Source organism: Anabrus simplex, chromosome 1 (assembly GCF_040414725.1).
Source record: "Anabrus simplex isolate iqAnaSimp1 chromosome 1, ASM4041472v1, whole genome shotgun sequence".
In the NCBI taxonomy this organism is placed as follows: domain Eukaryota; kingdom Metazoa; phylum Arthropoda; class Insecta; order Orthoptera; family Tettigoniidae; genus Anabrus; species Anabrus simplex.
Window position 1 is genome coordinate 1,176,781,738 of NC_090265.1, and position 955,293 is coordinate 1,177,737,030.

General features: G+C 39.0%; 1 protein-coding gene across 2 annotated transcripts; it reads left to right on the forward strand.

Moving 5' to 3' along the window:
- The first annotated feature begins 98,753 nt into the window (after window positions 1-98,753).
- Window positions 98,754-807,908, forward strand: LOC136858164 (hemicentin-1). 2 transcript variants are annotated; one of them, XM_067137503.2, is made up of 45 exons: window positions 98,754-98,880; window positions 166,602-166,793; window positions 194,727-194,956; window positions 202,002-202,124; window positions 208,996-209,383; window positions 228,040-228,224; window positions 247,336-247,408; window positions 257,220-257,364; window positions 260,846-260,967; window positions 264,920-265,045; window positions 274,811-274,927; window positions 279,130-279,299; window positions 289,572-289,689; window positions 298,565-298,743; window positions 304,335-304,479; window positions 320,694-320,846; window positions 334,057-334,152; window positions 337,459-337,737; window positions 352,019-352,166; window positions 367,072-367,199; window positions 377,776-377,947; window positions 396,300-396,394; window positions 410,563-410,710; window positions 426,368-426,474; window positions 447,407-447,550; window positions 448,057-448,173; window positions 480,754-480,875; window positions 512,638-512,910; window positions 564,642-564,822; window positions 581,173-581,358; window positions 600,768-600,948; window positions 624,760-624,917; window positions 646,791-646,930; window positions 658,395-658,568; window positions 672,372-672,510; window positions 685,700-685,831; window positions 695,028-695,154; window positions 706,745-706,905; window positions 710,055-710,186; window positions 726,530-726,646; window positions 737,098-737,190; window positions 737,355-737,481; window positions 763,555-763,754; window positions 781,474-781,555; window positions 807,220-807,908. In XM_067137503.2, exons 1-45 carry the CDS (start codon window positions 98,820-98,822, stop codon window positions 807,302-807,304), a joined length of 6,771 nt encoding a protein of 2,256 aa, XP_066993604.2. In that variant the 5' UTR covers window positions 98,754-98,819; the 3' UTR covers window positions 807,305-807,908. The 2 variants fall into 2 exon arrangements, with proteins under 2 accessions (XP_066993604.2, XP_066993605.2); XM_067137504.2 differs by lacking the exons at window positions 706,745-706,905; window positions 726,530-726,646; window positions 737,098-737,190; ... (2 more) ...; window positions 781,474-781,555; window positions 807,220-807,908.
- The last annotated feature ends 147,385 nt before the right edge of the window (window positions 807,909-955,293 follow it).

A 955,293-nucleotide genomic window follows, 5' to 3' on the forward strand; every position in this document is an offset into this window, starting at 1 on the left:
TAATGATATAGGTGTTTATTGACACTATATTGATGACTATATCATCTGATGTTATTTTATTTTGATTTCATTTAAATGAACACCATACACTGTACCTGATGAGGGTCCTCTACCAGATTTTCTCAGGCTTCACAGCCATGATGTTCAGACTAGAAATGTGGATAGACAATTGTATGAGCCAATGAACATTGTTTTTACAATACTATAATTCATTCATTATAAATTCTCCTATCTGTCAATAATATTTGAGTAAGTTCTTTTAGTTTATACAGTACGGTAAGTACTTACACAGTTGATGGAGGCTATTGCATTTGATGTTTAATGCCAAATAAATTATTCAATTCAGGGAAAGCTGAATTATTACAATTCTAGACACTCTATCATTTAAAAAAAAATTAGTTTTTCAGTCAACAAAGATCTTTAGTTAATTCTTAAGTTTATTTTGTGTGGTAACTGATATAATTTGTGCAGGAAATTTAATGTGTAGATTTAACATGCCTACGTACATACCAGTACATCATCATTATAGAATGTTATGCCTTTCAGCGTTCAGTCTGCAAGCCTCTGTGAATTTACTAAACTCCACCACAATCCCCTATTTGTAACTAGTTCTGTGGCCTTGTTTAGTTCTATATCTCTTTAAATTGCTAGAAACTGAGTCTAACCACTGTCATCTTGGTCTCCCTCCACTCCTCTTACCCTCCATAGCAGAGTCTATTATTCTCCTTGGTAATCTATCCTCCTCCATTCACCTCACATGACCCCACCACCAAAGCTGGTTTATGTGTACAGCTTCATCCGTCCAGTTCATTCCTAACTTACCCTTTATCTTCTCGTTCCAAGTACCCTCCTGCCACTATTCCCATCTACTTTTACCAAAAATCATTCTCACTGCTTTTATGTTTGTTACTTCTAACTTATGAATAAGATATCCTGAGTCCATCCAGCTTTCACTCCCGTACAGCAAAGTTGGTCTGAAAACAGACCAATGTAAAGATAGTTTCATCCAGGAACTGACTTCCTTCTTACAGAATACTGTTTATTGCAACTGCAAGCTAACTGCATTAACTTTACTGTATTCTGATCAATCCCATTTACAGTATTACCATCCTGGGAGAACACACATCCTAAATACCGGTACTTGAAATTATCTACCTGTTCCAGTTTTGTATCCTTAATCTGATATTCAGTTCTCTTGGATTTCTTACCTACTGACATCAATTTAGTAGATTTAACATTTGTTTTTAATACCTCTTTCCATTTAATAGCAGTCCTTGACAAAGATTAATTTCCTTGTCATGCATAATAATATGATAAGAAGATCCAAATGGCATTCACATGATTCTGAGAAAAACTGAAAAACTTCGGCATGAGTATAAGTATGAGCTGGTTCAAATAAAAGCACTTGTTTTGATATGATAGATATAATAGCCATTCTAACAGGCTGAACTCATGGTTTTATAACTGACCCTACAGTTAAAACTGAGGCCTCTGAAATTCAACCAGCGGATGTTCATAAATAGAAATGTGATGCTTACAAACCCATAATTCCATTCTATAAAGCCAACTATAGTTAATATTTATAGAAGTAGTGGGTATTATTGTTGGAGCTAGAGGAACAGGAACATCCATATTTGCACAGTTCTGTAAGTTTTTCAGGCTGGACAATCAATTTATGAACCAGGTGGCCTTGGTGGCTATTTGAGGAATCATTTGTATAACTGTCATGACTGGCATATGGGAATCACATTTATCGTATGATAATAAAACATACTGTAAATCATGTTCAGAATGCTTTGTGTCTGAGCAGCCTCTATCTAGGGGAAGCTGAATAGCACATGCTGTTAAAAATATATATATATATATATATATTTACTTGCAGCACAAACACAGTGCATAGTTGTTAGTTGCAGAAGAATTAAGTTCCACTACAGAACTTGTGGAACACCTTTCTAATAGCTAACAATAATGTTTGATTTTAATTATTTTATTAATATGAAGGCAATACCAAAAATAAGGTCTCCTATTTTTTTAATAAATGCGTAGACCTGTTTATTTCTACAATTGTTTACATTATTTCAAAGCTTGAACATTTAGCTATTTTTCTATATAATCACCATTTTGGTCGATGCATTTTTGTAGATGCTGTGACAGTTTTTGTATGCCCATGTCATACCAGCTCACCGCCGTGCTATTCAGGAAGTTGTGAGCAGCGCTTCGGAACCGAAGTGCAGAGATCATCCAGGGTGATCTGCCAACCTTCACGCATGATTTGCTCAACCTTCACGACTGTCTTGACGGAAATTGACAGTCTCCCGCTCCTTTGTTCGTTCGTCGTGAATTTCAGTCCGACCGGCTGCAAACCACTTACGAACATTTTTGACATCCATGCACGACTCACCATACACTTCCGTCAATTGGCGATGGATTTCAATCGGTTCAGTACCTTTTGCGTTCAAAAACCGAATAACTTCACGCACTTTGCACTTGGCGGTAACATCCAAGGGGAGCTCCATTCTCAACGGCTGCCAAGCCAAGACTGAGTGCCTTAGCACAGCATGCGCATGTTTATGCATAGGCGTGGGAAACAATCTTCACAATATTGTGACCAACAGCCTAACGAACAGAGTTCTGTATTTGTAAAAAAATAGGAGTCTTTATTTTTGGGATAACCCTCATAATATATAAATTATACTGAACTTCAGTATTTCACGTTCATAAGTTTTTATGCAATACAGTAACATAAATTGTACAACATTTCTGATGAGATAATGTGCATTAAAATGTCTATATTTACCATTATTGTAAGAGTTACATACTGATTCTGTACTTCTATCAATGCAAAGAATAATACTGGCATGTGCTCGCTGGCATCACTCGTGTGGATTTTGTAATTTGAGGAAAGTAATCATTCCTCAGTACTGTACTAAGACATTATCTGGAAATCCCTGAAGTATAAAATCAATGAAAAATTGAGCTTCATTTACCCTGGAAAGTCTTTGTAAACCACATTCATGGTACTGCCTTTTGGGGCTAAGATGACCATGTGACATACGATTTTACAAGTGAAAAACAGTCTTCTCTCAAGTCGAAAACAAAAACAAAAATACATGTTACCTTATTTTTAAAGAAGATTCCAAATACATATTTCCAAGTCTGTAACATCTTCAATTTTTGAGATATAAGTCATCATCATCATCATCACCATCCTCATTTTCCCATTTCCAGGTAACACCGGGTGGGAGCAAATATGATTCCTCTCCACTTTGTTCTGTCATTCCACTCTCCTTCTTCTGACACGATGTTTCAATGTTAAACCATTTCCATGACGTTGTTTGGCGGTAGCTTGTCCGTGCCCGATCGAGTTATCAGTACACCTAGCGGCACTGCAACTTTTGACGTCAGCTATTGGTTGGAGTTTGGCTTTCTTGTTACCAGTAGTGCTTTGACGAGCTCTATATTCCCCCTGATTATCGCGAGTGTGAGCAGAGAGTTCCCCAGGTAGAGTGCCTCACAATCTGAGTTCCCCTTCTCCACCAGCATTTGTAACATTTTCTAAATTAGCATCTGGCCGCGTGCATAGAGCATGCAACAAGTTCTTCCCATTACACTTGCAATCACCATCATCTGTGAAATCAAAGGCTTTGTCATCCTCACTGTATTCCATCTTTACCCGAACATTGGGATTGCCCCTGTATTCAAGCAAAAGTTCACATATTTCAAGTGCCTCTTGGCAGGGAACCATTTATCAGTCCTGCCACCCCGACCTAAGTGGATTTTTTAAAAACAAAAAAACACATGCTTCTTTATTTTTAAAGGTTCCAAATACCGATTTCCACATCTGTAACGTCTTCAGTTTTTGAGATATAAGTATCCTCATACAAAATAATTTAACTCTTTTTTCACTTCTCTTCACCCCCTTTAATGCCTTTTCTGAAAGAACAAACAAAAAAAATACATGTTCCTGTATTTTTAGGAAAATCCAAATACCAAGTTTTTTGTCTGTAACATGTTAAGCTTTTGACATATACTGTAAATATACCAGTACTTATTTTAAAAATTCACCTGCTTTTTCAATTCTTTTCAGCCACTTAAGTGAACTCTCAAAACAAAAACAAAAAAAAAAGATATTTATTTCTGAAAGAGATTCCAAATACTAGTTTTCACATCTGTAACATCTTCGTTGTTTGAGATATAAGTATCCTCATAATTAGAATTCAATTTCTTCTTCACTTTTTTCCACCCGCCACACCCCTTAAGTGGACTTTCCAAAAACGATATATACATGTTTCTTTATTTTTAAAGGAGATTCAAAATACCAGCTTCCACGCCTGTAACATTTTCAGCTTTTGAGATATAAATATCCTTATAAACAGAATTCATCTCCTTCTTTACTCATTTTCACCTCCCCTCCTTAAATCGATTTTCCAAAAACAAAAAAATTGTGTTTCTTTATATTTAACCTGCGAGTTTTCACTAGCCATATCGCAGCATGAGTGGTCGCACGTGAGAATTTCTCTCACATTAAACTTCTTTTAAAATAAATACACCTTCCACAATTTTGCAGGGCGAAACAGTGAAATGAATTACCAAAATGAGACACAAAGTCTCCGTTATACATTTTATATTTTTTTAAAATATATTACAGAAACAAATTACAACTCAATGGAGACGAGTCATTAGTTCAGTCACATGTCAGTACATAATATTCACAAGAGTGCTGGGCTGAATGGTTCCGACGGTTAACGCGCTGCCCTCTGAACCCATTTGGCAGGTTTGATCGTGGCTCAGTCCATTGGTATTTGAAGGTGCTCAGATACGTCAGCCATACATTTACTGGCATCTAAAAGAACTCCTTGGGACAAAATTCTGGCACCTCGGTATCAGTAAAAACTGTAAAAAATAGTTATTGGGACGTAAAACCAATAACATTGTTATTAATATAGAACTTTCTGACAGTCGCAATACAAATGCAAGAATAAAACACAATAGGTCTTTTCTCTAACATTTGAGATAGCTGGAGTTTGTAGCCACGCCTATTACCCAGCATTTTTCCTCGACTCATAATTTTTGAAGACTCATTTATCAGTAACTACAAATGTAGAATGTTTTGTATGTGACTTAAATCAAATACTAACGCCTACAACAGGATAAAGTTTCCCTCTTGACTTCAAAGTAACACCAATGCCACTGGTCACACGATGAGAGAACCCCTCTCACAGGGTGCACAAACCCATATGAATCCTTGTTCCGACTAGAGGAGGGGATGCTTACCCTTCAAATGTGAATCGCCTTATTCACAGCAGTTATCAACTCAGCTAGAAGAGGGAACAGTCATGAGAGAAAATCTCATATAGTGACACTTTGGGGGCTTAAAGGAGATTCCAAATACCAATTTTTGCATCTGTAAAATCTTTAGTTTATTTTAGATATAAGTGTACTCATACAAATAATTCAACTAATCTTTCAACACCCCTTAAGTGGATTTTCCTAAAACAAAAGAATACATGTTCTTTATTTTAAAAGAAGATTCCAAATACCAATTTTCACGTCTGTAACATCTTTTGTTTTTGAGATATAAGTATCCTTAGACACATTATTCAACTAATTTTTCAATTCTTTCACCCCCAACTTATGTGGATTTTCCAAAAACAAAATAATATGCATTTATTTTCAAAGGAGAGATAAAATACCAATTTTCACATGTGTAACATCTTTATTTTGTTTTGTTTTAGATATAACTATCCTTGCACAAATAATTAAACTAATACTTGAATTCTTTCACCCCCTTAAGTGGATTTTCCAAAAACAAAAGAATATGTGTTTCTTTATTTTTAAAGGAGATTCCAAATACCAATGTTCATGTCTGAAACATATTTAGTTTTTGAGATACATGTATCCTCGGACAAAAATTTCAACTAATTTTTCAATATTTTCACCCCGCTCTTCCCCTTAAGTGGATATTCAGGAAAAAAAAGAAAATTATTTCTTTATTTTTAAAGGAGACTCCAAATACCAATTTTCACATCTTTAACATCTTCAGTTTTTGAGATATCAGTATCATAATAAAAATAATTCAAATAATTCAACCCCCTTTCCAGTCCTTTTTACTCCCCCCCCACTTAAGTGGTTTTTCCAAAAAAAATACATGTTTCTTTATTTTTTAAAGATTAAAATACCAAGTTTCACATCTGTAACATGTTACTTATATGCATTTTATTATGATAGGATTAACTATAATAAATGATAATATTTTGATGCATAGAATAAGTCAAGGACAGGAACTGATTAAGTGAAATAAGTGGACACCACTAACGCATTGGCACGTCTTGCTTCAAAGATTTCAAAGAAGATCGATTGTAGTATCAGCAGAGCTCAAGGAGAGTGCTGGAAACCCTGAGGACTCTGTGGTAGGTACAGAGCAGTAATGATTTATAGGAAACTATAAAATAAAGAAAAAACCAGAATAAACAGGCAAATTTCAACAACACATAGTACAACATGTATTTTTGATTTGAGAACTATAACAATTCTACTCAAACAAGAATCATGAAATTACAACAAGAGTCTGATAAGATACAAAGATAAAAGACCAAGGGAAATTGGCCACAATTCAATAAAAGAGATACTGATCCTAGGAAAACAAACTGGGAAGGAAAGGGAAAGGCCGGGAAAAGGAGGTTGAATTCTGCATCTGTATTTTATTGCTTTTCAAGTGGAAAGGAACCACGAGAACACTGTCCATAAAATTGAGTTAGGTGAATTTAAATGGAGCACAAGTTCTTGACCACACCTACACATAAAATAGTGTTTGACAAATAGAATAGACTAAGGTTAAGTTCTCACACTGAAAGAGTGAACACAAAGTATGATAAAAAAGAAGATATAGAGTTCTTACACGATGTCAACAGAGCCTTTGACTCTGTCTGGCATTCCGGTCTCCTCTATAAACTCCGCCATCTCCCCCTCCCACTTACTATTATCCGGTTCCTCCACAACTTCCTCAACTGTCGTACTGCTCGTATTCTTATACATGGCACTCCCTCCTACACTTTCCGTCTAACTGCGGGTGTCCCACAGGGCTCTCCGCTTTCCCCTCTTCTGTATCTCCTTTATACATACGACATTCCTCATCCTGAACCTCCGTTGCGGCTCTACCAATATGCAGACAATCTAGCCATTCTGGCACTCACGCCCACTATTACTACCCTCGAACGCAAACTTCAACAATATCTGCATATTTTAGAAACCTGGTTGAACATCTGGCATCTTTCAGTTAACCCCTCCAAAACCCAGTTCATAGTATTCCGTCCGAAATCCCGACTCTGCCGTCCTCGTCACCGTGTTTTCCTTTCCATGTATAACATTCGTCTCCCGGAAACCAACCTCCTCAAATATCTTGGCATCAAGTTTCAGAATAACTTACACTGGAAATATCATCTTCTTGACGTTTATCACCGCTCCCTTCAACGACTTCACGTCCTCCGTACCCTTACCGGACATACGTGGGGTCTTAAACCCTCTCACATTCTTCATCTATATAAATCGTTCATTTGCCCCATTATCATGTACGCTTCCTTGACTTGGATAACGGCCCTCCCCCAACAATATACTGGACTTTTAACTTTAGACCGACACGCTCTACGTATTGCCTATCATCTACCCTACGATTTACGCATCATCGATGTCAATTGCCATTACTCCTTTCCTACCCTTCTCCATCATCTTCATGACCTCCGTCTTCACTATCTTCAAACCAATATTCTCCATCACAATCCAATAGTAACCGAAGCACTTGCTCTGTCCCCACTCGCTACTGCCATCCTTCATAATACTCGTACTCCCGATACATTCTATCTTTTCCCTCCAGCTACTCAGTAGCTTCCTATACGTCCCACGGTCTCCCCCCTCCTCTTGCTTTTCTCCCTCTTCTCATGCTCTTGCTGGTGTCGTGTTTCAGGAGACCATGGTATTTTTCAACAGCTCTTAGCGATTATGGCACCGCAAGTGTCATTGCCAACTTTTCCTTGCTTCACATGCAGTACCTACCCTCACACTTCTTTTTCACGAGTGCTCTTTTTCCTCTGTTTTTGTAATATAGATGAGTTTTTTAACATGTGAATCAATGTACTACATAGTGGACTCCAAGGACTACTTTCAGTGCTTCCTTTATTTAGTGTTCATGTGTTTCGTGTTTTATTGATATCTTTCTCTTGCATAGTGACATTCTGGACTCTTAACACATTATGCGACACTTGTCCAATTATTGCCCATGGTTCTATTTTTGTTGTTTATATGTAAGCCACGTTGTTGTATTCTGTTTTTGTTCAATAAACGGGGGATAGTAGGGGCCTAACTATAGCAGGTGCGGTGCGGACTCGCTCTGGGGATCTTCCTTGTTGTTCGCGGTGACCTCTGCGCCAACCATCCACACTCTCCTATTATGTATGTACGACACATACTACGCTACCAGGCTCCTCTCCACGTGCCAAACTAATTCTCTCGGCCAAAGAACTACCCGTTTAGCTGACGGGTTATTTCATTCCCATCACCCTTCGTGGTGATGGGAATGAAATAACCGTGTGAAAGAGTTCTTACACACATCGGTAGATGCAGAGTGGGTTTCGTCCCTTAAGAGGCCACGGCTTGTCCGTGGTCCAACAGCTCTGAACTCTGACCGGCCAACCGAGCAGAGGAAAGGTGGCCACGGCTCTACCGTGGCTCTATGCCTCTGCACTCGGGAGACAGTACAGAATGGTTTTCCGTGTTTTTCCATTCTCCTGCACTAAGGCAAATGCCGGGACAGTTCATAGTATAGGCCACGGCCACCCACCCCCTCACGTTCTCCACACATCTCCTTCACCATAACAAATCTCCCGGCCTGAGAGGTGGCGTAACCATCTAAGAGGCCTGCCTCCCCCTTCAGGGGAGGAATGAAAAGGTTTAGTAGTAGTAGTAGTAGTAGTAGTAGTAGTAGTAGTAGTAGAGTTCTTACTGAAGCCTGAAGGGTGAAAGTGGAGTCAAACTCCCTGTATTCGAAGCACAAATGAAAATAAAGTTTTTAGCCCACCCAGTCCTCACACATGAATTTACAGATTGTCGGAAATAAAAGAGTACATGTAAAAACATGCACTTCAGATGGAGTCCCTCCACAACAGACCACAATTGAAGCTGGACTGATTTTAAGGGAATAGTCAACGCATTTTATAGGAGGACAAAAGGAATGTCCTCGAACAAGAAAGCATGGAGCACTTCGAGAAAGTTTGGTGACGTCACAAGTCTCGTGGCGAAGAAGCAGCTGGAAGCTCAGCATGCTTAGAATGTAGCAGAAAGGCGAAGATGATGGGTGCACAAGGCTGAGGAACTGGTACAGAAAAAATTCATCTTTTTTTCTTTGATTGGAGGAGGCCGTTACAATATAGTCTATTAAAAAATTCATTCCCTTTGTCACTCCTGTTCACTCCCCATTAATTGGATTTTCCAGAAACAAAAAATACATATTTCTTTATTTTTAAAGGTCCAAATACCAATTTTCATGTCTATAACATCTTCAGTGTTTGAGATATAAGTATCCTCATAAAAGGTATTCAACCCCTTTTCCAACTTTTTTCACTCCCCTTAATAAGATTTACCAAAAACAAAAGAAATATGTTTCTTTACTTTTAAAGGAGATTCCAAATACCAATTTTTACATCTGTAAATCTTTAAGTTATTGAGATATACATATACTCATTTAAACAATTCAACCTCCCCCCCACTTTTCACCCCGTTAGCGATGAAATATCCAAAAATCCTCGCTTAGTAAACACCTACACTCTAATATAAATGTATCCCCAAAATTTCATTTCTTTATGTCCAGTAGTTTTGGCTCGGTGATGGTGAGATAGTCAGTCAGTCAGTCAGGACATGTTATTTTAGTACCAGTATATAGACGATAAATGAGATTCCCATATGCCAGTCAGAAATGGTATTTAAGTGATAAAAAGTTTAAAATGATGTAAAAAATGGAAAAATATCTCTGAAAGTTAGAAATATTTCCATTTTGCTTCACATAGAGAGAAAGATGAATGATTGAAATTATCAACTTCATGTATTTACATGTTGCAACCTTGAACAAAGTGAACTAATACTCACATCACTGTAAGTTTATAGTCTGTGTAAATACATTTGTATAGTGCTGGGTATTTCTAACTGTAGAGGTGGGATTTTATGATTCCCAATAAACTATAGATTACATTAAGCACAATATCTTGTAACTTATTCCAGTTTTTATGGCAAACCAAACTTCTTCCAGAACTGTGTGATAAATGCTGGTACTGCACCATGTGCTCCAAGCTTCAGCTCAATCACTTTAATTTCATGTAGATGGTATTTATTTTTATAGAAGGCTTATTGCTTAAAGCTTGTGGCTTATCACATTCCTGTTGAAAATTCTTCGAAGTTACAGTGCAAAACAAATGTTTTCTCCAACTTGTCCATTGTAAATCTCTGTCAATCATCAGTCAATCAATCACCACTGGTCTGCATTTAAGGCGATCACCCAGGTGGCAGATTCCCTATCTGTTGTTTACCTAGTCTTTCCCGAAAAATTGTCACCATAAGACCTATCTGCGTTGGTGCAACATAAAGCAATTTGTAAAAAGAAAAATATTTTCTTAAATAATTGCATAGAATTAGGAAATTTATTGAACATCTCTCTTGGTAAATTAATCCAATCCCTAACTCCTCTTCCTATCAACAAATAACTGGTTAGTACCAGCCCAAATAAACCCCTGGCAGGGAGTGAAAATAATTTTGAAATTAAACCACGACTTTCTGGAGATGCAAACCTTTGAATCTTCTTTTACAGAGTGAGTGTTTTGACCATTAAACTATGAGAACACTGTTCTAAATGCTGGCTTATGTGGTGGGTTATAACTTATGTTCCAAAATTGAAATGCTAAAATCTTGAAAATGTGATTCATTCAAGAGAATTTCCACATAGGTATTGAATGCCTGTAGATTATCTTTGTGATCGCTCGACAAGATCAGTGTCTGCTACACTATAGGCTCGTCTTGTTAGCTATGTTGGTGATACAATCAGCTCAATTCAACTGATGCAAATATATCTTGATTCTTTACCCCAAAGGCTGATTCAACCCTCAACAGCTTCACCGTCAGCTGCCGTAGGTAGCTGAAATGTCACAGACAAATCTTACTTGTTGCTTTCTTCACAACTGGGTGAGTTGGCCATGTGGTTAGGGGCGCACAGCTGTGAGCTCGCATCCGGGAGATAGTGGGTTTGAACCCCACTGTCGGCAGCCCTGAAGATGGTTTTCCATGGTTTCCCATTTTCACACCAGGCACATACTGGGGCTGTACCTTAATTAAGGCCATGGCCACTTCCTTCCCATTCCTAGGCCTTTCCTATCCCACCGTTGCCATAAGACCTATCTGTGTCTGTGCGACATAAAGCAAATAGCTAGCTTTCTTCACAGAGCCAGAAAGTACTATTATGTATGTCTGTCAAGCCCACTGAAATTCATGTATTAACTGACCCGATGAGTGATACAAGCACACCATTCATAACATAGAGTGACTACATAAAGAATGGTGTTACTAGCATTGCTCATAACAAAGTCTCTTTCAAGGCAAAGAGCCTAGGCCTGTAATCAAAATATTACTATCATAACTGAGTTAGATGATGATTTTCATTATTTCGTACCTGTACCAATTCCTTGAGATTGTTGTATAAAGTTTCAACCACTTCAGGCACAATAACTGAAATTGCTTGTTTTGATACTCTAGACAAACAGATACTGTACCGGAACGTGAAGTGTAGGAGTTACCAGTTGCTAGAAATCTTAAAGTAATACCTAGCCTGTCATTATTGGGGGCAACTTTCTGATAATTGTATCATTTATTGCAATTTCAAGCCCAACTACTGTCAGTAAAAACTGAAAGTCAATGGGGGCAATCTCAAGAAAATTTTGAAAGCCTGCTGCATCATGAATTAAAAGTTCTGATATAAGAGTTCCCTCCAAATGAAATTCTAAACACCTTTCCAATATTTTTCTTTGCTGCACTTTGCGTCTGCACTCTTAGTCTAATTGTACTCACTAAAATAATGAAAGCTGCAGCTAAGTATTTTCTTCTTCCTGACCCTATCAATTGTAACCTCACAAAGAATTTTTTGTACGAGCAGAATGTTAAAAAAGTTTGTTAACAATAGTTTATTTACTATGTTGAGAAATGTTTCCATTAACATTGTTTATTAACTTTGTGTTTTAATATTGTTTATTAACTTGGGTGTGCACTAGGTTTTAGTGGTAACTCCATGATTACTTCCATATGGCCTCATCTACAACGTGCAGGTAATTTAATTTTATGCCATCTAGGATGCCTGTACATCAATTTTGACATTCCATTTAACTCTTAACACTAGAACCGCCGGAGCGGTCAAAATGACCACTAGACATTTTCCAAACTCAATTTTGTCTACAGTTTCTAATGTAGGATATTAAGCTGCAGTGACTTTTCCTGGTTAGTGGTCAGGAAATCCATATTAAATATAATTAATTTTGCATCAATGGAGGGGGGAATTAGTAACACGTATACCTACTACTGCCAGAGCAGTCATTTTGACCACTGTATTATCATAATATGTATTATAACACATCTCTCATTGAGATATAATCATCTACTTATAAATATCCTATCAACAATGGTAATGTTAAAAAACACAACAATGGAACTCGGTTATATTACGAATTGTATGAGCATTATTTCCGCTGCATCTCCGGTAGTGTTATCATTTGTCAGCCTGTCACACTACTGTAAACTAACACCTCCCCTAACCTCCATGGCACTACAGCCCTTGAAGGACTTTGGCCTACCAAGCGACCGCTGCTCAGCCTGAAGGCCTGCAGATTACAAACTGTCATGTGATCAGCACGATGAATCCTCTCAGCTGTTATTCTTGGCTTTCTAAACCGTTAGATAGCTCTTCATTTCTAATCACGTAGGCTGAGTGGACCTCGAACCAGCCCTCAGATGCAGGTAAAATTCCGTGACCTGGCCGAGAATCAAACCTGGGGTCTCTGCTACCCCTACACCACGGGGCCGGCAAAGTACTGTAAACATGTCTCATAAATCATCAGTTGCTGAGTATATTGCATGACATTCCTGAAGATATGTCTGATGTAGAATGTGGTACAGATATAAAGGACCTAAAAAGAGAAAATTGCATATGAAGATTACTACCATTCAAGTGATAACTCAAAAAGCAGTGATTCAGATCATGCTGAAAACCAGATTGATATTAGCATTATTACAACTAACAGCATAAAAAGTTTGGCAAAATTCGTTGATATATATTGTATTCAAATTATAATGATGCCTCGCATAGGCTGAGTACTGACGAGTTTTCAATTATTATATTACAGCCTTAGAAACAGTAACCCGTAAAGCATGGTATCATGGGAGATGCGACAACCAAGGTAAAAGCCTCCCATGGCCAGATAATGCACCATTAGGTACTGATGGCATCAGGTTGTGGACTGTAGGAGACTGGGAAGGTGACATCTGGTTGGATTGCTCGCCACACCCCCTTGAAAAAAAATCCAGGACTTACTCCATATTCAAAGCGGTATGTTTTTGTCAACAGTGTAACGAATGCGTGGCATCTTTTCATTGATAAACAAATATTGAAACTCATAAAGCAATGTACAGAACAGAGGCAAAATGATAATAATGAGTAACCATGCGTATCGAGGACGAACATATAATAATTTCAGTAGCGGTCAAAGTGACCGCATTGGCGGTTCCAGGTATATAATATATTCCGGCTGTTCTAGTGTTAACAGATGGCATATTAAACAGGATCTCTCTTGGGTGATCTATGGCTGAGTTTCAAATAACTTTGTTAGGTGAACACCAAAGTTGTCACCAGATACCGACATCGTATGAAATGGGGGAGTCGAATGGACTTTCTTCCACACTCCAAAATTCTGACTACTTCTGCCAGGTTTGAAGTTGCAGTTTTGGAGTCCAGAAGCCGACATTCTATCACCGATTCACAGAGGGAGCTATTCCATGACTGAACCAATTAATCGACCCTTGTTTGCTGCTACATCCTGGATTTCCGCTGCCAATTACAATTCATTAACACTGCATTTATAATTGCCCCAGGGTCTCGCGTTGATCTTGGTGTATTTATGAGTTGAACTAAGGGACATTTTTACCAAACACACTGTTGATTGACATAACTCAGTATTGGGAGAATGATCGTTCTAAATCTCATAAAGTCACTCTGGCATATTTCAGAAGAGTCGCTAAAACTCAGGTTTTGAATATCTACTTGCCGATCTTTGAAACTTGGGTAACTTCATTCATAACTTCAAACCCAATGTATTTTCCAAATACAAATGATAACTTATTTAAACTTTTGGCATAAAGGTTGAATAGGAATAGTGAAGGTATACAACCTGGCATACTCCTCTTTTGATACATATCACTAAAGTTCTTGTTTGTTCAGTCTTGAATGTGGCTCACTGGTTCCAGTTCCACAAGAAACTCAAATTATCCAATTTTTATAACTACTATCACAATAAATTCCAATGAAGCATCATTTTTTTGTCCAATACATTCCATGACCTATTTAACAGTATCAAAATTACCTGCATAGTTCATCAATGCAGAAAGTCAAGTTCCCCATTGAGTGACAGTGGAAGTTGTTGGAAATGGAATATTGGAGATGTAGTTCCTGAAGAGATCAATTTATGCTGAGATCTTGACAAACATTTTCTCTCCATTTGACTTTAATCTGTCCACATTAGTTATGATACAAAGATCAAACAGTTATCCATATTTTATGTACTGTAGTGCAGGCACAATATAAGTCATGTGCATCATTTTTGGATAGCTCACTCCAAAGCTTTCTTCATGTAAGATGCTGCATCGGTAATGGAAATAATCAAATGAGCGTATTTAACTCCATTTAATCACAAGACATATATACTTCCATTAACAACCTAACAAGAGTAATATCATTTCTTTGAAAACTAGCAAAAATGAACACTTAGAAACAAGTTCGTCATTTTTAAGTTGTCTAAAAATTACATTTTTCACTTTTATTCTTTTGGAGTCTGTAGCTTCATCAATGCACACCCATATTTTATCATTCCTCCGCTGTGAACCATGTGACCTTGCCTCGGTGGGGAGGCTTGCCTGTCCCAATGAAGCAGGCACCTGAGCTGTAGGTGCAACCATATTGGATAGGTATCTGTCGAGAGACAGAGCAAGATTTGTAACAGGGGATTTCAGGAGAAAGAGTAGTGTATCAGAAATGTTAAAGGAACTTGGGTGGGAAACTTTAAGTAAGAGAAGGGAGAAAACTAGACTTTTAGGATTATATAGAGCCTATACAGGAGAAGAAGCATGGGGAGATATCCGTGAGAGGCTTCAGTTGGAAAATAATTATATCGGCAGGACTGACCACAAATATAAAATTTGAAGGAATTTTAGCAGAAGCGATTGGGGTAAATTTTCATTCATTGGGAAGGGTGTGAAGGAGTGGAACAGTTTACCAGAGGTAGTGTTTGATCCTTTTCCAAAATCTGTACAGATATTCAAGAAGAGAATAAACAGCAACAGAGAAAATAAATGAAGTGTTAGAGGGCATTCGACCAGTGCAGGTTATTGTAAATAAAAAAAATGTGTGTGAACAAATTAATTCCATCCCCTGGTCTAAGGAGTTTGGACAGCCAAAGTAGGGGACTGCCTGTAGGGGTGAAGTACAGTGGGGACTTCGAGGGCCCTGGGACCGCTACGGTAGCTGTGAAGGCCCTTCAGGAACTCTGAAAAGTGGTGGCAAAAGGGGCTCTGGTTAAGACTCAGCAGGTCGTTATGCTACTTAGGATCCAGAATGGTTAAAAACTTTTTAAAAAATAGTAAATAAATAAATGCAATGTAAATATTAATCTTATACCAGTTGTATAGTATCATTTGAAGTAATTCCACATACTGTATATCAGTTGACTATATTTGTAAGTAGTACAGGAGATATTATAAGTAGAATTTTGTAAACAATATAAATTTATTAAGGATGAGCTGTGTGTTTAATAGAAAACATTGTTAGCGTAAATTGTATAATATTGTATTATAGGAAAATTTTCTTCTCTTGTTAATTTAATATTTAGTGCTTGGCAGTAATGTATTTTAGTGTACCATTTGCCACCGAGGTAGTCACCTCATTTGCAAATAAAGAGAATTTGATTTGAATTTGAGACCAGACTACCGAATGGTTCATCGAAAGGGGGGTAGCAGCCTTTCAGAAGTTGCAAGGGCCGCAGTTTAGATGATTGACTGATATGGTCTTCTAATAATACTTAACATGGCTTAGCTGTGTTGATACTGCTACATGGCTGAAATCAATGGGAAACTACAGCCGTAACTAACTCCCGAGGACATGCAGCTCTCTCTGTATGAATGATGTACCGATGATGGCTTCCTCCCGGGTAAAATATTCCGGAGGTAAAATAGTTCCCCATCCAGATCTCTGGGTGGGGACTACACGAGAGGGGGAAATCATCAGGAAGATGGATACTGACATTCTGCAAGTTGGAGCGTGGAATGTTAGAAGTTTGAATCGCTGTGGTAGGTTAGAGAATCTGAAAAGGGAGATGGATAGACTAAAGTTAGATGTAGTTCGTATACGTGAAGTATGTTGGCAGGAAGAGCAGGATTTCTGGTCAGGCGACTACAGAATTATCAACAAAAAATCAAACAGGGGGAAATGCAGGAGTAAGTGTAATGAATAGGGAAATAGAGCAGCAGGTAAGCTACTATGACCAGCATAGTGAAAGGATTATTGTGGTCAAGATGGACACCAAGGCAATGCCCACCACAATAGTGCAGGTCTATATGCCTACTAGTTCAGCAGATGTCTGCCTCCGTAGCATAACGGTTAGTGTTATTAGCTGTCATCTTTGGGGGTCCGGGTTCAATTCCCGGTACTGCAAGAAATTTAAGAATGGCAGTAGGGCTGGTATGTGGTTGAAATGGTACATGCAGCTCACCTCCATTGGGGGTGTGCCTGAAAACAGCTGCACCACCTTGGGATGAGGACACAAATTTACCTTTTTAATTCAGCAGATGATGAAGAAATCAAAAGAATATATGAAGATATAGAAGATTTAATACAGTATGTAAAAGGTGACGAGAATCTAATTGTGATGGGAGACTGGAATGCAGTGGTAGGCCAAGGAAGAGAAGGAGTATTCGCATTGGGAGAAAAGAATGAAAGAGGAAGCCGGCTGGTTGAATTCTGCACCGATCACAATTTAGTCCTGGCTAACACTTGGTTCAAATACCACAAACGATGGCTGTATACATGGATGAGACCTGGAGACACTGAAAGGTATCAAATAGACTTCATTATGATTAGGCAGAAATTTAGAAACCAGGTGTTGGATTGTAAGACTTTCCCAGGAGCAGACGTGGATTCTGACCACAATCTGTTTCATGAAATGCCATCTGAAGTTGAAGAAATTGAAAAAAGGAAGGAATGCATGGAGATGGGATCTAGACAAGTTGAAAGAAAGTGGTGTGAGGAATTGTTTCAAGGAACATGTAACAAAGGGAATAAATGAAAAGGCTGAAAGAAACACAGTAGAAGAAGAATGGACAGTCATGAAGAATGAGATCAGTAAAGCTGCTGATGAAACGTTAGGAAGAAAGGAAAGATCAACTAAGAAACAATGGATAACTCAAGAGATACTAGACCTGACTGACAAGCAACAAAAGTACAAGAATGCAAAAAATGAAGAGGGCAGAAAAGAATACAGGCAAATAAAGAATGAAGTAGATAGAAAGTACTGGACAGCTAATGAAGAATGGCTGAAAGAGAAGTGCAAGGATGTTGAAGGTTGTATGGCCCTAGGAAAGGTAGATGCATACAGAAAAATCAAGGAAAGCTTTGGAGAAAGGAAAACTAGGTGTATGAATATTAAAAGCTCAGATGCAAAACCACATCTAGGGAAAGAAGACAAGGCAGAAAGATGGCAGGAACATATCCAACAGTTGTATCAAGGTAAAGAAGTAGACGATAGTGTTCTGGAATAGAAGAGGCTGATGACATGGGAGACCCAATTTTGAGGTCAGAATTCAACAGAGCTTTGAGAGACCTAAGTAGGAACAAGGCACCAGGAATTGATGACATACCCTCAGAATTACTGACTGCCTTAGGAGAAACCAGCATGGAGAGGTTGTTCTGTTTAGTGTGTAAGATGTATGATACAGGAGAATTGCCATCTGATTTTCGGCAGAATGTTGTTATACCTAAGCCCAAGAAAGCCGGTGCTGTCAAGTGTGAAAACTACTGCACCATTAGTTTAGTATCTCATGCCTGCAAAATTTGAACACGTATTATTAACAGAAGAATGGAAAGACAAGGTGAAACTGAGTTGGGAGAAGACCAATTTTGCTTCAGAAGAAATGAGGTAACACGTGAAGCAATCCTGACTTAACGTCTGATCTTAGAGGACCGAATAAAGCCCATGTACATGGCGTTCATAGATCTAGAAAAAGCATTTGATAATGTTGATTGGACCAAGCTATTTGAGATTCTGAAGGTGATCAGGATCAGATACCGAGAAAGGAGAATTATCTACAATCTATACAAAAATCAATCTGCAGTGATACGAATTGAGGGCTTTGAAAAAGAGGCAGCAATCCAGAAAGGAGTAAGGCAAGACTGCAAATTTATCGTGTCTCCTTTTCAGTGTTTACATAGGACAGGCAATAAAGGAAATCAAAGACGAATTTGGAAAGGGTATCAGAGTTCAAGGAGAGGAAATCAAAACCCTGGGATTTGCTGATGATATTGTTATTTTATCTGACTGCAAAAGACCTGGAGAAATTGCTGAATGTTATGGACAGAGTCTTGGGGAAGGAATACAAGATGAAAATAAATGTCAAAACAAATGTAATGGAGTGTGGTCGAACAAAGTCAGGTGATGCAGGAAATATTAGATTAGGAAATGAAGTCTTAAATTAAGTAGAAGGCTATTGTTACTTGGGTAGAAAAGTAACTAATGATAGCAGAAGTAAGGAGGACATAAAATGCAGACTAGCACAAGCAAGGAAGGCCTTTCTTAAGAAAAGAAATTTGCTCACCTCAAACACTGATATAGGAATTAGAAAGATGTTTTTGAAGACTTTCTTCTGGAGCGTGGCATTTTATGGAAGTGAAACATGGATGATAACTAGCTCAGAAAGAAAGAGAATAGAAGCCTTTGAAATGTGGTGTTACAGAAGAATGAATGGTAGGGGTAGACCAAGGTACGAATATGACAAGCAGATCAGAGCAGATATAGGATGTAGTAGTTATGTAGAAATGAAAACGTTAGCACAGGATAGGGTGGCATAGAGAGCTGTATCAAACCAGTCTATGGACTGATGACTCAAACAACAACTTTCTCATTTTCACAAGCAGCTCTGATATTTTGTAATGTTACTTCATAGCACTTTGGAAGGTTATATTTCCTTAGAGTAGGATTAATGTTTGTGTGCTTCACAAGAAGATATAGTATTTAACTTCTGGAACAACAACTTATTCACCAAAATAAAAGTTCTGCATAAATATTAATATAATTCACAACATTGGAAAGGTCTCAAGTATGAATGGGTTCGAACCCCACTGTTGTCAGCCTTGAAGATTTTCTTCCATGGTTTCCCATTTTCACACCAGACAAATGCAGGGTCTGTATCTTAATTGAGGCCTCTATTGCTTTCTACCCAGTATTAGCCTTTTCTGTCTGATCATCAACTAAGAATTGTCTGTGGTGTTGGACTGTGTATGGGCAATAACGAAAACTTGCTGAGTAGCATGCTGAGTGAACAGATACCTACTTTCTCAGCAGTTTCACCACAATACCACCCTCAAAACTTTAGCACAAAAATGAATTTTTGTTAAAAAACTTATATTTATGTAACTTTAATTCATAGGTACTTCATTAGATCTGAATTAAACATTTAAAATAGTTTTCATGATTTCATTCCTTGATAAGCAAAGGATTAAGTAGGCCTACACATAAAACAAAAATGCAATAAACTTAAAAATCTAGCACTTCTCAAAAAACATAAGAAAATGAAATATGCTAATAACTGAAATATAATCATTTATGTATTTATAGGAAAATTATTTATATAAATTTTCATTGTTTAAAATATTTACCTACATATCCATTCCCTACTGATCAAACAAAATAAAAAGGAATTATGTTTTGTAATGTCACTGAACATCACTTAACCTCTGGTGGTTGCCATCTTCCATATGTAATTCACTACCTTCCATTGGAGTAAAAATAATGCAAAGTTCTCACTGGCATAAGAAAGTGCAGGATTGAAGCTTTTGTTTGACATATATGAACTTCTTTATAAATGGCACTTGGTTCAGTTTAGCCTAAAACCAGCCGCATACAATACAGCAGTGTTCCCAAACTTTTTTTTTCTGAAATAGGTACCACATCTCCTGTTCATACTTTTTAAAATCAACAATACAACTATTAAGACAATAAAGAAAAACTAATTTTAAAGACAGAGTCCTTTTCCAACATGTAATATATTATTTGTTAATGACTACATACATTATTAGCATCATTTCTAAAAGTGAATAGAATAGGCCTAAATATTACAATGAGAAATAATGAGAAATACGAATTAGATACTTGAGCTTACATAACTGTAACCAGTTATATCAGAGTGAATTTTGCTCAGTCTTAGCCTTAGGTCAGCCTTCACATAGGCCTACAGTCTCTTATGGTATTTTCCTTTGATGAACACAAATCTTGAAAAATCCTTGCTGACATAAGCTAAATATGCCATTGAAAAGGGCATCAAAAACTTGATTGCACAACCATTGTCGAATTGAGAAACAGAGAAAACAGACTGATACAATCATTAACAGCTATTTACACAGCTATCATAAGATGGTAGGTCTATAAATGCTCCAGGAAGTTCAAAACACAGAGCGGAGCAAAATACGGTACCGGTACTCATAGTTTGCTCACCTGCCAACATGAGGCAGATTTATGAAGAATTTCTCATTAGATATTGGAGGCCATGCAAAAGTTATGTGATCTAAAAAAGATCTTAACATTGTAAAATGTTATTCATGTTTTAAAAGTTTACCCAGCCACTTTGGTACATACAACCAGAAAAAATCTCAAATGCCACCAGTGGTATGCATACCTGCCATCAGTTGGAAAACTCTGCTCTAGTGTATTCCTTGAAGATATAATCGCTGCAGTCTTAATTCTTTCTTTAAAAGGAATTATTTACAAAATGTAAACATAGTGGCAGTGGTGTATTTGTGAAAACATGTGTGAGTTGTAGATATGTAATGTATTGATTGGTAAAGGTTCCTTTATAATTTAAAGAATGACCAGATGAGGAACAATCTGGAAGACCTTCCATGAGTATTACCCCAGAAAATACGGAATAAATTTAGGAACTTGTGCATGAGGATAGTCGAAGGATGAATGACGACATTTCAGACAAAGTCAAAATTAAACATGCGACATGTCACTTCCAAGATTGTTGACCCATGAGCAGAAGGAACATCGTTACACACTGTGCCAAGATTCCATGATTTCATGCCCAGGTTCATCACCAGTGATGAGTCTTGGATCTACGTGTATGACCCTGAGACAAAGCGGTAGTCGTCGTAGTAATGGATGAGCCCATGATCTCCACGATCAGTGAAGGCAAGAATTAGCTGCAGCTCAAAGAAGACCATACTTACCATGTTTTCCCACATTCAACATCATTGCAAAATCATCCCCCAATGCCAGATCATCAACAGAACATTCCACTGCAACATTCTGCAGCATTTGAGGGAGAACTTGTAGCAAAAGCAACCAGATCTGTGGCACGTGGAGAATTGGATTCTTAACAAAGACAATGCACCCTGTCACCGAGCACTCCTTGTTCATGAGTTTCTCGTCCAACAAAACGTTATAACTTTTGTCTCCTTGATGTTGACAACCGAACAATTCTTCCTATAAATACACAAGTACCTGTCCTACTGTCTGGATTTAGCTCCTGCTGATTTCTTCTTTTTCCCAAAGATGAACATTCACCTGAAAGGTCACCTTTAATACAACATTGTTGAGATCCAGTGTGAATCACAAAATATTCTGGACTCACTCACACAAAATGACTTCCAGGCCGCATTCCACTAGTAGCAGAAGCAGTATGACTGGAGTATTGCTGCGTAAGGTGACTATTTCAAAGGAGATGATGTTCAAACCTGGGTATGTTATGCACTTTATCAGGTAATTTGGGAATGTTATTATCTGATCTTATATGTAGAAAGAAAGGAACAAATAAAGAAACACATAATAGGGTAAACAAAATGACAGGTCAATGTGGGAAGAGGAAACAACAGAAATAGCAGGCAAGGTCGAGCATTCTTATTTCTCTTTCCTGTTCTTTCTCCCTATTAACTGATATTGGCACCATTATGAATTAAACCCAATTTTATGGTTAGATTCCCTTCCTGATGCCATACATAGATGGATGTATCCAATAATCACATGTTTCTGTATGGTTGGGAGTGTGGTACATTAAGACAAACACAAACACCCAGTCCCCGAACCAGAGGAATTAACAAAAAACAAAGAAATCACTGGCCTGGGTAGGAATTGAACCCAGAACCCACTGAACTGATGTCCAAGACAAATCAACATTACAGAATTGCATTTGAAAGCTTAAATAACTGCTCATTCTTTGATAACAAAAAGTCAGTCTGAGGCTGAAATTTGATTGTAAACCAACAGAAATTTCACAAAACAAATTTGGGTCATGGTGTGGGTTCTGTTGTCATGCCCTAGTTCATGAACATTGGGCAATGTCTGAGTGCCTAGTACCTTGAGAATCAGAGTACCAATTGCTATGGTATAGGAGTGGGCATCTCAGACAAATTCTGAGTCATGGACCTCCTTGTGCTCAAGTGGCTATGACTGTACAATCCACCAGAGATCCCTAATCCATTAGAGCAGAGATTCTCAATACGGCTATGTGCAAGTAGAGTAGCATCCTGCTTCACAAAATTTTTACTAAGCACGCTAAGAGCATTTTAAGCGAACCTCAGATCTATGAGAGTAACGGAGTCCCACTTCCATTTGACAGGTGAGGGACTCCTTCGAAACAACATGGCAAATGAAATGGAATTCAATGGAGAGCTTTCAGTATTAATGGAAGTTATGGAAGATGATGTGGTGGTGATTATTGTTTTAAGAGGAAGTACAACTAGGCAACCATCCTCTATATAACACTAATCAGAGGGAAAAATGGAAGGGATCCGACACTTCGAAAAATGAAGGTATCGGCCAAAGGAAGACAAGGGCCACGAAGGGCGTGAAAATGAAAGACTCCCTAGCCCTCGCAAACCTAATAGCGTCAGGGTCGGAAAAGAACAAGAAATGACCAAGGGAGGTCGGATAGGATAGATAAAAGTAAGGAGCCTGGCACAAGTAAGTGGAAGCAATGCCAGGACTCAGCTGAGGGCCCCGTGGTCGCCAACCCACGCTCCAAAGTTCAGAGCCCCTGAGGCCCCTTTTAGTCGCCTTTTACGACAGGCAGGGGATACCGTGGGTGTTATTCTACCGCCCCCACCCACAGGGGAAGTTATGGAAGAAAGAAAGTAGAACTCTCAGAGTCAGCAGAGAGAATGCGTCTGGATGTGCCAGGAGTTAATAACATTTGGGTAAGGGAAGATAAGGAACAGATAGGAGATTATAAAGTGTTCTTAACAGGTGTTAGAAAGGGAATGGTGGTGTGGGGTAGGACTGTTCATCTGTTAATAATACTTTTACACACAACACAAGTTAGGCACATAAATGAGCGAATGATGTTGGTAAGATTGGCAGTTGAAGGAATTTGGATGAAAATTGTCTCAGTCTATTCATTATGTAAGGGTTCAGATGAAGAGAAAGTAACAGTTTTATGAAGCACCGAGTGACATCATAGTCAGGGTCAACAGTAAGGACAGGATAGGACTAATGGCTGCATTCATTGCAAGAGTTGAAAATAGAACTGAATGATATGACAAGGTGATGGGTAAATGTGTGGAATATATGGAAGTCAATAGGAATAGGAAGTGTTTACTGGTTTTTTGTGTTAGTATGGTGTTAGGAGTTACAAATACACTTTTCAAGTATAAGGCTATTCACCACTATACATGGGAGGGTACAGTCACCACTATATCATAACCAACACTGAATTCAGCAAAGCTGATAGGAATGGGTGGGTATTCTGGGGATTTTTTGATGATACAGACCACTATCTGATCTCTAGTGTACTAAGTTTCTCTGGGCCTCAGATACAGGAAGTAAAATCTGTCTGCAGACTAATAAGGGTAGAAGATTTCCAGGATGAAGAAATTAGACAGAAGTACTATATGGATATTAGTGAAAAATTTCAAACAACAGACAGTTAACTAGGTTCAGGATACAGAAAGAGAATGGGTGGCAAACAGGGATGCTGTAGTAGAAACAATAAGGGAATGCCTAGGTACAACTGTATGTAAAGGTAGGAAAAGCAAACATCTTTGTGAAATGATGAAGTGAGGGCAGCATGTAAACATACAAGGAAGGCATATCAGAAATGGCTCCAAACAAGAAAGGCCTACAGTCAGTTCATGGACAAAGCCTTTAGTGCCCATCCTTGACACTGTAACGCAGCTCGGGTAATGCATAACACGAGACATCAATGAGTTTCGAATTGGAGGTCACAGTTGCACAGTTTTAATTTCAGAACCACTCTTCTAGTTTTGATTACTATATCTGGAGTCAGAAATTATTATTATTATTATTATTATTATTATTATTATTATTATTATTATTATTATTATTATTGTTGTTTTCTTTCGGCCAACTAAGGACCACGTCATTTCAACTGTTTCCCTTGAGCTTTAATGTTGGTCCAGTATTCCTTCATTTGTATACAGTGTTGCTCCTTTCGCTCTTCCGTCCATGCCTTTCCAGTTTTCATCTTTGGCTTTGGTAGGAAACTCTGATGTTCTTGGAGTTTTTTCTTAAGTGGGACACGCTCCTGGATATCTTCAAATGAGATCCCAATCTCCTGCAGATCTTTCTGTACCTCACTGAACCATGCCCCCTTTGTCTTTTTCTCTTGGAGGAAATTGAAAATGCGGGTGGTTAACCGTGTTGAATTCATTCGGGCCATGTTTCCATAAAAATAATCCTCCTTTTTCGCATCACATCGGTTATTTTCTCCACATGCGAGTACAACTCCTGGTTGTGCCGTCTCCTAAACTCGCCATTGTCTGTGACTGGACCTAAGATTTTTCTCAAAATCTTTCTTTCCTTGGCCTCCAATTTCTCCATCATGCCTTTTTTGTTCATAATATATAAGTAATAATAATAACAACGTAAACGTTTCCACCTTTTCAATACTAAAATATATTCACAAAATTATAAATTACACGGTACTAGTTTCGACCCATCTAGGGGTCATCATCAGCCGTATTGGAGCAAAGATCACTTTTGGCGAAATCCTAAGAAAATGTTATTTTAAAGAATAACAAGTGAAATGAGATGTTATTATGGTAATAGTTAATAATACAAGGAATATACATACTAAGAGGTTTTTAACAAAGAATAAAGTATAAATGGGGTGTTGTAAAAATTATAATCATGACAATCAGTAAGTTCTTGTATTGAAATGACATATATAAAATTATATATGGCTTAGGAAGAGGGCTTAAGGTGGGGCTGAAGGGTGCCGGAGAAAGTGTAATTGTCTTGGAAAAGTACCTTTGATTAAATTTAGGATTGAGTTTAGGTTGGCTGCATTATTGTTTCTGAGGAAAGTGATAAATAGATCGAAGAGTATGTTGGGTTTCTCTGAGATTTCATTGAGATTGTGACTGGCATTAAAGTATTGGTCTAGGTGTATGTAGTAATTTTACATTATGTTGAGTAAAGGGCCCTTGTTTGCTAATACGAGGATGTCCATGTCTTGTTCAATATTGGTGAAATTATGGTTATAATCTTGCATGTGTTGGCCGATGGCTGAAAACCTGTTGTATTTTATTGCGTTAGTGTGCTTGTGGTATCTGATAATGAAGTTTCTCCCGGTTTGCCCGATGTAGGTTTTTTTACAGGTGGTACATTTGATCCTATAAACTCCTGATTTTTTGTTCATGGCGAGACATTCCGCTGCATATAGAGCCTCTGGCCGGATAACAGTGCAATAGTGTTTGATTTTTTAATTCAGAAATATAGATCTTTTGTTATAGACATTTTTAGTCAGATGGTAAGCCATTTCCATTTTATTCACGTGTGAAGAAAAGGCTTCTTTTTCGGACAAGTTAGGTTCTATCCATTCACCAAGATACTTAAATTTTTCAACTCGCTTGACTTTTCCATGAGTCCCTTCTAGCTCACTTGGCGCCAGTTTGATGTTTGTAATGAATTTTGTTTTCTCAAAGCCTTTGCAGCTTGTGTTTGAAGCTGGTTGATCTGCTTTGTGGCCACATCCAAGGAATCAGCGAAAACCACAAGATCGTCTGCAAATGCTAGACAGTCAATTGAAAGGTTCTTGTTCTTGTGGCCTAGTCTGACTCCGCTTTCGACTCCTTCATAACTCATTTCTCTGCACCATTCACGGATCACTTTCTCAAGAACGCAGTTGAACAACAGAGGTGAGAGACCATCTCCTTGCCTAACTCCTGTCCATATTTCAAAGGCCTCTGAAATCTCTCCTCTAAACTTCACTTTTGAGATGGTGTTGGTGAGAGTCTGTTGGATGATCACTCTTGTTTTACCATCCAAGCCAAATTCCTTTAAGATCTGAAGTAGGGTAGTTCTATCAATTGAATCATAGGCCTTCTTAAAGTCAATGAATGTTACTACAAAAGGCTTGCTCCTTAGTTTAAGATATGAAAGGACAGATTTCAGATTCATAATCTGCTCCACACATGACCATCCTTTCCTGAAACCTTTCCTGGATCTAGCTGTTCTTCTGCCCTGATCTGAAGAGCTTTCGAGAGAATTTTGTAGGTTATAAGTAGGAGGGAGATGACGCGATAGTTGTTAACATCCGACTTGTCGCCTTTCTTATGAAGTGGGTGGATTAGGGCAGATGTCCAGTCACTTGGAAGTCTTTCAGTATTCCAGATTTCATGTATGATGTCCATTAATTTCTCCACTGCATTGTCACTAGCAAACTTCCACAATTCAGCTATTATCAAATCTTCACCTGGCACTTTATTATTCTTCAAGGATTGGATAATCTGTCTGACTTCCTCTTTCATAGGTGGAGCTGAATCTCAGTGGACTGTTGTTTTATCTTCAAATGTGAATCTGGACATTGGGGCCTCACAGTTAAGAAGGGATTTGAAGTATTTTGCAAGGATCTGGCAGTTTTCCTTGTCGTTATGGGCTAGGTTTCCATTGGAATCTCTGAACTGTAGGCTCGGTGGGTCGTATTTCCTCAAGTTGCTTTTAAATGTTTTATAAAAGTCACATGTATTGTTCTTGAAATCCTGCTCAATTTGAGCCAGCTGGTGTTTATCAAAAGCATGTTTAACGCTGCGGATGGTTTTTTCTGCACACTTTCTCTCATTCAGGAAGTTTGTCCAGTTGACTTGGTTCTTTAGCGAGTTCCATTTCTGCCAGGCGAACTGTCTTTGCCTTATCGCTGCATCGCATTCACTGTTCCACCAAGCATGCTTCCTGGGCTTAGTAAGCTGAACCGTCTCTTTAGCTGTTTTGACCAGGGCCTCGCGCAGTTGTTCCCAGTTCTCTGCATCCACTGATTGTAGTTTCTGAGTGAACTCATGGTTAGATCCTAGTTTTTCTCTATGAAATTTTTCAATCCTTTTGGCTCAAACTCTCCTTGTGTTTCTCGAGAGCAGTTTGATTTTTATCTTGGATAGATAGTGATCTGAGTCCAGTTTTGCTTGTCTTAGAACTTTAACATTCTGAATTTCTCTTTGAGCCTTCCATGCAAACGCGACATGATCAATCTGGAATTCACCAAGGTGGTGATTTGGGGATTTCCAAATCTTCTGTTTCTTGGGCAGGTGTTTAAAAGCAGTAGACTTCATTACGAGGTTAAATGCCTTACACAGCTCTATTAGCCTTTCTCCATTACGATTTGTTCTCTGGTGAGCAAGATAGTTTCCAACGATGTTTTGGAACTTTCTCTCTTTGCCTACCTGGGCATTGAAATCTCCAAGCACGATTATGGTATGTTTGTCTGGAATCTTGGATAAAATCTCCTCAAGTTCTTCCCAGAATCTATCAGTTCCCTCTGGGTCTCTCTTGTTGGCTTGCTTGATCAGCGCATGAACGTTCACAATAGTATACATTTTGTTTGTGCTTCGAAAGGACAGAGTTGAGACTCTGCTATTCACAGAGGTGAAATTTGTTACTGAGTTGATTTGTTGACTACAAATCCTGTGCCAAGGTGGGGGACAGTTTGTATGACACGTTTACCAGGTTTACCCTTGAAGATCCTGTAACCTTCAGATTCAAAGGCCTGCTCGTCTGTAAATCTCGTTTCCTGAATTGCTGCAATCAAAATTTGCTGTTCTGATAGGATATCTGTGAGTCTCCGATACCTCCGAGCATTACATGTAATAAATATCATTTTTGGTCCGTATTGATGATATTTGATTGAAATAATAACATTAAGTTATTTATTAGACCACCTAATCAATACAAAATCGTCTTGGATGATTTACATAAATTTGTTAGCTAAGAGTGGTACATGTTTCGCCTTCCCTGAAGGCATCATCAGCCATAGTCTTAACCTTAAATTAAAAATAAGCGTCTAAATAACATGTAGTAATGAAATGAATTTTAAAATCTTGAAGAGATTTGAAGTAAAATAACATTAAAAATAACAATGATGGTTTGAAAATACAATGTGATGAGATATAATAGTGGAAGTATTAACAAAATTAACATTAGAAGGCTGCTAAAATAAGTACAATGGATCAAACAACAGATTGTTATAAAACAAGTAGTAAGATTGCATAAAAGTAAAGTTGATAGTCTGGCGGTTATAATTAGACGATGGCGAAAAATGGTATATAATCAAAGTAAAGAAGAGAGAATAAAAGTCAAAGGTAGTCGAGAGATCCGAAGTTAATCATGATCTTGAAGATAAAAGACGAAAGTCAGATGCATATGGTGAAGTTGTAGAACACGTTGAGGATATTGATTTTTATCTTGGATAGATAATGATCTGAGTCCAGTTTTGCTTGTCTTAGAACTTTAACATTCTGAATTTCTCTTCTATTCACCAACTTCATATCCTCAACGTGTTCTACAACTTATGTAAATCATCCAAGACGATTTTGTATTGATTAGGTGGTCTAATAAATAACTTAATGTTATTATTTCAACCTCCGAGCATGTCGGTGCAGGCTCCCCAGAATCCGAAGGCCCGCTAACGTCATACAAGACGACGGTGGATTGGTTACCATTTCCATTACCATTTCCTCCATGCTTTTTTTCACAGTTGAAAACTGTAGACTGGATTCGGTGATATTTTGCACCGACCAAGGTACTACCAAGGTTGTGAGCCTTGGAGCCCCCAGCACTGATCGGTTCACCGACCCAGTTTCCCGCTGGGATTGGTTACCCAACCTTTCACTGGGTTGCTCGGCTTAACAGGGACACCTCTTGTAGGTTATGTGCTGGAGTTGGAGTGAAAGAGGCTAGTTGGATTCTCTTGCTGAATCCAATAGTTTATTGTTGCAGATGGTCGCAACGACACATTTCACTCCCATTTGCCAGGGCCGTTAAGACCCCTCCTAAGTTGACTCCTAGGACCCTATTTTATTATTATTATTATTATTATTATTATTATTATTATTACTATTATTATTATTATTATTATTATTATTATTATTATTATTATTATTATTATTATCATCATCATCATCATCTGTTTACCCTCCAGGTTCGGCTTTTCCCTCGGACTCGGCGAGGGATCCCACCTCTACCGCCTCAAGGGCAGTGTCCTGGAGCTTCAGACTCTTGGTCGGGGGATACAACTGGGGAGTATGACCAGTACCTCTACCCAGGCGGCCTCACCTGCTATGCTGAACAGGGGCCTTGTGGGGGGATGGGAAGTTTGGAAGGGATAGGCAAGGAAGAGGGAAGGAAGCGGCCGTGGCCTTAAGTTAGGTACCATCCCGGCATTCGCCTGGAGGAGAAGTGGGAAACCACGGAAAACCACTTCCAGGATGGCTGAGGTGGGAATCGAACCCACCTCTACTCAGTTGACCTCCCGAGGCTGAGTGGACCCCGTTCCAGCCCTCATACAACTTTTCAAATTTCGTGGCAGAGCCGGGAATCGAACCCGGGCCTCCGGGGGTGGCAGCTAATCACACTAACCACTACACCACAGAGGTGGATTATTATTATTATTATTATTATTATTATTATTATTATTATTATTATTATTATTATTATTATTATTATTATTATTATTATTATTATTATTATTATTATTATTATTATTATTCAAAATATTTCACAATATTACAATTGGTATTGCATATCACTTTAGGCACTGCGTATTATAAGTATTATATACTGTTATGCCTTTCACAATTCAGTCTGCAAGTCTCTGTGAATTTATTAAACACTGCCACAATGCTCTATTTGTAACTAGTTCTGTGGCCTCGTTTAGTTCTATAGTCTACCTCTTATCTTTAAATCATTAGAAACAGTCTAACCATCATCGTCTTGGTCTCCCTCTTCTTCTATTACCCACGATGACCGAGTCCATTATTCTCTAGACAGTAAGCAGGTTCAGGATATAGAAAGTGAGTGGGTGGCATACAGGGATGCTGTAGTAGAAACAGCAAGGGAATGCCTAGAAACAACTGTGTGTAAAGATGGGAAAAGGCGAACATCTTGGTGGAATGATGAAGTGAGAGCAGCCTGTAAACGTAAAAAGAAGGCTTATCAGAAATGGCTCCAAACAAGGGCCGAGGCAGACAGGGATTTGTATGTAGATGAAAGAAACAGAGCGAAACAAATACTTGTTGAATCCAAAAAGAAGCTGTCTACTGTTTGAAACTTCTCAGTAATCATATCCATGTACTTCTGTCTAATTTCCTCGTCCTGGAAATTTTCTACCCTTATTCGTTTGCAGACAGATTTCACTTTCTCTACCCTAGGCCTAGAGATACTTAGTTCACTACAGATCAGATAGTGGTCTGTATCATTGAAAAATCCCCGAAAAACTCATGAGCAGCAGGGAAAACTTTCTGGACAGTAATAAAGAATCTTAGGAAGGGAGGGAAAAAGGAAATGAACAGTATTTTGAGTAATTCAGGTGAACTCATAATAGATCCCAGGGAATCACTGGAGAGGTGGAGGGAATATTTTGAACATCTTCTCAATGTAAAAGGAAATCATCCTGGTGGTGTTGCAAACAGCCAAGCTCATGGGGAGGAGGAAAATGATGTTGGTGATATTATGCTTGAGGAAGTGGAAAGGATGGTAAATAAACTCCATTGTCATAAGGCAGCAGGAATAGATGAAATTAGACCTGAAATAGTGAAGTATAGTGGGAAAGCAGGGATGAAATGGCTTCATAGAGTAGTAAAATTAGCGTGGAGTGTTGGTAAGGTACCTTCAGATTGGACAGAAGCAGTAATTGCACCTATCTATAAACAAGGGAACAGGAAGGATTGCAACAACTATTGAGGTATCTCATTGATTAGTATACCAGGCAAAGTATTCACTGGCATCTTGGAAGGGAGGGTGCGATCAGTCGTTGAGAGGAAGTTGGATGAAAACCAGTGTGGTTTTAGACCACAGAGAGGCTGTCAGGATCAGATTTTCAGTATGTGCCAGGTAATTGAAAAATGCTACGAGAGGAATAGGCAATTGTGCTTATGTTTCGTAGATCTAGATAAAGCATATGACAAGGTACCGAGGGAAAGATGTTTACTATACTGGGGGACTATGGAATTAAAGGTAGATTATTAAAATCAATCAAAGGTATTTATGTTGACAATTGGGCTTCAGTGAGAATTGATGGTAGAATGAGTTCTTGGTTCAGGGTACTTACAGGGGTTAGACAAGGCTGTAATCTCTCACCTTTGCTGTTTGTAGTTTACATGGATCATCTGCTGAAAGGTATAAAATGGCAGGAAGGGATTCAGTTAGGTGGAAATGTAGTAAGCAGTTTGGCCTATGCTGACGACTTGGTCTTAATGGCAGACTGTGCTGAAAGCCTGCAGTCTAATATCATGGAACTTGAAAATAGGTGCAATGAGTATGGTATGAAAATTAGCCTTTCGAAGATTAAATTGATGTCAGTAGGTAAGAAATTCAACAGAACTGAATGTCAGATTGGTGATACAAAGCTAGAACAGGTCGATAATTTCAAGTATTTAGATTGTATGTTCTCCCAGGATGGTAATATAGTGAGATTGAATCATGGTGTAGTAAAGCTAATGCAGTGAGCTCGCAGTTGTGAGTATTCTGTAAGAAGGAAGTCAGCTCCCAGACAAAACTATCTTTACATCGGTTTGTTTTCAGCCCAACTTTGCTTTACGGGAGCAAAAGCTGGGTGGACTCAGGATATCTTATTCATAAGTTAGAAGTAACAGACATGAAAGTAGCAAGAATGATTGCTGGTACAAACCGGTGGGAACAATGGCAGGAGGGTACTCGGAATGAGGAGATAAAGGCTAATTTAGGAACGAACTCGATTGATAAAGCTGTACGCATAAACTGGCTTCGGTGGTGGGGTCATGTGAGGCGAATGGAGGAGGATAGGTTACCTAGGAGAATAATGGACTCTGCTATGGAGGGTAAGAGAAGTAGAGGGAGACCAAGACGACGATGGTTAGACTCGGTTTCTAACGATTTTAAGATGAGAGGTATGGAATTAAATGAGGCCACAACACAAATCGAGGATTGTGGCAGAGGCTTGCAGACTGAACGCTGAAAGGCATAACAGTCTATAATGATAATGTATGTATGTATGTTTTTTTTTGCAAGTTGCTTTACGTTGCACCAACACAGATAGGTCTTATGGTGACTATGGGACAGGAAAAGGCTAGAAGGTGGAAGGAAGCGACCGTGGCCTTATTTAAGGTAGGTAGCCTACAGTCCCAGCATTTGCCTGGTGTGAAAATGGAAAACCATCTTCAGGGCTGCCGACAGTGGGGTTCGAACCCACTATTTCAGAATACTGAATACTGGACGCACTTAAGCGACTGCAGCTATCGAGCTCGGTAGGCGAAATATTACAGTATTGTCTAACCCTAGTAAGGACCTTAATAATAAATAGAAACGTCTTCTTTTCCAGGTCTTTTCCTGGTTTCCTGGGGTTGCTCGTTGCATGGAATCATCTCAATTTTACGACCGGATGCTTTTCCTGACGTCAACCCTATATGGAGGAATGTATTCATTATTGCGTGTTTCTGTGGTGGTATTTAGTGTGATGTATTTTACGTATGTGAAGATATGTATTAAGACGAACACAAAACCCGCCCCCGGGCTAGAGGAATTAAGCAGACGCGGTTAAAATCCCCGGTCCAGCCACAAACCGAACCCGGAACTTACTGAACCGAAAGTCACTACGCTGATCATTCAGCCAAGGAACCGGACAACCAATATAAGTGGGTACAAATTCCCTGAAATAATTTGTGTTATATTGCTTCTTTTTCACGCACATTCGCTTTTCACCCTAACCACGACATTTTTGCTGCTATTCATGGGTCACTTTGGGTCAATACTCAATTTGCGACAAAAACACCATGACGCAATCTAGTCTAGAGACCATCTGGTGAATTACTTTTTAGTCAGCGCAAGAACAAGGAAAGTTGAACTTCCTTGTGTGTTCTAAGTACTAGTATTGAAAGACGAGGAAATCAGAACTCAATTGAAACGACAGTTTTACTGGCTACAGACTACATAACATCAGTAGCGGCTGCTCGCCATCAGACTGGGAGGGCTTCAAACCTGGTGACAGGCTTCGGGTGAGGTTTTGTAGGTACGAGGAGGCCTATGTGCGTTCTCAGAGGAAAAGAAAGAAGAAAAATGAAACATCACAAAAGTCTCTCCAAGGCCCATGTGGACTGACCGCCGCAGCATGACATTTATTATTGTTACGAATAAAACACTACCGAGCAAGTGGTTGCGCGGTTTAGGGCACGTAGCTGTCCGCTTGCATTCGGGAGATAGGGGGTTCAAACCTCATTGTCGGCAACTCTGAAGATGGTTTTTCTGTTGTTTCCCATTTTCACAGCAGTCAAATGATGGGGCCGTAGGTACCTTAATTAAGGCAATGGTCGCTTCCTTCCTCCTCCTAGTTATTTCCTATCCCATCGTCGGCACAAGACCTATCCGTGTCGGTGCCACGTATCACAAATTGTTATGAAAAACAACACTATTTTATTGAACTAATTTAATCAAGGATAACCTAATTAGTACATGCACAATTATACTGGGACAATGAATGACAATACTTTCGTTATTGTTGGCTTACAAAAGTATCTTGTCCTCACAGCGGGTCTTCGACTGACATTCATTACCTGGAATGGTGATCCTCTACAACAGGTTTCAAGTTTCATTTTCACTTCTCTTCGCACGCATCACAGTCACTTTACACAGCAGTTCCAAGTTCGAACACACGTCTGTTGGCTATCAGAACGCACGACGACTGTACACATGGCTCGATTCCAGACAAGACCAATAACTCACATATTCAATTCACGTGTTCGCTCCACACAGTGGAGCTCACGACTCGTAACTCACTACTCTGTTGTTCGTGGCGAGTCTCCTTTTACACTGACTGACAGAGCAAATGTAACACCAAGAAGGAGTGGTTCAAAAGGGATGAAAGTTGGGGAAAAAACAGAGACGGCACGGACGAATAATTGATGTTTATTTCAAACCGATATGCAGGTTACACAATGCGCACGGCATCGACTCAGTAGGATGTAGGACCACCGCGAGCGGCGATGCACGCAGAAATACGTCGAGGTACAGAGTCAATAAGAGTGCGGATGGTGTCCTGAGGGATGGTTCTCCATTCTCTGTCAACCATTTGCCACAGTTGGTCGTCCGTACGAGGCTGGGGCAGAGTTTGCAAACGGCGTCCAATGAGATCCCACACGTGTTCGATTGGTGAGAGATCCGGAGAGTACGCTGGCCACGGAAGCATCTGTACACCTCGTAGAGCCTGTTGGGAGATGCGAGCAGTTTGTGGGCGGGCATTATCCTGCTGAAACAGAGCATTGGGCAGCCCCTGAAGGTACGGGAGTGCCACCAGCAGCAGCACATGCTGCACGCAGCGGTGGGCATTTAACGTGCCTTGAATACGCACTAGAGGTGACGTAGAATCATACGCAATAGCGCCCCAAACCATGATGCCGCGTTGTCTAGCGGTAGGGCGCTCCACAGTTACTGCCGGATTTGACCTTTCTCCACGTCGACGCCACACTCGTCTGCGGTGACTATCACTGACAGAACAGAAGCGTGACTCATCGGAGAACACGACGTTCCGCCATTCCCTCATCCAAGTCGCTCTAGCCCGGCACCATGCCAGGCGTGCACGTCTATGCTGTGGAGTCAATGGTAGTCTTCTGAGCGGACGCCGGGAGTGCAGGCCTCCTTCAACCAAACGACGGGAAATTGTTCTGGTCGATATTGGAACAGCCAGGGTGTCTTGCACATGCTGAAGAATGGAAGAATGGCGGTTGACGTGGCGTGCGGGGCTGCCACCGCTTGGCGGCGGATGCGCCGATCCTCGCGTGCTGACGTCACTCGGGCTGCGCCTGGACCCCTCGCACGTGCCACATGTCCCTGCGCCAACCATCTTCGCCACAGGCGCTGCACCGTGGACACATCCCTATGGGTATCGGCTGCGATTTGACGAAGCGACCAACCTGCCCTTCTCAGCCCGATCACCATACCCCTCGTAAAGTCGTCTGTCTGCTGGAAATGCCTCCGTTGACGGCGGCCTGGCATTCTTAGCTATACACGTGTCCTGTGGCACACGACAACACGTTCTACAATGACTGTCGGCTGAGAAATCACGGTACGAAGTGGGCCATTCGCCAACGCCGTGTCCCATTTATCGTTCGCTACGTGCGCAGCACAGCGGCGCATTTCACATCATGAGCATACCTCAGTGACGTCAGTCTACCCTGCAATTGGCATAAAGTTCTGACCACTCCTTCTTGGTGTTGCATTTGCTCTGTCAGTCAGTGTATATACCTGGTGAAGAAGTTCTAATATCTTCGGGCTGCGGCCAGAATACGAGTGTTCCAGTTTCGCCTTCCAGAAAATTTGCGGAGACTCCAGACGAAATGGACTATATAAGCCGAAGTCGTCACGTGCCCGGAGGCCGGCCAATAGCTCTCCAGCCCGACTCTCACTCATCTCTTCTAGGAAATATCTAGAGGGCTTCAAGAGGACTGATGATCGCATTGCCACGTAATTTCTACAGGATGGTTATTTTTAACAAGTTCTCGCTTTGTTTTGACCAATAGTCAAATACCCATTTAGATTTGATATGGTAGAAATTTCTATTTACATTACCGGTATATATATTAGCAGAAAACGAAATCTTAACTCCAGGAAGGCATTAGTTAGAACAATGCAATTTAGGCTAAGCAGTTGATTAATGTTTCCAGGTCACGGGTTCAAGAATGCGCGAGAAGACACGTGACATGGTAGTACATTAATAACCGCTGTAGTCGCCAGGATTTTGAATGCAAGGAAGCAAATGTACATCCATTGTGTCGTACAGGTGCCGTAGGGGAGACTGATCTTAAATGACATATCTGGGAAAATGACATAGGCCTAGCAGTGGCGTGCGGTGGTTTTGAAAAGTGGGTATGCTGTCCAAGGTAGGACGTACTAATTACTGGGCGTAGGAAGTATAATTTAAAGTGCATCATTATATAAGGAATATAACCAAGCTGTAACCATATAGACTTACCTATGTGTAATCTCATGAAAATTGAAGAACTTCTAACCAGAGCGTACGGTATCATGTCAAATCCTTGGCTCTTCAGGAAACACAAAATAACTAGTGACATCACATCTATAGATTTAAAAAATCAATATAATTTTTAAAACTGCAATTAACTTATTGAGATGTATAGAAATAGTTTATTTATGGTCAATGACATTGCATAATCCGTTTAAAAAAAAGACAAACGTGTCATTCTTGCATTTTTGTATAAAAATTGTTATTTTATTCAGTTTCCTACATCAAAGTACATAGATTAGTAGAAATTGTTGTATGTCCGGCGCTCCCTTCTCGCTCCGCCAGCCAGCTGCACGCGCGCCTGTGTATCATTCTGCTAGCTTCGACGCGCAGCTCTCAGTGCGCGTGCCTGACCATCGAGTGTACTATAAATAGGAGCTCCCTGCCTGCTCACTTGCCCACTTGCCCCGGTGTCCAGCTCCAGAATACACCCTACGTCGAGCACGGAGGCTACTCCTCTTGAAAATGTGCTTCGACCAGGTGGACTGAATTTCTGGCAGTACGAGGTTTCACCTCTGGTCACCGCTCCCTTACCTGTTTCCGCTGCCTAAGTCCCGTAATTCTTTTACAAGCCATTTTCATTCCCTAACTTATGCAAGCTCCCTTAGTTTCGCTAGGTGGAATTTCTTCAATCAATTGAACTTGCTTTTTAGGAATTCAGGCACTTCAACAAACAAGGACTCTCATAGACATTTATGTTAGTGTGCCAGATAGTTCTCGACTATCAACGTGTCAATTCACAAAGACTATCTTTTCAAGATAGAAGTGTATATAAAGACTGCAAACCTGTACATATTGTATAAAGACAGACTTTTCTCAAGATTCAATATTCCTTTTTGCTTCAAAATAAATTTCAGTTATTTGTGTAAATATCATAAAGTGAAGCAAATAAAGTTGTGTTCTGTAAACTTCAACCTTGGTTACAACACAACTCTATGGCGACGAGGTAAAAAGCAACAAACTACAATTCTTCGGTCCCAGTTGCCAACTCTATAGCGACGAGATAACCGCGAAACCAACACTACAATTCAACGGGCCCAGTTGTCAATTCTACGGCGACGTGCTAAACAACAACGACACTCCAACCAGTTCTGACACACAGCTTACCTTACTCTTTCTTGCACGCATCTCGCAATGGCTACTGCGGAACAACTCGCTACGATCTTCCAAGCCTTACAGCAGCAACAACAACAGTTTATGCAACAACAACAGGCAGCATTAATTCAGGCTATTCAAGCTATTTCTGTCTCTACACAGCCATCAGCTATTCCTCCGTTCTCTGCTTTTGACCCGGCTAAGGAAGAATGGTCAGTTTATTTAGCCCGCTTGCAACAGCATTTCATCTGCCATTCTGTCACAGATGATCAACGCCGCCGCGCACTATTTCTTAGTTCGGTTGGCAATGCTACGTGTGAATTACTACATAAATTAAGTCCAGAAGAACACTTATCTGAGGTACCCTTCACGCAGCTCTTGGCCCGTCTCACGGAACACTATGCCAAAGCTCCTCACATAGTGGCTGCTCGCTATAAATTTTTTCAGAGCAGAAAGCAACCCCATCAGACACATACTGAATGGATAACTGAATTGCGTGGTCTAGCTAAACCCTGCCAGTTCATCTGCTCCAAGGACGGTTGTGGTTCATCCTACACTGATTCTCTCATTCGGGACATGATAATTTTACATACTCCTGAAGACAAAATACGTTTTGACGCTGTCAAGCAGAGTAACCCTTCTTTAGAAGACGTCCAGCGTATTGCTACGGTTTATGAGCTTACTACCAAGACTGCCGCAGCCATAGCTTCTCCACACGAAGTTGCACAAGTCTCGCCTCAGGCCCGCAAGTCCTCTGCTACAGTGAACCGTACGGATAAGGCGCTCTCCACCAAGCATTCTCGCCAGGTTCCCTCTCGTCATGCTACACGGAAGCCCAATTCTAAAAGCACCTCGAAACTCCTGCCTTCCTGCCGAGGTTGTTTCAAGCATCATGAACGTCGTGACTGTCGTTTTTTCAAAGCTACTTGTCAACGATGTAATAAACTTGGACACATTCAGACTGTCTGTCAAAGTTCGCTCCGCCCTGCTAAGACTACTGCAGTGCGCCGGAAGCATATACAGCCCCGCCAAGACATGGAAGTTGATCAGATCAATCTTATTCTTCCCACAAAGGATTCTCACAAAATCATCATTCCTCTCTCATTCTCTGATCGATCTGTCGATTTTCAATTAGACACTGGATCACCTGTCTCTATTATTAACCTGACTACCTACCACGACTTGGGTTCACCTTCATGCTCTCCAGCTGACATCCAGCTCGTGACATTTAACAAGAAGAAAATTGACATCAAAGGTCAACTTAAGCTTCAGGCTAGTTATAAAGGAATTCAGAAGGCCATTCCTCTTCTCGTAGTTAACAACTACACTGCATCAAACATTATGGGCATGGATCTATTTAACTTATTTGGTTTCCAGATACATGACAACATTAACGTCGTATCTACATTGCATCCTACTTCTGACGTTACCGCTCTCCTAGCGCAGTTTCCTGAAGTCTTCGACTCTCAGCTCGGAACAGCAAAAGACTATACAGCTCACATACAGCTGAAATCCGGAGCTAAGCCTCGCTTCCTCAAAACACGTCCAGTACCCCTAGCACTTCAAGACCAGGTCACGAAAGAATTAGAAAGATGGATACAAACTGGAATAGTAGTACCAGTTACTTCTAGTCAATGGGCTACTCCACTCGTGGTAATCAAGAAACCTGATGGTAATATTCGACTTTGTGGCGATTTTCGATCTACAGTCAACGCACAACTCGAAACCGATATCTTTCCTATTCCACGTCCAGAAGACTTATTCCGTCGTCTCTCTGGTGGACAATTCTTCTCTCGAGTTGATCTTAAAGAAGCATATCTCCAGCTACTTTTAGACGAAGAATCTAAGAAATTTCTCACACTCAACACTCCTCTAGGACTGCTCCAGCTCCAGCGGCTCCCATTCGGTGTTTCATCCTCAGCGGCTATTTTTCAGCGCTATTTGGCTCAACTCACCGCCTCAATTCCCGGTTGTGCTAACTACCTGGATGATATTATTGTTACTGGAAAAGATCATCAGCAGCTCCACCCCAGCATCGCAGTCGCCGCCAGCGCCGCCGCCGTTTCACGCCGTACCGGCGTATTTAGGAGGGGAGGGTGTTGTATGTCCGGCGCTCCCTTCTCGCTCCGCCAGCCAGCTGCACGCGCGCCTGTGTATCATTCTGCTAGCTTCGACGCGCAGCTCTCAGTGCGCGTGCCTGACCATCGAGTGTACTATAAATAGGAGCTCCCTGCCTGCTCACTTGCCCACTTGCCCCGGTGTCCAGCTCCAGAATACACCCTACGTCGAGCACGGAGGCTACTCCTCTTGAAAATGTGCTTCGACCAGGTGGACTGAATTTCTGGCAGTACGAGGTTTCACCTCTGGTCACCGCTCCCTTACCTGTTTCCGCTGCCTAAGTCCCGTAATTCTTTTACAAGCCATTTTCATTCCCTAACTTATGCAAGCTCCCTTAGTTTCGCTAGGTGGAATTTCTTCAATCAATTGAACTTGCTTTTTAGGAATTCAGGCACTTCAACAAACAAGGACTCTCATAGACATTTATGTTAGTGTGCCAGATAGTTCTCGACTATCAACGTGTCAATTCACAAAGACTATCTTTTCAAGATAGAAGTGTATATAAAGACTGCAAACCTGTACATATTGTATAAAGACAGACTTTTCTCAAGATTCAATATTCCTTTTTGCTTCAAAATAAATTTCAGTTATTTGTGTAAATATCATAAAGTGAAGCAAATAAAGTTGTGTTCTGTAAACTTCAACCTTGGTTACAACAGAAATCACGTCTATTTCATGTATCACCCCTCACTATTCAGTTAAAAAAACTCTTCGATCTCTTATGTATGTATCAGAAAACTCTCTGTCATGTTACACTTTTCACCCTTCAGCATAGAAGCCAACTTGAAATACCTCTGACACTAATGCTACAGCATCATGCATATTACATTGTACACATAGGCCTATCAAAAATTGATAGTAACTTATTTGCTACGTGTTTGTGAGACGTTCTTCTATTGTCCACTGTATGCTCTACTACTAACACAACTGTGCATTAAGTCCCTCCACAAGATTTTTGGTTGCTTTGAGTCTACTTGAAGGTGAAACCTAGTCGTCTCTCTTGTTTTGTGAATGTTGTGATGACATTATCATAAAATGTGTCTGTGCTTTTCAGTTGGTGCAGAACTTCCTTTTCTATGGACAGAACTGCTAAGCCTGATAGCCGCTCTTGACTCTGTGTTGACCTCTGATAAGTCTTAATCCTCCTGAGGGCTGAATACGATCTTTCAACTGACGCTGTTGTGCTTGGAACAGTTACTATAAGTACACCCAATTTGTACACTTCAGGCAGGGCTGTATCTAATTGTTTGCTTTTCAGGGAACACACTAACTGATGAGGGTGTTGACCATAAAATTCACCAAACGAATACAGCACGGTAAGTTCATTCTTCAATCGGACAAAATCAAACAAGTCTTTATAGGACAGTTTAAGACTTTCAAAAGCAGAATGAGGAAAAGTAGCTTTGTACGCTTCATACTTCAGAGGATACAACAAGGAAGTAAACTGTAATTGGTTTAATGACCCAAATCGTTCGTCTAATTGTACAATAATGTTGTCAAAAACAGAGCGGTAAAGGAATTTCCTTGACATTATTGGATCTTCTTCCCGACATTATTGTTTAGTTGGTAGAGAGTCTTCGACACCATGATAGACCAGAGTCTCGGCCCAAATTACGTCGCACATTTTCCTGAGGTTTAGAATCTCTCTTTACATTTCCTGAACTTTTTGGGAGCAATATAGGACGTCTAAATGCTTGGATTGAAGGATATTGAAAAGGATATCAGTGAAGGTGAAAATGTTGCTAAAAATCAGTAACAAAAAGGAAGTTTCAGTGCTGGTTAGAAATTTCATGAAACGTTATGCCGCTACAACTGTTTCACTGTCCCAGTTTGAGCTTTCATCTAAAACATTGCGAAAGAATTCAAGGAATGAATTGCGATGTCCTTTCACTGTGTGAACAAGACGAGATGAAAAATCCCACCGTGTTGAAGCATTTCTAGGCATCCTCTTTGCGGTAAATTCTTTCAGTTGATGAGATCGTTTAGAGGACTTGTGAAAAAATGATCCTAATTCCGTTAAGGTCTGAAAAAATATTCTACATTCCTTGATACAGGAAAATGACTGAGACAAAAACAGATTAAGCTTGTGAATAAATAAATATGGATAAATATGGCCTTCGGAGAGAGTTCTTGTACTTGTGTGGTCGGCCATCACAGCTGCTCCGTCGAACGTTTGTGCAACCAACATGTAGTTTAAGTCAAACTCAGTAACAATGTTTTTCACATGTACAAACAAACCACTGGCTGTTCGATCTGCGCTGACATCAGTGAGAGAAATGAACCTTTCGTGAACTTTGCCACTTTCAGAATCAGCGTATCTCAGAGTGGTTGATAGTTGAGACAAATTCATAATGTCTGAAGTCTCGTCAAGAAGAAGGGCAACGAAAATAGCGTGTTTTATTTCTGACTTCACTTTTCCAAAACTACATCACTGACTGCCCTTATTAAGTCATTTTGTATCCTGTTTGAATTCCCGCGGAACACGATGTTTCTAGGTGTGTACTTAACGTCGCATCGTAAGTGGCGAGTAAGTTCAATGCACCCAAATAAGCACCCCTGTTCAAAGAATCTTCACCCTCAGAATGTCCACGGAATGGTGATTCGTGAGTAGCTAAAAAACACACAACATCAATCAATCAATCAATCAATCAATCAATCAATCAATCAATCAATCAATCAATCAATCAATCAATCAATCAATCAATCAATCAATCAGTCAATCAGTCAATCAATCGCTTGAGCCCCTTCCTGTTTTTCCGAACGGTCTCATTATATTGTACAGTGCTTGCACGCAATTGAGCATCAAGCTGAATATCAATTCTAGATTTTCCAAGTGTAATAGTGCAGAAATGTGTGACTGCGATTTCTCATGCTTTTGAATGGCATTGTGCAAGTTACTCAGATTATCATAACCAGTGTCAGACCAAACAGTCCGGTCTCTTGCAAAGAGTAAACATGGCCAGCAAACAGTTTATTAAATTTGGAACTTCCAGCAATCCATTCTATTTTACTGTACTGTGAAGTTTGGAAATGACGAAGGTACTCTTGACTTTTGTTTTTATGCGTCCCTTTAATGTTGGGCATATCTGTAGAAGATTTTCCAGATTGAACAATTTCTAGTTTCTCACATGGCAAATATTACTATAGTTGAAACTAATAAGAAATTACCGTACCGTATATTTCACGTAAATACACAATTATGCTCTCACGACACAGCACTGTCCACGTTTCATGTTATTATTATGAAAATTATTAGAACGTACGCCCCTACAAACATGCCACATGGTCCACAACAACGCTGGTACCTACAATATAGTAGGCAAGTTTTTCTCACACTGTTACATTTAAGAAAAAATAATTTTCAATTCTAAAATGAACTGGGTATTCGTACTTTTAAAACGTTCTTCACTGCTGTCAGTTATCACTCGCAAGAGCTGTTTCAGCAATAAGCCAAATTACAATAAATAAACGTATCATAAACCAGCACAAAGTTGCTTCACACTGCTACACTATGCGATCAAGCCGGGCAGCGTTGAGCTGTCGGCTTACCAAGCTCGCTTACTGGCGCGCTTACTACGCATGTGTCACTTTGAACTCAACGCTGGGCGAGCCAAGCGGTAGGTGTGTCGCGTACCCCCGCTAATGCAGAAATTCGTACTGCAGAATACCTTCCTGCATACTGCAGAATACCATACTGCAGCAAATGCTCTTAGTTAAAAAAAATAGTATTGCCAACTGACAAGATAAAATTATTTGTTGCACTTACAGTTGCATTATTGCTTACTTTGCTTCTCAAGTCCAACGGGTAAGCCCGGCTTAGCCTGCATACCCACAATGCACGCCACTGAGGCCTAGGTAGTTATTTTGCCATATGTACTATTAGAATATTTTTGAATTTTGCACTTTTAGGTATGCCCTATTGGTACACAACTGTAGAGAACCAGACGTAGCGTATGGAAGCGGACTGGTGTTTATACGTTCAGAAATCTGTTTTGTAGCTTGCCTATTGTAATTAAATAGTAAAAATTTGTTATAATTTTCAGTTTACTAAGTGCCTTCTATTTAACAAAAGTAATAAATATCCAGTGATTGCCTTGAAGGTAAGCTACAACTTGCACTTATTACTTCTGTTGTCATACACTGTGCTTCGAGGCTATGAGTCGGAAAATAAATGCAGACAACTTCAGGCAGAATGGCACACTAACTAGGTATGCCATTTTGCCCCTAATATGTCATTTTGCCCGAATATATCAATTTTCTAATAATAATCTTCATTTCTTTCCAGAAAGTGGTTTGTATTATAGTAGAAAAACGACTAGGCAGTCTCGGACAGGGATAAATGTGATGAAAGCAACTGAAGCTGTAAAGATGAAAAAATGGATTGGCTAAAGGCGCCGCCGTCTCGATCCTCCTATACTGCCTGCTCTATGCGAGGTTTTTTACGACTAGGCTGCGACAAAATTTCTCCGCTAGATGGCAGGCATAGACGCAAAATGTTCCAAACTTATTCTAATGGCGACAGCCTACAAAATACTATGCATTATGGTCATATGTTCACTGAAGCTCGTAAAAGGCATCAGTAATATTAAATATTGGCAGTATTACTTGTTTGAAGTCGCAGTTGGCCTCTTCATGTCACAATTTAAAGATTTTCCTAGACGAAGGCTTGGAGTGGTACGGTACTTTTTGTGTTCTTGCCAACGCAATATCAGTTAATGGAAGTCTTAGGAACTTGGCTAGGATAATATCACTGACAGTTTGCTGATGTTCTTTGACCTCACACTGTAAAAAGTACATTCTGAAAGGGAAGACGTCGCAAGTCCTCGTATTACGTTCGTGCATTTGAAGGACTTCGACAATAGGGCACAGCAGCTTAACCGAACTCCTGCAACAAAACAAGATTTTTATGTATCGAACTCCTCCTCTGTCCTGATGCATAATCATTTCCATTTAGCGGTGTCGAAGCTCTAGGCAGTAAGATGTTGCTGACGCAAATGTCACACTCCATCCTCTGTTCAACAAGTACCCGCAAATTAGGATTTGATTTCCTGTTTCTAGTTTGATTGGGATATTATCGTCTGGATATTTGAGGTTGTCCAGAATGTCTAAACATGAAGACGTTTGTTTTGTGATTGTCTGTCACAATTCTTATCACAAGGAATCCACTATCCTCCACGGCTTTAATTACCTTCTGAAAAAAAATCCAGCAGCCTCTTTTCAGTCATTCGACCGGATCAGGAAAGGAATGAATGAAGCACCCATCTAGCGGCGAGGATAGAAATTGTGCCGGCTGCCGAAGCCTGTCGCACTCCTCCGGGACAATGATTAATGAATGACAGTTGAAATGAAATGATATTCGAGAGTGTTGCTGGAATAAAATATGACAGGGAAAACCGGAGTATCCGGAGAAAAACATGTCCCGCTCCGCTTTGTCCAGCACAAATCTCACATGGAGTGACCGGGATTTGAACCACAGAACCCAGCGGTGAGAGGCCGGCGTGCTGCCGTCTGAATTGCGGAGGCTCCATCACCTTCTGAAATAAGGTGTAAAGGCACAGATGCGAGAGTAATCTTAGGATATCCCATTACTTCCTTTATTAGGTCCTTGCCTAGATAAGCCGACAGCCTCTTTTCTCTTAATTCCCTTCTAGAAGGTCGTATCTTGTGTCTGCGAACCACCTTGCCCAGATTGGCAAAATGGTACACAACAGTTGAATATTTCGGGGAAAGAATCTGAAGTTTCACTTCCACAAAAAATATACCTTGCACAAACGGAAAGAAACAATTACGGCACCTACACCTTAAAATCACTTTTGAAATATCTGTAAGCATAACATGATTAATTGATTTCACAGTTCTATACAAAATATCTCTTGTACAAACGGAAGTGACCAGACACGTTTACTCATTGTACGAAATAACTCAGATTTTCACACACATTCATGCACCAATAACACAGTGCTACACCCACACTGACAGCGAAGATTGTGCGTCTACTGCCGCACTCTTACGGCGACTTGGAAAAATATTGGTAGTCGTGCCTTCCTGTGTAAACTAGTGGTATAGAGCAGGCAGTAGTATAAGAGGATCGAGACGGCGGTGGCTAAAGATTGCAAGAACATTTAACGTGCCACAAGTGTAAGACGTAGAGGTCAGCGGAAAATTAAAATTGCCAAAGATGGATCCAGAAAACTAGGCTGGTATGAATTTTCATTTTCTTCAGATGTGGAGAAAGCATTGGTAATCGACAACATATTTTGGACACGGACTCACGGACTTTTTTTAAACTAGCATATGATATGACATAGAAAATTGGTAACTCACATGTGTTTAATACAGCTAAGACACGTGTCCACACTTTTTTCAGCTGGGTGGCCCTCTTCTCTGCGCATACTCAGTCGGCCCATTCAGGATGTGGACACCACCCTCCCCGACCTGTTTATTCGCCGTGAAATCGGCCAGGTTGGTTACCCCATCTACGATGTTCAGCGGCTCCGGGACGACTTCACTGGTCACCTTTCGACGGAGGTTCTGGCCTTCTTCCTCCATTCAGACGCCCCAGCAGCCTGATCTCCAACGGCGCAACCAACAACGGCAGGCTCCATGGAGTGGTCTCTACTCCGAAGGAACTCATCGAGGCGCGGCGCCACCATCCTCATCCCATTTCCACTGTTCATGTCCGTCCGCCTCACACATCCCCACCATCTCCAGCACCCCCCTCCGTCATAACGACCACTCTCATCACTACTACTAGCCCTACCACTACCATCACCACCTCTGCCCTTACTACCCCGTCTACTTCTCTTCTTCATACAACTACTAGCCACCTCACTCCTATCATGTCCACTCCCACCACCTCCCTCTCTACCACACTATCCAGTCCACACACGCCTCCTGTCACCTACACGGATGCCGCCCTCACAGCTTAGCAAATCTCTGGCAGGCGTCCCCGCCCGTCGGGCGTTTCGTATTTTCAACGCCAACGGCCCGACCTTCATGGTGCGCATCCAACTCTCCTCTGCAGCCGACGTAGACCATCTACTCACCAACGGCGTCCGTTTTCGCGGGCGGACATACCGAGTGGAGCCCTCTCGCTCCCCACCCCGCCCCGACCGCTCCCCTCCTCTTACCCCTTCTCGTAGCCCGTCGCCCGCCCCGTCTCCCACCCCACCCTCGCAAGCTGTCCCCCTACCCGCTCCACAACCCAACTTACTCATATCGCCCTTCCAGACTCTGGACCTCCTTCGCCTACTAGCCACTTCCATTACCAACATAACCACGACCCTTTACTACCTTCTATCACAATCCTACCCTCCTCCTTATTCCAACTTTCCCCCATCACAATTTATGTAATTTAAGTACTTCTCTGTAAATACTGTCACTTTCTGTAACGCGCGCCCGAGATACTTCGGTATTAAATAAATAAATTGTCCCCTCTTTCCCTGGTGTTTGCGGGAGTTTGCCTATGCGGGGTGCTTTGTGGGTCTCCCCTGGGTCCCGGCTTCTTGTGACGGTGCCTTTACGTCAGATTCATTAACTATTTTCCCCCTCTGGTGTGTACAACACACACCCCCTACACATTCTCTCTTTTTCAGTAAATTCTTTCCTTTACACGGCCGAAGAGCTCCTTAGTTGAGCTGATGGCCCGCCCCTCCTCGTTTGAGGAGAGGGAGTGAAATTACTTGTTTTCGTTCGTTCGTACAGCTAAGAGGACGGCAGTTGGGATTGGATGATTGGATTCAGAAGGAAAAAATCCTTAAATCCTTAAATATCTTTCTTGCCAGCAGAGGCTAAAAGCAATTTGGCGCTTTGACAAGCACTGAAAGGGAGGGGGGGTGTGGAGGAGGTGTTGTGACAGCTCAGTTGGGCAGTATGTTCCACCAGCTCTCATATTCGTATTTCCCAGGAAATAATTGAATCCTGTGCTTTATTATGAAGCCCCGCCTGGAATTTTAAGTAAGGCTGTATCAAGAAATAGACTACTTGACAGGAGATTTATTTTCTCAGTGGATGAAACACGTTGTTTCATATGTCAAGCCAAGTATAAATTAAAAGGTCCCGTTGCTACTTGATAGGCATTAAAGCAGCCACAAATCTCTTGAGACTCTAGAGTATGTTAAACAGTATGGTGTAATAATGTTGTGCCTTCCACTTCACTGTACTCTTAGGTTTCAGCCTTTAGATGTGCCTTTCTTTGGACCTTGGGGACACCTTTTACAACAGGGAGGTGATGACAAGGTTGAAAAATCACCCATGGATGACTAACTTTATTACAAGTATGCAGATAATTTTGTGATTCCTATATGCAGGCTGCAAATGTAAGAAATGCTGTATCAGGATTCAACGGAAGTGGAATCAGTACACTAAATGCAGACATATTCCCGGATCACCTCTATCTGCCGAGTGCAACACTAGATGAAGCGATTGGAATACATGACACTCGCACAGACGCACCGGCAGGGACAGAGGGTGAAATTATTATGAGGAATGAAGGAGATCTACTTTATCCAGTCAACGTGAAATTACAAGAATTATTGAAGAAGTTTCACCAGTTCTTCACATCTCTGGCGAGTGGATCACAAAACGGAAACGAGTTGACACTTCTTCAAGAAGTTAGGCGTTAGCAAAGAGTCTGTATATAAAGTCACTAAAAGAAAAGGCTCTTGGAAAAGAAGAAAAACATAGTAGAAAGTCAGAAAGGGCAACCTCAAAGCGACACCTTCTCTTCGATGCCCCAGCTGAAGAGGAAGGACAGGAACATGACTCTTGTATGAGGAAGACGATGCTGCATGCATTTACTCTAATGATCTACTCATTAGGTCGTCGGTCGATGCAGAGTGGTATCGACCCTTAAGTGGTCAAGGGCTGGACCTCACGGCTGGCCCCAACCGTCGGCTGTCCTGAGAATGGTCTTCCGTGGTTTTCCATTCTCCTGCACTAAGACCAATGCCGGGACAGTTCCTAGTTTAGGCCACGGCTGCCAACAACTTCACCTTCTCCGAGCATCTCCTTCACCGTAACAAATCTCCCGGCCTTCCCTTCTCCCCTTCAGGGGAAGAATGAAAACATTTTAGCACCAGTAGTAGTTGTTGCACTTGACAATCAAATGTACAGTGTTTATACTCGTCCATCGAGGTCTGTCTTAGACGGTCTCCCTCTTCAGTGTAGGAATGAAAACATTTAAGTAGAAGTAGTAGTAGCAGTAGTAGTAGTCAGTAGGTCAGAATCAAGAGAGCATTAGTTGAAATGCATGCATTGTGGTAAATATGTCATTCTGAGTGTGCTGATGTTCCTCGTTTAGCCAAACGTTTTCTGTGTGAACATTCTTCTTCTTCTTCTTCCGCTTTTTCCACAGAGGTGGGTTCGCGGGTGCGAATTGTGTAGCACAAGTGGATTTGGCCCTGTTTTACGGCCAGATGGCCTCCCTGACGACAACCCTATATGAAGAAATGTAATCACTATTGCGAGTTTCTGAGGTAGTTGGTAGTGCGTTGTCTGAATATGAAGATGAAAGTGTTGGGACAAACACCCAGTCCCCGAGCCAGAAGAATTAATCCCACGCGATTAAAATCCCCGACCCAGCCGGGAGTCGAACGCCGGACCCTCCTAACCGAAGGCCGCAATGCTGACCATTCAGCCAGTGAGTCGGACTCTGTGTGAAGATTGTGCAGACTAAAATGTATTTATCGTACGGTATATTACTTTCCCTAACAAAATAACTTCATGTTGGCCTCCAGACAAACTATTGTTCTACTCAACATTGTTTTACTTTAATAACATAATATTATTGTTCTTCTGGAATTTTTGCAAATTGATTGATAAGGATGTGCTTTTCTATAGTGTAAGTTAATGTTTCTTTTTTATTTTTACACATTGCTTTACGTCGCACCGACACAGATAGGTCTTATGGCGACGATGGGAAGGAAGCGTTCGTGGCTTTAATTTAGGTTCAGCCCCAACATTTTCCGGGTGTGAAAAATGGAAAACCACGGAAAACCATCTTCAGGGCTGCCGACAATGGGATTCGAACCCACAATCTCCCGAATACTGGATACTGGCTACACTTAAGCGACTGCAGCTTTGAGCTCGGTGTGTAATTTTCAAAACGAAATGCAACCTTTTCTCGAAGTAGCAGGAGATACATCAAACTTATTGTTCATTGTGGGAAAAGTACATGTTCAGTTTTTAAAAGCAGGCCTGATTTTCAGATTACAAACTAATTTCAATCTAGGCATGTCCTTTTACACTGATACCATGCCTAAAATAACATAGCGTGAGCTTTTTGATTTCTGTTTGTTTTTTAAATAACTAACATGTGAAAAATACTCATTCCAACTATACTGTATGTTTATGATTACGTCAAATATTATGAGAAACATCCGCCTCTGTGGTGTAGTGGTTACTGTGATTAGCTGCCACGCCCGGAGGTCCGGGTTCGATCCCCGGCTCTGCCACGAAATTTGAAAAGTGGTACGAGGGCTGGAACCGGGTCCACTCAGCCTCGGGAGGTCAACTGAGTAGAGGTGGGTTCGTTTCCCACCGGGTTCGATTCCCACCTCAGCCATCCTGGAGTTGGTTTTCCGTGGTTTCCCATTTTCACACCAGGCAAATGCTGGGGCTGTACCTTAATTAAGGCCACGGCCGGCTTCCTTCCCACTCCTAGCCCTTTCCTGTTGCATCGTCGCTGTAAGACCTATCTCTGTCGGTGCGACGTAAAACAACTGGAAAAAAAAGACATTTTTGGGGGGGGGGGGGAATTTGAACTCTAGAATGCACTGCAAAGTATAAGCCGTGTAAATGTTTGTTTTACAGATTTTTTCGAAACATCATTCAAGTTTGTTCCACAAGGGACAGGTAATGCAGTGACTTTCTACTTTTCGTTGTGTTTGCTTAATATTAAAAGAAATCGGACATCCTGTTTGATTTTTGATGTTACACTTGTTGGTACTTAAGGCCCGTATTTTCCCCTAACCTCGGCGTGTGCAGGTTATATAAGTGGAGAACTTTAACAAATAGTGCCAACGTACAGAATGAGATGTAATCCACTGCATGAAACATCTGGATGTCTCTACTTCAATATTGGCAAGTTTCATGAACATTTGTTTAGTAGTTCTAACGTTCATGCAATGTAAACGTAATGACAAACATACAGAAAAAACTTTCAAAAAACTAAAAGAATTGTGACAAAAAACGAATGTGTGCTCAAACTTTGTCCCGTTTCTCTGTGGGCTCGGGTGTGAAGGGCGATGAATCTTCGTAGTGAGGTTTTACGACCGGATGTCCTTCCTGACGTTAACCTCATCAGAGAAGTTAATGACATGAAATTAATGACGTTATATATAATAGCAGGAAGGGAGAGGGGCAAAACCCGGCTCCGACACGTAGCCTTCTCCTATCGAATATACCTAAGGGGTCTGCTCAAGGCTTAAAGTCTCCATACGACGGAAGAATCATCATCAACAGCGGCCTACGCCCACAGTCCATGTAAACACTGCGGAGAGGCTTTGCATTGAATCCAGGCTTTTGGAACATAATCTAGTGATTAGAATTGTATAGCACCACCTCTCCTAACCTGCCTGCCAACATTCTGAACTTGAACCGGCTAACTGCGGTGCCTGTTCATACAGACTTGACGCCTTAACTCTTATGGTCACCAGGCGGATTACAAAAACTATTTTCTTATGACATTGATATCATGATCAAAGATTTAGTGATTGTTGAAATTTCAGCGTTGTAGTCAGGGGTTAGAATTACAGGACTACCATTCTAAAAAGTTGGTAAAACGACCTTGTCTTAGTTAAGTGATAGGAGAAAAGTTGGGGGAGGGAGAGGGGTGCGTGCCGAATCAGTATCTTAATAAACATTTTCGCATAATTAGGATAATAAAACATCCCTGTCATTGTCACTTCAAGGTTTCTTACCGTTCACTACCAGACTTGCAATGGCATCTTGATCTGTCGTTTATCGTATATACTTGACGTCTTAAGGGGAGGGGGAAGTAAATCTTTGCATTTACTGAAAAGGTGCCCTAATAGGGCACTTCAGGGAATATGCGTGTTTATTTCTAAGAACATCGTTGGAATGTCTTTTAAAGTACTGGAGAGGTAAGAATATACCTCATCCACAACTGGTGAAGCTATTGGTTCCGCTGTAATAGAACTGAAAAAATTACCTTCATCATTATTATTTTATACTAGCAATTGTACCCGTGCTTCGCTACGGTATTCCAGATTGTATACGGATATCGAAGTAAATTACTGTACATGAAGTTAATAATAATTTTTAAATTGCATGTAAATTGGCGTTATCCGAGAAAAAGCATAGGGAAGTCCGCAGACGATGTTTCCAATGTAAAGTGCGAGTTGTGGAGTTGTGATGATAACGACAGGTGCACTTGTCTACCACAATTCATTATGTTTTAGAAACGTTGAATAGGGTGAAATTTGTTTAAGATTTTCACACAGTACATTACTTTTCAGATACTTATGCTACAGCTTCAAACATAGAATTTGGCTCACACAGGGCTACTGGGTGGGCCAATATTCGTGTAGAATTTGATGATCCCATCTTTCCTATAAGTGAATCAAACCATCAATTGTACGTGTACAAAGTGCAAAATTTAGGTAAATCCAGAAATAGAGAAAATTTAATGTATAAGGGATAGAGATACGACAAAAGGTCATAGGACCGAAGTTGTAGATCACTCCAAATTGAACGGAGATTGTGCCATCCGTTTTGTGATACGACTTACCGTTTAGCCACGAAATACATAGAAAGGAAGGACTGCACCGTCATTAAAATTGCCTCCCTATTTCGATATTTTTCGGGGGTAAAAAATAAAAAAAAAAATAACATCTCGTAAATTTTCCGTAGGTTACATGCTAAAAGCTATAATTTTGCAAAATTTCAATTTTCTAACTCGTCTGGGAAATTGTGCTGCGATCTTGATATGGGGAAGTGGGTTAAAAATCAGGACTTTAAGGAAACTTTTAAGCCCATAAAACCTGTAGGTTCTGCATAAATATCACCGACTGTGTTCTTATGCAGGTTTGAAACTTCCAGCATGTACCCCTCAGGGAATTATGAGAATTTGAGATTTTTCTAGGGATCCTGAAATCATCAGGTTGTCTGGTACCAAGTTTTAAATTTCTAAGGCCCGATTTCATCAACACATGTTAGTACTTAACAAAGTGTTAAATCATTTTAACATACGATTTAAGAAAATTTGCGTTTCATCAACAACTGTTAACATTAACAAATGTTAAACTGCATATTAAAGTTAACATCAGCCATTTCCAATGTTAAATGGCTAACACTAGCATAGCAACCTGTTCCAAAATGGCTGCTGTGAATCTCGCTTTCGATGCGGAATTGCTCTATTTAGATCTTTTACAAAACAATCCTGATCGAAGAAGAGTTCAGCGACGTAATGACTTTTGAAAATTTGACGGATGCGGAATTTCTTCATAGATACAGGTTATCGAAAATAGTCGTTGCTAAGGTTGTTGACGAAATTCGAGTGAGGTTAGAATATCCTACGAAGAGAAACTTAACCTCTTTCTCCAATGTTGCAGGTACTGATAATATTACGATTTTTTGCTACTGGTTATGGCAGGTAGGCCTACTGATAATATTACGATTTTTTGCTACTGGTTATTTTCACATAATGGTCGGAGACAATGCTGGAATTTCTAAAGCCACTGTTAGTAGAGTTGTTTGACGAGTGTCTGCAGCAATAGCATCCATGAGGAGGAGGCATATAACATTACATTCCCTTCAGTAGAAGAGCGTCAGCAAATTATCCGCGATTTCTATGAAATAAGCCGTTTTCCTAGTGTTTGTTCTAAGTGCAATGGATTACACACATGAAAGAATCCAATCACCTGGAGGCAATTGGGCCGAAATATATCGCAATCGGAAGGGATATTTCTCTGTTAATGTTCAGGTGATTAATGAGCCTAACCTCCAAATCAGGGATATACTTGCTAGGTGGTCTGGTTCTGCACACGGCAATACAATATTTAATAACTCCCATATCGGAGCACAGTTTGAAGTTGGACAATTAACGAACTGATTTTGTTAGGTGACAGTGGATACCCGCTAAAAAAGTATCTGTTAACCCCATTGAAACCATCGCGGACTTTCTCCCACGCCTCGTCCTTTAGTTTTATCGTCAAGCCATCCGTGCGCTTGCACTCAATAACTTATATACATATACTAACTAATTCAATTAACAACTCTTTTTCGAAGGAGGAGAAATTAGAACTACGATTCCGTTTCACTTCTCGCGCCATATTTTACAGCTGTACGCAAACAAAAGCGCATCGGAGCGCGCTGTAAAACAGAATGTTCGTACCACTGCCTCCTTGATTCGCACCAGTTCGCAATATTGGAGAGTTAACAGTCGATTAGTTAACATTTCACAAGAAAAGTTTGATGAAACGCAAGAAACCTAGCAAGATGTTAAAATTTTAACTCCGTATTAATTAACTACTTGTTAGTATATATTTAACATGTGTTGATGAAACCGGGCCTAAGATGCCTAGAATGGCCTCACTAATTTACGTCTGTTTTCATTTTTATGCCTTAATTTATATATATAGCACAGTATATATAGATCGCGCCAAACAGACTTCCATTTATTAGTGTGGATAATATTTTACCCGTTTCCCTAGTGGTTCTAGGGGCGTCTTACTCCCACAGTACGTTTTCCAGACAGTAAGTCATACTTGAAATTCATACTGGAACATACACACGTCCATTATCTCGGTCATTTCTGACAATTTATTTTTTCACCCTTTCTCACCCCCTATGCCAAAGGGGGCTGAAGTTAGACTTTAAACATGCGGAATATTACTATTCATCTCAGCGACCCGGAAAATTATGGATTCGTCAGTATATTCGATTACTATTATATCTCACTCCCCCTTCCCCCACCCTAAAGGGGGCTAAACTTTGAGTTTAAAAAAATCGGAATGTTACTATTCATCCCAGCGACCCCGAAAAGTATGGATTCGACACTACTTTCGATGATTTGTATATCTCACTCCGCTTGCCCCCCCCCCCCCGCCCCTAAGGGTTCCTGGGGTGTTTAACCCCCATGTGGTTTGTCTCCTGATACTAAAAATTCGGAGTGTCACAATTCACCTCAGCGACTATGTATTCGACACTATTATTTCTATATATCATTATTATTTCTATATATCACTCTCCCATCGCCCCCCACCATCAAGGGGGCTGAAATTGGACTTTATAAACAATTCCGGAGTGTCGCTGTTCATCTCAGTGACCCCGAAAAGTATGGATTCGACACTATTTTCGATGATTTTTATATTTCAGCCCCCTCGCCCCCGCCTGCCCCTAAGGGTTCCTGGGCTGTCTTACCCCCACGTGGTTTGTCTCCTGATACTAAAAATCCGGAGTGTAAAATTCACCTCGGCGACCCCGAAAACTATGTATTCGACACTACTTTCGTTTAATTTTATATATCACTCCCCCTCGCCCCCACCCCAAAGGGGGTTGAACTTGAACTTTAAAAGAAATCCGGAGTGTCACTATTCATCTCAGCGACCCCAAAAAGTATGGATTCGACAGTATTTTCGTTAATTTGTTTATCTGACCCCCTCGCCCCCCTCCCCTAAGGGTTCTTGGGCTTTCTTACCCCCGCGTTGTTTGTCTCCTGATACTAAAAATCCAGAGTATACAATTCACTTCGGCGACCCCCGAAAACTATGTATTCGACATTATTTTCGTTTAATTTTATATATCACTCTCCCCTCGCCCCCCATGCGAAAGGGAGCTGAACTTCGACATTTGAAAAATGGGGAGTGTCACTGCTCATCTCAGCGACCCCGAAAACTGTGGATTCGGCACTTTTTCGATTATTTTTATACCTTGCCCCCCCTGACCCCCATCCCTAAGGGAGCTACGGATGGCTTACCCCCACAGTGCTCGTCTCCAGATAGTAAGTCATAAGTGTACCAAGTTTCGATGAAGTTGCTCCAGTAGTTTAGGAGGAGATGTGTCATTTACACACACACATACATGCATATATCCATTTTTATGTATAGTAAGAAGACGATTATTATTACATAGAGAAATTTTATTTTGAACACTGCAGAGATCTAAACTTAAACTGTATATCCGAAGAAATTATTCGAATCCGAGGAATGAATATTACTTCGCTCGCGGCATGCCCAATCATGAGAACGGCTTCAATAATATTAGTCATCAGTTTCGGAGTCGTGTTCATTGCAGAGGGCAGGATTCTTATTCTTAAGAAGGATAATTGGTGCCACAATCGTCCGCTCTAAGATGTTCGAGGGTACTCCAGGTGACTCCAAGTCTTTCGAAGCTCTGCCGTGTAGTCGATAGAATTGTAACTGTGTAGAACATCGGGTAATTCTTGTAAAAGTTGCTTGTTGCAAGAAATGAATGACATGATATATGATAGCAAGAATGAAGAGGATGAAACCCGGCGCCGGCACATATGCCACTCCTCTCGAATAACTCAAGACTTAACGTCCCGATCCGACGGACGAATCATCAACACTATGCCCTCACACCATATAAGACCAAAAACAGCTTCCTACGTCCTGGACGTAAAATGGCTCCTTGTATATTGTGTTCTCTACCTATCTCATGTACGTTGCCTAGCGACAGCGACTCTATGCATTTAATCTTGGTGACAGCACGTTGGATTGTCATATCACAATGCACGTTTTCCGATGGTTTTTCGTTCATAACTCACCAACGAAAGCGAAAATGAAAATTCCGGCTTCGAGGTGCATTCGGATCCCTTTCCATCTACCTATGTTCAAAATTTCAGATCTCTACGTGCTGTAGATTTTGCTGGGCATCGCGCACAGACAGACAGACAGACAAACACTTCCTTTTATAATATTATAGATTTCTGCTTCCGTGCAATGCATATAAATTACTAGAATGTAACGATTACAATTTTATTTGAAGAAGTAAATTATAAGTAATAATTACATTTTGTAAAATGTAGCGCTTACAAATAAAAATTACTAAGAATGTAATCATTACAATTAATTCAATTACTTTTACTCAATTACTTTCTAACTCTGCCTCCGTGGCTCAGACGGCAGCGCGTCGGCCTCTCACCGCTGGATACCGTGTTTTAAATCTCGGTCACTCCATGTGAGATTTGTGCTGGACAAAGCGGAGGCGGGACAGGTTTTTCTCCGGGTACTCCGGTTTTCCCTGTCATCTTTCATTCCAGCAGCACTCTCCATTGGCATTCCATAGCATCTATCAGTCATTAATAAATCACTTTGGGAGTGGCGACCCCATCGTACTGTACCTGTCCAAGGCTTCAGTACATAAACAAGTTACCGTGGTTCATGAATATGATATTAGAATGGAGCACCTCAGATGAGCTTCGAAATCAGCCCGGTTATCTAAGTCTCACCTTTCCCTACTAGAATGATTCGCTAGCTGAGTCGGTATAGCATTTCGGGTCTGACTGGAGCGTCCGATGGGGTGAGAATCTTCTAATAATCTCTATAGTGGGGAATATTAATTATGAGAGGAACACTAGTCCATTACTAATGAGAAGAGAAACAATATCTTGTATAGCAATTTTACTATACTAGTGAAACACATCTTATTAATATGGATATGCCATACAACGCACTTTACAAATATTATTTAGATTGATCTTGACGTCGTGAATGTTCGTTAGTCTCTCTCTACTGTAACTATTTTTGATGATAATAATAAATAAAATCATGAATAAAAATATATAAATAAAATTACTCAAAAACTTAATAAAATTAATAAGCATAATTAACCGAAATGTCCGTAGTATGGGCGCCAGAGTTCACCAGAATGGATCCCTCTAATTTAGATAAGAGCATGATAAACTTTATATCCCAGGGCGTGTACATAATGCTGCGTACTGGTACATCTGCTGCAGGCCTTACCTAACCTCCTGAAAACGACTAATTAGGTAGGAACTGCACCTAGGTTCATCAATAAGACTGATTCTAAATAGCTAACTATATTCTGAACAAATTCCGTGCATGAGCACCTCATCAACATACAACATTATACATATAATACACACACAAAATATTGCTGGAAGACTCCGTATTTACAACAACAATAATGAAAATCGTGGGAAAACGAAAGCGAGAACTAAGCTACCATCTGTAGATAGTCCGATGAACAATGTACATGTATGAAGATAAATACCCTTCACTGTCTCTATATCAATTCGACTTACCGATTCTCATAATCGGCAGTTATCACATCACACAGATACTGTACCTTGTACTACTGTGTTCACATATTTTAACACTTGTTGTAAAGATATTAGCTTTGTTCATAGTACAGTGAGAAACTGCTGCCAACTATCAGACGCATGCGCACATTCAAATTCGTGTTCGTAGTAGCGATCATCACAGTTGCTGACTACTGGTGTGTTGTTCGTACAAGCTTTTCAAACTGTTGGAGAGCACCAAGCAAACCGTTGGAACAGTTTCTGATCCTGGACGAAAACTCTTTCAGTCAGCGAGTCAGAATATGCGCGCGCATACCCCAGTGCCATCTGTTAGTTTCGTAACTTACCTGACTTACTTTACGGCCGTGATTAGATCAGCTGTGACGAATCCTGTGTGTCTGAAGTAGTTTAAGAGCACTATGTCTGATATCGAGTCCAGTGATTCAGATGAGGTTTTCAGTCAGTCAAGCTCAAGTGATGATGATTTAGAGCTGCTTTTGGAAGTAAGACGACAGCCCAAAACGAAGGATATTTTGAGTATACGATTCCACAGTATAATAATAAGGAGTTCGTTGAACATTTTCGAGTCAGCAGAGAAGTAGCAGAAAACATAGCAGAACGTTTCTCACTATCACCGTATTATCATCACCAAGTAGGTGAATTTGGAAAAATGTCCGCACTCAAGTTCGTTTTGGTGTTCCTATGGTTTGCTGGTCATGAATCTGCTGGATTTCGGGATGTTTCAGACCGATTCAATTTAACTATTAGTAGCCTACACAAGATTGTCCAAAGGATGACGTACTTTCTAAGTAATTTGTCTCGAGAAATAATCAGATGGCCTACAGCTCAAGAGAAACGTGAAATTCAGGCTTATTTCCAAGCAAATGGTTTTCCAGGCGTAATTGGGGTTATAGATGGAACGCATGTTAGAATTGATAAGCCAGCCACAGATCCGGATTCCTATTTCAACAGGAAACACTATTTCTCATTTCAGGTAACTTTCATGATACTTACTTAATGGTGATTTTTTGCAAAATAAAATGAGTTTTACTGCCTTGGGCCTGTTTCATGAAAGTTACAAATCACAATTTACAGACTACAAATGGATTAAATTGCTGTTTCATAAAACAAAAGTTGGCATAAAATAAAATAATCACAACATAATAGTTAAGATGACAATAGGCCTAAAGAACACAGAAGCACAAACAACAATCAGCTGTCTTGTTAAAAGTTATTTTATTGCTGGTGCTATTTTTTGTTGTTCAATTGTACACCAATAGGAGTGTGAATTCTACACCAGTGATACACCTACTCCAGTTGAGTATTAAATATGTAATCTTTTTTTTATCCATCTGTCTCAACCCTGGGCATTAATCATATGATAACGGAACAAGGTTCAACCCTTCGAAGCACGGGAGTACCGGCCAAAGAGAGGGGGGTAAAAATGTGACTCCCCAGGCCTCGCAAAGCTGATGCCTAATGCATGTTCATAACAGTATGTGCAGTAACGTAAAAGCCTATTTTACAACATCCCCTATGTGATATCTCCCACTCTCTGATGTGACCCCTAAATATCTAATTATTTTCAAGATTAATGTTTTCCCCTTCCATTACGTAAATGCTTACTATCCTCTATGTTTGGTCTGAAAAGCTAACTGCTCAACTCTTTTGATCATTGTCATCCCTTTACCTGAATCCAGATCTGTATTTTCTCCTGCAATATTTTACACTCATCTAGAGTGGTTTTTTTTCTGTACTTAGCTAAATCGTCTGCAGAAGTCTCATTTGTGAGGCCAATTCTTCTTGTATAGCCTATCCATTAAATAAATTTATATAGAGATACAGTGTACCACCTACTGGCACTTCCCTTCCCACTTTCTGAGGTTTACGTAATGACACCTTTTCCCTTACCCTCTGTTTCTTGTCCTTCAAGAAAGCTGTCACCCAGTTGACTACCCTTTCATCCAGGCCTGATTTTTCATTAATATTATGTTTTAGCCTGTCAGAGGCTTTAGACAAGTCCACTGTTGTACAGTTAGCTGTTGACTCTTGTCTAAAAACTTCAGATACATCCTGTCGGAAACCAGAGAGTTAGGCTTCGCAAGGGGACCCTGTCCTGAAACCAGGGCTGTAGTCAAGTGTATGCATGGGTATACGCTGTATACCCTCTGGTTAACTCCACTCATTAGAGTATGCCTTCTACTGTACTTTGGTTTTTTTAAATTTTGCCATTCTGTCGGTGAGTTTTAACCCTCCAGCTACGCCCGTAATCGTGAACATTGAAGGTTCAGCTTGATGAATAACATTATTATCAGCCATCGCTAATTTAAAATCACTACCGTTTGTTGCTTACGTTTCCGTCCTTATGTACATACATTAAAAGCTTTACCACTTGACCGATTTAAGCCTGAGAAATATATGAAGACGTGGCTGCAAAACCACTGTACTGGAACATATACCAATTTAAGAGTTTGTTCCAGTGAAGTGTGATCGCAAATGAAGAGTGGCACCTTTGATTGTTTTTTAATAAACAGCTGGAAGTAGGTCCAGTGGAAAACTGCTGTGTAATAAATTAAGATTTTCAAAATAGTGCAGTCAGATATGGATTTCTTCTTTGTCATCATCAATTTTCTACTACATGACTGATTTATACCAAATTCAGGGAGGTATGTTGTAACTAGCTGTAACCTACTGATTTTTTATGTCAGGATGGTCTTGCATCTGGGATTTGTCATTCCCTGTCTTAGAGTGTAAGTCTACACTGTAAGAATTTTGGGACTACAGCGCTGCCTGATACCAAACTACCAACTGTGTTCAACCAGCGTATTGGTTCTAAACGTTCTCTTATATGTTTGTGTACTGTGACTTCAGAAACCTTACATATAAGATTCATTGGACGGTAATTAATGCACAGTCTTCCCTTTGTACACTTGTACTACTGGAGCCTTTTCTCATTCTTTAGGTATGATCATATTATTTAGACAGAAATCAGACATAAAACTCAAATAAGGTATAGTTGCCCACCTCCATTTTTTTAAAACTGCTCTTGCTATCAACTTCTACACTTTTTTTTGCTCTCAATACATTTTATGGATATTATTCTTCAACTGCCCAAAATCATAGTTGATTTCTGTTGCTTATTTTATATCTTCCTTACCCTTGAATCTCTACTATTGCATTATACTGTTCAGTATTATCAGTAACATTCTCCTACCCCCTCTCACTCCATTTTAGATCTGGAATTTTATTTTGTATCCCAGCCTGTGCTAAAAGTTGATCATGTTTTTCAGGTTTTAAATATCCTTCCCATACTATTTTCAGCATATTTAGGTCACCACCAGTGAAAATGCTTTTACTACATTTCTTTGCTTTCATCTCATACTGTATTAAATCATTTTTCTTCCCACTCATTCCCTGTTCTATATGCCCCAAATATATCTACTTTCCTTCTCAGTTGATGAGAAGTCCAATTAATTGCATTTGAATACAGTATGTGGTGAAAATCCACAGCCTGTTTCCAGTTATTTGACCGGGTCAGGAATGGAATGAATGAGGCTCCCATCTAGCAGTGAGGGTAGGAATTGTGCCGGGTGCTGTAGCCTGTCACACTCCTCTGGGGCAATGATTAATGACTGACAGATGAAATGAAATGGTAATGGAGAGTGTTGCTGGTGACTTGTAAAATTATTTCAAACTGATATGAACATCCCACAATCCCCACTTACCTTGCCTCTTCTTCTTGAAAAAAGTTCATCTTCAGCAACCTTGGTATTTCTATTTCAATATAATACTGTATATTGTGACATGATGTTTAATATACAGTACCCTATGTTGCCCTATATATAAAAGCATTAAAAATCCAGTGTTGTATAAGATTCTAGATAACATAATATGCACCGATAATACCTGTGGCTCAAAAGGCCTTGGCTGTACAGATTTGTACAATTTGGTGTTTCTGAAGGAAGGTGGAAGGGATTTTAAATTAAACTGTATTGACAACAATGTCCTCGACATTGGCAGAAAGAAGAAACTAGGGCTTACACCCTCTGAATTCACTATGGAATGTGACCAGTAAGATAATATGGAAATAAATAATACTGATAATGTTCCAGTGGATGATATACATGATGAATAGTAATAGTAGAGGTACAGATATCACTGTGATATACCTACTGCTCAAGAAACTGAATAATTACTGTGATATTATTAAGAGTCCTACATGTCTGGTAATGTGACAACATTTATTTCTCAAGAGTGTTTGTAAATAAATTAACTAAATTGATTTAAAAGCAGTTTGCATGCTTATGTGTGCACTTTGAGAAAGGAAAGTACCTACTTCAGAGTTTTCTCTTCTGCTGCTAGGCCTACTCCATTAGTTGCCTCATCATTAGGTGGTGGGCCTTAGCAGCAACATCTTTGTCATACCTCTAGTTCCACCTCCCCAACAGATTCATACCCACCCCTCACCCCAGAGGACATCATTAGATTTTCACCTATCACTTCAGAATCTCTTTCCATACCACCACCATCTTGTCTCAACTCAAATTCAAGCCGCAGCCAATTAAGTGCTAAATCTTCACTTTCATACCACCCATACAGGACTCTTAGATGTATTTCCAATTTCAGCAACTCGATGCCCTAGTTTAAAATATCAGCTTCACTCATATGTACTAGATTCCTACTGTCAAAAAGTATTCATCCCTATGGTAATCAGGATGGTGATCCTCCCAGAAAGAAAAAGTCTTTTTAGTTCGTAAATATTTTGCCATTGCAGGTGTTATTGCGTGTTTAATTATATAGTTTTATAGTTTTTATGAGGAATGTGTATATGTGTTGGGGTTGTTTGTGTATTTGTTCAGTGTGGAAAACTCAGTAGAGGGCCTCTTGAAAAACCACATACCGGTATGTTTGTAAATATTTTTATTTTTTGGAGGGGAGATGGGTTCCACCACACAACTGATTTTCTGCACCAGCCGCCACTGCTCCCAACAAACCTTTGCACCGACCCGACCACCTTCCTCATTCCCAAACATCACCTAACCCACCAAAATCTCTTGGCTACAGAGAGGGCGTAACCCTCCAAGTGGCTCACCTCCTCCGCCCCCCCCCCCCCCAAGGGTAGTAGTACCATCCTCTGTGTTTCTTTATTATATTCCATTGTTGTACAACATTTAAAAATGTTAACAGCAAATTGTGGTTTCCCTTTAAGATAGTTAGGCCAAAAAAATTCTCTTTTAAAACACCCAAACCCCATTCTACTACCCTTCTTGTTTATTAACAACAGCTGGATCATTTAAACTAAGGAAAACTGCAGAAGTAAACCTTTCTTCAAGTGGATAAGCAAAATTACCTAGAATTATAGCATTGGGGAGATGCCTCCCTCCAACCTCCAATAAATCAGAAAGAGTGCTGTTTCTTAGAACCTTAACATCACTACCACTCCCTGGCCACTTAGCACTAACATAATGAAACATTAACTCAAGCCCAAATAAAACAATTTAAGTGAATGTTTTCAATGCTCAACAACACATCTTCATGGGAGACATCATCATTAGAGTACTGTCAACACAACCTGTGACATCTGGCATCGTTGAAAAATTAAAACGTTTTTTGACAATACTAAACATTTTTATATACTCCAGAATTTATGGAAATTTAATCTGTTTCTGTAACATGATGTTCAAATCAACATACATTTGCTGAATAAACACCTTGCATGTCATCAAATGTATGATATTATATGCCACTTCCAAAACAATAAAGGGCAATACATGTGTTCTGTGAAGGATAGGGCTCTGTTCCTTAGATGTGGTTTAATGTATTACTCTTTCTGAATTGTTGTATATGCAAAATATATTATGAAGTCCAAATTAATCCTGTCTTTGAAGATCCATTTCATTGCCCTCTGTCATTTATCTCACTTGGTGACTTGTGGAGAATTACATCTATTGCTAGTAACTTAAATCTGTAAAATATACTCTTTACTGATCAATATAAGTACACACAGATTGTGTTTAATGCAATCTAATGTGATATAGCTTCATACAGTTAAAATACTCATTTGTAACACTATTACAATCCTCTAAACATCCGTGGGAATTGTACTGAATTCACACGTAAGTACTGGTCGTTGTAAATTAAGTTTTATGAAATGAAACAGCAAAATCCTTAGCCTGTAAGTGGCATATTTGTAAAGTGTAAAGAAGAACTTGTGGGTTTTATGATAGACGGCCCTTGTCAGTTTGTCGAAATATGTTATTTGATACGCTGTAGTACAATTATTTATGACATTTATTTTTTAGGCACAGGTTGTTTGTGACCACCAGCGGAGGATTATAGACGTCTTCGTTGGATATCCTGGGTCAGTCCATGACAGTCGTGTATTTCGGGCATCGCCACTGAGTGGCACACTGGAAGAGAAATGTGGGAACAGCTACATTTTAGGTGACAGTGGCTATCCTTGTCTACGGCATTTGATGACACCTTTTCGTGATCGTGGACAACTGAGAAGAGAACAGATTAAATTACAATGTTACACTTGCTAGGAACCGATACATTATTGAACACTGTTTTGGGATTCTGAAACAAAAATTTCGCCAGCTGTATCACCTCAAATTAAGAAAAATTGCAGATATGGTTCATTTCTTTCGAGCATGTTGTGTGCTGCACAACTTAGCTTTAAATGATGATTTTCCAGTAGAAATGGATGACAACTATGAAAATGTGCTAGTTGCAAGGGCTATAGAAGATGATGGAGCAAATGATAGAGATGATAGGGACGGTATTGAGATGAGGAATCATGTTGTGAGAATTCTTGAGCATAACTGAATACTTCTGAAATTTGTGAACAGTCCAGAACTGTAAGAATCAATTTGACGTGCATTTAGGGCTGATGCCCACGTGGCACATTCCCTAACAGATGATTACCTATCCTTTTCTTTAACAAATTTAAAATTTCTGACATTGGAAATTTATCAAACATCTCCCTTGGTAAATGATTCCAATCCCTAACTCCTTTTCCAATAAAACAATTTTTCCTCTTGAATTCCAAATTCATCTTTGTACTATGATCATTTCTCCTTCTGAAGACACCACTCACCCGTATTCGTTTACAAATAATGTTATTCCATGCCATCTCTCCACTGACAGCTCAGAACATACCATTAGTTGAGCAACAAGTCTCGTTCCTTACACCCAAATCTTCCCAATCCAAAGTTTACAACATTTTCACAATACTACTCTTTTGTCGGAAATAACCCAAAACAAATCGCGGTGCCAATTTTTATAATTTTTCCAGTTCTCGAATCACATAGTTCTGGCGAGGGCCCCAAACACTAGAATCGTATTCACTAAGGACGTGTATTCCCTCTCCTTAACATCCCTACTACAAATCCTAAATACCCTCTCAATCATAATTTTGAGGCGGTCTCTGACCTTTATTTACAATCCCACTTATGTGATTACCCCAATGAAGATCTTTCCTAATATTAACACCTAGGTACTTACAGTGATCCCTATGAAGTACTTTCACCCCATCAACACAGTACTTAATGCTGAGAGGATTTTTACACTTGGTGACACTCACAACCTGACTTTTCACCCTCTTTACCGTCTGACCATTGTCTGCTGTCTATGTGGATACGAGAAATAAAGACCAATTGATAATAATACCAGTCAGAACAAAATACAAATTGAGGGAGCCGAGATGTCTTCCAATTCGTAAGTGTACAATCGCTCCCCAAAAAAGGAATGAGCGCATGGTACTATACAAGTTCCTCGCAGTCACAACTTTCTCAGAAACAAGTGAACCTATAGATATTAATTTTGTTGCAATTATCCAAACAATTTGTATGTATATGGAAGATGAGTTATATTTTGAAAATAATTGAAATGAAATTTGGTAGAATATTAAAAGGGAGGAACAAGCAATACCATACATTCATTTTTTGAGTGGATGTACATCTTGGTAATGACATGATTTTTCTTGATGTTTCCAATAAATGTTGATATCTTTTTTCAGTAATTTTTTCAAAGCACAGCCTTCGTTTCCCCTCTGTTTCATTATTGTAGCCTGAAATACTTACCAAAATTCTAAAAATTGTTGAAAATTTCTGTAGAATTTCTGAGAAAATGTTTGAAAAATTTTTGAATGAGATTTTTATACTGTATAAAGTTTAGCCTGGTAAGCCTACTTAAGTAGAGTAGCAGATTTCATTAGAAATAATAATAATCACCTCCATCAAAATGCACCCACATTTATGAATATATACAATATATGACTGTAAAAAGTAGTAAAATAAAAACATATAACAAAATAAACACATGTGTACACCATTTTATTTTATTAAGATGGGTCCTTTTGCACTTGCAAATTCTGTCTTAACACAACACTCATTTAGGCCTAAGCAAAATCTTGTCTGTACTGTCTTTCCATTTTCAGTATTTCATTTCTTTCTTGAATAAGTCTGTTCCTAGCCTTTCTTTCTTCCAAAATCCCTTTCTGCACTTCTAGTTTCTCTTCTTCTATTTTCAGTCTCTTGGCGTAATATTCTTTTCTATCATTTTTCATTTCTTGCAGAATGTCTCCTTTCAGCTTCCTTTTGGGGAGTTTCTTCAACACTGGGGCCATATCTCGTGCTGAAGAGGTGCCAGGTTCAATCAACTGGCTTTCCTCAGCTCTGCACTGCACATTTCCAGCTTCAGGTAGATGTGAAATGGTTTCAGCAGACAGAGTTATTTCGGGGTAAATGTTCCTCTTCCCTCCTAAAATATCGGACATTTCTTCCGCAAACTCGAAATCCTTGCGTCCTCGTCCCGTCTTTTTTGTGTTGTCGATGTACTTTTTAAAATTCCTTTCGAGTACCCTCCACCTGTTTTCGCAATTGGCAGCATTTACATTCATTTTGTATTTTACATTTAACTCTTCGGAAATAACTTCCCACATTTTCTTAAAATTTCTCATCTTAAGGCTTCCCACTTCTCTCTTATGTTTTTTGTATGAATCAAGCAATAACTTGGTGGTGTTATTGCTCCACTTCACACACTGTGAAACGTTTTCATCCTGATTTACCGGTATCTCATGTGCTTCTACAGACGGATTAACTGCAGGGCTCTCTGCTCCATGGAATACCAGGAAGTTGCTCAAGTAACCTACAAAATATGTAAAATTACATAAATATACGTCCACTTCTGTATTTATGTCAAAGCATTATATTTCAGACATTCAAACTAATACTATTTAGTCATTCACGTTATCTTACCGTGTTCATCCATTTCAAGGCTTGAAGTTGAGAATATAAAATCCGGTTCAGAGTACGTCACAACACCTAGGCAATACAACACGTGGATCAAAACAGTTGATGTCTCCAACCACCACTTCCGTTCGTAGAGGAAATCAGCTCGTCACGTTTCAAACGAGTTGCCAACCGCGCATGCGCATATGTTCGATAAGTCGAACTATCACGGATTCGCTCTGCGAACAAACCTATATACACACGTCTGTCGATCCTCAACATAAATTATGGAAAGTCTGAGATAGCTTTCACCAACATATAATGCTAGGCCGCCACAAGTGCTACAATACTTAATGCGCAAGCACTCTCCACAATCAGCCACTTTCCACGAACATAACTAGGCTACGCTCCACGAACGTTTGAAGTCCAGTCCATTGCTGCCGTGTCACTCCAGTACCGTGTATCAGCACCACTTCTTTCCCGTACAGTGCCTCAGTTGTAGTTGTAGTTGTAGTTATCTTCCTTCTCGTTCCTTTACAATCACCTCTACAATCACACTTACAATGTCTCCTGGTTGCCGCCGTATCATCAACCTTTATAGACATCAACATCCCCCTCCTCTCAGATGAGACATCTGGATTGGTGCTTGCCAGCCAATCATGGGTGGCCCTCTTCTCAAGCCCAAGCCCTGAACTACTTCTTCCTCCCAAGACAATAACAAACTCTGGGGAGTTTTACATGAATCATCAAATTTCCCTGGTACAACAACAAGCTCATCTCATCAGGCTGGGATATATACATGACTAATGGAATTTCCTGACACAAGTATATCACAACAAACACTGGGGTAGCCAGATGACTCATTCAAATTACCAGAGTTATTAAAGCAATGTTTTCCCACTCGTGCAAAACAAATTACTCATACCTACATATGTGGATATCTTCCAGCTTACCAATATAAATGGCAAAATATACAAATGAAATACTGATAATAATAATAATAATAATAAATCGAATACTGTCAATAATATCTCTAACTTCTACATATAATTCGGGGGTGTGATATATGTACTATCACACTACTCCTCATTCGACGTTAAATTATTTCAAATTCAAAGAGACCTTTCCTCTTGAATTATTTACGCTATTTCAAACTTAGAGAGGCGTTTCCTCTCGAATTATTTACACTTATCACTTTACGCACACATTTAATTAGTATGGACATACCCCGCTATAAGTCTGTTTACCTGTTGAGAATCAATACATTCAAATTATATCAAGTTACGATATCCTATGAACTGAAGTGAACGTATGTTTCTATGAATACATCTTTGAACCTTTGAAAGTCGTATCACAACACTTCCCTAAATTAATCATTGCTGAATATGCAATATAATACACACGCTCGTTTCATTAGGATTTTTATCAATACAAATACCACGACATTATTTATAAAATGTTGCTACCTGTGGACAATCATAAAGCAACTTAAATATCCAAACATCGTAAACAGAGTATCATAGCACTTCCTGCAAGAGATGGGCAAGAACAAATACATTTCAAACACATACGATGAATCACAGATGGTACAAGTCATCTGCTGCTGTTGACAGTGAGTAGAAGCTTTCACTTTCTCCTGGAATGAACTCAGGATCTTCTGAGACGGGGTATATTTAACCTGGAATTCCCTGCACGCTGTAAATAATTAAGGAAAGAAATTGGAGGGTTCCTTCCTGTAATGCACATTGGAATCTATGCGACGGTGGTAATATTTAAATTGACGCACGTAATCGCTGTGCCGAGAGGAATGAACCAACTACTTGTATTCTGTTCCCTTTCAATGGAGCAAACACTTTACTTCGTCCCTTTTGACGGGCTCGTAAATCACCCAGCTGTGAGTCGCCCACGACCCACTTCCCAATAGCGGGCCACTGGGTCCTCTCATAGTACATACATACATACATACATACATATCTTTATTGCCCACCCTAGTGTACACCATCGGCTTACAGGCAATAAAGACAGACAGAGCGAAACAAAGGAAAACAAGCAATAATAGCAACTGCATCTCTCTTAAAACTACTTAACTACATTTACTACCTCTACATCTACTCAGTATCATCCCACACGTACGCGGATAGCCACCCTGGCTGAAACCAGACCCAACAGGTGGCCTGCAAAACACTTCCGCTATGTACGTCACACATACTCTTGTCCATTGTCAGCACACTACCTTCCCTATCCTTTTCATTTCCGTGCAGACATGCTCAAGTCTAACTTCTTTGGAGTGGGGTCAAGTCCCCCACCCCTCCCTCTTCCCTTGATACGTCACCCTCACCTCTCACGCACTACTCCCGCTATCTACATCTCACCTTATAAAACTTAAGACTTAAACATCAGCTAACAACCATTTAAAATCCCTCATCAACGCACCTAAAACAATTAACACTTTTTTTTTACACAGACAAACTTTTTTCATTCGAAGTCCATTAGTTCACTCAGTCTTCTCCACCTACCGCACCACACTTCATATATCAAACCGACTCACCTTATTAAGCTTCAGACGTAAACATCAACTAACAATCATTTTATATCGCACTTAAAACAATTTGACTTTTTTTTACATTTCACTTACACACAAACAAACAGTTTCCATTCCAAATCCATTAGTTTACTCCGTCTTCTCAGTCTACAACACCTCAATTACATCAAACTGTTAGATCCCATTTCTTCCATCCTATTAAACTTAATACATAAACATCAAGAATCCCTCAATTTTACACCCCTCATCAAGGCATCTACACCATTTAATTTTTTTAAATTTTTTTATGACCTACTTTCATAATTTCCATACTGCCAACATTTTCTCCTTAACTACATTCCCACTTAATCTATCACAATTCTATCACATATACCTTCTTTATACTCCCTCCTCACACAAATACACTTAAACAATCCATTTTTTTTTCACTCCTCATTTACACATCAACAGACAGTACTCCATTCCAAGTCCATTCGTTCACTCAGTCAACTCGCTTTTTTTTTGTTTTATTTATTATTTGTTTATTTTTTTTACTTCCACCTAAGCTTTACACTACCCTCAAACCTACTCAACCTCCCCTTTTCTCAACGCTTACCTAATTTTCTCAGGCATTCCCTTTGCCCCAGGCGGATCACCTTTCCACAGGGCAAGGTGTTCTCCCCCATTTCCCCTAACACTACAGCCCCTTCTTCTGATATCATGATTACAATGATACCCTTCCCGCATTTGCTCAGGGCGGATATCCATTCCTCTGAGCAGAATGCCTTCCCCCTTTCTCCCTCAGCACGAACCACATTATCTGCACAACCCCTGTTACTCCCTCAATTTCTTTATAAATATATCTCTGGCCACATTTAAGAATTTCGCTATATTCGTTCCTTTCTCCCACTCTCTACATAACCAAGATGTTATCTTATAGCTTTCCTCTACCATATGCAGCTCCTTCTTACTTAGTAGTTTGATCTTTATCTCCGCCAAAGGTCGGCATTGATTAAAAATATGCAGGTCCTCCCACTTCTCTCCACATAACACACATCTATCCCTATTCTCACTACCTAACCACCCCCTATTTCTCGGTACACCCAATATCCACCAATACAAACCTCTCTTATCCCTTCTACCCTCAAACTCCGTTTTCGGGTTTATTACTTCCACCAATTTATTTAATACTGATAAAGAGACTCTCTCTCTACATTCCCCTATTAAGCTCTGTCTTTCAATACCTAGTAGTCTTCCCTTTATCCTTTCCCATACCCATTTATTCCTACCATCCCCCCAGACCTCTCCATATACCCCCAATCCAATCTTTTGTAACCATTTTTTGCACTTATTCACCCAGTAACCTTCATTCGTCATACCTTTCTGAAAATTAAACGTTTCTTGTACTAACCTTCCCTTCCTCCAATCTAATCCAGTACTTGAACACCCTCTTAGCTATTTCAACCTCTATCGATTCTTTACAGACTAATCTGGCCCCGGCATTGGCTGTACAATTCGGTAGGTCCATCATGATCTTGCTAAATTTCGCCACCACCGGGTTTAGTTCACTCCTGTCTTCCTCCATTCCCCATACTTCAACCCCAAATAGCATTTTGCCCATTACCAGTGATTTAAACACCGTTTTCTGAATTTTGTATTTAACGTCTGGAAATTTCTTTTCTAATACTCCTACTACCGCAAGCGCTCCTCTTCCTTTAAGTTTTGCCTTCTTACACTGATTTTTCCAAGAAGCATTCTTACTAATTATTACACCTAGGTACTCAATTTTTCCCCCTGGTTTAATTTCTTCCTGCTCCAGCCTCCAGACTTCCTTATTCTTTCTCCCACCCCTTTTCCTACACACCATTATCTGAGTCTTTCTTACATTTACTCTGAGAGACCATTTCCTAGTATATTCAACTACCTTGTCCAACCCTTTTTGCAACCCATTTGCCGTCAAAACCAAAATCAATAGGTCATCCACGAATAGCAACCCCGGAACCTCCATTTTCCCTACCCAAGGGCATTGCCATGCGTCTCCACCATGACCCTCTAAAATATGATTTATAAATAATATAAATAATATCGGGGATAGCTTACATCCCTGTCTCACCCCGCTTTTCGATTCAAAACACTTACTCAATCTTCCATCCTGCAATTTAATCATCACAAACACTTCCTCATAAATACTGTAGTTTCAATTGCCACCCTCATTTTTTTCGACATTCCAACCTCCCCTAATCTCAAAAATAGCGCCTCCCTACTGACCGTATCAAAGGCTTTTTCTAAGTCAATCGCTGCTATAAATAATTTACGCCCTGCTATCCTCACATACTTTGTAATCAAAGTGTCCAGAATCCAAACATTATCAACTGTATTACGTCCTTTCCTAAATCCATTTTGGAACTCAGATATCCTACCGTACTGTTCCGCCCAATTTGTTATCCTATTCGCCAAAACTCCTGTGTACACCTTTGACAGCGAGTCTAGGAGAGTAATTCCTCTATAGTTGTTTGGATCACTACTAGCTCCTTTAGTTTTATAAATAGGGCATAATACCCCCTTCCTCCATTCTCTAGGAAATTTCCCCGTTTCCAGCAACCTATTAAAGAATTTCACAATCCCTCTCAACATCGGTTCATTTGCCCCTACCTCTTTCCATACACTATTGGAAATACCATTCACACCTCCTGCAGCCTTGGGTCTAGCATTTTTTAATACTGTAATTACCTCCTGCCTTGTTATCTCCCCATCCAATATTGTAATGCCTACTTCCAGTTCCCTTCCAATTTGTGACTTGTCTATTTCTCTACCCAATTTCCTCTCCCTTTCTAAAAGCCTTTTAAAATGCCTAACCCACTCGTTTTCTCCTATTTTATCCCCCTTCCCCTCCGGTTTCGTTCTTCTGATCTTGTTTATTGGCTCCCAAATCCTCTCAAATTTCTTCTCTCTACAATATATATTTATTTTTTCAGCTTCCGCCTCCTTCCATCCTCTTTTCTTCTCATTCAATACCTCCTTATATTCCCTTCTCAATTTACAATATTCCTTCCTTTTTTCTTGCACACCCTCCTTCCTAAACTCCGCTAGGGCTCTCATTACAACCTCACGTTTTCTCCTACAGTCTTCATCAAACCATCCATTCATTTTATTCTTTTATCCCTCTACCCTTCTCCTCACTTTCTTCCCCACCCTCCATACAGGGAGTTCAATTAATTTGAGCACGTTATCCATGTCATTCCCTTCTACCGCCCTTTCAATTCCTACCCTTAATATATCTCCCTCCTCTTTCAAATGCCGTCTTAATTTCTCTTTGGTATTATCATCCCATACATACTTCCATCCTCCATTCCTATACTTCTTACTTTCCTCCATCTTTCCCTTCTCATCAGCGACCAACGTTCTCAATTTTATTTTGATAGGCATATGTTCTGTCAACCCATATTCTAACACCACAAAACTTATTATTCTCCTTAACGCTATCTCAGAGCTTATTCCTATGTCCACCACACTCCCTCCATTTGTTGTAATATACGTCAAATCTCCCACACTATCCCTCTTCATCCACCCATTTAAAATAAATAAATGTTCTAGAGCACATAACTCTAATAACCTTTCTCCATAACTATTTACAACATTATCCTTACTCTTCCTTTGCAGTACCCCGTCTACTTCTACTTCTTTCCCGTATACCGGTACTCTATTGCTCACTCTCGCATTCCAATCCCCCAATAAAATAATCCCATCTTCTACATACATTCCTTTAATTGTGTTTATTTCTTCAATCAGTTCGTCAAAAAAATGTTTATTTGCATACACTGAATCGCTCGGATGGTTATAAAGCAGTGCCAGACAAATTGCTCCCCCTGCCCCTTCCCCATTTTTACTCTAAACCACACTACCCCTTCTACCCTAGTCTGTAACGTCTCCACCCATTCAGCTATCTCATTTCTTATTAAAACTACTATGCCCCCTGGGTTTCGGCCCCTCTTCCCTATTTTTTCCTTAACACGTTAACTACTCTATAACCGTCCCATGTAATTTCAACCCCCTTCCCTAACCACGTCTCTACTAGAGCAATAATCTCAAAATCTTTCACTAAATCCACAATTTCCTTATTCCCTAACTTCCCCATCAACCCCTCAATATTCAGCATCCCTATCACCATATCTAGTTATTTATTTCCTCCCCCTCCCTCCCTATACTTCTGCATTTCACCACTTCCCCCCTTACTTCTCGTGATTCTTCCTTTTGGCTCCACCCCATCCCTCTCTTTCTTCTCACCCCCATCCTTCTTCTTTTCCGTGCCAGAGCCTTTTTTCCCACCCCATAGATCTTTTAAACTTAAGGATCTGGCCTTATTTAACGCCTGCTTTCTCTCCAGGTTTATTTCTGCATTATTCCTATTCGAGGAGGTTGAGTCACTACCCTGACTCCTTTCCCTTCCCGTCACCTCTTCACTACCTGTATCCACTTCACTCCGGTCTAGTGTCCTACTTGTTGATTCACTTCTTCCTGGGCTGTTCTGACTCACCAAGGACTCTGCTGTCTTCGCTACCTGCCCGCTGACACCGCAGTCCCCTCTTCTCTCTTCCTTCTCCGTACTGAGGTCGCCCTGCTCTCGATTTCTGCAACTCATTTCCTCCTCACATTTTTCCATCCTCAGCAGTTCCTCCTGTGTCCACGATCGCGACCAATTTCTGCCTGAAGTAACCAGACACCTCCCCACTATCTTGACTCGCAATCCCTGCGATCTAGCACGCCACATATGCCGCTTATAGACATCCGACCACATCCTGTCTTCTTTCTCTATCTCAGCCTTCAAATAAATGTTCGATCCTTTCAAATTTCCAGCATTCCTCAGAAGTATATCAGCCATCAGGGTTGATATTAATCTTAACTTCACCGGCCTATGCCCCTTGTTCCTTCCCACTCTATATATATCATCTATACCAACTTCAGAAAAGTTTATCTTCATTTTGTTCGAAACTATGTCCACCACTTTCAATACTAATTCCACTTTTGATTCTGTTCCTTCCTCAGGTACACCATACACAAACACATTTTTTCTTGCTGATTCGTTCCTCGCTAACCTCACTTCTCTCTTCATTGCTGTTAATTCCTCTTCCAGTACCACCACCTTCTTTTTCAAGCTCCCTACCTCATCTTCTATCTCCGCTAACTTGTCATTTACACCTCCAATTTCTTCTTTTATAAAACTTTTTAAGTCCTTCATCTCCTTCATTTGGGTTGCCTGGTGTTCCTGCATCATTTTCTTAATTTATTCTCCTTTGCTTGCTTCCTTCACCACTCTCTTGATCTCTTCAAGCTCCTCCCAGCCGAACGGTCCCTGGTTTGGACCCGGATTTTTTTCTATACCTCCTACCACCAGCAGCGTCGCAATAACCGTCGCACACAACATAATCTCCAACAGTCCTTTATAACCACTAATTTCTCTTCCTCTCTCAACTCCACCTTCCTTCCAACACTGCCTTGCACCATGCCATCTTCCAATTCTTAGCCTGTATTGCTGTATCGTTATTCCCATATTGCGCAGCTCAGCTCATTCACACGTCCGCACTTCCCGATGTCTCGCTCGTGACTGGGTCCTCTCATACAATTGCTTCACGGCAAATAATCTCACTTCTTTCTTTCCTGGCCACAACGGCAGCACATTAAATGTTGGCTCTAATCTGGCCGTAATCGTCATCTTCGTAGCACGGTATCCACTTCGCACTTATTAATAACAGATTCTAGGGGGAACTTTACATTTCTACTTCACAATATACATTAGGGCTACAGCCTGCCTAGCCAACCGTTCCTCCTCTCGGTACCTCGAATACAATGCTATTTAATGATGAACCCCTGCCACACGGGTCCAAATTACATCACGCACTCACGAGCTAAATAATTCAACAATATATACCCCAATGTCATGTCACCATCCGTTGTTTCAGCGGCCTTAATTACTAGTTAGGAGGACGCCCTACCAGGTGTGAAGTGCAAAAAAAAGTCAATTACTGATAGATCTTTGATGACTCATATTTGCTATAGAGAAGATGATAACTGGAGTCATTTTTACAGAATATTTAAGCCCTCTTTACTCGACAGCGCTTCACACTTAATTAATCTAAGGTCCTTAGAATTACGTCATGCATTACCAAAAACCCTTATAAAAACTGAAGTAAAATATAGTTGTTCCAAACTATGATGAATATATTCCATAAAAATCCCAAAATAAAATGAAATTATTATTACCCCTTTGAAATAGCATATTGGCGATCTACATTACATCTACATGCAAATTTACTCTATATTTACAATAGGAAACGACTTTCAAAGCTACAAATATTTGGAAATGTACTCATCCTTCCGGAAAAACCACGAACAGAGCATTACAGGAGGGCACGTCCATGTATTTACTCTGCCCTCATGATGCAATCAGCGATGTGAAGTCCTTTGATGACCAACTGGCAAGTTACGAACATGACGGCTTGATCTCGTGCGAAGTTCCAGACGATCTCTGCTACACCAGGCGAAATTCTGGCAGGCAGCTAGATATCTCGTTCACTCCGACGTTCTTGTAGACTCCTTATGTAAATGAGGGGAAGTTATCTCATGTGAATGCATTAGTTTATATTACACATCACAGATTTAATATATGGTTGGGTCTGCTTAATGACACAAGCATCCCAACCTAACGTCAGTTGTGTCCCTGAAGCCCGACATTATTCCCTTCTCATTCACCTATCCTTTTTATTGACAGTTACTCTGCCCTGAAGCTCCACTGGTTCACTTAGAAACGTCACTGGTTAGGCCACTAATGTGTTAGCACTCTCGTATTACACAACAATAATTCAGCCATACTCTACTGCAGTTAGTCATACGTAAGTCGAGCTCTCTACTGCGTTAGGGAACGATCTAACGTGGCACTGCCCTTAATCATGCCGACAATGAGCCGTTCATTCCCTTTCCTTATATTTCCCATTCATATCGAGTACACTCGCTCCACGCACTTAGTTAAATACGTGCCTATTTATGTTAATTGAGCCGTATTAGTTTAGGCATATATGAGGCTCGATGCACGACCTCTTAGACACACGGACAGCGATCATCACGGTTTCGTACCGTTCCTACTATATTTATTAGCGGCACACTGTACGCGCAAACAACGTACTCAGATTGCCGTTATTTCGACATACATTCACAAACTTTAATAAATCACTGCATTACACTGCTCACATTACAGAATGATTTCTTCATAAAGAACTCGCACGCAAATCACGACGAACTGGTAACGAACTGGTGTTGAACTGAAAATGAACTGGTGGTGTCCGTTTCTCAGCTCCTTGCTATATAGGCGAGATGCCGTGGTGCTAGCAGTGGGGGTAAAACACACCCCCTTCTCAAAATGTGCTCCGGTAATACGCAGTATAGAGTGACGAACAGGATATCAAATTATAGCTCCTGTATTCCCATTTTCACTGAGTGAATATTATCAAAATAGCTTCCTGGATTCTCAATCAATCTTAAAAGCGTCCTTTTGTCTCTGTCGGTGAATGATGACAAGCGCCAGGGGAATCCTTGAGATGGCTGCCACGGTTGGGACCCAACATCTGGTAACCATTAAGACGGGCCCTTGTTACGGCGTAGCTACCGTTCTTTCAATTATGTAGAGCACTTCTCGGTCTCATAATTATGTGTAAAATCCTTTTATTCAAATGAATGTTTGCACGTGACTCTCCGTTGAGTATTTCGCAATTTATAATAATAATAATCAGGGGGAAAACAATTGAACTCGATGAGTTGTCAATGGTGAATGAATGAGGGAAATAGGGTATAATGTTAGTGCTCACGTTGGATGTACTCCCTGAGCTCTGCTAGTGACCTAGATTCTCCGTCACGTGATAACGCGTCTCTTTCCGTCTCGCTCGTAGCTGGAGTGAGAAAACTTCGAGTACCAGCGCTCCTGCAATGCCTCGCTGCTAATTACTGACAACTAGAGTTGGGTCGCGCGAGCCGGCATACTGCAAATCGCATCCCGGAGCGGGTGGATAAATCCTAACTTGGGCAGTTTTTACCGCAGAATGACGCGGAAAACGGCATATTTCATCTCCTGGGTATCATGACATACTATATGTGACGTTGTGAACGGTCACAGTACTAATAGCCTGTATCTTCCTCATTCATTACATCCCTGACCCGGTCAATGACTGGAAAACAGGTTGTAGATTTTAATTTTCACTTCCCAACTCTGTTAAATTGTTAGAGTGATGAAGTTCCACTATTTGTAAGGGTAGGCTATGCACAGATCCATCTCTGGTGATTTGCAGTGTCCAAAATGTACTGTGTCTCCCCGTTTGGGCCAGGTCAAGTTTATCCTTGTCTTCGATGATATGGAGGTGAGTAAGGTATGAACGACGCTAGTAATATCGTCGTTGTACGGGCGATACCTGATATTCCAAAACGATCTTCATAGACATTATCCTCCTTAAGACCAAGGGCAATGAAATTTATTGTAGCTTACTGTAGGAATGGATGTTTACATGAAGTATCTACGCACTCCTACAGTATAATGCATTTAATATTCATTTTCCTCTACACGCTAGAGCAGGAAAATGAACACAACGAATGTTGTTAGTAGAAGGGCAAAGTATGTTCTAAAACAATGAGTGCTGTGACGATTTATAGCAACAACGTATGGGTTGCTTGCTTGCTTGCTGATGCTTATGGGCTGTGTCTACGACATTTCACCCAGTCAATACTCGCTTACTCATGTAAACACACTGGTATAAATGAAAACTTCAGTTCAATAATTGTTACTTGAGCTTGCAAGTAGAAAAACACAAAACACTGAACTTCACTATATCACATAACAACCCGATTTGGCGAGAGGAGACTGTTGTTATACGGGAAACTTCCAATCTTGCGATCACACTGCGTCTAAAGCTTCACCCACACGAAGAATCCAAAATAGCACTCACAAGTAATACACTGATGATATGAGGAATCACTCAAATAGAACCTTCTAAAGCATGAGCACTTCTCACCCTATATTATAGATAGAATTATAACACGATATTGGCCTCATCTAGAAACAAATTTAGCACCCGAATAATCTCGACTGTAGGATTACAGAGCAAACAAGAAACACTGGTAGGAAAAACCTGCTTGAGTCGCTTGAGGTTATTCAGAAGTTTTTTACGGGGGTTAGTATATAAAGAACATTCAAAGAAAATGTGATTGGGGTCGCCATTACGGATATCTGTACCACACAAACAGTTTGTATCCTGCGTTAAATGGAAACGTGATCGATATTGTGGTGTAAGGGCATGATTAAACCGTAACCTAATGATGTTAATAATATGTCGTCTAGTATAAGATCCTCGTATAAACCAAGGTTTAACTAAAAGCGTTGGTTGTAAATGATAATAGAAGTTACCTTTGACTTGTGCAGTCTGTCGAAAGAAATTCTGCCAGTCTTGGTGCCCCTCCTGTCGGATAACAACTACATAATCAGAAGCCGGAACAATATTGTTAGTATTCGGAACAGGAAGACGAGAAGCTTGTTTTGCAAAACAATCTGCTTTTTCATTACCGTCTATACCCACATGACCTGGTACCCATACTAAAGTTACGGAAATACCGACGTTGTCCAGCATATAAAGGAGACTCTTGACATTGTAAATATACCAATTATAAGATAACTCATACGAAACCAAAGATTGTAAGGCACTCAGCGAATCCGTATAGATTGTAGCTCGCGTATATCCCTGTCGCTGAACAAAAAGTAAAGCTTGCTGTATGGCGAATAGTTCCGCCGTAAAAATCGAACAGTCACGAGGCAAACCATATTGTTCTTTAACATTTAGAGAAGGTATATAATAAGCGGAACAACTCCATTAATGTTCTTTGCCCCATCTGTAAAAATGTTTATGCTTCGTGGAATATGAGAAAATTTCACTCTTTTAACAGGACATATCTCGTTCTCCTGCAGACAAGGAACATTAATAGAGCCATTACGCATAGGCCAAATTATTTGAGGCTTAAAATAAGAAACAGGATAGGGTAAGGTATAGGGTAGTAAAGTAACACTGTGTATTAAGGTACACTGTTTCGACTTCAATGTATTAAACGCATGAAACAATACAGGCAATCTGCGTAAACCCTGGCGCCGAACTGAATAATACTCCGAGAGTAACTGTAACTTCGGAATTAGAGGATGACTTGTGAAAGAAAACTTTTTAAGTAAATATTTCGTCGCAAGTATTTTTCTACGTACTTGTAAGGGAGCTTCGCAGGCTTCAACTAAAAGGGCATTGGTAGGTGTGGACTTTAAAGCTCCAATACAGGAGCGAATTGCTTTATATTGACACGTGTTAAGAATATTCAAGTTAGTAGAAGATGCTACGTCAAAAATATGTGATCCGTAGTCCAATATCGTCCTAATAGTGGTTTTGTACAAAGATAGCACCACAACGGGATCTGCCCCCCATTGCCTACGGGTTACGGCCTGTATGATCTGAATATACCGTTCACTCTTCGAACGCAAATATAAAAAATGATGTTTCCATGTAAGTTTTTGATCGATAAATAACCCAAGATATTTATGGTGACTAACCACTGGTATTTCATACTGATCAAAAGCAAGTGGCGATCGGTCATAGGTTCGGTGATGTGTAAATATCATTGCTCGACATTTCGCTATGGAAAGATTTAACCCATGGGCCTCTAACCATGTTCTAGCTTCATGAAGCGTGAAACTAATATGTTGTCTACAGAGCTGTAAATCTTCATGTGTACAATAAATCAAAAAATCATCAGCATACGCTTGTATTCGAGCATGACGTAAAATGACCGTTTCAAAATCTTTCATAAAAAGAGCGAAAAGAATACCACTCAGAATATCGCCCTGTGGCAACCCATTACTTACCTGCCGGGGCTGGAGTGTACAAGGTGTCGATTTAAATCGGAGTGTTCGATAAGTCAGAAGTTGTCGGAGAATGCTAATAAATCCCTCAGGAATCTTAAGAGTTGCAAGTTTTTCCCATAATATGTTCAAAGGTACGGAATCATAAGCCCGTTGAATATCAAGAAAAACCGCTATGGTACTATGTTTTCTATGACGAGCTAATAGTAAATCGATAACAAAACTATTAAATGCATCAGATGTACTGCGTCCTTTAAAAAAGGCATATTGATATCGAGGCGTCAAGTTATAGTATTCTAATGCCCAGAGGATTCTTCGAAGTAAGATCTTTAGAAAGACTTTACGGATGCACGAACCGAGGACTATACCGCGATAATTACTTACCTCAGTGGGTAACTGCTTATTTTTAAGAATGGGAATTAGGAAAAATTCATTCCAACTAACCGGTGTACTGTTATTGCGAAAAATATCATTATACGTATTTAGTAATACCTTCTTTGCTCTAATACGTAGTAATTGGAGCATTTGATAGGATACATTATCTGGACCTGTGGAAGAATTTGAGCATGAGTGGAGTACTGCCTCCAATTCCTGATAGTCGCAGGGTTGTAGCAATACGGAAAAACGTGCGTCTAGTGGGTCTTGGGAAGGAACATACTGTGGCACTACAAAATCTGGCGTCTCTCTAACAAGAAAATCTGATAATACTTGCCCTGGGATGGTCTTGGCAGGGGAGTGCTGCGTAACTCTTGTGATTGCCCTGATGGCATTCCACAAGTCTGCAATTGGAACCTGACGCGTGAAGGACGATATAAACTCCCTCCAAGCGACACGACGTTTTTGATGGAAAATTCGGCGGGTTTGTGCCATGTGACGTTTGAGCCGGAAGTAATTTTCAGGTGTTGCGTGCTGCCTATATTGTCGAAACAGTACTTTACGAGTTTGAATCAGCAAATGACATTCGTCATCCCACCACTTAACTTGCACAGGTTTCCTAGAAGATAAAGGAGGTGAAGCGCTGATGGGGTGGTGAAGGTTAATATAATCTGTTAAAATCTGCAGTAAAGTGTGATATGAAAAAGTATTTTCCGGTATTTTTTGTAACGCATCCTCAATGTAAGCGGTATATATTTGTGGTTTAAATCTCCTCAAAGATCGAATCATGTTATGTTGAAATGTGTGGTGCGGTGGAGAAAAGGGTCTGCCTACACCATAAGAAATAACAATAGGGAAATGATCACTGGAATAAATATCACTCAAAGTATGCCATGTAGCGATAGACACCATATTTCGCTTACACAATGTTAAATCTACTGCGCTAGGAGGGGCAGAAGGCGCAGTCAAACGCGTAGGAGAGCCATCATTCAAAATAGCAAAAGCATGGTTATTTACTTCATTAAGGAACTGTGTACCTTGAAGTGTATCCAAATGTCCTCCCCACAGTGTGTGATGAAGATTAAAGTCCCCAAAGATAAAAACATATGGTTCGGTAGTAAATTGTTGAAAGACTTGGTTCCATTGTCTCTCAGTAATGGAAAATTCAGGAGGACAGTAGATATTCACAAGTAAAAAATGCATATAATATAATCCTATAACATATGTATGGGGTATGGCCTGAATATTCGAATGGATGCGATATGTCACGGACGAGTGGACCAAAAAGGCAACCCCACCGTAACCGGGTCCATCATTACGTAAAACTTTGTAATTTGGATACTTAATGCGAGTCTCTAGATGAAACCAAGTTTCTTGTATAGCTAAAAAGTGAGGTACTGTTTCCTGTATTAATTTAAATAGCTCATGACGCTTGTTCATGAGACTTCTAGCATTCCATTGAGTGATTCTGATCATAGAATTGAATAAAACTACAAATCCTGTCCCTTAACTGGAATACATTATGAGCTAACGCGGGGTGATCACCCAATAATTGTACCAATTGCTGAATAGATTGATAAAGACCACTTTGAAGATGTTCTCTTTGCCTATGAAATGACGAAAGCGGTTGCGCCATGGCGGCGTTACTCGTGGCAACAGGTTCGTCCAAAGGTGCCTCCATCCGACGGCTTGCGCCGCCGTAAACAGGTGTAACTCTTGAAGCTGCCATCTCCATGCGGGGAATCTCTCGAACCAAATTTTGATAACCTTCCTTATCATATCCTGGGGCTGGTACTGGCCTCGGTGATTTTAAAATTACTTGTCTGAATTTTCTCTTACGGGGATTCGACTGTGTAGGAGTCTGCCCCTCCCCAGTTAAAGGGGGAAAATTTTGAGAAGTGTCCACTAGATTATATTCACTAGGTTGGACTTTTTGTACAGCGTCCTTGAAAGATAAGTTCTGATGGCTCATGATCTTTTTAATGTGGACTTGCTGTTGGTGAGTTGGACAGTCAACATTGCCAGTTGAATGGGAGCCGCGACAATGCACGCATTGCAAGAAAGTTTCCGTACAGTTCGCCGTAGTATGGTGCAATGCACATTTCCCAAACCTGGGACTTGTTGCTCTGCAATGCTTATCAACGTGACCGTACCGCTGGCATTTTTTACAGATGATGGGAGCAAAAACATATCGCTCCACCTCTAAATGCACCTGATATAATGACACGTACTGTGGAAGTTTCTGCGCACGAAAAACCACTTTGATAGATCCAGTAGGTACATACTGTGTGCCTTCTTCCTTAACAATTCGACGGTTCAAACGCTTTACAGATTTTATAGTAGCAGGAGACTTTAAGTGCTTTAATATAGCATCCTCAGTCAAGGTCTTCTCTACTTCCCTGATAACTCCTATCCGCAATACATTAGAGCTAGGTATATATGCCCGTAACTTAAGCTCCACTAATATAGGGTGTTTCAAAAATGAATTTGCCTGTACGGCATATACAAATTCTATTTGTACCCTATTTCGTCCCTTGCGGGCCACTGATTTTATGCCTGGAATATTTTTCTCATAGAAAATCCTACCCAGTGTCATAGGATGCATGTTACCGACATTGCCTGTTGCTGTGGACTCCACAAAAATAATGAAAGGTCCATAATGGGTACTAGGATAAAGTTCCTGCGACTCAGTCTTCGAAATCGAAGCATCAGTCTCTTTATGCACTACCTAATTGGGTGGAATCGATGTACTCACGGTACTACTATTCTCACTTAGACTATCATCCTCATCCTGGTCCATTTGAACTGTCTCTCCCGAGCAACTGGGAGGGTTGAAGGATCAGGAGACTCCTCACCACCACTTTGCTCCCCCATAACGTACTTATTACACTCGTAGAATCACTACTCTATACCGTCCACGCTACCTCCTCACGGCGACTGTCAACTCAACTACACACGAGCACTGTCAAGAGGGAACTCGAACGTATGGGTTGATTAAGATTCTCTGACAAGACGTTCAAGGAGAAAAGAGCTGGGACCAATTGGAGGTTAGTGGATGTAATAATAAGAAGAAAAAAGGTTAATCAAAACAGTATATTGTTTCTACAAGGAAATCAATTTTAAATTTTACAACTCAAAATTTTGTAATCTGACACACAAAAGAAAACACTCATCGTGAATGACGTACATTAGAATAGAATCCCTAGACCATTTACAAGTTATAATATGTGACTAATCAAATGAACATGGTAACCTATAAACCTCGGAGAATATGGACACAGATTTCCAAAAAGGTAAACAAAGGGAAAAGAAAGGCACGGGAAAGACCAAGGACGGGGATCACAATAATGGGAGTCGCCTGAGTATAAACATTGCCAAATGCAGGAACAGTTTTATGTGATAAGGCCACAAGTTCAATCACTCACTAACTCTTGAAATTGCCTATTACTCGATGTTCATTTGTTAAGGAAAAATATCACTCATATCAAGCTTAAAAGAAAACCGGCCACAGCAATGAAGATAACTCCAAAATCCATAGGAGAAGAATAATAATGGTAATTATAAAATAAATACTCTGTTGCTCACCCAATACAGCAAATAAAAGAAGTGGAGCTTCCCAGCAAATACTGGGAAGTCCTCAGACGACCTTCCAACCACACTCGGTATCAGTGCTGGACTGAAGACCGAGTATGTGGGGGAAGCCTTTATACCGCTGCAGAAAGTTCCGGAAAAAAGTACACAAAACGTCGAAAAATATCGGACACTGACGTAGCGGGTGACGTAACCCAGAGGAAACTCAGTGTGTAGTCAGCAGTTCACCAGGACGGATGCACGGCGAGGCAGCAGAGAAGGTCCAAGGCCGGTTAGATGAGTGAAGTAGCGGCGAGTATATGAACATAGATGGAGTTCCAGATGACGGTAGCCGAAAATAGGCGAGTGATCGTTACATATTCCCCCGCCGGCCAGGAATCCGAAGGTTTCCGGAAGTCAAGATGGACCCGACGAATGGCGACGGGCGAAGAGGAAGGAAGAAAAAGAGGAGCTGGAACAGAAGCAGACTCGGCAAGAAACAAAGTTTAAATAAACAAATAGTAAAGGCACAAGGAAGGGAGGGGGTTATCAAAAAATTACAATAAACAAACACAATATGGTCTGGGGTAATTTTTTTGCATACATAATATAAAAAATAAAACAAAAGAAGGGGAACATTCCCTAATGTTCACCAAGATGGGAGAGTCCAGTTGACCCGGGTGGGGTTGAAGGGTCACTGGGTAGAGCAAAAGAGAAAAGAAAAAGAAAGAAATTACTGAAAATACTGTTTCAACTGCGAAACATGGGCCTTTTTATCAATGGAAGGATCATTTGCATCCTGTAATAATACAGAATCCGGAGTAGAGAAGCGAATGATTGAAAAAGGGCCTGTCCAACGAGGGCAAAGTTTAGCAGATATATGATCACTCGCGGAACTTTGAGGATGGTTCTTTAACAGTACTTTATCTAAAAGTTTAAATTTTGATGGACGGTGAACACGGTCGTGAACCCGTCGATGGACCTCCCGTGCCTGGTGCAATTTAGTTAAGGCCATTTTCCACTCCGCTTTAGTGACTTGATTAGGGGGGCAAAGGAGCAAAGAAGGTAGATCCCATGTTAAATCTAAAGGAGTTTGCAAATCTCTACCCAAAAACAATTTCGCCGGGGAAAAAGGGGTGGAGTTATTGATGGCAGAATTAAGTGCTAGCACAAAGGCAGGTAATTCAGAATCCCAATGGCGTTGATCTTCGGAATGAAAAATAGACAATAGAACTTTCAAATTTCTATGATATCGTTCGACGAGATTGGCTTGAGGATGGTAGGGGGAGGTAAAGACCTTGTTAATACCATTCATAAAGCAAAAGTTGTAAAAGTATTGTGAGGTAAAAATGGTAGCGTTATCAGAAACTAGGTATTTCGGTAGACCAATAATAGGGAAAATTTGGTCATTCAAAAGCCGAATAATAGTCTGAGCAGAAAGCGTACGCAACGGACGCAAAATTAAAAATTTAGAGAAACCATCAAGCAGAGTAAAAATATATGCATTGCCGTGGGAAGATTTAGTGATAGGTCCGACAACATCAATATAATACCTCTCAGCAGGATAAGTAGAATGTGTGGCGGAATGAGAACCAAGGACAATGTGTTCTGGGGTTTGTGTTTTTGGCATAAAGTACAAGATTTAACCCAATTGAAGACATCCTTACGCATATTGGGCCAAAAGAATTGAGATGCCAACCGAGAATAAGTTTTAGCGCGCCCAAAGTGTCCCCCTGTAGGAGACCCATGATAATACTGAAACAGCATCGAACGTAAAGGGGAAGGAATGACTACTCTAGGGGTTGATTTAGGAGTTGGTTTAAAAACCAGCAATTCATTATGGATCCGAAAAATTCCATCATAGTTAGCAGCAGAAAGAGAAATCTTAATATCTTTACAATAATAATCGGTAGATTGATGCTGATGACAAGAGTCAAAAGATAATGGAAAATCAATAAGAGAAGAAATCGCATTGATTTCATAAGAAGCAAGTTGATCTAAAGTTGAAGAGGGCGATTGGTCAAAAAGGCGAGAAAGAGCATCAGCGACTGAATTTTGATAACCTGAAACGAATTTTACAGAAAACTTAAAACGAGAAAGGCGGAGTAGCCATCGACCGGTCCTGCCTATTTTAGGGGCATTGTTCGGTAGCCAGGATAAAGCCTGATTATCTGTTTGAACAAGAAATTGCCGATGGTCAAGGTATTCCGAAAAATGCTCAATAGTGAGGATTAACGTTAATGCTTCCCTTTCATAAACAGAATACCTACGTTCAGTAGGCGAAAGCAAGCGACTAAAATAAGCAATAGGAAGAAGTTTACCGTCTCGGTTTTGATTTAAGAGTCCTCCAACAGCAACGTCAGAGGCGTCCGTAAAAATTTCAAAGGGTAAATCAAAGTCAGGTATTTGAAGAACAAGGGCTTTGGTTAAGGCAGATTTGAGAGAAATAAATGCAGTTTGCTGCTGTTCTCCCCAGTGAAATTTCATGCCTTTTCGTTTAAGTAAGTTAAGTGGCTCAGATATGTGAGAACAGTGAGGGATAAATTTACTATAAAAACCAACCATACCTAAGAATGTTCGCAAGTGCTTCAAATTTTTAGGTGGAGGAATACGATCAACTACAGAAACCCGATTCGGATCAACAGAAATGCCATTATTGGACAGAATATGGCCCAAAAATTTAATGGAAGTCTGAGCTAAAATAATTTTAGAATGATTGGCGGTAAGATTAACAGAACGTAAACGAGAGAGTACTTCACGAAGATGTTTAATATGAGTATCAAAATCAGGACTATAAATCAAAAGATCATCCACATACGGAAATATATACTGATATTTTATATCAGAAAAAAGATTGTCAACAAATCTTTGCATGATTTGTGAGCCAAGGTTTAATCCGAAAAGTACTTTAGTGAATTGATACAGCCCGGTAGGAGTAATAAAAGCAGTATACTTGGAGCTACTATCATCTAAGGGTATCTGATTTTAGGCCGAATTGAAATCTAAAAGGGAAAAATACTGTGCATTGGAAAAATGTTGAAACGCAGTTTGAACTTTAGGCATGGGGTAAGCATCGTAGAGGATCTTAGAATTAATTTTACGATAATCAACTACAAAACGAAAGGACCCATCAGGTTTATCAACAATGAACGCGGGAGAGGCATAGTCCGAAGTGGAAGGTACGATGGTATTATCAACCAGCATTTTCTCTACAAGTTGATTAAGAATTTTCATTCTGGGCGGACTCAAATGATACGGGAGAGATCGAACAGGCGTGGTATCAGTGAGATCAATATGAGCTTGAAAATTGGAAACGGTTCCAAGTTTAGAGGTTACAACATCAGAAAACTCAACTAACAAATTATCAAGTTGGGCAGACTGAGAACGATTACAATACACATAGTCCTTACGAACCGAAGGAAGATGTGAAAGAGGGAAATCAGAACAATTCACTAATGGAATCCTAATATCCGAAAAGGTGAAACGAATAGAGGAAGAAAAGGAATCAAGTACCAAACTAGTATGACGAAAAAAATAATATCCTAGAATTAATGGATATGATAAATTTTCTACAACATTAAAAGAATAGGTCCACGAAAAATGTTGAATTTTTAAGTTGACCTTGACTTGGCCAAGGGTCTGAAGTAGATTATTTGATGCAGAAGTACAACGAAGGGAAGACTGAGAAAGTTGAAGATGAGAAAAAATAGTCTGAAGAGATTGGAAAAGTTCTAAACTAATTAAAGAAGTCGTTGAACCAGAATATAAAAGTGCAATAGTAGGAATATTGTGGAGCAAGACTACAATATGTGAAGTTCTGGGTAATGAGCAAAAAATGTGAGAATCATATTTTACGCTCGGTTTAGTGTAAGAAATAGTAGAAGATCGAAAAGGTTGCCGAGTGGTAAAGGTGTCGTGATGAAAAGCATGTATTTGATTAGGCAGATTTGCCCCTTGAACGCGTCCACTGCCTACGGACGGGGGTTGGGGGCGTTTCCCGAGATGGGGGAGGCACAAAATTTAGCTATATGTCCTGTACCTCTACAGCGGTAACAAATAATAGGTTTACTGACTGTAACAGAACGAGATATTGGTAATGATAATGACACCGGGGGAGAGGTAGTAGCAGAAGGTAAGACTGGTGGTGGTACACGAGCATAGTAGGAAATATCTGCATACGAGTAAGTCGTATGAGCTTGTGCTGCGGTATACAATTGTAGCAAAGAGGTAGGGGGAGAATGTGTCTGAAGAAGTTGTCGGAAAGAAGGCACAGCATAAAATGTAACAATTGAAATTAAGTCCGATGGATTATTAGCGATATTAAGAAAATCACTAAAAGTAAGAAGTGAGTCTAAATAATCGTGTACAGGTTCGTCAGAACGTTGATGACGGCGGACAAATTCCAAACTCAATGTATGACGTACCTCATAAGGTAGAAAGTAATTATGGAGACATGTGCGAAATTGAGCCCAATCCTGAAAATGTGCCATATTTTCAAGCCAAAAATTCGTTAAATGTCCAGTAGTTTTAGATGTTAATAAACTAATGAGTTGAGAAAATGGGGCAAGGTTAATTTTAAGAAATTTACGGACAAAAAATAGCCATATAGTTAAATTTCGAGGATTTGTATCAGTTAAAGGAGGCACTTGTGTTAATGACTGTTTAATAATCTCTAAATTTAATGTGGAAATGAGTGGATTTGGGGAAATAGGCGGTGAGGTGAGTGGCCTAGAAGATTCAGGATGTAAATGATGAGTGGTACTTGGAAGTTTAGGTTTTAGGTCTTGATCAAATAAGTCTGAAGTGTTAGAATGCGAAGACGAACAAATAGTGGATGAAGGTTCTGAGGGCGAAGTATCATCAAAAGTAATTAAATCCGCACAAGATGGATTAGGTAGAGACCGGGAAATCGGGGGTAAATATAAAGAATTATCAGAAGAATTTAATGGAAAATTATCGGAAAATGTTGCCATGTTGAAAAAGAGAGCACAATAACAAAGAGTAAAAAAAGAGAAAAATTGAAAATAGATAACAGTAAATAAATAGGGTGAGTTACTCTGCTACCATTTTGTGACGATTTATAGCAACAACGTATGGGTTGATTAAGATTCTTTGACAAGACGTTCAAGGAGAAAAGAGCTGGGACCAATTGGAGGTTAGTGGATGTAATAATAAGAAGAAAAAAGGTTAATCAAAACAGTATATTGTTTCTACAAGGAAATCAATTTTAAATTTTACAACTCAAAATTTTGTAATCTGACACACAAAAGAAAACACTCATCGTGAATGACGTACATTAGAATAGAATCCCTAGACCATTTACAAGTTATAATATGTGACTAATCAAATGAACATGGTAACCTATAAACCTCGGAGAATATGGACACAGATTTCCAAAAAGGTAAACAAAGGGAAAAGAAAGGCACGGGAAAGACCAAGGACGGGGATCACAATAATGGGAGTCGCCTGAGTATAAACATTGCCAAATGCAGGAACAGTTTTATGTGATAAGGCCACAAGTTCAATCACTCACTAACTCTTGAAATTGCCTATTACTCGATGTTCATTTGTTAAGGAAAAATATCACTCATATCAAGCTTAAAAGAAAACTGGCCACAGCAATGAAGATAACTCCAAAATCCATAGGAGAAGAATAATAATGGTAATTATAAAATAAATACTCTGTTGCTCACCCAATACAGCAAATAAAAGAAGTGGAGCTTCCCAGCAAATACTGGGAAGTCCTCAGACGAACCTCCAACCACACTCGGTATCAGTGCTGGACTGAAGACCGAGTATGTGGGGGAAGCCTTTATACCGCTGCAGAAAGTTCCGGAAAAAAGTACACAAAACGTCGAGAAATATCGGACACTGACGTAGCGGGTGACGTAACCCAGAGGAGACTCAGTGTGTAGTCAGCAGTTCACCAGGACGGATGCACGGCGAGGCAGCAGAGAAGGTCCAAGGCCGGTTAGATGAGTGAAGTAGCGGCGAGTATATGAACATAGATGGAGTTCCAGATGACGGTAGCCGAAAATAGGTGAGTGATCGTTACAGTGCTGAGTCAGCATTTCCCCACGTGGTCATTGACCCCTAGTACTGTACCTAAGGGTTTCTCGACCCCTAGTAGTGTACCTATGTAGGTTCTTACCCGGGCTCGATGACCTCTCGGTGGGGTTAAGACGCGGAATAACTGCATAACCTTGCGTACGGGAGCAAGCCGAACCCCACAGACTCCATTGGAGGGGCCTAATTGGTCAGGGAATGATGTGGGTGCTCTTCACACCTAGGTGAGGTTATGACATCATACCCCCTTTTATGTCTCTGGCGGGACCTAATAGTCATTTGTTTACAGTAACTCACGAAGTCGCGGCGAGAGTGCACTGTTATGTCTCTAGAGGGATCTGATAGTTTTTAATTGAATTAACTTACGAAGTTGCCGCGAGAACGCACTTATATGTCTCTAGCGGGATCTGATAGTCATTTTTCACGCTGTGACGTCACTACTCTGTCAGGAGAAGGCCTGAGCACGAGGTAAAGCCAGCCCTCCCTATGTTGATGTCAACAGCACTACATTTTAAACTCATTTTAACCAATTTTGACGACACACTTATGCGAAATTAAATTTAAATTTTAACACTGATGATGGACCTTAGTGTCCGAAAACCGGTTATATTTTAATAAAATGTGTGCTGATACGACTGTATATAATTAATGATAATAATAAAATTAACTACATCAGCACTGTTAATAAGAAATGGCTTTGATATTCTATAATGATTATAATTCGTTGCCAACGGCCGTAGCCGTGTTGAAACACCGGATCCCGTGAGATCTCCGAAATTAAGCAACATTGGGCGTGGTCAGGAGTTGGATGGGTTGCCACGCGCTGTTGGTTGGGGTTAAGTGAGGGTAAAGGAATGGAGGAGCGGGAAGGAACTGGCCACCCTACCGCACGTAAACTCCGGCTCAGGAACACCTCTGCGGAGGTTCGGACCTGCCTTTGGGCAGAATAACCCTTACCTTACCTTACTTTACCTATAATTCGTTAAAGATAAGTATTCATTTTTAAATCGTCCGCGCTAATTACGTCACAGCTTCGTCACTCCTCCAAGGGAAGATGGCAAAGAGCTTGTGTGAGGTTAGGTTACCGTTCGTGGCCAAGGTTAGGTTAACACACGTTTTAACCACATCTACAAGTCACCTCACTACTTCGGCTCCTCCAAGGGGAACCCATAAATAGCCTCTCTTAGGTTAGGATAGCGTTCCACGTAGCGAGGTTAGGTTAACACGTCATCATGGCGTCATAACCTCAACTACCAGTCACCTAACCGATTGAACTCCTCCAAGGGGAGCCGATAAAAAGCCTGTGTGAGGTTAGGTTAGTGTTCGTGCGCAAGATTAGGTTAATACGTCATAATGATGTCTTAACCTCAGTGCAGGTCACCTAACCGAGTTGCAGCTCCTCCATGGGCGCCCGATCGATTCGGCTCCTCCAAAGGGGTCCGTGACCTTTCCGACTCGGCTCCTGCTAGGGGACCGTCCTATTTGGCTCCTTCAAAGTGGCCCGTGAGGTTAGCATTGCCCTCGTACGTAAGGGTATGACGTCATAACCTCACCTAGCAGTCAAAAACACTCCAGGTTGACCAGTGTGGTTAGCATTGCCCTCGTACGTATGGGTATGACGTCATATCCTCACCTAGGGGTCAAGAGCACCCCAGATCATTCCCTGACCAACTAGGTCCCTCCAATGGAGCCTGTGAGGTTAGGTTTGCTCTCGTACGCAAGGTTATGACGTTGTCCCGCGTCTTAACCTCACTGAGAGGTCATTGAACTCGGTACGAACCTACATAGGTACACTGCTAGGTGTCAAGAACCCCATAGGTACACTACTAGGGGTCAATGACCTCGTGGGATAATGCTGACTCAGCACTCATTGGTTTAGAACATACTTTGCCTTTCTACTGTTGTTCTCATGGACTGCATAACCATGTGTGGCTGGGAAGCTTGACGACTCTTAAGGAAAATAATGGATAGGAAGAACATTGTGCGATACGAGGTTTTGCCCGTACAACGACGATATTATTCGTTATGCAGCCAGTCTCAGTTACGAATGGTGTGGAAGTGTTGCTCATAAGGTCGGTTAGAGTAGGCAGATTGATACGTGACAACACCTTCTGGATGAGTGAAGAAAACAACGAGACACTAGCTCACTACTCTTTTCACCTCTTCAGTGAAGCCTTGGCTACTATGACAGCTGATGGTGGACCTGTTGAGAATCTAACCAAGTCTTCGGGATGAGTAGCCAACATACACAGTACCTTGCGAGATTGCTTCTCCGCTCTACTACTGTACCTATTTGGTTGTTGTTGCTAAACGTATTTTTCTCCAGAGAGTGTTAATTACGTCCTTTGTTACTTAGAAACCGACCTTTTCTAAAATTGGGGGTCAGATTTTTCTTACTTTTTCTAGATCTTCATTATAGACGGTAATGCCTTTCGGCGGTCAAACTGCAAGCCTCTGTGAATGAAATAAACGTCTCCACAATCCTCAATTTGTAACTAGCCCTGTGGTCTCGTTTAGTTCCATACCGGCACCTCTTATCTTTAAATCATTGCTCTCCATCTACTTCTCTCAGCCTCCATGACCGAGTCAGTTATCCTGCTAGGTGACCTATCCTCCTCCATTCGCTCCACATGACCCCACCACCGCTTCATCCAACGAGATCATTCCTTAGTCTTCTACTCATTCCGAGTACCCTCCTACCATTGTTCACACCTGTTTATAGCAGCGATCATTCTGGCTACTTTCATGTCTGTTACTTCTGACTTATTAATAATATATCCTGAGTCCACCTCGCTCGCACTCTCGTACAGCAAATTCAGTCTAAAAACAGACCGGTGTGAAGATAGTTTCGTTCGGGAACTGACTTCTTCCTTACAGAAATCCGTTGATCGCAACTACGAGCTAACTGCATTAGCTTTGCTGAACCTTGATTAAATTTCATTTAGTATACTACCATCTTGGGAGAATACACTTCCTAAATACTTGAAATTATCAACCTGTTTCAGTTTTGTATTCCCGATCTGAGATTCACTTAAGTTTCATCCCTGCTGACAGAATTTTAATCTTGGAAATGCTAATTTTCATATCATACTTACTGTTCTTATTTTCAAGTACCAAGATATTAGATTTCAGCCCAGACCGTCATTAAGACCAAATCGTCGGCATAGACCAAACTGCTTACTACATTTTCACCTAAATGAATCCCTCCCTTTAACATAAGATAATCCATTGCAAACTATAGACAACAAAGGTGAAAGATTACAGCATTGTCTAACTCCTGTATCATTTGTCATTTAAGGCAATATAATTATGTATAGGCTACTTTTGTAATTTTGTTTGTTTACTGTCTGTTTAGAAATAATCAATTCAACTTTTCAAGAGCTTCGTCCACTGGCTGATATGTTTAAGTAGTGGCCTGTTATGCTTCATTTTGTCAAAAGTTTTTTGTTTTGCTAGTTGCTTTACGTTGCACAGACACAGATAGGTCTTATGGCGACGATGGGAGAGGAAAGGCCTAGGAATGGGAAGGAAGCGGCCGTGGCCTTAATTAAGGCACAGCCCCAGCATTTGCCTGGTGTGAAAACGGGAAACCTCGGAAAACCATCTTCAGGGCTGCCGACAGTGGGGTTCGAACCTACTATCTCCCGGATGCGAGCTCACAGCTGCACGCCAACTCGCCCGGTGTGTCAATAAAAGGATCTAATGTATGGTCGTCGGGTTTAAGAATAGATCTAGCCTAAATAACTCTTTTGGATAAATGATCTTGAATATTATAAACATTTTCAGTGACTAAAATACAATTATTCTAACTCATTTCGGGGGGGTGGGGCATACCTATTGGCTATTCCCCATCTGTGGCGAAGCATGAACTAAGTAGGGGGTAGACAGAGATTTTTCTATTTAAACTATTTTAATCATATTATATATGGAATTTTGTTCTTGAAGCATACAGATCTAAATTCAATATTCTATTAATGACTGAAACTAGGACAAATCCTATAACAACCTATAACCCTACGTGCACTTGTTTCATTTTTAAATAGACTAAATGGGCAGCGGGAGTTGTTAAATAACATCATTTTAGAATAAAAAATAGCAATATATTTCATTGCTGTGCAGATTTAATAAGAGAAATAAGAAATAAATAGATTTTCGTAAAAGTCACCTTAAACAATATTCTTGTAAATGAGTTCAATCCGCCTGTCCTTCATTTCAGCAAATATATCTGTTACTCTCGTCTTGAATTCAGGCGTCTTGCTAAAATGCCTCAGCAGTTTCTTCTCTATACATAGCTAGAGTTTCCAAGTTAGACAGTCTCTGGTTGTTCATCAAATTCCTTAAATAGGTTTTAATTCGTTTGAAGACGCTCATGGCGCGTTCACTAGAAACTGACGTTAACGGAATATACGACATCAATCGAAACAGACTTTCAACGTATTAGGTCGTGTTACGTACATGTAGTACGTGTTGAAGAGATGTTAAGTACAGAACAAAAATGGCCAGCCGGACACCAGTGGGATCCGAACCCACAACCTCCCGATTTCGCGTCGGTTGCTCTACCAATTGAGCTATGGTAGCCTAGGCCGTCTTTGTTCTGTTTGAAAGGATCTGAGCTACAGGTCTGGCACAGTTGCTAGCACACTGTAGAGTGCGTTTAAGTCGCCCGTTGTGGGGCATGTCAATGAATATTGAATTTTCACGACCGCATTGTAATCGAAACAGACTTTCAACGTATTAGGTCGTGTTACGTACATGTAGTACGTGTTGAAGAGATGTTAAGTACAGAACAAAAATGGCCAGCCGGACACCAGTGGGATCCGAACCCACAACCTCCCGATTTCGCGTCGGTTGCTCTACCAATTGAGCTATGGTAGCCTAGGCCTTCTTTGTTCTGTTTGAAAGGATCTGAGCTACAGGTCTGGCACTGCTGCTAGCACACTGTAGAGTGCGTTTAAGTCGCCCGTTGTGGGGCATGTCAATGAATATTGAATTTTCACGACCGCATTGTAATCGAAACAGACTTTCAACGTATTAGGTCGTGTTACGTACATGTAGTACGTGTTGAAGAGATGTTAAGTACAGAACAAAAATGGCCAGCCGGACACCAGTGGGATCCGAACCCACAACCTCCCGATTTCGCGTCGGTTGCTCTACCAATTGAGCTATGGTAGCCTAGGCCGTCTTTGTTCTGTTTGAAAGGATCTGAGCTACAGGTCTGGCACTGCTGCTAGCACACTGTAGAGTGCGTTTAAGTCGCCCGTTGTGGGGCATGTCAATAAATATTGAATTTTCACGACCGCATTGTAATCGAAACAGACTTTCAACGTATTAGGTCGTGTTACGTACATGTAGTATGTGTTGAAGAGATGTTAAGTACAGAACAAAAATGGCCAGCCGGACACCAGTGGGATCCGAACCCACAACCTCCCGATTTCGCGTCGTTTGCTCTACCAATTGAGCTATGGTGACCTAGGCCGTCTTTGTTCTGTTTGAAAGGATCTGAGCTACAGGTCTGGCACAGTTGCTAGAACACTGTAGAGTGCGTTTAAGTCGCCCGTTGTGGGGCATGTCAATGAATATTGAATTTTCACGACCGCATTGTAATCGAAACAGACTTTCAACGTATTAGGTCGTGTTACGTACATGTAGTACGTGTTGAAGAGATGTTAAGTACAGAACAAAAATGGCCAGCCGGACACCAGTGGGATCCGAACCCACAACCTCCCGATTTCGCGTCGGTTGCTCTACCAATTGAGCTATGGTAGCCTAGGCCGTCTTTGTTCTGTTCGAAAGGATCTGAGCTACAGGTCTGGCACTGCTGCTAGCACACTGTAAGCAATTTTGTTGTTGCCATATGCACACTCTGGGGTTCATTATTAAGAATGTAAGCGAATAGTAACCTGTTGGGGTTATAATGCCGTAACTAATATTGGCGGGTAAAATAATGCATGTACTTGAAGGATTTTCATGCTGTCATTCATTTATTACGTGTAAGTCTTCTATATTTCGTATTTGAATAATATTATTTTATTTTCAGACGTCTTATAATAAAGTGTGGAAGTAATTAATGATCTAAAAATAATTGAATTAACTAGACAATATTTCGTTCTCAAAATGTTAAGGGTATACGCTGTCTACCCTGTCTCCCCTGACGCTTCGCTCCTGTTCCCCATAAGGAAATCTCTCCCATTCAGACTGGTGGATGTTTTGGAGAAAAGAAAACTATTTTACATCGGTATTCACAGGTCATTTATGTCCGACTCGTTAGTTGAATGGTCAGCATACTGGCCTTCGGTTCAGAGGGTCACGGGTTCAATTCCCGACCGGGTCGGGGATTTTAATCGCTTCTGGTTAATTCTTCTGGTTCGGGGACTGGGTATTTGTGTCCGTCCCAACTCTCTCCTCTTCATAGTCACACAACACACTACACTACCAACTACCACAGAAACACGCAATAGTGATTACATCCCTCTATATAAGGGTGGCGGCTGGAAGGGCATCCGGCCGTAAAACAGGGCCAAATCCACACGTGCGACTCAGTTCTCACCCGCGACCCCACATGTGTGGGACAAGCGGTAGGAAAAGAAGAAGAATAAGAGGATGATTCACAGGTCATTTATGTCGCAGCCATTACATAAGGTGCAATTTATTTTAGAAGAAACTTTACTGTTACTTTCTGAGTTAATTTTCCCTGTTTCTGCCGTCTCCGCACAGGCCATTAAGGCCCTTAGAGAAGTGGAAGGTAAAGGATTCTACTTTCCGTAACCTTGGCGCTGAGTGAAATAGAGTGGTTAGCCCTATGCTCAGCCGCCTCTGCTCCCAGGGATTAAGCTGGTACTCACTTCTGGTGCACGTTGAGTGAACATCTGTGCCGTGTGTCACTCCAGAAGTGGAAATCTCGCGGCTTAACTTTTTCGACTTCCTGACGGGGAATCGAACTCACGTTCTTCACCTTGGCTAGGCAGCCCCTTTTTGAGTTAGTAGGATATGTAAATGTTGAAATATCTTGTCCTTATTCAACTTCATTATCATTAGATTATAGATCGCAAAATGTTGTAACGAAAGAATACCCTAGTTAGGTACAAAAAAGATCAGTTATCGAGTGAACAGGTAACTGGGCACATGGTATTATCTGAACATACCGGTTGAAGCTCGGGTAACCGAGCCCGGATCTCACTAGCTCTTGTTATGACGGAAGATTGTAGGCCTACGAACATGTGCGGTGAGCCGAAGACTGAGAGAGTGGTGGGGAGGGGGAAGAGAGAGAAAGAGAGAGAAGCGTATCAGCTGGAACAAGGAGGATCATTAAAGACTACCATCAGAAAAGAAACGGCCGAAAGCCCTTGAAAAAAAAAACCGCAATAATAAATCAATTCTCCCATAAAACATTGAAGCAGGGTCGGTGACGACCATGGGAGATTCCACAGAATTAAGCAATGGTTCTATTGCTATTTTGAGAAATGACGTCGTTCATGTTGTTTCTGCTCTTCAAGGAAAGAAAAAGAAGATGCTAAGGAGGCAATCACGGATAAGATAACATATGAAAAGGAGCAGGAAGGCGACTACAGCATCGAAGAGCTTGATCAGTCAGTACCGCGCAGAACAGCCGTCAAGATGTACGCTTTTCCGGCGCGAGTTTTTATTACGGCTTGTGTGGTGCTTGTTCAGCTGCAAGGTAGGTTACACTGCTTCTCCCCAACTTAACATCACCAACGCTGAGTGCTCTAAATATTCTCTTGAACCATTCGATTTTTTAAACCATTTCCATAACGATGTATGGTTAAGTTTGCCAAGCAGTTTGCTTCTGAGACATATTTACTGATTAGAAACTAAAATAGGATATGCAGCTGGAGGAAGATTTAGTACGAATTCTCTTAATCTGTAGGGGTCGGTAGATGCAGAGTGGGTTGTTGTCCCATAAGCTCTGTACTCTGACTGGCCAACCGAGCAGAGGAACGGTGGCCACGGCTCTACCGTGGCTCTACGCCTCTGCATTCGGGAGACGGGCCTGGGGCACAGTGCTGCACTTCTCGCCTGGCCTCACCCGTCGGCTGTCCTGAGAATGGTTTTCCGTGGTTTTCCATTCTCCTGCACTAAGGCGAATGCCGGGACAGTTCGTAGTATAGGCCACGGCCGCCTACCCCCTCACCATCTCCGCACATCTCCTTCACCGTAACAACTCTCCCGGCCTGAGAGACGGCGTAACCGTCTAAGAGGCCCGCCTCCCACTTCAGCGGAGGAATCAAAACGTTTCGTAGTAGTAGTGGTAGTAGTAGTAATCTGTAGGGGCAGTAGATGCATAGTGGGTTTCGGCCCTTGGGTTACGTCCCTTAAGAGGCCACGGCTTGTCCGTGGTCCAACAGCTCTGTACTCTGACCGGCCAACCGAGCAGAGGAACGGTGGCCACGGCTCTACCGTGGCTCTACGCCTCTGCATTCGGAAGACGGGACGGGGGCACAGGGCTGGACTTCACGCCTGGCCCCACCCGTCGGCTGTCCTGAGAATGGTTTTCCGTGGTTTTCCATTCTCCTGCACTAAGGCGAATGCCGGGACAGTTCGTAGTATAGGCCACGGCCGCCCACCCCCTCACCTTCTGCGCACATCTCCTTCACCGTAACAAATCTCCCTGCCTGAAAGACGGCGTAACCGTCTACGATACCCGACTCCTCCTTCAGAGGAGGAATGAAAACGTTTCGTAGTAGTAGTAATCTGTAGTTCAATTGGCATATTTATTTATTCATCAAGATATTTATCTAATGAAACCCGTATATTTTGGAAATATAATTGCAGAATCTAAAGGAACATGTGTATTAAGTACGCGGTAGTTTTAATAAAACCTACTCACTGCTGTCAACAGCTCAGAGCAAGGCATAAAGTTATTTTTGATTACGTATATTACCATTGTTACCAACCATAGGAGAAGACTAACCATAATTTATTTTTTCTAATTTTTGATTAACGGTACGGCATGTGACATCGTAACAAAATACGATTTAGTAAGGTTTTCTGGGCGACTTCTGCTACTTCAAACCACATGTACTAATGCATTGAATTAATAATAGTAATAATAATAATCATCATCATCATCATCATTTTTAACATTCCTTGCACTGCTATTGATTTCTGAGACGCCGAATGTCTGAATTTTGCCCTGAAAAAAGTACTTTTAAGATGCCAGTAAAGTTACTGGGCCTCGTCTGTCCTATTAAGATTAGGCGGCTAGTGAGTTTAATGTCGCACTAACGCAATGGAAGTTTTCGGCGACGACGCAGGGATATAAAAGTGCTAGAATTGGGAAGGAAGCAGCCGTGGCCTTAATTAAGGTACAGCTCCAGCATTTTCCTGGTGTGAAAATGTGAAATTACTGAAAACCATCTTCTGGGCTGCCGACGGTGGGATTCGAACCCACTACCTCCCGAATGCAAGCTCATAGGTACGCAACCCTAACTGCACGGCCATCTCGCTTGGCCTATTAAGAATATCGTAGCAAAATAATGCAGTTAGTTTTACGTCCCACTAACTTTAATATTTTCGAGGGTGCCGAGGATATTGCCTTAGGATGCATCGAAGTGAACCAAGCACGGTTTTATCACCGTGGTTAGGCACGTATGGCTATTACAGCCGAATGCTGAAGGTTGACCCTCCAATGGGGAGCGGCGTCTGCCACGAAACTGGGTGATAGTGATATTATGGTAGTGGATAGTGTTGTGTGTGGTGAGTGAGTTGCAGGAATGTTGGGACAGCACAAATACCCAGTCCCTGAGCCTAGAAACTTAGCCATGTAGAATTACAATCCATCGACCCTTCAGGGAATCGAACCCGATCCTCCAAGGCCTGAAAGCCAAAACACTGACCACTCAACTATTGAAACGGACCTGGTTTTGAGTTATTGATCCGTGTTGTCATCTATCGGAATAGGGCATAATTGGTATTCTATTTTCTTAGTTTCGACTGATTCAGGGGAGGATATTGTAAGTAAAGAAAGTCAGCACTCCCGACAAGTATGACATATTTTAGTTATATTGGGTTATATTTATTTCAGTTGGAACTATCTATGGCACATTGGAGGCAATGCGTTTCTCTGTCTAGCAATGAGACGACCATGCGCTGTAGGTTAACAGAGTTGCAATTTCTCTAAAGCAGGCCTGGCCAAACGGCGCTCCTGCCTTGCGCACCGAGCGCAGAGGCGGCTTCCTTGGGGGCGTGGAATGAGGAGCAGCGCAATTGCCCTGCCAGCCCGTCTGTTTCTGAAGGTTTCAATACTTCTAAGGGTGCAAGACTGACTTTTATTTAGTTAAAATCACATCTTTCTCGCTTTTGGCTGATAATGTTCCCCATTACTTCCAGCATGAGCTGATAGAACTGCAGTGCACCACGTGGCGCAAGGACATATTCCTGCAGTTACATTTCTTTCAATGTTCTGTTTCATATGTGTATGCGAGCATTTTTAAGTCATAAAACCGTAAAAGTACGTACATAAAGGTAAAAGTATGTACCAGTAAGTACATACATCATCATCATCATCATCATCATCATCATCTGTTTACCCTCCTCACGGGCAGTGTCCTGGAGCTTCAGACTCTTGGTCGGGGATACAACTGGGGAGTATGACCAGTACCTCGCCCAGGCGGCCTCACCTGCTATACTGAACAGGAGCCTTGGTGGGGGATGGGAAGATTGGAAGGGATAGACAAGGAAGAGGGAAGGAAGCGGCCGTGGCCTTAAGTTAGGTACCATCCCGGCATTTGCCTGGAGGAGAAGTGGGAAACCATGGAAAACCACTTCCAGGATGGCTGGGGTGGGAATCGAACCCACCTCTACTCAGTTGACCTCGCGAGGCTGAGTGAACCCCGTTCCAGCCCTCGTACCACTTTTCAAATTTCGTGGCAGAGCCGGGAATCGAACCCGGGCCTCCGGGGGTGGCAGCTAATCACACTAACCACTACACCACAGAGGCGCACATTATTATTATTATTATTATTATTATTATTATTATTATTATTATTATTATTATTATTATTCTTTCTTTCTTTCTTTCTTAATCTGTTTATTGTCCAGGGTTGGCTTTTCCCTCTGACTTAGCGAGGGATCCCACCTCTACCGCCTCAAGGGCAGTGTCCTGGAGCTTCAGACATTGGATCGGGGGATACAACTGGGGAGAATGATCAGTACCTCGCCCAGGCGGCCTCACCTGCTATACTGAACAGGGGCCTTGGTGGGGGATGGGAAGATTGGAAGGGATAGACAAGGAAGAGGGAAGGAAGCGGCCGTGGCCTTAAGTTAGGTACCATCCCGGCATTTGCCTGGAGGAGAAGTGGGAAACCATGGAAAACCACTTCCAGGATGGCTGAGGTGGGAATCGAACCCACCTCTACTCAGTTGACCTCGCGAGGCTGAGTGAACCCCGTTCCAGCCCTCGTACCACTTTTCAAATTTCGTGGCAGAGCCGGGAATCGAACCCGGGCCTCCTGGGGTGGCAGCTAATCACACTAACCACTACACCACAGAGGCGCACATTATTATTATTATTATTATTATTATTATTATTATTATTATTATTATTATTATTAGGCCGTATAGGGTGGGGGACAGAACTCCACCCTGGGATATACCGGCTTTGAGGGCCCGAGCGGTGGTTCTCACTGGTCCGTAGTTCGTCTTCATCAGAAATGTGTGACTCCATGGCTAAATGGTCAGCGTGCTGGCCTTTGGTCCAGGGGGTCCCGGGTTCGATTCCAAGCCGGGTCGAAAATTTTAACCTTAAATGGCTAATTCCTTTGGCTCGGGGGCTGGGCGTTTGTGCTGTCCCAAGATCCCTGCAACTCACACACCACACATAACACTTATCTCCACCACAATAACACGCAGTTACCTACCTACACATATCAGATGCCGCCCACCCTCATAGGAGGGTCTGTCCTACAAGGGCTGCACTCGGCTAGAAATAGCCACACGAAATTAATTAAAATCGTCAGAAATATCATGAGATACACATTGGCTTTCAATTGAGTCCGCGAAAGCCTCAGCTTTATCATAAAGGGAGAATACTAGTCCATTGTGGTCGTGAATTGCACGTCGGAGGGAATTTGGTCTGGTCAGATTACTAGTAATTCACCAACATTCAAATCTGACTCGTTTTCTGAGAGATTATCCTCCCATTTTTCAATCTTACGTTCCAGCAAAGCGATTGCGGACCTCACAGCCGAATTCCTGATATTCCACCCGTTCGGCTAGGTCGCGATATTTTTGCCATCTTTACCTATACGTAATTTTAAAGTGGATCAAATCCTTAAGCAGATCCAGCGTCGTCTCGGGAGCCGTGGTTATACTAAAATCTATGCCGAGTGGCGTTCTTTTCTTTTTACCCCAACAGTATCTTTTTCAGATAGTAAAACATATGTGACCCATTTTGTATAAGGGCTATGTGGAAGAAACACACATACATCCATAATTTCTGTATTTTGGACATTTTCTTTTCCACCCCTTATCACCTGAATGCCGATGGGGGTTGAACATGGACTTCAAACGACATCCGGAGAGTCATTATTCGCCTCGGCGACCCCGAAAACTATGGACTGTACATTAATATTTGTCGTTGTCTATTTTTTTTTAATATCTTACCCCTCTTTCTGCTTTTTATAATTCACCCCCGCCCCTAGGGATTCTAGGGGAATATTACCCCATAGGAATTTCTTCCCGATAGTAATTCGTATGTATACCATGTTTGATTGAGAGATATGCTAGAATATATACACATACGTCCTTAAACTCGGTCACTTTGGACATTTCCTTTCCTTCACCCGTTCTCACCCCCCTGCCGATTGGGACTAAACTTAAACGGCATCAGAGTGTCAGAGTTCATCTCAGCGATCTCGATTACAATGGATTCGACACAAATATAGGTCGTTTTCGTTTATTTTTACACTTCACTCCTCCCCTAGCGGGCTAGTTTCCGTTTACACCTAAGGCATTTTTTCCAGAGACTAAGTCATATTGTAGACTATCAACTTTGTTAGAGAGCTATGCTGGAATATCACACAAACATCCACAATCTCGGTCATTAGGGCATTTTACTTTTTCACCATTTTCCACCCCCTATGCCATAAGGAGCTGAACTTGGACTTTTAAAAAAATCCGGAATATCACTATTCATCTCAGCGACCCCGAAAAGTATGGATTCGGCACTATTTTCTATTTTTATACCTCACAGAGTGCTAGGGGTGTCTTACCAATACGTGGTTAGCCTCCTGATAGTAAGTCATAATGATGTGTGCCAAGTTCGGCAGAAACCGCTCCAGTAGTCATGAGAGTAATATCGGTCGTTTTTAGTTATATTTATATTTCACCCTCACCCCTGCGGGTTCTAGTGATATCTTGCCCAAACAGAATTTTCACAGATAGTAAGTAATGTGTGTACCACATTTAGCTGACAGCTGTGCTGGAAATTACACACAAACATCCATAATCTCGGTTATTTTGGTCATTTTGGTCATTTTATTGTTTTCACCTTTTCCCACCGGTATGCCAAAGGACTTGGACTTTAAAAAGTCCGGAGTGTCACTATTCATCTAGTGACCCCTAAAACTTTGGATTTGACCCTATTTTCGATTATTTTTATATCTCACTGCCCCCTCGCCCCCACACGAAAGGGTGCTGAACTTGGACTTTAAAAAATCCGGCGTGACACATTTCATCTCAGCGACCAGAAAACTATGGATTTGACACTATTTTCAACTATTTTTTTATCTCAATCCCCCTTACCTCCTATCTCATAGGTGGCAAAACTTTGACTTATAATAAATCCGGAGTGTCACTATTCATGTCATTGACCCCGAAAACTGTGGATTCGACACTATTTTCAATTATTTTTATATCTCACTGCCTCCCTCACTTCCTACCACAAAGGGGGCAAGACTTGAACTTATACAAAATCTGGAGTGTTACTTTTCATCTCAGCGACCCAGAAAACTATGGATTCGACACTATTTTCAATTTTTTAAATATCTAATCCCCCTGCCCCTACCCCTACGGAGCTAGGGATGACTTGCCCCCACATTGCTCGTCTCCAGATAGCAAGTAATAACTGTACAAAGTTTGGTTGAAATTACTCCAATGGTTTAGTGGGAGATGTGTAATTTGCACACACACATACATCCAATTTTATATATAGAATATTATATAATACAGACTCGCCTTTTTCTGGTTGGGAATTCCCAGTTGCTCTCCGTTAGGTGTGGTGATAACTCCTATCATTCCACAGTTGATATTCTACAGGTTTCACAGTTTCTAAAATATATTTTCACATTTGATATGCAGCTACAGTCTTCAAACTGAGCAGACCTATCAAAGTTGGTCATATGACTTGAAAGTACATCTCGATCACGGCATGTTGGATTGCTATTTCCAAATAACAGGTACGGCCATGGACCTCCTAGCAAGAAAGGAACTGAATAAACTTGAAATAATTATTTTAGTATTGTGAAGTGGACTGTATTGCCATGAGGCTGGTTCTCTCACAGGATGCAAGAAGGGATAATATAAACAACGGTAAACTTCAGTAACTATATTAAACATTCTCATGTGAACAATCAATACATGCTGTAGGCCTATAGGTAGTTAATACACTGGTGCAGGACTAAGCTGCACAATGCAGGGCTACGCTGCCACTAACACTCAGGTAAACATAATGTCTCCGTCCCTTATGTCCAGGGCACGTCCCCTCACCCTCCCTCTCCCTCTCACACCGAGCTGCCAGGGGACATCCGAAGGCCATCTGGAGGCGCCAGAGAGAAGTGCATCACACCAAAGGGAAGTGGTGCTACCTACAGGCTCCTGACATATATACATCACTCTAATATTACACATCCTCCGCCCCGTTGAACCTGTTCAAAACATAATTATATGACAATATGCACAGAGTTAAGGAGGAGGCAGAGGCACCAGCTTCGTGATAGCACGCCTTAAGATATTGGAATTGCATCTGACGTCGGCAACTCTTATTAAATTGTCCCTTCCTGGAAACACCTGCTCAATAATGCCCATCTTCCACTGCAAAGGTGGCAGATGATCTTCCTTCAGCAGAACAAGCGTGCCTGCTTGAAGATTCGGATGCGACGTGGACCATTTCTTCCTCTGTTGCAAAGTGTGAAGATAATCCTTGGACCATCGACGCCACCAGTGCTGCTGCATCTGCTGAAGGTGTTGCCAGCGTGACAGTCTGTTTGGATGAGACTCAGTCATATCAGGGTCAGGAATGGACATGAGTGGAGCTCCAATGAGAAAGTGACCAGGTGTGAGAATAGAAGGATCGCTAGGGTCATCGGATAATGCACACAATGGTCTAGAATTGAGGCAAGCTTCAATTTGCGTGAGTATGGTAACCAACTCTTCGTAGGTTAAAACTGTTTGACCCACAACCCGACGGAAGTGGAACTTCATCGCCTTCACTGCGGACTCCCATATTCCGCCAAAGTGTGGGGAACGTGCCGGAATGAAGTGCCATTTGAATTTTGATGCTGCAGCATGATTGCTCATTTCCTTGTTGAATTGTTCGTCCTTCAGCATTTGCTGCAGTTCCTTATTAGCCCCAACGAATGTTGTAGAATTATCACTGTAGAGATCTTGAATATGTCCACGACGGGAAACGAATCTTCTGAGGGCTGCGATGAATGCCTGAGATGTCAAACCTGTGACAGGTTCGATATGTACAGCTCTCGTGCTGAAGCAAACGAATATCGCAACATAGCATTTGTAGATCGATTTACCCTTCCTGGATCCTATTTTAACATCAACTGGCCCTGCAAAGTCAACACCTGAGGACAGGAATGGACGAGACATCTGGATGCGAGCCTTTGGCAGTTGGCCTATGAGTTGACTTGCATTCTTTGCCTTAAGCCTAAAGCACTGCATACATTTGTGGACGACTGATCGAATGGTTTGTCTTGCTCTAGGAATCCAGTACCTAGATCGTAAGGATGTGAGCAGTAGCTGAATCTCAGCGTGGAGAAGTCTGTGGTGCTCATATTGAATGAGTAGACGAGTGAAATGGTGATTAGGAGGGAGGATTATTTGATGCTTCCTATCGTAGTCTAGGTCTGAGTTGACAAGTCTTCTTCCAACTCTCAAAATTTGTATTTCATCCAGAAAAGGGCTTAGACATAAAATCTTGCTCTTATGGGAAATAGGCTGCCCCTTGCTTAAGGCTTCGATCTCACGTGGGTAGCTGACCTGCTGAATCAGTCTAATACAGGTCAGGCTTGCCTCTTCAAGCTCCGTTGAAGAGAGTGGTGTGATGTGTTTGTGTTGAGGGTTGCGGCAGTTTAGGACGAAGCGTTTGCAATAAGCAACTATTCGGACTAGTTTACTGTAAGAGGAATATCTTTCGATTACATCTTCGGAGGCTCCTGAAGTGGTTAGCAGTGAGGTGACTGGTCGTACTTCGGGCAAGTCTTGAGGAAGGTCTCTGGGAGTTGAATTTAACCAGAATTCATTCTGTTCTTCGAGCCACTTCGGGCCCTTCCACCACAATGGCGTTGACTGAAGTGCTGCGGGATCTGTGCCCCTAGAGATTAGATCTGCTGGATTGTCGTGCGTGGATACATGTCTCCAGGATTCCATGTTGGTCTGCTGCTGAATCTGAGACACTCTGTTAGCTACAAAGGTCTTCCAGCGGGTGGGTGTGCCCATTATCCAGGCGAACACAATCATAGAATCAGAGTATAAATGAATGCTATGGATGTCGAGTCCAACAACAGGAACCACCCTGTCAATTAATCTTGCGAGTAATGCTGCTCCACAGAGTTCCAGTCTGGGCAGAGTGATCCGTTTCACTGGAGCCACTCTTGATTTGGCGCATAATAGTTTGCTTGTGATTGTGCCGTGAACATCCATGGCACGAATGTAGAGGCAAGCTCCATATGCTCTTTCACTAGCGTCACAAAATCCATGAAGTTGTATATTGGAAGCGAGGTGAGGAACCACAAGCCGCTCAATTCTAATGTAGTTCAAGTGTTGTAGAAGGTTGACTAGGCTGAGCCACTTATCCTGCAATTCGTCTGAGAAAGGATCATCCCAGCCCAAACCAGAGCTCCATAAGTCTTGCAAGAACACCTTATATGTAATAACAACTGGGCTTATGAGTCCCAACGGATCAAATGTAGAAGCAACTATGGACGCGACCTCACGCTTAGTTATAAAGTGTCTTGCAGGGATCTTGTTATCCATCGTTCTTGAAATGCTTCTTATCAGGAAATGGTCTGTTGACGGGTTCCAAAGTAAGCCGAGGGTATTGACACTATCATGTGTATCGAGTGAAATCAAATCTTGAGTTTCCTTACAGGTGGGTGGAATTCTTTCCAGAAGCTCACTACGGTTGGCTGAAAACTTTCGAAGCTCAAACCCTCCCCTTTCGAGCAAGGCGATTAAATCATCTTGTAGTTGTACAGCTTCTTCAACCGTTCCAGTCGCGGTGATTAAGTCATCGACATAGAAGTCCCTCTTCAGGATTTGAGATGCTAATGGAAATTGTTTCATTTCGTCATCGGCTAGTTGTTGTAGAACACGTGTTGCAAGAAATGGTGCACAACTTGTACCGTACGTTACCGTTGTCAATTCATAGATTTTAATATTCTGATCTGGGCGTGATCTCCAGAGGATGCGCTGGAGTGGAGAGTCTAGCTGGTGCACGTAAACCTGTCTGTACATTTTGCAAATGTCAGCAGAAAATGCTACAGGCTGCATCCGGAAACGCAAAATAATGGAGTAAAGATCCTGTTGTATGTTGGGGCCCACCATTAATGTGTCGTTCAGTGAAAGTCCGTTGCTAGATCGCGCAGAACCATCGAACACTACTCGGGTTTTCGTGGTGCTACTTGTATCCTTGAAGACGGGGTGGTGCGGCAAGTAGAACACTTCTCTTTCGGAACTGCCATTGTCTGGAACTTCTGTCATGTGACCTAGTTGCTCATATTCCGACATGAATTCATTGTAGGCACGCCGAACATCTGGTTGTCTATGCAAACGACGTTCTAACTGTAGCAACCTCTGTTTTGCGTGTGAGCATGAGTCTCCCACCGGACCCACTTCTGAGCGACGAGGAAGGCGGACAATGTAGCGACCTGTAGAATCTCTCGTTGTGTTGTGAGTGAAGTGTTCTTCACATCTCATCTCTTCAATCGTTCGAGGTTTGTTTGGGAGGTCTTCTAGTTCCCAGAACCGTTGAAGCTGGTCATCCAATGAGGTTTCTCCACGGATGAAGAATGAGCGTTGCGGCTGTACAGTTGAAGACGGTGTGCTCGATGCATTTATTGTTCCGGACAGTATCCATCCAAGCTCTGTTTCTTGCAACACTGGATAGTTCCCTGGTTTGGTCATCTTCCCACGACGCAAAATTTCGAAAAAGATTTCAGCACCTAGAAGTAAATCTATTCCTCCTGGCTGATGGAAGTTAGGATCCGCGAGTTGGATGTCATCTGGGAGATTCCAATCATCATAGCAAAGCTTCACAGATGGCATGTCTCCCGTAATACGTGGTAGTACAGCGCAAGTGACTGTTACCTTGTAATTGCTTGCAGTAGACTCTAAGTGCAGACATACTGAGTGTTTCGACTCGGACATGACCTCATTAATCCCTTGGATTGGAAAAGATATGCGAGACTTCTTCAACCGGAGCTTCTGAACTAAGGATTCTGTGATGAAATTAGTTTGTGATGCAGAGTCTAGAAGAGCTCTGCATTTTTGAAGTTGTCCCAACTGATTACGGACCATGACAACGGCTGTAGCAAGCAATACATGAGCAGAAGCCTTAGGTTTAAAGGAACAATAGGAACCGAATCCTTCGTGTGAGTCTTGTGACGAATCCGACTCCGTACTATTCTCGGCACTTACTGGCATGGCAGACTGTGTATGGTGCTGATGGACAAGTGTATGATGTGCCTTGCCACACTGACGACACACATTACCTGATGGACAATTAACAGCATTGTGCCCACTAGCCAAGCAATTGAAACACAGTTGATGTTCCTTAACAATGTCTAACCTTTCTTGAACACTAATGTCCCTAAATCTTCCACATTTATAGATAGGATGAGAGAGCTTACAGGCTACACATGCATTGTTAGTTGAAACGTAGCTGTGTTTAGTATCTCTGTTTAATTTAGGTTTTGTTTTCTCTTGTTGGATAATGCTAGGCATGTTAGATTTAATTAATTCTAAGGCATGACACCTTTTTTCTAAGAATTGTAGAAATTCGTCGAGTGATGGAGATTGTTTTGCTGATAACATGAGTTCCCAGTCCTTCCTAGTATTGGCATCAACCTTATCTAAATACAGCTGTGAAATGATTAGTTCATGTAGTGGAGTTGACAATTTTAGTGCTTCAATGGCATGTAAATGACCCTTACAATGACTTAATAAAATGCGTAGGGAATGTGGGCAATCCTTATTTGTTGCTGGCGGAGATAACAATGCCTTTATATGTGTACTGGCTACTAAGCGTGGATTGTCATATCTCTCACAGATCAGATTCCAGGCAATATCGAAATTGTCAGCAGTGACCGGCAAGTTCTCAATTAATTTATGTGCTTCACCTGATACTGCTGACAATAAATAATAATATTTCTGAATCTTATCTATAGTGTCATTATTGATCACCAAGGAATTGAATGTGTCATAAAAATGTCTGAAGCCAATAATATTGTTATTAAACACAGGCACCTTTATAGGCGGCAGTTTTACAATAGCCCTGCCTGAGCCCACAGAATGTAAACTTGGTGGAAAATTACTGCCCTCTTGATCTTCGATTAATCTCGTCATATGAGCCTGCAGATCATAATACACCTCTGAGAATTGTTCCCTATCCCTCTCATGATGTTGGGAGTCGTCATCTTCTATTTCTAGTTGATCTTGCACGACAGTATAGTCCTGCCACGCTTGTTGTAAAGCATCAAGTCTAACCTTAACACTGAATTTATCAATATGACCAGTTAAAGAATCGGTATATTTCTTTATGTTGGTTACCTTCGATTTCGCGATTCCACGCTTCTTTATTAATGACTTTCTAATATCGGGATCCATTGTGTGCAAGGATTTGACAAATGAAAGGAAGTATATGAACTGAGCTTACCAATTGTTGATTCTGCTGATGAACTCGCAATGGTGCTGGATCCAGTGTCAGCGCAATGAATGTGACGTCACGCCGCAAGATGGCTGCTTCCAACACACGTTCGAACGACTGGCCGATATGCACAAGCGTGTATTGTATCACAATCACAACACTCTCGAAACTACATTTAGTTCACAGTATGCACAATCCGTTAATTTTAAGTACACCTACTATGCATCCGGCCCGGAGGACCATGAATAAACTTGAAATAATTATTTTAGTATTGTGAAGTGGACTGTATTGCCATGAGGCTGGTTCTCTCACAGGATGCAAGAAGGGATAATATAAACAACGGTAAACTTCAGTAACTATATTAAACATTCTCATGTGAACAATCAATACATGCTGTAGGCCTATAGGTAGTTAATACACTGGTGCAGGACTAAGCTGCACAATGCAGGGCTACGCTGCCACTAACACTCAGGTAAACATAATGTCTCCGTCCCTTATGTCCAGGGCACGTCCCCTCACCCTCCCTCTCCCTCTCACACCGAGCTGCCAGGGGACATCCGAAGGCCATCTGGAGGCGCCAGAGAGAAGTGCATCACACCAAAGGGAAGTGGTGCTACCTACAGGCTCCTGACATATATACATCACTCTAATATTACACAGGTACTTTATGAAACATGGCGGCGTGTTCCCATCCTCCTGTATACAGCATTTCTTATCGGTTAATAGTATAACGTATGCTACTGTCACCTAGCGACTTTCTGTCTGTCAAGTCGACCCAATCTTAGTGCGGCTTAGCAATAAAATTAATGACATAAAATTACTCATCATAAAATAACTACCCATCGGATTTCATTCAAACCACTTCCTAAACCCTCCCAGCGAAATCGAAATCGGTCCTATAGTTTTTGAGTCCATTCGAGACATACAAAAACATTCATTTATATTATTATTATTATTATTATTATTATTATTATTATTATTATTTTAATCTGAACGCCTGTAACCACAAAGACGCATACAGGAGACGGTGTCAATTGTGTACACTGTTTTATTTACAAATTATATATACACACACACACACTAATAAACTGCCATCGTGAACAAAACACTGCTACGAAGAAGAAGAAGAAGAAGAAGAAGACTGCTCCATGCTGCTCCATTAACATGTCAACCGATTACCAACACGACAGAATCACAACATGGGTCCACACATTCGTCTAACGACTTCCACTACAAGTCTCACTAACAACTCCAACTCCCAAGACTGCCTCTTCATATACTTACGTTGCCTGGCCAGCTAGAAAAATATGACACAACATGTTTTCTCGTGTTTTCTAGAGTCTCCAATAACCTATTTACAAATGGATGGAACATTCGATAAACCTCTAATGACAAAGTGCGTTGTTCTAGATTAATACCCTGTGTTGCACAACGTTACATTGGATTTATACATCATATTTACAGGTAATAATAAATTATATACTATTAATTACATGTTCTTACATTGAATAAACTCATATTAATATACATACTGCAGGCTATCGTGACATAACCTCATATGCTTTGTTACGACCACGATTTATACCAAATAAAGTCTGTACCTAACTACGTAAATAACAATAATAGACGTCAACAACCTCATATTATCCACACCTCACAAGTCATACTAATAATAATCGAGCTCGAAATATTCATTATTTACCCATGGGTTAGAGAATTGTTTCCAGGTTATACCAGTCCATTACACTAGCATCAATATCCCCCCTATAACTTGAAACAATTTCAACAGTCTATCACACTCGTCGACTTTGCTTTGGTCGTAGATTATAATTTCTCTCCTCCTCGACGTCGCTGGATGTGCTTTCCACCTCTTGACCGGATCGTGTCGTGTCGGGGGTCGGTGTCGCCTAGCCGCCAGCCTCCTCCTCAGTGGTAGTCAACGCGTTCTCCTCCTCATGACCACATTGTGCTGTGTCATCAGTACCCTCTCCTCCAAGGGGACCGCTGGCAGTGCCAGGCTTACTCTGTATGTGCAGTGGTTGGGTGACTCGACGCAATTATGATGCGTGGACCTTGACAGGAGGGTTGTTCCTTAGTACGTAAACACCCTGGCCCACCCGCTTATCCACCTCGACGGAATCCAGCCACTTAGTTGCGAGACCTTCCTTGAACCTCTCCAATCTAATTACTGACTGGGTGGTTACGTCGCAGCAATTGTTGGCCTGGTAGTAAGAGCTGGGTGTCTTGGACATCTGGAGTCTTGGCCTGGGTAAGGGATATCTTCTCGGCCAAAGCTTGCTTATCCTTGATGTCCTGCTGCTGCTTACGCTCCCACTCTGTTAAGGAAACAGATGTATCATCTTGACCAGAAGTGGGTTGTGGACGAATTTTCTAATCCCTGGTGCCGTATAGCTTTCGATGAAGGAACAGCTCCGCTGGGGAATAGCCAGTGACACGGTTGATGCGTCGATGCAGGGCAAAGAGCGCCTGCGGTATCTGACGGTCCCACAATCGAGGTTCCTTGTCTATTAGGTGGACCCGTAGCATTCTTTTTAGCTCCTGGTTCCGTCGTTCCGTTGGTTTTGCCCTTGGGTTGTAGATAGGGGTGGTCCAGTGCTCCACGCAAATAACAACAATAGACGTAAACCACTTCATATCCACATCCCACAAGTAATAATAATAATAATAATAATAATAATAATAATAATAATAATAATAATAATAATAATAATAATAATACTTGGTACGGAGTTTTGTGGATGTGCAGACGTGAAAGAAGGTGCTGGGGTGAACAGGTCTCAAAATACGAAATTAAAGTTAATTTAACAAGGTTATATTTTCTTTTCAAGATCAATAAATAACAATTATAACAGGTACTCAGTAGCTAAACAACAATTCGAGAGTGTACAATTACAGTGTTACAGGATTTGGGCTCCAAGAGCCAGACACACAATTCTTGAGCTATAAGCCCAACCTTACGATATACAAGATTCAACAAAGGGGCAGAAGACCCCAATCATGCCCAGGAGCTCTTGCTCCCAATTACACAGTAAAGCCTCCTCGAGGCACGCAGAAACAAATTTTAAGAAAGAGCAACCCGCTCTTAAGTTCAAGCCTATCAAAGGCCACACCAAACTCCACTTTCAAGCTGTCCTCCAAGGACATACACACAGGGGTAAAAAAATACCCAACCTACTGAGGCCTATTCAGTGAAGAAACAGAAATATTACATGGCCTCCACAATACCAACTTGAGGAGGCAAAACTGCACTCCTAATATACTTTACTAAAACCTACCTGGCACTAGGCCGCTAATGCAAGGGCTAATCCCATACTAAAGAGGTGACTTATATAAGAAAACGATTTACATTACACTAGAAGGGAAGAAACGGTTGTGAAAATAAGTTCACCTCAAAGCAATATGAGTGGGAGCTCGAGAGGGTTAAGCACTCTCTATCCCAATTTGTAGTTTAAAAAGATAGAGTTGATACCAAGGGTCTTTACATTTTAGAGGAAAGTTACATGGTAGAAGGCTTCGGACCTGCCCCGAGAGTTAAACTGCTGAGCTAGCAAGAAAAGAAGTTATTAAAAGGCCATTACCTGGTGGTTGAACTGCTGCCCGAAGAAAGAGGCGCTTCCCGCCCCCTGCTACATAATTTACACAAAGATAGATGTTACTGAAGTGGCGCAGAGACCCGAAAATCAGCAGTTTATATACCCTCGCGGAACATTCGAGACCTTTCAAGAATGAGAACACCCACCCACAAGCTTTATATTGGTTAATGGCAAAAACTACTACACCAGATGAAGAAGAAACACCTTACTGGTGGAAAATTAATTACAGAAATTCCTTATTGGTCAAATTCAAAACTGGCGGAAAGAAAGGGTTAACATTGCCAACTTAAACAATGACTGAAAGAAATTTAACAAAGAACAAACTTATGAACCCAAAATTTCTCCAAAAACACAGTTCTTTCACTTCGCACTAGGGTGCATAATTGTAGTCCTTCAGTAGTGCCATCTAGAAGAGAATGTCCACACTTCTTACTACAGGTAAAACAAAAATGAATCGAAACTGACATAGTTCAGAACACTTCAAAATTTATAGTAATGACATTTTCTGAGAAATCGTTGAATTAATATGGAAGTTAAAGTTCAGGCTTCCTCCAGTAGAGGAGTTTTAACTGGCGCAAGGTTTGAATTAGCGGCGTGGAGGTGTACCGCCCGGTACAATAATAACAATCGAGCTCGGTATTTTAATTATTTATCCATGGGTTAGAGAATTGTTTCCATGTTATACCAGTCCATTACACTTGCATCACGTTTTGGTGAGACGTAACCCCGCGATCTGGCGGGAAGTTACCTCTGTCACTATTGCCATTGTTGACAATAATACCTCTGCTATTACCGCGCCTAAGTAAATGTGCTGGATTTCTACTATAGTTGTCTGACGAGAAGACGCGTGGATGCAGGGTAAGAGATGAGAGGGCCAAGCATAGCTGCGGCGCATGCGCCTATCGCAAGTTTCAAGGCCTGACAATAAACATCGGTTCCGACCGCGGTTACTCTTGCGAATTACCATGGTGTCGTGAAGGTCTAAAGTGGTAGTGTAATTGTGCTTTAGTTACACATTTACTACAATTGATAAGTACTGCTATAATGAACAGTTTATTAAGGAACATGCATGGATTCAGAGAGCTCGCATTGTCTGTCGCGTCTAATGTTTTTAGCTGAAAGTGTAGTATATGTTACTTGTGGTGTACCTACAAACTGCCGCGACTTCTCGTCAGACGCAGATAGTAGTAGTATGAATAATATATTTCCGATCGAATAGCTCAGTCAGTATCATTCCTACAGTTAATATCAAAGGTTTTAAATGTTTATTCACATGCCACGTAAATTTGTGGTAATCAAGCTTTAGGCCTAGGTTTCTTACTGGAAAAGATGGCTCATATAATCTAACCCAAATAAGACTGAAAATCATAGGTTTATGATCAGAATCATGTGCATTATGTACTACGAAGTCAATAGGCCTGTTACAAAATTTGGAAACCGTTATGTCAGTGACATCGGGTCGGCCTCAAACTGGATAGATAGTATGTTCGTTGGGGCACAAACACCAGGGTCATTGTCTTTCGTGTGTAGTTGCAGTAGGCCTCTATTCTTCCCTTAGGTTTCACACTCCTAGCGTCCGATCCGGATGCTTGGAATTTAAGACTCCAGCCAAGATGGAAGCTCCATGGACGGATTATTTAATAAAATATCAATTTCCGATATGTGTAGCGGACCCTTGGGAGGTAAATAGGCCGCAAAAAGTCGAATTAGGTCTAATCTCGATACCGAGAGACTCAAAAACGCCAGGCGGGAGGGGGTCTATGATGTGATGAGTAAGCTTTGATTTATTCAGGATGGCCGATCTCCCGCTCTCCTGGCTGTGTCTATCTTTACAATATATCTTAAAAGTGTTTAATTTTGAAGGATATATTATTTGTTTAAGCCATGTCTCTCCTAGTAGCAGTATATCTATATTATGTTCAGGAATAAACGACTCGAATTCGTATTTCTAACTAGTAACACCCACACAATTCCAAGCACAGACCGTAAGGTCCATAGTTAGGCAAGAAGAACCAGATTAGGGTTCAGGAAAGTACTGCATAGCAGCATCGTTGTCTAACAAGAACGTATAGTATTCGGAACTTAAGGCTGTACACTAAAAAGCAAATATCGCCGCCCTATTCTGTGTTTTTAATGGTTCATCACTGCCGCTGACTTGAATAGATACATATTGAAATCGCCAGACATAACCATTACAAACTAACCTAAATGTAAGCATCAATAACGGAGGTTCCCTTACACTTTACACCAGCAACTGATAAAAGTTGAGACGAAATAAAAGTAGGGGAGCTATGAGAGTTCAAACACAATTTTTATCAACGCCACTGCCACCTCTAGTAGTGTAGGTAGGCGGGTTCCGACTCGAGGTCATTGACCCCTAGTATAGTAGTATGACTATGCCGATTCGCGAATTTGCATAAGAGAGCAAGCCTAGCCTCACAGTCGCTATGCTGGAGGGGCATAATCTCACATGACCTAGTTTTACGGCCAGATGCCCTTCCCGACGTGGATACTCGCCATCTTGGAGGGGCCTAACCTCAGAGGATCTACTTTTATGGGCAGATGCCCTTCTCGACGTGGACAGTCGCCATCTTGGAGGGGCCTAACCTCAGTTTTACAGGCAGGCCCCTCCCGACGGGGACAGTCGCTATCTTGGAGGGGCCTAACCTCGCTCCTCCTCTTTAGCGGGCTACACTTCCCGTAGACAATTGCACAAGATGGCGGCTATACACGGACTCTTATGGAGAAAGCTAACTCAGGGGAGAGATAGGACTTACGGAGCCGGCCTAGGGGCGATTGCGCAAGATGGCGGCTATGCACAGGCTCTTGTGGAGAATGCTAGCCCAGAGGCTACTGCGCAAGATGGCGGGTATACATAGGCTCTTATGGAGAAAGCTGGCTCAGGGGAGACATAGGACTTAAGGATACGGTCTAGGAACGATTGAGCAAGACGGCGGCTATACACAGGCTCTTATGGAGAATACTAGCCCAGAGTTACTGCGCAAGATGTCGGCTATACACAGGCTCTTATGGAGAAAGCTGGCTCAGGGGAGACATAGGACTTAAGGAGCCGGCCTAGGGGCGATTGTGCTAGATGGCGGCTATACACAGTCTCTTATGAAAAATGCTAGCCCAGTGGATATTGCACAAGGTGGCGGCTATACATAGGCTCTTATGGAGAAAGCGGGCTCAGGGGAGACATAGGATTTAAGGAAAGGGCCTAGGGACGATTGCGCAAGATGGCGGCTATCTATATATATATAGGCTCTTATGGAGAAAACTGGTCTAGGGGGGACATAGGATTTAAGGAGACGGCCTAAGGGCGTTTGCGCAAGATGTCGGCTATACACACGCTCTTATGGAGAAAGCTATCCCAGATGATACTGCGCAAGATGGCGGCTATACATAGACTCTCTTGGAGAAAGCTGGCTCAGGGGAGACATAGGACTTAAGGAGACGGCCTACGGGCGACTGCGCAAGATGGTGGCTGCGTACAACGTCCTAGTGCTAGGGCCCCAGAGGCAAGATGAATGCTATACATTGGTTATATGAGACTAACTTTAAGGTGATCGACCAGGTGCTAATGGCGATACGCTGTTCTTATAGGCCTATCTTTACAAAGCTGCATCAGGGGCTTACAACTTGTAACTTATGACTTATTAGTTTGATCAGTCTGTCATTCGAGTACTGAGGCAAGGGCTACTATGCAAGATAACTGCTATACTGTATTCGTATAGACCTTAACTAGACGGCTGCCTCAGGGCCTCACAACTTGTTACTTATGACTTACTAGGTTTATCAGCCTAACATTCGAGAACTGAGGGTAGGGCTGCTATACCCTATTCGTATAGACCTAACTAGAGGGCTGCCTTAGGTGCTCACAACTTGTAACTTATGACCTATTAGTTTTACCAGCATAACTTTCGGGGAATGAGGTAAGGCCTACCATGCAAGATGGTTGCTATACTCTATTCGTATAGACGTTAACTAGAAGATCACCACAGGGACTCACAACTTATAACCTGTTAGTTTGATCACCATGACATTCGAGAACTGAGGCAAGGGCTGCTATGTAAGATAGATGATATACTCTATTCGTATAGACCTGCATCAGGGTCTCAGAACTTGTAACTTATGACCTATTACTTTTATTACCTAACTTTTGCGTACTGCGGCAGGCGCTACTAGGCAAGATAGTCGCCGTACATTGGTTATATTAGACTAACTTCAAGGGGTTGGGCTATCGCTCATCCTTCTCACCAGCTGCCCTTCATTACTTTAGTCTAGCACAGGAGCTAGTGGTGGTACATGAGCTTTATGGCATTAACTTGGGGGATGGTGGTGGTGGTGATTATTGTTTCAAGAGGAAGTACAACTAGGCAACCATCCTCTATATAACACTAATCAGAGGGAAAAAAAGGAAGGGATCCGATACTTCGAAAAATGAAGATATCGGCCAAAGGAAGACAAGGGCCACGAAGCGCGTGAAAATGAAAGACTCCCTAGCCCTCGCAAACCTAATAGCGTCGGGGTCGGAAAAGAACAAGAATTGACCAAGGGAGGTCGGACAGGATAGATTAAAGTGAGGAGCCTGGCACGAGTAAGTGGAAGCAATGCCAGGACTCAGCTGAGGGCCCCGTGGTCACCAACCCACGCTACAAAGTTCAGAGCCCCTGAAGCCCCTTTTAGTCGCCTCTTACGACAGGCAGGGGATACCGTGGGTGTTATTCTACCGCCCCCACCCACAGGGGTATAACTTGGGGGAGAGTTGTGCTAGAGCTTTTCGAGTATTGGGCTAATGCAAGGGGTTTCATTCTCTTAACCGGATACCCTTCCTAACATCAGTCTATTGCAGGGGCTCTTGCGTATACATAGGCTCTTATGGGACTAATCCTGGTGGGGGGGGGGGAGGAGCTTCACTAGGACTCTCGAGCAAGGATAGTCGCTTAAAGCTAAAAGCATAATTAGAACGATGAAATGTAGATAAACATAGAATGTTGTTATAACCTTTCTAATCTGTTAGAAATGATAAAGTTTATTCAGCGTAGGATTGGAAAATGCTGAATGCTGAACCGAAAAATTTCGTTCCACACACATGATAGGGAATGGAACCAAGGGGTCACGTCTTACCAAAGGGCAAAAGGACGAAAGAACTCCTCCTCCTCCTCACCGCGCTCTCGTCCTAGGGATAAAGGGCTAAAGGCTAAAGGGTAAAAGAGCAGAAGGTCTAAAGGGCAAAAGTGCTTATATTTTTGTAGTATCTAAGATGCCTCTCCTCTCTTTATCCTGGCTTGAGATCGGCTCTACATCTAGAGGCGGAGTTAACACCCTAAGGAAGGGAGAATGTTGGAAAATAGTCTGTACCAATATAGCTATTCGATCCACTATATACTACAGAATGATGACTTAGGTGAGGGTGAGGGCTGGGAATGTAGGAAGGTGTTTAGCCTCTTGTACTATCGAGAGAGAGCTTACAGGTAAGGTCTTCACTTTGTAAGCTATTACTCAATAATAACCACACGACGTAATTCTTGCTCTATTTCAAAAATATCTGCTTAGTACTCTGTGTAACCAGCATCTTGATAGGCTCTTAACGGTTGCAAACGGTTTACAAGTACGTTGGTGTGTTTACAGTATCTTACGTCTACATGGGGTAACAGAGGCTTGTTGTGAACTTTGAGCCTATATGCAGACAGTTGATGTGTAGGGACTTGTTTTGATGTAATACGTGCTTCTGCAGTAGCGTTTTCAGGTACAAACTTAACTTGTTTCGATAGCAAAGAAGCGTTGAAATCTTCTTCTACTTCATCTTGCATCTCTTCTTGAGAGGTTTGCATGGCGACAGAACGTGTAGTAGGCTTAGAAAATTAAGTAAAATCATAAAGCTCTAATGGTAAAGGAACATTGAGATCTTTTTTCTTTTTCTCCTTTTCCTTTATTATCACTATTATAATCAGCATCCTGATCCTTATCATCATCATCATCATCACCTTGCTTCTCTTTATAACAAAATGTGTGCTTAGTAACAGAAATTGTAGCAGACCTATACAACAAGGGAGAATTAATCTCGCTGAGGTGTACTTTTTCAAAATCAGTGTTTGCTTGACTACGGTTGAGCTCTTTGTATTTTATTCTCGATGAAGCTACATTACACGCGGCTTCGTGACGTTAAGCGTTGTAAGCGTTCTTGAACTCTCTTCTACAATGTTTGCATTGAATAATTATACTACAAGATATCTCATGACGTCTTTTGTGGTAGCCTCGGGAAAATGTTTTTCCATACTTTTTGCAAATATAGCTAGAAATGGACTGTTCCATCTTGACAGCTGCTTAAATTCCGCGCCCTCTACGTCGTTAAGACGGCAGCAGTAATTACTCAGTATCTTTCTTTTGTTTCTTTCCCTCTTAATCTGTTTACACTTCAGGGTTGGTTTTTCCCTCGAACTAAGCGAGGGATCCTACCTCTACCTCCTCAAGGGCAGTGTCCTGGAGCGTTAGACATTGGGTCGGGTATACAACTGGGGAGGAGGAAAAGTACCTTTCCCAGGCTGCCTCACCTGCTATGCTGAACAGGGGCCGTGGTGGGGGATGGGAAGATTGGAAGGGATAGACAAGGAATAATGAAGTAAGCGGCCGTGGCCTTAAGTTAAGTACCATCCCGGCATTTGCCTGGAGGAGAAGTGGGAGATCACATAAAACCACTTCCAGGATGGCTGAGGTGGGAATCGGACCCATCTCTACTCAGTTGACTTCCCGAGGCTGAGGGGACCCTTTTCCAGCCTTCGTACCCCTTTTTAGATTTCGTAGCAGAGCCGGGAATCGAACCCGGGCATTCGGAGGTGGCATCTTATCACACTAACCACTACACCACAGAGGCGGACGTCTTTCATTTCTTTTGCGTGAATGGTCTTCAATAAGCGGCAAAGAGGAGATATTTTTGAGCTTATTTTCAGCGTGGAGACTGGTTATATCTTCAAGCTTATCCAGGATACGTATAGGAGCAGTAATGAGCCAAGCTACGTGAACAGAAATTAGGACAGTTTCAAGACTACTGAGGAATTGAGAATAATAATGTTATTGGTTTAACGTACCACTTACTACTTCTACGATTTTCATAAACGCCGAGGTGCCGGAATTTCGCCCTTCAAGAGTTCTTTTATATGTAAAGCAGTCTAGCTTGAGCAACCGTAGAGTGAAGTCGCGTAGTGCAGTGCGTGCCGTGAACATGGTCGGTATTAAGCAGTACCGGGCCGCGATTGGGAAATGTAAGGTGGAGCAGAGGAAACAGGCCAACAATGAGCTCGTGATAAGAAAAGAGGAAGCAGAAATGGGTAATGTGGTGCTGGTAGCGACGGTGATAGCCTTGATGCTGGTTATTGGGGGGGGGGGGGAATTAAACCCAGTCCAAATGCCAGCGGAAAATTCAATATGGAGGACTTGGCAGCACTTAAGGTGGCATTGAGCGAAGTACTACAAGAAAATTGTCAATGGGATAAGGTACAAGAAATAAAGGACATGATGGAAGAGCAGAGAAAGGAGATAGGGAACATGAAGAAATGATTTGAGACGAAGACTGAGGAATCGAACGGGAGAGTGGGCAACAATGAGAAGGAAATAGAGTTATTAAGAGGAAAAGTGAAACATCTAGAAGAGGAGGTGAGGATGAAGAAGAGAGAAGCAGAGGGGTACAGGCAGGAGAGATTGAAGAAAACCATATTTACAGTATAAATGGTGTGGAAGAAGGTGAGAGGGAAGGCAAGATTGATCTAATCTCCAAGGTGGTAGAGGTCATACGGGATAGGATGAAAATAAACTTCAGTGAAGGGGACATAGACGATGTGGAGAGAGTGGGAAAACTAAAGGACGGAGACCAATTAGGGTAAAAAATTTCTCTACCCTAATGGCAGAAATTGTTATAAGAAATGGTAACAATTTACAGGGACAGAAATTAGGGTTAAAAAGAGACATGGGAAAAAAGGACGTGAAATTATGAACATTCTGAACAGACACCTGTGGAGAGCGAGACAACAGGGCTTAAAGGCCCGAATAAGAGGTCAGAGGCAAGTGGTGACGAACGGAAGGTGGGTTAGGAAGCACTCAGTGGTGAAGCTGAAAGAGATGGACGGACGCGTTAGTTCCGAAGGGGAGAGATGGCAGGGCAAGGTGAAAGGAAGGAAGAAGAAACAACGAGGGCTGGAGCCGAAGAAGGAGAGGAGATCAACCCAAGTGAGAATGGACAGTACCGTGTGGATACAGAAGATCAGAGCAGTGAATGGATGAGTGAGGATGAGCAGTAAGAAATGGCGAGAGCAGAGTGCAGTGGTTTAGTGAGCAAGAAAGGACATTAGAAGAGTGATCGACAGGAAGGTAAAGCAGTTATGAGCAGAGGAAAAAGTAGGAGTCGTAAGGAGTTGTGGGTTAAAGTGCGTATAGGGATGGAGTGTACGGAGGAAATGGAACGGTATAGGTCGGCAAAAAGGAGAAATGTGGATAGGGGATGAGGGGGCGAGAACTACAAGGAGTAAGAATAGGGAAGGAAATTTAGAAGGGAGGGAGGGAGGGAAAGTTATAAGTATATTGGAAAATAGGATGTGTGAATGTTGAGGGACTAATAAGCAAACTGGGAAATAAGAAGTTTCGGGAAGTAGTAGAAAGTTTCGATGTTGTGGCACTCTTGGAGACGTGGATGGAAACAGGGAAAATGATTTCATGGAAGGGTTTTTTGATTAAATATAAATATAGGAGAAAGGAGAGGACTAAGGGACACGCCCCAGGAGGGATGATAGTATTAATTAGGGAAGAAATTAGTGAACTAGTGGAGGATATCGAGACAAATATGAAAGGAACCATATGGTTGAGATTTAATATAGGATGGGTAGAAGGAAGGATGAAGAAAAAAATCTAGCGTTCGTATATTGCCATCCTAGTAGTTCAGCATATGCAAATAAGCATTTTTGAAGAGCTACTGGTGGATATTAGTATGATAAGAGAGAAGTTTGTAGAAGAAGAGGATATGTCGTTAATCGGAGATTGGAACGCGAGAATAGGGGAACAGAGCCCAGTATATAGTAGTAAAGATGGGATGTGTATGTTGAAAAGTAGTAGTGAAGATAAAATTATAAACAGTTATGGGGAGAAGCTCCTAGAGATGTGCGCTGCGGGATATTTGTATATTCTGAAGGGATGGAAGGAGGGAGACACTACGGGGAAATTGACCTATGTTGGAGAGAAGGGAGGTAGTGTGACAGATATGGTTTTAAGCTCGGAAGGAGAGTTGGAGGATATTGTAAGGATGGAAGTAGGAGACTGGATTAAATCACACCATTTCCCAGTGTGGGTTATGTTAAAAACGGGGAAAGAGAAGCATATAATAAAGGAAGTTACGATGAAGGAGGAACTAGGGAGAGAATATACACTGACTCACAGAGCAAATGCAACACCAAGAAGGAGTGGTCAGAACTTTATGCCAATTGCAGGGTAGACTGACGTCACTGAGGTATGCTCATGATGTGAAATGCGCCGCTGTGCTGCGCACGTAGCGAACGATAAATGGGACAAGGCGTTGGCGAATGGCCCACTTCGTACCGTGATTTCTCAGCCGACAGTCATTGTAGAACGTGTTGTCGTGTGCCACAGGACACGTGTATAGCTAAGAATGCCAGGCCGCCGTCAACGGAGGCATTTCCAGCAGACAGACGACTTTACGAGGGGTATGGTGATCGGGCTGAGAAGGGCAGGTTGGTCGCTTCGTCAAATCGCAGCCGATACCCATAGGGATGTGTCCACGGTGCAGCGCCTGTGGCGAAGATGGTTGGCGCAGGGACATGTGGCACGTGCGAGGGGTCCAGGCGCAGCCCGAGTGACGTCAGCACGCGAGGATCGGCGCATCCGCCGCCAAGCGGTGGCAGCCCCGCACGCCACGTCAACCGCCATTCTTCAGCATGTGCAAGACACCCTGGCTGTTCCAATATCGACCAGAACAATTTCCCGTCGATTGGTTGAAGGAGGCCTGCACTCCCGGCGTCCGCTCAGAAGACTACCATTGACTCCACAGCATAGACGTGCACGCCTGGCATGGTGCCGGGCTAGAGCGACTTGGATGAGGGAATGGCGGAACGTCGTGTTCTCCGATGAGTCACGCTTCTGTTCTGTCAGTGATAGTCACCGCAGACGAGTGTGGCGTCGGCGTGGAGAAAGGTCAAATCCAGCAGTAACTGTGGAGCGCCCTACCGCTAGACAATGCGGCATCATGGTTTGGGGCGCTATTACGTATGATTCCACGTCACCTCTAGTGCGTATTCAAGGCACGTTAAATGCCCACCGCTACGTGCAGCATGTGCTGCGGCCGGTGGCACTCCCCTACCTTCAGGGGCTGCCCAATGCTCTGTTTCAGCAGGATAATGCCCGCCCACACACTGCTCGCATCTCCCAACAGGCTCTACGAAGTGTACAGATGCTTCTGTGGCCAGCGTACTCTCCGGATCTCTCACCAATCGAACACGTGTGGGATCTCATTGGACGCCGTTTGCAAACTCTGCCCCAGCCTCGTACGGACGACCAACTGTGGCAAATGGTTGACAGAGAATGGAGAACCATCCCTCAGGACACCATCCGCACTCTTATTGACTCTGTACCTCGACGTGTTTCTGCGTGCATCGCCGCTCGCGGTGGTCCTACATCCTACTGAGTCGATGCCGTGCGCATTGTGTAACCTGCATATCGGTTTGAAATAAACATGAATTATTCGTCCGTGCCGTCTCTGTTTTTTCCCCAACTTTCATCCATTTCGAACCACTCCTCCTTGGTATTGCATTTGCTCTGTCAGTCAGTGTAATAAGTACAAATGGTCAGAGAAAGTGGGACGGGACTGGGATAGGGTAGCAAAAGAGGAATCACAATTTCTGAAATATGGTTGGGAAGGAGCGTTAGAGGAGAATAATATTGATAAAGCCTTGGAATTGCTGCTACATCCAATAAAGATGATAGCACAGAAGGTAGAATGTAGAAGGAGGGAAAAGAACGAGGGTGAAGAATGGTTTAATAGAGAGTGTGAAGGAATGAGGAAGAGGGTGCTGGGTGCGTTAGGAGAGTATAAAAAGAAAGGTGGGAGTGCAGAAAGGGAGGTTTTTGTAAGTTGAGGAAGGAGTATGAAAAGAAAATTTGTGAGGCAAAAAAAGGTGTGGTCAGAGGAACAAACTGTAGCCATAAATAAAGATTGTAAGACTAACAGCATTGAAAAAGTTTGGGAAAGGATTAATAGAATAGTTAAGGGTGGAAGGAGTCTAGAGACAACGAGCATTGAGGATGTTCAGTGGGTGAGTTACTTTGGTGAATTACTCGGGGAAAAGGAGAAAGAATGGTGGAGAAAGATGGGGGAAGAAGTAATTTGGAGGAATAGAAGAGTGGCAAATTACGAACTGGACGAGGAAATTACAAGGGAAGAAACTTTGGGAGTGATAAGAAGAATCATGGGAAGGTCGGCGGGAGGATGTAATGGGATCAATAATAAGTTTTGGAAAGAAATGAGCAAAAATCTTTGATGAGGGGAAATACCCGAAGGAATGGGAAATAGGAATTGTATGTCCAATATATAAGGGAAAGGGTAGTAAGAACAGTTTGAATAATTATAGAGGAATATCTCTTTTAGACTCCTTAAGTAAAATTTACACGGGGGTGTTGGCTAACAGGTTAAGTGAATGGGCCGAAAGAAATGAAGTATTGACAGATTACCGAGGGGGATTTAGAAAAAGAAAAGGACAGTGGATAATATAATGATAGTAAAGACAGTGTTGGAGAAGTATAGGAGCCTGTCAAGAGTAAGGTGTATGTGGCAGCAATTGATTTCGAAAAAGCTTTTGATAAGGTGAATAGAGGGGCTCTATTGGAGAAATTGGGTAGGTTAGGGGTTTCGGAAAAGATGATGAGGGCAGTGGAGAGTATATATAGGGTGGTCAGGTTCTCTGTAAAATTGGGAGACGATAGATTGAGTAGGCCCTTAGAGTCTAAGGTGGATTTGAAGCAAGGGTGCAAAGAATCGCCAATATTGTTTATTTTATTTATTAACGATATCTTGAATGGGCATGGGGCAAGCAACTGGGCCGTGCAGGTAATTAATGGGTTGAAGGTACCGGGATTGATTTTTGCTGATGATGTGATATTGATTACTCTAACTTCAGGAGGGATGCAGAAGGCTTTAAATGCAGTGTCGGTTTTCGCGAAGAAATGGGCCTTGAGAATTAACGGGAATAAATCTAAAATGGTAGTAGCCCAGGTACACAGAGGAAGCAGGGAGGACGGGAAATGTGTCCTGCAGGGAGGAAAGTTGGAACAAGTAAGTAAGTTGGAATATTTAGGAGTCATCATTAACAGTAAACGATCTTGGAACGATCATATTAGTAGGGCGAGAAGCAGACGTTTGGCCGCCCTAGCCTCAGTCAAAATCTTGCTAGCTAAATATCCGGGTATCAGTTATAAATCCTTGAGGTTAGTTTTAAGATCAGTGATTTTCGGTAGGGTATTGTATGGCGCGGAAGTATGGGGGTTGGATGAGAAAAGAGTTGGATTAAGACGAATTATTAGTAATTTCGGTAGGATGGTGATGGGGCTCCCAATGTGCACAGATAATGAAGAGGCGGAATTAATGTGTGGGGAGTATTTGGAATTTGAGTGTGTGAAAAGAATAGTTAGGTACTGGATGAATTTAAAAAGACATGAACGGGGAGGGTATTACAGGCCGCGTACGAACAACAACGGAAGAGCATTTATAAGGGATGCTGGCTAGAAAAAATTAAGGGATACTTGGTGATGATAGGCTTGGGGTACATGTGGGAAGAGGTGGGGACGAAGACAGGAGTTAGAGGGATGAAGGTGTTGTCAAGGAGGATTAAAGATATGTATAGGCAGAAATTATTGGCAGAAAATAGATTAAGAATTTCTCTTAGTATTTTTAATAGTGTAGAGGAAGTAACGGGGATAAATATTAGATACATTGATAGGTTAAACAGGGGAGGGTTGGTATGGTAGCTGATTGGTATACATAAAAGTAAGGGATGGTTAAAGAGTAGGGATAAGTCAGTATGTACCGGTATACTTTGTTGGGCAGAGATCGATGATTTTCACTAATTAGGTAATTGTGAAGACACAAGTAAGATTAGAAACAGTTCACTGAGTGCCAAGCATCGGAAAATATTAGGAATAGGGGATAAGCGGAGTATCATAAGGTGGATTATTAAGAAATGGGAAGACGGAGGAGAATTGTACAGGTATTTATGTGCGGTTAAAAATGGAGTAAGGAGAGTCATAGAGCGATGGTGGTGAGTATAGCGGGGAGGGAATGTGGATGTGCGTATATATATATATATATATATATATATATATGGGGGTCTGGTTTAACAGTATTCAGTGGATTGAGTTTGTTTGGTAATTTTAACAGTAAGTGAAGTGCTGGTGATGTGTACATTGTGAAGAAGGTAGAATTCGAGCCTGGAGGTTGAGTAAGACCAAATGATAACAAAGCGCATTCAGTTTGCGAATTAGTTGAGTAAGTAAATGATATGGTATGTTCGAAATGTAGAGGCCTTACCGATTGCGAGATTGCAGGATAGTATACAATTGTTGTCATTTGGTGTACTTAAATCCAGTGTAAGTGGGTCAAGGAACAATGAATGCGAAGTAAGCAACTGTGTATGCAAGGACTTGAGCTGAATCTGTTGTAACGTGAAGTCAGCGGATTTTGTAGATCTATTTGTTGTGACGGTCATGTGATGAATACAAGGTCAGGGAGGGGCTAAATTAGTCTTTTTTGTACGTAGATTCTTGTTTATTATTATTATTATTATTATTATTATTATTATTATTATTATTATTATTATTATTATTATTATTATTATTTTGTTTTGTTCAGGATTTTTATTTTATTACTATTAGTATCATTATTTTATTATATAATTGCATTGTGAACATGTATTTGGGCTGAACGTCTGTTATATTCATTAATAAATACTAATACTAATATACCGGTAAACCTACAGACACGAGGCTGGCGTATTTGAGCAGCTTCAAATGCCGCCGGACTACACCGGGATCGAACTTGCCAACCTGAGATCAAGTGGCCAGCACTTTACCATCCCAAAACCCTTACTAACTTAAATCAACCATAAATTCAATCAGATGGTTACAAACAATATAATGTTTTCCCTCTTCACACCATCTGACCCGAGTAGCTTCATAGCATTAATAAATAGCACTGCAATGGCGGAATGATTTACTTTCTGAAGAATTTCACGGTTTAGAAGAAACACTTCACCAGGCCCGTCCTATTTCATTACACCAGTAATAATGTTAGTTACGTATCTCCCATTTACGCCGGTTGTTTCGTCCACCAAAACACACATTTTATTGTTGAGAACTATATATAGATCTTATCTTCTTTCACATGTACAACAGGATGTACACTGATCAGCCAGAACATTATGACCGCCTACCTAATAGCTGGTATGTCCACCTTTGACACGGATAACAGCGGCGACGTTTCTTGGCATGGAAACAATGAGGCCTTGTTAGGTCGCTGGATGGAGTTGGCACCACATCTGAACGCAGAAGTCGCCTAATTCCTGTAAATTCCAGGGAGGGGACTGATGAGCTCTGACGCCACGTTCAATCACATCCGAGATGTATTCGATAAGGTTGAGATCTGGCGAGTTGGGGGCCAGCACATCAATTGCAACTCACCATTGTGTTCCTCGAATCACTCTATCACATTCCTGGCCTTCTGACATGGCGCATTATCTTGTTGAGAAATGCTGCTGCCGTTGGGAAACATGATCGTTATGAAGGGGTATACGTGGTCTGCTACCAGTGAACGATACTTCTCGGCCGTCATGGTGCCTTGCACGAGCTCCATTGGACCCATGAATGCCCACATTAATGTTCCCCAGAGCATAATTGAACCGCCGCCAGCGTGTTTCCGTCCCGCAGTACAGGTGTCAAGGGGATGTTCACCTGGAAGACGACGGATTCGCACCCTCCCATCGGCATGATGAGGAAGGTATCGGGATTCACCAGACCATGTAACGCTCTGCCACTGCGCCTACGTCCAATGATGATCACGAGCCCATTTCAGTCGCACTTGCCGATGTCGTGGATTTAACATTGGCATATGCAAGGGTCGTCGGCTGCGGAGTTTCACCCTTAGCAGTGTTCGGTGCACTGTGCGTTCAGACACACTTGTACTCTACCCAGCATTAAAGTCTAATGTTAGTTCCGCCACAGTTCGCCACCTGTCCTATTGTACCAGTTTGCCCAGCCTACGACGTTTGACATCTGTAATGAGGGGTGTCCGCCCACCCCCTCGACGTTTGGACGTGGTTTCACCTTGGTTTTGCCAATGGTTGAATACACTCACCACAGCACTCCTCGAACACCCGACAAGTCGTGCAGTTTCCGAAATGCTCGTGCCGAGCCTCCGGGTCATCACAATCTGCCCTCGGTCAAACTCAGATAGATCACGCACCTTCCCCTTTCTACACACGGACAGATTACTCTGTGATACTACATGGACCGTGCGTGTGTCTTGACTAGCAGTCATTCCTCGTCAGGTGACGTTACTACCGCCTGGACGGTTTTATATCGATAGTAGGTAGGGGGTCATAATGTTCCGGCTAATCAGTGTATAATATTTACGTCAAGTGTTGATTCATTAGAAATTGGCTGGCTGATGTACTTCTCTAAGAAGGATCTGAACGAGACACTATTTTCTTTGTAGGAAGTAACTATCATCATGCATGGTCTTTAAAAGTTCCGAAGTTTTATCTAACGAGACCGTATTTCAAGATTCTCCAAAAAGGAGATAGGCAAATGCTAGGGCTAACAAGGGCACCGCCACTCCCTTCCCAACCTAATTCTTTCCCATCTTTGGATCACCGAAAACCTTCAGTGTGTTCGTGCGTCTGACCTACCAGTAAAAAAGAAGAAAAAGCCGACGCTGCCTGTTCTCCGCGGATGAAAACTTCTTAAAAACCTTTGATGCATCCTGCTACCACAGCGTTGTGAACATCAACTTGGCTTCAGAAGAAACGTGGGAACACGTAAAGCAATCCTGATTTTACGTCTGATCTTAGAGAACCGAATTAAGAAATTTGACCCCACGTATATGGCCTTCGTAGATCTAGTAAAGTAATTCGATAATGTTGATTCGACCAAGCTGTTTGAGATTCTGCAGGCGATCGGTATCAGATACCGAGAAAGAAGAAATATACAATCTGTTCGAAAAAGCGTCTGCAGTGATAAGTATCGAGGGCTTTGAAGAAGAAACAGCAATCCTAAAAAGATTTAGGAAAGGCTCTAGTTTGTACCCCCCTCCTTTTCAGTGTTTATACAGAACAGGCTGTAAAGGAAATCAAAGGGGAATTAGGAAAGAGAATCTCAATCCAAGGAGAGGAAATAAAAACTCTGTGATTTCCCGTATATTGTTGTTTTATCTGAGTATGATCTGGAGAAATTTCTGAATGGTATGGACACAGTCTTGAGGAAGGAGAACAAGATAAAAATAAATAACTCCAAAACAAAAGGAATGGTGTGCAGTCGAATGAAGTCAGGTGATTCAGGAAATATTCGATTAGTAAAAAGGAAAAAAGATATCTACAGCCTGTTTCCAGTCATACGATTGGATCTGGTCCGTCTCTGTGGTGTAGTGGTTAGTGTGATTAGCTGCCACCCCCAGAGGCCCGGGTTCGATTCCCGGCTCTGCCACGAAATTTGAAAAGTGGTACGAGGGCTGGAACAGGGTTCACTCAGCCTCGGGAGGTCAACTGAGTAAGGGGTTCGATTCCCTCCTCAGCCATCCTGGAAGTGGTTTTCCGTGGTTTCCCACTTCTCCTCCAGGCAAATGCCGGGATGGTACCTAACTTAAGGCCACGGCCGCTTCCTTCCCTCTTACTTGTCTGTCCCTTCCAAACTCCCCATCCCCCCCACAAGGTCCCTATTCAGCATAGCAGGTGAGCCCGCCTGGGCGAGGTACTGGTCATCCTCCCCAGTTGTATCACCGACCCAGAGTCTGAAGTTCCAGGGCACTGCCCTTGAGGTGGTAGAGGTGGTATCCCTCGCCGAGTCCGAGGGAAAAAACCGACCCGACGAACGAACGAACGAACGATTGGATCAGGAATGGAATGAATGAAGCCCCCATTTAGCGATGAGGATAGGAACTGTGCCAGCTGCTGAAGGTTGTCACACTCCTCTGGGACAATGATTAATGATGACTGACAGATGAAATGATATTGAAGAGTGTTGGTGGAATGAAAAATGACGGTGAAAATCGGAGTTCCCGGGATTTGAACCACGGAACCCAGCGGTAAGAGGCCGGCGCGCTGCCGCCTGACCCACGGAGGCTCACATCAAATTAGTAAATGAACTAGTAAAGGAAGAAGACGAATATCGTTAGTTGAGGAACTTTTTTGGAAAATAACTAACTATGGCAAAAGTAAGGAGGACATAAAATGCAGAGTAGCACAAGGAAGGAAGGAAGGAAGGAAGGAAGGAAGGAAGGAAGGAAGGAAGGAAGGAAGACCTTTGTTAAGAAAATAAATTTGCTCACTTTGAACATTATTTTAGGAGCTAGAAAGATGAATTTTGAAGACTTTCATGTGGAGCGAGACATTGTATGAAAGTGAAACATGGACGATAGCTAGCTCAGAAAGAAACAGAACATAAGCTTTCGAAATGTGGTGTTTCAAAAGAATGTTGAAGGTGAAATGGTAGATCGAATCACGAATGAAGAGCTACTGAATCGAATTGATTTCGGTATGACGAATTTTAACCAGAAGAAGAAATTTAGTCGTCTCTGTGGTGTAGTGGTTAGTGTGATTAGCTGCCACTCAGGGAGGCACTGGTTCGATTCCCGGCTCAACCACGATATTTTAAAAGTAGTACGAAGGCTGGAACGGGATCCACTCAGCCTCGGGATGTCAAATGAGTAGAGGTGGGTTCGATTCACACCTGAGCCATCCTGGAAGTGGTTTTCCGTTGTTTCCCACTTCCCTTCTTCTTCTTCTTCTTCTTCTTCTTAATCTGCTTACCCTCCAGAGTTGATTTTTCCCTCGGACTCAGCGAGGGTCCCGCCCCAAGGGCAGTGCCCTGAAGCGTGAGACATTGGGTCGGGGATACAACTGGGGAGAGTGTCCAGTACCTCGCCCAGGCGGCCTCACCTTCTATGCTGAACAGCAGCCCTGGTGGCGGATGCGAAGATTGGAAGGGATAGACAAGGAAGCGGCCGTGGCTTTAAGTTAGGTACCATTCCGGCATTTGCCTGGAGGAGAAGTGGGAAACCATGGAAAACCAATTCCAGGATGGCTGAGGTGGGAATCGAACGCACCTCTACTCAGTTGACCTCCCGAGGCTGAGTGTACCACGTTCCAGCCCTCGTACCACTTTTCAAATTTCGTGGCAGAGCCGGGAATCGAACCCGGGCCTCCGGGGGTGGCATCTAATCACACTAAGCACTACACTACAGAGGCGGACTTACCACTTCTCCTCCAGGCAAATGCCGGGATGGTACCTAACTTAAGGCCACGGCCGCTTCCTTCCCATATCCTTATCTATCCCTTCCAATCTTCCCATCCCCCCCACAAGGCCCCTGTTCAGCATAGCAGGGGAGGCCGCCTGGGTGAGGTACTTGTCATCCTCCCCAGTTGTATCCCCGACCCAAAGTCTGAAGTTCCAGGGCACTGCCCTTGAGGTGGTAGAGGTGGTAGAGGTGGTATCCCTCGCTGAGTCCGAGGGAATAATCGAACCTGGAGGGTAAACAGATTAAGAAGAAAAGAAGTACAGGATAGGGTGACATTGAGTTCTGCATCAACCAGACTATGGAGCGATTTCCCACACACGCATGGTGTATGACAAAAATATGACTAATATATCGGAAAGCTAAAAGTACGATGTTTAAGACGAAATAAATTCGTCACTATTTCCTTCAGACATCAAAATAAAACTCTTCGAACAATTATGTCATGTCATAAAAATCCTCTTAGTAACAATTATTTCCAAAATCCTTAAAACATCGTCACTTCGTGGAAAGCGTATGCATTATATTAATGAAAGAGAAGTTATGCTGTCATACAAAGCGTGTTAACTTCAAGCTGACATTATACGGATCATCAGGACTGACATGGCTTTGTGATAGTTCCCCAAGGCCGCGCAGCCTACTTTGTACAGTGTTATCTCTTTCCCTGTTGACCCCGACGGCAACTTGACCAAAAACAATCTCACAGACAGATTACTGGTAATATATATATAAAAAAACCAGAGGAAGACTACTGTGTAATACTGTATATTCACTATTAAAATGTTTAGACAGTCCGCCTCTGTGGTGTAGCGGTTAGTGTGATTAGCTGCCACCCCCGGAGACTCGGGTTCGATTCCCGGCTCTGCCACGAAATTTGAAAAGTGGTACGAGGGCTGGAACAGGTTCCACTCAGCCTCGGGAGGTCAACTGAGTAGAGGTGGGTTCGATTTCCACCTCAGCCATCCTAGAAGTGGGCCGATGACCTTCGATCTTAGGCCCCTTAAAACTACAAGCATCATCAGCATCATCCTAGAAGTGGTTTCCGTGGTTTCCCACTTCTCCTCTAGGCAAATGCCGGGATGGTACCTAACTTAAGGCCACGGCCGCTTCCTTTCCTCTTCCTTGTCTAGCCCTTCCAATCTTCCCATCCCCCACCAAGGCCCCTGTTCAGCATAGAAGGTGAGGCCGCCTGGGCGAGGTACTGGTCATACTCCCCAGTTGTATCCCCTGACCCAATGTCTCTCGCTCCACGACACTGCCCTTGAGGCGGTAGAGGTGGGATCCTTCGCTGAGTCCGAGGGAAAAACCAACCCCGGAGGGTAAGCAGATTAAGAAAGAAAAAAAGAAATGTTTAGGCATCATTTTTGAGTCCCTGTTACAACTAAAAGAAAAAACTGTCTATCTCACTTGCAAGTAATGATCAGTTATTTAAGGGAACCCGGTAGGGTGAAATTCGGCAAAAGAAATGGAATTTTTTACTTTTTCATTCCATAAAAATCTAGAGACGTTCTTCTTTCATTAGAGCTATCATTCATGGTCATATCTTAATTATAAGTGCTTTGTGTTGCGTTTCCAAGACAACACTGGATGGGCGCGTAACTTTATCTGCCGGGAGACCTCGTTGACAACGACAATACATGTTTCCTTAGCTCCATCCTCATACTCCCGCCCAGTGGAGGTATATGTGTGTAGATGTAACATAATGGGTATTTGTGACATTTGCTAGCTTATTCAGAGATAAGTGACGGATAAAAGACAGGAAATTAATATTCCATGAAGTAATAGAGCTCATTTTTTCGTTGATTGTTCGCTGCATTTCCAGGAGTTACATTCGTTGTTTGAAGACAATTGTTTGTGTTGCAATGCCGCGACAGAGCAATAGGGTTTTTAAGAAAAGGAAGAATGTTGGAAAACCTACTGTAAAAGTTATAGTTGTCAGTAACAGAAGTGTTAGCAGTAGTAGTGTAGGTAGGCCTAAGTGATGTAAACCTTGTGGAGTCCGCTGAGGAAATTTTACATACCCCTACTTGTTCAACAGCTAAAAAACTGTGGAAATCTGAAGATAAACTTCAGTCATTATTAGAGAACTCTGATCAAGACGATGTAAATGAAATTATAAATCTTCGTTTATTGCGTGGCATATTGGAAAGCAGTGCCACAACTTCTTGAAAAGTGCCTTCATGGACGAACCCCGAACCCCAACGAGAGTGTTAATAATTTGATTTGGACCCGAATTCCCAAGAGAGTTTTTGTAGAGGTCAATACCTTGCATTTTGGAGTGTACGATGCTGTGCCTATATATAATGAAGGTAACATCATAAAATGTAAAACCTTAGAAAATTGGGAATCTCTCCAGGGTATCACATGATAACAAGTATGAAGAAAATCGATTGTGAACGGAAAAGGAAGGTTGAAGTTGCAGAAAAGGACTGTAAAAAACTGTCAAGACACACTAAGAGAGCTGTGAGAAGAAGACATGAGGATGAGATGTAAGACAACCCAGATGATCCATCATTGGAGCAGGATTACATTGAAAAACTTTGAAGGCTTGTTTCTGCAAGTTCACTTTTTTCGGAACAAAAGGAACAGTTTCTCAAAAACTATTTAGTATACAATATTGAAACTTTCAGATATTACATAAAGCCATAATATACACACCATAACACAACATTTTTGGAGAGAAGTTTTTAGTACAGAAACAAGGGGCTAAAAGTGAGCGAATTTTTTTCAAAAAAAGGTTGCACTGAGTAGAAAAATTAAAAATTGAACGAATATCTCTAATGAATAAACCCCTCCGTTAAAACACGCAAGACCGAGCTCGATAGCTGCAGTCGTTTAAGTGCGGCCGGTATCCAGTAATCGGGAGATAGTAGGTTCGAACCCCACAGTCGGCAGCCCTGAAAATGGTTTTCACACAAGGCAAATGCTGGGGCTGTACCTTAATTAAGGCCACGGCCGCTTTCTTCCCATCGTCGCCATAAGACATATCTGTGTCGGTGCGACGTAAAGCAACTAGCAAAAAAAAAAAAAAAAAAAAAAACCACACAAGAAGGTATAAATAAAGCATGAGAAAAAATGAAGCCTTTAGTATGAACCATTTCTGAGATAAATGTACCTAAAAACAGTAAATTTAACATTATAGATATAGACCCTACCGGGTCCCCTTAAAGGTAGTCATTTAAATATCGTTCACATCTCTCTCCAGTGACGGATCACGGATGTGGTCGATGGTAATGGTTACCGTTGTTTGGAGAGGTAATAGAAGGGGATAACGCCCATTTTCCGGTTGTAACAAGCGAAGAAATTACTTCAGCCCCTCGAAAGGAGGTTATCCGCGAAAAGTGGGGAAAATTAAAGAATCACGAGCTCTCTAAACTCTAATACCGAAGTGATGGCAAGAAAGCGAATGGTAATCAAGAAAGGTTACGGAAAGTTGCAAGAAGATGTATTTGAAAGAATTGTCAGACTGAGTTGAGATTCATGAATGTCGAATGTTTGTATTTAATGCGTGTTTCTCTACTCTACTTCGAATCTCTAGAGTTGATGCCACCATGAAGACTTGCATGTACATTTAGAAAGAATAGTAGACTGAATAGAACGAGAAAAGAGAGAAATTGATGAGACAACACCTACAGTAAATAGTGTAGGTATATGGAATTGAGCGAGACCGGAAGTGAATTGACGAACTTAATTGTCCACTGAATCTTATAGCCTAACAGTCCTATTCATAAAATAATTCTCATACAGTTGTTTAACACTACTTGTATAAAATAAACCTTATAAAAGGGTTGCATATTTTTCTTACTAATAAACGCGGTAGCCCGGCCCCGCGGTGTAGGGGACAACGCGTCCTCCTGTCACCCGGCGGCCCCGGGTTCGGTTCCCGGTCGGGTAAGGGGCTTTTAATTGTAATGATTAATATCCCTGGCCTGGGGTCTGGGTGTTTGCGATGTCCTTAATCTTTATTTCCTCACACACAACATTCCACACTACCGCCATTTCAATTACACGCAGGTTCATACAATATGGTGCCAGTAGGGGCAAAAGATACACGCGGGTCGACGCCCCGAACAAATAGCATTTAAGAATAACAACAATAAACATGGTATACGCATTGCGACGCATTGTATTTACAAGCTTGTTTTAAGTCGCAGCGGCACAGATAGGTCTTATGACGGCGATAGGACAGGAAAAGCCTAGAGCGGGAAGAAGCGGCCGTGGCCTTAATAACCATTTTCACGGCTGTCGACAGTGGGGTTCGAACCCACTATCTCCCGAATACTGGATACTGGCCGCACTTAACGCTACTGCAGCTCTCGAGCTCGGTGCACGTATACACTCGTTCGAAACCGTAGGAATCTCTTTCTGCAGTTCACTGACGTATCTATTCAACTCCATCTTCTTCTTCTTCTCCTTCTTCTTCTTATCCTTGGTTAGTTTTTGGACTTCATTGTATGACAATCAATCACTACTGATCTGCCCAGGTGGCAGATTCCCTATCTGGTGTTTTCCTAGCCTTTTTTTTAAATGAGCGCAAAGAAATTGGAAATTTATTGAACATCTCCCTTGGTAAGTTATTCCAATCCCTAACTCCCCTTCCTATAAACGAATATTTGTCCCAATTTGTCCTCTTGAATTCCACCTTTATCTTCATATTGTGATCTTTCCTACTTTTAAAGACATCACTCAAACTTATTCGTCTACTGATGTCATTCCACGCCATCTCTCCACTGACAGCTCGGAACATACCAATTAGTCGAGCAGCTCGTCTCCTTTCTCCTAAGTCTTCCCAGCTCAATCTTTGCAACATTTTAGTAACGCTACTCTTTTGTCGGAAATCACCCAGAACAAATCGAGCTGCTTTTCTCTGGATTTTTTCCAGTTCTTGAATCAAGTAATCCTGACGAGGGTCTCATACACTGGAACCATACTCCAGTTGGGGTCTTACCAGAGACTTAGGCCTATATGCTCTCTCCTTTACATCCTTACTACAACCCCTAAATACCCTCATAACCATGTGCAGAGATCTGCACCCTTCATTAACAATCATATTTATGTGATCGTCCGCCTCTGTGGTGTAGTGGTTAGTGTGATTAGCTGGCACCCCCGGAGGCCCGGGTCCGATTCCCGGCTCTGCCACGAAATTTGAAAAGTGGTACGAGGGCTAGAACGGGGTCCATTCAGCCTCGGGAAGTCAACTGAGTAGAGGTGGGTTCGATTCCCACCTCAGCCATCCTGGAAGTGATTTTCTGTGGTTTCCCACTTCTCCTCCAGGCAAATGCCGGGATGATACCTAACTTAAGGCCACGGCCGCTTCCTTCCCTATTCCTTGTCTATCCCTTCCACTCTTCCCATCCCTCCGCAAGGCCCCTGTTCAGCATAGCAGGCGAGGCCGCCTGGGCGAGGTACTGGTCATCCTCCCTAGTTGTATCCCCAGACCCAAAGTCTCACTCTCCAGCACACTGCACTTGAGGCGGTAGAGGTGGGATCCCTCGCTGAGTCCGAGGGAAGCGCCAACCCTGGAGGGTACGCAGATTAAGAAAGAAGAAAGATTTATGTGATCACCCCAATGAAGATCTTTCCTTATATTAACACCTGGGTACTTACAATGATCCCCAAAAGGATCTTTCAATCCATCAACGCAGTAATTAGAACTGAGAGGACTGTTCGTATTTGTGAAACTCACATCCTGACTTTTAACCCCGTTTATCGTCATAGCATTGCCTACTGTCCATCGCACAACATTATCGAGGTCATTTTGTAGTTTCTCACAAACTTGTAACTTATTTTTTTACTCTGTACAGAATAACATCATCTGTAAACAGCCTTATCTCTGATTCGTCTTCTTTACACATATCATTGATATATAACTTAAAAGAAAACATAAAGGTCCAATAATACTGCCTTGAGGAATTCCCCTCTTAATTATTACAGGGTCAGATAAATCGCTGCGAACGGTCACTGGGTTAATCACCACCTTCATGATCGTTTTTGCTGTTTATCTAGGAGCAAAACCTTTCGAGAAGCCGCGTGATAGCACGAATAGAATAAAATGTTCGAAAAAAGAACAACAGAACAGTAATACACATACTTCTCACTTGTAATAGTGTCCTCCTCCGTAGCGTAACCGTTAGTGTTATTAGTTGACATACTTGGGGGCCCGGGTTCGATTCCTAGTACTGCCAGAAATTCAAGAATAGGAGGAGGGCTGTTATGTTATTGAAATGGTACATGTAGCTCACCTCCATTGGGGGTGTGCCTGAAAAGAGCTGCACCACCTCGGGATGAAGACACGAGTTCAGTATTTATTTTCTTTCTTTCTTTCTTTCTTTCTTAATCTGCTTACCCTCCAGGGTTGGCTTTTCCCTCAGACTCAACGAGGGATCCCAACTCTACCGCCTCAAGGGCAATGTCCTGGAGCTTCAGACTCTGGGTCGGGGGATACAACTGGGGAGGATGACCAGTACCTTGCCCAGGCAGCCTCACCTGCTATGCTGAACAGGGGCCTTGATGGGGATGGGAAGAGTGGAAGGGATAGATAAGGAAGAGGGAAGGAAGCGGCCGTGGCCTTAAGTTAGGTACCATCCCGGCATTTGTCTGGAGAAGAAGTGGGAAACCACGGAAAACCACTTCCAGGATGGCTGAGGTGGGAATCGAGCCCACCTCTACTCAGTTGACCTCCCGAGACTGAGTGGACCCCGTTCCAGCCCACGTACCACTCTTCAAATTTCGTGGCAGAGCCGGGAATCGAACCCGGGCCTCCGGGCAGCTAATCACATTAACCACTACACCACAGAGGTGGACTAGTTTTTTGACTAGTAATAATTGTATTACTGATAATAATTACTGGCCTCATTCTTCGCTCATGTTTGAGAACTTGAAGTTCGCAAGATTCAGAGCCACCTCTAGGAGCTAAGTCATTTCTGTGTTAATAGCAGTTCGAGCATACTCCTTCGTAAATCGATATTTAATATTAAAACTTCCATCATCTAGGAGAAATGGGTCATTCCGCTTCTTAAATTGTTTGATTTTACGAATACTTCCAGCCTCCATAAACCCTACCGTATATATTCTATGTTAAAAATATCGTGGAGATCATCAACGTTATATTCCGTTCTTACGATATGTGCTTAATGGATAAGTCGGATATTTTAACACGATTACAGTACCGGTCAAAAGTTTAGTACCACAAAATAAAATGACGAAATGTCATCTAGAACCTAAAATTGTGCTACTAGACCTCTGTACTTTTTGCTGAGCTCTCGCATCTAATATGATATACGCCGTCTGATTTCAGTGATTTACGCCAAGTATTGTATAAGTTGTCCGCCTCTGTGGTGTAGTGGTTAGCGTGATTAGCTGCCACCCCCGGAGGCCCGGGTTCGATTCCCAGCTCTGCCACGAAATTTGAAAAGTGGTACGAGGGCTGGAATGGGGTCCACTCAGCCTCGGGAGGTCAACTGAGTAGAGGTGGGTTCGATTCCCACCTCAGCCATCCTGGAAGTGGTTTTCCGTGGTTTCCCCACTTCTCCTCCAGGCGAATGCCGGGATGGTACCTAACTTAAGGCCACGGCCACTTCCTTCCCTCTTCCTTGCCTATCCCTTCCAATCTTCCCATCCCTCCACAAGGCCCCTGTTCAGCATAGCAGGTGAGGCCGCCTGGGCGAGGTACTGGTCATACTCCCCAGTTGTATCCCCCGACCAAGAGTCTGAAGCTCCAGGACACTGCCCTTGAGGCGGTAGAGGTGGGATCCCTCGCTAAGTCCGAGGGAAAAACTGAACCTGGAGGGTGAACAGATGATGATGATGATGATTGTATAAGTTGGAAGGTCATATCAGAAAGTCAACATTTTTGGAAATATTATGTACTGTGTATTGAAATTTGTTGTATATAAGGAACTTGGTATACAGTAACACAACATAAAGTTTATTTCTTCAATAGTTTTATAAAATGAAACTTGTCTTGAAGCTTGATTGATTGCACGCAGTTAATGCTGTTATTGATAGACTGAAAGTCTGTGGCACAAATATATATTTACAAAGAGAGAGTCCTATATACACATTCACACCTATCTTGAGGAGATAGTCTATTTCACTGAGAAATGTCCTTAGATAGTCGAAAACTCTCTGTTGTGGGATAACAAGTGTAACTTGTAGAGAGAGTCGCGTTAATATAATGCTATTTTTGGACTTAGACTTGCAAGGAACTTGCATCAATATCTTAATTCGCAGAATGCTAAGATAGTCGTCGGAGCACTGGTGAGGACTTGAGAGTATAGCAGAATGCTTGACTCGGGGCTCGACGTGGCGACGGGAATCAGGGAAGATGAGGCAATGTCCGGAAGCGAGACCTCACAACCAGCAATCTGTCCACCTGTTCAAGACACGTTTTTAAGAGGAATGCCTCCGTGTTTGACTTGCGGTGTGGGCTGGCTGTTGGACACTGGGGTAGTCCTCGGTAATAGTGGTGGGGACGGAGCGAGTAGAACTGTAGAGTAACTCGGTTGTTCAGGTATACGTGACGTCACAGCGGAGCACCGATTCAACTCGAATACACCGTATAGCGCTGCGGGCGCTTTAGTAAACCTTCCAGCCAGGCAACACTCGCAACACCACTGTGCTGTTGTTCAGACTCCAGACTGAGACGTCTGTTCTATATGTGTTTCCTTATAATATATATGTGTGTGTTTAAAGTTGTTGTGCTATATTGTCTACCGATATAAGTAGTGAAAGGAAGCAATAATGCCATGACAGTCCTCCCAAGCATGGCAGTATTTTACTAGCAGTCCAGGTAGAAAATCCGCTACTTGTAAAATTTGAAATCAGATCTATTGTACAGGTGGAGGAATGTGAAATTTATGGAATCACATAAAGCGGGCGCATCGTAAGGACATGGTACAAATACAGTTGCACATCGTGAAAGTAATTCCATTCTTACGTTTGGATGAGACAGTGCAGGAAAAAAGTAAAGTTCCATAAGAGTTTGGCTACTTTTGTATGCGAAAACATGCAGTCACTGAGGGTTATAAGAGGATAGAGCCAGACCTGTCCCTTAGACCCTTTCCAACAGAACAAAAGAGAACTAGACCACCATAGCTCAATTGGTAGAGCTACCAACGCGACATCGGGCGGTTGTGGGTTCGGATCCCATTGGTGTCCGGTTGGCCATTTTTTTTTGTACTTAACATCTCTTTAACACGTACTAGATGTACGTAACACGACCTAATAGGTTCAAAGTCGATTTCGATTACAATGCGATCGTGAAATTTCAATATTCATTGACCCTTAAGTGAACTTGCTCTTGCTTACCTTAGCGTACCTGCTACATCTGTGCCCGCATGGGAGGTGTTTTCATGTGCTGGACAAATTCTTTCAGGCCGAAGGTCGTCGCTTTCTGCAAAACGAGCTGAAACTCTGATATTTCTGAATGGAAATTCCTCCTATATAATACCTGTTCCATGCAATACAGAACACTAATGGTACTTCCCATACTGTCTGTGCACAACGTGTTTTGTCTTGATTTTAATGCTTGTTACAAGATGAGGAATTGGGTTCATTTGTATACTTATTTCCAATACTGATGTTACCTTAACAGATTTTTCTTTTAACTACTTACCACATAGTTATAAATGAAATGTTTGATATTATATTGTACCGGTAACGGCGGTACAGACTAAGCCCCGTTATGAAAATCTTAAACTTACGTGTTATGCTCCGGTCCGCTTACGAAGAACTGACCGGGCAGCGAGCACCAGCTGCGCGCGTGTGACGTAGTGAGCGGGTGACGTCACAGCCTGCCTCGCTGCACTCCACAGCCTGGATTGATGCAGAATGTTCTACAAGTTTCGGATCAAATATAAATACGTGCTGCTTCGCTCAGCAGATCAGAGTGTGTCAGTGTGTCAGTGTGTGTTACAGCTTGTTATAGTGAGCAGCAGTGCGCAGCAGAATATGATACCAGTTTGCGGCCGGGATTTCTATAAGCACACTAGACTGTCGTATTCGCGCAGTCAGTTCGCGGGTGTGGTAACCGAACGTGAAGCCGCTGCTAAGTTTCAAGTTCGTGGACTTTAATATAGTCATGCTGAATGTGGACTTATTCAGATTTCCTTATATTGTGACAACCTTTTACTCCGATAGGACGTGAGGTGAATTGTGTATCGTCTGGACATTATTTATTGACTGTTACTCTATACGAGTGTCCAAGACCCGCAAATATCTTCGAGTGTTCGAAATTGAAATTTGATGGACTTAAAACTGATTGCTCCTTGCCGAGGACTCGATACTTTAAGTTATAAACTGTATTTAATCCAAATTTAAATTACCAATCCGTAAATTGTGTCGACATTTTTAAACTGTGCAGGTGTGAACAGCGCATCTCTATTTTAATGAACAGTGCATTTCTACTCTAATGAACAGTGTATTTCAATTCTGGGCACATTTAGTTTATGAACAGTCAGTACACAGTTAATTTCGTCTTTTGGTTTCAACACGTGAACGAGTTTGATTCACGAGCGGAACGTCTTTATTTCATTTAAATTGAACAGTGCTTCAATGAACTAAGTAATGTGACATTACTTCACGTTGTAATAGGTGCAACGAACTTTAAATAACTTTAAACTGGACAATCAGTTCCGAGTGGACTTTACTTTGTGAATGTTTCTTTCACTTGACATGTGAAAAAGTTAAGTGACATTTCACCGAGACATTTTGTGTTTGGACTTTGTCAAAAGCATTTATAAACACTCTATCATCTGTGCAGAAGCAGCCGTTGCACTAACTCGCCCCAGAGCTGAACGATGTTCATTTATGTTCACCATTTACAAGGACTACCTCGACGCCATGGATCTTCAAAGCACCGAATAGATCTTCTAGAACTTCCATCGGGGGACGAATGGTGGTTCGTTGCTATGGAATGTGGAGCTGCCGGAATCCAAGGACATCGCCAGCCATAGGTCAAGGAACGTTTTCGACTGTATATGCTGTACAGAGGTGATATTAATTTAAATTTTTTAATAAACTCTGAAACACAAGTTTTTAAGATTTCTGTTAACAAACCCTCTCCCTCTGTGTGCACTTCAGCGACTGGTACACGCCCTGCGTCTCATCTCTACCAAAGTACCAAATTTACTGTTACAATATGAGTTTAGGCACATTTCAAAGCACTGGATTTCGTTTCGTCAATGATCACATTATGGAATACGGTACGTTTATCCATATGCATTAATATTTATTGTATGTATTTATTCATTTGTATGTTTATTTCTTTATTTATGTCTACTTGATATGCCTCATATTAAGCACAGAGTTGTAATTAACTCTTTGTTACGTTAACTGTTAAATTTATATTACTTTATAAAAATTGTGCAAATAACCAATAATAAATAGTACGGAGCATTGTACCACTGATAATAATCTTCTTTATGAATGTAAACTGTAGCTTATAAGGTCAATATAAAGTTTACATTTACCGCTATAAAGTTGTACTCGGTTTAACCGAGTAATGACGTCACAGTACTTGCTCCGAACCGAACCGCTCCGTCCCCACCACTACTCGGTAAGGCTAGGAACGTCGCTCCTTATATAGCGCTTGGCTGACGTCACCGACGAGCATGCCAGGCGCAGTGCAGTCCTCTCGTAGGCTCTGGAAACATCGGTGATGCGGCGGGTTGCGGAGCTTGTAGGCGCGGAGCTGAGCGGGGAGGACACACACACACACACACACACACACAACATAATTGGTTTCAAGTATCACCACCAAGATTTTTTTTTTAATATAGACTTAGCAATAGTTGGAGGTACTACTATGCTGGTAGTAAAGGTAAATATGAAAATTCCGAAAAAACGCGGCACCAATTTTTTGTGCGTTTATTTTTTTTCAAACCAGCGCTAAAATGGTCAGTTTTTCTTTGTCCTCGTCATAGGTCTCAGTGTAAGCTATCGTCTTCAGAAATGTGTTCTTGGATGCCATCTGCAGAGTGCAAATGAAACTATCAGGGCAGACAAGTTTGACGCCGATAGGTCGTTCTAAGTCCTTGGGCCATATATGATAAAGGCAAAGAAAAATCAACCATTTTGGCCCTACTTCGAAAAAAAAAAAAAACCACGCCGCATATTTTCGGAATGTTTATATTTATACTAAAATGGCCCCCACCTATTGCTAAGTCTACAAAAACAAATCTTGGTGGTGATACTTGCAACTAATTAGAGTATACCGTTCATTAGTCTATATTACCAAAAATTTTTATTTTTTGGTGTGACCTTCCAAGAGTTAAAAATTCATAACTTCTACAGTATTTAGACTAACTCAATGAAATGAATCAGGCGGTATATATCCTATTAGATGTGAGAGCTCAGAAAGAGGTCTAGTGGCACAGTTTTAGTTTCTAGATGACATTTCGTGATTTTTCATGTGGTCCTAAACTTTTGACCGGTACTGTATATTACTGCAGACAGTAAGTACCACTAAAATAAAGTGATCACTAGGAGGCTGATGTTGTTGACATAAAAAAAAATCACTGAAAATGATCAACAAAATGCCCTTAAGTATGTGGAGAAATGCTATAAAATAAGTAAAATATGACTTCATATTTGACCAAACTCAATTCCGGTGACTGTGTAACAAAGTTTTAGAAGTAATGTACAGTATCCCTATTCTATTCACCACTCAGCTCTTGTTTTTGCTAAAAAATTATCTCGTGATTTACTTGGAAGTGTATGTAACATGGGCATAATGATTTACTGCATGTAGCACTTTGCCCCTCCCTCCGCCAAAGAACCTGGGAACACTTTTTGTTCTTCGCACTCGTTACAGCTTTGAGATGTTTTTTCGCTTAATGTGCTGTTGTACAACAAACTTCCTTTCTTCTGTACTCACCTTAGCTCTGCACATTTAAAAAATAAAACACGCACATCTGTTGTAAACACGTCTTTCTCAAATTTATTCACTAGCTGAATTAAAAATGATACTGCGCGGTTTAGGTCACGGAGCCATCAGCTTCCATTCGGCAGGGTAGGAAATGGGAAATTTCCCATTTTCACATTAGGCAAATGCTGGGGCCGTGTCTTAATGAAGGTCACGGTTGCTTCCTTCTCACTCTTATCCCTTTCTTATTCTATCGTCGCCATAAGATCTATTTGTGTCGGTACGACGTAAAGCAGTCCGCCTCTGTGGTGTAGTGGTTAGTGTGATTAGCCGCCATCCCCAGAGGGCCGGGTTCAATTTCCGGCTCTGCCACGAAATTTGAAAAAGTGGTACGAGGGCTGGAACGGGTTCCACTCAGCCTCGGGACGTCAAATGAGTAGAGGTGGGTTCGATTCCCACCTCAGCCATCCTGGCCGTGGTTTCCCACTTCTCCTCCAGGCAAATGCCGGGATGGTACCTAACTTAAGGCCACGGCCGCTTCCTTCCCTCTTCCTTGACTATTCCTTCCAATCTTCCCATCCTCCCACAAGGCCCCTGTTCAGCATAGCAGGTGAGGCCGCCTGGGTGAGGTACTGGTCATCCTCCCCAGTTGTATCCCCGACCCAGAGTCTGAAGCTCCAGGACACTGCCCTTGAGGCGGTAGAGGTGGGATCCCTCGCTGAGTCCGACCCTGGAGGGTAAACAGATTACGAACGAACGAACGACGTAAAGCAAACTGTAAAAAAGACACTTTGTGATGTTTCACTTTTTGCATTTTTCTTGCAAAGAACTACCTGGGAGGATAATATTCTGCACTGAACCGGAAAGTTATACTGTTGTTTCCAATTCCCTCTTGTTTCCATTTGTTCCTGGCGTTGAGGTACGTGAGGGTGAATGGCTGGCTGTAGAGGTGGGGGCGAAGGCTGATGCATTCCTTGTGCTTAAGACACGTTAGGAAATACTTTCTCCTAATTATCAGAGTTCTGTATTGTGATCCTGCACATATCTTGGAAACATAAGACTCACAGGTATAAATCCTTTCCTTACCTTTTCTTAGTCACCAACAATTGCTATCAGTTTACTTGGTCATGCAAGGTATTTAGCAAATTTAATCATACCGTATGTAAAGAAAATTTATTATGTCACTTGTGGACATTTATCATAAACGCATAAATTAAAAGGCATTAAAATGGTCTAAACATTCTTCAAAATGTTATATATTGACGTAAAATCTTCTAGGAAATTGAAATAATGACCGATCATCTCAAATGGGCAAAAAATGTATAATAATGCAAAACAAGAACGTGTTTTTATAGTTTGTTATATCGTAGAATGAATTTCCATTCTACTGAAGAACGTTTTAATGCAAAGGGAAATAATATGTCATTTCAACAACATCCGCCCCTCTTCTCATCACGTGTTTCTTTTTTCGTCACTCGCTGCTATACAACGCTACAAGGGTCTTGGTCTGTATAAGCAATTCAGTGAATAACTATAACAGATACATACACAGGAGGCTTATACACGGTTTATAAAATAATAAATTGCACATAAATGGTGTATAAATCTCGTATAAAAGTTATGCACAGTTTATGATCAAGATGTACAGGTACAGTGGTAACCACTCACAAGGAAACCCCGCGACTTTCCCGTTTCTGATTTTAAAGAAACTTGGTAATAACGCGTACTTTGAAGTAAAAGTAACATCCGTGAAGTAATTTGTTTCGGAGTTCTTTCTATCTCGAATTATTGAAGAAAAACTTTGAACTCTTTCCAGGTGTTAGATAACCTGGAAGTGTCATTTGATAAATTGTAAGGCAGAAATTACGTCTAAACATTATCTCACATCATTTCCTATCGGAACATGCCTCTTTTTTTTTTTAATACAAGAATAATAATTAGTATAAATTATCTGTGTCCGCCTCTGTAGTGTAGTGGTTAGTGTGATTAGCTGCCACCCCCGGAGGGCTGGGTTCGATTCCCGGCTCTGCCGCGAAATTTGAAAAAGTGGTACGAGGGCTGGAACGGGGTCCACTCAGCCTCGGGAGGTCAACTGGGCCTTTGTGAAATATCAGAAAGTGCGAGTAAGGTACCGGTACCCTCGTTACCTTCCTCTCAACTTTGTATTTGGTGACTAAGTTTTCGGTTAACATTTAAAATGTAAAATCTGCCTTTCGGCCTTTTAAGTTTATATTTTTTGGTCACCTAGTAGAGTGGATTAGCCACTGCTTTCTTCTTCTTCTAATACTGTAGGTATTTCATTCCTGCCCGGTAAGGGGCAGGCGGGCCACCAGCTAAACATGTAGCTCTTAGGCCGGTGATTGAGTAAACAAAACGTAGAAATTTGGAGCAAACACATAGTAGTATGTCTCGTACATACTGAAAAGGAGAGGGCAGGTGATGATGTGGCACAGAGGCAACCGCAAACAAACAAGACGGACTCCAGGGAACGCCCGCAATACGTACACCCGCCATAGTCGGCCCCCGCTATCCCCCGTTTATTGGCAAAACAAAATCAGGGACAGAGCGGGACACAGAAAATATGAAACATACACGAGTATATAACAAATAAATATCATGGGATTTCTTCCATGGCAGTCTATAGTGCTTCGGTGGGCACATAAAATAAACAGTCTCGTGCCAAAAACTGCGACACTTGATCAAAGCTCGTTAGTCACAACCAACTTGTGTATAAGACAAAAGAGAAATGACAAGTAGCAAGAATAGGAATAATAATAATTGTAAGAATGATGATAATAATAAGAAGAATAGGAATAATAATAATAATAATAATAATAATAATAATAAACACACAACACAGTATACATAGATAGAAATGTCTTCGGTCCATCTTGAAGTACAATATGAAAAACACTATGGTGAATATGGAAGGAAATTTATTTATTTATCGTGTCAGAAGTACAAAGTAAGGAAATGAACGAACACTATAGAAACAATGAGGTCGCGAAAAGCACTGAATGATTGAAAATGAACACGTATAGAGATGACACTGGTAGTGTCGTAAATCACTCAGACACAGTTATTGGAGGCCGGTACCACTGCCGCGAGGAGCATCATATATCCAGTAAAAGAACCAGTAGAATTAAAAAAGGCAGTGGGACAAGAGGGGAAGTTACGTGATAGGGGTAGGGTAAAGATAAGAGATAGCAGGAGTGCGGTAATTATGAAGGATAGCGGTGGCAAGAGGAGAGAGATTAAGGGCTTCTTTAATTGCAGGATGATTATTGGAAAGGGCAGATTGTAAATAGTTGAGACGAAGGTCATGGAGATGTGTAAGAATGGTGGGAAAGGAATAAAGAGGTTGGAAGTCAGCAGGTGTATCAAAGGGGAGATGGAATGCAATACGCATAGCATGTCGAACAGGTTTAAGCAAGGTCACATATTGTTGTCTGTCAGCTGTGAGCCAGGTCAATGAACTGTATGTTACGACAGGTCGGATAAAGGATTTATAAACTGTGAGGATTTGGAAGGACGGAGGCCCCACGTATTACCGGTGAGAATACGTAGGGCTCAGAAGCGTTGAAGGGCACGTTTATAGACTTGTGTTAAGTGGTGTATCCAATGAAAGTTATTCTGAAATTGAATGTCAAGGTAGATTAGGGTATTAGTTTCTGTTAGTGGGGTATTATACATCGTTAAAGGAACTCTGTGGCGGGGTCTACAGAGGCGGGATATTTTCCGGAACACAATGAATTTGGTTTTGGTTGGGTTAACAGCAATATACCAGGCGTCGAATCAGGTTTCAAGGCGGGTCAGGTAGGTCTGTAAACAACGGGTAAGAGTAACAGTAGTAGGTGTAAGTGCAAGAATATCCAGATCATCGGCATATTGATATAGTCTTAAAGGGGGGTCGGGATCTGGAATGTCATGAGTGTATAAGATATATAATAGTATTACATGTTACAAATTTCGTGTTTGGTCCGTATTGAAATGTACATCAGTTTAAGATATTACCAAAATTTATTAGGAATAGGTTGATCCTAATAAATTTTGGTAATATCTTAAACTGATATATAATAGTGGTGAAAGGGGGGAACCTCGGGCTACGCCCGCAGTCATACGAAAGGATTAGGAACGGGTACCACGGATGAGGGTCTGTGCTGATCGATGTTGGAGATAGTTGTAAATAAAACGAATAATGGTGATAGGAATGGGAAGAAGACGCAACTTAAAAAGCAACCCAGAATGTCAGACTGAATCAAAAGCTTTATTCACGTCAAGGCAGACTAGAGAGGCAGTTTTACGGGGGCGAAGATAAGCGTTAAGAGAAGAGGAGATGTGAAAGAGATGATCGTGGGTGGAATGATGGGAACGAAAGCCGGCTTGAGATGATGGAATAAGACATTGAGAGTAGAGATAGGAGGGAAGTCTCCTACTCAAAATCCCTTCTAGAATCTTGCTAAGGACAGGGAGCAAGGAAATTGGCCGATAAGACCGAATGTCAGATGGGAGTTTATAGGGTTTTAGAAACAAGAGGAAGTTGGCGTTACCCCAGTGATCGGGGTACGCGCCAGTATAGAGAATGTATGTGTAAATAATACTAAGGAGATCAAAGAGAATGGGAGGGGATTTTTGGAGATGACGATAAGAGATGGTATATGAGCCAGGGGATGTGTTTTTCCGATGTTTCAGGAAAAGCCGTATGTCTTTGGGTGTAATGGGAGCTTTTAAGGGATGAGTATAATCAACATGAGGAAAGTGGAGGAAAGAAGGTTGGAGTTCAGGGAGGTTAGGGTCAGAGTAAGCAGTGATGGTAGGTTCATGAGGATGATGGAAGTTAGGGGCGTGGGAGGGGGTAAACAGTTTGATAGTAGTCAGCGAAAAGATAAGCCTTGTCTTGATCAGTTAGTGGATGATTGAGGGGATTTGTGATAGGGTATCGAGGAAGAAGGTTGGTATTTTTGGTTAGTTGACGAAATGTTGTCCAAAAACATCTATGGCCATGATAGTCAGCTAGCTCAGTACACTTGTCCATTCACAATTTTCGTTTAATAGCTTTAATATATGAACGCGCGTGACGTAAAGTTCGGCGGTGTTGTAGAAGCGTAGTAGGGTCCTTAGTTCGAGTATATGCAGTAAAGTAGTCATGAGCTAGCTGTAGTAAACGGAGAGCTTTGGGGGGTAGAGAAGGTTTGAAGGGGTGGTAAGAATGACGAGGAATATGAAGGGAACCAACGATTAGGATAGCTCGCTCTATTTTAGAAATTAATGAGAAGAGGGTGGGAATATTAGTAGGCGGTTCAGCATCACTGTGTAAGTTAGTGAGGGTAGTGCGATAATCAGTCCAATTAGTGTGGGCGAAACGGTGAGTAGGGGGAGGGCGAGGAGGGGGTTGGGTCTTGCGGGGAAGAATATCGGGAAGGGTGATGAGGGCAGGGGCGTTGTCGCTACCTATAGAGACGAGCTTCTGGATGGTGATTGATGAGGCAAGGGAGGGAGAGAGAAGGAGGGCGTTAGGGGGGTATTATTGGCTGGGAGGGTCTGGAAAGGGAAATGGAAGCGCATGCCCCGGAGAGACCTACATAGATTATTGAACTCGAGGAGTTGAGTGGGAGAATAGGAAGTAACATTGAGATCTGCAACTATAATGTATTCGGAGAATTTAGCGTCTATATATTTAATAAAATTAGAGGGAACTGAGAGTTTCGACGGAATGTAAATAGTAGCAACAGTGAAAGTTTTCTGAAGAGTAATTACTTAAAGTATAAGATATTCGGAGAAGTTATTTTATGTATGTTCAGTCCGTCAGCGATGCCACTGGTGGGATCCTCAACAGCTCTGCCATCAGCTGTCATAGATGGCCTAGGCATCACTGAAGAGGCGTACTAGGGAAATGAGGAGTGAGGTAGTTTCCCGTTGCTTTCCTCACCGAGCCAGAGTTGCTATTACATATCAGTCTGCCAAGCCCACTGAAATGCATACACCAACCGACCCTATGAGCAACATTTTCACACCATTCATAGCAGGGACTGGCTGCATAAGGATTGGCATTACTAGCATCGCTCATACCTCAGTCACTTTCATATTGTCAAAGCCAAGGATAAGGCAGAGACAGATCTATGAAAGTAACAAAATTACTCTAGCCTATACTAGAAGACATAGTGCACTGTAAACACTAGGTCCTGCCAGCAAAGGCATAGACGTTATTAAGGAAGTGAAAATAATGCTGAATGACAGTAAGATCCCGTCTGACGCCGATAGCCACTCCACCACGGCCTTGAGTCGGGCGATCAGCGCGATAGAAAATAAACAGTGGAAATTGAGGCTGTTGGGTCGGCGTCAGAAATGTCTCATTCAGAACAAAAATATCCGGGGCATACAAGGAAAGGGAGTGTGACGTTATGTATTTTTTTGGGGGGGGTATGCTTGGGTATGGGTGTGTATGTCGTATTTGGGTAAGTATGTACACTCAGAATAGAATAATCTCGCAATACACCAGAGTGGAAATGGTAAGTCAAAATACGAACAAAACAAACACGATCATAGAGGAATATAACTAAGTCATGAACTTGGACACTAGTCCGACTAACGCAGTAACATAAACACCAATCTATGCAAGTGATGGCATGCCACGAAAAAGATTTACAACTCTCCAGAAAAATCCATACATGCACAAGTACTCAGATTTCAATTTTCAAAGTGAAGGATTTCAGCAGAGCGCATAGGGAAGCATTTTACTGTGTCCATTTTTTCAGAGGAACCCGAGGTAAGTACAGATAATTAAAGGACATGGAAATGCGCGTGATAAATATCAGGGAAAAAGAGGGAACAGTTTTTTTAACAATAATATATTAGCACAAACACCAAGAAGGATTTTTACAAGCCAAAGAAAGTGAAACAGATAATAAAGAATCCAAGAATATTTTAAAGATTAGATACTTCTGATTTCCAAAAAACATATGGGACGACCATTTAACAACACTAATTTCAATTTAAAGAAAACAGACTCGAGGCAAGATGAATTTTACAATAGTTTACATTGGGAGTATCCTACAAAACGGTAAACAGATATTACCCATTAATACGAAAATTTTAAGAAAGTTTTGAAAGGCATTAGGCCACTGTACAATAGCAAAAGTAGAAGAAAAGATAAACCCGGGACAGGAACGTGGGGAAAAAAGGGAAGGACGTGAAAGAGAACAGTACCTAAGGCTGGCAACAGGGATTAGGAAAAGTAGAACCTACAAGCATGGATGGAATTCAAATTTTCAAACAGAAGCTAGGCGTTAATAAAATTACAATTAGTCCTATTCTTGCGTTTGTTCACCAAGTCTATTGGAATCCAGTGGTTCATATCACAGTAATCACTTGACGTAATTGAAAGTCAAATTTTGAAAAGAGATCGTAATGCAGTTGCAAGAAAAACACCACTGTCAACAGCTCAGACTAGCAATATTATTAGCGTGAACAGTCATTAGTAGCCAGTACGGCATGATGAAATCAGGAAGTGCAGCATTAAAAAGAAAGTGAGGTATGGCAAGGGAAAATAAATTTAAAGTTCGCTCACCCGTCCAGCAGTCCTTGAGCTTCAATCATGAACATTAAACACCATTTAAAAAGAAACATTGCACACGGACCAGCCGCTAGCGTACGTAAAATAAAGTCCTCCCTCCACACAAGCCGTCGTCTTCATCCAACTCGCCGATCAAGCCCAGAGCAGGCCTTATTTATATTCCGATGGAAACGTCCAGAAAAGACGAGAGCAGACGGTACACATTGCACAGCGAGGCGGTAGGGGAAGAAAGGAGGGAGGGTAAGCAGCACGAACAGTACAAACTGGACGGGCGAAGAGAGCACACACACACAGGTTAGTAGCAGCATGTCAAGCGTAGCAGACGTAAAATCACGTAGAATAGTTGAAAAATTTGGAGCACGTTATAGGAGGTATCCAGCAGCGACCGATTGGACTTAAGACATCTTATGTTAGCATAGTAAAGCTTCAATACACTGACGCATAAAGTGAACAGTACTTAGGGGGAGAAATGCGAAGTGCATTTTATTCCCCGAGTACGTCACGTCTACATTGGTGTTCAATACCAATCGAGCCGCTAACTGAATCTGATTGAGGATGTGTGGGCGGTGGAAAGGGAGGACGTTCTGTAACACCATTGTAATAAAACGAATGATGTTCTCAGAACTCGGGGAGGTGAGGGAGGAGGAGGAGGAGACAGGGGTAGGGAGGTCTTCGGATTGAACAGGGACAACGGTTTCGGGGTGATCAGGTTCAGGAGCAGGTTTGGAAAGGCATTTGTAACTGAAAGCAGGATGCTCCTCACGTGAACAGATGGCACATACCTCCGGATGAACACACGGTGTCTCTGGAGCGTGGTCGAACCTCTGGCACGTCCCGCAGCGGATATTCTGGGGTGGTGATGTCCTGGAGGGTTCCACTCGATGGCGCCGGGCGTAAATCATGGTGCCGTCCCGGAGCAAGGCGTCGAGCGTCGAGACGTCGCGTGACAGGATGCGAACCAATGACGTGGGTCCTTGAGCATTCCAAATACAGATGACTCTGTAGATGTGGTGGCCCTCGAGCTGGAGTTGAGCGGCTACCTCATCATCAGTGTAGTCTCGGTCGACGCCGTAAGCAACCACAGATTGAATTGGTCCTGGTCGGGTGGGCAGCGCATGACGCTGTGCTGGACGCTGCGTGGTGACATTAGTAGTGGCCCGTGCATGAGGCCCGAGTTGATGAGCTCCGATGTTACTCGTGAAGTGATGGTAAAATGTTTGGCAGGTTTTAATTTTATAACCATCCCTCGTCCGTTGTATTTCCAGTTTGTAATCCTGAAGATATCCGGCTCCATGGCTAAATGGTTAGCGTGCTGGCCTTTGGCCACAGGAGTCCCAGGTTCGATTCCCGGCGGGGTCGGGAATTTTAACCATAATTGGTTAATTTCGCTGACACAGGATTTGGTATATGTGTCGTCTTCATCATCATTTCATCCTCATCACGACGCGCAGGTCGCCTACGGGAGTCAAATCAAAAGACCTGCACCTGGCGAGCCAAACTTGTCCTCGGACACTCCTGGCACTAAAAGCCATACGCCATTTCATTCCATCCTGAAGATTTGGCGTAAATTTGGCAATTAATTGATAGATGTACCTGACGTTGGCCTTGGTGACGCCAATATTAGTAAGCTTGATTAAATAGAATGGCGGTTGAACAGTAGGCTGGAGCGATGGAGTGACAATACTGCGCTGACGAATATTGGATGTTATGGCTGGGTTTTGCGCCGCCTGAGCGTAACTGCGTACATGTACAGGCATGTACGGGGTAGGTTGATACAACAAGTTGGGTAGTTGATGGGCGGTCGAAGCTCCAGGGCCCAGCAAAATAATCCCAAGGTCCGTTCCAGAAGATTCCAGACAGGCGAGAGAGCCCGGTGATGTTTGCACAGAACCTGGAGAATGTAGAGCCGGTGATTGCGTAGGACAGATTCGTTTCCTTTCTCCATCAGGACTTCCCGAGCCAGGCTCCGATAAACGACGGGGTTGCTTCTGTTAGGTAGTTTCCATGTCCTTTGATGACGACCTGGTCGATTATCGTGGTGGCGTAGGCGACGGCGACGGTGAAGGACTCATCGCGTAACTTCCAGAAACTTCGATAGATATAGGCGTGAGACTGTCGACGGGTAGAGATTCCGGTCCGAACATATACTCTAGACTGAGTGCCACTGCTTGGTGGGGCTTTAGCCCGGTTAGAAATTTAATGTATTCTTGCCAGGTGTGCTTGTGTTATCCACCGTGCATTTTTTCTCGGCCGAAATTTAACAGCTTATTTACTCTGTTCCATTTCATGGCCATTTAGTGTAGGTCTTCTCCTCCTGTTTTCTTGTATCTCTCGATCCGTTTTCTTGTATCTTTTCATGAGATAAGGAGTGTACTTCCTTTTAGGAAACGGGTTATTACCCCTTTATTGCGAGATGACCTTCTTGGTCAAAGGGACAGTTGGGTTGTGTTCCAACCCTTGTAATGATGCGAGGAGCTACGGCTTCTTTACTTAATGTTATTAGAATAGTTTGGGCACAGTACAGGCCAGCCTAAACGTAACTGAGTATGATCTTGTAATGGTCAAGATGAGCTGATTATTGTTAGTAACATGTTCCTAAGCTTCTATGCTTTGTTCTGCTCGTGGCTTCACCCCTGTTAACTACAAGGTATTTCACACCTCGGATCTTTGTACCGGTGGTATTGTATATAGTTATATGGTATTGTAATTATGTTAAATCGTTATCAAGTGAAAAAAGATAGAAAATATACACTTTCCAAATTTCAGCTTGCTTTCGTGAACTTAGTCTAATGTTATGGTTTGTCAACTCGTTCAACCCCCGTACTTCTTTCCTTCCCTCTGTAGGCCTAAGCCACGGAAAACCCGGTAGTAATAATAATAACAATAATAATTGTCATCATCATTTAACAATTTCAGTTTCCCGGGTAGATACTGTTAATAATAATAATAATAATAATAATAATAATAATAATAATAATAATAATACACAACATTGAAAGGACCGATAATCTTAATTTACATAATTTTAATAATTACTCTCTTAAAAATATTCCACGTACACCATCGTTTTAGACATTCATTTTCATATATAAGCACTCCGATTCGTTGGCTGAACGGTCAGCGTACTGGCCTTCGGTTCAGAGGGTCCCGGGTTCGATTCCCGGCCGGGTGGGGTTTTTAACCTTAATTGGTTAATTCCAATGGCACGGGGGCTGGGTGTATGTGCTGTCTTCATCATCATTTCATCCTCACCACGCCGCGCAGGTCGCCTACGGGAGTCAAATAGAAAGACCTGCACCTGGCGAACCGAACCCGACCTGGGATATCCCGGCACTAAAAGCCATACGACATTTCATTTTCATATATAAGCAAGCTTCAGTGCAGAGAACTGTGGAGAAAATGCCTTAATGGAGTGGTTTTTCCTGCGTTAATAAACTCTGTATCAAGCATTTTGTTCCATTGTTACATTAATACGGAGTCCCTCCACACAAATGAAAATGAAAATCCACAGTCTGTTTCCAGTCATTCGACCGGGTCAGGAATGGAATGAATGAAGCTCCATCTAGCGGCGAGGATAGGAATTGTGCCGGCTGCCGATGCCTGTCGCACTCCTCTGGGGCAATGATTAATGAATGACAGATTAAATGAAATGATATGGAGAGTGTTGCTGGAATGATATATATGACAGGGAAAACCGGAGTACCCGGAGAAAAACCTGTCTACCTCCGCTTTGTCCAGCACAAATCTCACATGGAGTGACCGGGATTTGAACCACGGAACCCAGCGGTGAGAGGCCGGCGCGCTGCCGCCTGAGCCACGGAGGCTCTACGGAGTCTCTCCATCATATTAAATATCGTTTTACACGTAATTTATACTTCTTCTTCTTCCTTTTCTTCTTCTTATGTTCAGATAAGATACATGTTCGCACAGGAAATGCCCTGTGAAAATGTTAACATGTAATAGATAACGTTGAAATGTCATTTCATTCTTACAATTGACCCATTTTTATGTGGCCGCGCGTGTTAACTCCTACGGCTATGGAGTAATGGAATCAAGCTCTGCATTCGGGAGATGAGTGGTCGGCTGTCCTGAGAATGTTCTGTTTTTTCCCATTTTCACTTCCAGGCAAATGCTGAGAGTGTTCCTATTCAAAGGCCACAGCCGATTCCTTCCACATATTTACCCTGTTTCATTCACTAGCAGTCATTTCATCTTCATTAGTTTCTCACCTGAGGTTGACGTCGGGAAGGACATCCGGCCGTAAAATTAGGTCATAAAATTTCATTTCACCTTATACCCGACCCCGTATCAAGAAACGGGACTAAGGATTAGACGTACAAAAATGTGCTCTATATTACTAAATTCAAAATATATACCAAGTGATCTTCAGTTTTGACAAGCGTCCAACACACTAAATTATACAAGCAACCTAGGTGACAATCGAGCGATTTAGCTGCACTGTACCGTTATGACTTGTGTAGGTAACGTAGCTACGTATATTGCAGATACGGGTAACTCTGATTACCTCCCAAAAATCAGATTTCGCATTCCCTCTCCAGAACGGATCAAGTTCTTTTCCCTTCATATTTTGATTTCATTTATCTTTTAGTGCAGGCACAGAATTTTCCGTTTCTGTATTTGTTGACTAGGGTTATATTTCCCCTGCAAGTCATGCCAGTTAATTAAAATCTTCTTTCTTTCTTTCTTTCTTTCTTTCTTTCTTTCTTTCTTTCTTTCTTTCTTTATCTGTTTACCCTCCAAGGTTGGTTTTTCCCCCGGACTCAGCGAGGGATCCCACCTCTACTGCCTTAAGGGCAGTGTCCTGGAGCGTGAGACTTTGGGGTAGGGGATACAACCGGAGAGGAGGACCAGATACTCGCCCAGGGGGCCTCACCTGCTATGCTGAACAGGGTCCCTGTGGGGGGGTGGGATGGGAAGATTGGAACGGATAGACGAGGAAGAGGGAAGGAAGCGGCCTTGGCCTTAAGTTGGGTACCATCCCGGCATTTGCCTGTAGGAGAAGTGAAAACCACGGAAAACCACTTCGAGGATGGCTGAGGTGGGAATCGAACCCTCCTCTACTCAGTTGACCTACCGAGGCTGAGTGGACCCCGTTCCAGCCCTCGTATCACTTTTCAAATTTCGTGGCAGAGCCGGGAATCGAACCCGGGCCTCCGTGGGTGGCAGATAATCACGCTAACCATAAATTAAAAGCGTTTAAGTTTTTAAACTTGTTCTAAAGCATAATTTTTTTGTTTCTTTGAGATAAGAATATTGGGAAAGGCAAGCCATTACACTGCAGTATTATGAATTAGTGGCCACCGGACGAGTTGGCCATGCGGTTAGGGGCGCCCAGCTTTGAGCTTTCATTCCGGAGATAGTGGGTTCGAACCCCACTGTCGGCAGTTCTGTAGATGGTTTTCCGTGGTTTCCCATTTTTACAGCAGGCAAATGCTGGGTCTGTACCTTAATTAAGGCTACGGTCGCTTGCTTCATACTCCTAGGCCCATCCCATCGTCACCATACAGTGTCGATGTGACGTAAAACCATTTTTTTTAAAAGAAGAAAAATGGATTAGTGACCTCCATTTTCCTTATTCATTAAATAACTGATTTTTTGTTTGGAAGTCTTTCTAGTCGCAGCTGGGTTGATAGATCAAACGGTGCGGGCCGGTGACCTAAATATTAGGTCCCTTTAAACAACAAGCATCATCATCATCATCATCATCATCGTTATCATCAGATCAAACGGTGGAATCTATTTTTACTTTGGTATCTGCTTATGTTTTATGTGTATGTATGTTGGGTATACAGCCCGAAGGCTGGTTTGATCCTCTACAGCTCGACCAACAGCTGTCATAAATAGCCTAGGTGTCACTGAAGAGGCATACTAGGGAAATTGGGGAGTGAGGTAGTTTCTCGTTACTTTCCTCACTGAACCGTAAGTTGCTTATGAATATCAGTCTGCCAAGCCCACTGAAATGCATGCACCAACTGACCCTATGAGCGATATTTTCACACCATTCATAACAGGGACTGGCTGTATAAGGAATGATATCCCTAGCATCGCTCATACCTCAGTCACTTTCATATTGTCAAAGCCAAGGACAAGACTGAGACAGGTCAATGAAAGTAACAAATTTATTCTAGCAAACCAGAAGACATAGTGCACTGTAAACACTACATCCCACCAGCAAAGGCATACGGTATGTTTTATGTGAAACATAAAAAAGATCCTAAAATGTTTAGGTGTAAAGAGTAAAGGCAACTGTTAAACATGGCATGATAACTTTCACATGCGTTCGTGGTTCGAACAGCACTGTTTTTTGTTTCTTTTTGGGTTGAATTATAGTTACATAAGAAATACGTTGGACGGCACTCCACATGAGTGAGTCATTCCTGAAACCGCTTGGCAGCAAAATAAGACTATCAAACATCAACAGCTCAGGTATAGTTCATGCAATTTCCTTAACGACCGGCACGCTTTTGAAGTATAGCTGGCCGGCTGTGTTTGCCTTCCTTATCCGCGGAGAGCTAAGATTTCCACAACTCGAGACACTGCGTTGTCAACTCGACGTTTTAACTACAGTACCGGTATATAACCACTGAGAGCGAGCGGCGAGATTGGACAGAACTGCGTGCAGATGTGCAACACTGGAGACCTGACAAGTGAACTGGTTCCAAGACTGGCCCGCTTTTGAAGTGTTACACGTGGACTATTGTGGCTACTCTAACCACTACTCTTTTACCTTCATCTCCTTCACACAATATACATAACATTTGTTTGAGCGCCAGTTGCTTTTTAAATAAAAACAACAAAATTTGGTAGAGCATACCTCTTATATCAATTATCTCAAGGCGTGAGGTGATAAACTCACATATCTGGCAATATACAGGGATATGGATCAGCACAATATTAAATTACTGTTGCATTTCCACAATTGAGGATTGTACATGGAACTGGAATCACTTATTATAATTAAAATAAAACTGAGTTTATGACTATAATTTACGTCAATGAACAAGCATTGACGTCTTTTAATTTAACAAAAAAATATATATAGTGAGATTTGCGGTAATATTAAAAAGAAAATGTAATCTAAACAAAAAAGCTATTGGCATGTACTTGAAGTGAGATATGATATTGCCGCTGATTACATTCTTCTTCATGTTATGAATGCATAACATGTCTGATGCTTTAATTACCTGATGTCTGCATACACCGCTGTTGAACTTGAAATTCTTGGGAAAACCTATGAGCTGAAGTCGGGAGCCGTCTGCTGTTATCTCCTTATATAACAAGGAGTTGGCCTACATACCATGTACGCGTGTAGGGAGCTCCAATGTAATTACGTCCACTCAATATATTATAAGAAATAGGAAAATATTATTGAAACATCTTGTGAAGTCCATCCTCACAAGAAGATGATGTTTCTTTATCAGCATAGTACCCGTCTCTGCTCGGATACAACCACCACTTGTAGACCTCGATTATTACAAGACTTCTTCAAACACAACTCTTAGCTCTGACCATCACTCTAAGACCACTTCTTCCATTTGATACATCTGACTGATACATATGATCTGATACCTCTCACCACCGTTGCATCGACTTTTATAACCTCGCGATGACGACTCATCTCCCTACTCTCTGTTCATCCCTTCAACCTCAACATTCAGTAGCTGGCGAATACTGACACTTGGTCGCAATCACGTGCCCTCGCACTGATGTCATCAGTCATGTGTCGTATAAGCGTACCCAAGCGGATTACAGTTGACTATGCTGCATGAGTCATCGGAAAACCTACTTGCACATAACATTCTCAGTTAAACATAGCCTCGATTGCAAAATACTCTGCCAACACATCTGGCTAGAGTTACAAGCCACAGAATGACTATATCAAACCAACAAATCTCACTTACTAATATACAGCATAATTACAAACATATTCACTTAACCTATGATTCAATACAATAATATGCGTGATACCTAATTATTACAGTCTAAATGATGAGAAACAGAATATAAAATCTAATGAATCGGGTTAATAATAATAATAATAATAATAATAATAATAATAATAATAATAAATACTGAATGGAATCTGTAACCCTGTTGTACGGTTACACTATCACTGACAAAGCAAGCATGCCATTGGTCACCACAGAGGCGACTGTAGGCGGTCATAAATCTCGATCATGTGGGGTTGGTACCGCTTAACGTTTGAGTCGCCGGTCTTTAAGAGAAAACTGAGATACCTATACTTCGGTCACATTGTTAGAAGATCCAGTGGACTAGAGAAAACGATCATTGAAGAGAACGCTGCTGGATGAAGGCCCAGAGGGTATGCTCCATTGAGATGGATATATCAGCTCAAGAGTCTGACTGGAGTGAACCTCCAGCAAGCAATTCACCATGCCCAGGACAGAGACTTATGGAGACAGGTCGTCAAGAGGCTGACTATATGATGCCTTACGAAGGGTTAGAATAAGACACACACAAGAAACATATTACTCAGGTACAATGATCGGCGTGCTGGCCGTTGGTCCAGAGGGTCCCGGGTTCGATTCCAGGCCGAGTCGGGGATTTTATCCTTAATTGGTTAATTCTAATGGCTCGGGGGCCGGGTGTGTGTGTGGCGTATTCAGCATTAGAAATCATCCTAGGTAGGGCACTGATCCTCACAGACATCCAGGTCGCCTAATATGCCGTCTAAGAGAAAAAGACCCGCACCAGACCTCTCTGGAGGCCATACGCCATTATTACTCAGTTACAATTACAAATACTATTTTAGAAATGTAATCAGTCAAATTACAATTACCTCAAAGAACATCAGTCCTAAGGAAATCGCTGACTTTTTTCACATGGGTCTGGAATTATACAATGTACCAGGAAAGGTATATTACTCGTATTATTATTATTTTTTCTTTTTCAGTATGGCGACGTTAAGTGCCTATAATTGAGTTAGACTCAATATGATACCCTGGAACGTTCAGAATAATTTTTCCCATCTTTTCTTCATTGCCATGAGAACGTTGTAGTATGGAAGCATAAAATATGAACTTTTTTTGTACAACACTAAAATATACAGTATAATACAACCTAACAATAAAACACTAAGTTACACTTCGTCGGACCGAGCTCGATAGCTGCAGTCGCTTAAGTGTGGCCAGTATCCAGTATTCGGGAGATAGTAGGTTCGAACCCCACTGTCGGCAGCCCTGAAAATGGTTTTCCGTGGTTTCCCATTTTCACACCAGGCAAATGCTGGGGCTGTACCTTAATTAAGGCCACGGCCACTTCCTTCCCACTCCTAGCCCTTTCCTGTCCCATCGTCGCCGTAAGACCTATCTGTGTCGGTGCGACGTAAAACAACTAGCAGAGAGAGAGAGACACTTCGTCGGTCCGGTACTGTTTTACTTGCAGAGCGACGTCTGTACTGTACATTGAATCTTCCTGGGTGAAGGTCACAGGAGCCAAAGAGCCTTGAATGAGATAGCTCATAGTCTGGGTTTCTCCACATGCACATAGTGCAGTATCATTATCTCCAAGATACCCCGTTATCTGCAATTTTCCTCTGCATCTTCCCACTCCAGTTCGAAGTCTGTTTAGCGTTTTCCAATCAAATTCATGACTTGGATGAACTTGTTCTTCCAGAAACCGGAAAGATAGCTCTGTAGATTGTCTAGTAATCGGGAGATAGTGGGTTCGAGCCCCACTGTCGGCAAACCTGAAGATGGTGTACCGTGGTTTCCCGTTTTCACACCAGGGAAATGCCGGGACTGTACCTTAATTAAGGCCACGGCCGCTTCCTTCCAATTTCTAGGCCTTTCCTATCCCATCGTCGCCATAAGACCTATCTGTGTCGATGCGACGTAAAGCAAATAAAAAAAAAAAACGTTTCTAGGTGGAATGCACATAAAAACAAACGGACGGATATGTATAGGTACTTTGAGGCAGAAATGGGAAGCTCATTCCATGGATCATTAATGAGCAAGGGGTGTGTGTGTATATGTGAAGATTTACAGAAGGCAGAAGTGTTCAGTCAGCAGTATGTAAAGATAGTTGGATATAAAGATACCATCAACGTAGAGGAAGTGTTAATACTGATGAAGTACTGAAATTTACCGATGATAATAAAGACATTTAAATAAATATACCAAAGTTGAAAGGTTGATGAGGATGATGATGATGCTTGTTGTTTAAAGGGACCTAACATCTAAGATCATCGGCCACTAATGGTACGAAATGAACGACATGAGTCAATAATTAAAATATTAAAATGTATCCGCTGACTAGAGTTTAAAATACATGGTGATGAAAAATGATATGAGATTAAAACAATCAGTGGATCTAATTCGCAATGCCTTATTTTCTAATAAAAGCATAGAAATAGAGGCGATAATGGAATAAGGCATTGCCTGGAAATACGGATATGTATATTAATGTCAGAAGTTAAAATAACCCATTAAAATACGCAAACACGAAATAAAATTGAGTCATTGAGATAAAAGCGCAGTTAACACAAATACACTAAGACAAAGTACATTATTACACACGATAGAAAAGGCCACTATCCCTCATAAAACGGATGACGAAGTCTGCTGACTGCTCGTCATCTTGCAGGATGAAGGGAGATGATACTCGCGAGTGTTAGCCTACGACGCAGATCGACCAGGTCCACGCACTCCGTAAGGATGTGTACCACGGTAAGATGATCGCCGTAAGTACACACCGGAGGGGGCTCTCCTTTCAACAGATGGGAGTGCGTTAGTATACCGTGGCTAATCCGAAGACGACACAATTCACTATTGTACACACAGTTAACTATTCGGAAAATGTGCCAGTTGATAACAGTATTATAGTTTTATATTCATCTCTTAGCCAATAATGTACCATTATGGGAAATTCATGCATGGTATGAAATTTACAATTTCACTTTTGTCTGAAAAAATGCAATGTCTATTTAGTAAGTCAAACAATAGTAGTCCAACATACTAAATGCACTGGTACTGGCTATTGCTTCATCCCCTTTTCATTCAGTCTTCCCTGAACTTCCCTTTCATTAAGACTTATTTCACTGCCACTTCTGAGCTCCTTTGCTCCCCTCAATCTGCAGGTGTTTCATAGACCTGAACAACATCAAGTCCATGACTGCCTTCTGTAGCAGTACGGCAGTCATAATGACATCTAGGCTCTAGTTTACATGTACAGAGGGATGTCCTGATACTTATGATCAGATTGTTTATATACACCAGTGGCAGCTGGTGACAATTTGATTGGTAGTGACGACAATGATAATACTGTACAATGCTGTAATAATGATGCACATATTTAATCCAAATTCTATCAATTGAGTTATAATTTTCATTTTATTTCATACCAGTGTTGGTTGGTGATTCCCATGTTGAAGACTTAACAACACATTGCAAATCCCTCACCACATATATGGCTCCTTTATACGTATTCTAATTGATCCTGATTTATTTATTTATTTAGCGTATGGTGAATACAATATTATATACAATATATAAAACTACCATCTCAAGTTCATAACTAAAGTTCCATGTCAAAATTTAATAGCCAGAGAAGAGCTTCGTTTGAGACACAGTTTAAGTCCTCTATAGAGCCTCTGTAACCACGCAAAGGACACTCAAATGCAATGTGATCCACTGTCTGCTCCCATTGTCCGCAGTCACATTGCGGTGATGTCTTCCATCCCCATTTGAAGAGAGTGGCTCCACATCTACCTTGGCCGGTCCTAATTCGATTTAGCATCCTCCACTGCCGTCTGGGAAGAAAAAAACATCTGGGCACTTGCATGGGTTCTCAATGATGTGATGATGTAGTAATCCTGATCACTTACTGGGAAAGAGTTTAGGTGATGAGTTTGCACAACAGTTATCATGCAGAAATTTACCATACTGTTTATCTTGTTTGTAGCACTTGTACACACAGACACTAACACATTAAGACAGACTAAGTGATTTACATGGTGGAAAACTGGCTTTCTGGGTTAAAGGTGACGAGTTTGCCGGACTGAGTGGCTCAGGCAGTTAAGACACTGGCTTTCTGAGCCGAAGTTCGCAGGTTTGGTCCTGGCTCAGTCCGGTGGTATTTGAAGGTGCTCAAATACGTCAGCCCCGTATTGATAGATTTACCGGCATGCAAAAAAACTCCTGTGGGAAAAAAATCAGCACCTCAGCATCTCCGAAAACTGTAAAAGTAGTTAGCGGGATGTAAGAACAATAACATTATTATTGTAAGGTGACGAGTTTGATCCTGGTTCAGTCATGTAGTATTTGAAGGTGTTCAGATAGCCTATGTCAGTCTCATGCTGATAGATTTACCAGCACTTAAATAAACACCTGTGGGGCAATATTTCTGACTCTTTGCGTTAAAACAAAAATAAGGAGCCCCGTTGGCTCCAGTAACCACAGAAATATCAAGCAGAAGGCGAAGAAAGTGTTTTTGAGAAATAATTTAATAAATAAACAATAATAACAAAGTCTGCGTGTATGTGCTAATTTATTTTGGTTTGCATGACTTGTGAATAGCATTTCTTGCAAATTAAAATGAATTTATATGTTGTTATTCTAATCTTTTAGTTACAAAGGAGATACTTCAAGTATTGATAACCTTTCTTATGTTGCCCTTGATTTCTGTCTGTTTCAGTCACACCTGTACAGAGTGAAGTTTTGAAGGTAGAGAAAGGAGTAACCCTCACATTCGTGTTTGATTCCACGGGGTCTATGGCAGATGAGTTGCAGCAAGTGAAAGATGGTACTCAGGCTATATTTAAGACTATGTATGAACATCCTGATAAGCCAATATATAACTATGCTCTAGTACCTTTTAATGACCCTGGTAAGTAAGTTCTTATATCCTAAAAATGGGATATTTTATTTAGTGAAGAAAGTATTGTAATTTGCTGATTAATTTTATCTTTAACATCATCATCATCATCTCCTCTTCACAACCATAGACGCAGCTAAATCAAGACAAGTAAGGTTTCTTTTCCATTTAACTCGATCCATCACTTCTCATCAGTTACCCTGGTTCATTGTTCCTTTATACTGTCTTTAATCTAGTCCAACCATCAAAATTTGATTAATTTTCTCAGCTTCTTGTTCCATTTTTTTTGGCATTCATTGATCTTCCATTCAATATCTCCTAACCATCTCAATCTATTTATTTTTTATTTGTCATTCATTCATTCGACCTTTCATTCTTTTCATGTCTCATTATAGCATAATTCGCCTCATCCTATGTAACACACTTCTCAGAAATTGCGTTTTTGTTGCCTGTCTTTGATTTTCACCCTTTCCTTGTCACTGATCAGGACATGACTGCATATGTCTAATAGGTAGGCCTATATTGTGTATCATTTCTTTAGGCCCCACCATGGTTTCTCATTTTCACACCAGGCAAATGCTGGAGCTATACATTATTTGAGTGCAAGCCTGCTACCTTCTAAATTCCAGACCTTTCCCATCCTCACATCACTAAACATCTTTTATAGGTTAGTATGGAGTTAAACTACTAGTAAAAAAAGGTTTTGGTATATTTTTCTTCGACTTTGTACTCTTATGATAGAACATGTTCCTGATTTGAACACTTCTAATGATCATATCCCTTCTTGAATTCTGCATTCATGTGTCATGCTTTTGCTACTCCACCGAGTGAGTTGGCCGTGTGGTTAGGGTCACGCAGCTGTCGTTCGGAAGATAGTAGATCTGAACCCCACTGTCAGCAGTCCTGAAGATGGTTTTCAATGATTTCCCATTTTCACATCAGGCAAATGGTGGGTCTGTACTTTAATTAAGGCCACGGCTGCTTGTTTACCATAAAGCAAATTGTTAAAAACAAAAACAGAAATCAAAGGCATATAGGCCTATATTGACAATTGAATAGTGCTGTGCTGTGTTGAGAACTGATGGTAGAATGAGTTCTGTTCTGAGACTATAATTTAATTGTGTGAGACAAGGTATTCTGTGCATGAGATATTGCACCAGTCATCGAGTAGGAATGGTTAGGCACAGATGAGGGAGGAGAAAAGACGTGATGTCATACATATGCTATGTAACTTCATCTCGGTTGAATATGATGAGGGCAAGAAAGAGGAAATTTCCATCTTCTATTAAATGTATAGTAATTCAGTACCGGTATGCATTACTATATCATGCATTTGCTACAATTTGTTTCTTTTCACACCAGGCAAATGCTGGGGCTATACCTTAATTAAGGCCACGGCCGCTTCCTTCCCACTCCTAGCCCTTTCCTGTCCCATTGTCGCCGTAAGACCTATCTGTATCGGTGCGACGTAAAACAACTAGCAAAAAAAGAAAAAAAATTGTTTCACATATAAAGTTGATGTGTAATGAAATATTTCTCTAAATATTTATCTTCCTCCCATCACACTTTGTTTCAGTTGGACAGCTACAGATATAATTTTATATTTTGGTAGATTTTCTAGCAGTTTCTAGAAAGGCATTTAACAAATTTTTGGTGGATTTTTTCTCAACTCGTTGGCAACAATGGATGTGAAAACGAATTCAGTCAGCATAGGAAAGATCAAGAATTGACCAAGGGAGGTTAGATAAGAAAGATGAAAGTGAGGAGCCCTGCACAAGTTATAAGCAATGCCGGACTGGGGCCCACTGATCACAAATTCGCCCTCTCAAATTGAGAGCCCATGGAGGTTGCCCCTTGTAGTAACCTCTTATGACATGTGGGGAATACCAGGAATGAAGCCCTATTCTACTAGTCCAGCTAACAGGAGGCCAACTCACATTCTATGAAGTTACCCACTGATTGATATAGGAATACTTCACACTTCCAATAGCAATTCAGTGTCAGTAGAAGTAAAGGGTGACTCTATAACTTAAAGTGAGTTGGCATAGAGTACACAAATGTATGGGAAATGATCACGAAGATAATAAAAATTTCAATGGTTAAATCAATCTCAATCAATAATTCATCAATGATCTGCATTTAGGGTTGTTGCCCAGGTGGCAGATACCCTATCACTTGTTTCCCTAGCCTTTTCTTAAATGTTTTCAAAGAACTTGGACATTTATTGAATATTTCCCTTGATAAATTATTCCAATCCCTTACGCCTCATCCTATAAATGAATATTTTCCACAATTTGTCCTCTTGAATTCTAACTTTACCTTCATATTATGATCTCCCCTACTTTTAAAAACACTAGTCATCAATGCTCGGGATTGATGTAGACTAAGCAACAAAAGTCTAAATTCATGAATTCCTCTTAAAACAATAATAATCACCACCAGCACCAATCTTATCATAGTCGGTACAGTAAACTGAATAAGACATAGGCCTAAATGATCGGAAATATAACTTTTGTTATGTAGTACGGTACTCGATTCTGCCAGTGAGAGTGGTATTGTGCGCCAATATTAACGTATTGTGAGCAGAGTTTCAATGGACAATGGTGATTCTAACCCCTTCTTCCTAATTTTTGTCAGTAATCTTCCATAATCTACCCTATCAAAAGCCTTGGATAAGTCAATAGTGATACAGTCCATTTGACCTCCTGAATCTAAAATATTTGCTATAATTTGCTGGAATATTACAAGTTGAGATTCAATGGAATTACCTTTCCTAAACCGGAATTGCCTTCTATCAAACCAGTTAGAAATTTTGCAAACATGTCTAATATAGTCAAAAAGACTGCTTTCCCAGAGCTAACAAACTACACATGTCAAGCTGACTGGCCTGAATTATCTGCTTTGTATTTATCACCCTTTTCCTTGTATACTGGAGCTACTCTAACAAGTCTCCATTCATTTGGTATTACTCTTTCATGCAAAAAGTAATCAAATATTTCAGTATTCCACCCATACTCACTCACTCCATAGGCTTCTGAGGGACGTGGAGTTCCCGTGCCGATCTCACAATCCTCTTCCACCCTTTTCGATCTTGAGCCTGCTATTCCCAGTTATCAATTTGGAGGATGTCCGGCTCCATGGCTAAATGGTTAGCGTGCTGGCCTTTGGTAACTGCGGTCCCAGGTTCGATTCCCGGCAGGGTCTGGAATTTTAACCATAATTGGTTAATTTCGCTGGCACTGGGGCTGGGTGAATGTGTCGCCTTCATCATCATTTCATCCTCATCACGACTCGCAGGTCGCCTACGGGTGTCAATTCAAAAGACCTGCACCTGGCGAGCCGAACTTGTCTTCAGACACCCCCGGCACTAATAGCCATACGCAATTTCAATTTGGAGGGTCCGGCATACCTTGTTGATCTTCTACCAGGTGCTTCGGGTTTTTCTTGAAGGTCTTTTCCCATTAAAAGATCCTTTGTATCAGCCTTTTCCTTGTAGGCTGGAGCTACTCTAACAAGTCCCCATTCATTTGGAATCACTCTGTTATCCAGCGCAGTCTGTTGGATTCTGTCACACCCATTATAGTGTGTTGTTGAGAGAGGGTGTATATCTCATAATTAGACCTTTTCTGCCTGTTTTGAGAGATAGGAACGAATCATGGGCCAAATCTCTTTCTATAAACTGTATTCTCAAAGACTTGCAAATGCTGCTGCTCTTTCTTGGTTATACGGTAGGCCTACTCCATGTCTCGGAACCGTACAGAAGAGCTGGTCAAATGATTGTATTGTAGGTAATAATTTTTGCATTCCTCGTTAAAAACTTGGAGCCTATTATAGGGCTCATAGAGTAAAATGCCTTATTTGCATTCTTAATTCTAGCTTGGTGTTCCTGTTGCCTTCGGTTTTGCTCATCGATTAATACACCAAGGAATTTTAACTCCTCTACGCCTTTAAATATATATTTCCCAATCTCCAAAGGCAATCTGTCAACCTCCTCATGATTCGGTTTGTCATTTACCCGTAAGCCAATTTTTGCTGCCATTTCCTCTAGTTCCACAAATATCTGCCTGATTTCTAATTCATTGCACCCAATAAAAACAATACCATCCGCATATGCAAGGACTTTATGTTGTCTCTCCAATATGATGCCAGCAGGTACAAGAGTTAATTTCCTGATAATCTTCTCCAGTGCAATGTTGAATAGAGAGAGAAGATAGTGCATCCCCTTGTCTCAGACCAGTTTTATTCTGGAAGGAACTTGATTTTCTGCCTTTGAGAAAAATACACCTAACATTACCATCCATACACATGTTTCACACGTTATTTAAATTTGTGGGAAAGCCAAACTCCATCATGATGTTCCACAGCCCTTCTCTATGGACTGAATCATATGCCTTGAAGAAATCTATGAAGAGATAATGAGCCGACTCTTTGTGTTCCCACCCGTTATCATTAATAGTCTTAATTGCAAACATGTTGTCTGTAGAGGATCTGTTACTACAAAAACCGTTCTGATAGTCCCCAATAACATTTTCAGCAAATGGTTTTGAACGGTGTAAGAGAATAAAAGACAGACTTTTGTAGGCCGTGTTTACAAGAGATATATCACAATAATATTTAGGTTCTCTCTTATCCCCTCCTTTATGAATTGGGACAATAAGTGATTCCTGCCATTCTTTAGGAACAACTTCATCGTGCCATATCCTTAGAATGATCTCGTATATGTATTTATGTAATCTTTCTCCACCGTATTTAATAAGCTCAGCAGGTATGTTGTCACTACCTGAAGCCTTATTGTTTTTTAAACGTATAATACTTTGTAATACCTCTTGATATGATGGCTCTGGTATTTGTTCTTCTGATGGGGAACTAGATGGTTTGCCAGTACAGTTTTCTTGATCATTACAATTCAGAAAGGAGTCAAAGTATTGCTTACAGTAATTTAATCAGCAATTAAATTTCCAAACTTATCTCTCATAATACTCGATCTTGGTTGAAATCCATTTTTGTGTTGACAGTTTGATACATCTTGCGGATGTTCCTGTTTCTGTAGTCATCTTGGATTGATTCTATTTGTTGTCTCAGGTAGATTTTTTCTTTTTACGAATTAATTTACTACATTATTTCTGTTTCTTTCTGTATAGTTCCTCATCATCTATATTCCTATTAGACTGCAGCCACTTATTACGCCTTATTGCCACTTCATTAACTGCATCTTGACATGCCTCATCAAAACATTTCTTTTTCTTACTAACACCTTTTGGTATCACTTTCATTGCTACTGTTGTCATGATTTGTTTCGCGTTATTACACATTCGTTCACAAACTTAGTCATTTGTTTCATCAATGCCTCCTGTAGGATCTTCTCCCAGAATATCAAATCTGTTTGTAATTCCTACATTATACTTTAATCTTTCATCCTCCTGCTTCAGTTTCTCAGTATCAATTTTGCATCTTTTCTCAGTCTGTGACGTACAAGAGGCTTTCAATTTAATTTTAACTGAAGCAATTATCATATTGTGATCAGATCCTATCTCAACTCCTCTGTAAGCTCTGATATCAGTTATGAAGCTTCTATGCCTGTTATCAATTAGTACATGATCTATATGATTCGCAATCTTACCATCACACGAATACCATGTTTCCTTATGTATTTGTTTATGTGGGAAGGTGGTACAATTCATGTTTGTGGATGTAGCGAAATTGATTAACCTTATGGCATTATCATTGTTTTCGTCATACAGATTTCCATTCCAATTGTTGGTACAAAAATTTCTTCCTTTCCATCTTTTACATTGAAATCACCCTAAATCATTTTGACATCATGTTTGGGTAATTTATGCCACAGTTCTAACAAATCCTCATAAAAAGAGTCTTTAACGTGATCATACTTGTAATTTTTGTGGGGGCATGGCATTTCACCAGTGGTATGTTAAACCATTTAGAATGTACCCTCCAATAGCATAGTCTTTCCATTCACATGTTCAAAGGACAGCACTGACGATACTAGTGAATTTTGGACACAGAATGTAGTACCAAATTCCTGACACCCAGTTTATTTACCACTTTTAAAAAGTGTATATTTCTCCATGTCCTGCATACCATCACCTAATAATATAGTCTCTTGAATTGCAGCAAGTCCCACTCTATACTTCTCCAACTGTTGACTGAGGATTTTGAAGGATCCGGGTTTATACAGGGTTCTTACATTCCAAGTTCTTATTCGTAAAGCCGATTTCCATTACAAGGTCGTCACATTTTGATATCCATTCTTATTCATCCCAGGCAAATGTGAGATATTCGTAACAAATTTTTTATGCAATAGACCCGTTAACTCTATGTTCAACCCCCAACCTGGGGGGTTAGAGATTTTTCTATCGGGTTGCGATACCTTAGCCGAGTAGTCCCAGTTTTAAGACGCCAGGTACTTGCCCTAACCCCTTCTATTAGAAAAGGATTTTCTGGTTATAATGTACAGCAGGTGGTACGTCAGCCAAATATTTCTTGAGGTTTAGCAGGTATACTCACTCGACGTGGGTGAAGCCCCCAAGGTTCTCAACCAGCCGATGCTTGGGATACCCATTCTGGTTTTTAATGGAGTGGTTTCCCGTTCCCTTCCCCATCCGGTGCCGTTGGCCATCTAGTAGCTCTTCCGTCTTTAGGAGCAGTTTCTCACTCCAAGGGCAAGAGAGTGGCCTTCCTTCTACCCGCTCATCTGCCCTCCTAGTAGGCCGTTGGCATTTGGTAGAAGGTGGTCTCCTTATACTGAGAGATACTCGGTCCCTGCATTCATTATCCGCCTGTATATAATATATATAATATATAACCGTTGCCCCCTCTCTACCACGGGGAGGTGAATGTCAGAATTTCGCTGTCATTGAAACTGGGACCAAAAGGGAATTTCCCAGTTTCTCTAACCTTTAATATGTCCCCAGAAATCTTATCGTTCCCAGCTGCTTTTCTAGCTTTTGACTTTTGTATCTGTTTATAAATGCCTTTATTCTCTCTCTCCAGTCGTTCCACTCATGACTGAGTATCGTGACCCAAGGACTTTGATGTTCCTTTTATAAGCTGATACCATTCTGTACGTACTTGCGTTTTCCGGATAGCAATTCCCCATGGTAAATCCATGATCTCTCTTACTTGATCAACCCATCCTTTTGCGACCCGTCCTCGTGTCCTTGTGCCAGAAACTTTTCCTTGGACAATTAATTTTTCCAGGTTGTCATCCTCTCTTCTCATAATGTGACCAAAGAATTGCAGGATTCTCTGGTACAAAACTTGGCATAAACTTTCTTGTATTCCATTTTCCCGGATGACAGAATCATTTGTTCGCCTGGCTGTCCACGGTATTCGCAACATCCTTCTCCAACACCACATTTCAAAGGCGTTGATTCGGTTTCTGTCTTTAGCTTTTATGGTCCAAGTTTCGCATCCATACAGGAAGATCGAAAACACACGCGAATGGACTAATCTTTCTTTCGTATTCATAGATATTGCTCTATCTTGCCAGATCTTCTTTAATTTTGCCATAGCTGTACGTCCTAGAAGGATACAAGTCCTACTGCACTGTTCTGTAGAAATATTTCAATCACCTTGAAGTGTTTAACACTCGAGAAAATACCAGTCCTAATGTGCTGTTACAGAGTTTCAGTTTATTAGCTATAGAAATATTTCAATCACTTTGAAGATTTTAACGCCGAAGAAAACAGAAGCCTTATTGCACTGTTCTGAGTTTAATAACATAGCTAAATTTCAGTATTTTGACAGTATTAGTTGCCTCCTCTATCCGGACATTATCCTTATATCCAACTACCTTTAGATATTGCCGACTGAATACTTCTGTCTTCTAGATGTCCTTACATATTGTAACAGGAAATGCCCGTACTTTAGGCTTGAATAGCACGACACGTTACACAGGGCGTGTACGGTACATTAATTGGAGTGGTACAGAGAGCAAGAGCATTTGCTTCAAATGAAGTTCGAATTTTTAAAAACTGTTTTATTGTGAATATTCAAGTTCATATCACCTCAGTACAGAGGAAGATGAATTGGGCGTGACCTTTCTTCGTCCTGGGGCTGGCAATGTCCCGCGTTGATCCACTAATTCTCGTCCTCACCATGGATCAGCTCTGGGCACCATGGAACCACGTGTCCTCCAGCAAATGAAGCTCTAGAAGTTCTAGAAGTTCTAGAAATTCTGGAAGTTCTTGAAGGCCTTGAAGGTCTAGGAGATCTAGGAGTTCGGTTTATCGAGATCACTTACTCGGAAGAGTAGCGTAAACACACGTATTTAAGCCCTTGGACGTTTTAATCTGAGGTGTAATTTCTGAACATAGAAAAATAAATGCAATGATGAAATTGAAAACAACTGTTTCTTTAAGACCAGTAAACTGTTCACTTGGGAGAGTAGAGAAATTAAATTTCATGCGGTCGAATGTCAATGGAATCGAACTCGCAACTAGACTGGTCACTTGGAAAAATAAAACAGTCGAGCTTGCAAATAAACTGGTCACTTGAAAAAATAAAGCAATTAGCTTTAATGCGGTCGAATGTTAATGGAATCGAACTCGCAAATATATTTAAAGTACGCGACACTTGGCACGAAAAATAGTTCACTCAAGTTTTAGGATGAATAATACAGCACAATTATTTATAGAGTTCTACCGCTTAGCGATTATTTTTGACAAGTATTTACATACTTTTTTTTAACACTGAATGGTAATGTTAGAAGAACTAAATCCTTTGCTTGTGAAATTAGTCTCGTTTACATCCACTGTCATGAATAATAATGCCGGTAAATACTCTGATAATGAAATTAATTCTGTTCACAAACAGTCCTAGGTTTATAAGTGAATTCACACGTGAAGCTTTCCTAACATTCAGATTTCACTTGAATAAACACAGGCCTTAATGCACTGTTCTGAGTTCACAAACTGCAGAAATGTTTCAATCATTTTGAAGTATTTAACACTTGGGAAAATCACAAGTTCTACTGCACTTGTTCCATAGCCTAAGTTCCCTAGCTGCGGAAATATTCAATCACTTCGAAGTATTTAACACTCGAGAAAATACAAGTCTTACTGCACTGTTCTGTCAAGATATTTCAATCACCTTGGAAGTACTTAACACTTGAGAATATACAATTCCTACTGCACTGTTCTGTAGAAATATTTCAATCACCTTGAAGTGTTTAATACTCGAGAAAATACCAGTCCTAATGCGCTGTCACAGAGTTTCAGTTTATTAGCTATAGAAATATTTCAATCATTTTGAAGTGTCTAACGCCGAAGAAAATAGAAGTCTTACCGCACTGTTCTAAGTTTAATAACTGCAGAAATATTCCAATCACTTCTCGTAATTTCGAAGACGACGCGGACTTCCACCAGCCGACCGTCTGGATTCGACTGTGGGGCTAGACTGCGTCGTGTTGAAATTCTGCTCCTCTTTTATACCCAGATCGCGGTTATTGCAACTATTTCATTTCATATTGTATTGTTTTTCCTTTATGAGTTATTGAAGATAGAAGGTTTGGAATGTTCGATGGATGATGCAACCTCACCTTGGCGAGCCAAGGCCGGTTCCTACGTCACCCGTTCCACTTCACACACAGTATTCTCGCTGCAGCTGGCTGCTCCGTTGTGCGCGGCGCGTATTTTAAGTTTGAAATACATAGACTCTTTTGCTGGACCGGCACTCCTATAAAACATCACGCCCTTCCTTCGGGAAACTTTCTGTGCGGTTTTCCCTCTTAAACTACCTTAAATTTGCTGAATTCTAAATTCCCTCAACGCTACCATCTGGCTTGTCGACTTCGTCGTATATTTTTTCTTTTTCGGAGGGCCCCTGAAGCCTGCTCCTCTCGCATGGCAATCGACTCAATCTACATTGCCCCTGACATGCTATTATTTCTAAGAAGGAAAGAGAGAGCAGGGACGAGTGGGAATGGTACTGCAGCAGTACCTGCCTGTTTGCACGTCAGATGCGTTACCAGGCAAGGTTTGTGTTGGTAAGGTGGTGTTAAGGTGTGGTATTAAGGGTCAGGAGAAAACCACATAGGCGGAAAGAGAAAGAGCCTACATGTAAAACCTTACAAATTGCGATAGCACATGCAAGGATGTGGTTCCTGGCTAAATCCAGGTGTTTGTGTTAGTAGAGAAAGGTAACATGCACCAACTATGATCCATATTCTCGCCATTCTAGTTGTCAAGGATCAGTCCTTCTGGGCACTGCCTTGATTAGCGCGGGATTTTTTCGGCTGCGGAGCCATGCGTCAAATACCACTAGGGCCCGCCGCACTGCTCCACCTCCTTGCGGTCCCTCGTACCCAGTATCCGATCCCGGAGAATGAGGCCAAGCCCGCCGGGGCGGGGCCTCCTGGATTGGGGTGGGTCATGACGCTGGGCCTCCTTCCTCTCCGCCCACACCATGGCCCGGTACACAGGGCAACTTCGATGAGAGGCCGGGTGGCACCCCGCGCAGTTAGCGCACACCGGCGCCTCTTTAAGTGGTGCGCAGGCCGTGTAGTGGTGATCACCCCCACAACTGTTGCACGTCACTAAGAGCTCACACCTCTCCTGCCGGTGGCCCCACCTCAAACAGCGGAAACACTGCAAGAGCTACCGAAGGGGGACGTTTCGTTCTCACCTGGTTGCCGCTACCCGCTGAGGTCCTCTCCTGATTGGCTCCTTGGTCGACTGCTGTCTCGGGAGCAGCCTGGGTTTCAGCTGGGCAGCCCTCTCCTGGTGGGCCAGCGCCATCGACTTCTTTCTTGTCTGGGGGCGGCGTCTGCTTCCTGGCGGTGGTCTCTGCTCGGCGGGGGAGGAGGCTTCGTCCTGGTGGCCCTCCTCCTGGCCTGGTGACCTTAGGGCAGCGGGTGGTCCCGTTGCAGCGACGGCTTCTCCATCCTCCTGGTTGTCGGTGGCGGCGTTGGGCGTTGCTGGCATCTTGTTGCATTTCCGGTCCTGAGGGGCGCACATCGATATCTGCATCATGAACGGGGCGCTAGAAGGCCGAGTCTGCGTGGCAGCCTCTAAACGCCCGGTGACGTCCGCGTCTGTGCCGCCTTCCTGGTCTGTGCCTGGGTGGTGGACCTTCCCTGAGTGGCCCAAGCAGGTGGTCAACGTTCCTGGTTGGCGGCATTGTCGGTCTGCGTGTACTTCGTGAAGTACAGCAAAACGACTTGGGTCGCGCCGTCGCGTTGCTAGGAAGCGCCGCCGTCATTATCGGTCCTCGGCTCTGTGGAGCCAAGAAGCATGGGTCCATTCCCACCTGCTTGTTCCTCTGCCTCCTGGCAGTCTGCGCCTCGACGGTAGACGTCCCCTGTGACGTCTGGGTGGCGGCCTCCTGGCTGCCTTTGTAGTGCGGCTGCTCTCTGAGTCATGGTAGCCGGACAACCAGGAAGTGTTAGGACACCAGGATCTCGTAGTTGAGGATACGGCTTGGGTCCTTAGGGTGGATGATGAACGTCAAGCCAGGGATCACTTTATGGACGAGCTGGGTGATCGTCTCCTCTCCGAAGTGCTCCGCAATCACTCTAAGGAGATTGGTTATGACAATCGTCTCCTTGTAGGTGTGCTTTCCCCACCGGTTGTACAACATGAGCGCCGGGAATCTAAGGCAGTGGGGGGGGGGAGCTCCGAGATCAGCCTCACTTGGAGATCCTCCGTCGCCACCCTGAAGTCGTAGTACTACGGTCTCTCTGGAATGGACAACGAAAAGAGAAGTGCTTTCTGACAATGCTCGTACTGCGTACTTAAAAGTACAAACAGTAGACAATGCTCTTTTGTAAGAGGTACTATCAAGTACAGTTGCCTAGCTAGTACTTGGAAAGTACAGATCGCCTGGCGAGGAGAGTGACTCAGCGTCCACTCGCTGTGACTGCCAAACTCGTCCTCTGCTCCCCGCGTGGCAATCAGCTCAATCTACATTGCCTCCGACGTGCTATTAATTTCTAAGAAGAAAAGAGTTAGCAGGGAAGAGTGGGAAGTGATACAAGGAGTATCTGCCAGTTTCCGAGTTAGACTCGCTACCACGGCGAGAGCTTGTGTTGGTAAGGTGATGTTAAGGTGTGGTATTAAGGGTAAGGGAAAACCACATAGACAGAAAAGGGAAAGGGCCTACATGTAAAACCTGACAAATTTTGATAGCACATGCAAGGATGTGCGCTGTAAAAGTTCCGTGATTGTGTTAGTTAGGAATATGTGTCATGCAATCATAACCATTTCCTTGCCATTGTCAATTATTATGGGGATAAGTCCTTCTTGTCACTGCCGGATCGGATGGGGTCCACTAGCATCTGGGTTTGGGCCGCAGGTTCGTCCCATTGTCCAGCATCCGGTGGTCCCTTGTGCCAAATCTCCTTTTGGAGCAAGGGATTAAGAACCATGCCTTACGTGGTGTAAGGGGCTGTCTTCCTCCGCCTAGCAATGTCCCTCTCGTGCGGTGTTACTGGAACACACTTGTCACTGCAGATCTGCAACTATGCTAAGATTATGAGTTACAATATATTTACGTATATACAGATGTTCGTTAGAGTGCCGGCTTCCTTGCCTGCTCTCGTGTTCAGGATTCTACCTAAGCAAAGAGTAAAATAACACAAATAACTATCTAGATTAGTAATGCTATCATCGTTATAGGGCGCGGGCTGGTTTTGCGCTCCCGTGTCTGTGTCGGGAGGTGGATTGATTCGTCCTTGGCCGTCTGGCTGCGCTGCCATCGTCTTCCTGTGTTGTGTTTCTTATCAATCTTTCCTCGCCTTGGTCCCGGGGGATGAAGACAGCTGTAATCATAGGAACATATTTACTTAGGTACATGCAGTGTAGTGTGTGCTTATGTGATGTGTAGGTGTCAGCTTAGGAGGTGGCCGGCTATCGGCCTCTCGCCTCCTAACCCTGTGGCTGAACAAAATGTGTTTAGGTGTGGGGTACTTAGTCTAAAGATCAATGTCGTAGCGTCCTATCCCACTTACAAGTGGGTTGATCTTGTTACCCCATGACTTGGTGTACATTCTGAGTGTTTGTTTACGTATGTGATGCCGATGCCTTATCAAGGTGACTTTCGCAATTGCGAGTAGGTGGCGTATTGGTGTGTCGAATGGGAGTCTAGCCGCTGCTCGAATGCATTTATTTTATATTAGTTCCAGCTTATCCAAGTTCGTCATTGCAGTGAACCCCCACGCAGGGGCTGCATACATGATTATTGGTCTAATTAAGGCCTTATATATGTTTAAAGCTACGTTCGTGTTTATACTGGACTTTTGGTTCAGTATTGGATATAGCTGGCTAGTCTTATGTGTACTTTTCTCTGGGTGGCTTTAATGTGGTATAGCATGGTAAGGTTTCTATCTAGGACTACTCCTAGGTATTTGCCTTTGTCATGCCATGCTATATCCTGATTAAACAGCTTTAGTGGTTTAATGTTGACTGTTCTGTGTGTGCGTCTGTCCTTCCTTGTGAACAGCACAGCTTGGCACTTGTCGACAGTGACTTTGATGCGCCATTTTGTTAGCCAAGGCTCGAGAGTTCGTAGTGCTACTTGTAACCCCTTCCGAGTGCACGCTAGCCGTGGGCGTTGGACAGTGATGGCAGTGTTGTCAGCGTAGTGGTATGTGGTAATAAGTTCCGCAGTTGGAACGTCATTTGTATATAGGACGAAGAGGATTGGGCCAATAAGGGACCCTTGGGCTACGCCCGCTCCAATCCTTCACGTGCTTGACAGCGTGTTGTGTACGTCTACTTGGAACTCTCGGCCCTCAGATAGGATTTTATTTGTCTGATGTAGCCTGGGTGGAATTTGAGGTCTATTAGTTTTGCTAGTAGACCTTCGTGCCAGACTTTGTCGAATGCTTTCAGGATATCAAGGAAAACCGAACCCATGTCCCTTCCTTTATTGAAACCGATGGTAGCTTGTTCTAAGAACCGCATGAGTAGCTATGGGGAAGAATGCCCGTTCCTGAAGCCAAATTGCTCATCGAGAATTATTCCTTTTTCCTTGATATGCCCTATTAAACTTTTCAGTAGTATTTTCTCGAATACTTGACTGAGGACGTCCAGAAGGCTGATGTGTCTGTAATTGTTTGGGTCTGACGTGTCTTTGCCTGGTTTTCCAAATACGAGTATCCTAGCCCTTTTTCACTGTTCAGTGTAGTACTGGAGCCCGAACATTGCATTGAAGATGCTGTTGAGTAGGGCAAGGGCTTTGAGGGTTAATTCTTAATTATAATGTTCTGGATCTCGTCTGGGCCAGGCGCCTTCTTGGAGTTAACATGATCTATCCACTTGATTTCGTGCAGATTTGTCCTCTTAACCTCCGGCTTAGGTGCGGTTTCGAGGAACTCTGCTACCTTTGCCTCGGTTTGCCTGGTGAAGGCGGGGTCAGATGGTATTTCGTTCGGGATGAATGCCGCCTCAAGCGAGTCCGCTATGACTTCCGCTTTGTCACGGTTCTCGTATACCGGGCCGTTAGGTCCCTTAATAGTAGGGATAATGTGTGGTTCTTGTGTGAAGTGTCTCGCTAAGTTCCACACAGGCCTGGTTTTCGTGTCGAATAGACGCGGTTTATTGCTCCATTCGCGCGACCTGCATTCCTGTAGTTGTGTTTGTATTTCTATGTTAAGTTCGTTTTCCATTTCGCAGTCGTTTCTCGATGGTGTCGTACCCAGTTACGTCTGTGGCTGTTGCGCCTACGTTTTAGCTTCTTTATGTGGGCTGGAATCTCGAAATGAGTGTATTCCTTGTGTTTGTGTACTGGTATGCTCGCTGCTGCAACTGCCTGAATTGCTTCTACTAGAATTTTGACTGCTTCGTCTATTTGGGCTGTGCTGTCTAATAGCATGCCCTCGTTTCCCTGTAGAAGTGTGTCTAGTTTGTGTTCGAATTTACCCCACTTTGCGGCCTTGTAGTTAAGCTTTCGCTTGAGGTTGTGCTCGTATTCCTCGGGTTCATCATCCAATGTATATAGCACAGGTTGATGCCTCGACACTAGGTCGTTTTTTTTTTTGGTGATAGTATACCTCTGAGGAATGTGTTGTATTAGGGCTATTTCAAGAATGTCTGAGACCTGTCCGGCGGGTGCTAGGAACATGGGTTTATCTGGGGCTGTTACAATGTATTCTTGGGTTATCATATGGTTATACAGTTTAGTACCTTCAGCGTTAGGCACCGGGCACCCCCAGCTATCATGCTTCGAGTTGAAGTCTCCTGCGAGTATTGTGTTTCTGTGGAACCTTAATACAGTTTCGAAATCTTGCGTCTTTAGGCTTCTCGATCTGGCGTATACCGATATGACATTAAATGGTGTTCCTCGTACTGGCAAGGCAATTCCGCATGCCTCTAGTTCGATCAGCTCTGGTAAGTCTAGCTCCATTTATTTGATGTCTTTCCTTACCAGAACTGTCACCCCTCCGACTAGATTAGCCTTGTAGCTTCTGTGCACTTTGTAGCCTCGTATGGTGAACTTCTTCCCCGGTGAGAGGAAGGTTTCTGTTAGGAGTGCTACATGTATGGTGTTCGCGGCTAGGAAGGTTTCAAGTTCATATTTTCCGGACCTGACGCCCTGGCAGTTCCATATTAGTATTCGAAGCGCTTGCATGTTTTTATTATTATTATTATTATTATTATTATTATTATTATTATTATTATTATTATTATTATTATTATTATTATTATTATTATCGCTGGGGTGTTCAGGCATCTTGGGTTAGGAGGTCAGAGATCACATTCGCCAAGTCCCCTAGCCATGGTAATGACAGAGCCGCGGCCAGCACATTGGCCATCATAACTCCAGTGCTTATGATTACGGTTAAGTTCCAGTTCGGGAAGACGTTTTGCAGAATTTCGTCTATCCTTTCCTTGAACGCCCTTCCTGCCATGTTCCCCTCCAGCTGCTGCACCTGTTTTAGTGTTTTAGGTGTAAGCGATGAGATGAGTGGGACTGATGTGGTGCGGGGGTGGGCGTTGGGGGCGGTACCGCGGATGCAGGTTTGCTAGCGGCGGGTTCCCTGCTGGGGGTGGACCTGGCCTGGGGCGGGCCCTGAGGCAGTTCGGGGGCAGCTTGCATGGGCTTAACCTGCCTTTTGTTTCTTGTACGGGGCTGGGCATTCTTCTTTCTATTATTGTTCGAGGTCTTACCTTCGACGGTGGTGGGGGGAAGGTTGGGCTGAGGGCCCTGGGTTGTGTTCACCCTCCGTCCTTGGAGGTTGCAAATAGAGTTTGCCTCCGCTTGAGGGGCCTTGTTTGCCTGATGGGCCTTCTTTTTGACCTATCGCCCGAGGAGCGTGCGGGACCTGAGGGGTCTATTTTGCCTGAGGGGCCTAGGTTCCTCTTGCGTGGGGGTCTGTGCCTGAGGGGCCTGTTTGGGTTTTTTGGTCGTAACGCTTGTCACCTTTTGGCCCTTTGCCTTGATAAGCGGCTTCGAATTCCGTGCGGCTGGGGCATTCCTTATAGTTAGCCGCGTGCTTCCCACCGCAGTTAGCGCACTTAGAGTACGCGGGGTCGCTGCCATGGGGGCAATCGCGAGACAAAAGCGAGGCGGCGCATCTGCGGCATCTGGTATGCAGTCGGCAGGCCGCCCCTGGATGCCCGCACCTTTGACACACTCCACATTGGGGGTCAGTGCCTGGGGGGCGGTACGGCTCCACTGTCACCGGCATATTCGAGAGCAACTGCATTCTTCGCAGGTTGTCAGCTCATGGGGTGTCCGCCACGGCAACCAGGCAGAGGCAGCCTTTGGCTGGCCTATTTCCTGTTCGCATCCGTTACACGGTAAGAGCATGGATACCCTGGGTTTGCATCGCAAACCCGATATCCTTCTGCTCGTAAGTGTTGTTGGGCGTTCTCACCACGAATATCTTTACTGTGGCGTTGGGCAATATCCTTACGAATTTGATATTAAGCCCGTTCAGCACTTTCATGGGGATTTCATAGCTTTCGTAGCTGGACATATGTAGCCGGACTGCTTTGTGTGCGTTTATTCTCAGCTTGGAGAAGTAATAATTTATCTGCTGATGTATCAGCTTTTTGAGAAGCTCCGTTTCAATAAGCTTTATTTTGTTGGTGTATACCGTAAGGGGTGGGGGGTCGACCACTTACAGGTGTTTAGTTTCGTTAGTTGTAGTGGTTGAGGTAGTTTTTGGTGTGTCTGCCTCGTGTTTGTGTTTTGTGGCTTTGTTGGTGGTGGCATAAGTGTGTTTATTGATGATGTGTCTGTGGAACCTTCGGTTCGGATACTCGGTTTTCGATCCCCGCCTTGCGGCATGGGGCTTGGAGTCTTTCCGTTTCACTTTCCATTCCTCCTCCTCACCCTCTTAGCCTTCCTGAAACCGTCATCCTGGTTTCCCGGCTGGGTGGCTGGGTCCGAGGTTTCGGTCGCCCTGTGCTCACACAGCTCCTCTACCTCTGAACTTTCACAATCGGCGTCCTGGGATGTACTTGACAGGTCAATCACCAGTTTAGCCTCATCTGGGTCAGAGACTGATTTGCAGGCTTGCACGGGAGGGGGGGTGGATTTTATTTGGCGCCATCCACCGAGTCCGTCTCTTTTTTCCCTCTTTCCTTCCCTTGTGTGCCGCCTCTTGGCTCAGGTTGGTGGAACTAGGTCCCGCTTTCCCGGCGTCCGGCAGGCTGGCCACTAGGTTGGGTTTGAGGGCGTGGTTTGTATTGGGGGGAGAGGTAGTTTCCTGTTTGTGTTTCTCCATTTCAGTCACTGGCTCGGAAGAGTCATGTGACTGCTCCTTCCCATGTGCGAGTTCCGACGCTTCGGGGCTTAGCCCCTGTTCCCGTTCACTCGCACATAACGTCAAGCTCTTTGGTCCGCTTTTCCAGTGCGGCGTGCTCCTGCTTCGGGGCTCGGCTCGAGAGCCGGCCGGCCGAGTGGGCAGCGGCTGCACTGGTATGTGCTTCCCAGTGGTTATTGATGGGGTGGTTGTTGGAGTAGTTCTTGTTGTCGTGGTGGAGGTTGTGTTAGTAGTATTTGTGAGCGCAAAGTGCCGCTTAGCGCGTCCCGTTATGCAGACGTCCTGCGTCAGGTTTGCTTGCAGGGAATCAGGTGTGTAATCTGTTCCCTGCTCCTCTGACGCATTCCATTCGCAGCTCACGGAGCACGTGCGACAGTGTGTCACCACCGGTCCCCGCTCGGCCGGGTCATTGACTGGGGTGAGGGCCGATAGCGACATGCTAAGCGCTCTTGTTGCCTGTGTGCTTTGGGATATCTCAAATATGTTGTCCACAAGGATATTACAGAATGTCTTCCTGGGAGGGGTTGGTGGGCGGGGGAGCGCAGTGAGAACTGCGATGTGCCCTCCGCTGACGGGTTGACGGCCGTTGAGTGGTCAGGGTGCCGTAATAACGGCAACTCCTCACTCTCCATCAGTTCTTGAAGTTCTTGTTGTTCGGTGTTTGTCTGTGAGGTACCAGGCTCATTGACAAGTTGCTCTTTCGAAAGATTGCTCTTTTGGGAATAATGAGCCTGGTCCTGCGTTTGTAGCTGCGGGGATGAGCTAAAACGAACTATTGAGCGCGGGGTGGTCCGACTTGAACGGGCCCTGACTCACGGCAACCCCTATGTATGGAGAAGCGGTAACCGGTTGGGACGAGTGTGTGTCCATCTGGATGTTCTTGAAGTTCTCGATGGTCTCTACCCGCAGCCGTTGAGAGGAGAGAGAGAGAGAGAGAGAGAGAGCGGAGTGAGAGGCACGTACGTCCTTTCACTTCGGCTGTCGAGCTGCTCCTCCCTGTGTCGTGTTGAAAGACTCCTCCTCTTTTATACCCAGATCGCGGTGATTGCAACTATTTCATTTAATATCTTCCTGAATCATAAGCGTATTTTAACAAAACTTGCTGGTACTGAAGATATTAAAGAGGCCCATGCGGTGACGTTATTATAATATTTGTATAGTAATTCCTTTAAGGGTTACTGATGATTGAATATTTGGAATGTTCGATGGATGATGCAACCTAGCCTTCATTAGCAGAGGCCGGTTCCTACGTTACCCACTTCACGTCACACACAGAATTCTTGCTGCAGCCGGCCCTTCCGTTGGCGCGCGTCATTTATTGTCAGTTTGAAATACATAGACTCTATTGCTGGACCAGCGTTCCTGGTACAATATAGATTCCCTTTACCATAATGATCTCTGGATTGTTGTTACTAGAACTTGTTCTTACCTTAAAGTATGTATACGGTACTCATCCTTCTATTGCTCTCTAAAATTCATAAGGCAGTCAATTATATTTGCCAGAATGTTATCTTTAGCTGATGTTTTTGCTAAATTCAATTTCCTTGTAAGGGAGAGTCTAATGGATTATTGCTTGATGAGCATGCAATTATAATCGTGTCTTTCAAATACGAAATAAAACAGTGATACAATTTACAAAAGTAAGTGATATCTGTCTAAGTGAAGTGCCATTAATGATATTTGTGTTAGGAAGTGTAATCTTTGATAATCCTAGTGTAGAATAGACAATACCTATATCAAAAGAACACTAGGCAAGATTTTTACAGGATCTGCGATCTTGGTGGCTGCTTTACAAAGAACACAGAAAAGACAGGTATACCAACCAGGCATGCCGAAAGAAAGCCACCAGCACACTGGGACACCTAGCGAGGAAATTGATAAGCATGGAATCTGTTCAATATGCGACTAAAGAGTTGAAGAAAATGATGCAGCTTTTATGGGTTATGCCAGCGATGGCACTACCTCTCATGTGCAGAGCTACAACAAGGTCAATTTAACGCTCTTGAATCAACTAATAAAAATAAGTCAAAACTTATATGCTTATATATTAGCTGTGAACAAGATTTCACTCTTTATAAAGCATGGAAGAACATGAAGAGAGCACTGGAAGACATGCGTGCGGAAATATGAAAATAAATGAAATGGCCGAAGCACTTTCCAAGCTAACTGTAGAATGCCTAAAAAAAGAAAAGCGGACAACTAGACAAAATCAATATAGATCTTGATTACAGCCCTCGGAAGGCAATGACAAACCAAATGACAGAGGAAAGACCAAAATCATTAAAGCAACTTATCATCAGCGAAACAAAAGCTACCATCCACGACTCGAACATAGAATGTGTAGGGCAAAACTTCGAACACTATTGCAATAAAATGGTTTAGAAGATGAACGTAACAGTCATAAAGAAGTAATTAACAGAAGAAGAAGTAGGCGCTACCAACAGGTCACCATAGGAACCTCTATAGACAAGATTCAAGCAGCAGAAAGGAATGCATGGTTGTACTTGGGAAAACTATCCAAAAGCACCACAACAGAAACCTTCAAAAACTTCCTTCAACAGAAGGGAATAGAAGAAATTTTAATATGAGAGGAGTTAAATTCACTGGGTACTTTTAAATCGTTCAAAATAGGATTACCATATAGGCAACTAAAGGCAACAGAAGACCCTGGATTTTGGCCCTAAGGAGTGATTTGAGGCCTTTTCGTATACAACGTCGACACAGAAACAGGCCAACTCAGGGAATCAACCTGGAAAATTACATGTGAAGATAAAACAAATGCAAACAAAAATGAAATGTCCACAAAAATGCAAAAATTAATATCGTAAAAATTAATAAAAGTTGCACCCCATACTTATAAAAGACACTACTTTGGAACATTGAAGGATTAAAAAACACTCTGAATTTTATACCAGAATTCTTATTCCAACCATATGATGCAGTGATCTTAACTGAAACATTCCCCACCAAAGAATGGAACACAAAAACTTTTACTCCATACATTCTCATGCAACACAAGGTCTACGTGGCAAAACTAAAGGCGGTATCACCTTGCTATTAACAGCCAGACTGTTCCCATTCATTGTCATGATGAAACCCGATGCCATTCTAATGGTAAAAAAAAAAAACTATGCATAATAACCGCTGTCTACTTTCAGCCCGAATATAAATATCACTGATGAGCTAGCCACAGCAATAAATATGATACATCGGAACGAAAGAAACATATTAATGGGATATTTAAACTGCATAGCCGACATTAGTAAAATAAATTGGAGAACGTAGTCGAGTATTTTGAAAGCGAAGGCTTGATAATGTTAAGTAAAAGAGACTCTAATACATATATATTTGTAAATGGTTGCAGCACACTTGATCTAGTCTTCAGCAATGTAAGGTCAACGCAACAGAAGATAATACTACCAAATATATTTGCAAGGAAGCACTTACCAGTGCACACAATCATAAAAATGGAAGAGTTTCAAAAGACCGAAAACGAAAAAGAAAAACCCAAGAGGGGAGAAGAGTTGACCAAACTATATTAGCTGAAATGGACACAGATGCAATAACAGAAAAAATTCGTGAAGGAAATATAGATAAGGTCATTGCCAATTTAGAAAGGTGTATCAAAGATATCGTTATATAACAATCAACAAAATCGACAAGCAAAACCCTGGTTTAATCACAACTGCTATGAAGTAAGGAAAGACACGCTGAAGGCACTGAGATGTGTGAGAATAACGCCAACAGAAACATCTCTACGAAAATATAATGACGCAAGAAAGGAATGAAAAACCACAATCAGAAAAGTAAAAGACATGTTTCAAGACAAAGAAGAGCAGAAACAAATAGAAGAGGCAGAAGAATAATGGTGTAAAGCAGTACTGCCAAAACAATCAGATTTTCTGAGCAACATCCCGGTTAAAATATGGAAAGAACATTTTACCAAAGTCTTGGAGACAAAAGAAACTCGACCTGAAGAGCTAACTGAAGACGAGTATCCCACGATTAATTTCAATTCTTTTACAGTAGAAGAAGTAGAACATGTAATAAACACAACGAAAGACAAAATGGCTTGTGGTCCAGACGAAATTAACTATGAAAATCTTAATGGTACATCAATAAACCTCAAGAAAATATGGATAGACCTATACAATGAATGCATAAAGCAAGGAAAAATACCTCAAAACTAGAGACTTTCTACTCTTAAAATTTTGCACAAAGGGAAAGGAGACATTAGAGATCCAAACGCATATCGTGGAATAGCTCTCGAATGTACTTTCCTAAAAATATCGACAAACCTTATAACAAAACTTCTATACAGCTTGGTTGAAGGATCAATACCAGAAGAGCAATTTGGATCTATGAAGGGTAAATCCAGTCTCCAAGCAGTAAAATGTTTACAAGTGGATATGGACGATGCATTAAAATTCCACCGAGGCAAACTACATGCTGTCTTTATAAACTACACAAAGGCCTTCGACCTCGTAAATAGAAATAGTCTTACACCAAGAATTTCATGTTCCTCATCCTTACATTTTTCGTAGCTTAGAAATTCTTCTTTCTCCAGTATAAATACTTCCGCTCCTATTCCTAATCTGTTGTACGATAAACAATACAGTTCATGAGAAAATTTCCGCACCCATAATATCAGCCATGATACAATTCCTATTACAATATCTGGTAAATACCGTACTATATATATGTGTAACAAATTACATAATTCTGTAACTTTTTTGAAATACTTCTACAGTTTAACACTAACAATTTTATGTCATCCTTATTTGACATTCATGCTACCTATACTGTCATCACCTCTCGCTGATCCAACCCTTTTCCCTTAATGTACCTCCCTATAACTCTTCCAAACAAATCTAACTTATATGTAGCATTACGGTTCAAGTGAAGGCCATCTGAGTGTAGATCCCTATCTCCTTCCCACCCATTAGGATTTACAAATTTCACTCCCAATATCCCATGTACCCATTCCATAGTCATTTAAATCCCAATTACCCTCCATTCAGTATCCCTCCTACAGAGTATCCCACTGATAACAATCTCTACTTCCTTAAACTTCTTTTGTGCTGCCATAACCAGATCCCAAACATCTCCAAATATTCGTACTAACATGGAAAATTACCACCTTCCCCTTACCCTACTCCTCCCTTCTATTTTCCTCAACATCTGACTTAACCTAATTTCTGCATAACACTCTACCCTAGTTTTCTTTCCTCCACATCCTTTCCCCACATTCCTCACAATTTTTATATACCGTACTGATATTGTTTTACGTCCCACTAACTATTTTTGACAGTTTTTGGAGATGCCAAGGTGACGGAATTTTGTCCCACATAAGTTCTTGTATGTGCCATTAAATCTACTGACACGAGGCTGACATGTTTGAGCACCTTCTTGACCACCGGATTGAGCCAGAATCGAACCTGCCAAGTTGAAGTCAGAAGACCAGCACCTCAACCGTTTGAGCCACTCAGCCCGATGCCTGAGCCACCCATGACGAGAACCTCAACACCACCTTCATTAGATCCCCTCCCCTCCTGGTCTTCCTTATCTTCCATGACGCCTGCAGAACTCACTTCCTCCTCCCTGTTCTCCCTCTCACTACCCTGTTCCACCTCGGAGACTTGAACTACCTACTCATAACTACAAATTATCGGAATATAGTACTTGAATCAGCTAATTTTTGTTTATATTTTCTTGACTACCCTATACCCTTTGTTCATGACTGTAGCCAACAATGCAATATTTGAATACGAAGAGCGGCAATAATTGAGGACAATACAATGACTGCTAACCATTTTTCCAGGGAAATACTGTATATTCTGTTGCCATTCTTTCTTTAAACAAAATTTACAACAGTATCACATTATTTGAAGAAATTATTACCTTCGTGATAGGTGGAATCATTGAACTCTAACTCAAAAGTAACCAAACATAGCAAAAATTGTGCTCTAAATATTCACTTAAATTTCTCTGTTATTAAATTTGGGCATCAAACTGTCGTGTTATTGCTCCTACTATCTTAATTAGCACAGATTATTATCAACAGATCTAAGTAAATACCATTGACTTGTGAATGGAATGTATGTATAAGTGTGTTGTGGTGATCATCATTCATCATAAGTTTGATCTAATGGAGAGCATTTATTTTAGAACAACGACCTTTCCTCTGTCATATTCTCCACTTATTGCCCATTTTAAAATAAACTATACAGGGGGAGTTTTAAGTCCACCGACAAAATTCATGGTGTGATTTCTGACTGAAAATGGAGCACAAAAGTTCATATCACCTTGTGTTCAGAAATGCATAGTTTCCACGGTAGATGGCACTGAAGAATGACATCAGACAAAGAGCCCTGGCACACAGTACATGGCCTGAATCCCATCCATGTCACAACAGATGTTCAAAGTGTCCTCCATGGTATGCAATGCACGCGTTCACACGTCGCATCATGGATTGCCTCACTTGTTCCAATGTTCCGTCATGTGACCAAATAGCATCACAGGCTATATGGACATGCTGTTCGAGGGTCTCAATGTCAGGAACAGGCTCATTATTCAGAATATCTTTCAGATGCCCCCCAAAGGGGGTTTAAGTCCAGTGATCGAGCAGGCCATGCAACAGGGCCTCCACATCCTATCCAATGTTTGGGGAAGATGTTGTTGGGATAATAATAATAATAATAATAATAATAATAATAATAATAATAATAATAATAATAATAATAATAATAATAATAATAATAATAATAATAACAATAATAATAATAATAATAATAATAATAATAATATAATTGAGACAACAGAAATGTAGTTAAAAGTAAATCTTTTTTGTTTTTGTTTTATTCCTGGTCTTATATATTTTGTGGGAGAGTGAATTCACTGTTTCAGTTTCCTATAAACCCCGGTCAATTCTGAAAATCTAAAATGGTATGGACCTTGCAAAGCTACCTTCGGAAAAGTGGGTGCTAAATGTGAAGTTTGGTAAAAATATTTTCAGTGGTTTTACAGTTAAAAGAGATACGCTATACATGCACCTGTTTTGGGATAAGTCTGCTGGGAATTAAACTTCAAAACCATTCATTAACTGTATCTCCTGTGTTAATCCTCCTATCGAAATGGAGCAGATGAGGAAAAGGTTTAAAAAAATTATTTTCTATAAGGCTGGTATATTTCCATTAAGGTTGGTCATGCATATTTTGCGGGCGTGCAAAATCACTGTTTCGATATTCCAAAAAAAGCAGCCCTTTCAGGGATTGATGATGTTGAAGATTCTTGTTGTTTAAAGGGGCCTATCATCTAAGGCCATCGCCCCATTTCGGGGATTTAAAAATAATATTGGCCCTAAAACCTACCCAAGGACAGGTAGATTCTAAATATGAAATTTGGTAGAAATATATCCAGTAGTTTTCCAGTTATAAGAACTTGGACAAACATACAGACCAACAGACAAACTGACAGACAAACGCACACCAAAACTAAGAAATTATGCAGATGGTCATTATTACACGTGAAACGGATAACTGTACGAAAATGTCACAAAAGTATTCAATGTACAGACACACGGCCGTTACGATTTTATTTATATAGATAACAAATTTGCTCCATGTGCAACACCTACTGGGGTATGTCCACTGAGACATGATATCTCTCTTATTAATCCTCCTAACGAAAAATGCACATGAGAAAAGTTTTAGAAATAGATTTCCATTCAGCTTGTTCTTGTATATTTTGTGGGAAACTTTCCTTCATGACCTCCAGGTCTAATTGTCCCTTACTGGCTGGTAGACTTGAAGATGAAACTTTATCACTAACATGATCTGAGCTGTCTTCAACTATATGTAAGGTAGATTCTCCCGTATTATTAAGGACAACTACATTCTGCTCTGAAGTAGAAACATTTCCTTCAATATGTCCAACCTGCCCAACTTCATTCTGTTATCATATAACAGTTCTGTCAAGTTAGTATGGGACTATGACCTAGATGTCAGGCCTCTTTAAACAACAACAATAATCATTTTCATAAAGTTAGTATTCACTTGTGACATTTGGTGTTAGAGTTGTGAATATGACTCCTTGATCACAGACATGTTAGCAACAATAGCTTTAATCCTGTGGGCATTGAAGATCCTCCAGTCACCTTAAAAGTCATCACACACAGTACTCAAAACTGCTATTAACCTCAACACGAGTAGCACACTTTATGTTTGTACACAATAATCCTGTTATGGTCACCAATTTGAAGTAGCATGCAGTGATAGAGTTAAAAAACAATAAACACCACTATTATTGATTACACTTACTATATAAATATAGTTCTTATTTTCGTACCGCTTTTTTCCACACCTGTGGGGTTGCGGGTGCGAACTGCGTCGCACATGTGGATTTGGCCCTGTTTTACAGCTGGATACTCTTCCTGATGCCAACCCTGTATGGAGAGATGTAAGCACTAATGTGTATTTCTGTGGTGGTTGGTAGTGTGGTATGTTGTCAGAATATGATGAGGAGAGTGTTGGGACGGACACATATACCCAGACCTGGAGCCAGTAGAATTAATCAGAAACGATTAAAATCCCCTACCTGGCCTGGAATCGAATCCAGGACCCTCTGAACCGAAGACCAGTACGATGAATATTCAGCCAACAAGTCGGGCACTTACTATATATATATATATATATTTACACTCAACAAAAGTACAATAACATTTGAACTACTGTATATACATAATCATTTGCAATCAATCTGCAAAGCAGTATCAATATGGTACAACTTATCTTCGACAACTGGCTGATGATCCTCATTACTGTCATGGTATCACAAAAGCTGAACTGCAATAATAACACCAACTGACTTGCATATCTGTACAACTCAACTCTTCTGCAACAACTGACTGCCAATCTGCACTACTGTGTTCCATTGCAGAAGGAAGGACGATTCTTATTCCTGAGAGGGATGATTGGTGCCAAAATCATCCACTCAAAGATCTTTGAGGGAAGTTCAGGTGACTCCAAGTTGTTCAAAGGCTCTGTCGTGTAGTTGATAGGTTCATCTCTATTACAATCATGTTGATAGGCTTGTAAATTTGTAGAAAACTGGGTAATTCTTGTAAAAGTTATTTGTTGATGACATTGACAGGTTTATTTCTTGGAGCAAGAATTGCTCTTTGACACAGCTGTACGTGATCAGTGAAATGCTGTGCCCACCTATGACAAAAAATTTCAGATCTCAGCATGCCACAGATTTGGCTGGGCATCGCATCTCTCTCTGTCTCTCCTCCGGATATCATGGACTGAACAAAAATGGCTTCCTTTGCCATGGACTTAAAATGGTACCTTGACTGATATATATTACTATTCCTTGTTTATTATCTTTATGTGTTGCAGTTTCTTCTAAAGAAAATATAAAATTGAGTTAGTTGAAAGAAAATACTCTTCATATTTTATTGCTGGTATAAGAAAATCTTCATATTACCTAAAATATTAAGTGAATGAAATGAATATCGGGTAAATATGAAATAACTACAGTAAATAAATAAATTTAAAAAATGATTAGAAGCAAATTAATGAAAGCAGGTCATAAAGATTCATCTACAAATACACTTACGTTCAGAACTTCAGATCTCTGCATGCCGTAGATTTGGCTGGGGATCACAGGTAAACACTTCCGGATATTGCGGACTGAATATGACTTCTCGTGTCTGGGACCAAAAATGGATTCCTATGCCGTGGACTTAAAGTGTCTCCTTGCTTGTATTTCCTATCTTATGTACATTGCTAGCGACAGTGAATCTATGCATTTAATACTGATGGCAGGATATTGGATTGTCATATCCCAACACACATTTTCCAATGGCTTTCCATTCATAACTCACCAACGAAAGTGAAAATTAAAAATCCGGCTTTGAGGTACATTTGGACCCCTGTCCATCTACATATGTTAAAAATTTCAGATCTCTGTGTGTCATAGATTTGGCTGGGAATCGTGCATAGACAGGTAGAAATTTCATTTATTATTATTATACATATCATACTATACAGCTAATTATGGTGTCCTAAAGAAATGATCCTTAACTTAATGAGTAAAATCTAATAGAATATTATGCTGATAATCTTGTTGTTTTGTTCCTTAAACTATCAATCACCATATAAAACAGCAATTAATATGTTTATATATAAAGTAATAACACTTATCTATTTCAGATGTGGGGCCACCCATTGTGACAACAGACCCTGTATATTTCAACAACAGCCTGAAGGCCATCACAATAGATGGTGGAGGAGATTGTCCAGAACTAGCAATGTCAGGCATTAAGTTGGGAGTTGAAATTAGTCGTCCTGGGTCTTACATCTATGTGTTCACTGATGCTAGTGCCAAGGACCATTACTTGGAACCAGAGGTGGAAAACCTTATTCAGCGTAAATACTCTCAAGTAAGTCCCACCAAGTTCAAGTAATTATAGCTCTTAATCCCCCAGCATGGTGGATATAAAAGCCTGGCCATCTCTGTATTGTGGGAGGAATTCTAAGAATGGTATTCAAATTTTCTCAGATTTGTGGAAGACTTTTTTCAAAGCAGCATAACATTGGTTATATTGTACTGATTTCAATAATACTTTCACATACATATTTAAAAACTCTCTTCTTTTAGAAAATACACTCCCTGACAGAAAAATTGAAACACCCAGAAGAAATCGTTGATGTCAATGTTACTTTTTACATGTACACACCAATGGCAGGTATGTAAATGATTAGAGTTGTAATTCTCTCTGATAGGTAGAACAGCTACCAGAGTGCATTATTGTTGTTCGTGTTTAGTGTTCTTACCAGGCCTTGTAGGGTATATAAGGGGTGTGAACAGCATCAGATATTGTGACCACTGTGAAGGACATGGAGATGCTACGTACTTGTGTGAGACACCATTATCAACACCTAACAGAGTTGTGGGTCTCCATTTGGCTGGCTGATCGAATCATTCAACATCCAGATTTGTGAGGCATTCAGATGTGACTTTGACCTAATGTTGAACTGTATGGGAATGTAAGGGCACGCATACTCATCGTCAAGGTTCCAGTCAAACCTTTCTGACCACCATAAATGAGGATAGCTGTATTGTGTACCAAACACACATCGTAACACCTTCACATCTGTGCCTGCCATCCAAGAACAATTAATGAACTCCCTGCAACATTCTGTGGCATCCTGCACCATTGGTCGGAGACCAGCAGCAGCCGGACTAGGAAATAATCCTCCCATGTGTAGGCTGCTGTTAACGCTGCAGAGAAAATGTCTGTGTTTGGAGTGGTACCATGACCGCAAAGCATGGACCGCTGATGAATGACGTTGCACCTTGTTCAGTGATGAATCGTGGTTCTGCACTACCCTTGATGACAATGTCTGTGAGTGTGGTGGCGACCTGTGGAGAGGTCCCATTCTTCCACTGTTTTGGAGATGCACAGCAGTGTTACTCCAGGCGTCATGGTGTGGGATCTAAATTAAAGTACTGTATAAAATGTCCACCTATTTAATATTACACATTATAATCTTACAGATTATGTAATAAATCTTGCATCCTCATGTGTTACCTCTCATGTGACAGTATCATGGTACCATTTTTCAACAGGACAATGTTTGTCCACACATAGCACACGTCTCTATGAACTATCTGTGTGATTTTGAGGTTCTCCATGGCCAGCAAGATACCCAGATTTGTCCCCAATAGAACGTGTGTAGGAACAACTCAGACGTCAACTCCATCGTAGTGCCAGTATCCAGGATATCAAGACCAGTTACAACAGTTGTGGGCTAGTTTCCCTCAGGAGAGGATACACCGGCTTTATGAGACCCAGCCCAGACTGGGTGCAACATCTTACTGATAAGTGGGCCTGTACTGCCAAGTTTTGTGTATATTTGACTGATTTTGTAATCGCTGAAATAATATCACTAAGGGGTGGATGTAAATTCATGTCATATTTTTGCTTGAAAAGTCATATTTTTGGACAAATTTAAGATATTGGTCATATTTCTGCTTGATGAGCAATAAAGTCATATTTCCTGTCATATTCTAAGGGCTTTCATACTGAGTGAATTCTTGTGGCAAGCTATTCAGCAACAGAATTTTGCTGTAATAGTTATGGATCTATTTGTGGACTGAATATTACTCTGTATGCGGAAATGGGCAGGTAGTAGGTAACTGGAATTATGAATAAGGGATTTCTCGGAATTTCCTAATGAGGAGCACAAAGTGATTGACAATATTCAGGAGAAAGACATCCTGGGGTGCACACATAGCTAATGAACTGATATTTCTGTTTCCTAGGAAATAGAGGACTGTCAGGCTTGTTTTGAGACCACTTCTTCAGTGTAGTTTCAACATGCCTAAAACTTAGTGATTAACAGACAATGAATGTAAGAAACAAAACTGACAAATGTTCATTTATATGCCTAAATTATTTATAATGTGAGGTCATATTTTTTTTCCTTTTCCGTCATATATTAAAGATTTTTGGGTCATATTTGCTTGCATATTTCAAAGATTTTTATGTCATTAAAATCTGCCCCTTAAATATCACATACCCTCTCAATACATGAAGTTTCATTTTGTTTCCCCTCTCCTGAGTGCTTCAATTTCTTTTATCAGGCAGTATATGATGCTATTTTACTTTAACAGTTGAGTTTGGTGTGGAATGTCTTGAAACATTCTTCTACACAGAGACCCACTTCACAGTCTGGGCACCAAAACACTGTCTCTCTTCAAATTTTCTGCATGTAGTACATGATTAAGAGAGAAGAATTTCATATTGTTCCGTACTGAAGTGAGTTCACTAATAAATTAATAGTATTGAAAGGTTGAACCATTTTATACTTCCTTTTAACTTATTAGTGTAGTACATGACACGTCATTTATTTGGCCTACTCATTCCCTTGATAGGTGGAATTCTCTCCGGAAAATGCCTTTCAGTAAGTTGAGGCACGCCAAAAATTAAAGATAAGTTAAATTGCAACCAATGTTTCGTGAGCTACATTGAGCAGACCGGAAGAAGCTTTTTAATTAGATATAAAGAACACGTCAAGGCCACCAAGCACAAAAAATATTCCACCATGAGCACTCATATAACAGAGTCCAATCATTCCTTCACCTCCATAGAGCAGGACATAAAAATTCTTTATTTTTATAACAAGGGCAATTTACTCAACGTTTTAGAAAACATCTTTATTAATATAGACCAAAAATGCAATCCTGCTTACAATTTAAATGAAATTTCAGAAACTGTGAACATAATTTTCAAGGCATTACTCAACAGTTCCTATTTTGTCAAGCCTCGTAACAAGCCTCCATGCAGTTGCTCCCTGCCTATTAGTTCCAGCCTTCCCCTACTCCCTCCTCATACCAGCTTCCATCACACATGGCCTCCACAGTTTGCCTCCAGTCAACCATAAACATTTACACACGCCGAGCTAGACTTTCTTGGGTTGGCGGGAACGTAAGTAATCAAATGTGCCACATTTTATTTTTCATTCATTCTTTTGTATTACAAGATGCTTCAAAAACTCGCCTACTTTTAATGCTAATAATAGCTGTCATTCTCGTTATAGGGCACTCCACTGCACATTCCACTTATGAAATTACAATCAGATATTCTGCCTACTGTTTTATCAAGAATTGTTAACATCACACTAACAAGATGAACTCAATACCATTTTACTGGAACCCTCACTCATGTCTAATATACGTTTAACAATCGTCTTCATTCTACTGGAACTAAACTTTATGCTCCATATCACCAAGTTTCTACCGACGCATCGGCAAACTGTATGTTAACACAGCATCATCACGTTAAGAAGACTCTATTACCAATTTTATTGAATCATCTCATGTGTTCAATATTTTAATTTTCACTTTTAACAGAATTCAAGTGTTTCTGATTATATTAGACATGTTTGTGAAATTAATAACTGGTTCGATAGAAGGCAGTTCGGTTTTAGGAAAGGTTATTCCACTGAAGCTCAACTTGTAGGATTCCAGCAAGATATAGCAGATATCTTGGATTCTGGAGGTCAAATGGACTGTATCGCGATGGACCTGTCTAAAGCATTTGATAGGGTGGATCATGGGAGACTACTGGCAAAAATGAGTGCAATTGGACTAGACAAAAGAGTGACTGAATGGGTTGCTATATTTCTAGAAAATAGATCTCAGATTATTAGAGTAGGTGAAGTTTTATCTGACCCTGTAATAATTAAGAGGGGAATTCCTCAAGGCAGTATTATTGGACCTTTATGTTTTCTTATATATATAAATGATATGAGTAAAGGAGTGGAATCGGAGGTAAGGCTTTTTGCGGATGATGTTATTCTGTATAGAGTAATAAATAATTTACAAGATTGTGAGCAACTGCAACGTGACCTCGATAATGTTGTGAGATGGGCAGCAGGCAATGGTATGTTGATAAACGGGGTTAAAAGTCAGGTTGTGAGTTTCACAAATAGAAAAAGTCCTCTCAGTTTTAATTACTGCATTGATGGGGTGAAAGTTCCTGTTGGGGATCATTGTAAGTATTTAGGTGTTAATATAAGGAAAGACCTTCATTGGGGTAATCGCATAAATGGGATTGTAAATAAAGGGTACAGATCTCTGCACATGGTTATGAGGGTGTTTAGGGGTTGTAGTAAGGATGTAAAGGAGAGGTCATATAAGTCTCTGGTAAGACCCCAACTAGAGTATGGTTCCAGTGTATGGGACCCTCACCAGAATTACCTGATTCAAGAATTGGAAAAAATCCAAAGAAAAGCAGCTCGATTTGTTCTGGGCGATTTCCGACAAAAGAGTAGTGTTACAAAAATGTTGCAAAGTTTGGGTTGCGAAGAATTGAGAGAAAGAAGAAGAGCTGCTCGACTAAGTGGTATGTAATACCAATACAAATGGTCCGTCATTGGACATTGGTATGTTCCGAGCTCTCAGCGGAGAGTTGGCGTGGAATGACATTAGTAGACGAATAAGTTGGAGTGGCGTTTATAAAAGTAGGAAAGATCACAATATGAAGATAAAGTTGGAATTCAAGAGGAAAAACTGGGGCAAATATTCATTTATAGGAAGGGGAGTTAGGGATTGGAATAACTTACCGAGACATTTAATAAATTTCCAATTTCTTTGAAATCATTTAGGAAAAGGCTAGGAAAACAACAGATAGGGAATCTGCCACCTGGGCGACTGCCCTAAATGCAGATCAGTATTGATTGATTGATTGATTGATTGATTGATTGATTGATTGATTGATTGATTGATTGATTGATTGATTGATTGATTGATTGATTGATTGATTGATTGATTGATTGATTGATTGATTGATTGATTGTGCTCAGATCACTAGCATATTCAACATTTTAACTGGCACAATGGCAGTCCGAATTATTTGTAATGTGTTTTTGTCCTTGTCCTTTGTGCTTAACCTTTAAACTTTTCGGCTGATGATGTCTACAAGATAGATGAAACATGCAATGATGTAACCACAATGATGCACACAAAATATTGTCAACTTGTGTACATGGATTTATTTACAATTATTTACAAACTGAATGCACATAACCTTAATCACTGTATCACAAACAAAACACTTCACTCGAGAACATCAACAAAGCCATCATTTTAACAACTGCCTATCACTTTAACATTGAGACTGCAACCACTGCATGTCAACTACCAACTTTACTAAGCCAATTCACATACTTCAAACACTCGTTAATACGATGCACGTCTGGTCAGAACAACTTCTGTTAAACCATGATCTTACTAAACAATAACTCGTCTCTACCACTAAGACCACCTCTTTATATATATGCCTGGCCAGGCTTCTAGAAAGATACATTTTCTCATAAATTCTAGAGTGTTTAAGGCCCAGATATAATGTATAGAATATTCTACCAAGTTTGCATCTACCCAGTACCATTCTGGATATTATAGTGTGTTGCACAATTCTGTAGTCGATTACAAATCATTAATACAGGTAATAATAAATGAATTACAGGTTCTTACATATAAATGTCTAGGTACATGTTTCATGACCTAACCTCACACATAATGCGATCATTCGACTACGTAAATAGTAATAATAACAATAATATTAATACTAATTGGATGTAAATACTTCATAGCCATACATTACAAGCAATTAATAATAGTAATAATCATAATCGTAAAATAATAATAATTCAAGCTCGATAATTGCATTACTTACCCATGGGTGAGGGAATATTGTTTTCAAGTTATATCCGTTATACACTTGCGTCAAAGTCAGGCATCACTCAGCAGCCATAACAGACTCATCTATGAGATGCGGCTCAAGTAGTGTATTCAACAGACTGAAAAGCTTTTAAGTTACATTTACTAAGTCAACACTGGAAGGTATGGCTTTCTTCTTAACAAATTATTTCTGCCTGCCTAACATTGTTGACACCATCAAAGAAAATGACCACCTTCTCCTTACCTTCTACTTACCTCAACATCTGCTTTAATTCCTGGATAACACACTACCCTGGTTCCCTTTCTTCCAAAAATTGTCCAAAATATCTAATAATAGAGTCACCCATGATCAGAGCCTCAACCCCAACCATCTCATTAGATCCCCTCCTCTCCTGATCTTACTTAACTTCCCCAGCAGCTAGAGAACCTACTTCCTCCTTGCTTCTCTGCCTCTCATGACTCTGTTCCATCCACGTCCCTTTTCTTATCTTGTACTCTACTTTTCCCTTTCCTCTTGTCTCGCCCTCTTCTGTAACACTTCCCTGTTCTACAGCTTCCCTCTGCTGTTCTATCTGCAGTGACTCATACCTCACTGATACTTCTCCTAAACTCACTCTCTGAGGAGAACACTTAATCCTCATTTTCCTTCCCCTTAAAATATTAGCCCATCTGTCTTCCACAACTTCTCCCCTTCTTTCCCCTTCTTCCTTGTCTACCTACCATATCCCTTACATTGATTGAAGGAGACCTATCCTTATTCCTGTCCTCCGGTAAAAGCCTATTTATCGCCCTCAAACTTGCTACCTCTTCCCTTATTTTCCTTAATGCCTGCTCACACCCATGGTCCCTAGCCAATCATAAGGATTTATTTTCTTGTATGATTTCCCCATTTTTTGTTAGTTGTTAATAGTATGTATCTCAACAAAAAAAGAATGAGCACATGGTATTGTATATTTCTCATTCAATATCTTATCAGAATTTTAATTATTATAAAAATCAGTTCACTTTCCATGTAGATACAAAATCTGTGGATACCCACAACAAACACTATATCTGTTGGTTTAATTATTATTGAGAAAAGTGTACCTATGATGTATTGATACAATACCACACATTCATTCTCTTTTTGAGTGACTGTACATATCAAACATCTGTTGCTGAAACCAAATAAATACTTAGCCTGATTATTCTTAATGCAGAAAGTGTGTTGTTAATTTGTACATTATATGTTCTTCTAGATAGTAATTGTGATGACTGGAGAATGCAGTGGATATTCAGATCCTGGATACCTGGTTTTTGAGAAGATAGCCTCAGCTTCTGCTGGACAGGTGTTTAACATAAAGAAACAAGAAGTGAAAGACGTATGTTCAATTATATTTTAAAATTCAAGTCTACTTGTTTTTGTTTATTTGATATTATTTCCTTAAATATTTGTTCTTGGAAGGAAATGAGCATGTTCAAAATATGATCCACTTGCAGAAAACAGTAATTATTGGTAAAAATAAATAAATAATAATAATAATAATAATAATAATAATAATAATAATAATAATAATAATAATAATAATAATAATAATAATAATAATAATAATAATAATAATAATAATAATAATAATAATAATAATAATAATAATAATACTTTATTAATGGTAATACCATTTTACATAACAATAGAGAAAAATAAACAGTTCAGTGGAGTATATTTATTTATTTATTTATTTATTTATTGTCTTGTTTTATATGGCGGGACTCAGGCTATGAAGCCTGCTATTCTGTCCGACCATACATACACCTACATGAAGAGTTAAATATACACTAAATTATCTACAGTTTAATATCTTAAGGTAGCAATTAAATGTTTTAATTAATCTAAAACTTAACTATGATCTAATCCTACTATGTTATAAGAAATCATTATTATTTATTAACCAGGTTTGACAGAGTTTCTTAAAGCGGAGGTGGTTTGACACGCTCCTAATTTCAGCAGGTAGGGAATTCCAAATTTGGCTGGCGGCGACTATAAATGATCTACTGTAGCCAGTTGAGCGGTGAATGGGAATGCTTAGTACTGCGGTGGATGATGATCTGGTAGGAATACTAGAAGGTGATGCTAGGTAATGGAATTGTGTGGCAAGGTATTCAGGTGTGTTAAGGTTCAGTATACGATGTAACAGGGAAAGAGTGTGTAAATTTCGTCGCTCTCTTAAGCGTAGCCATGAAAGCCTAGCAAATGCGGGAGAAATATGGCCAAACCTTGGTATATCTGAAATAAATCGAACGCATGCGTTATGTGCCTTTTGGAGCTTGATGGAAAGTGAGGCATTCAGGTTACTGTATACTACGTCACAGTAGTCGAATATTGGCATTACCATACTTTGGATAAGCAGTTTTCTTACATTTTGGAGGAGTAAATCTCTGAGTTTTTTAAGGGAATGTAAGGAATAAAACACTCGCTGACATATACCTGTTACATAATCGTTCCAACTAAGGTTTTTATCCATTATCATCCTTAAGTTTTTAACTGTGTCTTTGAATTGTAACTGAGTGCCTCTTAATGTTACTGAGTGGGTATGGATGTCTGTAAGTCGTGCGTGGGTTTTTTGGGTAGCTAAAAGAATACACTGTGATTTTTGGGCATTGATCTTTAGTGCATGGTCATCGGTCCACCTACATATTCTTTCTAGGTCGTCGTTCATATTATTTATTGCAGTCGGTAAGTCACGAGGGTGTGCATGTGTATATATCTGTATGTCGTCTGCGTACACATGATATTGACAATGTTTAATTACTTGTGTTAGTCCTGAAATGAAGATCGAAAATAGGAGTGGCGCTAGCACTGACCCCTGTTGTATTCCAGTCTCTACAGATTGCCATGAAGAGAAATTTTCACCTGTAGATACACACTGCCGGCGATCAGAGAGATAGGAATACATCCAGGATAGTGTGCTTTGTGAGAAATTAAGAGCACGTAATTTTGCTATTAGTATGTCCGTGTCAACGCAGTCAAAGGCCTTACTAAGGTCTAGAAGAGTTAAAACAGTAACTTCTCCCTTATCCATAGCTACTCCTATGTCGTTTGTAACTTTAAGCAGTGCAGTAGTTGTGCTATGATTGCTTCTAAAACCAGACTGGTATTTGTCAAGAAGCATATTGTTATTTAAATATGCGGTTATTTGTCTGTGAACTATTTTCTCCAAAATTTTGGACAGAAATGGTAAAATGCAAATGGATCGATAGTCTTTGGGTTCCACGGGATTGTTGGTCTTGGGGAGGGGGCGAACAATTGCATATTTCCAAAGGGAAGGGAATATGCCGGTTATCAATGAGGTATTTATGATGTGGGTTAGAGTTGGTAGGATTACATCTAGAGTTTTTAACAGTAACTGTGGAACAATCTCGTCACATCCTGTCGCAGTTGTCTTTATTGATCGTGCAATTTGTCTTACTTCTGCAGGAGTTACGAGGGAAAAATATAACTGTTCTCCTCCATTGTTAGTATTGCCATTGTGTAGAATTTTGCTAATCGTCTGTTCTTTTGTTGTCTCGTCAATGTTAATGGGTCTTGTAGTAAAGTATTGGTTTAAATCATCCAGTGATATTTTAACGTCAGCAGTATGTATTTTATTTCCGCCTATGCCCATTTTTTTAACGGTTTTCCAGATTGTTGTCGTGTTTCGGGTTAGCAAAATGTTCTGTGAGTGTCTTATTTTAGCATTCCTTACGGCCTGTGTGGTTCTGTTACGAAGGGTCTTGTACAGGTCAAAATCGTTTGGTATTTGGCTAGTTTTAAATTTTCTGAAAGCTTTGTCTCTCTCTGTCATTAAGTCTCATATTTCCTGCGTCATCCATGGAGCCGCAGGGTGTGTTACACGAGCAGTGCGTTTTGGCGCGTGTTTATTAAGGAGAGCTAGCAGTTGTGTGTTTAAGAACTCCACTTTATCATCTATATTATCTAAAATATGGATATTATGCCAAGGTATGTTTGCAGCATCTTCTAATAGGGCTTCGTTATTTATACGTTTTAGATCTCTGAATGTAATTAATTTAGGTCTGTACTTGGGGCATTTAAGTGAATAAGCTAAATAAATTAAGTCGTGGTTGGATAGTCCGCAAGCAGACATTTGCCCGTGGGTCAGTACTCTGTCAGGGTTATTCGTCACAATTAAGTCCAGTAATGTATGTGACGTGGCTGTGTGATGTGTTGGTTTAAGTGGCAAAATTGTCATGTTACAAGATTTAAATATGTTGATTAGTTGTTTAGTCTCAGTCATTTTGTCGTTAAGGATGTCAGTATTGAGGTCTCCTAGTAATAAAACATGCTCATACCTGGGTAGGAGGTCAAGTAAGATGTCTTCAAGGTCGGTGATGTATCCAATCTTTGGTGGGCGATACACAACACTCAGTAAGCACTTTACACCTAAAGCCTCAATTTCAATGAACATGAACTCGGGCCTTGCGCAGTATTCACTAGTTGTTTTGTAAATTATTTTATATTTTAAGTCGTTCCTAATATACATAGCTACTCCGCCGCCGGCTTTACCTGTGCGATCATTTCGGATCAAGGTATAATTTTCGAGGTGGACAAGAGAATCTGACAACCACGGTTTCATCCAGGTTTCTCCGTTCATGACGATGTGAGGGTTGACATTAGCAATAATGTTACGGAGTTCGTGGAAGTGAGGAATTAGACTTTGAACGTTAGCATGTACTACCTGCAAGGAATTTGGAAAGTTGTTAAAAGCATTTGTAAGCGGATTAGTACTAGGGGGCTGTGTAGGTATGGGAGCGGAGATTCCGCTCAGCTGACCACCAGTAACCTTGCCGAAAATAGAAGCATGTTCAGCACTCTCGCTTTGAGTTGCCAATCTGTACGCTATCTTGCCTAGTTATTATATGTAAATCTAATGAAGATATAGTCTAAAAGTAATAGTTTGAATAGTAATTATAGTCTAGTAATTAAAAGTATATGTAGGAAAATATGTACAGATATATACACAGGTTATATTACAAGTAAACACAGGAAAGCAATAGTCAGTTCTGGAGATTATGTAAGTGATTTCTAAATTTTGACATTGAGCAGTTAAATATATCAAAATCCATTTTGTTTAGAGATCTTGACATTCATTCAGTTGGTCCATTGAATGCATAGTTAGTTCTATGCCAATTTTTAGACAATGTATTCTTGAACTTTGTGCGTCTGTCTGGTACATGTACGTTAATTTTTTTCAAGGAGTTGTGGACAATTCACCAAGGAATGAAGCAATTTAAAAATGAAGAGTGTATCCATGAATTCACGGTGTTGTGACAGACTATGCAGATTTAAAGACTGTTGTAAGGCTATATAATCAACATTTTCATATGAAAATCCTGCTCTAAATGAATATAAACAAAGAAATTTATGTTGTACTGAATCCAGTCTATGGATAGAGGTCTGATGAGAAAGGTTCCATACAGGTGTACAGTATTCTAGTATAGGACGTACCATAGATACATACAGCAATCGCTAGGTAGCTAAGTTTGAAAATTCTCTGGAATATCTAGTAATGCAATGCAATCTTTGTAATGATTTCTTACAAATATTTTCAATATGTTCATTAAATGATAGATTATAAGTGAATAACACACCAAGGTCATTAACTTGTGAAACAGGAGTTAGAATGTTGTTATTACTAAATTAGTATGGTACTGAAATTATATTTTCTTCTTGTTTAAAAAAAACTATATTATTTTACATTTCTCATGATTAAGTTTTAACCCATTTCAAATACAGTACTTTTCCAGATGATGTAAATCTTCTTGAAGTTTTAAACAATCAAGTTGACAATTAATTTGCATAATTTTTTTGCATCATCAGCAAACAAAAGCAGTTAAGAATTCTTAAGTATATTTTTAATGTCATTTATGTAGAGAGTAAAAAGTAAAGGCACAAGGTGAGACTCTTGAGGAACTCCACTGGTAACAATAGTAAGTGCAGGAAAATGATTCTTTATTTTAACAATCTGCAGACAATTTTTAAGATATGATTCAAACCAGGAGAGAAGAGGCCCATTAATTCTGTAACCTGTTAGTTTTTGCAACAGTGTCAAAAGCTTTTGAGAAATCTGTATAAATGCAGTCCACCTGAGAGTGATTCTCTATTGTATCCAAGAGGAACTGATAGAATAAAAGAAGATTGCTATAGGTTGACCGTCCTGAAAAGAATCCATGTTGCTCATCAATGATGATGTTTCTAAAGTGAGGTGTGATCTTATCAAGAATTGTTGAGTCAAAAATTTTGGAAATATGAGAAGGAATTGTAGCTGGACTATATTGTTTTATGTCAGTTTTATCACCATTTTTGAAAACTGGACTAAGAAATCCTTTCTTCCATTCCACTGGAAGAACACCTTGGTTTAATGATAAGGATAATCATATGACATACTATTACTGTTCTGATAAGAAGAATAAATAGACAAAAAGTGTTTAGCAAAAAGTTTGACAATATTTTCTCCAGTATCTGCTGTAACTTCATTAAGATGCATTGTTGAAGGAATATTTACATGGCCTTTTAGAACTTAGATATTGCCAGAATTTCTGTGGATTGGAAGCAATCATTTATTCACAGTAGGAGACATAGTTTTTATAGCAAGATTTGGATTCAGACTTGCATTCGTTTCTTAATTTTGAGAAATGTTGATAATCACTATTGTGACCTGATATTTTGTACCTCTTGTGTGCCTTCTTTTCAATAATCAGTGACTTCAGTTTATGATTATACCACTTTGGGAATTTGGGAGTCTTAAAATTCTGTATAGGGATGTACAATTCTATGCCATAGTGTAGTACTGAATAGAAGATTTCTACTACTTTATCAACTGATACATTTTGAAACATCACCTTCCAGCTGAACTGTGACAGGTAATAATTTAGTCCATTATAGTCACCATTTAAAAAGTCAAAATAAGAACTATTAGCAGGTAAGGAACCCTACAGCAGATTAAATGATGACCTGTAGACAGTAAGGTACTAGATAATTGTACACAAACTTACTGACAGCCTCCTACACAAAGAACAAAAAATAATACCTTTGGAAATCAAATCAAGGAGATGTATGTGATGTTAGTGTCTTCCACTACACTCACAGAACAACTTGCTATAGTTTAAAAAAATTAGGTTACTAGAGCATACAGAACAAATAACAAAACACTGAAAAGAATATCTGGCTGACAAACATATAGTTGTGCACAAATTAATCTGAGCAGGATTCAGAAAAGAGATCTTGTCGTAATAGTCTAAAAGAACTACAGAAAATTAGTTCTGCAACTACAGAAGAATCATACTTTAATACTTGTTCTAACATTTTCTCTCTTTTAAATATATAGGAGATAAAGAAGGATACTTTAGAGACAATAAAATAAAATAATTCCTCATCGTAATTACCAGGTCTAGTGGTAAGAGTGTTAGGAGGTTGATTAGGATACGAAATTTCAAAGTTTTCTTTATCTTATAATTGAATGTCTCTAAGGATATTTATGTTATCTCATTTTTTAGGATCTATATAGAACTATATAGAACAGTACTAATATGTTTAGGGATGGATTCCACCAATTTTGCTGAAATATTAATCATTTCTTCATTGTGGAACAACGTCCTGATAAGGGAACAAATCCTGTTCACTTTTATTGAATTATCCAGTTTTGACATTTTCTTGTTATAAATAGCCCATAAATTTTCAAATGGGCTGATATTGGATGAGTCAAGTGGCCAAGTGAATACTTTAGATGTTACTGTCATCAAATAATTTGTTCACCTTTATGGGTGTGTGACTTGTTGTATGATCTTACTGAAGACACCATTCTCTATGGGATGCCCTTGTTTCACACCACCTCTAATGGGAAACTCTCATGGTGTGCACTGAAGGAGATTTATATTTTGTTTTATATGTACAGTGAGTCTATGCTGGAACATAAGTGAAATATCGATGAAGCTAGTCAACCGTGGTTCTAATTTGAATTTCTAATTTAAGCTGAATCTTTCTCAGGAGCTTGATCTTAATGTTCAAAAAACTATCAAACCCTGTATAATATGACCAAAAATAAATTGACCCTATGGGCACAGTTGTTGTTCTTTTGAGCCTCTAGACAGGCACAATGTCAATTAGACCAGAATAGCAACAGGTTGGGAATTGTATCCTAATTTTTTGAAGATAAATTTTAAGGTTACCATCTTCAGCTATCTCTTTATTTGTTTCAGGTCCTGAATTACGTGAAGGAGTCAGTCCAAGAGAGAAATAAGGTAGTGGTTGTGTCTGTGGATAAGCCTTCAGCTGGTAGCAGTGCATTTTCAGTTCCTGTAGATGCCACCATGGTTGTTCTTAATGTAGCACTTTCAGGCAGGGACCCAAAAATAACAGTCATAGATAATCATGGAGTTAAGAAGGAAGGAGTTAAGGTCTTGGATGTACCTGGAGGTCTTGTGGTGAAAGTCTTGAATCCTGAACCAGGAACATGGCTGGTAGATACTTCAAGTTCTTCTGCATATTCTGTTCGAATTACAACAGTCAGTGAATTTAGTTTTATTTATGGTTTTTCAACAATTCCAACTACCAATATGGCTGAAACTGCTAAAAGACCATTAGGAGGTAAGTATTACTTTTGACTAAGGCAGTGATTTTAAACTTATTTATTCGTAGATGCAGTGTGTCAATTTATATATCAAACAGTCAGTCGAATATTTCATATCGTTTTATAAATAAGTCCATCACTGATCGTCCAGTATACATTGTTGTCTCATGGCTTGTGTGTATAAGATGCAGTCTGAATGTTGAGTGATTTTAGTCTGGTTCTTGAGACTAAATTAATATTTTTATGCAATGAATTTTTTGTGACTTCATGAGCAACTTAAGTATTTCCTCCTTGCTTTATAGTGTTCCAGAAGCATTACAGATTTATTGGTGATGAGTGTTTGTTATTCTTACAAAACAGTAATGACTCAGCAGTGGCTACAATGGATGAGAATTTTTGGAAAAATGCTGTAATCTGTCATGTAGACCCATTTATCCCTGCATTTGAACCATTTCAGAATTATTTAGATCATCTTGAAGCATTTTTTAAGTGCAATGAAAACTTCAGGGAGGTTAGGAAGGATGTGTGTCATTAATCATGTTGATCAGACCGGACATGTACGGCTCCTCAGAACCATGTGTCATCAGAGAAGCCTAAAAACTTGCCTTTTGAGAAACTCCATGAAATTCTGCGTGAACACTTCATGACTGGAGACCTGAAAGTTGCTGAAACTGTAAACTGAATGAAACTGTACCAACCGAGCTCGATAGCTGCAGTCGCTTAAGTGCGGCCAGTATCCAGTAATCGGGAGATAGTGGGTTCGAACCCCACTGTTAGCAGCACTGAAAATGGTTTTCCGTGGTTTCCCATATTCATACTAGGCAAATGCTGGGCCTGTACCTCAATTAAGGCCACGGCCGCTTCCTTCTCATTCCTAGCCCTTTCCTATCCCATCGTCGCCATAAGACCTATCTGTGTCGGTGCGACGTAAAACAAATAGAAAAAAAGAAAAAGAAGGAAACTGTACCTGATTTTGTAGTTGCTCTGAAATGGCTACCAACAACATGTAATTATGGTGATATTTTTATCAGATTCTCTCAGGGATAAATTTATTTTTAGACTACGAGACTATGTTACAAATATAGTTTGTCAGAAAAAAGCATGAAGTTTGATCAAATCATCAGATTCACTTCAGTTATGGAACTTGTACAAAATCAATTAAAGGGTAATATCTGAAGATGAGAATACAATGAGTCTCCTTGACCGAGAAATTCTGGCCACATTCTTCACATATATCTTGATGGTCACTATTTCACACTAGTTATGGATCATCTGCTGCTGCAAACAATTTTTAATCTCACAGAAAGGATTTTGCTGAAATATTAATCATTTCTTCATTGTGGAACAACGTCCTGATAAGGGAACAAATCCTGTTCACTTTTATTGAATTATCCAGTTTTGACATTTTCTTGTTATAAATAGCCCATAAATTTTCAAATGGGCTGATACTGGATGAGTCAAGTGGCCAAGGGAATACTTTACTGTCATCAAATAATTTGTTCACCTTTATGGGTGTGTGACTTGTTGTATGATCTTACTGAAAGACACCATTCTCCATGGGATGCCCTTGTTTCACACCACCTCTAATGGGAAACTCTCATGGTGTGCACTGAAGGAGATTTATATTTTGTTTTATATGTGCAGTGAGTGTATGCTGCAACATAAGTGAAATATCGATGAAGCAAGTTCATATCATCCAATCAGTGATAGGCGTGAATGTAGCTTGGTGGGTAGTGAAATATCATGTGAGGTTGTCCCTGAAACAAAAAAGAAATGCTACTTCTGTGGACTTAATTATCACAGCAGGAACTCTTGTATAACAAGGGAGGCCACTTGCCATGTCTGCTCAAAAATCGGCCACTACGCAAAGGTGTGCAAGAATTCAAAATCTTCAAGCTCCACCAAATCTTGCCATTGTCATACTATATTTCTAACTTCTCTTTCTCCACAGGGATGTTTATCTAAAGCTATAATACACATCCATTTGAATGGAATGAAGACCAATGCTCTTGTTGATACAGGCAGTTCAACAAGATTTATTTCTGAGAAGCTGGTCCAAAAGCTCAAAGTACCTATTTCTGCTAGTGGTCTTACTGTCACTCTGGCTTCAATGTCGCTTAGCTCTTTAGTGAAAGGAGCCTGCTCTGTAGAGATAAAAATTGAAGACCATATATACAAAGATGTTGAACTTAACATTTTGAGCGTCACAGAGAACCTCTGAGTATCTGCGGATTAACAGTAGCTAAAATCGAACCTGTTCGACTTTTTCAAAATATACCTCCAGGTTGCAAGCCAGTCGCCATCAAGTCCCAACACAACACAGCAACTGGTACCAAATTCATTGAACAAGAATTTCAGCGACTTTGAATGAGGATGTTATAGAAGATAGCTTTTCTCCATGGCGTGCTCAGGTTCTTGTCACCCAATCAGAAAGCCACAAGCGCCGTATGGTAGTTGACTATTCACGAACAATAAATCAGTATACCGAGCTCCAATTCCCACGTATCGAGGATATAGTCAACAAGGTAGCAAATTATGAAGTATTCAGTTCAGTTTATTTGAAAAACGCCTATCATTAGATCCCCATCTGTTAGGAGGATCACCCTTACACAGCATTCAAAGCATGCGGTAAACTTTGGTAGTACAAATGGATTCCGTTTGGCCCCACAAATGGAGTACCTTGTTTCCAAAGGATAATATATACGATCATCAAAAATTAATGACTTACTGGAGTTGCAGCTTATCTAGATGATGTCATTGTGGGTGGCAAGAAACAAGGAAGAACACAACTTAAATTTGAAGAACTTGAAGGATGTCAAAAAGTATGAACTCACGATAAACGAGAAGAAGAGTATCTATTCGTTCAAAACAATAAAGCTATTGGGTTATATTATCTCCAATCATGAAATTCACCCAGAACCTGATCGATTGACACCTTTACAAGAGCTCCCATTACAAGCTGACACTGCTTCTCTTTCAAGAGCGATGGGCATGTTCGCTCATTTTGCCAATTTCATCCCAAGATACTCCCAGAAAATTAAGTGGTAGTTTTCCGGTAAATGACAAAGCTATTGAAGCATTTAAAGCCCTGAAAGATGATGTGAAAAAATGTACTGGTTTCAGCTATAGATGATAAAACTATGTTCACTGTAGAGACTGATGCTTCAGAACACACCATTAGAACAACACTACCGAGCTCGATAGCTGCAGTCGCTTACGTGCGGCCAGTATCCAGTATTCAGGAGATAGTGGGTTCGAACCCCACTGTCGGCAGCCCTGAAGATGGTTTTCCATGGTTTCCCATTTTCACACAAGCCAAATGCTGGGGCTGTACCTTAATTAAGGCCATGGCCGCTTCATTCCTATTCCTAGGCTTTCCTATCCCATCATCGCCATAAGACCTATCTGTGTCGGTGCAACGTAAAACAAATAGCAAAAAAAAAGAACAACACTAACACAAAATGGACGCCCCACTGCTTTCTTCTCTCACACACTCCACCAATCTGAACAATGACATTCATCTGTGGAGAAAGAAGCTCAAGCTATCATTGAATTTATGAAAAAATGGAGACATTACCTGCTAGGAAGACATTTTCAACTCATCGCTGACCAGAAGTCAGCTTTATGTTTGATGCTGGACATCTTGATAAGGTGTAGAATGAGAAGATACTCCGCTGGAGGCTGGAACTCTCATGTTTTGATTATGAAGTAGTTCACAGACCAGGACAACTTAACAAAGCTGCAGATGCCTTCTCCAGAGTTTATTTGGCTGTTCATTGTTGCGGATCTAAACTGAAGATCCTTCATGAAGCTTGGTGTAACAGGTAAAAAGTTATTAAAACTTCATTAAGTCAAAGAATTTGCCTTATTCACTGGAAGATGTAAAGAAGATCATATCAGCTTCTAAAATTTGAGCTGATTTGAAACCAAGATTCATCAGGCATGAAGGTAATCTCATCAAAGCTACCCATCACTTTGAGTGCATCAACATGGACTTTAAGGGACTTAAACCATCCTAATCTAGAAACCATTATCTCCTCATATTAGTTGATGAATATTTCAGATTTCCTTTTGCCTTTCCTTGCCAAGATGTCATCTTTTCCACTGTTATTTATAAACTTAAGCAACTTTTCTCCTTCCTATGTTCACTCCGTTTGAGGCTCAGCATTCATGTCTCAAGAATTGAAAACATTTCTTCATGAATGTTGGTGTTGCGATGAGCAGGTCGACTCCATACAATCCAAGAGGCAATGGCCAAGCAGAGAAATATATTGGAGTTGTGTGGAAAACAATATAACTCGCCTTGAAGTCAAAGGTAATGGATATCCTACAGTGGGAAGAAGTTGTACGTGATGCCCTCCATGCAGTCAGATCACTGCTATCTGTTACTACGAATGAAACTCCCCATGAGCGGATGTTTAAGCAGCAGAGAAAATCCAGTTATGGACACTCAGTCCCCTCATGGCTTCTGACTCTAGGTCCAATACTCCTAAGGAAGCATGTCAGGCAATCGAAGTATGGGTCACTCGTGGAAGACATTTCTCTTCTTGAAGCAAATCCCAAGTATGCTCATTTACAACATCAAGATGGAAGGGAGACTACTGTTTTGACTAGAGACCTAGCACAATAGCCTTCTCCAATAGGCATTTCTGAAAATTAGGAGGGAAGAAGATGCCGGAGGAGCAATAGATAGACAACATTCTGTGGAAGTCCACAACATTGCCACGCCCTTGCCTCATCACACAGATCTTCAGTTCCAGCTCCATGTGAGATGGAATCTCCAGAATTATCAAGGTCAGAAGAAAGGGGTCCAACCGCCTCTCCCACACTTGACCAGCTACTGAGATGGAGCGCAAGAACCCGTCATTGTCCTACGTACCTTAAAGACGATTATTTAGGTGGGGGTGAATGATATATTCTTATTTGTATGATCTCTTTAGCACTTCTTAGTTCGCTTTTAAAGTTGCCTTATTTGTATATTTTCCCTGACACTTTTTAGTCAGATGTTACTGTTGCCACTGAGTTGAATTTGTTAATGTACCAATTGGTCATCTTAAGTTTAATAAAACCTTATAAAAGTGATATTACGGGTTCATTCACTTCAGTAATGAAATACTTTCCTATTTGACTCAAGCTATAGGGATGTGATCTCATCACTATTTCCCACATCCTATAGCTGGAACATCTAAGTGAGTTCTTTTTCATGCTAAGGAATATTCCTCATTTAGTTACACATCAGACGCCTGCTGAAATGTTCTTTAAATATGTGCCAAGAATCACCATCTACGCTGTCCCTGAGTGCCTGTTTTAAAAGTGCTAACAAGTCTCAGTTTCTTTTAGAAATATCAGTATTAATGAGAAAGTCATACATTCTACCACAAACTATTTATCTACATTATTCATTTTGATATTTTCATAAGTTAAGAATCTGATGTCTTTAAATCATTGTTACCCAATTGATCTTGTGTCCACCACACAAGCAAAAACTAGGCATTTTCTAAAATATTTTGTATTTGAAAGTAGGTCTTTACTGGATACTGTGAAATAAAGTTATTTTACTGCACATGTGCAATAAAGTAACTTTGAATGTCTAAACTCATATAGTGTGTAAAACTTAACTATTGGCCCTTGTGGCATAAATAACTATTCCTCTTCTGTAAACAATTTATAACCTACAAGCAATTATCTGCGGCTTCGCTCGCATGGATCTCGTAATTTGATCAAAGTAATCATTCCTCGGCATTGTACTAAGACATTATCTGAAAATTCCTAAAGTATAAAATCTCACACAAAAATTGAGTTACATTTACCCCAGAAATTCTTTGTAAAACATGTTTGTGGTATTACCTTTTGGGGCTAAGACATCCATGCTACATAGAATTGTACACGTGAAATACAGTCTTCTCTCAAGTCGAAAAATAAATACACGTTTCTTTATTTTTAAAGGAGATTCCAAATACCTATCCCCACATCTGTAACATCTTCAGTTTTTGAGATATACATAAGTATCCCTATAAAAGAATTCAACCCCTTGAACAGTCCTTCCCCCACCCCCATCTAAGTGTATTTTCCGAAAACAAAAATACATGTTTCTTTATTTTTAAAGGAGATTCCAAATACCACTTTTCACGTCTGTAACATTTTCAGTTTTTAAGATATAAGTATCCTCATAAAAAATAATTCAATTATTTTTCACTTCTTTTCACCTCCCGTTAAGTGCCGTCTTCGAAAACAAAAAGGTACATGTTCCTGTATTTTTAAAGGACTTTCTAAATACCAAGTTTCTTGCCTCTAACATGTTAAGTTTTTGACATATAATGTAGATATACTGGTAGTCATTTTAAAAATTCATCTGCTTTTCCAATTCTTTTCAGCCCCTTAATTGGAATTTTCAAAAAAAAAAAATACATGTTTCATTATTTTTAAAGGAGATTCCAAATACCAGTTTTCAGGTCTGTACATCTGTAACACCTTCAGTTTTTGAGATAAATGTACACTCATAAAAATAATTCAAATTCTTCTTCTTCACTTCTTTCCACATCTCTCTCGCCTCAAGTGGACTTCCGGAAAACAAATAATACGTGTTTCTTTATTTTGAAAAGAAATTCAAAATACCAACTTTCACGTCTGTAACAGCTTCAGTTTTTAAGATAAAGTATCCTCATAAACATATTTCAACTCCTTATTTACTTATTTTCAACCCCACACCCCTTACATCCATTTTCCAAGAAAAACTAATGCTTGTTTCTTTATTTTCAAAGAAGATTCCAAATACTAATTTTCACCTCTGTAACATCTTCAGTTTTTGAGATATAAGTATCCTCATAAAAGTAATTCAACTCATTTTTCACCCCAGCCCGTTAAGTTGATTTCCACTCCCCCTCTCCAAAAAGTGTGTGTTTCTTTATTTTTAAAGGAGATTCCAAATACAAATTTTCACGTCTTTAACATATTTAGTTTTTTGAGATATAAGTATCCTCATGCAAAGAATTCAACTAATTTTTCAATTCATTCACTCCCCTTAAGTGGACTTTCCTAAGAGTAAAGGACACGTGTTTCTTTACTTTGAAAGAAGATTCCAAATAAAAATGTTCATGTCTCTAACATTTTCAGTTTTTGAGATATAAGTATCCTCATAAAAAGAATTCAACTTCTTTTTCACCCCAGCCTGGTAAGTCAATTCCCCCATTCCAAGAAATGCGTGTTTCCTTATTTTTAAAGGAGATTCCAAATACAAATTATCACATGTGTAATACTAAGTTTGTAAGATATAATTTTCTCCATAAACATAATTAAATTTTTTCACTTCCTTTCACCCTCTCCTTTTAAGCAAATTTTCTGAAAACCAAAAATACTTGTTTCCTTATTTATAAAGGAGCTTCCAGATGACATCATGACTGTAACATCTTCGGTTTTGAGATATATGTTTCCTCGTAAAAAGGAATTAAATTCCTTTTTCACCGCTCCCACCCCGAAGTTGATTTCCACCCCAAAATACGTGTTTCTTTATTTTTAAAGGAGACTCCAAATACTAATTTTCACATCTGTAACATCTTCAGTTTTTGAGATACAAGTATCCTTGTACAAAGAATTCAACTAACTTTTCAATTAATTTACCCCATAAGTGGATTATAAGCATCCTCAAGAGCTTCCAAATATGAATTATCACGACTGTAACACCTTCAGTTTTTGAGATATATGTATCCTCGTAAAAGGAATTCATCCCCGTTTCCCCAAGTTGATTCCCCCAAAATGCGTGTTTCTTTATTTTTAAAAGGAGATTCCAAATACCAGTTTTCACGTTTGTAATATCTTTACATTTTTTTGGTATATATATATATATATATATATATTCATACAAATAATTCAACTAACTTTTCACTTCTTTCTCCCCCCTCCCCTGTTAAGGGTTTATTCTGAAAACAAAAGAATATGTGTTACCTTATTTTTAAAGGAGATTCCAAATACCAATTTTCACGTCTGCAACATGTTACGTTTTTGAGATATGCTGTAAATATGCTAATTTTAAAAATTCACCCCCTTTTTGAGTTCCCCTTAAGTGGATTTTCAGAAAAAAAAAAGTATTATAATTATTTACTTTTACAGGAAATTCCAAATACTAGTCTTCAAATCTGTATAAATATAAAATGACTTGTCCTGATTTACTGATTCATCATCGCCGAGCCAAAACTACTGGACATAAAGAAATAAAATTTTGGGGATACATTCATATTAACATGTAAGTGCTCGCTAAGAGAGGATTTTTGGATTTTCCATCGCTGAGGGGATGAAAAGGGGGGTTAATTTTTAAAATGAGGATATCTATATCTCAAAAACCTAAAAGTTTATAGGCGTAGAAATAGGTATTTGGAATCTCCTTTAAAAATAAAGAAACACATATTTTTATTTTCAGAAAATCCCATTAAGGGAGGGTGAAAAAGGAGGGAAACTGGTTGAACACCTTTTATGAGGATACTTATATCTCAAAAACTGAAGATGTTACGGACATGAAAATTTGTATCTGTAATTTTCTTTCGAAGTAAAGAAACGCGTAATCTTTCATCTTTGGAAAATCCACTTAAAGGGGGTGAATTAATTGAAAATTTAGTTGAATTCTTTGTATGAGGATCCTTATATCTCAAAAACTAAATATGTTACTGACATGAAAATTAGTATTAAGAATCTCCTTTAAAAATAAAAAACACAAATTTTGAGGGGGTGAGAAATCAACTTGGGGCGGGGGCGGTGAAAAAGGAGTTTAATTCCTGTTTATGAGGATACATATATCTCAAAACTGAAGATGTTACATTCGTGATAATTGGCATTTGCAAGATCCTTTATAAATAAAGAAACAAGTTTTTTGTTTTTGGAAAATTCAATTAAGGGGGAGGGTGAAAGGAAGTGAAAAATTTAATTATTTTTATGAAGAAACTTATATCTCATAAACTTAAGGTTACACACGGGAAAATTCGTATTTTGAATCACCTTAAAAAACTAAAGAAACATGCTTTCTTGGAGGGGGTGGGGGAAATCAACTTAATGGGCTTGGGTGAAAAAGGAGTTGAATTATTTTTATGAGGATACTTATATCTCAAAAACTAAACATGTTAGAGGCTTGAACATTTGTATTTTGAATCTTCTTTCAAAGTAACACGTGTTCTTTTGTCTTCGGAAAATCCACTTAAGGGGGGGGGTGAATGAATTGAAAAATTAGTTGAATTCTTTGTGTGAGGATAGTTATACCTAAAAAACTAAAAATGTTAAAGACGTGAAAATTTGTATTTGGAATCTCTTTTAAAAATGAAGAAACGCGTACTTTTGGGGAGGGTGGATCAACTTAACGGGTAGGAAGGGGGGTGAAAATGGAGTTCAATTACTTTTATCAGTATATTTATATATCAAAAACTGAAGATGTTACAGATGTGGAAATTGATATTTGGAATCTCCTTTAAAATTGAAGAAACAAGCATTTGTTTTTTTCGGAAAATTGATGTAAGGGGTGTGTGGTTGAAAATAAGTATGTAAGTAAGGAGTTGAAATATGTTTATGAGGATACTTTATCTTAAAAACTGAAGCTGTTACAGACGTGAAAGTTGGTATTTTGGATTTCCTTTCAAAATAAAGAAAGTATCCCACTATCGGCAGCCCTGAAAATGGTTTTCCATGGTTTCCCATTTTCACACCAGGCTGTACCTTAATTAAGGCCACGGCCGCTTCCTTCCAACTCCTAAGCCTTTCCTATCCTATCATAGCCATAAGACCTATCTGTGTCGGTGCGACGTAAAGCCCCTAGCAAAAAAATAAATAAATAAAGAAACACGTATTTTCTGTTTTCGTAAAGTCCACTTAAGGCGGGAGGGGTATGGAAAGAAGTGAAGAAGAAGAAGTTGAATTATTCTTATGAGTATACTTTATCTCAAAAACTGAAGGTGTTACAAACGTATAGACATGAAAACTGGTATTTGGAATCTCCTTTAAAAATAATGAAACACTAAATTTTTGGTTTTCGGAAAATCCAATTATGGGGCTGAAAAGAATTGGAAAAGCAGGTGAATTTTAAAAATGAGTACCGGTATATTCTTATCTACATTATATGCCAAAAACTTCACATGATAGAGACAAGAAACTTGGTATTTGGAAGGTCCTTCAAAAATACAGGACCGGGCGAGTTGGCCGTGCGGTTAGGAGCGCGCAGCTGTGAGCTCGCATCCTGGAGATAGTGGTTTCGAACCCCACTGTCGGCAGACCTGAAGATGGTTTTCTGTGGTTTCCCATTTGCACATCAGGCAAATGCTGGGGCTGTACCTTAATTAAGGCCACGACCGCTTCCTTCCCATACCTAGGCCTTTCCTATCCCATCGTTGCCATAAGGCCTATCTGTGTTGGTGCGATGTAAAGCAAATAGCAAAAAAAAGAACAGGAGCCTGTACATTTTTGTTTTCGGAGAAGGCACTTAACAGGTGGTGAAAAGAAGTGAAAAATATTAGAATTTTTTATGAGGATACTTATATCTTAAAAATTGAAGATGTTACAGACGAGAAAATTGGTATTTGGAATCTCCTTTAAAAATAAAGAAACACACATTTTTGTTTTCGGAAAATACACTTTGATCAGGTGGGGGAAGGACTGATCAAGGGGTTGAATTCTTTTTATGGGGATACTTATGTATATCCCTGAAACTGAAGATGTTACAGATGCGGGAATGGGTATTTGGAATCTCCTATAAAAATAATGAAACATGTTATTATTTTTTCGACTTGAGAGAAGACTGTTTCTCACGTGTACAGTTCTATGTTGCATGGTCGTCTTAGCCTCAAAAGGTAATACCACAAACATAAAGGAATTTCTGGGGTAAATGTAACTCAGTTTTTGGGCGAGTTTTTATACTTTAGGAATTTTCAAATAATGTCTTAGTACAATGCCGAGAAACGATTACTTTGAACAAATTACAAAATCCATGCAAACGAAGCAGCGGGTAATTGCTAGTCTGTAATATGTTACGTGTCTGAGATAATTTTCAGATATAATCTTTCTAAAAATTCACCCCGTTTTGTCACTCCTGTTTACTCCATCCATCCGTCCGTCCGTCCGCTGCTGCCGCCCAGGTGGCACATTCCCTATCGGTTGTTTTCCTAGTCATTTCTTAAACAGTTTCAAAGAACCTGGAAATGTATAGAACTGGTAAATTATTCCAATCCCCAATTTTTCTTCCTCTGAACGAGCATGTGTGTCAGTTAGTAATTTTGCAAATGTACCTAATATAATCAGAAATAATATTTTCCCAGAGCTTACATGCAACACACATCAAGCTAATTGGCCTGTAATTATCCACTTGATGTTTATTGCCTTTTCCTTTCTACACTATTATTGTAAAGAAAAGTGATAGGGAATCTGCTACCTTGGTGTCAGTCCTTTTCCTTAAGATATAAAGCTTGCTGTTCAATATTTTTCTACTTCAGTCATCTCTCTGTTTTCCAACTTGATCTTTTCAATTCATAATTTTCTGGGCCTCTACAGTGATCTCTTTCCTTTCATTTTGCTTAAGTATTTTGTTGCTATCTTGTTATCATCTCTTTGCATCCTGACCCATACAAATGAAGTCTAAGTTTCTCCATAAAATCAAGTACTGATACCTTGAAGTAGGGATGCCATATGTTTTCTTTTTCCTGGACATGTCCTCTTTATAACAGCATGAAATGCATCTGGCTGGATTTTTGAATAACTTGAAAATATCCTTTTGGGGGGGGCGGTTGAGAAAAGATGATTTAAACTTCACCACCACATTTAAATAGGCAGCAATTTTTGTTTACAACCATTGTTTGCTTCCGTTTTCTTTTTAGCTTAGCGTTATTTAGAGGTTGTGTCTGTGCATAAATTGTGTATAAATTGAGTTCTGAAAGTTTTATTAAGTATTATTTTGCCATAAATACAAAAGAACATGCTGAAATGAAAGTGCTTATACAATGATCTGTTGATTGAAAAGTACAGACTTCAAGAATCGTCAAAATGACTCAGAAGCTAAATGTTGAATCTGCCCTCCTGGAACGTACATCTCAGTTGCAAAGGCATGAAATCAATATTTATTTTTTAAATATCAAACTATAAACTGCCATAACAATAATAATATTGAGCTAAATTTCAAAATTAATGCTTACAAAAAGTTTTGTGATTTTCAAACTAATCCAGGTGGTTTGGACTTGGAAACAAATGAAAAAAGTTGTAAACATACAAACAATCTCCAATCTGCTTGCTTCTCTTCAAAAATTAACACGTTTTTTGCTCCTAAAGGTAGTAAAGTGAGTGACTTAGCCCATCCAGTAAAGTGCCCTTGCTTTTCATGCACTGAGACATCACCGTAGTTTTAAATCCATGAACTACACCAATAACCTGCAAAAAGTTCATTATAAAGAGTCTGCTGTAGCAAAGGAAGTTTTATGTGGCAGAACTAAAACTGAAGCGATCATCAATTTTGTTTTATCTGCACATTCAGTTGGCATAACTATGCAAGTTATAGATGGTACAGTGTTGCAACTAATGGAAGCAATCATGGTTCATTGAAGATATTCCCAATTCTTGTACAGTACTTTGATTATAAACATGATGGGATTAATACTAAAGTTCTTGAGGTTAAAAGACAATAGCTAGTTATGTAAGACACTCTACAGAAACTTGGGTTAGAAAAGAAAGTGGTAGCTTTTGCGGGAGACAATGTCAACACAAATTTTGGTGGGATTAAAAGAGGTTCAAGAAGTAATGATTTTAATGACCTAAAAAGTGACCTAAATATAAAGTTGGTTGGAATGGTTTGTCTGAACATGTGCTTCATAATTCTGTTCAACACGCCCTCAGTGTAGGTTTGCTTACTGATAAAGATTCCATTATTTTGAACATTTTAAATTACTTTGCTATATATACTGTTCATACTGAAAAGTTACAACAGTTCTCAGAACTCTATCCTCATTCATACCAAGAGATTTTTTGAAGATGGGATGAGTGAAGTGAGGTTATTATTTGTGCATTCTCTGATGTCCATATTTAATGCCAACATTCCTGAATTGAGAAGAAATAAAAATGTGTTGCTGTAACTGTCTCTGTGGTAGAATCTACAGTGGAAAACTACAGGAGAGACATAGTCATAAATTTAAGTTTCTTAAAGTGAAAGAGATTCTTGAAAAGAGGAAGGAAGGTTACAGTGCAGAGTGTGATAATTTTGAGAAGGAAGTCAGAACTGTTTATGACTCAGTAATAGAGAACTTGAAAAAGTGGCTGCCTCAATATGAACAATTTCAACTATTTAAATGGATGAAAGTAGGGAACCATGGGAAAATTCAGAAAAAATATATTATGCCTGTAAAATACAGATATCATAATTGATGATGTACTGTGTTTTGAACAGTTTGGTAATTTTCTGAATTTTATGAAAGCAATGAAAAGAAATAAAACTGAATTAGCAGGTCAGTTGTGGTGCAAATATTTTAATGCCACCAAAATCATCATGCCATTCAGAAATCTTGAAGTTAGCCGAATTTTTCTTTTCTATTCCAAGTCATAATGCAGACACAGAGCAAATATTTTCATTGCTTGATCCACAGTGGACTAAGGACAGAGACTGTAAAAGGTGTAGTGTGTTTGCAGTGTAACTTCAAACATTTCAGTTGCATCCAGTTTCACCACTATTTGGAGGAGAACAAAATACATTTACAGAATATTTCATCTTCAAAAAATTAAGAATGGCACAGGGAAAAGAAAAAATTAATGAGAAAGGTGATCGGCTGATGGACTGTGATGAAAGTGAGGCCGATAAAAGTGATTAAGGTGCAGTGATTCCAACAGTAGTCTGTGTTCTCTTTTTTCAGGCTGGTGGTCCTCTTTCCTTAGGTTGCTGATATGGTATCCATACCTTGAAGTCAGTTACATTCTTTCTTATTTCTAGATTTTTTGAGTACCGGGCGAGTTGGCTATGCGGTTAGGGCCTCGCAGCTGTTAGCTTGCATCCGGGAGATAGTGGATTCAAACCCCACTGTCGGCAGCCCTGAAGATGGTTTTCCATGGTTTCTCATTTTCACACCAGGCAAATGCTGGGGCTGTACCTTAATTAAGGCCATGGTCACTTCCTTCAAATTCCTAGGCTTTTCCTATCACATCGTCGCCATAAGACCTATCTGTGTCGGTGTGATGTAAAGCCACTAGCAAAATGACTTTTTGAGTATAAGTCCTCTGTAGAAATTTTATAATGCCAGTGAACACAGAGGTTCAGAAAAATGGTTTTCCCTTTCACAAAAACTCTCATAGCTGAAAATAGTCAGGAAAAAGTACTCTAATGAGGTTTCTGTTTAACTATAATAACCATGGGGAAATTATTATGTTGTTACTATAAAAAATTGACATCAGAATTGAAAATTTGAGATTAAAGAAATTATACTGACTTTCATTACTGTTTTTTAATTTTATTTTTAGAGTTAATGAATTACTTCTTTACACTGCTTCAATTGTTTGTAAACAACTATCTGTATCAACTGACTGTTGGGTCAGAAACCCTTGATATTTCTTTGCCTACTTTGCCGTTAGAAAAACTTTTGCATATGATGAGGTTGTATAATGCATGGGATTTGACTTGTGTCTGTCCATTAAGATTGCCTAATGTGCACTAATGTGCAAATGTTAATGACAAAGTGTAAAACAACATGTAACATTGTTGATAAGTGTTAAAACACATAACATTGTTGATGACTGCTACAACCAAGCTGGCATTATCAAAGGAATGACCATGGCACATAAGCTTGACCTTGTGATGTGCATGGTCTGAGAGCTCTATGTTTGAATATGGAGGGAAAACTTTGTTTAAAGTGTCTTACTTCATTTTACTGAATGTTAAAATGGCTAAATAGCCCATATAGATGACTTTACTCAAGGTAGAACTAATGGGAAGCTTAAGAAAATGCAGTGTGTGACAGGAGTTTGGTATTACTTATAGCAAAGTATTACGAGCATGGAAAGCCTTCAGAACAACAGGTACAGCTATGCAATGGACCAGTGGGAGTTGTCCATGAAAAACCACTGATGATGACCATTAATACTCCTAACAGCCAATAGGAACAGGTATCAAACAGCAATTAATATTGTAGAAGTGAAAAGGGACATAAGGCTTGGACTGCTGTGGTTTTCCATAATCAAAAGACTGCACAGAAGTGGAATGTTTGGACAACGACCATTTCAACATGTCCCAGTAACAACAGCTTATTGAAAATGCCATTTGCATGATGCAAAGAAAACAAGGACTGGACAGAAAAGTATTGGAGTTAAGTTTTCTTTACCAATGAGAGCAGATTCAGCCTTTGCAGTGTCTCTGGACACAGTTAATCTAGCAAGAGACTGGAACATGGTATCACCTCACAAACATTACTGGAAGGGATAGATGTGACAATGTAGGTCTTCTCATCTGGCAAGGGATTATATTGGACGGGTGTACAGAGCTTCAGATAGCGTGATGTGGTACTGTAACTGGTGAATTCTTCTGCAATGAATTCATTCTTCCTCGGGCGCATCTATTCAGAGGTGCTATTGGCTCTTGAATTTTTGTTCATGAAAAATAATGTTAGACCACGCTATAATGCAGCTATTGATGAGCTGTTGGATTGCGAAGATAATTTACAGATGGATTGGCCTGCCAAATGAAATCGTATATGTTGTGGGAAGATGCTTAGTGACATATGAAAACTCACTGGAAAATTTGCAACAGCTGAAGACATTATTGAAAGAGAAATAGTCTATTTTATCACAAGAACTACTAAATGACCTTGTTCAAACTATGGAGAGACAATGCAAGCATACATAGCTGTGATCATATCCCTTACTTCTGACCACTGCTTCCCTTCTTTGCATATCTGGCATAGGTGCATCTCTATTATGTCGGTCAATGTTCATGTAACCATTTCTGAATAAAGAATTTTTAAGTTAAGTGGCACTATTCAAAATATGGCCAGAAGATTGTTTTGGAAGTTTTCAATTCACTAATAGAGAGCTCTTAAAAGTTTATAGCAAGGCTAACATACAAACTGAACTTGAAAATACATTTCATTGTCTAAATTTCGGTAGCCCAATAAAGAAAATGATTCATCCGACTACCTGGCTGAATGGTCAGTATTGAGGCCTTTGGATCAGAGGGTCCTGAATTTGATTCTCAGCTGGGTTGGGGATTTTAATTGCATCTGATTAATTCTTCTGGCTCAGGGACTGGGTGCTTGTCTTTGCCCCAACAATCTCCTTTTCATATTCACACACCACACCACACTGCGAGTCATCACAGGAACACGCAATAGTGAATACATCCCTCCACACAGGGTTGCCCACTCAGTCCCCGCATCTCCATTAATGGAGATGTAGTTACAATTCCTTCAGTCACTGCAGATCACATCGTGTGGCATTTCACAGATACATACAGCTCTGGGAGATATGACTCTGCATTTCTGTCTATTGAGCATGAAGCAGGGAAACACCATATCTCCTTCACCTCTGGTGCTTGACATTCCTATAATATGCCTTTCACGGTGTGGCAATTGCAGAGTGCACTCGTGCTATGCAGGGACATGACTCCTGGACCAGACAAAATCCATAGTCAAATGCTTAAGCATTTGAGTGACAGATGTCTTAATAATATCCTCACCCTATTCAACAGAATATGGAGTGAGGGGTTGTTTTCATCTCAGTGGCATGAGAGAATTGTAATACCAGTTCCCAAGCCAGATGAAGATTCAAAACTTCTGGATAGTTATAAGCCAGTACTGGTATGCCTTAAAAATGGCCTGTGTAAGCTATTTGAAAAGATGGTGAACCAATAACTTGTTTGGGTCATGGAAGAAAGAGTTCTCTTGACTAACTACCAGAGTGGTTTTCACTCTCATCAGTTTGCCACCAACTATCTGGTCAGACTGGTGAGCACCAATCAGGAGGTCTTTCTCTGGAATGAACACCTAGTCACTGACCTGGAGAAAGTTTCTGACGCTACCTGGCGATATGGGATTATCTCCACACTTCACCAGTGAAGATTTCAGGGAAATTTGACAACATTTATTGAGAATGTCATGTCCCTCTAGCTCTTTTGAGCCCGAGTAGGGAATGCATTTTCTCAGTATTACACTAAAAAATAACAGAGTACCGTAGGGATCTGTACTGAGTGTCATGTTGTTCACAATCACCAACAATGGCATAGTTGCCACTTCTGGACCTGCAGTTGTACCATCGCTGTGGGTAGACGATTCAGCACTACATTACAGCTCCGGAAGGATGACGGTTACTGAGAGACAGTTACAGCAAACCATTAACCGAGTTGACGATGGGCCCTGCAACATGGTTTTCAATTTTCAGTGGTGAAAAACCTCAGTTATACACTTCTGTCAATGTCAGCTTTTGCATCCTGAACCAGAGATCCACTTGCAAACAGTGTCTTACCAGTGATAGACACCTGCAGGTTCCTAGGTCTCCATTTTGGTAAGAGACTACTGTGACAGCCCCACACCCATCAGTTGAAGGTCGTCTGCATGAAAAAACTTTATTTACTCAAGTCTCTCAGTGGCACTTAATGGGGGCTGACTGTGCAATGCTGCTGTGTTTTTATATGGCAACGGTCCTCTCCTGAATATACTATGGTAGTGGAGCTTACAGTTCAGCATCAAGATCTATGCTGAACCTTTTAGATAGTGTTCACCATAGTGGAGTCAAGCTGGTGACAGTAGATTTCCGTACTAGCCCCATTCCCAGCCTACTTGCTGAAGTGGTAGTTCCAGATTTACGAATTTGTAGGCAGCTGTTATTGCTCATCTACATGTACAAAATTCATGAAATGCCATTAAATTCAATTACAGGCTATGAATCTCATGTTAGATGCATATTGACGGTTGATTCTTACAAAATTGTACAAAATTATTTTGATATCCTCCTAGTCAGTACTATAATATTTTACGTCCAATTAAGACGAAACTTTACACAGACATAGACATGTTTCGACCCGGCATTGGGTCATTCGCAGTAAGACATAAATAATGAAGTAAGAACATCGGGCACACAAAATAAAATGTTAGCTAATAAGTTTTTTCTTAAAAAGCATGATGAAAGTTAAAAACTGTGAGATGGTGATTGTTAAGACAGTCTTGAGCTGGAGGTCTTTTCATTTCAATGTTTTTGTTGTCCCTTGGTGTAGTTCAACTAGTATCTGTAAATTGTTGGCTTAGTTGTTATATTCCAACATGGGCTTATATACATAAGCATTATTGAAGTTGAACTGTCTGATTTTTATCCTGTGAAATGGATAATAAAAATCGAATTAAGAGTTGAAAAATGGTGACTTAATGTTTTCCTGTTAGTATCTGTAAGTTAATTTTCATTCTTCATAACTTACTTTAAATGTTTTCCTGTTAGTCACCATTTTTCAACTCTTGATTCAATTTGTATTATCCATTTTACAGACTGAAATCAAAGAGTTCAACTTCAATAATGCTTATGTATATAAGCCTAGCTGGACCTAGTTGTTGAGGTGCATATCTGATATGCAGTGGCTTACAGACTGAACACTGAAAGCCATGGGAATCTATTTTGAAGATGTTTAGTCTCATAACCACAAACATTGACACAGCCACATGTTTATACATTCTCAGTAATTCTGATTCATTGTTCACAGGTGCAGAGACTGCTGTGCTGGTGAAAGTAACAAATCAAACTCTCCTCTCTCACCTGACTAAAATGCGAATAAAGGATCTTAGTGGCACAATTCTTCATGATTTGCCATTAATTCCTGTTCCAGGACATTCTGATTTCTACAGAGTCGATAAATTTACACCACCAACAAAGTTATTTTACCTTGAGGTAAGTTATTTAGTTCATTTTAAGTTCATAGCATAGATAGTATATTTATAGTATATTCTTTTGCCTTGTATTCTGGCTGGAATTAGGCATTTAGTACTGTGCATGCATTGATCATTACTAGTAGTATGTTTTTTGTGCTTTGCAATATCTTGAGTGACGCTAACCTTGGTTTTATTTTTTCATTGTTATTCCTCCTTTTGGCCTACATCTCCCCCCCCCCCCCCCCCCCAACTTGCGTACGAGTGTGCTGCATAGAAGTTTTCTGTGCTCCATTGGGTTGTTAGGAAAGTTTCTGTGAGTGTTACTAAGTCGTATTCATGTCTTCCGGTATCATGTTGATTGCATTTCTTAGGTCTTCTATATTCCATAGTAGTGTCTTTATTTCCACTTCTTTTCCCTAGTTTTTACAGCACGGCGTTTGTGCTTTGTTGGTTGATTGGATAAAATTGAATTCCATGGAATTTATTATTTGGAGTGAAAGGAAGGATAAGAAAGATGGCAATAGACAAATTTATAATGTAATTGTCACCGCCCACACATTTGTAATAATTTTCTTCATGGTAATGCCTATTATAATTGGGGGTTTCGGAAATTGATTAGTTCCACTTACACTAGGAGTTCCTGATATAGCTTTCCCTTGAAGGCTCCGCCTGACGAAGAAAATATTCATGAAGAGGGAGAACCCAAGGAAGTGGAACCCATTGAGGATGAGGAAGCATCCATAATTGATTATGAATTTAATGAGGGTCACTACGACTTCACCATATATTCTAGTGTGGCTGAAAGCCCAGAATTTAATAAAGAAGCAGCAGAGACAACCCAAGAGATTTTCAGGAGATTTTCAGATGTATTTGATGACAAACCCGGTGTCATTAAGTATTTTGAACACCATCTAAATGTGATAGACACTTCACCTTACAAGAAACAGCTTTACCACATACCTGAAAATTACCTAGAAGAGCTTCAAGTTGTAATCAAACAAATCTAGAATGATGGTATTATTTTGAAATGTGTCACACCTTACACCAATTCTTTGGCCATCGTAGGGAAACCAAACGGTAGCCTACGCATATGCCTTGATAATATGGCCTTAAATGAGACTCTCATCCTTCTTTGCTCTAGGATGTGATAAGAAAGTTTCACACAACATGAAACTTGTTTCTGCGATAGATATGGCTTCATCCTATTTCCACATCTTGTTAGATAAAGCCAGTCAAAAGTTTACAGGGTTCATTTTTGACAATGTCATGTATGCAAAATTCTATCCCCTATTTAGAGGATCATATAGGATTGCTACTGCACAGAACAATGGAGCCTACTAGGTGGAAAGAATGAATGACGATGTCAAGGGAATATTTAATGCCACAAACCTCAGGAAATACTTTGAAAGGACCTAGTCAAAAAGAAACTCTTGTACCAATTTTCTTTTTCCTGAGCAGGTGGGGGGAATGAAATGAGAATATCACAGCGCAATTCATTATCAAAGTATTTCTGGTACATATGAGTGCAACTTGTAACAACAGCTGTACGAAAGATTAAAAAAGACCGCTGTGCATGCAAATGACAGACGTAGCAGCTATGCATGCGACCGGCTCGCTAATGGAAAGCCAGCCAAGGACATATGATGTAGCCATCGAACATTCGATTCCTTCCATCTCATGATTTCCAGAACCGAATGTGATATAAAAATTTCAATTACATCGTCATGTAGCCCATAACAACAGAGGGTAGAATACCAAATTTAATTAAAATGAGCAGTGGGATAACGATAAATTGAAGATAGAAGATTCACAAATCAGAAGCCAAGATGCCCGTACTATGGGTATAAAAGAAGTTAGTTGAGATAGCTTAAATCCGTATCTGTGTGTTTTCTCAGCTGCCTAGTGTGCGGGTCAGCTGTGGAAGATATCGGTCAGAGATCATTGCTCTGTTCAGCAGACTGCCGATGGTAGTTGTGTTTAAGGAAAGTACAAGTGTTCGTGTCCGTGGACGTACAAATTTCGAAGTATCGAAGGTGGAAACTTTGAACTCTATTTTTGTGTGAGATAGGAAGTGATGTAATATTTAGAGTCATCAACAGCTGATAGACTTGTATATTAAAACTTGAACACTTTGAGTACTTAACATTCTTGAGAATGTGACTAAATTCTCCAAGTGAATAATCGTAAATTATTTTCAACTTGCATAAACTGGGTGGACTCGCCACATGATAGTTTATCGTTGTGTTATTGTACATATTCAGGGAAGTGATAGTTCAGTTACAAACAAGACCATTTGACTCATGTCAGTCTTTTGCAATGAACTGTGTCATAATAATTTCTAAAGACTGTGATGTTTATTTATTGGACAATGTTAATTTCCTTCCTTCGAACTATGCTGATCATGTTATAATCATGCCTTTTAGGCTCACAAGACTATGCCTTAGTGAAAGAATTTATTTCAAAAAGTCTGTGCTTTAATAACAGAATTTATTTTCATGAGAGTGTGTGTTAGTGTCAATAGACTCAAGGTTTTTAAACTGTGTTCGCTAAGTGGGTTTGGTGCATTAGAACAGTGCATCGAATGACAATTGACGCAAGTGTAATAGATTGATATAACTTGAAAGCAATAGTCCTATGAAAGTGAACATTTTGATGTTGTTATCAATGTGCAAAGTACCATTTTTATATAGAACCATTGACAAATGTTTTCTGTGAAGAATAGGAAATGCTCTGCTACAAACTGAACATTCTGCCTTATAGGAATTATATCCCACAAAGTAGGTCTACACATCTCTAAATACACTCATGGTCTCTTTGTATTACATGAAGGAGAATAATTTTGATTCAAGCACTTCCTCTCCACATCCTAATAAATACCATATTGAAAATCAGGATCTTTTTAAAAAATTTGTTTTATGATGCACCGACACAGATAGGTCTTATGACAACAATGGGATAGGAAAGACTTAGGAATCACGGAAAACCATCTTCAGGGCTGCCAACAGTGGGGCTCGAACCTGCTATCGCCCGGAGGCAAACTGGTGAGGATAAACACAGAAAAGGCAGGTTTGAAGACATGTCCTGTACTGAACTCTTAAAAACCTGGCAACCCTACTGTTAGTTACAAAGCCACTCATTTTGGGTTGATAGCTGGGTTCTAAAGTGACACATGCCTCATGATTCTGTGGATCCTAATTATAATTGAATTATCATGTAGCTTGGCAGTGGTGTAAACTAGTGAAATGTGAGGTAACATGGGATGAGTTATGTCTGAAGGTGTTCCTGAGCATATCACTGCTCTGCCTCATTCTTTATGGAATTCATGTAACTCTACAACAATATAGTATTTCAGTAGAATAACCTCTTACATGATCCGGCAGCACAAGTTGGTCTGGAACTGATTTGAAGAGCATTGGAGGGCACTTATGAGCATGTAATCCTTTTGATATACTGTGTATATGACTTGCATTATCTCTTTGCTTATATACAGTCAATCTTCATTACAGTGTTATCGTGTATTCCATAATATTTTGTGGTATAAATGGAGGGAGGCAATAAAAATGAAATTTCAATATTAGTGTACATGATGACCTAATAATTAACTGTAGAAAACTGTAGCTATAGTGTTCAGGAGAGGAGGAAGGCCGTTTAAGGTGATGAGGGTATCTGCATGAAAGGAAAAATATCATTGGTAAACCAATTTAAATATCTTGGAATCACTTTACAGACCAGAGGAGAATGTTTTGCGGCACGCACCTGAGAAAGGACCATAACAACAATACGGGCAATAAACGACATTCCCCATATAAATCTATTATCCATAAAGACAGCAAGTAAACTATTCAGATCAAGTGACATATGGTCTAGAGCAGGTGTCTTTAAATAACGGAATCCAGTCTGGGTCTGGATCCTGATGCCTTTTTTCCCAGAACTGCACGGTTTATACGATGTCAAGCATAATTAAGAAAGAGATTAAAACAGTAAAAGTATTTTAAGAGTGTAACTCGTGACTTATACGTCCACTGGCTTAGAACAATATTTACTTCATAGATGATACTACCGTATTTTGAACGTAATGAGAGTGAAAAGGTTTTCTGTTTGCTCCAAAGATGGCAGTGCGTGCTTATTTGGTTTTTCTCTAGCCTGCAGTCTCTTTCCTGTTTCAGTTAGTAGTTAACATTACTTTCGAGTTTGTGTGCAAAGCAAGCAACAGCTAACTTAGATCTCTTTATTCAAGACTTGAAGGAGGAAAGAATTAATTTTCCCAGTTGTATCTCGGTATCTTGTAATGAAAGTTTTCAGATTTTTTGTACCAACTGAAGAGAGAATTTGATGAACTATTCATGCAATTCAACAAATTGGAAGACATTTGTCAGGCTGTGGAAAAACAATCTTCCATCGATTCTTGAGGAGAATAATACAGTACAACAAAGCAACTGAATTGTGGAACTTTGACATGGCAGAATCACGGATAGAAATGCTACAGCTGCACATGACAGAAGAAAGGGCAGGGAAAGTTAATGTGTCATTTTGGATCTCTCTTGATAGAGATTCTTGTGCAAGTTTTTGAAATTTTGTATATGCTGACAATGTTTGGGTTTGAAAGTATGTTTCCATTATGAATTTTGCGAGAAATAATTTCAGTATATAAGTAATAATAATAATAACGTAAATGTTTCCACCTTTTCAATACAATATATTCACAAAATTACAAAATTATACGGTACTAGTTTCGACCCATCTAGGGGTCATCATCAGCCGTATTGGAGCAAAGATCATTTGTGGCGAAATCCTAAGGCAATATTATTTTAAAGAATAACAAGTGAAATGAGATGTTATGGTAATAGTTAATAATACAAGGAATATAACCATCAAAAATAATTTCAGGTCCGGAATTATTAATAAATACTTCAGGACTGCTTAACCATTGCTGGAACTTGGCGCATTCCAAACTTTGAAGGATTTCAAAAAAACACTTCTCTCACTAATGAGGTTGGGTGGGTGAATTACATATTTCAAGTGTTCATATGAACACTGAATTTAAAATATCATTTGTTAAATGAATATATTATAACTAAACACTTAACTGGTTAAAATTTAAAAATTCAGGGTAATACAGTGCTAATTGATCCTAATATACACTGTATTTACATTTTTGTGTAATTATTATCCAGAGTAACCAATCACCACACCATAAGAAAAGCCAGCACCTGTCTTATTCAACCAAATATTTGGACCCTAGAGCCTCCTTCATTGCAATATTTCCATCACTCTGGACCCCAGGGAAAAGTAATTGAAGACCCCTGATTTAGAGCTCACATGGGAGTATTGTGATCTACAGAAGCTAGAACAAGTAAAGTCCATCAGTTTGAGAAGAGTTCTATGTATATCAAAATATTTGCTGTCATGATTAATATATAAGATGGCAAGAGAACTCTTTTTTTCATAGAAGATTTGAGATACCGGTACCAGATGTTGCTGCTATTTACAAATCAAAGCCAAGCATTGCTGCAGGAGCTATGGGAAAAGAAGAAAGAAATATCTTTTGATTTCTACACCACAGGGGCTATGGAAATGCATGAATTACGAGCTGACAAGCAGTTACACGTTTTACAATGCATGGATTTCACTGTAGAGTATGCACAAACAAGCTGATGTCAGAATGCAAATGTGAGTGGTGTGGGAAATCATATGATAGATATCACTCCCTAGCATGTGCAAAGAGGACAATTTTGATTAATAAACTGTGCAGTGAATAATATTAATTACATATTTATCATTAGAATGGTCATTGGCTGCAATAAAAATTAATATTAATATTAGAGTATCATAATTAAAATGTTAAACTACCATAATTAAAATGTTAAACTTTTTGCTTCATTTTATGACTGCATGAAATTAATTTTTTACAAATTATATTTTTATATTAGTTGAATGTAATCTTGGAATACTTAGAGTGATAGAAGAACATTTTAGGAAAAAAAATGCACAACTGTGTACACAACACCTCCTTCCTTTGAGTCTTTTGATATCCGAGCTCAATAGCTGCAGTCGCTTAATGCGACCAGTATCCAGTATTCGGGAGATTGTGAGTTTGAACCCCACTGTCGGCAGCCCTGAAGATGGTTTTCCGTGGTTTCCCATTTTCTCACAAGGCAAATGCTGGGGCTGTACCTTAATTAAGGCCATGGCCACTTGCTTCCCACTCATAGCCCCTTCCTGTCCCATTGTCTCCATAAGACCTATCTGTGTTGGTGCGATGTTAAGCAACTTGTAAAACAAAAGGAAAGATACCCACTGCAGGCCATATGCCTCTCCAATCCTCCCAGCCTTCAGCAGTATGACACTTCTGTTTGCCTATTACTTACTTTATATTATTCTACCTAGCTGTGGTGACTCTCAAGCCCCCTACTTTTACTGTATAGCTTCTTTGTACTCAACATTGTGTGTCTTGTTCACCTAAACATGACATACAGATTGCTTCTGCAGCTTACCCTAGAGCAAGCACATAAAGCTCTCTGTGGGAGAAGCAGCTCATTCATAGATCAACGATGCCTGCAGTGTGAAGTGTTTGACCCTGTAACTTGTTGATAGTCATAGTGAAATAGATTCTTGAACTGGAATAGATAGTTATTGGGGATGAGAGGGATGTGTGCAATGAACATGCTTTCTCCTCGGCTGCTGCTCATTAGGATGGTCATGCATATAACATTTCTTTGTAGTGACTTCACAAGCAGCCTCATCCCATTGCATAGCTTGGAAGTGCTGAGGTTGTGCAACAACATGATAGGAGCACTGACTTTCAAAATAGTGGAGTGTGTCGGAAGTCTTGGAAGTATTCAGAGAATTTAAAAACTCAATTGGGTAATTGCTCATTTTGTCGTGATTGATGACTGTATTGAGGAGGGTTTTTCTTTTTTCTTACTATTTGATTTACGTTCCACCAACACAGATAGGTCTTATGATGATAATGGGAAAGGAAAGAGCTAGGAGTGGAAAGGAAGCAGCCATGGCCTTAATTAAGATGTGAAAATAGGAAACCCTGGAGGACCGTCTTCAGAGCTACTGACAGTGGGAGTTCCAATGTACCATCTCCCAGATGAACCTAACAGCTACGTGATCCAAACCGCACAGCTATGTGCTCAGTTATTGAGGGATGTGAACACCATCTTGATGTCCTCAATCTTACCAAAAATGGTGTTATTATTAGTGGTCATCTAGTCATTTTTAGACATGAGGATAGCTCATTCGCAAAGCTAACAATTTCCTTTGCTTGGCAGATGGTCTGTGTCGGGGTACGCTTGGGCAATTAGCTCATTGACGTAGGAGCTCAACTTCACTATTAAACTCAGTTAGTGTACCCTCTCCAGTCTTCCTCGGTTGGAGATCTCTTGTGCAAGCAAATCACACCCCATTCGAGGTCTCATATTTGTGGTAAACGAGAACTCTTTTTTTTATGTGAGATCAGAGGGGCCATTTCAGGCTGGCGTTTACCTGAGCAACACACATGCCTCTTGTGACTTTGAGGAGTTGCTGAAATACACCACCCATTAATCTGGCATTGTTTCTTATGTCTTATAGCATGCAGTTAACTGCTTTTATGTTTACCATAGAGCACTCATCCCACATGATGGAAATGCAATCTCACAGCACATTTGCTATGTCACTGTTTTTGAGATACTGCACACAGGGCACTCAGTGTGTTCCAGATTTATTTTGAACATGGAATGAGCCATCTTGTCCTTAGGCAACAACGTTGTCACTAATCATGAGGTTGCTACTGCGAAAGCTAAGTTGCCATCACCTCGAAACTTAGCAAAAATCAGATATAATAAGGAAGTCTTTGTGGTGCCTCCCATGACATCAATGAACACCATTTCACCAGACTTTAATGCAGTGCTGTTTGGTGGTTCGTGGTTTGGGTTACTGTAGTTCTACTTCATGAACCATGGGCAATGGCTGAGTGGTTTAGTAAGTGGTCCTGAGAGTCGGGATATCAGTTGCTACCGAATGGGAGTGGGCATCTCGAACATATTCAGAGTCATGGCCTTCCTTAATGCTCAGGCGGCTAGGACTATACAATTTACTGGTGGTCCCTAACCCGTTAGAAGAGAGATCCTCACTATGACTATGTATGTGTAAGTAAGGGTAGCATCCTGTTTCACAGAATTTTCACTGAGCATACTCGGAACATTTGAAGCAAGGCTCAGACCTATGGGAGTAATGGAGTCCTACTCCCATCCGGCAGGCGAGGGACTCCTTGGAAACAACTTGGCTAACAAAATGGAATTCAGTAGAGGAGCTATATGTATCAGTGGGGCTTATGGAGGAAACTAGAACTGTCTGAGTCAGCAAAGAGTATGCATCTGGATGTGTTAGGAGCTAATGTTGTTCAGGTAAGGGGAGATAACGAAGAAGAGATAGATTATAAAGTATACTTGACAGGTGTTAAAAAGGGAAGGGCAGAGTCTGGAGCAGGACTGCTCATCAGGAGTACTATTGCATGCAACATAGTTTCTGTTAGGCACGTAAATGAGTGAACGATGATGGTAGATTTGGCAGTTGGGCGAATTAGGACAAGAATCGTCCATGTGAGAATGCAGATGAGGATGAAGTTGATATGTTTTATGAAGCATTGAGTGACATTGTAGTCAGGGTCAACAGCAAGGATGGGATAGTGCTAATGGACAGTTTAAATGTGAGAGTTGGAAATAGTACTGAAGGATGCAAAAGGGTGGTTGGTAAATGTGGGCAGATATGGAAGCTAATAGGAATGGGAAGCAATTGCTGGACTTCTGTACTGGTATGGGACTAGCAGTTATGAATACATTCTTCAAGCATAAGGTTATTCACTGCTACACATGGGAGGATAGGGATACCATATCCAAAATAGACTATATCTTAAATGACTTTGAATTCAAGAAATCTGTTAGGAATTTGAGGATATCCTGGGGATTTATTGATGATACGGACTACTATCTGATCTGTAGTTAACTAAGTATCTCTAGGTCTAGGATAGAGAAAGTTAAATCTGTCTGCAAACAAATAAGGGTAGAAAATCTCCAGGATTAGGAAATAAAACATAAATATATGGATATGATCAGTGAAAAGTTCCAAACAATAGACAGTAAGTGGGTTCAGGATATAGAAAGAAAATAGTTGGCATGCAGGGATGCTGTAGTAAAAACAGCAAGGGAATGCCTAGGAACAACTGTGTGTAAATTTGGGGAAAAAAGTTAACATTTAGGAGGATTGATCAAGTGAGAGCAGGAGCAGCTTGTGAACGTAAAAAGAAGGCGTATCAGAAGTGGCTCCAAACAAGGATTGAAGCAGACAGGGAATTGCACATAGTTGAAAGAAATAGAGCCAAAAAGTTGTTGTTGAATCTATGAAGTCAGGGGAAGATTATGGTAATAACCTGGAAAGACTAGGTCTAACAGCAGGGAAACCTTCCTGGACAGTGATAAAGAATCTTAGAAGGGAGGGGGAAAAGAAAATAAGTAATATTTTGAATAAATGAGGTAAACTCATAATAGATCCAAGGGAATCACCGGACAGGTGGAAGGAATATTTTGAAAATCTTTTCAACATAAAAGGTAATATTTCTGGTGATGTTGCCAACAACCAACCTTAAGGGTAGGAGGACAGTGATGATGGCAAAATTATTCTTGAGGAAGTAGAAAGTTTGGTAATTGAACTCCACTGTCATAAAGCAGCAGAGATAGTTGAAAGTAGACCTGAAATGTTGAAATATAGTGTGAAGGTATGGATGAAATGGTTTCATAGGTTAATAAGATTAGAATGGATTGGTATGGTAGTAAGGTGCCTTCTAAAGGGCAAAAGATCTTTATAGGTCGACGCCCCGAACAAATAGCATTAAAAAAGGTACTTTCTAATTGGATAAAAAGCAGTAATTGCACCTATCTACAAGCAAGAGAACAGGAAGGATTGCAACAACATATTGATCAGTATACCAGGCAAAGTGTTCTCTGAGATTTCGGAATGGAGAGTGCAATCAGTGGTTGAGAAGTTGGATGAAAACCAGTGTGGTTTCAGACCACAGAGGGGCTGACAGTATCAGATTTCAGTAATCGCCAGGTAATTGAAAAATGCTACAAGAGGAATAGATAGTTATGTTTCATAGATCTAGAGAAGGCATGTGACAGAGCACCAATTGAAAATGTGTTTGCCATACTGGGGGGATTATGGAATTAAGGGTAGATTATTAAAATTGTAGCATTGTTTTGAGCGTGAACACAAATAAATAAAATAAATATAGTAATAATAATAATAAATGTTGACATTAAAATGTGAATAAAGGAATAGTTGTAAATAATATAGACACTTAATAATATGAATAAGGAAATATTAAAATGATGCTGTGGTGGTGAATTCACATCAGAACATGGAAACGTGACGAGTATCTTTCGATACGCAATATTAAATCAAATACAAGGGAACATTTACAGGCCTAAAAGTGACAACTAAGAGAGGAGAGTGGAAGGTGCTGGAAGCCCTATGAGGTCCATGGGAATGTACGATGTTATGGGGGAGAAAAGACTTACAATAATACACACAACAGACAAATAATATTGAGAAAATGAACATACAATTATAAATGAATAAATAAATGAACTGCGGATTAACTGATACTTGAGATACAAAATAAAAGATGTGTAAGGGAAACAATTAAGCTCTTCAGTCACGAACAAACTTTGACATAGAGGTTCACATTAAAGTTAAATTTACGGAATGAAAGGAGGCAACCTCGAAAGAATTAAAAATTTAAATACGCTATTCAAGAAAGAATGACTGGAAAACAGGTCGTAGGTTTTCATTTTCATTCAAGAAAGAGTGTTACAGACTTACAACCACAACTAGAGTTAGAAAAGAAGGTCTGCCTCCAAAAACAACACGTTGCGGACTAGCATAATAGCTAAGTCATACAAATGCTCTATTTTGGAAAATGTGGAAAACTAGAGGAAACTCCGGCACATAAGATGCAATTCTACATAATAACTGAAGTTACATTAAGTGGGAATAGTCCAAAGCACAAGAATGCATTTAAATAACATAAGGCAATAACATAGCGCTTACCTTTGCCGGCTGAAGACCCATTGCGGGACGGACGCAAAATGCGTCCGCCCGCTGTAGTGATCCAAATTCAAAGACACGGACAAAATAACTCGCACACGCGAGGAGCCACAAACAGAAAAAAGAGTGATTTACAAATAACCATTAGCAACACTCCAGTTTGCCACATTCACCAATTAAAAATCCTAATATACTGGCCAATAAAAACACCTACTTGTACTTTGGCCATTGACAATGATACCAATATAAATGGTCCGTCATTGGACATTATAAATTTTCCAGCTAACTCATTCTTGGTTGCCAGCGTTTCGCCCTCGTGTGCTAGGGTGGGCTCATCAGTTGGTACCTAGCACACCTACCAATACGCTGGCTAGTGCATACCGTGGAGGCCACTGCGTAGGCTAACTGGAGCCACCGGCAGTGCCAATGCACCAAGAGACTTTGTCTCATTCAGGACAAATATTTCAGATTCCCCATGGGAATCAACATCTATGTCATTGACAATGATCTAGAATAATCCTTTCTGCTGATTTTGCATCTTAGCGGATATTACAAAAGACAGGAAAGGGCCACTTACACGTGCCACACCCTGCCTCACAAGTCATGTAAAACAATTCCACATTCCTTTCTATACTTTACAGAATAATACAATTTAAATCAGGAAATGTAAAAGAACATAAATCTTCTTCATAGTCCATTTCTTCATAGGCCTAAATATTTAATAATTTTTAAATAAGAAAGCTACATACAATAATTTGCTTTGCATAAACACTTCAGTTCTTTAAATGTTTTTGCTTACCCAACATGATGACAAGACAAAATTAAATTATAACAAGACAAAATTTATATCAAAAGGACTTCTGTTGCTTCACTGATTTCTGTTCATTGCTGTTCAACAATGGCCACAAAAATCAAACAAAGATATTTATGTTGATAATTGGGCTGCAGTGAGAAATGATGGTAGAATGACTTCTTGGTTCAGATTACTTACAGGGGTTAGATAAGGGTGTACTCTTTCACCTTTGTTGTTCATAGTTTACATGGATCATCTGAAGAAAGGTAATAAGTGACAGGGAGGGATTCAGTTAGGTGAAAATATAGTAAGCAGTTTGGCTTATTCTAGCTACTTAGTCTTAATGGCGGATTGTCCCAAAAGCCTGCACTCTAACATCTTGGAACTTGAAAATATTTGCAATGAGTGTGGTATGAAAATTAGCCTTTCCACGACTAAATTGATGTCAGTAGGTAAGAAATCCAAGGGAACTGGATATCAGATTGGGGATACAAAACTGGAACAGGTAGATAATTTAAAGTATTTAAGGATGTATATTCTCCCAGGGTGATAGTATAGTAAGTGAGATTGAATCAAGGTGCACTAAAGGTAATGCAGTGAGCTTGCAGTTGTGATCAACAGTAGGCTATTCTGTAAGAAGGAGGACAGCTCTCAGACAGAACTATCTTTTTATCCGTCTGTTTTCAGACCAACTTTGCTTAATGGGAGTGAAAGCTGAGTGGATTCGGGATATCTTTTTCATAAGTTAGATGTAACAGACAGAAAATAGTGGGAATGATTGCTGGTACAAACAAGTGGGAACAATGACAGGAGGATACTTCGAATGAGGAGATAAAGGCCAAGTTAAAAATGAACTTAATGGATGAAGCTGTAAGCATCAACTGGTTTTGATTGTGGAATCATGTGAGGTGCATGGAGGATGATAGGTTACCTAGGAGAATATTGGACTCTGTTATGGAGAGTAAGAGAAGTAGAGGGAGACCAAGGCTACAATGGTTAGAGTTAGATTCTACCAATTTAAAGATAAGATGTATAGAAGTAAATGAGACCACAGAACTAGTTACAAATAGAGGATTGTGGCAGTGGTTACTTAATTCACAGAGGCATTCAGATTGAACGCTGAAAGACATAACAGTTTATAATGAAGATGTATGTATGTATGTATGTATGTATGTATGCATGTATGTACGTATGTATGTATGTATTGTACCAGTAAAGCCTAGGGCCTGGTCCATAGTTATCAAAAGAAATGTTGTTCCAGCATATAAGGTCCGTCCGACGTACGAACATCTAAGTAAAAGAATGTTCCAGTATGTACCAGACTCCACGAGTGCGCTAGGCGGAGTCAAGTGACGTCACCTGTCGTTCAAAGCTCACCTCCCCTAGAGATATTTCTTGAAAATATCTTTCTTTTTGCAAGTTTTCAATGCCTGTACCAATTTTAATGGAACAAACGCTAAATTGTAGAGGACGTCATGAAAATTAACCTCTATAAATTCCAAATTAATCCATCCTATGGTTGCTGAGTTACAATGATTTAAAATCTAACAGAAATTACGCACTCACGGTCACATGGCGGAGAGGAACTACCCCTCCCAGCGCCAGCTATATATGCCACTGGGTCAAGGCTAACAGGTAGTTGTGTGTTGAGTTGAGTTCAGTTCATTGCGAGCAGTCCAGTCTAGCAGTGCAGTATGTGTATGAGTAAGAGAGAGGGGAGACTCGCCCTCACATAGTATGTTCGTGCAGTCTCGAAGACAGTACTTTTCGTCGTGTTTCGCGGAGACGAAATTACGGGCTAGTAAATCGCCATCGTACTTGAAAAAAAAAAGACCTCGCACTGTAAGTAGTCTATTGTGCTGCGACTATGATATAACTTACAGACATTTCGAAATATAACACGTACGAAATCAGTGAAGTTCGAAGTTATATATTGGACATTCACAACATGACGTGTGGACTTAATTAATTGCACACAATATTAAATTACCAACAGAAACTGTCGTGTACAGTAACTTTAACTACTCTAGAACTTATTTTCTAACATAGCACATCCTTGGACTGTGTCTTTTTATTTGTGTGCTATATTAGGACATGACGTGTTACAGTGATAAACTTAGTGAAAGTTAAGAACTTTTTCTAAAAGAATATAGTTCTCTCAACATTAGAGAATTAGTGTTATCTGTCAGGATAACGATTCAAAGTCTGTGGTTAGAGACGGTAATGAGAAATATTACGTGTTTGCACTGTGTTGGACATTCTCAGTGACAGTTTAAAATAGTGTTTTATTTTGCAACAAGGACTGTGATCACTCATTGGACGTCCTAAAATTAACATAGTATCTGTAAATACTACTTGCATGTTCCGTGTGTTAAGATCATTTCCACGAGCAGCAGAAATCTTCAGAAAATTCTACAAGATCCAACTACCTTCAACATCATTTCATCTATGACGTCAACGTGGTTTCTTCATGGAACTTCAAGTTCGAGTCATCATCCGCACCCGTGGAATGTTCCAGATTCTCATCAGTATTCGTAAGCCAAGTTTTTTAACAAGTGAGTAGTCACAAACTGACTTTCTTTTTTTTTTCTTACCAATCGTGAACAGTGGTTTACCCAGTGCTGCGTGTGACGATACTTCGTAGTTTTCCACCATTACTCAAAATTCATCTTTTAATGATAAATCTATTTTCAAAATCTATTTCACATAAGAAAGACTCTAGGAATTTCAAGTGTTCTATGTTTCAAGGCTCACAAACTGAGAAACTCTCAACAGAAGTTCAAATTCTTATTTTCAATTATAAGTGTGTTCATGTCATGTCATAATACTTAGAAAGACTTTAGGTGAAAGACTGACACTTTATGTTTTCGCAAAAGACTATTGGATCTGTGAGATTTATTTGTTTTCACAAATTTCATTCAAGAAGATTTACGTTAACTCTTTTGATTTCAACAAATTATTTGCATTCTATATCGATATTGCAGGGGGGTGAAATGATTAACATTAATAATAAATTGTTTGAAAAAGGGTATAACCATCTATTATTTGCCCTGTGAGTCTATCCTGCTCTGTACCAGCTCCAAAAACCAACTTCCACTACCTGAGATCCTTCTCATGCCTTACGCCCCGAACTTTTCCTGGTACAGTATGTATGTATGTATGTATGTATGTATGTATGTATGTATGTATGTATGTATGTATGTATGTATACAACCTGAGAGTATATGCTTTTCTGTCTGTAATTAGTTTAAGTTCATTTATTTGGACAAAATTACATATTTCTGAAACACTGTAGCTCGTTTCAGCTACATACTCTTAATTCAAAACAACATTATTTGAGTTCTTTGCTGTTGAAAGACTGTATAGACTTAAAGGTTTCCCGAAAGCAAAAGCAAAGTCATCTCCGTACAGGTTATGAAGGCCCTTGGAGGGGTGGAAGCTAATGGCTTCCACTATCCGTAACCTCGGCACTTGATGGGGTGTAGCAGTTAGCTCTACGCCCGGCCGCCTTTGCCCCCAGGAATTAACCTAGTACTCATTTTTGGTGTAGGCTGAGTGAACCTCAGGGCCATGTGCACCTCCGGAAGTGGAAATCTTGTTTCTTCCTGACGGGGATTCAAACCCATGACCTTCTGGGCAAACCGAGCATGCCTTTACTGCCTCAGTCAGGCAGCCCCTTTAAAGGTTTCCCCATCAGTTAAAATGATGAAATCCTGGATATGTATGAAACTGATTTTCTATGTCAACACTCATGTGTAAACAATATGATTAATTAAACTAAAATAAAATCTATAACTTTAGTAATGTATGAATGAAAGTAAATGGATTAATCAGGAAAGTAAAGAATGAGCTACAGCCTGTACCATGCAACCTGAAGATATCCTTCACAAATCGTCGGTGTGCTATAGGAAGAGCACTGCTACTTGCTCTGCTATTTGTACAATCTTCTACCAAAGCGCCACTTGCCCCGTGCCTGCATGCCACATCCTGACTACACCAAAAACTACTACAAAACATAACAGTAATTAAAATCTTGTGTGTAATCAGTATATATTTTTGAACCTATGACATAACTAAAAGATGCTCGTACTGTATTTTCACTGCAGTTTTATTTATATATGAAACAGAATTTAGTATAGCTTGTCGTGTATGCATTGAGCCCTTATACACATGTACCGAGTTTCGTGGATGAATATGCGTATGAACATTTGTATAGGATTTTTTTTTCTGAATCCTGCATTTAAACTCCATATGTTTGTAAGACTACCTGTTTACTTGTTGTTTTGGGTTTCATCATTAAAGCATTCACCAATACACATAAATGCTTTTTTCTCCCTGAAAAATTGTTAGAGTAAGAAAGAAAAATGCATATATCCTTTTCTTTCTAGGAAACCGAATTCCAAGTACCTTCGGTATGCTACATTTTTTAATAGGACTAACTGTGTAGGCAGCGTATTCACATTTAAATTACTCAGCTGCACATTTCTCTCTGAGTTACTTCACATTTTCTGATTGCCAGGTAGGAAATACGATACTGGAACTAGTGGATCATTTCAAGTACTTGGATTTGTATACTCCCAGGATGGTAGTATATTAATGGAAACTGAATCAACGCACTGCAAAGCTAAGTTGCAACCAGTGGTATTCTCTAAGAAAGAGGTTGTCGCTTGGATAATATTATCTTTATATAAATGTTTGTTTAGACCAACTTTGCTATACTGAGGTGAAAGCTTGGTGGACTTGTAAGAAACAGCAATAAAAGTAGCAAAAATGATTGCTGATACGAACATGAACAATAGTAGGAGGGTACTCAGAGTGAGGAGATAAATATTAAAAAGATAATAGGAAAGCTTCTTTTTTTTTGGAACACCCAATTATATCTTCAGAGCTTAAAAACAGTCAACTCTTCAGCCATCATGCAGAGTTTTAATGACTGCTGCTGCAAGCTCTGGCCCTCATGAATACCATAAAAGAAAATATGGTTACTGACTATGCATCACACATGGACAGTTGAAACCTCTATATCTCAGTCTTTACTCATGCTTTACATAGGGTATGTGGCACAGTTGGAACCTAATACCAGACATCAGATTGCTTCATATCCAAACTCAAGGAGACGCTCATTAAGGATCCCAATAGAATACACCATTACAGTGTGATCACATGCTTGCTGTTGCCCAAGTCTCCCTTTATAACCAGTTGGGGATTTTAACTAGATTAATGAGTTTTGGTTGTGCTTATATGATGAAGAATCTGCAATTGTAGCACAAGCAAAGGCTTTATTGAGGAATCCAAGTTTGTTACTGAACTGAACTGAACTGTCAGATGTCTGCTTGGTGTCATCATGAGGTGACATTGTCCAAGCAAGACCCAATGGATTGTAATAGAAGAAGTGAACAGCCTGTTGTATGGCTTTGCTGAAGACAAATTGAAGCAAAGTTTATCAAACAATCCATATCCAGACATTGAAAAATTTATCAAGTATGCTGATTTAGAGTTTAGGATAAAAACTAAATCTTCACGACTGATTCAGTTGATGCTGAGCAGTCATTTTCTGTTTATAGAGATTCTGCATTCAAAGGGGCAGAATCTGAATTATAAAACATATTGAAACATTGAGTGTAATCAAATACAACACTTTCCTTATTTTGTGAAATGATAAATGTAAGATTGTGTGTGCTATGTTTATCCATGAATGTGCCGAAGTGTGTTTTAAGTTAAAATAGCACTGTTTCGAGTAAGTCACATAGTAATTTTTAAGTCATTTTCCAGTGCCATTGACTTTTCCTTTTTTTCAAAAACCTTTTTGATGCAAAATTTTCCCTTTAAAATCCAGTCTCTAGTCATGCATATAAAAATAATGCACATATATAGTTGTGAGTTGGTGATCATTTTTTTAAATATACTCTCCATATTCTTACTTGGCAAAAAAAAAATCTTTTTATACACATCATCAAGCCATTGTGTTTTGGGTCATAAGTTGCTGATAATTTTAAACTTGATTTTCACATTATCACCTAGTTATCAATAATCATGCATCCTATGAACTTATCCAAGTGAACTCCAGCTAAAATGATACCACTGGACATACTCATTTCTGGAAATTACATTTGTAAGTGTTGTAAATATTCACTGATTAAGTAAAATACATTGGAATTCATTGCATAAGTAATAACAATAATATATTAATGATTGATTGGTTTGTTTGTTTGTTTATTTGTTTGTTTGTTTGTTTTTTGTTTGTTTGTTTGTTTGTTTGTTTGTTTGTTTGTTTGTTTGTTTGTTTACAAACAGCATAATACCAAATTAAAGAAAATTCCTTAATAAATCTCTGTTACCACAATTAATCCAAAATGGGAAATATACAAACATTTTTATGGACCCAAATGTCCGACTCGTTGGCTGAATGGTCAGCGTACTGGCCTTCGGTTCAGAGGGTCCTGGGTTCGATTCCTGGCCGGGTCGGGGATTTGAACCTTAATTGGTTAATTCCAATGGCTCGGGAGCTGGGTGTGTGTGGCATATTCAACATTAGAAATCATTCTAGGTAGGGCCGTCATCTTCACAGACATGCAGGTTGCCTAATAGGCCGTCTGCTAGAAAAAGACCTACACCAGGCCTCTCCGGAGGCCATACGCCATTATTATTATTATTATTATTATTATTATTATTATTATTATTATTATTATTATTATGGGCCCAAATATAAACAGAATAATCTGTACAACACTAATGCAACTAAAACTGTATATTTTACATATTTACATAAATATTAAAACAAAGGAAAATTCATGTAAATATAACAGAGGGGGTAGAGAACATGAGATCAGGAATAAGAGAAAGGCAGGAGTAGGGAGTATGGAAGAGGGTCTTAATTTTGGTACTGTAAGAATGTACATGGAGAGGGAAGAAGGAACCTATAAGGGTAAGGTTTGACACTTTATCACTTATATTTAGAGTTCTGTCAGGCTGAGTTTTAATTAAATTTATTGTGTAAATAACAAAGGTGTCACCAGAGATCTTTTATATGCCAACTTGTATGACAGGGAGTGTTGAAGGGACTTTATTCTGCTCTGTTATACAAATTAATGTACACTACCTAATTCCAAGCATCACAACAAGGGATGAAGCTTAATTCCCTCTGACATTCACAAATATGCAGGTTTGCAAAGCCTGTCATCAATGAATGAATGCAGACCCAGTACGCAGATACAAATTAATCTTCAAATGGTATTTCTTATAGGTGCATGGTGAGGATAAAGTGGGAAAGGAACTTATCAGGACATCACCTACTGCTGTCAGCCCACAACCTCCAGGTGAGAACATACCCTAATTTTTTTTTTAAATGCTGTAATCTCAACGTGGTTCTTTACACAAGGAAATTCAGCAAAGATGTGGGAGTGGCAAACTTACTGAAAGATTGTAAAGAAACAAGAAAAATCAGAAAAGAATGATGATGATGATGATGATGCTTGTTGTTTAAAGGGGCCTAACATCAAGGTCATCGGCCCTCAGAAAAGAATATAGAGGTAAAATTGAAAGTGCACCTGGACTTTACACATTTATTAAGATATTAAAAAGGGAAAGGAAGAAACTTGGAAGAACAGCCAAACTATGTAATATAATAAGAGGTATTAGGGGGGAAATCCAAAGAAGATGTATTTAGACTCAATAACTTAGTTAAGATCTGGGAAATAGCTCAAAAGTCTAAGTTTGTCTAAGTATTCAAAATAAGCACAAGTAGTTATGGAATATATCTCAGAGAAACCTCATTAAGATGTTTCTCACTTAGCACATTGCAAATTCAAAGTCCTGATTCCCATTGTATTAAATCTATGTTAAAATACCTCACTTATCATGTTAGAATTTTTGCTATTCCTGCTTAGTATGATCACAATTTTTTTCCAGGTCTGAATGTGCTCTTTGTTATCCCATGTGTAAGGAATGTGATCTTCACCATCAAAGATAGGCCAGGGAAAGTTACATGCTAACAGGAAAAAGACCTTGAGTTTCTGAACTTCACAGGATAAATTGCAGCTTCAGGGAGAAAACTGTTAGCTTCCGGAAAGTTCAATTTTTCTTGCTGGTTATATGTGAGGATACTAAGTAATTCAGAGAGCTTGTTTGTGTTTGTATTTTGCATTCCACTTAAAAGTTAGAAATATATTGTGTGTTGAGTAGTACAGGGAAGGACAGTGATTATTTGTCATGTGATGTATATATATCTTATGATGGCCTAGTTACAAAAAGAAAATGTTGTGAAATTGCTTGCTAATGAAGACTAAATTAAAATCCTTCAGGAAGTAGATAGGCATTGGCATTTTAAATGCATTGAGTTGGCGTGAATGTTAAAACTCACACCTTCAATGCTAAACACTTCAGTGAACAATTGCGACAAAATTGATACTGTCTAGCAGGAAAGCAGAAACAGAAAAAGAAAATTAGTGCACAAAGAAGTGTTTGTGGATTAGAAAAATGCAGTTAAAATGGTTCAACCAAACATGAGAATGTTATCACAAGTGGCAAGTTGGTCCAAACCAATGCTGGGTATTGCAGAAGTGTTGTCGGTGTATCGTTCAAGATGGTGGCCAAAGTCAGTTTCTCACACTTGGAGCCACCAGCCCGCCCCAAAAAGGATTATTACTTATGTAGAAGAATTAAGAGTGAAAAAGCCTAAAACTGGAAAATGCCACTGTTGCTATTGGCCAGCTGTGATCAGCTATGATCAAGGCAATGTTCATATTGTCTCTGATAGAGTTCGTATGATGTGTGGCTACAGGGTTACCACATTTGTTAAAAATAAGAAAAGCATGAAGCTTGAAACAGTCATGGTGTGTGGTGAGTGCAATTGCACTATATTTCATGTGAGTGTATAGAGTATTGCTGAACAGAAATTCATCGGCTTTCTAATCAGCCAAGGCTTAATTAATGTATTCCTTGTAGAGTGGGTGTTAACATCACTTCTGTATTCTGCTATGAATTAGGAATCCTTCCTTCATAAAGACGCTTTTTGAGGAGTACCAGAAGTGCTGTTTCTAGAGTTTCACCTCTGACCTTCAGCATTTTGCATATGATCAGGTGTCACCCCCGGTGTCTTCCAGTTCTTCAACTGGGTTAATGCTGCTCTCAGTTCTGTAACATCAACATACTGCAATTCTTTGTATCTCACATTTAAGACTGCTTCCTGTGACCTTCCTAGTTGTTATGCAGGTGGAATTGACTGGCTGTAAAACTTTCAATTGAAGGTTTCGATGCTTTCCCCAATCTTCTCCTTCTCTACTAAAACTTCTTCTCGATCATTTTTCATCTGGTCAACTACTATCTTCCCTTTCAATTTATTGGAATGTAGTGCTTGCATGTTCTTGTTTCCAAAAGTTTCCTTGATAATTTGTGTGTTTTTGGCTCTGTTGGTCTTTTCTAAAGTCTTCTTCATTTCCTTTATCAGATCTTCATATCTGGGCAAGTCTCTATTAGCTCTTCTTCTTTCCTCAATGAGCATCTTTGTTTGAGCTAAATTTTGGGTTTCTTGGTCTTCTTAATAAGCTTTATTCATGGCAGTCTAGACACTCCTGGTGATTTTCCTTATCAGTGTGTTCAGTACCAGTCTCTGAAGTTCTCCAGTTAGTTGTAGTTTTGTGTCAATCTGGTGGTTATACTCTTTTTCTTGTTCCTTCAGACTAGACATTATGGGTCAGACCTTCTTCTTCTCTATCACACACTTCACCTCCAAATCAATGACCATTCACAGTATCAAATCATTTTAGTACAGACAAAACAGGCAAAACAAAAGCCTGTTTATATTTAAGTCTTAAAGTTAAAATAGCCAAATTTGGCAAGGACATTGAATTTCTCAAACAGTGTATCGCTCACAATTTTGACACCCAATTTTCTTAAAGGCAATTTTAAGACATCGTTCTTCTTTCCAAAAATCCAAAATAGAACAAATAAGATTTGGCTGAGAGAGATTTTTGTACAAGAAAAAGTAATTTTTTAACCATAGATTATAAATGAGACTCACCTCGAAACTACAAGTTTACTTTCAGATGCTCACTGGAACCTGTTTCAAGCTCAAGTTGACAATAGATTATTTATTGTATTATTGAAGAAACAGCAAACCCTGGAGGAAAAGCTGCATATGTTAATGAACTCTAAACTCAATGCTAAAGAAACCAGCAAAAACACTAACATGCCCAACCAATTTCACTCTCCGATCATAAATTTGTCCAAGGTATTACTGAACGATGATGAAAGTTCCATGGGTTAACTTTAACACTCTGAATACACCCATCACTACAACAGTAGGAACACCAAGCTCGATAGGTGCAGTCGCTTAAGTGCAGCCAGTATCGGGAGATAGTGGGTTCGAATCCCACTGTCGGCAGCCCTGAAGATAGTTTTCCGTGGTTTCCCATTTTCACACCAGGCAAATACTGGGACTGTACCTTAATTAATGCCATGGTTGCCTCCTTCCCACTCCAAGCCCTTTTCTATCCCATCATCGTCATAAGACCCATCTGTGTCGGTGCGACATAAAACAAGTTGTAAAAAAAAAAAAAAAAAAAAACAGTAGAAGCAGAATTAACCATTAGCAAATTGTCAGAAGAATAATAAGATGAAGTAACAACTGAAGTAAAAAGAAAATTAAGTAACATTCTTAACCAAAAAATTCAATATTAACTCCCCTAATTCACCCCTTACTGCTCATAACAACAATAGTTACAAGGATTCGATTCTTATACATAAATGAATTCGTCTCAAAAAGACATCAATGGTAATAATCATATCATTGTGAAAGCAGAAAAGGGTAACACTACAGTCATAATGGATAAAAATGAATATATAAGCAAAACATATCAATTTTTTAGAGATAGCTCATTCTCTAAAGTAAAGAAGGACCCTACCCCAAGAATCCAATGTCAGCTTAAGCAGACCCTCAAGAGTACTTCATATTTATTGACAGATCAAGAATAAACTTAGTATGAACACAGGTCTACCCACCACCAAAGCCCTCCCCAAGATACACAAAACCGGCATCCCCATTCGCCCGATCATTAACTATAGACCGAGTCCATTATATTGTAACCATTCACCACCGTGCTAATATGCATGTCATGAGGCCCAGCAAATAATTTATGCCATTTTCTGCATCATTCTATGACATGTTTGGTCGTAATGAGCATTTTTCGCCCAGTCCGGGATATAAGTGGTGTTGCGCCATCTCGGAGGGCGAAGGTCTAGTTACGCGTACAGAGAGAAAGAGAGCTCAGTACAGCGGAACCTCGGAATCGCGCTCTCTTTTCACAGAGAGAGAAGAGAACAGCCACGCCAAGTGCAGAGAACATTTAGGTCAGAAGGCGGAGTCTATTTACAATGTTTTAACCTATGAACTGGAGAGTCTCAGCAATTTCCCTGTAGTTTCATGAGTGCCAAATCACAATGTTCACTTGTTAATAATAATAATAATAACAACAACAACAACGACAATTGTTACCGTGTTTTGGTGGACAGAGAGGTGAAAGAAGGTGCGGGCGTGAATGGATCGATGTAAGGTAATCAGACGATTAATTTAAAACATTAAAATTTGAGCTATATTTCATCCTCTGCTATTTTTTTGCTTCTTTTCAGATGTTAAATTTTAACAAACAATTTGCTAAGTGAAAAACCAGATTTCATATACAAAACTAGCTCGTTAGTTTAGGTACAATGTAGGAAAAATCAGAAAAATCAACGAAGTGCCAATCCACAATCTGAGCTTGAAGCTTCCAATTTACAAATGTGACTTGAGCACTAATGCACCATGAAAATTATCTAGGAGACTACTCTCCAAACATTACACCATTTCAACCTTCCAAAGGCAACATTCAGTATTTACATTAACACCATTATCATAACAGAAAGAGCATCTGTGCGTATAAAATTTACACTTAACGTCCAGGCCTATCAAAGGCACAACCTACTTTTTACAAAATTGAGCAGTATTCACTGTCTTATATGCTTAACAGTCTAACATCTTAACATAAATGGAATGAAATAGAATTTCACAGGGGTATCGAATACCCATTCTACTGGGCCTTTGTGAAAAACAATAGGTTAAAGTTACTGACTCAAAAATCAAAATTGTGTGGAGGCAGACACTTGCACTGCTTAAAATTTGCAATGAAAAGCTTAAAATCCTATTTGGGCTTGTGGCCCAAAGTTACAGAGGCTAATCCTATGCTACTGAGGTGACCAGATGGAGAAAATATTTAAGTAACAAAGGTTACAAACGGAAAACATTTACAAAGTCATAGTCATCTCAAAATCAAGTTGATAGGGAACACAAGAGGGTAGCTCACTCTCTATTCCATGATTACGGTTAAGTTCCTTTGACTTGCTTAAAATTTGCATTAGAAGTTTGAACTTTACCTTTTAGAAAATTAAAGTTACATTATTAAATATTAGAAACCTTCCCCTTGAGCTAGCTGTCAGACTATCACTTAGTTAAAGCAGGACTGCCATTACCTTGAGCTGATGGACTACTCGATGATGGACGAGACACCCTCCTCCCTTCAAAAAAGCACACACTAAACTGGTGCGATGAATAAGACCATCTTGTCCGAAAATGTGCCAGCTTTTATACCCGAGAGGAAGGTTCTAGAAGGCTCTGGGCTACGGTCTGACACACCCCCAATTTTGATTGGGTAATTAAATACTAGACACAGTTTGATTGGTAAAAAAAAAATACCGGGCGAGTTGGCCGTGTGGTTAGTAGCACGCAGCTGTGAGTTCACATCTGGGAGACAGTGGGTTTGAATCCCACTGTCGGCAGCCCTGAAGGTGGTTTTCCATGGTTTCCCATTTTCACACCAGGCAAATGCTGGGGCTGTACATTAATTAAGGCCATAGCCGCTTCCTTCCCATTCCTAGGCCTTTCCTGTCTCATCGTCGCCATAAGACTTATCTGTGTTGGTGCAATGTAAAGCAAAATAGCAAAAAAAAAAAAAAAAAAAAGAATACAAAATTTTCTATAGGCCAATGTCTTAAGTTGGCGGGAAGAGATAGAAGTGTTGTAAACTTTAACATACCAAAAACAAAGAATAATCAATTCAGTTTAGGAAACCTAGGAATACAAAATTACTTTACAATTTTAGTAGTCAATCTTCACACCAGGGGGCATAACATAAATTTATAGTAGAGACATCTGTAGGGAAATGTCCAAACTTCTTGTGTTAGTTGTTGCGACTTTTAGATGGTAGATAGCATTCTCCAAGGCACTTAAATGAACGGGGTGGGTGTAACTCCCGGTACAGAACTGCCCCCTCAAAAGTCTTTCCTTGTGGCGACACTTTGACGTTTTGCTTGTTAGAAAAATTTGAAATTGGATTTTACAGACAGAAATTTTCTTTGTAAAAGTTCATTAATAAGAAAGTATGTCAAAAACAAATCTTGAGTCTTCTTGAAATCGTAGAAGTCCAGGATGTACAGTTCAAGTTTAACGGCAAGAGCGTCCGCCGCTGCCGTTACCTGGGCGGGGTGCCTCGGACCCCCCCCACCCCCAGTACCGTCAGATACACCTCTTCTGCTACCATGAGAGGGGTAGCCATGTTGATGATTGCCACAGATCAGATACTGAGGCACTGCTTCAAGGTGGAGTAGGCGGTAGTGTTCCTGCACCTCAGCCCTTGCCAAAAAGGACGGTGCTCCAGCATGCCATTATGAAGGAGACTGGGCCAGAGCAGGGTGGGCGCTTACCCCATGCCAGCATCACTCGCCAGATGTTGAGACACAGCCGCAGATGACAGAGAGTGCACTGGAACAGTCATTTGCTTGGTGACAGAGATTGTTTTTATGGAGAGCGAGAGTTTGTTTATTTCTCTAAGCTGCAGGTTCAGATGAGGTGGGTGGCATTGAGGATGAGTGTGTGAATTTCAGGCTTGGTTTTGGAGGTGAGGGAAAGGTAATGGCAGCCAGGTAATGGGAGAAAATAAACCTTACTAGAGGGGAAGGTTGTACAGGATTATATACATATGAATTTCAAGTTACTGAGCTTTTGAGGAAGGAAATATAGCTGATTTCTTACTGCCATAACTTAGTGGCCTATATTGCAAAAACAGAGATTTATACAGGTTTTATCTGGGAGATATGAACCTTAAATATCCTCTCAGTGGTGGGGTTGCTCACCAAAAGTGTGACCGGTGTTAAGAAATCTAAAATAATACATGGCCCATGAAATCTAGGGGCAATCTTGCCTGAAGGTATGAAATTCTTAACCATGGCCAGATCTCCGACTTTCAAATTGGTGGGCCTCCGTCCAAGATCATATCTCTCTCTAACCTTCTCATGAGAAGCCTTAAGGTTACTTTTAGCCTTCTTCCACAGGTCCCTAATATTATTGGGATCTATTGTCTTTGACAATATCTCATTGAGGGACCAAAGATTATATAGCGGCGTGTTGGGAACAATCTTAAACATGAGAGAGGCCGGAGTGAACTTGTGGGACTCATGAACCACCAAATTTAGAGCAAAGGATAACCAGTGCAGAGTAGTATCCCACCTGGAATGATCATCATGAAAAGCTATCAAAACAGATGGAAGATTACGATTGACCTGCTCAGCCAGAGATGGTTGAGGGTATTAAGCGGAAGTAGTTACGTGGGATATGGACAAATCAAAACAGAATTTTCAGAATAAGTTAGATGTGAAAGCTTTTGCATTATCAGAAACTATATATTGACAGGGACCAAAAGAAGCAAAGACAATACTAAGACAAGAAATGGTAGACTGAGCGATAGCCAGCTTAGTCGGAAATAACCATGAAAACCCAGTGAAACCATCTACACATACAAGGATGAACTTATTCCCATTCCCCTTCGATTGAGGGAAGGGTCCGACGTAGTCTATGTACAAACGCTCCATGGGGCGAGATGCTTGATGAAATGACAATAGCCGTAGCTTAGTAGACAAGGTGGGCTTACTAAGCCAGCAAGATTCATATGCTTTAAACATTTCTCTGATTTTGCCATCCATACTCTTCCAGATAAACATTTTTCTGATTTTCTCTCTTGTTTTGAAGATGCCTAAATGCCCCCCTAATGGGGTCCCATGATAGTATTTGAAGATCATAAGCAAAGAACAGCTGGAACAACTACTTTCATCTTCTGACCATACCTCAAAGGGCAACACAAAACCCCATTCCTCAACACGTAAGGTACAATGTGTTCCCCAGAAGAAAGGGTTTCCATTATAGGAGCCAGCACTGGGATCTTCTTGTTGATATTTCTCGATATCACGAAATAACATAGGGGCATCAGTCAAAATAGCACTAATACTAGAAGGTATGGGCATGGGAAGAGTCGACCTATCTTCCTGTTCACTGGTCTCAACATCATTAGGAAACATGCAGCTTAGTCCATCTGCGATTACATTTTCTGATCCTCTAATGTGTCGCACATCAAATTGAAAGGCAGAAATTCTGATAGCCCAACGGGCAATATGCTCAGTATGATGAGGCCTGGCTAAGACCTAACTTAAAGATTGCCTGTCTCTAATTCAAATTGGACATGCTCCAGGTAAAGGCGGAACTTCTCCAGGACAAACAGGACTGCCAAAACTTCTAATTTGTAGATGGAGTACTTGGCTTCTTGAGCCGACAAAGTCCTAGACGCATAGATGATAGGCCACTTTCCGAGTTCCATTTCCTGATAAAGGACAGCAGCAACAGCAGATGAAGAGGCATCTGTTTGGACTATGAATTTCTTAGAGAAATCAGGCATGTTTAATACTGGGGTGTTACCAAGAGCTAACTTAAGGTTTTCAAAAGCAGCTTGCTGCGACGGCCTCCATTTGAATTTGACATCTTTCTTATGAAGTAGATTCAGGGGCGCCGCCCTGTTAACGAAGTTAGCAATAAATTTCTTAAAGAAATTCACCATGCCTATGAACCTAGCAATTCCTTTGATGTCCTGAGGAGGCTTGAAGCTACCTTAGATAATTTGACGGTCAGCTCAGGAAGGTGATTTAGGATCTCCTTCAGGTGACCTAAGTGTTCTTCAAAGGTCTCCAAAAACACAACAACATTGTCGAGATAATGATAAAGATATTCAAATTTGATGTCGGACAAGACCCTGTTTAGCAATCATTGTCACCAATCCAATGCGGCACCTCCAAACATAAAAAAGTAATCTGAATGAGATTACTTGCGTGATCGTTATTTTAAAAAACAAGCAGTTCTACATCACTGCCCCATACATAGCCAGCTATTTTATTCCTTGTCAGCTCGCTGTAGACAACAGTATTGGTGAAAATGAAAGGGAATAAAACAGATGGATTTGTATCACAACCGAAGTATCTACAGAAAACCTATCTAAACCTGATTCCTTGGCCACAAATTCGATCTTAACTAACCAGAAATAGAACTCAGGCCTCCTTCTAGCTATTATGATAAGGATACAACTAATCCAGCACTTGTTTTCTTCTCATTGATGTTCTTCCCACTGTAGTTTATGTAAGATAAACCTTTTCGGGTAGCATCTTTTATGATCATTTTCTTATGTAGAGTGTCTTGTCTGTTTCTTTTAGGAGAAGTAACGCACAAGTAACACACGCTACCTGTAATGAGCAAGCAGGAAATGTCGCAAAATAATATAGCACAGGAATCCTGCAGAGCAGCCAACCTTAAGTACGGCGCAGAAAGGAAACAAGTCAGTGACTTAATGCTTTACTCCTCCAATCGTGCTACACATAGCAGTGGTTTCTGCCATAAACAGAAGATTGACTTATTTCCTTCTTATGCCGTTCAAAGGAACTTGGTTCAATACATCAGAATATTGAATACTAAAAAATGTACAAGTTTGACTTAATGCTTTTCAGCTCTGACTGATTCTTTAAAGGCAATCAATTCTACTTTGGTTTCCTTGGGATATCCTGGGAAATATCAGGGCCATTATAGGACTGTCACTTGACTGTATTTTGAAAAATCTTACTTTGTTATTATAATCAAAGATATTTCTTTTTGATATTTATATTTCATTTCCTTGGTTCTTAACTGCTAAATAATTAAGGTCAGGTCTGTGAGAATTCTTCTGTATTATATGCAACACTACATCTGATGAATTTTATTTTAGTGTTGCACAATGTTTCTGATTTCAGCCCCACCCACTATTACAATACCTATAGCAATCACAGCAGCAAAAAATGGACCTTTCGATATCAAATGTCATGTGGAATCTCTTATACCTTTCACTGCTACTTGGTTAAAGGATGGACGGGCTTTTGGCTCTGAGGAATCATTCAAGTAAGTGAAACAAAAGCAAGGACATAAGGTACTATTTTAAACTCCACTTTATGGACTTTTAATCAAAGTTTTTCTTTATTTATATACTGTATATATAAAATAAAAGTTTTGTCTGTACATTGCTCAGAATAAAAAAAGAATAGTATTTCAGTATAGATCATGTCCAGAGTAAAAAGGAAGTGCAACTTTTAATTGTCTGTCTGTCTGTCTGTCTGTCTGTCTGTCTGTCTGTCTGTCTGTCTATATATATATGCACATCACAAGAAAAAGGATGAATATAATTTAATGAAAATCAGTATGTAAAGTCAAGGAATGAGGCATTACACTTGAGGCTATAAATAATTTTAATCTATGTCAGCCTTGTGTCGGTAGATTTACTGGCACGTAAAAGAACTCCTGCGGGACAAAATTCCGGCACCCTCGGCATCTCCGAAGACCGTAAAAGTAGTTAGTGGGACGTAAAGCAAGTAGCATTATTATTATTATTATTATTATTATTATTATTATTATTATTATTATTATTATTATTATTATTATTATAAATAATTTTAATCATGCTGAATGAAAATGTAGTTAGGGGAAGGCCTAAAATTTTATTCCAAAATATCTGTGTTACTAATGGACCTGTAGATAAATACTACTTAACAAATGTTATAGAGAATATAATTTCTGATCATTTACATCTTATACAGTTTTTCCTGTATCAGCTATGATAACAGTTATTCATGAATTTAGACTTATGTTGCTTAGTCCATATCAATGCTGAGCCACAAGGAAATAGGAGAACAGAATTTAATGACAATTGGTATGTCGCAGGGTAAGGCACAACAGTATAGGCTATAAATCATTTTATTTACCCTGGGAGAAATGGTAGTTTAGGGGAAGGCATCAAAATTAATTCTCAAGTATCTATGTTATTAGTGGTCCTATTGATAAAAAATACATATCAATACAATAGAAAACATTATTTCTAATTGTTTATGTTTTATGCAGAATTGCACTGGCCATGACAACAAAGATATTAATGAATTTAGTCTTTCGTTGCTTCATCCATATAAACACCGAGCATTGCTAAATGTTGTTCAGTAGTGTTAACTGGTGATGGTGGTAATTTTTGCCGTGATTGTCTTAAGGTAAAAGAAAAAAACATGGTCATCACCCCATATCAAAAAGGAAAATTGTGAAGATGGCTATCAAAATGAAAAAACAGTAATTCATGAAGGAACAATTGCTTGAAAAATAAGACAAGAGGGAGTCATGAAAGGAGGAAGGAGGACCCACTTTACATTGGATGCTCTGATATCACATGAGTCGGAAGAAAAATAAAAGTGAAGGACTACAATTCAAAAACCCATCAAATTCATCAACAATAACATTACATTAGTTGTGATATGCTTTGTCTCTTCTGTTGTCACTCATCTCTGATAGATGGCATTATTGCTGCACTCCAAGTGAGTAGAACAAATCTGCCTGAATATTGGCAAGAAGTAGCTTGCCATTCCTCTGGCTCATACATATTCTGATAACTACTGAAATATGTCACACTGATTCATCCCATATTCATACTTTCACTCTTGCTGTGAATCAGATTTATTCTCTCTGTTTACTTCAACTATCAACATAGCCATTCTGATTACATTCTTTACAAACTTCTAAGTATTTCTGAAAATATTAATTCTACAGTTTCTAAACAATGAGAATAATGACAATTATAGATCTATTTTATCATATTTTATGCCTCACACAGTTATACCTTACAAGGTATAATAAAGGGGATATTCATGAATTTAAGACTTAATTTGCAAGTCCATCAATTGCAAGATTTGCAGACAGGGATAGCCTCTATTGTTGAGTTGTTATGGTAATTATCTAGCTAATAATGATGGCGATTTTTGTTGTGATTGTTTAAATAAGCTCCAAATCTGCTCAGTTACTTGTCACTATTAATTAGAAAGAAAATGAAGATGACTATGAAATGAGAAGGAAAATACAATCACTTGAAGAATGAGGGAAAAGAGAGTCATTTGGAAAGTGGTTGCTATAATATCACTGAGATCAAAGAAAACAAAATGTAATGGCCTACAATATCCTTAGTCTGTAAACTTATCAGCTGTAACATTACATTGACTCAATGTTGTTAGTTGAGGTGTTCTGCCACTTTACTGCCTCTATTTTACAACCAGTAACCCATCAACGATGGGTATGACAGCTAGTTTGATAGATATTTATTAATATCTCAGCAATAACAATAACAATTACAAAGCCTCCATGGCTCAGACGGCAGTGTGTCAGCCTCTGACCGCTGGATACCGTGGTTCAAATCCTGGTCACTCCATGTGAGAATTGTGCTGGACAAAGCGGAGGCAGGACAGGTTTTTCTCCAGGTACTCCAGTTTTCCCTGTCATCTTTCATTCCAGCAACACTGTCCATTCTCATTTCATAGCATCTATCCATGGGCGCCCGCAGGATCTTTTCCAAGGGGGGGCACATTAACAATTTTCTTGAATATAAATACCAATATAACGTCAGCAACATTAAATTTTTTACAGAAATTTGCGAATATAACAGATGCTAGATGACTGTCAGTAAGTTCAGTTTATGAAATAATCTGGTATGATATTAAACAATTGAACATCAACTTTTTATAATTCCAGGGGGGGGGGCAAGCGCCCCCCCTTGCCCCCCCTTGCAGGCGCCCATGCATCTATCAGTCATTAATAAATCACTTTGGGAGTGGTGACCCCATCGTACTAATAGCCTATATCTGCTTCATTCATTCCATCCCTGATCCAGTCAATGACTGGAAAATAGGTTGTAGGTTTTCATTTTCATTTTCAACAATAACAATTAAGTCTAATCCTCACGGAGTACTTTCCTTAGTTTAAGATGCTACAAGGTTGATTCGCAGCATACCATTAAAAGAATATTCAGATGTTCATAGGCTCTGTCCATGTCTGTTTCCTCCTCTAATAATCTATGAATTGTAGAATAAACATGATAAATATGTATGCAGGAGGAACTTGAAATATCTGGTTAAGATTTAAACTGCCCTTAATCTTGCAGTCTGAAATTAGTTTACTATTAGTGCTTTTATTAAAGTCCAGCATTGTCTTATCTAGAAAGGCAAGAATAATGGCCAGTCACATGATACCTTATGATCTGCAGGCCTTCGGGCCGAGCAGGGGTTCTTTGGTAGGCCAAGGTCCTTCATGGCTGTAGTGCCATGTGGTTTAGTTTGGTTCAGCATTGTGAAGTAGCTTGCAACAGGGCGCATACTTACAAATTTATTTCAGAGGTGAAGGAGTATTCAGGATTCATTGATGAGTTAGTACCTTGCCTAAATTTTGTCATTTAAAAATATTTAACTTTGAAGTACTAGCAATACTATCGTGGAATTATGGGCACATGATAGCACACACAATTTCGGCCTACCATTGGATGAATTTTGTATTTTTTTTAAATGATTTTTTTTCTGTACAGGCAATCATCTGAAGTACTACTCCATCTTCCAAATGTTACTGGAGATTCTGAAGGAAAATATACTTGCAATGCCAAGAATGTTGCTGGAACTTCATCTGAAAGCACACAACTTACTGTCACAGGTGAAAACTATTTTATTTTGGAAAAATTGCTACCATAGTCAAGGTACTTCATGTAATTCTCACTTAAACATACATCTTTATTCATACTTTCTGTCTGCAAATATTTTTTGATGAACTAAGCTCTGTTGTGACTTGCAGTTTCATTTCAATAACTTATTTCAAGATATACAGGAATTAGAACAAGTTCTTCCATAATGTCTGTTTTTTAGAATCATTTTCTCATTTCAAACAGTATAAACTCTCAAAGATTAACATGTCTAGTATTCTTCTCAATCAGTTAACATGTTGATTGTGATAGAAAACTGCCTTGGGCAGGTAATCATATTAAGAATAACATAATGGTACTTTATAAAGTAAAGTAACAAGTGCTTGCACAGAGAAACTTTATTTTACAGGTAGATACAAGTATACAAAATAGTAGAACACTATTCAACATAATCACCATTCTTGTGCAAGCACTTGCTCCAATGGTACACAAGGCATTGATGCTAGCATGAAAGAAATCTGTCTTGTCCCTAAAGTCATGTCATGATGACATGCCTAATAGCCATACCATTGTATGTTAATACTTCTTCAATGGTCTGAAGAGATAGAAATCACTGGGTGCCAGGTTGAGGCTGTAGAAAGGATGGTCCAGATGGTTGATTTCCTCAACAGGGGAGCAACAGTGAATGCTGCTAGTTACTGTAGCACACTGGAGCGTTTACGAGGGCAATTCACAGAAAAAGAAGTTGGACTTCTCTCAAGATGCATTATGTTGCTGCACAACAGCGCAGGCAGCCTACAGCACATGTGAATTGTTACAGTGCTTCTGGTGGTGTGGTACTGGACTATACCCCCTATGGCCCTGACCTGGCACTCAGTGATTTCCATCTTTTCAGACCATTGAAGGAGCACCTGGGTGGTAAGTGATTGAACAACAATACAGCTGTTTAGCATGCCATCATGACGTTGCTTCAAGGACTGGATGTAAACTTCTTCCGTTCCAGCATCAAAGCTCCGGTGTATCATTGGAACAAGTGCTTGGACAAGGATGGTGACTACTGAATTCCTCACCAAGCACAGAGCATGTACTGTGTATCCTTATACAGTAGAATTCCGCTATAATGAGTACAGCGTATAATAAGAGCCCCGTTATAACGGCAGTTTTTGTCTGTCCCTTCAAAATTCCTATATTAAACTATGTATTGTCCTTTGGTTACAGCTAGAGCCCTATCACTGACACATCTCTTATTACGAGCAATTAAGCATGTGCGACTTTTTCCATTACTGACATTTATGCACTCAGCGATTATATTGCATGTGATCGATCATCTTTGGTATCGTTTCCTCACTATGTCCACTAGTGGGCTCTCTCACTGATATTCAAAGGTGATATCGGAGCCGATTAGTAATACCCGTCGACTGCTGTTCTGTAAAGAAAAATGGAAATGAAAGAGGAGAACATGTGTTCGTAATAAATATGTAAATAACGTGTCCGATAGCAGTTGTTAACTCTTAAATATAAAACCTGAAGTGAACGGTCACTTCATTTTAATGATAAATACTACAATTAAGTAAGAATCAGGTACACCTCAAGATATGTCAGAGGGCATCATTGATATTTGAGGTTAGTTTTTTAAATTTCTGAAAGGCTGTTATGTAAATTTATAGCTAGAAAGTTATCATTTCTCTATTGACACTTGATATATATTTTCATGATAGGCCTATGTATGTGGTTAAGTTAGGTTAGGTGACGCTGTTTGAATAAGTATTGAATAGGTGGACCCTTCCTACCCTTTGATAGTGATCAATTGTCACTACGTACCATAATGAAATTCATAACTTATGATAAGAAAACTGAAGCGTTTGCCACAAAATGCGACCTTCGGTATCGTTTTCTCGCTATGTGCACTTGCAAGCTCTCGCGTCGTCATTCGAAGTATGTCGGAGTCGATTAGTAATACCCAGCAACTGCTGTTCTATAAAGAAAATTAGAAATGAAAGAGGAGAAAATGTTTTCGTAACAAATACGTAAATAACATGGCGATAGCAGTTGTTAACTCATTAGAAATAAAGGCTGAAGTAAAAAATCGCTTAATTTTTAATGTTATGTGCACTTGAAATACGTTTTTATGATATATATACGGTTAGGTTGGGTGACGCTGTTTGAAGAAAAAATTGGAACGTTTGCCACAGAGGCCTCTAGAGTGGTACTATAATTTTTTTCAGAATGAAATCAAACATACACTTTCACATAGTATTGGATTTCGAAAAATAACAAACGAACAAGCCATAAGTTTTGAACAAACTGATTGCCGTTTCATACTGATTTGAATATGTATGGGGTTTTTCCCGACTTTTATTATGAAATGTCGGATATAATGACAATCCGTTATAAAGGGTAATTTTTTCGCCGTTATGCATTCTCACTATAACGGACTTCTCCTGTATCTGCCTGTAAAATAAAGTTTTCCATGCATGGTCTTGTTACCTTTCTTTTCGAAACTATCTTGTAAAATACTATTAAATTAAACATGATATATAAGTAAGAAATATTATATTGGTGCAGCCTCTTACTGAAGGAGCGAGATTATAAAAAAATAGTGATAGAGATGTGAATATTTTAATAATGAGGTTTATTACTAACACATGAGCGAACTCCACATTGAGCATGCAAATGTATTTTGTCACAAACAATTGATGAACAGATGGCGTCAACGCTGAGTGGTTCAGCCTGAGGCATACAAAAGAATGAATATTTCTGAAGCCTTTTGCTCTCCTCTGGGGCAATGATTAATGACTGACAGATGAAATGAAATGATATTGGAGAGTGTTGCTGGAATGAAAGATCACAGGGAAAACCAGAGTACACAGAAAATACCTGTCCCTCCTCTGCTTTGTCCAGCATAAATCTCATACGGACTGACCGGGATTTGAACCACAGAACCCAGTGGTGAGAGGCCGACATGCTACCACATAAGCCATGGAGGCTTAGCATTGTTATTATCCAAACATAAGCAAAAAGTTGCCATCACTTCTCCTTCTTAGAGTAAAAAGTTACTGAATGATTCATTTCATTACCATCCACCAATGGTTTTACAATTACTAAGACACCATGACACGGGCTATCTGACTATAACTTGGCCCATCTCCTCCCACCTAATTTTCTGAATGTTGAAAATTACAAAAAAGTTTTTAAAAAAAGGAAATGTTCATGCTCTCTAACCTAAATTAACTTAACACTTTCCACACTACCATATTTCAACATGGACCCTGGCAGTGAACTAGGTCTTTTTCCTCAATACAGTATAATACAACAGCTAAACATAGCACATACCTTATTTTTGTATCATATGAAGGTGTTGGCCATCCAAAATGAAGATGTTAATCAGGAAGTACATATCTAAAGTATTTAATTATATTAGTCTTACAAAATACATAAAAAATATATGAGAAAAACTTTTACATTCAAGTTTTACCAGTAACCTTGCTCTAACAATAAAAATGAATCAGTTAATGTGGCTACTTAAGCCACAAATAAATACAAGTACATTTGAAATACAAAATTGACCTATTTAGGAATAGTTTGTTTTGGTATAGTAGTCTGAAAACATTGGGCTATGCAAAGTTCAACCTTTCACTCCTTGCACCTGCACCACTATCTACAGTACTTTCTTTTCACAGTACTGGTGAATCATCAGCCTGTATCTCTTCATCTTAACAAAAAAAAAGCCCAAATTTCAGGAAAGGTGAATTATTTCTATCATCTGTATTCAGAGTAAAATAGTGCAGCTAAAAAAAGAATCAAAAGTGACAAAACAAATAAAACTTTTGCCCGAACTATAACTTGATAGGTTTTCTGGCTCATTAGCAGAGTATTCATCACTGTCATCTATTTCTGAACCTCATTTGTATGGTTGGTAATTTAGACTTTGTTTTTGATATTTCTTCAATTGTTCATTTTTTCTAGCACCTCCACCTAAAGTAGAGACTCCTGACAAAATAGTTGTGCAACCTGGCAAGAAGGAAGAAATTAAATGTCTGATAGAGAGTGAGCTTCCTTATACTGTGAGCTGGTCAGTGACCCCTCCCACTGGTAACTATTATACAAATTAATTTTATGTTCTTTCTGGAAACATTAAAAAGAGTCATTAACAATGTTCATATTTTTAAGTTCATTGATATGTTTTCACTATTTAATTTTTTCCCACAACTTGTGAGTTATTCTGTGTCCTTTCACAAACACATATTGGTGTCAAAATGAATATCTTAAGATCTGATTAAATTTTTGATGATGATGATCGGGTATACCCTTATGAAAATTAATGTGAACAGAATTATTTCTTTAAGGAAACTGCTATGATTTTAATTAAACCAACCCTTCTCAATACTTTGTATGTCCCACTTTAACCTTAAAAAGCATTTGTACCTTTTCAGACATTGAGTCCACCTACACTTTGCACTTGTCTTCAGTTTCTTTGTCACTGTACCACACATTAACTAAGTTGCAAAAATGTTTTTCTTTGGTTGAGTAGTCCATTTTTCTCAGCCTGTCTTTGCACGTGATCAATTGGATTCATGTTGGGGGAGTTCCCCAGCCAATCCAGTTCCTGAATCCCAGATGACTTGATGAATTTCATCACCTTCCCAGAAACATGACAGCTGGCATGGTCCTGTTGTAAAACACCCCCTTCTTCAGGACATAATTTCAGCAGCTCTGGCATTGCTTTCCTCCACAGCATTTCTATATACCAATATCTGTCATTATTAATCATACCTTGTCAAGGTACAACAAAAACACTCCAAGAGCATTTTCTTGTGTGGATGTTTCACTGGTGTGCTATGTGGCCTGGATAGAGCTTTTAATCATCGGACCTTCGTATGTGCTATACTTTGATACCATGCACAGAAAAGTGAGATTCATCAGAAAGAGCAACCTTTTGCCAGTCCTGAACAGTCCATTTTCTGTACATTTTGCCCACTCCAATTGTTTTTCCAACATTTTTTATCTCAAAAGTTGTTTATTTACAGATCTTCTGGATTTCTGGCCTGTCTCTAAAAGCCTGTGTCTCATAGAGAAATCATGTATTTCAATACCAGCTGCAGCAAGGTCCTTCTGCAGGTCAAAACTGTATATCCTTACATTGATATTTCTTTGAAATAAATATAAATATCATTTCTTGCACTTATGGTTCTTTTTCTTTCACAGTGCCCCGTAACATTATGTAACATTATGCTGTGTTGTCTGAAAGACCTAAAGTTGGTGTACATGCAAATAAATTGCTTTAACAGTTGTTAAAAACTCAGATACCATGTGAGTTGGCTGCTTGGTGTGGATCATGTAGCTCTAAGTTTTCATTTTGGGATACCAAGTTCAAATCCCACTCTTGGGAGACTGGAAATGGGTTTCAGAGGTTTCTCATTTTCACACCAGGCAAATGCTGGTGCTGTACCTTTAGGTGACAGCTACTTTCTTCCCAATCCTAGCCCTTTCCCATCTCTGCACTGCTGAAAACATACAGTATATATGCCAGAGTGGCTAACAAATGAAACCCTGAGATTCATTATGGTACGATTTGAGAGAGATTTATTACACAACTAATATTACTTGAACATAGAAACACTCAATGAATTACAAACAAGCAGGAGATGAACACAACACACAAGTCTTAGCTGAACTCTGAGCATTTCAACACATGACTGTCTGTTTCTTATGATTCACTCTCCCACATTCGGCCATCCTACTGGTCATCTGTCCCAGAAGACTCATAACCATGGCTTCATATACTCAGCACATCTTGTAGTTTGTCCGGGACCCTCATGTTCACCTTCATGACACACGTCATAAGTGTCGTGGGGTTTCACTTTAATAACATGATATGGTCCAAGAAACTTCTTCCTTATTTTGAGTCCTGGTCCTGCCTGGGTATGCTTCATTGCAACGAGGTCTCCCAGCTGATACTGTCTAGCAAAGCAGCTATGTCGGTTGAAAGATTTATTTTCTTGCTCAACTTTGAGGATTTGCTGTTTTGAATCTTTCCTTAGATTTTCTCTTATCTCTTGAAATTCTTGTACTAGTTCTTCCTGATTGAGGTCAGCAATCCTTAGATTGGTCTTGTGTCTCATTATGTATGTTAGTCAACAGCCCGAAGGCTGGTTGGATCCTCAACAGTTCCACCATGGGCTGTCATAGATGGCCTAGGCATCACTGAAGAGGCATACTAGGCAAATGAGGAGTGAGGTAGTTTCCCATTGCTTTCCTCACCGAGCCAGAAGTTGCTATTACATATCAGTCTGCCAAGCCCACTGAAATGCATGCACCAACCGACCCTATGAGCAACAGTTTTACACCATTCATAGCAGGGACTGGCTGCATAAGGAATGGCATTACTAGCATCGCTCGTACCTTAGTCACTTTCATATTGTCAAAGCCAAGGATAAGACAGAGACAGATCAATGAAAGTAACAAAATTACTCTAGCCCATACCAGAAGACTTAGTGCGGTGTAAACACTAGGTTCCACCAGCAAAGGCATGTGTCTCATTATGACTCCTGTTAACGGTGCCCTTCCAATACTACAATGGTACGTGGAGTTGATGGCCTGCTGCACAGCCTCGACGTGGTTGTACCATTTTGTTGAATCTGATATTGAAAGTTCTGCAAGTACTGAGGCAACCACAGAATTGATTCCCTCTACCTGACCATTCGCTCATGGCAGTCCCATTGTAACAAACAGGTGTTTGATGTTTTCAGTCTTGCAGTAATCTTTAAATTCATGAGACGTGAAGGCTGGTCCTCAGTCAGATATTATTTGTACAGGGTTTCCGAATATTGCTCTCTGTGCCTCCAGTCTGGCAATGACTTTTTTTGTCATAGTAGACTTTGTTGGGTACAGCCAAACAAATTTTGTAAAATCATCAACTACTGAAAATATGTGATGATATCCTTTATAACTCTATTCTAAGGGTCCCATATGATCTACATGATATGTATACAATGGGTCACTTTCCTTGGACAGAGGATACAGCAATCCTTCCTGTTTTCCAGTTTTTCTGTTAATTAAGAGACAATTTACACAATTCAATACAACACTTTTGATTTCCTTTTTCATGCGAGGAATATAATATTACTGTTTAACGAGTTCTTCAGTTCTCTTGACAGAGAAATTAATGACCTCCCTCATGAAAACTTTCGAAAATTTCATGTTGCATGACTTTAGGTACAACCGAAACTTCCTGACCTTCACAGAATTTGAAAAGTATGTCATCACAAATCACAAAGTCTTTGTAAGACCGTTCCTGGCATAATTTTTTCATGGCGCTAAGACCTTCATCTTCTTGTTGTGCTTTCCTCACTCTGGCAACCAGAGAGTCAGGAACGGCATACAATACCGAATAACAACTCAGAGCATCGACATGACTCATTCTCGTTCCACTTCTGTGTTTGATAGTAAATCAGAACTCTTCCAACATCAGGGCCCATCTTGCAACCTTAGGTGTTAGATCTTTCTTATGCATTGTCCTTTGGGAGGCAGCACAATTTGTGATCATTTTGAAGTCTACTTCCAGAAGATACAACCAAGACTTTTTCAATGCAACAAAGATGGCTAGTACTTCAAGCTCATAACTGTGATAGTTTTGCTCTTGTGGTGTTGTCTTTTTGCTCATATAATATACAGGATGTATTTGACAATCCTCAGGTGATCTCTGCATCAGCACAGCTCCATATCTAAACTTACTTGCTTCAGTATGAAGTTTGGTCTTGTATGAAGAATTATAAATTTATAAAACAGAATTTCTTGATAAAGCTTCCTTCAACTTTTCAAAGGAAATCCTATGTTCTTTAGAAAATTGAAATTCATTGTCTTTCTTCAGGTGGTCACTTAATGGACTCACAATAACAGAGAATTCTGGCATGAACTTCCTAAAGTATCCAGTTAAACCAAGGAAAGACGGCATTTGTTTCACATTTCTTGGCTCTGGAAATTTCATTACAGCTTTAGTTTTCTCTGGCGAGATAGAGTTGTCCATCTTCCACTACATGTCCCAAGAACTCAACCTTCCTCTTCAGTAGGTGACACTACCCTTTGTAAAGTTCAGTGCCATAGTCTTAAGCTACATCCAGTACCATCTTTAATGGTCGAAAAACACAGTTAATGAATCGTTGGAACACTGCTGGTGAGTTGCATAGAACTGAAACTGAACCGAATTAGTGATTAAATCAGTGTATTTTCTACTTTGAGATTCCACCAGCACATGAAAAGGTCCATTTTTTAAGTTGAGTGTACAGAATACTCTTACTCTTTGTAATTTATCCAAGACACACTGAAGAAAATGGAAATTGCAACACCCAGAAGGAGTGGTGCTACATTGCTGCAATTGAACATACAGGACGAGTGTTTGGTTGTGATTTGATGATTATACTTTAAGTTCTCTCTGATTGCAAGTTTGGACAAAAATCAACACAGGATGTGCCCACCATGAGCTGCAGTACATTGATGAATTCGTCGAGGCATGGAGTCAATAAGGCCCTGGATCACTTCCTGAGGAATTGTGACCCATGCTTTCTGCACTGCACGGGTCAGTTGTTCCATAGTTTTGGGTGGGTGAGGACGGTTGGCCAGTTGTCGACCCATCATGTCCCACATATGCTCAATAGGACTGAGTTCCGGGGATCTGGCGGGCCATTCTAAGGTTGTGATGTTGTGGAGAGTTTCTCTGGAGATGCGTGCAGTGTGAATCCGGGCATTGTCCTGCTGAAACATCCCATTAGCAATGTTCAGCAATGTTTGCCATCATAGGGACAACCACTGGATTGAGTACCCTATCAACGTACTGTCGAGCAGTCATAGTGCCCTCAACAAGCACTAATTGTGATTTCACATTAAAGCCAATAGCTCCCCAGTCCATAATGCTTGGTGTTGGCCCTGTGTGCCTCTCGACAATAAGATCTGGGCGGCCCCCCTCCCCGGTACATCAGCACACACGGTTCCGGCGATCACTGCGGGCAAGACAGAAGCAATTCATCACTGAAGACGACCCTATGCCATTCGTTGACCCACGTCGATCTTTCTCGACACCAGGCCAGCCTTACACGTCACAGTTGTGGGGTCAATGGAACACCTGCAGGGACACGGGCTCGTAAGCCAGCTGCACGCAGGCAATTACCGACTGTTTGCTGTGTAACGTGGGGTGCCACAGCTGCTCGAATTTGCACTGCTGTTGCATGGGGTTCCATCCGGGCCATCCGAATGATGCGGCGATCTCTGTTGCGCTGGGCCTGTGCCAGGTCTACGAGTGTGGGTACCTTAATTTAACCACTGCTGCCATTCACGCTATACCGTAGATGCCTGTCGGCCAATACGTGCAGCGACAGTCCTTAGCGATAATCCAGCCTCACACAGCCCAATTATTCGAGCCCTCTCAAACGGCGACAATTGTTGATAGTATGCTCTTCTCTGTCGTCGAGGCATGTTTGACAGGGAACACTTCACTGCACAGACTGCAAGTCAACTACGCTACACCAGAGTCTGTATCCTGGAGTTGATTCCTCCGCGACCAATCGCGTGGGGAGACCTGTAGCAACAATTCAATGGGTATGAAACTTTGATCGTTTACATACCTACATAGCATCGTTCCATATTTTGAAAATCAACACAAATGACCAATGCCTTCATGGTGTTGCAATTTCCATTTTCTTAAGTGTATCTTCTATGAGCAAGAACAGGTGTCGATCCTTTAGGATGATTTTGTTTATCTTGTGATAGTTGATACACACTTCTGCACTACCACCGCAGGGCTAGCATATTCAGAAGAGCTTGGTTTGCTGATGACTTCCTCTAGCCATTTATTTACTTGCTCATCAACAGCTTCCTCTTCTGCAGATGCAAGACACCGTGGTCTGCTGAATACCAGCTGTTCGTCCTTCAGTATAATGGTTAATTCCACTTCTGAACTTTTCATCTTGGCAGGTTCGTAGGAAGAAATCAGTTCTTCAAACTGTTGCTTGTAGTCATCATTTGTAGGTTCACCTACATCCAGATGCTGCTCTACATCAACATTACTCTGCATGAGAAATATGTCTGATTTAGGCTTCATTATTCACATGTCACTATGATTTATCAGCAATTCACCTTGCTGTAGAATATCACTTCCAATTATTGCAGGCGTCTTCATTGTATCACTAGTCACAACATAAACATCAGCCTCAAATGCTTCATCATCAATGAAGACCTCAGTATGGAATTAGTCTTTAGGTATGACATAATTCTTCCCTAAACTTGTCAGGATCAGTTCTACTCAGAGGAAGAGCTCCTAAATTTGTATAAATGTCTTCATGGATCAAAGAAATACTGTTTCCTGTATCTACTAAGGCATTAATTACAGTACTAGCAATTCTTAATTTAGTGGTAAAAAAAGAGCTGCAGTTATTGTTAAAGAGTTAACTGCATTGCCACTACCTGCCTTACTATTCATTGTCTTGAACTCCACTGACTTTTGACCAAATTTATTACATCTGAAACATTTCAGACCGTTGTCTTTGTGATGGCAACTGGAGGATTTATGGCCTACTTCACCACAGTTAAAACATCTCTGTGTTCTATGTTTTCCTTCAACAGCCACTGCACTCTTGTCTCTTGAAGTATGTTTCTGTATTCCATCCTTCTTCAAAGCTTTTGAGTGCCTTCTCTCAACAATGCCTTCATAGTCATGTAGCTTTTCCTTAAACTTCTTAAAGTTTCTGGTCCTATACAAAGTCAGTTTACTGCTGGATTCATCTTCTGTACTATCAATAATGTACTGTATAAGAGATTCATCATCAATCTCACCTCGATGTGCAATCTCCTTCATTACAAGCAGGTACTCTTGTAATGTTTCTTCTTTCATATTCTTCCATCTACTTAGCAGTGTATGGATTTGTGCACTACTCATCTTGACAATCAAACTCTTCTATAAAAAGCTTTCTTTAATTTCTTCCATGTTGATAAACCAGTTTCACTTTGGAGGAATAGTTTTGCTAAGCCAGACAATGATTGCTTAGTAAATACTAATTTCTGCATGTTGATCCATCCCATCAGAACAGCTATTTCTTCAAATTTCATAATCCTGTTCTGACCGGACAATCTCTTTTACCATCAAAGGTGCGTATTGAATTTTCGGCGTCTCCAACCGCCAGTGCGAATCTGCAGCCTGAATTCCCTCATTTTCTTGATGAAGTATGCTCTGTAAGCAAGCCATCTTCAATTTCTTCTGTAGATGCTTCTAATTTGCAGGTTACTTTCTTCTTAATTTGGCTGTGCATTCTTGAATTCCCTTTAGTCTTCAAGTGCAAACTGCTTTGTAGAGCATATTCATTTTTTTCTTCATCGTCGTCGCCTTCACCTTCATTCTGTTGATAAACTTACCCATGATATGCTAAACGGTTGTTTGATCCGTATTGACTTGTCTGAATCTATTACAGAACTGTTTAAAATAGTTTACTTGATTCCGCCTTGTAATGAAAGAAAACGACCGAGCTTGATAGTTGCAGTTGCTTAAGTGTGGCCAGTATCCAGTAATCGGGAGATAGTGGGTTCGAGCCCCACTGTCAGCGGCCCTGAAGATGGTTTTCCGTGGTTTCCCATTTTCACACCAGGCAAATGCTGGGGCTATACCTTAATTAAGGCCACGGCCGCTTCCTTCCAATTCCTAGGCCTTTCCTCTCCCATCATCGCCGTACGACATATCTGTGTTGGTGCGACGTAAAGCAAAATAGCAACAACAACAATGAAAGAAGACGATTTATTTTACCATACATGTTTCGGGAAGTCATCCATTCCCTTCATCAGTGGTCAGTTCAAAGAATAAAGCAATATAACACTATCTTTTGTTTTTACAATTTAAAATAGTATTGTGCCCTAATTCACCATATCAATATCTTTGAACTGACCACTGATGAAGGGAATGGATGACTTCCCAAAACATGAATAGTAAAATAAATAGTTTTCTTTCATTAAAGGTGTATTGACAAGGCAGACACAAGTAAACTGTTTTAAATAGTTCTGTAATAGATTCATCTTCTTTGTCATCGTCGTCTTTGTCATCCCTGTTGTCCTCAAGTTTTGACAGAAATTCTAAATTGATGAAGTGCTGTAAAATGCGCCTTTTTCCCTCATCTGTATCTCCCTCAAATCCCAAGCACAACACATTGCACACTGTAACATTCAGCAAAATTATCAATAACGTACTTAACCTTATTGTCATACACGGCGGAACCTTCTGAAAACTGAAATCCTGTAAACTCTTGTAACCTTTTATGGTTCTGTTTGTCACCTTCCTTACTATATATGAATTTATGCAGGGTTTTAATAGCAGACACAGATGAAGTAGAAGTATTCTTGTTTATTCTCGGAATGTCTCCTAGCATTTTTGTTCTGGATTACTGCTGGTGTATTGACTCAAATCCCATGCTGTTAACCCACACATAGCAGTCAATTTCTGTTATAGAATATTGACATTATCAATTTGAACACTGTACGTCTTCATTCTTCCATAACGTTGTTTCACTTCGATTATAATGCTCCAAAAGCCATAATTTCAAGTCTACTTACATTAGCCAGTATCCACTGTTCTTATTGCATCTTACCATCGTATCATTATTTCGGCAAGTTCTCAATCCTTTCTGATCTCAGATGAGCCCCCAAAGTTGTATGATTTGAGAGAGATTTATTACACAACTAATGTTACTTGAACGTAGAAACACTCAATGAATTACAAACAAATAGGAGATGAACACAACACACAAGTCTTAGCTGAACTGTAAGCTTATCAACAAATGACAATTGACTGTCTGTTCCTTTTTCCCAGAATTCCTTTGACACACACCAACCGTCCTCTTTGATACAGCCCATATGATTCACTCTTCCACAATATGGCTCCTGCAATGTGTCTGAATATTTAGAAATAGCACATAATTTACATTATTACATTGACTGGCTTATTTAAATAATAATCCTGAAAATTATTGTGTTACTAGTTTAGTTAATAATGTCTTAAAGTGTAACATATTCTTTTCACCTGTGACAACAATTATGACAACATATTTTGAAATCTTACACAAGCATGCTTACATCAAGAAATTCATACTTTGTTTATTTCTATGCACACTTAAAATATGGAATAATATTCTGGGGTATGTTACCAGATGTTTTAAGTACTTTCAGAATTCAAAGGAGACCAATCAGAATTATGATGAATGTTAAGACTATAGAATCTTGCAGACCACTATTCAAGACTTTAAACATCCTTCCATTATGCTGTATCTGTATCTTTGAAAGTATTCTGTCTTTTAAAAATAAGGAAGAGGGACAGTTCCCTAAAAATGAATGACCATAACACAAGGCACAAGCAAAACATTAATATCTTATACACAAATGCAAGTATATATCAAAAAGGAACATTTCACATAGGGATCAAATTATATAATAAACTATAACAGGACATCAAATTTGCCTCCAAAATAAAAATGTTTGAAAGATTATTTAAGGCATATCTAGCATACCATTGTTTTTATTTTGTGGAGGGATATCTAAACAGATCATAAAGTTGATTAAATGCTGTACTTATAAGAATAGAATATAAAATGTACTTAACAATCTATGTACTGTACTATACTATACTATACTATACTATACTATACTATAAATGTATCATCAAACTCCTTGTAATTTTTTGTCATGTTCAGTGGATAGAAATCATCTGAGCAATGGTGAGGCTTCTATTAAAATTTAGTAAACAGTTTTTTTTTTTAAATTGTTGTATAAAATAGAATTTAATTAAAATCTATGATTGTAAAAAATATTATACTAGTCCTGTATTTTCAGGATCTCCTCATCTTATTAGTGATCCCAGATTTGAAATCAAAGCAACAGGAAATCTTGTAATTGACCCAGTCCAAATTGGTGATGAAGGTACTTATCAGTGCACAGCTGAAAGCAAAGGTAAGAGAGATTTTGTAAGTTCTTGGTTTGTAAGAAATAGACGAGTAAAGCACAGTTATTTCCAACTGTTGCTTTTATTCTGTATTTTTAAATATTTAATGTAATTGTTGAGATCGTTCAGTGAAAGGCAGGATGTTTGATGCGAGTTCTCACCATTGTGCTCATATTCATGTCTCATTTGAGACAGATAATAATTTCATTGAACTCAATATGGGTGAGACAACTGATTTCTGGAAACTTTGGTTTCACTGGACACTTCCATATCATATTGACTGTTGATGTTAATCCAACTGCTTGTTCTACTATATATGAGATATTAAAAATAATATAACCATGGTACTTTCTTTATATTTCAGTAGATCTATTTTATATCTGGTTTGTAAACTCTTTGGAAAGTCTCAAATCAAGTTATGTAAGAGGAGACAGGATCATAAAAAGAGCACTTAATTAGATAAACATAATGACAGGCCAGGGACATGAAAAGAAACACACATAATAAGATCAACAAAGTAAACAGCTGATGGTTTTATCCTACAGTAGAAGTCCGATAGTCCGGCACGTTCGGGACCGGCCCCGTGCCGGATTACCGAAAATGATAATATAGGTTAAGGCGTACAGCGAAAACAGCTGTAACACGGCGTTTTGCAGTAAAATGTTGATCAGCAGAATCATTAGTTTAATAACACACTCCTCTTTTCAAAGGTGTTGTTTCTTATTGCCATTTCATAATAATGCCGAAGTTCATCGATGTTTTTATCTGTAATTCTTCCTTTAACATTTAGAGTCTTTCCGTCTACAACTTCTCTTTTCCTTCTGTCCGCTTCAATTTTTGAAGGCATGTTCCTATCCATTTTTGAACGTGGCTCACACATTCAGTTTTTGAAATGTTTTTTTATCATATGGTAGGCTTTCCAGTACTCAGTATAGCAAACAGCCTTCTAGGCTGAATATTTCCAGAGATACTGTAGAGATATTTAAGTAAGTCAATACATAATAAATGGATTGTATCAGATACATTTGCACTATTTACTTTGAAATAACAAAAAAAAATACACTTCGATTGGTTTCGACAAATAATGCATCAAATTGTTCACAAGAGATCATTATTATGAGATAACAACATTTTAAAAAATCCTGGAATGGTGCCGGACCATCGGGCATTCCGGACTGTTGGATGCCGGACTAATGGAATTCTACTGTATTATGTTTACCTTTTCATGTTCCTATCTCTGCACATAAAACTTAAACTGCTAGGAATAGCTTGTATGATTTAATTTCATTTCATAAAATGACTATGAGTACAAAACTAATCTTTAGTTTAGGAGGAGAATATGGCCAAGTTTATTTCATTAGTATGGATTTTAGAAATGGTGCAAGTTATTGAGAAACTTTTAACCATTTCAGGGAGATTTTTTAAAAATTGTAAGAAATATTTTGGGGGACCCCCTGTGGGTGGGGAACGCAGATGAAGAATACACCAACAGTATTCCCTGCCAGTTGTAAGAGACGACTAAAAGGGGCCCCAGGGGCTCTCAACTTGGGAGCGTGGTTTGGCGAATATGGGGCACTTAGCTGAGTCCTGCCATTGCTTCCACTTACTTGTGCCAGGCTCCTCACTTTCATCTATCCTATCCGACCTCCCTTGGTCAAATCTTGTTGTTTTCCGACCCCAACGCTATTAGGTTTCCGAGGGCTAGGGAGTCTTTCATTTTCACGCCCTTCGTGGCCCTTCCCTTTCTTCGTCCGTTACTTCATTTTTCAAAGTGACTGCTCCCTTCTTTTTTTCTTTTTTCTGTATGTCTACCCCCTGTGGGTGGGGGACGCAGATGAAGAATACACCCACGGTATCCCCTGCCTGTCATAAGAGGTGACTAAAAGGGGCAACCAAGGGATGATCGAATTAGAACCATGAGACTACTTGTAATTAGTACCATCACCCATCACGCGGGGAACACCGTAGGTCACTTTTACTTGCACGTACTACAAAATAGGTTTGTGATTAGTAGCAACAGAGTGTGCTTCCGGCTTTTACAGTACATGTGATTAGTACCACTATATGAGCGACACCATGGTTCTGGCTTGCCTATGATTAGTAACCACTCTATGAGGAACACCACGGAATAATACAAGTCCCTGTGGGTAGCACACTTCTGTGATGAATACCATAGGTTTGCATTGCCTGTAAATGACACTGCAATGTGCGAAACACCATAGGTCTGTATTACATGTGCGAATTTCATTAACTGTAAGTAGTATCATAATGTGTGGAATACCGCAAGTCCATGCTACTTTTGATTAGTAACGCAACATAACAGATACCATGGTTCTACTTTCCTAGTGATAAGTACTATTATGAGGGGCAGATGACTTGGATTTTGGACACACAAAGGTTTCATTTGTTTCTTGGCAGTTTTACGATATCTACCTTTGAGGTTTCCACCATTACCACACTGCGAAATGTCGAGAACATACAAACTTCTTTCTTGTCACACCATTTTAGTGCTAACAGTAGTCCTGATGCAGAACAGGAAGTGAGCTTGCCTTTCTTCAGCTTTTCTGTCATTGCAGGCATAGCTTTTCCACTGTTCCTCACTGTGCCTCAAGCATTCGTTGCCCTGTTGTACAGCCAACAAAACAAGGCAGGGCTTGAGTACCAGTTGTCGTAATAGAGGTTGTGTCCTTTCCGCAAATACGGCTCCATCAGTGTAGCAACAGTGTCGCCTGAGATGCCCATATCATGTTTGTTTATATCCATAGCTCAGCCTAATAAACAATGAATTAGCGGGAATATATTGCTTCATTTTTAGTCTGCCCTTGAATAAAAGAAGACTTTTATCGATGCACAACTTTTCATAGGGATAAAAATGCTCCTTGTATTTCTCTCTAAAATGTTTGATTAAAGAGCGTACTTTGTACAAACAGTCATTGTTATGAGGCTCCTCGTTATTGGAAAAATGGAGAAATCACAAGATATTCTGAAAACGGTCTTGAGGTAGCAACATAGAGAAAATAGGTGTTTGAAGAATTGGGTTCTCAGTCCAATATTCTGACATGCTTAGTTTTTTTACTCTGGTCATAATAAACATTGTGGCAATAAAAATGTAAATATCACTCACACTCACATCCATCCATTTTTTCTGGACCCTCTCCAGAACTCCACCTGCAGCCACCTACTGTGAAAAGTATCTATTTGTCTCTTCACAGAGAAGAGTTACCGAATATGAGGGCAAGAGTTTCCTCCACAGTATATCTTTCCTCCGTCATCACGTCTTTCACAATTTCAAAGCGATTGAAAGCTAAGTCAAGAAGCACAAGCACGTCAGCACACAGGAGCAATTAGGCGCGAAGTGAGTAGCATACCGGACACATTGCTTTCACCTTCGAACTGGTTACTCCTGTCATCCGGTGATCATACCCATAACTATAGACTTCTAAGACAGCCACGAGAGACTTTCAAGGACAAACTTTTACAGCAGTCTATCGTAGTGGAATGTAAAACAACCGAAAGACACGCGACTTCTACAGCAGTCCACCGGGCGTGCGGCACAGCTCCCTCTGGACTGCTAGAGCAGTCGACTGGAGTGTAAGTTGTTAAAAGTTTAGTAGCTCTTTGCACAGAGCCATAAGAAATGCCTATTTGTTGTGAAAGATGGGTACGTAATTTTTTGGAGGGGAGAATTCTTCAAACAATGACTGATGTCATCTGATATTTCTTTGATAAGAACCGTACACTTTTTGTTATGTCTCTTAGACTGAGCACTACATATGGCCTGAAATTTATCTTGGCTTCTTGTATGGCCTAGAATTTTTATATCAGGAATTTTAATGCAAATCATCTTTAAACTTGATGAGCAGACTGAGTTAACCCATATGAATCATAAATATATGTTGTGCAGTGAAAACATTATTATACTGACCCATATTTACTTCACAAATAAATACAGAACAAAACACACCATGCAAAATAACTAAACTGAACTCAGTCACTTTCAGATCCAGACTAACAGCGAACAGCTAGCACGACCATATGTCTGCTATGAGCTCAACGTACGTGTGATCATTAGAAAGAAACATTGCTGGCCTGTTCATAGTTCATTGGATCTTTTTGTATACTGTATATATATGATTTCTAAGATACCTTACTCTTTTCTTTGGCCCAAGCATGTATTTAATACCTTGTTGAAAACTTTTTGTTGATCTAGTTGGTAAAGGTGAAGATCAAGTGTACATTCAAGTAAGGGAACCAGTCGCTGTGAAAGTAACTCCAAGAAATAAGACCTTTTTGATGGGTGAATTTGTCTCCTTGTCATGCTCTGCTACTGGAGATCCAGAACTTCACCTAACATGGAAGAAAGATGGTCGACTAATTGAGGTAGATATTTTTTAACATTACATTTAGCCTAAAATGATTAATTCATAATTGTTTACCAAGAATTTTTCAATTATTTTCTTGTCTGATTCAGTTTCTCTACACTCTTCAAGTCTGTTACTGTGTTGAGAGTTTTATTATCTCATATATCCATACTGTATTAAGTACTTCTTGCTAACCTCTTTGCTCATCATACTTCCCACTCAGAATTAAGGTGAAAATGTAATATTTTATCACATGTTAAACTAACAAATTCCTACTTAATATAAATTCTAGAAGATGATATTCCTTTATATATCTTTCAAAGCATATTTTATTACTTCTTTTTTTTTTTTTTAAATGAATTTTAGGAGAGTAATAAGGAGGGATATTTGCTTTACATCGCACCGGCACAGATAGGTCTTATGGTGATGACTGGATAGGAAAGTCCTAGAAGTCAGAAGGAAGCGGCCATGGCCTTAATTAAGGTACAGCCCCAGCATTTGCCTGGTGTGAAAATGGGAAACCACAGAAAACCATCTACAGGGCTGCTGATAGTGGGATTCAAACCCACTACCTCCCAGATGCAAGCTCACAGCTGCATACCCCTAGCCGCATGGCAACTCACCCAGCAAGAGTAATAAGGAATCCTATAACAGAAGATGATGGGAATTTAATAGTAGAAGAGAATGAGAATTTCCTGTTCAATCAGTGGAGGAAAAAGCTTATTCAGTATTAATTTTTGTCTGGCCATGCTTGCCATGCTACGGTAACCGAGTAGACTGTACAGCCAGGGACTCGATGCCAAGTGTTGGGCGGCGGAAAATAACCTGACTCCCCACAAGAGACAACGGCTTCGGGCGGATGAGCTCTTGTGGGAGGGTAATGGGCCCTCAGCAGAGGAAATGCTGCTGAAATACCATTGAGCTGCAGCGTCTGTACCCCAGAGGAGCGGCTGCAAAAGGCGTCTGTTCTCCAGGTCAGGGGCGGCCTAATTATATGCTGGCAGCAGCTATAAAATGCCCTCAACAACAGACGAAGCGACCCGTCGGTTGAGGAATCATTTGTCGCATCTATGGCTACGTCTCTTCTAAATTTGGAACATACTAGGGCTTCCCCGCAAAGCGACGCATGCCACTTACGCCCGAGTGACATGATAAATGAGCAAGGGTTACCTACTCATGGATGGGGTAGGCTAAAGAAGCTAGTTCAACCCAAACAACTACTGAGATTTGCTACTCTCAATACCGTATTTCACGGCATAATTGTCGCACTTTTTATACCAAAATTTTCGAAAAAAATTGTAGGGTGCGACCATTATACGATGAATATTTAATACCAGTATTTGTATTACTCAAAAAATGTATTTATAACTAAATTGTATTTGATACAAATTTAAGATGCACGTAATACTCGCGTTTATACATCAAAATAATTAAAATAGTCTAAAACAAATCTTCGGTGTCGCTATCGCAGGTTTCGCTATCTGATGCGCCGTCCTCGCCTCTGTTAATACCAGTATCAGATTCTTCGTCTCCCTGCCACACTGCGTCATCTTCGGAACGTGTCAATATTGCCTGCATCCAGGAAACCAAGTGGAAAGGTTCAAAGGCAAAAGAAATCGGAGATGGCTACAAACTCATCTATCATGGTACCAGTACACGAAATGGTGTAGCAATAGTCGTCGACCAGAACTACCGCAACAATGTCACCAGTGTCAACAGGGTGTCAGATAGGCTTATGTCTATCAAGATTGACTCAACTTCCATCACTGCCCACACTGTATCTTGCTATGCACCTCAAACTGGATGCACTGAGGGTGAGAAGGATGAATTTTGGAACAGTCTGGATGCCCTCCTTCGAGCAATTCCCCAGGATGAGTCCATTATTCTTGGAGGAGATTTAAATGGATATGTCGGGTCTCACAAAGAAGTATATATGCGATGCCGTGGAGGACATGGGTTTGGTGTGCAAAACGATGACGGATCTCGGATACTCGATTGCGCAGAGGCTCATGACCTGATTGTTACCAACACATATTTTAAAAAGAGGCCAACACATCTGGCTACTTATACAAGCGGTGGTCATGCTGCTTAGAATGATTATTGGCTAATCCGTCAACAAGATTTTAAGCTCGTAACGGACACTAAAGTAATTCCGTATGACAGCATTGCCCCTCAACACCGATTGCTTGTCCTCGATATTCGTAGCAGTGTTACACAATCCAAACCTAAACCTAAGACTGGGCCTGACCGAACTAAGTGGTGGCGGATGAATGCCCAACGAAACGAGTTGGTGACAGCCTTGGCAAACTTCTCCGTGAAGTCTGATCAATCAGTTCAAGGCATGTGGAAAGATGCTGTGGAACAGATACATCAGGCGTCGACAAAAACGTTGGGAAAAAACATACCCGGACGAAAATATATTGATAAACAAACCTGGTGGCGGACAGACGAAGTCAAGCAAGCAATCAAGGAGAAAAAGATAGCCTACAAGATTTGGTGGAACTCACGTCTTGATACTGATCTTCAGCAATATCGCGACCTGAAATCTGCAGCAAAAAGAGCTGTAGCTGCAGCAAAGGACCATTATTACCAGTCACTATACGACCAGCTCGACACACCATCAGGAGAAAACAATATATATCGTCTTGCTAAGTCCCGCCACCGTTCAACTCAGGACATTGGACACGTCATGCACATCAAGGGAGCCGACGCCAAACTGCTACGAGATCAACAATCCATTCTCCAGCGTTGGGCAGATTACTTTAATAACATCAGCAACAAAGAATTTACGCATCCACCAATTTCTAGTCCTGATCCTATAGTAGGCCCTATTCCCTCAATTACATCCAAGGAAGTAATGCTTGCCGTTAGCAAAATGAAAAATGGAAAAGCAACTGGTCCAGATGACTTACCAGCGGAAATCTGGAAAATGCTCGGAAAGCCTGCTTCAGAGTTCCTTGTCTCACTCTTCAACCAAATCATCGCCGAGAAACAGCTTCCACACTCATGGACAACTAGCACAACAGTTCCAATCTGGAAGGGAAAAGGAGATGTGAGTGATTGCTCGACCTATCGCCCTATACGACTCCTCTGTCATACTTTCAAGATCTTTGAATGTGTACTTGACAGCAGACTCAGATGTATTGTCTCTATATTTCGCTCCCTTGATCTTTCAGTATTTATGAGCGGTTACCTAATAATAATAAAGTTCATATATCCCAGTAATTGCAGTTCAAGTCCCTGGATTAGTAGTAGTAGTAGTTTTGATAGAAATATTTGAGAAATTATTGTAGACAACCTCGTATTTTTCAGTAGGCCTAATTAAGGACACTTTTTTTTTCTTCTCTGTCCCGTGGAGTAGGGAAAATAATAGTAATCCACCAGCTGTAATAATCACATAACCACATTTCAGTAGAACTGTAGTGAAGATAAGGTATAATATATTAGATAGTATCTTGCCAGTTATATTCGTGTTTTTCTTCGTGTACGGCAATCCTTTTGATACTTAAGCATTTAACCAAACGCAGTGTAGTGTAGTGTAGATACATTGTAGTATAGATACAGTACATTTAGATAGTGCCGTATCTTGCGTGCTATATTCGTATGTTATCTTTCGTGATCTATTAGACCGTAATACTAATAATAATTTGTCTAAGCATTTAGCTTCGTTGGTAATCTTTGAGTACAGTAGTTCTTGCAAATTTCATTTCTGTTGTGCTTAGTAGTGACATACGGTACGGTACCGGTATCGTAATTAGGATACGTCTGAAAGTAGTTTAAAAATTACTGTAGTGAACTGTACAGTAGTATACGAGTAATATCCTATTAGAATTTAGTGTGCTTATTTTATTATTGTAAAATATTTGTGTAGTACTGGTGTGGTAGAGGTATCCGTAGAAACTCTTACTAAAATATTGTTGAAATTAGGATAGGCTTAATTGCAGTTTGGAATTGTGTAGTTCTTGTGTATTACTTTCGATATTCAGTAATTAACAGCAGCTTTTATCCTGTTAGGGGATGTAGGATAAAAAAAAATAATAGAGCACGACTAAGTAGTATTGTAGTGTAGTCGTATATTAATTACCTTATTGTTGTGTACTATCCCAGACAATATATCCCTCCGTTCATTTATTTTTTTGCAAATAAGTTATTTTATTTTTTAATTTAAAATTTTCCCCCCGTAAAGAATGGCTAAGGAGCGCGAGTGTACTTATTGTGGGTGTGGTGAGGCATTGAGAGGTATGAGGGAGGAGTTGGAAAGTTTGAGGGAGATAATTAGGATTCTCACAGAAGACGGGAAGGAAGATAGGACTCCCTCAAACAATGTACAGGTTACAGTAGGTGTACAAGAGGGAGGGGAAGGAAAGGGAGGAGTTGTAGAAGACAGGTGGTCTAATGTTCTAAGGGGAAGGAGATTGCAGGCCAAGGGCTCTATTCAGGATCAGAATTCAGAACAGGTGTCTGTGTGAAATCGGTACGAGTCACTCCAGGTAGAACAACAGAGGGAAGATGAGGGACAGGGAACTGTTGCTGAGATGCGTGGAAGTAGGAGGAAGGGAAAAGGTAGGAAAGGGAAATGTAGAGTAGAGGATAGGAAAAGACAGGTGGAACAGGGTCATGGGAAGAAGAAAAGGGAGGAGGAAGTAGCTTCTGCAGCTATCAGGAAAGATAAGGCTGACCAGGAGGGGAGGGGATCAAATGAGGTGGGTAGGGTTGAGGATCTGGTCATGGGGGATTCCATCGTTAGACACGTGGGGAAAGTGTGTGGAGGAAAGGGAACCAGGGTAGAATGTTATCCAGGAATTAGGTTGAGGCAGATGTTGAGGAAAGTAGAAGAGAGGGAGGAGGGGAAGGAGAAGGTGGTAGTGTTTCACGTTGGTACCAACAACGTAAGGCAAGCTGATATAAGTACCAACATAGTTGGAGATGTGTGGGATCTGGTAAATGCAGCACGGGTGAAATTTAAGAAAGCGGAGATTGTTATTAGTGGAATACTGTGTAGGAGGGATACTGACTGGAGGGTGATTGGGGATTTAAATGAGACTATGGAGTGGGTATGTGGGAAACTGGGAGTGAAATTTCTAGATCCTAATGGGTGGGTAGGAGAAAGGGATCTGCGCTCGGATGGCCTTCATTTAAACCGCAGTGGTACGTATAAGTTAGGAAATTTGTTTGGAAGGGTAATAGGGAGGTACATTCAGGGAAACGGGATGGCCTAGGGAGCGGTGATAAGGGAACAGGGAACTGGAAATCAAGTAGGGATGACATAAAATTGTTAGTGTTGAATTGTAGAAGTATTGTAAAGAAAGGAATAGAATTAAGTAATTTAATAGATATATATTTACCAGATATTGTAATAGGAGTTGAATCATGGCTGAGAAATGATATAATGGATGCAGAAATTTTCTCACGGCACTGGAGTGTGTATCGTAGAGGTAGGATAGGAAAGGTGGGAGGGGGAGTTTTCATTCTGGTGAAAGAAGAATTTGTAAGCTACGAAAAAGTTAAAGATGAGACACATGAAATTCTAGGTGTAAGGCTCATTTCTAAAGATAATAGGCAACTTGATATATTTGGAGTGTACAGATCGGGAAAGGGTAGCACTGATGCGGATTCGGAATTATTTGATAGGATAGTCAGCTATGTGGGAAACGACATGGAAAGAAATGTGATTGTAGCGGGAGATCTGAATTTGCCAGATGTCAATTGGGAAGGAAATGCGAACGACAGGAAGCATGACCAACAAATGGCAAATAAGTTAATATGGGAAGGACAGCTGATTCAGAAAGTGATGGAACCAACCAGAGGGAAAAATATTTTGGATGTGGTGCTGATAAAACCAGATGAGCTCTATAGGGAAACTGAAGTAATAGATGGTATTAGTGATCATGAAGCTGTTTTTGTAGTAGTTAAAAATAAATGTGATAAAAAGGAAGGTCTTAAAAGTAGGACTGTTAGGCAGTACCATATGGCTGATAAAGCAGGTATGAGGCAGTTTCTAAAAAGTAACTATGATCGGTGGAAAACGGTAAATAAAAATGTAAACAGACTCTGGGATGGGTTTAAAGAAATTGTTGAGGAATGCGAAAACAGGTTTGTACCTTTAAGGGTGGTAAGGAATGGTAAAGACCCACTTTATTATAATAGAGAAATAAAGAGACTAAGAAGGAGGTGCAGACTGGAAAGAAATAGAGTTAGAAATGGCTGTGGAAGTAAGGAGAAATTGAAGGAACTTACTAGAAAATTGAATCTAGCAAAGAAGGCAGCTAAGGATAACATGATGGCAAGCATAATTGGCAGTCATACAAATTTTAGTGAAAAATGGAAGGGTATGTATAGGTATTTTAAGGCAGAAACAGGTTCCAAGAAGGACATTCCAGGAATAATTAATGAACAAGGGGAGTGTGTATGTGAGGATCTTCAAAAGGCAGAAGTATTCAGTCAGCAGTATGTAAAGATTGTTGGTTACAAGGATAATGTCGAGATAGAGGAAGAGACTAAGGCCAAAGAAGTAATAAAATTTACGTATGATAACAATGACATTTACAATAAGATACAAAAGTTGAAAACTAGAAAAGCGGCTGGAATTGATCAGATTTCTGGGGATATACTAAAGACAATGGGTTGGGATATAGTACCATATCTGAAGTACTTATTTGATTATTGTTTGGCCGAAGGAGCTATACCAGATGAATGGAGAGTTGCTATAGTAGCCCCTGTGTATAAAGGAAAGGGTGATAGACATAAAGCTGAAAATTACAGGCCAGTAAGTTTGACATGCATTGTATGTAAGCTTTGGGAAGGCATTCTTTCTGATTATATTAGACATGTTTGTGAAATTAATAACTGGTTCGATAGAAGGCAATTCGGTTTTAGGAAAGGTTTTTCCACTGAAGCTCAACTTGTAGGATTCCAGCAAGATATAGCAGATATCTTGGATTCTGGAGGTCAAATGGACTGTATCGCGATTGACACGTCTAAAGCATTTGATAGGGGGGATCATGGGAGACTACTGGCAAAAATGAGTGCAATTGGACTAGACAAAAGAGTGACTGAATGGGTTGCTATATTTCTAGAAAATAGATCTCAGAGAGTTAGAGTAGGTGAAGCTTTATCTGACCCTGTAATAGTTGAGAGGGGAGTTCCTCAGGGCAGTGTTATCGGACCTTTATGTTTTCTTATATATATAAATGATATGAGTAAAGGAGTGGAATCGGAGGTAAGGCTTTTTGCGGATTATTTTATTCTCTATAGAGTGAAAAATAAGTTACAAGATTGTGAGCAACTGCAACGTGACCTCGAAAATATTGTGAGATGGACAGCAGGCAATGGTATGTTGATAAACGGGGCTAAAAGTCAGGTTGTGAGTTTCACAAATAGGAAAAGTCCTCTCAGTTTTAATTACTGCGTTGATGGGGTGAAAGTTCCTTTTGGGGATCATTGTAAGTATCTAGGTGTTAATATAAGGAAAGATCTTCACTGGGGTAATCACATAAATGGGATTGTAAATAAAGGGTACCGATCTCTGCACATGGTTATGAGGGTGTTTAGGGGTTGTAGTAAGGATGTAAAGGAGAGTGCATATAAGTCTCTGGTAAGACCCCAACTAGAGTATGGTTCCAGTGTATGGGACCCTCACCAGGATTACCTGATTCAAGAACTGGAAAAAATCCAAAGAAAAGCAGCTCGATTTGTTCTGGGTGATTTCCGACAAAAGAGTAGCGTTACAAAAATGTTGCAATGTTTGGGTTGGGAAGAATTGAGAGAAAGAAGAAGAGCTGCTCGACTAAGTGGTATGTTCCGAGCTGTCAGCGGAGAGATGGCGTGGAATGACATTAGTAGACGGATAGGTTTGAATGGCGTCTATAAAAGTAGGAAAGATCACAATATGAAGATAAAGTTGGAATTCAAGAGGACAAACTGGGGCAAATATTCATTTATAGGAAGGGGAGTTAGGGATTGGAATAACTTACCAAGGGAGATGTTCAATAAATTTCCAATTTCTTTGAAATCATTTCGGAAAAGGCTAGGAAAGCAACAGATAGGGAATCTGCCACCTGGGCGACTGCCCTAAAGTCAGATCAGTATTGATTGATTGATTGATATTTTAACACCAAACCAGTGTGGATTTGTTAAGGGATGCAGTACCATCGATGCTATCCATGCCACATGCCTCTTGATGGAAAAACACAGAGAGAGACAGAAGAGTGTACACATGGCATTTCTAGACCTAGAAAAGGCTTTTGACCGTATCCCACACAAACTTATTTGGCGAGCTCTTCGTTGTCATGGTGTCCCTGAAGAGTATGTAAGCTGGGTGCAACTTCTGTATCGCAATTCCACTAGTGTCGTCCGGAGTCCTGCTGGAATCTCTCCGCCTTTCGATATCACTATGGGTGTTCATCAAGGTTCTGCCCTTTCACCATTGCTATTCATCCTCTGCATGGATACGGCAACAGCTGACATACAGACTTCACATCCCTGGACCCTTCTTTATGCCAATGATGTGGTACTTGCACAAGAAACCCGTCCTGAACTCCAGCATCAGGTTCAAACGTGGAAGGACAGACTGGCTGAAAATGGACTGCACCTCAATATACAGAAGACAGAATACCTGGAATGTGGCCCCCAAACCAGAGGTACCATAAGTATCAGTGAAGAATACCTGCAGAAGACCATGCAATTTAAGTACTTGGGATCCGTCATCACCTCAAACTGTGCCACCACTCCTGATACTCGGATGAGGGTAAATGCAGCTTGGCTCAAGTGGAGACAGGTCACTGGAGTCCTCTGTGATAAAAAGATGCCTCAATATCTAAAGGCAAAAGTTTATAAGAGTGTGGTACGGCCAGCAGCGATCTATGGGACTGAATGTCGCCCCATGATGAAACAACAGGAGCAAATGTTGACAACCATGAAGATGAAGATGCTTCGATGGTCCATGGGGCTGACCCGATGTGACCACATAAGGAACACGGACGTCCGGCAAAGTTTTGGTGTCGCGCCCATCATAGACAAAGTGAGGGAAGCCCGTCTCCGCTGGTACGGCCACGTCATGAGAAAACAGGACGACTCAGTTGCCAAAACAGCGCTCCACATCAACCCAGAGGGAACAAGACCACAAGGAAGACCGGCAAAGAGATGGACTGACAACATCAGGGCAGACATGCACAGTGTTGGCTTAACACCAGAAGATGTCAACAACAGACAGAAATGGAGGAGATGTAGCAAAGCAGCAGACCCTGCAAGTCGGGACTAATGCTAAGAAAGAGAGAGTATTAATTCTAGATATTGGTCAGAATTAATGGTGTCGTTAAAAAATAATTGATGTTAGTATACTTTTAGCACTCATAGGGAACCACCAAACTCCTATTTTATGGTTATTGGATTGTCATGTGATCGATACTGGTTAATTTTCAAATTTAAACGTCCATACTACTAAAACTATGCCTCATCAGAACACAGCACCAATTCAGGTTTTAATTCACTGCTGTTTTTGACAGACTGAAGTCACAGATTGCTATAATGTTTTCTTTGGACTTCTGTGACTTTGTGAACAAATTTCAGTTTTCTCCTTGCCTGCCATGCAGGAGAATCTGAAACAGCACTTTGCTGAGCCAGTTTAAGATTTTCAGGGGGATTGCTCAAGTTTTTCACAAATATCCTGCATTTTTTCATCAATTAAGACAGTTGGTTGTTTAACTCATTTTTTGTTTAACACTGAACCCACAGTTCACAATTTTTTTATTCCATAACATGTTGGCCTTGCACTCCAAGAAATTTTTTGTGGAATTTTCACTCTCTCACAAGGTTCATGTTTTAAATATCTACAGCACACAAAAATATGCTGTTCAACACTTAATTCAGAAGCCATGAAACACACTAAGCCAATCAATTACTTCTGTTTAAGAAGCAATCATGCTGTATGTCATACAGAAGTTTAATGAAGACTAGCCAAGTCACTGGGAGAGCTGTATGAGTCAGGCACCTATTGTATCATCCAGTCATCACACAGGGAATAACTGGCAACTCGAGTGAGGCTTGCTCAGTAATTTTATAATAAATCTGTTTATTTGTGTTTCATTTTTGGTGATCAACCAAGTTTTAGACAATTCTGGCAATTTCTTTCTTCATTCCTTGCTATCTTTTATGCTGTAGCTACTGATAAGGCTATAGTAGTCAATTTGTTCTAAATTTTTCTTTTTTCTTTTCATTTAAACTGATGCTAACCCATCATATGAAATATTCCGTATTATGTCTGTGCTCAAAGTCCACTAATATTTTCTTCTAGGCATCTGACCCAAGACTTCACATGCCTGCCAAGGATACTCTAGATTTACTCCTTGAGAATATGGAAAGCAGTGAGGAGGGTAGATATGAGTGTGAAGCAGAAAATGGTGTGGATAAAGGTCTGTATCTTTCATATGAAAATATTCTTCAATATTATTTTAGGAAAGATATTATACAGAATGGATTAAAAATTTAACTGAAGACTGATTCTTAGCCTGAGCCATTATTAACTAAAACACTAACACTAATTATTAAACAATATAAATACTCTACTTTCTGATAAACTTTTCACTTTACTTTCCATTTTATATCCCTTAAGCAGAAACTGATATCTTAGATACGTTAACTATTTTTTCAAATTTATTGTGGGCGACTATGATAGTATATGGAAAAAAAACTTGTTTCCGAGTAAAAGTTTATGATACTGCCATATCTAGGAAAGTTAATAAAAGAATTAACTGAATAGCTTAAACTTGGAAACAATTTAACTTAAGGAGTTAACATTTAAATTTTAAATGGTGGAGCTAAAAATGAAATTAAAGGAATTATACCCACTTCACTACAGGTTTTTATGATGAGAAAATCACCTTGTTGGAGTACTCTCAACTCTTAGGCAACAAACGTTCTTAACATCTGACTGTCAGGACAAGAAAAGTTGACACCTTATTTCTGTTACCAGCATTGTACTTAAAAAGGCACTTATTTTTTTATACACTCTCTGTTATTTTCTCTTTAGTTCTGATGTGGAATATTTACATATTTGTGTCATTGTCCATGTAATTGTGTCTTGTATCTATTAAGTGAATGACAAATACAAGTCTGTTTTCTGGCTCTGATGTATTTTGTGAACCATGTTTTGAATAACTGACCAATTTGGGACATTCATTGAATTTGCATTTGATGATATCAGGTAAGTTACACATCTCTATGAGCTGGACGTTAATTCTGGGTTGAAATCTTATTGCAATATGTTTATTCCCTCATTAAAACATGTAATATATATAAATTTGTCTTGTGTATTATAGTCTTAAGCAACCTATGACAAATTTTCATGTCACTAAGTGTTTTTCATGTGTATTATTCTTTGGAGAAATGGGGCACTGTTTTTCTTGTATTACTTTTTATACTGGGTAGAGTGTAGTTTTAGTCATAATAAAGATGTGTGAAGGTGGGTGCAGAGCACCACAGTGCATTCCAGAGCATATAAGAAGGAATGGAGTGATAAGAATTAATTAATGAAGCAAGTTGTGACATTAATAACGACGAATAAAATGGCAATATCATGGACCGTAGAAAAAACAATAAATAGGAACTTGATTAATCTTACAGTAGGTAACTATTTTTCATGGGCACTTAAGCTGGAACAAAAGTTGTTGTTGAAAAACCTGTGGGAGTCAGTGATAGCTTATGAGGGTACACCAGGTTGTCAATTGGCTCAGAGAGAAATGAGGTGATGAGCAAAAAACAGTGTGACTGTATTAGCGGTTACCTTAAAGTACTGTATGTCTGTTAGGTCATCAGCCCAGAGGCTGGTTGGATCCTCAAATAGCACCAGCAAAGGTTATGCGGTTATCAGGAAACCGCAAAAACCAATGGCAGCACCAAAATGAGGCGTACTAGGCAAGACGAGGAGTGAGGTAGTTTGCCATTGCTTTCCTCACTGGGTCAGAAAGTGCTATTGCAGCACGACTGACCCTATGAGCAGCACCTTTCATAACAGTCAGATGCACCAGTCGTACTCTGAATGTCATTACTCAGCACCACTCATATCCCAGCAGCTTCCATACTGCCACAGCCATGGATGAGACTGGGACTTCGGTGGAAGCTACACTTTACTCTGGCCTGTGCCAAGAGATGGATACAAAAGTACTGTATTCATCAAGAAATGGCAGCAGGCAACAAGTACTGTATATGGGAGAGAATTATGAATGTGACATTGCAGATACCAAATAGACGAAAAAGCCTTGGGAGAAACTGGATGAGTTGTGCATTTATGAAACATTTAGGATATGGTACTATGACCTTCAAACAGTTAACTCATCTTGTTAAGCCCAAGGACATGAATGTACAATATTTTGCAAATAAAAATCAGCTGTGGAGGAGAATAAGTAAAGCTGGATATGAGTTCACAGATCAGCAAGTTGGAGGAATGATCATTGGAAACTTTACATGGAATATGCAGCGTGTATACCTTCCTTAGAAACTGACATGGGGAAACTGACAATCTTGAAGGTAGAGGTGAAATTACTAACTGAAGAAGGCAGAAAGAAACTTCAGAAAACTGGCATAAACGCTTATGATGCTGGAAAACATGATGAGGATGAAGGTCAAGCTATAGCTGTGCAACAGAAACAGTACACCAAGAAAGAAGACGTGGGCTGAGGAAAATGATACAGTTGCTACAATGTGGTAAACAGGGACATGTATCCAAATATTGTCACAGTACCCAAAAAGTGTTTTAATTAACATATTCACTGCATATTTGTAGAGCATGACATACCCACCAACCTGAGGAAGATATTTGCGTGGAACTTTTTAAAAGTTGCAATAATTAGAGTTTTGAACATTGGTAGAAAGATTTAAATTGAACTCGTAGACTTATCCCATTCACACACCTGGTATGTGACCCATACAGTGGTTGAAATTGAGAGGTAATACTGGTCATTGGGCAGATCACATGCCAGGCGCTTCGGTAGATTACTCTGCATTATTTACCGTGGATAACATAGAAATGCATAAGTATGTTTACAAACATAAATACATTCATCTTTGCACTTCTCTATTATACAATTTCACATCACAACGTCTTTTTCCTTTTCAAAATTGCCAAGTTTGAGGCATTGTTTCTTCTGTCAAAGCACTCCATTTATTGGGTGGACCTCATGATGTTGAAATTACTGCATTTTCGGCCATATGAACAAAACATTAATAAAATGATCATGTAAGCATCATGACTCAGTCAAAAATGATTACTGTAAGTTCTTTCATATTACTCATAAATATGATGCAAGAATACAGTATATGACAATTACAGATTTAGTCCTTTCACTGAACTTATTGCAGTAGTGGAATTTATTTCAAATGTGGGATCACTTGTAATTCTCTCGAAGTAATAATAAACAAAAAAAATTCAGTGTCTTACCTCGCATTGAAGTTGTCTTGCTGCTCAAAGATTGCAAAAAGAATGATGACATATGACAAAAACTGCAGAGAGGAATACACATGCGCAAATCTGTCTATCGATGAACTGCTAGACTTACACAATGTGCGAGATGACAAAGAGAGCCTTTTTTACCATGCAGAAAACCTGTAATTCATGTTTCCTAGTACCCGTCCCATGACACGCTAGGTGCGTACTCCGCACATGCTTATAAATTAGTGTCATGAGCCCAGCTTGGAGTAGATGACAGAGCTGGATATGGGAGGGGTGAGGAAGGGGAACCAGTTGACAAGTTCCCTTAAAGCTACCAGTGAGGGCGGTACGATTTTACATTATATTTTCTCCTCCACCAGTTCTTTCTTTACTTTTGTTCATTAATCAGTTAATATGGTTCTTTTCATTTCTTTTCCAGACATAATTTCTGGTTTCAAATACGGGACCCATTGACAACCACCTCAACAGTTTTATTGGTCTATAAGGATCTATTTTATGGATATCCCCATCATTCATGGTCATACACCTCAGTTTTAGTGATTACCACAAATTACAAGCTTCAATCAGGGACAGGTGTTTTACACACCAATATTAAATCAACACTGTTTTGGATAGTAATTGTGACTGTCGATCTGATTGTCACTTTCAAGAACACTACACAGACTTATTTGGAGTGGTTTTTTTTTGGTGTGTTACTATGTGTGTGTGTTTCTTTTTTCTAGGGTTCATGTTTTTAGACAAATTCAGGTATTTAATGTTCTTATATATCAATGATTATGATGGCTGGTGAAGACCAAAAAGGTTGAAACGAATCCTGAAATAAAAGAAATGAGGATATAACTGATACTAAGATATAGTTGTATTCACAGGTGTTTGTATTGAATAGGTGGATCACTTAAAACTAAATAATACTCATAAACACTATTGAAAGCAGCCTACTGTGGCCAGTTTAGTAATATTTACAAACAATACAGTAGCAAACACTCGAAAACAAGAAGGTTGATTTTCCAAAGAATTCCTCTTCATCTGTGAGTCCGTAGGTGACTGATCAGCCCAGTACAGGATGCACAGAATTTTCCGCAGAGATGGCAGATGGTCCCAGGTGGAGCAGCCATTGTTCTCCTTTTTTGTTCTTTATCCTCCCTCCATTGCCTCTTACCGTTCACTATTCACCTACGGTTTTCTTCGAAAAGTAGTGTGCCGCATGATCTAAAGATCTCCAGGATGAACGGTTGAGGGCTAAGGTCTCCCAGTTGTTGACATCAATGTGGCACATCTTCATGTTAGCCTTAATTACATCCTTAAATCGCTTCCTATGACCTCCCAAACAATGTTTACACACTGTTAACTCAGAGTAAAACACTTGCTTAACCCTCTTGGAGCCAGGAGCCGATCTGGTCGGCCGCTCACTAGCAGCTGGATGAGGCCAGAGCTCCGCCTGCGGTCTACTACTGTAAAGTGCCAGGCCGTTTTTAGTAGAATGTATGTAAAATACCGGCAAGAAATTTTCTACACGTCGACTACATAAAATAAACAACTGATTTAGAGTGATATAAATAATTAAAAAATATTATTGTTGATATTATGGTTGTCGATAATGTTTACTTTTAGGAAGAGAAAAACATTTTTGCACTTTCTCTCCCAATATCTACTTTGAAAATATCATCTACGATACAAAAGAATATACGTCTAAATGCAGAATTTATTTCTAAATATAATTCTATAAGATAATTATTTTGAACGCGAAAAATAAAAATTAAAAAAAATAAAATTCAAACGTATGTCGCTAATGAAAATAAGACAATTTTACTCACCGATAAAATTCATGTATATATCGATGTATGGCAAACACTTAAGATAAATTTTATATATGTGGTGTAGATTGTATAAAAATAGTTATTAAAAAGTAAAAAATAATAGTTGAGATTATAGTTTTTATTTTATCGGAAATCCCTTTTTCTAGTTTTCTGTTTCAGTATCTATTTTTAAAAACATCTTACAATACAATACAATACAATATGTGTAATTAAAACATCTATGGCACTAAAGCCCTGATGGGCCTTGGTCTACTAAGCGACCGCTGCTCAGTCCGAAGACCTGCAGTTTACGAGGTGACGCATGGTCAGTGTGACGAATTCTCTCGTTCATTATTCATGGTTTTCTAGACCAAGGTAGCTCTCTTAGCCTAAGATCTCTCCTCGATTGTCATCACTTTGTTTGAGTGGACCTCGAACCAACACTCAGACCCAGGTAAAAATCGTTCACCTGTCCGGGAATCGAACCCATGACCTCCGAGTGAGAGGCAGGCACACTACACTTGACCCGTGGGGACCGGCATTTACGTAATGATAGAGAATTCATTTATGAACAGAATAATTGCTCTGAACGAGAAAAAGAAAAACAAAAAATGCAAACACAAATTTACTATGTCACTAGTAAAAAAGAAGGAAAATGACAAAATAAATTTACTCACCGAAATTTTTTGAGAAGAAGACTCGTCACCGCTATATAATGATCAAAGTTTGAGAACACTGTTGAAGCACTTAAGGTTATTTACACTAACACTAATCACTAACACTAATCACTTATCACTAACACTAATAGGAACAATAAAAAGCGTAACGCAACGTCATATAAAATCTCTGTTTTTTGTTCAAGTAGAACTTTAAATATATTTTGTTTATTTAGGGCATTTATGAAGAGCTGCACATTTAGTATGCAGGCCTTTATCACACTTGATGTACACAGTTCGCGACCTCTTTCTCTGTTGCGGAGAGCTACATACAACGCACCGTCTTTCTAATGTACCTGGCAAAAGTTTTACGCCACACACGGGAATATTCGTGATAATATTTTGTCTATTCTCAAACCATTCAGTACTCAGAGATTCAATTATACTGGAGTAGAACTGGAGCCTAGTCATTTTCTTTCCGTTACAGTTTTCTAAATACATCAAATAAGCATTTAAGACCATTCTCGAAATTATATTGAATGCAACTTTTTTCCAGAATTTCAAAGTTCTACGTTCATCTAAATAAAAATACACCATCATGTCATTTGTATCAATGCCACCCATATAACGATTATAGTCTAAGATCATGTTAGGTTTCCTCTTGGGTTGATTAATGTTTCTAGCAGTTGCAGGCACTTCTGTTTCTATTGCAGCTCCGCGTGTACTTATAAGCACCACCTGATTTTTCTGAGATTTTTTCTGTTTGGATCCCACTAGTAAAATTGGCCCCTGTCTGAAATATTTATTACAAACTAATTTAAATGGCTTTTTCACAGCATCTGGTAGTCCCTTCCTGTTTCTTCGTATAGTGCCGGTAATAAATGTTCCAAGTGAGTATAAATGTTTTGCAAGGGGGATTGACGTAAAATAATTATCTGCGTAAACGTAAAAACCTTTCATAAAATAATTCCCTAGGGACATGAGTTTGGTCATTACAGTGTAGGCCAGTCCATTAATTCTGATTTCGTTTCTGTCTTCAGTGGATCTTGCTCCTCGGTAGATATAAAAACCAACACAATACTTACTAACTGCATCACACAACATCCAAAATTTTATCCCCCACTTGTGATGGTGCTTATTCGGCATGTATTGGAGTAGTTGTGTATGGCATTTAGTTCCAACTAAACTTTCGTCTATGGAAAGTTGCTGATGAGGAGTATAATGATGTCTAAACAGCCTATTAGCATGATCTACAAGAGGCTGGAATCGAGCACAGGGATCGTAGTTTGGAGAGCCAGGAGGAGAAAGCTTACTGTTGTCAACTAAATGAAAAAATTTCAAAATAAGCTGAAACCTATTCCTTGAGAACATTTCACCAAACCAAGGGGTAATGAAATGGTCTACAGTACTCCAGTACGAAACAATGGTAGGTTTTCTTATTAGTCCCATATTCATGATGACAGCTATGAACGCCCTTATTTCGTCAATTGTAGTGCGTCTCCAACATCGAGAGCGGGAATTAGGTGACAGTTCATTACAAGTAAGGAGTTGGTCAGCGTAGCGATTGGTCTCGGTGACTATAAGGTTTAGCAGAGAAAAAGTGAAAAATAAATTGAAGTATGATATGGGCGGAGAATCAGGCGCAGGGGCATGTTTAGGTCCAGGAAGTTCCATGAACGAAACAGGAGACTGAGGAACGTTGTCAGGTTCATTGGGAGAAATTTCCACAAAATGTACTCCAGAGACATCATCATCATCATCATCTTCGTCATCACTAGTTTCATCAACAACAGTATTCACAGTAGCCTTACTGCCATTAGAAACAAATAAACGCCTCTTCTTTAGCTGTGGTGATCCCGGGGGCGTGTCTGGTATAATTTCATCACTACTCTCTGAACTAAATTCACTATCGCTATCCGATAAATCATCCGCGTTCACTTCGCATTGTTCCAAATATTCCATTAATTTATCGTCATCAATACCTGCTGAAAATATATCACGTGAACTACTTGCCATTCTGCTGTCAAGAATCCACTCACTGCAAGGAGCAATCACGTACTGACCGGTTAGCGGTATTTCTAAACACAGGAAACAACTCTTGTGAAAGCTAGAACACCCTCTTAGAAATTCCAAAGCAAGGTCAGGCACACAATAACTTGTAGCCCCTTTACTACAGGTTGTCACAAAAGTATGCACGTCACTATAGACTGCCAAAAAAGTATGTATATCACAGAATTTCCAGCCGGCCGATGTAATCGGCTCTGGCAACTTCCGCACGGATATTTAAAGGCCGATCTCATCGGCTCTGGCAATTTAAAGGGCGGACGCTCGCAGTACCGCCTGGCTCCAAGAGAGTTAAGAATGCGATTGTCGGGCATGCATATTACATGCCCTGTTCATTGTAGCTGACATCTTAAAACCATGGCTTTTATACTGGTGGTCTGTGCCTCTTCAAGTACACTGACATTTGTGCATCTATCTTGCCAGGTTATATGCAAAATTCTCTTTAATCATTGCTTGTGATATTATTTCAACTTTTTAATATGCCACCTGCAGCATGCCCAGGATTCAGATCCATATAGTAAGCTGGGAACTACAACTGAATTGTATACAAGGATCTTTGTTGCAACATTGACATCATAATTATCAAATACTCGGGATCGTAGTTTGGCAAAGGATGCTCCAGCATGGTTGATTCTAAATTGGATTTCCAAATCTATATTTGCACTTGATGAGAGGATGCTGCCAAGTTAAGGGAAGGAGTATACTACTTGAAAGCTCACTCCATCGATAGAGACATTGATCTCTCTATGTCTTTCTCCAGGGGCTGGTTGATAGAGAATCTGTGTCTTCCTGGTATTCAGTTTGTAACCAATCTTTCTGTATGCAGTCTTTCATTATTGTACCCTTCATGACCCTTCCTTTTCTTAGCTGATACCTTCACTTTTCACTCTTCAAATATTTCTTGTTTTCGTTGCCATAAGACCTATCTGTGTTGGTGCGACGTAAAGCCCATAGCAAAAAAAAAAAAAATTCTTGTGATTAGTGGGATATCCAACAGTTATTTCAATTATATTATTATAAATATTATTAAGAATTTCTTGCTAATACTTCACCATCAAAAATAAAATTATTAAGAAATTCTTGCTAATACTTCACCATGATTTGTTTTTTACACAATAAGCCACCCTACTGTAATGACTTGTACCAATGCAAGCAAATGTTAAATTGTTTCAGGACTGCTGTGGTTGCTTATAAGGCAATGGCAATCATGGAGAATTAATGAAATATAATGTAATACCTGTGCTATAGTTTCGAGTTGTTCAAAAATTTTATTTAATTATTAAATTGGGGTATGTATTAATAAAGTTTGTAACATCTTCATTAGATGTTGGTGTGGCTGAATTGGTGTATGAAGAGTTCCCAACTGCTACTGTGGAAGAGAGTTACAAGAAACTGTTGAGGGGCACTACTGTACTTCTCTCATGTACTACTTCTGGTGTTCCAAAGCCAGATGTTTTTTGGTCAGTAAATGGAAGAAATATCTCAACAGGCAGTGAGTTTGAGGTAAGCTACAAGTTGTCATAACAATAATATTAGTAAACTCTCAGTTATTCATGAGTTAACTATCTAGTTGCAAATTATCTGTGCAACTGAAAAAATAATCGAAAATAAAATACATCAAAAGTAAATATATTAATTACTGTAGTATATAGTCAGGGGAATAGAATTGTGCTGATTCATCTAGTTTCTGATAGTGTTTTCTCTTATAAATTTTTATGAGACCTCCTTGGCCACACTGGCTCCTTGATGAGTAGGTCTCTTATTGGTTTGAAGTAAATTCCAGCACAAACACTAAATTATGAACAAAGGTCTGCTCTGGGCAAGAAATGGAAGGGGAGGTGTAAAGGAAAGGTGAACCTGAGTGGTTGAAACAGATTGTAAGCTGCATAGTAAGTCATCTGTGTCTCCAGGTGACAATTCAGATAAGTTACAGTAGAAGTCCGTTATAGCGAGAATTCATAACGACGAAATATTTACTCGCTATAGTGGATTGTCGTTATATCAGATCTTTTTGTAAAAATCAGTATGAAATGGCAATCAGTATGTTCAAAACTTGCGTTTTCGCGTTGAACATCCACACTACGGCTTACTTATGTCTTGTTTTTCGAAATCCGATACTACGTGAAAGTGTGTGTTTAATTTCATTCTAAATATATATATATATTACCTTATTTCTCCGAATCCAAGACGACCCCCACTTTTTCTTTCAAAAATTTTTAATCAGGCTTAAAAAGTGCTTTGTAAAATCATATGAATGTCTTTCTTATACAGTACACATTGTTAGACTATTTGTAGACGCCAAACATTGGCTTTAGTTATACCGTATTTTTTGCAGCTGTACAATTGTTCTTTATTTCAGCGGGTTTGACCATTTAAAATTGGCATCATAATATTGAAGGGAACTTGTTGAAAATTTGCCGGCAATACACATTCCATGCGTATCTACGATATGACGATCCACCAGGAAAATATTCTTGCTTACTATAAAACTGTTACTTTCACTCAGCGTCAGATATAACTGGCTCCCGCTACACGCACGTCTCACTTGTCAGATTCGGCCAACTTCAGCGGCTAGCAACATATAGGTCTTAATCACGGACTTTGAAAGTCAACGAAGGAATTTATTGACTCCTGTGTTTGGGGGCAGTAGAATTCATCCATGGTATTCCTTGCCTGCCATAAGAGGCATCCTCGGGGGATCTCAACTTGGGAGTGTGAGTTAGTGGCCACAGGACCCTCAGCTGAGCTTAACATTGCTTCGACTTGTACAAGGCTCTTTCCTTTCATATTTCTTATCTAACGTCCCTTTGTCCCTTTAGTTTTGGGCTGATCGCACGGTCCTCGTACCGGCGACGCATCTTTCAAATGTCTGCCTTATCAACTGTCGATAGTAGGTTCTGCGCCTACCATGGTTGTAACGGGTAACAGGGAATCAGGGTTCGATTCTGGAGAGGGAGCCTGAGAAATGGCTACCACATCCAAGGAAGGCAGCAGGCGTGCAAATTACCCACTCCCGGCACGGGGAGGTGGTGACGAAAAATAACGATACGTGACACATCCGAGGCCCCGTAATCGGAATGAGTACTCTTTAAATCCTTTAACGAGTATCCATTGGAGGGCAAGTTTGGTGCCAGCAGCCATGGTAATTCCAGCTCCAATAGTGTATATTAAAGTTGTTGCGGTTAAAAAGCTCGTAGTTGGATTTGTGTCCCACACTGTCTGTTCATCGCTCGTTGGTGTCTAACTGGCATGGTTTGTGGGACGTCCTGCCGGTGGTGGCGAGTCGAAAGCATTCGTATTGCAATGTTAGAGGTGAAATTCTTGGATCGTCGCAAGACGGACCGAAGCGAAAGCATTTGCCAAGTATGTTTTCATTAATCAAGAATGAAAGTTAGAGGTTCGAAGGCGATCAGATACCGCTCTAGTTCTAACCATAAACGATGCCAGCTAGCGATCCGCCGAAGTTCCTCCGATGACTCGGCGGGCAGCTCCCGGGAAACCAAAGCTTTTGGGTTCCGGGGGAAGTATGGTTGCAAAGCTGAAACTTAAAGGAATTGACGGAAGGGCACCACCAGGAGTGGAGCCTGCAGCTTAATTTGACTCAACACGGGAAACTTCACCAGGCCCGGACACCGGAAGGATTGACAGATTGAGAGCTCTTTCTTGATTTAGTGGGTGGTGGTGCATGGCCGTTCTTAGTTGGTGGAGCGATTTGTCTGGTTAATTCTGATAACGAACGAGACTCTAGCCTGCTAAATAGTCGCATCCGGTATCCGTTTGTGCTACCGGCAACAACACATCTTCTTAGAGGGACAGGCGGCTTCTAGCCGCACGAGATTGAGCAATAACAGGTCTGTGATGCCCTTAGATGTTCTGGGCTGCACGCACGCTACACTGAAGGAATCAATGTGTCCTCCTAGTCCGAAAGGACTCCTTCGTGCTAGGGATTGGGGCTTGCAATTGTTCCCCATGAACGAGGAATTCCCAGTAAGCGCGAGTCATAAGCTCGCGTTAATAACGTCCCTGCCCTTTGTACACACCGCCCGTCGCTACTACCGATTGAATGATTTAGTGAGGTCTTCGGACCGGTGCATGGAATCTGCTTCGCGCAGTTTCCAGTGTGTCTGGAAAGATGACCAAACTTGATTATTTAGAGGAAGTAAAAGTCGTAACAAGGTTTCCTTAGGTGAACCTGCAGAAGGATCATTACCAAAATTGTGTTATCAAAAAACGTTTCGAGAAGGACCTTTCCAAACCCGACAGTTCACCATCCATAGTCACATCTCCATTTCATCCGTAGCCGAGGTCGGCAGTACATTACAACATACATATGATATACTCATGCCCGAGTAAGTGCGAGTGGTTAAAATCATCACTGGGTGGCACATAGGAGCATGAATTCGGAGTGTGCAGAGGCTTGTGGCTGTGCAGTCAGGGCCGGTCATATTAGGTTTGCAAGGCCTAGGGAGGTGGATGGTGCCTTTGGAAGGCTGTAATGTCGTAAGGTTCGGGGAGTAGTCTCCTAGATTAACTTGTAGAGCAAAGATGCTCTGATTTTGATGTAAAAGAACTTGGGAGACCCGTCTTCTTCACTGTTTGTTAATGGGAGCAGCTGTGCTCATGTAAAATTGGTAATTAGGGAGCTGCAAACTCAAGTTTGCTAATTTGTCATTAGTTGATTGTTCTGATTTTCTAAATGTTGTCACTTAACTTGTAAGCAAAATTTTGGTACCTAAAATTGAAAAAGAAAAAAAAAAAGAAAAGAAAAAAAGAGAAGGAAATATAACCTTAATTTTAAAGTTTTAAATTAATCTTCTGATTACCTTCTAGTGACCCATTCATCTCCGTACCTTCTTTCACCTCTGTCCACTACAATATCTCTGTAACAGTATGGTTTCCCACAGAAATTTATTTCCATTTTGAAACTGTTCTACACTGATATGATGGCAGCTGTTACCAGTACAAACTCTGCTGGAGAGCCATTTCATATCAATATCGGTGTTAAGCAAGGCTGTGTAATTTCCCCCACTTTGTTCTCATTATATATATAGCGGCTGTTATGCGGCTAGTTAAGGACGTTCTTCCTCCAGGAATACAGTTAAATTATAGACTGGATGGGAAACTGTTTAATTTGAGCTGTCTAAGGGTGAAGACTTGTACGCTTTCTACAGCGTTAGTCGAGTTACAGTATGCTGAAGATAATGCAGTTGTAGCTCAGTCTGAAGAAGAACTAGTGTTAATCCTCAATGCGTTTTCACTTGGGGCATATATTCATTTATAGGATGAGGAGTTAGGTATTGGAATAAATTATCAAAGGAATTGTTCAATAAATTTCCAAGTTCTTTGAAAATGTTTAAGAAAAAGTTAGGTAAACAATTAATAGGTAATCTGCCCTGGAATGAACTACAGGGTGTCTGGCTAGAATGTGTACTAAAATAAATATCTTGAGAAGTAATAGATATACAAGTAGAGAAACTCAGTATTATTATTATTTTTTTTACTTATCTAATACCCCTCAATATGCACACCATTAATGGCGTGACAGATGTTGAAACAGTATTTCACCCCTCTCCATGTGTTTTGTTGCATTGCAGATGTAGCATGTGCAATAGCTGTTTGAATGCTGCATTTAAATTTGAAAACTGCATTTAATGTGTGAATTTTTAAGTAAGCATCCCAACATACGGGTGGCCTGAGATATAAGTATCCCATCTGTCTCTCTTCTCTGAAGGTTAGGCAGCCTCAGATGGCTGTCTGTTGGGCTTGTACAGCATTGCTTTTGGCTGGCATATCAATTGCGACTAAGTGACGATGTTCCCCAATGTACATATCCATCAGGAAATGGCACAGACACCTTCAAGAAACCGGCAGATCACTTTTGATATTGACCCACTTCACCAAGTACGCTGACAGAGGGAGAGGGGGGTTGCAATACAGATTCGGCTCCTGTTGCACCACTAATGATGTTCATATTGAGGTGTATTAGGTATGTAAAGAATCATTTTTAGTTTTTCTACTTGTAGAACCAAACCATCAATGATTATCTCCCTTATTCCTCAAGATATTAATATTTTATTTTATTATACATTCAAGCCAGACATGCTGTATAGTTCTACCAGGGTTTTTCTCTCTTGAATCTAGTTACTATGGAGTGACAATTGCCATTTATAGTTTTTACTCATCTTTGTTATTATCTGAAGACAATCCTGATTGCAGCTTTGAAATGCATCACTGACAGCCTTAACATCGGCACTCTTACAAGATTTTCCACAACATTTAAAGTGTCAGTTGTGACACACGTTTTTAACCTATTTGACGGTTGATTACAAATAAATAAACCAAATCAAACGTTCATATTTTTAACATATATCTTTATATCTATGGTTACATCCATAGCATCTACAGAAACTTTATAAGATTAACCACAAGTTTTTACACAATGTTTTAAAATTTTGTTTAAAATTGTGCATACGTGCTCAGTTATTGTGACTTGGACTCTAAGGTACCAAATAATTTAAAATTCAATGTATTTTTATGACATACAACTCATGTTAACTACTTTAAGTGTATTTTAAAGGCATATTCCTTGTAAAATGTCCTGACACCTTTTCTGATTTATGTATTTGTTTGAACTGATGATGATTCCAAGAGAATCTGAACTAGTCTTCATATATTAAGGGTATAAATGATACACATTATATAAAGCATTGAATGGTGGAAAATCTCTCGACTGGTTCCTATCACATAAGTCAAACGTCAGTATGGAAATGAAAATTATAAATTATGATGATAGTAATTATTGCATGACCTAAGATCAACAAAATAATAATATGTTATTTAGTGGTCGTGAAAGTCTACATTTTAAGATTAAAGGATTTTTTCTAGTGTAACCCACACACTTTTTATATACTGGAGGACTTTCATTGACAAAAATATTTTATTTAGAATGTAATGTACAAATAATGCAGTGCCATGAAAGCTTGTCAGAATTGCAATTATTTGTCAGTTTGTTTAGTAAATCTTATATTCATAATCATTTTGTTGAATCCTTTGATGAATTCCACCTGGCATCAATAACCAATTAATCCTTGTAGATGCTTGAAGACAACGTCCTCAGAATTCCAGCTGTGGCTAGTGGTGGTGACTTCAAATGTACTGCTGTCAATAAAGTAGGAAGTGCTGAAGACATCATAACCCTTGATGTAGGGAGTGTTCCTGAGTTTGTGGTAGAACCAAATGGTGAGTTCAACAAGGACTGACCTTACATATCATGTGATGTATTTCCTAGGGTTGTAATATGTGAAGCCATTTCTTTTCAGTTTTTGACTCAGTTATTTTATAACTGTCAGGGTTCTTCAGTCTGCTAAAACTAATTTTGAATAAATACTGTAAATTTAAAAACTACCTGAAAAAGAAAACATGGTAACAGAATTATACCTGAAAAAGAAGCAATTTAATTAGAATAGAATGACATATTTCGTTCTTCAAAGAACATTATCAGATAATAATAATAATAATAATAATAATAATAATAATAATAATAATAATAATAATAATAATAATAATAATAATAATAATAATAATAATAATAATAATAATAATAATAATAATAATAATAATAATAATAATAATAATAATTGTTCCGAGGTATCTGTGGAACAGCAGAGGTGAAAGAAGGTGCTGGGGTGAACAGGTCTCAAAATACGAAATTAAAGTTAATTTAACAAGGTTATATTTTCTTTTCAAGATCAATAAATAACAATTATAACAGGTACTCAGTAGCCTAGCAACAATTCGAGAGTGTACAATTACAGTGTTACAGGGTTTGGGCTCCGAGAGCCAGACACACAATTCTTGAGCTATAAGCCCAACCTTACGATATGCAAGATTCAACAAAGGGGCAGAAGACCCCAATCATGCCCAGGAGCTCTTGCTCCCAATTACACAGTAAAGCCTCCTCGAGGCACGCAGAAACAAATTTTAAGAAAGAGCAACCCGCTCTTAAGTTCAAGCCTATCAAAGGCCACACCAAACTCCACTTTCAAGTTGACCTCCAAACACAAATAACACAGGGGTAAAAATACCCAACCTACTGAGGCCTATTCAGTGAAGAAACAGGACCATTACGTGGCCTCCAAAATACCAACTTGAGAGGAGGCGAAACTGCACTCCTAATATACTTTACTAAAACCTACTTGGCACTAGGCCGCTAATGCAAGGGCTAATCCCATACTAAAGAGGTGACTTATATAAGAAAACGATTTACATTACATTAGAAGGGAAGAAACGGTTATGAAAATAAGTTCACCTCAAAGCAATATGAGTGGGAGCTCGAGAGGGTTAAGCACTCTCTATCCCAATTTGTAGTTTAAAAAGATAGAATAGATACCAAGTGTTTTTACATTTTAAAGGAAAGTTACATGGTAAAAGGCTTCGGACCTGCCCCGAGAGTTAAACTGCTGAGCTAGCAAGAAAAGAAGTTATTAAACGGCCATTACTTGGTGGTTGAACTACTGCCCGAAGAAAGAGGTGCTTCCCGCCCCCTGCTACATAATTTACACAATGATAGATGTTACTGAAGTGGCCCGGAGACCCGAAAATCAGCAGTTTATATACCCTCGTGGAAAGTTCGAGGCGTTTCGTGAATGATAACACCCTCCCACAATCATTTTATTGGTTAATTGCAAAAACTACTACACCAGATGAAGAAGAAACACCTTATTGGTGGAAAATTAATTACAGAAATTCCTTATTGGTCAAATTCAAAACTGGCGGAAGGAAAGGGTTAATATTGCCAACTTAAACAATGCCTGAAAGAAATTTAACAAAGAACAAACTTATGAACCCAAAATTTCTCCAAAAACACAGTTCTTTCACTTCGCACTAGGGTGCATAATTGTAGTCCTTCAGTAGTGCCATCTAGAAGAGAATGTCCACACTTCTTACTACAGGCAAAACAAAAATACATCGAAAACGACCCAGTTCAGAAACTTCAAAATTTACAAGTAGGGACATCTTCTGAGAAACTTGAGAATTAACACTGTAGATAAAGTTCAGGCTTCCTCCAGTAGAGGAGTTTCAACTGGCGCAAAGTTTGAATTAGCGGCGTGGAGGTGTACCACCTGGTACAATAATAATAATAATAATAATAATAATAATAATAATAATAATAATAATAATAATAATAATAATAATAATAATAATAATAATAGTAATAACAATAATAATAATAATCCGACACTCTCTTGGGTGTCTATGGCTGAGGTTTAATGAATTTTGTCAGGTAAACACCAAATATGACACCAGAGATCGTTTACATGCTGACATCGTACGACATGGAGTGTTGAATGGACTTTCTTCCGCCCTTCAAAAATCCGACTACCTCTGCCGTATTTGAACCCGCTATCTTGGAATCCAGAGGCCGACACTTTACCCGTGTTTCACTACGGCTTTATAATGAAAGTTATTATTCAAAGTTCAACATTTTGGAGAGTCCACTGTCAGCTGAGCCTGTAAAATACGTCCTCAGTTCGTACGTCAGACTGTTTTGAGGGAATGATTATTTATTTTATAATCTACCACTCGCTTGCATGCCTGCCAACTTTTACGGTTTATCCATCAAATTTATGGAAATTGCAGCATTTTACGGTTTTACGGATGGACAGTGTCATTTTACGACTACACGGACAAAAATTTAAAACATGAACATACGACAATCACTCCACTTCCGTACAATCGATTGTTTGCATGGGTCGAAGGCAAGTCCACGTTAATAATTATTAAATTAATACCGTATGGTCAACCTTTTTCAATACTATATTATGCAATATTATTGAATTACATTACTAAACTAGGGACTAGTTTCGGCCTTGGCTGGCCATCTTCAGCCTTAATGTAATACAGCTAATAACTAAACGAATGTAAAAACACACAATTGACATGCAAGGTAATGTACAAACACACAATTAACATTAAAATCTGGGATGAACTAAGTGTAAAATCTGAAAAATAAATTATGCTCTAAATTCTTAGCATCTGGAGTATGCTTCTAATCCAGACTCTTTCTTGTATTGATATTCATAGTGTTGTTAGTTCCATCACTGCCAATCATTACAATTTCAATTGCAAACCGGGAACTGATAAATGTTGATTCTGTAGTCAGATCATCAATCACCAAATCTACTTGAGTGGTGTTAGCAGTATGCAAGCCACTGAATGCCACTGTAAATAACCACCAGCTGACACAGAACTACTAGATGGTGTTTTCACATTGACCAACATAAAACAAATGAAATGTTCCCGTAATGATTGTTAAAAACATGCTGAAATGCTGTTGGTCATCGTCAAGATGGCACATGAGGATATGGTTAAAACTGACACATTCTTAATTTGTGGCTGGTATAAATTCACACCTATTTTTATCCTACAGGTATGAGTTTAAGGCTGATAATGCCCATATAATGGGTGAATCATGTCCCTGTATTTAATGACAAAATATAATTCTTAATCACAAGAACTCACTTTGTATTGAATAGGTGGAAATGAATACACACTTGTAATGTTCTTTGTCTTAACATACATTTAAATACGGACCACCGGGCGAGTTGGCTGTGTGGTTAGAGGCGCGCAGCTGTGAGCTTGCATCCGGAAGATAGTGGGTTCGAACTCCACTGTCAGCAGCCCTGAAAATGGTTTTCCGTTGTTTCCCATTTTCACACCAGGCAAATGTTGGGGCTGTAACTTAAGTAAGGCCACGGGCGCTTCCTTCCCGCTCCTAGCCCCTTCCTATCCCATCATCGCCATAAGACCTATCTGTATCGGTGCGACGCAAAGCAACTTGTATAAAAAACACAATAATAAATTTGATCATGAATAACTATTATTTCGAAGATCCTACTTGTCTGACCACTGTAACATAATTACAATTCATATATGTGATGACTGACTTCTAGAAATTCAAGACTACATTACGGTGCAATAAAATTATAAGATCGCGTGGAATTCTAAAAATTGAGATTCATATCCCTAGACTCTGTTTATTTGATGACACGATATCACTTTCATATTCCCAAAATCTCTACATGTTCTGCTCATTGTCATGAAATATATATATAAATACAAAAATATAAATACACTACCTGAAAGAAAGCATGAATGTTTAGTAAAAATGAGGTAAGGACTTATCTTTTGATGAACCAGTTGCCACCGGGATCTGGAGATGAGTTATAATCCATCCTGGTTGGTCCGTCATCTTGATGTTGAATACACACATTGAAAACACTTTCTTATTTACAGCACACGGAAACACAATATTGAACATGACTATCTGAGCCAAGCATGTGCAAGTTAAATTTAAGTAATGTAAGATACATGCTGTTGTGAAGTTATTCTACCCTGCAAGCGGTGGAGTGTTTAAAACAAGATATCGAGGAAGCACTAAAGCTTTCGATATGCTCAATAGGAACATACTCCTGACAAAGTTGGAGCAATTAATTGGTAAGAGTCACTACTTGATGGTCATAATCAGAGACATTCTCTCCAACAATACAGTATATATACAGGATAACATATCAATATCAGATGCAATAACACAGACTAATGGTGTACTACAAGGAGATCCTCTAAGCCCTTTTCTGTTCTCAATAATCACTTTGGATGTTACACGATGCATCAAAGATGGTGTAAAGTTGTATGTATATGCAGATGATATGGTTCTCGCTGCAGAACAGCTGGAGGACCTGCAGGAGTCCTTTGATCTTCTGGCAGCATGGGCACATGAAATTGATCTCAGCATAAATGACCAAAAGACTGTCTACATGATTTTCAGAAAAGGGAGAAGGCCAGCAGTGACTGACAGAGCCCATTACAATGGCAAAGAACTAACAAGGGTTAGTCACTTCAAATATCTGGGAGTCATATTCCAAACCAGAGGTGATGTTTTCACAAAACACATGGAGAATAGGACAATCTTGGCATTTAAAGCAGTGAACGAAATCAAAGATTTACGTAAGATGTCAGTTAAAGCAGCGGTACAGCTCTTCAATATTAAAGTTGTGCCTATAATCACCTATGGTCTACAACTCGTCTGGGAATACCTAAATATCAATAGTCTACGACGGATAGAGAAAGTCAAAGCCGCATACTTAAAGAGAGCTCTGGGGCTTTCGAAGTATACGCTATCTCGACTTGTGTATGTTCTGACGAGGGAATCTTTCCTGATCGAAGAGCTACGCTTCAAGATGTCACTACCATCCACGACAAATTACGATCGACTACTTACGGAACTGAAGCAGAAAAGATTTCTATGCAACAGATGCTATGACGACGCGGGGATGGATGGAAGTAAACTATGAATTAAGACATATTGTAATTAGATTGGCTGTTCATGGCTTTCATTTTAAGCTTTGCAAAACCAAAACATTTCATGAACCTGATTTTGGATGCATGTGTAAATTGTGTGATCGTGATTGTGATAGATACCACGTCTTAACATGTCCTAATAGAGGGAAATCGCTGATTAAATTCTGTTCAGAATGTTAAAATGGAAATGTTAAAATTAATGTACTTAATTACATGGCCTTTTGGCTGCAATAAAACTATTATTAAAAGTAATTAGAAGAATCACAGTTAATAGATTTTACAACATGAATTTCCAGCAGACCGACCGTACGACAGTCGCAACCCGTTTGTCGTATAAGTGGTGACGAGATGCAAGTACGGAGCACAACAATTATCAGTGTTAATAACAAGGCTCAGCTTTCGTGTCCACTCTTCTCAACTTTCAAAACAAGAGTGTGGGGTAGCAACAACAGGCAGTCTCCTCTTACAGCATCTGTACTGCTCCAGTCATATCATACTTTGAGTTTGGGGTTTCCAATAGGCGTTATCTTGTATATCAATGTGGTAATGTTGTAATAAATAATGCTATAAATTATGAAATATTATTCATCTTCCCCAGTTCTATTTATTAGTTATTTCATTTTTAAATATATTGTCATCTTGACCCATTGTCGTTACGTTGTACTCAAAGATTTTACTATAACTTGTATCTTTGTGGAACAAAGATTATGTGTTTAAAGTCCATGTGAGGAAAATGTCACACATTGTAGTATTTGTTGTTGATAAACTTAACCATAATAGGTATTTATTTGATCCTGTATTGACTTGTCTGAATCTATTAAAGAAACTATTTAAAGTAGTTTATGTTGGATCCACCTTGTCAGTACACTTTTAATGATTGAAATTATTTAATCGTACATGTTTCAGGAAAAATATCATGTGGTAAAATAAATAATTTCAATCATGAAAAGTGTATTGACTAGGTGGACCCAACATAAATTATTTCAAATAGTTTCTTTAATTGATTGTGGTGTTTGTCCCGGTATTGTCCTTGTTAATTATCCATGTATTTCTCTCCTGGAAATTTTCCTCCTTTATTCATCTGTAGACAGATTTCACTTTTCTCCATCTTAGGCCTAGAGATACTTAGTTCACTACATATTAGATAGTGGCTGCATCATAAAAAATCCATGGAATACCTGCGAGAGTGTAAAGAGAAGGGTATCAGTCTGCGTGACAGAAGGAAGATTGTGTAAACGTGGCTCACAGGTGGCCGTATCGATTAATAATAATAATAATAAATAATATATACACATCTAGTACCATAGTCACAAAGATTTTGAACACAACCTTCCAGAATTTTAATATTCTTCAGCCATCAAAGAACCTCTAATCCTAAACACTCATACACTCATAAGACAGTCATTATACCTCACCATCATGGCTGAAGAGACCAATTGTAGAACCAAAAGCAATCACAATGATGGTGCATCAAATGTACTGAAACTCCTTGTTCTATATCTTAGTTCAAGAATGATAGGCAACAGCTGAGTGGCCTAGAAAATGGTCCTGAGAGTTGGAATAATATTTGCTCTGGAATAGGAGTGGGCATCACAAACATATTCTGAGTCATGGCCCTCCATGTACTGAGGTGGCTTGGGCTGTACGGTCCACTGGTGGTCCCTAACCTGTTAGAGGAGAGATTCTCACTGGAGTATGTGTAAGTAGGGTAGCATCCTGCTTCACAGAATTTTCACCGAGCATGCTCAGAACATATTAAGCAAGCCTTGGACCTATGGGAGTATTGGAGTCTCACTTCCATTTGACAGGTGAGGGACTCCATAGAAGAAACTTGGCAAGCGAAATGGAATCCAATGGGGAGCTATCAATATTAATGGAGCTTATGGAAGAAAGAAAGTAAAACTGGCCGAGTCAGGGGTTAGGGGTTAATGATATTTGGATAAGGGGAGATAATGTAGAAGGAATAGGAGATTATAAAGTGTTAACAGGTGTTAAACAGCTAAGGGATAGGACTGTTGATCAGGGCACGCAACATAATTTCTGTTAGGTATGTAAATGAGCAAATGATGTGAGTACATTTAGCAGTTGGGGGAATTAGAATGAGAATTGCCTCAGTGTATTCATGATGTGAGGGTGCAGATGAGGATGAATTTCACAAGTTTTATGAAACACTGAGTGACATCATAGTCAAGGTCAACGGGAAGGATAGGATAGTGCTGATGGGTGATTTGAATGCAAGAGTTGGAAATAGAACTGAAGGATATGAGAAGGTGATGTTTAAAAGTGGGAAAGATATGGAAGCTAATAAGAACAGGAAGCATTTAATGGACTTCTGTGCAAGTATGTGATTAACAGTTACAAATACATTCTTCAAGCATAAGGCTATTCACCACTACACATGACTGAATATATCATAACCAACACTGAATTCAGGAAATCTGTTAGGAATATGCAGGTATTCCATGGATTTTTTATGATGCAGCCACTATCTAATATGTAGTGAACTAAGTATCTCTAGGCCTAAGATGAAGAAAAGTGAAATCTGTCTACAGATGAATAAAGGAGGAAAATTTCCAGGAGAGAAATACATGGATAAGACATTAAGCAGCTTCAGGATGTAGAAGAGAATGGGTGGCATGTAGGGATGCTGTAATAGAAACAGTATTAGTAGACATTAGTAGATGAATGTTTGAGTGGCGTCTTTAACAGTAGGAAAGATCACAATATGAAGATAAAGTTGGAATTCAAGAGGACAAATTGGGGCAAATATTAATTTATAGGAAGAGGAGTTAGGGATTGGAATAACTTACCAAGGGAGATGTTCAATAAATTTCCAATTTCTTTGAAATCATTTAAGAAAAGGCTAGGAAAACAACAGATAGGGAATCTGCCACCTGGGCGACTGCCCTAAATGCAGATCAGAAATGGCTCTAAACAAGGATTGATGCAGATAGGGAATTTTATGTAGATGAAAGAAACAGAATGAAACAAATAATGCATGAATCCAAGAAAAAGCCATGGGGAAATTTCAGTAATAACCTGGAAAGGACTGTAATAAAAAAATCCTAGAAAGGGATAGGAAAAATAAATGAATTGTGTTTTGGGTAAATAAGGTGAACTCATTGTAGATCCCAGGAAATCACTGGTTAGGTGGAGGGATTATTTTGAATATCTTCTCAACATAAAAGGAAATCTTTCTGTTGATGTTACAAACAACCAAGCTCATGGGGAGGAGGACAGTGATGCCAGTGAAATTATACTTCAGGAAGTGGAAAACTCTCTTGTCATAAAGCAGAGCAGGAAAAGATAAAATTGGATCTGAAATTGTATTATATTGTCAGAAGGCAGGGATGAAATAGCTTCACAGAGTAATAAGATTAGCATGGAATATTAGTGAGGTGCCTTCTAATTGTACAAAAGAGTTAATTGCACCTATATATAAGCAAGGGAACAGCTATGATTGTGACTACTACAGAGGTATTTCATTGATCAATATACCAGACAAGGTGTTCATTCATTTTGGAAGGGAGGATGCGATCATTGGTTGAGAATAAGTTGGATGTAAACCAGTGTGGGTTCAGACCACAGAGGGGCTATCAGAATCGCATTTTCAGAATGCGCCAGTTAGTTGAAAATTGCTAATAGTTATGGTTATTTTTCGTAGATCTAAAGAAGGCATATGACAGAGTATCATGGGAAAAGATGTTTGCTTAACTGAGAGATTATGGATTAAGGAAAGATTATTGAAAGCAGTCAAAGGCATTTATGTTGATAATTTGTCTGCAGTGCAAATTGATGGTAGAATGAGTTCATGGTTCAAAGTACTTCCAAAGGTTGGACAAGGCTGTAATCTTTCACCTTTGTTTTTCATACTTTCCTCTACTGAATGGTATAAAGTGGCAGGGAGGGATTTAATTGGGTGAAAATGTAGTAAGCAGTTAGGTCTATGCCGACAACTTGGTCTTAAAGACAGAATGTGCTGAATCCTGCAATCTAATATCTTGGAATTTGAAAACAGGGGCAGGGAGTACGATATGCAAATTAACATTTCCAAGACTAAAAAATGATGTCAGCAGGAAAGATACCTAAGAGGAATGAATGTCATATTAGGAATACAAATCTGGAACAGGTAGATCATATCAAGTACTTAGGATGATAGTAAATGAGATTGCATGGAGGTGCAGCAAAGCTAATGCATTGAGCTTGCAGTAGCATTCAGCAATATTTAGTAAGAAAGATTCAGCTCCTGGACAAAACTACCTTTACACCGGTGTGTTTTCAGACCAGTTTTGCTGAAGCTGAGTAGACTCAGGATATTCATAAGCTAGAAGTAATGGATATGAAAGTAGTGAGAATGATCACTGGTACAAACAGGTGGGAGCAATGACAGGAGTGTACAGAGAACGAACAGATAAAATGGAATGAATGAAGCCCCCATCTAGCAGCAAGGATATGAAATGTTACAAGGAAATGTGCTGGCTGCCGAAGCCTCTCGCACTCCTCTGGGGCAATGAAATAAAATGTTAATGGAGAGTGTTGCTGGAATGAAAGATGACAGGGAAAACCAGAGTATCCAGAGGAAAACCTGCCCTGCCTCTGCTTTGTCCAGCACAAATCCCACATGGAGTGACCAGAATTTGAACCACGGTATCCAGCGGTGAGTGGCCAGTACGCTGCCACCTGATCCACGGAGGGTTTTGGTGGTAGGGTCATGTGAGGCAAATGGAGGAGGAGAGGTTACCTAGAAGAATAATAGACTTGGTCATGGAAGGCAAGAGAAGTAGAGGGAAACCAAGACAACAATGGTTAGCCTCACTTTCTAATGATTTAAAGGTAAGAGATATAGAAATAAACAAGGCCAAAGAGCTAGTTACAAATAGAGGATTATGGAGGCATTTAGTAGACCTAAATTCACAGAGGCTTGCAGACTGAAAATTGAAAGGCTTAACACTATGTATGTAATAGTAATTATATCTGTAGAAGAGATGCAAATTCAGGAATAGACAAAAGAGTTTTATCCAGAACTAGCTGTTGCCCACTCACATGGATTTTGTAATTTCATAAAATTACCGTAATCATTCCTCGGTACTGCACTAAGGTATAAAACCTCACTGAAAAATTGAGTTTCATTTACCCCAGTACCTCTTTTTTATTCATGTTTTGTGTTATTGCCTTTTGGGGCTACGATGACCAGGCTACTGGCAGAGCTAACTCTGGAACATGAGACATGTCAAGTTGGGAAAAAAGTGTTTTATTTTTAAAAGGAGATTCCAAATACCAATTTCCACATCTCTAACATCGTCAAGTTTTGAGATATAAACATCCCCATAAAAATAATTTAACCGCTTTTTACTCTTCCTCCCTCCCCGCCGCCCCAACTAAATAGATTTTTCGAGAACCAAAATATACATGTTTATTTATTTTCAAAGGAGATTCCAAATATCAATTTTCACATCTGTAACTTCTGCAGGTTTTGAGATAAAGCTATTGTCATAAAGAGAATTCAACTTCTTCTTCTTCCTTTTTCACCCCCGTTAAATGACCTTTACTAAAACAAAACAAAAATTAAGTTCCTTTATTTTTAAGGTAGATTCCAAATACCAGTTTTCATGTATGTAACATGTTAAGTGTTTAAGATGTACTGTAGATGTACTCATTTTAAAACTTCATCCGATTTTTCAATTCTCTTCACCCCCCACACCCCCAAGTGGATTTTCCAAAAACAAAAAAATACAGGTTTCCTTATTTTTAAAGGATATTCCAAATGCCAAATTACATGTCTCAAGGTTCCTCATAAAAAGATTCATCTCCTTCATTTCTTTTCAATTCCCCATTAAATGGATTTTCCAAAAACAAAATAATACCTGTTTCTTTATTTTTAAAGGAGATCCCAAATACCAATTTTCAAATCTATAACATCTTCAGTTTCAGAGATAAAAGTATCCCTAATAAAAGTTATTCACTTCTTCACTTCTTTTCACCCCACCCCTCCCCCACTGGATTTTCAGAAAGAATACATGTTTATTTCTGAAGGAGATACTGTGCCGTTTCCATGTGGAACATGCGCCACAGCGCGAGTAAAAGAACAACAAGCACGAGGTCCGGAAACATGGCGCTGGAACAGTCTAGACGAGAACCGAAATACAAACGTTGAATACGCAAAGAAGTGATCGTGAAGAGAGAGACTTTACTTTCATCTTTGACTGGAAAGACGTGTAAATACTTGTAATAATGTTAGAATTAAGTTAAATATAAAATGTATAATGTATAAAATAAGACGAAATCAAAGGTCATACATATAGGTTAATGTTATGTAATGTTAAACATCGATAGTTATTAATAAGGACGGTGGCGACATCTAGGTATCGATATATGTAAGTAGGTACTTAAGATAGACTTCCACATCTAGAATATAATTCTGGTATTCCATGTCTAGTTTTTAAAACAAAAGGAGGATATTCAAAGCTTTTCATTGTTCATTGTTGGTGTCGATGTAATGGTAATGTGGAATTGATTTATGAAAGCTTGAGAAAAGTTGTGTTGTGTGAGCATATTATCAGTGTACATGAACCGAATGTGAAAAGAAGTTATTAGATGATTTATACGCCGCAATTGAATGCAAACACTGTGAAATAACAATGTAATACTCGTAATTGTACAAGGCAAAGCCATTACTAGGGAGGCAGCGCGATCCATTATTGAAATTGTCGGTATCTTGAGAACATTTATGTGTAATTCGGAGTACATGCAGTACTGGTTTAATAGTGATTGTGTGTGTATTGAATAATCTAATGTTAGCTTTTTTCAGGTGTGATCTGCATGAGAGTAAAATAACAATGTCAGAAATATACACAGAAATATACACTCAGGAGAACATGGAGAGCTAGATGAATACAAGCGGGTCCCCCTGAGATGATGGCGTGGTTACGAGGAAGAATAACCTAGGCCTAGTGTTCCATACCCAGTCCATCCAAGTCAGTAATTGCCCATTCTTTTCATTAATAATGTCTGTTTTTTGGTGTGCATTTATTTTATGCAGCACTTATCTGCATCATATTTTATTTATCAGTATTCTTAATGTAGACAGTAGTGTATAAACAGTTCATGTCCTGAAGTAATTTCAAGAATTACACAGTGAGTGACATAACATTATGTTATTTGGTCTATAGAGATTCAGATATGCATTTGGCGATACGGTATTCGAAATGCTAAGGTATCATGTGAGCGAACGACTAGTTATGTCAGTAGGCGACTTCGACATTGTTTATATTAAGTTGTGGTATCGTGATTACTGAAAGGCACGAGCTTACGTATGCATATGTAACAGACATGAGCATTGAATCAGCATATTTATTGTGAAGTTAACATAGGTAATGCAGGTAAATAGATACGGGATTTAATATAAGAATGCAGACAGCGAACGTTGTAAATTCCAGGGCACGTTGTTCTTCGAATGATAATTGCAGCAGGTTTACTATAATTACGAGAATGGTTATGAAGCAACGGCATATCGAGGATGAAGATGTTCTGCAGGTAAGTGATACAAATGTAGTGAAGTTACGAGTGATGATACTAAGGTGAGTCGACGTGAAATAGATAATAGTCATAATAATAATAATGATGATGTGAGTGCCAAGTGTATTAAGTGCCTGCGATCGTGATAGTTATTGTGTTGATAAATAATATAGTGTGGGGGTGAGCTCACTTGAGACTCAGTGATTGGAATAGTGAAAAGTGCTGCGCCATGGGAACTATACAATAAGTTGAGATGTGATAGCGAAAATTTATCCTAAAATTCGTTATGTAGAACGTGCCATTTAACTGTGTTATGTTACTGCGAAGTTAGATAAAGTTAACGGTGGTGTGATGTTCATGTACAAGCTAATGCTGAGATTGTAATAACCATGTGTAAATGAATATTAAGGTTGTAATACTCCTACATGAGTGAATGCTAAGATTGTAATGTTCATATGTTAGTGTAAGCTAAGATGAGGATGCTGATGATTATTGATTGTGATGCGATGTCGGCCATAGTTGTTCAATCGATCATCTCGACACTTCGGATGCCATATTTGGAATTTACGTTCAGTTATTAGAATTTTCAGTTGGTACGATGGCGATGCGCTTGCGGCATGTATATAGCCTGCCATGCACATAACTACGAGGACACATGCCATGATATCGGTTAGGTTAGGTATTTTACTTCAGGGACATAGTAGTTAAGTTTGAATAGTAGAGATATCATGTGATGTTTGTTGACATTTGAGTGTACATATTTCTTGTTCTTATGTATGTGTTGTTTCTGATTATTCATTTTATGCAGTAGCATTAAGTAAATATGATCCTTGAAGGTATGTGCGAGGATGGGCGTGTGGCTATTGTTGCGTCAAGACGAGCCTCATCAGAACAGCATAAGTTAGCTAGGATGGTGATGTTTATTGATTTTAGTTAGGATAGGTATCACATAAAAAGGCATTATTACTAGCTGGACTTGCCGCAAATAAAATTAAACTTCTCCTAATGTAACCATTATATGAAAATAAGAAAAGGGTACCCAAAACAAGTAAAGAATGAAATAAAAGAAAATAATATGAGCATATAGGTGATACATTCAAACGGAACAGGTTTCAAAACGAGATCTCGAAAATAATATGGTTAATTTCAAGGTTCAGGTATATTAATGAATAAATGTAACCTGGTGTTTATTATTTTGAATAGCTCTTGGAAAATGAGGATTAATTAATTCAAATTCACTGCATTATGTTGAAATAGGCCTAAATTACGTCAGCCGTCTTTGTGTCATCATCAATGATTCCAGATATTTAAAATTAAGATCACGCTTTGGTTTCATCTTAGTTAGGTAGGATCACTTAAATTAATAAAAAGAATCCGATCCAGAATATCTCCATCCTTTCATTATACAATAGATGTAAGCAACCTTACCTGTACATTTAATGGAAACCTCAAGATCATATTGAAGTACGAATAACTCTAATGTAAAACAAAAGTCATGGTCGTTCCATATACGTCACAAATTATAAAAATAGATAATACAGACTGAACAGCGACGAATTGGTAACCTCGATGCAGAGATTCAGAAACCAGGCCGCCCGATAGGATTCCAAATCCGATTCTCACCACAGACGCGACACGTATTCATGTGGACACATTAGCTAGCTGCGGCATACACAAAGACCTACGACTCTCTGAAATAGCCCCACAAGAAGATAGAACCTGTTAAGACCCTGAGTGTAGAGTGCTCCCTGTGCTAATCGACGGGGCAGACGTTCAGATGGTACAATACCAAATACCATTTTTCATGTCTGTAATATGTTAATTTTTTGAGATATACTCATTTTAAAGATTTACCCACTTTTTCAATTCTTTTCACCCAATTAAGTGGATTTTCCTAAAAAAAAAACCAGTCTTTTATTTTTAAAGGCAATTCAAAATACCAACATTCACATCTGCAACTTCTTCAGTTTTTGAGATAAATTATAGGTATTCTCAGCAAAATAATTCAACTTCTTCTTCACTTCTTTGCAACCCCCTCCCCTTAGTTGCACTTTCTGAAAACAAAAAGTACGTTTCTTTATTTTTCAAGGAGATCATAAATACCAATTTTCATGTCTGTAACATCAGTTTTTAAGACATAGGCCCTAAGTATCCTCATAAAAAGAATTTAACCCCTTTTTTGGTCCTTTTTGCCCCCTTAAATGGATTTCCTCATTTTAAAAATTTACCCACTTTTTCACACCCCCCTCCTACCTGCATAAGGGGATTTTCCTGAAACAAAAAACAGGTGTTTATTTGTTTTCAAAGAAGAATCAAAATACCAATTTTAATTTCTCTAACATCTTCAGTTTTTGAGATCCTCATAAAAAGGATTCAACCCCCCTTAAGTAGATTTTCCTAAATCAAAAAGTATGTGTTTCTTTACTTTTTAATATCACTTTTCAAGTGTGTAACATCTTCAGTTTTTGAGATATAAGTATCTGCACAAGAAGAATTCCACCCCCGTTTCAGTCCTTTTCACTCCCCCCCCCCCCCAAATGGATTTTTTGGGAAAAAATACTTTTCTTTATTTTTTAAGGAGATTCTAAATACCACTTTTAAAGTCTGTAACATGTTAAGTTTTTGAAATATACTCATTTTAAAAGTTTTTCCCTTTTCACTACTTTTCACCCCCTTAATTGGATTGCCCGAAAATCTTTAAAAAAAAAAAATACATGTTTCTTTAATTTAAGGAGATTTCATGTACAAACTTCGCGTCTGTAATAACTTTAGCTTTTGAGATATAACTATTGTCATAAAAAGGTTTCAACCCCTTATTCACTTCTTTTTACCCCCTTTATTGGATTTTTTGAAAACAAATAAATACATATTCCTTTAATTTTAAAGGAGATTCCATTCACGAATTTTCATGTCTATAAACTCTTAGTGTTTGAGATATAGACATGCTCATTTTAAAAATTCATCTCCCTTTTCAACCCCTTACCAATGAAATATCCAAAAATCCTTCCTTAGAGAGCACCTATGCTGTTACATAAATGTATCCCCAAAATTTAATTTCTTTATGGGCAGTAGTTTTGGCTCAGCAATGATGAATCAGTCAGTCAGTCAGTCAGTCAGTCAGTCAGTCAGTCAGTCAGGACATATTATTTTATATATATACAGATGTTTGCCAGACAGTGCTGAAAGAAATGTTGCTGTTGATGTGACTGAACTGGAGAGTTTATAAGAGAAGAATTCCAGAATGGCAGGTTGTTAGAGGTTGTTGCTGAATTCTTCTTCAGGAACTATGAATTCAAGCGTGCTAATCCAGTAGGCTTGTCCTGAAGTATTTTTCCTTTAACACATTTTGTAAACTACTTTAGTTTGACCACCATGAAAAATGCAGTGAAATGGACAATAATCAATCAAAAGTTGCAGTAAATATATGAGTTGGTTGTACTAACAACTTCAATTGCCTAAAATAGTATTTTGATGGATGGATGAACTGGTGGGTGATGATAAAGTAAACAATATTATACACGTTATTTCTTGTTCATAATACCTGTACAAACTGAATAGGCATACATTTTCTATTCCAGATACTGAAGTGGAAATTCTCTCTGATGATACTATTCCATGCCAGATGGCTGGAGATCCGAAACCAACAGTAAATTGGAGGCGTGAGGATGGTGAAACTATGGATGATGATAGATTTACTTACAATACAGATTCATGTACACTGGAAATTAGTGGTGAGTAAGAAGACAATTGGGGAAGAAATATTTACTTAGGCAAGATTGTTTAAGGCACAATCATATACAAGGATGGAAATATTTTACAATTATGCTTTCTAAGGATTTGGCTTCTGGCTTGTAGATATAAAACTGTGACATGCAGTCTTCATCATATCAATATGGAAATGATTGAGATGCAAATTTTGTAGAAATCAAATCATTTATTACCGTATGTATTCTGTTGATTCATACAAAATGGCATTGTAACAGCTCATGAAAAATTTCAAGTTCTAAATGGCAGTTTATTTGAAATGCTGTTCATGTGGCACTTCACATCACTATTTCATAGGGATTAACTTCAGAGCATGGTGTATTGCTAGGATTTTCTTTACTTTCAACTGTTTGTACAGTCAAGACACCTGTGTTCTTGTTTTCAACTTGTGAGTCCTTAGTATCATTTTTCAAGGTTTCAGTTGCAAATTTGTTGAAAAGAATACAAAACTTGATAAAACACGATTAATGCATGGTATTGAAATTTTAGATATATCCAACTCCTTGGGCGAATGGTCACGATACTGGCCTGAGGTTTGGTTTCTGGTTGGGTCAAGGATTTTAACTGTTTATGGTTAATTCCTCTGGCTTGGGAAAGAGGTGTTTGTGTTCTTTTCATTATGCAATGAAACCTCATTAGTGCACTCCTCCTCACTTAGCACATTGTAAAATTGAAATCTCCATTCCCATAATATTAAATCTATATAAAAATACCTCACTTACCATGTCATGAATTTTTTGCTATTACCGCTTAGTATGACCTCATTTTTTGGAGCCCTGAAAATGTTCTTTGTTAAACCCTTGTGAAAGGAATGTGATTTTCAACACAGATTGGAGCTTTTGCTTCATTAAGATTTTTCTGCTGGGGACAAGGAAAGAGACCATGTTAAGAGTGTACTATTGAATACATGAATAAAAACTATCCAAAAGGGATATGGAAGCACTTGATATATATATATATATTCCTTTTTCTACATGAGGCAATTTACATCATGTGTGTGTGCGTACAGTGAAAGCTGTATTTACCCTCACAAAAGCTGAAAGAAGAGTATTGAAAGGAGTGAAAAACATGAGAAAACAAACACCAAATCAATTTCCACGAGGTTGGTGTCAGGAAGAGCATCCATCCACAAAACTGGACTAAATTCACACCTGAGCCGACCCAATAAGTCCAGGAAGAAGAAGAAGAAGAAGAAGAAGAAGATCATTGAAATTATAGATTCTCCTAACTACTAGAAACATACTTTTTTTTTTTGCTATTTTCTTTACGTCGCACCGACGTATGTCGTATGGTGACGATGGGATAGGAAAGTCATAATCTATGAGCTTCATTTCCGTATTGATTGCTACAACAACATAAAAATGATATGGAAGCCTCCACCTTATCAATACAGTGTTTATTTACTATTAATTACAGTAAATCCAGTACCGGTTTTGACCTCTACCTCTACCTTATCAATACAGTGTTTATTTACTATTAATTACAGTAAATCCAGTACCAGTTTTGACCTCTATGGGGTCATCCTCAGCTGTCATATATGAAACTAGTTTCAAAAACATCACATTACAAAGCGTTACATATGCATGAAAACTGACCCAATTTGACAAATGATCTCGACGTGCAGCCGTGCAACGCACATAGTGTCAACACCCAACACAATACGGCCTACGACATAAAAGAAGCCCTCATGCTATCACCCAAGACATCAAAATGTATATTGTTCGACACTTGACATAATATAATGCCATACTAAGATGCACGCTGTAACTAAATAAACTTCAGCTCATTATACGCAATTTTAACTCAGCATTTAGCACATACTGAGAATATAATACACAGACAATGCATCCGACCGATTATAAATTAAGACGTAATTCTTCATAACAACGTCTAGAACCTTCAAGATATTTATATCACCTGCAATATTATACAATCATCTGAAGAAGAAAACACTGAAATGAACTAAAAACAGTTATAAGTTTCATCATTAAATAGTAGCCCTCCATAATACCTGTGTACTTACCATACCAACAGGAACATTGTAGTAACAACAAACATGTAACAAGTTAGAGTAGAAAGAGGACCATTTTATTTTGTTTTTACTACTTCATTCATTCTTTAAATGGCCTGTTATATCGGGCCAACTTTTTATGTACATATAATTTTTAAAAACATTGTAATATCTCAATATCACAAATGTAACTAATAATAACTTCACAAATATCAGTGTACATAAGTAATGTAAAAAATTTTAATTTATGTTCATTAGATCAACGAAATAATGAGGTGACATGCCTCTCACAACATGTAACTTTTAAAGTTAAAGAGGAAAGGACCCATTTTATTATTCTTACTATTTGAACATTTAACTTGTTTTTAATCATTTGTCAAATTGGGTCAGTTTTCATGCATGTTGTAATGTGATGTTTTTGAAACTAGTTTGATATATGACAGCTGAGGATGACCCCATAGGGGTCGAAACCGGTACTGGATTTACTGTAATTAATAGTAAATAAACACTGTATTGATAAGGTGGAGGCTTCCATATCATTTTTATGTTGGGATAGGAAAGGCCTAGGAATTGGAAGGAAGCGACCGTGGCCTTAATTAAGGTACAGCCCCGGCATTTGCCTGGTGTGAAAATGGGAAACCACGAAAAACCATCTTCAGGGCTGCCGACAGTGGGGCTCGAACCCACTATCTCCTGATTACTGGATACTGGCCGCACTTAAGCGACTGCTGAAACATACTACAACCTGCCTGATGGCCACGATTTTTAAGGCATCAAGCCTATATGGTCTGACACCATGGTTAGCCAGTTCAAGTCCTGTTGGTGGATAAAGTTTTCACCATTAAAATGTTGGCTAACAGGGTAGGAGAGATGATGGTGTACAATTTCTAATCCTAGATTGCGTGCCAAAATCCTGGATTCAATTCCAAACCTCTCCACAGTGTTCATATGGAGTGAGGGATATGACTCTGTTGATTGTGATTCATCGTTTGGAAGGGGAAATTGAGCCTTGAGCAGACCCTTCTGTGTTATTCGACAGATGCAGGTTATTGCAAGTGACTAATCTCATGTTTTAATCCGTATTGAAATCTGTTGATATACAATAATAAAGTTTTATTATGAATCCACCTGTTCAATACATTATAATGTTGTCACATTTAAAATAACTTCATTAGTTAAAAAGTTATATATGGGACATGTTTCGCTCTCTTATAGAGCATCATCAGCCAAATCTGAATCTCGAATAATTGTTATTTACTTAAATAATGACTTAAGAACTATTAGAACATTTTTGACAAACTTAAAACTTATTCTATTAGAATATCATAAAATATAAAATCTTTGTATACATGGCTTAATTACATATGCTTAATAGGAAGATACATTAAAATTATGGAAGAGAGAGTGCTAAAATATAAAATAAAATAAAAATATATATATCATGTCCAAAATCTTAGAGAGACGTGAAAATCAATCTTAGGAGTTAAGTTTGAGGATTTTCTTGGCAATGAGATCTGGTTACAACACAAGGAGTAGACACAGAACAGACAGTCACCACATAACCTCGGACAACACCAAACCGACAAACAGCAATTGAAGGGACATTCAACAAGATAAACCAAGCAGCAGCTTTCAATACAAACGTTGATTTACGTCCCTTTCAATCATCCTTATCAAATCCATTAGTTCAACGAACGGTCATTGACATCTATAAGAACATATCTTTTCAACAGCATTCGCCGAGGTCATATGACAACAAGCATTTAAATTTCTTGAAGACCAACATTTATCCTGTTACAAGTTCAATCATCAAATTGATGATAATTTGAATCTTTATAGACTCTTATCCACAAGGGATAAATAACTTTTTTACCAGATCTCATTGCCAAGAAAATCCTCAAACTTAACTCCTAAGATTGATTTTCACGTCTCTCTAAGATTTTGGACATGATATATATATTTTTATTTTATTTTATATTTTAGCACTCTCTCTTCCATAATTTTAATGTATCTTCCTATTAAGCATATGTAATTAAGCCATGTATACAGAGATTTTATATTTTATGATATTCTAATAGAATAAGTTTTAAGTTTGTCAAAAATGTTCTAATAGTTCTTAAGTCATTATTTAAGTAAATAACAATTATTCGAGATTCAGATTTGGCTGATGATGCTCTATAAGAGAGCGAAACATGTCCCATATATAACTTTTTAACTAATGAAGTTATTTTAAATGTGACAACATTATAATGTATTGAACAGGTGGATTCATAATAAAACTTTATTATTGTATATAGATGCAGGTTATGTACCAGCATCAGGTTTCAACCTCTTCCTCCCGCTATCATATATCATGTTATTCATTTCATCTTATTAACTCCTCTGCTAAGGTTGATGTCAGGAAAGGCATTCAGTTGTCATAACTTGCTATGAAGATTCATCTCACTTCATACCTGACCACGTAGAGAAACGGGACAAAGTTGGAGACACACTAGAAACATACTATAGATGTACACCACTCTCTTGGCAACCCCTGAGTTCGAAAACAGTAGTACTCATCCATCAAGTTAGTTGTTTTTATGAGACCAATTCTTAGACATATGTTAAGTTAAACAGATTATAGTTTATTTTCTTATTCCTTATAGCTATACACTTCCATACAGAGAGTTAATAGTTGAAAAGATATTCTAATTTACTCCTAACTGTTGTACCTATCATTGACAGGGTACTTTTTGAATAATTTCAGCAGTAATGCTATCTAGTGGAAACGAATGGCAGCAGAAGAGACAGAGCACACCTCAGCTAACAACAGTCAGTGTAATGTTATTGTTGCTAAGTTTTAGCGGCTCTGGACATTGTATTATATATATATATATTTTTTTTTACTAATTTATTTTACAATGGTTCATGGTGTGGGTTACTGTAGTCACGTCATAGTTCATGAAACATGGGCAATGGCTGAGTGGCCTAGTAAGTGATCCTGAGAGTCGGGATACCAGTTGCTTCGGAATGCGAGTGGGCATCTCGGGCATATTCTGAGTCATGGCACTCCTTGTGCTCAGGCAGCTAGGACTATACAATCAACCAGTGGTGCCTAACCCGTTAGAGGAGAGATCCTCACGTGGACTATGTGTAAGTAGGGTAGCATCCTGCTTCATGAATTTACCAAGCTCAGAACATTTTAAGCAAGCCTTGGACCTAGGGGAGTAATGGAGTCCCACTCCCATTTGACAGGCGAGGGACTCCTTGGAAACCATTTGGCGAACTAAATTGAATTCGATGGGGAGCTATCAATATTAATAGGGCTTATGAGAGAAAGAAAGTAGAATTGGCTGAGTCAGCAAAGAGGATGCATCTGGATGTGCTAGAAGTAAGTGATACTCAAGTAAGGGGAGAAAACAAGGAAGAGATAGGAGATTATAAAGTGTACTTGATGGGTGTTAAAAACGGAAGGGCAGAGTGTGGGGTAGGGCTTTTCATCAGGAGTACCATTGCACGCAACATAGTTTCTGTTAGGCATGTAAAAGATTGAATGATGTGGGTAGATTTGGCAGTTGGAGGAATTAGGACTAGAATTGTCTCACTGTATTCACCATGTGAGGGTGCAGATGAGGATGAAGTTGACAAGTTTTATGAAGCATTGATTAACATCATAGTCAGGGTCAATAGCAAGGATAGGACAGTGCTAATGGGCGATTTCAATGTGAGAAATGGAAACAGAACTGAAGGATACAAAATGGTGATTGATGAATATGGGGAAGATATGGAAGTTAATATGGATGAGTAGCGTTTGCTGGATTTCTGTGCTAGTATGGGTTTAGCAGTTACAAATACATTCTTGAAGCACAAGGCTATTCACCACTACACATGGGAGGGTTAGGGTACCAGATTCATAATAGACTATATCTTAACCAACTTTGAATTCAGGAAATCTGTTAGGAATGTACAGGTTTTGCGGGGATATTTTGAACATACAGACCACTATCTGATCTGTAGTGAACTAAGTATCTCTAGGCCTAGGATAGAGAAAGTGAAATCTGTCTGCAAACGTGTAAGGGTAGAAAATCTCCAGGATGAGGAAATTAGACAGAAGTGCATGGATATAATTAGTGAGAAGTTCCGAACAGTGGACAGTAAGCAGGTTTAGGATATAGAAAGAGAATGTGTAGCATACAGGGATGCTGTAGTAGAAACAGCAGGGGAATCCCTGCTTATCAGAAATGGCTCCAAACAAGGGCTGATGCAGACAGGGAATTGTACGTGGCTGAAAGAAACAGAACAAAACAAATAGTTGTTGAGTCCAAAAAGAATTCATGGGAAGATTTTGGTAATAACCTGGAAAGGCTAGGTCTAGCAGCAGGGAAACCTCACAGGACATTAATAAAGAATCTTAGAAAGGGAGGGGGCAAAAGGAAATGATCAGTGTTTTGGGTAATTCAGGTGAACTCATAACAGATTCCAGGGAATCATTAGACAGGTGGAGGAAATATTTTGAAAATCTTCTCAACATAAAAGGAAATCTTCCTGGAGGTGTCGCGAACAACCGAGCTCATGGGGAGGAAGAAAATGATGTTGGTGAAATTACACTTGAGGAAGTGGAAAAAGTAGTATATAAACTCCATTGTCATAAATCAGCAGGAATAGATTAAATTAGACCTGAAATGGTGAAGTATAGTGGGAAGGCAGGAATAAAATGGCTTCATAGAGTAATAAGATTAGCATGGTGTGTTTGTAAGGTATCTTCAGATTAGACAAAAGCTGTAATTGCATCTATCAGAGTCCTGCAGACAGGCCCAGCCCATGAGCTGCTTCGGCAGTAGGCTGCAATGGGCTTTGAAAGGCAAGAACATAAGAAGCCTGTGACATCATCGCAAGGGCCGGTCTGGGCCAGCGCTATGTCATTCGTACGCGGTGAGCCAAGGACAGCGCTGTAGTAGTTCTATGGGCTGACTGCTTCAATGTGTACAGTGTACTGTGTGTCAGCGGAGTGCATTGCATTACGGTCGAGTGGAGCCGATCAAATTTGCTGTGGTTTTCAGTTTGATTTCTCTGTCTATCCCGTGAAGTAAAAAAAAAAAAAAGAAGGAACAAACGAACTAAAAACCGCACAATACAAGACTTCTGAACCGGATCCTACACTTAAAAGTCGTATTTGGATGGTATTCAAGCCTGCAGTTGACGGTGATGGGAAAGACGTTAATTTGGTGTGCTGTACGATCTGCAGTGAACTTTATGTACACACTAGCAGTTACCAGCGGCTTCTCGCGTGGATTTCGTAATTTGATAAAAGTAATCGTTCCTTGGTACTGTACTAAGACATTATCTGAAAATCCCTGAAGTATAAAACCTCGCTGAAAAACTGAGTTTCATTTATCCCAGAAACTCTTTGTAAACCAAGTGTGTGGTATGGGGCTGAGATGACTATGTGACATAGAACTGTACACATGAGAACGTCTTCTCTCAAGTAAAAAAAAAAAAGTTACTTTATTTTTAAAGGAGATTACAAATATATATTTCCACATCTGTAACATCTTCAGGTTTTGAGATATATGTATCCGCATAAAAAGGATTCAACCCCTTTATCAGCCCTTCCTCCACCCCCACCTACGTGGATTTTCTGAAAACAGAAAAGAGTGACATATTTATTTATTTTTAAAGGACCGTATGAGCCCAGTGCTGTGGGCCAGGACGCTGCCGCGTCAGAAAAGAACGGCACTGCACGGGCTGGGCTGCCGGAGCCCGTGGGTTTGAAGTGCTGCGCGGTGGGTCTGGCTGCAGGACTCTGGCATCTATCTATAAGCAAGGGAATAGGAAGGATTGCAACAACTATCGAGGTATCTCATTGATTAGTATACTAGGCATTCACTGATGTCTTGGAAGGGTGGGTGCGATCAGTGATTGAGAGGAAGTTGGATGAAAACCAGTGTGGTTTCAGACCACAGAGGGGCTGTCAGGATCAGATTTTCAGTATGCGCGAGGTAATTGGAAAATGCTATCAGAAGAATAGATAGTTATGTTTATGTTTCGTAGATCTTGAAAAAGCATATGACGGGGTACCGAGGGAAAAGATGATCGCCATACTGGGGAACTATGGGATTAAGGTTAGATTATTAAAATCAATCAAAGGCATTTATGTTGATCATTGGGCTGCAGTGAGAATTGATGGCAGAATGAGTTCTTGGTTCAGGGTATTTACAGGGGTTAGACAAGGCTGTAATCTTTCACCCTTGTTGCTCGTAGTTTACATGGATCATCTGCTGAAAGGTATAAAGTGGCAGGGAGGAATTCAGTTAGGAGGAAATGTAGTAAGCAGTCTGGCCTATGCTGACAACTTTGGCAGACTGTGCCGAAAGCCTGCAGTATAATATCTTGGAATTTGAAAATAGGTGCAATCAGTATGGTGTGATATTTAGCCTTCTGAAGACTAAATTGATACAATATAATTATGAAATTAATGTAGTAATGGTCCACCTTTCAATACTATAATATGTAATATTCTAAACTACATTAATTAATTAGGGAGTAGTTTTGGCCGGGGCTGGCCATCTTCAGCCTTAATGTAAAACACCTAATAACTAAACAAATGTACATGCACACAATTGACATAAAACAAATGAAACAAATATATACAAATTGTCATTAAAAAACTGGGAAGAAATTATGATTAAATTTGAAAATAATCTAGGTTCTTGAGTATGCTCATCATTGAGAATATTTCAAGTATTAATTTATATACACAGAACATCTAATCATTAATTATTCAATAGTAAATGGGAACTGGTAAAAGTTGATCCCGTAGTTCATCACCTAAAGGTTTTTTGTTTTATGTCAATTGTGTGCATGTACATTTGTTTAGTTATTAGGTGTTTTACATTAAGGCTGAAGATGGCCAGCCCCGGCCAAAACTAGTCCCTAATTAATTAATGTAATTTAGAATATTACATATTATAGTATTGAAAGGTGGACTATTACTACATTAATTTAATAATTACTGTATATTGTACTTACAATTCAATACGTATCAGAACCATGAAGTTTATAACCTACGACTAAATGGATGTCAGTAGGTAAGAAATTGAATGTCAGATTGGTGATACAAAGCTGGACTAGGTAGATAATTTCAAGTATTTAGGATGTGTGTTCTTCCAGGATGGTAATATAGTAAGTGAGATTGAATCAAAGTGCAGTAAAGCTAATGCAGTGAGCTCGCAGTTGCCATCAACAGTATTCTGTAAGGAGGAAGTCAGCTCCCGGACAAAACTACCTTTACATCAGTCTGTTTTCAGATCAACTTTGCTTTACGGGAGCTAAAGCTGGGTAGACTCAGGATATCTCATCCATAAGTTAGATGTGACAGACGTAAAAGTAGCAAGAATGATTGCTTGTAAAAATCAAGTAGGAACAATGTCAGGAGGGTACTCAGAATGAGGAGATAATGGCTAAGTTAGAAATGAACTTGATGGATGAAGCTGTGCATATAAACTGGCTTTGGTGGTGGGGTCATGTGGGGTGAATGGAGGAGGACAGGTTAGCTAGGAGAATAGTGGATTCTGTTATGGAGGGTAGAGAAGTAGAGGGAGACCAAGACGACGATGGTTAGACTCAGTTTCTAACGATGTAAAGATAAGAGATATAGAACTCTATGAGGCCAAAGCACTAGTTGCAAATAGAGGGTTGTGGCAATATTTAGTAAATTCTCAGAGGCTTGCAGACTGAACGCTGAAAGGCATAATGGTCTATAATGATAATGTATGTATGTATGTATGTATGTATGTATGTATGTATGTATGTATGTATGTATGTATGCATGTATGTATGTATGTATGTATGTTTGTTTTATGTCACACTGACACTGATAGGTCTTATGGCAACGATGGGATAGGAAAGGCCTTGGAATGAGAAGGAAGCAGCCATGGCCTTAATTAAGGCACAGCCCCAGCATTTGCTGAGAAAATGGGAAACCACGGAAAACGATCTCCAGTGCTGCCAACAGTGGGGTTCGAACCCACTATCTCCCGGATGCAAGCTCACAGCTGCGCACCCCTAACCGCATGGCCAACTCACCTGGTCTGGGCATTTTAGGCCATCACATAATAAAACATTTGAGGCCTTGGCTTCCAACCATCTCCTTTATTATTCTGTCTACACTTATTCCTTGAATGATTGTTCCTTCACACTCTTCTACTCATTTTGATAGTCATCCCTATTATCTTCCTGTTTTTCTGCTTCTGAAAATCACAACTATTACCCTTGCCAGCAGGTTTATTACCATGCGGACTGAAAGATATTTCCATGTAAAACTGGGTAGACTTGGTAATAAAAACTTACATTCGTGATTATCTCCATTATTATAACTCGTACAGTAAAACTATATCAACTGAGTGAGTGGCTGCGTGGCTTGGGTCACATAGCTGTCAGCTTGCACTTGGGAGATAGTGGTTCGAACCCCACTGTTGGCAGCCCTGAAGATGGTTTTCCATCATTTCCCATTTTCCAAAAACCAAAAAAATCAAACCCCACGGCACTAACGCCCTTGAAAGGGCCTTGGCCTGCCCAGCGACCGCTGCTCAGCCCGAAGGCCTACAGATTACGAGGGGTCATGTGGTCAGCACAACGCATCCTCTCGGCCATTATTCTGGGCATCGAGACCGGGGCCGCCATCTCACCGTCAGATAGCTCCTCAATTCTAATCACGTAGGCTGAGTGGACCTCGAACCAGTCCTCAAATCGAGAGAAAATTCCCGGAACTGGCCGGGAATCAAACTCGGGGCCTCCGGGTGAGAGGCAGGCACGCTACCCCTACACCATGGGGCAGGCATTTCCCATTTTCACACCAGGCAAATATTGGGGTTGTACCTTAATCAAGGCCATGGACACTTAGTTCCTACTTCTAGCCCTTTCCTGTCCCATCATCACCGTAAGACCTGTCTGTGTTGGTGCAACATGAAACAAATCTATATATATAAAATAAGAGTTTTGTCTGTACATTGCTCAGAATTTGAAAATAATGGTATTTCTGTATTGGTCATGTCCATAGTAACAAGAAAATGCACTTTTTACTTTTCCGTAATTTCTGTCTGTCTGTCTGTCTGTCTGTCTGTCTGTATGTATGTATGTACACGCATCATGACCCATTCGACAATGGGGTTCGAATCCACTATCTCTCGGATGCAAGCTCACAGCTGCGCACCGCTAACCACACGGTCAACTCGCCCAGTCGTACAGAGTGTAACAGCCTGCCAGAATATTGATGGGAAGTAGCTGGGGAGTTAGATAACTTTCTTCTTTAGCATGCCATTCCCCTGGTTTATAAATTTTCTGATACTACTGGTACGTAACACACTGGATCATCATAGCATTCGGGCTATTCAATCCCTACTCTGAGGCACTGATTGGAATGAACAGTGTGCATATTTAGCGGAATAATGGCAGATGAGTGTTCATGGTAATCTGTGGCCTGGTCATCCCAGCTCTGGAACTTTGGGCTATTAGATTGGCACCACAATCTAACCGCAGCACTGTTCGTTAAAAGTGATAAAACGTGCGGGTTTCCATTTGATCCAGTATTTTATATGATAGCATTGCTTTTAATCGCTACATTCATACTTACGTTTTTGTAATGACGTATGTTGATTTCAGTTAAGAAAACCACAAAGTCAGTCTTTCTGAGAATCCCGTAGCAAAGCACGGGTACATCAGCTAGTTGTAAATAAATTTAGAAAACTGTGTCAGACATGACATAAAAGAATGAAACAGAGATTTCCTATAATTGTTGTTATATACTGAAAACATTTATTTTTCTGAAGATATTTGGAAGAATCTTAAAGATGTAATGATTGAGAGTTTCTCTGTTATTTTTCTATGCAGCTACAGTGATATTAATGGAGAAATTTGACATTTCCTCTTTTGATCTCATTAATATTGCTATTATTAATCACTATTACTCATCAAATAATGTACAGCTTAGTGGACACCCATGCTATCCCCGAACTTACCGAGTTTTGCAGTACTTTTGTTTTTTTGTTTTTTTGGTAATACCATCTACAGGAGATGAGTGGCAGTTGAAGAGAGGGAGAGGGATAGAGAGCAGGCAAATCTCAATTAACAACCATTAGTGTAGTGTTATTGTAGATCAATCTTATGGACTTAGGACACTACAGGCCAGCAATGTTTGGCATTGATCAACTATGCATTGAATATCTAAATTCTTCAATTTCTCTGTTATAGTACACAGGGAAATATTATAAGGCATATTTTAAAATAAAATCATTGCAGAACAAGAAAATAACCAGAAGTAATGTGGTTAAAAACAAAGCAGGAAAGATTATTTTTGAAAATGAGGAGGTAGGTGACCATCTGGAAGCAATATATTGAAGATCTGTATGAAGGTCAGGAAATAGGTAACATTCGGGATTATGTAGAGGATCAGAGCCTGATTGAGGTAGAAAGAAAAGGCCCACCAATTACAAAAAGTGAGTTTAATATGGCTCTACACTTATTAAAGGATAAAAAAGCCATAGGTGTTGATAACATTTCAGCAGAGCTCCTAAAGAACTGTAGAGACATCATGAAAAAGAGATTGTTTGATATCATTACAAACTGCTATGAAGAAGGAATCATACCACCTGCTTTCATAAAGAGCAGGACAATAACACTCCCAAAGAAAGGAAATGCCAAGAACTGTTCAGATTACAGAACATTAGCCATTCTATCCCATGCTTCTAAAATCCTACTGACAATACTTAAAGGTCGAATCAGCAGGAAAATTGAACAGAATTTAGATGACGACCAATAAGACATGCATGGATGCAGAAATTGATCATAGGCATGTTAGTTGCAATACAGGATCTTGAAATAAGAGTCACAAGATATTTCATTTAGTTGATCTTCCTCAAGGGAGGACAGTTGATGATCAACTTCCAAGAAAGGATTTCTGATCCTTAAGATATTCCTCAGTCAGAGGTGGAAAATATTGTGAGTGTGACCCTAGCAATTCCGGGTGTTTTACCATTATGCTGTTTGGTAGTATTTCTTCATTTGAAGACAGGACAGTTTGAACTGTTGGGGACGAATTGAATTTGTGTTACTGATTTGGTGTGTCTATATACTGACTTTCTTTTAAAATAAAAATATAATGAATAATTATAATATTGTTGTAATTTCAGGTGCAGAAATCAAGGATGAAGGTGTATATATTGTGACTCTTGAGAATAAATTTGGAATGAAAGAGAAAAAGGCAAATATTACAATCACTGGAATTGGTAAGTCCACTCATGAAATAAAATTAAAAAACTAAAAGGATATTAAATTTAGCCAGTTTAATGTTCTTGAATAAATACTGGCAATTTCAGTTCCATCATGGACTTCTATTGTTATCATCTTAGTACTTGGTAAGTACCTAATTAGGTAATCATGTAATTAGTGAAAGATCAATAACGAGCTCTTTATCAATATAAATATCATATATTTGAGTAAGGCAGAGGAGAATCAATGCCATCATTATTAAAACAGTTCAATGATCTTGCATTTGGGAGGTGGTGGGTTTGAATCCCACTGTCGAAGCACTTAAGATGGATTTCTGTAGTTTCACATTTTCATACCAGGCAAATACTGGGGCCATTCTTGTGTCACTGAAAACCTTTGATGTGTTATTGTAGCGTCAAACCACTAGCAAAAAATAAAAATAAAGAGTTTTTTGGAACATTATTAAAGTTTCTATTTATCTGTAACAATGCAAAATTATTTTCTTTTTTCTTAAATTTCATGGTGAATAATGTTAAGTATGGTCAGTTGTGCTATACCAGTGAATTTAGTTATGATTACATTGATTACTCACTATATGTTGCTAAACATATTCTAATTTTTGGTTTCCATAAATCACTCAGAAAATAATATTATAATTTTTGACCTAACAGACTAATCACCGAGACATTTTGTAGTATAATCAGCAGCAATTATTGTTGGCTGTGATGCATGTCCAAGTATACATCTTCCTCCAGCAGTCTTCTTTTGTACTCAATTTAGTTAATGGTGGAGATCAGTCGATATTTGTAGGGGGGAATGGATAACAGATCTTATTTCAGGTATGTTGTGATTTCATCTTCAGAAGTGTTAACTGAATTAATTTGTTGTGTCATTTTGTTCATAATGCTGCCATTGAAGCACCACATGCCAGACTAATTTGCTGGTTCCAAAGAACGGGTCATTTCAAGAAACTTTTTTATTTAATTCTTTACTACACTATTTTTATCAAGTATCATATTTATCTGATTGTAGCTGACCTTTTCTCATTTTTTCTTGGTTCAAAAACTGCCCGTTAGCTTTGGAAGATCAAGTGATGTTTCCTTGTCCCAGCCTCAAAGAATGAACCTGATCCCATGCCTTAAAGAGCAAGTTGCAAGGTATGTGCTCTCCAAACTGCCATTTAAAGTGATCATTGTGGGTTTTTCTTTGTCTCTGTTACTCTATATTATATACCTGTGTGAAGCTGTATATAGAAAGATAGGAACATCCAAAGGAACACACAAAAGGACTAGTTACAGGTTAGTGTGGGAGGTGGGAGAAAAAGGAAAACACAAAAGAACAAGTACAATCTTCATATTTTTATATATTTCTATATTAAAAAGACTGTCTCCCTCCTTCTCATTCCCAGTTCTTCTACATTTATTTTTCCTCAGTATCTGATGACCTTATTTTTGCTTCATCAGGAGGGTGGGTTTCAACACATTGAGATCCATCTTGTCAGATCTGCACTTTGATATGGGAAGCATGGGGTATGAAGAAACACAGGAAAATGAATGAGACCAAAAAAGGTGAAGATGAATACAGGTGCTAAAAGAGGAGATGAGATAGCCATTAAGATGTGGAGATTGTCTTCGTCCTTTTGTTTTCTTTCCACGGTATGCAGCAAAACAAATGGCACTGAAATTATTACTCACCTGCAATCTGTGCTTCCCTACCAATGAAGTATTTATTTAATGTATATACCTAATACAGTAAACCTCTCACTTTGGACACCTATATATCCTGGACACCCCTTTTGATTGGACATATACTGAATGTACCATGTAATTCCCTATACATTTACATGTTCAAAATCCTCTGTGTATTGGACACCCCTCAACTCCGGACATTTGACAGCCATGAAATGACAGTTTGGACAGGTTCAAAGCTATTTTGTAATGGTTTAGTGCAAGCAATTTTAAAATTGTCATTCGAAATGCTGCCTGCCCAAGAACATTTAAAAATATTAATGTTAAGACAGAATCTTCCTGTAATTTGGCTGGTAAGTCCTTCGCAGTGAATTGCGAGAGGTTGGGGTTTTTAATGATTTTGGTAATGTGTTGGAAGTCCACAATCTGGAATAATTGATGGACTGTTACAAAAAGTGATTTCTTCAGAAGAAAGGTTGCCTTCAGAAGAAGAAGAAGAAGAAGAGAAGAAGAACCACTGTTTTTATTATTTATAAACAGTACACACCAGCTCAGTTTTTCCTTTCCTGCACTGTCAGAGTACAGTACTTTTGAAATACTATACACCCACCCTGTAGACTGGACACCCCACTACACGGGACATATTTTTAATGAACCATAGGTGTCCAGCTGAGAGAAATTTCTCTGTAGTTTCACATATTATGAATTCAGTGTTTTGTTGTTTTCTGCAATTATAATTCTCACAATAGAGTGGCTGTTTATTGTGGAACAACATCTCTGTTCATATGGAGTGGAGTGTCAAGAATGGGCCTGGTTTGCTTCACATTAAAGAACAGTATGAGGAACGATTTAATAAGGAGGCACCAAACAACACAACAATGTTTGCTGTCGTTGACAAGTTCTGTCATACAGGATTGGTCTAATGTCAACAAAAAGGGACAACAGAGCACCCAAGAACCTTCACCACAAACTAGAATCATGGACGACTTCTCCAGCAGGTGTTCCGTGTTTGGTCATGGAATATTGGGCTCTTATTTTGTAAAGGATTTTGTAGTCTACAGAGGCCTCATTATTATGCCATTCATGCAGAATTTGTGTCATTTTAGTTGTGCCAGAAACCTCTCCAATGACAATGGATGCAGCAAGATTGAGCTACAGCCCACACAATTGGGAAGTCACACTTTTGTAACGGAACTTTGGAGATTGTCTAATTTCTCGTGGAACTCTATACCTTCAATATCATGCATAGCCCCAGATGCTTACATAGGGGCATATTGAATGAATCAGTTTTCAAGATAGATGACCCACCTACAAATATTCTCAAATTACACAAGAAGATATTGTAATTTTTGTGTTCTTTGTTCATCAACATGTTCAATAATCTTCAGATGCATTATGAACAATGTGCGGCTCATGATGGTACATATTTTGAACAGATACTGTACCAAGACAATGAAATAACATTTCAGTATTGTTTGTTTTGCTGCATATGGTATTACTCCCTCTTTCCACACCAACCTATCATTGTGTTTGACCTTTTATGTGTTCCTTTATGTGTTTCTGTCTTTCTATATATGGCTTCATTTGCACTTGCTTGATATCTGTGTGATTTACCCATACTGTGGTACATTCCAGTGAATCCTGTTCTGGACAAGAGTGATGATCCTAACGTATCTGCAGTTTCAAGTGAGTTTCATGAGCTGACCTGTAAGGTTCTAGAAGGATATCCTGATCCTACCATTGACTGGTACAAGGATGGAGAATTGGTGGATGAGACACTTGATGGTATCAAAGTTGAGGCTAATGGTTCTCTCATAATTCCACACATGCACCTTAAGAATGCTGGGGATTATGAATGTGAAGCCAGCAATGTTGGAGGAAAAGCAAAGAAGAAGATGAAAGTAACTGTCCAAGGTAGGTTACAACATATAATGAAATACTTTTAAGTTAATGAGCTTGAAGATACATGTCAAGTGCACTTCGCATGTACATGTACAGAGTTGTTAAAAAATTAAACATAAACAAAGCTGTCAACACTGCCAGTAGTTGATAGATCAGCCAAGAGGTGGCAGCACTGCACAGCTTGGTGTTTGTTGTAACAGCACAGACTGTGGTCAGTCTGAGCCATGTGTCTGCTGAGCAGAGGTGACTAATGAAGCAACAGTGATGTATAATGAATACGTCCAGCCAAGTACAACTGGGCGTGATTTTCTTGTGCAAAAAAGGTTATACAGCATGTGAAATCTTTAAAACGAATGCAAGCCATGCACAAGGACTCATGTTTCAAGCAAAGCACTGAGTTCAAGTGGTAAGCTGTGTTTCGAGGTGGGCGGAATGCACAGTGGACCTTCCACAACCTGGACGGGTGACTACTGATACAGAAAAAGATTTCTGCTGTGGACGTGATGGTAAAGGACAATCACCATATCACCATATGTGAGCTGTAATTGGCTGTCAACCTCAATGTTGGATCCACACATTGTATTGTGCTCAAAGAACTAGGGTATCAGAAAGTGTGTTCCAAATGGGTACCCTAGTCCCTCATCAATGGATAGAAAGCTGTTCAGATGAGAATATGTCTGGAACATCTCAGGCGATAGATACTATATGGACAGACAGTGTTTCTTGGACCCACTATTTTGAACCAGCAATGAAGAAGAATTGTCAGAAATGGAGACATCCTTCCTTACCACTACAAAGAAGGGAAACCATCTACTACAGCTGTGAAAGAGTGGTTCCACCTGAAATCAATGTCCTTCTTTGTGGAGGGCATAGAGATATGTGTTCAGTGTTGGGACAGGTGCCTGAACATTTGGTGGGGGGTATTATTGGTCTTTGCTCTTGAACAGTCATCAGTATGCTGTCATTGTTATATAGTGTATACATACAGTATTCACTTGTAGATACCAGTCCATATTTCATTTTAACTGCCCATATATAAGACAATGGATATTTTGTTTTTAAGACTGTTTATGACTGCACTGTACTTGAAATAAACTGTCAGCTTATTAGACATGTTAAGTATATATAGCATTTGAAGAAGAGACATTAACACATTGAGTACCACTTCTCAGTAGGGTATTTAAATGCCAGGACCAGCCGTTTTCATTTCTCTCCCACCTTCTACAAAATACTTTATAAAATTTAGCTTTGTTCCTAAATTATATTTGTTGGTTAATATGAAATTCTGTGCATACCTCTAGTAGACTTTGAGCATGTGATATCTAGTATTGATATAGAGACTGCCTTTGCTGAAGTGAAGAAATGAAAAAAGTGTGGATGGGAAAAAAAAATAGTTGCAACATACATTTCCATTTCATTTTCTACTTGAACATTCAGTCATCAATTTATTATAAATGGGGGCATAGTTGGATAATAACTAGGGTGATATTTACCTGATGTTTCATTTTGTTCTACTGGCCTACCAGTCTCAAGAATTGGGATTTCACTGTTGTCACTGTTACTACATTATAAATCAAATTCAGGAATATGTTTGTCCCCAGAATCATCATTGTACAATGTAATATGTTAGAAACATTGTTTTATTTAAGCCATGCTTATGAACTTGAAGTACCGAAGGAGGCTACAGAAGGGCTGACAGTCACAGTCACAGTCACACACACACACACACACACACACACACACACACACACACACACACACACACACACACACACACACACACACACACACACACACACACACACACACACACACACACACACACACACACACACACACGCACACATGCACACACACACACACACATCCTCCTTTCATGGTGTATGTCCTCCCAAAATTTAGGAGTACAGCAGGATGCCTAAATGTCCTTCTTCGCAGATTGTAAATTTAAAACGTCCCTCTTTTTATAACACAGCAAAAGAGTGAGATCTCTTTGGTACATTTATCACTAGTCTGTACATATGCTGCCAACTAATCATATTATGTATATGGTCTTTGATCACACAGACTAAGAATTTTCACAAATTTGGGTTGGCAACACTTCTGCATGTCTTGACTTCTTTGGTCTTTGGTCACAGAGACTAAGAATTTTCACAAACCTGGGTTGGCAACACTTCTGCATATCTCGAATTCTTTGGTTTCGTTTCCAACTTCGGTTAGCATCAGTATGGCCAGTTAGCTACCACAGCATGCTCATTACATGTAATCTGTGTCGACCTCCACACTGACTGGCGACCGTTCTGATGTTGTGTTGGGTGGGGGAAACAGCGGAACCCAACCTGATCTATACAAGTACAGGGCTGGAGGAAAGAGGAAATCCTGCCTATACTTGTTCTCTCCATGAAGAAATATAACCGATTTTTAAAACTTCACTCGTTTCCAGAAGCATGACAAATACAGCAACATTTACCGGTCTACACAATTTTAAGTATTTTCTCCAGCCAACCAAATAGTTGTATTAAATACGGTTGTACCCACACCTGTTACAACTAAATTTGTCCAAGATTGAAGCTATGTACTGTAACAGGAACGCTCGGACTTTAGTTCAGTGGAGAGCCTGGATTGACGCCAGGGCATGTACGGTCCATGCTCAGAGAGTAAGAGAGAGATGAATAGTATAATACGTTCTCATTAAGTTGAAACTTGTGTTTATTTAAAAATCGACAAATTATATCACCTTTTACAGACGAACAGTTGAGTTTTAGAATGTGTAAGTAGAGGTAGAGAGAGGCATCATCCCTCGGCGTCGGTGATGTCCCCTGTTGTTGAACTCCTTCTCCCTCACCATAGAACTCCTCTCAGCACCATGGCACCACGTTATCCCATGGGGATTGACGAACCTCGAAGTTCAGATGAGACTTGAACCTAGGAGTCTTGACGGTTGGTGATGTCTGTGTGCAGCGTGGAATATTTAATTAGCTTTTATTCCGCTGGAATCCCATGAAGGGAGTAGAGAAATGTACGGACTTCGCACAGAATGTCAATAGAATCTGGTACGACACTTCTCTATCGCACTGCACTAAAGATTGTTGGGGCTGATGACCTAGATGTTAGGCCCCTTTAAACAACAAAACAACAAGCAAAGATTGTTGCATGACACTGTTTGTAAAAATCACAAATTCCACAGTTAATAGGGTTGGATGCAAACACTTCAAAGAAATTATAATAAATTTAGAATCACAGCTTGTGATGATAAGGAAAGTTAGCACTGTTCAAAATATGAAAGTAATCATCGTCTGATACACTCCTGGACGAACGTGAAATTAATAGGGTAATAGGTAACACAAAATCTGGAACCTTGTATGACTTTGAGGTTCAGTCTTATGAAATAAAATGGACACCTTCACTTTGGCACAGTCCAATGAAAAATAAATTAAGTCACTCGGACACAGTCTCACGTAAAGCTTGAACATGATAACATGAATGTACAGTTTATGAATGCAAGTTAGAGCACACACAATCTTATGAACAAAAATTACGTTCTTTCACAAAGGCACAGTCTTATTTGAGCACAGTCTTATGGAAAGAAACTAAGTTTCATGAAGGCACAGTCTTAGGAAATGAGACACACAGTTTTATGGAAAGAAATTAAGTTTTCACTCCAGTACAGTGGCGGCTCGTGAAAAAATCGTCCTACGTGCTACAACAAAACCAGCTAAATACGCTGTTTTAAATCTGAATATTGCCATGATGAACAACGCATACTTCAAACTTGGTAATACTACTACTACTAATAATAATCATAATAGAAATAGTAATAATAATAATAGTAATAATAATAATAATAATAATAATAATAATAATAATAATAATAATAATACAACTTTTCTCGCAATTTATTACTCAGAACAAACAAAAACAACATTAATTTGGAAGCAGATGAATTCTTCGACAACTGTCTACGAGATAAATAATTCATTGAAGAAATATTGTTTTTACTAACCTAATGGCGCAACTTACATCAGTGCAAATAGAATCGTGGGAATATAGATCCCCACTAAGAACACTAATTTAATTTCACTTTATATACACTGCAGTGGATAAATAATTTGATAAATCTTCGTATAAACTTTAGCACTAACACAATGACAGGAAAAACACTCACCAGTTATATAACCGCGAGATTAAAAACTGCACAAAGCAACTGAAAGAGCTGCCAACTGATTCAATGAGACCTCCCCTATTAGGTTACCAGAGTAAATGTCCGGCTCCATGGCTAAATGGTTAGCGCGCTGGCCTTTTTGGTCACAGGGATCCCGGGTTCGATTCCCGGCAGGGTCTGGAATTTTAACCATCATTGGGTGTACGTGTTGTCGTCATCATCATTTCATCCTCATCACGACTCGCAGGTCGCCTACGGGTGTCAAATCAAAAGATCTGCATCTGACGAGTCGAACATGTCCTCGGATACTTCCGGCACTAAAAGCCATACGCTATTTCATTTCACCAGAGTAAATTACATTGTAATGCGGGATAACATTTAGGGTCAGTCAAAGATTCTTTGACTCACCTACAAATTCCTTATTTTTGACACAAAAGGAAGATGGATATTTTAATAAGCATGTGTGAGATAGATTGCCTCCACTTACGCTTTACTTTCGAACCCAGACGATGCTACTATCTAGTGGCAGATTCGCTTACTACGTTCAACATTAGCACGGCCGACTGGATCCCTCGCTGCGCTCCGGGTAGCAGGAGACATCGAGTAATTCTACCCCCTTGCGGGAGAGGAAGTAACTATAAACGGGATCAGTGAAAGTTGATCCCGGTTTACGGTATACTCTGCCGGCTAGGGGGAGTGTTGCAAGCTTGGCTGCGCCTGCGTATTGCTTCCTTCAGGCTACAGGCAAGGGCTCACTTCACATGAGCACGAGCCTTGTTCCCCGGGAGAACGGCGCTAGGTGTTCGACAGATCTCGTCCTGATTTTCACAAAACACAAATTCATATCGTACTCAAAACAACGAAAAGGCACCAGGATAATTGTACTGTACATAAATAATATTCCTTACAGTTCCAAGCTACGTGCTGGAGCCCGGTAGCACGTACTGACCGGCCGCCACTGCTCCAGTAGTGCATATTGTGCCAATTCATGATACCATTGTTGTGAAATTGTGATTTGTCTGCAAACAGGACTCTTGACTAAAAGGCTGCATTATTGGTTACACTGTGTAATGCCCATTGACAAAATGTTACTCTAGCATCGAAATCACATCAATAAAGCTGCTGGTATAACTGCAGATGGTATGGGTAAAATTTATTGCTTTGCAGTATATGCATGACTGATGACCACCTGATGTTGGTCTGTTGTGCAAGTGACCGTGTACTAACATGAGGGTTATTCTGGACAGCATCCAAAAGAGCCTCTTCATTTGAATCAGACATTATTGGTGCATCTCTAATGGAAAGTACCCTTCCAAGTGTCCCAGTTGATCGCAACTTAGCACACTGTTGGGAAACGCTGGCAACCAGGAATGAGTTAGCTGGAAAAATTATAATGTCCAATAATGGACCATTTATATTGGTATTATAAATTTACTCATTTGGGACAAATGTTTCCGGTTCCCTATCAGAATCAACATCTATATCATCTGATGGCCTGGCAGGCATCAATTTTTGGTAATGAGGCAAAATCTCTCATAGTGCATTGGCACTGCCGGTGGCTCCAAGTTGCCTATGCAGTGGCCTCCACAGTTGCACTAGCCATGCGTCTAGGTAGGTGTGCTATTTACCAACTGATGAGCCCAACTTAGCACATTGGGGCGAAATGCTGGCAACCAGGAATGAGTTAGCTGGAAAATGTATTATGTCCAATAACGGACCATTTATATTGGTATTATAAATTTAGTCATTCGGGACAAATATTTCAGGTTCCCTATGGGAATCAACATCTATATCATAATCGGTGGTCTCTTGTCAGAAAACGCTCGTGGCAGGGACATTGTGACTGGACTGCATTCTGCCTTGTTTCCCCATAAAAGAGCAACATATCAATGCACTCGTTGCTGGAATAAATCGTGAGTGAATAAGTATGTGCTGTGATGTGATGTGACCTGGTGAGTGTGCATATACATTGAGTGTCCGTTAAAATAGGGCACAATCTGTCGGTCATAAATATTTTTAAAAACATGCATAAGGTTTGAATAAAACCACTACATTACTGTCATTCAGTCATCTCGTATCACCGGCTCCTTAACTTACTCAGCTACAAAGACAACATACAAGACACTCGCTAAAGGATTACTACTTAAGAATGGCCGTTCAATATCGAAAGTTCGTATCCATGTCTAAGTCTTCAATAATGCTTTACAGTGTTCATTTAACTGTTTACCATTTCGGTGCATGTGGCGTACATATTAATTTGACCATACTCTCTCCATAATTTGGTAACAATTCATTGTACTCTTCATTGGAATACAACATGAGGAAATGAGTAAGTGCTGTGATGTGACCTGTTAGGGTGGAATATTTGTGTGCATTAGACTTGTGTGGTTATGGATTAAAATCCCATACTAGCTGCCCTGAAATTGCTTTTCCTCAGTTTCCAGTTTTCACAACCAGGCAAATGCAAGGATGGTACATAAGAAAAGACAAATCCTCCCACCCATCCTTAGGGGAAAGGCGCCAAATCAGAGCGCACCCCTAAAAACCAATAACAAAAAAATATATTGATTAATATTGTATCCCTGCTAAAATGGACTCGTTCAAAATAGTTGCCTCATGCTGGATTCGAACCACTACACTGCTGATGCTCACACACCTTGCGCTCCAGCCCTTAACCAATTCAGCCACAAAGTCAACATACACGATGCTTGCTAGAGGTTTAGTATTTAAGTATGGCCATTCCACCTCGAAAGTTAATATCCATGCCAGAGTCTTCAATGATGGTTTATAGTGTTCATTTAACTTCTTTACAATACAGAACATGTGGCATGACCTATTAATTCATTCTTATTATGGTTACTTTTGTTATTTCAAAGTGCAGTAAATCACATGTTTGCAGAATGGCCCTTAGTATTTGGCATGGAATTGTGCATAGTAGTTTTTCCTTTGTTAGGTCCATGGATCATTTTACAGTGATGACACACAGGTAGGGCAGAGCCTTATTGACCATAAGGAGAAATTTCAAGTTATTTGGTGTTCATAAAACTAAATTATAAGGATCTTTAGGTTATGCATGTTATTTGGGTGGCCTATATCTGAAGAAATAAGGGACTAGTGAACCACCCGGTAAGTAGATTATGTAGACTCACCTTTGCTCATTGGGGACCCCATCCCCAAACCCTCAGTTGCTCTTTGTTAGAAGTGAGTGATAACTCATGTCATTCCACTGTTGGTATTCTACATTTTTCACAGTTAAACATTTTTTAACATATAATACACAGGTACACTTTTCAAAGTTGGCAGACCTATCAAAGTTGGTCATATGACATGAAAGTATATCTCGATCATGGCTTCTTTGATTACGATTTCCAAATAACAGGCACGGCCATGAACTTCTTAGTAAGAAAGGTACTTTATAAAATATGGCATATACAGCATTTCTTACGGAACTATCATAATATAGCATAAGCTGCTGTTGTCCAGCAACAATCTGTCTGTCAAGTCGATCCAAGGTCCGGACCCGCGGTATAGGGGGCAACGCATCCGCCTGTCACCCAGTAGCCCTGGGTTCGATTCCTGGCAGGGTCAGGGGTTTTGAATTGTAAATGATTAATATCCCTGTCCTAGGGACTGGGTGTTTGTGTTGTCCTTAACGTTCCCTCCCTCACATTCAACACTTTACACTTCTATAATTTCCAAATACATGCAGGTTCCTAACATATAGTGCAAGTAGGGGCAAAAGATCTTTCTAGGTCAACACCCCGAACAAATAGCATTTTTAAAAAAAAGGTCGATCCAATCTTCGTACGGTGTTACAAATAAATTAATTACATAAAAAACTACCCATTGGATTTCATTCAAACCACTTTTTAAACCCTCCTAGGAGTAATAAGAAAAAATGGTGAAATTTTCAGCTGAATCGGCCCATTAGTTTTGGAGTCCATGTGAGACAAACACATAGTTTCACTGTTATAAATATGTATATATATATATATGTGTATGTTCCTTCAATAAAAGAGTAGGCCTACTTTAAATGTGTCTAAATATGGCAGCTTTCAGCTAACATTACATTTCCAAAAATGACATTTTAAAATCTTAAGGTTCAACACATTTTTCTCAGGAACCATAAGAGCTATAGCAATTAAATTTAGTACACTTCTTTAATTGACTAAAAGCTACAACAAATACTTTCAGTCATAGGCACTACACCACTAGCAGGCAGTAGTTCAACCAGAGTGCTTGTATGCTTCAGAATGTCTGGGATAAACAACCAGGAAAGACATACAAGAAATTGAGAAGAAGGAAAGAAAGATTTTAAGAAAAATCCTCGGTCCAAAGAAATGTACTGACTCATATCGATTATGCAGTAACAAAGAAATATATAAAACATGTAGTAGGATTTCAGATGCCATTCGAAAGTGAAGAGTTAAATTTTTTTGGATGTATTTCAAGAATGCCCGATGACAGACTTGCTATGAAAATCTTTAACCACTTCAATAAGCCCAATAGGAAAGGCAGGTCTTATGAAAAATGGTTTGTTAACATGAAGAAGGATTTGCAAGAAATAAACATCACACATTAAGACATCCACAATAGAACCACCTTCAAAAATGTTACACGCATTTAAGAATTTCCCAGAGCCAGAAACAGCAATGAAGAAGAAACAACAATGGATGGCTGAAAGGAAAGAAGCAGCAAGCAGGAGGATGAAGGAGTACTTTTCTTGATTGATTTTCTTGATTCATTTATGTCTTATGAAGGAGTACTGGCGCCAAAGAAAATTTAAATCATGAGGAGTTATTTACATGATCTACAGCTGGACAAAATCAATGAAAGACATAGACAATAAACTTCATGATGATCCGTATTGAAGAGCAATATATTACAAATGCGAAAGCAGGAAACAATAATTACATTAATGAATATTGAATAGGTTGAAACATTTTAGCTTTGCTTTCACATTTGTGAATGCTTTCAAAATGTATATTTTCCCCTGGAATACAAGTAGTATGGTGTTAACCTTCTCCTTTATTTTAGGGGAAAAATAATTGCTTTTGAGAGCCTGATAGTGTAAAATACTTTTTGGATACCTTGTATATCTTCATTGTAATGTTATTAACTTACGCAAAATGAATTTTGAATCGTAAATTAATATCCCCTGTGAAAATTGTATTATCTGCAAATGTGGCAGAAATTTTAATTCTTAAATGTGATTTTTTGCTATCTGCATTCCTGTTGATGAACTAAGGGATACAGAGAGTTGATATTATGCAAGGATTTTGTCCTAGTTATTGTTAAAAGTGAGCAATGTTTGATATCAATCAGTCAATACTGATCTACATTTAGGGCAGTCGCCCAGGTGGCAGATTCCCTATCTGTTGTTTTCCTAGCCATTTCTTAAATGATTTCAAAGAAATTGGAAATTTATTGAACATCTCCCTTGGTAAGTTATTCCAATCCCTAACTCCCCTTCCTATAAATTAATATTTTCCCCAGTTAGTCCTTTTGAATTCCGACAACTCGGAACATACCACTTATAGAAAATTCTAAATTCCCATGGAGGGAATTAGATATTTTTCACCAATATTGGTGAATTGCTAAGCAGGCAATAATTCCATTGTGGAGATTTATCTCCTGTATGCATTTATCAGACTGTGCCTCTTATAAGGGCTTCTGATAAGTTCACCTGCATACACCCCAGCGTCAGTGGGTAGGGTCTGACACACCCACTCTGATGAGTCTAGTGTCAGACCTAAGACGAAACGCTTGTTAATAGAGCAAACGCCTGAAAAGCCTTACATCTGACATACAACTTAGTTGAGCAGCTCGTCTTCTTTCTCCCAATTCTTCCCAGCCCAAACTTTGCAACATTTTTGTAACGCTACTCTTTTGTCGGAAATCACCCAGAACAAATCGAGCTGCTTTTCTTTGGATTTTTTCCAGTTCTTGCATCAGGTAATCCTGGCGAGGGTCCCTACACTGGAAAAACACTCTAGTTGGAGTCTTACCAGAGATTTATATGCTCTCTCCTTTACATCCTTACTACAACCCCTAAACACCCTCATAACCATGTGCAGAGATCTGTACCCTTTATTTTCAATTTATGTGGTTACCCCAATGAAGATCTTTCCTTATGTTAACATCTAGATACTTACAGTGATCCCCAAAAGGAACTTTCACCCCATCAACGCAGTAATTAAAACTGAGAGGACTTCCTATTTGTGAAACTCACAACCTGACTTTTAACCCTGTTTATCAACATACCATTGCCTGCTGTCCATCTCACAACATTATCGAGGTCACGTTGCAGTTGCTCACAGACTTGTAACGTATTTATTACTCTATACAGAATAACATCATCTGCAAAAAGCCTTACCTCTGATTTAACTTGTTTACTCATATCACTTATATATATTAGAAAACATATGAATGAAAATTGAAAACCTACAACCTGTTTTCCAGTCATTGACCGGGTCAGGGATGTAATGAATGAAGCACATATAGGCTGTTAGTACGATGGGGTCGCCACTCCCAAAGTGATATATTAATGACTGATAGATGCTATGAAATGAGAATGGAGTGTTGCTGGAATGAAAGATGACAGGGAAAACAAGAGTACCCGGAGAAAAACCTGTCCCGCCTCCACTTTGTCCAGCACAAATCTCACATGGAGTGAGCGGGATTTGAACCACGGTATCCAGTGGTGGGAGGCCGACGTGCTGCCGTCTGAGCCACAGAGGCTCCTATAAGAAAATATAAAAGTCCAATAACACTGCCTTGAGGAATTCCCCTCTTAATTATTACAGGGTCAGATAAAGCTTCACCTACTCTAATTCTCTGAGATCTATTTTCTAGAAATATAGCAACCCATTCAGTCACTCTTTTGTCTAGTCTGATTGCACTCATTTTTGCCAGTAGTCTCCCATGATCCACCCTATCAAATGCTTTAGACAGGTCAATCGCGATACAGTCCAATTGACCTCCTGAATCCAAGATATCTTCTATATCTTGCTGGAATCCTACAAGCTGAGCTTCAGTGGAATAACCTTTCCTAAAACCGAACTGCCTTCTATCGAACCAGTTATTAATTTTCAAACATGACTTATATAATCAGAAAGAATGCCTTCCCAAAGCTTACATACAATGCATGTCAAACTTACTGGCCTGTAATTTTCAGCTTTATGTCTATCACCCTTTCCTTTATATACAGGGGCTACTATAGCAACTCTCCATTCATTTGGTAAAGTTCCTTCATGCAAACAATAATCAAACAAGTACTTCAGATATGGTACTATATCCCAACCCATTGTCTTTAGTATATCCCCCGAAACCTTATCAATTCCAGCTACTTTTCTAGTTTTCAACTTTTGTATCTTACTGTAAATGTCATTGCTGTCATAGGTAAATTTTAATACTTCTTTAGTATTAGTCACCTCCTCTACCTGGACATTAACCTTGTAACCAACAATCTTTACATACTGCTGACTGAATACTTCTGCATTTTGAAGATCCTCACATACACACTCGCCTTGTTCATTAATTATTCCTGGAATGTCCTTCTTGGAACCTGTTTCTGCCTTAAAGTACCTATACATACCTTTCCAATTTTTACTAAAATATATACACTATGACTGCCAATTATGCTTGCCATCATGTTATCCTTAACTGCCTTCTTTAATTGATTCAATTTCTTAGTAAGTTCCTTCAATTTCTCCTACTTCCACAACCATTTCTAACTCTATTTCTTTCCAATCTACATCTCCTTCTTAGTCTCTTTATTTCTCTATTATAATAAGGTGGGTCTTTACCATTCCTTACCACCTTTAAAGGTACAAACCTGTTTTCACATTCCTCAACAATTTCTTTAAACCCATCCCAGAGTCTGTTTACATTTTTATTTACCGTTTTCCACCAATCATAGTTACATTTTAGAAACTGCCTCATGTCTGCTTTATCAGCCATATGGTATTGCCTAATAGTCCTACTTTTAAGACCTTCCTTTCTATCACATTTATTTTTAACTATGACAAAAACAGCTTCATGATCACTAATACCATTTATTACTTCAGTTTCTCTATATAGCTCATCTTGTTTTACCAGCACCACATCCAGGATATTTTCCCCTCTATTTGGTTCCATCACTTTCTGAATCAGCTGTCCTTCCCATATTAACTTACTTGCCATTGGTTGGTCATGCTTCCTGTTGTTCGCATTTCCTTTTCAATTGACATATGGTAAATTCAGATCTTCCACTACTATCACATTCCTTTCCATGTCGTTTCCCACATAGCTGATTATCTTATCAAATAATTCTGAAACCATGTCAGTGCTATCCTTTTCCAGTCTGTACATTCCAAATATATCAAGTTGCCTATTGTCTTTAGAAATGAGCCTTACACCTAGAATTTCATGTATGTCATCACTAACTTTTTCGTAGTTTACAAATTCTTCTTTCACTAGAATGAATACTCCCCCTCCCACCATTCCTATCCTATCTCTATGATAGTCACTCCAGTTCCGTGAGAAAATTTCTGCATCCATTATATCATTTCTCAGCCATGAATCAACTCCTATTACAATATCTGGATATATATCTATTAAATTACTTAATTCTATTTCTTTCTTTACAATACTTCTACAGTTCAACACTAACATTTTTATGTCATCCGTACTTGATTTCCAGTTCCCTGTTCCCTTATCACCGCTCCCTAGGCCACCCTGTTTCCGTGAATGTACGTCCCTATTACCCTTCCAAACAAATTTCCTAACTTATACAAACCACTGCGGTTAAATGAAGGCCATGTGAGTGCAGATCCCTATCTCCTACCCACCCATTAGGATCTAGAAATTTCACTCCCAGTTTCCCACATACTGATAGTCTTGAATACATACTTACAAAATGGGCCTTACAATATGCAATTTTGACATCCAGGTGCCCTTATACAACCTGGTAATATTTTAGGACAATATGAAATAAACATGCTCAGTATGTATCAAAGCACCAATATTCTCATTGAACATACACAATTCAAATCACATACATAATACAGCTTATTCTAACTAGCATTGGAAATAGACAGAAGATTTTAGGATTTCCAGTCCTGGGAGTCAGTTGCTGAAGATAGCTGAACAAAATTGGTTGAAAGCAAACCTGTTAATGATCAGAATCATCATTGGTGGTTTTGTTATCCTTTGTTAATATTTTACTCTTCAATTAAATAAGTGTTCTACAGCAGTTTTGTATGAACTGTTTCTGCTCAATGCCCAGTTTCAGTATTAAACATCAGATATTTTACAAAATGTCAATTCATTTATTCATCCAGTTCCAACTCAGTGCTTCTCAAAATTAATATACGATTTTTGTTAAGCAATATAATCTTCTTCCCTATTATCTGCTTTATACATATACTGTAATTTATTGAGACAGGTTCTTGTAAATATTGATTCAGTGTTGGTTTTGAGAGTTCTAACTGTAATTGACTTTTGCAATTATTTAAATCATTGGCATATAAAGCTATGATTTTTATGTTTTTCCTAACCTATTGTATAATTTTCCTGTCTTCCTTTTTCAGTTATGTTGTGTTCGTTTAAAGTTACTACCTATTTGTATAAATTCCTTCCATTGGGTCAGGTCACAATTTATATTATAATAATAATACCAATATTAAAGCAGGGTGTTAATTCAGATTTTTCAGCTCATATGAAAAATATACCAAGAAAGTTATTATTTTTCGTATTTTCCTTTACATGGACTAATGTTTACTCAGGGACTGTCTAGCTAAGTAATTAAAGATATAGGTTCTATTCTCAATCAGGAAGCTGAAAAATATATTTTGTATAGAGAAACACAAGGCTCTGGGATTCACCCAGCCACTACCAAAAATGAGTATCAAGTTAAATCTTGGAAGCAAAGATAACTGGATTTAGAGCTAAATACTTTTATCTCTTTTACCTCTCTGCCTTTACATTGCATTCCTCCAAAGTTCTTCATGGCTTGTATGGAGAAGGCTTGGCTTGGCTTGGCTTCACTTTGTTTTCCTTAATATATATTCATATATTATTCATTTCAATGAGGGTAAATTTGAAAGAAAGAGAATAATCTGAACAAACATGCCATTAATTCTTTTTCAGAGCTTCCAGTCTTCTCCCATGCCAAACACTCCATTGTGAAGGTACGTAATGGAAAGGATGTGCAGTTACCATGTGTGGTTCAGGGTAATCCAAAACCTGTTGTGGTATGGAAAAAGGATGGTGCACCTCTGACTCTCAGTTCTCGGGTGTAAGTATGATTACATAGTTTACAAAAGAGCATATATGGTACAATCTTAAAACATATATAAATAACAAAGTTGTTGAATACCAATACAGTAGAACCTCCATGCATCATTCCTGGAACCATCATTTACCCTTATCTGTTGTTCAATTTATTTACTCCCAAAAATGTTCCATATAAACTATTGTTAAATTTCCCCATATCTATCATTCCTCGAACTATAGCTTTTTTCACATCGATCATCAAAAAATACTAGTCCTTGGCCACAATTTTTCCATATTGATCGTTTATGAGAAAAATATACGCAAACGTTCTTTTGAATACAAAGCGGCATGGAATAGAGGCAACCTATTACACGAGAATGTATGAGCTGCGAGCGATTAGGAGTTACTAGGCTTGACAAGTTTCTTGGCTGGAGCAAGGTTCACCAGTTCATGTAGGCTGGTCTGCAGTGCGCAGATGAAAATGAAATGGCATATGGCTTGTAGTGCCGGGAGTGTCCGAGGACATGTTCAGCTTGCTAGGTGCAGGTCATTTGATTGGACACCCGTAGGCGACCTGCGTGTCGTAATGGGGATGAAATGATGATGAAGACAACATACACCCAACCCCGTGCCAACAAAATTAACCAATGATGGTTAAAATTCCTGACCCTGCCAGGAATCAAACCCGCAACCTCTGTGACCAAAGGCCAGCATGCTAACCATTTAGCCATGGAGCCGGACAGTGCACAGATTATTTGCGAGCAACCACACTATATAATCACACCTATGTGGCTCCTTGCGCCAAGGCTTCTACTTGAAGCGCCAAGCCGTCATTGTGCTGTTTCATTTCATTCTGAGTTGTCCTGTGCTGTGGGTGGTTGTGAGCAGCGATTACAATTTTATATATCATTCATAATTATGTTGTTTTTCTCATTTTAGTTCCTGTGTGTTATTGTTATTCATGACATGTCACATCCCATGGAAAAAAAAGAACTCTCAACTCTCAAAGAACGATTGAAAATTATAGAAGTTGAATCAAATCTGTTCAAAAAAAAAAGAGGGTAGATACTGCTAAACTCTTTCAACTTTAAACTCCATATTTGCCAAGAAGAATGAGATAAGAGAGCAAATTGATAAATATGGCAGTTCAAGTAAAAAACGAAAAACAGGAAGAGAATCTATATTCGCTCAGCTGGAGAATATCCTTTTCACTTGGTACCAGCAAGCAAGGGCTTCCAATATCCCTGTAGATGAAACCATATCATGGAAGAAAGCCAAGAAGAAAGTTGCAAGATTGAAAATTGATAATTTTACTGCATCGAACGGATGGGTTGCTTGATTTAAAGTGATATGGACTAGTTTTCAAGAAGGTTTCTGGAGAAAGTGCTTCTGTGGACACGGAAGGTAAGAAGCTGTGGTTCAAGAGACTGCCATCACTACTGGAGGAGTATGAGCCATGTGACATATATAATGCAGACGAAACTGCACTTCTTTTTTCAGTGTCCTTCCGGACAGAATACTGACGCTGAAGGGTGAATCTTGCCATAGCAGGAAAAGTTCAAAAGAATGACTACCATTCTGCTGTGTGTGAACAGTGATAGAAATGATAAGAGAGTGCCAGTCATAGTGGGAAAGTCATTAAAACCACCTTGTTTTAAGGACACAAAAAACTACTCGTGATATATCATGCCAAAAAAGAAAAAAGCTTGGATGGCCAATGAAATTTTTTCACAATTTTTAAGGTCATTGGATGCCTCTATGGGTGCACAAGGAAGAAAAGTCATGCTCTTTGTGGATAATTATGCCGCTCGTCCACAAGACAGGTTATTTCTTCGTAATGTGAAAGTTGTGCATTTCTCCCCTAATTGTACTAGCATGTTGCAGCCTCCTGATCTTGGGGTAATAAAATGTTTCAAGCAACTGTACCATAAGCACCTAACTGCTAAGGCTTGTTGGATGCCCGTAAAGAAATTAACAAGAAAGTTAATTTACTACAAGTGATTAATTTCACAGTAGCAGCTTGACGACAGATGTCCCAGGCAACTGCCGTTAACTGTTTCCATAAAGGTGGTTTCAGCTGTCAGCTATGCATGGCGGAAATAGACTCTGCTGAAAATCTCTATGCTAATGGAGTAGATAATGATGACGATGATATCTTTAATGAAGACCGGAACAATTAAGGGGTGAAAGTGATGCTGTCCCTGTTGATTTTGAAGACTATGTGCTGTTCGATTTTCATGTAGCAACATGTGGAGTGGAAACAATTGAAAAGCTGTGTGATGATGGTACAGTGGAGAGGAGTGATGAAGGGGATGAAGATGATCGTGAGCCCTAATTCATCCTGTGTTTCGCCAAAGCGCATGCCGCCTTAGCGAAGGTGAAATCCTTCGTGTTCTCACACGATGTCAGTGATCATGAAGAAAAAAACGTTATGCAAGTAGAGAAGGCTTTGTTTTGTCTGAAATGCAAAGCTTTGACAAAACAAAAAAATAATCAATGACTTTCTTACTGAAAAAGAACAAGTAATAAAATGACAGAGATATGAAATTGTAGCTTTACTTTTTATGTTTATAACAAGACTGATTAGCATTAAAATTAGCATCCTGTAGCATTAATTTCTTGAAGCAATATCAATTATTACCTGACACCTGTTTTGATATTTTATTAGGCTTATTTGAGAGATGTAAATGAAATTAAAATATTATGCCTATACAAATGAACATACATAACCTAACCATTATTACAGTGTTTTGTTAGATAACTAGACCATCAATAGTGTCAATATTGTTGCCAAGGAAAAAAAAATATATATATATAAAAATGAAAACATGACAATGTAAAGTAAAGGTCATTTATAGCTACAAATGCTGTAAGTTGTCTTCGTACATTTGAATTAAAGAAGTTTCAAGTGTTTCTTCCGTCATTTCTTTCATGTATAAACACCTAATTAACATTTGTTTTTAAAGTTAACAACTGGCAATTATTGTAAGTCTATTCTAAAAATTGATTAAATATCACAAACACCAATATTAGAATAAGCCTTTGCATTGGCATATCACTTCACTCTTCCCAAGAAAACAAACGTCGCCCCCTGTCCTCTCTAGTATTCACGGGTTATGGAAGTCGGTAGATGCAGAATGGGTCTCGGCTCTTAAGAGGCCACGGCTGGTCTGTGATCGAACAGCTCTGCACTCTGAGCGGCCAACAGAGCATAGGAGGGGTGGCCACAGGTCTACTGTGGCTCTATGCCTCTGCATTTGGGAGACGGGACAAAGCTGGACCTCATGGCTGGCCCCAACCGCCGGCTGTACTGAGAACGAATTTGCATGGTTTTCTCTTCTCCTGCAGTAAGGTGAATGCCGGGACATTTCCTAGTATAGGCCACGGCTGCCAACCCCCTCACCTTTTCTGCGCATCTCCTTCACCGTAACAAATCTCCCGGCCTGAGAGACGGCGTCATTGTCTAAAAGGCCTACCTCCCCCTTCAGAGTAGGAATGAAAACATTTTAGTAGTAGGCTAGTAGTAGGGTTACAGTTCGTCAGCTGGGAGCCGACTTCATGTTCATGATTACAATTTAAATGTCCATGATTGATATACTGTTTTCCACAAATTGATGAAGCATTTCAGGGATAGTGAATGGAGAATGTACACCACGTTTCTAACCGAGCCGCATGTGCAGAAAAGAACGAAACAACTGGGCAAGTTGGTCATGTGTTGAGAATCACGCAGCTGTGGGGAGATAGTGGATTTGGTTCCCACTGTCGGCAGCCCTAAAGATGGTTTTCCATGGTTTCCCATTTTCACACCAGGCAAATGGGAGTGTACCGTAATTAAAGACATGTCCGATACCTTTCTAATCCTAGCCTTTTCCCATCCTTCCATTGTCAAAAACCTTCCGTCGTGTTAGTACGACGTTAAATAAGTAGGAAAACAAAGTAAAACAAAAAGAAGTCCATAAATTTTGTATTTCAATTCTAAATAATGCAAAATTACACATTATTTGAAATCGTTCATATTTTGCTGAAAATGCAGGTTATCGCTGTAATATCCCCTTATAGCAGTAAATTGCAATAAGGAAACTGACCTTAATGGTTTTCAATTATTACGCGATATAAACAAACGGCGTAAAAATTATACTTATTCAAGTGCGTATATCGTGGTTTGTCGTAGGACAGGTATCCTAATTAGGATAAAACCTTCAATACTCGTATTTTGAAGTTTTATGATGAGCCGAAAGTATTATGTTATTATATTTATGTTTCGTGTCCATGGACGTATAACGTGCATATGCTTAACCTGGTTAACATAGCAACGGACGGACGGACACACAGACTTCCAATATGGCGTCAAGGAACAGCACCATTAGATCTCTGATGTAAAACATGTATAAATTCTATGTAGATTGTTTTAGAGAGCGATTGTTTTTTTGGTATTCTGAGAGAGGCACTGAATGTCTTCTTCTTCTGACATGATGAGTTTCGTAGTGGAATAAAGTAGTTTTAGAAATACGTAAAAGTGTTCTCGTGTGATATTTTTATTGCGTAAAATAGAAAATCGCATATAGAGAACGACAAATTGGCGACCGTGACAGGACTTTCGAAGTTTAATGATGAAGATTGATCAAATGACCGTAGTGATTTTACGAAAGGCGCTGATATCCCGAGGGTTACCGACGGATGGGAGCAAGTCGGAACTACAAGAGAGACTACGCCGGGATCTGATAGAAAATGAGGAAGACCCAGGTAGTTTCGATTTTGAAGTTGTCTCGGAGAAGGAAGCCAACGACCGGGTAGGCATGATGCTTACGCAATTAACTACTTTGATTGGGATACAATCTGAAAAACTCGAAAGGAAAATCGAGGCCCAGGCTCGGGAGATAAAAGGCCGAATCGATTCCTTGGTAAGAGATCTGAAAGAGGATATTTCCAAAATTAATGACCAAAACAACAGCGTAGAATTAGATGTACCGGTAGATAAAGTAGTAAGTGATATGAACACCTTGGAAAACAAAGTCAAGGAGAAGAAAGACGAAGAGAAAACCATTTCAGAGGCTAACAATGCAAAAGATCAAGATTTTGATGCTCATTCTGCAACTGAAGAAGATCAACGAAAGAAACCTGCGTATGATCTGTCCAGTCCTCATTGCTTAATACAATGTGGCACAGTACAGGAGTACAAAATGCACCTCTATTCACCTAAACACATAAATGCCATGAGGAAACAATCATTATTACATAAGCAGACCTTGCAGCGAATGCGTATGAATCAACGTCAAAAGCACCGCAAGCTAGAGGAAACTGAAGAGTTCCGGCATACACTGTCTGATAGAATGAAGTTCTGTGCCATTTGTAAGCTCAATTACAAGCAACCCAAATCAACACACATGACTTCTGAGGATCATGAGAATATGGTGAAATTCTTGAATCCATATTGCCGGGTGTGTAAACAAAGATTCAATACACTAATGTCTTATGAACATCATCTGTGTTCCTTAGATCACATCAAGTTCAAGGCTCTCTTGGCCGACAAATCCAAGAGTGACGATGAAGAGAGTGGTGGAAAAGATGATGAAAAGGAGCTCAACCTTGTCAACTTTATGATTCTTGATTCAGTAGGTTCTGTTGGTAGTAAGGAAGGAGAAAGCGGAGGAGATGGAAAAGCTGAAAAGAAAGCCGGGGGAGAAGATGAGAAGGAAATCGTACCCAAATCTAAAGACAAAAGTGAAACCATAGGTGCTGAATATGCCCGGATGGTGGGGGTGTATTACTATGATTGGTGTCGTACCTACTTGTCATGGTATGAAGAACAAGAGAGAGTTCTAACCATCCATTATCGCTCAAGGGCACGCTTACGGCGATATGTACGTTATCGTGAAGATAGATTTCTTAGAAAAGAGGCTGAGAGACTTCATCAGAAAAAGTTGGCAAGAAAGATTCTGAAAAAGAAACAAGGTCCGGAAAGGCATCTGGAGAGAAGGATCAATCAGATAGTAAAAGAGCGGAAAATAAGAAAAAAGTGAGAAGGATGGTGAGAAAAGCTCAGAAGATACAACAGGTGAATCTTCCAAGAAAAAGAAAAAAGACGACTGAAATGGCAGTGAGGTTTCTCAAGGAGAAGATGTTATCTCGACCCCTACAGGATAGTGGAAGGACCGGAGAGTGGGCACTCTTTAGGGGGTCCCAGAGGAGTACGGACTTCGGAGAGGATCAACATACACTGATACCTGTTCTGGAGGATGGAATAGCTGAAGACATAGATAACAAGACGACTAGTTGTAATTTGGGACCTGGAGAAGAGAAGGTCCGGAATCAGTATTGAAGGTTTTAGGGGGGGATAATTGTCGTAGGACAGGTATCCTAATTAGGATAAAACCTTCAATACTCGTATTTTGAAGTTTTACGATGAGCCGAAAGTATTATGTTATTATATTTATGTTTCGTGTCCATGGACGTATAACGTGCATATGCTTAACCTGGTTAACATAGCAACGGACGGACGGACACACAGACTTCCAATATGGCGTCAAGGAACAGCACCATTAGATCTCTGATGTAAAACATGTATAAATTCTATGTAGATTGTTTTAGAGAGCGATTGTTTTTTTGGTATTCTGAGAGAGGCACTGAATGTCTTCTTCTTCTGACAGGATGAGTTTCGTAGTGGAATAAAGTAGTTTTAGAAATACGTAAAAGTGTTCTCATGTGATATTTTTATTGCGTAAAATAGAAAATCGCATATAGAGAACGACAGGTTGCAATATTTTAATGCCTCTGTGAGGATTACATAAAGAAATATGTCCAAATACAATAATCATATTTTATTATTTTGCTTTCCCCCAATATTTTTGTTACCTGCATGTATCGTTTTCCCGCATTCATCGTAATTTTTGCTCTCCCCCTTGAAAAACGATACATCGAGGTTTCACTGTACCAAATATTAGATTACTTTTGAAATGTTTGTACTGATTCACAATGTACAGTCTGCCTGGATCCTCGCTGTACCACTAAAGGCTTTGAGGTTATAAAGATGCCCAAAAAACTAACACAGTACTCATCATCATCATCATCATCATCATCATCATCGTCATCATCATCATCATCATCATCATCATTTCCCTTTATCCAGCTGTAGCCGGCTAGGGGCAAATATGGTTCCTCTCCACTTTCTTCGGTCTTTCCATCACTCCTCCTCCAACACTGTGTCCCAGTCCAGGTTTCTTTCTATAATCCATCTCAATCATGGTTGTCCACAGCCTCTCCTTCCTTGGATTTGCATTTCCATCACCTTTTTTGACATTCTTTCGTCGCTCATTCGCTTTATGTGCCCAAACCATCTTAGTCAGCTCTTCTCTATTCTATCGTTCATTTTTTCCACTCCAATATCTTCCCGGATTTTCTCATTCCTTATTTTGTCTCTTCTACTCTTCTGTATTATACTCCTCAAGAACTTCATTTCGGCTGCCTGTATTCGACTCTCATCCTTCTTTGTCATTGTCCAAGTTTCTGCTCCATAAGTTGTTATGGGTACATAATACATCTTGTACATAGTATCCTTTGCCTCCGTTGGCACATCTTTGTCCCATAACATGTTTCTTACACAGTACTAATGATGCAAAATAAATCAAGAGGAAAAAAAAAGGTTTAGGGTTACTAGTTCTTTCAACCTCGACTATATAATCACATTGTTTGGACCGATAAAACAACAATCATGATCAAAACTCACTGGTTGATGATAGCTGACACTAATGAGTGGGGAATTCGTAGAACAATAAATCTTCCTTTGACATTGGGAGAATGTCACACCCTGGATTACAATTAGAAGAGTCCATACTTTTAAACATGGTTGGTACCTCATATCAATGTAATTAAATATCAGTTTCTTGAGCAAGCTAGAGGCATGACCACTGTGAAGGATCATCACTGGATTCTTACTAAGGTGGCTGTGGTTCGAAACTGATCAGTGCTTATGGGATGTTTGAAATGAAAATTCACATTCACATTCCCATGGTTTAGATCCTACATCAAACTGGAGGTTTCACAGCTATGTAAAACTACAAACTCGCTTTGCAAATGCAAGGTTGAATAGCCGTATGAGTGAAAATAGGTCAGAAGGAAAACTGCTTCAAGGGAAAGAAGACAAGGTAGAAAGATGGCAGGAACATATCCAACAGTTATATCAAGGTAAAGAAGTAGATTATATGGTTCTGGATCAAGAAGAGGCTGTTGATATAGATGACATGGGAAACCCAATCTTGAGGTCAGAATTTTACAGAGCTTTGAGAGATCTAAATAGGAACAAGGCACCTAGAATTGATGACATACACACAGAATTACTAACTGCCCTAGGAGAAACCAGCATGGCGAAATTATTCCATTTAGTGTATAAGTATGATACATGAGAAATGCCATCGGATTTTAGGCAGAATGTTGTTGTACCTATTCCCTAGGAAGCCGGTGCTGGCAAGTGTGAAAACTACCACACGATTAATTTAGTATCTCACACGTGCAAAATTTTAACATGTATTATTTACAGAAGAATGGAAAGACAAGTTGAAGCTGAGTTGGGAGAAGACCAATTTGGTTTCAGAAGAACACGTGAAGCAATCGTAACTTTATGTTTGATCTTTGAGGACCAAATCAAGATGGAAAAACCTGCATACATGATGTTCATAAATCTAGAAAAGGCATTCAATAATATTGATTGGACCTAGCTATTTATGATTCTGAAGGTGCAGCAGCAGCACAGTTTAATGATAACAACTATATGCGAGCCTTAAGTGACTTTACTCTCATCAATGCTCCCTAGTCCAACCCATTCCCTTAAATATATCTTCCTATAACGCTTCTAAACAAATGCCATAACTTGTTACATAAGCCTACCCATGCAGTTCAAGTGAAGGCCATCTGAGTGCAGATCCCTCTCTCCTACCCACCCACTAGGGTTTACAATTCTCACTCCCAGTTTTCCACATACCCAGTCCATAGCCTCATTTAAATCCCTGATCACTCTTCAGTCAGTATCTCTCCTTCATTGTATCCCACCAGTAAAAATCTCTGCTCCCTTAAATCTCTCCCATGCTGCCATAACTAGATCCCACACATGGTACCTATTCATGCTTGCTTTATGGTGTTGGTACCAAACCAAACCCCATAGCCCAACAGCCCCCAAGGGCCATTTCCTACCAAGTCAGCATGGCGAATTCTCACGGCCGTTAGTTTTGGCTTTCTAGACAGGGGCCGCCATCTCACCATCAGATAGCTCCCCCATTGTAATCACACATAGGCTGAGTGGAACTCGAACCTGTCCTCGGATCTAGGTAATATTGCCTGACCTGGCCAGGAATCGAACCTGGGGCCTCCGGGTAAGAGACAGGCATGCTACCCCTACACCGTGGGGCCAGCACATTGTTGGTACCAATGTGCAAAGTTATCACCTTCTCCTTACTCTCCTCCTTTCCTTCTATGTTTCTCAACATCTGTCTTAATCTAATTTCTGAATAACACACTACCCCCATTCCCTTTCATCCACATACCTAACAATGGAGTCCCCCATGACAGCAGCCTCAACCAGATTCACTTCATTAGGTCCCCTCTGCTCCTGGTCTCCCTTATCTTCCCTAATAGCTGTAAAATCTATGTTCCCATCCTTTTCTCCCTCTCTTGACCCTGTTCCACTTCCCTCATCCTATCCTCTACTCTACATTTCCCTTTTGTCTTACTTTTCCCCTCCTCTGTGATACTTCTCTATCTTCCCTCTGTTGTTCAATCTGCAGTGACTTTTGAGGATACCATGCTGATATCTCTCCTGAACTCTGCCCCTGATTAGATCTCTTAGTCCTCAATTTACTTAGTGCACCTGTCTTCCATAGCTTATCACCTTCCCGTCTACCTAATGTACCCTGTACATTGTTTGCGGAAGACCTACTATCATTCCTGCCCTCTGTTAGAAGCTATGATAATTTAGTTACCATATTTACTCGTGTATTAGACCCCTCGCATATTAGACCCTCCTGGCTTTTCGAGACAAAGGAAGTGGAAAAAATAAATTTCACATACAAGACCCCCCAACGTAATTCATCAGAGAAGAACAAACATTCCACTTCGAAGCAGGTACAAGCCTTACTGCAGCTCCAATGACATCACATAAATTTGTGAACAGTTTTATCTATATGACCCGCGCAATGAAAACGCACGTTGAAGTCTTGCGGTACATCTGTGTTTCATAGTTAAGAAATGTCCGCCTCTGTAGCGTAGACCAACTGCATCTCTGATGACGTTGCACAAATAGTTAATAGTTTTGAACATTGCCAGCACTTATCAGTCTTGTTATATGTCTGTGTTTTGTAGTTAACAATGTCCACCAGCATACTGTTTAGCACAGTTAGCTGCCGTTCTCGGGGCCCTGAGTTTGATTCCTGGCACCGTACTGCCAGAGATTTAAGAATGGCAAGAAGGTTGATATGCAGTAAAAACGGTACATACAGCTTCCCTCCACTGGGGGCGTGCCTAAAATGAGCTGCACCACCATGAGTTTAATTTAGTTAAGAAATATTCATGGTTGTTGCTATTAATATAGCAGGCTGGATCATTAACAGAGTGTGATCATTAATATCTTATAACTCAGGCCAGTGTAGGTAATTCTTGGAGGGAAGTAGGTCTAAAACATGATAAAAATCCAATCATAGTGATTGTTTTATACCTACATAATAATAATAATAATAATAATAATAATAATAATAATAATAATAATAATAATAATAATAATAATAATAATAATAATAATAATAATAATAATAATAATAATAATAATAATAATAATAATAATAATAATAATAATAATAATAATAATAATAATAATAATAATAATAATAATAATAATAATAATAATAATAATAATAATAATAATAATAATAATAATAATAATAATAATAATAATAATAATAATAATAATAATAATAATAATAATAATAATAATAATAATAATAATAATAATAATAATAATAATAATAATAATAATAATAATAATAATAATAATAATAATAATAATAATAATAATAATAATAATAATAATAATAATAATAATAATAATAATAATAATAATAATAATAATAATAATAATAATAATAATAATAATAATAATAATAATAATAATAATAATAATAATAATAATAATAATAATAATAATAATAATAATAATAATAATAATAATAATAATAATAATAATAATAATAATAATAATAATAATAATAATAATAATAATAATAATAATAATAATAATAATAATAATAATAATAATAATAATAATAATAATAATAATAATAATAATAATAATAATAATAATAATAATAATAATAATAATAATAATAATAATAATAATAATAATAATAATAATAATAATAATAATAATAATAATAATAATAATAATAATAATAATAATAATAATAATAATAATAATAATAATAATAATAATAATAATAATAATAATAATAATAATAATAATAATAATAATAATAATAATAATAATAATAATAATAATAATAATAATAATAATAATAATAATAATAATAATAATAATAATAATAATAATAATAATAATAATAATAATAATAATAATAATAATAATAATAATAATAATAATAATAATAATAATGGGCTCTCTCCACTACTCTTCAACTGCGTCCTTGAAAAGGTAATACAGGAATGGTGCAAACAGAAGTCTGCCCTCAAGATTGACCAACCAATCACTCTTGGTAGGGGCAAATTAGCAGTAGACTGCCTGGCATTTGCGGACGATCTGGCAATCTTAACTCGTGACGTTTCAACAGCCATAAACCAGATTGAACTCCTGAAAGAAACAGCGGAAAAAGTCGGCCTCCAAATATCGTTTGAAAAAACTGAATACATGACCTGCAGCAAAGAAGCCCCTAAATTCATGGAGACAAAATATGGCAAAATAAAACGGGTCCAGCAATTCAAATATCTCGGTGAAATAATTCAGGAGAATGGAATGGAAACAAAAGCCAATGAAGTTAGATGCCAAAAAATGGAAACTGCGTATAGACTCACCCAAAATATCTATAACAAAAAGTGTCTCTCCAAGCATGCTAAACTAAGACACTATAATACAGTTATAAAACCAGAATGCCTCTATGGATCAGAGACACTAATTTTGAACAGGAAAACTGATCTAGAAAATATTCAGAAAAAGGAACGCAAGATCATTAGAAAAATTTTAGGCCCAAAACTCGTAGATGAACAGTACCGCCTTAGAGGGAAACAGGAAATCAAACAATTTTCTAACATTCACAGCGACATCAGAAAACGCAGATTAAGATTCTTTGGACATATAAAAAGGATGAACCCAGATAGACTTACCAAGCAAATAGTTGAATTTTATGAAAACCGAAGTAAAGCCAAAACGGACACAATAAAATGGATTGGCGAAATTAAAACAGATCTCAAACTGGCAGGAATTACACCTGAAGACATCCAAAGCCGGGTTATCTTCAGAACCAAAGTTCATAAGTGGCAAGTTGACCAAGAGGAAAAACCAAAGAAGAAGACCGGAACAACATGGTCTCAAGAGAGAAAAGAAGCACACAGCAAACGAATGAAGGAAGTGTGGGCACAAAGAAAGGCAAATGCCTGTCTCTAAGTACTTTGCGTAGTCCTAATGGGCTCATTCGCAATATATATATAATAATAATGTTAATGTTAATGTTATTGATTTTAAGTCCCCACTTAACTACTTTTACAATTTTCGAAGACGCCAAACAGAACACACTATGCATTAATAAAAGCAACAAATGTACAAAATTAAACATCATGATAATAAAACACTATACCACCACAGCTGTAGATATCCATAAATGCGGCAAGCTTTCCTATTATTTACTTTTATTCTTTCCGTCGAACTTCTAGCACTAACTGGATACTCAATAGCATACCTAATGTAAACAATGCGGTCTCACTTATCTCAATTACAGCTGTTTAGGTAAATCCTAATGTGATAAATACAGAGAATAAGCATGAAATATACTTAAAAATAAAGGTCCAGCTTTTAACCGCCACAGTTATCCAAAGAATGCTTCCAGTCACTATGTATTACATTCGGAAATACAACTCATAACATACGCTAGTTATCAGCTGGTGGATTGGCAAGCCTTCTCCAACATGGCTTTATTTGGAAGGGGTGGTTTCTGCTACATGTACACCAGCTGGGAATAACAGAAACCATCTCCAGAAATCATTTGCGAATAGATTCTCACTCTTTGGACTCTCTATTGGGAACAAAACTATTTTCAAAAGTTTCAGACGGGTTCTGAAATGCTTTTGATTGAGTGCATGGCTGAAGAGATGGCAGTGAAGATGACGTCGTTTGGAATAACGACACGCCGGAAGCAGTGAAGTTGGCGGCACTAGACAATGATAATTCAAATGATACCAGTGATCTGGTTTACTGTGTGGTAGGCCTACTGCTCAACTGATAGAGACAAATGACTGGCCATTGAGTTTTTTTGTATTAATATAGTCTAATACAGTATCATTATCTCTTTTCTCTACGGGGTTGAGTTGAAGTGAGACGACTCTTCGTAGTGAGTTTTTATGAGTGGATGCCCTTCTTCATGTCAACCTCATCAGAGGAGTTAACGAGATGAAACAAATGACATGATATAAGAGTAACTAAAACTGCCTATATTTACTTTATATGTAGGCCTGAAACTCATGTGTTCACCATTTATTGTCTTTAAATTTAGAAGTACTGACTTCCAATGAAAATAGCCTGTAAAACTCAGAATACATTAATAAGTTTTTAAAGAATAGTGCAGAACCTACCTACCTACCTACCTACCTACCTACTTACCTACCTACCTACCTACCTACCTACCTACCTACCTTTGCCTTGGTAAGTTATTCCAAACTCTAACTCCCCTTCCTATAAATGAATATTTGCCCCAATTTGTCCTCTTGAATTCCAACTTTATCTTCATATTGTGATCTTTCCTACTTTTAACGACGCCACTCAAACTTATTCGTCTACTGATGTCCTCCCATGCCATCTCTCCACTGACAGCTTGGAACATACCAATTAATTGAGCAGCTCGTCTCCTTTCTCCCAAATCTTCCCAGCCCAAACAATTTGCAATTTATATCTCTTTATAGCCTAGAAGTCCTGTGTTCAGTTAACAGAATTTGAGGTTATCGGATACTGGAAACCCCCCTACCTTTTTTGGTTGTAAAAGTGAAAATAAAAGGGCTCCTATAGCAAAGTCACCTCTGTATAGGCCATGAAGGCCCTTGGAAGAGTGGAAGGTAAAGGCTTCCACCATTGTTAACCATGGCACGTGATGGGGTAGAGTGGTTAGCTCTATGCCCAGCCGCCTTTGCCCCCAGGAATTAATCTGGTACTCATTTTTGGTGTAGGCTGAGTGAACCTCAGGGCCAAATGCACCTCCGGAGGTGGAAATCTCGTTTCTTAAATTTTACGTCTTCCTGATGAGGATTCGAACCCACGTCCTTCCGGGCAAACTGAGCACGCCTTTACCGCCTCGGCCAGGCAGCCAAATGGTGTCCTATGCACAAGTAAATATGGTAATAGTTTCATATGGTATCAGGTTCCTAACTCTGCTTTGCTGCAAGGGTACAACAAATATGATAATGTACCATTTCAGTTAAACTTCAGTCTAACTGTTGATTGTTGTGACAATAGTATATAATACCTCAGACTCCCTATAACTGTTGTAGTATCTAAATATAGGAAAATTACTTCAATTGGTGTGTAGTCATAAGGTGTGTATAAGAACTGAGTGGTAAGTGTGCAAGTCTCTAGATTTCTATAGATTTCTGTAATCAGAAGTAGCTTATGTGTGACAGTGTCTTACATTTCAAATCATATTGTACGTTTTATTAATGTTTTCTTCTTGAAGAGAGCGAGTTTCAACACATGACAGCCTGGTACTCAGGAGAGCTAGAGAGGCAGATAATGGTACTTACGAATGCATCGCAACTAACTCTGCTGGAGTGCAAGAAAGCATCATTGAAGTTTTAGTACATGGTTGGTATCCTAATTAAAGTGGATAAAGTAATGATATTAAGAAGTATGTAGAGTCTACGATAATATAGTTGAAAGTTTAGTATGGTATCAGGTTCCTAACTCTGCTTGATTGTTGTGAGAATAGTAGAGGAAGTAGGGAAGAGATGAAACAAAATGTACATTTTAATTTTTTAACAAGTCTTGTGAATTGTTTATAATCATTTTTTGCAGTCAGTTTCCTATAATTTCCTCTTGAGTGTGTTATTTTTTCAAACTGTTAGATATTCAGCAAAAGCCAAAAATAATTAATAAATAGACACACTACATTATGTCTCAAACCTTACTAGTAAGGAAGGTTTGAGACATGCGTGTGGGAGGCTTGAGATATACGTGAAAATTTACAGAACTGCAGTAAGTAGTAATACAAAATTACATAAATCATTGGAACTGTAACTGTGAACATTTAAAAAAAAGATTATTGTGCACAAAATGTATATACACGGGTCACTTACTAAGTCATGGCATCTTTCTTTTTTCTTTATTCCCACGGAATTCCAGACTGCAATCCACATTTTTTTTTAATATCCAACATTTACATTAGGATATATAGTACTTATAGATTCCGCTTGGTGTAGATATTCAAAACAGAAGAAGAGGGATATGCGCTCAAGTCAGCTGGTGCATTGTTAATATTTGTAATTTGTTAAGCATGGATATGCATCAACTAGAACAACATGCATATGTAAAAATAGCAGTGATTCATGGTCAAAACACAAGAAAATGTCATGAACAGCTTGTAGATGCTGTTAGAGTCGTGCTCTGCTATACAGAACTGTTGCAAGATGGGTAGCAGCTTTACAAAGTGGATAAGAAAAACATGTCGACAAACCTCGTATGGGACGCCCTAGGACTGTTTGTACTGCTGTTTCTCGTGCCATGATAGAACATTGCTTAGAGAATGACAGGCCATGGTCTCTACAGGAGTTGGCAACAGAAACATGTATTTGCCAGGCAACTGTAGGCTACATAAAATTTTATTGCACGATCTGCATATGCAAAAAAATTACTGCAAAATGGATGCCACTGGCACTAACAGAACAACAAAGGTGGACATGTTACAAAAATGTTGTGTGAATCTGGAGTGAATGAACATGAAGTAGACATCTTGCTGAACGGGATCATTGCCATTGATGAACTTGGGTCTGGGCTTTTGAACCCGAGCTTAAACGCCAGTCTGCTGAATGGCGTCATCCAAAAACGCCGCAAAAACACAGTCCATCAAAATCCATCTCGGGTGAAGTTAATGGTAATTTAGTGTATGACATTTGAGGAATTATTTTGTGTAATTTTGTCCCCCATGGCAAGACTGTTAATGCACCTTACTATGGCGCTTATGTGCAGAATAACATACGTTGCACTATCAGGAATAAATGCCCTAAGTTGTTGGACAATGCAATCATCCTTCACGATAATGCAATAGCCATATGACAAACATTGTTCAGACCCATTTACAGTACTGGAGATGGGAAGTACTGGAGCATCCTCCCTACTTCTCCGATCTGTCACCATGCGATTTTGATTTGACACCAAAATTGAAAACTCCATTGCGTGGGAGACGCTTCCATACATGAGAAGACATAGTCAGTGCAGTGCGATGTGGGATTGCCAGATTTATGATATAGATGTTGATTCTCATAGGGAACCTGAAATATTTGTCCCGAATATTTATAAATTTATAATACCAATGCAGTTGGTCCGTTATTGGACATTATAAATTTTGCAGCTAACTCATTCCTGGTTGGCAGCGTTTCACCCCGGTGTGCTAAGTTGGGCTCATCAGTAGGTAAATAGCACACCTACCAAGACACATAGCTAGTGCACACCATGGAGGCCACTGCATAAGGTACTGGGAGCCACCAGCAGTGCCAATGCACTATGAGAGACTTTGTCTCATTTTCAAAAAATTGATGCCTGCCTGGCTATCAGATGATATAGATGTTGATTCCCATAGGGAACCTGAAACATTTGTCCAGAATGAGTAAGTTTGTAATACCAATATAGTTGGTCCATTATTGGATCGTTAGTGCACTATGCACTATGAGAGTGCATTGACACTGCCGGTGGCTCCAAGTAGCTTACACAGTGGCCTCCACGGTATGCACTAGCCATGTGTCTTGGTAAGTGTGCTATTTACCAACTGATGAGCGCAACTTAGCACACCAGGGCAAAATGCTGGCAACCAGGAATTAGTTAGCTGGAAAATTTTTGATGTTCAGTAACGGACAAACTGTATTGGTATTGCTAGATTGGACAATGGAGCAACTGATGGTATTGGTTGTCTTCCTCATCATTGGCAGCTTGATTGTCTTGGAGATTACTTAAAAGGATCTTAATGTGTTCAAAATGTGTTAATGTGTGTGCAAATCATTGTTCTCAACATTATGAGACACAATAACATTTTCTTAATTTTACTCTTCTCCCTTATTTGCAAATCTTCCTGAGAAATCATGTAACAGATATGATTGTAAAGTACATTATGTATTTTCATATGTGTATAATGAAATGTGTGTCTAAACTAAAATACTTGCCACGACTTAGTAAGTGACCCAAATATATATTTTTCTAACAGAGACCTGAAACAGAAATCTACCACTCACACAGTGTGATGAAAAATCAACATCAAATATGAATTGCTCATGAGCATGTTGTGTTCCTCCAACAGTTAATGGCATTTCCAGTTTCATTGAATGTAGTAGAATCTAATGAGTCTTCAGATGCCATATTAAAATCTTCATCTGAACTGGATGATTTATTTTCTGTCGGACAGCCTAGTTTTTTCCAGCTTTTTATCAGCAAGATGATTGAAATTCAGCCTCCTTTTCTTTGAATTACAAGCTTCAAGCTTACTGGTGTATTTAATTTTTTACTGGAGTGTCTGTCAAAATTCTAGATACTTTAGGTTTCCTTCCCATAGCTTTCTTCCTAGGACCTGCCTTTGGAACAGGCTGTATCTCTTCTGGTGTCATAATTCTCCCATTGTCTACACTTCCTGAAGACTGAGGACTATATTAACTTGCTAGTGTAAGCCAACACTTGCCTGTTTGTTGTGTGGTAGGGAAATTCCAGGTGAAGACTGGAATGATAAAAATGGAAAATATCTTACTGAAGCAGAGGAGATTAAAGAAAGGTGGAGCGAATATGTAGGCAGTTTGTATAGGAAAGATTGGAATACTCCTGATGATGAAGTTACTCTGTTGTCAGAGCCAGAACCAGATATCCTAGAAAGTGAGGTCAAGTGGGCCCTAGAAAGTATTGTAAACAATAAGGCAAGTGGTTATGATGGAATCCCAGCAGAACTGTTCAAAATCCTAGGAGAGGATGCTGTGAAAGTGCTACATTCAATATGTCAGCAAATATGGAAAACCCAGCAGTGGCCAAAAGATTGCAAAAACTCAGTGTTTATAACCAATTCCAAAGAAGGGCAGCGCTAAAGAATGTTCAAACTACCAAACAATCGCACTTATATCGCATGCTAGTAAGGTTATGCTCAAGATCCTGCAAAATAGGCTTCAGCAGTATGTAGATCGAGAACTACCTGAAGAACAAGCCGGTTTTCGCAAAGGCAGAGGAGCCAGAGATCAAATTGCTAATATTCACTGGATTATGGAGAAAGCAAGAGAATTCCAGAAAGACCTATACTTATGCTTTATTGACTATGCTCAAGCCTTTGACTGTGTTGACCACAATAAATTGTGGCAAGTACTCAAGACTATGGGAGTACCAGATCATCTTATTTGCCTTATGAGAAATCTCTACCCTGATCAGGAAGCTATGGTGAGAACCCTATATGGAACAACTGAATGGGTCAAGATTGAGAAAGGTGTACGTCAAGGCTGCATATTTTCACCTTACTTATTCAACTTATATGCAGAGTATGTGATGAGGAATGCCAAATTAGATGAAAGAGAAACTGGAGCTAAAATTGGTGGAATACATATAAATAACCTTAGATATGCTGATGACACCACCCTGTTGGCAGAAAGTGAAGAACAACTTAAGTATCTACGAATGAAGGTGAAAGAAGAAAGTGCAAAAGCTGGACTAAGGTTGAATGTCAAGAAAACAAAGATCATGGCAACTAAACCTATCACCTCATGGCATATAAATGGTGAAACAATGGAGGTTGTTCCTAGTTTCATCTACTTGAGCTCCAAAACTGCTGACGGCGATTGCAGCCATGAAATTAAGAGACGCTTGCTCCTTGGGAGGAAGGCAATGGCCAACCTTGATAACATTTTCAAGAGTAGAGATGTAACTTTAAGAACGAAGATTCGTATAGTGAAGGCTGTGGTCTTCCCAGTATCGTCTGACTCGTTGGCTGAACAGTCAGCGTACTGGCTTTCGGTTCAGAGGGTCCCGGGTTCGATTCCTGGCTGGGTCGGGGATTTTAACCTTAATTGGTTAATTCCAATGGCACGGGGGCTGGGTGTGTGTGCTGTCTTCATCATCATTTCATCCTCATCACGACGTGCAGGTCACCTACGGGTGTCAAGTAGAAAGACCTGCACCTGGCGAGCCGAACCCGTCCTGGGATATCCTGGCACTAAAAGCCATACGACATTTCATTTCCCAGTATCAATGTACGGAAGCAAAACCTGGACAGTAAGAAAGGCTGAGCGCCGAAGAATAGACGCATTTGAACTATGATGTTGGAGAAAACTCCTTAGAGTTCCGTGGACTGCGAAGAGATCTAATAAGTCCATATTGCAGGCTGTTCACTGCAAGGTCCTCTGTGGATCTGTGGTAGAGTGTCGGCCTCTGGATCCCAAGATAGCGGGTTCAAACCCGGCAGAGGTAGTCGGATTTTTGAAGGGCGGAAAAAAGTCCTTTCGATACTCCATGTCGTATGATGTCGGCATGTAAAAGATCTCTGGTGACACATTTGGTGTTTACCCGACAAAATTCATTAAATCTCAGCCATAGACGCCCAAGAGAGATCCGGTTTACTCTGTATGCAATCTAGTGGGCCTAGAGTAAAACGGAACGTCGAAATTGACGAGCAGACAGCCAGATGGCGTCAAATTGAAATGTCTGCACACGGTAGCTGAGGCCATACTATTATTATTATTATTACTACTGCAAGTTCAAATACTCAGGTAAAAACTAAAGTACTTTGGTCATATTATGAGAAAACATGATTCACTGGAAAAGACCTTAATGCTGGGGAAGTCTGATGGTAACAGGAGAAGAGGGCGACAATGGATGAGGTGGATTATGACATCAAGGAAGCCACAGCTCTCAATTTAGAAAGACTTTGGAAAAGAGTATACAACAGGAAGAAATGGTATACTTTGGTCTATGGGGTCACATAGAGTCGAAAGCGACTAAACGACTAACAACAACAACAAGGCCTAACTGCAACATATTCTCCTCTGCTGACGATCAGTGACATATGAGCTTGTCACAAAATATGTTCCTATCTAATGGATAAAATCCAGTATTTTGGAACCCACCCATTACATTTTGTGGAGTGAATGCCTTCTCAAGTAATTTCCCTATTTTGTATATGGAAATTGGGCATCCTGGGTGATTTATCATCTATTCATCTGCTGCTGTGTTATAAAACAGTCTCACTATCCTTACACCGTGGGTCTAGCAATAATAACAAATGTAGTGGAGAAATGATGAACAGGTTTTGAAAAGCTGATAATTCCATAAAACTAGTTCCAAGTTATATAAGGCCTTGATTTAAGCAAATATGCCAGGCAGAGTATTCTGTTGCTGTTTACCACTGTGCCAATGAACCTCATCTTGAAATATTGCAAAGTCAGTCCTCCAGAAAGTAGTATACCTTGGATCAGGAGTATTCCTAACAGACCTTACTGCTATGCGGGGACAAGCAGTAGTACCAGAGTGGATAGCTATATAAGTGCCCAACATGAGGAAAGCAACAGCCGAACGAACACACACACACACACACACACACACGCACGCACACACACACTCTCTCTCAATATAATATTTCAGAAATTGTAGAAGAATTTCCAGAAACATTACTGAAGAAAATGTTTGAAACTTCATTCATAGCTGTAGTTGGACTTCAAATGGAGCAACAAATTATTTACTGGCATAGCAATTTTTGCAACTAATCCAGTGTTGGTGTCCTACATTTCTTGACTGTGAATTTTTTTTTTTTTTTAATACAATTCGTTTCATGTCACACCAACACAGATAGGTTTTATGGCGACGATGGGATGGGAAAGGCTGCTGCACCACAACTCCATTATTTTCAGATGCACCATCATCCCTTATATTATCCCATCAATCAATCAATCAATCAATCAATCAATCAATCAATCAATCAATCAATCAATCAATCAATCAATCAATACTGATCTGCATTTAGGGCAGTCGCCCAGGTGGCAGATTCCCTATCTGTTGCTTTCCTAGCCTTTTCCTAAATGAAACTGGAAATTTATTGAACATCTCCCTTGGTAAGTTATTCCAATCCCTAACTCCCCTTCCTATAAATCAATATTTGCCCCAGTTTGTCCTCTTGAATTCCATCTTTATCTTCATATTGTGATCTTTCCTATTTTTATAAACACCATTCAAACTCATTCGTCTACTAATGTCATTCCACCCCATCTCTCCGCTGACAGCTCGGAACATACCACTTAGTCGAGCAGCTCTTCTTCTTTCTCTCAATTCTTCCCAACCCAAACATTGCAACATTTTTGTAACGCTACTCTTTTGTCGGAAATCACCCAGAACAAATCGAGCTGCTTTTCTTTGGATTTTTTCCAGTTCTTGAATCAGGTAATCCTGGTGAGGATCCCATACACTGGAACCATACTCTAGTTGGGGTCTTACCGGAGACTTATATGCACTCTCCTTTACATCCTTACTACAACCCCTAAACACCCTCATAACCATGTGCAGAGATCGGTACCCTTTATTTACAATCCCATTTATGTGATTACCCCAATGAAGATCTTTCCTTTTATTAACACCTAGATACTTACAATGATCCCCAAAAGGAACTTTCACCCCATCAACGCAGTAATTAAAACTCAGAGGACTTTTCCTATTTGTGAAACTCATAACCTGACTTTTAACCCCGTTTATCAACATACCATTTCCTGCTGTCCATCTCACAACATTATCGAGGTCACGTTGCAGTTGCTCACAATCTTGTAACTTATTTATCACTCTATAGAGAATAACATCATCCACAAAAAGCCTTACCTCCGATTCCACTCCTTTACTCATATCATTTATATATAAGAAAACATAAAGGTCCGATAATACTGCCTTGAAAAATTCCCCTCTTAATTATTACAGGGTCAGATAAAGCTTCACCTACTCTAATTCTCTGAGATCTATTTTCTAGAAATATAGCAACCCATTCAGTCACTCTTTTGTCTAGTCCAATTGCACTCATTTTTGCCAGTAGTCTCCCATGATCCACCGTATCAAATGCTTTAGACAGGTCAATCGCAATACAGTCCACTTGACCTCCAGAATCCAAGATATCTGCTATATCTTGCTGGAATCCTACAAGTTGAGCTTCAGTGGAATAACCTTTCCTAAAACCGAATTGCCTTCTATCGAACCAGTTATTAATTTCACAAACATGTCTAATATAATCAGAAAGAATGTCTTCCCAAAGCTGACATACAATGCATGTCAAACTTACTGGCCTGTAATTTTCAGCTTTTTGTCTATCACCCTTTCCTTTATACACAGGGGCTACTATAGCAACTCTCCATTCATCTGGTATAGCTCCTCCGACCAAACAATAATCAAATACATTGCTCATTTTACATACAACTGATATCCACAACTTCTTAATGTTCCTGTTACTGAACTGTGAGATTCTCCAAATTAGTACAAGAAATGTTTCTTGAACATTGGTGACCATTATGTAACAATAATGAAGATAATTATACAATTAATTATGCAGGCTACACTTTACTGTTTAAAGTTGAACAAATTACCTCATTCAAGAAAGAGATGCTATGAATATGGCCATCAACACTAACAAATTCTTGAGTCAAGAATACTTGATGACTTCCATCCAATATTAACACTGTGTTTAAAAAGGTACTGTGATCTAATACGACATGGAATTTGAATGATATCTTTTCCTTGAAGACGTTGGTGTTCTAAGATATAGACAGCATGTTGTTTGAGGATAATATAGAATTTCCCTGCTTATGTTGCTATATGTTTGTTAAAGTCATCATTCTAGTGTGTGGAAAGCAAAGGCAGATTCTGTGTTTTGAATAAATGTCATGTTTTAAATATTTTGCCATTTTTTCCAATGTAAAACTTGAGAAATTGATGGTATTCAGACAAATTGTAAATGCAGTATTCTAGATGCACTGAGTGAATTAGTTGCACAGTTCAGGTTGTGTAGCTGTGAGCTTGCATTCAGCAGATGGTGGGTTTGAACCCTACTGTTGGCAGCCCTGAGGATGGCTTTCTATAGTTTCCTATTTTTACACTAGAAAAATGCTGGTACTATGCCTTGAATAATGCCATGGTTGCTTGCCTCACAGTCCTAGCCCTGTTCTATCCCATTGTTACCATAAGGCCTGTCTGATTAGATGCAATACAGCAGAATACCACCATAACAACACAGGTTTAAGACAGATTTTATACATAAAAACTTCACAAGTCTGGTGGTTATTGTGTTTCTAAAATTTCACAAAGTAATAGTAACAAATAAATACCTATTACTCTTTACTCATGCTGATTTGAAATAACTTCTCATTTGCTATAGTAGCTTTGACTGAAGTCAATTCTGATTTTGAAGTTATGTTTCCTCAGTCCGTTGTAATCCTTTAAGATTACCTACTTTTCTGAAAAGCAAATTTAAAAGCCTCTTCTTAACTTAATAAAACTGAATTCTTTTTGTTAATACTTATTGATGAGCTTTGATTTCTTCCAGGATATTAAGCTGTGTGGACATGTTAACCCAGTCACTTCATGTTTAATGCTCCCGCAATCGCCTTCTACACAAGTAAACCACCCGGTTAGAACTACTGTGCACCACTCTGAAATAAATGCCATAAATGGAACAGAAGCCAGAACTTTCATGCACAGTTTTCTATGAAGCATTGAAAATAATTGTACTCAACAACAGTGATGTTAGAATGCAGATTTTGTGTGGTAAATCTTGAATATAGAGGCACTTACACGGGTCATCTTCCCTTGAAAAATTGGGGTCTCAGTATATTTTATCTTTGCTCCAATATAATTGGATCAAGGCTTACAAACCTGTGACATCAGGATGGAAAGGGCAAATTAGGCCGTAACTTTGTCTTCATTAGTATCAGACCACTTGTCACAATCTTTTTCCTTGTGGGTCCAATAATTGTTCCATAGTGTAAATATTTGTTTCCTGCGCAAAGTGGGAAATGACGGATCCATAAACTCCAAGAACACAGACAATTCGGATATAGAATGTTCTTAATATTTGTCTCTTAGTTCTCCTGATACCCCTAGAAAGCCTGTAAAGTGAGGAATAATTTGCTGGTTATCACTATTACTAACCCACACCCAGTCACTATGTTTTGCTTTCGAACATGGGGCTTTATGTACAATTTCACGGTCACTCGTATCAGATGAAATGTCACTTTCATTTAAAATCTCTTCTTTAATATTATCTTAGTTGCCATCACTGTCCTCTGAATCACTGTCTAAAACACTTTTAATTAACTCAGCAATAGCATTCTGTTACTGGTCTTTTCTATGACTGGCTGACACATGATGAAATGTTTCAGATGCTACAATTAGGCAATAAATAACAGTACAAGTTCTTAGAAGGAGAGCGGTAAATAAGCCACATTCCTGTTCTATTCATAGAAGTTTGCAAAAGGGAAAGTCTTGCAGGGATGATAAAAATAATAGCTAGTACATACAACTCAGCGTGTTGCGTGGATATCTCATTATTTGAGCTGTAGGCCTGGACAATGCTAGCGTAAATGTCACGTCAAATTAGTTGAGTGATTTAAGCATATTAATGTTTCTGCTACTTCCAGTGGAAAACTCTGTGGAGCTGGAGCTTCTCTCTCTTTATTGACCATGAAATTCAATTTAAGGAAACCATGGTTCTGGCTACCACCTGCTAATATCATGCTCATATGTGCCAAGAAGCTGTGCGGATGATGAAACATGAAAACTGTTTCACTAGGAAAGAAGACGGTATGCTGATTGGCACAATATGGTGACCATTACTCACTGCCATGTGACGGAAGATTGAACGTACTGAGCCACACTGCACAGGTCTTAGGAACACCAGTATGGGAGATAGGTAACACGATTCTGGCACCATCGATTGGCCTTCTCACAGTTGTAAATAGACTAGTTAAAACAATGACATGTTTAATATATCAACACAGCTTTCTATCCTGTAAGAACATCAAAGCTCGCCAGTTGACATCAGCCGTGAAAGCCAGCACTAACATAATAACTTCTTATTACAGTTTTCCATCATTCACACTTCATGTATTGCATATTCGATTACAACTGTTGATCTGTAATTTTCTTTTCCAATATAACATTTACTTCTTGTTCTGTTTCATCAAAGTTCCTCCAAAAATTGCACCTGCTACAGAAGAAATGGTTGTCAGAGTGGGTGATGACATCTCATTGCAATGTGATGTGAATGGCTTTCCACCAGCAGAAATCAAGTGGCAAAAAGATGGACTTCCTTTGTCTGCAGATGATGTCACATATTCAGAAGACAGCTCTTCGATCAGGTATAAGAACATACCTCTCTATTGCAGTGACCATAAGGAATAATGTCAATGGGTATAATAACAGTTATTTAGACTAGGCATGTCTGTACAACAGAACAAGCACCATAGCAATATAGGTTCCTCAAGACTATTTTATTTTAGCAAGATATCTACCACACACGTATTATTTCATAAAATAAATTCATCAAGAGCATGGTAGGTAATGTTTAACTGATATATGTATTAAATTACATTTTTTAAAATTTATCATGCTGTCTTTGAGCTGTCAGTTTGTACAGATCAATTCAAAATGACATTCCTAGATCCAATAATTTACTACATAAAATATAAATACTTCTGTGTGCATTATTGTGATTTATGTTGTTTTGGTGTGTTGGTTCCATTTGCCTCTGCCAAATGGCAGTAGCAGCTGACCTCAGGAAAATGGTGATGAAAGAAAGTATAAAGCATTCTTACTTTCAATTTTCATTTAAACAAGTCTGTTATGAACATTCTATGACATTCAATTCCTGGTATTGATTAATTTGAATTAGATTTATCCAACATTAAGTAAATTCAAAATTTCAAGAAAAGAACTGCATTTGTAAATGAAAGTCTAGTGACTATCCACTGCTAGGGACAGATACAGTGGAACATTTTTGTAAAACGTAACATGGTGCTCTCCACCTTGGAGTGCTCCAAGAAATTAGCTTGGCTACTGTGGAATCATCTGTAAATCCTGCAGTTGTGATAGGCTCTGAGGAACACTGATGGAGGATTGTGGGGATATCTTAGACTAATGAAAAAGAATTGTTTCCATGAAAAGTTGTTTTAATGACAAAGTAACATTCAACATTTCAGGGATGCTGAACAGACATAAGAATTTGGAGTGTTGAAATACTACATACATTCTTTAACATGTATGTGAATCATCCAAACCTAATGATTACTATATTATTTCTCATCACAAAATATTCTTTTTGTCACTGATAGCACTGTGATAGGAGTTATGTACCTTGACATATTGAGCCCATAATTCCTCCTGCAACTGGAAGAAGGCAGTACTGACCTCATTGTTTAGCAAAATGATGATCCTCTGCATTACATTCAGTCACCTTAGTGACCAACTGCCAAAATGATTCAGCATGCAGATGGGACAATACCAAATTGGTGATCAGAGTTACCCATAGAGTGGGGAATTCTGATCATTCATTTATTTTTCTTGGTTATTATTATTCGACTGTCGTATGTGTAATACTGATCACAGTTTTACTTTTAACAGAAGATTTATTAGTGTACTAATATATAAGCTTGTTTTTGACATTCAAAATTTCTATTCATAAAGTAATTGGAAATTCTAAATGGACTATTAATATATCTTATGTATAAAAGTTACACTTTCCAGTTTTATATGGCATTTGAATGGAATCAGAACAGGTGTTATAGTATTTTCTTACAAACTATACTGAGTGCAGTTGTAGTTCGGAGTTGTACTTGAAGTCCATGGATGTGCATATCTTTGAGAAAGTTACATACAACTGTCCAAAACATTGGAGTGGGGGGACTTTAAAGTCCTGTCCTGGTGACTTATTCAGTGTGGCAGAGTAGGCTATATTTATAGGAAATTGCCCCCATTTTAAAATGAATGGTATAGCCAGATTCACAGGTGCTAAATCTATTCTTGGAATAAAACACTTTCTTCCTGAAGCTGAGCTGATATGAATTTCTGCATGAATGATATTTTTGTATGGCTGCCCTAGATTTATTCTCATTCCATTGCACAAACCAGATTTATTAACTTCATTAACATCATCAGACACTATGGAGTCAATGCTAATGTATGTTATTTGATCACCTATCAAACTATTCAGAATCTATTGATTGATGAAGTTAACTTGTTTGTTTCTTGGGCAAAATAAAATTGCTACTTTGGAAAACATTGTGCTCCCACTTGGATGAAAGAAGAACCAATTAGTGAAACTTGTACATTAATTTTTGAAATCTGATTTTGTTGAATCTCGATAATGCCATTTGTCCTAGCTCTCTGTTTCTGAGTTTAGATGCCATTCAGTGAAGATAAAGTGGGCCATAAAGTAGACTATTTAAATCTTGTCTGGATAACAGCTATTTTGTAACAGTGAGGAACTTCTGCCAAGCACTGTCGGAGGTCTGCACCAAGCAAGATAATTTCTCTAGCGAAAGGTGATTTATTGTTCATTATAAGTAGATAATCTATTGCTGAAAGAGTGTAATGGGGAGCTGTAGTTGCCTCGTCCTATGTGATCAACTTAACCTGTTTCATTTACTTTGTGTCTTCTGACATTCTTATGTTAGACGTAGAGTTCTGCGAATTTGGAGTCATAACTGTCTCTTTCCTGTGACTTAACTCAATATTCATATTTCTCCATACATCAAAATGACAACCTCACCTTGTTGAATGAGAGTTATTTTGTCGAGAAAGAACCAAGCATATGAAGTTTTATCTCAGCCGAATCATATCTCTACCACAGATCTCTAACTCGCTGCCAGCCTCTTCCTCGATGATAGTTAATGTGTTCTTCTTCCGATGACCAGATGGTGCTGTGTCATTAGTAGCCTCTCCTCCAGGCTTACTCTGTATGCACAGTGGCTGGGTGACTCGCCGCAACTCCGATGCATGGACATTGACAGGAGGGTTGGTCTTCAGTAAGTAGACCCCATAGCCCAGCTGTTTTGGGACCGACCTACTTAGGTCCAAGACCTGTGTGAAACCCTCCAATCTTATTACTGACTGGGTGGTTACATCGCAATATTTATTGGCCTGGTAGGAAGATCTGCATCTCTTCAACATCTTGAGCCTTGGCCTGGGTAAGGGATCTCTTCTCGGCTAAAGCTTGTTTCTCCTTGATGTTCTACTGCTGCTGCTGCTGCTGCTGCCACTCTTCCAGCGAAACAGCTGCATCATCTTGACCCGAAATGGACAGAGGACAAATCTCCCAATCCCCATTGCCGTACAGATGTCGACCAAGAAACAGCTCTTCTGGGGAATAGCCGGTAACACGGTTGATGTGTCGTCGCAGGGCAAAGAGTAACCGTGGTATCTGACAGTCCCACAGTCGATGTTCTTTGTCTATCAGGTGGACTCGTAGCTTCCTTTTCAGTTCCAGGTTCTGTCGTTCTGTCGGATTTGCCCTTGGGTTGTAGATAGGGGTGGTCCAGTGCTCCACACCTCATTCCATCATCATTTGCTGCCACTTTGGTGATGTGAACTGACTCCCGTTGTCTGACAGAATGCACCACGGATAACCGTAGCGGCTGAATACTTTGTCTTGTAGCAGGCTGGTGATGCATCCTGCCGTGGCTTCAGGTATCGGAAAGGCCTCAATCCATCTTGTGAAAAGGTCAGTGATTACAAGGAGTCCTGTTTTATCCTGTGGTGTTCTAGGGTAAGAACCCATCAAGCCTAGAATGAAACATCTGGCAATGAGGAACATGTATGTCAATGTCATACTTTCATATGTGCGTACACCTGTTATATTATGTGACCCTCTCAGACTGATTCTGATGGTTCTGTCAGCTTCTGCTTCGAATGCTAATGCTGTACTGCATCCAGAGAGCCGTCTGATGATGATTGAATGCACCTCTTCCACTTCTATTATAACGTCTAAATTCAAACCTCATTGTTTGAGAAGCCTTTCTCACGGCCAGTCAAGATTTTTTTCCGAATACCGAAGCAAAGTTCTCTGCAAAACATAAAGAATTTCACCTTATTTTCTTGACACAGCATAAGCCCAAAAGCCCATATCATGTCAATATTCCAAGATGTTCAAATGTTTAACTTTTTACCCCAGAAAATATTGAAACATGAAGGCAATTTTAATGATGGTGCAGGCCTTTGTTTTGAGGTAATTAGTGGCTAAACTGTAAGCCATATCACAAAGCTAAAAATACAATCGCTGCCGAGTTTGGAGTGATCTACAACTTTGGTCCTGTGAATTTTTGTCGAATCTTGATCCCTTATACATTAGATTTTGTAATTTTTACACACACATTTTACAGTTTGACACACTTATAGAAGATAAAATCATGAAATTCAGCATGCACATTGGCACAAACAATGGCCGTATGTCAGCCACATTTTATGATTTTAGCTGCCTCATATGTATGTGAAAAATAAAACAATGTTTGAAATCTGTCCCAAATTCCACACTATTCAAAGTTTCTAACTCCATGTAATGCATAAAAAGAGGAGATACAAGAAAATGTCATAGGACCAACCATGTAGACCACTAAAATTAGTACCGAGCTCGATAGCTGCAGTTGCTTAAGTGCGGCCAGTATCCAGTAATCAGGAGATAGTGGGTTCGAGCCCCACTATCGGCAGCCCTGAAGATGGTTTTCCGTGGTTTCCCATTTTCACACCAGGCAATTGCCGGGGCTGTACCTTAGGTAAGGCCACTGCCGCTTCCTTCCACTTCCTAGGCCTCTCATATCCCATCGTCGCCATAAGACCTATCTGTGTCGGTGCGACGTAAAGCAAAAAAAAAAAAGCACTAAAATTAGTGTCTGATGGTGCAGTCTGTTTGTTCATATGACATACTGTTTAGTGGCATTTAATCTCGAAATAAAGGTCTTCAAATTACAAATGCCCATATACTTTTGTTTATCTGTCTATGTATATACATTGAAGTTGATTTGTAGCATTCTAGAAAGGGGGGACCTGTTATAATTTTTTGAAATTATTATTTAATTTTTAATTTTTTTACAATTGATGTTATGTCACATTGACACAGATAGGAGAGAAAAGGGCTAGGAGTGGGAAGGAAGTGGCCTCTGCAATAGTAATCAAAACTCCCCTCAATGACATTAACTGGCAGTAGGAAAATGGGCCTGCTATTATAACAAAAACTGCCCAACTGCACTGTAAATGTTATTAGTAAATGGGGCCTCCCATTATAATGAAAAATCCTCTTCTCAGTTTGACTGGCAGTAAGCAAGGGAGCATTCTGCAATTTTAGTCGAAACTTCCCTACCGATTGTATCTGTCAGTAGGAAAGGGTGCCCGCCATTATAAACAAAATTTTCCAACAACATTGTGACTGGAATTAGGCAAAGTGGCCTTCTCTTATGATCAAAACTCCACTACTCAAATGTGACTGGCAGTAGGAAAGATGACCTGCTGTTATAATGAGTACTCCCCAGCTTGGATGTGACTGGCAGTAGGAAAGATGACCTGCTGTTATAATGAGTACTCCCCAGTTTGGATGTGACTGGCAGTAGGAAAGTGTGCCTGTCATTATAATGATGACACTCCAATTCTGTTGTAATTGGTAGTATGCAGTGGGGCTTGTAATGAAAGTGCCCCTACTCGATTGTGAATGGCAGTATGCAAAGAGGCCTGCCCTTGCCAATCTCGATTGTGATTGGAAAAAGGAAAGTGTGCTTGCCATTTAATTAAAACTGCCCAACTCAGTTGTGAATGGCAGTAGGCAAGTGAGTCTGCCATTATAGTAGAAACTCTTCAGCTTTTCAGATTACCGGGAGAGTTAGCCGTGTGGTTAGGAGCGCACAGCTGTGAGGTCGCATCCGGGAGATAGTGGGTTCGAATCCCACTGTCAGCAGCCCTGAAGATGGTTTTCCGTGGTTTCCCATTTTCACACCAGGCAAATGCTGGGGCTGTACCTTAACTAAGGCCACAACCGCTTCCTTCCCATTCCTAGGCCTTTCCCGTTCCATCGTCACCATAAGACCTACCTGTGTCAGTGCGACGTAAAGCGAAATAGAAAAAAAAATAGCTTTTTAGATGAGGTGGCATTCTACAAGTACATTTGCATTTTTGGTCAGGAGTCAAATGCCTCCTCATCTGAAAAACCGAAGAATCATAACTGATGGGTGAGCAAATGCCCCGAAGACCATGCAAGGATTGACTGCACATCCCTCCCCTCCTTGGTCTCAACTTCTGGACAAACAAGATAACAAACAAACACCAACAGAATTCTGTAGAACAGAACCTACTTTCCATCAAATGAAATGACCGATCATAATATTATGAACACATATATACAACTTCCTTGGCTGAACAAAAAAAAGATAAAGATAAAAAATTATACAAACATGACTGTACCACAGGAAAAACAATGTGTGATGAAAGCCTGGATATGCCTTAGATTTGAACCTCCTGGTCATTATGAAGGAACATCTGAAAACTCTAATTTATTTTACAGAGGGAGAAACAAATTCCTTATTAACCTGGTGTTCATTTGCTGGTTAACTTGCATTAGGATGAGCCACACATAAACATTTTAAATAATAGAAAGGTTTTCATTCTTGCTTGAGATAAAAATATTGTAACACTTAGCAAGTGGTGGCCTGTTCCTTCTCTTTGACATTTCGATGGCTGGGGAACCCTTGTCTCACCGTGCTAAAGCAACTGTGACCCGACATCTCGACCCACCAAGCAGTCTAAAGAACCTTATTCTTCTTCCAAATTTAAATCCTTTTGAACATAATTCTTTCTGTCTATCTATTTCTCACAAATCACTTCATGTACGGAAAATTCTTGTACTACACTAAAATTCAGGGTGTTATTCCGTAGATCACATTAAATTTTCCTGCTAATCTCTCTAGCACAATAACATTTTATTAGATCGTTGTCAAGTCATTATTATTCACAACCACTTGGATGATCAAGTATTCTCTCGAGTCCTCTGTTCACATCTTACTGAACACATATAGCAAAAACACAGGAAAATCCCTTCAAACCTATAAAATATATAGTTCTACTTCATCTTAGATTTCAACCTCCAATCTCCAAATAATTCTCTTCCTCCAGTCTAAAGCACTCACAAACTTTAGGGCGTTCTAATGAACTGTTCCCTTTCTCTAGTCATCTTAATTGTTCCCCAGTTAAATTTATTTGAGGCTCAAGGATATGATATGCTATACAAGCCCTAAGGAATTTTTCTACTAAAATATACCCAACTATAACACACTCAAGTTTTCTTTCTATTATAACTGAACCTTGTTACATTTAAGATCAAATCTACATTACATATTTACATACAAAACAAACCCTGCATTCACTAACTACTTAATATCCAAGGTGTACTCGTTGATATGCTGTCCATCATTCAAGCGTTGGGAGGTTCCATGATGATTTACTGCTCCATGCCAGCTGTGCTGGTCACTGAGCGGAAGGTCCTGGGTTCCTCCTCCAGTTGTTGAGCTATGTTGCTGGGCTGCGGTTCACTGGCACTAATTGTTCTAGATAACACTCCTCCTCCTCCAGTCAATCACACTCTTGGCACTGACACAAAGTATGAATTACCATATCAGGCACTGTTTATAGGTAACACAAGAACTCCCGCACTTCTTTTATTCAGCCTGATTAACTGGTTGGGACTAATATTGTTCCTTCCCTTTGTTCAAAGAAAAATATGACACAGATCATCATCATCATCATCATCATCATCATCATCATCATCATCATCATCACTACCACCATCACCATTATTTCTCCCTTATCCAGCTCCTGCCGGGTCGGGGTATTTATGGCACTTTTCCATCTTCCTCTTTCCTTCCACCTCCCCCCTCCACAATCTTGTCCCAGTTTCAATTTAGTCTTCCTATGCCGCTCTTCACTGATTCAATCCACCTTGTTCTAGGTCTTCCTCTTGCTCTTTTGCCCTTGCACTTTGCCTTCAGCATCTGTCTTGGAATTCTATTCTCCTCTATCCTCTTTAGATGTCCAAACCACCTTAGTTTATTCTTTCAACTCTCTCATTTAGCTTTCCTATCCCAACTTTCTTCCTAACATCTTCATTTCTCACTCTGTCTTTCCTGGTCTTTTCTATCATACTTCTTAGGAATTTCATCTCACTGGCTTGAATTCTACTCTCTTGCTTGCTAGTCGAATTCCAAGTCTCAACTGCATAAGCCAGTATGGGCACATAGTACATTTTGTACATTATCTCTTTACTTTTCCTTGGTACTTCTTTGCTCCAAACAAGTTTATTTACACTTTGGTAGAATGCATTTCCCTGCTTTACCCTCCTGCTAATCTCCATGTCCACCCTAGCATTTTGCATTAATTAATTTCCTAGGTATTTAAAGCTGTCCGCAATTTCCAGACTCTTGAGTTCCAATTTTCACAGTGCCCTTTCCTTGCCTTTCCCCTCTTGACATCACCATAGTCTTGTTTTACTCTGTACTGATATTCATGCCATACTTCTCAATTTTTTCATTTAGTACATCTAGTTGTTGTGCACTTCTTTGCTGTTCTTTCCCCAGATCCCAACATCATCTGCAAATATCAGTATCTTCATCTCTTTATCTCCATAGGCTTCCTTTGTTTCCTTTACAATTTTGTCCATAACCATAATAAACAAAAGAGGTGACAGGACACTCCCCTGTCTTAGTCCAATCTTATTCCTAAATCGTTCTGTCTTTCCAACTGGGGTCAGTACACTGCCAACACAGTTGTTGTACATTGCTCGCACCATTTCTAACATTTCTCTTCAGAGTCTCTTTTTAACCATGGTTTCCCAGACCTTCTCTCTGCGGACATTATCATATGCCTTTTCTATATCTATGAAAATCGTGACCAGATCCTTTCCAATATTCCCAGTTCTTTTCCATCAGCTGTCTCTTGCTAAAGATTGGGTCCACTGTAGATCTTCCACTCCTGGAGCCATATTGTTCCTCTTGTAACTCTCCTTCAATCTTTCTTCTCATTCATCTTTCTAATATCCTTTCCAGTATTTTAACTACCTACAATGTAAGTGTGATTCTCCTGTAGTTGCCACAAACTTTCTTGTCCCCTTTCTTAAATAATGGTATTATTATCCATTTTTCCCACTCATCTGGTACACATTTGTGTTTCCACATACACTTTAGTAGTCGGTACAACCATTGCATACCAACAGGTCCAGCAGCCTTTATCATATCCACGCTGATTTCATCCAACCCCATTGCTTTTCCCACCTTCATCTTTTGTACTGCTAACTCCACCTCCAGCATTGTTATATCATCCTCTGTTGTTGAGTCCTCATACTCTATTGCTTCTGTCTCCCCTGTACAGTTGTTTGGATTCAATAGCTTTTCAAAATACTCCTTCTATCTTCTCTTTATCTCTTCTGGGCTGCTACAGTTCTTAATACCAAAAATCAAATCAAAATCACTTTATTTGCAAATAAGGTGTCTACCTTGGTGACAAATGGTACACAAAAATACCTTATTTTCAGGCACTACATTTTAAATCAACAAGAGAAGAAGACATTTTCCTAAAATACAGTATTATACAATTTACACTAACAATTTTTCTATTAAACACACAACACATCCTTAATAAATTTGTTTTTTCAAAAATTCCACTCATATCTTCTGTACTTACAAACATAATCAACTTATATACAGTATGTGAAATTACTTCTAAAACTGCTATAACCTCAAAATGTACATTGCATTTTAAAAAAAGCCATTTTGGTATCTGACAAGCATAGTGACCTGCTGCATCTTAACCAGAGCTCCTTTCGCCACCACCTTTCAGAGTTCCTGAAGGGCCTTCACAGCTACCGTAGCAGTTCCAGGGCCCTTGAATTCCCCATTGTACTTTACCCCTATAGGCAGTCCCCTACTTTGGCTGTCCAATTTCTGAAGACCAGGGGATGGTACTAATTTATTCACAAAAGTTCTTTATTTACAATAACCTGCATAGGTCGAATGCCCTCCTAATATTTCATTTCTCTGTTACTGTTTATTCTTTTCTTGAATATCTGTAGAGACTTTGGAAAAGGATCAAACACTTTCCCTGGTAAACTATTTCACTCCTTCAAACCCTTCCCAATGAATGAAAATTTACCCCAGTGGCTTCTGCTAAAATCCCTTCTAATTTTATACTTGTGGTCAGCCCTGCTGATGTAATTATTTTCCAACTTAAGCCTCTCGTGGATTTCCTCCCATGCTTCCTCTCCTGTATAGGCTCTATATAATACTACAAGTCTAGTTTTCTCCCTTTTACTTAAAGTTTCCCATCCAAGTTCCTTTAAAATTTCTGATACACTACTTTTTGTCCTGAAATCCCCTATTACAAATCTTGCTACTTTCCTCTGCATGCCATTTATTTCTTTTAATAGGTACTGGTAGTCTGGTGAGGATCCCAAACACTGTTTGCATATTCCAATAATGGACATACCATACTTAAGTAACTTTTCTCTTGTAATTCTTTGTTACATCCTTTAAGTAGCCTCATTATTACATGTAACGATCTGTATGCTTTCCCAACAATGTCATCAACGTGACCCTTCCAGTGCAAATTACTTTCAAATCTCACACCTAAGTATTTGCACTTGCCATCTTTTGGGATAACTACCTCATCCAAAGTATATATAAATTCAGTTTACAAGCTCCTGTTTGTAAATATTGTAACAGTTGATTTGCTTCTATTAACCTTCATATTACGTGACCTCCACAAGCCATGTATTTTCTCTGTGAGAATGTCGTGTGTCTTGTACTATATCAAAACACAATTCCTTCTGTCTACATCAGAGTTCTATTGTTTTAAGAGTTCACCTCACTACTGCACAAAGAAAAATACTTTTACAAGACGTGCGACATGGGCCTTCAACTGAACAACGTGGACACTGATGGTAAAATCGTTTTTGGTGTGGGGGCACGCTAGCTTAAATATGTTTAATCCAAGTGGTGATGGGCATGGACTCTAATCTCCACTCCAGTTAGTATAACTCCTGATCTCGGTGTCGTATAACACAAATGATGCAATCAATGTGTAGCCGACAATTTCCAATGACCAATTATGCCATGCAGAGTTGAAATCACTCGTTAATTACTTCAGAAATCCATCATGTTTTTGGCTACCTACGGGGATTCCTATTCCGTTGATGACAAGTTACAAAGCTAGCATCTGTTTCTTAGAAACTTACCATCCGCAGTTCTGCGCAATTACGCTGAAACCCATATACTATTACCATTCATGGTTCTAACCTCTAGATAAAATTTATATGTTATCAGTATATGTTTTTACTGTTATACTTTAAATAAAAATTTTCAAAATATTCCTTATGGTTAGTCATGTTGCAAAGTTGGCTCTACCTGATTTGGTCATCCTGCTAGACGTGACTACAAAGATTTCTGCGCTCTCTCTCTCTCTCTCTCTCTCTCTCACCCTTCTTTGTAAATGGTAATATACAGTTCGAACTGCTAAAAGGGGAATTCCTTTCTCTTTCTATAGATGATGCGGACTGAAGCTATGGTCCCCTCAAACACTCAGTGAGCTTTCTACATACCGTTTTAGTGCTTTACCCTGTGGGGCACGGATAACTAGCTCTACTGTTTGGCAGGCCCAACTGCTGCCTGTTCTGACTAACTTCTCTGACTGCTCCCAAGTAACTGCTCTGTCTCCTCACTGTTTTTTTGCCGAGTGCCTGCTCCCTGCCAAGTGACCACTTCTTCTGAGTGACCCCGAGTCTCGCTTGTCACTGCCTTTTATCACTTCTCTGAGTTTCTAGAACATGGCATCCCCTATTACAATGTTCTCTACCATCTCTGACTTGTTAGCTTCCTATTGGTTACTTCAAGTGTGACCCCACCCATCTCCTGCACATAAATGTGACTGGTAACCTTCCACTAAATCTTTCTAGAAGGAATTGTTGCACCACGAAGTGTGTTCATAGTTCATAGGGCATATGCCTACGTGCTTGTTTTCCACTGGTCCACCCAATTTGAGCCTCAAACCATGACCTTCTGGTCTATTTACTGCTCTTCCTGACAAATATTCTGATTGCTCAAGATTGCTTCACTCACTGCTGACTGAATGTTCCAAGTTTCGACTAGCTTTAAGAATGCTTTTAAATATAATTTGTAATTCTGCACTTATTCACTGCACTGACATTTAATCACTTAATCACTTAATCACTTAATCACTCACTTCCACTGATTTTGTTATTATCTTCTTCTCTTATGTTATACTTAATCTAATCATAATTATTAGGGATTTCTGACTGGAAGGTCAGTGGAAGGAACATGTTAGAAACATGGAGACATGTTCAGAGTCTTACGGGTGATGATGTCACCCAATATTGGCATATATGTTCTGTTGACAGTTGAAGTACAGGTGGCCAGATGTTCAGATGGATGGTGGCGCAAGAACAATTATTGGTGAGATAGCTGAGAATTGGCAGTAGTTGGTGGAGATATGATGAGTCAGTTTCCAATAGTAATGTAAGAAAGTGCTTCGGTAGCTGATGATTATATTTGGCCAGAAAAGGACCATAGACACATTTAGTTAAATTTAAAAATACAAAGTACAGGGTGACCCAAGAGTCTGTTAACATTTGACAAGGTAATACTTCGTGGAATATTGGAGGTAGCGAGGTAATAATTGACATATATGATTTGCATGTCATAGGGCTTTATTGACACCAGCAACAAGTGCACAAACAGGCCAACACATGGCACTGGACAGCAATGCATCAGTGATGCCCCATGAGACCCATGTATAGTATAAAAGGAACTGTCATGAGAGAGGGCATCAGATGCACCTGCAATCACAGCATGTAATGTTTGGCCTTCCTGGTCCCCCGACTTCAATCCATGTGATTATTGGTTGTGGGGTTACCTGAAGTCGTAAGTCTGCCACGATCATCCGACTTCATTAGGGATACTTAAAGACAACATCCGACAGCAATTTCTCACCATACCTATGGATATGCTGTACAGTGTTGTTCACAACATTGTCCCTGAACTACAGGTATTGTTGATAAATGACGGCCGGCATGTTAAGCATGTGTTATAAAGAACATTGTCTCTGCCAAACCTTGATTGTTATACTAATTATTGCTTGCGTATTGCATGAAGTGCCAATGGCCATAGCCATGTTGAAACACCAGATGCCGTGTGATCTCCAAAGTTAAGCAACATAGGGCGTGGTCAAGATTTGGATGGGTTGCCATGCACTGTTGGTGGGAGGTAAGGGAATGGAGGAGTGGAAAGGAACTGGCCATTCTACTGCACGTAAACTCAGGCTCAGTCACACCTCTGTGGAGGTTCGGACCTGCCTTCGGGCAGAATACACCCTTACCTCACCTTATTGTATGAAGTGCCATCTGTTGGTCATTTTCTGTACTTTATTTTGGTGTCAATAAAACTCCATGTCAAGCCAATCATGTGTTTTAATTATTACCTCTTTACCTCCAATATTCCATGAAGTATTGCATCGCGAAATGTTAATGCACTTTCGGGTCACCCCGTACAATTACCAAGCACGTTCAGTTTCAAACCAGACTCTTCTGATTTTTTATTGTTTTATGATATTATTAGTACCTACCAATTATATTGTATAATATAGTTGATTCAGACCATTACATCTCCAAGATTAAATTTAAATTAACTCCTAAAAGGAAAAATAAACTGCATAACCTTAATAGGAAAAGATTGTGTGATCCTAGTTCAGTCATTAATAATCGACCATACTTTGAGAAATCCACAACACGTTTAAGTGATAGCTTGGGAACCACAATTAACAAACTAAAAGCCATAGCAAAGGAAGTTGCTCCCATTAAAAAATGAAAAAAAAAAAACATCTCGGTGGAATGAAGAGTGTGATACAGCAATACTATCCTGGCATAAAGCTTGGTTGAATGATTAACAACAAAAAACAAAAAGCCCTAGAGAGGAACTATTCAATGCTAGATGATTAATGGCTAAAGAAATCAGGAGAGTTAAAAGAAATTATCAGAAAGAAACATCAAAATCTATTGATGAAGCTTTCATTAGAAATAAAATGAGAGACTATTACAGGATATTTCAACAGTGCCAAAAAAAATTATATTCCTACTCTTCTGATGAAAGATAAGAATGGAAAGGTGGCCCATAGTGATTATAATAATGCAATCATTTTGGCTAAATACTTCAAAATATTACTTAATAGTGATGAACCTGAAAAATATTTTGAATTTGATCTATTTCCCAGATATAAAACAACTTTGGAGAAGGCCATACCACCAGTTTACGATGAAGTAAGTGCAGCTATTGATTCACCGAAAAATGTTAAAGCAGCAGGATAAAATCAACTAGTAGTAGATCTCTAGAAGAATTGCAAGAAATCAGCTTCATTTCCCATATCAAATCTTATTTACGTTGAATCAATAACAGTAAATTTCCACCTTTCTGGTACTTATATTTGCTTTAAGCAAATCAATCAATCAATCAATCAATCAATCAATCAATCAATCAATCAATCAATCAATCAATCAATCAATCAATCAATCAGTCAGTCAGTCAGTCAGTCAGTCAGTCAGTCAGTCAGTCAGAGTACATGTTTTGTTCCATCGGGAACATCTTCAGCTATATTACAATGCTTAGGAGAAATTATAAGGTATATCTGTCTTCTTAAAAAACATCTTAATAAGTACCTTATTATGCTTAAACTCTATGTGAATTTAAAAATGTTAATTAAAATCAATGTGGATGGTTGAATGGGGTGATCAGATGGGAACAGAAATGAATTTACTTTATTTTAACCTATTTTAAAACTACATCTATTAATTTGAAGAGATGTTAAAAAAGTTTTTGTTCCCAGCACTTCCTGTTATTGACACTGGAAGAATGTGATTATACAGACTATTCAGAATCTATATAAACATCTCATTGACATTTGGAATACAGAAAAATTGCCTGAAGAATGGAATGTTGCAATTATACACCCAATCCATAAAAAAGGTGATAGTTCAGATCCTAGTAATTATCGGACCGAGCTCGATAGCTGCAATCGCTTAAGTGCGGCCAGTATCCAATATTCGGGAGATAGTAGGTTCGAACCCCACTGTCGGCAGCCCTAAAAATGGTTTTCCATGGTTTCCTATTTTCACACCAGGCAAATGCTGGGGCTGTACCTTAATTAAGGCCACGGCCGCTTCCTCCCACTCCTACCCCTTTCCTGTCCCATCGTCGCCATAAGACATATCTGTGTCGGTGCGACGTAAAGCAACTAGCAAAAAAAAAAAGTAATTATCGGGGATTTTCTTTGCTAGATATCACCTATAAAATTTTCTCTAAGATCCTATGTTTCAGAATCCATGACCAGCTTGATAGTGAATTGGATGAATATCAGGACAAAGTTGTCCAGATCAAATTATCAGTCTCAAATGGATCATAAAACAACAGCGCATTAGGAGCAAAAATTTAGTGAATGCTTTTGTTGATTTCAAAAGGCTTATGACACTATCCATCATGATTTATTACTACATGTCCTTACTGAATTTAGTCTACATTGGAAACTTATTAACATTATTGCGGTCACTCTGAGAAACACAAAGTCTAAAGTTAGGTTCAGAAATGAAATCTCTGAACCATTTGAAATTCATACTGGTCTTTGACAGGGGGATGGATTATCCTCATTGATGTTTAAATGTGTGCTGGAAAAAATTATTCATGAATGGAGTAATGTATGTCCTCCAACTGTTAAGACTGGAAGAAATATTCGACTAAATTGTCTTGCATTGCTGATGATCTGGTGCTGTTAGCAAATACTATAGAAGAAGCAAAATTTCAAGCAGAGGAACTAGGAAGATTAGCAGCAAAGGTTGGGTTGAAAATATCTTTTGAGAAAACAAAAATGATACCATCCTTTAAAATTGACACTTCACATATTATATTAAATAATACTCAGAAGATAGAGTTGCAAATAAATTTAAATATCTTGGTGAAATTGTCACTTGGAATGCTAATGAAAAAGCATCCATAGATAAAAGAACTCTAAAATTGAGACAAGAACAACAAATTACATGGTCAAGTCTCTTTCCATTAATGCTAAATTTTGCCATTAATCAAACCAGAAGCAACATACGCATGTGAAACTTTATTCAAACTAAATACCCAAGCAACAACAGACAAACTGCAGAAAGTGGATAGAAGAATTCTCTGGAAAATTAATAATAAAAAACATCAGGTTGATGGCCAGTGGAGACTTTTACCCAATTCAGTAATTTACAAGGAAAGTGGATCAATTATTGACACAACGAGAAAACAGAGGATTGTATGTTTTGGACACATATACCGTTTACCAAATTTTAGACTCCTAAAACAAATTTTTGATTTCGTTTGGAACAGTAAAACAAAAAACACTTGGTTTAAAAAAATACAAATGGATTTGGATGAATTGAAAATTACTACAGAGCGAATTGAAAATAGAGAAGAGAAGAAGATTCTAAACAACCAATATACAAAACTATCATTTAAAACATCAAAACATAAAGCAGTACCGGTATTTTACATCAGCAGAAGAATAGGCTGCAAGATCGTCTAGAATGAAGAAGTTTTGGGAAGAGAAGAAATTATCAAGTGTTAAAAACTGAAATTATTTGATGTAATTATTTTTTGAAGATTTTATTGTATACGGTTTATTTTGGTGCTCCAATGTGGGTGTAAACAGTGTAAATAAACACCATGCCATGGATTAGCTCTCATTTTAGAAAACAACCTTAAATTATTAGCAGCTGTCTTAGATTCAGAAGATACATAAGTTGTCATCAATTCAGTTCGTTTTTATTCGTACCTATCAATTATATTGTATAGTATAGTTTAAAAATTGAGTAAGTTTAATATCTGTAATCTGGATCACCATTTTGACTTGTTCTGTACCCATAAGCTGAATATATCTGTCTTAATCTTGATAGATCTATAAAATTAATAAATTCAGTAACTGTTCATCTTTGATAACCAAGAGATTGGTGTCTATTGTTTCTCTGTCTATTATTGAAATGGTTGTAACCACTTGGCTATATTGAAACACAAAATGGAAAAATGTTAACTGGAATAAAATATAAATGACAAAATTGGGTGCCACCTACAAAAGATTTACAAGAATAATTGGCGCTGTAGAGCACGAAAGATCTCCTCCCAAGGCGACGGCCATCAGGCTTCATTGCTTCATTACCTTAACCTGCTTCTATTCAACTCTGAAAATAAATTTGGGTTTTTCTTTACTCCACCAATAAAATATTTACTATAAGTTGCACTATGTGAATTTACTCTTGACACAAAATAAAACAAAACAGACACCAATAATAATCATTACATGATGAGACCAACTGGTTTTGCCGCTTAATAAACATCCATAAACATCTGTTATTTACAAACATAAACAGTTCTGAAGTTCACGCTTCAGATTGATGGTTTCATAGTCAGACAATGGAGCTCTGGCTTTCTGAGCTCAATTAAGTAGGTTTGATCTCAGCTACGATACAGTGATATTTGAAAGTTCACAAATACACAACCCTCATCTAGGTAGATTTACTGGTGCATAAAAGAACTCCTGAGGGACAAAACCTGACACTTCAGTGTAGCCAAGATGGGATATAAAACTATTAACACCGGGCGAGTTGGCCGTGCGCGTAGAGGCGCGCGGCTGTGAGCTTGCATCCGGGAGATAGTAGGTTCCTATTATTGTTTGACTCCTTAGCTGAATGGTCAGCATTGAGACCTTCAATTCAGAGGGTCCTGGGTTCATTTCCCGGTTGGGTCTGGATATCAATTGCATCTGATTAATTCTTCAGGCTCAGGGACTGGGTGTTTGTGTTTGCCCCAATATACTCACCTTCATATTCAAACAACACACCACACTACCAACAACCACAGAAATATGCAATAGCAATTACATCCTTCCACATAGGGTTAGAATCAGGAAGGGCATCCAGTCATAAAACAAGTCTAAATCCTCAAGTGGAATACAGTTTGCAACCGCACAGGTGTGAAAGAATAAGGCTACTCCTCCTCCTCCTCCTCCTCCTCCTCCTCCTCCTCCTCCTCCTCCTCCTCCTCCTCCTCCTCCTCCTCCTCCTCTTATGACCACCTTTTTAACAAGAAGAAGAATATGTGTTCATCACCTCTTCAGTTACAATGTTTTCAGAGATGCTGGAATTTTACTAAGGGGTTATTTAACTTGCTAGTAAAATTACCAATGCAACTCTCTCTCATTTCAAAACAGCTTACAAGGGAACAGTTGCCTAGTTATTCTTCCTCTTGTGAAAGATGAAATGAATCATGTAAACTATAACTAAGTGAGCTACAATTAAAGAAAAATTTGAAGTCACAGGTACAAAACCCTAAGTAACAAAGGCAGTTAACAGGATTGTCAGATGTTATGTGATTCCAGTTTAAACATTTAAAACCAGGTTTTCTGATGCATTAATAATAAGCATATTTTGATTTCTGATTTAGGAGAAATATTAGAACTTTTTTAAGAAACAAGATATTTTGTTTCATAAATCTACTTTTTGATAATACTAATAGAATATTAGAATCATTAGATGTTGAAGTGCAACTTCATATTTACTGTAAGTAAATATGTCTCAAACATTTTGTGTACTTTGCATTTCAGTTTCACAGCAAAGTCATCCGATGGTGGCCAGTATGAGTGCATAGCTACAAACATTGCTGGGAAAGACAAGTTCATTACTAGAGTCACAGTTATGGGTAAGTTTGAATTACTATCCATTCGTTAATAGCTTATTTTATACCGGGCAAGTTGGGTGTGTGGTTAGGGGCACGCTGCTGTGAGCTTGCATCCAGGAGATAGTGGGTTCGAATCCCACTATCGGCAGCCCTGAAGATGGTTTTCTGTGGTTTCCCATTTTTACACCAGGCAAACGCTGGGGCTGTACCTTAATTAAGGCCACGGCCACTTCCTTTAATTTATTTGAAACTGAGCAGAATCTCATGCGACTTATCCCATAAATTAATAGCTGTAACCCATTAGAATTAGGAATAGAAACATATGCTATAATATCAAATGGATTGTTTTGTGGTGGGTGGAGCTGCTGTTGGTACTGTCAAGGTTTCAGTCACCCTGGAGGCCACAATGAAAGTACAGTACCACATTGGCCCGAGTATAATTAAATGATTTTTATGATAATATGTACAAAAACAATCCATAGTCGTCTTTGCATCTATTTGTAACATTCGGCAACTGTACTGGCTTGTGAACAGAAGGCCACCACACTGAGCATTCAGCCAAAGAGTTGTACTCCTGAAGACAGGGCATGTTGAAGTTTTGCTGAATTGTCTGGTTGTTTTAAACATTATTCCTTTCGTGTTCCTTGATGCAAGACCCAATTCCCACTGGAAAAGCACGTTTGACTAATGTACACCTTACCGGAAACATGTGGTTTTATTCACCTTAGGATGTAGTAGCAGGAAAGTCTATCATTGTTTGAATCTTGGCATAGGCCAATTTTTGCAAAAATACCAATTAATATTCTTTATATTGTACTTTCAGGGAACTTCTACTGTTTGTTCTTTGGTGTAATCAATGTAAGAGAGGTAACAGGTCTCTTCACTTCTTCATCCTATGATGATTGTTTATTTGTTCTGGGATTTAAGGCTCTATCATGTTGAATATTATTGTATCCATAAGACCAACTTTCAAACATCTTAATCCAACCTCAGGTTCCTTTCTGCACATATAAAATGAACTGATGTTTAGAGCAACAACGGGAATAGTTAGTATTTACAGTAGAGGCTGAATGAGACTGCTCTATGACAGTAGTGAGGAGACAGCATGGTGCACTACAAGGCAGCACAACCAGGGAAGCTGTCACCATCAATAAATATTCTTAAATGGAATATCATACTAGACTAATTTAAGGCTGCTGTATAAGTTGGCATATAAAATTACACTTTAAACAACATTTAATTTGCAGTGAGAAGCTAAACGACATTTTCTGTTGACACTGGACATCACATTTCTGTATTCTACATTCCTTATTTCATGGTGTATTATTTTTTTCTGCTAGTGTATATACAAGGACGGTTTGAAAAGTTCTCGGAATCACCGCTAGATGTCAGTGCTAGAGCAACGAGGTTCCCGTGCAATAATCACACATCCTTTGTGCTCTAGCTGCAGGAGTGTGGTAGTGATGACTCTTTGTTGTTGTTCCCGCGTAGTGATTTGTGACAATGGAAAAAACTGAGATTCGAGCAGTGATTAAATACTTTTTAAAGAAAGGTATGAAAGCAAAGGAAATTCATGCTGATTTTCAGAACACACTGGGGGACTCTGCTCCTTCATTTTCAACTGTTGCCAAGTGGACCAGCGAGTTTAAATTTGGTTGGGAGAGCTTGGATGATGATCCGCGTAGTGGACAGCCAAAAAGTGTAACGACCCCAGAATTTATTTCAAAAGTGCATAAAATGGTCATGGAGGATCCTTGACTGAAGGTGCGGGAGATTGCTGGAGCTGTACGGATGTCTCCTGAATGGGTATATTATATTTTAACTGAAGAATTGGGCATGAAAAAATTATCCGCAAGATGGGTGCCGCGGCTCTTGACATTGGACAATAAACGCACCAGATTGGAAATGTCCGAACAAAGTCTGGCCCGTTTTCAGTGCAACCAACAAGATTTTTTGTGCCAGTTTGTGACTACAGATGAAACTTGGGTCCACTACTATACTCCAGAGACAAAACAGCAGTAAAAGCAGTGGAAACATGCTGATTCACCACCACCACCACCACCACCACCACCACCACCACCAAAGAAAGCAAAGGCAGTGCGTTCGGCCAGAAAGGTCATGGCCTCAGTTTTCTGGGATGCAAAAGGCATTCTGCTGATAGATTATCTTCCTACTGGCCAAACAATTATGGGGCAATACTATGAAAACCTCCTAGACCAACTACAGGAAAAGATACGTGAAACAAGGCCTGGTTTGGCAAGGAATAAGGTCATCTTTCATCAGGACAACACTCTGCTGCACACAAGTGTTATTGCCATGGCAAAACTTCATGAACTGGGGTACGAACTGTTGCCACATCCACCTTATTCACCTGATTTTGCACCATCAGACTTTCATCTATTCCCCAAGCTGAAAATTTTCCTTGGTGGATGGAGATTTTCTACAAGGGAAGAACTGACAGCCGAATTGGAGAGGTATTTTGCAGGCCTGGAGGAATCTCATTTTTGAGATGGGATCAAGGCATTGGAACATTGCTGGACCAAATGCATTAGTCTACAGGGAGACTATGTTGAAAAATAAAAGCAGTTCCACCGAGGTAAGATACTTAATTCTAGTACATTCCGAGAACTTTTCAAACCACCTACATACAGGATGAACAGTTTTTGTTTATTCCAAATCTACCTACACATTACAAAAATAACATTTAAAATATCTTCTGAAACATCAGAGACAAGGCACCTGTTGCCTCTTAGGTGAGACACCCAGTATATTAATATGTAACTACCATAACTTTGATAAGCAATCAGTAGCTCATAGCTGCCAAATGGTACAGAAACATACTGATTCTAGACCCAGCCATTTTGCATTATTATGCACAATGAGAAAGGCATCTATGGTTTATGGAGGTAATTGTGTGCTTCTCTCTTGTATAAGAATCATCATCATCATTATCTAAAGGCTTGCCTTGTCGCTGCAACCATTGATCTCTTCTTTCTGCAATCTTTTTCATCTCTCCATAACCTTGGCATCCCATCATCATAACTACCTCTTCAATGATCTTCTTCCATGGTTTCCCTCCGCCTTTCTTTCCCATCACCTTGCCTTCAAATATGTTCTTTATGAAGTAATTATGCTGGAGAATGTGACCAAAAACTGACGCTTTTCCCCTTTTTATCATTGTTATTAAATGTCTCTGTGTGTTTATTTCTGTAAGCACTGCTTTATTAGTTTACTTCTCAATCCAGCTAGTTCTTGTCATCTTCCTCCATAGCCACATTTCCACTGCCTCTAGTCGTTTCATGTCCTCCTTCAAGAGAATAAATCCTTCACAGCCATATAGCAGCACACTCCAAATGAATGTTTGGATAAACAATTTATTTTGTTCTTTATCTAAGGATTTATTAATTAAGAGCTGCTTCTTCTCCTCAAAGGCTTTCTTACACAGGGAAATTCTTATTTTTATTTCCACAGTGAATATGTTGTCATCGGTAATAACTGATCCTAAGTAGCAGAACTTGTGCTCCTGTTTTATTAAAATATTTCCAATTTTGAGATGTGCCTCTGGCTTCATTTTAGATTTGCTTACAACCATAACACTAGTTTTATTTACATTAACGTTAAGTTGGAAATCTTTTAAGATGGATGTTAATTTGTTGAGCATGATCTGCATGTTCTTCTCATTGTCAGCCAGAAGTGCAATGTTGTCAGCAAATCTAATACAGTGTACAGTTGTTCCATTTATTTCAATGCCAGGGGTTTTGGATTTAAAAATTTTCATGGCCTCTGCAATGTACAGATTAAATAGAAATGGTGATAAGGAACTTCCCTGTCTTACTCCTTTCCTGATCCTCACCTTGTATACTGTTTCATTACTTTCAATGTTTATTCTTTGATTGATGTAGAGGTTTAGTATTGCTTTTCTGTCTTTCCAGTCCAAATGAATATCATTCATAATTCTGAACAGTCTTTTCCACTGAACATTGTCAAAAGCTTTTTCCAGGTCTACAAAAGTTATATATGTATATATGTATTAAGCTCTAGTCTTCTCTCCAATTTGGTTTTAAGTGCTATAATAGCTTGTCTTGTTCCTACTCCTTTCCTGAACCCAAACTGCTCATCATCTAGATTCTGTTCAATTTTCATTTTGATTATGTGTTCTAATATGCATGTGAATTTTCTTGCTGCATGTGAAACAAGGCTTAGTATTCTGTAATTGGAACATTCTGTTGAATCTCCTTTTTTGTGGAGAAGTACTGCTTTGCTTTCTACAAAATCCTCTGGCATATCTCCATTTTCATAGCAGTACTTAGTGATTTTGAAGAGTTCATCCTTCAGCTTTTTTCCAGAGTTTTCCCACAGTTCAGCAGGCAGTTTGTCTGGTCCAGGAGCCATTTTCTTTTTCAGCTGTTATGGTACTTTTTTGAATTCACTTCTCACTATGGGAGGACCTAGTTCATCTTATGAAACCTGCTCTTGTTTTATGATGTACACATCAACATTGTCAATTTCTTCTCCATTATATAGATCCTCCAAGTAATCTTTCCATCTCTTCATTACCTCCTCATCATCTATTAACAGATTTCCTTCCTTATCTTTTATTACACTGGATTTTATAGCCTTGAATTGAAATCTTTTTACTTGATTGTATGCTCTGTCAGCATTTCCGATTTTCATATCATGTTCTATGCTTTTACAAATGTCATCCATCCATCTTTCTTTTGCCTCTCAGCACTTCTGTGTAATTAGGTTTTTTTAGTTTCTTATAGTTTATCATACCTTCTGGAGTATTTTTCTGGTGTTCTTTATTTCTTTCCTGAATGAGATTTAGTATTTCTTCAGTCATCCAGTTCTTCCTGGGTTCAAGCATCTTTTTCACTAGCACTTCATCTGCTGCCGTTGTAAGTGAAACTTTGACAGCATCCCAATCTGTTTTATTGTTGTTGTTGTTGTTTCACATGGTCATCTCTGTCTTTTCTTCGAATGCTACTTGTGTTAATGGACCATTTAACTTTTCTAGATTCTATTTCTTGCTTCTTGGTTTCCTTCTTCAGCCTAATTCGGCATTTTGCTAATACTGAGATATGGTCACTGTTGATGTCTAAGCCAGGGTAGCTATGGCATGACGTTACCTGATTTCTTTACCTTCTCTTAACTAGAATGTAGTCAATTTGGTATCTTTTACCATCTCCGAAATCCTTCCATGTGTAACATGTTCTATTAGGCATGTCAGTGTCAAATACAGTGTTCATTATGATCATGTCTTGTTCTTCATAGAAGTCCATCATATGTTCTCCTCTATCATTTGTTCATCCTAGACCAAATCTGCCAGCAACGTTTCTAGTCATGTTGCTGCCAACCACAGCATTGAAGTCTCCCATTATGATTATGTTATCTTTGTCATTGCTTAAATTATATCTTCTATTTTATTATATATTTCCTCAACTTCATCGTCATCATGTCCAGTAGTAGGGAAGTATACCTGTATTATTACTATATCTGTTGGTTTGGCAGCTAGTTTCACCATCATTTTTCTATCATTGACATGATATGTGTTTAGCATGTTGTTTGCCCATGTGTTTAGCATGTTGTTTGCCCACTTCTTTCCTAATATTACAGCTACTCCATATTGTCCACCATTTTCATTTCCACTATACAATTCTGTGTAAATTACCTTTGCCAGCCCATCTACTTTCACATAATCCCAGGATGTCTATTTTGCTTTCATCCGTAATTAGAGTTCTTCTTCTCTTCCTGTTCTTAGCATTGTTCTTGTATTTCATGTCCCTATTTTAATCTCTTCTCCAAACTTCTGAGGTTTTCACTTGCTGACGACCTGGGATACCTCAGTTACTCCCCTGCCGGATCTTGGAGTCCAAGTACCATGATTAGTAGTATCTAAGTTACACTTCGTACAATCCATGGTTGCTATACTAAGAAAAATAATGTGGTGGTTTCCCGTTGCCTTCCACATTGCAGTTTTACTGCCATTCAAGTCTGTATAAAAATGCTTTCCTTACTAAAGTCCTTTTGGCTGGAAATACTCATAGCTAGAATACAAAGAACTCTTTTAACGAGTAGCACTAATTTTGGGTACTCATGTTCATGTTTCCACACCAGTAAATAACTTCATTTTCTGCAATATTAATGCCAATGGCATATCTTATTAAGGCTATGAGATTTAACATGACAACATTTTTAAATGACAAAGTTGACCACAGAAATGTTGCTGTTTTGTGGGTCATTGTCACTCCCAGCTTAAGGCGTACAAAATATTGTACTTTTCTTTTCAGTGTCCTTACAGCCTGAAATATCACATAGTGGAGTTAGAGCTAAATAACAGCTTAACTAACTGTTATAGATACAGTATATCAGAATCTTTTAAGGAGAGACATACCTGATAATCAGCTTCTGTTTCCTCCTGTTTCAACAACATCTGCTGGCAAAGGAGAACCAAATGAAGAGTAGAAAAATGTTCTCTTTGTTGTCTCTCTGTCACTTCTTTAAGAGGTCTCAGAAAACAAATCACCAGTTCGGCAAGACCTTGATTGAATTCTTCCGTTACGGATCCTTTCTTTTCGCTTGGTAGTGACATTCTCATATTGTTGTAGTTGTTGTTGTTATTGTGTAATTATGTTTCTAACTTTACTCTATTATCGCTTGTAATGTTAAGCTAGTAGTAAGCTCAACCTATAGTATTGCAGGCTGTAGTGTTAAGCACTGGAAATACTTAAGTTGTGTGTGACTTTGTCATATCGTCATACAATAGCATCAGTGATGGTACCCTCCACCCCTCTTTCCATCCACCGCGCCTCCCACTGCAACTTCGTAATCAGTCGTTGAATAAGTTTAGTTGCTTTTATATCTCCTTGACAGTTGCATGACAGCCTTATGCACTACTTATATTATAACATCGGTAAGTTTTAATATTTTTACGAGTTGTATTCTCATTTTGTTTATGTTACAGTCTTCCAGTTACAGTTTCTATTTTACTTTTCCTTCTTACAGACCATATTAAGTTCATATCAACCTGGCTGCATAACACACCTATTAACGGAGGGTATCAGCTTGACTACAAGTTTTTATATAATTTTATATTATTCTGAATACCATCCCACCTGAATTTTACAAGAAAGTATTGGAACACCAAGGACACAGTGACCTCACATCACAACAGGATGCAGTGCTCAACATTTTAATTCATACAGACATCATCCTACTGTGTTTTATTGTATATGACAAGATGGAATTTAATTCCATGCCCCCATCCTTCAATTTTTAACATGTTACATTGTACTGATCTTAGTTTTAGATTTCTTAATGGGGGGCCCCATTTTCACTAGGTCTTATTGTATACAGGAATTTTAATTTAACTAGATGAAGAAGAGAATGTGCATATTCTCAAAACATGTACTAGACATAATGTTAAGGTGAAAGGTAAATATTAAAAAATTAACACATAGTATTCACTAGGCAGATCATCCACCTCTCTATTTATTGTGATTAATAGGGAGCAGATTTTTATGTAATTACTTTTTTTTTTGCGTAAGTTTTAACGCAAGTTACGAAGTTCATTATTCCTATTGTGCATCCCCAAGTGTAAAAACTGAATCTTATTTCACATAAAAACACATATTTTCACAATTTTTTATGTAAATACAGCAGAACCTCGATAATTCGAAATCGGTTAATTCAAAATCCCGCCTAATTCGAAGAAGCTCTTGTTCCCGGAAACATGAGATACAGTTTTGCATGTTATTTAAATGTTTAATTCGAAATACGGATAAATCTAATTCGAAGTACAATGTCGGCCCCATTACCGAAATTCAGACTTTTACTTCGAAACTGCCCTTACATTTTAAAACAATAGTATGTTACAGTGTAATTTCAACCCGAAATTTATCCCCTCCGCGGCATAATAGAACGCGCGTTCCGGAACGTGGAAGGGTAGCTTTCCGCACATACACTCACTTCGGTGAGTCTATAGTGCGCTTCATGATTGCTAAGTAGAATGAAATCGGAATTCTTTTGTATTCAACCTTTTAAGGAACGCCATAATATCACGCAACAGGCAGTGTGCGGAAAAACAGAATCTGCGAACACTGGCGATGCCGACAGTTGACGAAAAAACATACGGTAGCTCATATAATAAATTCGTAGGCACCGAACAATATTGTCATTGCCGGTAAATCTGCATTGCTTTATTTTAATGCAAGCCCAACCGGTCTTATGGTTTTAAATGGGTCATAGTAGTGCGTTGCAATGCACATGGGATGGAAGCGAGAAACTCTATCCCCTCGTCACAGGAAAGTTCGATAAGCCACAATTTTTTAAGGATGTCGGGCACTTTCTACGCCAGTACAAAGCATCTAAAAATGCAAACAGATGTACATATTTTAAGAAAATCTATAATAAGCACATAAATCGCCAATATTTGTTGATCAATAAAATTTAAAATGCTTCTGTGTTATAAAACAATGCTCATATTTTCATTTTATGATTACGGTATTGTTTTTAACAGTGTATTTAACATAATGTATTTGAATGTTTCGGCTATTTATGGACTTCCCTCCATAAGTTCTAAAACTTGCTGGTCACTGGCTACGTTGTTACATTTAGACAGCGATTTGATTTGCTGCACATGATGTTTCCTTGCATGATGTCATTCCAACTCTTTATGAGTCAGCCCTCTCGGGTTTTGTTTATAGAATATCAGCGAAAGGCAATCATGGAGAGATAAGGTAACATAATTCTGTTACGACATGGGAGACTCGGAAGAATATTGCCCCACCATTAGGTAGTGGAATTTCATCACTCCTAAGAGTAAGGTTAGCTGTTCGGGTCATATATCATTCCCGTGGTCGTGTGATTTTGTATGGATTTATAAGAAATATTTCCTTCAGTGTCCGCTGCTATTCTTTTTATTGAAACAGTGATTCACCGTAAATGCGTGTGTCGTAACCTGCAAAATAATGCCAAAAGAGAAGTCGAGTACAAGGTCGCGTCTTCAACAATATGTAGTGGAATTTAAAAGCATTTTCACTACCGATGGAAAAGTATTATTTTGCCAACCGTGTGGTAAAACAGTACGTGCAGATCAACATTCTCAAGTAATCCAGCATTTGTCCGGAAATAAGCATACTGCGGGTGCTTCGCGTGTGCGTTCACGACAATTACTAATAGCTGAACCAGCTACTTCACATGCAGGCCCATCTAAATATTCCCAGTATTATTTAGATGTGTGCAGAGCATTTGTTTGCGCCGACATTCCTCTTGGTAAAATAAATAATCCGAGACTGAGAAATTTCCTAACAAAGTACATTAATTTTGAGCCTCCAGACGAATCCACATTAAGGAAAAACTATCTCCCAGAATGTTACGAAAAAACTTTACAGAGAATTCGGGCAGTATGTGATAGCGAAAAGCTGTGGGTGAGCATTGACGAAACCACTGATTCAAGTGGCAGAAAAGTAGGAAATGTTGTAGTTGGTGTGTTGAAGAATGACAAAATTGCTTGCGAACATTCTTATTTGCTAGCGTGTAAAGAAATGCTTGCTGCAAACCACGTCACTGTAGCTAGGTTATTCAATGAAGCCATGCACTTACTTTGGCCAAAAGGTATAAAATACGACCATGTATTGCTTTTCCTTACTGACAGTGCAGCTTACATGAAAAAGGCAGCCGAAGGCCTTTCTGTGAGCTTTCCGAAAATGATACACCTAACTTGCGTTGTTCATGCTCTACACAGGTTATGTGAAACTGTGCGGGCTCAGTATCCTCAAGTGGATAAATTAGTGTCCAATGGCAAAAAAGTCTTCGTAAAAGCGCCCTCAAGAATCAATCTCTTTAAAGAGAAAAACCCGGATCTTGTGCTTCCTCGTCTGGATATTGTTATGCGGTGGGGTACCTGGCTTAGCGCTGTGGTATACTACGCAGACAATTTCGAAAGTTTTGCATCCATTGTGAATGTGCTAGATAAAAACGACGCATCGTCAATTGAGATTCTTCAAGAGATACTAAAAGACAGCTCTTTGAAAAGTGATTTGGCATTTATATCTGCCAATCTAAGCTTCTTGTGTAAAACTATAGACATACTTGAAAAATCCACTAACCTGTTGTCCGAAACAGTGAAGGAAGTGCGCGCTGTTGAAAATAAATTAGATTCACTCCCGGCTTTGCAGGTACAGGGACTGTTAAAGGTCAAATATCAAAATATGTTCAGGAAAAACAGAGGATTTCAAACAATGTGCCAAATTTCTAATGTATTAGAGGGTGCTCATGTTGGCGAAATTGATGGCGTTATTGTTGGTGACATTCCTCTCTTTAACTATGCTCGTCTGACTTCCTGTGATATGGAGCAATCGTTTTTGCAGTATAAGGTGTTCTTTAGAGATAATCGGCATGCATTTGTGATGGACAATTTGGAGATGACCTTTGTTGTTCACTGGAATTCTGAGACTCCTTCTAGCAACTAATATTCCAGCGTGTGATGGGTGAGTACGAACTGGTACTATTTTTTCAAAGATGATAGGTTGCTTTTGCCATATTTAAGCAAATCATTACCTTTAAAAAATAACCATTCATAATATCTACTCTGGAATATCAAAAATTAATATACCATACAGCACGTTTCCGTACACAGACATCATTTTGCCTTAAGGAGCATGTTTGGTAGCACCATATTCTAATACAAAACATTATACTTATTTACTTCTTGAGCGCGAGTAGTTATGTGATATTTAAAGGAAAATAATTTCAATTTTTTATCACATATTTTAAAGTTTTTCAGCACATAAAAAATAAATATTTTTCACATTTTTAGCACATAAAAATCTGCTCCCTAGTAATTAAGTCAAATATGGACCCAATACCGGCCATTATGGTCAAGATTATTAATAGTAGGTCAAGTAACCAGCTGTCTCCAACAGATACGTACACCAGCTGTTCGAAAGGTAAGTGTGAAGTCGCATGAGGAAGTACAGCACTTAGCATAATTTAATGGCATAGCCTAAGGCAACAGATAAACACACAGATGTTACGATAGAAACACATGAATCAAAGAAACTAAGTTAATGAACACACATTGACATTTATAACAGAAGACCTAAATCAAAACACGGCACACGCAATGTGATGATATAACTTTAAGGAAACACGTGGTCAGCAGAAGGCTTGCCACAAGGAAAACTTAATGAAAATTGACAACAAAACTGAAAGAATTTCTTATAGACAGTGCCTTACCATTTCCTCCAATAGTTCAGGCAATTACAGGTAATGATCAACAAAACATACATTCCGCATAACGGACAAATGCTGAACACTTTCAAATGCCTTCTCTCAGCTCTCTCAAAGAAACATCATGAAAAAAAAAAAAAAAGCAGGATTAGGAATGCACATGTAACAATTGCAACCTACATAAAAAAACATGTCATGAATTAAATAATAATTTTCTCGGATTCGCCACTTGAAATACACTTGAAATAAAAAATTTTGAAATTTAGCTGAGAATAATCTCTGCGGGCTCCCTTTCTTACACAACTCACGCTCTGCTATCAATGTAGCAACTGTTGGTGAGCGTGTACACAAATGAATAAGAATAATTAAAAAATGAGAAAGGAAAATAGAAATAATATTGAAATTAAAACAAATTTTTAACGCCATGTTTGCATTGTGACAACTTTTAACTTACAGGTCTAACAACGACAACTACAGAAGGATTGTGGAACGTGGAAGGAACCCTAATGAGGCCATGAGATCGTATCTCGTTGTGGGGAAAGGTAAACACACGGCAACTAACCTTAAGCTCAAATGTATTTAAAACCTAAAATCCATGAAACATAAAATTTGGCCAGCTAACAATAAATAAAAAAAAAGAAAACAGAATATAAATACATACTAACTGACAATTGAATACTACAGCTCCTCTGATAGTGAATTAGGTTGCAAATTTAGAACCAAATAAGAGATGCCTAGAAAAACACAGATGTTGCTGTGACCATCCATCGAGACACAGTCATTCAAAAATTAAAACTGATGAACGTGGAAATCTAGAGGAAAACTCTGTTACATGAAAACAAATTTCATTACCACCGAAAGTTACATTAAAAAAGAAAAGGATGAAACACAAAAATCAATTTAAAGGAAGTGAAAAGCAATAACATAGCGCTTACCGTGAGAGACCGGAGACCCAAAGCGGAACAGACGCAAAACGTGTCCGCCCACTGAGGCGATCCAAATTCAAAGACGCGGTCAAATTGCCTTGCACAAATGAGGAGCCCAAAATCGGAAATCATGCGATTACAGGGTAACCAATGGAAACATGGAATTTCCCTAGACCTCCGTATTCACCAATTAAAAATGTTAACATACTGCCCAATAGACATAGTTCTTATTGTGACCAATACAAATTCTACATTTTTTTAATAAAGTTTCTTACAAGTTCTCGAACATTTCAATTGTGCCACAAAAGTTTTCATCAGCGGAAACCGCAGGACGGTATAGGCTGCCTCGTAAATAAAGACCCTTTTAAATTTTTCAAACGCATTTCAAAATTACAATTCTTGATGTATACAGAGTATAAAATGATAATACAATTTAGTTCAATACTTCTTCTTCTTCATACCTATCAGTTACAATAATTAAAAAAGTAACTTTCAATATATTCTTTAGTAAGGTCTTTGTCAAGAGTCCAAAGAAACCTTATTCTAATTAACATTTTCTAATTCACATAAATTCTCAAAACAAATTTTACAATCTCAAAATGACAATGACTTTGTCTTTAGTATCTTTTCTTGATGACCATTCACCCACAGGTCACATATTCCATCTGGTCTCTATATGTTATCAAATCACTCATTTTGAAATGAGTCACCATGTAATCGGATGCTTCCATAGTCAAATACACCTCTTTAAGACTCCCACAGTCTAGCTGATATCTTTCCTTCTTCAGTTGAAATGCATGCTTTAGAATGGTGATGATGCAACTGGCAGAACACACTAGCCTTCTGTAATCAGAGAGTGCTGATTTAATATTTGCCCCTTTGTTGGAGATATAGGTTATATTTTGTGATGCTGATGATGCTTGTTGTTTAAAGGGGCCTAACATCTAAGGTCATCGGCCCCGTTACATTTTGTAATTTATTCTTATGAATATTGAGCCCTGCCTTGTTGGTTTGTAATTCCTTTTTAGTTCTATCCCTGTTTTCAAGAAATTTAGCCATGGAAACCACATATTTTGAAAGGCCCAACTGACATCGCTTGGTGGGATGTAACTGTCAGATAATCATTCTTTGTATATCAGTCCACATTTCTAATGTAAGAGATCACTGTTTTTTAAGAATAGCTTCCTTTGCTCAGGATGAAAACTTGCCCTTGACTTGGTGAGCATAGTTGTGCATTTGATGCAAAACCGTACTTTTAGATTGTAGAACATCCTCAGCAGCTACATCTCTGTACATGGCTCCTAGTCTGACCGGATTTTTTGCTAGGTTAATGAAGCCTTTCTTCTCCACAGTTTAAAAGGGTTTTAAATTTAGGCTACAGAAAAGTAAACGTGCCTTCAAAATGTTGCCTTCGGCTTCTTTGGGTATGGTTTTAGATCTGGACTTAGTACGAGAATTTCTTCTCAGAGATGAAGTGAAACTACTTTTGTATGTTAATATGGTAAAACATTGCAGACTCTGAACAAAACTAATGCACATATTTGTCGGAGGATCTACAATTTGGGAAAATTCTGCTGAACTTGAACTATCTGAAACATTTTCTAAAATATAAATATTTTTGTTTAGTTTTCTTTTCACCTGTTCTTTGATGTTCTTAAAGAATCTCTGTACAGCTCACTTTTGGAACAGGATTACTGATGTTCCTTATCCGCAGATGACAACACAAACACTGGTCTCCGGGGGAAGCCACTCCTAGCTTCTGGGTGGCTGAGCTCTAAAGTACCAGCATAACAGTGTTGCATAACCACTCTGGCATTTTCCACAGTGAAACATTTGCATATGTAGGATGAGCTCATGCCTTGGGTTAAGACTCCGACTCATGGCCCATTGTCAATCTCTACTGTAAGCCATTTATTTTTTTCCTTTCCTGAGATGAAATTAATCAAAATGTACTTAATTATGAGAACATTTGTGGAAAGAAAGTTACATTTCTAAAAAATTATATTGTATGTCTTTACTTTCTTCTTTCAGTTCCTCCACAATTTGAAGTTTCAAAAGAGGTGGTCTTGGTGAATCAGGGTGAAGATGTAACTCTAATCTGCTACACTGATGCCATTCCTCCAGCTGAGTATTTCTGGAACAGTAGAATTGATTTGGGCAGAAATGATATATTTTCAAGGTATGAAAGATAATGGGAGTATGAAAGACAGAATTAAATTTGAAACATTTTCTTTTCAAATTCCTTTTTAAGCACTCAGTATATAATCTTTGATTGTTTACATGTACTGTAGGTGTTACGATTAAGTTCTTGCTTCTTTGTCTGGTGATGAAGCATACAGGCTACAGTGTGGTACAGCTAAGCTTCTCATCACAAAATATCAGTAACTTTGCAAGAGGCAGTTTTCATGTAGGTGAATAATAATAATAATAAGGGCCATATGAAAGAATATTCAGTATCAGCTGTATTAATCGGCAATGCCTGGGTACTTAATTGAATGTTTACTTTTAGGATTTGTATTACCTATTAATTATGTGTGAAGCAAATTTTTGTAGATTTCTTTATTGTGGCGTTGATTGGTATTTTACAAACTATTCTGTAGTTTAACAGTTACTGTTATGTGTTTAATTTCAAGTTTTAGTTGTAGATTATTTTGTTTGACATTAATTAAACTTTGGCCTTGTGGCAGCCTGGATTGGCTGGGAAGTAGTTGATGCCTTCAAATCTATATATATAAAATAAGAGTTTTGTCTGTACATTGCTCAGAATTTGAAAAGAATGATATTTCTGTATCGGTTATGTCCACAGTAACAAGAAAATGCATTTTTTACTTTTCCGTAATTTCTGTCTGTCTGTCTGTCCGTCTGTATGTATGTACACGCATCACGAGAAAACGGCTGAAGAGAATTTAATGAAAATCGGAATGTAAAGTCGGGTGATGAACCGCTACAATCTAGGCTATAAATTATTTTAATCACGCCGAGTGAAATGGTAGTTTAGGGAAAGGCCTGAAATTTAATTCTCAAATATTTATGTTATTAGTGGTCGTGTCTTAATGAAAATCGCTAGACAAAAATGGGAAATAAGTCGCTACAATATAGGCTATACATGCTGAGAAAAATGGTAGTTTAGGGGAAGGCCTAAAATTTAATTGTCAAATATTTATTTTATTAGTGGTCGTATCTTCACGAAAATTGGTATGCAAAGTCGAGGAATAGGTCGCTATAATCTAGGCTATCAATAATGCTATTCACACTGAGCCAAATGGTAGTTTAGGGGAAGGCCTGAAATGTAATCTATATCTATATATATAAAATAAGAATTTTGTCTGTACATTGCTCAGAATTTGAAAAGAATGATATTTCTGTATCGGTTATGTCCACAGTAACAAGAAAATGCATTTTTTTTTTTTTACTTTTCCGTAATTTCTGTCTGTCTGTCTGTCTGTCTGTCTGTCTGTCTGTCTGTCTGTCTGTCTGTCTGTCTGTCTGTCTGTCTGTCTGTCTGTCTGTCTGTCTGTCTGTATGTACACGCATCACGAGAAAACGGCTGAAGAGAATTTAATGAAAATTGGAATGTAAAGTTGGGTGATGAACCGCTACAATCTAGGCTATAAATTATTTTAATCATGCAGAGTGAAATGGTAGTTTAGGGGAAGGCCTGAAATTTAATTCTCAAATATTTATGTTATTAGTGGTCGTGTCTTAATGAAAATTGCTAGACAAAAATGGAAAATAAGTCGCTACAATATAGGCTATACACGCTGAGAAAAATGGTAGTTTAGGGGAAGGCCTAAAATTTAATTGTCAAATATTTATTTTATTAGTGGTCGTATCTTCACGAAAATTGGTATGCAAAGTCGGGGAATAGGTCGCTATAATCTAGGCTATCAATAATGCTATTCACACTGAGTCAAATGGTAGTTTAGGGGAAGGCCTGAAATGTAATCTATATCTATATATATAAAATAAGTGTTTTGCCTGTACATTGCTCAGAATTTGAAATGAATGGTATTTCTGTACTTGTCATGTCCACAGTAACAAGGAAATGCATTTTTTCTGTAATTTCTGTCTGTCTGTCTGTCTGTCTGTATGTATGTATGATTGTACACGCATCAATAGAAAACGGCTGAAGAGAATTTAATGAAAATCGGTATGTAATGTCGGGTGATGAACCATTGCAATCTAGGCTGCAAATTATTTTATTCACGCTAAGTGAAATGGTAGTTTAGGGGAAGGTCTGAAATGTAATTCTCAAATACGTTATTTACGTTATTAGTGGTTGTATCGATAAATACTACATAACTAACATAACTTTAGTTATGTCGTAAGTTAGTAGTAGTTATGTAAGAAGTTATTGAATTTCCGATCACTTATGTCTTATACATTGTTACCGTACCGCATATAATCGGAGATATTCATGAATTTGGATTTTTGTTACTAAGTCCATATCAGCGCTGGGTCACGAGAAAATGGGTAAACAGAATTTAGTGAAAATCGGTATGTAAAATCTGAGAATAAGGAACTACAGTCTACGATATAAATAATTTTGTAAGACACCCTAATATCACAGAGTCGAAAGAAAACTAATGTGAAGGCCTGCAATATAGAAAGCTCATAAACTTTATCAACAGTAACATTACATTGACCATTGTTTGTTGTGATGTGCATTTTGTCTTCTGTTTCCTCTCATCCCCGATAGATAGGATTACTGCAGTGTACCGAGGTTTTTTTAATTTTATTTGCTTGACGTAGCACCGACACAGGTAGGTCTTATGGCGACGATGGGATAGGAAATGAATAGTGGTGTGAAGGAAGCGGCCTTGGCTTTAAGGTACAGCCTGGTGTGAATGGTGTGAAAATGGGAAACCACGGAATACCATTTTTTTTGCTTAACGTCGCACCGACACAGATATGTCTTATGGCGACGATGGGATAGGAAAGGCCTAGGAAATGGAAGGAAGCGGCCGTGGCTTTAATTAAGGTACAGTTCCGGCATTTGCCTGGTGTGAAAATGGGAAACTACGGAAAACCATTGTCAGGGCTGCCGACAGTGGGGCTCGAACCCACTATCTCCCGAATACCATCTTCAGGGTTGCCGGCAGTGGGGTTCGAATCCACTACCTCCCAGATGCAAGCTCACAGCTGCGCGCCCCTAACCACACGGCCAACTCGCCCGGTCGTACCGACTGTAACAGCCTTCCTGTATATTGGTGGGAAGTAGCTGGGGTGTAAGATAACTTTCTTCTTTAGCATGCCATTCCTCTGGTTCATACATTTTCTGATATATCTGGTACGTAACACACTGGTTCATCATAGTATTCGAGCTATACAATCCCTACTCTGAGCCACTGATTGGAATGAGTGCTTTCAATCGCTACATTCCTACTGATATTTTTGTAATGACCTATGTTGAATTCAGTTAGGAAAACAACAAAGTCAGTCTTTCTGAGAATCCCGTAGCGAAGCACGGGTACATCAGCTAGTAAATAATAAAAATAAGTGTTTAGTGTCGCACCATAGATGTGATGTACAATATATGATTCCAACTGTCACTGCGACTGCCCTCAGTCAGCCTAAGGACCCCAAGAACTGTAGATTCAATACTAATCTTGGCCAGTTTGGACATTTTCTTTTTCTTTTTCTTTTTTCATACTTTGTTCTCCCCACCCATGCCGATGGGGATGAACATGGACTTAAATGGCATCTGGAGTATCACTATTCATCTGAGCAATCATAAAAACTATGGATTTGACACTAATATTTGTTGTTTTTGGTCTTTTTATATGTCACCCCTCCCCTAGGGATGCTGGGGGTGTCTTGCCCCTACAGCATCTTTTCCAGATAGTAAGTCATATGTGTACCAAGTCTAGTTGAGAACTATGCTGGAACATACACACATAGAGTATATCCATATTATCAGTCATTTTGGACATTTTGTTTTACACCCCTTCTCACCTCACATCCTGATGGGAACTGAACTTGGACTTAAATGGCATGCAGAGTGTCACTGTTCATCTGTGACCCTAAAAAATATAGATTCAACACTAATATTTATTTTATTCGTTTCGATCCTTATGATCTCGAGTGACTTGTTCAGGACGTCTTTGTTTTTCCCAATACCTCATCATTCTTTCAATCCTCCTATTTCTCTCCAATTCTATAATTTAATTCTTCATCTTAGTATCAGTCCATTTATGACTTTTGACAAGCTTTTTGTAAGCAGATCCATCCTGCACAGTCATTCGTGGATATTTATCTCGTACGCCAATAGCCTTCCAGTCCTCCCTAACTTCTTTCATCCAGTTATTTCCCATTAAGCATGTCTCATTCTATATTTTCTTTGTTAACCTGTTGTCATCCATTCTCATCAAATCTCCCACGAAACTCAACATTCTTTTCCATAATATATTTGATACTGGTTCTACTTTCTCGTATATCTCCTGCCTTGATCTATGCACCCATATTTCATCCTGTTTTTTTGGTACCCTATATATCTCTCAGAACATTTCTTTCCTCCTTTTCCAATTTGAATACAAGCTCATTTGCCTAATGTTATGGTTTCAGTAGCGTACAATGCAGAGTTCTGGATGGTCATTGTATAATGTCACAGTTTGGCGTTCCTTAATAAGTTCTTCTTCCTATAAGTCATCTTGGCCACAAATCGTGCTTTCTACAGGAGTTGTGCTTTTCTACTGCACTCTTGTAGTTTGCCTGTTATATTCTCACCTAGCTACCAGAAACTGTTGACTCTCTCCACTACTTGATTTCCAACCTTGCAATTGGCCTTTGCATTTTGTATCTTGGTCTTCTTGTACACTATCGTCAGGCCAACCTTCACCGCAGTCTCAGCTAGATTTGCCAGTGCCATCTTCGCATCTTCTTCCATCTTGTGTAGCAATGCTATATCATCTGCGAAGGCCAAGCAGTCCACTGTGGCATTATATTTGATCTTGTATCCAATCTGTACATCTTTGATACCCATGGTTTTGTTCAACTGTCTCCATTCTTTCACCACTTCATCCTGAACCAAGTTGAATAGTATTGGTGAAAGTCCATCACCTTGTTGGACTCCTGTTTTAATTTTAAAGCTGTCAGACAGTGTATTCAAAATCTAACTTGGGCAGTTATGAATTCTAGAGTGTCCTTTATTAATGCAAGTGGTGTTGTATCCAGTCCTCTGGCATGCAGGATGTCCAGTATTGTATTCTTGTCTAGTGAGTCTTAGGCTTTGGCGAAATCAACAAATGTCATTACCGTGTTTTTTCTTTCCTATATCTGTGTTCTATTATCCTCTTGAGCCCAAAAATCTGCTCTATACAGCTTCTTCCTTTCCTGAAACCACTTTAATATTCTCTTATGCTTGTTTCAAGCTGTTCTTCCACTCTATTCAGTAATACTCTCGAAAGAATCTTGTATCCAATGTTCAGTAGTGAGACACCTCTGTAGTTATCCAGTACCAGTGTCTTTTTTATTTCTTCTCTTGTGGATTGGTAAGATTATGGCTTCTTTCCATTCATTGGGTACCGTACAATGGGGTGAAGTCGATCAGGTGGGGTGAAGTCGATCATTGTAACATCTTGATGTTTTTTAATTGATGGTATCTTGTAGGTAGATTGAGAAGTAACAAGTTGAGCTTCTTTGGAATGTGGAAGCTCCATGCTATTTATGTGATATTCTTTAGATGTTATAATGATAACAAGTAAAGTGTGGTTATGTATTCAATAAGTGTCCGTGTTTAGCATAGTTTGAAAAAGGTCGTAAAAAATCTGTCATCCACCGGTGCAATTAGTAACCTGACCTCATCACTGACTTCATTTGGTAACTTAATGTGCTGTTCTCTTTTCCTGCACTTTGGATTACATCCAATTTTCTCCGCATTCGGGCAATGATGCAATATGCCTAATGTTTACATTTTATAGGGTGAAGTCGATCATGGGACGAATATACCAGAAGAAGCCAGGTCCTGTCGGTAAACGAAATTATAATATGGAAGATGAAGAAAATAGGTGTGTTACCCAAGTGTGAGTTTCCTTCCATGCTCAAGAAGGCATTCAGTGTTGTCAGAGCCCATGACAGCTCAACTATTATTTCTGGTTTCAAGGCTTGTCGGATTGTTCCAATAAATCGAGAAATGGTCTTGAAGAAATTGCCAAGCCTTAACCAGGATCTTTAATAGGAGCAGAAAAGAGATGGAGTGATACACTTGTGGAACATCTGCACCAGGCACGAAATGGAGGAATAAGACCTAGTGAAAGACGTCCAGCAAGAGAAAAGAGAATGAATATTGCTGCTGGTAAGGGAATAGTGGTAAATGACCTCCTTGATTCTGATGAAGAAGAACTAGTTGAGACAGCAGCATTGGAGGAATACTATGATGATGATCTTCATAATGCCGAAGATAATGAAAGTCACTCTGATGTGAATGAGAACACAACTGCAGTTTAAACAATCAAAGTGATGTCAAAGGTAAACTAGACATTTTCTGTGTTGATGATTTCGTTGTGGTTTCATTTCCCACTGAAAAGAGACAGAAACTTTGTAGGACAAATTGTAAAGGAAGTTGATAATGGCCACGAGATATCATATCTGAAAAAAGAGGTGTCAAGCAAATATATTTCTGATTTCCAGATATGCCCGATATTCAAGAAACATCTGGTAGACAAATAATAATGAAATTGTCCTCAAAAAGTTTGCAAAGGGGACGCTATATCTTTCCAAACATAGATGTCTCCAGTATTGAATGATATCGCAGAAATGTACAGAACATTAATTTAAATTAAATAGGGATTTTATTTTGTGATTTATATTCCATACTTGGAGACTAGGCCTCCAGGTGTCAAATATTAGTTAAATGTAGTCATTTTGTCATTTAAAAAATGTTAAATCTTTAATGAAACATTTTTAAAACTAAACTGATGATCGATGTCACCCCACATCATTTATAAAGTCATTTTTAGGCTGAAATAAATCTGTGATGGGGTAGATGGAGTAGAGTACAGGAGGAAGGCATAGATAAAGTGGCAGAATGGAAAGAAAGAAGATGAATTGTTAACAGTCAAAACAGAAAAAAGAACAGCTGCCAGGACCATAAGGAATGCATGGAGAAACATATGGAATAAGAGGTTAGAAGAAGCTGATAAAAGCTTCAAGAAAAATCACGAACGATCACACTTTAGACAGTAATAACTTTGTAATTTATTGAGATTGTCATGTTGTTACGCAACCTTTAGAAACATAAAGATTCATTACATATATGTACATTTTTTGAGAATTGCTTTCCTCTATTTTCAGCCCGTAATATGCCAAAAACTATTTATTTTGATTGACTTGGTATCTTCTTTTTCATCCAGATGTTCGTTATTATGTTGAACGTGCTGTCTTCTATTGCTCGACCACCCCATTTCATCTTCTCTGCGCAGTTACCATCACTACCTGCCGCCTTATTGTTCTTGAGATCCTTAGCTTCTTTCACCACTTCTGTTCTGGTGGGTGCATGTTCTTGGTTGATATCTTTGGTGTACTTTAGTGTCGTTCCTCCTATAGGCACTTTGGTGTTTAGTAAGTCCTTGAAGTACCTCGCCATTTCATCACACACGTCTTTCTCATCTATTTTCAATTCACCGTCTTGTCCTTTGTCTGGCTCCATGGCTAAATGTTTAGCGTGCTGGTCTTTGGCCACAGGGGTCCCAGGTTCAATTCCTGGTAGAGTCGGGAATTTTAACCGTAATTGGTTGATTTCCCTGGCACAGGGACTGGGTCTATGTGTAGTCCTCATTTCATCCACATCACAATGTGCAGGTCACCTATGGGTGTCAAATCAAAAGACCTGCACCTGGCGAGCTGAAGTCTCAGATACATCCCGGCACTAAAAGCCATATGCCATTTCACTGTCTTGTTCTTTCACAAAAGGTTCTCTTGCTTCATAATCCTTTATGCTGTTTTTCATTTTCCTGAAGAAGGTTCATGATTTTTATCAGCTTCTTCTAACCTCTTATTCCATATGTTTCTCCGTGCATTCCTTATGGTCCTGGCAGCTGTTCTTTTTTCTGTTTCGACTGTTAACAATTCATCTTCTTTCTTTCCATTCTGCCACTTTAACTATGCCTTCCTCCTGCACTCTACTCCATCTTTGTATTAATTTGTCACCACACATGCTTCCTTCTCGTGTTATTAGTGGCAACTCATTTTGATTCTTCTTTTATCTTGTCTCTCATATTGCACATCACTGTCAGATTCTTCATGTAATCATCTCTATGTTTGTCCAGCAGTTCTCTGTCAGTTCTGTGAGAATTCACAGTCCTTGTTTTCTTAGTTTTGTTTGGTATCCATCTGCACTTCATTTCAATGAGACAGTGGTCAGACTCCATCCTAGTGTTTTTCCCTTTTTTTTAAATGCTATTTGTTCGGGGCGTCGAGCCATGTGGATCTTTTGCCCCTACTGGCACCACATTGTATGAACCTGCGTGTAATTGGAATGGCAGTAGTGTAGAATGTTGTGTGTGAGGAAAGGAAGATTAAGGATGTCACAAACACCCAGTACCCAGGCCAGGGATATTAATCATTATGATTAAAAACCCCTGACCCGGCCGGGAATCGAACCAGGGGCCACCAGGTGACAGGCGGAGGCGTTGCCCCCTACACTGCGGGGCCGGACACTGTTTTACCTTACTCTGGTGTTCATAATCTCCCAGTGGTTTTTTTCTTGGATTGCTACATGATCTATTTGTCTTTCTGTGATCCTGTTCCCTGGACTTAGCCATGGTGTCTTCTTGCTCGCTTTGGCTTTGTAGTGCATGGACATAATTCTCATCTTGTGACTCCTGCATAAGTCCACTAACCATTCTCCATTCTTGTTAGTTCTTTTATGTGCTGGATACTCTCCTACAGGTCCTCTGAATCTGCTTTCCATTCCTAGTTGTGCATTGAAATTACCCAGTAAGATCGTGACACCTTGCTTGTCCACTTCCGTCTGTACTCTATCTAGTGTATTCCAGAAATGTTCTGTCCCTGCATTGTCTTTCTTGTTCCTGTTGTTTGTAGGTGAATGTGCATTGACCAATGTGTACATCTTATTTCCTATTTTCATTATTAGGTAAAAGAGCCTTTTGTTCACTCCCTTCCATTTCATAACTTCAGTCCACTACGAACAGTGTGCCAAACATCAACGGTTGTTTGTTCATCTTTACTCCCAGTTTCCCTTTTAGTATCACATATCCTTCTGATTCTAATGTACTCTCATCTTTGAATCTTGTTTCCTGCAATGCCAGTATGCTGATGTTATATTCTCTCATGACATCTAGAACTTGTTTTAGTTTACCCACCTTGACTATGGTCTGTATGTTAACCCGTAGAGTAAGGCTCGCTTCAGGTGACGCGGCCGGAGTGAGCCCGCTGGTGGGCGTGCGTCATGTGAAGCGCAGAAAGTTTATATTTTTTATCTCCGTTACGAAACAAGCGGTAGGTTTGAAACTTTCTCCGTATGTTCCGAGAGCTGCTGCCATCTGACAGAAATGTTTTCACCTTCACACTTGTTATTTGGTACATAGCTGTGTAGTGCAAGAACAACCTATGTTGCGCTTGGCAAGAAGCTCAGTCAGTGTGCTGCGTGGAGTGGAGTATTGCTTGTCTCAGTGTGAATGTTTTCAGCTCTCATAAGTTGTTTTGTTGGTATATAAATATCTCTTGTGATTTATTGTTTTAATTCTACATGTAGCGTTCCCTATTTGTTGTGAACATGTCCAAAAGAATTGTAGATCTTCTGAGTGATGATATATGGGATATTCTCAAACTCAATGAGGAAGATAGTTGCAGTGATTCTAGTTTAGATAGTAATGGTGAAACTATGCCGCTATTAGATGCTCTAAGCACGAGTGCTTCTGTCAGAGTAGGCCTGCTGCCTAAATGCTGTAGACAGGTGTCAAATTTGAGCTCCGATGAAAGTAGCGAGTCAGAAAGTGACAGCGATTTTCCTCCTACTCCGCCTAGTGACTGGGATGTAAGGGGATGTAGGAGAGCCAGATTTCCAGCTACATACCAAAGTGGAATTCAGGGTGAATAAAAGAGAACTGGGTGAAATATATGAGTATTTCATTGACGATGAACTGTGCGAACTTATGGTAGAGCAAACTAATCTGTATGCTCAGCAGTCAATACAAGCTAGTATAGGAACAGCTAAAATGAAAAGAAGAAGCAGGGAGAGGGATTGGGTTTCTACTAACAAGGAATAAATAAAACTTTTATTTGGGATCTGTTTTCTTCAGGGTATAATTCAAAAGCCAAAGCTATCTCATTATTTTTCACGTAGTAAATTGTTTGCTACACCTGTGTTTTACGAGACCATCTCCAAGAAAAGTTTTTTCCATCTCCTGAAATTTTTACATTTCTCAGACAATGAGACTAACGATTGGCAAGTATATCCAAAACTCTGTGTTCACTGTACTTCGCAAACTATAATTTAACACCTTTTCATAACTCCGTTCTTGCACGTGCTTGCGTCATCTTTTTATCGTAATGGCTAGACCATATTCAAGGCCGAATGAAGCCGATATCCTTGAATTTTCAAATGATTTAGACAGTAATAATGACCTGCTTTTGCCGAAAGTGATTCGCATTATGTGGGAAATGATACAGTCACAGCTGCTCACCGTGCATCGGACCGCGAGGACCTGACATCGATGACCGTTACATGTACAGTGAATAACTTTGTGCCATGCTTCATGAATGAATTGCAGCACACACATCATATTGATATCAAATTATTCAGAATTAAATCTTATTTCGTTCACGTCTAAGAGTAAATAAGAAAGACGCAATAATGTCTGATTTTTTAGTCATTGAAAACCAAAAATTAAAAAAAAAATTTATTTTCAAAATTTAATAATTTTTTTGGCTTTACCAATAACAAAACATTCTAGGTATATTCATTTCTGAAATGCTCGTAGTTTCCTGTATTAGTGTGATTTATTTTATTTTAATGTGTGTTAAACTGTTTACTTGTTGATTTTTTGTAATTTGGTTTGGAAGATGACAGAAATTAGTCTGAGTGTCTTCGAGCAAATCCCTGCATATAGGCTGAGTGCCAAAGGGTTAATGGTGCTCAATTTAAAAGTCCTCTTTGATTTGATCTTTTGTGACCAAAATGTTATGGATGTTGAGGTACTGGGGAGCTCCAACTCCCCCTTCACACATGATGCAGGCTCCCCAGAATCCGACAGCCTGCTTGCGTCAACCGAGGTCAACGGGAGATCTTTTCCCTGGGATATAGTAGTGATTAACATGTTCTCCATGATTACTTCACAAGCCAAACTATTGTGTTGGGCTACCGCACTGCCAGTAGCGTGATTAGACTGAGGTGATTCAACACTAGTATTTGTCATTTTTTATTATTTTTACATGTCACCCCCTCTGCTAGGGGTGCTAGGGTGGCTTACCCTAGCAGATAGTATGTCATGTGCATATGAAGTTTGGTTGTGAGATGTCGTAGATCATACACACACATATAATCTGGGTCATTTTGGAAATTTTCTTTTTCACTCTTTCTCACTTCATGAAGATTGGAGATGACCTTTGAATTAAACAGCAACTGGAATGTCATTACTCATCTCAGCAACCCCAAAAACTGTGTATTCGACACTGATATTGAGTTAGATTATTTTCACTTGTAATCCCCTCTCCACCCCCACCTTGAGGAGTGTTAGGGGTGTCTTATTACCAAAGTGTTTTTTTGTGGATAGTAAGTCATACGTGTGTCAAGTTTGGTTGAGAGCTTTGCTGTAACATACACACGCGCGCGCGCGCACACACACAATATGGGTCGTTTTGGAAATTTTCTTTTCACCCCATCATAGTGCTGGGACTTAGCTTGGACTTAAAACGACATCCAAACTGTCACTATTCATCTTAGCGAACCCAAAAACCATGGATTCAACACTATTTTCGATTAATTTTATATGTCACCCCCTCCTACCCTCAACCCTAAGGTTGTTAGAGGTGTCTTACCCCCACAGTAATTTTTTTTTCCAGATAGTAAGTATTATGTGTACCAAGTTTTGTTGCAATTAGTCCAGTGGTTTAAGAGGAAATGTGGAACAAACCCATATTCATAGTACTGCCGTAAGTTAAGTCAGTAAAATCTAAATGTATGTCTTCGTCCGCAAGGTCACCTTCACAACTCCATAATAACCTGCTTGCAGTATGCCAACAGCAGGCAGCAGATGAAAGTCCTTGAAACAGTTGTTGTTTGTTTGTGATACCCAATGCTACATCACACTTTTCACAAGCGAACTAAGTAAATTTTTTCTACGCTGAAACCTCTCGGTATCAATGAATGATTTGTGTTTTGGAGAACAGCACAGTTTAATGTTACACTGCATGATTTTTTACTTTCTCTTTATTTTAATTTGAGGCATGCATAATCTAATCCATATTATGGGAAAAATAGTTTAAAAATTCTTAAAATGGTTTTGACAGTTTTAGCATGAAAACCCACATGTGACTAGTTAGTTCCACCATTCACAGATGCCATATTTGTTTTCAAAGTTCATTTCCCATTTTCAGTTTGCTCACAAAATATCAGGGTGTTTCCCTTACATGAGGAAAATTTGCACTATTGTCGAGTGTCTTTGTGAATTGGCCAGTGTTCCAAATGATTTTGACAAACTGGTTGTGAAGGGTAAACTGGTGCTGGGGCCTTCTTTCTCTTCCTTTATGAGATCTCCTTCTACTTCAAAACTTGGCCGTCCTTGTTTTGGGATGATTGACAGCTCCACTTGACAGAGTGAAAGCACTATATCTTCCCTAAATTATGCCAATATCATAGTACAGTGGAACCTTGGATTGCAAGCATAATTCATTCCGGCAACATGCTCGTAATCCAAATCGCTCGTATATCAAAGCAAATTTTCCCATAAGAAACTATTGAAACTCGGATGATTCGTCCACAACACAAAAACATTTATTCGCTTAACTTTTCTAAAACAATATATAATGTAAAACAATTAAACTGCACTTTACCTTACAATAGAATCATTGTTGGTGTGAGGGAGACGAGAGATGAGATGAGTTACTGTGTAGCATGAATTTCACTAACGGAATCACTGCTATCGGTTGGCTCATTGGAAGTGTTTTCTTTTTGTGCAACTTTAACGAGGAACCTGTCCAATGACTGTTGCTTTTGCCTCTTTTTGAGGATTTCACGAAAATGTGACATTGCATTGTCATTGAACAGATTCATCCACTGTAATCATCTCCTTCTTCCAACCAAATTCCTTTTTAGCCTTCTTTTCTTTCACAGGGCTCATCGTTGCAGAACAGTTATATCAAAAATGACAGAAACAAAACATGTACACTCGTACGGTGTTGACTATGCGAGCGAGGCACGCCAACTGAAGTCCAGCGCTAAATGATTACACACACTTTCCCAGGAAAGAGAGTGGCGGGGGGGGAACAAAGACACAGGGGAGGTGAAAACGTATGCACACGTGACGCTCATATTATCAAGTCACAATTTATTTAAAATATTTGCTTATCTTGCAAAACACTCGTAGACCAAGTTACTCGCAATCCGCGGTTCCACTGTATTTTGGATACCCAGCTGAGCAGCAACTTGTTGATACAAAATCCAAGCATTCACAATTGTGATGTCTAAGAAGAGGTAGAAGAGTTTAATGTACCATTTCTTAGTTCTCATTATGATTCTATAACATACCATGATTGAGTCCTACAGGTCGACTCCTCCCATATGTAGATTGTATACAATGACAATTATTGGAAACTTAAACTGTTTCAGGAAATTCTCTTTGGCCATTTTCCCTTGATGTCTTGACAAATAGACAAAAATTACAGACAGAATATTAATAGACAAATATTGAACTGAACTTATTTTCAAACTAAACCTATTTTCAACTTTTGTATAGCTAGTTGAACGTATCAAGTATGAGTAAAAATGATTAAGTGTACAGACAAAGTTATAATTTTATTTAAACAGGTTGTATCCGCAATGATTTTATAAAGTTTCAGGGATGAAGGAGGTCGGTAACAGTATCATTGAGGTAAGGAGCCAAATTCTGGAAATGATCAAGTCAAAAGTTAAGTAAAATTCTACTCATTTAAGTCCATTTACCTACTCAAGTTTCACAAGCTGCTCCATTTACAACAAATGTTTGAAATGACATCCTCCTGCATCAATGGAAGCATGGCATCATCGCACAAATTTCTGTCATACCCATTTGAAAATCCCCAGTGTTGTTTGAACAGCATCGCAGGCAGCAAGAATTCTTGCCAAGAGATCCTCTTCAGTCTCAACAGGTGTCTCATATACAAGACTTTTCACATGGCTCCACAAGAAGAAATCAAGTGGGGTGAGATCAGGTGAACGGGCGGGTCATAAAACAGGACCTCCTATTCCTATCCACTTTGTAGGGAATGTCTGATCCAGGTGTTCATGAAACCTCAGTCCAAAGTGAGATGAGGCTCCATCATGTTGGAACCACATCTGCTGATGAAGGGCAAGTGGGATGTGTTCCAGGAGTGTGGTAGTACATTTCTGAGTACACTGCTGCATTTAGGTGGGGGAGGAAAGAAGAAACGGGCCTGCTACGTAATCATTGACTATGCCTGCCCACACACTGACTAAACATTTGTGCTGATGGCCTCTTTACAACTGTAGTATGGGGATTCTCATCAGCCCATACATGACTATTTTGACTATTTAGCATTCTGTCTCTGGTGAAACAGGCTTCATCTGTAAAAAGCACATATGCAGGAAAGTGAGGATTGACTGCAAGGCACTGCAAGACCCATTGGCTGAACACGACTCAGGGTGCAAAGTCCTCAGGACTCAAAGTTTGCACTTTCTGTGGATGATAGGGGTGTAGCTGCATTTCACGTAATATTTGCCACACAGTCATATGCGAAACATTCATTTCATGTGCAACTGCTCAAGTGCTGATTCCGGGCGCCTCATTTATGTGAGCAAGCACTGCATCTTCTAAGTCGGGAGTTAGTGTAATTCGTCCTCCTCCTCAGTCATTGTACTGTGGTACCAATTGCCCTGTTTCACTTAATCGTTGGAACAGTTGTGAAAACATAGTGTGAGCCGGATGTCTCCTAAGTGGATATTTGGTCCTGTACAACTATTTTTGGCTTCTCTGCTGCTTCCATTTGAATCTCCATGCATGAAGACCACATCTGTAAGTTCCGTAGCCAAGTACAACTCCATTTGGATAGGGCTGATCAACATACCACTTCAACCCGTAAACACAGACTGAAGCCTACAGTACAGGCATCACACACCAATCATGTCAGTACACAGTACGTCCTCTGCATTGGAGTCGTTGAGTTATTATCCTAGCCTCTTCTGCTCATATGGATTGTCTCCACTATTGTAGTCTTTGCACTTGTAGTGTACAGTACAGTTGGAGGTATCAGACTGATTTTTGCTTTAACTTTTGACTGCCAGCCACAGTGGTGTAGTGGATATGGCGTTGGTCTACTAATCCCAAATTAAAAAGGTTCAAACCCGACTGAGGTTGGTGGCTTTAAGGCCATTTAAAGGTGATAACCCTATGACATTGGCTTCAGGCATGTTAAAGAACTACTGCGGGACGAAATTCTGACACCCCGGCGCCTGTAAAGAATGGATAGACATCAAACAATCTGGATTATTAATAACTTTTGACTCAAATGTTTCAGGACTATGGTTCCTTACCTCAAATTGATCCATTTGCCGTCCTTCATCATCCCTGAAAGTTTGTAATATCATCATGGATACACCCTGTATAGGTGATATTCATGAGTTTTCTAAACTAATGTGTTGCATCTACATGTTGTATTTCAGCTCACTGACTCTGAATGACGTTCAGCCCTCAGTAGCTGGTGCCTATTTCTGCGAGGCAAGCAACTATGCTGGCACCTCTCATAAGGTGTTTTATGTCAAAGTAAATGGTATGTATCTAAACATTTAAATTTTCAATTTTAGCATATATTTTTCCAAAAGAAAAAGTCCCTTTCACTTATCATTTATAACTGTTATCTACAGGTTTGTGATAGAAATATAGAATGAAGAACATGTTTATAAATGATAAAAGGAAATAATTTACTGCCATTTACTTATTTTTCATTTATTTATTTATTTGTTTGACATATGGTATTTAGTTCCTAGAGTGCCCAAGGACACGTTCGGCTCACTTGGAGCAGATCTTTCTGTTTGATGCCCATCAGCGACCGTCATGTCTATGTGTGAATTGATGGTAATAATTATGTAGGGAGAGGGTGAAACCAAGTGTCGACGCATATCCGACTCCTGTCAAATAACACCAAAGCTTAATGTGCCAATCTGTTCGATGAACCACCATCAACAGTATTGTATGGTTTCCTTTCCCTTTTCGTGGATATATCAGCTCTCTCCATCAAACTTGTCCATTCCATAAGAACACTGTAGAGAGGTTTTGAATTGAATCCAGGCTTTTGGCACGCAATCTAGTGATTAGTATACCTCCACCTCTCATACTCTGCTGGCCAACATTTAGATGATGACCTTTTCTTCCTCATACGGGACTCGAATTGGCTAACCATGATGTCAGATCATATAGACTTGATACCATAATGACCATGGCTACCAGGCAGGGTGTTTGTCACCAATTGTATTTTACATATTTTAACACCTTGAATACCAACAATGCTTATATAAATGCTTGGAAATGCTATGAGGAGTGGTACAACCTATGCTTCATTTAACTTGATATAGTTCTTTTGGTATTCTATCGATAACACTAACCTGACAGTATAGACGCTGCTAGGTAAAGCATACACCAAATGTTGGCAGATGTAGAGTGCTGTACTTATATGTAATGTACAGCCTCTGTATTGTGCTATTATCTGTCATAGGGATCCTGAACTTCTCTTCTACATAGGGATAGTGTATGGTTTTCTCTTCTTCTTGGTGGATATTTCAATACCTCTGTCTCAAACGTTTCCATTCCTTTGAATTTTGGTGATGAGAACCGATCATGGCAGAAAGTGGTAAAGTGCGGCTTTCAGATAAAAGTATTTCTTTGCTTTTGAACAACGCTTATAACAACTCATGTGGCATTGATTTTAATTCTGATAATCGTTCACTGATACGGGATGTTGGTGTGGCTGATATGAGTGCAGAAATTTAAGGCAATAGTGAGGTATGTGATGTTAACCTGAGTGCTTGTGCGATGGATGGCTGGCTGTGCGTTGCAGTGGGAAGTTTTATTACTCAGGTGGTATATCATGGTATAGAGTAGAAATAGTGCTGTGTTATATTGTACCAAAAAGTTATTTACATGTGTGCCAAAACGATTGAGTTACAGTGGTTTCAGTTTCGCTCATTTTATGCTCCTAACTCGCAGTGAGTTGCAGCCTCCTGCAATAGTGAGTGACGGGTGCTCTAATTGCTCCCAAGCTGAGGGGCTAATGGTATGTCCCTTCAATAGCAAGAACCTTGAGTTACCTAATTTGGCCACTTAGAAGTGTCTAGGTAGTTTAATTTAAAATAATACATTTTCTTTGAAGGGAGCAACAGCTAAGATTTTTTTTCACTTTGTGTCCTTGTCCCATGTTATTGATACATTTCATCAAAAGAAAGAGCCTTGAGTTTCCTAATTTGGCCACTTAAAAGTGTCTAGATAATTTAATTTAAAATAATAAATTTTCTCTGGAATGAATGACAGCTAAAAATTTTTCCTTGTCCTGATTGAGGTAAGCTGCATGTATCTTTCTAATCACATATCCTTCGGCCAGCCTTAAATTTTTGGCAGTACTGAGAATCAAACTTAGGCTTCTAATGATGACAGCTTATAATGTTACTAAGTCCAGTTTGATGTAAAGAGGAAAAATAATTGTGGCAATATTCGTAATACAAAATATACAAGCCCTTCATTGTTATTTGTGGTCATAAAACTTCTGTTTTGAAGTTCTGAAACATTCTGTCTAGTGCCATTTCTTTTTTGTCTTTTGAACTCATCATCATCATTATCAGTTTTCCACTCCAGTTGCCCGGGTGTGGTTTACGAGCACTCTCCACTTCTGTCTGTCCATGTACCACTCTTCTCTCAAGACGACATCCCAGCTGATTCCTCTTGTTCCTATGTCCTCTTTCACTTGGTCCAGCCACCTCTTCCTAGGTCTTCCTACCGGTCGTTTTCCGGCCACGACTGTGTGTAGCCATTGTTTTGCTGTCCTTCCATTGTCCATTCGTTTGACATGGCCAAACCATTTCAAACGGGCCCTTGTCACTTTTTCATTCAGGGATGGGTACACACCAGCTTGCTCCCTTATTCTTTCATTCCTTACCCTGTCCCTTTTTGTCTTCTGTACCATAGTTCGTAGGAACTTCATTTCTGCGGCTTGTAGTTTGCTGTCCACTTGTTGGGTTGTTGTGCAGGTTTCTAGGCCATATGTTATTATGGGGGTGAAGTATGATTGGAATAGAATCTGCTTTGATCTTAAGGGAACTTGTTCGTTCCAGAGGAGTTTCCGAACTTGATGGTAAAACTGAGCTGATTTTTGAATGCGGTTGTTAATCTCATGCTGTATTCTGTTATCACTTGAAATGATGCACCCAAGATATTTATATTGGTCTACTGTTTCCAGTTGTGTACCTTCCAGCATTATTTTTCCTTTCTTCTTCTGCCTGTTGACAGACATAGTAACAGTTTTCGATTTATTTATTGTTAATCCATGTGCTTTCAAATGTTCATTCCAGGTGTTCAGCCTCTCTTGGACTTCCTTCCCTGTATTTCCCCAAATTACTACATCATCTGCAAATGCAAATGCATTGATGTCCATATTGTTCTTCTGCTTAATTTCTTTCATGACTTCATCCATGACAGTGATAAAAAGTAATGGTGAAAGGGTACTGCCTTGTTGCACTCCTTTAGTGTCTTTTGAAGTACTACACCAAAAGTTTTTGAGGAAAATATTCATATGAAAGGACATCTTTATGTAGTTGTCACTAATCAATAAATATAAATAAGAGTTTTGTCTAACACATTGCTCTGAATTTAAAAAAAAAGAAAAAAGTATTTCTGTATCAGTCAGGTTCACAGAAAGAAGGAAATGAAGTTTTTAATTTTCAAGCATGTCTGTCTGTCTGTCTGTCTATCTGTCTGCATGAACAGCAGTTTCAACTACTCATATATCGAGAAAATGGTGAATAAAATTTATTAAAATTGATATGTTAAGTTAGCACTACATTCTAGCTTATAAATAATTCCATTATCTCTGGGTGATGTGGTAGTTCAGGTAGTTAATGGTCCTTTGGATAAATACTATGTAACAAAAATTATACTGGATACAATTTCCTATACAGTTTTACTATATCACCTTTGATAACAGAATTCATTAATTAGACTTTTGTTGTGCTTAGTCTATATCAGTGCTGAGCATCACTAACATGGGAATATTATTCTTAAGGGGACTGATGACTGAAATCTTCAACTTCTACAATTTTGCAGAAATCAGCATGAAATTTTGTGAGCACATTCATGAAGTAAATATTACCTATTATACCAAGTTTCAAAGCACTGGGTTGATTTAATCTTCTCCAGTTATTTGAAAACCTACAACCTGTTTTCCAGTCATTGACCGGGTCAGGGATGTAATGAATGAAGCAGATATAGGCTGTTAGTACGATGGGGTCGCCACTCCCAAAGTGATTTATTAATGAATGATAGATGCAATGAAATGAGAATGGAGAGTGTTGCTGGAATGAAAGGTGACAGAAAAAACCGGAGTACCCGGAGAAAAACCTGTCCCGCCTCCGCTTTGTCCAGCAGAAATCTCACATGGAGTGACCGGGATTTGAACCACGGTATCCAGCGGTGAGAGGCCGACACGCTGCCATCTGAGCCATGGAGGCTCTCTTCTCCAGTTATTATTTTTTAATATTTAGTTATGACTTACTGAAAAAAGTTCCCTGAGGCACAATTTTGGTTTCTATGACTTCAAAAATTGATAATGGTGTTTACATACATACACACATAAACATAACTTTCTTAAAAAATGTATTTCTCTTCAAATATCCATCAGACTAGAACTTTTTGAATTTCTGGTTACCAAGCTCGATAGCTGCAGTCGCTTAAGTGCGGCCAGTATCCAGTAATCGGGAGATAGTGGGTTCGAGCCCCACTGTCGGCAGCCCTGGAGATGGTTTTCCGTGGTTTCCCATTTTCACACCAGGCAAATGCCGGGGCTGTACCTTAATTAAGGCCACGGCCACTTCCTTCCACTTCCTAGGCCTTTCCTATCCCAACGTCGCCATAAGACCTATCTGTGTCGATGCGACGTAAAACAAATAGCAAAAAAAGAAAGAATTTCTGGTTTGCACATTTTTATAGAAAAATAATATACTGTCATAATGAAATGCATGTAACTTGCTTCCAACCAACAAATAAAATTCTTTATAAGTATGTTTTGTTAGTTGAAGATATTACTATAACTCCAGAAAGTTTCAAATCTATCAGACAAGAACTGCAACATATGGAGCTGTTTGCAGGAAGCAATGCACTGAAAAAATGAAAGGTGAGAAAAAGGCATCTGAAATTTTGAATGCACCTGTTATTTTTTAAAGGTTATGAGGTAAACAGTGGAACACCGTAAAGCACTGATACCACACCACTATTGTTTGTCGAAATTTGGAGCCAAATTCAAGCAAAAATGGCAAAACACTGCCAAAATATGCGATAAAGTGCCATAAGTGCGGGGTGGGCATGACATAGACACGTACATAGCAGCCCATTAAAATATCTGTATGGCCTTTAAAAATGGCAGAACTTGAAATATTCTGCCATTTTCTGATAATAGAAGGTTTGGTGTTATTTTTTAACAATAATTCCAAAGTCGATTTTTGTAAGGAAATCATGACATTTCAGGTGAAATACTGCATGGTCATCAGCCCATATCATCAAGAAAAATTGTGAAGATGATTATCAAAAAGAGAAAAAATAGTAAAGAAACGATTGCTTGAAGAATAAGGCAAGAGGGAGTCATGAAAGGAGGAAGGACTTCCTTTACATTAGATGCTCTAATATCACAGAGTCAGAAGAAAACTAAATGTGAAGGCCTACAATATCAAAAGCCCATAAAATTTATCACCAGTAACATTACGAGGCACATCCAGAAAGTAAGTTCCGTTTCAATTTATCTCCGCTGCAGTGCTGCGATCGCAGTTCCGCACATGCACGGTAGTCGCTCTGTATCAAGAAGAAGAAGCGTGTTTGTGCTTGTTTACAATGTCAGTGTTGATTGAAAATCCCGCCGCTTGTGAAATCAGATCTGTGATTCGTTTTCTGAATGCTAGGAAAGTGAAACCAATTGAAATTTATCGGCAAATTTGCAAAGTTTACGGACAAAATGCGATGAGTGATTCAATGGTGAGAAGGTGGGTCCGACAGTTCAATGAAGGACATAGTGACGTGCACATAGAAGAACGAAGTGGGCATCCATCTTTGGTTACAGAAGAACTGGTTCACGCGATTGATGACGAGATCCGGGAAAACCACAAGTTTACAATTAGTGCTCTCGCTATGGAATTTCCCCAAATCTCATGATCACTAATTCATGAAATTGTTACCGAAAAACTGAAATTTCGTAAACTTTGCTCACGTTGGGTACCAAAGATTCTTACTGAGCAACACAAAACAAAATGGATGGGTAGTGCACTTCAGTTTTTGACCCGTTATAATGAAGGCGGCGAAGAATTTCTGACACAGATAGTCACAGGAGATGAAACTTGGGTTTCTTACGACACCCCTGAAAGTAAGCGGCAATCAATGGAATGGAGGAACACTTCATCCCCAGCAACGGTTAAGCCGAAACAAATCTTGACACCTCGCAAAGTGATGTGCACAGTGTTCTGGGACTGCAAAGGCATCTTACTCATTGATTTCTTACCGCGTGGTCAAACAATGAAAGCAGATGTTTATTGCGAGACACTTAGGAAATTGCGCCGCGCAATACAGAATAAGCACCGAGGATTGCTGTCAAAAGGTGTTGTTTTCCTTCACGACAACAAACGACCACACACTGCAAATGTGACGAAAAACCTCCTACAGGGATTTGACTGGGACATGTTTGACCATCCTCCGTACAGCCCTGACCTCGCTCCTAGCGACTTTCATCTGTTCTTACATCTCAAGTTTTTCCTTGGCGGTCAACACTTCAACAGTGATGAAGAGCTGAAAGAAAATGTTTCCAACTGGTTGAAGACACAGGTGGCAAACTTCTATGAAGAAGGTATACAAAAACTTGTGCCCCACTATGACAAATGCCTGCAAAATTTCGGCAGTTATGTGGAAAAGTAGTTTAAGAGTTGTAGAATTTTGTGCAATAAATAATTTTTCTGTATCTGTACACAATTTAGTTTTATTACCAAACAGAACTTACTTTCTGGACGTACTTCGTATATTGACTACTGTTTTTTGTGATATGCTTTGTCTCTATTGCTGCCACTCGTCTTTAGTAGATGGGATCAGTGCTGCTTACCAAGTAGAACAGCCTGCTTGAATATTGGTGGGAAGTAGCTGGGGAGTTAGATAACTTTCATTTTTAGCATTCCATTTTTCTGGTTCATAATTGTTCTGGTAACTTATTGTATGTGACACACTGGCTCATCATAGTATTCCAGCTATTCAATCCCTGTTCTGAGGCATTGATAAGAATGAGGAGTGTGTATACTTAATGGAAAACAGCAGAGCAGTGTTCACCACTGTCTGCGGCCAGGCCATTCCAGCTTTGGAAATTGGGATTGTTTCAACACCAGTGTAGTACTGACATAGTTGGTCCGTTATTGGACATTAATTTTCCAGCTAACTCAGTCCTGGTTTCCAGCATTTTGCCCCAGTGTGCAAAGTTGGACTCATCAGCTGGTAAATAGCACACAGGCTAATTATAAAAGTATGCCAAAACGTTTATTAATGTTATCTTAATTATCTATTGATTCTTCCTCCATAAAACTTGTTATAACTATAATTATTGATTCATTGCACAGCAACTTCAATGACACGTGCAACTTCTGATTGGTTGGAACTACCCTCACTTGACAACACAGAGATTACAAATATGGACCATACAGAGGAATGATTTCTTTGAAAATATTTAAGAAAAGTCTAGGTAAACAATTGATAGGAAATCTGCCACCTGTCATTGCTGTCATAGGTAAATTTTAATACTTCTTTAGTATTAGTCACCTCCTCTTATTGGACAATGTCCTTGTAACCAACAATCTTTACATACTGCTGACTGAGTACTTCTGCCTTTTGAAGATCCTTGCATACACACTCCCCTTGTTCATTAATGATTCCTGGAATATCCTTCTTGGAACCTGTTTCTGTCTTAAAGTACCTATACATACTCTTCCATTTTTCACTAAAATTTGTACGGCCACCAATTATGCTTGCCATCATGTTATCCTTAGCTGACTTCTTTGCTAGATTCAATTTCCTACTAAGTTCCTTTAATTTCTCCTTACTTCCACAGCCATTTCTAACTCTATTTCTTTCCAACCTGCACCTCCTTCTTAGTCTCTTTACTTCTCTGTTATAATATAGTGGATCTTTACCATTCCTTACCACCTTTAAAGATACAAAACTACTTTCTCATTCCTCAACAATTGCTTTAAACCCCTCCCAGAGTCTGTTTACATTTTTATTAACCGTTTTCCACCGATCATAATTACTTTTTTTAAACTCCCTCATGCGTGCTTTATCAGCCATATGGTACTGCCAAACATTCCTCATTTTAATATCTTCCTTTCTTTCACATTTATTTTTAACTACCACATAAACGGCTTTGTGATCTCTAACACCATATATTACTTCAGTTTCTCTATAGAGTTCATCTGGTTTTACCAACAACACATCCAGATTATTCTTCCCTCTAGTTCGTTTTATCACTTTCTGAATCAGATACTCTTCCCATATTAATTTCTTTGCCATTTGTTGGTCATGCTTCCTGTCGTTTGCATTTCCTTCACAATTGACATTTGGTAAATTGAGATCATTACATGTTACAATTCTCATATTGTGGTCCGTATTGAAATGTACAATGGAGTCAAATAAATATTAAAGTTTAATTATTTCACTTATTCAATACATAAAAAGAGATTTTAATAAAGAATTAAATCTGTAAAAAAAAAAATTATTGGGACATGTTTCGCCCTTTAATTCAGAGCATCTTCAGCCTTAATCTCAATCTGAAAGATAATTAATCAGGTACCTGATTGTAATTAAATTACATATGAATGTGAAGATGATGTTGGAAATATGCTTCAAATGGTGAGCGAAATGGTTGACAATAGTTAAGATATTCTTATAATGAAGCCTTAATAAAGTCTAATATACAAATAGTCATAAATTTATGAATGTCCTTGTTTAAAAATTGGTAACAAATTGTATACTGGTAGTTTTATAAGAACGTAAATTTTGTAAAGTGGCGTCCTCTGGACGTTGAGAGCGTTAGAGAAAACTTTTGGATCTTAAACAGATCGAATGTCATAATAAAAATGTACGGTAGTTGATAATTCCAAATAGAGTATTAATACATAATAAAGCTAGTAAAGAGACATTTCCGTTGCTCACTTCAAGTGAGGTTTATAATAAATTGTTACGTTGAAACAAGTAAAGCGGGGACTTTTGATGGTTGAGGGCGTTAGAGAAAATTTATGGGGTGTTAAACAGTTCAAACGTCAGGATAATGATGATGAATGTAGTAAATAACTCCGAGTGGAGTTTAAACACTTCAAGTGGGTTTTATAATAATATAAAAAATTGTTAGACTGTTGTAACTCTCGTGTGAAGAGATGAAACTGCAGTCTTCTAGAAGCATGAGTGAAGAAGAGTGCTTGATGGTAAGTAACTGTGTTAAATATTAGCTGGAAGGAGCGACTGTAGCCTCTTGTATAGAGTCGAAAGGGAAATTTGGTTTGAAGTCTCTTTATTAATGTTGAAATTGGTTGATGTAAAGAAGAGTTGGAGAGAAAACGTTGTGTGTAATTTCATTAATTCTTTATTAAAATCTCTTTTTTATGTATTGAATAGGTGGAATAATTAAACTTTAATATTTATTTGACTAAATTGAGATCACCCGCTACAATCACGTTCCTTTCCTTATTGTTTCCCACATAGCTGATTATGTTATCAAATATTCTGAATCAGCGTCTGTGCTACCCTTTCCTGGTCTGTACACTCCAAAGACATCAAGTTGTCTATTATCTTTAGAGATGAGCCTTACCCCTAGATTTTCATGTGTGTCATCTTTAACTTTTTTGTAGCTTACAAATTCTTCTTTCACCAGAATGAATATTGCCCCTCCTACCAATCCTATCCTATCTCTAGAATACATCCTCCAGTTCCATGAGAAAATTTCTGCATCCATTATACCATTTCTCAGCCATGATTTAACTCCTATTACAATATCTGGTAAATATATATCTATTAAATTACTTAATTCTATTCCTTTCTTTACAATACTTCTACAGTTCAACACCAGTGGCGGTTCGTGCATGAAGGGCTTTTGGGCGCCGCCCCACCGCCTTTACTAAAACACGTAACATAATTTCACTCCGTAGCTGATTATATAAAGAGATGGACAAATGTAGCAAGGTCTAACTTATGGTAGTGTGTTATTCAGTTATTCAATGTTATATTTATTGTTTTGGCTGTAAACGTTTCACTTTTTTTATTTTCAAAGACATGGCAAAGGCTGTCTGACCATGGCATCCATTCAGAAAGCATGATGTTTTCTCTTTAGTCCAGCATAATGTTTTCTCTTTAGACATTAGGCGGTTGGGTGCTGGCAGGAGAGCCCCCAGTAAGTTCCTAGAGTTTAACAAGTGCAAGGGGTGCGGGAGGAGCCTTGGAAGACAATCTGGGCTTCTCAGGGGAAGGAAGAGTGCAGGCGGGGTGTATGCTTAAAGCATTTAATACTTGAAGAGTGTATGGTCTGTCCGGCAGAGCCCGCAGCAACGTCACCAACCACTTTACAATGTATCTAGGCCTTTTCCCACACATCTTACGTCAACTGTAGTTAGAGGTTAATTCCAAAACTGTTTACAAAACAATGGATTCCATTAGACTGACTATTTAAACAATTCAGTTCTAAAATTAAACTAAAATAAAAATTTAAAATCTAATCATAAGGTGACGGCACTATTTGTACGTTGGTCACATTGCTTTGAGATTTGAGGAAGCCAAAAGGAACTCGGGCATGCATTGTTTATTTGTTCTCGTGAATGTCATTGTCGTTTGTGATCAGTGAAACAGTTGAGTGCCATAGTAGCCGTGATTGCAGTAGCTGTTAGCCAGCTAATGTTTGTACAATTCCGATGACAACATCAGAAAATAAAAGGTGCTTCTCTACGCTGAAAAGGATTAAGTCATTCACTAGGAATACCATGGAGGAAGACCGACTTAACATGCTTGCTATGTGCTCCATCGAGAAACAGCTGTTGGCAATTCCTAACTTCAACGAACGTGTCATCAACCACTTTGCAGAGCAGAAGGAGAGGAGAATGGATTTTGTATACAAGCAAGTCAACTAAGGTATTGTTACCTACTTTCTTGTATTATTTTCATGTGTATCTTCATCCTGTCATTATCATCATCATCATCATCATCAAAGTACGAACTTTATACTTATAATAACAATTAACTGACATTTCGTAATCTACTATAATTATTTTTTGGATTCAGTTGTTTAGTTTTCTTGTTAGTGGTGTTTGCTCTGCTGTCTTCACACTTCACTTCACTTCACTTCACTTCACTTCACTTCACTACATGTGTTGTAATATATTAGCCTATGTTTTTTGAACCGCAATCTGAAAAGTATATCGAGTCATGAATTTAGTGGTTTTGTGAACATAAGTATTTGTTTATTGTCGATGTTTTAAGGGTATGTCGATTGTAATGCTTCCAGATTTGCAATGCTTTAAGTTTCTACTTTTTTGCAATATTATCTGATTTTCACTGCGTGATCATTCTGCCTCGGAAAAAGATACCAACAGTATTTAGCCAGTGTCATCAGATTATTATTATTATTATTATTATTATTATTATTATTATTATTATTATATTTCATCTACAATTATCGTGGTGCTTGCCAGTGAAAACTGGCCGTTGGAAGGGGGGAGGGGAGGAGAAGACGGCACAGCCCTGCCAGAGTAAAATGACACGAACTGCCACTGTTCAACAGTAACATTTTTATGTCATCCCTACTTGATTTCCAGTCCCCGTTTCCTTAACACTGCTCCCTAGGCCACCCCGTTTCCCTGAATATACCTCCCTATAACCCTTCTAAACAAATTTCCTAACTTATATGTACCACTGCGGTTTAAGTGAAGGCCATCTGAGCGCAGATCCTTATCTCCTACCCACCCATTAGGATCTAGAAATCTCACTCCCAGTTTCCCACATACCCACTCCATAGTCTCATTTAAATCCCCAGTCACCTTCCTGTCAGTATCCCTCCTACACCGTATTCCACTGATAATAATATCCGCTTCCTTAAACTTTACCAGTGCTGCATATACCAGGTCCCACATATTCTCAGCTATGTTGGTACTTATACCTGCTTTCCTTACATTGTTAGTACCAACGTGAAATACTACCACCTTCTTCTACTTTCTTCAACATCTGCCTTAACCAAATACCTGGATAACACTCTACCCTGGTACTCTTTCCTCCACACACTTTCCCAACATGTCTAACGATGGAATCCCCCATGACCAGAGCCTCAACCCTACCAACCTCATTTGATCCCTTCCCCTCCTGCTCATCCCTATCTTTCCTGACAGCTGCAGAAGCTACTTCCTCGTCCCTTTTTTCCATCCCATGACAATGTTCCACCTGTCTTTTCCTATGCACTACTCCACATTTCCTTTTCCTACCTCTTCCCTTTCTCCTATTTCCACACATCTTGGGGTGGAAAAAGCAGTCATCGGTCGAACCTCTTCCTCAACTTCTACTTGCCAGTAGCCAGAGTTCAAATCGAGGGTACTGAAGACTTTTGCCCCACTCACTTGCTATATCAGATGGCAAAGATCCGGCATGGGGTAGTCATCTGATATAGTCTTGTCATTTACGTGATGTAGGTCCACACAAAGTCGGTAATCACCATTTTTTTCTTAGATAGTACTATTGGAGAAGCCCATCCTGATACTGAAGGGTCAATCAATCCTTGGTTCTCCATTTCCTTGACTTTTTTTACTATAAATTTTCGTTTATCTTGCTTATGTGGGTAGAGCCTTTGTTTAATTTGGGTATTATCCTTACAAATTATTTTATGATTTACCATTGTGGTAAATCCGATTCTATGACCTCAGGGAACTTATTCAGCAACTTCTCAAGGTTTTCCTTCTCCTCCACCCCCAACAGTCCTGTTTTCAGTTTAACCAATACATTGGTTTCTAAAGTTTCCTACTCAAAGGCTTTATTTACAACCCGTGACAACCTAATTCTATTTCTGTTACCAAAGAATATTTCATTGGCTGTATAATCTATCACTAACCAATATTTAGCTAAGAAGTCATGTCGTAATATTATGTCAGGTGTCAAATCCTTAACAACCCTCACCGTATATCTATGACTTCAGTAGAGCATTTGGCTTGAAGAAAGGTGCAACCCTCAATCTGGTAATGCATGTGATGAGTTGCCCCCCTGATTGTTGCCACCTTGGCAGGATGAACACATTTAATCATTTTGCCACATTCATGCTCACAAATGAGTGTGACGCTTGAGTGTCAAGGATTGTGATTGAAGGTTTATCATCCAGTGTCAAGTTAATAGCTGGGTGGGGTGGATTAGATTCATCATCACTACAGATGTGACCAAAATCTTTACCTTCTAGTCAGGTGTCATGTATCTGGGGCTTCTTCATTCTTCCAGAACCCTCCTTACTCCAACTTGAATGATCCCAAGCTAGGTTTTCCTCCAGGGTTGGCCTTTAAAATGCCTGGTCTACCTATAATGCTAGCATTTCTGGGGTTTCTCCACTGTTGAGGTTTTCATTTTTGAGGTATGGTAACTTGTTTCCTTGTCTAATTTTGCTACGATGTGACGGAGCTCTTCAAAGGTTTCTGATTGTGCCACCTTAGCAAGCGATTGAACCTTATCATGTAGCAGTTCGGTTATAAAAGGGACGCTCATATCAATATTTTCCTTTTCGTGGACTCTCTTAAAGAATACCAATATAAATGGTCCGTTATTGGACATTATAAATTTTCCAGCTAACTCATTCCTGGTTGCCAGCGTTTCGCCCCCGTGTGCTAGGCTGGCTCATCAGTTGGTACCTAGCACACCTACCAAGACGCATGGCTTGTAGTGCATACCGTGGAGCCCACTGTGTAGGCTAATTGTAGCCACCAGCAGTGCCAATGCACTATGAGAGATTTTGTCCCATTACCAAAAATTGATGCCTGCTTGGCCATCAGATGATATAGATGTTGATTCCCATAGGGAATCTGAAATATTTGTTCCGAATGAGTAAATTTATAATACCAATATAAATGGTCCATTATTGGACATTATAAATTTTCCAGCTAACTCATTCCTGGTTGCCAGCGTTTCGCCCCTGTGTGCTAGGCTGGGCTCATCAGTTGGTACCTAGCACACCTACCAAGACGCATGGCTTGTAGTGCATACCGTGGAGCCCACTGCGTAGGCTAATTGTAGCCACCGGCAGTGCCAATGCACTATGAGAGTTTTGTCCCATTACCAAAAATTGATGCCTGCTTGGCCATCAGATGATATTGATGTTGATTCCCATAGGGAATCTGAAATATTTGTTCCGAATGAGTAAATTTATAATACCAATATAAATGGTCCGTTATTGGACATTATAAATTTCCCAGCTAACTCATTCCTGGTTGCCAGCGTTTTGCCCCTGTGTGCTAGGCTGGGCTCATCAGTTGGTACCTAGCACACCTACCAAGACGCATGGCTTGTAGTGCATACCGTGGAGCCCACTGCGTAGGCTAATTGTAGCCACCGGCAGTGCCAATGCACTATGAGAGTTTTGTCCCATTACCAAAAATTGATGCCTGCTTGGCCATCAGATGATATTGATGTTGATTCCCATAGGGAATCTGAAATATTTGTTCCGAATGAGTAAATTTATAATACCAATATAAATGGTCCGTTATTGGACATTATAAATTTCCCAGCTAACTCATTCCTGGTTGCCAGCGTTTTGCCCCTGTGTGCTAGGCTGGGCTCATCAGTTGGTACCTAGCACACCTACCAAGACGCATGGCTTGTAGTGCATACCGTGGAGGCCACTGCGTAGGCTAATTGTAGCCACCGGCAGTGCCAATGCACTATGAGAGACTTTGTCCCATTACAAAAAATTGATGCCTGCTTGGCCATCAGAAGATATAGATGTTGATTCCCATAGGGAATCTGAAATATTTGTTCCGAATGAGTAAATTTATAATACCAATATAAATGGTCCGTTATTGGACATTATAAACTTTCCAGCTAACTCATTCCTGGTTGCCAGCGTTTCGCCCCCGTGTGCTAGGCTGGGCTCGTCAGTTGGTACCTAGCACACCTACCAAGACGCATGGCTTGTAGTGCATACCGTGGAAGCCACTGCGTAGGCTAATTGTAGCCACCGGCAGTGCCAATGCACTATGAGAGACTTTGTCCCATTACCAAAAATTGATGCCTGCTTGGCCATCAGATGATATAGATGTTGATTCCCATAGGGAATCTGAAATATTTGTTCCAAATGAGTAAATTTATAATACCAATATAAATGGTCCGTTATTGGACATTATAAATTTTCCAGCTAACTCATTCCTGTTTGCCAGCGTTTCGCCCCTGTGTGCTAGGCTGGGCTCATCAGTTGGTACCTAGCACACCTACCAAGATGCATGGCTTGTAGTGCATACCGTGGAGGCCACTGCGTAGGCTAATTGTAGCCACCGGCAGTGCCAATGCACTATGAGAGACTTTGTCCCATTACCAAAAATTGATGCCTGCTTGGCCATCAGATGATATAGATGTTGATTCCCATAGGGAATCTGTAATATTTGTTCCGAATGAGTAAATTTATAATACCAATATAAATGGTCCGTTATTGGACATTATAAATTTTCCAGCTAACTCATTCCTGGTTGCCAGCGTTTCGCCCCCGTGTGCTAGGCTGGGCTCGTCAGTTGGTACCTAGCACACCTACCAAGACGCATGGCTTGTAGTGCATACCGTGGAAGCCACTGCGTAGGCTAATTGTAGCCACCGGCAGTGCCAATGCACTATGAGAGACTTTGTCCCATTACCAAAAATTGATGCCTGCTTGGCTATCAGATGATATAGATGTTGATTCCCATAGGGAATCTGAAATATTTGTTCCAAATGAGTAAATTTATAATACCAATATAAATGGTCCGTTATTGGACATTATAAATTTTCCAGCTAACTCATTCCTGTTTGCCAGCGTTTCGCCCCTGTGTGCTAGGCTGGGCTCATCAGTTGGTACCTAGCACACCTACCAAGATGCATGGCTTGTAGTGCATACCGTGGAGGCCACTGCGTAGGCTAATTGTAGCCACCGGCAGTGCCAATGCACTATGAGAGACTTTGTCCCATTACCAAAAATTGATGCCTGCTTGGCCATCAGATGATATAGATGTTGATTCCCATAGGGAATCTGTAATATTTGTTCCGAATGAGTAAATTTATAATACCAATATAAATGGTCCGTTATTGGACATTATAAATTTTCCAGCTAACTCATTCCTGGTTGCCAGCGTTTCGCCCCCGTGTGCTAGGCTGGGCTCATCAGTTGGTACCTAGCACACCTACCAAGACGCATGGCTTGTAGTGCATACCGTGGAGGCCACTGCGTAGGCTAATTGTAGCCACCGGCAGTGCCATTGCACTAGCGATAAATAACTTTTTTACTAGATCTCATTGCCAAGAAGATCTTCAAATTTAGCTCTTAAGATTGATTTTCACATCTTTTTAAGATTTTAGGCATGCTACTTATTTTAAATGTTTTAGAACTCATTCTTCCACAATTTTAATGTATCTTTCCTATTAAGCACATGTAATTAAGGCATATTTCCAAAGATTCTGTATTTTATGATATTCTAATGGAGTAAGTTTTAAGTTTGTGAAAAATGGTCTAATAGTTCTTAAGTCATACGAACATAACCATTCTTCGAGATTCAGATTTGGCTGATGATGCTCTGTAAGGGAGCGAAACATGTCCCACATATAACTTTTTAACTAATGAAGATATTTTAAATGTGACAACATTATAATGTATTGAATAGGTGGATCATAATAAAACTTTGTTATTGTAAATGTTTACCATCCCGAACATTAGTGATGCAACAAGAACAGCAAGCCCCAGGCCACAAAATATCCAAGGAAAGAATAACCATTATGGTGTGTGCTAATGCAAGAGGTGATCATAAATTTAAATTATTAGCGATAGGGAAATCCAGAAAACCCCGTTGTTTTAAACGAAGAGAATGTACCTTTGCAGTACTACAATCAGAAGGCAGCATGGATGGAGACACAGATATTTAAGGACTGGTTTCACAATCATTTTGTGAAACAAGTGACGGCCTACCTAATTAAGCAGTCACTGCCAATCAAAGCAGTGCTCTTGATTGACAATGCGCCTTCTCATCCACATGAAAGTGAACGTAAAGAAGGTGATATTTACATGAAATACCTTCCCCGTAATGTAACTTCTATTCTCCAACCTATGGACCAAGGCGTTATTGCTGCTTTAAAGAAGAACTACAGGTCGTCTCTGTTACAACAGTTGGTTGAGGAAGGCATCGATATTCCAACATTTTGGAAGGACTTCAGTTTTTTCGATGCTCTTCATGCAGTCAATAAGTCATGGGACAAAATTACCGCTACTACGTTTGCACGATCGTGGAAATCTGTTCTAGGTTAAGAGCAAGCATTTGCCGGCTTCAGTGAAGAAATTTCGAACGGTCAACGTAGTCTAGCTACAATGATATCATTACTGAAAAACCTGGATAAATGCCAAGATGCAGAAGAAAGTGACATTATTGAGTGGTTAGACATCGATACGGATGATTATGGTTTCAGACATGAAAGTGAGGAGCATATTATACGGAATTTGATGGTTGGTGAGGAAGACGGAGATTCAGATGATATCGAGTGCAGGAGTGATGCAACGGAAAATCCAAAAGTTTCCCACAGCCAAGCGAGTGTGTCTATAGACACACTTATCTCTTACATAGAAAATATAGATGAATGTTCATTTTCAGATATTGTTTTCTTGAGAAATGTATGCTCCAAAATTAGAAAAAATGAACAATCGACTAAGAAACAAAAAGTGATGACAGATTTTTTTGTTAGATACGAATGTTGGCATAATCCACATGGCATTTTTCTCTAGTGTGTCTTACAATACCAATGTGAAGTGTTATAATTATTTTCTGCTTGTTCACAAAATACATTTCATTATTTTAACCTGTGGTTTTGTTTTTAGCAGGCTTAAAAATGACTGCGGATAATTTGCAGTTTTCGATAATTCACGGAAGTGCATGCATAAATTACCGTTAATTATCGGGACTGCACTATATTTATTTATATATTTTATTTATTTAATTAATTAATTAATTAAGGTGTTGTAAGATCTCTAGATTTAGTTTGAACCAAAGACTTTAATATTACTTATCTAGACTCACTGAGCACGCTGGTGCTATGCGGTGAATTGAATATCTTCACGCATCGCCATGTTGCTGGCACTTCGGTTTCGATGGTGGTGATGTTTACAGTTCCTTGTGCGTTTTTCATGGTGATTCCTATCGGTTAGCGCATCTGTGGTTGTGTTATGTGATAATGTATAGTACTGGCAACTATTTTAGTGATAAGTGCGAGCTTACATTGATCGGCGATATTAAAGGACAGTAGGCCTAAGTTAAGCCGTACGCCTAAGTGCGGAGTGGAGAACTATTCACGATGGTGACCTCTTGTGCAGCTTTCAGTGATAAAAATTGCTATCAGAAAGGATCTCGTATTTCTTTTCACAAATATGTAGAAATTAAAATGTTATAAAATTAGCATAATCGAGAATGGACTATTGAGTGGTGGATTCAGGGATGTACGGACGTGGCATTCTCAATGTTTAGGCTGCTTCTTATTCTTGGCGTTTTTCATTTCGTTAGGGACAGTTCTTAAGAACCATCTATTCTGAAAAAGCGCGCATTTTGTTCTTACAGACTGTGTACCCGTATTAAAATTTCGATAAACACGGGCCTAGAATCTGGAAAATATGATTGCTAAAACTTGATAAAGCCATCTATTTTTAGGTCAAAATATGGCTTCAAATTATTAACAATTATCATAAAAATGATTTATTAATACCATTATCCATGTTTTCACATCTTTATAATAAAAGAATTGTTAAATATGCTGTTCCACAGAAGTTTGACTAGGCTGACTCCTACTTTGTAGTAGAAAACACTAATCAAACTACCTGTTTAACTGTTACATTGATCTATGCTTGATACTCAAGCTCATTTATCTTCTTCCGTATATGAATCATAACGCTCCTGTAATAGAAAAGTTAGAATACATTTTCAATTTTAATTTGTGCTCAGAAAATCGCCTTACAGTTCAAATTTATAAAAATAGTAGGCCTAATATTGGTATTTAAGGTGAGAATAGTATGAGAGGGTTTGCATACTAAATTATATACTTTTCTTCTCTTAAACCCTACCAACTATTAAAAATATATTTAACTCAGAGAAACTCAAACTAAGCTTTCTTTTCATTGTTAGAGACATTTAGAATTATGAGGTAGTGTAGCACCTGTTACAAATATGATCATTATAGTAGGCCTAATGTTAGCTATATATTCTTTTCTGAAAAATTTGTTAATTTAAAGTATGAGTATACAATGTTTTTCTGTTTCTGGAGAGTGTTCTCTAAATTTAAGACATTTTTTTTTTATCTACAAAGGTATATATTTACTATCATTAGTAGTGTATTTTGAAGTCTTCTTATCTAGTTTTCGAAATGTTGTTTTATTACGCCTGTTACTTATAGGCTAGCTATCCAAACTATTTGTGGAGATTAGTTCAATAACAATGAAAATGTGTTCAGTTTGTATGCATAAGTATCATTTTCGTGTTATTAGCGTCTTGATTTTGTACGGTATATTTATTGCATGTATTTGCATTAGTGGGTGTAATGAATTAGGACCTGGGAATGGGTAAGTTTCCCTGATGCTTGGAATGCAACAGTATTAGACGCTTACCGGAGATTAATGTGAAGGAACAAACATACTTTCACACTTCACGGTCCACTGGTACTAATCAGACCTCAGGATTATTGATCTGTATTACTTCTGCGAGGCTTTTGATTTAAAATTAGTACAGTAGTTTTGGTTTGCGAACTGACGGGAATTTCCGTATGGATCTTCTGCTTTCTAATGCGGCACCTTATTAACATTTTATTTTGGATGTAACTGATGAACATCTGTTCTTACCGTGTTATCCTGTATCGCAGGAATAAAAATAACCTGTCGGCAGGTGTTTTCATTCGTGCGTAATGTAAGTTAATGCATGAATTCCATACTATGGTCTCCTCGGCGAGCTGTGGAGTGCCCGTAACATGGCGATATGCACATGGACAGCTCTTCCCCAGTCACACGCTACTGTGCAGCGAGCGGTGTAGGGCCTTGGTTTGAACTTGGTTATTATTTTAGGAAATTATTGTTATTTATTTAAGGTGTATTTGTTGTATATTATGTTTTATTGAACCATCTTTAATTAGGAAAATAACCTGTTGATGATAAATAAATCTATCTATCTATCTATCTATCTATCTATCTATAATAAATGTTACAAACCAAGGGCTAAATGCACTAAATAATTTTTTTTCACAGCAAGTGAGTTGGCTGTGCGGTTTGTGTCACTTAGCTGTAAACTTGTGTTCAGAAAAGGGTGGGTTTGATCTCCATTATTGGCAGCCCTGGAGATTGTTTTACACAGTTTCCCATTTTTACACCTAGCAGTTTTGTGATTTCAACAGTGTAGATAAAATATTCAGCCAGATGTGTAGCTCAAGTGGTAGAGCGCTGGCCTTCTGAGCCCAAGTTGGCAGGGATGATCCTGGTTCGGTCAGTGGTATTTGAAGATGCTCCAGTATGTCAGCCTCTTGTCAGTAGATTTGCTTGGACATAAAAAACTCCCATGGGATGAAATTCTGGCAGCTCTGCATATCAGAGAAAAATGTACTTACTGGGATGTAAAATGTATATCATAAAATATTCAGCAGAATATTTTAATAGAAGACTAAATGCAGCATATAATTTGCCTAAGATGGCTGTTGCAGTAGAACTTATAATATTATGCTACACTAGCAGTCATATCCATCGTTGGCAGATTAGTATAGAACATCGATATATATATATATATATATATATATATAGCCTTAGAATCCATTATTTTCTGCAAATAACAAAGAGGAGAGGTGGACGTAAGGTCAGTCAGCAGTGCTCCAGTTACTCTTAGGTCCAACAATTATTGCTGACCATCACTCTTGTGCAGTATGTTTGCAACTAGAATATCAGCTTGATTTAATAGTTACTGGAATTTTCTTGTATTTTACAAAAACTTTTATCTATCAATGCTTGGACACATGAGCAATGCTATATCAAAATCTTTGCCCCTGCACTGCATGGCCAGGGAGCTCTAATGCTGTTGCTGACTGTTAATCATCACATTTTTGTTCCTTATTATAATTAATTTCTCCCAAAAACTGTTCATATTTTATGTGTTGGACATGATATAAAATGTACCTAATTAAAAATGTTACGCTCAATAAATGTCCTAATTTTTAATGCTTTCTTTAAACAGTTCCACCAAAGATTCTTAGTTTTACTGAACGGGAGACCCTAGTTCAAGGAACAGACTACAGTTTGGCTTGTCAAGCAAGTGGATCCCCACTCCCAGAGATCTCTTGGAAAAAAGATGGAAAAATAATCTCTACTCCTCACACAGGTAACATACATTTTTGATTGGACTTTTTAATAAGCTGCAATGCTTCTTCTCACAACTTCTTTCAATTTACTTCATACTTCATTGACAGTCCATTGCATACATGTTGCTCCTATAATTTTGTGCAAATAAAATGGATGGAGGTGAATTCTCTTAACTGTTATAAATACTGTAAACAGTTTTGTACAGGGATATGTTCTTTGAAGAGTGCTTGTATATTTTAGTGTAAGCTTCAGATTGTTCTATTCTCACCTCCAATAGCTGCAGGCAATTTTATCTGACCTCTGATTTATGATTTCATTAAAAATACAGGATAGATTACCTCAGACTATAATCATAGTATTCATTTCTGCATAAAACAACACAAATATGAAAGTATATCATCTATTTGCTAAAGAATTAAGAACACATGATCTGATCCATTGAATTTTGTCTCTTTGTAATTCTCAAGAAAATGATTTTGTGATTTCAGCAGTGTTATTCATTTGAATAAATGATTTATCTTTCAGAAGAGGAACATGTCCTAATAATTAAAGAAGCAAATCAAGAGGACTCTGGCCTATATACTTGCACTGCTGTCAACTCTGCAGGCATTGATCACAGGACACTGATTCTGAATGTTCTAGGTAAATCACATTACTGAATACATATGTACAGATTCATTTCCATTTGTACAAATTCCTTCCCCAGTAAAAGATTTACTTTACCATTATCATCCTAACTGAGAAGGTGCTAGCATAAAGGCAGAGGAAAAAGGAACATATCCAGAGGGGAAGCGAGGTGGACCAAGGTTAGGGAGTTTTCCATCCGTATATTTATCTGTCATTTATTCAAAGGTAACAAAATATTTACATCATCATAACTGAAGCACCCTTTCAATAGTAAACTAATAAACTTCTATTGGCCTCGTACATTCAACAGAGAACAGAAGATCTATTACTCACAGGTAATATAAAAGAAATACAAGTATTACTAGAATGTAAAATTAAAGAAATACATATTGCAAAAATGAAACAGACTTCAAATGGCCATAGGCCCCTGGGCTACAAATCCGGCACATCCACACAGCACACCACACATAGAAGCACAACTCTTACCCAATTACACTCTCATTCGCTGCCAAAAGCATTAACCTTTCACTCAGTATACACATGCAACATAACTCATGAGTTACGCTCCGATGTTTGCAGCCCAGCAGCCTCGGGTTCGAAAGGAACCCCCTCGTAGATGCTCAGATCAAGCGACAAATAAATAATAAGAGACAAATGCTGGACACAACCAGCCACCAAGACTACGCTTGAGAAGGGAAGGGGAAGGAACAGAATGGGGAACAACCAATGTAGAAACAGCAAATCACATATCAATAACTCAAATCACAGCGCAGGTGCACTGCAAGTGTCTGTAAGCATCTTTTGAGTCAGAGAGAGTAATTAGAAGTTTCTTGCTATACAATTTTTGAAATACATGAAAAACATCTGTGATATAACTCAAGGTGGATGTAGTCTTTAAAGAGTTTCTCTAAGTTGATGATAATATTTTTGTGCCAATTTACAGTTTCAGTTTATTATTAGAAGAACAAATCTCCATTTGCAGCAAATTGGAGCATATTCTAACAACAGATCCATTATTGGACACTCAAATGGCCAGCCGTTGATGGTGCTCTGTCTTTTCTAAGTGATAAAGTAGTTATTTTGTAGTAAAACAGATTCCTTGTGTACGTGGAATAATCCAAGTTGTGAAATAAATATTGTGTGTTTGATGCTTGTAGAAGTAACCAAAATTAGTGATTCTTCTTTCTTTAATGTACATTGAGTAGTTTTTTAGTGTTGGTAGGAAATAATATTCCTTTTTTTTTGTATAAGAATCTGTAGTGTTTTTGGTAGAATACTTATAAAGACAGGTTTTTATGCAGAGTTGTGCCTTGAAAGCTTTTAAATCAAATCAAAATCAAAATCTCTTTATTTGCAAATGAGGTGTCTACCTCGGTGGCAAATGGTACACTAAAATACATTATTGTCAAGCACTAAATATTAAATTAACAAGAGAAGAAAATTTTTCCTATAATACAATATTATACAATTTACGCTAACAATGTTTTCTATTAAACACACAGCTCATCCTTAATAAATTTATATTGTTTACAAAATTCTAATTATAATATCTCCTGTACTACTTACAAATATAGTCAACTGATATACAGTATGTGGAATTGCTTCAAATGATACTATAAAACTGGTATAACATTAATATTTACATTGCATTTATTTATTTACTATTTTTTTTTTTACCCGTTCTGGATCCTAAGTAGCATAACGACCTGCTGCGTCTTAACCAGAGCCCCTTTTGCCACCACTTTTCAGAGTTCCTGAAGGGCCTTCACAGCTACCGTAGCAGTCCCAGGGCCCTCGAAGTCCCCACTGTACTTCACCCCTACAGGCAGTCCCCTACTTTGGCTGTCCAAACTCCTTAGACCAGGGGATGGAATTAATTTATTCACACACATTTTTTTTTTTTTTTTTTACAATAACCTGCACCGGTCGAATGCCCTCTAACACTTCATTTATTTTCTCTGTTGCTGTTTATTCTCTTCTTGAATATCTGTACAGATTTTGGAAAAGGATCAAACACTACCCCTGGTAAACTGTTCCACTCCTTCACACCCTTCCCAATGAATGAAAATTTACCCCAATCGCTTCTGCTAAAATTCCTTCTAATTTTATATTTGTGGTCAGTCCTGCCGATATAATTATTTTCCAACTGAAGCCTCTCACGGATATCTCCCCATGCTTCTTCTCCTGTATAGGCTCTATATAATCCTGTAAGTCTAGTTTTCTCCCTTCTCTTACTTAAAGTTTCCCACCCAAGTTCCTTTAACATTTCTGATACACTACTCTTTCTCCTGAAATCCCCTGTTACAAATCTTGCTGCTTTCCTCTGCACACTATCTATTTCTTTTATTAGGTATTCTTGGTGAGGATCCCAAACACTGTTTGCATATTCCAATAATGGACGAACCATACTCAAGTAACTTTTTTCTTTTAATTCTTTGTTGCATCCTTTAAGTAGCCTCATTATGACATGTAATGATCTGTATGCTTTCCCAACAATGTCATCAATATGACCCTTCCAGTGCAAATTACTTTCAAATCTCACACCTAAGTATTTGCACTTGCCATCTTTTGGGATAACTACCTCATCCAAAGTATATTCAAATTCACTTTTAAAGCTCCTGTTTGTAAAAGTTGTAACAGTTGATTTGCCTCCATTAACCTTCATATTATTTTCTTCAACCCATTGTTGGATACTTTCAAGGTCCCTTTGTAATTCTGAACAATCCTCAATGTTGTTTATTTCTCTATAAACAATTATGTCATCTGCATACAATCTTATTTTTGATGTTATATTGTTCCCTAAATCATTTGCGTATATTAAGAAAAGTAACGGACCGATTATACTACCCTGTGCAATTCCCTTCCAAACTTTCTCTTCCTGCGATACATTATTTCCTACTTTGACTTTCTGAACCCTTGAATTTAGAAATGCTTTTATCCAACGTGTAACCCTTACGCCCAATCCTATTCCCTCCAATTTCTTTAATAATATTCCATGTTCCACTCTATCAAAGGCTTTGGAAAGATCTATGGCTATGCAATCTAACTGACCTCCTGAATCCAACTGATCTGATATGTCCTGCTGAAATCCCACCAGTTGTGCCTCACAAGAAAATTTCTTTCTAAATCCATACTGGCTCCTCATGAACCAATTTTTATCATCACATATCCCTCTGATGTACTTCGATATTAAACTCTCCAGAATTTTACAAACTATACTGGTCAGGCTGATTGGTCTGTAGTTCTCTGGTTTCCTTTTATCACCCTTTCCTTTATAAATTGGTATTATTATAGATTCCTTCCATTCCTTTGGTATTACACTATTATTTATGACATAGTCAAAGAGAAATTTTAAATAAGGCACTATGTACCACCCCATTGTCTTTAATACCTCCCCAGTAATTTGATCACTTCCTGCAGCTTTTCCTTGCTGAAGCAGTTGGATTTCTCTGAAAATATCTTCGTTTGTGAATGAGAAGCTTCTTGTTTCCCTCTGTCTCTCTCCCTCTCTATCTTCTGTTTCGGTTTCCAACTCTTGACAATCATCTACTGAATCTCTAAATTCCCTACTAAATAGGTTTGCTTTCTCAGTATCTGTTAAATAGTGTTCACCCCCTTCTCCCACCATTGTAGGAATTTGGACTCCTTTTCCTTTTTGATTCCTGATATATGAATACAGCTTTTTCCATTTCCCTTTGTGGTCATTACCCTCTTGAAGTATGCCATTCATATAATTCTCTTTTGCTTCCTTTTTCACTCTATTCAGTTCCCTCATTAGCTGTTTTCTAGTTTCTCTACTCTCCCTACCCTCTTTGATTTTCCTGTTTACTATTCTACATTTTCTTTTTAATTTTCTTATTTCCCTTGTATAATAAACAGGGTCTGAGGTCATTTTACCCTTCTTAACAGGTACAAATCTCTTCTCTCCTTCCCAAATAATTCCTGTAAATTTAGCCCAAAGTGTATCCACGTTACTCCCTTCACTTATCCAACAACTGAATTGTGATTTAAGGTAAGTCCCAAATTCATCAACTTTAGTATTTCTGTACAATTTCTTGTCTTGTGTAACCCTTTTATTAAGCCTTTTTGGTACGAGTCCTACATCCATTATTACAGCCTTATGGTCTCCTATTCCTTCAATTACCTCAGTTTTATCAACAATTTCCCATGGTTTAACCAAGAATACATCTAGTAAGTTATTGAGACGAGTCGGTTCTTGTACTACTTGTGTAAATCCTCCCTCCCAAATTAACTTATTTGCCAGTTTCTGTTCATGGGCTTCACTTGCAGCTCCTTTCCATTCAACTTCAGGCAAATTTAGATCTCCCCCAATTATTACCATATCATTATTATTGTTTTTATGAGTATAATCTATTATTTTTTCAAAGATTTCCATGTCTCTTTCCTCTCTTCCAGGCCTGTATGTTCCTATAATTCCCACCTCCTTCATATTATCACAAACTAATTTTATCCCTAATATTTCATCCCTTTCATCGGTAAACCATTCATGTGAACAGTAATTTTCCTTCACTAGAATAAACACCCCCCCTCCCTTTTTATCGCCTCGGTCTCTACGATAGACTGTGTACCCTTCCGGAAATACTTCTCTATTACCCACCCCTTCTTTCAACCACGATTCCACTCCTATCACCACATCAGTCTCATAAGATTCCATCAATGTACCGAATTTTAATTGTTTATTTACTACACTTTGACAGTTTACCAAGAGCAATCTCAGACCCCCTTCCTCCCTAAAACTTGACTGTTGCAATTGGGTAACTTGAAATTCCTTACTATCCTGAGTTTCTTTTTCTAGTTGACTGAGCCAGCTTGAAGTACAGCTGGCTCTTTCTACTAGTTTTCCTGGTCAGTATTATAACTCAAGGGAGTTGCCTGTTTTACAGTACATATCTTAAGATTAATAAAATCTAGAACAATATTTGCTATCTTTTGTTTACCTGAATTGTTTAGATGGAGGCCATGTTTTGTATAACAGTATCTCTCAAAACTGCTGCATTCAATAACCTGAGTATTCCGAAAATGTTTACAAATTTTAACAATATCTGTATTGACCTTGTCCACTTCAATGTTCACACACGAGTCTCTACTCAAATCATGCCTGTGGGGCACGTTCACTACAAAAACGTTAGTGTGGGTCAGCTTCCCTAGTGTATGTTTAAGTTGTGATCTTACATTTTTGGCGTCGTCGCGAGCTACGTCGTTCGTCCCACCGATGATAAGCACTGCATCGCCGCTCCCGAAGTTCCTAGTTGCTGCTTCTACGTTTTCCACAACACTGCTGATAGAAGCTCCTGTATATGTTTCTCCGGTTGCTGCTATATTCCCGTCGTTAATAACTCCCGCAATTCCCCTTCCTTGGCTATCACCAAACACAGCTACCTTCGCTGATTTAGGCCTAACTGGGTCTTGAATCTGAATTCTAGGCCTAAATTTTAAACTCGGCACGGCAACGGATCGCGATGATTTGGTTTCACGCGCGCGATCACTTTCTTCCATGATTAGATTATTTAGGGCAGAAAACCTATTTCTAATGTTTATTTCCGGAAATTCAGTTGTAGATTTCTTCTTAGCCGGCCATCCACGAACTACTTGACACCACGTGCTCGAGTTTGTTACTTGTACCGGTATATCACTCGAAGAATGCTCAGTCCCAAATTCTAGCGATCGCAGTCTTTCTTTTAATTCTTGATTTTCAACTTTAAGAGTCTCATTGTCCTTTTTTAGAATGTTTATAATTTCTAATGCACTTTTATATTCCTCATCGACTGTTTTCGGTGCTTCGTCAACGCCGTCCCCAACAACAACATTCCGAACACACTGCTCACAAATCCAGTCAACATTTTCATTAGTTTTTACGTCTCTAGGGCAATTTCCGCACTTATAATGCCACCATCGATCACATGAATCACACAACATTCCATTTTTCACTAATTTTCGACATTTTCCGCACTTTTCGTCACATTTTACGGTTAATTTACTCGGAGAATAAAACACTACGTCGTCATTACCGGGCGCCATTTTGAAAAAAAAATAAAAATAAAAATGCATTCATGTAGACCTAGGTACCAGATATAGGTCTATTCAGTATTTCTTCCTTTTGATGTTTTGTGCAGAGAATACATGTTTGTTTGATTTTCATAATCTTATACTAAAGAATGACAAAGTAATGCATACTCTGAGTGTGAGGGTGCATTAAGGAGTAGGAGGGAGATAATTAGGATTCTAATGGAGGACAGGAATGAAGGTAGATCTTCCTCAATATACAGGATATGGTAGGTATGTTCACATCAGCATAGAGCCACCTGACAGGAGTGACTGGAATGGAGAAAGCCAGGTTTAGCCATGTTAACATGATTACATAGGATATACCAACGGTTCTCAACCTTTGAATGATTGTGGCCCAGTAAATTCTCCTTCTGTGAGATTAGGACCTAGTCCCAACACATTTATTCACAAATATGGTTCCAACAGAGATGTTATTTTACAAATCGTGTTTTATAAGTAATGCATCATCATCATCATCATCATCAATTTCTCTTTTCCAGCTGACACTGGGTGGAGGCAAATATGGTTCCTCTCCATTTCATGCTGTCTCTGTCCTGTCTCACCATTACTCATCCAACACTGTGTTTCAGTCCAGGTTCTGTTGTCGTATGCTGTGCTTCAAAAGAGTCCATTGTAATCTTGGTCTCACTCATCCTCTCTTCCCTGTCATCTGCCTTTCCAGTGGTTGTCTTGGCAGTCTTTCTTCTTTCATCTTCTTGACATGTCCACACCACCTGTCCTCCATTATTGTACACAAATCTTACAGTTGGTGATTTCGTTTTTGCACAATTAGCTCTTTTCGTATGTCTTCATTTCTCACTCTAGTCCTGCTTGTCTTCTGTACCATACTCCTCAAGAATTTCATTTCAGCTGTCTGTACTCTACTGTCACCTCTCTGAGCTATGTCCAGGTTTTGCTTCATATGTCATTACAGGTAAGGAATATCCCTTGTATATTACTTATTTAGCCATCATTGGCACATCTTTATTCCATATTAATGTTCATACCTGGTGGTAAAAGAGACTTCCCAGTTGTATTCTTCTACTAATTTCCATATCCAGTCTTCCATTTTCTGTCAGTCCACCTCCCAGATATTTGAAGTGTTTTACTATTTCCAGTTCCTTGTCTCCAATTTTGATCACTCCTTTTCCTTCTTTACTTCCTCTGCTCATCATGATTGTCTTGTTATTCTCTATATTGATCCTCATTCTCCATTGTTCAATCCTTCTATTCAGTACAGTCAGTTGTTATTGTTGTACCTCCTCCTTATCTTCTCCCCAAAACACAAAATCATCCACAAATATCACTACATTCTTTCCCCTCCATAATCTTCCCTGGCTGTCTTTACAATGTCATCCTTACCATTATGAACAATAAATGTGACAACACACTACCTTGTTTTAGTCCATTGTCAATTCCAAACCATTCTGCTCTGCCCACTATTGTCTTAACACAGCTATAACAGTTATCATATATTGCTTTTATCATTATTATTAGTTCCTTGCCAATGCCCCTGTGCATCAGGCTTTCCCAAACTTTTAATATGGGCATCCTGTCCTATGCCTTTTCTGTATCTATAAAAGTAACTATACTTCCTATATTCCAAGCTCTTTTCCATGATCTGTTTCAGAATGAAAATTGGTTCTACTATTGACCTCCACTTCTGATTCCAAATACCAGTATCCTTTCCATTATCTTGGCAACATGGGAGAGGATGGTGATTCCTTTGTAGTTACTGCACATATTCTTATCTCTTTTCTTGAATATTGGTATTATAAACCTCTTTTTCCAATCTTCACGCACTTTTTCCTCTCTCCATACACACCTGAGTATCCTGTAAGTCAATTGGAGTCCTGCTGGTCCTGCAGCCTGGATCATTTTTATGGCTACTTCATCCATTCCCACAGCTTTCCCCATCTTCATAATTTTAACTGCCCATTGTAATATCTGATTCCTTCACTGTTAATTTTTCTATTTCTGCTGCCTAGATACCTTCTCCACATGTCTGGTTTCTGACTTTCAGCAGTTCACTGAAATATTCTCTCCATCTGTTCATTATCTCTTCTGGTTTTGTCAGTATTACTCCATCTTTATTCTTCGCATTCCTACAATTTCTTATAATTCTGAATAATAATTTGTTCCCACTTTTCTTTGGCTTTTTGCTTCCATGTATCTGGCTGTACTCTCTTCAGTCTTTTGTGTTTTCCATTCCTTCCAAGTTTTCTTCTTTTCTTTTACTTTATCATGCAGTCAGTTTATTGACAAATCCTGTAGTGTCCATCCTTCAAAACAGTAAAGCAGCACTGGTAAAACATAACACTTCGTGACATGCCAAGAAGTTTTGAAACAGGGGTCATGATTGTACACAAGAAATAATATAGAAATAATATAGCAAGCACAATATAGAAACTGTGTTTAGTACTAAAATTGGTCACAGTTTAGGTAAAAGCAAGGACAGATTGTTCCCACTATTACACACTGGGATGTACAAAATTCCCTGTATTTGTGGCAAGGTATACATTGGCCAAACATGCCAGTCCATTGGGACTCGCATCAAGGAACACCAAAGAAATATGTCTCAACCATCCAGACAAGTTAGCAATAGCTGAGCATGCCCTATCGTCTGTTCATGATGTCGTGTTCCAAGATGTTCGAGCTCTTACCTGCACTAAACACTGCAGGTCTAGGATTATACAGAAAGCTGTGGAAATAGTAAACATCCTATCAATTTCAACAGGGACACTGGCTATCAATTAAGTAATACGTGGTTGCCAGCCATTAAGAATTTACGTAGGTAGTTCTCTTCCCTGTCCTTTCTATATATGGGTTGTTATTTCATTTCGGTGTTTTCCAAATTCGTATATTTGTCATCACCAGTTGGTTTATTCCAAGCTATGTGTTATGTTACAAGATATTAGAATCATTCTGTATTAACGGTTTTCATTTTACAAAGGAAAAAATAAAAGTATAAATTTACATAGGTCTTGCCCTAATTTGGTATCATTAATTTCATCTAATCCATGTTTCCCTATCACATGCTCTAGTCCCTCATTATTTGATCCAGTCTTCGCATTCATATCACCCATAATAATAGCAATATCTCTTTTATTTATATTCTTCATAGTTTCATTCAACTGATAATAAAATTGCTTCTTCATGTCAGCATCAGATGCTTCTATTGGTGCATAACAAACTACTATTGTTATATTTCAAATGTCATTATTCTGTCTGAGATGGGACGCCATTAAACTTAGCAACATACCCACTTCATTCAGCATCCTCCCCAAACTGTCCAGATTAAATAAATGTATTCCCATTTTGTGCCATGCTCTTTCCAAAATCGCACCACCTCACTTCAATTAAGCCAAGAATTTCCAAGCCATAATTTTGCATCTCTCTCTCAACCTGCTTTAGTTTACCTTCCTCTGCCCAAGTTCTAACATTCCAACAACCAATTCTCATTTTCTTCTGTTTCGGGCCATTTGTTATTGAGATATCCATCCAGTTTAGTTTCACTTCAGTTTCTTTAATAAGTGGATTTAAGATGTGTGAGTTATTAGCCCACAGCACCCGAGTGGTGGTGCGGCTGCCACCTGAGCCTCCAAGCCTGCTGTTTTCTGTAGGGGTTGTCTTCCTTAGCCTTTGAAGATCCCTCTTCACCACAAGGCAGTGGTTTCCCCATTTCTTTAACACACAGGAAAAGGGTTGCTTCGTCTGCCAGATTTACCGTTCCAAAGGTCTCCTTCTCTGCCGCATTTGCCATTGAGGACTTCACCAGAGCCCTGTTAGCCATCACTTTTCAGGGTTCCTGAAGGGCCTTCACAGCTACCGTAGTGGTCCTGGGGCATATACAGTCCCCGGTGTACATCACCTGTACAGGCAATCCCCTACTTCATGACATTGCCTATCTCCCATGACGTGGACGTGGGGTTGGACTTATGGGAGGCCTAGTGTATGAAGGGGCAATCAATCAATCAATCAATCAATCAATCAATCAATCAATCAATCAATCAATCAATCAATCAATCAATCAATCAATCAATCAATCAATCAATCAATCAATCAATCAATCAATCTCCATTTAGGGCTGTAGCCCAGGTGGCAGATTTACTATCAATTATTTACCTAGTCTTTTCTTAAATTATTTCAAAAACTTTATTTTCTAGAGCACAATTGAATACGGGGCTTTCAAACCTGTGACATTAGAATGCAGAGAGAGAAGTAAGCCTTTATCTCAACCTCATTAATGTCAAACCACGTAACATCATCTACAGATTCCTTCTATTAGTGCCAGACAACTGTTTCTTGTGTATTCATTTGTTTTTTTTTTGCAAAACAGTAAAAAGGAAAAATGATCTAAATATATTGAAAGCTCTAATGTAGGATGATCTTCATATTTATTTGGAACCTTTTCAGACAAATCACAGTTTCCAGTGAATGAATGAATAATTGGACTGTTTTCCCCTACCATTCATATCCAGTCATCTTCGTTCCTTCTCACAAGTTTTAGTTGTGCATGCACTGCATCAACTCTAATCTCACTATCATTTTCAGATGATGAGCTAACAACCTCACTTCAATGATTATTAGAAAATTGGATTTTTATGTGCTAAAAACTTTTAAAATATTTATTACCTTACATAGTAAAAACAATATTTATGAACATTATATAAATTATTTTGTTTCAATATTACAAAATTTTAAATATACATGATAAGAATCACTCACAAGTTATGTTGAGACAGTGGTGGGTTAAAATAACTCTCCCTTGCAGTGAACAGTGAAGACTTTCTCTAAGTATTCCATCACAAACCAAAGTTGGCTGCCTTAGAACAATGTATGATACCACTTCAATCACTACTGATCTGCATTTGGGTCAGTCGCCCAGGTGGCAGATTCCCTATCTGTTGTTTTCCTATCTTTCTCTTAAATGATTGCAAAGAAATTGGAAATTTATTGAACATCTCCCTTGGTAAGTTATTCCAATCCTTAACTCCCCTTCCTATAAATGAATATTTGCCCCAATTTGTCCACGAAAAAGGCAATCCACAAGAAGATCATCTTTGCATGTTTCATCAAAAGAATGTCACTGGCACAATTCTCAATTCCACCAACGTCTTCATACCCTTCCGAAACTTGGCAACTTTGCATATAGTATGAAATCCAAAATAATCTTGAAACAAATTTTAAATTTTTTGTTTAATAGCTTCTACTCTGTGGTCTTTTAAATGAAGGAACTTTTTCCCAATGCCATGCAAGATGTTAACTGTCTTAGCCAACAAATTAGTAAATGTTCCTAGTTTCTTTAGTCACACAAAAAGTCAAATTTTCAAATAATTCAATTCTAATGAACTGTCCTTAAGTAAGTTCTGAATAATTTCAATTGATGAACTTCATCCTCTGTTAGTTGATGTATCACTAATTTAAAAAATTTCAAATTTTTTTTCTGCACTTTACTCTACTGCTTCTAACGTCCAATGAGTCATTATGGGTCTACGTAGAAGTGCAGGATCAAGATATTTGGCTTTAATCAGATTAGTTCTTGTTGGGGCTTTCACAAACACCTTTATTTTTTATTTTTTATTGTTAATAATCTACTCACATACTCTGTGTAAATTATGTAATACTAGCAAGATACCCATGCTTCGCTATGGTATTATATTGAAATTTATTATTGAATGCTTAACATTTTATATATAATCCCCCCAAATTTGTGATTTGGCGGCAAAGTTCCTCTCATTCTTCAATCTTTCTTTCCAGCAATCAATTTCGTACTTCCCGGGCTAGCTCCAGGTTTTCCACCCGGTCAGTTGGGCCTCTAAATCTTTGCCATATTTCCCTATAAACATTTTTAATATGGACAAATCCTTGAGGAGATCCGGCGTGGTCTCGTCTTGGGTGCTATGGCGGTACTGAAGCCACGCCGGACTGCATTCATAGTCATTACCCGGTCAGAACCCGTTCCCAGCATGGTCCGCACATTTTGACATGCTCTATTGGTGAAAAATATATAATTCCCTCCATGGGAACTTAGAATTTTCCATTCATTTTGGCGATGGTCCAGAAAATTATTATTATTAGGGTGGGTGATATTAGTTGAATTTAGGTTATTATTATTATTATTATTATTATTATTATTATTATTATTATTATTATTATTATTATTATTATTATTATTATTATTATTATTATTGATGTTCTGGGCGCCGCAGAAAGACGCAAGACCACTACTTCTGGGTAAATTACGTCTGCTGCCATTGTCATTGCTGACAATGTGACCAGCACCATTGTCACGTGTAGGCAAGTGCGTAGGATTTCTGGCGATACGAATGACATACCTCCGTGCATTATTGACCTTATTATAGAGGTGAACAATTGCACAGTTAATGTCATTCTTATTGTTTATTTCAAATGTGTTTAAATTTTTATTTATGTGCCAGGAGAATCTACTTAAATTCTTCAAAGGAAAAGATGGCTCTTGAAAACGAACCCTGGAAAGATTAAACATTATTGGTTTATAATCAGAATCAAGTACATTATGTACAGTAAAATCAATTGGTCTCAATTCCTTCTCCACCCCACCGCCGTTAAGTTGATTCCCCCACACCAAAGAAAGAAGGCGTGTTTCTTTATGCTTAAAGGAGATTCCAAATACCAATGTTCACGTCTTTTACCTTCAGTTTTGAGATATAAGTTACCCCATAAAAATAATTCACTGCATTTACTGCTGCGTAGACAAGGTCAGTTACCCAACCAGTTTTCCAGCACTCGACACACACACAACGCCAAGTGTGCCAACTGCTGATACAAGTTCATAGAAGGTCAGGTAAACAGAGCGAGTAGCACACTCTTCACAGAGGAGACATAAGTCTCCAACAGCTGGACAGGGGACTAGACCATACTGGTGACAAGCAGTTTCTCAGGACAGCACACAGCATATCCTCAATGAGGCAGCGGGTTACAGGAATAGAATAATGATGTCCCAAAATCACTTAGCACAGCACCAAGCACCAAAGAGGGAGGCTGCAAACTTCTCCTAGTGGATCGACTGGCCATCTCGAACCATTAGGATCAGATTTCAGAATTCTCTAAAGTCTTGTTAACACCACAATTACTCCCAGAGGAATTCCTGCAACATAAATCAAACACAGCAGTAAGGCAGCACCAAAATGAGGTAAAAGGGTTGGGGAACAAGGAATACTTCTCAAACGTAGTAAACTAGTCAAAGACAGGACATTACACATACAGTACATATATTTAATCTAATATGAGGCCTCATAACAAAGAACTGACATGTCAAACTGAGAAAACATATATATACAGAACTTACAAAAGTAAGTAACCTGGAAATAACCTTTACAATATCCTAAATTTGACCTGACAAATCATAGCTCCAGGCATAAGTTTAGGGAAATAGAATAATACATATCCTATTATTGACCTGACATACAGTGAGCGTTCCAAACATTTACCATCTCGGTAATCAGTTTCTGAATAAGTTACAAAATTAAAAGGCAGAACACCTCATAACTTTAGACATTACCGAGAGACCAAAAAATAGTATATTACTGAAACTTGGCCAGAACAGCAGTTACCAAAACATTCTTTTAATAAAGCATTAAGTGGCCTTTACCTGAGAAAGATGTACACAGGTCAATTTACCGTTTGAATTATCCCGAACCAAAAGAGTGACAGGCGACAAATTCTTCACAATTTCCCACGAACCATGATATCGAGGAGCTAGTTTAGTAGCCTGACGAATGGCCTTAGAACTCACAGGATAATTCCTAATGAAGACAGAATCTCCAACCTTGAAATTACTAGCTTTACGATCCTTATTATAATAATGCTCCACACGAGCATAAGAAGCAAGAAGATTACGACGGGCTCTAGTCCAAGTTTCACGGATGGAAGAGGGTTCAACAATCTCCAGCGAAAGGTCATTAATTAACCAGAGATTGGCTAATGGAGAATTAGGAGAGAACACAAACATGAGTTGGATAGGAGTTTGCCCATGCGATTCATGCTTAGCTGAGTTAAAGAAGCCAAGGAAAACCATTCCAAATTAGAGTCCCAATGAGAGTGATTATTTGAGTGATAGCCAATCAAGGCTGATCTCAAGTTGCTGTGAAAATGTTCCGCATATGAAGGATTTGGATAGTGGGGAGAAGTAGTAATGTGGGTTATTCCTAACCCATAGCAGAACTTCTTAAATGCATGAGAAGTGAACTCTGAAGCACTGTCCAACACAAATACTGGCAAGGACCAAATGTTCCAAAAATCTGTTTCAAACATAAGACAGTACTTTTGGTTGTGGCATCATGCATGGGAAATAACCAAACGAAACGGGAAAATGCATCAACACAAACTAGCACATATCTACGGCCTCACCAGGAATGTGGAAAAGGTCCTAAATGATCTACAAACAGCTTCTCCATAGGGCGATTAGCTTGTTTAGAGGCAAGGAAACCTATTCGAATATTCTGAGCTGGCTTACTTAAGGAACAGACAGTACAAGATCGAATGTACTTACTAATATCTCCATCCATACCCTTCCATATAAAATTACTTTTAATCTTTGCTTGAATTTTGAAGATGCCAAGATGACCACCCAAAGGGGAAACGTGGAAATTCTTGAAAATCATAGGGACCATGGCAGATGGAAGAACGACATTCAACTTGTGATCATAACGAGAAACACAAAGCAGCGCACCATCCTTGATGATATATGGCTTGACTTCTTCTCCCTCAGAAATTCTTTGGATAATGCCAGCGAGAGTTTCATCTTTTCCTTGATGCTCACACAATCCCTGAAAAAATTTTGGAATTTCTAGAAGAACAGAATTAGCTATCCCAAACTTTTCTTCTTCTACCAGATCATCAGCACTAGGGTAAAACATATCACTTAAAGCATCAGCAACGACATTCTTGGAGCTCTTAATATGCTTCACAGAGAACTTAAAAGTGGAAATACGGATGGCCCAGTGATCGAGTCTACCATTCAAAAGAGGTTTCTGTAAAACTCAAGAGCGAGACTGATTGTCAGTCTCAAGGTAAAACTCAGAGTGCTCAATGCAAAAATGGAATTTTTCCAAAGCAAACAAGACAGCGAGTGCTTTGAGCTCGTACACAGAGAATTTCACTTCCGCAGAGGTTAACGTTCTGGATGCATAAGTCACTAGATGGCGCCCTAGTTCAGTGTCTTGGAGAAGAACCCCAGCAATAGCGCTCCCAGAAGCATCTGTCTGAAAAAAATCTCTTGGAGAAATCTGGAATAGTTAAGACAGGGGGGTTAGCAATAGCAGATTTTAAATCCTCAAAAGCAACTTGCTGTTCAGATCCCCAAACAAACTTGACTCCTTTCTTCCGGAGATAGTTCAATGGAATAGCCCTCTGAGCATATGAACTTCCTAAAGAAATTACACATTCCAATGAAACGGGCAACAGCTTTGATGTTACGAGGCGGAGGGAACTCACTTGTTGTTGTTTGAGTCATCAGTCCATAGACTGGTTTGATGCAGCTCTCCATGCCACCCTATCCTGTGCTAACCTTTTCATTTCTACGTAACTATTGCATCCTACATCTGCTCTAATCTGCTTGTCATATTCATACCTTGGTCTACCCCTACCGTTCTTACCCCCTACACTTCCTTCAAAAATCAACTGAACAAGTCCTGGGTGTCTTAAGATGTGTCCTATCATTCTATCTCTTCTTCTCGTCAAATTTAGCCAAATTGATCTCCTCTCACCAATTCGATTCAGTATCTCTTCATTCGTGATTCGATCTATCCATCTCACCTTCAGCATTCTTCTGTAAGACCACATTTCAAAAGCTTCTATTCTCTTTCTTTCTGAGCCAGTTATCGTCCATGTTTCACTTCCATACAATGCCACGCTCCAAACGAAAGTCTTCAAAAACATCTTTCTAATTCCGATATCAATGTTTGAAGTGAGCAAATTTCTTTTCTTAAGAAAGCTTTTCCTTGCTTGTGCTAGTCTGCATTTTATGTCCTCCTTACTTCTGCCATCGTTAGTTATTTTACTACCCAAGTAACAATATTCATCTACTTCCTTTAAGACTTCATTTCCTAATCTAATATTTCCTGCATCACCTGCCTTCGTTCGACTGCACTCCATTACTTTTGTTTTGGACTTATTTATTTTCATCTTGTACTCCTTACCCAAGACTTCATCCATACCATTCAGCAACTTCTCGAGATCTTCTGCAGTCTCAGATAAAATAACAATATCATCGGCAAATCTCAAGGTTTTGATTTCTTCTCCTTGGACTGTGATTCCCTTTCCAAATTTCTCTTTGATATCCTTTACTGCCTGTTCTATGTAAACATTGAAAAGGAGAGGGGACAAACTGCAGCCTTGCCTCACTCCTTTCTGCATTGCTGCTTCTTTTTCAAAGCCCTCCATTCTTATAACTGCAGACTGATTTTTATACAGATTGTGGATAATTCTTCGTTCTCGGTATCTGATCCCTATCATCTTCAGAATCATAAATAGCTTGGTCCAATCAACATTATCGAATGCCTTTTCTAGATCTACGAATGCCATGTACGTGGGCTTGTCCTTCTTGATTCGATCCTCTAAGATCAGACGTAAAGTCAGGATAGCTTCACGTGTTCCTACATTTCTTCTGAAGCCAAATTGATCTTCTCCCAACTCAGCTTCAACTTGTTTTTCCATTCTTCTGTAAATAATACGTGTTAAAATTTTGCAGGCATGAGATACTAAACTAATCGTGCGGTAGTTTTCACACCTGTCAGCACCGCCTTTCTTGGGAATAGGTATAACAACATTCTTCCGAAAATCGGATGGGACTTCTCCTGTCTCATACATCTTGCACACTAAATGAAATAACCTTGCCATGCTGGTTTCTCCTAAGGCAGTCAGTAATTCAGAGGGAATGTCATCAATTCCAGGTGCCTTGTTCCTATTGAGGTCACTCACAGCTCTGTCAAACTCTGACCTCAAAATTGGGTCTCCCATTTCATCAGCATCAACAGCCTCTTCATGTTCCAGAACCAAATTATCTATATCTTTACCTTGATACAACTGTTGGATATGCTCCTGCCATCTTTCTGCCTTGTCTTCTTTCCCTAGAAGTGGTTTTCCATCTGAGCTCTTAATATTCATACACCTAGATTTCCTTTCTCCAAAAGTTTCCTTGATTTTCCTGTATGCAGCATCTACCTTTCCCAGGACCATACAACCTTCGACATCCTTGCATTTCTCCTTCAGCCATTCCTCCTTAGCTACCTTGCACTTTCTATCCACTTCATTCTTTAATCGCCTGTATTCTTTTCTGCCCTCTTCATTTCTAGCATTCTTGTATTTTCGTCGTTCATCAATCAGGTCTAGTATCTCCTGAGTTATCCACTGATTCTTAGTTGATCTTTTCTTCCTTCCTAACATTTCTTCAGCAACCCTACTGACTTCATTTTTCATGACTCTCCACTCTTCCTCTATAGTGTTTCCTTCAGCCTTTTCATTTAGTCCTTGTGCAACATGTTCCTTGAAACAATCCCTCACATTCTTTTCTTTCAACTTGTCTAGATCCCATCTTTTTGCATTCTTTCCTTTCTTCAATTTCTTCAACTTCAGATGGCATTTCATGACCAACAAGTTGTGGTCAGAATCCACGTCTGCTCCTGGGAAAGTTTTGCAATCCAACACCTGGTTTCTGAATCTCTGCCTAATCATAATGAAGTCTATTTGATACCTTCCAGTGTCTCCAGGTCTCGTCCACGTATACAGCCGTCGTTTGTGGTGTTTGAACCAAGTATTGGCAAGGACTAAATTATGATCAGTGCAAAATTCAACCAGACGATTTCCTCTTTCGTTCCTTTGTCCCAATCCAAATTCTCCTACTGTACTACCTTCTCTTCCTTGGCCTACCACTGCATTCCAGTCTCCCATCACAATTAGATTCTCGTCACCTTTTACATATTGTATTAAATCTTCTATCTCCTCATATATTCTTTCGATTTCTTCATCATCCGCTGAACTAGTAGGCATATAGACTTGCACTATTGTGGTGGGCATTGGTTTGGTGTCTATCTTGACGACAATAATTCTTTCACTATGCTGGTCGTAGTAGCTTACCCGTTGCCCTATTTTCTTATTCATTATTAAACCAACTCCTGCATTTCCTCTGTTTGATTTTGTGTTGATAATTCGGTAGTCGCCTGACCAAAAATCTTGTTCTTCCTGCCAACGTACTTCACTTATGCCAACTACATCTAACTTTAGCCTATCCATCTCCCTTTTCAGATGCTCTAACCTACCACAACGATTCAAACTTCTAACATTCCACGCTCCGACTCGCAGAATGTCAGTATCCATCTTCCTGATGATCGCCCCCTCTCGTGTAGTCCCCACCCGGAGATCCGAATGGGGGACTAGTTTACCTCCGGAATATTTTACCCGGGAGGAAGCCATCATCAGTACACCATTCATACAGAGAGAGCTGCATGTCCTCGGGAGTTAGTTACGGCTGTAGTTTCCCGTTGCTTTCAGCCGTGTAGCAGTATCAACACAGCTAAGCCATGTTGAGTATTATTACAAGGCCGTATCAGTCAATCATCCAGACTGCCGTCCTTGCAACTACCGAAAGGCTGCTACCGCCCTTTCGATGAACCATTCGTTAGTCTGGTCTCTCAACAGATATGGTTGCACCTGCGGCTCGGCTATCTGCATCATTGGGACACGCAAGCCACCCCACCGCGGCAAGGTCACATGGTTCGCAGAGGAGGGGAACTCACTTATAGATGTGGTATGAACGGGATCAATAATTACTCCACTAGATGACACAATATGTCCCAAGAATGAAATCTGTGGTCTGGCGAACAAGATCTTGCTAGGTTTGACAGTTAAACCTGCCTTCTGTAGACAGCTAAAAACTTCCCGAAGGTGATTGATACGTTGATCAAAATCCTCACTGAATATATTAGATTGTCCAAATAATTGATGGCAAACTTGAATTTGATGTCAGAAAAGAACTGTGTCTAACAAACAAGTTAAAACAGAAGCACCCATGGCTGAACCAAAAGGGATTCTCTCAAATTCAAATAGGTTCCAATTGGTAGCAAAAGCTGTTAAATGTTTAGATTCCTCAGCCAGCGGAATTTGAAAATATGCCTGATTCAGATCTAAGGAAGTGAAGACTTTGGCCTTACTGAACCAAGCAAAACATGACTGTAAATCAGGCAGTGGGACAGATTCATAGCAATATTCCTGTTCAGTACCATATAGTCAATAACAGGCTGAAATCCACCTTGTGGCTTAGGAATCAGAAATACCGGTGACGAGAAGGGTAGGCAGATGTAGACCTCCAAATGATACCTTGATCTAACATAACATGGATTTGCTCCATGAGGACTTTCATTTTGGGCGGTGCTAAACGATATGGCGGTGATTTAACAGGGGTGTGATTGGTAAGTTCGATCTTGTACTCGAGGACATTTGTTAGCCCAAGTTTATCCATAAAGACATTGGAAAATTCCTTACACAAACTCTGAATAAACACTGCTTGCTCAGATGTCAGATGAGACACATTAGGTAGGTAAACATTAACAGACGACAACATAGTCTCATTCGCCTTGACCTTTCCATTCGAAGGATATTGATGAAACACAGGGATCAGTATCTTGGGCTGAAACTGAAAATGAATAGATCCTGCAGACAAATTAAGAACAAGCCCAGAATGTGCACTGAAATCGGCTCCCAGTATGACTGCACAGGATAACTCGTTAACAACCACAAAGCTGAATTTTCAAGAAAAGGAAGCAATTCTTACAGAAATTCTAAATCTGCGAAGAATACCTAGCTTACTGCCATTCACCATCACATACGTAGAAGACACAGGTTCTAGTCAATTAAACTTATTGGAGCTCTTTAGCAGGTCATAAAGTTCCTTATCAATTGAGGACACTACACTCCCCGAACCAACTAGGGCAGACATGGGTACCTTGTTTAGTTTAACATTCAAATAGGGCATTGAGGTCAATGAATAGCCTTTACTCGAGTCCAAACTCGCAGATTACTAGGAGACCCAAACAAATGGCATTCAGACAAACTTGAAATATCAGAACAACCTTCAGTTTCAGGAACGAATATCAGCGGATAAACATCGAGTGCGTCAGGCACTCCTTCTGCCACTCTGTTACATGATAGCTTTCCAAGTGAACTCCTGTTGCTGCGATCACCGCTAGATGATTGGCTATGATTTTGTTGAAGTACAGGGCAGTTAGTACGTAAATATGCGTCAGACCCACATTCGTAACACTTACGTTCTATGGGCTGAGAACCAGAGTTGTCACTGTCATCAAGCCGGTATCTCTCTATGCATCAGAAATTCTCTCCCAGAAATGTGTGCTAAGTTAGAGCAAAAAAGAGAGAAAGATTCTCCAGAACATTCTTGACCCAAACTACAAAAACAGTATGTACATAAGAAAATCCAGACAAGAAATCTAATCTAAGATAAAGAAGATCACAGGCATAATGTGCAAATGCAGGGCTCGCTTCTACGGTCACCTATGATAGACGAAAAACTGACTAAACACCAGAATATATAATGAAACTTATCGTTGTCCCTAGTTGGCCAATTAGCAAATAATAAATGATAACAATAATAATAATCATCATCATCATCATCTAAGACAAATGGATTAAACTTGTTACTTGAACACTAAAACTTCTCTTCCCTGTCCTTTCACTGTTGTTATTTTGTTTCAGTGTTTTCCAAATTTGTACATTCATCATCACTTCCATCTCGATATCTCCAGAGTGAATTGGAGTTTTCATGCTTGAAGGAGAATGTCATGGTTCAGATTATATACTTAAGAGGTAAAGATGCTTGGAAACTGCTAACGGATTTTGGAGAACTCTTTGGTGTGAAGTGCAGATCAGTGTTGACTTCATTATTGACGTTTCAAAAGCTTGCGTAGTTCTTGCCGCAATGATGTTGTTAAGAGATTTTGAAGACTGTCAAGATGAAGAAGAAGGTGACATGATTAAATGGTTTTAGGTTACTATTGATGCTTTTACAACTCGTCATTATAGATAAGATATAGGCCTTTTGGGCTTATGGCATGTCCAGAAAATAAGGTGAAATTATTTACGTTTCGCAGAGAACTTTGCTCCACATCTTCAGAAGAAAATCTTGACTGTTCTCGAGGAAGACTTCTCCAAGAATGGAAGATTGAATTTAGACGTTAGTAATAGAAGTGCAAGTGGTACATTCATTCATCACCAGATGGCTTACTGTATGCGGTACAGTGCTAGCATTCGAAGTGGAAGCTGACGGCACCATCAGAATCAGTCTAGGAGGGGGTCACATAACACATATTATGAAAAAATGACACTGACACAAGCCTGGAATGAAACATCTGGTGATCAGGAACATATGAATTTGGAAAACACCGAAATGAAATAGCAATAGTGAAAGGACAGGGAAGAGAACTACCCAGGTATATCCTTAATAGCTGGCAACCACCTATTACCTAATAGTAATGCAGTGGTAAAATAGCTTAGTAACGTCCTCAAGGAACAGGCTAAATGAGAGACATGACCAAGTCAATCGGCACTTTAGTGAACAAGGACTCCACAACGAAACTCGCCAAAAGTTCAATAGGTTGATGGGTTATGGTTGACATTTTGTTGACAAAATACAGAGAGTCCCTAACATATGATTTAGTATGCCCTATATGTGGCTGAAGCAATTTGCTTAGGTATTTAGCCAGAGCATACTTAGGAGAACCTATCGCACTAACAATGGGTCTGAGGGGAATGTCTTCTTTATGGATCTTTGGAAGTCCATATAATGTAGGTGGTACTGTGTCCTCTGAAAACGGATGTTAGCCTCCTCTTTTGGAATTGAGGATTGCCTTAAGAGCTTCACGGTGGCATTGGACACGTGAGTGGTAGGGTCACATGAGCTCAGTCTGTAAACAGGCTCTGACAATACAGCCGAGATCTTGTTCTTCTACTCATCAGTGTCCATTACCACCATCGCATTTCCCTTTTCATCTGAGAGAATTGTCAGTTCAGGTTCATCTTTAAGTTCCTTCAGAGCTCTCCTCTTGCCACTTGTCAAATTGAGCGCGGGTACAGCACCAGGCATTATGAGTCACACACATTTCTGTCTTGACTCGTCAGCCTCATCCGTAGGTAGTTTGTGGATGGCTGCCACAACGGAAGTAATTAACCTCTCAGTGGGAATTTTAGAGGGAGCACCAGCGAAATTAAAACCCCTAGCTAGAACTGCCATTTGGTTCTCATGCAAAGATTTCTTGGAAAGAGTGACAACAGTTTTACTAGCATCTGTGTTCGTATGAGAGACTGCCTGTTTCTGAGCCAATAGGAGGAACATAGATTTCTGTACTGTAGCAACTCTCATTTCATCTGATATAGCTCCTTTATACAAACAGTAATCAAATAAGTACTTCAGATATTGTACTATATTCTAACCCATTGTCTTTAGCAGTAATATGAACAAAAGACAACCACATTTCCTGTGAAAGAGTACTGCTTAACAGCAGGCGTAAGTAAAACAACTCTCGGGAGACTAAGTCCAGTTCCTTATTATTGTAATGCTCTCTCTCAATCACAAGAGCCTTGCAATCATGCTAATATATTCTCCTGGCCTTAGGAGTATTTAACGTGTGCTTCAGCTTCACACAGTAGGGAACGATGTTATGGTCCGGGTTGATAAAGATGATCTGATCTATAGACAGAATCAGGAGGATACTATTATTATTTTACAGTTGGCTTTTACATCACTCTGACATAGGTCTTATGGCGACAATGGGACAGGAAGGGGCTAGGGGTGGGAATGAAGTGGCTGTGGCCTTAACTGAGGTACAGCCTCAGCATTTGCCTGGTGTGAAAATAGGAAACAACAGAAAATCATCTTCAGGGCTGCCGACACTGGGTTCGAACTCACTATCTCCTGAATGCAAGGTAAAAGCTGTGTGCCCCTAACCACATGGCTAACTCACTTGGTGAAGGATATCTTACAGTATTTGGCAGCAAATGGAGCAGATAATGTTGCAGATATTGAAGAGTGCAAGAATGATGTCATGGAGGACATGAAAGTTAGGCACAACCAAGCTGGTGTTGCTGTGTTCATGCTTTCGTCTTTCATGGAATTCATATTGAAACTTTTTATTTATTTTTTCTGATGTTGCTTTCATGCAAAATTTCAGGAAGAATGAACCCTCATTAAAGAAAATATAAGGATGGCAAATTTTCTTCTTTTATTAGGCATAACAGACCATTACATAGTACTGTATTATACTTTGTATTTTATTTTTATCTTTATTTTTGAAATTATCAATCAATCAATCAATCAATCAATCAATCAATCAATCAATCAATCAATCAATCAATCAATCAATCAATCAATCAATCAATCAATCAATCAATCACCACCAATCTGGATTTACTGTCATACTGGCAGATTATCTATTTGTTGTTTAATCTAGTCTTTTTTAAATATATGCAAAGAATTTGGAAATTTATTGAACATCTCCCTTGGTAAATTATTCCAATCCCTAACTCCTCTTCCTATAAACAAATATTTGCTGCAATTTCTCCCCTTCAATTCCAACCTTATCTTCATATTATGATATTTTATACTTTTAAAAACACTACTCAAACTTATTCGTCTACTGTTGTCATTCTACGTCATCTCTCCGCTGACAGCTTGGAACATTCCACTTAGTTGAGCAGCTTGTCTCCTTTCTCCCAAGTCTTCCCAGCCCAAACTTTGCAACATTTTTGTAATGCTACTTTTTTGTCAGAAATCACCCAGAACAAATTGAGCTGTTTTTCTTTGGATTTTTTCCAGTTTCGAATCAAGTAATCCTGGTGAGAGTCCTGTACTCTGGAACCATACTCTAGTTGGAGTCTTACCAGAAACATATATACCCTCTCTTTTACGTCCTTACTGCAACCCATAAATACTCTCATAACCTGTTTATGTGATTACCCCAATGAAGATCTGTCCTTATAAAATGCCCAAGTACTTACACCCCAAAGGAAACTTTCATCCCATCGACGCAGTAATTGCTTGCTTGTTGTTTGTTGTTTTAAGGGGCCCAACATCGAAGGTCCTCGGCCAATGCAGTAATTCAAACTGAGAGGACTTCTCCTATTTGTGAAACTCTCAACCTGACTCCTTTTATCATCATACCATTGCCTACTGTCCATCTCACAACATTATCAAGGTCATTTTGCAGTTTCTCACAATCTTGTAAATTTTTTATTTCTCTATACAGTATAACATCATCTGCAAAAAGCCTTATCTCTGATTCTAATCCTTTAATCATATCATTGCCTACTGTCCATCTCACAACATTATCAAGGTCATTTTGCAGTTTCTCACAATCTTGTAAATTTTTTATTTCTCTATACACTATAACATAATCTGCAAAAAGCCTTATCTCTGATTCTAATTCTTTACTCATATCATTTATATGTATAAGAAACCATAAAGATCCAATAATACTGCCTTGAGGAATTCCCCTCTTAATGATTATGGAATCAGATAATGCTTCATCTACTCTAGTTCTCTGAGTTTTATTTTGTAAAAATATAGCCTCTTATCTAGTCCTATTGCACTCATTTTTGCCCGTAGTCTCCCATGATCTACCCTATCAAGTGCCTTTGATAGGTCAATTGGAATACAGTCCATTTAACCTCCTGAATCTAAGATATCTGCTACTGGTATAACTTGCTGGAATCCTACTACTTGAGCTTCAGTGGAATAACATTTCCTAAATCCAAACTGCCTTCTATCGAACCAGTTATTAATTTTGCAAGCATGTCTCATATAATCAGAAACAAAGTTTCCCAAAGATTACATGCAACACATGTCAAACTGACTGACCTGTAATTTTTGGCTTTATGTCTATCACCCTTTCCTTTATACACAGGAGCTACTGTAGCAACTCTCATTTCATCTGGTATAGCTCCTTTATACAAAACAGTAATGAAATAAGTACTTCAGATATGGTACTATATTCTAACCTATTGTCTTTAGTATATCCCCAGAAATGTTATCAATTATAGCTGCTTTTCTAGTTTTAATCTTTTGTATCTTATTGTAAACTAGCAAGATACCCGTGCTTCGCTACACTGTTATAATGAAATTTATAATTGAATGCTTAACGTTTTATATATTATCCACCGAAATTCGCGATCTAACTCGTTTTCTGAGAAAATTCACCAAAATTTGTGATCTGACTCATTTTCTGAGAGATTACAGCAAAGTTCCTCCCATTTTGCAATCTTTCTGTCCAGCAATCGATTTCATACTTCCCGGGCTATGTCCAAGTATTCCACCCGGCCAGTTGGGTCCCTAAATCTTTACCACCTTTTCCTATAAGCATTTTTAATATGGATCAAATCCTTGAGGAGATCTGGTGTGGTGTCTTCCTGTGTGCCTTGGCACTACTCAACCCGCGGTCAGACTGTAATCGTAGTCATTACCCAGCCAGGATCCGCTTTCAGCGCAGTCCACACATTTTGACGACGGTCTAGAACATTATTATTATTATTATTATTATTATTATTATTATTATTATTATTATTATTATTATTATTATTATTATTATTATTATTATTATTATTATTATTATTATTGACGGTCTGGAAACCACATCAAGATGCAGGACCGCTACTTGGCGGTTAATTACATCTGCTGCAATTGTCATTGCTGAAAATGTGACCAGCACCATCGTCGCGTATAGGCCAGTAAGCGAGATTTCTGCGACGCGAATGATATACTTCCGTGCATAATTGACGTTATTATAGAGGTGAACAATTGCACGGTCAATGTCATTCCTATAGTTTATTTCAAATGTGTTTAAATTTTTATTTATATGCCAGTAGAATCTACTGAAATCTAACTTTATGTTCTCCAAAGGAAAAGGTGGTTCTTGAAAACGAACCCAGGAAAAATTAATAATGATCAGTTTATGATCAGAATAAGTACATTATGAACAGTAAAATAAATTGGTCTCAACTACTTTTTCACCCCACCACCGTTAAGTTGATTCCTCCCCCCCCCCCACCCCCAAAAAAAGAAGGAGTCTTTCCTTATGTTTAAAGGAGATTCCAAATACCAATGTTCATGTCTGTTACCTTCAGTTCTGAGATATAAGTATCCACATAAGAAGAATTCACTTTTTTTCACTCCCTTTCACACTCCCCCCCTTGAGTGAATTTCCCGTTACAAATACTTGTTTCTTTAATAGTAAAGGATCTTCTAAATATCAATTATCATGACCCTAACATCTTCAGGTTTTGAGATTTGTGTCCTCATAAAAGGTATTCAACTCCTTTTCACCCCAGCCCCCCAAGATGATTTCCCACCAAAAGCGCTTTTTTCTTTGTTTTTAAAGGAGATCCAATTACCAATTTTCACGTCTGTAACAACTTTAGTTTTTATTAGATGTAAGTATCCTCATACAATTAATTCAATTAATCTGTGAATTCTTTCATCTCCCCCCACCCTTCATTGCATTTTCCTAGAATACGTGTTTCTTTAATTTTAAAGCAGATTCCAAAAACCAATTTCCATGTCTGCAAAATCTTTCATTTTTGAGATAATAGTCTCCTCATACGAATAATTCAATTAATTTTTCAATTTCCCCCCCTCCCCTTTTAGGTGCATTTCCGAAAACAAAAAATACGTATGTTTTATTTTTAAAGGAAATTTCAAATACCAAATTTCACGTCTGTGACATCTTCAGCTTTTGAGATATCAGTATACTAATTAAAAGAATTCAACCCCATTTTCAGTCACTTTTACCCCTCCACCCAAGTGGTTTTTGAAAAAAAATACATGTTTCTTTATTTTCAATAGAGATAAAAATACTATTTTTCACTTTGATAACATGTTAAGTTTTTGAGATATACTGTAGAAACGCTCATTTTAAAATTACACCCCCCTTTTAGTTCCCCTTAAGTGGACTTTCCAGAAACATATCACCTATGTTTCTTTACTTCAACAGGAGATTCCAAATACCAGTGTTTACGTCTGTAATATTTTACGTTTGTGAGGTAAACTGTAGATATAGTCTTCCTAAAAATTCACCCCAATTTCTCACTCCTGTTTAACCCCCATTAATTGCATTTTCCAAAAACAAAAATTACATGTTTCTTTATCTTCAAAGGAGATCCCAAATACCGGTCTGTAATATATTCTGTTTCTGAGATATAAGTATCCTCATTTAAGCCATTCAAATATTTCACCCTTTTTCAACCCTCGTATTTGGATTTTCCGAAAACAAAAAATACATGTTTATTTTCAAAGGAGATTGTAAATACCAATTTTTACATCTGTACACTAAAAGTTTTGATATATATATATACACTCACTTTAAAATTTCACCCCCCTTTTCATCCCCCTTAATTAAATTTCCAGAAACCAAAAAATACGTGTTTCTTTACTTTAAGGAGATCCCAAATACCAATTTTCAGATCTGTAATGTCTTCAGTTTCTGAGATATAAGTATCCTAATTAAAGGCATTCAACCCATTTTTCACCCTTTTTCACCCTTCCTATTGGTATTTTCTGAAAACAAAAAAATAATACGTGTTTCTTTATTTTTAAAGGAGATTCTAAATACCAATTTTTATATCTGTAAGCTTTAAAAGTTTTGAGTATAGATACACTCATTTTAAAAAATCACCCCCTTTTCGCCCCTCCCCCTCCCCATTAATTGGATTTTCCAAAATGTGTTTCTTTATTTTTAAAGGAGATCCCAAATACCAATTTTCAGGCCTGTAATATCTTCAGTTTCTGAGATATAAGTATCCTCATTAAAGACATTCTACCCATTTTTCACCCTTTTTCACCCCTCCTATTGGGATTTTCCGAAAACAAAAAAACGTACTTCCTTATTTTTAAAGAAGATTCTAAACATCACTTTTTACATTTGTAAACTTTTAAAATTTTTGAGATATAGATGCACACATTTTAAAAATTCACCCCCCCCCCCTTTCAACCCCCCACTATTTGGATTTTCTAGAAACAAAAATACATGTTTCTTTATTTATAAAGGAGATCCCAAATACCGATTTTCAGGTCTGTAACATCTTCAGTTTCTGAGATATAAGGATCCTTATTAACCCTCTTGGAGCCAAGAGCCGATATGGTCGGCCATTCCCCATCAGCTGGAAGAGGCCAGAGCTCCGCCTCCACTCTACTACTGTAAAGTGGCAGGCCGTTTTCAGTGGAAATACATGTATTTTAAAATTCGCGTATTTCTACCGGTGTATAGCAAATACCGGCATGAAATTTTCTACATATCGACTATGTAGAATAAGAAACTGGTTTGGAGTGGATATAAAGAGTCAAAAACATTTTATAGTTGATTTATAGTTGTCGAAAACGTTTATTTTTAGGAAGAGAAAAATATTTTCGCACTTTCTCTCTCAATATCTACTTTGAAAAAATAATTTATGATACAAAAGAATATACGTAATTATGTATAATGTATTTCTAAATACAATTCTATGGAATAACTAATTTGAACGAGAAAAACAAAAACGTACAAAATAAAAATTCAAACATATGTCACTAATAAAAACAAGACAATTTTACTCACCGATAAAATTTGCGTGTATGTATCGATGTTTCGCAAATACTGACAACAAATTTTCTACGTGCGGACACCACAGTATTGAAATAATTCTGAATTATTAAATAAGTAAAAAATAGTAGTTGATATTATAGTTTTTGTTTTCAGAGAAAGTTTCACGTTTTCGGTTGTTATATATATATATTAGAAAAATAATTTTACAATACAACAGAATTTACTAAATTAAGACATGTATGGCACTAAAGCCGTGATTTGCTTTGACCTACTAAGCGACCGCTGCTCATTTCGGTACCTGCAGTTTACGAGATGAATCATGGTCAGTGAGACGTATCCTCTCAGTAATTATTCTTGGTTTTCCAGACCGGAGTCGCCCTCTCACCCTCAGATATCTCCTCAATTGCAATCACTTAGGGTCACTTAGATTGAGTGAACCTCGAACCAACCCTCAGGACCAGGCAAAAATTCTTGACCTGGCGGGAATCGAACCCATGACCTCCGGGTGAGAGGCAGGCACGTTACACTTGGCCCGCGGTGACCGGCATTTAGGTAATGATAGAGGACTATATGTGACTATAAGGTTTAGCAGAGAGTAAGTGAAAAGTAAATTGAAGTGTGATATGGGCGGAGAATCAGATGGTAGGGCATGTTTAGGTCCTCAAAGGAGACAGGAGGTTGAGGAATGTTGTCGGGTTCATTGGGACAAATTTCCACAAAATGTTCTCCAGAGACATCATCATCATCATATTCGTTATCACTAGTTTCATCTACCACCATATTCAGAGTAGCTTTAGTGCTGTTAGACACAATTAAACGTCTCTTCTTTAGCTGCGGTGATTCCGCGGACATGTCCGGTATAATTTCATCGCTACTCTCTGAACTAAATTCCCTATCGCTATCCGATAAATCAGTGTTAACATCGCACTGTTCTAAATACTGCATTAATTTATTGTCATCAATACCTGCTGAAAAATTATCACGTGAACAACATGCCATTTTCCCGTCACAAATCCACTCACTGCAAGGAGCAATCTCTTACTGACCGGTTAGCGGTATTTGTAAACACAGGAAATGACTCTTGTGAAAGGTATAACACCCTCTTAGAACTGCCAAAGCAAGGCCAGGCACACAATAACGTGTACCCCCTTTACTACAGGTTGTAACAAAAGTATGCACGTCATTATAGGTTGCCTCAAAATTACGTATATCACAGAATTTTAAGCCGGCCAATGTAATCGGCTCTGGCTACTTCCGACTGGATTGTTAACGGCCGACCAGATTGTCTCTGGCAATTTTAAGGGCGGATACTCACACTACCGCCTGGCACCAAGAGAGTTAAAGGCATTCATCAATTTTTCACCCCTTTTCACCCCTCCTATTGGGATTTTCCAAAAACAAAAAATACGTGTTTCTTTATTTTGAAATGAAAGTTTTGAGATATAGATACACTCATTTTAAAAATTCACCTCCCTTTCAACCCTCCACTATTTGGATTTTCCAAAAACAAAAAGTACATGTTTCTTTATTTTTAAAGGAGATCCCAAACACCTGTTTTTCAGGTCTGTAATATCTTCAGTTTCTGATATATAAGTATCCTCATTAAAGGCATTCAACCCATTTTTCACTCCTTTGCACCCCTCCTATTGGGATTTTCCAAAAACAAAAAAAAAGTGTTTCTTTATTTTGAAAGGAGATTCTAAATACCAATATCTCTGGCTGAAAACTTTTACAGTTTCGAGATATAGGTACACTCGTTTTAAAAATTCACCCCCTCCTCTTTTCACCCCCCCCCCATTATTTGGATTTTCCAAAAACAAAAAAATGTTTTTATTTTTAAAAGAGGTTCCAAATTTAAATTTTTATGACTATAACATCTTCAGTTTTTGAGATATTAGTCTCCTCATAAAAGGTGTTCAACCCCTTTACCCCTCTTTTCACCCCCTTCATGGGCTTTTCCAAAAACAAAAAAAAAACATGTTTCTTTATTTTTAAAGGAGATTCCAAACGACAATTTTTATTACTCTAAACCTTTAAGTTTTTGAGATATAGATCTTCTCATTTTAAAAATTAACCCCCCTTTTCACCCCCTTAGCGATGGAATATCAAAAAATCCTCCCTTAGCGAGCATCTACATGTTAATATGAATATATCCCCAAAATTTCACTTCTGTATGTCCAGTAGTTTCGGCTCGGCGGTGATGAGTCAGTCAGTCAGTCAGTCAGTCAGTCAGTCAGTCAGTCAGTCAGTCAGTCAGGACAAGTAATTTTATATATATAGATGTCTTTGTAATCATAGGTAAATTTCAATACTTCATTAGTATTAGTCACCTCTTCTATCTGGACATTATCCTGGTTACCAACAATCTTTACATACTGTTGACTGAATACTTCTGCCTTCTGTAGAGCCTCACATCTTGTTCACTAATGATTCCTGGAATGTTGTTCTTGGAACCTGTTTCTGCCTTGAAGAACCTATACATACCCTTCTATTTTTCATGGTCCGGCTCCATGGCTAAATGGTTAGCCTGCTGGCCTTTGGTCACAGAGGTCCCGGGTTCTATTCCTGGCAGTGTCTGGAATTTTAAGCGTCATTGGTTAATTTTGCTGGCACGAGGGCTGGGTGTGTGTGTCGTCTTCATCATCATTTCATCCTCATCATGACGTGCAAGTCGCCCACGGGTGTCACATCAAAAGACCTGCACCTGGCGAGCCGAACATGTCCTCGGACACTCCCAGCACTAAAAGCTATATGCCATTTCATTTCATTTTATTTTTGATGACTACCAATTATGCTTGCATCATGTTATTCTTAGCTAATATTCCATTGGAGTGATAAAAATGAAGTAAATTACTAGGGCCTGCATTTTTTGTAAATGCATATGGTACTTTCCATTATACTACTTACTGTACTTTCCAAACAAATCAAATACCTTTGGAGAAAGGAAGGAGGTAGTTCCCTGCATTCCTTTCCCTATATCAGGAGGTCAATGTTGTGAGCAGTCTCTTCAATTAATGTTTTATTTGTTTCCTTAGTAGTCTACTTCTCATTTTTAAGCATTCATTTGCTGAAAATATGTAATGAAAAGAGTACAATGGTAGAAGATATTTATTAAGTCAGTGGGAGTCAGGTAATAGTGGATGTTCAGTAAATGGTGTCTTGATATACTATCAAGATATATGTGAAAGGAATATCTACTTGAACAATATTCATGAACGTCCGCGCATTTATGGCAAAGGAGGCGATGGAGGATAGCAGACAACAACAAACCCAAATCATCTGTTAATGCATTTCTAGCAGAACTTTGTACAGTCTAGTAGGCATTTTTCCATAGAATAAATTAAATAATCCAATTCTGCAAGGAGAAATACTGCTTACATCAAAATACAAATGAAACAACTCTTAAAATAAAATTACATAATTTGAAGTGAATATTTTACATTTTTTGTGCAGATTTTCCAATATGTTTAGTGCATATTTGAAGCATTTTAATCCAGAAAAGTCCAGGTCGCAGTAATCATGGTTGCTGCTGATTATATAGCACATCTTCTCCGTTAAACGTTTGGAAGAATTTTTACTAGAAAGAAAAAATTGTGGATTATTTGTGATTTTTTTAAAATACTCTGTGGAAGGTGAATTAATTGCCATGAATTATCAGAATTTCACTGTATATGGATGGAATCTATCAAGCCATTCTTATCAGGGGGATATTTTATTATAATTCTTTTCTATGCATGTTAGAGCTGAATATTAAACTTTTTCTCCCTTCTTATGTAATTAGTAATTACATATTTATAAATATTGCAAGAGTTGATAACTGTTGAAATTTTCCTTGTCATATATTTAGTCACATTTTGTCCAAAAGCCTTATTTTATCATTCAGTTGAGACTTTTAAATTCTCTTCACTAGTGCCACCTGTAATGAAAGAAGCAGAAAGTGCTGTCCGTGAAGTAAAGGAGAATGCAGATTCTGTGATCATCTCATGTCCGGCCATAGAAGCTAATCCACCGCCATCTATCCACTGGTTTAAGGTAATGTTACTTTCTTAATACAGTTATTGCCTGATGAAAAAGCAATTTTAAACACTTTTACAGCACTGTCAATTTTATATTTATATGTACATAACAAAATTTGTAAGGAACTAAAACAAAACAAACTCAATATTGTCCTTTATGGAAGTGAAGAACTTAATTAAACAGAATCTAAAAATATCAACTTGATGATCTTTGAACATAAATACAATATGGAAACAAAAGTTGTGATAGGTTACTTAAAAACAAGATTGATGAATTTCTTAAACCAATGAGTTGCTTTTATCATTTTTAAGGTAATGAGACATAACCTTGCAACCTTTTCTTATTCCCATGGTGTTATATTAGCTATGATATAAACTTAACTTAAAAACTCTTCAGTCTCTCGAACACACAGGTTAAATATAGATATTATACTATGACGTACCTGTAAAAAAAAGACATTATTAAACAAAATACTCACTAAAAATTTGTTTTTTTTTACAGGTATGTTCAGTACAATACAGTGAAACCTCATTAGTGCATTCCTCGTTAACACATTCCCCCACTTAGCATATCATAAATTCGAAGTCCTGAATCTCATCATATTAAATCTGTATAAAAATACTCATAAATCATATCATGAAGGCCATCTCTTGTCCAAAAACACACTCGCTTATGTCTTTATAACACTTTAGCCAGACCAACCCTTTGCTACAGCAGTGAGGCATGGACAGTAAGAACTCAAGACATTTCCAGAATTACAGCAAGTGAAATGACGTTCATGCGCAGAACAGCAGGCTATACGAAATGGGATCGTATAAGAAATGAAGATGTGCTTAAGGGACTGAATGTGAAATCAGTAATCAATTACATCTATGATTACCAAGAAAACTGGAAACGTCATGTTCAAAGGATGGAATATGGAAGTCTACCAAAGGAGATCCTACGCTATCAACCAAGAGGACAGAGATCTATAGGACGTCCAATGAAGCGATGGAAAGAAAATGCAAGACCGTAACGGGCCACATCGCCCAGTACTGGGAAGGATGATGATGACGATTATGACATAAATGACATAACCTCTCCTGCCCAAAGGCTTAAACCTCACCTTCCCAAGATGAAAAAACCTGTTCCCAGAGATGAGACCCTGTCGACAGAGTCACGACGGTATAACCGTTACATCCATTATGGAGGAAATGCTGTAATTTCAGCTAGTCCATTAGCTGAGAGGTGGCAGCCCCACCAATGGTCTTACTTCCTTCAGGCTAGCAACCCGTCGGAAGGACATTTGATTGCTTTCAAGTCTTGCAAAAAGTAAAATGCAAGACCGTAACGGGACACATGGCCCAATACTTGGAAGGAAGATGATGATGATGATGATGATGATGATGATGATGATGATGATGATGATGATGATGATGATGATGATGATGATGATGATGATGATAAAAGTACTGTACCTCACTTATCACATCAGGAATTTTCGCTATTACTGCTTAGTACGATCAAATTTTTTCCTAGCCCTGAAAATGTTATTTGTCACCCCTTGTAAAAAGAAACATGATTTCCAACTCAGGTAAGAAAGAGCCCTCATCACAGTTGCATGATAGTGGGAAAAGTCCTTGAATTGCTGAACTTCACAGGATAAGTTTCACCTTTGGGGAGTAAGCCATTAGCCTCAGGAATGTTCAGTTTTGCTTGCCGGTTAGCAGCGAGTTTGCTGAATAATACAGTGAGCCTATTTGTGCTTGTATGTTGCATTCCATTCCAAAATTAGAAATTTATTTTGTGTTGAGATTGAGTGGAACAGTGAAGGGTGCGAATATTTGTTGCCTGATAGCCTACATTTGGATTAGGAACATAATTGTGTGAAGTTCACTAGCGTGGTGCACATTTGTTTTCAGCCTGGTTATGTATTCAGAAAAAGTCGTGAAAAGTCATAACAAAGACAAAATTACAATCTATCAAAAAGCGGACTGGCACCTGAATCATTAAGCATGCAGAAGTAGTGTTAATGTTGAAATGTGCACCTTCAAGTTTCGACTCGATCATTCGAGTCAGTCGAATCGAGTTTTGTCATGTTTAAAATGGTGGCCAAAGTCCCATTCACACATGGTCGAGTGTAACCTCCAATTCATTGTTTAAGAGTGTGATCAGAAAATATTTAATAACCCAGTGGTCTGAAATGAAAGGCTTCTACTACCACTTGTTTTAGAAATAATGATTCTTGATATATTTTATGGGCCCCCATGCAAATGTTTTCATATTTGTTGTCCGGTGTTTTTCACACCTTTCAGTGCACTTTTGGTACTTTTTAATCCCAAGCAGAATTTTTTTTCATTTTCATTTGTTCTCTCGTGTTTTTTTACACCTGTTAATATTCTCATGTCATCTTTAGAAATGGTAGATATAGTTTCACTATGATGTAAAATGCCATCATGTCGGAAATAATCATATCTAGTGTTTCCATATCCCTGTTGGATAGATTTTATTTGTGTGTTCAGTAGTACACTTACTTAGTTAACACATTCTTTCTCCTTATCCCATGCAGAAATGTCTTAATAAAGTTTTACTGTATTTATATTTAACCTGTGTGTTCGACACATTGAAGAGCATTTAGGTTACATTTAAGTGAGTCGACACTGGAAAGTATGGCTTCCTTCTTAACAAATGGTAATGAGGGGTTACTATTACAAAATGTAAATAAAGATGTTAAAAGAGGTTACCAGAATTTAAAAAATGTATAAACAGGCAGTAAAATAAAGTAAACAAGGTAAATGGATGTGAAAGGTGGGTGCAGTAGGGTTGTAAACTTTTATAGCTGAGATCTTAAATAATGAGAATGTGAAAATTATATTAAAACCAAACATCTCAAAGTTGTTGGAAGCTTACGTTACCACCGTATGAAGCTCAACTTCTTCCCTTTGCAGAGTGGAGAAAAATACGTAATACATACATGATTCAGGGCAACATTCCCAATAGTACCTACGGAGGAAAAGATCCTCAAAACATACAGTAGGTTAATCCCATGTGTTAAGGCCAAGTAAAGGATTTTAAATTAAATCAACACATAAGTACAATATAAAATTTTGCTTGCCTTACCAAAGTAGAAATGGATATATCCGAACTGAAGCACCACATTTTAAAAGGTAGATGGTAGAAAATGGCTGAGATTCCATCACATGAATATTTGATTAAATGAAATCATTAAAATGAAAAGAAAGAACATCTTACCCAAGCAACTGTTAAGTCTTCCATTGGAGCAGGAGCTTCACAGAGACCAGTCTGTCTCACAGCAGACCCAAACAAGTAGTGATATCATGCCACGCCAAGCTCCTGGGAAGAAGCTCACTCCCACGAGGTAAAACAAATAGATCAACATTTTGACTTTAAGGTCAATGAACGTGCAGGATTTAAACAGTCAATCCCTACTAGCCAGTGACATTTAAACTGTGTATTTCTTCAGCAAAATTAGTCCTTTAAATGTTCGGCTACATAGCTATATCATTAGCATGCTGGCCTTTGGTCTAAAGGACCCCGGGTTCAATTCCCAGCTGGCTCAGGGATTTCAACCTTCATTGGTTAATTCCAGTGTTTCAGGGGCTGAGCATGTATGCCACCTTCAGCATTAGAATTCATCATAGGAAGGGCCCCATTCTCACAGAAGCGTAGTTTGTCTATCAGGTATCAACTCAAAAGACTTGTACTAAGCCTCTCCAGGGGCCACACACCATTTACCCCTCAAGCTGGAAATTTAATCCCAAGCTGGTCACTTCCCAGGCAGTATTTAAACTGCAGCTCAACAGAGGTTTAGACACCATCAAGTTAAAGGATTCATAATGTTAAATCTATGAAACACAATGTAATGGAAATTTTAGGACTAATTACCAAGATCATGTCTGATGTTTTTCTACAATATATGTGATGACTGCAGTTCAGTGGTGTCCATAACCATCCAGAATATTAGCAAATGTATATAATTTGGATAAATTCCACATTTGGTATTTATTTCAGATGTATTTACAAAACAAGCAAGAAATACTTTTGTTGAGGATGTAGGAAGTCTGAAAATTTTCATGTATGATTTCCAGGAAAGGCTGAAATTTGAAGAGCCTCATGGGCCTTGTATATGTATCCCATGTAGAATGATCAACTAAATCTAAATATCACAAGATGAGTTCAAATCTGTCCCTGGCCATTGTTTGAGTGAATATAGACATTTCTAAAAATCCATTCCCGGTGGAATAGCTCTTCAGTATGGGTTTCTGCATTATCCCCGTCAACATTGCAAGCCCCAAGAAATAAATTTCCTTTCCTGTCACTGGTCTCTACTTCTTGACACATGATCTTGGTTTCAAGTGGGTGTCAAGTATACATTTTGCTGCATACCTATTTGCCTCTTGAACAATTACTTGTAAGTTGATCAGAAAAGCATATAAAACAGACTCAAGATGCTTTTCAGCACCCGGTACACCCACGAAGGGGATCTTTTGTGTGCTCGTAACAAAATCTTATTCTCGCCACAACCAGTGAACAGCGGATGAATTTATTACAGCTGAAGCTGTTTCTTCTTCAACTGTGCTGTCTGTCACTTCTTTCTGTGCATCGTCACTGTTTGTATCACTATCGAAAATATCACTTTCCGATACATCATTTCTGCTACTGTCATCTATCCAACCAATAATCTCTGCATCCATTAGAGAATGAAACAGCCAGATCATTCTTCTGCAACTGAGTAGCCTCTAGCCTGTGAAGCAAACAATGCCTGCAAAACATTTGCTTTCGGTACTTCCGATTTATAAGTGGCAGGAATTTTCTAGTTAGATATAGTTCACAAAGCATTCTCAAGATACGAATGACATACTTCCGTGCATTATTGACCTCATTATAGAGGTGAACAATTTGACGGTCAATTTCATTCCTATCATTTATTTCAAATGTGTTTAAATCTTTATTTATATGCCAGGCAAATCTTCTGTAATCTAAGAACGTTCTCCGAAGGAAAAGATGGCTGTTGAAAACGAACCCCAGGAAAGATTAAAAATGATCGGTTTATGATCAGAATAAGTACATCGAAAATCTACAGCCTGTTTCCAGCCATTCGACAGGGTCAGGAATGGAATGAATAAAACCCCATCTAGAGGCGACAATAGGAATTATGCCGGCTGCCGAAGTACTCCTCTGGGGCAATGACCGATGAATGACAAATGAAATTAAATATTGGACAGTGTTGCTGGAATGAATGATGACAGGGAAAACCAGAGTATCCAGAGAAAAACCTGTCCCACATCCGTTTTGCCCTGCACTAAAGTCACATGGAGTGACCGGGATTTGAACCACGGAACCCAGCTATGAGAGGTCGGCGCACTGCCGCCTGAGCAATGGAGACTCCTTATAAGTACATTATGAACTGTAAAATCAATTTGTCTCACCTCCTTTTACACCCCACCGCCGTTAAGTATATTTACCCCCCCCCCCCAAAAAAAAATTAAAAGAAGGCGTGTTTCTTTATGTTTAAGGGAGATTCAAAACACCAATGTTCATGTCTATTACCTTCAGTTTTGAGATATAAGTATCCCCATAAAAATAATTCACATTTTTCATTTCCTTCCACACTCCTCCCCCCCCCCCCAGTGAATTTTCCTGCAAAAAATACTTGTTTCTTTAATAGTAAGGATCTTCTAAATACCAATTATCATGCCTCTAACTTCATCAGTTTTTGATTTATGTGTCCTCATGAAAGGAATTCAACTCCTTTTCACTCCCGCCCCCCAAAGATGGTCCCCCCAAAACGCGTTTTTCTTTGTTTTTAAAGGAGATACAAATACCAATTTTCACGTCTGTAACAACTATAGTATTTATTAGATACATGTATTCTCATACAATTAAGTCAATTCATTTTTCAATTCTTTCACCCCCCCTTCGTTGGATTTTCCGAGAATACGTGTTTCTTTACTTTTAAAGCAGATTCCAAATATCAAATTTCACGTCTGTAACATCTTCATTTTTGAGATATCAGTAGCCTAATTAAAAGAATTCAACACAATTTTCAGTCACTTTTACCCCACCCATCCACCCATGTGGTATTTCCGAAAACTAAAATACACGTCTCTTTATTTTTAATAGAGATAAAAAATATCATTTTTCACTTCTATAACTTGTTAAGTTTTTTTGAGTTATACTGTAGAAATTCTCATTTTGAAATTTCACCGAATTTTAGTTCCCCTTAAGTGGAGTTTCCGAAAAACAAATCACCTGTGTTTCTTTACATTTACAGGAGATTCCAAATACCCACTTTTTACATGTGTAACGTTTTTCGTTTCTCAGATATTCTGTAGATATTGCCCCCATTATTGCCTAGCTAAACCCAGCCAGTGAGCGAGAGATCCCAAGGTGGACCATTTGTTCATGGCTATCGTTTTCTAGAGTCATTTAAGGGAAAAGGGGTTGATGACCAGGCAAAGATAATAAATTTTAAAACAACACTCTGACATTTATTGACATAAGCATATCACAAAAAAATATCCTTGATCGTTTTGTTTTACAATGAACTTTCATAATTTTTTTTATTCTTCCTCAGTATTTGAGTATCACAAGTATTTCTCGACCTCCAGCCTTATTGTTCTGGAATGAAAATCAAAGGAAAATTAGGCCTCTACCGCCTTTTAAAATTAAATACTTGGGTGAAAGAACTCAAAATCTTTAACAAAGGGTTTTTACAAAATAATTAGACAGCTGTCTCGCTGATGGTTCCATAACAAAAGTAGTTAAAGGTTTCATGAATTTACAGCAGTCTCAACACGTGGTTTAAGCTGAATTCTAATAAATTTTAACGTTTACAGTATATGACATTTGTCAATTACACCAGTATAAGCTTTAATAAAAATCAAAATTAATTTCAAAATTTCAAAATTTCATAATTTATTATTATTATTATTATTATTATTATTATTATTATTATTATTATTATTATTATTATTATTATTATTATTATTATTATTAATCTCTATCCTTATTTGATTAACATGTTCTTTACCATCACACGATCATGTTTCTAATTAATGTATCTCACTGCATTATCCACATGGGAATTATCATTTACATTTTAAATAATTATTCTCCAATTAATTATTGCGACTCATTATCACCAGTATTCAAGATAACTATGCTGTTTGTGATCATTTAATTCTGACATTTGCATGGCATTCACATTTCAAATTAATTTTAAAATGTTTCGAAATTTATCCACGTGTGAGCTAATTAAATAATAATTTACTTACAAATCGTTTGCCTTTGCGAAAATAACGAGATGCTCTTTCTTTCCTTCTAAATCATACTAATCAACAAAATAAAATCACCGAGCTCGATAGCTGTAGTCGCTTAAGTGCGGCCAGTATCCAGTATTCGGGAGATAGTAGGTTCGAATCCCACTGTCGGCAGCCCTGAAAATGGTTTTCCGTGTTTTCCCATTTTCACACCAGGCAAATGCTGGGGCTGTACCTTAATTAAGGCCACGGACGCATCCTTCCCACTCCTAGCCCTTCCCTGTCCCATCGTCGCCCATCGCCATAAGACCTATCTGTGTTGGTGCGAAGTAAAGCAACTAGCAAAAAAAAAAAAAAAAAATCCTCTTCTAGTCTTCCTCGACTTAAACTTATTAAATTTTCCCTTAAGGGCGCAAAAATAACTTCTCAAGGTGACACACAACGATGAACGTAATCTGTGTCGCCACAAGTACACGACCAGATAAAATCGAATGGAACAATCAAGATACAAGGAAAACACTCATATTTACACACACACACACACACACACTCATACTGGGAAACATGTATTTTTATATACATTATTTACATTGAATCCTGTCCTTATGAGTTTATTCGTAATTTTTAAGCATGGTCACGCCAACATTCAGTAGAAGATAAATTCGTGTACGGAAATTATTCTATCATCAATAGTGACTAGTGATCGAAATTAGGGATATCACTTGGGTTGAAATATTCTTCTCACAACGATGGAGATTCATCTAAATTTTGGAAATATAATTGAAGATTCCAATAAAATCCATAATCACTGCAATCACATGGGTTACAAATCGCAACTATCGTGTTCGTGAGCCTCAATCGCATTATTATTATTATTCCCTATCCGTGAAATACACACGCAACACGTGCTCTACTTACAATAAGTTCCCTTGTGCTCCCAATGACACAAGAACTAGTCAATCATCACAAATAAATTCTCCGATTGCTCAATTACATAATAAATATCCCGCAGGATTTGCCATATTCCAGACACTTCATGAACAGAGCACATTAAATCTCACATATAAGGAATCTGAGATAAGTTATGGCTCACAAGCGTTGAATTCTCTTTTACCCCATCTTTAGTTAATTTTATTATTACTCAAGTGATTATTACATCTATCAATCCTCATGAAATATCGTAAAATTAGATGACTTGATCCTAAAGAATACAAGTGATCTTAAAAAGACACTGGGTTCAACCCTATCTCACAAGTTGTACACTTAAATTCAAGTCCGATTAATTTCAATATTACAAAGAAATAAGGTTTATCGCGTGGTCAGTGATTTTTAGATACCTAACTCATATGCATGGGAAATCATTCAAAGGCAGACTACACATCTACTCTAATAGGTTCCAAATTTCATTCACACACACGTCTCAACCACCACGACACCTCAAGAAATGGAAAAATGAAACGTTTCTAACTACAACAAAACTAATAGATCTACGATTTAAAGAAGAAAGACCTCTGGTTTTACAAAGATGAGACAGAAATAAAATTGTTAAATGGTACTCAAGTTTTAGATGAGGTTCGATCCCAGGTAGTAGTCAATCATTCCAGCATTTCCCCGGTCAGTCACCTCCTCCTGACCAGATACGCCTCATATTTTAGAAATCCATGGAGACACGGCTGTAGACGTCCCACAATGAAGTTGAGGTATAGATTCTTGAAGAATTATCCATCTTGATGTGCTGCGATCTTCAGGTTGACTTCTGTTGAGTTCCAGACGTGAAAGCTGTAACTGAGATGGTAAATGTTAATATAGGCACAAACACACACAGAATTACTGAATATTCTCCTGAATAGTCACATTTAACTTGGTTTTTAAGTTGAATTTTACTCCATAGGAGTTAGTTAGCAATTTCCACTAAATTTGGCAGAACGGACGTCTGCTCAGACTGCACAGCTCCTTCCCACGTGGTCACGTAGATCAGCGTCGTCGAACAGCATAGAGTAGAACAGCAAAACATAGAGCAGCAGCATAGAGAGTGATTTACTCAGAACATGGCTTTTTAAATCCTTGGCTTGGGAGGCGTGTACTCTACGAACACGGTAATTGGCTATTGGGTCTCTTGTAATTGGCTCAGACTGTTCGAGAAGCTGGCTGTCAGTCGTTCGCGTGTGATAGGACAGCACATGGGCTCGTCTCGTGATTTACCTTGCCCTTGTCGAAGCTGGATCAATACATCGCCCCTCTGAATGAAGAAAACTGGTTCAGAGCTCACTGACTACTTCCCAAATGACAAATTACAGCTCCCGGCAGACAATAAAACTTTTAATATTAACTTGTTGGAAATATTCTCGAGATTGCCAAATTTAACGGGGACAATATAGTCTTTCAAAAAATTCACCCCAATTTGTCACTCGTGTTTAACTGCCATTAATTGGATTTTCCAAGAACAAAAAATACGTGTTTCTTTATTCTTAAAGGAGATCCCATATACAAATTTTCAGTTCTGTAATATCTTCAGTTTCTGATATATACATATCTTCATTAAAGGCATTCAATCCATTATTCACCCTTTTATATCCCTCCTATTGGGATTTACAGAAAACAAAACAATATGTGTTCCTTTATTTTTGAAGTAGATTCTAAATACCAATTTTTACATCTGTAAAGTTTTTAAGTTTTAAGATGTAGACACACTCATTTTAAAAATTCACCCCCCATTATTTGGATATTCCAAAAACAAAAAATACCTATTTCTTTATTTTTAAAGTAGAGCCCAAATACTAATTTTCAGGTCTGTAATATCTTCAGGTTCTGAAATATAAGTAGCCTCATTAAAGGCATTCAACCCCTTTTTCACACTTTTCCACCCTTCCTATTTGCATTTTCTTAAACAAAAAAATACGTGTTTCTTTATTTTTAAAGGACATTCTAAATACAAATTTTTACTTCTATAAACTTTAAAAGTTTTGAGATATAGATACATTCATTTTTAAAATTCGCCCCTTTTCACCCCCCCCCCATTAATTGGATTTTCCAAAAACAAAATATATGTGTTTCTTTATTTTTAAAGTAGATCCCAAATACCAATTTTCAGGTGTGTAATATCTTCAGGTTTTGAAATGTAAGTAGCCTCATTAAAGGCATTCAACCCCTTTGTCACCCTTTTCCACCCTTCCTATTGGGATTTTTCAAAAACAAAAAAATATGTATTTCTTTATTTTTAAAGGACATTCTAAATACTACCACCTTTTACCTCTGTAAACTTTAAAAGTTTTGAGATATATATACACTCATTTTAAAAATTCACCCCTTTTCACCCCCCATTATTGGATTTTCGAGAAACAAAAAATACGCATTTCTTTATTTTTAAAGGAGATCCCAAACACCAATTTTCACGTCTGTAATATCTTCAGGTTCTGAAATATAAGTAGCCTCATTAAAGGCATTCAACCCATTTTTCACACTTTTCCACCCTTCCTATTGGGATTTTCCAAAAACAAAATAATATGTGTTCCTTTATTTTTAATGAAGATTCTAAATACCAATTTTTACATCTGTAAACTTTAAAGGTTTTGAGATATAAATGCTCTCATTTTTAAAAATTCACCCCCCTTTTCACCCTCCCATTAATTGGATTTTCCAAAAACAAAAAAATACGTGTTTCTTTATTTTTAAAAGAGATCAAACGTACCAATTTTCAGGTCTGTAATATCTTCAGTTTCTGAGATATAAGTACTGGTATCCAGATTAAAGGCATTCAACCCCCTTTTTACCCTTTTTCACCCCTCCTATTGGGATTTTCTGAAAACAAAAAAATATGTGTTTCCTTATTTTTAAAGAAGATTCTAAATACCAATTTTTACATGTGTAAACTTTTAAAGTTTTGAGATATAGATACACTCATTTTAAAATTTAACCCCCCTTTTCACCCCCTTAGCAACGGAATATCCAAAAATCCTCTCTTAGCGAGCACCTACATCTTAATGTGAATATATCCCCAAAATTTCATTCTTAATGTCCAGTAGTTTTGGCTCAGCGATGATGAGTCAGTCAGTCAGTCAGTCAGTCAGTCAGTCAGTCCAAGTTATTTTATATATATAGATTACTGTGGTGTAAAACTTAGAAAAAAAACTTTTAGGCATTGATTTAGAAAGACTTCAAGTTTCATACAAGATTGATTTACGAAAACAAGTGTTTATTCCAGAACATTCTAAAGACTTATGAAACCACATTTAACTTATGAATTTCATGAAGAAATAAGTTTTTTCAACTTCATTTAAATTATAGCAAAGAATTTTCAGAATTTCAATTTTGGTTGAATATACATGAAAGAATATATTTCCAAGTAATATCTCAGTTTTAAATGTGAGATAAGAACAAGGTTATTTAAGTGCCTAGACATTTGAATAAATTTTCATTTAGCAAAATAACATTTATTATTTCGCTCTGCAAACTTCTTTCTCTGTACTGGATCTTAAGAATCGATCACTACCTGAGACCCCTCTCATGCTCCGTATCGCCAGAAATCCCGCACACTTGCCTACGCGCGACAATGGTGCTGGTCACATTGTCAACAATGACAATGGCAGCAGATGTAATTTACCACCAAGTGGGGTCCAGAACATATAATAATAATAATAATAATAATAATAATAATAATAATAATAATAATAATAATAATAATAATAATAATAATAGCAATGTTCTGGACCGTCGTTAAATGTGGGGACTGCGCTGGAATCGGGTCCTGGACGCATAATGACTAAGAATTCAATCCGGCCGTGGGTTCAGTATCACCAAGGCACCCAAGACGACACCACGCCGGATCTCCTGAAGAATTTGATCCATATTAAAAATGCTTATAGGAAAAGATGACAAAGATTTAGGGACCCAACTGACTGGGTGGAACACCTGGACATAGCCCGCAAGGTACGAAATTGATTGCTGGAAAGAAAGATTGAAAAATGGGGGAAAACTTGCCGTAATCTATTAGAAAACGAGTCAGATTGCAAATTTTGGCAGATTCTCTCAGAAAATGAGTCAGCAGATTTTATATAAAACAATAAGCATTCAATTATAAATTTCAGTATAATACCGTAGCGAAGCACGGGTATCTTGCTAGTATTTGAATAATTGGAAATTAAATTATTTTGAAGCACCTAAATCAGTTTAAATTATTAAATTAATTATCACTCAAAAATGAATCTTCACTTGTAATGAGATAGACACTCATAGTTAGCGTATCACTGTAAAAGAATGATTTGAAAATAATAAAGTGCCTCTTCAGTAAGTCGGTAACTGTCGAGTGCAATAAGTAGTTTTTAAAGTAATCACTTGCTTTTACCAGTTTAAAATGCTAAATGCACTCATATCACCTGAAAGTTTTTAGGAGGCTGGAACTGGTGAATGTGGTTCCATGAACAACAACTGGAAGTCCATAGATGTTGTCAGCACTACGTCAAACTACCTATTATCTCCAACATCATACAATGTTCCATTTCCCTCGCTGTACCATGTATTATATCCCTCGTCGAACTACGTACCATCCCCAGCGTCGTACCACGTACTATGTCCCACATCGAGTCATGTGTTGAGTTGATATGAGGATTAACACTCGGTCAAGATTTCTGGTGTCGTATAATGTGGTAGATACACAAGAACAATTGAAAACTGATCGTGAGTGTTAACATTAGCACTGTCTGGTTAATTGAATATTCGCAAGTCAATGATAAATAGCATTCCTAATTGCACTAAGAATCACAGTCTGTTATGTGCACCTTGAATCACAGTCCGTCATATAACATCAAAGTAATCATCACTATTAGAAATAGTTATGGCTTTTAAATGAATTAAATCACAGTCTGAAGCATTTGAAACACACATCACAGTTCAAAGTTACCACAGCTTTTAAATAGTCACACTTCTTTAGTAAAATTAGGTTTTGAAGACACAGTTCATATAATTCAAACTGAAATGAAATGGCGTATGGCTTTTAGAGCCGGGAGTGTCCGAGGACAAGTTTGGCTTGCCAGGTGCAGGTCTTTCTATTTGACACCTGTAGGCGACCTGCGCATCATAATGGGGATGAAATGAATGATGAAGACGGCACATCGCCCAGTCCCCGTGCCAGCGAAATTAACCAATGATAGTTAAAATTCCCAACCCTGCCAGGAATCAAACCCAGGACCCCTGTGGCCAAAGGCCAGTACGCTAACCATTTAGCCAAGGAGCCAGACATAATTCAAACTATTTACACGAGAAAACAATGTCTTTGGCATTCCGAACACGTATCAAGTTCAAAACAAAACTTAATGTTCAAAGCTTATTGGAATGCTGAGTGTAAGTTCAGTCCATGTCCTATACACATGCACGATGTTTTTAACTGTCTCTAGTTATCACCAACACAGATCTTAAGAAAATTTTAAGTGTTATTTAGCTTCGCTAGGGTCACTATTTTATAAAAAGGTCATAAAATGTCTTTAAGGTTTACTCAGCTATATGCTATCACTGTTCAAACACAAGTCATATTTGAGAAAATTGTCCCCACTCACCTATGATAATTACTGAGTTCTTAATTCTCAAAATATTCTAAGTTATGAGAAGTCACAGTTCAATGTTAAACACACGCAGAAATTTTACCAAGTTCGGAGATGTCACCGATAATAATAGAGTTCGAATTAGCACATGCAGTATTTTTCCAAGTCCATAACACTGCCGAAATTTTACAAGTTACTTATAATAACAGAGTTCCACGTAAAAAATGCTGGATTTTCAAAGTCCGTAGCACTGTATAAATTTTATAAGTTATTGAGAATAACAAAGTTCAACTTAATACACGCTGGATTCCTACAAGTCTGTAACATAGTAGAAAATTTATAAGTACTGTCTTAGTACATGCCAGATTTTTCTAAGTCTTTTAGCACGGCAGTAATCTTACAACTTCAATGAACAACTTCGCGTAACGCGACACAGCGATAGTACCATCTGACATGGTCGAGTTGTGGATTGCAATTGCTTTTACTCCTCGAGGCGAGGCTCTTATATACTGAAAGTGGAGCTGGCTCTCTGCTTCAAGCGAAAAAATCTGTTTCTTTTCCACCTAATATCTCAGAAACCAGTAGGTGGATTTTCTTCATATTTTGGCTACTTTACTTTTAAAATATAACCTTGACGATGGTGTACTTTATTATTTTGTAGATAACAGCGTTTTGTAGATATAAAAAATTGTTCCAGTTAGTTCTAGATGGGTGAGTCGGCAGAACGTGGCGATTACGTCATCCGGCTGGTTCTCCGCCTGTGACATAGCGCTGTCTCTCTCACTCCCATAGCATTCTGACAAGGGTTCCAGCTCAGCATATGAGTGAAGACCTTAACGGTACCTACAGTTTTGAAAAAAGGCTTTGGTATAGTGTAAGTGGTGGAACAGGCAGCCCAGTATTTATTTATTTAATCGTGTCAGAAACATACATTATACTTACAGTAATAATAACAGGACAATAACAAATCTGGTACTATAATTATTAATCATTTCTGATGATGGCAGGTAACGATGTGATTTAAGCTCTCCATAAATACAAAATAAATTAAATGTGGTGTGACCAGTAAGCGGCTAATTTACATGCTTCCTAGGTAGCGTCCATCACATTCTGGAGAGAGCAAGTAGTTGGACACAAGTTACAAACAAGGAGATGGCTCATTGTCTGTTCTTCACCACATTCACATAGAGTGGAGTCAGAGACCAAACCCCACTTTCTCATGTTGGTCTTTGTTCTTCCAACTCCTGAACGCAACCTGTTGAGCGTCTTCCATGTTGACCAGCTTTCCTTGTGGCCTGGAGGAAGTCTTTCAGAAGGTGTCAGCCCAGTGAAAATATAAATGAAAATCCACAGTTTGTTTCCAGTCATATGACTGGCTCAGGAAATGGAATGAATGAAGCCCCCATCTAGCAGCAATAATTGGAATTGTGCCAGCTGCCAAAGCCTGTCGCACTCCTCTGGGACAATGATTAATGACTGACAGATGAAGTGAAATGATATTGGAGAGTGTTGCAGGAATGAATGACGAGAGGGAAAACCGGAGTGCCCAGAGAAAAACCTGTCCCGCCTCCACTTTGTCCAGCACAGATCTCACATGGAGTGACCGGGATTTGAACCACAGAACTCAGTGGTGAGAGGCTGGCATGCTGCCGCCTGAGCCACGGTGGCACTAGGCAGCCCAGTACTCAGGTTAATTGAGTAAAAGTTATCTTTTCACAATTTGCTTTACATCACACCGACACAGATAGGTCTTATGGTGACAATGGGACATGAAAGGCGTAGGAGTGGGAAGAAAGCAAACGTGGCCTTAATTAAGGTACAGCCCCAGCATTTGCCTGGTGTGAAAATGGGAAACTACGGAAAACCATCTTGAGGGCTGCCGACAGTGGAGTTCGAACCCACTATCTTCCGGATGCAAGCTCACAGCTGCACGCCCCTAACCACACGACCAATTCGCCCAGTGTAAAAGGTATCTGTATCCAAGTTGGGAACAGATATCATCTGTTGCATCTGTACCTCAGAGAAGCAGCTACAGTAGTGACTGTTCCCTATGTGAAGGGTGGCTGATGAATAGCTCAAAATGATATTGAGGAAGGCAATGGGAAACCACCTCAATTAATTTTCCCCAGGATATCAGTATGGCTGTACAATCAAATACCTTGGGGCCCCAGTCCCCAGTAGGCATTTAGTAGGGATGCTAATAATCTCTGGGTTAGTCATAATGAAGATATGCTCTTGGAATGTGAGAAATACGCATGAAGGTGGAAAAATCTACGTCATCAGAGAAATGGAAAGACTCCAAATAAACATCTTGGGAATAAGTGAAATGCAATGACCAGGATCAGGTATTTACAGATTTGAAGATCAGTTTGTCTGTTATTTAAGAGATGCAATAACAGAAAAGCACCGGGACCTGGTGATATACCTGTAAAAAATATTAAATATTCTTAAAGTAGACAAATTGGAGGATACCCTGATAAAGCTATTAAATCTGGCATATACCAATGACTGGTTGAAATCAACTTTCATCCCTTTCCCAAAGAAAACAATGGGGTAAAACTCATAGAGATTATAGAATCATAAGGCTAATGAGCCATGTTCTCAAGACCTTCATAAATATATTACGTGCAAAGAATGTACAGCTAATGTGAGTCATACATAGGTGTCCAGTTTGGACTTCATAATGGATTTTGAACCAGAGAGGCATTGTTAGGTATGCAGGTTTTGGTGCAAAGATGTGTAGATATATCTGTGGATGTATATGCTTGGCTTGTCGATTATAAAACAACTTGAAACATTGCTGTATATAGTACATGATATAGGCCAGGTTGGTAGAGACATTTGAATCATTGCAAACCAGTACTGGAATCAGACCACATCAGTTAAGGTTGAACACCTGTGTTATTGAAATAAAGCAGGGAGTGAGGCAAGGCTGTGTTCTATTTCCACTCCTCTACTCTGAAAGGATATTTTTTGAAGTATTGGAATCAAAATCAAATCAAAAACTCTTTATTTGCAAATGAGGTGTCTACACTAAAATACATTATTGTTAAGCACTAAATTTTAAATTAACAAGAGAAGAAGAAAATTTTCCCAGAATAAAATATTATACAATTTATACTAACAATTTTTTCTATTAAACACACACATCATCCTTAATACATTTATATTGTTTACAAAATTCTACTTATAATATCTCCTATACTTACAAACATAGTCAACTCATATACAGTATGTGAAATTACTTCTAATAATACTACACAACTGTTATAAGATTAAAATTAACATTGCATTTATTTACATATTTATATTTTACCCATTTTGGAATCTAAGTAGCATAACGACCTGCTGCGTCTTAACCAGAGCCCCTTTTGCCACCACTTTTCAGAGTTCCTGAAGGGCCTTCACAGCTACCGTAGCGGTCCCAGGGCCCTCGAAGTCCCCACTGTACTTCACCCCTACAGGCAGTCCCCTACTTGGGCTGTCCAAACTCCTTAGACCAGGGGATGGAATTAATTTATTCACACACATTTTTTTTTTTTTTTTTTTACAATAACCTGCACCGGTCGAATGCCCTCTAACACTTCATTTATTTTCTCTGTTGCTGTTTATTCTCTTCTTGAATATCTGTACAGATTTTGGAAAAGGATCAAACACTACCCCTGGTAAACTGTTCCACTCCTTCACACCCTTCCCAATGAATGAAAATTTACCCCAATCGCTTCTGCTAAAATTCCTTCTAATTTTATACTTGTGGTCAGTTCTGCCGATATAATTATTTTCCAACTGAAGCCTCTCACGGATTTCTCTCCTTGCTTCTTCTCCTGTATAGGCTCTATATAATCCTATAAGTCTAGTTTTCTCCCTTCTCTTACTTAAAGTTTCCCAACCAATTTCCTCTAACATTTCTAATACACTGCTTTTTCTCCTGAAATCCCCTGTTATAAATCTTGCTGCTTTTCTCTGCACACTGTCTGTTTCTTTTATTAGGTATTCTTAGTGAAGATCCCAAACACTGTTTGCATATTCCAATAATGGACGAACCATACTCAAGTAACTTTTTTCTTTTAATTCTTTGTTGCATCCTTTAAGTAGCCTCATTATGACATGTAACGATCTGTATGCTTTCCCAACAATGTCATCAACATGACCCTTCCAGTGCAAATTACTTTCAAATCTCACACCTAAGTATTTGCACTTGCCATCTTTTGGGATAACTACCTCATCCAAAGTATATTCAAATTCAGTTTTAAAGCTCCTGTTTGTAAATGTTGTAACAGTTGATTTGCCTCCATTAACCTTCATATTATTTTCTTCAACCCATTGTTGGATACTCTCAAGGTCCCTTTGTAATTCTGAAAAATCCTCAATGTTATTTATTTCTCTATAAACAATTATGTCATCTGCATACAATCTTATTTTTGATGTTATATTGTTACCTAAATCATTTGCGTATATTAAGAAAAGTAATGGACCGATTATACTACCCTGTGAAATTCCCTTCCAAACTTTCTCTTCCTGTGATATATTATTTCCTACTTCGACTTTCTGAACCCTTGAATTTAGAAATGTTCTTATCCAATGTATAACCCTTACGTCCAATCCTATTCCTTCCAATTTCTTTAATAATTTTCCATGTTCCACTCTATCAAAGGCTTTGAAAAGATCTATGGCTATGCAATCTAACTGGCCTCCTGAATCCAACTGATCTGATATGTCCTGCTGAAATCCCACCAGTTGTGCCTCACAAGAAAATTTCTTTCTAAATCCGTACTGGCTCCTCATGAACCAATTTTTATCATCACATATCCGTCTGATGTACTCTCCAGTATTTTACAAACTATACTGGTCAGGCTGATTGGTCTGTAGTTCTCTGGTTTCCTTTTATCACCCTTCCTTTATAAATTGGTATTATTATAGATTCCTTCCATTCCTTTGGTATTACACTATTATTTATGACATAGTCAAAGAGAAATTTTAAATAAGGCACTATGTACCACCCCATTGTCTTTAATACCTCCCCAGTAATTTGATCACTTCCTGCTGCTTTTCCTTGCTGAAGCAGTTGGATTTCTCTGAAAATATCTTCATTTGTGAATGAGAAGCTTCTTGTTTCCCTATGTGTCTCTCCCTCTCTATCTTCTGTTACTGTTTCCAACTCCTGACAATCTTCTACTGAATGTCTGAATTCCCTTCTAAATAGATTTGCTTTCTCAGTATCTGTTAAATAGTGTTCACCCCCTTTTCCCACCATTGTAGGAATTTGGACTCCTTTTCCTTTTTAATTCCTAATATATGAATACAGCTTTTTTCCATTTCCCTTTGTGGTCATTACCCTCTTGAAGTATGCCATTCATATAATTCTCTTTTGCTTCCTTTTTCACTCTATTCAGTTCCCTCATTAGCTGTTTTCTAGTTTATTCTCCCTACACTCTTTGATTTTCCTGTTTACTATTCTACATTTTCTTTTTAATTTTCTTATTTCCCTTGTATAATAAACATGGTCTGAGGTCATTTTACCCTTCTTAACAGGTACAAACCTCCTCTCTCCTTCCCAAATGATTCCTTTAAATTTAGCCCATAGTGCATCCATATTATTCCTTTCACTTATCCAACAACTGAATTGTGATTTAAGGTAAGTCCCAAATTCATCAACTTTAGTTTTTCTGTGTAATATCTTGGACCCTCTTATTAAGCACTTTTGGTATGAGTCCTACATCCATTATTACAGCCTTATGGTCACCTATTCCTTCAATTACCTCAGTTTTATCAACAATTTCCCATGGTTTAACCAAGAATACAGGAGGAAAACAGGAGAGCAGCATTGTTAATGGGATAGCAATAAATAATCTGCGATATGCAGATGATACTGTTCTGCTTGCAACAAGTGCTGAAGATCTACAAACATTACTAACCTGTGTGGTTAAACATAGTGCTGCAGCAGGTCTGTGTTTAAACACCTGTTAACTTTTGACAGTAGCTGCCACATTACTGGAGCAAGTCCAGCACTTTAAGTATCTTGACTGCACACTTGAACACAGCTGGAACAATACTGTTGAAATTGGGCCCCGGATTGAATAGGCAAGGACTGCATTCAAGAGAATGAGTAAACTCCTCTGTAACAGGGACTTTAATATTAATCTCCTTCTCCGTTTACTTTGGTATTATATATTCTGTCTTACTTTATGGTGCTGAGGCTTGGATTCTAACAGAGAACACTACCAATAAACTTTGATCACTTGGGATGTGGTGCAACCAATGCCTACTCAGAATGTCATGGGTTGATAGAATACATAACACTTTGTATACACGCAAAACAAATCACTTGTCTCTGTGTCCTATATGTAAAACACGACGGTCAATAAAAGTCTTTGAACAGAAGGAGGGAAATGTTACTTGGAAACATTCTGTCCTGTCACATGCTATGCTTTAATTCAACTCACACTTAGCCTTACAAAATCTGGAAACATAAAGCTGATGTTTTTTATATAAAGACAGGCTAGGAAAACAACAGATAGAGAATCTGCCACCTGGGTGACTGCCCTAAATGCAGATCAGTATTGACTGATTGAAAATATGTAACTGTAAGATTCTTCAGTCTGTTGAAACCAATTTAGTGTAATATAAATTTAGGAAAACCCCAAAAAAGAAATAATAATAATAATAATAATAATAATAATAATAATAATAATAATAATAATAATAATAATAATAATAATAATAATTATTATTATTATTATTATTATTATTATTATTATTATTATTATTATTATTTATTATTATTATTATTATTATTATTATTATTATTATTATTATTATTATTATTATTATTATTATTATTATTATTATTATTATTATTATTATTATTATTAAATATCCAAAGCAGTTTGGAACCCTGTTTTACATAGTATACTAGGGTTGTAGTTAAAATACACATTCAGTTTTACAATGAAAAATAATTCATGTATCAAACTGATGGAAAATGAAGTGGATGAAGTTAATAAAATATTTGTAACAGAACGGCTTCTTAAACAAATGATACAGGGGTTTTGATAATGCAATGTTCTTCTTTCAAATGCACATTCAAACAGTAGGTGATCCACAGTTTGTGAGGATCCGCAAACACACATGTAGCAATCAGGGCGATTAATTCTGAATCAATGCAAATAGTAACCAAATTTGCCATGACCAGTCAAAAATTTCAAAGCTTGGCACCAATACGTTACTTTGTAGGCGGTTGAAAACCTCAGGGAAGAATATTTCTCTGGTAACTTGGCCACTAGTGGAAGAAGTCCAAATGTTGTTCCATTGATGAATTACATGCTTCTTTATGATTTTTCTAGCGTAGCTAGGTGACGTTTTGTCATAAGAAATTTCCAAATTAGATGTAGCCGCTGCTTTTGCCAGTAGATCAGCTTTCTTGTTTCCAGATATTCCACAATGACCGTGAATCCAGTCAAAACAGATGTGCGGACTTTGTTGAGCTGTGGTTCTAATAGCTACAGCTATTGGATTCAGATTATAGTTATTATTTATCGCATTCAGCGCAGCTTGCGAATCACTTAATAACCAAAATTCTTATTGTTAGATTTGCACCATTCGATCGCAGACTTGATCTCCCACAGTTCAGCCTGGAAAATAGAGCATGTAGAAGAGAGTTTGTACTGGGATGAGAACACCTCAGAATCGTTTTCAAGAACAATAAAGGCACATCCAACTCTGTCCTGTCCATCTGTACTTGAACAATTTTCATAAATGAAGTTTTTGAAGAGACTTGGGTGATCAGACTGTAGAAAATGACAAGGTTGCTCTAGAGTGGTATTCAGAATGGGCATTGGTGACACTTTGTTTTTCTTCAAAAAAGTGAGTTCAGCTTTTGCTATCGCCGTCAGAAATAGCGGCTGAATGCCTGCAATAAGAAGAGCTGCATCAGTAGAGGTGGTGCAGTAAGCACGGGAAATACGAAGAGCAAATCCTCTCTGAATTTGCATCAATTTATGCTGAGCCCATTTCTTCTCAAGTGTCATTCAAAAAGAGGAAACACAATACAATATCAGAGGTACAAACGCTGTATCATAAATAATTCTTAGTACCTCTGAATTTAGTCCCCAAGAAGGTCTGCAGGCAATAGCTAAACCTTGCATAAACTTGCTGCCTTTCTGTTGTAGTTTGTTGAAATGGGCCCTGAAGGTTAACTTCTTGTCAAGTACAACTCCCAGATAAAGAATAAGATTTTCAATAGTGATATTTTGTCCATTCATTTTAATATTAGGTTTTCTTAGTTTCCTTCTCCTTGTAACAAGCATGGCCTTTGTTTTCTGGGGATTAAATTGTAATTTATTATCACAACCCCAAGTAAACAAAATGTCAAGAGACAAATTTGCTCTTACACTCAGATCCTGCACATTATCTGCTTTAATTAAAAGAAGGGCGTCATCAGTGTAGGCCATAACTTTACAACCAACAGGAAGATGTAAAGTTAGAAGGTCATCGTATAAAATGTTCCAAAAACCAGGTCTACAGCTAGATCCTTGTGGGTAACCCCTTTTCAGGATCTTTGAAGAAAACACCTATTACCAGATTATACCAGAAAATGATACTATTAATTAAAAACAGGTATAATCTGTTAATAAATGTTATCATTTTTAGGTACTTTCTAAATTTATGTTACACTAAATTAGTTTTAACAGACTCAAGAACCTCACAGTTATAATTTAACTAAATCATCCTCTCTTCCCTGTCATCTGTCTTTCCAGTGCTTGTCTCAGCAATCTTTCTTCTTCTTTCATAGATGACATGTCAGACCACATCACTCTATTTTGTTCTAGTTTGTCATTTATTTTTTGCACATTTAGCTCTTTTCATATGTCTTCATTTCTTACTCTATCCCTTCTCATCTTCTTTACCAGGAATTTCATTTCAGCTGTTTGTATTCTACTCTCATCTCTCTGAATCAATGTCCAGGTTTCTGCTGCATATGTCAGTTTAGGTAAGTAATATCCCTTGTACATTACTTCTTTATCCTTCATTGGTACATCTTTTGAAGTGTTCTACTTTTTCCAGTTCCTTGTCTCTAAATTTGATAGCTCCTTTTCCTTCTTTATTTCCTCTACTTATCACCATTGTCTTGTTCTTCTCTAAACTGACCCTCAATCCCCATTGTTCAATCCTTCTATTCAGTACATTCAGCTGTTGTAGTACATCCTCCTCATCTTCTCCCCAGATTACATCATCATCTGCAAACATCATTACATTCATTCTTCCCCTTTCCATAATCTTCCCTTGCTGCCTTTTACGATGTCATCCATCACCATTATGAACATTAAAGTTGACAAAACATTCGCTTGTTTTAGTCCATTGTCAATTCCAAACCATTCTGTTCTACCCACTGTTGTCTTCACACTGCTGTAACAGTTATCATATATATTTTTTATCATTGTTATTAGTTCCTTGCAAATGCCAATGTATGTCAAGCTTTCCCAAACATTTAATCTCGGAATGCTGTCCTATGCCTTTATACGCATATAGAAGTCATTACTATATCCTTCCCATATTCCCACCTCTTTCCAATGATCTGTCTCAGGAAGAAAATGGGTTCTACTGTTGACCTTCTGCTTCTGACTCCAAGTTGTTCCTCTTGTAACTGACTTTCCACCTTTTCTCTTATTCTTCTTTCTGGTATTCTTTTCATTATCTTGGCAACATGGGAGAATATGGTGATTCCTCGGTAGTTACTGCACATCTTCTTATTTCCTTTCTTGAATATTGATTATATTTTCCCTATCCTGGACACCTTTTTCTCTCTCCATACACACTTGAGCCCACTCATGTCCCACTGGTCCAGCAGCCTCATTAATTTCTATGGCTTCTTCTATTCTCACAGCTTTTCCCATCTTCATCTTTTTAATTGCCCATTCCACATCTGTCATTGAAATGTCTGATTCCTTACTTGTTACTTCTTCTATTCCTGTTGCCTAGATGCGTTCTCCACATCTCTTGTTTCTCACGTTCAGCAGTTCACGGAAATATTATTTTCATCCGTTCATTATCTCTTCTAGTTTTGTCAGTATTACTCCTTCCTTGTTCTTCACAAATCTTGTGTTCATCATTGCATTCCTACAGTTTCTTATAGTTCTAAATTATCATTTTATCCCACAGTTCAAAATATGCCTTTACTTCCTGGGTGAATGTTTCCCAAATTTTCTTCTTTTGTTTGGCTACTACCTTTTTGCAAACTCTTTTTCACTTCCATTTATCTGGCTACTCTCTTCACTCTTTTGTGTTTTCCATTCCTTCCAAGTTTTCTTCTTTTCTTTTACTTTATCTTTCATTTTCTTTTTCAACCATGTTATCTCTTTCTCTCTTACCAGGTTTCTGCTACATATTTCATTATAGGCAAGTAATATCCTTTGTGTAGTTAAGACCTGTTAAAGAAAATACACTTACATTATCCCATTTTCTAGGCCAGAACTGCCCAGAGGAGTGAGAGCTTGAAATGGACATCTCCACCTTGGTAGAGAACGAAGATCAGAGGCTGAGATGCCTACTTTTGTGTCTTAGGATATAAATCCCCCAGTTTTCATGTCTTGCCCTTCCAAAACAAGGGAACCACTTGACCAATCAAATGCAGAGTTTGGCAGAGCAGCATTCACATCTTTTTAGATGAGGATGGAACATCCTCACACCCTTAACATCACAAACAAGGGTTCTTTCTGGCATCATTCCCACTCTCTCTGATGTTCCCCAGAACACCAGAAAGAAGGGTTCCTTCTGGTGCCAGCCGGATGTGCTAGAAAGTGGTTGGCTGTTCCAAGAGCTCTGTATTATCTCAGTGATAAAGTAGTTAATAGTTGTAGAAAACTTAGCATATTTTGTGCGTGTGTGACACATTTAGTTCCACAAATATTGGTGTTTAGTGTTTGTTTGTAGTAATCTGCAAATAGTGATATTTATTTACAATTTTCGCACTGAATAGATCCATAGGCGTTCGCTAGATTACATGTAATTTAGGACAGCGTGAAAGAAGAAATATCTCTTTCTTTTTAATATTATTATTAAAATATCAGTAGGTTTGTTGATAAAATACAAAGACGGGATATTAAAAGGAGTCGTAATATTGACAGCGGTTATAGTCTATTAGTGCAGGCATTTGACAGGGTATTTCAAATAGCAGTTCAGCGGTTCCACCTATCACGAAAGTTATAACTTCTTTAAATAACGTGATACTGTTGTAAATTTTGATTAAACAAGCGATTTCAACAGAATATACAATATTTCACTGGCAAAATATTTAACAGTCTTGTTGTTATTGGCTATTGTCGCTCTTCGTATTCAAATATTGGCATTGTTGGCTACAGTATGAACAAAGGGTATAGTGTAACAAGAAAATATAAACAAAAATCAGCTGATTCTTGTATTCCGATCATTTGTAGTTCTGAGTAGGCAGTTAAAATATCCGTAATTTATATTTCACACCCTTGATCTTTCAGTATTTATGAGCCTTTTCTCAACAAATTTCCAATTTCTTTCAAATCATTTAAGAAAAGCCTAAGGAAAACAACAGATAGGGAATCTGCCACCTGGGTGACTGCCCTAAATGCAGATCAGGATTGATTGATTGATTGATTGATTGATTGATTGATTGATTGATTGATTGATTGATTGATTGATTGATTGATTGATTGATTGATTGATTGATCAATACTTTTGAGAAATTATTGTAAACAACATCATATTTTTCAGCATTTAAAGACACTTTTATTCTCTCTCCCGCGGAGTGGGGAAAATAATAGTAATCCACCATCTGTAATATCACATAACCACATTTCAGTTGAGAACTGTAGGTGTCGATACGGTATATTAGATAGTATCTTGCCTGTTATATTTGTGTGTATTTTTGTGCAAATGGCAGGTTTTATTTCTACTAGAGCATAATAGGATAAAGTAGTACTAATATTAATCTGTCTACGTGTTTAACTTCATGGGTAATCCTTGAGTAGCGGTAGTTCTTGCGAATATCTAACTTTAGGACTAATTGGATGCCGTTATGCATCACTAGACTAAGTGCCAAAAGTTGGTTGTGAGATAATCGCGTTTAAATTTGGTTTTATGTGTAAATTCGAGCAAATGTAATTTTGCTAAATATGGTATTACTGGTGTTGTAGGATAATAGATTGTACCTTCTCACCAAATTTCAACATTTTTATACTCGCACTACATAGATTTTCTTGACGAATGGAATTTAAGGTTTTCCTCAAGTGCGAATAATGTATCACGATGCTACACCAATAACCCCTAACTGTTGAGTATCTACTGAGTAAAACTTCAAAAAATATAACGTGGCGGCAGCCATGATTAAAAACTGAATCTCCTACTGTCTGAAAAGGCCCGTTAAGTGCTTGATCCAGCATGAGCCGCACCACAACTCTGGTACGTTATTCAAGTTTTAGATGGAGAAATTCTAGAAGGGAAGCTATTCTCTAAAATCGTTGCTATAACGACTTACTGATTTGAGGAGTTTCAACTTATCTGACTCAAATACAAATGGTAAGACATGAGCCATTGTAGTCTATAAAATTTTTGAATGGATTTTTCCTCATGATAGGCCTGTTATATTCTGAGAGTACAGTATTGACGTGATGTTTTAAGCCTATGGGTGTTTTGTTCTGCTTGAGATAGGAAATGTGATTAAAGATATTTTCGCCCATAAATACACACAAATCACTGGACAGGTAATAAGATTGTTGCTCTCAGTTCATTCAATCTCGAAATCAGGATCTCCATTAAATCCATCTAGTCATCCATGATGTTAGAATCTGCTTGAAGGATCTGGTAAAATTGTTTGGCATCTGCAGGTATTAGGTGCATCAGCGAACCAAAGTCTCTTAGTTTGGCTTCAGAGATAGGTTTTCCTTTTGCCCACAGGGGTATTAATGCCTGGTGAAAGGGAACTCTACTTTCCCGTTGTTGTCCCTGTCTTGACTTATTTAGATTTACTTCCTGAGATTCACCATCAAATTCTAGAGAATGATTCTCAGACGCAACCTTCTTAGCAAGCTGCATTAGTAGCATTGTCCTTCTCCTTACTTTTGGAAGTACTTGATACATCGCTGAACTTCGTCACTTGATAAACCACTCAATGTATCGCCACGTAAAAATGTCAGCACTATCGAAAACCCGGGTTCCCTCACTATCAACCATGCGCAATGTGAGGAATGTGGCACTTGGTCTAATGATGCAAACTGGAAAGTCGCATAGTCTACTGATGCAATTTACATTTTTACTGATTACCGCATTGTCGCTTAGGTTTTCTGTTTACTAACAACTAACGGCCTCTTGTAATGCAGTGGGGAATTTTTTATAAATAATTCAAGCCTTTCTCTACACGATGGCGCTAAAATCTCAATTTTCGTCAAATGGCGCTTAGTCTACTGATGCATAACTGCATCCAATTAAAATTTTTATTTTTATTTGTGCTTAGTAATGACCTATTATAATTAGGATATGACAGAACGTAGTTTAAAAATGATTGTAGTGTATTATACTAACTTATTAGAAATTAGAGTGCTTATTCTATTATTTTGAGTAGTCTTGTGAATTTCAAACTTTAATTGTAATTTCTTTTTCTCTTTGTACTTAGTAATTACCTGTTGTAATTAGAATACACCTGAATGTAGTTTAAAATTATTGTAGTGAATTGTAGTATCTGAATGTAGTCCGAACATAGTTTAAAATTATTGTAGTATATTATAGTATCTTATTAGAAAATAGTGTGTTTATTCAATTACTGTGAAATATATGTGTAGTACCAGTATAGTATCTGTGGTATCTGTAGTAACTCTCTTACTAGAATTCTGTTGTAGTAATTAGGGTAGACTTAACTACAGTTTAGAATTGTGTAATTCTTGTGTCTTATTCTCTGTTTCCAGTATTTAACCGCAATTTTCATCCTGTTAGGGTGTTGTAGGAATAAAAAATCATACAACTAAGTAGTATCGTAGTGTAGTAGTAGCCTATATTAATTATTTTATTGTCGTGTTATCTTTGTGAACTATCCTAGAAAATATTTCTTTCCTTTCATTTTTATTTTGCACAGAATAAGTTATCTTATTTTTATTTTATTTTCATTATTCAGTAAAGAATGACTAAGGAGTGCAAGTGTAGGAACTGTGAGTGTGGCCAGGCATTAAGTAGTATGAGGGAGGAGTTGGAGAGTTTGAGGGAGATAATTAGGATTCTTTCAGAGGACAGGAAGGAAAGTAGGCCTCCAAACAATGTAGAGGATACAGTAGGTGTAAAAGAGGGATGGGAAGGAAAGACTGGAATTGTAGAAGAAGGTGGTCTAATGATTTAAGGGGAAGGAGATTGCAGGCTAAGGGCTCCATTCAGGATCAGATTTCAGGACAGGCACCTGTGAGAAATCAGTACGAGTCACTGCAGGTAGAATGACCAAGGGAATATGAGGAACAGGGAGCTAATGCTGACAAGTGTGGAGGTAGCAGAAAGGGAAAAGGTAGGAAAGGGAAATCTGGAGTAGTAGATAGGAAAAGACAGGTGGAACAGGGTCATGGGATGGAGAAAAGGGAGGAAGTAGCTTCTGCAGCTATCAGGAAAGATAGGACTGACCAGGAGGGGAGGGGATCAAATGAGGTGGGTAGGGTTGAGGCTCTGGTCATGGGGGATTCCATTGTTAGACATGTGGGGAAAGTGTGTGCAGGAAAGGGTACCAGGGTAGAGTGTTATCCAGGAATTAGGTTAAGGCAGATGTTGAGGAAAGTAGAAGAGAAGGAGGAGGGAAAGGAGAAGGTGGTAGTGTTTCACGTTGGTAGTAACAACGTAAGACAAGCATGTATATGTACCAACATAGTTGGGGATGTGTGGGACCTGGTAAATGCAGCACGGGTGAATTTTAAGGAAGCGGAGATTGTTATCAGTGGAATACTGTGTAGGAGGGATACTGACTGGAAGGTGATCGGGATTTAAATGAGACTAATGAAGTGGGTATGTGGGAAACTGGGAGTGAAATTTCTAGATCCTAATGGTAGCGCAGACGCTGATTCAAAATTATTTGATAAGATAATCAGCTATGTGGGAAACAATAAAGAAAGGAATGTGTTTGAAGGAGGTGATCTCAATTTACCAAACGTCAATTGGGATGGTAATGCGAATGACAGGAAGCATGACCAAAAATGGCAAATACTGTAAGTTAATATGGGAAGGGCATCTGATTCAGAAAGTGATGGAACCAACTAGAGGGAAGAATATTCTGGATGTGGTGCTGATAGAACCAAATGAGCTCTATAGAGAAACTGAAGTAATAGATGTTATTAGTGATCATGAAGCTGTTTTTGTGGTAGTTAAAAATAAATGTGAAAGAAAAGAAGATATTAAAATGAGGACTATTAGGCAGTTCCATGTGGTTGATAAAACAGGCATGAGGGAGTTTTTAAAAAGTAACTATGATCACTGGAAAATTGCAAATAAAAATGTAAACAGACTCTGGGATGGGTTTAAGGCAATTGTTGAGGAATGTGAAAATAGGTTTGTACTTTTAAAGGTGGTAAGGAATGGTAAAGATCCACTATATTATAACAGAGAAGTAAAGAGATTAAAAAGGAGGTGCAGGTTGGAACGAAATAGAGTTAGAAATGGTTGTGGAAGTAAGGAGAAATCGAAGGAACTTACTAGGAAATTGAATCTAGCAAAGAAGTCAGCTAATGATAACATGATGGCAAGCATAATTGGCGGTCATACAAATTTTAGTGAAAAATGGAAAGGTATGCATAGGTACTTTAAGGCAGAAACAGGTTCCAAGAAGGATATTCCAGGAATCATTAATGAACAAGGGGAGTGTGTACGTGAGGATCTTCAAAAGGCAGACATATTCAGTCAGCAGTAGGTAAAGATTGTTGGTTACTAGTTACTAGTGACTAATGCTAAAGAAGTATTAAAATTTACCTATGACAACAACGACATTTACAGTAAGATACAAAGTTGAAAACTAGAAAAGCAGCTGGAATTTATAAGGTTTCGGGGGATATACTAAAGACAATGGGTTGAGATATAGTACCATATCTGAAGTACTTATTTGATTATTGTTTGCATGGAGGAGCTATATCAAATGAATGGAGAGTTGCTATAGTAGCGCCTGTGTATAAATGGAAGGGTGATAGACACAAAGCTGAAAATTACCGGCCAGTCAGTTTGACATCCATTGCATGTAAGCTTTGGAAAAGCATTCTTTCTGATTATATTAGACTGTTTGCAAAATTAATAACTGGTTTGATATAAGGCAGTTTAGGTTTAGGAAATGTTATTCCACTGAAGCGCAAGTTGTAGGATTCCAGCAAGGTATAGCTGATATCCTGGATTCAGGAAGTCAATTGGCCTCTATTGCAATTGACCTATCTAAGGCATTTGATGGGATAGATCATGGGAGATTACAGGCAAAAATTAGTGCAGTTGGAATTGACAAAACAGTGACTGAATGGGTGGCTATATTTCTAGAAAATAGAACTCAGAGAATTAGAGTAGGCGAAGCTTTATCTGCCCCTGTAATAATTAAGAGGGAATTCCTTATGGCAGTAATTTTGGACCTTTATATTTTCTTATATATATTTCAATGATATGTGTAAAGAAGTGGAATCAGAGATAAGGCTTTTTGCAGATGATTTTATTCTGTACAGAGTAATAAATAAGTTAGAAGATTGTGAGCAACAGCAAAATGACCTCGATAATGTTGTGAGATCGACAGTAGGCAAAGGTATGATGATAAACGGGGTTAAAAGTCAGGTTTTGAGTTTCACAAATAGGAAAAGTCCTCTCAGTTTTAATTACTGTGTTGATGGGGTGAAAGTTCCCTTTGGGGATCATTGTAAGTACTTAGTTCTTAATATAAGGAAAGATCTTCATTGGGGTAATCACATAAATATGATTGTAAATAAAGTGTACAGATCTCTGCATATCATTATGGGGGTATTTAGGGGTTGTAGTAAGGATGTAAAGGAGAGGGCTTATAAGTCTCTGGTAAGACCCCAAGTAGAGTATGGTTCCAGTGTATGGGACCCTCACTAGGGTTAGTTGATTCAAGAACTGGAAAAAAGAAAAGCAGCTCGATTTGTTCTGAGTGATTTCTGATGAAAGAGAGTAGCATTACAAAAATGTTGAAAAGTTTGGGCTGGGAAGACTTGGGAGGAAGGAAACAAGCTGCTTGACTAAATGGTATGTTCTGAGCTGTCAGTGGAGAGATGCCATGGAATGACATCAGTAGACGAATAAGTTTGAGTGGCGATTTAAAAGTAGGAAAGATCACAATATGAAGATAAAGATGGAATTCAAGAGGACAAATTGGGGCAAATATTCATTTATAGGAAGGGGAGTTAGGGATTTGAATAACTTACCAAGGGAGATGTTCAATAAATTTCCAATTTCTTTGCAATCATTTAAGAAAATGCTAGCAAAACAACAGATAGGGAATCTGCCACCTGGGAAACTGCCCTAAATGCAGATCAGTAGTGATTGATGATGTGATTGAAGACATGAGAAATAGAGAGACATGCTTTCCATAGAGTGTTTAAACAGTTATTTTCTCAGTTTTACTGCATAGAAAAAAATTCCACTTTCTTTGTAATAATAATCTGCAGAACAATGACTCAGTTTTCTTTATAATAACACTGATAAAAACTGGTACAATTAATGAGCAAACCTGAGAGATGTGAGAAAAAGTACTACAGTAGTTTATTTTTCTACCATAGTTACACAGACTGCATGTCCATGGTAAGGAGTTAATATTATTTCTGTTATTGGCCCTGTATAAAAATGTTCCAAAATCTCACTTTAACAACTTTCATCATAATCAAACTGCCTACATTTTGTCACTTCTTGATCCTTCTATGAACTATGGTTAAAAATAAAATAAAAAATGTTTACACTTTCAATAGAATTATGTTTACATTATCAATAATGTCTTTCTTTTTTCCTAAGGATCGCAGCTATTTGAATATAGGAACCAAAAAGTCTCGTAGACTTCCAAAAGATGGAGGAAAATCACTGAAAATCAGGAGGATCACAAAAGATGATGAAGGAGTATACACCTGTCTAGCAGTTAATGAAGCTGGTCGTACGAGTGCAGACATTACAGTTAAAGTGTTAATACCTCCAAAATTTGTGAATTCTGCACCACTGCTAACAAGGAATGAGTTGATAGGTGCAAGCATCATGCTAGACTGTTCCTCCACTGGTCTTCCAGAACCTAAGGTGAGCTATATTAACTTTTCTTTAGTCATGTGATATTTTCCTCTGTGTTGCAAATTACACTGATTGACAGAGCAAATGCAACACAAAGAAGGAGTGGTCAGAACTTTATGCCGATTGCAGGGTAGACTGACGTCACTGAGGTATGCTCATGATGTGAAATGCGCCGCTGTGCTGCTCACGTAGCGAACGATAAATGGGACACGGCGTTGGCGAATGGCCCACTTCGTACCGTGATTTCTCAGCCAACAGTCATTGTAGAACGTGTTGTCGTGTGCCACAGGACACGTGTATAGCTAAGAATGCCAGGCCGCCGTCAACGGAGGCATTTCCAGCAGACAGACGACTTTACGAGGGGTATGGTGATCGGGCTGAGAAGGGCAGGTTGGTCGCTTCGTCAAATCGCAGCCGATACCCATAGGGATGTGTCCACGGTGCAGCGCCTGTGGCGAAGATGGTTGGCGCAGGGACATGTGGCACGTGCGAGGGGTCCAGGCGCAGCCCGAGTGACGTCAGCACGCGAGGATCGGCGCATCCGCCGCCAAGCGGTGGCAGCCCCGCATGCCACGTCAACCGCCATTCTTCAGCATGTGCAAGACACCCTGGCTGTTCCAATATCGACCAGAACAATTTCCCGTCGATTGGTTGAAGGAGGCCTGCACTCCCGGCGTCCGCTCAGAAGACTACCATTGACTCCACAGCATAGACGTGCACGCCTGGCATGGTGCCGGGCTAGAGCGACTTGGATGAGGGAATGGCGGAACGTCGTGTTCTCCGATGAGTCACGCTTCTGTTCTGTCAGTGATAGTCACCGCAGACGAGTGTGGCGTCGGCGTGGAGAAAGGTCAAATCCGGCAGTAACTGTGGAGCGCCCTACCGCTAGACAATGCGGCATCATGGTTTGGGGCGCTATTGAGTATGATTCCACGTCACCTCTAGTGCGTATTCAAGGCACGTTAAATGCCCACCGCTACGTGCAGCATGTGCTGCGGCCGGTGGCACTCCCGTACCTTCAGGGACTGCCCAATGCTCTGTTTCAGTAGGATAATGCCCGCCCACACACTGCTCGCATCTCCCAACAGGCTCTACGAGGTGTACAGATGCTTCCGTGGCCAGCGTACTCTCCGGATCTCTCACCAATCGAACACGTGTGGGATCTCATTGGACGCCGTTTGTGAACTCTGCACCAGCCTCGTACGGACGACCAACTGTGGTAAATGGTTGACAGAGAATGGAGAACCATCCCTCAGGACACCATACGCACTCTTATTGACTCTGTACCTCGACGTGTTTCTGCGTGCATCGCCGCTCGCGGTGGTCCTACATCCTACTGAGTCGATGCCGTGCGCATTGTGTAACCTGCATATCGGTTTGAAATAAACATCAATTATTCCTCCGTGCCGACTCTGTTTTTTCCCCAACTTTCATCCGTTTCGAACCACTCCTCCTTGGTGTTGCATTTGCTCTGTCAGTCAGTGTATTTTTGTTTTATTTTGACAAACTTGTTACTCTTGATACCTTCCTAGTTATAGTTTCAAGACTGAGGGGAGTGAGTACATCAATGTGAGTTGAGACCAGTAGTGAGTAGGAAAGATATCTTTTTCATTAGCTTGCATTAGCCCAAAAAATATCTCTGCCACGAGACCATTCTCGGTTACTCAGTTTTCTTTATTTGTTGGTTCAGGTCTTGAGTCTTGGGTGTGTTTGATGTGATTGTGGCATATTGCTTAATTGTTAAAAGACATTGACAAGAAGGAGTAGAAGCAGATTACTGGATACTGGATATTCTCGTTGAAGAAGAGGAAAGTGATAAAAAATCAACCAGAGGTGAATGTCAAAAGTCAGACAATGATGAATATGATAGGCAAGAAGATATTAATTATAACACAAATTCTAAACAATTAGATGACATCTTTTCTGGTGAAGAAAAATTCTCCGTTTCTCATTCTGTTCCAATAGAAGCCAACTACTGCTATTGCAGTCCCTGAGGAAGCAGAATCTCAGAAGCAAAATATAATATCTTGTAAAAGAACGTGAGTTTCTTCAAATATTAGAGGAGATGCATCAGAAAATCAAGCAGTAGGAAGCAACTCTTGTGATCTTCTTACTAACGTAATAGATTCTTAACAGACTGCCGTAGATAACAAGACTGAATAATTTATGCTTAGCTTGTTGAGAATGTGCACACTCTTTGTCACAATATAGTGCTACATCTGTCAGGAGTCAGAGGTCATGCTCAGGGTGCATATATTCCAATCAATGCTTGGAGTTCTCCTTTCCTGAATCAACACTCCTGCAAATAGTTGATCACACCAATCAATGGATAAATGAAAACTGGACAAACTGGAGCTATTGAATGGATGTTGCTAGCACAAATCTCCCATAAATAAAAGCAGTGTTTGGTTGTATCAGTTCAGAATTTTATAGAAGTTTTTATAGTTTTGAATTGTACGTTGAGGTAAATGGACATCAAAGGCTAAGGGAGAAAACCCTTTAAGAAAATCTCCTGCTGTGTTAGGCTCAGCAGGTCAACAGAGGGATTATTGAGGAAGTTGCTTTCAAGAATGATACGAGCCTTGCATTCAGAAATTCATGACAACGACATCAGTTTCGTGCAAAAGGTAGCTTACAGCCTGATGTTACACCAGCTACCCAAACCAAATGAAGGCAAAGTATCAGAGCATAAAATAAATTTCATTATAAAGCCCATATTTTTATTCATAAACTTAATCAAAAGGTATAGTCAAATGTTCCACCTTTACAATACTAAACAACTTTTTTATTTATTTAATTAACATTTAAAAATCTGAAAATGTTTCATTTATCTTGTAGATATCATCAGCCGAATAATATTAAGATTAAGAACAATGGACAAAGACAAAAAACACATTAAAATGATTCGGATTACCAAATACGTCGGTTAAAAATTCATGTTACAAATGTTGGAATGTTCTGGAACACAATATTTGGTACTATTAAAATGGAATATAAAGATGTTGAACACGTGAGATAGTTCAGTAAAAAATGGTAATTGTGTCCTTTTGGCATGATGTTGTGTTAAAATATGATTCAATTTGCTGAATATGTTGATTAAAACTGAGAGAATATTATGGAGCACAATGTTTAGTTCTTATTATTGAAGTCAAAAATGTTAAACATTTGTGATAGTTCCAATAAGATAAAATTGAGTTGTTCTTGTTGGCTTGATGATGTTAACAATTATTAGTTATAAGGCAGGTGGAATATCTGACTGATTTCATAGGTGGTGAACGATAATATGGGCTTTAAAATGAAATTTATTTAATGCAATAACTATGCCAGCCAGGCAAATGAAGCTAACATCTATTTGAATTACAAGATTAAGTTATTAAAAAGAGGTAAGGGCATTGCTTTTTTGAAGAAATGTTTACATAATGAACTTATACCTAATTTCTTGAAGATTAATCAAAACAAGAACACTACATCTTTTCGGTACTGAAAACCCAGTTTAAATCTAATTCATTGTTAGACCTATCTGTGTCGGTGCGACATAAAGCAACTAGCAAAAAGATAAAAAAAATAAAAATCTAATTCACTATGGGTTAGAAATGAAATTAAGTTCTTATATAGAAAAAATTTCTACTTAACACTAATTTATATGAAGCACATCTGTCTGCTTCATCCACCCTAACCCCTTTAGAAAGGGATTTTTCAGAAATTTGCAAATATGAAAATGGCCAATGTAAACACCAAAAAACAGAAAAGACAGACCACTCTAGACAACAAATTCAACACACTCATGCATAATAAGAATTCTGGTAGAAACTCGCCTTCATATAATAGGCAGACTAATGATTCCACTTCGAGAAACTTGAAGTTTCACGACCCTGTTATAAATCTTTCTGTCACCCAACTCAGTGCCTCAGATATTAATATCTTATAAAATGGTCCTAAATTTAATTGGCCTACTAGCTTTCAATCAAAAGATGCTATTGCCATTACAGCTGAAGCAGTGAATGCTATACAGAAATTGCCAGTTGACAATCAAACAGAAATTAGATTCAATGTTCATAAAAACTCTCTAACCCAATCAAAATCAATAAATCTACAGCTCTTTTATTTCCTAAAAAGCCATTGATTCTTTGAAACAAAAAATCAATGAGAATGATCTGATAGTTACGAAAGTGGACAAGGGCAATGCTATAGTAATTATGAACAAAGAGACATATATGCTAAAAACCTAAACATTTCTCGGAAAATTTGTTGAAATTGATAAAAAAAAAGATCCAACTGATAATATTCAAAAGAATTTAAAACAAATATTGAAACAAGCATCCTTCATTCTCAGTGACTACGATTCTCAGAAACTAATCAACATGAAGCCCAGTATTCTTACAGCCAAAGCATGATGCAAGGATGATAAATGGATATAACTTGAAAACAATATTTACTCACCCATGGGTAAATAATACAAGTGTTGAGCTCAAATTATTATTATTATTATTATTATTATTATTATTATTATTATTATTATTATTATTATTATTATTATTATTATTATGATTATTATTATTATTATCAACGTCATTACTTGTATGTTTGGCTATTAAGTGTTACATCCAGTTAGTATTATTATTATTATTACCATTATTTTGATACAATCACGTTGTTTGTTAGGTTATGTCATGAAATATGCACTGTATATAGACATTTATATCAGTTCAATTAATGTAAGACCCTGTATATAATTCATTCTTACCTGTATATATAATTTGTAATCCATAATTGTGAAACACACTGTAACTTCCAGAATGGTATTGGCACTAGAACGATGGAGAATATTCTGTACATTATAGTCTATGTACTAGGCACTGTAGAATTTTCAAGAAGGTATTCCTTGTAACATATCTTTCTGGAAGTCTGGCCAGGACATATACAAGGAGATGATCTTGTCGGTGACAAGAGAGTTATTGGTTGGAGAGTTATTGGTCAGGGAGTTATTGTTTAGCAGGAGTTTCACTGGTGAACACGTGTTAACTGAGATGCCGAGGTAAGCAGTCAGTAGTCATCTGTTTCAACTGCGTTTCAAGGTTGTAATCTCCATGTGCAGCGATTGGTTTTTGTCAAAATGGCGGCTTTGTTGATGTTCTCGGAGTGAAGTATTTTGTTTGTGATACTGTGATCACCGAGCTCGATAGCTGTAGTCGCTTAAGTGCGGCCAGAATCCAGTATTCGGAAGATAGTGGGTTCGAACCCCACTGTTGGCAGCCCACTGTTGTATCTGGGTTTGGGGAAATAGGAAATAATATACCTTTCTTTTTTGTTTAAATATCTGTAGTTTTGTTGGTAGTGCCCCCTTTTTTGGGTTTGCTCAGCTAGTGAACATGAGGTACCTCAGCTTGGAACATTCATGTAGCTGACTTTATTTTATAGAGGCATTTAATTAAATTATAATAAAGGGGATTCTGATTGGTTAGGCTTGTGGTGAAATCATATAAAAATTAGAAAACTGCTGGTCTTTATTGACAAAATCAGAAACAAAACAACTTTCTTCTTGTAGTTCTATCTGGCTTGAATTCATTATAAAATTAGAAATCTCACTTCTGTGACCTTTTTACAAAATAATCAACTCATTTTAAGATAAGTCATGGGTTTCTTCTTCTCTGGTTACCACGTGGGAAGTTGAGATTAATTGAAAGTTAACCAGAAATAACTCTCATTAGTTTCACTCTGAGAAATATTCTCACAACAAAGTTGAATCTGTCCTAACATGACAAAAAGTCAATTAAAAAAGTTAAATTGGTTTAAATATCCACCTCATGGAGTTTCATGTCCTTAAAATTTTCAAAATTTTGGTTAACTATCAATTACAATTATATGAGAATAATTGACTATCTCTTAAATTGCTTAATTCACTGTCTGAAATAAGTCTCAGTGACCATGTGGTCCAAAGATATCCCTATCACTCATAATTATCTAATACTTTGTACAATATTTACGTAAACTGTGAATCTACTTTCACATCTTCACATTTCCTTCTATTCAATTATTATGTATATCAATCTGCTATTTACATTAATAAAGCTTTCATTTATAATATCTTCATAATTAAATTAATTAAGTATTAAATTAAATCACATCACTTGTATGATTATTATAGTCTCTCTAATTAATAATTAGAATTCAATTTTTAAGGTTTAATCCACGAGAATTAATTTGAACATTTTTATCCTCTTGAAAATTAATAAATTCTGGATTATTATCATTTTCAATGTTGGTTTAATAATCCCACTTGTTATTCCTTATTTAGGGATGAATTATTAATTTAATGTCCATTTAGCATTATTATTAGGTTTGATTTGGCCATACAGGTTGATTATTATCCTTATAATTAATTATTTATATCACTTCCTGGTCATACATTATCAAATGATAATTTAACATTCATTTCAGCTTTTACAATTATTTACTTTCTTCAGTTTCATTAGCTAACCTTTCATCAATAGATTGTAATATGATCTGATCTTCATTTCACAAGTTATTACTTCAGAACCATCTCTTAACAATATTAAATTATGTTGGCAAATAGAACACAGAAATTCCCTATACTCTTCCTAAAATTTGTCCTGAGTTCGGCAGAATCTGACACTTCCACCACAACAGAACGTGTGAAGTTCAGAGATCCCTTCATGAATAACACATGGCATGATATGACATAAGAATATGTTCCACAAGCATATCTCTAATCTACAACACACATGCACACAAATACACGTTTATTTAAATGTTTTACGTAACCTATTGGCATAATTTTTCATATTGATTTTTATTTCACTCGCCTCAATTTCCATCCATCCTTTTCAAATTCTCACCTATGAAAATTAGTGATTGGGTGTGGGATATCGCTTCCTTGAATTAATTTTCTAGATCTAAATCTTATCCTAACTTAGAAGAATATTTACTTCAGATTCATGCTGATTTTATACTCACATAAATCAGCATTAATAGTTAATTTAATTTTTATTATTTGTTGAGCCTCCTATTGAATGATTATTAATTTCCTGTAAGCCATTGGTTGCTCTAATTAGCAATATGTGCTCATTAATATCTTTCATTACACAGCACAAATTACCTGCTCCAAATTGATTGAAATGGATTAATGCCATACCGTATTTTCCATCAGTTTGAATCGAGAACGTTTTTGCTTCTTCAGCAAATATCACATAACTCTACTCATTTATTTGATAAACAAATATCACTTTAAACTATTCCCGATCTGAATTTTCTACTTAATTCAGCATTATTATTAATTTGCAACTTTTATTCCCTGCCCATTGATTCAAATGAGAACATATTAAAACACATGGAATTGATCCCTGAAGAATGTAATTATACCATCAGTTTTATCTCAACACGCGGTTGGATTCAATTCATTCAAAAAAATAATTAATTGAATCATTAATTGTTGGCATTATCATTATTATTAATTCGTTATTTTTGTATATTTATAGTAGTCAAATTTGAAGATAGTAACTTGCACTCCAATGCTAAATAGATGTACAGCACTCTTGCTTCTATTCAACCAACACCGTAAAGTTAGAAGAGAAAAAAAAATGTCTATTCCACAACTAATTTAATAGAAATATCTACTTTGAGAAGATCACACTGTAATCTACTGAAATGCAAGGTTGATGACATAAAATGATACTTATTTTTAGATGATGCTGGTCGATTTCCTCTGGTAGGTCTACAAGATGTCGGATGTCCTGTTCCTTAGGTCTGGATGTGTGACTACTTTGATGCGGCTGCATAACTTCAGTTTAGGCGAGCATGGTGATGATTATTTCCCTCGCTGAGTACTGCTGATGTGGATCCTTGGTTGGTATTGCGTTGGTCATCCCACATTGATTTGGTGACATGATGATGTCCTCATAGTTTCCGGTTGGGTACTGAAACTAACACCAAATTTTGGAATTTTGCACCACCAGATTTCAACACATATGGTTTTTCCTATAGAATTATACTTAACATATCTTTACTCATGATAAAAGTTGCATTAAATTTTGTTCATATATTTTCCACTAACACAGACTTGTAGGATTACTCTGAGTACAACAGGCAAACAGTTAGGCTTGGAATGAGCCGAGTTCAGTCTTGTAAAGTTTAACACTGCCGACTGCCCTTGCTGTAGCTTCATGTTGAGCGTAGCTCACTCCTCGTTGCTCCAAGTTGACTTAACATTTCTCTCATGGAATATCACCTCCATAAAAGTAATAGTAAAGAAAATTTTATGTAAGAGCATTTGTATTTGTCACCTCTCCCCTTGTATTAACTTGCACATGGGTAGGTGTTACCTTTAGAATTTCTTCCTATTGGTTTATCTGAATGGTCATTGGTTCATCAGTTCTGCTGTAGAGAATTACAGAATATTTTATTTCTAATATGAGGTTGTGCACATCCAACTTCTCCCTCAGCAGAATCACATGGTATTTAGCCTTGATCAGCACATCCTGGTGACAAGAGGACAAACTGGGGCAAATATTCATTTATAGGAAGGGGAGTTAGGGATTGGAATAACTTACCAAGGGAGATGTTCAATAAATTTCCAATTTCTTTGAAATCATTTCGGAAAAGGCTAGGAAAGCAACAGATAGGGAATCTGCCACCTGGGCGACTGCCCTAAATGCAGATCAGTATTGATTGATTTTTTTTTGATTGAAATAAAGGAAATAAACTCCCTTTCTCAGCCCGTACATGCTGCTTGCTACGTTCGCTTGGTCAAGGACACTTATACAGCTGTTCCTCCGGCTGTATTGAATGTAGATCAGAATACCTTTATTTGCAAATGAAACTTTCTTCCTTTCCTTCTATTAACCCTAGAATCATAAACTTTTGTCTCCCAGACTACGCACCTCTGTAGTTTCCACGGGAATTTCCAGACGATAATGAACTGTGACTTCCCCCTCCATCTATTCTTCCTCAGCTATCAACAATCAGTGCTGACTTTGGTTTCAAGCATAAAGGTCCAGTTGTTTGTTCGCTGCAATATGACCATCGTCTGAGAGATGAAAGTTTATGATTTGTGAAAGTGTTCGTGATTTGTACACAGCTGTAAATAGTGCGAATATTTTGTTTATTACAGTAATGCTTTTTGTTGCTAATACATAAGCTTAATAGGATACTGAAATGGAAAATCTAGCGCACGATGATGAATTGATAGCGGCAGTTCTTTCTGAATTAGACTCGAACCACTCTCTTCAGGAGACATTAGTGGTAATGAAAGTGATGTAAGTGAAGTTGAAGATGTTGTAGAAGAATCATTGCATTGGTCAGACAGTGATGCCGACCTTACCTCATTGCTCAACAGCTCAGAAGATGAAAGCGACCAATCAGCAAGTGAAGAACTTCAAACTTCATCTCAGAGCTCACATCAGGCAAGTAATAGTAATCAACATTCGGAATCTGACAGTGATAACGATAATGATAGAAACAACAGTAGCCACCCAAATATAATTTTTCCAAGGAAAACGATTCTCAGAGGACGAGACGGTCGTAAGTGGTCCGCAAAAAAGCCACAAAGGGCTGGAAACCGAACACCAGCTCGAAATATTATTTATACGAGACAAAGGCCAGTAAATGATGGAGCAAAAGTGGGAAGTCCAATAGATGCTTTCACTTTATTTTTGTCTGATGATATGCTAAACCAAATAGTTACTCACACCAATACTGAAATCACTGATAAAAATAAAAAATACTGAAATATAACCTCAACCAATTGCACAACTAATTTAGTAGAAATTAAATCTGTCATGGGTCTGTTAGTACTGTCAGCTGCTCAGAAAAGTAACCATGTGAACTCTAAAGAATTATTTGACTCTAGTTTCAGTGGATCACGCTATGTATCTTGCATGTCAAAAGACCGTTTTGACTTTCTTATAAACAGTCTTAGATTTGACGACAAGACAACCAGACCTTTGCGTCGTGAAAATGATAAGTTTGCACCTATACGTGAGCTTTGGGATCAGTTTGTTTCAGCCTGCACTCGTAACTATATTCCAGGAGGTTTCTTGACAGTTGATGAACAGCTGATCGCATTTCGAGGCCGCTGTCCATTTCGCATGTATATGCCCAAAAAGCCCAATAAATATGGGATAAAAATCATTTTGTTATGTGATGTTAAAATGAAGTACATGCTCAATGCGATCCCATATCTTGGTAAAGGTACTAATCCAACAAACCTCCCTTTGGCCATGTATTTCGTGAATGAAATTACCCAGCCAATACATGGGTCAAACAGAAATATTACGACCGACAATTGGTTCACCTCAGTTCATCTGGCTGATTCTCTGCATTGCGACCATAACCTGACAATCATTGGAACAATGAGAAAAGACAAGCCACAGATACCGCCAGAGATGAAAACAGTCAAAGGAAGAAAGCTTAGGTCCTCCATGTTTTGTTATGATGGTATAAAAACAATGGTATCCTATAAAGGAAAACCAAACAAGAATGTAATGCTCCTTTCTACATGCCGTGAAGTAGGAACAATAGCAGCCAGTGGGAAACCAGGTATGGCGGAAGACTACAAGGGGACTAAAGTTGCCGTGGACACTTTCGATGAAATGTCAACATTGATGTCCTCTTCAAGAAAAACGAGAAGATGGCCAATGTGTATCATTTATAGTATGATTAATACATCACTTGTCAATGGATACATTATTTATGTTCATAAGATTGTTCAAAAAGGCCAAAAGCCACTTTCAAGGCAAGAGTTTGCAAAGGATATATCCGAAATGCTAATGGCTCCAAAGCTGCAAGAGAGACTTCAGACACCAACTTTGAGGCGCAGCCTGAAGAGGACCATCGCTGAAATTCTTGGAAAAGATGGCATTCCTGAAGAGCATCAATCAGGTACTGCTGAAGGAAGAAAAATTTGTGCGTTTTGTCCATCAAAGAAAAGAAGAATGACCCGATTCTTTTGTAAGACATGCCGAAGGCACATTTGTCTTGATCATCAGGCAAAACAGTGCATTGAATGTGCCTATTGAGGAAAAACTGGCCAAAGTGTATTGTCATCACTAAGTGTGGTATTTTAAGTATAATATTCTGTATTTTGTGTAAAATGTTGGGTTTTTAATGTTATTAAAGTGCTTTTCTTTTTGGTAGTCTGACAGATGAAAGTTTATGATTCGTGTTACACTGGGGGGACTTTATGATTCTAGGGTTAATGACCAATTTAGATGGGTGCAGTAAGTTATTTATAAAGACAGAATATTACATGGAATTGCAAGCTACCTTCCAAATTTTCTATATTTACATTCATATATGTACTAGACGTGATATTTCATATAGCATTTTTGGATCTATTGCACCTATCACGAAGGAAGCAATTTCTTTAAATGAACAATACAACACCATTAACATTGTAAATTTAGTTAAAGAAATTAAAAAGACTGACAGAATGTATGGTATTTCACTGACAAGTTATTTAAGTCTTTGCATTTCTGGTGATTGTTGCTGCTCTTCATGTTCAAATATTCCACTGTTGGCCTATGGTTGAGTAAATTGGCTGATTTGTGTATTTTGATATTTGTAGTTGAAGCCTCCAGAATAGTTTCAAGAGAAGTTGCTGAGCCACTGTTTTAAATATCTTCCTTTGTACTTTCAACTGTTGAGTAATTAAGGGCAGTTTTAATTTCTGTTAGCATGTTGTAGAAAAATAATAATAATCTTTCTAAGTATTAAGTATTTAGTTTTAACTTCAGTTCTATTGTTTCAATTAACCTGTTATACTTCAGATTCACCTAAGTGCAGTTTAGAGTTGTAGTGTAATTATTTTATTAGAAGGTATTTTGTTTGTTTTATTTTTGTGTAATCCTTTCAATATTTCAGAATTTAAATTAACAGTAGTTTTCATTTCTGTTAGAGCATAATGTTTAAAAATATATTATTATTTATTATTATTATTATTATTATTATTATTATTATTATTATTATTATTATTATTAGATGCGAAAAAGACCAGAAAACTGATCACGCAAAGCTCACTTAGAAGTTGTGCATTTCCTTCTTTGCCAGGCAGCCTTCAGTTTTTCTCTCATCGTGGTTCTTCGTTCTGTCCACTTAGCTCCTGTCTTCTTCTTGTGGTTTCTCTCTGACTCTACTTCCCACTTGTTGATTTTCGTTCTGTAGCAGGTTCGGTTAGCGATGTCGGCCACTTTGATTCCTGATTTTTCCAGGTCTTGGCGGATTTCTGTTGTCCACCTATTTGTTTTGATGTTTTCTGTTGCCTCAAGTAAGATTCTTGTCAGTCTGTTTTCTGGAAGGCGTTTGATGTGTCCGTAAAATTTCAGGCGTCTTTTTCTGATGTCGGCCGCAAGGTTATTGCAGTCTATATCCTTCATCAGTCAGTTTTGGGCCGAGAATTTTTCTGATGATTTTACGTTCCTCTTTCAGGATGTCTTCGAGTACTGTTTTCCTGTGGAGATCCAGTGTTTCACTCGTGTTGTAATGTCGAATTTTAGTGAAGATTGAAAGGCATTTTTTGTTGTAAATGTTTTGCGTTCAGCCGAGGGCTCTCTTCATTTTTTGGATGCGGACCTCGAGGGCCTTCTGTTCTTTTCCTGTTGGTACTATAATTTCTCCGAGATATCGGAACTCAGTTACTTTTTCGATTGTGCCAAATTTCGTGTTCAAATTCTGAAGGCTGCAGTGGTTGCACATGACCTTGGTTTTTGAGAAGGAGATTTGTAGGCCAAATTTTTCTGAGCATTTCTTGAGAGTTTCGATTTGGCTGATTGCCTGTTGTTCGTTTGTTGCAAGGATCGCGAGATCATCTACGAAAGGGAGACAGGAGAATTTTACATGTCTTCTTGTCATACTTAATGGTTGCCAATTTCCTTGAGCTTTTAGAGCTTGTTCCCATTCTCTCATGATTTTGTCCAGGCCTATGTTAAAGAGTAGTGAGGAAAGTCCATCTCCTTGTCGGACACCGGTTTTTATCTGAAATTTTTCAGATATATTTCCCATGAATTTTACTTGGGAGGTTGTGTTGGTGAGAGTTAGTCTGATGATTTTTTGAGTCTTGTTGTCCAGTCTGTACTCACTCAGTGCTTGGAAGAGAGATTGCCGATCAATGGAGTCGTATGCTTTCTGGAAGTCCACGAAGGTGCAGATTGTGGGTTGTTTTCTTGTGTGTCGTAGTTTCAAGATGGTTTTCGGGTTGAGTATCTGTTCTGCACAGGATCTGTGGGGCCTGAAGCCCGCTTGGTATTCACCTATGAGTGGTTCTAGTTGTTCCTGTGTTCTTTGGAGGAGGACTGCAGAGAGGATTTTGTATGTGACTTGCACCAGGGAAATTCCCCTGTAATTGTTTATATCTGTTCGATCACCTTTTTTGTGAAGTGGAACGAGGAGGGCGTTTGTCCAATTTTCTGGTAGTTTTTCTGTTGTCCAAATTTCTTGTATGATTTGTGTGAGTTCTTGGAGAGAATTCTTTCCTAGATGTTTAAGAAGCTCTGCTATGATGCCGTCGTCTCCGGATGCCTTGTTGTTTTTCTGTCGTTGTATGTGTCGGTGTATTTCCTCTTGTGTAGGTGGGGATGAGTCTGGGTTTGGGTTCGGGTGGGGTTTAAGTGTAAACCTCTCCGTTGGTTCTGGGCAGTTGAGTAGTGACTCGAAGTATCTCGCGAGTTCCTTGGTGTTTTCATCATCTGTGAGTGCCAATTTTCCATTTTGTTTTCTGAAGCAGAGGTTCTTGGGTGTGTACCCATTTAATCTGTTGCGGAAGACGCTGTAAAAATCTCTGTTGTTGTAGTTGCGGAAGTCCTGTTCGGCCGACCTCAGTTGGTCCTCCAGGTATTTCCTCTTGGTTTGTCTGATGAGTTTAGAGGTCTGTCTGCGGACTTCGCAGAATTTTTCTTCGTTTTCAGGTGTACGGTTGCTAATGAACTTCTGGTATGCGTTTTTTCTATTCAATATGGCTTGGTCACATTCGGTGTTCCAAAACGGGTGTCTGCTCTTTTTCTGTAGTGGGATTTAGTCTGATGCACTCTTCATGATTTTTTCGTGGAATTCGTTCCAAGTTTTGGCTGGGATTTTTTCCCATGTTTCCCTGAGATTTGATGTTTTTATTTGTGCTGTGTCCAATTTTTTGTTTGCCTTGGATTTCTGGTAGAAGCGTTTTGGGGTAAATTTCACTTTGATTCTTGTTAGATGATTGCTTTCTTCTGTGATCTGGTTTTCTCCCGATGCTTTGTTGTTTTTAAAGCTCGAAACGATCTTTTCTAGTTCCTCGAAGGTTGGCAGCTGTGAGTCAGGATTGGTATTTGTTGGGACATTAAATGTCATTTTTTCTACTGGCTTTTCACAGTTGAGGAGATTTTCAAAGTAGTTAGTTAGTATCCTGCAGTTATCAGTGTTGTTATGTGCTATATTTCCATTCTTGTCCCGTAACTGTATAGTCGGTGGCTTGTACTTCGTTGTTCTCTGTTTAAAGATTTTGTAGAAACTTCTTGTCTTGTTTTTGGTGAAGTCGTCATCTATTTGAACAAGCATCTGATTTTCGTAAGCCTTTTTAATTGTTTTGAATTTTTTATTGACCATATTTCTGATATTCAAGAAATTTTGTCTATTGCTTTCCGTTCATTGTGACTGCCATTTGTGCCATGCTTCCTTCCTTTGTTTCAATAGATCGTCACATTCTTCCGACCACCAAGCATGTTTTTTGACTTTTGTTATAGGGGCAAATTTTTCGGCTTTTGATAATAAGTTCTGTTTTATTTGATCCCAATTTTGTTTGTGTATATCCTTTGTCACAAGGTGGTATTCTTTTGAATTTAAAATTTTCTCTGGGTCATATCGTTTGCTTGTATGTTTAAGGACCTTGTCTCTCCTTCTGGGGATGATTTTGATCTTTATCTTCGACATGTAATGGTCCGAGTCTAAATTAGCTCCCCTGAGGACTTTGACATTTTGTATTTCACTATTGAACTTCCGTCTAATAGCCACATGGTCCAGTTGAAATTCACCCAAGTTAGGATTTGGCGAGATCCACGTTTCTTGTTTTTTAGGAAGCTTTTTAAAAGCTGTGGATTTCAGTACCATACCGTGGGCTTGGCATAACTCTATGAGTCTGACACCATTTTGATTGGTCCTGTTATGCGCTGGGTATTTCCCGACTACATGTCGATACTTTCTCTCCTTCCCTATCTGGGCGTTGAAGTCCCCCATTAGTATGATGTTGTGTTTTTCAGGTACCCTTTGGATGACATCGTCCAACTGATCCCAAAAGAGTTCCACTTTCTCCTTGTTCTTTCTGTTGTCCTCATTTATGGGGGCATGAGCATTCACAATAGTGTATATTCTATTGGTAGATTTGAAAAACAAAGTTGATAGTCTTTCAGATTGGGACTCAAACTGGACTATGAAATCCAGGACATTGTTGTTTATTATGAAGCCTGTTCCTAGGTGTGGCATGTTTTTCATGACTCTTTGACCAACTTTTCCCTTGTATATCCTGAACCCTTCAGAGTCGAAGTTGTTTTCATCTATGCTGTATATCTGGTCTCCTGAAGTGCCGTTATGATAATTCAATGATTTCCTAGAGTGTCCGTAAGGTGTTTTAACTTTCCAGTTTTAACCCCTATGCACCCGTAAGCGGACTGGTACGTGCTCGAGCGCCTGGGCCAGGACTCCACAAGCGGACTGGTACGCCGGGATGCAAGGTCGCATATTGGAGACATTTGTGACATCTGTTGGCATTTTCCGGAAATATTTCTAATTGAAATCTGTTCTTGGTGTCTCAAAGTGTCACCAGAGTGCCCTGGTATGCAACTTTGGCAAAGAGAATTGATTAAAATATCGATCGAGAAATCTGTATTCTGTTGTTGACAAGATGGCTGACTGAGAAGGAAGTTGCTTGCTCGTGCGAAATGCTCAGTAATAGCGAAATTCAAAGCATATTTGATGTTTTACACTCTGATTTCAGCAGTATTACTGAGGAAGAAGTTAGTAGTGATCCTGTGCATGAATGAAAATGAAATATATCACCAGAGATCTTTCGCGTAGTAATATCGTACGACATGGAATGCCGAATGAACTTTCTCCCGCCCCTCAAGATCTGATTGCGACTGCTGGATTTGAGCCTACGATCTTGGTACCTGGATGTAAACACTTTACTACTGATCCTCAGACTTCATAATAATAATAATAATAATAATAATAATAATAATAATAATAATAATAATAATAATAATAATAATAATAATAATAATAATAATAATAATAATACACCGAGAGAGACATACGGCTGTAAGTTCGTATTTGGGATATAGGTTCGAATCTCTTCATTCACTTACTAGTGATTTGTTTCCCATTAATTCCTTATTTCCAAATCAGGAAAATGTTAGGCTCATGTCGTATTGGTTGCCTATTATTTCTTTATTTCAAATCAGGCAAATGTTAGGCTCGTGCCATATAATTAAGGCCATAACACACACTAAAGAACTTCCGAGGTGAGATAAGGTAATGAAAAATTTAAGATTTCAAAGGGATTTTTTATGTGTTATATTTCTGTAAAGTTCTGTTTTTGGTGTCATGAGCAATAGTGTAGAATTTCTCAATAATATACAACAGGTCCCGTGATAATACGCGCAGTCGATCACCCACTATACAGTTTTAACCGAAAGCTTGCAACACCCAGGTTGTATACTAAAAAGTTGACGGATTCCTAGCAATGTCAGAGCAAAGGGCGGGTGGATGCATATGGGTTAAGAAGAGAATTAGCATTGAAGGTGGCTATGAAATTCGGGTATTTGCATTTGATTTTGTTTGAGGTTTCAAGACGCTCCGACTCGTCTTTGTGTAACGCTGCAGACTCCCCAGAATCCGAATGTCTGCTTGTGCACAACGGTGCACCTGAGGTAATTTGTTTCACATTACACTTTCCCATGAATGATAAACATGAGTTTGGGGTAACTACTTGAGTCACCAGTTTACAACCAAGGTTGTGAGCCCTGGAGGTTTCTTCCAGCCGCCCCTAACCTGGGGTACAGACGCTGACCTCAGGCCGCCCAATCTGGGAACAAACGCCTGGGGAATTTTATGTTCTTCAACCAAGATTCAATTCTTGGAGGTAGTTCATCCGCCCTTTCTGCCGTTGGGAGATTCTTTTCTTCATCCGCCATCGAGACCGTTGACCAGTTTTCACCTATTAAGCCTAGGCAAGGTTTGCCACTTCCGCCATCTCCACCGTGCCGAAGGTCATCTTCTCCACCGTAGATGCCGTTGAGGACTTCGCCTATAACCCAGGCTAAGGGCCCTCCATATTTATGACCCCTGGAGAGAGGGTGTCCCAGTATTTTAAAGCCCCCAGGAAATGGGCTACCCGTTGGTCCGCGGGTTGTATTAGGTATTTCAACCAGCCCTACAGACTGTAGGGGCCCCCTATCCGCCACCTGGGGACGCGCTCTGTAGGGGTCGGGTTCCCCTGGTTACTTTTGGAAGTTAACCTCACCCACAGAGGCTGAGGTTATTTGCAGAGATTATTATTATTATTATTATTATTATTATTATTATTATTATTATTATTATTATTATTATTATTATTATTATTATTATTATTATTATTATTATTATTATTATTATTATTATTATTATTATTATTATTATTATTATTATTATTATTATTATTACCGTGTTTTGGTGGTAGGTAGAGGTGAAAGAAGGTGCGGGCGTGAATGAGTCTCAAACTACGGAATCAAAGTTACTGTAAAATTTAACGAGGTTATATTTTCTTTTCAATATTAAGTAATAACAAAGAACAGGTACTTAGTAGCCAAAACACAATTTGAAATGTACAATTACAGGGGTTACAGAGTTTGGGCTTCGAGCCCTGAGTTCACAATTCTTGAGCAACTAGCCCAACTTTCCGATATACAAATTTTAACAAAGGGGCAGAAGACCCCAATCAAACCCTGGAGCACTTGCTCCAAATTACACAGTTAAGCCTCCTCGAGGCATACAACACTCCGTTTCCAAAAGAGCCACACGCTCTTTAATTTAAGCCTCTCCCAGGCCACACCAAACTCCACCTTCAAGTTGTCCACAACGGACACAAACCCAGGGGTAAAATACCCAATCTACTGAGGTCTATTAAATGAAAAGCAGGTTAATTAAATGACCTCTAAAACAATTTGAGAGGAGGCGAACTTGCACTCCTAATACACTTTGATTTTAAAACCTACATTGGCACTAGGCCGTTATTACAAGGGTTAATCCCATACTACAGAGGTGACTTAATAGCAATTTACATTACATTACGGAAGAATAGGTTGAGAAACAATAAGTTCACCTCAAAACATTATGAGTGGGAGCTCGAGAGGGTTAGCACTCTCTATCCCAGTATGTAGCTTTTCAAGATAATAGAAGAAAAGACTAGTTACATTTTAGGAAAAGGTTACATGGTGGAACGCTTCGCACCCGCCCCGAGAGTTAAACTGCTGAGCAAGAAAAGAAAGAATTTATTAATCGGCCATTACCTTATTGTTGACCGCTGCCGAAGAAAGAGGCGCCTCCCGCCTCCTGCTAGGTACTTAACACACTGAAAGATGGAACAGAAGTGGCGCAGAGACCCAAAAATCAGCAGTTTATATCCTCTCGTGGAAGGTTCTAGGCGTTAGGGGAATGAAAACACCCGCCCACAATTATTTTATTGGCTAGGTTACAGAAACATATCCAAGTTGGGGGGAAATACATCGGATAGGTCGGAAATTACTAAAAGAAATTCGGGATTGGATAAATCTAAAACAAGGGGAAAAAGAGGGGTATACAGCCAACTTAAACAATAACAGAAAGAAATTTAACAAGAAACAAACATTTGAAATAAAAATTTCTCCAACAAAATAGTTATTTGACTCTGCACTAGGGTGCACTATTGTTGATCTTCAGTAGTGTCCTCTAGGAGAGAAAGTTTACACTTCTTACTTCAGGCGAAACAAAAACACATCAAAAATGACACAGTTCAAAAACTCAAAATTTTCCACGTGGTGACATCTTCTGAGAAGGTAAAGAATTAACAGCGTAGATAAAGTTCAGCCCTCCTCCAGCAGAGGAGTTTCAACAGGCGCACATTTTAAATTAGCGGCGTGGAGGTGTACCGCCCGGTACAGACCTCCCCCCCAAAGTTCCTCCAGGGATGACACATGAAGTCAGTTTGAAACAAGTTCCAAGTTATGATGTGAATATGAAGATAGATTGCAGAAGCATTTATGAGATTTTCTTAATTTGGTTTGTTTCAGTTTCAAAATTTTGTTGTTGCAAGTGAAGTAAAGTCTTTCTGTTTGTAGTAGTTGAATTCTGAGGATAAACTTTTAATACTTAAAAGTGAAGGAAAATTTTGCAATGTCCACCAAATATTGCTGTTGAATTCCCATGAAACGGTATTAAGGTTGAACAGGAATGTCTATGTAGTTGATGTAGGCTAAGTTGGATGGCCAGACCGGCCGTTACAGCTTGCGTCCAAAGGAAGCCGCTCGGACCCCTCAAGTACCCTGAGATACCGCTCGCCCGCACTATGAGGGGAGCAGAGGTGTTGAAGTACGCCGCGCCCGCGGTGAACATATACAGGCTGCGGGCAAGTAGCAGGTTGTGCGCCGCACATCAGCCTTGGCCGGGAGGAGAGCTCCGGCTCGCCGTGCACATGTCGTCCTCGCTGGAGAGGAGGGGGCCCATCCCCCTCCCCAGTTGCTGCACGGCGCTGCGCGGCTGCGGGGGCACTGAAACATAAAAACTCGGCGGCAGAATTGTGTTGGACCATCATGTTTCTTTGAGGGCACAGGCTTGGTGAGGAGGTCGAGGGGTCAGCGGCGTGCAGATATCCATGGCATTTACTGAAATTAAGCCACAGTGTGTATTGAAGCAGGAGACGGGAGCGTGGTAATGGCCGAGGCAAAGACAGAATGGCAGTTTAACGGATCGGGGAAGGTTTTACAAGAGGATTACATATAAGACCAAAATATTCTAGAAAGGGCAGAAAGCCTTAAAGTTGAACTCAAAAAAAAAAATATAACCTTCATATTCCTTTCAAATTATATGAAGCAAGTTGACACAAAATTTACACCGGTTTCACCTGGGACAGGTGAACCCTAAATATCCTCTCGGTGGCTGGATTGCTTACTAACAATGTAACCGGCGAGAGAAAATCGAGAATGATACAAGGCCCATGAAATCTGGGGGCAAGCTTGCCCGCGGGAACAAAATTTTTGACCATAACCTGGTCACCTACCTTCAAAGTGGTGGGTCTCCGTCCACGATCATACCTTTCCCTAACCTTTTCATGAGATACCTTAAGATTGGCTTTAGCCTTCTTCCAAAGATCTTTAATGTTGTCCGGATCTATTGTCTCGGGCAGAATGTCACTCAGAGACCAGAGGTTAGAGAGCGGCGTGTTGGGAACAAACTTAAACATCAAGGAAGCTGGAGTAAACTTGTGTGATTCATGAACAGCCGAATTCAAAGCAAAAGCTAACCAATGCAGGGACGTGTCCCACCTAGAATGATCTTCATGATGATAGGCAATAAGTGCGGACCTGAGATTACGGTTAACCCGTTCAGCCAGAGATGGTTGAGGGTAATAAGCGGAAGTAGTTACATGAGAGATGGACAAGTCAAAACAGAATTTACGAAATAAATTAGATGTAAAAGCCTTAGCATTATCAGATACAATGTATTGGCCCGGACCAAAAGAAGCAAAAATAGAATTTAGGCAAGTAATAGTTGACTGAGCGGTAGCCAGCTTAGTCGGAAATAACCAGGAAAATCTTGTAAAACCATCTACACACACAAAGATGAACTTGTTGGCATTACCCTTTGACTGGGGGAAGGGTCCCACATAATCAATATACAGGCGTTCCATGGGGCGCGACGCTTGATGAGAAGACAAAAGGCCTACTTTAGTGGACATGGAGGGTTTACTGATCAAACAAGATTTACAAGCTTTTACAAGTTCCCGAATTTCACCGTCCATACCTTTCCATATGAACATTTCACGAATCTTTTCACGAGTTTTAAAGATACCCAGATGCCCTCCTAATGGGGTCTCATGATAATACTTGAAGATCATTGGTACAAGAACTGCTGGAACAACAACTTTCATCATCTTATCATGCCTCGAAGGGCAACATAAAACACCATTCCTCAGAACATAAGGGACAACATGTTCCCCAGAAGAAAGGGTTTCCATTATCGGAGCCAGCGTCGGATCTTCACGTTGGTATTTCTCAATATCCCTAAAAAGCATGGGAGCATCTGTTAGGATGGCATTAACCTCAGATAGCATGGACTCGGGAGGTGATGAACTGTCGACCTGTTCATGGTTCTCAACGTCGTCTGAAAACATACGGCTGAGTCCATCAGCGACAACATTTTCGGTACCTCTAATATGCCTGACATCAAATTGGAAGGCAGAAATACGGATGGCCCAACGGGCTATACGACCAGTACGACGCGGCCTACCTAAGACCCAGCTTAGGGCTTGATTATCTGTTTCCAGATCGAATTTGACATGTTCCAGATAGAGACGGAACTTTTCTAAGGCAAATAAGACTGCCAAACCTTCGAGCTCATAGATGGAATACTTGGCTTCTTGAGCCGACAATGTCCTAGACGCATAGGCGATGGGTCGCCTCCCTAGTTCAGTCTCTTGAAGAAGGACTGCCGCTACTGCTGACGACGATGCGTCGGTTTGGACAATGAATTTCTTCGAGAAATCAGGCATAGCAAGGACAGGGGCATTACAGAGAGCTAATTTCAGATCTTCAAAAGCGGCTTGTTGAGAAGGTCCCCACTCGAATTTGATGCCTTTCCTACGAAGAAGGTTTAAGGGCGCCGCTCTATTAGCAAAGTTAGGAATGAACTTTCTGAAGAAATTCACCATACCAATGAACCTGGCGATACCTTTAATGTCCTTGGGAGGTTTAAAATCACGGATGGCCTGTGTTCTAGAATGATCGACTGCTACACCATCGGGTGACACAATATGCCCTAGGAATGACATAGAGGGCTTAGCAAAGGCAACCTTGGACAACTTAACAGTTAACCCAGCCTTACGAAGGCGATCAAGAACTTCTCGCAGATGATCTAGATGTTCTTCAAAAGTCTCTGAAAATACTACGACATCATCTAAGTAGTGATATAAGTACTCGAATTTGATGTCGGAGAAGACCCTATCTAGCAGCCTAGTGAGCACAGCTGCTCCCGTGGGGAGCCCGAAAGGCACGCGGTTGTATTCGTATAAATTCCAGTCCGTAGCAAACACTGTAAGATGTTTAGACTCTTCGGCAAGGGGAATTTGATTATAGGCCTGATTTAAGTCCAAGATGGTGAAGAACTTGGCCTTACGAAACCATGAAAAACAAGAATGAAGGTCGGGAAGGGGCACAGATTGTAACACCACCTTCCGATTGAGAGCCCTGTAATCAATGACAGGCCTGAAGCCTCCTTGGGGTTTCGGTACTAGAAAAATAGGCGAAGAATACGCTGACTTAGAGGGCCTAATAATACCGTCCTTCAACATCTGATCGATGATTTCCTTCAGAGCCTTCATTTTAGGTGGAGATAGCCTATACGGTGGAAAACGGACAGGAATTGAATCCGTAACCTCAATTTTGTATTCAATAAGGTCAGTAACACCAAGAGTATCAGAGAACACCTCGGGAAACGACTGACACAGTTTGCGAATACTATCAGCCCGCTCCTCAGGTAGATGTCTAAGGTCTAACAACATCTCATCCTGGGTAGGCGAAATAGAAGAGCATGACACAGAATTACACTTTAATAGTGGTATTTTACAACTAGAAGCAAATTTGAATGTGCACGACCTAGACTTGAGATCGAGCACAAGACCAGTGTGAGAGATAAAGTCAGCTCCCAATATAATGGGGCAAGACAATTGCTTGGCCACAAACAATTTAATTTTCCATGTAAACTTAAAAACACGAATTTTGACCAGTAAGGAACCTAGAATTTCTAATGGAGATGAATTAGCCGAAACATATTGAACAGGAGAAGAGACATAGTCAGGAAGTTTACAAACCGATTTCAATTTAGAATACCATTCAGCCGCAATAATCGAACAAACACTACCTGAATCTAAGAGAGCTGTTATAGGCTCGTTATTTAACTCAATCTTAAGAAAAGGAACAGGTGCGGGGGTATCCGCCGCAATCCTAAGACATTCTTTAGGGCATTCACAAGATGAATTTGAAGGCTGATCGTTCTCTGCATTTACAATCTGTTTACTAGGGGTTGAGTCTCGGGAAGATGGATTAGTCGACTCAACCGAAGCCACTAGTCACTTTTTATTATTGGCATAGGTGGAATTTGCACCAGAAGTTGAGCAGGAGGGGGTGCTATTTGAGTTCGGACAATTCTTGGCGATATGTGAGAAGGCCCCACATTTAAAACAGCCTTGTGCTGAACCAGCTCCATTATTTGCCCTACTACTTTTGACCAATGGACATTTATTGCGAAGATGGTCAGGCGACCCGCAAGCATAACATTTACGGGGTGTGACTGGTCGGCGAGGTGGAGGCCGAGTGTTACTAAAGGAAGGCGGGGGTTCTTTCGCTACACGCAAAGAATCGGCGTATCTAACTCCTTCCGCTGAGACGGCCAACGCTTCAAGTTCAGAAAAAGTTTGTGGGCACGCCGCAAAACACAAGTATGACCTATAAGATGGTGAAATGCCTTCCACAATAGCTTGTACAATTTGGTCCTCAGGGAAGTGAAGAGCAAACACCCTGGTATAAAACTTAATGTCTTGTATGAAATCAGCCAAGTTCTCATCCAACCTCTGTACTCGATAATAGTATTTCTGAATCAGAGATGACCTTGCGCGGGCAGGAATAAAATTAGCAAGTAGATGTGCATGAAAATCTTCGATGGATGACTGTTCAGCTATGGCTCTTACTATTTTGTCTGAGAGAATACCAATAGCATACGGATAGATAATTTGCAAGATTTGACATGGAGACAGAGAAAAAACAAGGGCATGATCCTGAAATTCCACTAGAAATCTTAAAAATGAAATTACGTCACTGGTGGTATTAACAGAAAACTTGGATATACCTCTGAGCAACATTGCCAATGGATGAGGCAAGCTACTAAATCCGGGTGACATAGTAGGTAAAGGTTTCAATGGCAAGGAAGTCAATTCAGAACGGATGTTACTCAATGATGCACGACGTTCAGATTCGTTGTCCAATGGGGCAGGGATAGTTTGAGCAGCAACGGTTATCCTATTAACTTCTCCCTTGGGAGGCGCTTCCTCACTACCTGCATTCACTATGGTGGGTTGATCAGATTTGGGAGGAACTTCCCCAGTTAACAATTGAGTGACCTTACTAGATAATTCAGAAATATTTTCCAGGAGCGTACTAGCTTCCTTCCTCTGAACGTCATTCAGTTTTAGAGACAACAGATCGTTAACCCTATTCGAAAAATGATATAGCCTGCCTTGCACACGCTTAATTTGATTAGGAGACGGATCATTTTCATCAAAAAAACTAACTACAGAAGCTAGCCCAGTAATATTCTCCGTGATCGTGGAAAGAGAGTCGTCAATTTCTTTCTCTCCCAAATTGGGGATGGAAATGGGCAAATCAAGAGACTCTCTAAGCTTGTTAGTGTCTATTGCAACCGTGCCTCCAGATTGCACATTTCTGATAGTTAATTCATAGATCAACTCCTCCTTGCGCAAATAGTTAAGAAGGAGAACATCGCGAGGGCCGGGCATGGTGACAGAACAATTTTGAAAAACTCAAAAAAATTCCAGCAACTGGGAAAATAGTTAGAGTTCGGAACAAACAATGTTTAGCCGTCAAAAGGGGCTAAATTGAGACCCATTCAACCACGCTCTGCTACCACTTGTTACCGTGTTTTGGTGGTAGGTAGAGGTGAAAGAAGGTGCGGGCGTGAATGAGTCTCAAACTACGGAATCAAAGTTACTGTAAAATTTAACGAGGTTATATTTTCTTTTCAATATTAAGTAATAACAAAGAACAGGTACTTAGTAGCCAAAACACAATTTGAAATGTACAATTACAGGGGTTACAGAGTTTGGGCTTCGAGCCCTGAGTTCACAATTCTTGAGCAACTAGCCCAACTTTCCGATATACAAATTTTAACAAAGGGGCAGAAGACCCCAATCAAACCCTGGAGCACTTGCTCCAAATTACACAGTTAAGCCTCCTCGAGGCACACAACACTCCGTTTCCAAAAGAGCCACACGCTCTTTAATTTAAGCCTCTCCCAGGCCACACCAAACTCCACCTTCAAGTTGTCCACAACGGACACAAACCCAGGGGTAAAATACCCAATCTACTGAGGTCTATTAAATGAAAAGCAGGTTAATTAAATGACCTCTAAAACAATTTGAGAGGAGGCGAACTTGCACTCCTAATACACTTTGATTTTAAAACCTACATTGGCACTAGGCCGTTATTACAAGGGTTAATCCCATACTACAGAGGTGACTTAATAGCAATTTACATTACATTACGGAAGAATAGGTTGAGAAACAATAAGTTCACCTCAAAACATTATGAGTGGGAGCTCGAGAGGGTTAGCACTCTCTATCCCAGTATGTAGCTTTTCAAGATAATAGAAGAAAAGACTAGTTACATTTTAGGAAAAGGTTACATGGTGGAACGCTTCGCACCCGCCCCGAGAGTTAAACTGCTGAGCAAGAAAAGAAAGAATTTATTAATCGGCCATTACCTTATTGTTGACCGCTGCCGAAGAAAGAGGCGCCTCCCGCCTCCTGCTAGGTACTTAACACACTGAAAGATGGAACAGAAGTGGCGCAGAGACCCAAAAATCAGCAGTTTATATCCTCTCGTGGAAGGTTCTAGGCGTTAGGGGAATGAAAACACCCGCCCACAATTATTTTATTGGCTAGGTTACAGAAACATATCCAAGTTGGGGGGAAATACATCGGATAGGTCGGAAATTACTAAAAGAAATTCGGGATTGGATAAATCTAAAACAAGGGGAAAAAGAGGGGTATACAGCCAACTTAAACAATAACAGAAAGAAATTTAACAAGAAACAAACATTTGAAATAAAAATTTCTCCAACAAAATAGTTATTTGACTCTGCACTAGGGTGCACTATTGTTGATCTTCAGTAGTGTCCTCTAGGAGAGAAAGTTTACACTTCTTACTTCAGGCGAAACAAAAACACATCAAAAATGACACAGTTCAAAAACTCAAAATTTTCCACGTGGTGACATCTTCTGAGAAGGTAAAGAATTAACAGCGTAGATAAAGTTCAGCCCTCCTCCAGCAGAGGAGTTTCAACAGGCGCACATTTTAAATTAGCGGCGTGGAGGTGTACCGCCCGGTACAATTATTATTATTATTATTATTATTATTATTATTATTATTATTATTATTATTATTATTATTATTATTATTATTATTATTATTATTATTATTATTTAATAATCTCTGTATGTATTTAGTTTAAACTACATTTGTATAGTTTCATTTAACCTGTTACTCCTATTATTTTATAATTAGGATACACTTTAGTAGTACTGTAGTCCTTGTATAGTACAGTGAAATCTCCATACGATTATCAGTGCAATGATAATGCTGTGGCAGTTCCTATTCATAGATCACATTCTACCTCCTTGCCCAATTTCATTCACCTTCCATTAACTCAATCTAAAATTCCTCTCGATGTGACAATACTCTAATTAATGACAAATCTCTCCTTTAACCGAGTGATGTGCTTTCCTCTTGCTTCTATGGTAATCGAAGCACAAAAGTAATTAGGAACATCTGTTACTGCCATACGAAGATTGAACTTTTCTATTGTGTAAGCATAGCAAACAAGAGTGTTTATAGCTGTGTAATTACCTGAGGGCTGGGTTTGTTAAGCAACTCTGAGAACTCAGCAGCTATAGTATTCCGAAGAGATTTAGATAGTGTGCACACTGGAAGTATATAAACCGCAGTATTGTAACTATCAGACAGTTGCTTAAAATTAAAATAGCCCCTTTGTTACCTCATTTTGATTTGATGAATATCATGTCTCTTTCCATATTGACTTTAACTAATAAAATAATTATTCCTTTAATTGGAATGTTTTATATTTCCACCATTCAATACTTACTAAATTAGAACATATTTCAGTCCGTGAGACTTATGTGCTATGGCTATGGAACCAAGCTCTGCATTTGGGAAATGAGTGGGTTCAAACCCCATCATTGGCTGTCCTGAGAATGGCTTTCTGTGGTATCCCATTTTCACTTCCAGATAAATGCTGGGACAGTTCACATTAATAGATCACAGCTAGTTCCCTGTACCTCCTTGCCCAATTTCATTCACAATCATTTGATTCATCTTCATTAGCTCCTCAATTGAGTTAGTGTCAGGAAGGGCACCTGGCTGTAAAAGCAAGCCATGTCATTTCATCTCGCCTTATCCCCAAACCCATATCTGGAAATAGGACTAAGGGTGGACAGATGTGCAGTAGATATTTAATGTAATTCAGTTTTCAGATGTTATTGTGTTCATAGATTGATGTGAGAACCCATTATTGCAAATCCCCCTGTATAACAATAACTCTCCCTTTAACAGTTTTTTTCTGTCAATGCAGTATTGTTGTATCAGGATTCCACTGTACGTAGTACTTCTTTCCTATGATTTTTTAAATTGACAGAATACGTTAATTTATTTTTGTTGATTTTTCATAAAGTTTCCTTGAAGAAGATGGCTGAGGTAAGCATAGGAACTGTGGTTGTGAGCGTTCATTAAGGAGAATGAGGAAAAAGATAGAAAGTTGGAATGATATAAATAGGATTCTAATAAAGAACAGGACTGTAGGTAGATTTCCCTGAAACAATGTACAGGGTACAGTTTACAGACAATGAGGAAGGGAAGGAAGGGGAAAAGTTGTGGAAGACAAATGGTCTAATGTTTTCAGTCAAGGAAAATTGAAGATCTAGGGAGCTAGTCAAGGGGCCAGTACAGGGAAGGTATGTGTGAGGAATGGGCAGGAGTTACTGCAGGTAGGACAGACAGAGCAGAGGGAAGATGAGAAACAGGAAAGTGTTACAGAGGAGGCAAAAGGTAATGCAAAAGGGAAAAATAGGAAAGGGAAATGTAGAGTAGAGAGCGGGAAGAGGGAGGTGGATCAGGGTCATGAGAGGCAGAAAAGGAAGGAGGAAGTAGGTTCTGCACCTGTCAGGGAAAATAAGGGAGACCAGGTGGGGAGGGAATGAAATGAAAGGGCTAAGGTTGAAACTGTAGTGATAAGGGCGTCCATTGTTAGGTATGTGGGAGAGTGTTATGAGTGTTATCCAAGAGTTAGGTGAAGGCAGATTTTGAGTAGAATAGAAGGGAAGGCGGAAGGTAAGGGAAAGGTGGTAGTTTTTCACATCGGTACCAACAATGTATGGCAAGCAGGAATTGAAACAAAGATGGCTGAGGATGTGTGGGATCTGGTTTTGTCAGCATGGGAGAAGTTTAGCAGAGTGGAGATTATTATCAGTGGGATACAGTGTAGGTGGGATACTGACTGGAAGGTGATTGGGAATTTAAAAGTGACTATGGATTGCGTATGTGGGAAACTGGATATGAGATTTCTAGGTCTTAATGGGTGGATAGAAGTCAGGGATCTGTGCTTAGATGGCCTTCACTTGAACCACGAGGGTATATATAAGGTAGGAGGTTTGCTTAGAAAGGTTATAGGGAGGTACATTCAGGGAAACGGAGTGGGTTAGAGAGTAGTGATAAGAGTACAAGGAGCTGGAGCTCAAATACAATTACATAAAGTTCTTGGTGTTAAACTGTAGAAGACCGAGCTCGATAGCTGCAGTCGCTTAAGTGCGGCCAGTATCCAGTAATCGGGAGATAGTGGGTTCGAGCCCCACTGTCGGCAGCCTTGAAGGTGGTTTTCCGTGGTTTCCCATTTTCACACCAGGCAAATGCCAGGGCTGTACCTTAATTAAGGCCACGGCCGATTCCTTCCAATTCCTAGGCCTTTCCTATCCTGTCTTCGCCGTAAGACCTATCTGTGTTGGTGCGATGTGAAGCAAATAGCAAAAAAGTAGAAGTGTCGTAAGGAAAGGAATAGAATTTAATACGTTTGCCAGATGTTTTAATAAGAGTTGAATCATGGCTAAGAAGTGATATTATGAATGTAGAAATTCTCCTCTGGAACTGGAGTGTTTGTCACAGAGATAGGAAAGATTCAGTAGGAGGGAGAGTATTCATACCGGTGAAAGAAGAATTTGTAAGCTATGAAAAAGTTAAAATAAAGCTCAACTATAAAGATAATAGGCAACTTGATAATTTTGGGGTGTATGGACCTGGAAAGGGTGATGTTGATGCAGAATTATGTGATAAGATAATCAGCTATGTGGGGAACAACACAGAAAAGAACACAATTGTAGCAGGTGATCTCAATTTACCAAATGTTAACCAGGAAAGTAATACAAATGACAGAAGGTATGAACACAAAATGGTTATGATTTAATCTGGGAAGGACAGCTAAATCACAAAGTGATGGAAATATTCTATATGTGATGCTGATAAAACCAGAAGGTATAAGTGATCATGAAGCTATATTTGTCATAGTACAAAATAAATGCAATAGAAAGGAGGGTTGTAAAAGTAGGACTATTAGGTAGTGCCAAATGGTTGATAAGACAGAGATGAGAGTTTTTAAAACGTAATTCCCACAAGTCCAACTCCTCGTCCACGTTGTGGGAGATGGGCAACTTCATCAAGTAGGGAATAGCCTGTTGGGGGTGAAGTACAGTGGGGACTGTGTGGGCCTCAAGACTGCTGCGGTAGCTATGAAGGCCCTACAGGAATCCTGAAAAAGATGGCAGCTAACGGGGCTCTGGTGAAGTCACAACAGACCTAGCAAGCCGGTGATGGATATTAACTAGCTTTCAAGGAAAAAGGAACGATAAGCTGGACGGATATAACAGACGACGACCCTGGCGAGGAACAGGATTACGAATTGGCACACTGAAGATACAAACATTGACTGGAAAAGTAGAAGAGGTTGTAGACATGATGGAAAGAAGAAAACTGGATGTACTAGGGCTGGCAGAGACTAAGTGGAGGGGTGAGAGTAGGAGAGAGCTGCGGAATGGTTTTCGGTTGTACTGGATAGGAAATGATGAGGGAAAGCAAAATGGAGTAGGAGTGGTAGTAAGAAATGGATTGAAAGAGGAAGTAAAAGGGTGACAGGTTGATAAAAGTCAAAATAACAGTCAAAGGTAAAACCTCGGGAATTGTACAATTGTATGCTCCACAAGCAGGATGCACGCAACAGGATAAAGATGACTTTGAGGAAGAATTGTAGAGACAATTGAATGGACAAAATGGGGGACTTGAATGCCCATGTAGGCATGGAAAGGAAGGGTTATGAGAAAGTGTTTGGAGTGGAAGGATGGGGAAATAGGAATAAGAAAGGAGAAAGACTACTGGATTTGTGCAAAAGAAACGGGATGATGGTCGGGAACTCGTGGTTCAAAAAGAGACAAAGCCATAAGATAACGTAGTATAGCAGTGACTGGTCTAGGAAATCCATTGTAGATTACGTGATCTACGACTGGGAAATGAAGAGGAATGTTATAGATGTAAGGGTAATACCATCAGAGGCCCTAGATAGTGACCACATACTACTGGTAATGAAACTGAGAACAATGACGGAAAGGAAAAGGACAGAGAAGCAAGAAAGACGCATCAAAATATGGAAACTGAAGGAAAAGGAAACCAAGGAAGAATACCAGGAAAAAATAAGATTGAACGTACCAACAGATGATACAAAAACAGGAGAGGAGGAATGGGAAAGGTTCAAGAGGACACTAGTAACAACTGCAGAGGAAGTTTGTGGGAGAACTAGTGCCAGGAAAAGATGCAAGGAGACCCCATGGTGTAACGACAGAGTCAAAGCGGCAGTTAGGGAGAAGAATAAAGCTTTCAGAGTGTGGTTTCAACAGAGGATACCGGAGACAAGACAAGTATATAAGACGAAAAAGGAAGAAGCTAAAAAGGTTGTAACAGAGGAGAAGAAAAAGTGGATGGAAAAGTGGACAAACATGATGGAAGAGGATAGCAAAGGAAAAAGTACTGTATGGAATGGTCAAGAGTAAGAGGAAAGGCAAGAGGGAAGATGTTATAATGATAGACAAAAATGGAATTGAAGTGCAGAAAATGAACTCAAAGGAATGTGGAAGGAGTATTTTGAAGATTTATTAAACCGAGGAGGATGCACTGAGGAGGAAAGTAGAAGCAGGGAGGAAGTAAGAAATATGGAAGAAGAAAAAGACTTAACAGGGACAGAAGTAGAGCTAGTGCTGGACAAGATGAAAGGAGGAAAAGCCCCAGGGTTACATGAAGTGAGTATTGAGATGGTGAAGGCAGCAGGAGAGGTAGGGAAACAGTGGCTTTATCGTGTGTTGAAAGTAGTATGGAAGGAAAGGAAGACCCCTGAAGATTGGAAGAAGGGGGTAATCATACCCATTTTCAAGAAGGGGAATAGAAAAGAGTTTAAGAACTATATGGGAGTCACATTGATATGCCATTGTGCAAAGGGGTTTGGGAAGATTTTGGAGAATAGAATCAGAAAGAGGGTGGAAAAAAAGTTAAGAGAAGAGCAGTATGGTTTCAGATCAGAAGGTCTACAGTAGACCTTATATTCGCAGTAAGGCAACTACAAGAGCGTCATTATGAATGGGGTAAGGATATTGTGATGGCCTTTATGGACTTCGAGAAAGCTTATGACCGTGTGTGTAGAAACAAGGTATGGGAAGCCTTACAGAGAAAAGGTGTCAAGGAATACACCATAGAAAGAGTGAAGGAGATGTACAATGGGAGTGTCAGTTGTGTGAAAATAGGAGGAGAGAGAACAAGCTGGTTTGAGCAAAGAGTTGGATTAAAACAAGGAAGTGCTCTGTCACCTTTGCTCTTCGTAGTAACATTAGATGAGATAATGACAAAAGTGGCAAGGAAAATTGGAGAAGGAAAAATGAAAGTGATGATGTTTGCAGATGACCTGTTAGTCTGGAGAGAAAAGGAAGAGGATATCCAGGAACAGTTAGATGCTTGGGTAGATGAGGTGGAACAATATGAAATGAATGCCCAAAAGAGCGAGATAGTGATCACAACTAGAAAGAAGGAGAGACCTATGAGAGGGATAATGCTTGGAGGGCAACAGCTTAGGAAGGTAGAGAATTTCAAGTACTTAGGAAGTATCATAGAGGAAAGTGGAAGAAATGATAAGGGAAATAATCGAGCGTGGAAGACAAGCAGGAGCATTCCTGAAAAGTGTCAGAAGCCTGGTTTGCAGCAAGGATGTCCCTCAGAGAAGTAAAAGGGTGATATGCAGGGTGTACTATATACCTATTCTGACGTATGCAGCTGTGACTTGGGTAATGAGGCAGAGAGCCGTGAATAGAATACAGACAAGTGAAATTAAATTTCTGAGAAGCAGGATAGGAGTGACAAGATGGGATAAGATGAGAAATCAGAAGGTTCGAGATATAATAAAAGAAGAGCCACTACAGAATAGGATAGACGTATCTAGACTTAGATGGTATGGACACATGAAGAGAATGACAGAGGAAAGGATACCGAGGAGGATGCACGAAATGGAGATAACAGGTAAATGGCCAAGAAGAAGACCAAGAGACAGGTGGATAAAAGGAGTGGAAGAGAGTGTACAGAGAAGAGGAGAGGACTGGGTAAGAGTGACTAGGGAGAAGTGGTGGGAAGACAAGAGGAGATGGAGAGGCTTATGTTCCAATAAGACCCAGCCAACAGCTGGAAACTGCAGATGATGATGATGATGATGATGATGAATTATGATCAGTGGAAAATGTAAAATAAAAATGTGCACAGCCTATTGGATGCATTTAAAGTGATTGTTGAGGAGTGTGAAAACAGGTCTGTTCCCATAAAGTTGTAAAGAAATAGTAAAGATCCACTATTATAACAGAGAAACAAAGAGACTGAAAAGGATGTGCAGGTTCAAAATAAATTTTCTGAATGGTTGCAGACATAAGGAGAGATTGAAGGAACTTATTAGGGCTTTGGAGTTAGCTAATAATTAATGAACTAGGGATAACATGATGGTACACATAATTGGCAGTCATATGAATTTTAGTGAAAGGTGAAAGGGGATATAGGAGTACTTTAAAGCAGGAATAGGTTTGAGGTAGGACATTCCAGGAATCATTAATGAAGAGGGGGAGTGTATACGTGAGGATTTACTGAAGGCAGAAGTATTAAGTCAAAGTATGTCGAGATTTTTGGGTATAAGGATAACATCCAAATATAGGAAAGTACTGAAATTTATCTATGATAACAGAGATATTACAATAAGATACAAAACTTGAAAACTAGAAAAGTAGGCTTTCTGAGAATATACTAAAGTCAATGGGTTGGGATATACGAAGGGCATACTATATTGTTTTACACTTTATTTTTTTTACACATCAGTTGTTACATCCACCTTCTCAACATCATCTCCTTGTAACTGTATGCACATTTGCCATTGATGTGTCAGTCTCTTCAGACCTTCCTGAAACCATTCTTTTGGAGTGCTGCATACCCATGCATTGACAGCTGTGTCCAGTTCTGCAAAATCCGCAAAATGGTGACCATGCAGAGGTTTCTTCATGTTCTGGAACAGGTGTTTGACATTTCTTTGGTGGTGGACTGCCCCTATGCTTCCATTTCATCGATTGTTGTTTCGTTTGTGGCTCATGGTAATGGAGCCATGTCTCATCACCAGTCACAAGCCTCGCCATGAAGTCGGCTGGATCTTGATCATGGCATTGCAAAAGTGCTTTCCACATGTCCACACACATCAGCTTTTCGTCTGCAGAAAAGATTACATGTTACAAATTTCATATTTGGTCCGTATTGAAATGTATGTCAATTTAAGATATTACTAAAATTTATTAGGATCAACCTATTCAATACAAAAGAATTTACAAAATTAGGACTTACATCCTATTAAATTAAAATTTGAAGGGACATGTTTCGCCCTTTAAAAGGGCATCATCAGCCTTTTTACACTCATACTTAAAGATAAAAATCAGGATCCTGATTGTCATGGTAAAAAATATAAAATGAGAATATAAGATTAGAGTGAAATTATACAATGTGAGAAATTGTTATGAGTTCTTAAATAATAATTTACAATTAAAACTTCATTTAAAATGTTTGTGAAGAAAAAATATTTGAAGTTGGTAATGATATTACACTAGTGATTTAAAAAATGATTTTATAAATTAGACAAACTAGGCCTTAACCACATAATAACAAGAAGGTCTATGGCTAAAGTTGCCGTATCAAAGTTCGAGTGAAATTCGGCTGGAAGCAACTTGATTTACATGTTGAAGAGAAGGTTATTGGAACTTAGTAGCCGCTTGAGATGACATTGAATTTTTCTTGTTGAAAAGTCGTGATGTTTAACTGTAGTATGGCGCTATGTAGATTATGAAGTTGGATCCAACTGATCCATTAGTCTCGTTATTTACGTTGTGGGTTCGCGGTCTCCGTAATCTTGTTGAAGGAGTTATAAAGAGTTCATAATTGAATGTTGTCATATAGATCTTTGTTAACTTGTATACTGATAGTTCAGTGGGAACATTCTTACTTGTTGTTGGCTGTAGTTTTGAATATAGACTAACTATTGACAAATATATGGTGAAGAATCTGTAATGAAAAGAAAATGAAAGATATGAAGTTTAGAGGAAGAAACGGTTAATTAGGCGAAATGATGTATATTCAATTACTTACATTCTGATTTTTGCAGTATGAACTGGTTGTCTGTATGGTCTTGGAACGAGTAAGATTTGAATGTCATGTATTGTATCTGTATGGAACTGAGGGAGGGGGGTGTAATGGAGGGAAGGAAATGGGTGGGGCATTGAGCTTGTGCACTATTGGCTGTTGAAGATCTCGAATTGAGGAAGAGGGGTGTGATAGAGAAGAGGAGGTGGACGGAGGGAGTTACCTTTAAGGGGAAGTTGGGATCTTTATTGGAAGTTAGTTTAAGATTTTTAAGGATTTTATTTAAATTTGGATTTAAAGATTGTAATAAATTGGGTAAAGTCTCGTATAAGGTCTAAAACATAATTGGCCAAGCACGCGTAAAGAAAATGACATGATCAACACTGTAGCAGAGATTGAATCCAACATCACCAAACTCCCTTCAGATTTGCAGAACGATACTAGATACGAAATAAAAAAGAAACTACCAACAGTCACCAAAGAATTAATTAAAACTTCCGACTTCAATCATACAAACGTAATAAAAAGTTTAAAAACCAAGATCAACGACAACAATATCATAGTAACTAAAGCGGACAAAGGAGGGACTACCGTATTATTAGATAAGAACGAATACTTTACAAAAACAGAAAACTTTTTTGCAGACGGGACTTCTCAATAGTTAATAAAGATCCTACCATCAGAATCCATCGAAATTTAAAAATACTGATAAAGAATTCAACTTCTTTTACTCAACGAACAAGAGCAACAAAAATTGTTCACCATGAATCCTAATATTGCCACGGCCAGAGCTTTACCCAAACTACACAAAAAAGATACACCCATGCGTCCCATAATTAACTGCAAAAAAAAGCCCAACTTACAAGACCTCAAAATACATCCACCATTTCCTTAAAAGACACTACACTTTTAACAACAAATCCCCTCTAAAGAACTCTGTTGATTTTTGCAATTTTTTAAAGAAATTTAACTTATTACCTAACCACATCATGTGCTCCTACGATATCACGAACATGTATTCTAACGTACCAACAAAACAAACAGTAAACATTATCAAGGACAACCTATCCAAACATAGCAATCTTAGCACCCCTGAAATAGACGAATTCATCAATATTCTAAACTTCGTACTAAAGAACAACTATTTCACTTTCAATGGCAAAATTTACCACCAAGACGGCCTGGCAATGGGAGATCCCTTATCAGGCATCTTGGCAGATACATACATGGACTCGTTAGAGCACCATAAAATAACTTCTAAAATAAAAGGACTCAGCCTGTGGCTCAGATATGTAGATGACACATTTGCAATAATCGACAGTAATCTCAGCAATAGCAACGATATTTTAGATTTTTTAAACACCCTTGATCAAAATATCAAGTTCACCAAGGAGGACGAGGTTAATAGATCCATTAACTTTTTAGACTTAACAATAACACGCGACAAAAACACATTTGATTTCCAAATTTACAGAAAACCCACCCACACTCCAATAACAATCAAAAATTCATCTATACATCCCAACTCCCATAAGCAAGCTACTTTTTACAGTTTAATTTACAGAGCTTTAAAAACCCCCCTATCACCAAAGAATCTAAAAACAGAAATTCATTATATTAAAAGCTTAGCAAAATTCAACGGTTTTAAACTAGAAATAATCAACTGAATAATTATTAAAATCAAATATAAACTAGCAACAAACCTCGTCCCTGACAAACCTAAAAAATCTAAATTCGCCACTTTTACATACAATAATCCAGGCATCTACCAAGCAACAAACCCTCTAAAAAAACAAAACATTAACATTGCCTTCAAGACGACAAACACCAACTGCAGCTTGTTTTTTAATCACAATACACTTAACTTAAATAATAGTATTTACTCAAACTCAGGCATATACAGGCTCAAATGCATGCAATATGAAAAATCATACATTGGGCAAACAGGCCGGAGCTTCCTTACTAGATACTAGGAGCACTATAATGCCAATAGACATAATAAATTTTCAGCCATGAGCTCTCATATGAAAGATACAGGTCACCATTTCACAACTATCGAACAGGACCTAACAATCATCAAAATAGTAGGAAAAGGAAAATTAATGAACGAATTAGAAAACATTTACATATATCTGGATCAACATTACAACAAAGACCTAAATCTTAATGATCCCGTCGAAATAAGAAATCCCTTATACGAGACTTTACCCAATTTATTACAATCTTTAAATCCAAATTTAAATAAAATCCTTAAAAATCTTAAACTAACTTCCAATAAAGATTCCAACTTCCCCTTAAAGGTAACTCCCTCCGTCCCTGCTCCTGCTAATCTTCCACAGCCAATAGCCTGTAAGCTCAACCCTCCATCAACCTCCTCTTCTCCATCACACCCCTCTTCCTCAATTCGACATCTTCAACAGCCAATAGCGCACAAGCTCAACGCCCCGCCCATTTCCTTCCCTCCAATACACCCCCCTCCCTCAGTTCCACACAGATACAATACATGACATTCAAATCTTACTCGTTCCAAGACCATACAGACAACCAGTTCATACTGCAAAAATCAGAATGTAAGTAATTGAATATACATCATTTCGCCTCATTAACCGTTTCTTCCTCTAAACTTCATATCTTTCATTTTCTTTTCATTACAGATTCTTCACCATATATTCGTCAATAGTTAGTCTATAATCAAAACTACAGCCAACAACAAGTAAGAATGTTCCCACTTAACTATCGGTATACAAGTTAACAAAGATCTATATGACAACATTCAATTATGAACTCTTTATAACTCCTTCAACAAGATTACGGAGACCGCGAACCCACTATGTAAATAACGAGACTAATGGATTAGTTGGATCCAACTTTATAATCTACATAGCGCCATACTACAGTTAAACATCACGACTTTTCAACAAGAAAAATTCAATGTCATCTCAAGCGGCTACTAAGTTCCATTAACCTTCTCTTCAACATGTAAATCAAGTTGCTTCCAGCCAAATTTCACTCAAACTTTGATACGGCAACTTTAGCCATAGACTTTCTTGTTATTATGTGGTTAAGGCCTAGTTTGTCTAATTTATAAAATCATTTTTTAAATCACTAGTGTAATATCATACCAACTTCAAATATTTTTTCTTCACAAACATTTTAAATGAAGTTTTAATTGTAAATTATTATTTAAGAACTCATAACAATTTCTCACATTGTATGATTTCACTCTAATCTTATATTCTCATTTTATATTTTTTACCATGACAATCAGGATCCTGATTTTTATCTTTATGTATGAGTGTAAAAAGGCTGATGATGCCCTTTTAAAGGGCGAAACATGTCCCTTCAAATTTTAATTTAATAGGATGTGTGTCCTAATTTTGTAAATTCTTTTGTGTTGAATAGGTTGATCCTAATAAATTTTAATACTATCTTAAATTGCAGAAAAGAGTCTAGGCACCCACGTAGATGACACCTTTCCTAACTGTAATTGACCATGCACGATCCGCTGCAGGGTGTTTTGGCTAATTCCTGTGGCTGACTCCATTTCCGTAGATATGATGCATTTGTTTCCTTGGATGGCCTGTTCAACCCAGCCAATGTTGGCTGGTGTTGACACTGTCACATTCCTTCCAGAACTGGTTCCCTTGCCCACCAATGTGCAGTCCTATTTTCTAACCTTCCACCCAATTGTAAACTGGTTTCCATGACGGCGCATGTTCTCCACAGACTGCCACCAACCGGCGATGAATTTCTTCAGTGGTCACGCCTTCTTTCCATAGGAACCAAGTCGTATAGTGCTGTCCCTGGCGGTTGCTTTCCATGTTGTCTGCTCCGACGCTGACAGTGTTGTTATGAAATGGCTATGACGAGTGCATTCGTTGGCCCCTGTGCATGTGCTGTTACTAAACTGTGGAACAAGACACTAGTTACAGTTCACCGCCTACAAAATGAAATGTGAACCATACCCAGACGTACAAAAAATAAAGTGTAAAACAATATAGTACGCCCCTCATAGTATCATGTCTAAAGTACTTATTTGATTAATGTTTGCATGAATTAGCTACCGTATACTAAATGATTGGGGAGTTGCTATAGTAGCTCCAGTATACAATGAAAGGATGATAAACAAAAAAACAGATAATTACAGGCCAGTCAACTTGAGATGTAAAAATTATGGGAAAGCATTCTCTCTGATTATATTTAACATGTTTGTGAAATTGAGTCATATGCGCGAACAAACGTCTATGTTACATTTTTGTGGCATTTGAGATATTCATGGAACAAACATCTATGATGTGTCCTGGATCTGTATTTGCAGGTAGTTTGAGCATATCTCAACAGATAACTATAGTATTGCAGAAATTGTGAAGAGATATGCACTTGAAAAATAATGGAACAAAAGTCTACGTTAGCCTACATCGTTTCCTGTGCGAGCACTCGACAATAATCTTAACCACTGTAAAGAAACAAGTCCAATTACGTTTTATATTTAATGGAACAGTATTTGTATGTACCAGATCATTATAATTAGGCTAAAACTTGAAAATAACACTCTGTATGCATCCATTATGTGCAAATGAGTGAACCTGTTGGTTTACGGAACAAAAGTCTATGTTACGTTCTCTCGCATAACCATGTCCTGCGGTCAACAATCATCTTTATTGCTGTTTTTCTAAATATATAGGGAATGTAACATAGATGTTTGTTTGCACATACAACTCAATTACAAACTGGTTTTATAGAAAGAAATTCTGTGAGATCAACTTGTATGATTCCAGCAAGAAATAGCAGATATTTAGATTCAGGAGATCAAATGGACCTCATTGCTATTGACCTATCCAAGTATTTTGATAGGGTAAATCAGTTTGGAACTCAAGAGAACAAATTAGGGCAAATATTCATTTATAGGTTGAGGAGTAAGGGATTGGAATAACACTAGCCAACATGATTTTGCGGTAAAATAGAAAATATGTAATTCTTATGGAAATCACTGCCCTGATTCCTAAAATGATGCTATTTTGTTCCTATCACATCTAGTTTTGCCGCAATTCGGTGTTTTAGTATCTGCATGAATTCGTAAGATGTAATGTTGAGAGATGTTCTCGCGCAACTTTTTTTAGAATACAATTATGTGATTCGATTTGTTATTGTTTGCATTGCAATCTGACGATGAAGAAATAGATTTCGAGCCACATCAATATGACACACCTTCAGATAAATTCCTGCAATATGAATTGAATGATCTGATAAGGGACTTAGAGCTAACCAAAGAAAAATGTGAATTACTTTGTTAAAGATTGCGCAAAAAGAATATGTTGGCACATGGTGTTACATTTTCCTGGTACCGAAATCATGACAAAGAATTCTGAAAGTATTATACTCAAGAAGAAGAACTTGTATTTTGTACGGATGTTTCAAATCTTCTACATCAATTGGGAGAGAGAGTATGATCCCAGTAACTGGCGTTTTTTTTATTGACTCTTCCAAAAGAAGTTTAAAGGCTGTTTTGCTTTATAATACAAATGTTCTGGCATCTCTACCACTTGCAAACTCCACAAAAATGTCTGAAACATACGAGACCTTAAAGTTGGTGCTTGAAAAAATTAAATATCATGAGCATGGGTGCCAAATTTGTGGTGATTTGAAGATCATTGGATTGTTGCTGGGACAACAAAAAAGGCTATACAAAATTTCCCTATTTCCTATGGGAATGGGATAGCAGGGCACGGGATAAACATTGGGATACAGTGAATTGGCCAAAAAGGAAACAACTACAACCAGGATCCAAAAATGTCTTGAATGTAAGTCTTAATGACCGTGAAAAAATTCTACTTCTACCCTTGCACATCAGATTAGGGTCGATGAAACAGTATGTCAAGGCATTAGATAAAAGTAGCCTACGCTTCCAATATTTTTCCACTAAATTTCCCTTATTATCAGATGCAAAAATCAAAGAAGGCATATTTGATGGACCACAGATTCGTAAACTGGTGAAGGATAAAAATTTCACAGATACGATGACCAAAATTGAGAAAGAGGCATGGAACGCATTCAAAGATGTAGTGACTAATTTCCTTGGCAACATTAAGGACCCTCAATACAAAGAAATTGTAAGGAAAATGTTGGTAAAGTTTAAGGAACTCGGTTGTAATATGAGCCTTAAGCTTCATTTATTAGCTTCGCATCTGGATTATTTCCTTCCAAATTTAGGAGCTGTCAGTGAAGAACATGGTGAAAGGTTTCATGAGGGTCTCAAATATGTAGAACGACACTATCAGGGACGTTAGGATGTGAATGTGATAGCCAATTACTGTTGGTTGATTGCACAAGACTACCCTCCTAAGAGATCATTCAAGAACTTCAAAAACCTGGAAATTCCACGGAAAACGGAAAAGACGGAGGAGTGAATCTAACCTGCACATAATGTAAGTAACAAAACTACATATGTTTAACCATGTAATTTTTATTCAAGGTATGGTTATATTAAATTAAAAGCAATTGTACAGCCGAAACTAAATAGGCGCTTTATGCTTCAGTTTCACAAATTTCAATATACATTAAAAATATAATACAAACCATCTACTTGCTTACAAAGCAGCATTTATGTGTATTTAATGCATGCAAAATATGATTACGTTTTGCAAGCTGAAATTTACATTAATATATCAAATGTAATCAATACTAAGTATCAACAATTTTATGTAAGAACAAAATAACATTTTGTAAAATTGCCACAAAACCAGACGTGATATGCCAAAACTAATTTTTTTCTCGAATTATGCATTAATACATAAAACCCACCTATTTTCGTTTTTACCGCACAGAAAAAGAGGTTTTTTTTTTTTTGCAGGCTAGTGTAATTTATCAAAGGAAATGTTTGATAAATTTCAATGTTCTTTGAACCTATTGAAGAAAAATCTAGGTAAACTCTTGATAGGGAATCTGCCAAGTGGACAACAGTCCCAAATGCAGATGGTTGGTTGGTCGGTCGGTCGGTCGGTCGGTCTTTTTCACTTGGGTGCCTCCTGGGAAACTTTTTGCATAAATTGTTTCCCATATTAACAAAATGTCTGGAATCCATAAATATACTATTGTTTCAAATTTATATGTTGTAACTAGGAATAAATTACTTTTTTTTTTTTTGCTAGGGGCTTTACGTCGCACCGACACAGATAGGTCTTACGGCGACAATGGGATAGGAAAGGCCTAGGAGTTGGAAGGAAGCGGCCGTGGCCTTAATTAAGGTACAGCCCCAGCATTCGCCTGGTGTGAAAATGGGAAACCATGGAAAACCATCTTCAGGGCTGCTGATAGTGGGATTCGAACCTATTATCTCCTGGATGCAAGCTCACAGCCACGCGCCTCTACGCGCACGGCCAACTCGCCTGGTGAATAAATTACTAAACTATGAGGTTAATAGTAATAGAGTAATAAAATAAACATTTCATAGGAACTGTACATTTGAAATGAAATGTTAATGAATTCAGGATAATAAATTGCAAATAAAAAAACTACATTGTATTATTTATGAAAATTACAATTAATTTTAATTTATTAATATATTTTCGTATGTACTTCCAAAACTCACAACCACTGTTCAACAAGTTTCTTGTGCTTTTCTTTAAATGGTTTTTGAGATAAAGTTCAACTAATGTAAGGTATAATCTTAAATCTAGAACTGCTTTTAGCTTACTACAGCATTTATTTTTAAAATCTGAAGAGAAGAGAAATCCCGTTCCACCAGCTTCATACTTGTAAATGGCAACAAAATATAGGGCATCTTATCAGAAAGGAGTTCATACTCTGCCTTGATGTCTGCCCAAGAGATATTCAGAGATTTCTCCTTAAAGAGTTGATACTTCAGTCAGTTTCTCTTTCAATGATTGAAAGGAAAGATTCTTCTTTAAAGGGATTCTATGTTATCTTCTCCAGATCTTGAAAAGTATCTTTCAAAGGACATTTTAAGCCTTCCAAACGTTCAGTAATTTTCTCATTCATATACTTGGCAATTGAAAGCTTGTTCTCAAATAGGAAACCAACAAGAGTTTCAAATACTTCAGAGGCCATTTTTAATACTTGACCTCCAAAAATCTATCTTCTTAATCATAGATCTACTTTTGTCTGAAATATTGAAGATTTTTATTGAACTACTAGCAAATGTAACCATGCTTCTCTACAGTATTCTATGTTGTATACGGATATCGAAGTAAATTACTGTACATGCAGTGAATAAGATTTTTTGTTAAATTGCATGTCTCTTAGCACTATCCAGCAAACAGCATGGGGAGGTCCCCATATGTAGTTTCCAATGTAAAGTGGTGAATTGTAGAGTTGTGATGCTAACAGCAGGCTCACTTGCCTACTGCCTTTCACAATGGAGTTGGGAAGTTAACATTATAATGGCAGATCCCATTGCCTAATGCCAGGTCACAATCGATTTAGAAAGTTTTTGTTACAATCACAAGCCCAATTACAGTTGAGGAGTTTTTATTATAATGGCAGGCAACTTGCCTACTGTCAGTTAAAATTGAGTTGTGCTGTTATCATTATAATGACGGGCCCCCTTTCCTAATGTCAGCCAGCTTACTGCCAGCCACACCGAGTTGGTGAGTTTCCATTAAAATAGCAGGCTACTATGCCTAGATGGGTACATTTGTTCATAATGGCGGGCACGCTTGCCCACAGCCAAACACAAATCGGGTAGGAAAGTTTTGAACAAAATTGCATGCTCCCTTGCCTTCTGCAAGTGAAATCGAGAAGGGAATTATTCTTTACAATGGTGGGCCCTCCTTTTTTTTTTAATGGTATTTATTCGGGGCGCCAACCTAAGGAGATGTATTGCCCCTACTTTGCACCATATGTTGTGAACCTGCGCGTGTTTGAAAAAGGCAGAAGTGTAAAGTGTTGAATGTGAGGAAAGGAACATTTAAGGACGACACAAACACCCAGTTCCCAGGCCAGGGATATTAATCATTTACAATTAAAAACCCCTGACCCGGCAGGGAATCGAACCCGGGGCCGCCGGGTGACAGCGGACGCATTGCCCCCTACACCGCAGTGGGCCCTCCTTACTAACGCCACTTACACAAGAGTTGGGAAAGGACTCCATGCCTACTGCCAGTCAAAGTCGATGTGGGGAGTACTGATTACAATAGCAGACACACCCTTTCTTGATTGCTACAATTCAACATCAATATATTGAAACAGGAACCGCCCGTGATCGAACTGGCGACCGTGCGGTCTGTTTCATCCTTTCAAATTGTGCACGTTGTTGGCTGTGATGCAACGCTTCCAGCGAGAGAGCTCATGGCAATCTGCTAAGACACAACTACGACATCACGATACGCGTGGCCCACACGTCAGAGAGAACTATCTGGAACCTTTTTTATATCTCCGCTTCCTGATGAGGTATTGACTAACAGACAGTGGGACCATGTAGCTTACAATAACAGATAGTCCATGTCCAAATTTCATGTTAATAACTATTTTATTTAAGGAGATATCACAAAGTCAAGATATCAAGTAATTTCAATGACGTGAATGCTCAGGGTCAAGCCCGGGTATATAAGACGAGCAAGAGGACAGTGTAGGGACAGTACAGCATAGTAGAGACATGCTGCCCGAGGTTGTGCCGGCAGTAAAGTTCAACTTTGTGCGCAAGTGTTGAGTCCAAACGTCAAACTAAGTACCCGTGAGGTACAGTAGGGAATTTTAACTCTGACAGCGGTATAATTCCTGCATTCTAAGCTTTTCCAAATACTTAAACATTTCACGTGACTTATAATATAGAAGTGTTAGACATCGGACATATTTATACTGTGTGTGATAGAACTGTTGATTAACCTATAAATTAATACAAGTACGTATTAACTTCTACAAATAAATTAACCACTTAGGACTTTGTGGAAACTACATGCCTAATACTTCATGGTTAGAAGAGTGCCATTAACTGTTTAATATTTTGTGGTGATGGAGTGGTAGTAGACTGTTTCTCAATGAATTGGGAACATAGACTGAATCCTACACTAAGTTCACGTGTGAAGTTGAATGAATAGACTTTATTTCAATTTCTTTGAACTGCATTAACCTGACAGTTAGAACTTAGTGAAGTCAGGATACCGTGAAGGTTCAATTATCTTAGCATTGACTTTGTTTAAAAACTTATTTTAATTGCATTAAAATGGCAAGTGGAACTTAGTAAATTCAGTGTTTCTTGACAAGTCAATCACCTTATTAGTGGACTTGGTGCAAATTACTGTGCATATTAGACGTGCTACTTGGAACGAACAGTGCAATAGCATTCGAAGTGGTGTGTGTAAACCAACGCCCCATGCATACTCTAACCGCCCATATTGTCATGTGAACTCCCGCCAGTGGAGATGTGGTAACTCCAATGGATACCTGGTGATGGTGTTCCTGATCTGTGGTGGACGTGGTAACTTTGAGGGACGTGGTGATGATATGTGGTGATGGTGTAACTGATCCATGGTAGACATGATACTACAGTCTGTGAGGATACAGTCAAATGGAGCCAGTTTTTTAATAAGGTGATATGCATCTGTGTCATTAAAGAATAGTGTGAACTCTGTCTTATCAACTAACTTTCAATTCAACAAGTCACTTTAAAACTTTCCATCAACTTTAATTCTCATTCAATATGATTTTGAACTCATGACTTGCTATTTCTTAAAGCCAGTGAAATAGTAAGTCATACTGACAAACTTGCTAACAAGTGGGAACTTTGAAACTTAGTCACTTCGTTAACATTTCTACAAATTAGAACTTTATCTCCATATTACGTTAGTTAATTAGCTAATTGAAGAATGAACTTTAGCTTGAAATTTGATAGGCATATCAAGATTGAACTTTATTTGCTCGCACCAATTAATCATTTCAGAAAGGAACTCTAATTAATTTTGTTAATTCCATTTTTAAGAATGATATTTAATTTTCAAAGTGAACTTAATTAATGTAATTTATGAACTTCAAGAAAAAATTATTCACTTAAAATAACTAATTATTTCAAGGTGATCTTAATTAATGTTGTCATTTATAAACTTCAAGAATTAACTTTCGTTATCCAAGTTAATTAATTATATCAAGAAGAGATTTTATTAATTTCATTGTTGAACTTTATTCTAAATATTTGTCGCTAACAAGATTGACACTATCTATTATAGTTTATTGAGTACTAAGTGTGGATGAGAGTCCAATTTGACAAATATTCAAGGAAATGATAGGCCATTCATCTACTTTGACTGATTTTAATAAAGTTTATGTGGCCAGAATATGCAATCTTTTACTCCCTCTCTGTACAATCTCCTAACATAAGACTGCACACACCCTGTGAAACCCTAATGCCCAATTACATGCGTCAATGAGTGCGTGTCACTTACTGGTATAATATATATATATATATATATATATATCGACATACAAAGGTATATGCATGTTTAAAATATTGCAGACCTTCATTTACAGATTAACTGCTGCTAAACGGTACGTCATATCAACAAACGGATTGTACCATAAGATGCTATATTTAGCAGTTTAAATGGCTGGTCCTATGATAATTTCTCGTATCTCATCTATTCATGGGCCAAATTGAGTTAGAAGAAATGTGTAGGGTGAAATTTGGGTAAGATTGTCTAGCAATTCATTACTTTTTGGATAATTATGTGACAGCTACAAATATAGCATTTGGCTCACATATGGCTACTGTGCGGGCCAATGATTGTGTAGAATTTGATGATTCTATCTTTCCTATAAGTAATTCAAAATATGAACTATGCATGTGAAAAGTGAAAAATGTACTTACAATTGAGAAATGCTGTCAAATCTAACGTATAAGGGAGAGAGATTTGATAAAAGGTCATAAGACCAAAGTTGTAGATCACTCCAAATTGAACTGATATTGTGCCATCCATTTTATGATAGGACTTACCGATTAGCCAGGAAATACCTCGAAATGAAGGTCTGCACCATCATTAGATTTGCCTCGATATTTCAATATTCTTTGGTGATAAAAAGTTAAAGATTTAAAGATCTTAGAAGTTTTCCGTCAGTTACAGGCTAAAATGTATAATTTTGCCAAATTTCAATTTTCTAGCTTGTCTGGCAGATTGTGTCACATTCTTGATTTTGGGGGAGGGCGGTAAAAACGAGGACTTTCAGGAAACTAAAGCCTTGCCCTTTAAACGGATAGCTGTATGAAAATTTCACCAAAATAGTCAATGTACAGACACACATCATTACAATTTTATTTATATAGATAGATAAGGAATCTGCTCCACGTACAACACATTTGGGTTAGCCTGAAAAAGTGACCGTTCATGGTAGATTCCTTATTAATCCCCCTATCCAAACGATGCACATGAGAAAAAAGTTTTAGAAATTGATTTCCATTAAGGATGATAGATTTCCATTAATTTTGGATGTGCGTATTTTGAGGGAATGCAAAATCATGGTTTCGGATTCGAATAAACCCCCAGTAAATTTAGGTATTCAGAAGTAAACCTACCCAAGGACAGGTGGATTCTAAATATTAAGTTTGGTAGAAATATAACCAGTAGTTTTCAAGTTATAAGAACTGAGATAAACAAACAAACCGACAGACACCAAAGCTAAAAAATATGCAGATGGTCATTATTACACCTGAAACTGTAGGGAAATTTTGGCAAAATAGTCAATGTACAGACACACGGTTGTTACGATTTTATTTATATAGATTTTGAAATGCCTTCTTTAGATTGTTTATTTGTAAGAAAATATGTGATAAGTAAGCAAGAGCCTGGAGCCAATCATTGTCATGGAACTTCAAAGCAAACTGGAAAGGATTGTCATCAAAGGAAACCTGAACCTCGTGTAAAAAAAAAAGAGAGAGAGAGAGAGAACTTTCCACGAGAGGGCCACTTTACTTTTGTATTAAGAAGCATGGAGGAATGAAAGCTCTTCTCCTCTTCACACAGTGGTCCATCGAGGTAGTGATGATAATGGTGATCAAATGATTCACCTCACGTGAAAAACATAATACTTTATCTCTATTAAGCATCTGAACTCAAAAGCAAAATGTTTATAAAATCATATTTTTAGGTGTTAATTACTCTTAGTAGATGATCTAATGGTACATATGACTAGAACACAGCTTGCCTGGGACTCAAGGAGTTGGCACTTGCTAAAGAATATCCATCCTTTCCATCCTGCAGCAGAAAAACACAATGTGTTGTTTATCTTACAAATATACAGCTCAATCAAACTTAGGTCATAAAGGTAGTGAAAGAGACATTCAAGAATCCCAACAATTTCTCAAGGCAGTTCTGTTAACCTGTCATTGTGTTTATCCTATTATGTCTTCCTATCCATGGTCATAATTTTCATTAATGACTTGTTTTGTCTTTTGTTTGTTCCTTTCCAGTATTTATATTGGCATGTTGGGTTTCTTTTCTTCTTCTTTCATGCTGTCCTATAACATTTGTGTTCATCATTGTTGTTTTCTCTTCCCTTTTTCTGTGTTTGTCCAGATTTCTTCTTATCCCACAATTCCCACATCAAATATGAAGATCTGTCAAGATCAACCCCCAAAGAGTGTCAAAGCTCACTCTCCTGATGAAGCTGGGAAGTAGACACAAGCTTGTTGGGGGCTTAGAAGAATTGGGATTGATAAAGATAGAGCCTATTTGTATTATATGAAGATGGGGAAATTGTCCTTTGCCTTTTGTGTACGTTTGTTTGTCACTTTTTGTATTGCTTCCTCATTTGATGCTGACCTGTCATTGCATTTGTCATATTATGTATCCCTGTTCATGTTCTTATCTTTCTGTAATGACTTAATTACCAGTTAAGGGAATTCTGAGTATGTTATAGTATTTGATATTAGTTTCCCACAAGATCTTGGTTCCAGTATTGAGGAATTTAACACATTCCCTGCTTTGCGATTCACATATGACTCATACACCATCAAAAAGTGGTGCTGGACATAAATACACATTTTATTCCTATGCTGCTTCGGTGATAACTTTGTGTAACAGTAGGAAAGTGAGTCACAGGTTGTACCTGTGTTGTTCTATAGCATAGGTGTATGTTTAACAACTACCTTACACCATGAGGTACAGGTGACTCATGACACATGGATGTAATGCAGCTTTTACTATTTGCTATACAAGTCACCAGTACCTTGCATTTTTACTATATGTTCCGCTCAACTGCGGTGGACAATAGGAGCTATACATTGTTGATCGAGTATTATTGTACTGTAGCCATCAGTATAGGCTGGCGGAAATCTGTTGTAACAGCATGTGAATACCCTTGTCATCGTGTGAAGTAACTACACGTTTTACAATTGGGCATCATTTCTATGCAGCATCACGGTAAGAACGTTACTTATATACAGATTTCATCATCTTATTCTCAACTATAAGCATAGAAAGTTAAGAAATGTGTGTGAATTGTTTCAGATGAAATGTAGATTAGCAGACTTCCAACTACCCAGAGAGTGTTCCAGTTTGGACTCTTCACAACGAACCAGGAGATCTCATTTAGAGAAACCATTAGAGGATTTGGATATTGAGGATTTTAAGGAGATGAAGATGTCAAATATAATGATATTGAGGATCCCAATTTTTCATTGTCAAGTTCATCATAATTCACCCGTGTCTTCTGAAACCAACACAGAGGTACATGATAGCCACATTGAAAGTGACAGTGAACAAGTTAAAACATGATCAATTAAATCAGACTGCAGTTGAGGTGATATAACCAGGAATGATTTAGGCTTCACTGTTTTTCCTGGGGAAGCAAAGGTTCAGTTGCAGTTAGAAGTGCGGACAGCCTATAAGAAATTATGGTTCAGGAAACAGACAGGTATGTCAATCAATTTAAACAAAGTCATAATGAGGAAAGCAAGTTCAGAAGTAGAAATGGAAGGAAACTAATGTTGAGGAAATGAAACAGATTCTAGGTATTATCATGTATATGGGTCTTGTTCCTCACCCAAATATTAACTCATACTGGTCTAAGAATGACTTATATGATGTGCGACTTATTAGATGGGTAATGCCACGGGATCGTTTCCTTCTTCTTTTGAGATTCTGGCACTTCACAGACGATGAAGCTAACCAACAACCAGGTAATTTGTCTTCATCGAATCCAACCCCTCCTTGATAAATTAAACCAAAATTTTGAGAATGCTTTGACAATGGGGAAAGAAATGGTTATAGATGAAATTATGGTTCCTTGGAGAGGCTGTTTAGTTTTCAGAATGTACATTCCTAACAAAACTCACAAATATGGAGTTAAGATGTATAAACTGTGTACGAAAGAAGGCTACACTGTTAGAACAAAGATCTATGTAGGAAAATCCAATGTTAGTGAAAGCGGAGTAAGTCATGCTCATTCTGTTGCAATAGAGCTTCTAAGTGGATTTCTAAATGAAGGACGTATCCTCTATGCAGATAATTTCTACATCAGTGTATCTCTGACAGAGGAACTTCTGAGGAATGAAACGTTTGTGTGTGGAACCCTTCGTAGCAATAGACGTGGACTACAGATTATAGTGAAACAGAAAATGAAGAAAGGAGAGGTGGTGGGTAAGATGTGTCAGCACGGTACTCAAGTTATCAAGTGGGTCGACAAGCGACCTGTTCTAATGCTTTCAACACTGCCGAACCATAGTGACTGTCTGGTAGACCCTGGAAAGAAAAACAGAGACAGTGAACCTGTCAGTAAGCCTTTCACTGTTCTTGATTACAATGGAACTAAAAAGGGGGTCAATTTCAGTGATCAAATGTCTTCCTACTATTCAGGTCTGCAGAAAGGTTTATAATGGTATAGGAAAGTAGCCCTAGAAGTTATCAATGTAACAGCCTTGGTTAATGCTTGTATACTTCAACACCATGACATCTGCAAAAAAAATGCCACTACTGCAATTTCAATAGAAGGTCGCAAGAGCCTGGCTGAACCACAGACAGATCCTGTCATCAGTCCTGGGAGGGGACGTGCGCACACTCTCTCAAAGATGGAAGGACCAGCCAGAAAAGTTCAAAGACAACGCATGGTTTGCTATAAAGCCCAGCGAGAATGTGGCACATCGAAAGATGCTGACAAGAAAACAAAGGAGGTGTCAACGTACTGTGAGGAATGCCTAAACTAACCATTCATGTGCATTGGATGATTTAATAAAGTTCATAAATGCTGAAATTGTACTTACTGTGTTCAAAATAAAATTGCGATTGTATAATAACAAAATTGTGAGATCATGAGTGTAAATAGTGTAGGAAATTTTGAGATCAGTGAAAAAAATAGACAATTGGGTTCAAATAGAGAACAATATTATTTTTAAAATATTATTTTAAATTTTATATGCAGTGCCTTTATTATAAAGCAAATAAATATCTTCATTTATTGTTTGTCTAAAAATGCATTTATGCTCAGGTAAATTAACTTTTACCAACATGTAGTAAGGGATGTTAATGCTCTGTTCTGTGCTACGCGAGGCATGGGTGACTTGTGGACTTCAATGATTATTGCCACTAAAATGAGCACTGGTGGATCCCCTTGCTGAGGAATGTGAGAACTTGTCATGACTTGCAGTTGCCAATCTCATTATTTCGAAGTAATATACTTTCGCCATCCACCGGCGGCCAGCAGAACTACTTCCGTAGGACAAGGCACACGTGCCTCGTGATGCACACCAGTGAAGTAAGGTACGAAACATCGGTGACTCGTGACGCACTCACGATGAGTGTCAACAGTATAACAATAGCAGTTAACATGTTAAATTATAAAATAGCATTAAAATAGTTTATATTTGTTAAATATGAGGAGGTTTTCTTCAGTTTAATTCAATACCCATGGTAAAACAAAATGCAATTGGTATGGCCAAGATTCTAAACATGAAAATTTCTGTGATTCTTTTTTCTCTTTTGCCAATAGGTAACCTGGTACCGGAATGGTAACCGTCTTCTTGACTCTCTAATCCCAGGTTTGGAAATATCAGCTGATAATCACATACTCCAGATTCCAAATTTGAAATTTGAAGATGCAGGTGACTATGTATGTTTGTCTGAGAACAAGGTTGGAAAAGAAGAGAGGGCTTTCACAATAAAAGTTTTTGGTAAGACCCTACAATCACAGTACCTTTTTATAATCACTTGAGAATTTCATTTATATGTTCCTACAAAATCACTCTTGGAGGACTGGCCTATGCATTATACTGTATTTAAATTATATTGATGAATCAATTCATCTTACTTATGAATATCTTAATCATATATCCATCTTATCTTGCCAAGGGCATACGTTTTAAGAAGGTGTAGAATGCATTAAATTAGGACTCTATAGGTAGATATTTGAGTGGCAAATGTTCTTACATGGCAACACTTTAGTCTGGCCCTGTCCTCATGTACTGATGAGGTTGGGTTCCCCTATGATTAATCTAGCAGGATATGTGTACTTATTATGAATTTTATTTTACTTCTGGTCCTTGATAAGATTAATTTTTTTTGTTTTGTGTTCATGTACGTGAGTTAATTCTTAGTTGGATGGGAAGTAAAATAAGATCTCCTCCTCAAATGCAATTCCTACATTTAACCTACAATGAGTAGGATCAGTGATAGAATGTTTGCCTCCAGATCCCAAGATTGTGGATTCAAACCTGTCAAAGATAATCAAATTTTTTATGGGTGAATGAAATGTCTGTTTGACACTCTATGTCATACGATGTTAGTATGTAAAAGATCTCTGGTGATACCAAATAAACTGGGCGAGTTGGCCGTGCACGTAGAGGCGCGCGGCTGTGAGCTTGCATCCGGGAGATCGTGGGTTCGAGCCCCACTGTCGGCAGCCCTGAAGATGGTTTTCCGTGGTTTCCCATTTTCACACCAGGCAAATGCTGGGGCTGTACCTTAATTAAGGCCACGGCCGCTTCCTTCCAACTCCTAGCCTTTTCCTATCCAAATGTCGCCATAAGACCTATCTGTGTCGGTGCGACGTAAAGCAAATAGCCAAAAAACCAAAAAAAAAGATACCAAATAACAAAATATGATAGCAATGGAAATTCCTGCGAGAAACTGGCGGCACCGCTTCAACAGAAGCGGTTATAGGCAAGTACATTCAGGGAAACGGGGTGGCCTAGGGAGCGGTGTTAAGCGAACAGGGAACTGGAAATCAAGTAGGGATGACATAAAAATGTTAGTGCTCAACTGTAGAAGCATTGTAAACGAAGGAGTCGAATTAAGTAATTTAATAGATATGTACTTACCAGATATTGTAATAGGAGTTGAATCATGGCTGAGATATGATACACTGACTGACAGAGCAAATGCAACACCAAGAAGGAGTGGTTCGAAAGGGATGAAAGTTGGGGAAAAAACAGAGATGGCACGGACGAATAATTGATGTTTATTTCAAACCGATATGCAGGTTACACAATGCGCACGGCATCGACTCAGTAGGATGTAGGACCACCACGAGCGGCGATGCACGCAGAAACACGTCGAGGTACAGAGTCAATAAGAGTGCGGATGGTGTCCTGAGGGATGGTTCTCCATTCTCTGTCAACCATTTGCCACAGTTGGTCGTCTGTACGAGGCTGGGGCAGAGTTTGCAAACGACGTCCAATGAGATCCCACACGTGTTCGATTGGTGAGAGATCCGGAGAGTACGCTGGCCACAGAAGCATCTGTACACCTCGTAGAGCCTGTTGGGAGATGCGAGCAGTGTGTGGGCGGGCATTATCCTGCTGAAACAGAGCATTGGGCAGCCCCTGAAGGTACGGGAGTGCCACCGGCCGCAGCACATGCTGCAAGTAGCGGTGGGCATTTAACGTGCCTTGAATACGCACTAGAGGTGACGTGGAATCACACGCAATAGCGCCCCAAACCATGATGCCGCGTTGTCTAGCGGTAGGGCACTCCACAGTTACTGCCGGATTTGACCTTTCTCCACGCCGACGCCACACTCGTCTGCGGTGACTATCACTGACAGAACAGAACGTGACTCAGCGGAGAACACGACGTTCCGCCATTCCCTCATCCAAGTCGCTCTAGCCCAGCACCATGCCAGGCGTGCACGTCTATGCTGTGGAGTCAATGGTAATCTTCTGAGCGGACACCGGGAGTGCAGGCCTCCTTCAACCAATCGAGGGGAAATTGTTCTGGTCGATATTGGAACAGCCAGGGTGTCTTGCACATGCTGAAGAATGGCGGTTGACGTGGCGTGCGGGGCTGCCACTGCTTGGCGGCGGATGCGCCGATCCTCGCGTGCTGACGTCACTCGGGCTGCGCCTGGACCCCTCGCACATGCCACATGTCCCTGCGCCAACAATCTTCGCCACAGGCGCTGCACCGTGGACATATCCCTATGGGTATCGGCTGCGATTTGACGAAGCGACCAACCTGCCCTTCTCAGCCCGATCACCATACCCCTCGTAAAGTCGTCTGTCTGCTGGAAATGCCTCCGTTGATGGCGGTCTGGCATTCTTAGCTATACACGTGTCCTGTGGCACACGACAACACGTTCTACAATGACTGTCGGCTGAGAAATCATGGTACGAAGTGGGCCATTCGCCAATGCCGTGTCCCATTTATCGTTCGCTACGTGCGCAGCACAGCGGCGCATTTCACATCATGAGCATACCTCAGTGACATCAGTCTACCCTGCAATTGGCATAAAGTTCTGACCACTCCTTCTTGGTGTTGCATTTGCTCTGTCAGTCAGTGTATAATGGATGCAGAAATATTCTCATGGAACTGGAGAGTGTATCATGGAGACAGGATAGGAATGGTAGGAGAGGGAGTATTCATTCTGGTGAAAGAAGAATTTGTAAGCTACGAAAGTTAAGGATGAAAAACATGAAATTCTGGGTGTAAGGCTCATCTCTAAAGATAATAGGCAACTTGATATCTTTGGAGTGTACAGACCGGGAAAGGGTAGCGCTGATACTGATTCAGAATTATTCGATAAGATAATCAGCTATGTTGGAAATAATATGGAAAGGAATGTGATAGTAGCAGGTGATCTCAATTTACCAAATGTCAATTGGGAAGGTAATGCGAACGACAGGAAGCATGAACAACAAATCGCAAATAAGTTAATATGGGAATGGCAGCTGATTCAGAAAGTGATGGAACCAACTAGAGGGAAGAATATTTTGGATGTGGTACTGATAAAACCAGATGAGCTCTATAGAGAAATTGAAGTAATAGATGGTATTAGTGATCATGAAGCTGTTTTTGTTGTAGTTAAAAATAAATGTGAAAGAAAGGAAGGTATTAAAATTAGGACTATTCCGCAGTACCATATGGCTGAAAAAACAGGCATGAGGGAGTTTTTAAAAAGTAACTATGATCGCTGGGTAAATAAAAATGTAAACAGACTCTAGGATGAGTTTAAAGCCATTGTTGAGGAATGTGAAAATAGGTTTGTATAGGAATGGTAAAGATCCACTATATTATAACAGAGAAGTAAAGAGGTTAAAAAGGAGGTGCAGGTTGGAATGAAATAGAGTTAGAAATGGTTGTGGAAGTAAGGAGAAATTGAAGGAACTTACTAGGAAATTGAATCTAGCAAAGAAGTCAGCTAAGGATAACATGATGGCAAGCATAATTGGTGGTCATACAAATTTTAGTGAAAAATGGAAGGGTATGTATAGGTACTTTAAGGCAGAAACAGGTTCAAAGAAGGACATTCCTGGAATCATTCATGAACAAGGGGAGTGTGTATGTGAGGATCTTCAAAAGGCAGAAGTATTCAGTCAGCAGTATGTAAAGATTGTTGGTTACAAGAATAATGTCCAGATAGGGGAGATGAGTAATACTAAACAAGTATTAAAATTTACCTATGATGACAATGAGATTTACAGTAAGACACAAAAGTTGAAAACTAGAAAAGCGGCTGGAATTGATAAGATTTCTGGGGATATACTAAAGGCAATGGGTTGGGATATAGTACCATATCTGAAATACTTATTTGATTATTGTTTGGTTGAAGAAGCTATACCAGATGAATGGAGAGTTGCTATAGTAGCACCTGTGTATAAAGGAAAGGGTGATAGACATAAAGCTGAAAATTACAGGCCAGTCAGTTTGACATGCATTGCATGTAATCTTTGGGAAAGCATTCTTTCTGATTATATTAGACAAGTTTGTGAAATTAATAACTGGTTTGATAGAAGGCAGTTTGGGTTTAGGAAAGGTTATTCCACTGAAGCTCAGCTTGTAGGATTTCAGCAAGATACAGCAGATATCCCGGATTCAGGAGGCCGAATGGACTGTATTGCAATTGACCTATCTAAGGCATTTGATAGGGTAGATCATGGAAGACTACTGGCACAAATGAGTGCTATTGGACTAGAAAAAAGAGTGACTGAATGGGTGGCTACATTTGTAGAAAATAGGACTCAGAGAATTAGAGTAGGTGAAGCTTTATGTGACCCTGTAATAATTAAGAGGGGAATTTCTCAAGACAGTATTATTGGATCTTTATGTTTTCTTATATATATATATATATATATATATATATATATATCAATGATATGTGTAAAGAAGTGGAATCAGAGATAAGGCTGTTTGCAGATAATGTTATTCTGTATAGAGTAGTAAATAAGTTACAAGATTGTGAGCGGCTGCAGGGTGACCTCGATAGTGTTGTGAGATGGACGATGGGCAATGGTATGTTGATAAACGGGGTTAAAAGTCAGGTTGTGAGTTTCACAAAAAGTCCTCTCAGTTTTAATTACTGCGTTGATGGGGTGAAAGTTCCCTTTGGGGATCTTTGTAAGTACCTAGGTGTTAATATAAGAAAAGACCTTCATTGGGGTAATCACATAAATATGATTGTAAATAAAGGGTACAGATCTCTGCACATGGTTATGATGGTATTTAGGAGTTGTAGTAAGGATGTAAAGGAGAGGGCATATAAGTCTCTGGTAAGACCCCAACTAGAGTATGGTTCCAGTGTATGGGACCCTCACCAGGATTACTTGATTCAAGAACTGGAAAAAATACAAAGAAAAGCAGCTCGATTTGTTCTGGGTGATTTCCGACAAAAGACTAGCGTTACAAAAATGTTGCAAAGTTTGGGCTGGGAAGAACTGGAAGAAAGGAGATGAGCTGCTCGATTAAGTGGTATTTTCCGGGCTGTCAGCGGGGAGATGGCGTTGGAGGACATCAGTAGACGAATAAGTTTGAGTGGTGTCTTTAAAAGTAGGAAAGATCACAATATGAAGATAAAGTTGGAATTCAAGAGGACAAATTGGGGCAAATATTCGTTTATAGGAATGGGAGTTAGGGATTGAAATAACTTACCAAGGGAAATGTTCAATAATTTTCCAATTTCTTTGCGATCATTTAGGAAAAGGCTAGCAAAACAACAGATAGGGAATCTGCCACCTGGGCGACTGTCCTAAATGCAGATCAGTAGTGATAGTGAATAGAAAAGTATTTCAGAAATGAAAATGAAAATACTTAAGTCAAGTGTGTATACCGTATTTACTCATTTATTCGACCCCCTCTTGTATTAGACTCCCTTGGCTTTATGAGACAAACAAAATTTAAAAAATAAATCTCGCATACAAGACTCCCCAAATATAATTCATCAGAGAAGAACAATGATTCCGCTTTGAAGTGGATACAAGCCTTACTGCAGCTCCGATGACATCACACAAATTCGTGAATAGTTTTGTCCGTATGACCCACACAATGAAAACTTGCATCAACGTCATGTGGAACATCTGTGTTTTGTGGTTAAGAAGTGTCTGCCTCTGTAGCATAGGCCTTCTGCGGTTGTTGCTATTAATATAGCTGACGAGATCATTAACAATGTGATTGTTTAATATCCCAAAACTCAGGCTAATGCAGGTTATTTTTGGAGAGTAGTAGGTTTAAAACGTGATAAAAACTACCCAATCATAATGTTTGTTTTACTTGTCAATGTAGCTAACAGATAATAATAATAATAATAATAATAATAATAATAATAATAATAATAATAATAATAATAATAATAATAATAATAATAATAATAATAATAATAATAATAATAATAATAATAATAATAACTGAATATTGGAAATATACACCTCCACCCATTCTCGAAAACTCTTCATATAAACTACTATGGGATCGAGAAGTCATAACCAATGTCACGCTCAGCAACAATAGGCCAGATATTATTCTAATCGATAAATCAAAAAGATCCGCATCCCTTATAGAAATTGCTTGTCCAAATACCTCCAATCTGCAAATAACAATAGCCACAAAGATATCAAAATACACAGAACTGGCAATAGAAATACAACGCCTTTGGAAACTAGAATCAGTCACCACAGTTCCAATAGTAATATCATGTACCGGTGTTATTCCAAAATGCATGCACAGCTCTCTGGCCGCATTAAACCTGCATCATCACACATACGTAGAATTACAGAAAGCCACCCTCCTGAGTACTTGCCACATTGTGAGAAAGTTCCTAGGAACGACTTTTCCTCTGACTCACGCCAAACAGCATGAAGTTCCAGGCCACAGTTCCAGGTACACTGAAGAACAGATTCCCAAAACGGGGACATAAGAAGTCTGAAGTTGTTTGTATTTATTGTATAAATGTATATGTTGTAATTATTTCTGTTGTAAATATTTGTACATATATGTACCTGTAGTTTCATAATCAAGAGGGTGACTCCTTGCTTAGGCCGAGTCAGCCCATTATGTTACCGGCACAAGCCGAGCCTTCCTAAATTGATGATAATAATAATAATAATAAAATAATAATAATAATAATAATAATAATAATAATAATAATAATAATAATAATAATAATAATAATAATAATAATAATAATAATAATGTTATTGGTTTTACATTCCCACAAACTACTTTTATAATTTTCGGAGATGCCAAACATAACATACCACAGTATGCGTTAAAAAAAGAGTGGAGACAATGAATGTACGAAATTAAAAATTATGATAATAGAAGGCATCACCGCTACACCTGTAGATACCGTACCCATAAATGCAGCAAGCTTTCCTGTTACTTATTTATTTTTATTCTTTCCATCATGGAACTTCAGGCACTATCTGGGCACATGATAGCATACCTACCCTAAATAATGCGGTCTCTTCTCTCTATTACAGCTGTTTAGGTAAATCCTGATATTATAAATGTAGAGAACAAGCATGAAGTACACTCAAAAATAAAGGTCTGGCTTTCAACAGCCACTGTTATCAAAAGAATGCTTCCAGTCACTATGTATTACATTCGGAAGTACAATTCATAACAAGCACTATTTATCAGCTGGTGGGTTGGCATGCTTTCTACAGCACAGCTTTATTTGAAAGGGATGACTTCTGCCAAATACAGTAGAGACAATACGCGACACTTACGGATTTAGCCTTGTTAAAATGGGAGACAATTAGACGGTGGCGCTCCTAGTGACTTGACCTGAAAAGTCGCGCTAAATTCAAATATCAATGGAAATGCATATACGAAAATGGATAAATAAATTACGTCTAGAAAGAAAGTATTATTGAGATATTAACTTCAAAGTTGCTAAAGCAATTCTGGATAAATGAATGAAGAATTATTTAAAGTTATTATTTAAAGACTGAAATTAGACATATAAACTAGGTGTGAAATGGACTGTTGTGAAATGGGTTGATCTTTCATTTATGCATTACTTTTTTTGCTTTAGCATTCCTGCCAGAACTTTTACGGTTAGATTCTTCTTTTTTTCTCATTTAAAAAACATTGTATCATCACATTAAGACACTTGTCAATAAAATTATCGGCAAATTCCTTACACACATGATGCAATGAATTAACATTTAAAAGCTGGACAATTTTTCTCTTAACATGAAGTCTACCAACAGAAAGAAAATCTATAAAATCCCGGCTTTAATCTGAGAAGAGGGATAAAAGAAAGAAAAGTATGAAAATGTTGTCGATAGTGATGCTTTGAGGAATATTTGCGTAAAATTAGAGTAAAAATGTAACATACCCTTGGCTGTATAATCAAGGATTTTTAAAGTCGTTGGCCTAGAAATGATCTGAACAGATCTAATTATTCTTACATAAGCGTAACGTCCCTTCTTTCTTGTACTGTATACCTTATCCAAATCACTTCTGTGACATTTCAAAACCCACAGATCACACCTACAACAACACATCGGTATTGAATGTTAACTGCTGCACTATACAATAAAATATGCGTATGATATTTTAAGCCAGTTAAAATATAGGTCGAGCAGGTCAGAAGATTATGAAGTACTATAAAAATCTCTTTGTCACTGGAAGAATATATATGCAAACACAATATTACTTACATTTTCTTGTCATGAGGGTAGCGAAAGAAAGACCGTGCATTCTTCTCTACTTCATAGTCACTGCAACCAAACACAGCACATACCTTTCCCCTCATGTTGAGAGGAGATATCAAGGAATGACACATGCTACTATTTAATTACATCACCTCACTGAAAATGCATAAATAACACTAAAACCTTCACACACAAATACACGTGCTCTTATGACAGAATCAGTAGTTCTCAGGTCTACCCGTTAGATCATCATCATCATCATCATCATCATCATCATCATCATCATTTCCCTTTATCCAGCTGTAGCCAGCTAGGGGCAAATGTGGTTCCTCTCCACTTTCTTCGGTCTTTCCACCACTCCTCCTCCAACACTGTGTCCCAATCCAGGTTTCTTTCTATAATGCTGCGTTGGATGGTATCCTTCCATCTCAATCATTGTCGTCCACGGCCTCTCCTTCCTTGGATTTGCATTTCCATCAACTTTTTTGGCATTCTTTCGTCGCTCATTCGCTTTATGTGCCCAAACCATCTTAGTCGGCTCTTCTCTATTCTATCATTCATTTTTTCCACTCCAATTTCTTCCCGGATTTTCTCATTCCTTATTTTGTCTCTTCTACTCTTCTGTATCATACTCCTCAAGAATTTCATTTCGGCTGCCTGTATTCGACTCTCATCCTTCTTTGTCATTGTCCAAGTTTCTGCTCCTTAAGTTGTTATGGGTACGTAATACATCTTGTACATAGTATCCTTTGCTTCCATTGGCACATCTTTGTCCCATAACATATTTCTTACACTATGATAGGAACAACTTCCAGCTTGAATCCTTTTACTAATCTCAGCATCCAGTCGAGCATTCTCCATTAATTCACTCCCCAGGTATTTAAACGTTTCCACTACTTCCAGGGGCTTGTCTGCAAGTCTAATCTGACCTTTCCCTTCTTTCTCCCCTCTAGTCATAACAAGAGTTTTACTCTTTTCTACACTTATTTTCAATCCACATTCTTCAATCTTCCCATTCACCACATTCAACTGTTCTTGAACCTTCCTGTCATCTTCTCCCCAAATCACAATATCATCTGCAAATAACATCATGTTCATTTCTCTTCCTCCATATGCTGCTTTTGCTGTTCTCATGATGTCATCCATTACTATTGTAAACAGGATTGGTGATAGAACACTTCCCTGTCTCAGCCCACTAGTTATTTTGAACCAACTTGTCCTGCCAACTTGTGTTTGCACGCATCTACAACATTCCTTATACAATGCCATGATCATTTTTATTAATCCCTGTCCAATTTCTTTTTGCACCAGACTGACCCAAACTTTCGTCCTAGGGACACTGTCATATGCCTTTTCAATATCAATGAATGTCATCACCATATCATTCCCGTACTCCCAATGCTTTTCCATTAGTTGTCTCATAATGAAAATGGGCTCTATTATTGACCTTCCACTTCTGAAACCAAACTGATTTTCCTGTATCTGCTTCTCAACCCTCAACCTTATTCTACTTTCCAGTATCCTTTCCATTATCTTAGCAACATGGGATATTAAAGTAATTCCCCTGTAGTTCTTCAAAACTTTCTTATCACCTTTCTTGAAAATTGGGGTGATTATTCCTTTTTGCCAATCCTCAGGGACCTCCTTATTCTCCCAGACATTCCCGCTAGAGAGAGGTCTAATAGCTTGTGCTACACATACACCAATTAGGAATAACAGAGACCATCTCCAGAAACCATTTGTGAATAGATTCTCACTGCTTGGGCTTTATAGTCAAGAACAAAACTATTTTTAAGTTTCAGAAAGACAGCATCTTGAATGCTCTTGATTGGAGTAATAATGATGTCCTTTGGAATGACAACACACTGGTAGCAGGGAAGTTGGCGGCATAAGATGATGATAATTCAAATGATAGCAGTGATCAGGTTTACTGTCTGTTAGGCCTTCTGCTCAACTGACAGAGACAAATGACTGGCCATTAAGTTCTTTTGTAATAATACTGTATAATATGATAATATGATACCCTTATCCCTTTTCTCTATGGGGTCAGAGTATGAAGTGACATGATTCTTTGTAGTGAGTTTTCATGCATGGATGCCCTTCCTGACACAATCTCATCAGAGGAGTTAATGGGATGAAACAAATGTCGTGATATATGAGTAACTAAAACTGATTATATTTACTTTATATGTAGGCCTAAAATCATTTGTTCACCATGTATTGTCTTTTTAAATTTAGAAATACTGACTTCCAGTGAAAATAGCCAGTAAAACTCAGAATACATTCATAAGTTTGTTAGAGAATAGTGTAAAATGTTTACATGTCCAATTTATAGCTCTTTATAACCTAGAAATTGTGTGTTTACTGCACAAAATTTGAGGTTATCACATATTGGAACCACGTTACTTTTATGGCTGTAAAAGTGGAGAGAAAAAGGGGGTCTAATACGTGAGTAAATAACACTGGCAGAAAAACTATCCAAACACCAACAAGGGGTTGTGCTAGATTAACAAACGTTGGTAGGCATGTTTAGACATCTGAAAGATGATGTTGATTCAAATTTCCTGCAGATCTCATTAGCGTGGCACTAGTAGTGATCCCATGACGTTGTACATCAGGTTTGCTTTAAATACGGGCTGTGCTGTGCAAGAACGATAGTTACCTGTGAGATTGAACAGAGTGACTGAGTGGGTCAAGAATGCCTTTACGATGACAAAGAGGCCAGTATGAACAGCTCACTGCAGTTGAACAAGGCTATATAATGGGGTGGATTTTCCTTCCACACTAATATGGAATGACTTGGCAGGAAAATGTCTACTGTGCATGCATGCTAGCAACAGTGGTCACGAGGTACGCTTGCAGGAAGACCGGGCTCCAGACGTCCCCATGGCACCACTGAGGAGGAGGAGGACTGCCGCATTCGGTATATGGCTGTGGTGTGGTGGACTGCGTCTGCAGAGCGATTCGAGTGGCAGTTGACAACACCGTGACGCAACACACTGTTCAAAATCGGTTACTTGAAGGACAGCTCCAAGCCAGACGCCCTGCGGCATGCATTCCACTTACCCACAAATGACCGCCGTCTGCGACTTCAGTTGTCTCGACCGAGAGCTCATTGGCGGATGAAGTGGAGGTCTGTTGTGTTTTCCGAGAAAAGACGGTTCTGCCTTGGTGCCAATGATGGCTGTGTTTTGGTTAGAAGGAGGCCGAGTGAGTGCCTGTATTCCACCTGTCTGTGATGTCAACACACTGGACTTATACTGGAAGTTCTGGTCAGGGGAACAATTTCCTATGACAGCAGGAGCACTCTCGTGATTATCCCATGCACTCTGACTGCAGATGTGTACGTCCGTCTGATGATTTGATCTGTTGTGCTGCCATTTATGAATAGAATTCCCAGGGATGTTTTCCAACAGGATAATGCATGTAATCCAACATGCTCTACAGAGTGTCGACATGTTGTCTTGGCCTGCTTGATCCCCTGATCTGACCCCAATCAAGTACGGATGGGACATTATTGGACTACAACTCCAGCGCCATCCACAACCGGTATTAACCGTCCCTTTATTGACCGACCAAGTGCAACAGGCATGGAACTCCATCCCACAAGCTGACATCTGGCACCTGTACAACACAATGCATGCATATTTGCATGCCTGCATTCAATATTCAAGCGATTACACCAGTTATTAATGGACCAGCATAGCACATTTGCGTTGGCTTTTCTCATGCGGATATTAACCTGTAGTCTTGTACCTTTATTTAAAGTTAAAAATTTCATTGTTCCGTATTGAAGAATATTACAGTTAAAATTAAAATAATTGATAAAGAGATTCGACCTATTCAATCAATTAAATATGTTACCTCGACAAATATATTGCCAAAATTTCTGTATTCTACATTCCTTATTTCATGGTGTATGGATATTTTTTCTACTAGTATATATACAGTAGGTACTGTAATTTCTTATGGTATTCTGCACTGAAACTACTGTGGTCATAATCACACAATGTTTATGCTTTCCATTATTTGCTAACAAGGAGGATCACACAGGACTGCACTGAAACATTTTTTTAAATCATTACAGCAAAAGGAGGTAACAATGTAATCCCAGGTGCAACAAAATTTAGCAGTGCCATAAGAGGTGTAATGGTAAATCAATTGCTCTGTGCTTCTGATGGCCATAATTGTAAATCTGATGTTGCAATGATGTGATGAAGTGCACTTTTGAAGCTAATGTCACTAAACTGTGTGAGTTAATTGATCAGGTAAATGATTATGACTATGATGTAATACAGGAAAACGCAGACCATTATATCATTGGTAAGTGTCCGCATGCTGAGTGTAGGAATGTATTGTCATCTTATGAAAATGTTTATAGCATGGTAAAAAATGAAATGGCATATGGCTTTTAGTGCCAGGAATGTCCGAGGACAAGTTCGGCTCGCCAGTTGCAGGTCTTTTATTTGACACCTGTGCCAGTGAAATTAACCAGTTATGGTTAAAATTCCCGACCCTGCCGGGAATCAAACCTGGGCCCCCTGTGGTCAAAGGCCAGCACGCTAACTATTTAGCCATGGAGCCGGACATAGCATGGGAAATTTGCATATAGAAATAAAGAAGTATGGTCATTCTAAAATGATGTTTCTAAATATGTGTGGGAAAAGGATGTCTACCAAAATGTCTGGAACATTTCAAACTAGTTTTTTGTCAGTTTTTGTTGAAAAGTATACATGGAATTAGAAGAAAATTAACTGACAGTTTTTTTAAATCAACGAATGAATGTAATGAAGGTATATGTAACAGCTGTATAAAATTACTGACTGACAAGTATCTCAAAGTCCTTATTAAGGCACATGTGAATAGAACCAATGATTCAGCAGGGAAACATCTTGCCATTAAAATTATCAAGCTGAAAAAGATATTGCATGTGTGATTTTCTCTTGGAGATGTTATCAGACTGTAGTCATAACATGATCGATTAATTTAATTTAATAATACATTTGTTTTATTGTTATCACTAGTTCTTTCAGGTCAACATCCACCTTCTTCCTTCCCTATATTATGTTACAAGAACAACACAGATGTCTTAAAATCTGCATTTTGTTCGGTTTTCGAAGTCTAAATGTGCAGTGTTTTAATAGCTTGTGTTAGTATTTTCCTCGAACCACAAGATGACAGCACTATGGGCTGTCACTACTCTGCGTGGTAAGCGAGGAGAGTTTCCACTATTATCATATTATGCTATTTGGTGATATTCTTGGTGTTTATCCAACCAAATTGAATTGAAACTCAGCCATAGATTGCCTAACAGATATCATGTTTACTTTGCTATCTGGTGGATTCAATTTCATGATTCTCTCAAGAGGCAGGTATCCCTAAATGGAAACTTTTATTTCAATTTTTATTTTTCATGTGATACAAATGGTGATTGGTATTTTCACTATATAAATATATGTATATTGGTTATAGCATTCAAAATGGAAGAAAAATATAATTACAAATTAACTTCTAAATTATTTGTTAATTCTACAACCTCTAAAGTAGCATCCAAGAAATCGAGAAAATTTCCAGAGCACAATGACGTAGGACATTCCCCAAAGCATGTTTGATAGTAACTGCATTATTAATATTAGGGAAACATTAAGTTAATGAGTATCATAACATTAGTTATCTTTTCTTACTGCAAGCTTCCTTTGTTATTTCTAGTTTGATTTTGGAATAATATTTATGTTTGTATCACTAAATGAAAGATATCAATATTTTTCTTCTTCATTTTCTGGTTTCCTCCTGGGTTGGCTTATGAATCGATTACATCCATAATTGCCTGTCTCTCCACTACTCCTTTCCTGCTTCTAATATTTCTTCTGTCTATCTTCCTTCTCTGTGCTGATGAAAACCTACAGCCTGTTTTCCAGTCAGTGACCGTGTCAGGATGGAATGAATGAAGCCCCCATCTTGCGGCAAGGATAGGAATTGTGCCGGCTGCCAAGGCCTGTCGCACTCCTCTGGGGCAATGATTTGTGAATGACAGATGAAATTAAATGATATTGGAGAGTGTTGCTCAAATGAAAGATGACAGGGAAAACCAGAGTACCCAGAGAAAAACCTGTCCTGCCTCTGCTTTGTCCAGCACAAATCTCACATGGGGTGACCGGGGTTTGAACCACGGAACCCAGCGGGGAGAGGCCGATGTGCTGCCACCTGAGCCATGGAGGCTTCCTCCTTCTTTATACTCTCCTACATTTATCCATCCACTACTTTTGGGGCATCCGTTGTGGGTTCTTTCTGCTTGGTGTCTCAGTAAGTACTTTTGTTGGAAAGTGATCTTACTTTTAAATAATTTGTCCCTACTATTTCAGCTTGCTTGTTTCTATCCTGTCCTATTTTTTGGAACTTCAATCCATTTTCTAATCTCTTCATTTGTGATTCTATCTTCTCGTATCTTCTTTATGATACCTCTCAGAAATTTAATCTTGGTTTATTGAACTCTACTCTCATTTTCTTTTTTTGCGTGTACCTGTTGCATATGTTAATGCTAGTACATAATACAAGGCTAGTTTTTTAAGTAAGGGCCGTTTGAATATAACCACACAACGAAAGATGATTTTCAAACACCACATTTACTTGCAGATTCTACATACTTTACTCTATTTTTCATCATAGCCACAAAGTTTGTTTAAACACTTATCATACCTTACAACTAAGTTTTGAATAGCCTTTTCATAGAAACTTGCCACGTGCTCCGATAACCAAGAGTTCACGGCCGTTTTCACTTCGTTATCATCATTGTAGTGGTTGCCGCTGAGGTGATGTTTGGGGTGACAGAACAGATGCTAATTGCTCGGCGCAAAGTCAGGGCTGTAGGGAAGGTGGTCTAAAACTTCCCAGCTATAAGTGTCCAATAAACCTCAGATCTGAGCTGCAGTGTAAGGCTTTGCATTGTCATGGAGAAGGACAATTCCCTTTGTCAGCATGCCGCATCTTTTGTTTTGTATCACTCTGTGTAACTTTCTCAAGGTTTGGCAATATGCTTCTGCATTGATAGTGGTTCCTTGTTGCATGAAGTCGACCGATAAAACACCGTGCCTATTCCAAAACACAGAGGCCATGATCTTGCGCTGGGACAGAGTCTGTTTGGCTTTCACCTTTACAAACAAATGTGTGTGTGTCCATTCCATGCTCTGTTTCTTCGATTCGGGCATGATATGCAAAACCCATGTTTCGTCTCCCGTTAACAATCTGACTGAATATGTCGTCACCTTCTTCATCATGACAAGTCAAAAACGTTATCAAACACTCAAATCTTTTGTTTTTATGGTCCTCCGTTAGGAGTTTCGGGACCCAACAGATGCACAGTTTCCTAAAGTTCAGGTTTTCAGAAACAGTTTTGTAAAGCACTGACCTAGACACGTCTGGAAAGAGTTTGAGAGAGCTGTTATTATGAGGTGTCAGTCCTCATGAATCTTCGCTTCAACTGAAGCCACCAAATCGCCTGTGATCCAAGATGGGCGACCGGATCGGGCCATTTTTGAAGTCTTGTACCCACTTACGCACTTTGCCTTCACTTATAGCATTAACACCATACTTTGCAAATCTGTCGGTGAATGTCTGCAGCAGATAGGTTCCTTGCCGACATAAAGTGAATCACTGACCGAACCTCGCATGGGGTGAGCGAGTCGATAATCTTGAACATTTGAGCAAGCATAGAACAGAACTGTACAGGTTAGCAACAGAGCTGCAACTGAGCACCATTGTTCCCAAGGCATGCCGGCACATGACGCACATGCTCGTTGTGACACGTACACAAACTACTAGTGTCTACAACAAAACAGCCCTTACTTAAAAAACACACTTCGTAGTACTTCTTTGCATTTCTTATATCACTCACACTCTGATAAAAGCCATTTGCTTCTTGTACTCTCTTTCCAATTGTCTCAGTTATCTTCTCATCTTCTGTCATTACATTTCCGAAGTATTTGAAACTTTCCATGACTTCTATTGGTTGTCTATTTACTTCTATCTTCTCCCTTCCTTCCTACCTCTTTTACCTGTTTTACTCTTCTCTATGCTTATTCTCATTATAAACTCTTCTATCATATGATTTCATACATTAACTTCTTTCGTTATCAGTACTTGTTTTGTTATCAGTACCTGAACCAAGAAAGGACTCCTCAGAAGTTCCTGAATGGTCAAGCTGGGGTCGTTGGTCTCCTTGTAGTGCATCCTGTGGGATTAGTGAGAAGGTCCGGACACGAAGGTGTTCGAGTGAAACAGGAGGCTGTGAAGGGAGTGCCGACCAATGGAGGAAGTGTTTTGTACCAGGTTGTCAGGCAAGTGTTGTATTATGTAGGTACAGATAAATTTATCATTATTATTACAAATTATTCTCTATGATGATTCTTAGATTTAAACCATCTGTGATGCACATCTAAAACAACTTCTTCTGCTTCTTCTTCTCACAAAGATTGGGGATCATCATAGAGTAATATTTCCTATTTTCATTAAAGGCATGTCATAATTTATTAGCTTCATGTCCCATATTGATGATTCCAATGATCACAATTACAAGACTGGATTTCCCCACCTAATTAATACTTTTATTTATATTAAAGTACTTAAAACATTTTTCAGTACAGGTTTTGGCCTTTATAATAGGCCATGTTCAGCTGCTGAAGAACCTTAATCTTTGTTAAAATAACACACAGTGTTAAACACTGCCTATTCTAAGTTTAGGACAACTTACTTCTAAGTTTAAATGATACATTGTTGTGTAAAACATGCATCATTGAGAATTGTAAAAGTCTAAAATTTTATAATAGTTCGTTGTGAAGTGTCACTGGTATTGATGTTCCTTTAACACACTCTTTTGATTTCTATATTACAATATTAGACACTACTTACTCTAAGTTTAAGACAGCTTATTTCTAAATTTAAATAATGTAATTTTGTGATAAAACTTGCATCACTAGGAAGATCAAAATTTTCTAAAAGTTTGTTTGAGAAGTATCACTGGTCTTAATGTTTTATTTGCACACATTTATGATTTCTATATTAAAGCAGGTACATATTGTATGTTTAAAGTGCCGATTTTGGTGGAATGAATAAATTGAGTTGAAATCTTCTCATTGACGCATGTTTTATCACAACAATATATCATTTAAACTTTTTGGCTCCATTGCTGAATGGTTAGCATGCTGGCCTTTGGTTACAGGTGTCCCAGGTTCGGTTCCTGGCAGGGTTGTGAATTTTAATCATCATTGGTTAATTTCTCTGGCATGGGGGCTGGGTGTATGTGTCGTCTTCTTCATCATTTCATCCTCATCACAATGTGCAGGTCGCCTACAGGAGTCAAATCCAAAGACCTGCACCTGGCGAGCCGAACATGTTCTTGGACACTCCCAGCACTAAAAGCCATATGCCATTTCATTTCATCATTTAAACTTAGAAATAAGTCGTCCTAAACTTAGAATAGGAAGTGTTTAACATTTTATGTTATTTTAACAAAGATTAAGGTTGTTCAGAAGCTGAAGGTGCCTGAAACTGATACTGAAAAATGTTCTTACCTTAATATAAATAAAAGTATTGATTAGGTGGGGAAATCCAGCCTTGTAATTGTGATCATTAAAGGCATGGTAATTTCAGTTATTCTGAATATGATGCAGTTTGGGAATGGAGTATATTCCATTCTTCTTGACAACATTTTAATTCTTAGTTTTCATCTGATGTTGGAGGACTCAGATTTTTTTCGAACTTAGTTGATAGTAAATTCTGAAAAGAGATAGATTTTTGGCATAAGTAGTAATTCCTGCACATTTGTATGACCTGTTGTTTGCTTGCTTGCTTGCTTGTGTTTGTTCACTAATCTATGCCTTTAGGAAACACCAATTGATATACAGGGAATATTAATGAACAAGGGGAGTGAACATGTGAGGGCTTAGAAGGCAAAAGTATTCAGTCAGCAATATGTAAAGGTAGTTGAATATAAAGATAATGTCCAGATTGACTTAACTGTAGTCCCCACAAATAAAAGCAAATGGATATACATGACATAGCCGATTATCATATCAAAATTTTCTGCATCTGCTTCAACTATTCCATATCTTTACACCATAAAAATATCACGTTGCCTATTATCCTCAAGGATGAGCCTTTTATCTATAATTTCATGTTCTTCGTCCTTAACTTTTTCATAGCTTACAAATTTTCTTTCACCAGCATGAATACCCCCTCCTATCAATATCCTTTCTTTACAATAGAAACTCCAGTTGCGGGGGAACATTTACACATCTATAAATTTGCTTCTCAGCCATGGTTTAACTCCTATTACAATATTTGGTAAATACTGTAAATACTACAGTAGGTGAATCAAATATAAACCAAAATTATTTTTTACAATTTTATTGTATCCACCAACAAATACACAACAAGTACCTCAATTTTCTACATAGTCTCCCAAATCTGACCCATATTCTTTCCCCCAAATTGGTAACTTTCTGATGCCATCCTTGAAAAAAGGAGAAGAACATGTGTGCAGCCATGGGAGGTCCTGGACTTTGAGTCGCTGAAGTCGTCCAGGTGTCCTTTCCTGAAGTAAATGTTTTGATCTCTACAGTAAAAAAGAGTATTTTTGTAGGCTTCACACTGCAAGAGTATGTTTTTGGACACAGTTGGTAATGTGCTGCTCCTGCCTTCACCAGTTAATACAGTATGGGGAACATGGCTCAAAGCTTCTGCTTATTATGCCAAATATTTTGAAGTAGTAAAAGTGGTGGCTGCAGCCCTCGATCCTGAAGAACTTGCTTCTATTAAAGAAGTACAAGAAGTCTTTAGCAAAGATCAGGAGGAACTTATATTCATTCATTTCAAATTGATGGGCACACCTTTATCCATCAAGAAAGTGCAAGGAAAAGGACTTTCCCTTCATGTTAGGGCTGGAATTGTTGAAGCTGAATGATCCCCATTGAACCTAACAAATAAAGCTTTCTCAGAAAAATGCAGAGTGTAGTGCTAAAGAAAGTCCAGCCTCTGCAAACTTAAAAATATTTATGGTGTTATCCAAGGCAAAGAAATGATTGATGATGCATCGATACTGGAAGTCTCTGATTTTATTAATTTGGTATAGTTGGAATATGCTCCAATTGTGGCATGTAATATTGTATATTTTGATATTTTAGTGCACATTTGCATGCATATTTTGGCATTCCTGATGCATAATTATCCAAAGCCTGCTCATCACTATTCCCTAATCCACCTTATTTCCCTTAATATACTTGCCTGTAACACTTCTAAATAAAAACCCTAAGTTATAGGAACCCATAGCATCTCTTACTCACCCATTATTATCTACAGATCTCACTCCCAGTTTCCCATATACCCACTCCATAGTCTCTTTTAAATCCTTGATCATCCTACAGTCAGTACCCCTCCTACACAATATCCCACTGATAATAATCTCTGCTCTGCTAAACTTCTCCCATGCTTTCAAAACCAGATCCCACACATCCTCAGCCATCTTTGTATCAGTTCCTGCTTGCCATACATTGTTGACTAATGTGAAAAACTACCACCTTCTCCTTATCTTTCTCTTCTACTTTCCTCAACATCAGTTTTAACCTGATTCCTTAATCACACTCTACCATGGTTCCCTTTGCTCCAAAACTTTCCCCACATGCCTGACAACCATGACCAGAGCTCAGCCCCACTCCACCTCATGAGATCCCCTCCCCTGGTCTCCCTTATCTTCACTTGCAGGTCAGCTACAGAACCTACTTCCTCCTCCCTTTTATCTTTCTCATAAACCTGTTCCACCTCCCTCTTCCTATCTTCTATTCTTTCATTTTCCTACCTTTCCTTTTTCTCTTACCTCCCTTTTCCTCTGTAACACTTCCCATTTCTTCATCTTCCCTGTGCTATTCTGCCTGTAGTGACTAATACTGATTCATCCCCAATTTGTCTCCAGAAATATCCCCCTGATTATATGCCTTGGCCCTCAGTTTCCTTCCCCTTAATACACTAGCCCACTTATTCTGCATAATTTCTACCCTCCTTACCTCCCTCTTATAATATAACTACCTACCATATCCTGTACATTGTTTGAGGGAGACCTTCTTTCATTCCTGTCCTCCATTCAACCCTTATTATCTTCACCAATCTTTGTAACACTTCCCTGATATTTTTTAATGACTGGTCACACCCATACCAGAATTCCTCAGGTGTCTATAATCTTCTTCACAGAAATATCAAATATTATGAAAACGTCAACAAAAATGAAACAGTGTAATCTGTGAATATTAAACAACATTAAAGAAAAGAGATTCTGTATACTACATAAGGATTACAAAACAATAAAGCAAGCAAGGTACTAACTAATAAAATAACTAAACTACAGTTTTCCTCAGACATATCCTTATTATGAAATAATAGAAATATGTAACAGGTTAAATGAAACTATAGAAATGTAGTTTTAACTAAATACTGTATGTAGTTATTATTATTATTATTATTATTATTATTATTATTATTATTATTATTATTATTATTATTATTATTATTATTATTATTATTATTATCCAGCATTGAATTAATGCGAATAAGGCATTTTACTCCATGAGCTCTATATTAGGGCCGAAGTTTTTAACAAGGAATACAAAAATGATTAACTACAATACAATCACTCGAGACCAGTACTTCTGTGTGACATAGAGTATAACCAAGAAAGAGCAGCAGCAGTAGCAAGTCTTCGAGAATAAAGTTTATAGAAAAAATTTTGCCCATGGTTCGATTCTATTTCTGAAAGCTGGCAGAAAAGATCTAATTATGAGATTTACAATCTGTCTAAACAACAAACTATAATGGGTGTGATAGAATCCAACAGACTGCACTGGGCTGGACATGTACTGAGCAGTGGCGGCTCGTGAAAAAATCGTCCTACGTGCTACAAAAAACAAGCTAAATACGCTGTTTTAAATATGCATATTGCCATGATGAACAACGCATACTTCAACTTGGTAATAATAATAATAATAATAATAATAATAATAATAATAATAATAATAATAATAATAATAATAATAATACAACTTTTCTCACAATTTATAACTCAGAACAAACAAAAACAACATTAATTTGGAAGCAGATGAATTCTTCGACAACTATCTACGAGATAAATAATTTATTGGAGAAATATTGTTTTTACTAACCTAATGGCGCAACTTACATCAGTGCAAATAGAATCGTGGGAATATAGATCCCCACTAAGAACACTAATTTAATTTCACTTTATATACACTGCAGTGGATAAATAATTTGATAAATCTTCGTATAAACTTTAGCACTAACACAATGACAGAAAAAAACACGCACCAGTAATATAACCACGAGAAAACAGCTAATGATGGAACTGAATAGAGTGAAAAAGGAAGCAAAAGAGAATTATATGAATGGCATACTTCAAGATGGTAATGACCACAAAGGGAAATGGAAAAAGCTGTATTCATATATCAGGAACCAAAACCGCACAAAGCAACTGAAAGAGCTGCCAACTGATTCATTGAGACCTCCCCTATTACCAGAGTAAATGTCCGGCTCCATGGCTAAATGGTTAGCGCGCTGGCCTTTGGTCACAGGGATCCCGGGTTCGATTCCCGGCAGGGTATGGAATTTTAACCATCATTGGGTGTACGTGTTGTTTTCATCATCATTTCATCCTCATCACTACTCGCAGGTCGCCTACGGGTGTCAAATCAAAAGATCTGCATCTGGCGAGTCGAACATGTCCTCGGATACTTCCGGCACTAAAAGCCTTACGCTATTTCATTTCACCAGAGTAAATTACATTGTAATGCGGGATAACATTTAGGGTCAGTCAAAGATTCTTTGACTCACCTACGAATTTCTTATTTTTGACACAAAAGGAAGATGGATATTTTAATAAGCATGTGTGAGATAGATTGCCTCCACTCACGCTTTACTTTCGAGCCCAGACGATGCTACTCTCTAGTGGCAGATTCGCTTACCACGTTCAACATAAGCACGGCCGACTGGATCCCTCGCTGCGCTCCAAGGAGCTATTTAGAGCGACGCATCAAGTCGGCCGTGAACATAAGGGTAGCAGGAGACATCGAGTAATTCTACCCCCTTGCGGAAGAGGAAGTAACTATAAACGGGATCAGTGAAAGTTGATCCCGGTTTACGGTATACTCCGCCGGCTAGGGGGAGTGTTGCAAGCTTGGCTGCGCCTGCGTATTGCTTCCTCCAGGCTACAGGCAAGGGCTCACTTCACATGAGCACGAGCCTTGTTCCCCGGGAGAACGGCGCTAGGTGTTCGACAGATCTCGTCCTGATTTTCACAAAACACAAATTCATATCGTACTCAAAACAACGAAAAGGCACCAGGATAATTGTACTGGACATAAATAATATTCCTTAAAGCTCCAAGCTACGTGCTGGAGCCCGGTAGCACGTACTGACCGGCCGCCACTGGTACTGAGGATGCAAGATAACCACAGACATATAGTAAATAGACTGGCAGCGCTCTGTCTCATAGCATTGGTGCTAGTGAAGCCGGAAACTTGCAGCCGCCGCCATCTTACGTCACTACACACCCACTGTAAACATGTGTGTTACTGTGTTATGTGCAGTTTTGGTTTATACTGTTTTAATGTATATTTTGCATTAATTATTTGACAAACTACTGTGTGGCAGAATGGTGAATACTTGCGTAGTGTTTGGGTGTGGTTTTTCTTTTCTCGAAGCAAGAAGAAGGAAGGAATTGGAATTTCAATACACTGGTAAGTGGCTTACATGTTCTCATGTACACTTGTTATCTAGTTATTAATGCAATTAAATAAACTATTAACGATGTCTAATTATGTAGCAGACAGAGATCACTTCCTTCCGATGTATATTTGTTGGCGTTAGCCCCCTTATGATGGAGTGCGGTGTAGTAGTAGTAATGATAATAATAATAATAATAATAATAATAATAATAATAATAATAATAATAATAATAATAATAATAATGATAATGATAATAGTAATAGAAATGTTGCTACAACACTGGTTATGGGTCAAGATTTTGTTTTGGTTATGTTAGTAATAAAATAATAGTAGTCTCGGTCAATCAATCACTACTGATCTGTATTTAGGACAGTCACCTAGGTGGCAGCCAACGGCCGTAGCTGTGTTGAAACACCGGATCCCGTGAGATCTCCAAAATTAAGCAACATTGTGCATGGTCAAGATTTGGATGGGTTGCCATGCGGTGTTGGTGGGAGGTAAGGGAATACAGGAGCGGAAAGGAACTGGCCACCCTACCATATGTAAACTCCAGCTCAGGCACACCTCTGCGGAGGTTCGGGCCTGCCTTCGGGCAGAATACAACCTTAAGTTACCCAGGTGGCAGATTCCTTATCTGTTGTTTTCCTACCCTTTTCTTAAATGATTGGAAAGAAATTGGAAATTTATTGAACCCTTCCCTTGGTAAGTTATTCCAGTCCCTAACTCCCCTTCTTATAAACAAATATTTGCCCCAATTTGTCCTCTTGAATTCTAACTTTTCTTCATATTGTGATCTTTCCTACTTTTAAAGACACCACTCAAACTTATTTGTCTACTAATGTCATGCCATGCCATCTCTCCACTGACTGCTCAGAACATACCACTTAGTCGAACAGCTCGTCTTCTATATCCCAGGTCTTCCCAGCCCAAATTTTGCAACATTTTTGTAACGCTACTCTTTTGTTGAAAATCACCCAGAACAATTCGAGCTGCTTTTCTTTGGATTTTTTTCCAGTTCTTGAATCAAATAATCCTGGTGAGGGTCCCATACACTGAAACCATATTCTAGTTGGGATCTTACCAGAAATTTATATGCCCTCTACTTTACATTACTACAACCCCTAAATCCCCTCATAGTAATGTGCAAAGATCTGTACCCTTTATTTACAATCCCATATGGTAAAATCTGACCAAATTCAATGAAGCACTAGCAAATAATATATGGCACTGATAGTCTCTAGTTACTAAAACTAGTTACATCACTAACACACATCTTTAAAGATGTCAGAAATACTGTTAAGATTAGAGTGGAAGGATTAGTAATCTTGCATAAATCGAAATAGGTGTTAGGTTTATTATAACACAGGGCCTCTCAAACGCCCAAAATCTCACATGTGCAAATCGATGCGCAGAGGCTCTGTGCACTGTGCATCGGTCCGACTCGGCTCAATTCGGCTTGACTCAGATGGTGTAGTGTGCTGAGGACAACGATGCGTTCAGTGATGGACAGCTTGTTAATCAGTGAAATAGATAAGTGCAAGACAACAACATAATAATGGTGCAACCTGTTTCAAAGAAAGCAAAGAATTCCGAAAATACATTTCAATTGAACTGGGAACTTTTGTATTTTTTTTTTCTCAGTCGTGACTATAAAGCCAAATGCTTAATCTGTCGGACAATAATTATGTGATCGTCACAAAGATCTATTTGTCAATACAAAGGCTTTGCTCAAATTCTACGAGAATTTTTTGAAGGAAGATTTTCCTAAGCAGTATCGAGAAGCACCTAAGATTATTTCTATGTTTGGTTCTATATGCATATATGAAAGGTTTTTTTTCCTGTTTTGATTTGCACGAAAACTAGATCGTGTGCAAGTAGGCCTAATTGTGATTGTAATTTAAAGAAGGCTCTCAGAATTGCTGTCAGCCGATACCTTGTTCCAGACATAACTCGTATAATTGCACAGATAAAGGAAAAGAAGAGCTAGAGAAGATAAATTGTATGCTCAAACCAAATTGAAAGAAGGGTGTTTCAACACCAGTATCATTGTTCCATACAACAGAGTGTCTCCGCTCACCGCACATAAACATTTCGCAGTGAAGGGTGAATCAATGGGGAAGGTGAAGAAGGTGGAGACAGGCCGAACGGGTGAGACAGGTGTAGGGAAAGTGGAGTGGGGGTTTGCACTCTGGTCAACCTAGTGAAGTTGTCTCCTGCACCTTGCACCCTGAGAGGCCCTGTTATAACGGAATATTACTTGAATACTGTATGTTTTTCCAATTCTCTACAATGTGATACTTGTAAGGAAGTAGTTGTACAAAAAGAACATTCTTATCCATTCATTTTTTGAAGAATAGGGGTAATCTGTTGGCTTATGTTTCTATGAAAGATGTTGTTGACATGTGCAAACTTCCTGAGATGTATTTCAGACTGAATACATCTAATGGTTTAAGCTCAGTCTAGAACCAGAACATACCTAATGAAGTTACAGCTCAGTTGTATGAAACAAATTATTTTTGAAGGCTAAGCTCACATGCTTTAGGTCTAAACCCAATGGACACATATGTTTATCGCCTTATTAGTACCTAACAATAACAATAACATTCTTCTTTTTCTACCACTTTTCCCACACCTGTGGAGTCGCAGGTGCGAACTGTGTCACACATGTGGATTTGGCCCTGTTTTATGGCCTTTTATGCCCTTCCTGATGCCAACCCTATATGGAGGGATGTAATCACTATTGTGTGTTTCTGTGGTGGTTGGTAGGGTGTTAATATGAAGAGGAAAGTGTTGGGACAAATACAAACACCCAGTCCCCGAGCCAGAAGAATTAATTAGAGATGATTAAAATCCCTGACCCGGCCGGGAATCAAACTTGGGACCCTCTGAACCGAAGGCCTCAACACTGACCATTCAGCCAATGAGTTGGACATTAATAATAATAATAATAATAATAATAATAATAATAATAATAATAATAATAATAATAATAATAATAATAATATTGGCGTTACATCCCATTAACTACTTTTACCATTTTTGGAGATGCTGAGGTGCCGGAATTTAGTTTTGTAGGAGATCTTTTACATGCCTGTAAATCTACTGACACGAGCCTGACATATCTGAGTACCTTCAAATACCACCAGACTGAGCCAGGATCGAACCTGCCTAGTTGGAATCAGAAGGACTACTGTCTGAACCACTCAGCCCGGCATGCCTTATTAGTGTAATTCCATCACTGTACTTGAAGATATGTGTGAATCATGCTGTAAGAGAGTGAATGGCAACAGATTTGACCTTAGATCAGTCTATAACAAGCTGGGTATTTTAAAGCATTTGTAAATTGATATACCTGTGTTTCTTTTTTTTTTTTAACAGTAAAATAAAGGACCTAATAGGTCTAATTAATCAGTAGTATTGTTCTTATTTCTACGTGCTTTTAATTATTTTAAATATCTCCTGTCCAGCATTCCCATTTCGAGTACTGTTTTACATTAATGCATTGGGATAGTGTAGTGAAATAAGATGGCGGCGGCTGCACATTTCCGGCTTCAGAATCCAGCTGCTCATTGCCAGTCTATAAGTCTGTGAGGATAACAGAGCACCAGTAGATCTATACAAGGGATCTGTTAAAGGGAAAAGATCTTCAGGAAGACCCCGAAGCATATGGAAGAAGGAGTTCAACAAAGTATGCCGGACCCTTCAAATTGATAACCGGGAAGAACAGATTCAAGATCGAAAAGGATGGAAGAGGATTGTGAGATTGGCATGGAAGCGTCACGTCCCTCAGAAGCCTAAGGAGGGAGGGAGGGAGTGAGTGAGTGAGTGAGTGAATGAGTGAGTGAGTGAGTTATCCAGCATGGCTAGTCCTGCTGACAGGCAGGGTTACTGATGCAGATTGAACTCTTCTATTTATTTCTGTTGAATACTAGGTCCTCCCGCAATTCCATTCTTTGAGATCCGAAATGACAGCGTCCACCCATCTCCTACAGAGCCTCGCTCTTCTGTTGTTTCTGGGAGGAGGTATATCCAAGAGACTTCTGTCCACATAATCACTTCCTTTCCTCATGATCTGGCCAAGCCATTTAAGTCTTGGCCCTTGGATTGTGTTTAATGCTGGTCACCTGTACCAGTCCCATACTGTTTCACCCGCTACCTCATCGCAGGAGTTTTATTTCTATCTCCAGCTTTTTCTCAGAGGCTTTTGTCATTGGTGTTAAAGTATCTAGCTTTAAGCGTTATGTAAAATTCTTTATGATAGCACCACCATTCAATTCATTTTAATATCTCGATGTTTTTTCTCTCTTAGTAAAATAGAACAATAGCCTGAAGCTTGTTATCAATAGTTGTTGTTGTTCATCCTAGATAATGTTGCTTCAAAGTTCCATAATAAAGTATTTAAGGTGTTCAAGTTTTAAGTTATTAGTCATTACTTTAATAGCTTATGGGCCCAGACACTTTATTAGATGTTTTGTTGGTTATACCTTCAGTAAATCATTAAAGTTTGTTTATTTACTATGAAGTATTGCTGAATCCATAGAGAAGATGGAGTTTGCGAAGCACATTAAACCACTGACCAGTGAAATAGATTGGCGAGTTTGGAAGCGTAATATTCACACAATTTACTTGATTATCATGAATGTGTGTTAGATTGTATTCATCAGAAGTTGAAGATACCAGATCCGTTGAAGGCTGATGCAATGAAACAGGAAGAGAAAGATCACAGGGAAGCTTGTGATTTGCATTGAAAAGTGAATAGCTATGCTAAATCATTAATCATCAGTACAGTTTCTGACGCAGTCTATCAGAAGATAATGGACAAAGTTAGTTACTTGCAGTGAAGGTGGAGAGGCGTTGAAGCAACAGTTCGAGGCAACATCAAAATATCAACTCTTCAAGGTGTGTGTAGATTTCTTTTCATTTAATTGGAGATCAGGTGATGATGTTCCACTCATGTAGCCAAGCTCAGAAGTCTGTGGAATGAGCTAAATAACAGTTTAGAAGACAAAAATGAAAACACTCTATAAGATCTGCTTTTGGTATGTAAAATTTTGCATACTTTACCAAGTTTGTTCGAAAGTTTTAAATCGCGTTGGATGTTGGTTACTAAAAATGAAGTTCATTTGTTCAATGAATTGAACGTGAAGCTGTGCATTTTTGAATGAAATATCAAACCCTCTGCAAGTAGTGACAGTAATAATCCTGAACCTTTTTGCATCCAGGAGACAGTGGGTTCGAAACCCAGTGTCAGCAGCCCTGAAGATGGTTTTCCATGGTTTCTCCTTTTCACACCAAGCAAACGCTGGGGCTCTGCCTTAGTTAAGGCCACAGCTGCTTCCTTCCCATTCCTAGGCCTTTCCTATCCCATTGTCGCCATAAGACCTACCTGTGTCGATGGGACGTAAAGCAACTAGCAAAAAAAAAAAAAATCCAGAAGCTTTAGTGGCTAGGTTTGAGAAACAGAGTAGTAATAATAGCTCTACTTATAAACCTAAGCCAAATCACACTGCTCAAAAATCAAAGCTAGGTAACTGTAATTACTGTCACCAGCCAGGTCACTGGGTTTGTCAGTGTAGAAAGTGGATTGCAGATGGTTGTCCATGCCGTAATGTTACCAGTAATAATCCACAGAGTAATATTGCAGATTCTAGAGTTTCTGCAGATACAATTGATCTTATGTCTATCCACAGTGAAATTTTAGCTACTGAGCCCAATACAAAGAATTCGTGGGTGGATAATGGGCTACTAACCGTTTAGATTGGTTTAGTTCATTCAGTAAGTTCAAGAACTTGTATACCATTAAAGCTGCTGGAGATGAACATCTAAATGCCATTGGTAGCGTTGTTATTGGGATCAATTCCATAGTTAATATTAGGAGCCAACGTTTGCAATTAAAGGAGTTTTGGTTAGTTCCTAGGATTGCTAGAAATTTATTCTCTCCATTATCTACACTTGATAAGAATTCAAATAGCAAGTCAACAGTCACCACCTGTTCCCTTTCAGTAAACGGTGCTCCAGTGCTGGTGGGCACTCAAATGGAACATTATATAAGGCAGAAATTAAAACTATTAGTCTGAGTAGCAGTTCTAATATTAACATTTTAGAATGAAGTGACCCACTGCAGTGGTACCATGAGAGATGGGCCACCAAGTTCCACGTACACTACAGCAAAATAGTAGTAGTGAGCAAGAGAAAAGAACAATTGTTGAGATGGCTAGAACATTTATGTACTCAAATTTTGATGTTCAAGCAATTTGGGCTGAGCTTGTTACAACAGCAGTCTATTGTATTAAACAGAACAGGGAAGTCTTCAGTAAATGCTGCAAGTCCATACGAGTTTGGTTTAGTTAAAAAACCAAGAATTAACCATCTTCATATCATTTGTTCAAACTGCTACTTACATGTTCCTGTGCAGAACGAACGTAAGATGGATAAGAAATCTCAAAAAGGTTACCTAGTAGGCTATGATGGCGAAGAGCACTACCATGACTATATTCCAGAGAATGGGACCGATGACCTTATATGTTAGGCCCCTTTAAATAACAAACATCATCATATTTTCCAAAGAATACATGTAACAAGCTTTAACAACTTTATTTTTGATAAAAACCCATATTAACTATAAAATCAAGTAGCAAATATTTAAGAATAACTTAAATATTATATTTAAGTGATCTGCTTAATCAATACATATAATATAATGTAAAACAAACAATCTTTCTGAGAAGATAAACATCTTATATGAGGTATTGATTAAAATGAAAGAAAGGAACATCAAACTTTAACCTGTAACATGCTTGGTGACACTCAGGTCATTCCTCCACCCAGAACACGTCCTCCCACTTCTCCTCCACACTCCCTGCTCAATGTAGCTACTACTTGTTTGAATTCAGATAGACACATACCTCAGCAGAGATGAGTCCTCTTCTGCACATCGGGGCCTGTAACAAGGAAGTAAGTAACACAATTTAGATCATATATATTATTTCGTCTTCTGTCTTTCTTCACTTATACTTAGTTTTCTTTTAATTTCAGACTGAAAATTATTCAATTCTACTAAATTTATGGCTTCAGCCCTGTGTTGACTTGGAATCCAGAAGCATTCATTTTAAATGCAATTTAAAGGAATATTTATCAGAGATCTTAAGGATCCTTTATCGAGAAATATTTTAAATCAAAGGTTGTTACTCACATCAATGTTCATCTTATGATTTTATGAGTACAAGTTTAGTTTCCACTAACTTTGTCATCAAGAATTTTAACGAACATTTCATATCAATTTTATTGATTATATGACTTGAAACTTTAACAATGTTTGCAAATATTTTGGTTCAAATGTCTTTGTGTATAAAAGTGTATTTTAATTTGTCTTACCAATCTATTAATGTAATTTTTTTATCTGACATATTGTGTGATTTATTGTAGCTGATGATGTCCCTTGGGGGAAGAAACATGTACTAGATTTTTAAAAATTATGTATGTACTGAATAGGCAGACCACTTAAATATAATATTTAAGTTATTGTTAAATATTCGCTACTTGATTCCAGAGGACAGTCATGTAGTGTTATCCAGAAATGTGCATTTTCAAGAAATACCTTGTGACTGTACTAAGAAAGTAAAAGTATCTCTCCTGAGCGCTCCATCAAAAGAAGAGTCAGTTAAACTAGTTCAGTGAGAAATTTCAACCACAGTTAAAGAAGATTCAAGTGCCCAAGAGTCTAGTTCAAAATCTGGGTCAGAGTCTAGTTTAGAGCACACTGAAAGGGCAGATAATGGAAAACTGCTTGATATAAACACAATCAAAATGTCAAAATATTATGATGACTTTGTTATGATCATGATACCTGAAGAGGATCCACAAAGCTATCAAGAAGCTGCAGGTGGCAAGTATGATCCAGAATGGATTACATCAATAGACAGTGAGATATCCTCCATACTTGAGAATGATATGTACACCCTAGTATACCTACCCAAGGGAGGTAGAGCCCTTCCATGCAAATGGGTATATAGAGTCAAAATGAAACCTGATTGCAGCATTGAGAAGAGAAAATCAAGAATAATTGCTAAGGGCTGTGATCAACATAAAGGCATTGATTACTCTAAAACATTTAGTCCAATAGCAAAGTTGCAAACTATTCGTTTGATGCTTGGTGTTGCTGTGACATAGAAGATGCACTTAGTTCAGTTTGATGTGTATACAGCTTTTCTGTATGGAGAGTTGGAAGAAAATATTTACTTGCAGCAGCCAGAGGGATTTGATGATGGCACTGGTAGAGTTTGGAAGCTCAAGAAGAATCTATATGGAGTTAAGCAGTCAACAAAGTGCTAGAACAAGCGTATTGGTAAGTTTCTTAAATCTCTCAAGTTTAAGGCCAGTTATGTATGTTCATTCAAGAAGAAGGTTGTGTCAAGACAATTCTCACTCTTTATGTAGATGATGGCATCACAGTATCTACCAGTAGAGCAGAATTAGAGAAATGTTTATCAGCTTCAAGCTAAGTTCAAGATTACATCCGAAGAAGCATTGTATTTTTTATGTCTAGAAATTGAGAGACTGTCGAATGGTGATATAAAAGTGTGTCAGAACTCCTATGCACAGAAAATACTTGAACGTTCCTATTTTGTTGGCTGGCTGTAAATCAGTTTCTTTGCCAATGCTTCAGAGTCTAGAGAGTTTCATTCCAGGGAAAGCAACAGAAAGAGCACATCAGTTTCCATCAGTTTCCATATCACCAAGTAGTAGGTTTTTTTAATGTACCTGATGTTATGCTCTAGACCTGATTTAGCCTATTTAGTCACATTTCTATCGAGATCTCTTGAAAATCCTACTGCTGAAGGTATTGAAAGACTTAAAGGAGTTTTTAGATATATAGCAGGCACCCTCAGTTATGGACTTCTATATCAGCACAATGCAGAGAAAGGGATTCTTGGCTGTTTTTCAGATACAGATTTTGGTGGTTGCATCAAAACAAGCAGATCAACAACAGGTGTTGTAATAACTTATCCAGGCGCTACTGTTCCATGGCTCTCAGAGATCAGTTACTGTTTCTACGACAGAAGCAGAAGTTGTCACTGCAAGTGGAGCCTCAAAATAATTACTTTGGCTTAGTTGTTTATTGAGTCAAATGAGCAAATTGAAAGAAGTTCCAGTTCTACAGATAGACAATGCTGCTGCTGTTAGACTTGCAGAAAATGCAGAACATCATCATAGAACCAAGCATATCCAAAGAAAGCACTTCTTCATTCAAGAGGATGTAGCAGAAGGTAGATTGACTGTCAATAAAGTTACTTCAGAGCACCAAGTTGTAGATATCATGACCAAGCCACTAGCCGCCCCTCATCTGCAGATTTTGTATGCAAAAATACGACTTATACAGAGTGTGTTGTTTAGTTTTATTATTTTCTTCTAGGTATTTATTTAGGTATTTTATTTGAATTTTATTTAACAAGGGAAAGTGTATCTAGTTTTTAAGTGTTAAGTAAAATTCTCCAAGATAGCGCTACTATCTAATTCTTTTTACTATCTCGATGCATTTTTCTCTTAGTAAAAGAGAACAATAACCTCAAACGTGTTATCAGTAGTTATCTTCATCTTAGACAATGTTGGTTGAAAGTTCTATAATAAAGTGTTTTTGGTACTAAAGTTTTAGCTTCCTTATTACTTTAATAATTGACACTGTTTCTAAACCATATATCAACGCAGGACATCATCATAGACTTCAAGATAATAAGATCTTTGAGATTTTGTGGTATCCTCTTGTCACACAGGATTCCCATAGCTGTTCTCCATTTATACCAGCCAGACTGGACACTTCTGCTGATCTCTGACCATCATTCTGCACCACTGAACCCAGATATCTGAAGGTTTTTCAATGGCACAGGTTTCACTTGGAGATGTTCCAGTCTAGTTCCTCTACATGCCATGTATTCAGTTTTTGTCCTACGCAGTCTCTTACCTCTGCTCTCCAATGCAGACCTCCATTTTTTGAATGAAATATTCAGTTCTCCATATGATTCAGCACACAACACAATGTCATCAGCATGCATCATGGTCCAAGTAGCTTTTAATTAGATCCCTTCAGATATTGAGTCTATAAGGATGACAAAAAAGTAGTGGATTAAGTGCTGAACCCTGATGAACTCTGACTTCAACAGACTCTTTGTTTCTTCAGTCCTGCACTTTACATACAACCTGTGACAATAAATGTTGGTGAATGAAGTCAGAATGGTCAATCCGGCAACACTAGCAACACACAACGCTGCACCTCCGTAGCAGCAGTTTTTTACCACCTGCTCCCTGCTCCCAACGTTGTTCAGTTGAGCATCGTGTGTGTGCCATGTAAGACCTGTTTGACACAGTGCATGTTTAGTGCATTAATTCTGAACTGAGAACAGGAGCATGAACGACCGAAAGATCAATGTACAGTTTTGTTTTAAGCTTGGCAAGACACCGAAAGAAATACATGCGATGCTGGTACATGTTTATGAAGATAAAGCACTGACCTTGAAGTGTGTGTACGAGTGGTTCAGGCGTTTTCGAGGAGGCCGGGAAATTGTTTCTGACAACCCCCATAGCGGAAGACCAGGGACCGCTGTCAGTGACAAAAACATTGAGATGGTGAGGACATTAATCACGAACGATTGGCTATTAACTGTGCGCATGATAGCGGATGAACTGCAGATTAACCATGAATCCATGCAACAAATCGTTACCCAGAAGTTAGGGAAGAGGATAACGTGTTCTCATCTTGTGCCACATCACTTGACTGATGATCAGAAGCAGGCACATTTAAAGGCTTCACAGGATTTTGTCGAAATGGCAGATGCAACACCAAATTTCTTGAACTGTATTGTCACTGAGGATGAAACCTGGTGTCTCAGGTACGATCCTGAAATGAAATAGCAAAGTATGGAATGGTGTTCTCTGACATCCCCTCATTGGAAAAAGGTCAGAGCCGAAAACTCACGATCAAACTCGCTATGAAAGGAAAGAGATTTGACAATATTCCTGACATCCAACGAAACGTGACGAGGCTTTTGAACACCATCCCAAAGGAAGCCTTCTTGGAATGTTTCCAGGACATGTATAGCTGATTTCAACAATATATAGTTATGGGAGGACCGAGCTCAATAGCTGCAGTCGCTTAAGTGCGGCCAGTATCCAGTAATCGGGAGATCGTGGGTTTGAGTCCCACTGTCGGCAGCCTTGAAGATGGTTTTCCGTGGTTTCCCATTTTCACACCAGGCAAATGCCAGGGCTGTTCCATAATTAAGGCTATGGCCGCTTCCTTCCAACTCCTAGGCCTTTCCTATTCCATCGTTGCCATAAGACCTATCTGTGTCAGTGCGACGTTAAGCAAATAGCAAAAAAAAAAAAAAAAGTTATGGGAGGGGACTATTTCAAAGGACAGTAAGGTCCCTGTCGTGCATTGTTCATCTATGTTGATAGTACAGGACTATTCACTGAACTTTATTGTCACAGGTTGTATATACTGCGTTAGTGTACATATCTTGGATTATCCAGTTACACTTCTCTTGCACTCCTTTATCCTGGAAGCAGTTCCATATCTCCTGTTGTGGAACTCTGTCGTATGCTTTCTCCAAGTCACTGAACACCCTGAAGATGGTTTTCCATGGTTTCCCATTTTCACACCAGGCAAATGCTGGGGCTGTACCTTAATTAAAGCCATGGCTGCTTCCTTCCCACTCCTAGCCCTTTTCTGTCCCATCGTCACCATGAGACCTATCTGTGTCGGTGCGACGTAAAGCCAATAGAAAAAAAATGTCTGACCTTCACATTTGATTTCACCTGGTGACGCAGGGCAAAGATAGCGTCTGTCGTTCCTCATCCAGACATGAAGCCAAACTGTTCTTCATTAATCCCAACTTCACTCCTGATCTTTGTTTCAAGGACTCTCTCAAACAGTTTTATTGTGTGGCTCATCAACTCGATCCCTCTGTAGTTATTACATGAGACAACACCTCCATTATTTTTATAGATGGGAACCAGCACACTCCTTCTCTCTTCATCTGGTATTTGCTCTGTTTGGATGATCTTTCTGAATAAGCTTTCAAGGAAAAGTATTGCTATACTGCCTAAGATTTTCCACACTTCTATGGGTATAAAATTATTATTATTATTATTATTATTATTATTATTATTATTATTATTATTATTATTATCATCATCATTATTATTATTTGTACTAAGAGAAATGAAAACTGCTGTTAAGTGCTGAAATATCAAAAGGATTACACAATAATGAAACAAGCAAGATACTAATTAAATAACTACCGAGCTCCATAGCTGCAGTCACCTAAGTGCAGCCAGTATCCAGTATTCAAGAGATAGTGGGTTCGAACCCCACTGTTGGCACCCTGACGATGGTTTTCCGTCGTTTCCCATTTTCACACCAGGCAAATGCTGGGGCTGTACCTTAATTAAAGCCACGGCTGCTTCCTTCCCACTCCTAGCCCTTTCCTGTCCCATCGTCACCATGAGACCTATCTGTGTCGGTGTGACGTAAAGCCAATAGAAATTTTTTTTTAAATAACTACCGTTCACTGCAGTTAAACTTTAGCCTACTTAAGCACTCGCCCCCTAACGAGCTAATTCTGCTGCCCAGTTTCATCAGCAGGATGGCCTTTAACACTCATAGAGGGGGCTTCTTGTCAGATCTTCAGTATTGTTGTGGGAAGTGTAGGATAAGAAGAAAGCCAAATTAACACAGGAAAAGTGATAGGAAAACAGGACTGACATAAAATGAAATAAGAGATCAAATGGGTCAGTATAATTAATAGAAAAGAACTAACAAGTGAAAATCATGTCATATATAGAAAAATAGGATTTGAAGAAGTTTTGTTTTCAAACCTATTTATTGATGAGATTTATAATTTGTTTAAGAGTTTAAAGTGAGTTCATCTGTTTGACTTAATATATTCATGTTTTATTTTTATAGGTAGATGGAGCCTGGAGTAAGTGGACAGCTTGGTCAACTTGTAGTACAACCTGTGGAATAGGTCAGCGCAAACGGTATCGGAAATGCAAAAACCCACCACCACGAAATGGAGGAGCATTGTGTAGAGGTGGAAAGGAACAACAAGAAATATGTAATCCAACTCCTTGCCCTATCAATGGTGCCTGGTATGTTTCTTTCTTCTTTACTGCATTTTTTTGTGTATTTTTTAAATATATTCACCTATTCATTGAACCTTCTGATCTTTTCCTGAGTGAAAAGATATAGTAAAATTCAAATGAGATCACCTGCAACCATTGCCTTGTGCACAGTGAGTGTCCTAGATATCTAAGAACCTCTTAATTTGTTTGAATAATATGTAGAGCATCTTTCAAACAGTTTTTCAGAGATTTGTGAAGTTCTTAAAAGTACTGCATTTAGCATATGACTAGCATCATTGCAAAGTAGATCGAGAAATTCTCAAAGTTTCCGTTTTTATTCTTGTTATCATTCAGTGTCATCATTTGCAACATGGCAGCTAAAAGTCGAGGTGTTGTATGCTTTTGAATATAATCTATATCAATCCATTTCCATTGCCCATCAGCACTTCTACACAAAATATGCAAGAGGTCTATCCTTGGATAATTCCATGTACAGATGAAATGCAAAGTTTGCCGATAGCAAAGATGAAATGATGGGTGTCCCTGCACATCTGAAGCAAACGTTGACCAGATCAGAGAATCTTTCCAACATAGCGCTGTCAAATCAACAGCTTCAGGCAGCAGGGAACTGAGCATACAATGACATGTCTGTTAAGAAAGTACATAAGAATAAAGTCTTGCTGTCTTGGACTGTTTCAAGCTTTAACCATTAAGCTGCACAATTATTTTTGGACTTGTTCCCAAAAGAATGTAATTCTTCTTCTCCTCTTTTGTCATCTTCTATGTCTCATCCCAGTTAAACAGGCTTGGCTGCTCTGGTTGCTTTCTTCCAGTTTTTCTTGACTTGGACCCTAGCAGAATCATCATTAGAACTTTTTAAGTCCTTCATAATTCTAGCTCTCCATCTTATTTTTTATTGTTCCAGTGCTAGCTTGCTCTCTCAACTTGGTGAACTACATAGTCCTCTGGTCTTTTTTCAATATTACCAAACCGTCTGAGTTAGCATTCTTTTAATGTCTATTAGTTTAGTGTTACTCTCAGAGATTGGCAAATATCATCATTTTGAATTTGTCTTTTCTGGTCACACTATGTGCCCATCGTATCATCAGCATTTCAGCAACATTAAATTTCTGTTCACCCTTTCATTATATTGCTGTACATTGGAACCTTATAGCATAGCTAGACAAACCATTGCCTTGTAAATATTGTCTTTTAGATGGAGTGGTACCCTTTTGTCATAGAGAAAACCTTTTATTGTCTTCCACCTTGACCAGTGTTCAATGTAATCATAAAGCAAACATTTAATTTTATCAAATCCTATATTTTGTGAACTGTATTTGTTCCATCAGAATCATACTCTTGATGGACTTCAACAATACATTATTGTTGACTATAATAAATATTGTTAATTACATTTTAGTACATAAGAAATAACAATATGAATAAGATAGTGCAGTGATGCATTGTTCTCTGGGGACTCATCAAAATGGAGTGGACGCATCAATATAATTATCATAATCTTAAAACTTAATATTTTATGGTAAAGTTGTTATTTCTGACTCTCTCCAAAGAGACAATTTAGTTTTTCTTAACTGCTGCTGTTGACTGAATGCTAAGGATATGGTTTCTACAGTAGTACAACTGGGCTGGAGCAACCTTGTTGCCATGATAGGCGTGGCTTGCAGCAGTTGCTCGGGCTGTGAGGTCACTGTCTGAGGGGAGGAGGTGGAGGGGACACATGACTACCTGGCTTGACTTGCGGCTAGCCCTGATGAGTCACATTTGCTTGGGTGTGGACAAGTTGTGTTTCAAGTCTGTGTAATTATTTGAGAATTAATGTCATTGTTAACTATTGCTTCAAGTAGTTATTTACTTTTTGAGCAACTCTATTTCAAGCACTGAGTGACCAGGAAAAGCTTGTTATTACACAGTTAAGACCTGATCATCCAAATGTGTCTTTAACACACAAGCGTAAAACACAATTGCAAGTTTGTTATTACACAGTTAGGACCTGATAATCCAAATTTGTCTTTAACACAGAAGCACAAAATGCAATTGGCTCTTTCAATCCAGATTGGTACAGTAGGAAACTGTGGCTGACAGCTAGTGAAATCAAGAAAACTTTTTTTTTTCAATTGCCTGTTATTTAGTGGTAATGTTTCATGGACAGTTCATGGTATCAGTGATCTTATACATTTTACAGAAAAAATTAAGTCACATGAAATTAGTTCTTCCCATGTTGGCAACATGTTTAAAGGTATGGAAAGGTTGATATTCAGAAACAAACTGATGAAGGACATAGGCTATCAGTTACATGGCATAATGAATTAGTAGAGGAAAATAGACATGCCTGAAATATGATTACTGATTGCTTAAAATTCTGTTGCAGTCTTACCATAGCAATAAGAAAGAATATATAACACATTTCTAGATTTAGCAAATGAAATTGACTAACTAGATAACACTTAATGTGAAGATTTGTACCTTAATTAAGGTCACGGATGCTTCCTTCCCACTTCTATGCCATCATCGCCGTAAGACCTATCTGTGTCAAAAACATATAAGATGTAAGGTTTTTAAGGCGTTTGCTGTATTAACTAGCGTTTCGTCTTAGGTCTGACACTAGACTCATCAGAGTGGGATGTGTCAGACCCTACCCACTGACACTGGCGTGTATGCAGGTGAACTTATCAGAAGCCCTTATAAGAGGCACAGTCTGATAACTGCATACAGGAGATATATCTCCACAATGGAATGATTGCCTGCTTAGCAATTCCGAATGGAAAATTCTAAATTCCCATGGAGGAAATTAGATATTCTTCACCAATAGAGCATGTCAAAAATGTCAAAAACATATAAGATGTAAGGTTTTTCAGGCATTTGCTCTATTAACCAGCATTTCGTCTTAGGTCTGACAGTAGATGGTGCGACGTAAAGCAGCTTGCAAAAAAAAATCAAAGTGAAGGAAATATTAATTGCTTAGATGTATGATGGTGGAGCAGGCTCCTGAGGAGTACAGCATAGAGTCCAAGAACTTCTAAGAGATGTTTATCTTTGTGCTTACTGTATAATCCCGATTACCACCCACATTTCTTTTCCCAAAAATATTGGTTCTAAATCTTGGGTGCGGGTCGTATTCAAGCCGTTCATTCTCGTAAATATTTACTATGTTTACATGGAGTATTGAAATAGATTTGAATACGGTTACCATACTCAATATACCACATGTAAACGGGCATTCAGGTCTTATTGTGTTTTAGTTGCGTTCTAGAAACCAAGATCGATTTTTTCCTCAATACAGTTACAGTGGCATGTAAACACGAAATGTAAGGTAATGAAATACAGTAAATCAAAGAATATGGGTAAATATGCGGTAAATAAGAAAGCTGCTGCTGCGGATGCTCGATCGTCATTTGTTTGACAAGTGTTGCTGGCATGCTGGGAGCATGAATAGCTGATCTCGCGGGATATCGTACTTTGCGAGAGTCGAGACTGTGGATTACGGAAGTCTATTTCGGTCACATTCGAGTTCCGTATCTGTCCCATGAAAGTGCTGTCTTGATAGTAAGTGATGGATTCAAAACCGCACCTGAGGTCATTTACTGTGCATGAGAAAGCGAAGCTGAAATATATGGAAATCGTGCCATTAGCAGAAAGTACGATATTGATGAATCATGTATTTGTGATTGGCGGAAGAAGAAGGAAAACGTTCTAAAAAGTAACGGCGATCTCAGAGCGTGTGCGGAGTGCAGTGTTTCCAGAAATTGAAGAACAACTCCTCAAATTTGTGATAGAAGAATGTGAGTTAGGATATGGTGTTTCTAGTGAAATATGTCAATAGAAAGCACTAGACATCTCAAAAGAACTCAAAACACAGGGTTTTACTGGAAGCCGCGGTTGGATCCAAAACTTTTATCAGAGAAAGGGATTGTGCATTCTGAGATGTACATCTGTTTCACATCTTCCTGGGGCGTATCAAGAAAAATTAATGGCCTTACAGGATCACATTATTCACTTGAGGAAGCAAAATTCTTATTTGCTGTTGCAAATTGGGAATGCTGACCAGACACCTGTCTATTTTGAAATGCCGTTGGAAAATACAGTGGACACGAAGGATTGTAAAAGTGTAACCATCAGAACAGGTGTTAACAAAAAGCAACGATGCACGGTAATGTTGTGCGTATTAGCGGATGGAACCGAACTTCCTCCATATGTGGTTCTGAAGAGGAAAACCCTTTCGAAAGAAAACTTGCCGTCCGGTGTTATTGTTAGAAAACATGAGTCTGCCTGGATGGACAGTGCATTAGTTGAGGACTGGGTGAAGTGCATTTGGCAACTTCACCCGGGAGCTTTGTTACAAAAACGAAACATGCTTGTGTTGGACAGTTACTGAGGACATACAACTGACACCGTAAAAGATATGATGCGGAAAGGAAAAACTGATCTTGCAATAATTCCTGGAGGACTCACTTCTGTTCTACAGCCATTGGATGTGTGCATGAACCAGCCTTTCAAAACTACAATGAAACAGTTGTACATCGAATAGATGTCTGGTGGTCATCACGCATTAGCACCAACCGGACGAGTGCAGAGGCCTGAAGTGGGACTAATATGCAGCTGGATCAAGACCGCATGGGTACACATTCCCAATGATCTAGCCTCCAAAAGCTTAAAGAAATGTGGAATTTCAAATTCAGTGGACAGTAGTGAGGACAATTATTTGTGGAAAGATGCCAGCGATGATAGTTCCTATGGTGAAACTTCAGATGACGATGGTGAATTGTGAATGATCTGAGTATCGGACCGATTTTATTCATGACTTTTGTGATGATTTTATTAATTGTAAGCTGTTTGAATTTATATTTGTGGTATATTTGAAGAAAATTAAATAGGCATGTAAGTTACTTGATTTTTTTATTTTTTTCCGTATTTTGCCATCTCATTTTTAGGGTGCGGGTCTTATTCGGTGATGGGTGGTATTCGGGATTATATGGTATTTTGTACACCATTGTGGCCACCAACATTTTGGTAATCTAGAAAGAGAACAGATTTACTTAATACTGTGTGTGAGTGATGGGCACGCATTCCCAAGGTTTACCTTGAACCTTTCAAACAAGGTGAAATTTATGGTGAAGAGTAGTGTCATCTGTATTTCAACGCAGCGAAGCCCTGAGAGATTGCTTCGAGATTATTCAAGAGGATGGCTCATGGGATTCTGCGTCAACGAGAGTAGCAACTGAACTAATCAATTTTCTTGAAGATGAGGAGTTCAGTTTTTCTTGGAAAAGTTTAGGAGAATTATGCCTGTAGTCAAAATGTTTTACAACATTCTGCAGAAGAAAGTCACAACTAAGGTACATGCAAATCAACATCTTCAAAAATTTTGTGAAATGAAATAAGCTATTCACCAGGAGAGAGCTCTGTTACATGTAATCTTTTAAAAAAGAGGAAAAAGGTGTTAATATAAATGCATATGCTATTGAATGCTGCAATATAATTATTCGGTAAGCCAAGGAAAGATTTAGTAAAACTAAACATCTGGAGTGCTTTAATTTAGTTAATGTGGCAAAATTCTGTGACATGAAGTGTAAGTTCCCTGATGATTTGTGCAACAGTAATACAAAATATCACCCTTTCATAGAAGCAGGAAAGTTGAATAATTAACTCTGTATTGTTTATTCTAGTGAAGAATTTAAAAACATTAATTATGTCAATGCATTGTACTTTTCTCTCATTGAAAATAACTTAGAGAATACTTTTTCATAAACAGTAATATGGTCAAATATAATTTTAACAACTCCAGTGACAACTGCTGAATATGAACAATGTTTCATCATATTTAACACACTGGAGATGGCTATATTTGAATGTGATACCCTCCAAAAGTCACAGGTTTTTTAAATGGTTCCTGAAACTTTTTTCAAGGCTAGAGAAGGCAATTATTGAAAAAACTTTTGAAATATAAAAAAATACTTTTCTCTACATAAGAATGAGTTTTAATTATCATAAAAGTGCAGCAATTTATCTTATATACAAAAACCAATGTCCTGACCGACCGACTCATGAATGCCCAGCTGAAACCATTAAAGCTAGAGACATAAAATAGTTAGGATATGTTCGTATAAGTGTGTGAGTGCTAAAAGATGGTTTTACACAATTTTGATTTTAATGGGTTGAAATAAGGGTCAAAATTTTTATTTTTTTATTTTCTCAGCCACAAAATAAATTACATCTTCATTTTTTCACCAAAACATTATTCAAATACATTCATAAAATACAAATTCTGCAGCTTCTGAAATTTGACTCTCAAGGAGTGCACAATGGTGCATCCTAAATTTAGCCCTTGTTTTCTATTTTCTTGACCACAAAATAAAATAAACTTTGTCTTTGCAATAAAACATTCTTCATATGAATTACTAAAATATAATTTTTGCATTTCTTAAAATTTGACTTCAAAGGAGTACGAAAGGTTAAACAAGGGTTTATTCGATACTTACCGTTCATTGATTTTCTGAGCCATGAAATAAAATACAATATTTTTGCACTAAAACATAAAAAATATCATAAATACAATTTCTGCATTTATTGAAATTTAACTTGCAAGGTGTGGAAAGGGTTGAAGAAACATAGATTCAAAATTTAACCATATTTTAAAATTTTTTCAGCCACAAAATACAATACAACTTCGACTTTGCACTAAAACATTCTTCATATAAATGCCTAAAATACAACTTCTGCATTTTAAAATTTGACTTACAAGGGGTGCAAAGGGTTGAACAAGGATATATTTTTATCTATATTATTCTATATACTGGTATATAAAAACCAATGTCCTGACTGAATGACTCATAAATGCTCAGCCAAGATCATTAAAGCTAGAGACATGAAATCTAAAGGATATATTTGTATAAGTGTGTACATGAGTGCTAAGAAGGGGTTCTATACAAAAAATTATTTTAATGGGTTGAAATGGGGTATATTCTAAATGTATCTTTAACAAATTTTCTGGACCACAAAATGAAATACAACTTCATTTTTGCCCTAACACATTATCTATATAAATACCTAAAATGTAATTTCTGCACTTATTGAATTTCAACTTACAAGGGGTGCAAAAGATTGAACAAAGATTTCAGCTGCGAAATAAAATACACTTCGTTTTTGCACTAAAACATTCTTCATATAAATACCTAAAATACATTATTTCTATTTTTGAAATTTGACTTACAAGGGATGCAAAGGGTTGAACAAGCATATGTTTGAAATGTACCTTTTTTTTCGATTTTCTTGCCCGCAAAATAAAATACAATTTCAACTTTGAACTAAAACGTTCTTCATATAAAGGCATAAACTACAATTTCTGCATTTTTTGAAATTTGCCTTACATGGGGTGCAAAGGGTTGAACAAGGGTATATTCTAATAAATATATATATATAAACCAATGTCCTGACTGACTCGTAAATGCCCAGCAGAGACCATTGAAGCTAGAGACATGAAATTTGTAGAAAATATTTGTATAAATGTGTACGTGAGTGCTAAGAAAGGGTTTTACAAAATTTAATTTTGAAAGAATTAAAATGGGGGTATATTCGAAAATTAACTTTCTTTCTTTTTTCCTCAGCCACAAAATTAAATACAGTTTTGCTTTTGCACTAAAACATTCTTCATATAAATTCCTAAAATGCTGTTTCTGTATTTTTTAAATTCAACTTCCAATGGATGCAAAGGATTTAACAACAGTATATTCAAAATTTACAGCTTTTTTAAAAAATATTTCAGCCATAAAATAAAACTTTGTTTCTACACTAAAACATCCTTCATATAAATGACCAAAATGTAATTCCTGCAATCTTTTAAGTTTGAGTTGCAAGGTGTGCAGCGGGTTGAATAAATGTATACTGTAAATTCAAAATTTACCTTTTTTTTATTTCCTCGGCTGCAAATTGAGATGCGACTTTTCTTTTGCACTAAAACAATCTTCATATAAAAAACTAAATTACATTTTCTGCATTTTTGAAATTCGACTTAATGAAAGATGCAGAGGGTTGAACAAGTGTATATTCAAAATTACCTTTTTTTTGGCTGCAAAATAAAATAATTAAAACTTTTTAAAAATCTAAAACAATCTTCTTATAAATACCTACATAAAATGAAATTCTTCATTTCATGAAATTTGATTTACAAGATGTACAAATGGTTGAAAGCTGATTCAGACAGTGATCAGTGACCAGCCGAGACTATTAATGTTAGAGAGATGAAATTTGACAGATATTATTCATATAAGTATGTAAAGCTGTGCTCAGAGATGGTTTTACAAAATTTTGATTTTAAAGATTTTATATGAGGTATATTTAAAATTTACATTTTTAATATTCTTGGTTGCAAATTAATATAAAACTTTCTTTTTGCAGTAAAACATTTTTCATATAAATACGTAAAATACGATTTTTTTTTTTTTTTTTTTTTTTTGGACATTCAACTTACAAGGGAAGCAGAGGGTTGTACAAAAATTTCTGTCACAAATACTTTATAACGACATGAGATAGCATCATTCTTGCTAAGAAATTGTTATCTATACTGTGAGTTTGACTACCTCTTTAATGGTGGCTTAGTCAGGATAATTGTAAGAGAATGCTAGGAGCAACATGATATGATAAAGTGGTCACTACATTGATCGCATTCGACAACACAACAGCTGTATCCAGATGACTACTTTTGAAGGTGATCAGATTGTAGAAAAATGTTTTATGCCAACTTACAAAGTCAAGTATAATCGTTTACATGGGAGCTGGTTGCTAGATACAGAAGAGAAAGCTCAGTTTTACATTGTAGTTTTTGTCGGTGAAGATGAAAATGCATGTCAAACGTGCTCTAACTAATCCAGCATTAAGCAAGAGTTAGTGAAGCTACTAAAATGAATGCTTCAATTAAAACAATAGTGGACAAAGCCGCAACAGATAGTACTAGTCTTATATAAATTTATGAAGATGGTTTCTGCAAAAGAAAAAATAATTGTGATGCTGTTATGGATGTCAGTCAGGTTAAATATTTTGAAATTTGACAAATATTGAGGACACGACTATTAAAATATATTATATAATATACCGAGTCAAACCTAAGTGGTCAATTTACTTGGGTATCCTTGTTTAGAACCAGTAATTTAATTTCTCACCATTCATTGTTTGATGACGGGCTTGTATCGAGTAGCTGCACATTGTCACCTGTACACAGAAAGCAACCCAGATTTTTAGTGAGTCATATAAAACAATATTACAGAACTCACTCGACACTAATTTGAAATAAGCTCATTATTTCAGTTTACTTGCCTGAAGCATCAGAATAATTGTGTTTATTTGGTGTGTAATTCCCATCTGCATCCTCAGTTTCAGAACTCGAGTCTTCCATAAGAACATCCAGTATGGACTCATTGTCTGAATTTTGTAACACTTGAATTAGACATGCTAAATATTCACAAGAATGACACAAACGAGTCTGCCTCTCTTCCAGTCTGCAGGCACATACTTTTCCATTCACTTCACAACTGAGGGTCGACAATAATGCAGCCACAGATTATGTATGAATGCGGCTATGTTATTAGTGCCTTGAAAGAAGAGCTCTCAATTTATACTCGTGACTAGTACATCTTTGCTTACTAGAGGCATCCAACAATATTCTGGTAAAGACACAGCATGCTGAAATGGCAGCTCCTAGTTTTAGCCACAGTGAAAACATGTGCCCATAGATTCTCCGACCTCCGTCGGCAGCGGTGAAATAATGCGCCCATAGTTTTTACGGGTGGCTTCTCCAATGTATTAAGTGTGTTATAACATATTTGAGAAATAAAATGGTATAAGACAGGCTTGATGCTTTAGATTTAGCTGTGCTTACAATAGAGAAAGTGTACATTGCTAACATAGTGAACTTTAACCGGGGAAAAAAAGTAATAACAAAGTTTGCTGGCCGGAAGTATAGGAGAGCAGAATTCTTGTAAAAATAATTTTCAACATTTGTAGCAGGTACATCACGAAGTTTACTTTTTATACTCTACAGATTTGTAAACTTAGAAGCAGATTAACCAACCAGTTTTTTTTTTATTAACAATAATCTTGTACATGCAAAATATGTTAGCTCCAGTCAAATTTTAGGCCACCACTGAGGTAGGAATTTCAGGTTTTATTACTTGATAATAACAGATTAGACTTCTACAGATAATTGTACATAATATGCAAGTTGGTTACATAGTGGTACCAAGAGAGTGCTTTCTTGATTGAAGGAGTACAGGAGAGCAACACAGCAAACTACAACATTGGACTAAAGTCAAATATTGGAGTGAATAGAAGCAATATCACATATAGGTAAATCTTGCAGCTTAAGGATCAACCCCTGATGACCAGCACGTGTACCTCTGTTTATGCCTTTCATATCAATATTTCAGACAGTTGATATGATTAATTTCATATTTTGTTTCTACTTAATGTCAGCTTTTACATCTTTTAAACTGGTTGTCCACCTAATTGGTTTGACAGCGCCTTCTGTGGTCCAGTGATACTGGCCACTAGATTCCAAGATCACAAGTTCAAACATGGTAGAGGTAGCTGGATGTTTGGAGGGTAGAATAAAGTCCGTTTGACACTCCATATTGTACGATGTTGGCATGGGAAAAAACCTCTGGTGACATATTTGGTGTTTACCTGGCAAAATTAACCCCTTTACTGGGTTAGACACTTAAAGGTGTCAACATCATTTTCTCACATATTGAATTTGATGCCTTTAGATGTTTTTGAAATTCAAAATCTATTTGTAAGTTGGGTTTAAAGATGGTTGGATGTATGGATATACCGGGCGAGTTGGCCGTGCGCGTAGAGGCGTGCGGCTGTGAGCTTGCATCCGGGAGATCGTGGGTTCGAGCCCCACTGTCGGCAGCCCTGAAGATGGTTTTCTGTGGTTTCCCATTTTCACACCAGGCAAATGCTGGGGCTGTACCTTAATTAAGGCCATGGCCGTTTCCTTCCAACTCCTAGGCCTTTCCTTTCCCATCGTCGCCACAAGACCTATCTGTGTCGGTGCATCGTAAAGCCAATTTAAAAAAAATATTTGGTATGCAGCAGTAATCTTATCCATCGTAGATGAGTGACAACAAAAGAAACAAAGCAAATCATAACAAAGAATGGTCAATGTAATCTTATTGTTGATCATTTTTATGAGCTATATTGAAGGCCTTCACATTTAGTCTTCTTTCGACTCTGTGAATTTAGGGCGTCTTATAAAATTATTTATAGCGTAGATTGTAGTTCCTTTTTCTCCGACTTTACATACCAGTTTTCATTAAATTCTGTTTACCCATTTTCTCATGACTCGGCGCTAATATGGACTTAGTAACAAAAATCCAAATTCATGAATATCTCTGTGATCATAGCCGGTACGGTAAAATGGATATATAAATGATCGGGAATTTAATACAGTATAACTTTAGTTATGTAGCATGTCTGTCTGTCTGTCTGTCTGTCTGTCTGTCTGTCTGTCTGTCAAGTCATCAGCCCAGAGGCTGGTTGGATCCTCAAATAGCACCACCAAAGGCTATGCAGTTATACGGAAACAGCAAAAACTAATGGCAGAGCCCAAATGAGGCATACTAGGCAAGATGAGGAGTGAGGTAGTTTGCCATTGCTTTACTCACTGGGCCAGAATGTGCCACTGCAGCATGACTGACCCTATGAGCAACACCTTTCATAACACTCAGACACTATTTGTGCTCCGAATGTCATTATTCAGCACCACCCATATCCCAGCATGTTCCATATTGACACAGACATGGATGAGACTGGGACTTCAGTGGAAGCTATACTTTGATATGGTCTGTGCCAAGAGACAGATACAAAAGTACGGCAGCCATCAAGAAATGCCAACAGGCGGCTGTGTCACTAATCACTAATACCATCAAAAAACGAGATATTAACATTGCCTTCAAAACCCAAAACACAAACCGAAATATTTTCTTCAACTACAGTAAAGTTAATATAAATAGTAATCAATATCAAGGATCTGGAAAATATAGGCTCGCGTGCACAGAATGCAATTTTTCGTACGTTGGCCAAACTGGCCGAAGCTTTATGATAAGATATCTCAAACATGTAAATGCAGCCAAACACAAGAAACCTTCTGCAATGGGTGCACACATGCTAGAAACTGGACACAGTTTTACAACTATTGAAAGGGATTTAAAAATATTAAGAAGAGTAGAAAAGGGAAAAGAAATGACGGATTTGGAAAACATATACATTCATTTAGATCAACAATACAACAAAAATAAAAACCTAAATAACGAAATTGAAATAAAGAACCCCACCTTAGTACAATTACCGGAACTAATACAAATGCTTAAATCAGATATAAATAAATTCTATAAACATTTTAATCCGACAAAAGTTAATGGCTTATTGACGCAAACAAACTCAACTCCTCCCCTTACTTCTCCTAGACAATCCCCTCCACAATCTACTGCAGCTATCAATGCACCGCCTACCTTAACTTCCCCTTCCCACTCCCCGCTAAAACGTAAACTCATCCACACTCACTCATATAATACAAGAAGTGGAAACAGAACAACAAGTAGTTCTCAAGAGGCTAGGAGTAACACTAAACAATTACACAGCAGAAAGAAAAGTAAGTGGCAATCCTTCCAATAAGAAGTTATACAGAATTATAATCAAAACCATAAACATATAATTTTTTATCTTTCATTACAGATATACCAACAAGCCATTTTAGAGCATACGAGAACATTTAAAATCCAATATCACATTAGAAAGTGTTTCATCAACAAGTTTGTTCACGAACAATATTATCCTATTGACAATATAAAATTTAATGCCAATACATTTTTATAAATATTACTCCAGCAACGAGAACAAGTCAAATGTCCATTACATAGAAAATCATCAACTGCAGAAAATTGTCAATATAGTTTACGAAGTTTTAATGACAATCATACAATTTAAGCAACATGAATCAATACAATTAGCCAGATCTCAAAAGTTTTTTATTTATTTTTTATTTTTTAAACAATTTAAAAGATGTTCACCAGATGAGTTTCGTCAATAAAATGTTAGACTTAGATAGATTTTAGACAAAAATTTTAACTTAAAGACATAATTTTATTGTTATATGACTTGTAAAATATTATAAGATTTGTCAATTAGTTTTATAGGAATAATCTTAATCCAAAAAGAATTGTTTCATGATCTTATACAACCTTAAGTGAATAATAGTTGGCTGATGATGCTCACGAAAAAGGAGCGAAACATGTACCATATAAACATCTTAATAAATATGTAAGTATGTACTATGTTTTTATTGTATTAAATAGGTGGTAATTAACAAAATTATAAGAATTTGTATCACATACCACTCAGTCAAGCAGCTCGTCTCCTTTCTCCCAAGTCTTCCCAGCCCAAACTTTGCAACATTTTTGTAACGCTACTCTTTTGTCAGAAATCACCCAGAACAAATCAAGCTGCTTTTCTTTGTATTTTTTCCAGTTCTTGAATCAAGTAATCCTGGTGAGGGTCCCATACACTAGAACCATACTCTAGTTGGGGTCTTACCAGAGACGTATATGCCCTCTCCTTTACATCCTTACTACGACCCCTAAATACCCTCATAACCATGAGCAGAGATCTTTACCCTTTATTTACAATCATATTTATGTGATTACCCCAATGAAGGTCTTTTCTTACATTAACACCTAGGTACTTACAATGATCCCCAAAAGGAACTTTCACCCCATCAACGCAGTAATTAAAACTGAGAGGACTTTTCCTATTTGTGAAACTCACAACCTGACTTTTAACCCTGTTTATCATCATACCATTGCCCACCCTCCATCTCACAACACTATTGAGGTCACCCTGCAGCCGCTCACAATCTTGTAACTTATTTATTACTCTGTACAGAATAACATCATCTGCAAACAGCCTTATCTCTGATTCCACTTCTTTACACATATCATTGATATATATGAGAAAATATAAAGGTCCAATAATAGTACCTTGAGGAACTCCCCTCTTAATTATTACAGGGTCAGATAAAGCTTCGCCTAATCTAATTCTCTGAGTTCTATTCTATATGAATGATAATAGTCGTGTGCCAATTTCAAAAGGGAAAGAACTTTAGGAGGTTTAGAAGGGTGGTAGGAATGGCAGGGAATGTGGAGCTGATCAGCGGTTTGAAGTGCATGTTCAACCTGCGATATAGCCACCCATTCAATCACTCTTTTCCAATACCACCCCTGATGTTCTACTCCTCTCCCCTCCCTTTTGAATAACCTCACCATAGAAAAATTTCTTCATATCGACGCGGTCATCCAGAGTTTGCGTTTAATGGCTTTAATGTAGGAACGAGCATGTCGAAGTGTGCATCTGTGAGCAAGGACAGTAGTCGGGTCCTGTGTATGAATATATGAATGATAATATTCATGTGCTAATTTCAAAAAGGGAAAGAGCTTTAGGGGGGATAGGAGGTTTAGAAGGGTGGTAGGAATGGCATGGAATGTGGAGCTGATCAGCCATTTGAAGTGCATGTTCAACTTGCGATATTAAGTGAAGAAGGTTGGGGTGGGAGTTAGGAAGGGGGGAGTCATGGAGAAGATCAGTAATTGTTGCACAGTATTTTGTCCAATTAGTCTGAGAAAAATGTCGAGTAGGAGGAGATCGAGAGTGATCAGGACAGGAAGGAAAGGAAACATGAGGAGTAGTAAGAGCGGGGAGATGATCAGAGTCGACATGAAGAAGTTTTTCTATGGTGAGGTAATTCGAAAGGGAGGGGAGAGTAGAACATCAGGGGTGGTATTGGAAATAGGGCAGGTATAGAAGGAGAGGGAATCTGCACGGCCCGGATACGAGATAATACATTATTGAAAGTAGTGGAAACAGAAACGTTATAAGTGAGGAAACTTAGAATCAATGTAACTAATAATATAAATCGGAGGAGGTGTACGATGGGTGAGATACATTGTTACGAAAGTAATGGGAGGATGGTTAGGAGGAAAAGTTTCAACAATGAGATATTCTGTAAAATTATTGGAAAAAGTATAGAAGTGTAGTTTGCAGGTAATAGTTCATTTCACGCCAACAGCCACATCACCGCGAGCTTCACAAGGTCGGTCTGTGCGATAAAGAGTATAAGAAGCAAAATTTGGCTGCTGGAAAGGAGTAAGGAAAGTTTCATTTGAGACAAATACATCCGGGTCGTACAGATTAAGGGAGAGGTCCAATAGGGCATGACTGGTGTTAAGAGACTGAAGGTTAGTATAATAGATCTTTAACGTTTCATCCTAATAGAGTAACAGCATTGAGGGGAAAAAATGTAAAATGCATCTTGTTGCCTGCATATGCAACGTCCATATGAGCATTAAACACCAATAGCACCACCAATTGAACCTGACTCAGGATGTGGGGATGGTGGAATGGGAGAATGTTCTGGAGCACCATCGTTAGAAAATGAACAATGTTCTCAGAACAGGAGGGAGGGAGGGTAGAGGAGGGAGCAGGAGTGGGGAAGTCCTGAGACATAACGGGAATAACAGATTCACGTTGGGACAATTCGGGAGCAGGACAGGACTTGCACTTATAAGAGAATGATGAGTGGGTTTCGGAACAATTTATACACTTGGGGGAGGCCTTATTCGGACAACTTTGAGTTGGGTGCTCCTGACTACAAATCACATATACCTCAGGATGAGTACATGGCGCTCCCGAGAGATGATCAAAGCGCTGGCACCACTCAAACCGGATCTTCTGGGGTGGTGCCGAGTGGGAAGGCTCCACATGATGACGACGGCTGTAGAGGGTATCTAAGGTGGTGATGTCCCTCGACAGGATGCGGATGATGTAGGTCCATGCTGGTTCCAGATTCGAACCACCTTGTAGATCTGTTGGCCCTCAAGCTGCAACTGGGCTGCCACTTCATCATCAGTCCAATCACGATCCACTCCGTAGGCTAGCATGGAGTGCATGGGAGATGGTCTAGTAGGAGCCTCTCGCCAGGTGGGGGCTGGCTGTGTAATGTTGATAGCCTTGCTATGTTTGCCAAAATGTCCCAAGCCAATAGTTTGAGTAAGATATGTGTAATACAGCTTAGTAGTCCACAGGTTAAATGACCCATCATGAGTGCATTGAATTTCTGGGTGGTAGTCCTCATAATTGCGGGTAAATCTCATCAATATCTGATAGATAGCCCTGATGTTCACCTTGTCGGAGGCAATATGCGCCACCTTGACGACGTACGACAGAGCAGGCGGCAACGGGAGCGGATGCATCACGCTGCGATTATGAATGTTGGGTGCCAGGTGCGGGTTCTTGGCTGCCTGAGCGTAGCTCCGGATGTTCATGGGCATGTAGGTGGTGCTCTGAGTAGGCGATCATGGTGGCATATGAAATGGCACAACTATGTTTGCCTTGTAGTAGTCCAGTGGTGGGTTTAGTTGTGGATCCCAGAAACTGATTGATTCAGGAGAGAGGTGGTACCAGTGTAAGTGGAGCTGTTGGTAGGAGAGGCGGTTGCTCCACATAATTTCTTCCTTTCTCTGTCGGATGAAGGCGAAAGGTTCCTAGATTGTTTAGTTGTTTCACTGTCCATATTAAGCGATGCAGGAGGAGAACTCGGCAGTTGCTGTTGACTCATATTGGTGTCTACTAGATCAATACTGGCTGCCACTTCTCGAATATGCTTGAAAGTTCTAGAAGTACCTGAAGATCATTGACTGGTCATCCACAAATATGGACGCGACACTATGTCTATAGGTGACTGTGGAGGCCAATGCGTAGGCTACTTGGAGCCACCGGCAGTGCCAATGCACTATGAGAGTCTTTGTCTCATTACCAAAAATTGATGCCTGATTGGCCATCAGATGATATAAATGTTGATTCCCATAGGGAACCTGAAATACCTGAATTTACTCATTCAGGACAAATATTTCAGGTTCCCTATGGGAATCAACATATATATCATTTGATGGCCAATCAGGCATCAATTTTTGATAATGAGACAAAGGTCTCTCACAGTGCATTGGCACTACCGGTGGCTCCAAGTAGCCTACACAATGGCCTCCACGGTATGCACTAGCCATGCATCTTGGTAAGTGTGCTATGTACCAACTGATGAACCCAACATAGCACACATGGGCAAAATACTGGCAACCAGGAATAAGTTAGCTGGAAAATTTATAATGTCCAATAACGGACCATTTATATTCGTATTACAGTAGTACTGTTTACTAAAAGTGAGAAAATGTGTGGTTCTTCATTTGATCAAGTATTTTATATGGTAACATTGTTTTTAATTGCTGCATTCCTACAGACATTTTTGTAATGACCTATGTTGACTTCAGTTTGGAAAACCACAAAGACAGTCTTTCTGAGAATCCCATAGCGAAGCACGGGTACATCAGCTAGTTTATTTATATAATTGGCACCTGGCTACATTTAATCACTTCTGCTATCTATTGGGGAGATTTTGAAATCCTTTTCTGTATATTAATTTTGAGTATTGCTCTTCTTTGCATATAATCTCTGACTAGCTTCAGGTGATAGCAAAAGTGTGCCCTTCAACAGGTGTTTACCACCACATTTCCACCTGCAGTATTTTGTTTGTGAATTTGTCCATTTCTTGTATATATTGTCTTCTCTGCAAATACATGTGTCGTGTTTTATATCAGTAAGTGCTAAGAAACAATTGAGAGTAGCGCATACGTGGGTGGGATTAGAAAGATGCTGAGATCGTAACTGAAATTTATTAGAAGATAGTGACATTGACACAATGGATGAATCTGGGATAGTCAACTAGATGAAAACTAGAGATGGGCGAAGTTGTTCTTTTTCTGGAACAGTTCTGGTTGTTCTGGTTCCAAAAAAATACTATGTTCCAAATAACAGTTCCAAAATAACAGTAAAAGGTTTAGGCAGTGGGGAATTAGAAAATATTAATGAACCTCATAAATAATCATTTGAAAATTGTTTCCTCACTGTTAGTTTCATGCTTTACTTTTGATGTTTGTAGAGAATGCTGAAACATGGTTTTTATCACAAAAAATTGGGTGTTAATGAAACTTGAGAAGGAAACACCTTAATTAAATTAAATTAATGTTCAGGTTTGATCTGTTGTTGTTAAATGTTTTATTTTTCAGGTATTTTATAATAAATAAATTTGTTTTAACTGACAGAAGAACAGTTATAGATTAACTAAGATGTTTGCCTGAAGGCAGGGAGCAGTAAAACATGAAACATGTAGGCCTTTTTGTGGAGTACTTGGTGGAACGCTAAAAATGGATGCACCAAGTGCATATGAACCAGCATTTGCTGATCAGTATGGGAAACATTCCTTGAATGTAAAGCTCTTATGTGGACCAAATTTAGAATTCTACAGTTGAGAGCGCGGTTTGGCGATGACGGGGCTCTTATTTGAGTCCTGGCATTTCTCCCACTAACTTGTGCCAAGCTCCTCACTTTTATCTATCTTATCCAACCTTCTTTGGTCAACTCTTGTTCTTTTCCAACCCCGATTGTATTACATTGCGAAACCTAGAGAGTCTTTCATTTTAACGCCCTTCATGGCCCTTGTCTTCCGTTGGCCAATACCTTCATTTTTCGAAGTAACAGATCCTTTTCAGTTTTTCTCTCTGATTAGTATTATATAGAAGATGGTTGTCTGGTTGTACTTTCTCTTAAAACAATAATCGTCACCACCACCACCACTTAGAATTCTATTATGTTTGTGGGAAATGGCCTGGTAGTGTCAACGACGCTAGTTCTCTAAGGTTAAGTGACTTGAACAATAAGATGACTAATGGTTGGGGACCTTTCCCTCGTGCAGTTCTGTTTGGAGACTCAGTCTATCCTTTTATGCTTCGCTTATACCACCAGTAAACCAAGATTTTGCTTGTCCATCTCAACAGATATTTAACCAATCAATCAATACTGATCTACATTTAGGACAGTCACCCAGGTGGCAGATTCGTTGTTTCCTAGACTTTTCTTAAATTATATCAAATTGGAAATTTATTGAACATCTCCCTTGGTAAGTTATACCAATTCCTAACTCCCCTTCCTATAAACGAATATTTGCCCCAATTTGCCCTCTTGAATTCCAACTTTATCTTCATATTGTGATCTTTCCTACTTTTAAAGACACCACTCAAATTTATTCGTCTACTAATGTCATTCCACGCCATCTCTCCACTAACAGCTCAGAACATATCTGTTAATAATCTTTAAAAAAATCAAATTGCTCCACCTATTTAATACACCCAATTCTTTGGAATGCTTATGATTTATACATTATAAATCAATATTGGGACATGTTTTGTTATGTGTAACGGGCATCATCAGCCTATACTTCTTCCTCAAAATCACAATACCACTTAGTCGAGCAGCTCGTCTTCTTTCTCCAAGGTCTTCCCAGCCCAAACTTTGCAAAATTTTTGTAACACTACTCTTTTGTCGGAAATCACCCAGAACAAATCAAGCTGCTTTTCTGTGGATATTTTCCAGTTCTTGAATCAAGTAATCCTTGTGAGGGTCTCATACACTGGAACCATACTCTAGTTGGAGTTTTACCAGAGACTTATATGCCCTCTCCTTTACATCCTTACTACAACCCCTAAATACCCTCATAACCATGTGCAGAGATCTGTACCTTTTATTTACAATCTCATTTATATGATTACCCCAATGAAGATCTTTCCTTATATTAACACCTAGATACTTACAATGATCCCCAAAAGGAACTTTCACCCTGTTATTAAAACAGAGAGGATGTTTCCTATTTGTGAAACTCGCAATCTGACTTTTAACTCCATTTATCATCGTACCATTGCCTGCTGTCTATTTCACAACATTATCAAGGTCATTTTTCAGTTGCTCACAATCTTGTAACTTATTTATTACTCTATACAGAATAACATCTGCAAAAAGCCTTATCTCTGAATCCACTTCTTTACTCATATCATTGATATATATAAGAAAACTTAAAGGTCCAATAATACTGCCCTGAGGAATTCCCCTCTTAATTATTACAGGGTCAGATAAAGTCTCACCTACTCTAATTCTCTGAGATCTATTTTTAAGGGCACATAAGAAAAGGAAAAAGCAAGGGGGGTTATAGAGTGTGCAATAGGCTGCACCCCAAAAACTTGCCGCAAGGAACATTTCTTCTCTCACATTACGTTCAATTCTTTTACCGGTACCCATTCTCCTGTATACCTGAAGTCAGAACAATGAAAATATCAAGTGAGCCTATTGAACATATGAATTAATAGCCAGTTGTCAAGCACTAGCCTACTTCTGGGAACAAATACAAACCAAGAACGCATGCAACAAACCGATTCTAACCTCCAATTGGATCAGTTGACTAATTAACTAATTTTATGAGTGAAGACATTTTATTAGTCATGTATACATCTTTATGAAACAGAATTTGGTTAACCAATTACTATTTTTACGAGTTCTAATATTATTAGTTTTATGAAACAGGGCGAGACGGAACGCTGTTCCTTCGGAACAGGGTGTTGGTAGACCAGCCCCGCTGAGTGCAGGCGATACGGAATACTGTTCATTCGGAACAGGATGCTGCCAGACCAATCTTGCTGGAGCGCAGGCGACACAGAACACTGTTTTTTTGGAACAGGATGTTCCAGTGTACTGTTCATTTAAAGACCAGTTCTGAGTCCAGAAAAGTTCCAAGATAACTGTTGTGTTATTTTATGCCTATCTTTAATGCAAATGACTTTAGAGAAACCCTACATAAATTGCAATGCTACCCCATTCATTTATGGATAGTTGCTTCTCTATCATAACCCTATATTATCACTAGGGATGGGATCTATAGGCACTAAAAGCATTTAAAGTAGGCAGGCATAATGGCACTAAAAATAGCCAAAATAGGTACCATTGTGTAAAATAGGCAACCAAATAAGCATGAAAAGTTACTTACAATGTAATGTACACTCAATGACTATGGAAGGAATTCACAGTTAGCAACTTTTCAATATTTCAGGTAACAATCATGTTCTAATATCACCGGATGAGTTGGCCATGCAGTTATGGGTGTGCAGCTGTGAGCTTGCATCTGGGAAATAGTGGGTTGGAGCTCCACTGTTGGCAGCCCTGAAGATGGTTTTCCGTGGTATCCCATTTTCACGCCAGGCAAATGCTGGGGCTGTACCTTAATTAAGGCCATGGCCGCTTCCTTCCTACTCTTAGGCCTTTCCTATTATATCATCACCATAAGACCTATCTCTGTCAGTGAGATGTTAAGCCAATTATGAAAAAAGAAATATGTTCTAATATCATGAAGAATGTTTATATAAATCTGATCTCTCAACATCATGTGAAATGATGGGACAAAACTTCCATGAAGCTGCTTTATCTGGCTTTGTTGGCTTCATCTTGCTCCACCTATATCACCTCGTAGCACATTGGCTACATTTGCTACCTCTTTCCATCCTGAATTTCGTTGCAGGACCCTATTACCCTGACTGCAGCTACCTTCCCAAATGTTTGCTGAGGACTTCCCCTAACTTCTACAATCCTAATAGACTAAAAAAGAGGCATGCCACTCTTCTCCAAATCTCTCCTACTAACTACTTTTGTAGTTTTTGGAGACACCGAGGTGCCAGAGTTTTGTCCCGGGGGTGTTCTCCCAGCAGCTGGCTGAAATTTGCCTTCAGAAATGCCAAATCTGATTGAACCAATGGTCATGACATGGCTTTCTGCAGCGTTAATGCACATGGTATGAATTTTGTTTGTGTATTTTCTTAAAACATATTTAAATGCTAGATGCCCCAGTTTTTGCAGTGCGATATTCTCTCCCACCATTGCAGTACACAGATCTGAAGTAAATTGTTGGTGATTGGTGTCCAGAAGGTGTGGTAGGAAGGCTTTGTTTATACAATCTTCTGCTGCACTCAGTTCAGAGCAATCACTGTAGTTTTGCACTGCGTTCAGTAGCAGTGATTAGGAGGGGCGAGGGGGGGAAGTCCCCCCCCCTACTTTGTGGAGACAACATTACATATTTATTCCATTTTATCGGGCAAGAAATAGGAAATGTGGGAATTAATTAATAAAAGCCATTTGTACAAGCCTTATTGTTGTATCAGCTAATTATTTTCTTTATTTCAATTAATTATTAACAGAATTATTAGCAGAAATACGGATGAAATGTCGCTCATCATGGCTAACCGATTTGTATAGCGCCACAGCAAGTAGTGAAGACTTTGCATATGCTGTGAGGAAGGGTGGCAGGAGTATATTTTTATGCCAAGATCATGGACACTAAGGTATGATTCACCCACTTGCCACGTGTCGGTTAGTTTCTTAGTGTGTAATCAAATACTAAATTAATTTCAATTATATAATCATGCTGTACTTCTATTTAATTGTAATCCATATGTGATTATTATTCCTTTGGTGAAAGTTTTATTGATGCTTTCCATGCTGCAACATCATGTCCAGAGCTGACTATGTGGACCGCCAACCTCCGCTAGGAGAAGACATCTCAAGAAGAAGAAGAAAGTTTTATTGTATTATTGACTCAAAATCTCCAAAAAAAAAGCTATTATTGGCCAGATTGAGTGGCTCAGACAGTTGAGACGCTGGCCTTCTGAACCGAACTTGGCAGGTTCGATCCTGGCTAAGTACGGTGATATATGAAGGTGCTCAAATACGTCAGCCTTGTGTTGGTAGATTTACTGACACTTAAAATAACTCCTGTTGGACAAAATTCCAGCTCCTTGGCACATCCTAAAACCATCAAAAGTAGTTAGTGGGACGTATAAACAATGAAATTATTATTAAACTCTTATTACCGCACTTAATTTACTGAACTGTCAACCTTTACCTCTCTGTTGAAATTTGCTCAGAGAGCATCAAAAAACTACTTTGTAGCCTTTTTTTAAGATTTGATATACTGTATCCCCACCCACTATATCCGACGAACCCGGGTACTTTTTGCTGTCGGCAAATTTTTTGCTCCCCACTTCTAATTCCCAGTTGCTGCTAGTGGCTGTGTTGATACAGTTTTCTGCACTTAGTTCAGAGCAATCGCTGAAGTTTTGCACTGATCTACATTGTGTGGTATTTTTTTCACATTTGATCTGAAAACATTGACTTAAGTGACAATGTTCCTTTAGATACTTTCTATTTGTATTGTTTGGCAAATTGGCATTAATGTTTAGCATACATCATCCAACTGTCTCATATGCTGGGCTCATTGGCTCAGATGGTAAAGGCACTAGCTTTCTGAGACCAAATTGGCAGTTTTGATCCTGGCTCAGTCTGGTGGTATTTGAAGGTGCTCAAATACGTCATCCCGTTAATCGTCTAAGCCATTCAGCCCAGCATTCCTTACATCAGTTGGAGGGAATAATGATCCTCAAAACTTTGTTCTCTTTTTCTCAATGATGTCCAAACCTGGTCTCCCTTGCTAGGAAGTCTGCTTTCCAATCTGACTCAGAGTTTGTGCGAGATCAATGCAAAACATTTTCTGATTGTATTATCTTACCTTTTGTTTAAGTACTTACCTTCATTTTTTTAAAATCCAAAATCCAAATATTTATTGTTGCTTTATCAAATAAATGGTAAAACAACCAAAAATACCATTTATATTGGTTTCATTTTGTTGTAACAATACTCAACTGTTTAAGAGAAAGTATAGCAAGCAAGTAAATTCTCCTATTCACCTTTGCATTGATGTGCATTTAAGGATTAAAATGAGGTTTACATAGCCTTTAATTTTGTATCAAAGTGGTACTAAATTAATATAATATCCTATTTTTACATGTACAGGTCAGAATGGTCTGATTGGAAGGCCTGCAGTGGACCATGCTCTAACAGTACAAGGCACCGCACTCGTCAATGTTCAGAGCCATCTCCTGCATTTGGAGGGGCAGATTGTGAAGGATATAAAGCTCAGTACATTCCATGTACTCAGAAAGGTTGCCCAGGTAAGATTTTTCAGTTTAAGAAGCACATCATATTTGCTGCAACTTGTTGTTGTATGCACATAAAAGTTATTCAAACTTTTAAAAATTCTAATTGTCACCAATAGAACACTAATGCCAATCATTTATTGTATTCTGTTGTGGTTGTTAGTGGTAACATCAGAAACTAAATATAATTAGCATTGTGTGGAGAGAGAATTCTTAAAAAATGTCTTCAGAGAGAGACACATTTTACCTATTTTTTTAGATTGATGGGGTAGCCTACGTAAGTACTACATGTTTTTATGGGGGTAGGTATTAATAATTCATTTTGTATAACAATATGACACATTTCTCTTCAGTAAGTGCAGCATCATATCAGTGTCTCTACAAACCCCTCCATTATAATATCTTATTTTCAGTTTTCACCTTGACTTATTGACTCTGGTACTAGGAGAAACTAGACTAGACTAAACAGACTGTGAAAGAAAGAGATAGCATTATTTCCAAGTTGTATTGTTTGAATACTATGATGTATTTCTTTTGAAAACATGCTTCTTATTTTATTTTCTTCATTCCAACTTTTGCATACAATGAAATTTTCTGAATCAAACAAATGCAAATAGCCTTACTTGAACAAGGAAAATAATGAGCTGAAGAATGACACACCTCAGCAAGAATGTGTCGCCCATCTGCAGAAGATTACCATGATAAATCAATTACTTTTTTGCAAGTGGTTTACTGTCTCACTAACATATAAAAGGTTTTCGGCAACACAAGGATGAAAAAGGGCAAGTATTGGGAAGGTAATGGCCATGGCTTGAATCAAGTTACAGCCACAGCATTTACCTGGTATGAAAATGAGAAACCACGAATACCCCACTTCAGGGCTGCCAATAGTGGAATTCGGAAACAGTATTCTTTTATTTAATTTATTTTTTTACAATTTGTTTTACGTTGCACCGACACATACAGATTTTACGACAATGATGGAATAGGAAAGAGCTTGGAGTAGGAAGGAAGTGTCCGTGGCCTTAGTTAAGGTACAGCTAGGCCTGGAAATAGGGCGGGGCAGGGGGAGCACGTGCCCCGGGCAGCGGATTTCAGGGGGCAGCAAAATTAGAAAAGTTTATTAAAAAATAATAAGTTATTTAATTTTTTCAGAATAATAATACCACAATTAATATTGTTTAATTTTATTTAATTTTGTTGCATGATTCATCAACTTTATTGCACTGACACTGTATACGAAGTTATTTTCTTCAATATAAGACACGACACACGAATTCACGTAATTCATGGGTCTGGAGTGAGTCTTATACTGTTATATGGCTGAATGATTGTGTTGGCCTTTGGTCACGAGGGTCCCAGGTCGATTCCTGGCAGGGTCGGGAATTATAACCTTAATTGGTTAATTTCGCTGGCACGGGGGCTGGGTGTATGTGTCGTCTTCATTATCATTTCATCCTCATCACGACGTGCAGGTCGCCTACGGATGCCATGTCTCAAGTATTATTACAATATTATAAGTCCACCTGTTCAATACAATACAATATGATCCACTATTTCATATGGTCAAATATTTTTTATACATAATACATAAAAGTCAAAGGTACATGTTTCACCCTCCTTATGGGCATCATCAGCCTATATCAATCTTAAAAATAATACATATACTTATAAATTATAGGTTAAAATGTTGAAAAATGGTTTCGTAAAACATTATACAATAACATCTAAAACAACGATAATGCACCAAAGTATGTTAAAAGAGAGTGAAATTAACAGTTTTGAAGATTAAAACGTGATTAAACATGAAATTTTGAGAGTCTAAAACTAAAATGGATCCATATTTTTATAATATCATTAAGACTGTGGTGGCCTTAGTATAAACACAATCATCAAAGGGGGATGTTTCTTCAATTCCCAAGTTGAATCCAAGGTGGTAAAATCACTGTCAGTTATTTAAAACGGAAGTGGGAATGTAATAAACAAGTTTAAAATGTATATGTTTGGGATATCTGAAAGTCAAGAAGAAAATGGAACTTCTGTAGAGGCGTTGCTTGTGATAAAACGTATGTCAAAACTAGCGGAGTTCGGAAATTATGGAGTCGAATGGATCTAAAAGATAGTCAAGTAGATTATAATTCCGTTGAAACATTTGTTGGAAAAAATGTTCAGGATTTTCTGAAACAAAATGTACAAGAAAGTTGGTTAATAATACCGTACTGTACAAGAGACTTCCCGTACGTCAAAGATGGCTAATGCGGTACTTACTCGTACGGAGAGTATTAAGTACGTCAGGTTGTTACAGCAGCGCTAGCTTGACTGGGTTTTCGACTTCTAGTATTATAACGGTGTGGCTGAGGCAGTGAAGGACATGGAGGGGGGGGTAATGGTGGGTGGATCCTTGCGCGCATGTGTTGTTATTGGCGGGCTGTTAGGAGCAAGATGGGCGGGCCCATCATTTGACGAGGTGGTGGAAGCTTTAGAACAAGAAGTTCTAAAAGTTGGCGGGATTGTATTATGTTTTGAATTCACCATGCCTAATAACTTTGGAGTTAGCTCATATAAAGGATTTTTTGTTTCCGTGATATCGTTAAGATTATGGTCTTTGTTATAGGCTTGGTCTAAAAAGATGTAAAGATTTTCTAATTCATTCATAAGTTTTCCTTTGCCTATGCATTTTAAAATAGTGAGATCTTTATCAATTGATGTAAACTGATGTCCTGTTTCACTCATGTGTGAGCTCATCGCTGAATATTTGTTGTGCTTTAAGGCATTATAATGCTCCATATATCTCGTATGAAAGCTGCGCCCAGTCTGTCCAACATAACTAAATCCACACTGAGCACAAGTGAGTCTGTAAATACCAGATCTCGAAAAACGGCTGTTTTTATAATTGACTTTATTATGATTAAAAAATATACTTTGATTTGTATTGACTGTTCTGAAAGCAATATTAGTGTCGTATTTCTTCAGTGTGTTGGCGATCTGGTGGATGGCTGGGTTATTGTAAGTAAACGTAGCGAAACTAGTTTTTTTAGGTTTAGCCGGAATGAGATTCGTGGATAGTTTATATTTAACTTTACTGATTAACTGGTTAATCATTTCTACCTTGAACCCATTAAGCTTGGCCAAGTTCCTTATGTAGTTTAATTCTATTTTTAAGTTGTTAGGGGATAGTGGGATTTTTAAGGCTCTGTGTATTAAATTATAGAATGACGCTTGTTTTTGAGATTTAGGATGTAAAGAGGAATTATTTATGGTTATAGGAGACTGTGTGGGTTTTCTGTAGATTTGAAAATCGAAAGTATTATTGGCGCGCGTGATCGTTATATCTAAAAAATTTTTAAGGACTGTTTAACTTCGTCTTCTTTAGTGAATTTTATATTAGGATCAATTTTATTTAAAATCTCTAAAACTTCGTTGCTGTTAGTAACATTTTTGTCAATAACTACAAAAGTGTCGTCAACAAGTCTCAGCCATAAACATATACCTTTTATATGTTCTTTAATTTTCGTGTATTCTATTGAGTCCATGTAAATATCAGCCAAGATGCCGGACAAAGGGTCACCCATGGCTAAGCCAGTCTGTTGATAAATCTTACCATTAAAGGAAAAAAAGTTGTTATTCAATACAAAATTCAGGATCTTCATAAATTCATCAATTTCCAGCTTACTCAGGCTGCTATGTTTTGAAATATTGTCATAGATAATTTTGACTGTTTCTTTAGTAGGTATATTTGGGTACATGTTTATGACATCATAGGAACACATTATATAGTTAGGTTGTAAGTCAAATTTACTTAAAATATAGCAAAATTTGATTGAATTCTTTAAAGGAAGTTTATTATTAAACTTATAATGTTGTTTGAGAAAAGCGTGGATATATTTGGAGACTTTATAGGTAGGGCTATTACGGCAGTTAATAATCGGACGTACGGGAATGTTGTTTTTATGGATTTTAGGTAGGGCTCTGGCTATTGGAATGCTGGGGTTCATGTTGATCAGTCTCTGTTGTTCCTGTTCATTGAGAAGGAATGTGGAGTTCTTAATTAGATATTTTAAATTACGTTGTAATCTTACGATAGGATCTTTGCTAACTATTGTATAAATCTTATCCTTAAAAAATTCGGATGTCATGTCAAAAGACCTGCATCTGGCGAGCCGAACTTGTCCTCGGACACTCCCGGCACTAAAAGCCATACGCCATTTCATTTCACTACTGATATGAATAATTAGTAGCCTGTGCGCTCGGTAGCGGGATTCGAAAACAGTCTGACCTTGAAGCGATGCGCGAGCATCTCATCTACCTCACCCCCTTTCTCCCCATGCTCCTCTCTGCTTCCAATGAACACTAAACTAAACAGACACCTGCAGTCATCGTTGTTTTATTTTGCATTTAGTGTTTAGTTATTAGTGTTCGTTGTGTTGGTTAGTTATTCGTGTTACCGTTTATCAGCGTTTGGAAAACGGAATTGTTTAGTACACTTTGAGCTGCGTTTTTATCAGTTTCCAAATTATGGATGGCAGAAAACGACTCAGTGGAGCCGAGTATAGAAAACTTGCCAAAGAAGAAAGAAAGAAAGCAATGTGCTGTCACAAACACCAAAATTAGAAGCATTTTTTAAAAAAACCTAATGTTAATGAAGATGAAGGCTCGAAATAAAAATCAGGTAAGTAAATACCGGAATTTTTATTTCAATAATTAAATTATAGCACATTAGGGAAGAGATGAATTAATTGTGCCTTATCGGTCTTTACGACAATTTTTTTATTACTTTATTTTGTAATATATCATATAATGATTGAATTCTAATCCCGGCTTTTCATATTTTAGATGGCGTTGAAGCTGGAGAGGAAGGCACGCAGCATGTCGAACTTTGCAAGAAACTCAGTCCTACCAGTGAAGTGAATGAAGATGAATTCTCTCATCCAGACCCTATAACTGGTCTTCAAGAAACGTCCGAGTTTTCCTTTGATTTTAGGGATCCTGGTTCACGGCCACAGAGTTTTTCCGATTCTGAAAAGTGTTACATAACAAAACTAAGCTTTGAATGATTGAGCCAAATTTAAGTAATAGCAGCAGAGAAGGACGTTGGTTTTATGAAGTTATCAAAAATGGAGAAAAAGTAGAGAGATCATGATTAGGCTATAGTGAAAGTAAGAAAGCTCTATATTGTGTTCCATGCAGGCTGTTTTCACACTTAGCATCAAATCAAACCAGATCCATCAAGAAGTGTCTCACTGGAAGGCGGTATTGTGCTGCATTTTCAATGCTATTTTATTCCTAGCAAAGCAAGGGAGTCCATTCCGAGGAACTAAAGAAGACTGATTTCAGTGACCCATCCAGTGGAACATTCTTGATCACAGTAGAACTTACATCGCATTACAATGTCCCTTCTACAACATATTGAGTGGCATAAGAAAGGACAAATCTCGTATTTCTCACATAAAATACAAGAGGAGTTCCTTGAAATTATTGCCAATAACATAAGGCAAAAGATAATACAAGACATTCCTTAATATTTGACTGCACTCCGGATATCAGCCAAAGCGAGCAATCGACTCAAGTAGTTCGGTACGTCAAAACAAATTCATCGGAGGTAGAATGTTTTATTGATTTTTTTCCCAGTTAGTGACAAAACAGGTGAAGGCCTCAGCCAAGAAATCCTAAAAAATATTAGACAAAGATGGACTGAACTTAGAGAACTGTAGAGGCCAATCCTACGACAATGGGGCAAATATGGCTGGGAAGTATAAAGGAGTTCATTCCAGACTACTTCAGGAGAACGAGCTAGCATATTTTGTCCCATGCGCTGCTCACTCCCTCAATTTAGTTTGTGCTAATGCGGCCAGTGCTACTATTGAGGCACAGAATTTTTTCCAAACTTTGAACAGTATGTATTCTTTCTTTGCGGCTTCAACTTCACGCTGGGAAGTTCTCCGAAAATATGTGCCACTGATATTGAAACCTGAAAGCAATACAAGATAGTCTGCAAGATTAGATGCAGTCAAAGCTGTGTATAAACATTATGGTAAAGTTGTGCATGCTCTAGAGGATCTTAAAAACCATGATGACCGAGCTCGATAGCTGCAGTCACTTAAGTGCGGCCAGTATCCAGTATTCGCGGGATATAGTGGGTTCGAACCCCACTGTTGGCAGCTCTGAAGATGGTTCCTTCCCACTCCATTTCCTGTTGCATCGTCACCATAAGACCTACAGTATCTGTGTCGGTGCGATATAAAGCCAATAAAAAAACAATAAGAAAAACAACAACAACATGATCTCTCAACACCTCAAACGAGTGAGGCCAGCTCCCTTTTGAAAAATATTGGGAAACTTGAATTCATCATTTTCACATGTTTTTGGCATGCTTTGTTCAAAAAGATCAATCATGTCAATGAGTTTTTGCAAAGAAAAGATGTAACAGTAGGTTTGGCTGCCTGGAACCTTCAAGGTCTTTTAGGGCTCTTGAAGTTTTGCAGAGAGTTTGCTCCATCTTGAGGCCATTACTGATGGTAATTCTAAGCAAGCATGAGTGATCTACCATCTGAGTTCTCAGAAAAAAGACAGAGAGAAAAAATAAATCTCTGATGAGCTGCGTGGCGATGAAGCTCCGACAAGTACTGAGAATGTGTACAAAGTAGCTATGTTAGAGGTTATTGACCAGATGATTACGAAACTGAGCGACAGATTTAAGGCTTTGGACAACATAAACAGCAAGTTTGGATTTTTTAATGGAGTTCGAATTAAAGAAATGCAAACAAAAGATCTAAAAATGAAAGCAGAAGAATTGGCAAATATCTACACTGCTGATCTCAACATTGAAGAATTTAAATTTGAAATAGAAAGTTTCAAGCACCATGCTTTATCAGTTGACAAAAATTTAAAGGAAGCCACATCAAGAGGAATGTTAAGTCTTATTTATAAAAATAAACTAGAGAAGGCTACCCTAACATTACTACTGCACTGAGAATGTTTGTCACGTTGCCAGTTACAGTGTCATCTGGAGAACGAAGTTTTAGCAAACTCAGAATCATCAAACACTACATGAGAAGTACAATGGGGCAGGAGAGTCTCTAATCTAAGTATAATATCAATTTAACACAAATGAGCATCCCTTATCAACTTTGACGACATTAGTACATTTGCAGCTAATCAGGCTCGAAGAATTCAATGTTGAGGTATGATACATACATTTTTGCATAGTTACAATTGAGTTACACTGCAAACAAATTATTTGTATTAGTCACGAATGTGTGTATTAATGTAAGAGTTTTTCGATATAAGTGTAATGTATGAATTAATATTTATCAGTGTATTAATATAAATGTTTTTCATAAATAAAACTTCTTGATAGTATACATATGTTGTGTAATTTCAACTGCTGCATCTAAAAATATAGCTTACGGAGGTATTATATTTTAGTGGTAGGGGGAGGGGGAGGGTGGATGATCGGGGGATGGGGGGGGGGGGCGGCAAACTAATCGTTGCTCCCCTGACAAATCTCCCAGTTCTGGCCCTGGGTACAGCCCCAACATTTGCCTAGTATAAACATGGGAAACCATGGAAAACCATCTTCAGAGCTGTTGACGGGGGAGTTTCAACCCACCATATCCTGAATGCAAACTCACAGCAATGCAACCCTAACCACAAGGCAAACAAGCTCGGTAACAGTATTTTGATGTTATTCATCTGTGGAGTGATGCTATAGACAGAAATATGTCAAAAGAGATATTTTGTTTGTAATACTGAAAGTCAGGTGTGCAAAAAATGCAGATGAAATAGAGCCTTCTTAAGTTCAGCCTTACGACTGTCATGGACTTTAGAATGTGCTTGTGAGAAAGTTTGGAAAATGAGTACCGGTAGCTGAAATATTGATGATTGTTTTGTTTGTATCATTGTAACATTAGTAACATTAGTGAAGAGAAGTACTGCAGAATTCCTCTTATCCAGCAGTAGTGGAATTGGACTAGAGCCGAATAACTGATTTTGCCAGTTAACTAAGGTTTCCTATGGACTGGCTCAAAAACTGCGTTATTATACATAACATACTGCATAAAAGCTCTCAATCAATATAGACACATTGTAGAACTTTCAGGGCTTACAAATAGTATTTCAATAGATCAGAAGTTTTTCAGTATGTAACGTTAAATTAAATTAAAAGACCCATTCTTAATGTATTGAATAAATATACACAAATTAGGTAAAGACATGGTGTAAAGCAGTCTACAGAACAGCCAAAGTAACTGGTAACATCACTGTAAGTACTTACCAAGGTTTGTTTTCTTTGGATGATAAGCATCCGGGGCTGTGGCATGGCAAGCAGAGATTTGACAGAAAAATTTTAGTACATCATGAGCTGAAATGTACAAATCCATCTCTGCTCAATCAATAAGTGTTGTCAGTCCTGCTTCTGCTTCCTTCCATGATACTCAAGCTGACAGCTGAGTGACGTCGTCATCTTCTTCCCCCTATTTACTGACGTGGTGGTTGGTTATTTCTTCATCAAGGGGGAATGTGATGAGAGTAGGCTGTCGATATCCAACCATTCAGCAATTGTTCTCTCATCAGACTAAAGTTTCTTTGATTGTTAACATATCGATATAGCATACCTTTCAGGTCATGATGAGAAACCTGTAAAATCTTCGTCACCATCATTCTTCTTGAGCAGTGCAATGGGCAACGAGCTAGAATAACATAGAGAGGCTGAGGTGCTGACTGGCTGAAGCTAATTGAACGAACGTCCACCATGTTTTCGGTGGTCACATAAGCATGGGGGCATGGCTTTCAAATTATGAAAAATATTGAAAATATGCATTATAGAGTCACTGGTGCAAAATTAAAGACCGTTGGCCAAAAGCTTAGAGCATTAATAATCATAGAGTATGAATAGCGCCACTTCATCAATGTTGCAGCGCGAGGGCCACACTACGATCAGCTGATTGTAGGGTAGTTTGAAAAGGATATAAGGAGAATCGTAACACAGTGACATACGAACAGGCCAGAAAATTGATCACGAGCACTACCCTGCTTGGCTGCTGTGGTTAAGCATAAATCACAGAAAAAACCATGGACACAAATGAGTATTTATGAAGGAAGTCCTAAAAACAAAAGGGACCTACGATAGGTTAGCCAACCACCACCGACGCTGATCGACAGAGCTTAACCATCACCAATAGCCACTCCCAAAAATGACTTAACAAATAGAATCTAACACTGGGTACTATCTAGTAGCTAGCCAACCCACCCCAATTATGAACATAATCAAAGGACTACATGGTGCATGCAATATACACCTAGTGGAACCACAACCAGAATAGACAGCAGTTGCATCACCAAAACAGAGTCGGATTGCCAAAAATAGGCTATAGCATAGTATAAATATTTTAAAGGTAAGTATAAGGTTAAACACCTTAACAATTTTCACTTCAATAAATAACAATGAAACAAGTCGAAATCACATAAAATTTTCCAAGATACTACAAGACAAAAGTAACTACAGCATAACAGACCATAATTCAATTCATCTTCAATTTAGTAAACTTCAAAGATCAGGACATAATAATTTGTAGTGACAGAACTGACATGCAATCATGCTGATAGAGCAATGAGTGTTAACGGTTAAATAAATGGATGCTTACAGTGTAAGAGAAACACACATACTCTTTATAATGACTGTCACATTTTTAACAGAGAATGATCGCAGTAAGTACATGGCAGTAAGCTACTACACAGGCATATCAAAATTTACCTGAGATGTGAATGCAGAAAATTCGGTCCAGATAATATTAATATGTAGTAATTAATTTGCACACTACTAAACAACAATTTTTGAACAGGGAAGGATCTAAATTTTCAGAAACCAATCCCAAAAACACTCAAACCTAAAATTACCATACAAGGAAACTATTACTAAATTAAATCCACACCCAACCAGAATAATTACAACACAATCTATAGATAATTAAATAAATTTGCTCATTGAATGTAGTCCTCATCCACAGATCCAAATCACAGATCACATGAATTATCAAGAAGCCCTAAAAGAAGGAGGAACACACATTAACCTGATTTTAACTGGGAAAAATGAACTCGCCTAATCCTTTTAGCAAAGGGGTCACTCACCAACACCGAAACTGGAAACAAAAACTGCAGTATAGTACAGGGACCTTGAAACCTAGGAGCAAGCTTAGCAGAAAATTTGTTAATGTCCTTACTAATGGGATAGCACTTGCCAAAAACTTGATCACCAACTTTCAACCTAGTTGACTTTCTACCCTTGTTATGCTTATCTCTGCCTCTCTCATAGGATACCGACACCTTCTTCTTGGCTTCATCCCAAATTTTCTGAACATCCTTGGGTTTAGACATGTATAGAAGAAGATCATCAATTCCAAGAATGTTGGACGTAGGAGAATATGGGGTGTAACAGAACATGAGGGACATAGGGGTTTTACAATGTGATTCATGTGTGGCAGAGTTGAACGCATGGGTCAACCAATGTAGACAAGAATCCCACTTGGACCGATTATTGTGATGATACCAGTGGCGTATACTGAGGGCTACCAAGGCTATCAGTGAAGCCCAAACCTCAACTGAGAATGATGGAAGTCTAAAACACATTATATTGTAAGCATCTGATACATTGTTCCATTTACAAAACTTGAAAGCAGTGAGAAAAAAACTGTGCACGTTTTTTTGAGAGCAAGGCATTGGAGACTTATATTGCAGCCCAGACTCTCGTCGCTCTCCCCGTGACTCAACCCACTCAGCTTACTATTGCTGTATATCAGATAGAAGTGGGACCGGGGGGGATAGGTGTGCTAGGCTTCGGTCTGTCATATTGCCACTGCTAACAACTGCGTTACTCATCGACCTCATCGTATATACTGTACTTTCTCACCTCATCCTTCTGACTGAAATAGATAACAGAGTACTGGTATTTCACTACCGTTTACTTCTACATCCTTGTAGAAAGACACTGCAGGGCTGCTGTTATAGGAGCAATTCAAATTTATTTTTATTGGTAGATCTGCTAAAATGAAAAGCAATCTTTTAGGTTTACTGTTCTCTTTTGTTGGCTGGAACGACCGCTGTAACACTCAACATTTTTTATTTAATAATAATAGTAGTGCATGGCATCTGCATAGACTTGGTGGTAACCTAATGAGGATAAAATAAATGGCGAAGATGTCATAAACACCCAGTCCCCAAGCCAGGGGAGGGGGTTAGTTCAGAAAATTGAACCGGCAACATCGGACCAAATGCAAACATTCTATCCATTTAGCCACAAAGCCGGACTTTTATTTTCTAAACCTTAGGCTACCGGTACCATCTCCACAAATCAGGGGTTGAGCACTGGCAGTAACAGAGGCCAGGGCAGTAGCTTGTGAAGCAGCCTTGGTAACACAGCAGGCTACTCCGTGGGCTATTGCCTGCAGCTCAAAACGCTGAAGGTTTGACGTTCACTAAACCAACCATCGAAAAGGGGTAACCTAAGTCTAGTGGTAGCCCACTTCTTCATTCCAGCATACGCCACTGGATGATACGCTGTCGGGGCAGATTTCAAATTCCTATTCATTCTCTCAGCGTAGGACGGGTTTGGATAGTATTGAGTTGTAGTAACATGGGATATGCCCAACTCAAACAGATTTATAAACAAATGGCTAGTGAATGCACTGGCATTGTCAGAAACTAGAAACTTGGGATGACCAAAGGATGCAAAGATAGAATTTAGACAGTTTATAGAAGTTCAAGAAGTAGTAGATATAGTGGGAATAATCCAGGAAAATCGAGAGAATGCATCAATACACACAAAAATATGAGTGTTTCCCAAGGTAGATCAAGGAAGGAGACCTACAAATTCAATGAATAACCTTTCCATTGGGCGAGAGGCTTGTGAAGATGATAATAAACCAACACAGTTTTTCAGGTTAGGTTTACTGATAGCACAAAGTTTACAAGATTTCACCATGGTTCGGATATCACTATCCATCTTTTTCCAAATGTAGAATTGTCTAATTTTTTGCCTAGTTTTGAAAGTGCCTAAATGACCACCAATAGGACAACAATGATAATATTTGAAGATGACTGGTACTAGGACCTTAGGAACAACAATTTTGAAATTAGGATCACCTTGACCTTTACAACATAGAACACCCTTCACTAGAGAATAAGGTTTTACTACCATTCCATTATTCATTTTGTCGATGATTTCTTTCAGCTCAGTTTCAGATTTCTGATATGATTGCCAAATTCAAGGTATAATAAAGGTAGAATGGCACCAACACCAACAGCTTCATTAAATACTTCAACATTAGGTTTTACATCAAGACTGAAATTGCCATCAAACATTCTACTTAAGTGCGGCCAGTTTCCAGTATTCGGGAGATAGTAGGTTCGAACCCCACTGTCGGCAGCCCTAAAAATGGTTTTCCGTGGTTTCCCATTTTCACACCAGGCAAATGCCGCGGCTGTACCTTAATTAAAGCCACAGCTGCTTCCTTCCTACTCCTAGCTCTTTCCTGTTCCATCGTCGCCGTAAGACCTATCTGTGTCGGTGCAACGTAAAACAACTAGCAAAAAAAACATTCTACTTACGCTATCGGCAATGACATTATCGGATGCTCTAATATGCTTAACCTGGAAACTAAAAGCTGAAATCCAGAGTGCCCATCTAGTAATTCTGCCCATTCTTTTGGTCAATTCAATACCCATGAGAGAGCCTGATTGTCAGTTTCGAGGTTGAAATTGACATGCTCGATAAAGGGTCTAAATTTCTCAAGTGCAAATAGCGCAGCTAGACATTCCAGCTCGTAGATGGAGTATTTACTCTCCAGATTGGTGAGGACCATAGATACATAGGCTACAGGTCTATGACCATCTTCATGTTCTTGTAAGAGCACACCAGCAATAGCAGTGGCATCAGTTTGCATAATGAAACGTTTGTTAAAATCAGGTATGGTCAACACAGGAGCATTCGACAGGGCCAGTTTCAGGGTTTCAAAGGCTTCCTGTTGGGAGGGGCCCCAGAAGAACTTGACGTCCGTATGTCTAAGATAGTTTAAGGTTACAGCTACCTCAGCAAAATTTGGAATAAATTTGCAGAAGAAATTGACCATCCCTACAAAGTGTGCAATTCCTTTTACATCTTTAGGTGGTTGAAAATTTCTGATAGCTTGGATCCTAGAATTATCAACAGAGACTCTGCTGGAGGACACAATATGCCCAAGAAAGGATATGCTTGGCTTTGCATAAGCTACCTTAGATAATTTCACAGTGAGACAAGCCTTTTTCAAGCACTCCAGGACTTCCCTGACATGGTTAATGTGCTCTTCGATGGTGTTTGAAAAGACAACCAGGTCATCAAGGTAATTGAAAACAAACTTAAACTTGATATCCCCTAGAATGGAATTCAATAATATAGTTAGAACAACTGCTCCGCAAGAAAGGCCAAAGGGCAATTTTAAGAACTCGTAAAGATTCCAGTCTGTGATGAAGGCTGTCAGAAGAAGTTTTAGAGAGTTTTAGCAGTCACAGGATAATTGGGATTACTAGGGGAGGTAGGTGTACAGGTCTGGACACGTCTCCATGCTTCACATCCTCTGCAAAGGAACACACAGCCTCAAGATCAACTAAGTTAGTAGGACACTTCATAAGGTAGAGGCAAGACCGATAGGTGGGGGATATACATTTTAGTATACGTGGCACCATTTATTTTTCAGGGACCAAAATTCTGGACACCTTACAAAAAAATTTTACCTCACCAAGATTGCAAGATAATCTTGCAGTTCAGAGACCTGTAATCAATTACTGCTCAGAATCCTCCAGAGGATTTAGGTACCAGAAGAATTGGAGAAGCATAAGGAGAGGTGGACGGTCTGACGACCCCATCAGCAAGCATTTGGTCGATAATCTTTTTGAGTTCTAGCATGCGAGGAGGTAAAAGATGGTAAGGAGGAGATCTTGCAGATTGATTATCGGACAACTCAATCTCGTACTCCAGCACATCAGTTAAACCTAGCTTGCTAGTAAATACCTCTGGAAATTGGTGACACAAATTATGAACTTGATTAGCTTGTTCATGACTCAAACGATTATCTAAAAGATCAATTTCATTGTTTTCTTCGGGTACTGACCCACCTACACAAGAGACCCTAAGGACACCCAATGGAGCGTCAATCAGATCAAATTTAGAATTGGGGGAAATCTTGAAAAGAATACTCTAGCTTGAAGGTCCAGGACCAACCCAGTTTTCGACAAGAACCCAGTCTTATTTAAATAGATTAAAATAAAAGTTTTTAAACCTTGGGAAAAGCCAGTGAAAATTATTGACAAGTTGAGGCTTCACAGGAGCATAGAATTCTAGCCCAATTAATAAATCACAAGAGCTCAAATAATTTCAAAGAACTGAAATCACAAAGGAAAACAGGGAAAAAACAGAAACTGAGACCTTGAAAGGAGCCAGAAAATGTTTCACCAGAAACCAAAATTCATAAATAAACGTAGGTCGCACAACCAGCTCGCAAAACCAACCGGGCTACCATTACACACCCAAAAACCATTGTTCCCATAGCGACGAATACACACACCAGCAAACGACCTCTCATGGGCCAAGGCCACAACAAAGGTCAGAAACATAAGATAATCAACAGAAAAATAATCCACCCAAAGCATAAAATACTAGAAAATTGAAGAAAGATGGATTTAAAGAACAAATATCCAGAATTATATGGCTCTGCAGAACCTCACGTAGCTTTAAACCACTGTGTACGAAAACACATTTAGAATTTACATAATCAATAAGGTTCTTTAACAGGTAAAAAATGATTGTTCGAAAAATTAAAATATTCTCAATTTCATAGCATATACATGTCTATCAACTGGGTATTTTTCTTGAGTTAATCACTCGACCTTCGGTATTACCATTAAAAAAAATTACTTTCACAACCTCCACGTGAAGAGAGTTAATTTCAAGACACGGATCACAGGTTTCATGATCACGGGATATAAATTGCCAAATGTTGAAGCCACTTACTTGGGTGAACCAGGCGCTCAGCCATGGTGAGTCAGATCCTCAAATACATATGAGTTTGGTTTCCCACATCACAATGAACTAACACATTTTTCTAGTAGGACGATGTAGAAAAGAATACGATGGGTTTAAAACCCATGTTTCAAGACCCTCATCCAGGACTATACTCCAACATGATGCCAACATCTTGTGAGTCCAACATACACAACCGCACGCCATGACTTCCACTCATGTACTGTTTTCACTAAAATTGGCAAAGCTCACTCCTCCAGGATGTGGCTGCACTCCCATTGGTTGAAAAGCGGTGGGAGAGGGGCGACTTATTTGGGTAGCTAGTGGAAGATCGCAGCACTTATCAGAAGAGAAATCAAACAGTCAGCACAATTCTAATATGCAAGAATCCAGTGAGATTGTCCTGAGTCCACAATAAGAAATATAATTAATTTTCAATGAGTAACTCGAAATTCAATTAGTAGCATGAGGGAAACCACACACCTAGGCACATTAAATGATAAAAAATTCTACGGCGAGATTGCCAGTTCAAAATAGGTTCTCTGGGGAGGATTTTTTAATTGCGTTCCTCTGTAACACTTTACGTACACAAAAATAACATTAGTCAAAATGATTTCTTTGTTCCTGCCAAGCCATTGGGATTCCGAATGGCATTGATGGCAACAACCCATTGCACCATTGCCGCAGGTTTTCTACACACATTTTACACACAGTATGAGGTGCAAAATTCTTGTCCTGATCACCTAATTTCATGTTAAAATATGCCAAGTACAGGTTTTTTATAAATGGTGTAATATTTTGCTTCTGGCCTTTAATTGTATACTGGCCACATATATAACAGAAAGAGTTGGGATTGTTCACACATTTTTGCCTGTAAACATCACTGCCACTTGCCATTTTAACACAAACTAACTCACTTATTCACTCAATCGACTTCAACTTCATGTTGTAACTTGTAGACAAAGGCGTGACATACATTCTGAGATTCTGTTCTCAGACTATGGAGAAACGCGATCTTGGCATTTTGACCTTGTCTGGCATTGCACATACGTGAACGGCAACTGTTCTAATTGTTGTTCTTCTGATGTTCCTGTATGATTACCTACTCCCCTCCAAAACAGGGCACATACAATATTTTCTCTCAGACATGTCCATACCTGCGTTCCATACAACCAATCCAAACCTCATTTACAACAATGAAGCTCCATTAGCATAAATATGAGATGGGCTTATGACAAATCTGTATGTGATACGAAACAACTGGTGTTATTTTTTACATAAGGACACTAAATGTAACGTATATCACATACAATTACTTTTGTCTGTTAATCTTTGCAGGCCAAAATTATTTTCAAAGTGTCTTTGTTTACTACAGTAATTAGTTGCTGTTGAATCAAATGGAAAGTGTTGGTGAAACCTGACTTTCCCCCCTCTACTAAAAAGTTACTATTTTAAAATAAAATTGAGACTTTTAAAATCAAACCCTTAATAATTTTCCTTTTCTGCAGTTTTTCAGGAGAGGTTATTAGGCTGATGGAGATGGTGCTGTTTGCATTTCACTGTCATTGTGGTTTGAATTTAATTTGTGATTTCTGTACACTCAAAACCTAAGGAATTATCAGCATATGCTCCTTATTGACTTGTCTAATGGAAGATTTCAATGCAGAAATCCCATTAATGTGTATAACTTATTTTCAGGAAAAAATGGAAATGTTTGCATTTTAACAACTCAATTGTTTATTCTTCAATAGAGCCAGTTTTCTAACAAGGATAATACCTTTCTCTGGCATATGTCCTCAGCCACTGCCTATTCAGCTTATTACTCAGAAATTTGCACTATCATACTATATAAAGCCATATTACCAACACTCTCCATTATGAGGGCTGAGAGGTTTATGAGTTAGTTCATTGCCTGGCCTCAGGAGGAAGTACACAAAGAGCCAGTCTTCTAGCTATTGATAAACAAAGATGTTGTTAATTCATTTTTGATCCAAGAATACAGTTAGAAGTGAAATCTGTCACCATTTAAAGTTTATTAGTGGGTGTGAGAGGAACTCTATTTACATTGCTGGTTGATATCTAGGGGAAATTTCAGTTAAGGGAGAGTTTCCTAATCAATGATTTCCTTCTGAGAAACCACCATCATGCACTGTAATATATTTGTTTAACTATACTGAGTCTTAAGTATTTATTACAGAAACCAACCTCAGTGGGCTTGCCATAAGACAACTAACTACTACTAAACGTTTTCATTCCCTGAAGGGGGGCCTCCTAGATGGTGACGCCATCTCTCAGGCCGGGAGATTTGTTACGGTGAAGGAGATGTGCGGAGAAGTTGAGGGGGTAGGCGGCCTATAATACGAACTGTCCCGGCATTCACCTTAGTGCAGGAGAATGGAAAACCACGGAAAACCATTTTCAGGACAGTCGACGGTGGGACCAGGGGTAAAGTCCGGCACTGTGCCCCAGGCCCGTTTCCCGAATGCAGAGGCATAGAGCCACAGTAGAGCCGTGGCCACCTTTCCTCTACTCAGTTGGCCGGTCAGAGTACAGAGCATACGGGACAACAACCCACTCTGCATCTGCCGACGCATAAGACAAATTTTTAAAAAGGTTATATCTGGAGTGTTGCTCATTATAGACTGGAAACATGGACTACTGACAAAAATGAAAATGAGAATATTAGAGGTATTCCAGCTGTGATGTTAGGAATGAATGGAGAGAATACCATGGATGTCATAAATGACTAATGAGGATATGGTAGCCAGACATGGAAAAGGAGCTATTAAAATTGAGGGATCAGTTTATTGGACACTTGACAGTCATAACACTTTAATGGTTAATGTTTTGGAAGGGAGAGTGGAGCAAATGGCAGAAGAGGCAGGCCAAGATTGCGGTTCAATAACCAAATCATGAATGATGTGAATACAAAATCCTATGTTGAAAATAACTAATAGAAGAAAGCAAGCAGTAGAGAAGAAGAGTCCGCTACTCACCAATCATTGGATTGAGGAGCCACAAAAAATAGTTTTCTGAAGCTATGGCAAAATGATAGTTCCCTTTTATCTGTATTATAGTTTTCAGTGACATCATTACTGGCTTCTCATTAGACTGGCCATTGTTCATATTCTATGTATGTGGGAGTTTTAAAATAAAAATTCATACCTACAGTACACGGTTCAGATTCTATGTAAAATTGGAGGTCTTGTATTTGATAAGGATATCAACAGTTATGTAAGACTGCAAGGAAGCATGCTCTTGGCATATCTTTGTTCCATATTATACTTTATACTCTGTGATCGTAAACGTACCTTCTCCAGTTAATTAAAATATCCAGTCTTGAATTTTCCATTAATTGACTTCCAAAGTACTTGAAGTTCTCCACAACTATATTTTTGACTCATATTATTATTTGCTCCTTCTTTGTTTTTTTCTACCTCATGTCATCTTCATTTCTACGGTTTTCTCCACACTGATTCTTATTTTTCATTTAGTGGATCAACTGCTTTTAATTTATTTGTATTTTTCTAGCAGATTAACATTGCAGTTGCAAGTTACACTGGTTAGGTTTTCAGAGATGAATTGATGGGAAGGGGCTAGGACTGGGAAGGTAGCAGTCATGGTCTTAATTAAAGTACAGCTCAAGCATTTGCTCAGTATGAAAATGGAAACAACACCAAAAAAACTTCTTCAAGGCTACTGATAATTCCAAACTTCAGGCAGCTGAAATGAAATTCCTATGCACTATGATCCAGAAAACCAGGAAAGACAAGATTAGGAATGAGAAAATTAGAGAAGAATTAGGAATAGATGATTCTCTCCTCAATAAGATTCAGATATCAAGACTGAAGTGGTTTCGTCACATGAAGAGGATGCCAGTAAACAGAACTGCAAGGAAGGAATTGGACAGAAAAGTAGAAGGAAGATGACCCGTGGGAAGGCCACGAAGGAAAAGGATAGATTTAGTTAAGAACGATGTACTGCTGAGAGGTCATGATTGGGACAAGTTGGTGGAGGAAGAATGCTACAAGGACAGGATGAGATGGAGGAGGCTCATATACCACACCTGGGAAACTGGAGATGGTTTAGGATGATGATGATGATGACTGATGGTGGAAATTGAACCTTCTTTCTCCTGAATGCAAGCTTACAGCTACATGACCTGTACCACATTGCCAACTCTATATCAAGCTGTTCTTGTACTCTTTCATCCTTTTCATCCTCTTCATGTGATGAAACCACTTCAGTCTTGATATCTGAATCTTATTGAGGAGAGAATCATCTATTCCTAATTCTTCTCTAATTTTCTCATTCCTAATCTTGTCTTTCCTGGTTTTCTGGATCATAGTGCATAGCGTAGGAATTTCATTTCAGCTGCTTGAAGTTTGGAATTATCAGTAGCCTTGAAGAAGTTTTTGGTGTTGTTTCCATTTTCATACTGAGTAAATGCTTGAGCTGTACTTTAATTAAGACCATGGCTAGATCAAAACTTTTGAATGTTGCTGTATATTAATAGTGTAAATCTTCTCATTGAAATCCTCTTTATTCCTATGATCTTCTCCCCAATTCTATCCATTTTGGTGCCCTTCTTTGTAACTTTCATTCTCTCATTTCCTTCACATGTCCAAATCATTTCAGTCCGTCTTTCTCCTCTCTATTTGTTATTTAGGACCTTCATCCTTCTTACAGATATTTTTACAATACTCCCAGATTTCAATAGCTTTCATGATATAGCCAGGCATGTTAGAGAGATGTAACAAATAGGATGGGGTTGACATATTTATTGAAAAAAAAAGTGACACTTTAGGTTTGAATAGATCGAAAGAAATGTACTGCCTTTCTAAAGCATTAACCTTCCAATGAATTTATGATATATCCTACTTTTCATATGCAGTTAATATATTTTTATTAATTAAAAAATGATTACATAATATCAAGTTATGAAATTAATCAAATGAAAGAAATGAAATTATTGAAAAAGATTTTGACAATCAGCGTAGCATTCACAGTTTCTACAGATAACCTATTCTTTCTATTTCCAGAGATGCCAACTATTATGATTCAGTCGTAATAATTATGAATTACCCATCATAATTATGCCTTTACGAATCACACACTACAAATTACAATTTTTTGTTGATTTTTAAATCTAAGTGTATGAAGTGTTCAAAAGGATACGCAAGGAATGTCATTACAGCTTGAATTCTCAGAATCTTATTTTCAGATTTCTCAGTAATCATTTATACCCCTTTCCTGTCCCTCATTTAAGATTATTTCAAGTTTTCACGTGCCGAATGCAGTGTGTGCTTCCAGTACCGGAAAAATAGGCACCTGTGAAGTGGTATATCTTGCGGAGTTGTTGTCTTTGTTCGTCACAAAATCAGACTTCTATGCAAGTATGCAAGTTCTTTTGTCTTGTTTTGGCGGAAAAGTGGTGACAAACTCCGTTTCGTTGTAAATAGTGTGTGCGTGGCTGTTGAAGAAATATTTATTGCGATTTTGGTTGCCAAATTTACATATATTGCTCTTCTAGGATATATGCTAATTGTGTGTTATGAAACGTGAAAGGTTTAAATAATTAAGCAATTTCTTGTGCAAGAAAATATGTGTGATGACGTTACCATGACTAGTGATGCTAGTAATAAACCAAAAATAGTTCAAAAATTTAGGGAGGAATACTCGAAAGAATGGCCCTGTTTATTATGTTTCTCAAAATCTCATTCACACGTGTTTTGTAGTATATGCAGCTGCGATTTTTCAGATGTGCATATTGAGGAAGAACAAGACTGAATTCCGTGCTAATATGAACACCAAACTGTTAAGTGCTCTGTTAGTGTAGAGGATGCACATGATATCAAAAGGAAAAGCATGTCACCAGTGTACGTTTACCAAACAGGAACTACAAGCTGCTAAGGGAGCAACTACAATGCTCAAACTCAGATATATACTGCAGATCACCTGTTACTTTAGCAAGTAAGAATCATACACTCTTTATATGCCAGTCTTTGAGTATGTTACATCTGGTTGAATTATATGTTGTTCATTGATTTTTCATTGATATGTAAGTTAGTGAGATCTCGGAAAAAATTTCTACGCTCACTGCCCCCCCCCCCTTGTGCCCTAATGGCTGCATTACGAATTGCCTTTCTTGAAAGTTGGCATCTCTGTATTTCTCCACAAGGAGTTAACTTACACAAACAGCCTTTCAGTACTAGCATTTGTGCCAGGAATGCTGCAGAAGAGTTCAACAACCTCCCATAAATTTAAGAATTAATTTACTTCAAATCTCCCAAACAACTAAAACTCTTGTAGATTTTATTTTTATATCTTCTTTCTTCATAATTTATTATTTAAAGATTATCACTTCATCAAATAGTGGATTTTCTTTTGCATCCAGTAAACCATATTTAGTTATTTCCACATTCTCGAGGAGCAATGTCACTGTTCACAAAAAATGATCATATTACCAAGTGATCAGAAACTTTTATGTACAGTCCATTGATTTCTAATACTTTGGGGGCTGTTTTATATGTTAATTGTTATGTGCATCCATGTTCTACATGTAGATTTACAAAATACACGACAATTCTGCATCCCCTCTATAATTATCGGGATGCCAAGACACAACCTCAAAATATGGGACAATAATATATGAATCCTAAGACAGGATCACAGTACAATACTCTAGAAAGTGATATTATGGAACTTCATCATAAAAAGCATATTTTGAAGTAGGAATCATTTTTCTGACTCAAACTACAAGTTCCTTGTATGTTTTGTGAGATGGGTATTAATACTCCTGTGTGTGATGTTTTCATTAAATTTACCTTTGATTTTCACAGTTGATGGACAATGGTCAGACTGGAGTTTATGGAGTTCTTGTTCAGCATCATGTGGTCCCAGTATTAGCAAGAGATCACGGGCCTGCAATGAACCAGAGCCAAAGTATGGTGGTGTTCCATGCACAGGTGAAAGTATTGAAGTATGTTTCATCTTCTCTACTGAACTGTTATAGGCTAAAGTAAACAAAAACTAATAATAATCTCTGCTCTGTATTGTGAAATGTTATTTCTATATGTATGTCTTTAGAATCCTCTTGATGTCCGTTAGCTTACTTGTGTTTCCTAAGTTCCTACTGTTTCATAATCAAAATTTGAAATTCCTTTGAAATCACCTTTAAACCTTATGGTGTTTATATGGTGCACAGAACATCACTTGGGTTCTGAGAGAGGGCAGGACTACCAACTCTCCCGTGCCTGCGAGCATGGCTGTCAATTTGGTCGCCTTCAGTTGTTTTTCCGGGTAGTGCCATATCCCTTATAGGACCAGCTGACGATATATCATCAGTGACAATCCTTACGAGAAAGACCAACTGATGATATATCATCACTGGTCACACTGGCTAAAGAGACCAGCTGGCGATATTTCATCGATGGAATAAAAGGATAGCTGTAGGACAGATATTCTAACACATGACTAATATGATGCTATATTGAGTGTCTCAAAGATCTTTTGGGACTGTTAGATTAAGATTCGATTGAGTTTGAGAGTCCAAGCATGAAATAAACACCAATAAGTAGAGTGCAGCACATATAATGCAGAGTGCCAGCCCGCGCTAACCTTATTGCTGAGCTGTGCATTCTGCTGTTGCTGTTTCAACATAAACCACGTGTGGTGACAAGTAACCTAGTACACTCTTGTCTGTTTTATCATTTTTTTAATTTACGGATCTTCTTCCCAAGTGGATAATTATTTTGAGTGCTGATTTCCATTTCGATCAATACAGCCATCGCCTTTGTGGATAGTGAGTGTTTCTCGTAAACATATGACAAGTAGCAAATTGGAGGCAGAACTCGACAAGAACTCTGATAATGATTTTTTAGATGATTTATCATATTTATCTGATGATGACAGGGATTCAGACCCATGTTTCGATCTAAATCAGCCTTCGACATCCAGATTACAACGTAAGTTAATAATAATAATGTTATTGGCGTTACGTCCCACTAACTTCTTTTTCAGTTTTCGGAGATGTGAAGGTGGCAGAATTTTGTCCCATAGGAGTTCTTTTATGTGTCAGTAAATCTACCGACACAAGGCTGACATATTTTAGCACCTTCAAATACCACCGGACTGAGCCAGGATCGAACCTGCCAATTTGGGGTCAGAAGGCCAGCACCTCAACCATCTGAGCTACTCAGCCTAGCGATTACAACGTAAGAGTGCTGCTCACAGTGAGTACCAAGACAGTGATAGTAGTGCTGAAGTTAGATCTTACGTGACTAATAATGCTGACAGATGTGTGCCGAGTGACTCAGACAGTTCAAGTTCAGATGAAATTGATGACCATGCTAACTGGACGAAGACATATAAAGATAGTAAGTCACAGTTCTCTCGCAGTTTTTCCTTCATGGAATCCCCAGGACCAAAACACTGCCCTTCACCTGATTCAAAACCAGTGGCTTATTTTAATTTCTTTTTACAGCTAGTCTTTCAATTTGTGGTTACAGAGTCAAATAGGAATGCAAAGAACCTTATAACCTCCTGGAAAAACAATCTCCGTCAAGTAGACTTCACTTGTGGATTCCCGTGACAATGACAGAGATGAGGGCCTTTGTTATCATTCTGTTGAATATGGGCTTGAACAGGAAACCAACAATCAAATCATACTGGTGTGCCAATTCTTAGCAAAGTTCTCCCTGGTTTTGGCAAATGTTTACTAGAACTAGATTTGAATCAGTACTTAGCTTCCATATAGTTGAAAATAGTGAGTTGGCCACGAAAAATTAACCAAATTGTGATCGATGCAGTAAATTTCAACCTTCAGTAAATCCTGTGAACAATATCTTCCAATACTTTTACACCCCTCATTAGCAAATATTAGTTGATGAAAGCTTAATAGGCAGCAAAAGTCATAATTGACTGTTGCAATATATTTCAGATAAACACCACCACAAGTGGGTTATCAAACTTTGGGTTCTCTGTGATTCAGTTCCAGAATACTGTATGAATTTCCATTGTTATAAAGGAGCAAAATCTATGGAAGATAAACAAGAAGTTAAAGAAAAAGTCTTAGGTTACACTGTGATAGTAAAGTTGTTAAATTTATGCGGTCTTCTAAACAAGGGTTACCACATATTCATGGAGAATTTTTTTCAAGTATTCCTCTTGCTAGGCACCTTTACAGTGAAGGTACATTATTTACATGAGGAAAGGCAACATTGTCAGTTTTGCTTACACGGAGAAGAAATCCCAGAAATTCCCCATAATTTTACTGTCTACAAACATGGAAATAAACAATCAAAAGTACATAAAAAGGAAGCAAGGGCAAGAAATTGTGACAATGAAACCAAGAATGATCTGTGACTACAATACATTTATGGGAGGGATTGACACAGATGGCAGGATGCTGTATAGTTATTTTGATGAGCAGCATATGATAAAATATTCGTAGGTAATAAATTCCATATTATTTCGTACTGAAGAGCAATATAAAGTAAAAAACAAAAGCTAAAGGTTTCCACCTATTCAATACTATTTATTGTAACCTTAAAAAGTTACATATATTTGATGAAACTAGTTTCAGTCTTGCTAGAGACCATCATCAGTCAAAATTAAAATCAATAAAGTTAAGCCAAGCATGAATTATAGATAAAATTTATGAAGCAAGCATGTGTTGTTGATATTCAGTTCTCAGTTTTCTTCCAATTTGAAGAATCCACTTTCCAGGTGAAACACTTAAAATACTAGCACTTTAAGAATCTTCTTGAATTCAGTTCAGCTGAAACAAATGTGAACAGAATAATGTTGATGGGAAAGTGTTGAGATGTTCAACATATTCATGGAGAACTTTTTTCTAGTATTCCTCTTGCTAGGTACCTTTACAGTGAGGGTACATTCTTTGCTGGCACCAAGGAACAGTTAACAAGTATTAATTTTTCATTTATAAAATTTGAAGAATTTTCATATGGCGTGTTTCTTTTTGAGATAATATTAGTTTGAATGCTGGATGCTATAGGCCATATTAAAGTTTATGTAGATGTCACTAGGCCATCTTCTTTATGTGGTGTTTGTGGGAAGTGTTTGTGATCGGTGTAGGGCTTTGTTGTTGGATGTGTGAACTTCAAGAACCAAGGACTATTATCAGATTTTAAAACAAAAATGCTTAACATTCTTAAAGTTTTTAACAACACGGCATTTGGCAACTAATTGGAATGTGCTTTCTGATTTGTAACTTTATTGTAACATCTTTTAATATCATGAATTAACCACCTATGTCATAATTCTTAAATAATTGTAATGTTTTTAGACTCAAATATTAACACAAACATTGTTAAGCAAATAGTATACTACATTTCATATTGTAATAGTTGTTTAATGATTTCTAATCCATTTTACTAGACATAGTTACATTTCAACAGTATTTATAAGTCATTTCCAATCAGATACCTGATCTATTCCTAAGGTAAAAATATGGCTGATGATGCCTGCTATTGATAGGTGAAACATATACCATCCAATGTATTAATTATAACCCCATGGCACTACAGCCCCTGAAGGGCCTTGGCCTACCAAGCGACCGCTGCTCAGCCTGAAGGCCTGCAGATTACAAGGTGTCGTGTGGTCAGCACGACGAATCCTCTTGGCCGTTATTCTTGGCTTTCTAGACCGGGGCCGCTATCTCACCATCAGATAGCTCCTCAATTCTAATCACGTAGGCTGAGTGGACCTCGAACCAGCCCTCAGGTCCAGGTAAAAATCCCTGACCTGGCCGGGAATCTAACCCGGGGCCTCCGGGTAAGAGGCAGGCACACTATCCCTACACCATGGGGCCGGCTACTGTATGTATTAATTATATGTTGGCAATTTTGATAAGGACAAAGTCCTAATTTTTAAGATTGTATTGAATAGGTGGATAAACAATAAAAACATACTAGTGTTTTAAGACCGACATATCCCGAATGGTGACCGAGGTGTATGTAAGACAAGAGCACCTGCGAAGTTCAGTGAGTGAGTGAGTGAGTGAGTGGATTCAGTAAGTTGGCAAAGAGTTTAGTTGGAGCTTGATCAGCAAGCGAATGAGAGTGAAGTTTACAGTCATTCGGTGTGAGTACAGCCGGAGTTGAGTGGGGCAGTCCAAGGAGTGTTCACCTGTTGGACATGAAGACTAGTCCTGTTGCCTGTCATCGTGTTTAGGCTATATCTCTTGAGGCCTGCTGCTGTGAGCGAGTGTTATGTTCTGGTGCAGAGTGGAAGAAGACACTGGGTGCCGGTTTGGGGCTGTGAACTGAGTTCTGCTGGAGTGTGGGTAGTGAATATCTTTCTGAACTGTGAGAATGTCATGTGTGGGCTGTGAACTGTGCCAGTACCAATGAGTGTGACTGTGAGAATGTAGTACTGGTGACCATAGTCTGTGTGTATTGGTGTAAATACGCAGTGAGTACTAAGAGAGAGAGAGAGAGAGAGAGAGAGAGCGTACTGTGCAATTGCGTGTCATGAGTGTAAGTTGTGAGCTTGGTAATCCAGTGTGCTAATGTGTAGTCTTAATAACCAGTGAATAAATTTTAGAAGTTGAATGCTACCAGGTTCTGTCTTCATTTATTTACCCCACCAACAAATTACAATATATTTAAGCAATGTGTAGTTTTATTTTTTTATTTTTTACAATTTGTTTCACGTTGCACCAACATAGATAGGTTTTATGGCGACCATGGGATAGGAAAGGCCTAGGACTGAAAAGAAAGCATCCATGGCCTTCATTAAGGTACAGCTCCAGCATTCACCTAGTGTGAAAATGGGAAATCATGGAAAACTATCTTCAGGGCTGCCAACAGTGAGGTTCAAACCCACTATCTCCTGAATGCAAGCTCACAGCTATGCACCCCTAACTGCATGGCAAACTCACCCGGTAATGTGTATTCTAATATCAATTTTTGAAGGTTAAGATTATTTTTGTAAATTTTCCTTAGAAAACTTAGAATACTGTTAATTAAACATAAACACTCACAAAATATGGTGACCCTTGATGTCTAGGACATACAAACAAAAGATAGTATTCTTCTACATTAAGATACTACCCTGAAGAACAATGGAAGGCGAAAATTGACAGCCGAGCTCACAGGCACGGGAGGATTGGTACTCCTGCCTTCAGAACCCAAGTGATATTTCGTGCACCAAATAAACGCTGTCAGTTTTAAAGGTGATATCAAAGAATTTATTTTAGAAGGAAAGGTTAAATAGTAGTAACTTAGGAAACTCAAGAAAACTAATGGACATCAAGGGGATTCTAGAGACATGACCATCTAATTACCTCCATATAATGGATACATACTGTGAGACAGCATTGTATCCAATTAAAAACCTATTTCAGAATTGAATATTGCCTTATTGCAGTGGGTTAGTACCATTTTACCAGAGACAGGCAAACAAAGAAAATTAAAATTACATGAGTTATTTTAAAAGTAATATGTTAAAGTTGCCTGCCCCTAAACTGAAAATGTGATAGCATTAAAAAATGCTTTTTCAATTAAATTAGTTCACAAAGATGTGAGACTGCCCCGCAAAATTCCTACAAGTGGAAAGGTTAAGTTAAGACATGTTAAAGGAAATTAAACTTACATTTTCCCATTACCTAAACTGGAACTCCCCCTCACAGCAAGAACTCGAAACAGATGCGTCCGCCTTAACAGAGGACCAAGATGAGAATCAATGATACTAGCTTTGTGTCTTAGAATATAAATTCCCAGTTTGTAAAGCATCCCCTTCCAAAACAAGGGAAACAAACAGCTAATCACATGCAGGATTCGACTGGAGCAGACGTCGCACATTCTTACCACAAGGGTGGTATATTCTCACACCCTCTGGCAATTGTCAGAACACCAGAAACTAGCCTTGTTTCTGGTGCCAGGTGCCAGCAAGACATGAGAACTAAAGAGCCAGTCCTTCCATAGCATGCTCAAACAGTCCCTTTCTACATTTTCTGTTTTCTTTATTATAATAAACTTGCACACTATAATAACTGGTACATTAAACATTTTGTTTCGGTCTCTTAGAATCACCAAATTAAAATAAGTGAGTTAAATCCACCTTTTCAATACAAGTTAAATAGTGTGTATTAAATAGACATTTAATGGGACTAGTTTTGACCTATTTAAAGGTCATCTTCAACCATATCGCATGTAGAACAACGTATTTGAAACACAGTTGTTTTAAGAATGGTCTTAAAACATAAAAGTGTGACACTATGAAAATAAAAGTTTTTAAAATTTCCTTAAAACACTTTAGTTCACTTAGCTGTGGGAATATATGAGGAGAAGAAGAAGAAGTCTTTTAGTATTCTTCGTAGTATTCAACGTAGATACCAGTCAAAATTCACAATCTTGATGAGGTATGGAATTGGGCACATATGCATTAATGTTGTTGTAGTAGAGAAGTAGTCTTTTGATATTCTTTGTATCACTGTGAAGTGTAGATACACTTTTACACTTTAAAACATTTATAATCTTGATGAGATGTAGACTTGAGCATATATGCAAAGTAATGTCCTAATTAAAATATGAGTTGAACAGATATATTATTGCAGTGGAAAGGAAATTCTATATATCTGTGTATAAAGAAAAATATTGAAGGTATCCATGGAGATTAATAACTTAAAAAAATGAAAGTAAATAGGCACTGACACACAAGATTCTCACCTATATAGAGCATCTAAAAAATATTCCATGGGTACTGGAAGTGAAGAAGGATCTGGAAAAAAGCCCAGATGAACTCAACTGACACAACGGACAGAAACCTCTGTAGGAAAAAAATTAATGGATGGAAAGTGCAAGCAGAGAACGAAGTGAAAAAGAAGACTGGAGCAAAGTGGACAGAAAAACGAAAACGGATCCATGGAGAAAGGATGAGAGCTGTTTGGCAACTCAGAAAACAGAATCGTTAGAGCTTTGCGTGATCCATTGGGTCATATGCACATCATCATCATCATCATCATCATAATAATAATAATAGTAATAATAATAATAATAATAATAATAATAATAATAATAATAATAAAACATTAAACTTCTTTGATCCTTCACAAACCATTTTTTTTTTTTTTTAGAGTTGGCGTTATGCTGCACCAACACAGATAAGTCTTAGGGTGACAGTGGGATAGGAAAAGCCTAGGAATGGGAAGGAAGCAGCCGTGGCCTTAATTAAGTTACAACCCCACTATTTGCTTGGTGTGAAAATGGAAAATCGCGGAAAACCATCTTCAGGGCTGCCAACAGTGGGGCCCGAACCCACTATCTCCCAGATGCAAGCTCACCACCTTCACAAATCTGTCTCCAATATTAAAAAATAATGTTTATATCCACTACTAACTCAAAAGTAATCATTGTAATTTGTAATTTAATCTTTTTTTGAGCATGTTACACTAAGATTATTGCATTTCCTAACTGCATTTTTCCCAGAAAATTTATGGTTGACGATGTTATTTAACAGTAGTCAATGTTATCATAAAAAAGTGGCTCATCAGGAATGTCCTTTTATTCTGCAACTGATTTAATGTTTTGGTAGTATGGATGATGAATTTGTGAAACATAATCCATCAATTTCTTTAAATATTTCACTTTTACATAAAATCAGCTTCATGGTCCGTATCGCACTTCAATAGATTCACAATTAAGTATTTATTTATTTTCCACCTAGTCGATACAATGATTGCTTAAGGCAATTTTTAATGGTCAAAAGTGGTACATGTTTCGTGGCTGAAGATGTTGATAATATACGAAACATGTACCACTTTTGACCATTAAAAATTGCCTTAAGCAATCATTGTATCGACTAGGTGGAAAATAAATAAATACTTAATTGTGAATCTATTTCAGTTTTGTATGATTTATGGGTCTTCACCATGTTATTTTGTGGGGAATGTTGTCACATTACTAAGTGAGGGTCTACCAGCCAATATTGTTTTTTTTCTAAGCCCCACAGAATCATAAGCATCTAATTCACCATAATTTTACTTAAAAAAGTGCTTAAAAGGTTAGTCCTTAGGTGTTTGTGATTTTTCAATATCAAGTGCCAACATAACTGCTGCTCAAGTACTACAATATTGATATGGTTAACTAATTAGATTATTTCTAGATTATAAGTAGAAATGGCCATGTCAAAAATCAACTGGCAAAGCACAGGAATCAAAATCAATGGGAAAAGGCTGAACAATTTAAGGTTTGCAGACGACATTACACTTTTGGCCAACGACATCGATGAACTACAAACTCTAATACAAGATCTTGTCTCAGCCTGTCAAAAAGTGGGACTATCCATGAACCTTTCTAAAACCAAAGTAATGCTCAACAAATGGGCCCCAGCAGGAAAGCTGCATGTGGGAAACACCACATTACAACAGGTCAATGAATTTGTCTATCTTGGGCAATTTGTAAACATGAAAGGGGACCGGAAATCTTCTGACGTATCAAACTAGGATGGCAAGCCTACGGAAGAAATTCTTCAATCTTCAAATCCAACATGCCAACCCACCTAAAGAAGATAGTCTTTGACCAGAGTGTTCTCCCCGTACTGACTTACAGTTGTGAAACCTGGACATTGAGCGAGTTTGTTAAGCAAAAACTCAGAACAACCCAAAGAGCTATGGAACGGTTCATGCTAGGCTTAACGAAGAAAGACAGAAAGAGAGCAGATTACATCAGGTCAGTCACAAAGGTCAGTGACATTTTAGAAAGGGTGTTTACCATGGCAGTGGGCAGGCCATGTTGCTCGGAGAACTGATGGTAGGTGGACAAAGCTTGTGCTTGAGTGGTGTCCGAAAGATCATCCCAGACCAAGGAGAAGACCACCGGACAGATGGGATAAAGACATCCGGAAGATTACTGGGATCAATTGGCAGAACCTCGCTCAAGACCGTCCCAGATGGAGAGACCTCATGAAAACCTACCTTGCTTCGGACTTAAAGAGGCCACATCGTAAAAACGATTGAATATGGCTGATAGTGATAGTGATAGTGAAGTAGAGCCTGGATTTCCATGCAAATGCATGTTTTTAAATAAGCTGGTTACACTTCTCAAATTTTGCAAATATTAATTTTATGGTTTAATGATTCCAAATAACCATTTCTTTTCCCTGCAAGTTGTGGACTTTTTAGGAGAAAATTCATACATAATGCATATTTTGAAGATTTTGGATTTAATAGAGAATATTTGGATGTTTTATACTGCATAATATGACTTTTCTTCTGACTTTGGTGCATATATAATATTAACTTGCATGATAGTACCTTTTATGAATGTTGGTTTACATAATTTGGGACCATTTTTCACATTATACAGTATGTCTATTATTGAGAGACGGAGATAATACATTCCTGGCATCCTATGGCACTTTCATATCTGTTGCTTGAGTAAACATTGACGTAAGCTGGAAGCCCCACATTGATCACTGGTTCTTAGGAATAAGCTGTCCCAGTTATACATTGCTATAAACTGAACCAGAAATTGTGCATTACTCACTGACGGTCTTATTTTTTCGTCTATGTTAGATGAATAGAATGAAACTTGTATCACACTTATGTGATGCCACATTACTGAGATAGCATCTGGCTCCATGGCTAAATAGTTAGCATGCTGGCCTTTGGTCACTCGGGTCCCGGGTTCGATTCCCGGCAGGGTCGGGAATTTTAACCATCATTGGTTAATTTCGCTGGCATGGGGGCTGGGTGTATGTGTTGCCTACATCATCATTTCATCCTCATCACGACATGCAGGTAGCCTACGGGCATCAAATCAAGAGACCTGCACTTGGCGAGCCAAACATGTCCTCAGACACTGCCAGCACTAAAAGCCATTTCATTTTTACTGAGATAGCAGCTTACAAAGTTTGGTTTTTCACTGAACCTTCGTCCATTGTTATCCTGGAATTTCCTACCCAGAACTCTAACCCATCACATGTCTTCGTTATCGAAGCAGGCAGTTATTGAGGACATTCAAATGTGTCTGCAATCATCTCACGGAGAAGTAGCTGCGGCAACTAGATAGGGGCTGAACAAAGTGAGCCGTTCAAATCCTGATTTTGAATTTGTCAAGCTTATAAAAGATGTAATTGTGTATAATTTGACCTCACTTTGTCCCAAATGTCTTTATTTAAGATACACCTGTCACTTCTTGTAACGTAGAAAGATCATTTTCTGTAATTAAGAATGTGCTAACAGATAAACAGATGAGCTTACATCAAGACAATTTGGAGAAATTAATTATTGTACAATGTTTCAAAAGGAACTGAATTTTGATAGTGCATATTTTCCAGTTTAATATGCATGTTTTGCCATATGATAGGGCATGAATGCATGCATATTTTGAGATTTGATAGTGCATAGAAATCTGGGCTCTAATTATAAGCATATTACCCTTATATAGAATATTCTGTTCTGCAAAAGTGAAATATATTGGTGTTATCTACTATTGTCAGAGTCAATTACAAATATACTTTCTGCATTGTCATAAAACACATCACCATTGAAACAGAGTATTATGTACCTTTTTTTTTTTTTTTAATTTTGTGCAGTGATCTCATGATGTTATTCAGTAAAACATTTGAAACTAGAAAGCTGATTTTTGAGGCTGATTCACATTTTGTAGTAAAAAAGATAAGGTTAAATCTTATCAGTGTTCCATCATCGTTGAAGTTGACTGCTGCTCTTTAATTCAGATTTGAATTGTTTTACATTTCTTAAAGGTTGGCCTGGAACAATTCATAAACCAGTGTTTGTTGTCATGTGTTGTGTTAGAAAGGTTTTATTGTATTATTGTTCCTTTGGAAGCAAAGCAAGTTCTTTGTTTGTCTCATTGCATATAACCAAAAGTCTACTATATTTAGTATTCTGGGCTGTGTAACAGTCACTTGAAATAGAATCAGAGAAATATTGATATCTGAGAATAGATATCTAATTTGTGATGCTCTTTTCATTCAATTGATGTATCATCAACAAACCAGTTTATCACATTTCTTTTCAGCTACAAATCATAAACAAATAAACTCTAATGGTCCACAGCAAAACCATGTAATGGGAAAAGAAAATAATGTTCAATTGTATTGATTAATGAATTATAGATAAAGGCTCTAAGAACATTATCCTTCATTTTTATTTCAGCCAACCTGTGGTTTTTTGGGAGCAAATTATTAGAAACCAGTTTATCATATTTCTTTTCAGCTTAAAAATATAGACAAATGAACTCTAATAGTCCACAGCAAAGCCATATAATATAAAAAGTAAAGCACGTTCAAGTGTATTGATTAATGAATTATAGATAAAGGCTCTAAGAACATTTTCCTTCTTTTTTATTTCAGCCAGTCTGTAGTTTTTGTGAGCAAATTATTAGATTAAAATGTCAGTTACTTCAAGGAATTGTTCAAAACATAATCAAATGTTGTTTTTTCTTTCCATACAGATAAAAGAGTGTCCTACTACACCTTGTGATGGAATTCCTCTGTATGCTTCTATTAAAATTCGAGGAACTATCTATGGGCAGACCTTTCGTGATGTTATACACCGTGTCCAAGTATCAGACAAGGACTCTCTACGTACTGTGGAGGTTTCATTCAAGGATATTCTTAAACGTGAGGTAAATGTGTTGAAATGTTTTATTATTTTAACACAGTAAAACATCATTAGTGTGCTCCTCATTAACACGTTTTCCTGCTTAGCACGTCGTAAATTCGAAGCCCCGATTCTCATCGTATTAAATCTATATTAAAATATCTCACTTACCGCATCACAAATTTTCGCTATTACCACTTAATACGATCACATTTTTCCTATCCCTGAAAATGATACTTACCATCCCTTGTAAAACAAACGTGATTTCTAACTCAGTTAATATCCTAAGAGAGGTAACTTAAAGGGTCCACCTTTTCAATACAAATAAATGTTATAATGGTTAAGTTACAACATGTTTACTTGGAACTAGTTTCAACGCTATTTAGCGTCATCTTCAACCAAAATGTGAGAAATAAGCATAGGTACATATATACAAACATACACATTACACAAAATATTCTAACATTATGCTTGAATAAGAGTAAAATGGGGAATAAAATATTGAATAGATTTTCAATCACAAGTTCAGAATTTGACAGTCATTATCAGAACAACCATGGAGGGTGAGTTAAAATAGCAATCTGATCGTACAAACACGAGTTAGGAACTCAACAAACATAAATGTTTAAAATACATATAACACTTTAAAACTTTGCTTAAGTCCGAGATGAACTTGGTAGTCAAAAGTTCGAATTTTTAGTCACTTTTTTCATTAAATGATATCACTTATTGACTAGAAGTGTAATGAATATTTTCTTTGAGTGAAGATTTTGTCGCTTTTTGACCAGAATTACAATATTTAATTTGTGTAAAATGTTCCTCTGAGAGCTTTGAAGTCAGTGTTACATCCCGGCTTTGCTGTTGCCTGTGGTCTATTGTTTTTATGGTGTAACAATGTATGAGGTGGAGACCAAGTTTTAAACCAATGTTATTAAGATGTTTGCAGTTCATTGTTGGACCTGCGGTGTAAAAAGGAGATACTTATAAAAGTTGAAATAAATGAGGAAAAAAGAGCTTGGGCTATAATTGAATGAGACTCACTTCAGGCAGCAAAGCTGTGATGCGTGGTGAAGAGGAACTGAGCGTGATGGCCAAGCTTGGGTCAGGGAAGCAGCTAGTGTTGGGGTAGGAAGGGAGAGGGAGGAGGAGGAGCGGCAGGGGAGGTGTGAGGAAAGGAAGGAGGGGAAGTTAGGGAGGGTGATGCGGTGAAAGCGCGTGGCATGAGAAAGTATTACACATAATATGAAAAACAGATCTATTATTCAAAATTTTAATATTTTTGAAAAATGCAATAAGAAATTTAAACAAGATTTTTGGTGCCTCGGAGATATCATTTAAGTTTAGGTTTGAATTACATTATTGATCTAATTGAATATAGCAGTTTTCAGTAACATCTAGTAAAGGACCTTTATTTAGAACTTCTAACACCTCAAGATCTTGAACTATTTCAGTAAAGTGATGTTTAAATTCTTTCATATGTTGGCTGACTGCAGAAAATCAGTTATCCTTTATAGCATTGGCATGTTCTGTATATCTGATTTTAAACTACACCCGGTTTGACCTAGGTATGAACTATTGCAGTCTTGAAAAGAAAACCTATAGACACCTGATTTTGAAAAAAAGACTACTTTTATTTATTGATGTAGAGGTTATGTAGGATCTCTGTACTTCTATTGCTAGTACGAAACGCTATTTTAACATTACGTTTTTTTAAACGTTAGTGATGTTATCCTTATTAAAGGTAAATGTTGAGAACGTGACAGTACTAGTTTTGTTTCTTATTAAAGTGTTTTTGGGCGATATTTGAATTTATTGATTATTCTTTCAATAAAAGCTTCATTAAATCCATTAAATTTTGCTATAGAACAAATGATGTTCAGTTCCTTATTTAAGTTTTTCTGGACATCTGAATCCTGAATGCATGATCTACAAAGCTATTATATGTAGCCATTTTTGTGTTTGAGGATGTAATGAGTCATTTCTTATAGTAGTGGCTGTTTTTGAGTGGGCTTTCTATAAATACTATATGTAAATGAAGAGGGAAGTCTATTTATTGTTAGGTCCAGGAAATTAATAGAATTATTTATCTCTGATTCTAAGGTAAATTTTATGTCATGATCGATACTCTTAAGGTTTGTAAGGGTGGATGGCACATCTGTAGAGCGTTCCTCCAGCGTTACAAATGTGTCATCTATACACCTAGCCCAGAACTGAATATTAGCAAATTTAATGTTATTGTCGATGGCGGTGTGCTCTAGGAAATCAAGATAGATCTCTGCCAAAATCCCTGAGGCCGGTGACCCCATTGCCAAACTGTCTTATTTATAAACAACCTTATCAAATATAAAATAATAATTATTAATTAGTAATCTTAAGATAGTCATGAAGTCTTGAATTTCAAGTTTACTTAGTTGACTGTTAGCAAGTAAGTTTTTTTTTTTTATAATCGGGATGAATGATTTAGTTTTTATACTCAGATACATGTTAACTATATCAAAGGAATGTGTAGAATGATGTGGTTGAAGTTTGAAACTGTCTAGTTTTTTTGACTAATTCTCTGGTGTTCCTGATAGATTTATTAGAAGAGAATCTATAGTATTTACTAAGAAATTTCTGGATAAATTGAGATAATTTATATAAAGGGCTTAGCCTGTAGTTTATTATGGGTCAAATAAGTACACTGGTCTTGTGGATTTTGGGTAGTGCTTTAGCTGTCTCAAAATCAGCAAAACGAAGACAGTTGGCTTGGTGATGAGTAGAAACTCTCCAACTGTTCATCTAAGATTTGGAGATGGATATTGTAGACAACTTCCAGTATTTAGGTAGTGTTCTGTCATCAGACAATACCAAATATCGAGAGATTAGCAACAGAATACTGAAAGCTTCCAAATTCTCTCACGCTGTACGTCAAATACTTTGGGATGAAACATTTCCATTAGTTTCTAAGATGGGCTTGTACAAAATATATCTAGTATCTATATTGACATATGGCCTGGAAGCAGCAACACTCACTGGACCAACAAACAGTCATCATAAGGCAACAGAAATGAAGTTTCTTCCATTCTAGTCTACAAAAAACAAAAATGGATAAAATAAGGAATGTGGATATCCAGCAACAGTTTGGATTGGAAAGAAGCTTGCTGGAGATTCTAGAAGTGAAGGGATTGCAATGGTATGGTTACATGAAAAGAATGGACCCTCACAGGACTCCTCGAGCATACTTTGACCACAATGTTCCTGATGTTTGGGAAAAACAGATATTGAAGGACCTTGAAATTAGAGACATGAACTGGTGTTGCATATATGAGCAGCATCTGTTGATGGATAAGATAAACTGGAGAAGGCTCATACACAACCGCACCCGGCTTGCTGTAGCGAAGAAATTATGATGATGATAATGATGCTTTAGCTGTCGGCAAACCCGGGTTCATAGTGATTAACTTTTGTTTTTCCTGTTCAGTGAGGAGAAAAGGTGTGTTTTTAAAAATTTGCTTTGGTTGTCTTTGAATTGATTGTGTCGGGTCCTTCTTAATTATGGAAAAGGAGTCATTATCAAAGAAATTCTTAGTTTTTTTTAACGTAATCTCTTTTATTCATAACGACTGTTGTATTGCCTTTATCGGCCTTTGTAATAATAAGTTGGTTGTCTTTAACTTTCTTTTTAAGGTTAAGGATGTGTTTTCTTTCAGTGAGGGACTCCGTGTTGTTGTTGGTGTTAGGGGACGCGTTACAATTTTTGGAGAAAAAAGTTTTGTTTAATGCTTTTCTTACGTCCATTCTGAGTTCATCTTGTAGGTCATATGGCATTTCATTGATAGCAACTTCTGACTCGACCACGAGTTTGGAAGCTGTAATGGCCGAGTTGAAACAAGGCCAGTTGTGCTTTGGACCTTTCGAAAGAATTCTTTTATCATCCTCATCCAAGTTGGTGTCGGAAAGATTAATTACTGGTGGGTGGAATTGTTGTAAAGTATCATTAACGAGTTCAGGCTTTCTGTTAGGTTTAGAAGGGGAATTTTTATAAGCTGCTTTGTCCTTAAGCGCTTCAAGTTTCTTCTCTAACATTGTCTGTTTTTTAGACAGTGTATTGAACAGCTTAACTTGGACTTGATATTGAAAGATATTCCACTGAGCCCTTGTGAGTGAGGTAACGGCCTCGGGGTAAGCCTCATACAAGCGATGATTTAAAAAAGACTTTTTCTTATAAAGAAATTTTAGTTCATTTTTTAACCAAAGTCTGTTTGTTCTAAACTGAACATTATGTTGATGGAAAGGGACAAAGCATTGTTTCGTGATGCTTTTCAAAAAATTAAGGGTTAAATTCTGTGTAATGCATTGTTTGATGAACTTTATATCCTTGCATATTTTCCCAATTTTGATTTTTAAGCCCAAGTATTGGTAGGCTATTGATTTTGCCTGGTTGGCTGTTTAAGTTACCTTTAAGTTACCTCTCTTAAGTTCTCAGTTCAATACAGATATAAGATGAAATTCTTAAATTTAAAATCTGTTAAGATCCATTGCCACAGTTGCGTGATTATAGAAAAAGGCCTTCAATTCCTGAACTTCACAGGATAAGTTGCACGTTCTGGGAGCAAGCCGTTATCCTCAGGAATGTTCAGTTTTGCTTGCTGGTTAGCAGCAAGATTGCTGAATAACACAGTGAGTCTATTTGAACTTGTATTTCGCATTCCATCCAGAAGTTAGAAATTTATTTTGTGTTGAGTGGAATGGTGAAGTGTAGCAAATATTTGTCGTGTGATATGGTAGCCTGTTTCTGGATTAGGAGCATATAAACATACCTATTGCATCAAAAATTATTCCTGTTACCGCTTTCTACGAGTAAGATGACATTTTTCCTAACTCTGAAAATGTTATTTGTCATCCCCTGTGAAAGAAACATGATGTACAACTCTGGTAAGAGCCGTCACCACAGTTGCGTGATTACCAAAAAAGTGAGCCTATTTCTGGATTATGAACTTAATCGTGTGAAATTGACTAGCGTGTCGCGTATTTGTCTTGTGACAGCCTAGTTATGGATACAGAAAAAGTTGTGAAATTCGTAACCGATCAAAACAAAATTAAAATCTTTCAGAAAGTGGACTGGCATCTGCATCTTTAAGCGTGAAGAGGTCACGAATGTTGAACTTGCACCTTCGAGCTTCCACTCCATTATTCAACTTGGTCGAAATGTTTCAAAATGACGGTCAAATTCATCCTCCTGATTCCTCCCTGTCGCATATGGTTGAGTGTAACCTCCAATTCATTGTCTAAGAATGTGACCAGAAAATAATGTTAAATAACCCACTGCTCCGAAATAAAAAGCTTCTACTAACATTTATTTTAGAAAGAGTGTAATCTGCAGTAATACCGTACTTGGATATTTTTATGGCCCCCCGTGTATATGTTTTCATATTTGTTGTTTTCACACCTTTCATTGCACTTGTTATTTTATAAGCCCTAGCAGAACAGGTTTTCATATTTGTTCTCTCGTGTTTTTCACACCTTTTAATGCTTTTATCTAATCTTTATAAATGTTATAGTTTTTACTGTACCCGTGGATACACAACGTAAAATGCCGCCCTCATGTCAGAAAAAATCAAATCTAGTGTTCGATATCTCTGTTGGATAGTTTTTATTCGTATCTTCAGTAGTACGTTTTCATGTTAAACACGTTCATTTTTGTTGTCCCCTGCAGAAACGTCTTAATGAGGTTTTATTGTAACTTAACTTGGTTTAAAACCAGTGAAGTGTCAAAATCATTGACTTCTATAAGAGCAGAAATAATATTTATAAATGAGATTTACAAGCATAACAAGCACTTTAAGGAACTAATTTTAATTTGAAAATGAATCAACACATGAATATTTATATAAAGAAATAACAAATAAACCTTAAACCTTGTCTCAGGGTATAATTCAGCCCAGACAATTATTTCTGTTCACAAAGGAACACATTTTTTTTTTTTTTTTTTTTTTTTTTTTTTTTTTGCTCTCAGTTTCTTGGTACCGGTTGAAGATTTTACATAGTAAAAGTTTGACTGGGGTGGATTTCACCCCAGACATATGTTTGTGTACTGAATCCAGATGGTTGATTTTTGTGACTACAGTGAAAACTCTTTAATTCGAAGTCGGTTAATTTGAAACACACGTATTTCGAAGTAAATGGCATTCCCCGAATTCAAATATAGGCCTTCATGTGTTATTTCGATCGGTTAATTCGAAATACGGTTAATATGTAATTTGAAGTTCTCATCAGGCCCCTAAACTATGTAATTCAAAATCAGTACTGCAATCTCGTTATTGCAGAGCAGCTAATAAATAAAGTCAGTGTAGATGACAATTAACGATAATGAGTGCCTGTCTCGTATACCTCATTGTCGCGTACGCACCAGAATAGTGGTTGACCCTTCTTCAGTTTTTCAGGAATTAAAGCTTATATTGCTGCTTCTTTGTTACTTTTTATTGCATTGTCAACGAGCCTTATTATTGTGAGGTACACATATGGTACGGTCGCGGAGTTATTTTTCTTCAAGTTTCGTAGAGTCATAATGGCTGAAAAGGAGACTATTCTGCAAGGATGATAGCAGAGAAATTGCGGATCTTCAATGAAGTTGATGACAAGAAACTAAAAGTGAAATAGCCAAAATGTACAGAATACCACTATCAACACTTCTGGCATTCTTAAAAATTCAAGAAAAGATTGAACGACAGGCAATCGAAGCTAAGAAGATTGATCGATGGTGGTGAATTCAAGGGGCAAGGCACACAGAGTTTAGAAGATGAGTTAATAGAATGGTTTTATCAAGCGCATTTAAATAATATTCCAGTGGATGGTCCATTGATAAAAGAAAAGGCCGACGAACTGGCATTGAAGCGCAGACTGTACTTTCAGTGTTCGAATAGCTGGCTGCAATAATTCAAATAATGCCATAATATCACTTGGCAGGCAGTGAGTGGCGAAAGTGTTGACACAGAAAGTCTTAATGAATGGCGGGAATGAGTGGCACCAATTTTAGCAAAATATTCACCCAAGGACTTATTCACTATGGATGAGACAGCTCTCTTTTTTAATGCCCAGCCGAAGAGAACTCTCGCTGGGAAAGGATAGGCTTGTCACAGCGGAAAAGCTTTTAAGGACAGAGTGACAGTGATGCTGTCCTGTAATGCTGATGACAGTGAGAAATTATGCCCTCTTGTTATAGGCAAATTTGCAAAGCCCCACTGTTTTAAGGATGTGAAGAATTTTGCATGTGATTATAGGTGTGTTAAAAATGCTTGGATGATAGGAAATTTGTTCCGTGGATGGTTGCTCTGTTTGGAAAGAAAGATGGCATGTAATGACCACAGTATTCTTATTCTGGATCAATGCATTGTCCACAACCACGATGGACTGGAACTTAAAAATATCCATCTCCTGTACTTACTGGCAAACACTACCTGCCACATGCAACCATTGGATCAAAGGATTATTTATTGCATGAAATGTGCATATCATAAGCAACTCGTTTGTTTTTTAGTAAGAGAGGTATCAAGAAATGTGCCCTACTCTGATATCAAGAAGTGGAATGTCAAGTACCAGCAACTGACCCGTGTGAGCTAACGGAAGTGGAATTATGAGCAGGCGGAACATCGGAAATGGAGTCTCTTCTCATACGTCCGCCGGCTAAAGACGCAATGACAGACTTATCAATTCTAGATGGTGTCATCTCTACCAGCAATGCCCCAGGACATGTTATGAATGCAATGGATGTAATAGAAGATTTTCTTTTGACAACTTACAGAAAAGTACTAAGCAGTGCACCATTGACTCGTATTTCAAAAACGAATTACATTGCTTTCAGTGTTTGCCTAACGAGGAAGATGTTAAAATGCATTATTGTTGGAACTTAATTTCTATGTTGGCTATTAAGTTAGAATAAATTTTAATCAGCCACCCTGTCATACATAGTTTTTTTGTGTTTTCATTTGTTTTCATGTGTTTCGAGCATCGAGGTATCGATAGTTTAATAGAATATTGTGTGTGCATTGTGTCAGAATGTAAAAATGATTGCATCCAGGATTATAATCAACTTACAATAGTTATGTGAGTACATCATACCATACATAACTGCAGAGTTTGTTTTCCTTCGTAAATATTGGGTATAAAGCACCACAGACCAGAAATGATTTGGTGGCCTACTTAACCAATTTCTAGCCTGTGAACCAGGCATAAATCACCATTTTGAAGTTGTTGCTGTGTCCGCATTTTATTACTGTATTTTCATTATTGTAGACACTGCCTGTGAGTTGTTTCCAATTGTCTAATGGAATTTGTTACAATCACACATCCTTTCTGCCATTAGCAGGTGATTGACAATAGTTTTGTAGCTTCAGTTTATTGTTTTCTATTTAAGGAAAAATAATCAAAATAATTTTAAGACTGATGAACCCCGGACTTCTTTATTATTACGTAAGTCTCTGTACCATACACCCAATTTTTACCACTTCCTTTTATTCTTGTTGAATTCTAGAATGGAAAAATGGGAATTATTATCGTTCTTACAATTTCTGCTCTACTAGTCAGGAGAATCAGAGGTATCCATATTCGAGTCATGAATACAACACTAACTTACATATTTTCAAATGATTTTTTTGTTGCGCAGAAATTTGTTTCATTCGAAGTTACATAATTCACAGTCTGCAAATGCAGGTAAAATTCTCACAAGAATTCGATTAAACCACCTCCGAGTTATCTCAGTGAGGATTTTGCCTGTGTCTCAATGTGGTTTCCAAACCTAGCGGCACAACAGATTTGATCTTCTGTGCTAGACAGCTCCAGGAAAAATACAGAGAACAACAGCAGCCTCTGTATTTAGTTTTCTATGATCTGGAAAAAGCCTTTGATTCAGTACCAAGATCTGCTGTGTGGAAAGTATTGAGACATTTTGGATGTCCTGAACATTATGTGGAATTGGTTCAAGCTCTTCATGATGGCATGTCTGGACAGGTTCTTCATGGTGACTCAGTATCAGATTCGTTCCCAATCACTCATGGTTTGAAACAAGACTGTGTACTTGCTCCTACACTCTTTGCACTGTACATGGCTGTCATGCTATGTGAATCATCTGCAAACAACTTAGGCATGAAGATTAAATTTAGTTTTGATGGAGGCCTTTTCAATCTGGCAAGACTTCGCTCGACGTAATCTGGTTACCCGGGTGACAGAACTGCAGTATGCCAATGACACCACATCTCCTGCTCTAACACCTTCAGAACTACAACAGTCAGTCAACTGCTTTAAAACTGCATGTGATTGCTTGGTCTTGCCATTAATGAAAAAAAAAAAAAGATGGTACTTGCACAAGCTGCCTCAGGATTAACACTTCCTGAGTTCAGTATTTCCATCTTAGACACAACACTGGAACATGTTGATCGCTTTTCATATCTTGGAAGTATTTTGTCTAAATGGTGTACCTGTGAACAAGTCGTTGATAAAAGAATTGGAGCTGCTCGTGCAGCATTCGGACGGTTAATGCACAGAGTCTTCATGAATAACGACCTAAAACTGCATACCAAACTCATGGTGTACAAAGCTGTTGTCATTTCCATGCTGCTGTATGGCTGCGAAACTTGGACACTCGATCACCGTGATATAAAAAAACTTGAGTGCTTCTACCAACAGAAAATGAGATTCATCTTGAATATTAAGGAGGGGGAATATGTGACCAACATGGCAGTTCTCGACAAAGTGCAGCTAAACAGCATTCAGGCAACAATCATCGCTCATCAACTGAGATGGTTAGGCCATGTTCGCCGCATGGGTGATACCAGGCTTCCCTGCCAAATTCTTTATAATGAACTTTGCTCCAGCAGTAGACCTCATGGAACCCCTCTTAAGCATTTTAAGGCCCATCTGAAACACATCATGAAGACATCTGGTATAGATATACAGACATGGGAAGAACGTGCTGTGGACCGCTCACTGTGGCGGAACACTACATCCACCGCTGTCAACTTGTTTGAAGGAGAACGCCGCAGTCATCAAGAGGCCAAGCGACAAGCAAGAAAACATCGTCAATTACAACCCCGCCCTCCTCCATCCATTCAGTGTGATTTGTGTGGGTGTATGTTTTATGCCAAGATTGGTCTGTTTAATCATTGTAAACACATCCATAAACTGAGTTGAACTGGTTAATGTATGCGGGAAGAAGTTATATATACTCGGATCGGGTTACAGCCGACGACCAGAACATGCCCGTCGTTGATAGTTGGCATTGCCACTGACCTTTGTTTATACCCTTCGTTGGTGTGTAATCTTTTAAGCAGCAACCTTTGCACACTCTGTTATCCAGTTGAATTAGCAGGTCCTACCAAGGTTCACCCAAATATCAAGCCAAACAGCAGGTGTTTTAGAATGCATGCTTTTAACACCGAATTTTGGAGGAGGGCGTGGTTGACCTGCCCTGAATTTTTTGTGCTCATCGCTTGGCCTCTTTTTAACTGCACCATTTCCCTTCATACGTCTAGACAGCGCCCGTGATGATCTGTCACCAGGTTGAACGATCTTCAACAAGCGATTCCCAGGTTTGTGGATTCAGACCTGTCAACTTCATAGTATGCTTAAACTCGTCCTTATAGCACCTTTTAGGACCACCATGAGGTCTGTTGCCAGAAGAGAGTTCACCAAATAGAATCTGATGTGGAAGTCTCGTATCATCCATCTGGCGAGCATGTCCCAACCACCTAAGCTGATGACCAATGATGGATGACTCTATACTATTGGCATGCACTTTCTCAAGAACAGCTACGTTGGTGATGTGGTCTTTCCACTTGATCCTAAGCATGGATCGAAGCTTTTGTTGGTGGAAGCGTTCAAGCATTTTAAGGTCAGGTTGGTATAGGGTCCAAGTTTCACAGCCATACAGTAATGTTGAGATGACAACAGCCTGGTACACCATAAGCTTTGTGACAGTCAGATCTTTGTTCATGAAGATCCGGTGTGTAAATAGTTGACAATGTCCGCACGTAAAGCGACTTACTACTGAACAAAATATTATTGATGCCATAAATGGCATTTCTAATGAGGAATCTGAAGGGGAAACCTTGGATTTTTTGTCTGATGAAGGATCACAGCTCGTACCTTCAGATTCGTCATCAGGAGATGATGATGTCGTGCCATTTGAAGCTGTAGCAAATACTGTTAGAGCAGGTATGCATTTCTAAACTTTCATTTCATAATTTATGGACTATAATTTAGATTCTTTGCAATTTTTAGGCCTAAAAGTATTTAGTTTTCAGTTTCTTTATCACTGTGATATTTATGTTCGGGCTATTAGGTTTATATAGCCCGGTGCATTTTTACTTGCTGTAAATATTATTTTCGGGTGGAAAAACTAAGATAAACTTTATCTTTGTATCTAATTAGGTCTTGGTGCGCGTAGAGGCGCGCGGCTGTGAGCTTGCATCCGGGAGATAGTAGGTTCAAATCCCACTATCGGCAGCCCTGAAAATGGTTTTCCATGGTTTCCCATTTTCACACCAGGCAAATGCTGGGGCTGTACCTTAATTAAGGCCATGGCCGCTTCCTTCCAACTCCTAGGCCTTTCCTATCACATCGTCGCCATAAGACCTATCTGTGTCGGCGCAACCTAAAGCCCTTAGCAAAAAAAACAATTTAAAAAAATAATCAGGTCTTGCAATGCCAGGGACTTCTCACGGTCGTCAATGGGGACGTGGCCAGGAGCACTGTTCATTTCATATGGAGAGGAGGACATCACTAATGGTCAAGGAATTGTAAAATTTGATAACAGCAGAGACGATGCACCACCAATGAAACGAGGCAGCTTTTTTATGTTGAGAGTCTGATTTAGTTTCTAGCAGGTACGGAAATTGTATCTCCAGATGGCACGACCTGGAAAGTTGGGGTAATTTGTGATGTTACACCTGGTAGAGATGGAGCTCAAAATGTGTTCAGAGATCACGCTGGACCTACTGCACATGCTAAATGTAATGTGTATGAGACTTGCATAAGTGCTCGGTGACTTATGATCGTGGACAAGATTTTGAAACATATTGTGACATGTACTGAGACAGTGGCACATCGTGTACTGATGTCAGATGATTGGTGTCTTAAGATTGAGGAGATGGAAGCCTTTCTTGCTATACTGTACATTTGTGGTGCTATAGGAGCTAAAGGCTTAGAACTGGACACATTGTGGTCAGAAAAGGGGGTTAATCCTATTGTAAAATCAACAATGGCTTGTGATAGATTCAGAGAAATAATGCATTTCTTGAGATATGACATTAAATCTACAAGGTCAGAAAGACTAAATGACGACAAATTTGCATTGTTATCAGAAATCTGGTACGCCTTCATTGCAAATACCCAATGTAGCTATATACCTGGAGCATATATAACTGTTGACAAGCTAAATGCTGCTGTAAATTTGTGCAGTTTATGGCCTTAAAACCAGACAAATATGGACAGAAGTATTGGATTGCGGTAGACAAAGACTCCAAATATGTCATGAACGCTTTCGTGCATCTTGGAAAAGATGATGCCAGGCCAAATAACGAGTACCTTGGTGATTTTATAGTAAAGAAGTTGATGGAACCTTATATGAAGAAGGGAAAAAATGTTACATGTGACAATTTCTTCACCTCCTAATCTCTCTCCGAAACATTGAAATCAAATGCAACAAGTCTTGTCGGTACCTTGAACAAGGCTCGCAGGGAAGTACCAGTATGCGTGACAAAGACCAAACACAATTTGCACAGCACAGTGCTGCTAAAAAAACATGATACGTCATTGACAATGTATCAGGGAAAAAGCAACAAAAATGTTCTCGCCTTCTCAGCACTATGTACCCTGATGTGAAAATAGAGCCTGGTAACAAAAAGAAGAAGCCAGACACAGTCACATTTTACAACAGCACAAAATATGGAGTAGATGTGGTCCATCAAATGGCTCACAAATACTCAACCAAGGCACTATTCAGGTGTTGGCCAGTTCATACGTTCTAAAGCTTGCTGGATTTGGCAGGAATAAATGGCTGGGTAGTGTACAGTGCACTGAATGAAAAGAAATTGAAATGCAGGGACTTCATTCTGCAGCTGGGTGAAGAGCTTGCTGAGAAATATGCAGGAGCTAGAATTGCAGTACCCACACCATTATTCCAGGTGAGATTCCTGAGAGAGAGGAAAAGCACACATGTTGTCAGGTAAAGTCCAATTGTAAATGAAACAAATCATTTGTGAAGTGCCATTTCTGCAAAACAAAAAACTATTTTCAGCAAGTGTACAGCCAAGGAGTATTATGTGTGCTCAATGTGTGCCATGTGAAATGCCATTCCTGCAAAGTAACTATTTGCAACATACTGTACATCATTGAGATTCGCCAGTTAAGTTACACAATTGTCTAAATGTTCCTTATTTGTATTCTTAATATTCTAAATTTCAAATAAATTATCCAGGACATGAACTGGTATATTCTTTAGTTACCAAATCCCCATCCGTTCATTGATAAACACAAAAAAGTGGTGAGTCATAAGTGACCCAGCTGCGGTTCTAGGGGGTGTACAGATCGCTGCGGTTCTAGTGTTAAGGAAGGAGCTGGCAATAGTTTAAAAAAAAGAGAGTGGTGAGGCTTGCATGTGCTTGTTTGGAGTGGAGAAAGCAGACGGTAAGTGTGGAGGATTTATGTCAATATTATAATTATAGCACTGGTTTATTAGTCAGATCTATACATTAGTACTGTGTATGGAGCAGATGGCCTTGTCACCCCTTGCTTCTAGCAAGGAGCTCAACCTTTTCATAATATCCAGTATATGACTTGATTTCTCTTTTGGCAGTCAGTCTGGTTTCCATATCTTCAGTATTTCGTGTCACCATTGGTGTGGATCACAGCATTCCAGAAGGATGGATCCAGCAATGGCTACACTCTCACTCAAGGACACTTCCAGCAGATAACTCATATCGTCTTTGATTCAGGTAACGTAGGTTATAATTCTGAATTTCTCAAAACAAAATAGGTTGATGTTTAAACAATATTCAGCAGAACCCTGGTAATCTGAAGTAATTGTGCTGTGGTGGATTCGATTTTGGAAATATTCAGATTACACACACACATACACAAACACACAAAAAAAGACATGAAATATTGTATATTTGTGGATCAACAAGGATCAAACCAAATACATGATGAACACTCAAAACAGAAAGATTCCATGATGCAAGAGGCCTGGAATGTGTAGATACCATCTGCGAGAGAGTGGCACAGCTTAAGTACCTGAAAGCTCTCATGACTGAGGACAGCAAAGTCAGTGAGGAGATATAGGTGAGGGTGACAGCTGAGAACAGATGTTACTTTGCCTTCCAGAAGTTACTGAGTACTGCTGCTCTCTCCAGAAGATTGAAACGTACTGTGTACTCAGTTATAATCCATCCAGTGGTACTGTATGCGTGCGAGATGTTGACCCTAAACAAGTGCGAGAAGAACTTTCTACGGGTATGGGAAAGAAAGATCTTGAGGAAGGTATTTGGCCCAGTTCACGATCAAGGGAAGTGGTGCATCAGAACCAACGAAGAAGTCTATGTCGTCTATGGTGTCCTCAAGGTTGCTGCAGAGACCAAGAATAGGAGACTGCAGTAGGTCGAGCACATCATAAAGATGAACCAGGACCAACATACTGGCAGCCAATAAAGACTGAGGAGAGCAAGGACATGATAGCAGGACAATGACACAAGAGATCTGGAGGCATTAAGGATCTGGGGCTAGAGAAGGAGAGCTCTCGACCAAAAGAAGGGAGTGATAGCTATTTGTTAGGCCAGGGCCCTTCGTGGACTGTAGTACTGGGAGAGAGAGTGTGCTACAGTGTCAGCAGCTAAGCAGGTTTAGTTCCTTATGCCAAAAGAAGATGACCTATTTTACTGGTTAGGCCTATGTGAAAGTGCCTGCATATTCATACAGATATGAAAGTTACCTAAATTAACAGGAAAATACAGTATTGTTAAACAGTAAGTTTTTATGCAGTAAATGTGTTTAGCAAGTACAGAATGCAATACAAAATTTCCAACAGTAGCCTACTGTCAATTCTATTTTATAGCTTGACTTCTATTAGAGCTGCAGTACACAAGAATTTACTTAACAGTGTTTATATTCTATTCCACTAAATGCTTGTTTAACACTTTTGGTCGTGTTGTCGATGATCATGGACATCACATTTATCTAACTTACCTCAGAAATGAGCCTTGAGATTTCTTTAAAAATTTGATATACACTTACCTATGACTCGATTTCAGTAATCCTGTAACCAATTTAAAAAAATATATTGTGTCTTTAATTGTGTGTTGTTGAAAGGCACTAAGTCCACATTTCTGACAAATTCATTTACTGGGATTTTGTGTTCTAAGAAGCAAGATGCAGGTTGTAATGTTGACAGGAACCATTTCCTAGCAACCCTCATGCCATTACCACAGCTGTCAGGTTAGTTATGATATTCCATGTTGAAAGGAACTTAAGTCATGCTTCATTAGCTTGCCATTCACCTATGCAGAGAGCACTACTGTGTTTTGGATGTTGAAATTGGCGCATTTCTTTATGTAGATCTTGAGTGATAGTAATTGACGATAGGGAGAATATAAAACTAGGAAGTGTTTTTAACGTCAACAGTTTCTTGTCACTTTCTCATGAAATAATGATACGGGTTAATATGGTTTAGAATTTTTGTAGAATTATTTGAGGCCAACACCTTGAGTTTTTTTAACTTTGATATAAACAGAGAAAGCTCTGTTATTTTCTTCTTCTTCTTCTTCTTCTTCTTCTTCTTCTTTTATGACCACATAGGATCACTTTAGTCAGTCCGTCGTTCAGGTCTCTTTGAAGGGATTGTTCGGGCTTTGCGGTCCTCCCAGTACTTCTTCAGACGCTCCGATCTTCGTGCCCTTTCCTCAGTTGAAAATGTGTGTGTTGTTGGTTTGTTTTGTGTAAGGGTAAAGCGGAGGTTTGTATTCTTGAGTTTTGTATTCAATTTTATCTTATTTTTGGTGTCTTCTGTTGTAAGGCCTATTTCCTTCAGATCCTCTCTTACTTCTCTGATCCATTTACATCCTGTTGTGGTATTTTTTGAGACGAGATTGTGTTGTACTAGTTGTTTCAGAAGTCTCGAGTCCTGCATCCTCATGATATGTCCAAAGAATCCTAGTCTCCTCTTACGCATAGTATCTGTAATGGGTTCTAGCTCTTTGTACACGACTTTGTTAGGTATTAACCGCCACTGTCCATCTTTCTGATATTTTTTGTTGATACAGGTTCTTCCAATCCTCCTTTCAATTTTCTGAAGTCTGTCAGTCTTTGATTGTTTATTCAGGTAAAAGAGTGTTTCTGCTGCATATGTAGCTTCCGGTTTTATAACTGTGTTGTAGTGTTTTATTTTTGTATTTATTGATAGACATTTCTTTTTGTAGATATCCCATGTTAATTTTTGTGCTTTAGCTAATCTATTTGTTCTTACTTGGACTGAGATTTTTTCATTTAAGTTATGTGTTATTACTTCTCCAAGATATTTAAACTGAGTTACTATTTTGATTTTATTACCATTTATGGTGACTTCTTTTAGCTGTGTTGGTTTTTGGGGCATAATTTCTGTTTTTTCAAATGATATTTTGAGGCCAATTTTATTTGCAATGTTTTGAAGTTCTGATATCTGGGTTTTTGCTTCTTTTATGTCCACTGCTAGTAATGCTAAATCGTCAGCAAAACCCAGGCAATTTGTTTTGATTTTTCGGCCAATCTTTATTTTGGGGGGACATTTTCTAAACCATTCCCTCATTACCATTTCTAGAGCACAGTTAAATAATAGTGGTGAGAGCCCATCTCCCTGCCGTAGTCCAGTTTTAATTTCAAATGTCTCTGATGTTTCACCCCTAAACTTCACTTTTGACTTGGTATTGGTGAGAGTCAATTTTATCATGTTTATTAATTTGGGGTGTAGTCCAAGGTGTCTTAAGATTTTAAACAGAGATTCTCTATGGATGCAATCATAAGCTTTCTTGAAATCTACAAATGTTATCACCATATCTCTGTTTCTTCTCCTGTTATAGTCCATTATCAACTTAAGACTCATGATCTGATCAGGACAGCTCCTCCAGGGTCTAAAACCTCCTTGATATTCTCCTAGTTCTTTCTCAAGTTGTAAACTTATCCTATTAAGGATGATTATCGAAAATATTTTGTATGTTATGTCTAGGAGCGAGATTCCCCTGTAGTTATTAGGGTCGGTTTTGTCCCCTTTTTTGTGCAGAGGATGAATGAGGGCTGTTGTCCAGTGTTCTGGTAGTTCTTCTTTAATCTAGATAGAGACAAGTTGTTGATGGAGGGCAACTTTTGCTGAGGTTCCTGCATATTTCCAGATTTCCGCAAAGGTCTGATCTTCTCCTGGCGCTTTGTAGTTTTTTAATTTATTCAGAGCTTGGTAGACTTCCTTTATTGTGGGGGGATTGATGTTTTCTGGTGATGTTTTTATCGGGGTGTTGGTGTCCAAATGAAGGAGTTCTGTAGGTTCCTCACAATTTAAAAGCTTGTTGAAATGTTTAGCCAGAATTTCTGCATTGTCCTTATTGTTATGGGCCAGCTTACCATCTTCATCCTTCATCAGTAGGGTCGGGGGTTCATATTTTTGGAGCTGCTTTCTGAAGGTTTTGTAGTAGTCCCTTGATTTAGTTTTACTGAACTGTTCTTCAATTAACTGCAGGGTGTCCTTATGATGTTGTCTTTTTATTCTTCTTAAGACTTGGGTAGTTTCTTTTCTCTGTTTTACTAGCTTTTGATAGGATATTTCTGTCTTTTGGGACTGATGTAATAGCCATGCCTGATGTCTTTTCTCCACTGTTTCATCACATTCACTGTTCCACCATTGGTGTTTTTTACGTGGTTTAATTGGAGCTAGGTCTTCTGCAATTTGTTTAAGGTTGTGTACTAAGTCTTCAAGTTTGTCTGTGATTTTTATTTTTTCAGTTGCTTTCTGGTAATTTTTGTTGTTGATTAGCTGGGTAGGATCTATTTTTCTTTTAGTTTTAAGGGCTTGCTTTTGTTGTCTCCTCTGGGGAGTGAGTTTAATTTTAATTTTAACTACGTTGTGATCTGAACCTGTGTCTATTCCTTGGAGGACTTTGATGTTATAGATCTCTTTGTGGTGGTATTTGTCCATGCAGACGTGGTCCAGTTGCCATTCTCCTTTAGTGTAGTCAGGGTGTTTCCATGTTTTGAGTTTTTGAGGTTTCCTCTTAAAACATGTAGATTTTGAGATTAAATTATGGTTTCTACACAGGTCAACTAGTCTCTCTCTATTTTTATTTGTTTTCTTGTGTGCTGGCCATTTTCCGATGATGTCACGGTATTTTCTTTCTCTGCCTAGTTGAGCGTTGAAGTCGCCTATTAATAATTTTATATGGTGTTTGGGGATGTTATCTATGGTCTGGTCCAATAGGTCCCAAAATTCTCCTGTTTCCTCCTGGTCTTTTGAGGAGTTGTTTTTATCATTAGTGGGAGCATGGGCATTTATTATAGTATAGATTTTATTAGATGCCTTTAAGGTGAGTGTTGAGAGTCGTGGAGACTGTGATCTGATTTCTTGAACTGAGTTTATTATTTTAAGGCTGACCAAAAATCCTGTTCCAAATTGTGGGACATTCTTCATCACTCTCTTCCCGGGTATACCTTTATAAAGTCTGTACCCTTGAGATTCCAAGGCATCCTGGTCAGTGTTTCTAATTTCCTGTAATCCCATGATAAGAATTTTGTGCTGGTCCATTATGTCGGTGATCACTTTTAGTTTACCGGTTTGCATGAGTGAGTTTATGTTGTGTGTAGAGAAGTATGTTATCTGCTTTGGTTTGATTCTTGATTTTGTCTCATTCGTGTATGTAGTACTGGGGTATTTCCGCGCCTCCGACTTCACGGTATCTTTCAGGTGGCAGCCCACCGTATCCGAATGCTGCCTTCTCTTAACTCTTGGTTCAGCCGGTGGAGTATTCCTTAAAAGACCTTCCATGGTTGACTGTCAAGGTGTCACCTGCGTTATTTTATTATATTGCAAAATACACTGACTGAGCAAATGTCATGGAATTGCAGAGCACTGATGCGCAGGTGTGTTGTCTGCGCACCACACGCCCTCTGTGCCAGCGGCAGTTGTATAGGAGACCTTGTGAGCAATGGCTGTGCATGTGACAGGTGTAACATGGAATGTCGTCATGAGCTGACACCATTCGAACGGGGTATGGTGGTCGGTGCCCAACGGATGGGAAGTGCTATTTCGGAAGTGGTGCAGGAATTCGGCTTCACACAATTAACCGTGTCCAGGGTGTATCGTGAATGGTTGAATGCAGGTGTCACCGTCCACAACAGACGAACGACCGGCCATCCAGCCACCCTCAATGACCGTGACTGGCGACATCTGAGACGGATTGTCAATAGTGACAGACGGGCAACTGTGCAACAAATCATGGTTCAATTCAACACAGGCCATGCTAGACACGTCTTCCAGTGGATAATCCGTAGGAACATGGGTTCTATCGTCAGTCACCAGGGATAGACACTGGAACAACAGCGTAACGTGATATGGTCAGACGAATCATGATTTCAAACTGCACCATGCCGATGGGAGGCACCGTGTATGGCGCAGACCACATGAAGCGATGGATCCCGGCTGTCTCGAAGGTGTGGTCCAGGGCGCTGGTGTCTCTGTTATGGTCTGGGGTGCATTTTCCTGGTATGGAATGGGCCCCTAGTTGTTCTGGAAGAGACTGAATGGTACGCGGTATGTTGAGCTGCTCGGAGACCATCTCCACCCATTTTTGGCCTTCCAGCGCCCAGACAGTTCTGTGGTGTTTCAAGATGATAACGCGCTGCCACATCGCTCCCACGTCGCCCGGGAATGGTTTCAGGAACATGCAGCGGAGGTCCAGTGACTGCCATGGCCACCCAGGAGCCCCAATATGAACCCTATCAAGCATATCTGGGATGTCCTGGACCGCAGGCTCCATACCATGGATCCTGCACCCACGAACAGACCAGCATTGGCGGCCGCTCTGCAAACGATTTAGTGTCAGCTGCATCCAGAGCACTACCAGGGACTTGTCAACTCATTTCCATGGCGTCTCACTGCAGTTCGCAGGGCCAGAGGAGGCCCCACATGCTATTAGGTGACTATCCCATGACATTTGCTAAGTCAGTGTACTTGATACAGACACAAGCACTTAAAATAGTTGTGTTTAAAAAATTATATCTCTCTCATCATTTTGTCTTGTTATTTACAATGTGTAATTAAAATAACTGTTTTAAATCAATTAAAACTGACTTAATAATTTTTCTGGTACTTTTATTTTTAACTTGTCATTTAGAGAAATTTTATCATGTGGTACATTAAGTATTTAGTCATGAGTGAGGATACAGTTGAGTGCATGGAATTTTGCTCATATAGAAAAGTGGTTTATGTTATCAATAGAATGTTACAATGCCTCTGCTTCACCCAAGGACAGCCTCTTATGTGGCTCTATTAATTCCCTTGTACTGATTGGCAGCCTACCCCTTCCCTTTGTTTGCACTCACAAGAGACCATCAATCAATGTTAAGAAAAATTGAAACCGATTTATACACCATTCGAAAGAGCATACTGAAATATGTAAAACCCTTGAATATTACATCCTATCATGCATGTATAAACAAGTTGCAGGGCAGTAAAGATATGCGGGTGGGGGTCGTCAGTGTCCAATCGGAGTGAAGTTATTTTGATCTGCTGGTGCGATGTAAGGGGAAGCAGGCAAGAGAGAGAGTGTAGTGAGGTATCGTGAGTTGTGTACAGGTCATTCTGAAGTAAGCTTCTACCTATAAAAATGAACCCTCTTAATGCAGTGAATGTATTTTTATAATCTCTTTAATCAAAAGAATTTCCAGCTGTCCGTTTTAACTTAAGAAGATGAGACAATGTTTCAGTATTTAGTAGATATATTAGAGTCTGATAAGGAAATAACATATATGCAGGCTTTAGATATTAATGAAAATGAACCGGTATCTGAAACAATGTTAGTGCCGATGAATATGAATCTCCATCAGGAGAATCTACTTCACCTTCATCAAAACAGGAAACAACATCCGAAGGTCCACAAAGCCCAGAAAAATAGAGTAGAATGGTCATTTGAAGGAAAAGAAAGATTATAAATACATGATTGAGTGCAAAGAAGCAGAAGTCAAAGCTAACATTTCCTCACTTATCATGGAACTCTATGAAAAACAGATTCCTCGATTGAAGCACGAGATGCAGTAGTGCCGCTTTAAGGAAGATAATGCAAAAGTGGATTCTATTGGCAAGCCATCTTCTAGCTTAACACTCACAGATGAATATAAGCAGTTGTACGAGTTGGTGTTACAAAATTTATGGAAGCTCATGCAAACAACTTGATAGTACACGATATGAACTTACAAAAATGGGCCCATGAAGTAGCCAAATCACTTGATTTACCTTTGTCAGCAAGTGCAACATGGGTATGGAATTTAGAGCAGTATTTTCACATAGGATCACAAAAAATGATGAGTTTGTCATACAAAAAGAATAAGAGTAAGAAGCAAAATAAGAAGATGAAACTACTAACAACATACTGCATTCCTGGAGAGAAGAGACAATATTGCTTATAGAACAGTATGGTGCTGACGAAATGTATAATGCAGATCAATCTGGCATCAATAATCGCATTTCGGGAGAACACTTGATCACCGTGGTAAGAAGATTGTGTGTAGTGTTACTCAATCACAAAGTGTACAGACACATTCATTCACAATTATGCCAATTGTATCATGCATAGGATGTCTCCTTCCCTGTCTGTTTATTGTACTGTAGGAATCAAAGCCCCCAAGTCAAGCTGTCCAGCAGGGTATGCTTAAAGCCCCTAATTTAATTGTGCAGTGGTTGAAATCTGGAAAAATGACAAAAGAACTTTTCTGCATATTTCTGGATTTGACATTTTTACCTCACACTGGTCCATCAAACTGTTTACTCTTGGATTCTTGGGCGCCTCACAAACATAATAATTTAATACGTGAAGTGCTTTCATCAAATAACTATGAACCTGAAAAGTTTAAAGTGCAAATCATTCCAGCATAAACAACTTCTGAATTACAACCATTAGACAGGCATTTTTCCGAATGTTCAAAACAATGGACCGACATATCTATGACGTCGTTGTGTTAAATAATATCGATATGAACTTGCAACAGCGTAACAGTATTATCAAAAGCATGTTACTGATCTATAATCTAGAATGTTCACTGTGCTTCTGTTTGTCGCATAGAAATGGGTGGAAATTTGCAGGCCTAATTAGCATGTATTAAACTTTTGAAAATAGGACAGACTATTATATTAAGAAAGGAACTGGTACTTGCGAATTCTTATGGAGGACAATAATAATTGTGATCAGCTTTCTTTACTCAAATGTAGCTTCTGCAAGAAGCTATTGTGTTTCAAACATTTATTCTTAATTTCCATTATCATTCACAGGAGACTGAATATGTTGAAGGGAATTAAACTCGATAGCCACATTATTGGTGAGTATGTAATTGTTCAATCAGTATGTACTCATACATACGGTGTTTAAATACTTACCTTGAATATTTTTATCCCTCCTGCGATTACAACACAACTGCCAGTTAGTATTCAATTGTGTCTTTAAAACATGTATAAATTAATTCCATGTTTTTTTGATTACTGCATTACGATTTAAAAGAAATGAATACACAGTTTAGTAACAGGCATACAATGTTACATGGTTCATTGCACACACAGCACTGTCTCCCTCTCTTTCTCCCTCCCCTTCTCTTTACATCGCGCCAGCAGTTCAAAATAACTTCACTCCGATTGGACACTGACGACCCCCACCTGCACATCTTTACCGCCCTGTAACTCGTAGATACATGCACGATAGGATGTAATATTTGAGGGTTGTACATATTTCAGTGTGCTCTTTCGGACAGTGTATAAATTGGTTTCAAGGTTTCTTAATATTGATTGATTGTCAGCAGATATAAGTTTCACAGTCTAATGAGGTCAAGACAGCTAAAAGATCAAGTTATAACAATCTGATAGGCTGGAAATTTTAACCAATATTCAGAATTACATCTTCTTTCTTGAATATTGTTACTTGGGTAATAAAATAACTAACAATGGTAGAAGTAAGGAGTATAAAAAATGCAAACTATCACAATCAAGGAAGGCCTTTCATAAGAAAAAAAAGTTCTTACTTCGAACATTGGTATAGGAATTAGAAAGACATTTTTGCAACTTTCCTCTGGAGTGTGGCATTGTATGGAAGCGAAACATGGATGATAACTAGCTCCGAAAGAGAATAGAAACTTTTGAAATGTGGTTTTACAGAAGAATGCTGGGTAGTTTGAATCACGAATGAAGAGATATTGAATTGATTTGAATTGAATTGAATTGAATTGAATTGAATTGAATTGAATTGAATTGAATTGAACTGAATTGAATTGAATTGAATTGGTGAGAGGAGTTCAATTTTCTAAATTTCATGAGAAGAAGTGATAGAATGATAGGACACATCTTAAGACATTCAGGACTTGTTCAGTTGGTTTTTGAGGGCAGTGTATTTTTTAAGAGAAACTACAAGTAGGTAATCTTCATCTCTGAAAAAATTAAGTGGAAAATAAATTTAAAAAACAAAATTATTTATTCAACAAAGGGATTTCAAAATGAAGTACAAAATAAAACAAAAAAGTATTGCACGAAGCTAAAAAGGTCACTAATGAATCATAAGGGAAAGTGAGTTCCCTAAGTAACAGAACACTTGAAATCTACATACCCTTGATTAATCCACTGTCGCACATAAAGCAGATGACGAGATCAGCAGTAGTCACGTCATCGGCTAGTATTTGTTTGAGTGTCTCCTGCAGGCCGAGGCTCTGTCTTAGGCCAGAGAGATCGGCGCACTCTGTAAGGATGTGGACCACGGTGAAGTCAGCACCACAAGAACACACTGGGGGATCTTTCCTCTTTTGTAGATTGCGTAAATTGTCTGCGACCTATCCTCAGCCTACACAATACTATGGCCTCTCTCCGCGAAGGCTAGAAAGAGGACCACCATACAGTAGTTGTCTTCTTAATTGCTCTCAGCTTGTTGGGAGTTTGGATAGCTAGCCAAGATGGTTCGACTTAGCTGAGAACAAATATCTTTAGCTGGTACTTTCATAGGTCTTGGAGGTAAAAGTAGCGCTTCCTTTGCAGCTTCATCTGGAAGTTGGAAGTCACGTGAAAGTGATTATGGTTCCAGCATCACTTAATCTGGCTAGAAGGTGATGAATCTGGTGTACCAGTTGGTGTTGCGAAAAACAGGTTTCAATAGACTGCAGAGAACTTAACGACTTGGTACACAAGAGACAATGGTTTCTTTCATCACCCAGTAGCTTCTAAGATGGTGTAAAGCTCCGCAGTATTCATGCTACATACTCTGTAGAGCATGGAAGAACTCCTTCTCCCAAGGTGCCTGTCATCAGCTTGATGAGGCTCCAGACTTGCTTCATTACCTTACCTGGCTATTATTTAACCCTGAAAATAAATTTCGGTAGTATGACAGGTTCTTCCTTACTACACCAATAAAAGATTTACTATAAGTTTCACTGCTAGAATTTACTTCCAAAGTGAAATAAAACAAAACAAACACCAATAATAATCATCACGTGATGAGACCAATATAAACATCCACAAACAGCATCTAAGCTATACACCACAACTACACATAGTTCTGAAGGCCATACTTCAAATGGACGATTTCCTATGGTTAAGACGAACTGTCAATTCTTAATCTTATCTTACATTAGCACAATAGTATCATCACCGTGGAATCTATTTATATCAGGTTATAACTGTATGTTAAAACAAACCCAGTCACCTCACTATACTCTGTTAATCAAACCACTTCATCATGTAAAAAAAACTTTTTTGGACTAGATGCAAGACAAATGCCATGTCAAATCAATCAAAGAACAACCAAACGCTGAACACTTGACCTACGATTTCTTCCAGTAATAATCAGTTCTGTGCACAACAACATATTAAGAGTATCTCCAAATTACACCTATAAAACACTACCCACAGTGTGCATTTCCTCGAAGAGGAATAATCAAGAGTCTGACTTACAAAAGAACACTATGTACCATCTTCCACTGACTGCTCACAGGGAACTTGTAATTACCAAGTAATGCACTCGTCGTGACTCTGTAATGGTACAGTAATGCAACCATAAAGAACTCGTACAGCAAAGACTATGTAATGGTGATTGACATCAACAGCAACCGCAATGGTCATGAACAGTAATAGTATATATAGGCTTGCTACACATAGTTGCCATGTCTGCAAAAGTCCACTGGAAAAAAATGCTACCATTGAAACATCTTCAGGTGTCACTCGGTCATCGCAAGCTCGTTCAAACTTGGAGCTTCCCAAATGGTTACCGATCTGCCGATCCCCAAATAGCGATCTTGCACATTCATCCACATTGATGATTATAATCTTCAGCATACACTTCCTGGCCGTACCCCGGGTTTCAAAACTACTTGTTGCAATACTTTTAACTGACTTCAACCGTCTATACCGATACAGTCACTGTTTTCCTTGTTGCACAATCTTCACTGCTAGGCCATGTGCACAGACTCTTAAAAACAGAAATTTGTACAAACTATAATGATGCACATATCCAATATTCCTTAACTTCAAATCCCTATTATAATATTATGTTATTGGATTCCTTTGCTACAGGTTCATGAATAGATATATACCGTATTTACGTGAATAATCCCCACATATTTAAAACAAGTTTGAGGCAAGAAATTGGGGTGCAGGTTTTATTTGTGTCAATGTTATAATGCTGCAAAGGTACGATCCTGATTTTAGGTTAGAAAATGTTTGTAAATGACGATCTCCCAATTTTAGGTTAGGAAATTTCCGTAAAATAATTTGTAATATAAAGTAGAGAATATCATGTGAATTTGAGCACAGCTCCAAGTGCTCAATGTCAAACAAAGAAGTGCATGTACAAGGAGGCAAATGAACTGTATTCTTTGAAGTGTCTCTCCATTTGGAAATAAATGATTACTGGTAACTGTAAGAACTATTGTATATTCAAAATCTAAATGTTGGTCTAATTCAGTTTACTACTGTATCATTATTTTCATCTTAACAACTTGTTTATGTGAACAATAACAATTGTTACATAATTATTGTTTAATAATAATAATAATAATAATAATAATAATAATAATAATAATAATAATAATAATAATAATAATAATAATAATAATAATAATAATAATTCCTTAGACAAAGATGATTATTGTGCAGTTTTTAAGCTATGCTGCAAGTACTGGTAACTGATAACTAATTCAAAAGTTTGCTAAGGTAAGCAAATAGAGAATCTGAATATTGGTCACCTCTATAGTGTAACTGTTAGTACTATTATTTGCTCTCCTCAAAGGCCCAGGTTTGATTACCAGTACCACCAGAGATTTGAGAATGGCTGGAGGGCTGGTATGTGGTTGAAATGGTTCATGCAGCTCATCTCTATGGGGGTTGTATCTTTACCGCTTCAGGATGAGGACAAGAGTTTATTTTAGTATCTTTGCATCCGGGAGATAGTAGGTTCGAATCCCACTATCGGCAGCCCTGAAAATGGTTTTCCGTAGTTTCCCATTTTCACACCAGGCAAATGCTGGAGCTGTACCTTAATTAAGGCCACGGCCGCTTCCTTCCCACTCCTAGGCCTTTCCTATCCCATCGTCGCCATAAGACCTATCTGTGTCGGTGCGACGTAAAGCCCCTAGCAAAAAAAAATTTTAGTATCTACATATATTTTAAAAGCCTTTACTTTCTTGGGCATACTGCAATAAGCCTGGATGAAACCAGGCTGTTTGAAAAACATTTCACATTTTCTAATTACCCTAAAGATGTATAAGCTCATTACAATAAGCTCAAAAATATCAGGCTGATTAGGAAGTGCTAGATAGTTTTCCAGTTAGGGAGCATTGTAAAATGATGGTGCTCTTTGCAAATAAGCTGGATTTTTCAATTGTCGTATGACATATATAAGACTCAGGAATAAAACATGCAGCATATGCTTACAGGTGAGAAGCTTGTACTGAAACATACTGGCTTGGGTGTTGGACCAGATGGTATACAGCAGCTTGATGTTGAAGTGAATGGTGACGTTCCCTTCATTCCCATTGAATCAATTGCAGTTGTGGAACCATATGAAGGTATGTTGAAAACCTGTAATTTAAAAAACAGAATATTAATTTGAATTTTTCAGAACATTTGAAGGAAAGCTCAAAATGTGAATCTCCTTAGGAATAAAATACAAATTTCCTGGTTTCTGGATAGTTGCTATGGCCAACTCGTTATATGACTGTTAGTAATACTGAAGATACCCAAATACTTCGCATAGTCGAATTAACCACACATCCTAATTTTAGGAGAGTTTTTTAATTGGGTTTATTTTGCATTTTATTTATAAGAAATTAGTCCTATATAATTGATTTTAAAGCGATCTCACCGAGAATTGCAACTCTGACTTTATAAACCACAGACAAACTTTACACCATCATAAATGCTCATGCCCCTACCAATGAAAAAAAAAAAAAAAAATTGAAAAAAGGAAGTCAATAATTTCTGGGATCTCCTTGATCAGACAATGAATAAAATAAATATGAATAACATCAGGATCCTTATAGGGATTTTAACGCTCAACTGGGTAAGGAAAAAAAGTATCGAGATGTAGTAGGAAAGTGGGCTCCTCAGAAATGGCCAAAGACTCATAGAAATTTGCAGAACCCATGGAGTAATCTCCAAATCTACATATTTTAAAAGAAAACCACACAAACGTAAAGCTTGGAAACATCGTGATTGGACAAAAGGGGAATGGCATCTAGACCACGTACGTATGGACTAATTCTTTCACAAAGAAATCCACAATGTCAAAATTCTAAGAGGAATGAACACTGGTTCAGATCATTACTTAATTAAAATCAAGATTAAATTTACTCCATTAAGAAGAAAAAGACAAAATAGAGTTGGAGAGAAAATGACATACGACCATCATCAGTTAATCCAGAATGCCCAGTATCGGCAAAGAATAGGAATTACAAAACTAAAAGACAATTTGGATGAACTAATACCAATTCTTAAACAGAATGCAGAAGATCTAGCACCATTAAATCCAAGGAAAAGACATGCCTGGTGGACCTCTGACTGTGATAGAATGCATGAAGAAAGACATCAAGCTTCGATGAAATTGCAAGCCCACAAAACAGAAGGAAACACCACTAACCTCAAGAATGTCAGAAAAAAAAATTCACACAAACTATTAGAAGAATTAAGAGAAAATATCAAAAAGATTGAATAAACTCTATTGAGGAAAATTATTACAGAACCAATCCTAGAGATTATTACAAAGCCTTTGATAAACAATTGCAAAAGTACAATCCCTCCCACCCTACATTATTGTTGAAAAATGAAGATGGAAAAATAGTGTATAACAATAAGGAAAATGCAGGAATCATGGCAGAAGCATTTAACAAGCTTGTTAACAGCGATGAACCTGAATAGCTCTTATTAATTGATACACACACCCCAGTAAAAACTAAACCAGAAAATATAAACCCACCTAAAGCAAAAAAAGTTGAGACAGTGCTTAAGAACTATGAAGCATGTGGAGAAGACCAGTCTTTTTGCAGAGATGTGGAAATACACTGGCAATGCAACTCAGACATCCCTCCATATGAAATTACAAAAGATTTGGATATCAGAGAAATTCCCAGAACAATGGACAAAAACTATAATTAATCCAATTCATAAGAAAGGTGAAAGAAGTAAACGATAACTACAGATGTATTTCCATCCTTGGCTGCCCATATAAGATTTTCTCTAAGATACTATATAATCGTATTAAAGAACGATCAAGAATTACGTAAATACAAGGGAGGCTTCAGACCTTGGAAAAGCTGCTCTGAACAAATAATTACTTTGAAGCTAGTCATGGCATATTATAGAAAATGAAACAAGCCCCTTTCAGTAACGTTTATAGATTTCAAGAAAGCTTAAGACTCCATCCACAGACCATCATCATTAAAAATTTTAAGACATTTTGGACTTCACCCAAACCTAATCAAATTTATTGAACTTACTCTAACTAATACATTTTCTAAAATTAAGTTCAGAAGAGAATTTTCTGAACCGTTATTGGTAATAACTGGTTTAAGACAGGGTGATGGATTGTCACCTCTTCTTTTTAACTGTGCACTAGAGTACGTTATGTGGGAATGGTACAGGAACGACTCGAAAAATATAAGAATTGGAACCCAGAAGGATAACATACGTTTGAACTGTCTAGGATTTGCTGATGATCTAGCTTTTCTGGCCAATGATATTCAGGAAACAAAACAACAAATAAAATCTTTACAGGAAATAGCTCAAAATATTGGTTTGAAAATTTCATTGGGAAAAAACAGAAATTATGCTAACTCTGCTTCTGCTTGCAAACAATTTTTTTGTTATTTGCTTTCCATCCTACTAACTACTTTTACGGTTTTTGGAGATGCTGAGGTGCCAGAATTTAGTCCTGCAGGAGTTCTTTTATGTGCCAGTAAATCTACCGACACGAGGCTGACGTGTTTGAGCACCTTCAAATACCACCGGACTGAGCCAGGATCGAACCCGCCATGTTGGGTTCAGAAGGTCAGCGCCTCATCCGTCCGAGCCACTCAGCCCGGCACCAATCAGAATTAAGCTGGGAGACCAAGAAACAAAGATTGTAGAAAAGTTTAAATATTTAGGTGAAATAATCATGTATAACCTGAACAAGAAACCAGCATTGAAAAACAGAATAGAGAAACTGGTTACAGCACAGCATGTTACCAAGAATACATATAATAAAATGTGTCTCTCAATAGCAACTAAATTGAAACACTACAAAACAGTCACCCAGCCACAAATTACATATGCATGTGAAACATTATTCGAAACAACAAACACAGTTGCAATAGATAGAGTATTCAAGTTAGAAAGGAGAATAGTGACAACCTGTTTAAATAAAAATTATCATGTAAATGGAGTCTGGAGACTAGCTTCCAATGAGACAGTTAACTAGCATAATGAAAAAGAAATGAATATCATTCTTAGGGCATCTAATACGGTCACCAGAAAACAGAATCAGTAGAAAAATAATAGGAAAATTATAGAAGAGTAAGAGTAAGAATAATATCAGATGGATCACAGAACTTAAAGAAGACATGAGAGACTTACATATTACAATAGAAGATTTAAAATACAAAACAAATGCACTCTAGATATTGAGAGATAAACACACTAGACTACAGATGAAAATCAACAAGCAGAGAATAGGAAGAGAGATTCCAAGAGCAGAAATAAAATTATGTTCAGAAAGGATGAAACAGTATTGGGCTGACGAAAAAGAAGAAAACCCTCCATAAACCTAACTGAAGTAATCCTATGTTGGCTAAAAAATTTTTTAAATAAATCTATAATTATGTACTCCAAACCAGAATAAAATATAAATTTGTTTTTAAGAAAAATATCATATTCTTCAAATGACTCTACTTACAGTAACAAAAAGTTAATGTGAATAACAATTTCTATCAATTTAACACTAATCTGTGCATTAAAATATTAATGTCAATAATTGCATGCCTCCTTACCTCTATTCATCATCACTTTCATTGACATCACTTGCGAGGGTCATTTTTGTCATTGCCCTCTACCCATAGAGCATCATCCTAAGTTCTGTCAAATGAATTCATGATACAGCATGTTTTGAATGATTTTTTCACCAGTGGTAGCAAAATGAAATCCCATTTACATTTTACCCACTCACAAATCTGAGTCACATGTGACTGCTTTTTTTCCACTCTGTGTGAACTTGTGTTCTTCATCAGCGATCCATCTGGTGCTTTAAATGGCTAGTTTATGCACGCATCTAGTGGTTGGAGGCTGGATGATAGGCATCCAGAGTTAACCACCAAATCAGTTTTCCCTTGTTGCAACTTCTGTCGCACTTCTTGAGTTGTATATCCGCAGAACCTGTCTACAAACATGTCAACCATGAGGTCTCTTCTGCCCATTCACCCTTTTGGATTCTCTATCACTAGTATGCTTTTACTGATACTTTTGGAATAGTATTTTGTTTAAATATCACATAAGTGGTAGCTTTTGTCCATTGCCAATTATGCACAATATGACTGTATACCTTTATTTTTCACTGTTGTCATTTCCCTGTTTTTCATTACACTGGATTCTACCCCTTTTTTGACAGTGTTGTCAGGTAGCAGTTCATCATAGACCAGGGTTTGATCCACATTACCAATTTGTGATAGAATATATTAATGTTTTTGGTGCAAATTTATTATGTTGCAATGTAAATTCACTACTTTTTCTTTGAAATCACCTGGAAACCATTGAGCAGTGTTACTTCTTGTCTGGAAGCCTTGTGATTGCAATTAAAAAACCATCATTCAATCAGTCAGTCACCACTGACCTGCATTTAGAGCTATCTCTCAGGTGTCAGATTCTCTTTCAGTTGTTTACCTTGTCTTTTCTTATATGATTTGAAAGAAATTGGAAGTTCATCAAACATCTCCTTTGGTGAATTATTCCAATCCCTAATTCATCTTCTTATAAATAAATATTGCTCCCAATTTGCCCCAATCTTGTTTGCCAGCTCTGGCTTCTAGTTCCTTGGCTATAGCTATAGCTTTCAGTTGATACATTTCACTTTTAACTGCTTATTTGTACTGTCTCTTATCATCTACATACCTAAAAACACAGTCTTTCTTTGAGGTCTGGATGCTTCACTTTTTTTGGCCATAAAATGACCAGTGATTAATATTTGTTTCTTGAAGTTATATTTTTATTTTTTGCCAGTTGTGAATACAACTTTCTCTGGCATCGCACTTTCTTCCTGCTTTGCGGTTTTCGATGTTCTCTGCATCTTCAAAATTGATCAGCTTTAATTTAGCCATGAATGAACAATAATGAGAACTTGCAGCCATACTTAACCCATTCGGGTCATATGACGAGCTGTGGTTGCACATGGCTTTATGGCGCATGAATCAAATGACAGGCTCAGCTCGCAATGATGCAGTGCCTCGCTTATCTTCATATTTTAAATTCCCTTTGCAATATAATTTCTAACAATACACCCTGTAGGGAACTAGAGGCTTGTGCTGTTTGTAAAACGATGCTGTCTGTATTTCTGTATGACACTGGAATTGTTGAATAACAATTTATTTTCAACAGTATTCAGTATTCATTATGCAGTAGAACTGGTTTCGCGGTAATGTCAACGAGAGATTGAAGGCACTTGTAGATATTGTTTTAGATTATAATTACAGCAATAATAACATTTTGGAAAATTAATCCGATTTTGAGGATAGTGATAGCAACAGTGAAAGTTACTGAAGTGGGCAGAAGATTGAAGAAACCGCGCACCAGGTTCTTCCAAACGTGCATGGCCAATGACACAAAAGAACTGTAGTGGTTGGAAATTGGAGAAAAAAGATGATAACCCTGATATATATCCATTTTGTGGATACAGTGGCGTTTCAGAAATACTTAGGAAAAATGTGTAGTCTGGCCACTGTCCAAAATTGTGATGTTTTAGAGTACATGGATCCACTCTTTTAGAAATTATTTGAAATGAAACATTTGTACCACAGCCAGCAGTCACTCAAGGAATGAAGAATGGGTAAGCCATAACCTTCAATGACATGAATGTGAAATTTGAGTGAATTATCTTCATTAGTTTTTATTTTATGCATGTTATTGTGTGGTAGGTACGCTCAAACTACGGGCAGGCAAATTAAATCTGATTCCACAGTCAACAATGTGGCTATTTATTGTGACTTGAATGGGTTAACACATAGGTCACACTTCACTTTTAACATGCTACCCATGCTACACAGATTGAGGCCAGGATTTATTGCTTGAGGCAAAGCAGTACCAACCTTATTTCAAATAATGCACACACATGAATTTTTCTTTGTTCAATTCCAGAAAAAATATGCATGGAGTATTTGTGTATATGCGGTTATTTGTAGTAGAAAGTAAACGATCATCATATCAGAATTTCTTTCTGGAGTAGTATGCCTTGTTAGAGCACAAAAAACACATTCCTGAATTTCAGGTTGGCAGTTGGCAACATAAGACTTATTGAATAGAAATTTACATAAATTTGTGTGTTATTTTACAATAGCTTTAAGTAAACTCTCCATTTTACAAATCAGTAATGGAAAGGATAAAACAATTGTCAAATTGAAGTCATGTGTAAAAAGGTAGTAACATGAAAAGGAATAGAATAAACACAGTGACAGGTCAGCATTAAAAGAGGGAACAATAGAAAAGAACACAAGGGCAAATGTGAAAACACAAAAGGACAATCTTCACATCTTCAAAGGGCTAGGCTCTCTCCTCTTCAATCCTAACTTTTCTATAACCATTTCTTCTCATTCCTCGACAAGCTCATTTCTGCTTCCTAACTCCATCAGGAGCTGGACATCAACATTAATTGAGAGGCCTTCTTGACAGACCTCAGCTTGATGTCAGAAGGGTAGGCTAAGAAGAAATCTGGATAAACACTGGAAACGGATTCAACAAAAAGATAAAAAGTACAGTTGGTAAAATACTAGGAGCATGGGAAAACACAAAAGGAGTCGATGATGATGATGACCTGTCACTGGGAATATCCTATTATGTATTCCTGTCATGTTCCTATCTTTCTATATCTGGCTTTATTCTTCAATTTACAAAATGTTTTTTTCAACTCTATAAGAAACCTCAATGCCTTCAGATGACTCAGAAGTGAAAATCATTCTGATTATATTTGGTTATTCTTTAAGACACATTGCCACCCAATAACTTGTTCAATGCACATTTTTTATTGGTCATGGTTTTTCAGAGACAGTGTCCATACTGAAGTGATGATATAAATGCATCAGAGACTTAGGTAAGGAAGAGATATTAGTAGAGTACAGGCAAAGGAAACAAAATTCTTGAGGAGCAGAATAGGAGTTACAAGAATTTTTTTTTTTAATGAGAAATGAGAAGGTGGAGGGAATATTGAAAGAAGAACCCATACAGAAGAGAGTAAAGGAATATCAACTAAGATGAAATGGACATGTCAAACAAAAGGAGGATTCAAGGATACCAAAAAGAATGTGCGAGAGGAAAGTGGGTGGCAAGAGTTTAAGGGGAAATCAGAGAGACAGATGGCTGAAGGGCATGAATGACTGGGTTGAGAAGACAGGAGAGGACTGGAATAAAGTGTTGACTTGGAGCTGGTTGAATGATGGGAAATGATGGAGAAGTGTATATTACAAACAGACGTGGCCAGTGGCTGGAAAAACATGAAAACATAAATGGATTTACAAGGACAATCTCCAGATCTTTATACACATCCATTTTCAATGGATGAAACAAATGGAATGAAAGACTCTTAAACTAGAACACTTATCCAATGACCGTTGGTAATATAAGGTATAGTTTCAGCTCTAGAGGATAGAGTTGTTAATTAAAAATTTGAATTAATGGGCAACTCAAAACTCATGAATCATAACCGACTTGTATTGGGATTAAAAATTAGTCATTAATATGGGATATAATCTAAATAATCAGTTTTCTTTACACACTCTGAAGGAACATGCTACTCCAATTTCTTCACTCTAGTTTTGTTGAAATAATAAAACACCAATATGTTTGCAGTATGGGTCAGTTGTTATAATAATATGAAGAAAGAATATCTCTTTCAGTACCTACCTAGAAGAAGAAAAGTTGTTATTACATACATTTTCAATATTTTCTAAAAATTCATAACATAATTTCTTTCCTTCATAAGGTAACGTTGGTTGTGAGGTACATGGATGTACAGGCCGTATTGGAATTATAGCGACAAAAAATCAGGGATGCTCTTTGTGTAATGTTAAGAATGATAGTGCAATCGGATTGGTGAAGAACATTTTTCTTTTCAAGAAAATGAGGTTACTTCGTTACTTCCAGGTGCATGATTCAAATTGACGAACTTGTCATATTGCTATGCCAGAGTACAAGCCACTGCAGTGCTTTAGGGAAGAGAAGGGGAGGGAGGGGAAGTTGGGTGTATGATGGAGACAGAAATAGTGCTCCGCACGCATGCACAAGTTTCGTCGTTTGACTCGCTCAGGATTATCCTTGTTGCACACACAGTACGAGAACACACAGTAATTAAGACACACTTGTCAGTCAAGGAATGCATCAGATCTTTCCTGCTCTCATCCGTTGGTCGCAGTAACATTCTTTATTATTTAACATGCTGGAAGATGCAACGCTGCCGTACCATGATTGTGTATTCCTTCACTCACAACATTGTAAATGGAATTCAGTACTGAAGTGTATACCGAATGGTTTGATCACAGTAGATATTCAATGTGCCCCAATGCACAGTTCACAGTGGCTCAGTAGTGACCTTTGGACTCTGTTCAGCATGTGTGGTGTGTCGGGAATGATCTGGAAAGCTGCCTATATTCTTAACTGCCTACTGGGGCTGGGAAGTGGCTACGCAAATCGAACAAGAATCTTGTGCATTTGCACCGAGCATTACCTCTATCTCCCACTTCCCACTTCCCTTCCTTTCCCTCCTCTGATGAACAGCAACAGGCTCTCTGTCATAGCATATATGGCAAGTTCATCAATTTGAACCACACACCCGGAAGTAACCAAGTAACCTTATTTCTCGAAAAAACATTTTCTTCACCAATTCAATTGCAGTTGTGTTCTTAACTTAATAGAAATAGCATCCCCGATTGTTTCATCAGTATAGTTCTGATACATCCTGATACATTGACAAATGCAGAATAAATATTCAATTAGAGTTGTGCGAAATTTTATATTCTATACTGCTCTATGTACTATCTGAATGGGCTGTGTTATTTGGGCAAATTCTTCACTGTCTTACCAGACAGATTTATTTCATTAAAACTTATTCTCTTATTGAAGATTCATGATTTGAGGGGCAGCAAAAGGGCAAATTTTATTTGTAATGTTGGAAGTTAATGATAGCCCCCAACTTAATTCCCTGTCATAACATGGTGGATAATTCTGACAAAGGGTTATGAAGCATGCCATGTATGAATTAATGCTTAATGTTTTTTATTTTTCAGTGATTTTGGCTACTTTTTGTTATAGTACTCTATTCAAGTTACTAAACCTCAAATTTTTCTTTATATAGTTTTACCAACTTCTTGGTTTGTAACTTCTAATTTAAGATGTAATGTATGATTATAAAACATTTCAGGACAAAAGAGTATCATTTCAATCAATATAGTAAAAATCACATATGTTGTATTATCTTAAAAATTTTGGAAAGTTTTGTTTCAGTTGACTTATAATCATATAATCCTTTGTCTGCAGAGGACTATGTTCAGATAGGACCTGATGAGCTTTTTGCTTCATCTAGTGGAACATTAAATGCAAATGGCTTGTTGATAAGTTACGTCTGGAATAAAACTATCACTTACAACTCGGGGACCAGTATGCCGTGAGTATCAATGATTAGAGAGTTCTTTGTATACCATGCAGACCTATTCACTATTTACATCTAAATTAATTATAATTTGCATTAGCAAAGCATAAGCATTCTTACCCTCTACACTTCCCTCAAAACCAAACTGAATAAGTTCTGGGTGTCTCAAGATATGTCCTATCAATTTATCTCTTCTTCTGGTTAAATTTTGCCAAATTGTTCTCCTTAATGACAAAGAAAGTCATATAAAAATTAACATTCAATCAGCCAATCAGTACTATTAATGAAATGTTTCCATTGCTTGTATTTATTACATATTACTAATTGGTATTTTTTTTTTCCTATTTTAAGGGCCTCTTCAGTGTGTTAGTTTCTTTGGATCAACATTGTAAATAGTTCAATGTTAACATATTCATTGACATACTTTAATCATCAGTTTTATAACACTGAATGAGAAGTTATTTAAATTTAAAATGTGTAGAATAAATTAAAATTTTTTAAAATAGGAAGTCTCAGAACTGTTAAATGCTTTTATGTCCATTTATTACTTGGTCTAAAATTTCATATATTTACTGAACTTACTGTTCAAGTTTAAATTTTATTTAAATATCTGTAGTAGGTCTACTTCACCCTGGATTACTAACCTTTCATCTGCCGGACTATACACACACATATGAGTAGCTCCCCTTCTTCCTCCGGGAAAGGTATTTTCTTCACTTTCTCCCTAGCTTCCTTTGTGCAAATTCTGACATTATGGAGAACAGTTGTGTCACCATGCATTGCTTCATTCTGTCTATACGGTGACTCCATCATCTGAGGTACGAATGCTTCGTGACATGACATTTATATACAGTTGAGCATACATACATACATACATACATTTATTTATTTATTTATTTATTTATTTATTTATTTATTTATTTATTTATTTATTTATTTATTTATTTATTTATTTATTTATTTATTTATTTATTTATTTATTTATTTTTATTTTTTTTATTTTGCATGTTTGAAAAGTAAATAATTGCTTATTGGACACTGTGACAGTGAGTACTTCCATTATTAGTGTCAGAAAATATAATTTTATTGTCACATTCTCATTAGCTGTAATTGTGTGTTGAAATCTGGAAGATGCTCCAGAAACTTTAAGTATGTAATAAACAGACAATATCAGAGATGACCCACACACAAAACTACAACTTTTGACAGAAGTAGATGACACTGGCGACAGCACAGCATAACTTTGTGAGATATGCAATACCGGAGCATGGCTTTGAAAATGATGACATCAAAATAACCAACAGTGAATCCGACCCCGATTATAAACCACAGTTAGACGATTCCTATGATTTAGATAAGTCAGGAATAAAGACAAGACATGATCCTGAACCAGCATACTCAAATGAGGACAACGATTCAACTAATAGCAATTCAAACCTGATTGTTTCCAGTGCTAGGCATCTGAATATTGTAGTCCCTAAGATGAACAGCCTAAGAGGAGAAAATAAATATAAATGGTCAGTGCTTTCATCCAGAAACTGTAATACTTGGACACCAACCAGGGGCATAATTCATATAAAGCAATCCCCATTAGGAGAAGCCAGAAATCCTTCAATCTGTATGGGATCATTTTCTTTAATGATTTCACATTAGATAAACTTTTACATCACACAAATGAGGAAATACAAATTCAAAGCAGCATCTATGCTACTGGTAGTACAACAATTTCTCAAATAACCAGCGAAGAAATCAATCATGTTCTCACTAGAGAGCTATTTGATCCAACTTTCTGTGGGTACAGAAATAAGGCGATAATATCAAGCGAGTGCTTTGATTTTCTGTTGAAATGCCTTAGGTTAGATAATAAATCTAATGTTATCTGTTTTACGTCCCATTAACTACTTTTGTGGTTTTCGGAGATGCCGAGGTACTGGAATTTAGTCCCGCATGAGTTCTTTCTTTTTTAAATAATAAATCTGTTGGGGTAGAGACGAGTAAGAGACAAGTTTACAGCTATTCAAGAAGTGTGGAAGAATCAAGAACTCTCAAGAATCATACAAGCCAGGGAGGTACACAACCACTGGCGGACAACTTGTTGAATTTCACGAACATTGTCCTTATCAGATGTAAATCCCCAACAAACCCACAAAATATAGAATTAAGATTGTTACGTTGAACAATGTTGGGACCAAATACATGATTACTTCAATGGGTAGAGAAATACCAACACCATTACCATTACCAATACAATAAGCTTAACATAGTGTCGTATATAATTGGTACCAGTTTCGAACCTACATACATTGGGTCATCTTCAGTCATGATCTAATTGGAAACATATGTTTACATAAACCAACAATAAAGAATACAACATGTCCTCCACCACCACTACCACCAATACCACAATTACCACCACCAGCCACCCAGTTCTTTATTCTACTTTGTGACTGTGACATAAGTTACAAATGTTGTGGCCTGTCAAGCACTACCATCATTTTAGTCTCCATTTTAGATGTGTAGTCCGACTTCATCAATGTTTTAAATGAAGACATACCAAACACAGTGGCCTGAGCCCACTAGAAATTCAAGATTTCATCTCTATTCTAGAGCTGGTTTTGAATAACAATTGTTTCACATTTGACAATACCATTTATCAGCAAAATGGGTTAGCTATGGGATCGCCGGCATCAGGCATCCTAGCTGAAATCTATCTGGATCATTTAGAACACACCAAAATTAATAACAACATCTTTAGTAATATTATATTTGGACAAGATATGTGGATGACACACTTATGATCATGAACGAAAGTGCAACTGATGCCATCACCACTGTATCCAATCTTAATCACATTGACCCACATATTGAGTTTACACTAAAATCAGAGAAAGATAAAATACTCAATTATTTAGATCTAATGATCATCAGACAACCTGGTTCATTGTGCTACAAGATTTTTAGAAAACCAGTGCAAACTTCTAACACAATCCATCAAGATTCCATACACCCACATGCTCATAAATGTGCATCATACCATAGTATGGTACACTGCACTTTTAGCATCCCACTGTCTAAAAAAGAACTTAAAAATGAATTAAATACCATATGCAGTATAGCTAAATTTAATGGCTACAACAGCTCCTTCATAGAGAAAATCATCAATAAACATAAACACCAACCTTCAACCACCTTAACAAAAAAAAACTCACAACAATTTTTTATCTACTTTTACGTTTAATAATAAATGAGTCTACCAAATTACAAAACATATTTAAAAAGCATGACTTCAAAATAGCCTTTAAAACTTGTAACAGAAACACAGATATTTTACACAGTACCAATTCTATTAATCATAGCAATAAGTTCACGAAGTCAGGAGTTTATAGACTCAATTGTAATAATTGTAATGCATTTTATGTCGGTCAAACAGGTAGGAGCTTCCATACAAGATACATAGACCATGTTAACACCCTGAAATATAACTGATTTTCGGCCATGGAACAGCACATGGGTGATACTAAACATAAGTTTACTAATATCAACGAAGACTTGAAAATTCTCAAAGTTATACAAAAAGGCCCCCTGCTCAATATTACAGAAAACTATTTTATCCATCTGGAACAGTTTTTCAATCCTAATTTAAATCAAAATGAAATTTCAGAGAAATCAAACATTTTATTTGACCTTTTAATTCCTATCTTTAGTAATCATGTCTCAGATAAAAATAATTCTTTCTGCTGGCAAAAACTGTTAAATCAAACTAAAATTTAAAAAATAGATATTGAAGGTCTATTACATGCTGTCATGTCCTTACGTTTCTTGACATTTCAGTGTTTAGCACTTGCTGCCTTTAATACTACATACAATATATGTTGTTGTTTGAGTCATCAGTCCATAGACTGGTGTGATGTAGTTCTCCATAACATCCTATCGTGTACTGACCTTTTCTTTTGTACATAACTACTATATCCTCATCCTACATCTGCTCTAATATGCTTGTCATATTAATACCTTGGTTTACCCCTACCGTTCTTACCCACTATACTTCCCTTAAAAGCCATCTGCATAAGTCCTGGGTGTCTTAAGTTGTGTCCTGTCATTCTATCTCTTCTTCTCGTCAAACTTAGCCACAGTGATCTCCTCTCACCAATCTGATTCATTATCTCTTCATTCGTGATTTGATCTATCCATCTCACCTTCAGCATTCTTCCGTAACACCACATTTCAAAAGCTTCTATTCTCTTTTTTTCTGAGCGAGTTATCGTCCATGTTTCACTTCCATACAATTCCATGCTCCAAACGAAAGTCTTCAAAAACACTTTTCTAATTTCTATATCAATGTTTGAAGTGAGCAGATTTCTTTTCTTAAGAAAGGCTTCCTTACTTGTGCTAGCCTGCATTTTATGTCCTCCTTACTTCTACCATTGTTAGTTATTTTACTATCCAAGTAACAGTATCCATCCACTTCCTTTAGGACTTCACTTCCTGATCTAATATTTCCTGCATTACCTGCCTTCGTTCGACTGCACTCCATTACTCTTGTTTTGGACTTATTTACTTTCATCTTGTACTCCTTACCCAAGACTTCATCCATACCATTCAGCAACTTCTCCAGATCTTCTGCAGCCTCAGATAAAATAACAATATCATCGGCAAATTTCAGGGTTTTGATTTCCTCTCCTTGGATTGTCATTCCCTTTCCAAATTCTGATTTCCTTTACTGCCTGTTCTATATAAACATTGAAAATAAGGAGAGAAACTGCAGCCTTGTCTCACCCCTTTCTGGATTGCTGCTTCATTTTCATAGCCCTCGATTCTTATCACTGCAGACTGATTTTTATGTAGATTGCAGATAATTCTTCTTTCTTGGTACCTGATCCCAACCACCTTCAGAATGTCAAATAGTTTGATCCAATCAACATTATCAAATGCCTTTTCTAGATCTATGAATGCCATGTATGTGGGCTTGCCCTTCTTAATTCGATACTCTAAGATCAGATGTAAAGTCAGGATTGCTTCACGTGTTCCTACATTTCTTCTGAAGTCAAATTGATTTTCTTTCAACTCATTTTCAACTTGTCCTTCTATTCTTCTGTAAATAATACATGTTAGAATTTTGCAAGCATGAGATTCTAAACTAATGGTGCAGTAACATTCACACTTGTCAGCACCGGCTTTCTTGAGAATAGGTATAATAACATTCTGCGAATATCAGACAATACTTCTCCTGTCGCATATAACTTGCACACGAAATGGAATAAAATCGCCATGCTGGTTTCTCATAAATAGGGGCCGTATTTTTTGGTAATAGCGATACGCACAAAATTTTTCATATCTTCTTTCTAGCCTATATATGACATATTTTTGTGAAATGAACTCGCAAAATATCGCAAAATCTGATTTATTACGCGAATCGCGCAAATAATCACGAAATATACCCCACTTGGTACGAAAAATGCGAAATCGTATCGGAAAAGATCTCCAATAAACGTTTAAATGCTTCTGAGAACTTGACTATAGTAGTTTCCTTCTCAGTTGATTGATAGCGCTGTATATTCTCTACACAAATGCACACAAAGCGATGAGCCCTGTGTATCGGAGGTATGTGTATTCAGTTCTGCGATCTCTAAGGCAATCATTAAAAATAGATATCTGTTATCGATTACAGCAAATGGCGTTGTGCTCGTAGCAAGATCGGTTGTAGATACAGCAGTGTGCATTATACTCTTTCGCAGTGAGAGTTCGCCACTTATGAAACTTTATCAGCAAATGTCCAGCATTTAAGTACAAAAATGCTGAAAACTAAAGTCACGACAGTTTTTCCGAGGGCCGAGGAATACAACAGTGAGGCCTTCTATATATTTGATGCTGCAAGAAAGCTTCTAATATGTAAGTACTGTAATGTTCGCATTACGCAGCATTACGTGAAAACGAAGAGACACTCGCGATAAATACTGTAGAGAATCAGAAACACACAAAAAGAAGAAGAATGAAGCAAATGAACATAATTTTAAGCGGCAAATAACAATCGGCGATACTTTAAACATCGCAAAGGAGTTGAAAAGTGGTAGAGAGCAATTTGTAATAGACACAACAAAAGCATTCATGCAAGCCAGCATTTCTATAGAAAAACTGGATAATCCTGGCATGAGGTCATGGATGAATATAAAAGGAAAGATAAATAATACCGACGATATGATGATATTAGTAGGCCTATTCTAAATAAATCGCACCGAGCTCGATAGCTGCAGTCGCTTAAGTGGAGGCAGTATCCAGTAATCGGGAGATAGTAGGTTCGAGCCCCACTGTCGGCAGCCCTGAAGATGGTTTTCCGTGGTTTCCCATTTTCACACCAGGCAAATGCCGGGGCTGTACCTTAATTAAGGCCACGGCCGCTTCCTTCCAATTCCTAGGCCTTTCCTATCCCATCGTCGCCGTAAGACATATCTGTGCAGGTGCGACGTAAAGCAAATAGCAAAAAATATCGCCTGGTTGAGTTGTAATAATGTTATTGTTTTCACGTCCCACTAATTACTTTTACGGTTTTTGGAGACGCCGAGATGTCGGAATGTTGTCTCACAGGAGTTCTTTATGCGCCAATAAAACTAGTAACACGGGGCTGACGTATTTGAACACCGGACTGAGCCAGGATTGAACCTACCAACTTGGGCTCAGAAAGACAACGCCTTAACTGTCTGAGTTACTCATCCCCGGCCAGGCAGCACCAGCATATCCATAAATATCCTCCAGGGATATATGGCTTTACAAAATGCAGTGAAAGCACGCCTGATAGAAGAGAAGAAAGAAGACGTTGTTAGTGAAGTTTTAGGAGGTTCGATAGAAGACCACAGTAAATTTGCACCAAGTTCGCAAGCATTATGGTTTCCGACGTCTAATGTGGTCAGTGAAAGGGGCTGCTTTGTTTACAAAAATATACTTTCTGACTGTCGCACAACTCTGAATCCTGATAATGTTGAAGCCATGCATATTTTTTACTTTGGAGACAAGTCATTCAAAATGTAAAAACGTGTAGAACCAAACCAAACCCCATGGCACTTAACACCCTGAAAGGGCCTTGGCCTTCCCAGTGACCGCTGCTCAGCCTGAAGGCCTGCAGATTACGAGGGGTCGTGTGGTCAGCACAACGCACCCTCTCGGCCGTTATTCTGGGCTTTCGAGACCGGGGCCGCCATCTCACCGTCAGTTAGCTCCTCAATTCTAATCAGGTAGGCTGAGTGGACCTCGAACCAGCCCTCAGGTTGAGAGAAAAATCCCTAACCTGGCCGCGAATCGAACCCGGGGCCTCCTGGCAAAAGGCAGGCACACAACCCCTACACCACATAACCGGCAAAAAAGTGTAGGCTATGTATAAATTCCTAACTTCCGCCTAACTTCATTTCGAGGTTTCAGTCATTTATATAGGCCTACCGGTATTTATTTCTATAACATTTTGTATATTTGGTTGTTCTAAGGTTTAATAACAATTTAATACATTACAAGTGTTCACTTTAAAACCTCTAATCACAAAATTAGTTAGATTTACCCCATACCATAAAGAATATTTCACAAGAAACATCGATCAGTATGACAATTTATTTCACGAAATACCTACCGAAATAGTGTTAGTTTTAACACCGAAATCAACAGTTTTATTTCACCAAAAAATAAGGCCCTTACTCATAAAGCAGTCAGTAATTCAGAGAGAATGTCATCAATTCCAGGTGCTTCGAACCTATTTAGATCTCTCAAAGCTCTCTTGAATTCTGACCTCAAAATTGGGTCACCCATTTCATCAGCATCAACAGCCTCTTCTTGTTCCAGCACCATATCATCTATGTCCTTACCTTTATACAACTGTCGGAAATGTTCCTGCCATCTTTCTGTCTTGTCTTCTTTCCCTAGAAGTGGTTTACCATCTGAGCTCTTAATATTAATACACCTAGTTTTCCTTTCTCAAAAGGTTTGTTTGATTTTCCTGTCTGCAGCATCTACATTTCCTAGGGCCATACAACTTTCAACATCCTTGCACTCCTCTTCAGCCATTCTTCCTTAGCTGCCTTGCACTTCCTATGCACTTCATTCTTTAATTGCCTGTATTATTTTCTGCCCTCTTCATTTTTTGCTGTCTTGTATTTTCGTCATTCATCGATCAGGTCTAGTATTTCTTGCGTTATCCATTGATTCTTTGTTGATCTTTCTTTTCTTCCTATAAAGCCCTACTGACGTCATTCCTCATGGCAGTCCATTCTTCTTCTACTGTGTATCCTTCAGCCTTTCCATTTAGTCCTTGTGCAGCATGTTCCTTGAAAAAATCCTTCACACTCCTTTCTTTCAACTTGTCTAGATCTCATCTCACTGGATTCCTTTCCTTCTTCAATTTCTTCAACTTCAGATAACATTTCATGACTAACAAGTTGTGATCAGAGTCCACCACTGCTCCTGGGAAAGTTTTGCAATCCAACACCTGGTTTCTGAATCTCTGCGTAATTATAATGAAGTTTATTTGATATCTTCCAGTGTCTCCAGGTCTCGTCCATGTGTACAGCCATCGTTTGTGGTGTTTGAACCAAGTATTAACAAGGACTAAATTGTTATAATCCAAATTCTCCTACTGCATTACCTTCTCTTCCTTGGCCTACCACTGAATTTCATTTTCCCATCACAATTAGATTCTTGTCACTTTTTTCATACTGTATTAAATCTTCTCTCTCTTCATATACTCTTTTAATTTCCTCATCATCCGCTAAACTAGTAGGGATATAGACCTGCGCTATTGTAGTGGGCATTGGTTTGGTGTCTATCTTGACAACAATAATCCTTTCACTATGCTGGTTGTAGTAGCTTACCAGCTGCCCTATTTTCTTATTCATTATTAAACCAACTCCTACATTTCCCCTGTTTGATTTTGTGTTGATAATTCTGTAGTTGCCTGACCAAAAATCCTGCTCTTCCTGCCAACGTACTTCACTTATACCAACTACATCTAACTTTAGTCTATCCATCTCCCTTTTCAGATTCTCTCACCTACCACAACAATTCAAACTTCTAACATTCCACGCTCTGACTCACAAAAGGTTAGTATCTATCTTCCTGATGATCACCCCCTCTCATGTAGTCCTCACCCGGAGATCTGAATGGGGGACTATTTTACCTCCAGAATATTTTACCCGGGAGGAAGCCATCATCAGTGCATCATTCATACAGAAAGAGCTGCATGTCCTTAGGAGTTAGTTACGGCTGTAGTTTCCCATCGCTTTCAGCCATGCAGCACTATCAATACAACTAAACCATGTTGAGTATTATTACAATGCCATATCAGTCAATCATTTAGACTGCCGGCCTTGGAACTTCTGAAAGGCAGCTACGCCCCTTTTGATGAACCATTCATTAGTCTGGTCTCTCGACAGATATCCATGCGATATGGTTGCACCTGCGGCTCGGCTATCTGCTTCACTGGGACTCACAAGCCTCTCCACCACAGCAAGATCACATGGTTCTCAGGGGTGAATATAATATATATTAATAATGTATTTCTGGTGCCAGGATGAGTGGTCAGATGGTTAAAGCATCGGCTTTCTGATCCAAAGTTGGTAGGTATGATCCTGGCTCAGTCTGATGGTTTTTGAAGCTGCTCAGATATGTCAGCCCCACTTCAATATATTTACCAGCACATAAAAAAACTCATGCAGAAAAAATTCTGGTACCTTGGCATCTCCAAGAACCATAAAAGTAGTTAGTGGGATGTAAAAACAATAACATTATTACTATTTCTGGTTTAATTCCACTTCTGCACATTTATGAGGTTGTGATTCTATTTCTATACCCCACTACTTTTTGGCAGAAGGACAATGTCTAGATCAGGGATGGCGAACTTATGCCACGCGTGTCACTAGGTGACACGCGAACACGATTTCGGTGGCACGCCACATGAGCATAATATTTTATATATACGTCTTGTAAGAAATACCGTAAATATCGAAAATCTCAATACTAGTTCCATTCGGACGTGCAATATGGCAACTGCTACACTGATAGGTCCGGAAGTCAAGTGAGATAGCCTCGTTTTCTGGTGGTTTTGTATACGGACATCGCAAACTTGTTTTCGGTGCCGAAAAGAACAGGAACTTAACAAAGGTGGTGACCGTATTTTTTCAAGAACTCTGGCTAAGGGAATTCGGACTGATAAAAAGATGTGTTGCCCGTGTTCGAAAACAATTGTATCCCCCACATTTAATGTAGAGCGCATTTTCGAGACTGGTCATTCACATGTTGGTTCCATTTCAAATGAAGAAAGAAGAGAGTTTGTCTCACAAAATGTCCAACATTACACAAAACAAACTAGTTCTTTTGTATCATCTTTCCGGCCAAGGAATAATATCAGTGCGGCTGTTTCTATCCGTCTCACTGCATAGTACAACATGTATGGGAAACAGATTTCTGACGGTGAGTTGTTGAAAGAAAGTTTCTTATTGACGTTCGACACATTATTTGAAAATTTCACTAACATACAACTTATAATTAACAGAATCAAAGGAATGCCACCCAGCTGAACTGCTGTCAAGGATAGAATAATAAAAATGAGTGAAGTAGTTTCGGAGCACTTGAAAGCTAATTTGGATAACTCCCACATGTATGCAGTATGTTTTGATGAAATCATGAATGTGACCTTACAAATAAGGATGGCTGTTTTTTATTTATTTATAGATTTTCTTATGGAAATGTGATGAAGGAGAAATTAGTTTAATTGTTGAGCGTACAAACTACAACATGGAAAGATAATGAAGCTAATGGAGGTAGTGAAGTCCATTCGCAATATTAGTACTTTTGATTTTTATATCTAATAATTATTTTTTAAATTTGTTTTATGTGCACCGATACAGATAGGTCTTGTGGCGACGATGGGATAGGAGAGGCTTAGGAGTGGGGAAACTGCCGTGGCCATATAATTGAGGTACAGCCTCACGGAACATGCAATCAAATGTATTTGCAAGATATATGTATAATAAATAAATAAATAAATAAATAAATAAATAAATAAATAAATAAATGAATAAATAAATAAATAAATAAATAAATAAATAAATCAGTAAATGAATAAATAAATAACATATGATGAAACATAATCGGGAATTTAGAAAGGAAGTCTCGAGGGTGGGGGCGGGGGAGGGGGGGTTGTAGGTTGTGGACATCCCGTAATGGAAATAGAAAGCAACAAGTGGCACAGTCAACAGATGATAATAATAAACAAGAGTTAAAATGGCACACTAGTAGGAAAAGGTTCACCATCCCTGGTCTAGATAGTCAGTGGCATGTAAATGAAGGAAAGCATGTTGCATGGTCTTGGAGAGAACTGCAGTATAATTTGTCAGCGACAGTGATCTGAACAGAATTTCTGGAAATTAGTAAAACTGTAATTGTAGAGAGAGAGAGAGAGAGAGAGAGAGAGAGAGAGAGAGAGAGAGAGAGAGTGTGTGTGTGTGCGTGCATGCGTGCGTGCGTGTTGGGACAAACAGTACATGGACGGACAGATGGATTTTAAAATGAACTTGGTTGCAATGTCTTCTTAGTAAAAATGTTCTTTTTTTCTCTCTCTCTCTCTCTCTAGGTATTTAGTGGAGACACTCTCTGCAGAGGACATAACAAGTTACTACAATCCTTCCCTATCCAAACTAAGCCACAAGATTTCTGCTACTATTGGAAGGAAAGCAGGCAGTGATTCTTGCCCTGATGGCTTCATGCTTCAACCAGAGGAATCATTTTGCCAAGGTCTGGTGCAATAATTTATATTCCTCTGTGTATGTTAATAATGAAATGGCATGTGGCTTCTAGTGCCGGGAGTGTATGAGGACATGTTCGGCTCGCTAGGCGCAGATCTTTCCATTTGACACCCGTAGGCAACCTGTTCATTGTGATGAGGATAAAATAATGATGAAGACAACACATATACCCAACCCCCATGCCAGTGAAATTTGCTGGGAATTTAACCTAGGACCCCTGTGACCAAAGGCCAGCATGCTAACCATTCAGCCATGAAGCCGGACATGTTATTAACAACAACAAATACATTGCAATTGGGAGATACCTGGTGGCACTTACTTATAGTAGTATAACAACAAAATTAAATTAAAGTATAAATTATGTCACTTTTTTTTTAATGAAGAAAGCCATTCTTTTGAGTGTTGACTTAAGCTAACATAAAAGTTAAGTTTTTCAGTCTGTTGAACACAGAATGTAATTTTATTTTTACAATTGGCTTTACATCGCACCGGCACAGATAGGTCTTATAGCAACGATGGGACAGGAAAGAGCTAGGAGTGGGTAGGATGCACCCATGGCCTTAATTAAGGTTCAGACCCAGCATTTGCCTGGTGTGAAAATGGGAAACCATGAGAAACCATCTTCAGGGCTGCCGACAGTGGGGTTCGAACCCACTATCTCCCAAATGCAAGCTCACAGCTGCGCGCTCCTAACCGCATGGCTGAATATAAATGTTAAAAAATCCATTTAATTTGGAGAATGTAAATCATGATAGGTATGAATTAATCCACATTCCAACATACTGTGTGTCGGACTAACCCCCTGTGATCTTAATGTGCATTTTAACCACTGAGTATAAATACTCTTGTCATTGTTTTTCTCTGTTATCAATCAGCCTTGACAAAGCCTACTGGAATGATGGCAAAACATCAGCAATTCACCAAACCAGAGCATGGCACAGCAGCCCAGAAGCACCATGAACAGCCTGTGGGTCATCAGTCCACAGACTGGGTTGATGCAACTCTCCATGTGACCCTATCCTGTACTAACGTTTTCATTTCTATCTGACTACTATATCCTACCATCCTACATCCACTCTAGTACGGTATGCCTGTCTTGTACTTCACTTACACCAACTACATACAACTTTCCCTTTTCATGTTCTCTAACCTACCACAATGATTCAAACTTCTAGCATTCCACATAATAACTCACAGGATGTCAGTATTCATCTTCCTGATGATTGCCCTCTCTCATGTTGTCCCATCCCAGAGATCCAAATGGGGGGCTATTTTATCTGTGAAATATTTTACCCAGGAGGAAGTCATCATCAGTTCATCATTCATTCACTGAGAGAGAGCTGCACATCCTTGAGAGTACAGAAGGTCATTCAGGATCCTGGGGGTGATTTCTGAATGGTAATTAGTGTATCAAAAGCCATGTCTCCACTAATGATCATACTCAGTTGGGAAGCCAACATTTCTAGCTATAGTCTGACAATGTAATTTCCATTGCAGCAAACATTTTTGCAGAGCTGTGGCTGGATGCTTTATCTTGATGTACCAATACCTGATTTGTCACCCTCCCATATAGTGCTGGGATATCTGTGTTGTAAATGGGTGTTAAAACATCTTTCTGATAGTACCGGTTATGTAGAGTTCACCTTCACATTATTAGCAACATGGCGAATGATTTACTTGCCATTGTAGCAGTATCCAGCATTGATCAGGAAACTCTTGGAAAACCTTCCTGGCATTCTTTATACAATTTCTAATCTTTTTTCTTTTTTCTCTAGGGCAGTAGTAAATTGAGCAGATTTTGTTACAGTCACTAAGGTACACATATACTTTGTCTAATGTCACCACATTCTTCTATCTGTTCCACGGCAGATAGCCCTCTTACAGCTTTCTTGTGTTACTGTGACGTTCCGAAATGTGATTAGGCAACAGCTTGTGAACCTGGCACTTATTCTGCTTTTCTAATTGCAGCCTTTACTTTCCTCACCACGTCTGGTGTGCAGCTGGTGGCTGGTCATGAATTTGCCTGTTCCCCACCCCCTCCCGCCTGCCCCCTCTGGAATTAAGCCCAGTCGGCCTTTGACTTTTTTATTCATTACAGCGCTGATCCTGTTCTTTGATATCAATAAATCATGCTTCTTGCACATTTCTTATATTGCAGAATAGCTATATTTAGCATTGGAAAGGGCTGTTACATAGTCCTACTTGTTAAGGTCAATCAGCTTCAGCATTGTTGCTGCTAGTGTAACAAAACTCTATCCACACATTCTCAGTACTGACGTGAAATTTTGTTAACCTTAAAAACTAATTAATCCTTCAGAGAATCATATTGTCTTTAACTGTTTTTATAATGGTGTCATATATGAATTTTCTCTTCAGAATGCTTTCAACCACTTGCTGTATGGCTGTATCTGGAAACAGACTCCTAGGTTAGGAACGCTTGTTCTTCTCTGACTGTTACCAACATTGTATCTAGCAAAGTACTCTAGTGTGATATTTTTAAATAGTGCACACTACTTGAATTTTCTCTGTTCATTGAGAGTATTGTTGCTTTCAGATATCCAAAATCACGCTTGTGCTTCATATGAGACAGTCACCTGGAAATGATACCTGAAACCAGAAACATCAGTCTTTTTCAAATTCATTATTGCTTTAAAAACCAGAAATCTATAGTTTGAAAATTGAGCACGTGCCATTAGTTTAATATTTTGACAAAATTTACAGAATTATTTGTTATGTGTGCAAAACTTTTTAGAGACTTTTCAGTGCATAGGTAGTGCTGTTGATGCTATTGTCATGTAATTTAAGGACCATACTAACAAATTATACGTATTTAAAAGAATCTATATTTCTCACATCACATTTTTAAAAGAATCAATATTTCTCACAACATCTCATTTTTTCCCCCTTATCCTCTAAAATTCTGCCATGCAACTTATCTGTCTCTAGTAAGCGGTTGCTAAATGTCCAAAGAATTATGACTTTTCTTATTACTATGTGGTTTTAAACCATGTGTGCTTAGGTTGTTTTTTCTTTCTTTCAGATTTTGATCTTTAAGCAGCTGACTTTGTATTAATACTTCTTTGTGATTATTCATAACCTTTATTTTCTATTTGAAGTGAATAAATTTTTCATTCACAGATATTGATGAATGTGCCAACCCTCTTCTAAATAAGTGTCATGTGACACAAATTTGTGAAAATCATTTTGGATCATATGTGTGTGCATGTCCTTCTGGCTTGCAGTCAATAGCAAAAGGTGCTCCTTGCTTTGGTAAGTAAGAGAACATGACAGTAATTCTTTTTTGTTATGGGATGGCTTTCATAACACTAGATATGATGGTCAGTTGGGTTTACATTGTGTAAGCCAAAGGCCAGCAACATGTTGACTCTTCTGAATAAGTGTCATGTGACACAAATTTGTGAAAATCATGTTGGATCATATGTGTGTGCATGTCCTCCTGGCTTGTAGTCAATAGCAAAAGGTGCTCCGTGTTTTGGTAAGTAAGAGAACATGACAGTAATTCTTTTTTGTTATGGAATGGCTTTCATAACACTAAATGTGATGGTCAGTTGGGTTTACACCATGTAAACCAAAGACCGGCAACATGTTGACCCTTCTAAATAAGTGTCATGTGACACAAACTTGTGAAAATCATGTTGGCTCGTATATGTGTGCATGTCCTCCTGGCTTGCAGTCAATAGCAAATGGTGCTCCGTGCTTTGGTAAGTAAGAGAACATGACAGTAATTCTTTTTTGTTATGGGATGGCTTTCATAACACTAGATGTGATGCACAATTAGAATTGAAGAAGGTTCAACCTATTCAATACAAATGTGTTGTACAAGTTGTTCACAACATATTATTTATTATTACTAGTACCGGTTTCGACGCTTTATGGTGTCATCATCAGCTAGAAATCACAAAGTGGGCAAAATACATGTCACAAAAGTTGTATAGATAATACATACATTGCAAAATACAAATAATAGGCTCTTTTCTCATTAAAAGCTAGAAGAATGATGTGTAAAATATGGTGATATAATATAACACATGGAGGCGTTATAGTCTAATGAGTTAGGTAAGTATTGTACAATAAAATTGGTCTGATGAATGAGAATAAAAGTCTTCATATGATAATAAAACGATGCAATAAAATTGTCCACTCTTCTATTGTTGTTCTATGGAAACATATATAAGTCCAGGTCCAGTGTTGTATGTGGTTGGCAAGACCAACAAATATTTGTCTAAGGCCGGGACACCTGACGTTGAGAGGTTGAATAAGGTTGATTTTTAAGGTTGTCTCAGCTCAACATGGGTGGTGAAGCTTAAAAGGAAGAAAAAACTAAGTTAGTGAAATGGATGGCTAAAAATGGGATCGCGGCCGAATATGATAGGATATGAGACTCACCTTGTTTAGCGTGCTGGATATATGTTGTGAGAAGAGTTGTGGGCGAGTGAGATGGGTGTGAATAAGTTGAGTGAGTGTGAAGGTAGGGTGGGAGGAGTGGGAAGAGGAGGGGGGAGGGGGAGAAGGAGAGAGGAATGGAATGGAAGGGATGGGAAGGCGGAGTTCAAGGCGGGTCATTAGACTATAATGCCTCCACGTGTTATATTATATCACCATATTTTACACATCATTCTTCTAGCTTTTAATGAGAAAACAGCCTATTATTTGTATTTTGCAATGTATATATTATCTATACAACTTTTGTGACATGTATTCCGCCCACTTTGTGATATCTGGCTGATGATGACGCCATAAAGCGTTGAAACCGGTACAAGTAATAATAAATAGTATGTTGTGAACACCTTGTACAATACATTTGTATTGAATTGGGTTGAACCTTCTTCAATTCTAATTGTGAATCTCAGTTCAATATGGGAAAATGAAGTTTGTAACTTATAATATCTAGATGTGATGGTCAGTTGGGTTTACATCGTGTAAGCCAAAGGCCGGCAACATGTTGATAACAATCTACCGGTAGATCATGAGAAAATAATTACTGTAGATTGTGAGCTGTAAGGAGAGAAAAAAAGTTCCAGAAAATGTTCAAATTCCCCATGCTAAATTCCCACACAAGTGCTAGAAATAGGTTGTTCTTTTTACTTTAACTTGTTCATGTATGAGCAGGTTCTGCAATGGCTGAAAATGTTATTTCCCTTGCATATGTACAATGCAGTGAGGCTGTATTGCATACCAGTTGTCACATTTTCCCATCATTATCATCATCATCATCATTATCATTATTATTCACATATTGAGTTTGAGTCCCTTTGAGTAATCTACCAGAGATAGATCAAACTTACTCTAACCTGGAAGTTTATCCTTTGGGAACTAGATGTCCCTAGCTGCAATTTTCTAGTGCTACCTTGTGCTATCAAACTTGAGAATCTTGGTGTTTGGTAGTTTGGTAACCTAATCATCTTTCAATTTTTTATTTGTTATTTTGAAGTTACCATCGCTGTTATAAAGTTTATTCACCTATCAAATTATTCGTTACCAAATTGAATTCAACCAATAAAAAAGAAATTTGCATTATTATTCTAGAATTATCTGCCAGACCCTTATAAAAGCTATGAGACTTTTGAGCCAAGTATCTGTCTCCAGCAATTCACTGAAGTGTGTTACATTACTGAGGAGATATCCCTCTGGAGATTTTGAGGTGGGGTCTGGCATGAGAAAGCACCAACACAAGGTAAAAGCAGAATTTTCATCAAACTATAAATAAGTTTGTGCGATTAAATGGAAGATTCCAGCATTCACCTAACCCATTGTATGTAATGGTTAGGTCGACCTGCGTTTACACTATTCATCAAGACTCTTCACATCAACAAGTCCACAAACATGCTGCATACTACAGCATGGTCCATTGTGCATTCAGTATCCCAATGTTTAAAAAAAAAAACTTTACATAACTTAAACACCATCAGAAACATAGCCAATGCCAACGGATATAATAAACATTTCATTGAAGGAATAATAAATAAAGTCAGACATTGACCCTCCACTACCCTCAGTAAAGAAAAAAAACCTTGTTTACCACTTACACTTTTAATAATACACAAATACACCAGATTTCTAACATTTTCAAAAAACATGATATAAAAATATATTTTAAAACAGATAAATTAATTTCAATAATAATGCATCAATTCTACACAATACAAACTCAATAATAACAATAATAAATTATATAGATCAGTTATTTATATGCTTAAATGTAGTAGCTGTCTGTCCACATATATCAGCCAAACAGGTAGAAACTTTGACATGAGGTACTTAGAACATGTAAAGTCATGTAAATATAATAGATGCTCAGCTATGGGAAAACATGATGGACTCAAACCATAAATTCACGAATATTGATCAAGATCTGAAAACCTTTAAAATGCTTAATGATAGACCAAGATTTTGAAATTCTCAGCACCCTAAAAAAAGGCCCTCTCCTTGATATCACTGAAAACTGTTTCATTCACCTGGATCAATACTTCAATCCAATCCCTATTTCAACCTTAATGAGATATCAGAAAAACCAAACCTTTTCTTTGATCTATTAATTCTTATTTTCAGTAAAAAGAACTTTAATAACTTTTTTTTACTTTTCTCCAAATTCCCTTCAGCAAACACCCATCATTCTACATCTCTCAGCCCCACCTTAGGCTATACTATACCTTCCTGCTCTTCCTCCTTCCATCTACAACTCACCTCTATTCTATTTCTTTGCTTTTGCTCTTTCAACTTTTTCAAGGATGCATATTGAAAACAAATGAACATCTCAACACTTTCCCATCAACATTATTCTGTTCACAGTTGTGTCAGATTAACTGAATTCTGGAATATTCACCAAGTGCTAGTATTTTAAGTGTTTGACCTGGTCTTTTGGGAGGTGCATTCTTCAAATTGGAAGAAAATGTTGAGAACTTACACTAGAAAATGTGTGATCGTGACGAGTGTTTATCATTCAACTCTTTACTTGTTTTGCACCAAATGTCAACAACACACTCTTATGTCATAAGTTTCATCTATTATAATTTATGTCTTGCCTTAACTTTATGATTTATGTCTCAAACCTTTTGGATCAAATAGAAACAGGTGATAGTGGGTCCACAACCGATTATATTGAGATAGGAAACCAACAGTCAGAAATGCATATTTATACTGTTACGGACATACATAGCATTCACCGCATAACAACAACTGGTTGCAACTTCAAAATTAGATACTCAGAACACGTTAATGCAATAAAATATAACAGGTTTTCAGCAGTAGGACAACTATGCATGACGTAAACAATAGTTTCACTATGATAGACCAAGATTTTGAAATTCTCAGCGCCCTATACAAAAGGCCCTCTCCGTGATATCACTGAAAACTGTTTTATACAACTTGATCAGTTTTTCAATCCCAACCTTGACCTGAATGATATTTCTGAGAAGCCAAACACCCTTTTAGACTTCCTCATCTCAATTTTGAATAACCTCAAGTCGACAAGTACAGTAGAAGTCCGCTACAGTGAGTACGGCATATAACGAGAACTGCAAGCAATCAACTTCATTTTCCGTATCAAAATTTAATCACTAAGTTTTACAATATTTAAAATTCTTCCACCGTTTTGATACTTTTTTTGCCTTTTGGCAAATTTTATTTGTCAACAGTACATGTTTCGTTCCTTATTTAGGAACATCCTCAGCTGTTATTGTAGCTTAGGTGAATTGCTAAGATTTTAAACACGTTAATTTGCAAGTACATTCACTTAAAAACTTCTAAAAATACCAATTAAATTAAATGATATTAAAAACAATGTGGGGGTTAGTGTGTTAATGATATGAGAACGGATGATTACATGGTTGGTCAGCTTAAAAACTGTGTCTATTCATTTGAATAGTTGTTAAAAATTTCATTCTGTTACATTAAAATGTCTGTTTGCAGTTAAAAGTTTTAAAAAATGTTTGACTTTGTAACACTGTTCAAATTATTGAATGTTTTATGTTCTGTTCCTTCCAGGTAAGTTGTTATATATTATGAGTTTGTTTATGGTGCCTTGGATTGAGTCTAATGTGGAACTTGAAGCTGATTGTTGATCAATATTTGTGAAGGGAGCTTCGTTTCAATTTCTGAAATGAAATGAAATGAAATGAAATAAAATAAAATAATGAAATGGGAATTTGTTTTAAAAAACATGTGTCTTTACTTAATAACTAAATGTGTAAAAAAGTTCTTTACCTTGCTATTTTAGACTCCGATTCTACTGTGACCCTGGAGGGACGTTTGTTGCTGCTTTGCGTCTTGTATAGTAATGGTGTGTGCGTTCCGTTGTATGCCACTCCTTACGGGAAGGCGAGGTTGCGGAGAGGTAAGGGGGCGTGTCGGTTACTGTCACGGCATCAACTTTAGAAGGGCTAATGAGAGGGGATCTACAAAATGGCGGAGGTTCGGTCTTATTTATCCTTTTACTATTTGTATTGTGTCTTTTGCCTAAAATTTCAAGACTTGATAGTGTCCCTTCAAATATAGGATTTCTAATGTCAATAGTTTCATTTAGGTTATTGTCCTGATTGCTTTTTTGTTCTAAATAAATGTATAGATTTTCCAATGCATTAAGGAGAGCTCTTTTGTTTATTTTATGCAATATAGTTAAATCCTGCTCTATGGTTGTAAATTGATGTCCGGTTGAACTCATGTGTTGACCCATCGCGGAAATTTTTTTCTTTCAGCGTTGACATGCTCCTGGTATCTTACAGTAAAACTGTGCCCTGTTTGTCCAACATAACTTTTTTTTACATTGGTGACACTTCAATTTATGAACTCCTGATTCAGAATGTTTGTTTCTTCCTAGGGAATTAACACTGTTGTAATTAAATAATTTATGCTTTGTGTTATTGCTGGTTGAATATGCAATCTTATAATTATATTTTCTAAACAAATTGGTTATTGTGTATAAGTTAGGGTTATTGAACGTGAACTTGGCGTATTTGTCTTTCTTTTTTGTTTCGGGTTTTAGGTTAGTTTGTAATTTCCGTTTGAATTTACCGATTATTTTGTTTATTATTGTTGGTTCAAAACCATTGTATTGGGCTTGTTTGCGAATAAAGAGCAGTTCTTTTTCTCTTTCTGTGTGTGTAAGGGGTATATTAAACGCTCTATATATATATAACTGTAATAAGCTGACCTTTTTTGCGATTCTGGGTGCAATGAGTAGTTCTTTATTGTAATGGGAGTAAAAGTGGGTTTTCTGTGTATCTTGAAGACAAACTCTTCCTTTTTCCGTGTTACATTTATGTCTAAAAAGTTAATGGAGCTTTCTTTTTCTTTCTCTTATGTAAACTTTATTCTGGAATCAAGTGTATTTAATTTATTGAGGATATCGTCACTGTTATTCTCTCTTCGATCTATTACGACAAAAGTGTCGTCCACAAAGCGTATCCATAAATTGAGACCTTCTATTTGTCCTATTATTTTGGTATGTTCGAGGTAATCAAGATAAATATTGGCTAAAATGCCCGAAGTGGGAGCACCCATTGGGAGGCCTTCTTGTCTATATATTTTTTTTATTGAAAGTGAAGTAATTGTGTTTAGTAACAAATTTAAGTATATTAATGAAATCTTCTACTTCTGGTATGCCGAGTTGTTTAGGTTCTATAAGATTCTTCCTGATAATTTTTATTGTTTCGTCCACTGGAACATTTGTATATACATGTCCTTGATATCAAAGGAACATGTTACTTGATGTGGTGTTAATTTAAAGTTTTTGAGTACTTTGCAAAAGTCTACTGAATTTTTTTATTGGTGTCTTGTTGTGAAAAACGTAATGTTTGGTTAGGAATGTATGTACGTATTGCGATGTTTTATAAGTAGGGCTGTTGCGGAAGTTTATTATTGGTCTTATGGGAATTCCTTCTTTATGTAACTTTGGTAAGGCTCTTGCTGTTGGAAGGCCAGGATTCATGTTTATCAGTTTTTGGACGTCTTGTTCACTTAAAATAAAGGTTGCGTTTCTTAATAGCGTTTTTAACTCTTTCTGAGTTTTAGTTGTTGGGTCTCGATCTATTTCCAAAAAAGTGCTATTATTGAAGAAAGTTTCTGATTTTTTACGTATTCCTCCTTATCTAAAACTACTATTGTCCCTCCCATGTCCGCTTTGGTAATTACTATTTCCTCTTGTTTTATTTTATATGATGAATTTGAAGTAGGTTTATGTCTGTTATGGGAAACTATTAAGCCTTTCACTAGGTTCGGAATTTTCTTTTTTACCTCGTGTTTGACGTCACTCTGAACTTTGTTAGGGAGTTTTTGTATAGCTGTTTCTACTTCTGCAATGGTGGTTATTAGCACTTTTTCTTTGTTTCTAGCTATCCAATTGAAATTAGGGCCTTGACTTAGGGTTTTTCATTTCCTCCTCAGTGAGATTAACCTTAGAAATATTCTTAACGGGCAAAGGGTATTCTTCCAATTCATTTTCTGAATTTGAAGAGTAAGCTTTGCCATTTTCATTTTTTATCCTGGCATTTTTTAACGATGTTAATTTGTTATTAAGGGTTTCCTGTTTTTTACTTAAAACGATATCCATTTTTTCATGGGTGTATCTTTGAAACGAATCCACTCTAAGGGTAACAGTAGTGTTGGACTTTGGAGACGTGCCAAATACATTTTACCATTGAGAAATGCTTTCTTTCTGTAAAGGTATTTTATTTCATTTTTTAGCCATATTTGATTGACACTCTTTTGTGTTTCAAAGTGGTGCCTGGAGGGTACGTGTTTCTTTTGGGTTTTACTTAGAAATTTAGGAACTAGGTTGTCTTTAAGACATTTCTTTAAGAAATCTATGTCCTTAGTTAGCTTCACCTTTAGATTGAAATAGATGTTGCCTTGTTTATTTGCCTGGTTGGCTTTAGACTTGCAAGCAATCAACTTCATTTTCCGTATCAAAATTTAATCACTAATTTTTACAATATTTAAAATTCTTCCACCGTTTTGATACTTTTTTTTTTTTTTTCCTTTTGGCAAATTTTATTTGTCAAGAGTACATGTTTCGTTCCTTATTTAGGAACATCCTTAGCTGTTATTGTAGCTTAGGTGAATTGCTAAGATTTTAAACACGTTAATTTGCAAGTACATTCACTTAAAAACTTCTAAAAATACCAATTAAATTAAATGATATTAAAAACAATGTGGGGGTTAGTGTGTTAATGATATGAGAACGTATGATTACATGGTTGGTCAGCTTAAAAACTGTGTCTATTCATTTGAATAGTTGTTAAAAATTTCATTCTGTTACATTAAAATGTCTGTTTGCAGTTAAAAGTTTAAAAAAATGTTTGACTTTGTTTCAAATATGTTTTCATGATACATATACGGTTAGGTTAGGTGACGCCGTATGAAGGAGAAAACTGAAGTGTTTGCCACAGAAACCTCTGGAGTGATACCGTATTTCTCGGAATCCAAGATGACTGTTTTTTCTCAGAATCTCATGCGAAAAGTCAAGGGTTGTCTTGCATTCGTGGCTTAACAGTAAGTTAATGGATACCACTGGCAACTACTGCGGTAACCAGGTTGCTCCTTTTCACTTCCGCAGGCACACACAAAACTCGCCTCTTTATTATACATTGCTAGCCGCGACAACTGGTTGTACAGTGCCTGTGTGTAACTTCACTTGATCTTGGCAAATAGTGAAGAAAAAATGGCATTCTATTAGCCTCTACAAAAATGTTTCTCAAATCTGCAGAATGGCATCAAAACATGCGAGCCTTCGAATTCTTAGAAAGGCCAGCTACTCAGTGGCAGAGTTATAACGCATCTATTGTACGTGAAGCTTGGTAAAATTAAGTTTTATAGACAGCTGGAATTTTTTTGTTATGGATAGTTGTATTGTAAAGATACGTGGAAAAGGTATTGCCGGCAAATTTTCAACGGGTTCTCGTCGATATTATGATGCCAATTTTAAGTTAATGGTTATTAAACACTTGGAAATGTAGAATAATTGTGCAGCTGCAAGAAAATATGGCATAGGCCTAACTAAATCCAATATTTGGCATTGGCGTGAAGACAAAGAGCTAAAAAAAATGCATGCTGTACGAAAATTGCATTTAGTGGTCTGCAACAAGGACGCTTTCAAGAAGTCGAAGATGAAATTGTGAGGTACGTGCACAAAAAACGCAAGGGCAGAATGGCCATACCATGGCGCAATAAACTCGTTCGTTGACTTTCAACGTCCGTGATTAGGTCTATACATCACTAGGCGGCAAGTGAGACGTGCGTGTAGAGGTAGCTGGTGATATCTGACGCTGAGTAAAAGTAACAGTCTTATAGACAGCAAGAATAATTTCCTGATGGATTGTCGTATTTTAGAGACGCATGGTATTGTACTGTATTTATTGTACTGTATTTATTTATCATAAGTCTGTACAGAGTTCTCCTCCATTTTCACAGACACTATACATAGGTGTACATAAATGCATGAATGAGGTTTTTTTTTTTATGATTCCATGACCGAATAATATTGTCATGCATGCATGAATAAATGAATGAACACTTCACTCCCAGTCACGGATAGCCACCAACTGAGGAGAGAGCATTCGGTTGGCAGGATAAATGCATGGATGGGATTATGCATGACTACTGCCCGGTCGTGTTATCCACCCCTGGTGAGAAAAAGGAGCCACCTTCCCAAGGATAACACGTCCGGCCCTTTCCCTTGAGGCCCAAACAGAAGACCCCACCTGATCTAATAGCTGTCAAACACTAATTTCTCACCATTCCCTAATTTCTGCGAGGCACACGTAAGCGGAAATCCCGCACCTCATGTGCCCCCTCCCTATTCTTCTTTCTCTGTTGCATTTAGATCACTCTACATATTCGATTGGGATAGGCCCGTCCTATCCCGTCCTACTTCGGTTATAGCCTTACATAAGTGTATGAATGAATGAATGAATGAATTAATTAATTAATTGGCTATGATTCCCTATCTAAAATAGTGCCCTTTGCACAGGCGGATTGCCATTCCACATGCAAGGGCCACGCCTACGATTATCTACATGAGTGTATGAATTAATTGATTAATTAATTACCAATTCCCTAACTGTATTGAGAAAACTCGTATGGATGGATTTATGAATGGGTATATGGATATTCATGCATGCATGTTAGGAAAAAATACTCATCCCTCCCAGTACGGATAACCAGTAACTGGGGAGAGAGCCCTTGTTATGAATTAAATAAATGATTGAATGAATAATATGTGGAATGAGTAGTGAATGAATGAGTGAATGTTATCAACCTTCAGCCACGGATCGCCAGCAGCTGAGGATGAAACATTATATCCATTGGGCCCTGTCTCATTACAAACAGTTTGACAGTTAATTACGTTATGGCTTACTAACATATCGACTTTACAGTGCTACATATACTAATATTCCTTTTACTACATAGCCCTATTGGCAATTTCTTAACTAATCGGTTCGCAACACAATCATCCATCCGTAATATGACCTACCCTCATTGTAGGCTCTTTCAACACTCTTCTACATGAATTTCTAATTACAATTAACAGTTTACTGAGATTACCAGGTTTATACCATTCTTTGCTTATCATCTTAATAATCCTATAGCCATTCTCATCCTCATTTATCATATATTGTTCCTTGTTATTCAAAAATTTCCTTCTCACCGCTATGGTTTCTTTACATGATTTCAACATGTGAAATTCTTCTCTGTTTTCACCACAGAGAAGGCACCTTGTTGCATCTTTCACTTTAATCCATCCCCTATTCTTGTAAATTCCCATTAACCACCATATCAAACCCCTGATTTCTCTTCTATTTACACTCACAATATTTATGTTCATATCCTGCCTTATCCTAATAAACTCTGAGAGGGTCGCCTTGCTTCTACACTCGGATACCAACCACTGTCTTTGAATATCTCTGAGTCGTCTAATGATTAGTTTATTCGTTGATCTTTCCAACCTCTCCCAATAACTTCCATATCCCAACCTATCTAATATACTTCTGATTTTCGTTAACCAATACTCTCCCTGGATATTATCTTAGAGACGCATGGAAATAGGTATTGCCGGCAACTTTTCAACGGGTTCTCTTCGGTATTATGATGACAATTTTAAGTTAATGGTCATTAAACCCGCAGAAATATAGAAAAATTGTGCAGCCGCAAAAAAAAAGGCATGACGAAAGCCAATGTTCGGCATCTAAAAATAGTCCAAAATGCGTAGGCCTACTGTACAACAAAGGCATTCATATGATTTTACAAAGTACTTCTTGAGCCTGATTTAAATTTTTTTTAAGGAAAAAGTGGGGTTCGTCTTGGATTCAGAGAAATACGGTACTATATTTTTTCAGAATAAAATTAAACATACACGTACACGTAATATCGGATTACGAAAAATAACAAACAATCTGTAGTGTGGATATCATCTGCGGAAACGCAAGTTTTGAACAAACTGATTACTGTTTCATAAAGTTTTCTAATGTGTAAGGAGGTTAACGACAATCCGCTATAGCGAGTAAAATTTTTGCTGTTATGAATTCTTGCTATAACGGACTTCTACTGTAGTCATCAATCTTTCACGTTTTACACAACACTTTTTCACGCTACTTGCCCCTTCCGAAAAGACCCCCTGATCCACCTTAGACAATCACCCCTCCCTGCCACCCCCTCACAAACTCTCCTTTATCCCTCCCCTACCTCTACTTTCTTATTTGCTTCACATTTTGCCTCCGCTACACATGTCAATCATCATGGCATGCTGATAAAGGTGAGCCTCATAATTTAACTTGTACTAAATTTCTTACTCCTTGTTTCAATTCTATTTAAGTCTCCTTATTATCTGTAGCGGTGGTTCAAAAGTACACAAACACGAATAATAATAATAATAATAATAATAATAATAATAATAATAATAATAATAATAATAATAATAATAATAATAATAATAATAATAAATAATAATAAATATAATAAAAATAAACGTTAATAAAATGTGAATGAGGAAATAGTAAATAATAATATAGACACTTAATAATATGAATAAGGAAATTGTAAAATGACGCAGTGGCGGTGAATTCATATCAAAACATGGAAATGTGACGAGTAACTTTTAAATATGCAAAATTAAATCAAATATCCGGGAACACTTACAGGCCTAAAAATGACAGCTAAGAGAGAAGAGTGGATGGTGCGAGGGCCCTATGAGGTCCATGGGAACTTATGACGTTATGGGGAAGAAAAGACTTGCAAGAAACACCCTCTAGCTCAACTATATTAAAAATAACAAACAAAAAATTACAAAAACAAAGTTAAATCACAAAGCAGCTGATACTTAATGCTTTTGACAAACTGATACAATTACGAATCCAAAAACACAAATGAATGGATTGTTGATTTAAAAAAACAGGTGAAAGACTTGAAATTACCAACAGCGGGAATCTAGGGCAAACTCGGACACGTTAAATTTAAAACTTTAAATATGACATTAAGCAAGGAAATACCGAAATACCAAAGTAATTAAATTAAATTAAATGAAACCAGAAAACATTGAGAATAACATTGATATAACACTTACCCCGGAAAGGCAGGGGTTCCCAAGGGAAACCCTCAAGCTTGCGCTCGCTAGGGTGGTCGGATATAAATGACGCCGAGCACATGCATCATTTTTTTTTAAGCTGGCAGAAAGTCCGGAAATGGCCCGATCACAACCGACCAATGGGAAACAATTTCCACTAGATTCCCTATATTTTCGCCAATAGGAAATCTCGTTATTCTAGCGAATGAAATTGACTGACCATATATGGTCATATTAAGATAGCAGTTTCTCGAGGTTTCCTATTGCGACACCTATTTCAACACCCATAACCGCGCATGCGGTACAGGCTGTTTTGAATTAAAGCACCTTTACATTTTCATCAGATTACAATTTTGATATACAGAATTACAAAAATCAATTTTCAAATAATTCTTCAAGAAATTCTTCAAGTTAAAATGTCCCAAGTGTCTTTGCTTGCTGACATTAATTTAAATTATCAATTACATAAAATTTACGTTTACAGTTTCATATTATCTTGATGTTTCCCCCCAAAAATTAATAGAATTTTAAAATTATTCCAGCAGAGTCCAGAGTTACAACCAAAAATGGAATCCATCAGACATGTAAAATAAAAAAAACTTGAAAATTATTTTTCCCATAGTTGTAGTTCTCTGTCTCACCACATACTACATTATCATTTTGCCTCCCCTACACATGTCAATCATCACAGCATGCTGATAATGGTGAGCCTCATAATTTAACTTGTTCTAAATTTCTTACCCCTTGTTTCAATTCTATTTAAGTCTCCTTTTCTTTACGGTTCATATATCCGCGTCGAACTAAGGAACTTGAGTCCTACACTGTACCCTAGGACTTCATGTATGTCGCTTTCCACTCTTCAGCATGCCAATAGAACAAATGCCTATAAGACCTTGCTTAGCAACAACTGTACACAAGCTGCATCTCTCACAATCAATCTTTTAACGAGTCATCCTGCAAGATTTTTAACTCATTATTTACCATCAATTCAATGTCTTTTACATGATTACAGCACAGCAGGAATATACAAGACTGTCACATTACAAATGAACTTCAACTGAATTTACATCTTTATAAAAAGTGTTGTTATTTCTACGTATACCTTTTGAATGTAAATATCATCTTACATTTGTTATGTGTATTTATAATTGTTTATGGTTTAGTTCTTTTGCACTGTTCTCTTAATTGGCTGATGATGACTGATGATGACACTTTAAATGTGTCAAAACCGGTCCCAAAGTTAACATGTTGTAACTTAATATTGGTATAACTTAATAACAGTGTATTGAAAAGGTGGAAACTCTATACTTTCTTTTTAGTATTGTAACAACAACGCAGCTCATAGTAATTGTTCAAAGTGACCACCATCAGTCTCAATACATGCATGGCAACGGTGCATGAAGTTCTAATAATACCAATATAAATGGTCCGTTATTGGACATTATAAATTTTCCTTATATTGGTATTATAAATTTGCTCATTCAGGACAAATATTTCAGATTCCCTATGGGAATCAACATCTATATCATCGCATGAAGTTCTGTCGCACTCTCTCAAAGATCCCTGGTGTCTGTTGTACCAGGAGACAGGCATCTTGGACCCTAGCAAGCAGGTCTTCATCCGTTTCTACAGGGGTTTCATACACTAACGGTTTGACGTAACCCCAGAGGAAAAAGTCCAGAGGTCTGAGATCCAGTGATTGCACTGGCCATGGGCCAGGACCTCCCATTTCAATCCAACGATGAGGGTAGGTTTTGTTCAGGTGCCCGCTGACATTAACATCGAAGTAGGCTGGTACACCGTCATGTTGAAACCACATCCTTTCACAGACAACAAGGAGTACAGTATCCAGGAACTGTGGCAGCACATCTCGCAGGAACATCAGGTAACATGGACCAGTCAAATTGGGAGGCAGCAAAGAAGGTCTTATTAGTTGATCTTGGACAATGCCCGCCCATACATTGACAGAGAATCATTGCTGGTGGCCACAGATGTGGGTGGCATGGGGATTGTCCTCACTCCAGACATGGCTATTGTGGCTGTTGAAAACACCATCATGGGTGAATGAAGCCTAATCCATGAACAATACAAACTGTACAGAGTTTGGCACTACATCACTGCGGTGAATAATCCATTGACAGAAGTGAATGTGGGGCTCAAAATCCATTGGTCCCAGTGCTTGCACACATTCTTTATGGTAGGGGTATGATACCTGTTCCTCCAGTACTCCTCACTGTATCCTTCTAAGAGTGTGTTTCACGGGCAAGTTGAAGGGTGCTTATTGCTGGGTGGTTGGCCACACGATCCAACACCATCTCCTCAAAGTTTGGTGTTCGGACATGTCTTTGGCAGTAACCTTGGCCGGCTCCCTGTGGCATGAACTACCCTGTCTCTCATAAGTTAGTATCCACGGAGATAAACTTCTCCCAATTATGATGATGCCTGTTGGAAAAATGTTCTCTGCTTTATGGGCACTACATCCTGCTGCACCATACATCAAATGCATGTATGCCTACTCTCGTGATGAGTAACGTTCCATATTTTACTACACTTTATGCACTGTACATACTAACGCACCTCACCATGGACACATCACAAGGTGTCTGATGCAATGGACAACTGACACCAGGGATAGTGGTGTGCGTACGGCGTGGGTTAATGCGCCAGTGCAATGCATGCAGTCGTCACGTGACACTTGTGCTGTGAACTAAGTTGTGTACAGTACGTCTGTTTGGTGGTCAGGAGTGTTCGCTGTTTATCACCCACTGCCTGTTCCAGTGTACAACAGACACCTGGGATCTGTGCGAGAGAGCGGCAGAACCGCGTGCACTGTTGTAATGCATGCATTGAGACTGGCGGTCGCCACTTTGAACAGTTACTAAGAGCTAAGTTGTTGTTATGCGGTGTGCTCTGTGTATGTCCACAACACAATAAATATGCAGTTACTGGGCGAGTTGGCCGTGCGTGTAGAGGCGCGCGGCTGTGAGCTTGCATCCGGGAGATAGTAGGTTTGAATCCCACTATCGGCAGCCCTGAAGATGGTTTTCCGTGGTTTCCCATTTTCACACCTGGCAAATGCTGGGGCTGTACCTTAATTAAGGCCACGGCCGCTTCCTTCCAACTCCTAGGCCTTTCCTATCCCATCATCGCCATAAGACCTATCTGTGTCGGTGTGACGTAAAGCCCCTAGCAAAAAAAAAATATATATATATATGCATTTCCGGCCATTGGTTCCCTATCTCAAGATAATTTGTTGTGGACCCATTATCACCTGTTTCAATTTGACCCAAAAGGTTTGAGACACCCTGCATATAACTTTCTTAGGTTGCAATAAATGAGTATGCACTCTGTACACATGCCATTAGAAACAGCCTAAATTATTGTATCCAATCTGAGGAAATGCAGAGGATTTAGAACAATTTGACTTTAATGAAGCATAGAGAAGGAAATGGAGATCAACTACCATTCATCCTGATGTCACTGATTCCATGGAATGACCATCAGGAGTAGATCTGCATCGGGAAGAATGGACCAGGTTCAACCTCATAAGAAAGAGTCATGCCCGATGTAATTTGATGTTCTGAAAATTATGAATGTCAGCATCCATATCATGTGACTGAGAGGAGAATGAGTGAACATTATACCATATCATGTACATGTGCCCAGTGTAGAGTTCCAGAGATCCATGAGTGACATTATGGGAACCACATCCTATGCCACCAGTTGGTTGTCATCTATAAAAGATATAAGACTCTTAGGTATTATCTGTTATAAATAATCTGATGCTTTCTTTACCTTAAATGATATTTGTCTTCAACATATTTCATTTATATAATAATTATTTTTATTTTTATTTATGATCATCAATTATGATACTGATACACTGAACATAAATTGTGAAAGTGATGTATGTAGCTGCCTGCCATATAAAACTAAAGATAAATAGACAAAGTTTATAAAAAAATATTTTACTCAAATTACATTGTTAGGGATGATGAAGAGGTATTTTAATTTTTTAAATTTTTCTCTTCTTTTGCAGATGTTGACGAGTGTTCAGAGAAGATATGTTCTCATTCCTGTGTGAATAGCGAGGGAGGTTTCCAATGTCTCTGTCCACCTGGTTACTTTCTTCTGGATGATAATGTAACTTGCTCAGGTATGTTACATATATAGCAATACTGTATTTTGTATTTAGTATTTAGTATTTCTTGAACCTCACAGGTTTCCACCCAACACATGGTTCAAATTTGGTATAGCCTAAATGACATACAATAAAAATTATAAAAAAAAAAAGCCAAATAAACTGACAATAAAAGGCAATCATTCCCCATATGCACTTCCATATGGCCATGATCAACACTTATTAGTGATCCATAGACCTTGGCATGCAATGGACATAAATGGTCAAAAAACAAAGTAAATAAACAAAATAATAATAATAATAATAATAATAATAATAATAATAATAATAATAATAATAATAATAATAATAATAATAATAATAATAATAATAATAATAATAATAATAATAATTTTAAAAAAGGAAACACGATTCTCCTTGGACATGCCATGAGGTCCATCAGATACTCCGGAAACATAACCCCCATGATGCAGGTCACCACAGTAGTCATCTTCCGTCCCTGCATGGCCTGTCCAATGTCAACGACCCTATTGTCCGTTATGTCTAGCCACGCAAACGTTTGCGCATTTCATTCCTCATTTGACCCACTCTGTCTAGCTGAGTCAAGACTTACATCACCAGCCACTTATGTACACCTCATTCTGCTCACGTTGCAATTTAATCCTTATACTACTACACTCTGTTACAAGTCATCATATCTCACCATGCTTAACTTCATTTAACCCTTTGGCACTCAGCCTATATGCAGGTGTTTGCTCGAAGACACTCAGACTAATTTTTGTGATTTTCCAAAGCAAATTACAAAAATTCAACACGTAAAGAGTTTAACACACATTAAAATAAAATTAATCACACGAATACAGGAAACAATGAGCATTTCAGAAATTAATATACTTTGAACGTATTGTTATTGGTTAAGCCCAAAAATATTATTAAATTTCGAAAACAAATTTTAAAAAAATTATTGTTTTCAATGACAAAAACATTAGACATTGTTGCGTCTTCCTTCTTTACTCTTAGACGTGAATGAAAGAACATTTAATTCTGAATAATTTGATATCAATATGATGTGTGTGCTGCAATTCACTCATGAAGCATTGCACAAAGTTATTCAGTGTACATGTAACGGTCATCGATGTCAGGTCCTCGCGGTCCGATGCACGGTGAGCAGTTACAACCGTGTCACTTCCCACATAACAGGAATCACTTTCGGCAAAAGAAGGTCATTACTACTGTCTAAATCATCTGGAAATTCAAGGATATCGGCCTCATTCGGCCTTGAATATGGCCTAGCCATTACGATAAAAAGATGACGCAAGCACGTGTAACATCGGAGTTATGAAAAGGAGTAAAATTGTAAGTTTACGAAGTACATCAAACACACGATATACCAAAGAAACGAAATAAACTATAAACAAAACTCATAGCAAGATCAACTTGTTGTATTCATAAGCCAATCGAAACAGATCCACGCAATAACAACTTCAAATAACCACAACATAAACATTCACGGTCAACAGATTTCATTTGTCGAAAATAAAAATATTTTGTAGGGCTGGTGGATATATCTGTTCAGTTAAACGCAAATTCATTGCTTTAAGGTACCGTCACGATCAACTGTTACAATTTAACAGCTACACAAATGACCAAAATCCGTAAATAAGACAGAGCCGATGTATCGGCGCCGTAAGCGTTTTCGCCATAACTTCTCACGCCGATAGATCGGCGCTCTGAGTGCAAAAGGGTTAAATACCCAGCCATTCTCCACATTAAATTTTGCCATTACCAACTCAATAAAATAAACACAATCACACTTCCTATAAACAACTACCACTTATCAAATCTCCTCACTCTCAGCATTTAAATTCTGCCATTACGTATTCCACCACTTCTCTATAAACATTTCAATGGATTCCCTCCATACAGGGAACATTATATCACTAATATACTTTCTCCAACATTTACCGACTCAGTAATATATACCTCCAGCTCCACCTCATCCTCACCCTCTCTCTCACAATGAAAACACCTCCAAAACACATTTCACCAATACTTTCACCATAGCAACAATTTCATCACACTTCCCAAACACATTTCACCCATACTTTCACCATATACCACCAAAAACCGAGCTCAAAGCTGCAGTCGCTTAAATGCGGCCAGTATCCAGTAATCGGGAGATAGTGGGTTCGAACCCCACTGTCGGCAGCCCTGAAGATGGTTTTCCGTGGTTTCCCATTTTCACACCAGGAAAATGCTGGGGCTGTACCTTAATTAAGGCCATGGCCGCTTCCTTCCCATTCCTAGGCCTTTCCCATCCCATCGTCGCCATAAGACATATCTGTGTCGGTGCGAAGTAAAGCAAATGGAGAGATAAACCACCGAAAACTTACCAAATACAGCTTACTCAAAATACAAACACCTACCTCCATAAACCATCAGCTCCACCTCATTCGCATCCTCTCTCTAATCATAAACACATCTCCAGAACACATTTCACCAACAATTTCATCATATCCACTATACTCAAAATACAAACACCTACCTCTATAAATCATATTCCCTCCATACAGATAACACTATATAACTAACAATCTCTACATACACTGACTGACTAAATAATATCTACCTCCAGCTCCACCTCATCCTCACCCTCTCTCAAACACACCTCCAGAAGACACCTCACCAACAATTTCATCACAATCACTTCTCCAAAACATATTCCCTCCATACCAATAGCATCAACTCACCATTACTTACAAATCACAATTACCATCAACGTGCCAATCTAAACACACCTCCAGAACACATTTCACCAACAATTTATCATCACCTCATCCTACTTTCACCATAAACCACCGATCACTTACATACCAAATACATCTTATCGACTATAATCACACCATCATATTCACTATAATCTCTCCTCCAAAACATATTAACTACAACTACTTACTAACATTATTAGAGTTTTTACTCCTTGTAACAATACCCTCATCATTTGTTTTTATTCCCCAGAGGTCCCTTAAGCTCTTGTTCCTTCCTAAGCCCGACTTGTTTCCTCTGCCCAAACACAGTTCAGTTCTCTGCCTGGTACCTCTGCACTGTCCTTTTCACTCTGCACTTCCCTTACTTCACTGCATTCACTTCTCTGATTTTCCTCTTCACTTACTGTGGCCGTAGCTGTGTCCCTAAACCTTCCTATTCGCACCCCATTGTCCATCGCTCTTCCCTTTTCACTATTCATGATCACACTTTCACTAAGCTCCACTCTGTGTCTTTCTTCATTCACCTTCCTGTTTTCCTCGGTATTTTCCTTATCACCTTGTCCGTCTTCTCCAACATTGCTGTTTTTAACTTGCCTTTCTACCACTCTCTTCCCAATACTTATCTTCCTCCTGTGTCATCTTTTCCTCTAGGCCCAGTAATTTGGTCATGGTCCAAATCCTTTTCCAGCAGCCATTTGTCACTACCAGTTCCTGTCCCCTGATAGAAGCTCTCAAACCTGGCCCAAATCATATGCTTCTTAAGAATTTTGGCATTCCTGATCCTTTCGCTTCCCATGTCTCTCCTGATCCATATTTTTTCCCTCTGTATATTATCTGCATTTCCCATCACTATATCGGCCATCAATGTGGAAAACAGTTGCAGTTAAATGGCCTATTTCCTTTTACTTTCCCTATTCTCGCCACATCATCTATGTCTACTTCACTGAAATTAATTTTCATTTTCCCCTGAATTAGGTCCACCACTTTATAAATTGTAAGCAGTTTGTCCTCCCTCTTCTCCTTGGGCACACCATATATAAATATGCATTTCTTTCTCAGATTTTATGTACTGATTTCTACTTCTGATTTCAGCTTCAGCGTTTGCTCTTCTAATCTTCTTATTTTCTCCCTTAATGATAAGTTGCTCAAATGATTAGCTCTACGTCTTCCCAACTCATACTTCCGCTGGAGTTCGGCCCAGGGTTCAATTCAACTCCTCCGATACATAGCATTACTATAATCACCACAGCTGTCAGCATCATCTCTCCCTTCATTCCCAATACCATTCTACTCCCTCCTAATTTCACTTTTTCTTTCTTCTTTCTCCCCAGCCATCTTCCTATTACTGCCCTGTATTGTTCAACACCAATCATCATCTTAAAATTCCTCACTTCTTTCTTCCACTCCCCTCCGGCCCTCCCTTCTTTCACTACCAGGACCGTCTACTCAACACGTCCTCGCTAATACTGTATTTTATATGCCAGATATGATAAATTGTGGGCTTTTAATTTATACTGCTTATGTCTTAATTCAAGAATAATTATTTTTAAATATGGAGTAATTTTAAAAACAGAATATCATTAGTTACAGTACTATAAAAGTAATTGTATTTTCCTAAAATGTTGTTGTTTGAGTCATCAGTCCATAGAATTGTTTGATACAGCTCTTCTGTGCTAACCATTTCATTTCTACATAACTACTACATCCTACATCTGCTCTAATCTGCATGTCATATTCCTACCTTGGTCTACCCCTACCATTCTAACCACCTACATTTCCCTCAAAAACCAGCTGTACAAGTCTGGGGTGTCTTAAGATATGTCCTATCATTCTGTCTCTTCATCTCATCAGATTCAGCCAAATCAATCTCCTCTGACCAATTTGATTCAGCATCTCTTCATTCATGGTTATCTACCCATCTCACCTTCAGCATTCTTTTGTAATGCAACATTTCAAAAGCTTCTATTCTTTTTCTTTCTGAGCTAGTTAGCATCCATGTTTTACTTCCATACAATGCCACGCTCCAGACGAGAAAGTCTTCAAAAACATCTTTGTAATTCCTACCTCAATGTCCGAGGTGAACAAATTTCCATTCTTAACCCTAGACCGGGTGCGCTGGTTGTTTTTGTCAACCAGCGCACTATTTTACACCGTAATACCTAGAAGTGTCAGTCTTTTGCCACCTCGCGTCTAATACCTTTGCTCTCACTTGCCCTTCTGTTCAGTCGAGTTTTGACAACAATGGAAGTGATACGTGTGTAATTATTTTGAGCGAACTCTTGGAACCCGAAGCTGGTTGACAAAGTCAACCGCATGCCTGGTCATGTAAGTAAAATTTATTTCTCTAAAATATTTTCTTTCCTCTGTACTTTTCGGGTAATTAGGCAAAGTAAGGCGTAATTACACGTAGTATATTTCTACTTTAGGTCTTGTTTTGTCATTGATGAAGACATATCTGATATTTTGAGCCAGTTGTCCGATGAAATAGAGGACTCGCCTTGGATTTTTCGGATGGAGAGGAGGAAATAATAAACGTATCGGATCAGGATCATAACAGTGATACGGAGCAGGGGGCTGATTCAGAACGTGAGATCTATGAAGACGGTAACTAAAGAGAATTTATCTTCGGGAGAGATGGAGGAACAATGTGGTCCACGACGGACTTTTCAAAACTTACTTCGAGGGTAAAAGCAAGGAATACTGCCATTACCGGAAAGGGAGGCGAGGAAGGTAACAACGGAAATTGACTGTTTCATGCAGTTGATAAACGCTGAGATGGTCGATGAACTATTATACTGGACTAATTTGTACATTTCTAGGAAGCGGGAGGAAGTGAAATACAGCCGTGAGCGCGATTCTAAATTTGCAAACCGCAGTGAAATTATGGCATTGCTCGGGGATAAGGTGTGAAAGATTTTCTGGACATGGCAATAAAGGTTATTTACCATCCGTCATTTTTTGCTATTATATCTGTTCATTTCATTGTATAATTGTGCAAATATTAAACTATCACAATTACTTTAATTTAATTATGTATCTACTGCTTAACTCATTTTAAATAGGCGCAGTATTCATGTCCCTATCAGAATTAGTTCACGTGTACATAATTATCCATTTTAAGTACATTCATATTAGTCACTAATACAAGTTTTTCATTTGATTTGGAGAACAACATTGAGACAAAAGATAAAACGCCATTAAATGAAATGTTTATGCGATTGGAAGCCTGTAAACGACTGAAAACGTAACTGGTTGACAAAGTCAACCGCGCGCCCTGTAGTGTGACAGAAATTGGCACGCCCGGTCTAGGGTTAAGAAAGGCCTTCCTTGCTTGTGCTAGTCTGCATTTTATGTCCTCCTTACTTCTACCATCATTAGTTATTTTACTACGCAAGTAACAATACTCATCTACTTCCTTGAAGACTTCAATTCCTAATCTAATATTTTCTGCATCACCTGACCTTGTTCAACTGCACTCTATTATTTTTGTTTTGGACTTATTTATTTTCATCTTGTATTACTTCCCCAAGACTCTGTCCATACCATTCAGCAACTTCTCTAGATCTTTTGCAGAGTCAGATAAAACAATATCTCAGCAAATCTCAGGGTTTTGATTTCCTCTCCTTGGACTTTGATTCCATTCCAAATTCCTCTTTGATTTCCTTTATCACCTCTTCTATATAAACATTAAACATTGAAAAGGAGAGGAGACAAACTACAGCTTTTCCTCACTCCTTTCTGGATTGCTGCCTATTTTTCAAAACCCCTGGATTCTTATCACTGCAGACTGATTTTTGTACAGATTGTAGATAATTCTCCTTTCTCATTATTTGATCCCAATCATCTTCAGATTCTCAAATAGCTTGGTCCAATTAACATTATCAAATGCCTTTTCTAGATCTACAAATGCCCTGTACCTGGGCTTGTCTTTCTTAATTCGGTCCTCTAAGATCAGTTGTAAATTCATGATTGCTTACGTGTCCCCACATTTCTTATGAAGCCAAATTCATTTTCTCCCAACTCAGTTTCAAATTGTCTTTCCATTCTTCTGTAAATAATACGTTTTAAAATTTTGCAGGCGTGAGATACTAAACTAATGGTGCAGTAGTTTTCACCCTTGTCAGCACCAGCTTTCTTGGGAATAGGTATAACAACTTTCTGCCGAAAATCAGATGGCACTTCTCTCATATCATACATCTTACTCACCAACTGGAATAACCTTGCCATGCTAATTTTGCCTAAGACGGTCGATAATTCTGAGGGTATGTCATCAATTCCCGGTGCCTTGTTCCTACTTAGGTCTCTTAAATCTCTGTCAGATTCGACCTCAAAATTGGGTCTCCCATGTCATCGGCATCAACAGCCTCTTCTCGTTCCAGAACCCTATCATCCACTTCTTCACATTGATACATCTGTTGAGTATGTTCCTGCCATCTTTCTGACTTGTCTTCTTTCTCTAGAAGTGGTTTTTCATCTGAGCTCTTAATATTCATATATCTAGTTTTCCTTTCTCCATAGGTTTCCTTGATTTTCCTGTATGCAGCATCTACCTTCAAAATCAGTCAAAATCAATCACTACTGATCTGCATTTAAGGCAGTTGCCCACGTGCCAGATTACTTATCTGTTGTTTTCCTAGCCTTTTCTTACATGATCACAACAAAATTGGAAAAATTATTGAACATTTCCCTTGGGAAGTTATTCCAATCCCTAACTCCCCTTCCTATAAATGAATATTTGCCCCAATTTGTCCTCTTGAATTCCAACTTTATCTTCATATTGTGATCTTTCCTACTTTTAAAGACACCACTCAAACTTATTCGTCTATTGATGTCCTCCCATGCCATTTCTCCACTGACAGCTCAGAACATACCACTTAATCAAGCAGCTCATCTCCTTCCTCCCAAGTCTTCCCAGCCCAAGCTTTACAACATTTTTGTAAAGCTACTCTTTTGTCGGAAATCACCCAGAACAAATCAAGCTGATTTTCTTTGGATTTTTTCCAGTTACAGCCAGTAAAACTTTGTCCTCCGTGGCATAAGGATGGATCATCAATCAAAAGAAAAAAAAAAAAGACCATACTACGTTCAACATCCTTGCACTTTTCTTTCAGCCATTCTTCCTTAGCTGTCCTGAACTTTCTATTTACTACATACTTTATTCACCTGTATACCTTTCTACCCTCCTTATTTTTGCATTCTTGTACTTTCTTTGTTTGTCAATCAGATCTAGAATCTCCTGAGTTATCCATTGATTCTTAGTTGATCTTTTCTTTTTTCCTAACATTTCTTCAGCAATTTTACTGATCTCATTCTTTACGACTGTCCATTCTTCCTCTACTGTGTTACCTTCAGCCTTTTCATTTAGTCCTTGTGTTACATGTTCCTTGAAACAATCCCTCACACTCTTTTCATTCAACTTTGCATTCCTTCCTTTCTTCTATTTCTTCAACTTCAGATGGCATTTCATGACCAACAGGTTGTGGTCAGTTCACATCTGCTCCTAGGAAAGTTTTGCAAACCAACAGCTGGTTTCTGAATCTCTGCCTAATCATAATAAAGTCTGTTTGATACCTTCCAGTGTCTGCAGGTCTTGTCCTGTATACTGCCATGGTTTGTGGTGTTTGAACCAAGTGTTAGCGAGGACTAAATTATGATTCATGAAGAATTCAACCAGCTGGCTTCCTTTCATTTCTTTGTCCCAATTCGAATTCTTCTACTGTATTACCTTCTCTTCCTTGCCCTATTGATTGCTTTTATAGGAAAATTTTTGATGACAAAATTGAATTAAAGGCTAATTTGCAAACTTTTTTGTTCTATACCATTTTCTGATACAGTGAAGAATAGGGAAATATCAGTGGTGGTGGTGTGTGAAAATTTAAGTCAAGAACTAATAACTAGCTGTGTAGAGATAATCCTGGTAACATTATTAAGGCTTTGTACATCTGTCAACACTTGTTTAATATTAATCTAATGCTTGTACTTTGTACTGGAATTTTGCAATCCATGGGATAGGGAATGAGGGCAGAGATGAAAGCCTGAATACAAGTGGACCAAATGCTCTAATATCTCCATTAACACTTTCAACACTATGCCCATACAGGATACGCGTGCACTGCTTTCATTGTGGATGGCACCAGCATATGATACGGACATGATTTTCTTGTGTGTTTATATGCAGTTGCATGTATCCCATACAGTTCTTTTTTTTTTGCTAGTGGCTTTACGTCACACCAACACAGATACTGTAGGTCTTATGGCAACGATGGATAGGAAAGGCCTAGGAGTTGGAAGGAAGCAGCCATGGCCTTAATTAAGGTACAGCCCCAGCATTTGCCTGATGTGAAAATGGGAAACCACCGAAAACCATCTTCAGGGCTGTCGACAGTGGGATTTGAACCCACTATATCCTGGATGCAAGCTCACAGCCGCGCACCCCGGTCCGCACAACCAACTCGCCTGGTTCTACATTTTCATTGAGATTACATTTATTATTGAAAACTGGTCTAGATAGATAAACATGTTCATGAGACTCCGTTTACTAATTCTTTTCAAAACCCTCAAAAACTGAAGGAATATTACCCTTATACAGATATCTTAATATAACCTCTATATAACTTACTTTAATTAATACATAAATAATTATATTGTACATATTTAATATCTTACAGCCATACAATATCTGAGTATACTTCTGAAAAACTATGATGCTAACATGTTAAAAAAAACTGTCTTAGTTATCCAAAAATGTACTTGTAACTTTACTAAAAAAAGCTGCAGTATATGAAATGTAATTATTGTGTCACCTTAAGAAAAGTATGTACTGTACTGTCCCTGGGACAATGCTCATGGGACCTTTTGTCATCACTAAATAAATAAAACATGGCTGAGGATCTCCTAAAACAGGACAAAATGTGTCCCATATTAATGTATAACTTAATGTAGAATAAATAATCATAAGATTAGTATTGTGGTGGACAGGTGGATCTTTTATTTACTAAGCTGCAATTATACATAAGGAAGATGTTCCAAGCTGTCAGGTGAGAAGTGGCGTGGAGCAATATTAGTAGATGAATAAGATGAGTGCAACCTTTAAAGGTATAAATGATCACAGTAGGAAGGTAAAGTTGCAATTTGGCATTCAATAGGACAAACTGGAGCAAATATTCATTTATAGAAAGAGGAGTTATGGATCGGAATAATTTACCAAAGGAAATGTTCTATAAATTTCCAAATTCTTTGAAATAATTTAAGAAAAGACTAGGAAAACAATTGATAAGGTATCTGTCACCTGGGCGACAGCCCTAAATGCAGATTGATTGATTGACGGAGGGAGGGGTGGGTGGGTGGGTGAGTGGATGGTATTGACTTTGTTTTTTGTTTTAGTTTATAAATTCTCTTTTATTGCATAAACTAGAAGTGTTTAATTCTGACAAGCGTGGAGAAGGGATCCTTATAAGGAATATAAATGCACTGAAGTAATATTAATTCTATGACAAGAAAATCATATTCTGACTCTAGAATAGAGTTTAACTTTGTTTACAATTGAGGAGCTATTACGTTTCAGCTTAAGTATTTAAGTAGAAGAGTTTTTGCTATTCATGAATCACTTTGTGAACTTAGTGTCTTCTTCTGCCATGTTATTGGGAGCACTAGAACACTAAGAGCAGTCCCCTAATTCATAATTCTATGTTTTTTCAGCTCTTTACATTGAATATCTTAGAGGAAAATCTGATACAGATGAACCCATTACATGTCCAGAAAGATTCCAAGAAGTGGATGGTATTTGCAAAGGTGAGGATTTGAAATAAAATTAATATTAAACTCCTTTGTGTCTAACAATAATTTTTTTAAATGCCATGTGTTTAACAAACCTTCAACTATTATAACTTTTTTTGCACATGTTAATTATGATGTTTATTCTTACGTTGAGTTGAATTTTGATATATTTTCCCCAGAAAAGAATCCTTGTGAAGATGGATCTGTTCTATGCAGTGATGATGATATCTGTATAAATATTCATGGATTGTATCAATGCTTGGCAGCCCCATGTCCAAAAAATTACACAAAAGATCCAGTTACCAGGTAAGTCCAATGGAGCTTTTCTATTGATTGATGTTGATCAGTACATTGTTACTTGGTATACTTGGTGATTGAGCAGATTGTGCAGAAACTGAATGATCCATAAAGGAGTCAAAGTACAACTACTTTCAAATAGGAACTTTTCCTTTTTCTTTTTTTGCTAGTATTTTGATATCGCACTAACACATCGAACCAGAAGGGTGTGGGTTCGCTTTCCCGTCAGCAAGTCAAAAAGCTTAAGAAACAAGATTTCCACTTGTGGAGGTTCACTCAGCCTACACCATAATTGAGTACCAGATTAATTCCTGGGGTCATAGGTGGGCGGGCGTAGAGATATCCACTCTATCCCATCAAGTGCCGAGGTTCTGGATAGTGGAAGCTTTTAACTTCCACCCCTGCTGCCAACAGTGGGATTCAAACCCACCATCTCCCAAATGCAAGCTCTCAGCTACATAACCTTAACCACATGACCAACTTGCTCTGTCTTCAGTTCTTTTGCAATCTTTTGATTTACCCTGTGTAGATAATTTTGTCTCATCCAATAAAACCTGATTGAAAGTTTGATAACAATGCACAAATTATTTCTCTTGTGTATCCACTGTAAATCCACCTTGACAAACAATCCCTGTTTAAATCATATTATCCACCTTTTCTTGAAGTGGTTCATGAAGTGCCAATTTCACTTGTAACAGCTGCAATGATTCAGGTTCTACCACGAGTTTAGCCCATTTCCCTACAATGACTGTTATAACCGTTATCATGTATTTAATATGAAAATGCAGTGTTAAAGAAATGGATTAGGAATGACTGTTGACCTTCACGTAGGTTTTATTAAACAAATCTCAGCATATAGGTATGAGACTATGTTATGTAATACGTGAACGAGGTTAACAATAAGTCAAAGAGCATTAAACATCCAAAGAGTTCTAATTAGCTACATTCCGTATAACTAACATCCATAGAAGTTATATCATCACATTCACCCCCTTCTCAGAATTGAATGAAGTCCTTCAAATAAGCTGGAGGATGCGGTATGCAGCTGCTGCGACATAGTGGCGTTTCATCTTGAGTACGAATTGGGGTTCGAAGCAGACTATCAGGAGTCACAGGGATATTGACCTGAGTTGCAGGGCTCCCTTCATTGGAAATCTCATGATCCGCAGTGGATTCACTAGGGTGTGGTGCTGGTGCATCATTTGCTGTGAGAGTGTCTTCTCCTCTCTGTGCCAGGTGCCTAGTAGATACCGTAGGCTCTCGGCCGTCAGGATACCGGATTAGTGCATAATCATGATTACCATTTAGGAGGGTAAGTCCTTCAACCAGTGGTTCAAATTTAGATTGACGATTGAAGTGACGGAGTAGCACAGTTCCAGGTTTCAGTAGCCAGCCAGTTCAAAGTGTATCACAAGTAATTAAGAACATAATCCTTCTTGTAAACAGCCATGCCAGGGAAAGGAAAGGTTAGTAACAACGGACAGCCCAGTGAAGCGCGCCCTACAGGAAGCTCTGAGAGACAAGGAAACACTCGCCACGCTAGCAAACATCATACAAGACCAGGTAGCCAGGGCCGTTATAGACCAACTTAAAGCTACGATAGATTTTAATACGAAAGTAATCAAGGAGATGAGGGAAGCGCTCGAAGCCAGAGACAAGACAATATCAGACCTCAGGGAGCAGCTCGAAACTAAAACCGATGCTCTCGAACAATATCAGCGGCGGCAATCACTGCGTGTGTTCGGGGTGCGGGAATCGAGTGGTGAGGACACGGACAAAATTGTCATTGAGCTAGCTGACAGTATTGGAGTACATTTAACGCACGAGGACATAGACAGAAGTCACAGGGTAGGCAAGATGAGTACAGTTAAGCCGCGTCCGATAATAGTGAAGTTCGTGTCGTACCGCAAACGGAACGAACTATTCAAATCTAAAAAGAAACTGAAAGGAACGGGCAAAACAATTAGAGAAGACCTCACGTCAATCAGGATGAAACTGTTGCAAGAAGCGATCACTAGATTTTCTGTGTCCAATTGTTGGACAATAGACGGTACGATTATTGTAAAACACAATGGTGTGAAATATCGTGTGTCGAGCCGAGCGGAATTGGACAGGATCAAATAAACCGACAGACTGAAACTAACATGACACTACACATTTTACAGTTTTAACTAACTTAGACACTAGACTTTCAATTACTAGACTATAATTACTATTCAAACTATTACTTTTAGATTATATCTTCATTAGATTTACATATAATAACTAGGCAAGATAGCGTACAGGTTGGCAACTCAAAGCGAGAGTGCTGAACATGCTTCTATTTTCGGCAAGGTTACTGGTGGTCAGCTGAGCGGAATCTCCGCTCCCATACCTACACAGCCCCCTAGTACTAATCCGCTTACAAATGCTTTTAACAACTTTCCAAATTCCTTACAGGTAGTACATGCTAACGTTCAAAGTCTAATTCCTCACTTCCACGAACTCTGTAACATTATTGCTAATATCAGCCCTCACATCGTCATGAACGGAGAAACCTGGATGAAACCGTGGTTGTCAGATTCTCTTGTCCAACTCGAAAATTATACCTTGATCCGAAATGATCGCACAGGTAAAGCCGGCGGCGGAGTAGCTATGTATATTAGGAACGACCTAAAATATAAAATAATTTACAAAACAACTAGTGAATACTGCGCAAGGCCCGAGTTCATGTTTATTGAAATTGAGGCTTTAGGTGTAAAGTGCTTACTGAGTGTTGTGTATCGCCCACCAAAGATTGGATACATCACCGACCTTGAAGACATCTTACTTGACCTCCTACCCAGGTATGAGCATGTTTTATTACTAGGAGACCTCAATACTGACATCCTTAACGACAAAATGACTGAGACTAAACAACTAATCAACATATTTAAATCTTGTAACATGACGATCTTGCCACTTAAACCAACACATCACACAGCCACGTCACATACATTACTGGACTTAATTGTGACGAATAACCCTGACAGAGTACTGACCCACGGGCAAATGTCTGCTTGCAGACTATCCAATCACGACTTAATTTATTTAGCTTATTCACTTAAATGCCCCAAGTACAGACCTAAATTAATTACATTCCGAGATCTAAAACGTATAAATAACGAAGCCCTATTAGAAGATGCTGCAAACATACCTTGGCATAATGTCCATATTTTAGATAATATAGATGATAAAGTGGAGTTCTTAAACACACAACTGCTAGCTCTTCTTAATAAACACGCGCCAAAATGCACTGCTCGTGTAACACGCCCTGCGGCTCCATGGATGACGCAGGAAATACAAGACTTAATGACAGAGAGAGACAAAGCTTTCAGAAACTTTAAAACTAGCCAAATACCAAACGATTTTGACCTGTACAAGACCCTTCGTAACAGAACCACACAGACCGTAAGGAATGCTAAAATAAGACACTCACAGAACATTTTGCTAACCCGAAACACGACAACAATCTGGAAAACCGTTAAAAAAATGGGCATAGGCGAAAATAAAATACATACTGCTGACGTTAAAATATCACTGGATGATTTAAACCAATTCTTTACTACAAGACCCGTTAACATTGACGAGACAACAAAAGAACAGACGATTAACAAAATTCTACACAATGGCAATACTAACAATGGAGGAGAACAGTTATATTTTTCCCTCGTAACTCCTGTAGAAGTGAGACAAATTGCACGATCAATAAAGACAACTGCAACAGGATGTGACGAGATTGTTCCACAGTTACTGTTAAAAACTCTAGACGTAATCCTACCAACTCTAACCCACATCTTAAATACCTCACTGATAACCGGCATATTCCCTTCCCTATGGAAATATCCAATTGTTCGCCCACTCCCCAAGACCAACAATCCCGTAGAACCCAAAGACTTTCAATCCATTTGCATTTTACCATTTCTGTCCAAAATTTTGGAGAAAATAGTTCACAGACAAATAACCGCATATTTAAATAACAATATGCTTCTTGACAAATACCAGTCTGGTTTTAGAAGCAATCATAGCACAACTACTGCACTGCTTAAAGTTACAAACGACATAGGAGTAGCTATGGATAAGGGAGAAGTTACTGTTTTAACTCTTCTAGACCTTAGTAAGGCCTTTGACTGCATTGACATGGACATACTAATAGCAAAATTACGTGCTCTTAATTTCTCACAAAGCACACTATCCTGGATGTATTCCTATCTCTCTGATCACCGGCAGTGTGTATCTACAGGTGAAAATTTCTCTTCATGGCAATCTGTAGAGACTGGAATACAACAGGGGTCAGTGCTAGCGCCACTCCTATTTTCGATCTTCATTTCAGGACTAACACAAGTAATTAAACATTGTCAATATCATGTGAACACAGACGACATACAGATATATACACATGCACATCCTCGTGACTTACCGACTGCAATAAATAATATGAACGACGACCTAGGAAGAATATGTAGGTGGACCTATGACCATGCACTAAAAATCAATGCCCAAAAATCGCAGTGTATTCTTTTAGCTACCCGAAAAACCCACGCACGACTTACAGACATCCATACCCACTCAGTAACATTAAGAGGCACTCAGTTACAATTCAAAGAAACAGTTAAAAACTTAGGGATGATAATGGATAAAAACCTTAGTTGGAACGATCATGTAACAGGTATATGTCAGTGAGTGTTTTATGCCTTACATTCCCTTAAAAAACTCAGAGATTTACTCCCCCAAAATGTAAGAAAATTGCTTATCCAAAGTATGGTAATGCCAATATTCGACTACTGTGACGTAGTATACAGTAACCTGAATGCCTCACTTTCCATCAAGCTCCAAAAGGCACATAACGCATGCGTTTGATTTATTTCAGATATACCAAGATTTAGCCATATTTCTCCCGCATTTGCTAGGCTTTCATGGCTACACTTACGAGAGCGACGAAATTTACACACTCTTTCCCTGTTACATCGTATACTGAACCTTAACACACCTGAATACCTTGCCACACAATTCCATTACCTAGCATCTCCTTCTAGTATTCCTACCAGATCATCATCCACCGCAGTACTAAGCATTCCCATTCACCGCTCAACTGGCTACAGTAGATCATTTATAGTCGCCGCCAGCCGAATTTGGAATTCCCTACCTGCTGAAATTAGGAGCGTGTCAAACCACCTCCGCTTTAAGAAACTCTGTCAAACCTGGTTAATAAATAATAATAATTTCTTATAACATAGTAGGATTAGATCATAGCTAAGTATTAGATTAATTAAAACATTTAATTGCTACCTTAAGATATTAAACTGTAGACAATTTAGTGTATATTTAACTCTTCATGTAGGTGTATGTATGGTCGGACAGAATAGCAGGCTTCATAGCCTGAGTCCCGCCATATAAAACAAGACAATAAATAAATAAAATAAATAAATAAATTGCATCGTGGGTGGCCAAACATGCGCTCGTGAGGAGTAGCATTTGTGGCTGTGCAGAGTAGAGACCAAATAGCGTGAAGTGCTTCTTGAAGTATGGATTCCCACTCGGTGATTGACAAACTTTTATCTTTAAGGGCAAGTTGAATTGTTCTCCAGATTGTCCCATTAAATCGTTCAACCTGGCCGTTACCCTGTGGGTTGTAGGGTGTAGTGCGGCTGGTGGACACTCCAAATGAAGCGAGAAAGTTCTTGAGATCCTGAGACATAAATGATGAGCCTCGATCCGTATGTATGTAGGATGGGGCTCTAAATATGCTGAAAAGTTGAGTTAGGCAGGAGATGACTGTCGAGGAACTCGTGTCACAACAAGCGAAGGCAAAGGGGAAACGAGAAAATTCGTCAGTTACGGTGAGAATGTAGCGGTTTCGAGTCTTAGTAGGCAACGGTCCTTTGAAGTCCAGATTTAAATGTTAAAAAGGGGCTGTGGCCTTGATAAGAGAGCCTTGATGTCTGAAAAACTGAGGCTTTACCTCAACGCATGTCCTGCATGAAGATGTGATACGCCGGATATCTTCTATTGAGAAGGGAAGATTTTTAATCCGTATCCAATGACCCATTCTTGTGATGCCTGGGTGACAAAGGGACTGATGAAGAGACAGTAGCTTTTCATATTCTGTATTATGATTGATGGAACCGACCTTCAAGAGGGCATCAGCAGCTTGGTTATGGTTGAATGGTCGATACAATGTCATATGAATAAGGGGATAATTCCAAATGCCAGCACATTATCTTCTCATTCTTTATTTTTCCAGGATGTTTTGAATCAAACATGAAAGTTACGGAGCGCTGGTCTGTGATAAGGTGGAAATGACGGCCCGTGAGGAAGTGTCTCCATTTACGAACGGCTTCCACAATAGCATAGGCTTCCTTTTCGATCGCTGAATGATGGTTCTCAGAACCTGAGAGTGTTTGAGAGAAAAATGCAACAGGGCGTTCATTTTGGGAAAGGGTAGCAGCAATAGTAGAATCTGATGCATCAGTCTCGACTGTGAACGGGGCATTGTTGTCTATGCTACCAAGAGCGGCATTTTCTACAGCAGACTTGATATCTTCAAAAGCTTTAACAGCAGTGGCAGATAGAGGTAGTGAGGCTTGGCACAGAGGTTGATTTTTGCCAAAAAATTAGACACAAAGGGCGAATAATGTGAGAACATGCTAAGCACTCTCCTAAGAGACTGGTGGTCACATGGAATAGGATAATCTCTGAGCGGTTTCAGTCGATCAGGATCAGGTCTAATAGTCTTGTTACTGATTGTATATCCCAAGAGTTTGATGCTTTTTTGTGAGAAGTAGCTTTTCTCCGAGTTGATTGTTAGATTATACTTGAGGGCCACTTTAAGAAATTTTTCGAGGTTCACATCATGTTCATCTTGGTTTGCTCCACATACTGTGACATCATCTAGGTAAGCGTAGGTATCCGTAAGACCTTCAGCTTGAATGATCTCATCAATTACTCTCTGGAATGCTGCTACTCCATTTGTCACACCGAATGGTATTCTGGTGAACTGGAACAATTTTCCACAAGCCTCGAAAGCCGTAATGGGGCGATCGTGCTCAGGGATGGGTACCTGATGGTAAGCACTACGTAAATCAACGGTACTGAAAACTTCATATCTTGCCGCCTGTGTAATTATATCGTTGATTTGTGGCAGCAGGTAGGCATCGAAAACGGTGAACTTATTAATAGTCCGAGAATAATCGACTACCATGCAATGTTTGTGATTAGATGTCGATACGACATGAACCTGAGCTCTTCAAGGGGAAATACTACTCTCAATTACACCTTCCTTCAGTAGTTTTTAAATTTGAGCTGCAATGAACTGCGAATCACTATCAGAATAGCGACGAGATTTAACAACTATAGGTTTACAATCAGGCGATAAGTTAGAAAATAGTACAGCAGACCTAACTTTGGCTGCCGCTAGTCCACAAATACGGAGAGGGGCTTTAGAACCTCCGAAGTCGAACTGGACAGAGGAGTGCATCTTCATTAAGTCACGACCAATTATCAGATCACAACAGAGGTTAGGCAGGACTGACAATACTATTTTTGAATAATGATGTCCACACATTTTAATATCTAGGGTACATTGACCAATGACTTTTGCTTTATGTGTGGTAGAAGCAAGACCCACTTCTACAGAGGTAGGATGAATTTTTAAATTCAGGTCTCGAGCGATACAGTTGTCTATAAAGCTCAGATCACTACCAGAGTCGAGCATGCCCGAAATAGAATGTCCGTTAATTATCATGCCTGTCTTAACCTTAGATATTTGAGAAGATATGGAGCACAAAGTGATGACTGACAGTGGGGAAGTTTGTTTTAATTTGCTAGTTTTAACTGAGGTAGACCTACAAACTGTAGCTCAGTGTCCACGTTTTCCACAGGAATTGCAAAAGGAATCTTTGGCAGGGCATTTGCCCCTGTGATGCCTATGTAAACCACAAAAGTTGCATTTAGGGAGCGATGTTGCCACTGTGGAATCAGGAGTAAGGTCATTTTCCTCAACTGGAGAGTGATTATTTACTTTTCAGTACATGCCATCCGTATCACCAATACTGATAATTGAGGGTGAAGCATTGCCATATAAGTGAGAATGCAATTGGGCCTGTTCTAAAGATCGTGCCTGAGTGTAAGCATCCAAAAGGGTAAGCGTCGTGTTCTGTAATAAGCGTTGGCGATTAACAGGACTGACTAATCCTCTGATAAATGCATCTCGTATGCAGTCATCACAATTAGTTTCAGCAGTCACGGCTTTAAATTGGCAATCTCTACTGAGAATTCTTAGTGATTCTAGATAGCGGTCGATTAATTCATTAGGTTGTTGCCGCTGAGTAAAGAGTTGATGTCTAGCAAATATTTTGTTTACCGGCTTGACGTATAAGTTCTTAAGAATAGATATTGCATCATTATAAGAATGGCAACGACTTATGTGTTCATAGACTGCAGGAGATATATAGTTTATTAGCAGACAGAGCTTTTGCTCTTCTGTAGCTTCCAGAAATTTTCTTAGGAAGTTTTGGAACGTTTGGGACCAATGATTCCAGCGAGTTGTGGCTGTTGGCGAATCTGGATCCAAGTCGAGTATAGTTGGTTTCAGGTGGTGTTGCAATAGATTTGTTATAAAATTGTTAAAGAAATGGATTAGGAATGACTGTTGACCTTTATGTAGGTTTTATTAAACAAATCTCAGCATATAGGTATGAGACTATGTTATGTAATACATGAACGAGGTTAACAATAAGTCAAAGAGCATTAAACATCCAAAGAGTTCTAATTAGCTACATTCCGTATAACTAACTTCCACAGAAGTTATATCATCACATGCAGTACTGTGATTATTTCATTCAGTTGTGATATTGAAAATTAATTTTACATTTGCACATAACACTAGTGTGTTTATGGACCTAATTATTACCCAGAGGCTATTTTTCCAATGTATATGGCCCACATTTTTCTCCTTCTTCTTGGCCCTTTTCCAGTGTTTTTCGGTTGGAGCTTATTTTACTGCCGGATGCCCTTTCTGATGTCAACCGTATGTGGAAGGATATGTTCACTATTTCATGTTTCCGTGATGGTTGTTAGTGTGGTATGTTCTGTGTAGATGAAGAGATGTTTATTAACACAAACAGAAACACCCAATCCCTGAGCGAGAAAAATTAAGCTTGAAAAAATGAAAATCCTCAGCCTGGTTGCAAATGAAACCTGATGTTCTCTGAAACAAAGGCCACAATACCGACCATTAAGCCAAGGAGCTGGATGTATAGGGCCTACATTGTTTTTATAAAATAGACCATCGTGTCCATAGAGTGCACACTTTGGGCTTTTGATTCTGAAATTGTATCATGATGATGACAGAGCAAACTGGCTGTGCGTTTAGGGGGCGGAGCTGTGACCTTGCACTCGAGAGATAGTGGGCTCATACCCTACTGTCAGCAGCCCTGAAGTTGGTTTCCAGTGTTTCTCACTTTGACACCAGGCAAATGCTGGGGCTGTACCTTAATGCCACGGCCACTTCCTTTCCACTCCTAGCCCTTTCCTATCCCATCATCACCAGAAGACCTATCTGTGTTGATGCAACATAAAGCCAATTGTAAAAGATGATGGTGATGATGATAATGGTCATTATTATTATTATTATTATTATTATTATTGTTCCGAGGTATCTGTGGAACAGCAGAGGTGAAAGAAGGTGCGGGGGTGAACGGGTCTCAAAATACGAAATTAAAGTTTAAAGTTAAGGTAAAATTCAACAAGGTTATATTTTCTTTTCAAAATCAAGAATAAGAAATAACAAATTGAACAGGTACACAGTAGCCGAAACACAATTCGAAAAGGTACAATTACAGTGATTACAGGATTTGGGCTCCGAGAGCCAAACACCCAATTCTTGAGCTATAAGCCCAACCTTACGATATACAGAAGTCAACAAAGGGGCAGAAGACCCCAATCATGCCTAGGAGCACTTGCTCCTCTTTACACGGTAAAGCCTCCTCGAGGCATACAACAACTCAATTTTTCAAGAAAGAGCAACTCGCTCTTAAAATTTCAGCCTATCAAAGGCTACACCAAACTCCACCTTCAAGTTGTCCTCTAAGGACATAAACACAGGGGTAAAATACCCAACCTACTGAGGCCTATTAAGTAAAGAAACATGAAAATTACATGGCCTCTAAAAGACCAACTTGAGAGGAGGCGTTCTTGCACTCCTAATACACTTTATATACAACCTACTTGGCACTAGGCCATTACTGCAAGGGCTAGTCCCATACTAAAGAGGTGACTTTTAGAAGGAAACAATTTACATTATGTTAAGGAAGAAACGGTTGTGAAAATAAGTTCACCTCAATGCAATATGAGTGGGAGCTCGAGAGGGTTAAGCACTCTCTATCCCAATTTGTAGTTTACAAAGATAGAATAGATACCAAGAGTTTTTACATTTTAAGGGAAAGTTACATGGTAAAAGGCTTCGGACCTGCCCCGAGAGTTAAACTGCTGAGCTAGCAAGAAAAGAAGTTATTAAACGGCCATTACCTTGTGGATGAACTGCTGCCCGAAGAGAGAGGCGCTTTCCGCCCCCTGCTACGTACTTTACACACTGAAAGATGTTCCTGAAGTGGTGCAGAGACCCTAAAATCAGCAGTTTATATACTCTCGCGGAAAGTTCGAGGCGTTTCAGGAATGAGAACACCCTCCCACAAGAATTTTATTGGTTAACCAAGAAAACCCCTACACAAGATGAAGAAGAAACACATTATTGGTGCAAAATTAATACGAGAAATTTGGGATTGGCTAAATTCAAAACAAGGGGAAAGAAAGGGTTAATATTGCCAACTTAAACAATGACTGAAAGAAATTTAACAAAGAACAAACTTATGAATTCAAATTTTCTCCAAAAACATAGTTCTTTCACTTCGCACTAGGGTGCACAATTGTAGTTCTTCAGTAGTGCCATCTGGAAGACAATGTCCACACTTCTTACTACAGGCAAAACAAAAATACGTCGAAAACGACCCAGTTCAGAAACTTCAAAATTTCCAAGTAGTGACATCTTCTGAGAAACTTGAAAATCAACACATTAGATAAAGTTCAGGCTTCCTCCAGTAGAGGAGTTTCAACAGGCGCCAGGTTTGAATTAGCGGCGTGGAGGTGTACTGCCCGGTACAATTATTATTATTATTATTATTATTATTATTATTATTATTATTATTATTATTATTATTATTATCATCTTTTAATGGAAGAAGTTAACTAAATCACCTGCTACTCAACAAAAAGGCAGCTAGAGAGGACTCCATTGTGGCTGAATTCTGGAAGTGTGCTGGTAGTAAGACAGTGAATAAGCTCACTGAAACCATTCAGAACATCTGGGAAATGGAGAAGTTACCATCTGACTGAACCTAAACTTTGATCCACCCCCTTTACAAGAAAGGAGACTCCATGGACAACTGAACCCTAGGTAAAAATTCTTGAAGAACTAGGACTAGACATTAAAACTTTAAGACATAATTTAACCTTGGAGTGTGTGTCTGTCAGTCAGGACTTGTAAAATAAGTCTTCAAGGCAAAATGTTGGAAAACTTCAATATCAAAACAGGGCTGAGACAAGGTGACGGGTTTTCCACACTCCTCTTCAACCGCATTCTTGAACAAATTGTGAGAGAATGGAGTAAGGAACTGGTCATTTTGGGTGTCCAGAATGGAGTCTATTGGGGTCACAACAGAGAAGGATTGACAGTAGATGGTCTGGCCTTTGCAAATAACATGGCACTGATCACTGATTATCTGGAAATAGCCTGATGTAAGTCAATTATCTCAGAAGATAAGCAGGCAAAGCAGGACCCCAAGTGTCACTGGAGAAGACCAAGTACTTAACTAACATGAAAGACACTAACAGAGACATGTCACTAGAAGAGGGTAAAATGAAGCATGTGGAGAAACTTAAGTATTTTGGCAACTGGATTGAAACCAACTTGTGAGAGGAAGTAGCTCTCTCCGCGAGATGGAGAATACCAGAGATGTCACAATTCAGAGCTCTACTCCCAGATAGAGAGGCTCAGTGACAGTGCCAGCAAAAGGAGAACAGCTTTCTCTGGTCATGTCACAAAATTGTCTTCCAACAGACTGACCAACCACCAGTTTACTTTCTAGCCAAACAAAGAAGTCTGTACTGAATGGACAATGGAGACTGGGCATGACATAAAAGAACTGGAACTCACCAACTGTGATTTTGAAGATAATCCAAGGTTTTCAGGAAAAATCACTGAAGAAGAAAGGAGCTTCACTGAGAGAAGATATGACAATACCGGGCTAAGATCGAAGTCCAGCAGTTTGGAAGAAGTGCTAGTAAGTTAGGTGTTTTATCATCCCAAGAAAGAAGAAATCATTTTCCAATTTCTTATCACTAGTAAAAAAGTCAGCAGCTCAGAAACACCTGATAACACACTGTAGCAATTGTGGCAATTCTATGTCTACCAAAAAATAAATAAAAAAGTATAAAATGAAAGAATTTAAAATGTAGTCATCTTGAGAATCAAACATGAATATTTTCCTTTCCTAGGATATTCAGCAAACAAAATTCTTTAATGACAGTAAAATGTTTTGTAAAGGATTAGAATTCTACAATGCTCTATCTGATCAAAAGTATCTGGACACCTATTTCAGACTGAAGACAGAGTTTGCTAGTAATGTACTCTCTAATAGTTAATTGGGGCTGATGACCTTAGACTCTTTAAACAACAAGCATCATCATCATCATCATCATCATCATATTAATTAGATTAGGAAATTAAGTCTTAAAACAGAAGTAGATGAATATTGTTACTTGGATAGTAAAATAAATAACAATGGCAGAAGTAAGGAGGACATAAAATGCAGACTAGCTCAAGCAAGGAAGGCCTTTCTTAAGAAAAGAAATTTGCTCATTTCAAACATTGATGTAGGAATTAGGAAGATGTTTTTGAAGACTTTCATCTGGAGCATGGCATTGTATGGAAGTGAAACAGGGACGATAACTAGCTCAGAAAGAAAGAGAATAGAAGCTTTTGAAATGTAGTGTTACAGAAGAATGCTGAAGGTGAAATGGATAGATTGAATCACGAATGAAGAGATACTGAATCGAGCTGGTGAGAGGAGATCGATTTGGCTAAACTTGACAAGAAGAGATAGAAGGACATATTTACGACACCTAGAACTTGTTCAGTTGGTTTTTGAGGGAGGTATAGGTGCTAAGAAAAGTAGGGGAAGACCAAGGTGTGAATATGACAAGCAGATTAGAGCAGATGTAAGATGCAGCAGTTATGTAGAAATGAAAAGGTTAGCACAGGATAGGGTGGCATGGAAAGCTGCATCAAAAGTCTATGGACTGATGTTTCAAACAACAACAACAAATAATATTAACATGATTTTAGTGCGCATTTTGATTTTATCACAGCCCTGACCCTGTTGGGGAGACTTTCCACCAAGTGTTGGAACTTTTCTATAGGAATGACATCCCATTCTTCCTGAAGAGACTTAGCCAGAGAATGTGTTGAAGTTGGACATGGGGTCTGGAACAATTCACCATTCTAAATTGTCCCACAGATGTGCTATTGCATATAGGACTCTGGGTGGCTAAGTACAGTTATAGAATATTATTATCCATAAACCACTGCTGTACAGAACCAGCTTTATGTCTTGGAGAATTATCATTTTGGTATAAACAATGGTCATCACCAAACTGTATAAAAACATTCAAAAATATGTTGATATCATTGATATCCTTCTGCATTTACAGTGCCACGCAGTCCTACAAGAAGGCCGAGTCCATGCCAGGAGAAACATCTCCACACCATAATGCCACATCCTCCAATCTTCACTGTTGGTACTAAAGATTCATGTAGATAGCTTTGGCCGGGCATTCTCCCATACCTAAATCCTCCCATCATATTGCTACAATTTGTAACATGATTCATCACTCTAGATTACCTGTTTTCACTGTTCCAATGTCATTGTTCTTTACATCACTCCAGGCAGTGCTTTTATTAAGAGGGGAAATGTTTGGTTTATTGGCAACTGCTCGACCATGAAATCCTGTTCCTTTTAATTCCCGATGCACAATCATGGGACTGGCTGTACTTTGTGTAGCACTTTGAAATGCTCTAGTGATTCTTTCTATGATTTTCTCACTCCACGCTCTCTCATTGGCACACCTAGTTGCCTGCCATGTGGTAGCGCATGCTGTGACCATTCAAACACAGATGCATGGAAGGTAGTCTATGAAAAGGTAGCTTTCTGCTACTAGTTCAAGCCTTCTGTCCATAGATGGCATTACATGCAATATACCATTTGAAAGCTGAGAATCTGATCTCTCTCTTGAAGTTGAAATTAACATCATACATTGCATCACACAGCAGGTAATCACTCTCATAGTAGGGTGTTTCCACACTTGGTAGTCAGCAAAAGTGGTTAGCCCTAATAAACCTCGCATTGCAAGGAATGAAATTAAGCTTATATTACAGGATAGCAGGAGGAAATCTGACAGTGATGTAGCTTTAGAAAGTGATACAGTTCCATTTACTAGCAATGAAAGTGATAGCAGCATGACAAAAAGTTCAACTGAAACTGAGGACAAGTGTGAATGTGACAGTCATTATGAAGCTCAGCTTGCCTCCAAAAGACAAAGAAGGCAAAGGAAGATGGAGGGAAGATGATAAACCATACAAATACAGTGTTACAGAAAATACTAGAATAACCGAGCTCGATAGCTGCAGTCGCTTAAGTGCGGCCAGTATCCAGTATTCGGGAGATAGTAGGTTCGAACCCCACTGTCGGCAGCCCTGAAAATAGTTTTCCGTGGTTTCCCATTTTCACACCAGGCAAATGCTGGGGCTGTACCTTATTTAAGGCCACGGCCGCTTCCTTCCCACTCCTAGCCCTTTCCTGTCCCATCGTCGCCGTAAGACCTATCTGTTACATAAAATCAGCTTCATGGTCCGTATCGCACTTCAATAGATTCACAATTAAGTATTTATTTTCCACCTAGTTGATACAATGATTGCTTAAGGCAATTTTTAATGGTCAAAAGTGGTACATGTTTCGTATATTATCAACATCTTCAGCCACATAACACTGTTTAGATGAAAAATATATAAAATTGACAAAGTAATGCTTTAGAGGAAGTGTCCTTAAAATTAACATAAGATTGACAAGATTAAAACAAACAAATAACTCAAGAGAAAATATATAAATTATTTCTACAATAGAAAGCAGTCGTCAAGGAAACACTTGTACAATATTCCATAGAGAAATTGTCCTAATAAATATTCTTTTCTTAATAATTCATGAAAAAAGATCATGATCCCATTTTCACACCAGGCAAATGCTGGGGCTGTACCTTATTTAAGGCCACGGCCGCTTCCTTCCCACTCCTAGCCCTTTCCTGTCCCATCGTCGCCGTAAGACCTATCTGTTACATAAAATCAGCTTCATGGTCCGTATGATCATGATCTTTTTTCATGAATTATTAAGAAAAGAATATTTATTAGGACAATTTCTCTATGGAATATTGTACAAGTGTTTCCTTGACGACTGCTTTCTATTGTAGAAATAATTTATATATTTTCTCTTGAGTTATTTGTTTGTTTTAATCTTGTCAATCTTATGTTAATTTTAAGGACACTTCCTCTAAAGCATTACTTTGTCAATTTTATATATTTTTCATCTAAACAGTGTTATGTGGCTGAAGATGTTGATAATATATGAAACATGTACCACTTTTGACCATTAAAAATTGCCTTAAGCAATCATTGTAATAATAATAATAATGTTATTTGTTTTACGTCCCACTAACAAGCAATCATTGTATCGACTAGGTGGAAAATAAATACTTAATTGTGAATAGACCTATCTGTGTCGGTGCGACGTAAAACAACTAGCAAAAAAAAAAAAAAAAAAAAAAAAATACTAGAATAAATCTCATCATAAACAGGAACCTCCCAACCAATTCTTCCCCTCCAGACATTTTTCAGTGCATGTTTCATGACTCTTTATGGGATTTTGCTGATCAGTTTTTTTGCAAAAAAGTCCCAGCTCGCTCAGTATGAGCCGATGGTTTCACACACCACCAGATGATCTCAAGGCTTATTGTCCTTTATGCATTCTTCTCAAATCAGAAAACCCACCTTACAATCATATTGGTCCATCCAAAATTCTATGCTTGCTCGCTTTTACTCCGAAGTCATATCTCTCAAATGATCTGTAATCCATTCTAAATTTCTACATTTCATAAACAATCAAACCCTCATAGAAAACAACAGGCTCCGAAAAATTGCATCCATAGTAAAACATTTCCAACATAATTTCAGAGAAGGCCATAGCAGGATATAGCAGTAGATGAAAGTGTAGTAAAATTTAGGATAATATTGTGTTACACCCAATTCAATCCCAGGAAAAGGGCCTGATTTAGAATAAACTCTAGAAAATTTGTGAGTCTAACACAGGATACTGTCTGGGGTTTTCTATTTATACAGGGAATAAACCAACCCAAGCAGAAGTGACTGGAATGTTACCTCAAGTGAGGCTGAAGTCATACAACTCATGGAACCATATCTTATGAAGAGGCACACAGTGTTTGTTGATAACTGGTATACCGTAGTTCACCCTCCCTGTTCCTAAATTTGTCTTCCAAGAAAACAAATGTAGTAGGAACTGTTATGTCTGTAGAAAAAATATGCCACAAGAGTTCAGGTTGGTATTGTATTCACACAAGATGATGGCATTAAAATGGATGGACAAAACAGCTGTTGCCATGATAAAGAGGAAATGTTAAGCAAAGTTTTATATTTTGGAGTGTCTACTGTCAACTAAGGTGGTAAAATACACCCTCCGTTCGTAAGTCAAATGGTTTCGGGGAATGATTATTAATGTTCTTATCCAACATTCATTTGAACCCCGTGCATAAGAACTGGAAAGTTTGTAAACCCTATCTTATTTAAAATCTAGGATGTAAAAGCGATTAACCCGTGAAATTTAAATGTTGTACATTGAACAGTAATGGAGGAATGAATGTTTTTTAGGCGGTGAATGTTAACATTTCTTAACATCTAGGGCATAGAAGACTACACTTCATGTAAAATTTTAAGATCGTGTCTGAAACAGTTTTGGAAGTATGGATATTGTGTTTCTGAGAGTCAACCACCATCTAAACCCCTTAGGGGAGAAATATTTTGGTGTATATGATATTTTACATCTAGAGCATAAACAAAGAACCTTCTCGTAAAATTACAAATTTGTATGTCAAACAGTTTTGGAGCAGTTTTGGAGAGAATTTCCTTTGCAGAGATAACTCCATTTAACACCTTAGGGGTGGAATGTTTAAAAACATTTCCTATTTCAAACCTAGGATTTAAAATATATACCGCTATTTGGAATTTTGTATACGTACGTTAAATGGTTTCGGAGGAAGGAATTAATATATCTGTTTTTGGATCTTAATCCGCATTCAACTCTCTGAGGCTTTAAATTTGTTTCAAACTTTCTGTTACTTAACACCTAGGATAGGATTTGATATTTTAACTTTGTAAATCAAACGGTTTCATAGAAGTGAATATTTTTTCATCATTCCTCATCACCCAGTCAAAAGTCCTTAGGAGTGTATTGTTTGAAGACCACTTCTTATTTAAAGTCTAAGACAAAGAATTCAGTGGGTATAAAGGGCAGCAAAGATCTTTGATAAAAATCAAGATGAAACCTCCTGTATTGTATAGGCCTATTATATGTATTAAGCTTGTGGAAAGTGATTAGTAGTTTCAGAGGTGTAAATCTTTATATTAGACATTCAATGCCCGCATGAATTTGTAGGTACCTTTAATGGCATACAGACCCAAAATATGTTCTTCCAGTTGTGTATCAAGTTCAATATTATTTCTGTTAAACTCCTGAGTTTTACAAATGACTCTTTTGGCAATAAACAACAGGTGTAGGAAATTTGGTAGAGTACCTTGACTGTTGGGAGACATAGTTTTACAACTTCAACAACTTCTACGTGAATCCAATTCTTATACATGAAATATTTTGAATGATATCATATTTGACACCTACAACATCCAATTTTCTTGTAAAATTTCAAATTCATACATCAAACGGTTTGGAGGGGTGAATCATTTTGTCATAAAACATCACCCTCAACCAAAACCTTTTAGATGTATTGTTTTAAGACCTTTTCTCATTTAAAATCTAAAACACACAGGGGCAACCATCATGTGAAATTTTAACCTTGTATGTCAAACGGCTTCCGTGAAATAAATATGTTTGTCATCAGATATCACCCCCAGTCAAGACCCCTTAGGGGTGCATTGTTTTAAGACAATTTTTTATTTAAAATCTAAGACATTTAGGAGTAACCACCATGTGAAATTCCAACCTCGTATTTCAAGCAATTTTAGATAAATTGATGTTTTTGTAACCAGGCTTCACTCCTACCCCCAGTCAAAAAATCCTTAGGGGTGTATTGTTTTAAGACCACTTTTTATTTTAAAAATCTATTACATATAGCAGCAACCATCATGTGAAATTTCAACCTCGTAAGTCAAACAGTTTCAGAGATACGATTATTTTTTCAGGTCTTTCCCTCTCGGTCAAAATGCCTTAGGGATGTATTATGTTAAGACCACTTTTTATTTAAAATCTAAGACACATAGAACAGCCATCATGTGAAATTTCAAGCTTGTATGTCAAATGGTTAGAGAGAAATGAATATTTATGTCGTCAGCTACACCCTACCCACAGTTAAACACCCTTAGACATGTATTACACTGACTGACAGAGCAAATGCAACACCAGGAAGGAGTGGTCAGAACTTTATGCCAATTGCAGGGTAGACTGACGTCACTGAGGTATGCTCATGATGTGAAATGCGCTGCTGTGCTGCGCACGTAGCGAACGATAAATGGAACACGGCGTTGGCGAATGGCCCACTTCGTACCGTGATTTCTCAGCCGACAGTCATTGTAGAACGTGTTGTCGTGTGCCACAGGACACATGTATAGCTAAGAATGCCAGGCCGCCGTCAACGGAGGCATTTCCAGCAGACAGACGACTTTACGAGGGGTATGGTGATCGGGCTGAGAAGGGCAGGTTGGTCGCTTCGTCAAATCGCAGCCGATACCCATAGGGATGTGTCCACGGTGCAGCGCCTGTGGCGAAGATGGTTGGCGCAGGGACATGTGGCACGTGCGAGGGGTCCAGGCGCAGCCCGAGTGACCTCAGCACGCGAGGATCGGCGCATCCGCCGCCAAGCGGTGGCAGCCCCGCACACCACGTCAACCGCCATTCTTCAGCATGTGCAATACACCCTGGCTGTTCCAATATCGACCAGAACAATTTCCTGTCGATTGGTTGAAGGAGGCCTGCACTCCCGGCGTCCGCTCAGAAGACTACCATTGACTCCACAGCATAGACGTGCACGCCTGGCATGGTGCCGGGCTAGAGCGACTTGGATGAGGGAATGGCGGAACGTCGTGTTCTCCGATGAGTCACGCTTCTGTTCTGTCAGTGATAGTCACCGCAGACGAGTGTGGCGTCGGCGTGGAGAAAGGTCAAATCCGGCAGTAACTGTGGAGTGCCCTACCGCTAGACAATGCGGCATCATGGTTTGGGGCGCTATTGCGTATGATTCCACGTCACCTCTAGTGCGTATTCAAGGCACGTTAAATTCCCACCGCTACATGCAGCATGTGCTGCGGCCGGTGGCACTCCCGTACCTTCAGGGGCTGCCCAATGCTCTGTTTCAGCAGGATAATGCCCGCCCACATACTGCTCGCATCTCCCAACAGGCTCTACGAGGTGTACAGATGCTTCCATGGCCAGCGTACTCTCCGGATCTCTCACCAATCGAACACGTGTGGGATCTCATTGGACGCCATTTGCAAACTCTGCCCCAGCCTCGTACGGACGACCAACTGTGGCAAATGGTTGACAGAGAATGGAGAACCATCCCTCAGGACACCATCCGCACTCTTATTGACTCTGTACCTCGACGTGTTTCTGCGTGCATCGCCGCTCGCGGTGGTCCTACATCCTACTGAGTCGATGCCGTGCGCATTGTGTAACCTGCATATCGGTTTGAAATAAACATCAATTATTCATCCATGCCGTCTCTGTTTTTTCCCCAACTTTCATCCCTTTTGAACCACTCCTCCTTGGTGTTGCATTGTCACTGTCAGTCAGTGTATTTTAAGACCACATTTTATTTAAATTCTACGACATAAAGGAGCAACCGTTATGTGAAATTTCAAACTTGTATACCAAATGGTTTGAGAGAAATGAATATTTGTCATCAAGACCTCACCCGCTAGTCAACCCCTCCCCACTTAGGGGTGTAATGTTTTAAGACCACTTCTTATTCAAAACATACAGGCAAACCATCATGTGAAATTTCAAGCCCATATGTGAAACAGTTGTAGAGAAAAGAATAGTTATGCTGTCAGCCAACAGCCCCCCTCGTCAAAACCGCTTAGGGTTGTATTATTTTAAGACCACATTTTATGAAAAATCTAATACATACAGGAGGAACCATCATGTCAAATTTCAACCTCCTATGTCAAACAGTTTCAGAGAAATGAATATGTTTGTTTTCGGGTATTACCCCCATTTAACCCTTATGGGCTGAAATTTTTCTAAACTTGTCTTATTTAAATTTAACATTAAATACACAAAGAAGCAATTGTTGAGTGCAAATGAAACGTTGCCTGGTCAATGGTTTTGGAAGAATGAATATTTTGGTTCTTAGGCTTTTACCCCTGTTTCATCCCCTTAGGGGTGGATTTTTTGGAAACCCTTCATTAGTAGGTGCCTATTGCCTTTAATATATACTAATTTTCATGTCTCTAATGTCTTCAGGTTTAGAGAAATAAGTATGCTCATAAATAGAATTAAACTCCTTCACTTGCGTGGATTTTTAGAGAAAAAAAATACATGTTCCTTTATTTTTAAAGGAGATTACCAATACCAATTTTCATGTCTGCAATGTCTTCAGTTTGAGATATAAGTAACCTCATAAACATAATTCTACCTATTTCATTAAGCCTCTTCAGTAGATTTCCAAAAACAAAAAATATATGATTCTTAATTTTTAGGGGAGATTCTAAATACAAATTTTCACATCTGTAAAATCTTTAGTTTTTGAGATATACTGTAGATTTGCTCATTTAAATAATTTACCCAATTTTTCACTTCTGTTCACCCCCTTAAGTGAATTTTCCAAAAACAAAAAATATGTGTTTCTTCATTATTAAAAGAGATTCCAAATACCAATTTTCAATCTGTATTATCTTCAGTTTTTGAGATATAAGTATCCTCATAAAAAGGATTGAACCCCATTTTTCACCTCTTTTTCCCCCTAAAGAGGATTTTCAGAAAACAAAATAAAGTGTTTTTTTAAATTTTTTAATGAGATTTCAAATGCCAATTTTGACGTCTCTAAACTGTCAAGTTTTTGAGATATAGATATACTCATTTAAATAATTCACCCTCCTTTTCAGCCCCTTAGTGATGGATCATCCAAAAATCCTCACTTTGTGAGCACATATACTGTAATATAAATGTATCCCCAAAATTGCATTTCTTTCTGTCCAGTAGTTTTGGCTCAGCTATGACTGTTTAAATGAGTATATCTATATCTCAGAAACTTAAAAATTTACAGGTGTAAAAAATTGGTATTTAGAATCTCCTTTACAAATAAGGAAATACGTATTTTGTTTTCTTTTTTGGAAAATCCCCTTGAGAAGAGTGAAGAAAGGTGAAAAAGGAGCTGAATACCTTTCTTGAGGATGCTTATGTCTCAAAAACTGAAGATGTTACAGACATGAAAATTGGTTTTTAGAATCTCCTTTAAAAATAAAGAAACATGTATCTTTTTATAATCACAGGAATAGAACCAGCTTTTGGGTGGTTAGGCCGTGTGCATAATGCAGAGTTTCGTCCAGACGTGCCATTTGGACTCATCAGCTGGAATGGCACGCCCCTCCAGGACTCTGCTTAGCAGTGGCAGACCAAACTGTGTGGCCCCGCCGTGTTAGCAAATCAAGTTTGCTAACCTGCTAAAGGAGAAAAGATTTCTCCGTTCTTTTTCCGATCTTTTTGTTTTTAGAAAAATCCAATTAATGGGAGTGAACAGGAATTTTAAAAAAGACTATAATATTGCACCTGTCCTGGGGTCGGCAGAGTGCTGAATATAAAGTTAAAGATCACAAATAAATATATGGATGGAAATCTTTTGGATGAGGAACTTCAGGAATCAAACCTGGGCATCGAAGTCCCATCCTCCCTACATTCAACTGGCACAACAGCTATGCTCAAGAGCATATGGGTCAATGGTACTGTTTGTAAGAAAAGTGGGTAGTTAATCAAATATATTGAAAGTAGGGTGCTATAATAAGAGGAATATGCTACATTACTAAATAATAAGAATAGTGTGTTCCCAATTCAAAACATAATTTTAATAACTGATAGAGTGACATGAAAATATCTATACACACAAGAAATGCCATATGATTGCCTACATGGCAATTTTAAACACAAAATTAATTATATGGGAAATGCCGTTAATATCTTTCATCAGTCTTTATCACTTCTGAATCTCATTCTGGCATTCCCAAATCAACTTATTAACACTGCACATATACATTTCACTTCTTAATCAATAGGGATCTGTCCCTTTATTTAACCATTGGTACCCACGAGTATCCACTATATTATGGCATAATAACACAAAGATTACATGAAAAGAATGGCATTCTCATGAGAAAAACATTATTTTACAGTGTCGAAGTATTAGGACATGGTATGAAATACAGTTCCACATATTTACCCAATCACGAAAATCATGTCGTCGCTTGTCGCCAATAAAGTCCACTTTATCATATTGAAATGGCGTATGGCTTGTAGTGCCAGGAGTGTCCGAGGACAATTTCGGCTCACCAGATGCAGATCTTTTGATTTAACGCCCATAGGTGACCTGCATATCGTGATGAGGATGAAATGATGATAAAGACGACACATACACCCAGCCCCCGTGCCAGCGAAATTAACCAATTATGGTTAAAATTCCCGACCCTGTTGGGAATCAAACCCAGGACCCCTGTGACCAAAGGCCAGCACGCTAACCATTTAGCCATGGAGCAGGACTACTTTATCATATTAATTACACATCACACAGCACATACGCATTTCTCCAATGCAATACCTTATTCCAATATTTTACGAAGCGGACACACGACATTGGTATCCTGTAAATCACCATAAATCACCGTACACTGATATAATACATAAATGCAAACACATGTAAGGATGAAGCAATCATTTGTAAATACAACACAAGATATAATCCATATACTTTAATGCCTTCTGAAAATGTGACCCCTTTTCAGGTCTCCTGGTGTTGATTCAAGGACATTGATACCAATCGGGTATCGAACCATGTTACTTTTACTTCGAGGTGCTACCTGAAAATCCCTACTACTCTTATTTAACTACAAAATTTGGAGGATTACTTCACCTATCGAATCATGAAATGTACAGCGTTGATGGCAACAAATTATTGGCACGTGAATATTCAATAGAGTGTGAAAATGAGGGAAACATCTTATGTGATTTTTGCGAGCATTTGATAGACCTAACGGGACCGGCCACTTTGGGTCTGGCGTTCCCCCTATTGTCATTTATCCTGAGGGCCACAAATCTCTGTTGAAGGACAGCCTGTCTCCAGCTGAGCGAAACACTTTCACTCGCACCCAGACGTAAATACGTAATTCTTAGTTCCATAATCTTGTATTCTCCATGTAAATAATTATTTATGGATACCTGCAAATATCAGTTTATCTTAATGCTTCAACCTTATTCAGTATTGGTTCAATTCATCATCATCATTATTATTATTATTATTATTATTATTATTATTATTATTATTATTATTATTATTATATTCTTAACCTGTCATCTTAAACATTTCACATATACTGTTTTGTCCTTCATTTTCACACACAAGTACCTCAAATCCATGTTATTTACACATTGAGATGATCCTAAATCAACAGGTATTAACTCAACATAATGCTTACCTGCATAACTATCTAGGTTATTGTTCGCACCTCGAGTCATCTCTCATGTTTCTAGTTGTCAGCATCCTTAAGACTAAAAATGGAGTTAATTGTATGCATGCATTAAATTGTGAAGCCTCGAATGATCTATGTTTGAAAAATTGGGGATCAACTTCCTTTCCTCCTACTTCCATACTTCTCAGCAACAGTTCTCCGTTCCTCATCTTCCCTCGGTTGTGATACCTGCAGTGACTTGTACCGATTTCTCACAGACACCTGTCCTGAATTCTGATCCTGAATGGATCCCTTAGCCTGCAATCTCCTTCCCCTTAAAACATTAGACCACCTGTCTTCTACAATTCCCCCCTTTCCTTCCCATCCCTCTTTTACACCTACTGTATCCTGTACATTGTTTGGGGGAGGCCTAATTTCCTCCTTGTCCTCTGAGAGAATCCTAATTATCTCCCTCAAACTTTCCAAATCCTCCCTCATACTTCTTAATGCCTCGCCACACCCACAGTTACTACACTTGCACTTCTTAGCCATTATTTACTGAATAACGAAAAGGAAAGGAAAAATAAGATACGGTAACTTATTCTGTGCAAAATAAAAATTAAAGGAAAGAAAAGAAAAGTAATCTCCTAGTGCTAGTGTAATGATAAACAACATCAGCAGCTGACATATTTCCTTTTAATTCATAGGTACCGGTATGCCAAGGGATATAAGACAATATTCTTTTATCTAATGGATGTTGCAATATTCAATAGTTATACAATCCAGAAAAAGATCACAAGAAAAAAACAGCAAATCACAGAATATATAGTCCTCCTAGCAGAACAAATCCTTGAGAATGGTGTGCTTCCTGACTATGCAAGATGGGGCAGACCACAAAACGGCATTTCACCTGTTAGGCTCAAGGTAATTCAGTGGTCACACTTTGCAAGACTTATACCCCCAAATCCTATAGTAGATTCTAGGTTGTGACTGTGTTGAATGCAAGACTGGCAAGAAGAAAAGTGCAACAAGATATGAATGTGAAAACTGTTTGGTGACTTTGCATTTCCTGGAATAATTTAGGGTGTTTCACAGCACTAAAAACTTTTTAAGTGTTCTTTAGGTTGCAGGTCATCATTGCATCAAGCACAGGTATGATTAAAATTTCAGTTAAATGCAGATTATGTGTATAAAGCTTAGTATAGTAAAACTATATTGTATGTATGTAAAAAATAGTACAGACATGCATGTTAAGCACGTTAAAATTAGTTTGCCAATGGGTTAATGTTTGTTGGTCCCTGGGTGTCAATATATGTGGCCAACCAGATCGTGGTTGTGCTGTAGTTTTACCTTCATATTTCCACTTTACAGTATAATTACATCACTAATAATCGATTTGGGTATATTCGTAAAGTTAGAAATGTTGCTTATTTGGTAACCAACGATTACCCCACATTGAAAGTTGCTAAGCTCTGTAGTTGCACCAAGCATGAAAGCTTACCTGTCTCCTTTCATATTGGTACAATGCGTCATATATTGTTGTGTGCTAGTGCAGAGGAGTGTTCAGATACTTTTGACCAGATAGTGTATAACTCAGATGTTGTTGGTTGTGTAACTATTAATTTAACATGTAAATAATGTCATGGCACCATTACTAGAGATAATTGTATGTCAAAGGGTTAAGATCAGTTCAAGGCTAGATCAGGGTATTCTTAGTCTTATGTATCATAATTAAGTAGCTCAGTCTGAATTTTACTTGAGGTTTAAGGTCAGATGCCTTTCTTAATGCCACACGATTTTTCAGGTACATTTTCATACCATCGGATTCAGTAGGTTAAACTTTTGACATCTTGGAGGGAAGTTAGTGGCTAAGTCAGCGCACTAAACATCCCCTTTCCTATGTCAGCTGATGATGATGTTGACAATGATGATAATTACATCATGTGAAAGAGTGGTAAAATACTGATACAATATATGATTAAATTTATTTCTTTATGTTACAGGAACTGCCTTATGAGGTGCTCTGAACCAGATTCAAACTGTGAAAGTGGAGCTAAACTGACAGAGACTGTACAATATGTCATCCTGACTCCAGACATTAGTACCATACCAGCTTACAAGAATATTACATTATTATCTGTACGAGATGAAGACAACCGAATACGGCCACATACAAGTTTCAGGATTAAAGAAAATGAGGAAGGTAGGCATCATCTCTAATCTTCATAAACAATACTGTGAAGTGCATCATGTAACAAGAGTTTTTAACAGATTAATTAATAACAGCATGTGGCCTCCCAAGAGTTGACGTCATATAGGCGACCTGTGCATCTATGAGGTTGGGGCCCTACCTATTATAAATTTTGATGATGGAGATGGCACACACCCCCACCCTCTGAGCTATCAGATTTAACCAATAAAGGTTAAAATCCCTGACCCAGCAGGGAATCAAATCTGGGACCCCCAGGACCAGAGGCCAACACTCTAACCATTTAGCCATGGAGCCGGACATTACTTAATATATTACTACTGCACATGAAAAAGAGAGTAAGTCAAAAACTCTACTTCTTTGAAAACATTGTCTGGAGTTGGGGCGATATCTTGCTCAATTATTGAAAGGTTTTTATGGCTCTAAGGTTAATAATATTTTTATCTCTCATATATTTATGACTATAAATATAATGCTAAAGGAAAATTTGCTAAATGTGATGCAGAAAAGTGGGCTTAAAGTAGGATTGCCACCTGTCCCGTATTGTACGGAACATCCCATATTTGAGGTGAACATTTTGTGTCCTGTATTATGTTGTCCCATAAAAACAAGCGTTTGTCTTTTTTTCTCCTAATATTTTTAAATCCATATTTGATTTGAGCGCCATTGAAGTTCAAAGTAGCTCCATAATTTTTTCTCTTTGGAGCCTCAGAAGGAGGAAATTTTTCTGATAATGTTTTTTCTGCATGTTTTGTCATACATAATGCATTGTATTGCATGTACTGTTAAGAGGGTTTAAGTTAGTTTCTTTTACGAATTTCAATAATAATAATCTTATTCTGTTTACCCTTTACTCGAAAGACCTCTCTAAATAACATGTAGAGTAAGATTGGTCTCGGAGACCGGGCTTATTTAACTACTGACACCATGTAAAATCCATGTATGTTTAGTTGATGATAATATATTGTAAACCATAAAAAGCACATTTTACAATCAATTAGTACACTCTGAGGGTATTAACAGGTAGAGAAAATAGTCACAATTGCAAACTTCAAGCTCAAGATTACTGGAATAGTAGTGTTATTTTATAAATTATTTTTATGGTGATATTATCCTTTCACTCTAACACAATTAGCACTGTAATTGACAACAGTTACCTAGATCTTATAAACAAGATCGGCAGATTTTGAAGGAACATTCCAAACATATTACTTTTGCACATCTAATGCACTTGCACGCCGTTTTCCTCTTCTTTTGGCATGGACACGTGCTGCAAGTCTTCCTCTTCTCAAGTCTGTCAGTTATCGTGCCTTCTGCAATAAGCACGTCATCCTCGAGGTTAAGGACTTCTCGAATACTGTTCCTCAATTTAAGTGGGAAGGTTGGTAGGGAAACTAGTTCGGCAATTTCCATTCCATGTTCATAAACAAAGTCAAGCCTCTTCACAATTTTGTTCCCTGAGTAGCACAAGTATAGAATATAACTATTGACCACAGCTATATTGAACAAAGAAAAGAATACTGCTGTGTGCCATCACCGGGTTCTTCTGTTAGGTGAATAATTTGCGCACTTCATGTCAAGTGTATCCCCACAAGATTTAGTTGCATTGTAGTAACTGTTGATTTCTTGCATTCCATTTTCATCTTCACATCTGCTGTGATGCATTGATGAAATAAAGAATACAGCTCTATTCTTCTTTGGAACAATAGACAACAGTGGCAAGTCCTTAGTAAATCCATACATAGCGGATTTAACCTTTCTTGAAGGTGATGGCTGGAATTCCTTAGGAATATTTCTTTTGTTTTTCCTCACAGTTTCCACATATGAGAGTCCCCGATTTTTTAAAACGTTTACCAATTCCACAGATGAAAACCAATATTGTCTCCTGTTATATTGCGATTGATTTTCTGCACAACCTTTGTAACTCTCAAGACAGACTGCATTGACTTTCCTAATTTACGTTCTTCATCTGCAAGACCTATCCCATCGGGATATTTACCTGTATAAATATAGGCATTATAAAGGTACAAACACTTAGCATCTGTTAAGCACACTACCTTTATTCCATATTTTCCTGGTTTCTTTGGCATGTATACTTTAAATGGACATCTACCGCTGAATGGTATAAGCATCTTGTCGACGCAAACATTTTCTCCCAGGACGAACAACTTTTGGCAGTTGCCCAAACATTCCTCGAAGAATGTAGAGATTGGAGCCGCCAATCTGTCTTCCTCCTGCTTTCTCTGTCTCTAGAGTCGTCGAAACGCAGAGCGAGTAGAAGGATTTCGAACTTCTTCACTAACATTGTACACCGAAAAATTGGGTATCCTGATGGTCCAGTTGTGCATATTCTCGCAGCCTGACTTGAAAATGGAAGATAATGCCAGTAATCCAAAAAGAGCTTTAATTTCAACAGAATTGATGTCCCGGTAATTAGAAAGATTTGATGGATTTTGAATTTTACCCCGTACGTTTGATAGTTTTTCGTTTGTCCATAGAACAATTTCATTAATCATCCAAAAGAACCTTGCAGATATCTGCAGGAGCTGCTTTATTACCAAGGTTTTAGCAGAGGTAGTAAGACCAGGCAGACCTCGAATAATATTGTGTGTAGGTGTTTTTCTTGATTGAGTTTGCAGCTGGCTGTACCAAACAAATTTATTTTTACCTAGATATACATCATTGGTTGTAGCCGTGTCAGATGAAGTGGTTGTGGTTGTTATATTTTCATCTTCACGGCTGGCTTTGTCAGGGTTCAGCAATTCTTCTTCTAACACCTCGATGTCTGAATCAGATGTTACACTCTCACCTGTATTGCTGATGATGAAATCTGGATCTTGGTCAGAATCATCAATCTCCGAATTTTCCACATCATCGTTATCGTCTTCTAACCATTCTCCCAATCTTGTGCAAAAATCAAGATCAGTTGGCCTCGTTGCCATTACAATACAGTGAGAGACATTTTCCATGTCTGTGGAATATAATAAGTACAATTACCTAAGAGAAATCTCCCTCAAATAGAACTTACAGCTAAGTTGTATTTGATAAATACTACGTTATACGACATACAGGTCTGTAAGACTGACAAGTTTAGCATGGAAAAATGACACACTTGACAAATAACCCCAATAACAATGCACTAAACAGTTTTGAGACAACAAACATGCTGTAGCTTATTAGAAGAAAAGTCAAAGAACACATAGCTCGAAGGACAATGTAAAACATTTACCATTGTTGCCAACATTTTGGAAATAAAATTATCCAGTGGCCTGACAGACCGATCTTTTGGGTTGAGGGTTAATGAAGCTAATTATAACCTAATTGAGATAGTGGGTTCGAACCGCACTGTCGGTAGCCCTGATGATAGTTTCCCATTTTCAATTCAGGCAAATGCTTTGGTTGTACCTCAATTAATGCCACGGGGAAGGAGAAGGTGGTAGTGTTTCACATTGTTACCAACAACGTAAGGCAAGCTGATATAAGTACCAACATGGTTGGAGATGTGTGGGATCTGGTAAATGCAGCACGGGTGAAGTTTAAGAAAGAGGAGATTGTTATTAGTGGAATACTGTGTAGGAGGGATACTGACTGGAGGGTGATTGGAGATTTAAATGAGACTATGGAGTGGGTATGTGGGAAACTGGGAGTGAAATTTCTAGATCCTAATGGGTGGGTAGGAGATAGGGATCTGCGCTCGGATGGCCTTCATTTAAACTGCAGTGGTACGTATAAGTTAGGAAATTTGTTTGGAAGGGTAATAGGGAGGTACATTCAGGGAAACGGGATGCCAGCAGTGATAAGGGAACAGGGAACTGGAAATCAAGTAGGGATGACATAAAATTGTTAGTGTTGAACTGTAGAAGTATTGTAAAGAAAGGAATAGAATTAAGTAATTTAATAGATATATATTTACCAGATATTGTAATAGGAGTTGAATCATGGCTGAGAAATGATATAATGGATGCAGAAATTTTCTCACGGCACTGGAGTGTGTATTATTATTACAAGTTATAAATCTCATTTTTCAACCGTATTGGAGTTCAGAGTATCAAATTATTATAATTAATGAACCACCTTTCCAATACATAAAATCCTTATATTTAGGATGAAACCATTTAATCACAAATTGGACATGTTTCACTCAACTTTGTGAGCATCATCAGCAATAGTTAACATAAATCGTTGGTGGGTCAGGGCCCTGATCCTGGTATATCACAAAAGAATGTCTAATATACATTGATAAAATATATAAATTTAACAATTTAAAAATAATCAATAAGATTATTTATGTCTATTAAAACAATTTAAAAAAAAAATCAGATTGTTTAAAATGTAAAACGGAATGGATGGCTTAAATGTTAAAAATAGTATATGGTAATTAAATGTTCTTAAAAATCGTTGTCCAACATATCTACGCTCGATTATATTAAGACTGTTTATGATAAAATCAGTTTTTCAAATCAGGGTGAGTTCTTATTATAGACTATGTTGCTGTTTTTTAAGAATAAACATGATGAGAAACGCTAAAATCGCACATGATGGTTGAAAAACGAGTTCACTGGTGATAAAATGTCGTCTAGATCGGCGTAAGTTAGCCTTTATGGGACTCCTTGCGTTGTAATTTCTGCCATTATTTTATGCAGTAATATGTTGAAATTGTTCTTCTAACGAAAAAATGCTGATCTATTATATCACTGGTGATAAAATGTCGTCTAGATCGGCGTAATTTAGCCTTTTATGGGACTCCTTGCGTTGTAATTTCTGCCATTATTTTATGCAGTAATATGTTGAAATTGTTCTTCTAACGGAAAAAATGCTGATCTATTATATGAAATTGATCGAATGTATCCTGAAAAAGAAAAAAGGGGGGAAAAATATGAGTGTCGTCTATTGGAAAATTTAAAGAGTGTAGCACTTTAAGGAGATGATAACGGAAAGCACTTACCCGTGTGTGAACTGGTCCCTTGGTTATTTACTTAGGTTTGACGGTAACTGGCTTACTGCTGCGTGTATTGTACGAATGCGGTCGCGGAGACGGGGAAGGTAGCCGTGAGGGGAAGGGAGGCGGGGCATTGCGCGAGTTGTCGGCCAATGGGGAGGATGCAATGGTAGGAAGCGTTGTGGGAGTGGCTACTGTTGTTGCTGATGCTACGGGAGGATTAAAAGCATGTTTATAATGGAAAATCTTCAGGAAATTATTAGCATTAATTCCGAATTTAGCAATTAAGTTGGGGATTTGTTCAATTATGGGACTGTTAATATCCGATACTTCATTTAAATTACTATCCTTATTGAAGTATTGGTCCAAAGAAATGTAACCATTTTCATACCCGGTCATTAGACTGCTTTTATTTACGTATTTGAGTATTTGCATATCTTGATCGATAGTGCTGAAATTATGCCCTGTGTCTCTCATATGAATACTCATAGCGGAATGTTTTCTGTGTTTCAGGGCATTATAATGTTCTAAATATCTTATTCTAAAACTGCGGCCAGTTTGCCCTATATAAGAAAAATTGCACTGCGTGCATTTGAGTCTATATATTCCCGAGTTTGAGTATTTGTCGTAAATTGTATTGACGGAATTAGAATTGAAAAAGATATTACGATTGGTGTTATAGGTTCGGTATGCGATGTTAATATTATGCTTATTTAATGGTTTAGTGACATTATAAATAGCTGGGTTGGTGAAAGTAAAAATAGCGAAATTTGTTCTTTTGGTTTTTTCGGGAACTAGTGTAGTTGAATTCTTTAGTTTAATTTTACCCATGATTCTGGTGATCATTTCAGGTTTAAAACCATTCATCATGGCTAGTTCTTTGATTAAACGTATTTCTTTTTCTCGATTAGCTTTAGAAAGGGGAATGTTCATGGCCCTGTGAATCAAGCCGTAAAATGTAGCTTGTTTATGGGAGCGAGGGTGCAAGGAATCGCTTTTTATTGTTATAGGGGCGGCAGATGGTTTCCTGTAAATTTGGTAAGTGAACTTATCTTTATCTCTAGTCAAGGTTAAATCTAGAAAGTTTAGGGAGTTGTTGATCTCGTCCTCTTTAGTAAACTGAATACTAGGGTTAAGGTTGTTAAGAAGCCTGAGTACGTTGTCACTATTATTCAATTGTTTATCTATGATTACGAATGTATCATCCACAAATCTCAGCCATAGATTTACACCGTTAATTTTGTCAATTATTAATTTGGTTTCCATATCGTCCATAAAGATATTGGCAAGAATGCCGGAAATTGGGTCGCCCATTGCTAATCCTTTTTGATGATATATTTTATTATTAAATGTGAAATAGTTATTGTTAAGTACAAATTTCAATAAATTAATAAAATCGTCTATTTCGTATCTGCTTAGATTATTTTGTTTCATAAGGTTAGATTTTACGATTTTAATTGTGTCAAATACGGGTATGTTCGAATACATGTTAGTGATGTCATAAGATACCATAACGTGATTATCTGTTAGTTTGAATGTGGACAATTTGTTGCAGAAATCTACAGAATTCTTTATGTAGGCTTTATTGTTGAATTTATAATGCTTATACAGGAAACGGTGCAAAAATTTTGAAACGTTATATGTGGGACTATTTCTACAATTTATAATGGGGCGCATTGGAATTTCTTGTTTATGTATTTTTGGTAAAGCTCTGGCTGTGGGTAATTTAGGGTTCATTATGGTAAGTTTTTGTTGTTCGTACTCTTGTAAAAGAAAAGAAGACTTCTTTAACAGGTTCTTAAGGTCTCTTTGGATTTTTAGTGTGGGGTCTTTTTCCACTATATTATAGGTTTCAACGGAAAAGAAGTTTTCGGTTTTGCTAATGTATTCTTCTTTATTCATTAGTACCGTTGTAGGACCTTTGTCAGCTTTTGTGACTATAATATTGTTGTTATTGATTTTACACTTAAGTTCGGTTATCTGTTTGTTAAAGTTTGATATTGACTTAGAATTCAATTCTTTAACTAAAGAGGGGAGATTCTTCTTTATTTCATATTTCACGTCATTTCGATGTTCGATTGGGAGTTTTAAAATACTAGATTCAGCCTCGGCAACATTAGTAATGAGGTCGTCAGACTTATTGGAGTTGGGCCAGTTGAATTTCATACCTTTATGCAAGAGGTCCATTTCGCTGCTAGAGAGTGTGATATTAGATAGATTGATCGTGGAGGGAATATTATTTAAATGGGGTGTATGTGAGTTATTCATTCTGTGAGAGTTAACGGATTTTGTTTGTGAATCCTTAAGGAGTTTTAGTTTCTTCTCCAAAACTGATTGCTTATTGCTTATTGCAGCTGATACTTTTTCATTAACGAATTTGAGTGAAACATGTCCAATTTGTGATTAAATGGTTTCATCCTAAATATAAGGATTTTATGTATTGGAAAGGTGGTTCATTAATTATAATAATTTGATACTGGAGTGTGTATCGTAGAGACAGGATAGGAAAGGTGGGAGGGGGAGTTTTAATTCTGGTGAAAGAAGAATTTGTAAGCTACGAAAAAGTTAAAGATGAGACACATGAAATTCTAGGTGTAAGGCTCATTTCTAAAAATAATAGGCAACTTTATATATTTGGAGTGTACAGATCGGGAAAGGGTAGCACTGATGCGGATTCGGAATTATTTGATAGGATAGTCAGCTATGTGGGAAACGACATGGAAAGAAATGTGATTGTAGCGGGAGATCTGAATTTGCCAGATGTAAATTGGGAAGGAAATGCGAATGACAGGAAGCATGACCAACAAATGGCAAATAAGTTAATATGGGAAGGACAGCTGATTCAGAAAGTGATGGAACCAACCAGAGGGAAAAATATCCTGGATGTGGTGCTGATAAAACCAGATGAGCTCTATAGGGAAACTGAAGTAATAGATGGTATTAGTGATCATGAAGCTGTTTTTGTGGTAGTAAAAAATAAATGCGATAGAAAGGAAGGTCTTAAAAGTAGGACTGTTAGGCAGTACCATATGGCTGATAAAGCAGGTATGAGGCAGTTTCTAAAAAGTAACTATGATCGGTGGAAAACTGTAAATAAAAATGTAAACAGACTCTGGGATGGGTTTAAAGAAATTGTTGAGGAATGCGAAAACAGGTTTGTACCTTTAAGGGTGGTAAGGAATGGTAAAGACCCACCTTATTATAATAGAGAAATAAAGAGACTAAGAAGGAGGTGCAGACTGGAAAGAAATAGAGTTAGAAATGGCTGTGGAAGTAAGGAGAAATTGAAGGAACTTACTAGAAAATTGAATCTAGCAAAGAAGGCAGCTAAGGATAACATGATGGCAAGCATAATTGGCAGTCATACAAATTTTAGTGAAAAATGGAAGGGTATGTATAGGTATTTTAAGGCAGAAACAGGTTCCAAGAAGGACATTCCAGGAATAATTAATGAACAAGGGGAGTGTGTATGTGAGGATCTTCAAAAGGCAGTATGTAAAGATTGTTGGTTACAAGGATAATGTCGAGATAGAGGAAGAGACTAAGGCCAAAGAAGTAATAAAATTTACATATGATAACAATGACATTTACAATAAGATACAAAAGTTGAAAACTAGAAAAGCGGCTGGAATTGATCAGATTTCTGGGGATATACTAAAGACAATGGGTTGGAATATAGTACCATATCTGAAGTACTTATATGATTATTGTTTGGTCGAAGGAGCTATACCAGATGAATGGAGAGTTGCTATAGTAGCCCCTGTGTATATAGGAAAGGGTGATAAAAGCTGAAAATTACAGGCCAGTAAGTTTGACATGCATTGTATGTAAGCTTTGGGAAGGCATTCTTTCTGATTATATCAGACATGTTTGTGAAATTAATAACTGGTTCGATAGAAGGCAATTCGGTTTTAGGAAGGGTTATTCCACTGAAGCTCAACTTGTAGGATTCCAGCAAGATATAGCAGATATCTTGGATTCTGGAGGTCAAATGGACTGTATCGCGATTGACATGTCTAAAGCATTTGATAGGGTGGATCATGGGAGACCACTGGCAAAAATGAGTGCAATTGGACTAGACAAAAGAGTGACTGACTGGGTTGCTATATTTCTAGAAAATAGATCTCAGAGAGTTAGAATAGGTGAAGCTTTGTCTGACCCTGTAATAGTTGAGAGGGGAGTTCCTCAGGGCAGTGTTATCGGACCTTTATGTTTTCTTATATATATAAATGATATGAGTAAAGGAGTGGAATCGGAGGTAAGGCTTTTTGCGGATGATGTTTTTCTCTATAGAGTGATAAATAAGTTACAAGATTGTGAGCAACTGCAACGTGACCTCGAAAATGTTGTGAGATGGACAGCAAGCAATGGTATGTTGATAAACGGGGCTAAAAGTCAGGTTGTGAGTTTCACAAATAGGAAAAGTCCTCTCAGTTTTAATTACTGCGTTGATGGGGTGAAAGTTCCTTTTGGGGATCATTGTAAGTATCTAGGTGTTAATATAAGGAAAGATCTTCACTGGGGTAATCACATAAATGGGATTGTAAATAAAGGGTACCGATCTCTGCACATGGTTATGAGGGTGTTTAGGGGTTGTAGTAAGGATGTAAAGGAGAGTGCATATAAGTCTCTGGTAAGACCCCAACTAGAGTATGGTTCCAGTGTATGGGACCCTCACCAGGATTACCTGATTCAAGAACTGGAAAAAATCCAAAGAAAAGCAGCTCGATTTGTTCTGGGTGATTTCCGACTAAAGAGTAGCGTTACAAAAATGTTGCAATGTTTGGGTTGGGAAGAATTGAGAGAAAGAAGAAGAGCTGCTCGACTAAGTGGTATGTTCCGAGCTGTCAGTGGAGAGATGGCGTGGAATGACATTAGTAGACGAATAGGTTTGAATGGCGTTTATAAAAGTAGGAAAGATCACAATATGAAGATAAAGTTGGAATTCAAGAGGACAAACTGGGGCAAATATTCATTTATAGGAAGTGGAGTTAGGAATTGGAATAACTTACTAAGGGAGATGTTCAATAAATTTCCAATTTTTTTGAAATCATTTCGGAAAAGGCTAGGAAAGCAACAGATAGGGAATCTGCCACCTGGGCGACTCCCCTAAATGCAGATCAGTATTGATCAGTTCCCACTCCTAGCCCTTTCCTGTCCCATTGTCACCATAAGACCTCTCTGTGTTGGTGCGACGTGAAGCAAATTGTTAAAAAAAAGAAACCTAATGTTTGATTTTCAAGTATTCATGAACTGTCCCTTATTTTTGTGAAAAATCCCGTATTTTTAGGTAAATGTCCCTTATTTCTTATATAAAAATGTGGCAACCCTAGCTTAAGGTGACATATCTCCTTTTATACAAAAGACAATTTATTCATGAAAAAATTAACATACAATTTCAATACATTAAATCCCTCCTCCTCCTCATCATCATCATCATCATTTCCCTTCATCCAGTTGTAGCCAGATAGGGGCAAATATGGTTCCTCTCCACTTTCTTCGGTCTTTCCACCACTCCTCCTCCAACACTGTGTCCCAGTCCAGGTTTCTTTCTATAATTCTGCGTTGGATGGTATCCTTCCATCTCAATCGTGGTCGTCCACGGCCTCTCCTTCCTTGGATTTGCATTTCCATCACCTTTTTTGGCATTCTTTCGTCGCTCATTCGCTTTATGTGCCCAAACCATCTTAGTCGGCTCTTCTCTATTCTATCATTCATTTTTTCCACTCCAATTTCTTCCCGGATTTTCTCATTCCTTATTTTGTCTCTTCTACTCTTCTGTATCATACTCCTCAAGAACTTCATTTCGGCTGCCTGTATTCGACTTTCATCCTTCTTTGTCATTGTCCAAGTTTCTGCTCCGTAAGTTGTTATGGGTACGTAATACATCTTGTACATAGTATCCTTTGCTTCCGTTGGCACATCTTTGTCCCATTACATGTTTCTTACACTATGATAGAAACAACTTCCAGCTTGAATCCTTTTACTAATCTCAGCATCCAGTCGAGCATTCTCCATTAATTCACTCCCCAGGTATTTAAACATTTCCACTACTTCCAGGGGCTTGTCTGCAAGTCTAATCTGACCTTTCCCTTCTTTCTCCCCTCTAGTCATAACAAGAGTTTTACTCTTTTCTACACTTATTAAATCCCTAAATTATGAAAATACAAGTGTCAACAAAGAAAATGGGTGGGGGACTGTCTATTAATTTGAAACAAATTATTTTGAAAAGTTTCTGGCAACAATAAAGAGCTCAAGATTTTTCAGTCTACAAGGTACATAATATCTTACATGTTTATGTAAGCAAAATCTAAAACATGATAGCCACCAACTTGTAAACTAGACTTTGAACCAAATTTCAAATTATCTGTATAGCTGAAAACCATCAACAGAGTCAATAACCTCTTAAAAAATGGTTACAACTTCTGAAGTTTTCTTAAAATATTGCACGAACGACATTTCACAGAGAGAGAATCTTCTCATGTTTTGCAACCAAAGAGAACAGGTCTGCTCACCATTGCTGGCATCTGACAGATTGTCCAAATTGCATGGTGGCTGGTCTTCATCCACAAAAAAAAAAAAAGAAATGGCGTTATGCTTTTAGTGCCGGGAGTGTCCGAGGACAAGTTTGGCTCACCAGATGCAGGTCTTTTGATCTGACTCCCGTAGGCGACCTGCACATCGTAGTGGTGGTGATGGTGATGAAATGATGATGAATACAACACATACACCCAGCCCCAATGTCAGTGGAATTAACCAATTATGGTTAAAATTCCCGACTCTGCTGGGAATCGAACCCAGGGCCCCTCTGACCAAAGGCTAGCACGGTAACCATTTAGCCATGGAGCTGGACTCTTCATCCACAGATATCAATTTGTAGAAGTCCCACAGTGATGGAAAAATATAAGGGAGTAAATCCAGGAGATGATTTTTTCTTTTCCTTTCTCTATTCTGCTAAGTTGACACTGGAAAATATAACCAAAAAAAAAGGTATCAGTTTCATCCTTTATCTGGACATTATCTTTATATCCAACTAACTTCACGTACTGCTGACTGAATACTTCTGCCTTCTCTAATTCCTCACGTATACACCCCCCTTGCTCATTAATGATCCTGGGAATGCCTTTTCTGGAACCTGATTCTGCTTAAATTATCTATACCTTAAATTGATCCCTAAAATTCATATGGTTGCCAATTATCTTCGCCATCATGTTATCTTTAGTTAAATTTTTTGCCAAATTCAATTTCCTAGTAATCTCCTTTAACACGTTGGGTGCCACGTGCCGCCATATGGCGTCATGGTGGTCTTCAAATTTGAGATGGCGTGACGCCATATGGCGGCACACCGTTCTTGAAATCACAGTTGGCGTGACGCTATATGGTGGCACAGTTGAGTTTCAGGTGAATCGCCGTAGATAATGAGCTGTGACATCTATGCGCGTAAAATTGGTACTACATGAACGGCGAACTTCAGGGTCTATTCCAGCTATGTATTTTTACTGTATGCCACCATATGGCGCCACAGTATTCTTCCGAAGCCACTGAGTGGCCTGTGGTCGTTGTCACAGGTGAAAGCGCGCCAGGCATTGTTTATTCCTCGTTTACGTACGTATTATCACTCAGTTTATATAGTTGTGCAAAAATATTAAAAATGGAAGATATTGGTAATAATCTTACGAGGGAACACATACATGTGTTACACTCGGATTCGGTTGAAATTTGGTAGGAATATTCGTGGGAGACAGTAGAATCCTAAGGTGAAAACTGCATGTACCCAGCGCAAGTTTAAACGCCAAAATTGAACAAATAAATAGTCAAAATTAGAAGTGCCACGGGAGTATCGGGGTGTGGCGGAGAGGTAGGGAGGAGCGAAGCAGCGGACGTGAACCAACCGGGCTGCATCGAGCTGCGCCAGCAGCCAGGTAGCGTAAGGTTAACGCGTTTACCTTAACTTCCCGATCAGATGTGCAAAACGTAAATATGAAAACAGCACATGAAACAAGCGTACAAAGGACGATGTTTGAACAACGATGGCAATAAGGTTTGAAAAATTACAACGAGTAACAAGAACTCGGGCGTGCCGAGACGCATATTTTCAATGTTTAGAGTTATCAGAAAACTGTTATCAACAATATGTAATGTAATATAAGTACTTGTTTTGCATTTTACTAGGTTTTCATAAATATTGCGTTAATTTGAATTAGCAAATAAATATCTCGTATTTGAAATTCGTATTGCACATTCCATGTCAAAATATTCTGTGACACCATATGGGGTCACGCTATATTTTATCTTTCCTAAAAATTGATGTGACACCATATGGCGTCACACATGACCATGGTATGGTGAGATAAAATTTACTTAGTACATCATATAAATATATCCCAAAATTATATAAACAGACTACAACGCGTACAATTGCTTTGGCACCAGCGGAATGCAATTCAAAAACAAGCCTGGCACCAGTGGAATAGTGTGCTACAATCGGCTCGGCACTCAACGTGTTAATCTATCCTTACTCCTGAAATCATTCTTAACTCTTCTTTCTAATCAGAGACTCAGGATAATATTTTCTTGGAAGTATTTAATGGTAGTTTCGTAGATATGATTTTTTTTTGCATCAACTTCTTCTGGCTGGCTCTCATGTGTCTTGAATCTGATGTTGAGGTCTATAATGTATCCATGGGGAGAATATGGCTGAATGGCGATGATGTCAGCCCGTCTCTTGCTGCCATTGGTGGAGAGACGATGTACCTCTTAATATACTTCAAACCTTGTCTCCCTCAATGCATTGGTGATGAATGGATGATGATGTAAGTTCCATAAAAATTCACCATGTGGACAGAACTTGGACAGGAGCTCGTTTACTACAGACAACTGACGCATTCTCTCCATCCACTGCATGATAATCCTTGGTGTTCTGGGATCCATAAATTGGCTGGAGTGTTCTGCTTTAAACATGAGCATAACTTTACATTTGTGTTCTTTTTTAATCTATTTCTCAAAAGATTTTAATCTTAACTCTTGGCGTACCTTCTGCGTGTCCTTTTGGCCCCTCCAGTCATGAATCAATGCAGTTTTTGTTACATCTAATTCAGTCAGATTTGATAAAATTTCATCTGAAAGCCTCCTTGAAGAATTCAAGAATGGGTGATTTCAGTAAAATCTCACATGAATTAATATTCAGCACCTCCCATCTAGAGCAGAACATACCCAGGCCCTTGAACTTTGCATCCACATAAAGCATATCTATCACCTATCTGTATATAAAATCACACAGAATCAAGTTTTATATTTTAAATTGGAGCTATGCAGGAGTAATTCGAGAACTGGAAAAAAATCCAAAGAAAAGCAGCTTGATTTGTTCTGGTTGCTTTCTGATAAAAGAGTAGGGATACAAAAATGTTGCAAAGTTTGAGCTGGGAAGACTTGGGAGAAAGGAGACAAGCTGCTGAACTAAGTGGTATGTTCTGAGCTGTTAGTGGAGAGATGGCGTGGAATGACATTAGTAGATGAATAAGTTTGAGTGGTGTCTTTAAAAGTAGGAAATATCACAATATGAAGGTAAAGTTGGAATTCAAGAAAATAAATTGGAGCAAATATTCATTTATAGGTACGGGAGTTAGGGATTGGAATAATTTATCAAGGGAGATGTTCAACAAATTTCCAAATTCTTTGCAATCATTTAAGAAAAGGCTAGGAAAACAACAGATAGGAAACTGCCTTAAATGCAGATCAGGATTGATTGATTGATTGATTGATTGATTGATTGATTGATTGATGATTGATTGATTGATTGATTGATTGATTGATTGATGGAAATGTCTTGCAGAATTCGGCAATTTGTTGTAGTCTCGCTGCGTGTCGCAATGACTGACTAAATAATAACAGTGGGGCTTCAGAGTGTTTTATATGACAGCTATCAGCCTAATTCTTCCAGTCTTGCAGAAAGTGGTCATATTTACAAGAAAAACAGTTCGCAGGAAATAGCAATAGAGTAATAATTGCTAATGTGATAAGAGAAACATCGGTTCACTAGCTACCGTATCATTTCATGATAGAGGCAATGTAGCCATTTATGTATCGGTAGTGGTAATAATGAGATTGATCTTCATGTACACATTCAACAATGCAGTCTTAAAAAAAAAGAATAGTTTTGGTCTATTTCTAATACAATATCATGTTAGCAAAGGTAAATGCTGCTAGGGTGGTGGTTTATTGTTCCCATGAATGCTCTCCATGAGAGAAATGTAAGCATATTTCAGTTGTTATGTACCCAGTTTACTCTGAACTAATCAACTCTGTGAATGTTTTGTTAAGATGGAAGCCATACTTTCCATTGTCAACTCAGTTAAAGGTAACTTAAAAGTGCTTCAGTCTATCAAACACAAAAAAGACAAAGACAAAGTCACCTCCGTACAGGCCATTAAGGCCCTTGGAGGGGTGGAAGGTAAAGGCTTCCACCATTGTTAACCGCGGCACGTGATGGGGTAGAGTGGTTAGCTCTACGCCCGGCCACCTTTGCCCCCAGGAATTAACCTGGTACTCATTTTTGGTGTAGGCTGAGTGAACCTCAGGGCCATATGCACCTCTGGAAGTGGAAATCTTGTTTCTTAAATTTTACGACTTCCTGACGGGGATTCAAACCCACGTCCTTCCGGGCGAACCGAGCATGCCTTTACCACTTCGGCCAGGCAGCCCCTCTATCAAACACACAAGTTAGATATAAACATTACTCTAAAACATACTTGTAAAAAAACCACACTTATGAACAAGGAATAAAAATACGCTCTATTAAACAAAGAATGGCAAGTTTCGTTCTTAAAAGAACATCAACAGGTTTTGACTTGATAGAATCTGATGGTGTTCTTAGTGTAATGATAGCAAGCACTATTAGACACCGTCTTCAGGTTTCTGGTTTGATTTCCGATACTGCCAGAAATGTACAATTGGCATCAGGACTGTTAAGTAGTAAAACTGGTATATGCAGCTCATTTCCACCGGGCTGTGCCTGAAAAGAATTGCACCACCTCGGGACGAGGACACGAATTTACACATGATTATGCATTTTTAAAATAGGATATTTCTGTGAGCTATTGGCATTGTGTAATGTAGGCCTATTTCTGTAATGATATTTTTATATACTGCATTTTTAAAATTAATTATGTGAGGTCGTGACTGAATACTGTAACATTTCACATGTTGCTCTGTATTAAATCATCATCATCATCATCATCATCATCATCATCATCATCATCATCATCATTAAGACTATGATTATAGACTACAATAGTGTGTCTACTAGTGTGCTTTAAAAAAAAAGATAGCCTACTGCAGCTTACTTTGCAAATATAACATTTCTGTAATAATTTGATTGTAATTGTTTACCTATTAGTAAAAATTGTGAAATAAATTTCATAAAGAGCTGTTCTGTATTAATTTAAAAATTTAAACCAAGTTACTTCTTGCTGTTTACTGCTAAGGTCTACCGTCTTTTCAAATGAATCTCGTGAGGTAATGAAAGAGACCTCTGTATTACAGTAGACTATCTATTAGTGCACCTAACAGTAAGCACATAGTTCTGTCAAAATGTTATGGCATTAAAAAATAATTTAAAGACAGGACTATAAAATGATTGAAAAAATGCATGTAAACATTGCACGTACTCCAGCTCTTTACGGTCAATTTTTTATGAACATGCCTCCAAGCAGTTCTCGTAATATCCACACGCAGGAGCACTTTGCTATACGCACGGAGCCGATAGACTCTGTAAATTGCCTATTTGTTATTAAACATTTTATCAAGGATATGTTTTTGCTTTCTTTAGAAAAGGAACTTTTTTTTTGTGGGGTTCATTCTCTGTCGCAAGTTCCTGACACCCTCACAGTTTGCTGCTGAGTCTGCTAGCTGACAATGCTGCATTCTGTCTGCAACTTCTCACTTGTCACCAAAGTAGTCATGTGATGCCATATTTGTCATTTATGTCTTCAGAGCAATAACAGAGATGAATGAAAACTGTTAATGGTGATTGTCACTTCATAATAACTAGACTCAAGATAGAAAGACCATGTCAGCATACAATAATTATTACACAACCTAAAATATAATAAAAATATTTCTGGCATTGTCTGATAGAGTGCATCAGTGGTTTCATATTCTCCTAGTTGTTGCCCAGCAGATGTTTTTAAAGGTGGTCAATTAAATATCAAAGAGCTACTGTATGAATGTCCGTCTTGTGTGTAGGTTGCATAGGTTGTCCCAGTAGAATTATTAATACACCCATATGGAGGGTAGGGATTTAGGTCAAGTCCCAAGAGCAATCATGGTTTTAGTTCTTTTATCTTAGAACTAGCAATTCAGTTATTTTATTCATAGTTCTAGCATGAATCTTCATCCAATAACTCCTCTAACATGATTATTTCTAAAACGAAAACATGTTGTGCTCTATTACTTATAAAATGTCTGGCTCCATGGCTAAATGGATAGCATGCTGGCCTTTGGTCTAGAGCATCCCAGGTTCAATTCCCGGTCGGGTCGGGGAATTTAACTTTCATTCATTAATTCCAATGGCTCGGGGGCTGGGTGTGTGTGCCATCTTCATCATCAGAATTTATCACATTTAGGGCTCCATCCTCATAGACGCGCAGGTCGCCTGTATTGCATTAACTCTAAAGACCTGCACCAGGCCTCTTCATAAAATTCTTACCATCATAAATAACATCAGCCAGTATAGTAGATGTACTAGAAATAAAAAGACTGTATAATATGTTTCAGGCAAGCCATTTCGAGTAAAAATGGAACATGAAGAAGGTCTACTGTACTCCAACAAACTACTTCCAGCTGGGAAAAATTACAGGTACATTTTTCTATGTATAGCATAAAGAGATGAACATATTGTTTAATGAATGGTGAGGAGGAAAACAACCAATGTTTGACAACCTTAAATAATTTCTTTGATCAATGTTTGAGTATCTATTTCAAGTAACTCAAGTCTCTTTACTTACAGCCAGATAGAGAGAAAATACCATCTGTAGCTATTTCTTGATTGATGCAGTACTTTTACATCTGTCTCTTGGCATAGAACATAGATAAATGTACCTTCCACTCAGTCACATTTATGGCTGTGACAGTATGGAAGCTGCTTAGCTATGGGAGATGAGGGCTGAATAATGACATTCAAAGAACAAGTTGTGTGTCTGCATGTGTTGATAGGTGCTACTCAATGGGTCAGTTGTGCTGCATTAACACTTTCTGGCTCATTGAGGAAAACAATGGTGAACTACTTCACTTTTCATCTCAGTGATATGCCTCGTCAATTTTTGCAGGTACCTTATAACTGTGTAACTTTCAACGGTGTTATATGGGGATCCAATCAGCCTCTGGGCTAATGATTTGACAGAGAAAGAGATATTGGGTCAACAAGAGAGGAAGGGTGGGCAAGACTATATACAGGACCTTTTAAAATTCATCACATTACCAATGAAGACCTCTTTGATTATTTCAATAGAACTAACTCTTTCCTTCTACTGTATGTATGCCCGTATATTTGTTCATTGCACATTTTCATGAACACTTCACTTTAATCCCTTGACACTGACCTCCATATGTCGTAGAGACCTCCTGTTCTTCATATGCTGCTGACCTCCATGCGTGGTATAGACCCGAGAAGTAGAGGTAGACCAAGATGATGATGGTTAGACTCAGTTTCTAACAATTTACCCCTGTAGGCCTAAATTTTTCTCTAGCTTGTAAATTTTTAAAGTTGTCAAGATGGAAATGATATATCATTGAAGATGATGATCTCTGCTTTCTTTATATGTATGAATCAGCCCAAATCAGTGTTTCTTTTTTTCTTTTCTAAAGTGTTTGAAATAGTCTGACCTCTTTCCGGTTGAGAGCATGTAGGCTTAAATTTCTGCTGTGTTCTAGCAAATGTATATTTCATTACAAGTTGTTTCCATACATAGATTGATAGTTTAAATCACCATCTCTTTACTGATATGAATGTTGACATCATCTGATAAGAATTTCTATAAATCTTTCAATGCCTAGAAACCACTTACGACTCTTAATTTCTTGACTCTCTCTTACTCTGAAATGCGATATTGCATGGTGCAGAAGGATGGCATGGTGCAGTTTGAATGAAAGAGAAGTACTTAAATGTTAATAAATCAGATGATAACAGCAGTATACTAAAAAAAAAAAAAAAAATCAATCAATACTGATCTGCATTTAGGGCAGTCGCCCAGGTGGCAGATTCCCTATCTGTTGCTTTCCTAGCCTTTTTCGAAATGATTTCAAAGAAATTGGAAATTTATTGAACATCTCCCTTGGTAAGTTATTCCAATCCCTAACTCCCCTTCCTATAAATGAATAGTTGCCCCAGTTTGTCCTCTTGAATTCCAACTTTATCTTCATATTGTGATCTTTCCTACTTTTATAACGCCATTCAAACCTATTCGTCTACTAATGTCATTCCACGCCATCTCTCCACTGACAGCTCGGAACATACCACTTAGTCGAGCAGCTCTTCTTCTTTCTCTCAATTCTTCCCAACCCAAACATTGCAACATTTTTGTAACGCTACTCTTTAGTCGGAAATCACCCAGAACAAATCGAGCTGCTTTTCTTTGGATTTTTTCCAGTTCTTGAATCAGGTAATCCTGGTGAGGGTCCCATACACTGGAACCATACTCTAGTTGGGGTCTTACCAGAGACTTATATGCACTCTCCTTTACATCCTTACTACAACCCCTAAACACCCTCATAACCATGTGCAGAGATCGGTACCCTTTATTTACAATCCCATTTATGTGATTACCCCAGTGAAGATCTTTCCTTATATTAACACCTAGATACTTACAATGATCCCCAAAAGGAACTTTCACCCCATCAACGCAGTAATTAAAACTGAGAGGACTTTTCCTATTTGTGAAACTCACAACCTGACTTTTAGCCCCGTTTATCAACATACCATTGCCTGCTGTCCATCTCACAATATTTTCGAGGTCACGTTGCAGTTGCTCACAATCTTGTAACTTATTTATCACTCTATAGAGAATAACATCATCCGCAAAAAGCCTTACCTCCGATTCCACTCCTTTACTCATATCATCTATATATATAAAGTAGCTTGTCCTGACTGACTGACTGACTGATTCATCATCGCCGAGCCAAAACTACTGGACATAAAGAAATGAAATTTTGGGGATATATTCATACTAAGATGTAGGTGCTCGCTAAGAGAGGATTTTTGGATATTACGTCGCTAAGGGGGTGAAAAGGGGGGTGAAATTTTAAAATGAGTGTGTCTATATCTCCAAACTTTTAAAGTTTGCAGACGTAAAAATTGGTATTTAGAATCTTCATTAAAAATAAAGAAACACATATTTTTTTGTTTTCGGAAAATCGCAATAGGAGGAGTGAAAAGGGGTGAAAAAGCGGTTGAATGCCTTTAATCAGGCTACTTATATCTCAGAAACTGAAGATATTACAGATCTGAAAATTGGTGTTTGGGATCTCTTTTAAAAATAAAGAAACACGTATTTTTGTTTTTGGAAAATCCAATTAATGGGGGGTGAAAAGGGGGTGATTTTTTAAAATGAGTGTATCTATATCTCAAAACTTTATAGTTTATAGACGTAAAAATTGGTATTTAGAATCTTCTTTAAAAATAAAGAAACACGTATTCTTTTGTTTTCGGAAAATCCCAATAGGAAGGGTGTAAAAGGGTGAGTAATGGGTTGAATGCCTTTAATGAGGCTACTTATATTTCAGAACCTGAAGATATTACAGACCTGAAAATTTGTATTTGGGATCTACTTTAAAAGTAAAGAAACACGTATTTTTTCGTTTTTGGAAAATCCAAATATTGGGGGGTGAAAAGGGGGGGTGAATTTTTAAAATGAGTGTGTCTACATCTTAAAACTTTAAAATTTACAGATGTAAAATTGGTACTTAGATTCTCCTTTTTTTGTTTCCTTAAATCCCAATAGGAAGGGTTTAAAAGGGTGAAAAATGGGTTGAATGCCTTTAATAAGGATACATATATCTCAGAAACGAAAGATATTACAGAACTGAAAATTTGTATATGGGATCTCCTTTAAATATAAAGAAACACGTATTTTTTAGTTTTTGGAAAATCCAATTAATGGCGGTTAAACAGGAGTGACAAAATGGGGTGAATTTTTTGAAAGACTATATCTACAGAATATCTTGGAAACGTAAAATGTTACAGACGTAAAAAGTGGGTGTTTGGAATCTCCTGTAAATGTAAAGAAACATAGGTGATTTGTTTTTGGAAACTCGACTTAAGGGGAACTCAAAAGGGGTGAAATTTTAAAATGAGAATTTTTACAGTATATCTCAAAAAACTTAACATGTTACAGAAGTGAAAAATGGTATTTTTTATCTCTATTAAACATAAAGAAACGTGTATTTTTAGTTTTCGGAAATACCACTTGGGTGGAGCGGGGGGGGGGGGGGTAAAAGTGACTGAAAATGGTGTTGAATTCTTTTAATTAGGCTACTGATATCTCAAATATGAAGATGTTACAGACGTGATATTTGATATTTGGAATCTGCTTTAAAAGTAAAGAAACACGTATTGTCGGAAAATCCAATGAAGGGGGGGGGGGTGAAAGAATTGAAAAAAATAATTGACTTAATTGTATGAGAATACATACATCTAATAAAAACTAAAGTTGTTACAGACGTGATAATTCGTATTTAAATCTCCTTTAAAAACAAAGAAAAACGCGTTGGGGGGGGGGGGAGACCATCTTGGAGGGCGGGAGTGTAAAGGAGTTGAATTCCTGTAATGAGGACACATAAATCAAAAACTGAAGAATTTTGAGTCGTGATAATTGGTATTTAGAAGATCCTTTACTATTAAAGAAACAAGTATTTTTTTGCGGGAAAATTCACTTGGGGAGGGGGGAGTAGTGTGAAATGAAGTGCAAAAAGTAAATTATTTTTATGGGGATACTTATATCTCAAAGCTGAAGGTAATAGACGTGAACATTGGTGTTTGGAATCTCTCTTAAACATAAAAAAGCAAGCCTTCTTTTAATTTTTCGTGGGGGGGGGGAGAGGTGGCGGTAAATAAACTTAACGGCGGTGGGGGTGTAGAAGGAGGTGAGGCCAATTGATTTTACTGTTATTAATGTACTTATAAGAATCCTCCGTTGCTCAGACGCAAGCGTGCCGGCCTCTCAGAGCTGGGTTCCGTGGTTCAAATCCCGTTCGCTCCATGTGTCATTCGTGCTGGACAAAACGGAGGCGGGACAGGTTTTTCTCCGGATACTCCGGTTTTCCCTGTCATCAGCCATTCCAGCAACAAATAATAATAATAATAATAATAATAATAATAATAATAATAATAATAATAATAATAATAATAATAATAATAATAATAATGTTCCGGACCGTCGTCAAATGTGCGGACCGCGCTGGAAACGGCTCCTGGACGGGTAATGACTAAGAATGCAGCCTGGCCGCGGGTTCAGTGCCGCCAAGGCACCCAATATGACACCACGCCGTATCTCCTGAAGGATTTTATCCATATTAAAAATGATTATAGGAAAATATGGCACAGATTTATGGACCCAACTGACCGGGAGGAATACCTGAGCCTAACCCGGGAAGTACGAAATCGATTCCTGAAAAGGAAGATTGAAAAATGAGAGGAAACGTGCCGTAAAATAATAGAAAACGAGTCAGATCGGGGATTTTGGTGGAATCTCGCAGAAAGCGAGTCAGATCGCGAATTTCGGAGGATTATATATCTAAAACAATAAGCATTCAATTATAAATTTCAGTATAATACCGTAGCGAAGCACGGGTATCTTGCTAGTTTATATATATAAGAAAACATAAAGGTCCGATAACACTGCCCCGAGGAACTCCCCTCTCAACTATTACAGGGTCAGACAAAGCTTCACCTACTCTAACTCTCTGAGATCTATTTTCTAGAAATATAGCAACCCATTCAGTCACTCTTTTGTCTAGTCCAATTGCACTCATTTTTGCCAGTAGTCTCCTATGATCCACCCTATCAAATGCTTTAGACATGTCAATCGCGATACAGTCCATTTGACCTCTGGAATCCAAGATATCTGCTATATCTTGCTGGAATCCTACAAGTTGAGCTTCAGTGGAATAACCTTTCCTAAAACCGAATTGCCTTCTATCGAACCAGTTATTAATTTCACAAACATGTCTAATATAATCAGAAAGAATGCCTTCCCAAAGCTTACATACAATGCATGTCAAACTTACTGGCCTGTAATTTTCAGCTTTATGTCTATCACCCTTTCCTTTATACACAGGGGCTATTATAGCAACTCTCCATTCATCTGGTATAGCTCCTTCGGCCAAACAATAATCAAATAAGTACTTCAGATATGGTACTATATCCCAACCCATTGTCTTTAGTATATCCCCAGAAATCTGATCAATTCCAGCCGCTTTTCTAGTTTTCAACTTTTGTATCTTATTGTAAATGTCATTGTTATCATATGTAAAATTTATTACTTCTTTGGCCTTAGTCTCTTCCTCTATCTCGACATTATCCTTGTAACCAACACATACTGCTGACTGAATACTTCTGCCTTTTGAAGATCCTCACATACACACTCCCCTTGTTCATTAATTATTCCTGGAATGTCCTTCTTTGAACCTGTTTCTGCCTTAAAATACCTATACATACCCTTCCATTTTTCACTAAAATTTGTATGACTGCCAATTATGCTTGCCATCATGTTATCCTTAGCTGCCTTCTTTGCTAGATTCAATTTTCTAGTAAGTTCCTTCAATTTCTCCTTACTTCCACAGCCATTTCTAACTCTATTTCTTTCCAGTCTGCACCTCCTTCTTAGTCTCTTTATTTCTCTATTATAATAAGGTGGGTCTTTACCATTCCTTACCACCCTTAAAGGTACAAACCTGTTTTCGCATTCCTCAACAATTTCTTTAAACCCATCCCAGAGTCTGTTTACATTTTTATTTACCGTTTTCCACCGATCATAGTTACTTTTTAGAAACTGCCTCATACCTGCTTTATCAGCCATATGGTACTGCCTAACAGTCCTACTTTTAAGACCTTCCTTTCTATCACATTTATTTTTAACTACCACAAAAACAGGTTTATGATCACTAATACCATCTGTTTGTGATTGACCAGAGCGCCACTGCATTAGCGCTGCACCTCTTCCTGCGGCTGTTTGTATGTCGGAAGTGTTCGGGCACCTTAGTGTGCCATCGTGTGAGCGAGAGTTACTAGAAAAGGCAGCATGGCTGCCGGACTATGTTAAAATGTGCTATGCGGACAAATTCTGTAAATATCTAAACCATCGCGTGGGCGAAAAGTTAAACAAATGTATCACGATGTGTATATAGTGTAATAAACCTAGTATATGTATAATTAAGTACAGTTCATCTTTCTATGTGTATGAACCAGCATGTGGTTCCTAGCACCACGTGTTCTCAGGGACCTGTCCGTATGAGGTCGGAACATGGTCATACCGGGCCGGATTCTTGAAAGTGTCGTAATGCTATAATATTACGTGGTCCTCCGGTGTTTGTGAGTGTATGTTTCGAGTACTGACAACCTGTGGAAAGAATATTGGAGCACGTGTATCATCATCCCTACGGCATGCTGAACTGACGAGGCGGACAAAGCATAAGTGCACATCACAGCAGTATACCAGAGGTCAGTCATTCCTTTAATTTTTCCTGTCTTTCCTAACTCATATTATGGAGTCTAGTGAGAAAAACCTGTTAGTGAAACAACGAGCGGTCATTAAAGGGTCACTGACACGTATCAGTAAATATGTAGACAAGTTTGTGGCGGGCTCCGATATTAATGCAGTACGTAGCAGGTTGAAACAATTGCCTTCACTCTGGGAAGAATATAAGCATGTTCAGTGTAAACTCGAGATTAATGACGACGAGAACTACAAAAATCATGAACGGGATAGGGAACAATTTGAAGAAAACTATTACGATTTAGAGGCGAGAATGACTACACTGATAGAAAAGAGCACAGCCCCCGAGCAGAATATCGATCAGTTATCTCAGCATTCTTGCGGTAATTCCCAACAGAATTCCATGGAAATACGATTGCCCGTCATTGACCTCCCTACATTTCATGGGCAGTATGAGACTTGGACTCATTTTCAAGACACTTTTCAGGCTTTAATTGTTGACAATTCAAAACTATCAAACGTCCAGCGTTTTCATTATCTACTTTCAGCACTCAAGGGTGAGCCTCATCAATTAATTCAGAACATTCCTGTTTCTAACTCTAACTTTGTAGTAGCTTGGGAAGTCGTATGTAAGAGGTACAACAACAGAAAACTGATAGCAACACAACATATCAAGGCTCTATTGTCATTACCTACATGTCACAAAGATATAGCATCAGACCTTAGGAAGTTGAACAACCACTTAGTAAGCAATTTAAACGCTATTCAGAACCTCAACCTTTCAGTGCCTTTACACGAAGCCTTACTCCAGCAGCTGATGTTAGACAAGTTAGATCCCGCTACCCGTAAAGAGTTCGAAATGAAAGCCCCAAGCAATGATTTTCCGAGACTCGCTGAGGTATCCACCTTCCTGGAAGAGAGGGCACAAGTGTTAGAATTGATGATGGCAACACGGGAACAGAGGGGGAGCGCAGCAAATCCAGCTAAGCACCAGTATGTGAGAAACAATGAAAACCCAATTCGAGTTAACTCATACGTATCTACAAGGGGGAAGTGTGACTTTTGTGACTTAGATCATCCGTTACATCGGTGCGAAGGATTTCTGCAAGCTAACACAAGAGAACAGTATGATTTTGTCAAAAGAAAGGGTTTATGTTTTAACTGTTTTAGGCATCATAGTGTCAACGTGTGCAAATCTGATAGCTGTAAGACTTGCCAGCGTAGACATCACACTTTGATTCACTTTGACAGTGCCACACACAATCAAACGACTACAAACAAGGATACCCAAGCTAGTAGAGGTACCGGTATTAGAGACGACGAACAGGGTCAGAGTAATGCTAGTTACTGCACACTAAAATTCAAGCCACAGTCTCAAGTAATGCTGTCCACTGCAATAGTAGGAGTTGCAGACAACAATGGTCGAATTCATCAGTGCCGAGCTCTACTTGACAATGGATCGCAATCACATTTCATAACCGAGTCACTTGCAAGTAAGCTGAGGCTGCAACGACATAGAAACTGTATTCCAATTAGTGGTATAAATAACACTGCTGTCACCGCATCTCAAAGTGTTGACGTTCGTATCATTTCTAATGTGTCCAGATTCGAAACTGTTATAACGTGTTCTATACTCCCTCACATAACAGGTGATATTCCAGCGAACCATATTGATTGTAAATCGTGGAACCTGCCTGAGGATATCACATTGGCGGATCCTCACTTCAACAAGCCAGGACCAGTAGACATGCTCATCGGTGCGGAGATTTTTATGCAGTTGTTGCAAGAAGGGTGGCGGAAAAACTGCAATGAGCTACCCATCTTGAAAAATACTGTATTGGGATGGATACTGTCAGGTCCAATAAAGTCGCGGGCTCGGACTAGTGAGAGAGCAGACTCTCCACCCACTTCATCATTTTTCCTCAGACAGGACGATGACCTCAATAGGAAGATGGAAAAATTCTGGGCAATAGAAGAAGTGACAACTAGAAAAATGTCCCTAACCCAGGAGGAGCAGTACTGCGAAGAGCATTTCGTAAGTCACACCAAACGGGACAACAGTGGACGTTTCATCGTAAGGTTGCCTACGAAGGCAGAAGGTCTGCAACTTGGAAACTCTTATAAAATAGCAGAGAAACGATTCGGACTACTGGAACAGAAGCTTGAGAAGAGACCTGATCTGCGAGCTGATTACGTGAATTTCATGGAGGAGTGTGAGACCCTGGGTCATATGAAGCTGGCCCCAGATATATGCAAAGACGAAGGAGCATTCTGCTATCTCCCACACCATGCAGTTTTGAAGGCTGAGAGTACCACTACTAAGACACGGGTTGTATTCGACGCGTCCTGCAAAACTGACAATGGCGTTTCCCTCAATGACACTCTCGCGGTGGGACCTACTGTTCAACAAGATCTACTATCAATTGTGACAAGGTTTCGCACACATCAGATTGCGATGACGGCAGACATTACAAAAATGTACCGTCAGATCAGAGTAGACGACAAGGATGTTAACTTACAGCGTATAATCTGGCGAAAACATCCATCCGAGCCTCTACGCACCTACCAACTGAAGACGGTAACATACGGTACATCCTCGGCGTAATTCCTAGCCACAAGGTGTCTGACTCAACTGGCTGAAGAAGAAGCCCACGTGTTTCCTACAGCATCTCGCGTGTTGAAGCGGGACTTCTACATGGACGATGTATTGTGTGGTAGCGATACAGTGGAAAATGCTATAGAGCTGCGAGGAGAACTACAAGAATTGCTGCAACGCGCAGGCTTCCCGCTCCGCAAGTGGACTTCGAATCACTCCGCTGTACTTGAGACGATACCAGCAGAACTGAGAGAATCACAGTTACCCCTACGATTTGACAAGGAAGACAATATTAAAACGCTAGGATTGCTGTGGCATCCCTTGCTTGACAAGTTCCAGTTTGAGGTTCACATCAAGGAGAACAATGGAGGCCCTACGAAACAAAATGTGCTTTCAATTATAGCCTCTATATTTGATCCACTAGTGCTGATAGGACCAGTAATCGTAATGTGTAAAATTTTCATGCAGCAGTTGTGGCAAGAAAAACTACAGTGGGATGAACCACTACCATCTCCTTTACTTGAGGGCTGGATTAAAATCTTTACTGATCTTCCAACACTGAACAACATTCATGTCGACAGGTTGATTCTTTGCACGGGAAGTGTCGTCCAGATACAAGTTCATGGCTTCTCAAACGCTTCTGAACGGGCCTACGCAGCATGTGTGTATATCCGCAGTACCAATCAACGCGGTGAAGTTACGGTACATTTGGTATGTTCGAAATCCAGAGTTGCTCCTCTGAAACAACAGTCTCTACCTAGATTAGAACTGTGTGGGGCTCTTTTGTTGGCACGTCTGGTGGATAAGACTATCAACACCCTGAATCTGAAAATTGACAACACTTTCTTGTGGACTGACTCGACCATAGTACTCTCGTGGCTTGCAGCTGAACCGACGAGATGGAAAACGTTCGTTGCAAATCGTGTCTCTGAGATACAGCAGTTGACTAGAAGAGCCGAGTGGGGTCATGTTATGTCAGAAGACAATCCGTCCGATGTTCTTTCAAGGGGAGAAGGACCACTCAGCCTACAACATAATGAACAATGGTGGCATGGACCAGCATGGTTGGTGCAAGACGCAAGTAACTGGCCCACTAAGGATTCAAACGATTCTGCAGACGAACTTCCAGAAAGAAGGGATACGGTACAATGTTTACTCAGTGCCACTCCATCTGACGAAGTCGCGACACAGTTCTCATCTCTCCGTCGTCTTCAGAGGGTGATAGCTTATTGCAACAGATTTGTTTTCAATTCCAGGAGACACAACGTAAGAAGAACAGGACCATTATCTGCAGAAGAGCTAGCAATGGGACTTCAGATATGTATCAAACTTGCTCAACGTGTGACATTCGCAAGGGAAATAGGCGAGTTGAATTCGAACTCATCAGTTTCACCGCAAAGTTCAATAAGAAATCTGGACCCATTCCTAGATGGGAACGATGTATTACGAGTAGGGGGACGCTTACAAAACTCTTTGAAACCATTTGCAGAAAGGCATCAAATCATATTACCTCAGCGTCATAATATAACCAAGTTGATTGTGGCTGACGAGCATATTCGGCTGCTACATGCTGGTGCGAATCATGTAGCAGCCTCTCTGAAGTCCAGATATTGGGTAGTGAGCATAAAGAAAGTGGTACGGAGTGTCATTCACCAATGTGTGAAGTGTTTCAAACTACGAGCCTCAACAGCAACGCAGCTCATGGGGCAGCTACCATCTCCTCGAGTGACTCCATCGCGCCCATTCTTGAATACAGGAGTTGACTACGCTGGCCCGTTGTACATTAAACAGGGTGCAACCAGGAGCAAGGTCAAGGTAAAATGCTACGTAGCATTGTTCATTTGCCTTTGCACCAAGGCAATACACTTGGAATTAGTTCGTGACTTGACCACACAGGCCTTTATTGCCGCCTTACGGAGATTCGCGGCCAGGAGGGGGAGGTGTACAAACCTATACAGTGACAATGCTACTAACTTTGTAGGAGCTAGAAATGAGTTGTTGAAGGTGCACCGGTCGGAACAGTGGAAGACAGATGTGCTGAACAACGCAGCGCAAGAGGGATTCACTTGGCATTTCATCCCTCCTGATTCGCCTCACTTCGGGGGACTCTGGGAAGCTGGGGTGAAATCCATGAAACATCATTTGCGAAGAACCGCTGGCAATGCCTGCTTGACATACGACGAGATGTATACCCTACTTTGCCAAATAGAGGCATGCCTAAACTCAAGACCGCTCGTTAGACTCTCAGACGACCCTGATGAACCCTCATACCTGACTCCTGGCCACTTTCTGATCGGAGCCCCACTGCTATCCTTCCCTGAACCTGACCTTAGTGATAGTGTGCACTGTTATACTTCCAGATGGCGCTACATTCAGGCTCTGCAGCAGAACTTTTGGAAACAGTGGTCTAATGACTATCTTAATAGCTTACAACAGCGGCAGAAATGGTTGACGAGTCAGCCTAACCTTCAGCCTGGAACTATCGTCTTAGTTAAGGACGACAGCATTCCTCCTCTCTCTTGGCGACTTGCAACGGTCGAGGAAACTCATCCTGGGAAGGACGGACGAGTGCGTACGGTTACAATTCACACCAGCAATGGCATTTTGAGGCGTTCTGTACATAAGTTATGTCCATTGCCAGCTCAAGACTGATACTTGCAAATACATTCAGTGTCTCATTTCGTGTTGGTGTTAAATTCTTTGCTCTTGTATTGTAAGAATTTAATTATGATCAGTGTCCTTTATTGTTTGTGTCTAGTGCTGTACTTTTTATTGTAGGATTTGAATTTGTTCATTTAGGTTTCATTATTTGAACATCTGTGTACATTTTTGCTCAGTTACTTTGGTTGAAGTTGGGCGTGTTTCATATCGGCATATGTATTGATGGTGAAAGAACTTCATTATATGACTATGTGTTCATTTTAAATTCAACATTTCTTGTTATTGTTAAATGTGATACATTTAGGTGTGGCGGCATGTTTGTGATTGACCAGAGCGCCACTGCATTAGCGCTGCGCCTCTTCCTGCGGCTGTTTGTATGTCGGAAGTGTTCGGGCACCTTCACGTGCCATCGTGTGAGTGAGAGTGACTAGAAAAGGCAGCATGGCCGCCGGACTATGTTAAAATGTGCTATGCGGACAAATTCTGTAAATATCTAAACCATCGCGTGGGCGAAAGGTTAAACAAATGTATCACGATGTGTATATAGTGTAATAAGCCTAGTATATGTATAATTAAGTACAGTTCATCTTTCTATGTGTATGAACCAGCATGTGGTTCCTAGCACCACGTGTTCTCAGGGACCTGTCCGTATGAGGTCGGAACACCATCTATTACTTCAGTTTCCCTATAGAGCTCATCTGGTTTTATCAGCACCACATCCAAAATATTTTTCTCTCTGGTTGGTTCCATCACTTTCTGAATCAGCTGTCCTTCCCATATTAACTTATTTGCCATTTGTTGGTCATGCTTCCTGTCGTTCGCATTTCCTTCCCAATTTACATCTGGCAAATTCAGATCTCCCGCTACAATCACATTTCTTTCCATGTCGTTTCCCACATAGCTCACTATCCTATCAAATAATTCTGAATCCGCATCAGTGCTACCCTTTTCCGATCTGTACACTCCAAATATATCAAGTTGCCTATTATCTTTAGAAATGAGCCTTACACCTAGAATTTCATGTGTCTCATCTTTAACTTTTTCGTAGCTTACAAATTCTTCTTTCACCAGAATGAAAACTCCCCCTCCCACCTTTCCTATCCTATCTCTACGATACACACTCCAGTGCCATGAGAAAATTTCTGCATCCATTATATCATTTCTCAGCCATGATTCAACTCCTATTACAATATCTGGTAAATATATATCTATTAAATTACTTAATTCTATTCCTTTCTTTACAATACTTCTACAGTTCAACACTAACAATTTTATGTCATCCCTACTTGATTTCCATTCCCTGTTCCCTTATCACCGCTCCCTAGGCCATCCCGTTTCCCTGAATGTACCTCCCTATTACCCTTCCAAACAAATTTCCTAACTTATACGTACCACTGCAGTTTAAATGAAGGCCATCCGAGCGCAGATCCCTATCTCCTACCCACCCATTAGGATCTAGAAATTTCACTCCCAGTTTCCCACATACCCACTCCATAGTCTCATTTAAATCCCCAATCACCCTCCAGTCAGTATCCCTCCTACACAGTATTCCACTAATAACAATCTCCGCTTTCTTAAACTTCACCCGTGCTGCATTTACCAGATCCCACACATCTCCAACTATGTTGGTACTTATATCAGCTTGCCTTACGTTGTTGGTACCAACGTGAAACACTACCACCTTCTCCTTCCCCTCCTCCCTCTCTTCTACTTTCCTCAACATCTGCCTCAACCTAATTCCTGGATAACATTCTACCCTGGTTCCCTTTCCTCCACACACTTTCCCCATGTGTCTAACGATGGAATCCCCCATGACCAGAGCCTCAACCCTACACACCTCATGTGATCCCCTCCCCTCCTGGTCAGCCCTATCTTTCCTGATAGCTGCAGAAGCTACTTCCTCCTCCCTTTTCTCCTTCCCATGACCCTGTTCCACCTGTCTTTTCCTATCCTCTACTCTACATTTCCCTTTCCTACCTTTTCCCTTCCTCCTACTTCCACGCATCTCAGCAACAGTTCCCTGTCCCTCATCTTCCCTCTGTTGTTCTACCTGGAGTGACTCGTACCGATTTCGCACAGACACCTGTCCTGAATTCTGATCCTGAATAGAGCCCTTGGCCTGCAATCTCCTTCCCCTTAGAACATTAGACCACCTGTCTTCTACAACTCCTCCGTTTCCTTCCCCTCCCTCTTGTACACCTACTGTAACCTGTACATTGTTTGAGGGAGTCCTATCTTCCTTCCTGTCTTCTGTGAGAATCCTAATTATCTCCCTCAAACTTTCCAACTCCTCCCTCATACCCCTCAATGCCTCACCACACCCACAATAAGTACATTCGCGCTCCTTAGCCATTCTTTACGGGGGGAAAATTTTAAATTAAAAAATAAAATAACTTATTTGCAAAAAAAATAAATGAACGGAGGGATATATTGTCTGGGATAGTACACAACAATAAGGTAATTAATATACGACTACACTACAATACTGCTTAGTCGTGTTCTATTTTTTTTATCACAACCCCTAACAGGATAAAAGCTGCTGTTAATTACTGAATATCGAAAGTAATACACAAGAACTACACAATTCCAAACTGCAATCAAGCCTATCCTAATTTCAACAATATTTTAGTAAGAGTTTCTACGGATACCTCTACTACACCAGTACTACACAAATATTTTACAATAATAAAATAAGCACACTAAATTCTAATAGGATATTACTCGTATACTACTGTACAGTACACTACAGTAATTTTTAAACTACTTTCAGACGTATCCTAATTACGATACCGGTACCGTACCGTATGTCACTACTAAGCACAACAGAAATGAAATTTGCAACAACTACTGTACTCAAAGATTACCAACGAAGCTAAATGCTTAGACAAATTATTATTAGTATTGCGGTCTAATAGATATACACGAAAGATAACACACGAATATAGCAGGCAAGATACGGCACTATCTAAATGTAATGTATCTATACTACAATGTATCTATTATACACTACACTACACTGCGTTTGGTTAAATGCTTAAGTATCAAAAGGATTGCCATACACGAAGAAAAACACGAATATGACTGGCAAGATACTATCTAATATATTATACCTTATCTTCACTACAATTCTACAATTCTACTGAAATGTGGTTATGTGATTATTACAGCTGGTGAATTACTATTATTTTCCCTACTCCACGGGACGGAGAAAAAAGAAAAGTGTCCTTAATTAGGCCTACTGAAAAATACGAGGTTGTCTACAATAATTTCTCAAATATTTCTATCAAAACTACTACTACTACTCCAGGGACTTGAACTGCAATTACTGGGATATATGAACTTTATTATTATTAGCTAACCGCTCATAAATACTGAAAGATCGAGGGAGCGAAATATAAATTACGGATACTAACTACCTACTCAGAAGTACAAATGAATGGAATACAAGGTCAGCTGATTTTTATTTATATTTACTTGACTACACTACACCCTTTGTTCACGACTGTAGCCAACAATGCAATATTTGAATATGAGGAGCGACAATAATCAATAACAATACGACTGTTAACTATTACCGTGTAATCTCTTTAACTTCTTTTTAGATGGAAGTTTACAGGCGTATCGTGTTTTTTAATGTAGTAAATTATTACCTTCGCGATAGTTTGAACGTATATCTATACGAAATACCGGAGAAGTTGCTGCAGAAGTTACGGTACTATTCCTTATGATAATCTGCCTTTGTAAGTACAACCAACGAACCTACAGATATTTACAAATATTTTTAAAGTAAATATTGTTACCTAAAGTAATACCTAAACCTAAATTCGAAACAAGGTGCACCTAGCTAGCCTACTTAACCTAGAAAACGTAATTTACTGAAGACCAACTGAATTACTTGTTACAAAATTTAAATAATTATTACTACTCCCAATTTCTACCAACAAGCACTAAACACCACTATATAAACAGCACTAAATGAATCAGATATACACAAAATTAAGCTATTTCAATAGGTTTTCATTACTTTATCACTACAATAATGCAAGAGCTCTCTCAACAGCCAACCGTTCTCAAGCGATCCAACAATGCTAGACTGAACTGAGCAAAGCAAGAGGGAATGCATAACATAAGGAATGGGAGGCATGGTTTGCACGGCCAAGTAATGGATGACAAAACATACCAAAGTATGTGCCCTCTTTCTCATGAACTAATCGTCCCATTAACCTGGAATTTGTGCTAAATAAATCTTTGAACTGTTGTTCCTGGTTCTTCTGCTCAAAGTTCCTGAGGCAACGATTACCCTAGTTTTCTTTCCATTGTCAATCAACCCAAGCAAATACAAGAACCCATACCTGCCAACCCTTCCGATTTACCCGGAAACTTTCCGGTTTTTAACTCGTCTTCCGATTTTCCGATTTATTTTTACTTCTTCCGATTTTTCACTAATATAACCTCTAGTACCGCCAATACTCTTCCCCTTAGATAAAGGATAAATTCTTACGTACTTGTATAATTTACGAAACCTTATTTTCAAGCGTATTTATTTGTTGCTTTATTTCGTGAGTGTTTCGTCCGTCGCCTTCGTGTATCGTGTTTCCCGCTCACCACAACAGCGGGTACGCTTTATGCAGCTGGGGATTCGGGGCGGCAATTGTCCTGCAAGCAAGAGGCTAGCGCGCGCTCGCGACTCAGTTAATCGGGACGAAAGAATGAGTTTATTGTGTTGTTCGCGTGCTGTTGACAGCGTTTCTGTGCGCAGTTTCGTCGGAGTGGTAGGCCACGTGTTTTTTCCTCTCTCTGTCAAAGTCGTTTGTTAATAATGTATGGGACATATTGAATTGTTCTGCATGTGATAGTTTCGCGTATTTAAGTGCATAATTGTAATTAATTAAATGTTTTTAAGGGGGTTCTTGTCGGTGACAGTTTCTGGCATTTTCTTTTCTCGTTATGGCCAAAAAATATAACAAACGTTATCTCCAAGTGTTCAGAGATACCTAGAAATTTCCGTTCATTTTACAGTCTGAGGGAAACTACCGTACCGTATTTTTCGTGTAATTAACGCCCTTGCATAATTTACGTATCCCAATAATTTTGAGTCCAAAGTGGAGAAAAAGAAATGTTCACGTATTTGACGCACCCACAACTTCGAACATCCATCACTCAGCTCCGGATGCGTTTCAAAATAAAGATGTCAACTATACTCAAGTAGCAGGCTTCCTATCGCGAAAAAGGCATTCCACACACAGGGCAACGTGCTGTTATTAGCCGTCAGGAAATCCCACTGCACTAGTTTTACGAGTGTTTCCGGTACGGGACATTCTGTGATCTCAAACTTGTTTGTCAGTCCACAGTATTCCAGTAATACTGCATCATACAAACTCGCGGTGATCATTTACGTCGAGACATACGGCAATAGAGCAGCGGGCAGCAAGTATTCAGTGTCCAAATGAAACGTACGCTACCGCGGTAACAGAAGTGCACTTCAAGCGGCTAACAAGTCTCGCAAAGCATTTCGCGGACAAAAAGCGGCAAGTTTCCGCAAGTAGAGGATTATCTGCTTAAATATATGATTTTGTTGCGCAATGTTGCATAAGCCGTTTCTCACAAAATGCTGTGTTTACAAGAATGAGAAATAGCCGCGGCACATGGAATCGGTATCTCGGATTTGATGGTTAGCCGAGGCTTGATTAATTTTCTGAAGAGAAATGAACTTTCTCTTCGACGAAGAACAACATTATGCCAAAAAATTACGAATGATTTCAACCATTGTCATCGCTTTGTGATTGAGAAGCGTGAAATGAAGGAATATTTGATCTCCCTTTATAGGAACCGCACGTCAGACGCCAATCGGTTTCCGTACGCCACAAAGTCGAACAATCGATAAGAAAGGGACATATAGTGTTATCGTACGTGCTATCGGAAGCCAAAAACAACGATGTACTGCAATGCTTGCTGATGGCAGAATGCCTAAAGCAAAATTTCCGCGAGTGATCCACGTTCGTATTCAACAGAAAAGGTGGATGGACACGTTACTCGTACAAGATTGGATACGAACGGTTTGGGGTAATGTAGCAGGGTCCCTGCTTCGATGCCCGGCCCTTCTCGTGTTGGATAGTTTTCTTTTTTTTTTTTCGCTATGCCATTCAGGTCGTATTTTCAGCTCGTAATGAGAAGAATATTTTCTAGTGTCGGTACTTCAAACCCACGTGTCTAACTTATCTAATGTACCCTATTTGACTTTTCAGGAAAAAATCTCACGCCGGAATTTTACGCTGTGTGACGATAAGTGCAAATGAGTTGAACCAATTGTCTTTATATTATATTTGATGTATCTTTTAAATGTAAATGAATTATAAATAATTTGTAAAGATCTGAATTCCCTGAATAATGTACGCATCCGCAGTTGTCGCCTGTATTTTTCGTCGAAAAAGTGCGTTAATTACGCGAGAAAATATGGTATGGATTTTGTTGTGTGTGTCGGGGTGACATAAATATTATTATTCGTATGTAAGTGTCATAAATGAGAGTGATTAGGTACATTTTCTTATAACCATTTTTATGTTTTCTTTAGTTTAAGATTTTAAATTTAATGATCAATTCGCATTGTAACTGTAGAGATGTATGCCTTTTATCCTGATCTATTTTCACGTAGACTGTGGTGAAATATACGTGATGAAATCCAAGAATTAAAAATCTTCCTATTTTTGGGTTCTAAAAGTTGGCAGGTATGAGAACCTCACTTTCATTCCATACAAAATGTGAAAGGTCTCTTCTCCATTACTACACTACCAAAGGTAAATAAAAAAAGTTATTGACTTTAAAACTAAGTTCTTTTGAGTCTACTGTAAACATTCAAACATAATCCAAGCTAAACTTTTGTAACCATGAATTTTAAAAGAAATTGCTGCATTCTCTTAGTGCTCACATCTGAATCACCTCTGTCCTCTGGGTAAAATGGCTCTCAAATGTTCCCCGTCACTGAGGGGTTAAACAAAATCATAGAAATTCTGACTTACCAGTGCTCTTCCTTTTTAATAAAGTCTGTTCAACACAACCAAATGCTATGTAGATTCTTATTATCTACTTCATGATCTTGGGATTATAAAAACAAAAATAGACAGGACAGTTGCTGACTACGATACCGGTAAGTGATATAAATGAGTAACGGGAATTATTTATGTAGCAAATGGCACATCACAGTTATCGAAGTTAATGACAGAAATAGGAAAATAAAAGACAATATTGCAAAAAATTCACAAAGAAATAACCCAGTTGAGACATATAATCTAATGCATAATTTTTTGTGTTCAAGAGTTCAGTAAAGTATCCGCAGTTGGATCTCACTGGGGGCCCTTGGAAGATATGATGGATAGTTTGTCTGTTATTCCCGTAATTGCACTCTGAAGAGGGCACCTTACCCCAACTGAAGATCATGTTATGCATTTACCATGGTTTGTATGGTTCCCATTTGTGAATTTCACCCATTTTTGGAACATCTCAAACTGTAGAAATTGAGGAAGGGAGAACCCATCATATTTATCAGCAATCATTTATGATGAATTTACCGAATTAGTGGGACACCAAGTTTTTTGTGCTATTCTTGGAGAAATAAAATAATCCAAGTATTATTCAATAAGTGTGGATTCCACCCCAGACATCTCATACACTGATCAACTGACATTTACTGACCAGTATATTGAAGGATATGAGCCTGTGGAACATTTCCTTAAAGGAGACCAAAACATAGAAGTCACATTGCCTCAAAATCAAAGGGTGTATCAGCCAATGTTCAACTATATATTTGCTTTTGCTGAGGGCCACTCCACAGGCTGGTAAACCAAGGAAACAAGAGTAGCTCTGACATCACTGTGCTGCAAGCGCTGAGTGAGCTAACTGCTCCATCCTGGTGGTTGTTACAATACGTGCGCTGCCTCTCTTCCGTTTATTTGAAGTGTTGTTTATTATAATCAAGTGTGATGACTGTTTGTCAAAATGCCTGCCTGTAGTGCAAACAGCTATAACAACACTAATAGAAATTGAAATTAGAGAGAAATAAAATCCATTTCCATAGATTTCCTAATCGAAGTCAGTCACCTCATAGGTTTAGCAGTTGAGTAGAATTTTGCAAGAGGAAACGTTTTTCTCCTGCTAGGGGAGGTACTGCTTGTTCAGTGCATTTTAAAAATACAGACTACAATGAAACACAACTTTTGAAAATGAAGTTGATGCCTATGGAAAAGCTACAAGGTCCAAAATTGAAGCTGGGGGCTGTTCGTTCAATAAGATGTCCGGTGCTGACAGATGGAGATACTTCTCATGCAGGAATTCTAATTCATATGGAAGCTGTTTCACAAAATACATTGTGGGATTACTCATCAGTAACTAAAAAGAGCAGGATGGAAAGGTATGAGACTAAAAGAAGAAAGGAGTTTGTTGACACAGTATTAAACAAAAGTAATAACGATGAACATGTACACAACATTCAGAATGATATGAGGAAAAATATTTTACCAAACAGACACAAATGTAGTTTAGAAATACAGTGTGAGTTAGTAAGTGAAACAGCTAGAAAATACTTAGACGTTGCAACTTCTGGCCCAGCCCTTAACAGTGATGTAATGGTAGAACGTTTGAATGACAGTTTCTATGAACCAGATGAAAGTGATATTAGTGATGTCAAAATTATATATTATCTATACTTATCGTACATTAAACAATCTTAGGAAACTCTCACATGATTCTACTGTTTTAACTTACAGCTTGAAGCCCATATAGATGCCATCGGGTTCCAGAAATGTGTTCCTTATGGTGTTGACAACACATGCTGCTATGACAAATCTGTTCTTTTTACCAGTTGCAGTCCATGAATTTACCCAGGAAGTGAACTGTTTGTAACAAATAAAATGCCAAATTCTATTTGATGAATTTCAAATTCTCAATAAATGTTTCTTTGCTCTGTTCTTTGTTTTTAACCTCATGTTATGCCATGTCATTGTCAACACTTCGCTGTCTAAAATAAACATTGTAAATTAGGAATTTCTTGTTATACACATACATTTCTGTGATTTCACTGCTTTTACACTGTCTAACTCATAACAGCATACACTTTATTCATTCGTATCCATGATGGTACACTAATTACATTTACACCAAATTCGCATGATGGCTCTGCCTACGGTGTTTAGTATATCCATGTAACGATCGCCAACTGAATGGACATTGGCAAACGGCCTTCATTCTGACTCAAACTGATCCAGACAAATGTTATTTACATCCATTATAAGTCAAAATAAGTCCACTAACAATGGCAACAGAAGAACACGGCAGCAGCAGATGGAGTGGGAGAAATATGAGAAATATGAGAATTATTATTATTAAATTATTATTAAATTATTAAATTCACATATTATATAATTAGTGATGAATTATGAAATATGTGTTTTTGTGTTGTGTTCTCCTTTAAGCTCATCCACATCTTTTCTCATGGATCAAAGAATCTGGTAGACACTGTTGTAGAGTTCCTTAATGGGAACAGAATTCCACTATCAAATTGCTGTGGTCAGTCGTATGACAATATACCGTACTATATGCTATTCTGGATTGCAAGCATGGATTAATCAACTGAGTGAATTTGTCATATATGATGTCCCCTGTGTGAGACACAGCCTGAACTTGATGTGAATAAAAGCATGGAAGAGTTGTGCAGAGACTGTAAAATTCTAGCAGTTTGTTTAGTGTCTCTATTGCTTTTTCTCTGCTTGAAATGCATGGAATAACAGCATCCCATTTTCCATCTGTCTATCTACTGACACAAGGCTGAAGTATTTGAGCACCTTCAAATATCACCAGACTGAGCCAGAGTCAAACTTGTCAAGTTGGGGTCAGAAGGCCAACACCTCAACAGTCTGAGCCACTCAGTCCAGCCAGCATCTTAAAACAGCACACTGATCAAAATCAAAAGTAAAGTACCTAGTATAGTACACAGAAGGACCTCCTGGTCAATACACATTGAAGGTATCAGCACCATAACACTTATTGTGATGGCAAATAACGATTGGAATGTGCAATAGAAAGAGAAAGTTAAAAGTATACAGGATACTGGAATGTGAGATAGAGGTAAGAAAATTATGTTGCTTGCTGTAAGCAATGTTGACAGTTCAAGTTTGAACACCGTCCCACAAATTATTCATTTATTTTTCTCACCCTCATTTTGGTTAAGCCGGATTTCAGCTTTGCAAAATTTGGCTAATCAGGGTTTTACTGTATGAACTAACTGCTAAAAAGAGAGTCCAGATTCAGATTATAGGGAGTGTAAGCAATGAAAGCAAAGTATACATCTCACTCGATATGATGGATCAGAAGAAGAGGTATATCTCACTAAAGGTGAAAAGATGGAAACATTCCTTCCTGTTCTGGATTCTCTAATTCCTGAACTCACCAAACATGCAGAAGCTTATTCATTGATTGCAAAACAGTTTTCCTTCTTCAGTGAATTGAAAACAATAGGTTTTGATGAACTAAACAAAAAATATGAACATCTGACTAATGTATATCACAAAGACCTTGATTGTAGGGACCTTTTGAAATGAATGTGAGCATCTCAAGCAATACATCTGTCTTGGTAAAAATTGTGATAGTCTCCCAACATTGTACAGAAAAATAATTTGGGATAAGTTGACATCTGTGTTTTCCACTGTTGAAATTGCACTCAGAGTCTTCATGTACATGATGGTGACCAACTGTGCAGGAGAACATTAATTTTCAAGACTGAAACAAAATATCAGCTTTGCAGCACAATAGGATAGTGTATAGAAAATAATGTTGAGTGTCAGGTGATGATAAATAACTTGATCCACAAAGATGACACACGGCTTTGGGCGGATGAGTTTCCTTAGGTGGAGTGATGGCCCTTCCAGTGTAGGAAATGATACTGGAATCCAAGGTAAAGGAATTCTCTGTAATGTTGCAAATGTCTGTGTTGAACACTTGATCAGTAATAAATAATTGATGGTAATTTCATAATATGGGTTTGTTTTACCCCTTTCAGGATGATTTACCAATCAAGTGCCATTTTATATTGATTTATTTTTTCAAATTCAAGGCTCATGTCATATTGTTCAAAGGTTTTTATTGATTAATATTTATTGTTCATCATGTTTGTTTAAATGTCAAAACACTGATGTTGTTTGTGGTACTGATTTTATTGCTAATTTACATTCTAAATATTCTTTTGAGTGTTCGGTTGCCAGCTCCATGGTGTCGGGGTAGCATGCCTGCCTCTTATCTGGAGGCCCTGGGTTCGATTCCCGGCCAGGGACTTTTACCTCGATCTAAAGGCTGTTTTAAGGTCCACTCAACCTGCGTGATTACAAGTGAGGAGATATCTGACAGTGATATGCAGCCCCTGTCTAGAAAACCAAGAATAACGGTCATGAGGATTTGTCGTGCTGACCTTACTATCCCTCGTAATTGGCAGGTCTTTTGGGCTGAGCAGCGGTTGTTTGGTAGGCCATAGTCTTTTGGGGCTGTTGCACCAGGAGATTTGGTTTGATTTGGAGTGTTTGGTTACCCTGCTATGGTATTGAGTAAATCGTACAGCCAGTGTCTCCACGCCAAGTGTATAGTAGTGGCTGATCCACTAAGGTTACCAACAGCTTTAGGCGGATGAGTTTCTTTAGGTGGGATGATGGTCCACTTACTGTAGGAAATCACACTGGAACCCATCGAGTAGCGTCCGACTCCAGGTTAAGGGCAGCTGCAAAAGGTGTCTGTACTCCATGTTAGGAGCGGCCTGATCACCTGCTGGCAGTAGCTCTAAAATGCCTTTGGGAGTGGTAATCCTATCGTAATTACAGCCTAAATTTAAAATGGCACTTTAAATAAGTCTTGGAAAAGGATAGGTTATTCCCCGGAAGCGACGTGCAATTCTTAAGCTGGGAGAACTGTAAGAAGTGAGCGACGAGTAGAGAACATTATGAAGGTGGCAACAATCAACCTCATCTCACTGACTGGAAAGCCAGAAGAGGCAATTGATTTTATGAAGAAGGAGAATGTAGCTATGATGGGACTGAGTGAGGTTAAGTGGAGAGGAAAGGGAAAGAAGAAGTTAAGGAAGTGATACACTTTCTACTGGACTGGAGGGCATAAGGCAAAGAATGGAGTAGGGAAAATAACCAAGATCTTAGATGACTATGTAGATAAAGTAGACTACATAAGATACAGTTAAGGACAGAGTATGGAGTAAAGGATTTCATCCATGTGTATCCACCCCAGATTGGATACAAAGAAGATGATACGGACAAATTCCTCAACACACTGGAGAGAGAAACAGAGAAAGTGACTCTCATGGGAAACTTCAAAGCAATGGTGGAATGTGACAGAAAAGGAATGGAAGAAGTAATTTGATCTTTTGGATATGGAAAGAAGTATGAAGAAAGAGAGAACTTGGTGTGAGAAATGGGTTAAGTGTGGGCAATACATGGTTCAGGAAGAAGAATAGTTGAAAGATTACAAGATATGGATGGTAATTGATTACTTCTTTTTTTCTTTTTTCTTTTTTGCTAGTTGCTTTACATCGCACCGACACAGATACGTCTTATGGCGACGATGGGACAGGAAAGGGCTAGGACTGGTAAGGAAGCGGCTGTGGCCTTAATTAGGGTACAGCCCCAGCATTTGCCTGGTGTGAAAATGGGACACCACGGAAAACCATTTTCAGGGCTGCCGATAGTGGGGTTCGAACCTACTATCTCCCGAATACTGGATACTGGCCGCACTTAAGCGACTGCAGCTATCGAGTTCGGTTTGATTACTTCTTGGTGTAAAGAACAAACTGTTGACAGTTGTTAGATATAACAGCCTTGCCAGAAGTAGCCTTTGATGGAGACCATAGAATAGTGATAGCAAAAATGAAAGTACAAAAACAATGAAAATCAGAGAAAATAAAAGTATGGAAACTGAAAGATACAGAAGTAAAAGAAAAATTCCACCATGATTTGGATAACACATACCCAGAACTGAGGTAGAGAGTGTGGAAGTGGAATGGGACATGTTCAAGAAGGCATTTTTAAACTGTGCACTGAGTGCTTGTGAAAGAATAGATGAAACTGAAAGATAAAGAGACTTTTAAGGGGCCCAGATGTACATTTGACTTTGACTTTCTTCATATTTTCTTTCACTGCATGACCCCTCTTAAGAGATTATTACTGTATTTTAAATAGCCTGCTTGTTTTCCTAAATCATACTCCAGTTGTGTACCTACGAAATTTAATCCACATACGTCTGGTTGCTCAGATGTGATAGTTTTTCGAAAATCCATATGCATTTTCAAATCAGTTCAATACAGTGCTCTTATTCCTCTTTTTTTTTTGCAATGTTGTTATTATTATTATTATTATTATTATTTGGTTTGTTCTTTATAAGTGGTTTGCTTTTTTTGGAGGGGGGGATTTAAAGTTAAGGTTATGTGATTTGCCTTCAGATTGTCATGGTGTATTGCATTAAATTATTTTCATATTCTTACTTTATACTAAACAGTTATGATTCTATTTATTTCAGAGTTGTAGTAGATGCCTCATCTTATGATGACAGTGAAGAGGAACTCCTGCACAGCACCAGATTTATTGTTTTGATAAGACTATGATACTACTTCATATTTAAGAGGATGAACTATCAGCACCAGTAATGCATCCGTGATGTTTCTAATGAAAGTAACCAGAAAGTGGTTAAGGTGCAGAACAAGTGTTACTTGATAAAGAAAAAGAGAGAACTGCGAATAAACTTTTTTAGAAACACAAACATCTTTTATCTCTCTCTTATTAAACTCAGAGGAGAATTCAAAGAATTTAGTGAAACTTAGGACTTCAAAGAATTGGTATTTTCAAACTGTGCTATGAATTAGGTGTGTAAGAATAGAACTACGGTATTGCATTAAAATTATAAGATGAGAAACTCTTGGTACAGAAAAAAAAAGTGCTCTACTGAGATGGGGCTTTATATCTGTTTTGTAAAAATTTACTTTTATTAACTGAACTGTCTTGAAAACATCAGCCATTAACCATTCAGGTGAAAAACACACTAGTGTGACAAATTCTTCATTCTAGACCCTTGTAGTTTGAAGGTTTCCTAAATATTGATGAGCTGGTTTGGAAAGTAATTAGATTCCATAGAATTAATCGTAACCACACAAAATGTACTATGATTATATTTTGACCTGATTTGCAATTAAACCAGTATTTGTTAGTGTACTGTAGACTTCATTTATAACAGATCATTAAAAAGTAATGATCAGTTTGGAGGATTAAACACAAAAGTGAAGTGTATTATAGTATGCAGTAGATTCCTTCAGTTACTAGATATATCTGCAAGTATTGTAATACTGATAGTTAATTTCAGAGGAAACCTTCCTGGACCAAGAAACTCCTCATCGTATGTATTCAGAATACAATTTTGCAAACTGCTGAGCAAAAGTAGGTACATCAGATTTTTCTTCCTCACTACATGCGTTAAAATGAAATGGCATATGGCTTTTCATGCCAGGAGTGTCCGAGGACAAGTTCGGCTTGCCAGGTGCAGGTCTTTCGAATTGACGCCTGTAGATGAACTGCGTGTCGTGATGAGGATGAAATGATGATGAAGACGACACATATACCCAGCCCCCGTGCCAGTGGAATTATGCAATTATGGTTAAAATTCCCGACCCTGCCGGGAATCAAACCGGGGACACCTGTGACCAAAGGTCAGCACGCTACCCATTTAGGCATGGAGACGGACACTGCATGCCTTAACCATATTGTAATTGATTTGTGCTGTATTCTGATCTAACTTAAAGTCATAAACCTGAAAACTCATTTCATTGTAACATACTGTTCATATTCTGTCATACTTCTGTTTATAACTACTAGTAACAGTAAGTCCAGTTGCACCATTGGTGCAATAAGTTACCTTTCAACTTCTCATATAAATATTAGTGATCACACTATGACCTAAATGTGGCATGGCCAAAAGTCAGTCACATGACAATGGAGCTGCAAATTTGTAATTAATAATTGTATTTAAAATGTAAATAATTTATTGGTAACTAGCAGATGTACCCGTGCTTTGCTATGGAATTCTACATTGTATACAGAATTCTATGTTAGATAGCGTACACGTTGTGAGTAAGATTGTATTAAAATTGCATAGCTCTTAACTTTACCACAGAAATGCGACGGGGAAGTCACCATACATACTTTCTCATTAGGGAATTTTCATTGTAATGGCAGGCCTTCTTCCCTACCATTGGTCGCATTCAAGTTGGGGCTTTTCATTATAATGGCAGACACTCACTTTCCACCTGCCCTTTTACATCCTCAGAAAGACTGTCTTAGTGGTTTTCCCAATTGAAATCAACATAAGTCATTACAATGATGTCAGTAGGAATGTTGCGATTAAAAGCAATGATATCATATGAAATACTCGATCAAATGATAAACCACACATTTTCTGACTTTTAACAAACAGTACTATGCTGCTTATCTAACAGTTCAAATTTCCAGAGCTGGAATGACCAGGCCGCAGACAGCTGTGAACACTCCTTTGCCATTATTCCGATAAGTGTGCACACTGCTCATTCCAGTCAGTGCCTCAGAGTAGGAATCCAATAGCTGGAATACTATGATGAACCAGTGTGTTACATGCCAGCAGTATCAGAAAATATATGAACCAGAGGAATGGCATGTAAAGAAGAAAGTTATCTAACTCCCCAATATTCAAGCAGGTCGTTATACTCAGTACGCAGCAGTAATCTCATCTATCAGAGATGAGTGGCAGGAACAGACAATGTACATCACAACAAACGATGGTCAATGTAATGTTATTGTTGATCAATTTTATGAGCTTTCAGTCTTGTAGGCCTTCACATTTAGTTTTCTTCCAACTTTGAAATACCACTCTTAATCATAATTGGTACAGTTAAACTGAATAAAATATAAATGATTGGAAATTGTATTCTCTATAACTTTTGTTATGTAGTACTTTTCGATAGGACCAATAACATAGGTATTTAAAAATTTAATTTTGGGCGCCTTCCCCTAAACTACCATTTCATCCAGCGTGAATAAAATTATTTATAGCCTAGACTGTACTATCTTATTCTCCGACTCTACGAACCAATTTGCATTAAATACTGTTTACCATTTTTCTCATGGCTCGGTGTTGATATGGACTTGGCAACAAAAATCCAAATTCATGAATATCTCTGTTATCATAGCCAGTATGGTACAAATGTATAAGATATAAATGATCAGAAATTTAATTCTCTATAACTTTAGTTATGTTGTATTTATCGATAGGACCAATAATCATAAATATTTGAGAATTAAATTTCAGACCTTCCCCTACACTACCATTTCACTCAGCGTGAATAAAATGATTTATAGCCTAGATTATATTGAACCATTCCTTGACTTTACATACTAATTTTCATTAAATTCTCTTCAGCCGTTTGCTCGTGATGCGCGTACGTACATATGTACTAGGGTTGCCAGATGTACGGTTTTGCCCGGAACAATACGGTTTTTTCTCATTTTGTTCCGCGTACGGTGCACTATTTAAACCGTACGCCCAATGTTCCGTTTTTTAAAATATCATGGTTTAGACAATAGTATAGTATCAAAAAAGTGCGCGGTTATGGTCAAAATATTCTGTATTCTGACCTGACCAATGATCAGCCATCACAGTTGAGAACAGCGCTTCTGGCAGTGTTCTAGCGGTACTAGCGGGCATGTAGTCTCCTCCATTATATATATCAGTGGTTTAATTGGTCTAGAAAAACTGAAGAACATTTTGATGGTACTTTCGTTTGTCTAAAGTAAATCTCCATCGAATGCATATACTGAAAGAGTATTTTCAGTAATGGCAATAAAATGGAGAGATGACAGAAACAGATGCTCAGGCAGATACAATAAAAATGAACTTCTTGTGTACTTCAACTATGATGACAATTGTAAGGAATTTCTCAAGAAAGTTTTGTTGAATAAGAAACTGTTACAAATTGCTTCTTCAAACGACAAGTACTTGTGAAATGTTAATTTCAATGTAAAGACTAACACACTATTAGTTTTTAATAAGTTAAGTACCTACATATTTCATGCTGACGCTGTTATATTATTAACGGTATTTACTTGTTAATATATCCCTGGTATTTTCTCTTAATTATCGCTATGGTGTCTTAATTTAGCGCTATATGGCAAGGAAATTGAAGTGTTCCTTATTTGCCATCTGGAATCGAGCGACTGTTCCTTATTTGCCATCCGGAAATCTGGCAACCCTAATATGTACGTACATACAGACAGAGACGACGGAAAATTAAAAAGTTCATTTCCTTGTTACTGTGGACACATCCAATACAGAAATACCATTCTTTTTAAATTCTGAACAATGTACAGACAAAACTCTTATTTTATATATATATATTGTGCCCGTCATAGTCAGTCGCGAACACGAGACACCCCAGGGGTGCTCAGTCCGGTGGCTGTAGGCTTATAAAATAAATGAATGTGGCAGGATTATCATAGGGTTCATCAAATAAGCACGTTCCAAGTAGAAAACATATGTGACACTTTTATTCAATTAAATGCATTATTGGCCATCCTGAAATCTATGATTATGATTATGATCGTTACGTTATGGAATTTAATATGACTCTTGATGTAACAAACCTAGGCACAAACAAATGGGATGGTACACGACAGTTGTTTCCCTGACATTCTAACAGAGTATTTACATTGTAAAAAAAAATTTTATCGTCTTCAAAGTTATTAAGTTATTTGCTTAAAGTTGAATTAAAAATTTTCATTCAGAAAAATGAGGTCTGGGCCAAGCCTTCATCGACAATCTGGAAAAAATGCAGTAATTGTAAGAACGATTATAATAAAGAAATATCCAAGATTCAAAAAGTTAACACTTATGGCAAAATAATAAAATTTACAGTCGTTATCTTAACGATAAAATGAAAAGTTGAATTTGCCTTGGTTTTCTCTAAGTTAATCCGAGACGTCGGATATACCTGTTCACGTTGTCTCACATCTCCTTTCGTGAGAATTATACTGAACGTTAAGTATTTTACCAATGATTAAACTAAATAAAACGCCTCCTGGGCTTGCAAACGTAAGTAAATGGGGATAATACCATCCATGTGGAGATCCTGTCCACTATCAATCGATAATATCAGTATCACATGTTTCAGAACAGAACACATAAAAAAAATAATCCTCTAAATACTGACAAATAACTACTCCTACAGCTAACTACGGAAATTGGTAAGAAGACTGTGAGGACTAAGAAGAAAATATTTACACTATGTACATGTCGACGAGTGTCGATCAACCGTTTTACTCTCCTGTTAACGAATTTATTGAGTGACAGCAAGATTTAGTTATCACATGAGAGCGACAAATTGCATCAACGAATGAGCTGATATAGTCACGAATCAGATATTATTTAGATATTTCGTCGAAGACCTGTTCTTCAGACCTAAGGCCTTCTCGAACATTCATCTGTACCTTGAGCTTGAAATGACTGGATTACTTGAGAAAAGTTGGGATATTCCCACGAATTAAAAAGTACATCAAGTAACATGGACTTTCATTTTCTTCATCTGAAGACACCAATATTAGGCTACACTGCATTTATCGCGAATAATCCATAAACATGTGAAAAGCTCAGTTTCACGAAGATTCATGCCAATTATTCCATATACTCTATACGTACAATGTACCACAATGACGACTCTAACTTGTCGCATCTTAATCTCAAATACATGTAGCCGTGAAATACCAGGACCTACCATCGTCCTACAAATACATAATATCCACTTAAAAGTGTCTCGATGATTAATTACTCCAATTAATTATCACATGCTCCCAATGCACATGTTCACATTAAATTCGCACATAGAATTCGGACTCAATATCCCGATGACACGTTGTCTCAGACACGAGGTACAAGTAGAAGTTCCATTACAAGGGAAATATAGAAAATACGGACGAAATATCCTACCATTAAATCCATCAAACATAAATTAATTCATATTCGTGACGAAATTTACTCAATAAGCAAAGATGGTGTCGATAACACATGGATAACTCTATCAGAACCCTTCACTGTCAAATTCATGGCCACATGGTCGTTAAATAATCACATGTGTCAGTTTTACGACGTATTCGAGCAAATAGACAACCATAAAATGTGTCAAAATAGCTTACTAAGAAGAAAGAAAGAATAGAACAAAACTACATAGAACAGATATAAATGAGACGTAATCGACTTAACTTATAGAGAAATCTTCATGTCTGGAAGTCTGGGTTCTCAATCAGCCATGCCAGGAAGAAAGAATCTGCATCCCGACGCCGCCAACGATGGTCAAAGGTTTAGAACCTCATGGTGAAGCACTGGTAATCCATGATGCGAGATCCCGTCCTCTTCTGGAAATATTCACGTCCACGTCTTCCGCGTCCACTCGTAAGAAAGCTGAAACTTACACAAAATGTTTTAGAGTAGGCTACAAGCACACACGTAACAGTATTTTGGAAATGACACGTACTTAAGGGAGTAATGTCTGCACATTCGACGTCTGATCACAGCACTGTTCTAAATTATATCCAATTATCGGAGGTGTAGAGCACAGGAGTGAAGCCAGTATTCACGACGTTCCACGCTGAGCGACTGAAGGTGATAGTCCAAGACACGCCGGAGGGTGTGTGAGAGCGAGTATTCGTATCACATGACTTAAATATCATGTCTGGTGCACATGCACGGAAGTAAAGTCAATTTAGGAACTAAATTCTTTTACAGTACGAATCTACAACTTCATCACCATCTTAGCCACAAGGTCGTGCAAATTATTTCAAAATTTCAGTTTTTAATTTATATCCTCCAAATGTGCTATTCTTTTATCCAGTTTATTTTACTTTAGTCCTTGAGCCTTCCGTAATTATGCACGTCGCCACCAAAGATATTACAAATATTTCATTCATATCATTCCTCGCAATTACAGGTGACACGCGCTGGCCTCCTTCTTTCACTCGCCAACCTTCATTTTTTTTATTTTTATCCCGTTAGCCAGCCGGCCGCTCTCTGCACAAAAAAAACTCGTTCTCGCCCCTGTCCAAGGTCGCGCGCACCCCATCTCGCCGACAAGCGAACACAAGCCGCACCAACACCTGTTCACGCCTGTGGCCTCACGGTCACATCCACCTCTTACTGGGACAAAAATTTTAAACAAGGTTAAAAATTTTTAGATCGTTTTCATTCCTTAAAATGTGGTCCGTATGCTGTCTACTTCACTGTTTCATTTTCCATGGTATTAATTTCCAGGCATCTGTCAGTTGTCTGCACGGTAGTCATTCTGCACGACACAAACTGGTATTTCTTCGACAGCCGACCTGGGTCTTTTCTTTTTTTCTTTCTTCACTCTTCTGCTTTACGGTAGAGTCTTAGGTTCGAGGCATTGAATATAAATGTTCACAGGAGAGTAATGGTTTGATATCTTCACATTGGAGTCTTTCTTCTGGCGCCCTGATTTTCAGGTTGATATTGTGGTGCTGAGGGGTTTAATCTATCGTCATGGGGTGAATTCCGTTGTCGCTGGAACTGTAGGCTCTCGGCTCCTGTCACATCTGGATCAGTGTCTTGATTATGAATGGCGTCCTTCCATTTTGAGCCTTTTTCAGTTTCCTTCCTTAATTCTTCAATGTACCTCATGCTTTCTCGATGACGGTTCTCCATTTCATCTCTGAAATTCCGGTAGTTACGATCTGAATAATATCCAGGTCTATCATAGGGCCTATTCCGTCTGTAGTCCTGTGGTCGATCCCGTGTCCTGTAACTTCCCCTTCTTCGGACGTTCTTCGGATCTTCCATCCTGTCCTCTCTGGGTCTCGTCCTTCTCTCTTCCCATCGACGGTCGTACGCTCTGGGATGGTTTTTGTACTCTTTAGGTCCACTCTGATTTCCGTTTTCAGGCATTGGAGTCGAATTCCGGTTTTTCGGAGTGTCTATTACGTTGACCTGGTAAGTATTGCTCCTTTGAGTTTTCGGTACTGTTGAGACATTCATGGTATGGTCGAGTTGTCTGAGGATAGCCTCAGCCTGCACCGCAGTCTGAACATTGGCAGCAATGAGTAAACGCTGTACTTCCACAGGAAACTGCTTTGTTATCGCTTGAACCAACTCATTTTCAGAAGGTGGAGTGTCGAGGTCTTTCATTCGTCGTACTTGATTACAGAAGTAATTAGCGTACTGCGTCTGCCCATCTGTGGAATATTTTCGTGAATACAAATCCAACCGTAGTGCCTGTTGCAAATCCGCTCCCCAGTATCTCTGTAGGAATAAGCGCTTGAAACCTTCATAGTCTTCAAACGTATAACGGAAAGCATGGTACCAGTTGAGCACGTCTCCCTCTAAAAATTTCTCCGCTGTTCGCAGATGTTTTTCAGTAGGGATCTTCTGTTCACGAATATATTCATCAAGGTCCCTAATGAAATTTTTAGGTGTGACCTCGTTTAAGTTGTTGAATTTTCTAGGCCTGTCCTCGCTCATTCGGATAAAATTAATGATTTGAGGTACACTTTGTGCCGGTGTAGTACTGAGATTTACTGTGGGTTGTTCAATGTGAGTAATATTCTGAGACGATTCAGCTACGGGCGATATTCCTTCTGTTACAGTAGATTTAGCCTGTACGACCTCTTCGACATTACTCTGTCGGTCCATTAATGATGTCACTAAGACCCTAATGCTCCTATCCTGCAACTTCAAGAATCCTACTTCTTTTTCTAGTTTTTGGAGGGCGTCCATATTTTCCTCCATTTTCTGTTTCCCGGACTTGACATCTCCGGCAAGATTAATAATTTGTTCGAGTATTTCCGATTTGTCCTTGTCAATCATGCTCTTGATATCATCGAACTGGAGTGAAATATCTTGTATCTCCATTTGGTTGACTGAGATACTGTCCTTTACGGAACGGAGATCATCGTCGACCTTCTCTTTTATTTTCTTTAAGTCTTCTGTGACCTCTCCTCTAAGATTTTTCACTTGTTCTGACATCTCTTCTTGTGCCGTAGAAATCTCTACCTTTATAACATCTATCTCCTTCCTCACGGATTCAATGTTATTTCTGACTAGGACTACGTCACTCTGAAGAGCGGTGACCTTCCCGGTGATAACCTTATTATCCTCTTTAATCTGGCTCGTCAAAGTAACAACTTGTTCCAGGGTTTTTTTCTGATTTTCCCTGCACTCTAACACGATATTGTCAATCCGACAACTAGTTTCCTCCAATTTTGCATATAGTTCGTCACGACCTTTTTTTGCCTCTTCCTGTATCGCAGCACCCATAATGTTCATTTTCTGACTCAATCGTTCATTACTATCTTCCTGTATTTTCCTAAATTCCTCTTTATTCTCGTCCTGTGCTCTCCTATTCTCTTCCTGTATTTTTCTGAATTCCTCCTTATTCTCGTCTTGTATTTTCCTAAATTCCTCTTTATTCTCTTCCTGTATTTTTCTGAGTTCCTCTTTATTCTCCTCCTGTGCTCTCCTACTCTCTACTGTCAGAGTCTCTAATAACTTCCTAATCTCCTCGAGATCCATTCTATTATTCATAAAGTGACCTGTGTCAGCAAACGCCGAAATGCAGAAACTTTCCCCCCAGACATGTTGATTGTGATAAGGCAAATTCAAGTTTCATGAAGAAAATTCCTAACCCTCATTTTTCCATGTGAAACACATAATCATAAATAAAATACTCTGAAAATTCCGCGTACTCTGTTAGAATTCTACCTAACTGGGATGGCATTAAATCTGAAATGAACCTGCCGAACCTTGAATAATTAATAATCTGAGCAAGTCAATTTAAACCACGTGGAGAAGCAATTAATCAAGTTCCACGATGGATTCAGCCACTTTCTAAGCCACAAATCGAGCCCCACGGAAGGGACTAGCCACTAAGATGTGCCCGTCATAGTCAGTCGCGAACACGAGACACCCCAGGGGTGCTCAGTCCGGTGGCTGTAGGCTTATAAAATAAATGAATGTGGCAGGATTATCATAGGGTTCATCAAATAAGCACGTTCCAAGTAGAAAACATATGTGACACTTTTATTCAATTAAATGCATTATTGGCCATCCTGAAATCTATGATTATGATTATGATCGTTACGTTATGGAATTTAATATGACTCTTGATGTAACAAACCTAGGCACAAACAAATGGGATGGTACACGACAGTTGTTTCCCTGACATTCTAACAGAGTATTTACATTGTAAAAAAATTTTTTATCGTCTTCAAAGTTATTAAGTTATTTGCTTAAAGTTGAATTAAAAATTTTCATTCAGAAAAATGAGGTCTGGGCCAAGCCTTCATCGACAATCTGGAAAAAATGCAGTAATTGTAAGAACGATTATAATAAAGAAATATCCAAGATTCAAAAAGTTAACACTTATGGCAAAATAATAAAATTTACAGTCGTTATCTTAACGATAAAATGAAAAGTTGAATTTGCCTTGGTTTTCTCTAAGTTAATCCGAGACGTCGGATATACCTGTTCACGTTGTCTCACATCTCCTTTCGTGAGAATTATACTGAACGTTAAGTATTTTACCAATGATTAAACTAAATAAAACGCCTCCTGGGCTTGCAAACGTAAGTAAATGGGGATAATACCATCCATGTGGAGATCCTGTCCACTATCAATCGATAATATCAGTATCACATGTTTCAGAACAGAACACATAAAAAAAATAATCCTCTAAATACTGACAAATAACTACTCCTACAGCTAACTACGGAAATTGGTAAGAAGACTGTGAGGACTAAGAAGAAAATATTTATACTATGTACATGTCGACGAGTGTCGATCAACCGTTTTACTCTCCTGTTAACGAATTTATTGAGTGACAGCAAGATTTAGTTATCACATGAGAGCGACAAATTGCATCAACGAATGAGCTGATATAGTCACGAATCAGATATTATTTAGATATTTCGTCGAAGACCTGTTCTTCAGACCTAAGGCCTTCTCGAACATTCATCTGTACCTTGAGCTTGAAATGACTGGATTACTTGAGAAAAGTTGGGATATTCCCACGAATTAAAAAGTACATCAAGTAACATGGACTTTCATTTTCTTCATCTGAAGACACCAATATTAGGCTACACTGCATTTATCGCGAATAATCCATAAACATGTGAAAAGCTCAGTTTCACGAAGATTCATGCCAATTATTCCATATACTCTATACGTACAATGTACCACAATGACGACTCTAACTTGTCGCATCTTAATCTCAAATACATGTAGCCGTGAAATACCAGGACCTACCATCGTCCTACAAATACATAATATCCACTTAAAAGTGTCTCGATGATTAATTACTCCAATTAATTATCACATGCTCCCAATGCACATGTTCACATTAAATTCGCACATAGAATTCGGACTCAATATCCCGATGACACGTTGTCTCAGACACGAGGTACAAGTAGAAGTTCCATTACAAGGGAAATATAGAAAATACGGACGAAATATCCTACCATTAAATCCATCAAACATAAATTAATTCATATTCGTGACGAAATTTACTCAATAAGCAAAGATGGTGTCGATAACACATGGATAACTCTATCAGAACCCTTCACTGTCAAATTCATGGCCACATGGTCGTTAAATAATCACATGTGTCAGTTTTACGACGTATTCGAGCAAATAGACAACCATAAAATGTGTCAAAATAGCTTACTAAGAAGAAAGAAAGAATAGAACAAAACTACATAGAACAGATATAAATGAGACGTAATCGACTTAACTTATAGAGAAATCTTCATGTCTGGAAGTCTGGGTTCTCAATCAGCCATGCCAGGAAGAAAGAATCTGCATCCCGACGCCGCCAACGATGGTCAAAGGTTTAGAACCTCATGGTGAAGCACTGGTAATCCATGATGCGAGATTCCGTCCTCTTCTGGAAATATTCACGTCCACGTCTTCCGCGTCCACTCGTAAGAAAGCTGAAACTTACACAAAATGTTTTAGAGTAGGCTACAAGCACACACGTAACAGTATTTTGGAAATGACACGTACTTAAGGGAGTAATGTCTGCACATTCGACGTCTGATCACAGCACTGTTCTAAATTATATCCAATTATCGGAGGTGTAGAGCACAGGAGTGAAGCCAGTATTCACGACGTTCCACGCTGAGCGACTGAAGGTGATAGTCCAAGACACGCCGGAGGGTGTGTGAGAGCGAGTATTCGTATCACATGACTTAAATATCATGTCTGGTGCACATGCACGGAAGTAAAGTCAATTTAGGAACTAAATTCTTTTACAGTACGAATCTACAACTTCATCACCATCTTAGCCACAAGGTCGTGCAAATTATTTCAAAATTTCAGTTTTTAATTTATATCCTCCAAATGTGCTATTCTTTTATCCAGTTTATTTTACTTTAGTCCTTGAGCCTTCCGTAATTATGCACGTCGCCACCAAAGATATTACAAATATTTCATTCATATCATTCCTCGCAATTACAGGTGACACGCGCTGGCCTCCTTCTTTCACTCGCCAACCTTCATTTTTTTATTTTTATCCCGTTAGCCAGCCGGCCGCTCTCTGCACAAAAAAAACTCGTTCTCGCCCCTGTCCAAGGTCGCGCGCACCCCATCTCGCCGACAAGCGAACACAAGCCGCACCAACACCTGTTCACGCCTGTGGCCTCACGGTCACAATATATATATATATTAATAATTAATTATTAATAATATTTATCTATGTGAATCATAGAAAACGTCAAGCATTAGTTTTTCAGCCCACAAACCTAAGAGAATTTCTGTGAGGGAATAATAATCTGAATACATTAGCAATTAGCTTTAAATAATAATCTGAATACACTTGCAATCAGCTTTAAGAGTATTGTCTGCTAAAGATATTTTGTTTTTAGAGTAGATTATGCCAAGTATGAAAATCGTCTTATAGAAAATGTTGAAGAAAGTTTAAAATTTATTTATTTCCTCCAATTTTCAAAAATATTTTGACCTGTGCATCCACATGTGTCAGAATACTAGACATGATAGTCTTTTGGATTTATGGTAAGTGGAACAGGATCTAAGTTGTAGAAATGTTTGGTCATAGTAACCACAGCTTGTAAAAATGTTATTGTATTTGGCGACTTGATATTACGTGCTTTATACTTAACTGAACTTGGATTGTATGAACTATTTATTGTTTCAGGTTGTCTTTTTCTGGAATGGACTCATGAAAATACACAGTAATTTAAAAAAGAAACCACTACTACTTCATGTTTATATATTCTAATGAAATTTGCATAATCTTCTAGGCTTTGTTGCCTCAGATCATTTTAGATGTTATAGAACTCATCATATTTATTCTAAGGTCATATAAATTCACTTTCATCAGATTGGCAAAATTTACAAGCTGTGGCACATTAACTTGAATACCATCTTCCATAATAATAGTTGTTTTCTCCACCATAATATAGGTCAGTCTTCTGTGTTGTTGGTATTCTTGTGGAGGGTAATTGCTGGAGTGTGCTAGGATTGGTAATAGAGATCTAGGTCCTGACTGTGGGGGAGAATCTTAATGTGAGGGTGTATTCAGGGATGGTGTGGTGTCTATTTGATGGGCATGAAAAATAAGGCTGGAGGTCATCTTCTTGTGGTCTATGAGGTTGGGTAAGTAGTTTCTCTTTGTGGAGGAGGTGGTAATATAGATGACGAGCTGAAGGAAGGTCTACTGAAGAGCACATTACTGCTCTCATGTGAGCGAACAAGGTGGTGATGATAGCTGAGGATACTGTGAATACTGTGGTTGAAGTTGTTGCAATCATTATGCACACTATGGTAGAGACATAAAATGTACAGTAGTGTTGTGGATAGAGAATTCCGAGTGTGTCCTTACAGGGAAACACAAGTTTATCATTCCCACCCTCTCATTTGGACAACAACAAATGTTGTAGGTGAAACTTGGTGACTGAATACTTCAGGGGTGAAACTCCACAGACACCATTTTAAGAATGAATCTAAGGTTTGTGAAGAAGTTTTTCTAGTTTTAAAATGAAGAATCTATTTGCATTCCTGGAAAAATATTTAGTTAGATGTTGATAAACGTGGTGATGTTCCATTAGTGTCTATGTACTTCAAGGATATTGAGGGATTTAGATGCTAGCGTATTTTAAAAGAATCTGTGCTTGCCTGCAAAAAATTTTGGCTGGATGATAGAGTGTAACAAAAAATGTGTGTGACAGATGGAGCAAGCTGTAAGGTGCTTATTTCAGTGTGCATGTTCAAGACCAACATGTTACATCGGTTCTCCATGTGACATGTGGCTGCTGCCACCCTGTTTAGAGGGTTGGCTTTGTGGAACAAATTGCCATTTGCAATTCCCTGAATGTGGTGAGAGCCTACAAATCATCACGACAACTGTTAACTTTGTACAGTGGATATTACACATTACAAATTTACCAAGACCAGAAAAAATATTCCATATCATAGCATACCATCATCTACAGCTCCAGTACCATACAGTGAAGAGCTGCAAATTCCATCACCACCAAAACAGAATACTAGTGAAGAAGACGTAGAGATGAATTCAAGTAATGACAGTGATTTCAGTTTTAGTGATGATAGCAGTTTGGAACCACCACAATTCTTTACTCAGGTGAAATTGGATCACCGTGTTAGGAAGTTGCACCTAAACAAATCAAAGGCTGAACTTCTTGCATCCTGTTTGAAGCAATATAACTTGCTTGTGGTTATAGCAAATGTACAGAAATCTTTGTTTTCTAGTGATGTTAATGGTCTCTTTGAACACATTAAGATTCCTCATGAACCAGATCAATGGCATCTATTTATAGATAGTTCAAGTAGAAGTCCCAAAGCTGTACTACTGCATAATGGGAACAAGTTTCCTTCCATGCCAATAGCTCATTCTGCACAACTTAGGTAGACTTACGAAAAAATGAAGCTATTCTGGAAAAACTAAAATATGGATGTTACAAATGGGATGTTTGTGGTGATTTTAAGATTTTGGGATTTCTTCTGGGGCTTCTAGGTGGCTTCACCAAATATTCTTGCTTCCTCTGGTAGTGGGTTAGCAGAGCAAATGACCAGTATTACATTAGGAAAGAATGGCCAACAAGAAAAAATTTGTTCCAGGCGGACACAACATAAGAAATGAGCCCCTTGTGTCCAGGGAGAAGATTCTGTTACCACCACTATATCAACAATTCATCAAAGTTGCCATTGATGCTTTCATGGCCCGTACTTAGAGACATGATACTGTAAATGCTTTGGGCTTATGCCGTGTCAAGAAAATAAGGTGAAATTCTTTACGTTTCACAGAAAACTGTGCTTTGCATCATCAGAAGAAAATCTCGACTGTCCACGAGAAAGGCTTAATTTCTTGAAGCCTTTGCAGAGCACACTTCTGTGCGGAACGTAAAGAATTTCATTTTATTTTCTTGACACGCCATGAGCCCAAAAGCCCATACAGTATCATGTCTAATTCATCAAAGGTTTGATAGCAACAGTGAGGCTCTGAGCCTCATCAGATGAATGTCCCCCAAGTTATCTGAAGCCAAAATAACAGGTAGAATATTCGCCGGACCTCAGATTCGTATGATGCTTGGGATTCTTTTAGAAAGTGCAACTATTTTTGGGCAACAATAGAAGTGAGAATTACATGAAATTGATAAAGAATTTGATACAGAGTTATCATGTACTTGGATGTAGAATGTTGGTAAAAATGCACTGTTGTTTTCTCATGTTGATTTCTTTAGGCCAAATTTAGGAGCTGTAAGTGAAGAACACAGTGTACACTTTCACCAAGACATTCACTGCATGAAAAGAAGGTATCAGGGACATTGGGGCTGTGCTATGATGGGAGACTATATGTGGGGTATAATATGAACAGAGGGGTCAGAAGAATATAAGAGGAAAAGTCATCCTGATGTACATTTTTTTTTTTGCTAGGGGCTTTACGTCGCGCCGACACAGTTAGGTCTTATGGCGACGATGGGATGGGAAAGGCCTAGGAGTTGGAAGGAAGCGGCCGTGGCCTTAATTAAGGTACAGCCCCAGCATTTGCCTGGTGTGAAAATGGGAAACCACGGAAAACCTTCTTCAGGGCTGCCGATAGTGGGATTCGAACCTACTATCTCCCGGATGCAAGCTCACAGCCGCGCGCCTCTATGTGCACGGCCAACTCGCCTGGTTGTACACTTTTTTGTTTAAATGTCACCATTGTTGTATGAAAATTGTATTGTATTTTATTTTATTTCATCCAACTGATCATACAGTGATATGGGACACGTCAATAATCATATATACAATAACAAAGGATAACACAGTAATACACATGCCATGAGAAATAAAGAGAAATATACAATGTGGTAAAGAGGCACAGATTTAAAAAAAAGGTGATACATAAGTTAATTTTCTAGAGCTAAGTATTTTTCAATATAGTAAAAACAATGGTTAGAAACAAATTTGAATAATTATTTCTTAAATTTTGAACATGGTTTTATATGCTTAATGTAGTCTGGCAATTTATTAAATAAATGTACTCCTGCATAACTCAAACTTGATTCATATAGCTTAGTTTTGTGTGGTTCTATGTGCAGACTGTGTCTATTTCTAGTATTATACCTATGTACATCGGAGTTTATGGTGAAACTGTTTACATTCTCCTTCATATATACAAGTGTATGGAAGATATAAAGGCTAGCAGCTTGTCCTCCTGTCAACACCGGCCATTCCTCTAATTATTTTCTTTTGTAACTTTAAGATGACTTCTCTATATTGTGAATTTCCCCAGTAAATGATTCCATAGGTTAATACGGGATGGACATATGCAAAATACATTATTTGGCAAGCCTCTAAATTAAAACTATTTTTCAAAGATATTATCATGAAATAAATTCTACTAGCCCCTAAGTTTTTTCCACCGAGCTCGATAGCTGCAGTCGCTTAAGTGCGGCCAGTATCCAGTATTACAACTGATGAAAATCATTTTTGTCCGTATTGAAAGTTTCATAAAATGTATATAGGAAAATATTTAATATTTATTTCCACCTATTCAATACAATACAAGATGTTGGCATTTAAGTTAAAACATTTTTCAAATGTGAGACATGTTTCGCCTCTTACTGTGAGGCATCTTCAGTCACTAATCAAAACCTTATTATTTTTGTCAGACAACATTTCCAAATATTTTACAGTTATTATAAAAATGTTCATGAAATAACTGAAAATCTAATATAATGATAAAATCATGTGTAGTTCACTTGATGAATAGGACATCATCAGATGGTACAGTAGTACAGATGATGGCTTGAAGCCTTAGTCAATATTAGATTTTAAATACATAGTGGAAGGCATATAAATCATTTCATTGAAAATATACAATACATTAAAATGATATTAAAACAGTAGATTCTTAGGTGGTGTACTTAAAAATGGAGGTATCATATAATTATAAGTGACAGCAAACCACTTCCATACTTTTCAAACCAGAGATTGTTTCAGGGGAAAATACAATATTTTAGCTCTTGCTACATTCGTTTTCTCCAAATTTTTTGGGCAGATTATTTTTCTGGTTGGTTTTCTAATTTAAGATTTCTGAGTTTGAAGGGGCCTCTCAAATGATCACCGGTCACGGTAGCAATGTTTACAAAAAAAGTCCAGTGATCGCCCGATTCTTATGACGTAACTCGGATCAAAACTTACGAAAGAGGCCTAATTTCATCAGCTGGAAGTCGTATCTCATGCATAACACTTCCTCTGTATAATTTTTCGAACATTGAACATTCACTGGAAACTTGTGAAACGAAATTCCACTACCTTTAATTTCTCATGAATAAACCATGACTGGAAATGGGAATGCTTAACATCAGACGAATACATAATACATTCACAACCAACTCAGTTAACAAACACGTTTAAAGGCGCGAACCTGGTAGACAGGCGGCAAGAAAGTGATCCTAGCGGCCTGACATTGAACTTCAGTGTGACCACTCTGATAGCGTTTTATGGGCTCTATTTCTAGGCCTTGTATTATACCGTCTTGTACAGTGTTGGTTCTTTTAACAATTCGAATTCTTATTTTTATCACTGCAGTTACGATCTTATATATTTCAACATTGCGTTATTCTGTACTTCCATTACATTTTATAATGTTATTCATTATGTTTAATTTCGTTGTCAGTAATGGCGTTCATTCCAACTCGATTGAGGTTTTTTTTTTTTTTTTTTTTTCTGGAATAGTGGAATGGCGCAGTAGTAAATCATGTATGTACCAATTTCATATGAGGACTAAGAAATACATCCATAATTTCGGTCATTTTGGACATTTTCTTTTCCACCCATTCTCATATCATTACTGATAAGGCTGAATATGGACTTGAACGACATCCGGAGTGTCAATATTCACCTCAGCGACCCCGAAAACGATGGACTGTGCATTAATATTTTTCGTTGTCTATTATTTTTATATTTCACCCCTCTGTGTTTTTTATAATTCAGCCCCGCTCCTAGGGATTCTAGCGGTATCTTACCCCCATAGCAATTTCTTCCAGATAGTAAGTCATATGTGTACCAAGTTTGATTGAGAGGTATGCTAGAACATACACACATACGGCCTTAAACTCGGTCACTTTGGACGTTTTCTTTCCTTCACCCGTTCTCACCTCCTGCCCACTGGGACTAAACTGTAACTTAAACGGCATCCAGTGTCATAGTTCATCTCAGCGACCCAGAAAACTATGGATTCGACACAAATATAGATCGTTTTCGGTTATTTTTACACTTCATCCATCTCTAGGGGGCTAGGTGTCTTTTACCCCCAAAGTATTTTTTCCAGATAGTAATTCATATTTGTATCAAGTTTGGTTGAGTGCTAAGCTGGAATATACACAAAAACATCCATAATGTCGGTCATTTGGACATTTTATTTTTTCACTCTTTTCCACCCCCTATTTCAAAGGGAGCTGAACTTGGACTTTAAACAAATCCGGAGAATCACTATTCATCTCAGCGACCCCAAAAACTATAGATTCGACACTATTTTCGATTTTTATACCTCACACCCGCTAAGAGTGCTAGGGGTGTCTTATCCCCACGCGGTTAATCTCTTGATAATAAGTTTGGCAGAAATTGCTCCAGTAGTCCTGAAAACTGTGGTTTGAGAGTAATACCGATCGTATTTAGTTATAGTTATATTTCACCCTCTCCCCTGGGGGTTCTAGGGGTATCTTGCCCCAATTGCATTTTTCACAGAAAGTAATATTTGTACCAAATTTAGTTGACAGCCATGCTGGAAATTACACACGCACATCCATAACCTCCGTCGTTTTGGTCATTTTATTTTTTTAACCTTTCTCACCCCTATGCAAAAGGGGGCTGAACTTGGACTTTAAAAAATCCGAAGTGTCACCTTTCATCTCAGTCACCCCTAAAACTTTGTATTTGACATTATTTTCGATAATGTTCATATCTCGCTCCTCCTCGCCCCCACCCTAAACGGTGCTGAACTTGGACTTGAAAAAAATCCGGCGTGTCACTATTCATTTCAGCGACTCCAAAAACTCGGTATTCGAAAGTATTTTCGATTATTTTTATATAACCCCCGTGATCCCGCACTCCTAAGGATGCAAGGAATGGTTTATCCCCACTGTGCTCGTCTGTGGATAGTAAGTCATAAGTGTACCAAGCTTAGTTGATATTGCTCCAGTCATGGGCGCCCATACCCGGGGGCAAGGTGGGGACGTGCCCCCCCCCCCCCCAGCTCTCAAGGAAAGGAAAACAAATCTAATATAGCAGCTGTTTTTCTTTAAAGAAAATGGTTTTAAAATCGGTATTACGTAGAAGTGATAGGGGATACCGTGTGTGGTATTCTACCGTGGAATACAAGTCGACATTCATCTTCCAAAATATTAAAAATACTACATACCCCCAGGTCTAGCCCCCTCTCCTACAAACTATCCTATGGGCGCCCATAGCTCCAGTGGTTTAGGAGGAGATGTGTCATTTACATATATACAAACATTCGATTTTATATAGATAGATTAAGGACTGGGGCCAGGTTCACTCAGCCTCCTGAAACCGAATGAGGACCTGGCTAATACGAGAGGCAGCGGACCCAGTCTTGAACGTCAAGCAATATAGCTGGGGATGTCATCACACTGACCACGTGATAATCCAATATCTGCATTCCATCTGACAGGGCAGTAGTCATCCTGGCGGGCTGAGGGTCTTAATGGTCTGTATGACCCACGGTTTATCACTGTTATTATACGCGGACATCTAGGATGTCATGATATAGCACTAGAATAAGAAAACAACACTGCTATGAGGATGTAATAAGAAACCTTGCATTAAGAGTAAAATAATCTCGGATGAAAGGAATGGGGGCACTTAAATGATTATGAGCTATCTTTTGCACTGAATGAAGGAAGCAAAGGTGATGGGAGTTATCTAAAAAGTGCTATATTTGAGATGGAAAAGAAAGGTAGTGTGATAATTGTTTTAAGAGGAAGTACAACTAGACAACAACCATCGCGTATTATCACTAATCGGAGCTTGTCCTCGGACACTCCTGACACTAAAAGCCATACACCATTTCATTCATTTTCTAATCGGAGGGGAAATGGAAGAGATCCGACATTTCGAAGAATGTGGGTATCGGCAAAAGGAAGATAAGGGCCACGAAGGGCGTGGAAATGAAAGACTCCCTAGGGCTCTACACCTAAAACCGGCGCGGTCGGAAAATAACAAGAGTTGACCAAGGTACTTTTCTGCTACTGACCGCATTCCAATTGAGACATTGTTGCGCCTAGAATGGCGGTAAGTGGATGTCACCGCTCATTTTGGAGTCAAGAGTGATATCTCTAGAGTTTGGAAAAAAGTTCAGGGAGACACAAACGATTGCTTATTGACAACGACGGAACGCCCTCGCAAAACACCTTCCAGTGAGGATCGGTGTTAGTTGCTTTCACCACGTCGTTAGTCCACTGCTACTGCCACTTCGTTCTACCAGGATCTTCGGAAGGCGAAATTGGCTGCTGGACAGAGGACTGATATCAAGGAGGGATGTGCTAAAAAGTTGCTCTTAAACCACATCATAGGGCTCTTTATTTCTGATAAGGTCACCATAAGCTTGAACTCATCCAACAGGAGCATTAGTGTGGACATGATCCAGTGACAGGCGGACGAGCCCTTCATCGTGGAGCGCTATTTGTACCAAGGGGGATCCGTCATGTTTGGTCGACGTACGCCTCTATTTCATATCCAGGGTAACATATCTGGTATACAGAGGACCTGTGCCACTGTGGGTGAGGACTTTACGCTAGTGGATGATAATGCTCATGATCATCGAAACTCGTTGATCAGTTCCTTGAGACGCATGGCATGCAGCGGATGGCGTGTCAGCATATTCTTTTGGTATGAGTTGTTGAACAGGAATGGAATGGCGTGAGACATTGTTGCGTCTAGGATGGCGGCAGATTAGTGCTAATATTCAGCAACTGACTGAAGCTGTTATCCAAGAGTAAGATAATCTGCCCCGAAGCAAGTTGGATCCTTTGGTGCTGAGTATGCTTCATTGTGTTCAAGAACCGAGATAGCTATAATTGGGATGATCTGCCACACAGTGAAAGATAATTTTATGTTCAAAATCCCATAGTATCAACTCTGTGCTTTTGATGCGTTTCTGTCGCTTTTGCATAGTTGATAGCATGCTGCTTTTCTTTGTATAACGTAACGTAACGTATAATGTACGTGCATACACATAAAATAAAAAAGTGTACCAAACCAAACTATGCAAAATATAAAGCACAGCGATATCAAGGCCAGTGCTTCCAAGCACAAGGTGTTGAAGCTGCAGTACTGAGCAATCAGTCATGGCCGACAGAAGGACGTAGGCGAGAACTGCACGCTTACAGTACCGCATCAAATGTGATAATGATAGACCTGAGAGAATTAGCTGCATTTTGAACTCTCTAGATCCTTCTGTCTGTGTTCGAATGAAATTGAAGAAGCCAGGGATTTCCCGCTTTAAATGTCATTCATGAGAGTTCTGCGACTGACGAAGCCTATATCTTCTTAAATTACTCTTTCGATTTTACAGTGTTTAATTATTGTCAAAGCCACGAACCGACAGTAAAGGAATAATAGTTTTCATGCATAATACGCATTACCTAATATTGGATTTCTGCCTTTCTTTTACCATCTCATTTCATAGGATTACTTGTGAATATTACCGCCACGCAATCAATCAATCAATCACTACTGATCTGCATTAAGGGCAGTCACCCAGGTGGCAGATTTCTTATCTGTTTTTTTCCTAGTCTTTTCTTAAATGATTGCTAAGAAATTGGAAATTTATTGAACATCTACCTTGGTAAGTTATTCCAATTCCTAACTCCCCTTCCTATAAACGAATTTGTTCTCTTGAATTCCAACTTTATCTTCATAGTGTGGTCTTTCCTATTTTTAAGGCACCATTTAAACTTATTCGTCTACTAATGTCATTCCACGCCATCTCTCCACTGACAGTTCGGAACATACCACTTAGTCGAGCAGCTCGTCTCCTTTCTCCCAAGTTTTCCCAACACAAACCTTGCAACATTTTTGTAACGCTACTCTTTTGTCGGAAATCACCCAGAAAAAATCGAGCTGCTTTTCTTAAAATGTTTCCAGTTTTTGAATCAAGTAATGCTGATAAGTGTCCCATACACTGGAACCACACCCTAGTTGGGGTCTCACCAGAGACTTAAATGCCCTCTCCTTTACATACTTATTACAACCCCTCATAACCATGTGCAGACATCTGTATCCTTTATTTACAATCCCATATTTGTGATTACCCTTCTATCACCTAGGTACTTACAATGATCCCTATACAGAACTTTCACCCCATCAACGCAGTAATTCAAACTGAGAGGACTTTTCCTATTTGTAAAATTCACAACCTGACTTTCAACCCCGTGTTTCATCATGCCGTTGCCTACTGTTCATCTCACAACATTATCGAGATCATTTTTTGCAGTTGCTCACGATCTTGTAACTTATTTATCAGTATCACTCTATACAGGTCCGACTCGTTGGCTGAATGGTCAGCGTACTGGCCTTCGGTTCAGAGGGTCCCGGGTTCGAGTCCAGGCCAGGTCGGGGATTTTAACCTTCATTGCTGTCCCTAACATCCCTACAACGCACTACACCACACCACACAACACTATCCTCCATCACAATAACACGCAGTTACCTACACATGGCAGATCCCGCCCACCCTCATCGGAGGGTCTGCCTTACAAGGGCTGCACTCGGCTAGAAATAGCCACACGAAATTATTATACTCTATACAGAATAACATTATCCGCAGAAAGCCTTATCTCTGATTCCACTAGTACTACCTGCACTGTGTAGGCTCCATGGCTAAATGCTTAGCGTGCTTACCTTTGGTCCAGGGGTTTCCGAGCTCGATTCCCAGTCGGACCAGGGACTTTAACTTTCATTAGTTAATTCCTATGGTGCGGGGGCTGGATGTTCGTACCGTCTTCAGCATTAGATTTCATCTTAGGTTGGGCCCCATTCTCATAGACGCGCAGGTCGCCTACAAGACGTCAACTCGAAAGACCTGCACCAGGCCACTCCGGAAGCCAAAAGCCATTATCATTATTACCTCCACGCAGTGGTTTAGTTGGACCGGAACGGGCCGGAACGCCGTTCCGGAAAATATTTTCCGCTTTACAATGACGTAAGATTTTTACATTCAGTAAGAAAATCTTATAATCTATACATAGGACTGAAACGTCATGGGTGTACTCTAGCGGACTAATACTGAAACTTACGGTTTTATGTTCATAAGATAGGTCGATTTTACACTCCTGGGTGGTTTTCTGGTTCTCTAATGTTGGCTACACTGCTATTGGATTCGGAGAGCGGGAAGTGAGCACAACAACCTTCTTCCACTTGTTATGTTTGTGTGAATCCAAGTGAATCCAAAATATTTACAATACGATGGGTAGCATCGAGCCAGAGAACTGTAAAAGCTGTCTGGGAAAACTAAAGTGCACTAGTAAAACATTTTAGTGAGCACAAAAATGACCACCAGAGAGACTCCAAAGAAAGGGTAAAATTCCAAGGCATAGAAAATATGTTAACATGTGTAGAATTCCTAGAAAATATAGCAATTACGTATGATGCTCTTGTTGAGTTAGCTGATTTGTCATTAGAGTTGCAGAAAAGAGAGACAAGTCTGACAGAGGCTCAAAATGCAATCAAGCACCCTATAAAAGTGTTTGAATCTATGTGTAACTCAGCTCCTGGAGAATACTACAGAACAGTTCTAAAAGCAGCAGAAAACAAAATGTTTAGAAACATAGGATTACATGAATCTAAAAAAAATAGTTGTAAAAATTGACAGAAAGCAGTTTTTCAGAAGTCTTGTGAACATTTTAAACAACAGGCTTATGGAAAATGTGTCCACATCATCTCATCTTGGTTCCAGCTCTAGTCAGCAGGGACATGAGAGAATGACAAAAGGTATCAGTGATTCAAAGGTAGGTACTATACAAAAATAAGTGGCCTTCCACTTCTACTTTGGATATCTACTATGGTGATGAGAGTGTTGGCAACCTTTGTGACTTTTTCCACGTGTCAGACAAGACGAGGTACATTAATGCTTTCAGAAAGTATGTCGAGACCAAGGAAATTCCAGTGGAGCTGATGCCTTTAAACAAGACTGTACAGACCATTCCCATCACTTCAACAGAATTTGAAGGAGCTTTCAGTACCATGAATGAGATCCTCACCGAAAAGAGAAATAGGCTGCTGGATGCAAGATCAAGCGGACTTATTTTCATAAGCAGCGTTGGACCTCCTGTGCATATATTTAAACCACATCCATATGTCAAGTCATGGCTACGAAAGGAGACGCGTTCAGCTGATGAAACAACTTGTCGGAAACATGAGGCCGCTGATTTTGACACCCAATATGAGGTGAGTTCCTGTAAATATTTCGTTCCAACTAAATCACTGCCTCCACGGCTCCACTATAACACTTATCTTGTTGTTGCGACCTTTTTATCTCTTTCAGACCCTGCCCAAGTATTTGTGTAGGTCAGGAGCATATTTCTTTCTGACTTCATATTTGCCGTCAGACAGTTCAATCCCGCACCACACGTTTGCGTGGGCTTTACTCTCTCTGTTCCTACTAGTGACGCGTACCGCTAACGAATGTGATACGGGTCCGTCTGCAGCAAACAAAATGGGCCTCCTCAAAGAAACTGTATAAAACTTATAACACAGTTCATTTGATTATAACATACAAATAATATGCGAATTGCTTTAAACTGTTCAAAAGTTAGAAAACATCACATCGTAAAAGATACGTACGGCTGACATTAAAATAACTGAACGGAGAGCTCATTCAAAACTGACTGATCGTTAAAACACCAACTTCTTGTTGCTTTAGGAATTTAAATCAACTAATTGTCGAACGAATGTATGGTGATGATGATGATGATGATGATGATGATGCTTGTTGTTTAAAGGGGTCTAACATGTAGGTCATCGGCCCCGAACAAATGTATGACAAAAATTAGATGGCGAATAAAAATTAGGCTTACTACGGTATCAGGTAAATTAGACACGAAAAGGCGAATTTCTAATTAAAATATGAGATTTTGGTAGGCCTACCAGTTCTCATCATTGTAATTTTTTTTTCTAACTTCGCGCATCTCTTTGTAACAGAGGTCACTCTTGTTACGAGAAACGGCTGTGCTAGACTCATTAAAATAATAATAATAATAATAATAATAATAATAATAATAATAATAATAATAATAATAATAATAATAATAATAATAATAATAATAATAATAATAATACCGGGCGAGTTGGCCGTGCGCGTAGAGGCGCGCGGCTGTGAGCTTGCATCCGGGAGATAGTAGGTTCGAATCCCCCTATCGGCAGCCCTGAAGATGGTTTTCCGTGGTTTCGCATTTCCACACCAGGCAAATGCTAGGGCTGTACCTTAATTAAGGCCACGGCCGCTTCCTTCCAACCCCTAGACCTTTCCTATCCCATCGTCGCCATAAGAACTATCTGTGTCGGTGCGACGTAAAGCCCATAGCAATAATAATAATAATAATAGCTTGTTGGTTAAAGAGGTCTAAGGTCTAAGCCATCGGCCTGTTACTCTGTTTACCCTCCTGGGATGCCTTTTCTCTCGGACTCAGCGAGGGGTCCCACCTCTACCGCCTCAAGGGCAGTGTACTGGAGCGTGAGATTTTGGGTCTGTGTATATACAACTCATTAGGGGGACCAGTACCTCGCCCATTGCGAAGGGATGGACAAGGAAAAGGGTAAGGAAGCGGCCGTGACCTTTAGTTAGGTACCATCCCGGCATTTGAATGAAGGAGAAGTAGGAAACCACGAAAAACCACTTCGAGGATGGCTGAGGTAGGAATCTAACCCGCCTCTACTCAGTAGGCCACCCGAGGCTGAGTAGCCGTTTCAGTCCTCTAACACTTTTCATATTTCGTGACAGAGCCGAGAATCGAACTCGTGCCTGCGTGAGTGGCAGCCAATCACACTAACCACTACACCACAGAGGTGGACAACCACCTCTACTTACGAAATGTAAAAATGGTTCTCTCTGATCCATTCTACAAAAACATCGCGATACCGCATCACATTTCCCGTGCAGAGTGGCATTCCGGTAAAAATTAATTAATTAATTAATCATTACTCACTCACTTTTGGAAAATCTGCAGAGCCCCACAAATCCCGGGCCCGCCTTCAATGCAAGGCTCGCCGGCCCTAATGTCACGACACTGTGTTTCAGCAATCACCAAGAAGTTGCAGCATATTTTGTTTGTGCATGTTGATGCGTAGGGCCTATCTGTCCCTATCAGGAGATGAAAACAGTTTCATAAATGTTGATGACGTAGAGCACAATATGCATTTTATGCCATTTAACTGTTAAAAACATGTATTTGTGTGTATTTGATCTTTGAAAAGAATGCAAACTGATTTATGAAGTTAAGGAGGTGGATCCAGAGTGGGGGGGGGGGGGGGGAAGAGGGCTGCTAAAACATTTGGTTAAAACATTTTCATACCACAAAACAGAAACGAGTTTATATTTTGTAGTAAAGCGAGAAGACAATACCTTACTAAAATGCTACATATCCCATTCCACAAATCAATCTCTTATAGTCCTATACATTTTAATTACTGTACTATTAAAGCGTTTAGAGTTCTCGTTATATTTTTCTTTCTTAATCCGTTTACCCTCCAGGGTTGGTTTTTCCCTCGGAGTCAGCGAAGGATACCACCTCTACCGCCTCAAGGCTAGTGTCCTGGAGCGTGAGACTTCGGGCCGGGGATACAACTGGAGAGGAGTACCAGTACCTCGCCCAGGCGGCCTTACCTGCTATGTGAAACGGGGGCCATGTTAGGGGGATGGGAGGATTGGAGGGGATAGACAAGGAAGAGGGAAGGAAGCAGCCGTGACCTTATGTTAGGTACCATCCTGGCATTTGCCTGCAGGAGAAGTAGGAAACCATGGAAAACCATTTTGAGGATAGCTGAGGTGGGAATCGAATCCCCCTCCACTCGGTTGACCTCCCGAGGCTGAGTGGACCCCGTTTCAGCTCTCGTACCACCTTTCTAATTTCGTGGCAGAGCCGGGAATCGAACCCGAAGCTCCGGAGTTCTCATTATATGACTATCAAAAGTAGGCTCTGTTTTACAACCGAATACCCTGACGCCAACTCTACGTGATGTAATCACTATTGCATGTTTCTGTGATGGCTGGTAGTGTGGTGTGTTGTTTGAAACACAAGCACCCAGTCCCCGAGTCAAAATAATTAATCAGACACAATTAAAATCCCTGACCCTGCTGGGAATCGAATCTGGGATCCTCCGAACCGAAGGCCTCATCGCTGACCATTCAGCCAAGTAGTTGACAAGGAATTTCTATTTTAGATATATGTATATATTCGATTACCGTAAACATGGAAAATGTACCAAGTATGCAGTCATGCAAGCCACCACTACGTACGTATTCACCTGTTTTGGTCCTTTGTGCAGTTTGCTTTGAATTAATAATAATGATAATAATAATAACAATAATGTTCGCCTCTGTGGTGTAGTGGTTGCTGTGATTAGCTGTCACCCCCGGAGGCTCGGTTTCGATTTCCGGCTTTGCCACGAAATTTGAAAAGTGATACGAGGCCTGGAATGGGGTCCACTCAGCCTCGTGAGGTCAACTGAGTAGAGGAGGGTTCGATTCCCACCTCAGCCATCCACTTCTCCTGCAGGCAAATGCCAGGATGGTACCTAACTTGAGGCCTCGGCCGCTTCCTTCCTTCTTCCTTGTCTATCCCTTCTAATCTTCACATCCCCTCCATAAGGCCCCTGTTCAGTATAGCAGGTAAGGCCGCCTGGGCGAGGTACTTTTCTTCCTCCCCAGTGTCCGGCTCCACAGCTAAATGGTTAGCGTGCTGGTCTTTGGTCACAGGAGTCCCGGGTTCGATTCCCGACAGGGTTGGGAATTTTAACCATCATTGATTAATTCCTTTGGCACGGGGATGGGTGTATGTGTCGTCTTCATCATCATTTCATCCTCATCACGACGCGCAAGTCGCCTACGAGAGTCAAATCAAAAGACCTGCAACTAGCGAGCCGAACATGTCCTCGGACACTCCCGGCACTAAAAGCCATTACGCCATTTAATTTAATTTCATCCCCAGTTGTATCCCCACCGACCAAATGTCTCACGTTCCAGGACACTGCCCTTGAGGCGGTAGAGGTGGGATCCCTCGCTGAATCTAAAACAGATTAAGAAAGGAAATAATAATAATAATAATAATAATGTAATATACGAGTCCTTCAAAAATTACACTTGAGTAACTTTATTAATTTTTTAGTAAATTTTTGCTCTTCGCTGACTACCAGCTTAGCGCTAATTGAAAAGTTATTTACTAGTAAACATAGCCCATGTTTAATTTCACCTACCTGTTTTCCTGCGACAATCTTAACATTGAGATAGTGGAAATGTTAGCTATATCCACTAAAGTACTAGGAGGACTTACCCTTATTTATTGTCTTTCCCTCTTATTCCGTTTACCGTCGAGGGTCGGTTTTCCCTCGGACTCAGCGAAGGATCCCACCTCAAGGGCAGTGTCCTTGAGCGCGAGACTTCAAAACCTTCTGTGAAAAACGAAACTTTATCTATTAATGAAATCTGCGTCGAACTAGGCTCAGTATATTTTTAGGATAGTGGCAGAGGACAAATTTTCCAGTTATACCTGCTATACACATGACAAAAAGATATATATCTTCTGAAGAGCATTTTGGCACTAAATTCTCCTTTTAATAAACCAGGAGCAGAAATATCATTAAAGTTTGTGTTGAAAGTAATAAAACTGTTGATTGGCAGACATATATACGAGTAAAATCATTAGAAAGAACACCAAAAAAAAAACAATGGTATAAACAGAATGAAAAGTCAGTGTGAGAAGGAGAAACAGAAAGAGAAGGCAAGAACAAATATGAAAATCCGAGTACAAAATTAGAAGGAACGTATCGAAAACTTACACTGCCGTCTTCAAATAGATGGGATCTCTGCTCTACACATAATAAGCCGGGTATAGACTGCGTGCGGCTGCCGCGCGTATCTGTTCGAGCGCGGCAAACTCTTTCTTTTGTGTTACGCGTAACACCATGTTTGTGATGCCAGAATTGAGCGCGGCAGGTGATCGATACTGGTTCCTCACTTCTGGTGCGAACACTATGAGTACTGCACGTGCAGACGTATTGTAATGAACAGATACGTTCATCACACAAAGTATCCACACTATCGTTGGGTGTATTTTTGTCGGCCATGAAGTAGAATTCCTTGAAAGCAAACCACTTGGATACGTAAACAGTAACTGCATCTGAAAATAATGAGAGACTTCTTAATCCGAGACTTTTCTGTATGACGCCAATAAAGTTGAAATTTTCTTCTTTAACTCTTGAACTGGCATTTTATTTTCCTCACCTATGTCCTTCCATGCGTCCTCGCGCGTACTTTTGTTGTGATAACTATCCCCTGTGGGTGGGGGACGCAGATGAAGAATACACCCACGGTATCCCCTACCTGTCGTAAGAGGCGACTAAAAGGGGCCCCAGGGGCTCTCAACTTGGGAGCGTGGCTTGGCGATTCGGGGCCTTTAGCTGAGTCCTGGCATTTCTTCCACTTGTGCCAGGCTCCTCATTTTCATCTATCCTGTCCGACCTCCCTTGGTCAACTCTTGTTCTTTTCCGACCCCGACGGTATTAGAGCATTCGAGGCCAAGGGAGTCTTTCATTTTCACGCCCTTCGTGGCCCTTGCCTTTCTTCATCCGTTACTTCGTTTTTCGAAGTGACGGATCCCTACTTTTTTATTTTTTCTCTCTTTGTTTACACCTTTTAGGGGTGGGGGCGCAGACGAAAAACACCCACAATATCACCTGCCTGTCGTAAGAGGAGACTAAAAGGGGTGACCAAGGGATGATGGCATTAGAACCATGAAACTACTTGTGACTAGTACCATCATGCGGGGAACATCATGGGTCGCCTTTACTTGCGAGTAGTACCACTCTGTTAGGTACTGAATAGTTTTGTGATTCGTAGCAGTAGAGCGGGGTTCACTGTGGGTTTCCAGTACCTATGATTAGTACCACTAAATGCGGAACACCACGTTCTTACGTTGCCCGTGATTAGTACCATTAAGTGAGAAACACCACGGGTCTGGGTGTTGCCTGTAGTTAGTAACACAATATGAGCGACACCGTGGGTCTTCGTTGCCTATGATTAGTACCCATTATATGCGGGACACCATGCAAATGCCGGCGCCCGTGATTATCACACCTAGGTGAGGAACACTATGGGCTTGCGTTGCCTATTATTTTCGCCATTATGTGAGAAACACCAGAGATCTGCGTTACGTGTACGACGTGCAATACTTGTGAGTAATGTTTGGAACACCTCGAGTTTACGCTACCTTTGATTAGTACCGCAACCTGAGAAATACCATGGTTCTCCTTTACTAGCGATAAACGCCATTATGAAGCACCGTTGACAATGATATTGAACTCCTTTAGACAACAAGCATCATCGATTCTGGATTTTGCTTTGGAAACAGTCCCTTGGTCCGTAATATTGTTTCTGGTCAGGTGAGGCATTGCGGGTCGGATCCACTGATTGTTTTAAATTCATATTCATTCATTCATTCATTCATTCATTCATTCATTCTTCATCATCACGTTGTGAATTCTGGTCAGTGGCTGAATTTTGTACTTTTAAATTGTCATTGCATTTCGTCTCGTTTCGTACCATTAGGGACCGGTGACCTAGATGTTAGGTCCCTCTAAACAACAAGCATCATCATCATCATCATTGTTGTGATAACTACTACTTTTAGGATTCCACAATATCTCTTTATATTTATACAGCTGCATCAGAGCAATACAAATTTCTTTCTCCATTTCGCCGCGGTAGAACCACCCCAACACCCGTCTCAACTGAACGAACACAGCGCACTGAAATCCCTTTGCCGCGGGACAAGAGAGAGCTCTGGTTTCCCTTCAAAACGAATAAATCTGAGGGCAAGAACTCCAAGAGGCTTTTAACATTCAAGAGCTCTGGTTGGGGACACGACGACTGCTCTCCTCTGCTTCAACGCAACGCATATTTTTTCTTCGGCCGGGTGACTGCTCAACTTTACTTATCACCCTGCCGAGACAACAAAGCATATAGGCTGGCACCACGTAGGAGGTCGGCCTTCCCACAATGCTCTACACCTGCCTTGCCCGCAACGTTCCTCTCGTCTTCTCAGACCAAGATGTCCTCGCTGCTCTTCGTCCGGCGGGTGCCTATGGTGCCTGCCGGGTAGTCGACGACGAAGCTCAACCACTATCCGATGTACTTCTCTATTTATCCACTCCAGCCGACGTCTCTACCATCATCAAGAATGGCGCACGCATCCACAACCATCTCTATACAGTTGAACCTACTCCAGAGGATCTTTTGGCTGAGCTACCGGACACCGACGACCCTCCGCCTGGAACCATCGATCCGCCCGCTACGACCACACCACCTCCCTACTGCTCACCCCCGCCCCCTTTGTCCTTCCCTCCTGTTACCTCTGCCACTACTCTAACCACTGCTACCTCCACCATTACCACCTCAGTTCACACCTCCTCTTCCCTTCCTATCACTACTACTGTTACCACTCATCCTTCCCCTCTCATGACATTTCCTTTCCCCTTACCTCCCTCCACTGACCCCACACACCCCCAGCGCTCATCACTTCCATCATCTGAAGAGGGATATTCCCATCAAGATACTCCTGGCAACTTGGTACAGCCACCATTGGTCCCACCGCCTTCCACCGGCACTACCACCTTTAGCTGTGTCGTCTGCGGTGTGGAGCCCAGTCTTCCATCAGCATCTATCATCCAAACACTCCGCCAGACAGGGATACCAGTGCGCCGAGCCTTTCGGATCTATAACTCCGCTGGACCCACCTATCTCGTCCGCCTTCATCTGCCGACTGCTGAAGACGTTGAACGCCTCATCGCCACCGGGATCCACCTCAACGGCCGTCATCACCGCATAGAACCATCTCGCTCACCTCCACAACCTTCATCTCATCCCTCCACACCTCGAAGTAGTCCCCGGCCGGCCCCACCTCCCCAACCACCTCCTCCATCATTTCATCCTTATTTCTTCCCGCCCCCACCTCCTTACTTTCCCCCACCTCCCTCTTTTGATATCCTTCGCCTTCTTCTAACTTCGCTTGTTAGCTTCTCCTCCTTTTATAACACCCTTGCCCTTCATTTATTTTCCTCTCACCTTGTATAACCCCTCTCCTCTTTGTTCACAGCTCATTTTGACATAATCACAACTGTATTCTCACTTCAATAAAGAATAAATACTTAGGAATAGACGCAATTCCCCTCCCATCTCCTAACTCTCCACATCCTTTACCCACCTCCTTCTTCCATCACATCTCCCCAACCCGCCCGCATCTCTTGGCCAGAGAGAGGGCGACACCCTCTAGGTGGCCCGCCCCACCCCTTCAGGGTGGGGAATGAAAGCATTTAAGAAGCAGCAGCAGGACAAGAGACCGCTCCGATTTGGCTCGATCCGCGCCAAGTTCGAGCGCGGCAGTGTTCGTCTTGCCGCGCGAGGCAACATGGTATCGACTTTGCGATGCAAAGCTATGAACACTGTCGCGCGCGGCAGCCGCGCGCAGTCGATACCCGGCTTAATAGACACAGGAAGGGAAGTTTTACCATCTGTATTCATCTATATCCTTTTATTATCTTTATCTGGTTTTTCGTTATCCAACAATTCCGAATCAAGACTGAAGCTCTGTCGAGTTGGCCCCTCAATGAGTGCTGATGCCTGTCCTCCAGATGGAGCTGTGAAGCAGAAACGAGCTCTACAGAGGCCGAGAAGAAATGGATGTAGAAGATCTCGCATCGACACAGATGGGTCTTATGACGATAATGATAGGAAAGGGCTAGGAGTCAGAAGAAAGCAGTCATGGCCTTAATTAAGGCACAGCCCAAGCAATTGCGTGCTGTGAAAATGGGAAACCACGGAAAACCATCTTCAGCGCTGCCAACAATGGGGTTCGAACCTACTATCTCCCGAATGCGAACTCACATCTGCGCACTCCCTAACCGCACGGCCAACTCGCTCGGTGGATGTAGAAGAACTGGGAATGAGGAGAGTATAATAAAAATCTTCCGGGCCATTCTGCCGTGGTCCACTCCTTTCATTCTTTCCAGACGTTTCGATTACTGCTGCGGTAGTCATCTTCTGTGGCGTCGTCTAACTACTCTCTCTTGTATCCCCCTGGGGTACAAGAGAGAGTACATAGACGTGGTTTCCCATGTTCACATCAGGTAAATGCTGGGGCTGTGCCTTAATTAAGGCCACGGCTGCTTCCTTCTGACTCCTAGCCATTTCCTATCCCATCGTCGCCATAAGACCTATCTGTGTCGATGCGACATCTTCTACATCCATTTCTTCTCGGCCTCTGTAGAGCTCGGGGGAATACAGGAGGGAGAACATAGAGGACGCCACAGAAGATCACTGCCGCAGCAGTAGTCGAAACGTCTGGAAAAAAAGAGAGGAGTGGACCATGGCAGAAAAGCCCGGAAGATTTTCTTTATATTGACTCCGGCAGTGAAATCCTTCATACTTCGATGATTGAGGAGAGTGCCCATATATTCGAAGATGGCTGTATATGTATATGTAAAATGTAACGAATATTTGACTTACTAGTGTAAATAACTCCAGAAATGTAGTTTATGCTCCCCAATCGTTTTCCGCCTGTAAGCTCGGTCTCACAGAAAAAACGTACAAATTGTGTCTCGAAAGTTTGGAAAAGTTAGTGTTTTTTATAACGACTGCAGATATGGAAAATAAGTATGGTTAAATGAATAAATTGTAGCGGACCTAACCTTAGAGAATTAGAGATATTCAGATAAATTGTCATTAGTTCCAATTAGTGTTGGCTACTGAGTGTATTATTCGAAGCAGTGTATTGATTCATTCAAGTGTTCGAGTGAATCGATTCACAGGAACGGCAAGCTCACGGCACACGATTCAGCTGACTCGCAGCAGGCAGTGCGCAGTCACGGATCAGTGAGACACAACATACACACGGCTCACTAACGGGACACTGAACATTGGCGGGAAGCCGAACTTCCGCTGCAGCGGACAAGCAGAGCCACAGCACACTGAAAGAATAGTTCGCTATAATGGACTCTCACGCTCAGCTCATTTGAAAATAATACTCACGGATTTATTTGAAAAGGCAGTCAATACATAATTCCAAAGTACCTACCTTGTAAGGAGGTAGGCTATTAGGTGTCCAGTTAACTGACTGATGGAGTGAAGTGTTGGCAAGATTCATTAAGCTAAGCATGTTAATATATTTTAAGTAGTCAAATAGGAATTAAATGTGTATGCCATACCTGTACGTAACAATCATGTGGGTGCCTGCAGAGTTCTAATATGTTTAAATTACGTAGTTTGTACACTAACAATTGAACATGGGTTTTTAAGGTTATAATTGATAATTGCAACCGAGTTGATTTCGGGGTCAATTAGTGAAAGATCACTTAGCTCTATAGAGACATACACGTTTGAGAGATTCGTTAAGATACTGACGAACCAATTTCAGAAGTAATGTCATTAAATCATTTCTAAATGCAAAATATTTCCTACGTATTTTTCACTTATTACTTTTAAAACAAGGAACACTATATTGTACCAGGAAAAGTTATTGGCCACAAGAGCATGGGAAGGATCTCAGGTAGTGTATGGTCTTTCTGGAGCAGGTACAGAGAAGGAAGCTTCGCAGGGCGAATAATAGATGGTATTAAAATTTTTCTGATAGATTTATTAATGATTTGAAGGAAAATCACCCTGCTTCTATTATTCATTCAAATACTAAAGATTGTCTTGAAAATAAATCTTCCATTAACATGTTCAGATTGGAATCAAATTGCAGAATTTTAAATGCTGTTAAAATAGAAAAAATATAATCTTGGTTAAATATATCCTCTTGATGTTTATAAAATGTCCATAATGAATTATTTTTCTCAATAACTTCAGTTAAATAAACCCTAAAGTCCAATTAAATTTGACTCATGAATTCAAAATAAATAAAACTCAAAATAAACACTTTGTTCGTAAACCTTAAGTTTAAATTACTTCGTCAACTGACTAAGATCTCAAAGTTCAAATTAAATATTAAATCTTTCAAATAACTTCTGTGCAATCTTAAAGTCTGTCGAAGTCGCTACAGATTAAATATGATTTCAAATTACACTTGCTTCAGAAATCCTAAAGTCTTTTTTAAATAGATTAAGCATGATTTCAAATTACAGTTGCTTCAGAAAAATCCTAAAGTCCAATTAAGTTGTAAATAGACTTACAGTTCTGCTAATTTACTTCCTACAATTTCAATAGCTAGTAGAATTGAAATTCACACGACCAAAATATTTTTATGGATTAGGCACTTGCACTTGACTGACGTAGCACTAGAGTATTGTGGTTGATAGAGTGCCTTGGCAATAAGTCAGTTAATGCTTTAGTGCAATATGATGAGATTATTCACCCAAGAAATATTGTAAAATGCACTTATATCACCTGAATTCAGCAACAGGAATGGTTGAAATACGGCTCCGCAACTCGGCGGCTGGAACTCCCACGACGATCAGTCTGAGGTCGAACTCAGCACTAACACCGGCGAACCACATTTCATCCCTAGATGTTACCATTTATTATCCCTCGATGTCACCACGTATCTGTAACGATGTGTTTTTTTTTTGCTAGGGGCTTTACGTCGCACCGACACAGATAGGTCTTATGGCGACGATGGGATAGGAAAGGCCTAGGAGTTGGAAGGAAGTGGCCGTGGCCTTAAGTAAGGTACAGCCCCAGCATTTGCCTGGTGTGAAAATGGGAAACCACGGAAAACCATCTTCAGGGCTGCCGATAGTGGGATTCGAACCTACTATCTCCCGGATGCAAGCTCACAGCCGCGCGCCTCTACGCGCACGGCCAACTCGCCCGGTCTGTAACGATGTAGCCTGTCCCACGTTGGATTCGATGTTTAAATAATACGAGGTTTCGACACTTTGCCAAGATTTCCGGTGTTTGTCAGAGAGAATGGACACACGGGAAAGTTCAATTGGCACGATAATACAAGACGTAGCACTGTCAGTTAAGAGTAATTAGTTGCACTTTACACTTAGGTGAGTTTGAAAGCATAGTTCATACTTGCACTTTATAACGCAGCAGTTAACATGTGACTCAAAATAACACAGTCTTTTGGCACAGTCTGAAACACAAGTCAGGTCTCTGTGGAAAATATTTACGATATAAATGAAATCACTTCTTAAGTTACGAATTTTAAATGCACAGTTTTTATACGCACAGTTCGTATAGCATGGAAATGAACACTGGGCACAGTTCAGAATATTCAAAAATCACGTAGTAAGTTCAGCATGAATATTAGGGTTACAGTCAATGGAAAATCATTCGTAAATTCAGTTCACACGATGTATGTGACCGTCTCTAAAATTCTAGAATTCGCTTCTTAAGTAGACTTTCTGTGTGAATTAGCCTAACAAGAGTCCATATTTCCTATTACGGACATAAAATGTCCTTAAGGTCCAGTCTCTTTTCTAAAGATACTGTTCAAACATTCACAAAATACGTGAAAATTGTTCACATTTAATCTTACTAATCACTGAGTATTTGACTAGCATAACACCTTGCACAGTTCAAAATCATATTTACAGACGAAAAACACGTCGAAACGTCTCGAAATTCATGAACCTGTCAACAGTCGTAAGTTTAAATCATCGCGCACAGTCCTTCCAATGTTCTTATCGCAGTACGTGATAGTGACAGTGTTCAAATACACATTGAAAATAGTTAAGTCTACAATGCGCTGTAAATTGACAAGTCTAGCACTCGTATTAAATTCAACCTGAATACACCTTCAAAATCACAAGTTCGCAACTTGGAAAAAAAATTCTTAAGTCTTGTAACACGAAGTTCAACTTTGAAATACTTTAAAACATTTCACACGTTCACGACGTGGTTGAAATTTCTAAGTATCGCGGTCTCGCACGACGAAATTCTAAGTATTACGGCACGATTCACTTTAACTTCACGTAACGCGATGGAGCAGCATAATCTTCCCCCATGGTTGAGTTCCGGATTTCAACTGAGTATTCCACACCCCGCTGTGGGCTGGCTCACTGCGCCAAGCGACAGAAAAGTGGTTTCGTACGACAAATTTCTACCTTTAATATCTTCAAAGTTACTGGATGGATTAATCCCAAATTTCGGCTATTATTCTTTCAAAATGTGGGCTTCACGTTGGTGTAGCTCTCACTTCTGTATCTTAAGCCATTCAAAAGTTACGGAAATATTTCCAGAGTATTCCATAGGGGAAGTCGAGAACATGTGGCGATTACGTCACTCGGCCTAGTCCCCTCTCGCGCTGTCTCTCTCACTCCTGCAGCAAGCAGCGGAGTCGAGAACTTTCGTTCGTACAGCTGTTTCAGACGCTAAAGCTGAGCAGTTCTTTAATAAATATTGATTTAGAAAAATGACGTGCCAGGCCATATGCCTTCCTGGTACATGTTCCCCCCGATCTGAGAAAAAGAAAATTCGAAGGATTTTCTTTTCATGCATGTCGTACTCTTCCTGCTGTATATACTGCCTTAAATTGGAGGAGTTGTATATTCCTTCAAAAGTGCCATCCATTCGAACTATCTCGTAAGCTCCATTTCTTAAGGCAGCATGACACGATATGGACCCACGAACAAAGGACAGAATTTAGCGTAGATCCGTCGCTCAGGATTTGAGGTAGCCGGCCTGCGAATTAACACCAAGTCTCCTGGACTTAATGGTCGTCTAAACTTCCTGTTGCACGGGCGCCGTTCTCTGATAGCGGCTGCATGTCTTAGCCGGGTTAATGCGCTGTCAATCTTTGCTTGTTGAGGCACGATAACATCAGGCGGAGCTGGTAGGACTCCTTCTAAGGGTCTTTCAGGATTTATCCCGTTATTTAGGCTGAGGGGAATATCTTTAGTGGACTCGTGCACTGTGGAATTAACAATCTTTTGCATAACAGGTAACACCTCAGTCCACTTCCAATGATGTTCGCTGCAATAAATTATGCAGAACTTGGCTAATTCCCTCATAATGCTTTCGGCAGGATTAGCTTCAGGGTGCATAATAGAGTTCATAATGTGACAGATTTCCATTTCTTCCAGAGCTTGTTGAAATTCCACAGATGTACATTGTGTTCCGTGATCCCTCAATAAATATTCTGGTCTTCCCATCTCGGGAATGATGTTTCGCTTTAGCGTCCTCAAGATGTTACCGACATTGGCTTTTTGTATGGGCAACAGCATGGTGTATGTTGAAAATACATCTACCATTACTATGATATATCTGTTCCCCCTGGTCGCCTTGGGAAATGGCCCATATCGGTCGATTGCCATTATTTCTCCGGGATTTTCCGGGATCAGCGGTTTAGGGAATTCCTTTAACAAATAATTATTTGGCTTGACCCGTTGACAGAGGTCACAAGACCGCAAAATTCGTCGAGTATCTTTCCTGAGGTACTCCATATAATTGCCTTTCTTATTTTCGGTAGCGCATAAATCCTGCACTTGGTCCTAGCTGAATCAAAAATCTTCATAAGGAGCCCGTCTTGTAAGCAGTATCTCGGAGATGCATGTTGAAGACGTGGGTAATCATCGTCATCAGCTGGAATCGAACCCATAAGAAATCTTATTAGCTCCTGACATTTAACATCCCTTCTTTACATCTGAGGTATGTAGCGCAAATTACGAAGAAATTCTTCGACGGCATCATTGATTATTTCAACTTGATGGACCTGAATTATATCACTAGGATTGCGGCTAACCGCATCTGACAAAATGTTCTTAAGACCAGGTCTGCGCACTACCATCAGATTAAATTGTTGAATTTAAAGAGCCCATCGGGTAACTCTTTCATTGGTCATGTCAGACGACAGTATAAAAGTCAGGGCTTTATGGTCTGTAATGATTGTAATGGGATACCCAAAGACAATATTTTTTCCAATATTGTAAAGAATATACAATGGCGAAAGCTTCCAATTCTGTTGTGGTGTAAGACTTTTCATGAGGTCTCAATTTTCTGCTTAAGAATGAGATGAAAGGTCGGTGATCAGGATCTTCCGGCTTTAGTTGGTATAGTACCACGCCTATTCCCACAGTACTAGCGTCACATTCTATGAAGAATGGTAAAGAAAAATCTGGATAGACAAGCCGGACTGAATTCTTCAACATTTCCTTGGTGGCGACGAAGGCTTTCTCACACTCCTCTGTCCATTTCCACTTGTTATTCTTGGCGAGAAGTTGTTGAAGAGGCGCCACAGTCTTCGTATAATTAGGACAATGTTGAGAAAAGAATTGACAAAGTCCTAGGAATTGCCTTACGTTACGAATACGTTGAGGCCTAGGAAAGTCTATAATACTCTGTATCTTTGCTGGGTTAGGCTGGATTCCGTTACCACTTACTACGTGTCCCAGAAACAATACTGAAGTTTGGAAAAGTTGGCTCTTCTGGGCATTGATTTTTTAATTTTTCTCTTCCAACTCTTTCGAAACCAGATTTACGTCCTTTATGTGCTCTTCTAAGGTTTCCGATGCAATCAAAATATCGTCCATATAAATCGTGGTGATATCCTTAACTTCGTCAGATAGATGTTTTTCCAGAGCCCGAAGAAGTACGGCTCCCTAGTTCTTAATACCGAATGGCAAGTGTTGAAAACATATGTGCTATATTCAAACAAGAAGCCTGTGAAAAGTTTACTTTCGGCATCCAACTTGATATGATAGTATGAAGGAGTTCCGTCTAGGCAGCTGAAAAAATTCATTCCACGGAACCTTCGAATTATATCTTTTAGCAACGGAGGACGGTCATATTCTAATGTGAGCCTATCGATGAGAGCACGATCATCAAGAGATATTCTCATGCTGCCATTGGGCTTACGCACAATTGCCAGTGGATTCAAATACTGAGTCACGCAGGGAGAAATAATTCCGTCATCTGTCATCTTATGTATTAAATTCCTGGCTTCTTCCCTGTACTTTTTCGGAATCCGATAAGGCTTCTTTTTGTAAGGGGATCGGTCCGTCACACTTAAGTGGCATTCATAGCCTGCTATTTCACCTAGTTTATCATCAAAACAAAGGAAAATTTTTGCAGGACCTCCTGTTTAGCCGCCTCTAATTTTGATTTGAGTTCCGGGTCTTCAACCACACTGGCTATGGACAACGAATAATCCGGACCTACAATGGAGCTCTCGTCAAGCAGGGACTCTAATCTGTCCTCTTCTGGGTCACCCTCTCTACTACTAGCTACGGCTGGCGCTTCCTCGCTTATAGCAGACTCATCACAGTCACCACCGGCTTCTTCAATATGGGCTCCAAGTTCTCGAGTCTCCAGGTCTTCTCTCCACACCAGCTGCAGTTCTACGGAATCATTATTCTTTAATTTTACGAGGTTGGCATCGTAATCAATTGTCCCCTTGTGCTTGATCATAAAATCTGAGCCTATTATCAGGTTAAAATCAAGGCGTGACACCACCAGGAAAATATATTCGAGTGATTGTTCATTAATTTTAAATTCCAAGAAAGCCTGTGACTTACATTTGATATTCTTATCTGGGACTATTCCTCTGACTTTGATTTGAGCTACTGGTAAGAGTAGAATATCGCTCTGATTCTTCAAAGATTCTACCAACCTGTCTAAAATTAAAGAAGCTTGAGCCCCCAAATCTATAAGAGTTGTAATGTACAAATTGCCTGCGCGTACCATGATAACAGGTAGCGAACGTAAGATGACTGGCCTAGGTGTTTGTGCGTCCTCAAATAATAATTCTGTGTCGTCAAAGTGCCAATAATTAATTATTGCAGCGCAGTTGCTTGATGGCTCGTCCTCTTCTCGATTTTTAGGCAATCTTCCTACTGTGAAATCGGCTTTTTTTATTGCCCCAGTTGATTTAGGGCCAGGCGATTGTCGCTCCTGGGGTTCGAAATGCCTCTAGTATTCTAAAGATGTAGCTCCGGGTTCATCGGGATTGCGATTTTTCTCCCTTACGTACTCCCGGGTGTCTCTCCATCCTTGTTTCAGTTCCTGCCTTCTGGAATCTCTACTTTCTTCCGGGGTTCTCTCCCGTCGTCTCCACGGATTCCGCGTGCAATATGGGTTCCTTTCTTGATTCCTCTGTCCTCGGAAATTCCTAAATCGTGTAGGAGTGGTCCGGTTGATCCTATTCTCTTCTCTCTGCCTGGGTTCGTCTCTCTCTTTAGGCTTGACTTATGTGGAGTTTGCGCTAACTCCCTTAACCCTGCTGTTTTTAGGAGCAGATTGCGTGTTCGCAGTATCCAATCTACGTAATGTGGCATCTAACTGCTCTAATGTTTTAATGTTGGCAGCAACTAAGATTTTCTGCACCAACCTTTATGGAGATATTGGCACTACACTACCCTTGCTCTAAGAATCGGACAAAGAAATGAACTGCCATAACCATAGCGACGTCAGCTCCAGGATTCTACAGCAGCGAGACTATGCATGTACTTTTGGACATAGCTGCCAACCAAAGTTGGTACACATATGACTTACCATTTGGAAAAAATATACAGCTAAGTAAGACACTCATAGGACTCCTCTGGGCGATGATAGATAGGGGGTGAAGTATAAAAATAATAGAAAACGACCTATATTATTGCAGAATCCACAGTTTTTGGGGTCACTGAGGTGAATAATCACACTCCTGATATAATCCAAGTCCATTATCAGCCCCATTGCCAAGGCAGTGAGAAGGGGCGGAAAAGAATATGTCCAAAATGATCGAGATTACGGATGAAAATATGCGTCTTCAAGCATAGCTCTCAACCAAACTTGGTACACATACGACTTACTATATGGAACAAAAAACGACTGTGGGGGAAACGAACCCATAGCACCCAGATATTAATGTCGAATCCATAGTTTTCAAAGTCCTCGAGAGGAACTGTGGCAATCTGGATGCCGTTTAAGTCATAGTTCAGCCCCAGTCGGAATGTCCAATATGACCAAGAATATAGATTTATGCGTGTATACTCAAGCATACGTTTTTCATTAACTCGTAGCAGTTGTAGGACCGTGCTTGGCATGATCTATCGTGCGTTGTATTGAGTGCAATCAGCAGTATGGTAACGTAGTGAGTGCTTCAATACTTAGATAGGTTAAGAAGCGAGGATTGGGGGGGGGGGGTTTATGAAAATCCGTGGTTTGCCTTCGTTTTCGACCTGTGATTGAGTGTCCGTGAATATGTGACCAATGCTTCGTTTGGTGCGGTTTGATGTTCTTATAGAAATAATTACTCTTGTTTGTTTTAACGCATAAGGCATGCATAATACACCAGGGTAGTTACGTTTAAATGGTACTTAATACCAATGATACTACACCAAACATTGTATGCATAAACGCTTAATAAGTCAGAAATAAATTCACCCTTCATACGGATATGGGGAGAAAGTGAGGGTGGGGGTGGGGAGGCGGATTTCCACATGCGAGAGTTCTCTCACGGGTACACTAGTAGCTAATGTAACGTATAAACAACAACGAACCATTAAATGAAGAACATGACACTCGGTAGGCTGGCATATTTTATTAAACGAAGTAATCTGTTTTAATAAACGTATAGAAATATCTTCACATTTAGAAGATAATTCCAAAAATGTATCGAACCTGTAAACATTTTTAATAATACTAGCGAATGTACCCGTGCTTCGCTGCGGTATTCTACATTGTATTCGAATATCGAAGTAAATAGTGTGCATGCAGTAAATAAGATTGTTTTAAAATTGCATGTCTCTTAGCGTTATCCGAGAAAGAGCATGGGGAGGTCCCCGTACGTTGTTTCCAATGTAAAGTGTTTGTTATGGATTTGTGATATAACGGCAGGCTCACTTGCCTACTGCCATTCACAATCTGGGAAGTTTACATTATAATTGCAGACCCCATTGCCTACTATGCGGACAGAATCGATTTGGGGAGTTTTCGTTAAAATGGCAGCCCCGTTTCCTACTTCCAGACAGATTACAGTTGAGGAGTTTCTATCATAATGGCAGGTAATTACTCTACTATCACTCGAAATTGAGTTGTGCAGTTATCATTATAATGCCAGGCCCATTTTCCTACTTCCAGCCAGCTTACTGCCAGTCACACAAAGTTGGTGAGTTTCCATCAAAATAGCAGGCAACTATGCCTAATGCCAGTCACATTTTAGATGAGGACATTTCTTTATAATGGCGGGCACCCTTGCCTACTGCCAAACACAATCGGGTAGGGGAGTTTTAAACAAAACTGCATGCTCACTTGCCTTCTGCAAGTCAAATCGAGAAGTGAACTATTCATTACAATTGTAGACCTTCCTTACTAATGACAGTTACACAGGAGTTGGAGATCGACATACGAAAGTATATGCGTGTTTACAATATTGAAGACCTTCATTTACAGATTAACTGCTACTAAACGTACGTCATATCGACAAAGGATTATACCATAAGACACGCCGGATTTAGTGGCCTAAATGGCTGGTCCTATGATATGTCATCTATTCTTGGGTCAGATTGAGATAGAAACGTGGAACAGGGTAACGTTCTTGTAAGATTATCTCACATTACATTACTTTTCGGATAATTATGTGACAGCTACATACATAGCATTTGGCTCATATATGGCTACTGGGTGGGCCAATTTTCGTGAAGAGTTTGATGATTCTGTATTTCATATAAGTAATCGAAGGTATGAATTATGCATGTGAAAATTCCATTAATAGAGGAAAATCAAACGTAAAAGGGATACAGATACGGCAAAAAGTCATAAGACCAAGGTTGTAGATCATTCCAAATTGAACGGAGATTGTGCAATCTGTTATGTGATAGGAATTTCCGAAGGTCTGCACCATCATTAAAATTGCCTGCATATTTCGATATTCTTCGGGGATAAAAAGTGAAAAATTTAATGGTCTTGGATGTTTTCCGTTCGTTACAGGCTAAAACGTATAATTTTGCCAAATTTCAATTATCTTCCTTTTCTTCTGGCAGATTATGCCGCAATCTGGATTTTGGGCGAGGCGGGTAAAAATTAGGACTTTCAGGAAACTAAACCAAAAATTATGCAGATGGTCATTATTACCCCTTAAACGGAAAGCTGTACTAAAATTTCGCCAAAATAGTCAGTGTAGAGGCACACAGTCGTTACGATTTGATTTATATAGATAAGGAATCTGCTCCATGTAAAACACCTTTTTGGCTATGTCCGCTAGACTTAACCTGCAAAACTGACCATTCATGATATCTCTCTTATTAATCCTCCTGACGAAAAAATGCACTTGAAAAAAAGGTTTAGAGGTGGAATTCCATCACGTTTGGTCGATTTCCAGTCAGGTTGGTCTTGTTCTGTATATATTGTGGAAGAGTAAAATCACCATTTCGGTTCCCTATAAACCGCCAGTCCATTCCGGAACATGAAATGTTATTTACGTTTAAAACCTACCTTTGGACAGGTGGATGCTAAATATGAATTTTGGTTCGAATGTCTTCAGTAGTTTTCAAGTTGTAAGGAATACGCTTTACACGCACCCGCTCGAGAGTTAAAAACGGACAAAAAAACGGTCCGTTAATGATATCTCCCTTATTAATCCTCGTATCGAAATGATGCACATGAGAAAAAAGGTTTAGAAATTAATTTCTACCAAGGCAGGTAGATTTAAATTAACGTTGGTTGTGTATATTTTGTGGAAGTTCAAAATCACTGTTTCGGTTTCGTATAAACCCCCAGTCAGTTCAGGGATTTAGAAACAATATTTGCCCTAAAACCTATCAAGGAGTATTGGTGGAAATACATTAAGTAGTTTGTAGCACTCGCGTACATACGGCGTAATTAAGGAAGAAAATAATACAGTTAAGAAAGTTGAAAGTAATAGAAAATGGATTATAACTGAGGACAGCCGGATAACGACAAATATGTAAATGCCAAGTTAATGTATTGGAATATCAAATGCCCCTCAATAAATTATGCTAGTGTGAGTTATGGATATAATAAAGCGGTAACAGAGGAGAAATTTAAGTCCATTGATTCCTAGGTAAACAAATAATAAGAAGATGACTAATGGTGTTATTACTTAATCTATTTGAAGGCGGTTATAACATCCAACGATATTCCGCCAATATCCCGCAGATAGGCCGATTGACGCCTCTCTTGCCTTCTACCCAGGGAACAACCACGAATTTAAAAGCATGATGAGGAAAATGGCAATACGTTACTTCCCTGCTGGCATGCAGTCAGAGACGTTGCCATGGTAACCTGTAGGTTCGTTGTCGGTCTGTCGGTCACTCAATGCAGAGCATGGTACCAGCAGAAAATTGTAAATTTCTCCGTCATGTAAAGAGTATGGTAAATTATGAACATGACGAAAGTTGTTTATAATGAAGAGACGTTTCACGTACGGTAAACGAAGTTTACAGAAAATCAATAGTATAAGAGAAAATAGAGGAAAACCATTCTGGGTTTCCTATAAACACCCCGTCTATTCAGAGATTTTAAAATGATATGCATATCGAAACCTTCCCCGGGAGGAGTATATTCTAAATATGAAGTTTGGTTGAGATCTATCCAGCCGTTTTGACGTGATGGTGGAAAAACCATTCTGGTTTTCCTATAAACACCCCGCGTATTCAAAGATTTTAAAATGATATGCATATCGAAACCTTCCCGGGATGAGTATACTCTAAATATGAAGTTTAGTTGAGATCTATCGAGCCGTTTCGACGTGATGGTGGAAAAACCATTCTGGTTTTCCTATAAACCCCCGTCTATTCAAAGATTTTAAAATGATATGCATATCGAAACCTTCCCCGGGATGAGTATACTCTAAATATGAAGTTTAGTTGAGATCTATCGAGCCGTTTCGACGTGATGGTGGAAAAACCATTCTGGTTTTCCTATAAACCCCCGTCTATTCAAAGATTTTAAAATGATATGCATATCGAAACCTTCCCCGGGATGAGTATACTCTAAATATGAAATGTGGTTGAGATCTATCCAGCCGTTTCGACGTGATGGTGGAAAAACCATTCTGGTTTTCCTATAAACCCCCCGTGTATTCAAAGATTTTAAAATGATATGCATATCGAAACCTTCCCCGGGAGGAGTATACTCTAAATATGAAATTTGATTGAGATCTATCCAGCCGTTTCGACGTGATGGTGGAAAAACCATTCTGGTTTTCCTATAAACCCCCCGTGTATTCAAAGATTTTAAAATGATATGCATATCAAAACCTTCCCTGGGAGGAGTATACTCTAAATATGAAGTTTGGTTGAGATCTATCCAGCCGTTTCGACGTGATGGTGGAAAAACCATTCTGGTTTTCCTATAAACCCCCAGTGTATTCAAAGATTTTAAAATGATATGCATATCGAAACCTTCCCCGGGAGGAGTATACTCTAAATATGAAGTTTAGTTGAGATCTATCGAGCCGTTTCGACGTGATGGTGGAAGAACCATTCTGGTTTTCCTATAAACCCCCGTCTGTTCAAAGATTTTAAAATGATATGCATATCGAAACCTTCCCCGGGATGAGTATACTCTAAATATGAAATTTGATTGAGATCTATCCAGCCGTTTCGACGTGATGGTGGAAAAACCATTCTGGTTTTCCTATAAATCCCCCGTGTATTCAAAGATTTTAAAATGATATGCATATCGAAACCTTCCCTGGGAGGAGTATACTCTAAATATGAAGTTTGGTTGAGATCTATCCAGCCGTTTCGACGTGATGGTGGAAAAACCATTCTGGTTTTCCTATAAACCCCCGTCTATTCAAAGATTTTAAAATGATATGCATATCGAAACCTTCCCCGGGAGGAGTATACTCTAAATATGAAGTTTGGTTGAGATCTATCCAGCCGTTTCGACGTGATGGTGGAAAAACCATTCTGCTTTTCCTATAAACCCCCCGTGTATTCAAAGATTTTAAAATGATATGCATATCGAAACCTTCCCTGGGAGGAGTATACTCTAAATATGAAGTTTGGTTGAGATCTATCCAGCCGTTTCGACGTGATGGTGGAAAAACCATTCTGGTTTTCCTATAAACCCCCGTCTATTCAAAGATTTTAAAATGATATGCATATCGAAACCTTCCCCGGGAGGAGTATACTCTAAATATGAAGTTTAGTTGAGATCTATCGAGCCGTTTCGACGTGATGGTGGAAGAACCATTCTGGTTTTCCTATAAACCCCCGTCTGTTCAAAGATTTTAAAATGATATGCATATCAAAACCTTCCCCGGGATGAGTATACTCTAAATATGAAATTTGATTGAGATCTATCCAGCCGTTTCGACGTGATGGTGGAAGAACCATTCTGGTTTTCCTATAAATCCCCCGTGTATTCAAAGATTTTAAAATGATATGCATATCGAAACCTTCCCTGGGAGGAGTATGCTCTAAATATGAAGTTTGGTTGAGATCTATCGAGCCGTTTCGACGTGATGGTGGAAAAACCATTCTGGTTTTCCTATAAACCCCCCGTGTATTCAAAGATTTTAAAATGATATGCATATCGAAACCTTCCCCGGGAGGAGTATACTCTAAATATGAAGTTTGGTTGAGATCTATCCAGCCGTTTCGACGTGATGGTGGAAAAACCATTCTGGTTTTCCTATAAACCCCCGTGTATTCAAAGATTTTAAAATGATATGCATATCGAAACCTTCCCCGGGATGAGTATACTCTAAATATGAAATTTGGTTGTGATCTATCCAGCCGTTACGACGTGATGGTGGAAAAACCATTCTGGTTTTCCTATAAACCCCCCGTGTACTCAAAGATTTTAAATTGATATGCATATCGAAACCTTCCCCGGGAGGAGTATACTCTAAATATGAAGTTTGGTTGAGATCTATCCAGCCATTTCGACGTGATGGTGGAAAAACCATTCTGGTTTTCCTATAAACCCCCCGTGTATTCAAAGATTTTAAAATGATATGCATATCGAAACCTTCCCCGGGATGAGTATACTCTAAATATGAAGTTTGGTTGAGATCTATCCAGCCGTTTCGACGTGATGGTGGAACAGACAAACAAACAGACACGAACAATTTTATTTATATAGATTATAGTGAAAATATTTCTGTTACCTCAATTTTTCTACAAATGACAAAACATTTTGTCTTGCACTGCTCGCACGCGTAATACCATGCACCGCCTCCTACACAATACTATACACTGCTATGAATTGAACCTTTCACTTGAGTTGTATAAGGTACCTCTTAAAAATGTTTGAAAACCTTTATACTCAATAACATTTTTGATAACTATACAGTAAATATAGTGTTTTTATTTGTTCCTATAACTTTTTGTTTCGGATTGCGGGGCGTGGGGCGACAAATTCTAACCCCCTTCGAAAGAAACACCCTAGGTATACGGCCTTTCTTGTACGAATTGCTTAAAACCTTAACAGCTGGCTTAGAAGTTTGAAAACTTTGGGGAAATAGGTATTTCTAACGTTAGCATGCTCTGAATACTGTTAAACGAGCCATTACTACGTTGTATAAAACGCTTGCTAATGCAGTGTAGCCAGAATGTACAAGTAAATTACATACACCTTTCAATTTCCTTCACTTCTGTGATAAAAGGAATCTGGAAGTTTGTGTATGTGATGCCTATTATTTGCGTGAATAATCATATTAGTGCTGCCTCTTTAGGTTTAATTTGGCCTCTTCGTGGCCTTTAATGGAAGAAATTCGTTTTGGGGAAATCCGGATAGGTGAAGTAGAAATGAGGAGGAGGAATACCGAACTCACAACGACCAGTGTTCAGCAGACCAGCCTTCAAGATGGTCACGTATCTGAGGCTCTCGGCGTGGGTCCTAATTTCGCTAGCTCGGTTACAAGGTACAGTAATTCATATATCCCTGTTATAACTAAAACCCTCACAAGGTCTCACTAAGTGTTTTAGGTTTATCACGTATTGACGAACATTTCTACATTTTTACATTGTATATGGATTTCTCCGTAAATTACTATAAATGCAGTGAGTAAGACTATATTAAATTGCACCTACAAACGGACTTCGCCATCAGACGACTCGTTCAGTGTTCTGCATGGTAGGCCCCATGACGTCTTCTCGTATCTCTTATAGGTATGCTTTGATAGAGTTAGAGGGATTGAATGGGGTGAAATTTTGTACAGTTTTCACACACTACTTTATATTTTTGATACTCGTGTGACAGATAGAATCATAAAAACTGGCTATCACATGGCCACTGGTAATGTTAATGTGCGAGCCGAATGTCATGATTCTATCTTTCCTATAAGTGTACCAAATGATAACATATACGTGTAAAAGTACAAAATTAACATGAAATCGAGAAATACAGCTCTATTTAACGTGTAAGGGATAGAAATACGACAAAAAACATTCATAAGACCAAAGTTGTAGATCTCTCCAAAATGAAAGGCAATTGTGCTTTTTGAATTGTGATACTACTTACCGATTAGCCACCAATTATCCCGAAACACAGGTCTGCACCGTCGTTAAAATTGCATCTATTTCGATATTTTCCGGAGCCAAAATTTATACATTTGCATAGATTGAAGTATTTCCTCAAAGAAAAGAGTGTCCAGCTTTCGGGATTAGCACTCGCATACAAACGGAGTAATTACGGAAGCAAAATAATACACTTAAGAAAGCTGACATTAATAGAAAATGTATTATAACTAAGGATAGACGGATGACGACAAATATGTAAATACTAAGTGAATGCATTGGAAAATCAAATGCCCCTCAATAAATTATGCTGGTGTGAGTTATGGATATAAGCTATTCAATCAATCAATCAGTCAATCAATCAATCAATGAATCAATCAATCACTACTGATCTGCATTTAGGGCAGTCGCCCAGGTGGCAAATTCCCTATCTGTTGTTTTCCTAGCCTTTTCTTAAGTGATCGCAAAGAAATTGGAAAATTATTGAACATTTCCCTTGGTAAGTTATTCCAATCGCTAACTTCCCTTCCTATAAAAGAATATTTGCCCCAATTTGTCCTCTTGAATTCCAACTTTATCTTCATATTGTGATCTTTCCTACTTTTAAAGACACCACTCATTCATCTACTGATGTCCTCCCACGCCATCTCTCCACTGACAGCTCGGAGCATACCACTTAATATAGCAGCTCGTCTCCTTTCTCCCAAGTCTTCCCAGCCCAAACTTTGCAACATTTTTGTATACATTACTAGTTGTTACCCGCGACTTCGATCGCGTGAATTTCGTAATTTAATAAAAGTAATCGTTTCTCTGTAATGCACTAAGACATTATCTGAAAAGCCCTCAAGTATAAAAACATACCGAAAAACTGAGCTTCATTTAACACAGAAACTCTTCGTAAACCATGTTTGTGGTATTGCCTTTTGGAGCTAAAATGACCGTGCAACATAGAAATGTACATGTGAGAAACAGTCCTCTCTCAAGTCGAAAAAAAGGTCTCTGTATTTTTAAAGGAGATTCCAAATACGTCTGTATGTCTCAGTCCCGTAAAGGATTATTGAAAAAACTGTTCATGACGTAATTGTTCTCATCCTCTAGTCTCTAGGTTGTGGAATAGAACCCCAAAGCAGTGGGTTGTCAATTATGGGTACTCAAATGTGAGAAGTCTATATTAGCAGTCTTACGGGTACGTTACAACTGTTCAGGTCAAATTTCCGGTACTCAGGCTATTTATTAAAACCTATATTAATACAGTAGAAATTTGTTATAACGACATCCAATAAATAGTGTCGCGGGTAGATCACACAATATGCCCACATGGGTGCCACGTATTATTGGCCCCAAAATGATCACCAAGTCAAATTGAAGGAAGGTTCAAATAAATGTTTGTGTGTTACTAGCAAAATAATAAGTTATTTGACAAAATTCGCAGCACTGTTTCGTGTGTAAATTTTATTTGTCTTCACACAGGATGGATAAGTGTTGTTTTTATAAATAATCACCTCCATCTGTGCTGATACCTGTATAGGCTATATGATGAAACTAATATTAAGTTCATTTTCCGACTTAGACCGTGTTGTCACTTTATATTCTCTACATTATGTATAGTTTGCCGGTGTTTCTAATACATTGCACTGTTCTTCGTCAAGGCGTATTGTGTACTCCTCCTTGCTGCACTTGATGTGTTTTGTAACTTAAAATATATTATTTTTATTTGCTCCTATAGTTTTCGGTTTTGGAAGCCTCCCTCTCAAAATATCTACTCTCCTTCCGCCCCACACTTCAAAAGAAAAAATACTGGGTATGGCCTTGGAACAGAGTAACCTACAGCAAGAATTTCGTTTCGAGACAGGCCCTAAATAAAAAAGGAAGGGATGTTGCGTGTTCCAGATGTCTTGTATATTTCACAACATAAAAGTATAGAACCGGGTGAGTTGGCTGTGCCGTTAGGGGGTTTCCATTTTCACACCATGCAAATGCTGCGGCTGTACCTTAATTAAGTCCACGGCCGCTTCCTTCCAATTCCTAGTCTTTTCCTATCCCATCGTCGCTATAAGACCTATCTGTGTCGGTGCGACGTAAAGCCACTAGCAAATATATATATAGAATTGCTTTAAGTTAATGTTATTCAACTACAAGAAATCGTCTTTGTACTTTGTACTTTTTGAATATTAACCGGATACTTGATTTTTATACCGGAATAGCCTATGTCGAGTAAAATTTAATTTTTGTCCCTTTGTATGTCCATTTGTCTATTGCAGCATCACAGGAAAATGCATGAAGAAATTTTGATGAAGCTTGGTATTTAAGATAAGAGCGAGTGAAGTCTTAGCTATAAGTTAACCAAAACAATTCAACAGAACGAAGGTTTCAGAGGGGTCCTAAAAGATAAAACTCGATATACAGAGTGTTCAGCCACCCCTTCCAATATAGTTTTTAAGTAAGCTCATTCTTTCTTTCTTAATCGGTTTACCCTCCAGGGTTGGTTTTTCCCTCGAACTCAGCGAGGGATCCCACCTCTGCCGCCTCAAGAGCAGTGTCCTGGAGCGTGAGACATTGGGTCGTGGGATACAACTGGGGAGGATGACCAGTACCTCACCCAGGCGGCCTCACCTGATATGCTGAACAGGGGACTTATGGAGGGGATGTGAAGATTGGAAGGGATAAACAAGGAAGAGGAAAGGAAACGGCCGTGGCCTCAAGTTAGGTACCATCCCGGCATTTGCCTGGGGGAGAAGAGGGAAACCACGGAATACCACTTCGAGGATGGCTGAGATGGGAATCGAACTCACCTTTACTCATTTGACCTCCCGAGGCTGAGTGGACCCCGTGCCAGCCCTCGTACCACTTTTCAAAAAATTCGTGGCAGAGCCGGGAATTGAACCCGGACCTCCGGGGGTGGCAGCTAATCACACCAACTACTACACCACAGAGACGGGCTGTAAACTTATTCCGTCCTGAAAACATCTGCCCTGCCGGTATGCTCAGACAACACAACCGGATATCTTGGTATTTACCGATTCACCATGATAGGATCCCGTAATGTTATACTCGTACTGTATTATGCATTGGAAGACATGCACGTGTCTTCTAGATCATATGAACCTGACACGCCGGCGAAACACTAAATTGATATTGTGACCGCAGTAAACCTAATACTTGCGATAAGCTGCTCAGTGTGCCGTACGGAACCGTAGTATAGTTGGTAAAGCCGTGGCGGAGCGGGCTTGCATGTCAAGTGGGATGTTCGAGTCCGGGGCGAAGATTACAAATTTGTGAAATATTTGTTTAATAAATACCGCACGCAATGTAAATTCAGTACACGCTTTCATGCAAATTGTGTGGGAATGAATGTGTTTGTGGTCTTAAAAAGAGACGATTAGTTAGCAGGCCGGACACATGCCGACCAGAAATAATAGGAACACAACTGCCCTGACAATGTTTTATCGCAGCAAATGCTCGATGTGAAGACCGTTTTGGTTTATGAACATTCGTACCCTGTGTCCAATAGATCGCCTTGCGAACTGAAGCATTTCAGGTGTAATTTCTCGGCAGGCGTTCGTGATGAGTTGCCGGAACTGGTCGCAGTTTTCTGGCGCTTGAGTGTAAACGACGTTCTTCAAATGTCCCCACAAGAAAAAGTCTAACGGCTTTAAATTCAGTGTTCTGGTGGGACAAAAAACAGGGCCTCCTCGTCCTATCCATTTGCCTGGAAGTTCCTCATTCAGATGGTTACGAACGTGCAAAGTCGAATGTGGTGGAGCTCCATCCTGTTACATCCACATGGTCAAACGATCGTGCAAGAGCACATCCTCCAGCAGCAATGGAGGTTCCTGGCGCAGAAAGTGCAGGTAGCGTGGGCCCGTCCAATGACCCTCAAAGTAATAAGGTCCAATCAGGCTATCCCCCAAGATTCCACACCAAACATTCGTACCTGATGGGGCGCTTGTCGCACCCAATGAGGATTGTCCGGACTCCAATAGTGCAGATTGTGGCGATTGACGTTCCCATTAATGTGGAAGCGCGATTCGTCCGAGAACAAGATATGCGATACGAATGCTGCATCATTGTCCAGCCTGCCTAATACCCACCGACAGAACTCCATTCGAGCTTCGAAATCCCGCCCGTGCAACTCTTGGTTTATTTCAAGATGGTATGGGTGAAATTTATGTTCATGCAGTATTCGCCAGACGGACGGCTGGCTGGTGTTAACCTGTCGTGCAATCGCCCTTGTACTCATGTGTGAATTATTACGAGCTGCCTCCAGAACGGCCTCTTCGGTTCGCCCGATGTAACGGGCCTATCGCGGACTGGAAGCTGGTTGGAAATCACGCCTGTTGTCCTTAGGCGTCTTTCAACACGGCGGAATGTCGTAGCAGCCGGGTGTCGCCTGTCAGGATACCGTTCCTGGTACAGACGTAGTGCCTCGGACGTGTTTTGTCTTGCTTCCCCATAAATGAGCAGCGTGTCAACGTATTCCTCTGTGGAAAACATGCCGAATGACAGCTGAGATCACCATAGGTGCCGATAGACCAGTTTGTAGGGGGGAGGGGCGTAGACCTGGGGGCATTTAGTAGTTTTAAAATTTTGGAATAATAATAATAATAATAATAATAATAATAATAATATTGTGGAAGATGAACGGCGACTTGTATTGCGCGGTAGAATAACACCCACGGTATCCCCTGTCTGTTGGTGGGGAGCGGTACTACCACTTCTACGTAATACCGACTTTTGAATAATTTTCTTGAAAGAAAAACACCTGGCTACATTAGATTTTTGCCTTTTTGCCTGAGAGCTAGGGGGGGGGGGAGGGAGGCGGCCCCCTTGCCCCGAGCATGGACGCCCTTGGAGATTACAGTACATTCAGGCCCTAACTAGCGGAGTATGTGCAGGACATAAGATGAATAACAGCGTCATTCTACTGTTTGAATGTGGCAAACGTGGGCCTATGTTTACGTATTCAAACATCATACCGATGCAAATATATTTGAATGATACAGGATTCAAATCGCCGCTGGCACATTTCGTCGATTGCTAGGCGAATGCCTAACTACATTCGCTACGTTACACTGCTGAAAACATGCTGGTAGTACGACGAGAGCAGAGTACATACGCCATCCGGTTCGGCGTTTAAGACATTAATTACTGCACTGTTACTAGTTTTGTGCATTGATTCCCCTCGTCGTTACACCCGGTCACGAGGCACGACACATTAACATAGTCACGTGGTAAAAGGACGTTGCTGCATGATTTCAAAGTGTGATGTTTTGCGAACGGATGATATACATTTCGCTAGGGTTCAGAATTGTGTGCAAAATGTGCTCACTGAACATTAGTACCATACGGTACGCCTACAGGGGAATAGCGTACCTATAACCATGTGCACGTTAGTTGGGCTGCAGCAAACGAGATTGGGAGGGGCTGTTGAATCACACGGTATATCTCTCTTACGCTTGGTTTTACGGTAAACTTGCTCGTGATAAAACTGATTTAGAATATTACAATTTTTAAATCATTTTAACTTTAACCGATACAGTGAAAAAAGGGAAATATGAATGGCGGTCGCCAGAAAAGTGAAGTGAAAGAACCGATAACTCTATGAGGAGTTGCTGTGGAGATCATACTGGCAACCGCTGAGACAGACAGACAGACAGACAGACAGACAGACAGACAGACAGACAGACAGACAGACAGGCAGACAGGCAGACAGGCAGACAGACAGACAGGCGAAAACTTGAACTGAACCTATTTTCGACTTCTGTATAATATACCTAATCGAGATAAATACGGTCGGTCTCTGTGGTATAGTGGTTAGTGTGATTAGCTGCCACCCCCGGAGGCCCGGGTTCAATTCCCGGCTCTGCCACGACATTTTCGAAAAGTAGTACGAGGGCTGGAACGGGGTCCACTCAGCCTCGGGAGGTCAACTGAGCAGAGGTGGGTTCGACTCCCACTTCAGCCATCCTGGAAGTGGTTTTCCGTTGTTTCCCATTTCTCCTCCAAGAAAATACCGGGATGGTACCTAACTTAAGGCCACGGTGGCTTCATTCCCTCTTCCTTGTCTATCCCTTCCAATCTTCACATCCCCCGCAAGGCCCCTGTTCAGCATAGCAGGTGAGGCCGCCTGGACGAGGTACTGATCATGCTACCCAGTTCTATCCCCCGACTCAGAGTCTGAAACTCCAGGGCACTTCCCTTGAGGCAGTAGAGGTGGGATCCCGCGCTGAGTCCGAAGGAAAAACCAACCCTGGGGGGTAAACCGATAAAGAAGAAAAAGAAGAGATAAATACGAAGTATGAGGCGAAAATTTGAAGTGTACAGAAAAAATTATAATGTTATTCATACATATTGCAGGCTTTTAGCCCAGTGTGCAACGAAGAACAAGTTGGCATAGGCCGTACTGCTTAATTAATTGTCATTTTACACCTTTCAGCAGTGGCACCTCATGGGTTCATGTGACGGGGAGGCCAGGGATAATCAAATTAAATGCACATGCGTGTTAGTTATACCAAATTAGAATTTAATTCATAGGCGTAACGGATATGATACGGGTCTGCATGCAGGAAACACAATTGGGCCTCTCAAATGAACGAGATAAAATCTATCAATAATACACAGAAATTTAACTACAGCAGGTACTTTAGTTGCAATATACACCTATTTAATATATCACAGCTGTTAGGGCAAAAGGTCATATCTACAAATGCTATTCCTACCCATTATTTTCCTTAAGACTAGTCACGCCTCCCAGCCACATCTGGATATTTAGTCCATCAGAACAATATTCGTTGTGTTCATTGTCCTATGCTTACGTGTAAAGGGAAATGAATCTTACCGTGCCGCACTCTAGAAATGTATGTTTGCATGACTTATTTACGTGCTCCTACAGTAAATAACCGAGCTCGATAGCTGGAGTCGCTTACGTGCGGCCAGTATCCGGTATGCGGGAAATATTGGGTTCGAACCCCACTCTCGGCAGCCCTGAAGATGGTTTTCCGTGTTTCCCCATTTTCACACCAGGCAAATGCTATGGTTGTACCTTAATTAAGGCCACGGTCGCCTCTTTCCCTCTCCTAGCCCTTTCCAGTTCCATCGTCGCTATAAGATGTATCTGTGTCGGTGCGACGTGAAGAAACTTGTACACACACAAAAAGAGAAAGAAAAATCGATTTAGTTTTGAAAGTAAATATTTTGTGGGGATTGAAATTCAACTTGAATACCTATATGTTTCTATATTTTGTCTTTAGATTTTTAAATTTTAACTTACATTTCATTCTAAAGAAACTGGACCACGCAACATACTTTCTGGACTGCAAAGGCATTGACGATTTCAATTATATTCTGGGATGACACATTCGATGCTGAAGAGGCTGAATTCACAGAGTCTGTATTGGGTCATAACAACATTTCTTACACAATTTCTTTATAAGTTTCAGTTTCGAAAATTGTCGTTTTGGGGAAGAAACAGCACCTGCAATAATTAAGGTAGGTCTAAAATGTGATATTTCAGTAGGGCCTACTAATTTTCACTGTTTCTCTAACAATAACTTGGCGCGGATATTTGTGAGGGAACATGCCACTCGTGTTACGAGAGAAAGTTATCTTAAACACAATAATAATAATAATAATAATAATAATAATAGTAACAATAATAATAATAATAATTTGCAAGCAGTTGCAATCATCCAAAAATTATTGATATACATACGCACTGTAAAAACAAACTTGTTTCGGTCCATTCTACAAACACAAAGTCACATTTTCCGTGCAGAATGGTATTCGGGTAAAGTTATTAATTTATTTACCTTTTTCTGGGGAGGTCCCTTAATCCTCCGTGCCCACCTACATTGTAGGCCTTGAAGACCCAAACATGACACCACTGGTTTAAGAGCATGCTAGAAACTTAACGTGCAAGGCTACCTACACTAATTTAACACTTCAAGCTTAATATTTCAATTCGACATCGTCTTCATTTTTAAAAAAATGTACCATGTGCTAACATTATAATCTGATGAGATGGAGTTCAAAGGATCAAGGCTGAGAATAATGACGAGAATTAGGTCGTTTTAATCGCTGCTCTTTCTTCTTAGCAAAGCGGTTAATTACTTCTTCATACCACGCTTCCCTTTTCTTACATTTGTGGAGGATCCCCTTTTCAATGGATACTGAGGCTATTGGTAATATACGATCCTCAGTCGTTGAGTTTCTTAAATACGTTTTAATACGTTCCATGCAGGAAAATCTTCATTCCACAGAAGCACTTGTGGCTGGGATTGTTTCAAGCAAATAAAATAATCTGAAACCGTCTGCGAGAAATTCATTAAATTCGTTTAGAATCATTTTCTTTATTAAGCTACTCAAATTTAAACCACGAAATGTTTTCCCATGCAGTGGCGAAAATACTGTTTCAAATTCAATTTGTAATTTATCCTTGTTAAAGAACTTGCTATAGTTCTGTATCAATGAATTTAACGCTTCCAAAAGTTCTGACCATATACTGAAAACTGAGTGGATATCACCTAACTTAAGAAATGCTAGTTTTTCACATCTTAAATATCTAACTTCCAATTGGATTGTAGGGTTGTCTAGTATTTCGTGATACAGTTGCTTGTACTTAGGTATACCAAAATGTCCTTCCTTAAACTCAAGTCTTTCGAGAGGTGATACAGATCCCGTGACCCTTTCGGCAAACTGAAAAATATCAATGCATTTATCCACATTTCGTAAATTCCTCACACATGTAATACATTCGGAAACAGCAGTTACACAAAACTGAATATCATGCAGTTCCTTCTGAATAATTTTAAAAACTAATTCAGCTTTAAAAAAATATTCCTGAAAAATTGAAAGGAGAAATTCAACATTGAAATCAAGAAGCCTTTTTGTAGCCTTGTGCTTCTCAGACAGTTAAGGCATTTGAAACACCCAGTTAACATCTTGCAACTAAACACCAACAAGTACTGATACACAGTCTTATCCTTTTATCGCGAAAACCAGCAGAATGATTTGTTGTTGTTGTTGTTGTTGTTTGAGCAATCAGTCCATAGACTGGTTTGATGCAACCCTCCATGCCACCCTATCCTGTGCTAAACTTTTCATTTCTACATAACTGCTGCATCCTACATCTGCTCTAATCTGCTTGTCATATTCATACCTTGGTCTACCCCTACTGTTTTTACCACCTACACTTCCTCCAAAAACCAACTGAACAAGTCCTGGGTGTCTTAATATGGGTCCTATGATTCTATCTCTTCTTCTCGTCAAATTTAGCCAAATCGATCTCCTCTCGCCAATTCGATTCAGTATCTCTTCATTCGTGATTCGATCTATCCATCTCACCTTCAGCATTCTTCTGTAACACCACATTTAAAAAGCTTCTATTATCTTCCTTTCTGAGCTAGTTATCGTCCATGTTTCACTTCCATACAATGCCACGCTCCACACGAAGGTCTTCAAAAATATCTTTCTACATTCCAATATCAATGTTTAAAGTGAGCAAATTTCTTTTCTTAAGAAAGCTCTTCCTTGATTGTGCTAATCTGCATTTTATGTCCTCCTTATTTCTGCCATCGTTAGTTATTTTACTACCCAAGTAACAATATTCATCTACTTCCTTTGAGCCTTCATTTCCTAATTTAATATTTCTTGCATCACCTGCCTTCGTTCGACTGCACTCCATTACTTTTGTTTTGGACTTATTTATTTTCGTTTTGTACTCCTTACCCAAGACTTCGTCCATGCCATTCAGCAGCTTCTCGAGATCTTCTGCAGTCTCAGATTAAATAACAATATCATCGGCAAATCTCAAGGTTTGATTTCCTCTCCTTGGATTGTGATTCCCTTTCCAAATTCCTCTTTGATTTCCTTTACTGCCTGTTCTATGTAAACATTGAAAAGGAGGGGGACAAACTGCAGCCTTGCCTCACTCCTTTCTGTATTGCTGCTTCTCTTTCAAAGCCCTCGATTCTTATCACTGCAGACTGATTTTTATACAGATTGTAGATAATCCTTCGTTCTCGGAATCTGATCCCAATCACCTTCAGAATCTTAAATAGCTTGGTCCAATCAATATTATCGAATACCTTTTCTATATTTACGAATGCCATGTACGTGGGCTTGTCCTTCTTGATTCGATCCTCTAAGATCAGACGTAAAGTCAGGATTGACTCACGTGTTCCTACATTTCTTCTGAAGCCAAATTGATCTTCTCTCAACTCAGCTTCAACTTTTTTTTCCATTCTTCTGTAAATAATACGTGTTAAAATGTTGCAGGCATGAGATACTAAACTAATGGTGCGATAGTTTTCACACCTGTCAACACCGGCTTTCTTGGAAATAGGTATAACAACATTCTGCCGAAAATCGGATGGGACTTCTCCTGTCTCATACATTCTTACACACTAAATGGAATAACCTTGCCATGCTGGTTTCTCCTAAGGCAGTCAGTAATTCAGAGGGAATGTCATCAATTCCAGGTGCCTTGTTCCTATTTAGGTCGCTCACAGCTCTGTCAAACTCTGACCTCAAAATCGGGTCTCCCATTTCATCAGCATCAACAGCCTCTTCTTGTCCCAAAACCAAATTATCTACATATTCACCTTGATACAACTGTTGGATATGTTCTTGCCATCTTTCTGCCTTGTCTTCCTTCCCTAGAAGTGGCTTTCCATCTGAGCTCTTAATATTCATACACCTAGATTTCCTTTCTCCAAAGGTTTCCTTGATTTTCCTGTATGCAGCATCTACCTTTCCTAGGACCATACAACCTTCGACATCCTTGCACTTCTCCTCCAGCCATTCCTCCTTAGCTACTTTGCATTTTCTATCCACTTCATTCTTTAATCGCCTGCATTCTTTTCTGCCCTCTTAATTCTAGGATTCTTGAATTTTCGTCGTTCATCAATCAAGTCTAGTATCTCCTGAGTTATCCACTGATCCTTTGTTGATCTTTTCTTCCTTCCTAACATTTCTTCAGCAGCCCTGCTGACTTCATCTTACATGACTATCCACTATTCCTCTATTGTGTTTCCTTCAGCCTTTTAATTTAGACCTTGTGCAACGTGTTCCTTGAAACAATCCCTCACGCTGTTTTCTTTCAACTTGTCTAGATCCCATCTTTTTGCATTCCTTCCTTTCTTCAGTTTTTTCTGCTTCAGATGGCATTTCATGACCAACAAGTTGCGGTCAGATTCCACGTCTGCTCCTGGGAAAGTTTTGCAATCCAACACCTGGTTTCTGAATCTCTGCCTAATCATAATGAAGTCTATTTGATACCTTCCAGTGTCTCCAGGTCTTGTCCACGTATAAAGCCATCGTTTATAGTGTTTGAACCAAGTATTGGCAAGGACTAAATTTTGATCAGTGCAGAATTCAACCAGCCGACTTCCTCTTTCGTTCCTTTGTCCCAATCCAAATTCGCCTACTGCATTACCTGCTCTTCCTTGGCCTACCACTGCATTCCAGTCTCCCATCACAATTAGATTCTCGTCGCCTTTTAGATATTGCATTAAATCTTCCATCTCTTCATATATTCTTTCGATTTCCTCATCATCCGCTGAGCTAGTATGCATATAGACCTGCACTCTTGTGGTGGGCATTGGCTTGGTGTCTATCTTGACGACAATAATTATTTCAATATGCTGGTCGTAGTAGCTTACCCACTGACCTATTTTCTTATTCATCATTAAACCAACTCCTGCATTTCCTCTGTTTGATTTTGTGTTGACAATTCGGTAGTCGCCTGACCAAAAATCCAGTTCTTCCTGCCAACGTACTTCACTTATACCAAGTACATCTGACTTTAGTCTACCCATCTCCCTTTTCAGATTCTCCAATCTACCACAACGATTCAAACTTCTAACATTCCACGCTCCGACTCGCAGAATGTCAGTATCCATCTTCCTGGTGATCGCCCCCTCTCGTGTAGTCCCCACCCGGAGATCCGAAAGGGGGACTAGTTTACCTCCGGAATATTTTACCCGGAAAGAAGCCATCATCAATACATCATTCATACAGAGAGAGCTGCATGTCCTCGGGAGTTAGTTACGGCTGTAGTTTCCCGTTGCTTTCAGCCGTGTAGCAGTATCAACACAGCTAAGCCATGTTGAGTATTATTACAAGGCCATATCAGTCAATCCTCCAGACTGCCGCCCTTGCAACTTCCGAAAGGCTGCTACCCCCCTTTAGATGATTTAAGAGTGACAATTAAATCAGCATAAGCAATATAAAATTCGAAGTTTATTTATTCCAAAAGAAGGTAAATTTAGTCTTAGCCAAGTAAACATAGTCTCGGATGGACTTGTCCCATTTTGCATCCTCACTGATAAAAATGCATCAACTAATCCAAGGACGTGTCCCTGTTTGCTGCCTAGATGTTTGGTGTGTGTACTTGTCCCCTTCTGCATCAGAATTGACATTGGACTTGTCCCATTCTGCAATTTTTTGTAAATTTCTGATTGAATTTAAAACTAGACCTATTCTTTAAATGGGCAACTAACCTACAAAATGGGGAAAAGTTAATCTCAAGATCACAACTGTAACTTATTGGTGAAAATTATCATCAATCAATCAATCAATCAATCAATCAATCAATCAATCAATCAATCAATCAATCAATCAATCAATCAATCAATCAATCAATCAATCAATCAATCAATCAATCAGTCAATCAATCAATCAATCAATCAATCAGTACTGATCTGCATTTAGGGCAGTCGTCCAGGTGGCAGATTCCCTATCTGTTGTTCTCCTAGCCTTTTCCTAAATGATTTCAAAGAAATTGGAAATTTATTGAACATCTCCCTTGGTAAGTTATTCCAATCCCTAACTCCCCTTCCTATAAATGAATATTTGCCACAGTTTGTTTTCTAGAATTCCAACTTTATCTTCATATTGTGATCTTTCTTCAAACGCCACTCAAACTTCTTCGTCTACTAATGTCATTCCACGCCATCTCTCCGCTGATAGCTCGGAACATACCACCTAGTCGAGCAGCTCTCCTTCTTTCTCTCAATTCTTCCCAGCCCAAACTTTGCAATATTTTTGTAATGCTACTCTTTTGTCCAACGGTCGTAGCCGTGTTGAAACACCGGATCCCGTGAGATCTCCGAAGTTAAGCAACATTGGGCGTGGCCAGGAGTAGGATGGGTTGCCACGCGCTGTTGGTGGGGGTAGGGAATGGAGGAGCGGAAAGGAACTGGCCACCCTACCGCACGTAAACTCCGGGTCAGGAACACCTCTGCGGAGGTTCGGACCTGCCTTCGGGCAGAATAACCCTTACCTACTCTTTTGTCGGAAATCACCCAGAACAAATCGAGCTGCTTTTCTTTGGATTTTTTCCAGTTCTTGAATCAGGTAATCCTGGTGAAGGTCCCATACACTGGAACCATACTCTAGTTGGGGTCTTACCAGAGACTTATATGCCCTCTCCTTTACATCCTTACTACAACCCCTAAACACTCTCATAACCATGTACAGAGATCTGTACCGTTTATTTACAATCCCATTTATGTGATTACACCAATGAAGATCTTTCCTTATATTAACACCTAGATACCTACAATGATCCCAAAAAGGAACTTTCACCCCATCAACGCAGTAATTAAAAGTGAGAGGACTTTTCCTATTTGTGAAATTCACAACCTGACTTTTAACCCCGTTTATCAACATACCATTGCCTGCTGTCCATCTCACAATATTTTCGAGGTCACGTTGCAATTGCTCACAATCTTCTAACCTACTTATTACTCTATAGAGAATAACATCATCCGCAAAAAGCCTTACCACAGATTCCACTCCTTTACTCATATCATCACCATCATCATCATCATCATCTGTTTACCCTCCAGGTTCGGCTTTTCCCTCGGACTCAGCGAGGGATCCCACCTCTACCGCCTCAAGGGCAGTGTCCTGGAGCTTCAGACTCTTGGTCGGGGATACAACTGGGGAGAATGACCAGTACCTCGCCCAGGTGTCCTCACCTGCTATGCTGAACAGTGGCATTGTGGAGGAATGGGAAGATTGGAAGGGATAGGCAAGGAAGAGGGAAGGAAGCGGCCGTGGCCTTAAGTTAGGTACCATCCCGGCATTCGCCTGGAGGAGAAGTGGGAAACCACGGAAAACCACTTCCAGGATGGCTGAGGTGGGAATCGAACCCACCTCTACTCAGTTGACCTCCCGAGGCTGAGTGGACCCCGTTCCAGCCCTCGTACCACTTTTCAAATTTCGGGGCAGAGCCGGGAATCGACCCCGGACCTCCGGGGTTGGCAGCTAATCACACTAACCACTACACCACAGAGGTGGACTTACTCATATCATTTATATATAGAAAGAAAACATAAAGGTCCGATATTACTGCCTTGAGGAATTACCCTCTTAATTATTACAGGGTCAGATAAAGCTTCACCTACTCTAATTCTCTGAGATCTATTTTCTAGAAATATAGCAACACATTCAGTCACTCTTTTGTCTAGTCCAATTGCACTCATTTTTGCCAGTAGTCTCCCATGATCCACCCTATCAAATGCTTTAGACAGGTCAATCGCGATACAGTCCATTTGGCCTCCTGAATCCAAGATATCTACTATATCTTGCTGGAATCCTACAAGCTGAGCTTCAGTGGAATAACCTTTCCTAAAACCGAACTGCCGTCTATCGAACCAGTTATTAGTTTCACAAACATGTCTAATACACTGACTGACAGAGCAAATGCAACACCAAGAAGGAGTGGTCAGAACTTTATGCCAATTGCAGGGTAGACTGACGTCACTGAGGTATGCTCATGATGTGAAATGCGCCGCTGTGCTGCGCACGTAGCGAACGATAAATGGGGCGTTGGCGAATGGCCCACTTCGTACCGTGATTTCTCAGCCGACAGTCATTGTAGAACGTGTTGTCGTGTGCCACAGGACACGTGTATAGCTAAGAATGCCAGGCCGCCGTCATCGGAGGCATTTCCAGCAGACAGACGACTTTACGAGGGGTATAGTGATCGGGCTGAGAAGGGCAGGTTGGTCGCTTCGTCAAATCGCAGCCGATACCCATAGGGATGTGTCCACGGTGCAGCGCCTGCGGCGAAGATGGTTGGCGCAGGGACATGTGGCACGTGCGAGGGGTCCAGGCGCAGCCCGAGTGACGTCAGCACGCGAGGATCGGCGCATCCGCCGCCAAGCGGTGGCAGCCCCGCACGCCACGTCAACCGCCATTCTTCAGCATGTGCAAGACACCCTGGCTGTTCCAATATCGACCAGAACAATTTCCCGTCGATTGGTTGAAGGAGGCCTGCACTCCCGGCGTCCGCTCAGAAGACTACCATTGACTCCACAGCATAGACGTGCACGCCTGGCATGGTGCCGGGCTAGAGCGACTTGGATGAGGGAATGGCAGAACGTCGTGTTCTCCGATGAGTCACGCTTCTGTTCTGTCAGTGATAGTCACCGCAGGCGAGTGTGGCGTCGGCGTGGAGAAAGGTCAAATCCGGCAGTAACTGTGGAGCGCCCTACCGCTAGACAACGCGGCATCATGGTTTGGGGCGCTATTGCGTATGATTCCACGTCACCTCTAGTGCGTATTCAAGGCACGTTAAATGCCCACCGCTACGTGCAGCATGTGCTGCGGCCGGTGGCACTCCCGTACCTTCAGGGGCTGCCCAATGCTCTGTTTCAGCAGGATAATGCCCGCCCACACACTGCTCGCATCTCCCAACAGGCTCTACGAGGTGTACAGATGCTTCCGTGGCCAGCGTACTCTCCGGATCTCTCACCAATCGAACACGTGTGGGATCTCATTGGACGCCGTTTGCAAACTCTGCCCCAGCCTCGTACGGACGACCAACTGTGGCAAATGGTTGACAGAGAATGGAGAACCATCCCTCAGGACACCATCCGCACTCTTATTGACTCTGTACCTCGACGTGTTTCGGCGTGCATCGCCGCTCGCGGTGGTCCTACATCCTACTGAGTCGATGCCGTGCGCATTGTGTAACCTGCATATCGGTTTGAAATAAACATCAATTATTCTTCCGTGTCGACTCTGTTTTTTCCCTAACTTTCATCCCTTTCGAACCACTCCTCCTTGGTATTGCATTGTCACTGTCAGTCAGTGTATAATCAGAAAGAATGCCTTCCCAAAGCTTACATACAATGCATGTCAAACTTGCTGGCCTGTAATTTTCAGCTTTATGTCTATCACCCTTTTATTTATACACAGGGCTACTATAGCAACCCTCAATTTATCTGGTATAGCTCCTCCGACCAAACAATAATCAAATAAGTACTTCACTATATCCCAACCCATTGTCTTTAGTACATCCCCAGAAATATCAATTCCAGCCGCTTTTCTAGTTTTCAACTTTTGTATGTTATTGTAAATGTCATTATTATAATATGTAAATTTTAATACTTCTTTAGTATTAGTCTCCTCCTCTATCTGGACATCATCCTTGTAACCAACAATCTGAAATTCTACCTCATAAGGCCTTCTTAAACGTGGAAGTGTCAATCGTCTTCCAAACAGTCACATAATATTGGATTATCCTCCTCATTTGGAGTATTGATACTATGTACTCTAATTAAGAGCTCTTTATACCACTTCAGATTTGTATCGTTTTGCCAATCCTCACCAAAGTGTTTGACTAGTAGCTTCCTCGCATTTTCTTTCTTCTCGCCTGAAAGAGGACATGATGGCTGAATCTCTTTCGGGCGGAATCTTCTACACTTATCTGCATTCCGGCATCTCTCGAGCAGTGGCTGATACTCTGTGGAACCCTCATTTCTGTAATACTGCAAGGCTTTAACCTGGACCTCACACCTTTCATCTTTATTCTCTTTGCCAGCAATAAACACTCGTTTCATGTTACTAATATTAGCTAACCTCTTGAAGCACTGTGACAATTCCTTAACGTTATACAATTTTCAGTCTGGACCTAATAGTTTCACCTCACCTAATCTATTATATATCTCTCCATACTCTTCTTTTTACAAGGCAGTTGACTTCTTTCTCAATATATTCTCCACTTGGCCAAACACACGGTCTGCTGGCATGTAGCTGTGTTCCCGCACAGGAAATGTTATTTGAATAAATTCAATATCGTTTGTTTTTTGCAGAAAATGCAACAAAGTATGCAGTACATGATTGTTTTTGTTCTGGGCAGCACATCCGTCAGAGAAAAGTCGTATCCTCTTCTTGTAACTCAAATTCATCTCGTTCAGATGGTGCAAAAGAGCACTTGATACCTCTACGGCACCTCGACCTGCTTGGTCTTCTGTCCACACATCCACGATGCAAAAAATGTAAAAACTAATTTGTGGAGAGTAATATGCCTCTTGTATCTGTGTCTTAGGCAGTGGTTGCACTTGCTGTAAGTAGAAGCATAGAGAGATTGTAGTATATGATGGCTGTTTTTAAGAAGCTGATAAAATGAAATTCAGCGTAGTGTATGAGCTCTTTTCAATCATGTACGGTACCATGATTTAGTTCTGTTGTCACTTGTTTTGTTTAAGGAATTCGATTTAGTACATTAATTGCACATTTCAGAAGCTAGTGATCTAAAGCCTAGGTTAAATTTCGTCACAAAAAGACGACGAAACATTGCAAAGCTCACTTGGAGTTCAACAACTGCACCATTGTTGTGCTTTCTCCACCGTTTCGTTATATTAAGCGAAGAGTCTAAATATATGCGCTTAGACTTTTTGCGATTATAACGACTCTCATATCCTTTGTGTTTCTCAAAAAGTGGCACAAATTTTCTTTCTTATGAACAGACAGGTAGAATTTTCGATCACCGCTTCGCCTTTCTTTCACATGCTCACCAAGTTTAATTGTCATAGCGATGTTTCTTAATCTGGTTGGCTTTACCAGTACCTAGCACAGATATGAAAAATGTATTGCAAACCTGAAGCGGCTTCCCTCCTCTGGTTGGTAAAAGAAACGTCAAATGATGAGCATGTGGTTGTTTGTTCACTATTTGCCGTGGACGTCTTCTCATTTCTGGCTGTAGAGCGAGTTTTGATACTATAAAATTATCTTGTACTATTTTATTTGGAAGACAGAAAAAAAATAAACAGTCTGCGGGTCTAAAATCCTTGCACTAAAATCTGCTGTTGTCATGTAGGCTACACAAGGCACGAAGAGGTTACCGGTACGGTATGTCAAACAGGTGCACTAGGCCTATATTTCTTTGTTTTCTTCTCTTGCATTTGAAAATTTTCCTTTCCTTCTGGTCCCTTGATTAGAATCCCCTACCTTCACAGTGCCGTCGGATGCCATAATTACAAATTACTTACATTAGGTTTATAAACTGAAAATATACTGCAAGAAAAAACACCACAACACAGTCAGCTATAAGGTCTTGACCTTGAGCATGCAGTGCAATGCATTCTGGTAAATAATTGACTTGCTATGGTAACCGGGCTGTAATTGGCCGGATGTGACGGAGTCTCTTTTGAATGTATTCAGGCTCTGGACAGAGTTCTTTTGGTTGGCAGCCTCAATTTTCACATTGTATTATACATGGGACATAGACGTTTTTGACTGATGTGAGTGTTTATAAATGTGCACATGATCCTTCTAATGCAATAGGTATGTGATACTCATTCTTTTGTATTGTGGACAAAGTTCCTTTTGAATGTTCCCTCCTCAGTTATTTTGTACCAGAAGACGACTTAAGATAGTCGGACATAATTTGGAATATTTTAATAATAAAGATGGTTTAATTAATGAACGAATAAACAATAAATAATGGTTGCAACAAAACACAAATTAATACTGAGTCAAATGCCACTGTCATCAGGTGAAGGTGATGATGATTATTGTTTTAAGAGCAACTACAACTGGGCAATCATCTTCTGTTAACACTAATCAGAGAGAAAACATGGAAGGCATCCAACACTTCCAGAAATGAAGGTAGGTATTGGCCAAAGGAAGACAAGGGCCACGAAGGGCATAAAAATGACAGACTTCCTACGCCAGCATTCGTAGGCTTACGAGTAATACTGTAGGTAAGGGTTATACTGCCCGAAGGCAGGTCCGAACCTCCGCAGAGGTGTTCCTGAGCCGGAGTTTACGTGCGGTAGGGTGGCCAGTTCCTTTCCGCTCCTCCATGCCTTTACCCCCCCCCCCCCCTCCCTCCACCAACAGCGCGTAGCAACCCATCCAACTCCTGACCACGCCCAATGTTGCTTAACTTCGGAGATCTCACGGGATCCGGTGTTTCAACACGGCTACGGCCGTTGACAGTAATACCGTCGGGGTCGGAAAAACAAGAGTTGACCAAGGGAAGTCTTATACGATAGATGAAAATGAGGAGGCTGGCACAAGCAACAAGAAGTAATGCCAGGACTCAGCTAACGACCTCGTGGTCGCCAGTCTACGTTCCCAAGTCGAGAGCACCTGTCCACTTTTAGTCGCTTCTTACGAAAGGCAGGGGTTACAGTACGTGTTATCCTACCACCCCCACCTATAGGGGTTTCATCGTCATCACCATTAAATTCAAACTGGTCAAGAACTGACCTCACTGTATCAGAGTCTGGCATTGGTTTATTGTTAATGGCATGATAGAGAAACTCTAGCACAAATAAATTGTGAATAACCAAACACAAGGGAAAATTTGTACGCAACTCATTCAACACATCGAAGGTAAGGGTTTTCTGGAAGTTCATGCATACACTTAGAAACATAAGTTTACCAGTTTTAGTGTTATACAATCGGTCACATTTAATTTACCTTTTAAATGTTTAAATTTTGTCTGTTCATTGACCAGAATTTAAAAAAAAGGAATGGTATTTCTGTATCGATCATGTCCACAGTAAGAAGGAAAAGCAATTTTAAATTTTCCGTCATCTCTGTCTGTCTGTAAGCGCATCAGGAGAAAATGGTTGAATAGATTTGAATGAAAATCGGTATGTACATTCGGAGAATAAGGCACTAAAAACTAAAAAAAACCATGGCGCAACAGCTCCGAAGGGTCATGGCCTACCAAGCGACCGCTGCTCAGCCCGAAGGCCTACAGATTACGAGGTGTCGTGTGGTCAGCACGACGGATCTTCTCGGCCATTATTCTTGGCTTTCTAGACCGGGGCCACTATCTCACCGTCAATAGCTCCTCAGTTGTAATCACGTAGGCTGAGTGGACCTCGAACCAGCCCTCAGATGCAGGTAAAATTCTCCGACCTGGCTGGGAATCGAATCCGGGGCGTCCGGGTGAGAGGCAGGCACGCTACCCCTACACCGTGGGGCCGGTACTACAGTCTAGGCTATAAATAATTGTATTCAGTCTGGGTGAAATGGTAGTGTAGGGGAAACCTAATATTTAATTATCAAGTACCATCTATGTTATTATTGATCGCATCGATAAACATTACATAACCAAAGTTATAGAAAATGTAATTTTCGATCGTTTGTATCTTATACAGCTTTGCCATACCGGCTATGATTTATACTTTAGTTGCGTAGTCCATATCAACGCCGAGCCACGAGAAAATGGCTCGACATAATTGAATGAAAATCAGCATGCAAAGTCGGGAATAAGACACTACAGTCTAGACTATAAATGGGTGAAATATTAGTTTAGGGGAAGGCCTGACATTTACTTCTCAGATTAATTAAATTTTTGTTGCTTAGTCCGTAATAACACTGAACACCCTTAACATGGAAATATTGTTCAATAGTGTTAAATGGCATTGGTGACGGTTTCTGTTGTGATTGTCTTAAAGTGAAAAGCCGCGTGATCATCAGCCCATATTGACAAGGTAAAATGCGAAGATGACTATCAGAATGAGAAAAAAAATCGTGAAGTTATGATCGCTTGAAGAGTAAGACACCGTGATACCCGTGCTTTGTTACGGAATTATATATTGTATACAAAATTCTAAATTAAGTAGTGTACACCATGTAAGTAAGATTTTATTACATTACATAGCTCCTACCGTTACCGGACAAAGACGACAGGGAGGTCGTCGCCATACGTCGTGTACCGTGTAAAGACCGGGTCAGGGAATTTTCATTGTAATGGAAGGCCCTCTTGCCTACTGCCAGTCTGAATGGAGTTAGGCAGTTTTCATTATGATGACAGGCTGCCTTGCCTACGAAGTTGTGACACTTGCACGGAAATGGAATGTGTTGACATTTGCACGGAACACCAGACATTCCAGGAAATCACTAAGCATGATTATGTCAAACAGTACACTTGCATGGAGGCCCAAGGAGGGTTGGAATGCAGAAGTTGGGGAGGAGAAGGCCGTCCCTTAGATAGATAGATAGATAGATAGATAGATAGATAGATAGATAGATAGATAGATAGATAGATAGATAGATAGATAGATAGATAGATAAAAGCCTTTATAGTTCACTATTACAGTTGATGCCTGGTGACAACCAGTGTTCCGTGTTGAATTGGTGGTGATATTTATTCTGCAGGTATGGAGCTTACCAAGACAACCAAGGGTAAGCCCGTATTGATTTACAACGGACATCAGTGAATTATACAAAATGAGTCGCCTAAAAGCAAAACGGATAAAGTCCACTTTTTACAAAAAATGAGATATTGGTAGAAATATATCATTAAAAGATGTGTCTACTGAAGCATGAAATAATATACTGGCAAAAGCCATAACATCTTTAAGTATTTCCCCTTTAAAAACTCAAGTTAGATGCAAAAAGGATGAAGTTCACTGCGTTTTAAAAGCAAAACGGTAAAGTACGCTTCAACAAACCAGAACCTGACTTCTACGGCATGTGACAACAACATACAACATGGCTACCATTATGCTAAAGCTGCATGCTTTCTACTAGTGCTTTATTTATAGTTTTATATCACAGATTGCTTGCTTTCCAATTTTGAAAATGGAAGTATCACCTTCTGTAGTGTCTCCATAAAACGCAAAAAAGAAAAGAGTCACTCTCAGTGCAGAACTTGGACTTAACAAATATTAAGAAGATAAAGCTTTTCGCCGACGGATGTGTTGGGTAAAATAAAAATAGAACGATGATAGCTATGCTCCAAAGATGGCTCCTGCAAGCACCAAGAGACGTAGAGGAGGTACAGTTAATTTTTCCAGTAAGAGGTCATTCCTTCATTCTCCTGATTCGTTATTCGGTCTCTGTGAAAAGGAATTCAAGAAGAGAGAAGTAATCGAAGATCCACAAACCTACATTAACATCATTGAAAGATTTTCAACCATTCGTCAACCCGGGATTGACATGGATATATTTAACTGGAAACAAGAGGCAACGGAGCACATGAAACCTATTCAACAATGGCACTTTAAATTCGCACCTTGCAAGCGCTACTTTTTCAGACGATCAAAAATGTCTCATCTCATGGTCCTTGTGGATGGGGAGCCATTTTACTATCATAGAACTGGAACCTACAGATCCCTGATGAAAACTAAGAAGAATGTGTCGGCTATAAACCCTTCACCTGTTCGAAAGAATACTACTTCAGTCAACAAGAATAAAGTGTCGTATGTGAAAAGGCTCCTTGAATTGCACTTTGGCTCTGATTGGAAGTTGAGCCCATCACTGAAATTCTACGTTGACTTCTTTGACTCTTGGGAGAGTCGTCAGTCAGATGTCAACGAAAATGTCGATAATGAACTTTGCAATGCAACAGAGGAAGTTCCTGAACTGTGTGTTTAAATGTCTACCCAGGGCACTCTTAAACCATAATGAAAGAAACATGGATATTGTCTTCTTGTATTTTGTGCTTTTAATAAATAGTAGCAAAATGAATAAAGTCCACTTCCTGGAAGCAAAATCAATAAAGTCCACTTTTAAAACAACAATAACAGTCTAAATAATAATACTACAAGTATTATTACTTGTTCTAATAATCAGTTAATTTTTTGTGATTTCATTTCATTATTTCATAAGCAACAGCCTTAATGGAAGGTGGTAGTGGTTTATTGCCATTTTCTCGAAAAGTGCTGGAGTGGACTTTATCCGTTTTGCTTTTAGGCGACTCAAATAAAGATCAATTGACTTAATGACGGTGCGCAAATATCAAGAAAAGTAAATATAAAGGGAGAACAACAAGAAAAATGAGTATAGTTCCAGGTGAGCCAAGTCATGTTTCCGGCATAGGAAACCAAGAATAACGGCCGAGAGGATTCGTCGTGCTGACCACACATCACCTCGTAATCGGCAGGCATTCGGGCTGCGCAGCGGTCGCGTGATAGGCCAAGGCCCTTTAATGGCTGTAGTGCCATGGGGTTAGGTTAGGTTTCAAGTCATGCTTGCATTCCGCATGAAGCGGGGAATGAAGTGAGAAAAAGTGTAGAAAAACATGCGAGGGGAACAGAGAGTACGATTTCAACAATTTTACACCGAAGAGGTATGGCTAGATCTTCAATTGAGGCTGTGATCTTGTGACATCGCTGTCATCACACAGAAGTGCTAAACAATCATTATATCGCATGGGACAGACAAAAGATCCGTTCGATTAAAAGGAAAAGCACGTAACTATGAACTACTGAGGAAAATTCCTACTTGAAGACAACATAATATTAGTGTTTGCCAGCGATAAAGGGAAATCTAATTTATCAAGTTGTTCTCCATTCTTTGCTGACGGAACCTTCAAAAGTTCAAGCAAGCAGTTTGAGCAGTTATTTATCATCACACGCCGATCTTGGAAGTTATTGGGAAGAAACCGGCAAATTCAAGCAGTCTACGCACTGTTACCAAACAAGAAACGGGAAACAAACGATCGTTTCTTCAGAGCTGGTAAAACAACGTACCAGGATGGAACCATGGAACGAAATCGCCATCCTCCAATCAGCTAAAACGCTGTTTGCTGAAGCTGAGATTTTTGGTTGTAACTACCATTTTAATCTGTCTATGGAGGAAATACAAGATTGTGACTTTGCCATTGCGTACAGAGAAAATGAAGAAATTCGACCTCATATTCGAATGTGTTCAGCACTAGCGCAAGGCAGATGATCCAGATATTAGGTCCCTTTAAATAACAAGCAAACACCGAGCTATAACAGATTTCACCCAGAGAACCAGTCGTGATGTAAACATAAGCACGTGCTTGGGTTAACGTTTATTGGTTAGTGCTGCCGCGGGACACCTACGCGGAGACATGAAACTAGTTCGTTAGCCACATCATGGCTAATGCGATCCTAGATGCAAAATGTCCGAAATATAATTCCTCAAATAATTTAAGTCAGAGAAATATACAAAAAACTATTTGTATTCAATGTTATTTAATATAAACAAGCTTTTCAAATTGAAGAGCACAAGGGACGCATTCGCTCATGCTTGACCCGCCATTTTGTTAAGCTGTGAGCTTGTGAAGCAAGCAGTACAGTGCGTGAGTGAGTGAGTGAGTGAGTGAGACATTACTTGTTCTTGTGCAATGTGTATCACCGAGTTGAGTTCGTTAAGCATCGCAAAGGGAAACCTTTGCAAAGTGGCAAGAAGGCAATTGTATTGAATGTGTTTCATAAATTTTGTTAGAAATACCCGACTTTAGCTTTAAAGGATTTGCGAAGCTGACATCCGAGTTCACTTGTGTTTCGCAGTGGAGCATTAATACCGCGCGCAGCGAACGACTGCACCAAGGATTGGTAAGAACACCTGGGAAATCGAAGAAGCGCCGACTTGGAAGGCGTTCGTCCTTTATTATATTCTGATTAGGTAAAGTACCGGTACTGTACATTTTATTGTTTTAATAGGTATTGCCTCTTCTAAGTTCCTCGCTAGAATTTTACTTGATTAGAATATTAAATGTGTGAAGTTTTACTTATATGCGCTGTTATGATTGATTTATTAAGTATTTACGTTTCGGCCATAAATTCAAATCTACCTTTCTTTTTTGATATGTTAAATATCGAGATGCCATTTATCATTCATTGTTGTTTATTTTTCGCGGACAGTGGGTATAATTTGTGCCGTAATCCGCATCACAGTTGCCTGTCAACTACTGTACATGTTGACGTCAGTGGTATCCGGCAACAGTCTATGTAGAGCTAATCCTGATGTAATCGCCGCAATCAAGCGAAGTAACGACAGTTTCAAGACAGACCAAGTGGTTCCTGCCATGTGTCCGGGAGTAGCCCAGTGATTCTCCAATCAGCGTTTAAACCGCGAATGGATAGCCTACATACGGATACACATTTTTCTTTGTTTACATCAGGTTCGGTTCTCTCGGTGATGTTTGGCTACGTATTCGGGAGAGCACGCCTGAAAACCAGAATCTACATGTGTTTTATGACGATATCGTCGATCATTGGCTGCATAACGAGCATATGACAAGGAATATGTGTAACTGTTGTGGAAGGCGGCACCGGACCAATCACGTTTCTGAAGGCTAACTAAAGAATAAATAGTTATTAATTTCGAGAGCGCACCAGAATGTATAGGGGAGAGTCCTACAGTACCGGCCACCTTAACTTCTTTCCTTATAAAAAGTAAAATGCTGTACGGTATGATATTTTAATACAATAATCTTGTACTTCATTAAATGCTTTTGCAATATCAGGGTGTGATTTCCAAAGAATCAACCCAAAAGTTCATAATATTTAAAAATACAACAATGCTTAATTTCCAAGGACTACAAAAATCTTCTTCCAGTACCGGTCAGTTACTGTTTTCTAAGATATAGATCCCTAATAAATTACTAATATCAAACAAATACAGAATGAACTTGACAACAGATAATTGTTGGAATTTACATCCACTAACTTCAAGTTGGGTTTAATTTTTGCAATAATTACAAATAAAATACAAAATATTCCCTAGGTCTACACATCCAACATTTTGCATTCTTCATCCAGCGACTCACAACAAATAATGCATAATGCGTTTTCTTCCATTTCCTTAGCATTAACATAATAATCATAATAAAACTGCTTTCCGGCGGTTTTGTTTTCCTTGCTGAACTGGTGAGGTACTTTTGAATGCTCGGCCAAAGCGAATGCTAATTGAATTTTTTTTTCCTGCTCAGGGACATGAAGATTATCTAGATCCCTCATATAAGTAACCAACTGATTTTACATATCGTAATCAAAAGATTTTTTAATGCTTCCCATCTGAAGAGTTAGATCCACAGCCACACAAACTCTAAGTGTTCTCATACGATCTCCTAACGTACTTCTTGGCGCACAAAAAGCCTCAGCAGCCTGCCTTGCAGTCATTTTGTTAGTTTAGTGCCATCTTTATCCCATCCCCTGTCCACTTTCATTTTAGTTTGCCCTTTTTCTCGGTCATTTCACATTGGAAAGTGATAAGAAGTGGATATAATTTTATTTCTGTAAAAGTCCAATTGGCCGGTACTGGAAGACATATGGTTGGCCGGTACCGTACGAAACTCGCGTGAAGGAACTTCCCCAACTGGATATTGTTTAATAGATGATATCATGAAACTTTTACCAGCTATAGCATCCTCTAAGAATGTAAATAATATATAAAAACAAAATCAACAGCTTACCTGGAAATGGAGTACCTGGGGCTTGAAAATAACTTTTCGCGCGCGATCGTAAGCCGGCCAACGTTCAATACTCACATCTCACACAAGACTTAACGCTAAACGAAACCCCCAAAGTATGACACGTGGGAATGTAGCATCCTTCATATGCCACCTGTAAGCTACTGCCATATTGCACCTACAACGAGAACCAGCAATGGCCGGTACTGCAAGCCGGCCGGTACTGTAGGACTCTCCCCTACGTTATTCACTGATCAAGATTCTTCCAGATGAAGCGGAGTACTACGGTCACCCATTTGACAGGATAGTTTTGAATGTCGATGGGGAAAGAAGGAAGACTTTTTTTTTTTTTTTTTTTTTGCTAGTTGCTTTACGTCGCACCCGGTCGCACCGACACGGATAGGTCTTATGGCGACGATGGGACAGGAAAGGGCTAGGAGAGGAAAGGAAGCGACCATGGCCTTAATTAAGCATTTGCCTGGTGTGAAAATGGGAAACCATGGAAAACCATTTTCAGGGCTGCCGACAGTGGGGTTCGAACCTACTATCTCCCGAATACTGGATACTGGCCGCACTTAAGCGACTGCAGCTATCGAGCTCGGTAAAGAAGGAAGAAATCAGCAGTGAAGATAGATGCAAGTTGCTTTACGTCGCACCGACACAGATAGGTCTTATGGCGATGATGGGACAGAAAAAAAAACTAGGAGTGGGAAGGAAGTGGCCGTGGCCTTAATTAAGGTACAGCCCCAGTATTTGCCTGGTGTGAACATGGGAAACCACGGAAAACCATCTTTGGTGCTGCCGACAGTGGGGGTCGAGCCCACTATTTCCCGAATACTGGATACTGGCCGCACTTAAGCGACTGCAGCTATCGAGCTCGGTTGAAGATAGATGAGAGGATTTCAAAAGCTTTAAAAAAAATTATGTTGATGGCAAACTAAGATCATTACTCTTCTTTGCACGGCTTAATATCGGAAAGTGCAGTGAAACTATAACTGGAACATTACTGGACTGCTATACTAAAAATAATGTAAATATTCTGAACCAGAATTAGAAAGAAAAAATCTGACAGTGGAATATCACTGGATAGTCATGCAAATATTTTGATTAAGCATTAAAAAGAAAAACACTTGATAAACTTACATAAAGTGAACAAATATAACCATTTGGAATGCAAAGAGACTACCTCCCCGTAGTTTTTCCTGGAAACGGCGCAGAGTCGACTAAATAACTCTTAGAATTTATAAAATTAGCAGTTACTTTTAAAGTGCATCCAAATTCACTACCGTGATTACAAAGAAAAACATGATGTACTGAACGTGTCTACTAATACCGGAGTATATGCTCTGGTTGTCACTGTCAATGGCTTCTCCCAAACTGATGACGAGTATTTCCACTTCTTCATCGATAAACCCGTCCTGTGTCCAGCATTGTTTTTCAATAGTTTTTATATGGTTGCACAGTGCTAACCAGTCCTCTATTCCTATGTCTTAAAATTTCTTATCACAAAGAGCGCGAACATCATCCAATTTGAACGTTGTGCTTGTAACAGCCACCCACCCTTTCACTGCAGCCCATACCTTTTCGTTTGGGTTCAGATCCGGATGATATGAAGGCATACGCCAAACCATGCCTTCTAGATATCTCATCGACACCTTACCTTCTAACTTTTGATTTGTGCAGTTGAATATTTGTATACAGGTCAGGTTGGAACATAGTGTAGTGGAAATAAATTCTGTGTTGAGACAGCCATTCCATTATATCTGCTTTCTTTGCGTTTGAAGAAGGTGCTTCGTTCAAGACAACGTTGTAATAAGATTCGTTGTTTAACACATCAACAGAATTTGCTGGCAAATTGGGAATTAGTTTAATCTCTACCGACTTCTTGTAGTTTTCTCTGCTCATCTGGTGGTGATAATCCCCTGTAGATTGAGCAAACTTCCACATACAGTGGGTGACAATTAAACTCATACACGATGGTAATCTAATTGTTTCCTTATGAACAGAAAGTTGGGTGATTATATTTGTCATATTTTAATATGCTGTATAATGCATATATCTTGCATTATTATGCCACTACATGTTAGTTATCTTGTCCATAAATTAACACAAGTACAGTATGTCTGATTCTGTGGTATTATGCTGCTGCTCGAGGTCACAAGGAAACTCATACAGACCTCGATGGACAGGTATAAACACTACGTTTGACCGTCAAGTGCAATACGAAACGCAGGAGACAGTTGCGAAGTAAAGGCACGTAACAGTGTAATAATGAGCCGACAGAGATGCTATTTGCTTTACGTCCCACTAACTACTTTTTCGGTCTTCGGGGACGTCGAGGTGCCGGAATTTAGTCCCGCAGGAGTTCTTCTACGTGCCAGTAAATCTACCGACACGAGGCTGACGTATTTGAGCACCTTCAAATACCACCGGACTGAGCCAGGATCGAACCTGCCAAGTGGGGTCAGGAGGCCAGCGCCTCAACCGTCTGAGCCACTCAGTCCGGCTTTGAAAGAAGAGAGAGATGATGATTTTTCATTATAAAACAGGAAAAACATTAAGAGAAATTGTCAAAATTGTGAACAGAAGTCATTCAACTGTGCAATGTGTTATAGATAGGTATACAAGTACCAACCGCATTGGAAATGAGGCCAAAGTAAGTCCGAAAATAATTTTTAACTCCACTACTACGAGAGGTTGAGAAGAATCCAATGATTAATGCTCCAAAACTTACTGCGATGGTTGAGGAAGATACAGGGAAGAAAGCCCATCCAGAAACAATTAGACGTATTATCAGGAAAAGTAATTAGCATGGAAGAGTAAGTAGGAGAAAACCATTAGTCAACAAACTGAATACGAAGAAGAGGTTGCAGTTTGTTAGAGAGCACATGGGGAAAGATTTTGATTTCTGGAAAACAGTAATATTTGCAGATGAAAGCAAATTTAATCTCTGTCTGGAGAGAATCGAAGAACTAATAATAATAATTTCGTGTGGCTATTTCTACCCGGGTGCAGCCCTTGTAAGGCAGACCCTCCGATGAGGGTGGGCGGCATCTGCCATATGTAGGTAACTGCGTGTTATTGTGGTTGAGGATAGTGCCATGCATGGTGTGTGACTTGCAGGGATGTTGAGGACAGCACTAACACCCAGGCCACGGGCCATTGGAATTAACCAATGAAGGTTAAAATCCCCGACCCAGCCGGGAATCGAACCCGGAACCCGCTGAACCGAAGCCCAGTACGCTGACCATTCAGCCAACGAGTCGGACATCGAAGAACTAAAACGTACTGTACCAATATGCGTCCAAGTGTTAAATACAGTGGAGGAGTGTTTGGCAGCTAGTGGTGTAGGGAAGTTGACTTTCATTGACGGGATAATGGATAAAATGTGTATTTTTGAACATACATGATTTGCCTACTAGTGCGCAAAAACTTGGAATATATGACCAATACAAGCATTACCAGGATGACGACGCCAAGTACAAAGCGCACATAATGGAATGAAATGAAATGCCGTGTGGCCTTCGGAGAGGCCTGCTGCAGATCTTTTGATTTGACTCCCGTAGGGGACCTGCGCGTTGTGCCAGGGAAATTAACAAATTATGGTTAAAATTCCCGACCCTGCCGGGAATCAAACCTGGGACCCCTGTGACCATAGGCCAGCACGCTAACCACTTAGCCAGCGCACATAATGAGAATATGGCTTCTGTATAGCTGTCCAAAGGTACTGGAAACACCTCCTCAGTCACCAGATTTAAATGTTAACGGAACTTGTGGGTCCGCCTCTGTGGTGTAGTGGTTAGTGTGATTAGCTGCCACCCCCGGGGGCCCGGGTTCGATTCTCGGCTCTGCCACGAAATTTGAAAAGTGGTACGTGGGCTGGAACAGGGGTGCACTCAGCCTCGGGAGGTCAACTGAGTAGAGTAGAGTAGAGGGGGGTTCGATTCCCACCTCAACCATCCCGGAAGTGGTTTTCCGTGTACTTGTAATTCCCACTTCTCCTGCAGGCAAATGCCGGGACGGTACCTAACTTTCCTCCCGGAAGGCCCCTGCACAGCAGGGACTCTGCTCCCGACCCAGAGTCTGAAAGGACACTGTCCTTGAGGCGGTAGAGGTGGGATTCCTCGCTGAGGCCGACGGAAAAACCGACCCTGGAGGGTAAACAGATAAAGAAGAAGAAGAGAAGAAGAAGAAGAAGAAGAAGAAGATTATTTGTAGTATCACTTACAAGTGGAAATAAGGAAACATAAGATTCCCATCAAAGATGACCTGAAAGTTGCCTTACACGAAAAATGGGAGAAAATAAGTCCATCATACAGCGAAAAATTGATAAGATTCATGCTTACCCGTTTGAGAGATGTTAGACGAGCCAAGGGATATCCAACAAAATACTGAGTTTGTACGTTATTGTGTCTTATTCCAAGCTTCAAGTTTCACTGTGTACATTTGAGGAAAACTTTTTAATTTCCTTTGTAGATGAAATATATTTATGTAAGTTTTGAATATTGTAGTAGAAAATTATGTATTGGTTACACCGGAGTTAAAACGAAATTGAAATAAAAATTATATATTTGTTGATAAATGCCCAAAGAAATAGTTTGCTGATGTAGGAGTTTCATAGCCCGCCTCTGTGGTGTAGTGGTTAGTGTGAGCCCCGGAGGCCGGGTTCGATTTCCGGCTCTGCCACGAAATTTTGAAAAGTGGTACGTGGACTGGAATGGGGTCCACTCAGTTTCGGGAGGTCAAATGAGTAGAGGTGGGTTCGATCCCCACCTCAGCCATCCTGGAAGTGGTTTTCCGTGGTTTCCCACTTTTCCTCCAGGCAAATGCCGGGATAGTACCTAAATTAAGGCCACGGCCTCTTCCTTCCCTCTTCCTTGTCTATCCCTTCCAATCTTCCCATCCCCTCACAAGGTCCCTGTTCAACATAGTAGGTGAGGCCGCCTGGGCGAGGTACTGGCCATTCTCCCCAGTTGTAGCTCCCGACCCAATGCCTCACTCTCCAAGAGAGCCGGTAGAGGTGGGATCCCTCGCTGAGTCCGAGGGATAAACTAACCCTGGAGGGTAAACAGATTAAGAAAGAAGAAAGATGAGTTTCATTGCAACTCACTGTAAGTAGTGCGTTTGGAACAAATCCGTTTACTACTACTATAAAATGTTTTCATTCCTCTCCGGAAAGATGAGGCGGGCCTCTTAGACGGTGACGCCGTCACTCAGACCGGAAGATTTGTTACGGTGAAGGAGATGCTCGGAGAAGGTGAGGGGGTTGGCGACCGTGGCCTATGCTAGGAACTGTCTCGGCATTCGCCTTAGTGCAGGAGAATGGAAACCCACGGAAAACCATTCTCAGGACAGCCGACGGTTTGGGCCAGCTGTGAGGTCCAGCCCTGTCCCGTCTCCCGAATGCAGAGACGTAGAGCCACGGTACAGCTGTGGTCACCCCTCCTCTGTTCGGTTGGCCGGTCAGAGCGCAGAGCTGTTGGACCGAGACCCTCTCTGCATCTACCGACCAAAATTCCATGTTCACCACCAGCCTGTATTATAATGAGGCGTTGTCCACGAGACGCAGGAGCCAACACCCGTTTATTGCTAACATCAGCAGCAGCATTCAACAAGAAGGCCGCTAATTGTGAACAATGTATTTATTTCACCGTTCACTATTTTCCGGGATAATTAAAATTATCGTAAAAGAATGTGATAATACCTGCGTTGGCAACAACCTGGACAAACACGTGCGGTGTGATTAGACTGCTGAAGAACCATTTACGGATATTGAAATGCGTCATGCGTTAGTCTGGCTGAAACCATTTTCATATTTTCTTTGTTAGTTCGGTAAAGGCCGGATTTAGGTTGGAATATTGATCACTACGAACTTGTCTTTGTTCTTCTTACACAATATACGGTATTATTGGTAAGTTGTTGTAAACAAAGTTATTCATGCGCAAAGCTGAAAAATAAGAGATTCCGTCGGGCATTGGATGTGAATTGCTTATAGTATCTCAGCACTCCTATGGGTGGAGGCCGTGGAATACATCCATGGTATCCCCCACCTATTGCAAGAGAAGGTGGTGGTGGTGGTGATTATTGTTTTAAGAGGAAGTACAACTAGGCAACCATCCTCTATATAACACTAATCAGAGGGAAAAAATGGAAGGGGTCCGACACTTCGAAAAATGAAGATATCGGCCAAAGGAATACAAGGGTCACGAAAGGCGTGAAAATGAAAGACTCCCTAGCTCTCGGAAACCTAATAGCGTCGGGGTCGGAAAAGAACAAGAGTTGACCAAGAGAGGTCGGAGAGGATAGATGAAAGTGAGGAGCCTGGCACAAGTAAGTGGAAGCAATGCCAGGAGTCAGCTAAGGGCCCCGTGCTCGCCAACCCACAGAGCCTCTGGGGCCCCTTTTAGTCGCCTCTTACGACAGGCAGGGGATACTGTGGGTGTTATTCTACCGCCCCCACCCACAGGGGGATGCAGGAGAAGGAGTGCTGTGTATGGCATAAGGCTGAACTGTTGTACGATCATTTGCCACTGTTTATCGCTCGTTTCTCCTTACACACACGATAGTATCACATAGCTTATCTTAATTCCAGCGAAACATACACTAGTGTACTCATAAGAAGACACGACCAAGACAAGCCACATACGATGAAAGCCTCAAAATCTTTGTTTTTGTATTTACGATATTTTCCACTTATTTTTGTCAGGGTCTTTGCTTTTATTTCTTTTTTTCACCCGATCTTTCCTTGGTGGACTCTGAATTGTTCTATTTCAACTCCAAGGTATTAAGTTTGCGAGGCCTAGGGTGTTTTTTTTTCTTTTTCACATTTTCATGACCTTCGGGCCTTTCCCTTTCTGTTATTGATAACCGCATTCTTGGAACGATCAGCACTCTTCTCTGATTAGGGTTAATGGAGGATGGTTGCTCAGTTATACTTCCTCTTAAAATATTAATCATCGCGCGAGTTGGCCGTGAGGTTAGGGACGCGCAGCTGTGAGCTTGCATCCGGGAGATAGTAGGTTCGAACCCCACTGTCGGCAGCCCTAAAGATGGTTTTCCGTTGTCTCCCATTTTCACACCAGGCAAATACTGGGGCTGTACCTTAATTAAGGCCACGGCCACTTCCTTCCCACTCCTAGCCCTTTCCTATCGTCGCCATAAGAGCTATCTCTATCGGTGCGACGTGAAACAAATTCTAAAAAAAGAAATAAAAAAATCATCACCACTGACCTGAGTGACACAATCAATTACTTGTTCTGTTCATTCGGGACACGTATTGGCCCCGTTTTGTTAGAAAAGGCAATTTATTCTCTGTTTTCTTTAACGTAGATCTAATAATACAAATTATTAAATGCACCCACTCACTCACTCACTCACACACTCACTCACTCACTCACTCAATCAATCAATCAATCAATCAATCAATCAATCAATCAATCAATCAATCAATCAATCAATCAATCAAGCAATCAATCAATCAATCAATCAATCAATCTCAATCAATCAATCAATCAATGATATGCATGTAGGGTTGTCGCCCAGCTAGCAGATTCCCTATCAAGTGTTTAACTAGCCTTCCCTTAAATGATATCGAAGAACTTAGAAAGTTATCGAATATTTCCCTTGATAATTTATTGCAATCCCTAATTTATCTTCATATAAATGAATATTTGCCGTAATTTGTCCTTTTGAATTCGGACTTTATCTTCATATTATGCTCTTTCCTACCTTTAATAGCTGCACTCAAGCTTATTCGTTAGCTAATCTCATTTCACGCCTCCTCTCCACTGAAAGTTCTGAACATACCGCTTACAGTGAGTCCTATTCTCTAGAAATTTAGACGCCCATTCAATCATTCTTACGCCTAGTCTTATAGCACTCATCCAAAAATGACTACCAGGTTAATTTCTGTAGGCAAAGGCGGCCGGGCGTAGAGCTAACCATTCTATCCTACAGTGTGTCGAGGTTACGGATAGTGGAAGCATTATTTTACATTCTACCCCTCCCAGGGCCTTCATGACCTGTACGGAGATGACTTTTTTTTTGCTTTACAGTAGCCCTCATATGATTGTTAGAATAGATTTTAAGTCCAACACTGCTAAGAGGTAATGTTGTTGATGGACTTCGTGCGTTATAATCCACTGTAGGTAGGCCTACCTGTAAGATAAACATGGCAACGCCACTGCTTGTATTTGTTCCCCGTCCCACTTCAATTCGGATTTTAGATTATATCCTCAGTAGCGACGGTTTGGAGTCTGTTGTGTTGCAGTTGTATTTTAGATTGAAGATGTCGATGCTCAAGTGTGTGTTTACTGCTATATCGCAAGGAAGATAAGCGTGGATTTAAATCCCACCGGTACAGATAGGTCTTACGGCGACGATGGGACAGGAAAGGACATTTGCCTGGTGTGGATATGGGAAACCACGGAAAACCAATTTCTGTGCTGCCGACAGCGGGGTTCGAAACCACTGCCTCCCGAATGCAAGCTCAAAGCTACGTGCCCCTTACCGCACGGCTAACTCACTCGGTAGAATTTATAGTGAAATTAAACACATTTAAATCCCGGTAACTATGCATTAATTAATAAATATTTAATTTCTACGTTCATAAAGAAAACGTGAACCAATTATCGTAATCACAAAGACGCACACACGAGATGCTGTCAATTGTGTACTCTGTGTTATTTCCAAATTATATACACATTAATAATTGCACTCTTGAACTCAAACACTTGACTGCCACATTAGCATGTCAACCAAATGCGGAACACTTGACAAGACCACATGTACCAACACATCATAACCACTTCAACGTAAGGTAAGGGTTATTCTGCCCGAAGGCAGGTCCGAACGTCCGCAGAGGTGTTCCTGAGCCAGAGTTTACGTGCGGTAGGGTGGCCAGTTCCTTTCTGCTCCTCCACTCCCTTAACCCCCCACCAACAGCACGTGGCAACCCATTCAAGTCCTGACCACGCCCAATGTTGCTTAACTTCGGAGATCTCACGGGATCCGGTGTTTCAACACGGCAACGGCCGTTGGCGCACTTCAACGGAATTACCACAAAATGAGTTCACATCTTTAATTCGACTAAAGACTCTCGCTAATAACTCTCTTTACTCAACTCAAGACTGTCCTTATATATACCTTGCTTTGCCGGGCTTCTAGGAAAGTATGCCACAACATTCTTTCTCGTATCTTCTCGAGACTCCAATAACCTATATACAATTGAATAGAACATTCTGTAAAACTCGAGTGACAGAGGTGCGTTGTTCTAGAATCTCACCCTGGGTTGCACAGCATTACATCGGATGTATACATCATATTTACAGGTAAAAATAAATTATATACTATTAATTACGTGTTCTTACATTAAATAAAGTCGTATTAATCATTCTACAGCAGAAGTATCGTGACGTAACCTCACAAATTCTGTTTCACAAGACGCTCATAAAACATACAAATAATAAATGATACGACCACGATTTATACCAAATAAAGTCCATACTGAGAACCTGTCGTACAAAACTACGTAATAATAATAATAATAATAATAATAATAATAATAATAATAATAATAATAATAATAATAATAATAATAATAATAATAATAATAATAATAGACGTAAACAACTTTATAGCTACACCTCACAAGTAATAATAATAATAAAAATAATAATAATAATAATAATAATAATAATAATAATAATAATAATAATAATACCTACGGTGCTAATCGAGCTCGATATTTTCACTACTTAACTATGGGTTTAGAGAACTGTTTCCTTGTTTCCAAGTTATACTTGTCCATTACACACTTGCATCAATATCCGCTCCGTAACTTGAAACAATTTGAACAGTATATCACACTCATCGACTTTGCCCTCGTCTTATCTCTTCCTTGACGTCGCTGGATATGCTCTCCTCCGCTTGAACGGATTGTGCCGTGTCGGGGGTAGGTGATGCCTCGCCGCCAGCCTCCTGATGCGTTCTCCTTCCCATGACCAGATTGTACCATGTCATCAGTATCCTCTCCTCCAGCTGGACCCGTGGCAGCACCAGGCTTACACTTTATGCGGAATGGTTAGGTGTCTCACCGCAATTCTGATGTGTGGACCACGACAGGAGGGTTGGTCTTCAGTAAATAGACACCATGACCCAGCTGCTTATCGAGCTCGACGGGACCAACCCACTTGGATGCGAGACCTACGCAAAACCCTCCAATCGTATTACTGACTGGGTGGTTACGTCGCAGTACTTGTTGGCCTGGTAGGAAGACCTGGGTTTCTTTGACATCTTGAGCCTTGGCCTGGGTAAGGTATCTCTTCTCGGCCAAAGCTTGCTTTTTCTTGATGTCCTGCTGCTGCTTATGCTGCTCTTCTGCTAGGCAAACAGCTGCATCATCTTGGCCAGAAGTGGGTGGTGGACGAACCTCCCAATCTCCGGTGCCGTATAGCTGTCGACCAAGGAACAGCTCCGCTGGGGAATAGCCAGTGACACGGTTGATGCGTCGTCGCAGAGCAAAGAGTAACCGCGGTATCTGACGGTCCCACAGTCGATGTACCTTGTCTATTAGGTGGACCCGTAGCATCCTTTTCAGTTCCTGGTTCCGTCGTTCCGTTGGTATGACCCTTGGGTTGTAGATAGAGATGGCCCAGTGTTCTAAACCCCATTCAGTCATCATTTGCTGTCACTTCCTTGACCCCGTTGTCTGATAGAATGTACCGTGGATAACCGTAGCGGCTGAATGCCTCATCCTGTAGAAGACTTATGATGCGCCCCGTCGTGGCTTTTGGTATCGAAAAGGCTTCAATCAATCTTGTGAAGAGGTCGGTGATTAGTAGGAGTCCGGTTTTACCCCTTGGTGTTCTAGGGTAAGGAACCATCGAGTCGAGGACTATGACCTCCCGAGGGCGTTGCGGCCGTCTTCCTCGCTGACTGGAATCTGCCTTCCTGTTGCTCGCCTTGGTGGAGGCGCAGATATAGCACCCTTTCACATAGTCCAGGATATTTTTCCGCATATTGACCGAGAAGAATCTTCGTCGGATAGACTGATATGTCTCTTCACCTCCTGGATGTCCGGCTTCAGTGCTATTGTGGAGCTTCTCAAGGATGTCCGTCGTGTACTCTCTAGGGATAACCACTACTGCAGGCGTGTCGGAGAGGTGAGGTCTGTACATAAAGAGTCCTCCGTCAACCCAGAAGTTCTTGTTGCACATCTTAAATTCCCTCGGACGAGTCGACTATCGGTGTTTGTGTTCTGTCTCCTAATACACTGCGTCATGGTCCTACAGGGCTTGTCTCGTCCTTGCCATTGCTTGATTACCCTCAGATCAAGTTCCTTCTTGATGATCATAAGATTCATAAGAACAGATTTATTGGGTTCGCTCTGATGTTTTTGTGGAAACTCGCTCTCGACAATGGTGCTCCTAGCTTCAGTTTCCATCACCAGGTGCCGAGATAAACTGTTTGCTCCTATGTTCGCCGATCCTGGGACGTGACACATATCAAAATCAAACTCTGCGGTTAACAGATCCCATTGCATCAGTTTAGATTTAGGGCCAGTGACTGAGTTCAACCACTTGAGAGCTGCGTTATCGGCGTACAGCTGAAATTTCCTTACCTCCAGGTAGCATCCGAATTTGCCCATGTTCCACACCACGGCTAAGGCTTCCTTCTCGGCAGTGCAGCAGCGTTGTTCGGTGGAAGATTGCTTTGTGCTGGTATACTCGATGATATCCCTTCCGCCGTCACTCCTCTCCCGGAACAACACTGCTCCTAAGCCAGAGTCACTGGCGTCCGTCTCCAGGCACATCTTCAGTTGAGGGTCGGGATGGGCTAGACCGGGAGCGTTACATATCGCAGCCTTAATGCCTTGGAATGCTGCCTTTTCCTTGCTGGTCCATCGGAACGGGCGGTTGTTATGGAGTAGATAGGTGAGTGGTATTGCCTTCTCTTCAAAGTTTGGCTGGAAGCTGCTATACCATCCACACAAACCAAGGAACTGACGTACATGTCGCTGGGCTCACGGGCGTTCAGCTTCTTCGATAGCTCGATTCTTCTCCGGTTGCCTCTCTATACCTTCAATGTTAGGACATGGCCAATTTATTTTAAGCGGGACTGGGCGAAGTGACAGTTCTCCAGTTGACAAGTCAGTCCATGAATTTTCAGTCGTTACAGCACTTTTTTAAATGTGTTCTTGAAAAATCTTGCAATGGATTGAGATGTCGTCGAGATACACTTGGCAGAAATCTCCAACATATCCTGACAATTCCTCATCCATCAGTTGCATGAAGTTTGCAGGAGCGTTCATCAGTCCAAAAGGCATTACTGTAATCTGGTACAATTCTCTCGGTGTCATGAAGGCGGTCTGTAGCCTAGAACTTCCCTCGACCTCCACTTGCCAGTATCCGAAATTGAGGTCAAGTGTACCGGTACTGAAAATCCTAGATCCACTTACTTGTTTCAGTGAGTCTATCAAGTCAGGCATGGGGTAAGTGTCACTAACAACCTTCTCGTTAAACTTGTGGAAGTCCATACACAGTAGATACTTCCTATTCTTATTCTTCGGTAGGAGGATAGGCGAAGTCCAACAGGATGTAGAGGGTTCGATGAGACCTTGCCCTTCCATCTCGTGAATCTTCTGAATGACGAAGTTGCGCATATCCGGATTGATTGCATATGGGTGTTGCTTGATGAGTGAGGAGCTGCATTCATTGGTGTGCGTTATAGTGGTAGTCCGTCCTATTTTATTGGTGATGACTTCTGGAAAGTTCTTTAAGGCGTGTCTCAGCTCATCTTTTGACTTGAGATGCGTTAAGTGGATAACTCCCAGGTCTACGTCGACTTCCACATCATTGCGAGTCCGGAGATTTCCATCGGACCAGGCGATCCTCAGACGTCTGTCTTTTCCCAAAAATACTTCACGAGCTGATTAGTCTAGGATCACCATGTATTCTACCAAAAAGTCATGACTTAATATAATGTCAGGTATTAGGTTCTGAATTATTCCAACGTTAACTACAAAAGACAGGTCGATGCATTTAGCGGTTAGGTTAGTGTGTCCTTGGACGGAATAGGTTACCCCGTCCGCTGCTCACTACCCTCCCGAGATGGTGAGACTTCATAGGCGGTAGTAATCTGGCAACAGTCCCATTTACGAATGAGTGGCTTGCTTGGCTGTCGAGTATGGCTGAAAAATTATCGTTGCCTATGCTGAAGATGATAGCTGGGCGAGGTTGATCTGTTCTAGTCCCAATCTGACCAATCCCTTTCCTACTTATCAAGGGCTGCTTGTCTGTCGGATCTTGAGGCGTATTCCTGTTCCCGGTCCCATCCCCCCTCAAACCAGAATGAACCGGACCTAGTTTTCCGACGCCAAAGATGGGCATTTGTTCTTCAGGTATCCCATTGTTCCACACTGGACATTTGTTCTTCAGGTGTTCCATTCTTCCTGACCGAGCTGTCTTTACTCTTCAGTTCTTCCTCCAACAGGGTGATGATTCTACGCAGATCATCAAAGGATCTCGTTTGCGATACCTTCACTAAGGGTCTAATCTTGTCGTGGAGTAGCTCTACGATGTCTGGTAGGATCTCGTTCTCGTTTCTTTCAGGGTGCCGCCGCTTGAAGAGCTGGTACCTCTGAAGGACGAACGCGCTAGCTCTCATAGCGGTGGGTTGTGCATAAGTCAGTAGGTATCTTTTCACAGAGCTCTTCACCCATTAGGAATTAAACCTAGCAAGGAATTCCCTCTTGAAGTCAGTCCAGCTTAAGTTCAAGCCCTTCAGGTTATTCCGCCAAGTAGCAGCTTGCCATCTTATTGCGGTGTGACGAGTTGAACGATGTCCTCCAGTAGATTAGTCCTTCCTAGTAGACTGACCGATCTCTCGATGAAGCTAGTCGGGTTCTCTTCCAGTCTCCCGTGGAATTCCGGAAGGCTCACTTTAATCACCTTCGGGTCTAGGTGTCCTGTATTACCGGTTAGGTTTGAGGGGTTTGAAGGTGAGGTGATAGGTCCTGTTCGATGCAATCTACCTTCTACCGCGTGAAGGATTCTCTCTCTCATGTTCTGAACATCTCTCTTGATGGTCGAAATCCGATTTTCTAACGTACCTTCAATGGCAGAAATACGGCCCCCAAAATTTCCCTCGACGGCAGAAATTCACACCTCAACCTTTTGTTTGATGTCGGAAACCTGGATTTCCACCTTACCCTTGAGCTTGGCGGTGTCCCCTTCCAGCTGGCTTGCCCTCCTATCGATCTGCTCAACCTGCCCCAGTTTTGACCTGATGTCCGATATCTGCTGTGTTATTTGGTTGGTAATCTCGCTAATTTGGGAATTGATCTGCGACATTTTATCATCTACCGTTTAAATTTTTAATTCTGGGCACTGTTCTACTTTGTAAATCTACGTGTACACTTGAGATATTTGTCCGGTTAAAACTGTAAAACTTATTAGCTTTCGAAACTTGTTCGGAAATGTTTTCTGTTAAGGCGGAATTGACTTGTGAAATTTGACTTTGACTTTCGAAATGTTGTCGGAAATATGTTCCGTTAAGGCAGAATTACTTTCAGAGATCTTGCTACTGAGTGTCTGTATCATGCTCATTATGTCGGGACACACTGTGGTGATATTTACGTCATCTTCCGATGACGAGCCCGGTTGTTCGACCACCTCGATGGTTCCTTATAGTTTTTAATGAGATCTTCTCGTGGCCGTGTTTTCACTGCTCTCTTATCGCCGTTCGTCGAAAGATTTCGTTTTGCGAGTTCGTCTTAATGTTGTTTTACAGACATATTTTGCAGTTTCACTTTCATTTTGTTCCGATTTCCACTTACACACTTATTCACTACCAAAAACTATTCTCACATCCTGTACGGTCGCCAATTATCGTATTCAAAAAGACGCACTCACGAGATGCTGTCAGTTGTGTACACTGTTTATTTTACAAATTATATACACATTAATAATTGCACATCAAATGAACCACCATCTTGAACTCAAACACTTGACTGCCACATTAGCATGTCAACCAATTGCGGAACACTTGACAAGATCACATGTACCAACACAACATAACCACTTCAACGCAATTACCACAACATGAGTTCACATATTTAACTCGACTAAAGACTCTCGCTAACAACTCTCTTTACCCAAATCAAAACTGTCCTTATATATACCTTGCTTTGCCGGGCTTCTAGGAAAGTATGACACAACCAGGGGCGTATTCTCCTTGAATGCAAGGCATTCATTGCATGCGTTATGATAACACAAAGAACTGTCTGATGTACGATTTTAGGTTGTTTCAAGTCAAATATTAACGATTTCATCTCACAGAAGTTCAAAAGTTCCGCGCAACTGTACTGGTTCCGTTGCTTTACTACGTGTGGTGCTGGTGTAGTCTCGCCGTCTACTCCACTCTAGGAAGAAAGAGACAGCGAATGGAGGAGTTACGGATGTAAGGCATTCAATCTTAAAATTGCATTCGGTGGCAGACGTAGTTCTGAAACCCTCCGAACGATGTCGCTGCAATTGAAACTTGGTCAGAATTTGTCACCCCATACCCGTGCTACCTTCTGCCATCTGTTAGCAACTTGGAGAAAGTCGGCATCTTTACAGCGAACGGGAGCCACAGATTACCTCCCAGCGAGAACCCAACGTGACGAAACTGACCAATGCCACTGGGGTGACTTACCTCCAGTGCTTGAGTTGTGGCTAACTAGTGAGTTAATTCATTGTGTTTTCGGTGTTTTATTATATTTTGCGCACATGTGGTATTAACGATGGAAGAGTCTAAAACGGATATAATTGTAAATCAGTTTGAAAAGCCATTTACTGGCCGTTCGTTTGATGAAAAGATTCAAATAGTTAAAGCCGGGAGACCCCTACCTTGCCTCGTAAATTTCTTCTTCTTCTTCTTAATCTGCTTACCCTCCAGGGTTGACTTTTCCCTCGGACTCAGCGAAGGATCCCTCCTCTACCGCCTCAAGGGCAGTGTACTGGAGCTTCAGACTCCGGGTCGGGGGATACAACTGGGGAGGATGACCAGTACCTCGCCCTGGCTGCCTCACCTGCTATGCTGAACAGGGTCCTTGCGGGGGATGGGAAGATTGGAAGGGATAGACAAGGAAGAGGGAAGGAAGCGGACGTGGCCTGACGTTAGGTACCATCCCGGCATTTGCCTGGAGGAGAAGTGGGAAACCACGGAAAACCACTTCGAGGTTGGCTGAGGTGGGAATGGAACCCATCTCTACTCAGTTGACCTCCCGAGGCTGAGTGGACCCCGTTCAAGCCCTCGTACCACTTTTCAAATTTCGTGGCAAAGCCGGGAATCGAACCCGGGCCTCCGGGGGTGGCAGCTAATCACACTAACCACTACACCACAGAAGCGGACCCTCGTAAATTTAAAAACAGAAAACAAGGATTGTGTACGCACGTTCAATCCAGAAACTTACAGTAAAACTGTTTAGCTCGAGTTCACCTACATGTAATTAGGGTGAGTAGAATTGAAATTTACTTAATACATTGTGTTAACTGCATGGTTACTAGTTGCATGCCTCAGTGGAGATTCCAGGATACGCCACTGGACACAACATGCTTTCTCGTATCTTCTCGAGTCTCCAATAACATAATACAAATGAATAGAACATTCTGTAAAACTCGATTGACAGAGGTGCGTTGTTCTAGAATCTTACCATGTGTTGCACAACGTTACATCGGATGTACACATCATATTTATAGGTAAAATAAATTATGTACTATTAATTACGTGTTCTTACATTAAATAAAGTCGTATTAATAATGCTACAGCAGAAGTATCGTGACAGAACCTCACAAGTTCTGTTACACAAGACAGCTCATACAACACACAAATAATAAATGATACGACCACGATTTATACCAAATAAAGTCCATACTGACAACCTGTCGTACATAACTACGTAGATGATGATGATGATGATGATGATAATAATAATAATAATAATAATCATAATAATAATAATAATAACACCTACTAATTGAGGTCGATATCTTCAATATTTACCCATGGGTTTAGAGAATTGTTTCCAAGTTATACTAGTCCATTACACACTTTCATCTCGATTCTGGTGTTTGTTGCAGTATTCGTAACACTGAATTTTCTGTGTCTCTTGTAGGGAAGAGCGACATAAAACATCTGAAATCAACCAAATATAACAGCACAGAAATGACTGCCTCGTTCCAAAGTCTATGTTTTATTTACATTCTTTTACAATAAAATAATAACTAGGTGTAAAAAAGCAAAGTCACCTCCGTATAGGCCATGAAGGCCCTTGGAGGAGTGGAAGGTAAAGGCTTCCACCATTGTTAACCTCGGCCCGTGATGGGGTAGAGTGGTCAACTCTACGCCCGGCCGCCTTTGCCCCCAGGAATTAACCTGGTACTCATTTTTGGTGTAGGCTGAGTGAACCTCAGGGCCATATGCACCTCCGGAAATGGAAATCTCGTTTCTTAAATGTTACGACTTCCTGACGGGGATTCGAACCCACGTCCTTCCGGGCGAGCCTAGCACGCCTTTACCGCCACGGCCAGGCAGCCCCTAATAACTAGGTGTAGCCTGCGTAATATTCAGTGGCTTATACTGAAGGCTACCAAGGCTATCGACGGAGCCCAAACCTCAAATGAGAACTATGGAAATCTGAAGTACATCGTAATCTAAACATCTGACACATCGTTCCATTTACAAAACTTGAAAGCAATGAGAAAAAACGTCGCACGTATTTCTGAGAGCAAGGCATCGGGGACTGATCTTGCAGCCCAGGCTCTGCGTCCCTCTCCTCTCTCGTCCGACCTCAAGCGGTTCACTGCTATATGTCCGATAAGTGAGGGGACCGGGGAGATATTTGTGCTATGCAACGAGCTAGAATAACATAGAGAGGCGGAAGCGCTGCCTGGGTGAACCTAATAGAACGAACGTCCGCCATGTTTCCTGTTGTCACACAAGCAAGGGGGCATGGCCTTTAAATGACGAAAAGTGTAGAAAATGCGCATTTTAGAATCGCTGGGGGAGAATTAAAGTCCGTTGCCGAAAGCTTGAAGCATGAAAGCGAATACCGCCACTTCATCATATTGCGGCACGAGGCCAACATCACAATCAGTTGATTGTAGGGTAGTTCGAAATCATAGCACAGTGACATACGAATAGGCCTCGAAATCGGAACAAGAGCGTTACCCTGCTTGGCTGTTGTGGTTAAGCGTAAATTAGAATAAAAACGATGGACATAAATATTTATGACAGGAAACCTTAAAATCATAGGGACCTATAGTAGGTTACAACCTCATTCTGTTAATATTTTTAAAATTATTGCATCCTCGTGAGTACTGTGTTCCTTTCTTAATCTGTTTACCCTCCCGGGTTGGTTTTTCCCACGGACTCAGGGACGGATCCCACCTCTACCACCTCAAGGACAGTGTTCTGGAGCGTGAGACATTAGGTCGGGGGATACAACTGTGAGGGAGGGCTGCACCTGCTATGCTGAACAGGGGCCTTGTGGGGGGAGAAGGAAGCGGCCGTGGCCTTAAGTTAGGTACCATCCCGGCATTTGCCTGGAGGAGAAGAGGGAAACCACGGAAAATCAGTTCGAGGATGGCTGAGGTGGGAGTCGAACCCACTTCTACTCAGTTGACCTCCCCAAGCTGATAGAATCCCGTTACAGCTCTCGTGCCCCTTTTCAAATTTCGTGGCGGAGCTGGGAATCGAATCCGGGCTTCCAGGGGTGGCAGCTGCTCACGCTAACCAGTGCACCACAGAGGCGGCCCATGAATACTTTACCACAATAATCATTTAGTGTAATTATTTATTATAATATAGGGGGGATATCATGTTTCTCCCATTACCATATCATACTGGGATTACTAGCTTGAAAGTTATCCATTATGAAGTGTGGCATAGTTTTAAAAACCAAGGCAACAGACATCTACAATAAAGGCTGTATGCATTTCAAAAATAGCAGTAAAATGCTGTATTTATCATACTTGGTGTACGTTTGAACGAAATAAGTGATTTTTTGTTGTTACGTTTTCTTGGTGTTGGGCGTTCCATTTCCTTTATTTGTAAATGTGAATGAAAATTAAATAGGGCTGGAAATGTACAGAGCATCAGCAACTGAATTGAGTGGGATACCATTTATCTCTTTTCGCCCTCACAACGCATTGTTCAGTTAATTCCTTGTTCTTTAAACGAAATCTGAAACAAAATTCGACAAATAATTACCGTGGCTATCCGTACTTTCGCTAAGTAAACAATAAAATGGATTTAATTACAAACAGAAATTACAAAAAGGAATCTCGGCTATAATTCAGTAATACTTACCTAAAGTACGATATATCCTTGGTTTTATTACTCCAATTAGTACAACCATACGCTGAGCTTACGGCTGGCATTCTTGAAAGCGAGAATCTATGTTTTCACTTCTTAAAACTTAGGGAATTAAATTGGCATGCACGATCTCCCTGTCACCTCAACATATGCTCTCGCGCCAATTCGCTTTGTTTTGACAACCGTTAACATGGCTGCCCCTTATCAACTTGCTTCAAGCAGGGAGCGCTGATGTCAGGTATACAGCCCCTCTATGTTATTCTAGCTCGTTGGTGCTATGCTACGCTCCATCAGATCGTCACTGCTAACAGCCATGCGTTCCTCATCGTATATGCTTCCTCACCTCATACTTCTGACTTAATTATATTGATAACAGAGTACTGGTATTTCAGTCTCGTTTACTTCTACATCATTGTAGGAAGATACTGCAGGGCTCCTGATATAGGATTAATATAATTTTCTTTTTATAGTTAGATCTGCTAAAATAAAATGTAATCTTTCAGATTTAGTGTTCTCTTTTCTTGGTTGGAATCGAACCCATGACCATGGGTCGGAGACCACCACTGATATCCTGATAAAGCTGATAAACGAGTGAACGATGGGAACGACCGCTGTAAAATTCAAAATTTGTATTTAATAATAATAATAATAATAATAATAATAATAATAATAATAATAATAATAATAATAATAATAATAATAATAATAATAATAATGGTGCATGGCATCTGTATAGGCTTGGTGGTGACCTAATGAGGATTAAATGAATAGTGAAGATGTCATAAAAACCTAGTCCCCAAGCCAGAGGAATTAACAGTAGGAGGGGTTTGATTCTGAGAATTGACCTGAGGCCATCGGACCAAAGGCAAGCATTCTAACCATTTAGCCACAAAGCCGGACTTTAATTTGCTAAAACTTAGGCTACCATCTCCACTGATGAGGCGTAGAGTTTTGGCAGTAACGGAGACCAGTGGGGCCTGTTTCATAAAGCTACAAGTCTACAAGTGTACAAGTTGTAGTTACAAGTGCATGTTCCTACACTTGTAAGAAATTTTTGTTTCATAAACAAAATTTCTACAATTGTAAGGTTGGTACTTTTCACTACAAGTCTTACAAGTCAGCTGATTTCTGTGAGATAGACAAGTGGAGTCAAAGGAGTCAGAGATGAGTAGTAAACAACAACAAATTGCCAACAAACTTTTAATCCTTAATAAAATCAAGGATGCAAAAGAAATTTTGTTTGGAGCCTTCTCTTCTTCACTCACAAAAGAAGATAAAGTTAGAGAGTGGAGGAATATCCACAATATTGCCTTATCTGTGGATCTTATCCCTGATACTAAAGATTTTACCTATGTTAGAGATGTCTTGTGGCAGAATCTAAAGAAGACCACTGTTGTAAGTATTAAAACATATATTGTCACATAGGCCTATATTCTTATCTCTTAAATTTTAAGGTTAGGTTATCATTGTCTACAACTTTGTACATAATTTTTATAATATTCTGAATTTCAGACAAATAGTATTCATATACTTATATTTATTACACAGTCAGAATATGAATTTGTTATACATGTACATTTTCTATTATTTCACAGGCAAAATTGGACAATGCCAAAAAACCAGGTTCTGCTGGTGGCAAAACATCAAAGCTGACAGATGTAGATAATATAGTAATTGATATAATTGGCAAAGAATCCCCCATTGTAACAAGTTTAGGGGTAAACGAAACATGGGAGAAACCATTAGAAGAGACTACTGCTTGTGAAAACAATGCAGAAGCAACACCAGTAGTAGTTGGTGATGAAACACCATGTTCAAGCAAAGGCAAGTTAATGTTTCTTATTTGTTTATAAATTTCAGATACATTCTAATATTTTAACCATATTTAACCATTTTAACAATATTTTAACCTTTAACCATAATATTCTAACCATTTATGAACATTTCAGGTCAGAAAAGGAAGAAAATTTCCTCTGAGTCTTCACTTCACCATACAGATTACCAGGAAATTCAGAGGAGAAAGAAGATAGCCCTTCAGAATGAGCTATTAGAAATACAAATATATAAATCAAAATTGGAGGCTTTGAAACTTGAGAGAGAGTTGGGCCTACCCATGTCTCATTATACAAAGGACATTACAAAGTGTGATGATAATGTAGAAGAGGGTGTTTATTATTTATTAACAAATGGAGTGGCTGAAGAAGCTAATGAATGATTTTACATCTATGTTTGATTATTTTTCTCATGTAAATTAAACAATAACATTAAAATAGTTTGTCGTCTGTGTAAATAACTGTCTTTTATCACATTATTTCACTATATATTTTACAAGACATTATTTCACTGAATATTTTAGGTAAGCCTTAATCTTAAGCAAAGTGGTTAATGAGTTGTTGTAGGCGCCTATGTGCTGCTGGAAGAGGTACATAGTCAAAATCTGGTTCATCGTTTTCATTTTCAACAGGTTCTATGTTCATCACATTCTGATCTTGAAGTTCTCTTGAAATGTTACAAAGTGCAACACAACAAATAAAAAAATTAGCTACAAAAGTAGGGTTACTCTAAGATGACTGAGACATGGAAATTTCTCTTTTAAGATCCCAATAGCATTTTCAATTATACGTCTTGTTGACTTATGAGCTTTATTAAAACGCATAACTGCAGGGTCGTTTATATTATTCAAGACAGGTGTAATGAGCCATTCCTTAAGTGGGTACCCTGAATCACCAAGAAGAATAGCACCTGGAAATGGACGCCACCCAGCATCAAAGCGTTGAGAAAAAGTGCTGTTTCTTAGTACACGTGCATCATGCACACTTCCAGGCCAGTTAGCACTTGCATAGTAAAACTTAAGATTTGATCCACACACTACAATGCAATTTATGGAATGGTTCCCATGCCTATCAATGAAGTCATTCTCATGTCCTACTGCAGGAGCATCAATGTTTATTAGTGTTCCATCAATACATCCACATACTTGAGGCATACGAGCAATAGCATGGAACTCTCGAACAATGTGGCCAGTTTCCTCTGGCCAGTCAACAACTGTGGGAAACTTGACAATATTCACTGCATTCACAACTGAATGAACTGCTCTGCACACACTAGATTTTGATACACCATGCATATCACCTACTGCATGATATTGCCCTCCATTTCCTAACCAGTGTAATGCTATAGGTAACTGTTGTTTTGGGGATAGAGCACAGTTTCTGTTAGTTGCATGTTGAAGTTGATTACCTACATCTTGAAGGAGTGACTCCAGTTTCACTGAACTCATTCTAAACCTTTCGTTGTATTCATAAAAGCTTGTGAAAGCCATGTTAACCCTACTTCTGAAAGTTCTTTTTTGTCTTTGCCCATCCCCTACTATATCCTCATCACTACTACTATATAACAAATCCATATTCCACACAAAAATGAACACAAAGCTTGAAAACTAATTGATTATTGGGTATTTAACAGCAAATTACACAGACTTGTAATCAACCTTACATGTCTCAAACAACTTGTAAGAAAAACTATATTTTCTACAAGTTCTTGTACTCTACAAGTATCTTTATGAAACAAAACATGAATTTTGACTTGTTGACAAGTCTTGTAACTTGTATAAATTCACTTGTACCTACAAGTGCTTTTATGAAACAGGAATTAAATTTTTCCTACAACTTGTATGAAAAATTACTTGTAACTTGTAGACTTGTAGCTTTATGAAACAGGCCCGACGGGCAGTAGCTTGTGAAGCTGACAACACAGCAGGCTACTCCGTTGACTATTGGCTGCAGCTCAAAACGCTTAAGACTTGATGTTTGTTGTAACCAAGGTTGAAGTTTACAGAACACAACTTTATTTGCTTCACTTTATAATATTTACACAAATAACTGAAATTTATTTTGAAGCAAAAAGGAATATTGAATCTTGAGAAAAGTCTGTCTTTATACAATATGTACAGGTTTGCAGTCTTTATATACACTTCTATCTTGAAAAGATAGTCTTTGTGAATTGACACGTTGATAGTCGAGAACTATCTGGCACACTAACATAAATGTCTTTGAGAGTCCTTGTTTGTTGAAGTGCCTGAATTCCTAAAAAGCAAGTTCAATTGATTGAAGAAATTCCACCTAGCGAAACTAAGGGAGCTTGCGTAATTTAGGGAATGAAAATGGCTTGTAAAAGAATTACGGAACATGGGCAGTGGAAACAGGTAAGGGAGCGGTGACCAGAGGTGAAACCTCGTACTGCCAGAAATTCAGTCCACCTGGTCGAAGCACATTTTCAAGAGGAGTAGCCTCCGTGCTCGACGTAGGGTGTATTCTGGAGCTGGACACCGGGGCAAGTGGGCCGTGAGCATTTTTTTTTTTTTTTTTTTTTCTTCGGGGGGGCCCCCGAAGCCCGCTCCCCCCGCGTGACCAACGACTCAATCTACATGGCCTCCGACATGCTATTATTTCTAAGAAGAAGAAAGAGATAGCAGGGAAGAGTGGGAAGTGATACAAGGAGTATCTGCCTGTTTCCATGTCAAACACGCTACCAGGCGATATTGTATTAGGTATATGGTATTGAAGTTTGGTATTGAAGGGTCAGGGAAAAACCACATAGGCAGAAAGAAGAAAGAGCCTACATGTAAAACCTGACATCTTTTGATAGCACATGCAAGGATGTGGGCTGGAAAAAGACCAGAGGTTGTGTTAGTTAGGAACAGGTAACATGCACAAAACATAAACCAATTCCTCGCCATTCCATCGCCTGGGGATCAGTCCGTCTGGGCACTGCTGGGACTAGCGCGGTCCTTGCCGGCTGCGGAGCCATGCGTCAAGTACCACTAGGGCCTGTCGCACGACTCCACCTCCTTGGGGTACCTCGTACCCAGTCTCCGATCCCGGAGAATGAGGCCAAGCCCGCCGAGGCGGGGGCCTCCTGGAATGGGGTGGGTCATGGCGCCGGGCCTCCTTCCTCTCTGCCCGCGCCATGGCCCGGTAAACAGGGCAACTGCGATGGGAGGCCGGGTGGCCCCCCGAGCAGTTGGCGCACACCGGCGCGTCTCTAAGTGTTGCGCAGGCCGTGTAGTAGTGATCACCACCACAGCGGTTGCACCTCACCTCGAGCCCACAGCTAACCTGACGGTGGCCCCACCTCAGACAGCGGAAACACTGCAAGAGCTGCTGAGGGGGACGTTTCACTCTCACCTGACTGCCGCTACCCGCTGAGGTCCTCTCCTGATTGGCTCCTCGGTTGACTGCTGTCCTGGGAGCAGTCCTGGGTTGCGGCTTGGCGGTCCTCTCCTGTTGAGCCGGCGTCGCCTTCTGCTTCCTGGTGCGGCGTCGTCTTCTTCTTCTTCCCGGGGGTTGCTTCTCGGCGGGGGAAGAGGCCGCGTCCTGGTGGCCCTCTTCCCGGCCTGGTGACCCCGGGGTAGTTGGTGGCTCCGCTGCGTCGCCATCTTCTTCTTTCCCCTGGCTGGCGGCGGCGTCGGTCGGTCCCAGGGGTTGCTTCTCGGCTGGGGAAGAGGCCTCGCCCTGGTGGCCCTCCTCCCGGCCTGGTGACCCCGGGGTAGCTGCCGGCTCCTCTGCGTCGCCATCTTTTTCTTTCTCCTGGCTGGCGGCGGCGGTGGCGTCGGTCGATGCTAACACTCGACTGCGTTCCCTGTCCTGGGGGGCGCACATCGAGGTCTGCAACTCGACAGACTTGCAGGCAGGCTGGACCTGGGCAGCAGTCTCAGTACGCCAGGGGGCGTCCTTCTCCACCGCTGTGCTGCTCTCCACCAACACGGGCGCGTTCCTGGTTTGCGCCCGGGTAACAGGCCCTTCCTGGTAGGCCTGCGTCTGCGACCACTTCGCCCTGGTTGTCGCCTTGTTGGTCTGCGTGTACTTCGTGGAGTACAGCTTTCCAACTGGAGTCGCGCCGTCGCGGCGCTCGGGAGCGCCGCCGTCGTCCTCGGTCGTTGGCTCCGTCTGCGAGGCTGCCTCCTGGTAGCCCGAGACGTCCAGGTGCTCCCTGAGTCCTGGTAGCCGGGCAACCTGGAACTGCTGGGACGCGCGCTCCTCGTAGACCCTGAAGCTGGCTGCGTCGTTAGGGCGAATGATGATCGCCCAGTTAGGAACCATAATGCCGATGATCGGCAGGAGAGGCTCTCCGATGAACTCCGCAGTCGCATTCAGGTTGTCGAAGACGCGCAGCGTCCCCTGGTGTTTGCCATCTCCCAGCCGGTTGAACACCACCAGTCCCGGGCGTTCATAGCTGGGGACATCCGTCGCGTCGAGCGCGTCCAGGAGCTTGTCGACGGCTCCCTCGTAGTTGTAGTCGACCAGCCTCACTGGTGGGGTCGGCTTCTCCATCTTGGTCCTCCTGTAAGATAACCTGAAACAGAAGAAAGAGCGAGCACTGAGAAGTGCTACAGCTCAGACAATGCTCCTTCGAAAATGTACTAATAAGTACAAGTGCCTGGCTGATACTTGAAAAGTACAGAGCGCCTGGCAAGGAGAGAGAGCGCGCAGCGAGAGGCACGTATGTCCTTTCACTACGGCAGTCAGCTCGCTCCTAATCGGGCCGTGAGCAGGTAGGGAGCTCCTATTTATAGTACACTCGATGGTCAGGCACGCGCACTGAGGGCTGCGCGTCGAAGCTAGCAGAATGATACACAGGCGCGCTTGCAGCTGGCTGGTGGAGCGAGAAAGGGAGCGCCGGACATACAACACCCTCCCCTCCTAAATACGCCGGTACGGCGTGAAACGGCGGCGGCGCTGGCGGCGACTGCGATGCTGGGGCGGAGCTGCTGAGGTCTCTGTTGTATTGTCCGGAGCTGGAACTGGGCGGAGTGGCGCTGTCTCGTCCTGAAAGGAACCCATTGTTATTAAATGATCCAAGGCTCGTTCAGCAATAGATTTATCTGGTTTAGCAATAGCATCAATAGCTGGACAGGGGCGGTAGCGCAGACGTATCTGATCTTGATGGCGGCAGATACGTTTCTCCGTAGTCTGTATCTCGTATAGACGATGACCCAAAGATCTGCAGATGACTCCAGGTATCCAGAGTGGGTTGGATTTGAATGTCCTGGTGTAGACCTTGTCGTTGAGGGAGAACTTCGTTGGTGAGGTCTTATGCTGGGTCGGAAGAGGCTGTAACAGAGAAAGTAAAGTTCTGTGAGGTCGTCCATGGAGCTTCTGTGCAGGAGTGATATTATCAGCGCCGGGTAGAGTTCTGTAGTTGTTTAAGAGTTGGAGCAAGGCTTGGTCTTTAGTTAAACCTGAAGAGACAGCTTTCTTCATACTTCTTTTAAATGTTTGTACGAAGCGTTCAGCTTCACCATTAGATTGAGGGTGAAAAGGTGGAGCTAGGATATGACGAATGCCATTATGTGTACAAAAGTTCTGAAAAGCAGTAGCTGTAAATTGAGGTCCGTTGTCTGAAATGAGTACTTGCGGTAAACCTTCTGTAGTAAAGATTTTCTGGAGAGCACGAATGGTAGCTTCGGTGGTAGTAGTCGAATGCATATCCACGACATATGGAAAGTTTGACAGTGAATCGATGACTATTAACCACATGGAATTGAGGAAAGGACCTGCGAAATCGATGTGAACTCGTTCCCATGGAGTAGTAGCAGGAGGCCATGAAGCAAGATCAGAAGACGGGGCGTTCTGATTCGTTTGACATTGCTCACAATGACGTATTAGCTTTTCGATGGCGGCATCAATACCGGGCCAGTAGCAGTGTTGACGGGCGAGTTGCTTTGTTCTGGAGATACCCCAATGGCTTTGGTGTAATAATTCGAGAATTTGTTTCTGTAGGCTAAGTGGGATAACCACTCGGAAGATGGTGCCTGCTTCTAGTAATACAACTCCGGCACGAGTCGTGAGACGATGCTGCATACGATGATAAGGTGCCAGGTGGGCAGGAAGTGTGCTCTGAAGAGGCCAACCGTTGCGGATGTAAGTACGTACAGTAGCAAGTGTACTGTCCTTATCCGTAGCTTTAGCTATGCAGGTAGCATCAATAGGAAAACTGGATACAGTATCTTCAAGTTCTATGTCCAACTGAAGACATTCAGATTCTTGAGAATCGAAGGCAGTATCAGGACCAACGGGTAAGCGGGAGAGGGCATCAGCATTACAATGCTGGGATGTGGCTCGATATACAATCTGATAGGAATAATCAGAAAGGAACATGGACCATCGTTGAAGCTTTCTGAGGGAATTCTCTGGGATCTTATTACCAGGATGGAATAAGTGTACGAGAGGCTTATGATCGGTAATGATCAGGAAATGGTTGCCATAGAGATATTCATTGAAACGGCGAATACCAAAGATGATGGCTAAAGCTTCTTTCTCTATCTGTGAGTATCGACGTTGATGGTCATTAAGTGTTTTCGAAGCGAAGGCGATGGGGCGTTCTTGTCCATGACGATCCTTCTGGGAGAGAACGGCACCGACACCGTAGTCTGAAGCGTCAGTAGCTAGCGTGATGATCTTGTCGGGCTGAAAATGAGTGAGTTGTATAGCTTGAATTAAGGCGTTGTTGATTGTTTTCCATGCCTGTTGGCATTGCGGAGTCCACTGAAACTTAACACCTTTTTTACGTAGAGCGTTTAATGGAGCTGCCACTGTAGCGAAGCGTGGAATGAACTTATTATAATAGTACGCTTTGCCTATGAAGGACTGAAGCTGCTTGAGGTTCTGAGGTGCTGGCATGTTTACTATCGCTGAGACATTCTGTGTACTAGGACGAATTCCATTCTTATCAAGTATATGTCCTAGGTAGTGAACTTGAGGCTGAAAGAAGGTACATTTAGCGAGATTCGCTCGTAAGCCATTGTCTTTCAATTTCTGGAGAAGGAGGCGTAGATTGGTTAGATGTTCCTGATGATCTTTTCCAGTAACAATAATATCATCCAGGTAGTTAGCACAACCGGGAATGGAGGCGGTGAGTTGAGCCAAATAGCGCTGAAAAATAGCCGCTGAGGATGAAACACCGAATGGGAGCCGCTGGAGCTGGAGCAGTCCGAGAGGAGTGTTGAGTGTGAGAAATTTCTTAGATTCTTCGTCTAAAAGTAGCTGGAGATATGTTTCTTTAAGATCAACTCGAGAGAAGAATTGTCCACCAGAGAGACGACGGAATAAGTCTTCTGGACGTGGAATAGGAAAGATATCTGTGTCGAGTTGTGCGTTGACTGTAGATCGAAAATCGCCACAAAGTCGAACATTACCATCAGGTTTCTTGATTACCACGAGTGGAGTAGCCCATTGACTAGAAGTAACTGGTACAACAATTCCAGTTTGTATCCATCCTTCTAATTCTTTCGTGACCTGGTCTTGAAGTGCTAGGGGTACTGGACGAGCTTTGAGGAAGCGAGGCTTAGCTCCGGATTTCAGCTGTATATGAGCTGTATAGTCTTTGGCTGTGCCGAGCTGAGAGTCGAAGACTTCAGGAAACTGCGCTAGGAGAGCGGTAACGTCAGAAGTAGGATGCAATGTAGATACGACGTTAATGTTGTCATGTATCTGGAAACCAAATAAGTTAAATAGATCCATGCCCATAATGTTTGATGCAGTGTAGTTGTTAACTACGAGAAGAGGAATGGCCTTCTGAATTCCTTTATAACTAGCCTGAAGTTTGATTTGACCTTTGATGTCAATTTTCTTCTTGTTAAATGTCACGAGCTGGATGTCAGCTGGAGAGCATGAAGGTGAACCTAAGTCGTGGTAGGTAGTCAGGTTAATAATAGAGACAGGTGATCCAGTGTCTAATTGAAAATCGACAGATCGATCAGAGAATGAGAGAGGAATGATGATTTTGTGAGAATCCTTTGTGGGAAGAATAAGATTGATCTGATCCACTTCCATGTCTTGGCGGGGCTGTATATGCTTCCGGCGTGCTGCAGTAGTTTTAGCAGGGCGGAGCGAACTTTGACAGACAGTCTTAATGTGTCCAAGTTTATTACATCGTTCACAAGTAGCTTTGAAAAAACGACAGTCACGACGTTCATGATGCTTGAAACAACCTCGGCAGGAAGGCAGGAGTTTCGAGGTGCTCTTAGAATTGGGCTTCCGTGTAGCATTACGAGAGGGAACCTGGCGAGAATGCTTGGTGGAGAGCGCCTTATCCGTACGGTTCATTGTAGCAGAGGACTTGCGGGCCTGAGGCGAGACTTGTGCCACTTCGTGTGGAGAAGCTATGGCTGCGGCAGTCTTGGTAGTAAGCTCATAAACCGTAGCAATACGCTGGACGTCTTCTAAAGAAGGGTTACTCTGCTTGACAGCGTCAAAACGTATTTTGTCTTCAGGAGTATGTAAAATTATCATGTCCCGGATGAGAGAATCAGTGTAGGATGAACCACAACCGTCCTTGGAGCAGATGAACTGGCAGGGTTTAGCTAGACCACGCAATTCAGTTATCCATTCAGTATGTGTTTGATGGGGTTGCTTTCTGCACTGAAAAAATTTATAGCGAGCAGCCACTATGTGAGGAGCTTTGGCATAGTGTTCCGTGAGACGGGCTAAGAGCTGTGTGAAGGGTACCTCAGATAAGTGTTCTTCTGGACTTAATTTACGTAGTAATTCACACGTAGCATTGCCAACCGAACTAAGAAATAGTGCGCGGCGGCGTTGATCATCTGTGACAGAATGGCAGATGAAATGCTGTTGCAAGCGGGCTAAATAAACTGACCATTCTTCCTTAGCCGGATCAAAAGCAGAGAACGGAGGAATAGCTGATGGCTGTGTAGAGACAGAAATAGCTTGAATAGCCTGAATTAATGCTGCCTGTTGTTGTTGCATAAACTGTTGTTGTTGCTGCTGTAAGGCTTGGAAAACCGTAGCGAGTTGTTCCGCAGTAGCCATTGCGAGATGCGTGCAAGAAATAGTAAGGTAAGCTGTGTGTCAGAACTGGTTGGAGTGTCGTTGTTGTGTAGCACGTCGCCGTAGAGTTGACAACTGGGCCTGTTGAATTGTAGTGGCGTGTTTACCTCGTTGCTATAGAGTTGGCGATTGGGGCTGATGACGTGTAGTTTGTTGCTTCTTACCTCGTCACCATAGAGTTGGCAACTGGAGTCGAAGAATTGTATGTGGTTGCGTTTTTACCTCGTCGCCATAGAGTTGTGTTGTAACCAAGGTTGAAGTTTACAGAACACAACTTTATTTGCTTCACTTTATAATATTTACACAAATAACTGAAATTTATTTTGAAGCAAAAAGGAATATTGAATCTTGAGAAAAGTCTGTCTTTATACAATATGTACAGGTTTGCAGTCTTTATATACACTTCTATCTTGAAAAGATAGTCTTTGTGAATTGACACGTTGATAGTCGAGAACTATCTGGCACACTAACATAAATGTCTTTGAGAGTCCTTGTTTGTTGAAGTGCCTGAATTCCTAAAAAGCAAGTTCAATTGATTGAAGAAATTCCACCTAGCGAAACTAAGGGAGCTTGCGTAATTTAGGGAATGAAAATGGCTTGTAAAAGAATTACGGAACATGGGCAGTGGAAACAGGTAAGGGAGCGGTGACCAGAGGTGAAACCTCGTACTGCCAGAAATTCAGTCCACCTGGTCGAAGCACATTTTCAAGAGGAGTAGCCTCCGTGCTCGACGTAGGGTGTATTCTGGAGCTGGACACCGGGGCAAGTGGGCCGTGAGCAGGTAGGGAGCTCCTATTTATAGTACACTCGATGGTCAGGCACGCGCACTGAGGGCTGCGCGTCGAAGCTAGCAGAATGATACACAGGCGCGCTTGCAGCTGGCTGGTGGAGCGAGAAAGGGAGCGCCGGACATACAACAATGTTCACTAAACCAGCCATAGAAAAAAGGGGGTAACCAAAGTCTAGAGATAGCCCACGTCTTGATCTTAGCATGCCCAATGGTACTATTCAGGGGAGGTTGGATTTGCAAAGCTCTCAGTAGACTATTGGCAAGCATCCTATTTTCATCTTCAGCAAAACGGTCACATTATATTTTAGGAGTTTAATTTGAACATCTCCATTACATTGGCTTCCGCATGTTAAAGAACTCCAGCGGAAAAAAAAAATAGAAATAAAAACAACCGATATCCTGACTACTTTTAATGTCTGCTGCAATTGCAAGAACGTTTAACAAGTACGCCTACGGTACCGGTACTGTAAATATTATTTTATGAACGCCCATTTTCCTAGTTGTTTGTCAGCAGTCCCGGATCTGTGGACCACAAAACCACGTTTTGCGAGGGAACCACGGCACTTAGAGAACTCAAACGCTTAGATATTATCTCGGGGTTATAGTCGACTGATTTTGGCGAGCTTCGATTTTTACTCTTTGCTCAGTTCTTTCCACATGGAAGGGGGTAAGTTGGTCATATTGGAGTTATTATCGATTGTTTAGCGATAGATTCGATTTTCTTCTAGGTTGATATGTTATTATGTTGGCTATGCTGCTGTCAAAGTAAACTTCTTTATGTTAGACTGTGCTTATGCTCTATAGTACTTTTTAAATTCGTTATTTGTGAAATTACATTGATTATTTGCTGTCGGTAAGAATATTTCTGTGTTAGGCATTATATAGGCTGTTCTGCGTGGTATAAAGAAACATGAGTGAAAAAATTCGATTTACCGGTACTAAAAGACGTACCGGTAAAGGACGATTGCAGGATTCGAAACCCAAACGTCCAAAAATAAAATACGTAAGTGTCGTATTGTAAACGAATGTTTCAATGCTTTCTAATATCACTGTTCGTGTACCCAGTAAAGATTGTTTTATTGTTGTAAAAGATATACCTACCTAGCTATTTGTTAATGTTCTCTAGTGAATGAAAATCCACAGCCTGTTTCCAGTCTTTCGACCGGAGAGAGTGTTGCTGGAATGAAATATGACAAGGAAAACCGGAGAACCCAGAGAAAATCCTGTCTCGCCTTCGCTTTGTCCACCACAAATCTCACTTGGAGTGACCGGGATTTGAACCACGGAACCCAGCGGTGAGAGTCCGGCGCGCTGCCGCCTGAGCTACGTAGGCTTGTTAACGTTCTCTATAATCTCTCTGAGCTACAATAATAATAATAATAATAATAATAATAATAATAATAATAATAATAATAATAATACCGGTAATAATAATAATAATAATAATAATAATAATAATAATAATATGGCCTCAGCTACTCGTCAATTTCGACGTTCCGTTTTACTCTAGGCCAACTAGATGGCAGACCGAGTAAACCGAAACACTTTCGGGCGTCTGTGGCTGAGATGTAATGAATTTTGTCGGGTAAACACCAAATGTGTCACCAGAGATCATTTACATGTCGACATCGTACGACATGGAGTGCCGAATGGACTTTTTTCCGCCTTTCAAAAATCCGACTATAATTAATTAATTAAATAAATATAGGCTAGTTGGCCAATGGTCAACGTTGTGGCCTTTGGTGCAGTGGGTCCCGGGTTCAATTCTTGACCGGGTCGGGGATTTTTATCTCGTCGTGTTTGTGTTTGTCCCAACACTCCTCTTCATATATGGACAACACACCACACTGCCAACCACCACAAAAACATGCAATACCTAGGCCTAATGATTGTGTTCCTCCAAATAGAGTTGGTGTTAGGAAGGGCATCTTGTCGTAAAACAGGGACACGATAGGTGTGTGTGTGTGTGTGGGGGGGGGGGGAAGCGGTAGAATAATAATAATAGTAATAATAATACTGTAATAATGTATGCATGTATGTTCAGTCCTCAACCCTAAGGCTGGTTGGATCCTCAAAGGCTCTACCATCAGCTATCAAAGATGCCCAGGCATCAATGAAGAGGCGTACTAGGGAAATGAGAAGTGAGGTAGTTTCCTGTTGCTTTCTTCACGAGCCAGAATTTTCTATCACATATCAGTCTGCCAAGCCCACTGAAATGCATGTACCAACCAACCCTATGAGCAACATTTTTGCACCATTCATAACAGGGACTGGCTGCATAAGGAATGGCATTACTAGCATCACTCATACCTCAGTCATTTTCATATTGTCAAAGCCAAAGATAAGACATAAACAGGTCAATGAAAGCAACAAAATTGCTGTAGCCTATACCAGAAGACCTAGTGCACTGTAAACACTAGGTCGTGCCAGTAAAGGCAACCTGTAATAATAATAATTTTTTAAAAATGTAGTTCAATCAATCGATCAATCAATCAATCAATCAATCAATCAATCAATCAATCAATCAATCAATCAATCAATCAATCACTACTGATCTGCATTTAGGGCAGTCATCCAGGTGGCAGATTCCCTAGCTGTTGTTTTCCTAGCCTTTTCTTAAATGATCGCAATGAAATTGGAAATTTATTGAACATCTCCCTTGGTAAGTTATTCCAATCCCTAACTCCCCTTCCTATAAACAAATATTTGTCCCAATTTGTCCTCTTGAATTCCAACTTCATCTTCATATTGTGATCTTTCCTACTTTTAAAGACACCACTCAAACTTATTCGTCTACTGATGTCCTCCTACGCCATCACTCCACTGACAGCTCGGAACATACCACTTAATCGAGCAGCTCGTCTCCTTTCTCCCAAGTCTTCCCAGCCCAAACTTTGCAACATTTTTGTAACGCTACTCTCTTATCGGAAATCACCCAGAACAAATCGAGCTGCTTTTCTTTGGAATTTTTCCAGTTCTTGAATCAAGTAATCCTGGTGAGGGTCCCATACACTGGAACCATACTCTAGTTGGGGTCTTACCAGAGACTTATATGCCCTCTCCTTTACATCCTTACTACAACCCCTAAATACCCTCATAACCATGTGCAGAGATCTGTACCCTTTATTAAGAATCATATTTATGTGATGACCGCAATGAAGGTCTTTTCTTATATTAACACCTAGGTACTTACAATGATCCCCAAAAGGAACTTTCACCCCATCAACACAGTAATTAAAACTGAGAGGACTTCTCCTATTTGTGAAACTCACAACCTGACTTTTAACCCCGTTAGTTATACATGATATTTCCATCATTTGACAATAAAATTATCGTGTGTCTTTTTTTTTTTTGGTGGGGGGATGTTATAGACCTGGCACTGCTTGTCAGGAGTTGTTTCTGACTGGAGGCTCCATTATCTCAGACAATAGACCACTGACTTACGCAGTCAAAGTTGGCAGTTCGATCCCAACTCAGTCGAGTAGAGTTGAAACGGTTCAAATACATCAACCTCGTGTCGGTAGATTTACTACACCTCAGTGGCTTTGAATACCGGTACCATAAAGGTAGGTAGTGGCTTGTAAAACCCAATAAATAGGCTGTATTATTATTAATGTTGGGACTGTACAGTAGGCCTACTTTGGAGTATATCTAAATCCCTTAGCACTTAAATTATTTTTCACTTGGGGAGACCGGGATATAGCCAAACACGTAAGCTTTAAAGCCAGATTTGACAAAATGGAACTCTTAAAGACTGATGGAAAAACAAAGTGCATTTGTAACATCAATCATATTTACCCTGTTAGCACTCACAATAAAAACATTCAAATATAAGCTCACCAGACAAAAAATTAGTCACCCTGGTGGGCATGTACAGATTGATCTTTAAGCCCGTACAGATGGCACAGCAAATGAATTCCATGCTCAACCGCACGCGCACTGCCTCTACGTGAGTATAAGGCAGTAGTGATCAGTGAGACATTGATGTTTCAAGCAGACAGTGTACGTCAAAGTGTGTAGATGTAAGGATGTGACAGAGTGGCAGAAAGGGACAATCGTGTTTGGCCGTGCCCATGGCCATATGATGTGTGAAGTTGCTGGATTTGTTGGTGTTTCACAACTGTTTACAAGCAGTGGTATACTACACGTGGCCACGAAACACAACGTCAGAATTGTGGTTGGAAAAAGAATTCTGACTGAGAGGGACAAGAGAGGTGTTTTACGGCTTGTGAATCAAAATAGCTTCCAAACCTGCCAGGAATTGCTGCAGTCAGTGAATGAAGGTCCATCCCAACCTGTTAGTGAGACAACATTGCGACTGAAACTGCATGCAATGAATATTTAAAATCGATCATCTCGCAAGAGGCCATTACTCACATAGGCACGTAAAGCTGCGCGTCTTCAGTAGGCTATAAATCATTGAATGTGGACAGTAGCTGACTGGTGGAACGTACTGTGGTTTGATGAATCATGTTTTTACCTTATTCCAATGACGCATGTGGTCGAGTGCACTGAAGGCCAAATGAAGCATTTCGTCCTGGATGTGTGCAAGATCAGTTTCAAGCCGGAGGTGGGTGTGTGATATTTTGGGGGTATTTTTCATATCATGGATTTGGCTCACTCACTCAGGTGACCACCAATATGAACCAACATGTTTATTTAAACCTTCTGGATGATCTGCATGATGAGTATGCTATTGATTTTTCAAGATGATAACAGCAAAGTTCATCGGGCTGGACGTGTATGTGACTGGTTTTATGAACACTTCCCTACCTTATTACATCTCAATTGGCCTGAAAAATCACCTGACTTGAAACCCATTGAAAATCTGTGGGACATGTTGGAACAGTGGGTAAAACGCCAACGTTTGCACCCCTGCAATTTGGTGGAATTGCGCAATCAAATCCTCGGCGAGTGGCTTAACCTGGATGCAACATACCCGCACAATCTTATAGACTTACTTTCTAACCAAATCCAGGTGGTGGTGAGGTAAAATAGGAATATCTTAAACATCAGTTCTAAAATATGACTACAATGTTCAGCATTACTGATACCCCAAAGAACATGTTCAAACTGATGTGATAACTGTATTTAGGTTATTAAAGAATAACAATGTAGTAAATAGTCCTTTTTAGGTACAGCTCTTATTGACAGCTTTTAAATGCAAGTTTTAAAAATCAGTCAACTTACACCTCAGAAACTTATGGATGGAACGATGTCTGTATTTTCCGGCCTTGTAGGCTGTAGCCTAGGAGCATATGAGGTCGCAATGTTTCACCAAAGCCAAGTAAAAATCTATAATTGTAACCATTCATTATCTTGATGCACAAGCTGGTTATTTCATATTTTGGTACAAGAAGACAATGCAGAAACTTCATTTAAGAAACTATACCTTAAGTTGCTAATGTTAAATTAACATTGTGACTAAAGGTAGGGTTTTGTTAGACTGCACAGCTTGCTTCCAAGATTATTTTTAAGACTTTCTGTATGCTTACATCCCTGTCACTCCTTTCATCATGTAGTTTGAGGATCAGGCTAACAGACTGTGCTCAAATCTAAAATTCAATATTTTTCACCCTTTCTGCCTTTTTAATTTGTAGCGTAAAATGTTACATGACTTAAGCTATGGTTTTCTGTAGAATGTCAGATATGTTATTTAGAAAAAACTGTTTAAATTGATTGGTAATTAATTTAGACATTCCAGAACTGCAAACTATTTCGTTATTAGCTTTACGGAGGATCTGCATACTCTTGAGAAAGCAATATACAACTGTCCAAAACACTGGAGTGGGGAAATTTATCCTCAACAGTCGAAATTATTATCTATAAAGTAATTTGAAATTCTAAATGGACTATTATTATCTATTAATATACGGTATGTTATGAATAAATGTTATCCTTTCCAGGTTTTATATGCCATTTGAATGGAATCAAAACTTTAGTTTGTTCTGGTGGCTTATTCATTGTGATAGATAAGGCTACATTTAGAGCAAACTGCCTCCATTTAAGAACAAATGGTATACCTGAAACACAGATGTTAAGTCTATTCTTGGAATAAAACACTTTCTTCCTGAAACTGAGCTTGTCTGAACTTCTGCACAAATATTTTTGTCACCGGGCGAGTTGGCCGTGCGCGTAGAGGCGCGCGGCTGTGAGCTTGCATCCGGGAGATAGTAGGTTCGAATCCCACTATCGGCAGCCCTGAAGATGGTTTTCCGTGGTTTCCCATTTTCACACCAGGCAAATGCTGGGGCTGTACCTTAATTAAGGCCACGGCCGCTTCCTTCCAACTCCTAGGCCTTTCCTATCCCATCGTCGCCATAAGACCTATCTGTGTCGGTGCGACGTAAAGCCCCTAGCAAAAAAAAAAAAAAAAAAAAAAAAAAAATATTTTTGTCTACCTTCCATAGATTCAATCTTGTTCCATTGCACAAACCAGCTTTATTTACCTCATTAACATTGTCAAATACTATCGAGTCAGTGCTAATGTACATTATTTGGTAACCTTTCAATCTATTCAGAACTTATTGGTTGATGATGTTAACTAGTTTACAAAACAATGAATTATATTGTACAATATCCACCTTTTCAATACAAGATTTTTGAAATCTTGAGTGACCTGTTTGTTCTCTGTAGCTTCAGATCCTCTTTGAAGTTTCTTCTACATGGGAAAATAGTATTTTTTCACTAAATAGTTCAAGTATAATGGTCATCATTGCATTGTTCGTGTAACCCATATCTGGTACAAGTTTAAGTCTCTCGAACAACCCCCTTTCCTCCATATACAGTATCTGTGCAAGGCAACAGAAGTCATGACGCATGTAGTTCGACCTAATGCCAATAGATATAGCTGTGTACCTACGTCATCATGGTGAATAAGACAGTAACTTCACTGACAGAAATGTATATTTTTTTCTTTTAAAAAGTACGTAAGTAATTATATGTATATATATATATTTTTTTCTGACTTGACATGGAAATAGTACAGATGTTTTCCTGAATGGCATCAAGAGCAATGGTAGTGGCTTCAAATCTATTTTAATACAAAATTAGAAAGTTGTGTTTGCACTTCTTTATGAATATGAATAGCTACCGGTACACGATTTTCTTCACAACTTGGTAACAAAATTGGCCATTCTTTAAGATATGTCTCCAAGAATCTACCATGGTATTCCAGTACATTTCACGTGGGAGAACAAGTTTGGGGCCCCAGATTTACTGTAAAATGCATTAGCTTAGTGATAGTTTCTGAAGTACTTTACCGAGCGAGTTGGCCGTGCGGTTAGGGGCGCGCAGCTGTGAGCTTGCATCCGGGTGATAGTGGGTTCGAACCCCACTGTTGGCAGCCCTGAAGATGGTTTTCTGTGGTTTCCCTTTTTCACTCTAGGAAAGTGCTGGGTCTGTACCTTAATTAAGGCCATGGCCTCTCCTTCCCACTCCTAGGCCTTTCCTATTCCATCGTCACTGTAAGACCTATCTGAGTCGGTCCGACATAAAGCAAGTTGTATATAAATAAAAATGAAGCACTATATTGCATTTATAAAGTTCTCTCGTACTTGGAAACTGAGCATTATTTGCTAGTAGATTTAGTACACATGCTGAGCATCCATAAGTGATTACATCCAAATCTTCATAATTTTCAAATAGTAGAGACATTTTTGAATTGTAGGCAGCATTACCTGTACCAACAGAACAAACTTTGCACTTTGTAAGTCATCCCCACATTTCTGAATGCCAATAACAGCCACTTCTGCCAGGTAATTGGCAATGTAAGCATGACCAAATGTGTCAATAGTGTCCAATAAATAAACATCGCCTGGTTTGGTGGTAACTGCAAGGCATATTATAGATTCCCACCAAACCAAACACACTTTGATTTTTCAGAATTAAGGAATTTCTTTTCTTTTCTTCTTCATAGATAGTTTCCAATAAAGACCCACTAATTTCCTTTCAGTTTGGAAAGCTGGGCAAAACTGCTGCATAAGTCGGGCAAATTGAGGATGTTCAACGTTACAAAAAGCAGTATTTGTTGCGAATTTAAAATGAGCTACTTGTTCATCCAAAGATTTTTGCATTGATATTGTGAACAAAGCACATATGAATCTAGGGATGCTTTTTCTTCTTACCCTGAAAAATATTCTGTTTTATTTTTATTTCTCTTATTAGAAAATGCTGTAATAACAGTAGTGGAAGTGGTAAACATAAGTGTATATAGCTATATGTGCCTGTTGAAGTTGTGGTTGAAATGATATCTGAAAAAATCAAGTTATTTATGATCTTATTTTCCAAATGGCTTAGTGGTGATATATTCATGATTTGCTCTTACAAATGAACCAGAAGACTCTTGCATTATATGTATAAATGTGCACTGTGCATGCTTCCTATTATATCTTCTACTCTTAAAGTTAACACAATCCAGAGCCCAATTCAGAACTGCCTAATTTCCATTACTACCCCATAAATGGATCCATCAGCAAAAATCACCAAACTGCCTATAAATTCTCCAGGCAAAGGTGGCATTGGCAGGCATCGATAATGCTTAATACTGTAGTGGTGTTTTAGTTTTAAATCTGTCTTTAATGTATTCAATTTTCTAATTGTTTAGTTTTTTAGTTTATGAATTATACTAGAGGGAACATTATTATTGAATATATTTGTATAAATTTATTGAATACATTAGGTTACTGGAAACTACATAAGCACTTTTTATTTCGGAGAATTTTGATTCTTTGAACTATCTCTCTCATTAAACAAAAATTGACAATTCATTAACCCATTCTGGTCTGGGCCTGAATATTCCTAACAAACATTCTGGACTGGGCATTTTTAAGGGTTTAAAGAAAATTATGTCTCTGTACTTATTGGAGATATTTGCACGATTCTTTTTTCTTTGTGCTTGTTTGAGCATCTAGTAATGAAAAATGTTCTTCGTTTCACGTCAGCTAACACTTGAGATTTTAAAATTGTTTATATATTATACCATGTTTTGCAAATAAAAAAACTCTAATGGTCTACTAAGTAAGTACAGTTTTCTGAAATACTGTTATATTTACCCTAGATTGATCATGTAAAATGTGCATTGCAATTACAAAATAACAATTATGAAAATGATATAAAAATTATAATTGTTCAATAGTAATAGAAATAACAATAATGGAAATGGGAGCTCTTATGAAATTTTGTTTATGAATATTTATGTGATGATAGTGGCTCGGAAGGCGATGTTAGCGAAGATTCTCAGAGTGAAGATGTTATTAAAGGTATGTAGTTATAATTTTATGCAGACATGGAAATACAGTATTATTGACATCCGAATATGAATTCGAAACAACCTCTTACATATCATTATAATTGGAATTCATTTAACAGCCTAACACATATTCCTGTGCATTTCATATTTGCGTGAATATGTAAAAATATCCACATATTAGTAAAGTTTTCTGTTTTTTCTAGATATGAGGGATTACAATTAGGCTACATAAAATAAAATAAAAAAAACTTTCATCAAGCACTTGTTTGCCACAAGGAGCCATGTTTTAGAGCACGAGTGACAACATCTACCCTAATGCACACTCGTTGATAATATCGTAAATTCTCTGATTTAGACAAATAATACTGCCATCTATTGAAATACCCTCGTAACTAATACATAAAGGAACATGATGTAACCACTAGAATGCATGCACAGCTTGTTCTCAATTTTTAATGAATTGTCAAACCGTACTACGCTTTATGTTCACAGTGTGGCCTGATTGTAATTTTAGCTGCTGTGAGCTATGCTTTTTTTGATCTTTCTTAACTTCATCAAATGAAGCTAAACAATATCATGTTTTCTACCAGTCATCGAATTGTTGAGCTTAAAATTCAGAAAAGCCGAAGTTTTCTACCAATCATATTGAATTTTTGAGCTTAAAATCCTCAAAAGCCAAAGTGTAACAAGTAACATGTCTACATTCTGCCACTAAACTTCACAATCTGCTTCATGTTCTTGCTTCATAATCTGCACCATCATTTGGAAGGGCATTAACTTTGGATTGGGAATTCACATTTGGAAGGGGATTACCCATTTTGAAGAGGTTTCCCTTGGAATGGGAATTTGTATTCTCAAGGGGATTTCCCAGGGTATGGTCCATTACTCATTAGGTTAATATGAATAGGTTACTGAAAGATTTAATTGGGCTAATTTCACAGTAACATAAAGAAGTAATGTTCTTGCAGTAATATATATTCATTTCTTTCAGTCTTATTGGCTGTGGTCCAATAACATATAGTAGTCTCTATGTATCACTGAAAACTGTGTTCAGCATTATTAAGAGTTCTGCTGTCTTCAACTGCTATGAAGCTCAGGTGTATGTTGGGACTACCATATGTTTGTTGACCATGTCCAGTAACCCTGAAAGATATTATGGATATACATTAGAACACTTGCCAAGAAAGCCTCAACTATTATGTTCTAGCAGTAGTTAGAATTACATGTCATTGGAAAAATGGATAGTTTATTTAATAAACACTTGGCTTAAACCAGCATACCCTATTAAAACGCAAAGCTGTTTCTTGGTTTACTTAATACATCAAGATGAAACAAATGAAAAGCAGATTGGCAGTTTTTACATTCACTTAATTCAAACATTTTGTTAGATGATTTTTCATTGATGACTTGACCTCTACTTCACGATCACATTTTCTGCACCTGGCTCTACAAAGTCTACAGTGGAATCAAAATCACGAAGTAACTGAATAGGTATAGTAATAACAACATTAACACGCTGAAGACTGAGCAGGTGAAGTTAGATCTTACACTGTGGACTGAGCATTTTAGTGCGTTTTCACATTTTTATAAAAAAAAAAAACCTGATAAAATTACTTAGTCACAAACCTATTTTAGATTCAAAATTGTTTGAGCTACACATGCATACCTTGTTTTTCAAAATTGGAGCAAAACCACTAACTTTTATAAATAAATTAAAAGCCCTTTTTTCTACTTTCATTTTTAAAATTTTCATAATGCATATTAAAAACATAAAAAGTTATGTAGTCTCACACACACCATCATACATTTATGAAACACAACATAAATACTAATCATTGAGAAATAAAAAAAATACATTAATTATGGAAATTGGCTCTAGTCGTCGGCCGTACAAGACAGTGGCAGCTCATGGCTGAAAAGTATGGTGAAGAGCTATAACCCGTTCTGTTTCGAGCGACAAATTTAGGAACTACATGTTGTTTTTTGTTGTTTTGTACTCGTACCTCGTATCTGTGACTGGCGGAGGGTCCAGCACATGACCAAAAATGTATGCAGACCGGAGCGCTGTGTAATGTCATAGTGTGCCTTTGCTCTTGTACAATGCAAAGTAGAGATAAGATCTGACCAGGACTCTAACAATTATGGAAGCGCGGCACTCTCGGGAAGGGCTGGACATTTTGTCATGTATTCATTTACAACGCACAGCTGTTTACTGACGCTAGAAACCGGAAAAGTTATATTACCAACTGAAGGAAAAGCCTATTTAAACGTACATTTTCATTGAACTGTACAATATACAATCTAGCATTTTCCTTCAGGGCATCAGAGATCGTATTTTGGTTTCTTTTCAAAGTCTTCAAATCTAGCTGGCATTTTATATGTTCTGCAGAGTTTGAGTGCTTATGTAAAGAAAGTGTTATGTTCAAAAGGGCTGAAAATCCTTCTTTATTCCAAACATTATTTTTATTGCTAAAAAGCAAGCAGGGCCAACAAAACAACTTCTGTAGAGCTGGAGAGGAGCACAACCATGGAAATTCCTTAAACCACGATTACTGGAATGTTTCACTTCTTTTGTAGCATAAATTTGCAGTGATTCAGTAGGGCGACCAAAACGTAGAACTTAATTCTGATCTTCGTTTCTCCAACGTGAAAATGGTATTTCTAATAAAATACACACTATGTCATAAACAGGATACATGTTTAAATAAAACAGCACAACACTACGAACGAACCACGATGCGTAAGTACTCGTACTTCACACAGGATGACGCAGGGAAGACGAAAAATTCCGATATTCCGGCAACTTCACTTGCACATTCCGCTATGAGGAAAGTACGCGGGTGACGTCACGGTTGTCATGGCAATCGCCAAGGCCAAGCGGCACTTGAGAGGTAGATTTAGCTGCGGAATCTCTCGTCTTCACTCAATGTCACGCGCCCTACAGTGGGTGGCCGACAGCCGGCGCTTTCGTGAGTTCCCCTGGTTCTCATCAAGTGATGTGAGCTCTTAGTGCTCCATATGCTGGATAAAAAACATTTTCTTTCCATAAAACCAACAAATGTCATAAGAAAAATAAATTAAAAAAAATTCATTCTGGTAAAAATAAATGGTGAAGTTGCACTTCACCTACTTCACCTGAAAAGCCACCCCTGGTACAAGACCATGAAGCTATGAAGCTGCCTCAGTAGTACCAACCCTAAACATGCATAAAAATTTAAAGCTCTTCTTCAAAGAACACAAGTCACAAATTTGCACTAGGCTGCAAGACAGAACTGGAATAAGTATTCCATGCCGGAACAATTTACTTGGACAAAGAAATCTAAGTTATCTAGGGTCATGGACGTGATCAGTGGCAACCAGAATACCCTGAAGAAAAGGCTATTCACATGGCTCATTAACAATTATTACAAAGTAAATCAGCTTATAAATTTCCATTATAATATTTAAATCAACTAGCACACTAATCCTCTCTACTAAGAAACCAACCTTCTCCTTAACTCATGCTTCTCATTTCCAGCCTCCTGTTTATTAAACCATCGGGCGAGTTGGCCGTGCGGTTAGGGGCACGCAGCTGTGAGCTTGCATCCGGGAGATAGTCGGTTCGAACCTCACTGTTGGCAGCCCTGAAGATGGTTTTCTGGGGTTTCCCATTTTCATACCAGACAAATGCTGGGGCTGTACCTTAATTAAGGCCACGGCTGCTTCCTTCCCAGAACTAGCTCATCGTCGCCATAAGACCTATCTGTGTCAGTGCGACGTAAAGCAAAATAGCAATAACAGCAGCTTATTACACCAAATGCAGGAAAACAGTTCATAAAATTAGTACATCACCAAAATGCTAATGGAGTAAGTGCTATTCACCAGATGCCATGATGTACATAATCTAACTACTATATTCTTGAAGCCCACACACAGTTTACCTTATGTGGGATTCACACTGTATCTTTTACTACCTCTGTATGTATATGTATGATATTGACCGTGAATAAAAATATTGAAAATGTTATGTTTTTAACTTAGTATCGTTATAAGGTTCCGATGATGTGCTTCTACCTGGTACTTTTTAATGACCTACAAGCACTGCAAAATGTGTTCCAGCACTCTGCTAACATTTGTAGTACGTTGAAGTGGATATATAAGCACTAGAACTCAACTCTGTACGGTGTTCGTCGTTCATCCTCCACGGAACATTACAAATGATGTATGGCGTATGTCGCTCGTCTTCAAAGTGTTAATAAATCAAATCTCTATTCAAAATAACTGTAATCATGTATGTAACAGTATAGATGCCATTAATAAACAGTGGCAAACAAATGTTTGAGCACCGGCACAAAAAAATGACTTTCCAAATGGCGACATGCTTATAAATGTAAGTAAATGTGACATAGCTGAGACAATTGTGGTGAGGATAAAACAAGGTGCCTTCCAGTTGGATATGGATTTCAGTCAGCTGTAGTTCACATTTGGCTTCCTATGAGACAAAGGCAGTGCTTCAGTGCTCCATGCAAACAGTGTGTGAAGCTTGTCAGTATAATTACAGCTAGCAGAAATGACAGGTATAATAGATCCTCACACAGACTGCTGAGAGAAATGTGAGGAAATCTGGTCCTTGTTATCAGTCCTCTGTTCAATACTCTAGCAAATTTAAACTGTCTGTCTGAGATTTGATTAAATTATACCTACAACATCATACATGGTTTAAATTTCTTGAAGATTTTTAAGCTTCTGTATGTAACCTATAGTTTCCAAGGTTTGTAAAAAATATTTATTTTATATTGATTTCCAGTAGAGGAGACTGTTCTACTGTGAGCATTGTGTCTTTGGAACAGTTTTTGGTCCTGATTGTGCTGCTTATCTAGCGAGCTCAAACTCTCTCAAATTGTAGAAAATGCCAGTAGATATTACTGATCGTAATTCTGATTTATGTTAAAATAGAATGGATGCTGACAACAAAACAAGGTTTCTTAGCAATAATTATTAAACTTATCTTTTAATGGTCCACCTTTTCAATACTGTATTATGCAGTGTTTACATTACCTTTTTAATCTTGGAACTAGTTTCGGCCTTGGCTGGCCATCATCAGCCATAATATAAAACTGAAGGTTATTAGCAACAAAAGTGAAAAATGTTCTTGTTTTCGTGTACTTGTAACACTGAAACAAAATTATATTTGTTACTGCAACCACCTGCTGTCTGTTTCGTATCATTTGGTATTTTTTTTATCGCATGGTGAGTAAATGAATACAGTAATTTATTATAGCCTCTAATTTAGGGAGCCATATTTGTTGAAACATGAATCCTGTTGTACCTCGGAACATGATACACAGTGTAGAGTTTCTTTCTTTTTTGATCATGCCAAGAAGTTATTCGGGTATCCAGGCCATCAATGATCTGCATTTAGGGCAGTCACCCAGATGGCAGATTGCCTATCATTTGTTTACCTAACGTTTTCTTAAATATTTTCAAAGAATTTCCTTTGATAAATTATTCCAGTCCCTTATTTCTCATCCTGTAAATGACTATTTGCCTCAATTTGTCCTCTTGAATCCTAACTTTATTTTGATGTTCTGATCTTTCTTATTTATAAAAGCTCCACTTAAATTTATTCATCTGCTAATGTCATTCCATGCCATCTCTCCACCGACAGCTTGGAACATACTGCTTAGTTAAACAGCTCGTCTCCTTACTCTCAAGTCTTTCCAGACCAAAGTTTGTAAAATTTTCATAACACTACTCCTTTGTTGGAAATCACCCAGAACAAATCGTGCTGCTTTACTTTGGATCTTTTCCAGTTCTCATATCAAGTAATCCTTGTGTGGGGTCCCATACACTGGAACCATATGCTAATTGGGGTCTTACCAGATACTTATATGTCCTCTTCTTTACTTTCTTACCAGAACCCCTAAATACCCTCTCACTCATGTGAAAGGATCTGTGTACTTTCTTTAACTCTTTGTTAATGTTATTACCCCAATGAAGAACATTCCTTATGTTATACCTAGGTACTTGCAGTGAGTGATCCCCATGAGGTACTATCACCCCACCAACACAGTAATTACTTTTCCTGATGGCAAAACTTACAGCCTCACTTTTCATCTCTTTTACCATCATACAATTGTCTGCTCTCCATTCCACAACATTGTTGAGGTCTTTTTGTAGTTGCTCACAGTCCTGTAACTTATTTACTACTCTGTACAATTTATAACATCATCTGTAAATATCCTTATCTGTAATTCCAGTTCTTTTACTCATATCATTTATATATATAAGAAAACATAAATATTTATTCCAGATGCCTTTAAGAAAGCCCTTGAAGCAGTTATGACTTCCAGAAACCAACGTTTCTATCAGGGAAGCTTGCAAATTGTACAATGTGAAGTAGCTACTCTGTTGAGACATTTGTCAACATTTCGAATCCCTGTCAAACTGAAATTTTCTGTTATAAACCAAGATTAGACAGCAAAAGAAAAGAAAGCTGTTTGTTGAAGTACATAAAAACAATTGCAAAAATGAGCTGTGTTCGGACCAAAATGGTTGTGTTAGAGAACTCTCCATACCAACAGTTACCCTGAGATATGGAATAAACAAGAAATAGCTGGACCAAAGGGATGGGAAAACTACTTTTGTTACTTTTTCAACTGCAACAGTGTGTATGTGCTACTGAGAAATAGTTCTCTTTATATGTTTTACCAAAACGTATGATTTTAGCAAAATATACTACAGCTTTTACATGTACGGTATTTGGAAACATTTGTAACAAAGATTAATGATGACTAATATACCTTCTCTGTGTTCAAAGGTATATTTCTTTCTTTACCTTAAGAGAATTTTAAAACAGAAAAATATAAACAGGAAGCTGTAGAGGATGCCTTGTTACGTTTTGTCAGCATGTATAGAATTAAGAAAATTATTGATTAAAAAAGTCAAAGTGTTCCATACTGTAACAGTCTCCCCTATTGCTTAAGAGTAAGTTATCTGAAAGTACAATTTATATGAGGGTGTGTATATATATATGTGTGTATGCGTGCGTACGTGCGTGTGTGTGTGTGTACAGTATGTCTATCCTTTAGTCTTATTTCCTGATCCAGAGTCAGGGATGAGGTGAGATGAAATTGTATGGCAAGTTTTTTTGGCCGGATGCCCTTTCTAATGCCAACCTTAGTTGTGGAGCTAATGAAGATGAAATAATAATAATAATAATAATAATAATGTGGCGTATGGCCTCCGGAGAGGTCTGGTGCAGGTCTTTTTCTCGTAGACGGCCTATTATGTCTGTGAAGATGAGGGCTGTACCTAGGATGATTTCTAATGCTGAATACGCCACACACACCCAGTCCCCAAGCCATTGGAATGAACCAATTAAGGTTAAAATCTCTGACCCAGCCGGGATTCAAACCTGGGACCCTCTGGACCAAAGGCCAGCACGCTAACCATTTAGCAATGGAGCCGGACACGATGAAATGAATGATGGTGGATGAAATTGTGTAAGGAGGTAGAAGGAATCATCTGTGGCCTATGAATGTGAACTGTTGGCATTTGCCTGGAAGTAAAAAAAGGGGAAACAACAGAAAACTATTCTCGGGACAGCCGATGGTGGAGTTTGAACCACTTGTCCCCTGAATGCAGAGCTTTGCCGTAGTGTATTATTAGTTTATAACACATGGCCATTTATTTGGAAGTAATTTTTGCCAATTAAAATATTTGTATCACAAACAACAAAACAGCAATATGGCAGGGAAGTATGTGTCCTGCTAAAATGAAACATTATACTGTATATTGTGGTGTGAAAGAAATATAATCCAATATATTAACAGTTCAGGTTCTTTGCAAGCTTATGCTCATTCTATGCAAAGAACTCATCAAACACAAACCTGTTATAAGTTTTAATTGCCTAGTAGGCTATTGTTGTCACCTCTTATGGTATGTCATAACTCATGAGGCTGAGTAGCCTAATAGCTGATTTCCATATTTTCTTGTGGTTAGTAAATCAGTATATTAAGGAGAGAACAAATCTTGGTGTATCAAGAAAGGCATTACATGACTTCAATATTGAGAATGAATACTACACTCAACGAAATAAATAAAATTGCTAAAGTTGTGATGAAGATTTCTGTAAACCAATGTACACCAGTGAAGTGTCCAAAATAAAATAATTCTTCACTTTCTCATGCAAAGTTCTCTTCAGAGTTGTGCAGAAAATGTTATCTGTCAGCATTAAGCTAACTGTTAATATATAATTCTAAGATACAGTTGATTTTAACACTCTAAATATCAGCCAATTACAGTACTATGGGTAGAAATTGTAGACCTGCACAGCCTTGGTCAATGCATGCGTTAACTAACTGGAAATTTTATTCTCAAAGACATCAAAACTTGTTTCCATAATGTTTAAGATTAAATATGATCATTATTTTCTTGTTTCAGTTTCAAATGCATCATATCAAGAGCAAGAAGAGAAGAAAGGTGTGACACTCACGTTTGTATTTGATACTACAAAATCCATGTCAAATGAGCTAGAGCAAGTCAAGAAAGGCACACAGGACATCTTTGAAGCTATGTATGAGAATCCTGACAAACCCATCTATAACTATGTTCTAGTACCTTTCAATGACCCAAGTAAGTAACACTATTTTACTGTGATTCTAATACAGTACAATCCCGTGCAAATTAATTGGAACAATGGAATTTAAAAAAAATATTTTCCCAATGGTTAGCGACAGTTTGCAACACATGACTTATTCTTAGTTCCTGCGCTCTCTCCACATTATTTGCAGGGCTATTCAGTGCTTTTTAATTAGTGTGGCGATTATGGTGATTATTGTGGATTAAAGCTGTATCTATTTTGAAGTGAGTCACTTTGGAGGATTTTTGAGGTGGTAGTAATACCAATTTCTTCAATAGATAGGAATCCCAGGAAGTGTAGTATGATTATAGCATTATCTCAAATATTTCTATGACACAAAGAGAGTTAGCTACTAATATGGTGTCTGTGTAGGCACTATAAATAGAATTATTCAGCTGTACAAACAAACCGGATCAGTTTCACCGAAGAAAACGAGGAACTGTGGCCGAAAAAAAAGAAAACGACACCAACTGATGACCGTTTTCTCATCAGGAAAAGTAAATTAAAATCTAGGCTAACTTCTGTCGACTTGGCACGTGAATTGGGGGAAAGGAAAGTGAATCTGTAGGGAGTGAATCTGTACATTTCTAATGTTTGCCATAGACTTCTATTAACTGGAATGAAAGCCTGAAAACCTGTAAAGAAACATCTTCTAACAGGAGAAATGCACAAGAAATATATTTTGTGGACACATAGTCATCAGGACTGGACAATGGAACTCTGGAAGACAGTTCTTTTCTCTGATGAGAGTTATTTCCAAGTGCAGGGGCAGAGGGTTCAATATGTGTGCTAAGCAAATAAGGAGGCAACAACTTCGCATCATTTGCAACAGACTGTAAAACATCCCGTGCAGAAGATGTTTTGGGGAGTGTTTCACACATGAAGGATTAGGACCCTTAATACCAGTTGAAGGGATGTTAAAATCTGACCAGTACATCTAAATATTGCAAAGAAGAGTTGTTCCTGAGCTGCAGAAGAGGTTTCCAGACGATGATGGAATTTTTCAGCAAGATCTGGCTCCTTGCCATACTTCAAAGAAAATGAAAACATTTTTCGGTGAGAAAAATATTTGTGTTTAAGCGTGGCCAGGGAACTCTCCTGACATAAATCCCATAGAAAACTTATGGGCTATTTGCAAAAGGAGACTTGCAAAATGTGACTGTTCCACCAAAGTATGCATGATAAGAGTCTCTAATTAAAGTGTGGTTTAATGATGAACTGAGAAATATGTGCTGAAAGTGTGTGGAATCAATGCCAAATTGTGTGAAAGAACTTATAAAACACAAAGGATGACATATTAGCTATTAGAAGGTATTCAAGGCAGGTATTATGTAAATAAATGAAAAAAGTGAAAAAAGTTTACTTTATTGCCGCGTTTCGATTAATTTGCATGGAACTATATATTCTATTGTCTATTCTTCTGTGCAGTCACATTGTGGTGAAGTCTTTGATCTCCATTTGAACATGGTAGCTCCACATCTCCCTTGGCCAGTCCTAACTCTGTTTAGAGTCCTCCACTGTCGTCTGGAAAGGAAAAATCCATCTCGATTCTTGATGGGGTGATTTTGAGGGAATGAGAATTGCTGTTGCCATTGTTCTTTCCAGGCATCTGATACATTGAAAGAGCTGTCCTGTATAATAATTGTAGTGCACCAAAAAGGGTGTCTGGATTTTAGTTGTTTAGCTGAGGGAGCTGCTATGTCAGAATGGAGAAGGAGGTGAGGACTGTTTTCTATTTTCTTCCATAAGTTAAGCAATGACTGTGATCTTTTTAGGGGTGGAGGTGGTATGTGACTTAGGGTGTCCAGTGGTCGGATACATCATGTAGTGATATGCACAGCTTGGTTTAGCTGGTTGTCAATTAGTCCACTGTGAGCACTGATAAGCCAGTTAGTGCAGCGATATTCACCGATGGAATATGAAACTGCAAGAGCGGTGGATCTCAGGACTTGGGCATTAGCACCCAAAGAGATGACTGCTAGCTTTTATTAATTGTTTTGATTTTGGGTTACATTTGAGAGAGGTAATTCTCATAGGTTAAGGATCTGTCCAGAGTGACTCCTAGGTACTTTGAGTTATTACAATACTGTAGATTTTCTTCTCTGAATGATATGGTTAGTTTGTATCCAGCACCTTCATACCACAAGGGGAAAGTAGATATGACGGTTTCCTAAGGGTTTGGTCTAAGGTTGATCTGATGGAAGTAATTATCTAGAATATTTTAAATATGATGATAGTATCGGCTCAGACTCATTGAAGCCATTGTGTTGGGTGACCTGTGCGATATCATCTGCATAGATATCAAAAAATCAAAATCTCTTTATTTGCAAATGAGGTGTCTACCTCGGTGGCAAATGGTACACTAAAATACATTATTGTCAAGCACTAAATATTAAATTAACAAGAGAAGAAAATTTTCCTATAATACAATATTATACAATTTACGCTAACAATGTTTTCTATTAAACACACAGCTCATCCTTAATAAATTTATATTGTTTACAAAATTCTACTTATAATATCTCATGTACTACTTACAAATATAGTCAACTGATATACAGTATGTGGAATTACTTCAATTGATACTATACAACTGGTGTAAGATTAATATTTACATTTATATATTTATATATTTACTATTTTATTTTTTTTACCCGTTCTGGATCCTAAGTAGCATAACGACCTGCTGCGTCTTAACCAGAGCCCCTTGTGCCACCACTTTTCAGAGTTCCTGAAGGGCCTTCACAGCTACCTTAGCGGTCCCAGGGCCCTCGAAGTCCCCACTGTACTTCACCCCTACAGGCAGTCCCCTACTTTGGCTGTCCAAACTCCTTAGACCAGGGGATGGAATTAATTTATTCACACACATTTTTTTTATTTACAATAACCTGCACTGGTCGAATGCCCTCTAACACTTCATTTATTTTCTCTGTTGCTGTTTATTCTCTTCTTGAATATCTGTACAGATTTTGGAAAAGGATCAAACACTACCCCTGGTAAACTGTTCCACTCCTTCACACCCTTCCCAATGAATGAAAATTTACCCCAATCTCTTCTGCTAAAATTCCTTCTAATTTTATATTTGTGGTCAGTCCTGCCGATATCATTATTTTCCAACTGAAGCCTCTCATGGATATCTCCCCATGCTTCTTCTCCTGTATAGGCTCTATATAATCCTATAAGTCTAGTTTTCTCCCTTCTCTTACTTAAAGTTTCCCACCCAAGTTCCTTTTAATTCTTTGTTGCATCCTTTAAGTAGCCTCATTATGACATGTAATGATCTGTATGCTTTCCCAACAATGTCATCAATATGACCCTTCCAATGCAAATTACTTTCAAATCTCACACCTAAGTATTTGCACTTGCCATCTTTTGGGATAACTACCTCATCCAAAGTATATTCAAATTCAGTTTTAAAGCTCCTGTTTGCAAAAGTTGTAACAGTTGATTTGCCTCCATTAACCTTCATATTATTTTCTTCAACCCATTGTTGGATACTTTCAAGGTCCCTTTGTAATTCTGAACAATCCTCAATGTTGTTTATTTCCCTATAAACAATTATGTCATCTGCATACAATCTTATTTTTGATGTTATATTGTTCCCTAAATCATTTGCGTATATTAAAAAAAGTAACGGACCGATTATACTACCCTGTGCAATTCCCTTCCAAACTTTCTCTTTCTGAGATAGGGCCTACTTTATTTCCTACTTTGACTTTCTGAACCCTTGAATTTAGAAATGTTTTTATCCAACGTGTAACCCTTACGTCCAATCCTATTCCCTCCAATTTCTTTAATAATATTCCATGTTCCACTCTATCAAAGGCTTTGGAAAGATCTATGGCTATGCAATCTAACTGACCTCCAGAATTCAACTGATCTGATATGTCCTGCTGAAATCCCACCAGTTGTGCCTCACAAGAAAATTTCTTTCTAAATCCATACTGGCTCCTCATGGACCAATTTTTATCATCACATATCCCTCTGATGTACTTCAATATTAAACTCTCCAGTATTTTACAAACTATACTGGTCAGGCTGATTGGTCTGTATTTCCTAGATTTGGTTTCTGGGAGGTCTTATGTGTACAATTAAGTACACTGTTCAATATATTATTCTATTTTTTTTTTTTTTTAACATTCTAAATTTCAGCCATTTTATTTTGGGTTGAAATGATAGATATTTGTAATCTTAGCAAATGCAAAGTATGATCAAGTGCTGTAATGTATTTGGTTGCATGAAATACAAATAAGTGTATCAATGTGATTTATTAATCTGTATTAGAAATGTGAAATCTGTAAACGTTTCCAATAAATAAGAATGAAGTTACATTGTACATTTTTTTCAAAATGGCGCCCGGTAATGACGACGTAGTGTTTTATTCTCCGAGTAAATTAACCGTAAAATGTGACGAAAAGTGCGGAAAATGTCGAAAATTAGTGAAAAATGGAATGTTGTGTGATTCATGTGATCGATGGTGGCATTATAAGTGCGGAAATTGCCCTAGAGGCGTAAAAACTAATGAAAATGTTGACTGGATTTGTGAGCAGTGTGTTCGGAATGTTGTCGTTGGGGACGGCGTTGACGAAGCACCGAAAACAGTCGATGAGGAATATAAAAGTGCATTAGAAATTATAAACATTCTAAAAAGGGACAATGAGACTCTAAAAGTTGAAAATCAAGAATTAAAAGAAAGACTGCGATCGCTAGAATTTGGGACTGACCATTCTTCGAGTGATATACCGGTACAAGTAACAAACTCGAGCACGTGGTGTCAAGTAGTTCGTGGATGGCCGGCTAAGAAGAAATCTACAACTGAATTTCCGGAAATAAACATTAGAAATAGGTTTTCTGCCCTAAATAATTTAATCCTGGAAGAAAGTGATCGCGCGTGTGAAACCAAATCATCGCGATCCGTTGCCGTGCCGAGTTTAAAATTTAGGCCTAGAATTCAGATTCAAGACCCAGTTAGGCCTAAATCAGCGAAGGTAGCTGTGTTTGGTGATAGCCAAGGAAGGGGAATTGCGGGAGTGATTAACGACGAGAATATAGCAGCAACCGGAGAAATATATCCAGGAGCTTCTATCAGCAGTGTTGTGGAAAACGTAGAAGCAGCAACTAGGAACTTCGGGAGCGGCGATGCAGTGCTTATCATCGGTGGGACGAACGACGTAGCTCGCGACGACGCCAAGAATGTAAGATCACAACTTAAACATAGGCCCTACACTAGGAAAGCTGACCCACACTAACGTTTTTGTAGTGAATGTGCCCCACAGGCATGATTTGAGTAGAGACTCGTGTGTGAACATTGAAGTGGACAAGGGCAATACAGATATTGTTAAAATTTGTAAACATTTTTGGAATACTCAGGTTATTGAATGCAGCAGTTTTGAGAGATACTGTTATACAAAACATGGCCTCCATCTAAACAATTCAGGTAAACGAAAGATAGCAAATATTGTTCTAGATTTTATTAATCTTAAGATATGTACTGTAAAACAGGCAACTCCCTTGAGTTATAATACTGACCAGGAAAACTAGTAGAAAGAGCCAGCTGTACTTCAAGCTGGCTCAGTCAACTAGAAAAAGAAACTCAGGATAGTAAGGAATTTCAAGTTACCCAATTGCAACAGTCAAGTTTTAGGGAGGAAGGGGGTCTGAGATTGCTCTTGGTAAACTGTCAAAGTGTAGTAAATAAACAATTAAAATTCGGTACATTGATGGAATCTTATGAGACTGATGTGGTGATAGGAGTGGAATCGTGGTTGAAAGAAGGGGTGGGTAATAGAGAAGTATTTCCAGAAGGGTACACAGTCTATCGTAGAGACCGAGGAGATAAAAAGGGAGGGGGTGTGTTTATTCTGGTGAAGGAAACTTACTGTTCACATGAATGGTTTACCGATGAAAGGGATGAAATATTAGGGATAAAATTAGTTTGTGATAATATGAAGGAGGTGGGAATTATAGGAACATACAGGCCTGGAAGAGAGGAAAGAGACATGGAAATCTTTGAAAAAATAATAGATTATACTCATAAAAACAATAATAATGATATGGTAATAATTGGGGGAGATCTAAATTTGCCTGAAGTTGAATGGAAAGGAGCTGTAAGTGAAGCCCATGAACAGAAACTGGCAAATAAGTTAATTTGGGAGGGAGGATTTACACAAGTAGTACAAGAACCGACTCGTCTCAATAACTTACTAGATGTATTCTTGGTTAAACCATGGGAAATTGTTGATAAAACTGAGGTAATTGAAGGAATAGGAGACCATAAGGCTGTAATAATGGATGTAGGACTCATACCAAAAAGGCTTAATAAGAGGGTTACACAAGACAAGAAATTGTACAGAAAAACTAAAGTTGATGAATTTGGGACTTACCTTAAATCACAATTCAGTTGTTGGATAAGTGAAGGGAGTAACGTGGATACACTTTGGGCTAAATTTAAAGGAATTATTTGGGAAGGAGAGAAGAGATTTGTACCTGTTAAGAAGGGTAAAATGACCTCAGACCCTGTTTATTATACAAGGGAAATAAGAAAATTAAAAAGAAAATGTAGAATAGTAAACAGGAAAATCAAAGAGGGTAGGGAGAGTAGAGAAACTAGAAAACAGCTAATGAGGGAACTGAATAGAGTGAAAAAGGAAGCAAAAGAGAATTATATGAATGGCATACTTCAAGAGGGTAATGACCACAAAGCGAAATGGAAAAAGCTGTATTCATATATCAGGAATCAAAAAGGAAAAGGAGTCCAAATTCCTACAATGGTGGGAGAAGGGGGTGAACACTATTTAACAGATACTGAGAAAGCAAACCTATTTAGTAGGGAATTTAGAGATTCAGTCGATGATTGTCAAGAGTTGGAAACCGAAACAGAAGATAGAGAGGGAGAGAGACAGAGGGAAACAAGAAGCTTCTCATTCACAAACGAAGATATTTTCAGAGAAATCCAACTGCTTCAGCAAGGAAAAGCTGCAGGAAGTGATCAAATTACTGGGGAGGTATTAAAGACAATGGGGTGGTACATAGTGCCTTATTTAAAATTTCTCTTTGACTATGTCATAAATAATAGTGTAATACCAAAGGAATGGAAGGAATCTATAATAATACCAATTTATAAAGGAATGGGTGATAAAAGGAAACCAGAGAACTACAGACCAATCAGCCTGACCAGTATAGTTTGTAAAATTCTGGAGAGTTTAATATTGAAGTACATCAGAGGGATATGTGATGATAAAAATTGGTTCATGAGGAGCCAGTATGGATTTAGAAAGAAATTTTCTTGTGAGGCACAACTGGTGGGATTTCAGCAGGACATATCAGATCAGTTGGATTCAGGAGGTCAGTTAGATTGCATAGCCATAGATCTTTCCAAAGCCTTTGATAGAGTGGAACATGGAATATTATTAAAGAAATTGGAGGGAATAGGATTGGACGTAAGGGTTACACGTTGGATAAAAGCATTTCTAAATTCAAGGGTTCAGAAAGTCAAAGTAGGAAATAATGTATCGCAGGAAGAGAAAGTTTGGAAGGGAATTGCACAGGGTAGTATAATCGGTCCGTTACTTTTCTTAATATACGCAAATGATTTAGGGAACAATATAACATCAAAAATAAGATTGTATGCAGATGACATAATTGTTTATAGAGAAATAAACAACATTGAGGATTGTTCAGAATTACAAAGGGACCTTGAAAGTATCCAACAATGGGTTGAAGAAAATAATATGAAGGTTAATGGAGGCAAATCAACTGTTACAACTTTTACAAACAGGAGCTTTAAAACTGAATTTGAATATACTTTGGATGAGGTAGTTATCCCAAAAGATGGCAAGTGCAAATACTTAGGTGTGAGATTTGAAAGTAATTTGCACTGGAAGGGTCATATTGATGACATTGTTGGGAAAGCATACAGATCATTACATGTCATAATGAGGCTACTTAAAGGATGCAACAAAGAATTAAAAGAAAAAAGTTACTTGAGTATGGTTCGTCCATTATTGGAATATGCAAACAGTGTTTGGGATCCTCACCAAGAATACCTAATAAAAGAAATAGATAGTGTGCAGAGGAAAGCAGCAAGATTTGTAACAGGGGATTTCAGGAGAAAGAGTAGTGTATCAGAAATGTTAAAGGAACTTGGTTGGGAAACTTTAAGTAAGAGAAGGGAGAAAACTAGATTTACAGGATTATATAGAGCCTATACAGGAGAAGCAGCATGGGGAGATATCCGTGAGAGGCTTCAGTTGGAAAATAATTATATCGGCAGGACTGACCACAAATATAAAATTAGAAGGAATTTTAGCAGAAGCGATTGGGGTAAATTTTCATTCATTGGGAAGGGTGTGAAGGAGTGGAACAGTTTACCAGGGGTAGTGTTTGATCCTTTTCCAAAATCTGTACAGATATTCAAGAAGAGAATAAACAGCAACAGAGAAAATAAATGAAGTGTTAGAGGGCATTCGACCGGTGCAGGTTATTGTAAAAAAAAAAAAAAAATGTGTGTGAATAAATTAATTCCATCCCCTGGTCTAAGGAGTTTGGACAGCCAAAGTAGGGGACTGCCTGTAGGGGTGAAGTACAGTGGGGACTTCGAGGGCCCTGGGACCGCTACGGTAGCTGTGAAGGCCCTTCAGGAACTCTGAAAAGTGGTGGCAAAAGGGGCTCTGGTTAAGACGCAGCAGGTCGTTATGCTACTTAGGATCCAGAACGGGTAAAAAAAAAAAAATAGTAAATAAATAAATGCAATGTAAATATTAATGTTATACCAGTTTTATAGTATCATTTGAAGCAATTCCACATACTGTATATCAGTTGACTATATCTGTAAGTAGTACAGGAGATATTATAATTAGAATTTTGTAAACAATATAAATTTATTAAGGATGAGCTGTGTGTTTAATAGAAAACATTGTTAGCGTAAATTGTATAATATTGTATTATAGGAAAAATTTTCTTCTCTTGTTAATTTAATATTTAGTGCTTGACAATAATGTATTTTAGTGTACCATTTGCCACCGAGGTAGACACCTCATTTGCAAATAAAGAGATTTTGATTTGATTTGATTTTGAAGATTTTCTCATGTGCAACAGAAAATATCCAGTGTAGATCTGAAGAAAAGATCTCTCTCTCTGTCTCTCTCTCTCTCCGTGTCTCACTTTCTTTGAGAGAGAGAGAGTTTATCTTCCTTTTCTTTACCTGATACATTCATTCTTATAACTTATGTTATGACCTTGACTTTGATAGCCTTTAAAATTAAATATCAATTATCATCATTCAAGGAGTGGAAAAGTTGGAAAGTATCTTTAAATCTCTCTGTAGCTGTTGGTCCAGTTACTGTTACAACTGATCCTGTCAAGTTCAATAACAGTCTAAAGGCCATCACTGTGAGTGGAGGGGGAGACTGTCCTGAAATGGCTCTGACAGGACTGAAGCTGGGAGTAGAAGAGAGCCTGCCTGGATCTTACATCTATTTGATCAGTGATGCTAGTGCCAAAGATTATAATCTGCAACCAGAAGTGGAAGCTCTCATCCAACGTAAACACACTCAAGTATGTTTATTTATTTATTTATATATATATCTTTATGGATTTATGTATTGATATTTTTTATTATTACTTTTAAATATAAGCATCTTTAGAGTAATGATCTTCAGTTTGTAATTAATTCGTATGTGACGCAGCACAAAAAACCATGTCACATGTCGCTTGCAGAAAACGTTCAGTATCATGGATAATGAAGGTCAGGTCAAAAGATGATTTCTGGTTTTGAGCCCCATGTGTTAATTCAAATAGATCCGATTAAACCACCTTATACTGAACTGAAATCAAATGGTAAACTTGTACGGATTTTTCCTTCTCTTACATTTTCATTGCCTTTTTCCAGAAATGAGTAAATTGTATGTCACAATTTGATTTACTATCAAATATCTAATTATATAGGTAGAAAGATAACTTTTTTGGGTTTTTTTTGTTTTCGCTGGGCAGAGTGGTTTAGACGGTTGAGGCACTGATCTTCTGATCCGACCCGAACTTGGCAGGTTCAATCCTGGCTCAGTCTGGTGGGATTTGAAGATGCTCAAATACATCAGCCTTATGTCGGTAGATTTACTGGCACATAAAAGAACTCGTACGGGACTAAATTCTGGTGCCTTGGCATCTCTGAAAACCACAAAAAAGTAGTTAGTAAGATGAATAAAGCCAATAACATTGTTTGAACATTTTTTTAATGTTCAGAATTCAGTTCCATATCAGAAGGAATAAGAAACAAAAATAATTTTCGTGACATGTGGCATGGTTTTCTAGGCTGCATCACATATACTGAGAGGAACATGGAAAAGAACACATAATAGGATTAAAAAAATGATAGGGCAGTGTGGGAAGAGGTAGCAATAGAAAGATGAGATAAGAAGAGTAATTTCTATTTCTCCTGCTCCCGCTTGCCATACTGCTCTGTCATTGTGTTTATTCTAGTATTCTAGTTCTGCAGTAGATTGTGTGTGAAATACTTGCAAGATATTTCTGTTATTATATCAGCCGCTTTCTTGAGGAACTCAGAGAGTAATGACACTAGTCCTTCAGTCAGAGTATTCTGGTAAGTTGTGTCTTTTTCAAGCTGATCTATTATGTTTTGCAAGACAAGAAATGCTTTACCAAGTTTAATTCAAAATATATAAAAAATAAAAACTATAATTTGGAAACCAAGCATGCCGGGATTTGCTGCGAGGCTGTTATGGTACGCTAGCATAGCAAAGTCAACAGCTCGGTGGTCATATAACAACACCTATCAGCGGTACTTTGTACCCCTGTGGCCTCACGAGAAACTCACTCAGCTGTACAATGTACTGCTCTGGCAGCCAACATGTTAAATATAGTATGATTTCATATCTATATAAATAAAAAATATAGAAAAATTATTTATGATGAATTGAATTTGTCTTTATTTAGAACAGTGTAATTTATTTATAGAGATTATTTTGAATAACCTGTAGTAAAACTTACTTTGACCTATTTCAGCATGAGCGAGTGATATGAGTAATATGTCTTAGTTTATTCTTTTAGGTATCATTTATACTGACTGGAACATGCAGTGGGAAGAAAGATCCTGGTTATCAAGTTTATGAGAATATTGCTGCAACCTCTGGTGGGCAGGTGTTTAATGTAAAGAAGGGAGAAGTCAGAGCGGTGAGATTTGTTGAATATCTTTAATTGTTTAATTGTTGATGATTTATACTTTGTAGGCCTGAAAAACCTCATGTATATTACCATTATACTGTGAGAGCATTTAAACTGAAAACCAGCCACATGATAATATTCCTATCAGCGACTGCGACAATAGTTGCTGATTACCTAGCAAGTAGGCCATGTGATTAGGGGCGCGCAGCTGTGAGCTTGCATTTGGGAGTTAGTGGGCTCAAACCCCACTGTCGGCAGCTCTGAAGATGGTTTTCCATGGCTTCCCATTTTCACATCAGGCTGTACCTTTAAGGCCACGGCTGCTTCCTTCGCACTCCTAGCCTTTTCCTCTCCCATTGTCGCCATAAGACCTATCTGTGTCGATGCGTAGTGCAACAAGAATTGTAAACGTATAAAAATGTTACTGAGCATCAGCAGAGTTCAGTTGCGGTGATGCAACCACACAACTGAGTCGTTAATTATTTTAAATGTTACTTATCAGTTTTATGAAAGGGGATGTTGAAATAGCCTGCCTTCATTGTCCATACTTCTTTGGCACCTCTTTAAGGAACTATACATTACTTCTTGTAGTTCATGTTCTGTACTGTTGTAAATTTTTTGCTGGATGTTTTGTTCAGTTCTTATAGACTGCATACTTTTTTTGTTTGAAGTTTTTAAACTATGGTCTTAACTTGAACAATTTAGTAGCCTTTCATGCAAGTCGTAACTTATGGTGTTTTTCGTGTTTACTGTAGCTCATATATTCTAATATCTGCAATAAACATTTTCACTGCTTTTGGCAGTCTTGAAATTCTGTAATTGGCGCTTCGTACTTTGGAACTTGACGTTTCAGTTCTGCGCGAGAGCTGCCTCGCGATCATGAGAGACATCATTGTAACCTGTCAAACAAGTAGCCTTTCATGTGGACATATGGAGAAATGCAGAGAACTACTATGTTAAATAATTCCACGAACAATCACATTACCGCCTTCGTTCCCGTGACTAACCAACTTCCGTCTAGCGACTGACACTCGGGAGCTATCATCGGCTATATTCGTTGTTACTCGGCTCATAGAGCCGAACGCATCATGTCGTCACAAGTTCCGCTCACCTTTGATTATTTGAGAATCTGGGAATGAAATGATTAATTTACTGTATTATTGAATTATAAAAGAGTCATGAATAAGTTTATGTGCCCAGTATGTTCTGCCGGTACATCCTTTAATTATAGACAGACTAGATTTTCTTTCCTTTCTTGTAGTGTATGCTTTCCCAAAGATCCCGCTCAAAAATATGCTTTCTCTCAATCTGTAGCTTGTGGTAGTCAGATGAAGTTTGTTAAAACGAGGACTTTATTTCATTTTTGAGAATTCTTGTGTGAAATTCTTAGTGAAGCTAGTGTATTATTTAATTCTAAAGTAGTTGTGAATAACGTGGTGTGCTCAACATGTGTTGTACGTGCTTTAATTATAGAAAATTGAATTGTCATTTTAAGATGAAACATTCAAGTGAAGCAGTGATATTTACATGTAACTTCTGCATCTACAATATTATATGGGCTTCCATCATAATGATATGATAATGTGAATATTTGTAAGCAGGTGTATGCCTTTTATAATAATATTAGCCACTTATTTTCTGTTTAGGATATTAGAAATGATGCATGTGTACGAAGTAGCTTTAGAACTGATAATAAACTGGGCACGCAGTAGCATTGTGAGCATGAGCCTATAATTATGTTCACAATACTCCTTAATACTCTGAGCTCAAGGAAAGTGAAAAACCTTAGTTTCGAAAAGGTCAAGCAAAGGGAGGGTGTGTGTAAATATTCTGCCATAACGACAATGCGCGATTTTAGACGATGACAGCTCCTGAATGTCAGGTGCTAAAACAAAAGTGACTAGAATAGCTATCCTAGCCGTTCCTAAACTATTGCCGCCAAAGCAGTGCTGATAAATTCCCGTGGAATTCATTCTATGCATTAAAACATGCAGAATGACGGTTTATCAATTCTTGTATTTTCACTGAACATTATTTTCACTTTTAATTTAATTACAGCGTATTTGTATTGAGCGATTTGCACTTAAGAAAATAATACGGTTGGTTTCATTCCCGTGCGGTGGTGAAAAATTGGCAGTGTTGCATCAGACATCGAAGACCGCGTACTCGGAAGCCATTTAACGCTGGTGATTTATTGTACAGAAGGGCCCACAAGAGTTGAAGTCTGACGTTTAGTGCCACCGGCGAGGAAAAGTTGACTAACACTGCTCGAAAATGGTCTGTTGCTATGGCAATAATAACAGAGATGCCACATTTAAGAACGCTATCGCCACGTGGGTGGGCTTGCTCTCAGTTGCTTTAGTGATATTATTCGGAGTAGTACTGTGTTAGCTGCGTTAGTTGTTGCTGGTTTATGTCATTATTGATATGTTTGTTTCCTGAATATTATTTTTGTTGTTATTTTATTTTTTAGTAAGTTAATCAGTGGCTACTTGGCTAGTTGTACAGCTGTATTCTCTATTTGATATGTGCATTTGTTGAGGTTATTGTGAGGTTACTGAGTATGAAATTTTGTATTTATCGGTAATGGCGTGTTCTGTCATAAATGCTGGAATTATTAACACGAGCTTAGGAACGGGTCAAAGTTTATTGAATTGCATTAGGCCAACATAGTTGATTAAATATTCAGCCTGTATGAATGAGTGATATGCCGCAGATTGAGGTAACCCTGACAACACAGCTTACTTCATAGTTACTGCTTTCGCCGCTCACATTTCAGACTTCAACTCTCATGGGCCCAACTATAGTCTATTATGTGTTTTACGCTTCTGTGTTATACTTCAGAAAATTGGCAAAATGAAATGAACAAAGTCACACAAATTGTCTGATGTGAGTAAAAAACAGTGTACTCTTTCAGATTTCTTTGTTAGTAGGCCCGTAAATATAACACAAAGTGATACAGAAGTGAGTGAATGTGAGAAAATACCTGATGGAAGTGTCAATTGTAGTATTCAGGACGACAATGACCAGAGTGAAATTTATGGTGTTCAAAACAATGATAAGTCAAACATTAAAAATACGTCGAAATTTCAATTGTCAGGCAAACGGAAATTTCAGCAATCGTGGCTTGAATTACTGCCGTGGTGTGCTATAAGAAGGAATTGCAAAGTGTGAATTGTGCAGTAAATTTCCTAGTATTGCTGACCAAAATTCTAAAGTTGTATCCAGATTTTCAGTACCATTTAAACTGGAAACTTTAAAAAAACACGAAAAATCCTATCCTCACTCGAAGTGTTGGGAGGCTGAAAGTTTCAAGAAAAATCCTGAATGTGTACCTTTAGCCAAGTGCGTAAAGAAAAATGGATGCTAATATGTTACAGCATATGAACGCATTGTTCATGGCGTCTTATCATATTGCAAAAATTAACAGACCCTACACTGAGTTTGAAGGTTTGGTTGCATTATTGAGCAAGTTGAATGTTACTGATTCAGAGAAGTATGTGAATGATAAACAATGCACAGAATTTATTTCATACATTACCTCAGATCTTCGTGAAGATTTGGTACGTGAAATTAAGGAAAGTTCATATGTCAGTATCTTACTTGATGGATCAACAGATAAATCTGATGATGAGGAGCTCATATTTTACGTTCGTCTTTTAAAAGAAAATAGGGTGAAGGAGACATTTCTTTCTATTGTGTCATTGAAGGATGCAACAAGTGATGGCTATATGGAAGCTCCAGAAACAGAATTGCTTCAGTTAGGGCTAGGAGAACTCTTCACAGGTACAAAACTAACCAGTATAGGGACTGATGGAGCACCCTGCATGATTTGTGTTCGTAGTGGTTTGGTAACAAAAATATCTGAAAAACTTGAGAACTTGGTAAACGTTCATTGTGTTGCACATCAACTCCAACTCAGCGTTCTTCACTCACTGAAAAATGTGAAACTTAAAATCATTGATGAAATTGATTCTACACTCAGGAAACTATACAAGTTTTATTGACATTTGCCAAAATGACTTTGCGAATTGAAGAAAATTTTGGAGTTACTGGAATGTGAAATAACTAAAATTGCAGTACTTACACCAAGTTAGATGGTAGCAAGCAAATTAAATGCTTTGCCAGCAGTTGTCAAAGACTAGGAATGCCTAATGGTGCATTTAGAGAATATTTCTGAAAGGAAAGGTGAAGAAGGAATCATGGCTAAAGGTCTTCTAAAGAATATCAAGGACTTCAAATTTGTCATTACAATTCACTTCTTATATGATTATCTGAGTACATTCAAAAGAATTTCACTTGTTCTTCAGAGGCATGATCTGATTTTAAGTCGGATAAGAGTGCATGTAAATAATGCAATTAATTCATTGCAGTGACTTCAGAACACCAAGGGCCCAATGGAAGAAAAATTTGTTTCTGCTGCAACACTTTCAGAAGTTTTCAGTGGAATACAATTATCAGGTGTGTCGGATAAGAATTTCACGAGCGACAAGGAACATATTTTGGCAAGTGGGATTAACTTTCTGAAAGACACATTTCTTCAAAATGAAGATATTCAAATTGCTACTGGTGTTTTTGATACATATTTCTGGCCTTCGGAAATTTTTTTTTTAAATGATGGCAACAGTGAAATACAGCTTCTTGCCACTCATTTTTCTAAACACTTTCAAATTGAGGAGAACAACGTAGAAGACATACTGAGCAAGTGGTACGAGTTCAAAATAGTCGGGAAAGATCTTCCACTGAGTGATCTACTTGAAAAATCGCGGACTATGAAAGGACGATTTCCATTTTTAGGAAAGCTCCTCAGTATAGTGGCAACAATTCCTGTATCGACCTCATCATGTGTGTGAGGGTTCAGCACAATGAATATTATTAAATACAAACTGTGAACCAAGCTTGCTGTGAAGAACTTAAGTGATCTCATGATGCTATCTTTGAATGGACCATCTATAAAGGACTTTGATGCAACAAAATGTATTGATCGTTGGTATTTTGGTGGGAAATCAGGCAACTAGTGACTATTTGGATTAGTATTTCTTAAAATATAAATTGTTTCTATTCCATTCTTATATGAATTGATAGACTAGACTACTAAAGGATACATTTCAAAAACGATATGTAGCTTTATCCTAGTCTAATCTGTGATTTTTATGTTTATTTGTAAAAAATGTGCTGGCTCCTGATAAAAAGGGGCTGGCTACTGAATTATTTCTACTTTTTTCTACCCTGATCATTCGTTAGACACTCCCTAACAAGCTTGCCTTGCATCCAAAGCGAGGACAGATACGCACATACCTCTCGTGCATTGAATTCTGCAGACAGAAAAACACACCATGGCTGGTTCTTAGCTCAAATGCTCTCACTTTATTTGAACGGATATCACAAGTATATTGAGTTCTGAGCATGAACATTTTCCAGGTAACAAACTCTCAAAAAATACAAAATGAATGTAGTCTTTAAAACAATAAATAATATGTCCAAATTCCTTTTTAATCATTGCTGTACTAAGGACAAACTTAACAAATTTTTGAACTTCGGTGATTACAAATTGACATGTACCCAATACCCAACTTCATACATTGGGCAAACTGGCCATAGTTTTTATATTCGTTATCAGGAAGATGTTAAAGCAAAGCAGAACAACAAATTTTCAGCCTTCACTGACCATATCTCAGATTTTCATTATTCTTTCTCTTCAATAGAAAAAGATCTTTATATTCTTTTGACAACTAGGAAAGGTCTCCCTTTGAATATATATGAAAATATCTTTATTAATACAGATCATAGATTGAATCCTGTAGGCAATCCGAATGACTTATCCGAGGATATCAACATCCTTATAGATGTGGTAATTAATCAGTTTTTTAATCGTTCTTTGAACAAGAAGTCTCGTCTGAACATGAATCGGCATTCTACTTTTCCATCCCATTCGATACACTCCCCTATGTCCACACCTTAGGCCACTCCCACTTTCCCTGCCAGCACACTCTCTGCCTTCCTATCACCTCCTCCATCACGCCTGCAACACACTCAGTTTGGCACAGCAGACCATCTACAGCAATACGTGGATAAACCAACTTAAGCCAGTGAGGATGATGTAAGTTGCTTTTCCATCACTTTTCAACCCATTTTTTTCTTATCCCCCCACCCTTTTCTTTTAAGCTCTCAATGCTTACAGCTTTTTCCTGTTCATTACAGATATGTTCTTTCAATATCAAGTCAAGATTCAAACTCAAAAGATCGTATTATAACGTCTAAATCAAAATTATCTATTTTAAGAAGAGCCCAAGTATGTGCCTAATTTTACAGTCACCGAAAGACTTTTAAATAACAAGGACTTGATATTTGAGCCTTTATATAATTTTACCCATTTCTTGTTATGTGATAACTTTATCTTTTAGTTTTAAATGGTATTTAAGCTATAGTTAATGATGTCCACGATACAAGGACGAAATATGTACTAGTTGATTTTAATCAAATTGATATTTGTATTGTAAGGTGGGACTTCTGTGAACTCATTCATAAGCTTTATAGTGACAATACGGAAACATTATGAAGTTTATAGTACATAACTAGGTTGTGGAAGGTAAGGGAAGCAGAGGGAGACCAAGACAATGTTGGTAAAAGAATAAGAGGTATAGAAATAAATGAGACCACAGAGCTAGTTACAAACAGAGAATTGTGGTGGCATTTAGTAAATTTACAGATGCTTGCAGACTGAAAACCGAAAGGCATAATGGTCTATAATAAAGATGTAGGCCTATGTATGTATGTATGTATGTATGTATGTATGTATGTATGTATGTATGTATGTATGTATGTATGTACACTGACTGACAGAACAAATGCAACACCAAGAAGGAGTGGTCAGAACTTTATGACAATTGCAGGGTAGACTGACGTCACTGAGGTATGCTCATGATGTGAAATGCGCCGTTGTGCTGCGCACGTAGCGAACGATAAATGGGACACGGCGTTGGCGAATGGCCCACTTCGTACCGTGATTTCTCAGCCGACAGTCATTGTAGAACGTGTTGTCGTGTGCCACAGGACACGTGTATAGCTAAGAATGCCAGGCCGCCGTCAACGGAGGCATTTCCAGCAGACAGACGACTTTACGAGGGGTATGGTGATCGGGCTGAGAAGGACAGGTTGGTCGCTTCGTCAAATCGCAGCCGATACCCATAGGGATGTGTCCACGGTGCAGCGCCTGTGGCGAAGATGGTTGGCGCAGGGACATGTGGCACGTACGAGGGGTCCAGGCGCAGCCCGAGTGACGTCAGCACGCGAGGATCGGCGCATCCGCCGCCAAGCGGTGGCAGCCCCGCACGCCACGTCAACCGCCATTCTTCAGCATGTGCAAGACACCCTAGCTGTTCCAATATCGACCAGAACAATTTCCCGTCGATTGGTTGAAGGAGGCCTGCACTCCCGGCGTCCGCTCAGAAGACTACCATTGACTCCACAGCATAGACGTGCACGCCTGGCATGGTGCCGGGCTAGAGCGACTTGGATGAGGGAATGGCGGAACGTCGTGTTCTCCGATGAGTCACGCTTCTGTTCTGTCAGTGATAGTCACCGCAGACGAGTGTGGCGTCGGCGTGGAAAAAGGTCAAATCCGGCAGTAACTGTGGAGCACCCTACCGCTAGACAACGCGGCATCATGGTTTGGTGCGCTATTGCGTATGATTCCACGTCACCTCTAGTTCGTATTCAAGGCACGTTAAATGCCCACCGCTACGTGCAGCATGTGCTGCGGCCGGTGGCACTCCCGTACCTTCAGGGGCTGCCCAATGCTCTGTTTCAGCAGGATAATGCCCGCCCACACACTGCTCGCATCTCCCAACAGGCTCTACGAGGTGTACAGATGCTTCCGTGGCCAGCGTACTCTCCGGATCTCTCACCAATCGAACACGTGTGGGATCTCATTGGACGCCGTTTGCAAACTCTGCCCCAGCCTCGTACGGACGACCAACTGTGGCAAATGGTTGACAGAGAATGGAGAACCATCCCTTAGGGACACCATCCGCACTCTTATTGACTCTGTACCTCGACGTGTTTCTGCGTGCATCGCCGCTCGCGGTGGTCCTACATCCTACTGAGTCGATGCCGTGCGCATTGTGTAACCTGCATATCGGTTTGAAATAAACATCAATTATTCGTCCGTGCCGTCTCTGTTTTTTCCCCAACTTTTATCCCTTTCGAACCACTCCTTCTTGGTGTTGCATTTGCTCTGTCAGTCAGTGTATGTATGTATGTATGTATGTATGTATGTATGTATGTATGTATGTATGTATGTATGTATGTATGTATGTATGTATGTATGTATGTATGTATGTATGTATGTATGTATGTATGTATGTATGTATGTATGTATGTATGTATGTATGTATGTATGTATGTATGTATGTATGTATGTATGTATGTATGTATGTATGTATGTATGTATGTATGTATGTATGTATGTATGTATGTATGTATGTATGTATGTATGTATGTATGTATGTATGTATGTATGTATGTATGTATGTATGTATGTATGTATGTATGTATGTATGTATGTATGTATGTATGTATGTATGTATGTATGTATGTATGTATGTATGTATGTATGTATGTATGTATGTATGTATGTATGTATGTATGTATGTATGTATGTATGTATGTATGTATGTATGTATGTATGTATGTATGTATGTATGTATGTATGTATGTATGTATGTATGTATGTATGTATGTATGTATGTATGTATGTATGTATGTATGTATGTATGTATGTATGTATGTATGTATGTATGTATGTATGTATGTATGTATGTATGTATGTATGTATGTATGTATGTATGTATGTATGTATGTATGTATGTATGTATGTATGTATGTATGTATGTATGTATGTATGTATGTATGTATGTATGTATGTATGTATGTATGTATGTATGTATGTATGTATGTATGTATGTATGTATGTATGTACACATTATTTTTTTTTTTAAGAGTTTTAAGTTACATTCCAAGTGTTACTTTCTAAAACCATTAATCTTTTGTGTTTTTGTCTTCCTCCAACTGGCAGAAGATATTAAAATAAAACATATACAGTAGTACATGCAGCATAACATTTGTTTGTTTCAAGGAAAATTCACCAAATTCTATTTTTCATACATGAATTGGAATAGGAACACATTAAGCATCAAATATTGGTTAACCATGCGTAAAATGAAAACCTTCTAAAACAAATATTTTTCCTGTCCCTAGCTATTTCACTTCAGACAGGTTTTGTTGAATTATGTACTTATTCATAAATAACAACCATGTCAAGGAAGCTATTCATTTGACACTTATTTATACATGTTTTGCTGTTAAGTAATGCACCATGTAAAAGTATGCATTATACAGCGTGTCTAAAACAGAAATATTTTTCCTGTCCCTAGCTATTTCACTTCAGACAGGTTTTGTTGAATTATGTACTTATCCATATATAACAACCATGTCAAGGAAGCTATTCATTTGACACTTATTTATACATGTTTTGCTGTTAAGTAATGCACCATGTAAAAGTATGCATTATACAGCGTGTCTGGCTTGAATGTATAATAAATTAAAAATTGACATCTTCAGAAGTAATATGGATAATCATTGGTGGTTTGGTTCTACAAGTGAGAAACTCAAAATATTTCTTTACATACCGAATACACCTCAATGTGCGCATCGTTAGTGGTGTGACAGACGCCGAGTCTGTATTGCACTCTCCCTCATCAGTGTGCTTGGTACTGTGGCCTGACATAGAAAGTGATCTGGCAGTTTCCTGAAAGGGTCTGTGCCATTTGATATATGTAGGGAACATCGTCACTTACTCACAGTTGATACTCCAGCTGAAAGCGATGTACAAACGTAAGAGACAGCTAGCAGGACACGTTCTGTGTTGCATAGCCATCTGAGCTGCCTAACCTACAAAGAAGAGAGACAGATGGGACACATCTTTCAGGCCAGCTGTGTGTTGGGATGCTTACTTAATTAAAAATTCACATGTTAAAACACAGTTTTCACATTTTAATGCGACATTCGAGCAGCTATTAAAACGGCTACATCTGCAATGCAACAAAACACATGATGAGAGGTGGAATACACAATTGACGTCTGTCGTGCCATTAATGTTGTGCATATAGATGTGTGTTAGATATGTAAAACAAATATTTTGAGATTCTCTACTTGTAGAAACAAGCCACCAATAATTATCTCTATTACTTCTCAAGATACTCATATTAATTATATTACACATTCAAGATGGACACCCGGTACTTGTGAGGTTTGACAAACTACCTATAGTTTATATAGATGCTTTCACAGCTCAGAGTAAGAGTCATGATATTATTCAGTGATTGTATTGTGTGAAAGTGACAAATTATAGGGAGACAATATTTTCCAAAGACTTCCTCAGAACTCAATCACAACTATTTTAAGTAGATAGGTTTATAGTCTTGTAAAAGCAATGTTAATACAATAGAACCTCAATTATACATTCCCGGAAAGTATGTTTTCCTGTATTATTTGTTCAAATTATGTGGTCCCGTGAGCATCCTAATTAAATCACGTTGTAAAAATCCTGCGTTATCCGTTCCTCGAAGAAACGGTTTCCTGAATCAACCAACCATAAATTTCAGTCCCATCAACACTAAATCCTCGATCGCGCATTATTTCAAGAAACTGTACCTCACGAAAGGACAGCTATGGCATACTTACAGATCTTGATGTTAACATCCCGTCATTGCAGTAATTTTAAGAAGTACTGTTTCATACTGGAAAAACGATCGGTGGTGAACTTGCATAAGGGACTATCTTAGCATCGCATTCGGGTGGTATTGTTTAGAGAATCCTCAGAAATCATAAAGCATAGAGTGTCCACAACAATTGAAACGAGACAGAGTGGATTTCGACAGCTCTACTTGATGATATAGATGTTGATTCCCATAGGGAATCTGAAATATTTGTCTCGAATGAGTAAATTTATAATACCAATATAAATGGTCTGTTATTGGACATTATAGATTTTCCAGCTAACTCATTCCTGGTTGCCAGCATTTTGCCCCCGTGTGCTAGGTTGGGCTCATCAGTTGGTACCTAGCACACCTACCAAGACGCTGGATAGTGCATACCATGGAGGCCACTGCGTACACTACTTAGAGCCACCGGCAGTGCCAATGCACTATGAGAAACTTTGTCTTATTACCAAAAATTGATGCCTGCTTGGCCAACAGATGATATAGATGTTTATTCCCATAGGGAATCTGAAATATTTGTCCCGAATGAGTAAATTTATAATACCAATATAAATGAAAATGGAACGAGTTTCGTCACATGTTCGTACTTGCGAAACGTCTACATTATTGTCCAGGGTTACATGTTTACTTTGTTACTTTTTTCGAGTGTATCGCCGAACAGGTTTTCGGCACTTCCCTCAGGGCACTGTATAGTCACTGGGCTTTCAGGCAGGAATCGAAACTGCTCCTTCTTAAGTAACACAAATAATACTACCATCCTAATATAAGACTGGGAATTTCACGTTTTTGTGTTAAAATGTTAAAAGACCACAGTCGTTTTATTTGTGCACGTTACATTTAAAAACTTTGTATCATTTCACACTCGTACTGACTTGTACAGAGAACACGCTTTCCAGCTGAGCTCAAGGTCACGAATAACCGTAATTTTCTGAAGTGTTAATGATATTTTTCTCCTTCCAATTTGATTGTGATTAGTGACGGGCAAAATTGAATATAATGCATTCAAGAACATGAGGATCGATACATTCAAAACCATATTCTCGAGTTCAACATAACTGACTTAACCTTTAAAAGTTGATGTAAGCCTAATTTACGCGGTACAAGATTTCCATAAACTGACTACGAACAGTATAATGGTGACCAAATTACA

Coding starts and splice junctions, on each gene's coding strand:
- LOC136858164 (XM_067137503.2), top strand. CDS start 98,820: ATGTACGCTTTTCCGGCGCGAGTTTTTATTACGGCTTGTGTGGTGCTT. Junction 274,928..279,129: donor GTGCACAGCTGAAAGCAAAG/GTAAGAGAGATT, acceptor TTGTTGATCTAG/TTGGTAAAGGTGAAGATCAA. Junction 512,911..564,641: donor CTGGTCTTCCAGAACCTAAG/GTGAGCTATATT, acceptor TTTTGCCAATAG/GTAACCTGGTACCGGAATGG.